Source organism: Pinus tabuliformis, chromosome 5_2 (genome assembly GCF_031772625.1).
Source record: "Pinus tabuliformis cultivar Carrire ecotype Pingquan chromosome 5_2, CPIR1, whole genome shotgun sequence".
Lineage (NCBI taxonomy): Eukaryota > Viridiplantae > Streptophyta > Pinopsida > Pinales > Pinaceae > Pinus > Pinus tabuliformis.
The window spans coordinates 1,054,515,170-1,055,668,602 of record NC_142306.1 but is presented as its reverse complement, the minus strand read 5'-3'; the positions used below and the strand labels follow the sequence as shown (position 1 = coordinate 1,055,668,602).

Below are 1,153,433 nucleotides of genomic sequence, written 5' to 3'. Positions count from 1 at the left end.
AACTACGCAGTTGTGACCAGCAGCTCCCCGCAACTCGATCCATCCTTTCTCTGGAAAAATGCATAGAAATGTCTACTAGTGCCTCCTGCTGCCCACTCTATCTTCCTCAGAGAAATTGCACAGATTCTTAGCTCGACCAGCATAGTCCTCATCTTAAAAACTGTGCAAAATTTCCTAGTAGTTCCTCCTGACACCCTTCCTTGTCTTCGTCATAGGAACTGCACAGTTCAGCCTAGCTGGGTTCCACCTTGCAGTTGTCACTTCTGTCTCGGATTGCAGAAATTTGCCTCCCAGTGAGGTTTGTACAATTTTTCCTGATAGTGCTCTCGAGCCTCTCATCCTAGCCTAACCTGTGCTCTATGCAGTTTCAGTGCCTTGTCCTCCCTCCTAGTCACTTGCACCCGAAACGGAAAATAGTGCATCATTATAGACTAAAATATTTTTGGATTTGATGTCGTATCGTCATGAGTGATTGCAGGAACATGTACCCATGGTGTGACATTGAATGGGACAAAGAATGAGCACATGATAAAAGACTTTCTCGTATTTGATTGAACGTATGAAGCACATAGAACAACAAGCGAAAGGGATACATGTTTTTGAACCATCAAGAAAAGACCAAGGCCATCGAAGACCTCACAACACTTTGCCATGCAGAGGTGAAGACACAACACATCGAGAGCACATCCATCACTTAGCAGCATAGCAACTCAACATGGACACCACAGTCAGCTAGTACATTTCAATAGTGTCATGCCGAGTTGTGTCATAAGTTGTCTTGGCCACATCACTACTATGGGCCATATTTGTTGTAATCAAATGTAATGTAATGTGAAAGTCCAAGAGACACACATATGAAGTTGAAGAGTCACGTTAGTTGAAAAGTCATAGGAAGTTGAACGATCATGAGGGAAGTCAAAGAGTTAGAAGGGTCAAGCATTACCCTTGGCTATATATACCCACTCATTGTATGAGCGAAGAAATTTTCCCCTTGGCTCCTCCCACATAGCCTTGAGAGTTTGTAGTTTGTTCTTTGAAGAGTGAGGAGTGGCTCCAATGTCCCACTCAGTTTGCAGCACCAAGATATTTCATGTTGAATTTGGAGAACAATTGGGTCTTCAATTCCTGGATAATTGCTTTGTTATTTCCAATCAACAACATGTCATCCACATACAAGGCCAAATAACATGGTCACCAATTAATTTAAAATACACACAGTGATCTGCTTTGCTTATGGTGAAGAAAACTCCCCGTATATATGTATCAAAGTTTTGATACGACATCCTTGGTGACTGTTTTAACTCATACAAAGATATTTTTAACCTGCATACCAGTTCTTTCTTACCCTTCACCGCAAAGCCTTTAGGTTGCTTCATGTAGATCTCTTATTCCATATCCCCGTGAAGAAATGTTGACTTCACATCAATCTGTTCTACTTAAAAATCAAAAGAAGCAATAGTAGATAAAAGTAATCTAATAGAAGCTACCTTGGCAACATGAGAACAAATATCACCAAAATCAATTCCCGACGCCTGGGAATAGCCTTTTGGAACCAACTGAGCAAGTTTGTATTTCTCCACCTTTCCTTCTGCATTCATCTTCTTCTTAAACACCCATTTTCTTCCAATGGATTTCCTTCCAGCCAATAACTACACCACATACCAAGCCTCATTTTTGTCCAAATATTCCATTTCATCAACCATGTCCTCTTTCCAGATTTTTCCATCCTCTAAATCTATTGTCTCCCTGATAGTTATGGGATCAACATCAATAATAGATGAACCAAAATTTGAGAAGAAAGAAGATGGACTAAACTTCTCAGGATGCTTTCTTTCTTGAACTAATCTTCTCCCAACTAGAGTTTGTGGTTATTCATCTTCTGATTCCTCTTCTGTTGTAGAGTCTGATTCTTCCTCCTTTAGCTAAAACTATATATTCTCAGGTTTCTTTGATAGGACTTCATGCTTAATAACATCTTTCACCTCTCTAAACCACATATCGGTTGTACACAACCTTCCATGTTTCTGGGCTCCTGTTGTGAAGAAAAATCCCTTCTACGAATAGAAGTGATCTCTCTAGTCCTATCAGAGGATCTAGCAACAAACCAAAAAAGCTAGTGCAAAACTCTCCTAGTTTATGTTGAAAAATTCAAAGTGGGAGAAAGAAACCTACCTCACTATGATGCTAAGAGCTCAACCTTTGATGATGATCTCGATCCCTTAGCTTCTAGGCTCGCTCCTCACTATTCCTTGTGTCTAAATAGCTGTAAGAGAGATCAAAAGACAACAAAGGATAAAAGAGCATACATAGTATAATTCAAACATAAACTACATGATGGATCAAGGAGCGTCACGCTAAATGAATAAATATTTAGACTTCTATGGAACACAAACACCAGATATATATATTAATAAATAAAAAAGGGAAGCATACAATCATTGCCTTGATGTTGTAGACCTCCTTTGTAGTGGATTTCCAAGTCCAAGACAAGAGCATTCAAGCACTCCTTCTCCTTAATTACATGGGAAAAATTTAGGCATAGTTTCAACATAGGAATGCAGGCAAGCAATGACCAAACATTTGGGGATGGAAGGGACTCGATTTATAGGATGGGAGAAGGAGTTAGGGATCCACAAAAAAGGGAGGAAGTTCCACATCTCAAGGGGAAGGTCCCTAAAGGTAAGATCAAGGGCTCAAAATGGGAGAGATTGACCATATCTCTATCCAACAACATCCAACTAATTGTTCTCGAAGATTCTAGCAGGCGAAGCTTCTCCCCCACTTTAGGAAGGATTGCAAGAAGAGGTTCAACATGGGTTTTCATGTCAAAAGCCACACTGGTATTCCTAGTTCAATATGCTACAATAGGCCATCAACATAGGCTAATAGTTGTGTGAAGTGCGTTGGTCTTGAAAATTAGGGTTTTAGGCAAATTTCTCCAGAATTTTCTCGGGGAAACTCTTCTTCTATTCTTCAAGGATGTTTTTGTATGTGTTTTATGGTGAGCACACATTGATAGTTTTCGTAATTTTGACACCTTAAGATATGGGACAGGAAGTATGACAAAATATTGTGTAACAGATTCTCCCTTTAGCGTGAATAGGGAGTGATAGGTGAAATGATTTACAAGTCATGGAAAGGACCCATAAAAACATTGTCAAGAGAACTGCAAATAAAGCATGATATGGTATACATAGCTGACATCTCTGATATAAATATGGCTAATGATACAACTTTGAGTAGGCGTCTAACAACACATGAATCCACAGAATGGATGTAGTCATCAGAATAGAAGGGATCCATGGCATTGACATAACCATCTGAATAGAAAGGATCATATATATGGACCCATGGTACAGTCTCTTCTCTTCATTTTTATTATGATTTTATGTGTTTTCATCGATAGGATAGGTAGTAAGGAGGCCTTGAAAAAAATTTATGTCAAGGGAGATCAGCGCGGGTTTTACCCATCAGACCTGCATTGCTTACCTTGTGGTCAACTGTGTCAGTGTGCTGGAAGTGTGAAAAAATATACAAACAGACACACTGGTGTAGAGTTATAAATTTGAAAATTCCTCCATGTTTAATCATTTATTTTCAAATTTGTTTCCACAAATGCTCATGAAAACGTGTCTACTGGATGTTCCACAAGTTATCCAACAAAAAATGGTGATCAAATGGAAGGAGAGAGGACATGAGGCAGAAGATCATCAGAAATCCTAAAAACAAAATTTCATAGCTGCCCTTCGAGCATGTGGGTTACTGAAATTCTTCGAGATTCTTTGGATTAGGACCATGTTGAGTTACTGCAACATTTAATTTTTTTGGGATGTAGATCACCAACTGTTTATGATTTGGGATTAAGAACTTGAGATAGATGTCATAGACATCTATTTTTTTACGGGATTTTCCAGAAGGGGACAACGAATTCAGATGTCTGGTTCTTGTATTGGAGGGGAAAGTATGAATATGTTGATTGCGATACATTGCCTAAGCACTCGAAAAACTTAGAGTGGGAAGATAGACATAAAGACCATCACCAATCTCCCGCTAAGAATAATTCTCCATACCATGGTCTGAATAACTAGGGCTCAGGCTTTGCATGAAGCAATGAAGTCTCATTTCTAGTATGCCAATGATTATCTAAGCACCACATTTTTTAACTGGTGTGAAGGATTGTTGGTCAACATGAAGAGCCAACTCACGAAATGCAAGTCAGGAAAGCTGAAACAGTTCGGCTATGGATCTATCTTGGTGAAGTTATTCTTGGAACGTGTACCATTGTTCAAATATTAGTGGATAGAAGTGGATGCACCAACACCCATAGATCCATGGTTGCTGAAATGGGGTGAGGTGATGCCTCGATAGGGAGGTGGTCAACGAATGTCATTTCCTCCAACATTTTTTGGATGGCTGCGATATTAGCTAATCATGGTAGATGATTGGGCGTACTCTGGCACAAATATCCAGGGAGATCCCGACCTTCCACTTCCACCTGGTACATAGTGGACCGATGCAGGTAAAAACTATATTTTAAGTTTTTGATTTTTTTTAATATATGTGTACTGAGATTTGATGTTAAGAAATGGCAACAAGAAATTCCAGTTTAATTTGTCCTTGAATTAAACTATGAATTAAAATAGAATTATTTTCTCATAGCAATTTGAAAATAATTAATTAAGTTTAATTAACTTAATTAATTTAGGAAATTCGAATTGGAAGTCTTTTAGAAGACATGTATATGTTCTCTCTAACTTATAGGAGTTCAGGATGAGTTATGAATGATTTGTAATTAGTTAACTTAGTTTATTGAGTTAAGTCCAGTTAAATTAGTTCCAATCATTTTTAGGAAATAATAGTGAGTAAACAGTCAGTTGGGACACTAGTGACCTAATCAGTGCTACTCTAGTTAATTGAAGATTCCACCATTAGAAACTCATGCATGTTGATTCTGAGAAAGACCCAGTTGAAACTAGAGTATTGCACTATTTTTAGATGCTTTATTTCCCTTTAAATACAAGCTATTCTCCATAGAAATTAAACATTGGAATAAAGACTTGGAGAGCTTGTGAATTGGGTAATATTTGGCCTTGAGCATGCTTATGATTTGGAGATTGAATTTGCTGAGTGTTGGGATTGTTCTAGAGAGAACAAGCGTTGTAGTTTCATCTTGATTTTTTGAATTAAAACAAAATAGATAGTGGGGTTTTGAGTTGTGGATTTCCTTCGATATTTATTGTGTTATGTGTCTTTGATTCTCTTCCTCTATTGATTATTTTTTTCTCGATGTTTATGGGCTTCCATTGTAAAGTGTAGAAGTAGATTCTCGTCTCTTGTTTTAGTAGATTACATGAGCTTGTGAATCTATAGGTTTCTCTACATGGTATCAGAGCAAGATTGTTTTTTGGGCTGAGAGCTTGCAGAGAAGTTCTGATCATTTATGTGCAAAATTTACTCAAATTCAAAAAAAAAAAAAAACCAAATTCATACAGGTGAAGTTTTGAGTTTTTGGGTTACAAGTGAAAGTCAAATTTTCATACATACTTCAGGATCGGCATATGGCATTCCATGGGTTGAGGCTTGAGTATTCCTTGGAAGGAATCTCAAATTTTATAGCCTGGAGGGATAGGATGGAGGTTGTGCTAGAAGATAATGGCTTGAAGGAATTCATTGGTCAAGAAGTCCCCAGGCTAGCAGCTACGGATGCACATAACTTGGTCAAATGGAATAAGTGTGTGGCAAAGGCAAGGAAGATAATCCTTGAGGGAGTTCTGACCACATTGTCTCGAGTCTCCAAGGCAAGGAAACTCCGCATGCTATGTGGAAAACATTGACAAACTTGTATCAAAATAGCAGTGATCAAAGGAAGTTGGCACTGAAGGATAAAATTCATAAAATCAAGATGGAGAAAGGCAAGACGATTCCAAAATACTTGACCAAGTTCACTCAATGTCGGGAAGAACTTGGAAGTTTTGGAATCACAGTTTTCAAGGAAGATATGGTGAACCTTGCTCTTGTTGGACTCCCAAAGAGTTGTCATAGTTATCAGGACTCTGTCAATGGTCGGGAGAAGCTACCAGATTGGGAACGACTATGGTCAAATTTGATGTAGGATGAGATTAGGAGGACACCAGGGATGGCTCTTCATCAAAGACTGATGATGAAGAGAATTGTGCCTTAACGATTAAGGAAAGGAATGGGAAAGGTAAAATTTCTTGTTCCAAATAAGATTATTATCATGGAGGTAAGAAGAAGGACATGAAAAAAGTTAAATTCTTTCATTGTCACAAGATGGGTCAGTTTACTACAAATTGTCCATTGAAGAAGTCTAAGGAGAAGTCCTCAAGAGGAGTGATGGGTGAGGCTTTTGCCTCCCAATTTGAATTGGACTTTTCCCTCATTGCATGCATGATGTCTTCAATGATGGGAAGTGTCTGGTACTTACATAGTGGAGCTTCTTTCTACATGACTAGTGACAAAGAGTTATTCAATGAACTGGAGGAGAAAGATCTCAAGATGCATATTGAGATGAGCGATGACGGTAAGTATAGTGTTACTGGTGTGGGCACTATTACTTTTTAGAGGGAGCATGCGGCTCCACTCACCTTGAAGAATGTTATGCATGTACCCAGAATAACGAAGAACTTGGTATTCATTGCCATGCCTGAGGATAGAGGATATGATGTTATCTTTTCGAAAGGAAAGGCGTTCCTTTGACACATAGCCATGGGTCAAGTAAAGAAGATAGGGATTCAAGTTCATAATCTCTATAAGATAGAGGTAGAGGATTGTGCTGCTTTGAGTTCAAAAGTGGAAAAGATGTTGAACCGAGACGTCGGCGAGTTGTGGCACAGGCAATTGGGCCACTTGCAACATGGGTATTTGAAGATATTGTAGCAAATCTCTACCGGTCTTCCCAAAGGTACGCTTGGGCAAGTTGATACATGCAAGGGTTGTACTTTGGGAAAATAGACCAAGTCTTCCTTTTGAGATAGAGATAGTCAAGCAAAGTCAATTATGGAGAGATTCCATTTAGATGTGTGTGGACCATTCTTGACAGTATCCACCACCAAACACAGGTATTATGTTATATTTGTAGATGACTATTCTCATAAATGCTGGATATTTTTCATGCAAAGAAAGGATCAGACATTCACAAATTTTTGTGAATTCAAAGAATTGGTCAAGAAAGAGTTAGGAAATAATGTAAATCTCTATGGAGTGATAACGATGGAGAATATGTCTCCAATAAGTTTAAGAACTTCTTGTAGTGGAAGGGATTAAACGAGAGTTGATGGAACCTCATAACCCTCAATAGAATGAGGTTGTCGAGAGGAAGAATATGAGCATAGTAGGGACAGCAAGGGCGATGTTGCATGATCAGGGCATACCACTACACTTGTGGGCTGAGGCATGCAACACAATGGTTGATATTCAGAACCGTAGCCCACATCAGGTACTTGAGATTAAAACACTAGAGGAAGCGTATTTCGGTAAGAGCCAAATGTTGGTCACTTCAAGATTTTTGGGTCATCGATTTATTGCCATGTGACCAAATATGCACGGAAGAAGCTTGAGCCAACAACATAGTTTTGGATGTTTTTGGAGTACACTGATACTCCCCACAACTATTGGGTGTATGCAAACCAGTCAGATGACAGTGGTTCATAGGGATGTCAAGTTTGATGAGGAGAAGGACATGCGAGTATCCTTTGAGAGGGAGCTTTAGCTACATTACGAAGGAGGAAATTTTAGTTCTTAAGGTTTAGGAGCCTCAGATTGATGTGGAGTAGCCACATGCAAAGGTTCCGGGAGTGGAGACATTCACTCAGGAAAAGTCTTCCAGAGAGGGAAGAAAGTGCACTAGAGAGGATGACAGATTGTTGGATGATGCACGAGAGAATGTGGGAGCACCCTCTTCTCAGCGCATACAGAGGAGGTCACCAGAGAGGTACATTGGATACATGGCACTTATGGGTGCATGTGTTGTGACATAGCCATCTTCCTTTCAAGAAGCTATGGAGCAACCAGTTTTGGTTGATGCAATGGTGGAGGAGTATGACTCCATAGTTCAAAAAAGTGTTTGGGATGTGGTCCAAACATCAGAGGACAAGTTAGTTGTGAGATCCCTTTAGATTTATAAGGTAAAGAAAGCTGCAGATGGTAGTGTGGAGAAGCATAAGGCCATATTTGTGGCCCGTGGCTTTTCATAGGTAGAGGGGATTGACTATGATGAGACCTTTTCTCCTATTGAAAGGTACTCATCTATGAGATCTATTTTGGCACTCTCTGCACAGATGGGTTGGAGTGTCCATCAGATGGATGTGAAGACTGCCTTCCTTAATGGAATTATTGAGGAAGAGGTGTACATAGAGCAACCCGAAGGTTTTTAAACCTTGGACCATGAGTTTCATGTGTGCCAACTCAAGAGAGTGTTGTATGGGCTAAAGCAAGCACCCCGTGCTTGGTACACCAGGATAGATAGCTAATTCACTGGGTTGGGCTTCTCGAAGAGTGATGCAGATGTGAAATTGTATCACATAGTGGTGGAAGGTAAGCTTTTGATCATTGTAATTTATCTTGATGATCTCATATTGACCAGTGATGAGAAGCTCATCAAATCTTGCAAGGAGGATCTTTCAAGAGAGTTTTAGATGAAGGACACAAGACTCATGCATTACTTTCTTGGCATGGAGGTATGGCAGGGAGATGGGGAGTTGTTTGTTTCTCAAGGCACGTATGCCAATGAGATACTTAGGAGATTCCGCAAAGAGAGAAATAAACCCATGGAGACTCCTCTAGCTGGTAACTGGAGGAAGGAGGATTCTACTTCAGGGGAAGTAGTGGAAGCTATTGTTTACATGCAGCTTGTGGGTTCACTAATGCATTTGGTGAAAACGTGATAGATATGTGTTATGCAGCTTACAAGCTTAGTCAAGTGATGGTTAGGCCTACCAAGATGTATTGGAAGGCGACAAATCATGTATTTAGATACCTCAGAGGCACTACTCAGTTTGGGTTGTGGTACAGACCAACACAAGGAGTGAAGCTTTAAAGCTTCACCGATGTAGATTGGCTAGGGAGTCCATCTAACAGGAAGATCACATCAGGAAGGATATTTAGCATTGGGTTAGTTGTAGTTTCTTGGTACAGCAAGAAATAAAGATTGGTTGCACTCAATTCGATAGAGGCAGAGTACATGGCTGCAATTGAAGTAGCATGTGAGGCTATTTGGATCAGGAAGATCCTGGTTGGTTTGTTTGGTCAGCAGATGGATCCGACAATGATTTATTGTGATAATAAGAATTGTATCAAACTATCTGAAAATCTAGTTTTTCATGATTGGTCCAAGCATATAGATATCTGGTATCATCATCTCAAAGATTGTGTATTGAGGTGAATCATGTGGTTATATTACATTCCCATGGAGGAGAAAGATGCTGACATCTTGACAAAGGCATTGCCAAGATGTACATTCTAGTTTCACAGAGACAGGATCGGGGTAGAGGATAATCCCTTTCTTGTTGATAGGGAGCGTTGATAAATGGAAACAAGAAATTCTAGTTTAATTTGTCCTTGAATTAAACTATGAATTAAAATAGAATTATTTTCTCATAGCAATTTGAAAATAATTAATTAAGTTTAATTAACTTAATTAATTTAGGAAATTCGAATTGGAAGTCTTTTAGAAGACATGTATATGTTCTCCCTAACTTATACGAATTCAGGATGAGTTATGAATGAGTTGTAATTAGTTACTTAGTTTATTGAGTTAAGTCTAGTAAAACTAGTTCCAATTAGTTTCAGGAACTAATAGTGAGTAAACAGTCAGTTGGGACACTGGTGACCTAATTAGTGATACTCTAGTTAACTAAAGATTCCACCATTAGAAACTCATGCATGTTGATTCTAAGAAAGACCTAGTGGAGACTATAGTGTAGGGACAATGTACTATTTGTTTTAGTTTTTTCTAAGTTGCACTGATAATGCATGCAATCAGGAACAGATCCTTGAGGGATTGCACTATTTTTATCGGATTTATTTCCCTCTAAATACAATCCATTCTCCATAGGAATTACAAATTGGAATAGATACTTCGAGAGCTTGCGAATTGGCAAAGGTTTGGCCTTGAGCTTGGTTATGAGTTGGATATTGAATTTTCTGAGTGCTGGATTGTTCTAGAGAGAAAAATCATTGTAATTTCAGCTTGATTTTTCGGATTAATATATAAGATATAGTGGGGTTTTGAGTTGTGGCTTTCCCTGGATATTTATTGTGTTATGTGCCTTTGATTCTCTTCCTCTATTAATTATTGTTTTCTCGATGTTTATGGGCTTCCTCCATAAAGAGTAGAAGTAGATTCTTGTCTCTTGTTTTAGTAGATTACATGAGATTGTGAATCCACAGGTTTTTCTACATTTGACACGTGATTTTTTCAGATGTTGGACTAGAGAGACCTCTAACAGTTTGTTATGAAACCAAATCAAGAAAAGATATAAAAGATAGATCAACGCCTTAGAATTCAGCCTCTTCAAGGGGGCAACCTCCTTTACATTACATAAATAGAAAAGATAGAAAAGAAGGGAGTGGCATGACAGATAGAGGATTTTCCCTATGAGGAGGGAGCTGACCCAATCATAGAGGTGGAATGTAACTTGGAAGTCTTGATAAGAGGCATTCTAGAATATGTTTCTATTGATGAGGTGCCACTACGATATCAAAGGAATACTATAGGGGTTCCACCAGACTGTGTCAGTTGCTGAACTGAGTCATTAGAGCTCCATCGTGCTACCATGAGCACCACTTTGGCGGATAGTCATCTTTAGTTTTCATTTTTATGCACTTATGTAGTCTCGAGAAACCATGTGTCTTAGAACACAGATTTTGATATTTTGATGTAATAGACATTCTGCTAAGCATGTTTCCCTTGATGCTTATCTAATGTTTCCATTGATGCTTATCTAATGTTTTTATTATATGTTTTTGTATTTACATATGATGCAAATGTCTATCTAGAAATTAATTATCCAATGTCTATGTTAATGTGTTCAAATGTCTTGGAGTATGTTGATAAGTGATATAATCAAAGTCTCATTCCAAGAGACAAAATCACAAATATATTCTCAAAATATGAGGGTTTCTAACTGAATATTATATGTTAAGTTGTAGTACAATGAGTTATGAATCAAGATTAATGACTAACTCTCTAATGCCAAGAGAATTTTCTTTTGAAAAAAGCTCGATAATCACACTATATTCGACAATGTTATTAGTGGCACGACCTAACACACGCCTTGTAAATTCACTAACTCACCATTAGGGTCATAGATTTCCCATACAACAGAAGATAGATCCCATGTACTACGACAAGAACCATCAGAAAAACCAACATAAAGGTCTGATGACATTTGCAAACCAAGTAGAACACACTGTAAGCAGAGGAAAACATGTCTGCAAAAGCAGACAAACACACCAAAAATAACTGCACACTAATTAAAAACACACTAATGTACAAAGTATTTGCAAGAGGAGTTGCCATTTTGTTGTGAAGATAAATCCCTTCTATGGACAGAAGCGATCTCTCTATTCTTATGAGAGGATCTAGCAACAAATCCAACAAACTAGTGAAAAACTCTCCTAGTTTTTGTTGAAAAATGCAAAGTGAGAGATAGAAATCTACCTCACTCGGACACTAAGCGCTCACCCTTTGATGATGATATCAATCCTTTAGCTTCCAGTCTCACTCCTTGCTATTCCTTGTGCCTAAATACCTGCAAGAGAGATCAAAAGACAACAAGAGATACAAGATCATATATAGTATAATTCAAACATAAACTACATGATAGATCAAGGAGCAACATGCTAAATGAATAAATATTTAGACATCTATGGAAAGTAAAATACCAGATGTATATATTAATGAATCAAAAAGGTAAGAATACAACCATTTCCTTGATGTTAGAGACGTCCTTTGTAGTGGATTTCCAAATCCAAGCAAAGACCATCCAAGCACTCCTCCTTAATTAGATGGGAAAAATTTAGGCATAATTTCAACATAGGAATGCAAGTAAGAAATGAACAATCATTTAGGGATGGAAGGGACATGATTTATAGGATGGGAGAGGGAATTAGGGACCCATAAAACAGAAAGGAATGTCCACATCTCAAGGGGAAAATCATATCTCTATCCAACAACATCTAAGTCACTATTCTCTAATATTCTAATAGGTGAAGCTTCTCCTCCACTTTAGGAAAGACTTCCAGAAGAGGTTCAGCATGGGTTTTCATATCAAAGTCTGTGCTGGAAGTGCTAGGTAAATATGTTGCAATAGGCCATTAGCACGGGCCAGTAGTAGTGTAAAGCACGTTGGTCCTAAAAACTAGGGTTTCAGGCAAATTTGTCTAGAATTTTCTCTAGACAACTCTTCTTCTATTCTTTAGGGATGTTTTGGTATGTGTTTCATGGTGAGCACACTTTGACAATTTTCATCGTTTTGATGCTTCAAGATATGGGACGGGAAGTGTGACAAAATACTGTGTAACAGATTCCCCCTAAAGCATGAAGACAAAACAGGGAGTGATGGATGAAATGCTTTACAATTCATGGCAAGGACCTAGAAAAACATCGTCAGGAGACTTGCAAATCAAGCATGATACGATATACATAGATAACATCTCTCATATAAATATGCCTAATGATACAACTCTGAATATGAATCTAACAAATACACGAATCCATAGCATGGACGCAACCATCCGAATAGAATGGATCATGTGTATGGATCCACAACATGGATGCAGCCATCTGAATAGAAAGGATCATATATATGGACCCATGATATGGTCACAAACATATGTATAGAGGGAAACATGTGTACAATCATGAATAACTCATAACTCCACACAACTTGGATTTATCATATGAAACCTAGGGTCTTCATCTCTGTCTCGATTCAATCAATGTATGAATTCTACTGTTTTAATAGATGTTTCAAAGTTGAACATGATAGAAAACCACCTGATTACCAATCAATGATGTAAACTGTTAATAGGCATGAGAGAAACCACCAATAATGACAATGGCTCTCAAGGTACAATAGCACAATCTATGAGCGTGAATAATGAAGCTAAAGTCAAACACCCGAAGAATCATTTGATCGAAGGCCAATGATGTAAACCTATCGTCCAATGAAAAGAACTTGCCATTGAGGCATACAAGCTCCAAGGTACTAGAAGGGAGTTTCTAGATCTTCTTCCTGGATAATGAGCTAAAGTCGACAAGAAGTGATTCATCAAAGGAGGGCTATAATGTATCCCACATTATCAACACAAAACAAAATATGTAGTAGAGTAGGTAAGTTTGATTCAAAACTATGGCAGAAAAGTCAAACAGTGTATAAGCGGTAAAAAACTACATATAGGACTTCTCTTGAACATATCAGTGGCATGACTATGCAGTTTGGAAACATTTCACTCATCATAGGATCATAGGTCATGATGATAATGCAGTATAATCATATGAGAGGAAAATTTCATTCCCAAAACACAGGAAGGAAAGTTATGAAGTGAGGATAACCCAAACCTGACATGAGAAACACATAAGTGTCATGTTCAATAGCGACATGTTGCCTTTACACAAAATAAAAGAGATTTTCACTTTCATTTTCCCCACTATTTCTAGTGAGTACCCCATTATCTTGTATCACAAGATTGAAGGGGATAACATATGCTTTTAGTATAATTCCATCCTTCGGATGAAACCATCCTAGTGAGTTTAACGAGTCCTAGGAAGGAGAAACTCAGTCTTGTCATGGTGACAAGTCCTGTGGCATTTAAATTTTATAAGGCCGATGGAGGGATAAATCAACATATTTTTCATGTTTAGAGAGTTTGGAAAAGAAGCGAAAAATAAAACTCCAAAGGTAACTTTTCATAGATAGTCCCTTGAAACTGAAAAGGTAGAAAACGATATTCGAGAGAAACTATTAGCCGTGTCCGACTAAGGTATTCCTTTTTTGTATAGTAGTATATCTTAGTATGGAAAAGGGTTAAACTTATGCTTAGCAGAAGTCATTTCATTGACTTTAACGAGTTCGAAATGACAAGTACTCGACAATCTTTTCATATTTCGAGAGTTAGAAAAGAGCGTAAAGATGACTCTAGGGGGTTCCTTTTTTTACGAGTCTAAAAAAGTGATAAAATAAAACTCGTTGAATCAATCAAAATTAATAATTGTCACCACCTATCCATGACTTGTCGCTATATAAGTGAATTCACATTACCGATTTTCGAGAAAAACTAATTTGGTAAAAATATATTTTAAAAACTTATAAAAACTCAAAAAGTGAAAACATTTTTATTTCACATTTTGTAAATCAGAGAGCACTTTTTACCCTATTTTCCCCCGATCTTCAGGTGAGGAGTGCGACCAATCCAGGGCATCATTGTTTGATATTTTTTTTGTAGGTAAGAGAACTATCTCTTCTCTTCATTCTGATTATAATTTTATGTGTTTTCATCCATAGGATAGGCAATGAGGAGGGTTTAACAAAAATTTATGTCGAGGGTGATCATAGCAGGTTTTACCCATCAAAACCATGCTGCTCACCCTGTGGTAAATTGTGTCAACACGGAAAAATATACAGACAGACGTGATGGTGCAAAGTTATCAAATTTTTGAAAATTCCTCCATGTTTAATGTTTTATTTACGAATTTGTTTTCGTAGATGCTCATTGAAAACTTGTCTAATGGATTTTCCACAGGTTATCCAATGAAAAATGGTGATCAAATGGAAGGAGAGAGGACATGAGGTAGAATATTGTTAGGCAGCCCAAGACCCAAATTTCATATCTACCCTTTGAGCATGTGGGTTACTGAAATTCTTCCAGATTCATGGGATTAGAAGCCAGGTTGAGTTACTGTAGCATTTGATTGGTTGGTGGGATGTAGAGAGCCAACTGTTTATGATTGGGGCTCAAGAACATGATATAGATTCTGAAGACATCTATTTCATTACAGGCTTGTCCATAAGGGGACAACAAATTCAGCTGCACGGTTTTCATACTAGAGGGGAAAGTACGGATATGCTGATTGCTATACATTGCCTAAGCACTCAAAAAACTCAGAGTGGGAAGATAGACATAAAGACCATCACCAATCTCCCGCTAAGAAAAAATCTCCATACCATGACCCAAATAGATAGGACTTAGGAATTTCATGAAGCAACAAAGTCTCATTTCTAGTATGCCATTGATTATCGAAGCCCCATAGTTCTTAACTAGCGCGAAGGATTGTTGGTCAACATGAAGAGCCAACTCACGAAATGCAAGTCAGGAAAGCTTAAAGAGTTCAAATATGTATGTATCTTGGTGCAATTCTTCTTGGAACGTGTACTATTGTTCAAATATTAGTGGATAGAAGTGGACGCACCAACGCCCAGAGATCCACGGTTGTTGAGGTGGAGTGAGCTGATGCCTCGACGGGAGGTGGTTAGTGAATTTCATTTCCTCCAACATTTTCTGGATGGATGCGTCAACAACTAATCATAGTTGATGATTGGGCATACTCTGGCACAGATTTCCAGGGAGATACCGACCTTCCACTTCCACCAGGTACATAGTGGGCTGATGCAGGTAAAAACATTTTTTTAAGTTTTTGATTTTTTTTTTTTTTTTTTTTTTTTTTTTATATAAATGTAATGAGATTTGACACATGATTTTTGCAAGTGTTGGACCACAGAGGCCTCTAGGGGTTTCTCTGATAGCTAGATGAGATGCACGATAGATATAGAATGCTCCCTATGAGGAGGGAGCTGACCCAATCATAGATGTGGAACATAACATGGAAGTCTTGACAATAGGAATTCCAGAATACGTGTCTATTGATGAGGTGCCACTACGATATTCGAGGCATATTGTACAGGTTCCAGTTAGACTGCGTCGGTTGCTGAACTGAATCATTAGAGTTGTTTTGTGCTACCATGAGCACCATGTTGGCAGATAGCCGTCTCTAGTTTTCATTTTTCTGCACTTATGTAGGCTCAAGAAGCCATGTGTCTCAGAACACAGATTTTGATATTTTGATGTAATAGACATTTTGATTTTGAGATATATATATATATATATATATATATATATATATATATATATATATATATATATATATATATATATATATATATATACATATATATACACATATATATATATATATATATATATATATATATATATATATATATATATATATATATATATATATATATATATATATATATATATATATATATATATATATATATATATATATATATATATATATATATATATATCTATATATATATATATATATATATATATATATATATATATATATATATATATATATATATATTTTTTTTCCTTCATGCTTATCTAATGTTTGATTGTTTTTAATGACATGCTCGCTTGTTGATGATTGTTGTACTTGTGTTAAACACCTATTTTCTTGAACTCTTCAGTGATTACTGCACTTAGTGATGCATTGAATGTGCTGAAAAATGATGGGTGTCGAACACTATCGAAAATGCACCCAAATGACAAATGATAAATTCAATGTTCAAGTAAAAACTGACTTGACTTAATGATGCACTTTAACAAATCAAATGAGGGTGTCGGTTACAACCGAAAATGCACCCGAAAAATTAAGTTAAAACATTGCAAGTGATACAGAAAGTGTTCATAATGTTGATGTTGTTTGGACTTGAAATGCTTGAGTGTGTAGCATCCTTAACTTGATTGCATGAATTAGCTGTTGTGAAATGTTGTTACAGAAGAGTGATTTTATCAAGTCGATGATGTGGTGCTTTGTTTTTATGAACTTAAGTGATTACAAGAGTGTTGATTTCAGGAGCTTGATCGAGCATGCTTATACTTAAGCATTTCTTATACCCAATTAGTTTGTGTAAATAGATGATAAAGAAAGAATTTAATGAACACGACACAAACCACACAAAAACATTCACGACACAGAGTGTACCTATGATCCCCTTATTCAATTTCGGGCGGATCTAGAAGCAGCACAAAAATTATTATTTTATTAGTTATTGGAGTACATCATTCTTCAGTGTCACAACTTTGGAGTGTAAACTTCTCAATGAGAATGTCATACTTGCAAACTTTTGGAAGAAAGTTATCTTCAAAAACTGCCTGTACCGACTCAATCTTTCTCAAAGTAAAAATTACTTTGGATTACAATAATAACTTTCTCCAAAAATCACTTATCACTCCAAATACAAAAATATGCATATTTTGACTCCAATAACTTTATCATGATTACAAATCTTTTAAAAATGCTTTCATAACCTTATCACTCCACTTAAAAACAAAATATACCTCCTATAATTGTTAAGCACTACAGATTCCACTGTGTGCTTCTCTCTTCAACACTTGTATTGGCACACGTTCCTCCACTCCATCTCAATGATTATTTACTCCTTTTCCTTTTGGATTTCAACGCAGTATCCATCAAAATAATTGAACAATACTATGCATCAAGAAAAATGAGATCTATACAGACAATTGTGCTTCCTCTAGATGTATATCAAGAGATGGAAAAATGACCTTGTTCTTGTCACCATTGCGGTTGTAAATAATTCCGCAGGTGTGGTACCAATCTTACAGGGTTTGAATTTTTGTTTCCGTATTTTGAGAAGGGGCCGGACAATGTTTTATGTGTACCATCTATCCGCGGGGAGACTTGTTGCTCTCTTTGTTGAGATGAGACCACAAACTTGGCGCATGCTTCCCTGTGGATAAAATTATGGTCACGAAGGAGAATTCAAGGGAAAACCCATTGAAAGGAAAATGTGGAATTGAGTTTCTTCGCTTGATCAAATTTTTTTCCATTACTATATGATCACCTTAAGCGATTTTCTCCAGACCATTCAGAAAAAGCGATGAGATTAGCCATTTGTCCAAATGAAAATCCAGCAGCAGTAGCACGAGCTAAAGATACTTTTAATTTGTGGTGTAACGTCATAAGGCGCACGTCTATGGCACGTAATAAATGACTCCTTGAAGCATCAGCTAGCACCGTGTCCTTCCTCGACTTTAATTCTGTTCGTAGAGTGCTCCCGTCTCCACAGAGATAAATATATAAGACCAGACTCACAATTCATTGTGAAGGAAATGTTATACGATTGTGCGCTTGGATCCTTTGATGTGGAGGACGTGGAAATGGCAGAATTCCCCTTCTGCAACAGGTTGTTCTACGCACACTGCAAGGCCCCATGGAATGCAAATCTACAATGCTATCTGCCACCAACAAAACTGAAGCAAATTTTCTGCTTCTCAAGCTTGCCGAGAATAGTAAGTGGCGTCATTGTTGAAAGTGCAAATCAATGGTTGAATTGATCTATGGATGTAATCACATTACTTGTAGGTGCTGACACGAATTTTGTTACGTTTGTGGCACCTTATGAAGAAATGGAAGCCCTGACTGCAACTGTCCTCAGACCACTGTTGACCGATTAATACATTGGCTAGTTCATAATCTTAGCTCCATGGAAACTTACCATTCTGTTCTTCAATCCACGATCCAAAGTATCATAAGCATCACTTATTTCTAAAGGAATATTTATCACTAGTGCATAGATTCTCCATTGATGTTTATATGAAGGCGGTCGCTCTCGAGGGGCAAGAAACGAGCCTGGTTACAGATTACATACTTAAGATATTGGGGTTAGACATTTGTTGGACCCATCTAAAGCTCTCATACCACATGCAGGAAACTCACACACATAAAATAAACTCAATAAAATAAACACTGAGAAATATAGAAACCAGACATGGCAGAAACGTCATAGAGCCATCATGTGGTTGCTCATGCTCATGTAATTCTCTCTTTTATTCTCATTATTAAAATAATGTTTATGATACATCTAAATACATGAGGAAGTTGTCTCAAGATAGTGCGTCTATCTTGAACAAACTTGGTTGAGACATTTTCTCAGCAAACACTAATCTAGGAGAACTAGTTGGAGAGAATCTCTCATCCTAACTAAACTCCCTAGTTTGAGGAACTAACTCCTAATTCTCTTGATTTAATTTATTTAATTGAATATTTGGATTTATAATTTATTTAATAAGAGAGTGAGGCTAGCATTCTATTGTATGTTTTTGTATTTACATGTGATTCAAATGTCTATCTAGAATGTAATTAGTCAATGTACATGTTAATGTGTTCAAATGTCTCGGAATATGTTGATAAGTGATATAATCAAAGTCTCATTCCAAGAGACGAACTTGCAAATACATTCTCAAAATCTGAGGGTTTCTGACTGAATATTGTCTGTTAAGTTGTAGTACAATGAGCTGTGAATCAAGATTAATGACTTACTCTCTAATGCTAAGAGCAATGACTTTTGACAAAAGCTCGATAATCGAACTATATTCGGCAATGTTATTATTGGTACAACCTAAACACATGGCTTGTAAATTCACTAACTCACCATTACGGTCATAGATTTCCCATGCAGCAGAAGATAAGCACCATCCGTAAAACCAACATAAAGGTTCTATGACATATGCAAATAAAGTAGAACACACAGTAGGCAGAGGAAAACACGTTTGCAAAAGAAAACAATCACACAAAACCAATTGCACACTAATGAAAAACACACTAATGTAAAAAGTATATGTAATTGGAGTCACCATTGGGTTGTGAACATAAATCCCTTATGTGGATAGAAGTGATCTATCTAGTCGTATGACAGGATCTAGAAACAAACAGGACAAACTAGTGCAAAACTCTCCTAGTTTATGTTGAAAAATGCAAAGTGAGAGAGAGAAACCTACCTCACTCTAATGCTAATCACTCAACCTTTGATGATGATCTCGATCCCTTAGCTTCTAGGCTAGCTCATCACTATTCCTTACATCTGAATATCTGCAATATATATCAAAAGACAACAAGAGATACAAGAGAATACATAATATAATTCAAACATAAACTACATGACAAATCAAGGAGCATCATCCTAAATGAAAACTCAAAAACTGCCATTGGTGATGGTTCTTCAACAGATGCTTCCACCTTGGCTATTGCCTCTATCAAATATTTAGACATTTATGGAAAGTAAACACGAGATCTATATATTAATGAATCCAAAAGGGAAGCATATAACAATTGCCTTAATGTTGGATACCTCCTTTGAAGTGCATTTCCAAGTCAAATCCAAGACCATTCAAGTAATTCTTCTCCTTAATTAGATGGGAAACATTTAGGAATAATTTCAGCATAGGAATGCACGAAAGTAATGACCAACCATTTAGGGATGGAATGGAATTGGTTTATAGGATGGTAGAGGGATTTAGGGATCCACAAAAGAGGGAGGAAGGTCCACATCTCAAGGGGAAGATCCCTAAATGTAGGATCAAGGGCTCAAAATGGGAGAGCTCAACCATATCTCTATCCAAAAACATCCAACTCATTGTTCTCGAAGATTCTAGCAGGCAAAGCTTCTCCTCCACTTTAGGAAAGACTGTTAGAAGAGGTTCAACACGGGTTTTCATATCAAAATTTTCACTGGCAGTGCTAGTTTAAAATGATGCAACAAGCCATTAGCATGGTCCAATAGCAGTGAAAAGCGCGATGTCTTGAAAACTATGGTTTCTGGTAAATTTCTCCAGAATTTTCTCAAGGCAGCTCTTCTTCTATTCTTTAGGGATGTTTCCGTATGTGTTTCATGTTGAGAACACTTTGACAGTTTTCATTATTTTGACGCTTCAAGATATTGTACAGGTAGTGTGGAAAAATACTGTAATGGAAAGGACCCATAAAAACACCATCAGGAGACCTGCAAATCAAGCATGATATGATATACATAGCTAATATCTCTGATATAAATATGCCTAATGATACAACTCTGAATAGTTATCTAATAATACACGAATCCACGACATGGATGCAACCATCCAAATAAAAGGGATCATGTGTATGGATACATGGCATGGACGCATCCATCCGAATAGAAAGGATCGTATATATGGACCCACGGTATGATCGCAACCATCCTTATAGAGGGAAACATGTGTACAATCATGAATAACTCATAACTCCACACAACTAGGATTAATTAGATGAAACTGAGGGTCTTCATCTCTATTTCGATTCGATAAATGTATGAATTCTACCATGTGAATAGATTTGTTGAAGTCGAACATGATAGAAAACCACCTGATTACCAGTGAATGATGTAAACTGTTAATAGGCACGAGAGAAACCACCAATAATGAAAATGGTTCTCAAGGTACAATAACACAATCTATAAGTATGAGTAACGAAACAATAGTTGAACACCCACAAAATCATTCGATCAAAGGCCAACGATATAAACCTATAGTTGAATGAAAAGAAATTGCCATTGAGGCATGCAAGCTCCAAGGTACTGGAAGGGAGTTTCTAGATCTTATTCCTGGATAATGAGCTAAAGTCGACAGGAAGTGATCTATCGAAGGAGGGCCATAATGTATCCCAAATCATCGACATGAAATATAAGATGTAGCAGAGTAGGTAAGTTTGATTCAAGACTGTGGCAGAAAAGTCAGATAGTGTATAAGCGGTAAGAAACTACAAATGGGACTTCTCTTGAACATATCGGCGACACGACTGCAGGGTTTGGAAACATTTGACACATCATACGATTATAGGTCATGATGACAATGAAGTATAATCAGATGAGAGGCAAAATGGATTCCCAAAACCCAGGAAGGAAAGTGATGAAGTGAAGATAACCCAAAGCCAACACGAGAAAAAGATAAGTGTCATGTTCAAGAAGGACATGCTGCATTTACACAAAATACAAGAGGTGTTCACTTTGATTTCCCCCACTATTTCTAGTGACTACCCCATTATTTTTATCGCAAGCTTGAAGGGGACAGCATATGCTTGTCGTATAAGTCCATCCTTTAGATGAATCCATCCTAGTGAGTTTAACGAGTCCTAGGAAGGAGAAACTTGGTCTTGTCATGGTGACAAGGCCTACTTCATTTAAGTTTTACGAGTTAGATAGAGGGATAAATCAACATCTTTTTCATGTTTAGAGAGTTTGAAAAAGAGGTGAAAAATAAAACTCCAAATGGACCTTTTCATAGATAGTCCCTCGAATCTTAAAAGGTAGAAAATGATACTGGAGAGAACCTCTTATCCTTGTTCGACTAAGGTATTCCTTTTTCGTACAATAGTCTATCTCATTCTGGAAAAGGTTTAAATTCACACTGAGAAGGCGTCATTTCATTTAATTTAATGAGTTCTAAATGACAAGTACTCGATAATATTTTCATATTTCGAGAACCAGAAAAGAGATTAAAGATGATTCTAGGGGGTTCCTTTTTTGTTTATTTTTGACAAGTAAAAAAAAAGTGATAAAATAAAACTCATTGAATTAGTCAAAATTAATCACCGTCACCACTTATCCATGAGATGTCACTACACAAGTGAATGCACATTACGGATTTTTGAGAAAAAAAAATTAAAATATAAGTAAAATATGCCCTAATTTGGTAAAATTATATCTTAAAACTTATAAAACTCAAAAAGTGAAAACGTTTTTACCATTTCACATTTGTAAATAGGAGAGCACTTTTTACCCTATTTTCCCCCGATATTTAGGCGAGGAGTGTGACCAATCTAGGACACCATTCTTCGATCCATTTGCTGCAGGTAAGAGATCTGTCTTTTCTCTTCATTTTAGTTATGATTTTATGTGTTTTCATCTATAGGATAGGTAGTAAGGAGGGCTTGAAAAAAACTTATGTCAAGGGTGATCAACGCCGGTTTTACCCATCAAACCTATGCTACTCACCTTGTGGTCAACTGTGTTAGCTTGGAAAAATATACAGACATATGCCCTGCACAGAGTTATAAATTTTTTGAAAAGTCCTCCATGTTTAATGATTTATTTCTGAATGTTTTTCCATAGATGGTCATGAAAACTTGCTTAGTTGATGTTCTACAGGTTATCCAACGAAAAATGGTGATCGAATGGAAGGAGAAAGTACATCAGGCAGAACATCATCAGGAAGCCCAAGACTCAAATTACATAGCTTCCCTTCAAGCATGTGGGTTACTGAAATTCTTTTGGGTTCCTGGGATTAGGAGCCAGGTTCAGTTACTGAAGCATTTGATTCGTTGGTGGGATGTACATCGCCAAATGTTTATGATTGGGGATCAAGAAATTTAGATAGATGTTGCAGACATCTATTTCATTATGGGCTTGTCCAAAAGGGGACAACGGATTTAGCTGTCAGTTTCTCGTACTGGAGGGGAAAGTATGGATATGTTGATTATGAGACATTGCCTAGTCACTTGAAAAACTTAGAGTGGGAAGATAGACATAAATACCATCACCAATCTCCCACTAAGAACAATTCTTCATACCATGGCCTAAATAGCTAGGCCTCATGATTTTCATGAAGCATCAAAGTCTCATTTCCAGTACGCCATTGATTGTCTAAGCCCCACAGTTTTTAACTGGCGTGAAGGATTGTTGGTCAACATGAAGAGCCAACTCACGAAATGCAAGTTAGGAAAGATGAAATAGTTTGGCTATGGAGCTATATTGGTGAAGTTATTCTTGGAACATGTACCATTGTTCAAATATCAGTGGATAGAAATGGATGCACCAACGCCCAGAGATCCACGGTTGCTTAAGTGGGGTGAGTTGATGCCTCGATAGGGATGATGTTAGAGAATGTCATTTCCTCCAACATTTTTTGGATGGATGAGACAATACCTAATCATGGTAGATGATTGGGGATACTCTCACACAGATTTTCAGGGAGATCCCTACCTTTCACTTCCACCTAGTACACAGTGGGCTGATGTAGGTAAAAAATCTCTTTAAATTTTTTGAAGTTTTTGATTTTTTTTATATACTTGTACTGAGATTCGACACATGTGATTTTTAAGAAAAGTCTTTCGGTAGAAGCCACATAAGAGAAATCACTTGTGATTTTTCCAGATGTTGGACTAGAGAGTCCTCCAGGGGTTTCTGCGATAGCCAAGCGAGTGGTATGACAGATAGAGGATGCTTGCTATGAGGAGGTAGTTGACCCGATCGTAGAGGTGGAATGTAACTTGGAAGTCTTGACAAGAGGCATTCTAGAATACATATCTATTAATGAGGTGCCACTACGATATTAGAGGCATACTGTAGGGGTGCCCGCTAGACTACGTCGGTTGCTAAACTGAGTCATTAGAGTTGTTTCATCCTACCTTGAGCACCACATTGGCGATATCTATCTCTAGTTTTCATTTTTACACACTTATGTAGCCTTGAGAAGCCCTGTGTCACACAACACAGATTTTGATATTTTGATGTAATAGACATTTTGTAAACTTATATATATATATATATATATATATATATATATATATATATATATATATATCTAGATATATATGTTTCCCTTGATTATTATCTAATGTTTCAAACGTAATTAGCCAATGTATATGTTAATGTGTTCAAACGTTTTGAAATATGTTGATAAGTGATATAATTTGATATAATCAAAGTATTTTTCCAAGAGATGAACTTGAAAATACATTCTCAAAATTTGAGGGTTTCTGACTAAATATTGTCTGTTAAGTTGTAGTACAATGAGATGTGAATCTAGGGAAAATCTCTATGTATATGTGTTATGCTCTCGCATTGTTTATTTTCTGTGTTTTAGAATTTGTATGCAGGTAATTTCTGTATGGGGTTAAAACCTACATTTGGTATCAAAGTTATTTTGGCTTCAAGGGGATGCCTTTGTTGCTAAGGGGTTTCACTTGGGCCTGTGGTAGACCCTATTCAGTGGGAGATCCGCAAGATCGATTATGGTGGTCAAAGAAGATGGTGAGCAGTGGAAAGATAAAGATCAAGAAATTTAATGGTTAGAGTTTTGAGTTGTGGAAACTCAAGATGGAGGATTTGTTGGTGGATGAAGATCAATGGATTGCAATAGATCTGGGTACTAAACGAATGGGAGTGTCCGATGAATAATGGAAGAAGTTGGATTGAAAGGCAAAGAGAACAATACGATTGTGTGTCTCAGATTCAATATTGCTAAAAGTATCAGGGGAAGCTACAACTAAGGCTTTTTGGGATAAGTTAGGGGCTTTGTACCAATCTAAGTCTCTGGTGAATAAACTGTTCCTATGGAAAAAGTTTTATAACCTGAGGATTAAAGATGGAGACTCGGTGACAAAACATATGAATGCATTTAATACTGTGGTAAGTCAGTTATTTTCTGTTGATATTAAAATTTCAGATGAAGATAAGTGCATTAGTTTGTTGTGTTCTCTACTAGATTCGTGGGATAGTCTGGTTATTGCAATTGGTAGTAATGCAATTGCCTTGCAGTTTGATGAAATAGTCTCATACTGCTGACAGAGGAGATGAGATGGAAAAATATGGAGAGCTAGAATGGTGATGCCTTGTCTGTACGAGGACAGTCCCCAAACAGAAACAAAAATAAGTCATCGAGTGGGAGATCTAAATCTCTAGGAAAACCTGTAAAGGTGGTGTGCTGGAAATGCGGAAAGGAAGGGCACTACAAAAGAGATTGTAGATATAAAGCTCCTGAAAAGGGAAAGGGATCTGATGATGCTCCTTCTGTAGAGGTGAAAACCACCTCAGATGAAGGTGGGGATGTGTACTTGGCTTCTTCAAGTACACATGTAGATCATGAGGCATGGTTGATTGACTCAGGTGCATCCTTTCACTTCACTCCCCATAGAGAGTGGTTCTACGAGTATGAGAAATATGATGGTGGTTATGTCTTCTTGGGGGATGACAGGAAGGCTAGAATCGTTGGTCGCGAAAAAGTAAAGTTGAAGTTGCAAGGTGGAAGGGTTAGAACACTTCTGAGTGTTCTGCATATTCCTACATTGGCCACAAATCTGATTTCTATAAGCAAGCTAGATGATGCAGGTGTAAAAATAATGTTTGAGAAAGATACCTGCAAAATGGTTTGGGGAGAACTAGTATTGATGCGATGAGTTTGGGTTGGAACTATGTACAAGCTGCAAGGTAGCACTATTATTGATGGGTGCAACAATTCTATGGTCCCTAAAAGTGGAGCAGAAAATCTAGTGGTCTCTGGAGAGAAGACCACACTGTGGCATAAAAATCTTGGACATATTGGAGAGAAGAGCCTTCGAATACTTCATGGTAAAGGTATAGTAGAAGGTATGACTAATAGCTCTCTAGATTTTGATTTATGTGAAAATTGTGTATATGGGAAGCATAATTGGGTGATTTTCCCCTCTGGTGGTAAGAGGGCGAAACATATATTAGTGCTTGTGCACAGTGATGTGTTTGGACCTATGAAGGTTCCATCACTGGGTAAGTTTGTGTACTATGTATCATTTTTAGATGACTTCTCGAGGAATACATGGATATATTTCCTCAAGAAGAAATCTGAAGCCTTTGACAGGTTTAAAGAATTTAAGGCTTTGGTGGAAAACCAGATAGAGAAGAAGTTAAAGGTGTTGAGGAAAGATAATGGTGGAGAGTTTTGTAGTAAGGAATTTGAATAATTATGTAAGAAGTGTCATATAGCACGATAGAAGACTACTCCATATACACCTGAGAAAAATGGAGTTGCAGAAAGAATGAACAAGACATTGCTGGAAAGGGCAAGAAGAATGCTCAGTGGTGTTGGGATAACAAAAGAATTTTGGGCAGAGGCGGTGGAGACTGCATGTTACCTAGTCAATAGGTCACCTTCCTCAGCATTGGAGGATAAGACTCCACAAGAGGTATGGACTGGTAAGAAACCCTCTCTTTTGCATCTGAGGGTATTTGGATGTGATGCATATGTACATGTTCCAAAGGAGAAAAGAACAAAATTGGATAGTAATCTGAAAAGTGCATCTTTATTGGGTATAAGGATGGTTTAAATGGTTATAAGATTTGGAACCCAATAATAAGGAAGGTTGTGTACAGCCAAGATGTAGTGCTCAAAGAGGTTAAAGATGTTATTAAACATGAAGTGCAACCAAAGGAACCTAAGAAGATATATTTTGAGCTAAAGGAGGAAGAATCAGACTCTACAGCAGAAGAGGAATCAGAAGATGAAGAGCCACAAACTCTAGGTGTGAGAAGATCAGTTCGAGAAAGAAGGCAGGTGGAAAGGTCTAGTCTGTCTTCTTTTTTTCAAATTTTTCATTATCTGTTACTGATGATGATCCTAGAACTGTGAAGGAAGCAGTAGATTCAGAGGATAGAAAACTCTGGAAAGAGTCCATGGTTGATGAAATGACATCTTTGCACAAAAATGAGGCTTGGGATCTGGTGGAGTTGCAAGCTGGAAGAAAAACCATTGGTAGAAAATGGGTGTTCAAGAAGAAGACAAATGCAAAAGGAAAGGTGGAGAAATACAAAGCTCGGTTGGTAGCAAAAGGTTATTCATAGGTGCCGGGAATTGATTTTGGTGATATTTTTTCTCCTGTTGCCAAGGTAGCTTCTATTAGATTACTTTTGTCTGTTGTTGCTGCTTTTGATTTTGAGGTAGAATAGATGGATGTGAAGACAACATTTCTTCAAAGGGATCTGGAAGAGGAGATCTACATGAAGCAACCTGAAGGTTTTGCGGTGAAGGGTAAGAAAGAATTGGTATGCAAGTTAAATAAGTCTACATATGGGTTAAAACAATCACCAAGGATGTGGTATCAGAAATTTGATACATTTATACGGGGACTTGGCTTCACCAGAAGACAAGAAGATCACTGTGTGTATTTTAAATTAATTGGTGATCGTGTTATTTATCTGGTCTTGCATGTGGATGATATGTTGCTGGTTGGAAATGACAAAGAAATTATCTAGGATTTGAAGACCCAATTGTCTTCCAAATTCGACATGAAAGATATTGGTGATGCAAGCTATATTTTGGACATGGAAATTAAAAGAGATCAAGAAAAGAGGAAGCTCTGGTTAAACCAGAGGAAGTATGTCGAGACAATACTACAAACGTTTAATATGTAGGATATTAAACAGGTGAAGGTTCCTATTCCTGTAGGTGTAAAGTTTTCTGCTGAACAGTGTCCCAAGACACAAGAGGAGGAAGAGGACATGTCCCGTGTTCCATATGCAAGTGCAGTTGGTAGCCTGATGTATGCAATGGTTTGTACTAGACCAGACATTACACATGTAGTGGGGGTATTGAGCAGGTTTATGTCAAAACCAGCGAAGGAGCACTCGACAACAGTGAAGCAGGTTTTCAAGTATTTGTGTGGCACTAGTGATTATGGTTTGTGCTACCAAGGAAGACCAGGATTGGACAGAGTGTTGGATATTTGTGGCTTTGTTGATGCAGAAGATCTACAAGTGGGTATGTGTTTAACCTATTTGGAGGTGCAGTTATTTGGATGAGTAAGAAACAATCTGTAGTGGAACTATCAACTACAGGGGAAAAATACATGATAGCCACTCATGCAAGAAAGGAAGCAGTTTGGTTGCAAAGATTGTGTTCAAGTATGGGGTTAGTACAGGGAGCTATAAGGATAGACTCTGACAGCCAAAGTGCAATTTTCTTCGCAAAGAACCTTGCTTATCATTCAAAGACAAGGCACATTGATGTTCAGTATCACTTTGTGAGGGATATGATAGAAGACAAAAAGGTGTTGTTGGTAAAGGTGAACACTTTAAATAATTCTTCAGATGAATTGAAAAAATCTATGAGCTCTGAGAAGTTCTCTTGGTGTAGAGAAACAGTGGGCATTGCAGGTTTGGAAAAATGACTAAGCTCTCCTGTGGCCCCTTGTGGAAAGAAAAAAACAAGTGGGAGAATGTTAGGTTGTGTTATATTCTTTCCATAAATAGCCCACATAGTTAACTAGGGGGTTAGAGGGGGGCGGAGCCCCCCTTCGTTGTGTAAATTATGTAGCAAGGGGGTCACAGGGGGTTTGAGGGGGGAAAGTAGCCCCCTCTACGGGGTCTGGGGCAGCACCCTAGGGAAATTTTTTTCGGACCCTATATTAGGTTGGGCGGACCTACCTATGGTTTTGGACGCGATGGTTTTCAGTCCATGGTTTTGGATGCGATGGTTTTTGGTCCATGGTATTGGATGCTTTAGCATGTATAAATATGTGTTATAACATTGAAAGGAAAATAATGAAAAATCAAGCTGGTAGTCCCGGTTTTGGGATCCAAGGGAAAATTCTATGTATATGTGTTTTATGTGTTACGCTCTCAAATTTTTTATTTTCCATGTTTTAGAATTTGTATGTAGGTAATTTTTGTATGGGGTTAAAACCTACATGACTAACTCTCTAATTCCAAGAGAAATGACTTCTGACAAAATCTTGAAAACCGCACTATATTTGGCAATGTTATCAGTGGTACGACCTAAACAAATGCATTGTAAATTCACTAATTCACCATTACGGTCATAGATTTCCCATGCAGCGGATGACAGATTCCATGTACAACGAAAATCACAATCAGCAAAATTGACATAAAGGGTTGATGACATCTGTAAACCAAGTAGAACAAACGGTAAGAAGAGGAAAACATGTTTGCAAAAGCAAACAAACACACCAAAAATGACTGCACATTAATGAAAAACACACTAATGTAAAAAGTATTTGCAAGTGGAGCACCATTTTTTTCAAGATAAATCCCTTCTATAGACACAAGTGATCTCTCTAGTCCTATCAAAGGATCTAGCAACAAACCAAAAAAACTAGTGCAAAACTCTCCTAGTTTATGTTGAAAAATGCAAAGTGAGAGAAAGAAACCTACCTCACTATGATGCTAAAGCTCAACCTTTGATGATGATCTTGATCCCTTAGCTTCCAGGATCACTCCTCGCTATTTCTTGTATTCGAATACCTTCAAGAGAGATCAAAAGGCAACGAGAGATACAAGCACATACATAGTATAATTCAAGCATAAACTACATGACAGATCAAGGAGCATCATGATAATTGAAAAAATATTTAGACATTTATGGAAAGTAATCACTAGATGTATATATTAATGAATCAAAAATCGAATAATACAATCATTGCTTTAATGTTGGAGACCTCCCTTGTAGTGGATTTCAAATTCCAAGCCATTCAAGCACTCCTCCTCCTTCATTACATGGGCAACATTTAGGCATAGTTTCAACATAAGAATGTAGGAAAGCAATGACCAACCATTTAGGGATGGAAGGGACATGATTTATAGGATGGGAGAGGGAGTTAGGGATCCACAAAAGGGGGAGGAAGGTCCACATATCAATGGGAAGATCCGTAAAGGTAGGATTAAGGGCTCAAAATGGGAGAGCTCGACCATATCTCTATCCAACAACATCCAATTTGATGTTCTCGAAGATTCTAGCAGGTGAAGCTTCTCCTCCACTTTAGGAAACACTGCCAGTAGAGGTTCAGTACAGTTTTTCATATCAAAAGACACACTAGCAACGCTAGGTCGATATGTTGCAACATGCCATTAGCATGGGCCAATAGTAGTGCAAAGTGCGTTGGTCCTAAAAACTAGGGTTTCAGGAAAATTTCTCCAGAATTTTCTTAGGGTAGCTCTTCTTCTATTCTTCAGGGATGCTTTTGTATGTGTTTCATGGTGAGCACACTTTGATAGTTTTCATCATTTTGACACTTAAAGATATGGGACAAGAAGTGTGATGAACTATTGTTAAACAGTTTCAAAACTTACAACCTTTTAAACTATCCTTATACCCAATAAAGATGCACCTTTCATATTTACCATCCAACTTGGTTCTTTTCTCCTTTGGAAATGTACATATGCATCACATCCAAATACCCTTAGATGTGAAAGAGAAGGTTTCTTACCAGTCCATACCTCTTGTGGATTCTTATCCTCCAATGATGATGAAGGTGATTTATTGACCAAGTAACATGCAGTCTCCACCGCCTCTGCCTAGAATTCTTGTCTTGACCCGACACCATTGAGCACACTTCTTGCCTTTTCCATCAATGTCCTATTCATTCTTTCTACAACTCCATTTTTCTGAGGTGTGTATGGAGTAGTATTTTTCCTTGATATACCACACTTCTTATAGAACTCTTCAAATTCCTTCTTACATAAATCTCCACATTATCTATCGTCAACATCTTTATCTTCTTCTTTGTTTGGTTTTTGACCAAATCCTTAAATCATGTAAACTATCGAAGACTTCAAATTTCTTCTTGAGGAAATATATCCATGTATTCCTTGAGAAGCCATCTATAAATGATACATAGTACAAAAACTTACCTAGTTATGGAATCGACACAGGTCCAAACATATCACTATGCACAAGCTCTAATATATGTTTCGCCCTCTTAGAACCAGAGGGGAAACTCACCCAATTCTACCATACCATTAACATGAAGTATTCGAAGTCCATTCTCTCCAATATGTCCAAGCCTTTGATGCCATAGCATGGTATTTTCTCCAGAGACCACAAGGTTTTCTGCTCCACTTTCAGGAACCACAGAACTGTTACACCCATCAATAACAGTGCTACCCATAATCTTGTACAGAGCTCCAAGCCAAACTCCCCACATCAATATCAGTGTTCCCTGAACCATCTTGTAGGTATCTTTCTTGAACATTGTTTTTACACCTGCTTCAACTATCTTGCTTACATAAATTAGATTTATGGCCAATTCAAGAATATCTAGACCACCCGGAAGTGTTTTAATACTTCCACCTTGAAAATTCAACTTGAATTTTTGGCATTCGATGATTTTAGCCTTTCTATCATCCCCCAAGAAGACATCACCACCATCATATTTCTCATACTCGTAGAACCACTCCCTATGGGGAGTGAAGTGAAAGGATGCACCTGAGTTAATCAATCATGCCTCATGATCTACATGTGTACTTGAAGAAGAAGCGAAGTAAACATCCCCACCTTCATCTGAGGTGGTTTTTTCCTTTGCAGAAGGAGCATCATTAGATCCCTTTCATTTTTCAAGAGCTTTAGATCTACAATCCTTTTTTAAGTGTCCTTCCTTTCCACATTTCTAGCACACCTTTATAGGTTTTCCTGGAGATTTAGATCTCCAACTTGAGGACTTATTTTTGTTTCTGTTATGGACCTTCCTCGTACAGACAAAGCATCACCATTCTGGCCCTCCATATTTTTCCATATCATCTCCTCCGACAACAAGGATGGGACTATTTCATCAAACTGCAAGGTAGTTGTATTGCTACCTATTGCAACAACGAGACTATCCCACGAATCTGGTAGAGAATACACCAAACATATGCACTTATCTTCATCTAAAATTTTAATATCAACAAATAACAACTGGATTACCACATTATTAAATCTTTTCAGATGCTTTGTCACCGAGTCTCCATCCTTCTTCCTCAGGTTATACAACTTTTTTTGTAGGAGCAGTTTATTCACTAGAGACTTAGATTGGTACAAAGTCCCTAATTTGTCCCACAAGGCCTTCGTCGAAGCTTCCCCTCATACATTCAACAATACTAAATCTGAGATACACAATTGTATTGTGCTCTTTGATTTTTTATCCAACTTCTTCCAGTCTTCATCAGGCATTTCTATTGGTTTATTACCTGGATTTATTGTGCTCCACTGATCTTTATCCACCAGCAGTTCCTCCATCTTGAGTTTCCACAACTCAAAACTATGACCATTAAATTTCTCGATCACTATCTTTCCACTACTCGCCATCTTATTTCACCATAAGAATCGATCCTGCAAATCTCCCATTGAACAGGGTCTACCAAAGGACTGAGAAAAACACCTCAGTAGTGAAGGCATTCCCTTGAAGTTGAAACCGCTCTGATACCAAATATAGGTTTTAAACCTGTACATAAATTTCCTACAAATGAATTCTTAAAAATAGAAAATCTACAATGGCGAGAGCATAAAACGTAAAATAGATATAGATAGATTTTCCCTTGGATCCCAAAACCGGGACTACTAGATTGATCTTCATTATATTCCTTTCAATGTTACAATACATATTTATACATTTTGAAGCATACATAAACCCCAATCCATTAGCCCTGGATTAGAACATAACCATAATTCCTTTGACCGGAACTACAAAATACCATGGGCAGAAAGCCATCATGCCCAAAAACATGTGTGAAATCCATGCACAAAACCATAGGTAGGTCCACCCACCTTACATAGGGTCCAAAAAAAAAATCTTGGGGTGCTGACCTATACCCCATAGAGAAGGTCTACCTCCCCCCTCAAAACCCCCAACAAGGATGTATAACTACCCCACCTCTAATCCCATCAGTAAAGGCTAGTCGTGGAAATAATATAAAACACACCCAACATTCTCCCACTTGTTGTTTTCTTTCCACATAGGGGGTCACATGAGACCTTACTCATTGGTCCAACCCTACAATGCCCATTGTTTCTCTACACCAAGAAAACTTCATAGTTCTCACATACTTCTTTACTGCATCTAGAGTATTCTTCAAAGTGTCCACCTTTACAAGCAATGCCTTTTTGTCCTTAACCATATCCCTCACAAAGTGATATTGAACATCAATGTGCTTTGTCTTTGAATGATAGGCAAGGTTCTTTGCCAAGAAAATTACACTTTCGCTATCATAGTCTATCCTTATAGCTCATTTTACTAACCCCATACTTGAACACAATATCTGCAACCAAACAACATCCTTGCTTGCATGAGTGGTTGCCATGTATTTTGCCTCTGTAGTTGAAAGTACCACTACAAACTATCTCTTTCTCATCCAAGTGACTGAAACTCTAAATATGTTAAACACATACCCAAGGTAGCTTCCATTAAATTACTTTTATCTGTTGCTTTTGATTTTGAGGTAGAATAGATGGATGTGAAGATTGTTGGATTGTGTTATATTATTTCCACGACTAGCCCACGTAGTTAACCGGGGGTTAGAAGGGGAGAGGATCCCCCCCTTTGTTGCGCCGATTGTGTAGCCAGGGTAGTCACAGGGGGTTTGAAGGGTGCAGGTACCCCACTCTATGGGTTCTGGGGTAGTGCCCCAGAAAAATTTGGTTTTGGACCCTATGTTAGGTTGGGCGAACCTACCTATGGTTTTGTGCATGATTTTCACACATGGTTTTGGACGCAATGGTTTTCAGTCCATGGTTTTGGATGCGATGTTTTCAGTCCATGGTACTAGATGCTTCAGCATGTATAAATATGTAATGTAACATTGAAAGGAACATAATGAAAAATCAAGCTAGTAGTCTCGATTTTGGGATCGAGGGGAAAATCTCTGTGTATATGTGTTTTATGTGTTATTCTCTTGCATTGTTTATTTTCTGTGTTTTAGAATTCGTATGCAGGTAATTTTTGTACTGGTTTAAAACCTACATTTGGTATCAGAGTTGTTTTGGCTTCAAGGGGATGCCTTTGTTGCTAAGGGGTTTTGCTTGGACTTGTGGTAGACCCTGTTCAGTGGGAGATCTGCGAGATCGATTCTGGTGGTGAAAGAAGATGGCAAACAGTGGAAAGATAGAGATCGAGAAGTTTAATGGTCAGAGTTTTGAGTTGTGGAAACTCAAGATGGGGGATCTGTTGGTGGATATAGTTCAATGGATCGTGGTAGATTCGGGTACTAAACCAACGTGCGTGTCCGATGAAGAATGGAAGAAGTTGGATTGGAAGGCAAAGAGCACAATACGATTGTGTGTCTCATATTCAATATTTCTGAATGTATCAGGGGAAGCTACGGTAAAGGCTTTGTGGGATAAGTTAGGGACTTGTACCAATATAAGTCTCTGCTGAATAAACTGTTCCTACGAAAAAGGTTGTATAACCTGAGGATGAAAGATGGAGACTCGGTGATAGAGCATCTAAACACATTTAATACTGTGGTAAGTCAGTTAGCATATGCTGATATTAAAATTTCAGATGAAGATAAGTGCATCAGTTTGTTGTGTTCTCTACTAGATTCGTGGGATAGTTTGGTTATTGCAATAGGTAGCTATGCAACTGCCTTGCAGTTTGATGAAATAGTCTCATCCTTGTTGATGGAGGAGATGAGACGGAAAAATATGGAGATCTAGAATGGTGATGCCTTGTCTGTACGAGGATGGTCCTAGAACGGAAACAAAAATAAGTCATTGAGTGGGAGATCTAAATCTCTAGGAAAACCTATAAAGGTGGTGTGTTGGAAATGCGGAAAGGAAGGGCACTACACAATGGACTGTAAATCTAAAGCTCTTGATAAAGGAAAGGGATCTAATGATTCTCCTTCTGCAAAGGTGAAAACCACCTTAGATGAAGGTGGGGATGTGTACTTGGCTTCTTCAAGTACACATGTAGATCATTAGGCATGGTTAATTGACTCAGGTGCATCCTTTCACTTCACTCCCCATAGAAAGTGGTTTTGTGAGTATGAGAAATACGATGGTGGTGATGTCTTATTAGGGGATGATAGGAAGGATAGAATCATTGGTCGCGGAAAAGTAAAGTTGAAGTTGTAAGGTGGAAGGGTTAAAACACTTCCGGGTGTTTTACATATTCTTGCATTGGCCAGAAATCTGATTTCTATAAGCAAGTTGGATGCTACAGGTGTAAAAATAGTGTTCGAGAAGGATACCTGCAAGATGGTTTGAGGAGCACTGGTATTGATGCGGGGAGTTCGGATTGGAACTCTGTACAAGTTACAAGGTTGCACTTTTGTTGATGGGTGCAACAGCTCTGTGGTTCCTGAAAGTGAAGTAGAAAATTTAGTGGTCTCTGGAGAGAATACCACATTGTGGCATCAAAGGCTTGGACATATTGGAGAGAAGGGCCTTCAAATACTTCATGGTAAAGGTATGGTAGAAGGTATGAGTAATAGCTCTCTCGATTTTGATTTCTGTGCAAATTGTGTATATGGGAAGAAAAATAAGGTGAGTTTCCCCTCTGGTGGTAAGAGGGAAAAACAGATATTAGATCTTGTGCACAGTGATTTGTTTGGACCTGTGAAGGTTCCATCACTGGGTAAGTCCATGTATTATGTATCATTATAGATGAATTCTCAAGGAATACATGGATATACTTCCTTAAGAAGAAATCTGAAGTCTTTGACAAGTTTAAAGAATTTAAGGCTCTGGTGGAAAACCAGACAGAGAAGAAGATAAAGGTGCTATGGACAGATAACGGTGGAGAGTTTTGCAATAAGGACTTTGAAGAATTCTGTAAGAAGTGTGGTATAGCATGGTAGAATACTACTCGATATACACCTCAACAAAATGGAGTTACAGAAAGAATGAACAAGATGTTGATGGAAAAGGCAAGAAGCATGCTCAGTGGTTCCGTGTTAGGATAGGAATTCTGTGTAGAGGCGATGGAGACAGCATGTTACCTGGTCAATAGATCATCTTCATCAGTGTTGGAGGATAAGACTCCACAAGAGGTATGGACTGGTAAGAAACCCTCTCTTTCCCATCTGAGGATATTTGGATGTGATGCATATGTACATGTTCCAAAGGAGAAATGAACCATGTTGGATAGTAAATCTGAAAAGTGCATCTTTATTGGGTATAAGGATGTTTAAAGGGTTATAAGATTTGGAACCTAGTAACAAGGAAGGTTGTGTACAACTGAGATGTGGTGTTTAGAGAGGTGAAAGATGTTATTAAACATGAAGTCGAACCAAAGGAACCTGAGAAGATAGAGTTTGAGCTAAAGGAGGAAGAATCAGACTCTACAGTAGAGGAGGAATCAAAAGAGAAAGAGCCACAAACTCCGGGTGTGAGAAGATCAGTTCGAGAAAGAAAGTAGCTAGAAAGGTATAGTCCATCTGCTTTCTATTCAAATTTTGATTTATCTATTACTGATGATGATCCCAGAACTGTGAAGGAAGCAGTAGATTTAGAGGATGGAAAACTCTAGAAAGAGGAAATGGTTGCTCAAATGGCATCTTTGCACAAAAATGAGGCTTGGGATCTGGTGGAGTTGCTGGCTGGAAGGAAACCCATTTGTAGCAAATGGGTGTTCAAGAAGAAAACAAATGCAGAAGGAAAGGTGGAGAAATACAAAGCTCGGTTGGTAGCAAAAGGTTATTCCCAGGTGCTAGGAATTGATTTTGGTGATATTTTTTCTCTTATTGCCAAGGTAACTTCTATTAGATTACTTTTATCTGTTGCTGCTGCTTTTGATTTTGATGTAGAACAGATGGATGTGAAGACAACATTTCTTCACAGGGATCTAGAAAGGAGATCTACATGAAGTAACTTGAAGGCTTTGCGGTGAAGGGTAAGAAATAAATGGTATGCAAGTTAAAGAAGTCTCTCTATGGGTTAAAACAGTCACCAAGGATGTGGTATCAAAAATTTGATGCATTTATATGAGGACTTGGCTTCACCAGAAGCAAAGAAGATCTCTGTGTGTATTTTAAATTAATTGGTGACCGTGTTATTTATCTGGTCTTATATGTGGATGATATGTTGCTGGTTGGAAATGAAAAAGAAATTATCCAGGATTTGAAGACCCATTTATCCTCCAAATTCGACATGAAAGATCTTGGTGCGGCAAACTATATTTTGGGCATGGAAATTCAAAGAGATCGGAAAAAGAGGAAGATCTAGTTAAACCAGAGGAAGTATGTCGAGACAATATTGCAGAGGTTTAACATGCAGGATAGTAAACAGGTGAAGTTCCTATTCCTGTAGGTGTAAAGTTATCTATTGAAAAGTGTCCCAAGACACAAGAAGAGGAAGAGGATATGTCCCGTGTTCCATATGCAAGTGCAGTCATTAGCCTGATGTATGCGATGGTCTGTACTAGGCCAGACATTGCACATGTAGTGGGAGTATTGAGCAGGTTCATGTCAAAACCAAGGAAGGAGCACTGGACAACAGTGAAGCGGTTTTCAAGTATTTACGTGGCACTAGTGATTATGGTTTATGCTACCAAGGAAGACCAGGATTGGACAGAGTGTTGGATATTTGTGGCTTTGTTGATGCAGACTGGGCTGGAGATCTGGATCAGAGAAGTTATACAAGTGGGTATGTGTTTAACCTATTTGGAGGTGCAGTCAGTTGGTTTTCAGGTATTTACGTGGCACTATCAACTATAGAGGCAGAATATATGGCAGCCACTCATGCAAGCAAGGAAGTAGTTAGGTTGCAGAGATTGTGTTCAAATATGGGGTTAGTATAGGGAGCTATAAGGATAGAATTTGATAGCCAAAGTGAAATTTTCTTAGCAAAGAACCCTGTATATCATTCAAAGACAAAGCACATTGATGTTCAGTATCACTTTGTGAGGGATATGATAGAAGACAAAAAGGTCTTGCTAGTAAAGGTGGACACTTTGAAAAATATTGTAGATGCATTGACAAAATCTGTGAGCTCTAAGAAGTCCTCTTGGTGTAGAGAAACAATGGGCATTGTAGGGCTAGATAAATGACTAAGCTCTCTTGTGGCCCCCTATGGAAAGAAAACAACAAGTGGGAGAATTTTGGGTTGTGTTACATTCTTTCCATGACTAGCCCACGTAGTTAACTGGGGGGTTAGAAGGGAGGCGGAGCCCCCCCTTCGTTGCGCTGATTGCATAGAGGGGGGAGTTGCAGTGGGTTTGAGAGGTGCAGGTAACCCCATTCTATGGGGTAGGGGGAAGTGCCCCAGAAAATTTTGGTTTTGGACCCTATGTTAGGTTGGGCGAACCTACCTATGGTTTTGTGCATGATTTTGGCACATGGTTTTGGATACGATGGTTTTTGGTCCATGGTTTTGGACGCGATGTTTTTGGTCCATGGTATTGGATGCTTCAGCATGTATAAATATGTATTGTAACATTGAAAGGAACATAATGAAAAATCAAGCTGGTCGTCCTGATTTTGGGATCTAGGGGAAAATCTCTGTGTATATGTGTTTTATGTGTTATGTTCTCACATTGTTTATTTTCTGTGTTTTAGAATTCATATGCAGGTAATTTCTGTATGGGGTTAAAACCTACAAAGACAACATTTCTTCATGGGTATCTTGAAGAAGAGATATACATGAAGAAACCTTGAGGCTTTGCGGTGAAGGCTAAGAAAGAACCAGTATGCAGGTTAAAAAATTCTTTGTATGAGTTAAAACAGTCACCAAGGATGTGGTATTAGAAATTTGATACATTTATACAAGGAATTAGCTTCACCAGAAGCAAAGCATATCACTGTGTGTATTTTAAAATAATTGGTGACCGTGTTATTTATTTGGTCTTGTATGTGGATTATATGTTTTTGATTGGAAATAACAAATTCAAAATGAAAGATCTTGGTGCTGCAAACTATATTTTGGGCATCGGTCAAAGAGGACGCTTTTGTTAAACTAGAGGATGTATGTCAAGACAATACTACAAAAGTTTAATATGCAGGATAGTAAGCCAGTGAAGCTTCCTATTCCTGTAGGTGTAAAGATATCCACTAAATAGTGTCCCAAGGCACAAGAAGATGAAGTGGACATGTCCCATGTTCCTTACTCAAGTGTAGTGAGTATCTTGATATATGCAATGGTTTGTACTAGACCAGACATTGCACATGCAATGGGAGTATTGAGCAGGTTTATGTCAAAACTAGGGAAGGAGCATTGGACAATAGTGGAGCGGGTTTTTAGGTATTTTCGTGGCACTGGTGATTATGGTATTTACCACCAAGGAAGACCAGGATTGGACAAAGTTTTGGACATTCATGGCTTTGTTGATGTGGACTGGGCTAGAGATCTAGACCAGAGAAGAGATACATGTGAGTATGTGTTTAACCTATTTGGAGGTGCAATCAGTTGGACGTGTAAGAGATAGTCTATGGTGGCACTTTCAAATAAAAGGCATAATACATGGTAGCCACTCATGCAAGTAAGGAAGAAGTTTAGTTGTAGAGATTGTGTTCAAGTATGGGGTTAGTACAATGCGCTAAAAGGATAGAATGTAACAACCAAAGTGAAATTTTCTTAGCAAATAACCCTGCTTATCATTCAAATATATGTTGAGATTGCAGCAAGATGATGGAGCTTAGTGAAAAGAGTCACCTTCATTAAGTGGGCCCGCAAGCAAATTATGGCGCAAGTTCTATTTTTGGATCCCAGCAGGGATGATCACAGTAGGAGTGACCACAGCAGGGATGATCACGACAGGAGTGACCACAGCAGGAGTGATCATAGTAGGATTGATCACAGCAGGAGTGATCAAAGTCTATTTTTAGACTGGCTGTCCAAAATAGAAAAGTCAAATATTATTGTCTCATAATAATATTTGGACTATAAACTTGATCTTGTTCTCTTGGAGCACTTCAGCTTGAGCTATAGATGTGGCCCATGCAGCTGTCACAAGGAAGTACGCTTTTCTTATGATTCAGTTGAGTTGTTGCATGCATGACTTTAGTTAGAACTCAATCAGTTGAGTTTGGTGGAGTTGATTGTGGAGTTGATGGAGTTGTGTTCAGTTTGACTTGGTTAAACTAGTTGTAATTAGTCTAACTGCAAATAGACTAACGATGAGTTTATTTTAAACTAATTGTTAACTCATAATGCAACTATAGAATACATCAGTTAACTCAGTTGCATGTCAGTGCATGTTCAGTTCAACAGGGACAGGTGTTAGAGGATTCGATTGCTATCAGTTGTGACTATAGTTGTGCATGAGGATTTGCACAATCAAGGGATTGAGTATGCCAATGAGTTTGCTCATGTATTTGCCCAGTATTATAGCCTCTGCTCACATCTTACACAGTGTGAGTGATTCTTTGGAGGTGAAATACAAGTTTGGTAAACCATTCTCATTCATTCTTGAGCAGGTATTGAGTAGTGGAGGCAGGCAAGCAGTGGAATAGATTTGGAGATCAGATCTTAGTTGTATTGTGTGTAATAGGTGGAGCTGGTACTAGATTGCTTGTGATAAGCATTGTACTTTGTAATGTTACATGTTCTCAATCATTAATATACAGATAGTGTGGGGTTTTCAGTTGTAAGCTTTCCTTGGGTTACATATTGTGTTAATGTGTGAATGATCTTGATGTTTTATTGTTATTGATGCTACTATATTGATGATAAACGTAGAGGAGCTTATGTATTGTGTATGTATTCTGCAATAGTACATGATCAGGATAATCTCCATTGAATATGTGTTAAATTATTCAAGATTTCTACAATATAAAGCACATTGATTTTTAGTATCACTTTGTAAGGGATATGGCTGAGGACAAAAAGGTGTTGCTAGTAAAGGTGGACACTTTGAAGAATACTGCAGATGCATTGAAAAAGTTTGTGAGCACTGAGAAGTTCTCTTGGTGTAGAGAAATAATGGGCATTACAGGGATGGACCAATGACTGAGCTCTCTTATGGAAAGAAAACAACAAGTGGGAGAATGTTGGGTGTGTGTTATATTCTTTCCACGACTAGCCCCATTCACGAAGTCGGGGGGTTAGAGCAGGGGCATCCAGTTTTCCCTTTGTTGCGTTGGGCATAGCAGGGGGGTGGTAGCCCCTTTGCATAGGGTTTAGGGAAGCACCCCGGGAAAATTTGTTTGGACATTATATTAGGTGGGCGGACCTACCTATGGTTTTTTGCATGGATTTCACACATGGTTTTGGGCATGATGGTTTTATGCCCATGGTATTTGTAGATCCGGTGAAGGGAACTACATTTATGTTCTAATCCAGGGGTAATGGATTGGTGTTTATGGATGCTTTGACATGTATATATATATGTATTATAATATTGAAAGAATATAATGAAAAGTCAATCTGGTAGTCCCAATTTTGGGATACAGGGGAAATATCTGTGTATTTGTTTTGTGTTTCTCACCATTGTATATTTTATGTTTTTTAAGAATTCGTTTGCAGGTAATTTCTGTATAAGGTTAAAACCTACAATTTGTTCATCAAGTTGAATTGATCATCCCGAGGGCCGAATTGGTGTTGTGGAGGATTATTTTGACCTTGTTTGACTGATAAATAATTTCTTTCTTTTTCTTTACAAAGATTCCAAATGGACTTTGACTCGGTTTAAAAACTTTGACTCAAAAAATCCCTAAAAGCATGAAGACCATGCTTAACCTATACTTAAGCATGAAACCCAGGCTTGAATAAAATTCATTTTTTTTATAAGATACAAATTGATGCAAGTAAAAAGACAAATAATAAAGACCAAACCTAGTTACATTTCCAACACTCCCTCTTAACAAGGGAGGTATTCATAGTGACTCAACAAGTTTATCTCAATTTGAAACATTCTCATAAGAAGGGATCTAGATTGGTAAGCATCAAAATATCATCATAGTCAACATTGTCACATTACCAAGGCCTTGACAAGTACACTCTATCTCTCACAAGATCAGAGAACAATGTTGGGAGGCATTCCACAAGAAACCACATTACCTCACCATGGTACATATTCCACCTAGGATACCCGAAGTATATCTACCATCAGACCATTTCCCTCAAGGAAATGTCTATCCATCAGACCATTCTTATCCAAGTCCATGTGACTTAGGATCTCCATCCTAATCCATCACACTACATGACTCAAGAATTTATTTCCAAGATGATTATGCAATCCATCATTCTCCTTATCCATTTCCATGTACTTGACTTAAGATATCAGTCCTAAATTATCACAGTACCTGACATAAGGTAAACCAAGAAAAATAGAATCATCATTCTCCCTATTCGTGATGCATGCATTATACTTATGGTTGTTAGTCCTGGCCTAGTACATGACACAGGAAGCACCAGTGTCCAACCACACTCCCTTTCAACCTAAAAGGATAAATCCATGCTCACTCCCTCTCAACGAGGGAGACTTTATCAACAAGCCTCAACTTGTGTGAGAAGTACTCATACTTTTTTACATCAGTTATTTGTAATTGTAGCTTTCCTCTATCAACCCTCTTACCACTTAAGATTGCTCATCATGCGACTTATAGGGATCTACCTCCTAATAGATAATTATCCTATTCTTAAGGTCTTTACCTACAACATATTCAACTGTGTTCATCACTACTTCCTACATTGCTTCTTGCCTTGAATATAGTCCATCACACAATTAGTTCAACATACAAGATTATTACAAGGCTAGCCAATACATTGATGAATATAACCTGACTGAACTTTCCAATCAAATCTATGACAGTTAACAAAACTCCATAGTCACAAATGATTTTTCCCTCTAGTTGTTGTCCGGATCCTCCAAGATTTCCAGCTCATAGTGTCTTCAACTAGCTATTGATTCAAATCAAATAACTAGGGTTTGAAATTATTCTCTCCAGTAATTCTTCTGCTGCTCCAAAATAACTTTCTCATAGGGTCTTCTAGGGCCGCCATTTCACAGTGACAAGGGTGCTCCTTTTTTCACACAACTTAGGGTATTATCAACAACCCATACTAAATAATATTCTTATTCAATGTTCTTTAAATCATTCACACATCGGCCAACACAATAGTGATTAACCTCTGTATTCAATTTCCTTAGGGCTTCATACCAACCTCTAATATTTCACAAAGAACAATGTTCTTAGACTCCGAAATTCTTCCCTATACCTCCACAAAGGCCAGACTTCTCTTCACAAATTAATTATAAACTTCTTCACTTCACAAAGATCCTCTTATTCACTCTTATTTTCAATACATTTAACCTTAACCTAATACACCACAAAATATTTCTCTTACCTTGAGGCACTATAGTCAACAGATATGTACTTTTAGGCCTCCCTTAGGTGAATTGACATCCTTACACAATGTATTGAACAAAGATATATAAAGGAACTTTTGTGTTACCTTTAACTTGGTTGTCCTACATAAAAGAGTCCCTAACTAGGCAACACAAACTACTATCCTAAGCCTTTAAGGAAAAACACTACTACCATAGCATATTTAAAAACTTACACAACATACCTCCTCAGAGACATGCCATATCCTCCAAAGCGCCATGGTCCTGGTCACACTTTTGAAGTTTTCTACTTGATTACCAGGTATTTACAACTCCTATAATTAGGGTTACCTCAATCATTTTTAAGTCCGCAATCACTTCTCTTCTAGCCCTAAAATTATACGTAACCTCAGTGCTTCATTCTAGCCTTACCATAATACTTGCAACCACCTTTCCAATATAAAATATGGTCTCCAAGTCTTCTCTAAATATTCAAAAAGTGTTATGGCTTATGCATAGAGATGCTATAGAAAACATGTGCCTTGAATCCTTATGAACAACCTCACATGAATTCAATATCCCAGTATTTAAGAAAAGAGAAACCTTCCATTTATCTCCCTTCCTCCTAGCTTGAATTCCTTGAGGTCTACAACTTCTTAAGAAGTTTCCTTATGGTGAAGTTCTTTATTGTAGCCTTACTATGCCTATTTGGCCTTTATAAGGAATGTAACTGTATTAGATTTTATGATCAATATGATCCCATTCTCACATCTACTTTATTGCAAGAGAAAATCCTTTCATGAGTATGACTAGATTACAAGATCCAACCTAATCCTTGAGGACTTCATCCTTAAAAGGTCATCTGAAACAAATTGAATTAGAACAGAGGTAATGCCAATTTAAAGAGTTAACGCCATTTTGGATAAGTTGATGCTCCATATATGCACTCATTATAACATGATACTGTAATGTGCCATATTAAATGTATTGTGGAAACTGAGTCATTGTATTCCACTAGATTCCATAGAATCATAGGATTCCTAGTCATAGATTCATATATATACCATGGTTACTTGATAGTATGAGTATCAATTCATTACAGCCTTATTGTTTTGGAACACCCCCTCCCAGGTCTACCCAAAGTAACCATGCCAGCCGGGGTAAACATGATGAGAGCTGCTACTACAATCATATTCGACAACCTATGTCACCTTAAGGAAGTGGAATCGACGGAACATCACATACAATCATTCAACATCATCAACAAAACCCTCAGGAGACAAGTCATCCACTAAGATATCCTTTCCCTGGGTCCGACTTCTACTTTGTAGCCCTTAGGCCATAGTCATTCTCATGCTATGGGAAAGGGAGTGGCAAGCAACCTAAAGTCACTCTCACAGGCCTGCCTTAAAGCGAATGTGGACCAAAATTTCTAGTTTTGTGCTAGAGACTCTGGGGTTTAAACCACTTTTCTAGCCCAGAATCCTGGCCTCTACCCATAACTTGTTGTAACTTCCATAATTCATGAACAACATAATAACAATGTTGATCAATTATAAATCACCCTCAGGACTAGGCCTGAGCATCCCAAATTAGGACTGAAATTTTTTCAAACACTTGGCATCCATGCAACCTATAGGTCTAGGATACAAAACAGAGCATAAATGACTAAAACAACTTATGAAACATAACCAGAAGGATCACCTCCTCTCCATTGAACTACTACATCATAAATTAGGTCTTGCATCTATCCATTTAACAATTACAAGTAAATATATGAAATAACCATGACATAAACAGTCATTCAACCATGATTATAACTAGCATAAAACCATATATATATCAGAGATATGAAAACCATTAAATCCACATATAAATCATTGCAAAAGTAAGACAATTTAGATTTTATTAATCATAGGAAAATCCAACCAGGTTTGGGACTTCCACGTACCACCCGACCATAGACATGGCTGAACCAAATCTCTCTTTCATCCAATCACCCTCGTGACGTATTCCAAGAATGAATGTGGGATCTAATAGAACAACCAATCCAAGAACAACCAAGGGAATTTAGAGGTTAAACCATCTCCACCCTCATCAAACCATGATCACACCAAAACCAGTGCTCCGATCACAACAAAAAAGAACTTGGAATGCCATTCGAAATCCATCACTATCCTTGAGGAATTTTTAATATCCTTGTCTCTTAGGATTTACTGCAATCAAAACCCAGATCACTGGGCCCTAAACCGAGACTTCTCCTCTAGGCTTTGCTATGCATCCCACCAAAACCAGTAAAGGGATTCCTAAGCCTTTGGGAATGAACCTTGAGACCACCTCCTCCTTGTATTCTGAAATCCATCTAGAAATTCCAAAGTTCTAAAACCGAGATCAACATCCCAACACACCATGGCATCAAGAAAAAGGCTAGTCTAGGTTGAAATCCACTGTCATAACTCGGAAATACCATGCCACCGAGAGCAAGAGAACCATACACCAACATGAAAATCCATGCATGTCCAAACCAGCTAGGAAATCACACATGAAAATGGTTACCTGCAAGTATTCCTTTTGAAGCTCCTTGATCCTGTCTTCCTTTCAAGGATCTCAAAATGACTGCAATACCATGGTGCCAACTTGGCACATGAACCAATACTCAAAGAGATTTTCTTGGGCTTGATGCACAAATACACATGTGTTGAGCTAATTTGTTTACCAAAATTAACACAATTATTTCTTATCAATCCGGGTTGTTTATGCTTTGAGGCAAGTTCACTATATGTGAAGATCATATGTAATCAAACCTTGAAAGATAAGTCATTCAAAAGCTTAAAGCAATACATCCTACAACTCTAATTCAATTAGTTTAAAAAGAGGAAGAATATTGAAATGGTTCTTGACTCAAGAAGTCCACTTTTGCCTCAATTACCACTTAATGGATCAAAGATTAAAACCAAGAACTTAAGATGGATAAATTATTAATGAAAGAAGCTCTTAACTTAAGAGACACATAAGGTATTTCATCATAATTCATTCATCTCAATACCAAAATCACATAAAGAAACTACTTGCATGCAATCAAAGGAAACTAGTTTTAATTCATCATTTTAGTAGAAGGGATGCTCAACTTGAACACTTGTTTTTCCAACTTAATAAAGTGATGAATAGGCTAATAACTAATGAAATCAATCACCATGCATGAACCATAAAGCAATCTGAAATAAAGCTTTGAAAAACCAGTTCTACAATAACCAGATTACAAGAAATAAAACTAGTTAACAAGGAAGTGTACTTAGCTTGGAATGGGGGCCCTCCACCCTTGCCTTGCACACTTGAGAAGTGATATCAGAAGCTCAAATTCAGCCACACATCCATAGCATTGAACATCAAAATAATAATAGCACAAGTCTTCAAATTAACTCTTCAATCCAAAAGTGTCACAACATAAAAGTATAATAAGTCAATACATAAGCCATCAAATTCTTGACTCTTAAATAAGAAGTCTCATGAAACAAACTGATATATATTCACTCAAACAAACCCATCTACTCTTGTACATCTATCTAAGTTGAATTCATTACTCCCATCCCAAGAAATATGACCAATCCCATAGAATCTCAAAACGGCCCTATTTCTATGGGATTTCTGAATGACTAGTCATGATTGACTAGCACCAAATGGGCCTAATAAAGCTTGTTCTATTTGAACTAAGCATAGCTAGCTTAGTCCTAGTTCCCAAGCTGTCCATCAATGCATTCAATTCGTGCCCAAGTGTCCTGCAACCACATCAACCATAGAGCTATTACGAAATTTCCGAATCTGCCAATTTTGCACTTAAAACCAAACTTTCATAAAAACTTTAGAAATTGAAAAATTAAAATTAAATACCTGAATGGATATCAAATATACATCAAAATGGGTTGAATGAAGGGAAAATGGATGGCAAATAGATGGATTAGTAAGTTTCTTAGAGCAAAAATAAGACCAAAACTAAGGCCCAACATCTCTCCCTTGCTTATCATCAAGCATGTCCCCATGCTTGCTTACTCCTCTTTGATCTTCTTCTCTCTGTAGTAGATGTTGTACCTGTAGATGCTTCCTGTTGTGCTGCCCTGACCAAACAATCCAAACCTGAGTCATGTCTTTCCCTGAACAAAGCTGCTTTTACCTTCTATTTTTCATACTTTGCCTGCCACATATTCTTTTCCTTTAACCATTTAAATGCTTGCTTAGAAAGTAGATCATTTTTCCGTTTCAGTCTCCCTAACTCTTCATTTAGTTTTTCATTTGCCTTGACCAACTTAGCATTATCCTTCTTATTTGCCTTGTTTTCCTCTTTTAATTGTTTTTCCAGGATTTTGCTAATTTCCAATTGGTCAGTTAAGTCCCTGATTCTTCCCAAATTGATTTCTTTTTCAAAATCTTGTGTTGTTTTCATTAATGATGCTGCTACTGCATCATCATATGAAGAAACCCTCTCAAATACTTCTTGTGCAATGTCATTTTCTTCCTGTTTTCTTGGAGAATATGTTTCTACTTCCTTGTCTAAGTCAATGGGACTTTTATTCCTAAATCTTCTAGGAATAGAAATAACAGATGTTTCATTTTCCTGCATGGCCATGTTATTTTGTTGTTTAGCTCTTGTTCTGCGATACAAGGGTGAACTCATCAATCCTCTGTTTTCCTGCTCTATTTTATCTTGTACTTCATTAATCTGTTCAATGAACTGATTTTTAGACATGAACTCTTTACATACTATGCCTTGTGACCTCACTTGATACTCAACTAGGATTTTGATCAATCCTTGGTGGTAAATCTGTCCTACTTTAGGCCTATGTTCATGTCTCACTATTTCAATCATTCTCAAGAGGCTCCTATATAGGAAATATGGCAAGTTAATCCTATCCTCTCCCTTAATATGTTGTAGAAGCCTGACATGATACAAGTGGGCAACACTATATCCTCTATCACAAGTCAAAAATTTCTGGATGACCAAAACCAACTCACCCCATGGTTCATTGAACCATTCCCTTGGTATCCCCTTTCTTCTTTCAAAAGTCCCTTTCTGGTTCTTCTCAAGAAAGAAAGTCCATGTTTTCTCCTTGAAGTGCAGGCCTTTGTAATATTTCTCACCTATCATTGGTAGATCTAAAGCTTAGGAAAGGTATTCCCGAGTCACAGGAATAATAACATCTCCTACCTGTGTCTGGTTCTAACTGAAATTGTTTATAAAGTCCCTTGTTATCTCTTTAGAGTGGCCATCAAATTTTTGTAAAAATCCTATCATTCCTGCTTGGTAAAGTTTTTCTATAGTTTCCTTTCTCCAGCTCTCTATCTGAAATTTTGGCTCTACTCTGGCTGACATTGTTTCTGAAAACCAGTGAATGTATGCTTCTGTTGTTACTAATTTCATCTTGACAATAAAATTTTTATGACTATTGTTCTTTTCAAAATGAAATTCTATGTTGGGTCCCTATAATACTAGTGATTACCCCATTACTATTGTAGTATACCCCTTATTTATATTGTTGTGCCCCCATTGCCCCCATATTGTTATTAATGTGCCCATAGAATCTCTCTATTGTTATTTTTGTGGCTTTATATTATTATTGTTAGGTCGGCTGGATTATATTGTGACTCCTTAGACTCCTATATATAGAAAGGAGGTTTTTTCATTTGTATCATCCAAGAATTGTTCATTTATGTAATGTAAAGGAGGTTGCCCCCTCAAAGAGGCTAAATTCTAAGGCGTTGATCTATCTTTTCTATCTTTTCTTGAGCTGGTTTCATAACATTTGGTATCAGAGCTTTGGATTCTAGGGTTTCGCTGCTCCAAACAGGTCATCATGGAATTTTCGCTATAACTCTTTTTTCTGTGACGTTTCAGAAGTCGCAAAAAAAAACCATTTGAGAAGAAATCATACTGAACCTTGGATCCGAATTTCAGAGCTTTTCGTGCGATATTTTCGGAGATATGATCTGAGGAAGTTGGTCTTTTGCAGACTCCTGAATTACACTCAAAACAGGTGACCTGGGGAAAATCGTCATAACTTTCTTTCTGAGCATCGGATTGAAATTTCGTAAGAAGGTCACTGCGGGAGATTGTGCATAACTCTTTCTTGGAGAATCCAATTTGGATCAGACTAGTGCCATTGGAAAGAGGACATAGAAGGCTACTACAAGTCACAATTTCAGAACTGGATGATTCGAAATTACAGAGATACATCAGATTCAATATCAGGCTTCTAGAAAGTAAAAAAGGGTGTGTAGTTTTTTTTTTTATTTTTGCATAAGCTTGGTTTGAAGGAATTCAAAGGGCATAGTAAAGCATTATTATCGGTAACTGATGCCCCGAGGAAAGAAAATGCAAACACCTAGTAAGGAACCTGAAAGCTCTAGCATGACTCATGAAGAAGAGGAAGAAATGCTACATGATATATCAAAATTACAAGAACAAGTGCAACAAATGTCACGCTCACAAAAGCTAACAGATGCTAAGATAAATGGCGTGGAATCTAAGATAAAGGGCATGGAAGCTAAGATGGATGATCTGAAGACAGATTTGAGGACAGATTTGAAGACAGACATGGCAGATTTGAAGACAGATTTGACAAAGTTTCTACAAGAAATACTTACTAATGGTGAAAAGGTTGTAAAGGAAACTCATGATGTGAACAAAAGAAATGTTAATCATGATTCCATAGACTCTAATGTTGGATCGAAGACCCACCATATTCCAAAAATCGATATGAGGAAGTTTGATGGCAAGGATCCTGCCACATGGATATTACAGATGGAGAAGTTCTTCGATCTCAATAATGTGCAAAACACACAAAAGGTACGTATGGCAACTTTATATTTGGAACCAAATCAGTTTGTATGGTATCAATGGCTTTGCTCTCATAAACAATTTATCACTTGGGCAATTTTTACGGAAGAATTGATAGCACATTATGAGGATACAAAAAGCAACACTTTTTTTAGCCAATTGATAAGTCTCAAACAAAAGGGTTCAATAATGGAGCACATTGAGGAGTTCCAAAAATTGAACATAATGGTAAAAGATATTCCAGAGCAGCATAGGATTGATGTGTTCAAAGGGTCTTTAAAAGATAATATCCAACATGATGTTCGACTTTGGGAACCTGATTCATTAGAGAAGGCATTCAGGTTAGCAAGAAAAATGGAAAGCAAAATTATGGCAACCATGAAGCATACCACTCACAACTATAAAGACGGAAGTGCAGTTGCCCCTAGTCTTCCACAACCTATAAGGTTGACACCACAACAATTGGAAGAAAAAAGAGCAAAAGGGCTTTGTTATAGTTGTGATAGAAAATACACTAAAGGTCATAAGTGTGCTGAGAAGAAATTATTCTACATATATTGTGAAGAGGAAGAAGAAAAGGAGCAAGAAAGGTCAAAAGAACAGGATATGCTCCATGAACAAAGCCTAGATGAAGAACAAATAAATCCGACCATATCTTGTAATGAATTGGTAGGAATTACCACTCCTCAAACCATCAAGATAGAAGGACAAATCAAGAAGAAAAAGGTGATAGTGTTGATTGATTCAGGAAGCACCCACAATTTTATTCATTGTAGGGTAGCAAAAGAATTGAATTGCTTCCTATATCCAGCACCAGAGTGTCAAGTGATGATTGCAAATGGAGGAACAATAAATTGCTCTGGAAAGTGCCATAATATCAAGCTATCCATGGGAGAATATGTATTGACTAGCCCAATGCTTTCATTCCAATGGGAGGTGCTGATGTTGTACTAGGAGTCCAATGGCTACAATCCTTGGGTACAATAGCTTTTAATTTTCAAGAACTTTTCATCAAATTTTCTATGGAAGGAAAGGAAGTTGAATTAAGGGGTATTGCAGGGAAGCTAGGAAAGATAATCAGCTCTAATGGTATGACAAAGCTTCTAAAAAAGGAGCAAAGGGGTGTAATTGCACATTTATGTTCGCTAGATGTTTCCACATTAGAATCATCTATTTCTCCAGATCTCCAAAAAGTCCTGGACAATCATTCTAAGGTATTTGAGACTCCCAAAGGTCTCCCACCTATGCGTGATCATGATCATGCTATTCATCTGATTCCAGGAAGTGTTCCTCCAAACATCAGGCCGTACAGATATCCCTATGTCCAAAAAAGTGAAATTGAACGTATGGTTGCAGAAATGCTAGAGGTTGGTATAATTCAACCGAGTCAAAGTTCTTTCTCTGCTCCAGTAGTATTGGTGCACAAGAAGGATGGATCATGGCGCATGTGTCCAGATTATAGGGAGCTCAACAAGCTCACTATTAAAGATAAGTTCCCCATTCCTGTCATTGATGAATTACTGGATGAATTGCATGGATCAATTTACTTCACCAAGTTGGATCTTCGTTCAAGATATCATCAAATCAGAATGAAGATTGAAGACATTCTGAAAACGACATTTAGAACTCATGAGGGTCATTATGAATTTTTGGTCATGCCATTTGGCCTTACCAATGCACCTTCAACATTTCAAGGTTTGATGAATTCAATTTTCAAACCATTCCTTAGAAAATTTGTGTTAGTATTTTTTGATGATATACTTATCTACAGCAAGTCTTGGAAGGATCATGTTGAACATGTTGACAGGGTGCTACAACTATTGGAGGAGAAACAATTATATGCCAAAAGATCCAAATGTTTCTTTGGAGTCCAGGAGGTGGAATATTTGGGTCATATTGTATCTCATGAAGGAGTTAAGGTAGACCCTACCAAAATTAAAGCCATTAAGGAATGGAAAATCCCCACATCCATAAAGCATTTGTGTGGATTTCTTGGGTTGACAGGGTATTATCGCAAGTTTGTTAAGAATTGTGGGAGAATAGCAGCACCTCTAATGACATTATTGAAGAAAGATGCATTTTCATGGACTCCGGAAGCAACAAAGGCCTTTGAACATCTTAAAGAGGCAATGTGCCAAGCACTGGTCTTAGCTACACCGGACTTCACAAAAACCTTTATTGTGGAATGTGATGCTTCAGGAAATGGAATTGGTGCTGTTCTAATGCAAGATGAAAGACCCATTGCTTTTGAAAGTCGTCCAATCAAGGGAAATTTTCTAAGCAAAGCTATTTATGAGAAGGAAACGTTGGCAATACTCCATGCACTTAAGAAATGGCGACCCTACCTAATGGGAAGACAATTCAAGGTAAAAATGGATCATGATAGCCTTAAATACTTTTTAGAACAAAGATTATCCTCTGAAGAGCAACAAAAGTGGGTCACAAAGATGTTGGGTTATGACTTTGAAATCATCTACAAAAAAGGGAAGCAAAATGTGGTGGCAGATGCACTCTCAAGGAAGGATGAGGATGTGGAAGCATTGTTGTGTCCTATTTCTATCATCCAGCCAGATTGGATAAATGAAGCAAGGGAGGAATGGAAGAATGACGAAGAAGTGTGGGAACTTATTCGAAAGCTACAACAAGATTCCAGTACGTCTGATACATTTAGCTGGAAAAATGATTCGTTATGGTACAAAGATCGCTTATACCTCTGTAAGAATTCCCAGCTAAAACAAAAGATTCTTATGGAATTGCACACTTCTCCCTTAGGAGGGCACTCAGGATTTTTAGAAACTTACCACAGGGTTAAGAAGGAATTTTTTTGGGATGGCCTTAAATCAGATATTCAAAAGTTTGTGGCAGAATGTTTGGTTTGCCAACAAAATAAAGTTGAAACAATTAAGACACCGGGTCTATTACAACCTTTATCCATTCCAAGCCAACGTTGGGAGGAGGTATCAATGGATTTTATCACAGGTTTACCCAAGTCTGAGGGAAAGAGTGTCATCATGGTGGTAGTTGAAAGACTTGCCAAGTATGCACACTTTTGTGCATTATCACATCCAATTAAAGCCAGTACAGTTTCTACTGCATTTATGGAAACAATTCAAAAGCTACATGGAAACCCAAAGATTATTGTAAGTGACAGAGATCCCATTTTCACTGGAAATTTTTGGACAGAATTATTTTCTTGTCTTGGTACTCAGTTAGCTCATAGCTCATCTTATCATCCTCAATCTGATGGGCAAACTGAGATAGTAAACAAATGTTTGGAAGGATATCTTCGTTGCTTTGTATCTGATAAACAGACACAATGGGTCAAATGCTTGCCTCTGGCTGAATGGTGGTATAACACTTCCTTTCATACAGCAAAAAAAATGACCCCATTTATGGCACTTTATGGGTATCAACCACCATCCATCACATCATATTTAAGAGAAAATTCTAAGGTTTAGGCAGTGGAACATCACATCGAACATCAACAACAAGTCCTCCAACTCTTAAAGGATAACCTCGTGTTGGCACAGAATAGAATGAAACAACAGGCAGATCAACATCGCAGTGAAAGAAGTTTTGATGTAGGTGATTGGGTATTCCTACGGCTACAACCATATAAGAAAATGTCCCTCAAGCAAGCTAAGAAGGATAATAAATTATCACCAAAGTATTATGGTCCGTACAAGGTGTTGCAAAAGATTGGTACTATGGCATACAAATTGGAGCTTCCTGCAGCTTCTCGATTGCACCCAGTTTTCCATGTTTCATGCTTAAAGAAGGTTATAGGCGACAAGCTCCCAGTTCAAACAATATTGCCAGAACTTGACGAGGAAGGAAAAATTATATTGGAACCGGAAGCAGTTATAGAAACAAGAACTTGACAGCTACGAAATCGATCAATTTCAGAGTACCTTATCAAGTGGAAGAACTTATCCGCTGAAGATTCCACATGGGAGGATGAGAATTTTATGCAGAAGTATCCAGAACTACTCAAGCGTTGAGGACAACACTTTTTTGAAGGAGAGGGGCATGTTGGGTCCCTATAATACTAGTGATTACCCCATTACTATTGTAGTATACCCCTTATTTATATTGTTGTGCCCCCATTTCCCCCATATTGTTATTAATGTTCCCATAGAATCCCTCTATTGTTATTTTTGTGGCTTTATATTATTATTGTTGGGTTGGCTGGATTATATTGTGAATCCTTAGACTCCTATATATAGAAAGGAGGTTTTGTCATTTGTATCACCCAAGAATTGTTCATTTATGTAATGTAAAGGAGGTTGCCCCCTCGAAGAGGCTGAATTCTAAGGCGTTGATCTATCTTTTCTATCTTTTCTTGAGCTGGTTTGATAACATTCTGAAAGCAGAGAAGCTTACCTGCCTCTTCACAACAATTTAACTTTGATTTCTTCAGCCTCTGTTTACTCTTTCTCTGCAGCAGCACTGTTTTAAATCCTTGTTCAAACAATCAATCACCTGTATATCCCTGTCAATATGCTAAACTTTGTTCTGGTAAACAAAATACATATGAAAACAACTTTTCCATAAAGGGTCCTTGGTTTTCTAATGTATTTGTTTAGGCATTATTCTCATACTGTTCCATGTATGCCCATCATCCTACACTGTGTATACTGTCACCAAAATCAAGCCATATGTTTACTGTGTATATACAATCATTAAAAACAAACAGTGTTTTTACTGTGTACATACAAGCTCTTAAAACTAGCAGTGCATTCAAATGGCTCTCAGCCCCAACATAAAAATTTGAAAATCAACAAAATGCTCTTGGCCTGCTTATGTAAAAGCTTGAAAAACAGCGCTTCGGCCTCAAAACAAATTGAAAAAAACAAATAGCGCATTTAAAATGAATTTTAAATGGCTCGGCCTTTACTCTCTTTGGCAATCAACAACGCTCTTTCTTTAAACATTACACAGCTCTTTCTTTAAACATTACATAGCTCTTTCAGCCCACACAGACTTCAACCCATTGTTTTAGTCAAAACAAAGACGCACAGTGGCAAAAGGTTCCATAACAGAGACACATCCTTTATATTTGTTCACCATATGGGCTGTTTCCATCCACAGGCATGTGATATATCAATTATATAAATAATGACAGCGCGCAACAAAACAAAGGATGTGTATCAATCAAAATGTGGAATCAAAATAATGCGCAATCAACCAACAGCGCGCAATCAAAAAAAACATATCACATCTTTGGAGCTCTGAGGTAGACTCTGCCTCCTCGGTTTTATGGACTCTGTTTTGATTTACAATACTGCACTCCGTTTTTGTTTACACAACTTCTCATGCGAGCCTCATACCACTAACGTGTTATCCATGCAACAAGTTTAAACTTAAATTGTTGCGCTATTTACTAGTGTTTTATGCCATGATATACGCAGTGAATCTTATTTCCAAGCTCATATTTATTAACCACTGTCAACCGACTTACTGCTGGAGTTAATGCGTGGTTTCAGCGTTACCTGGTTGTCAACGAGCGCTGAGGAGTGTTAAACGGCGCTCCAAATCCCTGTTGCTTTGTTCAACTGACTGGCGGCAAGGGCAGAATCATTAACCATTAATCACAGGCAATTTACAATTACATTCCACAGTTGCCGAGCTTAAACAAACTACACCGTTACCTGAATGGATCCCGAAAATTCAGTGATCACTCGGTGTTAAGTTCGGGGAAATTTCCTTCTTAAATCCTCTCAAACCCGCTTCAGTTTCCTTTTCACTAGCTTGCAACTCCAAACACCATCGTTCTGAGCTATTCGGCGATGAAGAATGAGTTTTGAATAGTGCAAGAACCGTCGGTCAGTTCATGACCGTTTCATGGGTGTACTGTGCACTCTGTTTATTGGTGCTACAACGTATGGTTGTCCTGTTGACCAGTCGCCCGACTGTGTCATGAGGGTGGCCGAATCATATTTTTAATTTGAACGTATGCGCATAACTCCCTTCACAGTGCACAGTCCAATGGAAAATAGTCGCCATGCCACGGTGTTTACCCCGTACCTGTGTGTTGGCCTGTATTGATTTGGATTGTTGTTTTATTGATGTCGTTTGATTTGGTTGCTCACCCTTGGCTGCATACAATATGATTGCCGCACATCATATAGACCGTCGTGTGTTTATAACCGTGCTTCGCACTCATTCTCACAAGCAATTATTTTAAACAATGCGTTCTTATGCAATGAGTTTGAGCGATGTGCAATTAACGTTTAATCCATATACAATACCCCGCTGCCACATATTCAATCATAATTTTGACTTTGTACGCGGTCTTGCCATATGTTTTGCACACGGCCTTCTCTTTATACACCTTACCTTATATCATATGCGCCTTACCTTATATCATATACATGCGCTTTAGTTTATATCATATACATGCGCTTTAGTTTATGATATATGCATATAATCTTACTCCACCATTTTGACTATAGTGCATATATTGATATATGCATATTATAACCATTTGGACTATAGCACATATATTTCATTTGTTTGTTTTGCATATGGCATATATAGATTTTCATATAGCGCATGACTTATTTGGTTATATGCACATCTTTATAATTTTAAAATGACCATCTTGGGTCATATTTAAAATTATCACCATTACTAATCCTTGAGTTGTATGTGCAAGTTGAAAAGTTGTCCCAGTTTGGTCTTTTTATGCTTCTAAAGAAAAATACTTAGGGTTAATGATCATGAAATAAATATGGGATATGTATGGATATGAAATGGAATATGATGTATAAGGGTTATAGGGTATGTATAGGGAATATAGGATATGGAATGATAATGAATATCCTCAAGTACTACTTTCAACTTAAGAAAGACTAAAAATTTCTAAGAAAAATTTGAATTTTCAAGCACAAAATGACTATACATATACTCTCCTGGATGATGTCTGTACAAGTGGGATGAAATCAGCTGATCAAATGTTGTAGATGGATTGAAAAGTAAACTTTATTGCTGCCCCTTGTTCTTCATGCTCTAGTTCTTGAATTGTTGTTCATGTCCCTTTGTAATGATTTCTTGATTCAGGTCCCTCTGTAATGCTTATGGAATATGTACATGTTGTTTTGACATTTGCAGGTCTTTCAGGTCCCTCTGTAATAATTTCTTGTTTCAGATCCCTCTGTTGACAATACAAGTTCCATCTATACTTCAGCTTTCCAGCTAAAGGTCTTATGCAATTCTTATGCAATTCTCCCCCTTGCTTAAGATTTGACTTGTCCTCAAGTTAGTTGTTTGTGGAGAGTTTCCTGCATTGAAATTATGTGAGAATAGTAGAACAAGAATAAGGAATTCATAGAGTCCAAGTTGCCCTAGTTTTCCCTTATGAATTCGTGTTTGCTTGGTGCCAGTTTCCTGGTTTTCACTAGCAAACAAGTTATTTATTTTTTTATATGTTTTTTTTATATTTTATATTTTTTTTTTATATTTTATATTTTATATTATATTATTATTATTATTATTATTATTATTATTCATCTACAAGACTGGAAGATGGCTGAGCCTGGTGTGCCATGATTTCCAGTTCTGTGTCCTCTACCAATTGTTTCATAAATGCTTCCTTACTGATAGGCCTATTATAAACTTTGAGCCTATGTCCATTCACTACAAATGAGGTGGAGTCCTGGTCGATTGTCCTGATTTTTACTGCTCCATTGTTAAAGATTTCGTCAATTTCATATGGGCCTAGCCAGTGTGTGAACTTTGCTTTGAAGTCTTTGAATTTGGAGTCAAAAAGTAATGCCCAGTCTCCCTTGTGAAATGTCTTAGTTTTGATATATCTGTCGTGCCACTTCATTCTTTGTTGTTGCACCAATGTGGTATGCTCTATGGCTTGCTGACGATGCTCATCTAGTTGATTCAGTTCCATGATCCGCTGCTGTTGTGCTTGAGTCAGGTCTAGTCCTAGTTTAGCTGCCAGTCTATATGTTTGTATCTGAAACTCTATAGGCAATAATGCTTCTTTTCCATATACCAACTGGTATGGAATAAAACCAGTTGTATTTTTCCATGTGATTCTGTAGGCCCAGAGTGCATCTTTTAATTTTTCAGACCAATCTTTTCTGTTCAGCTGTACTGTTTTAGTCATGATATTTTCTAGGACTTTATTTGTTGATTCAATCTGCCCATTTGCTTGAGGGTGATATGGTGTAGACTTTATGTTTTTGATCTTGTATTTCTCTGTTAGATCTCGTACCAGCTTTGATGTAAACTGTGCTCCTTGATCTGTTACAATTTGTCTAGGTACTCCATATCTTACAAATATTTCTTCAAAGAGAAAGGTGACCACTGTATCTTCTGTTGCTATGTTCACTGCTTTAGCCTCCACCCATTTGGTGACATAATCTATACATACTAGGATGTACTTCTTTCCATTTGATGGTGGATTAATAGGTCCAACAAAATCAAGTGCCCATTGCTCAAATGGTTCTATGAGGACCTGTGGCTTGAGCGGCATTTCATTTGATGTGATTGGTCTCCCTGTTCTTTGGCTACTGTCACATTGCTTGACATATGCCTTAGAGTCTCTGAAGATGGATGGCCAGTAATAGCCCAATTACAACACCTTATATGCTGTTCATTTGTCTGCAAAATGACCACCACATGGTTCATCATGACATGCTCTCAGAATGTCTAATATTTCATCTTCTCGCACACATTTTCTAATCATCAGATCTGAACTAGTATAAAATAAATCACCATTTACCCAACTATACCTAGAACTTTCTCTAACAATTTTTCGTTTCTGCTTTTTAGAGAATTGAGTTGGAAACTTTACAGAAGATAAATAATTTGCAATGTCTGCAAACCATGGTGTTTTTACTATTATGGCAAACAGGTGTTCGTCTGGAAAGTTGTCTACAATCGGATTTGGATCGTTGGGTGAATGTATGCGGGACAAAAAGTCAACCACTTGATTTTCCTTGCCTGGCCGGTCTTGTATTGTGATATTAAATTCTTGCAATATCAGTAACCATCTTGTTATTCTTCCATTAGTGATAGGTTTATTCATCAAGTATTTGATTGCTTAATGATCTGTGTGAATGAAAACTTGATAACCTGTTATATAGTAACTGAATTTGTTTACTGCATGTATAACAGCTAACATTTCTTTCTCTGTGACTGTGTAGTTCAATTCTGTAGATGTTAAATTCTTGCTTATAAAATATATTGCATAATTGAACAAGTTCTCTTTCTGCCCAAGAGAGGCACCTATCGCGGTATCAAATGCATCAATTGAAATATGAAATGGCAAAGACCAGTTTGGTCCACGGAGAATGGGTGCAACTGATAATTTTTCTTTTAGAATTTGAAATGCATTTTGATAGTCATTTGTCCAGTGAAATTCAATATCTTTTGCTAATAGTTTGAACAGAGGTTGGGCTATTTTACTGAAGTTTTCAGTGAATCGTCTATAATAGCCTGCATAGCCTAAGAAACTTCTTACCTTTTTTGTGTTGTAGGAGGCATTAAGTTAACTAGGACTTGGATTTTTGCTGGATCCACCTTAATTCCTGAAGCGGAAATATGGTGTCCCAGAACTATTCCTTCTGTCAACATCATATAGAATTTCTCATTGCTCAATGACAAATTTGTTTCAATGCATCGTTTGAAGACTTTCTCAAGGTTATTTAGGCAATCATTATATGTGTTTCCATAAACTGTGAAGTCATCCATATAAACCTCTACACATTCGTGAATTAGATCATCAAATATTGCAAGCACTGCTCGTTGAAAAGTTGCAGGTGCATTGCATAAACCAAATGGCAAAACATTATATGCATAGGTTCCCCATGGGCAAGTGAATGTTGTCTTGTCTTGGTCTTCTGTTTCTATTCTAATCTGGTTGTACCCGCTAAACCCATCCATGAAGGAGAAAAATTTCTTTCCAGCTAATGAGTCTAACACCTGGTCAATGAATGGTAGAGGAAAATGATCTTTTAATGTAGCTTTGTTTAGTTCCCAATAGTCCACACATACCCTCCACTTTCCATTTTTCTTTGGTACTATAACCAATGGAGAAACCCATTGACTATATGAAATAGGATAGATGAATCCAACATTTAACAATTTTTGCAGTTCCTCTTTCACTATTTCTTTCATCATGGGATTCATTCATCTTTGAGGTTGCCTTACAGGTTTGAGTTGATCATCTGTATAGATGTGGTGGATACATGTGCTGGGATGGATTCCTTGCATGTCAGTATAATCCCAGGCAAAAGCTTTTGAATATTTCTGTAATAATGCAATTACCTCTTGTTCTTGTGCTGATTGCAATTGGTTTCCAATGTTTAAATGTTTTCCAGGATATACCTCAATTGTTTTTATTGTTGGATTGGAGATTGTGTTTACAGGAAAGATGTCTATAAAAGAATTCCGCAAAGTTTGAACAATACAAGTTTCCTAAAAGCATTGATTCATAAGGTTACTTGCAGCTTCATATTGGACTTCTCTAAGCTGCTCTGAAATACTTGGTTCTGAAATGAAAAGATCCATTAAGTCTTCATTCTCTTCTTCTTCTCTAAAGTCAAAGAATTGATTTATACTTAAAACTGATTTAGTTTGTTGTTTTTCTTGAGTTTCAAGTACTGATTCTAAAGAAGTTGATTGTGCAGGTGAATAAAGAGAAATGTGTTTCCTTTCATCTCCATGTAAAATAATCATGCTTCCTGATCTGCATCCTATAAAGGCATCAGTGGTAGCTAACCATGGTTCGCCTAAGATTAGAGGATGTCCTCCCAAATTTGTTTTTGGTTGCAAGATAAGGAAGTCAACAAGATACTCCCATGAATCCAAAGAGACTATGATATCTTCTAATATTCCTTCCGGAACAACTTTAGATCTGTCTGCTAGTTCTAAAATTGTAGAAGTTGATCTAATGTTGTTTAAATGCAGAGTTTTCATTGTCTCCATTGTCATTACATTTATAGTTGCTCCCAAGTCTATTAATGTGTTTGGTACTGAGAAATTATTTATTGATATAGTAACCATAGGGATACCGGGATCAATATACTTCTCTACAATGGTTTGTGTAGACATGAGGCTTGCTAATTTACCAATGACTTGGATTGTAGTAGGATCCTTCTTCTTTTTCCGTGTTTTCTTAGTGCACAATTCCTTTATTGTTTTAGCATATATTGGTATTTCTTTAATTGCCTTCAACAAAGGAATTTTTACATAAGCATTTTTTAACTCATCTAAAATATCAAATTCAGGAAGGGTTATTTCTTTTTGTTGTTCCACTAACCTTTCAAGATAAGGTGGTGTTTGAGTTGTAATGGTCTTTCCTTTCTGAATTTGTATCTCAGTTTGTGATGTTTCAGGTGATTCTCCTTGTTCAGTTGGTTCTTCTATGATCAGAGGAGAATCCTTTTTGAGCACTTTTCCAGACCTTAGATGGACATCATTAAGAGGAAGAATCGAATATTTGGGAAAACATGCTGCTTCCTCTACAGTGTATGCAGATTTGTCCTCCTTATTATTCGGATTTGCCATTGGTTGGGCTGGTAATTGAGTTGGTCTGGGTTGATTTGTGGGTAGCTGTAACTGTTGTGGTTGGGTCAACAACGGTGGTGGATTCTGCTGTGGAAATGGCATGGATTGTGGATATGCAGAATGTTTTTGTTGAAATGGTATGGACTGTGAATATTGTGGATATGCAAATGGTTGTTGGTATTGTTGCTAGTATTGTTGTTGATACTGTTGAGGTGGCTGGTTTCCATAACCATATCCTCTCCAACCTCGTGCAGGTTTTTGTGGATATTGTTGTGGAGGCCAAGCTTGCCATGGCATTGGAGGGGTCCAAGGATTTTGAGATGGATAGAGGTAATTTTGTTGAGGGAATTTTTGTTGATTTTGTTGAGGCATCCTAGGTTGCCATGGTCTTCGTGGTGCTACATAATAAAAACCTTCTATTCCTGGAACTTCTTCCATTGAGTTCATTTGTAATTCTTTCAATCTTAGACAATTTTCTGTGGAATGATTTTCTGTACAAAGACCACACACCTAAATACTACCCAAAGGACATTCTCTGAATGGATGTTTCTTTCTACATTTGGAACAAAAGATTGCTAGAGCTTGTTCTTGTTCTTGTTCTTATTTCTTCTTGTTTGCCTTTAGAACATCTACTTGGGTCCCTAATGTACTTAAGAGGTCTGTTTTGAAGTTTTCCAATAAGCTTCCTATTTCAGCTCGTGTTATCCCACCTGCAGCTGACTTTGCTTCTTTTGAACTTGCTTCTCTCTTTCATGTTTTTGATCTTCCTCTAGAATATTTTTGACATAACTCAACAATTTCTTCGAATGGTAGGTTTGAAATGTCTCCTTTACCCATCACATTCAAAATGTCAAGGTATTCATCCCTTACACCTTTGAGAAAGATTGTTCGAATGGTTTCTTGATTTAGAGAGTGCTGTTTAGATTTTTGTAGATTATATGCAAATCTTTCCAAATATTCTTCTAAACTTTCATCTTCTTGTTGTGTCATTCTGAAAACATCTTCCTTTGAATCTCTAGATCTACAATAAGATTGATATTTTTTAAGGAAGACTGATCTCATATCATCCCAAGAAGCTATTGTTTGTTCTCCTAACCCATGAACCATTTTAAAGATCTTGCTTTTAATATTGCAGGGAAAAGACGAAGTTTATGAATGTCATTAGTGTATCCATATGTTCTACATAGAATATCAAATTCAAACATAAAAGCATCAGGATCTCCCGTGGACATCCCATAAAAAATTGGCAATACAGAAGGTGGAATATTTTTCATTTTCACTTCTTCTCCTAATATTGCACTTGTGTCTACTATTGGAAAGCCAAAGGTAGCCTCTTGATCATTACCATCTTCTTGTCTTTTCCGATCATTTTCTATCTTTCTATCATTTTCTTGTTTTGCCTCCTCCTCTCTCTTTCTTCTCCATTCTCTTTTTTGTCTTTCATACTCAGATCATTGTTCAAGAGTGAAAATAATAGATCCATGTACCTCTTCTGCCATTGGTTTATTTGTTTCAATTTTGAGTGGAGATTCAGGTTGTTGAAAGACAGGTGGATTTATGGATGGAAAGACATGTTGTTTTCCTTTGATAATTTCTTTTTGTTTTCCGGAAATTGAAGGTTGTTTTTGTTTTGCTTCCCAAGCTAACAAAGTTTTCCTCTCAATCAAAGTTAATTTTTGTCCAGTTCTTTGTTTTTCTGCCAATTCCTCAATTATTGGATTACCAGTAACTGGGGTGTTTGATGATCCTATCTCTATTTGTGGGGGGTTTTTAATAAATCTACCTTGAGGATCTCTATATCTAGGCATAAAGAAACATAACTAAAAAGGAATGTAACCAATGTTTTTGTTTGTTTTTAAATTTATCTTTCTATTGACTATGCCGATATTTTCCTCCCCGGCAATGGCACCAAAATGTTGAGCTAATTTGTTTACCGAAATTAACACAATTATTTCTTATCAATCCGGGTTGTTTATGCTTTGAGGCAAGTTCACTATATGTGAAGATCAGATGTAATCAAACCTTGAAAGATAAGTTATTCAAAAGCTTAAAGAAATACATCCTACAACTCTAATTCAATTATTTTAAAAAGAGGAAGAATATTGAAATGGTTCTTGACTCAAGAAGTCCACTTTTGCCTCAATTACCACTTAATGAATCAGAGATTAAAACAAAGAACTTAAGATGGATAAATTATTAATGAAAGAAGCTCTTAACTTAAGAGACACATAAGGTATTTCATCATAATTCATTCATCTCAATACCAAAATCACATAAAGAAACTACTTGCATGCAATCAAAGGAAACTAGTTTTAATTCATCATTTTAGTAGAAGGGATTCTCAACTTGAACACTTGTTTTTCCAACTTAATAAAGTGATGAATAGGCTAAGAACTAATGAAATCAATCACCATGCATGAACCATAAAGCAATCTGAAATAAAGCTTTGAAAAACCAGTTCTACAATAACCAAATTACAAGAAATAAAACTAGTTAACAAGGAAGTGTACTTAGCTTGGAATGCGGGCCCTCCACCCTTGCCTTGCACACTTGAGAAGTGATATCAGAAGCTCAAATTCAGTCACACATCCATAGCATTGAACAGCAAAATAATAATAGCACAAGTCTTCAAATTAACTCTTCAATCCAAAAGTGTCACAGCATAAAAGTATAATAAGTCAATACATAAGCCATCAAAGTCTTAGCTCTTAAATAAGAAGTCTCATGAAACAAACTGATCTATATTCACTCAAAAAAACCCATCTACTCTCATCCATCTATCTAAGTCGAATTCATTACTCCCATCCCAAGAAATATGACAAATCGCATAGAATCTCAAAACTGCCCTATTTCTATGGGATTTTTGAATGACTAGTCATGATTGACTAGCACCAAATGGGCCTAATAAAGCTTGTTCTGTTCGAACTAATCATAGCTGGCTTAGTCCTAGTTCCCAAGCTGTCCATCCATGCATTCAATTCGTGCCCAAGTGTCCTGCAACGACAACAACCATAGAGCTATTACGGGAATTTCTGAATCTGCCAATTTTGCACTTAAAACCAAACTTTCATAAAAACTTTAGAAATTGAAAAATTAAAATTAAATACCTAAATGGATATCAAATATACATAAAAATGGGATGAATGAAGGGAAAATGGATAGAAAATAGATGGATTAGTAAGTTTCTTAGAGCAAAAATAAGACCAAAACTAAGGCCCAACAACATGCTCCCTAACCTGAAACTCTTTGAACACCCTATGCTGATATGCATAACTCTTTTGTCTATCCTGTGATTCCTGTATATTCTTCTTTATAACTTGCATTTCCTGATCCATGTCCATCAGCGTGTTTGGTCCTATAAGTATCTTGTTCACTGGATCACTCCAACTAATGGTAGTATTACAACTTCACCCATACAATGCCTCAAAAGCACTCATCCTCAAGGACTCCTGATAACCAATATTGTGGGAAAAATCCACCCATGGAAGATACTCCTCCCATTTCCTCTGCTGGTGCATCACGTACATCCTCAGCATATCCTCCAAGATCCTGTTGACCCTCTTCATCTAACCATTTGTCTACATATTATAAGCTCTAATGAAGGCCAAATGTGTACCCAATGTTTCAAATAGCTCCTTCCAAAACTTGGAAGTGAAATCTGTGTCCCTGTCCAACACAATCTTCTTTAGAACATCATGCAATCTCACTATCTCTCTAATGAAAACTTTTGCTACCTCACTGGCTGAATATGTAGTCTTCACCAGAATGATGTGAGCTACCTTACTCAACCTGTCAGCCACGACCATAATAGAATCATGCTGCCTCAATGTCCTCGGAACACCTGTGATGAAATCCATGGAAATGACCTCCCATTTCCATTCTGGAATCACAATAGGTTGTAGTAGACCACCTAGATGCTTGGATTCTACCTTTACCTACTGATAGTCTAAACATCTAGCCATGAACTCTGCCACTTCCTTCTTCGAATTCAGCCAATAGTAAAAATTCTTCACCACTGTCAATGTCTTCTGATTTCTTGGATGCCCCAAATATGGTTTCACATGAAAATCCCTCAATATAAGCTTCTTAAGCTCACTGCAATTCAGCATATAGATCTTGTCTCAAAACCTCACTAATCTACCATCAGCTAATAGTCTCCATCTTTATCACCCATACATGTACCTGTACTATGCTATAACTTGTTCATAATCCCCATGTATTTTTCATCCCATTGTCCTACTCGAAAGATCCTATCTTGTAACTTTGTCCAATAGGAGCTTATAGCTACTATATGATTTACTTGTACCTTCTTGTTAATAGCATCTGTAACCTGATTCTCTTCCCTTGATGTATGTGATCTCGAAGTCAAACTCGCTAAGGGTAGCCAACCATCTAACTTTTATTGCATTTATATTCGGTTGGTCAAACAAATACCTTAACCCATTGTGATCGCTCATCAATGTAAACCTCCTGCCCAAAAGATAATGTCTCCACATCTTCAACGCATGTATAATCGTTGCTAGCTCAAGATCATGTGTTGGATAGTTCTACTCATGCTCATTTAGTTATTGTGACTCATAGCACACTACCTGTCCTTCTTGCATGAGAAATCCACCAAGTCCCCTCTTGCAAGCATCTATAGACACTACAAACTACTTGTCTGGATCCACAATCTTTAGCACTGGTGCATTTGTCAACAACTACTTAAGCTTCTCAAAATTATCTTCACATTTCGCCATCCATTCAAACTTCTTACCTTTCCACTTCAGTGATGTGATAGGATATGCAATGTGTGAGATGTTCCTAATGAACCTCCTGTAGTAACCTGCCAATCCCATGAATGATCTCACCTCATCTACATTCTTAGGAGTTTCCCATTCCATGATGGCCTTTATATTTTCTAGATCCACTACTATGCCTTCCTTGGAGACAACATGTCCCAAGTAGTGTACCTCAGTCTGAAAGAAGCTGCACTTGCTAAGCTTTGCATACAACTAATGCTCTCTTAGCAATCTCAACACTGCTGCTAAATGTTTGGCATGTTCTGTTGGAAATAATACTGAGAGGGGGGGGGGAATCAGTATTATCACATCAATAAAACTTTTTCATTTCCATATTCAGATTCATATATGCTACTTCCACAACTTCTTATGATTCAGTTAGTTGATCCTTAATGAGTGCATTAGAACATTATCAACCATATTAACAGTAAACAGGTGCAGCAAAATAGAACAGATCATCACACATAAGCCACACACATGAACACCATGATATAAGGTGGAAACCCAATGTGGGAGAAAACCACCTGCTGCAAGTCATATCAATCTTCTTCTTAATAAGAAAATCCTTTTCCAATATTTCTGTACTGGTGCAGTCTTATACCAGTACGCAGGCTTCTACCTGCAGAGAGCTACAACCCTCTCTCGTTCTCCAGTCTTTCCTGGAAGGGAGATACAACCCCCATAGTTCTTGTACTAGCTGATCAATTTACTAGTACGCAGGCTGCTACATGCTACAATGCTCCAAAGTTTTCAACTGCTACTGGAAGGGAGCTGCCACCCCCTTAGCTCTTGTACTAGCTAAGATACTAGTACGTAGGCGTCGGCCTACAATCTTCTCTCCTCCAGATACCATGTTTCATACATTTTCATACTGGATACTCCTGAAGCACAACACATAATCTGAAAGATCACGTTTCATCCAATTTTCATATTAGACCCATTAATATCATTGAAGCACATAATCAATCAATCTTCTGAATCACCCAAACACTAGATCAATACATATACAAGGATAATATATGTGTTAGCACCCAGATCTAGTCCATCAGATCACATAAATATGAGCCATTATGATCCTGATCCAATATTAGTTATCATCCATCAATCCTGAAGCTAAACACAATCAACCAAACAGGATATGCAGAATACTCACACCTTTAAACTGTCATCAGAACCCATCAACAACCAGAACCACTTGTGACTTCAAATATCATAGCTCAAATTGTATACGCTACTACAATGAACCAAACCTGCATACATACGCGCTTACACCAAAGCCAACCCGCGTACAGATCTATAAATATTCAAACATGACTTGCAGCGATTTCAAACTCAAGTTACACCCAGTTCAGATCATTACAAGCGTCAGTATACAGATCTAGAATAAGCATAATCAAATATATAGAGATAGTTCATTTCAAACCATTTGATCCCGATCTATCCCTAGATCTTGTTTTCCATCAATCAGTGAGATCCCTCTTTAGCTCAGATCCAGATCTGCACCATAACCCAATCACAGTATTCTAGATCTAGCACTTTATCAGATATTCAATAATTTAGATGATGCTTTCCCAAATGATCTCCTTCCTATTTTATAGCCTTAGTCCTTTCTCAATACCACGGTCCAAAACCGTAGGATCAAAAAGCTGTTGGACTAATACCATGAACCAACCATGAAAGTGTGTGAGATCAACACTTTTGGATGCAATACCACGGACCAAAACCATAGGATTCAAAAACTGTCGTACTAATACCATGAACCATCCATGAAAGTGCGTGAGATCAACACTTTTGGATGCAATACCACGAACCAAAACCATAGGATCAAAAATTGTCGGACTAATACCATGAACCAACCATGAAAGTGTGTGAACTTTTCTCTTGCATGAAGGGAACTTTTCTCTGCATGAAAGTGCGTAAACTTTTCTCTACATGAAATAAACTTTTCTCTGCATAAAAGTGCGTGAACATTTCTCTACATGAAATAAACTCTTCTCTGCATAAAAGTGCGTGAAATTTTCTCTACATGAAATAAAATTTTCTCTGCATAAAAGTGCGTGAACTTTTCTCTACATGGAATAAACTTTTCTCTGCATAAAAGTGCGTGAAATTTTCTCTACATGGAATAAACTTTTCTCTGCATAAAAGTGCGTGAACGTTTCTCTACATGGAATAAACTTTTCTCTGCATAAAAGTGTGTGAACTTTTCTCTACATGAAGGAAACTTTGTTGCACTATAATTTATCAAATAAATTTGCTGCACTATAATTTATCATTTGTGTGATTTGCCATCAAGGACAACACTTGTCTCATAATGCCAACAATCTCCCCCTTTGGACTTGTCATACTGAGAATTGTCATCTGATATCTCTTCCGTAGATTCATCTAGATATATATAAGTGAGTTGATCTTCTATGAGTTGTTTGCCATCAAGTACAACACATGCATCATAATGCCAACAATCTCCCCCTTTGGACTTGATGGCAACAATACCAAATCACTCTCCCCCTTTGACATCAAGGGCAAAGGGCGAACCAAGATATTCTCTTTCCTAGATAAACATTCCTCTGTTTATACTCCCCCTGAGTACCTGCTAAAATCTCTGAATGAGCTCCCCCTTTGTATATGCGAAGGTGTACCAATCGGTCCATGCCACATGCTGAAAGATCTGCTCTTGCTGAATTGTGATGTTCATGCTCCCCCTGTCTGTAAGCAAAGTTTGCAAAAAGGTGTTCTACAAGAACATGACTCTATACATCATACGTGACCTTCCTAGCACCAAATACTCATACATACATCCATCTGCCAACCAAGTGGGGATATACTAGAAAATTACAACCAAGTACATTACATCATTCATCCCAGGCACAGTGGGGAAACCAACATAGGCCGTTACATGACCTTGATATGACTGAAATATTTCATCAAATGACTACAATAGATAGAGACACATTATTACATCATGAGTCTTGATATGACCTTTACATCGAATGATATACATGACATTTATAACAGAGACCAAACACCTAAATAAGATCATGATAAACATCAGCAACGACACTGTATGATCTGCTCCAGAGCATATGTCAACAACAACTAAACCAACAACTTGTATTAGTGCATGAATCATCAAGGTATGTCCGTATCAACTCATCCTTTTGAACAAAATTCTGTATATACAGAATCATTCACATTCTATCATATGTGAGAAACACCATAGCCATCCAGATCTGCATGAACCAAGTATCATCAATTGGGAATATCTGCATTAATCAACATATGTAAGAAACAACCTATCATATAGGTAAGAACTCATCATCATCATGTCTCCAACAATGCAACTTTGAATAATCATCCATGTATTCAACAATCCTCATCCATATATGTGCCAAGAACAATCATAATATATGATCTTTATGCATATGACAACGACAGCATATGAGTGACTCATCATCAAGTAAAGAAGATGTGAAATCAAGCTATGTACTTCTCCTTATCCTTATGAAGATCACCATGTAAGCACCATTAGAGAATCAACCACAAATCTGATCTAAATGTCAACTATGTAACCCCAAGAATCATCTAAACAACTCATAATCATAGAAAAATGAATCATTTATCCATATACGCATCATCACCAAGGACTATTAACCATAATGCCAACAATTAAAGCATATTCTCCCCCTAAACCTGTGCCATCTTGGTTACTGTCAGATCTGATCATGCATATCAGCAAGAAGTATCAATACATCATCATTATCAAGTTAGAAACAAAACACTTCTAACCATCAAGTCATTTCCACACATCATCAACAATTGTAACCATTATCAAACAACACAAATAATAAACCGAATCATAACTGATCCTTTTCCTGAAAGTGTCCCTTCTGCCTTTCCTCAAACAATCATATACGTGACTATGCCATAACCAACTCGCGTATATAAGTGAATTCTCTTTAAGAAACTTGCATATGAGATTTAGGACACTGAAGTTTTACACTTCCAGCTCCCTCTGATTTTGTTATGTCTGTATGTTGTGCTATGCTGCCTCTTTCCTACATTCCTTAGCTATATGTCCAAGCTTGTTACATGTGTAACATCTTACATGTCTCATATTTCTTCTATAGCAATCAACAGCTCTATGACCAAACATATTGCAAGCAAAGCAATATCCATTAAAGTACCTTGAATGTGATGATCTTTCTGCATGAGGGTCTTGAAACCTTCTTCTTCTACATCTGGTTGCAACATGTCCATAACATTCAACATTATTCATAGGAGGAGTAAAAGATTTTCTTTGAAGAATTTATTTCCTTGGTTGATGATGAGATTGACCTTTCATCTCCTTATTGAGCATTTCAGATTTTGCAATCGAGTCCCTTGTCTTACTTTGTGAACTAGATTCACCTTCAATAGATTCATGAAAACCAATACCAGTTTTGATAGCAGGAGACCTTTGACTATTAAGAATATCATCCAAGACTTTAGTACTATCTTGAAATCGTAACAGTTTATCCTTTTCTTCTAATTTATCTTTTAGAATATTTACCTCAACTTGATGTTGCTCTTCCTTTTCAAGATACTACTTCATGTTTTCTTCAGCATTTCTTTCTTCTTCCAACTGACGTCTTAGTTCAAGAACTTCATTTTCATGAGCTTGGATTAGTTATTTATTCTGCTTCTTTGATTATTCAAGATCTTCTTTTAGCGAGTGAATTGTGGCTTCAAGACCTTCATAGTAACTGGATCTATCTCTGAGTTTCTTGATGGTTGTGCTTCTTTCATTGACTTCATCTCTTAGTGATGTTACTTCATCCTGCAACTTTTGATATTTTTCCTTGAATAAATTCCTTACCTTGTTTCCTTCCTCTATTTGATCTTTTAGTTTGGTAGCTTCTTCTTTGAAGACACATTACCTTTTGTTCAATAGATCTTGTTGATCTCTAATTTTGTCTGCAAGCCTTTTAAATTCCGCCTCTATTTGATATCTTTCTTGCTCACCCAGAAAAGAAAATTTAGTTGTTTCGCTATCACTTTCATCTTTTCCAAATGGATAGATAGCTGGAACATCAAAGGATAAAAAATTCATACCTGATAGTTCATCTTCATTCAGAAATGATTCTGAATCTGAAGTGCTTCTTCCACATAATCCCCAATCGATTCTCCCACTGTCATAGTTCTTCTGAGATGTCTTCTTCTGCTTATGCGCTTTCTTCTTAAGCTTCTTTCCCATTGTTCCACGGATCTCCTTCAAGCGATCAAGCTTCTACAAAAGGACCTGCTCTGATACCAATTGTTGGAAATAATACTGAAAGGGGGGGGTGAATCAGTATTATCACATCAATAAAACTTTTTCATTTCCATATTCAGATGCATATATGCTACTTCCACAACTTCTTATGATTCAGTTAGTTGATCCTTAATGAGTGCATTAGAACATTATCAACCAGATTAACAGTAAACAGGTGCAGTAAAATAGAACAGATCATCACACATAAGCCACACACATGAACACCATGATATAAGGTGGAAACCCAATGTGGGAGAAAACCACCTGCTGCAAGTCATCTCAATCTTCTTCTTAATAAGAAAATCATTTTACAATATTTTTGTACTGGTGCAGTCTTATACCAGTACGCAGGCTTCTACCTACAGAGAGCTAGAACCCTCTCTCGTTCTCTAGTCTTTCCTGGAAGGGAGCTACAACCCCCATAGTTCTTCTACTAGCCAATCCATTTACTAGTACGCAGGCTGCTACCTGCTACAATGCTCCAAAGTTTTCAACTACTACTGGAAGGGAGATGCCACCCACTTAGCTCTTGTACTAGCTAAGATACTAGTACGTAGGCGCCGGCCTACAATCTTCTCTCCTCCAGGTACCACGTTTCATACATTTTCATACTGGATACTCCTGAAGCACAACACATAATCTGAAAGGCCACGTTTCATCCAATTTTCATACTGGACCCATTAATATCATTGAAGCAGATAATCAATCAATCTTCTGAATCACCCAAACACTAGATCAATACATATACAAGGATAATATATGTGTTAGCACCCAGTTCTAGTCCATCAGATCACATAAATATGAGCCATTTAAATCCTGATCCAATATTAGTTCTCATCCATCAATCCTGAAGCTAAACACAATCAACCAAACAGGATATGCAGAATACTCACACCTTTAAACTGTCATCAGAACCCATCAACAACCAGAACCACCTGTGACTTCAAATATCATAGCTCAAATTGTATACGCTACTACAATGAACCAAACCTGCATACATACGCGCTTACACCAAAGCCAACCCGCGTACAGATCTATAAATATTCAAACATGACTTGGAGCGATTTCAAACTCAAGTTATACCCAGTTCAGATCATTACAAGCGTCAGTATACAGATCTAGAATAAGCATAATCAAATATATAGAGATAGTTCATTTCAAACCATTTGATCCCGATCTATCCTTAGATCTTGTTTTCCATCAATCGGTGAGATCCATCTTTAGCTCAGATCCAGATCTGCACCATAACCCAATCACAGTATTCCAGATCTAGCACTTTATCAGATATTCAATAATTCAGATGATGCTTTGCCAAATGATCTCCTCCCTCTTTTATAGCCTTAGTCCTTTCTCAATACCACGGTCCAAAACCATAGGATCAAAAAACTGTTGGACTAATACCATGAACCAACCATGAAAGTGCGTGAGATCAACACTTTTGGATGCAATACCATGGACCAAAACCATAGGATTCAAAAATTGTCGGACTAATACCATGAAACATCCATGAAAGTGCGTGAGATCAACACTTTTGGATGCAATACCACGGACCAAAACCATAGGATCAAAAACTGTCGGACTAATACCATGAACCAACCATGAAAGTGTGTGAACTTTTCTCTTGCATGAAGGGAACTTTTCTCTGCATGAAAGTGCGTAAACTTTTCTCCACATGAAATAAACTTTTCTCTGCATAAAAGTGCGTGAACATTTCTCTACATGCAATAAACTCTTCTCTGCATAGAAGTGCGTGAACGTTTCTCTACATGAAATAAACGTTTCTCTGCATAAAAGTGCGTGAACTTTTCTCTACATGGAATAAACGTTTCTCTGCATAAAAGTGCGTGAAATGTTCTCTACATGGAATAAACTTTTCTCTGCATAAAAGTGTGTGAACTTTTCTCTACATGGAATAAACTTTTCTCTGCATAAAAGTGTGTGAACGTTTCTCTACATGAAGGAAACTTTGTTGCACTATAATTTATCAGATAAATTTGCTGCACTATAATTTATCATTTGTGTGATTTTCCATCAAAGACAACACTTGTCTCATAATGCCAACAATCTCCCCCTTTGGACTTGTCATACTGAGAATTGTCATCTGATATCTCTTCCGTAGATTCATCTAGATATATATAAGTGAGTTGATCTTCTATGAGTTGTTTGCCATCAAGTACAACACATGCATCATAATGCCAACATGTTCTTCCTCATTCTTAGAATATACCAATATGTCATCAATGAATACAATAAAAATCTTGTCCAAATAAGGATGCAACACACTATTCATCAAACACATGAATGAACAACAATAAACTTATAATGCCCATACCTAGTCTTGAACACAATCTTGAAGATATCCTCTTCCTTGATGCATATCCGATGGTATCCCGACCTCAAGTCGATCTTAGAGAACACTGATGCTCCCTTTAGTTGATCAAACAAATCATCAATCCTGGGCAATGTGTACTTGTTCTTGATCGTTACCTTATTCAGTTGCCTATAATCAATGCACAATCTGAGAGTACCACATTTCTTCTTTATGAAAAACACTAGTGCGCCCCAGGTGATACACTAGGTCTGATGTATCATTTGTCCAACATTTCCTTTAGCTACAACTTCAAATCTACCAATTCAGGTGTTCTAATCTTGTAAGGTGCTTTTGATGTTGGAGCTACCCCTGGCACTAACTCAATAGAAAATCCTACCCCCCTCTGAAGTAGAAACTCTATAATGTCCTCAAGAAATACATCCCAAAACTACTACAAAACTCAGTATTTACTCAACACATTAGCATCGTCAACCTCCTTACCCTTTTCACTAGAAATGTGTACTACAAACATCACACAACCTTTTATGAAATTATACTTAGCCTGCATAACAGTAACCATCCTCACTAATGTAGGCTTCTTCTTTCCCTGCAAGGTTATATTTTCCCCACTATCATCTACACACTTAATGGCCTTGTCAAAGCAATCCACTTTGGTTCTATGAAGCTATATCCAATCCATGCCCAAAAGCATACTATACGAACCCAATGGAAATACATTCAAATGTGCTTCTTTGGGCATACCATTTAACTCGAATGCACAAGTTGTTACCCAATAATGAATTGATTCTTTGTACCTGTAGCCAACTGTACGAACCAATATTTTGAATTCACTTCTTTTCTCAAACCACACTTATCCGCTAGGTCAGGATTAATATAACTATATTTAGATCTAGGATCAATCAAAATAGAAACAACTTGATCACAAAGCTTACCATCCATCTCAATGATTGATGCCTGATGATCTACCTGCCTATTGTCCATAGCTGCATAATCTAAGGAATGTTATGACCAACATCACCAACTATATGCACCTCCTGAGAATTGTAGATCTGGGGTCTAACACCACTATGATACTGTAGACAATCCCTCTTACAATACTCCTTACCACATATCCAACACTGTAATGATTCCCTACCACTCCCTCTAGTTTGATCATCTCCATCTCCCTTCTCAGCTATATCGAATCTCTTGTAAGGAACCAAATTATCTTTCTCACTTGCATCTTGAGGTCTTCCACGCTTTGGTGGCCATTTTCATTTAGCTTTGTCATTTCTCTTTAAGTCATGTTTCGGCTCAACTTTGCACTTCGACTGCTCATAACAACACTTAAACTTTTAGATGGTCTCCGCCAATGACCTAGGCTCTTCCCACCAAATATCTACTTTACATTTGAGACTGAAAAGGGCTATCCTTGCTTTCATGTTTTGTGAGTAATCATGCAATCTAAATAATTTCCTCATGCCAAGAAACCAAGCCTCCACATATTGTGATTTCTTCATCTCTCCATCAAAGGTAGGTGGCTTTGTATTCTTGAACTCAACCGTCAAGTATCCCCTAATATTCCTCCTGTACGGATGATAATGATGATGATCATGATGTCTATCAGAACCTAAACTAGAGTATTGATTGTGTCTGTCACCCCTCCTATCCAGAGTTTCCAACATCTTTTAATCTTTGATAGTGTCAGATCTATCTGACCTATGTCTACTATGATACATGATGCCATATGCCCCATTAATTCCTATCCTCATGCCCATGACTAATCTGAAGAGGTTCCTGTCACTGCGAATTTGACAAACTCTAAAGTAATATCGCATTCACCTTTGCTTGTTTCTCTTATTCCTGCATGATTTTGTCATTCTCTGCTTTGCAACTCCTTATTTCCTCCTTCAGGCTTCTCAATGTGTTTTCCAAGTCAGAAGATTGCCCCACACCACGCTACCCATCCGATGCATAGGGATATTCTATGTGGTCTACCACCTTGCTAGCCATGTAATCTCTCTCTTACAATGCATACCATGTCATCTAAACCAAATCACCATAAATCAACGTAGCTTAGCATGCTCAGGGAGGATACCTTGTCTGTAAGATCATCAAATCAACATGATGCATGTACAACATAACCATAATAACATATATACATATATCAATAAGTGCATCAACGCATAACAATCATACTAACTAGGGTCTAGTCATCAATGCAAGGCCATATCAACAACCATTACTTCTGTATACACATTGCCCCATGCAACTATCCACCTGCATAGGAAATGCCTAATCAACTATACATACACATAACTGCATGTAGTCGAGCAAAAGCAATCAATTCTTGTAATCAACCTGCAAGATTGATGCATGCCATCAAATAACCAAGAATGAAACCCAACGTACAAGGATGTGATCAAGCTACATATAATTGCATAACCAGTTATATAATCATGATGTTGCATTCCATAAAATTGACATCAAGTTCCTCATGACAACCTTACTACTACCATGATCAATATGATTTAGTGCAACAAGAACATGGAACACAAGTGTAAGAGCCACACACAAAACTAACATGCATGCATGACCAACACATTCACCCATATCTATAGCACCATATATGACCCAAAGAGAGCGTAACCATGCTCTGATACCGATCTGCAACACTCCTCCTAGGTCTACCCAAAGTAACCATGTCAGTCAGGGTAACAAATGAGGAGAGATGCTACTACAATCAGATTTGACCTCCTATGTCACCTTAAGGAAGTGGAATGGATGAAACATCACATACAATCATCCAACGTCATCAACATAACCCTCAGGAGACAAGTCAGGCCCTCAAACAACATGTCCTTGGGTCCCACTGCTATTCTGCAGCTCTTAGGCCATATTCACTTGCCTTCCAACCACTGTGGGCCAGAATTGCCAGTTTTGTACTAGCGACCACGGGATTTAAGCCACTTTTCTAGCCCAGAATCTTGGCCTCTACCCATAACTTGTTGTAACTTCCATAATTCATTGAAAACATAATAATAATGTTGATTAATTAAAAATCATCCTCAGGACTAGGCCTGATGTTATGAATATAATTCATAACAATTAAATAAATAAAATAAATATAAATATTAAATAATCAAATATTAATTAGGTTAAATAGTCATTAAGTTAAGTGAAAAGGCATGTCTAAAAGACATGCCCATTCAAGAAAGGACACCTATTGAGGTATAAAAGCAGGGCCTCATTATAAACATTCATCATCTTATATCATCTTATACAATTTTATATATTAATAAATTATTATTATTAAATACCTATGTGTACTTTTACATTCAAGTTTCCAAGCTATCAGTTTCTTGCTTCAACCATAGTTTTTATGCTTCAGTGGTATGAAAGCCATGGCACACGATATAATCATGCGGGTCTTTGAACGTTGTTCGCAGCACAATGTGCCATTACGTTCATGTCCTAAATGCGCTGAGTAGTTTGGTGAAATTCAAGAAGCATTTCAGCGTTTAGAAAAATCATATGCAAAAATTAAAGCATGTTGAAGGGAAATCGATAATAAGGAAGATGATAACAACAGTGAAGAAACAAAACAAGATCAAGATGAGGACTATCTTAAGAAACAAGGAGATGTAAAATATCATAACAATGAAGAATAGGTCGTCAATGGAGAACTACAATCTGTGACTCTTGAGAAAAAGCAGGTTTTTGAAGATGTGAAGATTACTGATTATGATTTTGACAATAAAAGAAAAGTGAAAATGGCTAATCCTGATAAAGGAGAGGTGGTTGCAGAGGAATATAAACTTACTGGTTCTCACAGGTAGGCAGAGGAGTTAGTTTTGAGTCAGACTTCATTATCTACCACAACAGCTCCTTTAGTGGCAGCCCTACAGAAGAGAGTTAAAGTTGTTGATGGAGGGGCTAACTCTGAGCTAGCTATAGGAGCAGTTCTGCATTCTTCATTGCCAAACCCTGATTCTGCTGCCCATCCTTGTGGTTCATTTAGCAATCCCACAAAATGTGAAAAGATATTGTTTCCAAAGAATTCATTAGGAAGTATGGTTAATGATGTGGGCACTCCCTCCTTAAGGATACTAGGAGTTTCAACATCTGTAGATGAGATCACCGAAAGGGATATTTCTAGGGGAACATCAAAACCTTTACAAGACTCAGAATCTATGAGTGAATTGATCATTGTTGACATTTTATTGGGGAGCTATAGTGAGGCTTATGAAGGAAAAATAGAAACTTCGGGGCTAGTTATAGAGTTTTCTACAAAGGATGGTGGAGTAGTAAAGAAAATAGGAGAAGATACGAAGTTTGATAACAATGTTGTTCTTGTAGGAACATTGAAGAGCACTCAACATTCCTTGCAACTAGGGTACATGCTATTGGAAATTGACAAGAATAATTTTCTCTGCAACCTCGACCCATTCAATGATCTCAGTTTTAAAAACAAAAAGTATTGAATTCTCCTATACTCGATATGGGTAGAAAAAAAATAGAATGTGTTATACCAGATGACCTACATTGTAGCCACTCAGTAGTGTAATGGCGTTGTCGCCGACCTTGCCTATTGCCTTACTGCTTTTGTGAACATCATCGTAAAGTATCAAAAGAACAAAATGAAAAGCCCAAGCAGAAATTAGCCATGGAAAATATCAGTAAGTCTGATCAGCAATTTGACCAGCTTGCAGTTGCAGGTCCTCCTGCAAATCATATTGGATTGATCACATTGCATTCTGAAGAAGCTTGTATACCAAGTATGGGAACACCTCACAATATAAAGAAGAAGCTGATATAGCAAAAATTGCAATCCCCTTGAAGTCTGCAGAAAAACTTGGTATAACAAATGTAATAATCCCATCAAAAAAGAACAGTTCAACAAATATTGTAGATCTACAAAAAAAACATGAATATTTGATGTTACAGTTGTCTAGAAAGAAATCAGTTGAAGAAGAATTACTCTCAACAATGTCCTCTCTCGAAGAAATGGAAGCCTCTACTTCCATGAGTGAAGTAGAAATAGTTAATTTAAAGAGTCTGTTTTTTGCAGAGGAAAGAGATGGTCGACTCTCTGATATACAGAGACAACTTTCAGCCATGGAAAAGGAGAAAAAGAGGCAATTAGATAGTTAAGAAGATCAACTTTCATCCATTGTTGCAGGAAAAAAGATCCTTGAGGAAGAAAATGAATTTTTACAAACTAAATTGGCTAGCAGAACATTGATTTCAAAGGAAGAGTAGGTAAGACTTGAGGGAATTGTGAGGAAGTTGCAAACGACGTTCAATTCTCTCAACAAGAAAATGATGGCCCTCTCTATAGGAGAAATAGAAAAAAATGGAGAATTCATGGTGGAACTTCATTCCAATATTCTTCGGTCTTCTAATCAATTGAAAAAGTGTTGGGTGACTCCACCTAACAACGTTCTCGTCTCCTGCAATATTCCCTCGACTGCCACACCCTAAAATCTTGTGTTACATTCGAATTCCAAGGCAGTTGTCATGTATACTGCAGGCCTATTCAACTATTGCCATGAATCTATGCCTGATAGAAGCCGCAAGAATGTTTATATTATAAATGTTGTATCAAACAAATTGTGGGAATTGATTTTTATTGACAGTCTGCAAACCCAACTCGGCATACCCTTTCCGACATCTTGTTCATCACTTAGGCCAATCCACACCACCAGATTATTCTGGTAGACAAAGCCTTTCCGTTGCTATCCGTCCCGGTTCCTTTTTCTGTCGGCGAACCGTCTTTTGGGTACTCCTCTGTCGGCATCCTGTCTTCTGGCAAACCATGAACATCTGCATCAAGTACTCTTCCGGCAAGCCATGAACCTTGACACTGTGCAGCCTGTTCCGAGCATAAACGTTGTTTCCATGGAAAAAAATGCCAGCTGTTAGTCACTTTTGTGTTGCCGCAAGTCAACAGGCAGGGCCACACTCAAAACGGTGTGACTGCCCAGTTAAATAAGTTAATTAATTAATACATACATGCACACACACACACACACAGACACACACACACATATAATAATAAACACAAAAAATAGAATTATTATTTAAAAAAAACAACAACAACAACAACAACAACTTCTAATAAAATTTAAAAACATTTATAATAAATTTAAAAGAAATTATTATATAAAAAAAAAATTATATTAAAAAAAATGAGTTAAAAAAAATATTAGTATTAAAAATAAAAATAAAATAACTCAAGGGAATATTACAGATGAGCCATAAGACGAGAGTGTTGGCATTTTGGCACAGGTGTGGCGCTATGATACAGGTGTTGTCCTTGATGGCAACTCTCTTTGATGTCAGATCTTCGTTCAGACTACAGAATGAAGAGAAATCTCATATACGCAGGTTAATTAAGTCAAAGTTGCGTATACACGCCGGTGATATGCATACTAAGTCACGTATACGCAGGAGAGCTATATACGAAGGCGCGTATACACGCAGATGCATGAACAGAAAAGGGCGTATATGTCGGGAAGTTTCCTTTTGGTCCATGGTAGTTAGTCCTCGATACTTGTGCCCATGTCTTTGGACCAAAGTACCTCGACAGACGTGTAGATCTCTAGTTTTGAAGTTGATGGTTTTGGATTTCTATGGTTTTGGCTCTTGGTATTGAGCAAGGCCTAAGGCTATATAAGGAGAAGAAGATCATTAGGCAAAATCATCTTTTGACAAGGCTTGAATATCTGAAAAAGAAAGAGATCTGATATGCAGGTTCTGGGTTGCTTGATCTAAGCTAAGGAGAAATCACATCGGTTGATGGAAGACTAGATCTAAGGATAGATCGGGATCTAATGGTTTGAAATGAACTATTATGATATGGTTGATTATGCGTATTTCTAGATCTGCATACTGTCGCAATATTATGTTCTGGGTCTAACTGATGTCTGGTACAGCTGCAAGTTGAGAGAATTTATTTTTAGATCTGTACGCAGGTTGGCTTAGGTAAAAGCGCGTGTATATGCGGGTTTCGCTCATTGAAGTAGCGTATATCTTTTGAAGCTTGATTTTTGGGTTTGCAGTTGGGTCTGACTGTTATTGCAGAGTTCTGTAGACTGCTCTGTGTTCTGGTAACTGGTGATCAACAGGGTTCAGTGGTTCAGTGATTCAAAGTTTGATGATGCTAGTAGTGGTTGTTTTATGCTTCAATGATTTGTTGTGAAAGTTGAATGAATTGTGGTCTACAGATTGTAATGTTGTGCTTCAAGAATATCCAGTCTGAAAATGTATGAAAGGTGGTACCTGAAAGAAAGAAGATTGTAGGTCAGCACCTACGTACTAGTATCTTAGCTAGTACAAGAGCAAAGGGGGTTGGAGCTCCCTTCCAAGGAAGTTTGGAGAACGAGAGAAGGTTGTAGCCTTCTGCAGGTTGTAGCCTGCGTACTGGTATAAGGCTGCACCAGTACAAAAAGATTGTAAACTGAAGTTTCATATTAAAGAAAGATAGAGACGACTTGCAGCAGGTGGTTTTCACCCACATTGGGTTTCCACCTTATATCTTGGTGTTCATGTGTATGGTTTCTGTGTGATCTGTTCTACTGCATCTGCTTACTCTTAATATGGTGAATAATGTCCTCATGCACTTAACTGAAGATAAACTGACTGAATTATAAGATTTCTAGTTATACGTTGTTTTCTTTATACACAGTTGCGTGTACACGCTGGTTCACTTAACGAAAGTAGCGTATATGTTTCTGAGCATTGAAAAAGTTTTATAGTTCTGATAATACTGATTCACCCCCCCCCCCCCCTCTCAGTATTATTTCCAACAATTGGTATCAGAGCAGGTCCTTCAGAGAAGCTTGATCGCTTGAAGGTAGATCGTTCATCATGAGCAACTACGAGAGAGAAGCATCAATCAGGCCACCCGTTTTCGATGGGACAAACTTCAATTATTGGAAGGTAAGAGTTACTGCATATCTTCAATCTCTTGGTACAGAAGTTTGGGACATTGTAGAAACAGGCTATGCTTTTCCTTCAGCTACTCCTACAGATCCAGCTGAGAAAAAGAAGTATGAAACAAATGCAAAAGCAGTCAGTACTCTATTAGGAAGTATATCCCAAATGGAATTCATGAAGGTAATGCACTTTAAATCCGCAAAAGAGATATGGGACAAAATGGTCACAAGCTATGAAGGAGATGAACAGGTAAAGCGTGCTAAACTTCAAACTCTCAGGATTCAGTATGAGACTCTCAAGATGTATAATGATGAAAGTGTGGCTAATTATTTTCTTCGGGTAGATGAGATTGTTAATTGTATGAAAAATTTGGGTGAAGAAATAAAAGAGGCTATAGTTGTTGAAAAGGTTCTAAGATCATTGTCTCCCAAGTTTGAATCTAAAGTATCTGCAATAGAAGAAAAGGAAAATCTCCGAATTCTCACTATGTCTCAGCTTCATGGAATTCTAACCGCTTATGAAATGAGAAAGGGAGGTCCATCAGACAGAAGAGAATCTGCCTTCAAAGCTTCAGGCAAAGAAGATTATTATGAAGCAAATCATGTGCCAGAAGATGAAGAAGAAGAATCAAATTTTGTCAGAAATCTTCAAAGGGGTTATGGAAGGTTCAGAGGTAAGTTACCTTTTAAATGTTTTGCTTGTGGAAGAGTAGGTCATTATGCTGCCAAATGTCCTCACAAAGATAAGAATGACAAGGGAAAAGAACCTGTTAGATGGAACAAGAAACAGAATGAAAAGAAGAAAAGCTATTACACTCATGAGGATAGTGATGGTCTTTCAAATAGCGATGAAGATGACCAAGGTAATAGATATAAACTTTTAATGGCTTTTGAAGATGATGACTATATGGATGCTATAGATGTAGAAGGCTTTTATGAAGAAATGAAAGATCTCAAAGTTTGTTTAGAAGAGAAGAGTGCTATTATTGATTCTCTACAATGTCAACTAGCTGAAAAGGAAAAACATCTTGAAAAATTGGAATGTGAGATTGTTTGTCTTAGAAAGGAGATTGAGAAAACCAAAGCAATTAATCTTAAGTTTGTTAAAGGATCTGAAACCTTGGATGAGATTATCAATGTGCAGCGATCTCCTCTGATCAAGACAGGTCTTGGATATAATGGAGAAACATCTCAAGCCTCTACCTCTAAAAGTTATCTTGATGCAGCAAGGAGAAGCGAGCAAAGGCCAAATAAAAGTCATCAGGTGAATCAGGGACAATTTATCTCAAGAACAAATAAAGACCATCAAGAAATTCAGGGACAAACAGCCTTAAGGACAAACAGAAGCTACAATCAGCCACAGGTAAAATCTTCCCAATTTTCTCCAAGAATGAATAGAAGCTACAATCGATTGGATGATAGATCTGACTATCGCAGAAGTTTCTTTAATGGCCAATGCTTTTCTTGCCATAACTTCGGTCACAAAGCAACTCAATGTGTTGCCTACAAAACAATCATGAATAGAGAAGCTCAAAAGCAAGGTAGAATGACTGGAACCATGAAAAGGACTTATAACAATTTTTCGGTTCTTGAAAATGAAGTTGAATGCTCTATTTGTAATAACTTTGGTCATGAAGACTCTGAATGCAGGAGCAGATTCCGGAAGACAACTCAGAAGGAACAAACCTCAAATGTTAGAACATGGAGAATAAAAGAATCACAACCAGAAAGATGTGGGATAGCCTTTTATGCAGAAGGTCAAGAAAGTCTATGGTACATTGACAGCGGATGTTCGAAGCATATGACAGGGGACAAAGAAAAGCTTGAGTCATATACCGCATTAGAAAAAGGGAAGAAAGTTTCTTTTGGGAACGATATCTCTGCAGCCATAAAAGGAAAAGGTGTTGCTCCATTGAAAGAGAAGGTCAAAGCAGGAAATGTGTTATATGTTGATGGATTGAAGCATAATCTTCTAAGTGTCAGTCAGATGTGCGATCAAGGAACCGAGGTAATATTTAGATCAAATGGATGTTGTGTTCGCGATCTTGATACAGGTAAAACAGTGATCAAAGGAAGAAGGACTCCAAATAATCTATATATCTTTGAGGAAGGACAACAATGCTACTTAAGCAAGGATGATGAACATTGGCTATGGCATCGGAGGTTGGGGCATCTAAGCTTTTCACAAATAAGGAAAGCATGCAAATATCAGGCAGTTCGTGGTCTTCTAGATATCAAAATTCCAGACAATACCATATGCAAATCTTGTCAGTTTGGAAAGCAAACCAGAACTAACTATCCAGAGAAGGAAGGATCAGCTAGCATGCCTCTCGAGCTAGTCCATACAGATGTACGTGGTCCATTTAGGAAAAGGACACCTCGAGGAGAAGAATATCTGATATTATTCATTGATGATTTCTCCAGATTTGTTTGGTTAGGGCTCATGAAGCACAAAGATGAAGCATTCGAAAAATTCAATTCCTTCAAAGCCTTGGTTGAAAATGAATCAGGACACAAAATTAAGTGCCTCAGATCTGACAGAGGTGGGGAGTTCACCTCAAATGAATTTTTCGATTTCTGTGACGAACATGGGATAAGAAGAGAATTCTCTACAGCTAGAACTCCTCAGGAAAATGGGGTTGTGGAAAGAATGAACAGAACTATCCAACAAATGGCTTGTGCTATGCTCGATGAATCAGGTACTCCCGCAACCTTCTGGGGTGAAGCTGCACATGCTTCTGTTATTATTCTTAACAAAACAAATGTCCGAGTAAACAACACTCAAACACCTCATGAGCTCTAGAGTGGTAAGACTCCTTCGGTGAAGCACTTCAAAATCTTTGGGAGCAAATGTTATATCAAGAATACTGATGAGCAACTTGGAAAACTTGAACCAAGAGCAGATGAGGGCATTCTTCTTGGTTATTCTCCACATAGCAAAGCATACAAGTGCTACAATAAAAGACTTGGCAGAATTGTTGACAGCATTGATGTAGTGGTTGATGAGAAGGGATATATTCCTAGGCAAGTTCATCATGAAGACATTGAAGAAGATGAAGGTTACCCCCAAAGGCGGAATGATGAAGAAGAAGAACCTCAAGAAGAAGAAGAACCTCAAGAAGAACCAGAGGAGCAGACAAGAATAGAAGAGAAGACTCCATCCAGATATGTTCAAAAGAATCATCCAGAATCTCAGATTGTGGGGCAGAAAGAAGCAGGAGTACAAACAAGAAGGACACTTGCAGAAGCTTCAAGCTATTTGGCATTACTCTCCTCCACTGAACCACAAAATGTTAAAGAGGCATGCAAAGATGAATGTTGGGTCAAAGCAATGGATGAAGAACTTGAGCAGATCGAAAAGAACAACACTTGGGAATTAGTTCCTAGACCAAAAGATAAGAATGTAATAGGAACAAAATGGGTCTTCAAGAATAAATTAAATGAAAATGGAGAAGTAATTAGAAACAAGGCCAGACTTGTTTGTAAAGGGTATGTGCAGCAAGAAGGAATAGATTTTGAAGAGACCTTTGCTCCTGTGGCAAGACTTGAGGCCATCCGAATGTTCCTTGCTCTCTCAAGCTTTCAAAACTTCAAGGTATTTCAAATGGACGTGAAATCAGCCTTTCTGAATGGAGACTTAGAAGAAGAAGTATATATTGAACAGCCAGATGGTTTCATTCTTGGGAATGATCCAAACCTTGTATGCAGATTGAAAAAGGCTCTCTATGGACTCAAACAAGCTCCAAGGGCTTGGTACTATCGGTTGGACAAATATTTTCACCAACAAGGCTTTTCAAAAGGATCAGCAGATAGCAATATCTATATAAAAGTTGAAAATAACAAATTACTAATTCTTGTTGTTTATGTAGATGATATTATCTTTGGCAACAATGAAGAGACTATGAGTCAAAACTTTGCCTTGGTTATGCAGAAAGAATTCGACATGTCACTACTTGGAGAATTGACATATTTTCTTGGATTGCAAATCCAACAAAATGAAGGAGGTACCTTCTTGTCTCAAACCAAATACCTCAAGCAGATCTTGAAGAAGTATGGCATGGAAGAGTCAAAGCCTGTATGTACACCCATGGTTACAGGATGCAGCCTCAGTGCAAATGATGAATCAGCAGCAGTTCATCAACCCACTTATAGATCCATGATTGGGAGCTTGCTTTATTTGACAGGTACCCGACCAGATATTACACATGCAGTAGGAATTGTTGGAAGATTTCAAGCCAACCCAAAGGAAACTCATCTTCAGGCAGTCAAAAGAATCTTCAAGTATCTTCAAGGGACACAAAACTATGGCTTATGGTATCCTAGAAATACAGATCTCACTCTTCATGCTTACACAGATGCAGATTGGGCTGGAAGTGTGGATGATAGGAAAAGCACAAGTGGTGGTGCTTTCTTCATGGGTTCCAGACTAGTATCTTGGTTCAACAAGAAACAGAGTTCGATTGCCTTATCTACAGCTGAAGAAAAATATGTGGCTGCGGCATCTTGTTGTACACAACTTCTTTGGATGATGCCAACCTTGCAGGACTTTCAAATCACTTGCACTCCACCAGTCTCTATCTTATGTGATAATACAAGTGCAATCAGCATTTCAAAGAATCCAGTCATGCACTCAAAGACCAAGCACATACCAATCAAGTATCATTTTCTTCGGGAGCAAGTGCTTGAGTAGAAGGTCAAGTTGGAGTATGTTCCTTCTAAGGAACAAGTTGCTGATATTCTCACAAAACCACTGCCCAGGGAAACTTTTGAATATCTCAGACAAAAGCTGGGAGTAGTTGATGCTTCATCCTGCTGTTAAAGCTTGTCTGTTCTACAGAAAAGTTGGTATACGCAAGTTACGTAAGGGATATCCGCGTATATACGCTGATTTATGAGGGGTAAGTCGCGTGTATGTTGTACGCATGTTGCAGAGAGTATATCCGCGTACATACGCTGGTCTATGCAGGAGAAATCGCGTATATGGAGTTCTGAACAGCAAGGGAAAACTCTGGTTTAAAAGGTCTGAGATGGGTATGTCAGAATTCTTCAGACACAGTTTCAGGGGGTGCAGCAGGCACAGGTTCAGGGGGAGCAGCTTAGAAGTCTCATAAAGCATTGTTGGCATTTAGATGTTTGGTTATTGGTTTCTCAGAAAGAAATCCTGGTTGCTGATCTGAAAGATGTTTATCAGATGCTGCTGGTGACTTTCATAAGTCTTGGTCTAGATCTGTTGTCTCTATGTCATGTCTCTCTTTTGTGATTTTTCTTTTATGGTGTCAAGGTCATGTAACGGCCTATGTTGGTTTCCCCACTATGCCTGGGATGAATGATGTAATATAATTGGTTGTTTCTGATGTGTCCCCTCTTGGTAGGGAGTATGGATGTATGTATTGAGTCTTTTGGTGATAGGAAGGTCCCTTATGGTGTATAAGTCTTGGTTCTTGTTGAAGAACATCTTTTGCAGATCTGGCCTACTATCAGGGGGAGCATGATTCAGCACAGCCAAGCAACACTGCCCTTTGCCCTTGATGACAAAGGGGGAGAATGATTCTAAGGATCTTGAGGTTGCCATCAAGTCCAAAGGGGGAGATTGTTGGCATTTTGGCATAGGTGTGGCGCTATGATACAGGTGTTGTCCTTGATGGCAACTCTCTTTGATGTCAGATCTTCGTTCAGACTACAGAATGAAGAGAAATCTCATATACGCAGGTTAATTAAGTCAAAGTTGCGTATACACGCCGGTGATATGCATACTAAGTCGCGTATATGCAGGAGAGCTATATACGAAGGCGCGTATACACGCAGATGCATGAACAGAAAAGGGCGTATATGTCGGGAAGTTTCCTTTTGGTCCATGGTAGTTAGTCCTCGGTACTTGTGCCCATGTCTTTGGACCAAAGTACCTCGACAGACGTGTAGATCTCTAGTTTTGAAGTTGATGGTTTTGGATTTCTATGGTTTTGGCTCTTGGTATTGAGCAAGGCCTAAGGCTATATAAGGAGAAGAAGATCATTAGGCAAAATCATCTTTTGACAAGGCTTGAATATCTGAAAAAGAAAGAGATTTGATATGCAGGTTCTGGGTTGCTTGATCTAAGCTAAGGAGAAATCACATCGGTTGATGGAAGACTAGATCTAAGGATAGATCGGGATCTAATGGTTTGAAATGCACTATTATGATATGATTGATTATGCGTATTTCTAGATCTGCATACTGTCGCAATATTATGTTCTGGGTCTAACTGATGTCTGGTACAGCTGCAAGTTGAGAGAATTTATTTTTAGATCTGTACGCAGGTTGGCTTAGGTAAAAGCGCGTGTATACGCGGGTTTCGCTCATTGAAGTAGCGTATATCTTTTGAAGCTTGATTTTTGGGTTTGCAGTTGGGTCTGACTGTTATTGCAGAGTTCTGTAGACTGCTCTGTGTTCTGGTAACTGGTGATCAACAGGGTTCAGTGGTTCAGTGATTCAAAGTTTGATGATGCTAGTAGTGGTTGTTTTATGCTTCAATGATCTGTTGTGAAAGTTGAATGAATTGTGGTCTACAGATTGTAATGTTGTGCTTCAGGAATATCCAGTCTGAAAATGTATGAAAGGTGGTACCTGAAAGAAAGAAGATTGTAGGTCAGCACCTACGTACTAGTATCTTAGCTAGTACAAGAGCAAAGGGGGTTGGAGCTCCCTTCCAAGGAAGTTTGGAGAACGAGAGAAGGTTGTAGCCTTCTGTAGGTTGTAGCCTGCGTACTGGTATAAGGTTGCACCAGTACAAAAAGATTGTAAACTGAAGTTTCATATTAAAGAAAGATAGAGACGACTTGCAGCAGGTGGTTTTCACCCACATTGGGTTTCCACCTTATATCTTGGTGTTCATGTGTATGGTTTCTGTGTGATCTGTTCTACTGCATCTGCTTACTCTTAATATGGTGAATAATGTCCTCATGCACTTAACTGAAGATAAACTGACTGAATTATAAGATTTCTAGTTGTACGTTGTTATCTTTATACACAGTTGCGTGTACACGCTGGTTCACTTAACGAAAGTAGCGTATATGTTTCTGAGCATTGAAAAAGTTTTATAGTTCTGATAATACTGATTCACCCCCCCCTCTCAGTATTATTTCCAACAGAGAGAATGGCCAGATGATCGGCTCTGCATCATAGGCAAATGAAACCCTACTGACAGGGGTTTACAGGCCGTTTCTGCGGTCCTGTAAGCCCCCACACCCCCGTACTCCCCCTTGTACTTTACTTTTTTCCGCGCCGGTTATTACACCTTTCCCTCTCGACCCGCGGATCCATATATATTTTTCACCCTCGCTCCCCCGTTTCATTTTTTACCCTAGGTTTTACCTGGTTTCCTGCACCCATCGCACATCGGAGCGATGCCTTGACTCCCTGATCGGCCGACAGCACACGGAGGCGGTCGTTTTCATTTCTTCCGGAGAGAGCGACCTGTGATCACAGTCGTTCCACCTACATATCCATAACGGTCTCCCCCGCTATCGGTGCCGACCCTAAGCGGTTACCAGGTTTTGAGGCGGGCACTAGCAGGCGGTTACCAGATTTCCGAGGTGGGCACTTGCAGCTATCGACATGGACTCAGAAGAGGTGGATTATTCGGATTCCCCGCTGGTGGAAAGCTCCATCTGGTGCTCCACATTCACATCATCTGGGGGTCTGCACAGTAGAAATATGTCTGCCAGTTTTGAGCATCTCTCTCCATCTATCGACCCGTCTCTCCTCTGCTCCCTTTTCCCTGGAGAGCCCTCCTCCTGGAATTCCTTTGTTGTTCCCTCCCCGGCTTCTCTCGGTTTCCTAGTGGACTGTTTACAGTCCTCCCCGAACGGCGTCGCCCCCCAACTGCCGAATTTACCCGCCCATTCCCTTTCCCCTACAAATCCCGCGGAGATCCCTTCTCATCCTATGGAAAACCCTCCCCTTTCGGAACCTAACCCTCCCTCGGTTCTTCCCGTCCCCTCTGGCAGCTACCACACCGTCCCCCCTCTCCTGGAAGCCATACCTGCCCCCGGGACAATCCCACATCCCCCCCCTCCTGTTCCATCCCCTGCGGGCTCACAGGCTCCTGTTAACCCGGGCCGCATGTCCTTCCGCCCCTCTAAGAAACAACGTTGTTTTAAATCCACAGCTGAGGACGTCTTCCTGAGGCTGGAAGAGGATATACAGTGGGGGGACGCCATGGATCTGGCGGACTGTGTCCTTGTAGGTCGGATTCGCGGCAGACATACCACGACAGAGAAATTGAAGCAATGGGCCACAGAGATCTGGGGTCAATATCTAGTGGAAATCCCATCTGTTCAGACGTTTGTGCGAGGATGGTTCGCACTCAGATTCGCAAGGGCGGACCACACGAGCTGTGTTCTTTCATCTTTTTGGCACTTTGAAAAAGCGTCGGTCCTACTCAAGCGGTGGACGCCCCTCTTCGACCCGGAGATGGAGCTGCTTGGCACTGGGCCTGTCTGGGTCAGACTACCGGGCCTGCCCCTTCAGTACTGGTCCGAAGATATCTTCAGGAGAATTGGGAACTCGCTCGGCACTTTCATGGAAACTGATAAATCCTACATCTCGACGGGCTCGATGGCTTATGCAAGAATCCTAGTGCACATGGACACCAGAGGGGGAGTGCCAGAAAATATCACAATACAATGGAAATCCACTTCAAGGAAGCAGAAGCTCGATTATGAGGGCATCCCCTATCGATGCAGAAGATGCCACCAGGTGGGTCATCTATACAAGGACTGCCCCCTCCTCCAGAAGACCCGGCAGGCAGCTACAGGCCAGGACCTGCCCTCTACAGAAGGTCTACCTGACCCTCCCGCAGCGGTGGCACCAAGGGCAGATCACAACATTACTTCTGACACAATGGAAGCGCCTCCAGCACCTCGCCGCAAGAAGCAAGCATCGAATTCGACTCGGCCTGCATCTCCTCCACTGACGCATTCAAAAGCCGCAAAAGGAGTCATCTTCTCTTCGGGTACGTCCTCTTTATTGTCTGCCTCTGCTTCTCTACTTGCATCTATGAGTTTATCAGCCTCTGGCATGCCCCCCTCTATCAGGATCCCCCCTCCCTCTTACCCGTCAGCACTCGACCTGGTTAAGGTTGTCTGCCCTCCCCAACCCCCTCCCCGCTCGCACTATTTGTCCTGCCCCATCCCGAAGCCATCTGGCTTCCCCACCTCCTCCTCGCTTCCCTCTTTCCCCCTCCCCTCTTTTCCTTCGCCCTCCACTTCGGTAAACTCATCTCTGAGATACCCCACCTGCTCGACCACTAAGCTGAAATTCATGGACTCCATTGGGCTGTCGGTGGAGCCCCATATCCTCTCGCCCAAGCAGGGGCGTGGCCGACCTACTTCAATGTCTAAAGCTCAGAAACAAGCGGGGGACGAGGTCCTCCAAGGCAGACAGCATACTATTCATAGGGCCCTTAGAGCGCAGGACACCCTCTCCCACCCCCCTCCATGAAAATCCTGTCCTTCAACTGTAGAGGGTTGGCCAGCCCGAAAAAAAAATCGGCCCTGAAGCGCCTCTTACTTTCGAACCCGGTGGACATCATCTTTTTACAAGAAACCTTATGTAGAGCAGACTTTGTAACCTCCACACTTGATTCATGGCTGCCTGGGTGGACTTTTACAGCCATTGATGTATCAGGCCGTTCAGGAGGAATTGCTATTGGTTTTAAAAACAACTCCATATATCTAAAGAATATCTGGGGTGGAGGGGGTTTCTTGGGGGCAGACATATACTCAAAAGATCTGGAGGAAAATCTTAGAATCATCAATGTCTATGGACCCTGTCTAAATAGAGAGCACTTCTGGCAAAAGCTCTTCAGCTCCCCTCTTCTCCAAGTTGAGAACACCATATTGGGTGGAGACTTAAATTTCTCTTTGGGTTTCTCTGAATCATGGGGACATCTGGCACAAATAGACCCCCTCTCTGACTACTTTGGGCAGTTGCTAGAGGACCATCATTGGATTGATCTCCCTTCTGCCAAAATCCAATACACATGGAAGAACAACCGATCAGGGGAACAAAGCCTAGCTAGAAGGCTGGATCGTTTCATCATCAAGGAAGCGCTCTGCAACCATCACCCTAGATCTCGGCAGTGGGTGGGAAGTGGAGGGATCTCGGACCATAGACCCATATACTTGGAAATGGGAGTAAGACAACAGGCCCAAAAAGCCCCTTTCAAATTTAATTCCACTTGGCTCCGGGATCCCACTTACATCAAACTAATATCTGATTTCTGGAAAACACATCCGATTCCTGAGGATGCAGACCCAGCCACTGGCTTTGTAAAGAACCTCTTCGAAATCAAAGTGATTTCAAGAGATTGGGAAAAAATGAAGAGAAAACAGGATGATCAAACATTATCTCTTGCTGAACAAGCTATCGAGGTTATTGAATCCCACACAGATGGAACTTATATATCCCCAGATCAGAAATCTATGTATGAAGGCCTCATCAATAGGAGAACACAGGTTCTCAGAGATAGGGAGGACTCCTGGAGACTAAGGAGCAGAGCCATTTGGCTCAAGGAGGTGGATGAGAATACAAAGTTTTTCCATCGCTTTGCAAATGGTCGGAAGGCGATCAACACTATCTGGGAGCTGCAAGATGGTCAAGGACATCCGGTTAGCAATCCTGGAGAACTTGCCTACCTAGCCTCATCGCACTTCAGGAACATATACAAGGCCCTGGGAGAAGCAAGTATATTAGAAATCATGAGAGTGGCAGAACTCTTCCCTAGATTTGTGGATGATGAAGATGAAGAGGAGCTTACAAAAGAAATTACATTGGAGGAATTTGAAGCTACCATCAGGGGTTTCCAAAAGGACAAGAGCCCGGGACCTGACGGCTGGACCATTGAGTTCTATCTAGCCTTTTTCGAACTGCTAGGAAAGGACATTCTCAAAGTAATCAATCACTGTAGCCTCACAGGATTTGTCCCCTCGAGCATCAAAGCCACTTTCATTTCCCTCATCCCCAAATCCGATAAGCCGGAATCCTTTAATGATTTTCGGCCTATCTCGCTCTGTAACTACCTCTATAAGATTTTGGCAAAAATCCTAGCGAACATGCTCATGCCCATCCTCTCTGCCAATATATCCTCCGAACAATTTGCTTTCCTCCACTGACGTCAGATCCATGAAGCCATAGGTACTGCTCAAGAGCTTCTTCACTCCATGCAGAGCAAGAATCTGAAAGGAATGATCCTAAAGGTTGACCTCTCAAAAGCGTTTGATAGGGTAAATTTGCTATACATCAGAATGCTTCTCACCCATCTGGGTTTCCCATTCCTTTCATTAAAAGAATCATGAGTTGTGTCTCCGATGTACCGTTTAGTGTCCTCCTAAATGGCTCCCCCACCCCTTTCTTCACAGCCGAAAGAGGCCTCAGACAGGGATGCCCCCTATCTCCCCTTATATTCCTACTCATCATGGAAGGGCTAAGCAGGCTTATTGCTACTGAACACAGGAGAGGTCGAATAAAAGGGATTAAAATTATGGACAACTGCTCCCTTACCCATCTTCTGTTTGTGGATGATGTACTTATCTTTTTAAATGGAAGCATGGCTGACTCATCAACTTTACAACTTGTTTTTGATCTCTTCCAGAAAGCCACAGGTATGGTTATAAATGTACAAAAATCCACCTTAACAACTATTGGTTGTACTCCGCAAGAAATCATCTATACAAAAAATCGCTTCCCCTTTCAAATTCACCCTATGGAGGAAGGGCTGAAGTATCTGGGTTTCCGTGTGAAACATGGAGGATATAGAATAGCTGACTAAATATGGTTAATCACAAAGGTGGAGAAGAGAATTAATGTCTGGTACAATAGATACCTCACAAGGGCAGGAAGACTCACTCTTATAAAAGCAGTGCTGGAAGCTACGACGGTGTACTGGATGTCTCTGGCTTGGATACCTAGAGGGATCTTAACCAGACTCCAAAAAATTTGCTGCAGATTCCTATGGAAGGGGAACAAACAGGGAAACCTCTTCGCCTGGGTAAAATGGGACACCATTGCCAGGCCTAAAAAATGGGGAGGCTGGGGAATAAAGAGACTAGATTTATTTGCAAAAGCTCTGGCAGCAAAATTGGGATGGCAACTTCTCACATCTCATAGTCTCTGGAAAAAAGTAGTTATGGAAAAATACATTGCACCGGAAAGCATTCACAGCTGGATTCGCAGGGAACACAGGGGAAGTGGAAGACATTCAATCATCTGGAAAGCAGTCCTCAATTCTCTGCCCCTAATTCGGGAGGGACTTACATGGAGAATCCATCAAGGGAATTCTGTCTGCATTGGTATAGACCCCTGGATTGGATGCGGCAATATGCATAGGCTATCGGGGCAGCTCATAGCACATCTAATGGATCAGGGTGTCACACATGCTGCTCAAATTGCTGATCAAGAAAACTCCAGTTTTCTTCATCAGGCTTGGAAGACATCGCTAGATCTCCATATTCCGGAACAATGGAGACAAGAATGGGAGTCATATACTGAGGCCCTCACACAAGCACACATCAGAATATCGGAGGAGGAAGACGAGATTGTATGGGCACTAGCTAAAAATGGATTATATACCCCAAAGGAAGGATACATGCAGCTCATGAAACCATATCAACCCGATAATACACAACAATGGTGGAGAGCTATTTGGCATCTTAAAGCAGCCCCCAGAACGCGACTGCTCATGTGGGCTATCGTTTACAACAAAATTCCTACTGGGGCAAACTTGAAAAAACGATCCTTCTATGGACCTTTCTGGTGCCATTTGTGGAGAAGAAATGATGAAGACACTGAACATCTCTTCCTTTCCTGCCCGGTAGTAAATGAACAATGGTCCCTTCTTACCTCTCGCTCCCCCTCCCTCCATCATTGGCATGGCCTATCCATCATCAATGCCTGGAAAAACTGGCAGGAGCAACACTCTGGAAAAGATAAGAACATCCCACTCCTCATGTGCTGGTCCATCTGGATAGCAAGGAATCGTGCGATTTTCGACCAAAAACCTCCTCACTGGCCTGTCATTATTGCCCACATATTTGCAGATCTTGCACTCATACCCGATGATCCTCCACAAGCCCCTCCTCGGACTATAACCCCGGAACTCATAGATAAATCTATCCCCTGGGCTTACTTTGATGGCTCAGCCCAAGAGGAAGGATGTGGGGGGGGAGCCCTCCTCTACCTCAGAGAAAACCTCTATTACATGCTCCAAATTCATCTGGGATGGGGCACAAACAATTATGCCGAGCTCACCACTGCAAAACACCTCATTTCCTTTGCACATGAGAAAGGATGCACAAAACTACAATTGTTTGGAGATTCAAAACTTGTCTGCAACTGGCTTACCAGAAAATCAATATGCACTGCTTTCTCTTTGAGACATATACTAGATGAGGTACTCAGACTAACAGATGCTTTTGAAAAATTTGACTGTCATCATATTTACAGGGAGCGCAACGCTCGGGCGGACTACCTTTCAAAGCAAGCAGCGCAGAGGCAAGAAGAGGACTGGCTAATCCAGGAAGAACTGGATGGAACCTTCTTTCAACACTACCACAGACCCTTTGATGATCAACAGGCACAAAGGGGAGCTCAACACTGAAAGGGGTCCCATCATACACAAAATACTGTTTTTCCTCTGCTTTTATATGTAATCTGTTATTATATGAACTGTATCGACCCAAGGCGGGTAATCATAGTTTTTATTTTTGGGCAGCAAGCTACAGCTACACAGTAATGATGATAGCTATAAAATAGTATGTATACAGCACCGGAAAACATACACAGTATATGTTTTTTGCTGTTTTTTTTGGATATATACCTCTCCTAGGTGGCACACTCCCTGCGTGGAGATAAACAGTTGGGGAGAAGAATGATTTCTTTTTGTTTACCTTTCCAGTTTTGGAACTATTATCATAGTTTCTTTTAGACAGTTTTTGAGGGGCATCCAGCCTCAGTATGCATATGCTCAACATCTACAGAATGTAATTTCTTTTGACTTAATAGAAATTACGACTTTTTCTACGGGAAAAAAGAGAGAATGGCCAGATTATCTAGATTATATACATCAAGATGACATACACTAAGTGAAGAAAACCCCAACATTAAAGCTTTGAGGACAAAACTTCTGAAGGCAGGGGATATGTTATGAATATAATTCATAACAATTAAATAAATAAAATAAATATAAATATTAAATAATCAAATATTAATTAGGTTAAATAGTCATTAAGTTAAGTGAAAAGGCATGTATAAAAGACATGCCCATTCACGAAAGGACACCTATTGAGGTATAAAAGCAGGGCCTCATTATAAACATTCATCATCTTATATCATATTATATAATTTTATATATTAATAAATTATTATTATTAAATCCCTGTGTGTATTTTTACATTCAAGTTTCCAGGCTATCAGTTTCTTGCTTCAACCATAGTTTTTATGCTTCACATGAGCATCCCCAACCGGGATTAACAAATTTTGTCAAACACTTAGAATCCATGCAACCTATAGGTCTAGGATACAAGACATATCATAAATGACTAAAACAACTTATGAGACATAACCATAAGGATCACCTCCTTCTCCATTTAACTACTACATCATCAATTAGGTCTTGCATCCATCCATTTAACAGTTACAAGTAAATATATGAAATAACCATGACATAACCAACCATTCAACCATGCTTATAACCAACATAAAACCATATAAATATCAGAGATATGAAACCCATTAAATCCACATATAAATTAGTGAAAAATTAAGAGAACTTATATTTTCCTAATCATAGGCAAATCTGACCAGGTTCGGGACTTCCACGTACCACCCAACCTGTTATAGACATTTTTGTGCCTTACAGCATGAAGCATGAAATGTCAATAATCTGAGGGATCCAAAGTCCCTAAACATGTTGTTCCTACCCCTAGAGGAACAAGGTCAGCAAACCACAGCACTAAATATCAGTTCTCCACCTGAAAACACTCAAAAACAAGCTAATTCTGGGTCATGTCAACTGCTCCACTGAGCATCTGCGCTGAATGTCAACTGCTCCACTCTGTACCTGCGCTGAATGTCAAAAGCAATGAAGGCTACCTGCGCTGGGCGAGATTGGCCAAGTGGCACAGTCATTCCTCAAGGTGTCAAATGCCCAGGAAGCTTCCAAAATGACACTTGGATCAGGGAATTCGCCTTGTGATGAGTAAGAGGATCTAGATCTCCAAGTGGAATCAAGAACCTCCGAGTGGACTCAAGAACTAAATAATAACTGAAGTGGGAGAGGACACTAGTCAGCTTCATGCCAGCCTCAAGCTGACTCATCCTTTCTCCAAAACTCCTATATATAGAGCTCTCTAATGAGGTCTATGGGGGCGGGAATTTGGTGACTGTAAGGAAGTGTTGTTGGTTTGAGTATAGAACTATTGGGTGATTTGCTTGAAGGAGGTGAAGAGGAGATTTCTTTCTGCTGGGAGGTGTTGCTGGATTGGGCCTCTTATGGTTGTAACACTCTCAGAACTTTACTTCTTCCATTAATAAAGCATTTGAGGTTCTTCTATATGCATGTGTCTCAATGGCGTATTGATGCTTGTATATTTGATTTATTCTAATCCTTGAATCAATTATGGATGTATGCTTCTTGTAGTTTCCTTTTCTTGTGCTTTTGCAGGATCTTTGTGTAGTTGGGCCAGTGAAAGAGCAAGGAGCTGGGAGCAAGCAGCAAAGAGGGAAGATTGGATCAATCATTAGCGGAAGATAACGGTTAGTGGATCTCTTTCTCCTCTCTCTTACATCTCATAAAGAAGTAATCTTGAATAGCTTTGCATTCGGTTGTTACTGAGGTACTATCACCCTTAGAGTGGGATAAGGTCATTCCGTATTGGATACTTTTCCCAACAACAAATTGGTGACTCCGCTGGGGATCGTATCTTGTTGGTTGTTTGTGTTTTTGCTATTCATTCCATAAACACAGGGAGTACCGAATCGAATTGTATTTGAATCTTTCAAATGCAAAGTAGAGGGCAGCTACTCTAGCTCAGTTTCTGGGTAAGTTTATGATTTGAAGAGCTGATCCACAAGGACTCTAATAAGCTCTTAGTGATAGCTTTTCATCCTCCTTTCCATCCCTTAGTGTGTCCTTGACTGATAGCTTCTGATTTGGCCAAAAACTGTGAATTTTTGAGCAATCTGTGACCCGGAAACCAAGAGAAACGAAAGTTTCGTTCTTCAGTGCAGGCTGTGTGAAGGTTGTCTGCATTTTAGAGCAGTTCCCGAAGGGGCTACCTGCGCTGAAGGTCAAACTGCCTGTGTACTACCTGCGCTGGACCAGTTTTGCCTAGTGCTACTGGGGTTTCCTGCTATTTCTTGCCCTGTTTTCACCATTGTTTTTGCTGCCAGTTACCAGTCAATGTACCTATCTGAAACCAACTTTCCTTGCCACTATTCCGCCTCGGTTGTATAAAGAAACTGTGTTTGTTCTTTGTGTATTTCTTATATCATTTACAGTTTCCCATAACGAAAGTGAACTAGTCTTGATGTGGCCTCTTAGATCTAGACCTGTGATTAAGTGTCGTTTTGATCTTAAGAGTTAGTTTATTTGTTTTTCATAGCTGATTGAGCTTTTTGCTTTCGTCATATGGTTTGAGTTTATATATTTCTAGTGTCGAAACAAGTAAATCTTAAGGTGTCTTTTGATTTTGGACAAGCTTGTTTGCTTTCACTTGAAATTAAATTCAAAGTTATACAACAGCTTTCTTTTTGCATTGCGCCAACATTAAGAAAGAGAAAAGAAATACTTTCATTGTGCATGTGCATTATGACAGTTTGCATGTTGATTTAGGAAAAAGTGCATTAGTGTGTGCTCTATGATCTGTGTGAAAAGATGTTATATTTCTCTTCCCTCAGTAGTTAAGATTTTCAAAGTTGAAAGATTGAAAAGCTTGCTTATCATCTTAGACTGCATTTAGGAGTGTTACTATACATCTCGTGGTGATCCATAAAGGCAAACTGCTAAACAAGATCAACCTTTAAATAAATTGAATTTACATAACAATGCATTGAAACATAACGCAAACACATAGAGGTCTAAGCTAGAGACGTGTTCCGGCGTCGTTAAACGTGATATCTTAGCGTTGAGTGGTTGGGTGATTCCTCCACGGTGAAGCGATAAGTATCAATACGGACTTGTGCTCCCACGTACCGTCGCCTATATATGGGGAGACCCCTATAGGAACAAAGCCTTTATCCATAGGAAACTGTGTCAGCCGCCCTACTGATCGCAATGCAGTGAACACATCATTCACGAAGATCGACCACTCGTACCATAAAACATATTCTGTGGTTTTTGCGAAAAGTTTGGCACACCCTCTGCCTAGAACTCCAGAGCAGTTTCTTTTGGCCTTTTTCAAACTCTATAACTGAAAAATTCCATCCGAGCATTTGTCACTTCGGGCTCGTTAAAACATCGAAGGAGACTAGAGTCATCTTTAGCTTTTTCTCGACTCTTAAAAAATGAAAAAGCAAGTTGTGTCTAAAGCGTCGTTATAAAATTTATTTTAAACGGAACATAATCGCCTCCTATTCCTGCGTTGATCTTTAGGTTGAGAACATGGAACGCCCCAACCAAGGAATTCCACTTGATGGAAATCCTAGTCCTTTCTCCTCTTGGGGAGAAGTTGGTGCGCCCCACATGGCCACATTGTCGCTTCCAGGACTGACAATCGGCCTGCCTATTTGGCTATTCTCAACCAATGTAGTTCAAAACACCATGGTTCCTGAACAGTCGACTCAACAGTTAGATCAGTCTAGAGCTGCCCACCAGCCTTCTACTTCCTATAACTCTTCCTCTGATCCTTCATCTTCGCAAGGTAGAGCCGGCAAAAGCCAAGCTCCCAGGAAGAAGAAGGAGAAGAAGGAGAGAGAGAATAAGAAGAAGGAGCATAAGGCGACTAGGGGCAAGCAAAAGACATCTGACAAAAATCCACACACAGCACAGACCGGGCCTAAATCGCCATGTGTCATATGTAGAGGAGACCACTTCCATAGAGATTGTCCCTGTATTCCCCGGATACTAAGGGACTGGTCCCCTCGGTTGCACAATTCGGGAGCATCAACCTCTGATAGCCATGTTGAATGCTTACCGTCAACCAGCGAAAGTGAAGGTTCAAGACAAAGAGGGGGAATAAGATCCCCCTGCAAACTGTGTAAAGGCGATCATGCCATCCACCGTTGTCCCTTCTTAGACGAAGCGAAGGGAGTTTTGGAAGATCGCCCGGTTTAACCGTTGAGACTTCCTCCTGGATATAAAAAACTCGTGCCAAGTCCTTCGTTGGTTGAAAATACGGTTGGCCTGCTCAAGTGGTCAGCTGAAGCGTCAGTCATTGAAAATGAACCTACTGAATCCAGACCAGACGAAAGTCTAAAGGTCGATACGGCAGTTGACCCGGTTCCGCCTTCAGAGGTTTCATCTCCAAATGACACCGTCAATGAAGATTCATCTTCAAATGACACCCTCACTGAAGAGAATAAGGATGACACCATCCAGATTCTTTTCATCAACACCGACTCTGATGAGCATCAGGGCAATGCGCCCATTCCTTTATCGCAGGAAGGAACATCGTCAGGGTCATATCCGGTCGTGTATTCGGTCCCACCACCAAGCAACCTGGTTGTGTCCTTTGATTGGAACCAACTAGGCAGACCCCGGTTGCCAGCCAGTATACCATTCAGAATCATAGTCAAAATTTATAGAATGGTAATGGCTGGAACTATCATTGATGAAGGGGCATCTGTGAGTATCCTTTCCTCTATTGCTTGGAAAGCACTGGGTTCCCCGGAGCTTTTACCTGAGATAAGAAATCTCTCGGGTTTTGATAAAGGAACCAGTCGACCGTTAGGGATCCTCCCCAATGTACCTGTTACATTGAAAGGGAAGACCGTTCAAATGAACGTGATGGTCGTTCAAGGACCCTTGGATTATAACCTACTCCTCGGACGAGACTATATATATTGCATGGGAGCTATAGTCTCCTCACTCTTTAGAGTAATGTGTTTTCCACACGAAGGAAGAATGGTCAAGCTCGTAGACCAACTTTCATTTCCAGGATTACGCATCGCAAATAGTCACATACCAACCCTCAATGGCCTATTCACCCAAGAAATGTCTCCACCCCCAGTTCTCCTTCCCGATGAGTGCGAGTGATTCGGAAAGATGGGACTAGAACCCAGGGGGCATGCATCATGGTCTGCTTCGGGCAGAGGAAACCTTGGGTATAAGGTAGAATTTCTGCGAAGGAATATGACTAGTCCGTACCCCGTCCGTGGAAGGAAGAGGGGTTGTTCTAGAACAGGATTCTTTTGATAAGGTTACTTGTTTGACAAAGGTCATTCACCATTGTCTACTTCGGTAGACAGTGCCGAGGAAATGTTTCCATTTGATGGTGTTAACAAAACAATCATTGGGTGACCAGGAAGAGGCAAGCCTCACCCTTTAAAACAAATGTTTTATCGGATAAGTAGGGGTAGCCTTGAAATTGTACTTTATGCCTGGGGGCATGAAAACCTTTTGGAGTGCAAGCTAGGAGCGGTTATTTATCTGTTTTTGGGATTAGCCGTTTCCAAACTTGCATAAAGAAAGGATGAGAGGGAGCATAGCTTATGTGAGGTGCAAGCTCTATAAAAATTGGAATCTTGCAGGAGACATTTCTTATCTTATGACTGGTATATCGAGCAGTTTTAGCATAAAGTTCATACTCGTTAAAAAATAAACGCAAGATCTGAGCAGTTTTAGCACATAGTTCATGCTCGTTAAAAAATAAACATAAGATCGAGCAGTTTTACCGTGGAATTTATGCTCGTTAAAAAATAGAAAAGCGTGAGCAATAGTTTCCCCCAGAGTTTAAGCTCATTAAAAAATGAACCTATTCCGGTAAATAACCATTGTGATCGTAAATTTATTAGCCATAAAAAGCCTTGGTCGTGTTTACACTTGCCACCTCCACTCCATTTGGCCGATCATTCACCCCCATATGATTGTTTACCCATTTTGAGGAACAGCTGCGAAGAGTGATTTCATTTAGCCATCCTTGTGACACTACCGTGATTGGAAAATTCCAACCTGTACCTGGAATCTGCTGCTATCCCTGTTTATCACTCGTTCCTCAAAAGACGAGTCTTCTTTAAGCTCTTTTCTCTTGACTCGTAAAATATGAAAAGTTTGCCAAGTTTTGGCCTTACAACTCGTTAAAAGGATCGGAAGAGCTATCCCTCCTCTAGATTTTAATCTTTTTGGACCTGAGGGATTATTGCACAAAAAGGTCGAGCGCTTGTTTTATTCGGCTCGTTAAAATTATCAAAAACTCATCCCTTCTGTATTGTTTTATACTTTTTCGGACTTAAGGGATTAGATGACGAAAAAGGAATTTTGGAGTTAACTTTCTGTACCTTTTCAGACTCTCTAAAAATGAAAAGGACCGAGTTTTCCTTGTCGTTAGGCTCGTTAAAATGATTAAATAGCGACAAACTTGTCTTTAGACGAGAACGAGTTTCCCTATCGCTAGGCTCGTTAAAACATAGCGATAGGCTTGCCCGAAGGGCTGGTTATAGAACAAGCATATGTTATCCTCCTCAAGCTTGACAAAAATAAAGAGGTACTGATCAGAAATGACTGGGGAAAAATTGGGAGAATCTCAAAGCTTTAATGGTAGCAAGTCGCTCTTGAACATGACACTTTGTCCTCCGTATCGCATCGGGTTGGGTTGTTTCATTCACCGGTTTCATCACCATGGTCTTCGCCAAACCATCCACATTTGGGGTAATGCTACCGATCCATCACATCAGTGTCATTATATGTTCAAGAGATGTTGTTCAGAAAGACTCAATCGTGTCCCATCCACTGCCATACATTATCCTTCATCCACCCATGATCGCCACCCTGAATGATATTTCACAGATTGTTTTCACCTCCACTAAAATCATTAGCTCCGTTCCATGTCATTGATGTGGGATTCATTACGGCCCTCCTTTGACGGATCGCTTCTTGTCGACTTCAGCTCATTATCCAAGAAGTTGATCTAGGAACAACCCCCTCAGTACTTTGAAGCTTGCATGCCTCAATGGCAAGTTTCTCACTTCCGACAACAGGTATACATCAATGACCTTCGACCAGAAGATTTTGTGTGGTGTTCGACTCCAAGTCCTTTATTCACACCACGTGAATTGTACTACAGTACCTTGAGGGTCATTATCATTATCGGTGATTCCTCTCGCGCTTGTTAACGGTTTACATTATTGACCGGTAATCAAGCGATGTCTTTCCATGTTCGACTTTAGCGCAATTCTCACATGGATCGACTTGTACTTAGAGTGAAGATCGAACGAGTTTGAAGACCCCGGATCTAGTTTCATCCATCCGGCCTGCGATATATGTTCAGGAAATATAAAGACATTTGATATGTACATCATTACAATAGATGATCATCCTACTCAAAGGATGATAATTTCAGTAGAGAATTATCAGTCTACCATCAGACGGTCGTCTGTTATATGTACCAAAATGAATTTATAAAGTTGAGCATGGGAATGCCCGCCTCAGCTAGATCATGAAAGCAGAATGAAAAATAATGTATTGTATCGTATTTTATTACAGGGCGCCTCTCAGCGATTGAATGAACTTCGGATCCTCCTAATAAAGCATTTCACCCGATAAACGACCTCATACTTTAGGGGGCAACTGTTATAGACATTTTTGTGCCTTACAGCATGAAGCATGAAATGTCAATAATCTGAGGGATCCAAAGTCCCTAAACATGTTGTTCCTACCCCTAGAGGAACAAGGTCAGCAAACCACAGCACTAAATATCAGTCTCCACCTGAAAACACTCAAAAACAAGCTAATTCTGGGTCATGTCAACTGCTCCACTGAGCATCTGCGCTGAATGTCAACTGCTCCACTCTGTACCTGTGCTGAATGTCAAAAGCAATGAAGGCTACCTACGCTGGGCGAGATTGGCCAAGTGGCACAGTCATTCCTCAAGGTGTCAAACGCCCAGGAAGCTTCCAAAATGACACTTGGATCAGGGAATTCGCCTTGTGATGAGTAAGAGGATCTAGATCTCCAAGTGGAAGCAAGAACCTCCAAGTGGACTCAAGAACTGAAGAATAACTGAAGTGGGAGAGGACACTAGTCAGCTTCATGCTAGCCTCAAGCTGACTCATCCTTTCTCCAAAACTCCTATATATAGAGCTCTCTCATGAGGTCTATGGGGGCGGGAATTTGGTGACTATAAGGAAGTGCTGTTGGTTTGAGTATAGAACTATTGGGTGATTTGCTTGAAGGAGGTGAAGAGGAGATTTCTTTCTGCTGGGAGGTGTTGCTGGATTGGGCCTCTTATGGTTGTAACACTCTCAGAACTTTACTTCTTCCATTAATAAAGCATTTGAGGTTCTTCTATATGCATGTGTCTCAATGGCGTATTGATGCTTGTATATTTGATTTATTCTAATCCTTGAATCAATCATGGATGTATGCTTCTTTTAGTTTCCTTTTCTTGTGCTTTTGCAGGATCTTTGTGTAGCTGGGCCAGTGAAAGAGCAAGGAGCTGGGAGCAAGCAGCAAAGAGGGAAGATTGGATCAATCATTAGCGGAAGATAACGGTTAGTGGATCTCTTTCTCCTCTCTCTTACATCTCATAAAGAAGTAATCTTGAATAGCTTTGCATTCGGTTGTTGCTGAGGTACTATCACCCTTAGAGTGGGATAGGGTCATTCCGTATTGGATACATTTCCCAACAACGCAACCATAGACACAGCTAAACCAAATTTCTATTTTAGCTAGTCACCCTCGTGCCATATTCCAAGCATGAATTTGGGATCTCATAGAACAACCAATCCAAGAACAACCAAGGGAATCAAGAGGTTAAACCACATCCACCCTCATCAAACTATGATCACACCAAAATTTGTGCGCCAATCACAACCGAATAGAACTTGGAATTCCATCTGGAATCCATCACTATCGTTGAGGAATTTTCTGTCTCCTTGTCTCTCAAGATTTACCGCAATACAAACCCAGATCACTAGGCCCTAAATCGAGACTTCTCCCTCAGGATTTACTGTGTATCCTTCCAAAACCGGTCATGGGATTCCTAGGCCTTTGGGAATGAACCTTGAGACCAACTGCATGTAGAATTTCCTACAAATTCTCTACAAATCTACCTCTGAGATCTATGTAGAAAATCTTACTGTAGATTAACTCAATAATGCAATATACCAAATAAAAATACTAAAATCTACTTCTACTATCAAACTTGTGGAAGCTTAAAAGATTTGGGAAAGATCAAGTAGAACACATATAACCAGAAGAAGAATCAATGCACGTGAATCACAGAAGAATACTCACAGGAAAGCCTTAGCTAAAAACTCCACTATCTGTATTATCATACAAGGTGGAAATATCTCAGAATTACACAAAGCCTTAGCTCTCACAGCTAGCCAACTCTCAGTACAATCCTCCTGGATGCTCACAGGTAAACAAGGCTTCTCACAAACCTTCTCCTCTGCCATCCAAGCCTCCTATTTCCTTGTGCAGTTTCTCCTAGGTGATCCTCCTGTTACCAAGTGTAACACTGATCACTCACATTGATCTCACACCCCGTAAAATTGCGCGATCCTCAAGGAATCTTGTTCCTTCTGCATGGATTAGTTTCCTTTAAAGGAAAACTCATGCAACTAATAGTAACATGTCCTTGACATTTAGCTCAACTAGGTCTTTCTCTGAATAGACATGCATGAGTTTCTGATGAGAGAATCTTCAGTTATCTGGAGTACACTAGTTGCATGCATGCATGCATTAACTGACTGAACTCACAATTAGTTGCTCAAATAGTTTGGAACTAATTTAACTGGACTTAACTCAGTAAACTGAGGTAACTAATTACAACTCAAATATAACTCAAACTTATCTCCTTAATTAAGGAATAATCTCCTTAATTTAAGGGATAACTGTTGCATGACTCTAGAAAGACTTCTAGCTTGAATTTCTCCAACTAATTAACTCAAGATGAATTAATTAATTATTTTTCAAGCAAGTGGTGAGACTAAATTTGAATTTTAATTCAAGGACAAATTAAAATTGGAATATTCTGGATTCTATTTTTATCATTTCTTGTTGCTATTTTCAACACTCCCTCTCAACAAGAAAGGAATTCAACTCGATCCTGATCCTAAACCTTTGGAATGTTTTACATGAAACACTTGTCTCTAGTGTTGTTTCTCCAACAACTCTAGAAACAAAAAAAACATTCAACCTGAATCAGAATGATGCCTCTGTCATCAAATTCTTTGACTACTATTGCCTCTGTCGACTAAAAACTCTGCGCTTCTGTTGACTCATCCTTTTTGCACTTTTGTCAATCCTTCTCTACACTCTTCAGTATCTGACTACTCTAGCCTCTATCACTTTGATCTCTAACTACATTAATCCCATTGATTCCTCTCGCTACTATGTACTTTGGGCTCCCGTAGCAAGGTACGATCCATGAGATAAAACCTCTCAATGGACCCTGCCCAATTTCAGCCTTCTTGAGACTATCACTTCACATCACCCCACTCACACTTGGAGGTATGACTGCATGTGATCCCTCTGCTAACTTGGCTCGAAATTACCCCCTACTGGAGGTCTCTACATTAGTGGATACCTCCACTCGATCTCCTCTCAGCATTTCCAATTGTGGCTCCTCCACAATTGTCTGAGACTTCTTCTATGGTTGTATGTTGAGAGGTAATTTAATCTCCCTCTCAGCCACCAAGTCTCTAACATTTTCCTTGCTCCTCAAGGCTTTGCATGCATCTTGAACGTCAAGAGCATATAGGTTCTTAACTCGTGAACCAATCTGTTTCACCTATCCTGTGGTGATGTGTCTAAGGAAAACCTTTCCCTTACTGAAGACAACATCGTAACCTTTGTCCTCCAACAATGCAATCGATACCAAATTATTCTTCAGTCCAGGCACATACTTCACATCTGTCAAGGTGATAAGAGCTCCATGATCCCTCTGCAAAGCAACCGTGCCCACTCCTAAAACACTATACCTTTCATCGTCACCCATCTCTATGCACATCTTGAGGTCTTTCTCCTCCAAGGTACTAAATAAAATTTTATCGCGTGTCATGTGGAATGAGGCTCCACTATTAAGAAACCAACCACAACCCATCATCGATGACACCATGCATGCGATGAGGGTGAAGTCCATTTTGAACTGAGAGGCTAATGCCTCACCTTCCGATCCTTCCGAGGATCCCTTCTTTGACTTCTTCGATGGGCAATTAGTCGCATAATGAATCAGTTCATGAAAATTAAAGAATCTCACTTTAGACTTGTCAACCTTCTTCCCTCCATGAGAAGAATTCGATTCAAAATGAGACGCCTTCCCCTTCCCTTTCCTTGCCTTACTTGCTAAGTCTAGATTTTCTTCATCATCCTTGGATGAAGAACCATCTCATGTGCTCCTCCTAATCTCCTCCTACATGATATCTGACCACAGTCATTCCCAATCTGGCAGTTTCTCCCTTCTATTCACAGAGTCCTAGTAGTTATTCCAGTTCTTTGGAAGGCTAAGGAGAGTGAGGCTCACCATATCATCATCGGTAGTAGTTATTCCCACACTGCTAAGCTCATCTCTACAAGTGGTGAGCTTGTTCAGATATGTGGAAATAGTATCATCGTTCTCCATCTTGATTATTTGAAGCTTGTCCTTGAGCGCCAATTTCCTCTGGTCACTACTGTTCTAGTAGAGGTCCTTCAATGTCTTCCACATTGAATATGGAGCATCCTTCCCATGGAGACTCGAGACAATATGGTCTCGAACTCCCTCAAGGATGATCTATCTTGCGCTCGCCACACACTTCTTCGATTCAACCAAATCTTGTGCATTAGTTGAACCTGGCTTTGGGATTTCTTGATCAATGAAATCCTTCAAGGCGTTGTCTTCTAATATAGCCTGCATGCAATCTTTCCATGCTATGTAATTCGAGCTGCCATCCAAGGCATACTCGAGTCTCAAGCCATAGAATGCCATTGATCAACCTTGAATTATGAGATGAATTTGATTTGCACCTGCAACCCCGAACTTCAAACTTCGAATTCTCTTCTCAGTATACTGTTCACAGCTCTGATAACCTTTGCTCTGATACCATGTAGAATTTCCTGCAAATTCTCTACAAATCTACCTCTAAGATCTATGTAGAAAATCTGACTGTAGATTAACTCGATAATGCAATATACCAAAGAAAAATACTATAATCTACTTCTACTATCAAACTTGCGGAAGCTTAAAATATTTGAACAAGATCAAGCGGAACACATATAACCAGAAGAAGAATCAATGCACATGAAACACAGAAGAATACTCAAGGAAAAGCCTTAGCTAAAAACCCCACTATCTGTATTATCATACAAGGTGGAAATATCTCAGAACTACACAAAGCCTTAGCTCTCACAGCTAGCCAGCTCTCAGTACAATTGTCCTAGATGCTCACAGGAAAGCAAGGCTTCTCAAAAACCTTCTCCTCTGCCCTCCAAGCCTCCTATTTCCTTGTGTAGCATCTCCTAGGTGATCCTCCTATTACCAAGTGTAAAATTGATCACTCACATTGATCTCACACCCTGTAAAACTACGAAATCCTCAAGGAACCTTGTTCTGTCCCAGATTCCAAAATCCACTCGACAATTTCAAAGTTCTAAAACTGAGATCAACATCCCAACACACCACAACATCTAGAAAAGGCTAGGCTAGGCTGAAATCCACTATCATAACCTGAAAATACCATTCCACCGACAACAAGAGAACCATACACCAACATGAAAAGCCATGCATGTCCAAACCAACTAGGAAATCACACATGCAAAAGGTTACCTGCAAGTATTCCTAGTGAGGCTGCTTGATCTTGCTTTTCTTTCCTTGATCCTTACATGCTTTTCCTTTCCTTTGCTTGATTCTCCTTTCCTTTCCTTTCTCCAAACTAGAGTGCTCGAAGAAAACTCTAAGTGACCAAGAGATAGATAGATAGAGAGAGAGAGAGAGAGGATAATGAGAGAGCTCCAAACTTGAACTTGACAAAAGACATAAACTGATCGTCAGAAGCCTTTTTATGCATGAGGTCTCTAATTTCTTCATTTTCCATTATTTTCCTTCAATTTCCTGCTCACATGCAACCTGTGATATTTTACCTTCCTTTTCTCCTAATTTCCTTTATTTTCATAAATAAATGTGCCAAAATGCATTTTTTTTCCTTTTAGTGCCTTTTAATTCCTTTGCCTTAGCCTTTACCAATTTCCTTACCCAAAACACACATCGAGTGATGCCCACTTGGATATATTTTCCCAACATTCATCTTGAAATAAGTGTCCCTTAACCATGGTCTTATTTTTCCCATATTAACTTTTATTACATGAACTTTTCACCAGGGCTGTTAGAGTTTTATTGATCATTGTATCACGAAAAAGCCATAGAGTACAATGGAGATAGATGATAGCCATAGGAGTATAACTTCAAGGAATCCAAGCTTTAGATTATGACTGTAGCCTTAGTAAAATAAGTATAGAGATGTTATTTGAGCCATTGTAGGATGTAGTGAACCATAGTAAAATTTCTACAAAAATAATTTAATATGTAAGCCATCTCATAGAATAAACCATACTATTGGCCTAAAATCAAAGTATTCTTCAAAGGGAACTCAAATTGATTGATATGCCCAGAACTTAGAAATAAAGACTTCCATAATCAGATTTGTGTCAGACTTCAGATATGTATTTTATTTATACCTTCTTAAAATGCCAACAATCTATGATGTTCGACCTCCTTCACCAATATTAGCTCTGATACCATGTTAGAAAATCAAGAGGGATGAAGTTAATTGTTGATTTTCCTTAACTTTATAATTATTTATGAACTTTGTTGGCTTCTTATTAATTTCTTTGTGTTCTTATTCTTCATCAAATAATTACCAATATAAACATGAAGATCACAAGAGACAATAGAAACAAGATGTAGGCTCCACGTCAGGGAAAAACCCCACAACTTGGGGAAAACCTGAATAATATCCTTCTTATAGAATCAGATCAAATGAGATATCCAGACCCAAGAAAACTACCTCCACAACTGCTCCAAGTCATCCCTCCCTATGTCACGATCCTTTGTTCTTCTTGTAGATTTTAATTTGAAATTGATCACATTCTTTTCTTCTTTATTACAAACTTCTGTCCATTGAACTATTTTTCTTGAGTATAGACTCTACTTCACAAGAAATTCAGACTAATACACAGGTTCTGCTCCACAGGAAATTTGACTAAATTTCAAATTTCTTTTCTTAGTAATCTCAATCTTGTCCACCACAGAAATCTTGATACTATATAGAGAGCTAAACATCAAAAAATCGACACATTTTTGGGGAATTTAACACAAAACATTGCATATTTATGCCAGAGAAACTTGCATCTTCAAGCTAAAAAAACTCGCATCTTCTACTTCTAAAATTGAACGAGATTTTTCTGTGAAGGATCCATACCAATATATAATTGTTTTCCACTATGAAAGGTCATGTCTATTCATATATGTAACTCGATCATCTAAAGGGCCAACTTGGCCTTGTGGAGGACTATTTTTACTTTATTTAACTCAAAAAGGATTTATTTGTTTTTCTTTACAAAAAGTCCAAATGGAATTTAACCCAATTTAAAAAATTTCACTCAAAAAATCCCTAAAAGCATGAACAACATGCTTAACCTAAACTTGAGCATGAAACCCATGCAAATTGATACAAGTACAAAGACAAATATGAAGATTGAACATAGTTAGTTTTCCAACAAAAGGCAGGGTTTGTGTGCCTCAAATAAATGCAAACCAGGAATGCTTGGGAACAAGGGGATGGACTACGAAAAATCAAATTTGATTTTTAATAGTTGAAACTTTTAGTTTCTTGGTTAAAACCCTATAATTAAATGTTTCCAAGGGATAGATAAAGAGATACCATCTAGCATTTGCTAGGTCTATTTAAGGGTTTTTCTATATTTTTCATATTTTTTATGGTTTTAAGTTTAAGATTAGGTCAAATGACCTAGTTAAGGTTTGAATACAAATAGGTAAGGAGAATGGAGAAAAATATGACTAGTCCTTATTTCTTGTTTGGAAATGAAATCTAAGTAGATCTAGATTTTTAATGCCACTCATTGATTGGAAAACTCTTGAATAAGAATTCCCATCACACATGAAAATGGTGACTAGAATTTTAGGGTTTAAGAGAATGAAGGAACTTATGGGATTCACTATCAACTAGGGTATTTCTATTCACATTCAATAGTTAAGATCTACCTAGTTTCTAACATGTGACAATTATAATACCTTAATAAAATACATAGAATTTCAATGTTAAAGAAATATTAAAAGATGAAAACTTAAAACCAGTCTCATAAAAACTCATAGTACCTCATAAAGGAACAAATACATTATCACGAGCATCAATTCCACAACAATGTTTCTATTCCGGAATAGTAGTAGAATTCCAAACATGAAAGAGCAAAAGGTAAAAGAGAGTGAACTCCTTCCTCTTGTCACTCCTGTGTTAAATTTTGCAAATTAGAAGTCACTTCCTATTATTACATGACCTAAGATACCTTTGAAATGTGTGAGGAACATGATTCCCCATATAGCATGAAGTAAATCATCATTAAATTTGGGTGGACAATAACTCATCCTAATTACATTTTTGTTGTGCATAAATGCTCCAAATTGGATTGATTTTATAGGGTAAAAGATATGGATTGTGTGCCTCAAATAAATGCATACTAGGACCTGTAATTAACAAGTAGTGAAACAATTATCATTCCATCCTAAAAATAAACATTTTCTACAACATATGATACTCATTATCCTAAAGGAAATATTACTCAGTACAATCTAAGTCTGCCAATTTAACAATTCATCATATCTGCCAATGGTCATAGCCGGAAAAAATGTGCACACCCGAACCAAACAAATTACACTCTTGGTAATGAAATCTGAAATGGGACATGATTGGGAAGTGCCTAACCTTAGGATATAACCTTTCATCATGTCTTACAAATATGCTACATAACTATGTTTCCCACTTGTAGACAACTTTCACATAAGACAAGTCAAAACAAAATTTAAAATGTTGTATGAAATATTAAGTATAAATATTTAAGCTCAAAGTAATTATATAACAATTTAAAAGTGTGTCAAATCATTAAATAAACAATATACAATTTGAATCAATCATATTGGCCAATAAATGAAGCCTAGGGGAAGATTTTAGTGAAGTAAGGCAATTTTGGCCTGTTTCACAAAAATACACACCCGTCCTTCATTTCAAGGCCAAATTGAATAATTCAAATTGCAAAGCATTTTTTTATTCATAGGTTACATTAATACAATTAAATGTTTTTAATTTTTCACATATATGCTTGTTTTGTTGAAGAATACTCCAAATTGAATGGATTTCAAAGGGTAAAAGGTATGGTTTGTGTGCCTCAAATAAATGCACGCCAAAATGTTTGGGAACAAGGTTATGGAATAAGAAAAACCAAACCTGAATTTTAATAGTTGAAACTTGTAGTTTCTTGGTTAAAACCATGTAAATAAGGATGGATGACCTTATTTTAGTAGTACTTAGGTTTAAATGTTGCTAAGGGATAGATAAAAATATAGCACCTAGGGTTTGCAAGGTCTATTTAAGGGTTTTTATATATTCAACATATTTTTCAAGGTTTTAAGTTTAATATTAGGCCATGTGACCTAGTTAGGACATTTACTATAAAAATGTTTGGGTGTCATTTTAAGGAAAAAAGGAAATTTACTATCATTTATCAATAACTAGTTGGATGATGGAAATTTGGTCAATTCTACTCACGAGAAAGGAGTGATGGCCATCTTGCATGCCATCAAAATCTTGTAGCCCTATTTTTAAAAGTGTTATTTTTAGTAAACTACATCTTATATCTATATATTAAATTTTAATTTTTTAATTTTGTGTCTGAGAAAAAATAGGAGTAAACGAGCAAAGTTAAAGCAACTTATAAACAATTTTATTCACTTACTAAAATTTTGTTTTCTTCATAAAAGTGATTTATAGAAAAATAAAGCAATAAGTTAAAAAAAACCATTTCCACATGCATTCCTAATGGTTTATTCAGCACACATTCTTGCATCTAGTGTGCATTCTGCATGGTTTATTTAACATGCATTCCTCATGGTTTATTCAACACACATTCTTGCATTTAGTATGCATTCAACTAGTGTTCTTTGAACCCAGAAAATGATGGCCTCAATTGAAACAAGGGTGTCCTCTTCACCACAAACAATTGACACATAGGGTTCCCAGGAGAAGTTCACAGTCAAAATATTAAAAGATTTTTCTGATACATGGAGAGATAGAAACAATTATCCACCAGGTATGCTAAATAACCCGAGAAGAGCAGAGGTTTATAATTTTTTTTTTGGAAAGTTTGATTTCCAAAATGATGAGATAGATGAGGCCATAGAAAATTATGATGATAAATCCAAGGAATTAAAAATATTTAGGTATAGGATTAACCTGGACCCTAATCTAATTGCAAGAGAAACACAAATTCCATGCAGAGGGGGAGAACTATTTAACTCCAAGAAAACCCCTAAGCTAAAAAAGATTGAAATGGCCAGTAAAATATGTGGAAAAAACGTATATGTCCATAGGAATGGATTAAAAATGAAAGATGTTCCCAAGGACTATACAAATCCTTGATTCATGTTGTCCTTAGGAAAATTATGAATCATCACAAGCTTGATATTTCCAGTGATTGCATGAGGCTAGTTATTCATTGGGTTGAAAGCATGGTGATAGATGGCCCTCATCTATTGGATAAAAAATTACATTATGCCCCGCAAGAAAGTAAAATTAAGAAGGTTAAGTTCAGTTTCCTGGGAACACTTAGAAAATCATTGATTTATATCAACTTGGTGTTCAAGCAAGGCCTCTTAAAACTTACATTAGGAAATCAAAACCAAAGAAAACCATTGAGGAAGAACCTGAACAGACTCTGGTTGAAGGTGTGTAAAATTTTGTTGATACAATTTTCCATGCTGAAGATATAGATGTTAGTGTTCTAGTAGCTTACATGCACGCGGATGAAGATGAGGAGCAGGAAGGTCTAAATCATTATATGGAAACATTTAATGATGATTTTTTGTAATAGGAAGAATTCCTTCTAAAAAATTATCACCTCAATATAATTTTCCTTTTGTGGGTGATTCAACACATACATCTCCAAGTTTAAATGTGCATAGTCCAACATACAGTTTCGATAATGGATTTGTTTTCTAAGTATATGATAGAATGATCCATTAGAAACAAGTTGCAATGGATAAATCTTCGTATATATACAACTAGAAGGAAAAGTATGATGATGATGATGATGATGATGATAGTGGTTAACGTCCACTGAGACCAAATTGGTCTATCAGACCTATAATTTTCTTAGTTTTTAATTGTCTGGCTCCTCATCTTTCTTGGTGAGATTGGTGATGTAGCTTTCCTTTTTTTCTCTATATTGTTGAATGCATGAAGAAGATTGCAGTGATGGAATCAACGATTGTGCAACAAACACATAAATCAATGAAAAACATAAATTCCAAGTATAAAAGTATTTATGAATTGCATAATCAGGTATCCATAATTAGCGACAGAGGTATGAGGGAAATAAATGAATTACAAGCAAATTTAAAAAAAAATCAGGCTACATATGATGAAAAAAATAGTGAACTTGAAGAGGAGTTGAGAAGAAGATCAAAGGTTCTTAATATATCTCCACTAGAAACTTCAAATACTTCTAAGGCTGAATTAGTTAAGATATTGAATGAAAAAGATAAATTTATTTAATATTTAAAGGCTGAAATTACAAATAAATATAAAGATAAGGACCAATAAAAGCATGGATCACAGGTTGAAGAATACAAGGAAAGAGTAACTAAGTTGGAGAAAACATGTAATATGCAAGTTGATAAGTTGAAAGATTGAAATATTAAAATTTCCCGGAAAAACAAAAGATCAAAGAACTTGAACAGGAAAGAGATTGACATAGTAAAGAAGGTAGTACTGAGAGTGGGGATAAATGTAAGAGTAAGGGTAAAGGTACAAATTAGGACACAGGAGTAAAATAATTTCTTCAAAGGACTTGGAGAAAGCCAATATAAAAGCATGAGTGAAGGGTTTAGAGAACATTATCTCAACCATGAATTATGTGCGTGGTATGTATGCCTAACCACCACTTCTTGAATCTTTGAAGTATGCGATAGTTGAGAGAGAAAAAAGATTACAAAACTACAAAATGATCACATGAGCAAAAAAAAAGCACAACATTTGGGATGTGACATGGAGATACAAAATTTCAAATCCCAAGTTTATGATTTGCAACAACAATTAGTGAGGGGAAAATCACAACTATCAACAACAATCAACGGAAAAAGAGCTTGAGAATAAAGTACAACAACTCACTAGTGAATTGGCCAATTGTAGATATCAATTGAACTCTACAAAGGAAGATCTTGAAAGGAAGGAAATTGAGCACAAGAAAAAATATAAGAAGAATGTGGATTTATTAAATAGGCTAAGCCAAGAAAAAGTCAATTTGAGAGAAAATTATGAAAGGAAAAGTTTACATCTTTAGCAAGGATCAAAGGATGTGTCTGTTGTAGCGCTCAAACAATCACAAGTCTCCATAGAAGGAAAGAGACACTCTTCTTCTCAAGAGGAGGGATTGAAGAATACTCAAGTTTTAGAATATCAATGTTTAGGTGGTTTATCTATGTAGACACAATTCAAGATATATATATATATATATATATATATATATATATATATATATTTACTTGCATTATATATCATTATATTTTTCCGTTAACGTGCATTTCTTAATAAATTGTTAGTGTTTTTTTAGGACTTACTTTTATGTCTCCTTCATGGAGTTTTTATCTGGTTGTGGTCTCACTGAAATCTAGTTACTCTTTTATTTTTTGGCAATGTAATGTACTTTTATACGTTGATAGCTTATTGAAACAAGAAATCAATGCTATGGAATGTACTAAATTTCTATTTGAAATGAAAATTGTGTATTATTTCCATATTAGAACAAATTTACAATATGCCTAGTGCATCATATGGCAAAATTTACCATAGGGCACCTCAAAAGGAAATCTATGGGTTGTTGGAGAAGGAGGTGTAATTTTTAACCAAAATGGTAAAAAAAAATCATGTCTTTTGCCTAGGGGATTAGTGTTGCCTCAATTAATTAGGAATATATGTGGGTTGTCTCGTAAGGTCTCTCCTTTCTTCTCTAGCATGGTTTTTTCTATTAATAAGAAAATTGAAGATATCTCACATGAGATACAAATTTAGCAACATAAAAAAATAGTTGCATAATAAGATTGTATATATCAACATCACCAGGAATATAATCCATATATCCTTATCTCACCAAACAAAATATCCTTCTAAGGCTGAAAAAATAGTACAAAAATAAGGCTTCAAGTCACAAGAAATTATCAACTCCAGCTCTAACATTCCAGTGTCTTGAGAAAAGACATAATGTCTTTAATTAGTTAGTAAATAAATAATATACAATTTGAATCAACCATATTGGCCAAGAAATGAAGCCTAGGCATGCATTTTAGTGAAGTAAGACAATTATGGCATACTTGACAGAAATGCATACCCAACCTTCATTACAAGGCCAAATTGAATGATTCAACTTGGAGAGTATTTCTTTAATCATAAATAACATTAATATAATTAAAATTTTCAAATATTTCCCACAGAAAATAATTCTTCGTAGGCTTAGTGAAATATTTCATTTTTTTTATAATATACATTAATGGACAAACTTTGCATACATGTAGCCTAATGGTTTGGATTTACATTGTTTTACGTATACGATATATGTAATTATATTTTTTAGCAATTGCATATCTAATGTATTTTTATTCAATAGGATCTTCATCCTAGTCCAGTCTGAGTCTAACCAATAAGTTGACAACACCTCTAAACCATTATCAGCCAATAGATGACCACTAACCATGCTAACTTTTATCCAAGTAATCCTATTTTTTTCTTCCAACAATTCATACCAATGATTGAACACTATAAGGATATTGCAATAGGAAATTTGTATTGACACAAATAACACTGAAGTATTTCAAAGTTTGGCCCATAAAAATCATCATTTTTTAAACATGGATTACAAATAATTCTAAAAATTTAGAAGTGCTTCTCTTTAACATTATTGTCTGCAACAATGTCATCCATTGATGTTCATATGTTCTTTCAAGTATTTCATATTATGATCATCCTCATCTTGACCTGCATCATATTCATCATCATTCAAATTTGACTGCAGACCATCTATATTATTACTAGATGTATTTGGATCATCATTTTATATACCATCCATATTGTTGTGTTCTGTAACAACATCTAACTCTGGATTGTTGTCTTCTTGTGCCTGAACATAATCGTCTCCAACATCATCATGGATACCAATTTCTTTGATGTTCTCTAATTCCTCTCTCTCATTTTGCTGGCCATCATTGTCTTTCTTAGTATCCACTAATGCATCATCAAATATATGCCTTAATATTCGATCCTAATTTATGAAAAATATCCATTTTGAGTCCAAAATATCTCCATATAAAAATACATACACATGAAAGACATACCTATAGTAAACTGATAACAATTTTATTGTTTAATAAACACACACATATTTAGAATAAACAATGAATTAATAGATTAATGATCACTACCACTTCTTGTTTGAGTTAAAGAAATACCTGCTCTTGTGCCTGAACATAATCATCTCCAACATCATCATGGATACCAATTTCTTTGATGTTCTCTAATTCCTCTCTCTCATTTTGCTGGCCATCATTGTCTTTCTTAGTATCCACTAATGCATCATCAAATATATGCCTTAATATTCGATCCTAATTTATGAAAAATATCCATTTTGAGTCCAAAATATCTCCATATAAAAATACGTACACATGAAAGACATACCTATAGTAAACTGATAACAATTTTATTGTTTAATAAACACACACATATTTAGAATAAACAATGAATTAATAGATTAATGATCACTACCACTTCTTGTTTGAGTTAAAGAAATACCTGCTCACAATGAATTGGTAGAACATAAGGCGCCTTCTCCTGTGGTGGGAACCTTGAGGAATCTACAGAAAACAATCCAATATGGGTATCATGTTTCCGTGTCCTCTCAAATACTTCGTACCATATACAATTAAAAATAAAACATTTAAAAGAGAGGTAATCCAACTCAATAATTTCTTGGATTTTCCCAACATATTGTAGATTTCGTTCAATAATATTCTTATCTTTTGAGCTTGATTGACTAGATTGCTTGAAATTATCCATGATGCCACAAACAAAGGATCATCTCTTTACATTTACACTTTCTACACGATAGTGTCAACAATATTCCCACATTGCAGGATATTCCTCGCTTGTGAAAGGCCATTTATTTCAGCGAAAACAAATAAAATGATGAATATTAAAATAGTTAATAGTGTGAAAATTGTAAGGAAAGATCATTTTGTAAAATTCTAGCTGTTCCTTTCTTTCAAATCCTCTACACATATTGATTTCATATTCTTTTATATTTGAATCTATACCTGCATCTTCTATTTGATTTTGAATTTGTTCAGCAACTCATTGTAGTGTGCAATCCTTGTTGTATTCCCCAAGAATATTAGTGGGAAGTGGAGTATTCCTTGAGTTTGATCTCTTGAACTATCTCCTTGCTTCTAACACATATTCTCTCTTTTTATCATATAAATCAATCCATATGTTCATAAAGTCCATGTGGTACAAAATGAACTTGTCAAGTATAGCACTTTCATCTACAACTATTACATGTCAAGATGTTTATTTCAAACTCCAAATGTCATGCTATATATTTGACAAATAAATTATAAAGTTAATGATTACAAGGAAAACAACCACAAATTTCATGAATTTACTTACTAATTTGTACTTCAACGCCATTAGATTGTGTCTTTTCTCCATCAATAATATATGATGCTCGTTCTTCATCCCATAAGCATGGCCCATATTCAAAATATTTACCAAGGAATTAACATAGGAAGAAAAAGTATTCATTGAATACATACCCTTTAACCATGCAACCCTCTAGATGTGTCATTTGTTTGACATATACTTTTAGAGTTTTCATATACCTCTCAAAGAAAAACATCCACCTCATTGATATGACACTCACCAATTCAATGTCATCAACTAGGTGTATAAGTAAATGGATTTGCAGATCCATGAAACCTATAGGAATATCCTTCTCAAATACACATACAATTTATACATTTTCATTCTTCCATTTTGGCACTTCACATTCGTGGGTCTCCTTGGAGGTCACCCACCTAATATAAGAATAGAAAATTAGTATGAACTTTTAGTCAAAAATTAAAAGGAAATATAATAACTCTATGTCTTTCACACATGAACATTTCATATCACATAAATTTCAAACACTGACAATCGACTTATGGAATTCCTTAAGTCAATGGTAAGACATAAACCCCCGCTAATTTCTAATGGCATGATATGCTATCAAATAACTTTCTCAAAGGTCATTAGTAATTTTTTCCACACAATAGAATATCAAAACATATTTTTTACTTAGTTAATGTTACCAATAAAATTTAAATGATGATGGTACCTTCATGAAATTATGAAAATCATGTGTTTTAAATCATTTCAATTGTCCATCAACTATAAAATCTTTTTGATGACCCATAGCCAATGGGTGTCTTCATTGAACGAATGATTTTTTTTAGTTGGTATAGCTCTATTTTTTTCAAAATCCATGGAGCTTCTACATATGTTTCAGTTTCCATGTTTGGCCACAAATATCTTCTATGAAATTTGGTACGCAAAATATATCTCTCCTTGAAGACAAGGTGTCCTTATCTTTCCCTGATATATGTCAAAATATAGAATATGGGACATTTTTTTAAAGTGTACATAGGATCTAATAGGTAAGCTATTAATAGATCCTTGAATTAAGGGAGCTCATAAAATATGGATTTCCTTTTCATTCCTTCTGGCATATTAACTACAACCTAGTCACGTTCTTCAATTGAATCACCTCAATCAAACAAATCCTCCCAAGCTTTTGATTTAGCATCTTCATACTTCTTAATCCAATCACCTAGACACATAATCATGAGAGGGCCTCTAATTTCAAAATTTCCATCAAATTGATTCTTCTGGTGATTTCTAAACTTATGATCTGGTTGTAGAAAACCCATGTTGTTTACATAAGTAAATTTATGTAGATCTTTAGAATAATTCCCTTGAAATTGTTCTGAAAATATTGGACATGCAAATATCCCCTTTTTTTTAAGACCTACAATTCAATAAGTAGTGTTAATACCATCAAAATAATAGTATAAACATAAGTATGAAAGTTGGGATGAAAATAAATTATGTCTGTAAATACATAAATATTTTATCGTACCAGGAAAAAAAAAAAAAAACACACCATAACACACCATACAACATGAAGGAAATATTTGAAGGAGGATTATATTCTTATGTCATTCCATAGCAGTTGTGTCTCATCAATAAAATGTGCAAGGTAAACGTCCATTTTTTTACTTTATGTTTTCCTGGAACGATGGCATTCACCTTAAGGTGATCATTTCTATCACTCATCCATAGGGGAATATTGTATACTATCAATCTGACTGGCCAAATACTATAATTTGAGCTCAAGAAAGAGAATTTGCACACTCCATCAATTGAAAGGCTAAACCTAATACTATGGATTTCATCTTTGAATTTTCTTGGCCATTTTTCCTCTATGTGTTCTATTACTTTGGAGTCAGCTAAAATTCACATGAATCTGTATTTACTCTTGTTCTTTACATGCCAGTCCATCAATCATGCAAGTGAATTACAACGAAACATTCGTTGAATTCTAGGAATAATTGGCATGTGACGTAAAACCTTCCTTGGAACTGTAGGACCTTGTACATCTATATGATATATATTCTCTTTGCATATATGGAATTGTACATTGTAATGGTATTCATCTATGTATAAAATTATTCATTTTTACATGAATGAATTTTATTATTTTCAATCCCCAACTCAACCAAAAAATAACACACTTCTCTGCAAGTTGATGGAAACACATTCCCTTCAGCGAATATTTTAGTTTGTAGCGCCCTATAAGATTTTCTGAGATTAAATCTATTGAATTTTTGACTCATGATGAACATGTTTGATGTGTCAATCTACACGACGATTGTTTATGATGATGATGATGATGATGTTTAATGTCCACTGAGACCAAACTTTGGTCTATAAAACCTAAAGAAATGAATTATTTAGTTTGATTTAAGATTTTATTCCTATGCTCAAAAAGCTTGGAGAGAAGCCTCCCGAGTTCACCGTAATTTTGACAACGTAAAAGGCCAGGAAGGTCAGGATTGCAACAAAGGTTTTGAAACTGAGATCTAATGTGGTTGTACATGGGGCACTCTAAGAGGAAGTGATTTTAATCCTCGATTCTCGTATTCTCATAGAGATGGTAGAACCTTTCCATCCATGGTGTTTTAGGAACTGACTAATGACCCGTTTCACTATGGAGCTCATGAGAGTTCGATTAGAACAAACTCTCATGAGCTCCATAGTGAAACAGGTCATATACAATATATGGTTCAAAATCCCCTTAAAGGAATATAAATGAATTTGATGAATTTTTACGAACTACTTATACCAATTGACAATGTAAAGTAAGAAACAGATTTCACCTCACTTTAGTAGGGTAGTGAATCATTTTCCAAACCAACCAAATAGTGACTTTATTTCTAATAATATTAATGTTCATGTGATTTCCCCACCAACAAGCCAAAACAAGGATATTAGGGATAAGAGAATTTTCAAGACAATCTAATTAGCTACTATTTGTTTTCGGGAGATATGGCCACCGTTGAGGGTTCTTTTTGTGCAGGTAACGAAACCTCTGGTTCTGCGATCTCTGGCGGAGGCGATGCAGGGCTAGCCAAAGCCACGATCCTCCACTGTACTGGCCACAAGAGCGTACGCTCTAATGATTACCGGACTGCCGGCACGGGATTGGCAAAGCGGCCCAACGTCTGGGAAATATCTGAAGGCTCCGAGACAGCAGAAAATCGCCCAAATCATGTATCAGAGGCGGATTTGGAAGCGAAGAGATATGAGATCAGAAAACTGCACACGAAAACGGCCTTTTGGTTCAAAATCTACAGAAGAGAAGGGAAATCGTCAGGGTTTGGTCTTATTGCTCGCGCCAACATTGTCCCTCCACTCGCGACCTCTGCATGCAAGGATGGAGGACTGAGGGAAGCAGATCTGATCCACTACAAATCTGCATGGTCCAAACTCAGCCGAACTAGGACGGATCTACCCGATCTGAGCCCTAATCGATGCAGATCTAGAATGGATCAATCTGCCCAAGTACCCAGGTGGAAGATCGGAGGACATTGGTATCATTACAACAGAGGGTTAGCAAAATGCGCAATGCAACTGAGAGATTGCCCCAACAGGAGACCTGATCTGATAAATAGCTCATCAGATAGGGCCAAATATTGCAGATCCGGAGTAGCTCTATCAGATCTGTCCAGATCCAGGCAGAAGACAGACGGAAGACAGACACAGAGGGTAGATCGACCCAATAAAAGGCAAGATCTGGAAAAAGGCACACAGCTTGACCATCCGACAACCAGCATATACAGTGTTTCAGGCAGAGCTCAGCCAGAATGCAGAAAACAGGTAACCAAAAATAGCTTCCAGATTTTTATTAAAACCCTTGAGAATAAATCTCTCTTAGTATGGGTAAGTGGAAATAGCACTGTATTACGGTTAAAGCAGCAAATTACTGCTTTGACTGGCTATCCTAGCCAGATCTAGCATCTAGTCAGTGGAAGATGGTCTCTCCAGGACCACAGAACCCTGGGGAGCTACGAGATCAGGCCAGGAGAAACCATTGTCGTGAATCTCAGGCTGAGAGGAGGGGCACCGTTTCAGGGACAGCCAAGCAGCTCAGGAGGGGAAAAGGGGAAAACAACACCCCAGCACAAACCTAAGGGAGCTCCATCTTATAAAAACATTCTAGCAATAGAGAGTCAGGACCTCCACTAGAGCAAGGTGGATATACACCTCGGCCATACATAGTAGAACAGCTAGGGCAAACTCCAGCCCTTAATCTTGATTCCACAGGGATGGATGACTATGTTAAGTCATATGAATCGCAGGCCATAATATGTCGATTCAACAGTTTCTAGCCAACACCATCGAACCTTTTCCACTGGATCTTCAAAAACTGGACCATGGAATGCGATATACACTTGTGCTCCAAAGGGTTCTTCATAGTTAGATTTGCATCCATGGAGGTCATAGATACAATCATCAACGTCGGGCCTTGGTTTTGGGGAACGACGGGGATGTTTATAACCCCATGGTTTACAGACTTCGATCCAAACAAAATGACAGTCACCAAAGTGCCGGTATGGGTTCGTCTTCACAACCTCCCCCTGCATTTCTGGAGCGAACGAGTCTTGGAAGGAATCAGGAACAGCATCGGGAAATACATCAAAACATATATGGAAAGGATTGATGAAAGGATCTTCACTTTCGCACGAATTTGTGTGGAAGTGGATTTAAGCAAAGGGCTGCCTGACAATATAAGGCTGATATACAAAAAGCAAATTTGGTTGCAATCACTCGACTATGAAAATACTGCCTTTAGATGTAGGCTCTGTAGACAAACAGGACACTTGCAAAGTACATGTCCAGAAGCCAAAAAAGTGAATAGCAAAAGAAAGCAGAAAGGGAAGCAGAAGAAAGGTTGGTTATTTTCCCCTCCGGTCTTAGAAGATGAAGAATCAGAAGCTGAAGAGGAAGACACTACCACAAACAAAACCGAGGCTTATCAGGAATCGGGGAACCATAAATAAACCACAACAGATACCAAGGTTGTACAGCATCACCCAAATCAGGCAAAGAAGACAAATGATGAACAAAACATGGGAGGGATAAAGCGGCTCCACCAATCAGATTCATCAGACTCAGATAAGGAATTAGGCACGCAGGAAGCAGAAACACAGTTAGTTATTGCCTCGATTGAGCCCACTCAAGGAGTATGGCGCAAGGTCGAAAAGAAAAAAGGAAGAAAATCCTGAAGCGTGAGTTTTTACTCACAAATGCATTTCAGTTTTTGCTCTCACCTCTCTTCCTCTCTCTCTCCCTCTTTTCTCTCTCTCTCTCTCGCTCTCCTGTTTTCTTCTCTTCTTTTAGCACGTTAGTCCTGTAACGTTGCGGAGGGTGCCATGGCACCCGAGCGCACCTGGGCAGCTATGGAAATGCATCATCATATGCAATTGTAACTTTTCATTTTTTAAATAAAAGGTTACAGATTTTTTCTTCGGAAAAAATATTAATGTTCATGTAAGTTTTTAGGTTCCAATTGCACCTTATCTGAACATGGGTCTCTTAGTTTCTTTCTTGATTGATTCTTTCATGTTTTTATAATCAAGATTACATTGGCAGTAATTACCCCTAATATCATCTTTATTGTCAACTGCATGATCATTATCATCATCATTATTTTCATCCCCAGAGACACATCTAAGCATTCCATTCAATCCTTCTTCATGCATTGCATTTTCACTATCATCATCGTCAGTAAGGCTAGCTGGCATGTGCTATAAATATATGCTAATCTCATCAACTTTTCAAATTTCTCAGTTGTAGTGTTCTCTTCAATCTTGTCCATTTTGCCTTGGTATGGTTTAAATGATGGTTTGGATAATCTCTTCCAAATATTAATAACCCAGCTTGACCTTGGGTATTAGTAGGTGTATCATAAATATCTTCTAGCTATCAACAAACACAAGCATTATTTAATGTTGGGCAACAATTGGATAAATCATGAATGTATCAATTTCAAAGAAATATAATGAAATATGTCTCAAAAAATAAAAATATGATATATATATATATATATATATATATATATATATATATATATATATATATATATATATATATATATATAGATATAGATATATATATATATATATATATAATGGAAAAAAAGTATAGGCAACATTTTTTATACAATAATTTAAAATAAAACACAATTTTGACAACATAGTTTATAAAATGTCAGTCCACACTCATTGATTTCTCTTTGGTCTTTTTTCAATATAGGCAACATTTTTTATACAATAATTTAAAATAAAACACAATTTTGACAACATAGTTTATAAAATGTCAGTCCACACTCATTGATTTCTCTTTGGACTTTTTCCCTTAAGAACATCCTTAGGGAGACCTTGTTCTTCCATTTTCTTTTCTGTAGGAGTGTGTTTTAAGAATGGGCAGTTAATCAATAACTCATCCCCAATGGTAGGGTCCATAATAGCCTCAATCATCATCAATGTATCAATATCTCTTTCCATAGCTCCATGTTCATCATTTATAGCCTTGACAAATTGACAATTTGGTCGTACAGTAGGGTCCCTTCCCTTATTACTATTTATAAATCATGCAATATTTTTGTGTGTGTATGCACGTCCATATATGTATATAATATGACCTCTATTCATTTCTTTTCCACTTTCTAATTAGACACGATGTGTATACATATTCAAATTTACACCATATGCTGACATGTTATGCTTATAGTCTACTAGCCTTCTCCATTCACCATTTTAATATGATGGACCATAATATGACATTAATCTCTTAGTGGTTTGTTGTAAATTATTTATATGTTTAGATCCCACATGAAAATTTTGGATAATAAAGAGGCCTAGATTTTCTCCATGAATATTGGATGGTTGTATCATGTAGCTATATCCCCAAAATTGAAACACCTCATACACTTGAAGTAGTTGTTGATCACTAGGCTCGTACATATATTCTAAAAGCTTTCAAAGCTTGAACTAAAGCATAGGTTTGTTTTTCAATTATATCATACTTCAATTCTGAATCTCTCATAACTTTGCTAAAGAAAGCAATTGCCTACTCATAATGATCTTCATTTTTCTACAATAAAACTGGTTCTATTGTGGTGTCTAAAGAAAAAGAGAAAATATTAAAGATCTTTCAATAATCAGAATTGACAAGCATTGGTGCTTCTGAAATTGCTTGCTTAATCTGAGAAAATAAAAAATCTAACTAGTGCATTCCATTTGAGTTCATGATTTTTCTTAAGAATATCTGTAATATCCTTAATAATCTCAACATAATTAGGTATGAACCTTCTTAAAAAAATTATTTTCCCTAAAAATGCTTGAATTTCTTTCTTTGTTTTAGGTAAGATGATTAAATGGATTGCTGAGACTCTTTTAGGTTCGATTGTGACTCCTTCTTTTGAAATGATATGCCCTAATAATTTTTCTTCCTTCATGGCAAATATTGATTTTTTTGGATTGAGGGAAATTCCAAATATCCTGCATCTTTCAAAAACTTTCCTTAAGTGTTAAGGTGTAGTGCATCTGATTTTGAAAAAACTCTAAGATCATCAAGATAAATTACCATGAACTTATTTGTTTCTCCCACAAATTCTAAGTCCATGGCTCTTTGAAATGTTGCTCTTGCACTTGTCAAACCAAAAGGCATTTTAGCGTACATGAAGGTACCCATGGTGTAGTGAAATTTGTCTTTTTTCTATCTTCTTGACTGACTAGTCTCTGATTGTATCTAAAAAAAACTATCTAACATTGAAATCCTGTTAGAATGTGTTACTCTCTGGAGAAATTGATCCATCTTTGGTAGTGGATAGTTATCCTTCAATGACAACTTTTTCAAATTTCTAAAGTCAACACATGGTTTGATTTCTCCATTCTTTTTCCTAACATGAACCATATTATCGATCCATTTAGAATATCTTAAGGGAACAATATTTTTTTTCATCTAGAAATTTTTTTACTTCTTTCTCATTAATTGGCAATAGGATTAGATTTATCCTCCTCAATTTCTACTGAAATGGCTTAACTCTTGGTTTCAAAGGAATTTTATACTCAATAAAAGTTGTATCATAATTTTTCAAATATTCATATGACCATGCAAATACATATTTGTATTCTTTGAACAACATGATATATTTATATTTGATATCCTGTGGTAGAGTTGTTGAGATTTTGATATTTCTTACTTCTTTTGTAGTACCAATATTGCAATCCTGTATATTTTCTTGCTACGAGTTTGACATTGAAATTTCTGCTGAAATGGCTTAACTCTTGGTTTCAAAGGAATTTTATGCTCAATAAAAGTTGTATCATAATTTTTCAAATATTCATATGACCATGCAAATACATCTTTGTATTCTTTGAACAACGTGATATATTTATATTTGATATCCTATGGTAGAGTTGCTGAGATTTTGATATTTCTTACTTCTTTTGTAGTACCAATATTGCAATCCTGTATATTTTCTTGCTACGAGTTTGACATTGAAAGCCTTGAAACATCGTTTTTATCAAACAATTTCTCAAGAGGAACTAGCCCTTTAGGAATGTAATTAGTAGACAATTTTATTATATCATGATCAACTATTTTGTATTTCAAATCTGCATCCAAATCAACAAAATTTTGATTTATCGCTGCACTATTTTCTTCTTCAATAAGTGAGGAAGAAAATTCTTTAATAGTTTGCAAAAAATTCTTTAATTTCTCATCATCTTCAAAAAATTGCTAGTGTCTTAAGTTATTATGGATAGAAGGTTTGTACTTAACTTATATTTCATACTACAGTTCTAGGGAATCTAGAATTTTGAAAGTACTAGCAGAGACAACCAAGGAATCCCCATGCATGTTGTCTTCTCTTGGTATGGATGAGATATTAAAAGATTGAATGTAATTCTCCACATAGTCCCGTACCTCATTTATGTAAGATTTTAATCTAGGATGTTTTGTTTGGCATAGATTTCTAAGTGTTTTGGCTATCAATTCTGAATCACCAAACATTGTTACATTTTACACCTTCATTTTCTTGGCTAACTCTAATCCCAATATTAGAGCTTCATATTCTGCAACGTTATTAGTAAATTTAAAATCTAATTTGAAATATTGAGTGATATTTTTCTTTACGAGTGAAATCAAAACAACCCCATCTGCATCCCCATGTGTGGAGAAGGCTCCATCAAAATACATTTCCACACATCATTTTTTGAAAACAGAGGAACACTTACAGTGTCTTCAATTATGTTCTGTACATTGCATTCATCATTTACTACTAAAATAAAAACACCCTAAATCTTGATCAATTCCATATATAGGGTGATTTACTGCTTGATTAGCATTACACACAGTGTTTATAAATCTCACTTCTATATAATCTTAGATGCTCTCCTCCACAAACATGGATGGTAGCATAAGACATATCCATTTGTAAGTTTCCTCCAAGCTTAGCACAACGTGATCTTGATAATAACATACACAATTTAGGAGGGATATATGCCACTACTATATCCATTACTATAATCTTTATAGGAATCTGGGCAACGGTTACAACCAAATATTTAATTAACCCCAAACATGTCACTTTCTTCGAATCAAATGTATAGAGATCATGATAGGGCCTAGTGATTTGCAACTTAAGCTGGTCCATAATAACTTTAGGCATTAAATTATGAGAGGCATCGGAATCTAGCATACAATTGTACAAAAGAAAGTCATGAAATTTTAAAGTGACATAGAAAGGCGGAACGCTTTCATCCATCATATCCGAACTAGGACCAAAAACCATAGAAGGCTTCTCATATTGTAGGCTAATTACATCTCCTTCAACATCTACACTTGGAGATCGTACCCATTTGGAAACTTGTTGCTTGTAACCTAGATTTCTTGAAATTTCAGATAAAGGAATTGAAATCTTAACTTTTTCTAATTACGTTTCCACATTAAAAACTAGAGACACAAGTTTTTCTACATTTGACTAGTCTTGAGGATGATTTTGAGGTTGAACAGATGAATTTTTAGTAGCTTTATCTTGTGGGACATAAAAGGTAACCTTTTTAGTTGGTATTCCTGGGCCTTGTCTGGGTCTTAAATCATATCTTTTATTTAACTTAGAAATAAGGAATTCAAAAAAACCTTGATATTTGGAAACTTCAGAAGATTCTTCATTTTGAATAAGAGGATGAGTTTGATTGACAAGGACAATGTCATTTTTAGATATCAACAAAATAATTGATACCATTTGTTACAACCGGTATTACTTCTTCAAGGTCTTGATCATCAATCATTAATGGAGGCTGGATTTGTTGGTCATTATTTGGTCTTTCTGTCTGTAAGATTTGTGGCTGGAAGGGTCTTCTCTATTGTCCTAAAGTTATATTTACATTATGTTGTGTTGGTCTCGGTTGAGTTTCCATTCTTGAGATTCTATTGGAAAATTTTCTTAATAATGATGATGATTATGATGACGGTTAACGCCTGCTGAGACCAAAACTTGGTCTATCAGACCTAAAGAAACAAATTATTTATTTTGATTTAAGATTTTATTCCTATGCTCAAAAAGCTTAGAGAGAAGCCTCCCGAGCTCACTATAATTTTGACATTGTAAAAGGCTAGGAAGGTCAGTATTGTAATAAAAATTGTGAAACTGAGATCTAATGTGGTTGTACGCGGGGCACTCTAAGAGGAAGTGGTTTTCATCCTCGATGTTCCTATTCTCACATATATGGCAGATCCTTTCCATCCATGGTGTTTCAGGAACTACCCAACGACTTGTTTCACTATGGAGCTCATGAGAATTTGTTCTAATCTTTGCTATATTAATTTTCTTCTTTGAGCTAGTTAAAATAGAGAGATACTTTTGATCTTCTAGGGTGGGGTTGATGACCTTATTATAATAACTTTATTTTATTTTATTCGATAAATCTTTCTCACACCACATTTTTTCTTTGAACTTAGAAGTAACAATATCTTTAAGGTTATTAATGTTTTGCAATGCATCATTCTCGTTGATCTCCCAATAGTTTAACCAGGCCCTTGTGTCTTTAGCCACCCTCGATTAAGCCTTAGGTGGTTTTGGCTGGAATTTAAAGCTAGCTTAGGAAGTCTATGATTGTCTATGTTATTGAGTTTGTGCTTGTACAGTAGAAACCTAATCATAGATCGGCTCTCAATAGGGGAAAGACCTGCTTCTATAAGGAGAATATGATAGGGTGTATTACTTTTAATTTTCAGGTTATAAGTTATAAAACTCTTTTGTATTTGCTCGATCTTTCTCCATGATTCTCTAGAGATGCTGCAACCCCAAACCTCATAGCCATATAAGATAACAGGAGTGACTAAAGTTTCAAAGAGGAACTTATTTTTATCCCACATTACAAGGTTTGTTGTTTTACAATTATTTTCAAGACCAAAATAAGCTTTCCACCCCCCATTAATCCTTTTCTCAATGCTATGGTTCCAGTTGAGCTTGTGATGAATATCAATTCCTAGGTACTTGTAAGAATACACTTCCTCCAAGTTATTATTGTCATGTACATAAAATTAGCGTAAGTGTCCTTCTTGGATTTGATTTTGTTTTGTCACTGTTAACAGTCATACCCATGGTAGAGCAGAAATACTTAAGAAGCCTGAGTTTCTTATCAAGATCAGATGGCACCTTGTGAAAAGAACAATATCGTCAACATCAATTTTGTTTTCCTCTTCCTTCATTATATATATATATATATATATATATATATATATATATATATATATATATATATAGATTGATTGATATAATATGCAAGGTCTACTTATATTGACTAAGAATTTAAATATTTTGTACGTAAGTTACTTTGTTTGTAAGCTCATCAATAATTTATCGTTAAATAAGTTGAAACTTGATAATTACTCTTATTAATGAATAACCACTAAGCTAATGGAAAGATGTTTGTAGATCATTTCCATTAAAAAGGGATCTCTCTCATGTATATTCAATTATTCCTATCATCAATAGAATGAATTGTTGTTAGTCATTGAGCACCAATTATATGGAGGTGCACCCCTCAGATTTGGTTAAAGGTTTGCAAATGAGAAATTTTTGAAAAAGAAAAGGATGATTATTATAAGAGTAACTCTAAGATGATTTTGACTACAATTAATAGTGTATGTTTACAATTTTGAACAAGTATAAAGCTTCAAAAGTATACATTTGGGGTTATATATATATATATATATATATATATATATATATATATATATATATATATATATATATATATATATATATATATATATATATAGATATATATATATATACATATATATATATATATATATATATACATATATATATATACATATATATATATATACATATATATATACATATATATATACACACACACACACACATATATATATATATTCAATTATTTTTGTGATCTTAAATTTATAATAAAATTAAAATTAATAAAAATATAAAAATAATTTGATAACATTAAAAATAAAAAAAGATTTAACCATAAACTAATAGTGGCACTTGGTCGGGATATACATAACATGAATGGCACAAAATAGGAAAACCCTAGCCACCAACCTCTTGGAAACTCTTGAATCAAGCTTTTTGGTTCCTCGACAACAACCTCAATCCTTTGATAACTTCCATCCCTCTACTCTAGGCGCCTTGATCTCAATCCCCAAATTCAACAACAAATCCAAGGTTTTCCCCATCTTTCGGAAACCTCTTGATGAAACCTCTCTCTCTCTCTCTCTCTCAAGCACACACACACAGTGAACAATAGCTCCACGATTTCAAACATTAAGCTTCAAATTTCTAAACAAATGGGTTTACCCTTTTCCGAGTTCGAGCTAGTGCATGGTCACCAGAGGCTGCAAATTGACTCTTCTATCAATGCTCTAGGCATAGGTAGGGATGATAAAGTCTTGGTTTCCAAGGGTCTCTTAGGGGGTGCCCCAAGACCAAACACCTTCATAATCCCAAACCTTCCAAGCTTCCAAGCCAAAGTTCTAACTCTGAGGGCTAAACACCCATCACAGAAGAAATCCTTTGTGAAGAAGTGAAAGGGCGTGGCTACATCTCTACTCCTAAGCCCTCTTAGGCCCATGCTTCATCACTGAAGATTCATAGGAGATTCCATCTATTAAGGTAATTGAATACGTCTCTATTGTGCATTGCTTTCTTTATGAAAAAAATACCATTATTTGTAGGTTTAATGGGTTCTGGTCCTTAGCTCCAACCTTGAGAGTCTAGTTGAACAAAATCTGGACTATAGATTACTCTCTCAATATCTGTTCTAAGGGTTATTTCGTTGTTTTCTTCAAAAAATAAAAAACATTCTAAACGCTCTTGAATAGGGGTCTTGATTCTAGGGGTGTTTAGACCTCTATTTAGAACCTTGGCTTACCAAATTCCACCCTCTAGACATGGAGGGAATAAAGACTCCTATTTGGGTTAGGCTACCTAACCTGCCTATTGCCCTCTGCAAGCCTTAGTCATTGGAGGAGATAAGCAATGCTCTTGGGTGCTTCATCAAGATTAATGAAGAATGATTCCAGAAAGGCATCTACATATTTGCAAGAATTTGTGTAAAAATAGACCTCGGTGATGGCCTTCCAGAAAAAAATTTCACAGATTAGCTAGACGAATCCCTCATGCAACCTCTACACTATGAAAACACAACCTTTCGATGTAGACCCTGCCAATAGGTTGGACATATTCAACACAATTTCCCTTCTTCTACCTCCTTGAGGCCACACTGGAGATAAACCCAGAAAGGTTGGCAGGCTTCTCAATCTTCTAATAAGAGACCTACTTCTCTATAAATTCTAGTTTCACATCTCCCAACAATCAATCAACCTATGAAGATCCACAAGCCTTCCGCTTCCTCTCTGTTTCCTCCAAATCTCCCTGAGACATTCTCCCTTCTGCAAGAATTTAAGTTTTCTCATGTTGTAATTCAACTCGTATCCAAGATCCTCCAAACACTTGAAGCTCAGGCAGACGCAATGCCCTCTCTAGAGGCAGAGCCACAAAACATAGAATTATCCTTTGATCGTCTCTAAGGAGGACAAAAGCCTCTCCATGAGTCTGACAGTTCAAATAGTGACAAAGAAGCAGATTTCATCTTAGCCAAAGCTCCAGAAGTCAACCCTGCAGAAAGTCTAGCTATAGTGGTTAATAAAATAACCTCTTCCAACTCCTCAGGTTGGGTAAACATTCAGAAGAAAAAAGGAAAGAAGGAATGTGTTAGATCCACACAATGATCACATTGTCCTCTTGTTTCCCTAGTATGATAATATTAGTTCTAGGATGCTCCCAACAAGAGCTCCCCCTTTATTTTAGCAAATGATATACAACTTGAGGGGGCCTAATGGTTAAGAGCATGTGTTTCCTCCTATGAAGTCATAGGTTCAAAACCAGAGGGGGGTAGAGTATGTATGCCTTCGTAGACTTAGCATTCAAATTGTTGTGTGGAGGTTGGTCCCTTGTCCCACAAACAAGGGGGTCTCATACACAAATTTGGCCCTTGTCCCATAAATAGGGGGTCTCATACACAAATTTGGTGTCTGGTTTGGCCGTGACCTTAAAAATGGATAATAATAATAATAATAATAATAACAAATATGTATATGAAAAATAAATTTTACAAATTTATAAATCAAATTGTAAATATTTAATATAAATTCATGGTTAATATTAAATATAAATCTCATAGTTAATATTTTATCATGACTATAATTTTATTTAAATTTTAGGTTTCACACGTATTTTCATATTTTAAATGTATTGTTTAACATTTTGACTAAGTCAAATTACATAAAATTAAAAAAGATAAAGATAAAATAAAATAAAAACATAACATTAATAATTATAATTATGTATAATCTCTTTTAGAGTGAAAAGAGATTTGATGTCTCTCAAAACTTAGTAAATTCAAAGTTAAGATAGATCTAAGTTGGTAATGAAATTAATTGTCTTCATCATAGAATTCCCTGATAGTAGTTTTGTTTTTAAAGTAACACTTATTTAATATAAATTTATAAATAATATTTTAATATTATACCATAATTATAATATTGATTTTAAATTTGATTTTACTATTTATATCATTCCCTATTCTAGATTGTAGTTTTATTTTTCAAGGCAACATTGTAATTACAATAATGATGAGTAAATATTTTTTTTCTTGTTAAAACTATTCTATTATTTACATTATCAGAGAACAATTACATCATTACATGACAAGAAGAACCAGCTGCCTGGAGGTGGTGGCAGCATGGAACAACAGAGTCTGCAGTCTCAGAGGACGAACCAGACCAAAAATCAATCCCACGCAGGGGCGCCAGTGGAACAACAAACTAATCCCGCGCAGGGGAGCCAAAAACTTTCCCAACCACAGAGAAAAAAAGTCCCAGAACCTAAACACAGACAATTTCTCAACAGCATTGACACAGACAGTAACACCACAACTTTGACACAAGAGCATATCTGAAAACAACAAGAGTTACCAAATTCCCTCACTATTGGGCCGGAGAGACCTGATAAGAAGTTGCAGCTAGTCTTCCGGATCCTCCTCCACTACCCTGCACCACCCGAATTCTGCCATGTCCTGAGCCTCCTCCGTAGCTGTCGGAACGGGCTCCATCTTGACATCCTCATTCTGGTTGATCATCGTCTCCCTAGCACTCGTGGGAACAACAGATGGCCTATCTGAAACATTCATAGGATCTGCAGAGGGTGTCTCCATGGCTCTTGTAGAGCCATCAATTGGCATCGTCCCCAAATGGGCTCTGGAATTGCCCTCATCTTGGGCTTCCTCAATGAAGAGCACCGAAACATGGGCGTTGATCCGGGGACGGTTCAAAGAACTGTTGAAATTGAAGATTGATGAGCCAAAGGAGGGTGAGGAAGAGGACCCAGGAGCGCTGGCATCCAGAAATTGGCTGGACCGAAGGAGGCTTGCTCCTTGAGTGCGAGGGAAATGGAAATGGCAGTGATGGGGAGAGTCTTCGTCGACTGGAGGGCGCGAGGACCCACCTCGAGAGGTGCCTCGATGGCTGAGCATTCTCCGTCGAGGCCAAACCATGATTGCAGGGCCCAACATAGTCTCTATGCCTGAGGCTGAGATAGAGCTCACAGCAAAATTGAATCCCAGAACAGCCAAGGAAAGACCATATGCAGGCGGGGGAGTGGCCCAAATAGAAAGGAAAAAGCTTGGAGCGACCAGCAGTGCCAGAGGCTACAGAAACAAACGGAACAGACCCTGAATTCGCATTGTGAGTCCCATACCGCCGCCATATATAACACATCTGCCTTTGCCTTGAGGCTCTCCCGCCATTACTGTGGCATTCATGGTTGCCGAGGAGCCTGACCCTGCTTCGCGTGCGGAGGTGAACGAAACATTTATGCTCCTCTATTGTATGCCTTTAATTCTGATCCCGTGCAGTTGAGAGTGTCCCTTCTCCCATGTTACAGGGAAAAGTGTCTATTTAGAACTTCTCTATCCCACTAAGGTGTGACAGCTGCCTTAGAAACAAACAAAGAAAAGCTACTTATGTTTTTCCTTTATGAATTAAAGATAGAGAGGAACAGAAAGACCAACCTCTATCTTGCGCTAATCCTTTGATTCGATCCCTCTCTTCTTTGATAGTCCCCAGCTACCTGCTCCCTTGCACGCCCAGCTTCACAAAGTACCTGTAAGATCACAGAAGCATAGCACTATACAAAGACATGGATCTATATTCATAAACAATCTAGGATCAGATGTAAATTGACCATACAAATGTAACAAGCATCAATGATACAAAAGCATGGAGGAAAACTCAAATAACTTTTATTGATAAACAAGAAAAGATCCAGGAGGAGTTACAACCAGTTGTTCCGACCCAACATCAACCTCCCAAAAAAGAAGCCCCTCTTCACCTCAAACAAAGCTTAGATCACCCAACGATCTGATGTTTGTCTCTAGAAACCAACAACAATTCCTTACAATATGCAAAATTCCAGCCTCTGGATCTCTAGGATGAGGGATCCATATATAGATATCTGTAAGGAGGATGAGGGATCCATATATAGATATCTGTAAGGAGGATGAGTCAGCTTGTGATTTGATTAGTGTCTTCTCTCTGAAAGTTCTTGCTTCTACTTGGAGACTGAGGGTCTCTTACTCATCCTTGGTCAAATTCAGTGAGGCAAGTGTCATAGGAGAAGATTCTGGAAGCTTCCATTGCCTCTCCACCTCGCAGAATGACACTGCCATTTGTCATTTCTCGCCCATCGCACCCCACAAAAGGGACTTTTAAAATGCAACGCACCCTCACAGTGTATTTGAGTGAGATGCAACGCACCTAGCCAGTGGAGCAGTTGCAATGATCCTGTTTTGACCAATTTTGAGTAGTTTTTCATGGAGAACTTCTGGGAGAAGCTGTAATCTGTTGACCTTGTTCCTTTAGGGGTTAGAACAACAATTTTAGGGACTTAGGAGCCCTTGGTTTATGGACATTTCATGCTTGGGGTTGTAGGGCACAAAAATGTCTATAACATCCCATGTGTAAACAACTCCTCTGCGCATGGCGGGCAGGTGGCCGCGGGTGATCGCTCGTCCCATATCCTCAAGCACCCGCATCCGGGGGGGCAGCATTGTTTTGAACTAGACGAGTGCATTCCTATGCCTGATCATGATTTGATATAATGTCTAGAGTCCCTGTGAGTAGAGTATTCTCATTTTCCAATCCTAAATTGGCCATAAGGTCTGCGACCTTGTTGCCTTCGCTCTTTATGTGATTGAAGGTGATGGCCCTGTTTCTATGAAGCGCTTGTTCGATGGCTTCCAGTCTTGCTTCGAGCCTCCAACTGGTGGCTATTTTCCTTGCATGAGATCCATATAGGAGTTGCTTGGCCATATTAATTAGGATTTGGGAATCTCCTTCCACCTCTAAGGGGTGGAAGTCGTGTTTCCATGAAAGAAGGAGACCTTGCCATAGAACCTCTAACTCAGCCGAGTTATTGGTGTCCCACCCAATGTTTCCATAGTAGATCAGCAGGGGCGTGCCTTCATGATTTCTAAAAATTCCACCAAAGCCTGCATTTCTAGGATTGCCCTTTGAGGCTCTATCAAAGTTAAGCTTGAAGGTATGCTTTGAAGGGGCAGTCCAGGAGACCTTTTTTATGTTGTTGCTTTTACGAGGGACTTTGTTGTGAGATTCCTGAGGGAGTTGCATGTGCCAGTTCTCCCAAATGGATTTATCATTGTCTAGAGTCAGAAGGTCCTCCTTTGTCCATGAACAGAGCATCAGTGTCTCTTTGAGATTCACACAGAGCATGCTCCAGATACTTTCTAGCGGGCAGCATTGATCTTTGAATATGCGTTTTTTTCCTTTCTTTCCATACGCTCCATAAGAGGAGCCCGAGGATTATTTTCCGTAAATGGTTGAGAATTTCACTTTTATATGGGTTCTATTGCCAATGACGCAATGAGTTGGTGATGTCACCCACAAGTTTGCATCTTCTTTGACATCTGAAGCTTGCCTTCTCCCACAACTGATTGGCTAAGGGGCAAGAGTCCAGGAGGTGTTGAAGTGTTTCCTCTTGGGATTTACAATTAACACAGATAGAGGGGCCATGATAGTTTCTTCATCTAAGTTTATCCTAGGTGAGGATTTTCTGATGTCCGACCAGCCAAAGGAAGAAGGAGACTTTAGGCCAAGAACCTAACCCCCAGATTTTGCTCCAAATTGGGTCAGGGGGCATAAGGTCAGTGCTCATAATTTTGTAAGCCTCAGAAGTAGTAAAAGCGCCTTTAGGCTGGTATCCCCATCATAGAATGTCTCTTCCTTCAGCATATCTAATGCTCCTTTTGCGTAGCTCCCTTTCCAGATCCTCTATGAATAGGTGTTCCTCATTTCTGATGAGCTGGTCACCTTGTTTCCATTTCCTGAAGCCTTGCTCTGTCTCCTGAGTCCAATACTGCCAAATCTTTTCTTGTTGCTATTCCTCTCCTATGTAGTTTGGAAGCGGATTTAGAATGCGGCTAAGCTGTGGCATTTGGTTCCAGGCATCCATCCAGAATCGTGTTGTTCTTCCATTTCTTACTTCCCAAAAATTGTGTTGTTGTATCAACTGGAAGTGTTGTTTGGCTGCATTCCATATTAGCGAACCTTTGACATTGGGTGTGAACCTGATGAGCTCCTCCTGAGGTCTGTGATTAGCGTATTTGGCAGTCCAAATGGCTGCCCAAGGTTTTTCTAGTGTAGAGAGCCATTGCCACCAAATTTTTGCATTCATGATAGCATTACTGTGAGTGGGATCCCTCAGGCCAATGCCCCCTTTTCCTTGGGCGTGCAGATAGTGGTCCATTTTACCAGGGCCCATTTGTGGTTTGTAGCTGAATTTCCCCAGGGGAAGCCTCGCTGTAGATCCTGAATTCTTTTTAGAACCCATTTAGGCGCCGCTAGGATTGAGAATAAGTAGAGTGGCATTGCTTGTAGAACTAATTTTATGAGCACTACACGATTGGCCATGTTCAGTGTTCTGTGCGTCCAAAGGTTGAGGTGGGATTCGAGCTTCTTAATGAGAATGCGCCAGGAGGAGTGCTTGATGGATGAAGCAATAAGGGGCACTCCAAGGTATTTGGAAGGGAGAGTGGCAATGGCGAATCCTAATATTTGGGCTACAACATTCTTAACAACAGGTGGGGTGTGAAAGAAAAAGATCTGCAACTTGGTATTACTGATGCTGGTTCCTGAGGCCTTAGAGAAGTCATTGAGCAGGGCTTTGAAGCAGGAGGCTTCCTAGACAGATGGGTAGCCAAAGAGCATGTTGTCATCAACAAACTGTTGATGAATTATAGCTAGGGAGTGGTGAATGGAGAGACCTTTAAGCTGTTGGGAGAGGAGGGCTTGTTTGATGTGACGACCCAGGCCTTTAGCCATTAAAACAAAGAGGAAGGGGGAAAGAGGGTCACCCTGCCTGATTCCTCGAGAGGGGCTGAAGGGTCGAGATGGGATCCTGTTCACAAGAATGGAAAAGAAGGATGAGGAGATAAGACTCATGATCCAATGAATCCACATGGGAGAGAATCCAAAGGCAATTAACATTTTTTGAATGTAAGTCCAACTGAGCTTATCAAAGGCCTTAGAAAGATCAAGCTTTAGAATCATACCTGCCTGATTAGAATGTTTGAGGGATTGTATAATCTCATGCGAGAGGATAATGTCGTCCATGATCTGTCTCCCTCCCACATAACCAGATTGTTCTAGAGAGATGAGCAATGGCAAGAGGGGCTTTAACTTGTTGGCGATATCTTTAGAGATCACTTTGTATATGACGTTGCAGAGAGAAATCAGACGGAATTTTTCCAGGGTGATGGATTCCTCCTCTTTTGGTATTAGTGCAATGAAAGTTGAGTTGAGAGAAGGTAGCAGCCAATGAAGAGCTCTCGATTCCTCCACCACTTGCCAGATCTCAGTTTTTATCAGCTCCCAAAAGGTGTGAACGAAAGTTGTGGTGAAGCCATCCGGGCCAGGGGCTTTGCCCTCCTTGAGTTGGGACATGGCTGTATCCACCTCCTGAGTCAGTATAGGATGAAGGAGAAGTTCGTTGTGTTCCTCAGTGATAAGTTTTGGCACATTTTGGGTAATTCTTTCTATTGCAGGTCGCCTGTCTACATTGGGCTCTTGATGAACTTGCTTGAAGTGATTTAGGAATTCCTCCTCGATTTCTTCATGTGGTTCTACCCTTGCCCCACCTTGCTTCTGAATGAAGGGGATATTATTGTGCATTCTTCATTGAACAGTGGTTTAGTGAAAGAATTTAGTGTTCCGTTCGCCCTCTTTCAGCCATCTGATCCTGGACTTTTGCTTCCATAAAATCTCCTCCTTCTTTCTCCTCTCCTCCAGCTGATTGTGGATACGCTGCTCCTGCTCCAGGGTCCCCTTCGTGTGACCCCCTATGATTACTTGTTGCTGGAGATCTGCCATTTTCTTGTTTAAGTCTTGTTGCGCCTTAAAGATGTTTCCAAAGGTCTCATTGTTCCAGCGCTTTAAATGGGATTTTAAATCTTTAAGTTTCTGTTGGAACTGAAACATTTTGGAGCCTTCTGGCAGAATGAAGGTTTTCCAAGTGGTTTTGACGAAGTCTTTGAATGCAGGGTGGGTGAGCCAGAACTCTTCGAAGCGGAAGGGCCTCCTGGTGGTGTTGCCCGGTCTTTGCCACTGGAGGGAGATTGGCCAATGATCTGAGCCTGAGTGGGGGAGAATTGCAGTAGTTATGTCTCCTCCTAACTAAACTGAGTTATATGATATGAGAAATCTGTCCAGTTTAGAAGCGATTTGGTGCTTCCCTACTCTTTGATTACTCCATGTGTATGTGCCATTACAATATTGCAGGTCAATTAGAGAAGTATTTTGGATGAAGTCTTTAAAGTGGGTATTTTCCTGTTCCAACCTGTTTCTTCCCCCAAGCTTTTCCTCCAACTTGGTGATCATGTTAAAATCCCCTCCAATGGTCCAAAGAGGATGCAATCTGTTGTTATTCAGAGCTTCTATAGTATTGAGAAGAGCTATTTTGTTTCCTGCTTCCTGCAAGAAAAAAACATTGGAGAGGTTTCCATGTATATTGGTGCCTAAAATATGGAAGGTGGCCTGAATGAGGTGGTGAGAAGCATGGAAGTTGGAGAGGGTTAGCGCTTGCGTGTTCCATGCAATGGCAAGCCCACCTGATGCTCCTGAGGCATCCATTGCCACTGATTGGCAACCTGGCCATGCTTTAGAAAGGATGCTTCCTAGTGTAGTGTTGTTACACTTGGTTTCTGAAGAAAGCATAGTTGCGGCTTTTCCATCTTTATCATATTTTTTAACATTCTAAGTTTCCCTGGGCTGTTGACCCCCCTTAAGTTCCATGAAATGAGCTTCATGATTCACTATTGATAGAGAGTTTGTAATACTTTGTCAATTTTGCATACCTGCCTGAGTCCACCAAGATTTTCCCTACTGATATTGTTCGCTGGAGACCCATTCTTCTGCCCCTCTTTTTGGAGTCTTTTGGGGGGAGGCCGCCATCCCAATGGCTTCCCGGCTGGATGCCTAGCTATTTCTGCTGATATGCCCTTGAGATGACCACTTCCAATTTGTTGAGTTGAAGCTCTGGGATATTATCGTAATCCTTCTTTTTGCATGCTAGCTCTAGCTCTAAAATGTCTAGTCCTTCCAAATCTACACTTTCTGGTTCTTGATCCATCTATTGCACCTGACTTTTTCCTTCTATGGATATATCTAAGCTTTGGGGGGGATCAGGAGTTCCATCTACTTCCATATCATTTGCTTTCTCAGCAGGCTCCTTTTGTCTATCCTTAGGGTTAGCCTTAACACCTTTGGGGGTTTGTGAATCAGGAGGGGAGCCTGAAGGAGGAGGCTGGGATGAGGAGGAGGTGGGCGCGGAGCTGGGCTTAGAGAACAGGATTTTCTCATCGGAGGTTTGGGCTAGAATTTCAAAGCTGTTATTTATAGCAGGGCCAGAGGCGTTATCTTGCTGGGGCATTTTTCCAGTAGAAGGCTTTTTGTGTGCTTGTTTGCGGCGGGGTGCTTTGGTAAAGCCATCATGTGTCAAAGAGTCGGAGGGGTCAGGAGCATTGGCCTTGGCATTTAGCGGACAATCCCAAAATAAATGCCCGTGAGCATGACATTTTCGACAGCGAAAAGGAACATGTTCGTAATCCATGGGTTGGATCCATTCATTATCTCGATGAGAAAGACTTACTGAGTCTGGCAGGGCTTTGTCCAGGTGCATGAAAACGCAGATGCGGGCATAGGATGTGTATCTACACAGCTTCGTTTCTTCCACTCTTTAATGTATTCCCCTAATCCATTGCCTATGTCTTTGAGTATGCCTTCATCCCAATATCCATCTGGAAGTGAATACATTCTAATCCAAACTAGAGCCCAGGTGAGGTCTTCCTTGTCCGGGTTAAATCTTGCTACCCACTCCCTTAGATACAGTCCAGCTGAGTTGAAAAAATATGGCCCTTCGTCCAGGATTCTGTACTTATCTTCTAGGCAAAAGAAAATCGCAGTAAAGAACCCTTTCGGTCCTAGCTGCAGTGTCACGTGGCCTTTGGGTTTCCATTTAGCTGTGATCCATCCATATAGGGCTTTTTCTGTCGGCAAGAACCCTATAAATTTCCCAATGAGGGCATGATCCCTCATGTATTGGATTCACTCGTCAATCTTCTGGCCGGGCAGCTCTATTCTAGGTCGTTCGGCTACTATTAGTTTGCAGGTTTTCGAAGTGATCTTAGGTCCTTCCTCTGGCTTGTCCTTTCTTCCTGGAGTATCGCCTGTCTTGTCTGCCTGATTGCTTGTCGTATTATGCTTGTTGTGCTGCGGGATCTCCTTGTTGATCGCCTCCTCATCAACAGATCCGAACACGATAGTCCCCTCAAGCCCTGGCGGCATAGTATTTGCTTTGGGGAAGGGCATTGATGCCCCCCCGGGGGAGTCCATGTGCCCTTCGACTAAACCTCGCACTGCTCTGTCGAAAGAAAGCTGGAGGTCAGGCCCTTGATGGTTACCTCGTCTGAACAGTCTGCGTCATCTCAGAGTATGGTCAGAACCCTAGCAGAGCTCTAGAGTCTGAAGCCCACAAAAGAAATACACAAAATATTATGGAGACGCAAATAAATCAATGATGAGTAAATATTAACAATGTTGTACTTTTAATATAACAAAATATAAAATAATATTCTATTAAATTTAATTTTATAGTGTGTTGGGTACCAACAACTTTGCTCTATTCCTTTGATTAAGAGGGAGTAGATTTTTTCTTTGGAAAAAAATATAGTTTACATTAATGTAGTTTTATAATAAATAAATATTTTTAATAAAATTTGATTAAATTTATGTAAAAAATATATACATTTTTATATTAGTTTTGTAGTTAATAAATATTTTTAATAAAATTTGACTAAAATCATTTTGATTATTTCAATATGATAAAAAATATTAATCTTTTTAATTTAAAAAAAATAAAATTATTTAATTATAATTTATTAAAAAAAAATTAATTAAGAGTGTGTTATTTTCATTTTGTTAAAATATTTTTATTAATAAATAATAATTTCTAGTCAAAATTAATTGTTAGATTCTAACATCCAAAAAATAATTCTTGATATAGTTATCTCTATTTACTCTGATGCCATGATCTGATTTGCCATCTTGTTTTCATGAAGAACCACGCTAGATAGTTAGAAAAGCCTGGAGAGATGAATTTTGATGTGATCTTTTCGTAAAATTTCTAATAATCAAGATATAGATCACAAAAGCCTAAATTCTGATAAAATTCTTTATATTAAATGTTAATATTATATAATTTAGTTATACCAAAAATGATGAATTTTGATGTGATCTTTTCCAGAAAATTTCTTGTAATCAAGATATTGCTCACAAAAGCCTAAATTCTGACAAAATTGTATATGATCTATGAGGACAAGATAAGAATAAGGTCATGACAGCTAGTTAAATATAGGTGCATGGGATTATATTTGACCGGGTCATAAATTAGGTAAAAGATTAATTATATAGTAATACCATTAATTAAATAAAATATATTTAAGATATTATTTTAATATATAAATTAGGTTAGACTTAGATAAATGATAGAAAAAACTAATAACCACATAAATAAAACAAGATTAAGGAATAAAGAAAGGATATAACAAAAAGAAATAAATTTAAGATATTATTTAATATACAAATTATGAATGATTTGGACTAAGGAGGACGAACTATAAAAATAAAATTTTAAAAAGGACCAAGGACTAAAGAAGGGAATTTACCCAATCTTCAAAATGGGATATCGGATATATAAAAGATAAATTACCGATGGTAAAAAATATAAACTAAAACTAAAGATAAAAAGCCATAAATAAAATAAAAGAAAACTCAAAAAATATATAAAATTAAAATTCCATCCAAAAATAAATAAAACTAAAGAAAAAATAGAAAACTCACAAAATATATAAAATCAAAATTCCATCCAAAAATAAATAAAACTAAAGGAAAAATAGAAAAATAACTGAAGGGACAAAAGGCATTGGATATGGTAAAAAATATAAAATAAAACTAAAGACAAAGGGCCATAAATAAAATAAAAGAAAACTCAAAAAATATATAAAATCAAAATTCTTGCGTGGTCTGTGAACGGCTGAGTAAAATGAGAAATGGTGAGTTCGAACCCATCTATTCAGAAGCTATATCTGGGATTACTGAAGAAGGAGCAACTGTAAAAGTGGACGATGAAGCAGATTCCCACAGTGTAGTGGGAGTGGGAGTGGACGATCTAATTTCCAAAGTGGAGATGGCAAGTACAGAGGAGCCCGAAGAGAATGTTGAAGAGTTGTGCAAAATTTGTTCACTTGGAAAACTAGACGACGACAATGTTCTCAGAAATGCAAGCACGTTGATTGCTCTTTCAAGTTTTAACATATGGACTGTTTGAAACCAAGCCTCAGATCTCCTCCTCCTCGAAATGAATGGTACTGCCCTTCCTGCATTTGTAGGGTTTGTTTACGTAACGAGAGGGACGAGTGTGTTATTCTCTGTGATGGCTGTGGTGAAGGTTATCATTTCCACGGTTTCACTCCTCCTCTGGATCACGTACCAGAAGGTGACTGGCATTGCCCAAACTGTCAACCACCTAAAGGGGCTCAACGCAGGAAACCCAAAAAAAATGCAAGCAGGAAAATGAATAAGGTTTGAACAGATTGTACTGTTTTTTTTAGTATAACTCCAAAACTGGAGAGTTTTTCTTATTATGGGTCTAGTTTTAACTTTGTGAATTTGATTGAGTTCGTATTTGAGTCCCACCAGCTCGAGGTCAAAATTAAGATGCTCTCTGCAGTAACTGTGTTCTCTTGAATTCATTGAAACTCTGTAGCTGGGTATTCAATAAATAATACTATATTGGTGCCTGATCTAATGCAGAGCATTTCTCTTCTACTTGTTTCATTAATGGGTGTTGCATGTGATTCATATTTAAACTTCATGACTTGTAGATTTTATGGAGGTTTTTGTGTTCCAATTGAGATTCTATAGTAAGTAATAGTTCTTTTGATTAGATGATGAAAAGAACTAGTTGATCCATTGATTAAAGGCAATACCAGGATTTTTCTGAACAACCATTTTGGGAAAGATAAATATGTTTTTTGTTCACAGTAACAGAGTTGCATATATTCTGTTTTTGTCTGGTATGATTTTCGAATGTTGAAACCTGTACTGTTTTAGTCTGGTATGAGTTTCGAATGTGGAAACCTGTACTAAAGGTTGTTTTTTGTGACTAAAATTCAGATTCAGTTTTAGTACTCGGAAAGAATTTGCTCAAAATTTGTTTACGCAACGAGAGGGACGAGCGTTGCATATATTCTGTTTTTGTTTGGTATGATTTTCGAATGTTGAAACCTGTACTGTTTTAGTCTGGTATGAGTTTCGAATGTTGAAACCTGTACTAAAGGTTGTTGAATCTTTTTTGTAACTAAAATTCAGATTCAGTTTTAGTACTCAGTTGCTCTTACAATTGCTCTTACAATTTATGGTTTTAGTACTCGGCTGCTATTACAAGTTATGGAAGTTTTGAAATGACCATTAGATGGAAAGAGCATTAAAAGTGTGTTTTCAGTGTCTTTAAATAGAAATCATTAGGCTCTGAAAAGACCATTAGATGGAAAGATCATAAGAGCATTATTCTTTTAGTGTTTTAAACAGAAATGACTATTATTTCTATTTGGGAAAAAAGTTGACACTAATACTTTTATATATGTCTGAGAGAAATTCCTGAAGTCTTTGAAACCCTCAGTTTCCAAAATTTCAAAAAACCTTTGATATTGATACCCTACAAAAGTCATATGTGCTAGTTTGGGTACTCATGTATGGTGCTTGAGATTGAGAAGCATAATATAGGAACAATGGCTCTTATTTAAGTCCCCACCTATGGTCAAGGGTTCAAGACCTATGATGCCATATGATTTGAATGCCAAAACCCCATAATGATTCTTATATACAATTTGAATGCCAAAGATCTCATAATGGTTCTTATTCCAAATTTTCAAAAAAACTTTGATATTGATACTGTACAAAAGTCATATGTGCTAGTTTGGGTACTCATATATGGTGCTTGAGATTGAGAAGCATAATATAGGAACAATGGCTCTTATTTAAGTCGCCACCTATCGTCAAGGGTTCAAGACTTATGATGTCATATGATTTGAATGCCAAGACCCCATAACGTTCTCATATACAATTTGAATGCCAAAGACCTCATAATGGTTCCTATATACAATTTGAATGCCAAAGAGTCTCTATACAAATTTTGTGGTTTTTGAGCGTTGTTCATGGTTCTTTAGATCGTTAAGTTTTAATTAAAGCTTAAGGATACCATTATCCACCTATCAATAATGCACAAATCATATTCATGATACTTTTATCACATTGAGAGATCAAACACCCCTTGCAAAGTTCTTGTTTTTTGGCTGAGGATATGTTTAAGTCTCTTGAGTTGAAGAAGATCCAATAAGATCCCAAGGAACTTTTTTTATTCTTTATTGTGCCCTCCACTTCTTTTGACATTCAAAAGACTATTTTTCTTTGTGAAACAAACAAATTTTTTTTAGACCCTTTGAAGTTGATGAACATGGAAGTGGAAAGAACATTTTAAAGAAATATATTTCATGATCAACCATGGACAATTCAAAGGAATATTTATTTGAAATCAATGAATTGGTCAAGCAATATGAAGTGTTGGGTTGGATTTTTACTTAAATAATCAACTAAGAAGCATATAATGTAGGTAGCCAAATATACTCTATATTATGTATTATATTTTACATGAGAATATAGTTTTCAACTAGAATAAACTTATACTTGGCTTTTTCACTATTAGTTGTTGTAACCTATTGTGATTTTGGATTTAAGAGATCTGTGGCTAGTGTATTTTGAAACCTATTGTGATATTATAATCCATTTTTAAAATTTTTATTGTGATATTATAATCCATTTTTAAAATTTTAAATAACACTTTTTTTTAAAGTAAGTTTGATTCAAGATACTTATGACGTGAGGTACACTTAGTATTGGACAAATATTTTACATTCTATTAAGTAATAGCAAGGCTTTATAAAAACAATGATTTTTGATATATTAGTATATTTGATGTTTGGCAAAGCATCTGATATTTTAGACATACTTGTGATAAGTATGATTATATAAGTGCAAATAAGATTGATATTCACAATCTTCTTGTTGTTTTTGTTTAGTTTAGTAAATTGGACTATGTAATGGTTGAGTAATATGATAAAGAAGTGATGTAGTGATTATAATCTTTGAAATATGATGATAATCATGTCAGTTTCCTTAATCATATGAATCTAACTATATATATACTCTATATATTACGTATTATACATTACATGAGAATATAATTTTCAACTAGAATAAACTTATACTTCGCTTTTTCACTATTAGTTGATGTAACCCAATGTGATATTATAATCTATTTTTTTAAATTTTAAATAACACTTTCTTTTAATTTTTATAATCCTAATTTTTTTTTTTTTCTTAATCTTATTTTCTTTTGATCTTTTGATTTTTCTAATTTTATTATACTTGCACATTCAATTTTGCTTTGACCATGTATTAGTTTGTCTTTGACTAAAAATTTCTGCCATTTATCGATAGTTTAATATTATTAAATTTTTGTTATTTTTATTATTATTTAAATTTATTTATTTGTAAGATGATTGGTTGAAGCTTAATTAGAATTTTTTAGTAACTTCCATTTCTATTAGTTACTAATTTATTGTTTTAAGTTTTATTTGTTTTTAATTTTTCTCTTTTTTCTATTATTCCATTTTCATGGATTATAGGTTTTTTTTGTCTATATCTTCAATTTAAAATGACTTATTATTATATTAAAAACATATTTTAATAAATTTAATTATAAAAAATTATGATAATGATGATGATGATGGTTAACGTCCGGTGAGACCAAATAATGGTCTATCGGACTTAAAGAAACAAATTATCTATTTTGATTTAAGATTTTATTCCTATGCTCAAAAAGATTGGAGAGAAGCCTCCCGAGCTCACAATAATTTTGACATTGTAAAAAGGCTAGGAAGGTCAGTATTGTAACAAAGATTGTGAAACTGAGATCTAATGTGGTTATACGCGGGACACTCTAAGAGGAAGTGGTTTTCATCCTCTTCCTATTCTTACATATATGGCAGATCCTTTCCGTCCATGGCGTTTTAGTAACTGGCCAACGACCTGTTTATATATATTAATAGAAATAAAACACACATATAAATAATAAACTTATATATTAAAATGTATATATGTTAATATAAATAATATTAGTTAATTATATTTTTTAATTTATTATTTTTTTCTATTTTTTTAGTTTAAAGTTATATTTAAACTAAACAACTATATAATATTTACTTAAAATTTTAAAATTTAAAAAATTAAAATCACAAAAAATTAAAATCACAGCATTGTAAAAATCATGTTTAATTTGGAAATATAATAACCATTTGAAATATATTTTAATTATAAATACTTGCAATATGGGTTAGTAAACGGAAATAATTTTAATGTAATAAAATCCGATGGAAATGAATAACTAAAATGGATGGTTATACTCAAGTTTTGGAAAAAAAAACATAATCAAAGTTTAAAATGATTACTACGCTCGAAAAGTGGAAACAACCTTTTGGGCGTGTCCAGTTTCGTTCCGATTAGTTCCATTTCAAAACCACTTTAGGATGAGTTCAAAACTACTTATGGTTTTCGGTTATGACGTGGCTGTAATGTTAATTGCTATGTAAGTTAAATCACACTTTCTTTTTAATTAATGAATTGATTATTAAAATCTTTTATGAAGTATTTTGGTAGATGGTGTTTGCCATGGTCGGTTCCTTTTCCAACTACATCGCGGACCACTGGACTTGCTGTGACCGATAAACAAAACAGCACTTTACAGGTATGTCCCCATCAATTCTATTGAGCCATATTCTCAGCGGTTGGCATGCTAAAAATGATTTCTGGATAAAATACTCCCTTTGTTGGCTGGTTTTGTATTAAAACTGATATATTGTAAATTATTAGTTTTTCTTGGGTTTAACTCATAGAACGGTCTTCATTATCTCTCTAAACTTTCTAGGAATTGAATTGTTTTCGCTATTTGCTCGCTAATTGTGATTTTTGGGTCCCTGTTAGTTTGCTAGGTTTTGTATTAACGCTGAAATAATGTGATTTTCCCTGTTCTTTTGTGGGTTCATCTCATATAATGAAAAAATTTATCCTTACCTTCCTTGAATCCTCACTCTTGGAAATTCTGCGCATTCTCATTCTTATCTGTATCTCGATATACATTCTTCTGTGTATCATCAAACTCCATTTCTTCCCCCCATCTCCGAGTTCACATGCTCATCTAGAGTGAATTTTGTTGCACCAGATCTTTTGTTCTCGACTTAGAATGTATCCATATGACTAGCTATAACACTCTTTTTCTCCGTTGGAAAAAATCTTTCATAATATCTCGGCCTTGCCACTCTATAGGATTCAAAATCTGTTCTTGTTGGTGGACTCTCTTGGGATGCTGTTGTTGTTGCTACTGCGATGACAACTATTTAACACAAGCATACTAGCTCCACATTTCACCTCCCAGCTGTATTCTGTATATCCGCCATTATTCCTGTATCCATCCTTCATGCCCTCTCTGTGGAATTCTCCAGCATTACCCTTCCGGAATCTGGCAATTTTCAAAAAAATCTCGACCTAGTACCTGACACGTGGATTATGCTGTGTGTTGGATCTCTCTAAATATCTTTGACTTGTCAGAGGTGATCCTGCTTTGCAGTCCTCGGATCTCCCCTTCTGACCTTCAAAAAATTGTATATTCTCTGCTCCATATCCCTATTAAATTTCCTGATATAGCATTATTATATGGCGACGTCCATTTAAGGTTTTTTTGCATTCTCCAACATTCCCGAGGCATTGGGACGTCCTTTTTTCTGTCTGGGGAATTCCTAGACATTCCTTGTTCAAAAATGATCCTCCTTCTCCATCCTCCGGACACATTTCTTCTGCCGCATCCTCTTCTCGCGGTTGTATTCATCCCTTCTATGCTCTCCATCAATCATGGTGATGACAAACTTTGACACTGCTATCAATGACGACCTCATCCATGCAACCATGGAAGTCAATAGATCATTTGGCATGACCTCACCCGCCACATTAATGGTCAATTGGACTCATGATGGGCCCACTACTCATGCCAACTGTGCGGCCGACTGGGATTCGGGGGGGACCACTATCCATGCCAAGGAGGCAGGCACCCTCCCTTCATCATCATTGCCACATGGCCTCAATGCGCCACCTTCTATGCATGCACTTCCACACTTGGGTCACAATCGACGTCCTCGCCACCCCGCCCATGCTATTAAAATATCTGAACATGCTCCATGTCTGTCTTTTGGATATGAAGACCTCTCTAATAGAATTTCCAGTCTGCAAAATCGCGCATTAGTTGGAAAATGGTATTTTTCTGAGATGGATGATCCGACCATGTGTGCTTGGTTGCATTCTAAATGGCATGTTCTTCTGGACTACATGCCAACGATAGTTAGATTGCTTAACTGTTGGTATAGTTTTCATTTCTTATGTCATGAGGATCTGCAGAAGATTCACAACTCTCCTTGGGTAAATGGTCGCAGCTTTCTTTCCCTGCATTCCTGGTACTTCAGATTTAATCCCTTAAGAGATACTCCACAAAACGATTTAATCTGGGTGAAATTACCAAGGCTCCCCATCAAATTTGGTCACCAAAGACTCTTCAGGATATCGGGGACTCTATTGATAAATTTGTATATGCGGATCCTCACTGTCTGGGAGCTCCTAACAAGAGAGTTGCTTGGATCCTTATCGAAAAAAACTACAGGGGTGGATTTCCTGACCACATATCTATAAGTTGGAATGATTCTATGCTTACACAACAACTGGACTATTGGGGGGTTCCATTCCACCGCTTAAATTGCCACCAGACTGGTCATCTGCTAGCCCAATGCCCCCACCGATGGAGCACTCACCCTTCTTCTACAATCAAGCTGCGACAAAGCTTCTGGAAAAGGAATATCTTCCAGAGCTTTGGATGCTCATCTCTTGGTGGCTCGAAAACTCCCCCCCGCAGGAAAAGTACTCCACATCTCTCAGGTACTCCGATCCCCCATTCCCCTAATTTCTCTAAGAAAAATCAATCAATTTCATAACTTATTCATGCTACAACCTTCCCTCCTTTGGATGATACGGACCTTCACACTACCTCCACCGTTATTGATCTACCTAACCTGAACCTCGATATTCCATCCCCTCCACCAAATGATCCACCTCAACCTTCCATAAATGACCCCTGGACAGTGACTCATACTTGTTATGTCCGGGCCATATCATCACCCCATACCACTCCCTCAAAATCGGCCCCTTTAAAGCCAAATCCTCCCTCCCCTTCCACAACGATCACATCTCCCACAAATTCGGCGGATAGTGATGTGGAATTCCTTTTGCAAAAAAAATCTCTAGACCTCCGGTCCCTTACCATACACAAACCCTCGAACCCAACTTCTCCCCATATTAGCCCAACATCTGGGGGAAATATTACTGTGAGGAAAAAAAAGCCTAAGGGTAGCCAACACTTTCGTGGCCACCTCCGTAATCCTATTGTCCCATGTCATCCGAAGGCACCCTCCATCATTGACATTCCCATCGCCAAATCATTATCTCGGGCCCTTGGAGCATGGTAGCCCAACAAGCGACCCAAATGACATTCATTCTTTCCCTAAATATGCGGGGGCTTCGGGCGGCTCCCAAATATCTTGCCTTGAAGGAGTTATTCACCATTCATCATCCAATCATCATCCTACTTCAAGAAACTATGCACCCCGCTGTACAATCGATTGGATACTTTTGTCGAATGTTTCCAACTTGGCACATGACTGCCATAGATGCCTCTGGGCTATCTAGAGGACAGTTTTCCATCTGGGATCCAAACCGAGTCTGGCTTCGGTGTTTCTCTTGTTTTTTCAGCATCTTTCTTGCTAGTAATATCCACGACTTTTTGGGTAATATCCATATCCTAAATATCTATGCTCCTTTCCTCGACGGAGAGAATTTCTGGCATCGATTGGTGGACTTGGATCTCCTGCTTTTGCCATCTCTCGTCCTGGCTAGAGACTTAAAACAAATGCCATGACTACCCCATGGTAGACTCTCTTAAATCCATCATTCTAGATCACAATCTGGTAGACATCAGCCCATCCTGCATTGTCCCCACCTCAGATAATGGAAGTTCAGGGGACTCATATATTGCTAAAAGATTGGACAGGTTTCTCATTCATGATATGCTTATTGAAAGACTCGGATTGGTATCATCCGAAATTATCAGCAACTATATCTCTAACCACCGCCCTATCATTCTTCACTGGAGACAACAAGACTTCAGAAGGGGACTGCCCTTCAAATTCAACAGAGTTTGGTTAGAAGACCCTTCCTATGCCGACTAGTAAAAGACACTTGGACCTCTGTTCCTAATTACGCCTCATCTCATATGGGTTTGTTTTTACACAAACTAAAATTTGTTCGACTTGCAACAAAAAAGTGGGAACGGGATAAGAAAATACATCTTAGAAGAGAACTTAGCGGGATTGATCAGGAGTTGGACGCTATCAGCAAGTCAATGTCAACTCACTCTCTCAATCCAAACACCAGATCCATAATTTTGTCCCTTAAAAAAAGAAGATCACAAATCTTGCTTATTAAGGAGATGACCTGGAAGCTTAAAAGTCGGGTCACTTGGTTGAAGGAGGGGGACCGAAATACAAATTTTTTTCATAGATTTGCAAACTCCCATCGTAAAAAAAACTCCATCTAGGAGATTTATGATTTGGACAACACAAAATTTCAATCCCAAGAAGAGATTAACAAGGTTGCCCTCTCATTCTTCAAATAAGCCTTTGCCCAAATACCTTTGGGGGACCCAGAAGAGTTAATATGGGGAGTTTCTCATTTCCATTGATGTTCAAGGAAGAGGCTAATTGAGATCTCTTCCAGCAGTCACTTCAGAGGAAATTCACGTTGTCATTCTTTCCTTCCAGGGAGATAAAAGTCCGAGTCCTGATGGCTGGAATGTGGAAATCTTTTCACACTTCTATGAATTATTCAAGTCCGATCTGATTAACCTGGTTGAAGAATCCCACATTCTAGGGTCTGTCCACCCGCTCTTAAACTCCACATACATAGCTCTTATTCCTAAAAAAAAAATCCCCTCATACTTTCTCTGACTTCAGGCCCATATCGCTCTGTAATATTGTCTACAAAATCATATCCAAATCTATAGCAAACCGCTTGGAGCCAATTTTGTCCAAATTCACCTCTCCTCAGCAATTTGGCTTTCTTAAGCACAAACAAATACATGATGTTGTTACCACAGCGCAGGTATGTATACATTCCATCTAGTTGAAACACCTTGATGTTGCTATTATGAAAGTCGACCTTAAAAAAGCATTTGACTGTCTAGACTAGGGATAGTTGAGGCTGGTTCTCCACAAGATCGATATTCAAGCTCGGACAATAAATTGGATCATGGCTTGTGTCACTTCTGTTCAATTTGCTATTATCATAAATGGATACTCAACCACATTTTTTCGAGCAGGAAGAGGGCTTAGGCAGGGCTGTTAATCATCGCCCCTTTTATTCATCCTTCCAATGGATGGTCTTAGCCTACATATTTCTGATGTTGTGGCCATGGGGCTCTTCTCTCCTCTGAAGCTTGGCAGAAATATTTAGATTTCACATAGTTTTTTTGTGGATGATGTTCTCATTTTGGGGCTACTAAACAGGTTTGCTTGGCTTCACTTATTTCAAAATTTTCATAGATTTGGAATTGCTTTGGGCCTCAAAATGAATCAATCCAAATCAGTTATAATGTATAATCTGGAAATTTTTGATACTATCTCTTATATTGCTAACTTATTTGGCATTCCTTATAAATGCTTTTCATCTGGTCTGAAATATCTTAGCTTTCACTTAAAACCATGCAAGTACAGAAATATGGATTGGAATTGGTTAGTTGACATATATTTTTTTAAAATATCCGCGTGGGAGAATAAATGCCTTTCTTTGGATGGACGTTTCACTCTTGTCCAAGCAGTGAAAACACAACTCAGCATATACTAGGTGCACTTGTACCATCTTCCAGCTGCCATCATTAAAAAACTAGATAGAATCACAACATCTTTATTTGGTCTGGCATGAAGCAACGAAAGAAGTTCCACTTAACTAAGCTGCAACAGATCACCCTTCCAAAAATTATGGATGGATGGGGCATCCTCGATCTACACTGTTTTGGACAAGCACTCCTTCTTAAATCCATATGGCTTGGGATTTTTGGGATCGATATGTGGAGTGATATCATTAATAGTAAATATCTGAGCAACGTTGACTTTAAAGTCTAGATGATAAATGGCCATATCGAGAAAGTTGTTGGCTCTTCTATTTGGTGAAGTTTCACTAAAATTCAAAATATATTTATTAATATGTTGGCTTGGAAATTGGGCTTTGGTCACCATATAATTATGGGTTGCAACCACATTAAAGGACTGTCTGACTTTGTCCTTCTCCCAGACCACTTCATTGAAACTCTTCATCGTAGTGGTATCTTCTTATGGAACCAAGTGATTTCTACTTGGTAAAACGACAGACCAATATGGAAAGACGCTACTCAGCTAAATCTCTTTGGCACTACTACTAATGATTGGAAGCACATATGCTCTCATTTGAATCTGGTGGGTCTTTATAGAGATGATTTTGTGGATTCTATTACCTAGATCGATAAATTATCAGAAAGCAATATTGTAGTTGTTGATGCATACTATCAATTATGTAATCCGCAATCTGACCACCTAGGGAATGGATGGTTCGCTAAATTTTTGAGTCCACTTCTTCCCATAAAAATCAAAATTTTTCTCTGGCTTGTGTGGAAGAATAAGAATTTGACCTAGGAAAACCTACAAGTGAGGAACTGGTCTGACCTTGGATACTGTGTTCTATATGGTAATGATGCTGAGAACAATACTCACCTCTTTAGAACTTGTAATTCAGTCTCCATTTATGGCATCAATTGGAGCACATAATTGGCCACCTGGGACCATACATTTGCGACATTGAAATTTGGTTGACTTTGTGGAGCAACCAAACTAGCCCACGAAGGTTCATCCCTGCCATATTCATTTGGGAAATTTGGAAATGGCGCAACAACATCATATTCAACAATCATAGGGAGATGGCATCGAATGTGCTGGAGAGAATTGCTCAAAAATCAAATGATGTTCTACAATCCTCCCCAAAATAGAAGCCCTCTCAGCCACTGGAAATTCTGGAGTTGGTATATCCATCCAGATTTTTCGATGGGGCTTCACAAGATCACAAATGTGGTTGTGGTTTCATCATAAATATTCATTTAGAACTATTATACCATGTCCACTGGGGGGCTGGCTCTGGAACAAACACTAAGGCAGAAGTAATGGCTCTGTGGGGATTACTTTGGTTCACAAATTTTTTGGACATTCCAAACTTACATGTTTTGGGCGACTCCAAGGTAGTCATTGACTATGTTTGTTCATAGGATCATATTCATAAATCCTCACTACAAGGTTGGCTAAAGCAAATCAGAAACATTTGGAGTTCCCTCAATAATCCCACAATCCAACATATTAGCAGAAATTTAAATTCTGAGGCAGACAGATTATCAAAGTATGCTCTGGATTCGGATCTTGATGGTTTACATGTGACCATTAAATTGCAGGAGACTTGGCTCGATGTTGGGAACTTCCCAATTCCTCGCTAATACTTGGATTTCTCTATTCCAATTTTTTTTTTCTCCCGCTTTTCAGATAGGATGACTTTCAGATTGCATACTATCTTTTTTGGTTGAATTCTGATGGCATTACTCAATATCTCAGATGACTGCTTCAACATCTATTTTTGTATTATGATCGAAGACTCTATCCATTTGATGTCTGAAAACTTATAGACAGTCTTTGAGAATCTGAAAACCTGTAATGAACTTCTCAATATTTGAATATATATATATATATATATATATATATATGCTTTTTCTTCTGAAAAAAAAAAAGTTGGCATATTTAAGAAGGATGAATGCGGATTATTTAACTATATATTTATATAAATTTTATTTTTAATATCTTTAAAGACATGTTTAACAATTTTTGTAGTTTTATTGTTTTCATTAAAAGAACAATGATTTTTACTAAAGAAATGATGTTTAGAAAGAAAAATAACACTTAAATAAACTTAAGGAAGAAAGTGATTTGCTCAAGCTCACCAAAATTTTTATATGTGTTCTACGTTATATGATTCTTATAAAATAGTTATAATATATTGACAAAGTTCGAATGAATTAGTTTCTTTAATGGATGAGGATATCTACTTCAAGGATTGAACACTATTAATGAGTATAACTTAGAAAGACATTTCAAAGCAATTTTCTAGAATCAAAGAAGAGAATTTTCATTTCATTAACATAAGATGTTATATACCTAGGGGGGATAATATGGGGTACAAAGGGAGGTACCCAAAGTAGTAATGGGATGGGCCATAGTAATAAATAAGGCAGTTAACCCATATCATGTAAGGGACCACAAGTAGTTAGTAATAATGTAATGAGCCCATGGTATTAGTTTGATGTTATGAGGGAACCATGGTAATGGCTCATGGTATTATATGTATGAGGCCTATATAGAGGCTAGAGACTCCACTTGGAGAGAGGTCAAGGGTTATTGTATGAACAGACATATGGCTTGTGGAATGTTCTCCTTCCTTAAGGAGTGAATGTATGGTGTTGCCCTACGGGTTTGATTAATAAATTGAAGCATTTATCTATATTCAGATCTATAACAAGTGGTATCAGAGCACTTTCTTGGGCCAAAAGTGTAATTTTTTTTTTGTAGGAACTTTCTGGGACGACGAGTTTGTACATCAGATCTGTACATTTTGGAGGAAAATCTACAAAATCTAATTGCAGATCTGGATTCTTTGTCAAAAAATACCCAAGTTCCAAAAAAAAATTGGCTAAATTGGAGTCTAGATGAAGGAGATATCACTGATCTAAAAATCAGTGGTGTTGCAGACATTTTTCGGGGCAGTGAATTTGTAGATTAGATCTATAAGTTTTGAGGAAAAATCTGCAAAATATAATTGTATATATGGATTCCTTGTGAAAAAATACCCGATTTAAAAAAAAAATCGGCTGAATCGGAGTCCGGATGAAGGAGATATCGCTGATCTAAAAATCAGTGGTGTTGTAGACAATTTTCAGGGCAGCGAATTTGCAACACAAATCTGGATGTCCTGGTGCAAGATCTACAAAATCTAATTGCTGATCTAGATTTTTTGTGAAAGAATACCCAAGCTAAAAAAAAAAATCAGTCTAATCAGAGTCCGGATGAGGGAGATATCACTGATTTAAAATCAGCTATTTTTTCAGAAATTTTTTGTGATGGCGGGACAAGTGCAACGCGAATCGGAAATTCCAGTACTTAGATCGAGATTTTTATCACATGGGCAGATGCAGAATGATTGTTACATTTTTGAAAACAGGTCATAATAGGGATTCTAAGCAATATTGTCTAAACTATGACAATTTCAAATTTTCGCCAAGTAAGTGAATTTTTTCAAAACCCTCTTCATGGTGGTTCTATGTTTTACAGGAAAAGATAATGGTCCTACTATTGAAGAATACATAAAAGCACAAAAGTCATTATGGGCACATCATTGGAGAGTTTTTGTAGTGGGTAATTTTGAAGATGAGGTGGCCACATGGTGGGGATTACTTAACCAAAAGAAGTGTTCCAACCTGCTCGATGAAGAATTTGAAAAATTACTTTTAGACAGATAGTCTCATGCCAGAAAACAAGATAAGGAGAAACATGTGGGGCTATCTCCTACTAGTATATTCTTATTACAGGTTCATGGATTGATTCAAAAGGAGAAGATCATTGTTTCTATAAATCCTAGTTGCAAGCATAATTTTATCAATGTTAATTTGGCAAAAAAATTTGCGAGTTCCAGCAAAACACATTGAAAACACACAAGTGGATGATGAGGATGTTCAAGCGTATAAGGATTTGAATATTTCTATGTATAAGTATGTGTTGCATGGTGATTTTTATACTTCAGAGATGGATAATATGGATGTTGTTTTGAGATATCCATGGATGGAATTGGTGGGTACTATAAATATTAACGTGCAGAAGAAATTCTTGAAGCTCTGGTATAGAAAGAAGAAAATTATATTACAAGATATTTCCATTAATAAACAGGTAGAGTCCAAGGAGGCTGAAGCAGACGATGTTCTAGGGACTAACATATCAGATGATGAGCTAGTGATGATCAACAATCAAACACAAACAGAGGTTGAAGAAGAAAAAGTTACAGGTGTTGATACATCAGATGAGGGCTTAATGGTTGAAATAATATTGGAAGATAAGACACCACAACAGGCACCACAACATTACAATCAGGCTCTAGTAAGGGGTGAATTAAAGAAAAAGACACCATGGGTTAAAACTTCAACATATCATCACCTACATTACCCTGCAAGACAACAACAAAAAAGATGGCAACCAATTAGCCACAAGGACAACAACCCCCGCAGGACAGATAGAGAGGAGGGAATATCCACCTACTACACATCAATACAGAAGAGCTGCCATGGTCAGCTTCCATCTCAAGCGAGCAAGGCACTAGCGAAATCGAGGGTTCACCTTTCTCTTGGATGGCTAGATGCACGTGCATGGTACCAGTGGACTACTCTTTTGAATAGATCTTATTGTTTGTGTTCTTCCCATGTTTCGGGGATGAAACATGCTAAGGGGGGTGGAATGTTATATACCTAGGGGGGATAATGTGGGGTACAAAGGGAGGTACCCAAGGTAATAATGTAATAATGGGATGGGCCATAGTAATAAATAAGGTGGTTAACCCATATCATGTAAGGGATGACAAGAAGTTAGTAATAATGTAATGGGCCCATGGTATTAGTTTGATGGTATGAGGGAAGCATGGTAATGACCCATGGTATTTTATGTATGAGGCCTATATAGAGGCTAGAGACTCCACATGGAGAGAGGTCAAGGATTATTGTATGAACATGCATATAGCTTGTGGAGTGTTCTCCTTCCATAAGGAGTGAATGTATGGTGTTGCCCTACCTTAAGGGTTTGATTAATAAAGTAAAGCATTTATATATATTCAGATCTATAACATAAGAGTTAGATATGTTTTTTACACCAAAATGTTTAATTATTTAGTAAAAGATATTATATACATGATATGTTTGATATTAGGATATGATAATAATTGTATAATAAAAAGACCTATACTCAATTTCTTGCATGAATTTTTTTTTTTGAGGTCTAAGTATGTTGTTTTTAGTATATTTCATCAACATTTTGTGCAATTTGAAGAAGAAAAAACCTTTAATAAATAGTATCGTGTGCAATCATTTCTAGTAGAACAAGTAATATGTTTTGAGCTTGTGGAATTATAAAGGAAAAGTGAAAGGAGAAATTAAATGCTTATTAATGAGTTCATGTATGTAGTTTATTATTTAATGTATCGCCACCCACATTCAAGAATTAAGATGATTACATGTTTCTCTTACAAATGAATTAACAATTCATATGTGGTGACTAGTACATCACCGGTGCCGGATCGAATGATGTATCACTTTTCTCTCAATTCATCTATTCTGTTTATTACCCTCGTTCTCAGTGTCCCTGTTCCCACTGATCCTACTATTGGTATCAATTCTTCGCTGCTGAGCCACATCTATTTTCCTACCAGAAAAGGTCGGGTTCTGAATGAGGACCGGCAAGGGCTCGACCATAAGGGAGAGGAAACTTCCCCCTACTCTTTCTGATTCTCCACGGCCCGGCTCTCAGAACCTGGCAAGAGCGAAAAAGAGAAGCAAAGAGATTGTACAATTTTGCAAATTAATGGAGTAGAAGTTGGATCATATGAGTTACATATATATCTAACCCCTAGAATATTTTCTCTATAATATCTCACACAAAGGATACACTCAAATGATTTACATTTTGTCTCTAAAAGTAAAAGGTCAACTTTTACTATTTCTATTGAAGTTTTTCCTTTTATAATTATTACTAGAATACACTTCCAATTATTGAAAGGATGATGAAAGCTTTAAATTTTAAGATGAATTATGGAAGTATGATTCACATAACATTATCTATAACTTAAGAACTTAAATTATGTTCAACCCATATTCTCACACTCCTAATGTAGTTGAAGAGAAATTAGCCAACAAATACTCTTGTGAGGAATTTATCCAATAAATGACAAGCCAACAATTAATAGAGCAAGATATCAATGAAACATAAATAGAGTTAACAAAAATCACAAAGAGAGGATTTGGTCAGAAGTGATTTTGAAGGTGATATGGATCTAGATAACATTACCTCAAAGTAAGAAGCCACAGGTCATGACACAAGTTGGGGCCCAGTTTAACAGAAAGATATTGACAATTACATGCATTCCTTTGGGAAGTGTATCAATAACACTAGGTGTATCATTCCAAGGGAATGAAGCTCTTTAAATAATTAAAACTACTAAAGTAGGTGAAGATTCCATTACCGAAATGATTCTTGATAAGAAGGTAACCACGTAGGAAAAGAAAATTATATGCTCATTTAACTTAAGGTGGTCTAACTCCTCAAGGTAACTATCTACTTTTGATTATAAAACATGGAAACAGATGGATGATTTTTAACCAAGGGTTGATAAACTATCCATTTAACTTGGTACAAAATATTGTGATACTACAAAACTCCTTGTTGATTTAGACAATCTTCCTCTAGAGGATAATATTGATCGACATAAACATACAAGTGATGTGGCAGCAAGAGATTTGATTTAGGCCTTAATTAGTCCCCGAAAAATGAAAATAGAAATTCATAAGTTGGAGGAAAAAAATTGAACTCGAAGGACGGTAACCAAGCTAGTTCTATAATCATTACGATCTACAACAAAATCTCCTTATTCTGGGAACTGCAAAACAAGTCACAACAAATGTTGCTCTAATGGTAAGGGAGAAAGCCACTAAAATTTAAATTATTAGAGCTAAATTGAGCTTATATACAACTAAGTATAGTCAAAATAAGTTAGTAGAACTCAAAAAGGACAGAGTCCCAATGAGAGACCAACATAGAGCCTTGACAGAGAAGAATAAAAACAATGAAAAAATTATCAAAATTTAGATGAAGAGAGAGCAATTACTTTAAAAGAAAAATTGGAAAAGAAAAAAACATCCATCTCTAAGTAAAAGCAATGGAACTAGTCTATGAGAAAGAACAAATCATCCAACTAAAAACATTATTATCTTATGCACAAAAGCAAATTCAAGAAAAAGAAACATAAATAGAAGATATGCAGTAATGGTTGGAAAAGAGAAATCAAATTATCAATCAAAATCATACTAATATTGTCGAGAAAGACAAACAAAAAGGTTGAAACAATAAAAAAAGTGGTATCTTATGAAGAAGTGAAGAAAATGTTAGTCAAATATTATAGGCTACGAAATGTTTCTACGAGCTAAACATTGCATATGAAATCATATTAGAGTAATAATGAGTAAATTTAAATATTAATTCAATATTTTGAAAGATGTTGAAAATCTAGAAAGGAGCCTAAGCTTGAAAATTAAAAGGGTAGGGGAACAAGTTGGAAATAAAGTCAAAGTGGTTGATGAAGGAATCAAACTTGTAAACACTCAAACAAGGGATGATTTAAAAGTCATGGAAATACTATACATAACCTCTTTTATTATGGAGGTAATGAGAATGGATGAAAAACATAACCTGATCTCTATAGTTTATGACAAATGTACCTATGATCTACCTAATCCCTTAGGTTAAATGAAAGTTGGTTTTATAATGATGATATTTATTTAGAAACTTTGGAAAACATAGAAATGATTAACAATAGTTCCAGGATGTTATAGGTCCTATTTGTGGATGTTTTATCTATAAAAATTTAATGCTTGAATTTTCAATTTTAATAGCGATTTTAAAAATTTAGAAATCTCTTTCGATGATGACCTATAATCTATATACTATGTTGGATATTGTTGTATAAAGAATGAATGACAATCATATTTTAAATGAAGCTAGGTAGAAGATAATCACACATCTCAAATTAAAATGCCATTATTAAACATTACTCAGGATTCAAGTTGCAACAATGACCGTTGGATCAAATTCAACATTATTTTTAGTAGCCCCATCAATTTTTGGTCATTAAAATGGAGCATAAAATCCAAAAGAAAAGAAAATTGTTCTTGTGGTAGTTAGTAATATATTTATGACAAGGTCGATGGTTAAAACTACCTTAGAAAAGTATATTTTTAGGTATTGTTGTTTAGCAAAGGCTTGAAATCTACTTCAATGGAACTAAACTAATCATAAAGAAATAGAAGGATTCTGATATAAAGTTCTTATTTATGTAAAGGATTCACCCCTTACTTCGACAGTTATGTGTTAGTTTATTATACATCTGAAACATTCAACTTTGAAACCTTAAATATTTATGGAGACTTGATATTATAGAAATCTAAGTTTGTAAACATCCAAAGATTGAATACTACATTTATTTTCACTCAATGAAATTTTACTTGCCCATATTTATATATGAATTGTTCATTTACTCATAGTTTACTCAACTAAAATGGTGTTTAGTACTAATGGTGATAATGACGAGTAGATAGTTTTTTTCTTTATAATTATTTCATATTTTCTATTGTTAGTTTCCATATCTCATTTGATTTTCTTTGAAATGGTCATGTTGTATGATTATATCTAAGAAGTTTTTCACTTCTCCCATCATCTTCTTGTAGTTGCTACAAATCCGCACCAAAAATTTCCCACATTCAAACTTTAGAGCCTCTTATTGTCCATGTGAGTCGTTTCGAGTTTTTTAAGATGTTTCATGATTGTTATTCATGTTTTTCTAAGATTTTAAGTTCCTTTCTAACTAAAATCAAAGTGTTGTCTTTTGTTAGAGGTAGTCATGGCGCACCTTGAAGAGGCCTTTCCAATGCATTCTTTTCCATTAGTTGATCTTATATATCACAAGAACATGTGCTAGACACACTCCCATGGAATATCACTCTTTCTTATTACAGAAAACACTTGTGTTGTGACAACTTGTGCATTAACTATCGGACTTGGAAATTAGTGTCACTTTGTGTCATTTTAATGATATAAATAGTGGTTTTGAGTATTGTGCATATCTTCATCTTGTATGTGAGTGTATGATCATGTTTAGGACCTATTTATATGGCCTTGATTTCTTGTTGTCCAAGTGATCCTACACTTAGTCAATTTTGGAGTTATTTCTTGTCTTCTCATTATGTGCAATTCATGAGCACATTCAGTCCCTAGTCGAGTGATTGTGCACTACACATTCCTAAGCCTTAGTGATGAGACCTTCGCCTCTTGGACCTGTGCATTGTTCCCATCTAGAAGACAATCTCCTTCAATGTGAATTGAGAAACTCCAGAGCACAATCACTCAATATTGTTTCTTACACTTGCCCACTATACAAGCTTGGACCAACCATGCCTTGAATTGCACACTGTGCATTCTCAATGGATAGTAAGGCCATTTTTGGACCCTTGCAGTTCCCACCTGCGCAATCCCCTAAGGCTCCTCTTCAACCATTGTGCATTGCATAGACACAGTGCCCAAGCTTTTCTCCCTTATCTCCTGGACTTTCCCACTATGCAAAGCCTTGCCTCTCCCTCTCTTGCCAATGAGAGCTGCACACTTCTAGTGCCAAAAACCACCATCCTTGTCTCCTAACTCTGCACACTATGCCCAATAAGGCCTCTCTCTTATCCCTTGTGCACTATCCCATCACGGTCAGTAAATTGCATGAGAAATCAAGGTAGACAAGGTGATTTTGGGATTGATATTGTCTTGCCAGGAGGGAACTCCACTTGCAGGTACTACCATCTTGACATGGTAGATAATTTTCAAGGAAGCCATCAAAGAGAGGTTGCAATAAGACACTTACGGAGATGAGACACAAAGAGACCATCAAACAATAAGATAAAGGAGCTTTGAATTAAGACAGATAGATGAAGACCAAGATGACATGAAAGACTCTAATGTTATAACTAGACCTTTTAGAGGATGGAGATGAAGTACATTTCAGATCCATCATGAAAAGTTGAAGACACAACATCAAAGAAGAGCACTTGACATCGACACGTTACAAAAATGTCTCATGTCACATGTTGTCAAATGATTATTGACATAAATGATGAGCCTCAGTATTGCAACAAGAATGTTGCAACTCCCAAGGCTACCAACTTTAATCAAGTGGATTCTTCCATGTTTGACTTCGAGACATTCACTCACATGGTTAGAATTGTAATATGGGTTGAGAGATGGAGATCAAGACCCTGGATCTAGTTTCATCAATCCAGGTTGCGAGGAGATTTTATATTCATGATTATGTAAACAGATGGATGTGTCCATGTTGTGTATACCATCTCTATAATCTTCGTTTTTCCATTCTTGTTCATTGAGTTTGCTTTACTCTGAGTATGGGAATGCTTACCTCAATGATGATTTTTGATATATATTTTTCATTTTGTTCCCTTGAATGTTCCTTGTAGGTTCCTGACCATTGCCTCTGATATGATCCTTGGAATGGTAAAATGCTTCAATATTTTAAACTTATTTTTCAGACTTCGCACTTTAGGGGGAAATCTGTTACACGTCAATTTTTCACCATGACACTTGATCAGTTTATGTATATTTTTACCATCCGTGAACATGCTAAAACCATCTCCCTTGGAAGTCAAACTAGCCATGATCTGATTATTCAACTTGTCCTGACGATGAACCACACTCATTGGTTCGAAACGTGTCGACAAAAGTATTATAATGTGATTTCCTCCAAAGAAATATTCTCAAAAACTTGATATGGATCACAGAAGCTTAAATTCAACAACTCAAAATATTTTAAATTACATGAGAAATTTGAGTCGAATAGTTCTCACACCTTGTTAAGTTCCACATGCACTGGTCTCTCTATCATTTCCCACGCATATGCTGAAATTGACTCTGAGAACAGTGCAAAGTTGCACTCTCCTTGTAACTATAAACCCGCACAGGTGAATTCTAGAAAGTAAAAATAAAAAGTACATTCTAGAAACATAGTTGGTCGAATATTTCCGAACTGAATGATTTGAGGTGATGATTATTCGAACTATAACCCTCATAAGATGCATCTCCATCCCCTTTCTGATGGTAACCTAATCCTTCATTAAAGGAGGTTCATCCTCTTCTTAGGGATATGAAACTTCCCCTTCTTTGATCTATAAAAGGACTAGAGGGTTGAGGGATGAAGGAGGTCAGAATTTAGAGAATACAAACTTATATTGTTAGTTTGAGATTGGAGAGCTTGTTATCTAAGGAGGAGATTGAAGGCATTTGGGAGGGACCTCACGACATCAAGGAGAAGGTTGTGAGGTTCCTCTTATATTCTAATTAATACAAATGAGCACTTTCTCCCATTGATTTTGTCTTTTAGAATCGTTTGATTCAAGGCCAATGATGATAACCTGTCATCGAAAGCAAAAAACTTGCCATTAATACATGCACACTTCAAGGTACTGAAGCTTTCTAAATAAACGTCCCAGATAATGAGCTAAAGTCAATAGGAAGTGATTCATCATAGGAAAGCCTAAAACATGAAACATGATACCAAGTTTTGAAAATAATTGCAAGGACTGACTCAAGGATGGTCGACGCGAATGAAGGCAAAGATTTTTCAAAAGGATTTGGACCAAGGTTGAACTCCTCTTGAATACATAATGGCACCATAATGATTTGGAAACATTTGACTCAACTATAATACCCAAAACCATGAATACTTTCCATGAGGTTTGATTAACTGTAAGGAAAATGGATTTCCCAACCTAGACATGAATGTGACGGAGCTTCGTGTTCAAGAGCAACATGCTACCTTTTAACTAATGATGTAAAATGGAAATTTTCCCCAATTTTCCCCCACCATTACTTGAAAGTACCTCTTTATTTTTTACAAGCTTGAGGAGGATAACATATGCTTCGACTATAAGCTCATCCTTTGGATGAGACCATCGAAGTATATTTAACAAACCCTAAGAAGTAATGGTTCAGTCTCGTCATGCTCAACGAGTCTTATATTGTTTAAGTTTTTATGAGACTATTGGAAATACTGAGGAGAGGGGGGTTGAATCAGTATTTCTTATTATTTTTTAATTGTTCTAGTGATTTCCAAAAGCATATATAGATATGTATATGTATAAACAAAACACAGAAATCAATAGCTGGAATAAATGCTTTTATTAAAAATCAAGACAGTGCAATGAAATAAATACAATATACATATATATCTGACTGTGAATAGTTGTCAAGCTCCAACTTGGACTTCAGTGAGGCTCTAACCTCCAAAGCACCAACTTTGTTTAGCAGGGGTTCTGTACTTAGGAGCACCTACCCCTAATGACTTTAGTCCTGTTCAGCTCTGAGGCTCCAACCTCTTGGTATGTTGTTGCACTCTATTCAACTGAGGTTCTCTCACTCCTACTCTCCTGCATCTACTTCTTCTGCTGCCTCTACAACCTCCACTGCTTCTGCTGCCTCTTTTGCCTCTACTTCTTCCACTATCTCCCGCTCAGGTTATTCATCACAACAACAAGACCAATATTTCTCTCTTTTTATTGTTTTATATGTATTTCAGATGCCTCCGACTCTTCGTTTTCGCTTTCCACCACCTCTTTGGCTTCTTCCTCGGTCGCTATCATTTCCTCTAACTCGCTTGATCTTTCAACTTCCCTCCTTGGTCACTGTGGTTTCCTTTGTGCTAGATTTCCATGCAACTTCTTGGCTTTACGGTCACTGTGCGTTAAAACTGTAACACAGGCCCGTTTTTTTCAATGATAAAAGGCATCCATCGAGACTGTTTCATTTAATGGACATGTTATGCTCCAATCGTAATCTCCATCGCCCTGATACACCCCATGTAACTGACGCTCAACCTTCTAATTCATCAGAACAATTATCATAGTGTTATAGACATTTTTGTGCCTTACAACTATAAGCATGAAATGTCCATAAACCAAGGGATCCTAAGTCCCTAAAAGTGTTGTTCCAGCTCCTAAAGAAACAAGGTCAACAAATTACAGCTTCTCCCAGAAGTTCTCCACCAGAAACTGCTCAGAACTAGTCAAATCAGGATCATTTCAGCTGCTCCACTAGCAAGCTGCGTTGCAAAGCACCCAAATGCACTGGCTAGGTGCATTGCAATGCACTTGAATGCACTACCAGGGTGCGTTGAGCGGTAAATGACAAGTGGCAGAGTCATTCCACGAGGTGGAGAGACAATGGAAGCTTCCAGAATCTTCTCCAATGACACTTGCCTCACTGAATTCGACCAGTGATGAGTAAGAGACTCTCAGTCTCCAAGTGGAAGCAAGAACTGACAGAGAGAGGCCACTAATCAATTCATGAGCTGACTCATCCTCTTTGCATACATCTATATATGGATCCCTCACCAAGAGATCCAGAGGCGGGAATTTTGTACATTGCAGAGAATTACTGTTGGTTTTGAGATAGATATCAGAGTATTGGGTGATTTATGCCTTGTTTGAGGTGAAGAGGGGATTCTATGCTGGGAGGTTGATGCTGGATCAGGAATCATCGGTTGTAACTCCTCATGGATCTTATTGTTTTATCAATAAAACTATTTGAGTTTCTCCTACGTGCTTGTATATCATTGATGTTTGTTATATTTGTATGTTTAGCTTAAATATGATCCTAAGCTTTTTATGAACATAAATCCATGTCTTTGTGTAGTTTCCTTCTTCTGTGATCTTGCAGGAACTTGGTGACGCTGGGCAAGTAAGGGAGTAGGTTGCTGGAAGTTGTCAAAGAGAAGAGAGATTGGATCAAAGGACTAGCAGAAGACACAGGTTGGTTCATCCTATTCCTCTTCGTTTATAGTTCATAAAGGAGAATACAAGAGTAGTTTTCCCTGTTTGTTTCTGAGGTCACTATCACAACTCAGTGGGTTAGGGTTTTTTTGAATATACACTTTTCCCGATAACAAAATGGCGACTCCGTTGGGGATCGTGTCTAGTTAGTTTGTTTGTGTTTCTCTTGATTGCTTGTTTCATAAACTTAGAAGTAGCGAATCGAACTGCATTTGCCATTTACAAATGCAAAGTAGACATCTGCTACTTCAATCCATTCACTGGATCTGTTTATGATCTGAACAGCTGATTCACAAATGATCTGATTACCCTTTGTGATAGCTCTTAAACCTCTTTTAAATCAACCCTCTGATTGTGCATTGTTGATTGCTTTTACCCGGCCAAAAACCATAGATTAAACTGCAAACCGTGACCCAGAACCCGGATAGAATTCTCGTTTCTGCCCCAACACAGGTGTTGTGAAGAGTTCCTGCATTTCAGCGTAGTTCCCGAGAGGGCAACCTGCATTGCAATCCAGTTTCTCTGTGTACCAGGTGCGTTGATCAGCTTAGCCCTGTGCAGCTGAGGTTCTTTGCTCATTTTTTCCAGTTTTGCCTCTGATTTTTGTAGCCTGTGATCAGTGTGTGTGTCTGTTGAAAAGCCATTTTTCTTTGCCTTAATTCCGCCTCATTTGTATAAAAGAAACTGTATTTGTTTTCGTGTGTTTGTTACGTCATTTAGAGTTTCCCATTGCAAAAGTAAACTAGTCATACTATCGTCCTTGGATTTAGATCTGTCGTAAGTGTCGATTTTGATCTTAGGAGAAAGTTTATTTGCTGTTGACAGATGATTATGCTTTTACTTTTGCCTTTGGCTTGAATTTGTGAATTTCTAGTGTCGAAACAAGTGTTTACTTCAAAATCATAAAGTGTCGTAATCATCTCTACCTTTTGATTTTGAAAAGAAGCTTGTTTGTGTTTTTCACTTGAAAGCGAATTCAAATTTGTACAACAACTTTCTTTTTAGCCATCAATATTAAGAAAGTGAAAAACAAATACATGCACAGGTGCATTTGCATATTGACAGTCTGTTTGGCTTGATTTAGGAAAAGTGCATTTACAGTGTGCTCTTTGCTCTTTGAGAAAAGATTGTGTCTTTCTTTTCCCCTTGTAGCTAGGATTTTCATTGCTGAAAAGAGATAAAAGCTTGCTTATCATCTTTAGATTGCATTTTAGGAATTATATCTACATCTTGTGGTGAACCCAAAAGGAAAACTTCATAATAAAGATCAACCTAAAATAAATTCAATGAACTTAACAACGCTTTGTAACTTAACGCACAAGATTTAGAGGTCTAGGCTAGAGACGTATTCCGGCGTCGTAAAGCCTGGTAACTATTGTCCTCACTGATGGTTGGGTGATTCCTCCACTTTGAGACGATAAGTGCCAGTACGGACTTGTGCTCCCACGTACCATCGAGTATATATTGGGAGACCCCTATAGGCATAAAACCTTTATCCATTGGAAGCTGTGTCGGCCGCCCTACTGATCGCAATGCACCGAACACAGCATTCGGGAAGATTGACTGCCGTACTGTAAAAAGTATTCTGCTGTTTTGTGATTGGTTTGGTACTCCCTCTACCTAGACCTCTAGAGCAGTCGCTTTCGTTCCTTTTAAGACTCCTTAACGGAAAAGGTCCATCTGAGCACTTGTCACTTCAGGCTCATTAAAAATCGAAGGAGACTAGAGTCATCTTTTGTTTTTTCTCGACTCTTAAAAACTGAAAAAACAATTTGTGTCAAAGTGTGTTAAAATTTATTTTAAACGGAATATTCATACCCTCTTCCTACGCTGATCTTTGGGTTGAGAAAATGGAGCCTACCAACCAAGGAATTCCCCTTGGTGGAAATCCTAGTCCCTTCTCCTCTTGGGGAGATGTTGGTGCGCCCCATATGGCCACATTGTCGCTTCCAGGACTGACAATTGGATTGCCAGTATGGCTCTTCTCAACCAATGTCGTTCAGAACACCACTATTCCTGAATAATCGAATCAGCAATTAGACGAGTCCAGAGTTACCCACCAGCCTTCTACTTCCTCTAATTCTTCCTCTCCTCCTTCCTCTTCGCTTGACGGGACTGGTAAAGCTAAAAACCAAGTTCCTAAGGAGAAGAACGAAAAGAAGAAGAAAGAGAAAGAGAAGAAGGAGCCAAAGGCGAATGGAGGAAAACGAGTGTCGTCTAACAAAAATCCACACACAGCACCGACCAGGCCTAAATTGCCATGTGTCATTTGCAAAGGAGACCACTTTCACAGAGATTGTCCTTGCATCCCCCGGATACTAAGGGACTGGTCTCCTCGTTTGCACAATCCAGTGTCATCAACCTCTAGAGATCATGTTGAAAGCACACCGTCAACTAGTGAAAGTGAAGCCCCGGGACAAAAAGGCAAAGCTAGATTTCCTTGTAAACTATGTGAAGGCGACCATGCCCTCCACTGTTGTCCCTTCTTAGACGAGACTAAAAGAGTTTTGGATGATTGTCCGGTTTCACCGTTACGACTTCCTCCTGGATATAAAAAACTCTTGCCGAGTCCGTCACTAGTTGAGAACCCAGCTGGCCCGCTCAGGTGGTCGGCTGAAGCGCCTGTCATTGAAGATAAACCAACTGAATCCATACCAGACGAAAGTCAAAAGATCAAGGCGGCAGTTGACCCAGTCTTTCCTTCAGAGGTTTTATCTTCGGATGATACAGTCACTGAAGAGAACAAGGATGACACCGTCCAAATTCTCTTCATCAACACAGACTCCGACGAACATGGGGGCAATCCACCCATTACTTTACCGCAGGAAGGAAGTTCGTCAGAGCCATACCTGGCCGTCTACTCGGTCCCACCTCCAAGCAACCTAGTTGTCTCCTTCAATTGGAATCAACTAGGCAGACCCCGCCTACCAGCAAGTGTACCATTCCGAATTATTGTTCAAATATATAGAATGGTCATGGCTGGTACCATCATAGATGAGGGGGATTATGTGAGTATCCTTTCCTCTATTGCTTGGAAAGCGCTTGGTTCGCCATCGCTGTTGCCTGAAATGAGAAATCTGACAGGCTTTGATAAAGGAACCAGTTGACCTTTAGGGATCCTTCCCGATGTGCCCATAACATTCAGAGGGAAGACGGTTCGCATGAACGTCATGGTCGTTCAAGGACCCTTGTATTATAACCTACTCCTTGGACGAGACTATATTTATTGCATGGGAGCCATTGTCTCCTCACTCATTAGAGTAATGTGTTTTCCGCACGAAGGAAGACTGGTCAAGCTCGTGGACCAGCTTTCATTTCCCGGATCACGCATAGCAAATAGTCATATACCGTCCCTGAATGGTCTCTTCACGCAAGAAATGTCTCAACCCCCAGTCCGTCCTCCCGATGAGCGCGAGTAATTCGGAGGGATATGACTGAAACCCAGGGGGCATGCATCCTGGTCTGCTTTGGCAGGAAAACTTCGGGTATAGAGTAGGTTTCCGCGGGAGAATATGACTAGTCTGTACCCCATCCGTGATTGGAAGAGGGGTTATTCTAGAATAAGATTCTCTTGTCAAAGTTATGTGAGTTGACAGAACATTGTCACTCACCTTTGTTTATCTCGGTAGACATCGCCAAAGAAGTGTTTTGTTTGCACCGCGAATGGAGCAATCTTTGGGTAACCTGTAAGAGGTAGGCCTCTCCTGATAGAACAAATGTTTTGTCTGCAAATTGAGGGGTAACATTGAAACCATATTTTATACCTGGGGGCATGCAAGCGAAAGAGCGATTATTTATCTGTTTTTTGGATTAATCGTTTCCTAACTTACATAAAGAAAGGATGTGGGGCAAAAATCTAAAAGTTGTCGTTTTTATATGAGACATTCTTATCATATGACAGGATTAATCGAGAAGTTTTAGCGCATAGTTCAAGCTCGTTAAAAAATAAACATAAGTCTGAGCAAGTGTTTCCACCCGCGTTTAAGCTCGTTAAAAAATGAACTATCCCCCGGTAAATAACCACCGTGAATGTAGCACTTCAGCCATTAAAGCCTTGGTCGTGTTTGCACTGTCACCTCCACTTTTCCATTGGCCGATCATTCACCTCCATTTGATTGTTTACCCATTTTGAGGAACAGCTGCGAAGAGTGATTTCACTAGCCATCCTTGTGACATTGCCGTGATTGGAAAATTCCAAACCTTACCTGGAATCAGTTGCTACTCTCTTTTATCACTCGTTCCTCAAAAGACGAGTCTTCTTTAAGCTCTTTTCATATGACTCGTAAAATATGAAAAGATTGCCGAGTTTTGGCCTTCCAGCTCGTTAAAGCGACCAGAAGTGGTATCCCTCCTCTAGATTTTAATCTTTTTGGACCTGAGGGATTATTGCACAAAAAGATCGAGCACTTGTTTTGTTCGGCTTGTTAAAACTATCGAAAACTCATCCCTTCTGTATTATTTTATACTTTTTCGGACTTAAGGGATTAGATGACGAAAAAGGAACTTTGGAGTTACCTTTACGTACCTTTTCAGACTCTCTAAAAATGAAAAGGACCGAGTTATCTTTGTCATTAGACTCGTTAAAAAGATTAATAGCGACAAACTTTTCTTTAGGCAAGAACGAGTTTCACTATCGCTAGGCTCGTTAAAACATAGCGATGGGTTTGCCCGAAGGGAAAATTATAGAACAAGCATATGTTATCCTCCTCAAGCTTGAAAAAAATAAAGAGGTACTGGTCAGCAATGACTGGGGAAAAATTGGGAAGAAAACTCAAAGAAACTTTATTGGTAGCAAGTCGCTCTTGAACATGACACTTCCACTCCGTGCCTGAGTCGGGTTGGGTTGTTCCATTCACCGGTCACATCACCATGGTCATGCCATACCATCCACATTTGGGGTAAATGCTACCAATCCATCACATAAGTGTCGCCGACATGTTCAAGAGAAGTCATCCAGATAAGTCACCCGTGTCCCATCCACTACCATACATTATACTTCATTCTTTCATGACCGCCACCCTGAACCATATATCACCAGATCGTTTTCACCTCCATCAAAATCATTTGCTCCGTTCCGTGTCATTGATGTGGGATTCATTAAGGCCCTCCTTTGACGGATTGCTTCTTGTCGACATCAGCTCATTATCCAAGAAGTTGATCTAGGAACAACCCCTTCAGTACTTTGAAGCTTGCATGCCTCAATGGCAAGTTTCTCACTTCCGGCGACAGGTATACATCAATGACCTTCGACCGAAAGATTTTGCATGGTGTTCGACGCCAAGTCCTTTATTCACACCACGTGAATTGTACTGCAGTACCTTGAGGGTCATTATCATTATCGGTGATTCCTCTCGCGCATGTTAACAGTTTACATCATTGACTGGTAATCAAGCGATGTCTTTCCATGTTCGACTTCAAAACATTTCTCACATGGATAGACTTGTACTTTGAGTGAAGATCGAACGAGATTGAAGACCTCGGATCTAGTTTCATCCATCTGGGCTGCGATATATATTCAGGAAAAATAAAGACATCGAAATGTACAGCATCGCAGCACAGATAATCATCCTACCAAAAGGATGATGACTTCATCAGAATCATCAGTCTACCATCAGACGATTGTCTGTCCTATGTACATGAAAATGAATTTATAAAGCTGAGCATGGGAATGCCCGCCTCAGCTAGATCATGAAAACAATATGAAGATAATGTATTATATTGTATCTTATTACAGGTCTCATCCCAGCATTGAAAGAACTTCGGATCCTCCTAATAAAGCATTTCACCCGATAAACGGCCTCATACTTTAGGGGGCAACTGTTATAGACATTTTTGTGCCTTACAGCTATAAGCATGAAATGTCCATAAACCAAGGGATCCTAAGTCCCTAAAAGTGTTGTTCCAGCTCCTAAAGAAACAAGGTCAACAAATTACAGCTTCTCCCAGAAGTTCTCCACCAGAAACTGCTCAGAACTAGTCAAATCAGGATCATTTCAGCTGCTCCACTAGCTAGCTGCGTTGGAAAGCACCCAAATGCACTGGCTAGGTGCATTGCAACGCACTTGAATGCACTACCAGGGTGCGTTGAGCGGGAAATGACAAGTGGAAGAGTCATTCCACAAGGTGGAGAGACAATGGAAGCTTCCAGAATCTTTTCCAATGACACTTGCCTCACTGAATTCGACCAGTGATGAGTAAGAGACTCTCAATCTCCAAGTGGAAGCAAGAACTGACAGAGAGAGGCCACTAATCAATTCATGAGCTGACTCATCCTCTTTGCATACATCTATATATGGATCCCTCACCAAGAGATCCAGAGGCGGGAATTTTGTACATTGCAGAGATTTGCTGTTGGTTTTGAGATAGATATCAGAGTATTGGGTGATTTATGCTTTGTTGGAGGTGAAGAGGGGATTCTATGCTGGGAGGTTGATGCTGGATCAGGAATCATCGGTTGTAACTCCTCCTGGATCTTCTTGTTTTATCAATAAAACTATTTGAGTTTCTCCTACATGCTTGTATATCATTGATGTTTGTTATATTTGTATGTTTAGCTTAAATCTGATCCTAAGCTTTTTATGAACATAAATCCATGTCTTTGTGTAGTTTCCTTCTTCTGTGATCTTGTAGGAACTTGGTGACGTTGGGAAAGTAAGGGAGCAGGTAGCTGGAAGCTATCAAAGAGAAGAGAGATTGGATCAAAGGACTAGCGCAAGACACAGGTTGGTTCATCCAATTCCTCTTTGTTTATAGTTCATAAAGGAGAATACAAGAGTAGTTTTCCCTGTTTGTTTCTGAGGTCACTGTCACAACTCAGTGGGTTAGGGTCATTCTGAATAGACACTTTTCCCGATAACACATAGACCTTTTGGCCCAAAACACCACACAACACAAAAAGCTTGATTACATAGGAAATGTGTGCGAAACAGTTAAAATGACTGAAGGGGCGGACTTCAGGAAATATTACACCTGCATTTAAATGACATCGGGTCCGCTCCTCCACAACATTATCGCAATCGGCAATCCCGACTTCCCGGAGTTCTTTATATAGTGACCTCATGACATCGTCGGTGGCCAATGGGCTGATCCTGCTGCGGAAGCGATATGGTATTAAACAACAGTTGATATTCTCATTGGGTCCGCAACCGTTCATCGCAATCAGAGTTTTCCCTTGGCAGAGGTCCGATGCGATATCACTATCAGCGATCACAAGTCGCATATGTTCAGGGCCTTACACTGTATTACCTCCGCTCTGATTTCCCGATGCGATAATCGCTATCGGCGATCACAAAGGGGCCGCTTGACACACTGTAACGTCTGCTTCCAAAGTGCCGATGCAATGTGAAGGACCCGATACGATCCCAAATCTCCCGTGCATATATTTCCAAGTCTTGTTTCCGCCTACGATAGTATAACGACATATATACGTGAGTTTTGGCCTCCAATAGTGTATTGTCGGGGATGCATAGCTTGCCTACCGACAGTGTTAAGGTCGCTCCCGATAGTGTTTAAATGCATGAAAATATATATATACATATATATACATACATATGTATATATATATATATATATATATATATATATATATATATATATATATATATATATATATATATATATATATATATATATATATATATATATATATATATATATATATATATATATATATATATATATATATATATATATGGCTCCTCCGTTTGCTCCTCGAATATTTCCATATTGACATCAATGACAATTTGTGTCCCGCAATCTCCCCCTTTGTTATTGATGGCAATATTCTCCTGCTCCCCCCCTATGACATCAATGACAAAGGAATGCATATGGACTCCCCCTGTCAAACTGCTCCCCCTGTCCTGCTGCATCTTTATGAATGAACTTGAGTGATGATAAAGAAATAACCCCCATCTTTTTACGCAGATGTTTGAATGCTTCTCGAGAAAGAGGTTTTGTGAAAATATCAACTATCTGCTCCTTTTTACTAATATGCTCCAGGACGATGTTTTGTTCAGCTACTTGCTCATGGAGGAAATGATGCTTGATTGGTATGTGTTTGGTTCTTGAGTGCATCACTGGATTTTTGTTGAGACTGATAGCACTTGTGTTGTCACAATAAATGCTAATTGGTTGATCTGTACATATGTCGAGATCTTTTAGGGCTTCCTTCATCCATAGTATCTGAGTACAATAGTCTACTGTAGCAATATACTCAGCTTCGGCTGTGGATAATGATATGGATGATTGTTTTTTGCTTAGCCAAGAAACCAAACAGTCTCCTATGAAGAATGCATTTCACTAGTACTTTTTCGATCATCTATACTTCTAGCCCAATCAGAATCAATGTATGTAGTTACAGTCAGTGTTGATTTTTTTGGGTACCAAAGACCGAAATCAGAAGTTCCCTTCAGATATCTGAGAATTCTTTTTACAGCTAATAAATGGGATTGTTTAGGAGCAGATTGAAATCTTCCCACCATTCCTACTGCTTGCATTATGTCTGGTCGTGTAGCTATTAAGTATAGAAGGGCTCCAATCATTGACCTGTAATGAGTTGCATCTACTAGAGGGGAGTCATCATCTTTGCTCAATTTGCAGTTTGTGGTCATAGGTGTGCTCACGGGTGCACAGTCCTCCATTCCATATTTTTTGAGCATGTCTTTTAGATATTTGGTTTGAGATATACCAAATCCTGCTCTAGTTTGAGATACTTGAAGTCCAAGGAAGTGGGACAACTCTCCTATCATTGACATCTCAAACTCTTTTGACATGCCTTGAGAAAATTCATGGCTCATTTCATCATTATTACTAGCAAAAATCAGATCATCCACATAAACAAGAGCAACTAGTAACTTACCTTGATTTGTCTTTATGTATAGATTGCTTCCAGCCACTCCTTTTTTGATGCCTTGTTGTTGTAGATAGTGATCCAGTCTTGCATACCAAGCTCTAGGAGCTTGTTTCAACCCATATAAAGCCTTTTTCAACTTACAAACTAAGTCCTTTCTGCTGCTAGATCAAAACCTTCTGGCTGCTCCATGTAGACTTCCTCCTTGAGTTCCCCATTTAAAAATGCTAATTTCACGTCCATTTGATATATTTTGAATCATTTTGAACAATAAAATGCCAAGAACATTTTGATAGCTTCCATACGGGCCACTGGTGCAAATGTCTCTTCAAAGTCAATTCCTTCAATTTGTGAATAGCCTTTGCAGACAAGTCTTGCCTTGTTTCTGATAACCTGTCCTTCCTCATTCATTTATTTTTGAACACCCATTTGGTTCCTATTATGTTTTTGTCCTTTGGATGAGGTACCAGCTCCCATGTCTTGTTCTTCTCAATTTGGGACATTTCTTCTTCCATGGCTTTTACCCAACGAGGATCCTTACTTGCTTCTGCAAATGTTTCTGGTTCTATCATAGATAGGAGGGCAATGACTTTTCCCTTGGGTGTGATTGTCATCCTTCTTCAGGTCTGCACACCTTCATCTCTATCTCCACTTATCGGCTCTTCTGGATGTTTTCTTCGGACATACTTCATCTTTGAAGGGGTATTAGGTGGTTCTCTTTCCTCTTCTCCTTCTTCTTCTTCGTCATCTATTTCTTCTTCTTTAGGTTCTTCTTCTTCAATGAGAGAGTTATCTTCATGTTCTTCAATTTCCCTTTCTGGAAGATCTTCATCAACCTTTACATCAATGCTTTCCACTATTTTCTTCAGTCGATAATTGTAGCACTTGTAAGCCTTGATCTGTGTAGAGTATCCAAGAAATATCCCTTCATCAACCCGAGAATCAAACTTTCCAGGTGAGCCATCATTTATTTTTATGAAGCACTTGCTTACAAATATCTTGAAGTACTTCACCGAAGCAGGTCTTCCTTTCCATAGCTCATAAGGGTTTTTATCACAATTTGGCCTTAATTGAGTTCGATTTAGTGTATGGACAGTTGTCCCTACTGCTTCTTTCCAGAATCTAGGTTGTAAGTCTACTGCTAATAGCATAGTTCTTGCCATGTCTTGGAATGTTCGGTTTCGTCTTTCAACTACCCCATTTTGCTAAGGTGTTCTGACAGCCGAGAATTCCCTTTTAATTCCATGAATATTACAGAACTCGCTAAACTCGTTTGATGTGAATTCTCCTCCTCTGTCTGTTCTGAGGCACTTAATTTTTGAATCTTTTTCATTTTCTACAAGGGCTTTTAGATTCTTAAAACAATCAAAAGTTTTAGATTTATACTTTATGAAATATATCCACATCATTCTAGTATAATCATCAACAAATAACACAAAGTACCTTTCTCCTTCGAGTGCTTGATTTCTAGTTGGCCCACACACATCAGCATGGAGGATCTCCAAGGGCTTCGATGTAGAGAGCTCCTTTGTCTTGTGGCTGATTCTGGTTTGCTTTCCATGTTGACATAGACCACATACTGCTTGACTTGGTTTGGACAGCCTTGGGATATCTCATACAGCTTTAATCTTGTTGATATTGATCAAATTTTCGAAGCTTGTATGTCCAAGTCGCTTGTGCCAGAACCAACTTTCATTTGTCTGACTCAAGTAGCATTTATTTTCTTGAATCTTGTTCAAAATGTAAATGTTGTCTAGTGTTCTTACCCCTTTTGCCACAAGTTTCCCTGAGACATATTTCCTTATTTCACAGTCTTTGGTGCTGAAAACAACCTTATGTCCTTGATCACAGATTTCGTTGACACTTAGGAGGTTTTGTTTGAGTCCGTCAACCAGCAGAGCATCTTGAGCTTTTCCTTTTCCATTGATCAGAGTAACTATTCCTTTTCCTGCAATTCTACTAGATCCGCTTCCAAAGGACACATTCCCTTTCTTAGACAAACTTCTTTCTATCTCCTGTCATGTGTCTGGAGCACCCACTATCTACAAACCACTGGTTTCCATTATTTTGAGCATATAGAGCCAGGCTGCACTTGTCCATGCTGGAGTTCTTGATACTTGTTTTTCTTCCTTTGAGTGGGCAGTCTTGTTCATAGTGTCCATTATTGTAGCAGTAAGAGCAAATCAGATCAAATTTGGTCAAGGGATCAAATGAATTGAAGGTTTTGATTTGTACCTGCCTTTTAGGGGCATATGAGTTGATGATTCGATCATTATCTTTTCACTTCTGCGAGCCATACAATGTCTGGCTTGATGACCGAATTTTTTATAGTGAAAGCAGTGTCTAAGAAGATGGTTTTGTGCTTGTTGAAGCAACCATGGTTTGAGTCGATTTCCTTCCTGGGAATTACTCCTTCCTTGTTCTTTGGGTTTGCGATGGGCCCTTGGTGGAGTACAGGTTTGTATTTGTTGTAGTGTCCATGATTCAACTCCACACTCTTCTTTGGAGCAATTCTCTCTTCATTCTTGGGATCTGGGATGCACTTTTGATAACATACTTTTTCATCTTTTGGATTGCAAGAAAGTGCATCGGCATAGCTTTTCGCACTATTCTTAGTGCTTGAGGATTCTCCTTTGAAACCTATTCCAAACTTGTCATGTTGAGGTTTTTGATTTTTCAGAATAGTCTCAAGTATTTGAGAGCTTTTACAACCCTTTTTAATTTGCTCCAACTCCTTTCTTAGAGACACTATTTCGGCCTCACATTCCTCACAAGTCTCTTCTTTTTCTTTAAGCTTTGCTTCCAAGAGATCTTCTCTCCTTCTTATTTCCTCATTTTCCACTTTGAGAGAAATGACTTTGTTCTGTAGTTTCTCATCTTCAATGGCGCTTATTAACAGTTCATCTACATTTCCTTCTAGCCTTGAGTCATCATCATCTGTGAGTGCCATGAATAATGTTTCTTGGCTTTCATCATTCACTTTCCTCATCTGATTTCTTTATGATGACCTTAAACTCATCCTCATCAGACTCATCTTGCTTGGAGAGGAAGTTTTTCTTATTGAGACCTTTCTTTTTATGTGCCATTCTTTTAGAATTTCCTTCATCATCATTGTCATGTTTATGAGGACATCTTGCTGCATAATGACCTATTTTACCACATTTAAAACAGATAAGAGGATACTTGCCTTTAAGCATAGATCCTCTCTTCAGCTTTTGTACATATTGAGCCAATTCGGATTCCACATCTCACTCATCACTACAATCATTCCTTTCTTTCCCTTTCTTTGACTTTGAGGCCTTGAATGCTACATCTTTGGAGCTTGGGCCACCTTTCCTCATTTCGTAGGCAGTGAGAATTCCATGGATTTCATCCATTTTGAGGGTATCTAGATCCTTTGCTTCTTCTATAGCGCTTATTTTGGAGTCAAATATGTCTGGAAGAGACCTTAATACCTTTCGAACAATGGTACTTTCTTCCACTTTTTCATCCAATCCTTTCAGGGAATTTACCACTTCAGCTACTCGGAGGAGGTATGCTGCAATATCTTCTTCATCTTCCATCCTCAAACTTCCAAGTTGTCTTATGTGAGTTTGAAGCTTTGCCTTTTTGACTTTTGAGTCTCCATCGCACAAGCCAACTAGCTTCTCCCACATTTCTTTGGCAGAGGTACAGTACATGATTTTTGTAAACTTAGAATTAGTGATTCCACTAGTGATGGAGTTCATGGCCTTTGCATTTACGATGTAGGCTTTCCTATCGCCTTGGTCTATTGGAAGAGTGGAAGTCGTTTGGTATTCATTTTGAACAAAATGCCAGACTTCAGGTCCAAGGGACATTAAGTAGTAGGTCATTCTTTTGTTCCAGAAACCAAAGTTAGTGCCATCGAACAAAGGAGGTCTTCCTGATGCTTCGTGATTTCTCATCATGGCTGTGGATCCTTTTTCAAGCTGTTAGGCTAGTATGAAGAACCATGCTCTGATACCAATTGTTGGAAATACTGAGGGGGGGGCTGAATCAGTATTTCTTATTATTTTTTAATTGTTCTAGTGATTTCCAAAAGCATATATAGATATGTATATGTATACAAATAACACAGAAATCAACAGCTGGAATAAATTCTTTTATTAAAACTCAAGACAGTGCAATGAAATAAATACAATATACATACATATTTGACTGTGAATAGTTGCCAAGCTCCAACTTGGACTTCAGTGAGGCTCCAACCTCTAGAGCAACAACTCTGTTTAGCAGTGGTTCTATACCTAGGAGCACCTACCCCTAATGACTTTAGTCCTGTTCAGTTCTGAGGCTCCAACCTCTTGGGCTCCAACCGAACTTTGGTATACACTGGTATGCTGCTGCACTCTGTTCAGCTGAGGTTCTCTCACTTCTACTCTCATGCCTCTGCTGCTTCTACTACCTCTACAGCCTCCACTGCTTTTGCTGCCTCTTTTGCCTCTGCTGCTTCCACTATCTCCCGCTCAGGTTATTCATCACAACAACAACACCAACAACTCTATGTTTTTACTGTTTTATATGTATTTCAGATGCCTCTGACTCTTCTTTTCCTCTTTCCACCACCTCTTTAGCCTCCTTCTCGGTCGCTGTCATTTCCTCTGACTCGCTTGATCTTTCAGCTTCCCTCCTTGGTCACTGTGGTTTCCTCTGTACTGGCTTTCCATGCAACTTCTTGGCTTTACGGTCACTGTGTTTTAAAACTGTAACACAGACCCATTTTTTTCAATGATAACAGGCATCCACCAAGACTGTTTCATTTAACAGACATGTTATGCTCCAATCATAATCTCCATCACCCTGATACACCCCATGTAACTGACACTCTTCCTTCTGATTCATCAGAACAGTTATCATAGGCCTTTCGGCCCAAAACCCCACACAACACAAATAACTTGATTACACAGGAAATATGTGCGAAACAGTTGAAAAGACTAAAGGGGCAGAATTCAGGAAATATTACACCCGCATTTAAACAACATCGGGTCCGCTCCTCCACAAAATTATTATAATCGGAAATCCCAACTTCCCAAAGTTCTTTATATAGTGACCTCATAACATCGTCGATGGCTGATCGGCTGATCCTCCTGCGGACGCGATATGGTATTAAACAACAATTGATATTCTCGTCGGGTCCGCGATTGTTCATCACAATCGGGGTTTTCCCTTGGCGGAGGTTAGATGCAATATCGCTATCGGTGATCGCAAGTCAAATATTGCCATATTGACATCAATGACAATCTGTGTCCAACAGAGACTAGTAAAGGTGTAACTCGATGTCATTTTCTTTTAAGATTTTTGAAAAAGATACAAAAATAAAAACTCATTCAGCTCTTTAACCGTAAAATTTTAACGAGCCCGAAGAAAGTAAAGCTCGATGTTTTTATTTTTTAGAGAGTCATAAGAAAAATAAAAGTAGACTCCATCAGGGTATTTTTCGTCAGTTTAGTCTCTCAGATATGAAAAAGGATAAAATAATACAAGAGATAACTTTATTGACCATGTTTGATCAACGTATACCTTTTTTGTAAATATTCCTAGCTCTTCGTAGAAGGGGTAAACTTATATTGAGTGGGCGATTGTTCATTTAATTTTACAAGTTAGAACAAGCAAGTACTTAGAAATCTTTTCGTTTTGAAAAAGTATGAAAAGGGCTTCAATGAAGACTCATGATTTTTCACTTTTCATAACTTTTAAAGAGCATAAAAAGCGATAAAAGTTTGCTAAAATGTAAAAAATGATTCATCTTGACTCCGTAAACAATCCTGCACATTTAAACTCAATAACCTGTCATTACTACTCCAAAAGGTGTTTTCCCTCTTAAAAAGATTCAAAATATAATATTTTTAAGCTAAAAAAATTATAAAAGTGGGAAAAAGTAATTTTTTTTTACCATTTGCATTTTCACCAGTTCAGAGCAGAGAGAGGGGATTTTACCGCGAAACGTCTAGGACTAATTCCAAGCCAATCAGTGGATGAAATCATGCGTCGTTTCCTCCAGGTAGAAGATCTCTGCATAACTTAGCTTTCTGTCCATTTATTTTTTCATTTTAAGCTTTCATTTGGTCTTTTGGTACAAATATTTGCCCAAAAATGCATCTCGGCCCTGCACAGGTTTTGCCCAATCAGGCCCGCGCAAGCCAATAAAATTTTCCATACGAAAATTATCTGCTTGCATGGAATTATGCTGGAAATTTCTGCACAACTGCACCCTGTCCATAAAATGGTGGTCACACAGGCACCATGGGTTATTTTTAAAACAAATTTTGAAGCCCAAAAAACATGAAACGAGTTTCAAAAAATCTTCTAACTGCTTTAAAATCATCATTTCAGGTCATTTTCTTGCTAAAAAGTGTAACGGAGGGAAAGCGAGCATGAATCCAATGATTTGGCTGCTTTGGGCGATCTGGACATTTTGCAAGCTCTCAAGAATTTTGGCCTCTTGAAATACTAGTTAATCCCTAGGATGAAAGCCCAGGTATATCTAATGACATGGTTGGTGAGGATCTGGAATGCCCAAGAATAGTGTTTTGTGATTGTTGATCGTCGCCTCACCATTGATGCTAATGAAATCTATTTCTTGACTGGGTTATCCCATTGGGTGGGCGATCTTTCACTATTTGGATCGAGAGTAGGGGGAGACACCATTGATGGATACCTATGGCACTTTTGTTGGGGTGCACTACCCAAAGATGGGTGGATTGACATTCAATCCATCAAAATTTTACCCTTGAGGACCATTGCTTTCACTGTTTGAAAATTGTGGTAGTGCTGCCCTCCATCTAGCCACCTGGGCACAAATGCAAATGACCATGGAATGCTTGGAGTCCATGGTATACAACTGGTGCGAGGCAGTAGTGGTAAATATGAAGGGTCAACTGACTAGGTGCAATAATGGTGAACTGAAAAATTTCGGTTACGGTACCATTAAGTTGCTTACCCTAGAAAGGGTTCCTATTCTTTGGCCACAACATATTCGGGAAAACGAGGGAGGTTCGAGGGATCCACGTTTGATGAGATGGGTTGCACTGATGTCACACCATGGTGGTGACAGTCTTGTAGTGAGGTATATGACATACTTTTTTTACTAGCTAAGCCACCAGATTTTTCCAATCAAGGACTTTCCATATGTCGGGATAGATTATATGTTAGGATATTCCGACACATAGGAAATAGTTAAGTACAACTTGGTCTAGTATAGAGTTAGGTATGGTGTAGCTGAAAGGAAGAATCACACCTTAAAGGAAATGGCTAATTGTATGCTACAATCTAAAGGACTTGGTCTTAGTTTTTGGGCAGAAGCAATTAACTGTGCAAATTACATAATAAATCGCACTCCTACTAAGGCTTTAAAGAATATCACTCCAGAAGAAGCATGGAGCTCAATCAAACCAGATGTAAGTCACTTTCGTGTTTTTGGAAGTGAAGCGTGGGCCCATATTCCAGATGAAAAGCATAAACCTTTAGAACCTAAGAGTGAAAAATGTACTTTTGTTGGATATTCTGAAGATGTCAAAGGCTATAGACTTATTCCATTTAAGTCTACAAATGTTATTATTAGAAGAGATGTAAAATTTGATGAAAATATATCGGCCTGCGAGCGTAGTCCGGCGGATGTGCCACCTCTCCCTATCTCTTCTACCTTTGAAAACATTTCTTCTTCAGATGATGAAAGTGAGAATGACAATCCTCCCCCACCATCTCAGGATCCTCCTTCAGCTCCTGAGCTTCCAAAATGGGTTCGTGCTACTCGAGATGCAGCAGGTGATCTTGCCGGTGATCCTACAGATCAACGATGTACACGTTCTCAGTACGAGAGAGCCTCTTCTTTACTGGCTCAAGCTCCAACAAATTATGATCCTGACACCTTTGCAGAAGCTTCAGGCCATCCAGATTGGGAAGCAGCTATGAATGAAGAATATCATTCATTGTTGGCAAATGATACACGGGATCTTGTTCCTCTACCAAAGAGACGAAAACTTGTTAGATGCAAATGGGTTTACAGAACCAAGTATGGAACAGATGGGAAAGTTGATAAACATAAAGCTCGTCTTGTTGCTAAAGGTTTTTCAGAGTTTGAAGGCATTGACTACACTGAAACCTTCTCCCCTATTGCCAAAATGAACTCTATCCGCCTTGTTCTTTCCCTTGCTGCCTCTTTCAAATGGGAAGTCCATCAGATGGATGTTAAATCTGCCTTCTTGCATGGGGACTTGCATGAAGAAATCTATATGGAACAACCCATTGGCTTCATACAAATAGACTCCAACATTGTATGTTGACTTAAGAAATCCCTTTATGGTCTCAAGCAAGCTCCTCAGGCTTGGTATGCCAAAATGGATAGCTTTCTTTTAGAATCTGGCTTTTCTAGGTGTCATTCTGACAACACTGTCTACACCAAGAAAGTGGGCAACTCTCTTATCATCCTTGTTCTTTATGTTGATGATCTTATCCTTATTGGTAGTGATCCCAACCTTATAAACCATGTGAAGTCTAGCCTTAAAAGGAAATTTGAAATGACAGACTTAGGACACTTACACTATTTTCTCGGTCTTCAAGTCTTGCAATCCAAGGAGGGTATTTTCCTTTCCCAGTCCAAGTATGCTTGTGATATTCTATGTCACTTTCATATGGAAGACTGTAAGCCAGCCCCTTCTCCCTTTCAGGCTGGAGTCAAACTTTCAGTCACTTGTAATTCTCCTGAAGTTGATGCTACCTTATACCGTCAACTTGTAGGAAAACTTTTGTATCTAACCCATACTCGTCCTGACCTTTCCTTTGTTGTTGACCTTGTTGTTCGGTTCATGCAAAACCCCTGTGAAAGTCATTGGAAAGTAGCTAAAAGAATACTTCGTTATGTTCAAGGTACAGTTCAGTTTGGGATTCATTACAGTGCCAAAGCAGCTCCTCTATTGGTTGGTTTCATTGATTCCGATTGGGCTGGTGACCCTGATGATCGGAAGTCTACTGCCGGTTATGTGTTCACTCTTGGTTCAGGACCTATTACATGGGCTTGTAAGAAACAAGCTGCCATTTCTCTTTCATCAGCAGAAGCAGAGTAACGTGGTGCCGTAGAAGCTAGTAAGGAAGCCTTGTGGCTTCGTCAGATCCTGTCAGAGTTTGGCTTTGAGCAGTAGCATCCGACTACACTTTGGTGTGATAATCAAAGTGCCATTCAGCTATGCAAAGATCCAGTCCAACATCAGCGCAGCAAACACATTTTGTAACTTACAATTCGACGGTCACGATATGTAGTGATCTGACGGTTCATTCTCTCCTCGGTATTACCGACACTTGATCCGTGGCTTGACACCTGATTGGTCCATGATTTCTATTTATAGCGCATGGAGGGTCATTTGTAGGGTAATCCGTGCATGAGAGAAACATATGTAAATTTTCATTCTTTTATTAATAAATTGCCTAAAATGGCCGCATTGGCTCAGGCCGTGGACTGTTTCCCTCTTTGAGGGTTTTAACCACGTCAAAATACTGGTGTATTGATCTGCGATCTGGTTGTGAGCGGTGTCCTTTTTGGTGTTCTGTCTGAGGAACTTACCCTGTAAATTCCTACATTATAGAGGTGACCCTGTTATCCCACTTCCAACCGAAGCTCAATGGGGTGATCTAGGTAAGAATTTCTCATTTTGTCATATTTTAAAAATTTAAAAATTTTAAGTTTTTTTGTCTTCAGAGGCCAATTGTCTGAAATGCATGTGAAGATGTGGGTCCAACCTGACTAGCCGAGATGTGATGAGATGAGAAGCCTATGGTAGTTGTGGCAGTGAACCTAGAGGCAAATGACATCCTAATAGAGTTGGAGCACAACCTTGAGAGGTTGAATTCCAACATCCCAGAGACTAGAGTTGATGACATTCCATGTGCCTATCAGAGGCATGTGGTTGGAGTTCCTATGCCTCTCAGATGTTTGTTGCGTCGATTTTCTCATGCTATTGTGGGTTATCATGAGCATCACCATGCCTATATTTTCTAGTTTCTATGACCATTTTTTACTTTTTGGTGTCAACATTATTCAAAAAATAAAAGGCCATGAGGCCTTATGTCCTCGGATGACATATTTTGTAGACACACCCAAACTCTATTTTAATGAAAAATCTGCTACTTTTATCTATGTTTAGCTTGATCAATGTATGAATGAATAATTTTTTTAATTTAAAAATGCAGCAAATGTCTATTTAACACATGATTCGCCAATGCATCTTTCAATGTGTTTAAATATCTCAAAATGTGTTGATATTCATATAATCAAATTGCCTTTCCAAGAGACTGACTCATAAAAACATCCTTAACATGGTTGGACTCCTTACTCAATAGACACCGTTTAAATGTAATACTATAGGATGTGAATCTAACCTAGCAATCAAATGTCGGATACCAAATGTAATGGCATAAGCTAATAGATCAATGACTACATTATATTCTGCTATATTGTTTGTTGTTTGACCGAGACATGTTTTGAGAATAGAGACTAGCTCGTCACTGGGTGAATAGATAACCCAGGTTGTGGAAGATAAATTCGGAGTACTATGACTAGCACCATCAGCAAATCCAATAAAGTCAGAGAAAATGTTGACATCTTCAAATCATGTGTAAAAAATGAGAAAAGCAGGAGAAGTAGTAAAAAACATTGTTTTATCACACATACCTAAAAATGGTAAATAATGTACAAATATTCACCAAAATTTTATGCAAAATATTTCTTTAGGTAAAGACCATTTCTAGGCTTTCCTAAAATAACACCATCATAATCAATCAACTCATAGGCACCTTTAGCTAATACAATTTTTATGATGTAAGGGCCATGCCACATGGGCTCGAAATTCCTTGCACCTAATTTTTCATGAGTTTGATCATATACCAAGACTAGGTCACCTTCTGAATATGTATTAGGATTAACGTTTTGATCGTATTGGGCTTTGACACATTTTTGGTAAGCTTCGCTAGCCAATATGACATTACAAAGTTTTTCATCTAGATGGTCTAAATTTACAAAGTGTTCTTCTTTCCAGAGGTAGCAAGTAATAATTCGATAGCTAATTTAAGAGATGGAATTTCACATTCAATAGGTAATACAGCTATCAAACCATAAATGATTTGAAAAGGGGTAAAACCGGTTGATGTTTTTACAATAGTGTGGTAAGCCCACAGTGGTGAAAAGAGCATAGAGTGCTAGTTTCCTTTATGCATACTGTTGGGCCTCAAAATAGTCCTTATTCTCACTCCATTATTCACCAATACCTTCACATTACTTCCATATTACCTTCATGTCACCTCCATTCCACCTCCACATCATTACATTTACCTCATCATTGGGTTATAACTATGCTTTTCCAAAGTTTATTAATTCTTAACATTTTAAAGTGGATTTATAGTTAAACTTTAGAAAATAATATGCTTATACTTATACCTAACAAATAGAATGAGTTTGTTGACATGTGTAGGTACAAAGGAAGCTTCCAAGGCATATTTATGTGGTCTTGAATGATCAAATTCGAATTTGATAAGATAAGCTTCATGGAAAAGATCATGATCTCATGGAGAAGATCAAGGACAAAAGGGGGTTATGTGTCTAGATGGTTGAGAGATGTATGGAACTAAAGAGAGATTAGTGGATCATCATTATGTGCTTGTTATCTCATCCCATTGTAAAAATAGGAGTACCTCCTCCATTCCAAAGGAGAGGACTCTTGGAGCATGTATCCAACTTATGATAGAATAGAATAAAGCTTCATTTTACATAAATTTCAATTCTATAGTTTTAGATATAAGTTGTCTTAATGTAGTATATGGAATAGTTTGTCACTTTGTTGTTAAGAGAATTGAGCTCCCTCTAAAAGGATCAAAGAAACATTTTATTTCATAATAGATCTTATTTCATTTAATTGTTTAGATGTTTGAAGATTTGTTTGTGATTGATGAATGAGTTTTAAATTAAAATCTTATCGGCATGTGAGGGGATAACCAAGGGTCAAAGTTAGGTTCTCTCTCCATTTGATTTACATGATAATTGAGATTCATTCTTTTGCTTTTAAGTTTCAAGTTATTTCATTTCTTATGCTTATGAATGAATCTTAGTTTAGTTTGGATCAGTGTATGAGGGGACAATCAAGGGACTAAGTTAGTCTCTCTCTATTTGAATCTGAACAACAATTAAAATTCATTCTCTTGTCTTTATTTCAAGTTTTGGTTTTATGTAATCAATGATTTCTTTTCAATCTATAATACTATAGGGAAGGACAACCATGACCTCCTCAATTAGGAGCCTCTTCCCTCGCATATTATATTGAATCAGAAATCATTTAGTTAGACATAGAGTTAGTTGCCTACTCTTGCATATGTTTTGTTGGCATCATCACAAGCTTACGAGTATCCCTGGTTGATAATTTAATGAAAGCAATTTAAGTAATTAAATTGCCCAAAATTTTGGCACCATTGCTGGGGATGGTGCTAAGAGATTAGGCATTATGAATTTAATTAAGTACCAGTGTTTTTCTTTGGAAAAACTAACTTGTGAAACTTGGTGACAGCAGGATCTTCATAAAGGAGTTCAAGTTTGATCTTTCTAATGTTTTAGTATTTAGCTAGTTTTAAATTCAGTCTTTTTAAAACCCCCCATTTCTTACTAATCCATTTACAGATGAGAAAATTGAAGATGTTGAACAGGTACTTCTTCGAGAGCAAGGACAATAACCTTGAGCCAACTCTAAGACAAGTTACTCACATACTTGTAAATCATAAGGTAAAAAGTTTAAATCGTGATGTGAGCATGTTCAAACTTTTAATCAGTAGATGGCTTCATTGGAACCATTCTTTTACCTAGGTAATAAAAAAATCTATCAAGTTAAAGTAGAATAGATTAAAATTAAAAATAAAACAATATCTCATAGAATTTTCCTTTAGTCTTGTTTTTTAATTAAAAAAATCATCATGCATAACTTAAAAGAGCTGCTTCATCATCACATTTCTATATCTTGTTTCTGTATCACGGGTAGGCCAGGAGCTTGATTATCGGAAAGCTTTGTCTTCTGAGAGTCTAAACGCTCCCGCGACATTGCAGAAAGAGTGTACATAATGCAAGTTTTGATCGCAGATCTTGATTGTGTTTATTATCCATCCACGCTAACCTGCATAAATAAAAATAAATCAAGAGATTAGTATGCTCTCTTCTTGCAATTCGTGCGATCAAGAAGATTAGAAAATCTATCCATTTATTTCAAATAAAAAACTCTCGCTGGACAATTGAGCTGCACATTCTATAGATTATAAGAAATTTGCAAGATTGCAATATCAATCTGCTGCAACAAATTAATTTTCTATTCAAACTAAAATTCACAGCATATTGAAAGAAATCAATGGCATTATTAATGCACATATGATTGTTAGATTTTGCAATTTTTTTATCTAGTTCCAGCTTCTCGAACAAAACAAATAAAATAACAAAACACAAATCACGTTAAAAAATAACACAAAAAACATAAAAAAAGTGAATCTAATCTTTATTGGAAATTATGGATTGTGTTAAAGTACGTTGAGGTGAGATCATTGGCCGATGATGTAGGCAAATGTCAAATGGAAAAAATATTGGATGGTTGGACAGTGAAGAGACGGTGTATCAGTGATGGCAAGATTTTCACGTTATCGCAACCCGCACATCAAATGAGCATGTGTCATACTGTCTGAAGTTGAATTTTCAAGCGCTGGCCGTGGAAGGATTTGAATTCCTTGGGGCAGAGATGATGACCGATCACAACATCTTCAGCGAAGACGCATTTAGCTACAATGGGATTTTCATCAATTATTTGGTCTCAAAATTAAAGTCTTTTCATTCCCTGGGCTTTTATCAATCTAAGTTGTGACCCTGTATTTTTCTGTCATTCTCGCTCCAACCCTAAGTGGCTGAGAAAGCTTGATTTCAGTATTGTGTATGATAGTAAACTTCTATTTGAATTGAGAATTTGGGTTCATAAGGAGAAAGTGCATAGAATGGAGATGAGTTGGTCCCATATGAATTTGGCCATCCAATCAGTCTGTTCAGATGCTTATAGGTTCATGCAGGCTCAATAAACATATACGCTGAAGCAAAACAATTATAGATGAGATTCAAGCAACCATATCGATAAATAATAATAATAATAAAATTTATTATTAGATTCAAGTGAGACCGTCAATTTACAGAGCTGCTACTTCATTAATCTCCCTAAAGAATCACTCTCTGCACCGGCAAATTCACGCCAACCATTTTAATTTCTCCTTCCTTACTTTCATAGAATGCCCTGGGAAAGACGCAGTTCTATAGCTACATTAAAAGGGCTGATAAAAAGGGTTGATAAAAACAACAATTAGAAGTGAGAATTCCATGACATTGCGCATGATATTTCACAGACCTACTTTCACTTTGGTTGTTCTCAAGGTTGTTGGTCGATCTTCTAGAATAGCGATGACGGGCACAATAATCCTTTCTCCTGTGTTGAAGGAATAATCTCTGAAAATGTAGTTCTTTCTCCGGTGTTAGAGGAATGGTTGGAAACAGAAAAGCGTGACACAAGGAAGAAAACCAGAAGATGGCCTCTCTTACTCGTGCTATGCGTGGGCTGATATCAGTAAAACTGAGTAGGCAGATCAATGAGAGTGGTGCACTTTTCCACCACTAAAAGGCGATGAATTCTTGAAGAATGCATTTTTCAAGGTAAAAAATTGAAACAACTTTAAGGATTTTTACAGAAGGAAAAGATCACAATTGATCATGATAATCCTCAATAGATTTTGTGAATAATTTCATTCCACCGCTTTCTCCACCACCAACGTGGCCGTTCATATCCTGCCTCAATGAAAAAACCTCCATATGCCTTCAATCCCATGTTTTGCATTTTCATTTGCGTTTTGTTTTGCGTTTTTTTGGTTTGTATTTAATTCGAATTTCTTATAATGTTTGTTGTTATAATCGTATTAATATATTCATATATTAATATGTTGTTATAATTGTATTAATTGTTATAGTTGTAATTTGTTGTTATTTATTATATTTTTAATTGTAATTTGTTGTATATATTTAATATTTGTTATGTTAGGTTATAATTGTATTAATATAGTTGTAATTTGTTATATTTTTAATTATAATTTGTTGTATATATATTTTTCATTTAATGTTTGTCATGTTATTTAATTTTTATTTAATGTTTGTTATGTTATTAGGATATATATTAATATATGATTGTATTAATATATTGTTTTATAATGTTAGGTTATGATTGTTTATAATTTTTTTATTAATAAAAATAAAAATAAAAAAATTGTTATGTGTTGTGACAGTTATGTTTTGAAGGATTTAAAGGGTGAATATTGGTATGTGTAGGATATTGGCATAAAATAAAAATTTGGTGACATGCAAATTGAGAGAATCAATCTTTTTGCCGAGAACATTTCAGGAGTTATTTGACACAAACAGGGAGTATTACTTTTCATGATTATTTTTAAGAATGGATTGATAATAATATCATGAATTGAGTTAATTTCAACACTTTTATTTTCCTTAATTTGTTTTATTTGGTATGAAATTTTTGCGTAAGAATCATAAAGGAACTGACCATTTCTTCTTGAACACACTTATGTTTGATTTCTGCCAAGTTTTTTTTACAGGTTATAGGATAATCAAGTGATCATTAAGGAGATTACATTGTGACGACAAATGATCTTCTAAAGACAAAATTAATGAAAAATTGTAAAGGCAAATCCAACTCCACAACCACTACCTTGCACCTCTCTTTTTGAAACAAATTTTGAATTCCACCAATTGTAAATCCATAAATCGTGACATTTCCATATCCATTTTTCACAGCAAGAGTTCTTATTCATACACCATGCATTTCCTTACATCCATTCCTTACAAGCTTATTGTCATTCTCCATGTCATTACCATTCCCCTTCATTTCCACAAATAAAACCCTGCTTCTATGGATATCATTGAGTCAAAGTCCTAGAGTCTAATTAACTTTGTAAAAACACCTAGAGGCTTGCATGCCTTAATGGCAAGTACTCTTGCCAATGAAAAATGGGAGTACATTAATATCCCTTATTCATTGGATATTGTAGGTTACTTGACCACGACAAATTTATTTGTACCTACAAAGATGTGTTAGGCATCCTGACTCCCATTGGAATCAATGGTGGGAGCTCTTGTGTTTGCTAGGGGCATTCATTAACGGCCACTAACTCAACAACTTCTTGCTATGTTTGACATCAACACATTTAATCACATAGTAAGATTTGTGCCATCGAGCGTTGAAGACTTGAAGACCCATATTTTGTAGCAGATGAAGTCGATTTCCTTTCATTGTTTGTCATGACTTGAGGACAAGTCATTAAATAAGGCTAGGGGGGAAATGTAACTTCTGTATTTTGTATACCTTCCAAGCCTTATACATTTTCAGCCGCATTTAGCAGCAAATTCCGAACATTCAGCAGAAGATCCAACAACAGATTTAGCAACAGATGCAACAACAATAAAAGATTCACTTTTTCGATTTCATCCACCATTTTCACAACCAAGTAAAGAAGACTATGAACAACATTTTTGCAGCCACACGTGCACAACTCTCATCCATTTTTGGAAGGGTAAGTTAAGGTATGATATTTTCTAACTTTTAACCATTAAATTCCTTGAAAAGTTAGAATAATAATTTTTGGAAAAACTTCACTTCCTTTCCTCATTTCACATAACTGCCAAAACCATCCGTTTAAGGGGAGGGATACATTTACATACATACTTTGTCACATTCATATAACATCCATATTCATATATCACATTCTAAAACCCACTTACCTTCAAAATATATTCACTATTACATGAGCATACAAATGGCTTTGTCAAAAGTATTTAAAAGTTAATTGGATGCCAACACAATCATGGTTGTTACATAAGAACCAACCATGATGCATTCTAACAAAAATACTCTGTAATAAAAATCACATTACCAATATGCAAAGATCATACATTAAAATTGAATGCAACAAACAAAATATGGTTGAAACACAAGAACCAACCAAGTTGCAGTTCATCAAAAACACTTTGCAAAAGTTAATAAATGATATTATGCAGAGTTTAAGCCAAAGGTCAAGTATCAAAAATTAATGTAATAGATTGCATGAGGACATGCAATACCTTCAGTTTAGTGGTATATTGGGCCTCAAAATAGTCCTTATTTTCACTCCATTATTCATCAATACCTTCACATTACTTCCATATTACCTTCATGTCACCTCCATTCCACCTCCACATCATTACATTTACCTTATCATTGGGTTATAACTATGCTTTTCCAAAGTTTATTAAATCTTAACATTTTAAAGTGGAGTTATGGTTAAACTTTAGAAAATAATATGCTTATACTTATACCTAACAATTAGAATGAGTTTGCTGACATGTGTAGGTACAAAGGAAGCTTCCAAGGCATCTTTATGTGGCCTTGAATGATCAAATTCGAATTTGATAAGATAAGCTTCATGGAAAAGATCATGATCTCATGGAGAAGATCAAGGAAAAAAGGGGGTTATGTGTCTAAATGGTTGAGAGATGTATGGAACTAAAGAGAGATTAGTGGATCATCATTATGAGTTTGTTATCTCATCCCATTGTATAAATAGTAGTACCTCCTCCATTCCAAAGGAGAGGACTCTTGGAGCATGTATCCAACTTATGATAGAATAGAATAAAGCTTCATTTTACATAAATTTCCATTCTATAGTTTTAGATATAAGTTGTCTTAATGTAGTATATGGAATATTTTGTCACTTTGTTATTAAGAGAATTGAGCTCACTCTAAAAGGATCAAGGAAACATTTTATTTCATAATAGATCTTATAATTCATTTAATTGTTTAGATTTTTGAAGGTTTGTTTGTGATTGATGAATGAGTTTTAAATTAAAATCTTATCAGCATGTGAGGGGAGAACCAAGGGTCTAAGTTAGGCTCTCTCTCCATTTGATTTATATGATAATTGAAATTCATTCTTTTGCTTTTAAGTTTCAAGTTATTTCATTTCTTATGCTTATGAATGAATATTATTTTAGTTTGGATCAGTATATGAAGGGACAATCAAGGGACTAAGTTAGTCTCTCTCTCTATTTGAATCTGAACAACAATTAAAATTCATTCTCTTGTCTTTATTTCAAGTTTTGGTTTTATGTAATCAATGATTTCTTTTCAATCTATAATACTATAGGGAAGGACAACCAGGACCTCCTCAAGTAGGAGCCTCTTCCCTTGCATATTATATTGAATTAGAATCATTTAGTTAGACATAGAACTAGTTGCCTACTCCTGCATATGTTTTGCTGGCATCATCACAAGCTTACGAGTATCCCTGGTTGATAATTTAATGAAAGAAATTTAAGTAATTAAATTTCCCAACACATTCCAACTATCCGTTTAATCATATTGGTTAAAACTTTATTGATAGCTTTGACCTAACCATTAGCTTGTGGATAATACAAAGTAGAGCTCTCATGGCGGAGGCCGAGTTGCACGAACAGTTTGACCATCATAAAGTTACGAAAATGAGTATTGTGGTTTGTAACAATAGGTTGTGGGACGCCAAACCGAGAAATCACATGATTGAAAATGAAAATAGTTGCCGTTTTGCCATTGTCTCTATATGTAGGCATCACCTTGGCCCATTTTGTAAAATAATCAGTTGCAAGGATGATATATCTATGCCCCCCAACTGAGTGAGGGTTATAAGTGACGAAGTCGATGCCCCATTTTGCAAAAGGACCGACAAATACAATTGGGTGAAGCGAAGTGGGATGTGCTCGCATTTTTCAATCATAAATTTGGCAATTATGGCATTTTAGGACTGTAGTGATGCAGTATTTAAACATTGACAACCAAAAATAGCCAACACGTTATATCTTTTGGGCAGTAACATACCTAGACATGTGACCACCACATCTTTGAGAGTGGCAGTCATTTAAAGTTTTTTTGGCTTCTTGAAAAGTTAAGCAACGTCAGAATAGATTCGCCAGACGATCAATTTTAGATAACTCAGGCCTAAAATTTTGTGTTTGGAGAAATATAATGATGTCTTCGTTCCATAGATCTAATGTACTAATAAAGAGATTCGTTAGCAAAAGAAAATTCTGCTACAATTTATATATCATTGTGGGGGAAGTCACATAATAGTTTAGCAAAGACCAAGGATTTCTTTGATTTGGATTTTTTAAATTCCAGATCAAACTCTTGTAGAATGACTATCCACTTCAAGTATTTTCCTCTAGCAGTTGCTTCATGAGAATATACATCATAGGGTTGCAATCTGAAATGATAGTTATTTTTTGGAGAAGTATATAGTGACGGAATTGTTAAACATCTTGCACATCTACTAAGGCTAGCTTCTCCACATGTGCATATTTAATCTCAATTTTAGTGAGACTCCTACTCAGATAGTAAATCACATGTTTGTTGCTAGAATCATCCTCTTGGACTAACACCATGCCAATGATGGCATCAGATGCAGCTAAGTACATAAAATAGTCTCGATGATAATCGGGTGGATGCAATAAAGGTGCATTAGTCAGTGCATGTTTTAATGCGTAAAAATCTTTATCAGCAAGCTCATCCTAGAAAAATGGAATACCCATTTTCAACAGTTGAGTAAAAACTTGTGTTAGTTCAACATAATTGTGGATGAATCTACACAAAATTTTTTCCTTCCCTTGCAAGCTTTGGAGTTGAGTAAGGCTAGAAGAAGCAAGGAAATTCAAAATTACCTCTACCTTGAGGGGATCGACCCAAATTCCTTCCTTTGAAATGATGAAACCTACAAGGCAACCGGATTGCACACAAAAAACACATTTGTGTGGATTCAAGCGAATATTATAATGTCTACACCTAATGAAAATTGCTTTTAAGTGCAATGGGTGATCTTGTCATTTCATGGAATGAGCCGGGAGGTCATCTAAATAAGGATGAACAATATGCTTGATATCATGGAATGCGTAAGACATTGCTCATTGAAAAGTTGCACCGACATTTTTTAGGCCAAATGGGAGTTTGTGACAAGAAAAAGTTCATCATGCACATATAAGTTTGGTTTTATATTGATCGGCAGGGAGTATGTTTATCTAATTGTAGCCAGAAAATCCATCCACAAAGGAAAAACTTTCATTTCCGGCACAGTCATCGAAAATTTGGTCGATATATGGAGTTGGATAATTGTCCTTGGGAAAATCGTTATTGATATCTCGGTAATCAACACACACTTGAACGGTTCATTGCTTTTTATTAATGGGGAGAATATTTGATACCCAATCAGTTAAAGGAATAGGGTAAATGAATCTTGCTTTTAGAAATTTCCCAACCTCAGTTTTTATAGCAGTAGCTTTTCACGGATGTATAAGACGTAATCATTGTCTAATTGGCTTAGCATGCAGATAAGTTTTTATTTCATGTACAACAATGCTAGGGCCAATTCTTGGCATCTCTTCATAGGACCAGGAAAAAATGTCACAGAATTCCTGAAATAGGGTTTTGTAAGTTGAAATATCTTCTAAAGAACAAGAGTCTCCTATATGAATATTTTCAATTATTCTAGGTTTCATGAGATATTGATATGTATTGTTGTCGATATGTTCACTAAATTCTGTTCAGAACTGGAAGAAAGGGTAGATATTGGATTTTGAGGATCGCTAAGGGTCTCAGATGAAAATAATGATGAAAAATTATTCTCAATTTTATCAAAGGATGGTAAGAAAATGAGGATCGTTCCATGTCATTTCATCCAAGGTCATAACTTCCATAATCCCTTCATCAATTAAAAAATCTTTGTTAAAAGGATCTAACATATAGATTGGTTCCAAGCATGACAAATGAGAATATTCATCAATGATCATATTCATTTGATCATCATCAGATGTTGATGGGTTGGAAAAACACTAAATGGCCTCATAGGCTAACGAGGCATTTCATCGTCATATAATATCATTTAAGATTGTGACAGTACTTTCCATGGATCTCCCATTTTGAAATTACTTGATGTAATCATGTTGATCTGTGCTTCATTATGAAGAAGAACGGGTGGAGGAAACATGAAAGTTCCCATCAAAGACAATTCTTTGAGCTGGCCAACACCAATTTCTTCATATGGAGTGGTGGATTTTCCAACAAATTGGATATTTCCATATAACTAGGGTCAGAGGTATAGTAGACTAATTGATCTACTTTCACAATTCTTCCTTTTTCAAGAAAGATAATCATCCTAAAATACGATGAGACTACTGCCGCCATGGCATAAGTCTACCTTCGACCAAGAAAAAGGTTATAGTCAAGTTGAGAATCAACAATATCAACATCTATTGCAACTCTTTTTCCCTCTAACTCGATTGATTGATTGTTAGAGAACCCAAGGCATTCCAACAGGAAATGGACATAATACATGTCGACCCTCTTTTGCCAATTACTGTTCAAAAAACTCGTCGAGTTTTGACATGAATTGGTATCTAAAAAGCCATTTGGTGTGGGAGATGTGGATATGATTCTCGAGATTGAAAATAACCAAATGGGAGTCTTGAGGATCTACAGCTCCTATGGCTGATAATAATAACTTACTTTTACATTGGGAAAGTTTGCAACACTTCAAGGGTATACATGGCCAAAGGTGACATAACCAGATCTTCAACGATGTTATAATTTTGGGCAGCCCTTGCATGAGGATTAAATGCTCACTTACGAAGCATACCTTTAGGAGGCAGACAAATTATCATATCAAGATTCTATTTTTAAATATATAATTGTTCAGAAGAAGGAAGAGTAAACGTGGACATTTGACCCAATGAACTGGAGTCATCTCCATTTTCAATAGGACTCTTTGATGCGTATTCTTTGGATCTCATTGCCAAAATAACTCTGGAAGACATCATCATGATATCTATCGATGGGGATGAGGAGCATTGGTCGTGAGAGACCATTTTACTATCTTGAGGAAAAGGATCCTTCAAAACAGCAGGTGTGGGTGAACTTCATGTGAACTTTTGAAGAATTTGGAAACTTTGGCCCGATGAGGTAACTCCTTAGTGTAACGATCTTCCTCACAAATCAAGCAAGGATATCCAGGTTTCCTCTTTTCATGAGATGGTTTGATCTTGGTTGATTTCTCCTTAGAGCGGTTGTCTTTTTTAGCTTTTCCTTTTCCCTTTTTCTTATTTCCAGATGACTTACACTTGCTAGTAGATGAATCTACAACGTTTATTTCAGAAGTAGTTACGGGAGAAGGATCTTCGTCAAGTGAATCAGATAGAGCTGAAACATGAACATTATTATAATTTTTCTTTCTGTTCTTAGATTTCTAGCTCACAGAACCAATCATGCCATCTGTGGCATGTGTTCTTGGAAGAGGTGGATTATTTGGAGTATATTGGGGTAAATCTAGGATCTTTTCATACAAAGTACCAGACTGAGTATAAACAAGATCGAGATATTGAGCATGGGAAATTACCTACTCTTTAGTTACAACACCCCCTTTGGCCACATCTTTAGTTATTACTAGTAAAAGCGACTTTATGAACCATTCGGCCAAAATCTGGTCTAGAATGTAAACTTTAACTAAGCGACGTCTTCGCCTCCATTCGTGAATGTGATTTGAGATATGGGTTGACGTTGATTGCTTTAAAGAAGTCAAAAGTTCAGTTCCATTGTCATACCGAATGGGTAACTAAAAATGGGTCAAAAAGGTTATAGCAAGGGCATTAAACATGTTGAAGGAAGTGCGGGACAATTCTACATACCATTTGGCTACCAAATTGATTAGGATTTGTCATAAAAGTTGTAATCTTATAGAATCCTCGTTTAATGATTTGGACGCGCACCAAAGATGGTAGGTCATGACATGGTTGGAAAGATATTCATCTGACTTACCTTCGAACTTAGGAATATCATTGGGAAACTTAGTAGGAATAGCTAGCCAATATGGTAACTAAAGAAGTGGTTTATTAGTTAACCAAGAGAGGTCAGGAAAATCCAAAGTTGCAATGAAAGGCAACTGGTGATTAGGGTCCTACGATGGATATTGATAACCCTGAGGGGATAGTCTCGTACCCGGAAGAGGATATCCAAGATATCCTAGTATAGCTTGAGCAGTTGAAATCTGCGTACCTCCTAGGTATCCAAGATGAGCCATACCATATTGCGGTTGAATAGGTTGCTAAAGCGCATGACTTGCATACGGTTGATTATGGAAGGGGAGATTCTAATCGATTTGACCTTGAAAAAACTATCCTTGAAAGGGTTGAATTTGCAATGGTTGACCTTGGAGAAATTGAGTTTGAAAAGGTGTACCTTGAACAAACTAACTCTGGGGTAAACCTTGGAAAGGTATCCCTTGAAAAGGTACTTGCATATATTATGGAATACTAGGCTGAAAAATAGGTATTTGAGGTGTTGACAGAATCATAGGAATGGATTGAACACCAGATGCCTGAGGTACAGACTAAACAAGGGGTTTCATAGTAACCTATGATGTAAGAGGGACAATTATTTTCGATACTCTTGGAATGGGATTTTTAGGCAAGGTTGAACCTGGGTTCTAAATAGTCGTTGCCATAGTAGATTTCCCTATGGTTTGATGGGTACTTTGGGTGGACATCTGAAGCGATTGCTGGGCAGGTGTCGATGAGTTAGCCTGGACGGTTGATTGGATTTTAGAAGACATACCTTGAAAAGGTAGATGCTGCATAAGTTGTCTAAGAGGTTGGCCAGGTTGATACAAAGGCACCTAAGAAGAAACATGAATTAACTATTGAGAATGGTTCCAAATTATATTCAATCCAAGGTAAGGTATTCCAATGACGGGTTGGCGCATAACAGGCTAACCAAAATCAATTTGAGGCATTGGAACATAATTAAATTAGTTTCCGGTGGGGGGTTACCCCTGAGCTGTAGGGTACGGTCCACCAAAATGTTTTCCTATAGGTGGAGGAAACGATGGTTTCCCCCTAGGCAGATAATAACCACCTGTTGGGTTAGCTCATGGATTACCAACATTACCAAAGATCATATTAATGACTTGTTCATATGCCAAACCTTCATTGGGAGGGTTAGTTACACCAGTTGACATGTTTGAAGATGAGCTCAAGGAAGAAGCTCCTGGATAAGATCCTGTGAGAGAGTGATATCCAGGTGGTAAAAAACCACCATACAATGTGAACTCTAGAGAAGTGTAATACATGGATGTATCTGACATGGAACTTCTAGGAATCATTGTGGACCAATCAAGACTGGGTACGGTAGAACAAGGAGTCTTGTAACGCAAAATCCCTTGCCCTAAAAAGTTCAAGGGTGTAAAATACCAAGGGTCATGATGAAGGGATTGAAACAAAAGTTCTGAGATATTTGTAGGTTCGCTAGTAGAAACTCTAGGTTCTTCCTCTTTGTCTGAAACAAGTTCTTCAATGGAAATAAGACCAGGAGGGAGACTATGATTAATGATAAGTTTCACATGCGGTGAAAGTGGAGGATCCGGAATATGTGTTGTAGTAGGTGTATGAATTTCAGGCTTAGAAATATCAGACTTAGGTTCATCAATATCTGGTTCAGAAACGGGTTTTATATCGGAAGATTCTCCAGTATCTTATTAAGTTTGAATAAGTTCAGTAACTTGTAAATCAGATGTTGTTGAGTTGTGATATTAAATTCTGATTTTGATCAGATTTAGTTTATGTTACTTCAAGGTCTAAAATAGTAGATGTTATAGATTGATTAACTTCAGTTCCTCTTACATCAGAATCTATAATAGTAGAAGTTTTATTTTCTGCTACAGTTCCAGTTTTAGATGATTTAGATTTTTCTTCTTTAATATTTTCTAACTGACTCGGTGTATACTCATGGGGCTCCCCATGTGTTACACAGTAATTTCTCACTGTCTCCCTGTCAGTCTCCCTACTGTGTCAGGAGTTCAAAATAACCAAGCTCATGCTCTCTAAACTGGCCAAATGACCCACTCTTCCAAAGTTTTCGTCATCAGCGCGACTGTTATTAAAATAACCGCGCTGACTGGCGCTTCATAACAGATCACATGCATTGCCAGCGTGGAAGCACACGAGTTTTCCGCGCTGGTCGAATTTCATGATCAACGCAGTCTCTGTTTGTATTAAGTCGCGCTGACATGGGCCTGTCTATTATTACTTTGCGATGTCAGCGCTCCACTCCAGTTATGCACCCGCGCTGATCCAGTTTGGGTGAATTTGTTCCAATAACCAGCCTTCCAGATAACTCCAGACTTGGTTGTTGGCCTTGTGAGTATCGCCTCCCTTCTATGGCATGTCTGTTCGTCATTTGAAACCACCTTCCTTGAAGATAAGCTCATCCTTCCACCATTCATGGAGACCCCTTCTCCTATTTATACCTCTACCATTGCTATGAGCAGCTAGTTTGGATTGTGTAGAGTTTATAGTGCTCAGATTGCTGCTACTATAGGTAGTTGGTGTGATAAGTGTGGAATTGCTAGATAGCTTAAGGAAGGTTGTAGAGTGTTGCTTGTGTGAGAGAGAGAGTTCTTGTCTTGGGAGATCTATCTCTAAGGGTGAATGCTTAAGAGACTTGCTGGTTGGGCCCTCTTGAGAAGGATATCGACGTCAGAACATTTGGTTGTACTCTTCTCTGTTATTGATTAATAATAGATGACTACTATTATGGTTCCATTCTCATTTGTCTCTGTAATGGTTAATGTGAATTACATCCTTTCTGACTGATGTATGGTTGATTTTATTAGATTTCACGCTTGTGTTTGTCTTCCTCTTCGTGTGTGCAGGTATCTACCCGCGGAGATCGTGGAGGATCGTGACCGGCCAAAGCGAAGGAGCGAGAGCAGCATCTCTTCATCAAACTATAGTGTTGGAATCCAAGTAGGTGTCCATTGCCTACCTTTTAATTGCAATTAGGAACTTGCATAGTAGCATAGACTGATTGTTGCTAGACCTGTTCAGGGCTAGTAGGGATCGCCTCTATCCGTAGAGGGGATTTACCTCTCCAACAATTTGGCGACTCCGCTGGGAAGCTGGCCTTTGTCCCTTTTCATTCATTCTTGTTTTGAGTTTGCTTGATTGCTCTCTCTTTGAAGATTAGGGGTTAGTCTCTTGCTTTTGGATTTCCTGGTTCAATCTGGGAAGTGCTTTAATTGTTTGAAGAACCCTTGCCTTGGTTTGGGAGCTTTTGTTTGATTCTGCTTGTTTTTTAGACTCAGTGCGTTTTAAATTGAAACAATCGCACTCACATCGCTTACCTGTTTCTTGAGTCTCGCTGTCATCGCGCTTTCTCATTAAACAGTCGCGACAGTTCTGAAATCGAACCAGCGCGGATAACCTGTGTCCTTCCGCGCTGACAGCGCATTGTTGCTACGCATGACCTCTGGTCAGCGCATTGTTGCTGAGTTCTACCCACGTTGATCCTGTAGAATTCAATTTGTTTCAAATTTGCCTCCTGAGCCTGTTGGTTTGACTACCCCTTACTCTTTCCGCTTGGTTTATGACTTGTTTTTCATTGTTTGAACAGTGAGACACTTGCTTGCGAAGTCTTGTCGGGTGGATTTTTTTTTGTGTCCGATGACGTAGTCTTATCGTCCCGTTTTCGCTGGATTGATTTTGTTTTATCACTCGTTCACAAAGATTCGTTGCTACTTGCCTTTGCTTTTGCGAAAACCTTCCTCTTTTGCTTTCTTAGCTTGGTCGTTTAGGTGATTGTCCTCGAACCAGTCCTTCGATTGTTTCGATTTCTTCTCGCCACCCAGACATAGATTACAATTGCTTGGGTTCAACCGGCTCTTTTCACGCTTGTTGTGTTTTTCATTGAGTGATTTTATTTCTCTTTACTCGGTGTTGCTGTCTCTCAAAATTCATTGTAAGTGCATTGTGCCATTGAAAAAGAAATCGAACTAATATCTTTTGCATTCAATAGTTGATGAAAGGAAGAGCATTTTATTGATTTGCATTCTCAAAAGAAAAGTCTCGTTTCTTCGCCATTAGCTTCATTAGATTGTTTGATTGTTTGAGTACGTTTTTGTTTGATTGAAAACTCTTAACCCTCTCATAGTTAGATTTCATCGAACGAAATGGTGTTCTTTGGCATATAGCTTGCATCTAGGTAATTCTGAGAGATCACACGATAAGGCCTGAAATCGAAACTTAAATTCAAGATCAACCATAAAATAAACTGAATAAACCTAAAAACGCATTGGAACTTAACGCAAACGTCTAGAGGTCTAGGTTAGAGACGTGTTCCGGCGTCTTTAAACATAGTCACTATCGTTTCACATTACGGTTGGGTGATTCATCCTTCTGTGACTCGATAGTGGTCTAACACGGACTGTGCTCCCACGTACTGTCGCGTATATAGGGAGACCCCACTAGGATTTTATCCTTGATCCATAGGAAGCCGAGTCTGCTGCCTTGCGAACCGTAACGCACCGAACACAGCATTCGGGAAGATTGACTGCAGTACGGAAAGTCCTTGGTTCTCATACGATTGCCGAGGTGTATAAGCAGTTTTATGGATTGCTTGGTAAACCCTTTACCTAGAGTCTCCAGAGCAGTCACTTTTGATCCTTTTCGGACTCCCTAAAAGAAAAGGTGCCAGTGAGCGTCTTGTCACTTCGTGCTCATTAAACATTCGAAGGGGACTAGAGTCATCTTTTCGTCCTTTTCTCGACTCTTGAAACATGAGAAGGTCAAGTTTAGTTCCTGTGTCTTAAAAATTTATTCGACCACGATAACATTACCTGGTTAGATCTTGTGTGCGTTAGCTTGAGTAGGGTCTTTGTCGTTAGTTTCCTTTAGGTTTTGTGCGGGGTCTTGTCATTCTGGCTGACCTGTCAACTCCCGGTCCAAGTGATCAAGGTTCTCCAGCTTTTGTTGCTCTTGAGGTACCTGTTGTAAGCGATACTCTTCCTGTTATCCCGAGTATCCAGCCTATCAATGTACGTGCCCCGAGCGACGAGGATTACGAAGAAGATTGGAATCCTATCTGGGAGCATGATGAAGACGATATTCCTCTTACCCCTCCTGGTATGTCGTCTCCGATGTCCACTTCCCACATGGATGAGAAATCTCCCAGCACAGGTGAGACACCCGTGGTGTCAAATATTGAAACTCCCATTCCAGCTACTTCTCCACTCCCTCCACGATATCAGTCGATGAGGGATAGAATAGCTGCCAGGAGTCCTTCTACGACTATATGCGATCCCAATCTTATTGCTACCACGGGACCCTTTGTTTCACAACCCCTTAATACGCCTGTTACCTCGGTTCCCACCAATCCAACCATTTGTGTAGCATACTCGACTCCGACCATTAGTGCCGTGACAACGTCTTCATCTACGGACAATGGTGCCGGTCCTTCTCACAGTCAGGTAAGTAATGGCCAGCCAGAACTTTCATCTGGAGTCGTTGATCCTGCACAGAGTGCTCAGCCCTCTTCTGGTCCTCTTTTAGGAGGGGGGCCGTATGATGCCCAGGGGCAACCCATTGTGGACCCAAATTACCAAGGTCCCCTCTTTTATTATGATTCTATTGGTCAGTACCTCCAGTTTGCTCAATCTGTGCCTCTTCAACCTTTCATTGAAGTCTCGGTACCGTTATCCATCACTTGGGACCCCAGTACTCATTCTTTTCGTGGGCGCCAGGCAATCCCTGGGCAGCCTCAAGGACCGCCAAATCAAGGCCAGCCACCTTATGTGCAAACCCCTCAAGGGAAACCACTTTATGGCCCGCCTTACCCAGGACAATCTGGGGGCCCACAAGGACAACCCTATCCAAGACAACCTTCGGCCGTTGGTGGTCCATCGTTTTCCTATCAGAATCAACCTTCTGGTTACCCAGGGCAACCTGGTACCCAGCAAGGTTACCCAACTGGACAACCAGGGCAGCCTTACATCCAACAAGGCCAACTTGGTCTCCAACAGGGTTACCCATCTGGACAAGCTGGGCAAGCTTATACTCCTCAAGGTCAACCAGCAGTCCAGCAGGGGTATCCTCTTGGGCAGAGGGGGCAACCCTACATACAGCAGGGCCAACCTACTACTCAGCCTGGTCATCTTTTTGGGCAAGGAGGGCAACCCTACGTACAGCAGGGCCAACCCACTACTCAATTCATGCATCCTCCTGGGCAAGGGGGGCAGCCTTCTATACAGCAAGGCCAACCCACTGCTCAGCCTGTGCAGCCCTCCGGGCGGATGTGCCAGCCTTCTATGCAGCAAGGCCAACCCGCTATGCGCCCTAATCATCCATTTGAACAGGCTGGCCAACCTCAGGGTCAACCAGCTGTCCAGCCATCTCAGCCATCTGTTCCGCAAGGACAACCCTTGGTGGTTCACAGACAACCTGGCACCCAGAAAATTCGTCCTTCTGGGCAAGCAGGTCCATCCCAAACCCAACCAAGTCAACCTTCCGGCCAGATGATCCAAGCCCAACCGGTTCAAGGACATTATTCTGGGCCCCAAACTCAAATGGGTTATCAAATGCAAGGTGGGCCATGGCCCCAACCTTCTTACCAAACGCAGCCTTCTTATCAGGCTCAGTATGGAGCCCAGCAAATGTATGGCTACCAGCAACCCTAGCGGCAAACCCAGTTTACTCCTTATCAAAATTATCAACAAATGCAGGTCACTCCTTACCAAAATTATCAGTACGCTGCACCTGCAGGACAAGTTGCTAATACATGGGGAGCTGGGGGTCAGACCCAGGGACAACTGTCCGCATATGGCCAAAATCCGTATGGACAGAAATCCTATGGGAAAGGTCCCTATGCGCCAGGTCCTTTTGGGCCAGGTCCATGTGGACAAAGTCCGTGGGGGAAACCACCATCTGGCTCGAACCCTAATACTGCCTCGAATCCACAGCCCCAAATGTCCTTTAACCCTCAGTTGCCTTTCTTAGCGACGTTGGAACTTCCGGATGTGTCCAAGTTGACAAATGATCCTATTTTTCATAATCCGTATTGGCCACTGGTTCCAACTAAAATACCAGGTGATTGTCCAAAATTTGATGGCAAAGATGGTGAAGATCCTCAGGCCCATGTCATGACCTATCACCTTTGGTGTTCATCGAACTCATGGCTTTATGACTCTATCCGGCTCCGCCTCTTTCAGAGAACTCTCACTGGTTCAGCCGCTAAGTGGTATATTGAGCTGAATCGCGCCACGTTTCAAGATTTCAACTCGTTTTCTATGGCGTTCTTAACTCATTTTCAGTTACCCATTCGGTACGAGACGGGGACACATCTCCTCACGTCTCTCAAACAGGACACGGCTACGCACATATCTGATCATATACATGAATGGAGAAGGTGTCGTCGCTTGATCAAATTCTGGATTCCTGATCAACTCCTGACCGATTGGTTCACGAATTCCTTTGTCCCTGCAATTGCACGGGACATCGCCATGGGAGCTTGTGTAACTGAAGAGCAAGCGATCGCGCTTGCTCAGTACCTCGACTTAGTGTACTCTCAGTCGGGTACTTTATATGATTATTTGCCAGATGCCCCGAGGCCTAGACAGTCCAAGGCTCCGCCAAAGCCATCTGTTGATGGAGTCATTGGCTCTGTAAACTCGTCATCGAAGAAATCGGCCGCGAACCCTGGGAAGCAAAAACAGAATGCTTCTAATGGAAATACTTCTCAGGGCCAATCTAATTCTGGGAGTACCTCCGAGGTAAACGCCGTTCAGTCCACCGCGGCGGATAAATCCTCAAAAGGGAAAAATAAAGGGAAAGCTAAAGATAAATCTGGACAACCCAAGTAGGATCCCCCTGAGCCTCCCTCCGAGGAAGGAGCTAAACGAAAACCTAAGTATCCTTGTCTCATCTGCGATGAGGATCACTACACTAAGGACTGCCCGAGGCGGTTTGAAGTTAGTCGACTTTTGAAAGGTGCTCCTGGGCCTCCTGTTGTGCTTAAAGAGCCTTTCCCTTCCCAGCAGACTCAAATGGTGGCAGACCCGTCTCAATCCTCTTCCTCGTTCGGTTCTCAAGTGTTCATGGCTGGAACGATTCCCATCCTTGTTTCAACTCAAGAAAAATATTATCCATCTCATGCCGGGAAAGAGCCGGAGGTTCCCTCCAGCGCTCCTCCGTCCAGTTCTGGTCCCCTTCACATTGAACGGACCAGCACTGAGACGATCCCCCGACCCCCTCCAAAAGGTGTACTCAGGAAGTCATCTTATAACCCTAATTCTCGTGCTGCCCAGCATTATAGCATTGTCGAGGACTTAGCTCAGGCTCCGTCTGCTATGTCCGCATTAGAAGTCCTCTAGAGCTGCCCCTCCCAGAGGAAGTCCTTGCTATCAGTTATTGGTGGCATCGACCCGGCAGATTCAGAGTTGATTTCTTTTGATCTCGAGGGTTTTACACAGAGACTGCCTCACCAAGTTGCTTTCCTTATATAGGTCATCATCAATAGCAAAACGATTCACCGTATAGTTATTGATGAAGGTGCCTCAACCTGCATCATGTCTGTTGCTTGCTGGAAGGCTATTGGTTCTCCTACTTTGAGCCAGTCTCCTACAACCCTAGAAGCCTTCGATGGAAGAGAATCTCGTCCATATGGTATCCTCCAATGCTTACCTATCTCTTTAGAAGGGAAGACCGTAGAGGTGGAGGTCGAAGTTGTTGACGCTAACCTCACCTACAACCTCCTCCTCGGACGTAGCTGGACATACGCCATGCAAGCCGTGGCTTCCTCCCTGTTCCGTGTTGTTCGTTTCCCTCACCAAGGAAAGATTGTCACGGTCGACCAACTCTCCTTTTTCGCTTCTTCCTCTGAGGGTAATGTGCCGTTTGTGGAGCATACCTCCAAGTCATTAGTGAGTGTGGGTGCCGGACTTTTCAAAAATCCCGCTTTAATGGGAGTCTTTCCCCTCCCACCTCTGAATCTCGCCCCTATCAACATGATCTCAGTACGTTCTGATCCGTGGGTGCTTCCTCCCGTGAATCAGGAAGACTCTTGGGGTGATATGATGCCGTTGAGTCCTGCCGAGCTCAACTACGTCGAGATTGTCGCTGCATCAGCTCCCCTGCTGAACCTGCTTTTCCAAGTAGTGTTCCCGATTCATATGATCATTTCCCTTGGCTAGGTGATGAGGCTACTTCAGATCCACTGAAGGAAACATTTCCCTCCGATGAAGCCATCATAGAGACCATGTCTCTCGAAGAGCTCCCTTGGTCAGATCACCACCATCGCTCTTCATTTCTCTCTCCACATTCGGAAATGGTCGCATGTCTCGAGCGGTTTGCTTGATGTGTCCCATCCCCGCCCCTCCAAACACCTGTTCAGTTGTATCAAGTTTCTTCTGAGGGCAATATGGGCAACATCACGCAAACCCAACCCATCGACATCTCTTTCAAACCAGGGGTTGTCGAGAACATTTACATTGGAGTCATGTGTACTCCTGAGGAGGTTCAACTCTATACTGCCTCATTTCGTGAATTCCGTGATGTCTTCGCATGGTCCTACGAGGAAATGCCCGGCATTGACCCTAGTATCGTAGTACATGAAATACCTACGTATCCAGGTGCTAAGTTTGTTCGTCAGCGCTTACGCACAGTGCACCCTTGAAAGGCTGCAGCCATCAAGGCTGAAGTCGAAAAGCTTCTTAGAGATGGTTTCATTTACGCCATTCCCCTTACAGATTGGGTGTCTAATATATTCCATATGAATAAAAAGCAGGGCACTATCCGGGTCTGTGTTGACTACCGTGATATCAATCGTGCCTGTCCGAAAGATAACTTCCCTACGCCCTTCATCGATCAGCTTATTGATGAATGCGCAGGAAGTGAGATTTATTCGTTTATGGACGGATTCTCTGGCTATAACCAGATCAACATAGCTCCTGCAGACCAGCATAAGACAACTTTCATTTGTCCTTGGGGCACCTTTGCCTATAAGAAGCTCCCTTTCGGTCTCAAGAATGTCGGTGCCACTTTCCAACGTGCAATGTCTTACGCCTTTCATGATATACGTCACATTGTACAACCATACTTGGATGACCTTCTGGCTCATTCAGTCAAGCGTCAGGACCATCCCTCTCATCTACGCGAAATGTTTCTCCGCTATCAACACTACCGTATTCGACTCAATCCTCACAAGTGTGTCTTCTGCATAGAATCAAGCCGACTGCTCAGGTTCATCGTCTCCCGAGAAGGCATCCGTCTGGATCCCCTCAAAGTCGAGGCCATCCTGAATCTTCCTCCCCCTGCCTCTTTGCAGCAATTGCAGAGCTTGCAGGGCAAGGCTAATTTCCTTAGACGATTCATCCCGAATTATGCCGAGGTGGCTAAGGGTTTCACACGGTTATTAAAGCGAGACACACCCTTTCGTTGGGATGCTATCACCCAGGAGTCTTTCGAGCAACTCAAAGACCTTCTTGTCTCGGCTCCGCTCTTAAGACCTCCGAACTACCACCGTGATTACACTCTCTATCTAGCTGCCGCTGACACCACCATCGGCATGGTTCTAGTGCAGGATGACGATGACGGCACCGAGCACGTTATCTATTACCTTAGTCGCAACCTTCTGGATACGGAAACTCGCTATGCGTATGTCGAGAAGTTGGCATTGGCAGCTGTCTACGCCGTCCAACGTTTCCAGCACTATATCCTGTTGCGCACAACGACCGTGATTTCTGACTGCAACCCAATGACCTACATTTTGTCGCGTCAGCTGCTGGGGGGCAAATACTCGAAATGGATTGTAATGCTCCAAGAGTTCGACTTGGAATTTTCTGCAGCCAAGTCTAAGAAGTCTCTGGTCTTTGCTGAACTGCTCTGTTCCTTGCCATCTCACTCTGCACCATCTCGTTCGAAGGAGCATATCCCGGATGAAACATTGTTTCTAATCAGTACCCTCGATCCTTGGTATGGGGACATCATAGTATATTTGCAGACATCTTCCTTCCGTCGCAATGTGTCGAAAGATGCTCGATGGCGGATTCGTCACCAATCTCAACCCTATTGCATTCTTGGTGATACCCTGTACCGCCTCGGCATTGATTCTGTTCTCCGCCGATGTTTGACTCTCGAGGAGGCTGAGCGGGTGTTGAATGATTGCCACTCCGGTGCTTGTGGCGGCCACATGTCCGGATATGCTACCGCCCAAAAAATTCTCCGTGCTGCTTACTTCTGGCCTTCTATCTTCAAAGATTGCGTTCTTGCCGTCCGTGCATGCCATGAATGCCAGGTTTACCACCGGAAAATGCGCGCACCTCCTGCACCACTGCACCCTGTTGTTATCGTAGGTCCATTTTCCAAATGGGGCATCGATTATACGTCCTGTAACCCTCGTTCGGCCGGGGGGCATGGGTATATCATCGTTGCCGTGGATTATTTCACCAAGTGGGCTGAAGCAATGCCTACACTGAACGAAGACGGTTACACAGCGGCGCAGTTTCTATTTAATCATGTCATTACTCGTTTCGGAGTCCCTCAAGCTATCGTCACGGATCACGGAAAACATTTCCGTAATCACATGATGACGGAACTAACGACCCAACTAGGCTTGTGTCAAGATAGTTCGACACCGTACTATCCCCAATCCAACGGTCAAGTTGAGGCTGTGAACAAAGTTTTGATCACCATGCTTCAACGCACCGTTAATACACACAAGTCTAATTGGCATCTGATGCTGTTCCCTCCCTTGTGGGCCTATCGGACCTCTATGAAGGACGCCACCGGTTTCACTCCTTTTTAGCTTGTTTACGGACTAGAGGCCACCCTTCCTGTTGAATGTGAGATTCCTTCGTTGAAATTAGCTGTCGAGTTGCTTCCCAACACCACTCCGGTGGAGGAACGGCTTCTTTACCTAGAACGGTTAGACGAGACCCGTCGTTTAGCTTCTTTGGCTATCGAAGCGCAAAAGAAGAGAGTTAAGGCTCACTTTGACCATAATATTCAACCTCGTTCCTTTGTTGAGGGAGATCTAGTACTGCTCTATGATCAAGCTAAGGATAAGCTGGGGGCAGGAAAACTCGAATCCATGTGGCTAGGTCCCTATATCGTGAAGAGAGTTTTGCAGAAGGGCACATATGAGTTGATTGATTACAAAGGAAACCCTCTCGACAAGCCCCGCAATGGGCTTTATTTGAAGAAATATTATGCATGATTTTGTGCACCTAGCTTGTACATATGCGTGTTTTAGTGTGTTATGTGTGCATGATTTCACGTTTTGCTTTGGTGTGAAGGCGTGTTCGCCTCTTATTGTGTTTTGCTTCTTGTGCAGATGTCTAGTGCACCTTACGTTGGTTTCGCTGATGGCGCCTGCCGTAGTACTTGCAATTTGTCTTCTGCGGCATGGGCAATCTATGATCCTCACGGTGAGTTGCCAGACCTTCAAGGAGTCTGCTTGGGTCGTACCACTAACAATGTTGCCGAATACAGTGCCGTAATTGAGTTACTAGCCGAAGCAGCTAATCTCGGCATTCGTGCAATGGTGGTAAACCTGGACTCTCAGCTCGTTGTCCATCAACTCAACGGGCGATATTCCGTCAGGGACCAACGCATTCTAAGGTTGTATCTACGTGTCAGATTGTTAGAAAGAAATTTTGATTATATCACATATCAACATATTCCGAGACGATTAAACACGTTAACTGATGCATTGGCAAATCATGTGTTAGACAGGCATTTATGAAATAGATAAACATCATACAAGAAGACATAGAAAGCATAATAAGACCATAGAGTAAAGCATATGTAAATAAAATCTTTTTCCAAGCATAGTTTGCATGCGTGTGGTGTGTGCTTTTAAGCTTGCATTTAAAAAATTAAAATATGTGGGTCGTGTGTTATGCAACTGATACATGAGATTACATTTGTATTGAACATTTGCATAGCATATAAAAACATCATCACATGTAACAAGATTCATCCAAAATCGATATGTATATATATATCGTGTGGCGCACTAAGGCGCTCAAAAAATAAGTGTATATGTCAAAAATAAGGCCGATGTCCTCAGTATATCTGAGACACGTGTCTCTCAAAATACAGCAGCGGAAATAAAACCTAGGTGACTACTATGGTAAGTTATGCTCTCTATAGCATACTACCGCCCGTGCCACCCGCCTCAAAAGGCAGTGCATCCTGGGCTCTACTCCCACTGTGTGAATTTGGGATGCTATGGGGACCTCTTCGATCCCCTGGTAATCTGGGACTCCCTCCAGTAAGCCCTCGAGGTTCTGCACTAAAATCTCGGGCATGGTGACTCCTGGAGGAGCCAGGGCCAAGACTCCGTCGCCCTGTGCCTCTCTCCTCGCCTCTGGAGCCAAGTCAAGGGGTCTCGCTGGTCCTACATCTGCATATCATAGCATTAATCGTCAAGGCATGTACATGAAAAATCAAAAACATTACAAAACATAAAAAATTAAAAAGAGATCAAGTGGCTTACCACCCTCGTCCCACTGCTCTCCCGCAGGCAGTGGCATGTCTGGGTCACCTCTGAAATCAATCCCGGCATATGGCCAGTCCTCTACAAAGATAACCTGGCGATCCAGCCACTCTCAGAAATAATGCCCCCATGCCACTGGGCGGCCGCCACCTCCTCGCGGCATGATATGGCCCCACCGACTGGCCCTCGTCTCTCAAGGACCCATGGGTGGATCAAGGGCCATGTCCTGCAGCTGTAACGCTGGCACCCGCTCCAGCATGAGCGGGACTAGAATGGACCTATAACCAAACTGCTTCGACTCCCTGCATCGGCAGTTGCTCAATTGTCTTTTCATGCTAGTGGTTACCGCTGCCGCCTAGTTGAATATGGTGGGTTGCAGACACTCGAGAGCCAGTAGTAGGTGGGTCTTTGAGGCCTCATGATTGGCCAAAGAACCCGCTGCCTGGGTCACCATAAAAAGTATGCTCCGAAGGACGATGTCATCCACTGACGGAATGGACACCTTTCCGCTCTGTGTTTTGCGTGCCCGTGGGCACACCCGAGCCATCAATATGTCCAAGGTCTCACCGCTAGGACGCTGCCCCTCTAGAATGGGCATCTCACCCCGGCGGGATAATCCAGTCAAGAAATAAATATTCGTGGAATCGAACTCGATGTCACGGCCTCAGATCGTGAATTTGCCATCAACTGGGTTCCAGGCTCTGATCAGGAACTCAAGAAGATCAAGTTGCGCTCGTAGGCGCAGAGTGAGGAAGAATTTGAGAAATCCGCATGCTCGCATGGCATTGCGGCTCCCAGCATCGGCATAAGCAGCAATATCCTCGTTATCATGGGCTCTCTCTTGCCACACAAATGCCATCGTGCCCTGCATGGCCATTAAAAAACATTAGAAGCCTGACTATAAAATTTTGTACGTTCAAAATTGAAAAAATAAATCTTTACGGCATCAGCGCGGCTGTTTTTAAAACAGTCGCGCTGACCATGGCAGTCCTTTGTTTTTTTCGTTGGGTCAGCGCGGAAGCACACGTGTTTTCCGCGCTGACCCATAGGTGGTATGTGTAAATTTTAATTGATCAGCGCGGACCCGATAGGGATTTCCGCGCTGACCGAGAGCACACCAACGCTCCAAAAGTTCACCCAAATGGCCAATTCCCACCATAAAAATGCTTAAAAAGGGACTCAAAATAGGGCGCAGGGAGAAGAGAACCTACCTGGAACAAGTTGCAGGATGAACGGTGCCCGAACGGGATGGAATTCGCTCCGTCAACTTCGCAGCTTCGCAACGTTCTCCACAGCTCAAATGGTAACAATGGTAAAAATAGTTCTTTTACCCCCCTATTTATGGTAAAAAATCTATATTTCACTATGGTAACTCATAAATGTGGGTTTTTGTTAAATTTTTGCCATATATTTCATGCTTATGTCGCTGTACTATGATTTTCTACATGTTTTACGATGTTTTTAACATGTCGAATACGTTTTACGTGGGTGGTGTTCTTGTGCAGATTTTCGTCTCGGTGGAGTCATAACAGCCTTGTACACACTTGGTCTCACGATGTCGTCTTCACGCTCTTTTCCGACATAAATCAAGAAAAGATTGTCGGGTTCCCTCTCGACTCGTTAAAAGGAACGAGGGGCGGTCGCTTTTTATGCTCTTTTTCGACCGTTTAACTTAAAAAGATTGCCGGGTGTTTGTCATTTCACACTCATTATTGGCTCCAAAACGACGTACTTCGGACCGCTTTTTTACTTTTTCGGGTCGAAGTTACTATTTACGAAAAGTACTCCTCAATCATATTGGTCGGGCGGTTCTTTCGAGCATTGTTTTATACTTTTTCGGTCTCGGGAGACACAACTTTACGAAAAAGGACCCCCCCTGGAGTTTTTTTCCGTTGTCTTTTCAGACTCTCTAAACGAGAAAAGACGCCGAGTTTTTCCTTTGTCAGACTCGTTAAAACTTAATTACATCGGGCATTGTCGAAATGACATTCTCCAAGCATATGCTATCCCCGTCAAGCTTGTCATCCAAAAATAATCGGGGTACCTGCCAGAAATGGTGGGGAAAATGGAACTGTAATAATTGTCGTGTCGGCAGTATGTCGCTCTTGAACATGGCACTGGTCTGCATTCGTGTCGGGTGGGGATTTCTCATCTTGTTTCACACTAGCCTCCGTGGGTTTGGGTTATCCTATTTGGCCTCTCATTTGTTCATTACCTTGTCACCATGACCTCTGCTCATTTGATGTTAGATACTGTGAAATCCACTGTCGTGCCACCGATGTGTTCAAGAGAAGTTGACCTCTGCAATAGTGCAACCTCCTCTGATATCTCACACAAAACATTTTACCTCTGTCTCGTGTGGATGATGTGGGAAACATTATGGCCCACCTTCGGTCAAGGTCACTTCCTGTCAACTTCAGCTCATTATCCAGGAAGGTGACTTAGAGACTCCCTTCAGGTGCCTTAGAGCCTGCATGCCTCAATGGCAGGTTCTTCGTGTTCGACGCGAGGTTTTTATCATTGGCCTCCGATCAAACGATTCTGGGGGTGTTCGACACCAGCTCATTGATTCACACGCCGCGGATTGTACCTATAGTACCTTGAGGACCATTGTCGTTATTGGTGGTACCTTTCGCGTATGTTAACAGTTTTCATCATTGACTGGTAATAAGACGATGTTCATGCATGTTCGACTTCAGCTCATGTATTCACATGCTTGGACTTGTACTTTGTTCGGGTCGGGACGGAGCGCAAGACCCTGGATCTCTGTCTGTTATGATCCAGGCTGCGATTTTGTGGATGATCATTACATGACTCATTGATGGATGGCTGCGCCCATACCTGAGTCTTCATGGATGGCTGCGACCATACCTTATCATTACTATGGTCTCTTTAGCTGAGTGGCTGTGTCCATTCCACAGACCTTCTTCGCATGTCTTTTGGATGGCTGCGCCCATGCCTAGACTGCATGTACTTGATTATTAGAGATGTTTAGTCCTTCCTGGTGGTGTTCCAGTTCAGCGAGTTTTGTAAAGCATTTCACCCCTCCCACTCTCTCGGTCTTCATGCTTTAGGGGGCATCTGTTACACAGTAATTTCTCACTGTCTCCCTGTCAGTCTGCCTACTGTGTCAGGAGTTCAAAATAACCAAGATCATGCTCTCTAAACTGGCCAAATGACCCACTCTTCCAAAGTTTTCATCATCAGCGCGACTGTTATTAAAATAACCGCGCTGACTGGTGCTTCATAACAGATCACATGCGCTGCCAGCGCGAAAGCACACGAGTTTTCCGCGCTGGTCGAATTTCATGATCAGCGTAGTCTCTGTTTGTATTAAGTCGCGCTGACATGGGCCTGTCTATTATTACTTTGCGATGTCAGCGCTCCAGTCCAGTTATGCACCCGCGCTGATCCAGTTTGGGCGAATTTGTTCCAACAGCCAGCCTTCCAGATAACTCCAGACTTGGTTGTTGGCCTTGTGAGTATCGCCTCCCTTCTATGGCATGTCTGTTCGTCATTTGAAACCACCTTCCTTGAAGATAAGCTCATCCTTCCACCATTCATGGAGACCCCTTCTCCTATTTATACCTCTACCATTGCCATGAGCAGCTAGTTTGGATTGTGTGGAGTTTATAGTGCTCAGATTGCTGCTACTATAGGTAGTTGGTGTGATAAGTGTGGAATTGCTAGATAGCTTAAGGAAGGTTGTAGAGTGTTGCTTGTGTGAGAGAGAGAGTTCTTGTCTTGGGATATCTATCTCTAAGGGTGAATGCTTAAGAGACTTGCTGGCTGGGCCCTCTTGAGAAGGATATCGACGTCAGAACATTTGGTTGTACTCTTCTCTGTTATTGATTAATAATAGATGACTACTATTATGGTTCCATTCTCATTTGTCTCTGTAATGGTTAATGTGAATTACATCCTTTCTGATTGATGTATGGTTGCTTTTATTAGATTTCACGCTTGTGTTTGTCTTCCTCTTCGTGTGTGCAGGTATCTACCCGCGGAGATCGCGGAGGATCGTGACCGGCCAAATCGAAGGAGCGAGAGCGGCATCTCTTCATCAAACTATAGCGTTTGAATCCAAGTAGGTGTCCATTGCCTACCTTTTAATTGCAATTAGGAACTGGCATAGTAGCATTGACTGATTGTTGCTAGACCCGTTCTGGGCTAGTAGGGATCGCCTCTATCCGTAGAGGGGATTTACCTCTCCAACACCATGTATCCTACGTAATTTTCTTCGTAGTTTCGCCACAATGAATTTTTTTCAATTTATTAATCACACAATGCCTAAATTATACCTAAAGTCTCTTAAAAGTAAAAATAACAACACAAAAAGTAACACGTGCTAAAAAATCTAGGAGTTCAAACCACACAAACTTACTCTTCATAGAGATCAATATTTACTAGTTTGTGATGAAATCGAACATCAAAGAGGTCAAGGTAGATTTTTTTATAGAAAATGAGTGCTTGGAACTAGTTACCCTGTGTTGATGCCTCTAAAATCATAGCACCAACATTGGGGATAACCACCCAGTCTCGACCTTAGTATAGCTCCTTTTCCGTTTGGTATGGTGGCTTTGACTGGATGTTATGGGACCAGTTTCCATATAATGTATGGTTTGGGGAATGAGTGTTTTAAATCTATCACAAAGATGGTAGATGATTTAATCTATGACTTTAAAATATACAAATATACCTATATAACTCGGGTAATCTTAAAACAATGCGATTTTTTACGATTCCTAGAAAACAAATAATCATATAGATGATTTACTTATCCGTAGAAAGATGCATTTAAATAATGATTACTTTGTTTAAGAAATTTAACAAAGTAATTGTGAAAACTTATCGCATAACATAATAATATTTATTGCTGACATATATCTCTAATATAACAATTCTAAATCATTTAGAAGTGACTAAATATAGAATTGTTTGAAGCATGTGAATACATCAACAATAGCAACTTAAATGGAATGCTCGATTACATAAAGAAAGAGACAAAAAGAATAATGATAGAAATACCGCATGCATTTGATTCTTGTTATGTAAGTAACATTTTGGTTCCACCTTCTTATTCCATAAACTTCCAGGAGATACAAAAATGCAGGTATTGAAAAGTTCTTTCCCAAAAATCTGAAACCTTGATCCACTACTTATAAAAAATAAATTTAGAAGTGCAAAAGTGCAACCTCTCAAGTCTAGTTTTTGTACAAATTGAGGACCCTTTCTCCAATAACATGAAAGGGTTTATATAATATAATTAAAACCGTCTAAAAAAATCTCTGCGAGTTGTTGGAACTGCCAACATTGAAATCTGGGATTTGAATTACAAAATTTGTAATACAATTGCCTTTGGAAAGATTCATCATATCTATTTCTTATCTTGTATCCGCAACTAACAAATTGAGAGCATGCTTTGAATTTCTGGAGGATGACTCATCCTGGAGTGTAGTTGTCCCGTGTAAGTGGCATCTGAAAGCTCGGGCATCATGCGATCAACAACATTGGCAAGGAATTTGATGGTCATCTGTTAGCTATGCGGCTTGACCAAAACGGATCAATACGCATCCCAGGTAAGGCTTTGTACTCTGTTGAGTTGTTCATCTTTGGTGGCAAAATCCTGCTTCCATTAATTTTCTAACACTTTCACCTTTGGAAGCTTTCCTGGGGAACAATCAGAAATTAAATTAGCTCCATATAAATTATCATTTACTAGCTCAATCACATTATTTATTATAGCCCTGGCCTTGGAGGTAGCCCTTTCTACCTTTATCAATTGTGTTTCCCATTATGAAAACAATATTTATTTATGAAACTCTTGAATTTTTGGTAGTTTAGGAGCTCTTCCTTCCTCTGTGCTTTGCCAAGAGAGCTAATATGTGACTTTATCATCTGCATCCTCAAATTCTAATATGGTATTAACTTCTTGATTGATTAGTGATGTAGTTGTGATGTACAATGGGTCGATAAGAGAAATTTTATGGAAAAGTAGATTCAGTTGTTTAGATAAGGCTTCTTTACCTCTAGGACCTCCTTCTTAAATTCCTCAGCCTTGGGATAATCTCTGAACTATTCTATAGATAGTTGTTACTGTGCGATTTTCTCCTCTTTAGCCTTAATTACTTGTTGATGTGTCAATTGAAGCTGTTTGAGCTCTTGAGACAATTGTTGTTGTTTCTAGATGGCATGCTGATCAATCTTCTTTTTCTCGAGGTTTAATTGTACTTCAAGCTGCTCGTTCTTTTGTTTTTCTTCTGCCAACTTTTTCTCAAGCCAATTAATCTTCTATTTTTCTATTGTTGTTTGTTCTTCAAGCCAATTAATATTCTGATCCTTTTCTCTCATCAATTGGTTAACTTCAGTTGCCTTGTCAATTGTAGCAGTTGTGTATGCCCCTAAAAATTTAGATAACTTAGTCAAATCCTCAGAAGGATTGACCTCTAAATCATTCCATATAACATTCATAAATTCAAATTGAGGAGCTGTGGATGATGTCTAGTCTATTTTCCTCTTCTTCCTCTACCTCTTGACTACAACCCTAAGTTTTGGGCTATAAAATACATCTAAGGGTGGTATTTCCTCAATATTCAATGTAATTTCTCCTTGAAGGATTTTCAGGGATTATTTCAATCTCTTTCTGAGCTATGCCTTTACTGGGTGTTACTTCATTCGTACTATCAAGAATGTTGGGCCGTTGTGTCACGGACGATGCTGATGTGATAATTTTTTGGGGGTCACTCTGGCTTTTGATTTGCTGATCAAATTGCTCCCATTCTTTAATCAAGATGGGGTCAATATGGACATCTATGCTAAGGGGTTCACTGGTCTTTCCACTTGTTTCCCCTTCCACGAAAATATCTTCAATAGTTTTCTCCCCGTCGTGCTCTGCTTGTTGAACAATAGGGGTAGTATTTAGTAAGTCTATAGGTATTCTCAGTAACCTCCGTGTCCTGTATCCCATGAATTTTTCCATCTTCTCGTCTCCCAATTTAAATCTTGCCAGATGACTTACTTGTGAGAGTAACTCTGCTGAAGCAAATAAGTCATCAAATTCTCATTCTCATGTATAAATTTACTAACTTTCGCCTGACTGGTGAAATTGAAAGAAACCTTGTTTGGATCATATTGTCTTTTAGGAATAACCTCTAGACTCAGATCCTTTGTTTTCTCTGATTCTTTTTCAGCATGTTTAAAATCATGCAATGTGTAAGTACCACAGCGGAGGGGAAATGGAGGCCACACTTGTTTTTTAGAGTCTTTAAGGTTTCTAGACATCCCTTTTTCCACTAGTTGGTATGCTATTTCCCTAGCTAATAGCTTATGTGGAATATAGAGTGGAAGTACATGAGGGTCTATAATACTGCCAAAAACTCTAATATAGGTGAACTTCTCCTCCCCGAGCCAACAGTCGATTGAAGTTAAATCGATGCTATCCTCATTAGACAACTAAGGAGTGGGTTTTTTAAAGATGGCTTAATGGACAGGTAAAATGAAACCATGTAAAATTATGTACATATGATTCTTGTAGTTAGACTTCCATAAATACTTATGATAAATATGAATGGGGGTTGGATCCTAAACAGTCCATTTCCATCCTAGGATGGGAAAGTTGGAATTAAAAAAGATTGTGTCCATTATGTAAGCACTCATATAGAATGGGGGCACAACTCCGATGGTGACAAATCTTTTCCTTCTATAATCTAGTATTTGATTGGCCATTTTATCTAATAGAATGGTTGCCTAATCTATAATAAAGGATTTGATTGCTACTTCTATCAATGGAACCATTTATATAGAAAAGCTAGCTGAATCGGGGCTTCCAAAGAGCCTACATACCATAGCAGTAGAATAACAATATGGAGATGCTATGGAGTCCACAGAGTAAATACCAGAAGATTCATGTTTATGCTTGTTATGAAAATGTCTCCATTCTTTGATAGGGTCTGACTCTACCTCGTTCTCCTTACCAAAAGCTTATAGAAATGCCTTGTTGTAGTGTCGCTGGGGATCCAACAAGTGATAATTTCTATTGACATTTTCAGGCTTGAATGTCTCAAACATCCTTCCATCGGCTGTAAAAAAAGCTTTGTTTGTTATATTAATACTTTCGATTACCCATCTCACTAGATCATTATATGGTAAATTTTTGCACAGGGTACTATTCTATGGAGGAAGGAGCTGGCCAAATCACTGAGTGTGTTTTATGTTTGATCAGTTGCATCAATTGTTGCTTCTTCTTCTATCTTCGTTGAATTTTCTACTTCAAGTAAAGCATATATGCATTCCCATGAGATTTTACCAAGGCCTTGACAGGTAGCATCTGCAATTAGCACCAATTTCGCTGGTCCTTCTTCCACTGTAATGGGGGCCTTTGCCTTTCAAGATTTCTTAGACATCTTGACCAACTGTGTGATTCTGGATCAGCACTGCAAAATGAGAAAGAGTAGCATAATAGGCGAAAAACTTGACAGGAGATAATACACAAATTACATACCAAAAGTAGTTATGCGCATTAGAAGCAAAAGATATTTTATTGTACATAGCTACCATGGATGAAATCCTTAAAGTAATTAACCATAACTGCCCCTTAATGTTTTACAGTAACTTCCAATCGTGAAACTTTAATGCTGAAGCCATATGTTGCATTGCAGGTTTTGTAACGGGCCTTTTTATAATAGGTGTCGTGGCTCTGCGATTTGCAATTACCGATTTGTTTTATTTTAATATTTGTGTAACAATCACGTATCACAAATCGGGAGTTAGCAGCGCCACGCTCAAAAGGTTTCTTTGCATTTTTACAATTACAATGAATGTTGAGCTAGCATCAAGAGATGACAGGTTTCAAACTTTTTCCTTTACAATCGATTTATCTCGATACCACATATATTCAGAGTATTTATTACTTCACTTTTATCGAGAGCACGATATGCGATAATTAAATCGCATTGCAATTCTTCAATGAAGTGTATTGGATGCTTCCCTATGAATCAACGATATGCGATTGCAATAGCCTTATCGCATCACAAGGTTTAAATGAAATGCTATAAGTCATTTCTTGGGATTCATGATGTGCAAGACATGATGGTTTTATCACATCGTATTTATAAATGACTTACTTAGATAAAAACTTTGTGATGAGGGTTTTGTTATGACTCTGATCGCATCACATCTTTCCAAATAGATGTTCATGGTTTCTAAAGAATTGTGATTTGCGATGAGGTCCTAAATACTCATAAAGCAATTTTTATATGACTTTTATGGAAATTTTATTTTACTCAAAAGTTTGATTGATTTTATTTATATTCTAAAGGGGACCCATTTCTTATTTAGCATTTTAAGAATAAGATTTTAAAATTTGAAATGCGGGGGTTGTTTTATAGCACAACAATTGGTGATTCACTGGGAGAACCAATTATCTCTAAAAAATAATGAAATTTCTAAAACTTTCTTCAGTAGAATCAATTGAGGAAAAAAAATTGTCTAAGAATTGATTAGATAAAAATTTTACTCTGAATAAGCAAAATATCAATTTTGCAATTTCTTTGACAAACACTTATAATAAAAAAAAAACATTTTTTGGTTTCTTCAAGCTTTGTTTGGTTGTTAAGGATAAAGTAGGGGGCTCTTCCAACTTAGCTTTTAAATTTACTCTTTAGTCACAAGTAGTGACTCTGCTGCCAGTAAACATCTATTGTCTCAACAGGGTTACCTTTTAACCATCAATCATTCATTTTCCCATCCATCTAAGAGTATAACTTTTGAAAGATAAATCCAGAAAGATATATCTACATGTATTTTTATTTTTTAATTTTTCATTTTTTTGGATAAAAGCCATTGTCCTGGTTTGGGAGCCAGATGATGACAATGCCATTCACCAGTTGTAATTGAACTAAACAAGTAGGCTCGTAATGAGACCCCTTGTCTTATGATTATAAGCCATTACCTTGTTTTCATATGCAGTATTGGTAATGTCAGTGTAATTATTTACCTAAGATCATGGTAAGCAATCTCGTCATGAGACCTCTTATCTTTTAAATTAGATATATTTCAGAATTACACTTTGAAAAATCATAAACCTAGTGGATGGGGTGAATGACTTACTCCTTAAGAGTTTATGGATGAAAATTCTAGAGTTTTGGATGCTTAGTTGGAGAAAGTCTTTACCTTTTTGTAAATAACCTTTCTCAACTTTATAAAACTCAAAATGATTTATTGTATTTTCAAGGTTTGGAAGATTTCACAAATTTAAAGAGGTTCTCAGTGTTTCATGTTTTTATCTAATTTCCAAAACTATAACCATTTCCTTGAAAGCTTCTATTTTTTGAAAGCAAGTATTCACAATATTCTTTTGAAGAGATTTTCAGTAGTGAAAAGCCAATTGGAGACTATTTACAACATTATTTCCTAAAAGAAACTAGCTTGCATAAAGAATATATACAGGTAAGAAGGGTTTACCTCCTTAGGAAAATAATTTCTTTAAGATAAGCCCATTCACAAGAATAGAACCTCTCTTTCCTGATAAGTCTTGCAGTAGAAACATTGATGAGCATGTCTTTTCAACAATCTGAAATGGTCCAAGCCACATCTTCTGAAATTTGGTATGCTTACATTTGTTTTCATGTGCTTTGTCCCATTTCAAAACGATATCACCAATCTGTAATGCTTTTGAGCTAGCAGAACTTGCATCAAAAGAAGATTTAATGACTTGCTAATGTTTAGCATGAGTAATTTTGGCCTTTTCTCTTTCCTCATCCAATTTAAGGATTTGATCGAACCTCAATTGAATAGGGGAAGAAGGCATTTCTTCAATAAATTATACTAGTGCTAGAGATGGCAATGCTAAATTTGGTGGTATTACAGCTTCTTTCCCATACACCAAGTTAAAAGGAGAAGTACCTATTGAGGCCTTTTGAGTTATGTGATCTTCCCATAATGAAAATATTAAAGATTTATGCCAATTCTTTTGATTCTGATCAACAGTTCTTTTAATAATCTTGATGAGATTTTTGTTAGTTGACTCTGCTAAGCCATTTCCTTGAGGAGAGTAATTTGCAGAGTATTTTAACATAAAACCTCTCTTAAGAGCAAATTCAATTATACTATTCCTAGAAAAATAAGATGCATTATAAAAAATAAGTGTGTTAGGTAAACGAAACCTTGTAATGATGAACTGATCAATAAATTCAATAATTGCATCAGAATTGGCTACCTTTAGTGGAAGCGCTTCTACCCACCTTGTCAAGTAGTCCATGGCCATGAGAATGTATCTGTGTTGCTTAGAAGAATGTGGAACAATCTCTCCTATAATATCAAGCCCCCATTATTCAAATGGTTGCTCAATGTTTACTGGTTGTAGAGGAAAGACCGGTTTCCTTTGTGTTCCACTAGCAGTTTGGCATATCTTACATTTCCTTACGTAGTCATGGGCATCTTTAAATAAAGTCGGCCAATAATATCTAGCATGTAGTATTTTATGAGCTGTAGTGTCTCCTCCAAAATGTCCACCTGCTGGACCATCATGCAATTCTTGCAAAACTGTTTGTGCTTGAGTCTTTTCAAGAAATCTTAACAAAATTGAATCATAATTTCTCCTGAATAACACATTATCAATGATTTTAAAGTGTTTGGTTTTTAATCTTAAGGCACATTTGTTTTTGTATCTGAATTCAGAGGGAGCATATCCATTTTTCAAGTAAAATATCATATCAACGTATTGAGATTCAGAATTAATGATACTTATCTCATTTTCTTGTGCAATATTGTTTGAATCTTTATGGTCTGGAATATTGGAAGCTCCTGCCAATAACTTGCAAAAACCTTGCCCTCTGACAAATTATTTTCGCTGGTTTAATATCAATATCATACTCCTGTAAAGCTGTTACCTAGTTAGCTCTCTTCTCTCCTACTTCCCTTTGAACTAACAATTGTCTCATTGCAGACAATGGGACTATTACTTTAGTGTGTGTTTTTAAGAGGAATGGTCTAAAGTGTTTGATAGACTTAAATACAGTGGAAGCTTGTTTTTCAACTTCGGAATAGTTGAGCTCAACACCCTACAAATTAGAACTAAAGAAAGATATGGGTGCTTCTACTTGTTGGTCATTGATTTGTGTTAAAACAACAACGTAAGATGTTTTAGTGGCCAAAGTATACAAAATAAAATGACTAGAAAAATTTGGAGTATTCAATGCAGGAGCATTAATGATTGCTTGTTTGATCGAGTCAAAAGACTCTTTTTCGTTATGTCCCCATTTGAAAACTAAATGTTTCTTAATCATGGTATGCAAGGGAAAAACTATATGAGAAAAATCAAGAACAAATCTTTTTACAAAATTTATTTGTCCCAAAAATGATTGCATAGATTTCCTATTATGTGGAAAAGGGATATCAGAAATGTCTTTTATTTGTCAGGATCAATGTATATCCCATCTTTGGATACAATAAACCCCAAGAGTTTACCTTCATTAAGAGCAAAGAATGATTTCTTGGGATTTAAAGAAATCCCTTATCTTTTACAAAGTTCAAAGATGTGTTTTAAAACATGCAGATGATTGCTCCTTTTCTTAGAATAGATAGTTATGTCATCTAAGTAAACAATGACTCTCCTATTGATCAAACTTTTGAAGGCTATATCCATGGCTCGTTGGAAAGTAGCTCCAGCATTTATCAAACTAAAAGGCATTTTCTGATAAGATATGTTCCCCATTTAGTTCTAAATGTAGTCTTTAATCTATCGTCTGGATGTACCAGTATCTGATTGTATCCTGAAAAACCATCAAGAAAAGACATTAACTCTAAGCCAGCTACTGATTGAAGTATCTATTGCATCATTGGTAATGGGAAATTATCTTTCTGACATGCTTTGTTGAGATTTCTAAAATCTATGAAAATCCTAATATCACCATTATTTTTCCTTACAGGTACTAAGTTTGAAACCCATTTAGAATGTCTGACAGGAAAGATTATTTTGGCTATAAGGAGTTTATTCAACTCTACTTTGATTTGACTTTCAAGATTTGGGTGAATTTTCCTTAGCTTCTATTGTATAGGTTTATCATCAAAAATCATTGGAATTGTGTTGAATGATAGAGGTATCATAATTTTTTAGATCTTCGTAATTCCAAGTGAAAACATTTTTGTATTTCTTTAATAATCTAATGAAAGCAAATCTTTCATCTGATGAAATTCCAATTCCTAGATTGACATTTTGTGGTTTGGCCTCAGTACCGAGATTTACTAATTCAAACCTTAAAGTATAAATTTGAAGTTTTGCATTAGTGACTTTTTTGAATCTATCCTTAATATCATAGAGGTCTTCTAGCTTGACCACAGATTTAGGAATAGGATTTTAATTGTGTCTTTGTTTTAATTGAAGAACATGATCTCTTTCATCGATAATATGATCGTCATAAGATCCTTCAGAAGTCAAGAAATTTAAGATGTCCTCATCATGATTAAATACATGCCAATTGGTGACATTATCTGGGACAGATGGTCGAAAAATTAATTCAATAGAAAATCTATCTGGACCATAATCCTCGGATGGAAGGAGTTTAGAAGAAACATTAGCCAAAAGATTGGTTGTTGCATTTTGTGATCTAGGAATAGGAGAAATGTCAAATTCCAGAAAATGAGTTATGAGATCTTGAACAAGTGATTGATAATGTTTGAGATGACATGAGAGATAATGGATAATATTTCTCACTTGTTTAATGACAATTTCAGAATCACCAAATACTTTCAGATATTGGATATTCAGACCTATTGCTTTATAGAGCCCTTGAATCAATGCCTCATATTCTGTAGTGTTATTGGTACACTCAAATTCTAATCTAGATGATAACATCATTTTTTTCTCCTTCTGGACTAACTAAAATGCACCCTGCTCCTGCACCATCATTAGATTTTGATCCATCAAAATACAAAGACCAAAATAAAGGCTTATTTACAGGCTTATTTACAAGTTCGTCTGCAACACTAACACACTTTGAGGTATCAGTATGGGAGAAATTTTCGATTTGCGATATGACACTATTAACAGGAAAAGGATATTGTTGAGCATTAAAATTCCCAAAAAATAACTCAGCCAAATAGTTTCCAAGAATGTTATTATTGAAGGCTACAAATTGATTTTCTTATTCAAACTCAGTCACTGTATGAGTAAAATGTTTTTCGCGATCTATTATGATTTCATTTGGTTTCCCATTATAGGGAAGCCACATGTGAGACCAATCAGTCAAAATATAACCGTGAAGATTTTTCAGACCAGTCTCTGCTAAGGATCAAACCATAAAACTCATGGATGTCAGCAATTAATATATCAATTCTTTGGACAACCCTGGGATCAGCTAATAATCTGATAGTAACTGAATTTATATCTCCTAAAACTTGCATCCAATTGAACAATATGGACTGCAGACTTCTGGGGCTCAATATTTAACTTGGAGCAAACTGAGGCTGGCATTATATTTGATGAAACCCCTAAATCGATCAAGCAGTTTTGCAAATTTCTATTTTAGATCTCATAAGTCAAGATAAAAGGAGGAGTATGAGGATTCAAACTATCCCCAATTAAAATAGCATCAGTAACATCTACCTTATCAAATGGTGCCTTACCTGATCCTCTAGCAGCCTTGGATAATACACTAGTTGGAAGAGGAGAAGAAGTTACGACATTTAATTCTTTAAGCATCAAATTTTATTGATGTTTGAGCTTGCTAAGTTCGTGCAAAGAAATATTTGCTCGAGTCTTCTTCATGTATTCCACAATGTTATAATCCATGGAGTCTGAAACTACTAAAGTTTTAGATGATGAGGGACGATTAGAGGATGATGGTTGATTGTGGGGAGGTGCAACTAGAGTTTTCTTTGTGAGAGCTTTGTCTTTAGTAACAAGACTTGAGTTTTTTTCTTAGAATTTTCCTAATTAGGCTTTGTTATACTTTTGCTTCTGGTATTTATTGGGAGAGCTTCCTATTCACTTTCATTATCAGACTTGGGTAAGATAAAGTCCCACATTCCATGACATTCAATTGTTTCATCTTCTTTCGTTTCTTTAGCTGACAAAACTATATCTTCATCTTCATCATCGTCTAGATCAGACTCTGCATTAGATATAGCATTATGTGGTTTACAATCAGTTGACTGATTTCTTTTAAAGTTCCTAAATGGTCTTTTCATAGAAGTTTCAGCTACCTACTTTTTTATTTCAACCATTTCATTAGACATAGTTTTAAGAACTTGTTGTAAACCTTCCATTTCATATGGATCCTTCATTGCTTTCTTCTTTGAATCATATCTAAAGGTAACTTTTTTGGATTTGCTTTCTTCTATAGTGTTTTTATTTTCCAAAGCAAGGATACGTTTTTCAACAGCGATTGCTTCCTTCATATTTTCTGCTAATGTTTGTTTAGCAGCCCTATCAACAAAGATGGCTATGTTTAAAGGCAAGGTAGAGATATACCATTCATTTTTGACTTCTTCACTAGGCTTGGATGTCGCATGAATTTTATTCAACAACTTATTAAAGCATGAGTTGAAGTCTTTGGTGGGTTCCTTTGATTCAGATTTTAGACTGGAGATCATTAATCAAAGTGGTTGTAGACCTATTGTCTCCAAACTTAGTTAGAAATTGCTCCTGAAAAGCATCCCAGCTATTGATAAACCCTGATGGTAATGAAAAGTACCATGATCTTGATGCTCCTTGTAGAGTGTATGGAAATAGTCTAACAACAACATCTTCTTTCGTTACTCCATTCAAGTTGATTGATAACATGCAATTGTTTATATGTTCTTTTGCTAACAGGCCAATGTCAGGATTGAATTTTGGTAACCATTTTTTAGGATGTGCTGGCAATTGATTCAAAGGTGCAGGCATTCTAACTGCTCCTAGGTTGGTCCATGGCCTTGGTTGAGGTTGATTATGTGCCATCGTTGAGATAACAGTAGAAGAGGGTGATGAATTAGTTGAAAGTAATTGGGTAGAGGATGTTTAAGTTCCTATACCTATTTGGACTATGATATGAAGTTGGGAAATAGATGGATGACCTTGCAATGGTATGGATGGAATGGATGATGATGAGGATAGAGTCTCACTATTAGATTCTGATGGTGTCTTCCTAGCCCTTTTTCAACTTGGTAGAGGGAATTCAACTAGTGGAGTACCAAGATTTTCACTTTGTGCCCTAGTAAGCGGCTATGATGGGATATATTGTGACATCACACTACCTTGGGATAACTCAGACGCTTCTTGGGATATTGAAAACCCTTGGAGTTTATGAATCAAAGACTGTACTTTAGGGGGTTCAAGAAAAGAATTCTCTAGTGTGTTTAGGGTTTTAGCAGTGCGTGTTGTATTTTTCTTTTCAACTACTTGCTTAGGAATAGGAGATTTAGAATGCGAAGGAGAAGTTGGAGGATATGGTGATGGAGTTTTACTCTTAGAATGGCCCGTGGTTTTATATTTACTCACCATTCATAGTTAGGCCCTCCTTCTAGTGCCAAAAATGTTGATGCCTCTAAAATCGTAGCACCAACATTGGGGATAACCACTCAGTCCAGACCTTAGTAGAGTTCCTTTTCCATTTGGTATGGTGGCTCCTATTGGATGTTATGGGACCAGTTTGCCAATAATATATGGCTTGATGAATCAGTGTTTTAAATGTATCACAAAGATGGTAGATGATTTAATCTATGACTTTAAAATATAAAAATGTACTTATATAACTTGTGTAATCTTATAACAATGCGATTTTTGATGATTCCTAGTAGACAAATAATCATATAGATGATTTACTTATCCATAGAAAGATGCATTTAAATAATGATTACTTTGTTTAAGAAATTAAAAAAAGTAATTGTGAAAACATATCACATAACATAATAATATTTATTGCGGACATATATCTCTAATATAACAATTCTAAATCATTCAAAAGTTACTCAATATAGAATTGTTTGAAGCATGTGAATACATCAACAATAGAAACTTAAATGGAATGCTTGATTACATAAAGAACAAGTTAAAAAAAATAGTGATAGAAATACTGCATGCATTTGAGTCTTATTATGTAAGTAACATTCTGGTTCCACCTTCTTATTCCAGAAACTTCCAGGAGATACAAAAATGTAGGTATTGAAAAGTTCTTTCTTGAAAATCTGAAACCTTGATCCACTGCTTATAAAAAATAAATTTAGAAGTGCAAAAGTGCAACTTCTCAAGTCTAGTTTTTTTACAAATTGAGGACCATTTCTCCAATAACATGAAAGGGTTTATCTAATAGAATTAAAACCATCTGTCTACAAAAATAGTTGAGAGTTGTTGGAATTGCCAACATTAAAATATGGGATTTGAATTACAAAAGTAGTAATGCAATTGTCTTTGAAAAGATTCATCATATCTATTTCTTCTCCTGTATCCACAACTGACAAATTGGGAGCATGCTTTGAATTTCTGAAGGATGACTCATCCTAGAGTGTATTTGTCTCGTGTACGTGGCATCTGAAAGCTCGGGGATCATGTGATCAAAAACATCATTAAGGCATTTGATGGTCATCTGTTGGTTGTGTGGCTTGACCAAAAGGGACAAATACACATCCCAAGCAAGGTTTTGTACTTTGTTGAGTTGTTCATCTTTGGTGGCCAAATCCTGCTTCCATTGATTTTCTAACACTTTTGCCTTTGGAATATTTCCTAGGATCAGAAATTAAATTAGCTCCATATAAATTATCATTTACCAGCTCAATCACATTATTCATTATAGCCCTGGCCCTGGAGGTATCCCTTTCTACCTTTATCAACTGTGTTTCCCATTTTGAAAACAATATTTCTTTATGCAACTCTTGAATTTTCGGTAGTTTAGCAGCTCTTCCTTCCTCTATGCTTTGCCATGAGAGGTAATTTGTGACCTTATCATCTACATCCTCAAATTCTAATCGGGTATTAACTGCTTGATCAATTAGTAATATATTTGTGATGCACAATGGGTCAATAAGAGATATTTTATGGAAAAGTAGATTCAACTATTTAGATAAGGCTTTGTTTGTCTCTAGGGCTTCCTTCTTAAATTCCTCAAACTTGGGATAATCTTTGAACTGTTCTATATAGAGTTGTTGATGTGTGATTTGCTCCTCTTTAGCTTGAATTTCTTGTTGATGTGTCAATTGAAGCTGTTCGAGCTCTTGAGGCAATTGTTGTTGTTTTTGGATGGCATGCTGATCAATATTCTTTTTCTCCAAGTTTAATTGTACTTCAAATTGCTCGTTATTTTGTTTTTCTTTTGCCAACTTTTCCTCAAGCCGATTAATCTTTTGTTGTTCTACTGCTATTTTTTCTTCAAGTTGATTAATCCTTTGATCCTTTTCTTTGATCAATTAGTTAACTTCAGTTGCCTTGCCAATTGTAGCAACTGTGTATGCCCCTGCAAATTGAGATAAATTAGTTAAAATCCTCAGAAGGATTGACCTCTGAATCCTTCCATATAACATTCATAAATTCAGATTAAGGAGTTATGGATGATGTCTTGTCTATTTTCCTCTTCTTCCTCTGTTTCTTGACGAAAACCCTGTGATTTGGGCTATAAAATACATCCAAGGGTGGTATTTCCTCAATATTCAATGTAATTTCTCCTAAAGGATTTTCAGAGATTATTTCAATCTCTTTCTGAGCTATATCTTTATTGGGTGTTACTTCAATCGTACTATCATGAATGGTGGGCCGTTGTATTGTGGGAGATGCTGATGTGGTAATTTTTTGGGGGTCGCTCTGGCTTTTGATTTGTTGATCAAATTTCTGCCATTCTTTAATCAAGATGGGGTCAATATGAACATCTGTGCTAAGGGTTTCACTGGTATTTGCACTTTTTTCCCCTTCAATAGTCTTCTCCCCGATGTGCTCTACTTGCTAAATAATAGGGGTAGTATTTAATAAGTCTAGAGGTATTGCTAGTAACCTCTGTGTCCTGTATTCCATGAATTTGTCCATCTTCTCGTCTCCTAATTTAAATATTTCTAGATGACTTACTTTTGATAATAGCTCCGCTGAAGCGAATAAGTCATCAAACTCATCATTCTCATGTATAAATTCACTAACTTTCACCTGATTGGTGAAATTGAAAGCGACCTTGTTTAGATCATATTGTCTTTTAGGAATAACCGCTAAACTTAGATCCTTTGTTTTCTATGTTTCTTTCTCAGCATGTTTAAAATCATGCAATGTGTAAGTACTATAACAGAGGGGAAATGGAGGCCACACTTGATTTTTAGAGTCTTTAAGGTTTCTAGACATCCCTTTTTCCATTATTTGGTATGTTATTTCCCTAGCTAATAGCTTACCTGGAATATAGAGTGGAAGGACATGGGGGTCTGTAATATTGACAAAAACCCTAATATAGGTGAACTTCTCCTCCTCAAACCAACTGCTGATTGAATTTAAATCAATGCTAGCCTCGTTAGACAGCCGAGGAGTAGGTTTGTTAAAGATGGCTTGATGGACAGGTAAAATGAAACCATGGCAAATTTATTATATATATGATTCTTGTAGTCAGACTTCCATAAATACTTATGATAAATATGAATGGGGGTCGGATCCTTAATAGTCCATTTCCAACCTAAGATGAGAAAGTCAGAATTAAAACAGATTATGTCCATTATGTAAGCACTCATATAGAAGGGGGGCACAACTCGGGTGGTGAAAAATCTGTTCCTTCTATATCTAGTAATTGACTGGACATTTTATCTGATAGAATGGTTGCCCAATCTATAATAAAGGAGTTGATTGTTGCTTCTATCAATGGAACCATTTATATAGAAAATCTAGTAGAATCGGGGCTTCCAAAGAGCCTACATACCATAGCAGCAACATAACAATATGGAGATGCTAAGGAGTTCACAATGTACATACCAGAAGATTCATGTTTATGCTTGTTAGGAAAATGTCTCCATCATTTGATAGGGTCTGACTATACCTCGTTCTACTTAGCAAAAGCTTCCAGAAATTCCTTGTTGTAATTTCGCTGGGGATCCGACAAGTGATACATTCTCTTGACATCTTCAGGCTTGAATGTCTCAAACATCCTTCCATCAGCTGTAAAGAAATCTCTGTCTGTTATACTAATACTTTCGATTACCCATCTCACTAGATCATTATATGGTAAGACTTTTGCATAGGCTGCTATTCTATGGAGGAAGGAGCTGGCCAAATCATTGAGCGTGTTTTCTATTTGATCAGTTGCATCATTTTTTGTTTCTTCTTCTATCTCCATTAGATTTTATACTTCAAGTAAAGCATATATGCCTTCCCATGAGATTTTACTAAGGCCTTGATAGGTAATATTTGCAATTAACACCAATTTTGTTGATCCTTCTTCCACTGTAATGGGGGCCTTTGCCTTTCAAGATTTCTTAGACATCTTGACCAACTGTGTGATTCTGGATCAGCACTGCAAAATGAGAAAGAGGAGCATAATAGGCAAAAAACCTGAGAGGATATAATACACAAATTACAGACCAAAAGCAGTTATGCACATTAGATGCAAAAGATCTTTTATTGTACATAGCTACCATGGATGAAATCCTTAAAGGACTTAACCATAACTACTCCTTAATGTTTTATCGTAACTTCCAATCATGAAACTTTAATTTTAAAGCCATATGTCGCATTGCAGGTTTTGTAACAATCCTTTTTAGAATAGGTGTCGTGACTCTGCGATTTGTGATTAGTGATTTGTTTTATTTTAATATTTGTGTAACAATTGCATATCACAAATCGGGAGTTATCAGCACCACGCTCAAAAGGTTTCTTTGCATTGTTGCGATTGCAATGAGTGCTGAGCTGGCATCGGGAGACGACGGGTTTCAAACTTGGCAAATCATTTTTTCCTTTACAATCGATTTATCTCGATACCACATATATTCTTAGTATTTATTACTTTGATTTTATCAAGAGCGTGATATGCAATAATTAAATCGCATCGCAATTCTTCAATGAAGTGTATTGGATGCTTCCCTATGAATCAATGACATGCTATTGTGATAGCCTTATCACATTGCAAGGTTTCAATGAAATGTTATAAGTCATTTCTTGGGATTCATGATGTGCGAGACGTGATGGTTTTATCACATCGTATTTATAAATGGCTAACTTTGATAAAAACTCTGCGATGAGGGTTTTGTTATGACTCTAATCGCATCGCATCTTTCAAAATGGATGTTCATGGGTTCTAAAGAAGTGTGATTTGTGATGAGCAGTCCTAAATAATCATAAAGAAATTTTTATATGACTTTTATGGAAAATTTATTCTACTCAAAAGTTTTATTGCTTTTATTTATATTTTAAAGGGGACCCATTTCTTATTTAGCATTTTTAAGACTAAGATTTTAAAATTTGAAATGGGGGGTTGTTGTATAGCGCAACACCCTGACAACCTGCTTAATGAAATGGTCTGGTGTAAGTAACTCTGCTATAAACCATCTCGAGAAATTACCCTCCAGAGAGTCCAAGTGAGTCAAGCCAACATTTTTTCCAGGTATAGAAGGACCTTCCCTCTGCCATCACCTTAGGTAGAGCCCTAGGATTATAGTCACTATGTTCACCAAATACAACAATTTTACCTGGGCGACAGTCGTAGATAGGATGTACACACAAGGGCAGAGTAATGAGCTCAATCCCCTTGAAGGCTCCTCCACATGATCAATTGGAGGTTTACTTTCAATTGACCCCAAGTACCTTTCGGCACTATTGTAATATGTGTAAATCGTTGTATCTAGGCCAATGAAGTGAGTTGGATCACTCTGCCATATTCGACACGAACTCATGGTTAACTCATGCCTAAGAAGAAATTCCCATAGCAAAATGGAAATAATTGGATTTTATCTTCCTAACTCAAGATTCTATTGTTCGTTTGTAGCTTTGGAAAGTTTACTTCATTCCCTATTCCAAATCCTTGCACTTAAGCTACTGTAAGTGAAAAGAGCCCTAAAAAATATAAAAATTTAAGTGAATTTTAATTAATGTTGTATTATTAAGTTGTTCTTTTACTCAATGGGTGTTGAAGGTGAAACTTATGATGTTGTGACACGACTCAAAATCGTAATGCATTCTAAAATGCAAAATAAATTTTCAATTTCGACGAAATTCTATTTAGAGAAAATAAAGAGTTTTCTTTGATTTTTGAGAAATAAAATGCAACAACTCACAACTTTTCCACTGTTCTCAAAGCAACCAATTTCACTATTTTGTAATGAAAAACGCAATCAACAAACTAATTTCCAGATTTCCCTAATTATCAAATTAAACTAAAACACTCTTTTCTTCTAATCACTCAAAACTTTCAAGCATATAGAAATCAAACAAGAAGATTGGAGAAAAGACATATTCTCCTATGAATGCTTTGATTCAATGACAATAATAGTGAAATCATGAAAACTTTCCCAAGATGAAACGAACAACTCCTTTTATCAAGCAAAAATAACCATGATTCTTTCACAAAAGTACACAGTCTTTAGAAACCCTAATTTGTAATTCAAAGTAATTTTGATTACAAATAAGCAATTTTTAAGGCTTAACCAGTGTATTTGACAGAACAAAATAAGAGTATCACTCAAAAAAGACATTCAAACTTGTTTTGATCAATCAACAAATCAACCATGGAAAACCCTAAGGTATTCTTCCAAGGGGACCTAATCTTCAAAAAATCATCAACAAAGCAATCAACTGAGTTTAGAAAAGACAATACACAGTCCAAAGAAATAGAATGACACTTTCAGAAAGACAAATTCAAGTATGCGTTGAAGCTAACACGAAATTAAAAAAAAATCAAGACTTATGCATGTTTCCAGTAGGCAACAGAACGCATGTGCAAATTTGCGCTCTGTGTACAAACAAAAACATCACAAGGAGGAAAACCTAAAGAGAAAAATAAAAAATTTGAAAATTGACCAATCAGGTCTAAAAGACCATTAATTTATGAAGACTCAGGTTTGGATAAATCAGAAAAATTAGAAAGTGAGGCTAAGGAAAAAGACGAGAACAAAGATGTTCCTGAATATGGTCGCCTGTTTGTTACATCAGAAAATCCCTCTTGTAGGCAAGAGAAATCTCCCTAGATCCTAAATGGAAATTAGAAATAATCATGGCAAATGAACTAACTCTTTCCCTAAGTTGGACTTATTTTAATTATAATCAATCTAGCTAATGGATATATCTCTTACTAGTTTCACGAAATGCCTCATGAATATCCTTGGTTGTGACTTGACGCAACTCTTCAATGCTTGATAGCACCTGCAAACATATACCATAAAAAGGATCAAAAGAACATGTGATAATATAATCCAAACAACTTAGCCTAGTGATCAAGGAAATAGGGATTGACCTTGCCTTAATGAACATAATAAACAATTGAAAACTATTCATCATCCACAAAAGACAAAATCAAAGGGAGAAAGTGCTCATTTGTATTAATCAGAAGATAAGAGGATCCTTACAATCTTCGCCTTGATGTCGTGAGGTCCCTCCCAAATGCCTTCAATCTCCTCCTTAGATAATAAGCTCTCCAATCTCAAACTAACAACATAAGTTTTTATTATCTGAATTCTGACCTCCTTCATCCCTCAACCCTCTAGTCTTTTTATAGATCAAATAGGGGAAAGTTTTAGATCCCTAAGAAGAGGATGAACCTCCTTTCATGAAGGATTAGTTTACCATCAGAAAAGGGATGGATATGCATCTTATGAGGGTTATAGTTTGAATAATCATCACCTGGAAGCATTTAGTTGGGAAATAATCGACCAACTATGTTTTTAGAATGTACTTTTTATTTTTACTTTCTCGAATTCACCTGCACAAGTTTATAGTTATCGATAGAGCATAGTTCTGCGCTATTCTCACAGTTAATTTTAGCGCATGCGCAGGAAACGCTAGAGAAATCAGCGCAGGTGGAACTTAACAAGGTGTGAGAGCTATTTGACCCAAATTTCTCATGTACTTTAACATATTTTGAGTTGTTTGACTTCTAAGGGAGACGGTTTCAACATGTTAACGGATGGTAAAAATATCCAAAAACGGATCAAGTATCATGGCAAAAAATTGACATGTAACAGCATGCGATCCCATCCATTGGTCCACTCACCGAGGCAAAGACAAAGAACCAAGTCTGACTAGAGCTGGACATGTAATTTGATCAGTTCATGCACATAGCCACCACTGTAGACTTGCAAATGAGGGCAGACACTATGCATTAGCATGTTGCGAGTCTGGTTGCACTCAAGACCATGATGCACATGTTATATGATGAGTTGGATAGAGGTGCCAAATCAGTGTATCCAAATGCAACAGAGGTAAGGTTTCACTTTCAAAAGGATGTCATCACAGAGTATGCAGACGCCATAACAAACTATCAAGCTTGGCCTCAGTCCTCCACCATCAATCATTGCAAGGATGTCAAAGAGTTAGTATTCCCACAACTGTCCAAGCCTTAGTGATGTCTTGTATGGCTTACTCAAGCTCATTTTTGTCTCACATGGGTACATGTATAGATTGTATTGTAAACATGTTGTAAAAGTGAAAGACCAAGTGTCAATAGTAGAATGTAATAGTCATGTGTAAGTTGAAGAGTCATGAGGGTAGGTGAAGAGTCACAAAGAGGAGTGTCAAGGGTCACCCCACCATTTTCTATTTATAGAACCTCATAACTCATTGTATAGGCTTTTTGGATCTAAGCTTCCTATAGGTATAACTTAGAGAAAGCTTGGAGTGTATTGTAATGACCCTTGGCTTCTCCATAATGCATAGCTACTACATCTCTTTGAAGTAGGCGAAAGTGACTATAATGTTCTGCTATTGAGGCTAGTGGTTGTCATGGTTGTATGTATGATTTGATATTTCACTCTTTTAATATAACAGAGCCAACACATTTCATGCATATGTTGTTATTGTAGTTTGGCTATCCTAGTTACTCTAATGATGTATGTAGCTGTAATTTACGCATGTATGTATGGACTATTTCGTATGTGTTTGTATGAATCTTATTGAAGTGTGTTGTTGATATAATTCATAACTTTGGATTGTCCGCTATCCTGCTTTCCATGTCATGATTTCTTTATGCTCATGTGTTACCTTTCAAGCTACGTGTTATCACAACCTTCTAAGGGGTGCACTTTTCTCCCCTTCCATGTGTTAGAGCTTTTCATGCACCTTCCTTGACTTGCTGCAAGGTCACGTCCTTACTTTTAACAAGGACATATTACTTACCTCTATGCACAACCATAGTCAAGGCAATACAATACTACCCACTGTTGGGACTCCTACTCCAAATGGTCTGAGGTATAGTTGGGACTTCTTACCAGGGAGATCCCCTGACATGTTTGCGGGTCCAGCACCGTCAACGCTATGGTTACTCAATTGTTAGGTTATCATACAAACCAATGGGTTGATGAGGTATTTTTAGGGATTTTATCAGTCTTTGCAGTTGGTCAGAAGCCTTCACTTATGTTCAATTATATTTAGTATTTTCCAAATATCATACATGAGCATTTTTTGAAGTTCAAAGTTGATGGTGTGCTCAAACTCTAGTTAGTTTTGGTTTATTTAATGTTATTTTATGGGGAAGATAGATTCAAGTTTCAATTGCAGAAGATGGATGAGTAGGGTAATCCTTTATCAATCATTCATTGGACTTCTCTAATCAGAAGGAATTCAGAGGAGTAAACATATACAAATTTTGTAGATAAGTTCCTTCACACTTATTTATGTTTATTATGTAGCGATATTATACCAAGAATATCTCTCGAAATCAAGAAATTGTTTAACCTTTCAGAATAGTCAAATGCTGGAGACTGGTATTTATACCAAAACTATACATAGATCAGAATTCATGGATGTGAGCTCCCTCCTTACATATTACAATTCTTTGTGCTAGTGATAATTTTCGCCTAAGAAAATTATAGAGAGATGTTGAAAATGGATGAATTACACTTTGTATCCAATAAGAAGAAGGCATAATTTAAACTAAAGGCACAGGTAGGTCATTATATTGTGAATACCAGAGCAGCAACAAAGGAAGTGGAGGAAACTTTAAAGCAAATGAAGTTCAAACCAAGCTTCACTTAGGGATAATTTCGAAGCTGAGAGTTGAGCACTCCATATCCACATACACCAAGGCCGACGATAGAGTAGTATGCTAACCAAGAGGAATGGGCAGAAAACACATTACAGGAAGCAAAAGAATAGTTAGTCAATCAATCTTCTTTAAAAACTCCAATTCCTAAAGACAAATAAATAAAGAGGCCAAGGGAAACATGGCCCCTACATATTCAGAAACACGGGTTGCAGATTTTGTTGTATTCAAGAGAAGGAAGAAGGATCCACAGGCCACTACCAAGACTGATAATAAGATTGAACCTCAAGTGATCACTATTCAAGAATAGTCTTCAGAAGAAAGGGATGCATAGGAGTAGAATAATTTGGTTTTTACGGGCACTCCTACCACCTCTCCCCATATGTAGAAGAGACGACTGAGTCTCCTATCTCTTTTACCTCTCAGGTTCCACCAAAGCCAATAATTTTTACAAGGTACAGGGAGACGAAATTGAACAATGAATCTCTCAAAGCTTCAACATAATCAAAATTCTAAAAACAAACTGCCACCACTCAACACAGGTTGTTTGCATTTGACTAAGAAAAGGGGCAGTTTCAAATGGACTTTCTGGAGCCCAAAGTGCCAGTGCCCTTAGATACTGAAGATTATAAGGCCTCCATATTTTCAGTTGATACTAAATAGGCTCATGCAATCGATCAGATCAATTTGCATAAGCAATCAGGTGAGATGATATACTCAACTCTAACCAGCTCAAATATGGCTACTTCTAAATTGCAGGTTTCTTTAAATAATATGCACTCATAGTTGAAGATTGAGAGAATGTCTTCTCTGGCCAAAGACACCAAGATTAAGACATTAGATGATTTGGCTGTCAAGCTAGGATATGATCCTAGTAATGTCAAGGCAACATAGGATATAATTGAGAACATGAATACAAACAATGCATTCTTGGAATAATTGCAAAAGAATTTCAAATTGATTTAGCAAATTCAGAAGTATGAAGATCAATCTATCATTATTAAGATGTTGGAAAAAGACAAATGCAACATTTGGCACAATATCAATGTCAATGTTACTGAGTTATGGCCATGAATTCAAATCATTTTTGAACAAGAGGAACTCGTCCAGAGAGTTAAAGAAGTAGTGGAAAAAACCAAGGTTAATATTGAGCATAGGCCATAAGAAGCACAAAAAATTATGAGAATGCTAAATTCTATAAAAAAATATGAGCTTGAGGATATGAACATTTAGGATAGGAAAAAGACAATGATGGAAGTCAAAATATTTTTGACTAAGAAGAATCTGGTGGTGCAGTTGGATAAAAAGTGTAAAGAACTAAAGCTATATGTTAGAATATTTAACAATAAATTTTCTTTGTTGCAAGAGAAAGGACTTCCAACTCTCAGAAATTGTAATGGAAAATTGATCCCATTAGAAAATTACCAGGATCAGTTATGCAACATAACTGTAGATGCATCCAAATTTTCAAATGAAAAGGGAGCTATCAATATAGAAGCCTTTCTGAAGGGCCTGCAGTTTGATTTAAACATTCAGCATGAGATTCATCATTTGTTTTTTAATAAGCCAACTTTCTAGACTTACACTGAGCTAGATGAAAGATTTAGAAACATGGTGATTTTTTCTATCCCTGGTGAAGAGCAATGGTAACAATTACTGGGGTTAGTCGAATAAGGATGAAAATAAGACATACAATTTTGGCAACAAGACAAATAGAAGGAGATGGAAATTAGCCATAGTCATCAATAGATTTCCTTCAAGTTTTCAACAAACAATCGAATTTGTCCAGAACTTCTATTTTCTAGTTATGTTTCAGAAATATATGTAATTTTGTTAGACAATTATTTTGTAATCAATTCCTTTTTGTAATCTGAAGTTAGTTCAATAGGAAGTCTATAAATATTTGTAATAAGACTTAGTAAGGGTTGGATTATGTATGAATAAATGAGCTTTACATTGATGTAATTTGTGGATTGTAGTCAAAGTGATCAATTTACAAAAATACAGAGAAGGTTTGTTCCAATATTCCTGTGTTAAGCAATTAGTGATGTGTTTTCTTATGTAAGATTGTTTTTTTCCTCAGTTTCCAGATGTTTTTTCCCTCTTTATTGTTGCAACAAGATTAAGGTTTGAGTTTTCTTAAGTGTACTCTACTCTGGCTTATTAACAATACCAATGTTTTCTTTCTGATATTAAATATAGAATTAATTTGTGTATGCTATATATTTAATTAAACTTAAATCATATTCATATTATTCACATGATAGACACTTTATAAGATCCTGTTGATGGTGTTTGACTTGCCAACATGTTAAGGGGATATTCTCGGTAAGAAGTCCCAATTAGACCTCAGACTGTTTGGTGTAGGAGTCCTAGCACTGGATCATAAGGTAATGCCTTGACCGCAATGTCGCACAGAGGCAAGTAAGATAAATCCGTCGGTAGCAAGGGTGTGATTGCTGCAGTGAGTCAAGGAAGATGTATGAGAGGTTCTAACACAAAAAGGGGGAGATAAGGGTGAATGTGAGTTCCAGGTTGAAAGGGATTAGTCCCAATGTGACTAGTAACACACAACACAAAAGGACATACATAGCTTCTAGCGAAGCAGTCCACTCAGATGCGGTAGTCACAACATACAAGGTAAGTTAACATGTACAATGCTCATGGATCAATTCAAACGAGTGCAATGGTTGTTACAACAAGGTTCATGTGAAAGCTCTGTCTAGTGTTCGGCAGAGTAGTAGACATGGATGGTGACAACATTAACAACATATACAACACATTTTCAAAAAGATTCATATAATTACATGTGAATCAATTCATACAAAAATACGTAAATTAAACAACATATATCATTAAAGCAACCAGAGTAGTCCAACTACAATAAAAACATATGCATGAAAATGCGTTGGCTCTTATTATATAAAAGTGTATGTTCCAATCATACAATACATCCATGTAAACTTGCTAGTCCCATCAGTGAAATGTTACAGCCACATCCACCTGCTCCTCCAAAGAGATGTACTAGCTCCGTGCAGTGGAGAAGCCAAGGCGCGTTACAATACTATCCAAGTCTTCTTCAAGATAGTCTTAGAGGAAGCTTGGCTAACCAAAAGCCTATACAATGCGTTATGAGGGACTATTTATAGCAAAGGGTGGGGTGACCCTTGACATCCCCTTTGTGACCATTCAACTACCCTCATGGCTCTTCACCTACTCTATGAGTGTTACATCCACTATTGAGACTTGACTTACACTCAACATGAATCAACATTACAATGCACATGTACCCATGTGAACAATGGCTTGAAAAAGCCAAACTAGTCATCATTCTGACTTAGACAACTAGAGAAGTCCAACTGCTCGACATCCTCATGTTGATCAAGAGTGACATATTGATGCCAAGATTGGTAGTCCTTGATGGTGTCTCTGTGTTTTTCCGTGACATTTGTCTGAAACCTGAACCTTGCTTCCATAGCACATGGTACACTTCTAGGGCTCCTCTGTCCAACTCGTCTGAAAGCACGCACATCATTTTCCTCAATGTGGTTGGACCAGCAACATACTTGTGCATGATGTATGCACTGATAGGCAAGTATGGGCTAGTGGTGGTGCGTAACTCATCGAAGTATGGGTCAAGATCCTGTCGGACCTACTTCTTTTTCTTCCCCTAGGTGAGAGTCCCAAGTGATGGGATTGCATGAGTATGCACTATAACATCCATGCTTTTGAATACTCATGCATGGGAAGCCTATATGCTAGTGATGAGTTATGGTAGGTCTTCATAGTTCCGGATTTGACTCCGGATACGCACTTGCAGTGCGACCGCATTGGCCTTCATCATCTTTGGCAAGTGAAGCAAGGCTCCCTTTAAATTCATCGTCCATGCTTACATGTTATCAATAAAAACATGTATGTTCTTAAAGATGTGTGCTCTTGTCGCACATTGCTGCTAGCATCTGTGGAGATGGACGACTGCTTGGTGCATGGTACCAAACTTGGAGTGCAATGCTCTCATAACTATATCAAGGGACAATACTTCATCTAGTATTTCCTTCTTCAGTTCAGCTCGGGCAGACATTGTCACCAAGTCCCCTCCTTGCTTGGACAGTTGTAGTTCCTTCACCATTTGCTCATTCTAAGTTATGAGTTAATGAACACTTGAGCTAGTGGCTTCGGCATACACTCTAGTTGCATCAGCCAAAGCAGTTGGATGCTTGTGCACATAGTCCCGATCACTTGTTCTTCAACTTGCGCAGGGGATGTTTGGTCCTTTAGAGTCAGTACTCTCTGAGACTACATAAATTTGTGATGAGATTCATCAATGGAGTTGTTGTGCATATCTTCTTCCAGCTAACTACCAAGGATCTCAGTGCCTCCTTGGTCATTTGAGACTTTCTCATCATCAGGATGAAATGAAGTGAGTGAGTTGACTTCTTTCTGGTGAGCCATGAGGTTGGTGTCCTGTTCCAACTCCTTCTGCTCCATGTCTACATCCAACTCTTCAAGCGCCTATTCTATCTCATGAGAAAAGTCTTGCCCCTACGATGGTTCATCATGTTCGCCTGATGCCAGTTGTTCAGATGAATCAACTACTTGTGCAGGCGCTGCTTCATCTATCTACACGTGTTGCACCCCTTGTTGTATCTACTCCTGTTGCGCTTACTTCTCCTGTTGGCACAACTCTTGTTCTTTCCGAAGTTTCTCCCTCAGTGCATGCAACTCCTTCTTTGCTTCTTCCATTATCTTCTTATCCCTCTGCCTTCGCGCGATTCACTTGTTGCGTTGCTGCCTCTTTGCCTGAATAGCCATAATTTCTTGTTCTACAAGTGGATCTTCTCGAAAGTTATAGCTTTTCTCCTCCTTTATGCGGTCGAAAATCTTCCTCTCCCTTTGTCATGCACAGGTATGCTTGGCTCTACTGCTACTGCTACTATTGATGCTCTCCATGATGTTGCTTCATGCTGCTTTGCTAACCACTCAACGATGAAGCCAACCTATTCATTGGGTCTGGATGAATTGTAACAATACCTCCATGATTCTTCCTCGGCCCAATGAAATGCCTCATGTATCTAGTTGAATTGAACTCTCATGCAATGATCCTTCACAATGCAATGTGGGTCATATGGGTTGAAGATTTGGAGTTTGAAGAAGTACTTATTCATATGTTCTGCTTTGACATCCACTTGCTTGATACTCTGGAACTCATATAACCCACTCTGCAATGGAAGAGTGGCCAAGGTGCCTTCTTCTTCCATTGCAATCTAGCTATTAATCCTACTCAGATATGGTATGCTACTTCTTGCATCACAAGTACATCCAAGGAAAACTTTGGCAGAACATGCAGAGGCTTCTCCGCACTAAACATTTGGATGAAAGTGTCAGATGGTGAGGCATACCAATCTATAATGCCTAACATGCCTCCATTTATTCCTTTGACGATCAAGGTGGATCCTGGTCAAATATCAACCTGTACACTGGGGTGACGAAATGGTCAGACAACCGTATGATTACTCCCATGAAGCTACATTTGGAAAACAACTTTAAATACGTATTCACAACAGTCTATGTCGGTGACCATGCCCACTCCAAGCCCCGGGAACTCATGTCGGGCACCAACTGCATCAGGGATATAAGCGGACATATAAATCTCTGCATGCATACCCTCGGGTGACTGTTGAGCCTTCCTGACTTGTTCCTTCAGCTGATGAGCTAGTATGTCGAACCAATTGCATGGTCTTCCTTCTCTAGCCAGTTGGTCCAATGCGATCAACCACCTATGAGGAAAGGTTTCAGTGCTTGCTTGGCCACTCAATCAACATGCAAATATGACCAAGTATTGGTACGCCTTCCTCAATATCTTTGTCTTGTGGAGTTGGTTGGGTGTCATCCTAAAACGAGTTGGATCCTTTACCCAATCCTTTAGAATGTCTCTGGAATTAGCTCTGTTGTTGGGTAAGTTGAATGGAGGACTCATGATAGTCACAACCTCTGAAATCTAATACATCTCATCATAATATTGTGCTCAGAAGGTTTCAAGCTTCGTCCCACTAGCACTGCTGAAGGTCATTGTCTTGGGGTCAATGTGAGAGACTATCCTATGAATCATGTCCATGCATGGGAACACAAGGTATCTGCATGCAATATGGTACAAGCCATACTTGTGAATGTTCACGTACACCTGACATTCTTCGAGGTCCTCCCCAAAAGGGCATGTGAATGTTTCATTAACCTCTTGCCACTTCAGTTTGATGTCCTTGTCTAGATACAACTTCGTATCTTCATAGATCAGCAGACTAGAGGACGCCTGCTCAACTACTGCTCTAGCTGCAACTCCATCAGTGTCATGTGATCCTATTATCTTGGAAGCCATTGAGACATATGAACACCTGAAAAATTTGGAAACAAGCGTCATGCATGGCAAGAAATATGTCAGCAGAAACAAAGTAAATCTGTGGAAGGACACAACACATACCTAGGAAACTGATGAGAAAGATTACACAAATTTTACTTGGAGGTTGGGTGACTGGCAGCAAGAATTGCACAACATTAAGTATAGGTTGTTTGGGATGTAGCGTTAGTTGCTAGATCTACGAAATGCATAATCCAGTCAGGCAATTGGCTATTAGGATTGCACAATGCACAATTCTAGTTGGGAAGGACTTCTGGCCCTGGGACAGATGTGCAGAATTTCTTAGGCCCTCCAAAAATGTGCAAAAAAATCCTCGAGGTCAATACTGGGCAAGAATGTCCATTTCTAGAGTGGAAGGTGAGCCTTCCTTCCCCAGATTTCACAATGCAGCCTTGGTGAAGGCAAAGCCCGGGCCAAAGTTGGCATGACTCGTCGATGGGAAACTGAAAGCAACTAATACAGTAAAATGCATGGCGACACTAAGTGATAGCAAAAGTCATTGACAATGCATGCAAAAAATGAATGAAAGATTCATCAAACAGATCAACATGCATGTAGGTGAGGTAGTTCACCGGTCGGGCGAACGTTTATGCAAAACAGTTGCATGCATGGGACAGCAGTGAGATAGCAACGAAAAATGTAATAGAGCTAGGAAAATCTAGGATATATGTAAATGATAGCAGGCTTTCAAAGAAATCAAGAAAACAACACGCACACAAGAAAATACACAAAAAGTGACATAAATGTTGAAAAAGACAAGTTGTGGCCACTTACCCGTGAATAGTTGAGTTGGATGTGTCGAAGAGTCCTAGATGTGTTGTGGGATGTCAGAGATCCAATATTGATGTGAATTAATGAGCTCTGGTTCATCAAAAAAATAAGTTTGGTCTCATGAAGCGCATGCCACAAATCTAGGAAAAAGCAACACTTGGAGGGAAACTTCTAAAACAACTTTACATGTAATCCTTGGATGCTAAAAGTAGCTCCCTGAATCATGGAATGCATTTTCCATGTTGTCTCTTGCTATTCTGGGAAGAAGTAGTCATGCATGCATGCAACTCAAGTTTCCTCGGTCCCGGGTGGAACTGCTCAACCAGACTGTTTATGCATGGAGTTGCTTAATTGCTTGAGAAAAATGTGCATTCTTGGCTGGGAGCTGGGCTAACTTCCCAGGAGGATTGTGCAATTTCTGGGTAGAGTAGCTACCTAGATTTGCAAAAATCCTAGGATGAGTAGCCCTGTTGGGGAAATTTGTGCAAATCCTGTTAGGAGTGTTCACTGGCAGGATTGCGCAATCCTAGAGCCCAATAGGCTGCCAGAGAGGATTGCACAATTTCTAGATGGAAGGCTTGTTAACCTCCAAAAATGTGCAATTTTCAAGGGGAAGATGCTCAGCCTATAGTTGGACCAAGTCCAGGTGAATAACTTGTGAGGGGAATGGATCAACTGTGCTCGACAGGTTGCCTTTGTGCATGAAAAACACTGAAGCTTGAGTACTTGACGAAGCAAGACAAAGTGTTGTGAAAATTTGGTAGGGAGGCTCCAAAATAGGCTAAGGAAAAATTTTGGAGGGTGGTTGTAGCCACTACAACACTTGGTGACACAGTGGTAGAACTCCAACTCTCTAAATGGACCTTGCTCGTGAAAATAAAGTCTAACACCTCTAGAATTATTGTTCAACTATCAGCTCATCTTGGTTTCACACTAACTTGATTGTAATATGTAGCATCTGCCAAGCCTTTGGTTGATCGACACACATTCCAAGCCAAGGAAACATAGTTGTTTTGATTGGGGTTGAGGGGTATATAGGTTCACAAGCAGTATAGTTGTCAAAGTCTTAGTTTCATCTCTGGTGTTGCTCCACTGCTAGTAGACCTGGACAGTATCTCGGTGGAGTCACATAGGAACACAAGCATTGCTCCACTGCCAGCAAGCCTGGTAAGTACCCTAGCAGAGTTACTTGCATCACCTCCCTACAAAGGGAGCCTTTCTCTTCTTTCGCCTTATTCATTTTTCATTTTGAATTTTTTGACTTTTCATTTTCACTGTGCATAGCACTTATTCATTTTAGAGGCAGAAGAGGTATCCAAACTTATTAAGAGCAGAGGAGGTTGTTCCAGCAGAGAAGTAGTTTAATGTATCTCTGACGTGCTTGTTAAGGTTTTCCCCCTCACCTTACTCTACTTGACTAGGCTGACAAGGGTTAACCCAAAAACAACTGACTAGAGAAGGTGACACTAGCTTGTGCGCAATCATCATGTTATCACCAAGGTTCACTTTGAATAGTACTTATTTTCCTTCGACATATCATGGTTTAAGAGTAACAAGATCATCATACAGAGGCAAGATGACAGATAACCAAGTAGTGATAGCTTTACAAGTCATCTTGTACTTTACCCGGCTTGTTTTGAGAGTCATACATGGTTTCATGCAAGACTAACCTATGAACGAAACAAACGAACTAACAAAGATCAAAGCAAAGCAAAAGCAAAAGCAAAAGTGAAAGCGAAGCAAGTAAACAAACAAGCAAGAAAACAAACAAGAAAATGAAGCATATAAGCAAACAAGTACGCAAGTAACCAATAAAAGCAAACACTACTCCTACTCCTACAATAATAATGCATGGGCCAGATCATGTGAAGTGATACTTCCAATGTAGCCATCGGCACATTGGTAGACCCATGTTGGTGAAGGCTTGGTCCCTGAGCAACTCGGTTGTGTGAACTAGCAAGCAAGAAAGATATAAAAATGAAGATAGCCAGACTTCGTGTTTTAAAGTGCCCATGGGACATAAGTGAGTGCATGTGCATGACGGGCAATCTGTGGACTTACCATGGTGCTGGGTGACACTACGTGCAACTTTGAAGCATAAGCACACTCTTGACTGTGACATGCAAGAAAATGAAAGAAACAAAGATAACTTGCATCACGAACAAGTGCTTGAAGTGTAAGACTCCTCCAATGCATGAGCAATGGGATCGTGCAGTTCGAGTGGAGGAAGTGTGATCTATGAGTGAGATGGATCTTCAATGCATACAGATGAGTGATGAGGAGCCTTGGGTGATTGAACAATTTCATGATCGGAAGTGAGACTAACCCCAAGAGAGCGAGGACCTAACATAACCATCAACTCGGGCTAAAGTGCCTCGATAGTCTTGGGTGTCTCAACTTCATCATCAAGTAGATCATCATAAATGGTGGCTTTGAAAGATCAACAACAATAGGTTCATGATTGTGATAAAAAATGGAAGAAAATGGATCATGATGCCACGATGTGAAAAATAAATGAATTCTTTGGCATCCTCATGATCAAATGAATCAAATAGAAGGGTAGGTGAAATTGAACAAACTCATCCTCTATGTTTTAGAAAAAGACAGATGAAGGATCAAGTGGATTTTCAACGATTAACTTATCCTCTCTGTTATCGAATGATGGACTAACATCCGGTGAGTCATGCAAGTGATAAATAATGGGTGCATCCGTGGATGAAGACACACATGCAAAATCATGGATGGCAGGTTCACCAAAGAGGTTAGGAAAGAATAGAGGGAGCTCAGATAGAAGGGAGTCATTCTTCACTGAGTGTTGATGCTCAAGCTCCCACTCATACTCTTCATGAATGACATCACATGTTGGTTGTGCAACACAAACTCCATCAACAGGTTTTTCCTCATTCACAACAAGTAAAGAGTTCGGAATGGACGAACGCAAGACAACATCATTTGGAGGAACACTCGAGTGCGAAGACAGAGGTCGTAGACAAGAATGCATATGAGAAATCAAAGGACTCACAACCACATCTGCAAAAAAATATAGTGAAGTGATGTTGGGAGAGTGGGAAGGATGAACAGGTGATGTTGAGAGAGTGTAAAGGATGAACAAGTGTGTGAGCATGATCCTCAACATCATTGGGAAATGGTGAAGCTATGTAATGAGAGGAAGGCAAACAGTCAGTCGAAATAGTACCCACATTCACATGAGATTGCACATCTGCATTAGTGAAGAGTGGTGAATGAGGCTTGATCTCAAGCTTTCTCTTGGGACAGGAATATTTCTTAAGGCAATACTCGAACCAGTCCCAAAGATAAGAAAACTTCATTTGGCTCCTCAGAGCTTGAAACTGCAAGTCACGGAAGTGTTTCCAAAATCAATAACTGATTCATGCAGAGCCCTCCATTGTTGTAATAGTTTTCGGTCAATATGGTCTTGATCAAAATGATAGAATGTGTCTTCAATGAGATCACAAAAATCCTCAAATGAGTGCATGGTGTCAACTAGTAGGCTGAGCACCCAATGAAATGGAGATTTGTGAAGTGCGTATGTAATAAGCAAACCGACCTACTTGTCAGAAAAATCATCTTCCTCATGAATCATGGAAAGAAAGTTATGTAAGTGCTCAGGCCAGGCCACTTCACCTTCATGATCATACGTGTGAGTGGACAAGAGATTGAAAAGCTTCCCTGTGATGGAGACATATTCACAATTTGAAAAACACCGCGGGGGAAGAAGAGTACAAGACTCCACGAAAAATGTGCAAAGGTTAAAAACTGGATGAGAGGACACAGCTTGTCATCAGGCCGTCCTTCTAGCACTAGAAATTCTAATGGTGTTGGACCCACCAACATGTCAAGGGGATCTCTCTGGTATGAAGTCCCAATTAGACCTTAGACCGTTTGGTGTAGGAGTCACAACAGTGGGTCGTAAGGTAATTCCTTAACCATGATGTTGCACAGAGGCAAGTAAGATAACTCTCTCAATAGAAAGGGTGTGACTGCTGCAATGAGTCAAGGAAGATGTATGAGAGGTTCTAACACAAAAGGGGGAGATAAGGGTGAAGGTGAGTTCTAGGTTGAAAGGGATCAGTCCCAACTCAGCTAGGAACACACAACACAAAAGGACATACACAGCTTCCAGTGGAGCAGTCCACTCGAATGTGGTAGTAACAATGTACAAGGTAAGATAACACGTACAACACTCATGGATTAGTCTGAATGAGTGCAACGGTTGTTACAACAAGGTTCATGTGAAAGGTCTATTTGGTGTCCGGAAGAGCGGTTGACACGGATGGTGACAACATTAACAACATATACAACACATTTGCAGCAAGATTCATATAATTGGATGTGAATCAATTCATACACAAATATGTAAGTTAAACAACATATATCATTAAAGAAATCGGAGCAGTCCAACTACAATAACAACATATGCATGAAAATGTGTTGGCTCTTATTATACAAAAGTGTAAGTTCCAATCATACAATACATCCATGTAAACCTGCTAGCCCCATCATTGAAATGTTAAAGCCACATCCGTCTGCTCCTTCAAAGAGATGTACTAGCCCCATGTAGTGGAGAAGCCAAGGTGTGTTACAATATTGTCCAAGCCTTATTCAAGATAGTCTTAGTAGAAGCTTGGCTGACCAAAAGCCTATACATTGAGTTATCAGGGACTATTTATAGCAAAGGGTGGGGTGACCCTTGACATACCCTTTGTGACCATTCAACTACCCTTAAGTCTCTTCACCTACTCTATGATGGTTACATCCACTATTGATACTTGACTTACATTCGACATGACTCAACATTACAATGCACATGTACCCATGTGAAAAATGGCTTGAAGAAGCCAAACTAGACATCATTTTGACTTAGACAATCATAGAAGTTCAACTACTCGACATCTTCATGTTGATCAACAATGACATATTGATGCCAAGATTGGTAGTCCTTGATGGTGTCCATGTGTTTTGCCGTGACATCTGTCTGAAACCTAAACCTTGCCTCCATAGCATCTGGGTACACTGCTTAGGCTCCTATGTCCAACTCGTCTAAAAGCATGCGCATCATTTTCCTTAATGTGGTCGGACCAACAACATACTTGTGCATGATGTCTACACAGATAGGCAAGTCTAGGCTGGTGGCGATGCACATCAACTTGTTGAAGTACAAGTCAAGCTCCTATCGAACCCGCTTCTTTGTCTTCACCTGGGTGAGAGTCCCAAGTGACGGGATCGCATGAGTGTACACTATAACATTCATGCTCTTGAATACTCATGCATGGGAAGTCTTTATGCTAGTGATGAGTTGTGGTAGGTCTTCATAGTTTCAGATTTGACTCTGGACACATGCTTATTGCTCGACCGCATTTGCCTTCATCATCTTTGGCAAGTGAAGTGGGGCTCCCTTGTACTTCATCATCCATGCTTGCATGTTATCAACAATAGCATGTATTTTCCTTAAGATGCGTGCTCTTCTTGCTCATCATTGCTGCCATCTGTGGAGATGGACGACTTCTTGGTGCATGGTACCAAACCTGGAGTACAATGTTCACATAATTGTATCAAGGGAAAATAATTTATCTAGTATTTCCTTCTTCAGTTTAGCTCAAGCAGACATTGTCACCAAGTCCCCTCCTTGCTTGGCCACCTATAGTTCCTTCACCATTCGCTCATTCTCAGCTATGAGGAAATGAACATTTGAGCTAGTGGCTTCGAAAATACTCTAGTTGCATCAGCCAAAGTAGCTGGTTGCTTGTGAACATCAGTCAGGATCACTTGTTCTTCAACTTGTGCATGGGATGTTTGGTCCTCTGAATTCGGTACTCTCTGAGACTACACAACTCTGTGATGAGATTCGTTAAAGGAGATGTTGTGCATCTCTACTTCCAACTGACCACCAAGGATCTCAGTGCCTCCTTGGTCATTTCAGACTTGCTCATCATCATGATGCAATGAAGCGGTTGAGTCAACCTCTTTGCAATGAGGCATGAGGTCGGTGTCCTATTCCAAATCATATTGCTCCATGTCTACATCCAACTATTCAAGTGCCTATTCTATCTCTTTAGCAAAGTCTTTCTCTGTGATGGTTCACCCTGTTCACCTGATGCCATCTGTTCAAATGAATCAACTACTTGTATGGGCGCTACTTCGTCTATTTGCACATGATGCGCCCCCTGCTGCATCTACTGCTACTATGCTTCCTTCTCCTTTTGGCGCAACTCTTGTTCTTTCTGGAGTTGCTCCCTCAGCTCATGCAACTCCTTCTCTAATTCTTCCATTCTCTTCTTATCCCTCTACCTTCACGTGATTTGCTTGTCGCTTTGTTGCCTCTTTACCTGAAAATCCATGGCTGCTTGTTCTACAAGTGGATCTACTTGAAACTTGTAGCTTTTCTCCTCCTCCATGTGGTTGAAAATATTCCTCTTCCCTTTGCCACGCACATGTATGCTTGGCTTTATTGCCTTTGCTGATGCTACTACTACTAGTGCTCTCCATTATTCTGCTTCATGCTGCTTTGCTAACCACTCAACAGCGAAGCAAACCTATTCATTGGGTCTGGAAGAATTGTAGCAATACCTCCATGAGTCTTCCTCAACCCAATGAAATGCCCCATGGATCCAGTTGAATTGAAATCTCATGCAGTGTTCCTTCAAAATGCAATGTGGGTCATACGGGTTGAAGCTTCAGAGGTCAAATGGGTACTTCTTCATCTGTTCTGCTTCGACATCCTCTTTCTTGATACTCTGGATCTCATATAACCCAATCCGCAATAGAAGAGTGGGCCAAGGTGCCTTCTTCTTCCGCTATAGCCTAGCTGTTAATCCTGATGAGATATGGTATGCTACTTCTTACATGACAAGTACATTCAAGGAAAACTTTGGCAGAACCTGTGGAGGCTTCTCCACACTGAAAATTCGGATGAAAGTGTTGGAAAGTGAGGCATACCAATCTAAAATGCCTAACAATGCCTCCATTTCTTCCAGCTTTGACATGCATGCTGGATCTTGTTCAAATATCAACCTGTACACTGGGGTGACAAAATGGTCGGACAACAGTATGATTACTCCCCTAAAGTTTCATTCGGACAACAACTTGAAATATGTGATCACAACAGTCTCTATTGGTGACCATGCCCACTCCAAGCCTGGGAACTCATGTCAGGCACAGACTACATCTAGGATGTAAGCGGACATATAAATCTCTGCATACATACCCTTGGGTGACTGTCGAGACTTCATGACTTTTTCCTTCAGCTGGTGATCCATTATGCTGGACCAGTTGCATGGTCTTCCTTCTCTAGCTAGTTGGTCCAATGGGATCATCCAACTTTGAGGAAAGGTTTCAGTGCTTTCTTGGCCACTCAGTCGACATGTGAATATGACCAAGTATTGGTATGCCTTCCTCAATATCTTTTTCTTGTAGATCTGGTTGGGTGTCATCTTAAAATGAGTTGTCTCCTTTACCCAATCATTCAAAATGTATTTGGAGTTACCTCTACTGTTGGGTAAGTTGAATGGAGGAATCGCTACAGTCACGAGCTCTGACATCTGATACATATCATCATAATCTCATGCCCAAAAGGTTGCAATCTTCATCCCACTAACACTGCTCGAGGTCATCGTCTCGGGGTCAGTGTGAGAGACGATCCAATGAATCATGTCCATGCATGGGAACACGGGGTATCTACATGAAATTTGGTTCAAGCCAGAATTTTGAATGTTCACATACACCTGACAGTATTTGAGGTCTTCCCCAAGAGTTCATGCGAATGTTTCATTAACCTCTTTCCACATCAGTTTGATGTCCTTGTCTGGATACAACTTCATATCTTCATAGATTGAGAGACTAGAGGACACCTAATCAACTGTTGCTCCAGCTGCAACTCCATCAGCGTCCTGTGATCCTATTTTCTTGGAAGCCATTGAGATAGATGAACCCCTGCAAGATCTGGAAACAAGAAGCATGCATGGAATGAAATATGTCAATGGAAACAAAGCAAATTCAGGGAAGGACACAACACATACCTGGGAAACTGATGAGCAAGATTACACAAATTTTAGTGGGAGGCTCGGTGACTGGAAACCAAAACTGTGCAAAAGGTAGTCTGGGCTATCTGGGAGGTAGGGATGGCTATTGGATCTGCAAAATGTGCAATCCAGTCAGGAAGTTTGCTGCTGGGAATGCGCAATGCACAATTCCAGTTGGGATGGATTGCTAGCCCAGGGATAGATTTGCGCAATTTCTTGGGCCAAGCAACCACTCACCTCCAGAAATTCCCAAAACAATCTTGGAGGCTAGTGGTGGGAAAGAATGCACATTTCTGGAGAGGAAGGTGAACCTTCCTTCCCTAGATTATGCAATGTAGCCTTAATGAAGGTAGAGCCAAGGCCAAAGTTGACCCGACTCGCCGACGGGCAACTGAAAGCAACTAAGACAGTAAAATGCATGGCGACACTAAGTGATAGCAGAAGTGATTGACAGTGCATGAAAAACATGAATGAACGATTCAGAAACCAGATCAACATGCATGTGGGTGAGGCAGTTCGTTAGTTGGGTGAACATCCATGCAAAACAGTTTCATGCATGCAACAATAGTGAGATATCAATGAAAACTGAAAATAAGCTAGGAGAAGCTAACCTACATGTAAATGACAACAGGTGTTGAAAGAAATCAAGAAAAAGCACACAAACAAGAGAATACACAAAAATAGATAGAAATGCTGAAAAAGACAAGTTGAGGCCACTTACTCGTGAATAGCTGAGCCGGATGTGTCGAAGAGTCCTGGATGTGTTGTGGGACATTAGAGCTCAAATATCAATGTGAATGAATGAGCTCTTATGCATCAAATAAATAAGTTTGGTCTCATGACGCGCATGCCACAAATCTAGGAAAAAGTGACACTTGGAGGGAAAATTCTAAAACAACTTTGCATGTAATTCTCGAATGCTAAAAATATCTCCCTGAATCATCCAATGCCTTTTGCATGTTCTTTATTTTTATTCTAGGAAGAACTAGTCATGCATGCATGCTAGTCAACATTCCTCGATCCCGGGTGGAACTGGTCAACCAAACTATTTATGCATGCAGTTGCTCAACTACTTGGGAAAAATGTGCATTCTTGGCTGGGAGTTGGGCTAACTGCCCAAGAGGATTGTGTAATTTCTGGGCAGAACAGCTGATTGCTACCCAGATTTGTGCAAATCTGGGCTGAGCAGCACTCCTGGGGAAATTGCACAAATCCTGCTGGGAGTGTTGGTTAGCATGATTGTGAAATCCTGGAGCCCAACAGGTTGCCAAAGAGGATTGCGCAATTTCTAGAGGGAAGGCTAGTTACCCTCCAAAAATGCATCATTTTCAAGGCGAAGTTGCTCAACTTGCAGCTGGACCAAGTATGGGTGAACAACTAGTTAGGGGAATGAATCGAATATGCTCGATAGGTTTCCTTTGTGCATGAAAAAGATGAAGCTTGAGTACCTGACGAAGCAAAACAAAGTTCTATGAAATGTTGGTAGGGGGGCTCCAAAATAGGCAAAGGCAAAATTTTGGAGGGTGGTTGTAGCTTCTACAACAGATCTAAGAGTTTTCCTACCCTACCCTGTTACAACTACTCTGTCATTTTGTAATTGATTACCCAAAGTTTTATGAATCTGTTAGGCCCCTATACTACTAGTGTAACCCCTTATTGTTATTAGTACAACCCCATTATTATATTTTTTTGCCCATGAAGTCCCCATATTGTTATTACTATGCCCCATAGAAGCCCACTATTGTTATTATTGTGCCCTTACATTATTTTTGTTATGTCAGCTCTGATTATATTATGACCCCTTAGACTCCTATATATAGAAAGGAGGTATTTTCATTTGTATCATCGAAGAATTGTTCATTTGTGTAATGTAAAGGAGGTTTCCCCCTCAAAGACGCTAAATTCTAAGGCGTCGATCTTAATTTTCTATCTTTTTGTGAGCTGGTTTCATAACATTTGGTATCAGAGCTTTGGATTCAAAGGTTTCGCTGCTCCAAACAGGTCATCGTGGAATTTGCACTATAACCTTTTTTCTGTGATGTTTCAAATGCTACAAAAAAACCCAATTGGGCCAAAATTGTTCTGAACGTTGGGTCTAAATTTTAGAGCTTTTTGCGCTATACTTGCAGAGATATGATCTGAGGAATTTGGACTCCTTTTTGTAGAGTCCCGAATTACATTCCAAACAGGTGACCTGGGCAAAATAGACATGACTTTTGTTTTGAGCATCAAATTGAAATTTCATAAGAAATTATAGAAAGATGATGAACTTTAGTTTCTTTTTATATTTTTCAGATCCTAAGGTCAAAACAGTGACACGTGGAACTTCATACAAGTTCACTCTTCTGAAAAGGTATATAATGAGGTCATCTTGGGATATTGTGCATAACTCTTTCTTGGAGAGTATAAATTCGATCAAACTGGTGACATTGGAAAGAGGATGCAGAGGCATACTACAGGTCGCAATTGTAGAACTTAAAGATCCGAAAGTACATAGTTACAGTTGTTTCAAGATCGAGCTCCTAAAATCAAGAAAAGGAGAGATGAGGAAGTTTGATGGCAAGGATCCGGTAAATTGGATACTATAGATGGAGAAATATTTTGATCTACATGGTGTACCACTATTACAAAAGGTATGTATTGCATCTTCACATTTAGAACAAGATCATTTTTTATGGTATAAAGGGCTTTGTTCTCGTAAACAACTTGTTACGTGGTCAATTTTCACAGAGAAAACTATAGCACATTATGAGAATACAAAGAGCAACACCTTCTTTAGAGCAACACCACAACAATTTGAAGAAAAAAGAGAAAAATGGCTTTGTTACAAGGTGGAAAGCAAAATTATGGAAACAAGGAATTCTACCCCTCACAACTATAAAGATGGAAGTGTTGTTTCTCCTAGCCTTCCACAACCTACAAGGGTTACACCACAACAATTGGAAGAAAAAAGAAAAAAAGGGCTTTGTTACAATTGTGATAGGAAATGCACTAAAGGTCATATGTGTGTTGAGAAGAAATTATTTTACATAGAGCATGAAGATGAGGAAGAAAAGGATTAAGAAACATCAAAAGAATAGGATATACACCAGGACCCAACCCCAGAGAAAGAAGAAATGAATTTGACCATATCTTGTAAAGCATTGGCAAAAATTACGACTCTTCAAACTCTCAAGATAGAAGGACATATCAAGAAGAAAAAGGTTCAAGAAGTGAAGATCACATCAAGAAAGAAGAAATGAATCCAAACATATCTTGTAATGCATTGGCTGAAATTACCACTCCTCAAACTATCCAGATAGAAGGACATATCAAGAAAAAAAAATGTTCAAGAAGTGAAAGGTTACATCGAGCATCAAGAAATGAATCCAACCATATCTTGTAAAGCATTGGAAGAAATTACCACACAAACTCTCAAGATAGAAGGACATACCAAGAAGGAAAAGGTTCAAGTAGTGAAATATCACATCGAGCATCAACAACAAGTTCTCCAACTTTTAAAGGATGACACCACTTTGGTACAAAATCAAATAAAACAACAGGTCAATCAACATCGTAGTGAAAAATGTTTTGATGTAGGTGATTGGGTATTTTTACTGCTACATCTCAAGCAAGCTGTTTATGAGAAGGAAATGTTGGCAATACTACATGCACTTAAGAAATGGAGACCTTACCGAATGGGAAGACACTTCAAGGTAAAAATGGATCATGATAGTCTTGAATGCCTTTTAGAACAACTATTATCTTTAGAAGAACAGAAAAAATGGGTCACAAATATGTTGGGTTATGACTTTGAAATCATCTATAGAAAAGGGAAGAAATTTTTTTTTGTTGATGCACTCTCAAGAAAGGATGAGGATATGGAAGCATTGTTTTTTGCTATTTCTATTATCCAAACAGATTGGATAAATGAAGCAAGGGATGAATGGAAGAAGGACGAAGAAGTATGGCCACTCACTCAAAAGTTGCAGAAGATCCCAATTCAAACAATATTTCCAAAACTTGAAGAGGAAGGAAAACTCATATTAGAACCTGGAGCAGTCATAGAAACAAGAACTTGTTAGTAAATTGAACAATTTCAGAGTATCTCATCAAGTGGAAGAACTTACCCACTGAATATTCCACATGGGAGGACAAGAATTTTATACAAAAGCATCAAGAACTACTCAAGCATTGAGGACAACACTTTTTGAAAGAGAGGGGCATGTTAGGCCCCTATACTACTAGTGTAACCCCTTATTATTTTGTTGTACCCATGTAGTCCCCATATTGTTACTATTGTTCCCCATAGAAGCCCACTATTGTTATTATTGTGCCCTTACATTATTATCGTTATGTCGGCTCTGATTATATTATGACCCCTTAGACTCCTATATATAGAAAGGAGGTCTTTTCATTTGTGTCATCAAAGAATTGTTCATTTGTGTAATGTAAAGGAGGTTTCCCCCTCGAAGAGGATGAATTCTAAGGCGTTGATCTTAATTTTCTATCTTCTTGTGAGCTAGTTTCATAACAGAATCCATGCCCAATGGACTTTTCCAACATCTTTCAACCAAACCTTTGAAAAACCCACCTCAAATTTGAATAGCTAGCCTTAGATCTTAAGAACTGAAATCCAAATTAGACAGAGAGAGAGCCCTCTCTAAAGTTGGAAGGGCTAGATCCCATCTTTAAAAGTGGTTTGTGGTTACCTCTGGGTTTCTCTCCTCAGCCTAGGGAAATTATAGAGTGATAACAAAATACATGGGATCTAAGCCTGAAGGTGACTTGGCTTGTGGGGCTTGTTCAATGGGGACAAATGTCACATGGCATAAATGTTTTTGTGAATAAGTCAAGGGATTGGTGAATCTTTTGTCACAATATGTTTATTATCATGTAGCCAAAAAAGGTTGTCCTCGATAGCTTTAGCGTGGGATAGTAATGAAACCCTTCAAGATTCTATTCCCAATATGACATGGCCATGGAGGGCTCACACCCGCGTACATCTTCTATGTTTCATGCTTATTACAGATTGGGTTGTGTGGACTATGGGAATAGGATTATTTGTGACAGATCATGAATGAATCGAAATGGTTTAGAGATGCCCCATAGGTGGTGTTGAGGCCACAAATTGGAAAACCAGGTGGGCACCACGTGGCAAGTTATATGACATGGCACTATCTAATAAGATAGTTTTAAATGGCCATATCTTTTAATTCTAGAATCAGATCAGAGAAAAAATTGATACCAATGGAAAGGTATTGTTGATATGAGTGAAATTACCTCCTTCTACCCCTAGTTGGGGCTAGGTATAGTAGGGGGTATGTTAAACTCTCAAGGAGTAGTTTGCTTTTGAAAAAACCCCAATTCCTAAGGTATTTAAAGCTTGTTTCATTCCACATATTAGAGGGTAAGCGAAGAAGCCTAACCCAAATGGGAATCACATCAAGTTGTTTCCTTATATCATTGAAGAGAGGGCTCCAAAATTTTAATATGATAGGGGTTGAATCAATAGACCATATCAAATGAGAAATAATTTCATCATCCTCATGGGATCCAAAATTTATTTGGATCCATCTTTTTTCCATAAAAAATGTCTGTAGAGGGGACTAAAGCACTTCAAAGATCTCAACACCAAGCCATTCTTTCAAGGTACCAATGCAAAATTTATGAACCTTGGCTTGACCAACTAGGGCCCTATCTTCTAATGTATAATTTTCCTCCATTTCAACATCAACCCCTAAACTATGCCAATAATCAACTAAGCCTTTAACACTTTTTAGGACCCTATCCTTATTTGGTCTGGGAGCAGAACTAGGAAACCTATAACTGTAGAATGTGAAACCTATTTGCCCTCAACCCGATTTACTTGATTTTCACCCACTCTAAGCATAGCCTAGGGTTTTCCTCCAACCCATTTTGTATGAATAAGCTTCAACAAGTTGCTCAAAAATGAAAAAAAATCGTTTGAAACCCTCCCCGCCTCAAAGACCAGCCCCACAGGATGAAGACTAATTCCCAGAACATAGGTGGTAAAGAAACTATATCCTAAAGAAAATTCCACTGAGTTCATAATACCATACTCCTAAAAACCCTCGAGCTTCATCCCAAAAGTTGGAGTAAACTCCCTGCAAGACAGGGGGACCTAAAGGTTTTCACTAGTTGTCCCCACGAAAGTTGCGCCACCGTTACCTGCCAATAGGGGGCAAGAAAATAATTAACCTAAGGAGATACCACTAGCATGGAACCCATAATTTCCATGCTCCAAGCCATATGATCGAAACAACTCCAAAAAACCCCTTCTGATTTAGGTAAACCTTCTCCCATACTCCGAGAAAACTGATTTTCAAGAGCTCTATTGTATGATACCCGAGGGAACTTCTTGTAGATATGTAATGATTTCCTTCATTTCCTGGAGCTTTCAACTTTACCAATTGGTTGTGAAGGGAGTCAATCTAATCGTCCCAATGATTTACTTTTTTGTGAAGCCATTGCATTTCCTCTATTAAGTGCAAAATAATATTGTATTGTTAGAGAATTCACCCTTGGAGATCACTAATTTCTGCATAAAAATTGATAGAGGGATGTGGGTGGAGGCTTTAGGCACAATTACCACATTAATTCTCCAAATTATTTGGTTTATATCCTCTTTTTTCCATAGTATTCTAGGGAAACAAGTGACAACTAGTATTTGAACAATTGTTTAGCTAGAAAAGGGAATTCTAGGAACCAGGGGAAGGGACCACCATTGACAAGGGATGGATTAGATTATCTAAATTCAAAAATATTTGTAGATAAAAAAAGAGTAGGAACATACCTAATGGAGAGACTCAAGCTAAAAATGGAGGATAACATTGATCAATTTAATAGTAGCATTGAAATTTAGGTACCTTAGTTTCCTTGACAGACCCAGATTAGCATGTAAAGTCACCCACAACAAATTCTTTCAAACATAACCTTCACTATCCAAAGAGATAAGGGAAAGGGAAACATAGGATCACAGAGAGAATTTGAATGCATTCTCCTAGAGAACCACCAATAAAACAAAAGAAAAAAAATCTCAGCTTCAATACAAGAAGCAGAGAGAGTCATTGGAAAAATCAAGCAGGAGAAACACCAAGAATGTGAGTCAAAGAGTGTTGAACTAGGCACAATTTACGAAAAAAAGTAAGAGACCCATACCTTTCTTGGAATTATCTATACCTATAGATATATTGAAGATTGTAAGGGATCCCTGTCATTTAACGAGGGAGAATGAGCTTCAGAACTGAAACGATAATCTTGTTTCTTGCATGCTCGACTTATGACTAGCCTCCATGAATATAATTATGGAACCAGAGTCACATGCTTCAAAAATCATATCACCCCTATAGTTCATTAACACTTTCATCCCTGAAGCGTTGAATGTGCCAAGTACGTAGGAATATGAACAAATGGGAGAATGAACAACTGCAAATTTCACCTTCGGTGAGGAGTGTGGAGGCATGTGGCATGCATGTCCACAACCTGCCACCTCATCTTTGGCAACGAGCTTGTACCATGCTCCTATTAAACTTTTATATAGATTGCAGAAGGAGGTGCATAAATTATGATAACATGCTTTAATGACCCCCCTAAAACATATATTTTTGCTACTAAGCTCAAAAAGTAGAAAGGATATGAGATAAATAGGGACCTACATTTGTCTCATCATGGGATAGTTTTCCATCAGGGCTTGTCATTGATGATGCTCTATCCTGCATCCAGTAGACAAGCCTGATGTTCCTATTTGTTAGAATCCTTGTTTTGATTTTGTAATATGTGGTAGAAATCCTTGGTAGAGAAAGATTCCAAGATGCTCAAAATTCTTTGAAGAAGAAGACTCAGATGGTTATTCTTAGGTAGGGAACCATTGTGAAAATGTTGTATGGCGATAAGGGAATCTCCCAAAATTATGATCTTGGAGAGTTCCCTATCATTAGTTAGCTAAAGAACAAAAAAAGGCATGTGAATTTCACCCATGTTATTTGTTCTCTCACAAATACCCCATACATACTTTATTACTTGGTGTTCCTTGGGATTCAAGAGAATCCCTCCTCATCCTACCACCCCTAATTTTTACATAATCAATAATAGAGTGCTTTTATTTTCCATACATATTTATACATGAGTTATATTGGACCATATGACCATTCAATTGAAATATACTCCATTTTTGTATATTAATCTCATTAAGCACAACACGCTGAGTTGATGCTAAATATGTAAGTTTTAATATTTTGAGTTGGTTTAGATTTCTTTATTCCAATTGTGTTTTTTAAATCATTTTCATGTCTTTTCCAAGGATTCGTCTATTTTGATTATAATATATATTAATGAACTATATTTATTATGTGCAATATTTTTGTGACTATTGAGATACCAATACCAAGTTTTTCAATGGGAGAGTTATCACTAGAGGAAAGGAGAGGAGAGGAGGAGCATTGTAAATTTGAGTTTTATTTTGAATTTATTTATTTCTAACAATTATGTATATAAGACTATATAGCTCTATGAGGTCAAAGTTTAATTTTAATTTCCACTTATTCTTTCCATTTGGAAACCATCCATCATTGGATAGTGCATACACAGGCATCTTCATCAATCCCCTCTATAAAACTATATAGGAAGGGATATTACTTATTGGATTGTATTATGCCTTTTCAAATGGTCAGTTGTTGCCACTAAACTCATTGAATTGACTTTGATCACATCAATCGCATAATTTATAACCTTCATCAAGAAGGGGAGAAGCGAAATCAATTTGAATACTAGAAATAATGGCAGTTTGAGTTTTCCCCATTGCATTCCCTTTTGCATTCTTCATCAAATTTATTGAGGTTCTTCTTCCCTAGGATATTTAAAGTAAAGAGCCTATTAAAAAAACAATATTGGTCCTAATTAGCAACTATGTATGTGTGTGTGTGTAGTTTGCAGTCCTTAGAGTTCAGTGATCACTATGTGCATGAAATATTTGTACTAGCCTGGAAAGGATCACTTCCTGTTGGCTCAACCATAGAGACTAACATGAAGAGTGTTGATAGAATTCAGCCCATGACCTCTTAATAACAAATGTGCTTTAACCATAGGAATTTACCAATTGAATGAACTTTCAGGGCTTAGATATCTATATCTATATCGATATATATATATATATATATAGATATATATATATATATATATATATATATAGATATATGAAATGATGAGAAACAATATACATAAAATGTAATGTGAAAGGAAAATTTAAAAAAGAACTTATCATGCAAAATTTACTAGATAGGTATGAGTGCATTACAATTTTATACCATGTATGTATAGTACAATAAATAAATAAATAAATAAATATATATATATATATATATATATATATATATATAAATAAATAAAGTTGATTAAATTTATTTTCATGTTTTTATTAATTTTAAGTTTATTATGGGTTCCATTTATTATAAATTTAATTGATAATTATATGTAGAAATTCAAACATATACTTTTGAAAATTTATATTGGTTTAAATGTGCAATCATAGAATATCAATTTTAGTCACAATCAACATTAGAGTCACTCATTTGGCTTATTATAGTCCCTTTTTCCCCAAAATCTATTATTTTCAAACCTTCAACAAAATTTTTGGAGTACACTTCCATGTAATTGATATTCAATGACAAACAACAATTAATTAATCAAAGTTTAGGAGTACGCATCCATGTAATTGGGATTCCATGATAAACAACAATTTATTAACCAAAATTTAGGAGTACTCATCCATGTAATTGGTATTCAATGACAAAAAACAATTGATCATATCGATAATGGCATGAAATTGAGTATAGATGAGGGAGATTCGTTTTTAGTGGAAACTCTAGAGCTAACCACTCTCCATTATGGTGAGTCATTGATGCATGTAACTAACATCTTTTCATTATATTTATAGTCGTCTTTTTTCCCCAAAATTTATCATTTGCAAAATTCAATCAACATTTAGGAGTGCACCTCCATGTAATTGGTACTCAATGACTAACAACAATTGATTCTATTTATATGATAGGATGAAATTGAATATCAATGAGGGAGATTCCTTTGGAAACTCTTGCACAACCTTCTTCATTATGTTAGCGGTGAGTCATTAATGCATGTAACTAACAACTTTCCACTTCCTTAATGATTGCCTAGTGATAAGAGTAATTAACTACTCTCAACAAACTAATCAATAGGTCATTAACGAGTTTACAGACAAAGTAGCTCATATACAAAATATTTAAATATTTAATTAATATATATGGTCATGTATAATATATTATATTGGTACATTTTATAAAATTATGAGCTTGAATACAAATCAATTCACAAACATACAGTTTTGCACCTACACAAAATTGTTGTGTTTAGGAAATAATAATTTTTTTAGAGAGAAAAAGGTATTTCCTCCTGGAATCCGGTGATACAAATTCAGGGGAGATTGTGAATTCTTGTTGTTTAAAATGTGTTTTTGAATTAATAAACAATTAAGCAATTTTTTTCGTTGCTACAACACCCTCCAAAAATTTTATTCCATTCAAATTTTGGAGCCTACTATCACCGTCGCCTTGATCATCAAGTGTTTCCTCATATTATTCTATATTTTCAAGTATCCTTCCATGGTCTCGAGTGTCTTCGCATTGGTTAGAACATATTTTGGTGCATTTCATTGGTCATAACATATTTGTTGCGATAAAATGACACTTTTGGGTCTCAATCACACACACTTCACTCGTTGCACTTGGGAAATGTGTACAAAGTGGTGTTTTGATGTATATTTGTTAGCTCAAGATTGTCTAAGTTTTCTTGATGAGTTGGTATGTGTCACACATGGTTTTATGTCCAAAGGCTCATCATGATCACCCTCTTATTCCTATCTTCAACACTTAGGCAAACTTTAGTTTCAAAGAAAACCCATTGAGGCCAAGAGCACATGAGAGCACTCTGAAGCCTTGATCCTTCATTGTTTGGAAGTGATCCCTGCACGCTCCTTAAGCCCTTTCCACTTCGTTTTTCCAAATCATGCCCTTGCAAAGACCAAGTATTCCTTAGATTTCACTCCTTCGACTTGAACAAGTACACCCTAAAGGCCTTAAGCTCAACCCTTCAGCCTTCAACAATGCACCATGCACCATCTTGGACCCTTTGAGTGCATGAGCACACTTCGAAGGAGCGAAGCATCGACCTTCAGCCTTCATGAGTGTGCCTTGCACCCTCCTAGGCCTCTTAGGTGCATGAGCACACCCCGAAGGCATGAAGCCTTCCTCCTTCAACCTTCAAGGGTGCACACTATGCCCCACATATCTCCCGTGGGTGCAATGTGCATTTGGGAACATTGAATCCTCCCCCTTCATCCTTCGGACTTATGCCTTACATATTTCCTTGACTTCCTTTATCTCTTGAGCGCATGAGCACGTGATGAAGCCCTAAAACCTCCTTCCCTCAGCCCTTCAAAGTGTTCCCATGCACCCAAAATCTCCTTTTGTCCCTCTTGAGTACACTGAATAGGCATCCATGTAACCACTAGAGAAATTCCATGTCACCAATCACTATTAGTCCCAGTCATGAAAGATAGTAACATATCATGTCTCATCATATGATGATTTAGAAGTCATGATGTATTATTGAAATCATTGTAAAGACAAATAAGTGGAATTGCAAGAGTCACGTATGGACAAAAGAGTCATGGAAGTCCAAAAGACATGTAATACAAAATTTCATATGTAATTCCAAAGGTTATTTGGAAGTCCAAAGGTTGTTGAAGTACAAAGGTCATTAAGAGTTGGAAAGTCAAGAGTCATGGGGATGTGAGAAGTGATGCCTCAAGTTATAAAAGAATCCTCATTTCTTAGGCCAAGGAATTTTAACCTTGGCTTCTACCACAAGGCATTAGAGAGATAATGTTAGTGCATTTGGTGAGCAAGCATTGGCTCTAACTCTCCACTATTGGAGCTAGTGATGTCCATTGTATTTATGTATCTTGGTACTTTTTCTTAATATTAAAGCCTTTACAAGGAAGCACAATTTCACTCATGGATTGTGAATGTTTCTAAGACTATTATTTGAGTGTTTATGGTTCATGTTTTCTTTCACCCGTACTAGAGTAATTGAACTATTTCAGTGACTCCACTGCTCAGCTTATTGGAATTGTGTTGTAATGATCATCACATCTATGTGAACTATTTCGCTTGATGTTAGATGAGTCTTTCTCTTTTTATGTGTCTCTCCATTAGGGTAATACTACTACTTCTCTCTCAGAGGCTCACTTTATTTCCCCTCCGCAGTAAAAGAACCTAGATACATCTATAATTAGACACTCATAAGGCACACTCGCTTGCTGATTCGAAAGGACATATGTGCTTCTCTGTCTTGCTAACAGTTAAAGCCAAGGCATATTTTTAAGTAAAAAATATCTAGGACGTATTCTAGATGGGACTCTTATCAAATGGTCTAAGATCTAATTAGAACCTTATATCATGGAGATCCCCTATATGTTGGCAATTTTTAGCACTATCAATAACACCCTTAAAAACCACTAAGATACTTGAACTTTACAAATTAAATAAGTTAAACATATGATTCTTAATTTATCTACTGAATTTTGACAACATTGACATGGAAAAAATGCTTCCAAAAATAACAATATTATCTATTAATTAGTTTAAGAATTTTTTTGTCCGGCGTATTTAAAAATATGACTTCCTAATTAAAAAAAATAAATAGTGCTAAATCTAGTATTAGCATAATTATTACTAATAAACATGTTGAGTTATCAACAAACCCCAAGCCCCCGGACATGGGTAGACTACTTTTTTTCTTTAAATATTCTTTTCATCTCCATGACAAATACTCATATTTGCATTCAAAATGTTCTTAATTCTCTTTTGTCGTTTTCTAGCAAAGATTCCCCCCTTTCTTTCTTATTTCACTATGCATGCGTGTTCATGATGATGTTTTTTCGCGAAACCATGGAGTGATTTTATCATCTCAATAACTCATTATACCATCCAAAGAATAATTTCTATTCATTCTTTCAATTAGCACTATGCATTATCGGGCTCATTTTTAAGATTATCGCGTTGGCATCTTTTGATTTATCTAGATGAACCATATACATTACTTTAAATTTCACCCCAGTAACCTTTTAAAGTTTATACCTACGGGTGGCTGATACAAAATGCGCCATTATATAATTTTTTTTTATGTATTATTATACTTCGTGAGTGGAAAATTTTTGGAGGAAAATGAGTTTTACTCCAAAGCAATACCTCATAACAATTTAATTTTTTGTTATGGTAATATAAAGAGAAAAGATATCGTACAATGACTTTCACATCCACATGGAACTTTTTTGTGGAATGTAAGATGTAAATGTGGGATGGGAACCAATAAAGGGTTCTAACAACTTTTACATCTACATGGAAAAGCTAATGCAAGGTGTAGAAACTATTACTAATTTGACTTGGGAAGTTTTTGCATAGGAGAGTTACTAGTTTTTTCTAGATATTTTACTTGGGTAGTTTTTAGAGAACTTACAATCTCCTAAAGATATCTAAAAATTACTAATGCTTCAAATGACTCAAAAACTAAGGACTAGAGATAAGGAAAGGGAAAAAAATACTTGGGGAAACATCATCAATACCTTTAAATGAGATGCAAGCACCATGAGTAATTTTTATAGTGCACTAAAGATGTCTAGATGTGTAAACATGGTCTAAGGGAGAAACAAGGGCCTCAAATATGTACTTTAACTTTCAATAGGTTGAGCGTCGTGAATATAACCTATAAATTATGACATAAGACCTCATTAAGGGGTCTATAGTTTGGAATTAGATACGTATGTGTTGACGATGCTGGACTCACCAACATGTCAAGGGGATCTCCCCGGTAAGAAGTCCCAATTAGACCTCAGACCATTTGGTATAGGAGTCCCAGCAGTGGGTCGTAAGGTAATGCCTTGACCGTGATGTCGCACAGGGGCAAATAAGATAACTCTGTCAATAGCAAGGGTGTGATTGATGTAGCGAGTCAAGGAATGTGTATGAGAAGTTCCAACACTTCAAAGGGAGGGAAGGTGAAGGTGAGTTCTAGGTTGAAAGGGATCAGTCCCAACTCGACTAGGAACACACAACACAAAGGACATTCACAACTTCTAGAAGATCATTCGACACAGAAGGCGACAACATGAACAACATATGTAACACATTAACAACAAGATTCATATAATTGCATGCAAATCAATTCATATACAAGTACGTAAGTTAAACAACATATATCATTAAGGCAATCAGAGCAGTCCAACTACAATAACAACATATGCATGGAAATGTGTTGGCTTTTATTATATAAAGAAGTGTAAGTCACAATCATACAATACACCATGTAAACCTGCTAGCCCTATTAGTAGAATTTTACAACCACATCTGCATGCTCCTCCAAAGAGATGTACTAGCTCCGTGCAATGGAGAAGCCAAGGCACATTACAATAATGTCCAAGCCTTCTTCAAGATAGTCTTAGTAGAAGCTTGGCTGACCAAAAGCCTATATAATGAGCTATGAGGGACTATTTATAACAAAGGGTTGGGTGACCCTTGACATTCCCCTATGTGACAGTTCAACTACCCTCATGACTCTTCACTTACTCTATGACTATTACATCCAACTGTTGACACTCAACTTACACTAGACATGACTTAACATTACAATGCGCATGTACTCATGTGAGACAACATGACTTGAGCAAGCCTTGCAAGACATCACTGACACTCAGTTCGTCGTGGTGAGACCAACTCTTTGACATTCTTGTGATGGTGAAGCTGGTGAGTTGATGCCAAGCATGGTCGTCTGTGATGGTGTGCATGTACCTCATCGTGACATCTTGCTGACGCGAACTCTTGCCTCCATTGAAACTAGTGCATTGGTTCGGGCCCTTCATCCAACTCGTTTAGTAACATGCGCATGGTCTTCTTGGGTACGATTGATCCCACAACGCATCGATGCATAGTGTTTGTGTTGATCTTCAAGTCTGTGTTGGTGATCATGCGTATCAACTTGCCAAAGTGCATGTTCAGCCCCAATTGGACTTGCTTCTTGTCTTCGACTTGATGAGTGTGTTGAATGGGTTGGATTGCATACGTGCACTCAATGACATGCATGCTGTTGGATCCTTTGCATGTGATCAACAACACTGCTCAACATGTTTTCTCTGTGTCAGTTGCTAGGATGGATCCTTTACTTGCACTGGCATTGTTTCATCCGTGTGTGCAAGTTGCATCCATTACTATTCTTGTTCCTGCTACAACTCATTGGACTGTGTGTGTAGCTTCATTTTCTTTCTAATTTGCTTCTTTAGCACATGCAACTCCTTCTTTGTTCCATCTTCTGCCTTTGAGCGATCTTCATGTCGCATCGTCACTTCATAGCCTGAGTCTCCAAAGTTTCTTTCATTATCAGTGGATCTGCTTGATCTTGCAACTTGGCTCCACTTCTATGTTATCAACAACCTTCCTCTTGCATTTGTTGTGTTCGCTTCATTCGTTGCATTCACTACATTTGGTATGCTACCTTCAGCTATTGTTCATGGTGCTACTCGTTGTTATGCTGCTAGATGTCCTTGTCCATGAACAACTTGATGTCTTCATGAGTAGGCAAGCTCATAAACACTTGATCGACTGCATCCCCAAGCGTGCTCTGAATAGTGTCTCCATCTCTGCTCTCTTAGAAGCCATTGTACCTGTACTGTTGAGAGGGAGATGAATAGCTGTGACACCTAGAGACATGGAAACACTCATAGCAAGAAAATTTTTAGTAGAAAACTAGAATGAACATGAGAACTGACTTGCAACATACCTGAGTGAATGATCATGAAGGTTGTGCAATTTCGGCCAAGAGGTCGGGAGACCAACTGCCAAGACTGCACAATGCACATTTCGGGCTGCTGAGAGACTTATTGGTTGCTACAACTGTGCAATGCATAGTCCAGTTGGGCAGTTGGCTATTGGGATTATGCAATGAGCAATTCCAATTGGGAAAGACTACTGGCCCAGGGACAGATTGGCGCAAAATTTTGGGCCAAGCAGCCACTAACCTCCAGAAATGTGCAATTCATTCTAGGAGGCTAGTGCTAGGCCAGAATGCGCAAATCTAGAGAGGAAGGTGAGCCTTCCTTCTCTAGATTCCGTAATGTAGCCTTGGTGAAAGCAGAGACCGGCTAAGTTTGGCCCAACTCACTGATAGGAAACTGAAAGCAAGTAAGTCGATGAAATGAATGGCAACACTAAGTGATAGTAGAAGTAATAAACAATGCATGCAAAACATGAATGGAGGATTGAGGAAATAGATCAACATGCATGTGGGTGAGGTCGTTCGCCAGTTGGGCGAATGTATGTGTAAAATAGTTTCATGCATGCGAAAACAATGAGATAGCAACGGACATTGAAACAGAGCTAGGATAAGCTAGAATATATGTAAATGACAGCAAGAATTCAAAGAAAAAAACAAACAGCACTCACGCAAGTGAATACACAAAAAGTGACAGAAATGTTGAAAAAGACAAGTTGAGGCCACTTACCCGTGAATAGCTAAGTTGGATGTGTCGAAGAGTCTTAGATGTGTTGTGGGATGTCAAAGCTCCAAGATCGATGTGAATGAATGAGCTATGATACGTCGAATAACTAAGTTTGGTATTAAGACACGCATGCCACAAATCTAGGAAAAGGCGACACTTGGAGGGAAACTTCTAAAATAACTTTGCATGTAACCCCTGATTTATAAAAATAGCTCCATGAATCATGGGATGCCTTTTGCATGTTTACTCTTGTTGTCCCAGGAAGATCAAGTCATGCAAGCTTGCAAGTCAAGTTTCCTCGACCCTGGGTGGAACTAGTCAACCAAACTGTCCATGCATGCCAGTGCTCAATTGCTTGGGAAAAATGGGCATTCCTGAATGTAAGTTGGGCTGATTTCCCAAGAGGATTGTGAAATTTCTAGGCCCAACAGCTGATTACTTCCCATATTCGCGCAAATCTTGGGCTGAACTGCCCGCCGATGGAAAAAATTGCTCAATCCTTGCTGGGAGGGTTGGCTGGAAGGATTGCACAATCCTAGAGCCTAGTAGGTTGTCAAAGGTAATTACACAATTCCTAGAGGGAAAGGCTGGTTTTCCTCCATAAATGCGCAAATTTCATTGGAAAGCTACTCAGCTTACAACTAGACCAAGTCTGGGTGAGAAGCCTATGAAAGGAAAATATCAAACTGTGATCGACAGGCTGCCTTTGAGCAGGAAAGACACTGAAGGTTGAGGACTCGATGAAGCAAGGCAAGCTATTGCGTAAGGTTGGTAGGGAGGCTCCAAAATAGGCTAAGGAAAAAATTTTGAGGTTGGTTGTAGCCGCTACAACACTTGGTGACACACTGGTAGAACTCTAACTCTCTATACATGAAAATCATGTTTAACACCTCAGGCAGTATTGTTCAGATCTTAGCTCATCTTGGTTTCACACTAACTTGATGTAAGATATAGAAATTTGCCAGACTCTTGTTTGATTTGACACATATGCCAAGCCATGGCAACTCAGTTATTTCAATTGGGGTTGAGGGGTATATAGGTGCACAAGAAGTATAGTCGTTAGAGTCTTAGTTGCATATTTGGTGTTGCTCCACTACCAGTAGGCCTGGACAGTACCCCGGTGGAGTCACATAGGAACACAAGCATGGCTCCGCTGCCAGCGAGTCTAGTCAGTACCCGGACGAAGTTACTTGCATCACTTCACTATGCAAGAAGCCTTTCCCTTCTTTCGCTTTATTCATTTTTCATTTTGAATTTTTGACTTTTCATTTTTTCATTTTTCATTTTCACTATGCATAGCACTTATTCATTTCAGAGGCGGAAGAGGGATCCCGAATTATTGAGAGCGAAGGAGGTTGTTCCAACAGAGAAGTAGTTTATTATATCTCTAATGTGATTATTAAGGTTTTCCCCCTCATCTTACTCTACTCGACTGAGCTGACAAGGGTTAACCCAAAAACATTCGACTAGAGAATGTGACACTAATTAGCATGCAAGTGTTGTGTTTACACCAAGGTTCACTTTGAAGAGTACATATTTTCCTTCGACATATCAAAGAGTAAGAGTAACAAGTTCATCATACAGAGGCAAGATGATAGATAACCAAGTAGCGATAGTTGTACAAACCCTCTTATACTTTACCCAACTCATTTCATGAGTTACACATGGTTTCATGCAAACTAACCTACAAACGAACGAAACAAACAACAAACAAAGCAAGAGCAGAAGTAAAAGTGAAAGCAAAAAAAGTAAGGAAACAAGCAAGCACACAAACAAGCAAGAAGAGAATGAAATTAAATAAGCATGCAAGCAAACAACTGAAAGCAAACACTACTCCTACTTCTACACTAATGGTGCATGGGCCTGATCATGTGAATTGATACTTCCAATGCAGCCACCAGCGCACTGGTAGACCCATGTGGTTGAAGTCTTGGTCCACGAGTAACCCAATTGTGTGGACCGGCATATAAGAAAGATATGAAAGTGAAGACAGCCACACTTCGTGTTTCAAAGTGCCCATGAGACATAAGTGAGTGTGTGTGCATGAAAGATAGTCTGTGGACTTATCATGGTGTTGTGTGACACTACGTAAAAATTTGAAGCAACAACACACTCTTGACTAAGACATGCAATCAAACGAAAGAAAAAAATTATAACTTGCGTCGTGAACAAGTGCTTGCAATGTAAGACTCCTCCAATGCACGAGTGATGGGATCGTGCAGTTTGAGTGGAGGAAGTGTGATCTATGTGTGATATGGATCTTCAATGCATACAGACGAGTGATGAGGAGCCTTGGGTGATTGAATAGTTTCATGATCGGAAGTGAGATGGATCCCGAGAGAGCGAGGACCTCACATAACCATCAGCTCGGGCTAAAGTGCCTCGACAGTCTTGGGTGTCTCAACTTCATCATTAGGTAGATTATCATAATTTGGTGGCCTCAAAAGATTAACTATGATATATTCATGATCATGATAAAAAAATGGGATAAAATGCATCACGATCTCCATGATCAGAAAATCAATGAATTCTTCAACATCCTCATGATTAGATGAATCAAAAAGAGGGGTAGATGAAAATCAAATGAAATCATCCTCTATATTTCCGGAAAAGACAGATGAAGGATCAAGTGGATCTTCAATGAATAACTTATCCTCTTCGTTGTCGAGTGATGGACTAGCATCTGGTGAGTCCCGCGAATGATCAACGATGGGTGCATCCATAGATGAAGACACACATACCAAATCATGGATGGCAAGTTCACTAAAGAATCTAGGAAGGAACGGAGGGGGATCAGATGGAAGGGAGTCATCCATCATTGAGTGTTGATGTTCAAGCTCCCACTCATACTCTTCATGAATGATAACAAATGTTGGTTGTGCAACACCAACTTCGTCAATGGGTTGTTCCTCGTTCACAACAAGTGAAGAGTCCAGAATGGATGAACACAAGACAACATCATCCAGAGGAACACATGGGTGCGAAGACGGAGGTCGAAGAAAAAAATGCATATGGGAACTTGAAGGACTAACAACCAACTCTACTGCTAGAAATGTTGACAGTGTTGGACCTGCCAACATGTCAAGGGGATCTCCTTAGTAAGAAGTCCCAATTAGACCTTAGACCATTTGGTGTAGGAGTCCCAACAATGGGTCGTAAGGTAATTCCTTGACGACGATGTCACACAGGTGAAAGTAAGATAACTCAGTCAGTAGCAAGGGTGTGACTGATGCATCGAGTCAAGGAATGAGTATGAGAGGTTCCAACACTTCAAAGGGCAGGAAGGTTAATGTGAGTTTCAGGTTGAAAGGGATCAGTCCCATCTCGGCTAGGAACACACAACACAAAGGACATGCGAAACTCCCAGCAGATCAGTCGACATGGATGCAGCAGTCCCAACATACAAGGTAAGATAACATGAACAACACTCATGAATCAGTCTAAGATGAGTGTGACAGTTGATATAACAAGGTTCAGAGAAAGGTTTGTCTGATGTCCGACAGAGCGGTCGACATGAACGGTGACAACATTAACAACATATGCAACACATTAACAACAAGATTAATATAATTTCATACAAATTAGTTCATATAGAAGTACGTAAGTTAAACAACATATATCATTAAAGCAACCAGAGTAGTCCAACTATAATAACAACATATGCATGAAAATGTGCTATCTTTTATTATATAAAGAAGTGTAAGTCACAATCATACAATACAACATGTAAACCTACTAGCCCTATCAGTAGAACGTTACAGCCACATCCACCTGCTCCTCCAAAGAGATGTACTAGCTCCGTGCAGTGGAGAATCCAAGGCGCATTACAATATTGTCCAAGCCTTCTTCAAGGTAGTCTTAGTAGAAGCTTGGCTGAAAAAAAGCCTATACAATGAGCTATGAGGGACTATTTATAGCAAAGAGTGTGGTGACCCTTGACATTCCCCTTTGTGACAGTTCAAATACCCTCATCACTCTTCACCTACTTTATGACTGTTACATCCAACTTTTGACAATCGACTTACCCTTGAAATGACTCAACATCACAATGCACATGTACGCATGTGAGACAACATGGCTTGAACAAGCCTTACAAGACATCACTGACACTCGGTCCGTCGTGGTGAGACCAACTCTTTGAAATGCTTGTGATGGTGAAGCTGGTGAGTTGATGCCAATCTTGGTCATCCGTGATGGTGTGCATGTACCTCATGGTGACATATTGTTGAAGTGAACTCTTTCCTCCATTGCAACTGGTGAATTGGTCTAGCCCCTTCATCCAACTCGTCTGCTAACATGCACATGGTCTTCTTGGGTATGGTTGAACTGAAAACACACTGATGCATACTATCCATGCTGATATTCAAGTGTGTGTTAGTGGTCATGCGCCTCAACTTGCCGAAGTGCATGTTCAGCCCCAGTTGGACTTGCTTCTTTTCTTCACCTTGATGAGTGCGTTGAATGGGTTGGATTGCATGCATGTGCTCAATGACATGCATGCTGCTGGATCCTTTGCATGCGATCAACAACAATGCTCACCATGTTTGCTCTATGTCAACTGTTGGGATGGATCCTTAACTTGTACTGGCACAGTTTCATCCGTGAGTGCATGTTACACCCATTGTTGTTCTTGTTCTTGTTCTTGCTACAACTCATTGGACTATTTGTGTAGCTTCATGTTATTTCTGAATTGCTGCTTCAGCACATGCAACTCCTTCTTTGTTCCATCTTCTACCTTCCCGTTATCTTCATGTCGCACTGTAACTTCATAGCCTGAGTCTCCAAAGTTGCTTTCATTATCAGTGGATCTGCTTGATCTTGCAACTTGGCTCTGCCTCTATGTTATCAACAACATTCCTCTTGCATTCACTTCATTCGCTACGTTCACTACATTCGGTATGTTGCCTTCAGCTGTTGTTCATGATGTTGCTTGATGTGATGCTGCTGCTGGATGTCCTTGTCCATGAACAAATTAATGTCTTTGTGAGTAGGCAAGCTCATAGACACTTGATCGACTGCATCCCTAAGTGTACTCTAAGAGGTGTCTTCATCTCTACTCTCCTGGAAGCCATTGTACCTATACTGCTGAGAGGCAGATGAACACCTGCAATACCTGGACACATGGAAACACTCATAGCAAGCAATTTGTCAGTCAAAAACCAGAATGAGCATGAGAACTGACTTGTAACATACCTGGGTGAATGATCATGAAGGTTGCACAATTTCGACCGAGAGGTCGGGAGACCGACTGCCAAGACTACACAAGGCACAGTTTGGGCTACTAAGACTTCTTGATTGTTGGAAATATGCAATGCATAGTCTAGTAGGGTAGTTGGCTATTGGGATTGTGCAATGATCAATTCCAACTAGGAAATACTACTAGCCCAAGGATAGATTTGCAGAAAATTTTGGACCAAGCATCCACTGGCCTCTAGAAATGCGCAATTCAGTCCAGGAGGCCAGTGCTGGGCTAGAATGCACAAATTCAGAGAGGAAGGTGAGATTTCATTCTCCAAATTTCATAATGCAACCTTATTGAAGGCAGATACAGGGCTGAGGTTGGCCCAAGTCACTGACGGACAACTAAAAGCAAGTAAGTCGATGAAATGCATGGTGACACTAAGTGATAGTAGAAGTGATAAATAGTGCACATAAAACATGAATGGAGGATTGAGAAAACAAATCAACATGCATGTGGGTGAGGTTGTTCGCTGGTTGGTCAAATATCTGTGCAAAACAGTTTCATGCATGCGACAACAGTGAGATAGAAACGAAAATTGAAACAAAGCTACGACAAGCTAGAATATATGTAAGTGACAAAAGAAATTCAAGGAAATCAAGCAAACAACACTCACATAACACAATACACAAAAAGCGACAGAAATGCTGAAAAGACAATTTGAGGCCACTTACCCATGAATAGCTAAGCTAGATGTGTCGAAGATTCCTAGATGTGCTGTGGGATATCGGAGCTCCAAGATCAATGTGAATGAATGAGCTCTGATGCATTGAATAACTAAGTTTGGTCTCAAGCCAGGCATGTTGCAAATCTAGGAAAAAATGAAACTTGGAGGGAAACTTCTAAAACAACTTTGCATGTAGCCGTCAGCTACTAAAAATAGCTCCCTAAATCATGGGATGCCTTTTTCATGTTTCATCTTGCTATTCTAGGATGATCAGGTCATGCATGCATGCAAGTCAATTTTCCTTGGTCCCGGGTGGAACTGGTCAACCGGACTGTCCATGCATGCTAGTGGTCATCTTCTTGGGAAAAATGCACATTTCGGACTGTAAGATGCACTGATTACCCAAGGGGATTGCACAATTTCTAGGTCCAACAACTATTGTTGCCCAAATTTGTGCAAATCCTAGGTTGAACTGCTTGTTCATGGAAAAAATTGTGCAATCCCCACTGGGAGGGTTGGCTGGCAGGGTTGCACAATCCTAGAGCCCGATAGGCTGTGAGAGGGAATTACACAATTCCTAGAGGGAAAGGCTGGTTGCCCTCCAGAAATGTGAAAATTTCACTGGGAAGCTTCCCAACCTACAATTGGACCAAGTCCGGGTGAGCATCCTGTGAAGGGAATAAACCAAACTATGATTGACAGGCTGCCTTTGAGCAAAAAAGACACTGAATCCTGAGGACTTGACGAAGCAAGGCAATCTTTTATGTAAGGTTGGTAGGGAGGCTCCAAAACAGGTTAAGGAAAAATTTTGGAGGGTGGTTGTAGCCACTATAACAGTATGCCATTATGATATTTTGCATAAGGTATATGGGATTCAGAACCTTGACCATCATTTTGGTACAGAAATAGTGTCTTGAGTCCTTAACTCAAGGGATTTAAATAACTAACTTGGGCTCTAATTATATATTTTCAAGCTCAAGCATTGTCCTCAAACCATCACACAATATCATGAAATAATTATGTATCCTTGAACATAATTAAAGAAAAAAATAAATTCCATCAGATTTTATTGAATCATCTTCATTTCAAGAGACTTAACATATCCTCGAGCCAACATACAAGAAATTTGCAAGGGTTCTTTGGTCTCTGAGTGGGATACAAGTATCATGAATATGATTTTTTTCATTATAAATGAGTGTCAAGGCATATTTATGGCTAAGGGGAAAGGTATCCTTAAGATATAACTGAAACTTATCACATAAATCACCATGAACAACACCCAAAAAACACAACACAAGAATTCTACACGGACTCTTTGGAATTCATATTGTGTAGGGGGGGAAATGGCATCCTTAGGCTCTAACTAAAACTTATTGATCTAAAGCACAATGAACAACACACAAAAACCATAACTCAAGAATTCTATAGGGACTCTTTGGCATTCAAATTATATATGGGAGCCATTATGAAGTCTTTGGAATCATGGATGGGTTTTGAATCCTTGAATATAGGTGGGGGACTAAAATAAAAGCCTCTAATTCAAACCAGCACATATGACCTTTGGAGGGTATCAATCACCTCCAAGTGTCTTATGGATGCCATGAATAGGTTAGACTTGAATCAAGAGGGGGCCTCATGGTCTAAACAAAGTTGAGAGAGGAAAACAAGAGCCTTATGCTATAAATGACACTTATTAAAGTTCAATCACCATGAAAGATACAAGTCATCTACAAAACACTTCCTCTCTTGCAGATGTTTTGACTATAGTTTACAAGTATATAGTATGATGTTTTCATTACAGATGATAGGTATTTAGGTAACAATGGTCAATAAAAAACTTAATAGGGCCTTAAATATTTAAAAATTCTTCTCCAATTCAAATATCACGAAAGACGCATTGAAAAACCAAATAAAACATTCCTATGAGATGTTTCATCTCTAAATAGAATATAGCAACCATTAATTGGTTTTGGTTCTTAATGTTGATACTATGGGCCTATGGGGTTAGGTTTATGTTTTGAGAATATCAACGTTTCCTTTTTAAATTTATCATTTTGGAAGATTAAGCTAACAAGATAAATTATCTTGAGACTAGGGGCTCATATCTCTCTAAAGTATTGAAGTATCAGTGTCAAATTCTTTTTCAAATAAAAATAATAGTCATCTCTATTAACAAAAAAACATTGAAAACAAACTTTTAATGTGCTTATGTGGTATATCATCGATATTTCCATCTAATGGTATTTTAGGAGCTTCCTTAACTTCTCCTTAGGGCAAAAAAAGGTGAGGTAATGGTATTTTCCTGTTCACTGCCACTAAGAGAAACTGAGTAATAAAACCACATCTGAATTTTAAGTCACCAAAAAGACTCAAAAATCTTCGGTACATGTTTCTTTTTTTTCCAAACAAAAAATCAAACTTTCTATTAAGAAAATTAAAAGTTACATAGTATATGCACTTAATCATTCTGAATACTGTATGTTTATCATCTAAACATAGAGTATTAATCTGAGTTGGTAAGCATAAAAACAAATACTTTCCCATCTCAATTTGTGCAAAAATGGTCACAGAAAACAATTCCTAGGCTTCCTCTAATGAGGAAAACAACCCAAACAGGAAAAAGATCAAAAATATTCATAAAAAGTATTTCCAACGTTTTTCCCAAAAATAAAACCATATACATTTGTAGAAGTCTGAGTATCCACCATATTAACAGATAAAACAAAAGTTTATGTGCCTTGCAAGGAAAAAAAAAACATTGTTGTAGCATTTGCTTTGTAATTTCTTTAGATCTCAAAAGGAGGATGATCCGACACACAAATCTCTTCATTTTTTGTTTCTTCTATGCACCAACGGTCCAAAGCCTGTTGCACACCCTCCTTAGAAAGGAGGTCTGCTGCATTGTTTCGTTCCCTATAAATGTGCCAGATAGTAATAGAATTAAAAATTTGTTTAAGATTTGTAGCTTCTTCTAACAAAGGAGATAAAATATAGTTTTGACATCTTCTCTCTCCATTGAACCATTTGATGACATTCAGAGAGTCACCAAAGATCTGAACCGAAGTTATTCCCATGTGTGTGAGCCAGCAGAGAAGTAGTTTTAATGTTTGAAGTTCAGCATAGTTATTTGTTCCCTCACGTAGCCCCATCGAGGCCTTTAGGATTTTATCTACATTCAATTAAATTACCATTCCTGCCCCACACATATTCCTTTGATCAGATGCCCCATCGAAATAAGCCCAGGGAATGTTTCCCCTTATATGTTCCTCCCTAATCCCCCTAGTAGTTGATTTATGGACTGGCACAAGGATGCTCTCATAAATGGCAGCGCATTCAATAGAAATGTGCTCAAAAGAAGTCTAGTCCTTGAAAATGCTTCTATTCCAGGCCAACCAGATACCCCATGCTATTATTAGAGGTAAATTTCACAAGGTTTCCTCCTATGTGTCCTTCCACCAATTTTTCCATACCTCCCTAATGTCTCCACCATCCCATCTCTGAACTTTCTTTATCAGTCTCCCTGTTTCCAGCCACACTGCTCTGTTGAAGGGACACTTAAGGAATAAGTGTTGTATTGATTCTTCATCTTTTTTGCACAAGGAGCACCAGCCCAGTCCCACCTTTGATCTCTTTTGGAGATTATCCCATGTTGGAAATTTATTCCGAAGAATGCACCAGAAGAACATTCTTGCTTTTGCTAGACATTTAAGTTTCCAGATATGTTTTACCCACCACTCTGGAATTTCCCATCCCTTCTTAGACATGAGGTAGTTGTATCCATATTTTGGAGAATAATTCCCTGTAGGAGCATGTACCCACCGCAACATGTCTGGTCTATCTCTGAGGTGGAAATTTGATCTTAATAGTTCCATGGTGAAGTGTTGCCACTCCTCTGCCCATTTGTAATCAAGGTTTAGATCTCCTTCAGTTAACCATGCTTCGCAGCAAATCATCGATTGTCTGACTTTCTCAATTTGACTCAAATGATGAATTCCTCTTATTTCCAATTGGTCGATGATGCTCATGGATAGGGAGAAACCCTCATTGCAACCCACCCAAGGATCCTTCCCTACTCTTACTTTCTCTCCATTTCCCACCTGCCAGGAGAGTCCTTGCTTAATAATTTTGATTGAGTCTAGGGTTACCTTCCAAACAATTGATGCTTGTGGATTTTTCTTATCTGGCTTTTTGATCCATTCCTCTAGAGGGGTAGGGTCAATATACTTTCTTTTTACTACGATAGTCCACCGATTTTCCTTCAATAATAGCCTCCATCCCAACATTGCTACCAAGAATGGTCTGAAGGCTATGAGGTTTTTGATAACCCACCCTCCCAACTCCTTCAACTTAGCCACCTTGTCCCATGCCACCTAGGGGAGTACTGATTCCTCTTTTGAACCAACCCACAGAAATATTTTGCATATTTTCTTCACTCTTTCCATGATTCCCTTCGGCACCCAAGTAAGTGCCACCCAATAGACAGGGATTGCCATTAATACAGATTTGATTAAGACTAATCTACTAGCTCTAGATAACCATTTGTAACTCCAGTGTTTTATACTATTTTAAATTTTAGCCACTAGCCAATACGAATCATGTTCCCTATATGTATGAGGCTTTAAATGGAACCATAGGTATTTGAAGCTAACAGACATCTTATTTTCCTAAAAGGGAAGGTCCTCTATTATATTCATATTCTCCATCCTTGTGAAACCTTCCAGTATAAGAGATGAATTTTCTTTGTTGATGCACATTCCCATAGCTTTAAGAAACAACTCTAGAATAGATTTTAAGGCCTTAGTTTCGTTCCTGCTACCACTACTGAAGAGAAGAATATCATCCACAAACAACAAATGGGTTATATGTAGATTGACTGCCACTTCTACTCCCTTTATATCACCTCTTCTCCTTGCTTCAAGAATCATTTGACTGAGTCCTTCTGCTGCTAAAAGGAAGAGAAGGGGAGAAAGAGGGCATCCTTGCCGCAGTCCTCTTTGACTCTGGAAAAAAGGTGTGGCTGCCCCATTGATCACAATAGAAAAACTAATATTAGTCAAACATCCCATAACCCAATTTGTAAACCCAATGTTGAAACCCAGGTGGCTCAACAACATTCGAATGTACAACCAACTGATACAATCTTATGCTTTAGATAGGTCTATTTTCACTATAGATCCTGTTAGCGCTCGAATCTGGCCTCAGGCTCAAGAAGGCAAAATCCAAGGCAACATCAAACCACTTAGCCTCGTAGCTAGCCCTACGAGGACAGGAGAGGGCTCTCTCCGGGTCTATCTCGGCAAAAGGTCTTCAAAGGACTGAGATGACCAATAAAAAACACTGATTTTAGGCTAGTAAATTGATAGGGAAAGTTTGATTTCAAACTTTTAGGGTTTTGTTGGAAAACTGAGCACGACAATTTTGGGTGCGAGGATGAGACACAGTTTTTGCAGAGGTCTTTTTGGGGCAAGGTAGGAGATTGTTTTGATGCCTTTGAAGGAAGTGAATGGATAGGTATGACCGGTGAGGAGCTAAGGAGAGAAAGAAACCATCAGGAGTTCTCCTTAAACAGATGAAAACACAGATATTAAGCAAACTTAAAGGCAGAGCATAGAAACCATGAATTCTACCTTAACACTTCATTTACTTAATTTGCAGAAGAGAAGAGTAGGAAAATGATACACATAACAAACTTACAAGTACATGAGAGAAACACACCATCAACACAAATAACCACAGGAATCCCAAATAGTGCTGCAAAACCCTGGTCTTTCCTTTACCAAAATTGCAGAGATACAAATTGTAATACAATAGAAGCTTATCCCTCAAGAGTCCAACCATGAAAATGACTAAGAAAATACATAATATAGGCAAGCTAACACCTTTCCTTGCCTCTAGGGGTCGAGCTCATCCTTCTAGGAGTTGTTTCAACCAATTCTAAACTGAGCACTAAAATCTAGGCAGTCAAAACAACTTGCCTCTATAAGCTAGGAAACCAATTCATTCATTAAATTTTTGACTTTTTATGAATGAATCTTCTAGAAGAGATAAATAAGTGCCATGACATCATAAAATTACATCAATTACATCAAGGAGGATGAAAAATCACTCCAAAAGGTCAAAACTAGTAAAATCTGCGTTTTGCTGAGCTGTAGGTGAAAATCTGGCAAATTTCCCTGATGCGTAGCGCCCCAATTCTCTACGCGTAGCGCGCCTTTGAGCCAACTTTGGAGGCACTTTCCGGCATCCAAATGAGGAAAAAGTAGGCTTGTTGGAAAGGTCTGGATGTCTACTTTCCAACCAAAGTGGAATTTCTCAATTTGGTGTCCATTTGCCCCTCCACAATTGCAATCTCCCAAGACTGCTTCTTGTGTGTCCAAAACGTGGCAGAAAGTCATTTTTTGCAGGTGTTTTGACCTTCTGAGGGCTCAAAACCTGATGAAATGTATTGGAAATTGCTGAGAAAGTGTAATTTGTCATGAAAAATCAAAAAATGTTGAGTTTTGGAGAAATGGACTTGCCCATCTTCAGGGTAGCGCGTGGCGCGCTATGCATTGAGGGAAAAAACTTGTTTTTTGACCAAAAATATTCAAAAATGACCAAAATTGCTCCAAATGCTCTGAAATTTGAGCTGAAGGTGTGTCATTTAGTGCCATGCTCCTTCAAGGAAGCCTCAGCCAAAATATGAAGGGGATCAGGCCTTTTTCTCCGTTTTAGTGCCTTGGCCAACCGTCCTTTGAGTACCTTCATTCTTGCTCTACACACATGCATTTGAGCCCAATAGTGATTCTTCATGTGTCAGAGCATGTCCTTTTCCCTATTTACCTTGGCCAGCAACTTCTCCAAATGAGTATTGACCCGGATGAGCATAGCCCCTCGCTCAATGGGTGTCAAATCACCGGGTCTCTTGCGAGCCAAGTTGCGGTCTTCATGGATCCTCCGCAACTCATGAAGAGTGTGCTCATCCTCTAGTTGCTTATTGCGCTGCTCTAAGTAGGTGATTGTCCAATTTTCCATTTCCAACTTCTGCTGCAACAAGCGATTTTCAGCCTTTTGTTGCTGAATGATCTCCTTTAGCTCCGAGCTAAGAGAACTGATGTCAAGGTCAATAATGTCAATGTCTGGATCACCTGACAGTCCCTCCTCAATCATGGGCTGCTTGCCTCTCTCCGGTACCTGTGCTGTTATCGAAAGCGAGGCCCCTTCCACATGAGGTGGAGATAACACTCGCTGTGCTGATGAAGAAGGCGAGACCCCTTTTACCTAGTGTGAAGATAATACTCGTCGTGCAGATTCAAATAAGGCCCTGTGGCCTCTCTGATATGCAACAAATAGAGGGGAGATGACATGCTCGGGCTCTGGAATGTCAAATTGATGTGAAGGCCCTCCCTCATCATGGACAACCTCAGGAGGTGGCTGTGACACTGTGAACAAGTCACGAGAAATGAAATTCTCCCATGGAATACCCTGTTGCGCCAACTGATGCATGACCACACTCTTGATGAGTGCATAATGATAGATGCTCTTGTGTCGCTGTGCTGGGCTCTTTCTTTGCACCAAGGGCACCATCCTCTCTATATTTCGGCACATGAAGAATGGAATGGTCATCATTCGTACACGTGTGAAATGCATTAACAAACGGATATGGTACGAATATAAACGTGAAAATCTACCCTCGCAAGTGAAATAGCGAATGATGATCCTCATTAAAGGTGCATACTCGTCTCTTAAGAATTTGAAGGGAAAAACAATAGTTAGGTTCCTCATATATACAGGTTTGATATATGGCTCATAATGAAATCTGTCCAACTGCTGGGGCTTGTTCCACTCTTCTCCAATATTGGGTATCCCCGTTGCTTGAGCAACAATCTCGGGTGACAATGTGAAGTCCACTCCTGCAAGATTCACATGCCCATTGTGCAAATGTAGGACAAACAAGCGGACCAATTCCCTGTGGTGTTGAATTTGGGAGATTCTCTCGCAATATTCATAACATGATTGGTATCGGAAACATGTCACTGTAAGTGGACAAGCTTGTAGATAAGCCAAAGAGGTGGGCTCCTCCCTGACATGCTGACCACCTTTACCACCCATGTGATGCCTCCTTGGCACCTCTACCTCTGGTGTTGATTCACAGTCATCACTTTGCTCATAATCTGTTTCGGTTTCTGACATGGTTTTGGAGGCAAGTGACTGAAAAATAATGCTGACTGTGCACCCAATGAACTGTTGTTTTGACTTGTTTAAATGCTGAAAAGATTTTGAGAGAGAAGTAGTTTTGGTGGCTTGCTGGCGATTTCCTGAGCAAGAAATCCTACACGTAGTGTGCCCAGCCTGATGCGTAGTGCACCTCCAACGCGTAGCGCCTGAGTTAATTTGCACTGGAAAATGCGCGCTGATGCGTAGCGCGCCCCCAACGTGTAGCGCACCTCCTCTGATGCGTAGCGCGCCGCTGTAATTGCCCAATTCGCCCAATGAACTTTGAAATCGACTTGACAAGTATTCTCTTGAAGTGTTGAGAGGCAAGTGAGTTACCAATGAGGAGGGAGGGGCTTTTATAGGCTCACTTTTGAATTTAATTTGCCCAAAACCCACTTTATAATGTTTTTGAAATGACACTTTTTTGAATTAATTGCTGCTGACTTCTGGTTTCCTTTTTCCAAAATAAATTGGTTGAAATGATGATTTCTCTTGAAAATTTTTGCAGGGGATGTCTTGGCAAAGGAGACGAAGGCTGCATGCCAACTTTCGGAGAATTTGAACTTTTTACAAATTTTTACAAAAATGAGATAATGACCTTTGTATTCAAAAACAGGGTTTTTGAAAACAAGGTAAACATTAGCTGTACAATGATAAGAGTTATTAAAATGATGCTTTATGACGGACATCCCTCTGGCCTGCTGGTCCTTTACGACATCTCAAGACAAAGCTTGACTCAACCCTAGACCTAAGACCTTGACATTTAAAACAGGGAAATGACCTTGTGAAGATTTTATTTACTTAAGAAAACATGATCTAGCAGTGCCAGACAAGAGGGGAATAAAAGACATAAGCTTCTCCACCAGGGTTATGGCATGCCTAACGGGATGCAACATGATCACACTGATGAGACACCTAATTATGAAATGCAAAGAGTTTTGATCTCTGGTGGAGGGCTAAGAGACTGACTCTAACATTGGCTCCAATGGGGATGGTAGCCCCTTGGAGATGCCAAGAACCTTAGACCTCTGGGAGAGCAGACCAGTGTTTTCTAACCATTGGGCAATGAAGTCATTATTTACATATTTGACCTAAGCTTGGACAGCTTTATTGACTGGACATCTGACTACAAATTGGACACAACTTTGACCCAAACTAACTCAACTTTAGACAGAAAATGGACTGATAAAAACAACATGACAAACCTCACACCAACTAATCTTCATCTTCAGAATTATAGCCTTCACCACGGGCCCCAAACTAAAAATGAAAGATCAGTACACACATGCGATAAAACAGAAGTAAAACGGTATGTACAATGATGATGACAAGAGCAGAAAATGCTCAGATATGGTACCTCTTTAGCAGCCGACCATTGACCGACCCTCCGGGATAATTATCTCAGTTCATTTCTTTGAGAAGAAAATCATTTTGACCACGATATGCTGCGATTTTGTAGGGACCTTTCCATAAATTATCAAATTTTCCATGCTTCCCTTTGTCTTCATTTCGGGCATCCCACCTCAAAACCACATCATCTATTTGGAAGTTATCCGGTTTTGCTTTCCTGCCATAAATCTTCTTTATGCGCTCTTGCAACTTGAGAGTATTGTGAAGAACCTCCTCCTGTGTCTGTTGTAAATGAATCATTTGACTAATCCGCCTCTGCATGGGATCCTCCTCGCTACCAGCGTCTTGAAGCAATTTGACCACCGGAATAGCAAGTGAAGTAGGAAACACCGCATCTGTCCCATACACCAGTTCAAAAGGGGACATACCAATTGACTTTTTCTGACTTACCCGATCAGCCCATAATGCATTCACTAACTTTTTGTGCCAGCTCTTCTTATTGATTTCCAGCAATTTTTTAATGATATTTACCAAAGATTTATTCGAAGATTCAGCCAACCCATTTCCTTGCGGATGGTAGGCGGTGGAATGCCCCAAGCTGATATTGTATTTGTAGCAAAAGTCAACCATCCTCTTTGATTTAAATGCTGCTGCATTATCTGTAATTAACTTACTTGGACAGCCAAAACGTGACAATATGTTATTTTCAAGGAAAGAAATAATTACCGCGTCCGTGGCCTGCCGGGTGGGAATGGCTTCAATCCATTTTGTAAAGTAATCTGTGGCTGTCAATATCCATCTATGCTGTCCTGAAGATGCCGGATGAATTTCGCCGATAAAATCCAAGCCCCACTGCTGAAATGGTGCGCTGACCTCAATTGGTTTGAGAGGCAATGGTTGTAATTTCTGCTTCCCTTGAAAAATTTGACACTCATGACAATTTTTGACTGCTTTATATACATCTGAAAACAATGAAGGCCAATAAAAACCTGCCCTTAGAATCTTGTTTTCCGTAGTTTTCCAAAACAAATGGCCCCCGCAGTCACCTCTGTGAAAATCCTCCACAACTCTCTTGGCTTCCTCCTCGACCAAACAATTCAGCAATATTCCAACGAGGTCTTTCCAATATAATGTAGATTTGAGGATGAAAAATTTGGCAGCTTTCAATTTCAATGTCCTACTTTTATTTCGAGGCATCCCGGGAGGTGAAGACAAATTTTGAAGTACATATATAATATCAGCATACCAAGGAGAGGAAACAAAAATATCGGATACCTGTAGTGCTGGATTCTCCTCGTCTTCATCGGACATGGCAGCTATCAAATTGATGTCTAGGACATGGAGATTTGTTTCAGCCATCAATTTAGCGAGACCTTGACCTTTGATCAGCTTAGTGGGTTTAATTTCCACATCATACTCTAATAATGCAACAATCCACTTACCCCGCCTTCCTTCCGGTTCTGCCTGCACTAAAACATCCTTTACTGCTGCGTTAGGAACATATGCTATAATGTGGGAATTCAAAATATACACATGGAAATCCTTCAAGGCCTTCACAAGCGCCAGTGCTTGCTTTTCGATGATGTTGTACTTCAATGCTCCATCCCTTATAATACGACTGAAAAAGGCAATAGGCTTCTCAACTCCATCTCTTTTTTGCATTAGTACAGCTGCCAATGTGTGCTCAGAAGCAAATGAAAATAAAATAAAATCTTGTGTGTAATCCGGGCTGATTAGAGTTGGGGCTGAAGATAGAACCAACTTTACCAAATTAAAAGATTTTACCGCCTCTTCGGTCCACTTTAGCTGGCTGTCCCTTTTCAGCATGTTTGTGATTTCTCTAAGGTGCTCGGCAAGATTCGGAATGAACCGTCGCAGAAAATTCAACATACCACTAAAGGACTGAATTTCTTTTTTATTCTGGGGCTGCTCAATTTGCTGAATAGCTTCCACATGTGCAGGATCTATACGGTCAAATCATCAAGATAAACAACCAAAAAGACATCTTTCTCCTTGGCGAAATCCATGTCCATCGCACGCTGAAAAGTGGCACCTACATTTTTCAAACCAAATGGCATTTTTGCATAATGAAATGTCCCCCATGGAGTAGTGAATGCAGTTTTGTCACGATCATCCTCATGCACCAAAATATGATTGTATCCGGAATAGCCATCAAGTAGCGACATCCTTGACGCTCCAACTACTCGCTGCAATATATGATCCATCTTGGGCAACGGATAATTGTCGTTTAGAGACACCTTATTCAAATTTCTGAAGTCAATGGACAAGCGGATCTCACCGGTCTTCTTTCTTACGGGCACCAGGTTTGATATCCAATCGGAAAATCTGATAGGTACTATGATTCTAGACTTGTACAACCTGTTTACTTCTTTTTCTATCAATGGCAGCAATTTAGGATTAATTCTCCTCAACTTTTGACGGAAAGGCTTCTGATTTGGTTTTATAGGAATAGTATGCTGAATGATACTAGTGTCATATGTTTTCAGATCTGAATAATCCCATGCAAAAACATTAGAAAACGAGGATAAAAATCTGAGATATTCTTTCTTTACCTTTGGCGACAATGACTTCGATAGCTTTACCATCTTTGGATTCTCAGCTGCTCCAATGTTCACTTCTTCAACACCTTCTTCCGTTGGTCTCAATGTCGGTTTGCGGGCCACATCATCTTGATCAAACAGCTCCTCCAAAGGAATTAATCCTTTAGGAATAAAATTATCTTTAAGTTGCAACACATCCATTTGGTTTACTTCATCAGGTTCTGTATCTATGGAGATGTCTTTAAACTCACCTTCAACTTGCAGAAAATCTTTAATTTCTTCATCATCTTGGAAGACTTGCCAACATCTTTGATTGTCCGGAACTGTAGGACGGTGCTTCACATAAATCTCAAATTTGTTGTTGGAATTCATGGGAATTTTTAAGTTACTTGCTGCCTTAGCCAATGCATCAGCAACACCATTTTGTATGCGGGGCACACATGTCAAAGTATGTTCAGAAAACAGTTTCAAAATATCTAGGACAACATTCCGATATGCTCTCATACGAGGATGCTTGGCCTGAAACTCACCTTTCACTTGCTTTATTACCAAATTGGAGTCACCATAGACTGCAATCTTCTTTGCTTTCAGTTTTCGAAGAATTTTAAGGCCAGCAATGAGAGCCTCATATTCTGCCTCATTATTTGAACAATCGAATGCTAGTTTATAAGAACATACTCTCACCTTGCTTGGGACTTTGTCTTGGGCAGAAAAGGGACTTCGAATCCACACACCAATACCAGCACCGTCAAAATCCATGGTCCAAATACCATCTTCATCATCCTCCAAGTGCTGAAAATGTGTTGCCTCTGCTTTTTTTGCTTGCTGCCCATTAGCTTCAGCTGTTTGCTCCATGGCAACTGGCTTTTCTTCTCTTTCTTTTTGCAAAACTTCTCGAAAATTTTTAGTAATCTCTAGTATATCTTCTGCTTGAACTAACTCACTATCTATCTCATTAAAATTATCAGCAAACAAAACAAACGACTCCAAATCTGTATGTACATAATTTACAGGATGATTTACTGGCTTTTCTTTACTAGTTATCATGTATTTCATCTTTTGCTCTCGATATAACTTTCTCATTTTACCGAAGACCGGAATTGTAGCATAAGAAAAATCTAGCGGAAGTGTACCTTTTAACTTAGCTCCCCAAGATCTCGAAAGCAACATACCAAAATGCGGAGGAATATCCGCCACAACCACATCCATCAAGACATTCTTGGCTGGAATTTGATCTAAGCTTACCACCAAGTCCTTGATCAAACCGATACATTTTACCCGACTAGAATCAAATGAATACAAATCATGATATTTCCTTGTGATGTCTAGTCCCAGCTTTTCCATGATTACTTTCGGCATCAAATTATGCGAAGCCCTCGAGTCAAACATAACATTATGTAAAACATACTCATGCAATCGCAAACTGATATAGAAGGGAGGAACATCACTTTCTGGAGACTCACTGTTTAAAGCGGGCCTAAAAATTAATTCCGGCTGATCATCTTCTACATTTACCGTGTCAAGCATTGGATCAAAATTCATCATTTTGGAGATTTGGCCTCGGTAACTGCTGTTTTTCATGATTTCCGTCAAAGGAATGGACACTTTCAGCTTTGAAATTTCATTCTCCAAACTGAATGTTGAAACCTTCTCACCTTCTTTGGCCGGAACTTCTCTTCTTTCGACTTTATCTCTCGTTGTGCTTGGTGGCTGATTTATCTTGTCTGCTGATGTCGATTGACCTGCTGGAGGATCAATTATCTCTTTCCCTTTTTTCTGTGGGGCAGCTGAACCATTCTTTGCTGAAGTATCTATTCTCTTCTGGATGGGATTTATGGGAACAACTCGATTTCTTAATTGTCTCTGCTGAGCGGATAAAGCATTCAAGTATCCTCTTTGGTACTCCTCCGATTCTTCTTCAAGTGCTGCATCATTTGATAAGATATAATTCTCATCCTGAGGGATGATTGAGTTTCTCACAAATTCTTCTTCTTCTGTAATATAAGTAGGCAGATCATCAGGAGTGAAGAAGTGATTTTCCTCTCCCACCGTATCACCTTCATCCTCGGATTCTTGGCTAACAAAATTCTGCTGAAGAGGAGGTTTTATTTGCTGCTGAACTGCTGCCTCTTGTGCCCTTGTTTCACGCTGCTTGATTCTATATTGTGGCTGCTGCTGACCTCGGAAATTAGGATTGCGAATCTGTGGCTCTGGCTTGTCGAGATGGACTTTTTCAAGCATTCTTTCAACCTTTTCAAACTTGCGAAGGAGCTGATCCGATGTAGAAACCTCTTCTTTGATTGTCACTCGCTTTTCAGCCTTCATTCTTGATCTTTTATCATTCAAGTTTGCCTCAACACTAACGGCGATTTTCTGCATATCCTCCAAGGTAGGCGGATCTCTATCTCGCAATGAATAAGCCATCTCCGGATCAAAGCCATCCGGAAATTTGAGAAGAGTTGATTTTCTAGATGGTTTTAAATCATCGAGAATAGCATTATAAATTGTGTTAAATCTGATAATATAATCTTGGACGGACTCACAATGATTGCATTTGAGATTGTTGTACTCAGCATTGATCTGAAGTGGATCCTTTCTGATTTCCCATCGATCTAAAAACTGCTTCTGAAGTTCCTCCAAGGTGGGTATGCTCCTAGTTGTTAAACCTCTGAACCATTTTCTTACTTCTCCTCCGAATGTTTGCACAAACAACCGCATAGTGACATCTTCTTCATCTATCTCATATAGATCAAAGAAAGTTGTCATTTTGTCTATATGTTGCTGAGCGGAAACACTTTGAGGAGTGCCATCAAACATGGGAATTTTACTCTGATAGTCGGTTGGCACATCATGCAGATTTTGAGGAAGAGCGGGAGGGGCAAACCAGGCAACCATTGCTTTAGGTGGAGGAGTAGGTGTAGTTGTAGTATGAGGAGCTGTAATATGAGGGACTGTGGTTTGAGGAGCTGATGGAGTATGAGGAGGAGAAGTGGTATGAGATGTAGAAGGCGAATCAACTGTAGATTCAGGATAAGTGATTATAGGAGAAACAAAAATAAAAGGAGGATTGGTCTGCCCATGCGCTGTGATAGTGGATCCAATATGGACAGATATAGTTTCAACGAACTCAGCAAGATTAGTAGCGTGAATATCTGACTTAAGAGATCTTAGAATTTTCAACCAGTTTGTTGTGTCTTTTGATTGCAAGGGCCGCTGCGAAATCAGGATCGGGAACTAGAGAATCAAGTGCACTTCCAGACTTGGTTTTAAACAGGGACAACTCAAAGCTTTCGTCAAAATCAATGTCTTCAAAATACTTAATAACAGCTGGACATGAATGAGATTTAAATATAGGCCTAGGATATGAAGCCAACTTGTTTTTCTCAAAATATCAGGGAACAAAAAACCATTCAGCCTGTGAAAACTTTCAACCTATCATCAACAGTTGAGAGTTTACAAACGTACTGGGGTAAATTGCCAATGAGGTGCTATGTTCACAAGCTCACGGAGATCGACTGAAGCAGCGTTTATATACTTGCACTTATGCAAAGCAAAAGCGTTTCGAAGGCTACCTGGCATATCTTTAGACTCCGTCTAAGACTCATGAAGTAAACACATCAACCAGCAAAGGATTTGTTTGTTCTCCCCAGTATGGTTGCCAATATGTTAGCGCTCGAATCTGGCCTCAGGCTAAAGAAGGCAAAATCCAAGGCAACATCATACCACTTAGCCTTGTAGCTAGCCCTACAAGGACAGGAGAGGGCTCTCTCGGGGTCTATCTCGGAAAAAGGTCTTCAAAGGACTAAGATGACCAATAAAGAACACTGATTTTAGGCTAGTAAACTGATAGGGAAAGTTTGATTTCAAATTTTTATGGTTTTGTTGGAAAACTGAGCACGACAATTTTGGGTGCGAGGATGAGACATAGTTTTTGCAGAGGTCTTTTTGGGGCAAGGTAGGAGATTGTTTTGATGCCTTTCAAGGAAGTGAATGGATAGGTATGACCGGTGAGGAGATAAGGAGAGCAAGAAACCATCAGGAGTTCTCCTTAAACAGATGAAAACACAGATATTAAGCAAACTTAAAGGCAGAGCATAGAAACCATGAATTCTACCTTAACACTTCATTTACTTAATTTGAAGAAGAGAAGAGTAGGAAAATGATACACATAACAAACTTACAAGTACATGAGAGAAACACACCATCAACAAAAATAACCACAGGAATCCCAAATAGTGCTGCAAAACCCTGGTCTTTCCTTTACCAAAATTGCAGAGATACAAAGTGTAATACAATATAAGCTTATCCCTCAAGAGTCCAACCATGAAAATGACTAAGAAAATACATAATATAGGCAAGCTAACACCTTTCCTTGCCTCTAGGGGTCAATATCATCCTTCTAGGAGCTGTTTCAACCAATTCTAAACTGAGCACTAAAATCTAGGTAGTCCAAACAACTTGTCTCTATAAGCTAGGAAACCAATTCATTCATTAAATTTTTGACTTTTTATGAATGAATCTTCTAGAAGAGATAAACAAGTTCCATGACATCATAAAATTACATCAATTACATCAAGGAGGATGAAAAATCACTCCAAAAAGTAAAAACTAGTCAAATCTGCGTTTTGCTGAGCTGTAGGTGAAAATCTGGCAAATTTCCCTCATGCATAGCGCCCCAATTCTCTACGCGTAGCGCGCCTTTGAGCCAACTTGTGAGGCCCTTCCTGGCATCCAAATTAGGCAAACGTAGGCTTGTTGGCAAGGGCTAGATGTCTACTTTCTAACCCAAGTGGAATTTCGCAATTTGGTGTCCATTTGCCCCTCCAAAATTGCAATCTCCCAAGACTGCTTCCTGTGTGTCCAAAAAGTGGCAGAAAGTCATTTTTTGCATGTTTTTTGACCTTCTGAGGGCTCAAAACCTGATGAAATGTCTTGGCAATTGCTGAGCAAGTGTAATTTGTCATGAAAAATCCAAAAATGCTGAGTTTTTGAGAAATGGACTTGCCCATCTTCAGGGTAGCGCGCGGCACGCTACGCGTTGAGGGCAAAAACCTGTTTTTTGACCAAAAAGTTTCAAAAATGACCAAAATTGCTCCAAATTCTCTGAAATTTGAGATGAAGGTGTGTCATTTAGTGCCATGCTCCTTCAAGGAAGCCTCAGCCAAAATATGAAGGGGATCGGGCCTTTTTCTCCGTTTTAGTGCCTTGGCCAAGCGTCCTTTGAGTACCTTCATTCTTGCTTTACACACATGCATTCGAGCCCAATAGTGATTCTTCATGTGTCGGAGCATGTCATTTTCCCTGTTTGCCTTGGCTAGCAACTTCTCCAAATGAGTATTGACCCGGATGAGCATAGCCTCTCGCTTAATGGGTGTCAAATCACCGGGTCTCTTGCGAGCCAAGTTGCGGTCTTCATGGATCCTCCGAAACTCATCAAGAGTGTGCTCATCCTCTAGTTGCTTATTGCGCTGCTCTAAGTAGGTGATTGTCCAATTTGCCATTTCCAACTTCTGCTGCAACAAGCGATTTTCAGCCTTTTGTTGCTGAATGATCTCCTTTAGCTCCGAGCTAAGAGAACTGATGTCAAGGTCAATAATGTCAATGTCTGGATCACCTGACAGTCTCTCCTCAATCATGGGCTACTTGCCTCTCTCCGATACCTATGCTGCTGTCGAAAGCGAGGCCCCTTCCACATGAGGTGGAGATAACATCGTTGTGCTGATGAAGAAGGCGAGACCCCTTTCACCTGGTGTGAAGATAATACTCGCCGTGCAGATGAAAATAAGGCCCTGTGGCCTCTCCGATATGTAACAAATGGAGGGGAGTTGACATGCTCGGGCTCTGGAATGTCAAACTGATGTGAAGGTCCTCCCTCATCATGGACAACCTAAAGAGGTGGCTGTGGCACTCTGAACAAGTCACGAGAAATGAAATTCTCCCATGGAATACCCTATTGTGCCAACTGATGCATGGCCACAATCTTGATCAGTGCATAATGATAGATGCTCTTGTGTTGCTATGCTGGGCTCTTTCTTTACACCAAGGGCACCATCCTCTCTATATTTCGGCACATGAAGAATAGAATGTTCATCATTTGTACCCGTGTGAAATGCATCAACAAACGGATATGGTACGAATATAAACATGAAAATCTACCCTTGCAAGTGAAATAGCGAATGATGATCCTCATCAAAGGTGCATACTCGTCTCTTAAGAATCTGAAGGGAAAAACAACAGTTAGGTGCCTCATATATACAGGTTTGATAAATGGCTCATAATGAAATCTGTCCAACTGCTGGCGCTTGTTCCACTCTTCTCCAATATTGGGTATCCCTGTTGCTTGAGCAACAATCTCGGGTGACAATGTGAAGTCCACTCCCACAAGATTCACATTCCCATTCTGAAAATGTAGGACAAACAAGTGGACGAATTCCCTGTGGTGTTGAATTTGGGAGATTCTCTCGCAATATTCATAACATGATTGGTATCGGAAACATGTCACTGCAAGTGGACAAACTTGTAGATAAACGAAAGAGGTGGGCTCCTCCCTGACATGCTGACCACCGTTACCACCCTTGTGATGCCTCCTTTGCACCTCTACCTCTGGTGTTGATTCACGGTCATCACTTTGCTCATAATCTATTTCGGTTTCTGACATGGTTTTGGAGGCAAGTGACTAAAAAATAATGCTGACTGTGCACCCAATGAACTGCTGTTTTGACTTGTTTAAATGCTGAAAAGATTTTGAGAGAGAAGTAGTTTTGGTGGCTTGCTGGCGATTGCCTGAGCAAGAAACCCTACGCGTAGCACGCCCAGCCTGATGCGTAGCGCGCCTCCAACATGTAGCGCCTGAGTTAATTTGCACTGGAAAATGCGCGCTGATGCGTAGCGCACCCCCAACGCGTAGCGCGCTGCTGTAATTGCCCAATTCGCCGAATGAACTTTGAAATCGACTTGACAAGTATTCTCTTGAAGTGTTGAGAGGCAAATGAGTTACCAATGAGGAGGGAGGGGCTTTTATAGGCTCACTTTTGAATTTAATTTGCCCAAAACCCACTTTATAATGTTTTTGAAATGACACTTTTTTGAATTAATTGCTGCTGACTTCTGGTTTCCTTTTTCCAAAATAAATTGGTTGAAATGATGATTTCTCTTGAAAATTTTTGTAGGGGATGTCTTGGAAAAGGAGACCAAGGCTGCATGCCAACTTTCGGAGAATTTGAACTTTTTACAAATTTTTACAAAAATGAGATAATGACCTTTGTCTTCAAAAACAGGGTTTTTGAAAACAAGGTAAAAATTAGCTGTACAATGATAAGATTTATTAAAATGATGCTTTATGACGGACATCCCTCTGGTCTGCTGGTCCTTTATGACATCTCAAGACAAAGCTTGACTCAACCCTAGACCTAAGACCTTGACATTTAAAACAGGTAAATGACCTTGTGAAGATTTTAATTACTCAAGAAAACATGATCCAGCAGTGCCAAACAAGAGGGGAATAAAATACATAAGCTTCTCCACCAAGGTTATGGCATGCCTAATGGGATGCAACATGATCACATTGATGAGACACCTAATTATGAAATGCAAAGAGTTTTGATCTCTGGTGGAGGGCTACTAGACCGACTCTAACAGATCCTTTTCTCCAAAAAAAATTATACAGCGGACTATCTCTTGAGCCACACCTACTGCTTCATGGATCTGTTTTCCATCAAGGAACCCAAATTGTTCTTTTGAAATGTTCCTTAAAAGGATCGGTTTCAATCTAACTGCAATTACTTTTGCAATTATTTTGTAGATGCAATTACATAATGATATTGGCACGAAATCCTCAAAAGATGATGGGTTCTCCTTTTTTGTAATTAGGGCTATGAAAGTGGTATTGAAAGGTTCATAGATTGACCCTTTTACCCTAGATTCTTTGACTATCTCAGTTAGTTCATTCCCCAAGGACTCAAAAAAGTGTTGAAAGAACTCCATTGTCCAGCCATCTGGGCTTGGACTCTTATCCTTTTTCATTGACCTTAATATTCCTTCAACTTCCCCTTTAGTTACTTCCCCCATGATAGTTTCATTCTCCTCTTCCTCCAAATACCTTGGGAAGTTTTGAGTTGTCCTAATAACCTTAGCAATTAACACTTCTGGGGGCCTTTGAAGAGTTTTTTGATGTGATTCCTCCCCAACAGGGGAAATTCCTCAAAAGATTTGGCCTGCATTCCATCCTTTGATTTTAATGATGATATAGTATTTGAGTTTTTCCTACCTTTTGCATAATTTTGGAAAATTTTTGAATTCTCATCACCTGCAGCCAGCCATATTGCCCTGCTTTTTAGTCGCCACTGTTCTTCTCTAATTGCTAAAATATTTCTACGATTTTACTACAACAGTTTGATCCTGTCCCTCTTTCCTTCGGTCTCATATCCATCTTCTTCCAGGCTTTCTATCTGATCTAGTTTCACTCCTATATGCTTTAGCTCTTCTTCTTCTTTAACTTTCTTCACTCTAGCCCATTCAATAGTTGCCTTCTTTAAATGTTTCAAATTTTCCATGAAACATAAAGCTTTCCCCCTTTCCTCATTTGATGCCACTGACCTCCAAGTAGTTTTAAACAATTTGTTATAAGAGTCCTCCTTGAGCCAGGATGGATTGAATTTGAAAGGGGTTGCTGGATTTTTATTTGGCCCTTTCATTTCAAGCAGTATTGGTAGGTGGTCTGAGTCTCCTCCTTCTCCTACCCAGTGTCTAAATATCGGTATCTTGGCCACCACTTCTTCTCTCATGAGAAAATGGTCCAGCCTCTTAGCCATCCTGGCTTCCCCTATTCTCCTATTTCTCTATGTAGAACTAGGCTTGATCAAATTTATGTCCATCAAATTCCTATCACTATTCTTGTTTTAAGAAAACTCTAATAGTGGGTCGGACTGTGCTAAGGGACCCCATGTTTCTAAGAGACCTAGGGAAAAATTCAAATCCCCCCTAATCACCAAATTCAAGTTCTCTAATAAGGACATAGAGAACAAATTGTTCCAGTATGATGCCCTATCCTGGTAGGGTCCATAGATATTCCTTCAGTACATGTTTCAACAAAACATGCAATTCTATTATTGTCTATAAAAAGACATTTATCTTTCCCAAGATGGTTGTTAAGAAAAATCCTTCTATTTCCTTTATCTATTGATCAACTTGGTTATGATTTCCATGTCATTTAATATAGAAACTAATGATAATAACAAAATGTTACTTATTATAGCATCTCAATAAAATCCAAGAATCATGAAGTTAAAATGTGAATCATAGGAAACACGCAATAATGAAGCAAGCAGAAGAGAAATGCATTGCAATATATCAAGCACCACTATAGTATTATTTACTGAATACCAATCAATTTCAATGAATTCCATCTACAAGCTCAATTGATCAAGAGAGCAACGTTACTACTCAAAGCATCTCAATTTAGACCTCAAGCTAGTGGGACTCAATTACAAACTTTGACATTGAAATTCACGAAGTTAAAACTAGATCCATAAAAAGAAGATCTCTCCATTATTGGGGTTACCCATAAAACAATCCCATCTATTCAAGTCTTCTTCATTTTTATTCTTGCATTTGTTCTCAGTTTCATGCATTAAGGTACTTTGGGCAATACCATTCACATTTTGGTAATTGATACAAAGGAGGAGTGAGACAGTAGAAATGATAACCTTCAGCACCACCATCATAGATAATAACACACTTTTCCCTCTCGTGAAAGAAAACAACCATACAAATGCAAGAATCGTAGTACCATTCAAGTGGGGAAGAAGACTTGAGCCTTGGTTTCAAACAGTCCACATGGTAAAACTTGAAATGGAAATCAACGTGAAAAGTTTTTATGAGAACATTGGCACTGTCTCGTTTTCCAAGAGAAAATATTTTTCCTACTTCTGTAACATCAACTTGGGTATCCATATCGACTTCATAAATTAGATCACCCACTCCCACATCTCCCACTACACTATGGGAATTTGCTTCATCATCCACATTTCTAGTTCCTCCTTCTTCAGTAACCTCATATTATGCTTCTGAAATGATGGGTTCGAAATCCCCATTTCTCATTTTACTTAGTCATTCACAGACCACACAATGATACTCAACATTTCCATTTGCAGGAGGAGTTTCCATTGGAATTTCCACGTCAATTGAAATTTTCTTAAAAATAGTTCTAGTGGTAGGTCTGTGTGTAATGTCCCAAACATGATCTTTTGCTAAATTTGCATAAACTTAAGCAACCCAAAATTTCATTGTGTAATCAACATTATATTAAGAAAAGATTTCCATGTAAAATAAAACAAATAGAGCACTATAATCCAATAATGCAATGAGCAGGAAATTTCTCATATTTTATTATAATGGGTAAACTAGGGTTACATGCACATACACCCAAAATAGTTGAGATGAAAAGATGGCCTCCAAGATACTTTGTTGCACTATTACGCTAGCCCTCTAACCTGAACTAAACTACATTGCTAAGATTTTGTTTGAATTATGGATGAATTCGCCAATGGGAGATGGGTACTCACCCAATCTCACTGAATCACCCAAGGGTTTTTGTCTTGGGGCTATTGCTGAAGTAGAGAACCGAATCGTCAACCTCTCATACAAGAAGAAATACAAAATCCAAGATGTCCTCTAATGGTATCCTCCTATTTTTATAGATCTGATGGACTCCTCTAGAAGCTCCTATTTTATTATTATTTTAATCATTGAGCACATTTCCCTTAATTAAAATATTCTTTTTAATGTGGGAAAATGGTAAATTGGCCACCATGCCTCCTCAGGCCACTGCAAATCACTTCTAACTATCCCATCCTATAGATATTCTCTTTTTGGTTCCAACGAGCTATTACATTAAGGCGTTATGCTAAGTATTCCTCATGAAATTCCACCTTAAGCATAACTAATTGAGTCAGACCCATTAATAACTCTATTTTTTGGAAGTTTTGAGAATGCAATGGAACGAAAGGAAAACTGTGTGGATGATGGAATATACCAAGTGAATGTTATCTTACCTCATGAAAACTCCTCAAAACCCCTCCAAAGGCCCCTAGGCCTGCTGATGATGCCAACCTACACTTGTGACCTATCTGTCCCCAACTTTGAAAGTCCATCCTAACCATGCCACAAGGAACACCAACAAAAAATAAATAAATAAATAAAATATATATAAAAAATAAATTAGAAATCCTCTGTTCGGAGTTTTCTTTCCCTCAATAAATCCATTTCTGTCAGAAAATATGGTACTCTCGTGCAAGTTAGAATCAATACCTGGATCCCATACAAATCATTGGGTGATGCCATAACTCTGTGCCACCCAACCAAGAATGGATCCCTCAATGCCCAGATCCCAGACTAAAATCTGAATTGGCTTTCCATCAACAGATCCTCCCAGATCACAATGCCCCCATGGCCACTCATCATCACCCCTATCCCATGGCTCTAGTTGTGCTTTGTCTCCATCTATGGCCACTACTCCCTCAACTGAATACAAACTCATCACCTCCCTCCAATCCAACCCTTAGCATATACCAAGGTCAATCTCATGATGTTGATGTGGTACTAAAATACTGATGAGAATTTAGCTTATATCTTGCTGCCAACTGGAGCATATAGTACCCCTCACATCTAAGGGCTCCTGTAGTACAATATTCGTGACTAAAAATGATGCTCCATCAATAGGATACCAACTCATGATCTCCCTCTAATCTAATGTGTGGACACCTATGCAGGGAATACGTCTACTAGGCTAATACTAGTCCATGCTCAACTCCTGATGCTTTACCCGATCAACCAACAAAATATGCCCAATAAATCCTGCCCCCCTCCCTATAATGGGAAAAAGTGGGAACGTTGTGCCGCAAGCCCTATCTATGTACTCCTAGAGAGGATTGTTGTCTGAAAATGTTTCATCTATGATGGTCGCTACTACATTTTTTTTCACCTCGTCAATCAGTAGACCCTAGGATGGATGCACTTCAATCTCTCTCCTCTGATAGGAAACTCCACGCTCCCCTAGTCTACCAATCTCCTGTAAAGCTATCACGTCAGACCCTCGCACCTCTTGAGGACATGTGTCTGCAAATACTATCACCCTGCTAGCTATCTATACATCTTCCTGCTCCTCATCAATGGGTGGACCCAACAATGGTTTCTCATCCTCCTCCATCATGGGCTCAATATGAACCTCCAACTGGCTCTCCCAAAAATGCTCATCATGCATAATGTTCATATCATCCCCCTCAGCTAACTTCTACTCCCCTTTGTTCCCTCTAGGTTGAATCATCTGTCGCTCACCTGGAAAGTCTGCTCCCCAGAAAATATGTTGCTCATTGTACTCCAATTCACATGAATGCATACCTAGGTCGTTTTCAACATACCCACATGACCTCTCATGCTCCTCAGGGGTATCCTCATATGAACTCATGGACTCAACCATAGAAGCAGAATCCTCACCCTAAAAGTCAAAAGGGATCTCCCTCTGCTCTGCCCCTGCCATCTTCTCTACATCACTCAAGAATTAGTGGTCAAGTCCCCAAGGTTCCTTGCAGATGAAGAAAATACCCTTCCTCCTCAGCTCATTCTTGCTACATGGTTGGTCACCATAAATCCACTGCAACTCCTCTTGGGTCAACCATCTCCTCAATAGTCCAATGTTATGCTCAACTAACCTTTCTGCTAGTTCATAAGTAGTAGGTGAAACCAACTATTCCTCCCTCCAAATGGCCAACAACATAGACCACAACGCTCCACAAATGGCATCATGGCCTCCCATACATGAGGACAAAATGGAATGCATGTGTCTTATGATTGTATCAAGATGATGTTTCCTAATGCTGAAGAAGCATTAGAACATTTGTAGGATCAAGTCATCACATCCCATATCAAACATCAGGTCATAAAATCTAACAAAGTGCATGACTTATAGAATTTCTAGCCTCTTCCCAAAGGTAGGGTCCTCACTATTATCCAAATCCTGAAAGGTATCTACTGTCAGTCTGAAGACTATCCTCGTTATTTCATCATCATAAGGAGGTATAGGTGCAGCCAACATCATGATACTACTAAGACAATAACACGTTGGAAGTTTGACTCCTATGCAAGGGTGGTCCAAATACTTGTGTTATAATAAGGCAAGCATTTCTGGTTTCAGAGCCCAAACTATTTTTTTACCGTAAGATTGGTGCACCTAGGAAAGGAATGAAGAAAATTTTTCTTGCTTGATAAGGGATTTTGTTGTAACCCCCATGAAACTCAAATTTGTCCCAAGTGCATAAATTTGTGGCCATAATTCATGTTATTCTTATGGTTATTTTTGTTGTAGCATATAAAGTATCTCCTTGGACAATGTTTTGTTGATTGTTGTTGCTTGTTTGTGAAGGGATTTTATGAATGTTTTGTCCATGTTTATGTTTAATGATGGCAAGTATATCAAGTTGTTTTGACCTTAACTAACAAACTTTCCTTGACAATGTACTGGCTCAACTCACCATGCATAATAGCTTATCATCACTATCAATATCATTCAACAAATACTCAACCAAGGGGTGATAACGATTGTTGGCCTTGTATATAGACCGTTTATTTTGTCCTTACAATAGTTTATGATAATAATATTTTCATTTAATTTGCATATGTCTAGTTAACTTATTTTCTACCTCGAGTTGTAGGTCAAGGTCTCTCTAGGACCCCCTCCCAGCCCACGAGGGTACCCGTTGTCACTTTTAACGACACCTGCAACATGAGTGCTTCAGGGGACATAGAAAGCTTCCTAGAGACAATCTCTGGGATGATTGTAGACCAGTGCCGAGGACATCTAATTATATAGAGGAGTGCATGGAAGATTATTTGTGAGGGGCTTTCTACAACACTCCAATTGTCACAAATTTTAAATGGATAAAAGGGGGCTTGATTCAATTGGCCTTCATGAAGGTAAACTCAAGCCAACATATGGATTTGAATGCTTAGGGGGTAAATCAAACCAACCTCAAAGAGAAATTCCTTGTTCTAGTGGTCAACACACAACAATCACGCAACTTATTATTGTAGTTGTAGTAAAGGTGAAGAGGAAGGGAGAAAGGGGGATATTTGATGCATAGGGTTGTAATAAAATCCTAAGCTCTAATGTCCCGACAGAGCTATGGAAGATTGAAGAGGTGGAATGGTAGAAATAATGGAGTGCAAATGAAGGTTTTCAAGCCATATACCTCATGCGCACATTTGTATCCGAAATCTCAAGCAAATATGGGCATATTACAGATACATAAGTAAATTTATCACTAGCACAGGTATTGTTGCTACTTGGTAATAAATATAAAATCATGAATAAGGGGAGAAGCCGACAACTTGAATACACCATGTGGATTCTTAGGGACTAATGGTATTATGCCACGTGGCCCCTTGGAGGAGAGAGAAAAGGGCCCATCCACCCTTGGTTTTCCTTTGAGTTTATTTGTTAATTGAAATCAGCCCCTCTCGATGCTTTAACACTATATCAGTACTTTTCCATTTCACAACTTTTCAGACTTTGTCCCTTCCCAAATCACCAATCGTCAATATTCCATGACCTCTGATATTGAGAGATCTCCAATATGTGGGAAGTCCGATATGCGGGACCTCTGATATGAGGGATTGTCAATTTTTTGATGTTGTGGGACTTTGGGCCTCTGATTGTAGATATGCACTGCCCCTTTGCACTGCACTTTGAAATTCCGTTCATCGTTGATATATTGCACCTTGGGCCTTTGACTTTTGTGATCGTCGATATCAATGATTGCTAATTACAAGATTTCTCTGTCCTTCCCCTACCACGGCCCTTAGGAAACTGCGATTACAATTGGCCTCACGTTGGTCTTTTCCTCTTGGTTTTTTGTCTTTCAAAGGGAAACTTCAATCTGCTCTAATTTCTGACCCAGAAGTCCATTTTTGGACTTCCATATACCGTTGGGAAGCTTATTATGAGAACTATCCGATGGAGAGAGTTTGATTAAGCTTTGAGAGATATTTTGGTTGGGAAATGGATTACAACTTCGCTTCTCTTTCTCACCCTTTTCACAGCTAAAAACACGTTTACAGTGAGTGACAACATTGGCTCCAACAGGGGATAGTGCCTTGATGGAAAGGTGTTGAGAGCCTGCAGACTACTATCCTTCACCATTGGGCATGGAGTCAGAAATATAATGAATCTATATAATCAGAAAATCTCCATGGAACTTTATTTGCTGGGAGTAACTTCCTCATCAAACTAAATGTAGAAATAAAAATTCTAACAACTATAAAGTAAATGCTCAGATAGTGAGCTTATTTATATACACTCCTACTTATATATAGGGCTCAGTTCATTGAAGTAAGTTCAAATCTCCACTGGAGCCAGGTCATCATTTGGGTATTAGACCTAGTGCCCCCATGCTGCCAAAAAATAAAAATTAAAATAAGCATGCACCATGAAAAGTCTTCAAACAAAGAACCAAATGCATACTCCATAAACAACCTCTGCTGCTGACCTAAGAATGTGGTCATGTAATCAGCTATAGGGTCATAGAACTAACAAGGAAAGTTTGCAGCTACCTTATTTTCATGAACAGTCTACTGACCAATATCTTCTTGGTCAGGGAAGCCACAAACACTGTTGAGCTCCTCAGCCTTAGATTTTTCAAGAAAAACTTGTCGCTGATCTTTTGCTACACATTTGTCAACGTGCCAACCCTCTTGGGAATCTGCATTGGAATCTTCAGTTTATGAACTGTAAGAGTCATAGACTGGAGAATCTATCGAGAATTCTTGGCAGGAATATTTATGCAACAGGTAGTCGCAGACTCTTCTTTTTCCTTCAACTTTAGGCTTTTCTTGAAAAATTTGTTTTTGGAAGCCTTCTCCCCACTTGTTGGTAAAAAAATTCCTTTGAACCTCCGCGACCATCTCATCCTCCTCTGAATAATGTGAATCATAAATCGGAGGAGGTTCTTGAACTTGTTCTCCGAGTGAAGGATGTGCATTATGAACTGGAGCCTCTTTATTAACCTCCTAGTGGACCTCTTCTTCTTGTGTATCTTCCCATGACTGGGACTGTTGTAGTTCTACATCGCTCAACTTCCGATTGGAGTCATACTCATCTTAAGAAGGAGGATCATCAAATTTGGTTGAATAAGATCTCTGAGAGTTTATTTGTAGCTCGATGGCGTTTCCTTCTTTTCTTTCTTGATCACTGAGCACTGCTTCTTTATGTGAGTAGATATCTTCTTGGAATGGAGTCTCACAAACATATCCAGTAGGATCATTAACCTTAGGAATATTTGCAACATTAAAATGTGTGAAAAAATCTTCAAACAAAGCATTTGGTGGATACATTCTTTTGGAATAGTGATTGAATGCTATATGAAAACGTTTTAAGGAAGATATGCTACCCTGAGGTATTGTTTTGTACCAAACTCTAGCATCCTCGTCTAAAGAAGACATGAACAATTTAATTTGTACATTTTCAAGAAAAATACCTTGTTTTTCCATGCATTCATGAAATTATTTGAGGTGTTGGTTAGGCCTTCTATCTGTGCTTCCACTGAATCTAGGAAAATAGGTATACCATTCATGAAACGAAGGGACATGATTGGGATAACAATCAACAGAAGAAAAATCTAGTGGAGAAAATTTGTTGGCTAGGAATTTAGGAATGGCCATTTTGAAAACCTCCCTGGATGAGTGATCTCAGTTTCTCATGACCGACACACAACAATCATGCAGCTTAATATTGTAGTTGTAGTAAAGGAGAAGAGGAAGGGAGAAAGGGTGAGATTCGATGCATGCCGTTGTAACAAAATCCTAAGCTCCAATGTCCTGACAGAGGTATGGAATATTGGAGGTGTGGAATGGTAGAAAAAATGGAGTGAAAATGAAGGTTTTCAGGCCATATACCTCATGGGCACATTTGTATCCAAAAGCTCAAGAAAATATGGGCATATTACAGGTACTTAAGTAAATCTGTAACTAGCACAGGTATTGTTGCTACTTGGTAACAAATATACAATCATGAATAAGGGGAGAAACTAACAGCTTGACTACACTATTTCAAAGGGAGAAAAACATACATGAAGTGATAAACATAAGAGGAAACATACTGTGCATTGATCTTCTTGGAATCACCGGAATAGTTTCATTAATACTTGGAGGGTACAAATAACCAGTCCATAACATTCAGTAGTGTATCAGCCAAGTCCCGCCATGAACAAGCAATTTAGAACCAAGAATGGCATCTTAGAATTCAGACCCCCACGGGTGAGAAATTATGAAACCTCTATTAAGTGTTTTTCCCCCTTATTTATACAGAGAAGGGGGTGCTTTGAATTAACAATTTACATAAACATCTTTGTCTGAGCTCCAAGTGTCTCACAGACTAGCTGTCTCGACGTGCAAGGCTCTTTTGCCCAAAAATTATTACAATTAGAATTTGATCCCTTCTTGGAAATAAACATAAATTGCATAATAATCAGAAATAAAGAAAACTAAAAGATGACAGGAGGAAGTATCCCTCTACCATTCTTGTGAAAAACCCCCGGTCAGGCCACGTCTCTATCATCATGCATACCTCTAGCTGCTCAGCTGATCCTGTCGCTTCTACCTTTATTGCTAAGATCGTCCGTTCTTCAAAACGGGGAGGGGTAAGCTTATCAATTTAATACCACAATACATCCCGCTGTATGGAGCACCATGCTCGATCATCAAGTCCCCTTGACCTTCCATGTCTTCATTTACTTTATATTCATTGACCCTAGTTTCGTGTCATAGTGGGCTGGAGTGCCTACCCTTGACAATTGCGATCGTTAGTATGCGGGATTGGACCCACCCAAGATATCGCAATCAAAGTATATGAGAGGGTGTTCTTACCATGTTACATAGAGCCAGCCGATTGCCCGGACACAAGAATTCAAGAAAGCAGGATGCATAAACTATCACATCCAGGAGGGTTCTCGCCTATCACAATCGAAGTTTGGAAGGGACATCGACGAAGGATGGCTTTCATTTGTGCAATCGCCGATCTGCGGGATTGGCCCCTTTAATGCTTGGCCCTTGGTTCTTCGGACCTCCATGTGATCGTGGGCTAGCCCCCTTATTGGAGCCTCTTTATCGTAAATCACAATTAAAGAATTTTAATTGGAGTTGCAACCTTTTACCTTCTCCGATTGTTGATTTGCGGGATTAATGACATCATTAGTGCCACGTGGCACTTCATGAGTGGTGACATGTGTCACCAGAATATGCCCCCATAGGACCCCTGAAAATGCCAGATCAACATGCCACATGTCCTTCATACCGCCATGTCATGATGACGTCAACTTCCATGTGGATTCTTAAGGAGCAATGGTATTCTGCTGCATGGTCCCCTCGAGGAGAGAGAAAAGAGACCATCTGCCCTTGGTTTTCCTTTAAATTTCTTTGTTAAATGAAATTGGCCCCTCCCAGTGCTTTAGCAATATATCGAGACTTTTCGATTTCTCAACTTTTCGGCTTTGTCCCATCCCGAATCACCGATATTCCATGACCTTCGATATTGCGGGATCTCTGATATGCAGGAAGTCTGATATCCGGGACCTTCGATATGCGGGATTTCCTATTTTCCAATGTTGTGGGACTTTGGGCCTTTGATTGGCGATATACACTGCCTCTTTGTACTGCACCTTGAAATCTCGTCGATCGTCAATATACCACACCTTGGACCTTTGATTTTTGTGAGCATCGATATCGACGATTGCTAATCGTAGGTTTTCTCTATCCTTCCCCTGCTGCAGCCCTTAGGAAACTGCAATTACGATTACCCTCACCTTGGTATTTTCCTCTTGGTTTTCTCGCTTTCAAAGGGAAGCTTCAATCTGCTCTAATTTCTGACCCAAAAGTCCATTTTAGACTTCCATATACCATCAAAAATCTTATTTCGAGCACTATCCGATGGAGGGGGTCTAATTAAATGTTGAGATTTTTTTTGGCTTGGGAAATGGCTTCAAAATTCAGTACTGTTTCTCACCCTTTTCACAGTTGATAACATGTTTAGCAGTGAGTGACAACAACACCCTTATTCGAATAGAGGATTGTTCTACTATGGGTTTCTCCTCAAGAAGACTAACCCTATCTCTGTTTAGCTTAGTTACTTCTTCCTTGATTTTTCTCCTTAAGGTTATCATGTTTATTTAATCGAAAGTGTAGCTATCTTTGAATATTTAATTATAAAGGAAAACACAGTAATGCAAAATGCTTTCTTATAGAAGTATGTAACTAGTTTACCATACTAGTTTAGAATTCACAAATGTAAGAATTCATTTAAAAAGAAACAACAATACTAGTATATACTTATCTTCTACTGATGATTATGTGGTTAGGGAACTCTATCAAGATGTGCTCTCCTCCCGAGACCGACAATTACGTCCGAGTCTCCCCTTGAGTTCCTAGACTTCCATAGTTCCATTATAATTTTTCCTTGAGTCAAGCATTTAGATGTCAAGACGACCTGCGTCGAATATGAAAGCTCCAGATCTTTGTTTGTAGGTTGAATAGCTCCACTAGTTCAAGCCAGCTTAAGAGTTATACACCTAGAGTAGCTCCAGGCTACTCCCTTGTCCCATCCGAGTCCTCTCTTCATTATCTTTTTCCTTTCTCTTTTGGACTAATTCCCAAAAGATCCAAGAAGAAAATCATTTTCATTCACTGAAATATTTATCCCTAGAATGAGGACCAAACTCATAACTACTTGGAAGTTAAGTTTCTTGAGCTCCTTCGAGAGTTCCTTTCTTGTGAAAAATATTCTTATTCATTTTTCTTATTCCAAAAAAAGAAATATAATATTCACCTCATCATAGGTGTTTCCAAAATTAATATAATTAATCCTCTTTACTATGAGTTTAGCAGCCATCCAACATCTACTAAGTTATAACTGATAAAAATATTTATCTAATTAATTCAGCAATGGGGCGTTACATTTCTGTTAATTGTAGATAATTTGGAATTAAGATTTATCCATGTATCACATAAAAGAGGTGATTTTAACGTTGATTTAGAATTACCATAAAAAATATTAGAGAAAGGTAATTTAATGAGTTTTTATTATTTATTAGGTATATAAAAGGTATTGTTAAAAATATGGTTAGAAACAAATTTTCAATTTTTTTGAGGAAGTGTCATTTCAAAATTGACACGTTAATCTCTGCATAATTATAGGAGACGACTAATTCAAGTATCTACGATTTCGAAGTTTTACAAAAATATAGATTAACGAATTTTTATTATTTATTATTTATATAAAAATATTATTAAAAAAATATATTCGAAATTCGTTTTGGATTTTTTTATGGAGTTTTATTTCGAAATAGACAAAACTAATTCGAATATATACTATTTGGAAGTTTATAAATAAAATATTTATATATAAAAAAATAATTAAATTTTGAGGTGATTTCTACATTAAATTTAGAGTTACCATGAAAATTATTCAAATTATTAGTTATTTAAAAGTGTTATTAAATTATATTGTTTGAAACATTTTATTTTTTTAAATAGTATTTCAAAATAGACATGTTTGTAATTATGATCAATGACTAATTCAAGTATGTCCCATTTGGAAGTTTATAAATAAAATATTTATATAAACAAATATTAAATATTGAACATTAAGATGATTTCCAAAATTTATTTAGAGTACTATATAAATTATTCAAATTAACATTAATTATTTTTATATTTATTATTTCTTTGAAAGTATTATTAAGAAATAGTGTTCAAACAGTTTTCAACTTTTTACGGAGTTTTATTTCAAAATAATATATTTCTTTGCGTAATTATGATTTTGGAAGTTTATAAATAAAATATTTATATATAAAAAATATTAAAAATTGGGGTAATTTTCTAAACTAATTTAGAATTATGATAAAAAAATATATATATTCAAATTAACATTACAAAGATAAATGAATTTGTTTTTAATTTTATTAATTTATTTTTATTATTTATTTAAGAATATTATTAGGAAATATTGTTGAAACAAATTTTCAATTTTTTGAAGTTTATAAATAAAATATTTATATATAAAAAAATATTAAAAATTGGGGTGATTTCCTAAACTAATTTAGAATTACGATAAAAAAAATATATATTCAAATTAACATTACAGAAAGATAAATGAATGAGTTTTTAATTTTATTAATTTATTTTTATTATTTATTTAAGAATATTATTAGGAAATATTGTTGAAACAAATTTTCAATTTTTTACTGGGTTCTATTTCAAAACAGACACTTTTCTCTACTTAATTATGATTGGCAACTAATTGTATGTACCATTTGGAAATTATAAATAAAATATTTATATATGAAAAGAATGATTAAACATTGTGGTGATTTCCAAAACTAATTTAAAATTATGATTAAAAAAAATATTTAAATTAAATTAATGAGTTTTTATATTTATTATTTTAGGGGTTTTATTTCAAAACAGGCATGTTTAAATTCAAGTATGTAGCATTTGTATGTTGATAAATAAAATATTTATATAGGGGAGAGATGTCTAATGTTGTGCAGGGACCAATGATTGATATAGTATTGGTCCCACCAAACCACAAGAAATTGAGACTTTTGCAACCAATATTTAAACAAAGATAAATAACATTAAGTATAAATAAGTATTAATTTATGTCCAAAATTTCCCAAAACATTGACTGGGCCCACAACTTTCCATAAATAGTATCTTAATACTTAAGAGTGCAAACCATATTGACCCAACTAGAAAACAGATAAAACCATAAATGCTTCCAAAATTGTCTATTCCAGGTACAAAGTAGCAGTCACTTTTACCCCCACTCATCAGAACTGAAGCTTTATATCCCAAATAAATATCCATACCTGCACATAATAAAAGTAAATGTATGTCACCCCCACTCATCAGAACTGAAGCTTTATATCCCAAATAAATATCCATACCTGCACATAATAAAAGTGAATGTATGTCAGCCATAACTGCTGTGTTGTTCACCAACTAAACCCCCTATGTTCAATAAATGACACCCGACCCAATAACATTTAAACCCACTTTATTCAATAAATGACACCCAACCTAATAACTTCAATAAATGATACCCAACTCATTCTATTTCTCATTAAAATAAATCAAAGCACATGGATCAACAAATAACAAATTCCGAACAATTAGATCACGTCAAATTAAATCTAGACCACACATTCAAAATGAAGCCATTGCAATCCATGTCCATCCTTACCACCAATTAAATTCAAGCGCCAAAAACTATAAAAGAAGTTCAACCACTGTTGAAGTTGCATGTTATGCTTTCAAACTATTCAACAACCTTGAGACAAAACATCACAGAACAATTATTTGTATATCCAGGTTAGTTATATCAATTACAACACATTTTTCTTACAGTTGTATTTTCATTTATCACAATTCTTACAGTATTTGTATATCCAGGTTAGTTATATCAATTACAACACATTTTTCTTACAGTTGTATTTTCATTTATCACAATTCTTACAGTTTCAGTTCTTACAGATTCAGTTTCACTTACAATTTCAGTTTCATGAAAATCAACACACAACCTATAGTTCTATTTCACAATTCACCTATTTCTATGTTCAGACTTATAGACGTAATTTAATTTCAATTTAGTGTAAGGAAAGTATTGACTTTATTTTCTTGGTGTGCCGAGAAAGAAAAGTTGTTGTTTTAAAATTATTTCTACAAATCTTATACCACTTTATTTCTGAAATTTTAAACTATCATCTTATACCATTTTATACGAGGACATACAGGATGAAGATAAATGTTTTCTATAGGTTCAATTTCCCCATTCATCTAATGAGAAAAACAACAATACTTGAACCAATAAAGTGCAACAATGACACCTTGAAAATAAATGCAGAAGGACATTTTAAATACTAGAACATGGAAATTACAGTGAGATATACATATTAGATGGGTTTTTAGAAAACTTGCATTTAACAAAGAATGAATACATCAATGAAATTAGTAATTTAAATCAATTTACACTTTTACAAGAGAGAAGGCCAATATACGTGGTCTAATAGTTTTTATTGTCATATGCTAATAATTTGGAATGCAAATCCAAATTCTCAATTCATGCTTGATTCATATGCGTCAGGGACATATTGTATCTCTTACATGATGAAACTCAATAAAACAATGACAAATACATTTAAGAATGTATGAGAAAAGCAACAAAACAAATTCCAATTTTTTGCAAATCACAGGTAGTCTTGGAAAATCCTTCCAACACTTGTAGAAAATGTCTACACAAAGATAGACATCTTGCAAAAATATGTAGGAACATGATGATCAACTCAATTGAAATTTGTTTAACCATAATTTCACAACGCAATTTCCTTTTGAGAATCATTTTTAACAAAAGCTTAATGAAATTTTATAATAAGAAACAAAAACTATGGTCCAATTGGAAGATAAGCATAGATTTATTGTCCTTGTGTTGGCTGTAATATAGATCATAAGCTTCAGATGAGTTGCTTAATTAGTGGTCAACTATTGCAATACAACTTTCGGTGTTGGAACCGAAAACCTTTTATGAGGTCAGCAATAAACATCATCAAGACTAATGGTAGCATAAACAAGACTTGCAAAATAAAGTGAAGAAAAATTTGAAAGGAGAAAAGGAAAAGGGGGTTTAGATCATTCCTGAAATATGATTAGAAAGTAAACAAAACAATGTAAAAGGAAGAAAATAACATAAAAAAATGAACAAGAAGTAGTGGAAGGGCCCTATTAGAAGCTTGTTGTACACAAGGGGAAACCTTTCAGAATGAAGGACCACAAAGACGGCACAACCAACCGCAAACTATTGAAAATATGGCAAACTACACCCTCATTACTCCTATTCACTTTATCTAATTTGATATATGAGGTCAACGATTACTCAAAACTTTACAAATTGATAATACTGCTTTCCTGATTTAAGAAAAAGGCATGGCTTCTGTTATATATGTAGACAAGATGTAAATAAGAGTTTTAGTTGAAACGAATATTTACATGACTAGAAACTTCAACTGTAAGTGACATGAGGAAAAAATTTGTTATGATAGAAAAGTTGTGATCATGAGTGCTTCAGGGGGTCTCAAGTTAAAGCCTTGGTCAAATTAAATAGCATGCTTGGTTTGGCCAATGATAACTCCTTGATAGCCAGAGATTCATTTCTGGAGAAGTGCATCCTTACAGAAAACAACAAAACAACAAAACAATATTTTAAGTAGTCAAATCGAACAAGAGCTCTATTGAGAAATGCATAACAAAACCAATCAATACAATCATGGTATTTTAAGTGTAAAGACAAGTTATCAAAACAAAAATCACTGATAATTTTGAAGACATACAACAAAATGATTCTGTATATTTGATTTTTCAAGGATACTAACATACATGTTCATAATTTCCTATAATAAAGCAGAAGCATTTTTTTCTTGTATGAAAGCATAATTTACAAATATTCTTATCTAAATGCATGCAATAATTTTACAGTTTGTTGCATCTATGGCAAAAGGTAGTTATGTTTCCTGTACAAGGAGAAGTGGCAGGAGAGTGACAAGGGCTGCGCAGTTTTGATGCACATCGTCTGATGAGGACAGGATAGGTGATGTTAATGTCAACAATGCCCCAAGGAACATTGTTGACATGGGCTACAGTTGATACAACTCAAATCCACAGTTGCTCAAATCTATCAAGGGAGGCCAAACCCATTCAAAGATGGGTTTCCTGGTAAATCATGGTGGTTTGGGTTTAAAAAAATGCATCTAGAACTTGTATTTCGTATTGCTAAGGGCCTTGACAGAGAAAGAGCATTAAGTTTGCACCCTGCAGTTGTGAAAAAGTTCTATGACACACTTTCTAGTGCTTACGATAAACATTCTTATGGAGCAAACCATATATGGAACTGTGATGAAACAGGTTTACAAGTAGGGAGGAATTGTGGCATGTGGGTAATTTCCAAGAGAGGGAGCCGAAATGTGCCAAAGATTTTGCATAAGAGTAGGGAGTGTATAACTATTTTATGTTGTGTCAATGCAATTAGTACTTCAATCCCAAAATTTTATCTATTCAAAGGTAAAAATAAATTGAAAAACTATATACAGAACTATGAACCAAGTGCATGCATGGCTGCACATCCCCATGCACGGATTACTAAAGAACTATTTTTAAGTTGGGTTTTTCACTTTACTACATCGGTACCAGGTGGCATCTAGCCTAATAAAAGACACCTATTGATATTATATGGCCATGGGAGCCACATGGCTATACAAACAATTGAGGAAGAAAATAATTTAGGCATCAACCTATTGACATTGCTCGCTCATACCACTCACAGACTGCAACCCCTTGTGTTAGTGTGTCTGGCCCTTTCAAGAACTATTTTAGGTCGGAGTGCGTTGCATGGATGGCAAAGAATCTAGGGGTTGAGGTGAAAATTTTCGAGCTAGCAGAGCTTGCAAGTAAATGATCAGGGGATCAGGACCAAGTGTCGTAAAATGGTCAAAAATGAAAGTGCTCATAACTGGTTTGAACCTAAACAACCAGATAGAGCTCGTCTTCCTGATTCTAGTGCTGTGAACAATTCAGAAAACGGTTTTCGTATAAGGAAGTTATGCCAAAAAGAAAAATGGTCCAATAACATTGAAATTTTGAATTTTTTTCAAAAAAATTTAAAATAGAATATTCCATTTTGGGCAGCGAATGGAAAGCTGCCACGTGGCAGGCCTGAGGCCACCACGTGCCCCAGTTGACATCATCATGACATCATCACAACTATATTTTTGGCATACGTTAAAAGGATGGCATCCAAGAGGCTTGAACATGCGACCTCCCTTTCAACACTCCTACGCGTTACTGTTGCACCATGACCACCTGACTTGTTCAATTTGTGGAACAAAATTTTGTTAAAGTTTGAATTTCGTTAAGGACGAAGGGGGCCAACCCACATGCATATGACCACAACGCCTAGACCGCGGGCCTATTGCCTAAATTGCACAACTATGTAATGGTCACCGCTTTATATGTTAAACGTGGTCACATTCCACAAGTCCGGAGTTAACAAATGGTTAGACTGCCCATCAATCTACATGTTTTGGCATGGAATCCAAGGGGGACTACCAGTTACATTAACTCAATCACATGCACATTAAATCCCAACAGTTAACTGGCGGTCACAGGTAGTTTGGTGGCGGAGTTTTTGGTGGAGCGCTCCAAAAAATGGTGGGTTTTCCAAACTGTCGTGGTTATCTGGACTCTAACTAAAGTTAGCTGGAGTCTTTCTAGGACAAATTGACAGTTGGGAGTAAATGGCCATAACATTGGCTAGGAAAGCCTTTTTGGACGTTTTTTATTATTATTATTATTATTATTTTGGGTCCCTTCGACCTTATGAAACCATGGGAATAGGTTTCATAGACATTTGAGGTCATTTCCAGGTGTTTTTTCTTCGTGGAAGTTCCAGGAGCCACTACGGTCAAATCAGTTTGGGAGCTGCATTGGGATATGTGCAGCCATTGAAAGTGGAACGAGGGTCCATTTCGAATGAATTCAGTGTTTTGAATCCATATCTACAACTCGTTTTGCATGTTGAGGCATTCTTCTCACTGTTTAGCTTCAGAGAAGCTTTCAGGGCCACTATGGCCATTTCAGTGATTAAGCTGTGCTGGGATAGGTTCATCCGTTTTAGGTGAAACAAAAGCCTATTTCTGCTGTAAGGAACCTTCTGAATCCAATGAAGGTTTTTTTAGAATCATTTGGAGACTTCTAAAGGCTGAGATGCTGACGAGAAGGTTCAGGCAGCCAAGAGTCATCCATGGGAGAAGGCCTAGATTGGGGATGCAGTGCTCATTTTGAGCAAATGAACAATCATTTTTTTATGTCAGATATGTGTTGGAGACAATAATAGAGGTTTCAGAGACATTTGAAGCATTTTGAAGGAGTTTGTGCCATTAAGAAGCTCAGGGAAGCTTAGTGCACCTACTGAAGGAATCAAGTCCAAGGGAGCCTAAATCTGCCTACACAATGTGGACATCCATGACAGGGATGTATATGGTTTTTCTAAACCCATAGGTTCAGTCGGTAACCTTTTGGAGTTGAGTTTGGAACTTGTAAAAGAATTCAAGCCATAATCCCAAAGAGCCAAGTCTAGTTGACTAGAGCTCACAGGCGATGTAGCCCACGAGATTGGGGTGAAATCCTTATTAAATTTTCTATTATGTGTGATGTTTATTTTCTACCTTATATGTCTGATATATATTTTTAATCTCAGCTGAAACAAATCAAGTTAAAACACATAAACAGAAGAAAAGACATACATCTCTTTCAACCTAAGATTCCGCATAATGTCAAGTTCAAGCAAGGTCTTGTTTTTAATTGAATCTGAGTGTTTACTTTTTATTTCTTTAGACAGAGTCTATAGAGGGCCAGGTAGCTTCTGTATCTCATCCTCTCTTTATAGGTGACATATCCAGTAAATGCCCCTATAGTCAATCTCTGTATTAGAAATAAGAAGTGCACATATTTGCAGATTTAAACTTGGAGTATTTGTGCACTCATTTACATAAATGGAAATGGATAGCCTGCACCCTTAAACAAGTACATTCCATTTTCAGATCAGGTTGGTATCAGAGCACTTGGTTTGCTTGATTGAAATCACAGTAGCTTGATTGTATAGCTTGAAAGGCGTTTTAAGGAGTGTTGAAGATTGGCTACTTTACTATTTTGCAAACTACATGTTGTTTGAGTTTACTGAAGTTTGGGGATAGCCATTGATTAGCTAAGTATTGGAGAAGACAAAAATGAATAGCAAATATTTTCCTTATCCAAAAGGACCTCAAAATCACAAGAAGATTTTCACTTGATTTGTGTATTGTTGGTTGCTTGAATGTGATGGTTGTAAAGACATTTGGGTGAAAAGCTTTGTCATTTGTTTTGAAAAGCTTTAAACACATTGTTGAAGTTAATTGGTTCATTGATATTATAATGAAAACTTCATCAAGTGAAGATTTCTCCTTCACAAGGTTCTTCGATGAGTATATGAAGTGTGAATTCCTTTCTTGGAGGATATGGTGCAGATCCTGTTTGAGGATAGAAGAGAAAGCATAGTGGTTCATGAGAAATTGTTGGCCATGAAGTAGGAGAAGGAAGAAATTCAAAGATTGCATGATATGGAGTTGCAACTTCAACAAGCCCAAGAGGCTTTGACCAAGAGCATGCATGAGAAAGAGGTAATCCATTCTGATTTGTCTTCAGTTTCCTCTCTAGAAATATGTGTAGGATCTTTCGAAAAGCATATAAAGGGAATAGGATCCAAGCTCATGATTAAGATGGGTTATGAAGGCAAAGGATTAGGAAAGCATGCACAGGGCATGATTGAACCTAATTTTGTTGAGGAACGATCCAAGAATCTTGGACTGGGTTATGTGCAATCTAATGGCGAAAACTCAAAAGCCATGAATGCATATGAGGTTAATTCAAAGAGAACTTTTGTTTCAAGTTCCATGAGGCAAATATGTCAAATTTGTTTCAATGATGATTGCCATTGTTTTAAGCCTTTGTTGCAGCAAGAAGATGGTGGACATGTAGCTTATGGCAAGCATGCAATGTTAGGCAGTTTTCAAGACAAGAACGATGATGTTAGTCTGCAATTGAAAGCTGAAGCCTCTACTAGTTCATCTCCTCATGGAGGCAAAAAGGATGAACATGCAAAGCAAAATAAGAGGTATAAATCTACTCATGATCGATTTGATTGTGTTTCTGCAAGGCATGAAAATTTTACATGCTTTCATGGAAGAAAGTTTCCTTGTACATATTGTGGTCAATTTAATCATCATGTTTCAAGATGCTGGATGAGGAAGAAAGCATACAGGGAACAGATGAAGCAAAGACTACCTTCAAAGAAGGTGCATAAGATTTGCACTTTCTGCCAAAAGAAGGGACATGTTGTCTCTCATTGTTGGACTTTACATCCAACTCGTCGTCCCACACACATGTAGCAAGAGGACAAGAAGATCGGCAAAGGTGGAACCATGGATTCCATTATTGATGTGGAAAGGGAAGTTTTGCATGAGGAAAAGTTGCAGTAGAAAAAATCGCCATTGAAGTGGCTTGGTAAGAAGTGGATGGACTTCTTGACACAATAAGACATACTCCTTTTGTACATACAAATGTTGGATGTATGCATGATTTGTTTTGTTGTTGTAAAATGTCGCCATGGAGCAATGCTTTCATTTCAGCTCTTGGCACCCACATGTTGTTTATTGGTTTGATGTGCCTGTTGGTCTTAGAAAGTAAGATTTGAAGTTACACCTGTACATAGATGTTGTAGGTGTATTTGTCAAACTGCATGTAGTTCATTGTACATGATACATGCATAGGTGTTTGTAAATGTATCTTGTTGTTGGTCGACTAGTGTCGCTTGTGAGCACACTTTTACATTGTCGATTGTGTCACACATTGCTTATTGACTTGTGTCAATTGTGTCACACTTTGATTATCGACTTGTGTCGACTGTGGTGCACATGTTTTGTCTACTTGTGTTGGTTGTGTACACACTTTCTATGTTGATGGTTGAGTTCATTGTTCAGTATATTTCAAGACAACTTGTTATTGATGATTGTCTTGTTGCACAAGTACCTTTGGTGTCATTTGGTGCAGGGAAAGAATTTGGTGCAAAGCAGTGCACAATTCTATGAGCTGGAAAAGCATGCAAGCAAAGAGGGCTCGAATATCAGCAAGTTTCATTGCTGGTTTCTGCAAATTTTTAGTTTTTCTGGTGAGCAAGCTTGGTCGGGATTCGACAAGTACTTGGCTTATGCAGCAACATTCGTCATGACGACAGTTGATAAGGTAGAACATTTTGGCATTAGTATGTTCATTTGGCTGAACGGAAGAGGATGTTTGTGTTCTCTCAAATGCTGTACAGTTCAGTTCAGAGATTTAGTAAGCTTTTGGGGACCAAAAGCCTCTCATTTGGGAGGTGTGATCAGGAGCTTAGGACCAAGTGTCGTAAAATGGTCAAAAATGAGAGTGCTCAGAACTAGTTTGAACTTAAATGACTTGATAGAGCTTTTCTTCTTGATTTTGGTGTTGTGAACGGTTCAGAAAACGGTTTCCGTATGAGAAAGTTATGCCAAAAAGAAGAATGGTCCAATAACATTGAAATTTTGAATTTTTTCAAAAAAATTTAAAATAGAATATTCCTTGGAATATTTTGTTTTAGGTAGCGAATGGAAAGCTACCACATGGCAAGCCTAGAGGCTGCCACGTGGCTCGATTGACATCATCATGAAATCAGCACAACTAGCTTTTTGGCATAAGTTAAAAGGATGGCATCGAAGAGGCTTGAACACGCGACCTCCCTTTCAACCCTCCTGCGCATTACCGTTGCACCATGAGCATCGGACTTGTTCAACTTGTGGAACAAACTTTTGTTAAAGTTTGAATTTCGTTAAGGGTGGAGCACAAGGGGGCCAGCCCCTAAGGGCCAACCCACATGCATACGACCACAACACCCAGAACCGCGGGCCTATTACCTAAATTGCACAGCTATGTAACGGTCACCGCTTTATATGTTAAACGTGGTCACATTCCGCAAGTCCGGAGTTAACAAATGGTTAGACTACTCGTCAATCCGCATGTTCTGGCGCGGAATCCAAGGGGAACTACAAGTTACATTAACTCAGTCACATGCACATAAAATCACAACGGTTAACTGGCAGTCACAGGTAGTTTGGTGGCGGATTTTTTGGTGGAGTGCTCCAAAAAATGGCGGGATTTCCAAACTATCGAGGTTATCTGGACTCTAACTAAAGTTAGCTGGAGTCTTTCTAGGACAAGCTGCCAGTTGGGAGTAAATGGCCATAACTTTGGCTAGGAAAGCCATTTTGGACAATTTTTATTTTTATATTTTCAGTCCCTTCGACCTTCTGAAGCCATGGGCACCGGTTTCATAGACATTTGAGGTCATTTGTAGGTGTTTTTGCTTCATGGAAGTTCCAGGAGCCACTAGGGTCAAATTAGTTTGGGAGCTGCATTGGGATATGTGTAGCCATTGAAAGTGGAATGAAGGTCCATTCTGAATGAATTCAGTGTTCTGAATCCATATATACAACTCATTTTTCCTGTTGAGGCATTCTTCTCACTGTTTAGCTTCAAAGAAGCTTTCAGGGCCACTAGGGCCATTTCAGTGATTGAGTTGTGCTGGGCTAGGTTCATCCGTTTTAGGTGAAACAAAAGCCTATTTCTACTGTAAGGAACCTTATGAATCAAATGAATTTGTTTCCAAAATCATTTGGATACTTATAAAGGCCGAGATGATGAAGAGAAGTTCCAGGCAGCCTAGAGCCATCCATGGGAGAAGGCCTAGATTGGGGATGCAGTGCTCATTTTGAGCAAATGAATAGTCAATTTTTTATGTCAGATATGTGCTAGAGACAGTCGCAGAGGTTTCAGATACATTTGAATAATTTTTAAGGAGTTTTTGCCATTAAGAAGCTCAGGGAAGCTTAGTGCACCTACTGAAGGAATCAAGTCCAAGGGAGCCTAGATCTGCCTGCACAATGTGGATAGCCATGACAAGGATGTATATGGTTTTTCTAAACCCATAGGTTCACTGAGTAACCTTTTGGAGTTGAGTGTGGAACTTGTAAAAGAATTCAAACCATAATCCCAAAGAGCCAAGTCTAGTTGACTAGAGCTCACAGGAGACGTAGCCCACGAGATTGGGTTGAATTCATTAAATTTGTTGTTTTGTGTGATGTTTATTTGCTGCCTTAGATGTCTGATATATATGTTTAATATCAGATGAAACAAATCAAGTTAAATCACATAAACAGAAGAAAAGACATACACCTCTTCAAGCTAAGATTCTGCATAATGTCAAGTTCAAGCAAGGTCTTGTTTTTAATTGAATCTGAGTGTTTACTTTTTATTTTTTTAGGAAGAGTCTGTAGAGGGCTAGGTAGCTTCTGTATATCATCCTCTCTTTAGAGGTGACATATCCAGTAAATGCCCCTACAGTCAACCTCTGTATTAGAAATAAGAAGTGCACATATTTGCAGATTTAAACTTGGAGTATTTGTGCACTCATTTACATAAATGGAAATGGATACCTTGCACCCTTAAACAAGTACATTCCATTTTCAGATCAGTAAAGCTTTTAAAAGGGCTTTAACACCATCAAGTATCAAGGTTGGCTTTAGGAGGAGAGGAATATGGCCACTAAACTATGATGCTCTTATGCATGATACTGGTTGTAGCTAAGCATTTCATGTGGATGGTCAGGAAGAAGAGAATGCCCAAACAGGTGTTGAAGTGAAAGAAGTAGATGACCAATATGATGTTGTTGCAGCTGGTAATATGATTTCCCTCTCTCAATGACACTTATATGATGAAGATGATGAAACTATATGTGAAACACAGTATAACCATGAACAAATTTGCAGTAACATGGAGATCATTCCACCAACTCAAGAACATGAAACTCCTATTGCTAATATTGTTAATGACATTATTGAACATGCAGTTGACAATGACCAATTGACATTGCCAAGACAAGTAACCCCACCTTCATGGATAGAAGAAGCAATGATTAATATGAATGCACATAGTGTCTCAGTAACCAATGAACAAAGCATGAACATGCCCTAATAACGAGCAGAATTGAACAGTGAAATTTTTCATTTTTGCGGACAATAGATCAATGGAAGAAGATGAATCACATAATCAGGCATCAAATGAAAATAATGATGTATTTCAATGAGTTCCATCATATATTGAAAGGGAAGTACTAAGAAATGACATGCAAGTGGGAGGGGTGAAGAAGATACTTGGTCGGTTCCTAAAGCTACCAGTAGAGAGAGTATTAATGAAAAAAAGCAAGGTGCACCGAGTAGTCTTCGTTTGGGCCAAAGCTCACAGTTACTCACCTCAAAGGGCTATATAAACCTGTTAGTTGAGTCTGAAAAAAATAAATTTGAAATGCAAGAATTAAAACAAAAAAAGAAGGATTTAGTCAAGGAGAAGAAGGCAGCAAGGATTGTTGCAGTGCAACATCAAGCAGATGAAATGATTGAAAGAGATAAAGCAAGGCAAGTTAAGGACCAACAAGAACAAATGGCAAGATAGGAAAAGGAATCAAGAAAGGCACAACAAATGCTTGAAAAGGAATAAGGGATGATCAATATAGTTGACAATGATACAAGAATAGCTGATGAAACCAGGATTATTTCAAACTCATTGGACTTCATTGTAGATAATACATCATTATTCTTGTAGGAATTTATAGGGTAAGTTCCTCAGACAGAACACCAAAGGACACCGCTCACAAACAAATCGCAGATCAATACATTAGTACTTTTGACGTGGTTAAAACCCTCAAAGAGGGAAACAGTCCATGGCCTGAGCCAATGCGGCCACTTCAGGCAATTTATTAATAAAATAATGAAAATTTACATATGCTTCTCTCATAGACGAATTACCCTACAAATGACCCTCCATGCTCTTTAAATAGAGATCATGGACCAATCGGGTGTCAAGCCACAGATCAAGTGTCGATAATACCGAGGAGAGAATGAACCATCGGATCACTACATATCGTGACTGTCGGATTGTAAGTTACAAAATGTACATAGTAAAGAAACACACTTTACCTAACTCTATACGTAACTCTATACTAGACCAAGTTGTACTTAACTATTTCCTATGTGTTGGAATATCCTAACATCCCCCCTTAAGAACAACTTGGGATAGGATTGAAGGATTTACAAATATGACACAATAGGAGAAGGAAGGAGGCACTAGAGCCCATCCCCCCTTAGTGACAACTTCCTAAAATCCAACCATAAATCGAAGTTTAGTGAACTTCGCCTTTGTTAGAGCCTTTGTAAAGATGTCTGCAACTTGATCATCTGTTGAACAATATTGCACTTCAAGAACATGGTCGTGAATGAGCTTTCTAATGAAGTGCATGTGCAGTTCAATGTGTTTGCTGCGCTGATGTTGGACTGGATCTTTGCATAGCTGAATGGCACTTTGATTATCACACCAAAGTGTAGTCGGATGCTGCTGCTGAAAGCCAAACTCTGACAGGATCTGACGAAGCCACAAGGTTTCCTTACTAGCTTCTACGACAGCACGATACTCTGCTTCTCCTGAAGAAAGAGAAATGGCACCTTGTTTCTTGCAAGCCCATGTAATAGGTCCTGAACCAAGAGTGAACACATAACCTGCAGTAGACTTCCGATCATCAGGGTCACCAGCCCAATCAGAATCAATGAAACCAACCAATAGTGGAGATGCTTCGGCAATGTAATGAATCTCAAACTGAACTATACCTCGAACATAACGAAGTATTCTTTTAGTTGCTTTCCAATGACTTTCACATGGGTTTTGCATAAACCGAGCAACAAGGTCAACAACAAAGGAAAGGTCAAGACGAGTATGGGTTAGATACAAACGTTTTCCTACAAGTTGATGGTATAACGTAGCATCAACTTCAGGAGAAGTACAAGTGACTGAAAGTTTGACTCCAGACTGAAAGGGAGAAGGGGCTGGCTTATAGTCTTCCATGTTGTTAGTGTCGGTCTTGAAAGCCCTCCATCATTGATCAAAAGGCTCTTTGCATTTGCATTAGTAGGTGTCTCATCAGTGTCAAAGTTTGCATCCCGTTAGGCATGCCATAACCCTGATGGAGGAGCTGGTCTATTATGCCCCTCTTGGCTTTGCTGGATCTGGTCATATCAGTCATTAAGCTTTTCAAAATTTGTCTTGTTTGGTCTTGAGGTCAAAGTCCTAGGTCTAGGGTTTTGGTCATTTATCTCTGCAAGGTCATGTCTCTGAAAATTCATAAATACTCAGCTAGCCAGAGGGAGGATGATAAACATGTTTCTTTGATATTTTCATCATGTACAGTTCATTTTTAACCTTGGATTTAAAAACTCTGTTTTTAAAGCCAAGGTCATGTTAAAGTTTTGTAAAAAGAATGAAATTCCAAAAAGTCTTCAAAAGGGCAGCAGTAACCCTGGTCCCCTTGCCAAAGTCCCTCAGATGATCTACCTGCAAAAAGAATCAAGTCAAAGCACTCAATGAGTTAAAATCAGGATAAAGGAAACCAAAGAATCAGTGTTTTAAAAGTGTCAAAAATAAACATTAGAAAGTGGGTTTGTAAATGAAATTTTTTCAAATGAGACTTATAAAAGCCCAAATTCCCTCCTTTCACTCTCATTGTGCATTCTAATGCTTGCAAGAGAGATAGAGAGAGTGATTGAGAGAAAGGAGAAAAATTGCAGTGATTTCGGGCAGCAGAGTGGTGCGCGACCCGTCGAAGGAGGTGCGCGACCTGTTGGGCGGTGCGTGAACCGTCCAGAACTCCTCCGCAGTTCAGAATTACTACGAGCGCGACCCGTTGGGAGGTGCGCGACCCGTTGAACCGCTTGCCTGCAAACTTCAACAAAATTCCTCAATCTCCCTTCAAATCATCTAAATTGGTCGAGGTAGGCTCTTTACACATGGTTTTTGAGGATGGTGATGAATATAAGGCTTTATGCTATGATTTTAATCTCAAATCATGCAAATGAAAAGACTTATATGGCTGCAATATTCATGTGCAAACTGTGCTAGGGTTTATGGTGTTTCAAGCTGTTTTTCCTTTGGTTTGTTTCCCTCCCTTCCCTCTCGCTCACATTCATATGTACATCTCATTTTCCCCCATGTCATTTTGTAAATGAAATGAAAATCTTTCCCCATCCCTAATCACTAAAAATAAAACAAAATCCTACCCCTCTCCCAAAGAATCAAAAACAAAAATTCAAAACCCTAATTCCCTTCTACCATATGCATGTGCAAAATAACAAAAACTGTTGGTAAATATGTCAGCATATTTTGTGCATGGTTTCCCTTTTTTTTTTTTTTCCCCTATTAAACATGTATACATATATTCCCATGTTCACTTTTATGCATGTTTTTCCCATATGCAATAATCTTTGTAAATGATTTCCCTATTACAAATATGTCTTCCAAAATGCATAATGATTTGCAAACTTTCCCTTGAAATTCCCTGTTATTTTATATATTCCTATTCCTGGTTAAAAAGTTCCCTCCCCTAACATTTCCCTCATGTCTTTTTCCCCTTGAAACATCATAGAGTTCAGCACTTTTTGCAGGCAGAGACAGCAGTTCAGTTTGTCCACTTTGCTCCAAAACCATGTCAGAAACCGAAACTTATGAGCAAAGTGATGACCATTCATCATCTACAGAGGCTGAGGTACAGAGGAGGCCTCGTAGGGGGGGTAAGGGAGGACATCATAAGCGGGAGGAGCCTACTTCTTTGGCAGAATTACAGGCTTGTCCTATGGTAGTGACTTGCTTTCAGTACATGTCTTGCTATCAGTTTTGTGAAAGGATCTCTCGGATTCAGCACCATAGAGAGTTGGCCCGCCTCTTTGTTTTACATTTGCATGATGGACATGCCAATCTGGCAGGGGTAGATTTTACTTTGACTCCCGAGGTGATCTCACAGGCTACAGGGATACCGAATGTGGGTGAGGTGTGGCCTAAGCGCAGATTGCTAGATTTTGTTCACTTTGAGCCCTATGTCCGGCCATCATTCATGAGACATGTGTCAGGTGTTTTTCCATTCAGATTTCTCCGGAGCGAGTATGCTCCCATCATGAGGCTTATTATGCACTATTTTACCTGTGAGGGCAGATTTTCACAGGTGTACTCTTATCACATTCGCCTTTTGATGCATTTCACCCGAGTGAGGATGATGAACATCTCGGTCTTCTTCTTTCATAACATTCAGAGGATGGTGCCCATGTTGCAAAGGAAGACCCCGGCCCAGCAGTACAGGAGCTTATGTCATTATGGTTTGATTCAGCTCATACTTTTGCATCAGTTGACTCAGCAGGGCATCTCATGGGAGGAGTTCATTTCCCGTGAGATTTTCACAGCATCATCCCAGCCACATCCTGAGGTCATTCGGGAGGAGGGAGGACCATCTCAACAGCCCGATATTCCGGTCACTCGACATGTCAGCTCTTCACCTCAGCTTACCTATCAGAAAGGACCGAGGGCCTTATTTGCAGCAGCCAGGCGAGTACTTTCTCCACAGCAGGTGGAAGGGGTCTCGCCTTCATCGTCAGCACAACGAGTGTTATCTCCACATCAGGTGGAAGGGGCCTCGCTTTCTTCACCAGCACAGGTACCAGAGAGGGGCAAGCATCCCATGATTCATGAGGGTCCATCAGGAGTTCCAAACACCGAGGTGATTGATCTTGAGGCCAGTTCTCCTAGCCGAGAGGCAAAGGAGATCATTCAGCATCTCAGGGCCGAGAATGATGTTTTGCAGAGGAGACTTGAGGGTGCCCAATGGACCATCACCTACTTGGAGCAGCGGAACAAACAGCTAGAGGAGGAGAAAGTTCTTGATGAGCTATGGAGGATTCGTAGTGACTGAGTCCTAAACCGAAGGAGGCCTGGTGATCCTTTGCTTGCTGACCGTGAGTCTATGCTTATCCAGGTCAATGCACATTTAGAGAGGCTGTTGGCTAAGGCCAACCAAGAGAAGAAGCTACTGAGAAACATGAAAAATCACTATTGGGCAAGGATGCATGTCTGCAAGGCTAAAATGAAAGTTTTTCAAAGGAGGTTGACCGAGGCACTAAAACGGAGAAGAAGGCAAAATCCCCTCCGTATCTTGGCTGAGGCTTCACTCAAGGATCATGGCACCCACTAGCCTAGCCACAGCTCAAATCCCAAATTTTTTGAGAATTTTGGGTAATTTTGGCATTTTTTGGAAATTTATAGGTTTTGGCTCCTCAACGGGTCTCACCCCCGGTGAGACCCTTTGTCATTGTAGCTCCTTTTTGCAAAAACTCAGCATTTTTAGATTTTTCATGCAAAGTTACATATGCCTATGGATGGAGTTGAGTTTTTATGGGGTTTTGGGCCTCCATAAGGTCAAAATACATGCAAAATTTGACTTTCTGCCCCCTTTTTGAGTTGCAGAAACCAGTCTTGGGAGAACTAAGTTTTGACAGGGAAAATGACCTCAAAATTCAAACATTCCAGTTGGGTTGGAAAGTAGACTCACAGACCTTTCCAACAAGCCAACTTTTACTCAATTCTGATACCGGGAAGGCCTCCAAACAGAGCTTCCAATATGCGCGACCCGTTGAGAAAATGTGCACGACCCGTTGAGGAAATTGTGCCAGATTTGACCAGTTCAGCCCAGAACACGCAGTTTGGCTCCAGTTTGACTTTTTGAGGTTGATGGTGATCCTTTTGGATGTAATTGTGACACCTTTTGGATACTTTTACTCTTGTTTAACTCTTCTAGAAGATTCTTTCATATAAAGGGTAAAAATTGAATGTATGAACTGGTTTCCAAGTTTATAGAGGCAAGTTGTTTTGACTGCCTAGTTTGTAGTGCTTAGTTTAGAAGTGGTTGAAACAACTCCTAGGATAGTGAGCTCGACCCATGGAGGCAGGGAAAGAGGTTAGATCATCTATATTATGTACTTTCTTGCTCATTTTCATGGTTGGACTCTTGAGGGAGAAGCTATCATTGTATTATTTCACTTGTATCTATGCAATTTTTGGCTAAGGAAGACCAAGGTTTTGCAGTCATATTTGGGATTCTTGTGGACTCATGTGTTGATGATGTGTATCTTAATGTACTTGTAAGTGTGTTTATGTGTTTCATCTCCTTTCTTTACTTCTGCATATTAAACAAATGAAGTGTTAAAGTATGAACTCATGCTTGCCATGCTCTGCTATTAAATTTGTTTAATTTCGATGTTTTTTGCTGTCTAAAGAGAATTCAAAGTCATTGTTTGCTCTCTTTAGCTCCTCCTCTTTCTTTCTTAATCATCCACTTCAACTAAAGGCATCAATATTGTTTCCTACCTCGCCCCAAGGAACCCCCTGCAGAAACTGTGTCCAATCCCCGCACCCTAAATTGCAGCTCCTCAATTTGCCACCAAAAACCCCAAATCAACCTTTATAATCAGTTTACTAGCCTAATATCAGTGTTACCTTTGTTGGTCATCTCATCCCATTAAATATCTACCGAGATTGACCGGAGAGAGCCTTCTCCTGCCCCGTAGGGCTAGCTACGAGGCTGAATGGTTTGATGTAGCCTTGAGGTTTACCTTTCTCAGCCTGAGGTGAAATTTCAAGCGCTAACACATGTGAAAATGGCGTAGAATATTACAAGCATAATTGGACTGAGAAAGGGAAATACCTTCCTTGGATTGCAAGACTTGAAGACAGAGAAAATAATGTAAGTGTCCTAAGTCTGTCATTTCAAACTTCCTTTTAAGGCTAGACTTCACATGGTTTATAAGGTTGGGATCACTACCAGTCAGGATAAGATCATCAACATAAAGAACAAGAATGATAATATACTTCCCCACTTTCTTGGTGTAGACAGTATTGTCAGAATGACACCTAGAGAAGCCAAATTCTAAAAGAAAGTTATCCATTTTGGCATACCAAGCTCGAGGAGCTTGCTTGAGACCATAAAGGGATTTCTTAAGCTAACATACAAGGCTCGAGTCTGTTTGTATAAAGCCAATAGGTTGTTCCATATAGATTTCTTCATGCAAGTCCCCATGCAAGAAGGTGGATTTAACATCCATCTGATGGACTTCCCATTTGAAAGAAGCAGCAAGGGAAAGAACAAGGCGGATAGAGTTTATTTTGGCAACACGGGAGAAGGTTTCAGTGTAGTCAATGCCTTCAACTTGTGAAAAAACCTTAGCAACAAGACGAGCTTTATGTTTATCAACTTTCCCATCTAGTCCATACTTGGTTCTGTAAACCCATTTGCATCTAATAAGTTTTGGTCCCTTTGGTAGAGGAACAAGATCCCATGTATCATTTGCCAATAATGAATGATATTCTTCATTCATAGTTGCTTCCCAATCTGGATGGCGTGAAGCTTCTGAAAAGGTGTCAGGATCATAATTCATTGAAGCTTGAGCCAATAAAGAAGAGGCTCTATCGAACTAAGAACGTGTACGTCGCTGATCTATAGGATCACCGGCAAGATCACCTGCTACATCCCGAGTAGCATGGACCCATTTTGGAAGCTGAGGAGCTGAAGGGGGATCCTGAGAAGGTGGGGGAGGAGTTTCATCCTCGCTTTCATCATCTGAAGAAGAAATATTTTCAAAAGTAGAAGAGATAAGGAGAGGTGGCACATCTGTCGAACTAGGCCCGCAGGCCGATATATTTTCTGCAAACTTTAAATCTCTTCTAATGATAATAGTTTTGGACTTAAGTGGAATAAGTCTATATCCTTTGACATCTTCAGAATATCCAACAAAAATACATTTTTCACTCTTAGGTTCTAAAGATATTTTTTTCTCATCTGGAATATGGGCCCATGCTTCACTTCCAAAAACATGAAAGTGACTTACATCTGGTTTAATTGAGCTCCATGCTTCTTCTGGAGTGATATTCTTTAAAACCTTAGTAGGAGTGTGATTTATTATGTAATTTGCACAGTTAATTGCTTCTGCCCAATAATTAAGACTAAGTCCTTTAGATTGAAGCATACAATTAGCCATTTCCTTTAAGGTGTGATTCTTCCTTTCAGCTACACCATTTTGTTGTGGAGTATATGGAACAGTATGTTGCATTTGAATTCCATTCTCAGTGCAAAAGTTGATGAATTTGTTTTTAACATATTCTCCGCCATTATCAGATTTTAGCTTAAGAATTTGATGTCTAGATTGTCTTTCAACAAAGGATTTAAAGGCAAAGAACATGTTAAATACTTCACTCTTGAGTTTTAAGAAGTATACCCAAGTGCGTCTGGAGAAATCATCAATGAAAATTAAGAAATAATTGTAGTCATAGAATGAAGCAACTGGAAGTGGACCACATAAATCACTATGCACGAGCTATAAAGGGGCTGAGGCGTGCCAAGAGGCACGTTTTCTAAAACTGTCCCGATGATGTTTTCCGAGTACACATCCGGAACAAACACCATCTCTGAAAGATACCATTGGAAGACATGTTACCATATTTTCTTTACATAGATTCTGAAGAGAGCGATAGTTTAAGTGACCAAATCGCTCATGCCAAAGTTTTCTCACTTCATCATTGTGAGCAACAAATACTGAGGGAAGATTTGATGACCCAAAGTTGTGAAACTTATACAACCTTGTAGAATCATCAGCAATGCCAGTAGCTAAAATTTGTCTAGGATCTCTTAGGTCCTTAATTACAACATCGTGAGGTAAAAATTCAATGATTTTACCTTCACCTGAATGAGTTATCTGATATACAGATAGAAGGTTGCAGGATAAGGTTGGAACACATAATACATCATTAAACAGACCATTGTCTATATGAACAGTTCCAGTCCGTACAACACTAAGAGATCTATCATCACCAACATATATATTTTTGGTGTTACAATCATTTAAAGAAGAAAACATGGCTTTGTTTTTGGCCATGTGATAAGAAGCTTCAGAATCAATGAGCCACTCATGAGAATGAGAAGAAGAAGATACATTTAGTGCATAGCCAGACCAAGATGCTTGACAACCACATGCAGAAAGTGCCATTCCTGAAGATGAAGTTGAAGTTGAAGAGTGTTCTAAATGGATGTTATGCTTCTTCATTGCTGCTTCCAAGGCTTCCATCTTCTTAAAGCATTTGGATTCTAAGTGGCCATCTCGATTACAAAAGTTGCAATGTCTATCAGTCTTCTTCCCTTTGTTTTTATTTGTCTTATCATTTTGTTGAAATGATTTTCCATTTTGAGGCTGAAATTGCTTAGGACCCTTGTTTGGTTTAGGACCATTCTTTTTAGGATACAACTTCTTAGGATTCTTTGGATTTGGTTGTTGCTGGGCGGCTAACGCTTTCTTATAAGAGTTTCCAAGATGAAGAAGACCAAGGTGTAAGAGTTTTTCTTGTTCTCTTATTAAAGAATCACAAAAGGAATCAAAGGAAGGGGACTTGTAGGTTTGTCCTTGAGAAATGAAGGCTTCTCTTGTAGAATGGAAGGTGGAAACAAACACAGAATAGGCTGGTCCCAACTTAGTAAGAATGGAGTAGATAAGGCTACTATCTTCTTTCTTAACCTTAACACCTTCCAAGAGAAGTCTAAGGGTCTTGAACTTGGACAAAAAATCTTCAATGCAAGAAAAATTATTGGGGTCCAATGTAAGCAATTCATTTTCAAGTTGATGGGCTTTAATTTCATTTTTAATTCCAAAGACTTTAGTAATCTGTTTCATTGCTTCATCAGGAGTATCAAGTTCTGCAATATGGAATCTAAGATCTGGAGAAATAGACATCCTTATCAACCCACATGCTTGGTATTGTCTATTTTCCCATTTAGTTGCCTTGTCTTCATCTTTCAGTTTGGTCTCTTGGCCTATGGCTATTCTGTAAAGACCTTTACTTCTAAGTAAATCCACAATGTAGGACCACCATTGGAAGTAGTTGGTGTTGTCAAGAATAACTTGGCATGGACTTTCCATTTAAAAAAAAAAAACTAAAGCTATAGATGCTGAAACTAAGTGTTTCAATGGAAAGATTTCAAAAAATTAGGCTGTTTCAAAAAACGGTTCTGAAAATGGCTTCCAAATGAGGAAGTTATGGCTTTTTGAAGAAAATTTGATGAAGTCACCGACGAAGTGAGGGAATGAAAAATCCGCCCCCACAAAATGGAGACTTGAACCCAAGACCTCTACTCTCATAAATTAGCTTTGCACCAAGTGAGCTATACAAAAAGTTTGAGAGAGAAGGGGGGGGAGGGGGGGGTGCTTGCTTTGGTGCTTGCTTTGAGAAAACTCTTTTTCCCTACAAAACAAAAAACACAAAACCCAACACGGACATACAAAAAAAAAGGAACCTTGCGGCTTGAAGTTAACTTTAGTTGAAAACTAAATATTTTCAAAAACGAACTTTACGGCTCAAAGTTAGCTTTAGCCGGAAACTAGATATTTTCCTCAATGTTTCTGATTTTCCGAGATCACACTAAGGCACAGCGGAAAAGAGCATACGCATGAGAAAAATCCTTCCTTTATGTTTCTGATTTGCCTAGATCGCACAGAGTTGCAAGGCAAAGAGCATACGCAAAAATGAAAGGTATAGATCCGGTAATAAAAAAAAGCTAAATAAACCAAAAAACGAAATAAACAGAGAGAGAATAACTGTAAACTGCAAATAAACATTGTATACCTCCAGATCTTAAAAATGACGTAGCTAGGGCTACCAGAAACCTTTTCGTGTGAAACAAAAGGGGTTCCTCACTAGAACAGATGCCCCCAACACAATAGAGTAGTCCTTTCGACCTGAAAGCAGTTAGAAATAGTAGATATAGGAAACAGTAGTCAGATGCAGTTCTACCGGCTTCAGATTTGGATCACCAACAGACGCGGCCGTCAAATAGCTCTGATACCATGTAGGAATTTACAGGTTAAGTTCCTCAGATAGAACACCAAAGGACACCGCTCACAAACAGATTGCAGATCAATACACCAATACATTTGACGTGGTTAAAACCCTCAAAGAGGGAAACAGTCCATGGCCTAAGCCAACGCGGCCACTTCAGGCAATTTATTAATAAAAGAATGAAAATTTACATATGCTTCTCTCATAGATGGATTACCCTACAAATGACCCTCCATGCTCTTTAAATAGAGATCATGGACCAATCACGTTTTAAGCCACAAATCAAGTGTCTGTAATACCGAGGAGGGAATGAACCGTCGGATCACTACATATCATGACCATCGGATTGTAAGTTACAAAATGTACATAGTAAAGAAACACGCTTTACCTAACTCTATACTAGACCAAGTTCTACTTAACTATCTCCTATGTGTCGAAATATCCTAACAATTCCAAGATCTCATAAACATTCAAGTGCCTCACTATCAAACTGATGGTTTACCCACTTGCCTTATTCCTACCAGAGTTGATGTCAATTCTATGTATGCTCATTACACACCTCCACTTAATTTAGGGGTCAGTAGTGCAAATGTGAGGTATTGGTACTCAATACCTCCATGGTTGGAAGCTACAAATTGGAATCAATCATATGGAAGCAATCAACCATTTCCTAATCAACCCTTTTTAGGTAGGCCAACCTACCTGGCTGAAGAAGGTAACTCGGGGAGTTTTGGCACTCAAGATTCTCTGGGCCATAAAGAATAGGGGTATCATATGCTTTTGGTTGTAATCACATTATGATGTGGATTTTGGATGGATTATATCTTTTTATTATCATAGGAACATGTTGGCTTACAACCTAGGTTGTTTTATTTCATAATGTGTGCGACATTGTAGCCAAAATCCTTTTTAGAAGGAACATCTATCGTCTATTATAATGTAGAAATATTACAAGGTTCTCAGGGCCATAAAGAATAGGGGTGTCATATGTTTTTGGTTGCAACCGCATTATGATGTGGATTTTGGATAGATTGTATCTTTTTCTTATCACAAAAACATTTTGGCTTACAACCTAGGTTGTTTTATTGCTTTGAAACGCTAACAACATTATGGTTCTATGCATTCACTACATTAAAAAGCCAACAACAGCTTGGTTGGTTGAAAAGTAGTTTTGTTTGTGAGATAAGCACAAATGTTTATAAATAATTGATTAATAACACTGAAAGACTATTTATTACAGTGGAAGAAATATAGTTTGTCCTGGTTAAAAATCTAAACAAGGATTGAGTCCTGACCTGCCTATCTATTGTAGTGGAAGATATATAATCTGGGCTGGTTAAAAAACCAAAGGCTCAAGTCCTAACCTGCCTTTTGTTATTGGAATGCTCTCCTACTAAGATACATGGCTTCTTGATTAGGCTTGTTCCATGTCCAGGTGTGGATTGATAGTCAAACACCTCCCCTCACTCAATATTCATAGTTAAGATTTAGCTATAAGAAACTCATAGCATGCAACCATGGTTTCCATAACATGATGAAATTGAAAATTCCAAGATCAAGCAAGTAATATTCATCTAGTGATGTGCAATAGTACCTATTCACAAATGTTTATAAAAAATTGATTAATAACATTGAAAAACTATTTATTACAGTGGAAGAAATATAATGTGTCTTGGTTAAAAATCTAAACAAGGATCAAGTCCTGACCTGCCTATCTATTGCAGTGGAAGAGATATAATTTTGGCTCGTTAAAAAACCAAACAAGGATCAAGTCCTAACCTGCCTTTCGTTATTGGACTGCTCTCCTATTGAGATACATGGCTTCTTGATCAGGCCTATGCACCTCCCCTCACTTAATATTCATAGTTAAGATTTAGTTATAAGAAACTCATAGCATGCAACCATGGTTTCCATAACATGAATAAATTTAAAATTCCAAGATCAAGCAAGTAATATTCATCTAGTGATGTGCAATAGTACCTAATCACAAATGTTTATAAAAAATTGATTAATAACACTGAAAAATATTTATTACAGTGGAAGAAATATATTGTGTCCTATTTAAAAATCTAAACAAGGATCAAGTCCTGACCTGCCTATCTATTGCAGTGGAAGAAATATAATTTGGGCTGGTTAAAAAACATCTCAGATGCAATTAAGTGATCCTACAATTTCCAACATCTTAGATGCAACAACTGAGTGATCCTATAATTTCCAAAATTATGTCCAGGCATGAAGTTTGTCTCTGTATTTTCCATTGTATAATCTTGGAGCTTGCGATGTATAGAAAGGGATTTTATAGTTCCCAAAATAATTCCAAGATGACCATTTATTTCGCATATCCAACCTTCTTAATAGATAGCATAGGGAAGAGGTACTGTAGAATACTGCTAGTTGAACTTTTTTCATTTTTGCCCAAACAAAGGAGGAGAATGCATGTTCGTGCATACATTTCATGCTTTACTTCATTGTTTTCTTTCGACTACTATATAATGTATCTGTGTTCCTCTAATCTAATACCTACTCCAAACATAACCAATAGTTGTTTCTCCCATTTTACTCCAGTGCAACTGCTGGAAACAACCCTTGTAAAAGTTTTCAGTGTATAGCAACAAAATGTTATGATTGATGAATTGCAGAGACCTTAAGAGTATGTGGAAGGGAATGTAGAAGATAATAATACATTAGTCCTGGTCACCTACAATGAAAAAAAATACTAATATTTTCAAGCTCAAGCAACAGAATGCAAAAATGGGCAGCCTTGCAAGATAATGAGCCAAACAGTTTCTTAAATGGTTCTATCATGAGCCAAACAACACAAAAATCATAGTGTCAATGAAGCTAGGATAGATGACATAATGTTGACAAGACACATTCCAAGTTCAAATTTCACCCACATTGCTCCTATCAATAACAAATGTACTCAGACAAGCTACTAGTAAATTAGCAATTACCAGTTGATACAGATCTGAAAACGAAAGAGGAAATTCCTAAAATAAATTGACAGAACGAAAGTCAGAGAGCACAAAGTTCATACTTTCATTGATTTCTAGGATGCAGATGGCAAACAAATGCTTCAAAACCCTAAACCCTCAAAACCCCTAACCTGCAAAACCCTAAACCCTCAAAACCCCTAACCTACAACGAAAAAAAATACTAATATTTTCAAGCTCAAGCAACAGAATGCAAAAATGGGCAGCCTTGCAAGATAATGAGCCAAACAGTTTCTTAAATGGTTCTATCATGAGCCAAACAACACAAAAATCATAGTGTCAATGAAGCTAGGATAGATGACATAATGCTGACAAGACACATTCCAAGTTCAAATTTCACCCACATTGCTCCTATCAATAACAGATGTACTCAGACAAGCTACTAGTAAATTAGCAATTACCAGTTGATACAGATCTGAAAACAAAATTCCTGAAATAAATTGACAGAACAAAAGTCAGAGAGAATAAAGTTCATACTTTCATTGCTTTCCAAGATGCAGATGGCAAAAAAATGCTTCAAAACCCTAAACCCTCAAAACCCCTAACTTGCAAAACCCTAAACCTGTAAAACCCTTTGAAATCCTAAAACTCCAAGAGAAAAAATAACAAAAATTCCAATAGGAAGGCGAGGAATTGAAAAACACACTCGCAATGGTTGGTAGGATTTTTCCTATCGAATAGATGTAGAAGCCATGTCCAGAGCTCACCAGACCTTCTCCAGAGCTTGCTAGACCTGCAACAAGTTGGAAATTAGCCAATGCAAAAACCAAAAAACCAAAAAAACCAAACAAAAACCAAAAAAACCTGAAATTACCTGTAAATTTACCTTCGACCTCGAACTGGCTGAAATTGGTACTGGCTCCTCCCAAACAATAGGTCGCATGAATGAAACAACCACCAAGGAAACCCTAAACCTCTGGTGGTCTAGAATGAACAACAATTGCAGGTAGAATGAAATAAGAACAATAGAAACCCTTTTTTGTTAGTGGATGTATGCAAGCAAACAAGGGCGGACAACAGCTCAACAATGGGAGATGAGGTGCACATGTAATGGAGCTGTCCCATGCCATCGTCTGCAGAGGGCTTTGTCCAAACACCGGACTCAAACATAAAAACAGGGAGCATAGCACACATCGCGAAAAACAAGCGGAAACAACTGGGTGAAAGGTCGAAAAATGAGTTTTGAAGGGCTGACACCCACCACAACATGTGGCAGTCCATGTCGGGCATGTTTCGTACATGTGCATGTGCCATCCACGTGGGTGTAGGTGAGGTGGAGGGGAGGGCGCACAAGTAATGGTGTCCCTCCCCTAGGAAAAATGAGTAAAAGGTTGGATGATTTCCAAAATTGATTTAGGGCTACCTTAAAAATTATTTAAATTAACATTAAATAAAGGTAAAATAATGAGTTTTTATTATTTATTATTTATTTAAAAATATTATTAAAAAATATTGTTGAAACATGTTTCCAATTTTTTTTTATGGAGTTCTATTTCCAAATAGATATATATTTGCATAATTATGACTTATGACTAATTCAAGTATGTACCATTTGAAAGTTTGTAAATAAAATATTTATATATGAAAAAAATGATTAAAAGTTGGATTGATTTCCAAATTTAATTTAGAGTTAATATATAGATAATGGCTTATTTACACTCATTTTTTGATTGCATATATGGACTCAACACTCTTAAAAACCCTTAAGACACTTGGATTGTAAAGAGTTTACTTGTCAAACTTGTGATGTCAATGAATCCCTACCAGATTCTAGACAAATTAGATGAGATTATAAACTAGAAAACTTTTCAAAATGTCTCACTTATAGACAATGTCTTATTGAAATTAAGATTATAAAAAATAAATTAATATTTTTTTATTGTTTATCATTTATTTTAAACTATTATTAAAAAAATGGTTGAAATGAGTTTTCTACGTAGTTTTACCTCAAAATGATTGATAATTAATTCATGTACTACTTGGAATTTTATAAATAAAATATTTATATATGAAAAAAATGATTAAACTTTTGGGTGATTTTCAAAATTGAATTAAAGATAAATTAATGGGTTTTTAATTTTTATCATTTATTTAAAAATATTATTAAAACGAATTTTATTTCAAAATATACATATTTCATATATAAATACATATTTCTATATGAACAGAATGATTAAATTTTGGGGTGAAAGGTAAATGACTTTTATTATTTATTCGAAAGTATTATTAAATAATATTATTGGAATGGATTTTCAATTTTTTAGGTAGTTTATTTTAAAATAGATATTTCTCTCTCCTTAGATTATGGACTAATTCAAGTATGTATCATTTGAAAGTTTGTTTGGGCTTTGCCTACTGACACCACAAATTTGTTAGGATAACAAATTCTCAGCAAAAAAATTCAAAAATTCAGAATGTTGGAGTGTTTAAATTGTTTTTAGATAATGGAAATGGATTCACCATCATTAAGAACTCTTGGGGCATACAAAATCTACAAGTTTAACAGTTGTAACCCACATTTTCAAAAAACATTGCCAGATTTTACTATAATCTTGCCTAAATTTTCATTATTTTCAGAGCTAATTTGTGGGTGTTTTAAACTAACTAGTTTGGAAATAAATAAATAAATAAATAAATAGATAGATAGATAGATAGATTAACCATTCAAAGTTTTTGATCTTTTCAAATTTGTCATCATCCAAATATAGTAATACCATCTTTGTTGAAATTAGTAATTAAATATTTGAAAAAATTATAACATTAAAATTAATAAAATCATTATTTTTATTATATCTAAATTAAACAATATTAACATTTAATATATAATTTTATCAGTTCAAAGTTATTTCATTCAAATTTTATTAAAAACATTTACTTACTATAAAACTACGTTAACTAATCTAGAACTATGTCTCCCTACCTAATTATGACTAAAAAGTGGTTCAAGTATACATCATTTGGGAGTGTTGGACACCTAATCCTCTATGGGTTGGTATGGAATGTGAACAACCACCCGAATCCAGGAGACCACTTGGAATATGAATCCAAGGGTCACACAAATGTACTATAAATGTATATCATGTCAATAATAATGAATTCAATGTTTATCTTTCATATACACTATTTACATTCCATGTGAGTTTAACATGGTATCAGAACAAGTTTCTTCCTGCCCTGCTAAAATTTGAATCACTAGTTTTGTGGTGCAATGATTTTGGGTGTTTCTCTGCTTTTGAGAAGAATTACCTCTTTGTCAACTACTTCCTTGCTTCATCTTTGCATTGTGTACAGTCTCGAAATATAAAAATTAGCCTCCTCAGATAACACTTCATATAAATCTCTTGTTGTTCACTCTGTCCTCTGGACGCTCTATCTATCTCTACACCGGCTACTACTCAGAGATTCCTTCAATATCTATGGTTGCGAGTAATATATGTCTTTCTGACTATCGCAATGACTAGGGTGTGTTCTACCCATTTGTGTGGTAGTTTGTCGAGACTTGTTTCTTATTTTAGTGTTGTCCATACTTGTCTTTGGCTCCACCTCTGACAACCTCTGTCATTGGCTCTACAAAACCTTTCTTTCCTCTTACACCAATTTGCAGCTCGTTGTTTCTCAAATGTGGAATCCATTTCAGTCTTATTTGTCTCAGGCCGTCAATAACCAAAACAAATTACATTAAGAGACTATGTGCCCTTGCGAAAGTGAAGCTCAGTAGCCCTCTCAATAATCTAGAGCTGTGACCATCTGTGTTCCAGCATGAGCTATTCAACATGAGGTGTCATGTTAGAAACCACTCCGTAGCTACATTCCAGCCATTTTCGATAGTAGTCATGATCATCATCTCTTAAGAGATAAGAGGAAGGATCACATCTTGCATAGTATTTGAAATGTTCTTCACTGGGTTCTTTGCAGTTGCACGGTGAGAGATGTAGTGAGGGGCCTAATAGTCCAAGAATTAGCTGGCGCATCATTTGAATCCTATGGCTGTAAACTTCAGCTAATTTGTTTGGAAACCTCCTTATCAACTTTCTCAACTTTGTATTACAACTCTCTTCTTGGACTCATACATACCCCTTCGAATTAAGGGGGGAATGTAGGAGACCTAATCCTCTATGGGTTGGTGTGGAATGTGAATAGCCACCGGAGTCCAAGAGACCACTTGGAATATGAATCCAGGCGTCACAAAATGTACTATAAATGTATATCATGTCCATAATAATGTATTCAATTTTTATCTTTCATATACGTTGTTTACATTCCATGTGAGTTTAAAGGGAGTTTGTAAATAAAATATTTATATATGCAATTTTTTTGGCTAAACATTCAAATTTTTTGATCTTTCAAATTTGTCATCATCTAAATATGGCAATACATTTTTTGTTGAAATTAGCGTTAAATCTTTGGAAAAATTACAACATTAAATTTAATAAAATAATTATTTTTATTATAACTAAATTATATAATATTAAAATTTGATATATGATGATTAACATCCACTAAGACCAATGTGACCTATTAGAACTCAAGAAAAGAAAATAAATCTAAGTGCGATTCTTCAAAATCTTATTTCTATGATTAAAGAGAAGGGAAAGAAGTGCTCCAAGATCGCTATAGTTGGGCTAGTTCGGTTGGCTTAATAAGTTAAGAAGATTGGGAGTTTGACAGATGTTAGGGAATTGAGGGCGGATGTGAGTAAGATTCGGGTAGTCTAAAAGGAAGTGCTTTTCATCTTCCACCTTCTCAGTATTTCAAATCTGACAGCTTCTATCATTCCAGGGTGTCTTAGGAGTAGACCACCGCCTGGTTTCACTTCGAATCTCATGATGAGAATTAGTTCTTATCCTAGCGATGTTAATTTTTTTCTTAGTGTTGGTCAACACATAGATATAATTATGGTTATCAAGGGTGGGGTTGATTACCTAGTATATTTGACACTATATTTTCTTCCCATAATGATATCCTCCTTAATTCCCTAACGGTTGACCCAAAACTAGGCATCCTTATGCCACCCACGCTTGAGGCAAAGGTGGGGATTTTGACTAAAGTTAGAAGCAATTTTTGGGAGCCTCTTGAATTCCATGTTGAAATCTTCTTCTTATACATCATATATCTAAACATAGTCTTACTTTCAATGGGGTACAAACCATCTTTGATCAAGAGGATAGGATAGGGAGTATTTCCATTGATATTTTGGTTGTAGGTTATGAATTTCTTTTGAATCATCTCAATCTTCCTCCATGACTCTTTGGATACACTGCAACCCCAAACTTCACATTTGTATAAGACAACAAGGGTAAAGAGAGTCTCAAAGAGTAACCTCTTTTTATTCCAAATGCAAAGATCGACCGACTTATAATTGTTTTCAAGCTCATAATAAGCTTTCCAACCTCCAATAACCCTTTTCTCGATGCTATAATTCCATTTGAGTTGATGAGGAAAGTAAATACCCAAATATTTATAAGAAGAAACCTGCTCTAAGCACTGGTTATTATAAACAAAACTACCATCGGTGATCTTTTTGGATTTAATGATCATGACTTTAGTCTTGTCGGTATTAACTGTCATACCCATACTGGAGCAGTAGACATGAAGATTCTTAAGTTTCTTGTCTAGGTCATCATGGATTTTTGCAAGAAGAATGATATCTTAGATATCATTTTGGGATTCAACTGCATTAAGTAAGTCATTCATGTATGACCATTTCCATGAGAGGTAGTCGTAACTGACTAATTTCTCATGATTTTTGAATAGTTCACTTAGCACTCATTGCATCGGGTGATGCTCACACGGGTGAAGAAGTGGGATTGAAACTAGTGAAACGAATCACATAGCATCAATCATCACTTCCAAGGCTTGCACCCGGTAACCAGGACTTCCCAGGAGGTCACCCATCCCAGAACTCCTCTGGCTCAAGCGCGCTTAACTGTGGAGTTTTCCCCACAATCAAGCCCACTTAGCTTGCTACCCCATTTGCAAAACCTTAGCAAGTATTGTGCCTCATGAACCATTCAAGTAGAGATCCCTTGACTCTTAAAGGAGAGTATTAATGACTACCTTAGCAAGCTCAGTGCCCTTGCATCCTCTAGTTTCCATATAGTCCTCTAGCTTATCGATGTATATGCCAAAAAGGGTAGGAGATAGGGGACACCCTTACTGAACTCCGATATTGCATTTAATGTCTTTAGACCGCCCTTAATTAGTAAAAATATTGACAGTGACGGTTTCGTAGAGGTGGATCACAATAATCCTCAGTTCAAGAGGAACCATGATCTCTTCAAGTCTTTCCCGAAGCTTATCTCGAGGAACAGTGTCGAAAGGTTTTCTAAATCCACAAAACAACATAAGAGACTGACTTTACTATTGTGACATTCCTCTGCAATGATCTTGAGAGTGACAAGATTGTCGATAGTCGAGTGATGTCTCCTACAACCAACTTTCCCTTTAGCTCTTTTACCCTGGATTTCAAGTCAAAGGCTAAGCTTCTTTTCCAAAATGAGCCCATATAGCTTGTCTAGAATGTGGCTAATCATAATGGTCATGTAGTTAGAGGGAACACTTTTGTCCCCTTTTCTAAAGATAGGTAAAATAAGGTTTTGAGTCCAAAGCTAAGAGAAGCCATGCTTTACATCCAAATTGAGAAGCTTGTGGAGATGAGCAATGAGGATAGATCTTCCCATTTTAAGGATCTCATCTTGGTATCCTTCAATAATTTTATCTTTCCCATTATAAATCATATTAATCCCATACTCAACGTCCTCTAGAGAGAATACATACTCCTTAATAGGAGTATTTAAGGTAGTGCCCATAGTGTATAGAGAGTTATAAAACTTCTTAAGATAGTTGTACCAATTCTCTAAGGGGGTAGAATGATTATCTTTGGTTTTACGAACAAATACATTCTACCAAAACTTTTTGGGCGCGACTTTAGAAAGGTGGAGAAGATGTTCTTGTTTTTTATTAATATATGACCTCTTCTTCCTCTTGATAAGATATATATATATATATATATATATATATATATATATATATATATATATATATATATATATCTAGAGCTTAATGATTTCATTAGGAGTGTCTCTGATCGCTTTCCTGGGAATTTTACATTCTTTGTCATACCATGGATTGGAAGTTGTATTATTCTACTTAAATGAAGTCTCATTAGAGAACTTGCTAATGGTATTGGAAATGGAAGCAATAAAATGGTAATAAATTTGATTAATTTTTCTATTATAAGTCATGGAGCCTAAATCCCTTTCTAAATTCCTTAAGAATAGGTCGACCTTACTTCTATCGAAGCGAATGTGTCTTTCTCTTTCACTGGTCTCCTGCATGTGGGTGGTATGCATAACAATATTAAGGGATAAATATAGAGGTTTTTGGTCGTAGTCAAGCTCGAATCTGTTAAGTAGCTCATATTTTGTAATATAGTTAAGGACAAGGGTATCAGAAATTGCATAATCCATGACACTACTACCAAGCCCATGGAAATAGGTCATCTAACAAAGGAGGGGCCACTTGTTAATACCATTACAAATGATTAGGTCATGTGAACTACAAAGTTTGAGTATATCGATGCTGAATAAATTCTCGATTATGCTTTTAGAGTTTCTCTTGAATCGATTAGCTAAGTTAATATCTTCATCAAGGTACAAGGGGTCAAGGCTAAAGTTTTTACTTAACATAATAGCATGGTTAGTAGCAGCTCTAGCATTAAAGTCCCCAAGCAAAAGGATATTACCTTCATTCCTTAGGTTGAAGATGTATTTTTCTAAGGTATTGAAAGGACAATCCTTATCCAATTTTTTTCTTATAGGATGTAGAGTTGATAGGATTGAAATAGCAGATTGCAAGAAAGATTCTATTGGTGGTAGAATCAGAGATTTCAATCCACATGTATTGATTGAAGGGGTCGATTTTATCAAGTCAAATATGAGAGGAAACATTATTCCTTATATAGCAGGCTATACCACAAAAACCCCTCCAAAAGGATTTGTTATTCCAAATTGACTAAAAAGTGAAAATATCAACGTGAGGGACCCTAGATTCATTCATCATGCTCCTAGGTTTCAACTAAAAGAATAAGGTCAATATCACTTGGAATCCAACTTAACATAGGACCTTTACACCATGGAAAACCATGACAGTTCCAGTAGAGGATTCAAAGTTGAAAGTCCCTATTTTCCACTCGCGCTTAATACTTTATCTTTAATAATATCTTTCCTATTCCTAATGATTGCCCATTTCCCTCCCTTTCTTGCCTCCTTAACCTTTTGGACTTATTTCCTAAGTTCAACTTAGTCTTCTAGAATGAGATCTTCATTTTTAAAGATTCGTGTTCCTTTTAGGCTTGGGGATTTCCAAGCATATCCAATTTATGTTCATTACAACTGACCTTGACACAGATTAGTCTGTGTTTATGCTCAATGATGTGAATGTGATCATAGACTAAAACTGATGTAAAATTGATTAGCCATTAATGATTTGAATGTTATCTCAAAACACAGAAATCGAGGAAAATTTCTTGAAATAAAGACTTTACAACAACTAATTAAACACAATTAGGATGCATAAGAAATGAAGAAATATATAGTAAAAACATAGTTATACCAGACAGTGAAATTGATGACAGAATTCGCCCCTGATGAACTATGTCTCTCGGTCCACTTTCAAGATGGGTAGCCATTTTTATTAGGAATGGAAAAAAGGAGTTGATTACACATAGATTTGATCAGTTTGAATGTGCACACAGGAACTTCTAATCACTGTCAACAGATAGCTCTTTGAACCATCTTTCCAACACCTATCACGATTCCCAATTCTGAGTCTAGATGTTCCTATTACACTGAAAAAAAAATTGCCTATGACCTCCAGAATCTGCATACAAAAACCAAAACTACTCTCCTCTAATTAATGAAGGAAAATCCATCTCTTAAAGGCCTGTAGGTTCATCAAAACCTCCTTAGCTAAATTCAAGATGAATTTGGTTTCAATCTGGATAGGTTTAGCTTCAGTCTAGTTGGAGTTTGACACTTAGGATTAGTTGTCATGGTCATCAAATTAGTTTCAACGAACAGATCATTTAAAAACCCAAAAATAAACATTTTATAAACTCAGAACCGCTAACGGTTATTAAATGACATGTTGATTAACCGTTTGCATGTGAACAGGTCATATCTCTCGGCAGTCGAATGTTGGACTAACAACTAATGGCTCATCCCGACGGTTACGGCTAACATTGCTCCGACGGTTTGCCATGTGTCCACTTCCGCCGTTGTAGTTACCCTAACTTCTGCGGTGAACTCTCTGTGGTTAAACTTGACTGTTTACATGACCAGTTTATATCTCCGCGGTCAGGCCTGATCACTACATAAACTCTGACGTTTTCAGACTTGATCACATGGCATTATCTACACCTACAGTTAGGGTGGCGGTTAACCTCCATGGTTTCAATAATTTGTGGTCTATCAAATTTGTGATCACATTACCTCCAACGTGGTTAGGCTACCCGCGCGGTCAAAGGTGACTGTTTATGATTTTTATAATGTTTAAACTATGCCGAGAGTTAAAACATGTTAGGTTTTTGGACTTAGGCTTAAGGGCTTTAATCACATAGTTAATGAGATAGGTTTGACTTAGGTTTTGATGGTTTTAGCATAGGTTTTAATATATATTGTCATGTAGTTGGTTAAGGTTGCAAAATTAGGTTTAGGTTTACACATAGTTAATGAGATAGGTTTGACTTAGGTTTTGATGGTTTTAGCATAGGTTTTAATATATATTGTCATGTAGTTGGTTAAGGTTGCAAAATTAGGTTTAGTTTTAGATGTTTAGGTTTAGGATTACATTTTGTTTTTCAAAAACCCAGGTACAACAGTTCGAACCTTTGCAACAGATGACACACCCATGTTCATGATCAACTTGCCAGTGGATGACAAAACACATGTCGTTCATCAATCTTGGAAAAACTTTCGATGAACATAAGTCAACACCCAGTTACAAACCCATATCAATTGAATGTCATGAAAACCCTAAACATTACCTGAATAACCTGATCCATAACCAACACTTTCGAAGCTGACGAAGCCGAACTGAATTGGTGACAATACTGAACACTCACAAGGACACTTGAACACTTATGCAATGATCTGATGAGATCCTCCTGGATCACTTAAGTATCTTTCCTACTCTTATTGCTTCCATGAGATAAGTTGTTTGAATTTGAGATTTTTTTTTAATTGTTCTTTAAAAAATTATAATGTGTCTTCATTGTTTTGTTCTTCTATACCCACAATTACAAGGTTTAAGACTCTTTTGTGGCGCTCATGGTCGAGTACAATTAGTTTATTAATTTTCTCTTTTATGGGTTTAATATTTAAGTTATTCTCTATGTTATTTATGGCCCAGTTATATGTAGTTTTTCTTTTATATTTTTAATCTCACTTTTCAAGGTGTCATTTTATTTAACCATTTCTTGTTTACTATGTTCTATTTCAGTTTTGAGTATGATTATTTTATTTTCTAATGATTTGTGGTTGTTGTCAAGCATTGTAGTTAATTCTAGTTTAAAATTGTTTTCTCTTTCTTCTCTTTGTCTTTCTAAAGATTCAATGTACTCATAAAGACTTTCAGGGTAATTTTACTTGGTCTTCCTGAAGGCCGCTTAGAAATATGAGGGGAAGTATTCATAGTGTAACAAAACAAAACTTAACAAGAAGAGGGTAAGTAGGAACGTGTGGACTGTCAGAGAGAACCAATGCGAGGCTGCACTCACCGCACTTACTCAGAGCTAGGGCTTGCTTATGTGAGCCCAGGAGAAGCAATTCCACCAAGTTCTATATTCAACCAACTGTTCAATTTTCCTGGTTTGATAAGCCTCTTATCACCGTATTGAACACTTAGTAATGATGCCCAAGAGAGCCGAAAATCATTACTCTAAAAATTTTCATAATGCTGAGACATTATTGTTGCAATTACTTCAAGGCCACAATCTTTTTAAGAAACAATCTTCAGAAATGTGTGTCCACAAAAACAGAGATATAGACCGCAAGTACTTTGAGATAGCCCTATTTTTATGCTTGAGAAAATTGTTAGAATAGTTCGTAGCCTTCGATCACCTCCTGCAATGAGTTATTCCAACAAATCCTTTAACAAAATTAAATACCAAAATAAACCCTAGCTTTCTGCCTCTCGTTTGATGTTTTTGTTCTTCCATAGGGCCGAAGGAAATCTCCACATGGCCAAAATATTCCACACTTCTGTGATCAAAACCAATCGTCTAAATCGAAAACCAATCAATAACAATTTGCACTTTTTCTCTTCAATTTTATCACTTCTTATATGTTCATATGTTTCCCATTCTTAGTTGGAAAATTTCCGAAATTCGCTGATTCAACTACAGAGTGGCCAAATTGGGCTGGAAGCAAGACTAAAAACCCTAACCAGCACTTTGTGGGGAATGATGGAATGCCCGTCTTGCGAACCCTAACTCGAAGGCCATCAGATCTATCCGGAAAAAACTTTTAGTTTTAATATCAACTGTCCATATTTTGTCTTAAGAACCCTAACTTTCTGCCTTTCGTTTGATGTTTCTGTTCTTCCACAGGGCCGAAGGAAATCTCAGGGATCTAAAAATCCTTAACAGGAACCGTCTTGCGAACCCTAACTCGAATGTCGCAGAGAACAGTATGATATTTTATGAAGAGTACGTGTACACCAATCATGCAAACCATAAACTGTCTCACCACATATATTTCTGTTCTTCCACAAGGTCGAAGGAAATCTCAGGGATCCGGAAATCCTTAACGAGAACCGTCTTAGAACCCTAACTCGAATGTCGCAGAGAAAAGTCTGCTATTTTGTGAAGAGGACATGTACAACGATCATGAAAAACATAAACCATCATCACATATGTTTTTGTTCTTCCATAGGGCCAAATGAAATCTTAGGGATCCAAAAATCCTTATCCGGAACGATCTTTCAAACCCTAAATCGAATGCCGCAGAGAAAAGTCAACCATCCAAATTCTGTCTTACGAACTCTAACCTTCTGCCCCAAAGACAATACGAGTGCCCCGCAGACATTACGAATAAGTTTATATACACTTTTGTGGGTTCAAATGATTTTTGTCAAACTTTATTAAAATTTATTTATTTACTATAAAATTACAATTAATGTAAACTATAACATTTTTATGAAGAAATTTGCCTCCCTCTTAATGTAATGAGTAGAACAAGGTTGTTAGAACCTAGCTAACTCACAGGTATATCTAAGAGTTTACTTAAGAATACCCCAATTAATATGTACATCTATAAAATTAAATTTAATATAATGTTATTTTATATTTGTTATATCAAATATACAAGATTTTATTATTTACTCATCATTATTGTAATTACAATCTTGCCTTGAAAAATAAGACCAGTATATAACATGAACGATATAAGTAGCAAAATAAAATTTAAAATCAATATTATAATCATGTTATAATAATAAAATATTATTTATAAATTATATTAAATAAATGTTACTCTAAAAACAAAAACTATTATTGTTGAATTTCATGATATAAGAGAATCAATCTTATTATCATCTTAGATCTATTTTAACTCTGAATTTACCAAATCCCTAGAGACATGAAATCTCTTTTCATTCTAAAATAGGTTTGCATCTGAGGGGAGTTGATCCATACCAACCCTTGATAGATAACGAGGTAAAACGAATCTTCTTGATGATGGCCAATACTAACTAAAATTGCAAACTAATGCGATACGTAAAAAAATTCTCCCCTTAACTAATACAACCTTTTTAAAAGACATAATAGGTGAGACCTCTCTTGAAAAAAATATCCTTAAAGTGACTGGTCTAAAGGTGTAAGTTGACAACGAACACATAATGATTATCATAAATTATATGGCACAAAGATTATATGCTATGATTTCTAGAATATGCATAATCATCTTATTCATGGTTTGTTTAAAAGGTGTTTGAAATTTATTATTAAGTGGTCTTGTAATTGTGTGCCTTTCATTTATCATTATATGCTTGAGCATCATAAACACTATGATAAGCATATGCACTTATGATTCATTTGACATTTTGCATTTGAAATATTATATTGGGTTATGGATTTTATTTGGAATTTTTTTCAACGTCAGGATTAGTAAGTTGATTGATAAGGTATTTGACCTTTATTTGATTTGCATTCGGTATGTTGTGGATTCTAATGCTGAACTTGGTAATCCCAGGATATTGGCAATGTTGGTGAGTTGGTTCTGGAACCATAGTTTAATGTTGATGTGTGTTTACGCGTCTCAACACAATCGCTAAGTCTTGGTTCATTAATGTGCATTCTAAATTGCATCAAGCATATGACGGGGTGATTGACATGGTTCCCTCTCATTGGTTTGATTGGCTAACTCATTTTTTTATTGCTTACTTGTCGCATATTAAGTACCTTTGATCCAAAATATTTTGCTTATATATGTGTTAAAGAATTGCATGCATAAATTGTAGCTTAACATAGAAAACTTAATGTGCACATGAGAGAAGAGGAGAAACACGTAAATCATGAAATAAGACAACAAGAATTGATAATGGAGTTTGTCCAACTTGGACTACCTCTCTGGTCCCTGCTCGACCAATGGGGAGGCCAACATTCATTAAGTGGTATGAGAAAGAAGAGTACAAGCATCAGTAACAAAAAAAGAGTTTTATACCTCCATACTGAAAAATGGCTGCAAAATGAAGAACTCTGATGGATAAACAGAAAGGGCCATTGCGTTCATGACGTCAAGAAGTGCTGAAACCATATAAAATTTGTCAAATTGTGACAAAGTGAAAATTCAATCCTCCTGCAAAATTCTGCCTCAAACTACGTGCCTCCTCTTCCTGGGTGCACTAACAAACTACGTTTAAGTATAAAATCGATGGAAGACTCTTCAAGGAAATTGTTGTAGGGCAGTTGGTGAAGGTTCGGTTAATATGGAGGAGGTTGGGCAGTCAAACCCTGCCTCCTCCTTTTTACATATATTGCAAATTAATTAAAAAAAATAATGGTTGGGTCAGGCCCAACTTGGGCGGCCCGCCCATTGTACCCACCTCCATGTTGTTTGTTGCAATAAATGGTTCGTTGTGGGTTAGGTTCGTGCCCCAAGGGTTGACCCACCACCCAACTCCCTCCTTTTAACATATAGTGGTTATGTGGGTTGTGGCTCTGTGGTGTGGGGTAGCGGGGTCATGGCTGCCCACCTTGGTTTTGTTTGCACAGTTCTATGGGAGGGGCCAGGGGTAGCAGCCCGCCCCTCCACTAATAATATATGTAGTACGGGTTGGGGTGGCGGGGTTGGTGGCCTGCCACCCCTTTTTTTAATTATTTTTTGTTACATATAACAATATGCCCATTTTGAAAATTTTAGTTTTGGACTGAAGGAGTCTTTTTAACCAGGCCACGATTTCTCCCGGAATCTGGTCGAAGTTAGCCACGATTTTTCCCGAAATCTGGCCGGATTTGGCGAGATTTCATCCACTCGAAAAGGCCAAATTGTGTCTTGTTAAGCCTACCCAATCACCAAAAGTCAACCCAACTTTGGATGCCTCTATCTCCTTCATCTGGACTTGGATTGGAGTGTCGTTCGCACCATTGGAATCAGGGTGACGAGCCCTTTCATCTGATGTCAAGTTCATAATCTTTCTGCCACTCTGAATTTTGAGCTTTTTCCATGCCACTGTGTTTGGAGATTCACCTGGATTAATCCTCCCCATTGAGGAGCTTTTGGACTGCCAAAAGCTTTATCAGTCAATTGTCAAGTGAGGGAATTGTTCCCTCACTCTTTCTTTTTCTAGCCATTTTTCCTTGCTAGGGTGCATCCCCTTGAAACCAACTGGAAGGTATTCCACATCTCCCCATCATGAAGTCCTGGTTATTCTGTTAAGGATGATGTCTTCAGGTAACTCATCGAGATACTCTGGTGCAAAGTCATCAACTGTAGGAATTATTCCCACCTCCTCAGTGTCCATAATCAATGGTGTCTCATACAACTTTAAGTTCTCTGCATTCACTATGGAGTACATTTACATATATATTGGCAAATCGAGATGAAAGGCATTGTTTCCAATCTTCTCCAAAATGGTGAATGGACCATACCAAATTGGTCGCAACTTCTTCCCTTCTCCCTTTATCTTGTCCTTGCTAATGTGGAACCACACTTTGTTGCCCACTTGAAATTGATGGTTGAATCGACGCTTTTCATGTCGAGCCTTGTACTAGGCTTGACTTTTCTCCAACTGCTCCTGTATTGCTTGGTGAATCAACTAGATCTACTATATGAACTGTTGCGCTTTGTCTCGGTCATCACGTCCATTGGAGTCATCTTCCCTTCCAAAGACCATATCCAAAGGGTCTTTTGGTAGGTAGCCAAAACATGTCTCAATTGGTGAACGATGCATAGATGAGTGCACTGCTTGGTTGTAGGAATGTTGCACATATGGAAGATGCTCATCCCACAACTTAGGATGTTTCCAACAAAATCCTCACAACAAGTGTACCACGGGGCGGTTGACAACCTCTGTCTGTCCGCCAGTCTGTGGATGAAATGGCATGCTTCTTTTCAACTTGGTGTCCATCATCTTCCACAAGTTGGTCCAAAACTCTCCGAGAAAGCGAGAGTCTCGATCGAACACAATCGATGTTGGCAACCCAAAATGGACCCAAACATGCTGAAAGAAAAGATAAGAAGTCTGTTCTGCAGTGATTTACTTTTTACAAGGCATTAAAATACACATCTTACTAAAACGATCAACGACAACATACAAATAGTCGTGACTTTTTCTAAACAAAGGAAAACCTCCTACAAAATCCATCGACACTTTCGCATGGATGACTCAGAATAGGGAGTGGTGTTTAGAGCCCAAGTTTTCTATTAGAGGGCTTTGAAATAGAACACATCACACAACCCTTTACATAGCAAGTCACAATGTTCTTCATATGAGGCCAAAAACAAAATCTTTGTACATGAAACAAAGCTTTTTCAATACCGAAATGACCAAATACAAGGGAGGTGTGGGCCTCCCCGATTACATGTACCCTTTCTCATGTGGATATGCATAATTTTCCAAGGTGATACAGTAGTTTCCCCTGCAAGTGATAGTTGTCCACTTGTGAACCATGGGTTAGTTTTGCATAAATCACCTTAAAGTCATCATCTTCAGCATATTTTTCAACATAACTTTCAAAAGATAATGAAGCATTATGCAAAATAACAAAAGTAGAAATAGGAGGGTGAGATACCACATCAACCACTTTGTTGATATGTTGCTAGTGCCCTTCTTAAAATTTATTACCAGATGAAACTACTACCAAAAAACCATCCACCTGAAATGACGAGATTGCTGCAATTTGGTCTGTGGCTGAAGATACTGCAAGGGATGATGATCCATATGGATGATGGTCTTCTTGCCGATCTGGTAGTGTTTCCACTTTTTCACACTCTGGACCAAGGCATATAATTCCTTGTCATGAGTGGGATATTTTATCACAGTCTAAGAGAACTTCTCTTAATGGTAACATATCGGCTTCTTTTGCTTCATCAGTACAGCTCTGGCATATCCGTTGGTGTCTGTCTCAATCTCGAATGGTTGTTAGAGATTTGGTAAGGCCAAGACCGGTGCGGTGCTGATATTTTCTTTCAATGTTTCGAAGGACTTCTGCTGCTTTCCTCCCCATTGAAAGACTTGCTTTACACTTGTCAAGGTGTTGCAATAATAGAGAAATTGGAAATAAATCTCCTCCAATACTATACTGCACCCAAAAAGCTGCGAACCTCGGTTACACTAGTAGGTTTAGGCCAATTTACAATTGCTTAAACTTTAGAAGGATCAATTTTTAGCTCATCATGACCAACAAAATGACCTAGGTAAACCAAATAGGTCTTCCCAAACTCACACTTTGACAATTTTACATAGATTTTTTCATTTTTCAATACATCAAACACTTTCTTCACATGACATACATGTTCATTCCAACTTTTACTAAAGATAAGAATATCATCTAGATAGACAAGAACAAATTCATCAATGAGAGGCCTAAAGAGACCATTCATGACCCTCATGAAAGTGGTTGGAGCATTGCAATGTCCGAATGGCATCACCATCCATTCGAACAACCACTGTTTGGTCTTGAAGGCAGTTTTCCACACATCCTGCTCTGCAATTCGGACCTGGTGATAACCACTACGCAAATCCAATTTGGTGAAATAGATAACATTCTTTAACTGATCTAATAAGTCATCTATGCGGGGAAGAGGGTAACAATTTCTCACTGTGATTTTGTTTAGTGCTCGATAATCCACGCACATCCTCCATGTGTCATCTTTCTTCGGCACTGAGACAATTGGTGAGCCGCACGGAGAATTACTCGATCTAATGACCCCTTGGTTCAATAGTTCCTGCACCTATTTTTTGATCTCCTCCATCTCAATGGTTGACATCCTGTACATGCCAATATTCGGTAAAGGAGTGTCATGTTGTAAATGGATCTCATGTTGGATTTCCCTCTTTAGAGGTAACCCCTTTGGTTCCTGGAACATCTCATCATAGTTAGAAATTAATTCACATAATTCCTTTCTATGCACATGATCACAACCCTAGAAAGCATCAAGTAATTCTGCATCTTATCCCCTTACAATCATAAGCATGCAACCCTTACTGGAATTCACCAACCTCTTCATTTTTCCTACATTTACGAGGCTAGCTTTGATTTTAGTTTGATGAGCCCTTACAATATATTCTACCCCATATTTTGTGATTGGTATTTTTTTTTCAGGATGGAAGAAGATTACCTTTCTATCATATAGATATGGACTCCCTAACACCATGCCACAGATATCCAATGGTATCACATCAAGTTTTACCTCGTCCACTAACTTAGAAGTGATCACAAATTTAACCTTACACTGCTTAGTTACATCTAGTTTTTCTTTATCATGTATCCATCCAAGTGGGTAAGGTTTTGGATATGGTTTGGTTTCCAAGCCTAGTTTCTTTACCAACAACTCTGAAATTAAGTTTTCTTGGGATCTGGTATCAAATAAAGTTTCCACTTTTGTATGATTTATGATAGCTCTAATATGAAATAGCTCAATTCTCTTTCATTCATTAGGAAGAGACTCATCTATTGAACTAGTGCCTTCATGTAATTCAGAATTAACATGAGGTGTAAGAGTACCTTTTGTTCCTGCTACTGTGATCAATGCTTCATCTCCCAAATTGGATCCAAGGTCTTGCTGGACAATTGCCACTATCTTAAGCTTTCCGTTTCCTCCGTTCTTCTTTGGTCTCTTTTCCGGGTACTGATTCCAACAATGATTGTCGTCATGACCTTCCTTTTTGAATTGAGTGCAATAAAGTCTTTCTCCTTCATCTTTCTTGGTTGATGTCATCCTCTTCTCCATTCCTTTTCCTTTCACTTTGGGTTTTCCATTTGGAGGTTTGAAAGGTGGTTTCTTGAAATGATTGTCTCTTTCAATTTTGAACCTGTTCTCAAGATGAATTTCCTTTACACTATCAAAGTCCATAGTAGTTGGTTCAAACAATAATAATGAATGTCTAAGGTAACTATGTAATGATCCAATATACTTAGTTACTACTTTAGGTGAGTCAAGTGCAATGTCCAAATTAAGTTCATGTTTTCTAAATTCCTATGTAAAGCTTTGAACATCGTAACCTCCGCCTTGCCTTAAGTATTGCCAATCCATTAAGGCTTTTTGCTTATAACCCAAGGGATAGAATTGTTCCTCTAATGCAAAAATGAAACTAGGCCAGGAGGAAAGAAGATTACCCACACTCTTACTGCTTCACAATTTGCTCTCCCACCAGACGAGAGCCGTGCTACTCAGCCGAAGAGAGGCCAACTGAATCTTTGCCTTGTCCTCTTCGATCTGCTGAGTCTTGCAGTAGATTTCAATCTGCATAATCCAGTTGCTAAGCTTTTCTACATTACTTTCACTGTTAAACATGGGAAGATCAAATTTGAAGTATAATTTATAGAAAGGTTTCTTAGATGCATCCCTTGAATTTATATGATGATGGTGATGGGAGGAAGAAAAAATTTCACTCGTGGAAGGAGAAGGAGGGGGTTCTTCTCCCCCATTTTCATGGGCTGAACCTTGTTCTTCTGGATTTCTCTCTTCTAATTTCTCCAACCTTGAAAGCAACTGAATGACATTATCTCCCATTGTATAGAAGGTTTTGTGGAAATTGTGCTCCTCTTCATGACGAGCCTCTTCATCTGCCATGTTTCTCCTTCGATGTGCACACCTCGCTTCAGGATCGAAAGAATTTAGTTTCCCTTCGCCTCTTCGGAGCCTATTTCTTGTTAGCATACAAACATGCAATTAACATCTAAAAAGACTTGCTCTAATACCACTTGATCCAAAATATTTTTCTTATAGATGTGTTAAAGAATTATATGCATAAATTGTAGCTTAACATAGAAAACTTAATGTGCACATGAGAGAAGAGGAGAAACACATAAAGCATGAAAGAAGACAACAAGACTTGATAATGGAGTTCATCTGACTTAGACTACGTCTTCGGGCCCTACTCGATCAATGGGGAGGCCTTCATTTATTATGTGGCATGAGAAAGAAGAGTACAAGCATCAGTTACAAAAAAGGAGTTTTATACATCCATACTGAAAAATGGCAAAAAAATGCAGAACTTTGATGGAGAAATGGACAACGCCATTGCATTCGGGAGGTCGAGAAGTGCTGAAACCATATAAAATTTGTCAAATTCTGACAAAGTGAAAATTCAGCCCTCCTGCAAAATTCTGCCTTGAATTGCATGCATTGCCTCCTCTGCCTGGGTAGACTGACAAACTGCGTTTAAGTATAAAATAGGTGGCGGATTCTTGAAGGAAATTTTTGTAGGGCAGTTGGTGGATGGTCCGGTTAATATGGAGGAGGTGAGGCAATCAAACCCTGCCTCCTCCTCTTAAAATATATTTCAAACAAATTTAAAAAAAAAAATTAATTGTTGGGTCAAGCCCACCTTGGGCGGCCCGCCCACCATACCCACCTTCGTGTTGGTTGTTGCAATAAGTGGTTCGTTGTGGGTTGGGTCCATGCCCCAAGGACTGGTCCACCACCAAACTCCCTCCTTTTAACATATAGTGGTTACGTGGGTTGTGGCTCCGTGGTGTGGGTTGGCAGGGTCATGGCCACCCACCCCTGTTTTCTTTACACAGTTTCGTGGTAGGGGCTAGGGGTAGTGGCTTGCCCCTCCATTAATAATATATGTGGTATGGGTTGTGGTGGCGGGGTTGGTTGCATGCCACACCGTTTTTTTATATTTTTTTGTTATATATAACAATATGCCCATTTTGAAAATTTCGGTTTTGGACCGAATGAGTCTTTTTAACTAGGCCATAATTTTGCCCAGAATCTGGCTGGAGTTGGCCAGATTCCATTTGCCAGAAAATTGTGTCTTTGTTAAGCCTTCCTAGTCATTTAAAGTCAACCCAAGTTTGACTGCTTCTATCTCCTTCATCTAGACTCGAATTGGAGTGTCGTTTGCACCATTGGAATCAGAGCAATGAGCACTTTGATCTGATGTCAAGTTCATCGTCTTCCTGCCACTTTGAATTCTGAGCTTTTTCCATGCCACTGTCTGGAGATCCACCTGGATCAACCTTATTCAACACCTCCAACACGTAGAGATTTGTCTTGGGAAATTCGATGTTTTTGGTTTCACTTACCTTGTTCCTTTCCTACATTTTCTTTTCCACCTTGGGTTTAGTTTTTTTATTCTTTCCATTTTCATAAACGCTTTAATGCTCTTTCCACTCTTCTTCAAACCTTGCTTCTCTGTGAAGATTTTTGAATGGTTGGTAGAGAGTAAAATGTCTCAAAATCTCGATAGATGGGTGAGGAGTTGGTTGTATAAGCTTGACTTCTCATTATTACTGCACTACACACCAAGTATGTGTAAACATGATGCCATTGTTATTTTTATGAATTACATATAGTTTCTTTTCCTTCTTGTTCACCCTACAGTCTTTCTTGATTTGAGGTATCTTAAGGGTACTAGTCATTATTGTTTATGTTTTGGTCATAATGAGAGCGTGCTTGAGGGATTTACAGATGCAAATATGGCTAGAGATATGGACACTAGAAAGTCCACTACAGGTTATTTGTATACATTTTTAGGGGAAATGTTATCTTAGCTGTCAATGCTATAAAGAATAATAGTTCTTTCTACAATAGAGGAAGATTACATACCTACAACAGAGGCTTGTAAAGAGATGTTGTGGATACAACAATTCCCAAGATAAATAGGAATAAGAAGGACAAGTATGTGTTATATTGTGATAGTTAGAGTGCCATTCACTTGGTGAAAAACCCAACATTTCACTCAAAACCCAAGAACATTGGATTAAGGTACCATTAGATACAACATATGCTTGAGGAAGGGTAGTTATTCCTTATCCACATAGATAAAGACCTTGCTGATAAGCTCACTAAGATTATACCAAGAAATAAGCATGAGCTTTGTAGAGGCATGGTAGGACTCGGTGTGACTTGATTTAGGACTCTTATTTGGCATCAAGTGGGAGAATGTTAAACTTGAAACCAAATAAAGAAGCTGACACTAACTACTCCACCGTCTGGGTCAGCTCACTCACACTCACCGCACACCCACACCAAACCTATCACACTATCCACTCAATTTCTAGAAATCACTATGAAGCACATCAAAATAATATGCTGAGAATTCTAGAGCTTCTTTCCTCATCTATAAATTTGTAATTTTCCTCAGCATGAGCATGCAAGCAAGATTAAGGCATGCATTGTAATAATGTCTTCTTGCTTTGGTCTTGTGTTCTGCATTTTTTATTGTATTCCTCTATATCTATCATAGTTGCTCTCCTCTGATCCCATTAACTAGTTTTTTAGTGTCTCTTTCAACAAAAACATGGAATTTTTGAAATATTTCAAACACTTCACTTTTACTTTTCATACAGTAGGCCCAAACCTTCATGGATGCATCATCTATAAATGTTACAAAATATGATGTTCCTCTTAATGACTTAATGCTAACAGACCCAAACACATATGAGTGCATAAATTCTAACATTTTTTTCTTTCTGTCATGGCCACCTCTAAGGAATGAAACTCTTCTTTGTCTACGATATATACAATGCTCACAAAGATCAAGATTATAGGATTTAAAACCTGGCAGTGAATTTTTACTAACAAGGTTTTTTAAGCCCTTCTCGCTCATGTGAACCAAGCACTTATGCCACATATCTGTTGAATTTCCTTCTTTTGTGATAATAGCCAAATATTATTTTCCTTCATTAATCTTAGTTCCTATGGCCACGACCAATTCACCTGTGCTAATTTTCCAACCTCCTTTTCCAAAGCTTGTGTAATAGGCTTCATCATCCAATCACCCCATAGAGATCAAACTCATGCACATTTTTGGTAGATTCCTAACCTATTTCAACAATATATATTGTCCATCCTTCATATTGATATTGACATCTCCCACTCGAACAATACTGCAAAAATTATTGTTTCCCAAATTCACTCTACCATAATCACCAAGACTATATGCAACAAAACTATCTTTGCATATAGTTACATGTTGAGATGCCTCAGAGTCAAGGATCATATCAAATCTAATTCTAGATGTATATAAACATGCATCCTCTACTGAAACAGTAAATAACACATCACCATTTATGAGTATAGTAGTAGTCTCACCTTCATTTGTGTTGAATGACTTGTGATTTGTATTGGAAATTTTATGATCCTTTTGTCCTTTCTTCCAAACTCGAAATTCTTTCTTCATGTGCCTAGGTTTGCCATAATGAAAGAAAATGAGCCTACCCCTCCTTAATTTTGATTGACCTCTCGATATTGAATGCCCTTGTCAGCCTCGATCAATTCGCCTACCATGATCAACTATAGCTAGACATTCTCCTCCCTGGTTTTCTGTAATTGAATTGTGTCGCAAGTCCTCATTCATTAAACTATTGTTGACATCATCAAACTTCAAGGTTCCTACAGGTGCTGAAGTGCTCATAGCTACAATTATATTTTCCCATTTATCTGGCACATAACACATTTACAATATAGCTCTAGTTTCATCATCTATAATTATTTTAAGAGGGGCAAGCTAACTAATTAGAATATTGAATTCATTCAAGTGCTTAGCAACTAAAGCACCCTCCATATTGAGATTATAAAGCTTCTTCATCAAGAACACTTTTTTTTATGTCTTGTTCTTCTCATATAGATCATAGAGATTCTTCCATAATCCTTTAGTTGTCTTTTCTCCAGACACATTGAAATACACATCCTTTGCTATATATTGGTGGATTGTAGCAATCACATTTCTATCTAGCTTAATCTATTCTTCATCTATCATTGATGAGGGTTTCTTTTCCATACCCTCAATCAACAAATACTAATCCTTTAAAATTAGTATATCCTCCATCTATGATTTCCATAGAGAAAAATTAGCCCTGCTCAACTTCTCCATGTGAGTTACTGTTGTTGTCTCCATAATAAAATTCACACCCCAAAAACAAAACTCCAGTTATAAAAAAACTTTAATTATTATACCAATTTAAAATTTAAAGTAAAAATAAATCTCCTTTTAAAAATGATTTATATTTTTGTGTCTTACTTCTTCCCAAATAAAAATATCACCATTCACAATACATAGCTCGTTCCACCATATTTTATTATTTACTCACTTTAAAATGAAATCAAATTAAACAACCCATTTTTCTTTAAAAGTCCAAACATATATATTTCAACATAATTAAAAACATATATAACCTATCCAATTAAAAAAAAAGGTAAAGAAGACCTAGTTTGCAGATTGAAGAAGAGCCTCTATGGGTTGAAACAAGGACCTTGGCAATGGTATAAGCAATTTGATTCATTCATGTTGGAACATGGTTTTCATAGGTTGGAAGCTGACCATTGTGTATATATCAAGAGGTATGATCAAGGAAAGTATATAATGTTACTGTTATATGTGGATGCCATGATGATTGTTGGGCATGATAAGAATATGATCAATAGGTTAAAGAAATATTTGGGTAACAAATTTGCAATGAATGATTTGGGTCTTGTTGTACCTGTTTCCCATAGGCATTCCTTGTCTGCAAAAACCATGCCAGGAAATGAACTCAACCAATCTTTAGGCTCAAGTTGTCCCTTGAACTAGAGGGGGCTCCCTCAGTTGTTACAAGGCTTTGTTTAACATTGTTCAGTTGTCACTAAACATCAGCCTTTGAAGCACAATGGCTAGATTTATAGTTTTTATTAGGGGTGGTTAGTGATCAATGAAAATCCCTATTCATATTAAATTCCTCTCTCAAAGGGTCCCTTCTGAACATGTCAGATTGAGCCTAAAGATTGGTTGAGTTGGTTTCCTGGTGTAGTTTTGCAGCCAAGGACTGCCTACAAGAAACATGTATAGAAATCTAGCGTCATTGCTGGGGACTCGAATTTGATTATTTTTCTTGGGTCAATGACATAAATCCCATTCCTTTAAGGTGAATAAAGGTCTAGATAGGTCAAAATCCTTCACTTGGAGACTCCACTATATCAAACTGGCACCTTTTAAGCACACTAGATCCAATTCTGAATATGACATAGTTAGTCCTCTATTAGATCCAGAAAGACTTGTGAGAAAGGTCAGTTCTAGAAGGAGACATCAACCATCTTCTTCCACTTTAGCCTTGCTATCTGGAGATATATTACAATTTGATCCCTATAGTAATATTCCATCCAATCCATATTGGAGTCATTTATCACCTAAGGTTGTTCAACTTTTAAATAGGGGAGTTGATTTTAAATAAACTTTCTTTATTCATTCACTTGAATCTCATCCAGAACCCTTACTTCCACCATGATCACCTAAATTTGACTCTGTCTGGGTGTTCATTTACCTGAATACAAACCTACATATTTCATATCCCCCACTACTTATTCATTCCCTTCCACTTATGAATTCCCTCAATCTTCTCCTTCTAAACAACCCGAAAGGACCTTTGATATATATTCAAATCCACTCTTTGAAACAAAAGAGGATATTCATTCTCAGGTCCATAAGTTAGTTACTAAAACTCCTTTAAAATATTTTAGGATGTCTCCTCCTTTATCCCCTCCTTCTTCACCTCCACATAGTTATTCACCCTCTCTATCACCATCATCATCATCATCATCATCTTCTTCTTCTATACAAACACCTCATACACCACCTTCTACTATGAAATTCCAATCCATTTTACATGAAATATATGTAGCTTTAGTTTTACCTCCAAACCTTGATGCTTTCTCTCCTGGACATTTAAACCACCTTCCTAGGTATAATGGAGAAACTGGTCCCTCAGCTTAAGACCATCTTCAAGCATTTCTAGACTTTGCAGATAACATGAACATAGAACAAGAAAATGTTTATATGAGATTTTTTGTTTAGTCTCTTGAGAGAAATGTGAGAACTTGGTTTAGGCGGTTACCTACAAATTCCATTAGAAATTGGTAAGAGTTAACAAATATACTCAAAAATCAACGGTGAGTGAAGAAACATGCTCTTTACTTTTTGACTGAGTTTGAAGAACTTAAAAGAAACTTTGGTGAAGTTGTCTCTGATTTTATCAAAAGGTTCAAAAAAATTTATCATAAGATGCCTGCTGATTTTAAACCCCATGTAATTGCATCCAAATCTAGGTTTGATGATTTTTCTATAATGTTAAGAGAAATGACTTCAAGAACTCTTGAAGACATGCAAACTAATGTTATAGATGTGGAAGCAAATAGGGCAGCCTCAACCACTTTAAAAGCTAAAGAGGAAAAGGACCAAAGAAAACTTAAATCTAGTCAAGAGGCCTGTACTTCCTCTAAGACTAAAACTAAATATTCTAAAATAGATGAGATAACATCAATTCTTAGAAATCTATCTAATAGAATTTCCAAGATTGAGACTCAACCTAGAACAATTCAACAAACAGCCACTCGACCTCAAAATCAAAATCAAGGTCAATACAAAAGAAATACACAATTACAAATTCTTCAAATGCCTAGTAATGATCAACAGTTTCCAACTCCTTTACTGATAGATGATCAACAACCTGATGACCATACTATGACTATCACTGAAGACATTAATAATATGTATACCTCTTATGGTCATACCGCTATTATTCCTCTCTCTCAACAAAAGTAGGTTCAAGAAGACCAAGATTCCTCACAAGCTTCCATATGCCATGCCTTCTCTGAATTCCTAATTGCAGAGCTAAACAAAAGATATGATCTTAGACCTAGACCTGGCCCTAGAAGACCTCCCAAGGAAACTCCAACAATTGAGCCTCATGACAAATATCTTGAAACTCAGACAACTATTATTCGACCATTAAATCAAACAACTGATACAACTCCAATTGAAAAAACCGACTTTACTACATTTAATGTTGAAAATAAGTTAGAAAGAGTTAAAAATCCTATACCACCTTTAGAACTGTCTAAAAACCCTGGATACAAAAAATCAAGTCTCCAAATGGATACATAACACCTCAGTTGATGTTGAAAGTTATGTTATTAGTCTTCAAGATGAAAACCAGCATTGGTTTTTGGTCCTAGCTCATATATGATAGATGAAATAGTGCCCCCTTTCTATGTGACTCTAAAGACAAATGATTCAATGTTATACAATTGTATGCTTGATTCTGGAGCATCACATAATCTCATGCCAAAGACTATCATGGATCATTTAAATCTTGACATAAATAGATCCTATCATGATTTGTATACCTTTGATTCAAAAAGAGTGCCTTGTCTAGGACTGATTAAGGATTTAGTAATCACTTTTGCTCAAATCCCAGTAAAACGTTTAGTGTTAGATATAGTTGTCATAGATATCCCTCCCAAATTTGGAATGCTCCTTTCAAGGTCTTGTTGTACTAAATTAGGGGGAACTCTTCAAATGGACATGTCTTTTGCCACTATTCTAGTGTATGGGGGAGAACAACTTAGGTTGTATAGAGAGGTAAGGTTCGTGCACATTGTTTGTGAAAGAAATCAACTAAAGAACCATCCGATTTATCTAATTGATCAAGATTTTCACTTCCTCAAACCAAACACATGACTCTGAAGTAAAAATTGAAGATATAATTGAAAACCCTATACCAAAACAATATGATGTATGGAAGTTATTCTTTGATGGTTCTTGTACAAAAGATGGAGCAGGAGCTGGGGTAGTATTAATCTCACCAAAAAAGGAAAACATTAAAAAATCATGTAAACTTTATTTTGAAGTTACCGATAATGTAGCAAAATATGAAGCTTTCCTTATAGGACTGCAGTTATCCAAAAGTTTAAAGGTACAAAATCTCAGTGTTTTCACTAACTCGGAGCTCATTGTTAAAAAAATTAGGAATCTTTGCCAAACAAAACATCCTAGGCTTAGATCATATCGAAATGAGGTTTGGGACTCAGTTGAAAATTTCTTTAATGCTTTTAATTTGACTTATATCCCAAGAGATGAGAATATTCATGCAAATTCCTTAGTTGTCTCTGCTATTTCATTTAAAATTCCTTATCAAACTAATGTATTCTATCAAATACAAGTCAAATACAGGCCATCCATCCTAGACAATCTAAAATACTGGAAAATATTTGAAGATGATAAACATCTAAAATATCTGCTGCGGTTTATAGATGGATTTCAGTTCTACAAAATGATGAAGATAGAATAGAAACAAATGAAAATGACAGCTCAAGTTTCAATTCAAAAATTGGCAATCATGACATCATATAATTATGCAACAATTTTGTTCCCAAAGGTCTCATTCCTTTAGAGAAATTATTTGATCAAAATGATGTGCTCAGAAACCAACAACCGATTTCTCCACAAGATGACATAGAGGAGGTACATATTGGAACAAATGATGAGGTTAAGAACATCAAAATCTGTGCATCCTTAGATCCTCAAATCAAAACTCAATACCTTAATTTACTTGAAAAATATAAGGATTTTTTGCCTGGACCTATGCTGATCTAAAAACTTATGATACATCACTAATATAGCATAAGATTCCTTTAAAACCAGAAGCTAAGCCTTATCAACAGAAACTTAAGAGGATTAATCTTGTTCTTCTACCAACTGTAGAAAAGGAGATCAAGAAAATGCTAGATACCCATATTATTGTGCCTCTTAGATACTCTAATTGGGTTGCCAATTTAGTTCTTGTTAGAAATAAGGATGGAGAAATCAGACTTTGTGTGGACTTTATAAATTTGAATACAGCATCATTAAAAGATGACTACCCTTTACCCAAAATGTATCAATTACTTTAGATGGTTTCAGGAGCACAAAGACTTTCCATGCTTGATGGCTTTTCAAGTTACAATAAGATAAATGTTGATCCTGCAGACAAAGAGAAGACAACTTTTACTACACCCTGGGGTACATTTATGTATTCTAGGATGCCCTTTGGCTTGTCTAATGATGGAGCAAATTTTCAATGAGCTATGGACCTCGCTTTTGTGGATCAGAACCATCTAAAGCACTTGATGAAGGTTTTTAACAGGTGTAGGAAATTCATAATATCCCTTAATCCTAAAAAGTGTTTGTTTGCTATCAAAGAAGGAAATATTCTAGGCCATATAATCTCAAAAGAAAGGGTGGTGATTGATCCCAAACGTGTTTCTGCTATAAAAACATTGTCATTACCTAGAAATAAGAAAGAGATTCAAGCTTTTCTAGGAAATATTAATTTTTTAAGAAGGTTCATCCCGAATTATGCTGAAATTGTAAAAGACATAACTGATATGCTATGAAAGGATCATGAAGTTAAATGGACCGTCTCTTCCAGGTATGCATTTGATCAAGTCAAGAAAGCTATCTCTGAAGCTCCAACCTTGGCCAACCTTGATTATACCAAACCATTCATTATCTTTTCCTTTACCTCTGAAACATCCCTTGCTACTCTTTTATTGCAAAAGAATGAGGATTCCCATGACCAACATATATCATTTTTAGTAAGGTTATGAGAGATACTGAACTTAAGTATGACATTATTGAGAAGTGAGCCTATGCCCTTATACAAGACCTCAAATCATTTAGGATGTATGTCCTACATTCACCCATTACTGCTTATGTTCCTAACCGTGATGTAAAAACTGTTTTAACCCAACCAAACAGTGATGGGAAGAGGGGTCAATGGATTACTCAGATACTGGAGTTTGATCTAACTATCAAAACCACAAAGCTAGTAAAGGGTCAAGGATTAGCTAATCTTTTAGCTGAATCCAACTGTAAAGTGTTGGGCATCAACTTTGTTTTGGAAATACAATGGGAGAATCCACAAGAACCTTCCTAAAGTTCAGATATGAAGAATCCACAAGAACCTTCTGCCTATGTAGAAGGGGAGAATCCATAAGAACCTTTACCTTCAGATCAGACCATCTCTTTCCACATTGATGAGAAATATCTTTTATCAAATTGGTATCAAGATATTGTAAATTTCTTAATACATTTTGAATGTCCAGTTTCATTCTCTAAAAGTCAATGTAAAACTCTCAAATCAAAAGTAGTCAAATACTGTATCATAAATGAAAATTTATACTAGAAAGACCCACTCAATATCTTATTATTATGTTTAACTCAGAGACTGAAGGGATCATTGATTAGTTTCATACAAGATTTTGTGGAGGACATTATTCTTGGAGAGCAACAAAATATAAGATATGAAGGGGAGGATTTTATTGGCCAACATTATTCTTACAAGTAGGAGCAAAAGTTAGGAGTTGTTTTCCTTATCACATGTCTTCTGGTAAGAAAAAACTAGCAGCTCTTCCACTGATCCCTACAATAGTCTCAACAGCTTTTCTCCAATGGGGATTATATTTTATTGGAGAGATTCATCCTACTTCAAGCAATCAACGTAGATGGATCCTCACTGCAATAGACTACTTTACTAAATTGGTGGAAGCAATTCCGATAAGAAATGTTATTGATTCAGTAGTAATCAAATTCATTGAGGAAAACATCTTATCTAGGTTCGGCTGCCCAACCCAAATTTTTACTGACAATGAAACAACATTTTCCAGTGTTAAAAAGATTGGGTTTTGCAAGAAATATCAGATTTTTCTACATCATTCAACTCCATATTATCCTCAAGGTAATGGTCTTCCAGAATTATCCAATAAAAGTCTGGTAAAGGTGATCAAAAAGACTTTAGCAGATCATAAAAAGAGATGGGACTCTCATCTAATTTATGCAGTCTGGGAAAATAGGATTACTCCAAAGAGATCTACTGGAAAATATCCTTATCAGTTACTCTATGGGAAAGATGTAATTTTCCCTACCAACTTGGCCATCCCTATTTTGAAGTCTCTGCAGGATTCAACTGATGAACGTGATGATTTTTCAAGGAGAATAAATCAAATTATTGAACTAAATGAAAACAGAGAGGAAGTTCAATACAAATTGAGGATGTATTAGAATAAGATGAAGAGCTTGTTTGATAGAATATCCAAGGAAAGGGACTTCAAGGAGGGTGACCTAGTCCTAAGATGGGATTCTAGAAGAGAAGACAAGGGAAAACATGGCAAGTTTGACAACCTACAGTTTGGACCTCTAGCTCTTGCTGAAGTAAAGGGAAACAACACTTTTGTGCTACAAAATCTTGAGGGACTGTATTCCACTTATCCTATTAATGGAAGGTTTCTCAAATATTACATCCAGTACTAAGAAGTTGAAGTAGTTTTCATTACTATCATTGTAAAAAGTCTGGTTCATTTTACTTTTCAAAGTGTTAGTGTGAGTTTTCCACAACAAAGACTCCATAGCCCAAGGAGAAGGCACATGGATCTGCAGGTTCTCTGCATTCTATAAGAGAAAGCAGTCCCCAGTTGTAGCTGATTTTGTAGCATTCTTTTGGTTTTGGTAAGTTAGCATCAATTAGTCAAAAAATGAAAATATATTTCAAAAAATGTTAAGCTAGGATATGGAAAAAAAAGAATATTGAATCAAAAAACATTAGGCATATTTTGTTGAAAAATCCATATCAAATAAAATGTTAGAATAAATTCCCTAAAAAACAAAGGAAAAAATAAAATGTTAGATTAGAAATAAAATAAAAAATAATAAATTTTGAAAGTGTTGCAAATCCAAATGCCACTACTCTTAGTCAAGTTTATTTTTGCAAATAAAAATTTCTGTGTGGATTGTTTAAATGCCACACTAGTTCATACAATCCAATTATAAATTTTAATCATGATTAGATTTGATTTAAGTTTTTGTCAATAGGTAGAAAATAAAATTGGCTCAACAGTTTAATCTGAGCCAATGGAAGCAATAAGGGATAGAAGTAGATTAATTATTAAAAGGAAAATGTTGAGTTGCTAGTCTAAATGCACTCAAGTGACTACGATTATGAAAAAATGTTAGGAAAGATAAGGGTAGGTAGGCAAATGAATTAGCATTGGAGCATGAAAGGATTTTTATCCTAAAGTTAGAACATTGCATACATGCGCATATAATGAATGGTTTAAATTAAAAATTATTTACAAAAAATCAATGTTATGGTGTAATATCTACGTGTTATGCATTCATTCGTCAATACCCCACGCATGTCACATCTGTCATAACTCTTGACCCCACCATTGCTTTCCACCATGATATTAAACCTCACTCATGTTCTTCTTCATCCTGCGCATTCTGATGAAAATGGATCTTGGGGTTAGGAAAATCCCCTTTCATTACAAATAATCGATCCTAGACCTATGGGTTATGGGCCCACAAATCTATCGGAAGAATTATTGAGGCCTTTAGCCTTTAAACCATGACCATATAACATGTCAGAGCCTTTTATACTATTGGGAGCATTACATTGCTCCTTTACGTTAAAACCCCTCGGATAATACATATATCGGAATACACGCGAATAAATGAAATACAAAGAAAAAAAATCCACTGGAACACAAATCCAGATCTCAAATATTATCCATCCGCTTCTATAAATATTGGCGGTTCCATTCATTGCTAGACTTTCCATCTCGCCACTCCTCCGATCATTCCATTCTCCGACAAAAAATTGCTCTGATCTTCGATCACCGATCAACGTTTTATCACTATCGACATATCGTTATTTTTGCCATCGCACTATCGACATTCCATAGTCCACCATCGCACTATCCCTTGACTGGTCCTTTATGCGATAAGCGATTAGATCTGGACCATTGATCTGAATCTTGATCCGACAATTCACGATCTATCGCACCATTGCAATCGCAATTTCCCCACGGCCAGTTTCATTAATAACCAGGGCCTTCTGCCGATGCGATAAAGCCTTATAGACCCGATAAGGGTATAGGTTCTCGTCTATAAAATTTCAAGTCTGGATTTCCAAATTTGAGTATGTTTTGTGCTAAATCTTAGTGTAAATTAGATTTACATTTGCGGAACCAAAACTATGTCGAATGACTTCACCAATGCGATATGACTCCTGTAAATTCATTCTTCAACCCTTCACACTTCTTTTGATGGAATTTTGTGTTAAACACATTTCTTTTCCATGCTCTGCTACGACACACACAACATTCATTAATATATATCTTTGGATCACCATCGATCCTTCAGTGATCAATGGTTGATCAACACACTCACAACTGGGATTCAAGCTCTCAATGCACATATACATAACATAATTGAAAAAGGCATAATTACATAATACACAAACACACACTTAAACACACACTTTATATTATACATGACATAGTTACATGCTAAGGCATTTCAGCCTTAGTAACAGTTCTCCTCTCAACTGCATTGGGAATACTTTGTTTTCATAGGTTTTTGTCTATTACTCTATCTCTATCACACACATAGGCTTCTCTTTTTATAAGAGATTACAACTGTCGTGGATCATTTAAGATGCACGATTTCTCCCCACAATTACTCAACTACCCTTAATTCTCCCTGTACACATACATGCATATGTGTCAAATTACATTGAATTAAGTCTTTGAGGGACTTTATCCGTTCCATCATTTTCTTTGTTTTAAACAGAATTATCCCCCCTTTTGCTCAATAATCCACATCCTCCTTGCTTCCTTCACTTTGGATTCCTCTTTATTGAGGAGTGTTGGATGCTCCTTCATTAGACTCCCAATGCACAAGTATTTATGACCTCATGGTCATATGCTTCTCCTTGTTCTTATCAATTCTACCCACTTCTCAGTGGAACTGCTTTCATGATCTTCTATGAGCTGTAACCAACCTCTGCAGTAACAGTCTTACTCTGCTACACGATACCTCACCAAGTCCTCCTGACTTGGTCTTTTGGAATCTTTCTAGTTCTCTTCTCTGGAACCAATTGAGCACACCTTGCTCTAGGCTACTGCAAGTATTCTCACCTTCTGTTGTCATTCTTTGCACGACAGTAAGAGCACAAACTCTCCAGCTTTAAACAATTGTACCTCCTTATCCTTCTGTTTGCATTCTTTCTTCCTTCTTGTAGGAAATCCTTTCCCTTAACCTACTTTTGTACACTGAATGTTCTTTTACTGTGATAGAACTTGATGAAAATGGATCTTGGGGTTAGGCAAAATCCCCTTTCATTTACAAATAATCAATCCTAGACCTGTGGGTTATGGATCCACAAATATATGGAAGCACTATTGAGGCCTTTAGCCTTTAAACCGCCACCATATAACATGTCAGAGCATTTTATACTATCAGGAGAATTACATTGCTCCTTTACGTTAAAACCCCTAGGATAATACATATATCGAAATACATGGGAATAAAGGAAATACAAAGGAAAAAATTCCACTGGAACACAAAGCCAAATCTCAAATATTATCCATCTGCTTCTATAAATATCAGCGGTTCCACTTATCGCTGGACTTTCCACCGCACCACTCCTCCGATCTTTCCATTCTCTGACAAGAAATCACTCCAATCTCCGATCACCGATCGGCACTTTATCACTATCGGCATATCGCTATTTCAGCCATCACACTATCGGCATTCCACTGTCCACCATTGCATTATCCCTTGACTGTTCCTTTATGTGATTAGTGATTAGATCTGGACCATCGATCTGAATCTCGATCCGATGGTTCAAGATCTATCACAATATCGCAATCGCAATCGCCCCATGGCCGGTTGCGTTAATAACTAGGGGTAAGGCCAAAACCCATTTTCTTTAAAATATTCGATCCTGGGACCTATGGGTTATGAGCCCATAAGTCTATCAGAAGCATTCTTGAGGCATTTAAGCCTTAAAACCATTGACCACACATTTATCGAGTTTTCTTTTAAGAACCCGAGGCTTCAACACTTTAACGCAATACAAGGATACACGGAAAGAACTTGCTTTGAAACATATAACCGAATCTCAAATAATTGAAAACCTCACTACAAATCATCGGGTCTGCTCCTTCAAACCTTTTCACAGTGCCACTGTGATCTCTGGTTTCCCAATCACCAAAACCTATGATCCATCGGCTATCAGCATATCACCATATTGCTTAATCGACCATCAGAGTATTGGGCCATTAGTAATCAACATTCCCACTATCTTTTGTAACTTTCCTATCTGATTTGTGATCAACGATTAGATCTAGACCGTCCATCCTAATCTCGATCCGATGGTCCACACTTAATCACGTGATCGCGATCGTGTTATTTCGAAGGCCCGTTCCTTTGTAAAATAATCCGCCGATGTGATGTTTCCTTATGGACCCGATAAGGTTATAGGTTCCCATCTATAAAATTTCGAGTCTAGATTTTTTTATTCGACTTTGTTCTGTGCCAAATCTTAGTGTAAATTAGATTTATGCTCACGGGACCTTTACTATGAAGAAAAACTTTGCCGACCCGATATTCCTCTAGGGTTTGATCTTGTCCATTAGTTTATGAAATCCAACAAATCCTGTGCACTCTCCATCTAGTCCTCTTATCCTAATTTCACTTTAAATTGATGGAAATCTGTGTTAAAACACGCTCTTTGCCATACTTGGACTTCACAGGACAAACAGTTAATTCTTTTTTTCTTTTTTATTGCCATCGATCCATACAGTGGTCGATGGTCGATCAATACTACCATATGGCACACTCAGACTGTTTAAGGAATACAACACACAGGCGCACGATTTTAATACAAAGCACACTTTTATATTACATGGAATAGCTATATTCTAAGGAATTTCAACCTTAGGAACAAGCTTCCTTCTCGACTACATTTTTGACCACTCTCTTACACAAATTCTATTTCTATCACTCTATTCGTCCCCCTCTCTTGAGCATGCAGGCTCATATATATATATATATATATATATATATATATATATATATATATATATATATAGATAAGGAACATTAGATCGAATCACTGTGAAGGATCTGATCACATCCTTTGCTCAAATCTCTCAACTGTCCCTAACTCTCTCTACATGCATACATTTGTGGAAATATTACATTTAATTAAGCCTTCAAGAGACTTTATCGACTCCATCATTTTCTCTGCTTTAAACAGAATTATCCCCTATTTTTATCGATGGTCCACAACCTCCTTGCTTCCTCTGCTTTGGATTACTCTTTAATGAGGAGTGCCGGATGCTCCTGCATCACTTCCACCGATGTGGTAAATCCTTACATACCCGATAAGGGTATAGGTTCCCATCTATAAAATTTCAAGTCCGGATTTCCAAATCCGACTATGTTTTGCACTAAATCTTAGTGTAAGTTGGATTTACGTTCGTAGAACCAAAACTATGTCAAATGACTTCACTGACGCGATATGACTCCTGTGCATTCATTCTTCAACCCTTCACACTTCTTTTGATGGATTTCTGTGTTAAACACAGTTCTCTGCCATGCTCTGCTACGACACACACAACATTCATTAATATATATCTTTGGATTGCCATCGATCCTTTAGTGATCGATAGTCGATCAACACACTCACAACTGGGATTCAAGCTCTCAACGCACATATACATAACAGAATTGGAAAAGGCATAATTACATAACACACAGGCACACACTTAAACACACACTTTCTATTATACACAACATAGTTACATGCTAAGGCATTTCAGCCTTAGTAACAGTTATCCTCTCGACTACATTGGGAATACTCTGTTTTCACAGGTTTCTGTCTATTACTCTCTATCTCTATCACACACATAGGCTTCTCTTTTTATAAGAGATTACAACAATCATGGATCATTTAAGATGCACGATTTCTCCCCACAATTACTCAACTACCCTTAATTCTCCCTATATGCATACATGCATATGTGGAAAATTAAATTGAATTAAGTCTTCGAGAGACTTTATCCACTCCATCATTTTATTTGTTTTATACAGAATTATCCCTTGTTTTGCTCGATGGTCCACGTCCTCCTTGCTTCCTCCGCTTTGGATTCCTCTTTAATGAGGAGTGTTGGATGCTCCTGCATCACATTCCCCTAAGATTCGATGACCTACATCACTCCTTGGTCCTCCCTTGTTGTTCAAAAGTTATCGGTGGGGGGGTGGGGGGGGGGGTGGGGGGTTTTCGAAGTTGACAGTTTTGCAAATCGCCCTCCGAAACTGCTTTTCCCCGTCCTAATTATTCGAGACTTAAAATCCTGAAACAACTTACTATTCCAACTTACTCCCAAACACGGTTTTCATTCAACCATTATTGCTGCTCCTATGTTGTCATCCATGTCTTCTTCCATGTCACTTGCTTTGTCCAATCAACTATCATCTCTTGCCCGTTATCCATTAATTCACCACCCCTCACACATTAATATTCCACTTAAATTTTTATTAGCCCCATTGGAGAATTATTGAGGATTTAACCATTGATTAACGAACCCACTCCATCTTATTCATTATAAGCCTTGATTTTTCATAAAAACTGTTATACAGTGCATTCCCATAAGTCATTGCATACTTGTTGTTTGCAGCCAAAATGACAGATTCATCATTCAATCAAATTTTCAATTATGTTCAGTGCCAAGCTTACATCTAGGTCCACCTAATCCAGTTTCACTTACACTGTTTTTCTATTATCGTTGTGTTTTAGCCCAATTCTTCTAGTTTCTGTCACTTTCATCTTTGGATTCAATTAAAAGAATGCCTCCTAAAGGAAAGAAAGTTGCAGAAACCCCAAATCCTCTCATTCATCCACAAATTGACTTCCATCATACTCCCCTGGTCGACAAAGATTGTAAAATCAATGATTCTTTGTCTAAATTAGATTTGTTTGAAATCTACTATTGGATGGAGGATCAATTAGTTTATCAAACAGATGAAATATGACTTTGGGACTCCCACCTTCCTCATTACATCTTCCCTAATATACATAGAGAACCTAAATTTGTCAGGAAATGCCATGAATCCTATGACCCCATTCAAAGAGATATCATCTCACCTACAGGAGAAATTTTGTGCTCCATCAATGCTTAGTCCATTGAACATATGTTACAGGTCCCAACTATTGCGCCAACCCATCTTTTTTCTCATGAAATCCTAACAGAGGCCTATCAAAAGCTAGATTTCACTAAAAGAGCTCAAACTCTAGAACTTTTCCTAGTTGTAGATAGCCCTCTGCCTAAAAGAAATCCTCCCTGTGATTCATCTATATTCCCAAATAGAACCAAGCAAATTACCACCATTATTTCTTATCTTCTTGGTTTCAATTTTGATCAATATGTAAATGAAGCCATCATTGGTTTCTTATCTATCTTTTGTGCTAGTTCCAAACCCACTATTCATTACAACTTTAGCCAATTTCTAGTTGAGGCCATTCATGAACAATTTGTGATGTTCAATACTGAAGAGGTATTCAAGTATTCTTTAGTACTTGTATATATTTTTATATATTTTTAGGGAGACAAGTTTCCATTCACCTTATAGAAGCTAGATGAAGAAGGCAACCAACATTCAATGATCTTTTGGACTTCTATGGGAATTAAGGAGAAGGAAGAATTTGCATATAAACAATTCATCGAATTGTTTGTTCATCCAACTGTTAATCTTATGAGCATCACTCCAGTACTAAGAATAAGTGATGAAATTTTGAAAGTGTTGCAGCTGGTTGATCAAGCCACAACAGGAGATTAGTATCTCTACCAAAATTATACAGAGATCGAGTCTATGGCTGTGAGCTTCCACCTTACAAGCCTCCTAAGTACCTCCCTTCAGAATTTTTGCATTAGAATATATTAGGCAGAGGTTAAATGCAGATAAAATACATTTTGTGGCTGCAAATAAGAAATCACAATTCAAGCTAAAGGCTCAAGTTGGTCCATTCATCTGTAATACTAGAGCAGTAGGAGAAGAAGTAGATAGATTATTGAAGAAAATGAAGTTTGGCCTCAACTTCACTTGGTCTTATGACCCAATGGGAGTGATTTCTAGGCTCAGAGTTGAAAACAAGTTCACTGCATACCATCATACTGCCAGAACTAAAATAGAGTAGTACAAAAATCAATCAGAGTGGAAGGAAAACACCCTTCAAGAAGTTGAAGAATAGATAGTCTCTACTTCCAATGTACAAACTCCACTTGCTCAAGAAAAGGTATCTAAATGAGGGAGGGAAGTGTTAGTGTCAGTCTTTCCAGCCTTCCTCCAGTGATAAAATATGCTCTTACAAAGTGGTCTCAGACTGTCAATGTCAAATTTTGTCATTTCAGTGAGTCTTCAAGCAAAATTTGGTCACTAGGCATTAGGTCTAGGGTTTGCTTTCATTCTTTTAAAAATTTCCCAAATGCCAATCTATGTCACTATTCAGCTGAGTCTATCATCATTCATAGGGTTTTCATCATCATGTCAAGTTCCAATGGGTCATTCTACACCTTGTTCATGCTTCAGTTGCACCTAGGCAAGGTCATTTCCCTCTCCTAGGGTTTTGAAACTAATTTCTCTTGGACGGTCAAATCATCGGAAAAACTTGTATCCTGATGTTCACACCTTCCCCTATCCTTAAGTTACCTTATCAAATGCTTCCCATCACTGAGATCCCCCAAATTCCTCATTTTCGTGCAAACCCTAGTTTCTTGCTACAGCTTGGCAATTTTCTAGGTAGGGCCTGTGTTTTGCCCTTTTGGACCCCTTCCCTTCACTTGATCTCCGTGATTCCACTTTCCCTGCTTCCTAACATCCCTCCCTACTTTCAAAAATTTCCCCAAGAATTTAGAAGCCCCTCATCCCCTTCATTGCGCTTCATTTCCACAAAATTCCTTGTTTCACACATCGGGACAAGTTTCACTAAAAAGATGTTTTAGAGCAATCAAAGATGAATTTTGGAAAACGAAGAGAGGTTTTTTTCCAAAACATGCCAAAGAAGAAAAAACTCCTTCACGTTTTACACAGGTGTCATAGTTTTAGAGCAATGTCAAAAATTTCGTTGCCTCAGGAGAATTGAATGCATCTCTGAAGTGACCTTGGGAAAATCACGTTTTTGCCTAGTTGGGTTGGCCAAATGACTTTTTTGATGAGTTAAATGATAACAAGACACAAACAGCTTTCCAATGAGCTATCATGAGCTCAATTTGGAGTTGAGGAAGGCATTCAAAAGTTGACTGCAACAACACTCTGCCTTGAGGCAGCCGCATTTGGAACATTTTGACCAGTCTTGGGTGAGTTGACTTTTGATAGGGAAAATGAACTCTAAATTACAAAATTCAAGTTGTGTTGGAAAGTAGACTCAAATACCTTTCTAACGAGCTATTCGGTGCCCAATTTGGACACCGGGACGGCCTCCAAAAAGCATCTGAAAGTCGCACTATGCGTAGGGCTCAGGTGCGCTACGCATCAGGGTTTTGGCTCAACGCGTAGCGCGCCGCGCGCTACCCTTAAGTTGGGGAGGTCGATTTCACAAAAACTGAGAATTTTTGGATTTTTCATGACAAAATACACTTGCTCAGACACTGCCAAGACATTTCATTGAGTTTTGGGCCCTCAAAAGGTCAAAAAACAAGCAAAAAATGACCTTCTGCCACTTTTTGGACACACAGGAAGCAGTCTTGGGAGATTGCATTTTTGGAGGGGCAAATGGCCACCATATTAAGAAATTTTACTTGATCTGGAGAGTAGACATCTAGAACTTTCCAACAAGCCCACTTGTGCCTCATTTGGATGCTAGGAAGTGCCCCCAAAAGTGGGCTCAAAGGCGTGCTACGGTTGAGAAATGGCGCGCTACGCATCAGGGAAATTTGCCAGTTTTGCACCTTCAGCTCAGGAAAACGCAGCATTTGACCAGTTTTGACTTTTTGGTGGGATTTTTCATCCTCCTTGATGTAATTGATGTAATTTTATGTTGACATGACACTTTTTTACCTATTCTAGAAGATTCATTCATAAAATGGCAAAAAATTAATGAATGAATTGGTTTCCTAGCTTATAGGGGCAAGTTGTTTTGATTGCCTAGATTGTAGTGCTCAGTTTAGAATTGGTTGAAACAACTCCTACGATGATGAGCTCGACCCCTAGAGGCTAGGGAATGGGTTGGCATGGTCTATATTATGTATTTTCTCAATCATTTTTCAGGGGTTGGAGAGGTTGGACTCTTGAGGGATAAGCTTAGACTGTATTACTCTTTGTATCTTTGCAATTTTGGCAAAGGAAAGACCAGGGTTTTGCACCACTATTTGGGATTCCTGTGGTTATTTGTGTTGATGGTGTGTTTCTCTCATGTACTTGCAAGTTTGTTATGTGCATCACTTTCTTACTATTCTCTTCTGCAAATTAAGTAAATGAAGTGTTAAGGTAGAATTCATAGGTTCTATGCTCTGCCTTTAAGTTTGCTTAATATCAATGAGTTTTCATCTATTTAAGGAGAACTCTCGATAGTTTCTTGCTCACCTTAGCTCCTTACCGGTCATATCCATCCATTCACTTATTTCAAAGGCATCAAGACAATCTCCTACCTTGCCCCAAAAAGACCTCTGCAAAAACTATGTCTCATCCCCACACCCAAAATTGTCGTGCTCAGTTTTCCAACAAAACCCTAAAAATTTAAAATCAAACTTTCCCCATCAGTTTACTAGCCTAAAATTAGTGTTCTTTATTTGTCATATTAGCCCTTTGAAGACCTTTTGCCGAGATAGACCCAGAGAGAGCCCTCTCCTATCCCCGTAGGGCTAGCTACGAGGCTAAGTGGTTTGGTGTTTCCTTGGATTTTGTCTTTTTCAGCCTGAGGCCAAATTCGAGCGCTAACATATTGGCAACCATACTGGGGAGAACAAATGGTTTTCTTGTTGATGTCATTTGTTTTATAAGCTACAGACGGAGCCTGAAGTTATGCTAGGTAGCCTTCAAAACGCTTTTGCTTTGCATTAGTGGAATTAGATAAACTCTACTTCAGTCAATCTCCGGTCTAGCTTGTAAACGTGACATCTAACTTGTTAATTACCCTAGTACATGTATCAAGTTCAGATCTGATTGTTGATGGTCGACAACGATCAGACACTGACAAGGCTGAAATCATTCACTGGAGACTCCTTCACTGAAAACTCCAGAGATCAATGCTTCATGGTGACTTCACTGCAGGAAGATTAGTAGCTTTGAGCTTTTCAAGATGGATCGCGTTGCAAGAAGATATGCTCCCATGAGCCGAGATCACATCCTTGGTTTTCCAAATAAAATTCCGAAGGTCGATTGGTCAAGGAATTTGCCTACATTTAAAGATGATGGTAGGAAGGACGCTGCTCTACATCTTGTTAGATTTCACATGCATATTCGCAATTTGAAGGTTGATTTTCCTGAAGATTGCTTGATGAAGATATTATTGGCCACTCTGGAAGGTAAAGCCCAATCATGGTATGAAAGTTTGCCGCCTGCTTGTATTTACTGTTTAAAGGATTTTCATGCTATGTTCATTGAAAGATATAAGGACTCTTATCCATCATTAAATTTAGTTCAAGACTCTTGCAAGCATGCTTATAGTTTTATTGAAACCCTTGAGAAGTTTTATGAAGATGATAATTTCATGGATGAAGAGATCATGGAAGCCCTGTATGAAAATCCGTTTCAGCAGCACACAGAAATCTTAGAGGATACTTGTCAAGATCAGCAGGCTGAAGATTTCCATATGGTTGAAAATGAGGAAAGAGAAAATGTTGTTTCAGATCTGTCCATAGAAGAAGACAACATGCAGGTAACGCAGGAAAATAATGTTCCAATCTTAGAAAGTGATGATGATAAATCAGATTGTGATGAGGAAAAACATGTTGTTCCGGATCTCATAAAAGAGAGCTGTATTGTCGCGACTACCTCAAATGAAGAAAACAGAGTAGCAGACCTAAATGCTCTCATCTCACCAGCACTAGATCTTCATGAGGAGGTAGTTCATTTCCTCTGTGAAAAACAAGACAAGATCTTCGTTCAAGTAAGTGAAAAGGTTTCTCTGGATGAATCTATGGTAGTTGATAGAAATGTTAGTGTTGGGTTTCACGAAACATCTGAAATTTCTTTTCTCATGATTGATGAATGTAATTAGAATCTGACTATCATATCATATGAGGATGACCTAACATATATTCAAACTACAAAAGATCAGACCATTCAGGATTCCATTTCAGATTCTTCCTCATATGTCTCATGTTATGTTATTTCAAGAGGAGATCTTCTCATCTACTTGTTCAGAATTTTTTGAGGACCAGGAACATACTCTTTCTGGAGTACATGATGAAGGAAGATCAGAATCAAGAGAAAAAGACACCTTGCTCTTTCAGCAGGAGGAAAGACTTCATGTTTTTCAAGATCCAATGGAAGACCTCTTGCAGTCAATAGTGAAGATGATTATTGCAGTATTCAATGATGAAGGAGAATATGGTCGACTATATTTTTGGATGCCCAGTTACCAGTATTCATTGTTGACCAGAAGATCTGATCAGAAGAATCAATCAAGAAGGCATCTACTTGATTGGTTGCATTGGTATTTTGATATAGTTTGATGTATATTGTCTTGTAAGAAACACAGGTGGTTGTCATCATGATTTCAAAATCTTGATGGACTGCTGCCCTTCAAAAAGCTTTGAAAAGTCTTGTTTTAAGTCAGTCATGAGTCATTTGTGTTTGCTCTGTTGAGTGAGTTTTTCAAGTTATTTCAGTTTGCCATCAAGTCGGTTTGAGTCAAGCTTCAGTTAAGTTTCAGTCAGTTTTCAGTCAAGTTTTCATTCAATAAATGTGTCAAAATTTTGTGTCAAAGGTGGAAATAATGACTCCATCGCCCAATGGATGAAAGCACTGGTCTGCTCTCCCAAAGATCTATTGTTCTTGGCACCCCCAAGGATCTACCATCCCCATTGGAGCCAATGTTAGTTTCAGTCTTTCCAGCCTTCCTCTAGTGATCAAATATGCTCTTACAAAGTGGTCTCAAAGTGTCAAGGTCAAATTTTGTCATTTCAGTGAGTCTTCAAGCAAAATTTGGTCACTAGGCATTAGGTCTAGGGTTTGCTTTCACTCTTTTCAAAATTGCCCAAATGCCAATCTATGTCACTATTCAGCTAAGTCTGTCATAATTCATAGGGTTTTCATCATCATGTCAAGTTCCAATGGGTCATTCTACACCTTGTTCATGCTTCAGTTGCACCTAGGCAAGGTCATTTCCCTCTCCTAGGGTTTTGAAACTAATTTCCCTTGGACGGTCAAATCATCGGAAAAACTTGTATCCTGATGTTCATACACCTTCCCCTATCCTTAAAGTACCTTATCAAATGCTTCCCATCACTGAGATACCCCAAATTCCTCATTTTCGCGCAAACCCTAGTTTCTTGCTACAACTTGGCAAGTTTCTAGGTAGGGCCTGTGTTTTGCCCTTTTGGACCCCTTCCCCTCACTTGATCTCCATGATTCCAATTTCCCCTACTTTCTAACATCCCTCCCTACTTCCAAAAATTTCCCCAAGAATTTAGAAGCCCCTCATCCCCTTCATTGCGCTTCATTTCCACAAAATTCCTTGTTTCACACATCGGGACAAGTTTCACTCAAAAGATGTTTCAGAGCAATCAAAGATGAATTTTGGAAAACGGAGAGAGGTTTTTGTCCAAAACAAGACAAAGAAGAAAAAAATCCTTCACTTTGTACACAGGAGTCATGATTTTAGAGAAATGTCAAAAATATCGTTGCCTCAGGAGAATCGAATGCACCTCTAAAGTGACCTTGGGAAAATCAAGTTTTATCCTAGTTGGGTTGGCCAAATGACTTTCTTGATGCGTTAAATGATAACTAGATACAAATATATTTACAATGAGCTATCATGAGCTCAATTTGGAGTTGAGGAAGGCATTCAAAAGTTGACTGCAATAGCACTCTGCCTTGAGGCAGCCTCATTTGGCACATTTTGACTAGTCTTGGGAGATTTGATTTTTGGCATGGAAAATGAACTCCAAATTGAAAAATTCCAGTTGTTTTGGAAAGTATCCTCAAATACCTTCCCAAAGAGATATCTTGCGTTCAATTTGGACACCGGGAAGGCCTCCAAAAAGCATCTGAAATTTGCGCTACGCGTAGGGCTCAGGCGCGCTACGCATCAGGGTTTTGGCTCAACGCGTAGCGCGCCGCGCGCTACCCTTAAGTTGGGGAGGTCCATTTCACAAAAACTCAGCATTTTTGGATTTTTCACGACAAAATACGCTTGCTCAGCCACTTCCAAGACATTTCATTGAGGTTTGGATCCTCAAAAGATCAAAAAACAAGAAAAAAATGACCTTCTGCCACTTTTTGGACACACAGGAAGAAGTCTTGGGAGATTGCATTTTTGGAGGGGAAATTGGCTACCAAATTGTGAAATTCCACTTGGGTAGGAGATTAGACATCCATACCTTTCCAAAAAGCCCACTTGTGCCTCATTTGGATGTCGGGAAGTGCCCCACAAGTGGGCTCAAAGGCGCGCTACGCGTTGAGAAATGGTGTGCTACGCATCAGGGAAATTTGCCAGTTTTGCACCTTCAGCTCAGGAAAACGCAGCATTTGACCAGTTTTGACTTTTTGGTGGGATTTTTCATCCTGCTTGATGTAATTGATGTAATTTTATGTTGACATGACACTTTTTTACCTATTCTAGAAGATTCATGCATAAAATGCCAAAAAATTAATGAATGAATTGGTTTCCTAGCTTATAGAGGCAAGTTGTTTTGATTGCCTAGATTGTAGTGCTCAGTTTAGAATTGGTTGAAACAACTCCTAGTATGATGAGCTCGACCCCAAGAGGATAGGGAATGGGTTGGCATGGTTTATATTATGTATTTTCTCAATCATTTTTAGGGGTTGGAGAGGTTGGACTCTTGAGGGATAAGCTTAGACCGTATTACTCTTTGTATCTCTGCAATTTTGGCAAAGGAAAGACCAGGGTTTTGCAGTACTATTTCGGATTCCTGTGGTTATTTGTGTTGATGGTGTGTTTCTCTCATGTACTTGTAAGTTTTTTATGTGCATCATTTTCTTACTATTCTCTTCTGCAAATTAAGTAAATGAAGTGTTAAGGTAGAATTCATGGTTTCTATGCTCTGCCTTTAAGTTTGCTTAATATCAATGTTTTCATCTGTTTAAGGAGAACTTTCGATGGTTTCTTGCTCTCCTTAGCTCCTCACTGGTCATATCCATCTATTCACTTCTTTCAAAGGCATCAAGACAATCTCCTACCTTGCCCCAAAAATACCTCTGCAAAAACTGTGTCTCATCCCCGCACCCAAAATTGTCGTGCTCAGTTTTCCAACAAAACCCTAAAAATTTAAAATCAAACTTTCCCCATCAGTTTACTAGCCTAAAATCAGTTTTCTTTATTGGTCATCTCATCCCTTTGAAGACCTTTTGCTGAGATAGACCCGGAGAGAGCCCTCTCCTGTCCCCGTAGGGCTAGCTACGAGGCTAAGTGGTTTGATGTTGCCTTGGATTTTGTCTTTTTCAGCCTGAGGCCAAATTCGAGCGCTAACAGGAAGAACAATCATCTCCTACAACTGAAGCATCAAGTCAAGGTTTTAGAATTATACATAGAAAGAAGAGACCTAGGATCTCTTCCAAGGTTAATGCAACTATTGAGTTACAGAAAACAACATTTGATGGACTTGGAGAAACTTCTCTTTTTACATAGTCTGGTGGACAGCCTATTCAGTCTCCTACTCATTCCACCACATCTCATGAACAATAGGTGATTCAGATCAGTGAAAGAAGTCAGTTGGATGAAGAAGATGAGATTTTTCATGTCTTTAGTGAAATTAAGAAGAAAAATGAGGAGTTAAAGTTGAATACTTATATTCAGTTTTGGAAACATTCTTCCAATTCTCAAGCCAAACTTATTTCAGTGTTTTACTATGAGAAAGGTAAAATGCAGATGAATTTCTTACAAGCTCAGATTCTATAGCCCAGGACTGTTGCACATTACCAAAAGAAAACCGCCCTTGAATTTGATGTTAGAGATGTACATCCAACTGACCAAATTGAGATGCACAAATAGACTAGCCAAATGATTGCTTCTAATTTAACTAACACTACCATGAGCTTGTCCAAAATGCATGTTACCTTGGCTAATACACAATCACAGCTTAAGCTTGAGAAAGTTTCATCATTGGCCAAAGACACCAAGATCAAACTTTTGGAAGATCTATTGCTGAAGATGGGATATGATCCCTCTGATATAAAGGCTGCAGAGGAACTTGTCAAGACGAAAAATATTGAGATTTCAGCATTAAGGAAGCATCTAAAATTTCCAGCTTCAAAGGACCCAATGACTAAAGAGATTGAAGAAACTGAAAATTAGAAATCTGACTTGATGAAGCTCATTGTGGAACAAAATCTGCAAATAAAATAGATGGAGGAGAAAATGGAGAAACTTGTCAAATAGAAAGAAGAATCTATAAAAAGGGTCAATATTCCAATGGATGTAGTTCCTCTTACAACAATCTCTATAACTACAACTTCTACCTCAGGCCCAAAAAAAACTACAGGAACAACAATAGGAGTTGAACATCTTGCTGAAGATGTTCAGAATATGTCTATTCAGACAGAGGAAACGAATAAATTGCAGGATCAACTGAAGACACTACAACACCTGAAAGAAGTTGCAAATAGTTGACATGCAGCTGAGTTGTAGAGGTCAAAAAGTCAAATTGAGTTATTGCAGAAAGAAATCAAAGAATATTACCTTGGAAATAAACTGGGTTTGGTAGAGGAAATGTTATGGGAAGAGATCATTGAATCAATCAAAGATATCTGGCCTTATATCAGGATAATATTTGATCAAAAAGACTTGTTGTAGAAAGCTCAGGAAGCTGTTGAAACCATCTCCAAGGAACTTGAGGACATGCCAGAAGTTTCCACTGAAATAACTAAGTTTTTTAATTCTAAAGACAACTATGAGCTTGAAGAATTAGGAATTAATGACAGGACAACAACCATACTAGAAGTAAATAAGATTATTACAAAGAAAAATATCATTCTTTAGTTGGAGAAGAAATGCAATAGTGTTAATTTCATAGTTCAACGTTTTCTCAACAGGTTGGAACCCTTGACCAGCAAGGCTTTTCCCTGCATGCTGGTGATAAATGATAAATTAATGCCCATTGGAGAATATGTGCGAAAATCAAACATAAGAGGTGCAACAACACCAAGGGTTGTGCTAAATGCACTTAGAGATACCTTTTTCATCTAAAATGAGATCAGTCAAATATTTTTAGTGAAACCCACTTGTACTAAATATACAAAAATGGATGAAGTTTATCAAAGGGTGACTAAGTTATCAATCCTAGATAAAAAAATTTGGGAAAAATTAATTGATTTACTTGACTAAAGAGAGGATCAAGCAGCATTCAACATTTCGAGGGATAGTCATCAACAACATTCAAGATTTCGAAGGACAGTCATCAATAGTTCAACACCAAAATAGTGACAGATCGACTATCAGTTGATATTCTTGATTTTGTATTAATCTATTTTTGTAAATTTGTTTAAGATATTTTCTTGGCTCTAAGATTGTATAAATAACTATCTTTAATGAGTTATTAAGGGTTGCACCCTTGGGGAAACAATTGTAAGCACTAAATGTAGTCATATTTTTCTGAATCATTAATACAAAAGCAAATGATTTTGAATTTTGATTCATACAGTTTTGTATTCCTTGTAAGTTTTCTAGTTTTCATTCATTTTTTTTTTCATATTCTTAAGTTTTAGAATGATAAGCAGATAGGAGTAGTTGAGTTTCAATTCACTCTTATAAGCTTTCTAAAGTGATCATCTTTTTAAGTAATTCCCTCTAAATCATAAAATCATTAGTATCTTTGTAATCTGAGGCATATTTTGTCAAACTTTATGAACATTATTTGAAGGTTTTCTTACTTATGATTATTTAATTTTCTTTTTGAAAACTGTAATAGTCATATTATCTTTCTGTTTCTACTCATCACCAGATAAGCTAAATCATTGTGTGGATTGTAATAGTAGCCCTTCATTTAATTATAGTATTATTCAAGAAGGTTAGTCATCACTATTTTGAATCTGTTGGTAATGTATGAAATAGATTCAAAACAAAGATGACTAACCTTCTTGAATAATGCTAATATTAAACAAAGGGCTGCTATTAAAATCCACATAGTGATTTAGCTTATCTTTTGATGAGTAGAAACATAAAGATAATATGACTATTACAGTTTTCAAAAATAAAATTAAATAACCGTAAGTAAGAAAACCTGCAAAAAATGTTCATAAAGTTTGACAAAATATGCCTAATATTACAAAGATACTAATGATTTTATGATTTAGAGGGAATTACTTAAACAAACAGTTTTATAATTTATTCTCTTTAAAGATGATCACTTCAGAAAACTTATAAGAGTGAATTGAAACTCAACTACTCCTATTTGGTTATCTTTGTAAAACTTTAGAATATGAAGAAAACAAAGTGAATGAAAGCTGGAAAACTTACAAGGAATACAACACTGTATGAATCAAAATTCAAAATCCTTTGCTTTGGTATTAATGATTCAGAAAAAGATGATTACAATTAGTGCTTACAAGTGTTTCTCCAAGGGTGCAACCCCTAATAACTCATTAAAGAGAGTTATTTATACAATCTTAGAGCTAAGAAAATATCTTAAACAAATTTACAAAAATAAATTAATACAAAATCAGGAATATCAACTGATAGTCGATCTGTCACTATTTTGGTGTTGAATTATTGGTGTCTGTCCTTGGAAATATTGAATGCTACTAATGATTGTGTTTGGAAATGTTGAATGCTACTTGATCCTCCCTTTAGTCAAGTAAATCAGTTAATTGTTCCCAATGTTTCTTATCTGGGATTAATAACTTAGTCACCCTTCAATTAACTTCATCCATTTCTGTATATTTATTAAAAGTGGGTTTCACTAAAAATATATGTCTGATTTCATTTAAGATGAAAAAGGTATCTCTAAGTGCATTTATCACAACCCTTGGAGTTGTTGCACCTCTTATGTTTGAAACTGTAGTTGCATTGGTGCTAACCTCTGCAAGTTTTCGGACATAGTCTTCAATCGGCATTAATTTATCACTTATCACTAGTGTAGAGGGAAAAACCTTTCTAGTCAAGGGTTTCAACCTATTAAAAAATTTTGAACTATGACATTAACACTACTGCATTTCTCCTCCAACTGAAGAATGAGATTTTTCATTGTAATAATCTTCTCTACTTCTAGTATGGTTTTTGTCCCACCATTAATTCCTAATTCTTCAAGATCATAACTATGTTTATAATTTAGAAACTTGAATTTTCAATGGCAACTTCTGGCATGTCCTCAAGTTCCTTGGATATGGTTTCAATAACTTCCTGAGCTTTCTCCAAAAAGTCCTTTTGATCAAAGATTATCCTAATATAATGACATATATCTTTGATTGATTTGGTGATCTCTTCCCATAACATTTCCTTTACCAAACCCAATTTATTTCCAATGTATGATTCTTTGATTTCTTTCTGCAATACCTAAATTTAACTTTTTTCCCTCTGCAACTCAACTGCATGTGAATTGTGTGCAATTGCTTTCAAGTGTTGTAGTGTCTTGAGTTGATCCTACAATTTCTTCATATCCTCTGTTTGAATAGATAGATCCTGAACAACTTCAACAAGTTGTTCATCTCCTACTGATGTTCCTATAGTTTTTGATGTGCGTGAGGCAGAAGCTGTAGTTATAGATACTGTTGTAAGAGGAACTACATCCATTAGAATAATGGCCCTTCTTACAGTTTCCTCTTTCTCTTTGACAAGTTTCTCTATTTTCTCCTCCATCTATTTTATTTGCAGATTTTGTTCCATGATGAGCTTCATCATGTCAGATTTATGAGTTTTAGTTTCTTCAATCTCTTTAGTCATTGGGTCCTCTGAAGCTAGAAATTTTTTCTGCTTCCTTAATGTTGAAATATTAGTATTTTTTGTCTTGACAAGTTCCTTTGCAACCTTTATATCATAGGTATCATATCCCATCTTCACCACCAGACCTTCCAAAGCTTTGATCTTGGTGTCTTTGGCCAATGATGAAACTTTCTCAAGCTTAATATGTGACTATGTATTAGCAAAGGTAACCTGTATTTTGGATAGGCTCATGGCAGTGTTAGTTAAAGTAGAAGCAATCATTTGGTCAATCTGTTTGTGTATCTCAATTTGGTCAATTAGATGTACATATTTAACATCAAATTCAAAGGAGGGTTTCTTTTGGTAATGTGCAGCAGTGCTGGGCTATGGAATATGAGCTTGTAAGAAAGCCATCTTCATTTTACCTTTCTTAGAGTCAAAGACTGAAAGAAGTCTGGCTTGGAACTGGAAGAATATTTCCAGAACTGAGTATAAGTATTCAACTTTAACTCCTCATTTTTTTTCTTTATTTCACTAAAGACATGAAAAATGTCATCTTCTTTAGCCTTCTAACTGCTTTCACTAGTCTGAATCACCTGTTTTTCATGAGATGTGGTGGAATGAGTAGGAGACTGAATAGTCTATCCACCAGACTGTGTAAAAAGAGAGGTTTCTCCAAGTTCATCAAATGTTGTTTTCTATAACTCAATAGTTGCATTAACCTTGGAAGAGAACCCATAGTGGATTCACTCAATGAAACTCTGACATGTCATGTGTGTTCATGGCATATTAAACAATACCCTTAATTTGAGTACATATTGGAAAACATCCTTAAAAATCACATTATTTAACTCCTTACCAATACAAACCCAATACACCTTCCTAATTTCAAAAACCCCTACTTCCACTAGATATTGTAGGTATCCATTTTTTCATTAACATTTTTTATATCCCTTTATATTTTATCATTAATATTGAGCACCAATTTTTATACATGCCAATATAAACACCCCTTACCCCCATATATCCCCCAATATATTGTGCCATTTTTTCATCAATATAAATCCCCCAATATGAACCCATGTGGTATGGAATTAATCCCCGAGTGAAGCCCCTATTAGAGAACTTAGGTCTCTTCTTTCTATGTACAATTCTAAAGCCTTGACTTGATGCTTCAGTTGTAGGGGATGATTGTTCTTCCCTCCCTTGTTTAGCTGTCTTTCCCTGAGGAAGTGGAGTTTGTATATTGGAAGTAGAGACTGCCTGTTCTTCACTTTCTTGAAGGGTGTTATCCTCCCACTATAATTGATTGTTGTACTGATATATTTCAAGTCTGGAAGTATGATGTTATGAAGTGAACTTGTTTTCAACTTTGAACTTAGAAATAACTCCCATTGGGTCATAAGACCAAGTGAAGCTGAGGCCAAACTTCATTTGCTTCAATAACGTGTCTGCTTCTTCTCTTGCTACTCTAGTATTACAAATGAATAACCTGAGCCTTTAGCTTCAATTGTGATTTCTTCTTTGTAGCCACAAAATGTATTTCATCTGCATTTAGCCTCTGCGTAATATATTCTAATGCAAAAATTCTGATGGTGGGGCACTTAGGAAGCTTGTAGGGTGGAATATCACAACCATAGACTCTGATCTCTGTATAAGTTTGGTAAAGATACCAATCCCTTGTTGTGGCTTGATCAACTAGCTACAACACTTTCACAATTTCATCACTTATTCTTGTTACTGGAGTGCTTCTCATAAGATTAATGGTTGGATGAACAAACAATTCTATGAATTTTTTACATGTAAATTCTTCCTTCTCCTTCATTCCCATAAAAGTCCAAAAGATCACTGATTGTTTGTTTCCTTCTTCATCTAGCTTATGCAAGGTGAATGGAAACTTGTCTCCCTAAAAATATATAAAAATATATACAAGTACTAAAGCATACTTGAATACCTCTTTAGTATTGAACTAGACAAATTGTTCATGAATGGCCTCAACTCGAAATTGGCTAAAGTTATACTGAACAGTGGGTTTGGAACCAACAGAAAAGGTAGATAAGAAACCAATAAAGGCTTCATTTACATATTGAGAATAATTTTAACCAAGAAGATAAGAAAGAATGGTGGTAATTTCCTTGGTTTTGTCTAGGAATATATATGAATCATAGGGAGGGTTTCTCTTAGGCAGAGGGTTATCTACAACTAGGAAAATTTCTAGATTTTGAGCTCTTTTAGTGAAATCTATCTTTTGATAGGCCTCTATTAGGATTTCATTAGAAAAAGGATGGTTTGGCGCAATAGTTGGGGCCTACAACATTTGTTCAATGGACTGAGCATTGATGGACCACATAATTTCTCCTTTAGGTGAGATGATAGCTCTTTGAATGGGGTCATAGCATTCATGGAATTTCCTGAGAAATTTAGGTGCTCTGTGTATCTGAGGGAATATGTAATGAGGAAGGTTCCTATTTCATCTGTTTGATCAACTAATTGATCCTCCATCCAGCAGTAGATTTCAAACAAATTGAATTCAAACAAAGACTCATTAATTTTACAGTCTATGTCGATGAGGGGAGTATGATGGAAGTCAACTTATGGATGAATGAGAGGATTTGGGGTTTCTACAACTTCTTTTCCTTTAGGAAGAATTCTATTAATTGAATTCAAACCTGAAAATGACAGAAATTGGAAGAATTGGGCTGAAACACAGTGATAGTAGAAAAATAGTGTAAGTCAAAATGGATTAGGTGGACCTGAATGTTGGCTTGGCATTGAACATAATAAAATTTTGTTTGAATGATGAATCTGTCTTTTTGGATGCAAATAACAAGTATCCAATGAATTATTGGAATGCACTGTGTAGCGATTTTTTATGAAAATCAGGGCTTATAATGAATAAGATGGAGCAGGTTCATTAATCAACGGTTAAATACTCGATAATTCTCCAATGAGGCTGATAAATGGTTAATTGGAATGTTAATGCGTGAGGGGTGGTGAATTAGTGGATAATGAGAAAGAGATGGAAACTGATTAGATAGAGGAAGTGACATGGGAGCGGATGTGGACGACAATGTAGGAGCAGCGGTAAACGGATGAATGAAAACCGTGTTCGGGAGTAAGATGGAGTGGTAACCTATTTCAAGATTTTAAGTCCTGAATAACTAGGATGGGGAAAGAAGTTTCGGAGGGAATTTTCCAAAACTTCCGACTTCGGACCCCGACCCACCCCCCCCCCCCCCACCGCCCTTGTCGATAACATTCAGACAGCAACGGAGGGTCGAGGAGTGATGTAGGTCGTTGGATCTTAAGGGAATGTGTGGGATGAAGAAGAACATGAGTGAGGTTTAATATCATGGCGAAAAGTGATGGTGGGGTCAAGAGTTATGACGGATGTGACATGTGTGGGGTATTGGCGAATGAATGGATAACACGCAGATATTACACCATAACATTCATTCATTGTAAATAATGTTTAATTTAAACCATTCATTATATGCACATGTACGCAATGTTCTGACTTTAGGATAAAAATCCTTTCATGCTCCAATGGTAATTCATTTTCCTACCTACCCTTATCTTTCCTAACATTCTTTCACAATCTTAGTCACCTGAGTGCATTTAGACTAGAAAATCAACATTTTCCTTTTAATGATTAATCTACTTCTATCACTTATTGCTTCCATTGGCTCATATTAAATTGTTGAGCTAATTTTATTGGCTACCTATTGACAAAAATTTAAATCAAATCCAATCATGATTAAACTATATAATTGAATTGTATGAACTAGTGTGGCATTTGAACAATCTGCACAAAACTTTTTATTTGCGAAAATAAACTTGACTAAGAGTGGTGACATTTGGATTTGCAACACTTCCAAAATTTATTATTTTTTCTTTTATTTATAATCTAACATTTTATTTTTTCCTTCCTTTTTTAGGGCATCTATTCTAACATTTAGTTTGATATGGACTTTTTCAACAAAATATGCCTAACTTTTTTTGATTCAATATTCTTTTTGTCCATATCCTAACTTAACATTTTTTGAAAAATATTTTCATTTTTTGAGTAATTGATACTAACTTACCAAAACCAAAAAAAACTACAACAGGTCGAACACAACAAATATTGGGAATGAGGATTATGTGTGACTGGGAAACAAAAGGTTGTGGTTGTCACAAGAAAAATATATCAAGAAAGTGCTTGACAAGTCTAATGTTAAGGATGCCAAGCCAATTGGTACACCCCTTGTAACTCACTTCACACTGAGTACTTATTTATGTCCTAGTGATGCCAAGGAGAAACAAGAAATGAGAAATATTCCTTATGCTTCAATATTTGGTAGCTTTATGTATGTCATGGTATGTACACAACCAAACATTTCATATTCAGTGGGAGTAGTGATCAAGTTTCTTACCAATCCAGGGAAACAACATTGGAAAGTAGTAAAATGAATTTTGAGGTATCTCAATGGTACTAGTCATTATTGTTTATTTTTTGGTCATAATGAGACTATGCTTGAAGGATTTACAGATGCAGATATGGATGGAGATATGGACACCAAAAATTCCACTACAGATTATTTGTATACATTTATAGTGGCAACCATATCTTGGGTGTCAAGGCTACAAATAATAGTAGGTCTCTCGACAACAAAGGAAAGGTACATAGATGCAATAGAGGCTTGTACAGTGATGTAGTGGATGCAAATATTCCTATGATAGATAGGAATAAAGTGAGATAAGTATGTGTTATATTGTGATAGTCAAAGTTCCATTCACTTGGCGAAAAACCAAGGATTTCACTCAAACCCAAGCACATTAACTTAAAGTACCATTAGATCCAGCATGTGTTGGAGGAAGAATAGTTATTCTTGCAAAAGATCCATATATATAAGAACCTACTGATATGCTGACTAAGATTGAACCAAGAATAAACATGAGTTATATAGAGGCATGGTAGGACTCGATGTGACTTGATTCAGGACTCTTATTTGGCTTCAAGTGGGACAATGTTGAATGTGAAACCAAATAAAGTATTTGATGCTAACTACTCCACCATCTACACTGACTCACTGACAGTCATCACCACATATAGGTTGAAACTACCACACTATTTGCTCACTTTCTAGGAATCATTGTGCAGCATATCAAAATCACATGCAACGAATTCTAGAGCTTCTCTCCTCATCAATAAATTTGTAATTTGCCTCAGCTAGAACATGAAAGCAAGGCCAAAGCCTGCAATGTAATGAAAATATATGATTTCTTCTCCATTGTGCATGTTTGCCTCTATCTGTGTTGTCTCTCAATTTTAATATATATGTATGCTAATTTTTCTCTGATTTGTATTCCGCGCCCATTACTTAATTTTTCATGAAATTTGTTTCTTTGGGTTTGTATGCTTACTAGGGTTCAATCATATAATTTTTCCTACCTTGATATGAATTAAGGACTAGAAGCCCTCGAGGCCTTTGAGCATTGGGCTTACTTTGTCTGGCATGAACTAAGAATATCCATGATGGTTGTGGAATTTTAATGAATACTTTGTGAGCTAATTAGCAAAAGGATTTCCATTTCTAGAAGTAGCGTCCATTGGAATTTCTGGGTCGACTGGATTTTTTTTAGAATTGGCTTTGGTGTAAGCCTATGGGAGTCTATTACAAGTACCTAGTGAGTTTCTTGTGCACAAAAATATTGAATGGAATATGAGAAAAACTCTCACAATTAAAAACTTAGATTGATCATTTAGAATTCAACAAGATATATGTGTGTGTGTGTGTGTGTGTGTGTGTGTGTGTGTGTGTGTGATTTAGTGAAACCATCTTCACTTTCTTTACCATGAGCAGATTTCGAAAGCTTATTTAAAGTTACCATCAAATTTAACAATCATTTGGTTCGTTGCGAACTTGTAATTAATTGGACTTTATCTAAGCACTACATGAAAGAGATAATTTTCAAAGATGATTTACTTTTATCTTGTAAATGATTAAAAATACATGGGTTAGCTAATGAATTTTTATTATATATTATTTATTTAAAATTATTATTAAAGGATGATTCCATTCGAACCACAAATTTATATGTTTTTCAAGAAATCTGATAATCCAAATTTCCAAAAAACAATTTCCAAATTTAATCAAAATAGTGCCAAATTTTCCATTCTTCAACTTCTTAAATTATTCTATTAAAAACTATTGTTGAAATGAATTTTCAATTAGTAAAAGGTATAAAAAACAACTGCATGTGATTAAGGCATCATGGATGAAATTAATTATAAATCAAGTAAAAGTCCCCATTTTACACAACTCTCATGAAAACACAATGCTACTACTTTAGTGATGATGCATTATTGCAAGCAATTGATACCTATCTACTCAGTTAATCATTATAACTAATTCAGGTTTGTTTCGTTTGAAAATTTATTTAGGAGTAGTCTTTAAGTGTGACTTTTTGAAGTTTCCGGTATGTTTTTGGTCACAAAGAAAACAATTGTTGCAAAATCTTGATTTTTGTTGTTTAAACGAGTTTCTTGATTGCATATATGGATTGAACACCCTCAAAAACCTGTGTTGCACTTAAATTATGAAGAGTTCACTCATCAAACATGTGATTTTAGTCCAATAGCCTAATGGAATCATTGTCAAATGGGGACATATTACAAAATAATTGGCTTGAAGAGGGGACAAAGTTTGTTAAAAGAATTGACCAATTAACTAAGGTTAATCTTGAACTTAATTTGAAATTCTTATTCAAGCCTCATAGTCATTGGCTTGTTCTAAATGCACTCACCACTCCTTCCATTCAAATGCTGCCACCTTCAAAAACATCTCTCTTCAACTTCTAGGTGCACATCAAGCCTCGATCTCCTCCAGAGTTGGTACCACTTCTAGAAATCCAAAGGCTATGGCAAAAAACTATTGATTCGCCTTCAACTGGTTGATGGATGTTACAACCATTTGATTTTTATGATAATTTTTTTATGCTTTAGGTGAGCATTTTTAGGGAGATTAGTTTCACTCCTTTGTTGTAAAGAAAGCCATAAATCTCCCTCTCAAACTCATTATAAAGGGTTTTAGAATTTTGAAGAAAAAGCAAAGATATAGTTGCATTTTTGTACTCAAGTTTTACTTTAATATTATCTAAAACATTTTCAGTTTCGGTATGCACAGGTTGTCAACGGAGTGTGTGCTTTTATCAACTCTGGCTTCTATCTATTTATATAGGGATTTTTTTTTATTATTTAAGTTTTATTCATGTGTGTGTTCTTATTGGTTCAAACATAATCACTGTATGTGTGTATGAAGCAATTCATTAAAATACAGTGAAAAATGAAAGTATTTTTCAAATGTGGTGTTGTCTTCCAGAGTCATCGAATACAAATTTTTGGAATCAACATTTTGAACCATCCTCCTTGGTTCATCATCAAGATATATCCATGAGTGAAGAAGTCAGGACTCAACAATGTAAATAAATAAAGGTGAGGGTTCGGTTGGAATTGGATGGCAATCGACAATTTTTTAAGGAGAATGAATTAATAGGTGGTGATTAATTCAGATTTATTTATTTATTTTAATTAATGATTATAGTTATATTTTTATGTATCTAGCATTTTCTTTTTTTTAAGGATTAATAATAAAAATTGATAGTTAATTCATAAATTAATTGTTATTGGATTTTTATTTAATGTTACTTTTCCAAAGAAAAAAAATAACTTTTTATAATCATAATAAAAAGTTACATATACATGCCGCAGCTTCCTTTTGCTGTATGATAGAGCATCATAATACCTGCTGGAAGGCTATTCTACCTTCCTCTTTTATTTAATGTTACTTGTATATAGTAGGATAATATTTAATATTTATTGATCAATATAAATTTAACTACTCTATTTCTAATTAAATTAATTTAATTATGAGATGGAAATTAAAACTGAACCTTCACCTTTATTTATTTACACTTGACTTCGTCACTCATGGATCTATCCTGATGATGAACCATGAAGGATGGTTCGAAACGTCGATTCCAAATATTTGCATGCGATGACTCCAAAAGGCAACACCACACATAATATAGATCACAAAAGTCTCAAATCATTATTTTTCATATGTGATGAGCATACTATTAATTTGATTAACTATTTAATCAAATTAATTTTTAATCGATATTAAAAAAGTTTGTTTGTGAGAATATTTATTGTCATAAAATAACGTTATCTTTTTAGCACATATGATTTGACATACCTAGGTAAAGTAAATAAATTAGATTGATTTATGTTTACTTTAGTTGTCATATTAGTTTATCAATTATTTTATTAGTCATTATCACCACCCTTTCCATCCCTATACACAATTAGTTTTCAAAAGTATTTGGACCCAAAATACTAGTTGGAAACACCAACTTCAATGGAAAAGAGTCTGATTTGGGCCTCTGGCTAGGTGGATTCGCAAATTTTGATGCAGTCAGTTTTGGCCGTCAACATGGTACCATTAAGTATGTATCAAAGAGGAGGAAACCTATAAGGTTTCCTTGAAAACAAGGCAAGGATTGTATGTATGGTTGGTCATTCCATTTTGTTAATGTAATGAACCACAATCATTATGAGATTAATGAAGATGTATTATGTCCATATTTAGATTGAATTATTATAGTACATTTTGATGATATATTGGTTTATAGAAGTACCTAAGAGGAGCATATATGAAATCTTATGAAATTTCTAAAGACTTTGAAGAAGCACCAATTGTTGGACAAATTCAAAAAATGTAAGCTTTCCCAACAATCTCTGGCGTATTTGAAGTGTGTGATTGGTGGAGGGAAGCTCAAGATATATCCTGCAGAGGGATGGAGGCCATGATGAAGTGGCTAGTTCCTAAAATTTCTCTAATTTAGCAACTTTTTTTGGGAAACATAGTTCCTACATAAGTTGGTAGCTTTAATTTTGATAGTATTTTCACCACTCCATGCCATAACAACAAGCTAGAAGAGTTTCTAGTGGAGGAGAATTAGAAGAAGGTTTTTCATGAGATGGAAAGAAAGACTAGTTAAGCACCAAATATCACCTTACCAAACTTGTAGAATCCTTTCCAAATAGAGATAGATGTGAGTGGCTATGGCATTGGAGTATTTTTAATGCGAGGAATGAATGCATTCTAACATTATTAAATAGGGTAGTTCTCAACCACCATACCTATGGAAAGGAGTTATATTCCCTAGTACAAGATGTTAAAATGTGGAAGCATCATTAGATGAGAAACAAGACCATCATCTATACATATCACTATGCACTATAGTATTTGTAGGCCTAAAGTAAGATACACTAGACCAAACATTTCAAATGGATGGGGTTTTTATAGTAATTTCATCTAGTCGTCAAGTATAAGAGGGCCAACACAAAAAGCTTTGCAAACATGCTTTTAAGGCCACGCACATCTAAAATTACATCTTTGGGAACTCCAATGCCCATGGACCCTTCCACAAGTGATGCATGCAAAGAGGGATATATAGAAGATGAGGACTTTGAGGAGGTGTTTTGATAACTATAGGGTTAGATCCATGTAGAATATGGTGATATCAAAGTTGATTATCATCTCTTGGATGGGTTACTCTATATGCTACACAATTTTTGCATTCCTAAAAAGTGAGTGGCTTTAGCTTATTTGATAAAATCACACCTCTAAGGTTGAAGGAAAATATGGTGTTCGGAAGACAATTTCCAATGTATTGAGGTCTATGTGTTGGGATAGAATGCAAGAATATGTAGCATGGTGCATTATAGGATGTATACTTTGTTGTACCAATAAACTCAATAATAAGAAGAAAAATCAATACCATCCCTAAGATGTACCAATTCATGCTTGGGAATGCATTTTCATGGATTATATGGTAGGTTTACCAACAACTAGGAAGGGACAAGACTAACTATTTATGGTAGTTGATAGGTTCTACAAGATGTGCATTCTAATGCCTTGTAAAATTACCATCAAAGGAAAAGAAGCGGAAAATTGTTTCTTTGAACAAGTATGGATGCTCTTTGGAATACCAAGCATCATCTTAGAAAGGGATACAAGATTCTTTAGTGAATTTTGGACTTATTGTGGGAGAATATAAATTTGAAGAGGCATACAACATTTCAGCCACAAAAATATGGAAAATAATAGTCAATAGGAATTTGGTGTAGATTGTAGAAATTCCTTGTAGATTCAAACTAAAGATTGTAATATGTCAAAACAATTTACTTAAATCTACTCTAATCATCAGCGGAAACAACAAACTATTGATGAAATAATGAATCATAAAATAGAAAGAATTAAATCACACATAACACAATAATTTTCTGGGGAAATCCATAGCTAAAAATCCCTGCTATATGTATATTGCATTGATTAGAAAATATGAGAAGATTACAATGCTTTTCTCAAACCTGAGAAACCTATTCACTATCTCAATCTATTTCACTGCTTCCCAGACAAGATCAAGCCAATACTTAGCCAAATATGTTGCATGCCAAGCTCCTATTTCCTTGTGTAGTTTCCTAGGGAATTATCCCATATTCAATTATGAAATTCTTCATCAATCACTACACAATCCATCATAGGCCTTCCTTTGAATGCATGAACCACCTGTACAATTCAGATAATTATACAAATTATATTACATTGTCCCTGAACTCCAATCTCAACTGGGTCTTTCTCTGATATGACATGCATGAGTTAATTATGATTGAATATTCATTTTACTGGTTGAGCAGTGTTGGTTACACTACACTACTGTCGGTTACACCCCACTACTGATTCTCCCACTAATTCCTCCATCAGTTGGAACTAGTTTAACTGAATTTAACTTATTAAGCTGAATTAAATAATTACAACTCAAAAGAACTCAATGTAGGCCCCTAAAATTTAGGAACCACTCTACATGACTCTAGATAGACTCCCAACTTGAATTAGCTGAGCCAACTAAGTCAAATTAACTTAGCTAAGTATTACAATTTTCCCTCTCAGCAAGAAAATGATTATCTGCTACCCCAATCCTGCCTTTATGAAACTCAAATTTTTACCTTAACCATTCCTTTGTTAAAATATCTGCATCCTTCTCCTCTATAGGAATGTATTCCAACAACATGTTTCTCCTTTGCACATAATTTCATAGATGGTGATACCAGATGTCGATATGCTTTGAACGATCATGAAAAACTAGATTCTCAGAGAGTTTGATACAACTTTGATTTTCATAGTAAATTACTATAATATCCATCTGTTGACCAAATAACCCAACAAGGATCTTCCTTATCCAAATAGCCTCAGAAGCTACTTGACTAGCATCCATGTACTCTACTTCTACTAAACTAAGTGCAACTAATCCATGCTTCCTACTGTACCAAGAAATTGTTGTTGACCCAATACTGAAGATTCCCCCTGATTTTCTCTTTCTTTCAGAAGGATTCCCTACCCAGTCTACATCTGTGAAGCCTTGAAGCTTCACTCCCTCTTTTTGTATGTACCAAAGACCAAACTAAGTGGTGCCTCTGAGGTATCTCAACACGTTTTTAGCTCCTTCAAATAAATTTTGGTTGGATTAACCATGGCTTGACTAAGCTGGTTAGCTGAAAAACACATGTTCGATCATGTATTCACCAAATACATAAGTGAACCCACAAGTTTTCTATAAATAGTAGCCTCCACTACTTCACGTGAATTAGCATCTTATTTCCTACTATTACTTTCTAGAGGAGTTTCCATGGGTTTGCTACTCTTCGTGTGGAACTTCTTCAACATCGCATTGGAATACTTGCCCTAGGAGACAAACAATTCCTCATCTCCTTGCCATACTTCCATACCAAGAAAGTAATGCATGAACCCCAAGTCCTTTATCTTGAATTCTCTTACAAGATCCTCTTTGCAATATTTTATCATCTTCTCATCACCTATAAGAATCAAATCATTGACATATAATACTATAATCAACTATTTACCTTCAACCACAATATGGTAAAGGTTTGCATCTACTTCAATTTTGGTGAAGCCAAACCTAGTAAAATAGCTATTAATTCTGGTGTACCAAGCATTGGGTGATTGCTTTAGTCCATATAATGCTCACTTGAGTCTACACACATGCGACTCTATGTTGAAGGTCTCAAATCCTTTCAGATACTCAATATATACCTCTTCCTCAATCATACCATTGAGGAATGTTGTCTTCACATCCATATGATGTATCTTCCATCCCATATGCGTTGACAGTGCTAGAATAGATCTGATTGATGAGTACCTTGCTACTGGAGAAAATTTCTCATTGTAATCAATTCACTCCACCTGAGAGAACCCTCAGGCCACAAATCTGGCCTTGTGTTTCTCCACACTCCTATCGGTTTCTTGCTTTACCTTGTAAATCCATCTGGAACTCACCACTAGGACCACTTCCCAAATATTGTTTCTGATAATGGACTCATACTCCTCAACCATGGGATCAACCCATACTATTTGTTTCACTTCTTCCTCGAATACAACCTCTACACTCACGCTCATCAGAGCCATATATCCAGTGTACTGATCTGGTGACCTCCTCTTCTTGCACTGTGATGTGGGTTCTCCCACATTTTCTCTAGAATCATGCATTAATATGCCAACCTCTCTAGTGTGCTTCCTTCCATATATGGAAGTCTCTGCATGAGTTGTTACTTCCACTCTCTGCTCCTCTACATGTGGTTGCTCCACATCTGCTTAGGTTCCTCCTTTGGAGCTAAAATCTCTTCATCTTCATGTAACTGAAGCTCCCTCTCAAGGGAACATTTCATGGCCTTTTCTTCATCTAAGTTCACATCTCTACGAACCACATCTAGTTTCTTACCTAAACAATCTTCTTCTAGTGTACTCATATCAATAATTCGATGAGGGCTTATGTTCTGCAAATAAAAAACTGTGTTGCATGCTTCATCCCATAAGTGCAAAGGTAAGCCCTGATCATGTAGCATCTCCCTTGGCACTCCCACAATACTTTTGTTCTTCCTTTTAGCCACCCCATTTTGTTGTGGGCTATGAGGTGCTATTAAATCCCATTGAATTCCTTCTAATGCAAAAAAATTCTTGAATTCATTCAACACATATTCTCCACCCTTATCTCTTATGAGATCTTTAACTTTCCTTATAGTATCTTTCTCGACAAGTGCTTTAATTCACAAAATTTAGCAAATGTTTCATATTTCTTTTGCATGAATAAAATCCAACACTTACGAGAAAAATCATCAACAAATATTACATAATACCTATGCTTGGACATGGAGGCAGTCAAGAACAGTCCACACACATCTCAGTGAACTTGATCAAGGATCGTTTGCACTCAACTATCTTTATCATGATAGGAATCTTTGGTGTAATTACCCAATGTACACCCTTTGTATGTGTCTCTCTTCTCTAGTGTACCCTTGGAAAGTCCAGTAGAAATTTTTTACATGATCTATAAAGCTTCGTGGTGCAAGTGACTCAATATTTTGTGCCACAACTCACTGATATCTCAGCTTGGAACCTTCTCTACTTTTGTGCTCAAAGCATGTAGTATTCTACATCCAATTTGTAGAGGTTCTTCACTCGAACTTCAGTCCACTTCACCTTTCCTGAGGATATATGACAAAGGAAAGCCTTTCCCTTGTTAAATATCACATCATAGCCATGGTCCTCCAACATGGCAACTAGAACCAAATTCTTCTTCAAACCTAGAACATACATGACATCTTTTAATGTGAGAGGAGTACAAACTCCCTCTGAAAGGAAACAATACCAATTTTCATGCTATACCTCCCATAATCTCCCATATCGATGTGAATCTTGAAGTGCTTATCCTCAAAAGTCACTGAAGAACAATTAATTATCGGTCATATGGAATGCAACTCCACTATCTAGGTACCACACACTACCCATCACTGTTTTCACCATGCAATTGATGAGGGTGAAATCTAGTTCAAATTGTGAAGCAAGAGCTTCACCTGTCACTCCTCATGAGGGATTCTTACCAACCTTCTTGGGTGGACACTTTATGGCATAGCGTCCCAACTTGTGACAGTGAAAGCATTTAATATTTGACATGTCCTTCTTCTTTTTTCCTTGACTAGAATATGATTTGGAATGGGATGACTTCCCCTTCCCTTTCTTTACCTTTCTAGGTAAGGCACATTTCTCCTTATCATCATGCTTAGATGAGGATCCATCTCTAGAGTTCCATTAGAACTCTTCTTGTACCAAGTCAGACCACAATCACTCCCACTCTGGTAGCTTCTCCCTCCCATTAACTGAGTCCTGGTAGTTTTGGTAGCTCTTGGGAAGTCCTAGAAGTCTTAGGATCACCATATCATCTTCAACAACTATAACACCGACACTTACAAACTCATCTTGACATTGGTTGAACTTCATCAAGCACTTCGCTATTGTATCACCCTTTTCCATATTTATCTTTCTGAGCTTGTCCTTTAGTTTCAGCTTCCTGTGGTCACTAATGTTTCGAAACAGGTCCATCAAGGCCTTCGACATTGCAAATGGTGTTTCCTTACTGTGGAGGTTCGAGACAATATGATCTTGAACTCCTTCTAGGATAATACTTCTTGCCTTTTGCACACACTTTCTCCACTCTACCAGATCTTGAGCATCAATTATTGGAGGCTTAAGAATATCATTGTCTATGAATTCCTTAAGCCTATTGTCTTCTAACATTGCCTCCATCTTGTTTGTTAAACACGCAAATGGAAACAACAGAATATTAAAGATAAGCAGGAGAGTACACTTATTATTAGCAAATGATATACATTTTTAGTATATGGTGTGACACTTGGATTCATATTCTAAGTGGTCTCTTGGACTCCTTTTGGTTGTTCACCTTCCACACCAATCCTTAGAGGATTAGGTGTCCAACATTCCCCCCCTTAATCCGAAGGGTTATGCATGAGTCCAAGAAGAGAGATGTAATACAAAATGTGCAAAAATGCATGACAACACTAGGCTGAATGTGCTCTCTAAAATGTTGGTATAAAGCGCAGTGGTTTAAGGATGACCACCAACACTGGAATGCTTGGTGCAGTTCCCGGAACTCTTCCAAGTCTGGCATGAAGCTCAAGTCTTCTACTAGAGGAAGTGCTCCTGATGTTTTGAAGAGGGAAACCTTCAACCATGAAAGGGAGGTCTCACCTTGCATAAAAGGGAGAACCTCAACCTGAAAAGGCAGGTCTCAACCTATGATGGTTTAAGGATTACCACCAACTCTGGAATGCTTAATGCAATTCCTGGAACTCTTCCAAAATTGGTAAGAGGATGAAGTCTTCTGCTAGAGGAAGTGTCCCCAATTCTTTGAACAAGTATCACCAACTTAAGGCATACTCAAGGGAATCTTTGCCTTTGGCTACAACTCTGAATCTGGTATGGAAAGTTGTGGCTCAGGCTTGCTTGATGTTGCTTTGAAGCTTGTAGATGATCATCATTTCCCCCTTATCAGATACAAGGTGAGATGATGGAGAAAACTCAACTACAAGACTGTTCAATACTTTAGAACAAGTTCATACATATGACTGAAATATATTCTTGGTTGTTGATTTCCATTGCCAAGAAGCGATCCATCCAAGAGGAATTTTTGTTCTTGCAGGAGGTTTGTTTCCGAAGCATCTGTTTGAAGAATGACTAGTTTTATGACAATGCTTACATGGATGAAGATCAAAACAATGATATTTCATATGGCCAACTTGGTCACAGTATTGGCATTTCATAATCTATTGTTGTGGAAGAGGGGTAGAATCTGGAACAGTTGAAGGTGAACTCGTCACGAAGAAATCCATCATTCTGAAACTGGATGGGCTTTGAGTAATTTGGAATATGAAAGGACACGTCCTTGCTATATCCAAGACCTATTCTGTGCTTGTTGGGGACAAGTTCTTCCCAAGGTATGGTGATGGGCTTGGAAATGCAGATTGAATTTCTGCATCTGCATGTAACCTTGCTGCTTCATTGAGCACTGTATCTTAATCAACTTGCTACTTATGGGAGTCACTTTCATTGTTCTAAACACAAATAGGTTTAGAATGATGACTCCTCTATTTTAATTCTTCTTGTTGTAGCTGAGATTCAATCTTTAAAAATAAATCTGTTCTTGTGCATATTGTAGACAAGTCTAAATGTTAAAAAGAGTTTTCTTACTGACTTTAACCATCCCATCAATAGTGGAAAACGTTAGACTATTCAATAATTGTAATGCATCATCAATTTGCTACATTTAATTACAATGTTGCACGGATATCTCACACAATTCCAAATAACCACAACTTTAGAGAATATAAACAACCCCCAATGCTTATGAACATTGAACTCTGTCATTCCAATTAATCATCCAACATATTCACTTTTAAAGCAGAGATGATGGTTATCAAAACTTCAACAACTATAGCATCATGTCATGGACAGGACTTGAATGCTCATATGTATAAATGCTTTGACTAAGGTACGAACCAATATTCTCTGATCTTGCCACTTTCTTCAAAGAAAACAATCTACCCTCAATACTCATACATCACACAGAATTTATGGAGAGCTAACAATGCATATGTCACAAATACTATTGACTGACTTTCATAAATTAATTATATGGGCCGACTCTCAACTTCATGTATGAATAGTCTGAATCATGTAGATATGAATGGACCCTCAAAATGATTTATGGCATATATAAATGGTTTTATCATCAAAGTGCATGTCTAAATGGTTCAACATAGGAATTGATCGTCCCTCAAAGCAAAGACACAAATATACCAATACAAGCAATCAAATCTTCAACACAAATGTATCACTACTCAAGCATACAATACAATACATTCAACATAATATACTAAATATTGCATATGATCCAACGTAATACATTAAACGTACCATTCAACACACAAAGACCATCATACTGCAATGGAGACCAGGAGTTATGCATGGACTCAAAACTCCATTTAGGAATTGTAACCTAGATATAGGAATCGAATGTTGGACAGAGTTGAAGTTGTTTTCAAAAAGAAAGGGCCCATACACGCAGTCAATTCAAAAGACTCGAATATCAGAGCGATCACTACTGGTGACACTCATTATACTTTAGGAAAGACGTTGGAGGAGTTGAACCTTTCACTTGAACTACTCAGAGGTATGTACTTGGAGATGGGATTTGAGAAATCGAGTATGATCCAAGCAATAATTCTTCCAATGATTCTTATTCCACCTTACCAAAATATGATTGCTCAGGCTCATAATGGGTCTAGAAAGATTATTTGTCTTTCTAGAGGTTGGAAAACAGTGGCCCGGGGTAGCCTTCTTTGTAGCTGGCTTCTTTGCTGGGGCAACTAGGTTAGCAGCCTTGGCTGGCTTGGTAGCAAGGGCCTTTCTAGACTTGATGGACGGAGTAGTGTGAGAATTTTGGATGAATCATGACCCTATAGTTCACCATGGAGCAGCATTCACCATGGAAGGATAGCGAAAACCCTTCACGCGGAAAGAGTCGACGGTGTGGACACAACCGACCTCCCTAGAAGCCTAAGACTTTCTAGTGACAAACAAGACAAATAGGAGCAATCCTTCTCTAAATATGCATTTATACTATGAGAAATCAAGTGTTTTAGATCTTACCTGTGACCCAACGTTGTTGTCGTAGTCCAGCTTCGTTGATCCGGATGAGCTCCTCCTTCTCTTCGAAACCTGCATTCACTAACAATCAAACGATTAAATAGCACCTGAATATCACATAAAATAAAACACATTTAACATATAGACCAAGGAGTATATGAAACAACTCATAAATAAAAAATTGTTGAGAAGAATGGACTTATTTGTATTAAAAGGTAACAAAAGAAACCATTACAACCTGAGCCTTGGTGTTGTGCAAGTTCCTCCCAGGGTCCACAAGAGTCCTCCTTTATTATGATCAGCTCACCCACTTCCAAATACAACAAGTAAAGATGGTAATCTCTCCTCACAAGCTTATACAAGGAAGTCCTAATTCCAGCAGCATCTACCCTTAGGAATGTTCAGCTTTCAACCTCCCCTCCCTCTGGTCCAATGCATGTATTTATAGTGCTGTAGAGGAAGTTAATCAGGTCCACCATCAATGGGATAAGCCCCTCTTTTGGGTGGGTTATCTCCCCTCTTGATGGGATAAGTTCCTCTTCTATAGGGATACATGAACCATCTGGAGGCGCTCCATACATGTCAAACAAGCTTCTAGAATGCTCTAGAAATAACCACAAGTAACCTTTTTGGAGTGAAACTTGTGCTTATTGACCTTTACAGGAGTACGCACCCATTACTTTACAGACAGAGCGTACAAGTACGTAGGTATTGTGAACTTGGATTGCGTACCCGCAGGTAAGGTTGAGAGAAACTGCGTACCAGAGATAACTTGACTTAAAATGACTTTTCTCTCTTTCTTTGAGTTTGACATGGAAAACAGAGGCATGAGCCTTGCCAAGGAGGATAGTATGACAGGTGATGGAGTCATACAAACTGCAAATAGTCATGGTGACATTTTTTAGTGTAACAGATTGCCCCCTAAAGTGCGAAGCCTGAAATAGATTAAGGTTTCAAAACATCTAGGAAGGGTGAAGTACTTTATCATTTCAAGGATTATCTTGTGGAGAGCCTGGTCAAAACCTGCAAATATTCAACACAAAATACATATATAAGATGATATCATCGCTGAGGTAGGCATTTCCATACTCAGATTGAAAACCTTAACTAACAATCTAACTACTGCTCTGATACAGGAATGATTTTGCAGTACATCACAATTATAGACTTTTGTAGACACAGTATGGACGCAGCCATCTGTTTATGATTAGTCTACTATATAACGAATACAAAACTCCTCGCAGCCTTGATAGTGGAAACTAGATCCAGGGTCTTCATTTCTACTTCCCGATTTGGTACGATTCTATCCATGCGAATAAATGAGTCGATGTCGAACATGGTAGAAACCACTTGATTACGAGTCGATGATGCAAACTGTTAACAAGTGTGAGAGAGACCACTAGTGATGTCAATGGTTCTCAAAGTACCCAGTACAATCCATGAAATGTGAATGAATGGGTTGTTGTCGAACACGTCACGGAGTCCTTTGATCGAAGGTCAATGATGTAAACTGTCGTCAAAGGCGAGAAACCTGCCATTGATGCATGCAAACCTCAAGGTACTGACGATCTCTAAGTCATCTTTATAGATAATGTGCTGATGTCGATAGAAAGAAACCCGTTGCAGGCAAACCCACAACACGAAATCATTGTTCAAGTTGAAGAAATGTTGTTGTAAGGACTGACTCAGGGATGGTCAAAATGGATGACAAGTATTTTGCATATGAATGGTTTATTTGCAGAGACCTCTTGAACACATAACGACACAACAGATGGCTTGGTGACGATTGACCCAAAGTTAATACCCGGAAACGGTTGAAGACTTTCAAAGTAGTTTGATCAACCTTAAGGCAAAGGATTTCCCAACCCAGGTGAATTAAAGAGTGTCGTGTTCAAGAGCGGTGATAAGGTTCTTCTATAACAAAGGATAAAAAATAGGTCCATTCTTCTCTCTTTTCCCCCACCATTTCTGGCAAGTACCTCTTTATTTTTTACAAGCTTGAGGAGGAAAACATATGCTTGATTATAAGCTCATCCTTCGGATGAGTCCAACTTAGTTTAGATTCGGACCCTAAGAAGGAGTGGTTCGTTCTTGTTTGTAATCGAACAGGTCCTTTACTGTGAAATTTTAACGAGTCCAGTATAGGTGAAACTCGGCGTTTTTCAATTTTAGAGAGTCTGAAAAAACTAAAGAGGACTCCAAGGTGAACTTTTTCGTAAATTTGTGTCTCCCAAGCCCGAAAAAGTATAAAATAATACCTGAGAGAACTGCTTGATCTTGCGACCAAGGAGTACTTTCATGTTTAGTTCCGTTGACCTGAAAAGTAAAAAGCGATCAAGGACACGTCGTTTTATTTCCAATATCGAGTTTGAAACGACAAAAACCCGGCAATATTTTCGTGTTTTTACGGTCAGAAAAGGGCTATAAGAGGACCGTCTTTTAATTGCGTTTTAACGAGTGTAAAAGAAACACTCGGCAATCTTTTCATGTTTTAGGAGTCAGAAAAGGGCTTAAAAGATGACTCTGATTTCTTGGTTCGTGAAAAATGATAGTTTACCCTAAAGTCCTTTTGTCCTGCACAAAAACAACACATTACTCATACCTGTTTAAGATAGGCAAAAATACATTGAAAAATATCTCTTTATGGTGAAAAATAAACAAACCTAGCATTCATTTATCCAAAAAACATATAAAAAGACTTTTTACCATGTCATTTTTACCATTTTACTGTTGAGGGAGAGAAAAGGGCTTTTGACAAGAAACTTCCCGTGGACTTTGCGGAGAATCCGACCGTCAGAATCGAATGCCATTTCTTCAGGTATTATACAACATCCTTCTCTTAATTTCCATCCGTTTAGAATTCATTTTTAGGTTTTTATTTGATTTTTTGGAGGTCTTGGGGTTTCAAGATGCGCCCTTTGGGGTACGCAGGTCATGCACTGCTGACCTGCGTACCCCGATATTTTCTCAATGGGGAAAATATCGGGCGTACGCACCCAGCCTTAAGGGCAGCTGCGTCCATACGCTCTGTCCCTAAAAGCCAGGGTGCGTACCCCGCAAAACGCATTTTGAAACCCTCATTTCTCCAAAATGGACCAAAATTTTAAAAATTTATGGACTCTAACAGATGTTTTATGATGTGCAGGGTGCACACCATGCTTGATTGGCGTGAAAGAGAACACGAGGATGTTGATTTGGCCGCAATAAATCATCAACCCTCCATTGATGCTTTGAAGGCATGCGGTCTCTACAAGTACTGGGCCATACCTGGCATGAGGGCCCAAGTGCCATTCCTAGAGTGGTTGGTTGAAAGGTGGAACATCCAGGAACAATGCTTCTACATCGGAGGGCACCAGCTCGAGATAGAGCCCTCTGACATATATTTTCTCACTGGTTTTCCTAATAGGGGCGAGCAACTGACTTTCTCCGGGACTAGGCCGGGTGGCCAATCCCTTGCTAGCCTCCGGCTAGAGTGGTGCAACAATCAGAACCAGGAGAAAGGTATAGAAATCAAATATATATCCCTGCTTTAACTTATGGTAATTGCCTTTACAGTTACCAGACTCTGCGGCGAAGCTGCCTTGCACAATGCCACTGGGTCCCAAATGCAGATGGCGATAGATTGCTACCGAGGCACCATTTTCAACTGGTGCGATGTTGTGTTGGCCAACATAAAGGGCCAACTGACTAGGGTAAAGAACGGGCAACTAAAGACCTTTGGGTATGGGCCTTTAGTTGTGAGCTTTGCCCTAGAGAGAGTTCCGATGCTTATCCCTCAGCATCTCACTGTTCCGGTTGGGCCACCTCGGGAGCCAAAGTTGATACGATGGGTTACGGTGATGGCCCGGCATCCTGATGAGGGAGCGGGAGTTGTTCGATTTCCTGCTGGTTACTTTCACTGGTTGGAGAACCAGGTCTTCGTGATTCTGGACTTTCCTTATGCCGGAGTAGATTTTCGCGGTGATCCGGACATGGTTCTTCCATAGGGAGAACAATGGGATGACAGAGGTATTTCATTTTTCACAAATTTTTGAGATTATTTACTTTTTATTTGTTTTTATATCGTCTCAAAACTGACAGTGACAATTTTCAAAATGCAGATGTAGGCCCACAACGTCCGGCCAATCTCCGGCCATTCGAGAGGAGAGTACCAGTTGCACCAGCACCGGCCCCACAGGATGCGGCCGCAGAGGCCTTAGCCGAGCTGGAACAGGACCTTGAGCGTCTCACAGCGGACATACCAGAGACGACTATAGATGATATTCCTATTCGACTTCAGCGCTATGTGGTTGCGGTCCTAGGACCTATCAGGAGGTTCCTGTGTAGGGTAGCACGGGCAGTGGTCTCATATAGAGAGCACCAGCAGTGATTGGCTAGTCACTTTTTGTAGACACATATGACATTTTTGGTTTTTTGTACTTATCATTTTTGCCGATCATAAGGTGTTTTTCAACCTATGATCGAAGACGATGTATATTTTTTGACACACTCCTATCTATATATATATCATTATTACCGGCTTATCTTGTTAAACATGTGTGATTAAATGTTAATGTGTTTTAAATTTACATGTATGATTATCGCAAATGTCTGTCTAACATTCGAGAAGCAATTGCATCTGCTAATGTATTAAAAGACCTTGGAATATGTTGATATTCAATGTAATCAAATTCACGTTCCAAAAGACGCACTCTCAAAAATAACCTTAATAACACTGGATTTCTAATGGCATAAACTCTATTAAGCTGTAATACAACGAGTTCAGAATCTAACCTCACTATCAAACTCCGAATCCCAAATGTAATGGATTCAGATAATAATTCAATCACTGCACTGTATTCTGCAATGTTGTTTGTTGTTTGACTGAGGCTCACCCCATGCATAGAAACTAACTCGTCAGAGGGCGAATAGATAACCCAAGCTGCGGAAGAGATATTCCGTGTACTACGACAAGCACCATCAGCAAATCCAATGTACGTTTGGAGAGGCGTCGACATCTGCAATATCAAGAGTAAAACCAAGATAAGCCAGAATAACGACGAAAAACCACACTCTCTAAACTAAGCACACTTGTCTAAACTAAGCACACTTGTCTAAACTAAGCAAACGTACCAGCTAGAAAGAGAAAATTAACCTAACTACCCTAACAAAAATCTTCACACCCACCATTTAAGCATAGTACCTCTTTAGGTAAAGTCCATTTCTGGGTTTACCCAAAGAGTCCCCATCAAAATCAACCAGCTCATAGGCCCCTTTTTCTAGCTTTCGCTTAACAATGTAGGGTCCATGCCACATAGGAACGAATTTTCCAGCACCTAACTTATCGTTAGCTTGATCATATAATAGCACTAGGTCTCCTTCCGAAAAATTTCGAGGGGTCACATTTCGATCGTACTGAGCTTTCATTCGTTTTGCATGAGTCTCGATTGCCAGTGCAGCATCACGTCGAGTCTCATCTAATTGAGCTAAATACAATAAACGCTTCTCCTCTTCGGAAGTAGCTGGGAGTAATTCGACAGCCATTTGAAGTGATGGGATTTCGCATTCAATGGGTAGCACGGCTTCCAAACCATAAACTAGTTGGATAGGAGTGAACCCTGTTGATGTTTTCACCGAAGTTCGATATGCCCACAGCACGGAAAATAACATGTTGTGCCAATTCGACCGATGAATGCCAATGATTCGCCGGATCATGATGACCAAAACTTTGTTGGTGGACTCAACCAGACCGTTGGCTTGTGGATAATAAGGTGTTGAGCTATCGTGGCGCAAACCAAGCTGGCCTGTAAGCTCTGTCATCATAATGTTTTGAAAATGGCGCCCATGGTCAGTGATTATCGCTTGTGGAACACCAAACCTAGCAATAATGTGATTGAATACGAAAACTGCAGCAGTCTTGTCGTCTGCCTCGAATGTAGGCATCGCCTCGGCCCACTTAGTAAAATAATCAACCGCAAGGATGATATACGCATGCCCCCCGACCGAGTGAGGGTTACAAGTAATAAATTCGATACCCCATTTAGCAAAAGGACCAACGGCAATTATAGGGTGGAGAGGAGCTGGTGGTGCGCACATCTTGCGATCAAACACTTGACAGTTGTGGCATTTTCGGACCGCAATGATACAATCTTTAAACATGGACGGCCAGAAATAGCCAGCACGCAACACCTTCTGAGCTGTGGCATACCCAGACATATGACCGCCACATGACCCAGAGTGACAGTCATTCAAAACCCTTTCTGCCTCTTCGTGAGTTAAGCAACGTCGGAAAACCAAGTCCGCCCCACGACGATAAAGAGTATCTCCAATTATTTTGTATTGTTGGGAGTGGAATCGAATTTTCCGACGTTCCGTCTTAGAAGCTTCGGGCCGAAAGGATTGGGTTTGGAGATAAATGATTATATCCCCGTACCACGGATCTAAAGTGCTGATAAGAAACAAAGATTCGTCCACTATGGGTTCCTCTGCCACTATTTCCGTGTCAGCACGCGGGAAATCACACATTAACTCGGCAAAGACTAAGGATTTCTTAGATTTGGACTTTTCGAACTCCAAATCGAACTCCTGCAGGATAACAATCCATTTGGAGTACTTTCCCCCTAGCAATTGTCTAGTTAGAATATAGATCATAGGGTTGCAATCCGAAATCACTGTAGTTTTACGGAGAAGAATGTAGTGACGAAAACGCTGGACAGCTTCAACGGCTGCCAGTGCCAACTTTTCCACATGTGAGTACTTTAGCTCGGTTGGATTTAACGTCCAACTAAGGTAATATATCACATGTTCCGTTCCGAATTCATCTTCCTGAACTAAGACCATTCCATTGGTGGAGTGGGAGGCGGCGAGATACAAAAAGTAATCCTGGTTGTAGTTGGGAGGATGCAGCAACGGTGCATGGGTCAACGCGTGCTTAAGTGCATCGAAAGATTTCTGAGCTATCTCATCCCAAGAGAATTGAGTATTTTGTTTTAACAACCGGGTGAAACCCTTTGTAACCTCGGCGTAGTTAGGAATGAATCGACGTAAAACGTTTGCTTTCCCCTGCAAACTTTGGAGTTGGCGCAAACTCGAAGGAGGAGGCAATTTGATGATAGCTTCTACCTTCGAGGGATCGACACGGATACCGGCTTTTGAAACGACAAATCCTAGCAATCGTCCCACTTCTATGCAGAAGACACATTTGTGTGGGTTCAACCGAATTCGATAATGCCGACACCTCATAAAAATAGCTCGTAAGTGGACAAGGTGATCAGCTCGATGTAAAGAATGAGCAGGCAAATCATCGAGGTACGGCTACATAATGTGCTTGATGTCGTGAAACGCATAAGACATTGCCCGTTGGAAAGTGGCTCCGGCATTCTTAAGTCCAAAAGGTAATTTGCAATAAGCAAATGTCCCCCAAGGACAAATGAAAGCCGTTTTTGGTTGATCGGCAGGTAGAATATTGATTTGGTTGTAACCGGAAAAACCATCCATAAAGGAAAATATTTCACTGCCGGCACAATCATCAATTATTTGATCGATATAGGGCGTGGGATAGTTGTCTTTTGGACAAGCACGATTAATATCCCTATAGTCGATGCAGATTCTTATTGTTCCCTGTTTCTTGTTAACCGGAACAATATTCGATACCCAATCCGTTAACGGGATCGGATAAATGAAACCTGCTTTCAACAGCTTCTCAACTTCTGCTTTAATTGCAGCCGCTTTCCTAGGGTGTATCTGACGCAGACGTTGCCGAACGGGCTTAGCGTCCGGGTAAGTCTTGATTTCATGAACAACAATAGAGGGATCAATTCCTGGCATTTCCTCATAGGACCAGGCAAACACGTCGCGAAATTCTTGAAATAGGGCCTTGTATGTTTGAATTTCGTCATTTGTACACAAGGCACCTATATGAATGTTCTCAATAATTCCAGTTTTGACTGAAATGTCAATGGAAATAGTTTGGGAAATGTTTCCCAAATTCAACTCTGAATCAGGATGTTTTGTGGGATTCTGAGCGTCCTTAACATATTCAGCCGTAAAAACTGATGAAAAATCATTTTCAAAGCCATCACCCTCAGGTAAAAACAAAGATCTATGATGGAGATCTTCCCATGGTAGATCATCTACACTTAGGATTTTGCGAAGTTGCTCATCAGATGACACAACTTCGGGAAACGCTATCCGTTCTGAGGTTGATGTGAAAAGTGATTCCTCACGGACCACATTCATTTGGTCGATTTGGGTTGAACACGGGTCGGTAAAAGACTACACGGTTTCATAAGCAATCTCATATGGACTCAAAGGCATAGAATCACCGAATGAGTCTATCTCAGAGTCAGATGGGACAATCCAAGGATCATCATAAATAACAGTGTCTAAAGTAATCATATGAAGGGAAGCGAATGAAGGGTCTGCGTTGATTGGAGGAAAAGGAAAAGTTCCCAGTAAACCAGAATCTTTAACTAATCCTACGCCAACATCCCTATAAGGGATAGTTGTTTTACCGACACGTTGGATACTCTCTGAAGAGGCTGGGTCGGATGAAAAGAAAGCCAGCTGGTCAATTGTCACGATCTTGCCATTATGTGGAAACTTTATAACTCTGAAGACCGATGAGACGACCGTTGTCATAGCATAAGACCAACTTCGACCCAAGAGAAGGTTGTAGTCTAGAGGGGCATCAACCACCTCCACATCCAGACTAACGGTTTTTCCTTCGACCCCTATAGGCAAATCTTGTAGAATGCCAAACGGATGGAACCCACGGCCATCAAAGGCCTTAAGAATCGTCGGGGATTGGTTCAATGAAGGAGAGACAAGCGATCTCCAACATTGAATCGACATAATACACGTAGAAGCTCCTTCATCAATTACAGTCCGATGAATAGGCCTGTTTTTTACTATCACTGGGATCTGGAAAGCCATCTGATGAGGGAGACGCGGTGTACTATTTTCTAGATCAAAGATTATCAGGTTCGGGTCCTGAATATCAACAGCTCCTATAGCCGACAAAAGTAATTTTCGTTGTGCTGGGCATGATTGCAGCACTTCTAAAGCCGACATTGCTGAGGGTGAAACAGCTAAGTCCTCAACAATGTTATAATTCTGAGCTGCTCTCGCATGTGGATTGAAAGCACACTTTCGAATTATACCCTTGGCGGGCGGTTTGATTACCAAGTCCGGGTTAGGTTTCTCGATCTGTAGTGGATCGGAACCGGGAGCTGAGGTTGATGGATTAGAATGAGAAGATTCTGCTTCTTTGCCATCAACAGGACTCTTACTACCATAATCGTGTGATCGAGTCGCAATCCGTACATGAGACATCATCAATATGGGTTCTTCACTGGCACTCGAGGAAGAACATATCATCTTACTCTCCTGCTTTGGAAATGGATCTTTCAAAACAGCAGGAGTTGGGGAACCTTTAACGATTTTCACAACCTCTGCCCGATGAGGGAAATCTCTTGTGAAATGATCTTCTTCACAAATTAAACAAGGATAGCGAGGTTTGCGTTTCTCGTCGTTAGATTCCGACTTTTCGTTTTTCTCCTTTGGAGCCTTGTCTGCTTTATCCTTCTTCTTTCCTTTATTTTTACCACCGTTTTTTTATTTAGCCGTAGATGACTCTACAGCGTGAACGTCGGTGGTAATTTCAGGAGAAGATTCTCCTGTCGGGCAGTCTGGTAAGGTTATGATTGGAGAAGAATTCTTTGAGGATTTCTTCTTACTTTTAGTGTTCACCGTACCAATCATGCCATCAGCAGCATGAGACCCCGAAGGAGCAGCAGCGATTTGATTCGACTTAGGAAGATCTGGGATCTTCTCGTGCAACGTACCCGACTGAGTGTAAACTAAGTCAAGGTACTGGGCTTGAGCAATGACTTGCTCCTCAGTAACTACTCCAGCCTTAGCTACATCTTCAGTAATCTTCGGTAATAATGATTTGACAAACCATTCAGCTAAGATTTGGTCCGGGATAAAAACTTTCACTAAACGTCTTCGACGTCTCCATTCATGGATATGATCAGAAATATAAGTGGACGTCGATTGTTTTAATGAAGTTAATAACTCAATACCATTATTGTATCTGACCGGCAACTGAAAATGAGTTAGGAACGAGGTAGCTAACTGGCTAAAGTTATAAAAAGAGGCCCGTGGTAACTCAATGTACCACTTGGCCGCAAGACCAATGAGCATACACTGAAAAAGACGTAAACGGATCGAATCATCCGAGATAGAATTCGAAGCACACCAGAGGTGGTAAGTCATCACGTGATTTGATGGATCCTCTCCAGGTTTACCTTCGAACTTGGTTATATCATTGGGCAACTTATTTGACATTGGCGGCCAGAACGGAAGATAATTTATTGGATCGTTCATTAGGCGCGTCAAGTCGGGTAAATCCAAAGTTGCAATAAACGGCAATTTCCGGTTAGGATCTCTAAAACTCTGGGTCACAAGACCAGTCCCAGGAGGAGGATATCCAGGATAACTTGGAACAGGAATCGCATTCGGGATATTATATCCTCCTGGAAAACCAGGATTAACCGGACCGTACTGGGGTTGTTGAGGTTGTTGATAAGTATACTCAGGATACAGTTGATACTGGTAAACCGGTTGTTGGACAGCAGGCCCGTATTGGTACTGTCCCTGGTGCTGTTGATAAGTGAATTGTGGTTGACTTGTTACAACAGTACTTAAACCAGGCTGCCCTACAGGCATCTGGACCGTGGTTTGAATCGTAGATCCGGACAACGATAAAGATGTCTGAGGGGTGGTTGCAGAGACAGTAGAAACCGGAGCTGTCGATACTCCAGAAGTAAGTGCGGTAGATGTTGCGGTAGTTGCAGCAGCCGTTTGAGATGGAGTACTAGGTGCGATTGGCGGCTGAGTAACTACCGAAGTTACAGAAGTTTGAACAGTTGACTGGACAGGTTGCGGTTGCTGGGGTGGACCAGAAACTACAGGTTGTCCAGTTTGAGGTAACAACTGTATACTTGGCTGCAACAGCTGTTGACCTTGTGATGGATCCCACACTATCATTCCGGGGTATTGACCCGTAACAGGTTGAGGATACTGAGATCCATAACCAGGTTGAGGGTAGGATTGATAATTGAAGGGTACATTTCCCATACCTTGAACGTAAGATTGACCTTGAGGTGGTTGATAACCTTGACTCGAGTACTGACCTTGGGGTAGATACCCTTGAGGTAAGTACTGATACTGGGGTTGACCTTGATGCATAAATTGATACTGAGGTTGACCTTGGGGTACATATTGAGGTTGGGGTTGACCTTGAGGAACGTATTGCAGCATAGGTACATACTGTCCTTGAGGTTGCCCCCCAGCCGCAACTTTTGTACCTTGAGGTTGCCCCCCAGGCGTTAATTGAGGCTGCCCCCCAGGCGGTAATTGACCACCTTGAGTTTGAGAATAGGGAATTGAACCTGACATCATATAAACGTCTCCTACACCCAACGGTCTATTACCATTACTTCCAGCTAATGACCCATGCCCAATGGGTTGTGGAGATGCTCCCGCAAAGGTACCAGAAAGTGATTGATACCCAGTAGGAACATAAGGACCACCATACAAGAAAGATTCAGGGGGTTGAGTAGACACGGACGACTGAATAAACATATTTACAGGAGTATAAATACCTCCGGGTGGATAAGGAGTACGAGGTGGAGAAAAACCTATCCCTGAGTTGTCTAAATAATTAGTTAACGAAAGGTACCAAGTAGTACTTCTAGGTGGACTGTAAAAGATAGATTCACGCTCTCTTAGATCAAGAGTAGGTTGATTTTCAAGAACAGGGCCTACTTCTTCTTCTGGAGTAAGTTATTCAATAGCTAACAAACCAGAAGGAAGATTTTCGGTTGTGACTCTTTCTATCCTAGGTGAATCAGGAACACTAGAAGTTGGAGTAACAGGTTCAGATATTTCAGGTTCTTCGCCTATATCACTAGTATATGAAAAACTACCAGCAAGCTGAGAAACTGCAACAGCTTCAGGATTGTAACCTGTTTCTAGACTTTGGTAATCTGGATGGACTACCAACGAAGACTCTCCTTCTTCAGGTGAGCCTACTCTACTGCCACTAGGAGGAGTTACGAGGACTTTCAAACCTTCTAGATTACTCGGGTCGTCTCGAGGAGGCTCACCCCAAAGTCTATGGGATCTCCTCAATAATTTGGCCACGGAAACAATATCAGGAGACTGGCCCCGAAGTCTACGGGACTATCGCGGTAATTCCACCACAGTTAAAAACTTTTAACTACTGCACACACAAACAAAGTAAAATCTCAAAGCAAACCACCTAAATTCTCTAAAGAACCAAACAAATTTGAATCACACGCCTAAAGAATCTAGGGCGTCAAACCATGCACAAACAGTAGCCTTCCGGACCGAAAACACTAGTTGGTGATGAAGCCCAACATCGCCGAATTCAATACAGAAGTGGTGGGTGGAACAGTTACCCCGGCAACTTGCTTAATGAATAGACCGGCACAAGTTCCTCCACTTTAACCGTCTCGAGTGAAGTGAACCCCCCGGAAAATCCAAGTGGGTCTAGCCGACGTCTGCTCCAGGTACAGTGGGATCTTCCCTCCACCGTCACCTCGGGTAGAATCCTAAAGATAATGGTCACTAAGATTACCAACAGCAACAAATACACCTGGGGGAACAGTCTACACTCCGACAGCACGCAAGGGCAGAGTATCAAGCTCAATCCCCTTGCTGGCTCCTTGACAATAATCCAAGGTTTACCGACAAGTGACCCCTGGCTCCTCGACAATGGTTAATCTGAGGTTTACTGTTTGTAATACGTGCATGTCTGGCGTCGTTCCCAACGAGGGAGGATTGATCCCCTCACTGGTTCGGACACGAGCTCGTGCTTCTCCTTTAAGAGGAGCTTTCCCAAAGTATAAATGAAACAGTTGGATTTATCCTACCACAAGATCAGCTACTTGTTTGGTTTTGTTGTCTTGGAGAGTTAATTACTCTCCTACTCCAAGACACTAACATGATCTAAATTGGTGTTTCAGAGCCCTAGTAAATAAAAGTTACTAAGTTGATTTTACTTTAAGCGTTAATTTTATGGTTTTTCTTTAAGACAAAAGGTAGTGGAGATGAAACTGGTGGTGTGTATACTCGACTCTCAATCACTACAAAGATGCAGCTAAGATGATTTACACTACTTTCCTTTTTCAATGAATCTCCTAGCTAAGAGAGTTGAGAGAATGCAAATTTTATAGAAAACAACTTTCTTAACAAAGACAATCAAAGAAACAATTATCTTTATCTTTTCAAAACATGCAACTCATGACCACTAATTATTCACGAAAGTTCCTTTTCTTCAAAAGACTACAAATGCTACCAAAGCAAACTTGTTTTCAAATAATCTTTTGTATTTTTCCTATATTAATAAAGCATGTAAAAACTATTTATCAAATGAAATTTAACAAATCTAAGACAATCAAATCAAATTCACTCAAAAGAAAATCAAAAGTAAATTTACCTAAAAGCAAAAAATAATGAGGACAAAAGCCTACAAGGATAATTCCCGGATGTTTTACTTAGTCAAAATGCAACTAAGGATCAATTCATGCAGAATCATAAACTAACCAAAAAACAAAATCGAAATCTTTTTGTTCTTTTTTCTCAAGAATGGAATTCAAGGCTTTAACAAACAAACTTTTCAAGTTTCGCAAAGAGAAGACACAAAGGTAGGTCTCTCACAAGGGTGACTTCTATGACAGGCCCGACTCCTAAGAGGACTGACCAAAACCAAGGAGATCCAAAGTTTGACAACCTCTAACGTCAAAGTCACTATAGGACCAGTTAAAAATCAAACCCTAAGGCAAAATCCCTATGAATTCCACCAAAACCCTCGACACTAACGGGACAAGTTCAGGTGAAGATCTCTGACAGTAAACTAATGGATCTCGGCAGTAAAAACAAAGTAAAAACAAAATCTAAAGAGCAAAAAGATGAAAAATGAAATTTTCTCAAATTTGATAGGGGTACGCAGGTGATCTGTTGCAACAGGCGCGGGGATGCCTTGTGCACAAAGACACAGTGCGTACAAGTACGCACTGTGTCTAACTCAGAGACTGCGTACTGCTGGCAAAGCTAAGAAAAATAAAAATCTAAATTGACTCTAAGCTAACCCACCCAAACACACAGTTAGACAGCCAAAAATCAGAAAGCAAGCGCTTTTTCTCAGACCAAAATATTAAATCAAAAAGAACTCAAGCACATTCATGGAGTCCCCAGCGGAGTCGCCATTTTGTCACGTGGAAAGAGTCGACGGTGTAGACACAACCGACCTCCCTAGAAGCATAAGACTTTCTAGTGACAAACAAGACAAATAGGAGCAATCCTTCTCTAAATATGCATTTATACTATGAGAAATCAAGTGTTTTAGATCTTACCTGTGACCCAATGCTGTTGTCGTAGTCCAGCTTCGTTGATCCCGATGAGCTCCTCCTTCTCTTCGAAACCTGCATTCACTAACAATCAAACGATTAAATAGCACCTGAATATCACATAAAATAAAACACATTTAACATATAGACCAAGGAGTATATGAAACAACTCATAAATAACAAATTGCTGAGAAGAATGGACTTATTTGTATTAAAAGGTAACAAAAGAAACCATTACAACCTGAGCCTTGGTGTTGTGCAAGTTCCTCCCAGGGTCCACAAGGGTCCTCCTTTATTATGATCAGCTCACCCACTTCCAAATACAACAAGTAAAGATGGTAATCTCTCCTCACAAGCTTATACAAGGAAGTCCTAATTTCAGCAGCATCTACCCTTAGGAATGTTCAGCTTTCAACGTCCCCTCCCTCTGGTCCAATGCATGTATTTATAGTGCTGTAGAGGAAGTTAATCAGGTCCACCATCAATGGGATAAGCCCCTCTTTTGGGTGGGTTATCTCCCCTCTTGATGGGATAAGTTCCTCTTCTATAGGGATACATGAACCATCTGGAGGCGCTCCATACACGTCAAACAAGCTTCTAGAATGCTCTAGAAATAACCACAAGTAACTTTTTTGGAGTGAAACTTGCGCTTATTGACCTTTACAGGAGTACGCACCCATTACTTTACAGACAGAGGGTACAAGTACGCAGGTATTGTGAACTTGGATTGCTTACCCGCAGGTAAGGTTGAGAGAAACTGCGTACCAGAGATAACTTGACTTAAAATGACTTTTCTCTCTTTCTTTGAGTTTGACATGGAAAACAGAGGCATGAGCCTTGCCAAGGAGGATAGTATGACAGGTGATGGAGTCATACAAACTGCAAATAGTCATGGTGACATTTTTTAGTGTAACAATGCATATGTCACAAACACTATTGACTGACTTTCATATAAATTAATTATATGGGCCGACTCTCAACTTCATGTATGAATAGTCGGAATCATGTAGATATGAATGGAGCCTCAAAATGATTTATGGCATATATAAATGGTTTTATCATCAAAGTGCATGTCTAAATAGTTCAACATAGGAATTGATCGTCCCTCAAAGCAAAGACACAAATATACCAATACAAGCAATCAAATCTTCAACACAAATGTATCACTACTCAAGCATACAATACAATACATTCAACATAATATACTAAATATTGCATATGATCCAACATAATACATTAAACGTACCATTCAACACACAAACACCATCATACTGCAATGGAGACCAGGAGTTATGCATGGACTCAAAACTCCATTTAGGAATTGTAACCTAGATATAGGAATCGAATGTTGGACAGAGTTGAAGTTGTTTTCAAAAAGAAAGGGCCCATACACGCAGTCAATTCAGAAGACTCGAATATCAGAGCGATCACTACTGGTGACACTCATTATACTTTAGGAAAGACGTTTGAGGAGTTGAACCTTTCACTTGAACTACTCAGAGGTATGTACTTGGAGATGGGATTTGAGAAATCGAGTATGATCCAAGCAATAATTCTTCCAATGATTCTTATTCCACCTTACCAAAATCTAATTGCTCAGGCTCATAATGGGTCTGGAAAGATTATTTGTCTTTCTAGAGCTTGGAAAGGAGTGGCCTGGGGTAGCCTTCTTTGTAGCTGGCTTCTTTGCTGGGGCAACTAGTTTAGCAGCCTTGGCTGGCTTGGTAGCAGGAGCCTTTGTAGACTTGATGGACGGAGTAGCGTGAGCATTTTGGATGAATGACGACCCTCTAGTTCACCATGGAGCAGCATTCACCATGGAAGGATAGCGAAAATCAAGCACATATATATAACATGTGAAGCTCCAGCCTTGTATATATGGAACAGCAGCGTGTATATGGAACAACAATGTTCAACCAACAGTGTAGGAGCAACGTTCAATGGATACCAACAGCGTATCAACCATGCCAAGGGCCGAGGTATGGAGGAGGGTCATGGAAGTATGGGAGCAGAGCGATACCACGGATATATGGTAGCAGCGATATATGGTAGGGAGCAGCGATACCATGGATATATGGGAGCAGCGATGGTTAATGCAGAGTGACCAGTGGACTCTAGTATGGCAGTTCAACGTATGGACAACGAATCAGAGACCAAAAATAGAGACCTACAGATTTCAGAGGTTAGGAACATAGTCATTTAGACTAAGGTAGAGGAACTGTCACACATAAATGTGTCAGGGATGGCAGGATAATGGCTAAAATTGGAGCTCAAGTGTGCAGGGAGCATTATAACTGCACTTAATGAATATAGTCTTCAATCTCCCAGTTTCATTCTTCAACGCAGAATACAACTGCAACAACCGACTACGTTTTTTTTCACATGACTGACAGTAGAACTGGCCATAGAAAACAATGACTCAAATATGAGCAGGGCCAGAATTCGCCTGCTCTGATACCATGTTAAACACACACATGTAGCAACAAAATATTAAATATAAGTAGCAGATCACACTTATTATTAACAAATGATATACATTTATAGCACATGGTGTGACCCTTGGATTCATATTCCAAGTGGTCTCTTGGACTCCTTTTGGTTGTTCAGCTTCCACACCAACCCTTAGAGGATTAGGTATCCAACATTGTATTTCCAAGAAATATAGTTTGAACTGCCCTTAAGGGCATATTTAAGCATGAATTCTTAGAATGACATCCTGCTGGCTCAAAAGTATGATGTTGAAAATTCAATTTCTCCTACAAAATACAAACTTGTATTCTCCTCTTATATAGTGATCCAGCTCTGATACCATGTAGAAATTCCTAGTAGATTTAAATTGCAAATTGTAATATGCTAAAGAAACTGACTTGAATCTACTCTGCTCATCAACAGAAACAATAAAAAATCGATGAAATCACCAATCATAAAAGAGAAAGAATTCAATCACACATAACATAATAATTTTCTAGGGAAGTCCACAACTAAAAACCCATGCTATATGTATATTTCATTAATAATAAAATATGATAACATTACAATTCTTTGCTCAAGCTCGAGCAATAGCTGCACTCTCTCAATATATCTCACTACTTCCCAGACAAGCTCAAACCAATACTTAGCCAAATTTGTTGGTTTCCAAGCCCCTATTTCCTTCTGCAGTTTCCTAGGGAATTAGCCCATATTTAATTTGGAAATTCTTCATCCATAACTGTGCAATCCATCAAAGGCCTTCCTCTAATTGCATGCACTACCTATACAATTCATGGGATTATACAACTGATAGTACACTGTCCCTGAACTCCAATCTCAATAGGGTCTTTCTCTAATCTGACATGCATGAGTTAATTATGAGTGAATCTTCAGTTTACTAGCTAAGCAGTGTTGGTTACACCCCACTACTAGATCTCCCGCTAATCCCTTCATCAGTTGGAACTAGTTTAACTGAATTTAACTCAATTAAACTGAATTAAACAAATACAACTCAAAAGAAATCAATTTGGGCCCATAAAATTTAGGAACCACTCTACATGACTCTAGATAGACTCCCAACTCGAATTAATTGAGCCAACTAGATAAATGAACATAGTTAACTAGTACAAGTTGCTATGAGAATTAGAATTAGAATATAATTCCTAATTTAATTCAAGGACATAATTAAATTATGATTTTCTTCTTGTTATTTTCAACATATGTTTTGAGGGGTTATAATCAAAACCATCTAAAGACCTAGGATGAAAATCTAATCAATATACAACATTCTTATAACATAACACTCCACATTCTTCTAGTAAGTCACTGTTTGAAACTTGCTTAGGATATTTTCTACCTCCACTCTTGGATGTTGTTATGGGAAGCAAGGATAAGTAAGGGAGGACATCACAGGAAATACATTGAGAAAAAAAAATGTTGGGAAGATTTGATATATCAATTTTCAAGTATGAGAGATGCTAAAGAAGTCACATGAAAGGTATCATAGGCTTGACATAACTAGTATAGATTAGAGAATTCATTTAGAGTGGGAGACATATTTTGGTTACAACTAAAAAAAACTACAAGTTCTTGGTAATAGTATCAAGGGTCTATGGTATGTGTTGTTTCAAGACATTGAAAAAAGTGAGAGATGACACTTACATACTAAATCCACACCCTTACATGTCCATTTACTCAGTAGTGAATGTGGAGAATATCAAACTCTTTGAGTTTTCCATGTTGGATTAGGAGGATGGGTAGGTCCTACCCTCTATAAAGGAATTAGTATCAGATGCTCATGCTAAGTTCACAAAGATAGAGGTTTTGTAGAATAGTTGTAGAACTAAAAGACATGGGAAATATGAACTTTGGTAGATTTGATTGAAAGGACAACTTCCAGGACAAGAAAAAATCTACTTGATGGATAAGGTGGAGGAAATCTTTCCTTGCCTAATTTACTAAATATTTTTAAGACCAAGAGCTTCCTTAAATTGGGAGGTATGAGCTAATTGGATCAATATATTATTTTTCATCTATCTATTTTGAGGTATCAAATAGAATTCTTTGGATTCAATACTTTCCTCCCATGTGAAATGAACCTTTGATGTTGATATATACTTAAACACATTTCCAATGGTAGAAGAATCATGTCAATCTAAATCTGTATGCAAAAGTTCTTCCTCCCGCAATTTGACTTACCATGTTGACCGCCATGGTTACAAGAGAATGCCATGTAAGTGCCCCATTATTGATGCCTATAGGGCTATCCACATGTGGAATTTCAGGAATATTTTAGAAAGTACAATGCCAAAGCTATAACTGAGGGTCAAGGGAGTACAAATCCTACACCTAGATGACTATTATGTTGAATATTAGGCTACTAGGAGGAGAATAGGTTCCATTCTATGTCATTGTATTTGTTTCTGTTGGAAATAATATTGAGGGGGGGGGGGGGGGGTGAATCAGTATTAGCAAATAAATATAACCTTTTCATTTCCATACTCAGATTCATATATTCTACTTCAGTTAATGGAACTTGCATGTACACACAACTTTTAATTAAACTAGTGTATATCTAGTAAACTCATGACTCAGTTAATCCATCATATGTTGATATTTAATTAGTGCATCAGAACTTCATTAACCATATAACCAGTAAACATGTCAAGTAAAACAAAACAGATCATCGCACATAAGAAACACACATGAACACCATGATATAAGGTGGAAACTCAATGTGGGTGAAAACCATTTTCTGCAATTCGTCTCTATCTTCTTTTCATAAGAAACTTCTTTTTACAATATTTCTGTACTGGTGCGGTCTTATTCCAGTATGCAGGCTTCTACCTGCAGAAGGCTACAACCTTCTCTCATTCTCCAGCTTCTCCTGGAAGGGAGCTACAACCCCCTTAACTCTTGTACTAGCTGAAGTACTAGTACGTACGTGCTGACCTACAGAAGGCTACAACCTTCTCTTTTCTTCCAGGGACCATGTTTCATAAATTTTCAGATTGGATCCACAAATGCAAAACAATCACTAGTGAAATACAATCATTAACTTTGAATCACCCAACAACTAAAACACTGAAACCCTGTCATCAAAACACAGTCACCATAACACAGAGCAGAGCCCAGAGCTCTACAACAACTACTAGAACCAACAACAACCTCAAACATCAAATCTCATACTGTATACGCTACTTGACTGTGTCGAACGAGTGTGTATACACCCTTTCACCAAAGAGAACCCGCGTATAGATATGAAAATAATTACTGATACCTTCACTACAATTTTCATCTTTAGATATACCTAGAACATAAGATATAAAGGATATGTTGGGATCACAACTTCCGTTACACCAAAAACCGCAGGTGTTAGTAAACAGACATATCGCCAGAGTTAACAGATCTTCGAGAGGTGGTTAGTCCATGTCACGAAACACAAGGGGAGTGATGGATTATCCAATGCCCAACAATCTCCCCCTAGCGTGAGTCGGGTGTGATTCAAACTCGAGATATTTGGCTATAATACCACTTGTTGGGATCACAATTGCCGTTACACCAAAACGCGTAGGTGTTAGTAACAGACGTATCGCCAGAGTTAACGGATCTTTGAGAGGCGGTTAGTCCATGTCACGAAACACGCGGGGAGTGCTGGATTATCTAATGGCCAACAGGATAAAACATGCGTCAGTATTCAGATCTATTCATGATCATACCATATAATGATAATGCATTTTAGTCTTCATGATCCCGGTTCATCAACCTTTATTAAACGCATAGGTGCCTCCTAGGTTCAGATCAAGCAAAGCATCACAAACCCATAACCAACATACTACATCTCACACTTCATCAGATATTCATCACTTGCACACTTACTCCATCTTGGCCTAATGATCTTCTCCTTATATAGTCTTAGGCCTTACTCAATACCATGGTCCAAAACCACATAGAACCAATACCTTGGACCCAATACCTGGGGTCAACACTTCAGACCAAATACCATGGACCAATGCCCAAATACCATGGACCAAATACCACAACGGACCAAATAACATGAACCAAAACTTAGATTCCCAACATGTACACGCCTTTCCTTCTATAAACATGTGTGTGTATGTATACGCGACTTGGTATATTGTGCACCCACGTGTATACACTTCTTTGTCACACCACACCTATGTATACTTCTCTGATCATTAATTCTTTGCTATTTACTAGTTGTACTATGATTTGTCATCTGAGTGAGTTGCCATCAAGGACAACACCTGTATCATATATGTATCATAATGCCAACAATCTCCCCCTTTGGACTTGATGGCAACATACACACCAAGTCACTCTCCCCCTTTGACATCAAGGGCAAAGGGCGGACCAAGATATTCCCTCCCTTGATATGCATTCTGTTGTCCATACTTCCCATGAGTGCATACTAAAGTCTCTGATTGAGCTACCCCTTTGTAGATGCCAAGATGTACCAATCCATCCATGCTCCCCCTGAGCACATGCTGAGTTTAAACAAGACCATGATAGTCATCAGTAACTATCATACACCATATGATCTGCATTATAAGAATCTGTCACTAGCATCCATACATATAACCTGAAATCCATTCTCTTGGCCAATCAACAACCAGTAACATATGCTCCCCCTCAGCTTGTGCCAACCATCATATACTATGACTGAACCGTTTCCTGAGTCTGTTCTGTTGCTTTTTCTTTAGAGCTCCATATACATGATCTACAACCTCTAACTCACATATATATGCGACTTATCTTCATAATATCTGCGTATGCATACTGGAATATTGAAGGTCTACACTTTTAGTTTCCCCTGTGTCAGCTAACTGAGTTATGCCACATCTTTTTGTCTCTAATTCTGTCTTCTTGAAAGCTTGGAATTGTAATGATGTATGATCCTCTTGCTTTGGAGTTCGAATTTTTCTCTTGCATTCCCTTACTTTATGTCCAAACTTGTTGCATGAATAACATCTTTCATGTTTCATATTCCTCCTATAGCAGTCAATGGCTTTTTGACCAAACATATTGCAAGCAAAACAATATCCCTTGTTTGATGGTCTTGACCCATTTTGCTTCTACATCAAGCTGCAATATGTCCAAATTTGTGACATACGTAACATTCAACATTATTCATTTGAGGAAATAACCAACTATCACTTCCATAGTTAGGAGGAAAAGATCTTCTTTGAAGAATTTCTTTCCTTGGTTGTTGCTGGGGTTGACCTCTTATCTCTTCATTGATCATCTCAGATTTTGCATTAGAATTCCTTTCCTCACCCTGTGAGCTAGATTCGCCTTCGACAGTTTCATAAAAACCAAGACCAGTTTTGATGAGAAGGGAATCTTTGACTACTAAGAATATCATCCAAAATCTTAGTACTATCTTGAAATCGTAACAATTTATCCTTTTCTTCTAATTTACCTTTTAAGATATTTACCTCAACCTGATGTTGTTATTCCTTTTTCAGATATTGCTTCCTTATGTTTTCTTTAGCTTTTCTTCCTTCTTCCACTTGTTGCCTTAATTCGAGCATTTCATGTTCTTGTTCTTCAAGAGCTTCTTTATTCTGCTTCTTTGATTCTTTAAGATCTTCTTTTATAGAGAGGATCTTAGATTCAAGTCTCTGAATTTGTATGCTATGATCTTTTCCTACATCACTCTGGTTATTGTCTCTAACTATTCTTTTAATCTGGTAACTTCTTCTGTTTCTACGTCTTTATTTTCATATGCCATGAGAAGTCTATTGTCTTCATCACTATTGGATGGATCATTACTTTTATCATGAGTATAATAACTTCTATTACCTTCTTCATACATCTTTCCTTTGTTATCAGGGCATCTAGTAGTGTAGTTACCAACTCTACCACAAGAAAAGCATTTGAAAGGTAGCTTATCTTTGAACCTTCCACATCCTTGTTCAAGATTCTTGACAAAATTTACCTCATATTCTTCTTCTGAAATGTATCCTGATTCACTGAGTTTTTCTTTTCCATTTGCTGATATTTTAAATGCGGCTTCTCTCATATCTGATGGTCCTCCCTTTCTCATCTCAAAAGAAGTTAAGATTCCATGAAGCTGCATCATAATGATTTTCTGCAGATCCTCCTTTTCTTCTATGGTAGACACTTTGGATTCAAACTTAGTAGACAAGGATCTCAAAAATTTCTCAATTAGGACAACTTCCTTAATTTCTTCACCCAGATTCCTCATACAATTGACAATCTCATCTATACGCAGGAAGTAATTAGCTATGTTTTCATTACTATGCATCTTAAGAGTTTCATACCGTATTCTAAGAGTTTGAAGCTTAGCATGTTTTACCTGATCATCTCCTTCATAGCTTAGAATGATTTTATCCCATATTTCTTTGGCTGATTTGATCTACATGACCTTGACAAATTCTGATTGTGACAAACTTCCCAATAAGATAGTAACAACTTTGGCATTGAGTTCATATTGCTTTCTACCTGTCGTATCTATAGGAGTTGCTGATGGATATGTATATCCTCCTTCCACAATTCCCCAGACATCTATTCCAAGCGAATGTAGATATGTTGTGGTTCATATCTTCCAGTAGACAAAATTGCTCCCATCAAAGATTGGTGGTCTGATGGATCCCTCTCTTTCTTGATTACTCATCCTGATGGATCTTCCGTCAAGCGATCAAGCTTCTTTTGAAGGACCTGCTCTGATACCAATTGTTGGAAATAATACTAAGAGGGGGGTGTGAATCAATATTAGCAAATAAACATAACTTTTTCATTTCCATACTCAGATTCATATACGATACTTCAATTAAGGGAACCCATGTGTACACACAACTGTGTTTCATTAAACTAGCGTATATCTAGTAAACTTATGATTTAGTTAATCCATCATAAGTTGATCTTTAATTAGTGCATCATAACTTCATTAACCATATAACTAGTAAACAGGTGCAGTAAAACAAAATGGATCATCACACATAAGAAACACACATGAACATCATGATATAAGGTGGAAATCCAGTGTGGGTGAAAACCACTTGCTGCAATTCATCTCTATCTTCTTTTAATAAGAAACTACTTTTTACAATATTTCTATACTGGTGCAGTCTTATTCCAATACACAAGCTTCTACCTGCAGAAGGCTACAACCTTCTCTTGTTCTCCAACTTCTCCTAGAAGGGAGCTACAACCCCCTTAGCTCTTGTACTAGCTAAAGTACTAGTACATAGGTGTTGACCTATAGAAGGATACAACCTTCTCTTTTCTTCCAGGGACCACATTTCATAAATTTTCAGACTGGATCCATAAATACAAAACAATCACTACTACAATACAATCATTAACTTTGAATCACCCAAGAACTGAATCACTGAAACCCTGTCATTAGAACACAGAGAAGAGCCCAGAGCTTTGCAACAACTACTATAACCAACAACAACCTCAAACATCAAATCTCATAATGTATATGCTACTTGACTGTGTAGAACCAATGTGTATATGCCCTTTCACCAGAGAGAATCCACGTACAGATCTAAAAATAATTACTTATACCTTTGCTACAATTTTCAACTTCAGATATACCTAAAACATAAGATATAAACGATAAAACATGTGTCAGTATTCAGATCTATTCATGATCATACCATATAATGATAGTGCATTTTAGTCTTCATGATCCCGATCCATCAACCTTTATCAAATGCATAGGTGCCTCCTAGGTTTAGATCAAGAAAATCATAAGAAACCCATAACCAACATACTAGATCTCACACTTCATTAGATATTCATCACTTGCACACTTACTCCATCTTGGCCTAATGATATTTTCCTTATATAGTCTTAGGCCTTACTCAATACCATGGTCCAAAACTGTGTAGAACCAATACCGTGGACCCAATACCTAGGGTCAACACTTCAAACCAAATACCATGGACCAATACCCAAATACCATGGACCAAATACCACAAACCAAGTACCACTGACCAAAACTTAGATTCTTGACATGTATGTGCCTTTCCTTCTGTAAACATGCATGTGTACATATACGCCTCTTGGTATATGTTGCACCCTCGTGTATACACTTCTTTGTCACAACACACCTGTGTATACTTCTCTGGTCATTAATTCTTTTCTATTTACTAGCTATACTATGATCTGTCATCTAAGTGAGTTGCCATCAAGGACAACACCTGTATCATATCTGTATCATAATGCCAACGGTTTCTTAAGTAGAGAATCTAGAAGTAGCAAGTTACAGAGTAGAACAAACAAGGATAATATTCTACATTATCCCTATAAGCCATAGGCCTCATTTTTTTCCCCTTGGAAAAATTGTAATTTTCATTAATATAAGAAAATTACATTTTGTAGATGCGAGTGCATATACATAAGGTGTGGCTGTTTTCCAGTTCAAAAAATATTTAGATCCCAAAAATGATCTCCAAAATAAGGTCTCCACATAGGGAGATAGTCTTTAAATAGTACTGCATATTTTTGTGAAAATTTAAACATACTCTATGCAGAGAGTATTGCTAAACACATGAGCTGTTATGTATATACATAAATTGAAATAGACAAAAAAAAGATACTTGTCTTTCATAAGTTTAGGATCCTACTGAGCCTGGTCTGTATGGTCCATATATGGGCGGTGGTAGTACTGGAAATGTTCTACTCCCCGCTGCTCCTGTATCAACCAGACATTGTGTGGCTTGATCGCTGTCATTTTGGAAAGTTGGTCAGCGATGGTGTTTCATTCCCTGTAGATGTGATGACAAACAAAACTGTCAAAAAGTGAGATGCATCTATGAATTTCTGCCAATATATGTCCCAAAGTGTATGTGTAGCAGGTTGTGGTTTTGTTTATCCAGTCACAAACAATTTTGGAGTCACCAAAGATTTTCAAATTATGAAAGTCTTTCTCAATAAAAAATTTTATTTTGTGGTGAGCTGTGGAGAGTTCAACAATGTAGGTTTTAACCCTGTACATAAATTACCTACATACGAATTCTTAAACAAAGAAAATAAACAATGCGAGAGCATAACCCATAAAACACATATGCACAGAGATTTTTCCCTGGATCCCAAAACCGGGACTACCAGCTTGATTTTTCATTATGTTCCTTTCAATGTTACAATACATATCTATACATGCCGAAGCATCCAATACCATGGACCGAAAACCATCGCGTCCAATACCATGGACCGAAAACCATCGCATCCAAAAAACATGTGCGAAAAATCATACACAAAACCATAGGTGGGTATGCCCAACCTAACATATGGTCCAAAACCAAAATTTCCCGGGGCGCTGCCCCGGACCCCATAAAGTGGGGTTACGGGTGCCCTTCAAACCCCCTATTAACTACGTGGAAAGAATATAACACAACCCAACAATCTCCCACTTGTTGTTTTCTTTCCACAGGGGGCCACAGGAGAGATTAGTCATTTTTTCAGCCCTGAGATTCCCATTGCTTCTCTACACCAAGAGAACTTCTCAGAGCTCACAGATTTTGTCAATGCATCTGCAATATTCTTCAAAGTGTCCACCTTTACCAGCAACACCTTTCTGTCTTCTATCATATCCCTCACAAAGTGATACTGAACATCAATGTGCTTTGTCTTTGAATGATCAGCAGGGTTCTTTGCCAAGAAAATTTCACTTTGGCTGTCACAGTCTATTCTTATAGCTCCCTGTACTAACCCCATACTTGAACACAATCTCTACAACCAAACTGCTTCCTTTCTTGCATGTGTGGCTGCCATGTATTCTGCCTCTATAGTTGATAGTGCCACTACAGATTGTTTCTTACTCATCCAACTGACTGCACCTCCAAATAGGTTAAACACATACCCACTTGTAGATCTTCTCTGATCTAGATCTCCAGCCCAGTTTGCATCAACAAAGCCATGAATATCCAACACTCTGTCCAATCCTGGTCTTCCTTGGTAGCACAAACCATAATCACTAGTGCCACGCAAATACCTGAAAACCCGCTTCAGTGTTGTCCAGTGCTCCTTCCCAGGTTTTGACATAAACCTGCTCAATACTCCCACTGCATGTGCAATGTCTGGTCTAGTACAGACCATTGCATACATCAAGCTACCCACTGCACTTTCATATGGAACACGGGACATGTCCTCTTCCTCTTCTTGTGTCTTGGGACACTGTTCAATAGATAACCTCACACCTACAGGAATAGGAACCTTCACCGGTTTACTATCCTGCATATTAAACCTCTAGAGCATTGTCTCGACATACTTCCTCTAGTTTAACCAGAGCTTCCTCTTTGACCGATCTCTTTTAATTTCAATGCCCAAAATATAGTTTGCAGCACCAAGATCTTTCATGTCGAATTTGGAGGACAATTGGGTCTTCAAATCCCGGATAATTTCTTTGTCATTTCCAACCAGCAACATATCATCCACATACAAGACCAGATAAATAATGTAGTCACCAATTAATTTAAAATACACACAATGATCTTCTTTGCTTCTGGTGAAGCCAAATCCCCGTATAAATGTATCAAATTTCTGATACCACATCCTTGGTGACTGTTTTAACCCATACAGAGACTTATTTAACTTGCATACCAGTTCTTTCTTACCCTTCACCGCAAAGCCTTCAGGTTGCTTCATGTAGTTTTCCTCTTCCAAATCCCTGTGAAGAAACGTTGTCTTCACATCCATCTGTTTTACCTCAAAATCAAAAGCAGCAACAACATATAAAAGTAATCTAATAGAAGTTACCTTGGCAACAGGAGAAAAAATATCACCAAAATCAATTCCTGGCACCTGGGAATAACCTTTTGCTACCAAACGAGCTTTGTATTTCTCCACCTTTCCTTCTGCATTTGTCTTCTTCTTGAACACCCATTTTCTGCCAATGGGTTTCCTTCCAGCCGGCAACTCCACCAGATCCCAAGCCTCATTTTTGTGTAAAGATGCCATTTCATCAACCATGGCCTCTTTCTAGAGCTTTCCATCCTCTGAATCCACTGCTTCCTTCACAGTTTTGGGATCATTATCAGTAACAGACAAAGCAAAATTTGAACTGAAAGCAGATGGACTATACCTTTCTGGCTGCCTTCTTTCTCGAACTGATCTTCTCACAGCCGGAGTTTGTGGCTCTTCATCTTCTGATTCCTCCTCTGCTGCAGAGTCTGATTCTTCCTCCTTTGGCTCAAACTCTATCTTCTCAGGTTCCTTTGGTTGGATTTCATGTTGAATAACATCTTTTACCTCTTTGAACAACACATCTCGACTGTACACAACCTTCCGTGTGACTGGGTTCCAAAGCTTATAACCCTTTAAACCATCCTTATACCCAATAAAGATGCACTTTTCAGATTTACTATCCAACTTGGTTCGTTTCTCCTTTGGAACATGTACATATGCATCACATCCAAATACCCTTAGATGTGAAAGAGAGGGTTTCTTACCAGTCCATACTTCTTGTGGAGTCTTATCCTCCAACGCTGATGAAGGTGATCTGTTGATTAGGTAACATGCAGTATCCACCGCCTCTGCCCAGAATTCCTATCCTAACCCGGCACCACTGAGCATGCTTCTTGCCCTTTCCATCAACGTCTTGTTCATTCTTTCTGCGACTCCATTTTGCTGAGGTGTATATGGAGTAGTCTTCTGCCGTGTTATACCACACTTCTTACAAAATTCTTCAAATTCCTTGCTGAAAAATTCTCCACCATTATCTGTCCTCAGCACCTTTATCTTCTTCTCTGTCTGATTTTCCACTAGAGCCTTAAATTCTTTAAACCTGTCAAAGACTTCAGATTTCTTCTTAAGAAAATATATCCATGTATTCCTTGAGAAGTCATCTATGAATGATACATAGTACACAGACTTACCCAGTGATGGAACCTTCACAGGTCCAAACACATCACTGTGCACAAGCTCTAATATCTGTTTCATCCTCTTACCACCAGAGGGGAAACTCACCCGATTCTGCTTCCCATATACACAATTTTCACAGAAATCAAAATCCAGAGAGCTATTATTCATACCTTCTACCATACTTTTACCATGAAGTATTCGAAGGCCCTTCCCTCCAATATGTCCAAGCCTTTGATGCCACAACATGGTCTTCTCTCCAGAGACCACTAGATTCTCTACTCCATTTTTAGGAGCCATAGAACTATTGCACCCATCAACAACAATGCTACCTTGCAGCTTGTACAGAGTTCCAATCCGAACTCCCCGCATTAATATCAGTGCTCCTCGAACCATCTTGCAGGTATCTTTCTCGAACACCGTCTTTACACCTGCATCATCTAACTTGCTTACAGAAATCAGATTTCTGGCCAATGCAGGAATATGTAGAACACGCAGAAGTGTTCTAACCCTTCCACCTTGCAACTTCAACTTTACTTTTCCCCGACCAATGATTCTAGACTTCCTATCATCTCCTAAGAATACATCACCACCATCATATTTCTCATACTCGCAGGACCACTCTCTATGGGGAGTGAAGTGAAAGGATGCACCTGAGTCAGTCAACCATGCCTCATGATCTACATGTGTACTTGAAGAAGCCAGGTACACATCCCCACCTTCATCTGAGGTGGTTTTCGCCTCTGCAGAAGGAGCATCATCAGATCCCTTTCCTTTATCAGGAGCTTTAGATTTACAATCCCTTCTGAAGTGCCCTTCCTTTCCGCATTTCCAGCACACCACCTTTGTAGGTTTTCCTGGAGATTTAGATCTCCCTCTAGATTTAGATCTCCCACTCGATGACTTATTTTTGTTTCTGTTCTGGGACTGTCCTCTTATAGACAAGGAATCACCATTTTGGTTGTCCATATTTTTCCATCTCATCTCCTCTATCAGTAAGGCTGAGACTATTTCATCAAACTACAAAGCAGTTGCATTTCTACCTATTGCAATAACCAGACTATCCCACGAATCTGGTAGAGAACACAACAGACTGATGCACTTATCTTCATCTGAAATTTTAATATCAACAGATAATAACTGACTTACCATAGTATTAAACGCATTCAGATGCTCTGTCACTGAGTCTCCATCTTTCATCCTCAGGTTATACAACTTTTTCCACAGGAACAGTTTATTCACCAGAGACTTAGATTGGTACAAAGTCCCTAACTTGACCCACAAACCTTTGCCATAGCTTCCCCTAATACATTCAACAATACTAAATCTGAGACACACAATCTTATTGTGCTCTTTGTCTTCAGATCCAACTTCTTCCATTCTTCATCGGTCACTCCCGATGGTTTAGTACCTGGATATACCACGATCCACTGATCTTTATCCACCAACAAATCCTCCATCTTGAGTTTCCACAACTCAAAATTCTAACCATTGAACTTCTCAATCTCTATCTTTCCACTTCTCGCCATCTTCTTTCACCACCACAATCGATCTCGCAGATCTCCCACTGAACAGGGTCTACCACAGGCCCGAGCGAAACCCCTCAGCAACAAAGGCGTCCCCTTGAAGCCAAAACAACTCTGATACCAAATGTAGGTTTTAACCCTGTACATAAATTACCTGCATACGAGTTCTTAAACAAAGAAAATAAACAATGCAAGAGCATAACCCATAAAACACATATGCACAGAGATTTTTCCCTGGATCCCAAAATCGGGACTACCAGCTTGATTTTTCATTATGTTCTTTCAATGTTACAATACATATTTATACATGCTGAAGCATCCAATACCATGGAACGAAAACCATCGTGTCCAATACCATGGACCGAAAACCATCACGTCCAAAAAACATGTGCGAAAAATCATGCACAAAACCATAGGTGGGTCTGCCCAACCTAACATATGGTCCAAAACCAAAATTTTCTGGGGTGCTGCCCTGGACCCCATAAAGTGGGGTTACGAGTGCCCTTCAAACCCCCTATTAACTACGTGGAAAGAATATAACACAACCCAACAAACAAAGTTATTAGTGCCAAGCCCAAGTCCCATTTGAATATGATAATAGTGGCTTGCCGAAATGTGTAGTATAGCCCCACCACCACATCCTATATCTTGAGCGGAGCCATCACAATATACCTAGGGTTTTGAATGATCTATGGATTCAAGAATGATATTTCTGGGAGGTGTGGTGGTCAAGTCCTCAAGGAGAGAGTTGAAGTAGGCTACAATTCTGGTTGAGATGGAATTCCAATGAGGGTAGTGTCACAAAAGATGTAGTGATTTCTAACGATCCAGATTTACCAACAGAAGAGTGGGGGAGGTTTCTGGTTTTGGCCAATGTAGAATATGCCCACCAATTTGCCCAAGCTTCCTTGCTAGTCAAATGCCCCTAGATGATAGGCAGGTGAAGGTGGGTAAGAGTGGAGGTCCATATGCTGATAGTGACTGAATAAGATAGAAAAAGATGATCCGGAGATTTAGAATTGTTTTTGCAGAAACAACACCAAAATGGCCCATATTGACCTCTCTTATTCAAGTTTTCCCTAGTCGGCACCTTGCTTTTTAGGATTGATCACAAGAGTAGTCTTGTGTGGGGAGGTGCTTTCAATTTCCAAATGTCTTTCCACCATGGTTCAATGAGTTGTGGCTTGTGATTGCTAGCCAGTAGAAGGTACCCCTCTTTAGGGGAGTACTGACAACTCTTGGCTATATCCCATATTATCTCATCCTCCCCTTCTCTGAGTCTGATGTGGGATTCTTGTAGGGCAGAAGTATAGGAATGCCATGCTAGATGCCATGGTCGCGAGAGGAGCAGGCTACGAGTTATCTTCCATGCCTGATGGAGAAAGCATGATTGGTCTAGGTCAGCTGCATGATTTATATGCATGATTCCTTTCTCAAAGAGGATCTGTAGTAAGTCTGGGGGAGATGATGTGCATTACTACATCGTATCCAAGGGTCTTTGCCAATTTGGACAAAAGCCCCATCAAAAATTCTCCAAGTAATTCCATCCCGTATAAGGGGAAGTGCATTCAAAAATGATTTCCATATATTAGATATCCCTATTTTGTTCCAGCTAGGTTGTCTCATCCACTCTAGTGGGTTGAGCGGGTGATATATTTTGCAACAAAAATATTGGTCCAAAGAATAGTGGAAGTAAGAAGATGCCACCCAAGCTTGGCCGCTAGTGAAATGGAAAAGTCCTTTAATTTTTTTATGCCCCATCCACCCCACTTCTTGGGTATAGATAGGAGGTCGCATCTTTCCCAAGCAAATATTCTCCCAGGTTGATTACCTTTCCAAAGGAATCTACTAGAGAGGTTCTGAATTCTAATGAGGATGCCTCTAGGAATCCATATAAGGGAAATCCACTAGACTGGGTTGGCCTCAATAACTGCTTTGATGAGCACCAGCCGACCAGCTCTGGAGAGATATTTGTGGTACCAGATATGAAGTCTTTTCTCTAGATTGGTAATTAACCATATCCAATCTGTGATCTTATATCCATGTGGTTTCAATATATATCCCAAATATCTAAGGCCGTCGTCTAAGTGACTCAGGGTGAAAGGAAACCTTCGTAACGCGAAGTTTATTTCATGGGGGGAGCATTTAGAGACAGTAATAGAGGATTTGGAATTTTTTATGGCCATGCCTGTAGCTGTTTTGAAGAGGTTTATAGTATTTTGGATGGTAGTGAGATCCCTTATTCTCTCGTTTAGAAACATAAGAACATTGTCCACAAAGAGAGGGTGGGTTATAGTACAGACCTCAATGATTTCGATACCAGAGAGTCTACCCCTGTGATGCATGTCCTTGATCAATCTGCTTAGGACTTCCATAAAAAGATGAAAGAGCAAAGGCAACAAGGGGCATCCTTTTCTAAGGCCTATTTTAGAGCCAAAGAAGGGAGAGGCTACCCCATTGACCAGTACACTAAAGGATAGATTGGTGATGCAACTCATAATCCATTTGATAAATCCGACAAGAAAGCCCAGATGGGTAGGGAGCATTCTAAGATATAATCAGCTTACTCTATCAAAGGCTTTGGAGAGGTTAGCTTTGAGAATCATTCCTTTGATCTTTTTGGATTATATTGAGTGCATCACCTGCTGAGTTGATACAATAGATTTGCGAATCTGTTTATATTTTAGGAAAGAAAATTGTTCAGGGGATATGTGGGTGGATAGGATGGGGTGGATTCGATTGGCTATGATTTTGGAAATGATTTTAAAAAGAAAATTACAAAGGGAGATAGGACATAAGTTATTATAAGATGAGGGGTTGTCAATCTTGGGAATGAGGGCTATAAAAGTGGTGTTAGTGGCCCCATGCATGCTCCTGGATGTCCTAAATTCCTTTATGACCTTGAGTAGGTCATTCCCTAGAACCTCAAAGAACGCCAGGTAGAATTCGATTGTCCACCCATCTGGGTTCAGGCTTTTATCCCTTTTGAACCATTTTAGAGTGGCCTCCATCTCCCCCATGGTAACTTCTCTATTGAGATGCTCAAATTCCTCCATATTAGTAAAATGATGAAACAGTTGCACTACTCTGATGACCTCAGCCAGGGTAGCATTAGGAGGGTTTTGGTAGACTTCATTGAAAGTGTGAGGTGGCCAATGAGGCTAGCTAGGGGAAAGTGTCAACCACAACTCCATGTTCATTAGTTAGGTTCTAGATGGTGTTATAAGCCCTTATTCTGTTTCTGAATTTATGGTAAGACTTTGTATTTCCATCCCCTTCTTTTAACCAAATAGCTCGACTTCTCAGTCGCCACGTTTCCTCTTTGTCCTTTAGAATTTTCCCTCTTAGAGTTGTTTGCTCCACAAGCTTGTTCCTAAGTTCAGGCGAAGGGAAGGTGCCTTTGCTATTTTCCTTAAGGATGGCTATCTCATTCTCAATTTCGGTCACCCGATGTTCTTCTTCACATCTCTTATTATGAGCCTAGATCTTGGAAATTTTCTTTATTTCCTTTAAGTTGGCCACAAATCCTTCAGTGATGTGTCCATTCCTATCCGGAGGGTGGGTCTTCCTAAAGTCTGTCACAAGAATGGTGTAAGAGATGGTGTAAGGAAATTTTATTTATTTCCTTTTATTTTCCTCTATTTCAATGATACGCCCAGATCTTAATTGAAGGTCATTACACTCCCTTATATCGTTTTCTATTTCTGGTGTTTCAATTATTTGAATAGATTGGACCGATCTATTATTCGGATTAGGGTTGGGTTGGGCTGGGAGTTGCGGTCTTAAATTAGACTGGGGGTTTTGTTGTAATGCTGGCAGTGTAGGTTGAGGGAGCAGAATAGTTCCTACTGGCTGATTCATCGGTCTTTGCTAGTTTGTCTACCAGGCTTGACTCTGTGAAGTAGGAGGGGACCATTGTGCTGGATATACATTTTTTTGCAAATATGGTGGGGTATAAGGAAAATTTGGCCAATTGGGTTGGCTTGCTTTATTCGGCCATGGAGATGATGAAGGAAATGATTGTTGTCACCAATTCAGGAAGGGAGGTTGATTTTGCCACATTGTATTATATTGTTGAGCATGATATTGTGGAGGTTGAAAAGAAGAAGCTGGGTTTGAAAACATACCTGATTGTCGTGGCTGCCATTGACGGCACTGATTGAGTAGATACACCGATTCTAGCTCTTCTTCTGCTTTCTTGTATACTGCTTTCAATCCAGCAAGTGAGGGATAACTCTTTGTAGAGTGTTCTTTTGTACAAATGGCACAAACTTGGACTGCATCTAATGGACACTCCTTATGGCTGTGTTTCTTTCTGCATCTGGGACAGAATATTGCCAAATTATGTTCTGCCTCTGCATGCTTTTGTTTGGCCTGGATCATATCAAGTTGTGTTTTCATTTTCCCCAATATGTCAGTTTTAAAATTTTCTAATAAATTTCCAATTTCTACACGAGTTACTCCTTCTGTAGAAACTCTGTTATCTCTTGCAAACTAATCATTTTCTGCTGGTTTTAGTCTTGTGCTGCCTCTCGAGCTCCTGATACATAGATTAATAATGTCAGCAAAATTTCCTGATAAATATCTCCTTTTCCCATAATATTTAGTGTTTCAATCCATTGTTCCTTCATTCCCCTAATCAATGTTGTTTTAAATACATTATCAGGTAAGGGTAATGATACATAAGGAGATCTTTGAAGATTATACTGAAAACGTTCAATGTACTCTTCTAATGTTTCATTTGGTCTAGCTCTTATCTAAAATATTTCATCTTTTAACTCTCTAGACCTGCAATAATCCTGATATTTTTTTAGAAAATACTCTTTCATTTGGTCCCAGTTATTTATAACACCACCACCCAATCCCATGAACCATCTTAAAGCAGCCCCTTTTAAAGTAGAGGGAAATAATTTCAATTTCTAGGGATCGGTGGTATAGTCATATCCTCTACACAGCACATCAAATTCAAATAAGAATGCATCCAGATCTTCTGATGTAAGGCCATGGAATGTAGTGATATGCTGGAGAGGAATTTCTTCATAGGTGCATTAGCTGCAGTGTCCACAATGGGGTATTGCAGTGTAGAGGTTTGGGTGTTTGGCTGGTTCTGGGCCATTTGGTCAAATATATGCCAATAACCTTCTGGGATATCTAGGAGGGTATTCCTAGGTTGTCGAGGGGGAATGGCTCTAACAGGAATGGTCTTAACAGTACTTCCTTTATTTGGGATGATGAGAGTGCCTAATGTCTAGGGGGTTTCAGGTTCTTGAGTTTCTTCAACTTCGTTATAAATGATTTTGCAACACTTCCCTTATCTGGGCTACTTAATGGCTAAATTACCCCAAGAGGAGATCTTGGTTCTTCAGTCTCTCCTATTTCTCCTCTTCCTTCACAGAGGTTGCTAAGGTTCCCTTCTTGCAATGATTTTGGGCTAATTTTCAATTTCTTGAAAATCTCACTCTTCGGTTTTATTATGCACCTCAGGAAAGGCTACAGATGGTGATCCTGTGGCCTGAAGGGAACTAGTAGGCTATATAGAAGTAACTTTTCTAGGTCCTACTGAAGGTTGAGATTCTTCTTAAGGATTTTGTCTATAAAGTTCGATTGGCCAAGGGTCACCGGCCCCTTAGCTTTATCAGGCTTGGGTAGAGGTTTGGGATTCTTTTCAGACTTTTTTTGCTTAGTCATGCACACAAATCAACTGCTAAGTTCTACCCAAACAAAACATCAACAAATCTGCAGGAAAGTGGGCAGGCGAGAAGGGTTATTACATACTCCACACGCAGGTTCTTACCTTCCATTTTTAGAACCCAATTCTTTCCTAACAGGTTCTTACACTACTCTAGAAAAGAAACAAATGGATACACTCTTCCCCGACAACGACACAAAAATGTCGAGCCGTAAAGGGTGTATTTGTCACCTCTAATTACCTCACATTAACTTATCAATCCAGGAACAATTTGTTATCTCAAAGAGTGTACTCAGTTTGAGGTAGTCATTTGTCAGAGTAATGCTAGTAGTATAGTGCTTTGAATACAAGAGTAAACAGATGCTTAAAACAAGATCTATTTACAGCGAAGCACTTTAAGACTTAAATCATGCATTCAAAAAACTAAAGCAAATTATCAGTCAAGGGTACAGTAATAGTAACTCATCCCTCTGTAAATTGATGTAACTAAAGATAATCAAGGAACAGATCATCAACCTAGGAACTACACAACAAATGTCGATGATCACTATAGTCTCAGATCGTTCTTCACACTAAAGCAATGATAACACAAATAACAAGACATGGAACAACAACTAGGAAATGGAACATCAACTAGTTCTTATAAACAACAACACCTTAATCTACAGAAATAAGTGCAACAATCGTATCCTACACAAATCAGATAGCAATCTTTACTCTGAGAATAAATCATACAGCAAACAGAAATATAGCGGCAACTGATTAGCAATGAAATATAGAACGACACTTAGAGTCAAATGTAAATGTACAACCAACCAAAATAAATAACACACACGGCACGCTTAATATTAAAAGAAATGGTAATCTGACTTTGATGCAATAGGTATCAATCTCAGTTATAAAGAATAACGATTGTAATTTGTAATGGAACAACAATGTCAGTTGAACGACAATCGTGATTAAGTATAAACCATAGATGAATACAGTAATACCAACTTATGAAAGTTACAACATGGTTACTCTGCAATTCAGCAACAATAGCATTCTGCAAGGACCAGAAATGTTATATCAATGATTAAAGGAACAACAATGCGTTACAGAGTCAGAATGAACAATACAACATTCTTGTCATAGAGAACGATACTACTCAGTCGAACATAAATCAAATATAACAGAACCGTGATGTAAAATAACAAGACATATCAGATTACCGAACAAAGCTGATAATGAAAACCATGCACGAACTAAGGATAACGGTACAGGAGCAAGTGTTCCACCAGGGCCGGGCCCTTAGCCTCCAGGGACACACCACTTGAGATTATTCCAGGATCAAAGATAGAACAACAACCAGATTTATATTAAAGTATCAAAGCAGAGTTACAATGGATCACTTCTCAACGAGAGTCAATGATCAAAGTTTCAAATACAAAGGAAAGTTACATAGAAAATAACAACAGATCACCCCCCTGGGCTAACAGTGCTGCCCCTTTTTATAACAACCGAGCGGAGATATCAATGATGCAAAAATAATTAAGATAGCGATTCCTCAGGATCAAGGATCCTGAGGTATTCGCCAAACTGTTAATTCCTAGTTATCCATTTGCTCTCTTGCGTTGATTCGATATATCCTTTTCGTTTCCTTGGCTGATACGCTTCAATTTGGATCGCCTTGTTTGCATGTGGTTCCCTACCAAAGGGACGGCAGTTAACTTCGCCTTGTCTTTTCCTTTGGGACGACAATCTTTTGTTTTTCCCTTTTCCTGCATAAGAAATAGAAATTATTAGTATTTTTGTGTTGCATATAAATTGCATAGATTTTTTCATGATTTCTTATTATCTACCTAGTTCATGATGCAAAGAGGTTATGAGTTTTAAAGAAAATATGACAAAATAATCAATAAAAACATACCTTCTTCAGTACTCCACACAATGCAACAAGAGAATTTGATCACTGACGGAGGGATGAAGATATCGACACTAACACCACTTATAAGTAGTTTAGTAGTAATTTGTTATTTAGGGTTAATAGTTGACATTGGGTCCATAAGAAATCTATAGCCCTTTTTTAGGCACCATTTCATTTTAGTCACAATTATGTATATTTTCCAAATGTGGACAAAAACTCATGCATAATTAAGTTATTAATTATATTTTATAAATCCATTGGATCTCATAGTACATCCTTATGAAAATATTAAGGATAAAGATCGACGTTATCATTTAACCCTTGATTCTACCATGCTTTGATGAAATGCCACGTATTGTAAGGTGCAACCATTTGTAATATGAAGTAACTACATAGGGAAGGTTGGGGATGAGAAGTAGAGTAGGGGGAGAGCAAGTTCTTCCACATTCACATTCTAAATTAAAGGAGGTCTCATGTAGGACACATAAGGTGGAGGATTGGGAGGAGATTAAACAATCACATGGAAAAACAATGTGAAATGTAAGATAAAAACAGGGGATGGGAATGGAAGGTGTGGAATGTAGGATACAAACATGGGATGGGAATGGAAGGTGTGGAATGTTGGATAAAAAACTGGGATGGGAATGCAAGGGATCTTTTGTCTCTAACTGGGATAAATATATCATGAATATTATTTGTGCATTATAAATGAATGTCAAGGCATAATCATTGTTAGGTGGAAATGATATCCTTAAGCTCTAATTGAAACTTATCAATCTAAATAACCATGAAAAACACCCAAAAACCACAACACAAACATGCACTAGGGAGTATTTGGTATTCAAATTGTATATGGGAACCATTACAAGGTCCTTGGTATCATGGATCGATGTTGAATCCTTGACCATAGGTGGGGGACTGAAACAAGAATCTTTGTTCCATAAACCATACTTCACAAGATCAAGCACCATGCATGGGACTGAAACAATATCATGTGTTTCGTAAACTATCCTTCTCAAGCTCAAGCACCATGCATGAGTCCTCAAACCAACACATGTGACCTTTGTAGGGGATCAACCAACTCAAGTGTACTATGAATTCCATGAACAAGTTAAATGTGAATCAAGGGTGGGCCTCAAGATCTAACCAAGGATGAGGGATGAAACCACGAGCTTTATGCCATAATGACACTTAGTAAGGGTCAATCACCATGAAAAACACTTGTAATCTACAAAAAATTCCCTTTCTTGAGATTCTACAAAGCATTCCCTTTCTTGAGATTCTACAAAACATTCCCTTTCTTGAAGATGTTTTGTATGACTAGTTTACAAGTGGACATTATGTTGTTTTCAATAAAGATTGATAGGCTTTTACTTTTAAGTTTAAACAATGGTTAATAAAAACAAAGTAAAAAAATTTAAGTATTTAACAAACCTTCTCCAACTCAAACATCATGAAAGATGGATTGAAAAACAACAAAGAACATTTCCATGGGATGTTTGATCTCTAAATAAGATATGGCCACCATTAATTAGTTTTGGTTACTAATGATGATAATAGAGGCCTATGGGGTTGGGTTTATGTGTTGATCATATCAACATATCTTTTTGTAAATTTGGCAATTTTGGAAAGTCGGGGTAGTAATATAGACTAGGCGATATTTCCCTAAAAAAATCCTTATCAATTTATTTTCCCAATTAAAATCACAGTCATTTATGTAAAAACAACCTAATACTAATACCAGATATAAATTTTAAGTCATTAAAGAATTTCAAAAAAATTCATCACATTACCAAGGAGGTCCAACAACCTTCAGTATAGGTTTCAATATTCCAAACTCAAACCAAACCAAAAACAAAATATGCAACTCTACTGTTGTTAGAAAAATACATTGTATCTTTACCAAGATGGTTCTCAGAAAAATCCTGCTATTGCCTTGATCAAATTATCAAATTGCTTATGATTCCCATGGGATTTAGTATATCATATAATCAAAAGAACTATTATGTTACTTATTATAACATCTCAATTGGAACACAAATACCTCCACCAAACGCAAACCCTATCAATAAAATTCATGTGAATCATATGTAACACATAATAATGAAATAAGTAAAATGAAAATACACTGCAATATATCAATAAAATTCATGTGAATCATATATAACACATAGTAATGAAGCAAGTAAAATGAAAATGCACTGCATTAGGTCAGACACCATCATAGTATTATTTATTGAATACCCAGAAGAAAATTTCAATGAATTCCATCTACCAACTCAATTGATCAAGATAAAAAAATTAGTGCTCATAGCATCTTAATTTTTATCTCGAGCTAGTGGGAGTCAAATACAAAATTTGTCAATGAAGTTCAAAAACTTAAAACTAGACCCATAATAAGAAAAATTCTCCAGTTTTGGAGTTACTAAAAAAATAGTCAAATCTGGTCAAATATTCTTCATTTTTCTGCTTGCATTTGTTCTGAGTTTCATGCATGATTGGTAGTACCATTCAAGTGGAGGAGGAGATCTGAGCATTTGCCTTGATGTCGTGAGGTCACTCCCAAATGCCTTCAATCTCCTCCTTAGATAACAAGCTCTCCAATCTCAAACTAACAACATAAGTTTGTATTCTCTTAATCCTGACTTCCTTCATCCCTCAACCCTCTAGTTCTTTTATAGATCAAAGAGGGGAAGTTTCAGATCCCTAAGAAGAGGATGAGCCTCCTTTAATGAAGGATTAGGTTACCATGAGAAAAGGGATGGAGATGCACCTTATGAGGGTTATAGTTCGAATAATCATCACCTGGAAGCATTCACTTGGGAAATATTCAACCAACTATGTTTCTAGAATGTACTTTTTATTTTTATTTTCTAGAATTCACCTGCGCAGGTTTATAGTTACAGAGAGAGTGCAACGCTACGCTGTTCTTAGAGTCAATTTCAGCGTATGCGTGGCAAACACTAGAGAAATCGGTGCATGTGGAACTTAACAAGGTGTGAGAGCTATTTGAACCAAATTTCTCATGTAATTTAACATATTTTGAGTTGTTGAATTTAAGATTTTGTGATCCATATCAAGTTTTTGAGAATATTTCTTCGACGGAAATCACATTATAATACTTTTATCAACGTGTTTCGAACCAACGAGTGTGGTTGATCATCGGGAGAAGTTGAAGAATCAGATCATGGCTGGTTTGAATTCTAAGGGAGCTAGTTTCAACATGTTCACGAATGGTAAAAATATCCATAAACTGATCAAATGCCATGGTGACAAATTGATGTGTAACATATTTCCCCCTAAAGTGCAAAGTCTGAAAAATAAGTTTAAAATAATGAAGCACTTTATCATTCCAAGGATCGTATTAGAGGCAATGATCGGAAACCTACAAGGAACATTCAAGGGAACATAATGCAAAATATATATCAAAAATAATCTTTGAGGTAGGCATTCCCATACTTAGAGTAAAGCGAACTCAATGAACAAGAATGGAAAAACTAAGATTATATAGATGGTAGACACAGCATGGACACATCCATCTATCTACATAATCGTGAATATAAAATCTCCTTGCAACCTACATTGATGAAACTATATCCAAGGTCTTGATCTACATCTCTCGACCCATGGTATGATTCTAATAATGTGAGTGAATGTCTTGAAGTCGAACATGGCAGAAACTACTTGATTAAAGATGGTAGCCTTGGGAGTTGCAACATTCTTCTTGAAATATTGAGGCTCATTATTTATATCAATAATCATTTGACGACATGTGACATGAGACTTTGTTGTAATGTGTCGATGTCAAGTGCTCTTCTTTGATGTTTTGTCTTCAACTTTTTATGATGGATCTGAAATGTACTTCATCTCCATCCTCCAAAAGGTCTAGTTATAGCATTAGAGTCTTTCATTTCATCTTGGTCTTCATCTATCTATCTTAATTCAAAGTTCCTTTATCTCCTTATTTGATGGTCTCTTTGTGTCTCATCTCCGTAAGTGTCTTCTTGCAACCTCTCGTTGATGATCTCCTTGAAAATTATCTGCCATGTCAAGATGATAGTACCTGCTAGTGGAGTTCCCTCCTGGAAAGAATATATCAATCCCAAAATCACCTTGTCTACCTTGATTTCTCATGCAATTGACTGACTGTGATGGGATAGTGCGCAAGGGAGCAGATTCAAGAGACAAGGATGGCGATTCTAGGCACTAAAAGTGTGCAGTTCTCATTGGCAAGAGAGGGAGAGGCAAGGCTTTGCATAGTGGGGAAGTCCAGGAGATAAGGGAGACAAGCTTAGGCACTGTGACTATGCAGTGCACAGTGGTTGAAGAAGAGCCTTAGGGGATTGCGCAGGTGGGAACTGCAAGGGTCCAGAAAAGGCTATCCATTGAGAATGCACAGTGTGCAATTCAAGGCAGGGTTGGTCCAAGCCTGCACAGTGGGCAAGTGTAAGAAATAATATTGAGTAATTGTTCTCTGGAGTTGCTCAATTCACATTGAAGGAGGTTGTCCTCTAGATGGGCACAATGTAAAAGTATAAGAGATAAAGGTCTCACCACTGAGGCTTAGGAATGTGTAGTGCACAATCACTTGACTGGGGACTGAATGTGCTCATGAATTGCACATAATGAGAAGACAAGAAATAACTCCATAATTGACTAAGTGTAGGATCATTGGGACAACAAGAAAGCAATGACATATAAACAAGTCCTAATTGTGATCATACACTCACATACAAGATGAAGATATGAACAATACTCAAAACCACTCTTTATATCATTAGAATGACACAAAGTGACGCTGATTTCCAGGTTCGGTAGTTAATGCACAAGTTGTCACAACACAAGTGTTGTCTGTAATAAGAAAGAGTGATATTCCATAGTAGTGTGTCTAGCACATGCTTTTGTGATATATAATATCAACTAATGTAAAATAATGCATTAGAAAGGCCTCTTCAAGGTGCGCCATGACTACCTCTAACAAAATACAACACTTTGATTTTATTTAGAAAGGAACTTAAAATCTTAGAAAAACTTGAATAACAATCATGAAACATCTTAAATAACTCGAAACAACTCACATGGACAATAAGAGGCTACAAAGTTTGAATGTGGGAAATTTTTGGTGGGGATTTGTAGCAACTTCAACAAGATGATGGGAGAAGTGAAAAACTTCTTAGATATAATCATACAACATGACCATTTCAAAGAAGATCAAATGAGATATGGAAACTAACAATAGAAAATATGAAATAATTATAAAGAAAAAAATTTATCTACTCATCATTATCACCATTAGTACTAAACACCATTTTAGTTGAGTAAACTATGAGTAAATGAAAAATTCATATATAAATATGGTCAAGTAAAATTTCATCGAGTGAAAATAAATGTAGTATTCAATCTTTGGATGTTTACAAATTTAGGTTTCTATAAGATCAAGTCTCCATAAATATTTAAGGTTTCAAAGTTGAATGTTTCAGATGTATAATAAACTAGCACATAACTAATGAAGTAAGGGGTGAATGCTTTAGCTAAATAAGAACTTTATATCAGCATACTTCTATTTCTTTATGATAAGTTTAGCTCCATTGAAGTAGATTTCAAGCCTCTGCTAAACAACAATACCTAAAAATTCTTGCTTACCATTTTAATACTTTTCTAAGGTAGCTTTAACCATCGACCTTGTCATAACTATATTTTTAACTACCACAAGAACATTTTTCTTTTCTTTTGGATTTTACGCTCCATTTTAATGACCAAAAAATGATGGGGCTACTCAAAATAATGTTGAATTTGATCCAACGGTCATTGTTGCAACTTGAATCCTGAGTAATGTTTAATAATGGCATTTTAATTTGAGATGTGTGATTATCTTCTACCTAGCTTCATTTAGAATATGATTTTCATCCATTCTTTATACAAGAATATCCAACATAGTATATAGATTATAAGTCATCATCGAAAGAGATTTCTAAGTTTTTAAAATCACTATTAAAATTGAAAAGTCAAACATTAAATTTTTATAGATAAAACATCCACAAATAGGACCTATAACATCTTGGAACTATTGTTAATAATTTATATGTTTTTCAAAGTTTCTAAATAAATATCATCATTATAAAGCCAACTTTCATTTAACCTAAGGGATTAGGTAGATCATAGGTACATTTGTCATAAACTATAGAGATCAGGTTATGTTTTTCATCCATTCTTATTACCTCCATAATAAAAGAGGTTATGTATAGTATTTCCATGACTTTTAAATCATCCCTTGTTTGAGTATTTACAAATTTGATTCCTTCATCAACCACTTTGACTTTATTTCCAACTTGTTCCCCTGCCCTTTTAGTTTTCAAGTTTAGGCTCCTTTCTAGATTTTCAACGTCTTTCAAAATAGTGAATTAATATTTAAATTTACTCATTATTACTCTAATATGATTGCATATGCAATGTTTAGCTCGTAGAAAATATTTTGTAGCCTCTAATATTTGACTAACATTTTCTTCACTTCTTCATAAGCTACCACTTTTTTTATTGTTTCAACTTTGTTGTTTGTCTTTCTGGACAATAGTAGTATGATTTTGATTGATAATTTCATTTCTTTTTTCCAACCATTACTACATATCTTCTATTTATGTTTCTTTTGCTTGAATTTGGTTTTGTGCATAAGATAATAATGTTTTTAGTTGGATGATTTGTTCTCTCATAACCTAGTTCCATTGTTTTTACTTAGAGATGGATGTTTTTTTCTTTTCCAATTTTTCTTTTAAAGCAACTGCTCTCTCTTGATCTAAATTTTGATAATTTTTTCATTATTGTTATTCTTCTTTGTCAAGGCTCTATTTTGGTCTCTGATTGGGACTCTCTCCTTTTTGGGTTCTACTAACTCGTTTTGACTATGCTTAGTTGTATATAAGCTCAATTCAGCTCTAATAATTTAAATTTTAGTGTCTTTCTCCCTTACCATTAGAGCAACATTTATTGTGACTTGTTCTACATTTCCCACAAAAAGGAGATTTTTTTGTAGATCATAATGATTATAAACCTAGCTTTGTTACTGTCCTTCTAGTTCAATGTTATTCCTCCAACTTATGGATTTGTATTTTCATTGTTTGGAGACTAATTAAGGCCTAAATCAAATCTCTTGCTGCCACATCACTTGTATGTTTATGCCGATCAATATTATCCTCTAAAGGAAGATTGTCTAAATCAACTAGGAGTCTTGTAGTATCATAATATTTTGTACCAAGTTAAATGGATAGTTTATCAACCCTTGGTTAAAAAGCATCTATCTGTTTCCATGTTTTATAATCAACAGTAGATAGCTACCTTGAGGAGTCAGACCACCTTAAGTTAAATGAGCATATAAATTTTCTTTTCCTATGTGGGTACCTTCTTATCAAGAATCATTTCGGTAATGGAATCTTCACCTACTTTAGTAGTTTTAATTATTTAAAGAGCTTCCTTCCCTTGGAATGATACACCTGGTGTTATTGATACACTTCCCAAAGGAATGCATGTAATTGTCAATATCTTTGTGTTAAACCGGGCCCCAACTTGTGTCATGACCCGTGGCTTCTTACTTTGAGGTAATTGTGTATCTAGATCCATAGGACCTTCAAAATCATTTCTGACCAAATCCTCCCTTTGTGAATTTGTTAACTCTATTTATGTTTCATTGATATCTTGCTCTATTAATCGTCGGCTTGTCATTTCTTGGATAAATTCCTCACAAGAGTATTTGTTGGCTAATTTCTCTTCAGCTACATTAGGAGTGTGAGAATATGGGTTGAACATAATTGAATTTCTTAAGTTATATATAAAGTTATGTGAATCATACTTCCATAATTCGTCTTCCTCAAAATTTAAAGCTTTCATCTGATGAAAAGTGATCTGGTACAAGTCCAAAATCCCCTTTCTTTTAAATAATTTTCCACTGGTCTTGTGGGTTATATCCCACAGGCTTTATCGGAATCTTTCTTTAGGCATAAATCCTTTTATAACAATGGACTTATTAGGAATCAAAGCCACCTTTTATCGCGCTTTATAATCAACCATTGGAAGCCAACCGAGCCTTTAATCAACCATCACCAAGCACTTTAATCAACCCTCCACACATATAAACATATATGGAGATACCATAAACCCCTCATGGCCATATATAACGATATAATATCAATACATAGAACCAACATAAAACCCGCTTAACTCAATGTACGCGGATCTCAAGGATTATATAGCCGCTTTCATAATTTTGGCGGGTCCATATTTCGCAACCACAAAAAAACTTTTAAGGCCTGACCTCCAATGAGGTGCGGACCCGATACCTCCCTTATACTCCTTTATATAATACTTTGGCTCCGGATTTCGGAGCTCGCCGCTTAACCGTGCCGAGGTTCCTTTCAGACCCAAAAGGGTTATGTGTTGTCATATATATATTTCGGTGGTTCCGGATATCGGCGGTCACCACAAATAAGAACTCCCCTTCCTCCGAAATGACAGACCCGACGGCCCCTTCCCGAATCCTTCTATAAGGATTTCAGGTCCGGATCTTCTCGGTGATCGCTACCTCCGCAGCCCGATGTGCTATAAGGGTTCTGCGGACCCGGATATGACTTTACACTCGGCTTTAATAGGGTTTCGGCTTTGATATATGTCGGAACTTCTACAAATTGTTCTAAGCCTTTCTCCGATGCGATGTTGGATTCTGGACCCGATATGGGTCTGGACCAACCTTAATATAATTTCGCGTCCGCCCACTTCCACTTAAGGGAAATCCTTAATCCCCTGTATAAACAGGATTATATACTATTTTCATAAAAGACTCAAAAGGCCGGCGGAAGCAGTAGTTGAATAAAAACCACTTCGTAAGAATGAATTAAGCACCAAGACTTAATTAATCATTATACTAAAAGTATGAGGAAAGCTTTCTGTTTCAACACACATTGAATAAACACATAATGCAAGCACAGTCAGCAAACTTCCTCTGTTTTGACATAGTCAGAAACACTGCATATATTAATATAAAAACATGAATTTATACTAAGAGTCTCGGTCTCATACATACACACACATACACTGGCACGCGGGCCTAACAGTCAATGCTTCACTCTCTCACAGGCCCGATTATCAATTCTGGTGCCTTCTTCGCACAACCAAATTCTCCTCTCTAGTGGCTCTCTCCTCTAGTGGCTCCTCTTTGCCTGTAGGCTTACATTCATATAATAAATATTGGTATCCAAAACCTAAAGCTTCTGCATGCATACATATATGGAAAAAGCCTCTTGGGCTTTATTCTATCTTTTCTCTGTTTTAAAACAGAAAAGCCTCCTTATCCACTAATGATCCACATTAATTGCTTTTATGCCTAAAATCTCTCCCTTACTTATAAAATCATGGGAATACTCATGCTCTTATTTATTTATTTGAGAGCATTTAATTTAAATCACACTTAAAATACCACTTAGGAAATTAATTCCTAAAATGCATGACCCTCTATGTCTATTATTTACAATCATTTCCTTTGGGTTGAATGCTCCCGCATCAGACTCTCAAGGTAGAAAAATTCATGATCTCCTGATCATGTGTCTTGTGGTCTTGATCTTCCTGGATCCCATACTTTATTCTGCAAGTCATCATCTGCTATTGTTTGTTGTATTTCTCCAGGTTTCCAAACTTTATGCTGCATCGCCCCACTGACTATACTTTCACAATCTTTTGCGGTCTTTCGCTTGCTAAAGTTCCTCTTCTTTCTTGCTGCTGTCTACTGGTTCGGAGACACCTTCATCATCAGTCTTTTGATAATTTCAATCTCTATGTCCAACCTACTGTTTCTGCTTTCACTTCCTATTGCTGCCGCCATAGATGTTGCTTTAGCTGCCATCTTCCCGATGGTTGATAACATTGGGTTTACTCCTCGAAATGCCACCCCACATGTTGCTGCCTCCCAAACTTCCTGTCCCTCTGCAACATTCCTTTGCTCATCACCTGCAATTTCAACTACAACTTCTTTCTCCGGTTCAAATTTCTCCAACGAACATTTCAGCCACTTCTTCTTAAGCATTTCATCAACATGTTGTAAATTATAATCTTTGTCTTCTTCTTCAACCACTATGGCTTCATCTTTTATTCCTGTAGCAGCTTCAAAATTTTGTACGCCAGTCTTCTCTTGCTTATTTAAGAAAGCCAACTCTTTATTGTCACTAATGGAAACAATCCTCTGGTTATGGGACATAACTGTCTCATCTTCTAACTGCAACAGTTCTCCTTCTCTTGAGACAATTCCAAGTAATGGACTGTCTTCTACATCACCTGTACTCACAAAACACTTGTTAAAATTAAAAACATAAGGCTCTTGTGCCTTATCTCCTTTTGGCAATAATTCAATTTGATGCTCTGTTTTCTCCTTCTCCTTTGTCAACATATCCGCATGCTGATTCCAATCCTTCTTGAGATTATCAGTTAGTCTCTCCTCAACATCTTCTTCTTCGAGAATACCTCTGTGTCCTGGAACCTCTTTATTTTCACTCATCTCTGTTTTTATACTTTGAATACTTATCCTCTATGCTTCTAGTCTTTGCTCCAGAACCTGTAACTCATGCCATAAACCTGTCATCTCCTTTGAGAAACTTTCTATGCAATCTTCAATACTTTCACCAGCCAAGCTTTCTGTTGTCACCATCTCATCATCTGTTATCAGAATATAATTCTGGTTCTCAACTCCTGCAATAAATTCATTTATCTGTCCATCACTTAATAAAATCAATGGATCATTATCATCACTGCTATCTTCCGAGTACTTATCTCCTGAAAGACTTCTTTTCACACTTGCGACAACTTCACAAGATTGTGCATCCTCCTCAGTCCCTGTAACCACATCACAATTGTCAGCTACAAAAATACAAGAGTTCACATTATCCCGCTGATCTGGATCTACCCAATAACTCAAGAAATCATCAATGATCTCCTCTTCTGTTTCACCAATGGAAACCTCCACTTTCAACTCTTCTTGGACAAACTCTAAAGCTTGTTCATCTCCCTGTTATGTACCTACCAACATGCGCAACTTATTAGTTTTAAAACCACAAGGCTTTTCAGTCTTGACTGCTTCCTCCATTACTTCTTTACGAACAAATCTGCATTTGGAATCTTCAAATTCTATCTCTGGCACAAGAACTCTAAGTTCCTCCCTCAACAAGGCAATCTCAATTTTCCTCAACCTCCTCTGTAATTGTCGCCAAATCACTCTCTTTCCCTTTAGTGGAAAGATCCATTTTCTATTTTTATTTTTCTGCTCTTGTAACCATTCCTCCAATACCTGCAATTGTACCTTCATTACTGCAATCTCTCTTTCTCGAACTTCTGTAGTCATCCCATTTCTATGCCATTCCTCCAAACCTCTTCTCTGATTCTCCATGATCACTTTTTCCAGTTGTATATATGGCCTATCTACCTTATGCTCTTCCAGAACAGAATTTTGATTCTGCTGGTCTCTTTCCTTCTTCATGACAATATCAGCCAATTGTCTTTCCCCTGCAAACATCCACAAATTGTCATATTTAAAACCATATGACCCTTTGGTCTTACTTGAAGTTTCAGTCTTCAAGTCTTCATCTTCACTATCTCCCAGAAATTCTCCTTGTTCTGGTTCACAAATGTATTCTTCCACTTCAACTTCTTTTGGACTTATCTTCTTGCCATTTACCTTGGCATCCTCTTTCTTATGTCCTCTACCATGGCTTTTTCCTGAACCTCTGCTATGACTATCAGTATTCGTCTTCTCCGCCATGAGTTTCTCACCCATGAGTTGCATCAAGCCTCTACAACAGCAACTCTTTTGCTGCCACTTACTTCACCAATCCTTTCCTCCAGATCTGTTCTTTTGGTAATCACCGGTCCTCTACTGGAACCTTTCGAGCATTCTCCACTGCTCTTTTAGGCTTCTCTCATCTGCAACTTTCTTCAACCTTTGTTAATTCTCCTTTGCAACAAGCCTCTGCAACAGCTTTCCTTCTAGCTACAATCTTACCTCACTAAGCTCTCCTTACTTAGTCTTTTGGTAAGCACGGTCCTTTGTCTGGAACCTTCTCCTATGCAACACCTTTGCTCCTTCTAGGCTTCTGCAATCCTCTCACTGTCTTCTAAGAACACTTCAGTTGTCCTCTCTATCCAATTTCTTATTGGATTCTTCAGGTTCATTGCCACTTTTCTATAAGAGTATTCTCCTTACTCAGTCTTTAAGAACTCACTTGGTTCTTCTCTCACAGCTTCTCTTGCTATTACCTATGCATTAGCATAAAAAAAACTCTTAATTTAAAATAGAGCATAATATATTACCTCCATTCTTCTGCACCTTGAATGGCTTGTCCTCTGCTTGAGAAACCAACCAGAACTCACATTAAGCAATCTTGCTTTCTCTTTCTCTATTCCTGTTTACTTCAATCCTCTGTTGGATTGCTACATCTCCCACTGTAGTCTTCCATCATTCAGCTCATTGCCTTTTCCTGTGTGCATGTTCCTTTTCACAGAAATCTTCCCTGCTTTATTTTTTTGTTCTGACAGTAGTGCTGCTTTTACCTCAATCCTTCTCTGATATCAACTTTTCCTTTCTGGAATTCTTTCCCCCGCAGGAAACTTTCCCTGCTCTGATACCACTTGATGAAAAGTGATCTGGTACAAGTCCAAAATCCCCTTTCTTTTAAATAATTCTCCCACTGGTATTGTGGGTTATATCCCACAGGCTTTATCAGAAGCTTTCTTTAGGCAGAAAGCCTTTTATAACAATGGACTTATTAGGAATCAAAGCCACCTTTTATCGCGCTTTATAATCAACCATCGGAAGCCAACCGAGCCTTTAATCAACCATCACCGAGCACTTTAATCAACCCGCCACACATATAAACATATATGGAGATACCATAAACCCCTCATGGCCATATATAACCATATAATATCAATACATAGAACCAACATAAAACCCACTTAACTCATTGTACGCGGATCTCAAGGATTATATAGCCGCTTTCATAATTTCGGTGGGTCCGGATTTTGCAACCACAACAAAACTTTTAAGGCCTAACCTCTGATGAGGTGCGGACCCGATACCTCCCTTATACTCCTTTATATAATACTTCGGCTCCGGATTTTAGAGCTCGCCGCTTAACCGTGCCGAGGTTCCTTTCGGACCTGAAAGGGTTATATGTTGTGATATATATATTTCAGCGGTTCCGGATATCGGCGGTCGCCACAAATAAGAACTCCCCTTCCTCCGAAATGACGGACCTAACAGCCCCTTCCCGAATCCTTCTATAAGGATTTCGGGTTCGGATCTTCTCGGCGATTGCTACCTCCACAGCCCAATGTGCTATAAAGGTTCTGCCGACCAGATATGACTTTACACTCGGCTTTAATAGGGTTTCGGCTCCGATATATGTCGGTACTTCTACAAACTATTCTAAGCCTTTCTCCGATGCGATGTTGGATTCTGGACCCGATATGGGTCTGGACCAACCTTAATATAATTTCGCGTCCACCCACTTCCACTTAAGGGAAATCCTTAATCCCCTGTATAAACAGGATTATATACTATTTTCATAAAAGACTCAAAAGGCCGGCGGAAGCAGCAGTTGATTAAAAACCACTACGTAAGAATGAATTAAGCACCAAGACTTAATTAATCATTATACTGAAAGTATGAGGAAAGCTTTCTCTTTCAACACACATTGAATAAACACATAATGCAAGCACAGTCAACAAACTTCCTCTGCTTTGACATAGTCAGAAACACTGCATATATTAATATAAAAACATGAATTTATACTAAGAGACTCGGTCTCATACATGCACACACATACACTGGCATGTAGGCCTAACAGTCAATGCTTCTCTCTCTCACAGGCCCGATTATCAATTCTGGTGCCTTCTCCACACAGCCAAATTCTCCTCTCTAGTGGCTCTCTCCTCTAGTGGCTCCTCTTTGCCTGTAGGCTTACATTCATATAATAAACATTGGTATCCAAAACCTAAAGCTTCTGCATGCATACATATATGGCAAAAGCCTCTTGGGATTTATTCTATCCTTTCTCTGTTTTAAAATAGAAAAGCCTCCTTATCCACTAATGATCCACATTCATTGCTTTTATGCCTAAAATCTCTCCCTTACTTCTAAAATCATGGGAATACTCATGCTCTTATTTATTTATTTGAGAGCATTTAATTTAAATCACACTTAAAATACCACTTAGGAAATTAATTCCTAAAATGCCAGACCCCCCTATGTCTATTATTTACAATCATTTCCTTTGGGTTGAATGCTCCCGCATCATCATCATCCTTTCAATAATTGGAAGTGTATTCTAACAATAATTATAAAAGGAAAAGCTTCAATTGAAATAGTAAAGGCTAACATTTTACTTTTAGAGACAAAATGTAAATCATTTGAGTGTATCCTTTGTCTGAGATATTCTAGAGAAAATATTCTAGGGGTTAGATATACATGTAACTCTTATGATCCAACTTCTACTCCATTAATTCGCAAAATTGGGCAATCATTTTTTAAGTACTAGTCACCACATATGAATTGTTAATTCATTTGTAAGAGAAACATGTAATCATCTTAATTCTTGGATGTGGGTGGCCATACATTAAAGAATAAACTACATACATGAACTCATTAATAAACATTTAATTTCTCCTTGTTCACTTTTCCTTTATAATTCCACAAGCTCAAAACATATTGCTTGTTCAACTAGAAATGATTGCACATGATGCTATTTATTAAAGGTTTTTCTTCTTCAAATTGCATAAAATGTTGATGAACACGGCCTATACTAAAAGCAACATAATTAGACCTCAAAAAAAAAAATCATGCAAGAAATTGAGTATAGGTCTTTTTATTATACAATTATTATCATATCCTAATATCAAACATATCATGAATATAATATATTTTACTAAATAATTAAACATTTTGGTGTCAAAAGTATATCTAACTCTTATGTTAATGTCAATGAAAATTCTCTTCTTTGATTCTAGGAAAGTGCTTTGAAATGTTTTTCTAATATTATGAGCTAATCTATGAAATCAATAATATGTTTAGCATTAGCTGTCTTGAGAGGAAATGCTTCTACATACTCAATAATAGCTTTCAATCCTTGAGATAAATATCCTCATCCATCAAAGAAACTAATTCATTCCAACTTTGTCAATATATTATAACTATTTTATAAGAATCACATAATGTAGAACACATATAAAAAATTTGGTGAACTTGAGAAAATCACTTTCTTCATTAAATTTATTTAAGTGTTATTTTTCTTTCTAAATCTCATTTCTTTAGTAAAAAATAAAAATCATTGTTCTTTTAATGAAAACAATAAAACTAAAAAAAAATTGTTAAACATGTCTTTAAAAATATTAAAAATAAAATTTATATAAATATATAGTTAAATAATCCCATTCATCCTTCTTAAAAATGCCAACTTATACCAACGAGGCTTGCAAAAATAACCAAAATACTTCATAAAAGATTTTAATAATCAATTCATTAATTAAAAAGACAAGTGTGATTTAACTTACATAGCAATTAACATTACAGCCACGTCATAACTGAAAACCGTCTGTGGTTTTGAGCTCATCCTAAAGTGGTTTTGAAATGGAACTAATCGGAACGAAACTCATGTTAAGGACACGCCCAAAAGGTTGTTTCCACTTTTCGAGCGTAGTAATCATTTTAAACCTTGATTATGTTTTTTTTCCAAAACTTGAGTATAACCATCAATTTTGGTTATTCATTTCCATCGCATTTTATTACATTAAAATTATTTTCGTTTACTAACCCATATTACAAGTATTCATAATTAAAATATATTTCAAATGGGTATTATATTTCTAACTTAAAATTCTGTTAACTATAATTTATGAAAATGGAATAATAGAATCCCAGATGCGGGTGACAAGAAGCGTGTTAATGAAGAGCCACATGCTAGCCATGTGCTGCCTCAAGATTAAGGCATGCAAGTTGATACGACGCTCGCCGCCAAGGAATAAAAGCATGGGAGAACAACAGAAGCATTTCAATGCTCTATCCGGTTCACTGGTGCGATTGCAGCAAGCAGTTATGGCGAACAGGATTCGAGGTGATGATTGGGAGGTTAAAAAAGGTGGTGGGTTGGCTCTCCATGCGCCGGTTCACGCTCATTTTATGGTTCTCGGTGTTCAGGCCTGGTTTATGGTTCTTCAAGCAACAACTCAAAGCCATTTTCCTGACTGTTGGGTGCCGTCTCAAGTCTGAAAGGTTATCCTATTCTGCATTGCTCCATACCCGTGGTGTTCCTGCAAATATGGTGAGGCCTCGACAGCGATTGCTCAGCCGTCGAGGTTCTGCCAGGGGTGGGTCTTCGCGTCCTCCAGTTGATGCGTCCCAATCCCACTGTTGCCTTTGCCATTGTCATCGAATCGGTGAGGCCAACCCCCTCCAAATAAGTCAATTTCTGGACTCAAGCGCCCCAGACTCTGATCCGGCACCTACGCCTGCCTTCGGTTCTGCCATTTTCACCTTTAGCAGTTCTCTGAACAAACCCCGTATCAATGCCCACGTATCGGTTCTCTTCCTTGAGGACTCTCCGGATGGAGGCGATGTTCATGACAATAAGGGGAAGCACCGAGGTGGAAGCTCAGAGGACGTCATGGAGAAGCCTGCGGAGGCTCGAGAGCATGTTTCTAACCTTCCTGAGGCTCAGGAGGTGTCGACATCCAAAGGGGACAATGTCAACATGGACTCCTTTCCCATTGCAGAGGAAATTGAGAAGTATGGCTGGTGCACGGTGGTCGAGGAGGAGCCGGACGAATAGCCGCCCATCTGTTCGGAATCATGACCTCCATCACTGCTCAGGTCTTGTTTTGGTTTTACTGTTTATGTCATGTTGGCTTAGAGTCTGTTCATGCTATGTTTGTACTACCCGAAAGAGATAATGCTGAAGGTATTTTGATGCCCCTGCGAGGGATGAACACTTTTGGTCCAGCGCCCCTGCCAGGGATGTCTAGTTTTGGTCTGGCTGCTCTTTTGTGGTATAGTGCCCCTTCGAGGGTTGTTTCGCTCAGACGTGGTGCCCCTACGAGGGATGCTCTTTTTTGGTCACTCCTATTCCAAAGTGCCACAGTTGGCCTCTGGTAAAATGACTCTGTGAATGTAACTGTTTTTCTTGCCCCTGTAAATAATAGAATAGTTTTAACGAAAAAAAAGAAAAGAAAATGGAATAATAGAAAAAGAAAAAGAAAAACTTAAAACAATAAATTAGTAACTAATAGAAATGGAAGCTACTAAACAATCCTAATTAGACCTCAACCAATCATCTTACAAATAAATAAATTTAAATAATAATAAAAAATAACAAAAAAATTAATTCCTAATATTAAACTATGGATAAACTGCAGAAAGTTTTAGTCAAAGACAAACTAATACATGGTCAAAGAAAAACTGAATGTGCAAGTATAATAAGACTAAAAACATCAAAAGAAAATAAGATTAAAAAAAAATAGAAAATAAAAATTACGATTATAAAAATTAAAAGAAAGTGTTATTTAAAATTAAAAAAAATAGATTATAATATCACATTGGGTTACACCAAATAATAGTGAAAAGTTGAAGTATGAGTTTATTCTAGTTGAAAACTATATTCTCATGTAATGTATAATACATAATATATAGAGTATATATAGAGTTAGATTCATATGATTAAGGAAACTGACATGATTATCATCATATTTCAAAGATTATAATCACTACATCACTTCTTTATCATATTACTCAACCATTATAAAATCTAATTTACTAAGCTAAACAAGAATAACAAGAAGATCATGAATATCAATCTTATTTACACTTATATAATGATACTTATGACAAGTATGTCTAAAATGTGAGATGCTTTGCCAAACATCAAATATACTAATATATCAAAAATCATTATTTCTATAAAACCTTACTATTACTTAATAAAATGTAAAATATTTGTCCCTCGTATCATGAATCAAACTTACTTTAAAAAAAAGTGCTATTTAAAAATTTAAAAATGGATTATAATATCACAACGGGTTCCTTGGATCTTATTGGATCTTCTTCAACTCAAGAGACTTAAACATAGCCTTAGCCAAAAAACAAGAACTTTGCAAGGGGTGTTTGATCTTTCAATGACATACAAGTATCATGAATATGATTTGTGCATTATTGATTGGTGGGTAATGGTATCCTTAAGCTTTAACTAAAACTTAATGATCTAAAGAACCATGAACAACACCCAAAAACCACAAGCTTTGTATAGGGACTCTTTAGCATTCAAGTTGTATATAAGAACCATTATGAGGTCTTTGGCATTCAAATTATATATGAAAGCCATTATGAGATCTTGACATTCAAATCATATGGCATCATAGGTGTTGAACCCTTAACCATAGGTGAGGACTTAAATAAGAGCCATTGTTCCTATATTATGCTTCTCAATCTCAAGCACCATACATGAGTATCCAAAGTAGCACATATGACATACATGAGTATCCAAAGTAGCACATACTTTTGTAGGGTATCAATATCAAATTTTTCTTGATAATTTGGAAACTGGGGTTTCAAAGACTTCAGGAATTTCTTTTAGACCTATATAAAAGTATTAGTGTCATCCTTTTCCCCAGAGAAATAATAGTCATTTATGTTTAAAACACTAAAAGAATAATGCTCTTTGTACAATATATCAATGATTTTTCCATCTAATGGTCTTTTCAGAGCCTAATGATTTCGGTTTAAAAACACTGAAAACACACTTTTAATGCTCTTATACAATATATCAATGATCTTTCCATCCAATGGTTATTTCAGAACTTCCATAACTTGTAATAGCAACTAAGTACTAAAACCATAAATTGTAAGAGCAACTGAGTACTAAAACTGAATCTGAATTTTAGTCGCAAAAAAAATTCAACAACCTTTTAGTACAGGTTTCAACATTCGAAACTCATACCAGACTAAAACAGTACAGGTTTCAACATTCGAAAATCATACCAAACAAAAACAGAATCTATGCAACTCTGTTACTGTGAAAAAAAACATATTTATCTTTCCCAAAATGGTTGTTCAGAAAAATCCTGGTATTGCCTTTAATCAATGGATCAACTAGTTATTTTCATCATCTACTCAAAAGAACTATTACTTACTATAGAATCTCAATTGGAACACAAAAAACCTCCGCCAAACACAAACCCTATCAATAAAATCTACAAGTCATGAAGTTTAAATATGAATCACATGCAACACCCATTAATGAAACAAGTAGAGGAGAAATGCTCTGCATTAGATCAGGCACCAATATAGTATTATTTATTGAATACCCAGCTACAGAGTGTCAATGAATTCAAGAGAACACAGTTACTGCAGAGAGCATCTTAATTTTGACCTCGAGCTGGTGGGACTCAAATACAAACTCAATGAAATTCACAAAGTTACAACTAGACCCTTAATAAGAAAAACTCTCCAGTTTTGGATTTACTCAAAAAAATAGTACAATCTGTTCAATTCTTTTTGCGTTTCCTGCGCTGAGCCCGTTTAGGTGGTTGACACTCTGGGCAATACCATTTACCTTTTGGTACGCGATCCAGAGGAGGAGTGAGACAGTCGTAATGATAACCTTCATCACAATTATCACAGAGAATAACGCACTCGTCCCTCTCGTTAAGGAAACAAACCCTACAAATGCAGGAAGGGCAGTACCATTCATTTGGAGGAGGAGCAGATCTGAGGCTTGGTGACAAACAGTCTATATGGTAAAACAAAGCGCAATCAACGTTCTTGCATTTTATGAGAACATTGTTATCGTCTAGTTTTCCAAGTCCACAAATTTTGCACGATTCTTCAACATTCTCTTCGGGCTCCTCTGTACTTGCCATCTCCACTTTGGAAATCAGATCGTCCACTCCCACTCCCACTACACTGTGGGAATCTGCTTCATCGTCCACTTTTACGCATGCTCCTACTTCAGTAATCCCGCTTCATCGTCCACTTTTACGCATGCTCCTACTTCAGTAATCCCAGATATAGCTTCTGAATAGATGGGTTCGAACCAGCTATTCTCATTTTACTCAGCCGTTCACAGACCACGCAATGATAATCACCATTTCCATTTCCAGAAACAGCGTCCATTGGAATTTCTGTGTCGATTGAAATTCCCTTAAAAATATAGCTCTGGTGTAGGACTGTGGGAATCTACTAGAAAGTAGCCCCCGAGTTCCTTTGAGCGCAAGAGGATTGAATGCCATACAAATAAACTTAGATTCAACCTCCCCCACACATATATATATATATATATACTACAGCATTATTTAAGTACTTGGAATCAACACCAAATTTGTTATTTAAAATATGTTTGCCTGAATACATGATTCATGATTTAGTGTTTTGAAAAATCTTTAAAACTATTTGGAATTGTCGAGTTCATAACTAAAATATAAATATGTTGTTAAGAACTAAAATATGTGATTCAAACAAATTTCTTTCAAAATTTTGAGCAAATTTGATGAGAGTTTATAACTAAAATATGTGATTCAAATAAATTCCTTCTAAATTTTGAGTAAATTTTACTAGAGTTCATAACTATAACATGTGATTCAAACCAATCCCTTCCGAATTTTTAACAAATTCTACTAGAGTTCATAACTAAAACATGTGATTCAAACAAATCCCTTTTTAATTTTGAGCAAATTCTACCAAAAAACGCACAAAAAAAAATAAAAAAAATCCAAAACATATAACGGATAAGTTGGGTTCATATACAATTTATTTTTTGTTAACCATTGCCAACTTGCAAATAACCTTTCTCCATGTATGACATAGATGTAAAAATTTCTCATTTCCCACCCGAGTTTTCAGTTTCTCCTTATTTCTCCCATATAATTAAATGCCCTTTCCTATGACCATACATTTAACAAGGTGGAAAAAATAAATTTGCTGAAAACACAAATTCTGGAAATTTTACAGAATGCTGGAAATTGCAGAAATAAAAATCAGCAGTAATAAACAGCCATTAAAACACATTTAAACACTGAGATTTTTTGTCAATGTGGCCCTCGAAAAACCTCCTACAACTCTTGGGGAAAACCAGTTTGAGAGCTCTTCTTTATTTCTGGAAAATGTTTTTTTACAGTGAGAGAAATATTCAGCAAAAATCAGCAAGCAAACTTTTACAACTTATCTCAGTCTTGCTCAAACTCAGTCTTGCTGAAACTCCGCCCAGCTGAAACTCAGCCTTGCTCAAACTCCACCCTGCTGAAACTCCGCTCTACAGACTTCCTGAAACTCCGCCCTGCTGAAACTCCGCTGCTGATACTCCGCCCTGCTGAAACTCCGTTGTTGAAACTCCGCAGCTCACTGTCCAGAAATCTCCCTTGCTCTCTTGCTCTACTTCTCTCAATCTGTTCATGAAAGAATTAATGCTCTTTTCCTTCTTGTCCTCCCTTAATCCAACGCTATGTGACTTTTGGGTGATCCCTAAATCCAAATGCTGAAATAGATTTAGAACAATGACTGAGATTAAATGTTCATTTAAATCTCACTTTCTATTTTTTAATTCACCCCATTTTAATAAAGACCTACTTAGTCATTTATTTCCAAAGTCACTTTTCCTTTCTAATTTTTCATTGACTTTATAAAAGTCACTTTAAAATTAGACCTAGTAACTTTATCACTTAAAGTCACTTTTAAATTAGATTTAACTTTATAAAAATTACAAAGTTACTTTAGGAGAAAAATTAAATTCTTTTGTACACTTTTCCCTGGACCAAAGATCAAAGCCTAAGGGAACCACCTATCCTTCGGTACTAAATTTCAACACTCCCTCTTACCGAGGAAGGTGTTCCTCACCACACCCATCTTGTCTCTGAAGTAGACATGCTTGCCCCGTGGTAAGGCTTTGGTAAGAATATCTGCAACCTGCTCATCAGTGGAAATATACTCAAGCTTCACAGCTCCCTTCTGAACATAGTCTATGATGAAATGATATCTGATCCCGATATGCTTTGACCTGTCATGAAATACTGGATTCTCCGTGAGTTTAATGCAACTCTGATTATCACAGTAAATCACTGAAGGTCTCAACGGCTAACCAAATAAGCCAAACAACATCTTGTGAAGCCAGATAACCTCACAACTAGCTAGATTGGCTGCCATATACTCTGCTTCCGCTGAACTCAGTGCTACTGACTGCTGCTTCCGGCTGAACTATGACACTACTGCTGAACCCAACCCAAAACAGCACCCCGAAGTGCTCTTCCTATCAAAAGCACAACCTGCCCAATCAGAATTAGTGTATCCTGGCAATCTCACTCCATCTCCCTACCTGTAGTCCAGACCATAATCCACTGTCCCCTGCAAGTACCGCAAAATGTGTTTTGCAGCCACCCAATGAACCTTCCTAGGCTCACACATAAACTGACTCATCGTGTTGACCGCAAAACAGGTATCTAGTCTAGTGTTGACCGAATACATCAAGGAACCAATCAGCTACCTGTACAATGTGGGATCCACCAACTCAGAATCTGAAGCATGAAGCTTCTTCCAGTTGGTGATCATCGGTGTCGACATGGGTCTACAATCCTCCATGTGGAATCTGCTAAGGATGTCCACAATATACTTCCCCTGCCCCAAGAAGAAATGCCCCTCCTCCTGCACACCTCCAAGCCCAAAAAGTAATGCATCAAGCTGATGTCCATCTCAAACTCTGTCGCAAGATCTCTCTTGCAGTGCTCTATGAGTCTCTTTGTACCTGTAATGACCAAGTCATCCACATACAGCACCAGAATGAGAGGCTCCTCACCAATCACAATAAAGTAAAGGTTCGGATCTACCTCACTCTTTATGAAACCGATCCCCGGCAAATATGCATCTATCCTGGAGTACCAAGCTCTGGGAGCTTGCTTCAGGCCATAAAGGGTCTTCTTCAGTCTGCACACATGAGACTCCTTCCCATGCACCTCAAAACCCTGTGGCTGCTCAACGTACACCTTGTCCTGTATGAAGCCATTGAGAAATGCAATCTTCACATCCATCTAGTGGATCTTCTGACCCATCTCTGCTTTTATCGATATAATGGAGTGGATCGAAGTATATCGAGCCACGGGAGCAAAGGTCTCCTCATAATCAACTCCCTCTACCTGGGAGAACCCTCTAGCCACAAACCTTGCTTTGAATTTCTCAATGCTACCATCTGCAGCATGCTTTACCTTGTAAAGCCATCTGGAGGTAACCACGGATTTTCCCTCAGGCCTCAGCACCACCTCCCAAACATCATTTTTCATGATAGAAGAATACTTCTCCTGCATGGCCTCTCTCCAGACCTGTTGGCTAGCTGCCTCCTCATAGCTAGAAGGCTCAGAGTCAAAGATGTTGGTAACCATCGCCATATAGCTACAAAACCTCTCAGGTGGTCTACACTCTCTGACTGACCTCTTTGGCTCAGCAACAGATAAGGCATCTCTCAAGGTGTCCTGAAGCCACTTGGGCTTCCTCTTCCCTGAGCGCACTTCTCCCACCGAAGAATGAAAGTCCTCCTCCTCATCATCATCAGGAGCCTAAATTCCTGACTGTCTGTTTGTTGTCCTCCTGCCTGCACCTGAACCTGTAGAAGCTAAGGTACTGTGTGAATTGTCCATCAGTGGACTCCCCAGTGAACTGCTCTACATGCTGCCCGGAGCACCACCCCTCTGGCTCGGTGAGCCACTGCTCACTGATGGACCTGACATCCTCATAGATGTACCTCTTGATCCTCCTGATCCCTGCCCACTGGATCCTTGCAACTGACTCAACTGCTGCTGAGGGTCTGGCTGATCCAAATACTCTAACTCCCGTGACCTCCTAAACGCCCTGTCCTCCTCGAACTTCACATCCCGTCTAACAACAACTTTCCTATGTGCAGGAATGTAAATCCGAAAGGCCTTTGAGGTATCACTGTAGCCCACAAAGATACCTTTCTCTGCGGTGAGCTCTAGTTTGGTCCTCTTCTCCTTGGGTATATAGGAGTATGTAATGCATCCAAAGATATGAAGATGACCAATATCGGGCTTCTTCCCAGAGAAAGCCTCCTCCAGAGTCATGTGCCCCAAGGCACGATGTGGACTCCTGTTATACAAGTAAACAACTGTGTTGTAGGCCTCTGCCCACAAGAACAATGGCAACCCGTGATCATGTAACATGGCTTTGGTAGCCCCTATGATGGATCTGTTCTTCCTCTCTGCAACTCGTTCTGCTGGGGGTTGTAAGACACAGTGAACTCCCTCCTAATGCCTGCCTCCACACAATAGTCAACAAACTCTCCAAGGGTGTACTCTCCTCCATTGTCCAACCTCAGGGACTTGATATTTCGACCTGTCTGTGTCTCCACACGAGCTCTGAACTCCTGAAACCACTTGAAGACCTCACTCTTGGTCTTCAAAAAATAAATCTAGGTCCTCCTGGAGTGATCATCAATGAATAAAACATAGTACTCATATCCACTCAATGAAACATGAGACATCTAACCGCTCACATTGGAATGAATCAAATCAAGTATCCGAGTCGCTCTGTTGTCACTGCTTAGAAAAGGGGATTTTGCAAACTTGCCCATCACACAACCTCTGCAAGTATCAAAGTGATCAATACTGAAATCTGGCACACCTGTAGTGATCTCCCACAATGTCCTCAAGGCTCCATGATACATATGTCCCATCCTGCGGTGCTAAATCTCACACAGCTCAGAACTGCTAGCTTTGTTATCGGTACTACTACTCAATGCCAAAAGGGGTTGGAATGCAAAATTATACACCTTTGCAAGGCGTACACCTATCACTCTAGCTGAATCAGCTGGAGTGTCCCTAGGATACATCAACACTTGTCCTCCCCTGAACAATACCTCATATCCTCTGTCCTCCAAAGCTGAGACAGATATGAGGTTTTTCCTCATCCCTGGCACATAAAGAACATCTGACACTTTCAAGAGAGGTTTGGACTCCCTCTAAAATGTCAGTGTCCCCACCCCGACTGCTCTAACAACGCTGTCATCACTCAGTACTACCTCTATATCAGTGCCACTCTCTGAAAGCTCTTAGAAGTACTCACGGACTCCTGTCATGTGACGTGAAGCCCCACTGTCCACATACTAGATACCTGAAGATGCTCCGCTAATCGAGGGAAAAGCATGCTCCCTCTGAACCTGTGTGGTAGGTGATCCTACACTAGAGGACTCACACGTAGTGAATGCAAACTCCCGGTCAAAACGATCTGCAAAGTTTTCAATCTCTGCTGAAGTTGCCACGTCCTGGTTCTTCCCCTTCTTCTTCTTCTTCTCCGGACACATAACTGCAAGTGTCCCATCTTTTGACAATTCCAACGCTTCACCTTGGAATAGTACTTCTGTGTGTTCCCCTGTTTATCTTTACCTTTGCCTTTGCCCCCACCACTGCTTGTGGAAGCCTGTTTCTTCCCTTTGTCTTTCTTGCCTCTTGCCACCAGTGCTACATCCTCATCCTGCTCAACTGGCTTGGCTGCCCCAAGCTGACATTTCCTGATCTCTGTCTAAATGCAATCATCCCAAAACCTCTCCCATGTGGAAAGGGTCTCATGTGCACAAACCCCATCAACAAAGTTCAACCATGAACGGGGGAGGCCATTCACTGCAATCCACACTAACTCAGTGGGTGGAATGGCCTCTCCAATCACTGCCAACTCATCTCTCACATTAGAAATCTTTGTGAGATATCCAGCTGCACTATCATTACCCATCTTAATGTTCTTCAGCTTCTCCTTCAGGACCATCTTCTGGTTCTCATTGGTACTCTGGTAGAGATTGGACAATGTTGTCCACATCTCATGGGTATTGCTCTTTCCTCTCACATGAGGAATGCAATGGTCTTTGATTCCGTCTAGAATTAGCCTCTTACCCTTGTTGTTCTTTTTATTATAAGTTGTCAACTCAGTAGCATCAGTAGGCACAACAACATGGTTCTGTGTGGTATGCACCATGATATCCCAGACTTCTGCCTCCTCAAAGATATTCTGCATTCTCTCCTTCCAAACGATGTAATTTGTATGCCCATCCAGCCTATCCTCCACCCTCAATTCCAATGACATACTGCTGTCCTAAAACTAAAAAATAGCACCGTTGTAGTAAAGATAAAACTGTTGTTTATGAAAAAATCAGTTTGCTGGATTTTCTGAGTGAAAAATCATCAGCTGTAATTTTTCCTTTTGCTGTCCCAAACTGTCCTTCAGCACTCAAGCTCTGATACCATGTAAAAATTTCTCATTTCGAACCTCGGTTTCAGTTTCTCCTTATTTATCCCATATAGTTAAATGCCCTTTCCCATAACCATACATTTAACAAGCTGGAAATTTTTTTTTTGCTAAAAACACAAATTCTGAAAATTTTACAGAATGCTGGAAATTGCAGAAATAAAAATCATCAGTAATAAACAGTCATTAAAACACATTTAAACATTGAGATTTTTTGTCAATGTGACCCTGGAAAAACCCCCTACAACTCTTGGGGAAAACCAGTTTGAGAGCTCTTCTTTATTTCTGGAAAATTTGTTTTTACAGTAAGAGAAATATTCAACAAAAATCAGCAAGCAAACTTTTACAACTTATCTCAGCCTTGCTGAAACTCCACCTTGCTGAAACTCCGCCCTGTTGAAACTCCACTGTAAAGACTTGGTGAAACTCCGCCCTGCTGAAACTTTGCTGCTGAAACTCCGCTGCTGATACTCCACTATTGAAACTCCTCTCTACTAAAACTCCGCTCCTGAAACTCCACAACTCACTGTCCAGAAATCTCCCTTGCTCTCTTGCTCTCCTTCTCTCAATCTTCTCATGAAAAAATTAATGATCTTTTCCTCCTTTTCCTCCTTTAATCCAACCCTAAGTGACTTTTGGGTGATCCCTAAATTCAATGGCTGAAATAGATTTAGAAAAATGACTGAGATTAAATGTTCATTTAAATCTCACTTTCTATTTTTTAATTCACTCCACTTTAATAAAGACCCACTTAGTCATTTATTTTCAAAGTCACTTTTCCTTTCTAATTTTTTATTGACTTTATAAAAGTCATTTTAAAATTAGACTTAGTAACTTTATCACTTAAAGTCACTTTTAAATTAGATTTAACTTTATAAAAATTATAAAGTTACTTTAGGAGAAAAAATTAAATTCTTTTGGACAATTTTCCCTAGGCCAAAGATCAAAGCCTAAGGGAACCACCTGTCCTTCGGTACCAAATTTCAACAATAGATATGATTTCCTTATCATAAAAATTATTCAAATTAACATTATAGAAAGGTAAATTAATGAATTTTTATTATTTATTATTGATTTCAAAATACTATTAAAAAATATTGTTGAAATGAGTTTTCAGTTTTTTACGGAATTAATTTTCTGCGTAATTATGACTGAGGATGAATTCAAGTATATACCATTTAAAATTCTATAAATAAAATATTTATATATGAAAAAAATGATTAAACATTGGGGTCATTCAGACCTTAGTTTAGAGTTATCGTAAGAATTATTCAAATTCACATTACATAAGGATAAATTAATGAGTTTTTATTATTTTTTATTTATTTAAAACTATTATTAAAAAATATTGTTGAAATAGATTTCAAATTTTTTATAGAGTTTTATTTCCAAATAGACATGTCTCTATGTGTAATTATAATTAACGATTAATTCAAATATGTACCATTTAGAGGTTTATAAATAAAATATTTATATATGAAAAATGGATCAAACATTCAAAATTTTTAATACTTTCAAATATATCATCATGCAAGTATAGTAATATATTATTTATTGAAATTAGGGATTAAATTTTTTGGTAAAATTACAACATTAAATTAATAAAATGATTATTTTTATTTTTTCTCCCTTGGAAAAAAGTCGTAATTTCCATTCATATTAAGAAATTACAATTTGTAGATGTCATAGCATATGCATATTGTGGCGGATAGCCTGTTAGACTAGTGATACAAAAATGGTACATAAACATGGTCTCCTCACACGGAGCGCTATAAAACATCCCAAAAAATAGTGATTGTCTCTTAACTGAGAGAATGATAGCTATAAACATTCAAAAATGGTAATTGTCTCTTCATAGAGAGATCGATGATCTGTACTATATGTTTAAGTGCATCATAAAAAGAAAGCAGACATAGATATATACAAATGTTCAAAATCTATGATGGGCTTATAGCCCCTGATGTTCATGCAAATCGATGAAGGGACTATGATAATGCTGGTAGAATACTCCATCGATTTCTTCCTAAATCAACCAATCACCCTGCCTGAGCACTGCCTCCTTTGATATGAAGTCTGCCCCTGTGTTGCGCTCCTATTTTGGAGTCCCCAAAAAGTTGAAGATGACTGCAATGTTTTTCTAGTGCGAATTGTATGAGATATTTTGTAGCACATAGTTCAGCAAGGTTATTAGTTCCCCTTCCCAATATCGTTCAGATTTTGAAGCACTGAAATTCATTAATTTATAAAATGGCTCCCCTCCCCCCCAAATCCCCCATCCTGAGCAGATCCATCAAAATATGCCCATGGGATGGATTTATTAATGGTTTCACACTGTATAATTCTAGGGGGAGGGTTAGTGTCTTCTTCAGGAAGGAGGTCAAAGTCAGCATTGACCTTGGTTATAATGCAAGGCCAATGAGGGGCCTTATGGTTGAATATTGACTAATTTCTAGCAATCCAAATAGTCTGGCACATAATTAATGGCATGTTCCTGTCCTTGCCACTGTGTCCACTACACCAATTGTTCCAAGCTTCAGTAATGTTTCTGCCCTGCCATGATTTGAGAGAAGGGTAGTGAGCTATGATGAGATTCCATTGTTCAGTAGTGATAGGGCATTCAAGAAATAGATGCTCAATACTCTCATCATCCCTTCTACAAAGTTAGCACCAGAATGGTCCACAATATGATCTCTTCATCAAGTTGAGTCTCATCGGGATCTTGTTAAACAATATAGTCCACATGAGCATGCGTGACCTAGGAGTAGCCTTAAGTTTCCAGAGACCTTTCCACAAGTGGTCAATTTGTTGTGGTTTAAAGGGTTCCATCAGCTTCAAATATCCATCCTTAGGTGAATATTTCCCATGTTTGGCAAAGGCCCATATAATCTCATCCTCGCCATCAGCAATCCGAATATGGGCTTGTTTGAGAGCATCTGTGTAATCTTGCCATTCCTAATGTCACTGAGCCAGGAGATTAATCTCAAGGGAAGTTTTCCAAGCCTGTTGGAATAATGTAGTGTTGTTATGATCTGCAATATGGCTGATATGAGAAATGCCCTGACTGGATAGATATCGAATGAGCTTTGCAGATAGTCTATGAGCTTTGCCACATCTGATCCAAGGATCTGCTTGAATATGAACTACATTACCATCTTGAATTCTCCAAGTTAAACCCTCTCGAACAAGAGAGATAGAGTTTATCACCGCCTTCCAAATAATAGAGATGTTGCTACTACTCCTTTGATTCTACCGGACCCAGTCCATGATATTAGCAGGGCTGATATATTTTGCATATGCTACCTTAGTCCATAGATTGTGAGATGAAATGACCTGCCAGCCCAACTTTGTTGCCAGGGCTCTAGAAAAATGTCCCATCTCTTTATACCCCATCCTCCCCAATGCTTAGGTCTTGCAATGGTGTCCCATTTAACCCATGCAAATAGTCTCCCCTGCTGATTGCCTTTCCACAAAAATCTGCAACATATATTTTGCAGTCTAGCTAGTATCCCCCTGGAATCCATGCCAAGGTCATCTAGTACACTGGTGTTGCTTCTAGGACATCTTTGATAAGGACAAGCCTGCCTGCTCTCGAGAGGTACCGATGGTACCAAATATTAAGACATTTTTCAACCTTTGAGATTAGCCATATCCAATCTACAATTTTGTATCCTTGAGGTTTCAACCTGTATCCAATATATCTCAAACCATCTTCTATATTATGTAGAGTAAATGAGAAATGTCTTGTAGCAAATTGGATTTCATGCTAAGAGCATCCGGGTGCAGTCAAAGTAGATTTGCTGACATTGATAGCCATACCTATAGCCTGCTGAAAAAGGCCAAAGGCATTCTATAATGCATATATATCTCCTAGGCCCCCACTCAAGAATATTATAACATCATCCACAAATAGAAGGTGAGTGAGGGTGCAATTATCTGTGATTTTGATGCCAAAAATACGACCCCCTCTGTGTTCAGTGCTTAGATTCTACTTAGACCTTCCATGACGAGAAGGAACAGTAGAGGGGATAGAGGGCACCACTGCCTGAGACCTCTCTTAGCATGGAAAAAGGGAGTAGCAGCACCATTAAGAAGTACATTGAATGGGACATTAGTAATGCAACTCATAATCATTTAATATAAATAAATGGAAATCCCAGATGTGTTAAAAGCATTCTAATGTATAGCCAATTTACCCTATCAAAAGCCTTTGATAAATCGACCTTTAATATCATGCCTTTCAGTTTTTTCAAATGAACCGAGTGAAGAAGTTCTTGGGCTGTACCAATAGCTTCATGAATCTGTCTATGTTGGAGAAATGCAAATTGCTCAGGGGATATATGAGCTGAAAGGACAGGTTTGAGTCTATTGGCAATAATCTTGGTGATGATCTTGTATAAACAATTTCATAAGGATATAGGGCGAAAATCATTGAAAGATGAGGGATTGTCTGATTTGGGGATGAGAGCTATAAATGTTGATGTAATAGTCCAGGACATCGTGTCATTCCTTCTGCATTCCTCCACCACTTTAAGTAGATCATTACCTAGGATGTCAAAAAATGCAATATAGAATTCAATAGTCCAACCATCCGAACTTGGACTCTTATCCTTCTTTAACCATTTAATAGTGGCCTCAAGTTCCCCCTTTGTCACTTCCTTAGTGAGTTCATCAGCTTCCTCCTGATCAACAAACCGTGGGAAATGCTTTGCTGTACGCATAACTTCTAGTATATTGTCTCCCAGGGGGGCCTTGTATATATCTTTAAAATGAGAGGTGGATAAGTTATCCAAGTCTCTGGAGGTGTTAACAATGTGTCCTTGTTCATTCTGAAGCTCCCAAATAGTATTAATGGCCTTTCAACCATTGGAAAACTTATGATAAAACTTGGTATTGTCATCTCCTTCTTTTAATCAAATCGCCCTACTTCAAGTCTCTGACTTTCCTCTTTGTCTTTCAAAATTTGAGTTCTCTGCTTGATGAGGGAGGAGGTGTGATATTTTTGTTCCTGAGAGGTATATGTGCCATCAGTGTTTGCTTCAAGGTGTGTGATGGCTTGCTCTGCATCTCTCAGTATGTTGTCTTCTTGCTTCCTTTTCTTGTGCGCCCATGCTTTGGAAATGCCCTTTAAATCCTAAAGTTTGCAAAAAAGCCTTCGGTAGTGTCCTCATCATGCCTAATCGAATGAGTTTGCCAATATTCAGTCACTAGCTATATATAGGAGGGATCTCGAAGCCATTAGGAGCTAAATTTGAATGGAGCTTTGATTCTGTGTATATTATCATCCAGCTCTAGATATATTGGTCGATAATCTGATATTTCTCCTGAACCAACCATTGTCTGATACGGGGGTGTACAGAGAGAAATTCTTCTTTGTTGAGGAATCAATCCAATCTCCTAGCCAGACTTTGTTCCAATGCTATTGTTATTCCAAGTATACTGAATCTTAGCTGATGGGATGTCAATCTAGTGATGATCTTCCAATAGGTTTGTGATAACATCAGTTAATCCATCCACTCGTGCCAAGTGTGTTATATACTTAGGGGGATAATATGGGGTACAAAGGGAGGTACCCAAGGGAATAATGTAATAATGGGATGGGCCATAGTAATAAATAAGGTGGTTAACCCATATCATGTAAGGGACCACAAGCAGTTAGTAATATTGTAATGGGCCCATGGTATTAGATAGATGGTATTGAGGGAACCATGGTAATGACCCATAGTATTGTATGTATGAGGCCTATATAGAGGCTAGAGACTCCACATTGAGAGATGTCAAGGAATATTGTATGAACAGGCATATGGTTTGTGGAGTGTTCTCCTTCCTTAAGGAGTGAATATATGGTGTTGCCCTACCTTAAGGGTTTGATATCAATAAAGAAGCATTTCTATCTATTTCTATCTTATTATTTCTGGGTATATTTGTGTTCTTATATATTTTCAGATCAGTTATATAACAAGTGGTATCAAAGTCATAACAAGTGGTATCAGAGCCATAACAAGTGGTATCAGAGCACTTTCTTGAGCAAAAGTGGAGATTTTTTTTTTTTTTTTGCAGGAACTTGCTGGGGCGGCGAGTTTGTAGATAAGATATGTACGTTTTGGGGTAAAATATGCAAAATCTAATTACATATCTAGATTCTTTATGAAAAAATACCATATTTCAAAAAGAAAAATCGGCCGAATCGGAGTCCGGATGAAGGAGATATCACTGATCTAAAAATCAGTGGTGTCGCAGACATTTTTTCAGGGCAGTGAGTTTGTAGCGTAAATCTGTACATTTTGGGGGAAATATGCAAAATCTAATTGCAGATATGGATTCTTTACGAAAAAATACCCTCTTTCAAAAAAAGCATTTGGCCGAATCGCAGTCTGGATGAAGGAGATATCGTTGATCTAAAAATCAGTGGTGTTGCAGACATTTTTCGGGGCAGTGAGTTTGCATTGTATATCTGTACTTTTTGGGGGAAAATCTACACAATCTATTTGTAGAACTGGATTCTTTGTGAAAAAATACCGATTTCAAAAAAAAAGTCAGTCGAATCGGAATCCGAATGAGGGAGATATTGCTAATTTAAAATCAACTCTTTTTTCATAATTTTTGGTGACAGCGGGAGAGTTGCAACGCAGCTCTGAAATTCCAGTGCCTGGATTAGGATTTTTATCACATGGGTAGATGTAGAATGATTGTTCCATTTCTGAAAACAGGTCATAATAGAGATCCTGAGCAATATTGACAAAATTGTGGCCATTTCAAATTTTCGCCAAGTAATCGATTTGTTTTACAAACTCTCTTCATGGCTTATAACAGTAAGTTTTTAAAGGAAAATATGATTGGTCTTCTATTGACAATTTTATAGCATATCATAAGTTTGACTGTCCAGGGTGTTGGAAGGACAAAATAGGGTCTTATTTGAAAAACGCGGCCTATATATGGTGGCAATCACTTGACAGTGAGTTTCTGAAGTTTTGTAGTGCTGATGAAATGGAAGAACTACTTTTGGACGAATGGTCTCATACTAGAAAGGAGGAAACCACAAAACCTAACAAAGATTTTATTTTTACAAGAAAGAAGGAAACCGAGAAACCTAAAGGGTTATTTTTTGCTAGTATCTCCTTATTGCAGGTTCATAGATTGATTCAGAAGGAGACTATCATTGTTTTTATAAATCCTAGTTGCAAGCATAATTTTATCAATGTTAATTTGGAAAAAAAGTTGCAAGTTTTAGCAAAACACATTAAAAACACACAGGTGGATGATGAGGATGTTCAAGTGTATAAGGATTTGAAGATTTCTATGGATAAGTATGTGTTACATGGTGATCTTCATACTTCAGAGATGGATAACATTGATGTTGTTTTGGGTTATCCTTAGATGGAATCTTTGGGTACTATCAGTATTAATGTGCAGAAGAAATTCCTAAAGCTTTGGTATAAAAATAAGAAAATTACGTTACAGGATATTTCCATCAATAAATAGGTAGAGTACATGGAGGCTGAAGCAGAAGATATTCCAGGGACTAGCATATCAGATGATGAGCCAATGATGATCGACAATCAAACACAAACAGAGGCTGAAGCAGAAAAGGCTACAGGTGTTGATATATCAGACGACGGCTTGGTGGTTGAAGTAATATTGGAAGATAAGACACCACAACATGCACAAGATAACAATCAGGCTCCAGTAAAGGGTGAATTAAATAAAAATACATTGTGGGTTAAAACTTCAACATATCATCACCCACATCACCCCGCAAGAAAACAACCAACAAGATGGCAACAAATTAGCCACAAGGACAACAACCCCCTCATGACGGAAAGCGAGGAGCGAAGATCCACCCACTACACATCAACGCAGAAGAGCTACCACAATCAACTTCCATCTCAAGCGAACAAGGCACCAGCGAGATCAAGGGTTCAGGTTTCTCTTGGTTAGCTAGATGAACATGCATGGTACCAGTGGACTACTCTTTTGAGTCGATCTTATTATGTGTGTTCTTCCCATGTTTCGAGGACGAAAGTATGTTAAGGGGGGTGGAATTTTATATACCTAGGGGGGATAATATGGGGTACAAAGGGAGGTACCCAAGGGAATAATGTAATAATGGGATGGGCCATAGTAATAAATAAGGTGGTTAACCCAAATCATGTAAGAGACCACAAGTAGTTAATAATAATGTAATGGGCCCATGGTATTAGATAGATGATATTGAGAGAACCATGGTAATGACCCATGGTATTGTATGTATGAGGCCTATATAGAGGCTAGAGACTCCACATTGAGAGATGTTAAGGAATATTGTATGAACTAGCATATGGCTTGTGGAGTGTTCTCCTTCGTTAAGGAGTGAATGTATGGTGTTGCCCTACCTTAAGGGTTTGATATCAATAAAGAAGCATTTCTATCTATTTCTATCTTATTATTTCTCGGTATATTTGTGTTCTTATATATTTTTAGATCAGTTATATAACAAGTAGTATCAGAGTCATAACAAAGTGTCCCCATGATTCCATGAAACCCAGAGAGAAATTCAGGTCTCCTCCAAGAATGATGTTATCAACCTGCATGAATGAGGTGTTGAATAATCGTCACCAAAATATATCCCTATCTTTACAAGGACCGTATACATTGATTACTCTAATATCACTGTCCAGGGTTGCAGAGTATATGTCTGCCCCTAAAAAACCACTACAACCCCAGATACTCCTTAAATCAATAGTCTAGTTCTAAAAACCAATTGCAATACCTCCATATCGCCCATATGCATCCAGAGCATGGAATGTCTAGCCCGGAATCCATGATTCCAACAGAGGTGTGATCGAACTAGACATACTTAGGGTTTCTTGTAAGAAAATGATGTCAACAGGAACAGATGAAAAGAGTCGTCTCAGAGCTAGTTTTTTAGCAAGGCTAGCTAACCCTCGACAATTGAAGGAAAAGATATTCATGGAGGGGGAGGGGAGAGGGCATTCCTTGCTCTAAGAACCCTATCAATGGTTTTCTGTTTCGTAAGAGCAACCTCCTCCCCAACCTGAAATTTAGCTCTGGTAAGAAATGAGGGGCAACCCTTGGTAGTCTTATGAGGAGCAGGAGAAGGCTCAGTGTCGAAGCCAACTGCATCCAACCCTCTATCTTTGGCTTTGGAGCACAGAGGGTATCTTGAGGAGGAGGATACAGATGAGGAAGGTGGAGGATGAATGGGGGGAGGATAAGTGGAGGTATGACAGGAGGTGTAAGTCGGAGATGCACAGGCAGGGTGCAGGACAGATAGGAAGGCAGAACCTATCCTATAGGATGAAGGATCATATAATCCATCAAGGTAGAGATGGAAGACAAGGGGGAGGGTGCAGGAGGAACCAATACATGATTATATAAATGAGATGAATGAGATGCAACATTACAAGATATAGGTGAGAGAAAAAAATTGGACATACCCAATCAGAAAACTTCACCTTGGGCTGCGCTGGATTGCGTCATTGGTGGAGAGGTAGACTTGATAGGAGCCTTGCCACACTTTTTCTTCACATCATCTGTAGCTGCCTCCACTATATCACCAAAGGTCTTTAACTGTTCCTCTATATGACCCACTTCAGCAGGTTGTTGAGGCTGATCAACTAGGGGTTGCATATCCATATCCTGAGCCATCTTTTTGTCCTTTTGATTGAGTGGAAAGTCCCTGAAGATATGTCCAACCTTATGGCATCTTCTACATCGGTATGGAATACCTTCATAATCTAATAGCTGTTTGCGCGAGGAAGATCTCCACTGAATCGTGATATGCTAATGTAATCCACCTTTGGTATTCAAATGAACCAATATCCTCGCATATGCCATCATGCCCATAGTTTGATGGGATTTTGATCTGGATTTAAACAGGAACACAATAAAATACAGAGATAACCATAAAGACAGATATGCAGCGGAAATAATACCTCAATTCATTACTATAAAATACTGAAATATGCTTACAAATAGAAATGGAAATAAACTAGCTAGGAAGATGGTAGCTTATCTCTGAGAAGAGATGTGGTGGCTACATGCCTCTAAACTGTCTTACAATGAGGCTCGAAGGCCTATTTATTGTTGAGAAATAATGGAAAACCCTTCACATTCCAAAACCTAACCCTAGAAGATGAAACGCCAAATTGTGGGCCCCGTTTTTAGGTAAGTTGGTACATCAACTTCCCGGGGTCGCGAATTGGTCGTACTATCTCCGTTTGACGTGCATGATAGCCCGTTGGAAAGATCTCTCCGAGGAATACGATGGAAAAGATGATTTCCATTAGAAAAATCGTTGGGGTGGATTTCCAAAAAAACGTCGTTTAGGGCTTCAAAACGGCTTCGAAACTTTAGGACCCGAAAAACTGCTAAAAATAGTAAACTGTGCTATAATTAAGGAAACTGAAAAAAACTGTAAGAAGCACTAGAGGGGATCCAAGTGGAATTAGCGGGTGGCCACCAATATCCACCTGGATCATTCCTCCCCCTTAGGAAGCAATGGTCCCCATTGCGTTGAGTTCCTCCATGAGATGAGGGAACTTCTGCTGCACTTGGTCCCTGGTGAGCCACTTGCCTTGGTGAAGGAGTTGTCCTGCTTTGACGACTCGATACAGTTGGATATTCTGCTGGCGAGTGTGCTTGATCTATGTGTCCATGATCCGATCAGTTGCAGCTTGTTCCATGCAAGCTGGATTTAACGCTGTGGGTGTGAGTTGTTCTGCAATGTCAGACGTGTCTAGTAATGGTGGAAAGTATGGCCGAAGGCGGTCGACATTGAACACCGGGTGCAGGCCAAGGAATGGGGGAATGCTGAGCTCAAATGCATTGTCTCCCACAGCCTTGGTAATGGTATAAGGGCCATATCGGAGTGGTCTGAGTTTCCGATAGGCTCCGGTAAGGCGTTCCTTTTGCAAATGCAACCAGACTTTGTCGCCCACTTGAAACTTGTCTAGCACCCGATGTTGATCATGTCGCTGCTTGTACTTGGCATTTGATTTCTCCAGAATATCATGGACCTGCTGGTGAATATGTTGGATGTGCTCAATGAAGTTGTTTGCCTTATCTGTTTCAGACTAGACATGAGCAGAATCTGCGTGAGTAGCTGCAAATGGCATGGCCACATCGATGGGACATAGTGGCTGGAATCCTAATCCCACCTGAAAAGGGCTGTGGCCAGTCGAGCTGTGGAGAGCCCGGTTGTAGCTGTGTTGAACATAGGGGAGGTTCTCGTCCCATGTGCGTGGATGCTTTGAGTTGTACATGCGTAGAATGTGTACGATCATCCTGTTGACGACCTCAGTCTGGCCATCAGTTTGAGGATGGAAGGCTGTGGACTTAGTGAGTTTGGTGTCTAGCATCGACCAGAGGCTAGACCAAAATGTACTGAGGAACCTGCTGTCCCAATCTGAAATGATAGACTGTGGGATCCCAAAGTGTACCCATACTCGTTCAAAGAAGAGTTTAGCAGTGGCTTTTGCTGTGATATTCTTCTTGCAGACCTCCATAATGGCCATCTTCAAGAACCTGTCGACGACCACAAAAACACAGTCATTTCCATGCCTAGTGGAAGGGAGGCCTGACATGTAATCCATGGAGATGGATTCCCAAGGTCGACTAGGGGTAGGCAGCGGGGTATAAAGGCCTTGCTTCTTGATGGTCGGTTTGGCAATGGCGCAAGCAGTGCATGATCTAATGTACTTCCTGACATCCTGTCGAAGATTCGACCAATAGAAATATTTCTGCAGTACTGCCACCGTTTTTTCAACCCCAAAATGCCCAACGGCCCGACTGTAGTGTGCTTCCCAGATCATTTTGGCACACTTTCTTGAAGGAACACAAAGGTGACCCAGGTGGCATAACAGGTCACTTGGAGGTGAAAATCTAGAACATGTTGACCCTACAAGAGTGTCTGGTATGTGTGGCCGAATTCCGGGTCGCTTTTATAGAGGAGTGGCCAATCAGAAGTCTCGTTCCCACAAGAGTTGAGCACGGTGGTTAATGCCATGATCGGTGGTCGACTGAGGCAATCGGCGGCATTATTGGTGCTGCCCTTCTTATACTTGATATTCAAATGGAACTGTTGCAGGTATGTGGACCACTTCTGATGGCGATCATTCTGCAATTTCCCTTGGGTCTGTATGAACTGCAGGGGTCGGTGGTCTGTGTGGATGACCGTTTCCTTCCCCAAGATGTAATGCTTCCATTTTCGACAGGCCTGCACAATGGAATACATCTCTTTGTCATAAGTGGGATACTTCTGGACTGTGTCTGAAAGTGTCTCACTGTGATATGCCATTGGATGCCCGTGTTGAGTAAGGACTGCCCCAATAGCATAGTTAGAGGCATCTGTCTCGACCTCAAATGGTTGTTGCAAGTCTGGTAATGTAAGAACTGGTGCTGTGAAGAGTCGATATTTCAACTCTGTGAATGCCTTCTGTTGAGATTCAGACCAAAAAAAATTTGCTTTCGCTCCTCCCTTCGTCCCCTGACTCAAGGGCCAAGTGATATGAGAAAATCCCAACACGAACCTGTGGTAGAAGTTGGCAAGGCCTAGAAAGCTGCGAAGCTCTATCAGAGTGGTTGGAGATGGCCAATCCCGAATGACTTGGATCTTGGCTGGATCCACATGCACCCCACGTTCATCAATAATGTATCCCAGATACTGAACCTGGGTCATGCCAAAAATGCATTTCTCCAAATTGGCTCATAACTTCTTGTTGTCGCAGTGTTTGGAGAACTTGTCGGATGTGGTAGAGGTGCTCTTCCCAAGTCTTGCTAAAGATCAAGATGTCATCCAAGTATACCACTACAAATGAGTTGGTGAATGACCGCAATATGTTGTCCATTAGCCTCATGAAGGTTGCAGGAACATTCGTCAATCCGAAAGGCATAACCAACCATTCGAAAAGGCCCTCCTTGGCTTTGAAGGCAGTCTTCCACACATCGGAGGGTTCGATTGGTACCTGGTAATATCCTGACTTCAAATCGATCTTGCTGAAATATTTTTCCCCGTTTAGTTGGTTCAGGAGGTCATCAATCCGTGGGATTGGGTACCTATTATGGACAGTGATCTTGTTCAGTGCCTGATAGTCAATACAGAGTCTCCAAGTCCCATCCTTCTTTTGTACCAGCACGATCGGGCTCCCACAGGGCGATGAACTCGGACGGATGTGACCTTTTTGCAGCAGCTCCTGAATCTGCCTCTTGATTTCATCGTTCTCCAGAACGGAGCACCAATAGATTGGTCCATTGGGCAGCGGCGAACCTGGGGTTAGATCAATGGAGTGCTTGACCTGACAGTGCAGAGGAACCCCTGCGGGGGAGGTGAAGATGTCCTCATACTCCTCCATGACCTTTTCCATCTGTAGTTGTCGTGCAGAGGGGCCCTGTCTCGAGGTCGTGGCCACCGTCTTCTTCTTTTCTTGACGGCGTATCATTACGAAAACAAACTTCCCGGTTTTGGAAATGAGCTTACTGCATTGTTTGGCAGTAACCAAAGAGATGGTGGTGGGCGATGCTACCTCTGGTATCCTGTACAACTTATTTCCCAAAGTAACAATAACAGCACGGGGCCTTGACTCATACACAGCATGTCGCTTCCAAAAGTATGGCTGTCCTAATAACACATCACAAACTTCAAGGGGTGCAATGTCACACAATACCTCATCCGTGAAGGGCTTGATGTTGTATGGAAGGCGACACTGTTGGCTCACGCGAAGATCCCATCCTTGGTGCAGCCACCCAATGGTGTATGGTTGTGGATGTGCTGTGGTCGATAAGCCCAGCCGTTTCACGACCTCTGCCGAAATGATATTCTTTTGGCTCCCGCTGTCGACAATGAACTGTAGCGGGGAGCCCTTTACCCACATATGGGAGTGGAAGAGACGCTCCTCCTCCTCTGGATCTTTAGGTTCCTCCTTCTGGATCTTCGTGGTGGCAACAGTGGCGATGGGCTCTGCATCGATAATCTGCTTCCCTTTGTCATTCCCCTTATCGAGTTCTGACTCAGAGTCAGAACATGCATCTGATTCTGAAACCTTTAGCTCGGCCACCAGTGACTGCATGGCCCGACACTCACTTCTGTTGTGAGTGGAGCTCTTATGGAACTCACACCAATTTCCGGTGTCCTTTTTCGGCTTCACAGCGTTGTTCTTTGCTTGCAGCTTTGGCAGGTTGTCTTGGGCCGCCCCGCCTTGGCTTTGTCCTTTGTTCTGTAGTTTGGGGGCACCTTTCCCTTGTTTCAGATACGCAGACCCAAAGTCTCGCTTCTTCTGTTTAAACTTTTGCTCGACCTTGACGGCATATCGGTATGCCGTGCCGAGCGAGGAGATGTTCAGGAATTCTATTTCTTCTTGGATGTAATTGTGCAGGCAGCCATGGTATTTTAGTACCAAATGCTGCTATGTATCCTTAATACCCAACTTTGTGCGAAGGGTATGGAAAATATTGGTAAACTCTGGTACGTCTTGGTCCCTTCCCTGTCGTAGCGTGGTCCACTTTATGTATTGATCCTCATAGCTTCCGACAGGGTAGTACTGCTCCTTGATGGCATCTCGGAATGAATCCCAAGTCGGTGCGACTGAAAATAGTGAGTCTATGCTTTCATCTTTTTGCTCGCAGTAGGTTTCCCACCAATCCTTGATGTGGGGGGCTGCTTTGAGAAGAGCGAAAATAATCTTTTCCCGACTGGAAAAATCATGAACAGAAAAATAACCCTCTAGCACATTTAACCATTTATCGACGACATCTGCGTCTATCTGACCCGAATATGGGGATTTCAAAATTAACTTGTACCTTAAATGGTGTGGCATTTCCAGAGTTGTTGTTGGAAGCTGATGCGTCGCCCCTGGGTAACCGCTGAAGGATTTGGGCAAAGTTGTCCATCATCGCGTTCCTTTGTCGCTCGAGGGCTTTTTCGAGCAAGGAAACACTCAAGGAAAGAGAGTAGGAATCCAGCTCCTACTCAATTTCTAATCATAGTCCCTATTGATATGGCTTCCCTTAACTTCCTATGATGGAAGTGATCAATCCTCGCTATGACATGAGACTTCTTAATGTTTTTAATATTTTTCAAATTTGTCATCATCCAAATATATTAGTACAATCTTTGTTGAAATTCGTAATTAAATCTTTGGCAAAATTACGACATTAAATTTAATATAACGATTATTTTTATTATAACTAAATTAGATAATATTAACATTTAATATATACAATGGCTTAAAGCTTTCCTTAAAGCTAGCCAAGGTCCTAAGGTTAAGAAAGGCCCCTCTGACGGGTGCATCTCCCTTTCATCTAAGGGACCACTGAGAAAATCCTTAGGAAGCATAATGTTTCGTCACCCTTTAGGCCTCTTAGCACCATTTATAGTTCCTTAAAGTTTGTAAAGGACCTTAGGAAGCATAATGTTCTGTCATCCTTTAGGCCTCTTAGTACCATCTGTAGTTCCTTAAAGTCTGTAAAGGACTCGGTAGACCCCAAGGATATGAAGGGTGTTTATGTTATCCCTTGTTCTTGTGGAACCCCATACGTTGGTGAAACATGCCACTCTATAAATCAAAGGATTAATGAGCACACAACTGACATCAAGTATGGGAGGACCCGCCTCTTCGGATTTGGTGGAACATATGGATAAGAGGAAGCATCACATATGCATTGAGGAGGCCCAGGTTATTGCGAAGATTGCTCGCTTTCATCAGCGGAAATTTAGGGAGGCCATTGAAGTTGAAAGGAAGCCTATTAATCTAGGATGACGATTGGAAAATCAACATTCATTGGATCCCTGCCCTTTCCTCTTAAGATTTCTTTATCCTTGTGGTTCTTTTGATCTCTTTGTTTTCCCTTTGTATTTAGCCTCTTCGGCTTTGGTGGAACATATGGATAAGATGAAGCATGAGATATGCATTGAGGAGGCCCAAGTTATTGCGAAGATTGCTCGCTTTCATCATCAAAAATTTAGGGAGGCCATTGAAATTGAAAGGAACCCTATCAATCTTAATAGTATGAAAATTGGAAAATCAACATTCGTTGGATCCCTACCCTTTCCTCTTAGCCTTTCTTTATCCTTTTGGTTGCTTTTGATCTCTTTGTTTTCCCTTTGTATTTAATCTTATGATTTTATTGAATAATTTTAATATTATTTTTAGATTTTTGTCTAAGGATTTAGGATCTCATCTTTGGTCCACTTTCCTTTGTTAATTTTGTTTTGTCCCTTTAGTTATTTTTCCTTTAGTTTTATTTATTTTTGGATGAAATTTTGATTTTATATATTTTTTGAGTTTTCTTTTATTTTATTTATGGCCCTTTGTCTTTAGTTTTATTTTATGTTTCTTACCATTGGTAATTTATCTTTTATATATCCAATGCCTTTTGTCCCTTTAGTTACTTTTCCTTTAGTTTTATTTATTTTTGGATGGAATTTTGATTTTATATATTTTTTGAGTTTTCTTTTATTTTTTATGGTCCTTTGTCTCTAGTTTTATTTTATATTTTTGACCATTGGAAATTTATATTTTATATATACGTTGCCCCATTTTGAGAATATGATAAATTCCCTTCTTTAGTCCTTCGTCCCTTTTTTAAAATTTTATTTTTAGTTATTAGCTTGTCCTCCTTAGTCCAAATCATTCATAATTTGTATATTAAAAAAATATCTTAAATTTATTTCTTTTTATTATATCCTTTCCTTATTCCTTAATCTGATTTTATTTATGTGGTTATTAGTTGTTTCCTATCCTTTATCTAAATCTAACATAATTTATATATTAAAATATTATCTTAAATATATTTTATTTAATTAATGGTATTACTATATAATTAATCATTTACCTAATTTAGGACTTGGTCAAATATAGTCGTCTGCACCTATATTTAACTAGCTGTCATGACCTTATCCTTATCTTATCCTCACATATCATATACAATTTTGTTAGAATTTAGGCTTTTCTGAGCCATATCAAAATTCATCTCTCGAGGCTTTTCTAACTATCTAGCTGGTTCATCATGAAAACAAAATGGCAAATCAAATCATGGCATATTAAATAAAGATAACTATATCAAAAATTATTTTTTAGACGTTAGAATCTAGCAATTAAATTTGACGAGAAATTAATATTTATTAATAAAAATATTTTAATAAAATGAAAATAACACTCTTAATACATAATTTTTTTTTAATATTATAATTAAATAATTTTATGTTTTTAAATTAAAAAGATTAATATTTTTTATCATATTGAAATAATGAAAATGATTTTAGTCAAATTTTATTAAAAATATTTATTAACTACACAACTAATGTAAAAATGTATATTAATTTTTAAGGAAAAAAATCTACTCCGTCTTAATCAAAGGAATAGAGCAAAGTTGTTCGTACCCAGCAAACTATAAAATTAAATTTAATAGAATATTATTTTATATATTTTTATATTAAAAGTAAAACATTGTTAATATTTACTCAACATTATTGTAATTACAATGTCGCCTTGAAAAATAAAACTACAATCTAGAATACAAATAAAACTACAATCTAGAATAGGGAATGATATAAATAGTAAAATCAAATTTAAAATCAATATTATAATTATGGTCTAATATTAAAATATTATTTATCAATTTATATTAAATAAGAGTTACTTTAAAAACAAAACTACTATTAGAGAATTTTATGATATAAGACAATTAATTCTATTACCAACTTAGATTTATCTTAATTTTGAATTTACTAAGTTCTGAGAGACATCAAATCTCTTTTCACTATAAAAGAGATTATGCATAATTACAATGATTAATGTGTCAAAATGTTAAACATTACATTTAAAATATGAAAATATGTGTGGAACCTAAAATTTAAATAAAATTATAGTCATGATAAAATATTAACTATGAGATTTATATTTAATATTAACCATGAATTTATATTAAATATTTACAATTTGATTTATAAATTTGTAAAATTTATTTTTCATGTACATATTTCTTATTATTATTATTATTATTATTTTAAATGAAAACATATTTATTATTATTATTATCCATTTTTAAGCTCGCGGCCAAGCGAGACACCAAATTTGTGTATGAGATCGCCTTGTTTGTGGGACAAGGGACCGACCTCTGCACAACAATTTGACTGCTAAGTCTACAAAGGCATACATACTATAACCCCCTCTGATTTTGAACTTGTGACTTCATAGGAGAAAACACATGCTCTTAACCATTAGGCCCAGTCAAGTTGTATATCATTTGCTAAAATAAAAGGGGGATCTCTTGTTGGGAGCATCCTAGAACTAATATTAACATACTAGTGAAACAAGAGGACAATGTGATCATTGTGTGGATCTAACACATTCCTTCTTTCCTTTTTTCTTTTGAATGTTTACCCAACCTGAGGAGTTGGTAGCTAGAATTTCTACATGGTTGACTTCTGGAGCTTTGGTTGAGATGAAATATGCTTCTTTGTCACTATCTAAATTGTCAGACTCTTGGAGAGGCTTTTTTCCTCCTTAGAGATGATGAAAGGATAATTCTATGTTTTTTGGCTTTGCCTATAGAAAGGGCATTGTGTCTGAATAAGCTTCAAGTTTTTGGAGGATCCCCACTACGAGTTGAATTAGAGCATGAGAACACTTAACTTCTTGCAGAAGGGAGAAGGTCTCAGGGAGATTCGGAGGACATAGAGAGGAAGCAGAAGGCCTGTGGATCTTCCTAGGTTGATTGATTGGTTGTTGGGGGATGTGAAACTAGAATTTATAGAGAAGTATGTCCCTTATTAGAAGATTGAGAAGCCTGCCAACCTTTCTGGGTATATCTCTGATGTGGCCTTGAGGAGGAAGAAGAAGGGAAATTGTGTTGAATATGTCCAACCTCTTAGTAGGGTCTACGTCGAAAGGTTGTGTTTTCATAGTGTAGAGGTTACATGAGGAATTCCTCTAGCTAAGCTATGAAGATTTTTTTTGGAAGGCCATCACCGAGGTCCATTTTTACACAGATTCTTGCAAATATGTAGATACCTTTCTGGAATCATTCTTCATTAATCTTGATGAAGCACCAAAGAGCACTACTTATCTCCTCCAATGGCTAAGGGTTGCAGAGGGGAATAGGCAGGTTAGGTAGCCTAACCCAAATAAGATTCTTTATTCCCTCCATGTCTAGAGCGTTGAATTTGGGAACCCAAGGTTGTAAATAGAGGTCTAAACACCCCCAGAATCAAGGCCCCTATTCAAGAGTGTTTAGAATGTTTTTTGAGTTTTTGGAGAAAACAACGAAATAACCCTTACAACAGATATTGAGAGAGTAATCCATAGTCTAGATTTTGTTCAACTAGACTCTAAAGGTTGGATCTAAGGACCATAACCCATTAAACCTACAGATAGTTGTATTATTTTCATAAATAAAGCAATGCACAGTAGAGACATATTCAATTACCTTAATAGATGGAATCTCCTATGTATGTTCAATGATGAAGCATGGGCCTAAGAGGGCTTAGGAGTAGAGCTGTAGCCACCCCGTTTAACTACTTCACAAAGGATTTCTTCTGTGATGGGTGTTTAGCCATTGGAGTTGGAACTTTTGCTTGGCCTAAAGCTTGGGAGGTTTGGGATTATGAAGGTGTTTGGCCTTGGGGCACCCCCTAAGAGACCCTTGGAAACCAAGACTTTATCATCCCTATCTATGCCTATAGCAATGATAGAAGAGTCAATCTGTAGCCTCCGGTGACCATGCACTAGCTCGAACTCAGAAAAGTGTAAACCCATTTATTTGGAAATTTGAAGCTTAATGTTTGCAATCATGGAGCCATTGTTCACTGTGTGCGTGTGCGCATGAGAGAGAGAGAGAGAGAGAGAGAGAGAGAGAGAGAGGGGGGGGGGGGGGGGAGGGAGGGAGGAGTTCTATCAAGAGGTTTCCAAAAGATGGAGAAAACCTTGGATTTGGTATTGAATTTGGGGATCGATATCAGGGTGCCTAGAGTAGAGAGATGGAAGTTATCAAAGGATTGAGCTTGTTGTCAAGGAACCACAAAGCTTGATTCAAGAGTCGCCAAGAGGGTGGTGGCTAGGGTTTTCCTATTTTGTGCCATTCATGTTATGTATATCCCAACTAGGTGCCACTACCAGTTTATGGTTAAATCATTTTTTTATTTTTAATGTTATCAAATTATTTTTATATTTTTATTAATTTTAATTTTACTATAAATTTATGATCACAAAATTAATTGAATATATATATATATATATATATATATATATATATATATATATATATAGATGTATATATATGTATATATATGTATATATATGTATATATATAGATATAACTCCAAATGTATACTTTTGAAGCTTTCTATTTGTTCAAAATTGTAAACATACACTATTAATCGTAGTCAAAATTATCTTAGAGTTACTCTTATAATAATCATCCTTTTCTTTTTCAAAAATTTCTCATTTGCAAACCTTTAACCAAATCTTAGGGGTGCACCTCCATATAGTTGGTTCTCAATGAATAACAACAATTTGGTCTATTAATGATAGGAATAATTGAATATACACAAGAGAGATCCCTTTTTAATGGAAATTATTTACAAACATCTTTCCATTAGTTTAGTGGTTATTCATTAATAAGAGTATTTATCAAATTTCAACTTATTTAGTGATACGTTATTGATGAGCTTACAAACAAAGTAACTCATGTACAAAATATTTAAATTCTTAGTCAATATAAGAAGTCCTTGCATATATATATATATATATATATATATATATATATATATGATGATGGGTTAACGTCCATTGAGACCAAACAATGATCTATCGGACCTAAATAAATAGATTATTTATTTTGATTTAAGATTTTATTCCTATGCTCAAAAAGCTTGGAGATAAGCCTCCCAAGCTCACTATAATTTTGACATTGTAAAAGGCTAGGAAGGTCAGTATTGTAAAAAAGATTGTGAAACTGAGATCTAATGTGGTTGTACGCATGGCACTCTAAGAGGAAGTAGTTTTCATCCTCGATGCTCTTATTCTCACATATATGGCAGATCCTTTCCATCCATGGCGTTTTAGGAACTGCCCAATGACCAGTTTCACTATGGAGCTCATGAGAATTCATTCTAATCTTTGCTATATTAATTTTCTTCTTTGAGCTAGTTAAAATAAAGAGATACTTTTGATCTTCTAGGGTGGGGTTGATGATCTTCTTATAATAACTTAATTTTCTTTTAGTCGCTAAATCTTTCTCACACCACAATTTTTCTTTGAACTTAGAATTAACAATATCTTTAATGTTATTTATGTTTTGCAATGCATCATTCTCATTGATCTCCCAGTAGTTTAACCAGGCCCTTGTGTCTTTATGCCACCCTCGATTGAGCCTTAGGTGGTTTTGGCTGGAATTTAAAGCTAGCTTAGGAAGTCTATGATCGTCTATGTTATTGAGTTTGTGCGTGTACAATAGAAACCTAAGCATAGCTAGGCTCTCAATAGGGGAAAGACCTGCTTCTATAAGAAGAATAGGATAGGGTGTATTACCTTTAATTTTCAGGTTATAAGTTATAAAACGCTTCTGGATTTGCTCAATCTTTCTCCATGATTCTCTGGAGATGCTGCAACCCCAAACCTCACAGCCATATAAGATAACAGGAGTGACTAAAGTTTCAAAGAGGAACTTCTTTTTATCCCACATTACAAGGTTTGTTGTTTTACAATTATTTTTAAGACCAAAATAAGCTTTCCAACCCCCATTAATCCTTTTCTCAATGCTATGGTTCTAGTTGAGCTTGTGATGGATATCAATTCCTAGGTACTTGTAAGAATACACTTCCTCCAATTTATTATTGTCATACATAAAATGAGCGTAAGTGTCCTTCTTGGATTTGATAATCATAACTTTTGTTTTGTCAGTGTTAACAGTCATACCCATGGTAGAGCATAAATCCTTAAGAAGCTTGAGTTGCTTATCAAGATCAGATGGGCACCTTGCCAATAGAACAATATCATCAGCATAGAGAAGAAGGATAACGACTATCTCAGCTAAGATCGTGCCATCACATCCTACTTCCTCTAAATAGCCTTCGAGCTTATCGATATAAATGCCAAATAGGGTCAGGGAGGGGGGACAACCTTGTTTAACTCCGATGTTACACTTAATATCTTTCGACGACCCCTCATTTCTCTTTAGCTTGGCAATTACATTCTTGTATAACCTTATAGCAGCAGCTCTCAACTCAAGAGGAACCTTTAGCTCTCCTAACCTATTCCAAAGGTTCTATCTAGGAACCGTATCGAAAGCCTTTCTAAAGTCCACAAAGAAACATAATAAATTGGATTTATCATTACGACATTCCTCCGCAATGATCCTAAGCATAACAAGATGGTCTATTGTTGAGTGATGCCTTCTGAAACCTGCTTGGCCTTTAGCCCGCTTACCTTCACTTTCAAGCCATATGCTTAACTTATTTTCCAGAATACTACCATATAACTTGGCTAAGAGAGGGTTGACATAATTTTCCGATAATTAGAGGGGTTATTTGTATCCCCACTTTTAAAAATAGGGATAATGAGGCTCTCAGTCCAAGGTTTAGGGAACCCTTGCTTGACTGCTTGATTGAAAAGCTTGTGGATGTGGGGAATGAGGACAAGACCTCCAATTTTTAAGATTTCTGCCTGGTAATCTTCAATGTCCTTATCTTTCCCATTAGCGAGGCGATTAACACCAACCTTAATGTCTTCTAATGAGAAAACTTCTTTCGTTGTGAGAAGGGTTTCCAAACTATCCATGACATTTGGAGATTCATAAATCTTTTTAAGATAAGAATTCCAGTTGTGAAGAGAAATTTTATTATTATCCTTAGTCTTCCTAGTCAGAATCTGCCTCCAGAACTTCTTAGGAGATACCTTAGAGAGGTGTAAGAGATTCTCTTATTTTTTTCGAATGTACTGCCTCTTTTTCCTTTTAGTTAGGGCTTTGTATATTTTTATCTTGTCCATTTCAAGAGAATCATCAACAGCTTCCTTAATTGCTCTCCTCACACTTTTACAATCTTTGTCATACCATGGATTGGTTTTGTTATTTCTTTTATTATTTGAAACTTCAATTGAGAACTTGTTAGTAGAATATGAGAGGGTTGTAGTAAAATTATGATAGAGGTCTTCTATGTTGTCTATACTAGATAAAGGAAGCAAATTAGTTTTTAATTCACTTAGAAAGAGATCATTTTTATTTCTATCAAATATTAAGTTGTTTTGGCTGTAAGTATTATTTTCTATGGGAACTCTATGCATGGCAAAATTGAGAGTTATAAGTAAAGGTCTATGATCAGAGTCAGGTTTGTGGTTGTTTAAGATGTCAAAATTTTCCATTTCATTGTATAATGGGAGATCGGAAATAACGTAGTCTACCACGTTGTTACCAAGTCCATGGATGCAGGTCATCTTGCTGGAATTGGGCCACTTCTTTAAACCGTTTTAAATTATGAGATCCTGAGCACTACAAAGCTTGACTAGTTCCGACCCAAACAAATTTTCCCCAAGGTCTTTAGAGCTCATTTTTTACCTACTAGCTAGAGTAGGGTCTTCATCTAATCAAAGAGGATTAGGGTTGGAATGATTGCTTAGAATAATAGCTTGGTTGTTTGAAGTTCGAGCATTAAAGTCACCTATTAAAAGGATATTACCGTCATTCCTTAGGCTAGAAATATCATTCTCTAAACCATTGTAAGGGTTAATTTTATCTATATTCTTCTTCTTATAGAAGTTAGAATTGATAGGGGGAAAATAACATATTTTTTCCCCTGGGAAAAAGTCGTAATTTTCATTAAAGATTAAGAAAATTACATTTTGCAGATGCCGAAGCATATTCAAAAGCAGGCTTATGCCTGTCGAGTTCACTGGCAGCTATATAAGTCTCCACGCAGGGAGCATGTAAATAAGTCAGTTCAAAATTCAAAATTTGTGCTTTGCTCTTCGCAGAGAGCAATATATACTGTAATATAAACAAAAAGATGTGCTGTTATGTCTGTATCTACATACTGAAAATAAACAAAAATATCTGCATATGTATGGGCTTATAGCCCATCATTCCAAATGTTCTTCAAATGGTCGATGATAGTACTGATAATAAGTACCATCGATGTCCTCCTGTATCCACCAGTCCTCTCCTATTCTGTGCGCTGCCTCTTTGGAGAGCTGATCTGCAGTGGTGTTCTGTTCCCTGTAGATATGGTGACAGACAAAAGATTCAAATGACATAGTCAATCTCTTAGCTTCGTCCAGAATATGTCTTAAAGCAAATGCATGACAATGAGATGCATTATTAAGCCAATTGCAAACAACTTTGGAATCGCCAAAAATCTGTAACTGTCTGCATTGTTTTAGGATAGAAAAATGAATAATGTGTTTGGCTGTGATAAGTTCTGCGAAGTTATTTGTGCCTCTACCAAGGTTAATTTGAATCTTATAGCAGTGTCTGTCATTTAGGTGAAGAATGGCGCCCCCCCCACATCCATCATCTTGGGCCGAGCCATCAAAAAAAGCCCAGGGCTTTGAGTGATCAATGGGGATAGGAGAGAGAGTTCTCGGTGCAGTGACAGTGTCCTCTTCAGGTAATAAGTTGTAATCTGCCACAGTGTGAAGAATGATCGAAGGCCAGTGAGGTCTCTTCAATTGGAAAATGGATAGGTTACGGGCTATCCATATAGCCCAACAGATCAGCAAAGGTAGATTCTTGGCTTTACCCGTATGCTCAGAGCACCAGGTGGACCAAGCCTCCTGAAGGGAGTTCCCATGCCATTGCTTCAGCTGCGGGAAATGAGGTGAAATGGACTGCCAGAAATGAATGGTCGTGCGGCATGTGAGAAACAGGTGCTCAGTGCTCTCCTCTGCATTAAGACAAAGATGACAGCGATACGGACCAAAAAATGATCGCTTCATAAGATTGGAGCCTGTGGGGACCTTATCAAAAATGATATTCCACATCAGAAGTCTAGTCCTGGGCGCAGCCTTAAGCTTCCAAATCATCTTCCAAGTGGATAGGATTTCAGGTGGTTTGTGTGCCTCCATGAGTTTAAGGTATCCCAGCTTGGGTGAGTACGCTCCATGTTTAGCGTGCGCCCATATAATCTCATCTGGACCCTCCATGAGTCTGATATTAGCTTGAGTGAGAGCAGAGATGTAGTCCTTCCAATCGTCAAACCATTGGTGAGGCAGGTTTAATGTTCTAGCTGATAACCAGGCCTGCTGGAGGAAGGATGAATTAGCTTGGTCACCAATGTGTTTGATATAAATGATACCTCTGTCATGGAGATAGTGAATAAGATCAGCCGGCAGTCTGTGGGCATTCCCGCATCCAACCCAGGGGTCCACTCCAATACGAACAGCATTCCCTTCTTTAATCCGCCAAGTGATGCCTTCTCTCAGTAGTGGAATTGAATCAATGACTGCTTTCCAGATGTTGGAGAAGTGATTGCTGTGTCCATGTCTGATACAGAGCCAATCTAGTATAGATAGTGGCTTAATATATTTAGAGTAAGCCACCCTGGTCCAGAGGCTGTCAGCAGTGAGTAAACTCCATCCGAGCTTGGCTGCCAGAGCTTTAGAGAATATAGCCAGTCTCTTGATGCCCCATCCTCCCCAGCTCTTAGGCTTAGTAATAGTCTCCCATTTCACCCATGCAAATATGCGCCCTGGCTGGTGCCCTTTCCATAGGAATCTGCAGCATATACTCTGTAGTCGGTTCAGGATGCCTCTAGGTATCCAAGCCAGGGCCATCCAATACACAGGTGTAGCCTCTATGACCGCTTTGATGAGAACAAGTCTTCCGGCTCTCGAAAGATATTTGTGGTACCAGACTTGAAGCCTCTTTTCTACTTTGGAGATGAGCCATAACCAATCCGCAATTTTATAGCCCGCTGGCTTCAATCTAAACCCCAGATACTTAATTCCATCCGATAATTCCATGGTAACAAATGGGAAACGCTGTGAAGCAAAGTTGATTTCATGAGCCGAGCATCCAACAGATGTTATGGTGGATTTGTTATTGTTGATCTGCATCCCTGTGGCCTGCTGGAAAAGTCGGAAGGAGTTATGAAGAGAGGAGGAGTCACCAATACTGCCATTAAGGAAGATGAGTATATCATCAACGAATAAGAGGTGAGTAAGGAAGAAATTATCCACTATTTTGATTCCAGTGATTTGTCGTCGATCTCTGGTGGATGAGATTATCCTACTCAGCCCTTCCATAATCAGAAGGAACAGCAGAGGAGAGAGAGGGCACCCCTGCCTAAGCCCTCTCTCAGCAGTGAAGAAGGGAGTCGCTTCTCCATTGAGAAGGACGCTGTAGGATACATCCAAGATGCAGCTCATCATCCATTTGATAAAATCATATGGGAAGCCAAGATGAGTGAGCAGCAATCTAAGGTACAACCAGTTAGTTCTGTCAAAAGCCTTAGAAAGGTCAACTTTGAGAATCATGCCTTTCTGCTTCTTGATATGTAGAGTGTGCATGAGTTCCTGTGCAGTAGCTATGGCTTCATGGATCTGCCTGTGGTGAAGGAATGCAAACTGCTCTGATGAAATATGCTGTGAGAGGATGGGCTTGAGCCGGTTGGCTATAATCTTGTAAAGGCAGTTGCAGAGTGAAATGGGTCGGAAGTCATCAAAGGAGGTCGGGTCATCAGTCTTAGGAATGAGGGCGATGAAAGTAGATTTAATGGCTGATGATATCCTGCCTCTTTTCCTACTGTCCTCCACAATACTCAATAAATCTTGGCCCAGAATGTCAAAAAAGGAGATGTAAAATTCAATTGTCCATCCGTCTGGTCCAGGGCTTTTGTCCTTCTTAAACCATTTCAGAGTTGCTTCCAGCTCATCCATGGTCACCTCCTTCAGAATCTCTTCCGAACTGTCCTGGTCCACATATCTGGGAAAAAGCTCTGCCACACGCATGATCTCCAAAATATTGACATTCCTTGGAGCCCTGTAAATGCCTCTGAAGTGATCGGTGGCCAGCCTGGCTAAATTCTGCTGATTTGAGATGGTAAGGCCATGTTCATCTTTTAGTTCCCAAATAGTATTGATGGCTTTCCGTCCATTGGCAAATTTATGATAGAACTTTGTGTTATTGTCACCCTCAGTGAGCCAAATAGCCCTGCTTCTCAATCTCATGCTTTCTTCTCTTTCCTTCAAAATTTGAGATCGTTTAGCAATCAGAAGGTTATACTGCTCCTTACTCTCAGGTGAGTTGAAAGTACCTGATGAAGAGTTTTCATACTCCGTGATGATTCTCTCAGCCTCCATGAGAGTGTGGTTATCCTGAATCCTCTTCTGATGAGCCCACTTTTTAGTAATCAGCTTGAGCTCAGTTAATTTCCTGACAAAACCAGTAGACAGGTCCTCATCATCCCGAATTGGGTTGTTTTGCCAGTATTCATGGACCAGCTGAATGTATGATGGATCTTGAAGCCATGCAGCATTGAATTTGTAGGGACTCTTGATCTTGTGGGTGAGGCCATCAATCTCCAGAAAGATAGGTCTGTGATCCGATAATCCACCGGATCCTACCCATTGTCTAGCTCTGGGAAGTTCATTATATAACTGTTCTTTTATAAGGAAACGATCGAGTCTTCTGGCCAAACTCTGTTCTCCACTCCTATTATTAGACCAGGTATACTGAAGTCTAGCAGAGGGAATGTCAACCCAGTGGTGGTCCTCCAAAAGGGAGGAAAAGGAGTCAGAGAGAGTATCCACTTGGGCCATATGCCCCCATGATTCACAATAGCCCAAGGAGAAATTAAGGTCCCCTCCCAAAATAATGTTATCAGCTTGCAAGAGCTCTCTCTCAAGTAGGGATCTCCAGAAAGTAAGTCGATCAGAGCAGGGTCCATAGACGTTTATTAAGCGGAGATCCCTATCCAGTGAATGAACATGAATGTCGATGCCAATAAAACCCTTGCCCCCCCAATAATTGCAGATGTCCATAGTCTTGTTACAGACCCCGATGGCCAGACCCCCAGATCTGCCTGCAGCATCAAGTGCATGGAAAGTCCAATTCGGGAGCCAAGAAGAAAGGGAGCGAATGAGGAGGTCCACAGGGCAGAGGGTTTCCTGTAGAAAAATGATATCCAGATGATCCGAAGTAATAAGCCTCCTGAGTGCTAGTTTTTTGGCTGAACTAGCAAACCCTCTACAATTGAAGGAGAGGATTTTCATAAGGAAGGAGGGGGAGGGCCATCCTTCGCTCTAAGGGCCCCAAAAATGGTGTGCTGTCGCCCAAGGGCAACCTCCTCATCCGCCGTCTGCCTAGCTTTAGTAATGCGGGATGGGCGTCCACGACTGGTCTTGTGGAGGGTGGGGGGACTAACAGGATCAAGACCAATAACGTCAGGTCCTCTGTCTTTGTTCCGAGGACGAAGGGAGTAACGGGGAGATGGCCTGGATAATGCAGAGGTCGAAGTAATCAGAGGGGGGGGGGCAGAGGAGGAGGCGGCGGGATCGAGCAAGTGAGAGATGTATGAGCTAGTGAGTGTGAGGTGAAAGTCACAGGTGGAACAGAGTGTGAAGTGACAGATGAAATGCAGGATGCATGCGAATTCAAAGAGTTAGGAGGAGATGACATACCCGTAACCGCTGTGTCCTTCGGAGGGGTCAGTGTGTGCTCCTGAGCCTCTGAGGACGATGGCGGTGCCGGGGTTGGAGCATCATCCGCTAAACTTGCAGGTCCAGGTCCATCTTGGGGCGCAGCATCCCCTGGAGAGCGCTGATGGGCCACAGGAGGCTGTACCGGTTGCTGTTCCAAAGGAGTCGACCGGTTGATCTCTGTGACTTCTTCTTGTTCTTGCCTTTGGGATTTCCTTAGAAGCGGGCAGTCTCTGTAGAGATGCCCAACTTTGTGGCATCTGCGGCAGCGATATGGGATGCCCTCATAGTCAATGATTTGCCTTCGCGCCGAATCTCTCCACTGTATAGTAATATATTCATATAGGCCTCCTCGAGTATCCATGTAAATGAGAATCCTGGCATAGGCCATCATGCCAGTCTGTAGATAGGACTTGTCATACCCCATATAAGTGCCGAGAGCATTGCCAATGCGCTTGAAGATTTCTTCGGACCAATATTGAAGGGGGAGTCCAGGAAGTCGAATCCAGATAGGGCCAACCCCAATCTGCTCCGTCTCAGGATCAAATAAGGGTGTCCATCGCTTGAGAAGCACAGGCGCATGGTCAAAGTGCCAATGTGAGGACAAAACCCAGTTAGTGTGATCGGCACGCGCGAACCTAAGGGCAAACCATCCCCTCACAAATGTCTGCACAAACGGGATATCAACCAAATGATGCCCCCAAATCTCAGAAGCCCAAGCCTTCAAGCGTGCCGCCATATAATTGCGACCCCTGATGCGCCCGACCAAAACCCGGTCCGCAAAATCCATCGCTTCGCCCCACTGAATGTCCTCTTCCAGTCTGAGAAAATAATCAGCTTCTCGTGACTTGAAGCATTTAGATTTTCTTCTAGGGCCGCCGGGGGGAGGAGGGTTCCGCGGAGAGTTAGATGCCGATGGGGGGAGATGAGCAGGTACCGATGGTTGAAAAGATGCAGGGAAACCAGCAGTAGGAACGTGAGAAAAACCTGATATGGGACCCGAGAGAGGGGGTACGGAGGAGAAACTGCCGGACGAGGGACCAAGGTAACCCACAGGACCAGATGAGGCAAGAACCAGATTAGGGTTATGCGGATAGTGGAGAGATGAACCGACAGTCGGTGGGGTTAACCCTAGGGAAGGGTTTAAGCTACCAGCAACAAACCCCAGGGTCGCCGGAGAGTGGGGAGGCGTTGAGAGGGCCGGCCAGGTGGGGGGTTCGTCCGGGAGAACCACCGGCAGGGATCTGGAGGATTCACCATGCGAAAACTGTGAGTAAACCCCAGAAAAATCATCATAAAACATACCTTCTGAGCTGGCATTGGGGGTACGCCAGATGGAAACCCCTTCCAAGGGGTCAGCAGAGTAGTCCACGGTCTCCAGGTCCTCCATAGTTAACTGCTCCTCGGAACGGTGAGAGTTAAGCGGTGCAGTGAATCCCGGCGAAAACGACATGTAGCGGTAGAAGGTTGAAACCACCGCTAAGGTAAACGAAAACAACAGCTGGTAAGCGAGATAACCCCCAAGAATTCGTATACCCGGATAGAGACGGAATACTGCTTCAGGATAACGGGTGTCCAAGTGACGAGAATCCGGACGGCGGCAGGCGCGGATGAGCATCGAACGGCGGAAGCACAGGTAAAGGAAAACGGAGTGAAGTTACCAGCGACAGTAAGGAGGTAAGAGAAACGGTGCGGGTAACCGATGTCTGCAGGGTTACAGAAGCCCTAACCAAACCCTGACCGCACGGAAAACCCTCGCGGAGGCTGCATCGCTCCTCCTTTAGTTGTGCCCTTCATCCACTGAAGGTTTCTTGAATCAGGTAAAATAACATATTGCTATGTAGGACTTTTTATTATTAATATCTTTGATCTATATCGAACTATATTGGTTGTAAGGGTCATTTTTATAAATCCTAACATGGGGGGGAGATGTTCTTCTTAATGTAACAAGCTATTCCCCCAATGCCTCTACGGGAGGATCGCTTGTTCCACGTAGACCATAGCCTAAAGCCATCCATGTTAGGGACCTTAGATTCTTCGTGCTCCTAAGTTTCAACAAGAAAAATAATATCAACATCATTTGAAATCCAAATTAGCTTGGGGCCTTTGTTCCATGGGAAGCCCCGATAGTTCCAAGAAAGGATCCGAAGCATGTTTAATTACTATTGATTACTATCTTTTTGGTTTCTATCTCGAATAAAGGCTTTTCTATTTCTGATTATTGCCCATTTTCCTTCCTTTATAGCTTCTTTTACCTTTTGAACCTCCTTTCTTAATTCTGCTTGATCTTCTGGAATGAGATCTTCATTTATGAATATTCTCATTCCTTTTAGACTTGTGGTTTTACTAAGTATGTCATGCTTATGATCAGTGGAGCTCACCTTTATGCGGATTAGTCTTCCTTTATTCTCGGTTAATTTCCCCAACCTTGTTGCTTCTGTGAGACACATTGTTTCAATTTGTAATCGATTATGTAATTCTGTCTGGACTAAGGCTAGAGTATCCTCATCTACTTCCTCTTTTAAACCGAATATTATAAGGTTCAAGGTCCTTTTGTTACGTTCTTGGTATAATTCTATTAATTTTTTCATTTCATCTTTAATTGGCTTAATATCTAACTTATCTACCACATTAGTTAGGGTGAGGCGGTTATTAACTTTTTCTTCTAATTCTTTAATCATGTCTTTCATTTTAAGACTCTCTAAAGTATCAGTGTCTCCTTGCTGGGATGGTTGGTTAGTATCTTGGTTTTGTTTTTCTATAACTTGCAATCTAGTCTCCATTGCCTCCATTTTCTTCTCCAGTAGTTCTATTTTATTTTCTATTTGTTTTTGGATCGTGTATTCAAGAGATGCAAATTTATTTTCCAGCATGGCTTCTAACTATTTTTGTAGTTTGGCTTCTCTTTCTTCTCTACGTTTCTCTAAAGACTCTATATACTCATAAAGGCCTTGTAGAGTTACCGTGCTAGGTTTTCCCTTGGTAATATTTGGTTCTTGTGGTGAAATATTCATACTTGAAATTATATGAGCAAATATGTATTCGAAAAAGAAGAAGATAAAGAATGTGTGCACCTGATATCAACAAACCTGACTGTAGATCGGCCGTGCGAACCAAGATCCCAAGCTTTGAATTTATATATGCAAGCTTCAAAACCAAGATCACCGAATGCATTTATATATGCGAGCCCCAGAACCCAGAACCAGGATCATCGAATGCTAGGATTATATATGCGAGCCAAGAACACCGAATGCTAGGATTTATATATATTTCAAAAATTGGAGCCTCAGAAGCAGAGCAAGGATATAGATCACCGAGCTTTGGATTTATATATGCCAAAATCACCGAATGCGAGGATTTATATGTATTTCAAAAACCGGAGCCCCAGAACAGGAGCGAGGATAGATCTATATGTATTTCAAAACCAGAGCGAGGATATAGATCACCAAGAATTTATATATGTGAGGATATATATGTATTTCAAAACTGGAGCCACAGAACCAGAGCGAGGATTTATATGTATTTCAAAAGCCTCCGTTTACATATGCGAGGATACAGATCACCGAGTGAGGATTTATATGTATTTCAAAAGCCTCCGTTTAGATTTTGAAAAGCCTCCGTTTGGATTTATATACAGATCACCGAGCGTGTGTATTTCAAAACCGGAGCCGCAGACAAAAACCTCCGTTTGGATTTATATACAGATGACCGAGCGTGTGTATTTCAAAACCGGAGCCGCAGAACCAAAGCAAGGATTTATATGTATTTTGAAAGCCTCTGTTTACATATGCGACGATACAGTTCACTGAGCGAGGATTTAAAAGCCTCCGTTTACATATGCGAGGATACAGATCAACTGAGCGAGGATTTATATGTATTTCAAAAGCCTCCTTTTGGATTTATATACAGATCACCGAGCGTGTGTATTTCAAAACCGGAGCCGCAGACAAAATCCTCCGTTTGGATTTATATATAGATCATCGAGCGTGTGTATTTCAAAACCGGAGCCGCAGAACCAGAGCGAGGATTTATATGTATTTCGAAAGCCTCCATTTACATATGTGAGGATACAGATCACCGAGCGAGGATTTAAAAGCCTCTGTTTACATATGCGAGGATACAGATCATTGAGCGAGGATACATATATGTGTGTGGCTGGAAAGGTCTTCTCTATTGTCTGAAATTTACATTATGTTGTGTTGGTCTCGGTTGAGTTTCCATCCTTATTCTATTGGAAAATTTTCTTAATAATGAAGTAATCACATCAATTTTGTTTTCCTCTTCCTTCATATTATTATATATATATATATATATATATATATATATATATATATGAGATAATATGCCAAGACTATTTATATTGACTAAGAATTTAAATATTCTGTACATGAGTTACTTTGTTTATAAGCTCATCAATAACTTATCACTAAATAAGTTGAAATTCGATAATTACTCTTATTAATGAATAACCACTAAGCTAATGGAAAGATGTTTGTAAATAATTTCCATTAAAAAGGAATCTCTCGTGTATATTCAATTATTCCTATCATTAATAGAACGAATTGTTGTTAGTCATTGAGAACCAACTATATGGAGGTGCACCCCTAAGATTTGGTTAAAGGTTTGAAAATGAGAAATTTTTGAAAAAGAAAAGGATGATTATTATAAGATTAACTCTAAGATGATTTTGACTACGATTAATAGTGTATGTTTACAATTTTCAACAAATAGAAAGCTTCAAAAGTATACATTTGGAGTTATATATATATATATATATATATATATATTCAATTAATTTTGTGATCATAAAGTTATAATAAAATTAAAATTAATAAAAATATAAAAATGATTTAACCATAAACTGATAGTGGCACCTACTTGGGATATACATAACATGAATGGCACAAAATAGGAAAATCCTAGCCACCACCCTCTTGGCGACTCTTGAATCAAGCTTTGTGGTTCCTTGACAACAACCTCAATCCTTTGATAACTTCCATCTCTCTACTCTAGGCGCCCTGATCTCGATCCCCAAATTCAACAACGAATCCAAGGTTTTCTCCATCTTTTGGAAACCTCTTGATGGAACTCCTCTCTCTCTCTCTCTCTCACACACACATGCACACGCACACAGTGAACAATGGCTCTATGATAGCAAACATTAAGCTTCAAATTTCCAAATAAATGGGTTTACCCTTTTTTGAGTTCGAGCTAGTGCATGGTCACCGGAGGCTACAGATTGACTCTTCTATCAATGCTATAGGCATAGGTAGGTATGATAAAGTCTTGGTTTCCAATCATCTCTTAGGGGGTTCCCAAGGCCAAACACCTTCATAATCCCAAACCTTCCAAGCTTCAGGACAAGAAAAAGTTCCAACTTCGATGGCTAAACACCCATCACAGAAGAAATCCTTTGTGAAGTAGTTAAAGGGGGTGGCTACAACTCTACTCCTAAGCCCTCTTAGGCCCATGCTTCATCATTGAACATTCATAGGAGATTCCATCTATTAAGGTAATTGAATATGTCTCTATTGTGCATTGTTTTCTTTATGAAAAGGTCTTCTCTATTGTCCGAAATTTACATTATGTTGTGTTGGTATCGGTTGAGTTTCCATCCTTGAGATTCTAATGGAAAATTTTCTTAATAATGAAGTAATCAAATCAATTTTGTTTTCCTCTTCCTTCATATACATACATACATACATACATACATACATATATATATATATATATATATATATATATATACTCAACCGATACCAACACAACATAATGTCTCTGTTGTGCATTGCTTAGGGGTGCACCTCCATATAGTTTGTTCTCGATGACTAACAACAATTCGTTCTATTAATGATAGGAATAATTGAATATACACAAGAGAGATCCCTTTTTAATGGAAATTATTTACAAACATCTTTCCATTAGCTTAGTGGTTATTCATTAATAAGAGTAAATATCAAATTTCAACTTATTTAGTGATAAGTTATTGATGAGCTTACAAACAAAGTAACTCATCTACAAAATATTTAAATTCTTAGTCAATATAAGTAGTCCTTGCATATATATATATATATATATATATATATATATATATATATATATATATATATATATAATGAAGGAAGAGGAAAACAAAATTGATGTGATTACTTCATTATTAAGAAAATTTTCCAATAGAATCTCAAGGATGGAAACTCAACCGAGACCAACACAACATAATGTAAATTTCAGACAATAGACCTTTCCAGCCACAAATCTTACAGACAGAAAGACCAAATAATGACCAACAAATCCAGCCTCCATTAATGATTGATGATCAAGACCCTGAAGAAGTAATATTGGTTGTAACAAATGGTATCAATTATTTTGTTGGTATCTGAAAATGAAGTTGTCTTTGTCAATCAAACTCATCCTCTTGTTCAAAATGAAGAATCTTCTGAAGTTTCCAAATATTGAGGTTTTTCCAAATTCCTTATTTCCAAGTTAAATAAAAGATATGATTTAAGACCCAGACAAGGCCCAGGCATACCAACTAAAAAGGTTACTTTTTATGTCCCACAAGATAAAGTTGCTAAAAATTCATCTGTTCAACCTCAAAATCATCCTCAAGACTAGTGAACTGTAGAAAAACTTGTGTCTCTAGTTTTGAATGTGGAAATGTAATTAGAAAAAGTTAAGATTTCAATTCCTTTATCTAAACTTTCAAGAAATCTAGGTTACAAGCAACAAGTTTCCAAATGGATACAATCTCCAAGTGTACATGTTGAAGGTGATGTAATTAGCCTACAAGATGAGAAGCCTTCTGTGGTTTTTGGTCCTAGTTTGGATATGATGGATGAAAGTTTTCCACCTTTCTATGTCACTTTAAAATTTCATGACTTTATTTTGTACAATTATACGCTAGATTCTGGTGCCTCTCATAATTTAATGCCTAAAGTTATTATGGACTAGCTTAAGTTTCAAATCACTTGGCCCTATCATGATCTATATATAGTTGATTCGAATAAAGTGACATGTTTGGGGTTAATTAAATATTTGGTTGTAACCGTTGCCCAGATTCCTATAAAGAGTATAGTAATGGATATAGTAGTGACATATATCCCTCCTAAATTTTGTATGCTATTATCAAGATCATGTTGTGCTAAGCTTGGAGGAAACTTACAAATGGATATGTCTTACCATCCCTGTTTGTTGAGGAGAGCATCTAAGATTGTATAGAGATGTGAGATTTATAAACACTCTGTCTAATGCTAATCAAGCAGTAAATCACCCTATATATGGAATTGATCAATATTTAGGGTGTTTTATTTTAGTAGTAAATGATGAATGCAATGTACAAAACACAATTGAGGACACTATAAGTGTTCCTCATTCCTCAAAAAATGATGTGTGGAAAATGTATTTTGATGGAGCCTTCTCTACACAAGGGGATGGAGATGGGGTTGTTTTGATTTCACTCGTAAAGAAAAATATCACTCGATATTTCAAATTAGATTTTAAAGTTACTAATAACGTTGCAGAATATGAAGCTCTAATATTGGGATTAGAGTTAGCCAAGAAAAGGAAGGTGTAAAATTTAACAATATTTGGTGATTCAGAATTGATAGCCAAACAACTTAGAAATCTATGCTAAACAAAACATCCTAGATTAAAATCTTATAGAAATGAGGTATGGGACTATGTGGAGAATTACATTCAAGCCTTTAATATCTCATCCATACCAAGAGAAGGCAACATGCATGGGGATTCCTTCGTTGTCTTTGCAAGTGCTTTCAAAATTCTAGATTCCCTACAACTGTAGTATGAAATATAAGTTAAGTACAAACCTTCTATCCCTAATAACTTAAGACACTAGCAATTTTTTGAAGATGATGAGTAATTAAAGAATTTTCCTAAAACTATTAAAGAAGTTTCTTGCTCACTTATTGAAGAAGAAAATAGGATAGTGATAGATCAAAATGTTGTTGAGTTAGATGCAGATTTGAAACACAAAATATTTTATCATGATATAATAAAATTGTCTAATAATTACATTCTTAAAGGGCTAGTTCCTCTTGAGAAATTGTTCAATGAAAAACGATGTTTCAAGACTTCCATTGTCAGACTCATAGTAAGAAAATATACAGGGTTGCAATATTGGTACTACAAAAGAAGTAAGAAATATCATAATCTCAGCAACTCTACCACATGATATCAAAGATAATTATATCAAGTTGTTCAAAGAATACAAAGATGTATTTGCATGGTCATACGAATATTTGAAAATTTATGATACAACTATTATTGATTCCGTCTAGAATTAGCCTCTTACCATTGTTGTTATTTTTATTATAAGCTGTCAACTGAGTAGCATCAGTAGGCACAACAACATGGTTCTGTGTGGTATGCACCATGATATCCCAGACTTCTGCCTCCTCAAAGATACTCTGCATTTTCTCCTTCCAAACAATGTAATTTGTATGCCCATCCAACCTATCCTCCATCCTCAATCCCAACGACATCCTGCTGTCCTAAAACTGAAAAATAGCACTGTTGTAGTAAAGATAAAACTGTTGTTTATGAAAAAATCAGCTTGCTGGAATTTTCTGAGTGAAAAATCAGTAGCTGTAATTTTTCCTTTTGCTGTCCCAAATTGTCCTTCAGCACTCAAGATCTGATACCATGTAGAAATTTCTCATTTCCCACCCCGGTTTCAGTTTCTCCTTATTTCTCCCATATAGTTAAATGCCCTTTCCCGTAACCATACATTTAACAAGCTGGATAAAATAAATTTGTTAAAAACAAAAATTCTGGAAATTTTACAGAATGCTGGAAATTGCAGAAATAAAAATCATCAGTAATAAACAGTCATTAAAACACATTTAAACATTGATATTTTTGGTCAATGTGACCCTGGAAAAACCCCCTACAACTCTTGGGGAAAACAAGTTTGAGAGCTCTTCTTTATTTCTGAAAAATGTCTTTTTACAGTAAGAGAAATATTCAACAAAAATCAGCAAGCAAACTTTTACAACTTATCTCAGCCTTGCTAGCCTTGCTGAAACTCAGCCTTGCTGAAACTCCGCCCTATTGAAACTCCGCTGTACAGACTTGCTGAAACTCCGCCCTGCTGAAACTCTGTTGTTGAAACTCCGCTGCTGATACTCCACTGTTGAAACTCCGCTGTTGATACTCCGCTGCTGAAACTCCGCTGCTGATACTCTGCTCTACTGAAACTCCGCTGCTGATACTCTGCTCTACTGAAACTCCGCTGCTGAAACTCCACAGCTCACTGTCCAGAAATCTCCCTTGCTCTCTTGCTCTCCTTCTCTCAATCTGCTCATGAAAGAATTAATGAACTTTTCCTCATTTTCCTCCCTTAATCCAACCCTAAGTGACTTTTGGGTGATCCCTAAATCTAATGGCTGAAATAGATTTAGAACAATGGCTGAGATTAAATGTTCATTTAAATCTCACTTTCTATTTTTTAATTCACCCCACTTTAATAAAGACTCACTTAGTCATTTATTTCCAAAGTCACTTTTCCTTTCTAATTTTTTATTGACTTTATAAAAGTCATTTTAAAATTAGACTTAGTAACTTTATCACTTAAAGTCACTTTTAAACTAGATTTAACTTTATAAAAATTATAAAGTTACTTTAGGAGAAAAATTAAATTCTTTTGGACACTTTTCCCTAGGCCAAAGATCAAAGCCTAAGGGAACCACTTGTCCTCCAGTACCAAATTTCAACAATAGAGATGATTTCCTTATCATAAAAATTATTCAAATTAACATTATAGAAAGGTAAATTAATGAATTTTTATTATTTATTATTGATTTCAAAATACTATTAAAAAATATTGTTGAAATGAGTTTTCAGTTTTTTACGGAATTAATTTTCTGCGTAATTATGACTGAGGATGAATTCAAGTATATACCATTTAAAAGTCTATAAATAAAATATTTATATATGAAAAAAATGATTAAACATTGGGGTCATTTAGACCTTAGTTTAGAGTTATCGTAAAAATTATTCAAATTCACATTACATAAGGATAAATTAATGAGTTTTTATTATTTTTTATTTATTTAAAACTATTATTAAAAAATATTGTTGAAATAGATTTCAAATTTTTTATAGAGTTTTATTTCCAAATAGACATGTCTCTATGTGTAATTATAATTAACGATTAATTCAAATATGTACCATTTAGAGGTTTATAAATAAAATATTTATATATGAAAAATGGATCAAACATTCAAAATTTTTAATACTTTCAAATATATCATCATGCAAGTATAGTAATATATTATTTATTGAAATTAGGGATTAAATTTTTTGGTAAAATTACAACATTAATTTAATAAAATGATTATTTTTATTTTTTCTCCCTTGGAAAAAAGTCGTAATTTCCATTAATATTAGGAAATTACAATTTTTAGATGTCGTAGCATATGCATATTGTGGCGGATAGCCTGTCAGACTAGTGATACAAAAATGGAACGTAAACATGGTCTCCTCATAGGGAGCGCTATAAAACATCCCAAAAAATAGAGATTGTCTCTTCACTGAGAGAATGATAGCTATAAACATTCAAAAATGGTAACGGTCTCTTCATAGAGAGATCGATGATCTGTACTATATGTTTAAGTGCATCATAAAAAGAAAGCAGACATAGATATATACAAATGTTCAAAATCTATGATGGGCTTATAGCCCCTGATGTGCATGCAGATCGATGAAGGGACTATGATAATGTTGGTAGAATACTCCATCGATTTCTTCCTAAATCAACCAATCACCCTGCCTGAGCACTGCCTCCTTTGATAGGAAGTATACCCCTGTGTTGCGCTCCTATTTTGGAGTCCCCAAAAAGTTGAAGATGACTGCAATGTTTTTCTAGTGCGAATTGTATGAGATATTTTGTAGCACATAGTTCAGCGAGGTTATTAGTTCCCCTTCCCAATATCGTTCGGATTTTTAAGTAGTGAAATTCATTAATTTATAAAATGGCTTCCCCCCCCCAAATCCCCCATCCTGAGCAGATCCATCAAAATATGCCCATGGGATGGATTTATTAATGGTTTCAGGCTATATAATTCTAGGGGGAGGGTTAGAGTCTTCTTCAGGAAGGAGGTCAAAGTCAGCATTGACCATGGTTATAATGGAAGGCCAATGAGGGGCCTTATGGTTGAATATTGACTAATTTCTAGCAATCCAAATAGTCTGGCACATAATTAATGGCATGTTCCTATCCTTGCCACTATGTCCACTGCACCAATTGTTCCAAGCTTCAGTAATGTTTCTGCCCTGCCATGATTTGAGAGAAGGGTAGTGAGCTATGATGAGACTCCATTGTTCAGTAGTGATAGGGCATTCAAGAAATAGATGCTCAGTACTCTCATCATCCCTTCTACAGAGTTGGCACCAGAATGTTCCATAATATGATCTCTTCATCAAGTTGAGTCTCGTCGGGATCTTGTTAAACAATATAGTCCACATGAGCATGCGTGACCTAGGAGTAACCTTAAGTTTCCAGAGACCTTTCCACAAGTGGTCAATTTGTTGCGGTTTAAAGGGTTCCATCAACTTCAAATATCCATCCTTAGGTGAATATTTCCCATGTTTGGCGAAGGCCCATATAATCTCATCCTCGCCATCAACAATTCGAATATGGGCTTGTTTGAGAGCATCTGTGTAATCTTGCCATTCCTAATGCCATTGAGCCAGGAGATTAATCTCAAGGGAAGTTTTCCAAGCCTGTTGGAATAATGTAGTGTTGTTATGATCTGCAATATGGCTGATATGAGAAATGCCCTGACTGGATAGATATCGAATGAGATCTGCAGATAGTCTATGAGCTTTGCCACATCTTATCCAAGGATCTGCGTGAATATGAACTACATTACCATCTTGAATTTTCCAAGTTAAACCCTCTCGAATAAGAGAGATAGAGTTTATCACCGCCTTCCAAATAATAGAGATGTTGCTACTGCTCCTTTGATTCTACTGGACCCAGTCCATGATATTAGCAGGGCTGATATATTTTGCATAGGCTACCTTGGTCCATAGATTGTGAGATGAAATGAGCTGCCAGCCCAACTTTGTTGCCAGGGCTCTAGAAAAAATGTCCAATCTCTTTATGCCCCATCCTCCCCAATGCTTAGGTCTTGCAATGGTGTCCCATTTAACCCATGCAAATAGTCTCCCCTGCTGATTGCCTTTCCACAAAAATCTGCAACATATATTTTGCAGTCTAGCTAGTATCCCCCTGGAATCCATGCCAAGGTCATCTAGTACGTTGGTGTTGCTTCTAGGACATCTTTGATAAGGACAAGCTTGCCTGCTCTCGAGAGGTACCGATGGTACCAAATATTAAGACATTTTTCAACCTTTGAGATTAGCCATATCCAATCTACGATATTGTATCCTTGAGGTTTCAACCTGTATCCAATATATCTCAAACCATCTTCTATATTATGGAGAGTAAATGGGAAATCTCTTGTAGCAAATTGGATTTCATGCTAAGAGCATGTGGGTGCAGTGAAAGTAGATTTGCTGACATTGATAACCATACCTATAGCCTGCTAAAAAAGGCCAAAGGCATTCTATAGTGCATATATATCTCCTATGCCCCCACTCAAGAATATTAGAACATCATCCACAAATAGAAGGTGAGTGAGGGTGCAATTATCTGTGATTTTGATGCCAAAAATACGACCCCTTCTGTGTTCAGTGCTTAGATTCTGCTTAGATCTTCCATGACGAGAAGGAACAGTAGAGGGGATAGAGGGCACCACTGCCTGAGACCTCTCTTAGCATGGAAAAATGGAGTAGCAGCACCATTAAGAAGTACATTGAATGGGACATTAGTAATGCAAATCATAATCCATTTAATATAAATAAATGGAAATCCCAGATGTGTTAAAAGCATTCTAATGTATAGCCAATTTACCCTGTGAAAAGCCTTTGATAAATCGACCTTTAAGATCATGCCTTTCAGTTTTCTCAACTGAACCGAGTGAAGAAGTTATTGGGTTGTACCAATAGCTTCATGAATCTGTCTATGTTGGAGAAATGCAAATTGCTTAAGGATATATGAGCTGAAAGGACAGGTTTGAGTCTATTGGCAGTAATCTTGGTGATGATCTTGTATAAACAATTTCATAAAGATATAGGGCGAAAAATCATTGAAATATGAGGGATTGTCTGATTTGGGGATGAGAGCTATAAATGTTGATTTAATAGCCGAGGACATCCTATCATTCCTTTTGCATTCCTCCACCACTTTAAGTAGATCATTACCTAGGATGTCAAAAAATGCAATATAGAATTCAATAGTCCAACCATCCGAACCTGGACTCTTATCCTTCTTGAACCATTTAATAGTGGCCTCAAGTTCCCCCTTTGTCACTTCCTTAGTGAGTTCATCAGCTTCCTCCTTATCAACAAACCATGGGAAAAGCTTTGTTGTACGCATAACTTCCAGTATATTGGCTCCCAGGGGGGCCTTGTATATATCTTTAAAATGAGAGGTGGATAAGTTATCCAAGTCTCTAAAGGTGTTAACAATGTGTCCTTGTTCATTCTGAAGCTCCCAAATAGTATTAATGGCCTTTCAACCATTGGCAAACTTATGATAAAAATGGTATTGTCATCTCCTTCTTTTAATCAAATCGCCCTACTTCAAGTCTCCGACTTTCCTCTTTGTCTTTCAAAATTTGAGTTCTCTGCTTGATGAGGGAGGAGGTGTGATATTTTTGTTCCTAAGAGGTATATGTGCCATCAATGTTTGCTTCAAGGTGTGTGATGGCTTGCTCTGCATCTCTTAGTATGTTGTCTTTTTGCTTCCTTTTCTTGTACGCCCATGCTTTGGAAATGCCCTTTAAATCCTAAAGTTTGCAAAAAAGCCTTCGGTAGTGTCCTCATCATGCCTAATCGAATGAGTTTGCCAATATTCAGTCACCAGCTATATATAGGAGGGATCTCGAAGCCATTAGGAGCTAAATTTGAATGGAGCTTTGATTCTATGTATACTATCATCTAGCTCTAGATATATTGGTTGGTGATCTGATATTCCTCCTGAACCAACCATTGTTTGATACGGGGGTGTATAGAGAGAAATTCTTCTTTGATGAGGAATCAATCCAATCTCCTAGCCAGACTGTGTTCCAATGCTACTGTTCTTCCAAGTATATTGAATCTTAGCTGATGGGATGTCAATCTAGTGATGATCTTCCAACAGGTTTGTGATAACATCAGTTAATCCATCCACTTGTGCCAAGTGTGTTATATACCTAGGAGGATAATATGGGGTACAAAGGGAGGTACCCAAGGGAATAATGTAATAATGGGATGGGCCATAGTAATAAATAAGGTGGTTAACCCATATCATGTAAGGGACCACAAGTAGTTAGTAATATTGTAATGGGCCCATGGTATTAGATAGATGGTATTGAGGGAACCATGGTAATGACCCATAGTATTGTATGTATGAGGCCTATATAGAGGCTAGAGACTCCACATTGAGATATGTCAAGGAATATTGTATGAACAGGCATATGGATTGTGGAGTGTTCTCCTTCCTTAATGAGTGAATATATGGTGTTGCCCTACCTTAAGGGTTTGATATCAATAAAGAAGCATTTCTATCTATTTCTATTTTATTATTTCTGGGTATATTTGTGTTCTTATATATTTCCAGATCAGTTATATAACAAGTGGTATCAAAGTCATAACAAGTGGTATCAGAGACATAACAAGTGGTATCAGAGCCATAACAAGTGGTATCAGAGCACTTTCTTGAATAAAAGTGGAGATTTTTTTTTTTTTTTGCAAGAACTTGCTGGGGTGGCGAGTTTGCAGATCAGATATGTATGTTTTGGGGTAAAATATGCAAAATCTAATTACATATCTAGATTCTTTATGAAAAAATACCATATTTCAAAAAGAAAAATTGGCCGAATCGGAGTCCGGATGAAGGAGATATCACTGATCTAAAAATCAGTGGTGTCGCAGACATTTTTTCAGGGCAGCGAGTTTGTAGCGCAAATCTTTACATTTTGGGGGGAAATATGCAAAATCTAATTGCAGATATGGATTCTTTATGAAAAAATACCCTATTTCAAAAAACAAAATTGGCCAAATCGGAGTCCGGATGAAGGAGATATCGCTGATCTAAAAATCAGTGGTGTTGCAGACATTTTTCGGGGAAGTGAGTTTGCATCGTATATCTGTACGTTTTGGGGGAAAATATACACAATCTAATTGTAGATATGGATTCTTTGTGAAAAAATACCCAATTTAAAAAAAAACAATCGAATCAGAATCCGGATGAGGGAGATATCGCTAATTTAAAATCAACTCTTTTTTTAGAATTTTTGGTGACAGCGGGAGAGTTGCAACGCAGATCTGAAATTCGAGTGCCTGGATTAGGATTTTTATCACATTGGTAGATGTAGAATGGTTGCTCCATTTATGAAAACAGGTCATAATAGAGATCCTGAGCAATATTGACAGAATTGTGGCCATTTCAAATTTTCGCCAAGTAAACGATTTGTTTTACAAACTCTCTTCATGGCTTATATTAGTAAGTTTTTTAAAGGAAAATATGATTGGTCTTCTATTGACAATTTTATAGCATATCATAAGTTTGACTGTCCAGGGTGTTGGAAGGACAAAATAGGGTCTTATTTGAAAAACGAGGCCTATATATGGTGGCAATCACTTGACAATGAGTTTCTGAAGTTATGTAGTGCTGATGAAATGGAAGAACTACTTTTGGACGAATGGTCTCATACTAGAAAGGAGGAAACCACAAAACCTAACAAAGATTTTATTTTTACAGGAAAGAAGGAAACCAAGAAACCTAAAGGGTTGTTTTCTGCTAGTATCTCCTTATTGCAGGTTCATGGATTGATTCAGAAGGAGACTATCATTGTTTCTATAAATCCTAGTTGCAAGCATAATTTTATCAATGTTAATTTGGCAAAAAAACTGCAAGTTCTAGCAAAACACATTAAAAGCACACAGGTGGATGATGAGGATGTTCAAGTGTATAAGTATTTGAAGATTTCTATGGATAAGTATGTGTTGCATGGTGATCTTCATACTTCAGAGATGGATAACATTGATGTTGTTTTGGGTTATCCTTAGATGGAATCTTTGGGTACTATCACTATTAATGTGAAGAAGAAATTCCTGAAGCTCTGGTATAAAAATAAGAAAATTACATTACAGGATATTTCCATCAATAAACAGGTAGAGTACATGGAGGTTGAAGCAGAAGATATTCCAGGGACTAACATATCAGATGATGAGCCAATGATGATCGACAATCAAACACAAATAGAGGCTGAAGCAGAAAAGATTACAGGTGTTGATATATCAGACGAGGGCTCGGTGGTTGAAGTAATATTCAAGGATAATTTTAGGGGCGAATTTTCGCCCTTTGGCGAAATTAAGGGGTTTTAAATTTTTAGTGGGCGAATATTTTGTATCATAGTACATTTTTACAAATCACCTCAAATAGCCCACCTTATTTTAAGGGAGAGGGTAAAAAAGGTAAATTTAGCCCTTGAAATTAGGACTTACAACCTTCCATTCGCCCATTTTCAAGAATAGGTTTTATTTAAGTGAATCCATTCGCCCATTTTCAAGAATAGATTTTATTTAAGTGAATCCTATGGGCCAAATACCATATTTATAAAAGAGGTATGGTAAATTAATAAAAATATAAATAAATGAGAGGTATGGTAAATAAATAAAACATTTTTTGTATTTACTCCATAAGTCACCTTATATACATGTAAGGGTGTAAACAAATAAAAATATAGGTAAAGTGGAGGTATGGTAAATAAATAAAACGTCTTTTTATACTTACTCAAAAGGTATGGTAAATAAATAAAAATATAAATAAACTAGACGTATTGTAAATAAATAAAACCTCTTTTTATATTTATTCCATAGCCCTCGTTTTATTTATAAAGGCTCAAGAAAGAGGTGTTATTTAAGTGAATCCTATGGGCCAAATACCATATTTGTAAAAGAGGTATGGTAAATTAATAAAAATTTAAATAAACGAGGTATGGTGAACAAATAAAACATTTTTTATATTTACTCCATAAGTCACCTTATATTTACGAACACTAAAAAAAATGGTTATATTTAGGTGAAACCTATGGCCAAAATACTATGGGACAAATACCATGGAATAGATTGTTATTAGTACCATGCAAAAAACCATTATTAACCCTAATATTAGAATTAATAAAAATAAAAATGGCACATGGTATTGACCCATGGTATTCACCTGGAATGTGGCCTATTTAAATGGGGGAATTAAACCAGCATGTAGCCTATGCTAAGATTCACTAGGACTTTACAAAATTTTATTATTTAGTGAAAGACTCGCCAAGATCTTACAAGATTTTATAATTGAGTAAAATATTCGCCATGCCTGGTGAAAGATTCGCCAAAAAATTATATATACATATTATATTATTGATAAAATCGCCTTCCATTTTTCCCATATACCATGGAGATTCGCCTATTTATTATATTTATAAATTTAGGGAGTGTTCTTAAAATTTTCCCTGGTAATATTGGAAGATAAGACACCACAACAAGCACCAGATAACAGTCAGGCTCCAGTAAAGGATGAATTAAATAAAAAGACATCGTGGGTTAAAACTTCAACATATCATCACCCACATCACCCCACAAGAGAACAACCAACAAGATGGCAACAAATTAGCCACAAGGACAACAACCCCCTCATGACAGAAAGCGAGGAGCGAAGATCCACCTACTAGGCATCAACGCAGAAGAGCTACCACGATCAACTTCCATCTCAAGTGAGCGAGGCACCAACGAGATCAAGGGTTCACGTTTCTCTTGGATAGCTAGATGAACATGCATGGTACCAGTGGACTACTCTTTTGAGTAGATCTTATTATTTGTGTTCTTCCCATGTTTCGAGGACGAAAGTATGTTAACGGGGGTGGAATGTTATATACCTAGGGGGGATAATATGGGGTACAAAGGAAGGTACCTAAGGGAATAATGTAATAATGGGATGGGCCATAGTAATAAATAAGGTGTTTAACCCAAATCATGTAAGGGACCACAAGTAGTTAGTAATAATGTAATGGGCCCATGGTATTAGATAGATGATATTGAGAGAACCATGGTAATGACCCATGGTATTGTATGTATGAGGCCTATATAGAGGCTAGGGACTCCACATTGAGAGATGTTAAGGAATATTGTATGAACTGGCATATGGCTTGTGGAGGGTTCTCCTACCTTAAGGAGCGAATGTATGGTGTTGCCCTACCTTAAGGGTTTGATATCAATAAATAAGCATTTCTATCTATTTCTATCTTATTATTTCTCGGTATATTTTTGTTCTTATATATTTTTAGATCAGTTATATAACAAGTAGTATCAGAGTCATAACAAAGTGTCCCCATGATTCCATGAAACCCAAAGAGAAATTAAGGTCTCCTCCAAGAATTATGTTATCAACCTGCATGAATGAGGTGCTGAATAATCGTCTCCAAAATATATCCCTATCTTGACAAGGACCGTATACATTGATTACTCTAATATTAGTGTCCAGGGTTGCAGAGTATATGTCTGCCCCTAAAAAACCACTACCACCCCAGATACTCCTTAAATCAATAGTCTAGTTCTAAAAACCAATTGCAATACCTCCAGATTGCCCATATGCATCCAGAGCATGGAATGTCTAGCCCGGAATCCATGATTCCAGCAAAGGTGTGATCAAACTAGACATACTTAGGGTTTCTTGTAAGAAAAAGATGTCAACAGGAACAGATGAAAAGAGTCGTCTCAGAGCTAGTTTTTTAGCAAGGCTAGCTAACCCTCGACAATTGAAGGAAAAGATATTCATGGAGGGGGAGGGGAGAGGGCATTCCTTGCTCTAAGAACCCTATCAATGGTTTTCTGTTTCCTAAGAACAACCTCCTCCCCAACCTGAAATTTAGCTCTGGGAAGAAATGAGGGGCAACCCTTGGTAGTCTTATGAGGAGCAGGAGAAGCCTCAATGTCGAAGCCAACTGCATCCAACCCTCTATATTTGGCTTTGGAGCACAGAGAGTATCTTGAGGAGGAGGATATAGATGAGGAAGGTGGAGGATGAATGGGGAGCAGATAAGTGGAGGGATGATAGGAGGTGTAAGTCAGAGGTGGCAGAGGCAAGGTGCAGAACAGATAGGAAGGCAGAGCCTGTCCTGCAGGATGAAGGATCATATAATCCATCAAGGCAGAGATGGAAGACAAGGGGGAGGGTGCAGGAGGAACCAATACATGATTATATAAATGAGATGAATGAGATGCAACATTACAAGATATAGGTGAGAGAAAAAAATTGGACATACCCAATGAGAAAACTTCACCTTGGGCTGCGCTGGATTGCGTCATTGGTGGAGAGGTAGGCTGGATATGAGCCTTGCCACGCTTTTTCTTCACATCATCTGTAGGTGCCTCCACTATATCACCAAAGGTCTTTAACTGTTCCTCTATATGATCCACTTCAGCAAGTTGTTCAGGTTGATCAAGTAGGGGTTCCATATCCATATCCTGAGCCATCTTTTTGTCCTTTTGATTGAGTGGAAATTCCCTGAAGAGATGTCCAACCTTATGGCATCTTCTACATCGATATGGAATACCTTCATAATCTAACAGTTGTTTGCGCGAGGTAGATCTCCACTAAATCATGATATGCTAATGTAATCCACCTTTGGTATTCAAATGAACCAATATCCTCGCATATGCCATCATGCCCATAGTTTGATGGGATTTATCATACTCCATGTAGGTACCTAGCGAGTTTCCGATCCTTCTGAAAATGTGATCAGACCAAAACTGTAAAGGAAGTCCTGGTAGCCTGATCCATATAGGGCCAACATCAATCGGCTTTGTCTCTGGGTCAAATAGTGGCGTCCAACGTTTTAATAACATAGGGGCATGTTCAAAGTGCCAATAGGAGAAAAGGACCCAGTTTGTATGGTCTGCTCTGGCAAATCTCAGCGCGAACCATCCCCTCACAAATGTTTGAACAAATGGAATGCCTGTGAGGCGTTGACCCCAAAATTTCTGATGCCCGAGTCTTCAAACGAGCTGCTAAGTAGTTCTGGCCTCTGATTCTGCCAACCAAAACCCTATTAGCGTAGTCCATAGTATCACCCCACTATATGTCCTCCTCAAGTTTTAGTATCACGTCATCAGCCTTAGTCTTGAAGCATTTATGCTTCTTCAAGGGTTTGGGTGTAGAGGTATGTGGATGGCCTTCGAGAGTGGTGGTATAGTAGTAAAACAGCCCGACGGGGGAATGGATATGGAGGAGGGATTAAGGTCGTTGTGCAGGGGCTCAACAGAGGGTATGACAATGGATTGCTCGACCAAGTGAGACAGAGGGTTCGAATTAGGGTCTTCCAATTCCGAGGAAGGGTTTATACAACCCATAATAAACCCTAATGAAGTCAAGGATGGTGGTGGCAATGAGAAGGCTGACCAAGAGGGAGGCTCGTTCGGAACAATAACAGAATTGGAGGGACCAAGGAACTGAGGGAAACCCTCATAATTGTGAGTAAAGCTTCCACTATAATCTAACATACCTTCAGAGGTGGCATACGTGGATTGCTAGATGGAACCCTCCTCCAATGGTTCATCCGAGTAATCGAAAACATCAATGTCCATAACGACAACTGCTCTCAGAAAGAAGGTGTATTCCTCAAACAAGTTGGCTGACGAGAAACGACACCGATAGAGGTGTAACAGAAATGGAAACATAATGAAAACGACGAGAAGCAGTAAGCCAACGCGGAGGTAAATGGTAACAGGTAAAACGCTCAGGTAAGTCACAGGTATTAGTGGAGGAACCCAAACGATTAAGGCCGACAAGGCGAAGACCAAAACCCTCAAGCATAAAACATAAAAGTAAAGTGATTAGGAGCCGGGTGAATGCCGAGGTAAACTAGGGTAGCTGCAGGAGAGGTCACGGTCTACAGCGGTACCCCATATCACTAGCAGAAACCCTTCAAAGACCACTATGTGATGGCCCACCTATTATCTATATGCTACTTCATTTTAACTCTAGTGCTCTTTGACTAGAAAAAGGATGACTTCCCACATATGTTCTTCAAAATTATTATTTTTATTATCACTAAATTAAACATATTAACATAGTATTAACATTTAGTATATGCAATTTTACGGGTTCAAAAAGATTTTAGTCCAATGTTATAAAAATATTTATTTACTATCAAACAACATTAATTATTTTAAAATTATAGAATATCATCATCATCATTATTATTATTATTATTATTTATTTTATTTTATTTTATTATTTTATTTTATTTATTTATTTATTTTCAGCAAAGAAATTTGTCTTCCTCTTATCCTAAAGGATTGAGTTTTAACATAGCTCTATTTCATAATACACACCTCTCAACTAATTCAAGTATGTATTGCTTGAGAGATTAAAAATAAAATATTTATATGTTGAAAAGAAAATGATTAAACATTCAAATTGTTTAATCTTATTTTGATAATGTTTTTCGGATTAATCGCATTTGATGTTGTTGTTCTACCTTTCAAACCAACTAATGTGGTTAATGTGGTTTATCTTCAAGACAATGGTGAAAAACTAAGTTTATCAAATTGTTTAAATAGCAGAGATGCATCCAGTTGTAGAGATAGTCATTAGGAGAAAATAGGTCAATATATTAATATATTAATAAATAAAAAATATTTAATCCCTTATTTGAAATGGTCAATATATTATATTATAAAAATTCAGTATATCAAAAAGTCCAAATTATATTAATAAATATTTAATCAATTATTTGAATTGATCAATATATTATATTATAGGAAAAGATTCCTTAAAAAATCATTAATTAGCTAAGGAAAATAGATAAATAAATAAATAAATAATTAAATATAAATAAATAGATAAATAACTTGTAAAAAAATATATTAAAAGATTAAAAAAAGGGGAAATGGTATAGAAAACAAACAAATAAAGAAGAATGAGGAAAAAAGAGAATAAACTTAATATTAAATTATTTTATTATAAATAAAGTCGAGATAATATTTTATTAGTATAAATAAATAAATAAATGAGAAAAAAAACTAAGGGGCAAGGAAGCACTCAAGAAAAGAGAGTAGGAATCCAGCTCCTACTCAATTTCTAATCATAGTCCCTATTGATATGGCTTCCCTTAACTTCCTATGATGGAAGTGATCAATCCTCGCTATGACATGAGACTTCTCAATGTTTTTGATATTTTTCAAATTTGTCATCATCCAAATATATTAGTACAATCTTTGTTGAAATTCGTAATTAAATCTTTAGCAAAATTACGACATTAAATTTAATATAACGATTATTTTTATTATAACTAAATTAGATAATATTAACATTTAATATATACAATGGCTTAAAGCTTTCCTTAAAGCTAGCCAAGGTCCTAATGTTAAGAAAGACCCCTCTGACGGGTGCATCTCCCTTTCATCTAAGGGACCACTGAGAAAATCCTTAGGAAGCATAATGTTCCGTCACCCTTTAGGCCTCTTAGCACCATTTGTAGTTCCTTAAAGTTTGTAAAGGACCTTAGGAAGCATAATGTTCTGTCATCCTTTAGGCCTCTTAGCACCATCTGTAGTTCCTTAAAGTCTGTAAAGGACTCGGTAGACCCCAAGGATATGAAGGGTGTTTATGTTATCCCTTGTTCTTGTGGAACCCCATACATTGGTGAAACATGCCACTCTATAAATCAAAGGATTAATGAGCACACAACTGACATCAAGCATGGGAGGACCCGCCTCTTCGGCTTTGGTGGAACATGTGGATAAGATGAAGCATCACATATGCATTGAGGAGGCCCAGGTTATTGCGAAGATTGCTCACTTTCATCATCGGAAATTTAGGGAGGCCATTGAAATTGAAAGGAAGCCTATTAATCTAGGATGATGATTGGAAAATCAACATTCATTGGATCCCTCCCCTTTCCTCTTAAGCTTTCTTTATCCTTGTGGTTCTTTTGATCTCTTTGTTTTCCCTTTGTATTTAACCTCTTCGGCTTTGGTGGAACATATGGATAAGATGAAGCATCAGATATGCATTGAGGAGGCCCAAGTTATTGCGAAGATTGCTCGCTTTCATCATCAAAAATTTAGGCAGGCCATTGAAATTGAAAGGAACCCTATCAATCTTAATAGTATGACAATTGGAAAATCATCATTCATTGGATCCCTACCCTTTCCTCTTAGCCTTTCTTTATCCTTGTGGTTGCTTTTGATCTCTTTGTTTTCCCTTTGTATTTAATCTTATGATTTTATTGAATAATTTTAATATTATTTTTAGATTTTTGTCTAAGGATTTAGGATCTCATCTTTGGTCCACTTTCCTTTGTTAATTTTGTTTTGTCCCTTTAGTTATTTTTCCCTTAGTTTTATTTATTTTTGGATGAAATTTTGATTTTATATATTTTTTGAGTTTTCTTTTATTTTATTTGTGGCCCTTTGTCTTTAGTTTTATTTTATGTTTCTTACCATTGGTAATTTATCTTTTATATATCCAATGCCTTTTGTCCCTTTAGTTACTTTTCCTTTAGTTTTATTTATTTTTGGATGGAATTTTGATTTTATATATTTTTTGAGTTTTCTTTTATTTTTTATGGTCCTTTGTCTCTAGTTTTATTTTATATTTTTGACCATTGGAAATTTATATTTTATATATACGTTGCCCCATTTTGAGAATAGGATAATTTCCCTTCTTTAGTCCTTCGTCCCTTTTTTAAAATTTTATTTTTAGTTATTAGCTTGTCCTCCTTAGTCCAAATCATTCATAATTTGTATATTAAAAAAATATCTTAAATTTATTTCTTTTTATTATATCCTTTCCTTATTCCTTAATATGATTTTATTTATGTGGTTATTAGTTGTTTCCTATCCTTTATCTAAATCTAACATAATTTATATATTAAAATATTATCTTAAATATATTTTATTTAATTAATGGTATTACTATATAATTAATCATTTACCTAATTTAGGACCTGGTCAAATATAGTGGCTTGCACCTATATTTAACTAGTTGTCATGACCTTATCCTTATCTTATCCTCACATATCATATACAATTTTGTTAGAATTTAGGCTTTTGTGAGGCATATCAAAATTCATCTCTCGAGGCTTTTCTAACTATCTAGCTGGTTCATCATGAAAACAAAATGGCAAATCAAATCATGGCATATTAAATAAAGATAACTATATCAAAAATTATTTTTTAGATGTTAGAATCTAGCAATTAATTTTGACGAGAAATTAATATTTATTAGTAAAAATATTTTAATAAAATGAAAATAACACTCTTAATAAATAATTTTTTTTTAATATTATAATTAAATAATTTTATGTTTTTAAATTAAAAAGATTAATATTTTTTATCATATTGAAATAATGAAAATGATTTTAGTCAAATTTTATTAAAAATATTTATTAACTACACAACTAATGTAAAAATGTATATATATTTTTTAAGGAAAAAAATCTACTCCGTCTTAATCAAAGGAATAGAGCAAAGTTGTTGGTACCCAACAAACTATAAAATTAAATTTAATAGAATATTATTTTATATATTTTTATATTAAAAGTAAAACATTGTTAATATTTACTCATCATTATTGTAATTACAATGTCGCCTTGAAAAATAAAACTACTATCTAGAATACAAATAAAACTACAATCTAGAATAGGGAATGATATAAATAGTAAAATCAAATTTAAAATCAATATTATAGGTCTAATATTAAAATATTATTTATCAATTTATATTAAATAAGAGTTACTTTAAAAACAAAACTACTATTAGAGAATTTTATGATATAAGACAATTAATTCTATTACCAACTTAGATCTATCTTAATTTTGAATTTACTAAGTTCTGAGAGACATCAAATCTCTTTTCACTATAAAAGCGATTATGCATAATTATAATGATTAATGTGTCAAAATGTTAAACATTACATTTAAAATATGAAAATATGTGTGGAACCTAAAATTTAAATACAATTATAGTCATGATAAAATATTAACTATGAGATTTATATTTAATATTAACCATGAATTTATATTAAATATTTACAATTTGATTTATAAATTTGTAAAATTTATTTTTCATGTACATATTTCTTATTATTATTATTCTTATTTTAAATGAAAACATATTTATTATTATTATTATCCATTTTTAAGCTCGCGGCCAAGCCACACACCAAATTTGTGTATGAGATCCCCTTGTTTGTGGGACAAGGGACCGACCTCTGCACAACAATTTGACTGCTAAGTCTACAAAGGCATACATACTATACGCCCCTCTGATTTTGAACTTGTGACTTCATAGGAGAAAACACATGCTCTTAACCATTAGGCCCAGTCAAGTTGTATATCATTTGCTAAAATAAAAGGGGGAGCTCTTGTTGGGAGCATCCTAGAACTAATATTAACATACTAGTGAAACAAGAGGACAATGTGATCATTGTGTGGATCTAACACATTCCTTCTTTCCTTTTTTCTTTTGAATGTTTACCCAACCTGAGGAGTTGGTAGCTAGAATTTCTACATGGTTGACTTCTGGAGCTTTGGTTGAGATGAAATATGCTTCTTTGTCACTATCTGAATTGTCAGACTCCTGGAGAGGCTTTTTTCCTCCTTAGAGATGATCAAAGGATAATTCTATGTTTTGTGGCTTTGCCTATAGAAAGGGCATTGTGTCTGAATAAGCTTCAAGTTTTTGGAGGATCCCCACTACGAGTTGAATTAGAGCATGAGAACACTTAACTTCTCGCAGAAGGGAGAAGGTCTCAGGGAGATTTGGAGGACATAGAGAGGAAGCAGAAGGCCTGTGGATCTTCCTAGGTTGATTGATTGGTTGTTGGGGGATGTGAAACTAGAATTTATAGAGAAGTATGTCTCTTATTAGAAGATTGAGAAGCCTTCCAACGTTTCTGGGTATATCTCTGATGTGGCCTTGAGGAGGGAGAAGAAGGGAAATTGTGTTGAATATGTCCAACGTCTTAGTAGGGTCTACGTCGAAAGGTTGTGTTTTCATAGTGTAGAGGTTACATGAGGAATTCCTCTAGCTAAGCTATGAAGGTTTTTTTTGGAAGGCCATCACCGAGGTCCATTTTTACACAAATTCTTGCAAATATGTAGATGCCTTTCTGGAATCGTTCTTCATTAATCTTGATGAAGCACCCAAGAGCGCTACTTATCTCCTCCAATGGCTAAGGGTTGCAGAGGGGAATAGGCAGGTTAGGTAGCCTAACCCAAATAGGATTCTTTATTCCCTTCATGTCTAGAGGGTTGAATTCGGGAAGCCAAAGTTGTAAATAGAGGTCTAAACACCCCCAGAATCAAGGCCCCTATTCAAGAGTGTTTAGAATTTTTTTTGAGTTTTTGAAGAAAAAAACGAAATAACCCTTACAACAGATATTGAGAGAGTAATCCATAGTCCACATTTTGTTCAACTAGACTCTTAAGGTTGGAGGTAAGGACCAGAACCCATTAAACCTACAGATAATTGTATTTTTTTCATAAAGAAGCAATGCACAATAGAGACATATTCAATTACCTTAATAGATGGAATCTCCTATGACTGTTCAATGATGAAGCATGGGCCTAAGAGGGCTTAGGAGTAGAGTTGTAGCCACCCCGTTTAACTACTTCACAAAGGATTTCTTCTGTGATGGGTGTGTAGCCATCAAAGTTGGAACTTTTGCTTGGCCTGAAGCTTGGGAGGTTTGGGATTATGAAGGTGTTTGGCCTTGGGGCACCCCCTAAGAGACCTTTGGAAACCAAGACTTTATCATCCCTATCTATGCCTATAGCATTGATAGAAAAGTCAATCTGTAGCCTCCGGTGACCATGCAATAGCTCGAACTCAGAAAAGGGTAAACCCATTTATTTGGAAATTTGAAGCTTAATGTTTGCAATCATGGAGCCATTGTTCACTGTGTGCATGTGCGAGAGAGAGAGAGAGAGAGAGAGAGAGAGAGAGAGAGAGAGAGAGAGAGAGAGAGAGAGAGGAGTTCCATCAAGAGGTTTCCAAAGATGGAGAAAACCTTGGATTTGTTATTGAATTTGGGGATCGATATCGGGGTGCCTAGAGTAGAGAGATGGAAGTTATCAAAGGATTGAGGCTGTTGTCAAGGAACCACAAAGCTTGATTCAAGAGTTGCCAAGAGGGTGGTGGCTAGGGTTTTCCTATTTTGTGCCATTCATGTTATGTATATCACGACTAGTGCCACTACCAATTTATGGTTAAATCATTTTTTTATTTTTAATGTTATCAAATTATTTTTATATTTTTATTAATTTTAATTTTATTATAAATTTATGATCACAAAATTAATTGAATATATATATATATATATTTATATATATATATGTATATATATATATATATATATATATATATATATATATATATATATATATATATATATATATAACTCCAAATGTATTTTTGAAGCTTTCTGTTTGTTCAAAATTGTAAACATACACTATTAATCGTAGTCAAAATTATCTTAGAGTTACTCTTATAATAATCATCCTTTTCTTTTTCAAAAATTTCTCATTTGCAAACCTTTAACCAAATCTTAGGGGTGCACCTCCATATAGTTGGTTTTCAATGAATAACAACAATTCGGTCTATTAATGATAGGAATAATTGAATATACACAAGAGAGATCCCTTTTTAATGGAAATTATGTACAAACATCTTTCCATTAGCTTAGTGGTTATTCATTAATAAGAGTAATTATCAAATTTCAACTTATTTAGTGATAAGTTATTGATGAGATTACAAACAAAGTAACTCATGTACAAAATATTTAAATTCTTAGTCAATATAAGTAGTCCTTGCATATTATATCATATATATATCATATATATATATATATATATATATATATATATATATATATATATATATATATATATATATATATATATATGATATGATGATGATGATGGTTAATGTCTGCTGAGACCAAACATTGATCTATTGGACCTAAATAAATAGATTATTTATTTTGATTTAAGATTTTATTCCTATGCTCAAAAAGCTTGGAGAGAAGCCTCCCGAGCTCACTATAATTTTGACATTGTAAAAGGCTAGGAAGGTCAGTATTGTAAAAAAGATTGTGAAACTGAGATCTAATGTGGTTGTATGCAGGGCACTCTAAGAGGAAGTAGTTTTCATTCTCGATGCTCTTATTCTCACATATATGGCAGATCCTTTCCATCCATGGCGTTTTAGGAACTGCCCAACGACCAGTTTCACTATGGAGCTCATGAGAATTCGTTCTAATCTTTGCTATATTAATTTTCTTCTTTGAGCTAGTTAAAATAGAGAGATACTTTTGATCTTCTAGGGTGGGGTTGATGACCTTCTTATAATAACTTGATTTTCTTTTAGTCGCTAAATCTTTCTCACACCACAATTTTTCTTTGAACTTAGAATTAACAATATCTTTAATTTTATTTATGTTTTGCAATGCATCATTCTCGTTGATCTCCCAGTAGTTTAACCAGGCCCTTGTGTCTTTATGCCACCCTCGATTGAGCCTTAGGTGGTTTTGGCTGGAATTTAAAGCTAGCTTAGGAAGTCTATGATCGTCTATGTTATTGAGTTTGTGCTTGTACAATAGAAACCTAAGCATAGCTAGGCTCTCAATAGGGGAAAGACCTGCTTCTATAAGAAGAATAGGATAGGGCGTATTACCTTTAATTTTCAGGTTATAATTTATAAAACGCTTCTGGATTTTCTCAATCTTTCTCCATGATTCTCTGGAGATGCTGCAACCCCAAACCTCACAGCCATATAAGATAACAGGAGTGACTAAAGTTTCAAAGAGGAACTTCTTTTTATCCCACATTACAAGGTTTGTTGTTTTACAATTATTTTCAAGTCCAAAATAAGCTTTCCACCCCCCATTAATCCTTTTCTCAATGCTATGGTTCCAGTTGAGCTTCTGATGGATATCAATTCCTAGGTACTTGTAAGAATACACTTCCTCCAATTTATTATTGTCATACATAAAATTAGCGTAAGTGTCCTTCTTGGATATGATAATCATAACTTTTGTTTAGTCAGTGTTAACAATCATACCCATGGTAGAGCATAAATCCTTAAGAAGCTTGAGTTTCTTATCAAGATCAGATGGGCACCTTGCCAATAGAACAATATCGTCAGCATAGAGAAGAAGGATAATGACTATCCCAGCTAATATCGTGCCATCACATCCTGCTTCCTCTAAATAGCCTTCGAGCTTATCGATGTAAATGCCAAATAGGGTCAGGGAGGGGGGACAACCTTGTTTAACTCTGATGTTACACTTAATATCTTTCGACCACCCCTCATTTCTCTTTAGCTTGGCAATTACATTCTCGTATAACCTTATAGCAGCAGCTCTCAACTCAAGAGGAACCTTTAGCTCTGCTAACATATTCCAAAGGTTGTATCTAGGAACCGTATCGAAAGCCTTTCTAAAGTCCACAAAGCAACAGAATAAATTGGATTTATCATTATGACATTTCTCCGCAATGATCCTAAGCGTAACAAGATGGTCTATTGTTGAGTGATGCCTTCTGAAACCTGCTTGGCCTTTAGCCCGCTTACCTTCACTTTCAAGCCATATGCTTAACTTCTTTTCCAGAATACTACCATATAACTTGGCTAAGAGAGGGCTGACATAATTGTCCGATAATTAGAGGGGTTATTTGTATCCCCACTTTTAAAAATAGGGATAATGAGGCTCTCAGTCCAAGGTTTAGGGAACCCTTGCTTGACTGCTTGATTGAAAATCTTGTGGATATGGGGGATGAGGACAAGACCTCCAATTTTTAAGATTTCTGCCTGGTAATCTTCAATGTCCTTAGCTTTCCCATTAGCGAGGCGATTAACACCAAACTTAATGTCTTCTAATGAGAAAACTTCTTTTGTTGTGAGAAGGGTTTCCAAACTATCCATGACATTTGGAGTTTCATAAATCTTTTTAAGATAAGAATTGATGCGGGAGCGTCTAGCCCAAAAGGAAATTATTGTAAATAATAGAAATAGGGGTCATGCATTAGTTAATTAGATATTCTCAAATAAAACTAGGAGAGCTTTTAGGCATAAAGGAGTGGATATGGACTTTAAGTGATAAGGATAGCTTTTCTATTTTAGAATAGGAAAAAGACAGAATAAAGCTAAAAAGATGCTTTTTCCATATGTATGCATTGCATGAGCTTTAGTTAGGATTTTTAGAGCATGCTAAGTTAATAAATTAAGAAGCCTCCAAGGCAAGGAGGAAGGATGTGTGAGGAGTGAGTGTGAGGAGTGAGCAAGGTTTCTCCTTGGGAGCCTTGGCAGTTTGTAAAAGGCCATAGAATTGCATATCTGGCCCGTGAATAGAAAATCTTGTGTAAATATTTATTTTATGTGAATAGATATATTGTCTGTGTATCATGTGTTTAAAATCCATTTGAATATTAGTTGGTTACATACTTGCTGTATGTTTGCTTGCGGTGGAAGTATGGATGGCGTAACAAGGTTCCATAAAATTGTTATGCATGTGTCTCGGTTTGGGAAGGAAGATTTGGTATAGCACTGTATGCGGGCTCATGTAGAGACAATGCTATATGATATAGCGCCATCGTTCTTAAATAACTCCGATTTCTGGTCAACGGAAATTCATTTAATTCCAAACCAGCATAACAAATTTCTGAAGGAGAGCGCAGTGGAAGTGGAAGGACGTTATCAGTTGAGCCATCGCAACTAGTAGAACTGGCTACCTATCAAAGACCGTATACAAATATATCGGCCGTAGAAGATTGAGCAGTTACAGTTGTGGTCATTTGAACAGTTACCACATATATTCATTAACCGAAATCGGCATAGGGACAGAGGTATGTTGGCAATCTATGGTAAATCTGTGGTATCCTTTAAGCGCGTGGAAATATATATATATCAGAGCAATGATATGAGTTGAATATAAATCATATGAATCAGATTGAATATTTATGGTGGTGAATTAATATGCATAGGCCGGCAGCCATGTAAAATTAGATTTACAATATGGTGTTATTTGGCAATTGAACCCTGGTCAGATAGAACCGTAAGGGCGCACTCTTTAATTGAGCGCAGCGATATACATGTTGATATTTTTTATGAGAGAATGAGATATGAATTGGATTGATGCCAAGCATGGTTTTTTTTTTTTATATTACAAGCCATGAATCAAGCTTTATATTTGTGATGGGAGACGTGATGGGAGAAAGATCCTGGTAGTAGTGGCCTGGGAGAGGCCTGGGCTGCATCAGGTGGTATCAGAGCTAGATTGATCAGTTGAAGATATTTGTTTCTTTTTGAGAATTCAAGTGTGATGAATGATTTTTAAATTTGATATGCAAACTACACAAGTGAACAGGATTGTAGAAGAGAAAAGAAGACAGGATCATGCAAGATCTTAAGAGGTGAGATTATTTTCTGATTTGAAATTTGTGAATTGAAGTTTATGGTTGCAGAAAAGTGGCAGTGAACCTGAAGAATCCAATAAGGAATTGGATAAAGAGGACAACTGAAGTGTTCTCAGGAGAGAGAAGGAGATTGCAGAAGCCTAGAGGGAGCAAAGGTGTTGCTCAGGAGAAGGTTCTAGACAAAGGACCGTGCTTACCAAAAGACTAAGTGAGGGGAGCTTAGTGAGGTAAGATTGCAGCCAGGAGGACTAGCTGTTGCAGAGGCTTGTTGCAAAGGAGAATCAACAGAGGTTGAATAAAGTTGCAGATGGGAGAAGCCTACAAGAGCAGTAGAGGATGCTCGAAAGGTTCCAGCAGAGGACCAATGATTACCAAAAGACTAGATCCGGAGGGAAGGATTGGTGAGGTAAGTGGCAGCAAGAGAGTTTGCTGTGGTAGAGGCTTCATGCAACGCATAGGTGAGGAACTCATGGCGAAGGAAAAGATGACTACTGATAGTCATAGCATAGGTTCAGGAAAAAGCCACGGTAGAGGACATAAGAAAGAGGATGTCAAGGTAAATGGCAAGAAGATAAGTCCAGAGGGAATTGAAGAATACATTTGTGAACCAGAACAAGGAGAATTTCTGGTCGATAGTGAAGATGAAGGCTTGAAGACTGAAACTTCAAGTAAGACCAAAGGGTCATATGGTTTTAAATTTGACAATTTGTGCATGTTTGCAGGTGAAAGACAATTAGCTGATGGGATGACTGCAGGAGTTCGAGAAAGAGAGATTGCAGTAATGAAGGTACAATTGCAGGTGCTGGAAGAATGGCTACAAGAGCGGAAAAATCAAAATAGAAAATGGATCTTTCCACTGAAGGGAAAGAGAGTGATTTGGCGACAGTTGCAGAGAAGGTTGAAGCAAATTATGATTGCCTTGTTGAAAAAGGGACTTAGAGTTCTTGCGCCAGAGTTGAAGTTTGAAATTCCCACATGCAGATATATTAAAAGGAAAATGTTGAAGGAAGCAGTCAAGACTGAAAAGTCTTGTGGTTTTAAAACTAATGAATTGTGCATGTTTGCAGGTACAGAACAGGAAGATAAACAAACTTTAGAGTTTGTGCAAGAAGAGTTGAACCTGGAAGCTGTCCAGATCGATAATGAGTTAGCAAGATCTCAGAAGCAGATGGAGAAGAAGGAGCCTAATCAGGATGTTGATGCAGAAAGAAAAGGACCAGCTGATGATTGGCCAAACACTAGTGGAGGTTTTACTGAGGAAGATGTGCCACCTTGTGAAACTGTTACAGCACAAGAGGAAGTTCGTGTGGATGCAGAAGAAGTGGATCGGTCTATAGCATGGACAAGTGAAGCAACAGTTGAAACTGTTGAACTCTGTGATTTTCAAACTGACAGCTTGGGTGTGAATGCAGGGACTGTAAGTGATGATGAGATGCTTCAGCAATGCTACAGAGAAATTGCATTGTTGGAATATTGGTTGGAGAATCCAAATTATGACAAGGAGGTTGCAGCAGATCAAAGAGTTCAGTATAGTGCACGAGAGCAGAAAGATATCCTGGAGGTAGATGGTAAGAAGGCGAGACTAGCTGACAGTCTCATGGTGAATACGAATCAGCATACTGATGTGCTGACAGAGAAGATTGGAAGAAACTCAGAGCAGCATATTGAAGTGTTGCCAGCGAAAGCTGAGGAAAAAGTTGCAGATGAAATTGTAGATGAACTTGCAGGGGAAAAGCAAATGAATGTTGCAGAGGGACAAGAAGTTTGGGAGGTAGCAACATTCATAGAAACAACTAGAGCAACATGTGGAGTGACACTACCAGCAGAAGAGGCACTGAGGCCTTATATTTTTTATTCTAACATTTGTTTTCTGAGTACAGTTCTTACTGAAGAAGCTAGAGAAAATCTGCTGGACAAAGAAATTGAAATGATGAGGCGGATGATGATGAGGAAATTCTGGAAGAGACCAGCAGCAGTGAAACAAAAGAGAAGCAGCAAGAGGAAGACAACAGAAGATTGCAAGACTACAGCTAGTGGAGCAAAGCAACATAAAATATGGAGACCTCGAGAAGAACAACAGACAGAAGCAGCGGCAAGTGCAAAGTTACAACACAAGATATGGGATCCGGGCAAACATGGAGCTGAACACATGATTAGGAGATCATGAAAATTTTCTACCTTGGGAGTATGATGCGGGAGCATCTAGCCCAAAAGGAAATTATTGTAAATAATAGAAATAGGGGTCATGCATTAGTTAATTAGATATTCTCAAATAAAACTAGGAGAGATTTTAGGCATAAAGGAGTGGATATGGACTTTAAGTGATAAGGATAGCTTTTCTATTTTAGAATAGGAAAAAGACAGAATAAAGTTAAAAAGATGCTTTTGCCATATGTATGCATTGCATGAGCTTTAGTTAGGATTTTTAGAGCATACTAAGTTAATAAATTAAGAAGCCTCCAAGGCAAGGAGGAAGGATGTGTGAGGAGTGAGTGTGAGGAGTGAGCAAGGTTTCTCCTTGGGAGCCTTGGCAGTTTGTAAAAGGCCATAGAATTGCATATCTGGCCCGTGAATAGAAAATCCTGTGTAAATATTTGTTTTATGTGAATAGATATATTGTCTGCGTATCATGTGTTTAAAATCCATTTGAATATTAGTTGGTTACATACTTGTTGTATGTTTGCTTGCGGCGGAAGTATGGATGGCGTAACAAGGTTCCATAAAATTGTTATGCATGTGTCTCGGTTGGGGAAGGAAGATTGGGTATAGCACTGTATGCGGGCTCGTGTAGAGACAACGCTATATGATATAGCGCCATCGTTCTTAAATAACTCCGATTTCTGGTCAACGGAAATTCATTTAATTCCAAACCAGGATAACAAATTTCTGAAGGAGAGCGTAGTGGAAGTGGAAGGACGTTATCAGTTGAGACATCGCAACCAGTAGAACTGGCTACCTATCAAAGACCGTATACAAATATATCGGCCGTAGAAGATTGAGCAGTTACAGCTGTGGTCGTTTGAACAGTTACCACATATATTCATTAACCGAAATCGGCATAGGGACAGAGGTATGTTGGCAATCTATGGTAAATCTGTGGTATCCTTTAAGCGCATGGAAATATATATATTAGAGCAATGATATGAGTTGAATATAAATCATATGAATCAGATTGAATATTTATGGTGGTGAATTAATATGCATATGCCGTCAGCCATGTAAAATTAGAATTACAATATGGTGTTATTTTGCAATTGAACCCTGGTCAGATAGAACCGTAAGGGCGCACTCTTTAATTGAGCGCAGCGATATACATGTTGATATTTTTTATGAGAGAATGAGATATGAATTGGATTGATGCCAAGCATGTTTTTTTTTTTATATTACAAGCCTTGAATCATGCTTTATATGTGTGATGGGAGACGTGATGGGAGAAAGATCCTGGTAGTAGTGGCCTGGGAGAGGCCTGGGCTGCATCAAGAATTCCAGTCGTGAAGAGCAATTTTATTATTATCCTTAGTCTTCCTAATCAGAATCTGCTTCCAGAACTTCTTAGGAGTTACCTTAGAAAGGTGTAAGAGATTCTCTTGTTTTTGACGAATGTACTGCCTCTTTTTCCTTTTAGTTAGGGATTTGTATATTTTTATCTTGTCCATTTTAAGAGAATCATCAACAGCTTCCTTAATTGCTCTCCTCACACTTTTACAATCTTTGTTATACCATGGATTGGTTTTGTTATTTCTTTTATTATTTGAAACTTCAATTGAGAACTTGTTAGTAGAATATGAGAGGGTTGTAGTAAAATTATGATAGAGGTCTTCTATGTTTTCTATACTAAATAAAGGAAGCAAATTAGTTTTTAATTCATTTAGAAAGAGATCATTTTTATTTCTATCAAATATTAAGTTGTTTTGGCTGTAATTATTATTTTCTATGGGAACTCTATGCATGGCAAAATTGAGAGTTATAAGTAAAGGTCTATGATCAGAGTCAGGTTCGTGGTTGTTTAAGATGTCAAAATTTTCCATTTCATTGTATAATGGGAGATCGGAAATAATGTAGTCTACCACGCTGCTACCAAGTCCATGGATGCAGGTCATCTTGCTGGAATTGGGCCACTTCTTTAGACCGTTGTAAATTATGAGATCCTGAGCACTACAAAGCTTGACTAACTCCGACCCAAACAAATTTTCCCCGAGGTCTTTAGAGCTCCTTTTTTACCTACTAGCCAGAGTAGGGTCTTCATCTAACCAAAGAGGATTAGGGTTGGAATGATTGCTTAGAATAATAGCTTGGTTGTTTGAAGTTCGAGCATTAAAGTCACCTATTAAAAGGATATTACCGTCATTCCTTAGGCTAGAAATATCATTCTCTAAACCATTGTAAGGGTTAATTTTATCTATATTCTTCTTCTTATAGAAGTTAGAATTGATAGGGGAAAATAACATGTTGCTATGTAGGACTTTTTATTATTAATGTCTTTGATCTATATCCAACTATATTGGTTGTAAGGGTCATTTTTATAAATCCTAACATGGGGGGAGATGTTCTTCTTAATGTAACAAGCTATTCCCCCAATGCCTCTATGGGAGGATCGCTTGTTCCACATAGACCATAGCCTAAAGCCATCTATGTTAGGGACCTTATATTCTTTGTGCTCCCAAGTTTCAACAAGAAAAATAATATCAACATCATTTGAAATCCAAATTAGCTTGGGGCCTTTGTTCCATGGGAAGCCCCGACAGTTCCAAGAAAGGATCCGAAGCATGTTTAATTACTATTGATTACTATCTTTTTGGTTTCTATCTCGAATAAAGGCTTTTCTATTTCTGATTATTGCCCATTTTCCTTCCTTTCTAGATTCTTTTACCTTTTGAACCTCCTTTCATAATTCTTCTTGATCTTTTGGAATGAGATCTTCATTTATGAATATTCCCGTTCCTTTTAGACTTGCGGTTTTACTAAGTATGTCGTGCTTATGATCGGTGGAGCTCACCTTTATGCGGATTAGTCTTCCTTTATTCTCGGTTAATTTCCCCAACCTTGTTGCTTCTGTGAGACACACTGTTTCAATTTGTAATCGATTATGTAATTCTATCTGGACTAAGGCTAGAGTATCCTCATATACTTCCTCTTTTAAACCGAAGATTATAAGGTTCGAGGCCCTTTTGTTACATTCTTGGTATAATTCTATTAATTTTTTCATTTCATCTTTAATTGGTTTAATATCTAACTTATCTACCACATTAGGTAGGGTGAGGCGGCTATTAACTTTTTCTTCTAATGCTTTAATCATGTCTTTCATTTTAAGACTCTCTAAAGTATCAGTGTCTCCTTGCTAGGATGGTTGGTTAGTATCTTGGTTTTGTTTTTCTATAACATGCAATCTAGTCTCCATTGCCTCCATTTTATTCTCCAATAGTTCTATTTTATTTTCTATTTGTTTTTGGATCGTGTCTTCAAGAGATGCAAATTTATTTTCCAGCATGGCTTCTAACTCTTTTTGTAGTTTGGCTTCTCTTTCTTCTCTACGTTTCTCTAAAGGCTCTATATACTCATAAAGGCCTTGTAGAGTAAATGTGCTAGGTCTGCCCTTGGTAATCTTTGGTAGTTGTGGTGAAATATTCATACTTGAAATTATATGAGCAAATATGTATTAGAAAAAGAAAAAGATAAAGAATGTGTGCACCTGATATCAGCAAACCTGACTGCAGATCGACCATGCGAACCAAGATCCTCAAGTTTTGAATTTATATATGCGAGCTTCAAAACCAAGATCACCAAATGCGTTTATATATGCGAGCCCCAGAACCAAGATCACTGAATGCTAGGATTATATATGCGAGCCAAGAACACCGAATGCAAGGATTTATATATATTTCAAAAACTGGAGCCTCAGAACCAGAGCGAGGATATAGATCACCGAGCTTTGGATTTATATATGCCAAAATCATCGAATGCGAGGATTTATATGTATTCAAAAACCGGAGCCGCAAAATAGGAGCGAGGATAGATCTATATGTATTTCAAAACCGGAGTGAGGGGATAGATCACCAAACATTTATATATGTGGATATATATGTATTTCAAAACCGGAGCCGCAGAACCGGAGCGAGGATTTATATGTATTTCAAAAGCCTCCATTTACATATGGGAGGATACAGATCACCGAGCGAGGATTTATATGTATTTCAAAAGCCTCCATTTAGATTTTGAAAAGCCTCTGTTTGGATTTATATACAGATCACCGAGCGTGTGTATTTCAAAATCGGAGCCGCAGACAAAAACCTCCATTTGGATTTATATACAGATCACCGAGCGTGTGTATTTCAAAACCGGAGCCGCAGAACCGAAGCGAGGATTTATATGTATTTTGAAAGCCTCTATTTACATATGCAAGGATACAGATCACCGAGCGAGGATTTAAAAGCCTCCATTTACATATGTGAGGATACAGATCAACCGAGCGATGATTTATATGTATTTCAAAAGCCTCCTTTTAGATTTTGAAAATCCTCCTTTTGGATTTATATACAGATCACCGAGCGTGTGTATTTCAAGAGCCGCAGACAAAAACCTCTGTTTGGATTTATATACAGATCACCGAGCATGTGTATTTCAAAACCGGAGCCGCAGAACTAGAGCGAGGATTTATATGTAGTTCGAAAGCCTCCATTTACATATGTGAGGATACAGATCACCGAGTGAGGATTTAAAAGCATCTGTTTACATATGCAAGGATACAGATCACTGAGCGAGGATATATATGTGTGTAGCTGGAAAGGTCTTCACTATTGTCTGAAATTTACACTATGTTGTGTTGGTCTCGGTTGAGTTTCCATCCTTGAGATTCTATTGGAAAATTTTCTTAATAATGAAGTAATCACATCAATTTTGTTTTCCTCTTCCTTCATATTATATATATATATATATATATATATATATATATATATATATATATATATATATATATATATATATATATATATATATATATGATATAATATGCCAGGACTACTTATATTGACTAAGAATTTAAATATTTTGTACATGAGTTACTTTGTTTATAAGCTCATCAATAACTTATCACTAAATAAGTTGAAATTCGATAATTACTCTTATTAATGAATAACCACTAAGCTAATGGAAAGATGTTTGTAAATAATTTCCATTAAAAAGGGATCTCTCTTGTGTATATTCAATTATTCCTATCATTAATAGAACGAATTTTTGTTAGTCATTGAGAACCAACTATATGGAGGTGCACCCCTAAGATTTGGTTAAAGGTTTGAAAATGAGAAATTTTTGAAAAAGAAAATGATGATTATTATAAGATTAACTCTAAGATGATTTTGACTACGATTAATAGTGTATGTTTACAATTTTCAACAGATAGAAAGCTTCAAAAGTATACATTTGGAGTTATATATATATATATATATATATATATTCAATTAATTTTGTGATCATAAATTTATAATAAAATTAAAATTAATAAAAATATAAAAATAATTTGATAACATTAATAATAAAGAAAATGATTTAACCATAAACTGATAGTGGCACCTAGTTGGGATATACATAACATGAATGGCACAAAATAGGAAAATCCTAGCCACCACCCTCTTGGTGACTCTTGAATCAAGCTTTGTGGTTCCTTGACAACAACCTCAATCCTTTGATAACTTCCATCTCTCTACTCTAGGCGCCCTGATCTCGATCCCCAAATTCAACAACGAACCCAAGGTTTTCTCCATATTTTGGAAACCTCTTGATGGAACTCCTCTCTCTCTCTCTCACACACACACGCACACAGTGAACAATGGCTCAATGATAGCAAACATTAAGCTTCAAATTTCCAAATAAATGGGTTTACCCTTTTCTGAGTTCGAGCTAGTGCATGGTCACCGGAGGCTACAGATTGACTCTTCTATCAATGCTATAGGCATAGGTAGGGATGATAAAGTCTTGGTTTCCAAGCATCTCTTAGGGGGTTCCCCAAGGCCAAACACCTTCGTTATCCCAAACCTTCCAAGCTTCAGGACAAGCAAAAGTTCCAACTCCGATGGCTAAACACCCATCACAGAAGAAATCCTTTGTGAAGTAGTTAAAGGGGGTGGCTACAACTCTACTCCTAAGCCCTCTTAGGCCCATGCTTCATCATTGAACATTCATAGGAGATTCCATCTATTAAGGTAATTGAATATGTCTCTATTGTGCATTGCTTTCTTTATGAAAAGGTCTTCTCTATTGTCCGAAATTTACATTATGTTGTGTTGGTATCGGTTGAGTTTCCATCCTTGAGATTCTATTGGAAAATTTTCTTAATAATGAAGTAATCACATCAATTTTGTTTTCATCTTCCATATCTATATATATATATATATATATATATATATATATATATATATATATATATATATATATATATATATATATATATATAGATATATATATATATATATATATATATATATAGATATATATATAGATATAGATATAGATATATATATACATATATAGATATAGATATAGATATAGATATAAACTCAATCGAGACAAACACAACATAATGTCTCTATTGTGCATTGCTTAGGGGTGCAACTCCATATAGTTTGTTCTCGATGATTAACAACAATTCGTTCTATTAATGATAGGAATAATTGAATATACACAAGAGAGCTCCCTTTTTAATGGAAATTATTTACAAACATCTTTCCATTAGTTTAGTGGTTATTCATTAATAAGAGTAATTATCAAATTTCAACTTATTTAGTGATAAGTTATTGATGAGCTTACAAACAAAGTAACTCATCTACAAAATATTTAAATTCTTAGTCAATATAAGTAGTCCTTGCATATTATATCATATATATATATATATATATATATATATATATATATATATAGATAATGAAGGAAGAGGAAAACAAAATTGATGTGATTACTTCATTATTAAGAAAATTTTCCAATAGAATCTCAAGGATGGAAACTCAACCGAGACCAACACAACATAATGTAAATTTCGGACAATAGAGAAGACCTTTCCAGCCACAAATCTTACAGACAGAAAGACCAAATAATGACCAACAAATCCAACCTCCATTAATGATTGATGATCAAGACCCTGAAGAAGTAATATTGGTTGTAACAAATGGTATCAATTATTTTGTTGATATCTGAAAATGATGTTGTCCTTGTCAATCAAACTCATCCTCTTGTTCAAAATGAAGAATCTTCTGAAGTTTCCAAATATTGAGGTTTTTCCGAATTCCTTATTTCTAAGTTAAATAAAAGATATGATTTAAGACCCAGACAAGGCCCAGGCATACCAACTAAAAAGGTTACTTTTTATGTTCCACAAGATAAAGTTGCTAAAAGTTCATCTGTTCAACCTCAAAATCATCGTCAAGACTAGTCAACTGTAGAAAAACTTGTGTCTCTAGTTTTGAATGTGGAAATGTAATTAGAAAAAGTTAAGATTTCAATTCCTTTATCTAAACTTTCAAGAAATCTAGGTTACAAGCAACAAGTTTCCAAATGGATACCATCTCCAAGTGTAGATGTTGAAGGTGATGTAGCTAGCCTACAAGATGAGAAGCCTTCTGTGGTTTTTGGTCCTAGTTCGGATATGATGGATGAAAGTGTTCCACCTTTCTATGTCACTTTAAAATTTCATGACTTTATTTTGTACAATTGTACGCTAGATTCTGGTGCCTCTCATAATTTAATGCCTAAAGTTATTATGGACTAGCTTAAGTTGCAAATCACTTGGCCCTATCATGATATATATATATTTGATTCGAATAAAGTGACATGTTTAGGGTTAATTAAATATTTGGTTGTAACCGTTGCCCAGATTCCTATAAAGAGTATAGTAATGGATATAGTAGTGACATATATCCCTCCTAAATTTTGTATGCTATTATCAAGATCATGTTGTGCTAAGCTTGGAGGAAACTTACAAATGGATATGTCTTACCATCCCTGTTTGTTGAGGAGAGCATCTAAGATTGTATAGAGATGTGAGATTTATAAACACTGTGTGTAATGCTAATCAAGGAGTAAATCACCCTATATATGGATTTGATCAATATTTAGGGTGTTTTATTTTATCAGTAAATGATGAATGCAATGTACAAAACATAATTGAAGACACTATAAGTGTTCCTCATTCTTCAAAAAATGATGTATGGAAAATGTATTTTGATGGAGCCTTCTCTACACAAGGGGATGGAGATGGGGTTGTTTTGATTTCACTCGTAAAGAAAAATATCACTCGATATTTCAAATTAGATTTTAGAGTTACTAATAACGTTGTAGAATATGAAGCTCTAATATTGGTATTAGAGTTAGCCAAGAAAAGGAAGGTGTAAAATTTAACAATATTTGGTGATTTAGAATTGATAGCCAAACAACTTAGAAATATATGCCAAACAAAACATCCTAGATTAAAATCTTACAGAAATGAGGTATGGGACTATGTGGAGAATTACATTCAAGCCTTTAATATCTCATCCATACCAAGAGAAGGCAACATGCATGGGGATTCCTTGGTTGTCTTTGCAAGTACTTTCAAAATTCTAGATTCCCTACAACTGTAGTATGAAATATAAGTTAAGTACAAACCTTCTATCCCTAATAACTTAAGACACTAGCAATTTTTTGAAGATGATGAGCAATTAAAGATTTTTTCTCAAACTATTAAAGAAGTTTCTTGCTCACTTATTGAAGAAGAAAATAGTGTAGTGATAAATCAAAATGTTGTTGATTTAGATGCAGATTTGAAACACAAAATATTTTATCATGATATAATAAATTTGTCTAATAATTACATTCTTAAAGGGCTAGTTCCTCTTGAGAAATTGTTCGATGAAAAACGATGTTTCAAGACTTCCATTGTTAGACTCATAGTAAGAAAATATACATGATTGCAATATTGGTACTACAAAAGAAGTAAGAAATATCATAATCTCAGCAACTCTACCACATGATATCAAAGATAATTATATCAAGCTGTTCAAAGAATACAAAGATGTATTTGCATGGTCATATGAATATTTGAAAATTTATGATACAACTAGTATTGAGAATAAAATTCCTTTGAAACAAGGAGTTAAGCCATTTCAGCAGAAATTGAGGAGGATAAATCTAATCCTATTGCCAATTATTGAGAAAGAAGTAAAGAAATTTCTAGATGAAAAAAAATGTTTTTCCCTTAAGATATTCTAAATGGATAGATAATATGGTTCATGTTAGGAAAACGAATGGAGAAATCAAACTATGTGTTGACTTTAGAAATTTGAACAAGTTGTCATTGAAGGATAACTATCCGCTACCAAAGATGGATCAATTTATCTAGAGAGTAACACATTCTAATAGGATTTCAATGTTAGATGGTTTTGTTAGATACAATTAGAGACTAGTCAGTCAAGAAGATAGAAAAAATACAAATTTCACTACACCATGGGTACCTTCATGTACGCTAAAATGCCTTTCGGTTTGACAAGTGCAAGTGCAACATTTCAAAGAGCCATGGACTTAGCATTTGTGGGAGAAACAAATAAGTTCATGGTAATTTATCTTGATGATCTTATAGTTTTTTCAAAATCGTATGCACTACACCTTAAATACTTAAGGAAAGTTTTTGAAAGATGCAAGAAATTTGGAATCCAAAAAAATCAATATTTGCCACGAAGGAAGCGAAATTATTAGGGAATATCATTTCAAAAGAAGGAGTTGCAATTGATCCTAAAAGAATCTGAACAATCCAGTTAATCAGCTTACCTAAAACAAAAAAATAAATTCAAGCATTTTTAGGGAAAATAATTTTTTTAAGAAGGTTCATACCTAATTATGTTGAGATTGTTAAGGATATTACAGATATTCTTAAGTCATGAACTCAAATGTAATGAACAAGTTAGATTTTCATTTTCTCAGATTAAGAAAGCAATTTCAGAAACACCAGTGCTTGTCAATCCTGATTATTGTAAGCTCTTTAATATTTTCTCTTTTGCTTAAGACACCACAATAAAACCAATTTTATTGTAGAAAAATGAAGACCATTATGAGTAGTCAATTGCTTTCTTTAGCAAAGTTATGAGAGATGCAGAATTGAAGTATGATATAATTGAAAAACAAGCCTATGCATTAGTTCAAGCCTTGAAAGCTTTTAGAATTTAGGTATTGCATTCTCCAATAATATTTTATGTACCTAACAATGCAGTAAAAATATTTCTAACTTAACCTAATACAGAGGGGAAAAGGAGGAGATGGATTGCTAAAATATTGGAGTTTGATTTGGATATCAAACCAACAAAACTAGTCAAGGGACAAGGTCTAGCTAAGTTATTGGAAAAATCAAATTGTAAAGTCTTAGGCATCAATTCAATTATGCAGGTTTAAGATAATCCAGAGGAGAAGAAACTGCAAGAACCTTATGTTGCTTCAAAGGAGAATAATACACAAGAACCTTCTATTAGCTTAACACGTGCATCACTTCCTTTACATATTGATGATTTTTTTTATTATCAGATTGATATAAATATATTGTACATTTTCTATGAGATTTTGAATATCCTCTTGAGTTCACTAGAAATCAATGCAGATCTCTTAAAATCTTAGCAATGAAATATTGTATAGTAAATGAAAATATATACTAGAAGGACCCATTGAATATCCTTTTATTGTGTTTGATTGAAAGTAAAGCAGATGGGGTAAATGAATAGTTTCATGAAGGAGTATGTGGAGGGTATTATGCTTGGAAGGCAACAACACATAAGATACTCAAAGTAGGATTCTATTGGCCAAAGTTGTTTTCACAAGTTGGTTCAAAGGTATGAAGTTGTATTCCTTGTCAATTTTTTACAGGAAAACAAAGATTAGTTGATCTTGCTCTCTTCGAGTTTCACTTAAAGCTCCCTTCTTGTAGTGGGTTCCAGACTTTATTGGTGAAATAGTCCCTTCTTCCACCAATCAACACAGGTGAATTCTTACAAAAAAAGGATTACTTTAGGAAATGGGTGGAGGCTATTCCTGTGAAAAATGCAGCTGATTTTGTAGTCATGAAGTTTATTGAAGAAAAAAATTTGTTCAGATTTGGTTGTCCAAGACAAATAGTTACAGATAATTCTCAAGCTTTTAGTTCCATTAAAATGATTGAGTTTTGTCAAAAATATCAAATCTCATTAAATCACTCTACACCTTACTATCCACAAGGGAATGGATTAGCATAATCATCAAACAAAATTTTGGTTAAAGTCATTAAGAAGGTGTTAGCAGATCATAAAATAAATTGGGATAGTCATTTGAAGTATGCAGTTTGGGAAAACAAAATTTCACCTAAAAGAACCACTGGTAAATATCCTTTCCAACTTGTTTATGGAACAAAAGTTGTTTTACCTACTCAATTAGCATTTCAAGTCATGAAATTTCATCAAGATTATTATGAAGAAACTAATGGTTTCTCAAAAAGGATTAATAAAATTATTAAACTCAATCAAGATGGAGAAGTTCAACACAAAGTCCTGCAATATCAAAACAAGATGAAAATTTTTTTTGATAGAAAAGCTAGAGAAGGAGATTTCAGACAGGGAGACTTAGTTCTAAGGTGGGATGCAAGAAGAGAAGAAAGAGGAAAAAATGGAAAATTTGACAATCTCTTGTTGGGTCCATTCAACATTGTAGAATTCAAAGGAAAGAATACTTTCATTCCTCGAAATTTGGAGGGAGAATATTTCTCATTGCTAGTTAATGGGCAATATTTAAAGCATTACATCCAATATTGAATAAGTTTATATCATCATCATTGTAAATAAACTGTTTGTTTTATTTCCAATGCAAGCATGATTTTTTAACAACAATGAATCCATAGCCCAAGGAGAAGGCACATAGATCTACACATTCTATGCATCCCACAGGGGGAAGTAGTCCCCAGATAGAGCCAATGTTGTAACTTCTTTGTACCTATGCAATTTATTTTTAAATTGTATAGTTTTCAAAAAAAATTAAGTTAATTGTATTTGCACCTTGTAATAAAGTCAAGCATATGTTAAAATGGTGCTTCAATTTAGTATAGTTGCAAATAGCTTTTTCTTTGCTAATGATGTTATCGTTAGAGCAATTTTTAACGCTCGAGAGTACCGCCTCTCAATTGAATGTTCAATAAGACATTGTGGGACCGCCTAAAATCCCGATTGTTAATAAGGGGGGGGGGGGGTCCGCAAAATGGTTTTGTAAAAACCATGCACTATGACGTGTCAATTTATGAAGAGTTACCAGAGCCCCATAAACCACTTACCATCACTACCCCGCAAACCACCTTCCACCAACTTTCTCCCACCGCTATTAACTCCCCCAACTTAATACTTTCGTTATCATAATCGCTGAAATGACCCCCACTACTTTTTTCTGATAAAATTAGTAAATTAACCATTGAGGTCATTTATTGCTTCCGGAAAATGTATCCATAGTCATTTATTGATGCATCAAGAATTAGTACCAATAACGACTATTAAAAAATAATTATTATAAACCCGATCACCCTTGTTAATCATATAAGTTTCTTACATTCATTTAACATATGCAGAATTTCTCAACGATAACAAAATTTCAAATTACACAGTCGACCATCCTTATTAGTCAACAAGTTATCGTGCATTTTTAAATTCCCTAATGTCTTTTTATTTTTGAAATTTCTAGAAATATATGATCTCTCTTGAAAATCCTATGCTTCCCATATCCCTAATTTAAATGAATTCACCCTGGTAAAGATCCAGTTCAAAACCATAGAAACAAAGTGCAAATTTGTCCTGTATGAGTTACATAATTTGGCATTTCATAATTTTGAAGATTCTAATGATGCATTCAACCTCTAGGATTTCATGTTACCCGAATTCATTTTCCCTCAAACTCATTGTTTCCCTTAATTCATTACCTAGTGTGAAAATCATTATCTTCGAAGTCAAAGATCCCCTAAAATAATGAAATTATATTGTCCATATCTCCAAAATCCATTTTCCAGGTCCTACAAATAATACCTCAAAGGTTTTCACCCCTTCTCAGTTGATTCCCTTATGGAAATTTGTCAAAAAATAACTTTCCAACAGCGAGCCCATATATTTGTGTCATTTATTCTTGAAGGTTTAGAATTCCCTCGAACCAATCCACCATATTATTCAACTATATTTCTTGAAATGACTAGAGAATTCATTTCTATGGTTTTTTGTCTCTTAGGTTACCAAAGTGATCAATGGGTTGATGAAGTCATCCTAGGATTTCTGTAAGTATTTTCATATGGTAAAAAACCCTCTGTCATTCTTAATTTTAGCCAATTTATTTCGGATATTATCCATGAACAATTCTTAAAATTTAGTGCATAGGAGTCTTTCATGCATCAATTAGCACTGGTGTACTTATTTTTGTACCAACAATCTGATTCATAGGGAAAGTCACAGTCTGTCATCCACTAGACTTCATTGGTTAGGAAAAATCTAGAAGAATATTCTTTTAGTGATTTTGTAAACCAATTTTTATATTTTTCACTGTGTCTCCTTAGTAGTGATGTAGTTCCAAGAATATCTATAGACATTAAAAATATTTTTCATCTCAGTGAACAATTAAAGGTGGGAGATTGGTACCTATATCAAAATCTTATAGAAATCATAGGTTGTTGGGTCCCTATAATACTAGTGATTACCCCATTACTATTGTAGTTATAACCCTTATTTATATTGTTGTGCCCCTATTACCCCCATATTGTTATTTCTGCGCCCCATAGAATCCCTCTATTGTTATTTTTGTGGCTTTATATTATTATTGTTAGGTCGGCTGGATTATATTGTGACTCCTTAGACTCCTATATATAGAAAGGAGGTTTTGTCATTCGTATCATCCAAGAATTGTTCATTTATGTAATGTAAAGGAGGTTTACCCCTCAAAGAGGCTGAATTCTAAGGCGTTGATCTATCTTTTCTATCTTTTCTTGAGCTGGTTTCATAACATTTGGTATCATAGCTTTGGATTCTAGGGTTTCGCTGCTCCAAACAGGTCATAGTGGCATTTTCTCTATAACTTTTTTTCTCTGATGTTTCAGAAGTCGCAAAAAAAACCCATTTGAGAAGAAATCGCGCTAAACCTTGGGTCCGAATTTCAGAGCTTTTCGTGAGATATTTCTGGAGATATGATCTGAGTAAGTTGGTCTTCTTGCAGACTCCTCAATTACATTCAAAATAGGCGACCTGGGGAAAATCGTCATAACTTTCTCTCTGAGGATAGGATTGAAATTTCATAAGAAGGCACAAAAATAGGACAGACGTTAGTTTCCTATTTATGTGTTTCAGATTCAAAGGTTGAAACAGTGACTCGTGGCACGTCGTACAAGTTCGCTCTACTGAACTAGTCTAAAAGCAAGTCACTGTGGGAGATTTCACATAACTCTTCCTTGGAGAATCCAATTTGGCTCAGACTTGTGGTATTGGAAAGAGGACGCAGAAGGATACTACAGGTAGCAATTTCTGAACTGGATGATCTGAAATTACAGAGATAAATTAGATTCAATATCAGGCTTCTATAAAGTGAAAAAAGGTGTGTAGTTTTTTTTAAATTTTTTGTGTAAGCTTGGTTTAACGGAATTCAAAGGGCATAGTAAAGCATTATTATCGGTAACTGATGCCCCGAGGAAATAAAATGCAAACACCTAGTAAGGAACTTGAAAGCTCTAGCATGACTCATGAAGAAGAGGAAGAAATGCTACATGATATATCAAAATTACAAGAACAAGTGCAACAAATGTCACGCTCACAAAAGCTAACATAAGCTAAGATAAATGGCGTGGAATCTAAGATAAATGGCGTGGAATCTAAGATAAAGGGCATGGAAGCTAAGATGGAGGATTTGATGGCAAAAGAAGATAGATTTGAATACAGACATGGAAGAATTGAAGAAGTTGCTACAAGAAATGGTCACTAATGGTGAAAAAGTAGTAAAGGAAACTCATGATGAGAACAAAAGAAATGTTAATCATGATTCCATAGACACTAATGTTGGATCGAAGAATCACCATATTCCAAAAATTGATATGAGGAAGTTTGATGGCAAGGATCCCGCCACATGGATATTACAGATGGAGCAATTCTTCGATCTCAATAATGTGAAAAACACACAAAAGGTACGTATGGCAACTGTATATTTGGAACCAAATCAGTTTGTATGGTATCAATGGCTTTGCTCTTGTAAACAATTTATCACTTGGGCAATTTTTATGGAAGAATTGATAGCACATTATGAAGATACAAAAAGAAACACTTTTTTTAGCCAATTGATAAGTCTCAAACAAAAGGGTTCAGTAATGGACCACATTGAGGAGTTCCAAAAATTGAACATAAGGGTAAAATATATTCCAAAGGATCATAGGATTGATGTGTTCATAGGGTATTTAAAGGATAATATCCAACATGATGTTCGCCTTTGGGAACCTGATTCATTAGAGAAGGCATTCAGGTTAGCAAGAAAAATGGAAAGCGAAATTATGGCAACTAGGAAGCATACCACTCACAACTATAAAGACGGAAGTGTTGTTGCCCCTAGTCTTCCACAACCTATAAGGTTGACACCACAACAATTGGAAGAAAAAAAAGCAAAAGGGCTTTGTTACAGTTGTGATAACAAATACACTAAAGGTCATAAGTGTGCTGAGAAGAAATTATTCTACATAGATTGTGAAGAGGAAGAAGAAAAGGAGCAAGAAAGGTCGAAAGAAGAAGATATACTCCATGAACAAAGCCTAGATGAAGAACAAATAAATCCGACCATATCTTGTAATGCATTGGCAGGAATTACCACTCCTCAAACCATCAAGATAGAAGGACAAATCAAGAAGAAAAAGGTAATAGTGTTGATTGATTCAGGAAGCACCCACAATTTTATTCATTGTAGGGTAGCAAAAGAATTGAATTGCTTCCTATATCCAGCACCAGAGTGTCAAGTGATGATTTCAAATGGAGGAACAATAAATTGCTCTGGAAAGTGCCATAATATCAAGCTATCCATGGGAGAATATGTATTGACTAGCCCAATGCTTTCCATTCCAATGGGAGGTGCTGATGTTGTACTAGGAGTCCAATGGCTACAATCCTTGGGTACAATAGCTTTTAATTTTCAAGAAATTTTCATCAAATTTTCTACGGAAGGAAAGGAAGTTGAATTAAGGGGTATTGCAGGGAAACCAGGAAAGATAATCAGCTCTAATGGCATGACTAAGCTTCTTGAAAAGGAGCAAAGAGGTGTAATTGCACAATTATGTTCGCTAGATGTTTCCACATTGGAATCATCTATTTCTCCAGATCTCCAAAATGTCCTGGACAATCATTCCAAGGTATTTGAGACTCCCAAAGGTCTCCCACCTATGCGTGATCATGATCATGCTATTCATCTGATTCCAGGAAGTGTTCCTCCAAACATCAGGCCGTACAGATATCCCTATGCCCAAAAAAAGAAATTGAACGTATGGTTGCAGAAATGCTAGAGGCTGGTATAATTCAACCAAGTCAAAGTTCTTTCTCAGCTCCAGTAGTATTGGTGCACAAGAAGGATGGATCATGGTGCATGTGTCTAGATTATAGGGAGCTCAACAAGCTCACTATTAAAGATAAGTTCCCCATTCCTGTTATTGATGAATTATTGGATGAATTGCATGGATCAATTTACTTCACCAAGTTGGATCTTCATTCGGGATATCATCAAATCAGAATGAAGATTGAAGACATTCTGAAAATGGCATTTAGAACTCATGAGGGTCATTATGAATTTTTGGTCATGCCTTTTGGCCTTACCAATGCACCTTCAACATTTCAAGGTTTGATGAATTCAATTTTCAAACCATTCCTTAGAAAATTTGTGTTAGTATTTTTTGATGATATACTAATCTACAACAAGTCTTGGAAGGATCATGTTGAACATGTTGACAGGGTGCTACAACTATTGGAGGAGAAACAATTATATGCAAAAAGATCCAAATGTTTCTTTGGAGTCCAGGAGGTGGAATATTTGGGTCATATTGTATCTCATGAAGGAGTTAAGGTAGACCCTAGCAAAATTAAAGCCATTAAGGAATGGAAAATCCCCACATCCATAAAGCATCTGCGAGGATTTCTTGGGTTGACAGGGTATTATCGCAAGTTTGTTAAGAATTATGGGAGAATAGCAGCACCTCTAACAACATTATTGAAGAAAGATTCATTTTCATGGACTCCGGAAGCAACAAAGGCCTTTGAACATCTTAAAGAGGCAATGTGCCAAGCACCGGTCTTAGCTACACCGGACTTCACAAAAACCTTTATTGTGGAATGTGATGCTTCAGGAAATGGAATTGGTGCTGTTCTAATGCAAGATGAAAGACCCATTGCTTTTGAAAGTCGTCCAATCAAGGGAAAGTTTTTAAGCAAAGCTATTTATGAGAAGGAAATGTTGGCAATACTCCATGCACTTAAGAAATGGTGACCCTACCTAATGGGAAGACACTTCAAGGTAAAAACGGATCATGATAGCCTTAAATACTTTTTAGAACAAAGATTATCCTCTGAAGAGCAACAAAAGTGGGTCACAAAGATGTTGGGTTATGACTTTGAAATCATCTACAAAAAAGGGAAGCAAAATGTGGTGGCAGATGCACTCTCAAGAAAGGATGAGGATGTGGAAGCATTGTTGTGTGCCATTTCTATTATCCAACCAGATTGGATAAACGAAGCAAGGGAGGAATGGAAGAATGACGAAGAAGTGTGGGCACTTTTTCAAAAGCTACAACAAGATTCCAGTACTTCTGATACATTTAGCTGGCAAAATGATTCGTTATGGTACAAAGATCGCTTATACCTCTGTAAGAATTCCCAGCTAAAACAAAAGATTCTTATGGAATTTCACACTTCTCCCTTAGGAGGGCACTCAGGATTTTTAAAAACTTACCACAGGGTTAAGAAGGAATTTTTTTGGGATGGCCTTAAATCAGATATTCAAAAGTTTGTGGCAGAATGTTTGGTTTGCCAGCAAAATAAAGTTGAAACAATTAAGACACCAAGTCTATTACAACCTTTATCCATTCCAAGCCAACGTCGGGAGGAGGTTTCAATGGATTTTATCACAGGTTTACCCAAGTCTGAGGGAAAGAGTGTCATCATGGTGGTAGTTGACAGACTTACCAAGTATGCGCACTTTTGTGCATTATCACATCCATTTAAAGCCAGTACAGTTTCTACTACATTTATGGAAACAGTTCAAAAGCTACATGGAAACCCAAAGATTATTGTAAGTGACAGAGATCCCATTTTCACTGGAAATTTTTGGACAGAATTATTTTCTTGTCTTGGTACTCAGTTAGCTCATAGCTCATCTTATCATCCTCAATCTGATGGGCAAACTGAGATAGTAAACAAATGTTTGGAAGGATATCTTCGTTGCTTTGTATCTAATAAACAGACACAATGGGTCAAATGGTTGCCTCTGGCTGAATGGTGGTATAACACTTCCTTCCATACAACAACAAAAATGACCCCATTTATGGCACTTTATGGGTATCAACCACCATCCATCACATCATATTTAAGAGAAAATTCTAAGGTTCAGGCAGTGGAACATCACATCGAACATCAACAACAAGTCCTCCAACTCTTAAAGGATAACCTCGTGTTGGCACAAAATAGAATGAAACAACAGGCAGATCAACATCACAGTGAAAGAAGTTTTGATGTAGGTGATTGGGTATTCCTACGACTACAACCATATAAGAAAATGTCCCTAAAGCAAGCTAAGAAGGATAATAAATTATCACCAAAGTATTATGGTTCGTACAAGGTGTTGGAAAAGATTGGTACTATGGCATACAAATTGGAGCTTCCTGCAGCTTCTCAATTGCACCCAGTTTTCCATGTTTCATGTTTAAAGAAGGTCATAGGTGACAAGCTCCCAATTCAAACAATATTGCCAGAACTTGACGAGGAAGGAAAAATTATATTGGAACCGGAAGCAGTCACAGAAACAAGAACTCGACAGCTACGAAATCGATCAATTTCAGAGTATCTTATCAAGTGGAAGAACTTATCCGCTGAAGATTCCACATGGGAGGATGATAATTTTATGCAGAAGTATCCAGAACTACTCAAGAGTTGAGGACAAGACCTTTTTAAAGGAGAGGGGCATGTTGGGTCCCTATAATACTAGTGATTACCCCATTACTATTGTAGTTATACCCCTTATTTATATTGTTGTGCCCCCATTACCCCCATATTGTTATTAATGTGCCCATAGAATCCCTCTATTGTTATTTTTGTGGCTTTATATTATTATTGTTAGGTCAGCTGGATTATATTGTGACTCCATAGACTCCTATATATAGAAAGGAGGTTTTTTCATTTGTATCATCCAAGAATTGTTCATTTATGTAATGTAAAGGAGGTTGCCCCCTCGAAGAGGCTGAATTAGGCATTGATCTATCTTTTCTATCTTTTCTTGAGTTGGTTTCATAACATAGGTTATGGTTGTGAATTGCCACCATATAAGCTTCCATTTTTTGTGCCTATGAGGATTTTTGTTCTAGAATTTATAAGGTAAAGGATGAATATGGATGAAATTCATTTTGTATCTAGGAAGAAAAAAACCCAATTCAAGTTAAAGGCTCAAGTTGGTCCATTCATAGTAAACACCAAAGTAGTAGACAAGGAGGTTGAGAGTTTATTAAGGAATATGAATCTCAATTTAATTTTTATCTGGCCTTATGACCCTTTGGGAGTGATCTCATCAATTATAAGTGAACATAAATCAACACCCTATATTCATATATTGAAACCATAAATTGAACAGTATGCAAACCGAAAAGTATGGAATGATAACACTTTAGAAGAGGTTGAAGAGCATATTTCCAGCCAATGAGCATTAGAGACTCCAAGATTAAAAGAAAAAGTGTTAAAGGTACCGAGTGAGAGTATGTCCCCTGCCGTTTTAGGTTCTAAATCAGTAGGATTTAAAATTTCCAAAAGAAGAAAGACAATGAATACAGAAGAAGAATCATCAAAAGTCAAAGATACTGAGGTCTCTACAATAGTTAGGTTATCAAGTGAGCCTATGTTTTTCCTGTAGCAAACTAAAGAAATAATTTTTGATACTTCCCCTTCTTCTGGTCAGCAAAGTATCTATGATAGGTTTAGAGATATGAATAAGAAGAATGAAATGTCAAATACTACTATCTATTCTTATTTTGGAAGCATACCTCTACCACACAAACCAAACTATTGTCTGCATTGGACCTTGAAAAAGGACAATGTCAATTGGAATTTCTTGAGCCAAAGGTTCCAGTTTCTCAAAGTGCAGAGGATTACAAAACTTCAGTGTTTTATTTTGATACTAAATAGTTTCATCCTATAGATCAAATTGATCTACACAAACAAGTTGGATAAATGATATATTCCTCTTCAACAAGTTCTGCTATGTTAGCCTCAAAGATCCAGGTTTCTCTAAATAATATTCATTCTAAGCTTAAATTATAAAAAATGTCCTCATTAGCTAAAGATACAAAGATAAAGGGTGTAGAGTTGCAACTAGGGTCTCTCACACCACTAATTATTCCACATTAATAAGTCACTCCGGGAACATTTTGTTATTGCAAGAAGTAGCTCAATCCGAGGCTATTTGTCCGAGTAATGCTTAGTAGTACAGGGTTGAGAAGATCAAAGGAAAACAGATGCTAAGCTGTAACTAAACGAATCACACAAAACAGTTAATCAGTCAAGGGTACGAAAGCAATATCCCATCCATTTAGAAACTGATTAAAGAAGGGAAATTAGAACATGGACTTATAGGTCTGGGAGCTACGCAGCGTCTTCGTGAGGCTCACTACAGCCTTAGGCCTTCTCTCTCACCAAATAAACAAAGGCAGGTAAATAAATCAGCGGAAAGTAAAATGGAACAGTAAAACGGAAATGGAACAACAGTAATCAAATGGAACAACAATAATCAAATGGAACAGCAATATTCAAATGGAACAACAATATTCAAATGGAACAGCAATATGAAACAGCAATATTCAAATGGAACAGCAATATGAAACAACAATATTCAAATGAAACAGCAACCCTTAATGATTTACGAAACAACAGCCATCACCTGTATGTACATGTTCTATATCAATCTGAGAGTATTGAATGATACAACTACGTCTCTAAACAGAATGACGCTACTCTCAAATCCCACGAATATTGTTTAACATAAATCTAATGACAGTAACATTCATACCAGTACTCTGTTACAGAAATGGCTGAATAAAGATACAATCCGACCCTGTGTAAATCCAATTATACAGTGCAGAGTCTTTACATAGAGAAATCATTCATTCGTTAGACATAACAGAGCATAGCGTATCATATAAAGAATGTATCAGATTGCAAAGTAATAAAGATAAACAAACCACACGCAAATCACCGTATAATGATACAAAAGCAAGTTTCCTTCGGAGCCGGGCCCTTAGCTGCCAATGGTACACTGCCTTAGATTACTCCAGACGCAGAGACGGAATAAACACCAAGTCTTTTATATTAATCGAATTCACAAAAGTATAACAAAATCAGGTCTCAGTGAGACTCAATGATTAAAGTTTGTTCTGGAACTGTAAAATTACAAAAACGATCCTCCTCTGCTTAATGATGCTGCGCCATTATATAAAAGAAATGACGGAGATATCTAGGTAATCAAAGATAAGTAAAGCAGCGATCCCTCAGGATCGAAGATCCTGAGGGATTCGCTAACAGTTCAATTCTTCTTGCGTTCGCCGAGCCGGTACTCCGCATTCTTTTCCTGGCTACTCGATTCCGATTTTGCTTGATCGTGTCCGCATCCGGTTCCCTACTGGAGGAACAACAGTTATTTTTCCTCTGCTTTTCGCTTTTGGGCGGGAACTCCTTGCTTGCACGTCTTCCTGCATAGAAAACATCAATTATTAGCACTTGAGCTTCCTTTGTCTATTTTTGCAAATTTTATCAAAATCCTTTATCTTCTTTGAATTCCTAATGCAGAAAAGGTTACAATTATTATTGAAAAACCACTAGATTGCTTGTTAAAAGCATACCTTCCAGGTGCTCCACACACCCCCTGCTTACCCTGTTTCATGGCCTCATGAAAACATTGTAGTTGACATGCAAGGCGGTGAGAGAATAGGCCGGAGAAGGGATCTCGTGAGGAGGCCGACAACCGTGATGAGCAACTAGATTATCAAAGAACTGATCTATTTGATCTGCAAGCATCTCATACAAGGCCTGATATCCGGGTGCAGGGTGCCAAATAATTGGACTGCGAAATCGATACCCCAACCAGGATGGCCCTGCTTGCAGAATCCGTTCCCCATAAAGGCTCAACCGGCTTGCAGCCAGCTCAAAATTCTCATATTTGAATGGTTCCCTGAGCTGGATGCTTGGACTAGAGGTCCGGTATCGAAATTTTGCAGCATCGATGGCAGGATCTTTAATAGTCAGGAAGTATTCTAGACCATTTCGGATCAAGTCTTCGTGCATGGGTCCTAACATCTCACTGACACCTGGGATCCTCATAAGACTCCTATGCTCTATCCATAGCATCACTGGGTTTCTAGGTTCAGCTCGAATCCACAATTCTAGGCTATTTTCTTGTCTCTGAAAGGTGTTATAAGCCCTGAGCCATTTCAGCTGATTAACCCCAAATGAGATGAAGGCTTGGAATTGTATATCGCCAACAAAAGGGCCAGGATTTAAATCAGTTTCTTGGTCTAGCACAAGGTTGTGCACAATAACCTTTGAACCTTAACCCCATAGTGCTTGCAACAGTCTATAAAATCATTAACAATGTTGATGTGGATAGGTGCTCCTGCCCTAACGGCTTTTATTTTCAATCTCAAATATCTTTCAAGAAAAAATAAAGCATAATTTTTAGCAGGGGCCCTACAGGTCAAAACATCATTATATAAGGAACACACAGTGACCATCTGCTTAACAACACTATCTAATCGACGAGTTACCTTAGCAACCTTTTCTTGTTCCTTCTGCCACCCCTCAAAGGCTTCGCTTTCGGATTGACTCATACTCTGATCCGGATTTAAACAGGAACGCAATAGATTACAGAGATAACCATAAATACAGAGATGCAATAACCATAAACACATAGATGCAGCGGAAATAGTGATTCATTTCATTAATGGAAAATACTGAATACAACCAGAAATGGAAATAAACCAGCTAGGGCGATGGTAGCTATCTCTGAGAAGAGATGTGCGGCTACATGCCTCTGAACTGTTCTGAACTGTATTACAATGAGGCTCGAAGGCCTATTTATTGTTGAGAAACAATGGAAAACCCTTCACATCCCGAAACCTAACCCTAGAAGATGAAATGCCAAATTGTGGGCCCCGTTTGGGTAAATTGGTACATCAATTTCCCGGGGTCGTAACTTTGGCATACGATCTCCGTTTGACGCATACGATAGCTCGTTAGAAAGATCTATCCGAGAACTACCACTTTGGGAAGGGCAACATCGGTCCATGGACCCATGTTGCCCCCAGATTCCCAAAAAAACGTCGTTTAGGGCCTCAAAACGGCTCCGGAAGTTCAGGACCCGAAAAACTGCTAAAAATAGTAAACTGTGATACAATTTAGGAAACTGAAAAAACTGAAAGAAACAGTTGTGGGGGTCCAAATGGGATGGTGGGTGGCCACCAACATCCACCTGGATCATTCCTCCCCCCTTAGGAAGCAATGGTCCCCATTGCGTTGAGTTCCTCCATCTGCTGAACTTGTCCTGCAATCTCTGATGTGTCCAGTGATGGTGGGAAGCATGGTCGATGATGGTCCACATTGAATACTCGGTGTAAGCGAAGGAATGGAGGAATGCTGTGCTTCAAAGCATTGTTGCCTATAGCCTTGGTACTGTTGTGAGGACCATGTCGGATTGGTCGGAGCTTCTGATGGGCTCTTGTAAGGCGTTCTTTCTGCAGATGTAACCAGAATTTGTTGCCCACTTGAAGCTTGTGTGGTATCCCTGTGGATGAGGAGAAGTTATTCCTGTGTTCTGTCATGACCGTATTCCTTTGCTGCTGCTGCTGTGTAGAGGAACCCTTTGCAGGGGTCATGGATGTAGCAACGATCTTCCCCTTATTTTGGGAGTGAACCAGACAGATGAATTTCCTGGTCTGTGATATGAGCTTCCTGCCTTTCTTAGCAGTGATCAAAGATGTGGCAGTAGGTGGGGCTACCTCTGGTATCCTGTATAATGAATTATTCAAAGAAATAATGACAGCACGAGGCCTTGACTCATACACAGCATGTCGCCTCCATAAGTATGGCTAGCCTAATAATACATCGGAAACATCCAGAGGTGTAACATCACACAATACCTCGTCTGTGAAGGGTTTGATGCTATAGGGAAGGCGGCACTGCTGGTGAACTTTCAGATCTCGTCCTTCATGAAGCCACCCGATATTGTACGGCTGTGGGTGTGGTGTAGTCGGTAGGCCCAACCGCTTCACGACCTCTGCTGAAACAAGGTTCTTTTGGCTGCCACTGTCGACAATGAATTGCAGCGGCGAACCCTTCACCCACATCTGTGAGTGGAAAAGCTGCTCCCCTTCCTCTGGATTTTCGGGCTCATTTTTCTTGATCTTGGCGGTGGCAAAAGTGGCACTGGGATCCGCATCAATGATCTGCTTCCCTTTGCCAGTCCCCTTGTCGAGTTCTGGCTCAGGGTCGGAACATGCATCTGATTCGGAAGCCTTCAACTCGGCCACCAGCGACTGCTTGGTCCGACACTCACTTGTGTTATGAGTGGGACTCTTGTGGAACTCACACCACTTTCCTGTGTCCTTCTTCGGCTTTGTGGTGTTGTTCTTTTCTTGCGGTTTCGACGGGTTGTCTTGGGTTACCCCGCCTTGGCTTTGTCCTTTGGGCTTCGAATTTGCAGATCCAAAGTCTCGCTTCTTCTGTTTGAACTTTTGCTCGATTTTGACAGCATATCGGTACGCTGTGCCGAGTGAGGGTATGTTCAAGAACACCATCTCCTCCTGGATGTATCTGTGTAGGCAGCCGCGGTATTTGAGTACCAGATGCAGCTCAGAATCTTTGATACCCAACTGTGTGCGAAGGGTATGAAAAATGTTTGTGAACTCCGGCACATCTTGGTCTCGTCCCTGCCGCAGTGTGGTCCATTTAATGTATTTGTCCTCATAGGTTCCAACAGGGTAGTACTGCTCTTTGATGGCATCCCGGAAGTCATTCCAAGTGGGTGCGGCTAAAAATAGTGAGCCTGTACTTTCATCCTTCTGCTCGCAGTAGGTTTCCCACTAGTCCTTGACGTGGGGGGCTACTTTGAGAAGAGCGAAAACAATCTTTTCCTGACTTGAAAATTCGTGAACAGAAAAATACCCATCTAGCAGATTTAACCATTTATCTACGGCATCTGCGTCTATTTGACCCTCGAATATGGGGATTTCAAAATTAACTTGTACCTTGAAGGGTGTTGCGTTTCCAGAGTCGCTGTTGGAAGCCGATGCGTCGCCTCTGGGTAGCCGCTGAAGGATCTGCGCAAAGCTATCCATCATCGCGTTCCTTTGCCGCTCGAGCGCTTCTTCGAGCAAGATTTTGATAGGATCTCCTGCCCCCTCGTCTTTCTTCTCATCCGCCATGGGAGGCCGTCGGGATTTGCGAGGCTGGTCTTGCAAAGGTTCGACCAGTTCAAGCCCTAACTCCTTATATCCCGACCTCGTTGGGGACATGCAAAGAAAAACAGAGAAAAAGCAGACCGCTCTGATACCACTGATCCGGATTTAAACAGGAACGCAATAGATTACAGAGATAACCATAAATACAGAGATGCAATAACCATAAACACATAGATGCAGCGTAAATAGTGATTCATTTCATTAATGGAAAATACTGAATACAACCAGAAATGGAAATAAACCAGCTAGGGCGATGGTAGCTATCTCTGAGAAGAGATGTGCGGCTACATGCCTCTGAACTGTTCCGAACTGTATTACAATGAGGCTCGAAGGCCTATTTATTGTTGAGAAACAATGGAAAACCCTTCACATCCCGAAACCTAACCCTAGAAGATGAAACGCCAAATTGTGGGCCCCGTTTGGGTAAATTGGTACATCAATTTCCCGGGGTTGTAACTTTGGCATACGATCTCCGTTTGACGCGTACGATAGCTCGTTAGAAAGATCTATCCGAGAAATACCACTTTGGGAAGGGCAACATCGGTCCATGGACCCATGTTGCCCCCAGATTCCCAAAAAAACGTCGTTTAGGGCCTCAAAACAGCTCCGGAAGTTCAGGACCCGAAAAACTGCTAAAAATAGTAAACTGTGATACAATTTAGGAAACTGAAAAGACTGAGAGAGACAGTTGTGGGGGTCCAAATGGGTTGGTGGGTGGCCACCAACATCCACCTTGATCATACTCCAAAGTTGCTATTGTAATTCTTCGTATTTCTCCCGGGGGATTGCTTTCTCTCTTAGTTGTTCAGCTTCTTGTTGGGCTTGCTTCATCATCCTGTGCAAGTTTCTCGTTTTTGGATCCTTTTTCCATTGAGCAGGAGAGGCCGGGAATTTTGCCTGAAACTTTTTGTTGCGTTGTTTAGAGTTCAGAACCCGAATAACCCCTGAGGGTGGTGCCTCTGTTTGGATCTCCTTATTCTCTTTCTCCTTCTTGACACGAATAAAAGGCTGCTGAGGTCCCCCTGCCATTGGAACATCTTTTTGCTCTTCTCCCTTAATTGGAATGTCAGTTTGTTCTCCAGGGTCAGATGGAACAACAGTCTGTTCCTCTATGTTATTTGGAACAGCACCCTGCTCCTCATTAACATTTGGAACAGCAGACTGTTCCTCGGCAGTAGGTCTCCTGATGGGGTTTCGACCAACAAAACGGGTTCTTGTCCTCGGGGTTTTTGCTGTAGTGGCCCTCCTCCTTTTCCTTGAGGTCCTTTGTATTCTCAAATCGGCTTTCAAGATTCGAATTTGCTGCCGGAGCCTGGCTATAGTGCCCAACAACCTCTGCTGTTTCTTTCTTAACTTCTTAATTTCCTTTGCCTCGGCAGAGGGTTTGGCCCTTAAACCCGCTCCTTCTTCATCTGGGATATCTTCCGGCGTCCTGGGGACAGACTGTCCCTGATTGTTGTCTTCAATTTCATCATCATAACCAGGCAGGTTTTCTTCTCCCGCCTTTTCTGCATGTACTTCCTCGGGTAGTTCTTCCTCTGCGGGATTGTCAGGGACGCCTGCTGTGCTGGAGGGCTGGCCATATTCCCCCATATTGGCCAGAACTGCTGCCAATTCCTCTTCACCTACAGGGTCCTGCGACGGGCTACCCCCTGGCTGTGTTATTTCTTCTTCTTGATTGCCCTGTTCGGTAACCCTTTCTTCCCCAGAGTGCTCGTTTTCTTGATTGCTCTGTTCGATAATCATTTCTTCCCCTTCCAGCTGACCAGTCCCAGGCCCTGATTGCTCCATATTTCCTTCAGAAGGTCCTCCTTCTGGTTTTGGAGATTCGTCCGCAATTTCAATTGGCTGGGCCGTGGTTTCCTGAATTCTTTCCAATCTTCCTCATATCCTGGCCAGCCGAGCTGACTTCCTTGGTCTCTCAGGTAAGTGGGGGGTGCCAGCAAGTTCTCTGGGTTCCTCTGGTCGATCTTGCGTATCGGAAGGTTGTTTCTGTTTTGAAGTGGCATGCCTTTCTTCTGCTAACTTCTTGCGTTTCTCTAATCTTTCCGGCGTACTAGAGGACTGTTCAGGTTTTGGGGGTGGTGCAGCCGATCGTCCTTCGACTATTGCGACCAGTTCCTCCCAAGTGCTTTGCTGTTGAGTGATACTGCGGCTCACTATCAACCGAATCAGCCCATGGTGGCTAACGACTACATCTATGTGTTGGGCCTTTTTCAGGCTTTGGGTCGCATCATGTAGTAGCGAATTTAAAAGTGCAGGGAGATTTACAGAGCATTTTCCTTTTAAAACAGCTAAAAGTTTCAGGTGACGAGGTCTTACCACGTCTTTTCTCCCTTTGCAGGTGATATAACTTTGCACTGTCTTTGCCAACTTGGTCCAGGGTTCCCCTAGTGTTGCCGGCAGAACTCCTTTCCCTTTGACTGTCAGGCTTTGGCCTTCGTCCTGGAAAAGTTCCATAGCTTTTTGTAATCTTTCCTTCTTCGGCGTCCATATAGGTCCAGCAGCTGGTAATCCTAAAACTTCTGTGATGATGTCCTCTGTTACCTCTATCCGCTTTCCTCCTACTATGGAGTAATTTTCCTGCAAATTCTGTAGGAATTCCAACGCTACAGCTTCATTTGATTCCTGCAGGCGGCTAAAGTAATTCAACCATCCTACATTTTCCAGGATTTCGCGAGCAGCAGCGGAAACTTTCAGCTTGTGAGGTTCGCTTCGGACCGTCTTTCCGCCCATGATTCTACTCAGAAATGGAACAACAACTACTTGCGGTGTTTGTGTCGCAGAGAGGATGGTCACCGAGCATGCAACTAAATAAAAAAAAGATCGTGGATGGCAATTTCCGTAGAATGGAAGCATCATACCATTAAACCATGTCATTTCTTCGTACATTGTCTCGCCCGAATGGTGTGCAGCCACGTAATGATGGAGTAATGAAATTACCTTCCCCCCCACGATCTGATAGGCTATCCCTAGCCATCAAAGAGAGGAGCAACAGCCAGTTCGGAGGTCCCATCATAAAGTACAACATATGAAATTATGCCATGTTTTAGAAAAACAACGAAATGCCGAAACTGAGGCAAAAAGGTAGATCGCGTTTTGCATAAGAGCCTGCGTGATATAATGAGGAGCTAGGGGATGGGACGTCTGTCAAGCGTACGAAGTCCCCAGTGGTCACTGTCAATTCTGTTGCCATGATTGGTGGTAATAAATATTCATGCGATATATACATCGGGTGTGACATATGATCTTTGCAAAGGATAAGAGACAAAAAAATTAATATCATACCTGTTGGTGTAATTATTACGACTTCTATGCCATTAACAGAGCCCTGCTGCCAACAGGTGTTCATAACCTTGGCAGAGTTGTTTATTTCACCCTCCGGAACCATGATCCTTTGTGTATATTCTGAAGAGTGCTTTGTCAAAATGCAGGCCATTATGCTGGCTAGGTGACCAGATGGGCATAATGCCATTCACAAGGTAGGCGCGAAACGTGGTCAGGCCGGCTCGCGATGAGACCCCCTGTTCCAAGGTTTACTTGTTAGTTTACCTTCGGACCATATCCCTGGTGTGGTGGCCATTATGGGAATGCCACTTCGCTTCCAAGCTTATGATCATGGTAGGCCGGCTCTTAATGAGACCCCCTATCCTGCATTTGACAATTTCCATATTTTGTTTTTGTTTTCTTTTTGCATAGCACCTTTTCTTATTTTTTTTCATATAAGGGTGGTTCCACACTCCTTAAGAGCGAGGAATGGAGGAAGAAGTCTTACAATCCCAACAGATAGATATAAATCATTCGTTCTTACTCCTAAGTAATGATCAAGAAAGATTTTTAGGGGAATCATCATGATAAAGATCACCAACCAGGGTACCGATAAATGACAATGACAGCGAAGATGAAAAGTTCACTTCCCTCCTCTTGTCCTCTTATACATGTTGGCTTCATAGTGATAGCGATTTATGATGTGCTGATTTCGGTATATCATGGTTTTATGTTCACCGCATAAGTTCATTGCTGTATCTACAAGATTGAGGAAAACATGGGGGCAGAGCATCTTCCATAAGGGCAAAAACATGTCGATGGCATTCTTGAGAGAAGAATTCATTCGTAGGATACCATTTCTTTGACAGGAACGACGGAAAATCGCAAATGCTGTTCCTTTTAAGAAAGGAACATCAAGGATGCTCAGATGTTGTTCCTTTTGAAAAGGAACAGCAGACACACTCAGGTGTTGTTCCTTTTTGCAAAGGAACAACAAAAACACGCGAATCACACAGGTGCTGTTCCTTTTCGCAAAGGAACAGCAAAAACACATAAGTGTTGTTCCTTTTCGCAAAGGAACAACAAAAAGACACAAGTGTTGTTCCCTTTCGCAAAGGAACAACAAAAACCACAAGTGTTGTTCCTTTTCGCAAAGGAACAGCAAAAACACATAAGTGATGTTCCTTTTCGCAAGGGAACAACAAAAACACACAAGTGTTGTTCCTTTTCACAAAGGAACTGCAAAAACACACAAGTGTTGTTCATTTTCGCAAAGGAACAGCAAAAACACATAAGTGTTGTTCCTTTTCGCAAGGGAACAACAAAAACACACAAGTGCTGTTCCTTTTTGCAAAGGAACAACAAAAACTCACAAGTGTTGTTCCTTTTTGCAAAGGAACAGAAAAAACATGCAAAGGCTGTTCCTTTTGAAAAGGGACAGCAAAATCACACAAGTGTTGTTCCTTTTCGCAAAGGAACAGCAAAAAGGACAAGTGTTGTTCCTTTTCGCAAAGGAACAGCAAAAAGCACAAGTGCTGTTCCTTTTCGCAAAGGAACAGCAAAAAGCACAAGTGTTGTTCCTTTTCGCAAAGGAACAACAAAAAGCACAAGTGCTGCTCCTTTTGCAGAGGAGCAGCAAAAACACAACAGTGCTGCTCCTTTTGCAAAGGAGCAGCAAAAAAACTTGGAATACAAGCAAGAAAAATCAAGAAAACATATATACAAGATGTACAAAAAATGAATTTCTTAAATCATAGGTGAGGAAGATTTCGCTTCCTCTCCTAAGATTTCCATATCGGTATCTTGTCGTAGCTGCTAATAGAAGGATTCCCGAGTGAGTGGCTTTCGATAAAGGCGAACTCGGTGGCCATTTACTTTGAATGCATATCCAGAGCCGTCAATTGTGATCAGGGTTAGGGTCCCATTGTCATGTACTTTCTGGATTTCGTATGGTCCTAACCATCGAGTCTGGAGTTTCCCCGGGAAGTCCTGAAACCGAGAGTCGTATAACAGAGCCCAGTCTCCTTCATGAAAGACTTTATTCTTGATCAGCGCATCATGCCATTTAGCTCGTTGTTGTTGAATTAATGTTGTATTTTGTAATGCAGAGAGCCTGATCTTGTCCAGTTCATTAATCTGCTGTAATCGATTGATTTGTGCCTCACTTAGATCTAGGCCGACTTCCTGTGCAGTTCGTAGCGTTCGGATTTCGAATTCTATGGGGAAAATTGGCTGCTTTCCAAACACTAATTGATAAGGTGAATAGCCTGTAGTACTTCTCCATGTGGTTCTGTAGGCCCGGAGTGCCTCAGGTAGTCGAGTGGCCCAATCACGCCTATGCGATGTAATGGTCTTTGTTAAAATTGATTATATTACCTTATTACTACTTTCTACTTGCCCATTTGCCTGCGGATGGTATGGGGTAGTGATCTTATGTTGGACATGATAATTGTTAAGTGTTGCAGCTAATTTATTTCCAACAAATTGTGGTCCACCATCGGTGATTAGTTCTCTCGGAAGTCCATAACGTACAAACAAATGGAACAAGAATTGTATCACAGAGTCTTCTGTAGCCCTAGGTAATGATTCGGCCTCGACCCATTTAGTAACATAGTCTGTCGCCACCAGAATGTATGTCCTCTGATTTGATGACAGATTGATGGGCCCAACGAAGTCCAGATCCCATCGTTCAAATGGCTCAATGACCAATTGTGGTCTCAGAGGCATTTTATCGACTTGGCCAGGATTTCCTGCTCGGTGGCAGCTGTCACAGGCTTGTGCAAATTTTTTCGCATCCTTGAAAATTGTAGGCCAATAATATCCCGTCTGCAATACTTTGTGTACTGTTCGTTTTTCAGCGAAATGTCCCCCACATGGCCCGTCATGGCAAGCTTTTAGAATGTCGAAGATTTCGTCCTCTCGAATACACCTTCTGATTTGCATGTCTGCTCCTGTATGGAACAAATGGCCTCCAATCCATGAAAACCGAGTGCTCTTCTGAACAATCTGCTTGCGTTCCTGAGGGGTCAAGTGTTTTGGTAGCTTACCGACTGCAAGGTAATTGGCGACATCAGCATACCAGGGTGTTCAAACAACAACAACAAACAGGTGCTCGTCAGGAAATTGATCTTCCACTGCTGTTGTTTCAATTGCTTTCGGTATTTGTGAGAGGAAATCAGCTACAGGGTTCTCCTTGCCAGGTCGATCCTTGATTGTGATGTCGAACTCCTGCAATAAGATCAACCATCTCGTTATTCTAGCTTTCGTAACAGGTTTATTTGCCAAATATTTGATAGCAGAATGATCTGTATATAACACAACGGGATAGCCTGTGATATAATGTCTAAATTTGTTAACAGCATGTATTACAGGAAGGAATTCCTTTTCAGTAACAGTATAATTGAGTTCGGTAGAGGATAAATTTTTGATGATATAGTAGATATCGTATGGTCTCTTATCCTCTTCTTGCCCTAGGACTACACCAATTGCTGTGTCCGAGGCATCAGATGAGATTTGAAATGGCAAATTCCAGTTGGGTCCTCGAAGGACTGGGGCTGTTGATAGAAGCTTCTTCAATTCCTTAAAAGCCTGGTCACATTTTTCTATCCACAAGAAATCAACATTGCCTGTTAAAGTATATAGAGGTGCAGCAATACGTGAGTAATGTTCTATAAATCGTCTGTAATACCCAGAGAAACCAAGAAAACTGCATACCTCCGTTTGAGTAGTGGGGGTAGGAATAAGCAAAAGAATCTGGATTTTAGCCGGGTCTACCTGGATGCCAGCTGCTAAGATATAGTGCCCTAGAATGAGCCCTTCTGTCATCATCATGTAACACTTTTCGTGACTCAGACAAAGTCTGGTAGCGATACAACGTTGTAGGACTTTTTCCAGGGTATCTAGAGCTGGGTCAAAATCATCTCCATATGGTGTAAAGTCGTCCATATACACTTCAAGTCCGTCATTTATCAGATCTGCGAAAATACTAAGGACAACCCTCTGGAATGTAGCAGGGGCATTACATAAGCTGAAGGGCAAAACTCGATAGGCAAACATTCCCCAAGGGCAAGTAAAGGTAGTTTTATCCTGGTCTTCAGGGGCGATTTGGATTTGATTATATCCGCTGAAGCCGTCCAGGAAAGAAAAGAATTTCTTTCCTGCCAAGGTGTCCAATACTTGATCTATAAATGGGAGAGGGAAGTGATCCTTCTGTGTGGCCTTATTTAACTCCCTGTAATCTACGCAAATCCTCCATTTTCCATTTTTCTTGGGTACCACCACCAGGGGAGAGACCCATTTACTGTCGGAGATGGGGTAGATAAAATTAACATCTAAAAGTTTCTGAAGTTCGGCTTTGACTACCTCTTTTAGATGGGGGTTAAGTCTTCTTTGCGGCTGACGAACAGGTTTTGCATCTTTTTCTATGTAGATGTGGTGGGTGCATAATTGGGGATCGATCCCTTTCATGTCAGGGTAATCCCACGCAAATGCTCCTTGATATTTTCGTAACAGATTTACAAGTTTTGCTTCTTGGTCTGGTGTAAGGTTGGCGTTGATATTTAGGGCCTTACCAGGTTCAATTTCCACTACTTTACTATTGGCAACAACAGTCACTGGTATTGTTTGGTCATGTGCGTCTTTCAAAGGGTCTTCCTCTAGCTCACTATCAAATGCTGCCTCTATCATAAAACACTGAGTGTGAGATCTAGATTCAGTTTGACTAATGAAGTTACTGATGGCATCATCTTCTATTTGATCTTTAAAATCTAAAGCCTTCTGTACAGTCAATGGGGATCTGATATTGTTAGTAAGGTATGACACAGGATACTAATTAGTTTTGATCATTGGGAGGCTTGGCTGTGCTGGAGGATATAGAACTAGATTTTTAACATCTGGTCCTTTAGTTATAGTCATGTTTCCCTGCCGGCAACCACATCGGCAGTAGCAAGCCAAGGTCTTCCTAATATTAGCGGATGTCCATCCAGTCGGGTTTTTGGGTTAATTATCAGGAAATCAGTTGGATATTCCCAGGAGTCTACAGAAACCATGACATCATATAGAGTGCCTTCTGGTCGAACTACAGACCGATCTGCCAATTCTAGCAAAGTAGAAGTAGGTTCTACTGATGTGATGCCAAGTTTTTGGCAGGTAGAAGTTGTCAAAATATTGATTGCAGCTCCTAGATCAACTAAGGCATTAGTCAGGGTTTGGCCATAGATTTGGACAGTCACAATTGGATTTCGAGGATCTTCATATTTGATAGGTGTCTCTTTTCCTGATAATAAATCAGATAAGGTGCCGACTACTTGGACTCTTGGGTTAGTGTTTGTATTCCTCCTTGATTTTTTTATGCACAACTCTTTTATAGTTTTTGTGTATATGGGAATATCTTGAATGGCTTGGAGGAATAGAATTTTTATGTACAGGTTTTGTGACTCTCCCAGAATGTCAAAGTCTGGATGTTGTGCTGGTCATCGTATGACTAATCGTTCCGGGAAAGGAGGAGAGGATGTATTTGTTTGTTGATGGGGTTGTTCCTTATTTACACCCTCTTGTTGTGGTGGTTGTTCTATTGGTAACTGATCTTCAACGTGAACTGTTTTGTCTCCCTCTGTTTCTATGATACGTCCAGATCGTAACTGAAGGTCATTGCACTCCCTTAGGTCAAGTCTAATTTATGATGTTTCTATAATTTGGAGGGATTGGACTGGTCTATTATTAGGATTGGGATTGGGTTGGGCTGGGAGTTACGACCTTAGATTAGACTGGGGGTTTTGTTGTAAGGCTGGCAAAGTCGGTTGACGGAGTGGAATAGTTCCTGTTGACTGATATGTCGATCTTGGCCAATTCGTCTGCCAGGGTGAACCTTGTGAAGTAGGGGGAATCCATTGCGGAGGGTATGAGTTATTCTGCCAATATGGTGGGGTGTAAGGAAAATTTGGCCATCCGAATTGGCTTGTCTGATTCATCCATGGATTTGGAGAAGGAAACGGCTGTGATGACCAATTCGGGACTGGGGGTGTAGATTGGTTTTGCCACATACCATATTGCTGAGCATTGTACTGCGAAGGCTAAAAAGAAGAGGTCGGGTCAGAAAACATACCAGATTGCCTAGGTTGCCATTGGCGACGTTGGTTAACAAAGTATGTTGGTTCTGATTCTTCTTCTGCTTCCTTGTATACTGCCTTCAGTCCAGGAAGTGAGGGGAAGCTTTCAGTAAGGTGGTCTTTCGTACAGATAGCACATGTTTGAACTGTATCTAGCGGACATTCCTTGTGGCTGTGTTTTCTTCTGCATCGGGGGCAGAAAATTGCCAGATTTTGTTCCGCCTCCATTTGCTTTTGTTTAGCCTGCACAATATCAAGCTGAGTAGTTAATGTCCCCAGAATATCAGTTTTAAAATTTTCTAATAAATTCCCTAGTTCTACACGTGTTACCCCTTCTGTTGATATTTTGTTTTCTTTAACAAACCTATCATATTCTGTTGATTTTATCCTTGTGCTGCCTCTTGAACTCCTGATGCATAAATTAATGATATCAGCAAAGTTTTCTTGGTAAATATCCCCTTTTCCCATGATATTCAATGTTTCAATCCACTGCTCTTTCATTCCTCTAATCAATGCAGTTTTCAACACATTATCAGGCAGAGGTAGTGATGCATAGGGGGATCTCTGTAAATTATACTGGAAACGTTCTACGTATTCTTCTAAAGTTTCATTTGGTCTGGCCGTCATTTGGAAAATTTCATCTTTTAGCTCTCTCGACCTACAATAATCCTGATATTTTTTAAGAAAGGATTCCTTCATTTGCTCCCAGTTATTTATGACTCCACCACCTAAACCCATGAACCATCTCAGAGCTGCTCCTTTTAAAGTGGAGGGGAACAACTTTAATTTCTGGGGGTCAGTGGTGTAATCGTACCCTCTACATAGCACGTCGAATTCAAATAGAAATGCATCGGGGTCTTCTGATGTAAGTCCATGAAAATTCGGGATATGTTGAAGAGGTATCGCTTTCATGGGTGCATTTGCGGCAGAATCTACTATAGGATATTGCAATGTGGAAGTTTGAGCATTTGGCTGATTCTGCGCCATTGGATCAAATATGTGCCAATATCCTTCCGGAATTTCTAGGAGGGTGTTCCTAGGTTGAGAAGGGACAGCCTTGGCAGGAACTGTTTTAATGACACTTCCCTTATCTGGGATTTCTGTCTGAGGGAATGGGGTGCCTTCAATGTTAACTTTGGCCGCGCTCCCCCTATCTGGGTTGTTTAACAATTGGATTATCCTAGAAGGAGACCTTGGTTCCTCTATTTCCCCTGTTTCCCCTTCTCCTTCACAAAGATTGCTTAAATTCCCTTCTTGCAGCCGTTCTGACACAAAATTTCCAATTTCCTGGAAGTCCTGCTCATCAATCTAACTATGCACCTCAGCGTAGGCTCCAGATGGTGATGCTGTAGCCTGAAGGGAACAAGTAGGCTGCTTAGAATGAGTCCTTCTGAGGCCTACTGACGGCTGAGATTCAGCTTTCTTATAGATTTCGTCTATGAAGGTTGTTCGGCCAAGGCTCACCGGTCCTTTGGCTTTTTCAGGTTTGACTGGAGTTTTGATATTCTTTTCTAACTTTTTCTGCTTAGTCATGCACTCTAAAAACTACTAAATCCCATTCAACCAGCAATTCTGCTAAGAGAGCGGACGGTGGAGCAGGGCTTTTACATGCTCCGTACACAGGTTCTTACCTTCCGTTTTTAAAATCCAACTCCCCCCTAACAGCTTTGTGCACTACTCTATAAAGGGCAAATGGCTATAGTCCTTCCCCGGCAACGACGCCAAAATGTAGAGCTGCAACTAGGGTCTCTCACACCACTAATTATTCCACATTAATAAGTCAATCCGGGAACGTTTTGTTATTGCAAGAAGTAGCTCAATCCGAGGCTATTTGTCCGAGTAATGCTTAGTAGTACAGGGTTGAGAAGATCAAAGGAAAACAGATGCTAAGCTGTAACTAAACGAATCACACAAAACAGTTAATCAGTCAAGGGTACGGAAGCAATATCCCATCCCTTTAGAAATTGATTAAAGAAGGGAAATTAGAGCATGGACTTATAGGTCTGGGAGCTAAGCAGCGTCTTGCTGAGGCTCACTACAGCCTTAGGCCTTCTCTCTCACCAAAGCAACAAAGGCAGGTAAATAAATCAGCGGAAAGTAAAATGGAACAGTAAAACGGAAATGGAACAGCAGTAATCAAATGGAACAACAATAATCAAATGGAACAACAATATTCAAATGGAACAACAATATTCAAATGGAACAGCAATATGAAAGAGCAATCTTCAAATGGAACAACAATATGAAACAACAATATTCAAATGGAACAGCAATATGAAACAACAATATTCAAATGAAACAGCAACCCTTAATGATTTACGAAACAACAACCATCACCTGTATGTACATGTTCTATAGCAATCTGAGAGTATTGAATGATACAACTACGTCTCTAAACAGAATGACGCTACTCTCAAATCCCACGAATATTGTTTAACATAAATCCAATGATAGTAACATTCATACCAGTACTCTGTTATAGAAATGGCTGAATAAAGATACAATCCGACCCTGTGTAAATCCAATTATACAGTGCAGAGTCTTTACATAGAGAAATCATTCATTCGTTAGACATAACAGAGCATAGCGTATCATATAAAGAATGTATCATATTGCAAAGTAATAAAGATAAACAAACCACATGCAAATCACCGTATAATGATACAAAAGCAAGTGTCCTTCGGAGCCGGGCCCTTAGCTGCCAATGGTACACTGCCTTAGATTACTCCAGACGCAGAGACGGAATAAACACCAAGTCTTTTATATTAATCGCATTCACAAAAGTATAACAAAATCAGGTCTCAGTGAGACTCAATGATTAAAGTTTGTTCTGGAACTGTAAAATTACAAAAACGATCCTCCTCTGCTTAATGATGTTGCGCCATTATATAAAAGAAATGACGGAGATATCTAGGTAATCAAAGATAAGTAAAGCAACGATCCCTCAGGATCGAAGATCCTGAGGGATTCGCTAACAGTTCAATTATTCTTGCGTTCGCCTAGTTGGTACTCTGCATTCTTTTCCTGGCTACTCGATTCTGATTTTGCTTGATCGTGTCCGCATCCGGTTCCCTACTGGAGGAACAACAGTTATTTTTCCTCTGCTTTTCGCTTTTGGGCGGGGACTCCTTGCTTGCACGTCTTCCTGCATAGAAAACATCAATTATTAGTACTTGAGCTTCCTTTTTCTATTTTTTCACATTTTATCAAAATCCTTTATCTTCTTTGAATTCCTAATGCAGAAAAGGTTACAATTATTATTGAAAAACCACTAGATTGCTTGTTAAAAGCATACCTTCCAGGTGCTCCACGAAGGGTTTAGAATATCTTGTAATCAGGTTAGGATTATATCCTAGTGATATTAATGTCACTGAAGAGATTATTAAGAGCATGAATGTAGATATTCAAGCATTAAGGAAGCGGCTAAAATTATTGAAAACAAAGCATCCTCAAGCTCAAGAAGTTAGGAAACTAGAGAAAGAGAAGGAAAATATGTTGTGTATGATTATTGAGTAGAAAATTCAGATTCAAAAAATGGAAACATGTATGGAAAAGCACTTCAAAGAGAAAGAACAACAAACTATTACAGGAACTTCTACAACAGAGAAAAAATCAACCAGCTAAGAAGCCACTAAATAGTTGTCAAAATTTATGGGAGATTTGTTATTAAGAAATGTAGAAATTAAGAAATTAAAGGAATCACTGCAAAGAATAGAAGAAAATAAAATTAAGGAATACAGTGCATACATCTCATAAGTACAGAATAATTTCAAGCTTACTAAGCAGCTTTAAAATTATATGGATGTGTCAATCAATGCACAAACATCATTAGAAGCTAAGGAGAAAATTTGAAATGATATCAATTGAACCATTTCAGAATTGTGGACATCTATTGAAATTATTTTTGAACGCAAATATTTGGTACATAAAGAAAAAAAACCATATCATAGATTAAAGAAGAATTGGACCATAAACCTGGAGAGGAAATGAGGACCATCAAAGTGGTAAACTCGAAAGTAAAGATGAGCTTGAAGACATGAGAATTGAAGATAGGACATATGCAGTCCTAGAAGTCAGAAAGGTGTTAACAGAAAGGAATTTGATGTTACATTTGGAAAAAAATGTCAAAACTTAGAAGCCCAAATCAAAAAGTTCCATAGAAAGTTTTCCATCCTTTAGTAAAAAGGCCTCCCATCCTTAAGAGATTCTCATGGTCAATTGATTCCACAGGAAAATTACCCATATAAGGTACATGATATAGAAAATGATAACTTAAAGTTTGCTAAAGTAAAAGTAATCATTGGTGGCAAATATTTTCTTGAAGGTTTAGAGGATGATTTATTTATTTCTCATGAGATTTATCATGTTTTTATAACCACGCATACTTTTGGAAAATATGTATAGGTGGATGAAGCTTACAGGAGGGTAATCAAGTTTTCATGCCTTGATGAGAAGTGGGATAGGTTTGTCAAACTTATTGAGTAAATAGAAAATAGATTTCCAAGTGAAGATGCAACGAATATAGGAGCCGAATCAATAAAATCAGCAAAGGAAAATTTCAAGGCAACTATTACAAACATATTAAAAAATTGTGTTGTTTCCACTTAATCAGTTTTAGAATCCCTATTTTGAGTTGTATTAATTGAAAATATCCAAATCATTTTGGTTAAAACTTTATTTTTTGTAAAATATTGTTTTAAGTTAGATATTTTTGAATTACACTCTATATATACATTGCAATTCAAAGTAAGAAGGGTTGACACTTTGAGGGAGCCAGGAAACACTATTGTATTCTGTGAAATTTCCTTAAACATAATCAAAGGCTTTTGACTTCAGTTCTAACAACATTTGTGTTCATGTGAGTTTTTCCTATGTAGTCATTTCATTTTTCATCATATGTTCAAGGTAACGTAGGAGTTAGGGTAAGGCTAATTTAAGGATTGACTTCCCTGAAATCCCACTACAAAGTTATAATCATTACTGAGAATAGCTAATTTAACAAATTATCTAAATTAGTACCTCTTCATCTTTAACTTGTTTCCTTTCGTAATCTCTTGAATATATATGTGTTAGATGTAGAAATTTGTGTACACGCTTCTTCTATATTTGATAAATTAATCATCCAAGATGAATGTTTAATTATCAAATATCTTCTGCTTTCATCTATCACATTCAATTGAAGAATGATATGCTATCAAGATTGAAGATCAACACTTTGAAAATATGTGAAGCTTTAGATTTTATAAGTATAAATGTTTGATTATTGGTCATCCATTTAAATCAAATCCCTCAATTAGATGCTTTGGCACAATTCTCGAGCCTAAAACTATCTCCAAAGATACCACATTAGTGAAGCAAGGAAATTTTGGATTACTTCACAAAAAAACATGTCCATTGTTAATTTTAAGGCCAAATTTAATGATTCAAGTTGTAGAGTATTTTTTACTCATAACTAGCATTAACACAATTAAATATTTTTCATTTTTGACATATATATTAATTTTTTTCAATAATAATCCCAATTGCATGGGTTTCACTGGGTAAAAGCCAAGGTTTGTGTGCATCAAATAACTTCACACCAGGATCTATAATTAATTGGCATGATCTATAATTAGCTGCACCTATGGATTGATGCAGGAGCATCTGACCCTTTTCTAATTTAAAGAGGAATCCAAGAGGAGTGATGAAGACGTGGATAGTCAAGCTGGAAAACAGGAGGAAAATCTGCTCTAAAACCGATTTAAAGAGGATTTAATGGATTGTTATCTACGTGCATGTATTTTGGAGAACTTCGTTAGAGGAAAATCAGGAAAGGATCGGATCGATCCTTCCGATCTAACACTTCTTGTATAAATGTAATGTGATAGAGCGTGGGAGAGGCATGGGTGATAAGAATAAAATGTAGCGAACATGATCTTGTTTCTAAGGAAGAAATGCCTTAGTCTGTAATGTTCAGTAAATATATAAAAGTACATTCAGTGTTAATTGTGTACGCCTGCATGTGTGTGTTTTATAATTGGTCATTTCAATAGCAAGAATTCTGTGTTAATTAAATTATGGCATTGTTGAATTTGCGTGTTGCGTTGGAGCTTTGAAACAAATTTAAGAGGCGACTTGTTGATGTATCGGTCTTGTGTATGGCCATCGGTTCGGATTGGAATCATTTCGTATCACAATTCATTTCAATGGGAGCAGGACACGATATGTTTTAAATTTATTTGAATTAAGATCGGATCTGAGGCGGTATCATATCACTATAAATCAGACGCAATTTCTATAAGTCAGTTTGGAAGCCAAGTCGGATCCAGGAACTTCGGATAAGAGCTATGGAGTAGTTATTTGTTTTGGTATTCAATCATGGCGATGTGCAATTGCCAATTGTATCGAATGGGAGCAGCGAAGACTTGCATTGCATTGGCGTTGGGTGATGATGCAGATGGAGACATTTACAGAGGTGGTTGTATATATTTTGAGACCGTATCAAATGAATTGGAGCGGAATTATATACTTCCGTGTGTTTGTTAATTATGCATGTTGTGGGGTATTAAGACTCCAAACATATATTGTTTATCTCCTACGCATGGATGTTCGATTTTAATGAAGATCCACGGCTGTAATTTAAAAAGTTATATTAGAATGCTTCCGAAGAGACTTGTGGGCCATAACCCACAGGTCAAGGATCGAAACCTTTACGTGAAGAGGGATTTTGGTTTGCACCAAGATTTCGTGTTCATCAAGTGGTATCAGAGCAGGGAAATTTTTCTGCGGAGAGAAGGATTCCTGAGAGAAGGAAGAAGAATGCAAGCAGAAGGGGAAGGTGGTATAGTTGTGTTAAAGCTGGAGAGTTTATGGTCTTACTGTCGTGCAGACGATGACAACAGAAGGTGAGAAGATTTGCAGCAACCTAGAGCAAGGTGTGCTCAATTGGTTCCAGAGAAGAGAACTAGAAGGATGCCAAAAGACTGAGTGCAGAGGGCTTAGTGAGGTATCGTGTAACAGAGGAGACTGTTACTGCAGAGGTTGGTTGCAGCTCACAGAAGATCATGAAGGAAGTGCAACTGAAGGAATACAGCGGGTAGAATTACTAAGGACCAGGAGAAGTATATGACCAGGAGGCCATAATTTTTTTTACCTGGGGAGTCTGATGCAGGAGCATCTGACCCTTTTCTAATTTAAAGAGGAATCCAAGAGGAGCGATGAAGACGTGGACAGTCAAGCTGGAAAATAGGAGGAAAATCTGCTCTAAAACCGATTTAAAGAGGATTTGATGGATTGTTATCTACGTGCATGTATTTTGGAGAACTTCGTTAGAGGAAAATCAAGAAAGGATTGGATCGATCCTTCCGATCTAACACTTATTGTATAAATGTAATGTGATAAAGCGTGGGAGAGGCATGGGTGAGAAGAGTAAAATGTAGCGAACACGATCTTGTTTCTAAGGGTGAAATGCCTTAGTCTGTACTGTTCAGTAAATATATAAAAGTACGTTCAGTGTTAATTGTGAACGCCTGCATGTGTGTGTTTTATAATTGATCATTTCAACAGTAAGAATTCTGTGTTAAATTCTGGCATTGTTGAATTTGCGTGTTGCGTTGGAGCTTTGAAACAAATTTAAGAGTCAACTTGTTGATGTATCGGTCCTGTGTATGGCCACCGGTTCGGATCGGAATCATTCCGTATCACAATTCATTTTAATGGGAGCTGGACGCGATATGTTTTAAATTTATTTGAATTAAGATCGGATCTGAGGTGGCATCATATCACTATAAATCAGACGCAATTTCTATAAGTCAGTTTGGAAGCGAAGTCGGATCCGGGAACTTCGGATCAGAGCTGTGGAGTAGTTGATTGTTTTGGTATTCAATCATGGAGATGTGCGATTGCCAATTGTATCGAATGGGAGCAGCAAAGACTTGCATCACATTGGCGTTGGGTGATGATGCAGATGGAGACATTTACAGAGGTGGCTGTATATATTTTGAGACCGTATCAAATGAATTGGAGCAGAATTATATACTTCTGTGTGTTTGTTAATTATGCATGACGTGGGGTATTAAGACTTCACACATATATTGTTTCCATATTGTTTATCTCCTATGCATGGATGCTCGATTTTAATGAAGATCCACGGCTGTAATTTAAAAAGTTATATTAGAATGCTTCCAAAGAGACTTGTGGGCCATAACCCACAGGTCAAGGATCGAAACCTTTACGTGAAGAGGGATTTTGGCTTACACCAAGATTTTGTTTTCATCATGGATCCTATGGGTATACAAAATTATACCTTCATCTTGTGGTGTAATATTGCCGTAATGGGTCTCAGTTCTTGGGTATGACAATGGACTCTTTGGGCCTTGTTATATGCGATATGAGAAAATATTATGACACATATACGAAGGAGATATGCTAAGCTCTATGACATATATATCCTAACATACCTATGATTATTCTGCTACATTGTTATTGCTAATGTTCTCTATACATAATTTCTTATGATGATATGGGGTGAACACAATGTGAAAATGTTTCAAAGTGCAATTATCTACATCAGAGAATTTTAGCCCTAAGAAAATTAATATTATTACTACTCTATTGATCAGAAAATATATAACTTTGTAAAGTGTTTAAAATAATAAAATAAACAATATACAAATTGAATCATTTAGATTTTCTAGGGAATGAAGCTTGGGCGTGCATTTTAGGGAAGCAAGGAAATTTTTGCATGCTTCACAAACATGCAGACCTAACATTCATTTCAAGGCCAAATTGAATGATTTAACTTGGAGAGTATTTTTTTACTCATAAGTAACATTAACACAATTAAATATTTTTTATTTTTCACATATATATTTATATTTTCCAAGAATACTCTTAATTGCATGGATTTCATAGCGTAAAAGTTATGATTTTTGTGCCTAAAATAAATGCAAACCATGACTTGTAATTAATTGGTAGTGATATAATGATCACTCCATCCTATGGGTCCGCGAAATTGTACCTTAGTCTTGTGGTCTAACAATGCCCTAATGGACCTCAGTATTGTGGTGTAACAACCCCTTAATGGGCCTCAGTTCTTGGGTATGACAATGACCTCTTTGGAAAGATCTAATTTATTTCGGAAATTAGATCATCCACTCTCACTCCCATTACACTGTAGGAATTTGCTTAATCATCCACTTTTACAGTTGCTCCTTCTTCAGTAATCCCAGATATATCTTCTGAATTGATGGGTTCAAACTCACCATTTCTCATTTTACTCAACCATTTATAGACCATGCAATGATACTCACCATTTCCATTTTCGGAAAAAAATGTCCATTGGAATTTCTGTGTCGATTGGAATTTCCATGTAGGACTATGGGAATCTAATAGAAAGTAGCCCCCGAGTTTCTTTGAGCGCAAGAAGATTGAATGTGATACAAATAAACTTAGATTCAACCTCCCCACCCACACATATATAGATACTACAACATTATTTAAGTACTTGGAATCAGGACCAAAGAAAAAAGATGGGGACAAATTGTCACTTTTGTTATGTAAATATGTTTGACCTTATATATGATTCATTGTTTTGAAAAATCTTTAAAAGCACTTGGAATTGTTGAGTTCATAAGTAAAATATGTGGTTCAGAATTAAAATATGTGATTCAAGAAAATTCCTTCCGAATTTTGAGCAAATTTTACCAGAGTTATGTGATTCAAACAAATCCCTTCCGAATTTTGAGCAAATTCTACTAGAGTTCATAACTAAAACATGTGATTCAAACCAATCCCTTCCAAAGTTTAAGAAAATTCTACTAGAGTTAATAACTAAAACATGTGATTCAAACCAATCCCTTCCATATCTTGAGCAAATTTTACCAGAAAACATGCAAAAAAATTTCCAAAACATATAATGGATAAGTTGGGTCCATGTACAATTTAATTTTTGTTAACCATTGCCAACTTGCAATTAACCTTTCTCCATGTATGACATAGAGATGATTTCCTTACAATAAAAATTATTCAAATTAACATTATAGAAAGGTAAATTAATGAGTTTTTATTATTTATTATTGATTTAAAAATATTATTAAAAAATATTGTTGAAATGAGTTTTTGGTTTTTATTATTTAGTATTGATTTAAAAATATTGTTGAGATGAGTTTTCAGTTTTTTACGGAATTAATTTTCTGCGTAATTATGACTAAGGACTGTTGAAACAGATTTCAATTTTTTTTATAGAGTTTTATTTCCAAATAGACACATCTCTATGTGTAATTATGATTAACCACTAATTCAAATATCTACCATTTAGAGGTTTATAAATAAAATATTTATATATGAAAAAGGGATGAAACATTCAAAGTTTTTAATATTTTTAAATATGTCAATATGTCATCATGCAAGTAGTAATATATTCTTGAAATTAGGGATTAAATTTTTGGCAAAATTACAACATTAAATTTAATAAAATGATTATTTTTATTATAACTAAATTAAACATATTAACATAGTATTAACAATTAGTATGCAATCTTACAGGTTCAAAAAGATTTTAGCCCAATTTTAAATAAAAATAGCTATTTACTATAAAATTACATTAATTACTTTAAAATTATAAAAAATTTTTTCAAGGAAAGAAATTTGTCTTCCTCTTATCCTAAAGGATTGAGTTTTAACATAGTTCTATTTCAAAATACACACCTCTCAACTAACTCAAGTATGTACTACTTGAGAGATTATAAATAAAATATTTATATATTGAAAAGAAGATGATTAAATATTCAAAGTTTTTAATCTTATTTTGATAATGTCTTTCAGATTAATCACATTTCATGTTGTTGGTCTACCTTTCAAACCAACTAATGTGGTTAATCTGGTTTATCTTCAAGAAAAAGGTGAAAAAATAAGTTTATCAAAATGTTTAAATAGCAGAGATGCATCCAGTTGTAGAGATAGTCATTAGGAGAAAATATGTCAATATATAAATATATTAATATAAAAAAAATAAATATCCAATCCTTTATTTGAAATGGTCAATATATTATATTATAAAAATTCAGTAAATCAAAAAGTCAAAATTATATTAATAAATATTTAATCAATTATTTGAATTGATCAATATATTATATTATACGAAAATATTCCTAAAAAAATCAGTTAGTTAAGGAGAATAATTAATTAATTAAATAAATATAAATAAATAAAATAATAAATAAATAGATAAATAACTATTTGTCTATTTAGTTGTTGGATTCTTGCCCTCTCTTCTTAATTCTCTCCGACCTATTGTTCCCTCATTTTTTTAATCTATTATATATATATATATAAACAATAATTATTTACATTTTGACAGTATTTGTTCTTGCCCTATAAATATTTTTGTGGTACTATTAATATAAATATTAGTAATTCTAATATTAATATGAATGTTTAATTTTTATACATAGTGATCTATATATATTGTTATTATTTATATACAATTTAATATTAATATTATTTATTAATATGAGTAGGTGTTTATTAAGAATCCTTTATATTAGGAGGAAGAAAGACGCACGAAGCTAGGGTTTGCAGAGGAAAACCACGGTTGGGTACCATGGAGGAGCGAGAGGGGGGAGCTTTAGGCCCTCCTACAAACAGGTAGTCTCCAACAGCTTCAAGAAACCACTGGAAGTTGAATCTGAGAGTGCAGAAAAAGGGAAACACGAGAACAAAAATGCACAGGGGTAGGAAGGTAAGCATGAAGAAGTCAGAAAAGAGAAGTGAATAGTAGGAGATAGTTAGACAGCTGAGCACAGAAGTCAGACCGGACCATGCAAACCTACGGTGACCATCACACCCCGAGTGGTGTTAAGTGATCGAGTGCTACAGGCGCATACGGAGCACATGGCGAATTATGCAGTGATATGTAAATTCATGGGGTTATGGCCTACGGAGAAAGCTTTAAATGCATGGATAAAGAATCATTGGAAACCTAAGGGAGACATAGATCTGCACCTTGGATCCAAGGGTTTTTTCACAATCGTTTTTACAAACATAGAGGATAAAGACAAGATGTTTGAAGGAGGACCATACTATTATGCTACTGTAGGACTCTATATGCAGCCATGGATGATGAATTTTGTCCCAAAACGAGAGACATTTTCCTCGGTTCCAGTATGGGTAGGATATATTCCATACCTCTGGATTATTGGGAGCCAGAATCATTAAAAGCCATAGGAAATAAACTAGGGCATTTTTTGAAAATATCAGAGGCCACACTATGAGGAAAATACACCTCCTTTGCATGTATATGCATAGAAATGGACCTTTCAGGAGCTCTACTGATGAGATAATTCTAGAAGTATACGATGAAGAATGGCTGCAGGCGGTGGACTACGAGCATGTCCCTTTCCGATGCCGCAAATGCCATGAACATGGATATCTCTTCAGAGACTGCCATTTAAACAAAATCGAGAGTAGTATTAAACCTTAGGGAAAGATGTTGGAAATACTGAGAGGGGGGGTGAATCAGTATTTCTTAATTATTTTTCTAGTGCTTGTCAAAAGCATATATAGATATGTATATGTATACACGGAACATGGAAAGCGACAGCTGGAATAATTTCTTTTATTAAGACTCAAGATAGTGCAATGAAATAAATACAATATAATTATATCTGACTATGAATAGTTGTCAATCTCCAACTTGGACTTCAGTGAGGCTCCAACCTCCTAGAGCACCAAATCCTAATGACTTCAATCCTGTTCAATTCTGAGGCTCCAACCTCTTGGGCTCCAACCCAACCTTGATATAAACTGGTTCTGCTGCTTCTGCTGCCTCTACAGTCTCTGTTGCTTCTGTTGCCTCTGCACCCTCTGCTGGTTCTTCACCAGCACAACAACAACCAGCAGTCCTCTGTTTTTGTTGTTTTTATACATTACATCCCTTTGTTTATTCGTTTCCTCTTTCTCACTGGTTGTTTGGCTTCCTTTCTCTAAAGGCTCTTGGGCTTCCTCAACGCTCGCTTATCCTGTCAGTTTCCTCTATCTAATCGTTTGCTTCTTCAGCTTCCCACTTTCAATTTCATTTGTCTATCGAACGTTCCAATATTCACAGGACACGTACAAGAGAAAGAGAGGCCGCATACACCTAGTTTTCATAGCTTAACGGGAAGCCACGTCCCAATCGCAATCATTCTCGCCAGAGTCAGTCTCCTGAACTATCGGGAGAATTATCGTATGAATTTTTTCCTCAGAGGCGCGCGCCAGCCAAATATCAAATTACACAGGAAATATATGAAAAAAACAGGCGACAGTGCTAAAGGGTGGACTTTAAGGATCATAGCAACTGTATCTATAATGTATCGGGTCCGCAACATTCATCACAATCGGCGATCGCAAAGGGCCGATGGCCGATGAGCCAATCCACTTGTGGATGCGATATTGCATTGAACCCTGTTTTATATGCCCGTCGGGTCTGTTCCTTTGATCGTTATCGGCAATCGCAACATAACTGCAGTCACCAATGCCTGATGACCGATGCGATGAACTGAATGTGATATATTATTCAATCAAACTTTGATATGCCATCGGGTCCGCGTATATTGTCGCAATCAGAGGCAGGGCCCTTACCACTCCTGATACCCACTCCAAAATGCCGAATGCGATATATTATAAACTGTTTTTAATGAGTCCATCGGGTCCATGTGTCTATCGCAATCGGGGACTGTCCTTGGTGGAGGTCCGATGCGATATCACTATCAGAAATCGCAATGGCCCACTAGACACTGTATCCCACTCCCGAAGTTCCAATGCGACATTGTGTGCCGGACCCAATATGGCTTTAACACTTCCGTGAATAAGGTTTCAAATCCGCCGATAGTGTTAAAGCTTATGTACATGCCTTAGCCTCCGTTTGCACCTCGGATAGTGTTAAACATATATATATGCATAGTTTTTGTTGCCGATGGTGTATTTCCATATATAACCAAGACTTCCGCCTCTGTTTGCATTATATGCATATTTATATGGTTTTTAACCGCCGATAATGATAAAGAATACATACATGGGTTTTATAGGCCCGATAACATAACTGGATATGTCTATGTGAGTTCAGCTCCCGATGGTTGTGTATGCTCCCGATAGGCTCCCAATAGGCATGTATGGCTCTGTTTGCTGCATTTGCTCCTCCAATGGCTCCTCTTGCTACGATATGCTCTGGTAGCCCCTCTTCTTTGGGTTTTATCCTCTGATGGCTCCTCTTGTAGCTCCTCTTTCTCCATTGTTGCTCCTCTGGCTTTCTGAAATATTAATTTCACCTGCGCATTTATTTTTACAAAACAACTGAAGAAAACTACCAAGCTCATCGGACCGCTTTTGCTATGAAAGTGGTATTCCGTAAATCTCACCCGATGCAATAAAATTTTGCCACGCGTCAACTGTACTTTTCACAAAACCACTTTTTATCGGGATGTAACATTCGTTCTGTTTGGGCGAGTGATGATCGTTGGATTGGTATGAAGACTATTCATCGTCGGATCGAATTCAAAGCTGGGTACGGTCAGAAAAATTTCCAATATGGCATGGTCTGTTCCTATGTGGCTCCTCTTGCTCCTCTTACTCCTCTTGGATCCATTTGCTCCTCTGATGGCTCTGTCTCCTCCTCTTGAATATTTCCATATTGACATCAATGACAATCTGTGTCCAACAATCTCCCCCTTTGTTATTGATGGCAATATTCTTCTGCTGTCTCCCCCTTTGACATTAATGGCAAAGGAATGCATATGAACTCCCCCTGTCAAACATCTCCCCCTGTCCTACTGCGTCTTTATGAATGAACTTGAGTGATGATAACGAAATAACCCCCATCTTTTGACGCAGATGTTCGAATGCTTCTCGAGGAAGAGGTTTTGTGAAAATATCAACTATCTACTCCTTAGTACTGATATATTCCAGGACGATGTTTTGTTCAGCTACTTGCTCACGGAGGAAATGATACTTGATTAGTATGTGTTTGGTTCTTGAGTGCATCACTAGATTTTTGCTGAGACTGATAGCGCTTGTGTTGTCACAATAGATAGTAATTGGTTGATATGTACATATGTCGAGATCTTTTAGAGCTTCCTTCATCCATAGTATTTGAGAACAACAGTCTGTTGCAACAATATACTCGGCTTCGGCTGTGGATAATGATATGGATGACTTTTTTTGCTGAGCCAGGATACTAAACAGTCTCCTAGGAAGATTGCATTTCCACTGGTACTTTTCTGATCATCTATACTTCCAGCCCAATCAACATCTGTGTATGCAGTTACCGTCAGTGTTGAGTCCTTTGGGTACCAAAGACAAAAATCAGAAGTTCCCTTCAAATATCTGAGAATTCTTTTTACAGCTAATAAATGAGATTGTTTGGGAGCATATTGAAATCTTCCCACCATTCCTACTGCTTGCATTATGTCTGGTCGTGTAGCTATTAAGTATAGAAGGGCTCCAATCATTGACCTGTAATGAGCTGCATTTACTAGAGGGGAGTCATCATCTTTGCTCAGTTTATAGTTTGTGGTCATAGGTGTACTCACAGGTGCACAGTCCTCCATTCCATATTTTTTGAGCATGTATTTTAGATATTTGGCTTGAGATATACACAATCTTGTTCTGGTTTGAGATACTTGAAGTCCAAGGAAGTGGGACAACTCTCCTATCATTGAAATCTCAAACACTTTTGCCATGCTTTGAGAAAATGCATGGCTCATTTCATCATTATTACTAGCAAAAATCAGATCATCGACATAAACAAGAGCAACTAGTAACTTACCTTGATCTGTCTTTATGTATAGATTGCTTCCAGCCACTCCCTTTTTGAAGCCTTGTTGTTGGAGATAGTTATCCAGTCTTGCATACCAAGCTCTAGGAGCTTGTTTCAACCCATAAAAAGCCTTTTTAAATTTACAGACTAAGTCCTTTCCTGCTATTAGATCAAAACCTTCTTGCTACCCCATGTAGACTTCCTCCTTGAGTTCCCCATTTAGAAATGCTGATTTCATGTCCATTTGATAGATTTTGAATCCTTTTGAGCAAGCAAATGCTAAGAACATCTTGATAGCTTCCATATGGGCCACTGGTGCAAATGTCTCTTCAAAGTCAACTCCTTCAATTTGTGAATAGCCTTTGCAAACAAGTCTTGCCTTGTTTCTGATAACCTTTCCTTCCTCATTCATTTTATTTTTGAACACCCACTTGGTTCCTAATATGTTTTTGTCCTTTGGACGAGGTACCAGATCCCATGTCTTGTTCTTCTCAATTTGGGACATTTCTTCTTCCATTGCTTTTACCCAATGAGGATCCTTACTTGCTTCTGCAAATGTTTCTGGTTCTATCATAGATAGGAGGGAAATGACTTTTCTCTTGGGTGTGATTGATATCCTTCTTCTGGTTTGCACACCTTCATCTTTAGTGGCAATGATCTACTCTTCTGGATGATGTTTTTGGACATATTTCAACTTTGAAGAGGTATTCGGTGGTTCTCTTTCCTCTTCTTCTTCTTCTTCTTCTTTCTCATCTATTTCTTCTTTTGTAGGTTCTTCTTCTTCAATGAGAAAGTCATCTTCATGTTCTTCAATTTCCTTTTCTGGAAGATCTTCATCAACCTTTACATCAAAGCTTTCCACTATTTTCTTCAGTCGATAATTGTAGCACTTGTAAGCCTTGCTCCATGTAGAGTATCCAAGAAATATCCCTTCATCAACCTGAGAATCAAACTTTCTGAGTGAGCCATCATTTATTTTTATGAAGCACTTGCTTCCAAAGATCTTGAAGTACTTCACCGAAGCAGGTCTTCCTTTCCATAGCTCATAAGGAGTTTGTTAGCCTCTCTCATAAAACAATAATAAATCCAAAAATAAATAAATTAATTAAATATTCCAAGTTAGGAATTTGTGCCTAACTCTTGGGTTGTTCCTCTAAGATAGGAGTTAGTTTAGGTAACTCCTATATTGGTGTGTGTCTGGTGAGAAATTATCTCAACCAAAGGAGAAATTATCTCAACCAAAAGTGTCTAAGATAACACACACTATCTTGAGAACACTATCTCTCATCTATTTATTTGTAACACTATATTCAATTATTTTAATGAATGAAAATGTGAGAGAGAATACATGAGGCTGAAGCCTTTTTCCGCCAATATTTTGTGTCTGATTTTTATGTGTGTTTTTTCTGTAATCTGTTTGACTTAATTTTATTTTCAATATGTGGTATCAGAGAACGTGGTTTTTTCACTTTGGGATTGAGAGACGGTGTATTGGCATAGAGACAAACTGTGACAGCGTGTTGTGCAGAGCCAGATGCTGATGAATAAAGTTGGAGCTGGGTTATTGAAGCAATAATTGATAAAGTTGATTCTGCAATGTTCAGCAATAACTGAATCAACGCTGAAGTAGTGGACCGATTTCCTGAGGCTGAAAAGTACAATCGCAGTCATTTATTCCAAGATGCGTTAGTTCTGGACTGTACGCAGGAATAAACAGTGCGTTAACTATTCTTACCAGTGCGTGTCTCATAAGAAAACTGTAAGTGTAAACTGTAAGTGTTTTCCATGCGTGGAATCGTTGATTGGTGTGAGTCTGTTCAGTGATTATACATTCGACATTTGGCGCGTTATCTGAAAATAACACGATAAGCTGAGCAGAATCGTTGTGCAAAAAGAAATCGATGTGAATGTTATGGCCATCGATTTTTTTCCTGTGATAATCGATTGAAGTTTGGGTTCTTTGCTGTGATAATCGATATGAATGTTAGGACATCGATTAATTGCCGTGATGGTTGATATGAATGTTGGGTGTTTGCTGTGATGGTCGATTGTTATAGCCATCGATTCTTAAATTCCAATGCAAGTATAAATTGCTGCGTATTTTTCATAATTCATTGCGTTTTCAGTTTTTTATCTGAACCAGCGTTCTCCTAAAGGTATTTGCATTTGATCCAAATCGAGTCTGGCATTTGAACCAGCGTCCTCCAGCAATAAGAACCAGAGTTCAAACACCCCTTCAAACATTTTCATTCATTCCAGTGTGTTTGACAGTGTTTTAAAGGTGTTAAGAAGAGCGTTTTGAAATCTGCAAGATCGATTTTGAATAATCGATTATGAATACCCATACCCATACTTATGCGTTTGTTGAGTATGGAACGGACTTGGGTAGCTCAAAAGATGTGAAAGGAAACCCAACAGAGTTCTTTCGCCGAGTTGGTCATGGTGCTTCTTATGGTCTTGGTGTTAAATTGGTTTAATGAGAGCAGAGTATGCAGTAGACCATAATGCAGGGACTGGTTCAGTATTGGTTCGCTTCCGGGAAAGATTCTAAGAGTTAGCAAGCATCCTTGGCATCGAGGTCATGGAATTCATGGAATCTCTGCAGCAGGGGCATATATTACTCTCTCAATTACCATTTTAAGAAAGTTATTGATCTGATATTGCATTTGAACATATAGACCATGTCCATTTCTTTCCTCAAGAGGAACAAAACTAGCCCAAAATTTCCTTGTATTGTCTTTCTTTTCTCCTGAGAGGTATTGCGTGAGTCAGAAGTTGATAATCTCCCCCAACTCCATATTAATAGCGGCCAGAGATCTATTTTCCTAATACTCTGAGGTCTGAATGGAATTATTCCACGTGAATATTTCCAGATTTGAGTTGATTGACTTTGATGTCTTCCTAAGATCCAGTGATGAGGTATTTGCTTGAAGGAAAGCAGTTAGTTTGCACCTTGTTGAGTTTCATTAAAGCGTTGATGGATTGACTCAACCCATGCCATTGAATTGAATGCCCTCCAACTATTCTAGCTTTCACATCGTCAAGTAGATCAAATTTTCAAAGTCAAAACATTTTAAAGCACCCTTAATGGCGTAATATTTTTAAAGGTTTTATGCGTGGAAAATGTGCATTTCCAAAACGTGAGTTTATAACCTTAAGCCTTATGCATAAAAAAGAATGAGTGGTGTAATGCGAAGCAGAGATTTTATTATGTTTCAGTTTTAAGTGGGCATAAGTTAGTTAAAGTGTTTTTTTGGGAGAGATAAGGAGTGGATAATATTTTTTAATTTTTGTAGTGAGGTATGCCTTTTAATGTGTAATTTTTTTTTTTTGGAGTGCTTTTGGGAGATATATGTTATAGAAATTTTTGTGCCTTACAACATTGAGCATGAAATGTCCATAATCTAAGGGATCCAAAGTCCCTAAACATGTTGTTCCTACCCCTAGAGGAACAAGGCTAACAAACCACAGCAATTCACAGAAGTTCTCCACCAGAAACTGCTCAAAAACAAGTCAAATCAGGATCATGTCAATGGCTCCACTGACCATCTGCGCTGAATGTCAACTGCAACACTGGCTACCTGTGTTGAATGTCAAAGCCAACACTAGCTACCTGCGCTGAGCGAGAGTGGACATGTGGCAGGCTCATTCCTCAAGGTGTCAAAACCCAGGAAGCTTCCAAAATGACACTTGCCTCAGGGAATTCGACTGGTGATGAGTAAGAGGTTCCAAATCTCCAAGTGGAAGCAAGAACCTCCAAGTGGATTCAAGAACTGACAGAGGTAGAGGACACTAGTCAGATCTCAAGCTGACTCATCCTCTCTCCAAAACATCTATATATGGATCTCTCCTCCATGAGATCTAGAGGCTGGAATTTTGTTATTGCAAAGAATTGCTGTTGGTTTGAGACTGGAATCATTGGGTGCTTAATGCTTTGAAGGGAGGTGAAGATAGGAATTCCATTCTGCTGGGAAGGAGATGCTGGATTGGAGCCCTCTGGGTTGTATCTCTTCCTGAACCTTGTTATTTATCAATAACGCTATCTTGGTTTTCTCCTATATACTGATGTATCTTTGACGTATGATTGCATTAGTGTATTTGATTTACTTCTAATCCTGAATCATTTATGAATGTGAATATCTGCCTTTGTGTTGTGTTCTTCTCTTATCGCAAGTAGTTGTTCTCTTGTCGCAAGTAGCTGTTCTCTTGTGATCTCGCAGGAATCTATTGAAGCCGGGCGAGCGAGGAGGCAAGTAGCTGTGAACACCCAAAGAGAAGAGGATCTAGATCAAGGGACAAACGGAAGACACCGGTAAGTCTATTGATCTCTCCTCTTTCACATTTCATAAAGGAAGAAACCAGAATAGTTGTCTCTGTTTGTTGCTAAGGCACTGTCACACCTTAGGTGGATAGGATCGTCCTGCATAGGCATTTTTCCCCACAACAAATTGGCGACTCCACTGGGGAATTTGTTTTAGTCATTTTATTTGTGTTTCTATCATTGTTTGTTTCATAGACTCAACAGCAACAATCGAACTGCTTCTGCAAAGTAGACAGTTGCTGCCTTGATCCTTCACTGGATTTTGTCTATGATCTGAAAAATGGACTCAAAAATAATTTGATGATCCTTTGTGATAGATCTTAGTACCCTCTCAAAGCATCCCTTTGATTATACCTTGCTTGTGTTTCTGATTTGGCCTGAAACTGTTGATTTTTGAGCAATCTGTGACCCAGAACCCAGTGAGAAACGACATTTTCTCCTTCAGCGCAACTGCTGTGAAGGCAGTCTACATTTCAACGCAGCTCCCGTGAAGGCTACCTGCGCTGAATGTCAAAACCACAGTGTTGAGGTTGCACTGAACCAGTTTTTCCTTGTGCAGCTGGGGTTCTCTGCTCTCTGTTTCCCTGTTTTGATCTCTGTTTTTTGCAGCCTTTAACCAGCATAGGTACCAGTCTAATAACTCCTTTTCTTTGCTTGAATTCCGCCTCCTTTTGTACAAAAAGACTGTGAGTGTTTTTATGTGTTTGTGGCATCATTTACAGCTTTCCTTTGCATGAGTGAAATAATCATCCTGTAGCCCTTGATTCAGCTCTGTTCATTGTGATCTTAGAAGAGAGTTCATTGGCTGTTTACAGTTGATTATTCATTTGCTTTTGCTTATTGGTTTGAGTTTGTCTCTTTTAAGTGTCGAAACAAGTATTCATTTCGAAAGTCGCAAAGTGTTGTAATCTCTTCTACCCTTGTTGATTTCGAAAAAGTAAACTTGTTTGTACTTGTCATTTAAAAGCAAATTCAAAGTTGTACAAAAAGCTTTCTTTGTAGGCATCAATACTAAGAAAGCGGAAAACAAACACCTGCATTGTGCATTTTCATTTTGATAAGTTTGCATGCTTGATTTAGGAAGAGTGCATTAGAGTGTGCTGATTTCTCTTTGAGAAAAGATGGTGTCTTTCTTTTCCCTTAGTAGCTAGGATTTTCAAAGTTGAAAAGATAATAAAGCTTGCTTATCATCTTAGACTGCATTTAGGAATTGTACCATACATCTCATGGTGATCCAGAAAGGCAAACTTCTAAAAATATCAACTTAAAATAAACTGAATGAACCTAACAACGCTTTGCAACATAACGCACAACATAGAGGTCTAGGCTAGAGACGTGTTCTGGCGTCGTTAAGCCTGGTGAATGTCGATCTCGTAGAAGGTGGGTGATTCCTCCTGAGGGACGATAGCGCCAGTACGGATTGTGCTCCCACGTATCGTCGCGTATATATTGGGAGACCCCTATAGGAATTTAACCTTTATCCTTAGGAAGCCGTGTCGACCGCCCTAATGATCGCAATGCACTGAACACAACATTCAGGAAGATCGACCGCCCGTACCTTAAAAAGTATTCTGCGGTTTTGCGAAAAGTTTGGCACACCCTCTGCCTAGAACTCTAGAGCAGTTTCTTTTGGCCTTTTTCAGACTCTATAACAGAAAAAGTGCATCCGATCATTTGTCACTTCGGGCTCGTTCAAACATCGAAGGAGACTAGAGTCATCTTTAGCTTTTTCTCAACTCTTTAAAAGTGAAAAAGCAAGTTGTGCCTAAAGCGTCTAATAAATTCATTCAATTCGGAAACATATTTTCCCCTTTTGTATTTTAGTTGATCGAGTAATCCGCAATCGTGGAAGAAATTCAATTGAAACCACGTCGTTTGCGGAGGCTTGCGAGTCAACCGTCTTTGTCTCCGGAATCGAAAACAGTACGGACAAAGCGAACTCGTTTAACCGGTTCGAAATCTCCTATCAAAGTCAGAACAAGTGTTTTGATAACATCTGAGATTCTGGTTACTCCAAACATTTCTGGAAACCCTGCCTCTATTGAAGAAGTTCAACAGCCACACAGGGACAATGACATTGATCCTAGTCTGAGGGAAAATACTTGCATTACTGAACCAGTTCCATCTGTAACCGGTCCAGAAAGTCTTGTCCCTCAAACAACTGTCGCTGTCGAAACAACCCCTTCTTTGGCACCAGAAATATTTTACGGACCTGACGGTCTTCCTCTTCCACCGGGTTTGATTGCGCTAGAGGAAATTGTAGAGGATCCACAAGCAAGTACTCCAACCCATTTTGGAGTAGGGGTCACTTTTTTTCCTTCTACATCAGAAGTTAGTCTATCACCAGTGGAGGTTCCTGTAGAATCACTAGGCAATCAATTGGATAGAATCAAAATGTCTGAGCAACCGTCAACATCTAGGACTGTGTCGAATGACACAGCGACAGCAGAACTACCTGCCGTCACTCCGACAATGTTTGCCGGTGTACCATCTATCCCAACTAGCTCACAACCGTTAGAAGGAGTCCACCCAGGGACTATTTCGACAGTGTGGTATGTTCCAGTTTGTTCCTCCGGAATAATATCCGGTAACTCTTATGTTGAGACTCGACAGATTGATCCCTATGGAGGTCAATTTGGGCCATCTAGTCCCCAAGGGCAAACAATCCCCTTGAGTTCCGGATTGCTACTGTATCGGGGGCAGTATGCCCTTTCATTACCCCCTCTGGGAGGGTATCCATACGGAAGTTCTCAACAGTATTCAGGTTATACTGGAGTTACGACAAGTGGTTGGGTACCTATGCTGCCCCAACAACCAAGAGTTGTGTATTCTATGCAACAATGTGTACCTATGTCGAACATCCCGGCAACACCAGCTATTGTAACAGTGTCACAAGTTCAAACGATGCCTGTTGTATGTCAACCTCAGATTTCTCAGGTTGTAATGCAACAGCCCCTTGACCCTGTGACACAACCACAATCGCCAACTGGTGGGGCGACACAGGTCCAAACGGGTACAATTACCCCACATCTTGGTCCTACGGTTAGTATAGCGCAGCCAAAAATGGCTTCACAACCGTGGTTGGTGCAATACCAACAACCACAATTCCAGCAAGTGTACCAAGGTTCTGAGCAGCAGATCTTTGCGAACAGTGGACAACCGTATATTCAAAACAATCAAAACCAACAGCTTTACAGTGGTCAAGTCCACCAACCGTATCAGTCATACCAACATCAATTACATTATGTTGGTATGCAAAGGCCTACTGCTCAGGCGATTCCATCGTACCCTGGGTACGCCTCACCTAACCTGAATCAACAGTTACCATTCGTGGCAACTTTAGAATTACCGTATTTACACCGATTAACAAATGATCCAATTGCTTACGCCCCTTGGTGGCCAGTGATTCCTCACAAACTTCCATCGGACATTCCTAAATTCAATGGAAATCCAGGTGAAGACCCATCGAATCACGTGATGACTTTTCATCTGTGGTGTTCATCAAACACCCTGAACGATGATTCGATAAGGCTTCGCCTTTTTCAAAGGAAATTGATAGGTCCAGCGGCTAAATGGTATATTGAATTACCTAGAGCCTCTTTCGACAATTTCAGTTCCCTAGCCACGACTTTCTTAACCCATTTTCAATTACCGATAAGGTATGAAACTGGAATAGAAATCTTAACCAACTTCAAGCAGATGACAGCTACCCATATATCCGATCATATACATGAGTGGCGTCGTCGTCGCAGGATGGTAAAAACTTACGTTCCCGATCAGCTATTAGCTGAATGGTTTATAAAGTCGTTACTTCCTGCCATAACGGAAGATGTGGCCAAGGGGGGAGTCGTAATGGAGGAGAAAGTTATTGCTCGTGAACAATATTTAGACTTAGTATATACTAGTCTGGCACGCTCTATGACAAAATACCTGATGCCCCTAGACCGGAATTTTCAATTCCTCCTCCTCCTAAATCAAATAGTGACTCTCATGCCGGCGATGGTGTGATTGGCACTACAAATGTGAAATCGACAAAGGCTTCGTCTAAGAAATCCCATAAGACTTCGGATCAAAATGCAAAAGAAGAAATTCTTGCTTCGGAAGTAAATGCCGTATCAGGGGATAGAGGCAAAGAAACCAATCAACCAGGAAGCAAGAAGAAGCAAAACAAAGGGAAGAAGAAGAAACAGGGTGAGTCATCCCCTGAAAAAACTTCTTCAAACCCTCCAAGGAAAGGGAAACCAAAAATGCCATGTATGATATGTGACGAAGATCATTGGACATCCGATTGTCCATACAAAGCTGAGCTTAAAAGGTTCTTCAAAATTTCGCAAACCTTAGCTGTGTTAACTGATCCGTTTCCCAATCCAAGTCAAAATCTGGTTGATAGTGGAAATGCTTCCCCGTCGCAAGTGCTAATGTTATCGATCTCCAAGCAACAAAATGATGCTTTGATTTCGACAAGGAACAAAGATTACGGGAATCCGCCGCTGTCGAACGACAAAGGTAAAGATCAACCAAGTATTTAGACAACGACTTCGACAGAAGTTGTACTGCCCATCATTCCTGAATTAACAATAAAACCGCCGAAGGGAGTAGTGCACAAGTCGACATTTAATCCTCGCGCCAGAGCGGCGCAACATTATAACATAGAGGAAGATTTGGCCCAATCGCCATCCGCTATGTCGACTCTTGAGGTACTACAAAATTTCCCATCCCAAAGGCAGGCGTTATTATCAGCTGTTGGTGGGGTTGATCCTAAGGATTCCAATCTTGTATCCTTCGACCACAAAGGATACGATCCTCAGTTACCAGCTCAACTAGCTTTCCTTATTCAAGTGAAAGCCCTCAACAAAACTGTTCACCGAACAATTATTGTTGAGGGGGCATCTACATGTATCATGTCGATGAGTTGCTGGAAAACTCTAGGATATCCAACCTTGTCGCGATCTTCGACGACATTAAAAGCATTCGACGGAAGGACGTACACCCCGTACGGTATCCTAAATAACTTGAAGGTTGAACTAGGGGGAAAAACAGTAGATGTTGAAGTCATCGATGGGAATATTGACTATAACATCCTACTCGGAAGACCATGGATATATGCCATGGCAGCTGTAGTGTCGACTTATTTTAGGAATATCGCATTCCCTTTTCAAGGAGGGATTACGGTCGTCGACCAACAGAACTTCCTCCCTAATGGTTCACAAGTTACAGGAAGCATTCCCATGATCCATGGAAGCAACCATTCGCTTCAAGATATCAGAGTAGGCCTACTGAAAGACCCCACATTGATGGGAACTTTCGCGCTTCCACCTCCCATATATATAGGAGATATAGCATTAGTAGCAACCTGCAACATGATATCTTCCATGAAGGTCGCAGAAGACGATGTCGACATGGATCATGCAATGGTCTTGCCCCCAAGCCCAATAGAAATATTGTAGCAATCAATGTTTCGGGCATGGGAGGCGAACCCAAATCAACGCTCCTCAAGCGTTTGGGTAGATAGGTCTAGAGAATATGGTACCCCATTAGATCCTTGGTCGAAAGTGCATGGGACTGACGAAGGAATCCTACAATCAATGTTGATTGAGGGGGCACCATGGAATGATTCCCACCATCGTTCCCTTCTTCCAGATTATGAAGAAGATACTCAACATGACCTCTATCACCCTTCAGTCTTTGAATTCCTATCAAATACTGTAAATACGGTGGATTCCGAGCGAAACTTATCCAATATTGAAGAGACTATAGCCATAAATATCTCGACTAAAACAAATGTTGTAGAGAATATTTATGTCGGCAAAGGTTGTTCTCCTTCATAACTGGAAATATATAACACTCTTTTTCGTGAATTCAGAGATGTCTTTGCTTGGTCATATGATGAAATTCCAGGCATTGACTCGAGTATTGTTGAACATGAAATTAAGATGTATCCTGATGTCAAACCAGTAAGGCAACGGCTTCGGCAGGTGCACCCCAAGAAAGCCGCTGCCATTAAGGCAAAAGTTGAAAAAATTCTCCATGCTGGTTTCATCTACCCAGTTCCTCTAACTGATTGGGTATCGAATATTGTCCCTGTTATGAAGAAACAAGGGACGATTAGAGTGTGTGTCGACTATAGGGATGTAAACCAAGCTTGTCCGAAGGAAAACTACCCTACACCCTTCATCGACCAGATAATTGATGAATGTGCCGGATGTGAAATCTTTTCATTTATGGATGGATTTTCCAGGTATAATCAAATAAATATCCGCCCACAGGACCAGTCAAAGACTGCATTTATTTGTCTGTGGGGCACATTTGCTTATCGAAAATTACCCTTTGGTTTAAAGAACGCAGGGGCGACGTTTCAGAGGGCAATGAATTATGCCTTCCATGACATCAAGAACATTGTTCAACCATATCTCGACGACCTTCCGGCTCATTCGTGAAAGCGGACTGATCATCTGCAGCATTTAAGAGCGATATTTCTACGTTGCCGACACTACAAGATAAGACTCAATCCGCACAAATGCGTGTTTTGCGTCGGTTCTGGTCGTTTACTTGGCTTTGTAGTCTCTAAGGATGGGATTCGTCTCGACCCTTGCAAGGTTCAGGCAATCATTAATTTGCCTCCACCTTCCAATTTGCTTCAGATTCAGAAACTCCAAGGGAAATCAAACTTTCTGAGGAGGTTCATTCCAAATTACGCAAAACTTGCTAAAGGTTATACTCGTCTTTTGAAAAAGGATGTACCTTTTGTCTGGGATCAGGTGGCGCAGGCTTCCTTTGATGCTCTGAAAGATTCTCTAGTAAAAGCATCATTAATGTATGCCCCAGACTATCAAAGAGATTTTAACCTGTATCTGGCTGCAGCGGATACGACCATTGCGATGGTTTTAATACAAGAAGTCGATGGAATTGAACATCCTATATATTATTTAAGTAAAAACTTGAATGATACAGAAAGCAAATATTCTTATGTTGAAAAACTAGCGCTTGTAGTTGTTCAAGCGATCCAAAGATTTCGACATTATGTCCTCTTTCGGAAAACTACTGTTTTATCAGATTGCAACCCCATGACTTATATACTGTTGCGACAGTTGCTGGGGGGCAAATATTCAAAATGGATAGCGATCCTTCAAGAGTTTGATCTGGAATTTGTAAAATCCAAATCAAAGAAAGCTCTAGTTTTCGCGGAATTATTGTGCGATCTCCCATCGTCATCCAACGATGAAACATCCGAAGAATCAATCGTGGACGAGAATTTGTTTCTGATATCTTCAAGAAATGAGTGGTATGGAGATATCATAATTTATCTCCAAACCCAAAAGTTCAGGCCTAACACCTCTCACTCTGAACAGAAACGTATACGATACCAAGCTAAAGACTACATGATCGTCGGTGATACGCTTTACCATCATGGTGTCGATACAGTTCTGAGGAGGTGCCTCATCCATGAGGAGGTAGAGAAAGCCCTGAATGAATGTCATTCAGGTGCGTGTGGGGGGCATCAATCTGGATATGCAACAACACAAAAAATCTTACGAGCAGGATACTTCTGGCCAACCATGTTCAAATATTGCATAATCGCAATCAAAAGTTGCCATGCTTGTCAAATTTTTGATAGCAAAACCAGAAGACCACCCGCACCTTTACAGCGAATAGTTGTTGTTGGGCCTTTCGCCAAATGGGGCATCGATTTCATAAAATGTAACCCCACCTCGACCGGGGGGCATGGGTATATTATAGTCGCCGTTGACTATTTTACCAAATGGGCCGAGGCGATGCCTACATTGGATAACACTGGTGAAACAGCTGCCATTTTCTTTTTTTAATCATGTAGTCGCCAGGTTCGGCGTACCGTAGGCTATAGTTACAGATCATGGATCACATTTTCGCAATCACATGATGGTTGAATTAGCTGCCAAGCTAGGGCTATCTCACGATAGCTCTACCCCGTATTATCCGCAAGCCAACGGACAAGTTGAAGCAATCAACAAGGTCCTGAAGCGTATGTTGCAAAGGATGATCGGGGTTCACAAAATAAGGTGGCACCTAATCCTGTACTCAGCCTTGTGGGCTTACCGAACATCGATAAAGAATGCGACTGGGTTCACACCTTTCCAACTGGTGTATGGCCTGGAGGCAGTCTTACCAGTCCAGTGTGAAATTTCGTCCCTTAAACTCGCAATTGATCTCCTCCCTGGAACTTCAGAAGAAGAGGCACGTTTCTTGGAATTAATCCAATTGGATGAAACCCGTCATGACGCCGCTTTGGCTAACGAAGCCCATAAGAAACGAGTCAAGGCGTAGTTTGACAAAAATGTCAAACCCCGTGTCTTCTCAGAAGGTGACTTGGTCTTGCTTTACGACCAAGAATCCGAAAAATTGGGAGCAGGTAAATTTAATTCTTTATGGATGGGCCCTTATATTTTTAAACGAGTGTTAGCAAAAGGAGCCTACGAGTTAATGGATTATGACGGGATTCCACTGGCACAACCCCGCAATGGGTTGTACCTCAAGCGTTACTATGCTTAAATAGTAACCTGTGTGGTTTTGTTGTATTTTGTTTTCGCTAAAGTGTTTGTTTTGGTCGAGTAATCCACCTTTTTACATTTATTGCAGATGTCGAACCTTTCTGAGACATGTGTGGGATATGCTGATGGAGCGAGACGTAGTTCGCGGAACCTGTCCTCCGCGGCCTGGGCCATTTTTGATCCAAGCGGCGAGTTAGTGAGTTTCAGAGGTGTGTGTATTGGGCAATCAACGAATAATATCGCTGAGTATAGCGCATTGATAGAACTACTCTTTGATGCCATCACCCATGGTATACGCCGACTAATCGTCAGGCTAGACTCACAACTCGTGATACTACAACTAAATGGTATATATTCTGTCCGCAATCCGGCTATTTATCGTATGTTTCTAAGGGTTAAGATTTTGGAAAGACAGTTTGATTTAATTCAATACCAACATATTTCCAGGAACTTAAACAGATTAACCGACTCATTAGCAAACTATGTGTTAGATAGACATTTGCGACATTTGTGAAAAGAAATGCATCATCAATGTTGTACAAGTGGATCATATAACTCAACCAGAATAAACCCCGAAAATCAAAATATATATATATATATAAAAGCTGTTTATCGTTTACACATAATGTTCTGTAACCAAGACAAAATTGGTTGCATGACCCAAAAGACTCAAAAATGCTAGGGGGCACCCTAGCCTAGTGATGCTCATGATAGCACGTCACGGCCTGTGCAATCATGCGCAAGAGACGAGTCCATCGTCTAGGCACACCAGTAGTATGCCGCTGCAACTGTAAAGGTAACTCGTCGATCCGTACATCCGGAATACCGAGAATAAGGCTCTCAACCTGCTCCTGCACAGCTGTAAGGGTCTCGGCCACATCAAGGTTGCGAAGAATAACCCTCCCAGCAGGCTCCCCTGCTGGGGCAGCGACTGGCGCTCTCGGGCGAACTGCTGGACGAACAGGACCAACATCTGCAATGCACACAAAGAGTTTGATTAAAGTCTTGATAGAGTAAAGCACAAAAACATTATGAATAAAACAGTAAACAGTGATATGGTCGAAGATTTTTACCAATAGCGCCCCACTGTTCGCCATCCGGTAGCACCAAATCCAGATCACCTCGGAAATCCATGCCAACATATGGATACTCGGAATAGACCATCTCTTGACGCTCGAACCACCTGAAGAAGGTATCAGTGAAAGTAATATGAGATTGACCAGCATGCCTAGACATGTGATCAACCCATCTCTGCATGCGTGGCTCGGTGGGAGAAGACAAGTCAAGTGCAATATACTGAGGCTGCATCAGTGGTATTTTCTCCAAGGCAAAGGCAATCAAAATAGAACCAAATCCAAAGTTCTTCAGCTTCCCGTCCTTTACCTTGGTCAACTGACTTTTCATCTTAAGAAGTACTGCATCACACCAGTTGAATACTTTCGGTTAGAGACACTCTGAGGCGTGCTGCACATAAGATCTGTTGGCGACATGAAGAGATGCACTACCGGCCATCCTACCAATAGTATACAGAATGGACCTGAGAGACCTGTCAGTAATCTCACGGATAACGACCTTGCCATCTCTGCTCGGCTGGGAACCTTCCCTGCAATATTGGCGGACATAATCTCTCACAGAGTCATTCCCTCGGGCCAAACCTGACAAAAAAATGGGCGCACCCCGCCTTGACAATCCAGTCAAGAAGTAAATGTCTACGATGGTCAAGGGGATGGATTTGCCCCTAATCTGGAATACTTGGTTGATGGGATCCCAAGCATCAAGCATATACTGCAGTAAGGAGATCTGTGCTCTCATGCTAGAGATACGGAAAAACTTCAGCAGGCCACAGTTCCGCAGCACGTTCACCGTGACAGGATCATGGAGGGCAATCATGTCCTCTTCTTCATGTTCTCGTTCTCGCCATGTAAGGGACATTTTGCTCAAAGATCCCTGCAAAACAAACAAGAGAAAGAGTAAGTTCCTGGATTTGATGAGAAACTGGCAAAATTTCATCAAAAAACTGTGCAAGAAGACCAGTTTTTGTGCCCAACGCAGGTAACTAGTGTTCCACCTGCGTTGAAGGTCAAACTGCCTTAAGGCAGCTTGACATTCAACGCAGGTTTCGAGTGAACCACCTGCGTTGATGGCAGGGCGCCCTGACAAAACCCCAGGTGCTCAGGAAGACAAGGAAACAGGCACAGAATGGAAAAATGAAACCATGAAAAGAAAGAGCTAGGGTTTAGCTCCTACCTGGTCCAGACGGCACCGAGAATCGTCCACAGAATCTCCCGAAATCAGCTAGTGAAAATCAAGGGGGAAGAGGCACCTCCAAAGCTCCAACAAACCAAGTTCAAATGAAATGGTAAAATGAGAGGTAAAAACACTTTTTAATTGCTTTTTACGTAGTTCAAAGCGAAATATTAGGGTTTTAATCTCATTTTCAAAACAAATGTTATTCATTTCTAACTAAGTTTGATGCAGCAATTGAGAATGCAGTACTATCTTCGAAAAGGGCTAAGCTAGTTATGATAAAAAATCAAAGTTTGACCATATATCCAAGCAGTTTTAGCGCATAGTTCATGCTCGTTAAAAAATAAACATAAGTTTGAGCAGTGTTTTTCCATGTTCAAGCTCTTTAAAAAATGAACCTATTTCGGTAAATAACCATTGTGTACGTAACTTTATCAGCCATTAAAGCCCTGGTCGTGTTTGCACCGTCACCTCCACTTTTCATTTGGCCGATCGTTCGCCTCCATATGATTGTTTACCCATTTTGAGGAACAGCTGCGAAGAGTGATTTCACCTAGCCATCCTTGTGACACTGCCGTGATTGGAAAATTCCAACCTGTACCTGGAATCAGCTGCTAACCCTGTTTATCACTCGTTCCTCAAAAGACGAGTCTTCTTTAAGCTCTTTTCAACTAACTTGTAAAATATGAAAAGATTGTCGAGTCCTTGGCCTTCCAGCTCGTTAAAGGGATAGGAAGTGCTATCCCTCCTCTAGATTTTAATCTTTTTGGACCTGAGGGATTATTGCACAAAAATATCGAGCGCTTGTGTGATTCGGCTCGTTAAAACTATCGAAAACTCATCCCTTCTGTATTGTTTTATACTTTTTCAGACTTAAGGGATTAGATGACGAAAAAGGACTTTTGGAGTTAACTTTATGTACCTTTTCAGACTCTCTAAAAATGAAAAGGACCGAGTTATCTTTGTCGTTAGACTCGTTAAAATCATTAAATAGCGACAAACTTTTCTTTAGACGAGAACGAGTTTCACTATCGCTAGGCTCGTTAAAACATAGCGATGGGCTTGCCCGAAGGGCAGGTTATAGAACAAGCATATGTTATCCTCCTCAAGCTTGACAAAAATAAAGAGGTACTGGTCAGAAATGACTGGGGAAAAATTGGGAGAAACTCAAGAAAACTTTGATGGTAGCAAGTTGCTCTTGAACATGACACTTTTCCTCTGTACCACAATCGGGTTGGGTTGTTTCATTCACCAGTCACATCACCGTGGTCTCGCCATACCATCCATAATTGGGGTAATGCTACCAATCCATCGCATCAGTGTCGCCATATGTTCAAGAGAAGTCGTTCAGAAAGAGTCAACCGGGTCCCATCCACTGCCATACATTATCCTTCATCCATTCATGACCGCCACCCTGAATCATATGTCACAGATAGTTTTCACCTCCATCAAAATCATTAGCTCCGTTCCGTGTCACTGATGTGGGATTCATTAAGGCCCTCCTTTGACGGATCGCTTCTTGTCGACATCAGCTCATTATCCAAGAAGTTGATCTAGGAACAACCCCTCAGTACTTTGAAGCTTGCATGCCTCAATGGCAAGTTTCTCACTTCCGGCGACAGGTATACATCAATGACCTTCGACCAGAAGATTTTGCGTGGTGTTCAATGCCAAGTCCTTTATTCACACCACGTGAATTGTACTGCAGTACCTTGAGGGTCATTATCATTATCGGTGATTCCTCTCGCGCTTGTTAACGGTTTACCTCATTGACCGGTAATCAAGCGATGTCTTTCCATGTTCGACTTCAGAACAATTCTCACATGGATCGACTTGTACTCAGAGTGAAGATCGAACGAGTTTGAAGACCCCGGATCTAGTTTCATCCATCCGGGCTGCGATATATATTCAGGAAAGATAAAGACATTTGACATGTACATCATTGCAGCAGATGATCATCCTACTCAAAGGATGATAATTTCACCAAAATTATCAGTCTACCATCAGACGATTGTCTGTTCTATGTACAAAAATGTATTTATAAAGCTGAGCATGGGAATGCCAGCCTCAGCTAGATCATGAAATCAGTATGAAAAATAATGTATTGTATTGTACCTTATTACAGGTCTCCTCCCAGCAAATGGATGAACTTCGGACCCTCCTGGATAAAGCATTTCACCCGATAAACAGCCTCATACTTTAGGGGGCAACTGTTATAGACATTTTTGTGCCTTACAGCATTGAGCATGAAATGTCCATAATCTAAGGGATCCAAAGTCCCTAAACATGTTGTTCCTACCCCTAGAGGAACAAGGCTAACAAACCACAGCAATTCACAGAAGTTCTCCACCAGAAACTGCTAAAAAACAAGTCAAATCAGGATCATGTCAATGGCTCCACTGACCATATGCGCTGAATGTCAACTGCAACACTGGCTACCTGCGTTGAATGTCAAAGCCAACACTGGCTACCTGCGCTGAGCGAGAGTGGACATGTGGCAGGCTCATTCCTCAAGGTGTCAAAACCCAGGAAGCTTCCAAAATGACACTTGCCTCAGGGAATTCGACTGGTGATGAGTAAGAGGTTCCAAATCTGCAAGTGGAAGCAAGAACCTCCAAGTGGATTCAAGAACTGACAAAGGGAGAGGACACTAGTCAGATCTCAAGCTGACTCATCCTCTCTCCAAAACATATATATATATGGATCTCTCCTCCATGAGATCTAGAGGCTGGAATTTTGTTATTGCAAAGAATTGTTGTTGGTTTGAGACTGGAATCATTGGGTGCTTAATGCTTTGAATGGAGGTGAAGATAGGAATTCCATTCTGTTGGGAAGGAGATGCTGGATTGGAGCCCTCTGGGTTGTATCTCTTCCTGAACCTTGTTATTTATCAATAAAGCTATCTTGGTTTTCTCCTATATACTGATGTATCTTTGACGTATGATTGCATTAGTGTATTTGATTTACTTCTAATCCTGAATCATTTATGAATATGAATATCTGCCTTGTGTTGTGTTCTTCTCTTGTCGCAAGTAGCTGTTCTCTTGTCGCAAGTAGTTGTTCTCTTGTGATCTCGCAAGAATCTGTTGAAGCTGGGCGAGCGAGGAGGTAAGTAGCTGTGAACACCCAAAGAGAAGAGGATCTAGATCGAGGGACAAACGGAAGACACCGGTAAGTCTATTGATCTCTCCTCTTTCACATTTCATAAAGGAAGAAACCAGAATAGTTGTCTCTATTTGTTGCTAAGGCACTGTCACATCTTAGGTGGATAGGATCGTCCTGCATAGGCATTTTTCCCCACAACAATATAAGGAGTGACATAAGAAAGAAGATGAGTGGATAAGGTGCATATTTTGTAATTTTGGAGAGATGAGTTAGTTTTTGGAATGAGAAGTAAGAAGTAATTTTCTACATCTTGGAGAGATAAGGACTATTGGTTTGAGTGAGAATCATTATTTTAATCCAAAGTAATCTTTTACTTTGAGAGAGATTGAATCAATGCGGGCATTTTTTGAACGCATTTGCTTCCAAAATTTGCGAGCATCAGATTCTCATTATTTCAGAAAGCTTCAGTGGCAATGTTGTAAAAGATGAAAGATTGATGACCTTAATACTCAATAAAAACATATTATTTGTGGTGATTGTGTCCTAGATCTACCCGAAATTGAATAAGGAGATCTTAGGTACACCATGTGTATTTGTGATGGCGAGTGTTTTTATGGCTTCATGTTGTTGCTTATGATTTGTGTCTAGTTTTGACACATAAATGATCTCATTTAACACACATAAAGTTCAATGCAAGAAAGCACAACACTTCTACCAAAATAGCTTCAAGGAAGGATAATTAAGCTCAACACATGCATTTGCATCACTACAACAAATAATCAAAGTTTTCAACATCGGCATTCTACCTCAACAAACAAATTCACTCAATACAATCAAGTTCATGAATCTGCAAACTCCAGCATTTCAAAGCAAAGTCTACATCACTACAATCAAGTTAATGAATCTGTAAACTTCAACGTTTCAGAGAAAAGTCTACATTCTTGCAAACAAATTTAAGAACTTGTAAATCAAATTCCAATTGCATTGAATTGTAAGGGTGCATTCTCAGTTGAAACCGACACCCACGTTTTGATTTGATCAGAATTCAAGCGCATCAATTCTCTTCAACTTAGTTAAATTAAGCCAAGTGAATTCCTTGTTTTATGTGAGTCATTAAAATCATTGTAGGCTTTTTGGGTGCATTTTCGACAGTGTTCGACACTCAAGTGAGTCCATGAATTTTAATTGTAAAGCAAACAAGCAACAAGTTCACATCTCCTACAAGCAAGCATGAGTATTCATTCAAGCAATTTGCATCACAACAGTACAAAGTTCAAACCTTCAAGCGACCCAGAGTGAAGTTCATTGCAGCAACCATCAAAGCAAGAAAACACGTTCAACTCTAACACCAATCAAGCAAGTTGAGATCAACATCAAGCGAGCATGGCTATTCCTTCAAGTGAGCGTGACGTCATCAAGTAGGGCAAGTGAGCATTCACACAAACGTGATCGTCATCAAGCGAGCGTGAATTCCAGAGTTTAAGTAAGAAAGTTCTATAACTCTAGCAAGTGTTCCCAGCAAGTGCAATAAGCAACAAATCAAGCAAGCGTGTCATTCAAGTCCCATAGCAAGCGAGCCTGTCAAGCAAGTAACAAAATCAAGTGAAACAGTTCAAAGCACGACATCTATGACAAGCAAGTCTGATTTCAAGTGAGAAAGTTTAGATGGCACAACATATTCAGTGGTTAAACATTCTTCACAGTTTGATCATCTCCAGTGATGAAGACATGGTGCACATTAACAAAGAAACTCTTGCTGATCTTTCACGACATCTACGACAAACACATGAAACCATTGAATTTCTTCAACTAGAGTCGCAACTACAAAGAGATGAGCTGCAACATAAGAGTGCTTCTTCCAAGTCATTCACCCATACAGATGAAGATAAACATGTTGATTCCAAATCACTCATCCAAACAACTTCAAGTGTCGAAGTTGTTCATGATCAAATTAAAATTTCTTCCAAACCCATCATCAAGCCCCTGGAAGAGATTCAAAATAAAAAGAATCGACGAGGCTTAGGATATGTCTCTGATGACACCAACTTACATATCCTAGATTATTCCAAGCCAATTAAGTTTGTGAGTGCAGGATTTCTTGCACAACACACCTCAGAAGGTTCTGAGAAAAATGCAGACAAACAGAATTGCACGCAACCTGAAGTTAATGTCCAACAAAAATGTTCTCATTGTCAAAGAACCGGTCATATGGAAGATCAGTGTTTTGATCTCCATCCTTGTTGCCATTGTGGCAAGCCCAATCATTCCTCAACAAAATGTCACAACGAACAAAAATCAGCCAGATTGAAGATACATTATGAATGGATCGATCCTTGGGAATGGTCATCCACAGTCAAAAGATTGTCTCAGTTCTATAACCGACTACAATCACACATAGTGAAGCCAGCAGTGAATCGATGATGGTACTCTCATGCAGTTGAATGAGGGAGTACAACAGTGAAACTCTTCTACACCTGAAGGGGGGTAGTTCAAATATATTTTGGAGAAGATTGTCTCTCCTTTCAGCTGACAAACGGGGGAAAATGTCAATGAAATTGACAAGTGGTTGTCAGACTGAAAGTCTCGACAACATCAGCGAACCAGCTAGTGGGCATCTTCATCAGCCAGTGGACATTTGTCATCAACAGTGAGCATCAGCAAATTCGCCAGTGGGCGATCGATAGCCAAAGCAGCAGTGAGCAGCTTTCATAGCAAAAGCAACATTGAGTTGTTTTTCGATATCTTCAGCCAGTGGGCGATCATCATCAGCAAATATGCTAGTGGGCGTTTATCAAATTGTGTCAGTGGACACTGGATGCTGTTTTCAAGCAAAGGACAGTTGGATCCTTTTGCGGCTTGGCACATGATGGAGTTGTCAAGCGTCCTTCTGAGATGAATCAGTCATGTAGCTGACTCAGTCTCTTCATATTGCAATTTCTTCAGCATCCAGATTTGGCGGTTTTTTCACGCAATGTTTTTTAGGATCAACATGAGAACTTGGAAGATGGTTCCTCGTTCTTATTTTGGATTTATAATTGAAGGGGGGAATGTTAGCCTCTCCAATAAAACAATAATAAATCCAAAAATAAATTAATTAACTAAATATTCCAAGTTAGGAATTTGTGCCTAACTCTTGGGTTGTTCCTCTAAGATAGGAGTTAATTTAGGTAACTCCTATATTGGTGTGTGTCTGGTGAGAAATTATCTCAACCAAATGAGAAATTATCTCAACCAAAAGTGTCTAAGATAGCACACACTATCTTGAGAACACTACCTCTCATCTATTTATTTGTAACACTATATTCAGTTATTTTAATGAATGAAAATGTGAGAGAGAATACATGAGGCTGAAGCCTTTTTCCACCAATATTTTGTGTCTGATTTTTATGTGTGTTTTTTCTGTAATCTGTTTGACCTAATTTTATTTTCAATAGAGTTTTATCACAATTTGGTCTCAATTGAGTCTGATTCAGTGTATAGACAGTTGTCCCTACTGCTTCTCTCCAGAATCTAGGCTGTAAGTCTGCTGCTAATAGCATGGTTCTTGCCATCTCTTGTATTGTTCGGTTTCGTCTTCCAACTACCCCATTTTGCTGAGGTGTTCTGGAAGCCGAGAATTCCCTTTTAATTCCATGAATATTACAGAACTTACTGAACTCATTTGATGTGAATTCTCCTCCTCTATCTGTTCTGAGGCACTTAATTTTTGAATATTTTTCATTTTCTACAAGGGCTTTGAAATTCTTAAAACACTCAAAAGTTTCATATTTATACTTTATGAAATATATCCACATCATTCTAGTATAATCATCAACAAATAACACAAATTACCTTTCTCCTTGGAGTGCTTGATTTCTAGTTGGCCCACATACATCAGCATGGATGATCTCCAAGGGCTTCGATGTACAGTGTTCCTTGGTCTTGTGGCTGGTTCTGGTCTGCGTTCCATGTTGACATGGACCACACACTGCCTGATTTGGTTTGAACAGCCTTGGGATGTCTTGTACATCTTTGGTATTGCTGATATTGATTAGATTTTCGAAGCTTGTATGTCCAAGTCGCTTGTGCCACAACCAACTCTCATCTGTCTTACTCAAGTAGCATTTATCTTCATGAATCTTGTTCAGAATGTAAATATTGTCTGGTGTTCTCACCCCTTTTTTCACAAGTTTCACTAAGGCAGAGTTCCTTATTTCAGAGTCTTTGGTGCTGAAAACAACCTTATGTCCTTGATCACAAATTTGGCTGACACTTAGAAGGTTGTGTTTGAGTCTGTCAACCAGCAGAGCATCCTGAGCTTTTCCTTTTCCATTTATCAGAGTAATTTTCCTTTTCCTGCAATTCTGCCAGATTCGCTTCCAAAATACGCATTCCCTTCCTTTTTTCTCAGTGAGACAAACTTCCCTCTATGCCCTGTCATGTGTCTGGAGCACCCACTGTCGACAAACCACTGGTTTCCATTATTTTGAGCACATAGAGCCAGGCCGCATTTGTCCATGCTATAGTTCTTGCTACTCGTCTTTCTTCCTTTGAGTGGGAAGTCTTGTTCATAGTGTCAAAATTATTGTAGCAAAAAGAGAAAATCAGATCAAATTTGGTCAAGGGATCAAATGAATTGAAGGTTTTGATTTGTCCCTGTCTTTTGGGGGCATATGAGTTGACTACTCGGTCCTTTTGCATTGTCTTTTTAATTCTGTGAGCCATACAGTGTCTAGCTTGGTGAGAGAAGCTTTTACAGTGAAAGCAAGTCCAAGAAAGATGGTTATGAAGCAACCACGGTTTGAGTCAATTTCCTTCCTGGGAATTACTCCTCCCTCGTTCTTTGGATTTTTGATGGGCCCTTGGTGGAGTACAGGTTTGTATTTGTTGTAGTGTCCATGATTCGACTCCACATTCTTCTTTGGAGTAATTCTTTCTTCATTCTTGGAATCTGGGATGCACTTTTGGTAACATACTTTTTTATCTTTTGGATTGCCGGAAAGTGCATCGGCATAGCTTTTTTCACTATTCTTAGTGCTTGAGGATTCTCCTTTCAAACCTATTCCAGACTTGTCATGCTGAGGTTTTTGATTTTTCAGAATAGTCTCAAGTATTTGAGAGCTTTTACAACCCTTTTTCATTTTCTCCAACTCTTTTCTTAGAGACACTATTTCGGCCTCGCGCTCCTCGCAAGTCTCTTCTTTTTCTTTAAGCTTTGCTACCAAGAGATATTCTCTCCTTCTTATTTCCTCGTTTTCCACTTTGATAGAAATGATTTTGTTCCGTAGTTTCTCATTTTCTTCAATGGCGCTTATTAATAGTTCATCTACATTTCCTTCCAGTCTTGAGTCATCATCATCTGTGAGTGCCATGAATAATTCTTCTTGGCTTTCATCATGATCACTTTCCGCATCTGATTTCTTTTTTATGGCGATAAACGCATCCTCATCAGACTCATCTTGCTTGGATAAGAAGTTTTTCTTATTGAACCCTTTCTTTTATGTGCCATTCTTTTAGAATTTCCTTCATCATCACTGTCATGTTTATGAGGACATTTTGCTGCATAATGACCTATTTTACCACATTTAAGACAGATAAGAGGATACTTGCCTTTAAGCTTAGATCCTCTCTTCATCTTTCGTACATATTGAGCCAATTCGAATTCCACATATGACTCATCACTATAGTCATTCCTTTCTTTCACTTCCTTTGACTTTGAGGCCTTGAATGCTGCATCTTTGGAGATAGGGCCACCTTTCCTCATTTCATAGGCAGTGAGAATTCCATGGAGTTCATCCATTTTGAGGGTATCTAGATCCTTTGCTTCTTCTATAACACTTATTTTGGAGTCAAATCTATCTGGAAGAGACCTTAATACATTTTGAACAATGGTACTTTCCTCCACCTTTTCGTCCAATCCTTTTAGGGAATTTACTACTTCAGCTACTCGAAGGAGGTATGCTGCAATATCTTCTTCATCTTCCATCTTCAAACTTTCAAACTGTCTTCTGTGAGTTTGAAGCTTTTCCTTTCTTATTTTTGAGTCTCCATCATAGAAACCAACTAGCTTCTCCCACATTTCTTTGGCAGAGGTACAGTGCATGATTTTTGTAAACTCGGAATCAGTGATTCCACTAGTGATAGAGTTCATGGCCTTTGCATTTGCAATGTAGGCTTTCCTCTCATCTTGGTTTGTTGGAAGAGTGGAATTCGCTTAGTATTCAGTTTGACAAAAATGCCAGACTTCAGGTCCAAGGGACATTAAGTAGTAAGTCATCCTTTTCTTCCAGAAACCAAAGTTAGTGCCATCAAACAAAGGAGGTCTTCCTGATGCTTTGTGATTTCTCATCATGGCTTTGGATCCTTCTTCAAGTTCTTAGGATAGTATGAAGAAGCCTACTCTGATACCAATTGTTGGAAATACTGAGGGGGGGGTGAATCAGTATTTCTTAATTATTGTTCTAGTGATTGTCAAAAGCATATATAGATATGTATATGTATACACAGAACACAGAAATTGACAGCTGGAATAAATGCTTTTATTAAGACTCAATACAATGCAATGAAATAAATACAATATAAGTATATCTGACTGTGAATAGTTTCCAAGCTCCAACTTGGACTTCAGTGAGGCTCCAACCTCCCAGAGCACCAACTTTGTTTTTCCAAGACACCAATCTTGGACTTTAGGAGCACTAACTCCTAAGGACTTCAATCCTATTTAGTTCTGAGGCTCCAACCTCTTGGGCTCCAACCCAACCTTGATATAAAATGGTTCTGCTGCTTCTGCCTCTGCTGCTGTTGTGTGTGGAGCATGATTGTTCAGAGGTCTTTGTTTCAGCCGGATGTATACCCAGGAAGTTTGTACACCCCTCCACGCGGGGGGGACTTATCCCCCCCACAGGGGTCCGGGGGGGCCGATCCACCCCGACTGGGGGGTCCGGGGGCCAGCGGTTCCCCGGCGGGGGCTCGGGGGCAGCACCCCCGAAGCTAAAAACAAATGTAAAATTGCCTTGTAAAAGTATAGTAATTTCTAGTCAATCTGGGCCGTTCATTAGGCAGATGATCTGACGATAGAACTTATGTTTAGTTTAGGGTTTTTTGCCCTAGAAGGCAACCCCTCTCTTTGTATGAGGGTATTGTATTTGAGGCTATGAAATAGATGTGTATCTATGAGAGAGAAACAGAGAGGTGAGACTGTGAGAGAAAATAGAGGATATTACAGCGGATCTGTTGTAGGTTGTGTCTCTTCATTTTGTTGGATAATAGAAAGGAAGGACTGGCTGTTCGGGGTGGACGTAGCCCAAACTGGACGAACCACGTATATCTGTGTCTCTCTTGTTTTGTGGTTTTTTTGTGTTTATATTTCTGCAATATTTTATGTGTTCCATTGCTCCGTAATATATAATTTTCTAACAGTTGCTTCTGCTGCCTCTACAGTCTCTGCTGCTTCTATTTCCGTTGCACCCTCTGTTGGTTCTCCACCACCACAACAGCAACCAGCAGTCCCCTGTTTTTGCTGTTTTTATACATTCCATACCTTTTTTCATTTGTTTCCTCTTTCTCATTGGCTGTTTGGCTTCCTTTCTCCGCAGGCTCTTGGGCTTCCTCAACGCTCGCTTATCCTGTCTGTTTCCTCTATCTAATCTTTTGCTTCTTCAGCTTCCCACTTTCAGTTTCATCTGTCTATTGAACGTTCCAATATTCACAGGACACGTACAAGAGGAAGAGAGGCCGCATACACCCAGTTGTCATAGCTTAACGGACAGCCACGTCCCAATCACAATCATTATCGCCAGAGTCAGTCTCCTGAACTATCGGGATCATTATTGTATGCATTTTTGCCTCAGAGGCACGCACAGACCAAATATCAAATTACACAAGAAATATATGAAAAAACAGGCGGCAGTACTAAAGGGCAGACTTCAAGGATCATAGCACCCGTATCTATAATGTATCGGGTCCGCAACATTCATCGCAATCGGCGATCGCAAAGAGCTGATGGTCGATGGGCCAATCCACTTGTGGATGCGATATTGCATTGAACCCTGTTTTATATGCCCGTCGGGTCTGTTCCTTTCATCTCTATTGGCAATCACAACATAACTGCAGTCACCAATGGCCGATGGCCGATGCGATGAACCAGATGCGATATATTATTCAATCAAACTTTGATATGCCATCGGGTCGACGTATATTGTCGTAATCGGAGGTAGGGCCTTTACCACTCCCGATACGCGCTCTGAAATGCCGGATGTGATATATTATAAACTATTTTTAATGAGTCCATCAGGTCCATGCCTCTATCGCAATCGGGGACTACCCTTGGTGGAGGTCTAATGCGATATCGCTATCGGCAATCGCAATGGCCCACTTGACATTGTATCGCTACTCCCGAAGTTCTGACTCGACATTGTCTGCCGGACCCGATATGGCTTCAACACTTCTTTGAATAAGGTTTCAAATCCATCGATAGTGTTAAAGCTTATGTACACGCCTTAGCCTCTGTTTGCGCCTCCGATAGTGTTAAACATATATATATATATATATATATATATATATATATATATATATATATATATATATATATATATATATATATATATATATATATATATATATGCATAGTTTTTGTTGCCGATGGTGTATTTGCATATATCACCAAGACTTCCGCCTCTGTTTGCATTATATGCATATTTATATGGTTTTTAACCGCCGATAATGATAAAGCATACATACATGGGTTTTACAGGCCTGATAACATAACTGGATATATCTATGTGAGTCCTGCTCCCGATGGCTGTGTATGCTCCCGATAGGCATGTATGGCTCTGTTTGCTGCATTTGCTCCTCCGATGGCTCGTCTTGCTCCGATATGCTCCGGTAGCTCCTCTTCTTTGGTTTTTCTCCTCCGATGGCTCCTCTTGTAGCTCCTCTTGCTCCAGTGTGGCTCCTCTGGCTTGCTGAAATATTAATTTCACCTACGCGTTTATTTTTACAAAACAGCTGAAGGAAACCACCAAGATCGTCGGACCTCTTTTGCTGTGAAAGTGGTATTCCATAAATCTCACCCGATGCAATAAAATTTTGCCACGTGTCAACTATAATTTTCACAAAGCCACTTTCTATCAAGATGTAACATTCATTCTGTTTGGGCGAGCGATGATCGTTGGATTAGTATGAAGATTGTTCACCATCAGATCGAAGTCAAAGCTAGGTACGGTCAGAAAAATTTCCAACATGGCTTGGTCTGTTCCTATGTGGCTCCTCTTGCTCCTCTTGGCTCCGTCTGCTCCTCTGATGGCTCTGTCTCCTCCTCTTGAATATTGCCATATTGACATCAATGACAATCTGTGTCCAACAAAAGAAACGAAAAGTTCCACCAAAATGGGAGGTAAAGGTAGAGGAGGGAGAAAGAACCAGAAAAAATATAATGGGGAAAAGTAGCTTAATCAGAATAGGTTCAAGATTTTAGAAGAGGAAGAGGGGCACAATAAAGAGAACTAGGAACTGGAGGATAGCCATCTAGAAAAGGAAAAGGAGGAAATTATCGGGGATAGGCCTGAAAACAACTAACACAAGCTGGATTTGCCGAGTACTATGGAACTTGACAGGGACCATGTGATGACCCCAAGTGAAGTAGGAATGTAGGATCATGAACTGCAGGATATTCTTGAAAGGGAACATCTTGATCTGGAAAAGTTCCTGGAGAAGGGACAAACCAAAGGAGTGGAGTCATTTCCTCAAGAGGAATTTAACAGAGTGCAACAACTATTCCTATGGAGAACTCGGGAAAAAGGTGTGGGGGTCAAAAGAAATTATGACAACCAGGACAAAGGAGGGGTTAAAATGATGGAGGCAACAATTGGACAAACTGCTAAGAACCCAGGTAGGAAAAGAGGAAGAAAAAGACAGAATGAGCTCTTGATAGAATGTGGGAAATTCATGATCAACTCAGGTAAGATGAAAGACCTAACTTGTTATTCATTTACAAATCCTTCTTAATGAAGCTTACAACATGGAATATTAGGGGTCTAGGAAGAAAAAGGAAATAAAGAAATCTTAGCAATAAAATGAAAGAGGAAAAACCAGATATGATATTTATCTAGGAAACAAAATGTTCAATAAACAAAATAAGAGAAATACACAACGAATGGCTGACTAAATATGAAGATCTAGAAGTTAAAGCAGATAAATCAGCCGGAGGAATTCTCACACTTTGGAACCCTCAGAGAATAGGTATCCTAGATGTGGAAGCATCCAGGAACTATCTATCAGTGGTTATCCAACCTTTGGGGGACAAGGAAGTTTATTTAATCACAAATGTTTATGGTCCACAAAAGCCTGAAGATAAACTCAGGCTTCTTACCTCACTGGAGGAATTACAAGAAAGACATTCGGGTATCCCCTGGATTCTGGGAGGGGAATTTAAAATTATCAAATCGCTATCAGGAAAAAAGGGTGGAACCAAATCACTTGGTAGAGATTCCATAGCTTTTAATTATTTCATAAACAACATGAGGCTAGTAGATATAGAGACTAGTAATGGTATCTTCACCTGGAAATATAAAAGTGGAGGAGAGGCTCAAGTTGCCTCAAAACTAGACAGATTTATTATCTTAGAGGACCTCATCCTTACAGGCCTTGACTTGTCATCTATGATACTCCCTTATGGTGGCTCGGATCATTGGCCTATTCAACTTGAAGCATCCTTTATAGGAACTCCAAGAAATAGACCTTTCAGGTTTGAAAACATTTGGCTTACCCATCCTGACTTCATTAGCAATATTGAAAAATGGTGGATATAGGATATGCAATTTTAGGGCCCTAAAATGTTCTTTCTGCAGTAGAGATTGAAACACGTCAAACTCAAGCTTAAAGATTGTAATAAGGATGAATTTGGAAATATCTTTGAAGCCAAAAAAGTAGTTGAGAGGAAGCTACATGAAATTAATTAAAACCTCATTGCAAAGGGCTTCAACAAGGAGAGAAAGGAACATGCTGACTATCATCAACAGGAATGGGAAGGATTATGGAGGAGATATTATGGAAACATAAATCAAGGGTACAATGGTTAAAAGAAGGAGAAAGGAAGACAAGGTTTTCTCATAAATCTACCATAGATCATGGGTCCCATAACAGGATCTCAAAAATCAAAGATTCTCAAGGAAATCAACTCAATACCCACAAAGAAATAGAAGCTGCTCTGGTACAACATTTCCAAGGAATAGAAGAGGAACATCTCATATACAGATCACAATTCATCAATGACTTTACAAGGCATATTCCTAAGCTGGTGACAAGAGAAGACAATTATAATCTTGACAAGCCCATGAATGAAGAGGAAGTTAGCGAAGTAATCAAAGAGAAGAAAAATGGGAAAGCACAAGTCTGGATGGTTTCAATGTTGACTTCTTCAAAGCATGTTGGGAAATTTTCAAGCACGATATCTGCGATGTGGTGGAGGACTCAAGGAAAAACAATTTTTTTTTGAAGGCACTCAACACCTGTTTCATATCCTTGATTCCAAAGCAGGATAACGCCATAACTCCAGATAGATTTAGACCAATAGCATTATGCAATGTGGTGTACAAAATCATGTCCAAAATAATTGCAAATGGGCTTAAGCCCCTTCTTCCAACTCTCATGTCTGACGAGCAAACTGGATATGTGGAAGGTAGGAAAATTGTTAACAGCATCATTCAAGCTCACGAGGTGGTTCACTCGCTTAAGAGCAATAGGCAGGTAGGAATGATTATACAACTTGGTATAGAGAAGGCTTATGATAAACTAAGTTGGGCATACATCAGGGAAATTATAATAGCATATTTCTTTGATCATAACTGGGTAAGATGGGTAATGGCCCTAGTAAGCACATCCAGTTTTTCAATCCTGTTAAATGGTTCACCGTCCAAAACCTTTAAACCTTCAAGAGGACTCAGGCAAGGAGACCCACTCTCACCCTTCCTCTTTATTCTCATGATGGAATGGCTAGGCAAAGCTATCCAATTTGCCAAAGTAGAAGGAAAAATCCAGGGTCTCAAACTCACCCTTAATGGAGATGCTCTAACCCATCAACAATTTTGTGGATGATACCACGCTGCAAGGTATAGCCACGGTCAAGGAAGCTCTAGCCTACAAGCAAAACCTTATTGATCTTACAAAGGCCCCGGGTACAGAGGTAAGCCTAACCAAATGAAAGATTTTATTTTTTAATACTGACATTGCTATTTAGAGAAATATATCTCGAATTCTAGGCTTTCAAAGACATATCCTACCCTCCAAATATTTGGGAGTACCAATAATAGACAAACCTTTGAGAAAAGCAATTTGGGAGCCTGTTACTAATAAACTCCAAGACAAAATCTGGAAGTGGAAAAATAGGTCTTTGAATTTATCAGGAAGAATAGTGCTCACAAAAACTATCCTCCAAACGATCTCCATATTTATGTGTTAATCCCTTCTAGATCCTAAAGGAGTTATGAAACAATTCATAAATATCCAAAGAGATTTTCTTTCTGGCAAAGGGGAAGAGAAAATAAAATGGGCTTAAGTGGCCTAGGAAAATATTTGTAAACCTAAGACACATAGAGGCTTGGGACTTGATGACCCTGAAACACTAGACAATGTTTTGGGGGCAAAACTATGGTGGCAATGGCTAAAAGAATCTACTTCCCCTTAGGCCAAAATTTGGAAACAGAAATATGAAAACAATTGGCAAGAAAGGGATCATATTAGAATTTCATGGCTCATTAAAGGTTCCCACATTTGGAATAAAGCATGGGAGAATAGAGCAATTGTGGAGAAACATAGTTTCTCGGAAATCAGAGATGGAAACCTTGCTTGGTTTTTGGAAGATAATTGGCAACAGGAACCTAAATTGTTTAGAGAAGAATTTGTCAATCTCATGAACGATACTAACACCAAAGGGTTACTCAAGGTAAATGACTTTTGGAATCAGGATAGAAGAGAGGGAAAATGGAGAATATGGAAGAACTTGGTATACAGTGATGACTCCTCATTGAAGGCACAGACAAAAGCTTTAGTAGCCATCTTGGACCAGAGAAAGATTCTGATATCAACACCTTTAGACCAACTGAGATGGGGAAAAAAATGAAGGCAACTTTAACCTTGAAGAAGGCAAATGAATGTCCCTTGGATTTGACTTTCCAAACCCTGATAGAGTATGAAAGGACCTATTGCAGAACCAAAGCTAGATGAAAATCAAACTCTTCACATGGTTAGTGCAACATAAAAAATTCTGACTTGGGAAAACCTGACGAAAAGAGGAGTATCTAGTCCATCTAGATGCAAACTACGTGAATGACAAGAAGAAACTATGGATCACCTACTCAACCTCTGCCCTTTCACATCCACCTTGTGTAATTGGGTCACTTCTATATTTAGATAAACAGACTAGGACATGGGTAGCATTACCAATACTCTGAAGCACTGGAGGAAAAATTTCCCTGATAATGAAATAATCAACATAGCTTGGTGTTGAGCATTGGAAAAGGTATGTAACTACCACTTATTTCTCTATCTTTTGCTTTAAATCATAACTTATTTACATTCTAAGATGGTCATATGATAAAGGATTTGTGATTGATGTAAAATGCTTAATTATTGTCTTTTTCTATGCAGAAAGTGAATAAAATGGAAAATCGCCACTCTAGAGGAAAAGACAAGGCAAAAACAACTGTTGTCCCTTTGACAGGAAACTGCATGCAAATGAGGAAATCGAGATCAGAGCTCATGGACCAGGAAAAGGAAGGAGAAATGCAGTATCAGTGGAAGAGGATGAAAAGATAATTGAAGATCAAATATATGGCAAATCCCTTAGGATCCTTTGATCCTGAGAGATCGTTACCTCAAGGCTCATCTGTATTTTTGGTATTTCCACCTGGCCATTATAAAAAGGGACAATGATGCTAACCCAAGGGGGGGATTATATTTATTTATAGAATTTTTTTTTCAATTTGAACTTTGATCATCGACTCTCTTTAAAGAGCGATAGATGTAACTCTGTTTTTATGATTAATACTTAAACTCTATTGCTGTTCCATTATCTGATCCTGGAGTAATTGCAGGAGTGCGTCCCTGGTGGGTAAGGGCCCAACCCTAGTGGATCAATTTCTTTTTGTATCATTATTTTCCTATTACAGTCATGTGTGGTTTGATTTCCTTTACTTGCTTTATTCAGTAATCTTCCCTTCCTAAACATTTCATTAATTCACTTTGTTATGTCGAATGAGTAATTGAACAGTAAGATTATTATTTGCAACTGAAAACGTTATGATGTTCATTTTGAAACAATATCGCATCATCTAATATAGACATTGTTGTTCACTTATAGATTAACATTGTTGTTCATTTACAGATTGACTTTGTTGTTCATTTACAGATTGACTTTGTTGTTCATTTACATATTGATATTGTTGTTCATTTAGCTACGATTTACCCACAAATGTGATTGTTGTTCACTCGGTTACTATTCCATTACAACTTCAATTTCCATTCCTTTATAACTATGGTTAATGATATTTATGTTAGAATAAGATTACTGATTCCATAGTTGTTGTGTGTTCACATTCGATTAGGTTTGTTGTTCAATATTTTGTAGACTTACTTAGGTTTGCTATTCCTTCCTTATATTGTTGTTCAATTCATTTATTAGTTAAAGGTTGTTGTTAAATTCCTTTCAGTTAAGATTGTTGCTTAATTCATTCCTATAGATTAAGCTTTGTTGTTCGATCTTTTCAATAGATTAATTGTTATTCCTTTTTTATTAATTGAATTTTCATTTCAAGTATTTACTTTTGTCTGAACAGAAAGATCTACAATTGTAGCAAAAATTGACTACCACTGTCTAGTTCCTAGATTGGAGATCTTATCTTTGATTGATTTTTCATCTACATCAGTTTACAAAGGAAAGAGTTATCATTACTGCATCCTTGACTAATGATTACTGTAGTTTCTTAAGTGAATGATTTAGTTACAAAGCATTTAAGTTTCTTGCCATTACAATTAGAGTTTGTTTCTAACATTTATTTACTTTTGTAAAGCACTATACTGCTAGCATTACTCTTGAACAAGTGACCACCTCAGATTGAGTACACCATTGAGATAAAAAAATCGTACCTGGATTAATAATTAATGTAGGCTAAATAGAGGCTAAAAGGACCCTTTTTACTGCTCAATATTTTGGCGTCGTTGCCGGGGAGAGTGTAACCATTTTGTTTTTTTGAAAAGAGAGTAGTGTAAGTGCCTGCTAGGAGAGACTTGGGTTTTAAAAACAAAAAGTAAGAACCTACGTACGAACCATGTAATAGCCCTACTCCCCTGACTGCTTTCCTGCAGATTTGTTGTTACTTTGGGTAGAAATAAGTATTTGATTTGTGTGCATGACTAATCAGAAAAAGCCTGAAAAGAATCTTAAACCACTACCCAAGCCTGATAAAGCTAAGGTGACGATGACCCTTGGCCAATCGACCTTTATAGACGAAATCCTTAGAAAGGCAGAATCGCAGCCTTCAATAGGACCTAGAAAAGTTTCTTCTAGACAACCTACTAGTTCCCATTCGGCCATAGAATAACCATCCGTAGCCTTTGCTGAGGTGCACAACCAAACAAAGGAGCAATGTTTTCAAGAAATTGAGAATTCTAGCCCAAAATCGTGACAAGAAGGGAACCTTAGTAATCTTTGCGAAGGAAGAGGAGAAATAGGGGAAACTGTAGAAACAAGATATCCTCTTGGAATAGTTCAACCATTAAGTAGCCCAGATAAGGGAAGTGCTATCAAAATTATCTAGAACAAAGTTGAAGAACCTAAATCCCCTCAGACACTATTTCAGCAAGGAACTCTCATCATCCCAGATAAGGCCATTCTTACTCCTTCTAACGAGCCTAGGAATACCCTCCTATAAATCCCAAAAGGATATTGGCGCATATTTGACCAAATGGCCCAAAATCAGTAAACCCCCCAAACCTCCACATTGCAATATCCCATTGTAGATACTATATTTAATGCACCTATGAAGGCCAATCCTCTCCAGCATATCCCTACATTCTATGGCCTAACATCGAAAGACCCCGATTCATTTTTGTTTGAATTCGTGTGCTATGCAGGGGATACGACTATACCACTGATCCCCAAAAGCTGAAATTATTTCCGTCTACATTAAAAGGGGTTGCTTTATGATAGTTTATGGGGTTAGGTGGAGGTGTTATAATGACTAGGATTAGATGAAACGTGCTTTCCTGGAGAAATATTAGGATTATTGTAGGTCTAGAGAGTTAAAAGATGAAATATTTTAGATGGTAGCTAGACCTATTGAGACACTAGAAGAATATGTTGAACGTTTTCAATATAATCTTCAAAGATCTCCTTATGCATCATTACCCTTACTTGACAATGTATTAAAAACAAAATTAATTAAAGGCATGAAATAACAATGGGTTGAAACATTAAATATTATGGGAAAAGGAGACATTTATCAAGAAATTTTTTTTGACATTATTGACTTATGTATCAGGAGTTTGCGAGGTAGCACAAGGCTAAAACCAATGGAACATGACAGGTTCACAAGGGACAATAAGATCTCTGGAGAGGGAGTAACCCACTTAGAAATCAGAAATTTACTTGAGAATTTCAAAACTGATATATTAGGGACTTTGAGAACGCAACTCGATATTATGCAAGCGAAACAAAAACAAGTAGAAGCAGAGAAAAATCTGGCAATATTCTGCCCCAGATGCAGAAAGAAACACAACCACAAAGAGTGCTCACTAGATGTAGTTCAAGTCTGCGCTATTTGTACAAAAGACCACTCTACGGAAAACTTCCCCTCACTTCCTGGTTTCAAAGTAGTATACAAAGAAGTGGAAGAAGAATCAGAACTGGTGTACCTACTTAATCAACGTCGTCAATGGCAACCGTGACAATCAGGTATGTCCTCCGATCTGCCTTCTTTCCAGCCTCCGCAATATCATGCTCAACAATATAATACAATGTGGCAAAATCAACCTCCCTTTTCAAACTGATCACAACAACCATTTCCTTCATCATCACTATGGTCGAATCAAACAAGCCAAACTAATTGGCCAAATTTTCCCTATGCTCCACCATATTGGCAAAACAATGCAAATCCAACTCAATGGTCCCCTCCCACTTCATAGAGTCAAGCCTAGCAGACAAACTAGCAAAGACCGATGAATCAGCTAGCAGGAACCATTCCACTCCCTCAACCTACACTGCCAGCACTACAACAAAATCCCCAGTCCAACTTAAGACTACAACTCCCAGCCCAACCGAACTTGAACCCAAACAACAGACCGGTTCAATCCGTTCAAATAATCGAAACACAGGAACTAGAAATCAATCTAAGGGAGTTCAACGACCTTCAATTAAGGTCTGGGTGCATTATAGAAACTGAGGAAGATAAAAATGTTCAAGTTGAAAATCAATTACCTGCAAAAAAACCATTACAAGAAGAATGTGGTCAGACAACAGACTCATGACCAAGCAACCACATCTTCTCCCCTATTCCCAAAACGATTAATCATACCGTGCCCTATAGGACATCCTGACTTTGATATTCTGGGAGAACTAAAGGATTTGTATATAAAGATCCCACTCCTCCAAGCTATCCAAGATAACCCAATATATGTAAAAACCATCAAAGAGCTATGTATAAAAAAACCAAGGAGGAGAATAACAAGTAACCCAACAGTCCAAGTAGTTAGCACCCTATCTGATCTGTTATCAGGAACAGAAGCACCTGTCAAATATGAAGACCCAGGGAATCCAATAGTGACAGTGCAAATCAATGGATAAACATTTTCAAATGCCCCAGTTGATTTAGGGGCTGCAATTAATATTTTAACAACCACTACTTGTCAAAAACTAGGCATTACATCAGTAGAACCAAACTCCACCTTATTAGAACTGGCTGACCGATCAGTAGTCAGGCCAAAAGGTACAATACACGATGTCATGGTATCTGTTGATTCCTGGGAATATCCTGCCGACTTTCTGATAATAAACCCCAAAAACTGACTTGATGGACACCCTTTAATTTTAGGTAGACCTTGGTTTGCGACTATTGATGCTTACATTGGCTACGGACAAGGAAGTATGACCATAAATAGAGGGAGTAATATCAAGAATCTAGCTTTATACCCTCCAGCCCAGCCAAGTGTAACAATAATAAAAACTAACAAACATCCTATATCATACCTCACAGAAAACATTAGGTCCCCATTAACCATAGAAGATACCCTTGATTTTAAATACCAAACAGAGGATGATGTTATTAACAACTTCATTAACCAATCTAAATCCAGATCCCATGTACAATATCACATGATAGAGGCAGCATTTTACAATGAACTAGAAGAAGATCCCCTCAAAGACACCCATGATCAAACAATACCCACTGCCTCTGTTTCAAACAACAAAACTATAGATATCGAGCCAGGAAAAACCTTAAACATCAATAGTAACCTGACTCCTGAACAAGAAGAAAAGTTGGTCCAAGTACTGAGAAAATATAAGGAAATTTTTGCATGGGATTATCTGGACATGAAGGGAATCAATCCCTAGCTGTGTATGCACCACATTTATATAGAAAAAGATGTGAGACCTGTTCACCAACACCAACGAAGACTCAACCCTTACTTGAAAGATATTGTGAAAGCTAAATTACAAAAACTTTTGGATGTAAACTTTATTTATCCAATCTCCGATAGCAAGTGGGTCTCTTTGCTAGTAGTGCTGTCAAAGAAGAATGGAAAGTGGAGGATTTGTGTAGATTACAAAGAATTAAACAAAGCAGCCCAGAAATACCACTTTCCCCTTCCATTCGTTGCTCAGGTATTAGACACATTAGCAGGAAAGAAATTCTTTTCTTTCTTGGATGGCTTCGGTGGATAGAATCAGATTCAGATTACCCCTGAAGACCAGGACAAAACTACTTTTACCTGTCCGTGGGGAACATTTTCCTACAGAGTCCTACCCTTTGGCCTATGCAATGCCCCTACCACATTTCAGAGGGCCATCCTCAGCATCCTTTCAGATGTAATAAATAAAGGGCTCAAAGTATACATGGATTATTTCACACCATACGGAGATGATTTCGAGCCATCACTAGACACATTGGAAAAGGTGTTGCAATGATGTATCACCACCAAGCTCTACTTGAGCTATGAAAAGTGCTATATGATGATGATTGAAGGACTCATCCTAGGTCATTATATCTCAGCAGCTGGAATACAGGTAGATCTGGCCAAAATTCAAATAATTTTGTTAATACCTACTCCTACCACACAAACAGAGGTACGCAGTTTTCTTGGATTTTTTGGTTATTATAGGAGATTCATAGAACATTTTTCTCAAATAGCTGCACTTCTATACACACTAACAGGGAATGTTGATTTGGTTTGGACAAATAAATGCGACCATGCTTTTGAGAATCTGAAAAAGATTGTGTCAACAGCCTCAGTGCTCAGAGGCCCAAATTGGGGCCTGCCATTTCAAATTTCATCAGATGCTTCAGACACAGCTATCAGAGCAGTCATTGGGCAGAAAGAAGACAAAAAACCATATGCAATCTATTATATTAGCAAGAATTTATCTCCTACTGAGCTAAACTATACTGTTACCGAAAAAGAATTTTTAGCTGTAATACATGCTGTAAATAAATTTAGGCATTATATCACTGGATATCATGTTGTTTTATATAGATATCACTATGCTATAAAATATTTAGCAAGTAAACCTATTACAAACGATAAATTAACAAGATGGTTGATCTTATTGCACAAATTTGACATCATAATAAAAGATCGACTTGGGAAAGAGAATCTTGTAGCTGATTTTCTCTCATCAATGCCGAAGCCAGTGGACGTAGCAGCAGTTGAAGATCAATTCCCAGATGAACATTTATTTGTTGTTACTATCAAGACACCCTGGTATGCTGATGTTGCAAATTATTTAGCAGTAGGCAAATTACCAAAGCATCTAACCCCCAATGAGCGAAAACAAATTTTGCAATGTAATATCTGATTTTCTTGGATTGGAGGCTACCTATTTCATACAAGGGCAGATATGCACATCAGAAGATGCGTCCGTGAAGATGAAATATTTGACATTCTGAAAGCCTATCATGATGGACTGTGTGGTGGACATTTCACAGATCGAAGAACCGGTCACAAGGTTCTGCAAATAGGATATTACTGGCCCACAATCTTTAAAGACGCGAATAAATTTGTGCAAGCCTGTGAGAGTTGCCAAAGAGCAGGATGCCCTAGAAAGTCCGATGAAATGCCTTTAAACCCACAACTAGTAATTGAATCGTTTGAGCATTGGGTGCTCGATTTTTTTGGTCTAATCAACCCATCATCAAATCAAAAAACATATATTCTGGTGGCAAGACAGTATGTGACCAAATAGGTTGAAGAAAAGGCACTTACAAGAGCTACATAGGACTTTGTGATTCATTTCTGGTTCCAAATATTCATTTGAGATGGCCTCCCAAGAGACATAATCATGGATGAAGGACCACAGTTTGCAGGTAATAAAATCATTCCAACGTTAAAAATTATCACATTCGGCACAAAATTACCACTCCGTATCACCCACAGGCAAATGGCCAAGTAGAGAGCACGAATAAAGTGATAGAGACAATATTAACAAAAACCATTGCGTCACATAGGTGTGATTGGGCTTTAAGATTGCCGAAATCCTTGTGGGTATAATCAAACAACGTGGAGAAACACCACCGGTTATTCACCATATCAGCTAGTATTCGGAAAAAAACCCATCTTTCCAATAGAGTTCAAAATACAAACATTAAGAACAACATAGGAGGCTGGTCTAGATTTAAATGAGGCCCACACTAATAGATTACAAAAAATTAACGAGCTAGATGAAATTAGGCTCTCGGCTCTTCAACGCACTGAATTAATCCAATAGCAAAGAGCAAAATGGCACGATGCCCTGATTTAAAATAAAATATTCCACGAAGGATATTTGGAACTCCTATACCATTCAGGTTTCAGGATTTTCTGGGAAAACTTCAGACTCGCTGGGTTGGACCATATGAAATCCAAAAAGTGCATGACAATGGCACCATTACCTTGACTACTATTGCTGGATCTGATCATACCTTTAAAGAAAATGGCCACTGAGTGCGACTGTACCATAAACCACTTACTCGAGAATCCTTCTACTAGTAACTCCAAGAAGATTCTGATATGCAGATTCTTGCTGAGGAAAATAATTCTTCCTCGGATTTGGCTCACTAAGTAATTTCATTATTCTTAAATTTTGTAGATAACTTTTTCTTTTTTTTTCTTGTATAAATTACTTTCTGTACAAATTTTTTCATTTCTATATTTCTTTTTACATTTTGTTGTTCCTTTCTGAAGGAACAACATTTTTGCCTTTTTGCTGTTCCTTTTCGAAGGAACAACACTTTTTGGAATTTTCTATTCATTTCCGAAGCAACAACATTTTCGCCATTTTGTTGTTCCTTTTCGAAGGAACAACACTTTTACATTTTGCTAATCCTTTTCAAAGGAACAACATTTCTGCCTTTTTGTTATTCCTTTCCGTAGGAACACCACTTTTGCATTTTTCTGTTTCTTTCTGAAAGAACAACATTTTTTTCGTTTTGTTGTTCCTTTCCGAAGGAAAAAAACTTTTTCATTTTTTTGTTCCTTTCCGAAGGAATAACATTTTCGCTATTTTGCTGTTCCTTTCCGAAGGAACAACACTTTTGCATTTTGTTGTTCCTTTCCGAAGGAACAACATTTCCGCTGTTTTGCTATTCCTTTTCGAAGGAACAACACTTTTGCATTTTGCTGTTTCTTTCCGAAGGAACAAAATTTCCACCTTTTTGCTGTTCCTTTCTAAAGGAACAACACTTTCATGTTTTTCTGTTCCTTTTTGAAGGAACAACACTTTCTCATTTTTTATGTTCCTTTCCGAAGGAACAACATTTCTGCATTTTTGTTTGCACTTGCTTTATTTGTTGTTCCATCTAAGGAACAACACTTTTTGAGTGCATTGTTTTTCTTTTTGTGTGTATGTGTGTTTCATCATTTAGAGGATTCTTGTGAATGATGGTCATTTAAGGCACTGCAACTATACATTTATGCAACAATATAAAAACTAGAGGATACTAAAATCAGCAAACCATAGAAAAATCATTATCTTTAAAGAAATTTCTTTGAATTGATAAGAGAAAAGAGGAAATGACACAACTATTTATATCACTTTTATGTATTTATTTTCACTAACACCAATTTGATTGATTATTTTTATCATGATGGTTCTTTCTAAATCCCCATAATTCTCTTTGATCATTATTATTGAATAAGAATAAGGGCATATTTTCCTCTATTGATATGTTCACACTTCTTCCACCATCCCTACTATTAAGGTGTGTTGATCCACCCTCTGTATATAAACAAGAAAGTGCATTTGTCAGATGAAGGATAGGGGGTCTCATCAAGAGCCTGTTAGGTCCCTATAATACTAGTGATGCCCCCATTAATATTGTAGTTGTATCCCTTATTAATATTGTTGTGCCCCTATTGTCCCCATATTGTTATTACTATGCCCCATAGAATCCCTCTATTGTTATTTTTGTGGCTTTATATTATTATTGTTAGGTCGGCGTGGTTATATTGTGACCTCTTAGACTCCTATATATAGAAAGGAGGTTTTATCATTTGAATCATCCAAGAATTGTTCTTTTGTCTAATGTAAAGAAGGTTTCCCCCTAGAAGAGGCTGAATTCTAGGGCGTTCAACTATCTTTTCTATCTTTTTGTGAGCTGGTTTCATAACATTTGGTATCAGAGCTTTGGATTCTAGGGTTTTGCTGCTCCAAATAGGTCATCATGGAATTTTCTCTATAACTTTTTTCTGCAACGTTTCAGAAGTGAAAAAAATCCCATTTGAGACAAAATCGCAGTGAACCTCGAGTCTGAATTTCAGAGCTTTTCGCGTTATATTTGAGGAGATATGATCTGAGGAAGTTGGTCTTTTTGTAGACTCTTGAATTGCATTCCAAATAGGTGACCTGGAGAAAATCATCATAACTTTCTCTCTGAGCATTGGATTGAAATTTTGTAAGAAGGTACAGAAAGAGGATGGGCTATAGTTTCTTTTATATATTTGTCAGATCTAAAGGTCAAAATAGTGAGACGTGGCACTTCATACAAGTTCTCTCTTCTGAAAAGGTATATAATCAGGTTATTTTAGGAGATTGTGCATAACTCTTTCTTGGAGAATCTAAATTAGATCAGAATGGTGGCATTGGAAAGAGGATGCAGAGGTTACCATAGGTCGCAATTTTAGAACTGGAAGATCTAAAATTATAGAGATACATCAGAGGCGATATCGAGCTCCTACAAAGTGAAAAAAGGTGTGTAGATTTTTTAAAATTTTTGCTTAAGCTTGGTTTGAAAAATTAGTTTGAAGGAATTCAAATGGCATAGTAAAGAATTATTATCGGTAATTGATGCTCTGAGGAAAGAAAATGCAAACAACTAGTAAGCAACCTAAAATATCTAGCATGATTTATGAAGAAGAGGAAGAAATGCAACATGATATATCAAAATTATGAGACCAAGTGCAACAAGTGTCACTTGCACAAAAAGCAACAGAATCTAAGATGGATGGTTTAAAGAAAGATGTAGAAGCTAAGATGGATGGTTTAAAGGAAGGTGTAGAAGCTAAGATTGATTGTTTAAAGAAAGGTGTAGAACCTAAGATGGATGGCATGGAAGCTAAGATGAATGGCATGGATGCTAAGATGAATGGAATGGACGTTAAAATGGATGGCATGGATGATAAGATGGAAGAATTGAAGATAAATTTGAATAAGTTGCTACAAAAAATGGTCACTAATGGTGAAAGGGTAGTAAAGGAAACTCATTATGAGAACAAAAGAAATGTTAATCATGATTCCATAGACTCTAATGTTGGATTGAAGACCCACCATATTCCAAAAATCGATATGAGGAAGTTTGATGGCAAGGATCCTGCAACATGGATATTACAGATCGAGCAATTTTTTATCTCAATAATGTGCAAAACACACAAAAGGTACGTATTGCAACTTTGTATTTGGAACCAAATCATTTTGTATGGTATCAATGGCTTTTCTCTCGTAAACAAATTATCATTTGGGCAATTTTTACGGAAGAATTGACAGCACATTATAAGGATACAAAAAGAAACACTTTTTTTTAGCCAATTGATACGTCTTAAACAAAAGGGTTCAATAATGGATCACATTGAGGAGTTCCAAAAATTGAACATAAGGCTAAAAAATATTCCAGAGGAGCATAGGATTTATGTGTTCATAGGGACTTTAAAGGATAATATCCAACATGATGTTCACCTTTGGGAACCTGATTCATTATAGAAGGCATTCGGGTTAGCAAGAAAAATGGAAAGCAAAATTATGGCAACCAAGAAGCATACCACTCACAACTATAAAGATGGAAGTGTTGTTGCCCCTAGCCTTCCGCAACATATAATGTTGACACCACAACAATTGGAAGAAAAAAGAGTAAAATGGCTTTGTTACAATTGTGATAACAAATACACTAAAGGTCATAAGTGTGTTGAGAAGAAATTATTCCACATAGATTGTGAAGAGGAAGAAGAAAAGGAGAAAGAAAGGTCGAAAGAAGAGGATATACTCCAAGAACAAAGCCTATATAAAGAAGAAATGAATCTGACCATATCTTGTAATACATTGGATGGAATTATCACTCCTCAAACCATCAAGATAGAAGGACAAATCAAGAAAAAAAGGTAGTAGTGTTGATTGATTCAGGAAGCACCCACAATTTTATTCATTGTAAGATAGCACAAGAATTGAATTTCTTTCTATATCCAGCATCAGAGTGTCAAGTGATGGTTGCAAATGGAGGAATGATAAATTGCTCTAGAAAGTGCCATAATATTAAGCTATCCATGGGAGAATATGTATTGAAAAGTCTAATGCTTTCCGTTCCAATGGGAGGTGTTGATGTTGTACTAGGAGTCCAATGGCTACAATCCTTGGGTATAATACTTTCAAGAACTTTTCATGAAATTTTATGCGGAAGGAAAGGAAGTTGAATTAAGGGGTATTGCATGGAAACCGAGAAAGATAATAAGCTCTAACGGTATGACAAAGCTTCTAAAAAAGGAACAACGAGGTGTAATTGCACAATTATGTTCACTAGATGTTTCCACATCGAAGTCATCTATTTCTCTGGATCTCCAAAAGGTATTGGACTATCATTCCAAGGTATTTGAGACTCCTAAAGGTCTCCCACCTGTTCGTGATCATGATCATGCTATTCATTTGATTCCAGAAGTGCTCCTCCAAACATCAAGCTGTATAGATATCCCTATGCCCAAAAGAGTGAAATTGAACATATGGTTGTAGAAATGCTTGAGGCCAAAGTTCTTTCTTTGCTCCAGTAGATTGGTGCACAAGAAGGATGGATCATGGTGCATGTGTCCTGATTATAGGAGCTCAACAATCTCACTATTAAAGATAAGTTTCCCATTCCTGTCATTGATGAATTATTGAATGAATTGCATGGATCAATTTACTTCACCAAGTTAGATCTTCATTTAGGATATCATCAAATCATAATGAAGACTCAAGAAATTCCGAAAATAACATTTAGAACTCATGAGGGTCACTATGAGTTTTTGGTCATGCCTTTTGGCCTTACCAATGCATCTTCTACATTTCAAGGTTTGAAGAATTCCATTTTCAAACCCTTCCTTAGAAAATTTGTGTTAATATTTTTTGATGATATACTAATCTACAACAAGTCTTGGAAGGATCATGTTGAACACATTGATAGGGTGCTACAACTATTGGAGGAAAAACAATTATATGCAAAAAGATCCAAATGTTTCTTTGGAGTACAAGAGGTGGAATATCTGGGTCATACTGTATCTCATGAAGGAGTTAAGGTAGACCCTAGAAAAATTAAAGCCATTAAGGAATGGGAAAGCCCCACATCCATAAATAATTTTCTAGGATTTCTTGGGTTGACAAGGTATTATCACAAGTTTGTTAAGAATTATGGGAAAATAGTAGCACCTCTAACAACATTGTTGAAGAAAGATGCATTTTCATGGACTCGAGAAGAAACAAAGGCCTTCGAATATCTTAAAGAGGCAATATTCCAAGCACCGGTCTTAGCTACACCAGACTTCACAAAAACCTTTATTGTGGAATGTGATGCTTCCGGTAATGGAATTGGTGTTGTTTTAATGCAAGATGAAAGACCCATTGCTTTCGAAAGTCATCCAATCAAGGGAATGTATTTACACAAAGATATTTATGAGAAGGAAATGTTGGAAATAATACATGCACTTAAGAAATGGCGACCCTACCTAATGGGAAGACACTTCAAGGTAAAAATGGGTCATGATAGCCTTAAATATCTTTTAGAACAAATATTATCCTCTGAAGAACAACAAAAATGGGTCACAAAGATGCTGGGTTATGACTTTGAAATCATATACAGAAAAGGGAAGAAAAATGTTGTGGCAGATGCACTCTCAAGAAAGGATGAGGATGTGGAAGCATTGTTGTGCAACATTTATATTATCCAAATAGATTGGATAAATGATGCAAGGGAGGAATGGAAGAATGACGAAGAAGTGTGGGAACTTATTTGAAAGTTACAACAAGATTCTAGTACATCTGATACATTTAGTTGGAAAAATGATTCGTTATGGTACAAATATCGCTTATACCTATGTAAGAATTCCCAACTCAAACAAAAGATTCTTATGGAATTGCACGCTTCTCCCTTAGGAGGGCACTCAGGATTTTAAAAACTTACCACGGGGTTAAGAGGGAATTTTTTTAGGATGGCCTTAAATCAGATATTCAAAAGTTTGTGGCGGAATGTTTGGTATGCCAACAAAATAAAGCTAAAACAATTAAGACACCAGGTCTATTACAACCTTTATCCATTCCAAGCCAACGTTGGGAGGAGGTTTCAATGGATTTTATCACAGGTTTACCCAAGTTTTAGGGAAAGAGTGTCATAATGGTGGTAGTTGATAGACTTACCAAGTATGCACACTTTTGTGCATTATCACATCCATTTAAAGCTAGTACAGTTTCTACGGAATTTATGGAAACAATTCAAAGGCTACATGGAAACCCAAAGATTATTGTAAGTGACAGAGATCCCATTTTTATAGGAAATTTTTGGACATAATTATTTTCTTGTCTTGGTACTTAGTTAGCTCATAGCTCATCTTATCATCCTCAATTTGATGGGGAAATGGAGATAGTAAACAAATGTTTGGAAGGATATCTTCATTGATTTGTATCTGATAAACATACACAATGGATCAAATGGTTTCCTCTGGTTGAATGGTGGTATAAAACTTTCTTCCATACTGCAGCAAAAATGACCCCATTTATGGCACTTTATGGATATCAGCCACCATCCATCACATCATATTTAAGAGAAATTTCTAAGGTTCAAGCAGTGGCACATCACATCAAGCATCAAAAACAAGTTCTCCAACTCTTAAAGGATAACCTCATGTTGGTGCAAAATATAATGAAACAACAGCAAGATCAACATCACAGTGAAAGAATTTTTGATGTAGGTGATTGGGTATTCCTACGGCTACATGGGTACATCAATATAATAAGGAGGTTGTACTAATAACAATAAGGGGTTACACTAGTAGTATAGGGGCCTAACATGCCCCTCTCTTTCAAAAAGTGTTGTCCTCAATGCTTCAGTAGTTCTTGATGCTTCTGTATAAAATTCTTGTCCTCCCATGTGGAATCTTGAGCGGGTAAGTTCTTCCACTTGATGAGGTATTCTGAAATTGATCGATTTCATAGCTGTCGAATTCTCATTTCTGTGACTGCTCCATGTTCCAATATGACTTTCCCTTCCTCTTCAAATTCTGGCAATATTGTTTGAATTTGGATCTTTTGCAAATTTTGAATAAGTGACCATACTTCTTAATCCTTCTTCCATTCATCCCTTGCTTCGTTTATCCAATCTGGTTGGATAATAGAATAGCACAAAAAATGCTTCCACATCCTCATCCTTTCTTGAGAGTGCATCTGCAACAAAATTTTTCTTCCCTTTTCTACAGATGATGTCAAAGTCATAACTCAACATATTTGTGACCCATTTTTTTTGTTCTTATAAAGATAATAGTTGTTTTAAAAAGTATTTAGGACTATCATGATCTATTTTTACCTTGAAGTGTCTTCCCATTCAGTAAGGTCACCATTTCTTAAGTGCATATAGTATTGACAACATTTCCTTCTCATAAATAGCTTGCTTGAGATGTAGCAGTAAAAATACCCAATCACCTACACCAAAAAAAATTTCACTACGATGTTGATCTACCTATTGTTTCATTTGATTTTGCACCAAAGTGGCATTATCATTTAAAAGTTGGAGAACTTGTTATTGATGCTCGATGTGATATTTCACTTCTTGAACCTTTTTCCTCTTGATATGTCCTTCTATCTTTAGAGTTTGAGGAGTGGTAATTTCTTCCAATCCTTTACAAGATATGGTCAGATTCATTTCTTGATGCTCGATGTGATCTTTCACTTTTGGAATAGTTTTCTTCTTGATATGCCCTTTTATCTTGACATTTTGAGGAGTGGTAATTCCAACCAATGAATTACAAGATATGGTTGGATTCATTTCTTCTTTCTCGATGTGATCTTTCACTTCTTGCACCTTTTTCTTCTTGATATGTCCTTCTATCTTGAGAGTTTGAGGATTGGTAATTCTTATCAATGCTTTACAAGATATGGTCTGATTCATTTCTTCTTTCTTTAGGGTTGGGTCCTAGCGTATATTCTCTTCTTTTAATGTTTCTTGATCCTTTTCTTCCTCCTCTTCATACTCTATGTAAAGTAATTTCTTCTCAGCACACTTATGTCCTTTAGTGCATTTGCTATCACAATTGTAACAAAGCCCTTTTTCTCTTTTTTCTTCCAATTGTTGTGGTGTAACCCTTGTACGTTGTGAAAGGCTAGAAGAAACAACACTTCCATCTCTATAGTTGTGAGGGGTAGACTTCCTTGTTGCCATAATTGTATTTTCCACTATGTGACAAAGCCCTTTTACTCTTTCCAATTGTTGTATTGTTGCTCTAAAGAAAGTGTTGCTCTTTGTATCCTCATAATGTGCTATCATTTCCTCCGTGAAAATTGACCATGTAACAAGTTGTTTACGAGAACAAAGCCCCTTATGGCATAAAAATTGATCCTGTTATAAATATGAAGATGCAATAAATACCTTTTGTAACAGTGATACACCATGTAGATCAAAATATTGCTCCATCTGTAGTATACAATTTACTGGATCCTTGCCATCAAACTTCATCATCTTGCTTTTTCTTGATTTTAGGATCTCAACCTTGAAACAAATGTAACTCTGTACTTTCGGATCTTTAAGTTCTAAAATTGCGACCTACAGTAGCCCTCTATGTCCTCTTTCTAATTCCACCAGTCTGATCCAAATTGGATTCTCCAAGGAAGAGTTATGCCAAATCTCCCATAGTGACCTGATTATAGACTAGTTCAGTAGAGAAAACTTGTATGGCATGCCACATGTCACTGTTTAAACATTTAGATCTTAAAACATATACAAGAAACTACAATCTGTCCTCTTTCTTTACATTCTTACGAAATTTCAATCCGATGCTCAGATAGAAAGTTATGACGATTTTCCCCAGGTCACCTGTTTAGAATGTAATTTAGGCGTTTGCAAAAAGACCAACTTCCTCAAATCATATCTCTGCAAATATAGTGAAAAAAGCTCTAAAATTCGAATACGAGGTTCAGTGCAATTTCTTCTCAAATGTTTTTTTTCTGCTTCTGAAATGTCGCAGAAAAAAAGTTATAGCGAAAATGCCACGATGACCTATTTGGAGTAGTGAAACCCTAGAATCCAAAGCTTTGATACCAAATGTTATGAAACCAACTCACAAAAAGATAGAAAAGATAGTTGAATGCCTTAGAATTCAGCCTCTTCGAGGGGGAAATCTCCTTTACATTACACAAATGAACAATTCTTGGATGATACAAATGAAAATACCTCCTTTCTATATATAGGAGTCTAAGGGGTCATAATATAATCAGAGCCGACATAACAATAATAATGTAAGGTCATAATAATAACAATAGTGGGATTCTATGGGCACAATAGTAACAATATGGGGACTACATGGGTACAACAATATAATAAGGGGGGTGTACTAATAACAATAAGGGGAATAAGGGGTTACACTAGTAGTATAGGGGCCTAACATGATCATAAGGAAGAAAGTGATGTGGCATTCCCACTATGGCCACCACACCAGCGATATGATCCAAGAGGCGCATCAGAAAAATAAAAATTCGTTGGAACAGGAGGTCTCATCACGAGCCGGCCTGCCCACCTTTCACTCCTTCCTGGTGAATGGCATTGTGATTCATCTGGCTACCAAGCTAGCGTAATGGCCTCCATTATGACATCGCACAACACTTTCCTAGGCATACACAAAGGATTATGGTTCCAAGGGTGAAATAAGCAACTCTATCAAGGTTATGGACACCTGTGGGCAATAGAGCTCTACTGATGGTATTGAAGTCATATTTTTCATACACCAATAGTCATTATAAACCCTTATTCTTATATCTTTATAGTTATTTCAAATGAGATTATGTTATATAACCCTTTCAAACCTTTGATACATGAAAATCATTTATAAATCAATCATAATGGTTAAAGTGGATAATGATCACATAAGAACTTTTACTTACGTCAGTTGTCCTATCCTCTATTTTTCGCATCATATCACGACATTTCCATATTTATTAGTGATTTCCATCATAAGCCTCAATTTCATTAATCCACTCATTTTTGAAAACATGTCATGGATCTATACGCCGTTCCTTTATTCTACTGTATGATTGTAGTTCAGCATGCTGCTCCTTTATTTGACGGCCAACGACGACCTATCACATTTCAAGGGGGCATGGATGATATCCATAATTCACTAGCATACGTGTCAACTCATTATTTGGAGGTATCATGACTCCATCAAAACTCGGGAATAGCAAGTCTAACAGTATTGTATTTCCCAATATGCATGGCTGGTTGTTCAAACGCCATTTCTATGTTTTGGCTCTATAACAATTAATACTGAGCTAAAGTTTGAACAGCTTGCTGTTCCATCATCACCTCTGTGTTTTTTTAATAGTGAGCTAAATTTTGAACAACTTGCTATTCCATCGTCATCTCTGTGTTTTTTTTTTACAGTGTGCTAAGCTTGAACAAAATGGGAGGCAGATCAATTTGCAGTGAACCACAAGTGTTAATGGTCTCTGATGCTGCATGCGAAATCTTAATAAGGGAAGGATGGATTGCCTACCTTAACCGTCTACAATAGTCTAACGAGACAGAGGTAATTAAATTTCTACAGAATCTGCAGGAGGACCATTCCATGGTGCGACGGAGACAAATAGCAGTAATAGATGAGATAATTGCTGAAGTTTCGGGACTGCCAGCTGTTGGACCATTATGGACCCTGAAAAAGATGAGACTGCAAGACGCTATAACCATCTTTTGGGACGAAAGGCAGAACCTTACTGTCAAAGGAAAAGGAGTCTTGCTGGCAACCCTGGGATAGCCTTGGGCAGAATTGTCCAAAGCCACATCACTTGTGATGGCAGAAAGGACATGGTAAGACCATGCCATCTCAAACTATTAGCTGTATTAAAAAAAAAATGTGTTATGAATTTGCCTGCGTACTTAAATTTTTTATTGCATGATGTTGCTCGAAGTATAAGAAAATCTCGCCATGTAGAATCAAGTAATCCATAATGGTTTAATTCGGCTGATAGTCAGTTAAAATCTTGCCCCACAGCAGAGTAGTTGGGAATAATTGATTTTATCGATAGATGGGTGACTGGCTTTACCAACCCCAAAATGGAAACACATTGCTAGCACATCAATTAGACCATAGATACAAAGACAATCTGTCAGATTAGGAAGAAGCAGAGGAATGCTGGGAAATTCCCAAGGAAACAATAGCCAACCTGTAGAAATACATGACTCAGAGGATGAGTAACCCCCACAACTTGAAGGAGGGTAAAATGAAGAAGAATTAGAAGAAGATGAAGAATAGGAACCGAAAGAGGAAACTGAACAATCTGGTCAGGAAGAAGGGGAGTAAGCAGAGCAACCTAGCGAAAGCCCATTGCAAAACCCTCTGCAAGAAGATTAATTGGCCCAAATTTTGGCCAATATGGGTGAATATGTCCAACCCCACAACCCACTCAACCCCGATACCAAAGAAGAGCCGCAGGAACACTCTGCTCATGATAAGAGTGCATCTGAGGATATGTGTGATGAGAAGGAAGAAGAAGAACTATCCCAAGAGCACTCTGCTTATGATAAGAGTGCATCTGAGTAGATGAGTGATGAGAAGGAAGAAGAAGGACGATCTCAAGAACACTCTGCTCACAGTCAGAGTACACCCGAAGAAATGCATGATGAAGAAGAAGTAGAAGAAGAAGCTGCCCGGGAAACATCATATCAACCCAGATTTTTCACCCCTAAAAAACCTAATCAACAGAATGAGAACATGAAGAAGTGCTCCAAGTAGGAAACATCGAAAGTGGCCAAGGCGAGGGTACAATCCCTGAAGAACCAAGCCCGGGCCCAAGAAAAGAAATAGTTGTTCCTTCTAAGAAAACAAATGAATCAAAAAGTTGCGAAAGGAACAACAAAGACTGGTTAATGTAATTAAACAACTTTGACAACAAATAAGGGTCCTAAAAATGGGGAAAAAGTAAAAAAGAACCCCTAGAGCAAAGGATGCAGCCACCAAGGCGAAATCCCATAAAAAGAATATCAAAAGGACTCAAGTCAAACCCATTATTATTCAGGACCACAAGGAACAACATATGGTTGTTACAAATGCAGAAGAAAAAACAGAAAACACACCAGTTTGTGATAAGGAAGTCCAGACAGAGGCATTGTCCTCTAGCATGACGACCAACTGGATAGTTCGTGAGAAGGAAACACAAACTATAAAAACCAGATGTTGCAATAAGGAGATCCAGGTAGATCTCCAGCCCAAAAATTTCATGATGGATAATGACTCGAGGATAGTGAAACTTCAAAAAGATATAGCACAGGCCCAACAAATGATAGAAAAGCTCACAAAGGAAACTGTTCCTTAGGAGAAATATCAGAAGTTACAATAGCAAGTAAAGAACATCAATACATTGGAGATTGAGGCCTTCAATGGATGGCGAAGGGCAGAGGAAAATTTTAATAAGGTAACTAATAGACTGGACACAATTATGAATCAAATGGATACCTTATGTTCTCTATATACTGATGTTCTAGCATGTAGGGCACCTGCCAAAATCTATGCTTTGTTTTTGACGGAAAGGTATCTACAATTGAAAATTAAGGCTGTCAAGGCAGGGGCACCTATAGAGATAAAAACCATTGATGATTTCATAAACTATTGTAAGCATTACGGGGTGAAAGTCCAGCGATTGTTATGTGAGTTTTATTTGCATAATCTTGTGTTGGACGGTGAATTGGAAAAGAACCCTAGTGTTACAGGGAAAAGTGTCTATTTAGAACTACTCTATCCCACTAAGGTGTGTCAGCTGCCTTAGAAACAAAGAGAGAAAAACTACTTTTGTATTTCCTTTATGAATTATAGATAGAGAGGAATAGAAAGAACCAACCTATGTCTTGCGCTAATCCTTTGATCCAATCCCTCTCTTCTTTGATAGTCTCCAGCTACCTGCTCCCTTGCATGCCCAGCTTCACAAAGTACCTGTAAGATCACAAAAGGAGAGCACTATACAAAGACATGGATCTATATTCATAAACAACTTAGGATCAAATTTAAGTTAACCATACAAATGTAACAAGCATCAATGATACAAAAGCGTGGAGGAGAACTCAAATAGTTTTTATTGATAAACATGAAAAGATCCAGGAGGAGTTACAACCAGTGGTTCTGACCCAGCATCAACCTCCCAACAAGGAAACCCCTCTTCACCTCAAACAAAGCATAAATCACCCAACAATCTAATGTTTGTCTCTAGAAACCAACAGCAATTCCTTACCATATGCAAAATTCCAGCCTCTAGATCTCTGGGATGAGGGATCCATATATAGATATCTGTAAGGAGGATGATTCAACTAGTGATTTGATTAGTGTCTTCTCTCTGTCAGTTCTTGCTTCCACTTGGAGACTGAGGGCCTCTTACTCATCCTTGGTCGAATTCAGTGAGGCAAGTGTCACAGGAGAAGATTCTGGAAGCTTCCATTGCCTCTCCACCTCACGGAATGACACTGCCATTTGTCATTTCTCGCCCATCGCACCCTACAGAAGGGAGTTTTGAAATGCAACACACCCTCACAGTGCATTTGGGTGAGATGCAACACACCTAGCCAGTGGAGCAGCTGCAATGATCCCGTTTTGACCAATTCTGAGCAGTTTCTGGTGGAGAACTTCTGGGAGAAGTTGTAATCTTTTGACCTTGTTCCTTTAGGGGTTAGAAAAACACTTTTAGGGACTTAGGATCCCTTGGTTTATGGACATTTCATGCTTGGAGTTGTTGGGCACAAAAATGTCTATAACAGTTGCCCCTAAAGTATGAGGCCGTTAACCTTTTGGTGTCGGGTGAAATGTTTTATTATGAGGATCCGAAGTTCTTTCAATGCTGGGAGGAGACCTGTAATAAGATACAATACAATACATTATCTTCATACTATTTTCATGATCTAGCTGAGGCGGGCATTCCCATGCTCAGCTTTATAAATTCATTTTCATGCACATAGGACAGACAATCGTCTGAGTGTAGACTGATGATTCTGATAGAGCCATCATCCTTTTGGTAGGATGATTATCTGTTCTGCAATGTTGTACATTTAATGTCTTTATTTCCCTAAATATATATCATAGCTCGGATGGATGAAACTAGATCCGGGGTCTTCAATCTCGTCCGATCTTCACTCGAAGTACAAGTCGATCCATGTGAGAGATGTTCTGAAGTCGAACATGGAAAGACATCGCTTGATCACCAGTCAATGATGTAAATTGTTAACAAGCGCGAGAGGAATCACCAATAATGATAATGACCCTCAAGGTACTGCAGTACATGTCACGTGGTGTGAATAAAGGACTTGGTGTTGAACACCACGCAAAATCTTTCGGTCGAAGGCCATTGATGTAAACCTATCGTCGGAAGTGAGAAACTTGCCATTGAGGCATGCAAGCTTCAAAGTACTGAATGGGGTGTTCCTAGATCAACTTATTGGATAATGAACTGATGTCGACAAGAAGTGATCCGTCACAGGAGGGCCTTAGTGAATCCCACATGAATGACACGGAACGGAGCAAATTATTTTGATGGAGGTGAAAACGATCTGATGATATAAGGTTCAGGGTGGCGGTCATGAAAGGATGGAGTATAATGTATGGTAGTGGGTGAGACACAGGTGACTTCTCTGGATGACTTCTCTTGAACATATTGGCGACACTGATGTGATGGATTGGTAGCATTAACCCCAAATGTGGATGGTATGGCATGACCATGGTGATGTGACCAGTGAATGAAACAACCCAACCCGACTCGGACACGGAGTGGAAGTGTCATGTTCAAGAGCGACTTGCTACCAACAAAGTTTCTTTGAGTTTTCTTCCCAAATTTTCCCCAGTCATTGATGACCAGTACCTCTTTATTTTTTTCAAGCTTGAGGAGGATAACATATGCTTGTTCTATAATTTTCCCTTCGGGAAAACCCATCGCTATGTTTTAACGAGCCTAGCGATAGTGAAACTCGTTCTCGTCTAAAGACAAGTTTGTCGCTATTAATATTTTTAACGATTTTAACAACAAAGATAACTCGGTCCTTTTCAATTTTAGAGAGTCTAAAAAGGAACATAAAGGTAACTCCAAAATTCCTTTTTCGTCATTTAATCCCTTAAGTCCGAAAAAGTATAAAAAAATACAGAAGGGATGAATTTTCGATAGTTTTAACGAGCCGAACAAAACAAGCGCTCGATCGTTTTGTGTAATAATCCCTCAAGTCCAAAAAGATTAAAATCTAGAGGAGGGATAGCACTTCCTGTCCCTTTAATGAGCTGGAGAGGCCAATGGCTCGGCAATCTTTTCATATTTTACGAGTCAGTTGAAAAGAGCTTAAAGGAGACTCATCTTTTGAGGAACGTGTGATAAAACGGGTAGCAGCTGATTCCAGGTAAGGTTTGGAATTTTCCAATCACGGCAGTGTCATAAGGATGGCTAGTGAAATCACTTTTCGCAGCTGTTCCTCAAAATGGGTAAACAATCAAATGGAGGTGAATGATCGGCCAATGAAAAGTGGAGGTGACGGTGCAAACACGACCAAGGATTTAACGGCTGAAGTACTACATTCACGATGGTTATTTACTAGGGAATAGTTCATTTTTTAATGATATTAAACGCGGGTGGAAACATTTGCTCATGTCTTATGTTTATTTTTTAACGAGCTTCAACTATGTGCTAAAACTGCTCGATTAATCCAGTCTTGTGATAAGAATGTCTCATATAAAAACGACAACTTTTAGAGATTTGCCCCATATCATTTCTTTATGCAAGTTAGGAGACGACCAATCCTACGAGTTTAAAGGGTTAGAGGTCCTAAAGATTTAAAAAATAAATAGTCGCTCTTCGCTTGCACTCCAAAAGGTTTGTAGGTCCTCAGGTATAAAACAGAGTTTCAAGGTTACCCCTACTTCTTTCCGATAAAACATTTGTTTTAGCGAGAGAGGCCTACCTCTTACAGGTTACCAAAGATAGTTCTATTTACGGTGTAAACAAAACACTTCTTTGGCGATGTCTATCGAAATAAACAAAGGTCAGCGGCGATGCCCGCCAACTCACATAACTTTGACAAGAGAATCTTGTTCTAGAATAACCCCCTCTTCCAATCACGGACGGGGATACAGACTAGTCATATTCTCCCGTGGAAACCTACCCTATACCCGAAGTTTTCCTGCCGAAGCAGACCAGGGTGCATGCCCCCTGGGTTTCAGACATATCCCTCCGAATCACTCACGCTCATCGGGAGGACGGACTGGAGATTGAGACATTTCTTGCGTGAAAAGACCATTTAGGGATGGTATATGACTATTTGCTATGCGTGATCCAGGAAATGAAAGCTGGTCCACGAGCTTGACCACTCTTCCTTCGTGCAGAAAACACATCACTCTAAAGAGTGATGAGACAATGGCTCTCATGCAATAAATATAGCCTCATCCAAGGAGTAGATTGTAATCTAGGGGTCCTTGAACTACCATTACATTCATGTGAACGGTTTTCCCTCTCAATGTTATGGGCACATCAGGAAGGATCCCTAACGGTCAACTGGTTCCTTTATCAAAGCCTGTCAAATTTCTCATCTCAGGCAAAAGCGATGGCGAACCAAGCGCTTCCCAAGCAGTTGAGGAAAGGATACTCACAAAAACCCCTTCATCTATGATGGTACCAGCCATAACCATTCTATATATTTGAACAATAATCCGGAATGGTATACTGGCCGGTAAACGGGGTCTGCCTAGTTCATTCCAGTTGAAGGAGACAACTAAGTTTCTTGGAGGTGGGACCGAATAGACAGCCGGGTACGACTCTGACGAACTTCCTTCCTACAGTAAAGGAACGGGTAAATTGTCCCCATGGCCGTTGGAGTCTGTGCTTATGAAAAGAATTTGGACGGTGTCATCCTTGTTCTCTTCAGTGATTGTATCATCTGAAGATAGAACCTTTGAAGGCAAGACCGGGTCAATTGCCGCCCGGACCTTTTGACTTTCATTTGGTATGGATTCAGATGGTTCATCTATAATGACAGATGCATCAACCGACCCCCTGAGCGGGTCAGCCGGATTTTCAACTAGTGACGGACTCTGCAAGAGTTTTATATATCCAGGAGGAAGTCATAATGGTGAAACCGGACGATTATCCAAAACTCTTTTAGCTTCGTGTAAGAAGGGACAACGGTGGACAGCATGATCGCCTTTGTACAGTTTACAAGGAAATCTATATTTTCCTTTTTGTCCTGGGGCTTCACTTTCTCTAGTTGACGGTGTGTTTTCAACATGATCATCAGAGGTTGACGACACCGGGTTGTGCAAATGAGGAGACTAGTCCCTTAAGATCCGAGGGATGCAAGGACAATCTCTATGAAAATGGTCTCCTTTGCAAATGACACATGGCGATTTAGGCCTGGTCGGTGCAGTGTGTGGATTTTCATTAGACAACACTCGTTTGCCCCCATTCGCTTTCAGCTCCTTCTTCTTCTTCTCTTTCTTCTTCTTTTCCTTCTTCTCCTTAGGATCTTGACTTTTGGCTTTACCAGCCCCATCAAGCGAAGAGGAAGGAGGAGAGGAAGAATTAGAGGAAGTAGAAGGTTGGTGGGTAACTCTCGACTCGTCTAATTGCTGATTCGATTGTTCAGGAATAGTGGTGTTCTGAACGATAGAGGTTGAGAAGATCCATACCGGCAAACCAATTGCCAGTCCTGAAAGCGACAATATGACCATATGGGGTGCACCAACATCTCCCCAAGAGGAGAAGGGACTATAATTTCCTCCAAGGGGAATTCCTTGGTTGGTGGACTCCATTTTCTCAACCCAAGATCAACGTAGGAAAGGGGTAATGAATATTCCATTTAAAATAAATTTTTAGACGCTTTTACACAACTTGTTTTTTCAGTTTTTAAGAGTCGCGAAAAAACAAAAGATGACTGTAGTCTCCTTCGATTTTTAATGAGCCTAAAGTGACAAGTGCTCAGATGGAGCTTTTCCATTAAGGAGTCTGAAAAGGAACGAAAGGGACTACTCTGGAGATCTAGGTAGAGGGAGTACCAAACCAATCGCAAAACTGCAGAATACTTTTTACAGTACAGCAGTCAATCTTCCCGAATGCTGTGTTCAGTGCATTGTGATCGATAGGGCGACAGACATGGCTTCCTAAGGATAAGGTATTTAATCCTATAGGGGTCTCCCAAAATATACTCGACGGTACGTGGGAGCACAAGTCCGTACTGGCACTTATCATCTCAAAGTGAAGGAATCACCCAACCATCAGTGAGGACAACAGTTACCAGGATTTACGACGCCGGAATACGTCTCTAGCCTAGACCTCTAAATGTTGTGCGTTAAGTTCCAAAGAGTTGTTAGATTCATTGAATTTATTTTAAGTTGATCTTGTTTATGAAGTTTTCCTTTCGGGTTCACCACGAGATGTAGATGTAATTCCTAAAATGCAATCTAAGATGATAAACAAACTTTTATCTCTTTTGTGCAATGAAAATCCTAGCTACTAGGGGAAAAGAAAGACAGAATCTTTTCACAAAGAGCAAAGAGCACACTGTAAATTCACTTTCCTAAATCAAGCCAAACAGACTGTCTATATGCAAATGCACATGCATGTACTTGTTTTCGACTTTCTTAGTATTGATGCTAAAAAGAAAGTTGATGTACAAATCTGAATTTCTTTTCAAGCGAAAAATATAAACAAGCTCTTTTTCGAAATCAAAAACAGAGATGATTACGACACCTTACGATTTTAAAATGAACACTTGTTCTTGACACTAGAAAATCACAAATTCAGCCCAAAGGCAATAGTAACAGGATAATCAACCATCAAAAGCAATCAAACTTTCTCCTATGATCGAAATCGACACTTGCGACAGATTCAAATCAAAGGATGACAGTACAACTATTCTACTTTTGGAATGGAAAGCTGTAAACGACTCAACAAAAACACAAAAACATCTATAGTTCTTTTGTACAAAGGAGGCGGAATAACAGCAAGGAAAAGAGTTTTCAAATAGACATATACTGATCACAGGCAGCAAAATTCAGGGATAGAATTGGAAAGAATGAAGCACAGGAACCACAACTGCACAGAGCTAGTCTGATCAGCGCACCTGTAACACAGAGAATCTAAAATGCAGCGCAGGCTGCCCCTTCGGGAAGTGCGCTCAAATTCAGGATCTCTGACAGTACCTGCGCTGGGCCGGAAACGAGACTCTGTCCGGGTTCCGGGTCACAGTTTGCAGTTCAGTCCTTGGTTTTTGGCCGAGTAAAAAACAATCAGTAATGCAACAATCAGGGGTAGATCTAAGGAGGATCTAAGAGATATCACAAGGGCAATTATATAGTTTGTGAATCAGCTGTTTAAATCATAAATAGATCCAGTGAATGGATTGAAGCAGCAGTTATCTACTTTGAATTTATTATGGCAAATTCAGTTCGAAAGATACTTATAAGTTTATGAAACAAACAACAAATAATGATACACAAACAAACTAATTAGACACTCCCCAGCGGAGTCGCCATTTTGTTACAGGGAAAAGTGTCTATTTAGAACTTCTCTATCCCACTAAGGTGTGACAGCTGCCTTAGAAAAAAACAGAGAAAAACTACTTTTGTATTTCCTTTATGAATTATAGATAGAGAGGAATAGAAAGAACCAACCTGTGTCTTGTGCTAATCCTTTGATCCAATCCCTCTCTTCTTTGATAGTCTCCAGCTACCTGCTCCCTTGCATGCCCAGCTTCACAAAGTACCTGTAAGATCACAGAAGGAGAGCACTATACAAATACATGGATCTATATTCATAAACAACTTAGGATCAGATTTAAGTTGACCATACAAATGTAACAAGCATCAACGATACAAAATCATGGAGGAGAACTCAAATAGTTTTTATTGATAAACAAGAAAAGATCTAGGAGGAGTTACAACCAGTGGTTCTGACCCAGCATCAACCTCCCAGCAAAGAATCCCCTCTTCACCTCAAACAAAGCATAAATCACCCAACAATCTGATGTTTGTCTCTAGAAACCAACAACAATTCCTTACCATATGCAAAATTCCAGCCTCTGGATCTCTGGGATGAGGGATCCATATATAGATATCTATAAGGAGGATGAGCCAGCTTGTTATTTGATTAGTGTCTTCTCTCTGTCAGTTCTTGCTTCCACTTGGAGACTGAGGGCGTCTTACTCATCCTTGGTCGAATTCAGTGAGGCAAGTGTCACAGGAGAAGATTCTGGAAGCTTCCATTGCCTCTCCACCTCGCGGAATGACACTGCCATTTGTCATTTCTCGCCCATCGCACCCTACAGAAGGGAGTTTTGAAATGCAACGCACCCTCACAGTGCATTTGGGTGAGATTCAATGCACCTAGCCAGTGGAGCAGCTGCAATGATCCTATTTTGACCAATTCTGAGCAGTTTCTGGTGGAGAACTTCTGGGAGAAGCTGTAATCTATTGACCTTGTTCCTTTAGGGGTTAAAACAACACTTTTAGGGACTTAGGAGCCCTTGGTTGATGGAAATTTCATGCTTGGAGTTGTAGGGCAAAAAAATTGTCTATAAAACCTAGCCCTTTTGTGGGTGATATCCAGCTTTAGGCATTTATCTATTTTGCTGTTAACTAGATAAAGTGGCTTAAAGCCTACAATACCTTCCAGAGACAGGAGGACAGGTTAGATCTGTGGGTAAGGGGTGAACCTAGAAACTCATTGCAATTGTGCAATAAGCATAGAAGCTTAATGAGAAAAAAAGGTTTGATCCAGACATTGGGACCTATTCACACAACAGTCATCCAGCAAGGGGTAGAATACTTCCTAACCATCAAAGACCTTGCCATAGCAGCAACCAAATTCTGATACCAGACTTCCAATCGGAATATCCAAAACAGAGAGCCATTCAATTATGAAAATTTTAAGCTAGCTACTGATCACTTGGTCACCTATGGTGACCTCACCTTGAGAGAAGGCCCATCTTGGTTAGGCCATAGGTTTTGAAGTCCAATCATCTGGTATCCTGTGCCAAGGTATAGAGCCTTATATGAATTGCTTGAAGGTCAGACAGGGCATATTTTTGAGGTCTTAGCTGTAGGTTTTAACCCCATACAAAAATTACCTACATACGAATTCTAAAACACAGAAAAATAGACATTGCGATAGCATAACACATAAAACACATATACACAGAGATTTTCCCACTGGATCCCCAAACCGGGACTACTAGCTTGATTTTTCACTATGTTCCTTTCAATGTTACAATACATATTTATACATGCTGAAACATCCAATACCATGGACCGAAAACCATCACGTCCAATACCATGGACCAAAAACCATCGCGTCCAATACCATGGACCAAAAACCATTGCGTCTAATACCATGGACTGAATAACCATCGCGTCCAAAAAACATGTTAGAAAATCATGCACAAAACCATAGGTGGGTTTGCCCAACCTAACATAGGGTCCAAAACCAAAATTTTCCGGGGCACTGCCCTGGACCCCATAATGTGGGGTTATGAGTGCCCTTCAAATCCCCTGTTAACTATGTAGAAATAATATAACACAACCCAACATTCTCCCACTTGTTGTTTTCTTTCCACAGGGGGCCACAAGAGAGCTTAGCCATTTTCCCAGCCCTGAAATGCCCATTGTCTCTCCACACCAAGAGAACTTCTCAGAGCTCACAGATTTTGTCAATGCATCTATAGTATTCTTCAAAGTGTCCACCTCCAGCAACACCTTTTTGTATTCTATCATATCCCTCACAAAGTAATACTAAACATCAATGTGATTTTTCTTTGAATGATATGCAGGGTTCTTTGCCAAGAAAATTTCACTTTGGCTATCACAGACTATCCTTATAGCTTCCTGTACTAACTCAATACTTAAACACAATCTCTGCAACCAAACTGCTTCCTTGCTTGCATGAGTGGCTGCCATGTATTCTACCTCTGTATTCATCCAATTAACTGCACCTCCAAATAGGTCAAACACATACCCACTTATAGATCTTCTCTCATCCAGATCTCCAGCCCAGGCTGCATCAACAAAGCCACGAATATCCAACACTCTGTCCAATCCTGGTCTTCCTTGGTAGCACAGACCATAATCACTAGTGCCATGCAAATACCTGAAAACCCGCTTCACTGTTGTCCAATGCTCCTTTCCTGGTTTTGAAATAAACCTGCTCAATACTCCCACTGCATGTGCAATGTATGGTCTAGTACAGACCATTGCATACATTAGGCTACCAACTACACTTGCATATGGAACATTGGACATGTCCTCTTCCTCTTCTTGTGTCTTGGGACATTGTTCAACCAATAACCTCACACCTACAAGAATAGGAACCTTCACCAGTTTACTATCCTGCATATTAAACCTCTAAAGTATTATCTCGACATACTTCCTCTGGTTTAACCAAAGCTTCCTCTTTGCCTAATCTCTTTTAATTTCCATGCCCAAAATATAGTTTGCAGCACCAAGATCTTTCATGTTGAATTTGGAGGACAATTGGGTCTTCCAATCCTAGATAATTTCTTTGTCATTTCCAACCAACAACATATCATCCACATATAAGACTAGATAAATAATACGATCACCAATTAATTTAATATACACACGGTGATCTGCTTTGCTTTTAGTGAATCCAAGTCCCCGTATAAATGTATCAAATTTCTGATACCACATCCTTGGTGACTGTTTTAACCCATACAGAGACTTCTTTAACTTGCATATCAATTCTTCTTACCCTTCACTGCAAAGCCTTCAGGTTGCTTCATGTAGATTTCCTCTTCCAGATCCCCGTGAAGAAATTTTGTCTTCACATCCATCTGTTCTACCTCAAAATCAAAAGCAACAACAATAGATAAAAGTAATCAAATAGAAGTTACCTTGGCAACAGGAGAAAAAATATCACCAAAATCAATTCCTGGCACCTGGGAATAACCTTTTGCTACCAACCGAGCTTTGTATTTCTCCACTTTTCCTTCTGCATTTGTCTTCTTTTTGAACACCCATTTGTTGCCAATGGGTTTCCTTCTAGCCGGAAACTCCACCAGATCCCAAGCCTTATTTTTGTGCAAAGATGCCATTTCATCAACCATGGCCTCTTTCTAGAGTTTTCCATCCTCTGAATCTACTAATTCCTTCAGAGTTATTGGATCATCATCAGTAATAGATAAAGAAAAATTTGAACAGAAAGCAGATGGACTATACCTTTCAGGCTACCTTCTTTCTCGAACTGATCTTCTCATAGACAAATTTTGTGGCTCTTCATCTTCTGATTCCTCCTCTGCTGTAGAGTCTGATTCTTCCTCCTTTAGCTCAAACTCTATCTTCTCAAGTTCCTTTCATTGGAATTCATGTTTAATAACATCTTTCACCTCTCTAAACACCACATCTCGGCTGTACACAACCGTCCATGTGACTAGGTTCCAAAGATTATAACCCTTTAAACAATCCTTATACCCAATAAAGATGCACTTTTCAAATTTTCTATCCAACTTGGTTCATTTCTCCTTTGGAACATGTACATATGCATCACATCTAAATACCCTCAGATGTGAAAGAGAGGGTTTCTTAGCATTCCATACCTCTTGTGGAGTCTTATCCTCCAACGCTGATGAAGGTGACCTGTTGACTAGGTAACATGCAGTATCTACTGCCTCTGCCCAGAATTCCTGTCCTAACCTGGCACCACTAAGCATGCTTCTTGCCCTTTCCATCAATGTCTTATTCATTCTTTCTGCAACTCCATTTTGCTGAGGTGTATATGGAGTAGACTTCTACCATGCTATACCACACTTCTTACAGAATTCTTCAAATTCCTTACTGCAAAACTTTCCACTATTATCTGTCCTCAGCACATTTATCTTCTTCTTTGTCTGGTTTTCCACCAGATCCTTAAATTATTTAAACCCATCAAAGACTTTAAATTTATTCTTAAGGAAATATATCCATGTATTCCTTGAGAAGTCATCTATAAATGATACATAGTACACAAACTTACCCAGTGATGGAACCTTCAAAGGTATAAACACATCACTGTGCACAAGTTCTAATATATGTTTCACCCTCTTACTACCCGATTCTACTTCCCATATACACAATTTTCATAGAAATCGAAATCCAAAGTGTTATTAATCATACCTTTACCATGAAGTATCTGAAGTCCCTTTTCTCCAATACGTCCAAGCCTTTGATGCCACAACATGGTCTTCTCTCTAGAGACCACTAGATTTTCTGCTCAACTTTCAGGAACCACAAAACTATTGTACCCATAAATAACAATGCTACCTTGCATCTTGTACAGAGTTCCAGTGCTCATTGAACCATCTTGCAGGTATCCTTCTCGAACATTGTTTTTACACCTGCATCATCCAACTTACTTACAGAAATCAGATTTTTGGCCAATGCAGGAATATGTAGAACACCTGGAAGTGTTCTAACCCTTCCACCTTGCAACTTCAACTTTACTTTTCTGCGACCAGTGATTCTAGGCTTCCTATCATCCCCCAAGAAGACATCACCACCATCATATTTCTCATACTTGCAAAACCACTCTCTATGGGGAGTGAAGTGAAAGGATGTACCTGAGTCAATCAACCATGCCTCATGATCTACATGTATACTTGAAGAAGCCAAGTACATATCCCCACCTTCATCTGAGGTGGTTTTCACCTCTGCAGAAGGAGCCTCATCAGATCCATTTCCTTTGTCAGGAGCTTTAGATTTACAGTCCCTTTTGCAGTGCCCTTCCTTTCCACATTTCCAGCACACCACCTTTACAGGTTTCCCTGGAGATTTATATCTCCCACTCGATGGCTTATTTTTGTTTATGTTCTGGGTCCACCCTCATACACGCAAGGCATCACCATTTTGGCTCTCCATATTTTTCAGTCTTATCTCCCTCATCAGCAAGGATGAGACTATTTCATCAAAATGCAAGGCAGTTGCATTGCTACCTATTGCAATAACCAGACTATCCCACGAATCTGGTAGAGAACATAACAAACTAATGCACTTATCTTCATCTGAAATTGTAATATCAACAAATGATAACTGACTTACCACAGTACTAAGTGCATTCAAATTATCTGTCACCAAGTCTCCATCTTTCATCCTCAGGTTATACAGCTTTTTCCACAGGAAAAGTTTATTCACCAGAGACTTAGATTGGTACAAAGTCCCTAATTTGTCCAACAAAGCCTTCATCGTAGCTTCCCCTGATACATTTAGCAATACTAAATATGAGACGCATAATCATATTGTGCTCTTTGCCTTCCGATCCAACTTATTCCATTCTTCATCAAACACTTCCATTGGTTTAGTACCTGGATCTACCACGATCCACTGGTCTTTATCCACCAACAGATCCTCCATCTTGAGTTTCCACAACTCAAAACTTTTACCATTAAATTTCTCAATCTCTATCTTTCCACTACTCACCATCTTCTTTCACCACCAGAATCGATCTCGCAGATCTCCCACTAAACGGGGTCTACCACAGGCCCAAGCAAAACCCCTCAACAACAAAGGTGCCCCCTTGAAGCCAAAACTGCTTTGATACCAAATGTAGGTTTTAACCCCAAACATAAATTACCTACATACGAATTCTAAAACGCAAAAAAATAAACAATGTGAGAGCATAACACATAAAATACATATACATAGAGATTTTCCCATTAGATCCCAAAATCGGGACTATCAACTTGATTTTTCATTATGTTCCTTTCAATGTTACAATACATATTTATACATGCCGAATCATCAAACACCATGGACCGAAAACCATCGCGTCCAATACCATGGACCGAAAACCATCGTGTCCAATACCATGGATCAAAAGACCATCGCGTCCAAAAAACATGTGAGAAAATCATGCACAAAACCATAGGTGGGTCCACCCAACCTAACATAGGGTCCAAAACCAAAATTTTCTGGGGCACTGCCCCGGACCCCATAAAGTGGGGTTACGGATACCCTTCAAACCCCCTGTTAACTACGTGGAAAGAATATAACACAACCCAACATTAGCTAGAAATCATGGTTTTAGACCACTGACTGAAAATCCTTCTCCAACCTATTCCCTAACTGCCTTGCATGTTAATTACAATGTTTTCATGAGGACATGAAAAGGGGTAAGTAGGGGGGTGTGTTGAGCATTACAAAAGGTATGCAATTACCACTTCTTTCTCTATCTTTTCCTTTAAATCATAACCTCTTTATATTCTAAGATGGTCATATGATAAAGGATTATGATAGAATTAAGGGGAATTGTGATTGATGTAAAATGATTAATTATTGTCTTTTTTTATGCAGAAAGTGAAGAAAATGGAAAATCACCACTTCGGAGGAAAAGACAAGGAAAAACCAACTGTTGTCCCTTTGACAGGAAACCACATCCAGATGAGGAAATCGAGATTGGAGCACATGGACCAGGAAAAGGAAGGAGAAACGTGGTATCAGCGCAAAAGGATGAAAAGATAACTGAAGATCAAATATATGGCAAATCCCTCAGGATCCTTTGATCCTGAGAGGTCTCTACCTCAAGGCTTGTCTGTTTTTTTGGTATTTCCACCTGGCCATTATAAAAAGGGACAACGATGCTAGCCCAAGGGGGGATTATTGTTGATTTATAGAATTGTCTATTGTAATCTGAACTTCGATCATCGAGTTTCTTTAAAGAGCGATAGTTTTAACTCTGTTTTTATGATTAATACTTAAACTTCGTTGATGTTCTGTTATCTGATCCTGGAGTAACCGTAGCAGTGCGTCCCTGGTGGCTAAGTGCTCGGCCCTAGTGGATCACTTGATTTTTGTATCATTAATTTCCAATTATAGTCGTGTGTGGTTTGATTTCCTTTACTTGCTTTATTCAGTAATCTTCGGCTCCTAAACATTTTATTAACTCGCTCTGTTATGTCGAATTAGTAATAGTAAGATTATTATTTGCAACTGAAAATATTATGTTGTTCATTCTGAAACAATATCGCATCGTCTAATACGGACATTGCTGTTCATTTACATATTGACATTACTGTTCATTTAGAGATTTACATTGCTGTTCATTTACAAATTGACATTGCTATTCATTTAGCTAAGGTTTACCCACAAATGTGATTGTTGTTCATTCGATTATTGTTCCATTACAACTATAATTGTTGTTCCTTTATAACTATGGTTAATACTCTTTATGTTAAAATAAGATTACTGATTCCATAGTCGTTGTGTGTTCACATTTGATTAGGTTTGCTGTTCAATATTTTGTAGACTTACTTAGGTTTGTTGTTCCTTCCTTAGATTGTTGTTCAATTCATTTATTAGTTAAAGCTTGTTGTTCAATTCCTTTCAGTTAAGATTGTTGTTTAATTCATTCCTGTAGATTAAGCATTACTATTCGATATTTTCAATAGATTAGTTGTTGTTCCTATTCTGTTAATTGAATTTTCATTCCAAGTATTTGTTTTGGTGTGAACAGAAAAATCTACAACTATAGCGAACATTGACTACCGCTGTCTAGTTCCCAGATTGGAGATCTTGTCATTGATTGATTTTTCATCTGCATCAGTTTACAAAGGAAAGAGTTATCATTACTGCATCCTTAACTGATGATTACTATAGTTTCTTAAGTGAATGATTTAGTTACAAAGCATTTAAGTTTCTTGCCATTACAATTAGAGTTTGCTTCCAACATTTATTTACATTTGTAAAGCACTATACTGCTAGCATTATTCTTGAACAAGTGACTGTGTCATACTAAATACACTTTTGAGATAAAATTTGTATCTGGGTTGATAATTAATGTAGGGTAAATAGAGGTTAAGAAGACCCTTTTTACTGCTCAACACTTGGGCTTTAGTTCCAGGCTTTCTAATCTGGGATGTTTGGAAAGAATGCAACAAAAAAATATTCACAACCATGGAAGGTTCCTCCCAGAGTATCATGGCTAAGATTTTATGACAACTCAATGACACGATAGGAACCCTCATAAAAGCCCCCCCCGAGAACCATCTTAGAGATTTGGAGGTGTAGACACTACTGCAATTAAGTCTTCAGGGGATTTCCCCCAGGGAAAAAACAAGAATGTAAGTCATATAACAGCAGATAAGGATTTCTAGCAACCTCCCCCTCATGGTTTCATGAAATGAAATATAGATGGGGCCTCAAAAGGAAATCCTAGCATGTCTAATTATGGAGGAGTCATAAGAGATGAAAAGGGCTTCATAAAAACTATCTTTCACAGTCATCTGGGGAAAGCCACTAATAATATGGTAGAGCTCATGGCCCTTAAACATTGCTTAGAAATCTTGAGGGACTCAAATCTACATAATACCATAATTGAAGCTAATTCTGAATTGATTATCAATTCGGTCAAGAAAATTAGCTATGCCTTAGCTCCAGACAAAGTTTCGAGACACTGGCAGCTTCTGTCATTCTATCAATGTATTCAATCCCATTTGCAGAACATGAGGACCCTCAGTTTTACACATTTATGCTGAACAACCAACAAATTAGTGGATATCTTGGCTAATGAAGGTGTACTATGTTATAAAAGTGATAAAAGTTATGACTGGACAAAGATGCCCAAGGGAAGATTGAGGGAAGAATGTCTCAGACAAGCAACTTCGGATAGAGAGCTCTATCAAAGTAGGAGAAACAGGCAGGATGGGGACTAACGGAAACACATGACTTTTAGTCTACATGGTGAGATAATTCATGAAAATAAGTGAACAAGATGTCAGTTACCCAGAAAATTTATATCTTTGGTCTTCGGGCGGGAAAGTGAACCTAGTAATCTAAAAAGCCATGGTTCTTAGGTGGGATGCATTTTATAGGCATAATCTTCATATGAAAAAAAATAAATATGGACTCTTAATTGGCAATGTCGGGAGTGTCGTTAACACGTCGGCAGATAGGAAAATTAGAAGCAATCCTAGGAATTTCGCGAGGCAAACAGCATGGAACTTAATAGGATAAACTGACCCGAAATACATATAAGTGGTGACTTTATAAGGCTTCGGGTCCGTAAGGGAGGTTCAATCCCGAGCAGGTTTTTCATCAAGGCTGGAATGGCATGCTTCTACTGGATTTCGGGTGAACAACATGCCTGAGGGTTATCCTCCCCAGCAGATTTGAAATCTCTTAGATCAGTAACTCATAAAGCTTATCGGGTCTGATTTAAGGTTATCGGGTGTGTAGTTTGGTTGTTTGAAACTGATTCCCGACCATAAGATCTCGGGAGGTAGATCGTATAGTTTGGGTGAGGGCTAGTATCACGGAGGTCACACGTTTTGTTTGGTGGGCCCTTGACCCGGATTGTGGGCCTTTGGCTCATTTACCAAGGCTCATTGTGGCTCGAAAAATCTTTGGACCACTTCACCTTTAGGAATTATGTATATTATGTAACATGTGTTTTTAGGAAAAATGAATAGAAGGACCTACTCTTATTGCATAAAAAAAATAAGAATCCTTTATATATATATCTATATATATATATATATATATATATATATATATAATCATTATTATTAGTTTTAATCTTTAGTTATTTATATATATTGATAAAGTAAAAATGAATTGAATATTATCAAATATAGCCGTTAGCTAGTTAACTAATAAAATTAAAAATTATATATATATATATATATATATATATATATATATATATATATATATATATATATATATATATATATATATATATATATATATATATATATATATATATATATATAATCAGTATGTTGACCTATCTTCCTATTTAACCCTCTTCCTGGATCTGTTTCTTCATCGTGTCCTGAAGATGAACCACACTTGTTGGTTCAAAATGCATCGACCCAAATCTTCAATGTGTCTTCTTCCGGAAAAGCTCTTTGTACATTAAGATAAATAACTTATAAAAAAATATATTAAAAGATTAAAAAAAGGAAAATGGTATAGAAAACAAACAAATAAAGAAGAATGAGGGAAAAACTTAACATTAAATTATTTTATTATAGAGAAAGTCGAGATAATATTTTATTAATATAAATAAATAAATAAATTAGAAAAAGAAACCAAGGGGCAAGGAAACACTCAAGAAAAGAGAGTAGGAATCCAGCTCCTACTCAATTTCTAATCATAGTCCCTATTGAGATGGATTCCCTTAACTTCCTATGATGGAAGTGATCAATCCTGGCTATGACATGATACATCTCAATGTTTTTGATCTTTTTCAAATTTTTCATCATCCAAATATAGTAGTACAATCTTCATTCAAATTAGTAATTAAATCTTTGGAAAAATTACAACATTAAATTTAATATAACGATTATTTTTATTATAACTAAATTATATAATATTAACATTTAATATATACAAGGGCTTAAAGCTTTCCTTAAAGCTAGCCAAGGTCCTAAGTTTAGGAAAGTCCCCTCGAGGGGTGCATCTCCCTTTCATCTAAGGGACCACTAAGAGAATCCTTAGGAAGCATAATGTTCCATCACCCTTTAGGCCTCTTAGCACCATCTATAGTTCCTTAAATTTTGTAAAGGACCTTAGGAAGCATAATGTTCCGTCATCCTTTATGCCTGTTAGCACCATCTATAGTTCCTTAAAGTCTATAAAGGACTCAGTAGACCCCAAGGATATGAAGGGTGTTTTTGTTATCCCTTGTTCTTGTGGAACCCCATACATTGGTGAAATATGCCGCTTTATAAATCAAAGAATTAACGAGCACACAACTAACATTAAGCATGAGAGGACCCGCCTCTTCGACTTTGGTGGAACATATGGATAAGATGAACCATCACATATGCATTGAGGACGCCTAGGTTATTTCCAAGATTGCTCGATTTCATCATCTGAAATTTAAGGAGGCCATTGAAATTGAAAGGAAACCTATCAATCTTAATAAGATGAAGATTGGAAATTGGAAAATCAACAGTCGTTGGATCCTTGCCCTTTCCTCTTAGCTTTTCTTTATCCTTATAGTTGCTTTTGATCTCTTTATTTTCCATTTGTATTTAATCTTAAGTTTTTATTGAATAATTTTAATATTATTTTAGATTTTTGTCCAGGGATGTAGGATCTCATATTTGGTCCACTTTCCTTTGTTAATTTTGTTTTGTCCCTTTAGTTATTTTTCATTTAGTTTTATTTATTTTTGGATGGAATTTTGATTTTATATATTTTTTGAGTTTTATTTTATTTTATTTATGGTCCTTTGTCTTTAGTTTTATTTTATATTTTTGACCATTGGTAATTTATTTTTTATATATCCAATGTCTTTTGTCTCTTTAGTTATTTTTCCTTTAGTTTTATTTATTTTTGGATGGAATTATCATTTTATATATTTTTTGAGTTTTCTTTTATTTTATTTATGGCCCTTTGTCTTCAGTTTTATTTTATATTTTTTACCATTGGTAATTTATCTTTTATATATGGGATGCCCCATTTTAAGGATCGGGTAAATTCTCTTCTTTACTCCTGGGTCCCTTTTTAAAACTTTAGTTTTAGTTATTAGCCTATCCTCCTTAGTCCAAATCATTCATAATTTGTATATTAAAATAATATCTTAAATTTATTTCTTTTTATTATATCCCTTCTTTATTCCTTAATCTTGTTTTATTTATGTGGTTATTAGTTTTTTCCTATCCTTTATTTAAGTCTAACATAATTTATATATTAAAATAATATCTTAAATATATTTTATTTAATTAATGGTATTACTATATAATTAATTCTTGGCCTAATTTATGGTCTGCACTTATATTTAACTAGTTCTCATGACCTTACTCTTATCTTGTCCTCACAGATCATATAAATTTTGTAAGAATTTACACTTTTGTGAACCATATCTTGATTGCAAGAAATTTTCTTGAAAAGATCATATCAAAATTCATTATTTTTAGTATAACTAAATTATATAATATTAACATTTAATATAAACAATTTTATCAGAATTTAGGCTTTTGTGATCTACATCTTGATTATTAGAGCACATCAAAATTCATCTCTCAAGGTTTTTCTAACTATCTAGTGTGGTTCATCATGAAAACAAGATGGAAAATCAGATTATAGCATCGGATTAAATAGAGAAAACTATATTAAAAATTATTTTTTGGATATTGGAATCTAAAAATTAATTTTGACTAGAAATTATTATTTATTAATAAAAATATTTTAATAAAATGAAAATAACACACTCTTAATTAATATTTTTTTAAATAAATTATAATTAAATAATTTTATTTTTTTAAATTAAAAAGATTAATATTTTTTATCATATTGAAATAATCACATTGATTTTAGTCAAATTTTATTAAAAATATTTATTTATGATAAAATTACATTAGTTAATGTAAACTATATTTTTTTTAAGAAAAAAAAAATCTACTCCCTATTAATCAAAGGAATAGAGTAAAGTTGTTGGTACTGAGCAAACTATAAAATTAAATTTAATAGAATATTATTTTATATTTTGTATATTAAAAGTACAGCATTGTTAATTTTTACTCATCATTATTGTAATGAAATGTTGCCTTGAAAAAATAAAACTACAATCTAGAATAGGGAATGATATAAATAGTAAAATTAAATTTAAAATCAATATTATAATTATGGTATAATATTAAAATATTATTTATAAATTTATATTAAATAAGTGTCACTTTAAAAATAAAATTACTATCAAGGAATTCTCTGATATAAGACATCAAATCTCTTTTCACTCTAAAAAGAGATTATACATAATGTTATGTTTTTTATTTTATTTTATCTTTATCTTTTTGTAATTTTATGTAATTTGACTCAATCAAAATGTTAAACATTACATTTAAAATATGAAAATGTGTGAAACCTAAAATTTAAATAAAATTATAGTCATGATAAAATATGAAAAATGAGATTTATATTTAATATTAACCCTGAATTTATATTAAATACTTACAATTTGATTTATAAATTTGTAAAATTTATTTTTCATGTACTATTTCTTCTTCTTCTTATTATTATTATTATTTTAAGTGAAATTATATTTATTATTGTTATTATTATCCATTTTTAAGGTGACGGCCAAGTGAGACAACAAAATTGTGTATGAGATACCCTTGTTTGTGTGACTTTGACTCCTAAGTCTATGAAGGCATACATACTCTACCCCCTTCTGGTTTTGAACATGTGACTTCATAGGAGGAAGCACATGCTCTTAACCATTAGGCCCACTCAAGTTGTATATCATTTGCTAAAATAAAAGGGGGAGCTCTTGTTGGGAGCATGCTAGAACTAATATTAGCATACTAGGGAAACAAGATGACAATGTGATCATTGTGTGGATCTAACACATTCCTTCTTTCCTTTTTTCTTCTGAATGTTTACCCAACCTGAGGAGTTGGAAGAGGTTATTTTATTAATCCCTATAGCTAGAATTTCTGTAGAGTTGACTTCTGGAGATTTGGCTGAGACGAAATCTGCTTCTTTGTCATTATCTGATTGTCAAACTCATGGAGAGGCTTTTGTCCTCCATAGAGATGATCAAAGGATAATTCTATGTTTTATGGCTCTGCCTCTAGAGAGGGCATTGTGTCTGACTGAGCTTCAAGTGTTTGGAGGATCTTGGCTACGAGTTGAATTAGAGCATGAGAACACTTAACTTCTTGCAGAAGGGAGAAGGTCTCAGGGAGATTTGGAGGAAACAGAGAGGAAGCAGAAGGCTTGTGGATCTTCCTAGGTTGATTGTTTGGTTGTTGGAGGATGTGAAACTAGAATTTCTAGAGAATTAGGTCTCTTATTAGAAGATTGAGAAGCCTTCCAACCTTTCTAGGTTTATCTTCGATGTGGCCTTGAGGAGGGCGTAGAAGGGAAATTGTGTTGAATATGTCCAACCTCTTGGAAAGGTCTACATCGAAAGGTTGTGTTTTCATAGTGTAGAGGTTGCATGAGGGATTCCTCTAGCTAATCTGTGAATATTTTTTCTAGAAGGCCATCACTGAGGTCCATTTCTACACAAATTCTTGCAAATATGTAGATAAATTTCAGGAATTTTTCTTCATTAATCTTGATGAAGCACCCAAGAACCCTACTTATCTCCTCCAATGAATAAGGGTTGCAGAGGGGAATAGGCAGGTTAGGTAGCCTAACCCAAATAGGAGTCTTTATGCCCTCCATGTCTAGAGGGTTGAATTCAGGAAACCAAGGTTCTAAATAGAGGTCTAAACACCCCTAGAGTCAAGGCCCCTTTTCAAGAGAATTTAGAATGTTTTTTGAGTTTTTGAAGAAAACAACGAAATAACCCTTAGAATAGATATTGATAGAGTAATCTACAGTCTAGGTTTTTTTCAACTAGACTCTCAAGGTTGTAGCTAAGGACCAGAACCCATTAAAAGTACATATAATTGTATTATTTTCATAAAGAAAGCAATGTACAATAGAGACACACTCAATTACCTTAATAGATAGAATCTCCTATGAATGTTTAGTGATGAAGCATGGGCCTAAGAGGGCTTAGGAGTAGAGTTGTAGCCACCCACTTTCACTGCTTCACAAAGGATTTCTTCTGTGATGGGTGTTTAGCCCTCGGAGTTGGAACTTTGGCTTGGCCTGAAGCTTGGAAGGTCTGGGGTTATGAAGGTGTTTGGCCTTGGGGCACCCCATAAGAGACCCTTGGAAAGGAAGACTATATCATCCATACCTATGCCTAGAGCATTGACAAAAGAGTCAATCTGCAGCCTCTTGTGACCTTGAATTAGCTTGAACTTGGAAAAGGGTAAACACATTTATTTGTAATTTTGAAGCTTAATGTATACAGTCATGGAGCTATTGTTCACTATGTGTGTGTGCATGTGAGAAAGAGAGAGAGAGGGGGGGGGTTCCATCAAGAGGTTTCTGAAAGATGGAGAAAACCTTGGATTAGTTGTTGTATTATGGGATCGAGATCAGGGCACCTAGAGTAGAGGGATGGAATTTATCAAAGGATTGAGGTTGTTGTCGAGGGACCACAAAGCTTGATTCAAGAGTCGCCAAGAGGATGGTGGCTAGGGTTGTCCTATTTTGTGCCATTCACATTATGTATATCTCGACCAGGTGCCACTAATAGTTTATGGTTAAATCATTTCTATTTTTTATTTTTAACGTTATCAATTTTTTTTTATATTTTTATTAATTTCAATTTTAATATAAAGTTAATATCATAAAATTAATTGAATATATCTATATCTATATATATATATATATATATATATATATAATCCAAATGTCTACTTTTGAAGCTTTATATTTGTTCAAAATTGTAAACATACATTATTAATTGTAGTCAAAATCATCTTAAAGTTACTCTTATAATAATCATCCTTTTCTTTTTCAAAAATTTCTCATTTGCAAACCTTTAACAAAATATTATGGGTGCACCTCCATATAATTGGTGCTCAATGACTAACAACAATTCATTATGATAGGAATAAATGAATATACATGAGAGAGATCCCTTTTTAATGGAAATTATTTACAAACATCTTTCCATTATCTTAGTGGTTATTTATTAATAAGAGTAATTATCAAATTTCAACTTATTTAGCAATAAGTTATTGATGAGCATACAAATAAAGTAACTCATGTACAAAATATTTAAATTCTTAGTGAATATAATTTAGTCCTTGCATATTATATCAAAATAAAATAAAAGTTATATATATATATATATATATATATATATATATATATATGATATATATATATATATATATGAAGAAAGAGGAAAACAAAATTGATGTGATTACTTCATTATTAATAAAATTTTCCAATAGAATCTCAAGGATGGAAACTCAACTGAGACCAACACAACATAATGTAAATATAACTTTAGGACACTAGAGAAGACCTTTCGAGCCATAAATCTTACAGACAGAAAGACCAAATAATGACCAACAAATCTAGCCTCCATTAATTATTGATGATCAAGACCCTGAATAAGTAATATCGGTTGTAACAAATGGTATCAATTATTTTGTTGATCAACTATATGAAAATGATATTTTCCTTGTCAGCCAAACTCATCCTCTTGTTCAAAATGAAGAATATTCCGAAGTTTCCAAATATCAAGGTTTTTCTGAATTCCTTATTTCTGAGTTAAATAAAAGATATGATTTGAGACCCAAACAAGGCAAAGGCATACCAACTAAAAAGGTTACTTTTTATGTCTCACAATGTAAAGCTACTAAAAATTCATCTTTTCAACCTCAAAATCATCCTCAAGGCTAGTCAACTATAGAAAAAACTTGTGTCTCTAGTTTTTAATGTGGAAACGTAATTAGAAAAAGTTAAGATTTCAATTCCTTTATATGAGCTTTCAAGAAATCTAGGTTACAAGCAACAAGTTTCCAAATGGATATAGTCTCCAAGTGTAGATGTTGAAGGAGATTTAATTAGCTTACAAGATGAGAAGCCTTCTGTGGTTTTTGGTCCTAGTTCGGATATGACGGATAAAAGTGTTCCACCTTTCTATGTCACTTTAAAATTTCATGACTTTCTTTTGTACAATTGTATGCTAGATTCTGGTGCCTCTCATAATTTAATGCCCAAAGTTATTATGGACTAGCTTAAGTTGCAAATCACTAGGCCCTATCATTATCTCTCTACATTTGATTCAAAGAGAGTGACATGTTTGGGGTTAATTAAATATTTGGTTGTCACTGTTGCCCAGATTCCTATAAAGAGCACAGTAATGGATATAGTAGTGACATATATGCCTCCTAAATTTCCAATGTTGTTATCAAGATCATGTTGTGCTAAGCTTGGAGGAAACTTAAAAATGGATATGGCTTATGCTACCATCCCTATTTGTGGAGGAGAGCATCTAAGATTGTATAGAGAAGTGATATTCATAAACACTGTATGTAATGCTAATCAAGCAGTAAATCACCATGTATATGGAATTGATCAAAATTTAGGTTGTTTTATTTTAGCGATAAATGATGAATGCAATGTACAGAACATAATTTAAGACACTATACGTTTTCCTCAGTCTTGAAAAAATGATGTGTGGAAAATGTATTTTGATGGAGCATTCTCCACACATGGGGTGGAGATGGGATTGTTTTGATTTCACTCGAAGATAAAAATATCACTCAATATTTCAAATTAGATTTTAAAGTTACTAATAACGTTGTATAATATGAGGATTCGAGTAGCCCACGGGGGTTTGGATTGATGGTGAATGGGTGCGCTGTTAAGGCACTCCTTGCGATAGGTCACCGGTTCAAATCTCCCGTGGGTACGTAGGTTAGTCTTAATATAGAAAAACAAATATGAGGAGTCGAGTGTATATAAAAAGAAGATGATGGGCGAACAACGAGGGCGAACAGCGAAGCCTGCAGGTAGCAGCAGTCGGGAAACCCTATGGAGGACTATAGAGGAGGGAGCCCCACTCCCTCTTTCAAGGAGGTCGTGGCCAGTAGAGGAAAGAAACCTCTAGAAAATGCTAGAGGAACTAGGGAGGAAGGGAAAAGAAACATGGAAGAGGAAACAGAAGAAGACATAAATAAGGAAAAGAATGGCACAAAAGACAAAGAGGCAGAAGACAAAAGATAGGGAACAAAAGATAAAAAAAAAGGACCCTGCAAACCCAAAGTAGAGATAACACCTAGGGTCATTTTAAATGATCCAGCTCTGCAGGCATATAGGGAGCACATGCGAACGTATGCCATAATTTTTAGGTTCATGGGACTATGGCCCACTGAAAAAGCTTTACAGTCATGGATTAAATACCACTAGAAACTTACAGGGAGCATAGATCTACATCTTGGGTCTAAGGGTCTCTTTACAGTGGTGTTCACGAATATTGAAGACAAGGACAGAATATTTGAAGGAAGGCCTTACTTCTATGCTGCAGCGGGACTCTACATGAGACCATGGAAGATGAGTTTTGTTCCAGAAAGGGAAAATTTTACTTTAGGTCCAGTCTGGGTAAGGCTCTATTCTCTACCTCTTGATTACTGGCAAAATGAATCACTAGCTACCATAGGCAATAAATTAGGTTGCTATGTTAAAGCCTCTGAAGCCACTAGAAGGGGAAAATACATGTCCTTTGCTAGAATATGTGTGGAAATGGATCTATCAGGAGCTCTACAAGATGAGGTGATCTTGGAAGTTTATGATGAAGAATGGGTGCAAACAGTAGACTATGAACACATTCCATTCAGATGTCGCAAATTTCATGAACATGGACACCTTTGTCCGCTCAGTAAAGAAGTAAACAAGAGTAAAACTAACACAATGAAAGAAACAGACAACTTCCAGAAAAGTGGTGAATTGAGGTAAAGGAGGTAAAAGAGGACCGAAACAACCTCAAGATGAAGGAAAACAATCCAGGCAAAACAGATTCCAAGTGATTCAAGAAGAGGAAGAGATCACAAAAGAAGATCAAGTAATGGAAGGAAGTATTGTAGAAAAGGATAAGGAAGAAAACCAGGAACAAACACAAAATATTGATTACCAGAAAGAATTTGCCATGAGTGATGTTGAACAAGAAATGGATCAGGAAATGACCCAGAATGAAATGGACCTAGAGGACCATGAAGAAGGGTTCTTGATGCAGGGAACCACAGGAGGAGTGGATTCGTTACCTCAAGAAGAGCTCAACAGAATACAACAGTTGTTTCTATGGAAAACGCAGGCTAAAGCTCTGGAAAGAGGAAAAACCATCGATAATCAGGACAACTGAGGTGTGAAAATGATGAAAACCACTCTAGGACTAGCCACCAGAAACCCATACAAGAAAAGAGGTAGGAAAACATAGAATGAACTCTTGATGGAGTGTGGAAAGTTGATGATTGATTCAGGTAATATGAAAGATCTAGCCAACTACTCCTTTACAAATCTTTAACAATGAAGTTCACATCTTGGAATGTTAGAGGTCTAGGGAGTAGGAGAAAGCAAAGAATGCTTAGTAGCATAATGAAACAATAAACAACAGATATAATTTTCATCCAAGAAATGAAATGTTCCATTCAAAAATTAAGACAAATTCATAGAAAATGGCTCAGCAGATTTGAGTTTCTTGAAGTCAAAGCAGAGAACACAGTGGGAGGAATACTCACCCTATGGAACCCCCACAAAATAGGCATTCTAGTTGCTGAGGCTTCTAGAAATTATTTATCAATTGTTATTCAACCGGTAGGAGAAAGGGACACCTTTTTGGTCACAAACGTTTATGGTCCTTAGAGGATAGATGACAAACTCAGGTTTCTAGATTCCTTGGTGGATCTCAAGGACAGACATGCAGAGATACCTTGGATCATGGGAGGGGATTTCAACATGATCAAATCTCTATCGGAGAAAAAAGGTGGAACAAGAGCTCTAAGTAAAGACTCCTTAGCTTTCCAATCATTTTTAGAGAATATGAATCTTGTTGACACTAATTGGAATACTAGCCTCTTTACTTGGAATAACAAAAGGGGAGGATCTTCCCATGTTGCCTCTAAGTTAGATAGATTCCTCATCTCTTGCTGAAAAATAAAGAGGTAACAGTGCAAGTTCTCCCCTTTGGAGGCTCAGACCACTAACCAATTTAGTTGGAGATTAAGGGTATAGGCAATCCAAGGAACAAACCCTTCAGATTTGAAAATATCTGGCTGTCGCACCCAGAATTCTTCAACAACATAGAAAAATGGTGGTCAGAAAATTTGTAGATTCAGGGGACTATAAAATACCTTCTTCACAAAAGACTAAATCACATCAAGCTCTGGCTTAAAGAATGGAACAAGAAGGATTTTGGCAATATTTTTGAGGAGAAAAAAGCTGTTGAGAAAAAAATGGAGGTTCTCAACCAAGCTCTGATCAAGGAAGGCTTTGATAAAGGCATTAGTGATCAAGCAGATAAACATTTTCAAGAATGGGAGAATCTATGTAAACAAGAAGAAATATTTTGGATACAAAAGTCCAGAGTTCAATGGCTCAAAGAAGGAGAGCGTAACAGTAAGTTTTTTCATAGAACCACCATGGCCAATAGAACTCACAACATAATCTCTTTGATCAAGAATGAGGAGGGGGGGATTCAGATCTCACATGAAGCTATAGAAACTGTATTAGTCCACCACTTCCAAGGTATAACCCAGGAGAACAATTCAGATAGAGAGAAATTCATCAGGGAGGCTACTAACAATATATCGAAACTGGTGTCCAAAGAGGACAATTTCAACCTTAATAGACCAGTAATGGAAGTGGAGCTTAGTGAAGTCCTCAAAGAAACACAAAATGGTAAAGCACTAGGCCTGGATGGTTTTAATGTGGACTTTTTCAAAGCATGCTGGAATATTGTTAAGCATAACATTTTGAATTTTGTGGAGGCCTCTAGGTTAAATAGAACCATTTTGAAAGCGCTCAATACATCCTTCATTTCCCTGATCCCCAAAAAAAACATTGCTCATACACCAGATAAATATAGACCCATAGCCCTATGCAATGTAATCTATAAGATTATATCCAAGGTGGTGGCTAATAGACTCAAACCTTTGCTTTCGATTATTGTTTCAGGGGAACAATTAGGTTATTGGGAAGGCATACAAATTCTTAATAACATCATTCAAGCTCAAGAGGTGGTGCACTCATTAACTATCAAGAGGCAGGTGGCCACGATCATGCAATTAGATATTTCCAAAGCTTATGACAAAGTAAATTGGGCCTACATCAAGAAAATGTTGATTGCATTTGGATTTGATAATAATTGGGTTAGATGGGTGATGGCATTAGTGACCTCCTCTAGTTTTTCTATATTAGTTAATGGTTGTCTCTCTGAGATTTTCAGTCCTTCAAGAGGCCTCAGACAGGGAGACCTGTTCTCTCCCTTTATTTTTATCATCATGATGGAAGGTCTGGGTAGGGCAATAAAGTAGGCGAAAGCAACAGGAAAGATTAAAGGTCTGCAGCTAACTAAAAATGGTCAGGCCCTAACTCACCAACAATTTGTCGATGATACCATGTTACAGGGAATCCCCATAGTCAAAGAAGCTATAGCCTGTAAAAAAATTCTAAATCTCTTTGCCTTGGCTTCATGGAAGTTAATCTCTCTAAATCAAAAATATTTTTCTTCAATACCAATATTGCTATTAAGAAAAATATCTCCAAAATTCTAGGCTTTCAAAGGGATTCCCTTCCTTCAAAATATTTGGGAGTTCCTCTCCCTGCTAAACCAATTCTCAAAAGTATTTGGGAACCCTTGATCAATAAGTTGAAGGATAAAGTTAGTAAATGGACCATTAGATCTTTAAATCTAGTGGGCAAGTTAGTACTTACTAAAGTTGTTCTGCAAGAAATCCCTATTTCTATATTATCTGCCCTCCCAGCTCCAAAAGGATTCCTTCAACAATTCATAAATATTCAAAGAAACTTCCTCTGGGGCAAGGAGGAGACTAAGAAGAATTGGGGATTAGTGTCTTGGGAAAAAAATTGTAAGCCCAAGAACCATGGAGGGCTAGGTTTGGATGATCAGGAGATACTCAGCAAAGTTCTAGGGGCCAAACTTTGGTGGAGTTGGGTTCAACATCCAGAGACTCAATGGGAAAATATCTGGAAAGAAAAATATGCTAGCTCCTAGAAAAACAGTGATCTCATAAGAATTTCAGGTAATATAAAGGGCTCATATATCTGGAACAAAGCCTGGGAGAATAGAAGACTAGTACAAGAAAATAACTTCTGGGAAATTAGAGGAGGAAATCTTGCTTTTTTCTGGGAAGACAAGTGGCAACAAGAATCAATTCTTTTAAAAGAAGACTTCATGGATCTTAAGCAGGATTCAAATTCCCAAGGATTAATTAAGGTAAAGGACTTCTGGAATCAATCTCATCATACAGAAAAAATGGAGAATCTAGAGAAACATCGATTGCATAAATAACAATCTCTTGAAAACAAAAGCAGAGGAGCTTAGGAAAATAGTGGAAAAAAGGAAGATCTTAGTGGCTGAGGGACAAGATCAACTAAGATGGGGCAACAACAAAGAGGGTACCTTTAATCTTAAGGAAGCAAAAGCCATTCTCCTTGAGCTTGACCCCCAAGTTCCGAACAAAATCTGGCAAAACCTTTGGAGGCACCAAGGGTTGATGAAAATAAAACTCTTCATGTGGTTGGTATATCACAAGAAAATACTGACTTGGGACAACATCAAGAAGAGGTGTGTTCAGGGGCCTTCAAGATGCCAGCTCTATGAGGCTCAAGAAGAAACTATGGAACATTTACTCAACAACTGCATTTTCACTTCGTGGTTATGGGACACTTTTGCAACAATCTTTCAGTAATCTGATAGAGATAGAGGGAGCATTATTAATACCCTTAATAATTGGAGAAGAAATTTTTTAGATTATGAAATTCTCAGCTCAGTGTGCGCTCTCACTACAAGCTTCATTATATGGAACATTTGGAAGGAGAGGAACAAAAGAATATTTAAGGATGAAAACAAGCCCCCACACAGTCTATTAGAAATAATCCTAAAACATCTCAAGGAGACTGTGGGAACAATGGTTCGCAACTACCCTAAAAAACCTCTCTCAGATTTAGATTTAAAAATTATCAGGTAGTTGGAGATGTAGAGGCTCACTCCCCTAGGCCAAAACAGGAAGGTTATTTCTAGGAATACAGAGAAGGAATTATGGCATCCTCCTTTGGAAGGCTATCTAAAATACAACATTGATGGGGATTCAAAAGGGAACCCAGGAATAGCTGGGTATGGAGGTGTCCTCAGAAATGCAGAGGCAAGTATTATATCCATCTTCCATTGCCACCTAGATACAGCCAACAACAACATGGCTGAACTAATGGCTATGGAGCAATGCTTGGATTTTCTGTGTTAAGACCACTGTTTCAATGTCATGCCAAAGAAAGTCTCTAAACATTGGAAATTAATTCGGGTCTTCCAAAGAATTCAGAGCCATCTTCAGGGCCTTCACACTATCAGTTTCCACCATGTTTGCAGAAAGGCTAATAAGCTGGCAGATCTTCTCGCCAACCAAGGGGTTAGCTGCACAAAGGATAAGGTGTCGATGAAGTGGCAAGAGTTGTGTCTAGGCAAATTGAAAGCCCTATGTTGTGAGCAAGCGGAAGAAGATAGGGAAGTGTTTAGACACAAAGCCATGGAGGCCACCTAGATTTGATTTATCCCTTGAATGTGTCATCAAGATCTGGTTTACTATTATTTGGTGGGAACAAGACCACGTCAGGACGCCCATACTCCAAGAGTTAGCGAGATGAAGATCTCTATCATCGAAGGCAATGAATAGATTACCACAAGTCCTTGTTCGGTGGAAAGCCTCTTATCTTTACAAGGTTCTAGGTTCAGGAGAGGGAGATTAACAAGCGCAAGAAGAACCCTGTTCTATCCGGTAGCCGAAATTTTCAAAAATCGCAGTCTCAGCATGTAAATCCACCTCCCAAGTAGTTTTCGACTGATCGCACCGCTTTCAAGTGGAAAATGGTTTTGGCAATTTTGCAGCGATTCCATTCAAAATACGACACGTGGCATGGTGGGGTCCTGAAAACCACCCTTCTTCGCACACTAAAGTCGGACCATCTTATCCGGTGCGATATCATTCTCATTCGTAGGTTTTAGTCGTAGAGGATCAACGGTTGAGCTTGATTGTGCAACTTGGTGAGGCAGAATCGCTAATCTTCAGTCTTTTTGGGTTGAGCGATATCCTCCTCGGTCGTTGATCTCTTTGCTTTTTTTGGACGGCTCAGATGGTTCGGGCTTTTCCGGGAGGGGGACAACAGGAAAGTTCACAGGATTTTAGGGAGCCAGGCTATTTTTATGTTGGATGTACCTTGGGTTCAAGTCTTTCATTGCAATTCTAGGTGGTTTAGACCTTAGTGGCTTTGGCTTTTCATTATTTTCTGTTTCATTGGCGTCGGGTAGATGTTTGTAAAAATTGTAAACTATTTTTCGGCTTAATACAATAGAAGAATCCACACTTGCTTTAGAAAAAAAAAAAAAAAAACGCTGTATAATATGAAGCTCTAATATTGGGATTAGAGTTAGCTAAGAAAATGAAGGTGTAAAAATTAACAATGTTTGGTGATTCAGAATTGATAGCCAAACAACTTATAAATCTATGCCGAACAAAACATCCTAGATTAAAATCTTATAGAATGAAGTATGGGACTATGTGGAGAATTACATTCAATCTTTTAATATCTCATCCATACCAAGAGAAGACAATATGCATGGAGATTCCTTGGTTGTCTTTGCTAGTACTTTCAAAATTCCAAATTCCCTACAACTCTAGTATGAAACATAAGTTAAGTACAAACCTTCTATCCCTAATAACTTAAGGCACTAGCAATTTTTTGAAGAAGATGAGAAGTTAAAGAATTTTTTGCAAACTATTGAAGAATTTTCTTTCTCACTGATTGAAGAAGAAAATAGTGCAATGATAAATCAAAATGTTGTTAATTTAGATACAGATTTGAAACACAAAATAGTTGATCATGATATAATAAAATTATCTAATAATTACATTCCTAAAGGGCTAGTTCCTCTTGAGAAATTGTTTGATTAAAATGATGTTTCAAGACTTTCAATGTCAAACTCATAGTAAGAAAATTTACAAGATTACAATATTGGTACTACAAAAGAAGTAAGAAATATCAAAATCTCAACAACTCTTCCACATGATATCAAAGATAAATATATCCAGTTGTTCAAATAATACAAAGATGTATTTGCTTGGTCATATGGATATTTTAAAAATTATGATACAACTATTATTGGGCATAAAATTCCTTTGAAACGAGGAGTTAAGCCATTTTAGCAGAAATTGAAGAGGAAAAATCTAATCCTATTGCCAATTATTGAGAAAGAAGTAAAGAAATTTCTAGATGAAAAAAATTATTGTTCCCTTAAGATATTTTGAATGGATATATAATCTGGTTCCGATTAGGAAAAAGAATGGCGAAATCAAACTGTGTGTTGACTTTAGAAATTTGAACAAGTTGTTATTGAAGGATAACTATCCACTACCAAGAAGGATCAATTTCTCCTGAGAGTAACACATTCTAACAGGATTTCAATGTTAGATGGTTTTTTTAGATACAACCAGAGACTAGTCAATCAAGAAGATAGAAAGAAGACAAATTTCACTACACCATGGGTACCTTCATGTATGCTAAAATGCATTTTGGTTTGACAAGTGCAAGAGCAACATTTCAGAGAGCCATGGAATTAGCATTTGTGGGAGAAACAAATAAGTTCATGGTAATTTATCTTAATGATCTTACAATGTTTTCAAAATCAGATGCACTACACCTTGAACACTTTAGGAAAGTTTTTGAAAGATGCAGGAAATTTGGAATTTCCCTCAATCGAAAAAAATCAACATTTTCCATGAAATAAGTGAAATTATTATGGCATATCATTTCAAAATAAGGAGTCACAATTGACCCTAAAAGAGTCTCAACAATCCAATTAATCAACTTACCTAAAACAAAGAAAGAAATTCAAGCATTTTTAGGGAAAATAATTTTTTTAAGAAGGTTCATACCTAATTATGTTGAGATTGTTAAGGATATTAGAGATATTCTTAAGAAAAATCATGAAGTCAAATGGAATGCACAAGTTAGATTTTCATTTTCTCAGATTAAACAAGCAATTTCAGAAGCACCAGTGCTTGTCAATCCCGATTATTTAAAGTTATTTAATATTTTCTCTTTTGCTTCAAACACCACAATATACCTAGTTTTATTGTAGAAAAACGAAGACCATTATGAGTAGTCAATTTCTTTCTTTAGCAAAGTTATGAGAGATGCAAAATTGAAGTATGATATAATTGAAAAACAATCCTATACTTTAGTTCAAGCTTTGAAAGCTTTTAGAATTTATGTACTGCATCCAATAATTGTTTAATAATGTACCTAACAATGCATTAAAAATATTTCTAACTCAACCTAATACAGATGGGAAAAGGGGCGATGGATTGCTAAAATATTGGAGTTTGATTTGGATATCAAACAACCCAAACTAGTCAAGGGACAAGGTCTAGCTAAGTTATTGGAAAAATCAAATTGTAAAGTCTTAGGCATCAATTCAATTACGCGGGTTTAAGATAATCCAGAGGAGAAGCAACCACAAGAACCTTCTAATGTTTCTGAGGAGAATAATACACAAGAACCTTCTATTAGCTTAATACGTGCATCACTTCCTTTGCATATCGATGATTTTTTTTATTATCAGATTGGTATAAATATATTGTACATTTTCTGTGAGATTTTGAATATCCTCTCGAGTTCACTAGAAACCAATGCAGATCTCTTAAAATCGTAGCAATGAAATATTGTATAGTAAATGAAAATATATACTGGAAGGACCCATTGAATATCATTTTATTTTGTTTTACTGAAAGTGAAACAGATTGGGTATTATGAACAATTTCATGAAGGAGTATGTGGAGGAGGGTATTATGCTTGGAAAGCAACAACATATAAGGTACTCAAAGCAGGATTCTATTAGCCAAAGTTATTTTCACAAGTTGGTTCAAAGGTATGAAGTTGTATTCCTTGTCAATTTTTTGCATGGAAACAAAGATTAGTTGATCATCCTCTCATTCAAGTTTCACTTGAAGCTCCCTTCTTGTAGTGGGCTCTAGACTTTATTGGTGAAATAGTCCCTTCTTCCACCAATCAACATAAGTGGATTCTTACAACAACTGATTACTTTAGGAAATGAGTGGAGGTTATTCCTGTGAAAAATAAAGTTGATTTTGTGGTCATGAAGTTTATTGAAGAAAACATTTTGTTTGGTTTTCCAAGGCAAAAAGTTACAAATAATTCTCAAGCTTTTAGTGAATCCATTAAAATGATTGAGTTTTGTCAAAAATATCAAATCTCATTAAATCACTATACACCTTACTATCCACAAGGAAATGGATTAGTATAATCATCAAACAAAATTTTTGTTAAAGTCATTAAAAAGGTGTTAGAAGATCATAAAATAATTTGGGATAGTCATTTGAAATATGCAGTTTGGGAAAACAGAATTTCACCTAAAAGATCCACTGTTAAATATCCTTTCCAACATGTTTATGGAACAAAAGTTGTTTTCCCTACTCAATTAACATTTCCAGTGATGAAATTTTTTCAAGATTCTTATGAAGAAACTGATGGTTTTTAAAAAATGATTAATATAATTATTAAACTCAATCAAGATGGAGAAGAAGTTCAACGAGTTTTTTTTGATAGAAAAGCTAGAGAAAGAGATTTCAAACGGAGACTTAGTTCTAAGATGGGATGGAAGAAGCAAAGGAATATTTATCATTGCTAATCAATAGGCAATATTTAAAGCATTACCTCTAATATTGAGTAAGTTTATATCATCATCATTGTAAATAAACGATTTGTTTTATTTTCAATGCAAGTGTGATTTTTCTACAGCAATGACTTCAATAACTTCATAGCCCAAAGAAAAGGCACATGAATCTTCACATTCTCTGCATCCCACGGGGGAAGTAATCCCCCGATGAAACCAATGTCGTAACTTCTTTTTACCTATGCAATTTATTTCTAAATTGTATAATTTAAAAAAAAAAATAGATTAATTGTATTCACACTTTGTAATAAAGTCGACCATATATTAAAATGTTGTTTCAATTTAGTATAGTTGCAAATAAAATTTCCAAATGTTTTTGAAATATTTCTGCTAATGATGTTATCAAGCAATTTTTAACGCTCGAGATTACCGCCGCTCAAATGAACGTTCAGTAAGACATTGTGGGACCCCTGAAATCCCGGCCGTTAATAAAACGGGGTCCGCAAAATAGTTTTGTAAAAACCACGCACTATGACGTGTCAATTTATTAAGAGTTACCACCGCTACCCCGCAAACCACCTTCCACCAACTTTCTCCCATCGCTATTAAACTCCCCAGCTTAATACTTTCGTTATCGTAATCGCCCAAATGACCCCTACTATTTTTTCCGATAAAATTAGTAAATTAACCATGAAGTCATTTATTCTTTCCTGCAAACGTATCCATAGTCATTTATTGATGCCGCAAGCATTAATGCTAATAGCTATTATTAAGAAATATTTATGATAAACTAAATCATTAATGGGCGTTAATCATCATCATTTCAAAATAGACACATTTGTGGAGGCCATTTGGTATTACTAGACGTTAATCATCATCATCATCATTTCAAAATAGACACGTCTATGGAAACTACTAATTCCATTAATTTAAGTATGTACCATTTAGAAATATATAAATAAAATATCTATATATGGAAAAAATGATTAAACATTGATGTAATTTCTAAATCTGATTTAGAGTTACCATAAAAATTATTTAAATTAACATTACATAAAGGTAAATTAATGAGTTTTTATTATTTATTATTTATTTAAAATATTACTAAAAAATAATGTTGAAACTACTTTGTGTAATTTTTAAATCTAAGTTAGAGTCACCATAAAAATGATTCAAATTAACATTACAAAAGGTAAATTAAGGAGTTTTTATTATTTATTATTTATTTAAAAATATTAATGAGTTTTTATTATTTAATATTTATTAAAAAATGATGTTGAAACATGTTTTCAATTTTTTGGAGTTATATTTCAAAATAGATACATTTGCAATTATGACTAACTACAAATTTACCAGTTATATTTTAAAATAATCACATTTGCAATTATTACTAACTATTAATTTAGTCTTGTGGATGTTAAAATAATTTTCTTTCTTTATTTCTTTGATGTATGTAGCATTTTTGGAAGTTTATTAATAAAATATTTATAAATATATGAAAAAATGATTAAATATTGAGGTTATTTCCATGGTTGATTTAGAGTTACTATACAAATTATTCAAATTAACATTACAAAAAGGTAAATTAATAAAAAAAATTAATTTTTGAAATAAGGTAAATTAATAAGTTTTTTTTAATTGTTGAAATAAGTTTTTTTAACCAGTTTTTATTTCAAAATAAACACGTCTATTTCAAGTATGTATCATTTGGAAGTTTATAAATAAAATATTTATATATGAAAAAAAATTAAACATTGGGGTGATTTCCAAAGTTGATTTATAGTTATCATAAAAATTGTTCAAATTAATAAATTAATGAGTTTTTTTTGTTAAGTTAGGCAGGACTTTTTCATTTTCAATTTTACATGTCCATTATACTACAAGATTTGAACCTGTTAGTGTCAGTCTTTTCAGCCTTCCTACAGTGATCAAATATGCTCCTACAAAGTGATCTCAGAGTGTCAAGGTCAAATTTTGTCATTTCAGTGAGTCTTCAAGCCAAAATTTGGTCACTAGGCATTAGGTCTAGGGTTTGCCCAAATGTCAGTCCATGTCATCATTCGGCTGAGTGTATCATCATTCAGAGGGTTTTCATCATCATATTAGGTTCCATTGGGTCATGTTACACCTTGTTCATGCTTCAGTTGTGCCTTGGCAAGCTCATTTCCCTCTCCTAGGGTTTTGAAGGCAATTTCTCTTGGACGGTCAAATCACCGGCAAAACTTGTTTCCTGATGTTCATACACCTTCCCCTATCCTTAAAGTACCCTATCAAACACTTCCCAACACTCAGATCCCCCAAAATCCTTATTTTTGCACAAACCCTAGTTTCTAGCTACAACCTGGCAATTTTCTAGGTTTGGCCTGTGTTTTGCCCTTTTCGACCCCTTCCCCTCACTCAATCTCTGAGATTCCACTTTCCCCTGCTTCCTAACATCCCTCCCCACTCCCAAAAATTTCTCCAAGAATTTAGAAGCCCTCTATCCCCTTCATTTCGCTCCATTTCGACAAAATCCCTTGTTTCACACATCGGCACAAGTTGCACTCAAAAGCTGTTTCTGAGCAATCAAAGATGAATTTTGCAAAACTGAGAGAGGTTTTTGTCCACAACATGCCAAGGAAGAAAAACCTCTTTCAATTTTTACACAGGTGTCATGGTTTGAGAGAAATGTCAAAAATACCGGCGAGAACGAAGGTGCTCCAAGGACGGTTGGCCAAAGCACAAAAACGAAGGAAAACTCCCGATCCACTCCAAACTTTGGCCAAAGCCTCTTTGACTGAGCATGGTACTTGATTGGGGACTCCCAGCCCAAATTTCAAGAAATTTGGAGAAAATTTTGTCATTTGTGAATTTTTTGTGCAATTTACAGGTTTTGGCCATTGGAGTGGTCTCACCCCGGGTGAGACCATTTTGGAGGATTGCTCGGAATTTTGAAAACTTGGCATTTTTGGAAAGGGCATGCAAAGATAAAAATTACCAATACTTGGGAGAAGCCTGATTTTGAGATTTGAGCCTCCAAAAGCTCAAAATACATCAAACAAATGACTTTTTGCCCACTTTTTGAGTTGCAGAAAGTGACCTTGGGAGAAATGGTTTTTGAGGGGGAAAAACAACTCCAAATTCAGAAATTCCACTTGGGATGGAAAGTAGACAGACCAAGATTTCCAATGAGCCATCTTGCACCTGATTTGGACCAGTGGAACCCACTCAAAAGTTGCTGCAAAGGGGCGCGACCATTTGAACAGGGGGCGCGACCATTCGAGTCAGCTTTGCGAGAATTGACCTTTTTTGTCAAAAAACATTGTTTTGACTATGGTTGACCATTTTTACTTGTAGATGATGGATAAATGTAATATTTTCATGGTACTTTGATAGATTTTATCTCTCTTTACCCTTCTAGAAGCTTCCTTGATGTAAAAAGTGAATAATTAATGCATGAATCAGTTAGCTAAGTAATAGAGGCAAGTTGTTTGGCTGCCTATTTTCTAGTTCTTAGTTTAGAATTAGTTCAAACTGCTCCTAGGAAGCTGAGCTCGACCCCTAGAGGTGGGGAAAGGAGTTAGATGGTCTAGATGGTCTATATTATGCTCTCTCCTTCTCATTTTCATGGTTGGACTCTTGTGGGAGAAAGCATTATTGTGTATTGTACATCTACTTCTGCAATTTAAGGAAAGGAAGGCCAGGGTTTTGCAGACATCATTGTGGATTCTTGTGGATTGATGTGTTGATGGTGTGCTTTCTACATGTTCTTGTAAGTTTTTTTATGTATTCCACATCTCTCTTTTGCTTCTAATTGGACATATGAAGTGGTAAAGTTTGAATTCATGCATGGCATGCTCAGCTTTTAATTTTGTTCAATATCTATGTTTTCCACTGTCTAAAGAGGATTCAAAGTTTTTGTTTGCCCTCTTTAGCTCCTCCTCTATCATTCCTGATCATCCATCTCAGATTAAGGCATCAACGCTCACTCCTACCTTGCCCCAAAGATCCCCCTGCAAAAACTGTGCTCAATCCCCGCACCCTGAATTGCACTCCCTCCAATTGCCACCAAAAACCCCAAAAAACTTTAAATCAACCCCCCTTATCAGTTTACTAGCCTAATATCAGTGTTCCTAATTGGGTCAGCTCATCCTATTGAAAGATCTACTGAGTTTGACCAGAGAGAGCCTTCTCATACCCCGTAGGGCTAGCTACGAGGTGAAATGGTTTGATGTAGCCTTGAGAGTTTGTCTATCTCAGCCTAGGCGAATTCCAAGCGCTAACATATTGGCGACCATACTGGGGAGAACAAACAACTTGTTTGTGGGTTGATGTGTTTGTTTCATAAGTCTTAGACGGATCCTGAAGTTACGCCAGAAGCCTTCGAAAACGCTCTTGTTTTACATCAGCGTTAGTAGATAAACGCTGCTTCAGTCAATCTCCGTGAGCTTGTGAATACGACCACTTCATTTGCATTTTACCCCAGTACATGTATCAAGATCAGATCTGATTGTTGATAGTGGACAGCGATCAGACACTTGAAAGGCTGAAATCATTCACTGGCGACTCCTTCACTGAAAAATCCAGAGATCAATGCTTCATGGTGACTTCACTGCAGAGAGATCAGTAGCTTTGAGATTTTCATGATGGACCTAATCGCAAGAAGATATGCTCCCTTGAGCCGAGATCACATTCCGGGTTTTCCGAATAAGATTCCAAAGGTAGATTGGTCAAGGAATCTGCCTATATTTAATGATGATGGTAAGAAGGATGCTGCTTTACATCTAGTTAGATTTCACATGCATATTCGCAAGTTGAAGGTTGATTTTCCTGAAGATTTCTTGATGAAGATATTCTTGGCCACTCTGGAAGGTAAAGCCCAATCATGGTATGAAAGTTTGCCACCTGCTTGTATTTACTCTTTAAAGGATTTTCATGCTATGTTCATTGAACGATATAAGGACTCTTATCCATCATTGAATCTAGTTCAAGACTGTTGCAAGCATGCTTATAGTTTTATTGAAAGCCTTGAGAAGTTTTATGAAGATGATAATTTCATGGATGAAGAGATCATGGAAGCTCTGTATGAAAATCCATTTCAGCAACACACCGAAATCTTAGAGGATACTTGCCAAGATCAGCAAGCTGAAGATTTCCATATGGTTGAAAATGAGGAAAGAGCAAATTTTGTTTCAGATTTGCCCACAGAAGACAGCAGCATGAAGCCCATCAAAGAGAGTTCTACTGTTGAGATCATAGACAGAGTTTTGGATTCAGATGTTCATGAACAGCAAGGTGAGATCTTTGTGCAAGTAAGTGATGAATCTCCTTTCAATAACTCAGTAATAAATGATAGTTTCAATGCCTTGTCATATGAAGATAATTATTGTTTAAGCAGAAGAAAACAAAAGGCATTGTCTCCTTTGTCTGAAGAGGAGATAGATCAGCTTTTGAAAGGTCTTGTTACGGCCCAAGCTACAGCAGATTTGCAATGCACACATAGTCAAGAAAGTGTTGGGAAAACTTCTTCCTCTGTTGAAAAAGATGACTGTCTTGTAGATCAGCAAACTGATAATGTTTTCCTTCACAATGATGATAATCCAGCTGTCATATCATTTGAAGATGACCTACCATATTGTCAGAGTATAGAAGATCATAGCATACAAGACTACCTTTCAGATTCTTCATATGTTTCATGTGCTGAAATGTTTTTCCAAGAAGAGATTTGCTCACCTACTTGTTCAGAATTTTTTGAAGCCCATGAGCATACTTTTACCGAAGCACATGATGAAGGTAGATCAGAATTTGAAACAAAGGACACCTTGATTTTTCAGCAGGAGGTGGCAGTGGCAAATCTTCATGTTTTTCATGATCCTCTAGCAAGTTTGTTGTAGCCAGCAGTGATAGTGTTTATTGCAGTGTTCAGTGATGAAGGAGATCATGGTCAGTTATGTTTTTGGATGCCCATTTACCATTATTCATTGTTGAACAGAAGATCTGATCAGGAGAATCAGTCAAGAAGGCATTTGCTTGATTGGTTGCATTGGCATTTTGATATAGTTTGATGTATATTGTCTTGTAAGCAACACAGGTGGTTGTCATCATGATTCCAAATCTTGATGGATTGCTGCCGTTTTTCCAAAAGCTTTGTAAAGTTTTGTTTTAAGTCGGTCATGAGACATTTGTGTTTGGTCTATTGAGTGAGTTTTTTCAAGTTATTTCAGTTTGCCATCGAGTCGGTTTGAGTCAAGCTTCAGTTAAGTTTCAGTCAGTTTTCAGTCAAGTTTTCATTCAATAAATGTGTCAAAGTTTTGTGTCAAAGGTGTAAATAATGACTCCATCGCCCAATGGTTGCAAGCACTGGTCTGCTCTCCCAGAGGTCTAAGGTTCTTGGCACCTCCAAGGAGCTACCATCCCCATTGGAGCCAATGTTAGTGTCAGTCTTTTCAGCCTTCCTACAGTGATCAAATATGCTCCTACAAAGTGATCTCAGAGTGTCAAGGTCAAATTTTGTCATTTCAGTGAGTCTTCAAGCCAAAATTTGGTCACTAGGCATTAGGTCTAGGGTTTGCCCAAATGTCAGTCCATGTCATCATTCAGCTGAGTGTATCATCATTCAGAGGGTTTTCATCATCATATTAGGTTCCATTGGGTCATGTTACACCTTGTTCATGCTTCAGTTGTGCCTTGGCAAGCTCATTTCCCTCTCCTAGGGTTTTGAAGGCAATTTCTCTTGGACGGTCAAATCACCGGCAAAACTTGTTTCCTGATGTTCATACACCTTCCCCTATCCTTAAAGTACCCTATCAAACACTTCCCAACACTCAGATCCCCCAAAATCCTTATTTTTGCACAAACCCTAGTTTCTAGCTACAACCTGGCAATTTTCTAGGTTTGGCCTGTGTTTTGCCCTTTTCGACCCCTTCCCCTCACTCAATCTCTAAGATTCCACTTTCCCCTGCTTCCTAACATCCCTCCCCACTCCCAAAAATTTCCCCAAGAATTTAGAAGCCCTCTATCCCGTTCATTTCACTCCATTTCGACAAAATCCCTTGTTTCACACATCGGGACAAGTTGCACTCAAAAGCCGTTTCTGAGCAATCAAAGATGAATTTTGCAAAACTGAGAGAGGTTTTTGTCCAAAACATGCCAAGGAAGAAAAACCTCTTTCAATTTTTACACAGGTGTCATGGTTTGAGAGAAATGTCAAAAATACCGGCGAGAACGAAGGTGCTCCAAGGACGGTTGGCCAAAGCACAAAAACGAAGGAAAACTCCCGATCCACTCCAAACTTTGGCCAAAGCCTCTTTGACTGAGCATGGTACTTGATTGGGGACTCCCAGCCCAAATTTCAAGAAATTTGGAGAAAATTTTGTCATTTATGAATTTTTTGTGCAATTTACAGGTTTTGGCCATTGGAGTGGTCTCACCCCGGGTGAGACCATTTTGGAGGACTGCTCGGAATTTTGAAAACTTGGCATTTTTGGAAAGGGCATGCAAAGATAAAAATTACCAATACTTGGGAGAAGCTTGATTTTGAGATTTGAGCCTCCAAAAGCTCAAAATACATCAAAAAAATGACTTTCTGCCCACTTTTTGAGTTGCAGAAAGTGACCTTGGGAGAAATGGTTTTTGAGGGGGAAAAACAACTCCAAATTCAGAAATTCCACTTGGGATGGAAAGTAGACAGACCAAGCTTTCCAATGAGCCATCTTGCACCTGATTTGGACGAGTGGAACCCACTCAAACGTTGCTGCAAAGGGGCGCGACCATTTGAACAGGGGGCGCGACCATTCGAGCCAGCTTTGCCAAAATTGACCTTTTTTGTCAAAAAACACTGTTTTGACTATGGTTGACCATTTTTACTTGTAGATGATGGATAAATGTAATATTTTCATGGCACTTTGATAGATTTTATCTCTCTTTACTCTTGTAGAAGCTTCCTTGATGTAAAAAGTGAATAATTAATGCATGAATCAGTTAGCTAAGTAATAGAGGCAAGTTGTTTGGCTGCCTATTTTCTAGTTCTTAGTTTAGAATTAGTTCAAACTGCTCCTAGGAAGCTGAGCTCGACCCTAGAGGTGGGGAAAGGAGTTAGATGGTCTAGATGGTCTATATTATGCTCTATCCTTCTCATTTTCATGGTTGGACTCTTGTGGGAGAAAGCATTATTGTGTATTGTACATCTACTTCTGCAATTTAAGGAAAGGAAGGCCAGGGTTTTGCAGACATCATTGTGGATTCTTGTGGATTGATGTGTTGATGGTGTGCTTTCTACATGTTCTTGTAAGTTTGTTTATGTATTCCACATCTCTCTTTTGCTTCTAATTGGACAGATGAAGTGGTAAAGTTTGAATTCATGCATGGCATGCTCAGCTTTTAATTTTGTTCAATATCTATGTTTTCCACTGTCTAAAGAGGATTCAAAGTTTTTGTTTGCCCTCTTTAGCTCCTCCTCTATCATTCCTGATCATCCATCTCAGATTAAGGCATCAGCGCTCACTCCTACCTTGCCCCAAAGATCCCCCTGCAAAAACTGTGCTCAATCCCCGCACCCTGAATTGCACTCCCTCCAATTGCCACCAAAAACCCCAAAAAACTTTAAATCAACCCTCCTTATCAGTTTAATAGCCTAATATCAGTGTTCCTAATTGGGTCAGCTCATCCTATTGAAAGATCTACTGAGTTTGACCAGAGAGAGCCTTCTCATACCCCGTAGGGCTAGCTACGAGGTGAAATGGTTTGATGTAGCCTTGAGAGTTTGTCTATCTCAGCCTAGGCGAATTCCAAGCGCTAACATATTGGCGACCATACTGGGGAGAACAAACAACTTGTTTGTGGGTTGATGTGTTTGTTTCAGAAGTCTTAGACGGAGCCTGAAGTTACGCCAGAAGCCTTCGAAAACGCTCTGGTTTTACATCAACGTTAGTAGATAAACGCTGCTTCAGTCAATCTCCGTGAGCTTGTGAATACGACCACTTCATTTGCATTTTACCCCAGTACATGTATCAAGTTCAGATCTGATTGTTGATAGTGGACAGCGATCAGACACTTGAAAGGCTGAAATCATTCACTGGCGACTCCTTCACTGAAAAATCCAGAGATCAATGCTTCATGGTGACTTCACTGCAGAGAGATCAGTAGCTTTGAGATTTTCATGATGGACCTAATCGCAAGAAGATATGCTCCCTTGAGCCGAGATCACATTCCGGGTTTTCCGAATAAGATTCCAAAGGTAGATTCGTCAAGGAATCTGCCTATATTTAATGATGATGGTAAGAAGGATGCTGCTTTACATCTAGTTAGATTTCACATGCATATTCGCAAGTTGAAGGTTGATTTTACTGAAGATTGCTTGATGAAGATATTCTTGGCCACTCTGGAAGGTAAAGCCCAATCATGGTATGAAAGTTTGCCACCTGCTTGTATTTACTCTTTAAAGGATTTTCATGCTATGTTCATTGAACGATATAAGGACTCTTATCCATCATTGAATCTAGTTCAAGACTGTTGCAAGCATGCTTATAGTTTTATTGAAAGCCTTGAGAAGTTTTATGAAGATGATAATTTCATGGATGAAGAGATCATGGAAGCTCTGTATGAAAATCCATTTCAGCAACACACCGAAATCTTAGAGGATACTTGCCAAGATTAGCAAGCTAAAGATTTCCATATGGTTGAAAATGAGGAAAGAGCAAATGTTGTTTCAGATTTGCCCACAGAAGACAGCAACATGAAGCCCATCAAAGAGAGTTCTACTGTTGAGATCATATACAGAGTTTTGGATTCAGATGTTCATGAACAGCAAGGTGAGATCGTTGTGCAAGTAAGTGATGAATCTCCTTTCAATAACTCAGTAATAAATGATAGTTTCAATGCCTTGTCATATGAAGATAATTATTGTTTAAGCAGAAGAAAACAAAAGGCATTGTCTCCTTTGTCTGAAGAGGAGATAGATCAGCTTTTGAAAGGTCTTGTTACAGCCCAAGCTACAGCAGATTTGCAATGCACACATAGTCAAGAAAGTGTTGGGAAAACTTCTTCCTCTGTTGAAAAAAATGACTGTCTTGTAGATCAGCAAACTGATAATATTTTCCTTCACAAAGATGATAATCCAACTGTCATATCATTTGAAGATGACCTACCATATTGTCAGAGTATAGAAGATCATAGCATACAAGACTACCTTTCAGATTCTTCATATGTTTCATGTGCTGAAATGTTTTTCCAAGAAGAGATTTGCTCACCTACTTGTTCAGAATTTTTTGAAGCCCATGAGCATACTTTTATCGAAGCACATGATGAAGGTAGATCAGAATTTGAAACAAAGGACACCTTGATTTTTCAGCAGGAGGTGGCAGTGGCAAATCTTCATGTTTTTCATGATCCTCTAGCAAGTTTGTTGCAGCCAGCAGTGATAGTGTTTATTGCAGTGTTCAGTGATGAAGGAGATCATGGTCAGTTATGTTTTTGGATGCCCATTTACCAGTATTCATTGTTGACCAGAAGATCTAATCAGGAGAATCAGTCAAGAAGGCATTTGCTTGATTGGTTGCATTGGCATTTTGATATAGTTTGATGTATATTGTCTTGTAAGCAACACAGGTGGTTGTCATCATGATTCCAAATCTTGATGGATTGCTGCCGTTTTTCCAAAAGCTTTGTAAAGTTTTGTTTTAAGTCGGTCATGAGTCATTTGTGTTTGGTCTATTGAGTGAGCTTTTTCAAGTTATTTCAGTTTGCCATCGAGTCGGTTTGAGTCAATCTTCAGTTAAGTTTCAGTCAGTTTTCAGTCAAGTTTTCATTCAATAAATGTGTCAAAGTTTTGTGTCAAAGGTGTAAATAATGACTCCATCGCCCAATGGTTGCAAGCACTGGTCTGCTCTCCCAGAGGTCTAAGGTTCTTGGCACCTCCAAGGAGCTACCATCCCCATTGGAGCCAATGTTAGTGTCAGTCTTTTCAGCCTTCCTACAGTGATCAAATATGCTCCTACAAAGTGATCTCAGAGTGTCAAGGTCAAATTTTGTCATTTCAATGAGTCTTCAAGCCAAAATTTGGTCACTAGGCATTAGGTCTAGGGTTTGCCCAAATGTCAGTCCATGTCATCATTCAGCTGAGTGTATCATCATTCAGAGGGTTTTCATCATCATATTAGGTTCCATTGGGTCATGTTACACCTTGTTCATGCTTCAGTTGTGCCTTGGCAAGCTCATTTCCCTCTCCTAGGGTTTTGAAGGAAATTTCTCTTGGACGGTCAAATCACCGGCAAAACTTGTTTCCTGATGTTCATACACCTTCCCCTATCCTTAAAGTACCCTATCAAACACTTCCCAACACTCAGATCCCCCAAAATCCTTATTTTTGCACAAACCCTAGTTTCTAGCTACAACCTGGCAATTTTCTAGGTTTGGCCTGTGTTTTGCCCTTTTCGACCCCTTCCCCTCACTCAATCTCTGAGATTCCACTTTCCCCTACTTCCTAACATCCCTCCCCACTCCCAAAAATTTCCCCAAGAATTTAGAAGCCCTCTATCCCGTTCATTTCACTCCATTTCGACAAAATCCCTTGTTTCACACATCGGGACAAGTTGCACTCAAAAGCTGTTTCTGAGCAATCAAAGATGAATTTTGCAAAACGGAGAGAGGTTTACGTCCACAACATGCCAAGGAAGAAAAACCTCTTTCAATTTTTACACAGGTGTCATGGTTTGAGAGAAATGTCAAAAATACCGGCGAGAACGAAGGTGCTCCAAGGACGGTTGGCCAAAGCACAAAAACGAAGGAAAACTCCCGATCCACTCCAAACTTTGGCCAAAGCCTCTTTGACTGAGCATGGTACTTGATTGGGGACTCCCAGCCCAAATTTCAAGAAATTTGGAGAAAATTTTGTCATTTGTGAATTTTTTGTGCAATTTACAGGTTTTGGCCATTGGAGTGGTCTCACCCCGGGTGAAACCATTTTGGAGGACTGCTCGGAATTTTGAAAACTTGGCATTTTTGGAAAGGGCATGCAAAGAGAAAAATTACCAATACTTGGGAGAAGCCTGATTTTGAGATTTGAGCCTCCAAAAGCTCAAAATACATCAAAAAAATGACTTTCTGCCCACTTTTTGAGTTGCAGAAAGTGACCTTGGGAGAAATGGTTTTTGAGGGGGAAAAACAACTCCAAATTCCAAAATTCCACTTGGGATGGAAAGTAGATAGACCAATCTTTCCAATGAGCCATCTTGCACCTAATGTGGACCAGTGGAACCCACTCAAAAGTTGCTGCAAAGGGGCGCGACCATTCGAGCCAGCTTTGCCAGAATTGACCTTTTTTGTCAAAAAACACTGTTTTGACTATGGTTGACCATTTTTACTTGTAGATGATGGATAAGTGTAATATTTTCATGGCACTTTGATAGATTTTATCTCTCTTTACCCTTCTAGAAGCTTCCTTGATGTAAAAAGTGAATAATTAATGCATGAATCAGTTAGCTAAGTAATAGAGGCAAGTTGTTGGGCTGCCTATTTTCTAGTTCTTAGTTTAGAATTAGTTCAAACTGCTCCTAGGAAGCTGAGCTCGACCCCTAGAGGTGGGGAAAGGAGTTAGATGGTCTAGATGGTCTATATTATGCTCTCTCCTTCTCATTTTCATGGTTGGACTCTTGTGGGAGAAAGCATTATTGTGTATTGTACATCTACTTCTGCAATTTAAGGAAAGGAAGGCCAGGGTTTTGCAGAAATCATTGTGTATTCTTGTGGATTGATGTGTTGATGGTGTGCTTTCTACATGTTCTTGTAAGTTTTTTTATGTATTCCACATCTCTCTTTTGCTTCTAATTGGACAGATGAAGTGGTAAAGTTTGAATTCATGCATGCCATGCTCAGCTTTTAATTTTGTTCAATATCTATGTTTTCCACTGTCTAAAGAGGATTCAAAGTTGTTGTTTGCCCTCTTTAGCTCCTCCTCTATCATTCCTGATCATCCATCTCAGATTAAGGCATCAGCGCTCACGCCTACCTTGCCCCAAAGATCCCCCTGCAAAAACTGTGCTCAATCCCCGCACCCTGAATTGCACTCCCTCCAATTGCCACCAAAAACCTCAAAAAACTTTAAATCAACCCTCCTTATTAGTTTACTAGCCTAATATCAGTGTTCCTAATTGGGTCAGCTCATCCTATTGAAAGATCTACCGAGTTTGACCAGAGAGAGCCTTCTCATACCCCGTAGGGCTAGCTACGAGGTGAAATGGTTTGATGTAGCCTTGAGAGTTTGTCTATCTCAGCCTAGGCGAATTCCAAGCGCTAACAGAACCCAAGATCTCTGGTTCGGTGAGACTTCATTCCACGGCCATGGCCACTTGAGCTACCCAAAGTGGACAAATTAATGAGTTTTTATTGTTTATTATTTATTTTAAAATATTATTAACAAATATTGTTGAAACCAATTTTTTTTAGGAATTCTATTTCAAATCAACACATTTCTCAATAATTATAACTGATAGACTAATTCAAATATGTACGATTTGAAAGTTTATAAATAAATTATTTATATATGAAAAAAATTTAAACATTCAAAGTTTTTTGTCTTTTCAAATGTGTCATTATCCAATTACATCCCAATATGTGGTAGATCTCAAGGAAACATGTAAATATAAATGTAAACATAAACGTAAACGTAAGCATTTAACATTTTTAATTTAATGTTGAACCTGTTTAAAAATCAATCTAATTATGTATAAACACAATATAAATTTAAATATAAAGAGGTTTATATGGTAAATAAATAAAAATATAAATAAAATGAAGGTATGGTAAGTAAATAAAACCTCTTTTTATACTTACTTTAGAGGTATGGTAAATAAATAAAAACATAAATAAACTAGTGTTATCGTAAATAAATAAAACTTCTTTTTATATTTACTCCATAAACCAACACTAAAGAAAAATGAAAATGTTTTATTTAGGTGAAGCCTATGGGCCAGATATCATTTTAATACCATGGGCTAAATACCATGGGACAAATACCATATTATAAAAGAGGTATGGTAAATAAATGATGTAGGGTTACCCTCGCTTACACCCACAATTTGCATGGATTATGCACATAGCTTGTCTGTCCCAGGAATTTTAACTCTCTGTCGAGTTAAATATTCAATATTAAGGTTAAGGCCCCATTAATCAATTCCTATGCGGAATGATGTAGGCTAACCCCTAGTCCATATACACTTATCGGGTCTTAATCACCCCTCAAGCCTTCACATATGAATTTATTTAGCCTTTCATTATAATCCATCCTATCGAGAGTCATTCACCCTTCATTAACCCTTATTAAACATTCGCTAACCTTTTAACTGCATATATATAGACTTCCCTCTTTACCATTGGTTACATATATTTTAACACATAAAACCTTCCATCCTTTGATAACGTTGGACTTATATATAAAATCCACACATATCCGCGCTTAATCCTTTATAAACAATTTACAAAGGAAATATCTGCAAAACATACCTTTTCGCCTTTATACGACCTCTGTACAGATATTGATGCTCCCTTTATCGCAATCGCTAATCGCTCCTCCGCGGGTTTTGTTAACAAAGGCCTCTATCGCATCCGATATGCGATAACGCAATATTAGATTTCAAAATCTATTAATTGTGCCCTATAACTTATCGGGTCCGCCCTTATCACCTTTCCACAATGTTGCTGTTAGGTCCCTATAATACCAGTGATTACCCCATCACTATTGTAGTTGTATCCCTTATTAATATTGTTGAGCCCCTATTGTCCCCATATTTTTATTACTGTGCCCCATAGAATCCCTCTATTTTTATTTATGTGGCTTTATATTATTATTGTTAGGTCGGCTGCGTTATATTGTGACTCCATAGACTCCTATATACAGAAAGGAGGTTTTGTCATTTGAATCATCCAAGAATCGTTCATTTGTGTAATGTAAAGCAGGTTTCCCCCTAAAAGAGGCTGAATCCTAAGACATTGATCTCTCTTTTCTATCTTTTTGTAAGCTGGTTTCATAACATTTGGTATCAGAGCTTTGGATTCTAGGGTTTCACTGCTCCAAATAGGTCATCGTGGAATTTTTGTTATAACTTTTTTTCTGTGACGTTTCAGAAGTGAAAAAAAAAACCCATTTGAGACAAAATCGCACTAAACCTTGGGTTCAAATGTGAGAGATTTTCGCGCTATATTTGCGGAGTTATGATCTGTAGAAGTTGGTCTTTTGCAGACTCCTGAATTACATTCCAAATAGGTGACCTGGGGAAATCATCATAACTTTCTCTCTGAGCATCGGATTGAAATTCTGTAAGAAGTTACAGAAAGAGGACGGATTGTAGTTTCTTGTATATATTTTTCAATGCCATTGGTTTAAACAATGACACATGGCACTTCATACGAGTTAGCTCTTCTGGAAAGGTCTATAATCAGGTCATCTTGGGAGATTGTGCATAACTCTTTCTTGGAGAATCCACTTTGGATCAGACTGGTGGCATTGGAAAGAGAACATAGAGGGCTACTATAGGTCACAATGTCAGAACTGGATGTTCTGAAATTGCGGAGATACATCAGATTCAATATCAAACTCCTACAAAGTGAAAAAAGGTGTGTGTTTTTTTTTAATTTTTGCTTAAGCTTGGTTTGAAAAATTAATTTGAAGGAATTCAAAGGGCATATTAAAGCATTATTATCGGTAATTGATGCCTCAAGGAAAGAAAATGAAAACACCTAGTAAGCAACATGAAATCTCTAGCATGACTCATGAAGAAGAGGAAGAAATGCAACATGATATATATCAAAATTACGAGACCAAGTGCAACAAGTGTCACTTGCACAAAAAGTAACAGAATCTAAGATGAAAGATGTAGAAGCTAAGATGGATGGTTTAAAGAAAGGTGTATAAGCTAAGATGGATTGTTTAAAGAAAGGTGTAGAAGCTAATATGGATGGCATGGAAGCTAAGATGAATGGCACGCATTCTAAAATAGATGGCATGGATGATAAGATGGAAGAATTAAAGATAAATATGAATAAGTTGCTACAAGAAATGGTCACTAATGCTGAAAGGGTAGTAAAGGAAACTTATGATGAGAACAAAAAAAATGTTAATCATGATTCCATAGACTCTAATGTTGGATCGAAGACCCACCATATTCCAAAAATCGATATGAGGAAGTCTGATGGCAAGGATCCCGCAACATGGATATTACAGATGGAGCAATTTTTCGATCTCAATAATGTGCAAAACACACAAAAGGTACATATTCCAACTTTATATTTGGAACCAAATCAGTTTGTATGGTATCAATGGATTTGCTCTCGTAAACAAATTATCACTTGGGAAACTTTTACGGAATAATTGACAGCACATTATGAGGATACAAAAAGCAGCACTTTTTTTAGCCAATTGATAAGTCTCAAACAAAAGGGTTCAATAATGGAGCATATTGAGGAGTTTCAAAAATTGAACATAAGGGTAAAAAATATTCCAGAGGAGCATAGTATTGATGTGTTGATATGGACTTTAACGGATAATATCCAACATGATGTTCGCCTTTGAGAACCTAATTCATTAGAGAAGGCATTCAGGTTAACAAGAAAAATGGAAATAAAAATTATGGAAACCAGGAAGCATACCAGTCACAACTATAAAGATCGAAGCCTTCCACAACCTATAAGGTTGACACCACAACAATTGGAAGAAAAAAGAGAAAAAGGACTTTGTTATAGTTGTGATAGCAAATACACTAAATGTCATAAGTGTGCTGAGAAGAAATTATTCTACATAGATTGTGAAGAGGAAGAAGAAAAGGAGCAGGAAAGGTCAACGAAAGAGGATATACTCCAGGAACAAAGCCTAGATAAAGAAGAAATGAATCTGACCATATCTTGTAATGCATCGGTTGGAATTACCACTCCTCAAACCATCAAGATAGAAGGACAAATCAAGAAGAAAAAGATAATAGTGTTGATTGATTCAGGAAGTACCCACAATTTTATTGATTGTAAGGTAGCAAAAGAATTGAATTGCTTCCTATATCCAACACCAGAATGTCAAGTGATGATTGCAAATGGAGGAATGATAAATTGCTCTAGAAAGTGCCATGATATCAAGCTATCCATGGGAGAATATTATTGACTAGCCCAATGCTTTCCATTCCAATGGGAGGTGCTAATGTTGTACTAGGAGTCCAATGGCTACAATCCTTCGGTACAATAGCTTTTAATTTTCAAGAACTTTTCATGAAATTTTCTGCCGAAGGAAAGGAAGTTGAATTAAGGGGTATTGCAGGGAAACCGGGAAAGATAATAAGCTCTAACGGTATGACAAATCTTCTAAAAAAGGAACAAAGAGGTGTAATTGCTCAATTATGTTCGCTAGATGTTTCCACATCAGAATCATCTATTTGTTTAGATCTCCAAAAAGTCTTGGACAATCATTCCAAGGTATTTGAGACTCCCAAAGGTCTCCCGCCTATTCGTGATCATGATCATGCTATTCATCTGATTCCAAGAAGTGTTCCTCCAAACATCAGGCCATATGGATATCCCTATGCCCAAAAGAGTGAAATTGAACATATGGTTGCAGAAATTCTAGAGGCTGGTATAATTCAACCTAGTCAAAGTTCTTTCTTTGCTCTAGTAGTATTGGTGCACAAGAAGGATGCATCATGGAGCATTTGTTTAGATTATAGGAAGCTCAACAAGCTCACTATTAAAGATAAGTTTCCCATTCCTGTCATTGATGAATTACTGGATGAATTGCATGGATCAATTTACTTCACCAAGTTGGATCTTCGTTCAGGATATCATCAAATTAGAATGAAGACTGAAGACATTCTGAAAGCAACATTTAGAACTCATGAGGGTCATTATGAATTTTTGGTCATGCCTTTTGGCCTTACCAATGCACCTTCTACATTTCAAGGTTTGATGAATTCCATTTTCAAACATTTCCTTAGAAAATTTGTGTTAGTACTTTTTGATGATATACTAATCTACAGCAAGTCTTGGAAGGATCATGTTGAACATGTTAACAGGGTGCTACAACTATTGGAGGAGAAAAAATTATATGCAAAAAGATCCAAATGTTTCTTTGGAGCACAGGAGGTGGAATATCTAAGTCATATTGTATCTCATGAAGGAGTTAAGGTAGACCCTAGAAAAATTAAAGCCATTAAGGAATGGAAAATCCCCACATCCATAAGGCATCTGCGAGGATTTCTCGAGTTGATAGGGTATTATCGCAAGTTTGTTAAGAATTATGGGAGAATAGTAGCACCTCTAACAAAATTATTAAAGAAAGATGCATTTTCATGGACTCCATAAGCAACAATGGCCTTCGAACAACTTAAAGAGGCAATGTGGTAAGCACCGGTCTTAGCTACACCAGACTTCACAAAAACCTTTATTTTGGAATGTGATGCTTTAGGAAATGAATTGGTACTGTTTTAATGCAAGATGAAAGACCCATTGCTTTTGAAAGTCGTCCAATCAAGGGAAAGTTTTTACACAAAGCTATTTATGAGAAGGAAATGTTGGCAATACTACATGCACTTAAGAAATGGTGACCCTACCTAATGGGAAGACACATCAAGGTAAAAACGGATCATGATAGCCTTAAATACTTTTTAGAACAAAGATTATCCTCTGAAGAGAAAGAAAAGTGGGTCACAAAGATGTTGGGTTATGACTTTTAAATCATCTACAAAAAAGGGAAGCAAAATGTGGTGGCATATGCACTCTTAAGAAAGGATGAGGATGTGGAAGCATTGTTGTGTGCCATTTCTATTATCCAACCAGATTGGATAAATGAAGCAAGGGAGGAATGGAAGAATGATGAAGAAGTATGGGCACTTATTCGAAAGTTACAACAAGATTCCAGTACATCTGATACATTTAGCTGGCAAAATGATTCGTTATGGTACAAAGATCGCTTATACCTCTGTAAGAATTCACAACTCAAACAAAAAATTCTTATGGGATTGCACACTTCTCCCTTAGGAGGGCACTCGGGATTTTTAAAAAATACCACAAGGTTAAGAAGGAATTTTTTTGGGATGGCCTTAAATTGGATATTCAAAAGTTTGTGGTGGAATGTTTGGTTCGCCAACAAAATAAAGTTGAAACAATTAAGACCTCGGGTCTATTACAACCTTTATCCATTACAAGCCAATGTTGGGAGGAGGTTTCAATGGATTTTATCACAGGTTTACCCAAGTCTGAGGGAAAGAGTGTCATCATGGTGGTAGTTGACAAACTTACCAAGTATGCACACTTTTGTGCATTATCAAATCCATTTAAAGCCACTACAGTTTCTACTGCATTTATGGAAACAATTCAAAAGCTACATGGAAACCCAAAGATTATTGTAAGTGACAGAGATCCCATTTCACTGGAAATTTTTGGACAAGATTATTTTCTTTTCTGGGTACTCAGTTAGCTCATAGCTCATCTTATCATCCTCAATCTGATGGGAAAACTGAGATAGTAAACAAATGTTTGGAAGGATATCTTTGTTGCTTTGTATCTGATAAACAGACACAATGGGTCAAATGGTTGCCTCTAGTTGAATGGTGGTATAACACTTCCTTCCATACAACAACAAAAATGACCACATTTGAGGCACTTTATGGATATCAGCCACCATCCATCACATCATATTTAAGAGAAAACTCTAAGGTTCAAGCAGTGGAACATCACATCGAACATCAACAACAAGTCCTCCAACTCTTAAAGGATAACCTCATGTTGGCACAGAATAGAATGAAACAACAGGCAGATAAACATCACAGCGAAAGAAGTTTTGATGTAGGTGATTGGGTATTCCTATGGCTACAACCATATAAACAAATGTCCCTCAAGCAAGTTAAGAAGGATAATAAATTATCACCAAAGTATTATGGTCCATACAAGGTGTTGCAAAATATTGGTACTATGGCATACAAATTGGAGCTTCCTGCAGCGTCTCGAGTGCACCTAGTTTTCCATGTTTCATGTTTAAATAAGGTTATAGGTGACAAGCTCCCAGTTCAAACAATATTGCCAGAACTTGACGAGGAAGGAAAAATTATATTGGAATTGGAAGTAGTCACAGAAACAAGAACTCGATAGCTATGAAATCGATCACTTTTAGAGTATCTCATCAAGTGGAAGAACTTATCCACTGAAGATTCCACATGGGAGGTGAGAATTTTATACAGAAGCATCTAGAACTACTCAAGCGTTGAGGACAACACTTTTTTGAAGGAGAGGGGCATGTTAGGTCCCTATAATACTAGTGATTACCCATTACTATTGTAGTTGTATCCCTTATTGATATTGTTGAGCCCCTATTGTCCCCATATTTTTATTACTGTGCCCCATAGAATCCCTCTATTGTTATTTTTGTGGCTTTATATTATTATTGTTAGGTCGGCTGGGTTATAATGTGACTCCATAGACTTCTATATATAGAAAAGAGGTTTTGTCATTTGAATCATCCAAGAATCGTTCATTTGTGTAATGTAAAGAAGGTTGCCCCCTTGAGGAGGTTGAATTCTAAGGTGTTGATCTCTCTTTTCTATCTTTTTGTGAGCTGGTTTCATAACAGCTGCACTTCGATCTCCGAAACCCCAATCGTCGATACCTTCGATCGCCGATCAAACAACTTGCACAACAATCCTCCATTGTCGATCTTCCTCCATTAGATCCGATGGTTGACATTAATTTTGGGTCGACAACAAGCACGAGGATTAATCGCCTAATAAAGTAGTTTCCTCTCTCCTCCTCGCTGCTACGTGTTGCTCGAAAAGTTTTTACCACTTATGGCCTTGTGGCCACCCGAAAATCCATTTACCACCTTTGAAAACTACTTTCGTTACGTAACACCCTCACACCTATGCCATGCAATGACCATTGATCTGTGAGATCCAACAGATATTGTGTGCCAATACTTCATTTCTTCGCTCTTCTACTTCACTTAGATTTTCTACCATTTCTTCAGTTTTCTGTGGTTTCGGGTTTTCAATGGTTTCGGCCTTTCACTCTTCCACTTCTCAATTCACTTCCACTTGAACTTAACTCTGTGAATTCTTACTCTTGATCATTCCATAACATCACTTGGGTTCTCCAATTGGGTTTTCGGTCTTCGCTATTCCACTCCGCACTCTCTCTTCTAAGCTTAAACTTTGCACTCTCCTTTGATCTCTGTCTTTACAAAGATCTACCATGTCTTCTAATGGATTCAATGATCCATAATGATCCTCTTTCTCGCTCTCCTCTTCTCTGTGTTTCGTCAAATTTTGTCTGCACACATCTATTACAAAATTCCGATTCATTATAATTCAACACTCGAAACACACATTCGAACTCAGAATTAAGTTGATTATATTAAAAAATATAAACAATAATTACAGAATGAGATCTCTATCTCTCTAGCCTGATGTTCTAATATCAGTGGCCTTAGTTTATACTCTACCTGTAGGCTTACAATCAAACCTATCTCACCTATCTACCTAGCCTCTAAATTTCTAACCTCTGACTAACTTCTCATCGTGCCTTTTAGGCTTTCATTTATACAAAGGGATTCTAAAACCAATTTATGGTTTAGATCCATAAAATCCTCAACAAAATTCCTAAATCTCTTCCTCATTCCTAAAAGTCCTCTCTAATCCATAAATTCATGAACTAACTCCTATTCTGAGTTTTACAATTAATTCTCAAACCTGTCATCACTCAACTATCCTAAATCTCTCATGTTCTCCTATATTCGAGAAGATTTACAATTATGCCTCACAATATTAAATTAAATACTATTCTCATTAAAATCACTCAAAACCCTTAATAATTACATTAATTCAAAACATAGGAACCCAACTTCCTTGAAATACATGACCCCCTATGTCTACTAAAGTACAATGATTTTATTGGGCTGAATGCTCCTGCATCAGACTCCCAAAGTAGAAAATTTTCATGATCTCCTGATCATGTATGTTCATAAGTTGATAGAAAGCCTCTAGGGTCCAAAACTTTAGTTTGTAGCTACCCAAATGATTTTCTCCTTTGCTGCTATTGTATGTCTGCTGTCTTCTATTTCATTTTCCTCTCTTTGTCAATGAGGTTCAAATTCTGATTGATCATGCTTCCTGATGCTTTCATTTTCCTCCCTATGGCCCATTTCATCATTAATTCCCATAATTCTTCTATCTCTGACTCCAACACATCCTTGGTCTCGTCCATGTTCTGCCACTTATTTCTTCCTTTTTCTCTTTCTCTTTGTTTCAGGTTGTTGTTGTTGTTGTTCACTAACTCCTAAAATTGGCATTCTTCTCCTTGAAGTTGTCGAATGCTATCAATTACTCTTTCTTGTTATTTGCTTATTCTAACTACAATGGCCTCCATTTCATCCTTACCCTCTTTCATGATTATCTTTGTCTGGACTGAATCCTAACTTTCCAGCAATTGGACATCTCTGTTCCATGGATTTAATACTTCCACAGAATCTTCTTCTTTCATTTTTATTTGGCTTCTCATCTGTACCAAATTCTCTCTAGCATCTGCAACTAAACCTACACTCATAAAACAATTGTTAAAATAAAAATCATAAGGCCTCAGTGCCTCTTCTTCCTTTGGAAACACATTAGTATGCTGCTCTATTTTCTCCTTCTCTATCAGCACATCAGTATGCTGATTCATCCTCTTTAAAGAATTCTCCAAATAATTCTCTAAAGTATTTCCAAGACTATCAGTTAATCTTTCCTCGAAACCATTTTCTCTAATGATGTCTTCCTGTCTTTGTTCACTGAAATGAACTTCTTCCTCTACAATCACATTGTCATACTCTGAATTTTCCAGCAAATACTCTAGCAATTCAATTTCTATGTGACACTTCATAAGTACTTCATCATTATTTATGATTCCTGCATGTATACACAAATTATCATTATGAAAATTACAAGGTTCAATAGTCTCAACTGCTGCTCCACATATCAGTTCTTCAGACTGAATTTCATTTCCTTCTTTCACAAGAAATTGTTCTTGTGTTGTCACAATTTCAAACATCACGGCATTATTAAGTTCTTTTTGCTGCGATAAATCACTGCTTCTCTTATTTAAGAGACATTCTCCATCCTCCTTACTTCAGAGTTTTTATCTTCTGAAAGATACTCTTCCATACTTATAACAACTTCAAAAGATTGTTCATCCACTACAAAACCTGTAATCACATCAAATTTATTAGTTTCAACAATACAAGGTTTTACATTTTCCTTATGTTGGTCTACATTTGTCCAACAGTTCAGAAAATAATCAACGATTCCTTCTTATTCACCCTGAACTTCATCCTGCTCTGGTTCACAAATGGATACTTCCATTTCCAATTCATCTTCTCTGAGTTCTTCAGATCTCAATTGAACAACCAGAACTTGTTCAAGCTTCATCAACTCTTTTACTAATTGCATATTCACCTGTTGACTTCTCATCTTTTGTAGCCTCCTTTGTAATTTATGCTACCTCACCAGCTTTTTCCTCAAGACCCAACCTAATCTCTGGTTTTCCTCAAGTATCATCATCAATACATTGAGTTGTTCTTTCATCTCTGCAACCTCTTTTTCAATCTCCTCTTCACTCATCCTCTTGCCATTTGCCTTGGAATTCTCTTTCTTCACCTTTCTTCTATTGTGGTATTCTTCAAAACCTCTGCTATGACTATCAATAGCCATCTTCTTTTCTATCTTTGTGAGATCCTCACTCACTTACTATGAGCTGCATTAAAGCCTCTACAACAGCAAGTTCTCCCTGCTGCCACTTACCTCACCAAGCTTTCCTCTGTACTTGGTCTTTTGGCAAGCCCTTGGTTCTCTATCTTTGGAACCTCCTTTGAGAATTTTTCTCTGCTCCCTATAGGCTTCAAATCATATGCACCTTTTAATAACACAATTGTCCTCTTGTATTTCGATCACCATGAAATACTTGGTTCTAACCACTTCATTTTTCACTTGGAAAGTCTTACCAGCTTCCTTCATTACCTTGGAAATTCTACCCACATCCTTTGTGGAATTGCCTTTATGATCTACAATAATACCTCTGCAGTAACAACTCTCCTTCTTGCTACATATGCCCACTAAGCTTCTCTCCTCTGAGCTTAGTCTTTTAGCATTTGTCTGGTTCTTTCCTTTGGAACCAATTGAGCACTCCTTGCTCTAGGTCGCTGCAATATTCTCACCTCCTTATGATGTCACCTGCATATCAATGTTACTCAAGCCAAATATCATTCCAAAGCTTTCAAAATCTTGTTTCTCAGTTTCCTTTTGAGAATACTTTTATCCTCTTTGTCCAACCTTCAATTGGATCCTTCAAGTTCACATTTGAGTGAATCTCCACTTTCTTCAAGGAACAACATCACGGTGTTTTCCTTATGCTGCTACCTGTGCAACAATATAAAAACCACATGTTCTCCAATCTTCAAATCAAACTAAACAAAACATGTCATCTCACCTTCAAGATCTCTGCATGATCTTGTTCCACCATTTACCTGTACTTTGAATGGATTGTCCTCTTTTTCTTGCATCTGCAAGTTCTGCTACACTTTATCTCTGTGTGCCTACTATTTATCAGATTAAAATCTAATCCCCATTGCCTGCATAAACATCTTAAAACACAACTTTGTTCTAAGTCCTTTTCTATAGAATTCCCTTATTCTGTTCTACTATCAATTGTTTCAATCACAAACCTGTTCTGATACCAAATGACGCAGGGTTACCCCCGCTTACACCCACAATTTGCATGGATTATGCACATAGCCTATTTGTCCTAGGAATTTTAACTCTCTACCGAGTTAAATCTTCAATATTAAGGTTAAGGCCCCATTAATCAATTCCTATGTGGAATGATTTACTAATGCCCAACATAGGCTAACCCCTAGTCCATATACACTTATCGGGTCTTAATCACCCCTCAAGCCTTCACATATGACTTTATTTAACCTTTCATTATAATCCATCCTATTGGGACTCATTCACCCTTCATTAACCATTATTAAACATTCTCTAACCCTTTAACCACATATATATAACCTTCCCCTCTTTACCATTGGTTACATATATTTTAACACATAAAACCTTCCATCCTTTGATAACGTTGGACTTATATATAAAATCCACACATATCCACGCTTAATCCTTTATAAACCATTTACAAAGGAAATACCTACAAAACATACATTTTCTGCCTTTATATGGCCTCTGCACATATATCGATGCTCCCTTTATCGCAATCGCTAATCGCTCCTCTGCGCGTTTCATTAACAAAGGCCTCTATCGCATCCGATATGCGATAATGCAATATCGGATTTCAAAATCTATTAATTGCGCCCTATAACTTATCGGGTCTGCCCTTATCACCTTTCCATAGCATTGCACTCTGATCTCCGAAACGCTAATCACCAATACCTCCGATCACCAATCACACAACTTGCACAACAATCCTCCACCGTTAATCTTCCTCCATTAGATCTAACGGTTGACACTAATTTTGGGTCAACAACGAGCATGGGGATTAACTGCCTGATAAAGCGGTTTCCTCTCTCCTCCTCGCTGCTACGTGTTGGTCGATAAATGGAATTGGGTGACTACTCCTTTTTACAACTTATGGTTTTGTGGCCACCCAAAAATCCATTTACCACCTTTGAAACTACTTTCGCTACATAACGCCCTCGCGTCTATGCCATGCGATGACCATTGATCTATGAGATCCAATGGATACTGTGCGTCGATACTTCATTTCTTCGCTCTTCTGCTTCCCTTAGATTTTCCACCATTTCTTCAGTTTTCTGTGGTTTCGAGTTTTCAATGGTTTCGGCCTTTCGCTCTTCCACTGCTTAATTCACTTTTTCTTGAACTTAACTCTGTGAATTCTTACTCTCGATCATTCCATAGCATCACTTGGGTTATCCAATTGGGTTTTGGGTCTTCGCTATTCTGACTCTCTCTTGAGATTAAACTCTACACTCTCCTTTGATATCTGTCTTTACAGAGCTCTACCTTATCTTCTATTGGATTCAATGATCCATCTTGATCCTCTGTCTCACTCTCCTCTTCTCTGTATTTCGCCAAATTCTGCTAGCACACATCTATTACAGAATTCTGATTGACTATAATTCAACACTCGAAGCACACATTCGAACTCAGAATTGAGTTGATTATATTAATAAATATAAACAATAATTACAAAATGAGATCTCTGTCTCTTTGGCTTTATGTTCTAATATCAGTGGCCTTGGTTTACACTCTGCCCGTAGGCTTACAATAAAACCTATCTCACCTATCTATCTAGCTTCTAACTTTCTAACCTCTAACTAAATTCTGATCATGCCTTTTAGGCTTTCATTTATACAAAGGGATTCTAAAACCAATTTCTGGTTTAGATCCATAAACTCCTCAACAAAATTCCTAAATCTCTTCCTCATTCCTAAAACTCCTCTCTAATCCATAAATTCATGAATTGACTCCTAATATGAGTTTACGATTAATTCTCAGACCTCTCATCACTCAACTATCTTAAATCTCTCATGTTCGCCTACATTTGAGAACATTTACAGTTACACCTCACAATATTCAATTAAATTCTATTATCATTAAAATCACTCAAAATTCTTAATAATTACATTAATTCAAAACATAGGAATCCAAATTCCTTAAAATACAAGACCCCCTATGTCTACTAAAGTACAATGATTTTATTGGGCTAAATGCTCTTACATCAATAAATAAAAATATAAATAAGCTAGAGGTATTGCATATATATATATATACTCCGTAATCTATAATATATTTAGGAACACTCAAAAAAGAGGTTTTATTTAGGTGAAACCTATGGGCTAAATACCATGGACCAAATTATTATTAATACCATGCAAAAAAAATTATTAACCCTAATATTAATATTAATAAAAATAAAGATGGCACATGGTATTAACTCATTGTATTGATAACCAATGGTATTGACCATGGTATTGATGTGGAATGTAGCCTATTTAAAGGGAGAAATTAAACCATCATAGATCCATCTTTACCCTGGATCTACTAAGCCCCCAGAGGGATCAATTGATATGCAAACTAGCATTGAGTTAAAGATGGATCTATGTTGGTAGTAATACAATATTTGTTGAAATTAGCCATTAAATTTTTGGCAAAATTGCAACATTAAATTTAATAAAATGGTTATTATTAAATTAAACAATATTAACATTTAAATATACAATTTTTAAGTTCAAAATGATTAAGCCTAGAGGCTCATTCTACAGCCAGTATGAGAGGGATGTGTAATTTTGTCGTTCATTTGTTCCCCTTTAAAATAAAAGAAAAAGGAGTTAAAAATTATGTTCAAAATAGAAAAACAATGTCGGCTATAATAAAAAAAATGAATATATTGTAAAGTAATTAGAAGTAAAAAAATGTGTGAGTAAGATGTTTACATGTTATCAAATGATTTTTATATTTTTATTAAGTTTAATTTTATTATAAATTTTATATTACAATAATAATAAATATATACTTTTGAAGCTTTATATTTGTTCAAAATTGTAAACCTACCCTATTAATTGTAGTCAAAATAATATTAGAGTTACTCTTATAATAGTGGTCATTTTTTTTCAAGAATTTCTCATTTGCAAACCTTTAACCAAATCTTAAAGATGCACCTCCATATAATTGGTGTCAATGAGCATCAATAATTCATTCATTTGAGAACAAGAAATTGAATATACATGAGGGAAACCCCTTTTTAATGGAAATTCTTTATGGACATTTTTTCAATAGCTTAGTGGTTATTCATTAATATGAGTAATTAACAACTTTCAACTAATTTAGTGATAAGTTATTAATGATTTTATAAATAATGTAGTTTATGTACAAAATATTTAAATTCTTAATTAATATAAGTGGTATTTGTATAGAGAGGCATTCTCCAACATAGCATGGAAAAGATGTTGTAATATCTGTTAGTGTTCAGATATGAATTATAGAATTCACCCTTCCCCACATTAATTGTCAATCTGGGGTTTGCCTTGTTATTTCAAGGCTAACATGCAAAGTATATGCAAACCACAGTTTCGCTATCCAGCATTGACCATTTAATAAACAATATAACAATGTGTAACCACAAGCAATAACACTTACGACAATCAGAGTAGCAACAAATTAGGATTCACAACAACACAAACTTAATGAACAATTACAACGATAAAGAAATAATCACAACAAAAAAAAATCTACACATACCACTAATCCAATAGCACCTGATCAGGAGAGTGGACCCAACTCTCTGATTAGGGTTGTGGAAAAAAGATCGAAGGCTAGATAATACTTATAATATTAATATTGCATTAATCAAAAGGAAAATACAGAAGTCTACTATTAATTCTCAAAGAAAAACCTTCAATATAAGATTTTCTCCCTATATGTGTTATCTCTCTTTTCTTTCTGATTTGTGTCTTTTAAATATAGAAACAAGAAATGGAAATTTACAACAAAATTATTACAAAATGATTTCCCACACAATTTAGATTGATTACAAAATCTCAATAAGCATGATGAGATTTGAGAGATATTTTCATCGTGATTCAGCTGGAAAATGTCGAATCTGGTTATTGCAATTGTGCAATTTGGAGAATGGTAAAATTTTTTTTATGAATATGTGCTTCAAAGAACCTTTCTTTTCTCCCAATCTAGACCGAATTGTGGGTGAGGAGAGGATGTTCCTATCTACTTTCATGACCATATCCATCTGTTGTTGTTGCTGTGTGGAGGAACCCTTCGCGAGGGTCATGGATGTGGTGACGATCTTCCCCTTACTTTGGGAGTGAACCAGAGAGAAAATGAAATTCCTAGTCTGGGAGATGAGTTTGTTGCATTTCTTAGCAGTGATTAAAGAGGTGGCAGCAGGTGGGGCTACCTTCAGTATCTTGTATAATGAATTACCCAAAGTAATAATAACAACGCGAGGCCTTGACTCATACAACATGTTGCCTCCATAAGTATGGTTGGCCTAATAGTACATCACAAAGATCAAGAAGTGCAACATCACATGATACCTCATCTCTAAAGGGCTTGATGCTGTAGGGGAAGGTGGCACTGCTAGCTGACTTGGAGATCTCGTCCTTGGTGATGCCACCTGATACTGTACAGTTGCAAGTGTGGCCTAGTCAGTAGGCCCAACCGCTTCACGACCTCTACCGCTGTTGACAATGAATTGCAATGACGAACCCTTCACCCACATCTGTAAGTGGAAAAGACGCTCTCCCTCCTCTGGATCTTCAGGCTCATTCTTCTGGATCTTAGTAGCAACAATAGTGGCGTTGGGCTCCGTGTCAATGATCTGCCTCCCTTTTCCATTCCCCATGTCAGGTTCTGACTCAGGGTCGGAACATGCATCAGATTTTGAAACCTTAAACTTTGCCACCAACCATTGCTTGGTCCAACACTCACTTGTGCTATGAGTGGGGCTCTTATGGAACTCACACCACTTCCCCATGTCCTTCTTTAACTTTGTGGTGTTGTTCTTTTCTTGATGCTTTGACAAGTTGTCTTAGGTCACCCCGCCTTAGCTTTGTCCTTTTTTCTTTGGATTTGCAGATCTAAAGTCTCGCTTATTTTATTTAAATTTCTTCTTGATTTTGACAGCATATCGGTACGCTGTGCCGTGCGAGGAGATGTTGAGGAACTCCATCTCGTCTTAGATGTATCTACGTAGGCAGCCATGGTATTTTAGTACCAAATGCAGCTCAGAATCCCTGATACCCAACTATGTGAGAAGGGTATGAAAAGTGTTTGTGAACTCTAGCACATCTTGGTCCCTTCCCTACCACAACATGGTTCACTTTATGTATTTGTCCTCATTGCTTTTGACAAGGTAGTACTACTCCTTGATGGCATCCCGGAATGAATTCTAGGTGGGTGCAACTGAAAATAGTGAGCCCGTGCTTTCATCCTTCTGTTCGCAGTAGGTTTCTTACAGGTCCTTGATGTGGGGGGCTGCTTTGAGAAGAGAAAAATAATATTTTCCTGACAGGAAAAATCATGAATAGAAAAATACCCTTCTAGCAAATTTAACCATTTATCTACGACATCTACATTTATGTAACCCTCGAATACAGGGATTTCAATATTAACTTGTACCTTAAAGGGTGTGGCGTTTCTAGAGTAGCTGTTGGAAGCTAATGTGTCACCCCTGGGTAGCTGTTGAAGGATCTGGGCGAATTTTTCCATCATTGCATTCCTTTGTTTCTCGAGGGCTTCTTTGAGCTAGATTTTGATAGGATCTTCTACCCCATATTTATTTTCATCCGCCATGGGATGTCATCAGGATTTGCAAGGCTGATCTTGCAAAGGTTCAACTAGTTCAAGCCCTAACTCCGTATATCCCGACCTCGTTGGGGACATGCAAAGAAAAACAGAGAAAGAGAAAACCACTCTAATATCATTGATCTAAATTTAAACAAGAATGCAAAAAATTACAAAGATAACCATAAATATAGAGATGCAAAAGAAATAATACTTCATTTCATTAATGTAGAATACTGAAATATGCTTACAAATAGAAATGGAAATAAAATAGCTAGGGCAATGGTAGCTTATCTCTTAGAGGAGACGTGGTGGCTACATGCCTCTAAACTGTCTTAAAATGAGGCTCGAAGGCCTATTTTTTGTTGAGAAACAAAGGAAATCCCTAAACATCCAAAAACTTAACCCTAGGAGATGAAGCGCTAAACTATGGGCCCCGTTTTGGATAAATTGGTACATCAACTTCCCAGGGTCGTAACTTTGGCATATGATCTCTGTTTGACGTGCACAATACCTCGTTAGAAATATCTATCCACGGAATACAACTTTGGGAAGATCAAAATTGGTCCATGATTCCATGTTGCTCCTAGTTTTCCCGAAAAAACATCGTTTAGGGCCTCAAAACAGCTCCGGAAGTTCAAGACCCAAAAAACTGCTAAAAATAGTAAACTATGCTACAATTAAGGAAACTGAAAAACTGAAAGAGATAGTTGTGAGGGTCCAAGTGGTATAGGTGGGTGGCCACCAACATCCACCTAGATCAATTAATGATACCTCTTTGTTGTCTAGAAATCACAATAATCTAGTTGATAGTTTTAAAGATATACACAAATCAATTTATGCACTGTAAAAAAATGAAATTGTATACCTTAAATGAGGAAGAAATGAGAAAGAGTCCATCATGCATAGCAACTCTTCCCCCAATCTAGAGAATTAGAATTTCCTCATGCTACACTAGAAAACATATTGAGTTGGTTACTACAATGATTGTTGAAATCTTTGCTTGGTGTATAACAACATGAAATAAGGGAGGTTTTGAAAATGAATAAGGAGATTGTTGGATAATAAAGAATATTAATGGCATGGTCATGATGAATAAATTAATGAAAGTAACACTCCCCCAAACTGAAAGCTTTTCTGTTTCTGAAAAATGGAAAGTGGTAAAGAAGGGGAAATAATGGTTGAACAATATGAGTGAATAATGCTTAGTGGTTTTCATGACATTCTCTTAAACTTTTAATAAATCAAAAACTTATGCTATTTTACCTCAAGTTTTACCTCCATAAAAATGTGGAATGACATGTATGGATTGAAATTTGTTGAAGTTGATGTAGGCTAAGATGATGCTAAAAGTGATGCAAAAGGTGGAAGTCATCCAAGCAGAAAGAAAGTAATAGAAAGTGTAGTGGGATTTCCTTCCCCCATACTGATTAGTTTCCCTGTCATCAAGATTTCTATAACACATCTCATGAGTATCCTCAATAAAAAATTCATTCCCTCAATTACCTCAATATATATAAAAGTGACATAATCATGTTGTGAATGGCATAGGATAATAATGGATAAGAAGGGAAAGGATGCATTCCTATACCCATAAGCTTTAGTTTTCATGAGCACAAAAATTATGAAAATTAGTTATCTCATTCTTTGCTTCTCAAGGTTTGACCAAGTACCTGGGATTCAAAATTAGAATTAGGCATCTTTATAATACACTAAAATATTAGTGTTGTTAAGCTATGAATAAATGGTAATTGATTGGGCAAAGAAACTATATTTGGTTAAAGATATTATACTTGTGGAATAAAGGAATGACAGGTTAGATGATACAACATGTCAAATATCAAATATCCCAAAAGTTCATCCCTGACATGTAAAGTAAATATTTATAACTCAATAATAGATATAAACAATAACCACCATCATCTAAGAATTGATTAAATATTACACCATGAACCATGAGTTCTAGAAAACCTTGTATATGCAACAGTGGGCTTTATCAACAGTTAGTTTTGAGAAAACAAAGTAACTGAGTAGATCATAGTATCGAATTAACTGCTATACCATAGGCATGGCCACTGCTACCAGCAGGCATCCATATCCTCGACAGGGATAAAGTCATCCATATCCATTTCCTTGGAGGTGTTCATATTGATATCCTTGGAGGTGTTCAGCTCGGAATCATAGGCCACCAAGCGCTTGTCGATAAAGTCCCAGATGATCTTCCTTGCTTTGACTTCTCCCTTGTGTTACAGGGAAAAGTGTCTATTTAGAACTGCTCTATCCCACTAAGGTGTGACAGCTGCCTTAGAAACAAACAGAGAAAAGCTACTTTTGTTTTTCCTTTATGAATTATAGATAGAGAGGAACAGAAAGACCAACCTCTGTCTTGCGCCAATCTCCTGATTTGATCCCTCTCTTCTTTGATAGTCCTCAGCTACCTGCTCCCTTGCATGTCCAGCTTCAAAAAGTACCTGTAAGATCACAGAAGCATGGCACTATAAAAAGACATGGATCTATAATCATAAACAATCTAGGGTCAGATGTAAATTGACCATACAAATGTAACAAGCATCAATGACACAAAAGCATGGAGGAAAACTCAAATAGCTTTTATTGATAAACAAGAAAAGAGCCAAGAGGAGTTACAACCAGTTGTTCTGACCCAGCATCAACCTCCCAGCAAAGAAGCCCCTCTTCACCTCAAACAAAGCTTAGATCACCAAAAAATCTGATGTTTGTCTCAGGAAACCAACAACAATTCCTTACAATATGCAAAATTCCAGCCTCTGGATCTCTGAGATGAGGGATCCATATATAGATATCTGTAAGGGGGATGAGTCAGCTTGTGATTTGATTAGTGTCTTCTCTCTGATAGTTCTTGCTTCCACTTGGAGACTGAGGGCCTCTTACTCATCCTTGGTCGAATTCAGTGAGGCAAGTGTCACAGGGGAAGATTCTGGAAGCTTCCATTGCCTCTCCACCTCGCGAAATGACACTACCATTTGTCATTTCTCGCCCATCGCACCCCACAGAAGGGACTTTTGAAATGTAACGCACCCTAAAAGTGTATTTGGGTGATATGCAATGCACTTAGCCAGTGGAGCAGCTGCAATGATCCTGTTTTGACCAATTCTGAGCAGTTTCTCATGGAGAACTTCTGGGAGAAGCTGTAATCTGTTGACCTTGTTCCTTTAGGGGTTAGAAAAACACTTTTAGGGACTTAGGAGCCCTTGGTTTATGGAAATTTCATGCTTGGGGTTGTAGGGCCCAAAAATGTCTATAACAGTTGCCCCCTAAAGTATGAGGGCGTTAATCTTTTAGTGTCGGGTGAAATGCTTTATTATGAGGATCCAAAGTTCTTTCAATGCTGGGAGGAGACCTGTAATAAGATACAATACAATACATTATCTTCGTACAATTTTCATGATCTAGCTGAGGCGGGTATTCCCATGCTCAGCTTTATAAATTCATTTTTATGTACATAGGACAGACAATCGTCTGAGTGTAGACTGATGATTCTGATAGAGCCATCATCCTTTTGAGTGGATGATTATCTGTGCAGCAATGATGTACATTTAATGTATTTATTTCCCTAAATATATATCGCAGCCTGGATGGATGAAACTAGATCCGAGGTCTTCAATCTCGTCCGATCTTCACTCAAAGTACAAGTCGATCCATGTGAGAAATGTTCTGAAGTCGAACATGGAAAGACATCGCTTGATTACCAGTCAATGATGTAAACTGTCAACAAGCGCGAGAGGAATCATCAATAATGATAATGACCCTCAAGGTACTGCAGTACAATTCACGTGGTGTAAATAAAGGACTTGGCGTCGAACACCACACAAAATCTTTTGGTCGAAGGCCATTGATTTAAACCTGTCGCCGGAAGTGAGAAACTTGCCATTGAGGCATGCAAGCTTCAAAGTACTGAATGGGGTGTTCCTAGATCAACTTCTTGGATAATGAGCTGATGTCAACAAGAAGTGATCTGTCACAGGAGGGCCTTAATGAATCCCACATCAATGACATGGAACGGAGCAAATGATTTTAATGGAGGTGAAAACGATCTGGTGATATAAGGTTCAGGGTGGCGGTCATGAAAGAATGGAGTATAATGTATGGTAGTGGGTGAGACACAGGTGAATTCTCTGAATGACTTATCTTAAACATATCGGCGACACTGATGTGATGGATTGGTAGCATTAACCCCAAATGTGGATGGTATGGTGTGACCATGGTGATGTGACCGGTGAATGAAACAACCCAACCTGACTCGGACACAGAGTGGAAGTGTCATGTTCAAGAGCGACTTGCTACCAACAAAGTTTCTTTAAGTTTTCTTCCCAATTTTCCCCAGTCACTGCTGACCAGTACCTCTTTATTTTTGTCAAGCTTGAGGAGGATAACATATGCTTGTTCTATAATTTTCCCTTCAGGCAAAACCATCGCTATGTTTTAACGAGCCTAGCGATAGTGAAACTCGTTCTCGTCTAAAGACAAGTTTGTCGCTATCAATCTTTTTAACGAGTTTAACGACAAAGATAACTCGGTCCTTTTCAATTTTAGAGAGTTTGAAAAGGGACGTAAAGGTAACTCCAAAATTCCTTTTTCGTAATCTAATCCCTTAAGTCCGAAAAAGTATAAAACAACACAAAAGGGATGAATTTTCAATACTTTTAACGAGCCAAAAAAAACAAGCGCTCGATCTTTTTGTGTAATAATCCCTCAAGTCCAAAAAGATTAAAATCTAGAGGAGGGATAACACTTCCTGTCCCTTTAATGAGCTGGAGAGGCCAATGGCTCGGCAATCTTTTCATATTTTACGAGTCAGTTGAGAAGAGCTTAAAGGAGACTCGTCTTTTGAGGAACGAGTGATAAAACGGGTAACAGCTGATTCAAGGTAAGGTTTGGAATTTTCCAATCATGGCAGTGTCACAAGGATGTGATCCAAGTGGATATTGGTGGCCACCTGCCAAGTCCACCTGGACCCCCACCATTGTTCTTCTCAGCGTTTTCAGTTTCCTTAATTGTAGCACAAATTACTATTTTTAGCAGTTTTTCGGGTCCTGAACTTCCAGAGCCGTTTTGAGGCCCTAAACGACGTTTTTTGGGGAATCCGGGGGCAACATGGGTCCATAGAATGGATCGATGTTGCCCGTTCCAACAATGATAGTGCTCGGATAGATCTTTCTAACGAGCTATTGTATGCGTCAAACAGAGATCGTATGCCAAAGTTACGACCCCGGGAAGTTGATGTACCAACTTACCCCAAACGGGGCCCATAGTTTTGGCGTTTCATCTTCTAGGGTTAGGTTCTGGAATGTGAAGGGTTTTTTCCACTGTTTCTCAAACAATAAATAGGCCTTCGAGCCTCATTGTAAGACAGTTCAGAGGCATGTAGCCATCACATCTCTTCTCAGAGATAAGCTACCATCGCCCTAGCTGGTTTATTTCCATTTCTGGTTGTAAGCATATTTCAGTATTTTCCATTAATGAAATGAAGTATTATTTCCGTTGCATCTTTGTGTATATGGTTATCTCTGTAATTTGTTGCGTTCCTGTTTAAATCCAGATCAGTGGTATCAGAGCGGTCTGCTCTTTCTCTGTTTTTCTTTGCATGTCCCCAACAAGGTCGGGATATAAGGAGTTAGGGCTTGAACTGGTTGAACCTTTGCAAGACCAGCCTCGCAAATCCCAACGGCCTCCCATGGCGGATGAGAAGAAAGACGAGGGGGCAGGAGATCCCATCAAAATCTTTCTCGAAGAAGCCCTCGAGCAACAACGGAACGCGATGATGGACAGCTTTGCCCAAATCCTTCAGCGGCTACCCAGAAGCAACGCATCGGCTTCCAGCAGCTACTCTGGAAACGCCACACCCTTTAAGGTACAAGTTAATTTTGAAATCCCCATATTCGAGGGTCAGATAGACGCAGATGCCGTAGATAAATGGTTAAATCTGCTAGAGGTTTATTTTTCTGTTCATGAATTTTCGAGTCGGGAAAAAATTGTTTTTGCTCTTCTCAAAGCAGCCCCCCACGTCAAGGACTGGTGGGAAACCTACTGCGAGCAAAAGGATGAAAGTACTGGCTCACTATTTTCAGCCGCACCTACCTGGGATTCGTTCCGGGATGCCATCAAGGAGCAGTACTACCCTGTTGGAAGCTATGAGGATGAATACATAAAGTGGACCACGCTGCGGCAAGGAAGGGACCAAGACGTGCTGGAGTTCACCAATCTTTTCCATACCCTTCGCACAAAGTTGGGTATCAAGGATTCAGAGAAACATTTGATACTCAAATACCGTGGCTGCCTGCACAAGTACATCCAGGAAGAAATACAATTCCTAAACATCTCCTCGCTCGGTGCAGCATACCGATATGCCATCAAGGTCAAGCAGAAGTTTAAACAAAAGAAGCGAGACTTTGGATCTGCGAATCCAAAGCAGGGGAAAGGTGCCCCTAAACCACAGAAGAAAGGACAAAGCCAAGGCGAGATAGCCCAAGACAACCAGCCAAAGCTGCAAGCAAAGAACAGCGTCGCAAAGCCGAGAAAAGACACTGGAAAATGGTGCGAGTTCCATAAGAGCTCCACTCACAACACAAGTGAGTGTCAGGCCAAGCAGTCACTGGTGGCTGAGCTAAAGGTTTCAGAATCAGATGCATGTTCCGACTCTGAGTCAGAACTCGAGAAGGGGAATGAAAAAGGGAAGCAGATCATTGATGCAGATCCCAGCGCCACTGTTGCTACCGCAAAGATCCAGAAAAATGAACCCGAAGATCCAGAGGAGGAGGAGCGTCTCTTCCACTCCCAGATGTGGGTAAAGGGCTCCCCGATACAGTTCATTGTTGATAGCGGGAGTCAAAAGAACCTCATTTCGGCAGAGGTCGTGAAGCGGTTGGGCTTACTGACCACAGCACATCCACAACCATACACCATTGGGTGGCTTCACCAAGGACGAGATCTTCGCGTGAGCCAGCAGTGTCGCCTTCCATACAACATCAAGCCCTTCACAGATGAGGTGTTGTGTGACATTGCTCCCCTTGAAGTTTGTGATGTATTACTAGGACAACCATACTTGTGGAAGCAACATGCTGTGTATGAATCAAGGCCCTGTGCTGTTATTATTACATTGGGAAATAAGTTGTACAGGATACTAGAGGTAGCACCACCTACCGCCATCTCTTTGATTACTGCAAAACAATGCAGTAAGATAATTTCCAAAACCAGGAAATTTGTCTTCCTGATGATACGCCCTCAAGGAAAGAAGAAGACAGTGGCTGTGGCCTCCAGACGGGGTCCCTCTGCACGACAACTACTGATGGACAAGGTTGTGGAGGAGTACGAGGACATCTTCACCTCCCCGGCAGGGGTTCCTCTGCACTGTCAAGTCAAGCACTCCATCGATCTGACCCCAGGTGCGCCGCTACCCAATGGACCAATTTATCGGCGCTCCGTTCTGGAGAATGATGAAATCAAGAGGCAGATTCAGGAGCTCCTGTAGAAAGGTCACATCCGTCCGAGTTCATCGCCCTGTGGGAGCCCGATCGTGTTGGTACAGAAGAAGGATGGGACGTGGAGACTCTGTATTGACTATCGGGTGCTGAACAAGATCACTGTCTGTAATAGGTACCCGATCCCGCGGATTGATGACCTCCTAGACCAACTAAAGGGGGCGAAATATTTCAGCAAGATCGATCTGAAGTCAGGATATCACCAGGTACCAATCGAACCCTCTGATGTGTGGAAGATTGCCTTCAAATCCAAGGAGGGCCACTTCGAATGGTTGGTTATGCCTTTCGGATTGACGAATGCTCATGCAACCTTCATGAGGCTAATGGATGACATCTTGCGGCCATTCACCAACTCCTTTGTAGTAGTATACTTGGATGACATTCTGATCTTCAACCAGAGTTGGGAAGAGCACCTCCACCACATCTGACAGGTTCTCCAAACACTGCGGCAACACAAGCTATGTGCCAATTTGGAGAAATGCACTTTTGGCATGACCCAGGTTCAGTATCTAGGATACATCATTGATGAACAGGGGGTGCATGTCGATCCAGCCAAGATCCAAGTCATTCGGGATTGGCCCTCTCCAACCACTCTAATAGAGCTCCGCAGCTTTCTAGGTCTTGCCAACTTCTACCGCAGATTTGTGTTGGGGTTTTCTCATATTTCTTGGCCCTTGAGTCAAGTCACCAAGGGAGGGGCGAAAGCAAAATTCTTTTGGTCTGAATCTCAACAGAAGGTGTTAACACCCAGGTTGTTCCCTTTTACTCTAAGGGAATACGGCAGGGGTAACCACTAACCAATCTTTGGATTACAGTGCCTAGCCACACTGTAATCAGAGAGGGCTCTCTCTTTATAATTTGTCTCTGTTCTGTGGAGATTTTAGGCTAGCTATGAAATGAGGGTGCTTAGTTTTATGCTTTGGTTGAGGGATATCTTTCTGTACTTGAAGTGTGCAATCTACAGATGAGTTTATTTCATTGGGCAATGGAGTCTGTGGCTACAAGTGTTTAGAAACCTTGAGATGATTTGCTGAAATTACAGGGCCATTTAAATACTTCATATAACAAAGTTAGATTATGATGGTGACATGTGAACAACCAGTGAAAAGCATTCAAGAATTTTCCACTAAGCTGGGGTGTGGGAAGGAGATAGATGCCTCAGGAGCAAACTTGAATTCCTGAAAATATTTATCACAGTGAGAGATATAGCTTGAAAAGTGTAGCAATTAAGAATTACACCTTATTTACTCTATCTGAAGAAAACATTTATAACAACTTAGATTGAGTTCAGGGTAATCTGTGATTAAATCCTGGAACTATTCTTTTACTTTGCCATTAAGTGTAAAAACTCATAAACATGAAAGAAGGTGAAAGACTAGAAAGCATATAACACAGAGTTTTAAAGAAGACTTATTGTGCTATGAAATATGCAGGAATCCTGTAACAATCAGCCAGCCACCACAGTGCATCAAGGAACACAGAGCTTTGGAAATTCCATCCACCTTTTGTATTATTTCTCTGAGAGTTGTACAACAACAGAAATATAGAAATGAAATCAACAACAACCCCTTGCAAACTCATGCGAAGGGGACTTTATAGAAATGTTTATACAAAATATCTCAGGCATTGAGTCATCTGAGAGAGAAATATCTTCATTACTTCGTAGAGAAAAGTAGAAAAGAAGTTATTACAGCTTTGAATGCAGAATAACTGCTCTTTAAGTCTGTCAGAGGATATTTTGACCTTTGGAGGTCACTGAGTCGGTTGGAACACTTTGCTTTAATGCTGGAAAATGTGCCTTTACGTTTGCTTCGCTGTATCTTCTCGGCCTTGCCACCTGTGACTGTGCTTTCTGCTGTGGTGACCGAATAGCCCTGTTGAGTTGGCTCAGCCTTTCATCCTTCCTTTGTATGCTTATCTACCAAAATTTTCCGTGTATATGATCACTTATAAATTTGAAAAAATTTGACATTACAGGTTCTGGCTTGATAATATTAGCTGTGTTAATCTGTTCCAGACTTCCTGTGTGGGCAATTGGTGCTTCACAATTGCCTCTATGGTTTCATCTGCTTCTGTATATTTATAGAAATTTGGAGGTACATCGAACAGATGATTGATCTCGTTCATGATGAAGAACAGGTTTTCCACCCTATTGTAAAGAGTCTGCCCTGATGCTGGCCCTGATTCTGCTGAAGTGCTGGGCTGTCCTGCAATTTGACTTGCAGCAAAGGCATTGACCCTTTTAGCATAATTTTCATGGGTAAGCAGTCTTCCCACACTGCTTAGTATGCTGGGGAGGCCTCTGTTTTGTAACACTTGAAACCTATCCATGAATCTGTTGATTTCGGTCTGCATATCTTGGGTTCTCCTTTCTAATGTTCCAACCAGGTTTCTTAATGTCAGGACCCTTTTAACCATTGAGATTGTCTCAGTCCTGTGAGCAATTCCCATGGTGGTCAGTTGAGAGCTTGTCCTGTTATTCAATATGTTGATCATCCTATTGGCAGCATCAGGCATGTTGCCAAGGCTTGCTCTTGCTCTGTGTATCTCCCTATTTGCCTTTGTAATGAGTGCTGATTGTTCATCTATGGTCTCAATGAACTGCCACTGATCAGTAATGGACTGGCCAATATTGGCCCATATGACTGTTTTGAGCTCTGTTGTCACCTTATCTAGTGTGAGCTCTTTCTCAAGCTCAGTTATTCACTTTTTGAGAGCTTTTATATCTCTTTCCTTCTCAGCCACATTCTATTTTCTCTTATCATATCTTTCATTTACTTTAGCCAAAGATTCTTTGGCTTGATTAAGCTCTAACATTTGAGCTTCCAGGACTTGAATTTCATTTTGAAGCTTCTGCATATCCAGACTATGAGTCTGCTCTGTTGTTGGTGCAGCTGTCGATGTAGTTGGTGCTGTAGGTTCTGTTTGCTGAGGAGGAGGAGCAGTAGTTGGAGCAGCTTCCTCAAGGTTGATTACTTCAGGAGGAGGCTGGGAGGTTTGACCTTCTTCTCTTTGTTTCAAGGCTGTCTGTAGTGCTGCTTTTGCAGCCTCCGATTCTCCCAGCTTTTCTTGAGTTTGGATTAGCTGCTTGTACAGAGATATCAACAAGGTTGTGGCCTCTTGATCATGTCTTTGCTGGGCAACATCATCTGTTTGAGGGTGAATTGTGGCTGGGAGTTTGATCTTTCTCCTCAAGGCTGCCATGTCTGCATCCCTCAATTTTAATATCTCTTGTATGCCCTTGATATCTTTGGGATCATGCCCAATCTCTATGATGATGTCTTCTAAGGACCTAATTCTGTTGTCCTTTGCTTGAGAGGATGCTTTCTCCAACTCAAGCTGAGCAGCTGTGTTGTTAAGGCTATTTTGTAGCCTGTAGTTATCCAATGTTTGGTCTGCCAGGGAAGCATAAACCATCTCACCCGTTTGCTTATGCAGTTCTATTTTGTCCATTGGGTGGATATCCTTGGCAAGGACCTCCAGGTTAGTCCTCAAGTAGTCAGAGGCAGATTGGGGCTGTACTGCTGTTGGCATAAAATGACTCATGATCATTTTGCCTTCCTGCACATCATATGCAGACATGAGTCTTTGCTGATTGGTGGGAGCCATGTTTAACAGATGGTTATACAGCTGTACCTTGATGGGCTCATTTCTCCTCTTAATGTCGATGAACTGCTGTTTAATACTGAGTCCACCTTCCCTTTGTTGATTTGAGGAACTCACTTCTCCTCCCATTGCTCTATCTTGTTCCTGTTGAAAGGAACTTGCTGATGCTTCCCTGCTGGGTGGGACCATACCAAAAGACTGTCCTATTGGCATTTCTTCCTATAAGAAGGGATTGATTCTCTGTCTTTTCTCCCCATGAGTTGCTGATGTTGTAAGGGGAGTCTCTTTGTCCCTTTTCCTACTTGTATCCTCCGTTTGTGGAGTTTGGAGGATTGATGCCTCAGCTGAAGTTTCTTGCCTTGGAAGCACAGTTTGTTCAGTGGATTTAGGGGCTTCCACTGTTTGCTCTTGTTGGACAGGCTGTTCCTGCCTTTGTTCTTCCTATTGTTGCTATTCTTCTTGCTGCTGCACTTCTCCCTGCTACTCCATCTCTTCTTGTTGCTGCACTAGTGTTTCCATTTGCTCTTCATTCATAGGAGGTGGCTGTTCCATCTGGTTTTCTTTGCCTTTGCTGGATGTCTGTGGAGTATTCATGGCAGCTTGCTGATACGTTGTTGAGGATGAGGCAGCTGCTCCAAGTTTTCTTTTATATGAGAGGGGGACCTGTCCACAAGTTTCTAAGTCAGCTTCTTTTTGAATATTTCTAGCCTCTCTTTCTAGCAGCTCTTCACTAGTAATTTCCTCTTGTAGGGTGCCCTTTTTCCAGCTCAATGCATTGGCATACTGCTCAATCTCAGGTAGCCTCATATGTGAATAGGTACCCAATTTGTATCTTATCCTCCTGAGGGAAACAAAATGATTGGGGTCATAGGGTATCCACTCAAAACTAGTTTGCAGTTTGAGGGCCTCTAGGATACTATTTGCCTCTTTCCATCCCTCCTCTTTTTTGTTATATAGGAAAGGGCCCAGCTGGCTCCTTACCTTCAACTGCGCCTTCTTGTTCTTACTTTGGAAGTGGAGGTAGTCGGCATTCCCAAATTGCCTGAAGTATTCTAGGGCAAAAAGTCTCATAGGGACATACCTTGGTAGCCTATAAGGCTTCAACTCACAGCCATATACTCTGATGACTGTGTGGTCTTGGTAAAAGTACCAATTACCAATGCTGTAGGTTTTGTTTAGATGAAGAATTCTCCTCATGTCATCAGTTAACCTTGGAGGAGAAACACCATACAATAATGTCATAGCTGGGTGAATGAACAAGTCTATGAACTCACAGTATGTGTATGGTGATACAGAGGTGCAATGAAAAACAGAGGTCCAAAACACAACTGACCTTGGATTCCCCTGGGCATTAACTTGCTTCAGGGGAATGAGGAAGCTACCTGGTTGATAAAACAATAATAGATGGTAAATGTACAAAGTGTATCTGAACAGTCTTTCCCTTTGTAGATTCATTAGCTGGTCATGGATCCTATCTGCAATATATGTGGCATAGTCATAATGTACAGCTGGAGGCTTTCCAGGAGAGAATATAGACAGCATTTCCATTATACTATCATCCACATCCTCCACTCCCCTGAACCCTAGGACATAGCTGATCAAATCCACTAGCATTCTGTCCAATTCATTTAAGTATGCATATCCAATAGGAGGAGTTCTGATGGCTTCAGAGCCTGGTTGTATAAACAGCTGATTGATTTTGATGATCTGGTCATTTGACAACTTAGTCCCCTTCTTTATCAAGTTCTGCATGTAGAGGGGGGTCAATGGTTTTGCAGTGTGGAAATGCAGCATTTCATTTATGCTCTCTGGGGTGATATGGAATAGAATTGAACCTGTGGGGCTGAGGACAGCTCTTTGGCATGGATCATAGCACTCCTGGCATCTGTGGATCAATTCTGGCATAGGATTTACCTGGGGGAGGTTGTAGATGGGCAAGTTTGAGTCCCAAATCCCTAGGATATCAGCTCCACTAAGGTGCTGGGCTTTCAACTCATTTAGCAACTGAATATTATATTTAGAGCCTATTGGAAACCAATCTAACATCTGATAATCCATATCTCCCAGAGCTTTCCATTCTAACTCCCTGTGAGGGGTATTGAGAGGCTTGATGTTCAGTGCAATTGGAGTTTCCATGGTCTATTAAGCTTCTGACTTGTAGGTGAACTGGTTGAAGTAAGCAGAACAACACAGAGGTGATTCCTTACAATGAAAGTGTGAATTTTAGGGACCAGAGGGTGAATTGAGCACACAGCAATTGAAATACTGTTTAACAGATTGATAAAGACAAATAGCAGGGCTGACCAGAACTTTTCTATGGTGAATTTAGCCAGCAGAGATTTCTAGCTCACGATTGCGCGAGCTACCTGTGAATTCAGGTTGTTTCAGTCAAATGCAGGTTTCGTAAACTGTTCGTTGTCTTGCCAGAGGGAAATAGGTGCAGGTTACTGGATACTAGACGGTGAATTCAGTGTTTTAACACTCCCTTAACAGTTTGTTCGAAGAAATTTGGATAAAAACCAGGTGCAGAGAATAATTTCGAGAAATACCTTGCGGATTGTCACTGATAGTTGCAAATGCAGGTACGGCGGAGGCGCCCGCGGTTTCAGAGTTGAACGGTGCAGGTTGGCACTGGTATGGTCATCAAATACATGCAGGAATAACAACAGTCTCTTTCAGCAAAAGCAGAAAAAACACGAAATTTTGGCCTAAAAATAGATTTTTGTCATATTGGCGCCTTTTGGGGATGACGTCAGCATGACGTCATCGGGTGGGGTCGGAGTAAGATGACGTCAGCATGACGTCACCGGGTGATGTGGCAGGTCCTGGTTGGTCCATGGATATGCTGAAGTGGCGGACATGTCAGCGAAGGGACGGACGAATGAGGTGATGCGACGGCGGGGTGGCAGCGACGTGGCTCTGACGTGGGCGTGACAGGGGACCAGCAAACCGGGCGGTAAGTGCAATAGTGGTAACGGTTTTCTCGGACCGCTTACAATACGGCCCCGGTTTTGTCAGAGGCCGCTCTGAGAGACTTGAGAAGGTGACGCGTGGCCGAGGACTGACGTAACCCTTCGTCATTTTCTCGGGCGCTAACTGTCGGGCGTGGGGACCAACCCGATATGTATAAGGGCCGTCCGATCAGAGGCGCTCGATCGGACGGCTGACGGGTTGATGAAGTGATCGAGCGATACGGAAGGGGTCGGGATTTTAAAAAATATATTTTTTGGGATGCGCGCTTAGCGGAAGACCATCGGGGTATGGTGTTTTGTAAGGTTTTTCAATGTATTTTGAAAAATCAAATATACGCGCCGAAACTTTGGATAAGTGCCAAAAGGTGGGTTTTTTGGGTTATTTCATAATTTCAAAGGGGGTTATGGGTAGGAGGGGTTTTTTGCAAGGTTTTTTGGGGAATTTTTGGGTTTTTTCTGAGCAGAGGGAAGGTGAGAGCTTAGGGGAGAGGTTGTTGCTCATAACCAGAGGTTAGAGCAGCCCCAGGACAGGGTTGACCACAGTCCCAGGTGGACTAAAGTCTCCCTTTAGACAGACATATTTAGCTATAATGCTAAAAGGAGGATATTTATAGAATGCTTTGGGGGTTTATACACCATGGTGTTAATAATACTAGGGAAAGGGTAACATAGGGGAATTACATAATAAAGTTAGAGTTAATATGGGGAAATATGTGAATGAAGGGGAAAAATCACTAAGTTTACTTGAAACTTACTTAGTTCAGGGAGTAGATCAAAATGAAAAGAATTTTTAGACAAGAAATGTGGCTTTTCAAGGAATAAAACCACCGTCAAACCTCAAGTTTTCTAAGCAATTCAATTGATGAGGGGATGTTAGTAATGAGTGGGAAAAGGGATAATTGGGAAGTTAGACATGCTTCTTTGTTTTCCTTTTCTCATCTTGACCATCAAGGTTAAATCTGAAATGAATACCACTTCTGCAACCCCATCTACTTACCCAGCTATTTTGCCTAGCATTTTTTGTTTCTTCTTGGAGGGTACACTTAGGCTTGTAGACCCTTACTTGCCTTTTCTTTTCTTTGGCTTTTTCTTTTGTTTTTCTATCTACTTCTACCCTTATTTCTTCCAAGGTCCCAGATTCAGCTGTTGGGAGCCTTTTCTTCTCTACCTGAACTACTTGTCTGCCAAGTTTAAACAGTTTGGACAGACTTCTTTCTCTATTATACAACTGAAAATTTAAAACATGATATGATCCAGATTAGACTGTTGGACCATCCATCAAAATTTGAGTCCATACCAATCTATAAGCACAGATTGTATTCTTATGGAAATATGTGATCTTTGCATCATCAAAGCAGAGCATATTTGGACCTTTTCATTGCCAATCATGAAATATGAAACCTATTGGTATAGGTAGCTAACAGAAGGCATTCATGGAGTTGAAGGATCTCCTATGCACGACACCAGTGCTCGTGTTACGAGATTTACAACAACCATTTGAGTTCGAGACAGATGCCTCTGACTATGCTATTGGGGCAATCCTTACTCAGCATGGACATCCAATGGCATATCACAGTGAAACACTTTCAGACACAGTCCGGAATTACCCCACTTATGATAAAGAGATGTATTCCATTGTACAAGCCTGCCGACAATGGAAACATTACATTTTGGGGAAGGAAATGGTCATCCACACAGATCACCGACCCCTGCAGTTCATACAGACCCAAGGGAAATTGCAGAATGATCGCCATCAGAAGTGGTCTACATACCTGCAACAGTTCCACTTGAATATCAAGTATAAGAAGGGCAGCGCCAATAATGTTGCAGATTGCCTCAGTCGACCACCGATCATGGCGTTAACCACCGTGCTCAACTCTTGTGGGCACGAGACTTCTGATTGGCCAGTTCTCTACAAAAGCGACCCAGAATTTGGCCACACATACCAGACACTCTTGGAGGGTCGGCATGTTCCAGACTTTCACCTCCAGGATACCCTATTATGCCACCTCGGTCACCTTTGTGTTCCTTCAAGCGAGCGTGCTAAGATGATTTGGGAAGCCCACTACAGTCGGGCTGCGGGGCATTTCGGGGTCAAGAAAACAGTGGCAATTCTGCAAAATTATTTCTATTGGCCGAATCTTCGACATGATGTTGGGAAGTACATCAGATCATGTACTGCCTGTGCCATTGCCAAACCTACCATTAAGAAGCATGACCTCTATACCCAGTTGCCTACCCCTAGTCGACCTTGGGAATCCATCTCGATGGATTACATGTCAGGCCTTCCTTCCACTAAGCATGGAAATGACTGTGTTTTTGTGGTCGTCGACAGGTTCTCGAAGATGGCCATTATGGTGGCCTGTAAGAAGAATATCACAGCAGAAGCCACTGCTAAACTCTTCTTTGAACGAGTGTGGGTGCACTTTGGGATCCCATAGTCTATCATCTCAAATCGGGACAGTCGGTTTCTCAACACATTTTGGTCCAGTCTCTGGTCAATGCTGGACACCAAACTCGCGAAGTCCACAACCATCCTCAAACTGATGGCCAGACAGAGGTTGTCAATAGGATGATTGTGCACATTCTGCGCATGTATAACTCAAAGCATCCACGCACATGGGACGAGAGCCTCCCCTATGTTCAACACAGCTACAACCGAGCTCTTCACAGCTCCACTGGCCATAGCCCTTTTCAGGTGGGTTTGGGATTCCAGCCACTATGCCCCATTGATGTGGCCATGCCACTTGCAGCTAATCACATCAATTCAGCTCATGTCCAGTCCGAAACAGATAAGGCCACCAGCTTCATTGAGCGCATCCAACACATTCGCCAACAGGTCCATGACATTCTTGAGAAATCAAATTCCAAGTACAAGCAGCGACATGATCAACATCGGGTGCTACACAAGTTTCAGGTGGGCGACAAAGTCTAGTTGCATTTGCAAAAGGAACGCCTTACTGGAGCCTATCGGAAATTGAGACCACTCCGATATGGTCCTTACACCATTACTAAGGCTATGGGAGACAATGCATTTGAGCTCATCATTCCCCCATTCCTTGGCCTGTACCCAGTGTTCAATGTGGACTGCCTTCGGCCATACTTTCCACCATTGCTAGACACATCCGACATTGCAGAACAGCTCAAACCCACAGAATTAAATCCAGATTGCATGGAACAAGCTGCAACTGATCGGATCATGGACACACAGATCAAGAACACTCGCCAACAGAATATCCAACTATATCGAGTTGTCAAAGCAGACCAACTCCTTCAGCAGGGCAAGTGGCTCACCAGGGAACAAGTTCAGCAAAAGTTTCCTCGTCTCATGGAGGAGCTCAACGCAATGGGGACCATTGCTTCCTAAGGGGGGAGGAATGATCTAGGTGGATATTGGTGGCCACCTGCCAAGTCCACCTGGACCCCCACCATTGTTCTTCTCAGCATTTTCAGTTTCCTTAATTGTAGCACAACTTACTATTTTTAGCAGTTTTTCGGGTCCTGAACTTCCGGAGCAGTTTTGAGGCCCAAAACGACGTTTTTTGGGGAATTCGGAGGCAACATGGGTCCATGGAATGGATTGATGTTGCCTGTTCCAACAATGATAGTGCTCGGATAGATCTTTCTAATGAGCTATTGTATCCGTCAAACGGAGATCGTATGCCAAAGTTACGACCCTGGGAAGTTGATGTACCAACTTACCCCAAACGGGGCCCATAGTTTTGGCGTTTCATCTTCTAGGGTTAGGTTCTAGAATGTGAAGGGTTTTTTCCACTGTTTTTCAAACAATAAATAGGCCTTCGAGCCTCATTGTAAGAAAGTTCAGAGGCATGTAACCATCACATCTCTTCTCAGAGATAAGCTACCATCGCCCTAGCTGGTTTATTTCCATTTCTGGTTGTAAGCATATTTCAGTATTTTCCATTAATGAAATGAAGTATTATTTCCGCTGCATCTTTGTGTATATGGTTATCTCTGTAATTTGTTGCATTCCTGTTTAAATCCAGATCAGGATGGCTAGTGAAATCACTCTTCGCAGTTGTTCCTCAAAATGGGTAAACAATCAAATGGAGGTGAATGATCGGTCAATCAAAAAGTGGAGGTGACGGTGCAAACACGACCAAGGCTTTAACGGCTGAAGTACTACATTCACGATGGTTATTTACCGGGGAATAGTTCATTTTTTAATGAGATTAAACGCGGGGGGAAACATTTGCTCATGTCTTATGTTTATTTTTTACCGAGCTTGAACTATGTGCTAAAACTGCTTGATTAATCCAGTCGTATGATAATAATGTCTCATATAAAACAACAACTTTTAGAGTTTTGCCCCACATCCTTTCTTTATGCAAGCTAGGAGACGACCAATCCTACGAGTTTAAAGGGTTGGAGGTCCTACAAATTAAAAAAAAAAATAGTCGCTCTTCGCTTGCACGCCAAAAGGCTCATATGCCCCCAGGTATAAAGCAGAGTTTCAAGGTTACCCCTTCTTTAGTCCGTTAAAACATTTGTTTTACCGAGAGAGGCCTACCTCTTACAGGTTACCAAAGATTGCTCCATTTACAGCGCAAAAAAAACACTTCTTCGGCGATGTCTACCGAAATAGACAAAGGTGAGTGAAGGAGGCTACTCCACTCACATAACTTTGACAAGAGAATCTTGTTCTAGAATAACCCCCTCTTCCAATCACGGACGGGGGTAAAGACTAGTCATATTCTCTCGCGGAAACCTACCCTATACCCGAAGTTTTCCTGCCGAAGCAAACCAGGGTGGATGCCCCCTGGGTTTCAGTCATGTCCCCCCGAATCACTCGCGCTCATCAGGAGGACGGACTGGAGATTGAGACATTTCTTGCGTGAAAAGACCATTCAAGAATGGTATATGACTATTTTCTCTGTATGATCCGGGAAATGAAAGCTGGTCTACGAGCTTGACCACTCTTCCTTCGTGCGGAAAACACATTACTCTAAAGAGTGAGGAGACAATTGCTCCCATGCAATAAATATAGTCTCGTCCAAGGAGTAGATTGTAATCCAGGGGTCCTTGGATTACCATAACGTTCATGTGAATGGTTTTCCCTCTCAATGTTGTGGGCACATCGGGAAGGATCCCTAACGGTCGATTGGTTCCTTTATCAAAACCTGTTAGATTTCTCATCTCAGGGAAAAGCGATGGCGAACCAAGCAATTTCCAAGCAGTTGAGGAAAGGATACTCACAGAAGCCCCTTCATCTATGATGGTACCAGCCATAACCATTCCATATATTCGAACAATGATTCAGAATGGTACACTAGCCGGTAAGCGGGGTCTGCCTAGTTGATTCCAGTCGAAAGAGACAACTAGGTTGCTTGGAGGTGGGACCGAATATACGGCCGGGTACGACTCTGACAAACTTCCTTCCTGCGGTAAAGGAACGAGTAAATTGCCCCCATGTTCGTTGGAGTCTGTGTTTATGGAAAGAATTTGGACGGTGTCATCCTTATTCTCTTCAGTGATTGTATCATCTGAACATGGAACCTCTGAAGGCAAGACCGGGTCAACTGCCGCCTTGACCTTTTGACTCTCGTCTGGTATGGATTCAGATGGTTTATCTTCAATGATAGATGCTTCAACCGACCACCTGAGCGGGCCAGCCGAGTTTTCAACTAGTGACGGACTCGGCAAGAGTTTTTTATATCCAGGAGGAAGTCGTAACGGTGAAACCGGACGATCATTCAAAACTCTTTTAGCTTCGTCTAATAAGGGACAACGGTGGACGGCATGATCGCCTTCACACAGTTTACAAGGAAATCTATATTTTCCTTTTTGTCCTGGGGCTTCACTTTCACTAGTTGACGGTGTGTTTTCAACATGATCATCAGAGGTTGACGACACCGGGTTGTGAAAACGAGGAGACCAGTCCCTTAAGATTCAAGGGATGCAAGGACAATCTCTGTGATAGTGGTCTCCTTTGAAAATGACACATGGCGATTTATGCCTGGTCGGTGCAGTGTGTGGATTTTCGTTAGACGACACTCGTTTGCCCCCATTCACTTTTGGCTCCTTCTTCTTCTTCTCTTTCTTCTTCTTTTCCTTCTTCTCCTTAGGTACTTGACTTTTGGCTTTACCAGCCCCATCAAGCGAAGAGGAAGGAGTAGAGGAAGAATTAGAGGAAGTAGAAGGTTGGTGGGTAACTCTGGACTCGTCTAATTGCTGATTCGATTGTTCAGGAATTGTGGTGTTCTGAACGACAGAGGTTGAGAAGAGCCATACAAGCAAACCAATTGTTAGTCCTGGAAGTGACAATGTGGCCATATGGGGTGCACCAACATCTCCCCAAGAGGAGAAGGGACTAGGATTTCCTCCAAGGGGAATTCCCTGGTTGGTGGATTCCATTTTCTCAACCCAAGATCAACATAGGAAAGGGTAATGAATATTCCCTTTAAAATCAATTTTAGACGTTTTGACACAACTTGTTTTTTTAGTTTTTAAGAGTCGCGAAAAAACAAAAGATGACTCTAGTCTCCTTCGATTTTTAATGAGCCTGAAGTGACAAGTGCTCAGATGGACCTTTTCTGTTAAGGAGTATAAAAAGGAATGAAAGGGACTGATCTGGAAATCTAGGTAGAGGGATTACCAAACCAATCGCAAAACTACAGAATACTTTTTACGGTACAGTAGTCAATATTCCCGAATGCTATGTTCAGTGCATTGCGATTGATAGGGCGGCAGACACGGCTTCCTATGGATAAAGGATTAAGCCTATTGGGGTCTCCCAAAATATACTCGACGGTACGTGGGAGCACAAGTCCATACTGGCACTTATCGTCTTAAAGTGGAGGAATCACCCAACCATCAATGAGAACAACAGTTACCAGGCTTTACGATGCCGGAATACGTCTCTAGCCTAGGCTTCTAAAAGTTGTGCTTTAAGTTCCAAAGCGTTGTTAGATTCATTGAATTTATTTTAAGTTGATCTTGTTTATGAAGTTTTCCTTTTGGGTTCAACACGAGATGTAGATGTAATTCCTAAAATGCAATCTAAGATGATAAACAAAATTTTTATCTTCTTTATGCAATGAAAATCCTAGCTACTAGGGAAAAGAAAGACATAATCTTTTCACAAAGAGCAAAGAGCACACTCTAAATGCACTTTCCTAAATCAAACAAATCATACTGTCTATATGCAAATGCACATGCATGTATTTGTTTTCGACTTTTTTAATATATGAATGCTAAAAAGGAAGTTGATGTACAAATCTGAATTTCTTTTCAAGCGAAAAATATCAACAAGCTTCTTTCGGAATCAAAAAATGGAGACGATTACAACACCTTACGATTTTGAAATGAAAACTTGTTCTCGACACTAGAAAATTACAAATTCAGACCAAAAGCAATAGTAACAGGATAATCGACCATCAACAGCAATCAAACTCTTTCCTATGATCGAAATCGACACTTTCGACATATTCAAATCAAAGGATGACAGTACAATTATGCTGCTTTTGCAAAGGAGAACTGTAAACGACTCAAAAAACACACAAAAAACATCCAAAGTTCTTTTGTACAAAGGAGGCGGAATAACAGTAAGGAAAAGGGGTTTAAAATAGACATATACTGATCACAGGCAGCAAAATTCAGGAATAGAACTAGAAAGAAAGAATCACAGAAGCCACAACTGCACAGAGCTAGTCTGATCAGCGCACCTGTAACACAGAGAATCTGAAATGTAGTGCAGGTTGCCCACATGGGAAGTGCGCTAAAATTCAGAATCTCTGAACAGTACCTATGCTGGGCCAAAAACGAGACTCTATTCGAGTTCCGGGTCACAGTTTGCAGTTCAGTTCTTAGGTTTTGACCGAGTAAAAAGCAATCAGTAATGCAACAATCAGGGGTAGATCTAAGGAGGATCTAAGAGCTATCACAAGGGCAATCAGATAGTTTGTGAATCAGTTGCTTAAATCATAAACATATCCAGTAGATGGATTGAAGTAGCAGTTGTCTACTTTGCATTTGTTATGGAAAATGCAGTTCGAATGCTACTCGTAAGTTTATGAAACAAACAACAAATAATGATAAACAAACAAACTAATTAGCCCCCCAGCGGAGTCGCCATTTTGTTACAGGGAAAAGTGTCTATTTAGAACTGCTTTATCCCACTAAGGTGTGACAGCTGCCTTAGAAACAAACAGAGAAAAGCTACTTTTGTTTTTCCTTTATGAATTATAGATAGAGAGGAACAGAAAGACCAACCTCTGTCTTCCGCCAATCTCCTGATTTGATCCCTCTCTTCTTTGATAGTCCTCAGCTACCTGCTCCCTTGCACGCCCAGCTTCAAAAAGTACCTTTAATATCACAAAAGCATGGCACTATACAAAGACATGTATCTATAATCATAAACAATCTAGGGTCAGATGTAAATTGACCATACAAATGTAACAAGCATCAACGACACAAAAGCATGGAGGAAAACTCAAATATCTTTTATTGATAAACAAGAAAAGAGCCAAGAGGAGTTACAACCGGTTGTTCTGACCCAGCATTAACCTCCCAGCAAATAATCCCCTCTTCACCTCAAACAAAGCTTAGATCACCCAACAATCTGATGTTTGTCTCAGGAAACCAACAACATTCCTTATAATATGCAAAATTCCAGCCTTTGGATCTCTGGGATGAGGGATCCATATATAGATATCTGTAATGGGGATGAGTCAGCTTGTGATTTGATTAGTGTCTTCTCTCTATCAGTTCTTGCTTCCACTTGGAGACTGAGGGCCTCTTACTCATCCTTGGTCGAATTTAGTGAGGCAAGTGTCACAGGGGAAGATTCTAGAAGCTTCCATTGCCTCTCCACCTCGCGGAATGACACTGCCATTTGTCATTTCTTGCCCATCGCACCCCACAGAAGGGACTTTTGAAATGCAATGCACCCTCACAGTGTATTTGGGTGAGATGCAACGCACTTAGCCAGTGGAGCAGCTGCAATGATCCTATTTTGACCAATTCTGAGTAGTTTCTCATGGAGAACTTCTGGGAGAAGCTGTAATCTGTTGACCTTGTTCCTTTAGGGGTTAGAAAAACACTTTTAGGGACTTAGGAGCCCTTGGTTTATGGAAATTTCATGCTTGGGATTGTAGGGCCCAAAAATGTCTATAACACATTGGTCCATTTGTTCCTAGCAACAATGGATGCATTTGATGGAGGCTCAACAATCCCGCCTCTCACATGGTCCAACACTTCTTGCTCTTCTAATGTTAGATCGAGAGACATCTTCCATCTGTGATACTTAGATTTCTCACGGAGTTTGTCTTCAAGAGGGAAGTGTGTTAAGGACCCCATGATTTCCTTAAGATAGCCTTGCCAGCCTTCTCTTCGGTGACTGCTCTTTCTCTTGCCTGGGTTTTGTCTTCACCTCAGCTCCGATACCATGTTAAATTATGGTATGTTTTATGCTTAGAACAATTTACTTATTTTTCTTCTTATTAGCCGCATATTAGCAATCACATATACATCAAGTAAAGTGCAGATAGAACATTAAATGATCAATTGAAAACAAGCCAAGACAAGAGTCACAAGATGTGGCGGCTAGCTAGGGCCAAACCCTAATGCGGGGAAACCCTTTGATCAAATCTTCTTTTATCTTCAATAGTTCAACAAAGAGAAATAGTACAAAATCTGAATTCTGTAATTTTATATCAGCAGCAGCAAACCCTAGATCAACAAAGTCAAACTTGGTCAAACTAGTTGAAATTGACCTCAAAAATACTTGGTCAATTTCTGGTCAACTTGTCCTTGAACATCCTGAAGAAACAACCTGTGAACATCCCAAAAAGTTCAGTCAATTTGCAGATTTTTGAAGTCAAATATAGCCTAAACTAGGGTAGTCAACACTGGTCAAACCAAAGGTTAGATCACCTCAATTTTCATGCCAAAAATTACGATCTGCTTAGGAGAGGAAACCACACCCAATTCGCACTTCTGGAAGGTCAACGCTGGTCAAAGAGATGACCTACTGCTCTAGCGTCCTTCTTTCTGCATCTTCTTTTCCCTAGGATGTCTTCCTTTCAGCCACACATGTGAGAGAGAGAGAGGCTCCTTTTATGCATAGGAGAGAGTGAGAGAGAGAGAGAGAGAGAGAGAGAGAGAGAGAGAGAGAGAGAGAGAAGATGAATGAATTGAATTGTCCAAATGTGGAGAATGATCCTTGTATTTATATGCAAACATTGAGGATGAATAGACGTGACTGCTGGGCTTCTGAGCCTACATAAATTTGCTGGATGACCTTGACAATTTGTCCATAATCAAATAAATTCATATATCTATAAATACTTATCGGAATCAGATGATCTTTAGATCAATCCTACAGCTCTCGATGAGAGGAATCTAGGAAAAATGTCAAAAGCCATAAATAAGGTGATCCTCATGGAGTTTGGCTGTAGTTTCTAATTTTAACACTCCCTCTCAACTAGGGAGAAATTCATCTGCAATCATCATATCGTCGCTGCTATCCATCCATCAAATGCACTATCCTATATAGCTTGACCCTACTCTGTTCTGCTCTACTTTGCTTTCCTCTAATCTGCTCAAACTATGAAGAAGAAGAAAAGATAGAGGATGTATCATACCACCTTCCATTGACCCGAAGTCATTCTTAGAGTGTGAACCACTCTCACTGATCCCAGACCAATATCATTGATCCCAGATCAATATCATTGATCACAGATCAATGGAGGTCATCCTAGCATAGGGAGTACAATAGATATGACGATGCATCCATTGATAATACTATTATGGTCCCTATCCTCATTTCCCTGCTCATTGATCAGATGAGAGGTACTTCCCATGAGTCCCAGACTGCATGGGTAGGATGCCTCGACAGGAGAACTAATCATCCTGTCCACAGGAGAATGAATCATCTTATCCAGTGGATGCCATGGAGAACTAATCATCCTGGCCTACAAGAGAACTAATCATCTTGTTCCATAGTCACCATGGAGAACGAATCATCCTGGCCCATAGGGGAACTAATCATCCTGTTCCACAGTTGCCATGGGGTGTCACAGGGGAAGGTTGAACTTTTACCCCGTACATAGTGCACCATGAGGGGATGGTGAGTCGCCTTGTGGTCACTTGTCGCTCCAAGAAGTACCCCGTGCCCCTCCTGGAGCTCCCAGAGCTCAATACATCTACTCGACCCTCATAAGAGGGTCTCTGAATGACACCAAGTTGTTATGGGAAATTTAGGAATTTGACCTTTCCTAAGGGCTTTGTTTAGATGTCGGTGACCTGTTCATTTTTACCGATATGTTGGAGCCTTATTGCTCCTTGCTGCACCAAATCTTCAATATACTGTTACCTAATATTGATATTCTTGGAGTGATCATGAAATATGAGATTATCTAATAAACGTATCCCGCTTTGGTTGTCACACAAAATCACGGTGGTATCCAATGTAAATCCAAATAGCTCATTGAAGAGCTTTCGCAATTAGACTGCCTCACAAGAGGCCATGCTAATAGCAATGTACTCTGCCTCAGCAGTGCTCAAATCCATCCACTTATGCTTCCTGCTCATCTAGGATATTGAGGCAGATCCCAAAGAGAAACAACACCGGAAAGTGCTCTTCCGGTCGACCACACTGCCTACCCAATCAACATCAGTATACCCAAGTAGTCTCACATCTCTGGCAGTGTATCTCAACCCATGAGTGATTGTGCCATGAAGATATATCAATATATTCTTGGCACCAATCCAATGTGAATGGTGAGGCTCAACCATATGTTGACTCAATGTGTTGACTGCAAATCATATATCTGGACGAGAGTTCACCAAGAACATGAATGCTCCGACGAGTTGATGATACTCAGTAGCATTTCGTAAAACAGGTCCGACAACACTACCGCTTAACTTCTTGAAGTCAAGCTCCATTAGGGTACTTATGGGCTTGCATTCCACCATGCCAAATCTCTCCAATATCTTCACCACATATTTTCTTTGAGATAGGAAAATCTCCCCTAGTTTCTCCTAGACTTTAGTCCTAGGAAATAGTGCATAAGTCCTAGGTCTTTCATTTCGAACTCATAATCTAGCTCCCTCTTACATTCGTGAATGAGAGGGTCTGCACCTGTTATAAAGAAGCCGTCAACATATAGCACCAGTATGAGAGGCCCGTCATCTATAACCTTAAAGTAAAGGTTAGGGTCGGATTCACTCCTAGTGAATCCCAGCTTCATCAAGTAGCTATCTATCCTCTCATACCATGCTCGGGGTGCTTGCTTTCGCCCATAGAGGGCCTTCTTGAACCTGCACACATGAGATTATCGATCATAAATCTCAAATCCTTTGAGTTTCTACACATAGACCTCCTCTTTTATTGAACCATGTAAGAACACAGTCTTGACATCCATTTGATGTAGGTTTTATCCTTGCGAAGCACAAGGGCTATGATTGAGCAGATGGTGGTATATTGGGCAACAGGTCAAAATATCTCGTCATAGTCTATACCTTCCTTATGGGAGAAGCCATGAGTGACAAAACGAGCCTTATACTTTTCTACACTTCCACCAAATGCATGCTTTATCTTGTAAAGCCATTTTGAAGTGGCAACTGCTTTGTCCTGGGGTCTGGGGACCACATCCGAAACATCATTTTTCATAATGGAATCATATTCCTCAGTCATAGCATCCTTCCATACTTGATTCTTGATGGCATCTATGAATGAAGAAGGCTCATTTTGGATGATTGTGCTCATGATGGTCAAGTATCCCTGATACCTCTTCGGCTTCTTACTTTCATGGAAGGTTCCTCGGCGTGCAATGTGTCCTGCAACATCTTCAAGTGTCCCCCTAAGCCATGAAGGCCTCTTCTTAGAAGAGGAAGGCTCTTACAGAGGAGGATCAATAGGATCCATAGGTTCTTCCACATCAGGCATCGTCTCATCTTCCTTTTCCTTCGGTTCCCCGTGTCAGCTTCTTTAGATCCCCTTAAAGTAGGAAGATTTTATACCTTTCTAAGAGCCATATCTTTGTCAAAGGTGACATCATGACTAATATCGACTTCCCTTTGACCGGCTACATAGATTATATAGCCCTTAGTATTTTCGCTATAGCCCACGAAGATTCCTATGTTTCCAGATGCACCCAATTTACTCCTTTTTTCTTTAGGCACATGAAAATATACAGGGCTTCCAAAAATTCTAAAATGAGATACGTCAAGTTTCTTACCAGTGAACATTTCTTCGGGAGTCTTGGAACCCAATGCTTGATGAGGGCATTGGTTTTGTACATATATGGAAGTATTTGTAGCTTTGGCCCATAGAAACTTCAGAAGTCTTTGATCATGGAGCATAGCACAGACAACTTCCACAATTGTATGATTCTTCCATTCCACCACGCCATTTTGCTTAGGAGTATATGGTGTAGTAGTCTGCCTCCTAATGCCAACCTCTTTGCAAAAGTCATGAAACTAATTGGATTCATATTCAGTCCCATTATCAGTTCTTAAGATCTTGATCTTCTTTTCGGTTTGATTCTCGATCAAGGCTTTGAAGTGTCGAAACTAGGAGAACACTTCATCCTTCTTGTTCAACAAGTATATCCAAGTCTTGTGAGAATAATCATCTGTAAAAGTGGGGTAATATAAATATCCTCCCAAGGAGTTCAAAAGCATCATACCGGATATGTTTGAGTGAACTAATTGCAATATATCGGAGGTGTTGCTTTGGCTTGAGGTTTGAGCTTTCCTTCAGCACATCCTAGACATACACCTTCTTTCTCTAATCTAAACTCGGGCATCCCAGTCACATTTTTCCTTACATCAGGTAGAGCTTTATAATGAAGGTGAGAAAACCTCCGATGCCATAGTTCGGACTGAAGAGATGTGTCACAATACATGAAACCCAACAGACTTCCTCCGACCTGATATAATGAATCAACTCGAAACCCAAGAGTAAAAGCATCTTTAAATTTCTTTTCCCATACATGTACCTTGCCATCGCTAAAGGCCACTTTGTAGCCTTTGTCTTCCATTGCCAAAATGGACACCAGGTTCTTTTTTATATCACGCACATATAATACATCTTGTAAGTGGATGGTATTACCCTGATTCAATTGAAGAGTGACATTTCCTACACCTTTCACAGGATATTTTGAATTATCTCCAAGAACAATTTCCAAGTTGGTTTTCTTCTCTATTAGATTATAGAGAGCTTCTTTGTAACCAGTGAAGTGTCTTGATTCACCATTATCAATAAGTCAATTTCCTAGTGAGTCCGGGGGAGCAGTAGTAGATAGAACTGCTGCTAGATAATATTCATCTTGCTTATTGTTAACAGTGTTAGATTCATACCTGGAACTTCTTGCCTTCTTGAATGGTTGTCATCTTCCTTGATTTTCGACACTTCTTTTACCTATGCCATTTGACCTGCCACTCCTTTGATTGCCTTGAGAGGGATTTTGATCATCGTCCCAGTGTGAGTCCCTTTTATCAGGGCACTCCCTTGCATAGTGACCCGATTTATTGAAATTGTAACATCATCCTCTTCTTCCACCCTTTGGTCTAGCCTTTCCTTTGAATTTAGCCCCGAAATTGTTTCTTCTTTTAGTATGAGAAGAAAAGGCAAGGGGATGACCTTTAAGTATGGGAATTTCTTGCTCTTCCATCCTCGTTTCTTCTTGAATGCATCTGGCCATTAATTCCTCAAATCTATGAATTACGTAATTGTTGAGAAGAGTAGTCCTGAATATATACCATTTAGATGGTTTTCCTCCAAGAGTTGTGAGTGTCGTTTCCTTGTCAAGAACTACTTCCCCAATAGATAGGAGATCGTTATTGATCTCGGTGATCCTTAAGAAATATGCTTGCATACTCTCATATTTTCCTTTCTTAATTTACTTTATCTTATTTCTAAGAAACAAGACTTGATTTGCATCATTAACTTTAAATAAACTCACCAGTCTATCGTAGATTTCCTTGGAGGTGTTCAGCTCGGAAACAGAGGCCACCAAGTGCTTGAAGATAAAATTCTGGATGATCTTCCTTGCTTTGACTTCTCCCTTTGTCCATTTGTTCCTAGCAATAGTGGATGCATTTGATGGAGGCTCAACAATCCCACCTCTCACATGGTCCAACACTTCATGCTCTTCTAATGTTAGATCGAGAGGCATCTTCCATCTGTGATAGTCAGATTTCTCATGGAGTTTGTCTTTAGCAGGGAACTATGTTGAGGACCCCATGATTTCTTTAAGATAGCCTTGCCAACCTTCTCTTCGATGATTTCTCTTGCTCTTGCTTGGGCTTTGTCTTCACCTTAGCTCCGATACCTTGTTAAATTATGGTATGTTTCATGCTTAGAGAAGTTTACTTATTTTTCTTCTTATTAGCCACAAATTAGCAATCACATATACATTAAGTAAAGTGCATATAGAACATTAAATGATCAACAGAAAACAAGCCAAGACAAAGACATAAGATGTGGCGGCTAGCCAGGGACAAACCCCAATGCGAGGAAACCCTTTGATCAAATCTTCTTTTATCTTCAATAGTTCAGCAAAGAGAAATAGTACGAAATCCGAATTCTGTAATTTATATCAATAGCAGCAAACCCTAGATCAGAAAAGTAAAACTTGGTCAAACTAGTTGAAATTGACCTAAAAAATACTTGGTCAATTTCCGGTCAACTTGTCCTCGAATAGCCTCAAGAAACAACCCTTGAACAGCCCCAAAAGTTCAGATAATTTGCAGTTTTTTGAAGTCAATTGCAACCCTAAACTAGGGAAGTCAACACCGATCAAACCAGAGGTCAGATCACCTCGATTTCTGTGCAAAAAATTGTGGCCTACCTAGGAGAGGCAACCACACACAATCCACACTTCTAGAAGGCCAACACTTGGTCAACTCTAATCAAAGAGATGACCTATTGCCCTAGCATCCTTCTTTCTGCATCTTCTTTGCCCTAGGATGTCTTCCTTGCAGCCACACGTGAGAGAGAGAGAGAGAGAGAGAGAACATGAGTGAATTGAATTTTCCAAATGAGGAGAATGCTCCTTGTATTTATATGCAAACATTGAGGATGAATAGACGTGACTATTGGGCTTCTGAGCCTACGTAAGTTTGTTGGATGACCTTAACAATTTGTCCATAATCAAATAAATTCATATCTCCATAAATACTTATCAGAATCAGATGATATTTAGATCAATCCTACACCTCTCGATGAGAGGAATGTAGGAAAAATATCAGAAGCCATAAATAAGGTGATCCACATGGATTTTGGCCCTTGTTGCCAATTTTAACAAGATGCCAGTGTCCCATCTATTAGAAATAAGTACATAGTTACAAAAGCATTTCAATTTACTTACATTTCTACTAAAGATCATTGTTCTAGCTTGGTAATGAGTTAATAGAAATGCCATTCATGGGATCTAGCAAAAGTGAGCAATTCGGCTCGTGATGAGACCTCTTGTTCTTCAGTTTCATGACCAAAGCCCATTACCCTAGCTTGGTGACCAGTAGTGGTAATTTCACTCTATTAGGACCTACGATCATGGTAGGTCGGCTCGTGATGAGAACTCTAATCCTCCAGTTGAATATTTATGTTTAAAATTTAATTATGATTATTGTTAATCAACAAAATATTATTTAATAGATGGGGTGGTAGGTCAACTCCTTAAGAGCTAGTGATGGCGTTAAAAGTTTTGTAGTAACTATTTTCAACTTGGGTAGTTTTGCTTCTCAAAAAATAATAACCTTCAAAAGCCTATTCATAAATATATTTTGTTTTACTAAGATTGGGGTTGAGGATCAATTCATTAGATAGTGACGAAAAGATTTAAATACAATTTTGTGGTCATCATCATATATTTTACAAGATTAGTGACTTGACCAATTAGGAAAGTTGAAAGTTGACATGATGAAATCATCTTTGCATAATTATTCCTTAAAAAATAAGATTATGTTTATAGATAAACAAAGATAAATTGTCTAGCTAATCATTATGTCAAAGAGGACCTAGACCATTAAAAGTGGATTCGTCTATGAAGGCAGAGGAATTGCCTGGATGACCAAAAGTGGTCAGAATCCGAGCAAAACAAAATCAAGAAATCTTGTATAGGCAGTGTTTAAATCATGTTTTTGATGGTGGAAATGGATTCAACACCATCAAAAACGTCTAGAGTAGCTAAAATTTTGAAGTTTAACAACTGTAACTTGGATTTACAATAATTCTTGTCAGATTTTCTCAAAATATGGCCGAAATTTTTATGACTTTCAGGGCAAAAAGGTAGCCTTGTTAGACTACAACATTAAAAGTATTTCCCATTCACCAAGTTAATGTTGTCATACATGATTCAAGTTCCAATGTGCGTGGATAGGTGTGAAAGATATGGTGGGAGTTACAAAGTGTTACAGATTATGGTGGTAATAATCATGAGATGTATGAGTTGACATGAGGTTTAATAACAATGATGAAATTGCATCATTGCTATTAAATACGACACCTTTACTATTACATGTCATACCTCCCCCTAACTAAGGTATCACCACCCTCAGCCATGGTTGTTCATGTCATAAATGAAATACAAATCAAATCCATAGAGTTGGTCGGGGACGTACGTGGCGCCTTACCTTGGGGAAGTATCAACATGGGTGGAGTAACAACATTGGTGGAGCAACAACATTGGCAATTTAACAACACCGGTGGAGTAATAACACCAGTGGAGTAACAACATTGGCAGAGTAACAACATTGACAGAGTAACAACATCTGAAGAGTAAGAACACTAGCAGAGTAACAACACCGACGGAGTAATAACACTAGAGCAACAACACCGACATAGTAACAACATTGGCGGAGTAACAACATTGGTGGACTAACTACATCGACAGAGTAACAACACTAACAGAGTAACAACATCGACGGAGTAACAACATTTGGAGAGTAACAACACCATAATAGTTTTATTATTAGTTATTAGGAAACCATATATTGATAAGAATGAGGAACAAATGGATAGATGTGGAGCTGTCAGGCCCCTATACTACTAGTGTAACCCCTTATTCTTATTAGTACAACCCCCTTATTATATTTTTGTACCCATGTAGTCCCCATATTGTTATTATTGTGCCCCATAGAAGCCCACTATTGTTATTATTGTGCCCTTACATTATTATTGTTATGTCGGCTCTGATTATATTATGACCCCTTAGAATCCTATATAAAGAAGGGAGGTCTTGTCATTTGTCTCATACAAGAATTGTTAATTTGTGTAATGTAAAGGAGATTTCCCCTTGAAGAGGCTTATTTCTAAGGCATTGATCTATCTTTTCTATCTTTTTGTGAGCTAGTTTCATAACATTTGGTATCAGAGCTATGGATTTTAGGGTTTCGCTTCTCCAAACAGGTCATCATGGAATTTTTGCTATAACTTCTTTTCTGCGACATTTTAGAAGTGAAAACAAAACCCATTTCAGAAGAAGTCGCGCTGAACCTTGGGTTCGAATTTCAGAGGTTGTCTCCCTACATTTTCGGAGATATGATCTGAGGAAGTTAGGCATTTCGCAACCTCTAGAATTTAAGCTAAAACAGGTCATCATGGAATTTGTGTTATAACTATTTCACTACGAAGTTTCAGAAGCTAAAACAAAAACCAATTTGAGAAGAGATCAATCTAAAGCTCAGCTCCGAATTTCAGATCTTGTCTCGCTATATTTGCCGAGATATAGTTTGAGGAAATTAGGGTTTTTTCAGACCCATGAATTACATTCCAAACAGGTCACCTTGGGAAAATCGTCATAACTGTCTCTCTGGGCATCAGATTTAAATTTCATAAGAAGTTACAGAAAGAGGACGAATTGTAGTTTCCTGTCTATAATTTTTAGATACTAAGGTAAAAACAGTGACACCTGGAACTTCATACAAGTTAGCTCTTCTGAAAAGGTATATAATCAGGTCATGTTGGGTGTTAGGGTCCCACCCTAACCCCCTTATTTATGTCATGGGATCACGTCATAGTCAAGAGTCAATAAAGCCCATATTAATATTTGTAAGTGGTTAACCCGCAATTAATGACGGGACCACAGTTAGTTGCAAATGGGCGGTAGTATTAGATAGATGGTATTAATAAAACCCACGGTATTGGCCCGTGGTATTGCATGTATGAGTCATATATAAAGGATAGAAACTCCCTGTGAGGAGTATCGTGTCTTGTTTTTGTAATCGAGCTCTGCTCTATTGGAGGTTGCCCCCTCGAAGAGGCCTGTGAACATTTCTCTCTGAATAATAAAATCATTGTTATTCTGTGTTCTGGGTATCTTTCTTCGCATATTCTGTGTTCTGGGTATCTTTCCTTCGCATATTCTGTGTTTGGGTATTACTTTGCAGGTTAAGAGCATAACAAGTGGTATCAGAGCACTTTCCAGGGCTCGGTGGGATCTCCAATTTTTAGCAATTTTTTTTTTTTGGCTAGAGACGTGTTCCGGCGTCTTTAAACCATGGGATCTGTCATTAAGCGCATAAACCTGCGAATTTGGGGAGGCATGCACGAAGGAAATACAAGAGGTGGTCACGTCTGTTGGACTCCCTTGTAACCCCTGTGGGTACCACTTCGAGTAGTAGCGCATTAGACAGAACCGCGCACGGACTGTCTTCCACGTACCCTCTGGGTATATAGGAAGCCCCCTAGCTCCCTTGAAACCTCGCCATAGATAAACATTCGGCCGTCTTGTGGCTACAGTACACCGAGAACAGCACTCGGAGAGATTACTCGCCCGTACGATAGGGTAGTCGGGTTGTACGGCTAAGGGTACGGTCGATCCTCCTTAGTTAGAGCCCTGAAACATTGGGCCGAGTATTACTGTCAGACCCTTAGGTATATTGCGATCTGTAGCACCGGACACTCCTCAAGACCCTAGTTCCATTTCTATCGGGGGATCACACATCATCTATTCCAGATCTGCAAGTGCAACAGCAGCAGACATCAGTACCGCAGCTCCATCAAATCAGCAGCAGCAGTTGTTCCACCATTCAGATCTCTCAGATCCACCAGATCGGAGTAGTTGTGAAGGGTTCCTGTACCTGGATATACTTTTCGCAGGACTTTTGGCGGCATTGACATTTTGAGGATTTGGCGACTGCAGTATTGATCAAGAAGGAGTAAAACTCCATTAGGAGTTTTCCAAAAAAAAATAAAATAAATAAAAAGAAAAGTTTGAGATCTTCCGAAGCGCTTATTTGTGATCTAGCCCATCAGCATCAGGACAACGAGCTGAGCACGGTGGTACCATTCAATTTATTAGAAAAAAAAAAATTGGCGATCCCAATTTTTCATCAAGTTGGTGTATGGTAGAAACTAGAGCTCAAGCAATGGCCAATGAAAGGCTAGACAAACTTGAAACAGATATGAACGAGCTCAAAAATATGATTAGCGGACTAACTAGCTAGGTACGGCAAGCACTCGATAAGGGCAAGGAGCCAGCTCTCTAGGAACCGTATAATGGCCATGAACACCATGAGGGTGAGTCTAGCCACTCTCCTCACGTCTGGCACACCCATTCACCACCCAGTCAGCGACCTCCCAAGTTGGATATGCAGAAATTTGACGGTTCTCACACGTCCGCATGGCTAGCACAAATGGACCAGTATTTCAAATTGAATCATCTCCAAGATGATTGGACTAAGCTTATGGTGGGGACCATGTACTTGGACAATGAACGATGGCAATGGGCGGAATGGCATCAACGTCGCAATGGACCTTTTCCGAGTTGGGCCCAATTTTCCAAAGCTCTTCGAGATCGCTTTGAACAGGGAGACTCCTTTTTGGGCCGTCTCACTAAGCTCCGACAAACGGGTACAGTGGATGAATATATCACTGCTTTTGAAGCCTTAGCCTTCCGCACTCAGCATCTCTCAGATGAGTTCTACACGGAATGTTTTATCAGTGGTCTTAAAGAAGCCATCAAAGCTCAAGTTCTACTCCACCACCCTCCCACATGGACGGAGGCTTGCCAGGTAGCCCGTAAGGTGGAACGTGCCATAACAGCCCAATACAGCCGCCCCAATTTCCCCACTAAAGGTCGTTCCCCACAAGCTCACTACACAACTCAGACACTTAAGGTCCAAAAGGTGTCACCTCAGGAAATGGCCAAAAGAAGGAAGCAAGGACAATGTTACTATTGTGATGAAAAATATTCCCCTAGTCATAAATGCAAGGAGCCCAAGTTTTTTCAAATAGATGCCACTGACTACAGCTCCACCGAGGAAGATCCACCACTTGAGGAACCGGAGGCGATCGAAGAAGACAACCAAAAGGAGATTGTATCTGACGAACCAGTTATTTCGCTCAATGCATTGGCAGGAATCTCTTCCCCTCAAACTCTCAAAATCAGGGGTTTTCTTAAACATCGCCCAGTAGTAGTCTTGATTGATAGTGGAAGTACCCATAATTTCATCCATCAAAAAATCGCCGAAGCAGCGCATTGTTTTGTACGGGCAGTTTCTAACTTCCAAGTCCAAATTGCAGATGGGGGCACAATGAAATGTGAAGGCCGCTGTGAAAATTTCAAACTTCAAATGGGGGATTATCAGTTGAAAACCCACATGTTTGCCATACACATGGGGCGATGCGACATTGTCCTAGGCGTTGAATGGCTCCGCACCCTTGGGCCAATCACAATGGATTTCCAGGAGTTATATATGAGCTTTAAGCAGAACAACTCCACACATACCCTCCGTGGCCTCCAGGAAGGAGCCCCCTCTGTCATCAGCTCGCATCGGATGGAAAAATTGTTAAAAAAGGGCCATCATGGAGTGGTAGCTCAATTTAATGCCATCTAGGTAGTCGAAACTAGGTCTCTGCCAATTCATCCTGAGATGCAGCAGATTTTAAATAACCATCGGACGGTCTTTGAGAAGCCTCATGAGCTTCCACCCTCGCGAGGGGAACATGATCATAGCATCACCTTGGTTCCAGGGGCCCAACCCCCAAATGTGCAGCCATACAGATATCCGTTCACTCAAAAGAATGAAATAGAAAAAATCATCAAGGAATTGTTGGAAGCAGGTGCCATTCGTCCCAGCATTAGTCCTTATTCATCCCCAATGGTCATGGTCCTCAAGAAAGATGCGGAGTGGCGGATGTGTCCCGACTTCAGGGCCCTCAACAAGTTGACAGTCAAAGATAAATTTCCCATTCCGGTGGTTGACGATTTGCTGGATGAACTCAATGGGGCTCAATTCTTCACTAAGTTGGATCTTCGCTCCGGCTACCACCAAATTCGGATGAAGGAAGTCGACATTCCCAAGACGGCTTTCAGAACTCATGAAGGCCATTATGAGCTCTTGGTCATGCCATTTGGTCTCTGTAATGCCCCTTCTACTTTTCAGAGTCTTATGAATCACATCCTCAAACCATATCTCAGAAAATTTGTCCTTGTCTTCTTCAATGACACTCTCATCTATAGTGGCACTTGGGCGGCACATCTTTAGCATGTAGATCTACTCTTGCAACTACTCCTCAAGCATAAATTATTTGTCAAGATGTCTAAGTGTTAGTTTGGCATGGAAGAAGTTGAGTATTTGGCCCACATTATGGGGCGTGAAGGTGTCAAGGTGGACCCCAAAAAGATCCAGCCAATGCAAGAATGGCCTCAACCTAAGACTTTGAAGAGCTTGAGAGGATTTTTGGGTCTCACAGGCTATTATCGTAAATTTGTCCGCAACTATGGCCGCATAGCGAAGCCCCTAACTCAACTCCCAAAGAAAAATTCCTTCTTCTGGAACGAGGAAGCACAACAGGGATTTACCGCTCTCAAAAACGCCATGTGTACCACTCCAGTCTTAGCACTACCTGACTTCACCAGATCCTTTTTCATTGAATGTGATGCTTCGGGTACAGGTATTGGGGCGGTCTTAATGCAAGAAGGGCGACCATTGGCCTTCACAAGCAAACAACTCAGTGGGAGGAATCTGGGCCAATCTACCTACGAGAAGGAAATGATGGCCATCTTACATGCAGTCGAGACCTCGCGACCTTACTTATTGGGGCGACGTTTCCAAATCCGCACAGATCATCACAGTATTAAATATTTTTTGGAGCAACGCCTATCCTCCCCACAACAAAATAAATGGTTAGCCAAAATGCTGGGATATGATTATGAGATCATTTACAAGAAAGGGAAAGACAACAGTGTAGCAGATGCATTATCGCGCCAATTTGAGGAGGAAAGTACTCTGCTCGCAATTTCCCTTCCCATTCCAAACTAGATTGAAGAGGCTCGCAGGGAATGGTTTTCACACCCAGGGCTCTCCCAACTCATTTCTCAATTGCAGGTAGATCCTAATTCCAGCAAGGGCTAATCGTGGCAGAATGATATTCTTCGCTACAAGGACAGAGTCGTAATATCACAAACATCTACCCTCAAAAGTCGCCTTTTGGTAGAATTTCACTCATCTCCTATTGCAGGACATTCGGGCTTTCAGAAGACGTATGCTCGCACCAGAAGATCATTCTTTTGGACAGGCATGAAAAAGGACGTCCTTACTTTTGTAGCCGAATGTGATGTCTGTCAACGCCACAAAGGGGAAACCGTCAACACACCAGGCACCTTACAACCCTTGCCCATTCCGGCATCAATTTGGACGGAGGTTTCTATGGATTTCATTACAAGTCTTCCAAAGTCAGGGAACAAGTCAGTCATCATGGTGGTTGTGGACCAACTATCGAAGTATGCTCATTTCTGCGCCCTACCCCACCCATTTACACCAACCTTGGTTGCTCAATCTTTCATGGATCAGATCTTCAAATTACATGGCATGCCCACTTCTATAGTGTCCGACCGCGACCCGATCTTCACCAGCAATTTTTGGCAGGAACTCTTCAGAATACAAGGTACTCAACTCAAACTCAGTACTTCATATCATCCGCAAAGAGATGGTCAAACCGAAGTCGTCAACAAATGTCTAGAAACCTACCTTAGGTGTTTCACTTCAGAAAAGCAACACCTTTGGGCACAGTGGTTACCTCTGGCTGAATGGTGGTATAACACCAACTATCAAGCCACCACCAAAATGACTCCCTATGAAGCAGTCTATGGTCAACTTCCGCCTTCCCCTACTTCTTATCTCAAGGGATGCTCCAAAGTACAAGCAGTGGATCAACTCCTACAACACCACGCAACCATGCTCGCCCATCTTCCCGAGAATCTTCATCAAGCTCAGAACCGCATGAAGCAATAGGCCGACCAACATCGCTCAGAGCACCAATTTCAAGAAGGGGATCAGGTCTTTTTGAGGCTGCAACCATATAAGCAAACATCACTCAAAGATAAGGGTTGTCAAAAGCTCTCTCCAAAATTCTACGGACCATACCAAGTACTTCAGCGCATTGGAGAAGTGGCTTACAAGTTGGCTTTGCCACCTACGACAAAAATCCATCCAGTTTTCCATGTATCGTGCCTCAAGAAAGTGATTGGGAACAATTGCCGAGTTCAAACCAGTCTACCTGAAGTAGACGAAGAAGGGTCAATTTGGCTTCAACCCGAACAGGTTCTAGACACACGAGACAAGCACCTGCGTGGCTGCATGATTAAGGAAGTCCTCGTCAAATGGAAAGACACCTCTCCGGGAGATGCAACTTGGGAACCAGCCACTATTCTTCAGCAGTTTCTGCAGCTTCAGCCTTGAGGACAAGGCTAGTCTTAAGGGGGAGGGCATGTTAGGGTCCCACCCTAACCCCCTTATTTATGTCATGGGATCACGTCATAGTCAAGAGTCAATAAAGCCCATATTAATATTTGTAAGTGGTTAACCCGCAATTAATGACGGGACCACAGTTAGTTGCAAATGGGGAGTAGTATTAGATAAATGGTATTAATAAAACCCACGGTATTGGCCCGTGGTATTGCATGTATGAGTCATATATAAAGGATAAAAACTCCCTGCGAGGAGTGTCATGTCTTGTTTTTGTAATCAAGATCTGCTCTATTGGAGGTTGCCCCCTCGAAGAGGCCTGTGAACATTTCTCTCTGAATAATAAAATCATTGCTATTCTGTGTTCTGGGTATCTTTCTTCACATATTTTGTGTTCTGGGTATCTTTCCTTCGCATATTCTGTGTTTGGGTATTACTTTGCAGGTTAAGAGCATAACATTGGGAGATTGTGCATAATTCTTTCTTGGAGAATCTAAAATCGATCAGACTAGTGGCATTGGAAAGAGGACACAAAGGGCTACTATAGGTCACAATTTTAGAACTTAAATATCCAAAAGTACAGAGTTATAATCATTTCAATATCGAGCTCCTAAAATCAATAAAAAGTGAGATGAGGAAGTTTGATGGCAAGGATCTGGTAAATTGGATACTACAGATGGAGAAATATTTCGATCTACATGAGGTGCAACTATTACAAAAGGTACGTATTGCATCTTCATATTTAGAAGCAGATCAATTTTTATGGTATAAAGGGCTTTGTTCTCATAAACCACTTGTTACATGGTCAATTTTCACAGAGGAAATGATAGCACATTATGAGGATACAAAGAGAAACTCCTTCTTTAGCCAATTGATAAATCTCAAACAAAAGGGTTCAACGGAAGAGAACAATGAGGACTTTCAAAAATTGAATAGAAGGGTAAATTATAAATTCCATAGAAGCAAAGGATTGATGTCTTCATAGGGACTTTAAAGGATAAGATTCAACATGAGGTTCGTTTTTGAGAACCTAATTCATTGGAGGAGGCATTTGAGTTGGCAAGAAAAATTGAAAGTGAAATTATGGAAACAAGGAATCCCACCACTCATGACTATAATTATGAAAGTGTTTCTTCTCCTAGCCTTCCACAACCTACAACGATTACACCACAAAAATTGGAAGAGAAAAGAGAAAGCGAGCTTTGTTACAATTGTGATAGCAAATCCACTAAAGGTCATAAGTGTGTTGAGAAGAAATTATTTTACATAGAGTATGAAGGGGAGGAAGAAAAGGATCAAGAAACATCAAAAGAAGAGGTTATATGCCAGGAACAAACCACAGAGAAAGGAAAAATGAATCCAACCATGTCTTGTAAACATTGACAAGAATTACCACTCCTCAAACTCTCAAGATAGGACATATCAAGAAGAAAAAGGTTCAAGAAGTGAAATTTCATATCGAGAAAGCATAAATGAATCCAACCATATCTTGTAATGCATTGGATGGAATTACCACTCCTCAAACTATCAATATAGAAGGACATATCCAGAAGAAAAATGTTCAAGAAGTGAAAGATCACATCAAGCATGAAGAAATGAATCTGACCATATCTTTTAAAGCATTGGAAGAAATTATCACTCCTCAAATTGTTAAGATAGAAGGACATATCAAGAAAAAAAAGGTTCAAGCAGTGAAAGATCACATCGAGCATCAACAACAAGTTCTCCAACTTTTAAAGGAGAACGCCACTTTGGTGCAAAATCGAATGAAACAATAGGCATATCAACATCGCAGTGAAATTTTTTTTGATGTAGGTGATTGGGTATTTTTACGGATACATCTCAAGCAAGCTAACTATGAGAAGGAAATGTTGGCAATACTATATGCACTTAAGAAATGACGACCTTACCCAATGGGAAGACACTTCAAGGTAAAAATGGATCATGATAGTCTTAAATACATTTTAGAACAAATATTATCTTTAGAAGAATAGAAAAAATGGGTCACAAATATGTTGGGTCATGACTTTGACATCATCTACAGAAAAGGGAAGAAAATTTTTGTTGCAGATGCACTCTCAAGAAATAATGAGGATGTGGAAGCATTGTTTTGTGCTATTTCTATTATCCAACTCGATTGGATAAATGAAGCAAGGGATGAACTGAAGAAGGCCAAAGAAGTGTGGCCACTCATTAAAAAGTTGCAGAATATCCCAATTCAAACAATATTTCCAGAACTTGAAGAGGAAGGAAAAATCATATTGGAATCTGGAGCAGTCACAGAAACAAGAACCTGACAGCTAGGAAATCAATTAATTTCAGAGTATCTCATTGAGTGGAATAAATTACCCGCTAAATATTCCACATGGGAGGACAAGAATTTTATATAGAAGCATCAAGAACTACTCAAGCATTGAGGACAACACTTTTTGAAGGAGAGGCGCATGTTAGGCCCCTATACTACTAGTGTAGCTCCTTATTGTTATTAGTACAACCCCCTTATTATATTGTTGTACCCATGTAGTCCCCATATTGCTATTATTGTGCCCTTACATTATTATTGTTATGTTGGCTCTGATTATATTATGACCCCTTAGACTCCTATATATAGAAGGGAGGTCTTGTCATTTGTATCATCCAAGAATTGTTCATTTGTGTAATGTAAAGGAGGTTTCCCCCTTGAAGAGGCTTATTTCTAAGGCATTGATCTATCTTTTCTATCTTTTCGTGAGCTAGTTTCATAACAGGAGCAACATCATGAAACTTAAGAACTTTATTATTTTATTTTGAGAACAAAACATGTGACTTTGAAGTAAACAATACCTGAAACATAAAAAAATAAGAGAAATAAGAAAGGAAACAACATTTTATTGAAAATCAATCAATAAATAAATAACTTAAGTTATAATGATTGTGATTTTGATTGCAGCAATGATTTTTTTTTGTAAGGGAATCATCAATCTGTTTCAATGGTGAATGAAAAATGATATTTTGGAAGAAAAAAATGCTTTGACAGAAATGACTTGGATCTTCAAATCGAAATAAACTCTCCATTTCTCTTGTTATAAATCTATTAAGTGATGAAGCGTCTTCATTTTTTTCTCTGCATTACTGAACAATAGTGGGAACAATTTTGCAACAAGCTCTAATGATCTAATTTTTTTTAGATCATGGCACCTATAAATACTCAAAATCATATGATATCAGATTTATTAATAGATGATTGGATGAAATGTCCTTATTTCATTGACACTGTCTTCAAGAATCACTTTTTCATAAATGGATATCGTTTATTCTCTTTGGACCTGCAAAAAAAACGAGCATCTACCTGCAATAAAACATAAAATCATGGAAGAAGAGAGGTTTGTCGACTCTCTAAATCCAAAAAATATGCAAAAAAATAAAAAATAAAAATTACTCGATAAAAGAAATCCAAGGAAAGATGAACAAAACAAAATATATTTGTTACATATGGGGGAGAAGTGGTCGACATACTAACCAACAGTGCTTTAATCATAAATATGGGAAAGTAAAATTTCATCAAGTGAAAATAAATATTCAATCTTTGAATTTTTACAGACTTAGGTTTCTATGAGATCAAGTCTCCATAAATATATAAGGATTGAAGGTTGAATGCTTCAAATGTAAAATAAAGTAATAGATAATTGGTTAAGTAAGGGGTGAATCCTTTATATAAATAAGAATTTTATATTAGAATCCTTCTATTTCTTCATGATTAGTTTGGTCCACTAAAGCAAATTTTAAGCCTATACTAAACAACAATAGCAAAAAATTTGTGTTCTCGTTTTCATCCATTGAGAAATTAATTGTTGTTAATGGAAAAGGTTGTCCAACATAAGAGAAGAATAACATAGGCTTAAATATTGCTTTAATCCCTTTCGAACAAGGTATAACATGCCCACTATTTTCTCTCCATTGAGGAGAAATGATTTTTTTAAGACAAAAAACCACATATCTTGCCTCTAGTCAAGTCGACCCTACTTGAGGACAAGTTGGCCTTATTTGGGTGGCTTGACTAGTATAAATATGTGTGTCATGCTCGTCATTTAGAAAAAATCATCCAAGAAATAAGAGAAGAAAATTAGACCTATCGGGAAGAATGAAACGGTTCATGTCTCATGAACCTAGAAGTAGATTGAAGGAGAAATTCATGATTTCTAATTATGTTATGTATTAAGGGTTCTTGGAGGATTTTATAATCAGATTCTGGAGCAATCTATTGTTTAGAACTCGGCCTTTTTGTAGCACATATGTTGCCCCTCTTATGGCATAGACCTCGACTTATTTGTAGGATCAAAACTCAACCTCCTAGGGATAGAATTTAGCCCTATTTTGAGGAACAAATCTCGGCCTACTAAGGACTAAACTCGACCCTATTTTGGAAGAAAACGTAGCTCTTTTTGGCAAAGATTTTAGCCCCCCAATTGACACACAATTATGATCGATGGAGACTATTTTTGGAGTTGGATTTGTTCAATTTTGAAGTATCTTAAAGAGCATATGTGAAGCATTTTTTGAGACTATATTTGAGGTAGACCTTGAGACCATATTTGGAGAAAGATTGGACAAATTTTTGTATCCTTGATTGATTATGTTTTGGAGCTAATCTTGAATTCTTATCAAGTTGGTGCCTGAAGAGGGTTGGTGTCCTCAAATAGAATAGGTTGGTGCTTGGATTTGATTAAGAGGATTGGTGTCCTCATTCAAGTTTGGTTCCTTGTAGAATTGGAAATCATATCTTATATGTTGGAGTTTGAATTTGTAAAAGAGGATTGGTGTCCTCATAATTGTTATATGAAATATATTTATATAAATTATTAGTTTATTTTATTTCTTATGTTCTGGAATAAATTGTGCTTCTTATTGTAAAACAATCTAATAGGAAAAATATACAATTGAATGAAATATTGATTCAAACCACCCCCCCGTCTCAGTATTTCTAACAATTGGTATTAGAGCGAGCTTCTTCAAGATCATCCTAATAGTTGGAAGAAGGATTTTTGAATCATAGCGACCAACAAGAAATCACTTAAGGCTCCCCAATTTGTTGGAATAATTTTTTGTTTGTTTGAAAATTAGGATGAAGTATTGTCTTGTGTCTCTTGAAGTTGAAGTGTGAAAATCAGTTATAGATAGATATAAGATCCTATCTCCTCTATCGACGGACCTAGATGGAAAGAAAGCATATGTAGAAAATGCCAAATCCTTGAATTCTATAACAAGTGGTTTGTTAGACTCAGAACTCAAAAAATTATGAATTGTGAATCAACTAAAGAAATGTGGGACAAGCTTATTAACATCTATGAAGGAGATGACAAGGTTAAAAGGGAAAAGTTTCAAAATTTTAGAAGGAAGTTTGCAAGTATCATAATGAATGATGAAGAAGATATTTTCTCTTAGCTCCTTCGAGTAAATTAGGTCATTAACTCTCTCAAAGGGCTAGGTGAAGATGTCGAAGAAAAGAAAATTGTCCAAAAGGTTTTGAGATCTTTCCCAAACTTCTTTGAAGCTAAAGTATGTGCCACAAAATAATTAAAAAACTTGGACACCTTAATGATGGATGGTATTCATGGAACTATGAAAACGTATGAGATGAGGATATGAAATTCAACTCATAAGGAAGTTTCTTTCAAAGCTTCAAAAAATTTGAAAAATAGGAAGAATTGTGATAGAAACAATGATGATTCTAATACTGAAATGACAAAATTTGTCAAGAGATTGAAGAAAGGATACTAAATCAAAGGTAAGCTACCTCTCATTTGTTTTAGATGTGGTAAAATAGGACATTATGCATCTAAGTGTCCTTTCAAAGATGACAATGATGATGAAGATAATCCTAAAAAAGAATATTCAAGAGGAGAGGCTTGGGAAAATATAATTTATTCTCCAAGCATGATAGTGATGACTTTGATGAAGAATATGATGGAAGCAAAAATATTGTTCATGACCATCTCAAATGAAACAAATAATATATATTTTTGAGGGATTTATTCATTGAAATTGATTTCAAACCATCTCTATCTTTATCAACAAAGATCTTGAGAAAATCACTTTTTTCGTTAGTTTTATCAAGTGTTTGTTTTTCTTTCTAGGTACCATTTCCTAAGTAAAGGTCTAAAATCATTGTTATTTTAGTGGAAACTAATAGTGTGACATTTTCTAACGTGTGGGATGCCCATCTACTCAAAATTAAATGAAGTTGCAACCCATTTTGGTTAGGGAGCCATTTCATTGTTGGGGAGTGGAGTGGCATTGACCCTATCTATATGTTAGTTTTCTATTCAAGGGCCAAGTATATTATCATAAAAAAATGATTATTTGGTGACATGGGTAGAGGTTGAACTGACTTGAGATTTCTTAGTGGAGAGTTGCATGTTTCCATTTTTTACAATATTGTCAAAAGGTTTGCGTGCCTACCTAGTTTTACTAGTGATCATCCTTCAGAGATACCCTAAGAACCTCCTCATATTATGCCCCTATAATACCTTTTATAGGTGCTAGCAAAGCCCCTATAGGAGTAATAACTATCTCCACAATAGCTAGAGCTACTAAGGCCACTATCACTTGTCTATGGCCTTCCACTCTCTACACTTGTAACACCTCAATCAGTCGTCTCCTACCAACCAGAGACTCCACTAAGGTGCTCATCCTCTCTTTTCACTAGGCTAACTATGTATCCAATGTAGCTATACAAGTGTCTCTCTTTAAAATCATCATTTCCATTTGCGTGGGATCACTCAGTCCTACCCTACACTGTATGTTAGCCAACAATGTATTGATCTATGATTGTAGACTAGTTACCTATCCCTAGAAGGTTGTATCTTCGCCCCTATCACTATTGAACTACACTCTCAAATCCATTTGGTTTTTTTGAAAACAAATAAGTCTATTAATATATCACTGCTAGTGCATATTGTTTTGTATGCTCTTATTTATGCCTAGTTTCTTACCTAGGTCATCGACTTGTATCCCTATATCCACCATTCAAATGTTCCTCAACAGAGTTTGCATATTCACTTATATACAATGAAAATTCAATTCTAGGGAAAAATACATATCCTCCAGATTTAGATCAAGAACTAGTTTAAGATCATGTTCCATAGACACCAGTGGTAGAGCCTTAACTCCAACTAGAGAAGGAGAAGGTAGTTACGATGGATGAATTCACAAAGGAGCAATTTTCTATAGAGATAAATGCATCAGCACTAATGCAAAAATATATATTGTTTAAGAGTAGCTGGTGAATTACCTCATTATGAACATGGCCTTGTCAAAGAGGGAAATTTAGTAAGCAAAGGTGGCATATGGGGATGATAGAGAGTGCCTTTCAAAAGTGGGAATTTAACTCATTAAAGGTGGTGTTCCCTAGATATTTTTAGCATCAGTATTTCTTAGTTCACTACACCCTACACCATATCCTTGTAGATTGGTCCATTTCCGGGTCATTCGGAGTGGGGATGATATTTACACATTTGATGAACAAAATTAACATAGAATGGGGCAAGAGAATGTGTTTGAGATCAACACCAATAATAATATTCACACTTCAACTTACCTCAATAATTAGGGGCATATTCACGTTTCAAGACCAACCAAAGTGCTTAGTTGGATACAAATTTCTTATATTTTTTTTATTTGGATAATTTGGAATACAAATGAAAATATTAATAATAGTCAAATTCCTCTAAAAAAAACTAGTTCAAACATATCATTATTCTTATTAATTCGATATAATTTTCTCAAATATACACAAATTTCAATTAGACAAATAAAGATTTGTTAAGTGTATTTTTTTGGAGGCTATTAAAAAACAAACTTATAAAAACCCCAATTCATGGATGTTGAAAATCTAACACATACTACATAAACTTCATAAAATAAAATAAATATTTCATAAAAATACTTATTGACAATCTAATCGATTCATTCAATAATTAAAGAGATAAGTATCATTAAATGAATTACTCTCATAATAAAACCATTACCTATCATAATTAAGATTATAACCATGTCATTTCCCAAAACTGTAAGTGGTTTTGGGCTCATCCCAAAGTGGTTTTGAAATGGAGCTAAGCAGCCCAAACTTTTCATGTTATAGAGACATGTTTGAAAGTATTTCCACTTTTCAAATGTATTAAGCTTGTTAAATTTTGATTATGTTTTTTTTTTTTTTTTTTTTCGAAAATTAGTTTAACTCTAGATTTGGGTTATTCTTTCCCATCATATCTTATTACATTAAGATACTTTCCACTCGATGGAGCCACCCAAATTACACATTTATAATTAAAAATATATTTGAAATGGGTATTATTTTGGATTAAACATAATCCCCAAAATTTTGTGATTTTAACTCCTTTCAACTTTAATTAATATTAGAAAATGAAAAGAAAGGTCATGTTACAACAACCAACATTGGATCACAAAAACAAATTTCTTGACTCTTCATGAAATCAAGAAATTTGCAAATTGGTGAGTAATTTCATTTTAGAGCTTATTCTATTTGAAAACCATGTTTTTATTTGGAAAAAAATTGAGTTTTCATCAAATTTGCAAATTATCTCGTTTTAGAGTTTATCGTATTCGAAAAAATCCAATCCAATTCTTGATATAGTTGGGCCAATTCATTGACTTCAATTTGGTACGTCTTGGAATTTTCTACTGTAGTTCATGAAATCTTCAAAAGGTTGTTTCTATCTCCATAGGCATCCAAGAAAAAGTAGATCTCAAAATTACTAAAAAGAAATTATTTGTTTTAAGAGTAAAAGTAGTCTTTTGAATGTCAAAGGAGTGAAAGGCACAAATACTTTTTTTCTTCCTTTACATTTACAACTTTGTGTTTGACATCAAATTGCTTGGCCCACTAATGTGCTCTAAAATTAAATATCTATTCCATGCCAATAGCTTTGGCCAACCCTATAGTCCAAAGTTTTTTTTCCTTCCAATCTTTTTCTTGCATTTCTTGCATTTCAAAATGCCACATATAAGTAGTTTAGTAGTAACTTTTGTTATTTAGGGTCAATGAATTGACATTGATTCCACAAAAAAGCTATAGCCTTTTTTTGGGAGCCATTTCATTTTAGTCACAATTATGTACATTTTCCAAATGTGGACAAAAGCGCACACATACTTAAGTTTTTAATTATCTTTTAAAAATTATAAATCCATTGGATCTCATAGTATATCCTTCTGAAAATGTTAAGGATAAAGATCGATGTTACCATTTAACCCTTATCATTTAACCCTCGATTCTTCAATGGTTTGAATGAAATGCCACATGTTGTAAGGTGCAACCATTTGCTATATGAAGTAACTTTAAAGGGAATATTGGAGATGAGAAGTAGATTGGGGGGAGAGCAAGTGCTTCCACATTCACATTCTAAATTAAAGTGGGATCTCATGCAGAACACATAAATGTGGAGGATTGAGAGGAGCTTCAATAATCACATGGAAAAGCAATGTAAAATGTAAGATAAAACTTTGGGATGGGAACGAAAGGTGTGGAATGTAGGATACAAAAGTAAGATGGGATTGGAAGGTGTGGAATGCTGGATACAAATGTGGGATGGGAATGCAAGGAATATTTGGTCTCTAACTAGGATAAATATATAATGAATATTATTTGTGCATTATAAATAGTTTCAAGGCATAATCGTTGTTAGGGGGAAATAATATACTTAAGCTCTAACTGAAACTTATCGATCTAAATAACCATGAAAAACACTCAAAAACCACAATACAAACATGCACTAGGGAGTCTCTGGTATTCAAATTGTATACGGCAACCATTATGAGGTCCTTGGTATCATAGATGGATGTTGAATCCTTGACCATAAGTGGGGGGCTGAAACAAGAATATTTGTTTTGTAAACCATACTTCACAAGATCAAGACCCATGCATGGGACTGAAACAAGAGCATGTGTTTCCTAAACCATCCTTGTCAAGCTCAAGCACCATGCATGAGTCCTCAAACCACCACATGTGATCTTTGTAGGGGATCAACCAACTCATCCTAAATCATCCTTGTCAAGCTCAAGCACCATGAATGAGTCCTCAAACCACCACATGTGACCTTTGTAAGGGATAATGCAACTCAAGTGTACTATGAATGCCATGAACAAGTTAAATGTGAATCAAGAGTGGGCCTCAAGGTCTAACCAAGGATGAGGGAGGAAACCAAGAACCTTATGCCATAATGACACTTATTAAGGGTCAACTACCATGAAAAACACTTGTAATATAAAAAACATTCCCTCTCTTGAAGATGTTTTGTGTGTTTGTTTTACAAGTAGACATTATGATGTTTTCAATAAAGATTGGTTTTTAGGTCTAAAAAATGGTCAATCAAAAATAAAAAGAGATTTAAGTATTTAACAAAGCTTCTCCAACTCAAACATCATGAAAGATGCATTGAAAAAATACAAAGAACATTTCCATGGGATGCTTGATCTCTAAATAGGATATGACAACGATCAAGTAATTTTGGTTACTAATGATGAGTGTAGAGGCCTATGGTCTTGGGTTTATGTGTTAAGCATATCAATATCTGTTTTTTTAAATTTGGTGATTTTGGAAAGTTAGTCTAACAAGATAGACTTGGGGGATATTTTTCTAAAGTTGAAATAATAGTTATTTAAGTAAAAACAAACTAAAAACTCAATTTTAATGATCTTATGCAGTATATCAACGATCTTTCCATCTAATGGTCTTTTCAAAGCTTCCATAACTTGAAAGAGAAACCCAGTACTAATAACAGATCTAAATTTTAATTTGCCAAAAAGGTTCAACAACATTCATTAGGTTACCAAAGAGGTTCAACAACCTTTAGTACAAGGTTCAATATTCTAAACTCAAACCAGACCAAAAACAAACTATGAAACTCCACTTCTGTTAGAAAAATACACTGTATATTTCCCAAGATGACTTTTCAAAAAAATCTTGCTATTGCCTTGATCAAATGATCAACTTGCTTACAATGCCCATGGGATTTACTATATCATATAATATAAAAAAAATTGTTATGTTACTTATTATAACATCTCAATTGGAACACAAATACCTCCACCAAACACAAACACTATCAATAAAATTCATGTAAATCATATGTAACACATAGTAATGAAACAAGTAAAATGGAAATGCACCACATTATATCAATAAAATTCATGTGCATCATATGTAATACATAGTAATGAACAAGTAAAATGGAAATGCACTGCATTATATCAATAAAATCCATGCGAATCATATTTAACACATAGTAATGAAACAAATAAAATGGAAATGCACTACATTATATCAATAAGATTCATGTGAATCATATATAACACATAGTAATGAAACAAGTAAAATGGAAATGCACTGCATTAGATCAGACACCACCATAGTATTTTTTATTGAATACTCAAATAGATAATTTCAATCAATTCCATCTACCAGCTCAATTGATCAAGATAACATCGTTATTGCTCAAAGCATCTTAATTTTGATCTTGAGCTGGTGGGACTCAAATACAACTCAAATACAAAATATGTTAATGAACTTCACAAACTTAAAACTAGACCCATAATAAATGAAGTTCACAAACTTAAAACTAGACCAATAATAAGAAAAACTCTCTAGTTTTGGAGTTGCTAAAAAACAATACAATCTGTTCAAATCTTCTTCATTTTTCTACTTGCATTTGTTCTGGGTTTCATGCATGATAGGCAGTACCATTGAAGTGGAGGAGGAGATCCGAGCCTTGGTTTCAAACAGTCCATATGGTAACCATTATGAGGTCCTTGGTATCATAGATGGATGTTGAATCCCTGACCATAGGTGGGGGACTGAAACAAAAATATTTGTTCCCTAAACTATACTTCACAAGCTCAACCACCATGCATGGGACTGATACAAGATCATGTGTTCCCTAAACCATCCTTCTCAAGCTCAAGCACCATGCATTAGTCCTCAAACCACCACACATGACCTTTGTCGGGGATCAACCACCTCAAGTGTGCTATGAATGCCATGAACAAGTGAAATGTGAATCAAGAGTGGGCCTCAAGGTATAAAAAAGGATGAGGGAGGAAACCAAGAGCCTTATGCCATAATGACACTTATTAAGGGTCAATCACCATGAAAAACACCAGTAATCTACAAAAAAAGTGGCTCTCTTGAAGATGTTTTGTGTGACTAGTTTACAAGTAGACACTATGATGTTTTCAATAAAGATTGATAGATCTTTAGGTCTGAACAATGATCAATCAAAAATAAAAAGAGATTTATGTATTTAACAAAGCTAATCAAACTCAAACATCATGAAAGATGCATTGAAAAACCACAAAGAACATTTCCATGGCATGTTTGATCTCTAAATAGGATATGCCATCCATTAATTAATTTTGGTTAATGATGAGTCTAGAGGCCTATGGGGTTGGGTTTATGTGTTAAACATATCAATATCTCTTTCTTTAAAGTTGGAAATTTTGAAAAGTTAGTCTAACAAGATAGACTTGGGAGATATTTTTCCAAAGTTGATATAGTAGCCATTTATGTAAAAACAAACTGAAAACTCAATTTTAATGAGATTATGTAGTATATCAAGCATATTTCCATCTAATGGTATTTTCATATCTTCCATAACTTGGAAGAGTAGCCGAGTACTAATACCAGATCTAAATTTTAAGCTATCAAAAAAGTTCAACTACATTCATCATGTTACCAAAGGGGTGCAACAACCTTCAGTACAGGCTTCAATATTCCAAACTCAAACAAAACCAAAAGCAAAATATGCAACTCTACTTCTATTAGAAAAATACACTGTATCTTTCCCAAGATGGCTGTTCAAAAAAATCCTGCTATTGCCTTGATCAAATGATCAACTTGCTTATGATGCCCATGGGATTTAGTATATCATCTAATCAAAAGAACTGTTACTTATTATAGCATTTCAATTGGAATACAAATACCTCCACCAAACACAAATCCTATCAATAAAATTCATGTGAATCATATGGAACACATAGTAATGAAACAAGTAAAATGAAAATGCACTGCATTATATCAATAAAATTCATGTGAATCACATGTAACACATAGTAATGAAACAAGTAAAATGGAAATGCACTGCATTATATCAGACACCACCAGAGTATTATTTATTGAATAACCACGTAGAATAGTTCAATGAATTCCATCTACTAGCTCAATTACTCAAGATAACACAGTTACTGCTCAGAGCATCTTAATTTTGATCTTGAGCTGGTGGGACTCAAATACAAACTCTGTCAATGAAGTTCACAAACTTAAAACTAGACCCATAATAAATGAAGTTCACAAACTTAAAACTAGACCCATAATAATAAAACTCTCCCATTTTGGAGTTACTAAAAAAAATAGTACATTATGTTCAATTCTTCTTCATTTTTCTGCTTGCATTTGTTCTGGGTTTCATACATGATGGGCAATACCATCCAAGTGGAGGAGGATACCTAAGCCTTGGTTTCAAACAATCCATATGGTAAAACTTGAAAGGGAAATCAAGGTGACTGCATTTTATGTGAAAGGGAAATCAAGGTAGGCTTATACCAACAAGTATCAGACTATTTTCCTTGGTCACTTTTTCTTTTAAAAGATTTTGCCATTAGGAAAAACACTACAAAGTGTGTAGGGATAGTCACCAAAATACGATTGTTGACACTAAGAGGCAATACCAATTCAGAACTTATAATTCCTTTTCTCTTATTTCAAAGTAGAAACTAATCTTCTGATATGATAATGACTACCAAATCATATTCATATGGATTATATTATGCCATTGATATTATTGAGCAATTATACACATAAGTTTTTAATGTTAGAAAATTATATATTACGGAGCAATGGAACACATAAAATATTGCAGAAATATAAACACAAAAAACACACAAAACAAGAGAGACACAGATATACGTGGTTCACCCAGTTTGGGCTATGTCCACCCCGAACAACCAGTCCTTCCTTTCTATTATCCAGCAAAATGAAGAGACACAACCTACAACAAATCCACTGTAATATCCTCTGTTTTCTCTCACAGTCTCATCTCTTTGTTTCTCGCTCACAGAATACACATCTATTTCATAGCCTCAAATACAATACCCTCATACAAAGAGAGGGGTTGCCTTCTGGGGAAAAAAACCCTAAACTAAACATAAGTTCTACCGTCAGATCATTTGCCTAATGAACGGCCCAGATTGACTAGAAATTACTATACTATTACAAGGCAATTTTACATTTGTTTTTAGCTTCGGGGGCGCTGCCCCCGAGCCCCCGCCGGGGGACCGCTAGCCCCTGGACCCCCCAGTCGGGGGGGATCAGCCCCCCTGCACCCCACCGTGTGGAGGGGTGTACAAGACTTCCTGGGGTATACAATTGGCTGAAACAAAGACCTTTGAACAATCATGCTCCACACACAACAATCTCCCACTTGGAGAATGATTGTAGCAACTCCACTGCTGCTTCATTTTCTGGACAATGACTCCTCTTTGGACCTGGTTGTTTCTCATCTTCATCGTCATCCTTGAAGACCAATTGAAACTGAGCATGTTCTCAGTTTCTCCCTGGTTACAACTTTTGTTAGCATATCTGCAGGATTCTTGCTAGTCTGTATCTTTTCCAGCTTCAACTCTCCATCTTCCAACACTGATCGTATGGAATGGTACTTGAGCTGTATGTGTTTAGTCCTGGAATGAAATTTTGAGTTCTTTGCAAGATGAATGGCACTTTGACTATCACTGTATAACGTGCCCATATCATGCTCCTTACCCAAATCACCCATAAACCTTTGTAACCAAATCATTTCTTTACTAACCTCTGTAGCAGCAACATACTCTGCTTCTGTTGTTGAAAGTGCAACAACACTTTGGATTTTTCAAACCCCACTGATAGTTGTTCCTCCAACAGTAAATACATATCCTGTAGTGCTCCTCCTGTTATCTATATCACCTTCCATATCTGCATCAACATATCCTTGTAGGGAGATGTTTGAACCACCAAAGCATAATGCTTGATTTGTGGTACCTTTCAAATATCTGAGAATCCATTTCATTTCCATCCAATGTTCCTTTCCTGGATTGTTCATGTACCTGCTTACAACTCCCACTGCATGTGCAATATCAGGCCTTGTGCAGACCATTGCATACATTAAGCTTCCAACTACTGATGCATATGGAACTTTAGACATATAATCCATGTCTTCTTGGGTCTTTGGGCACATTTCCTTGCTAAGTTTGAAATGGCTAGCAAAAGGTGTACTAACTGGTTTTGCATTGTGCATGTTAAATCTTTTCAACACCTTTTGTATGTACTCATTCTGAGACAATGTTAATTTACGATTTTTCCTGTCTCTAGTTATTCTCATACCAAGGATTTGTTTTGCAGCTCCCAAATTCTTCATTGCAAATGAATTTGCCAATTTTCTTTTGAGCACATTTATTTCCTACATGTTAGATCCTGCAACAAGCATGTCATCTACATAGAATAACAATATAATATAGCTGCCATCATTTTTCTTTTTCAAATAAACACAATGATCAGAGTGACATCTAGTATAACCTTGTTTAGACATAAACTTGTCAAATTTTAGATACCACTGCCTTGGAGCCTGTTTTAAGCCATACAGGCTCTTCTTCAACCTGCACACTAGTTTCTCCTTACCTTTCACCTCATATCCTTGTGGATGCTGCATATATATCTCTTTCTCCAAATCCCCATGGAGAAAGGCTGTCTTTACATCTAACTGCTCAAGATGCAAATCTTCAGCTGCTACAAGACTTAAAATGGTTCTGATTGAAGTCATTTTAACAACAGGAGAAAATATTTCATCAAAATCAATACCTTTATTCTGTGCAAACCCCTTCACCACAAGTCTAGCTTTATACCTCTGTTTTCCTCCATCTTCTTCCTTCAGCCTGTAAACCCATTTATTCTTCAATGTAGTTTTTCCTACAGGCAACCTGACTAAATCCCAAGTCTGGTTATGCATTAAGGAGTCCATCTCTTCTTCCATGGCTACCTCCCACTTCTTCCTGCTTTCAACCTGCATTGCTTCTTCATAGCATTCGGGTTCACCAGAATCAGTCAACAATAAATAATATAATGAAGGAGAGTATCCTTTAGGGGGTCTACTTATCCTGGTAGATCTTCTAACACCACTTTCAGGTGTTTTGGGTGCCTGTTGTTGTTGTGGTTGTTGATTATTATTATTTTCAGGCACCTTTTCTTTTCAGTGATTTCATCAAGAACTGCGTATTCCTTGTTTTCCTTTTCCTGTTTCTTTTCCTGCAACTAATTCTTATACAAGACATTTTCATTGAATATTATATCTCTGCTCCTAATGATTTTGTGATTTTCGTAATCATATAAGCGATAAACAAAATCATTAACACCATATCCAATAAAGGTACATTTGTTTGACTTTGCCTCAAGCTTTGTTCTATTTTCTTTATCAATATGGACAAAGGCCTCACAACCAAAAGGCTTTAAAATAGAGTAGTTTACCTTTTTACCTGTCCATGCTTCCTCTGGAACACCACCATCCAAGGAACTTGAAGGCCCTCTGTTTATTCGATAAACAACAGTATCTACGGCATCTGCCCAAAACTGTAAAGGAAATCCTGCATGCAAACTCATGCACCTTGCACGCTCCATGATTGTTCTGTTCATCCTTTCTGACACACCATTTTCTTGTGGTGTTCTTGGAAGTGTCTTCTCTCTACGAATTCCATGCTCTGAACAGTACCTATCAAACTCTTTGCTGCAATATTCACCTCCATTGTCTAATCTAAGACACTTCAATTTCTTTCTTGTCTCAATCTCAACCAAATCTTTCCATTTCTTGAAAGTATCAAATACATCAGATTTATTCTTAATACAATAAATCCAAGTTTTTCTAGTTGCATCATCAATAAAAGTAACATAATAACGAGAGCCACTGAGAGATGATACCTGAGCAGGTCCCCATACATCTGTATGCATAAGCTCTATTTTTTCATTCTTCTTTTATTTCCTAACTCTGAGAAATATGACTCTCTTCTGTTTTCCATAAATGCAATTCTCACAGAAGTCCAAATCAACATTCTTCAAACCCGGCAACAAATTCCTTGAGTGAAGAATCTTCATCCCCTTTTCACTCATGTGTCCGAGCCTATGATGCCATAATGCTGCATTTGCTCCTTTGGAAGTTAAAGCATTAACAGAGTTAGAAATACCATTGCATAAATACAATGTACCAACCTTTTCGCCTTTTGCTATTACCAGGGCTCCTTTGGTGACTTTCCAAGCTTTATCTGTGAAAGTTGTCACACAACCTTCACCGCCTAACTGCCCTGTTGAAATCAAATTTTTCTTTAGATCTGGAACATGCCTTACCTCCTTTAATTGCCAATGGTTTCCATTCTGCTGTTTTACAATAACCTTACCCATTCCAACGATTTTACAGGGTTTATCATCACCCAAACGAACTTGTCAAAAATCTCCTTGAACATAGTCATGAAAGTTTTTCTTATCATGTGTGGCATGGAATGAATCCCCTGAATCTACCACCCAGGAATCAGTAATATTTTCGAAAGAAAGAATCAAAGCATCTTGTAACACCTCACCTGTCACATTTGCTTCATGATTATTTTCTTGCTGTGCATCTCCTTCTTTTCCCTTCCGAGATCTACAGTCTTTCTTTAGGTGTCCTTTCTTTCCACATTTCTAGCACACTATCCCCGATCTGGACTTGTATCTACCTTTCCTTGATTTACGGCGATATGCTGAGCTCTTTCCTCTTTCCATTTTTCTTCCTCTAGACTCTGCACTCAAAGCATTTCCCGATGTCTCACCAGAGCTTTTCCGTCGCATTTCCTCGCTAAGGATAGCACCGACAACATCATCAAACTTTAAAGTACTAGATCCAGAAATGGAGTTACTAATGGCCATTACCAAACCATTCCAACTTTCTGGTAATGAGCACAAAAATAACAGAGCTCTAACTTCATCATAAAAGTTTACCCCTACAGAACTTAACTAACTTGTAACTGTATTAAAATCATTTAAATGGTTTGCAACAGATCCACCTCTCGACATATTCATATTAAATAACCGTTTCATAAGAAATACCTTGTTTGAGGCCGAGGGTTTTTCATATAGTTTCGACAACGTCTACATCAAACCCTTTGTCGTGGTTTCCTTCGAAATGTTGAAGGTGATTGACGCAGCAAGGCACAACCGTATTGTTCCGAGTGCCTTTCTATCGAGAAGGTTCCATTCTTCATCTTTCATACCCGTCGGCATATTTGTTTTTCCGCCCAATGGTAGGTATAGATCTTTCTGATACAGATAATCTTCCATCTGCATCTTCCACAGCGAGAAGTTTTGGCCGTTAAATTTCTCGACCCTAAACGTACCATCTTCCGCCATTCCTCCCACTCGAACCAGGAACCATTCTTTCCTGTGAGTTTATCAGCCAAATAGACCTTCAGCTCTGATACCAGTTGTTAGAAAATTATATATTACAGAGTAATGGAACACATAAAATATTGCAGAAATATAAACACAGAAAACGCACAAAATAAGATAGACACAGATATACGTGGTTCACCCAGTTTGGGCTACGTCAACGCCGAACAGCCAGTCCTTCCTTTCTATTATCCAGCAAAATGAATAGACACAACCTACAGCAAATCTGCTGTAATATCCTTTGTTTTCTCTCACAGTCTCACCTCTCTATTTCTCACTCACAGAATACACATCTATTTCACAACCTCAAATACAATACCCTCATACAAAGAGAGGGGTTGCCTTCTAGGGAAAAAACCCTAAACTAAACATAAGTTCTACCGTCAGATCATCCACCTAATGAACGGCCCAGATTGACTATAAATTACTATACTATTACAAGACAATTTTACAATTGTTTTTAGCTTCGGGGGTGCTGCCCCCGAGCCCCCGTCGGGGGACCGCTGACCCCCGGACCCCCGCGGGGGGGACAAGTCCCCCCCGCACCCCCCCTCGTGGAGGCATGTACAAGACTTCCTGGGGTATACATCCGGCTTAAACAAAGACCTTTGAACAATCATGCTCCACACACAACATTTAATAATACTGCAATGAAAAGAGTAAGATCATAAAGAGACACCGATGGACAATAGAGACAACACAATTTTCTTTAGGAACCCAAACTTGGGAGATAACCCAACAAATTTTCTTCTAGGTGAAACTATTTTTTAGTAAGGTTTACAATTCAAAATTGTCTAGAAATATGTGCCAAAACCCAAGTCCAAACTCTAGTCACTTCATCATTTTCTGCTCCCATGTGTTTCTTCTATAGAAGAGAGATGATGAATTCAGAGTGGTCAAATGTGTGTGTGTGTATATATATATATATATATATATATATATATATATATATATATATATATATATATATATATACTCAAAATGGACAAGTTGAATGGGTGCAATACACACACTTTAATGGTGGGATTGACTTGTCCATTTTGAGCCTACATGAAACCCATTTTTTTGTTTTTATTTTCCATAATTCTTCTAGGCTGGCTAGGAGGCCACTTGGCATGTCATAATATCTCCCAGTGCAACACAAGAAATCAACAGAAAGAGGTAAGTTATGGGAATTATAGCCTGAGGTAAGACACTCATACTTAAAGGGAAATCTTCTACTTTATTTATCAAATGGGAGAAAGCTTCATTTGAAAGTGTTTTGAGGGATTTATTCATTAAAATTGATTTGAAACCATCTCTATCTTTATCAACAAAGAGCTTGAGCAAATCACTTTCTTGGTTAGGTTTATCTAATGGTTTATTTTTCTTTCTAGGTACCATTTCCTAAGTAAATGTCTAAAATAAATGTTCTTTTAATGGAGACTAATAGTGTGACATTTTCTAACATGTGGGATGCCCATCTACTCAATAGTAAATGAAGTTGCAACCCATTTTGGTTAGGGAGCCATTTTAGCGTTTGGGGGTGGAGTGGCATTGACCCTACCCATATCTTAGTATTCTATTCAGGGGCCAAGTAGATTATCATAAAAATTGATTATTTGGCAAGGTGGGTAGAGGTTGCATTGACTTGAGATTTCTTAGTGGAGAGTTGCATGTTTCCATTTTTTACAATATTGTCAAAAGGTCTGGGTGCCTACATAGTTTTATTAGTGATCATCTTTCGGAGATACCCTGAGAACCTCCCCATCTTGTGCCCTTATAATACCTTTTATAGGTGCTAACAAAGCCCTTATAGGGGTAATAATTATCTCCACAATAGCTGGTGCTACTAAGGCCACTGTCACCTGTCGATGGCCTCCCACACTCTGCACCTATAACACCTCAACCAGCTATCTCCCGCCAACCAAAGACTCTTCTAATGTGCTCATCCTCTGCTTTCACTAGGCTAACTATGTATCTAGTTTAGCTATACGAGTGTCTCTATTTACAATCATCGTTGATATTTGTGTGGGATCACTCAGTCCTACCATAGCTTGTATGTTAGCCAACAATGTATCGATCTATGATTGTAGACTAGTTACCTATCCCTAGAAGGTTATATCTTTGCCCCTATCGCTATTGAACTACACTCTCCAATCCATTTGGCTTTTTGTAAAACAAATACGTTTACTAATATATCACTCTTAGTGCATAGTGTTGTGTATGCTATTATTTATGCCTAGTTCTTACCTAGGTCATCAACCTGTGTCCCTAGATCCACCATTCAAATTTTCCTCCACAAAGTCTGCATATTCACTTATATAGGATGAAAGTATAGTTCTAGGGGAAAATACATATCCTCTAGATTGAGATCAAGCACTAGTTTATGATTATGTTCCATAGCTACCAGTGGCAGAGCCTTAACTCTACCTAGAGTAGGAGAAGGTGGTTATGATGGATGAGTTCACGAAGGAACAAGCTGCTATAGAGACAAAGGCTTCTACAGTAGTGAACCAATATATATTGTTTAAGAGTAGCTGGTGAATTACCACATTATGAACATGGCCTTGTCAAAGTGGGAAATCCAGTAAGCAAAGGTGGCATACGGGGATGATAGAGAGGGCCTTTCAAAAGAGGGAATTTAACTCATTAAAGGTGGTATTCCCTATATGTTTTTAGCATAAGTATTTCCTAGGAAAGTCATTTCACCCTGCACCATCTCCTCGTAGATTAGTCCATTTCCAGGTCATGCGGAATGGGGATGATATTTACACAATTGATGGACAAAAATAACATAGAATGGGGTAATAGAATATGTTTGAGATCAACACCAACAATAACATTCACACTTCGACTTCAATAAATAGGGGCATATTCACATTTCAAGACCACCCAAAGTGCTTATCTAGATACAAATTTCTTATACTTATTTATTTAGATAATTCAGAATACAAATGAAAATATTGATAATGGTCACATGCGAATGAAAAACTACTTAAAACATATCTTTATTCTTATAAATTCGATAGAACTTTCTCAAATATATACAAATTTCAATTACACACTAAAAATGTATTAAGTATATTTTTTTGGAAGCTATTAAAAATCAAACCTATAAAGAACCCCAATTCATCTGTGTTGAAAATCTAAAACATAATACAACTACTTCGTAAAATAACACAATTATTTCATAAAAGTACTTATTGACAATCTAATTGAATCATTAATTAATTAAAGAGATAAGTATCATTAAAAAACCTACTCTCATAATACAACCATTACCTATCATAATTAAGATTATAGCCATGTCATAACCCCAAAGTGTAAGTGGTTTTGGGCTCATGCTAAAGTGGTTTTGAAATGGAGCTAATCCGCCGAAACTTCTCATATTATATAGAAATGTGCTGGAAAGGTTATTTCCACTTTTCAAGTGTATTAAACTTGTTAAACTTTGATTATGTTTTTTTCCTCGAAAATGAGTTTAACCCTCAATTTGGGTTATTCTTTCCCATCACATCTTATTACATTAAGATACTTTCCACACGATGGAGCCACCCAAATTACACATATTTATAACTAAAAATATATTTGAAATGGGTATTATATTTTTCAATTAAACATAATCCCCCAATTTTGTGATTTTAACTCCTTTCAACTTTAATTAAGATTATAAAATGAAAAAAAAGTCCCCGTTACAACAACCAACAGCATTGGATCACAAAAACAAATGCACATACTTAAAAAGAAATGCACATGCTTAAGTATGAAGACATGAATTTTTTTTTTTTGGTCTTCACACTATTTGCAAATTGGTGAGTAATTTTATTTTAGAGTTTATTCTATTTGAAAACCATGTTTTTATTGGAAAAAATTGAGTTCTCATGAAATTTTCAAATTGGTGAGTAACTTTATTTTAGAGTTTATATTATTTGAAAAAATCCAATCTAATTCTTGATATGATTGGGCCAATTCATTAACTTCAATTTGGTATGCCTTGGAATTTTCTATTGTAGTTCATGAAATCTACTTTTTCAAAATGTTGTTTCCACCTCCATATGCATCTAAGAAAAAGTCAACCTTAAAATTTCTCAAAAAAAATTATTTGGTTTAGGAGTAAAAGTAGTCTTTTGAATTATAGAGTTCAGGCTTCTGTGATCCATATCAAGATTGTGAAAGATTTTCAGCGAAAATCACATGGAGAATCATTTGTCGACGCGTTTCGAACCAACTAGTGTGGTTCATCGTTAGGACAAGTTGAAGAAATATATCCAGATTAACATGATAAATAGCCTGAGTAGAGTCTCCAACGGCTAGATTGATTAACGGCTAATTTTGACCTTAGAAGCCACGTCAAATTATAATTTATTAGTTTAATATTTTTATTATTTTTATTATTATTCTTCTACAAAAATAAGTTAAATTAGGTAAAATGGTTGGTTTTAAAAAGGAATTTATTTATAAAAATTAATTAATAATATATATATATATATATATATATATATATATATATATATATATATATATATATATATATATATAGATATAGATATAGATATATATATAGATATAGATATAGATATAGATATATATATAGAGATAATAAAATTATAATATTGGGTTATTAAAAGTTAGGATTAATCATTTCAATGGTTGAGTTGAAAAGAAAATTTATTTATTTATTTAAATTATTTAATAATTAATATTGGTATTATACATATATATAAATATTTTTTATACTTAAAATCATAATAATAGGTTAATAAAGAATATCAAAAGATGTTACGTTAGTTAGAAAATTAGTTAAAAATAATTAGATTAGAATTTAAATGGAAAATTAGTTACATAAAGGACCTTAAGGTAATATATAAAATATATATAACATTAATTGAAATGGGAGCTGATTTTCAAGTATTATCAAAGTTAAAAGCTAATTGGAAAAAAGTAATATTAAAATTAATAAATAAACAAAATTAAAATAAAAATAAAAGGGAAAATTCATTAAATAAAATAAAATAAATAATATTAAATAAATAAAAATCAGTTAAAAATAATGTGAATTAAAATAATAATAATAATAATAAATAAATAAATAAATATAAATAAAAATAAAAATAAAATAAGATAAAATAATAAAAATAAAGAAATATAAATAATAAGTAAATAAATAAATAAGTAAAAATGAAATAAAATAATAATAAATAAAAATAAAGATAAAAGAAAAACCTAAAGAGGAGGGCGGAAAAATGACTAGGACGAGAGTGCAGGGACCCAACACCTACTGACCTTCTAGCCATCCTCTCTATTGAGATTGCTTGGTATCTTTTCAATCTCAAGCGCTTCCCTAAATTTTCGATGATGGAAATGCGAGACCTTAGCAATAACACTAGCCTCCTCAATACAAGCATGATGATTGGTTTTCTCAGCATGTTCAGCTAAAGCGGAAGACTTAGCTCTCCTATGCCTAAGATCCGCTGCGTGCTCGCTAATCCTTTGATTAATGGAGCGACCAGTCTCCCCAATATAGGGGGTCCCACAGGAGCAAGGGATCAGATAAAATCCCTTCATATCCTTAGGGTCGATCGAATCCTGCACAGATTTGAGGGACATATGAATGGTGTTTAGGGGCCTAAAGGTCACAGGGATACTATGCTTCCTGAGAATCCTTCCAATTCTATCGGTGGTCCCCTGAACATACGGAAGATGGACATGAGGAATTCACTCTTTCGGTTCTCTTTTAGACAGAGAATTCTTGGAAGCTTTAAGGAAAGCCCTCTGACCCATGTATCTACTATAACCATTCTCAACAAAGACATCAAGCAAATGGGATTTTTCTTTCTCAAAGCTCTTCTGATCGGAAATCATTTGGGCCCGAGTAGCAAGGGTATTGAGAACACCCATCTTTTGAGCCAGGAAATGGTGAGAACTGGCATGAAGATACTGCTCCGTATGAGTTTTCTTTCGAAAAACTTGATGGGCGAGGGAACCATCACTATTCTTAGAAATAAGAATATCGAGGAATGGAAGGCATCCATCAACTTCCTGCTCCTTAGTGAACTTAATGGCTGAGGATTTCTTGTTGAGATGATCAAAGAAGAGATCAAGCTCATCCTGGCCATGAGACCATATGACATTAGTGTCATCCACATATCTTCTCCACAGTTTGGGCAAGAGCTGGGAAGAGTTCAGAGCCTTGGACTCAAAATCTTCCATAAATAGGTTTGCAACAACAAGGGAAAGGGGTGAGACCATCGCAACCCCACAGGTTTGCTCGAAGAACTCTCCCTCAAAACTGAAGAAATTGGAAGTGAGACAGATCTCAACCAACATGGTCGTGTCAGGATCTGTTAGGCGGTTGATCACATCCATGGCCTCATTAATAGGGATGCAAGTGAACAGGGAGACAACATCAAAACTAACAAGAATGTCCCCAGGATCAAGCTTAATGTCCTTTAGTTCTTCAATAGAGGAAGTAGAGTCTTTTACGAAGGACTCCGTATGACCAACTAAGGGATTAAGCTTTAATGCAAGGAACTTCGCCAGAAGGTAGGTAGGGCCTCCAATGGTGTTGACGATGGGCCTTAAGGGGGCACCTTCCTTGTGAATCTTGGGGAGGCCATAGATTCTGGGGGTAATAGGGCTGCTTTCAATGAGCTTATGGTGCAAGGAACTCAATGAGCCAATGGATTTAATGGCAACAACCACATTTCTAGCCACCTTCTTCAAAGGATTTCTGGGAAGCTTTTTGTAGCTACCACTATTATGAAGATGATCCAACATCTTGCTGTGGTAATCATCCCTGTTAAGAATGACGGCAGCCCCATAGTCTTTTGAATGTCAAAGGAGTGAGAGGCACAAATAACCTTTTTTTCTTCCTTTACGTTTACTATTTTGTGTTTGATATCAAATTTTTTGGTCCACTAATGAGTTCTAAAATTAAATACCTATGCCATGCAATTAGATTTGGCCAACCCTATAGTCCAAAGTTTTTTTTCCTTTCAATATTTTTCTTGCATTTCAAAATTCCACTTATTAGTGTTTTAGTAACTTAATCTTTGTTATTTAGGGTCAATAGTTGACATTGTGTCCACAAGAAAGGTATAGCTCGTTTTTAGGTGCCATTTCATTTTAGTCACAATTATGTATATTTTCCAAATGTGGAGAAAAACTCATGCATAATTAAGTCCTTAATTATCTATTATAAATCCATTGGATCTCATAGTACATCCTTATGAAAATATTAAGGATAAAGATCGACGTTATCATTTAACCCTTGATTCTACCATGCTTTGAATGAAATGCCACATGTTGTAAGGTGCAACCATTTGTAAAGGGGGAGAGCAAGTGATTCCACATTCACATTCTAAATTAAAGTGGGATCTCATGTAGGACACATAAAGGTGGAGGATTGAGATGAAATTCAACAATCACATGGAAAAATAATGTGAAATGTAAGATAAAAATGTGGGATGGGAATGGAAGGTGTAGAATGTAGGATACAAAAGTGGGATGGGAATGGAAGGTGTGGAATGTAGGATACAAAAGTGTGATGGGAATGGAAGGTGTGGAATGTTGGATATAAATGTGGGATGGGAATGTAAGGGATATTTGGTCTCTAACTAGGATAAATATATAATGAATATTATTTGTGCATTACAAATGAATGTCAAGGCATAATCATTGTTAGGGGGAAATGATATCCTTAAGCTCTAATTGAAACTTATTGATCTAAATACCATGAACAACACCCAAAAACCACAATACAAACATGCACTAGGGAGTCTTTGGTATTCAAATTGTATATGGGAACCATTACGAGGTCCTTGGTATCATGGATGGATATTGAATCCTTGACCATAGGTGGGGGACTTAAACAAGAATCTTGGTTCTATAAACCATACTTCACAAGATCAAGCACCATGCATGGGACTGAAACAAGAGCATGTGTTTCCTAAACCATCGTTGTTAAGCTCAAGCACCATGCATGAGTCCTCAAACCACCACATGTGACCTTTGTAGGGGATCAACCAACTCAAGTCTACTATGAATGCCATGAACAAGTTAAATGTGAATCAAAAGTGGGCCTCAAGGTCTAACCAAGGATTAGGGAGGAAACCAAGAACCTTATGCCATAATGACACTTATTAAGTGTCAATCACCATGAAGAACACTTGTAATCTACAAAACATTCCCTCTCTTAAAGATGTTTTGTTTGTATGTTTTACAAGTAGACATTATGATGTTTTCAATAAAGATTGATAGGTTTTTAGGTCTGAACAATGGTCAATCAAAAATAAAAAGAGATTTAAGAATTTAACAAAGCTTATCCAACTCAAACATCATGAAAGATGCATTGAAAAAAACAAAGAACATTTCCATGGGATGTTTGATCTCTAAATAGGATATGACAACGATTAATTAATTTTGGTTACTAATGATGAGTATAGAGGCCTATGGGCTTGAGTTTATGTGTTAAGTATATCAATATTTGTTTTTTTTTAATTGGCAATTTTGGAAAGTTAGTCTAACAAGATATACTTGGGGGGATATTTTTCTAAAGTTTAAATAATTGTCATTGAAATAAAACAAACTAAAAACTCAATTTTAATGAGCTTATGTAGTATATCTATTAGGTTCCTATACCAATAGGTTTCATATATCATGATTGAATTGGTTTAGCTCTGAAATATGTAAATACCTTTGCTTTCTGAAAATGTTTTTCATATTTGTAAAAAATCATAAAACTAAAAAATGTAAAGAGGGTATGCCCTAGAAAAAGAATAAAATGGTAAAAAGAATAAAGAAAAGGTAAAAAAATGAAAGAAAATGAACCCCAACAAAAAGAAAGACCAGGAAAGTGTGGAAGTCCAAATGCCACTACCTTTTTACTATTGTAGAATAAACAATTGTGTGCAGCTTGTCACTTATACCATAATTCATGAATAGCCAATCAATTTAAACTTGGCTAATTCATATTTCAATTGCATGTTTTAGAAATAGAAAATAAAGATCTAACCAAACAGTGTAATCTTGACAGATAAGTAGATAGGTAGAGTGAATAAAAGGAGTTCAACAGTTTAATATGAGCCCTTGGATGTAATAAGTGTAGACCTAGATAGGCATTGCCATGTAAAAGAAAAAAAAGGTTTGATAAGGGTTTGCCAATCTAAGTGCATCCTAATAAAGAAGTAAAAATGCTAGGATAAAGTAGGTAGGGTAAGTAGATGATGGTTGCAGAATAAATGTGTGGTGAATGGTTAAGTTTAAATGCTTAAATATTTTGTTTTGATCACTTGGAAAAATCACAACTCACATTGGATACAGTGCATCAAAGAAACAAAATCAGATTAATTAATTTCCCTATCCATTTTCCCCTTAAGTTTCACTAATTTCCCCTAAGTACTAAAGGCGTTTACAAAGTTAAAGCGGCTCAGAGCATTTCTCTGAATTCTGGAGGGACCGAAGCCTCGGCCCAATAATTTATAAGGCCTAAGTACTTAAATCATCCATAAAATTCATTCATTCCCTTTCATAAGATTTTCATAAGTAAAATCTTATTTTACTTAGGAAAATTACAAAATTTTCTATAAAAACCCTTTGTCACTTTAAGCCTAAGTTTGAATACACACATCAAATGTTTTATTCTTAGCACTTTGATGGCGAGGGTGCAGGCGTTAGAGACAATCTCCCTAATTTGCCAGCAAGCTCTTCTATATCTCGATCAACTTCTTTTTCTGGATTGAGCGCATCAGACATTAAAATGATATTCCATTTCTTTTCAAAAATCCTCTATTGTGCTTTATTAATCATTAGTGGCTCTTCGGTGAAGTCTAAAGCGATATCCACCTGACGGTCCTACGCCACATCATATATATATGATACGTTATATATATACACAGCATCCTTTTTGATCGGCGATAATTATAGGTGGGGATTTACCAAAGGCTTGTTTATTGTCAGGCCAAGGTAACTCTAGAATGAGCGGAAGAAAAACTGAGATATATTTCATTTAGAGAACTATTGTTTATATACACAAAGGAGACGGAACAGTTCATCTTCTTGATGACTGTTCACGTTCCAGTTTACCCAACTGCCTTCGGATTAGGTGTGAACATTCCCCCCCTTAATCTGAAGGGATGTTGGTGAGTCCAAGCATCGTTCTGAATCTTTCAAGCTTTTCTCTTCCAAGCGCTTTGGTGAAGATGTCTGCAATTTTCTCATTTGTGGAACAATGACGGAGATGGATTGTTTTGGCCTCAACATGATGTCGGATCAGATGATATTTAGTATTGATGTGCTTAGTACGATCATGGAACTTTGGGTTCTTGGCCAACTTTATTGCAGAGGTGTTATCAATCATGAGTGGAGTTGATTGTACTTGTTTTACCTGCAAATCTTCAAGAATTTTCCTGAGCCACACAATTTCTTTCGTTGCTTCAGCTGCTGCCACGTATTTTGCTTCTGTTGTGGAATCTGCTGGAACTGATTGTTTGCGTGATCTCCAGGAGACAGCTCCTAATCCAAGACTCATAGCATATCCTGAAGTAGATACCCCAGTTTCTTTGTCTCCATCGAAGTCTGAATCAGAGTATCCAATCAAGTTGAAGTCGTCCACCTGTGTATACTTGATTCCAAGGTTTTGAGTTCCCTTCAAGTACCTTAGAACTCTTTTTGCAGCAGACCAATGTTGCTCACAAGGCTTTTGCATAAACCTGGAGAGGATTCCAACAGCAAATGAAATGTCTGGTCTGGTAGTAGTGAGGTAGATGAGACTTCCTACAAGTTGTCTATACTTTGTTGCATCCTCAAATTCCTTTCCTTCAATAGATGTGATCTTCAAGTTTTGTTCCATTGGAGTAGAAAGAGGATTGCACTTTGTCATGCCAAATCTGTTTAAAAAGTCTCCAATGTATTTCTTTTGAGAAAGAAATATGGATTTTGGATGTTGGGTTACTTCAATGCCAAGATAGTAATGAGCATAGCCCAAATCAGTCATTTCAAAATTTTTTCCTAATTCTTTCTTTATGGATGCAATATAGCTTTCATTGTTCCCTGTCATTAAAAGATCATCTACATATACCACAAGATATACAACTGTTTTGCCAACTTTCTTGACAAATAAAGTTGCATCATCAAGATCAAAATGTTTGAAGTTGAGTTTCAGAAGATGCTCAGTTAGTTTTTCATACTAGGCTCGTGGTGCTTGTTTGAGGCCATACAAGGACTTCACAAGTTTTCATACTTTGTGTTCATGTCCTTTCACAACAAATCCTTGAGGCTGGGACATAAAAATATTCTCTTTTAGATCTCCATTCAAGAATGCATTTTTTACATCCATTTGATGGACTTTCCAACCGTTCTGAGCAGCTAGTGCAAAGAGTGTCCGGATGGTGGCCCATTTTGCTGTGGGGGAAAAAGTTTCCTCATAATCGACCCCTTCCTTCTGTGCAAAACCTTTTTCCGCAAGCCTAGCTTTGTTCCTGTCAAGTGAGCCATCAGCTTTGTACTTGTTCTTGTAGACCCACTTGCAGCCAATTGGTTTGGTTCCAAATGGAGGATCAACCAGCTTCCAAGTGCCATTCTTTATGAGGGCATCATACTCCTTCTGCATCGCTTCTTTCCATTCATCATGAGAAGCAGCTTCTTTGAAGGAAGTTGGTTCAAAATCTGTAGACAAGTTCAATTCACAATCATAAGTAACATCCATATCAACAGGTGAATTAGAGTCATCTACATCACCTCCATCTTGTCGGTTTGTATTTCTGGTTCCTGTTTTTCCAATTTCATCAGGATGAACACTTTCAAGTGTCTTTGTCAGCCACTTTGGGGGACCTTTCTGAGATGGTCCAGGCTGCTCTATTGATTGAGTTGGGACTGAATCAAGATTGAGTCTCCCAATTCTATCAATTACATCACTTAAAGCATCATCCATTGTTGGAGTTTCATGCAGGGGAGATTGTTCTTCAGAAGAAGATTCCACATGTTGTTCTAGTATAGGAATCCCCCCTTCAAGATGTGGAATATGATTATCAAATTCTTGAAATGATTTTGTTTTTGTGAATCTATCCAAGCGATCAAGTTGCCGCTGAACAAAATTGTCAGATTTGGATGATTCGAGAAAAATGACATCTCTAGATAAAACAAACTTTTTATTTACTTCATCATGGAGGCGGTATGCTTTAGATGTATTTGAATACCCCAGGAAGATACACTTACGACTTCTAGCACCAAGTTTGTTTCTATGTACCTTTGGTATTAAAGCATAACAGGTGGAACCAAAGATCGTGAGATGTTTTACCGAAGGAACATGTCCATACCACAATTCATAAGGAGTCTTGTTTCTTATAGCACTATATGGACATCTATTCTTTATATATGCAACACATAGAACAGCATCAGCCCAAAATATTATCTTTACATTTTTGAAGAAAAGCATGGATCGTACCATATTCAAGATTGTTTTGTTCATTATTTCAGCTACACCATTTTGTTGAGGATTATAAGGCACAGTTGTTTGATGTTTAATCCCATGTTGGCGAAGATAGTGTTCAAATTCATTTGATGTATATTCTTTTCCATTATCAGTGCGAATAGACACAATATGAGATTGTGCATCATTTTCAATCCATTTATGAAAATTCTTGAATGTTTGAAAAGCATCAAATTTGTTCTTCAATAAATAAACCCAACAAATTCTGGTGTAATCATCAATAAATGTCATGATATATTTATTTCCATTTGCAGAAGGAACAGGCATTGGACCACATAAATCTGAATGAATGAGTTCAAGCTTCCTATGTGCTCTGGAATGTGAATCATGAAAAGACTGTTTGCTATGCTTTCCTAGAATGCAAGCATCACATTGCTTATGTTTTCTAGGAATTGTAGGCAAACCAGAAACACCATTTTTCTTTAATAAGCGAAGACTGTCCAAGGGACAACTAGATTTTCTTGAGTTATGTGAGATATAGAACATGATCCAGAAGAAAATCTAGAAGACCAGGCAGTTTAAACCTGATTGTGCCAAGCCCTGATGGCTTGATTTTTGACTGATCTGCAAAGTATACTGCTCCATCAACATTGTCAGTGAAATCTTCAAAAAAATCTTTCCTATGAGTCATATGACAGGTTGCTCCTGAATCAAGCAGCCAATCATTTTTCGAAGAAGCAAGTGAAGCATTAAACAAATCTTCATTTACTCCAATGTTACATTGTGCCTCAATATAGTGAGCGGATTCAGGTGCTTTACCTTTGTCTGTGTCATCAGTTTTACCTTTCTGCTGATTTATTCTCTGCTCAATTTTGCCCCATGGTAGCTTGCATGTAGAAGCATCATGTGATCCATTTCGTTTGAAGTGAATGCAATGCAGATCTGCCTTTTCTGCTTGAGAATGTCTGCCCCCCTGCCTCTGAAGTATCTTCCTCTTCCTCTTCGTCCACCTCTTCCTCTTGTAGAATCTTGAGCAGGATGCTTTTCTTTATGAACAAGGCAAACAGTCTCTTCAGAAGATTCAGGGACTGTTTTCTTTTCAAAGGCTTTCTCTCTTTTGACAAACTTTTTCACAAGAGACTCAAAGGTTATGTCTTTAAGATTTCCATTTGCTTGTAAAGACTCAAGATAATTGGAGTAGGTAGGATAGAGTGCTTTGAGAAAGGCAATAAGAGAGATATCCAGCTCAACCTTAGTGGATTTAATATCATGCATTATAGACTTTATTTCAGATGCAAGAGCAAGGGGATCATTATTTTTCAGTTCAAGAGTGAAGAGTTTAATCATGAGCTGAACAACTTCAAGTGTAGAATGTGAATCATAGAGTTCTTTCAGCTTTTGTAAAGCTTCAAAGGCAGTGGAATAGGATGAAATATGACAACTTACTTCTTCATTTACAGATGCTGCAATCAATGCATAGGCTTTGCTGTTCTTGTTTTCCCAAATGACAAGTTCTTTATCTGATGTAGGCTGCACAGGGTCTTTGTCTTCTTCTCCGACACACACTCCTTTCCACAACTCATTGTAGATGAGGGTGTGTTTTACCATCCGAGACCATTCAGAATAGTTCTCCTTGCCAGTGAGAACTATTCCGACCATAGAGATGATTGAATGCATACTGTAAAAAATTACTTCTGCTAAAAAAAATCCTTACGTTACAGCCTTCAAATTCCTCTAATATTTTGCTAAAAGCATCAACATTTCATTGTACATATCTCTGCAATACTACTATGTTTTGAAAAATGCGTAATGGATCACTTCAATATATCAATACTACAAATGCTTTGGTATATAAGACATTCTGGAAACACCACAATATTTTGAATGAAAACACTTTGAATTATTTTAAATTGTGTAATATCAAAACCAAAATTGCTATCATAAATATACACTGAAGAACTGCTCAGCACTATATCAGAACTGCCATACTGAAGTAAAGATCATCTCCCTTGTCATATATCGGCATTCTGGAAACACCACAGTTCAGCAACGCACCATAGTTCAGCAACGCACCACAGTTCAGCTACGCACCACAGTTTTAGCAACGCACCACAGTTTCAGCAACGCACCACAGTTCACATCTCAGTCTCCAGCATTCTCGGACTCCATTACATTGCAAAATTAACACAGAACTGTCCCGCAAATACCCTTTCCACCACAACAATTTCCACTATCTTTCCATTTCGACATATATCTTCAATCTCGGTGAACTACACGACCAAAATAGAAGATAAATTTTGAAATCTTATATATTCAGAGAAATAAACACGTACATGTTTCAAAATACGCTCAAATGTTACTGATTCCCCCCGGAAAGATCCTCATCGGTAGGGTTTCTTTGCTCTTTACAGTGGTAACTTGTCGGAATTATTCGTGGGTTCAAATCCAACAGAAATAAGGATGAATCCCGCTCGGCTTCTAAGGCAATGATTTTGAGTTTTCCAACATCGAAGCAGAGAAAGTTATGCAGAAGGACGAGTATGGAAGAGTAAATTTCAAAATTTGGTGGATCGACACTCAATTTCTTCATACAACCACGGTAGAGCTAGCTCAGGTTTTGCGTTTGCAGGATTGTTCTATATGGAGACTAAACATGATAATAGACAACGAAACAAAAAAAGGAAATTTTGGAATTGGCGATGGAATGATTCAACAGATATGGCATTTAGCAGTTGGCAAATTAACTGTGTCCACCGTATGAAGCAGGTGGCAGCGGAGAACACAATGGTGATGTCGCAGGATAGCGAGGAGCGACAACGAAAATGGCCGCAAGGATTTCTTGAAGGAATGAAACACGGATCGAGACAGGGATATCACCAGTCTCACGATAATACCCCTTTTTCGCTTCACATGGAATCCCTGAGAACGGCGATGAGCTCGAGATCAGTTACCAATACTGTCCAAGCATCATTTTACCAACGCATCTCTGGGCAAGCAGACGTTCAGGCAGAGGCGACATGCAAACGTTCAGGCAGAGGCACCGGGAAAACGTTTAGGCAGAGGCTCAGGATAGAGGAGTGCTCAGGACAGAGGCAGGAGTTACAACTATTTTTAGAACCTAGGACCTGTGCTCTGATACCATGTCAGGCCAGGGTAACTCCTTGCCTGTAGATTTTTTTGGATTTTTTTTTGGAATAATGGTCGATGGTTATATAAATATATCCGCCTCTCTACACAGTTTCATTTGACGTGTATCCAATTCGGTGGAGGCTCAAACAAAAGTCTTCCCAACGGATCCGATTATAATTATATGTAGCCTTTTAGTATGTCGCCAGTTCCGTTGTTGGCAATCACTCAAGAAATGGTCTTCCGCTCCTTCGGAACCGATACTATTATATGCAATGTTTAATACTTCGGCGGCTCCACTATTCGGTGGTTGGCTTAATTGATAATTGCTCCACCTCCGAATGCCGGACCTGGTGATACATTTTAATAGCTGATAATTGCTCGACCTCCGAATGCCGGACCTGGCGATACATTTTAATAGAAATTTATGTTAATTCGCTTCCGAGTCCAGAACTCGTCCCTGTTGCGTGAAGCCTCTCTTCAGACCGAACCAAAAGAGTTCGTAACGGTCCCAAAGGATCTCCAACGCCGATATAATCTTAAAATTACGATGGTAAAGGCTTACAGTGGTAAAGTTTTAAATGTGATACATCCACTTATGGGAAATTTGCAAGAATGCTTATGATAACAGACCATATGCGCAACTGTAAAATTAAGACCACTTTAAACTTTTAAATCCATCACAGTCAGTTAATAAAGCCCGCAAGAACTCTTGGTAGAGACAGAGGCATATACACAATCAGAATCCAAGCCTGTATGAACATGAACGAAAGGAAAATCGAAAGGAAATTCAATTCTTATAATTAATATGGAGTATGGGCAGCGTGATGAGATCCAGTCATCGGTTCAACCATATTAATGCGCCTTAAAATTAAAATATGCAAGCACTCTACAGATTCATTAAATAAGAAGCACCGAGAGAACAAAAATTTCAAAATAAAGCTAAGGCGCTTGTCCCTCTCCTCTATCTCCTGAGCGCTTCCCTCCCTCTTTATTTATAACCAAGGATAAGCCTTTTCGGTCCTTATCCGATACAAATAAAAGCATGCTTTACAGATTGATTTAAAGCTTGAAAAGCTTTACTACAGCTTAGCATAAATAGCATGTTTTATTTCCCTACTTTATCCTATTTTTAACTAAAAAAACATGGAAATTGCAGGCTAAAGGACCCCACTTCCTTGCCTGTAGATTTTTTTGGATTTTTTTTTGGAATAATTTGGGAGATTTTTCCCCTCTAAGTCCTATGCTCCCGCATTAGACTCCCAAGGTAGAAAAATTTCATGATCTCCTGATCATGTGTTCAGATCTATGTTTCCCTGGATCTCGTATCTTGTGCTGCCATTTTCCACTTGTCACTACTACTGTTTGTTGTTTTTCTCCAGGTCTCCACACTTTATGCTGTATCACCCCACTGACTAAGCCTTCATAATCTTCTTCTATCTTTCTTTTGCTGCTTCTCCTTTGTTTTACTGTTGTTGGCCTCTTCAAGGATATTGCCGTCATCAGTTTTCTGATGCTTTCAATCTCTTGGTCCAATAAATCTCCCAGATGTTGATTTCTTGCTGCCTGCTGAGTTCTCGCCTCTATGCTGATCTCTGTTCTGACAGCCACCCGATCATCCACACCCTCTTGTCCTCTGGAACAAAGAACTTCTTTTCCCTTCATTTGACTGCTCAACTCAGTCAAATGTTCCTCAGCACCAGCAACAATACCTGCATTCATAGAACAATTTTTAAAATAAAACCCATAAGGCTCCAGTGCCTCTTCTGTTGTTGTCTCAACTGTCACCATAACTGCTCTAGCTGTCACTATAGATGTTGCTGCCATTGATGTTGCTGCCCCTACTACCATAGATGTTGTTGCTGCTGCTGCCATAGATGTTGCTGCCTCCCAAACTTCCTGACCCTCTGCAACATTCTTTGGCTCACCACTTTCTTTGACAATCTTTAGTAATTGTCCAACATCATCTTGATCGATTTTTCCAATCAAATCAAGTTCTTCAAACATTGTAGCCTCATCTTCTAACATTGTAGCAGCTCCAATATTCTTTCCCCCAGCTCTCTCTTGGCTATTTAAGCAAGCCAACTCTTTATTGTCACTCATGGAAACAAGTTTCTGCGTATGAGACATGACTGTCTTATCCTCATTCTGCAACAGTTCTTCTTCCTCAAGACAATTCCAAGTGATGGATTGTCTTCTTCATCACCTTCACTCACAAAACACTTCTTAAAATTAAAAACATAAGGCTGTTGTGCCTTATCTTCTTTTGGAAATAATTCAATTTGCTGCTCTGTTTTCTCCTTGTCCTCTGTCAGCATATCAACAAGCTGATTCGAATTCTTAGCAAAATCATAAGACTGTCCATTAGACTTTCTTTCACCGCATCTGTTCTAATGATACCTTCTTGCTCTTGTCCACTGTACTGAACTCTTTCATTTGCAATCTACCTGTCATACTTTGGATTCTCCAACAAGTATTCCAACAATGCAATTTCTCTAAGGCATTGTTGCAGCATTTCATCATCACTTATAGTCCCTGCATTCACACACAAACTGTCAGTTTGAAAATCACAGAGTTCAACAGTCTCAACTGTTGCTTCACTTATCCATGCTACAGACTGATCTACTTCTTCTGCATCCATAAGAACTCCCTCTTGTACTGTAGCATCTTCACAAGATTGTACATCCTCCTCAGCCCCTGTAACCACATCAAAAGTATCAGCTACTCCAACTGGTCTGGATTTATCCAATAATGCAAGAAATCATCAATGATCTCCTCTTCATGACTCAATGATATACTTATCATCTGCTCAAGGTATTCCTTTCTTCCAAGTAACAAGGTTTCTGAATTAGTCTTCTGTCTCGGCTTATCTTCTTCTTGCAGAGGCAACAAAGTATGATTAACACCATCTTTTCCAAACTTGTAGGTGTTTCTCTTTCCATCATGTATGGCTCCCCTGTCATATTGCCAAGGTCTTCCAAGCAATATGTGACATACGTCCATAGGCATCACATCACAAACAATTTTATCCTTGTACTTGCCCACTTGAAATTCCACTTTACACTGTTCACTTATCAACAGTTGATGTCCCTTTTGCAACCATGACACCTTATAAGGTGTTGGATGCTTCATTGTCTTCAGCTTCAATTTCTCCACTACTTCTGTAGAGACCAAATTATCAGTGCTGCCACTATCAACGATCATCTGGCAACATTTCCCTTGGACTTTGCACACTGTCCTGAATAAAGTTTTCCTCTGTGGCGGTTCAGCAGCCACCTCCTTCACTGGCTTAAGTAAGACTTTATTAATCACCAGAGATTCCCCTCTTTCTGGTGAATTTTCTTCTTCTGCTACCGCTGCCACTGGCATCTCTCCCTTAGCTGGAGCAACAATTGCACTCCTCTGCTTTATGTCTACATTCTTTGGACACTCAAAAGCTCTGTGTCCCAGCTTGTTACATCTGTAACATATTATTTCTCTACCTCCTCTTCCTCTGGAAAACCTCCCTTTGCCTCTTGCATCACCTCCTGTGGGTGCATGCTGGGTTGAGCTACTGCTAGCTCCTTCTTTAGGTGTTGTAGATCCTCCTCTACCACCTTGACTTCCTTTTCCTCTGAAAGTCTCTCTCCCTCTGGCAGACTGCTTCCTCATGAGTTTTTCCTCAGCTTTCACCGCTATCTGATAAGCTTCCTCTACTGTTTTAGGAGACAACAGACTTATCTCATCCTGAATGTCCATCCTGAGGCCATTCATATATCTAGCCACCTTCTCATCTGTGTCTTGGGCTTCTCCAGCTCTTATGATTACTTTATAAAACTCTTAGATGTATATTCTTTTACTGTTAAAGCTCTCTATCTAAGATTTTGCATTTCTCTAAACAATGTTTTGCTAATAATTACTTGGCAAAAACTTACCTCTTAACTTTGCTACCATTCGGCTCCAGTTCTTGATTGGTTGTCTACCAAGTCTCTTCCTTTCCACCTGCACACCATCCCACCAGAGTGTTGCGTGGCCTTTTAACTTGGTGACAACAAACTTTACTTTCTTCTAATCCTCTGTTTCCTCGTAATCGAAGAATTTCTCCATGCTGTTGATCCAATCGACCAATTCTTCTGGATTCAGTCCTCCTTGATAAACCGGTTCTAATTGGTTCCATGGCCTGGCTGTGGATTTCAACACTGACTGAAAGAACCTCATCTCAGGAGTAACCTGTACAACTTCCTCCTCTTCATCAGCTTCAATTTCGGGCTCACTGACGTCTCCATCATCTATATTTCTATCTGAAGTTAGTGCATCCACTCTAGCTCGCAGCTCTTCTACGATTGCCATTAGTTCAACATTTGTAGCAGGTTGTCCTCTTCCACCACGTCCTCGTCCTCTTCCAACTCTGAAAGCCATCCTTCTTCTACTCCTGAGATTCAATTCGATGTCAGTTGATGGCTCTGATACCACTAATGATGGCGAGGGTGTAGGCGTTAGAGACAATCTCCCTAATTTGCCAGCAAGCTCTTCTATATCTCGATCAACTTCTTTTTCTGGATTGAGCACATCAGACATTAAAATGATATTTCATTTCTTTTCAAAAATCCTTTACCGTGCTTTATTAATCATCAGTGGCTCTTCGGTGAAGTCTAAAGCGATATCCACCTGACGGTCCTACGCCAAATCATATATATATGATACGTTATATATATACACAACATCCTTTTTGATCGGCGATAATTATAGGTGGGGATTTACCAAAGGCTTGTTTATAATGGTCGATGGTTATATAAATATATCCGCCTCTCTACACAGTTTCATTTGACGTGTATCCAATTCGGCGGAGGCTCAAACAAAAGTCTTCCCAACGGATTCGATTATAATTATATGTAGCCTTTTAGTATGTCGCTAGTTCCGTCGTTGGCAATCACTCAAGCGATGGTCTTCCCCTCCTCCGGAACCAATACTATTATATGCAATGTTTAATACTTCGGCGGCTCCACTCTTCGGTGGTTGGATTAATTGATAATTGCTCCATCTCCGAATGCCGGACTTGGTGATACATTTTAATAGCTGATAATTGCTCCATCTCCGAATGCCGGACCTGGCGATACAATTTAATAGCAATTTATGTTAATTCGCTTCCGAGTCCAGAACTCATCCCTGTTGCGCCAAGCCTCTCTTTAGACCGAACCAAAAGACTTCGTAACGGTCCCAAAGGATCTCCAACGCTGATATAATCTCAGAATTACGATGGTAAAGGCTTACAGTGGTAAAGTTTTAAATGCGATACATCCACTTATGGGAAATTTGCAAGAATGCTTATGATAACAGACCATATGCGCAACTGTAAAATCAAGACTGCTTTAAACTTTTAAATCCATCACAGTCAGTTAATAAAGCTCGCAAGAACTCTTGGTAGAGACAGAGGCATATACACAATCAGAATCCAAGCCTGTACGAACATGAATGAAAGGAAAATCGAAAGGAAATTCAATTCTTATAATTAATATGGAGTATGGGCAGCGTGAGGAGATCCAGTCATCGTTTCAACCATATTAATGTGCCTTAAAATTAAACTATGCAAGCACTCTACAGAGTCATTAAATAAGAAGCACCGAGAGAAAAAAATTTTCAAAATAAAGCTAAGGTGCTTATCCCTCTCCTCTGTCTCTTGAGGGCTTCGCTGCCTCTTCATTTATAACCAAGGATAAGCCTTTTCGGTCCTTATCCGATACAAAGAAAAGCATGCCTTACAGATTGATTTAAAGCTTGAAAAGCTTTACTATAGATTAGCATAAATAGCATGTTTTATTTCCCTACTTTATCCTATTTTTAACTAAAAAAACATGGAAATTGCAGGCTAAAGGACCCCACTCCCTTGCCTGTAGATTTTTTTGGATTTTTTTTTGGAATAATTTGGGAGATTTTTCCCCTCTGAGTCCTATGCTCCCGCATCACACTTTCACTTCATAATTTCATATTAACTATTAACTTGTATTAATTTATAAATCCCTTATCAAATTGACCCATTCCCGTATTATTGTAACTATATAATAATCCTGAAATACTATATATCCCACCTCGAGTTAATTATAACCGTAACACGTTTTAATATGGGAATTAATTAGTTAATCTGTAGCTAATTAAGAACCTGACCCCCCGCCACATCAAAAAGGGATTAATTAACCCGCACAGTTAATTAATAGCCTTTCCAACCAATCCTAACACCCCTGATATGATTAAAAAATCTTAATTATATCGGTCCGCCCTCATTAAACTCCTGTCACTTCGCATCCCCTATAGTCGTCCGATCAAGTCTCTGAGATTCGACAGCTGTTATGGATATCACACAACCCATTGTGACCACACATTAGCATGTGATCACAAAGCGGGTTTGTGTACAATACCACCGCCACGCATCGCTCGTCATATGGAATCGTGCAGATGAGCCCGAATACTGCCCCCCCTAATAGCGGTGCAATAAAAACCACTTACCGCCTCCCACTAAATGACAAAACATCACATCATCAAGTTGATGCCATCTGTCCACTGTTCATTCAAAGCTTACCTGCCAATATCAACCATTTACCCGTTTAAACACAAAAACCTCAGTTTTGCTCGTTTTCACGTGATTGTGCAGTAAAACCCTATGTAACTCATCTGCGCCACCAGAAGCCTCTATTAACCAATTCAAGCATGGTTTACCTTCCAAAAAGCACTCTGGACTCACTCCACAGACCTCTGAAGCTCAAATGAAACCTTTTCGACCCTCCGTGTCAACCTAATGTTTTCCTAATAGTTTGTTTTGTTTTACAGGTGATCAGAAGACCACAACCTTGGATAAACAGTGTTAATACTAGTCATAAGACATGTTTACTCCAAGATTGTTATCAAATCTATTCAAATAGAGATGGAAAATAAAACATATAGCTAAAAGATAAGCAGAGGAAACATGAAATAAAAGGATTTACTGTTGAAAAATAGACAGTAAAAATCTAAAATATACAGTGAAGGTAAAAGGACACAATATAGAGCAGTCAAAGTGTATTAGGATTAAAGAGTATTAGATTGAAGACCAAGTCAAGTAAATCAGCTAGCATGAAGATAAACAGCAAGGAAGATAATTACGAAATAGAGCATACAAATTCATGACAAAGTGAAGACAGATGGAAAAACAGAGTGGTAAAAGTAAAAAGTAAACAGTAAATAGTAAACAGTAAAAATGGATGCAGTAAGGTTTAAACAAAGATGAAAACAATTTCACCAGCTACAAGGAATTTTACCCAAAGCAAAAGTGAAAAATAGTTAAAACAAATTCAAGGTTAAAAGAAGAAATTAGAGCAAAAATGGTACATTCTTTAGAAATTTCCTGTTTAAGTCATAGTTTTTCAGAAACTATTGTGGCCAATCCAAGAAGTATTTCAAGAAATGGGAGGAGGTTTGTGTTCCTAACAGGCTAATCTAGAAAAAGCTATCTCATGATTTACACAGGTATTACCAAAAGAGAGATAAGTGTATGTCTTCACAACCTATTTTTCAGTTTGTGCAATGTCATGTTTTTGACATCGTTTTGCAGAGATTATTGTGAACAACTGGAGCTGAAATTTTGGAAACGGAGAGAGGTGTATCTCAAAAACATTCTTATCTATGAAGAACTCTTTCACTTTTTACATATCTATCACATATTGATATATAAAAGCATATCATTGGACCCTAAGGTTGCAGAATTTCTGGGGCAGAATGCACAAAGGAAGGATGCAGTTAGTGACTGGGATGCCTCATCATCAACTAAGAGTTGCTATCAAATTCAACCTTTTCTTCTGTGTCACCATAAATCCATATAAATAGTGCCAAATACATTCATTAGTTTTGAATTTCCTTTATTTAAGTTCTATTATTGTAAAACACTTTGAGATATTTGTAAACCAATCTTGATATTTTTTTCAAGATATTTCAGTTTAGAATTAGTATAAATACTTCTTCATTTGAAGTGTTTTGGGTGGATTCTTAGAGATTGTTGTAAAACTGATTATTTTGGAATAAAGTGTTGTTGGACCAAATCTTGCATGGCTGTCTGGATGTAGAATTCATGCAGAGGACTTTTCACAGGATTCAAGTGCAATACATTAGACAAATAAGTATCTTATAACTCATGTGTTATTGTTTTCCTATTTAAATATTTCAAATATGTTCCATATCTGAATATTAAAACGAAAAAAATTAATTTAGAAAGTTCTTTAGTGTAATCTATTTTCAATCGTTTTTATTCTCAATGTTTTCCTCTAAACCATGATAAGCAGTGAATTCTTAATTGCTCCTGTTTCCTAGTTTACTCATTTTGATCATTTAGTAAAGAATTCTTAATTTCTCTTTAGTGGTGATCAGTCAAGTTCTCTTCTCTCAAGACATGTGGAAGGATTCTTAATTGCCCTTCTTCACTCTTGAGCCCATCTCATATTTTCAAGTCATCATTTGTTCCTTGTTTAGCTATATTGCCCTATGAAGCCATCCTTAGCAAACAAACTAAATCCAGTTGTGTTGTCTTCCTTTGACTCCATTAGCCAAATGGCCCGCAGTACTTAGTGATACCTCTCTGCTATTGAATTTCACCAACAAACCCAATCAAAATCCCGAAGCTCTAATAACTAGCCTAAAACCTTATAAAAGAAAGCTAAATCTTAAAGAGAGAGCCCTCTCTAGGTACAGATTGGCTAGATTCTGTGCCCAAAAGTTGGTTTGTGGTTACCTCAGACCCCTTTCCTCTTCTTACAACTTCTATGAAAATCTGAGTGATAACAATATCAATGATCTTTCTATCTAATGGTATTTTCAGAGCTTCCATAACTTGGAAGGGCAACCTAGTACTAATACTAGATTTAAATTTTAAGTTATCAAAGAGGTCCAACAAGGTTACCAAAGAGTTCCAACAACCTCGAGTACAAGGTTCAATATTCCAAACTCAAACTAGACCAAGAACAAAATATGCAACTCCACTACTATTAGAAAAATACATTGTATCTTTCCCAAGATGGTTGTTCAAAAAAATCCTGCTATTGCGTTGATCAATTGAAACTTGCTTACATGCCCATGGGATTTACTATATCATATAATAATAAAAATTTGTTATTTTACTTATTATAGCATCTCAATTGGAACACAAATACCTCTACCAAACACAAACCCTATCAATAAAATTCATGTAATCATATGTAACACATAGTAATGAAACAAGTAAAATGGAAATGCAAGACATTGTATCAATAAAATTCATGTGAATCATATGTAACACATAGTAATGAAACAAGTCAAATGGAAATGCACTACATTATATCAATCAAATTCACGTGAATCATATGTAATACATAGTAATGAAACAAGTAAAATGGAAATGCACTGCATTATATCAATAAAATTCTTGTGAATCAGATGTAACACATAGTAATGAAACAAGTAAAATGGAAATGCACTTCATTAGATCAAACACCACCATATTATTATTTATTGAATACCCAAATAGAGAATTTAAATGAATTCCATCTACCAGCTCAATTGATCAAGATAACATAGTTACTGCTCAGAGCATCTTAATTTTGATCTTGAGCTAGTGGGACTCAAATACAAACTTTGTCAATGAAGTTCACAAACTTAAAACTAGACCCATAATAAGAAAAGCTCTCCAGTTTTGGAGTTTCTAAAAAAATAGTACAATCTGTTCAAACCTTCTTCATTTTTCTGCTTGCATTTGTTCTAGGTTTCATGCATGATGGGCCATACCATTGAAGTGGAGGAGGAGATCTGAGCCTTGGTTTCAAATAGTCCATATGGTAAAACTTGAAAGGGTAATCAAGGTGACTACATTTTATGAGAACATCGTTGCCGTCTCACTTTCCAAGTGAACAAATTTTGCACAATTCTTCAACATTCACTTCGACCTTCTCTGCACTTGCCATCTCCATTTCAGAAATTAGATTGTCCACTCTCACTCCCATTACACTGTGGGAATTTGCATCATCATCCACTTTTACAGTTGCTCCTTCTTCAGTAACCCCAGATATAGCTTATGAATAGATGGGTTCGAACTCGCCATTTCTCATTTTACTCAGCTGTTCACAGACCATGCAATGATACTCACCATTTCCATTTGCAGGAGCAGAGTCCATTGGAATTTCCTTAAAAATAACTCATGCAGTGGGCCTATGGAAATCGACCAGAAAGTAGCCCCCGAGTTTCTTTGCGCCCAACAAGATTGAATAGCATGTGCCACAAATAAACTTAGATTCACATACATACATACACACACACACACACACACATATATATATATATATATATATATATATATATATATATATATATATATATATATATATATATATACACACACTACTTTGGGTTTTATTAAGTTGGAATTAAATTAAAAATTTGAAAAAAAGGGTTGTTAGTGTTTTTCACTGTATATATAAATTCAGTCCTTGAAAAATTAGTAGAGCATAGGAATGGTCCAAAGAGTTCATAACTTAGATACGTGATTCAATTAAATTTCTATCGAATTTATAGCAAATTATACCAGAAAATACTCAAATAAAAATAAAATATTTATTATTTATTTAATATTATTAAACATATTGTTGAAACTAGTTTTCAAGTTGTAATCTCCCTAGAAATAAACTGTAAATATTTTATTTACAGTTGTAAGAAAACAATTGGATAATATTTTATTCTCTTTTTGGTTGAATAATATTATTAATTTTTCTCAAGTTAGAAAATGATGGAGTATTAATAGATTTTGTAACTTCTCATGAGGGAAGTGGGAAAGAGGCAGTTGCCAGAAAAGAAAACCCTAATTGCCTCCCCTAACTGTGAGACACCCTAAGGAAAAGGGGTGGGGTGGAGGAAAAATTGTGCTGTTGGGACAGACGATAAGGGGGAAAATGCTACGTCTAGTGAGGACCAGATAGCATTGGCACTAAATGCGAAAGATTTGCTGAAGATAGTAGTCTTGCAAACAAGCTTGGGGGGAGATTTGGTCTTGAAGACAAATCTCATGGTAGGGAGGAAGACAAGAAGAGAAGAAGAGGTGACTGTGTTTGAGGAATTCCACTGCTCAAGAAAAATGTGTAAGTAGTTCTTATGTCACTAGTTCTGTGTCAGCTATTTTTGTGTTTTGATTAATTGTAAGTGTTGCAGAGAGAGAAAGCTCTCTATTTGTAGGTTCCTGAAACAAGGTGACCATAGGGTTCTTAACTCACAAAGAATGGAATTCTCTATTTCGATAAATTCAATACCTTAGTGAAAACAAAAGAATTAACCCGGAACATAGTTTAAATAATATGCGGGTGTGAGTGACTGATGCAGTCCCTTGACCTGGTTAGGGAAGCAATAGCAAGCTGCCACTACCTGTAGCGCTCGTGACTGTTAAATATTTAAGAGTTGATAAATAGTTAGGAGTTGCTAAATAGTTAAGTGTTGATAAATAGTTAAGTGTTGATAAAAGCTTAGATGTGAGGCATGTTTTTACTGGTTTAAAGACTTATAAGTAAATTCTGTGGAAGAAATTTAAATATGAAAAGCTTAACATGTGAAACCCTATGCAATATGAGAGTAGGAAGAAACTCATCTTAGAAACTTGCATTTCATAAAAAAATGTACGAAAAGAAAACCAGAACCTATGTAAAATTCAGAACCTAGTGAAACATGAACTGGAAATAATTACTGATAATGCGAGTAAACAATAACACGAATCATTTGCGAGTAGCTTCTTGGAAGCTCGAACCCGAGAACAGAATGTGAGTTCTGAATGGGTGGATGAGGTTCTTTCCTAGCTAGATGGAAGGTAGATTTATAGGGAGAGACCGTTGATTTGGTAACCCTGTATCCTTGTAAGCCCTCCTGAATACCGAGGCATAGGAGTTTAAAACCCTAAATATCAATAGCAAGAAGTTAAAGTTCGTTAAGGCTTCATGCCTTGGTTCATAAGGCCTCGGGTTATGATTATGGCAGAAGAAGACCCTAAACCTCACCACTTTCAGAAAAAGAAGAATTGAAAACAAAAATTCAATCACAATTCATCCCTTCTATGAGTTAAACACGAATTGATAACAGTACCAGACAAATGCGCTCAGGAAGAAAAATGACAATTCCCACAAAAAAACTGTACAGATGTATTAAAATAGCACAATGCTTATCAATCTAAAATTAAAACCATGAAAGTAAGAAGTAACAAGTATACAAATATAAACTCATACAAGAATTTAGATAATTTCTGCATTAACTAGGGCAACATGACAAACTTAATAACTTCAGTATTTATCACAAAATAACAGGAACATGTACATAGATAGGAATTAAACAATATTACAATTCGGTCTCACTTAAAGAGCCACAACCTTAAATAACCAAGACAAGCTTGATTAGAAGCTAATGTTTACAACTTTCTCCACCAGATAGCTAGAAGGAAATTGGAGCCTTGTGAACATGATTACCCTTATTGAAATCTAGGACGGATTCTAGGCCTAACTACATTTACAAGGGTAACCGTATAGACTGTAGAATTGAAAAAACCATGAAACCCTTTTCTCTCAGGCAAAAATCTGGGTAGGAACACTGAGGAGCTTACCCAGAGATCTTCTAACTGCCAATCTAGGTAAAACCTCACCAATCTTGCAACTTATGCCTCTCATCTCCACTATCAGCAAACCTGCTGAGGGTTATAGAATAAAATTGTCAGAGGACATGCCTACAATATTTTGAAACATAGAAAAATAAAACTTAAAATTACAGGAACCCTCACCTGGTAAACATAAAGGAGTTGCAGGTACCATGGGTAGATTACTCCTTGGCTACAACTAAGGTATGTTGAAAATAAGGAGATCAAAGGTTGTTGGCAGACCCATCTGCGAGAGGAGGTTGCATAACCCAGCAAACCAAACCTGATAGTCTTCTGGAGGATTCCCAATTGTGGGATGAAAAACCTAAGATCACAACCGTTGATGTGGTGAGGAATCCTGAGGAGGTCTGGAGCCGTTGCATTGTCAATAAATTTGACATGGTAGCAAGATTAATGCACTACATATGGCGGGTAATAGGCTCGAGGTGCAAGCTAAGGTGCCCTATATGGGAGTGTACCAACTTCACCAAATCGACAGTGGTCTGTCAGCGGAGTAAATTGGGATAACATAGCAGTACAACTTCATTAATTCATTAAAACATATATTGTATGATATTCCAATAGCACTAGCGTTGAAATAGTTAAGTAGCAATATTACTGTGTGTAATTTTTTTTTATTGGCGTGGTAAGTTTATTTTATATGATCATTATTTTGAAATTGGGGATATGACATGTGGTATCAAAGCCAAGGTTACAAAATTGTGACCTATGGCAAATGAACTGTGAAAATTAGTTATTATTTATTTTGGATTTCTAACTATTGAATTATTTATGTATCTGTTAAGCATTGAGGAACAAGACAATAGCAATCTATAGGAAGAACAGACACTATCCCACACAAGAAAATAGCTGGTTTAGGACTTGCAGCATTTCCAGAAAATAACCCTGAAATATGGGTGAAATTAGGGGAGGAGGCTCGTAGCACAAATATTGCAATATTGGAAATAGTACAAGAACTAAAGAGTGAGATGGCTCACCTACGAGAGGACAATGCCAAATTAACCTTGGAACAGGAAAAATTTATGAAGACCCTATTGGATAAGCAGAATCAGCGACAGAAAATTCCCAGCCCTAAATAGGAACGTGGGTATGAAGAACAAGGTTATCATACGGAGCATGTTGTGGGGAAAAATGCCTATGCAGGACGATCCTATCCACCTAAGGCGTGATAGTGCCTTAGCAACAAACAAATGCAGCTACTTCGGTTTCTTCCTTTATGAAATATGAGAGAGAGGAGATTGGTAGACTTACCGTTATCTTTCGGTTTTCCCTCGATCTAAATCCTCTCCTCTTTGTGTGTCCACAGCTACTTGCCTCCTTGCTTTTGCTCGCACGAGATCACAAGAGAACAGCTACCTGTGACAAGAGAACAACTACATGCAACAAGAGAAGGACACAATACAAAGGCACATATACATATTCATAAATGATTCAGGATTAGAAGTAAATCAAATACACTAATGCAAATCATATAATAAACACCAGCATATAGGAAAGAACCAAGAAGCTTTATTGATTGATAAACAAGGTTCAGGAAGAGATACAACCCATGGGGTTCCAACCCAACATCTCCTTCCCAGCAGAATGGAATTCCTTCTTCAGCCCCTTTCAAAGCATAAACACCCAATTATCCAACCACAAACCAACAACAATTCTTTGCAATACAATCCAGCCTCCTTAGACCTCATGAGAGAGCTCTATATATAGGAGTTTTGGAGAAAGGATGAGTCAGCTTGAGGCTTGCATGGAGCTGACTAGTGTCCTCTCCCACTTCAGTTCTTGAGTCCACTTGGAGGTTCTTACTTCCACTTGGAGATTTGGAACCTCTTACTCATCACCAGTCGAATTCTCTGATCCAAGTGTCATTTTGGAAGCTTCCTGGGCATTGACACCTTGAGGAATGAGTCTGCCACTTGTCCAGTTACGCTCAGCGCAGGTGGCCTTCTTTGCAGTTGACATTCAGCGCAGGTACACAGTGGAGCACTTGACATTCAGCGCAGATGCTCAGTGGAGCAGTTGACATGATCCAGAATTGCCTTGTTTTTGAGTGTTTTCAGGTGGAGAACTTTTGTAAACTGCTGTGGTTTGATGGCCTTGTTCCTCTAGGGGTAGGAACAACATGTTTAGGGACTTTGGATCCCTTAATTATTGACATTTCATGCTCAGTGATGCAAGGCACAAAAATGTCTATAACAGAGCATGAGGGAACAGTAGGTGGAGAAGAGAATTAGGGAGAGAATTCGGATAATGCCTCTGAGCACCCAACATCAAAGAGGTAGCAGATAGAATTGGAAGGGGAGTTTCAAAAATTAAACTGCCACTCTTTGATGGAGAGTTAGAAGAAGCAACCGAAGCCTAGCTTATAAACATGAATAAATATTTTCAATTGTATGAGTACGATCACAATCTGAAAGCTTAGTTAGGTATCTTCCAACTCCAAGGGAAGGCCACCTTGTGGTGGGAGGAGGTTAAGATTGTACGAGGGGTGAACGAACAAAATATAACTTGGGAGAAGTTCCAAAAATACTTCAAGGAGAGATATTTAACAGAACGATTCTATGATGAGAAAGCAAGAGAATTTCACAACCTGTGGCTTGGATAGCAAACCATGGATGAGTTTATCACCCGATTTACCTCTTTTCTCCGATATGTACCCTATATACGAGAGGAAAAGGCTAAGGTACAATGTTTCGTCAGCAGTTTACCACTAGTAATGAAGGAGTGAATTGAGTTCAATAACCCAAAAACTATGGATGAAGTTATATGGAAGGCCACGATATGCTACCAACAAAGCAAGCAGAAGGGTAAAATTTTGGGCAAAAAGTGGGCTAATAAGAAAGGAAATAAGATTGCTATGAGCAATAAGAGAAATCGGGGTAGCACTGGCAAAGGTTTTTCCAAAGGGAAAACAACTTAAATCTACCTAAAAGCCAGTTCAGAATCAAGCCACCATCTGAATCGAGAATCAACGAGCAAATTGGTAGACTTGATAATGAAGGAATAATAAGACCCCCAGTCCAATGCTAGGGATGTGGGGGGCCACATTACGTTAAAAATTGTCCTCATCGTAAAGTTAACAATCAGGTTTCAGAAATTTATGAGGCATCAACAGTAGGTGATGTGGCCCAGAGCATTCCAAAAATTAACGCTGCTCTCAAAGACCATGAGGCAGAATATCAGTCGACTATGGTGGAGTTTGAAGGTAAGATTTTTAATCGTACTGTATCTGTTTTAATTGATCCTGAAGCTACATTAATTTATGTTAGTCCTAAGGTTGTGGAACAATGTAAATTATAGTCTGTTAAATTTAAAAGTCCTTGGCTAGTGCAGTTGGCTACAACCCCTTGGAGATCTCCCATGTTTTTTGTCAAAAAGAATGATGGCAGCATTCGAGTGTGCATGGACTACTGGCAGTTGAATAAGTAAACAGTTAAGAACAGGTACCCGTTACCCCAGATTGATGAATTATTTGATCAAGTAAATGGGGCACCATGTTTTTAAAGATTGATTTGTGATCGGGATATCACCAGATCAGAATCAGAGAGGAGGATATAACCAAAACTGCTTTTAGGACTCGCTATGGTCACTATGATTTTGTGGTATTACCTTTTGGATTAACCAATGCCCCTACAACCTTTATGTGTTTGATGAATAGCATATTTCATCAGTATTTAGATAAATTTGTTTTAATATTTATTGACGATATACTGATATATTCCTGGAATGTTGAGGAGCACAAAGAACATCTTAGAGTGGTGATGCAAACCCTCCGGGAACATCAACTGTAAGCAAAATACAACAAGTGTGATTTCTTCAAGGAGCAGATTCAGTACTTAGGACATATAATTACTAAGGATGGAATTGCATTGGATCCCGAAAAGATAAGAACCATAATGGAATGGCCAGTACCAAAAGACGTAGCGGATATAAGATCTTTTATGGGATTAGCAGGTTACTACAGACGGTTCGTGGAAGGATTCTCTCGAGTGGTCTACCCCATCACCTCCCTGCAAAATAAATGGAAAACCTTTAAACGTACCTCGAAATGCCAAAAATGTTTTGAATAACTCAAGCATCTACTCATCACAATGCCTATATTAAGCATAGCCGATCCAGCTAAGGACTATGTGGTGTGTATAGATGTGAGTAAGGAAGGGGTAGGAGGGGTACTGATGCAAGAAGGTAAGGTAATCGCCTACGAGTCAAGGAAACTAAAGGAGCATGAGAAGAAATATTATGCATATTATCTGGAGCTAGAAGCTGTTATTCACACCTTAAAGATGTTGCATCACTACCTGATGGGACAAAAAATTCTGTTAATGACAGACCATCACAACTTGACTAGTTATTTCAGTCAGCGTACCTTAAATTCCAAATAGGCACGGTGGGTAGATTTCCTAAGTGGTTTTGATTTCTAGATTAAGCATATGAAAGGGAAAGAGAACCGGGTAGTGGAAACTTTAAGTCGAAAGGTACATTGTATTTATGAAATTTCTTGCAGTAAGGTGCAGACTACCTTCGATGAAATGATTAAAAAGGCAACTAAGCAAGATTCAAAATATCAACAAATAGGACAACAAATTTAGAATCCAACCAGTGAAGAAAATCAGCAAGGATACACTATGGATGTTGATGGCTTGCTGAAATATAAAAACAAGTTGTATGTGCCCAAACAAAATGACATTAAAAACTTGATTTCGGATGAAATTCATAGAAGACCTTATGTTGGACACCTAGGGTATCAAAAGCTGATTACAACACCCTAGGAGTATTATTGGTCGGGTATGAAGAAATATGTAGCAGAACATTTGACATATTACTTGGAATGTCAATAAGTTAAAGAAGAACATCAGCACCTTGTTGGATTATTGCATCCACTACCAATTCCGGAGTGGAAATGGGAAACCATTTCTACGGATTTCATAACAATTTTACCCATTCAAAAAGAAACAATGATTCCATTATGGTGGTAGTCAACAAATTAAGCAAATCAGCTCATTCATACCAGTACAATCCACTTACAGAGTTGTACAAATTGCCCATATTTTTATGCAAAACATTTTCAAGCTGCATGGGTTACCAAAAACCATAATTTCTAACAGTGATGTCAAATTTATCTCAGCCTATTAGAAAAATCTGTTTGTAGGATTAGGGACTCAATTAAACTTTAGTACTTCTTATCATCCCTAAACATATGGAAAAACTAAACGGGTGAATCAGGTAGTAGAAGATATGTTGAAGTCATATGTCATGCAGGAACCTTGTAAGTGGGAGGACTATCTGCATTTGGTTGAATGTGCATATAACAACGATTATCACACCTCATTGCAGATGAGCCCTTTTGAAGTGTTGTATGACTGGAAATGCCATACACCCTCCAGCTAGATGTTAAAGGAGATGGAGGAAATGGTCAAGAAGGTACGATCCAACTTGAAGGCAGCGCAAGATATGTAAAAGAATTTTGCTGACAAGAAGAGAAACTTTAAAGTGTATCAAGTGGGAGATCATGTGTACATGAGAATTTGAGCAAAAAAGAGTACCTTACAATGAAGTGGGTATACCAAGCTGGCACCTTGGTTTTGTGGACCATTTCAAATTCTAGCAAGGGTTGGGCCAGTGGCATACTAGCTTACCCTACCGAGCCATATTCGTGTCCACAATGTCTTCCATGTGTCAGTACTAAAAAGATATGTTTATGATCCTAAGCACATAGTCAGTTGGCAGGATGTATAGGTAAAAAAAAAATCTTAAGTAAACAAATTAATAGCGTTGTTAAAGGAAAAACTCACTTAAATTCTGTTGTTTCAGGTCGAATCGAAAGGAGAATTCTTGGTTGAATCGCTGAGTATACTCGAGCGGAGAGAGGTAATGCTGCGGAAACGAGCCATCACTCAGGTTAAAGTGCAATGGCATCACTTTGGGCTAGATGAGGCCACCTGGGAAGACAAACAGTTCATGAAAGATGCTTATCCAAAGTTGTTTGAAGACAAAAAACATCAAGATGATGTTTGATTTTAGGGGGGGAAGATGTAATGTCCCCAAAAAGAAACTGTAAATATTTTATTTACTATTGTAAGAAAACAATTGGATAATATTTTATTCTCTGTTTGGTTGAATAATATTATTAATTTTTCTCAAGTTAGAAAATGGAGTATTAATAGATTTTGTAACTTCTCATGAGAGAAGTTGGAAAGAGGTAGTTTACAGAAAAGAAAACCCTAACTGCCTCCCCTAACTGTGAAACGCCCCAAGGAAAAGGGGTGGGGGGGAGGAAAAACCATGTTGTTGGGATAGATGGTAAGGGGGGAAACGCCACGTCTGGTGAGGACCAGATAGCATTGGCACTAAGTGCGAAATATTTTTTGAAGATAGTAGTCTTGCAAATAGGCTTGGGGGAGATTTGGTCTTGAAGACGAATCTCATGGTCAGGAGGAAGACAAGTCAAGAAGAAGAGGTGACTATGGTCGAGGATTTGCACTAGTTAGGAAAAACGGGTAAGCAGTTCTGATGTCACAAGTTCTATGTTAGTTATTTCTGTATTTTGAGTAATTATAAGTGTTGTAGAGAGAGCAAGCTCTCTATCTATAGGTGCCCGAAACAATGGGACCATAGGGTTCTTAACTTATGAAGAATAGAATTCTCTATTTCGATAAATTCAATATGTTAGTGAAAACAAAAGAATTAGCCCAGAACACAATTTAAATAATTTGCGGGTGCGAGTGACAGATGCAGTCTATTAACCTGGTTAGGGAAGCACTGGTAGGCTGCCGCTACTTGTAGCACTCATGACTGTGTAAATAGTTAAGAGTTGATAAATAGTTAGGAGTTGATAAATATTTAAGAATTGATAAATAGCTAAGTGCTGATAAAAGATTAGATGTGAGGCATGTTTTTACTGGTTTAAAGACTTATAAGTAAATTTTGTGCAAGAAATTTAAATGTGAAAATATTAACATGTGAAACCCTATGCAATATGAGAGTTAGAAGAAACTCATCTTAGAAACCTGCATTTTATAAAAATCTATACGAAAAGAAAACCAAAACCTGTGTAAAATTCAGAACCTAGTGAATCATGAACTGGAAATAATAACTGATAATGCGAGTAAACAATAGCACGAATTATTTGCGAGTAGCTTCCAGGAAGCCCAAACTCGAGAATATAAAGTGAGTTCTGAATGAGTGGACGGGGTTCTTTCCTCTCTATATGGAAGGTAGATTTATAGGTAGAGACCGTTGATTTGGTAACCTTGTATCCTTGTAAGCCCTCCTGAATACCCAGGCATAGAAGTTTAAAACCCTAAATATCGATAGCAATAAGTTAAAGTTCATTAAGGCTTCGTGCCTTGGTTCATAAGGCCTCAGGTTATGATCGTGGTGGAAGAAGACCCTAAACCTCACCACTTTCAGAAAAAGAAGAATTGAAAACAAAAATTCAAGTGCAATTCGTCCCTTCTATGAGTTACACGAATTGATAACAGTACTAGAAAATTGTGCCGAGGAAGAAAAACGACAATTCCCACAGAAAAATTGTACAGATGTATTAAAATAGAAAAGTGCTTATCAATCCGAAATTAAAACCATGACAGTAAGAAGTAACAATTATACAGATATAAACTCATATAAGAAATATAATTTCTGCATTAACTAGGGCAACATGAAAAACTTAATAACTTCAATATTTATCACAAAACAACAGGAACATGTCCAGAGCGAGGAATTAAACAATATTACAACACAGTCTCACTTAAAGAACCACAACCTTAAATAACTGAGACAAGCTCAATTACAAGCTAATGTTACAACTTTCTCCACCAGATAGCTAGAAGGAAACTAGAAACTAGCGAACATGATTACCCTTATCGAAATCCAAGACAGATTCTAGGTCTAACTACATTTACAAAGGTAACTGTATAGACTGTAGAATTGAAAAAACCATGAAACCCTTTTCTCTTGGGGCAAAACTCCAGGCAGGAACACTGAAGAGCTTACCCGAAGATCTTCTGAGTGCCAATGCAGGTAAAACATCACCAATGTTGCAGCCTGTACCCCTCAACTCCACCATCAACAAACCTGAAGAGGGTTGTAGAACAAAATTGTCAAAGGACATCCCTGGAATATTTTGAAACATAGAAAAATAAAACTTAAAAGAACAGGAACCCTCACCTAGTAAACATAAAGGAGTTGCAGGTACCATGGGTAGATTACTCCTCGATCGCAACTAAGGTATGCCGACAGCAACGAGATCAAAGGTTGTTGGCAGATCCATCTGCGAGAGGAGGAAGGAAATAGAGCATGTCACCGAGGGAATGATAAACAAATGACCCGCATAACCCAACAACCCAAACCTAATAGTCTTCTGGAGGATTCCTAGCTGTGGAATGGCAAACCTAAGATCACAACCATTGATGCAGTGAGGAATCCCGAGGAGGTCTGGAGCCCTGTATTGTCAATAAATTTGACATGGCAGCAAGATAGATGCACTACATACGGTGGGTAATAGGCTCGAGGTGCAAGCTAAGGTGTCCTGTATGGGAGTGTGCCAACTTCACCAAACCGACAGTGGTCTGTCAATGGAGTAAATTGGGATAACATAGTAGTACAACTTCATTAATTCATTAAAACATATACTGTATGAATACCAATAGCACTAGCATTGACATAGTTAGGATAGCAACATTACTGTGTGTACATTTTTTTTATTGGTGTGGTAAGTTTATTTTATATGATCATTATTTTGAAATTGGGGATATGACATGTGGTATCGAAGCGAAGGTTACAAAACTGTGACCTCTGGAAAATGAACTGTGAAAATTAGTTACTATTTATTTTGGATTTCTAACTGTTGAATGATTTATTTATTTGTTAAGCATTGAGGAACATGACAATAGAAATCTAATGGAATAACGGACAGTGTACCACACAAGAAAATGGCTGGTTTAGGACCTGCAAAATTTCCAGAAAATAACCCTAAAATATGGGTGTAGTTAGGAGAGGAGGCTCGTAGCACAAATCTTACAATATTGGAAATAGTACAAGAACTAGAGAGTGAGATGACTCGCCTACGGGAGGACAATTCCAAATTAACCTTGGAACAGGAAACAATTATGAAGACCTTATTGGATAAGCAGAATTAGCGATAGAAAATTCCCAGCCCTGAATAGGAACGTGGGTATGAAGAACAAGGTTATCATATGGAGCATGAGGGAACAGTAGGTGGAGAAGAGAATCAGGAAGAGAATTTAGATAATACCTTTGAGCACCCAACATCAAAGAGGCAGTAGATAGAATTGGAAGGGGAGTTTCGAAAATTAAACTGCCACTCTTTAATGGAGAGTTAGAAGAAGCAGCCGAAGCCTAGCTTATAAACATGAATAAATATTTTCTAATGTATGAGTACAATCACAATCTGAAAGCTCAGTTGGCTATCTTCGAGCTTCAAGGGAAGTCCACCTTGTGGTGGGAGGAGGTTAAGATTGTACGAGGGGTGAGTGAACAAAATATAACTTGGGAGAAGCTCCAAAAATACTTCAAGGAGAGATATTTAACGGAATGATTCTATGATGAGAAAGTAGGAGAATTTCTCGACTTGCAACTTGGAAAACAAACCACGGATGAGTTTATCACTTAATTTACCTCTTTGCTCAATATGTACCCTATATACGAGAGGAAAAGTCTAAGGTACAAAGTTTCGTCAGCAGTTTACCACTAGCAGTGAGGGAGCGAATTGAGTTCGATAGCTAAAAAACTATGGACGAAGTTATACGGAAGGCCAATATATTCTACCAACAAAGCAAGCAGAAGGGTGAAATTTTGGGCAGAAAGTGGGCTGATAAGAAAGGCAATAAGGTTTGTTTGAGCAATAAGGGAAATCGGGGCAACACTGGTAATGGTTTTTCCAAAGGGAAAAACAACATAAATCTACCTAAAAACCAGTTCAGAATTAAGCCACCATCTGAATCGAGAATCAACGAGCAAACTAGTAAACTTGATAACGAAGGAACAACAAGACCCTCAGTCCAATGCTAGGGATGTGGGGGGCCACATTGCATTAAAAAGTGTCCTCATCGTAAAGGTAATGATCAAGTTTCACAAATTTATGAGGCATCAATAGTAGGCGAAGTGGCTCAGAGCATTCCAAAAATTAATGCTGCACTCGAAGACCATCAGGTAGAATATCAGCTGACTATGGTGGAGTTTGAAGGTAAGATTTTTAATCGTACCATATCTGTTTTAATTGATCTTGGAGCTACATTAAGTTATGTTAGTCCTAAGGTTGTGGAACAATGTAAATTACAGTCTGTTAAATTTAAAATTCCTTGGATTATACAGTTGGCTACAGGGGCAAAGAGACGAGTGTTATCCAAGGTCAAAAACTGCCCTCTAGAAATAGCAGGCTAGCCTTTGATGGCAGTGTTGAGTCTTGAAAATGTCATTCATTTCCATTACACTTTCACTATTATGTTCATTATATCACCTCCATTTCACTACTACGTCACCACTTTCATCCCACTTTCATTATCATTGGGCCATATTTATGTTTTTCCAATCTTTATTAATTCTAAGCCTTTTAAGTGAATTTGTGGTTAAAAATTAGAAAATAATGTGCATATGCTTATACTTAACAAATGGGTTGAGATTGTTGACATGTGTAGGTTGAAAGGAGGCTTCTAGAAGCCCCTTATGTGGCACTCTAAGGCCAAATTCGAATTTGAGTGGAAAGAATCATGGGATCATGAGGATATGTGTCACATCTCTTAATTGTATTGTAACTCTAAGAAGACATGTGTCTTATCAGTTCCTATTTTGATTAGGACTCTAGAGGTAGAGGGAGAGACTCATGGGTTCTCATTAATGAGATGGCTCTCATCTTTTTATATAAATAGGAGATCTCTCTCCTTCATTTGTTAGTCCTTTTTAGCTTAGAGTTTGGAGTTCTTAAGTCTTTTTAGCTTGTGAGTTTGTAGTTCTTCCTTGATGGCTTTTGAAAGCTTTGGAGAGCTTTGTTGTACTTTGTAATTTTGAAGAATTTGAATAAAGATTTGATGTTCTCAACATGGAAGGAGATGTGAAGTAGATGTCATGGAGCATATTAGAATGTAAGGTAGAGTAGATTTCATTTTGTAAATTTTGCTTTGATTTCATTATGTCATTTGATTGCTTTCAAGTTGGTAGATTAGATTTTTCATTCATGCAATTTTAATTCATGCAAGTGTGTTCAACCGGTTGATTCTAGTTTAGTAATGCACATAGCTTTTTAATGACTAATGACATGACGGAATCATCTTGTCCTTCTACTCATTTACTTTTTTTGAGTTCTAATTCTAGCATTGTTATTTCTTTCAGTTTTGTTTTGCTCATTTACTTTCATGCAATTTAGATATCATATTACTCAGCTTGTTTATGATTACTCCCCATAGGCAGATTGAGTTGAAGGGTAAAGGATCAGAACAGGGGTTGGAGTAGTGTGATTAGTTTCCTTTTATGCAATTTAATTTCCTGCAATTTAGATATCATATTACTCAACTTGTTTATGATTACTCCCCATAGGCAGATTGACTTGAAGGGTAAAGGATCAGAACAGGGGTTGAAATAGTGTGATTTAGTTGCTTTGCTTTCAGTCTTTGAGTTTCTTTAAGTTCAGTTTTTACTTTCTTCAGTTTTCTTTTTATACAACAGCAAGGATATTGGGTTTCATAGTCACTAGCTCATTGATTGGTAATTTCATTCTATTTTTATTGAAGTAGCTGCATATTTACACTTTTGTTTAAGTACTAATTCCATCAATAACATGTTTTAAGATCTTTTGAAGTGCTAAGTTTTGGAATTTACCATTAGGGACATAGGCCTTGTCTTGAAAACTCTATCCATACTTGTCCTTTAAAAGTATTCTTAAGACCTTAGAATAGGATTTTTATTCGCATTAGACACTTTAGGAAACCAACAATAACAAAACCCCCAAAACAACATAAACTATAAAACAACGAAGTAAGAAAAAGGTTAGCTAAGCACATATGGTGCACCACACTTCATCAGTTTACGATACCCGGATTGATAATTTATGTAGAGCAATTTAAGACATTAAATTGACTAGACAGGCAGCCCTTAACATACTTCCCCTTAGTTCATATGACGTGTTGATTGGCATGGACTGGTTGGAAAAATTCTGGTCCATCATAAACTGTAAAACAGAAACCAACTGCTACAAGGATGAGCTAGGATAAATGCAGGAGATGCAAGGCATTTCGAGGCCCATGCAGGTTCAGCCAATAACTACTTCCCATCTGGAAAAGTGTGTAAGGAAAGGGTGTCAAGTTTATGCAATTTAGGTTGGGTATGCCAACTCAAAGGACAAGACAACCACCTTGGATAGTATTCTTGTTGTTCAAGAATTTGTAGATGTATTTCCGGAAGAGATACCAGGGCTGCCACCTAAGAGAGACATAGATTTCACTATTGATTTGATGCCAGGAGCAACCCTGGTGTCTAGAGCCCCTTATTGTATGAGTATACCAGAACTTACAGAATTGAAAATGCAATTGTAGGAATTATTGGATAAAAATTACATCTGTCCCAGTGTGTTGCCTTGGAGAGCTCCCATGTTGTTTGTCAAAAAGAATGATGGCACCCTTTGAATGTACATAGACTATCGACAGTTGAATAAGTTAACAATTAAGAACAAGTACCGATTACCCCGGATTGATGAGTTATTTGATCAAGTAAAAGGGGCAACTATGTTTTCAAAGATTGATTTGTGATTGGGATATCACCAGATCAGAATCAGAGAGGAGGATATAGCCAAAACTGCTTTTAGGACTCACTATGAGTTTGTGGTATTACCTTTTGGATTCACCAATGCCCCTGCGACCTTTATGTGTTTGATGAATATCACATTTCATCAGTATTTAGATAAAAACAATTTAATATTTATTGACTATCTACTAATATATTCCTGGAATGTTGAGGAGCATAAGGAACATCTTAGAGTAGTGATGCAAACCCTACTGTAAGGTAAGGTAATTGCCTATGGGTCAAGGAAACTAAAGAAGCATGAGCAAAAATATTCCGCATATGATTTGGAGCTGGAAGCTATTATTCACGCCTTAAAGATGTGGTGTCACTACCTGATGGGAATTTTTTTTTTTCTGTTAATGGCAGACCATCACATCTTGACTATTTACTTCAATCAGCCTACCTCAAATTCCAGACAGGCGCGGTGGGTAGATCTCCTAAGTGGTTTTGATTTCTAGATTAAGCATCTGAAAGGGAAAGAGAACCGGGTAGCAGACGCTTTAAGTTGAAAGGTACATTGTATTTATGAAATTGCTTGCAACGAGGTGCAAAATACCTTCGATGAAGTGATTAAAAAGATAGCTAGACAAGATTCAAAATATCAGCAAATTCAGAACCCAACCAGTGAAGAAAATCAGCAAGGATACACTATGGATGTTGATGGTTTGTTGAAAACAGGTTGTATGTGCCCAACCAAAATGACATTAGAAACTTGATTTTGGATGAATTTCATAGAAGACCTTATGCTAGACACCCAGGGTATCAAAAGTTGATTACAACACTCCATAAGGAGTATTATTGGCTGGGTGTGAAGAAAGATGTAGTAGAATATTTCACATGTTGCCTCGAATGTCAACAAGTTAAAGGAGAACATCAGCACCCTGCTGGATTATTGCATCCACTACCAATTCTGGAGTCGAATTAGGAAATCGTTTCTATGGATTTCATAATAGGTTTACCCAATTCAAAAAGAAACAATGATTCCATTATGGTGGTAGTCGAAAAATTAAGCAAATTAGTTCATTTCATACCAGTACAATCCACTTACAGAGCTGTACAGATTGCCCATATTTTTATGCAAAACATTTTTCAGGTTGCATGGGTTACCAAAAACCATAATTTCTGACCATGATGTCAAATTTACCTCAGCCTTTTGGAAAACTCCGTTTGAAGGATTAGGGACTCAATTAAAATTTAGTACTTCCTATCCTCCCTAAACAGATGGAAAAACTGAATGGGTGAATCAGGTAGTAGAAGATATATTAAGGTCATATGTCATGCAACAACCCTTTAAGTGGGAGAACTATCTACATTTGGTCAAATTTTCATATAACAACGGTTATCACACCTCATTACAGATGAGCCCGTTTGAAGTGCTGTATGACCGGAAATGCCGTACACCCTCCAGCTAGGGGGACCAAAGGACAAAATAATGTTAGGTCCTAAAATGTTAAAGGAGATGGAGTAAATGGTTAAGAAGGTACAATCCAACTTGAAGGTAGCCCAAGATAGGCAAAAGAATTTTGCCGATAAGAAGAGAAATTTTAAAGTGTATCAAGTGGGAGATCATGTGTAAGTGAGAATTCGAGCAAAAAAGAGTACCTTACAATGGAGTGGGTGTACCAAGCTGGTACCTTGGTTTTGTGGACCCTTTCAAATTTTAGCAAGGGTTAGGCTAGTGGAATACCAGCTCACCCTACCGAGCCATATTCGGGTCCACAATGTCTTCCATGTGTTAGTATTAAAAAGATATGTTTATGATCCTAAGAACATAGTCAGTTGCCAGGATGTACAACTAAAAAAAAGAAAAAAGAAATTTTTTTAAGTAAACCAATTAATATCGTTGTTAAAGGAAAAACTGACTTCAATTCTGTTGTTTCAGGTCGAACCGGAAGGAGAATTCTTGGTCGAACTACTGAGTATACTCGAGAGAAGAGAGATAATGCTGCGGAAATGAGCCATCACCCAGGTTAAAGTGCAATGGCAACACTTTGGGCTGGATTCTTTTTATTTACTATTGTAAGAAAAAAATTGGATAATATTTTATTCTTAGTTTGGTTTAATAATATTATTAATTTTTATCGAGTTAGAAAATGATGGAGTATTAATAGATTTTGTAACTTCTCATGAGAGAAGTTTGAAAGAGGTAGTTGCCAGAAAATAAAACCCTAACTTCCTCCCCTAACTGTGAGATGCCCCAAGGAAAACGGGTGGGGGGGAGGAAAAACTGTGTTGTTGGGACAGACGGTAAGGGGGAAAATGCTACATCTAGTGAGGACCAGATAGCATTGGCACTAAGTGTGAAATATTTGTTGAAGACAGTAGTCTTGCAAATAGGCTTGGGGGGAGATTTGGTCTTGAAGACGAATCTCATGGTCAGGAGGAAGACAAGTAGAGAAGAAGAGGTGATTGTGGTCGAGGAATTCCACTGCTCATGAAAAACTGGTAAGCAGTTCTTATGTCACCAGTTATGTGTTAGTTATTTTTGTGTTTTGAGTAATTGTAAGTGTTGCAGAGAGAGCAAGCTCTCTATTTATAGGTGCCTGAAACAAGGTGACCATAGGGTTCTTAACACATGAAGAATGGAATTCTCTATTTTGATAAATTCAATACCTTAGTGAAAACAAAAGAATTAACCCATAACACAGCTTAAATAATTTGCATGTACGAGTGAAAGATGCAGTCCATTGACCTGGTTAGGGAAGCATTGGAAGGCTACCACTACCTGTAGCACTCGTGACTCTGTAAATAGTTAAGAGTTGATAAATAGCTAGGAGTTGATAAATAGTTAAGAGTTGATAAACAGTTAAGTTTTGATAAAAGCTTAGATGTGAGGCATGTTTTTACTAGTTTAAAGACTTATAAGTAAATTCTTTGCAAGAAATTTAGATGTGAAAAGCTTAACATGTGAAACCCTGTGCAATATGAGAGTAGGAATAAAATCATCTTAGAGACTTGCGTTTTATAAAAATGTGTACGAAAAAAAAACCAGAACCTGTGTAAAATTCAAAACCTAGTGAATCATGAACCAGAAATAATTACTGATAATGCGAGTAAACAATAGCACGAATTATTTGCAAGTATCTTCTGGCAAGACCGAACTTGAGAACAAAAAGTGAGTTCTGAATGGGTGGATGGGGTTCTTTCCTAGCTGTATGGAAGAATGATTTATAGGTAGAGACCGTTGATTTGGTAACCTTGTATCCTTGTAAACCCTCCTAAATACCCAAGCATAGGAGTTTAAAACCCTAAATATCGATAGCAAGAAGTTAAATTTCGTTAAGGCTTCGTGCCTTGGTTCATAAGGCCTCGGGTTATGAACGTGGCGGAAGAAGACCCTAAACCTCACCACTTTTAGCAAAAGAAGAATTGAAAACAAAAATTCAAGTGCATTTCTCCCCTTCTATGAGTTAAACACGAATTGATAACAGTAATGGACAGATGCACTTAGGAAGAAAAATGACAATTCCCATAGAAAAATTGTACAAAGGTATTAAAATAGCAAAGTGCTTACCAATCCAAAATTAAAACCATGACAGTAAGAAGTGACAAGTATACAGATATAAACTCATACAAGAAAGATAATTTCTGCATTAACTAGGGCAACATGACAAACTTAATAACTTCAGTATTTATCACAAAACAACATGAACATGTCTAGAGCGAGGAATTAAACAATATTACAACATGGTCTCACTTAAAGAGCCACAACCTTAAATAACCTAGATAGGCTCGATTACAAGCTAATGTTTACAACTTTCTCCACCAGATAGCTAGAAGGAAACTAGAGCCTAGCGAACATGATTACCCTTATCGAAATACAGGACAGATTCTAGGTCTAACTACATTTACAAGGGTAACTATATAGACTGTAGAATTGAAAAAAAAATGAAAACCCTTTCTCTCGGGAAAAAATCTGGGCAGGAACGCCGATGAGCTTACTCGAAGATCTTCTGAGTGCCAATCCAGGTAAAATCTCACCAATGTTGCAGCCTGTGCCCCTCAACTCCATCATCAACAAACCTGCCAAGGGTTGCAGAACCAAATTTTCTGAGGACATGCCTGCAATATTTTGAAACATAGAAAATGAAAACTTAAAAGAACAAGAACCCTCACCTGGTAAATGTAAAGGAGTTGCAGGTACCATGGGTAGATTACTCCTCAGCAACAACTGAAGTATGTTGATCTAGCAAGGAGATTGAAGGCTGTTGGTAGAGCCATCTGCGAGAGGAGGAAGGAAACAGAGCATGGCACCAAGGGAATGAGAAAAAAATGACCCGTACAACCCAACAACCCAAAACTAATAGTCTTCTATAGGATTCCCAGCCATGGGATGACAAACCTAAGATCACAACCGTTGATGTGGTGAGGAAGCCAGAGGAGGTCTGGAGCCGCTGCATTGTTAATAAATTCAGCATGGCAACAAGATAAATGCACTACATATGGTGGGTAATAGGCTCGAGGTGCGAGCTGAGGTGCCCTGTATGGGAGTGTCCCAACTTCACCAAATCGACAGTGGTCTGTCAGCAGAGTAAATTGGGATAACATAGTAGTACAACTTCATTAATTCATTAAAACATGTACTGTATGATATACCAATAGCACTAGTGTTGACATAGTTAGGGTAGCAATAACATTGTGCAATTTTTCTTTATTGGCGTGGTAAGTTTATTTTATATGATTATTATTTTGAAATTGGGGATATGACACAAGTTTTTATGGCAATCACAATTAGACTCTTTTTTCTTAAGGTCTCATAAACCACATTGGTCTTAGTGGACATTAATCATTATCATCATCATTTCAAAATAGACACGTCTCTATTGGCCTACCACTAATTCTTCAAATATGTACCATTTAGAAGTATATAAATAAAATATTTATATATGGAAAAATTGATTAAACATTCAGTTAATTTCTAAATTTGATTTAAAGTTACCATAAAAGTTATTCAAATTGACATTACATAAAGGTAAATTAATGAGTTTTTATTATCTATTATTTATTTAAAATATTATTAAAAAATAATGTTGAAGCGACTTGGGGTAATTTCTAAATCTGATTTAGAGTTACAATAAAGATTATTCAAATTATTTTTTATTATTTATTTTAAAATATTATTAAAAATATTAATGAGTTTTTATTATTTATTGTTTATTTAAAAATATTATTAAAAAATAATGTTGAAACGCGTTTTCAACTTTTTTACGGATATATATTTCAAAATAGACATCTTTGCAATTATGACTAACTACTAATTTATGGAGTTATAATTCAAAATAGACACATTTGCAATTATGACTAACTACTAATTTAGTCTTGTGGATGTTTTAATTGTTGAAATAAGTTTTTTTTTTTTTTACGGGATTTTATTTCAAAATAGACACGAATTCAAGTATGTACCATTTGGAAGTTTATAAATAAAATATTTATATAAGAAAAAAGAGAAATTAAGCATTGGGGTGATTTCCAAAGTTGATTTAGAGATATCATAAGAAGTATTCAAATTAATTACATAAAAGTAAATTAATGAGTTTTTATTTTTTATTATTTATTTTATAATATTATTAACAAATATTGTTGCAAAGAGTTTTCAAAATTTTAATACCATGGGCTAATTACCATGAGCCAAATACCATACTATAAAATATGTATGGTAAATAAATAAAAATATAAATAAATTATATATATATATATATACTCCATAATCCATAGTATATTTACAAAGACTCAAAAAAGAGGTTTTATTTAGGTGAAGCCTATAGGCCAAGTTATTATTAATACAATGCAAAAAAACATTATTAACCCTAATATTAATAAAAATAAAAATAAAGATGACACATGGTATTCACGTGGAATGTAGCCTATTTAAAGGGGGAATTAAACCAACATAGATCCATCTTTACCGTGGATCTACTAAGCGCCCAGAAGATCAAATATCTTACCATGCGCTAAATACCATGGGCCAAATACCTAAATAAGGAATATATATATATATATATATATACACACACATAATCCGTAATCCATAATATATTTGTGAACATTCAAAAAAGAGGTTTTATTACGCTATTGACCCATAGTAATACCATGCAAAAAAACATTATTAAATCTAATATTAATATTAATAAAAATAAAGAAGACATATGGTATTGACCCATTGTATTCACATGGAATGTAGCCTATTTAAAGGGGGAAATTAAACCAACATAGATTTATCTGTACGATCTACTAATCGCTCAGAGAGACCAAATATTTTGATATGCAAACAAGCATAGAGTGAAAAAAATTTGATCCCTCGAAGCACTTGGTAGATTCCATGTAAAGATGACTCTATTATAATAAACTGATTATTATTATTCTTATAATTAAATTAAACAATATTAACATTTAATATATACAATTTTATAAGTTCAAAATGATTGACTCTAGAGACTTATTCTACATTTAAAATAAAAATAAAAGTTAAAAATTATGCTCTAAAAAAAATGAATATATTGTAAAGTAACTAGAAGTAAAAATAATGTGTGAGTAAGATGTTTATATGTTATAAAATTATTTTTATATTTTTATTAATTTTAATTTGATTATAAATTTTATATTACAAAAATAATATGATAAGAAGAAGAAATTGAATATACATGAGGGAGACCCCTTTTTAGTGGAAATTCTTTATGGACATCCTTTCACTAGCTTAGTGGCTATTCATTAATAAGAGTAATTAAAAAATTTCAACTAATTTAGTAATATGTTATCAATGAGTTTATAAATAATGTAGTCTATTTACAAAATATTTAAAATTTTAATTAATATAAGTGGTCTTTATATAGAGAGACATTCTCCAACACAGTTTGGAAAAGATGTTGTAATATCTGTTGGTGTTCACATATGAATTATAGAATTCACCATTCCCCACATTAATTGTCAATCCGGGGTTTGTCTTGTTATTTCAAGGCTACCATGCAAAGACTATGCCTACCCAGCGTTGAGCATTTAATCAACATTATAACAATGTGTAACAACAAGCAATAACAATAACAAAAATCATAGTAACAACAAATTAGGTTTCACAACAACTCAAACTTAATGAACCATTACAACGATAAAGAAATAATCACAACATAAATAAATCTACACACACCACTAATCCAATAACACCTTATGTGGAGAGTGGGCACAACTCTTCGATCAAGGCTGTGGAAAAAAGATTGAAAGCTAGATAATACTTAAAAGATTAAGATTGCATTAATCAAAAGGAAAATACAGAAGTCTATTGTTACATTCTCAAAGGAAAACCTTCAATATATGATCTGCTCCCTATATGTGTTATCTCTCTTTTTTCTCTGATTTGTGTCTTTTAAATATACAAACAAGACTAATTTGGAGCAACATGTATGGATTCACATTTGTTGAAGTTGATGTAGGCTGAGCTGATGCTGAAAGTGATGCGGAAGGTGGAAGTTATGCAAGCTGAAAGAAAGTAATCAGAAAGTGTAGCAGGATTTCCTTCACCCCAACTGATTAGTTTCTCTGTCATCAAGATTTCGATAACACATCTCATGAGTATCCTTAATCAGTAATTCATCACCTCAATTACCTCATTATATCTAAAAGTGACATAATCATGATGTGAATGGCATGGGATAATAATGGATAAGAAAGTAAAGGATGCATTCCCTATACCCATAAGCTTTGTCTGTTATGAGCACAAAAATTATGAAAATTATTTATCTCAGTCTTTTCTTCTCAAGGTTTGACCAATTACCTGGGATTCAAAATTAGAATTAGGCATCTTTATTCTACCCCAAAATAGTAGTGTTCTTAAGCTATGAATAAATGGTAGCTGATTGGGAAAAGAAACTATATTTGGTTAAAGATATCATACTTGTAGAATAAAGGAATGATAGATTACATGATACAAAATGTCAAATATCAAATATCTTAAAAGTTCATTCGTGACATGTAAAATAAATATTTATAACTCAATAATATATATGAACCATAACCACCATCATCTAAGAACTGATTAAATATTACCACATGAACCATGAGTTCTAGCAAACCTAATATATGCAACAGTGGGCTTTATTGGCAATTAGTTTTGAGAAAGCAAGGTAACCAAGTAGATCATAGTATTGAATTAACTTCTGTACCATAGGCATGGTCACTACTACCAGCAGACGTCCATAGCCTCGACAGGGATGCATTTTTAACCCATTGAGATGCCACTATCCCATCTATTAGAAATCAGTCCATAGTTACAAAAGTTAGATTTCTACTAAATATCATTGTTCTAGATTGGTAACCAGTTAATAAAAACTCCATTCATGGGAGCTAACAAAAGTAAGCAATTCGGCTTGTGATGAGACCTCTTGTTCTTTAGTTTTATGATCAAATGCCATTAACCTAGCTTGGTGACTAGTAGTAGTAATGTCACTCTATTACAACTTATGATCATGATAGGTCGGCTCATGATGAGACCTCTGATCCTCTAATTGGTTTATTATGTTTAAAATTCAACTATGATTATTGTTAATCATTAAAATATTACTTAATAGATGGGGTGGCAGGTCAACTCCTTAAGAGCTATGGATGGCATAGAACATTTTGTAGTAACTATTTTCAAGTTGGGTAGTTTTTCTTCTCAAAAACTAATGACCTTCAAATGAATGTTTATAAATCTATTTTGTTTTTCTAGGATTGGGGTTGAGGAGTAGTTCATTAGATAGTGATGGAAATATTTAAATACAATTTCATGGTCATGATCATAAATTTTACAAGATCAGGGACTTGACTAATTAGGAAATTGGAAAGTTGACATGATGAAAGCATCTTTGCATAATTATTCCTTAAAAATAAGATTATGTTTATAGATAAACAAAGATAAACTGACTACCCAATCATTATGTCAAATAGGACCTAGACCATTAAAAGTTAGTCGTCTACGAAGGCGAAGGAATTACGTGGATAGCCAAAAGTGTCCAGAATCTGGGCAATAGGATTTCAAAAAATGTTGTAGAGGCAGTGTTAGAATCATGTTTTTGATAGTGGAAATGGATTCAGTACGAACAAGAATGTCTGAAGCACCTAAAAATTTGAAGTTTAACAACTGTAACTTGGATTTACAAAAATACTTGCTAGATTTTCTCAAAATATGGCTGCAATTTCCATGAATTTCAGGGAAAAAATGTAGTCTCGTTAGACTACAACGTAAAACGTATTTCCCATTCACCAAGTTAATGTTTTCATACATGATTCAAGTTCCAATGTGTGTGGATAAGTGTGCAAGGTATGGTGGTGGTTACTGATTGTTATGGATTATGGTGGTAATAATCATGAGATATATGAGTTGACGTGAGGTTTAATAATAATGATGACATGACATCATTACTATTAAATATCACACCTTTGCTATTAAATGTGATACCTCCCTCCAACTAAAGTATAACCTTGCTCGGTCATGGCTGGTCATGTCATAAGTGAAATACAAACCAAATACACAGGTTGGTCGGGGATGTACTTGGTGACTTACCTTGGCAGAGTATCAACATGGGTGGAGTAATAACATTGGTGGAGTAACAACATCGGAGGAGTAATAGCACCGACGAAGTAACAACATTGGCAGAGTAACAACACCGACAGAGTAACAACATATGTGGAGTAATAACACTGATGGAGTAACAACATCAGAGTAACAAAACCAACACAGTAACAACATTGGTGAAGTAACAACACCAACAGAGTAAAAGAATCAATGGAGTAACAACATCGACAGAGTAGCAACACTGACGAAGTAAAAACACCATTGGAGTAACAACACCATAATAGTTTTTATATTAAATATGAGGAAACCATATACTGATAAGATTGGGGAACAAATGGATATATGTGGAGTAGCATCATGAAACTTAAGAACTTCTTTTATTTTGAGAACAAAAAACGTGACTTTGAAGTAAACAATAGCTGAAACATAAAAACATAAGAGAAATCAGAAAGGAAACAACACTTTATTGAAAAACAATAAATAAATAAATAACTTAAGTTACAATGATTGTGATTTTGGTTGCAAAAATGTTTTTTTTATCCTAAGAGAATCATCAATCTGTTCCAATGGTGAATGAAAATGATCTTTTGGAAAGAAAAAAAAATGATTTAGTGGAAATTACTTGGATCTTAAAATGAAAATCAATTTCCCATTTCTCCTATTATAAATCTGTTAAGTGATGAAAAGTCTTCATGTTGTTTTCTCTGTGTTAGTGAACAATAGCGGGAACAATTTTGCAACAAGCTTTGATGATCTATTTTATTTTTAGATCATGGCACCTATAAATACACAAAATCATATGATATCATATTTCTTAATAGATGATTGGATGAAATGCCCTTATTTCGTTAACATTGTCTTCAAGAATCATTTTTTCATAAATGGATCTCCTCTATTCTCTTTGGACCTGCAAAAAAAATGAGCATATACCTGTAATAAAACATAAAATCATGGAATAAGAGAGGTGTGTGGGCTCTCTTAATCCAAGAAATATGAAAATAAATAAGTAAATAATTACTCAATAAAAAAAATCCAAGGAAATATGAAAAAAAAATATTTGTTACATGCGAAAGAGCAGTGGTCGACATACTAGCCAGTTATGATTTAATCATAAATCCTTCTTTTTTTGCATCTGATTTGACTGATTCCAAAGCCAAATGAAAGTTAATTCAAAGATATATCACCAATAGAAACAATTTTTAAAAATTCCATGATATGATATGTCAAATTCGTTGGGAAAATACCAAGAGGGGGGGGGGGGGGGGTGGATCAGTGTTTAAACTTTCACAATAATTGTTTTCCTTTTCACATTGTATACGCGATTTTACAGAGTGTGATGCATTTTATAAGAAGTAAACAGATGCAGTAAAAATAGAATAAATCAACACACGTAAGCAGCACACATGAACACTAGGAGTTTTCATGTGGAAACCCAATGTGGGAAAAAACCACCGCTCATGTCGTCTTAGTCTTCAATCTTCTTATTATAAAAAGTGTTTACAAGTTTTGTACTGGTGCATAATTTTCCAGTATGCAGGCATCTACGTACTAAAGGCTACAATCTTCACTTGTTTTCTAGATTCTACTAGAAGGGAGCTCCAACGCCCTATCTCTTGTACTGGCTAATATGTTTACAAGTATGTAGGCACTGGCCTACAGAAGGCTGCCACTTTTACTCTTTCTCCAGGGACGATGTTTCATAAATTTTTAGATTGGATAATCCTGGTATACATCGACACAATATGAAGGCCACATTTCATCAAATTTTCATACTGGACTGATTATTTACATTAAAGCTCAAACTCAATCACCACTGTAATACAACCATCAAATACAACTTCATCAACCAATCACTAAAACCCATTAAGTCTGAAGAAAAACATAGTCAATCAATCTAAACAGTCAGGTCACTATTGCCAGAACACAGATTTGAACCTAGAACATTACATCAACAGCCAGAACAATTGCAACCTCAAAAAACATATGTTAGACTATTAGTCCATACATGCCTTTCCATATTTTTATTGAAATCACATTTATAACCAACTATAGAGTCAAATTTAGGTGAGAGGGAGTGTGAGTTACTGCCTTGACTAGATGGTTAATGAATGTCTGTGAGAGGACGTTCAACCATATACAACTGGCTGCCCTCCTTCTAGTGCCATAGTCGTCATTTTGTTTTTCAAAATTCATTTTTTCTTTCAAAAATTTCTCATTTGCAAACCTTTAACCAAATCTTAGAGATGCACCTCCATATAATTGGTGTGAATGAGTAACAATAATTCATTCTAATTATTATAAGAAAAAGAATTTGAATATACATGAGGGAGAATCCTTTTTAATGGAAATTCTTTATAGAAATCTTTTCACTAGCTTAGTGGTTATTCATTAATAAGAGTAATTAAAAACTTTCAACTATTTAGTGATAAGTTATCAATGAGTTTATAAATAATGTAGTTTATGTAAAAAATATTTAAAGTTTTAATTAATATAAGTGGTATGTGTATAGAGAGGAATTCTCCAACACAGTATGGAAAAGATGCTATAATGTTTGTTGGTGTTCATATGAATTTTAGAATTCACCCTTCCCCACATTAATTGTCAATCCAAGGTTCATCTTGTTATTTCAAGGCTATCGTGCAAAGTATATGCAAACCACAGTTTCCCTACCCAACATTGAGCATTTAACAATAATATAACAATATGCAACAACAAGAAATAATAGTAACAACAATCAGAGTAACAATAAATTAGGATTCATAGCAACACAAACTTAATGAACCATTACAACGATAAAGAAATAATCACAACATAAATAAATCTACACACACCATTAATCTAATAGCACCTTATCTGGAGAGTGGGCCCAACTCTCAAATTAAGGTTGTGGCAAAAAGATCGAAGGCTAGATAATACACAAAAGATTAAGATTGCATTAATCAAAATGAAAATATAGAATTCTATTCTTACATTCTCAAAGGAAAACCTTCAATATATGATCTACTCCCTTATGAGTTATCTCTCTTTTCTCTCTGATTTGAATCTTTTAAATATACAAACAAGACTAATTTGGAATGGCATGTATGGATTGAAATTTTTTGAAGTTGATGTAGGCTAAGTTGATGTTGAAGGTGGTGCAAAAGTTTGAAATCATGCAAGCTGAAAGAAAGTAATCAGAAAGTGTAGTAGGATTTCCTTCCCCCAAACTGATTAGTTTCGATGTCATCAAGATTTCGATAACACATCTCATGAGTATCTCAATCAATAATTCATCACCTCAATTACCTCATTATATATAAAAGTGACATAATCATGTTGTGAATGGTATGGGATAATAATGCATAAGAAAGGAAGGATGCATTCCTGATACCCATAAGCTTTGGTTGTTATGAGCACAAAAATTATGAAAATTAATTATCTCAGTCTTTGCTTCTCAAGGTTCGACCAATTACTTGGGATTCAAAATCAGAATTAGGCATATTTATTCTACCCCAAAATAGTAGTGTTCTTAAACTATGAATAAATGTAACTGATTGGGCAAAGCAACTATGTTTGGTTAAAGATATGATACTTATGGAATAAAGGAATGATAGATTATATGATACAAAATGTCAAATATAAAATATCCTAAAAGTTTATCTGTGACATGTAAAGTAAATATTTATAACTCAATAATAGATATAAACCATAACCACCATCATCTAAGAACTGATTAAATATTACCCCATGAACCATGAGTTCTAGCAATCCTTATATATGCACAATGGGTTTTATCGGCAGTTAGTTTTGAGAAAACAAGGTAACAAAGTAGATCATAGTATTTAATTAACTTCTATACCATAGGCATGGCCACTGCTGCCAGTAGATGTCCATAGCCTCGACAGGGATGCCTTTTTAACCCATTGGGATGTGAGTGTCCCATCTATTAGAAATAAGTACATAGTTACAAAAGCATTTCAATTTACTTAGATTTAAACTAAATATCATTGTTCTAGATTGATAACTTGTTAATAAGAATGCCATTCATGGGAACTAACAAAAGTGAGAAATTCGGCTCGTGATGAGACCTCTTGTTCTTCAGTTTTATGACTGAATGCCATTAACCTGGCTTGGTGACTAGTAGTGGTAATGTCAAGCTATGTAGGACCTATGATTATGATAGGTTGGCTCATGTTGAGACCTCTGATCCTCCAGTTGACTATTTATGTTTAAAATCCAACTATGATCAATGTTGTTAATAAAAAAAAATATTACTTAATAGATGGGGTGGCAGGCAAACTCCTTAAGAGCTAGGGACAACATAAAACATTTTGTAGTAGCTATTTTCAACTTGGGTAGTTTTTCTTCTCAAAAAATAATAACCTTCAAATGACTGCTTATAAATATATTTTGTTTTTCTAAGATTGGGGCTGAGGAGTAGTTCATTAGATAGTGACGGAAAGATTTAAATACAATTTTTTGGTCATCATCATAAATTTTACAAGATCAGGGACTTGACCAATTAGGAAAGTTGAAAGTTGACATGATGAAATCATCTTTTCATAACTATTCCTTAAAAATAAGATTATGTTTATAGATAAACAAAGATAAATTGAATATCCAATCATTATGTCAAAGAGGACCTAGACCATTAAAAGTGGAGGCATTTACGGAGGCGGAGGAATTTCCCGGATGACCAAAAGTGGCTGGAATTTGGGAAAAACAATTTCAAACAATATTGTAGAGGCACATTGTTTGAATCACATTTTTGATGGTGGAAATGGATTTATCACCATCAAAAACATCTAAAGCACCTAAAATTTTGAAGTTTAACAACTGTAACTTGGATTTACAAAAATCCTTGTTGGATTTTCTCAAAATATGGCCAAAATTTCGATGAATTTTAGGGAAAAAAGCAGTTTCGTTAGACTACGACATTAAAAGTATTTCCCATTCACCAAGTTAATGTCGTCGTACATGATTCAAGTTCCAATGTGCGTGGATAAGTGTGCAAGGTATGGTGGGGGTTATGGATTGTTATAGATTATGGTGGTAATAATCGTGAGATGTATGAGTTGACGTGAGGTTTAATAATAATGATGACATGACATCACTACTATTAAATATGACACCTTTGTTATTAAATGTGATACCTCCCTCCAAATAAGTAATGACCATCCTTGGTCATGGTTGGTCATGTTGGGTCCCTATAATACTAGTGATTACCCCATTACTATTGTAGTTATACCCCTTATTTATATGGATGTACCCATGTAGTGCCCATATTGTTACTATTGTGCCACATAGAAGCCCACTATTGTTATTGTTGTGCCCTACAATATTATTGTTATGTAGGCTTTGATTGTATTGGGACCACTTAGACTCCTATATATAGAAAGGAGGTATTTTCATTTGTATCATCCAAGAATTGTTCATTTATGTAATGTAAAGGAGGTTGCCCCCTCGAAGAGGCTGAATTCTAAGGCGTGGATCTCTCTTTTCTATCTTTTTGTGAGCTGGTTTCATAACATTTGGTATCAGAGCTTTGGATTCTAGGGTTTCGCTGCTCCAAACAGGTCATCGTGGCATTTTCACTATAACTTTTTTTCTGTGACGTTGCAGAAGTCACAAAAAAAACCCATTTGAGAAGACATTGTGCTGAACCTTGGGTCCGAATTTCAGAGCTTTTCGCGCGATATGTTCGGAGATATGATCTCAGGAAGTTGGTCTTTTTGATGACTCCTGAATTACACTCAAAACAGGTGACCTGGGGAAAATCGTCATAACATTCTTTCTGAGCATCAGATTGAAGTTTCGTAAGAAGGTACAGAAAGAGGACGGACTGTAGTTTCTTGTAGGTGTTTTTCAGATCCAAAGGTTGAAACAGTGACTCGTGGCACGTCGTACAACTTCGCTCTACTGAACCAGTCTAAAAGCAAGTCACCGTGGGAGATTTCACATAACTCTTCCTTGGAGAATCCAATTTGGCTCAGACTTGTGGCATTGGAAAGAGGACGCAGAAGGTTACTACAGGTAGCAATTTCAGAATTGGATGATCCGAAATTACAGAGATACATCAGATTCAATATCAGGCTTCTATAAAGTGAAAAAAGGTGTGTAGTTTTTTTTTTAATTTTTGTGTAAGCTTGGTTTAACGGAATTCAAAGGGCATAGTAAAGCATTATTATCGGTAACTGATGCCCCGAGGAAAGAAAATGAAAACACCTAGTAAGGAACCTGAAAGCTCTAGTATGACTCATGAAGAAGAGGAAGAAATGCTACATGATATATCAAAATTACAAGAACAAGTGCAACAAATGTCACGCTCACAAAAGCTAACAGAAGCTAAGATAAGTGGCGTGGAATCTAAGGTAAATGGCGTGGAATCTAAGATAAAGGGCATGGAAGCTAAGATGGAGGATTCGATGGCAAATTTGAAGATAGATTTGAATACAAACATGGAAGAATTGAAGAAGTTGCTACAAGAAAGGGTCACTAATGGTGAAAAGGTAGTAAAGGAAACTCATGATGAGAACAAAAGAAATGTTAATCATGATTCCATAGACTCTAATGTTGGATCAAAGACTCACCATGTTCCAAAAATCGATATGAGGAAGTTTGATGGCAAGGATCCCGCCACATGGATATTACAGATGGAGCAATTCTTCGATCTCAATAATGTGCAAAACACACAAAAGGTACGTATGGCAACTTTATATTTGGAACCAAATCAGTTTGTATGGTATCAATGGCTTTGTTCTCGTAAACCATTTATCACTTGGGCATTTTTACGGAAGAATTAATAGCACATTATGAGGATACAAAAAGCAACACTTTTTTTAGCCAATTGATAAGTCTCAAACAAAAGGGTTCAATAATGGAGCACATTGAGGAGTTCCAAAAATTGAACATAAGGGTAAAAGATATTCCAGAAGATCATAGGATTGATGTGTTCATAGGGTCTTTAAAGGATAATATCCAACATGATGTGCGCCTTTGGGAACCTGATTCATTAGAGAAGGCATTCAGGTTAGCAAGAAAATTGGAAAGCAAAATTATGGCAACTAGGAAGCATACCATTCACAACTATAAAGAAGGAAGTGTTGTTGCCCATAGTCTTCCACAACCTACAAGGTTGACACCACAACAATTGGAAGAAAAAAGAGCAAAAGGGCTTTGTTACAATTGTGATAGCAAATACACAAAAGGTCATAAATGTGCTGAGAAGAAATTATTCTACATAGATTGTGAAGAGGAAGAAGAAAAGGAGCAAGAAAGGTCAAAAGAAGAGGATATATTCCAGGAACAAAGCCTAGATGAAGAACAAATAAATCCGACCATATCTTGTAATGCATTGGCGGGAATTACCACTCCTCAAACCATCAAGATAGAAGGACAAATCAAGAAGAAAAAGGTAATAGTGTTGATTGATTCAGGAAGCACCCACAATTTTATTCATTGTAGGGTAGCAAAAGAATTGAATTGCTTCCTATATCCAGCACCAGAGTGTCAAGTGATGATTGCAAATGGAGGAACAATAAATTGTTCTGGAAAGTGCCATAATATCAAGCTATCCATGGGAGAATATGTATTGACTAGCCCAATGCTTTCCATTCCAATGGGAGGTGCTGATGTTGTACTAGGAGTCCAATGGCTACAATCCTTGGGTACAATAGCTTTTAATTTTCAAGAACTTTTCATGAAATTTTCTGTGGAAGGAAAGGAAGTTGAATTAAGGGGTATTGCAGGGAAACCAGGAAAGATAATCAGCTCTAATGGAATGACAAAGCTTCTAAAAAAGGAGCAAAGAGGTGTAATTGCACAATTATGTTCACTAGATGTTTCCACATTGGAATCATCTATTTCTCCAGATCTCCAAAAAGTCCTGGACAATCATTCCAAGGTATTTGAGACTCCCAAAGGTCTCCCACCTATGCGTGATCATGATCATGCTATTCATCTGATTCCAGGAAGTGTTCCTCCAAACATCAGGCCGTACAGATATCCATATGTCCAAAAAAGTGAAATTGAACGTATGGTTGCAGAAATGTTAGAGGCTGGTATAATTCAACCGAGTCAAAGTTCTTTCTCAGCTCCAGTAGTATTGGTGCACAAGAAGGATGGATCATGGCGCATGTGTCCAGATTATAGGGAGCTCAACAAGCTCACTATTAAAGATAAGTTCCCCATTCCTGTTATTGATGAATTACTGGATGAATTGCATGGATCAATTTACTTCACCAAGTTGGATCTTCGTTCGGGATATCATCAAATTAGAATGAAGGTCGAAGACATTCCGAAAACAACATTTAGAACTCATGAGGGTCATTATGAATTTTTGGTCATGCCTTTTGGCCTTACCAATGCACCTTCAACATTTCAAGGTTTGATGAATTCAATTTTCAAACCATTCCTTAGAAAATTTGTGTTAGTATTTTTTGATGATATACTAATCTACAGCAAGTCTTGGAAGGATCATGTTGAACATGTTGACAGGGTGTTACAACTATTGGAGGAGAAACAATTATATGCAAAAAGATCCAAATGTTTCTTTGGAGTCCAGGAGGTGGAATATTTGGGTCATATTGTATCTCATGAAGGAGTTAAGGTAGACCCTAGCAAAATTAAAGCCATTAAGGAATGGAAAATCCCCACATCCATAAAGCATCTGCGAGGATTTCTTGGGTTGACAGGGTATTATCGCAAGTTTGTTAAGAATTATGGGAGAATAGCTGCACCTCTAACAAAATTATTGAAGAAAGATTCATTTTCATGGACTTCGGAAGCAACAAAGGCCTTTGAACATCTTAAAGAGGCAATGTGCCAAGCACCGGTCTTAGCTATGCCGGACTTCACAAAAACCTTTATTGTGGAATGTGATGCTTCAGGAAATGGAATTGGTGCTGTTCTAATGCAAGATGAAAGACCCATTGCTTTTGAAAGTCGTCCAATCAAGGGAAAGTTTTTAAGAAAAGCTATTTATGAGAAGGAAATGTTGGCAATACTCCATGCACTTAAGAAATGGCGACCCTACCTAATGGGAAGACACTTCAAGGTAAAAACGGATCATGATAGCCTTAAATACTTTTTAGAACAAAGATTATCCTCTGAAGAGCAACAAAAGTGGGTCACAAAGATGTTGGGTTATGACTTTGAAATCATCTACAAAAAAGGGAAGCAAAATGTGGTGGCAGATGCACTCTCAAGAAAGGATGAGGATGTGGAAGCATTGTTGTGTGCCATTTCTATTATCCAACCAGATTGGATAAACGAAGCAAGGGAGGAATGGAAGAACGACGAAGAAGTGTGGGCACTTATTCAAAAGCTACAACAAGATTCCAGTACTTCTGATACATTTAGCTGGAAAAATGATTCGCTATGGTACAAAGATCGCTTATACCTATGTAAGAATTCCCAGCTAAAACAAAAGATTCTTATGGAATTGCACACTTCTCCCTTAGGAGGGCACTTAGGATTTTTAAAAACTTACCACAGGGTTAAGAAGGATTTTTTTTGGGATGGCCTTAAATCAGATATTCAAAAGTTTGTGGCGGAATGTTTGGTTTGCCAGCAAAATAAAGTTGAAACAATTAAGACACCGGGTCTATTACAACCTTTATCCATTCCAATCCAACGTTGGGAGGAGGTTTCAATGGATTTTATCACAGGTTTACCCAAGTCTGAGGGAAAGAGTGTCATCATGGTGGTAGTTGACAGACTTACCAAGTATGCACACTTTTGTGCATTATCACATCCATTTAAAGCCAGTACAGTTTCTACTGCATTTATGGAAACAGTTCAAAAGCTACATGGAAACCCAAAGATTATTGTAAGTGACAGAGATCCCATTTTCACTGGAAATTTTTGGACAAAATTATTTTCTTGTCTTGGTACTCAGTTAGCTCATAGCTCATCTTATCATCCTCAATCTGATGGGCAAACTGAGATAGTAAACAAATGTTTGGAAGGATACCTTCGTTGCTTTGTATCTGATAAACAGACACAATGGGTCAAATGGTTGCCTCTGGCTGAATGGTGGTATAACACTTCCTTTCATACAGCAACAAAAATGACCCCATTTATGGCACTTTATGGGTATCAACCACCATCCATCACATCATATTTAAGAGAAAATTCTAAGGTTCAGGCAGTGGAACATCACATCGAACATCAACAACAAGTCCTCCAACTCTTAAAGGATAACCTTGTGTTGGCACAGAATAGAATGAAACAACAGGCAGATCAGCATCGCAGTGAAAGAAGTTTTGATGTAGGTGATTGGGTATTCCTACGGCTACAACCATATAAGCAAATGTCCCTCAAGCAAGCTAAGAAGGATAATAAATTATCACCAAAGTATTATGGTCCGTACAAGGTGTTGCAAAAGATTGGTACTATGGCATACAAATTGGAGCTTCCTGCAGCTTCTCGATTGCACCCAGTTTTCCATGTTTCATGCTTAAAGAAGGTTATAGGCGACAAGCTCCCAGTTCAAACAATATTTCCAGAACTTGACGAAGAAGGAAAAATTATATTGGAACCGGAAGCAGTTATAGAAACAAGAACTCGACAGCTACGAAATCGATCAATTTCAGAGTACCTTATCAAGTGGAAGAACTTATCCGCTGAAGATTCCACATGGGAGGACGAGAATTTTATGCAGAAGTATCCTGAACTACTCAAGTGTTGAGGACAACACTTTTTTGAAGGAGAGGGGCATGTTGGGTCCCTATAATACTAGTGATTACCCCATTACTATTGTAGTTATACCCCTTATTTATATTGATGTACCCATGTAGTGCCCATATTGTTACTATTGTGCCACATAGAAGCCCACTATTGTTATTGTTGTGCCCTACAATATTATTGTTATGTAGGCTTTGATTGTATTGGGACCACTTAGACTCCTATATATAGAAAGGAGGTATTTTCATTTGTATCATCCAAGAATTGTTCATTTATGTAATGTAAAGGAGGTTGCCCCCTCGAAGAGGCTGAATTCTAAGGCGTGGATCTCTCTTTTCTATCTTTTTGTGAGCTGGTTTCATAACAGGTCATGTCATAAGTGAAATACAAATCAAATCCATGAAGTCAGTCGGGAACATACCTGGCGACTTACCTTGGCGAAGTATTAGCATGGGTAGAGTAACAACATTGCTCGAGTAACAACATCGACAGAGTAACAACATCGATGTAGTAAAAACATCAACATCGGTGGAGTAATAGAACCTAGGGAGTGACAACACTAGAGTAACAACACCGACACAGTAACAACATTGACGAAGTAATAACACCGACAGAGTAACAACATTGACGAAGTAATAGCACCGACAGAGTAAAAACATCGGCAGAGTAACAACGCCATAATACTTTTTGATATTAAATCTTAGGAAACCATATACTGATAATACTGGGGAACAAATGGATAGATGTGGAGCAACATCATGAAACTTAAGAACTTCCTTCTTTTGTTTTGAGAACAAAAAATGTGGCTTTGAAGTAAACAATACCTAAAACATAAAAACATAAGAGAAATTAGAAAGGAAACAACACTTTATTGAAAAACAATAACTAAATAAATAACTTAAGTTACAATGGTTGTGATTGTGGTTGCAGCAATGTTTTTTTTATCCTAAGGGAATCATTAATCTATTCCAATGGTGATAGAAAAATGATCTTTTGGAAAGAAAAAAAAATGCTTTGGTGGAAATGACTTGGATCTTCAAATCGAAATCAATTCCCCATTTCTCCTATTATAAATATGTTAAGTGATGAAAAGTCTTCATGTTGTTTTCTCTGTGTTGGTGAACAATAGCGGGAACAACTTTGCAACAATGATCTAATTTTTTTTAGATCATGGCACGTAGAAATACTCAAAATCATATGATATCATATTTCTTAATAGATGATTGGATGAAATGCCTTTATTTCATTAACATTGTCTTCAAGAATCACGTTTTCATAAATGGATCTCCTCTATTCTTTTTGGACCTTAAAAAAAAATGAGCATCTACCTGTAATAAAACATAAAATCATGGAAGAAGAGAAGTGCGTGGGCTCTCTTAATCCAAGAAGTATCCAAATAACTAAATAAATAATTACTTGATAAAACAAATCCAAGGAAATATGAACAATTTTTTATTTATTTGTTACATGTGGAAGAGCAGTGGTCAACATACTAACCAGTAGTGCTTTAATCATAAATCATTTTTTTCATCTGATTTGAATGATTCCATAGCCAAGTGAATGCTACTTCGAAGAGATGTCACCAATAGAAACAATTTTTAAAAACTCCATGATATGATATGTCAAATTTGTTGGGAAAATACTAAGAGCGGGGGGAGTGAATCAATATTTAAACTTTCACAATAATTATTTTCCTTTTCACATTTTACATGGAATTTTGTAGAAACCAAACAACGTATGCCTATGACTATAATGAATGAAACTAGCTTATACATAATAAACTTGTAAAACAATTAATTCATTGTCTGTTGAACTTAAATTAGAGTGTAATGCATTTGTTAAGAAGTAAATAGATGTAGTAAGAATAGAATAAATCAACACACATAAGAAACACACATGAACACTAGGATTTTTCAACTGGAAACCCAATGTGGAAAAAACCACCGTTGTTGTCATCTAAATTTGTTGGCATTATGATTCAGGTTTGGTGCTATGGCACAGGTGTTGTACTTGATGGCAACTCACTCAAGAAGCAAAACCCTGCTCTGGCTCTCAAAATGATGAAAAATAAGGGTTCGCAGGTACACCGTTCAAAAAGTGCGGATCCGCAGGCACGCCGTTCACCAAGTGTGGTCATGTCCACAGGTTATCAGATTAGAAGGTGCGGACCCTGGTCCACTCACTCCAATGTAGAGAAAGCACGCACACGTGGGAATTCTTATGTCTAGCCCATGGTATTTAGACCAACGTTCATGATCCTATGGTTTTGGCCTGTGGTATAGGATCTAAATTATTGAACCCTAGTTTGGATCCCTTGTATTGGTTTTCGATGGTTTTGTCCCATGGTGTGAATAAGGGTTTGCCTATAAAAAGGAAGGAGATCACTTGTCTAGTCACTTTGTGAAATTTGAATATATTAGTATCTGAAATTTTGGGTGATCAGTTTTAAAAGCTAGATCTAAATCAAAGTGAAATTTAAGGCGAACCTATTGATAGGTCGTGATCTCTCGGGTGCATGATCAGATCTGTGGATCTGACTATCTGTGGCACATTGGAGGACTGTTAATTTGGCTCTAATAAGAGGTCCGCAGGCGATCCAGAGCACAGGTGCAGGGGTCCGCAGTGTAGCAGAAGGCGCAAGTGCGGGGGTCCATAGAGAAGCAGAAGGCGCTGGTGCGAGGTACGCAACACAGCCGAAGGAATAGTGTGGAGGTACGCAGTGGAACAGAAGGACCAGGTGCAGAGGTATGTTGTTAGGCAGAAAGTGCAGGTTCAGATTTGAGCAGAGGTACACAGTGCAGCAAAAGGAGTAGGTGCGGAGGTACGCAGAGCAGAAGAAGGACCAGGTGTGGATCTGCGCAGTTTAGACACAGAAGAGCTGCGGATATTCGCAGGTTTCTATTGGTGAGGTTGCATAATTTTCTTGAAACATTTATTGGCTGTCTTTTATCTACTTCTGAAGAGTTTTGGGTTTAGATTACTGGTATTGTTGATCTGGTTACTGCATTCTAAGAAGTTATTGGTTGATTCATTGGTTGATTGAGAAAGTTGATTGGGTGATTCACATGTACTTGATGATTATTTCATGTTCATGGATCCAGTTTGAAAACTTATGGAAAGTGGTCCTTGGAAGAAAAGAAGTAGGGGGTTGTAGCTCCCTTCCAGTAGAAACTGGAAAATGAGAGAGGGTTGTAGCTCTCAGCAGGTTGTATCCTACGTACTGGTAAAGGACTGCACCAGTACAAAATCATTGTAAAAGAAGTTTCTAATTGAAAGAAGATAGAGACATATTGCAGCAGGTGGTTTTCACCCACATTGGGTTTCCACCATATATCTGGTGTTCTTTAGTGTGACTATCTGTTTTTCTTGTTCTTGCTCATTATCATATGGTACTGACATGCAAATTAATGATCAATATCTGAAGAATAAATTAAAGTATAAATCTGGAAGATATATTGAAAAGAATTAGATAATACTGATTCACCCCCCCCCTCTCAGTATTATTTCCAAAAATTGGTATCAAAGCAGGTCCTTATGAAGAAGCTTGATCTCTTGAAGGAAGATCCATCATCATGAGCAACTAGGAGAGAGAAGCATCTATCAGGCCACCAATTTTTGATGGGACAAAATTCGTATATTGGAAGGTAAGAGTTACTACCTATCTTCAATCTCTTGGTACAGAAGTCTGGGATATCATAGATACAGGGTACAATTTTCCATCAGCAACTCCTACAGATCCGGCTGAGAAGAAGAAATATGAAACAAATGCAAAGGCTGTCAATACTCTACTAGGATGTCTATCTCAATTAGAACCGTGAAGGTTATGCAGTATAAATCCGCAAAAGAAATATGGGACAAGATTGTTCTGAGCTATGAAGGAGATGATCAGGTAAAACGAGAAAAACTTCAAACCCTCAGAATTCAGTATGAAAATCTCAAAATGCACAACGATGAAAGTGTGGCTAACTATTTCCTTCGTGTAGATGAGATTGCTAATTGTATGAAAAATTTGGGTGAAGAAATAAAATAGGTTGTTGTTGTTGAAAAGGTTCTAAGATCTTTGTCCCCTAAGTTTGAATCTAAAGTTTCTGCAATAGAAGAAAACGAGAATCTACGAAACCTTACCATGTCACAGTTGCACGAAATTCTGATTGCTTATGAAATGAGGAAAGAAGGACCATCAGAGAGCAGAGAAGCTGCCTTCAAGGCCTCCGGCAAAGGAGATTACTATGAGTTAGGACACATGTCAGAAGAAGAAGAAGAATCAAATTTTGTCAAAAACCTTCAGCGGGGTGCTGGACGATTCCGAGGTAAGTTACCTTTTAAATGCTTTGCTTGTGGAAGAGTCAGTCACTATGCTGCCAAATGTCCTCATAAGGATAAGATTGACAAGGGGAAGGAACCAGTTAGATGGAACAAGAAACAGAATGCAATTAAGAAAAGCTATTACACCCATGAAGATAGTGGTGGACTTTCAAATAGTGACGAAGATGAACAAGGTAGTAATTATAAACTTTTAATGGCTTTTGAAGATGATGATTACATGGATGCTATAGATGAAGAAGGTCTTTATGAAGATATTTCTAATCCCAAAATTTTCTTAGAAGAGAAAAATGTGATTATTGATTCTCTACAATGTCAACTGGCTGAAAGGGAAAAACATCTTGAAAAATTGGAATGTGAAATTGTTGGTCTTAGAAAAGAGATTGAGAAAAAAAAGCTCTTAATCTTAAATTCGTTAAAGGATCTGAAACTCTGGATGAGATTATCAATGTGCAGCGTTCTCCACTAATCAAGATAGGTCTGGGATATAATGGAGAAGCATCTCAAGCATCCACCTCCAAAAGTTATCTTGATGCAGCAAGGAGGAGCGAGCAAAGGCCTAATAGAAATCATCAGGTAAAACAGGGACAATTTACCTCAAGAACGAACAAAGACTATCAAGAAAATCGGGGGAAAACTACCTTAAGGACAAACAAAAGCTACAACTAGCCACAAGTAAAATCTTCCCAATTTGCCTCAAGAATGGATGTCAGTAGAAACTACAACCGGTTGAGTGATAGATTTGATAATAGCAGGATTTTCTTCAATGGCCAATGTTTTTCTTGCCATAACTTTGGTCACAAAGCAGCTCAATGTGTTGCCTATAAGACAATCATGACTAGAGAAGCTCAAAAACAAAGAAGTATGACTGGAATCACGAAAAGGACCTATAACAACTTTTCCACCCTTGAAAGTGAAATTGAATTTTCTATTTGTAATAACTTCGGTCATGAAGAGTCTGAATGCAGGAGCAGGTTTCAAAAGACAACTCAGAAGGAACAAACCTCAAATACCAGAACATGGAGAATGAAGGAATTGCATCCAAAAAGATGTGGGATAGCTTTATATGTAGAAGGACAGGAAAATCAATGGTACATCGACAATGGATGTTCAAAGCATATGATAGGTGATAAAGAAAAACTTCAATCATATAGTGCTTTGAAAAAGGAAAGAAAGTTTCTTTTGGAAATGATACCCCTGCAGTCATAAAAGGAAAAGGCACTATTCAATTGAAAGAAAAGTCAAGGCTGGAAATGTTTTGTATGTTCATGTTTTGAAGCATAATCTATTGAGTGTCAGTCAGATGTGCGATCAAGGAACTAAGGTATTATTTCGATCAAATGGATGTAGTGTTCATGATCTTGATACAAGAAAAACAGTGATCAAAGGCATAAGAACTCCAAATAATTTATACATATTTGAAGAAGGACAACAAAAATGCTATTTGAACAAGAATGATGAACACTGGTTATGGCACCAGAGGTTGGGGCATCTAAGCTTTTCACAGATAATGAAAGCATGCAAATACCAGGCAATTCATGGTCTTCCAGACATCAGAATTCCAGACAATACAATATGCAAATCATGCCAGTTTGGTAAGCAAACTAGAATTAACTTCCCTGAGAATGAAGGATCAGCTAGCAGGTCTCTTTAACTAGTCCATACAGATGTATGTGATCCATCTAGGAAAAGGTCACCTCGAGGAGAAGAATACTTTATATTATTCATTGACGACTTCTCCAGGATGGTTTGGATGGGACTTATGAAGCACAAAGAAGAAGCCTTCAAAAATTTCAAATCTTTCAAAACCTTGTTTGAAAATGAATCAGATCACAAAATTAAGTGCCTCAGGTCTGATAGAGGTGGGGAGTTTACCTCAAATGAATACTTCGATTTTTGTGAAGAACATGGAATAAGAAGGGAATTCTTTCCAGCCAGGACTCCTCAGCAAAATGGAGTAGTGGAAAGGATGAACAGAATAGTTCAACAAATGGCTCGTGCTATGCTTGATGAATCTGGAACTCCTGCAGCCTTCTGGGGTGAAGCTGCATTTGCTGTGTTCGTTATTCTCAACAAAACAAATGTCTGGGTGAATAGCACTCAAACTCCTCATGAGCTCTGGTATGGTGAGACTCCTTCGGTAAAACATTTCAAAATCTTGGAAGCAAATGTTATATTAAGAATAATGACGAACCTCTTGGCAAGTTTGAACCTAGAGCAAATGAAGGGATTCTCCTTGGTTATTCTCCTCACAGCAAAGCATATAAGTGTTACAACAAAAGACTTGGAAGAATAGTTGACAGCATTGATGTAGTGGTTGATGAAGAAGGAAGCATTCCCAGGGAAGTAAATTATGAAAATATCGAAGAGGATGAAGATCATCCTTCAAATCAGACTGATGATGAAGAAGAACCTAAAGGGGCACCAGAAGAACATATAAGGATAGAAGAGAAGACTCCATCTAGGTATGTTCAAAAGAGTCATCCAGAATCTCAAATCTTGGGGCAAAAGGAGGCAAGCATACAAACAAGAAGAACAATTGTAGAAGCTTCAAGCTATTTGGCATCACTCTCCTCCAGTGAACCACAAAATGTAAGAGAGGCCTGCAAAGATGAATTTTGGGTCAAGGCAATGGATGAAGAACTTGAGTAGATCGAAAAGAAAAACACTTGGGAGTTGGTTCCTAGACCAAAAGATAAGAACGTCATAGGGACAAAATGAATCTTCAAAAATAAGTTGAATGAAAATGGGGAAGTAATTAGAAACAAGGCCAGACTTGTTTGTAAAGAGTATGCTCAATAAGAAGGAATAGACTTTGAAGAAACTTTTGCTTCCATTGCTAGACTTGAGACCATCCGAATGTTCCTTGCTCTCTCAAGCTTTCAAAAGTTCAAAGTATTTCAAATGGACGTGAAATCAGCCTTTTTGAATGGAGACTTAGAAGAAGAGGTGTACATTGAGCAACCAGATGGTTTCATTCTTGGGAATGATCCATATCTTGTATGCAAACTAAAAAAGGCTCTTTATGGTCTTAAACAGGCTCCAAGGGCTTGGTACTATCGTTTGGACACATATCTTCATCAACAAGGCTTTTCAAAGGGATAATCACATAGCAATCTTTATATACAAATTGAAAATGACAAATTGCTAATGCTTGTTGTGTATGTAGATGATATTATCTTTGGTAGCAATGAAGAAACTATGAGTCAAAGCTTTGCCTTGGTGATGCAGAAAGAATTTGAAATGTCATTACTTGGAGAGCTGGCATATTTTCTTGGTCTACAAATCCAAAAAAATGAAGGTGGTATCTTTTTGTCTCAAACCAAATACCTCAAGCAGATCTTGAAGAAGTATGGCATGGAAGATTCAAAACCAGTATGTACCCCTATGGTTGCAGGATGTAGCCTCAGTGCAAATGATGAATCAGTAGCAGTGCATCAACCAACCTATAGATCCATGATTGGAAGTCTACTTTATTTGAAAGGTACCCGACCAGACATCATGCATGCAGTGGGAATAGTTGGAATATTTTAAGAAAATCCCAAGGAAACTCATCTTCAGGCAGTTAAGAGAATCTTCAAGTACCTTCAAGGAACTCAAAACTATGGCTTATGGTATCCTAGAGATGCAGTTCTCACACTTCATGCTTATACAGATGCAGATTGGGCCGGAAGCGTGGATGACAGGAAGAGTACAAGTGGTGGTGCATTCTTTATGGGTTCCAGATTAGTATCTTGGTTAAGCAAGAAACAGAGTTCGATTGCTTTATCTATAGCTGAAGCGGAATATGTAGCTGCTGCATCTTGCTGCACTCAACTCCTTAGGATGATGCAGACCTTGTAGGATTTTCAAATCACTTCTACACCACGTATCTCCATCCTATGTGATAATACAAGTGCTATCAACATTTCAAAGAACCCAGTCATGCATTCAAAGACCAAGCATATACCTATCAAATATCATTTTCTTCGGGAACAAGTGCTTGAACAAAAGGTTAAGTTGGAGTATGTTCCTTCTAAGGAACAAGTTGCTGATATACTCACCAAACCATTGCCTAGGGAGGCCTTTAAATACCTCAGGCAAAAGCTGGGGGTAGTTGATGCATCATCTTCTTGTTGAATCTCATCTGCTTCGGAGATTGTTGGTTGTACGCGAGTTTCACATGAGGTATACTTGTACATTTGCTGGGTTATGGATTGGTCGAAGATCGAATGGCACAGGTTCAGGGGGAGCATATATTCTTCTAATAATGCATTGTTGGCATTATGGTAGAAGATCTTGGAGGAGAAAGTACAGAAGGAGAACATGGATGTTGATCTGAATATTGCTACTAATATGTCTCTATCTCACTTATCAAGGTCATGTATGGTATATTATGGTTCTTCTTGAAGAATTTTTCTTTTGTAGATCTGGTCTATAGTCAGGGGGAGCTCATTCAGAAATTTCAGCAGGCACTCAGGGGGAGTATGGACAGCAAGGGAAGAGAATATCTTGGTCTGCCCTTTGCCCTTGATGTCAAAGGGGAAGAATGACCTTGAGGATCTTGGGGTTGCCATCAAGTCCAAAGGGGGAGATTGTTGGCATTATGATTCAGGTTTGGCGCTATGGCACAGATGTTGTACTTGATGGCAACTCACTCAAGTGGAAAAACCCTGTTCTGGCTCTCAAAATGATGAAAAATAAGGGGTTCACAGGTACACCGTTCAAAAAGTGCGGACCCGCAGGCACGCTATTCACCAAGTGCGGTCATGTCCGCAGGTTATCTGATCAGAAGGTGCGGACCCCAGTCCACTCACTCCAATGTAGAGAAAGCGCGCACACGTGGGAATTCTTATGTCTGGCCCATTGTATTTAGCCCGACATTCATGATCCTATGGTTTTGGCCTGTGGTATAGGATCTAAATTATTAAACCCTGGTTTGAGTCCCTTGTATTGGTTTTCGATGGTTTTGTCCCATGGTGTGAATAAGGGCTTGCCTATAAAAAGGAAAGGAGATCACTTGGCTAGTCACTTTGTGAAATTTGAATATATTAAGATCTAAAATTTTGGGTGATTGGTTTTAAAAGATAGATCTAAATCAACGTGAAATTTAAGGCGAATCTATTGATAAGTCGTGATCTCTCGAGCGCATGATCAGATCTGTGGATTTGACTATCTGTGGCACATTGGAGGATTGTTAATTTGGCTCTAATAAGAGGTCTGCAGGCGATCCACAACGCAGGTGCGGGGGTCCGCAGCGTAGCAGAAGGCGTAGGTGTGGGGGTCCGCAGAGAAGCAGAAGGCGCTGATGCGAGGTACGCAGCGCAGCCGAAGGCACAATGCGGAGGTACGCAGAGGAACAAAAGGACCAGGTGCAGAGGTACGTTGTCAGGCAGAAAGTGCAGGTGCAGATCTGAGTAGAGGTACGCAGTGCAGCAGAACGAGTAGGTGCGGAGGTACGCAGAGCAGAAGAAGGACCAGGTGCGGATCTGCGCAGTTTAGACACATAAGAGCTGTGGATATTCGCAGGTTTCTATTGGTGAAGTTGCGGAATTTTCTTGAAACATTTATTCGCTGTCTTTTATCTATTGCTGAAGAGTTCTGGGTTTATATTACTGGTATTGCTGATCTGGTTACTGCATTCTCAGAAGTTATTGGTTGATTCATTGGTTGATTGAAAAAGTTGATTAGGTGATTCACATGTACTTGATAATTTTTTGATGTTCATGGATCCAGTTTGAAAATTTATGAAAAGTGGTCCTTGGAAGAAAAGAAGTAGGGGGTTGTAGCTCCCTTCCAGGAGAGACTGGAAAACGAGAGAGGGTTGTAGCTCTCAGCAGGTTGCAGCCTTCGTATTGTTAAAGGACTGCACCAGTACAAAATCATTGTAAAAGAAGTTTCTAATTGAAAGAAGATAGAGACATATTGCAGCAGGTGGTTTTCACCCACATTGGATTTCCACCTTATATCTATTGTTCTTTGGTGTGACTATCTATTTTTCTTGTTCTTGCTTATTATCATATGGTACTGACATAAAAATTAATGATCAATATCTGAAGAATAAATTAAAGTATAAATCTGGAAGATATATTGAAAAGAATTAGATAATACTTATTCACCCCTCCTCTCAGTATTATTTCCAACAAAATATTCAATCTTCTTATCATAAAAAGTGTTTACAAGTTTTGTACTGGTGCAAAAAAATTTCAGTACGCGGGAATCTACCTACTGAAGGCTACAACCTTCACTTGTTTTCCATCTTCTACTAGAAGGGAGCTCCAACCTCATAGTTCTTGTACTGGTTAATACATTTACCAATACGTAGGCACCGACCTACAGGAGGCTACAAATTTCATTCTTTCTCTGGGGACCACATTTCATAAATTTTCAGACTAGATACTCTGAAGCAAAACATCAAAAAACATATGTCAAAAACCCATTAACTCTGAAGCAAAACATAATCATTAAATCTGAATAGTCATATCATTGTCACTAGAACACAAAGCTGAAGCTAGAACACTGCATCAACAACCAGAACCAATTGCAACCTTAAAAAACATATGTTAGAATGTCAATCCAAATATATATACATACATGCTCTATACACTACTTTGGGTTTTATTAGGTTGGAATTAAATTAAAAATTTGAAAAAAAAACTATGTAAAATTGTTAGTGTTTTTTATTGTATATATAAATTCAGCTCTTGGAAAATTGGTAGAGCAGTAAGAATGGTCCAGAGAGTTCATAACTCAAATACTCAATTAAATTCCTACCCAATTTTTAGCAAATTATATTGGAAAATATGCCAATAATAATAATAATAATAATATCCAAAACATATAACAAATTAGTAAGTGGGCACCATCTGCAATGTCAATTAATCTTTATGAATTTATGAGATAAAAGAGGTGATTTCCAAAATTGATTTAGAGTTAACATACAAATTATTAAAATTAACATTATAGAAAGCTAAATCAATGAATTTTTATTATTTATTATATTTAAACGTATTATTAAAAAATATTGTTAAAACTCATTTTCAAGTTTTTATGGCAATGCCAATTAGACTCTTTTTTCTGGAGGTCACTTGATCTTAGTCTACATTAATCATCATCATCATTTTAAAATAGACACGTCTCTGGATGTTACTAATTCAATTCAAGTATGTACCATTTAGAAGTATATAAATAAAATATTTATATATGGAAAAAATGATTAAACGTTGGGGTAATTTGTAAATCTGATTTAGAGTTACCATAAAAATGATTCAAATTAACATTACATAAAGGTAAATTAATGAGTTCTTATTATTTATTATCTATTTAAAAGTATTGTTAAAAAATAATGTTGAAACGACTTGGTGTAAAATGATTCAAATTAACATTATAGAAAGATAAATTAAGGAGTGTTTACTGTTTATTATTTATTTAAAAATATTATTAAAAATTAATGTTCAAATGGGATTTTCAAATTATCACAGAGTTATATTTCAAACTAGTCACGTTTGCAATTATGACTAACTTCTAATTTACGAAGTTATATTTTAAAATAGACACTTTTGTAATTATGACTAACTACTAATTTAGTCTCATGGATGTTAAAATAATTTTTTTTCCCTTCTTTCTATGTACCATTTGGAAGTTTATCGATAAAATATTTATAAAAATATGAAAAGAATGATTAAACATCAGGTGTTTTCCATAGTTGATTTAGAGTTTCTATAAAAATTATTCAAATTAACATTAAAGGTAAATTAATAAATTTTTTTTTAATTGTTGAAATTATTTCAAAATAGACACCTCTAATTCAAGTATGTACCATTTGGAAGTTTATAAATAAAATATTTATATATGAAAAAAAATTTAAACATTGGGGTGATTTCCAAAGTTGATTTAGAGTTATCATAAAAATTATTCAAATTAATTACATAAAAGTAAATTAATGAGTTTTTATTATTTATTATTTATTTTAAAATATTATTAACAAATATTGTTGAAACAGGTTTTCATTTTTTAACGGAATTATGTTTCAAAATAGACACATTTTTGACCACTAATTCAAATATGTACCATTTGAAATTTTATAAATAAAATATTTATATATGAAAAAAAATTTAAACATTGAAAGTTTTTGATATTTTTAAATTTATCATTATCAAATTAAATAAATAAAAATTGTTTTTATACTTGCTTGAGAGGTATGGTAAATAAATAAAAACATAAATAAATGAGAGGTGTGGTAAATAAATAAAACCTTTTTTTATATTTACTCCATAAACCAAAACTAAAGAAAGAGGTTTTATTTAGGTGAAGCCTATGGGCCAAATATCATTTTAATACCGTGGACTAAATACCATGGGTAGGTTTAATACCATGGACTAAATACCATGGGTGGGGTGGTACTATATGCCACTACGATCTGCGATTGAGATTCATCACATCACAACCTTCATAACATTGCAACATGACTTGCTCCGGCGCTGATTCCTTAACCTTCTGCGATGTGTGATTGTGATATTGCAAATCATAATCTGACTTTGTGATTGTGATATATCGCATCGCAACCGGGCTTGATTTTGGGGCCAATTCTTTCACCTTTTCATTTTGCGATGGGTGCTTGCGATTTGATCGCATTGTAACCTTGGGACGATTTTCCTTAAGCCGCGACCTCTGACTTTTGCGATATGTGATATGCGGGACCAATGGAAACCTGCCACTTGGTGCTTCCCCATTAGCTGAAGAGCCTTGTCACATTATCTTCTCCTACCATTTGGACAAGTGAAAGTTGATCTTTGAATTGCTATAACTTCTTCATATGAACCCAAATTCGAGTGTCATTTGCATCGTTGGAATCGGGATGATGAGCACTTTGAGTCGAAGCTAAGTTTATCCAGATTCTGCTAGTTTGAGTTCTGAGTCTTTTTACCATGCCACTAGTACTTTCTAAAGATCCACTTGGATCAATCCTCTAGGATCCTCCTATATCATCCTAGATCATGCACTAAAGCAAAGTTTAAGCCTCTACTAAACAATAATACCCAAAAAATTGTGTTCTCATTTTTATATGTTCAGAAATTAATTTTTATTGATGTCAAAGGTTGTCCAACTTAAGAGAAGAATAACAGAGGCTTAAATATTGCCTTAATCCCTTCCCAACAAGGTATAGCATTCCCACTATTTTTTCGCCATTGAGGAGAAATGAATGTTTTAAGACAAAAAACCACATATCTTGCCTCTAGTCAAGTTGGCCCTACTTGAGGACAAGTTGGCCTTATTTGGGTGACTTGACCGGTATAAATATGTGTGTCTTGTCCTCTATTCGACAAAACCTAGCCAAGCAAGAAGAGAAGAGAATCAGACTTGTCAAGAAGAGTGAAATGGTTCATGTCTCATGAACCTAGAAGTAGATTGAATGAGCAATTCATGATTTCTAATTATGTTCTGTATTAAGGGTTCTTGGAGGGTTTTCTAATCAGATTTTGGAGCAATCTATTGTTCAGAACTCAACCTTTTTGTAGAAAATAACTCGACCCTCTTGTGGCATAGACATCGAATTATTTGTAGGACCAAAACTCAACCTCCTATGGATAGAATTCGGCCCCATTGTGAGGAACATATCTTGACCTGCTAAGGACAAAACTCAATCTTGTTTTGGAACAAAAATTAGCTATTTTTGGAACAGCTTTCAGCCCCCCAATTGACACAAAATTATGATCGTTGAAGACTATTTTTGGAGTTGGATTTTTTCAATTTTGAAGTGTCTTGAAGAGCATATGTGATAGATTTTTTGAGACTATATTTGAAGTAGACCTTGAGACCATATTTGGAGCAAGCTTGGACAAAATTTTGTATCCTTTATTGATTATTTTTTGGAGCTAATCTTGAATTTTTATCAAGTTGGTGCCTGAAGAGGGTTGGTGTCCTCACATAGACTAGGTTGGTGCCTGGATTTGTTAAGAGGATTGGTGTCCTCATTCAAGTTTGGCTCCATTTAGAATTGGAAATCTTATCTTATAGGTTGGAGCTGAATTCGTAAAAGAGTATTGGTGTCCTCATAATTTCTATATGAAAAATATTTATATAAATTATTGTTTTATTTTATTTCTTATGTTCTCACATAAATTGTGCTTCTTATTGTGAAAAACTTTAATAGGAAAAATAAACAATCGAATGAAATATTTATTCAAACCACCCCCCCTCCGCGTCTTTGTATTTCTAACAATTGGTATTAGAGCCAGCTTCTTCGATATCATCCCAATAGTTGGAAGAAGGATTTTTGAATCATAGTGGCCAAAAACAAATCTCTTAAGGCATCCCACTTTGTTGGTTTTTTTTTTTTGGAAAACTAGGATGAATTATTGTCTTATGTCTCTTGAAGTTGAAGTACGAAAATCAATTATAGACAATTATGATATATTATCTCCTCTACCAGCAAAGCTATATGGAAAGAAAGCATATGTAGAAAATTCCAAATCCTTGAATTCTATAACAAGTGGTTTGTTAGACTCAGAATTCACCAAATTTATGAATTGTGGATCAACTAAAGAAATGTGGGACAAGCTTATTAACATCTATGAAGTAGATGACAAGGTTAAAAACAAAAAGCTTCAAAATTTTAGAGGGAAGTTTACAAGTATCATAATGAATGATAGCTTACTTCCTTTGAGTAAATTAGGTAGTTAACTCTCTCAAAGGGCTAGGTGAATATGTCAAAGAAAAGAAAATTGTGAAAAGGGTTTCGAGATCTCTCCTAGATTGCATTGAAGCTAAAATTTATGCCACAAAAGAATTAAAAAACTTGGACAACTTAATGATGGATGGTATTCATGGAATTCTCACAACATATGAGATGAGGACAAGAAATTCAACTCATAAGGAAGTTGCATTCACAACTTCAAAAGAATTGAAAAATAGGAAGAACTGTGATACCAACAATCATGATTCTAATACTAAAATGACACAATTTGTCAAGAGATTGAAGTAAGGATCCTAAATCAAAGGTAATATACCTCTCATTTGTTTTAGATGTGGTAAAATAGGACAGTATGCATCCATGTGTCATTTCAAATATGACAGTGATGATGAAGATGAACCAAAAAAGAACATTCAATAGGAGAGGCTCTAGAAAATATAATTTCTTCTCTAAGCAAGATAGTGATGACTCTGATTAAGAATATGATGGAAGCAAAAAATATTGTTCATGGCCATCTCAAATGAAATAGATTATCTAGATGAAGAAGAAGGAAGTATGGATGAACTATTAATCAATGCCTTAGAATAAAATGATAAACTTAGGAAAATGAATGGAAATTTATCTTAGGAATCATCTCTCTCAAAACTGAGAAAGAAGAAGCTAAAAGAATAGAATAAGTCTTGAGCAATAAACTAAAGGAAAAGGAATAAATTTGTGGAAAATTGGAAGCTGAAGTAGTATCTCTAAAAAGGGAGTTGGACAAAGCCAACAAGAATTTGAAGAGTTCCCAAGCCTTGGATTCCATTCTCAACTCCCAAAGGCCACCACATGACAAACATGGACTTGGCTACATAGGAAAATCCTCTAATTCAATGGGAGACACTAGTAAACTTAGAGGTTTTGTTGATGTCCTTAAAATATCTCATCCCAATAATCCTATAAGAAACAATTTTCATGTAAGGAATGGAATCAGTCCCTTCCTGAAAGGAATCCCTCATCAAGGTAGGCTTATACTAACAAGTATCAAACTATCTTCCTTGGTCACTTTTTCTTATCTAAAAATTTTGGTCATCACGCAAAGCACTACAAGGTGTGTAGCACTAATCAACAAAATCAAACTGTTGACAGTAAGAGGCAATACCAAATCAGAACTTATAATTCCTTTGTTCCTCTTTCAAAGTAGAAACTAATATTTTGATATGATAATTACTACCTAATCATATTCATATAGTTTAGCTTATGCCATTGATATTATTGAGCAATTATACACAAGCTTTCAACAATAATGCAATGAAAAGAGTAAGATCATAAGATATGACCATGGACAATAAAGACAACACATTTTTCTTTAGGAATCCAAACTTGGGAGATAAGCCAACAAAGGTTTACAATTCAAAATTATCTAGAAATATGTGCCAAAAACTAAGTCCAAACTCTAGTCACTTCATCGTTTTTTTGCTCCCATGTGTGTCTTCTATAGAAGAGAGATTTTGAATTCAAATTGGTCAAATGAATATGTGACATTATATATATATATACATGTTGAATGTGTGCATTACACACACTTTCATGGTGGGTTTGACTTGTTCCTTTTGAGCCTACATGAAACCTTTTTTTTTCCATAATTCTTCTAGGTCGGATGGGAGCCCTCTTGGCATGTCAGAATACCTCCCAATGCAACACAAAAAGTCAACATAAATAGGTAATTTCTAGGAATTATAGCACGAGGTAAGCCACTCATACTTAAGGGGAAATCTTCTAATTTATTTATTAAATGGGGGACAGCTTCATTCAAAAGCATTTTGAGGTATTTATTCATTAAAATTGATTTGAAACCATTTCTATCTTTATCAACAAAGAGCTTGATCAAAACGCTTTCTTGATTATGTTTATCCAAGGGTTTATTTTTATTTCTAGGTACTGTTTCCTTAGTAAAGGTCTAAAATCATTCTTCTTTTAATGGAAACTAGTAGTACAACATTTTATAACAAGTGGGATACCCATCTAATCAATAGTAAATGAAGTTGCAACCCATTTTTGGTTAGGGACCCATTTCAGTGTTGGGGAGTGGAGTGGCATTGACCCTATCTATATGTTAGTGTTCTATTCAGGGGCCAAGTACATTATTGTAAAAACTGATTATTTGGTGAGACGGGTAGAGGTTGCACTAACTTAAGATTTCTCAATGGAGAGTTGCATGTTTCCATTTTTTACAATATTGTCAAAAGGTTTGGGTGCCTACATATCTCTACTAGTGATCATCCTTCAGAGATACCCTAAGAACCTCCTCATCTTGTGCCCTTACAATACCTTTTATAGGTGCTAGCAAAGCTCCTATAGGAGTCATAACTATCTCCACAATAGCTAGTGCTACTAAGGCCATTGTCACTTGTCTATGGCCTCCCACACTCTACACTTGTAACACCTCAACTAATTGTCTCCCGCCAACCAGAGACTCCTCAAAGGTGCTCATCCTCTCCTTTCACTAGGCTAACTATGTATCCATTGTTTCTATATGAGTGTCTCTCTTTACAATCATTGTTTCCATTTGTGTGGAATCACTCAGTCCTACCCTACCCTGTATGTTAGTCAACAATGTATTGATATATGATTGTAGACTAGTTACCTATCCTTAGAAGGTTGTATCTTCATCCCTATCACTATTGAACTACACTCTCCAATCCATTCAACTTTTTGTAAAACAAATAAGTTTATTAATATATCACTCCTAGTGCATAGTGTTGTTTATGCTCTTATTTATGCCTAGTTTCTTACCTAGGTCATCAACCTGTATCCCTAGATCCACCATTCAAATGTTCCTCAACAGAGCCTGCATATTAACTTATATAGGATGAAAATCCAATTCTAGGGGCAAATACACATCCTCCAAATTGAGATCAAGCACTAGTTTAAGATCATGTTCCATAGTCACCAATGAAATTGTTGAAATGGGTTTTCAATTTTTCACGGAATTCTATTTCAAAATAGACACATTCCTCAGTAATTATAATTGATTACTAATTCAAATATGTAGCATTTGAAAGTTTATAAATAAAATATTTATATATGAAAAAAAATCTAAATATTCAAAGTTTTTGATCTTTTCAAATTTGTCAGTATCCATTTAAATAAATAAAACCTCTTTTTATACTTACTCGGGAGGTATGGTAAATAAATAAAAACATAAATAAACTAGAGGTATGGTAAATAAATAAAACCTTTTTTTATTTTTACTCCATAAACAAAAACTAAAGAAAGAGGTTTTATTTAGGTGAAGCCTACGGGTCAAATATCATTTTAATACCATGGACTAAATACCATGGCTTCAGGTGGTACTCTTTGTGACTGCTCCCATTGCGATTTGAAATTATGATTCATCACATCACAACATGACTTTCTCCAGGGGCTGATCATTTAACCTTCTGCAATGTGTGATTATGATATCACAAATCGTAACATGACTCTGCGATTGCGATATATTGCATCACAACTGGTTTCTCTGGGGGTCGATTCTTTCACCTTCTCATTTTGCGATGGGCGATTGTAATTTGATTTCATTGTAACCTTGAGACGATTTTCCTTAAGCAACGACCTCTGACTTTTGTGATATGCGATATGCGGGACCAATGGAAAACTGCCACTTGGTGCTTCCCCATTTGTTGAAGAGTCTTGCCACGTCATGTTCTCCTGCCATTTGGACAAGTCAAACTTGATCTTTGACTTGCTCTAACTTCTTCATATGAACTCGGATTCGAATGTTGTTCACACCGTTAGAATTAGGATGATGAGCACTTCGATTTGATGCTAAGTTTATCCAGATTTTGTCACTTTGAGTTTTGAGCCTTTTTACCATGCCATTGATACTTTATGAAGATCCACCTGGCTCAATCCTCTAGGATCCTCCTGGATCCTCCTAGATCATGAACGAAAGCAAAGTTTAAGCCTTTATTAAACAGTAATACCCAAAAATTTGTGTTCTTATTTTAATATGTTGAGAAATTAATTGTTATTGATGTCAAAGGTTTTCCAACTTAAGAGAAGAATAACATAGGCTTAAATATTTCCTTAATCCCTTTCCACCAAGGTATAACATGCCCACTAATTTTTCTCCATTGAGGAGAAATGAATTGTTTAAGACAAAAAACCACATATCTTGCCTCTAGTCAAGTCGGCCCTACTTGAGGACAAGTTGGCCTTATTTGGGTGACTTGACCAATATAGAGATGTGTGTCTTGTCCTCCATTCAAGAAAACCTAGCCAAGCAAGAAGAGCAGAAAATAAAAAATGTTGAGAAGAGTGAAATGGTTCATGTCTCATGAACCTAGAAGTCGATTGAAGGAGGAATTCATAATTTCTAATTATGTTCTATATTAAGGGTCCTTGGAGGGTTTTCTAATCAAATTCTAGAGCAATCTATTGTTTAGAACTCAACCTTTTTGGAGAAAATACCTATACCCTCTTGTGGCATAGACATTGACTTATTTGTAGGATCAAAATTCAACCTCCTATGGAAAGAATTTGGCCCTATTGAGAGGAATATATTTCGACCTCCTAAGGACAAAAATCATCCTTGTTTTGGAACAAAACTTAGCTATTTTTGACATATAATTTAGCCCCCCAATTGACACAAAATTATGATCATTGGAGACTATTTTTGGAGTTGTATTCGTTCAATTTTGAAGTGTCTTGAAGAGCATATGTGATGCATTTTTGAGACTATATTTGAAGTAGACCTTGAGACCATATTTGGAGCAAGCTTGGAAAAAAATTTGTATCCTTTATTGATTATGTTTTGGAGCTAATCTTGAATTTTTATCAAGTTGGTGTTTGAAGAGGTTTGGATTCCTCACATAGACTAGGTTGGTGCCTTGATTTGATTAAGAGGAATGGTGTCCTCATTCAAGTTTGGTTCCCTTTAGAATTGGAAATCTTATCTTATAGCTTGGAGCTGAATTTGTAAAAGAGGATTGGTTTCCTCATAATTTCTATATGAAAAATATTTATATAAATTATTATTTTATTTTATTTCTTATGTTCTGGCATAAATTGTGCTTCTTACTGTGAAAAAATTTAATAGGAAAAATAAACAATCGAATGAAATATTTATTCAAACAACCTCCCCCCCCCCCCGTCTCAGTATTTCTAACAATTGGTATTGGTGCCAGCTTCTTCAAGATCATCCCAATAGGTGGAGGAAAGATTTCTGAATCACAATGGCCAACAAGAAATCACTTAAGGTGCCCCACTTTGTTGGAATATTTTTTTTTTGGAAAAATAGGATGAAGTATTGTCTTATGTCTCTTGAAGTTGAAGTATGAAATCAATTATAGATGGATATAAGATCCTATCTCCTCTACCAATGGACCTACATGGAAAGAAAGCATATGTAGAAAATGCCAAATCCTTGAATTATATAACAAGTGGTTTGTTAGACACAGAATTCACCAAATTTATGAATTGTGAATCAACTAAAGAAATGTGGGACAAGCTTACTAACATCTATGAAGTAGATGACAACGTTAAAAATGAAAAGCTTCAAAATTTTAGAGGGAAGTTTACAAGTATCATAATGAATGATGAAGAATATATTGTTGCTTACTTCCTTCAAGTGAATTAGGTAGTTAACTCTCTCAAAGGTCTAGGTGAAGATGTCAAAGAAAAGGAAATTGTGCAAAAGGTTTTGAGATCTCTCCTAGACTGCTTTGAAGGTAAAGTTTGTGCCACAAAAGAATTAAAAAACTTGGACACCTTAATGATGGATGGTATTCATGGAATTCTCACAACATATGAGATGAGGATAGGAAATTCAACTCATAAGGAAGTTGCATTCAAAGCTTAATTTTTTTTGAAAAATATGAAGAACCTTGATAGCAACAATCATGATTCTAATACTAAAATGACACAATTTGTGAAGATATTGAAGAAAGGATCCTAAATCAAAGGTAAGATACCTCTCATTTATTTTAGATGTGGTAAAATAGGACATTATGCATCCAAGTGTCCTTTCAAATATAACATGATTATGAAGATGAACCAAAAAAGGAACATTCAAGAGGAGAGGCTCGGGAAAATATAATTTCTTCTCCAAGCAAGACAGTAATGACTCCGATGAAGAATATGATGGAAGTAAAAAATATTGGTCATGTGCATATCAAATGAAACAGATAATCTAGACGAAGACGAAGGAATTATGGATGAATTATTAATCAGTGTCTTAGAAGAAGAAGCCAAAATAATACAAGAAGTCTTGAGCAATAAACTAAAGGAAAAGGAATAAATTTGTGGAAAATTGAAAGCTAAAGTAGTAGCTCTAAAAAGGGAGTTGGACAAAGCCAACAATAATTTGAAATGTTCCCAAAACTTGGATTCCATTCTCAACTCCCAAAGGCCACCACATGAAAAACATGGACTTGGCTATAAAGGAAAGTCCTCTAATTCAAAGGGAGACACTAGTAAGCCTAGAGGTTTTGTTAATGTCCTTAAAATATCTCATCACAACAATACTATAGGAAACATATTTCATGCAAGGAATGGAATTAGTCCCTTCCTGGAAGGAATCCCTCATCAAGGTATGCTTATAGTAACAAGTATCAAACTATTTTCCTTGGTTACTTTTTATTTTGTAAAAAAATTGGTCATCAGGCAAAGCACTATAAGGTGTATAGGGCTAATCAACAAAATAAAATTGTTGACAGTAAGAGGCAATACCAAATCAAAACCTATAATTCCTTTGCTCCTCTTTCAAAATAGAAACTAATCTTTTGATTGGTGGGTTGTGTTATATTCTTTCCACATAGTTAATAGGGGGTTTGAGGGGTACTTGTAACCACTCGCTTCCCTCGAAAAAGTTTGATTTTGGACCCTATGTTAGGTTGGGCAGACCCACCTATGGTTTTGTGCATGACTTTTGCACATGTTTATTAGACGCGATGGTTTTTCGGTCCATGGTATTGGATGCGATGGTTTTTGGTCCATGGTATTGGATGCTTTAGCATGTATAAATATGTATTATAACATTGAAATGAACATAATGAAAAATCAAGCTAGTAATCCCGGTTTTGGGATCTAGTGGGAAAATCTCTGTGTATATGTGTTTTATGTGTTATGCTCTTGCATTGTTTATTTTTCTAAGTTTTAGAATTCATATGCAGGTAATTTTTGTACAGGGTTAAAACCTACATTGATATGATAATTACTACCTAATCATATTCATATAGTTTATCTTATGCCATTGATATTTTTGAGAAATTATACACATAAGGTTTCAACAATAATGCAATGAAAAGCATAAGATCATAAAGGGATGATCATGGACAATAGAGACAACACAATTTTCTTTAGGAACCCAAACTTGGGAGATAAGCCAACAAATTTTCTTCTAGGCGAAATTATTTTTTAGTAAGGTTTACAATTCAAAATTGTCTAGAAATATGTGCTAAAATCCAAGTCCAAACTCCAGTCACTTCATCATATTTCTAATCCCATGTGTGTCTTCTATAGAAGAGAGATGTTGAATTCAAATTGTTCAATTGAATATGTCACAAGGTATATATATACATGTCAAATGGGTGCATTACTGACAGTTTCATGGTGGGTTCGATTTGTCCCTTTTGAGCCTACATGAGACCCAATTTTTTTTTCCCATAATTCTTCTAGGTCGGCTAGGAGGCCTCTTGGCATGTGAGAATACCTCCCAATGCAACACAAAAAGTCAACATAAAGAGGTAATTTCTGGGAATTATATCCTGAGGTAAGCCACTCATACTTAAGGGGAAATCTTTTAATTTATTTATTAAATGGGAGAAAGCTTCGTTCGAAAGAGTTTTGAGGGATTTATTCATTAAAATTGATCTGAAACCATTTCTATCTTTATCAACAAAGAGCATAATCAAAACACTTTCTTCATTAGGTTTATCCAAGGGTTTATTTTTCTTTCTAGGTACCATTTCCTAAGGAAAGGTCTAAAATAATTTTTCTTTTAATGGAAACTAGTAGTACGACATTTTCTAACATGTGTGATGCCCATATAATCAACAGTAAATGAAGTTGCAACCCATTTTGGTTAGGGATCCATTTCAATGTTGGGGAGTGGAGTGACATTGACCTTATCTATATGTTAGTGTCATATTCAGGGGCCAAGTAGATTATCATAGAAACTAATTATTTGGTGAGATGGGTAAAGGTTGCACTGACTTGAGATTGCTCAATGGAGAGTTGCATGTTTCTATTGTTTACAATATTTTCAAAAGGTTAGGGTGCCTACATAGCTTTACTAGTGATCATCCTCTGGAGATACCCTCAGGACCTCCTCATATTTTTCCCTTACAATACCGTTTATAGGTGCTAGCAAAGCCCCTCTAGGAGTAATAACTATCTCCATAATAGCTAGTGCTACTAAGGCCATTGTCACTTGTCTATGGCCTCCCACACTCTATACTTGTAACACCTCAACCAGCTGTCTCCCACCAACCAGAGACTCCTCAAAGATGCTCATCCTCTCCTTTCACTGGGCTAACTATGTATCCAGTGTTTCTATACACGTTTCTCTCTTTACAATCATCGTTTCCATTTGCATGGAATCACTCAGTCCTACCCTACCCTATATGTTAGCCAACAATGTATTGATCTGTATTGTAGACTAGTTACCTATCCCTAGAAGGTTGTATCTTCACCCCTATCACTATTTTACTACACTCTCCAATCCATTTGACTTTTTGAAAAACAAATAATTTTATTAATATATCAATCCTAGTGTATAGTGTTGTGTATGCTCTTATTTATGCCTAGTTTCTTATCTAGGTCATCAACCTGTATCCCTAGATCCACCATGAAAATGTTCCTCAAGAGAGCCTGCATATTCACTTATATAGGATGAAAATCTAGTTCTAGAGGAAAATACACATTCTCGAGATTGAGATCAAGCACTAGTTTAAGATCATGTTCCATAGCCACCAATGGAAGAGCCTTAACTCTGCCTAGAGAAGGAGAAGGTTGTTATGATGGATGAGTTCACAAAGGAAAAATTCGCTATAGAGATAAAGGATTTAACACCTATGCAACAATATATATTGTTTGTGAGTAGCTGGTGAATTAGCCCATTACGAACATGGCATTGTCAAAGTGGGAAATTCACTAAGAAAAGGTGACATATGGGGATGATAGAGAGGACCTTTCAAAAGTGGGAGTTTAACTCATTAAAGGTGGTGTTCCCTAGATATTTTTAGCATCATTGTTTCCTAGGAAATTAACTGCACCATCTCCTCATCGATTGGTCCATTTCCAGGTCATGTGGAATTGGGACGATATTTACACATTGGATGGACAAAAATAACATAGAATGGGGAAAGAGAATGCATTTGAGATCAACACCTGCAATAATATTCACACTTTGACTTACTTCAATAAATAGGGGCATATTCACGTTTCAAGACCACCCAAAGTGCTTAGTTGGATACAAATTTCTTATACTTATTTATTTAAATAGTTTAGAATACAAATGTAAATATTGATAAATTATTCTATCATGTGATTTAAGCCGAAATACTTTCTCAATATTGATATGGATCACAGAAGCCTCAACTCAACAAATATAAATGTTGATAATAATCAAATGCGAATAAAAAACTACTTAAAACATATTCTTATTCTTATTAATTCGATAGAACTTTCTCAAATATATACAAATTTCAATTACACAACTAAAGATTTGTTAAGTGTATTTTTTTAAGGCTATTAAAAATCAGACTTATAAAAAACCCCAATTCATCCTCGTTGAAAGTCCAACACATACTACAAAGACTTTGTAAAATAACATAAATATTTCCTAAAAATAATTATTAACAATCTAATCCATTTATTCATTAATTAAAAAGATAAGTATAATTAAATGAACTACTCTCATAATCAAACCATTATCTATTTTAATTGAGATTGTAACCTTGTCATAACCCAAAACTGTAAGTGGTTTTGGGCTTATCCTAAAGTGGTTTTGAAATGAAGCTAATCCGCCCAATTTTTTTATGTTATGGAGACATGCATTCAAAAGGTTATTTCCACTATTAATATTGTTAAACTTTGATTATGTTTCATCATATCTTATTACTTAAAATACTTTCCACTCGATGGAGCAACCCAAATTACACATATTTATAATTAAAAATATATTTGAGATGTGTATTATATTTCCGATTAAACATAATCCCCATTTCTTTTATGATTTTAATTCATTTCTACTTTAAATAAGATTATAAAATGAAAAGAAAGGTCCCATTACAACAACCAACATTGGATCACACAAACAAATGCATAGGCCAAGTATGAAGACATGAAAATACTTTGGGTATTCATGAAATTTGCAAATTGGTGCGTAATTTCATTTCAGAGTTTATCCTATTTGAAAACCATGTTCTTATGGAAAACATTTTGGGTTTTCATGAAATTTGCAAATCGGTGACCAATTTCATTACAGAGTTTATCCTATTTGAGAACCATATTTTCATGCAAAATATAATACATGATATATAGAGCATCCTAGGGTACCTACAAATTATTCAAACAAAAATCCAATCCAACATTTGATATGGTTTCGCCAATTTATTGACTTCAATTTGGTATTTTTTGGAATTTTGTTTACTGTAGTTCATGAAATCTACTTCTTCAACATGTTGTTTTCACTTCCATCTGCTTAAAAAAAGGTCAATTTGTAAATTTCTAAAAAGAAAATCATGTGGTTTAGGAGTAAAAGTATTATTTTGAATGACAAAGTAGTGAGAGGCATAAATACTTTTTTTTCTTCCTTTACATTTACTAATTTGTGTTTAACGTCAAATTGCCTGGCCAACTAATGTACTTCCTCTTTGAAATTAGATACCTATGCCATGCAATTATCTTTTTCCAACCCTATAATCCAAAGTTTTTTTTTCCTTTCAATTTTCTTCTTGCATTCAAAATGCCACTCATAAGAAGTATTTTAGTAGTAACCTTTGTTATTTAGGGTCAATGAGTTGACAGTGAGTCCACAAAAAAGTTATAGCCCTTTTTTGGGCAACATTTCATTTTAGTCACAATTATGTACATTTTCGAAATCTGGACAAAAACGCATTCATAATTAAGTTCTTAATTATCCCTTAAAAATGATAAATCCATTGGATCTCATAGTACATCCTTTTGAAAATGTTAAGGATACATATGGACATTATCATTTAACCATCGATTCTACCATGCTTTGAATGAAATTCCACATGTTGTAGGGTGCAACCATTTGTAATATGAAGTAACTTCACAAGGAAGGTTGGAGATGAGAAGTAGATTAGGGGCAAGGAAAGTGCCTCCACATTCACATTCTAAATTAAAGTGGGATGTTATGTAGGACACATAAATGTGGAGGATTGAGAAGAGCTTCAACAATCACATGGAAAAAAATGTGAAATGTAAGATAAAAAATGTGGGATGGGAATGGAAGGTGTGGAATGTAGGATACAACAGTTGGATGAGAATGGAAGGTGTGGAATGTTGGATACAAATGTGGGATGGGGATGCAAGGGATCCTTGGTCTCTAACAGGGATAAATATATCATGAATATAATTTGCGCATTATAAATTAGTATAAATGCATAATCATGGTTAGGGGGAAATGATATTCTTAAGATCTAATTGAAACTAATCAATCTAAAGAACCATGAACAACACCCAAAAAATGCAATACAAACAATTTGTGTAATATAAATTAGTGCAAATGCATAATCATAGTTAGGGAGGAAGGATTTTCTTCAGCTCTAATTGAAACTAATCAACCTAAAGAACCATGAACAACACCTAAAAATCACAATAAAAACATTCACTAGGAAGTCTTTGGTATTCAAAGTGTATATGGGAACCATTACGAGGTCCTTGGTATCATAGATGGATGTTGAATCCCTAACCGTAGGTGGGGGATTGAAACAAAAATATTTGTTCCCTAAAATATACTTCACAAGCTCAAGCACCATGCATGGGACTAAAGCAAGAGCATGTGTTCTCTAAACCATCCTTCTCAAGCTCAAGCACCATGCACTAGTCCTGAAACCACTACATGTGAACTTTGTGGGGGATCAACCACCTCAAGTGTGTTGTGAATGCCATGAACAAGTTAAATATGAATCAAGAGTGGCATCAAGGTATAACCTGTAGGAATTTACAGGGTAAGTTCCTCAGAAAGAACACCAAAAGGACACCGCTCACAACCAGATCACAGATCAATACACCAGTATTTTTGACGTGGTTAAAACCATCAAAGAGGGAAACAGTCCACGGCCTGAGCCAACGCGGCCACTTCAGGCAATTTATTAATCAAAGAATGAAAATTTACATAAGCTTCTCTCATGCACGGATTACCCGAACAATGACCCTCCATGCGCTTTAAATAGAACTCATGGACCAATCGGGTGTCAAGCCATGGATCAAGTGTTGGTAAAACCGAGGAGAGAGTGAACCGTCGGATCACTACATATCGTGACCGTCGGATTGTAAGTTACAAAATTTACAACGGTAAAGAAACACACTTTACCTAACTCTATACTAGACCAAGTTGAACTTAACTATTTCCTATGTGTCGGAATATCCTAACATCCCCCCTTAAGAACAACTTGGGATAGGATTGAAGGATTTACAAATATGACACAATAGGAGAAGGAAGGAGGCACTAGAGCCTATCCCCCCTTAGTGACAACTTCCTGAACTCCAAGCATATATCAAAGTTTAGTGAACTTGGCCTCTGTGAGAGCCTTTGTGAAGATGTCTACAACCTGATCATCTGTTGAACAATATTGCACTTCAAGAACATGGTAATGAATGAGCTTTCTGATGAAGTGCATGTGTAGTTCAATGTGTTTGCTACGCTGATGCTGGACTGGATCTTTGCATAGCTGAATGGCACTTTGATTATCACACCAAAGTGTGGTTGGATGCTGCTGCTCAAAGCCAAACTCTGATAGGATCTCACGAAGCCACAAGGCTTCCTTACTAGCTTCCACGGCACCAGGATACTCTGCTTCTGCTGACGAAAGAGAAATGGCAACCTGTTTCTTACAAGCCCATGTAATAGGGCCTGAACCAGGAGTGAAGACATAACCGGCAGTAGACTTCCGATCATCAGGGTCACCAGCCCAATCAGAATCAGTGAAACCAACTAATAGAGGAGATGCTTTGGCACTGTAATGAATCCCAAACTGTACTGTACCTCGAACATAACGAAGTATTCTTTTAGCTGCTTTCCAATGACTTTCACAGGGGTTTTGCATAAAACGAGCAACAAGGCCAACAACAAAGGAAAGGTCAGGACGAGTATGGGTTAAATACAAGAGTTTTCCTACAAGTTGACGGTATAAGGTAGCATCAACTTCAGGACAAGTACAAGAGACTCAAAGTTTGACTCCAGACTGAAAGGGAGAAGGGGCTAGCTTACAGTCTTCCATGTGAAAATGACGAAGAATATCACAAGCATACTTGGACTGGGAAAGGGAAATACCCTCCTTGGATTGCAAGACTTGAAGACCGAGAAAATAGTGTAGGTGTCCTAAGTTTTTCATTTCAAATTTCTTTTTAAGGCTGGACTTCACATGGTTTATAAGGTTGGGATCACTACCATTAAGAATAAGATCATCAACATAAAGAACAAGGATGATAAGAGAGTTGCCCACTTTCTTGGTGTAGACAGTATTGTCAGAATAACACCTAGAAAATACAGATTCTAAAAGAAAGCTATCAATTTTGGCATACCAAGCCCGAGGAGCTTGCTTGAGACCATAAAGAGATTTCTTAAGTCGACATACAAGGCTGGAGTCTGTTTGGATGAAGCCAATGGGTTGTTCCATATAGATTTCTTCATGCAAGTCCCCATGCAAGAAGGCAGATTTAACATCCATCTGATGGAATTCCCATTTTAAAGAGGCAGCAAGGGAAAGAACAAGGCGGATAGAGTTCATTTTGGCAACAGGGGAGAAGGTTTCAGTGTATTCAATGCCTTCAACCTGTGAAAAGCCCTTAGCAACAAGACGAGCTTTATGTTTATCAACTTTCCCATCTGGTCCATCCTTGGTTCTGTAAACCCATTTACATCTAACAAGTTTGCGTCCCTTTGGTAGAGGAACAAGATCCCATGTATCATTTGCCAACAATGAATGATATTCTTCATTCATAGCTGCTTCCCAATGTGGATGGCCTGAAGCTTCTGCAAAAGTGTCAGGATCATGATTTACTGGAGCTTGAGCCAGTAAAGAAGAGGCTCTTTCAAACTGAGAACGTGTACGTCGCTGATCTGTAGGATCACCGGCAAGATCACCTGCTGCATCCCGAGTAGCACGGACCCATCTTGGAAGTTGAGGATCCTGAGAAGGTGAGGGAGGATTGTCATCCTCACTTTCATCATCTGAAGAAGAAATTTTTTCAAAAGTAGAAGAGATAGGAAGAGGTGGCACATCCGCCGGACTAGGCTCGCAGGCCGATTTATTTTCATCAAATTTTACATCTCTTCTAATGATAACATTTTTGGACTTAAATGGAATAAGTCTATAACCTTTTACATCTTCAGAATATCCAAAAAAAGTACATTTCTCACTCTTAGGTTCTAAAGCTTTATGCTTTTCATCTGGAATATGGGCCCATGCTTCACTTCCAAAAACACGAAAGTGACTTACATCTGGTTTAATGGAACTCCAAGCTTCTTCTGGAGTGATATTCTTTAGAACCTTAGTAGGAGTTCGATTGATTATATAATTTGCACAATTAATTGCTTTAGCCCAAAAACTAAGACTGAGTCCTTTAGATTGTAGCATACAATTAGCCATTTCCTTTAAGGTGCGATTTTTCCTTTCAGCTACACCATTTTGTTGTGGAGTGTATGGAACAGCATGTTGCATTTGAATTCCATTTTCGGTGCAAAAGTTGATGAATGTGTTTTTAACATATTCTCCACCATTATCAGTTCTTATCTTAAGAATTTGATGTCCAGATTGTTTTTCAACAAAGGCTTTGAAGGCCAAAAATGTGTTAAATACTTCGCTCTTGAGTTTTAAGAAGTATACCCAAGTGCGTCTGGAGAAATCATCAATGAAAGTTAAGAAATACTTGCAGCCACAGAATGAAGCAACAGGAAGGGGACCACATAAATCACTGTGCACAAGCTGTAAAGGGGCTGAGGCGTGCCAAGAGGCACGTTTTTCAAAACTGTGCCGATGATGTTTTCCGAGTACACATCCGGAACAAACACCATCTCTGCAAGATACCATAGGAAGACCTGTCACCATATTTTCTTTACATAGATGCTGAAGGGAGAAATAGTTTAAGTGACCAAATCGCTCATGCCAAAGTTTGCTCACTTCATCATTATGAGCAACAAATACTGAGGGAAGATTTGATGACCCAAAGTTGTGAAACTTATACAACCTTGTGGAATCATCAGCAATACCAGTAGCTAGAATCTGTTTAGGATCTCTTAGATCCTTGATTACAACATCATCAGGTGAAAATTCAACAATTTTACCTTCACCTGAATGAGTTATCTGATATACAGATAGAAGGTTGCAGGATAAGGTTGGAACACATAATACATCATTAAACTGACCATTGTCTAGATGAACAGTTCCAGTCCCTACAACATTAAGAGATCTATCATCACCAACATATATATTTTTTGTGTTACAATCATTTAAAGAAGAAAACATGGCTTTGTTTTTGGCCATGTGATAAGAGGCTCCAGAATCAATGAGCCCCTCATGAGAATGAGAAGAAGAAGATACATTTAATGCATAACCAGACTGAGATGATTGACAACGACATGCAGAAAGTGCCATTCCTGAAGATGAAGTTGAAGTTGAAGTTGAAGAATGCTCCACATGGATGTTATGTTTCTTCATTGCGGCTTCCAAGGCTTCCATCTTCTTAAAGCATTTAGATTCTAAGTGGCCATCTCGATTACAAAAGTTACAATGTCTATCAGTCTTCTTCCATTTGTTTTTATTGGTCTTATCATTTTGCTGAAATGGTCATTCATTTTGAGGGTGAGTTTGCTTAGGACCCTTGTTTGGTTTAGGACCATTCTTTTTAGGATATGACTTCTTAGGATTCTTTGAATTTGGTTGTTGCTGGCCGGCTAACGCTTTGTTGGAAGAGTTTCCAAGATTAAGAAGACCAAGGTGTAAGAATTTTTCTTGTTCTCTTATTAAAGAATCACAAAAAGAGTCAAAGGAAGGGGCCTTGTAGTCTTTTCCTTGACAAATGAAAGCTTCCCTTGTAGAATGGAAGGTGGAAACAAATACAGAGTAGGTTGGTCCCAACTTAGTAAGGATGGAATAAATAAGGTTACTATCTTCTTTCTTAACCTTAACACCTTCCAAGAGATATCTAAGGGTCTTGAATTTGGACAAGAAATCTTCAATGCAAGAAAAATTATTAGGATCCAATGTAAGCAACTCATTTTCAAGTTGATGGGCTCTAATTTCATTTTTAATCCCAAAAACTTTAGTGATTTTTTCCAATGCTTCATGAGGAATATCAAGTTCTGCAATATGGAATCTAAGATCAGGAGAAATAGACATCCCTATCATACCATGTAGGAATTTACAGGGTAATTTCCTCAGAAAGAACACCAAAAGGACACCGCTCACAACCAGATCACGGATCAATACACCAGTATTTTTGACGTGGTTAAAACCCTCAAAGAGGGAAACAGTCCACGGCCTGAGCCAACGCGGCCACTTCAGGCAATTTATTTATCAAAGAATGAAAATTTACATAAGCTTCTCTCATGCACGGATTACCCGAACAATGACCCTCCATGTGCTTTAAATAGAACTCATGCACCAATCGGGTGTCAAGCCACGGATCAAGTGTCGGTAAAACCGAGGAGAGAGTGAACCGTCAGATCACTACATATCGTGACCGTCGGATTGTAAGTTACAAAATGTACAACGGTAAAGAAACACACTTTACCTAACTCTATACTAGACCAAGTTGAACTTAACTATTTCCTATGTGTCGGAATATCCTAACATAACCAAGGATGAGGGAGGAAACCAAGAGCCTTATGCCATAATGACACTTATTAAGGGTCAATTACCATCAAAAACACCTGTAATCTACAAAAAATTGGCTCTCTTGAAGATGTTTTGTGTGGCTAGTTTACAAGTAGACATTATGATGTTTTTAATAAATATTGATAGGTCTTTAGGTCTGAACAATGATAAATCAAAATAAAAAGAGATTTAAGTATTTAACAAAGCTACTCTAACTCAAACATCATGAAAGATGCATTGAAAAACCACAAAGAACATTTCCCTGGCATGTTTGATCTCTAAATAGGATATGACATACATTAATTAATTTTGGTTACTAATGATGAGTCTAAAGACCTATGGCGTTGGGTTTATGTGTTAAACATATCAATATCTCTTTCTTTAAAGTTCGTAATTTTGAAAAGTTAGTCTACCAAGATAGACTTGGGAGATATTTTTATAAAGTTGATATAGTAGTCATTTACGTAAAAACAAACTAAAAACACAATTTTAATGAGCTTGTGCAGTATATCAGTCATCTTTCCATCTAATGGTCTTTTCATAGCTTCCATAACTTGGAAGAGTAGCCAAGTACTAATACCAGATCTAAAGTTTAAGTTATCAAAAAAGTTGAACAACATTCATCAGATTACCAAAGAGGTCCAACAACCTTCAGTAAAGGTTTCAGTATTCCAAACTCAAACCATACCAAAAACAAAATATGCAACTCTACTTTTGTTAGAAAAATACATTGTATCTTTCCCAAGATGGTTGTTCAGAAAAACCCTGCTATTTCCTTGATCAAATGATCAACTTGCTTATGATGCCCATGGGATTTAGTATATCATCTAATCAAAAGAACTGTTATGTTACTTATTATAGCATCTCAATTCAAACACAAATGCCTCCACCAAACACAAACCCTATCAATAAAATTCATGTGAATCATATGTAACACACAGTAATGAAACAAGTAAAATGAATATGCATTGCATTATATCAATAAAATTCATGTGAATCACATGTAACACATAGTAATGAAACAAGTAAAATGGAAATGCACCGCATTAGATCAGACACCACCATAGTATTATTTATTGAATACCCAAATAGAAAATTTCAATGAATTCCATCTACTAGCTCAATTACTCAAGATAACACAGTTACTGCTAAGAGCATATTAATTTTGATCTTGAGTTGTTGGGACTCAAATACAAACTCTGTTAATGAAGTTCACAAACTTAAAACAAACTTAAAATGAGACCCATAATAAATGAAGTTCACAAACATAAAACTAGACCCATAATAAGAAAACTCTCCCATTTTGGAGTTACTAAAAAAACAGTACAATCTGTTCAAATCTTCTTCATTTTTCTGCTTGCATTTTTTCTGGGTTTCGTACATGATGGGTAGTACCATTCAAGTGGAGGAGGATATCTGAGCCTTGGTTTCAAACAATCCATATGGTAAAACTTGAAAGGGAAATCAAGGTGACTGCATTTTATGTGAAAGGGCAATCAAGGTAGGCTTATACCAACAAGTATCAAACTATTTTCCTTGGTCACTTCTTCTTTTAAAAATTTTGGTCATTAGGAAAAACACTACAAGGTGTATAAGGATAATCACCAAAATAAGATTGTTGACAGTAAGAGGCAATACCGATTCAGAACTTATAATTCCTTTTCTCTTGTTTCAAAGTAGAAACTAGTCTTTTGATATGATAATTACTACCTAATCATATTCATATGGTTTATATTATGCCATTGATATTATTGAGAAATTATACACATATGTTTTTAATAATAATGCATTGAAAAGAGTAATATCATAAAGAGACAACGACGAACAATAGAGACAACACAATTTTATTTAGGAACCAAAACTTGGGATATAACCCATCAAATTTTCTTCTAGGTGAAACTATTTTTTAGTAAGGTTTACAATTCAAATTTGTCTAGAAATATGTGCCAAAACCCAAGTCCAAACTCTATTCACTTCATCATTTTTCTGCTCCCATGTGTTTCTTCAATAGAAGAGAGATGATGAATTCAAATTGGTCAAATGAATATGTCACATTGTGTGTGTGTGTATATATATATATATATACAAGTTGAATGGGTGAAATACACACACTTTCATGGTGGGGTTGAATTGTCCATTTTGAGCCTACATGAAACCCATTTTTTTTGTTTTTATTTTGCATAATTCTTCTAGGCCGGCTAGGAGGCCACTTGGCATGTCATAATACCTCCCAGTGCAACACAAAAAATCAACAGAAAGAGGTAATTTATGGGAATTATAGCCTGAGGTAAGCCACTCATACTTAAAGAGAAATCTTCTACTTTATTTTTCAAATCGTAGAAAGCTTCATTTGAAAGCATTTTGAGGGATTTATTCATTAAAGTTGATTTGAAACCATCTCTATCTTTAACAACAAAGAGCTCATACAATCACTTTCTTGGTTAGATTTATCCAAGGGTTTATTTTTCTTTCTAGGTACCATTTCCTAAGTAAAGGTCTAAAATAATTGTTCTTTTAATTAAGACTAATAGTGTGACATTTTCTAACATGTGGGATGCCCATCTACTCAATAGTAAATGAAGTTGCAACCCATTTTGGTTAGGGAGCTATTTTAGTGTTGGGGAGTGGAGTGGCATTGACCTTATCCATATCTTAGTGTTCTATTCAGGGGCCAAGTATATTATCATAAAAATTGATTATTTGGCGAGATGGTTAGAGGCTACATTGACTTGAGATTGCTTAGTGGAGAGTTGTGTGTTTCCATTTTTTACAATATTGTCAAAAGGTCTGGGTGCCTACATAGTTTTACTAGTGATCATCTTTCGGAGATACCCTAAGAACCTCCTCATCTTGTGCCCTTATAATACCTTTTATAGGTGTTAGAAAAGCCCTTATAGGGGTAATAACTATCTCCACAATAGCTAGTGCTACTAAGGCCATTGTCACCTATCTATGGCCTCCCAAACTCTACACCTATAACACCTCAACCAGCTATCTGTCGCCAAAAAAAGGCTCCTCTAAGGTGCTCATCCTCTCCTTTCACTAGGCTAACTATGTACCCAGTGTAGCTATATGAGCGTCTCTATTTATAATCATTGTTGTCGTTTGTGTGGGATCACTCAGTCCTATCCTATCCTGTATGTTAGCTAGCAGTGTATCGATTTATGATTGTATACTAGTTACCTATCCCTAGAAGGTTGTATCTTCACCCCTATCACTATTTAACTACACTCTCCAATCCATTCATCTTTTTGTAAAACAAATACTTTTATTAATATATCACTCTTATTGCATAGTGTTGTGTATGCTCTTATTTATGCCTAGTTTTTACCTAGGTCATCAACCTGTATCCCTAGATCCACCATTCAAATGTTCCTCGACAGGGTCTACATATTCACTTATATAAGATGAAAATCTAGTTCTAGAGGAAAATACATATCCTCTAGATTGAGATCAAGCACTAGTTTAAGATCATGTTCCATAGCTACCAGTGGCAAAGCCTTAAATTCACCTATAGTAGGAGAAGGTAGTTATGATGGATGAGTTCACGAAGGAACAAGCTACTATAGAAACAAAGGCTTCAGTAATAGTGAAACAATATATATTGTTTAAGAGTAGCTGGTGAATTACCCCATTACGAACATGGCCTTGTCAAAGTGGGAAATTGGTGGCCTGGGTGCAGGCGATATGGACAATCTCTCAAATCTGGCTACAATTTCTTCAATATCTAGTCGAATTTCAACTTCTGCATCTATTGGCGTATTAGAAATCTACATCCACATGGGTTTTTCCCTCCGATCACCCCAATCCTTGTCATCGAGAGGAAGTTGCTACATACAGCCTTATACTCTATCGGGACTATAATTCCAAAAGAATTACGCAAAAACACTCTCGACACTTTGAAAATGAGGAACCTGCATTTTCAACGCAAAATACACTATCGGCGAGAATTTTGTTCCAAAGCAACAAAATACACTATCACCGCTTTTAACCATAGTCGCGGCATTCAAATAGTCTTTGTGTTAATTCCAAAGGAATTACACTATCAGCGTGGTAATATTCAAAGTATTGCGTTATAAACAATATACACTATCGACCCCTTCCAACACTCCTTCTCCAATGCAATAACACGTGGCTATCGACAATTGCTGTCGGCGATTCTAAAATACCACACCATAGGCTCCTCCCACTTCAACTGTGTGATGCGACAATCCTTGCAGACCTGAAAATTTATCCAACTTGCTATATAATATTTCGGTTCCAAGCTTATCGGAGTTTCAGACCTCAGCAATTCCACAACCCTTTCCACTCCACTTGCGATTAGGTGATGCGATAAAGGTTCGGGCCTAAACTGATACATGCATATAATTAGTTAACAGAGAACTATCAATGTAAATACATAGAGAGAGGTTTCTTCAAAGGATAATACTCTTGAGCGCCCCTCTAACTATGAGCCTCCCGTCATTTTATTTATAATCAATAGATAAGGCTTTCTCGACCATTATCCTTTATAAAAGCATGCTTTTACATAGAGTGATTTAAACCATAAAGCTTTGTTACAACTATCCATAAGCGATGATTTTGCATGATTTATTATTAATTCTATTTTTATCCTAAACTAGGAAAGCATGGAAATTGTTGGCTAAAGGACCCCAGATTTTTTTGGATTTTTGGAATATGTTTGAAGACTTTTTCCCTCTAAGTCACATGCTCCTGCATTAGACTCTTGAGGACAAAATTCTTCATGGGCTCCTCTCCATGAGTTCATCTACAGAACTGCCCAGTTTCTATAGCATATCTTCTGTAACCCAAGTAGCTTCAATGCTTGGCTAATCCTTCCACTTTACGAAATACTTGAAGCACTCTTGTCCCCTTGTTTTCTTAAACACCTTCTTGTCCAGAATTCTTTCTGGCTGTAAGTTCTTTGCTGTGGGTAACTGTGTTACCAGTCAATCTCTTGGGTCTCTTGATCTTTTTCCGTATCATTTTCATTTTCACCTTCATACTTGTATAGGTCTGCAACATTAAAAAGTGGTGATATTCCAACATCAGGGGGTAACTCAATCTCGTAGGCATTTGCAGAAAATTTCCTGAACACTTTGCACGGACCAATCTTTTGAACTTCAATTTGTTATACTCCCTCTTTGGAAACCTCTCCTTTCTGAGATGTGCTAAAATGAGATCTCCAACTTAAAATTTGACCTCTCTTTTTCTCATGTCTGCTCTGGTTTTGTATTTGATGTTGCTGTCCTGCAGCTGCTGCTTCACTTGTTCATGTATTACTTGCATTTCTTAAGCAAAGTCTTCACCCTCTGCACTTCTCATCTCTTCTTTTCCCAATTTTATTAACTCAACTACTACTCTTGGATGCATTCCATAAACAATATGGAATGGACTGTGTCCTTTACTCCTATTAGGTGAGTCATTATATGCATATTCAGCTTGTGCCAATACTTGATCCCATTGCTTTGGATGTTCTGCAGTAAGGCTCCTTAAAAGTTTACCTAATTTCTTGTTCACCACTTCAGTCTATCCATCAGTTTGTGGATGATAGGTAGAACTGAAACTTAATTTAGTTCCCAGCTTCTTCCATAGTCTCCTCCAGAAATATCCAACAAATTAGGAATCCCTATCTGAGACAATACTTTTGGGCAACCCATGAAATCTGACAATCTCCTTAAAAAACAAATTAGCAATGTGAGAAGCATCACTAGTTTTATAATAGGAAATAAAGTGTGCCATTTTTGAAAATTTGTCCACTACAACAAAAATTGAATCATTACCTCTTTGAGTCTTTGGTAAGCCCAAAACAAAATATGTACTTACCATATCCCAAGGTCTATCTGGAATTGGTAATGGGATATACAAACTTGTGTTTTGGCTTCTTCCCTTTGCATGTTGACAGACTTTGCGAGTTCTCACATACTTCTCCACTTCATATTTCATTTTCGGCCAGAAATAAAATCTTTTTAGCTGCTCATAAGTCTTCTTTATGCCAAAATGTCCTACAAGTCCTCCACTATGTATTTCTTTGATTAAATTCTCCCTCATTGAATAGTTTGGTATGCACAGTTGATTTTTCTTAAATAAAAGTCCATCTTGTAAGAAGTAATCTAACCATCTACTCCTATCCACCAAAACAGGATTCTTACAAGCCTCAAACACCTCTTTATAATTTGAATCAGTCTCATACAATTCAATAAGAAAATCAAAACACAACACTTAGATTTGACTCTCTTGAAATAATACATTCCTCCTACTTAAGGCATCTGCAACTTTGTTTGACTGCCCATTTATATGCTTAAAAAAAATGGAAACCTTGAAGATACTCTACCCATTTAGCAGGTTTCTAGCTGAGCTTTGGTTGTTACATTATAAACTATAGTGCATGGTTATCTGAATAAAGGATAAATTCTTTTGACATTAAATAATGCCTCCATTTTTTTTAGTGACTGCACAAATTTGTAGAACTCCTTGTCATAAGAAGAATACTTCCTTTTTGAATCATTCAACTTTTCACTAAAATAAGCTATTGGTCTATATTCCTGGCTTAAAACACCTCCAATTGCTTCTTCGCTGGCATCACACTTCACTTGAAAAGGTTTGCTAAAATTATGCAGAACCAAAATAGTTTTTTCAGTGATTTTCTTCTTTAATAACTGAAAATTATTCTCTGCTTCAGCAGTCCATCTAAATGGTTGTTTATCCTTCTTTATGGTCTCAATAATAGGTGCATTAATCTTACTAAAATTCTTGTTGAATTTTCTATAAAAGCTAGCAAGACCATGAAAACTCCTTACCTCAAAAACACTCTTGGGTGAAGGCCACTCCATAATTGCCTTGATCTTCTCTGGATCCATCTTCAGCCCTTCAGCAAAAATAACAAAACCCAAGTACACTAGCTTTTCTTTCATGAATGAACACTTCTTCAAATTCAACAATAATTTCTCCTGCTGCAGCCTTTGTAATACATAATTTAGATGTCTCACATGCTCCTCCTTAGACCTATTGTAAACTGATATATTGTCCAGATATACTATTACAAACTTACCAATGAACTATTTAAGAACTTCATTCATGACTCTCATAAATGTACTTGGTGCATTGGATAACCCAAAAGGCATTACTCTCCACTCATATAATCCCTCATTTGTCTTAAAAGCGGTTTTCTCATCCCCTTCTCTTATCCTTATTTAATGATACCCACTTTTAAGATCTAGTTTGTAATTGGTGCATTGGATAACCCAAAAGGAATTACTCTCCACTCATATAATCCCTCATTTGTCTTAAAAGCGGTTTTCCACTCATCCCCTTCTCTTATCCTTATGTAATGGTACCCACTTTTAAGATCTAGTTTCGAAAAATACTTTTCTCCACTCAAGTAATCCATTAAATCTTCAATTCTAGGTAATGGAAATCTACTTGAATATGATTTTATTGATGGCTCTTGAATCTGTACACATTCTCCAACCTCCACTTTTCTTTGGACTCAACACCGTTGGTACTGCACAAGGACTCAAGATTTCTTTGATCAGCGCTTTGTCAAGCAATTCTTGCACCTGCTTTCTAACTTCTTCATTTTCAATAGGAGTCATTCTATAAGCTTCTTTATTAGGTATTCTCTCTCCAAGAATCAAATCTATATGATGGCTAATTATTCTAATGGGTGGCAACTCATTTGGCAAATCATCAACAATAATATCACAATATTCTCCAACATCTCTTGAATTTCAATGGGTAAATCAGAAAATTTAGTAGAAGTCATTATTACCTTAGGCTTGCAAATTACAACAAAATTAACCTCGTTTTCTTCAATCTGCTTCAAGTATTCCTTTCCTCCTAATAACTGAGCTTTTAGATCAGTATTCTTTCCAAGTACATCTTCTTCTTGTAGAGGCAGCAACGTATGATTGACACCATCCTTCCCAAACTTGTAAGTGTTTCTTTTCCCATCATTCATGGCTCCTCTGTCATATTTCCAAGGACTTCGAAGCAATATGTGACACACATCCATTGGCATCACATTCCATACAATTTTATCTTTATACTTGCCCACCTGAAATTCCACTTCACATTGTTCATTTACTAACAGTTGATGACCCTTTTGCAACCATTACACCTTGTAAGGTGTTGGGTGTTTCATTGTCTTCAGCTTCAATTTCTCCACCACTTCTGTAGAGACCAAATTATCAGTGTTGTCATTATCAATGATCATCTGGAAACATTTCCCTTAGACTTTACACACTATCCTGAATAGAGTCTTTCTTTATGATGGTTCAACCACCTGCTTTGCTGGCTTGAGAAAAACTTTATTAATTACCAAATATTCTCCTTTCTCTGGTATATTTTCTTCTTTTGTCACTGTTGTTCCTGGTGCCTCTCCCTTAGCTTGAGAAAAAATTGCATTCCTCTAATTTTTTTATGCATTCTCTGGGCACTCAAAAGCTCTATGTCCCATTTTGTTACATTTGTAACATCTTATTTCTATGCCTCTTCCTCTACCTCCTCTTGCTCTAGAAAAAATCCCTTTGCCTCTTGCATCACCTCCTGTGGGTGCATGCTAGGTTGAGTTGCTACTATGATGCGGGAGCATTCAACTCAAAGGGGAAATTATTGTAAATAATAGACATAGGGGTCATGCATTAGTTTCCTAAATTCCAAGTTACTTAGATATTCTCAAATAAATAAATGAGTAAATATGAATTAAGGAGAGCTTTTAGGCATAAAGGAATGGATTTGGATCATAAGGAAGCTTTTCTATCTTAGAACAGGGAAAAAGACGGAATAAAGTTGAAAAGATGCTTTTGCCATATGTATGCATTGCATGTAGAGTCTTAGAGCTTTAGTTGAGTGATTTTAGGATTTTTAGATCATGCTAAGTTTAATAAATTATGGAGCTCAAAGGCATTGAGAAGGGGTGTGTGTGAGGAGTGAGCAAGGATTCTCCTTGGGAGCCTTCGGGCAGTTTGTAAAAGGGCCATAGATTTGCATATCTGGCCATGAATATAACTATTGTTTATGTTTGTTTTATGTAATTATGAGTATGTTGAATTCAGTTCTGGATGACCATGGTTGCGTTTAATAAATTATGAGATATGGTTCTGCACATAGTTGCAGAAATTGATGTTATATAACGTTGAAATTGCATGAAGTGCTGATAGTTCTATTTTGCCAATGCGCAATTGCTGTGTGTGTTAATCATTGAACCCGCTTGCCTTTTGTGTGATGATATATCGCCTTGAATATACAGTTACGCAGGTGTTCTTTTTCTGAGGATATACCGCCTTGAATTGAATCTTGTCCTCGCAGACTTCTTGAATCTCCATCTCTGTTTATACTTGAATTTTATACTTGAAGGTTTATCATTCCTGATTGAGAACACAGCCGGCGTCGAAGACCTTTGGAGCTGTCCTTTGTGTGACAAGCATTCAAACCTTCCAATCATGAATGGCGCACATATATTCTGGTTATAACAAGGATGTTTGCAATTTTCGTTAACTGGCGATAGTGTATTTGAGGATTGTATAACTGTGTGCTCTTAACCACTGTAATTCTGAGATTATGTTGGCGGTGCAAGGACCTCAGGAACGCCCGTTGTGTGCTCAAGCCGGCGGTTAGAAGGGAGCTATATTAAAACAGAGCGAGTTCCAGAAATTGGGGAGCGATTTAGTATAATTTACAACCTGGATGTATTGCAAGACCGTCATGCGGAGGTGGACCACCGAATAGCGGAAACGTGGAAGCTTTAACCACTGCATATAAGAGTAAAACCTGAGGAGGAACGAAAGTCATTGGTTGAGCTATCGCTGAACCGCGGAACTGGCCACGTGTTAGAAGGCTGCATCAAATTGTATCTAATTGTGTCGAGCTATCGCCGAGTTGTATTTGTGTTGACCGAACTGTATAGAGAACGGAGATGTAGAGCTGTCTATCCGTAATAGTCTTGGTCATGATAAAGCTCCGCCGTAAACATAGCCGAGGCAACGTATACATATATACGAGTCTGTCTACGAGACTGTGTTTATAATAAGAACCAGCCTATAACCAGCGTGATACCAAAGAAAGGGGGAAGACTGCTGCGGATATGCGTAAGTAAATACATATATATATATATCTATATATATATATATATATATATATATATATATATATATATATATATATATATATATATATATATATATATATATATATATATATATATATATATATATATAGATATATATATACGGTATGCGCTTGGGCATTCATTATATGTTCCTATAAAGAATTCCATGAAAAGCTCCGTATGTTAATGCCAAGAATGGTTATTATGAATCATGAGATTACAACATCGTGAGAGAAGCTTGCTTTTATGTGCATGATTGTCGAAGATCCTGGTAGAAGCGGCCTGGGAGCGGCCTGGGCTGCATCATACTAGCTCCATCTTTAGGTGCTGTAGATCTCCCTCTACCACCTTGACTTCCCCTTCCTCGAAAAGTACCTCTCCCTCTGGAAGATTTCTTCCTCATGAGTTTCTCTTCATCTTTCAGTGCTATCTGATAAGCTTCCTCTACTGTTTTAGGAGACAATAGACTCATTTCATCTTGAATGTCCATCCTAAGGCCATTCACATATCTAGCCACCTTTTCATCTATATCATGGGCTTGTCTAGCTCTTATTCTTACCTTGTAGAATTCCTTTATGTATTCTTTTACTATCAAAGACCTCTGTCTAAGATTTTCATCTCTCTGAACAAGGTTTGTTGATAATTACTTGGCAGAAACTTATCTCTTATCTTTGCTACCATCTTGCTCCAATTCTTGATTATTTGTTTGCCAAGTCTCTTCCTTTATGCCTACACACCATCCCACCAAAGTGCTGCATGGCCTTTTAACTTGGTGACAACAAACTTCACTTTCTTCTCATCTTTTGTTTCTTCATAGTCGAAGAATTTCTCCATGCCATTAATCCTCTCTATCAATTCTTTTGGATTCATTCCTCCATATATTGATACCTTGGTCTTTGGCCTGACTGTGGATCTCAATACCGACTGAAAGAACCTCATCTTAGGAGTAACTGCTACGTCTTCCTCCTCTGCAGCTTCAATCTCAGGTTCACTAACATCTCCATCATCTATGCTCCTACATGTTGTTAATGGATCCAAACTTTCTTGCTTCTGTTGCACAGCTTCCATCACATTAGTGTTTGCAATAGGTCATCCTCTTCCACCATGTCCTCATCCTCTTCCAAATCTAAAAGCCATAGTAACTTTCCTTATCCTGCTTCTGAGATTCAATCCAATGTCAGCTAGCTGCTTTGATACCACTAATGGTGGCCTAGGTGCAGGCGATATGGAAAACCTCTCAAATCTGGCTACAATTTCTTCAATATCTGGTTGAATTTCTCCTTCTGCATCTATTGGCATATCAGTCATCTACATCCACATGGGTTTTTCCCTCTGATCACCCCAATCCTTGTTATCGGCAGGAAGTTGCTACACAAAGCCTTATACTCTATCGGGACTGTAATTCCAAAAGAATTACGCAAAAACACTCTCGGCACTTTAAAAATGAGGAACCTGTGTTTTCAACACAAAATACACTATCGACACTTTTAACCACAGTCAGGCATTCAAACAATCTTTGTGTTAATTCCAAAGAAATTACACTATCGGCGTGGTAATATTCAAAGTATTGTGTTATACGCAATATACATTATCGACCCCTTCCAACGGTCCTTCTCCAATGTGATAACACATGGCTATTAGAAATCGCTATCAGCGATTCTGAAATACCACACCATAGACTCCTCCCACTTCAACTGTGCGATGCGACAGTCCTTGCGGACCCTAAAAGTTATCCAACTCGCTATATAATATTTCGGGTCTAAGCTTATCGGGGTTTCAAACCTCGGCAGTTCCACAACCCTTTCCACTCCACTTGTGATTAGGCGATGTGATAAAGATTCAGACCCGATACGGTATGAGCCAGAATCGATAAAATTTCAAGTCCAGAGCTACATCCAGACTAAGGTTTTTCCGTGAATTCTTTGTGTAAAACAGAGTTTACTGCATAACTCTATGCAATGATTTACGAGCTTATGCTCACCGATATGAAGGAAAAGTAATCTTAAAGGCTCTAGCCTAAACATTCATGGGAAAATAAGGCCAATTCATCCATATTCAAACTTAGAAGAAGCACTTGAAATAATACGCGCATATAATTATTAATTAACAAAGAACTACCAATGTAAATACACAGAGAGAGGTTTCTTCAAAGGATAATACTTCCGAGAACCCCTCTAACTATGAGCCTCCCATCATTTTATTTATAATCAATAGATAAAGCCTTTCTCAGACATTATCCTTTATAAAAGCATGCTTTGACATAGAGTGATTTAAAGCATAAAGCTTTGTTACAGCTATCCATAAGCGATGATTTTGCATGATTTATTCTTAATTCTATTTTTATCCTAAACTAGGAAAGCATGGAAATTGATGGCTAAAGGACCCTAGATTTTTTTGGATTTTTGGAATATGTTTAAAGACCATTTTGTTGGCATTATGAGAAAAGTGTTGTCCTTGATGGAAAATCACAAGATGATAGATTATAGTGCAACAGGTTAGTAGCAAAGAATTGATGATCAGACTACAAAGAATGAAGAAAGAAGAGTATATATGCAGGTTCACTATATACCAAGTAGGGTATACACTCACGTTCACTATATACCAAGTTGCTTATACGCAGGTTTGATATATACCAAGTAGGGTATACACGCAGGTTCACTATATACCAAGTCGCGTATACGCAGGTTCACTATATACCAAGTAGGGTATACACGCAGTTTCATGCACAGAAAAGCGTGTACATGTCGGAAAGATTATTTTTGAGTCCGTGGTATTTAGACCTATGGTTTTGGTCCGTGGTATTGCACCCATAAGTGTTGATCCCAAGTATTGGGTTGATGGTATTATTTTATTATGGTTTTGGTCTGTGGTATTGAGCAAGGCCTAAGACTATAAAAGGAGAGGAAGATCATTAGGCAAGGGCACGAAGAAAGTCTTGAATATCTGATGAAGTATGAGATCCAGTATGTAGGTTATGGGTTGATGATGCATTTCTTGATCTGAACTAAGGAGGGATCTCACCGGTTGATGGAGAAGATTGTTGGAAATAATACTGAGAGGGGGGGGTGAATCAGTATTATCTAGCAATTTAATAAATCTTCCTTATTTGATCTTTGAATTATTTTTGCATGTCAGTACCATAAAATAATGAGCATGAACAAAGAAAACAGATAGTCACACCAAAGAACACAATATGTAAGGTGGAAACCCAATGTGGGTGAAAACCACCTGCTGCAATATGTCTCTATCTTCTTTCAAATTAGAAACTTCTTTTACAATGATTTTGTACTGGTGTAGTCCTTTACCAGTACGCAGGCTGCAACCTGCAGAGAGCTACAACTCTCTCTCTCTCTCGTTTTCCAGTCTACTCCTGGAAGGGAGCTACAACCCCCTACTTCTTTTCATAAAGCATTAGATGATCAACAAGTACATAACAGTTACAGTCCACTATAGATATCAGATCAGCAATAACAGAGCTAACCCAGAACACCTTATCAACAGAGAAATTCAATCAACAAAACATTTTAAGACAGAGACGTAGTTTTTCCTTCTGTGGCCTGCGACCAGACGCAGTAAACCTTCTTCTCCCCTGCGTCCACACGCAGATATCCTTCTGCTGCACTGCGTGCCCACACACTGTTCCTTTAACTGCTCTGCGTTCTGTTGCTTCAGGGACGCATCCAGAAACACTATCGCGCCGCATCTTTTGCTACAGGGTCGCACCCAAAAACACTATCGCGCCGCGTCCTTTTGCTTCAGAGACGCACCTGAACCTTGATCGCTCTGCGTCCCCACGCAGATCTCCAGTCACTGAGCTGCGTCCCAGACGCACCTGAACTTCGTCTGCCCTGCGTCCCCACGCGGATCTCCAGATTCTGTACTGCGTCCCGACGCGCTTTCCTTTCACTGTATCTGCGTCCCTTCGGGTATGAATGATTTCAAGACTTTAAGCGTAACCCAAACAGTCAGATCTACAGATCTGATCTTGCGCCAAAGAGCTTTCAGTCCTCCAGTAGATTCGCCTTTTAGATCTAGACCAGATCTCACCCAATAAGATATTCAACCAAAGACATCTCAAACCAAATGATCTCCTTTGCTTTATATAGGCAAGCTCCTCCTCAAAATATGGAACAATACCACGAGCCGAAACCATAATAACACAATACTGTCGGCTGGATACCAAGAGTAAAACACAAGAAACCCCCACGTGGGCTTTTCTCTGCCTAGAAATGTGTGCACTGGGTGGACGCACCTCCTGAATGGCTGGCCTGCGACTCTGGACGCGGTCCCTGCATGGTGTACCTGCGGGTACGCACCTTCTGAACTGATATCCTACGTCTTTCTTAATTTTTCATAAATTGAGAGCCTTATCATGGGAGTTGCCATCAAGTACAACATCTGTAACATATAGCCATACCAGAAAACATAATGCCAACAATCTCCCCCTTTGGACTTGATGGCAACCTTACAAACATGGCAACCTTACAAACTTCATCTTGCTTCATTCTCCCCCTTTGACATCAAGGGCAAAGGGGTATGATCCCCCTAAGGTCATGCTCCCCCTGAACCAGATCTGTAACAAAGAACTATAATCCTCCATGAAAGAGATAGAGACATATTGCAGCTATTTCCAAGATCTCCTTCTAACCATCCTCCATAATGCCAACAATGCATTATATGCTCCCCCTGAACCTGTACCATCAATCAGAAAAGGTTCAACAATAAGATGATGCATCAACAACCCCCAGCTTTTGCCTGAGGTACTCAAAAGTGTCCCTGGGCAATGGTTTGGTGAGAATATCAGCAACTTGTTCCTTAGAAGGAACATACTCCAACTTGACCTTCTGTTCAAGCACTTGTTCCCGGAGAAAATGATACTTGATTGGTATGTGCTTGGTTTTTGAATGCATAACCAGATTCTTTGAGATGTTGATTGCACTTGTGTTATCACATAAGATGGGGATAGGTGGTGTACAAGTGATTTGAAAATCCTGCAAAGTCTGCATCATCCAAAGAAGTTGGGTGCAACAAGATGCAGCAGCAACATATTCCGCTTCAGCTGTAGACAAGGCAATCGAACTCTGTTTCTTGCTGAACCAAGATACCAGTCTGGAACCCATAAAGAACGCACCACCACTTGTGCTTTTCCTATCATCCACGCTTCCGGCCCAATCTGCATCTGTATAAGCATGAAGAGTAAGATTTGTATCTCTAGGATACCATAAGCCATAATTTTGAGTCCCTTGAAGATATTTGAAAATTCTCTTCACTGCCTGAAGATGAGTCTCCTTCGGATTTGCCTGAAATCTTCCAACTATTCCAACTGCATGCATGATGTCTGGTCGGGTACCTGTCAAATATAGTAAACTTCCAATCATAGATCTGTAGGTTGGTTGATGTACTGCTGCAGATTCATCATTTGCACTGAGACTACATGTCACACGGAATTGGTCAAGGGTGCGGACACAGCTGACCTTCCTAGAAGTCTAAGACATTCTAATGACAAACAAGACAAAATGGAGTGATCTTTCTCTAAATACACCTTTTAGAACATGAAAACTACAAGTGTTTAGGCTTACCTTATTCCAAAACGCTGTTGTTGTAGTTTGTCCTTGCCAATCCGGATGAGCTCCTCCTTCAAGTCAATTCCTGCAACCACAAACAATCAAACAATTACCAAGCACTTGCATTTCATATAATAAAACATATATTCAACATGTAGACCAAGGAACACATGAAATAACTCATTAACACAAGCTATTGAGAAAAATAAACCAGTTTGTATTAATAACGAAACAAAGAAACTCTTACAACCTGGCCTTGGTGTTGTGCAAGTTCCTCCCAGGGTCCATCAAGGGTTTTCCTCTACTTTGACAAAGCTCACCAACTTCCAAGTAGAATCAAGCAAAGACAATCTCTCCTCACAAAGGTTCTAAATGGAAGACCTAAATCTTGCAGCATTTACCCAAAGAAAATGTATAGCTCCAACCTCTCCTCCCTCTGGCTCAATGTCTTTATTTATAGTGCTGTAAAGAGGTTATTCAGGTCCACTATCAATGGGATCATCCCCCTCTTTGGGTGGGATAGCTCCCTTATTGATGGGATAAGTTCCCTCTTAATAGAGATACATGAACCAACTGGAGGCGCATCCATTTCATCAAACCGACCTCTAGAATGTTCTAGAAGTAACCACAAGTAACTTTTTTAAGATGAAACTCGCGCATTTTGCCTTTTACAGAAGGACGCACCTGTCCCTTAACATACAGAGCGTCCATGGACGCAGCTTTTGTGAACATGGTCAGCGTCCCCGCAGGTAAGGCTAGAGAGAACCTGCGACCCCAGAGATAAACATAGTTTTTACAAGACTTTCTCTCTTCTTTGAGTTTGAGATGGATAACAGAGGCATGAGACTTGCCTAAAAGGGGTAGCATGACTGTTGATTTGAGCCATACTAACTGTAAGTAGTCAAGGTGACTTTTTTTAGTGTAACACTCTATCCTGTGACCATGGGTGTACATACTGGTTTTGCATCTTCCATGCCATATTTCTTCAAAATCTGTTTGAGATACTTGGTTTGAGATAAAAATATTCCTCCTTCTTCTTGTTGGATTTGCAAACCAAGGAAATCTGTCAGTTCTCCTAGCAAGGACATTTCAAATTCTTTCTGCATGACCGAGGCAAATCTTTGACTCATAGCTTCTTCATTGCTGCCAAAAATAATGTCATCTACATACACAACAAGTATTAGCAATTTGTCATTTTCAACTTTTATATACAGATTGCTATCTGCTGAACCTTTTGAAAAACCTTGTTGATGAAGATATTTGTCCAAACGGTAGTACCAAGCCCTTGGAGCTTGTTTGAGACCATAGAGAGCCTTTTTCAATCTGCATACAAGATTTGGATCATTTCCAAGAATGAACCCATCTGGCTGTTCAATGTACACTTCTTCTTCCAAGTCTCCATTCAGAAAGGCTGATTTCACATCCATTTGAAATACTTTGAAGTCTTGAAAACTTGAGAGAGCAAGGAACATTCGGATGGCCTCAAGTCTTGCAACAGGAGCAAAATTTTCTTCAAAGTCTATTCCTTCTTGCTACGCATACCCTTTACAAACAAGTCTGGCTTTGTTTCTAATTACTTCTCCATTTTCATTCAATTTATTTTTGAAGACCCATTTTGTTCCGATAACATTCTTATCCTTTGGTCTAGGAACCAGCTCCCAAGTGTTGTTCTTTTCGATTTGCTCAAGTTCTTCATCCATTGCTTTCACCCAACATTCATCTTTGCATGCTTCTTTCACATTTTGTGGTTCAGTAGAGGAGAGTAATGCCAAATAGCTTGAGGCTTCTGCAACTGTTCTTCTTGTTTGTACACCTGCTTCTTTCTGCCCCATAATCTGAGATTCTGGATGATTCTTCTGAACATATCTGGATGGAGTCTTTTCTTCTATTCTTGTTTGCTCCTCTGGCTCTTCTTGAGTTTCTTCTTCTTCATCATTTTGTCTTTGAGGGTAGCCTTCATCTTCTTCGATGTCTTCATGATGGACTTGCCTAGGAATGTATCCCTTCTCATCAACCACTACATCAATGCTGTCAACAATTCTGCCAAGTCTTTTATTGTAGCACTTGTATGCTTTGCTATATGGAGAGTAACCAAGAAGAATGCCTTCATCTGCCCTAGGTTCAAGTTTGCCAAGCTGCTCATCAGTATTCTTGATATAGCATTTGCTCCCAAATATTTTGAAGTGCTTTACTGAAGGAGTCCTGCCACTCCAAAGCTCATGAGGAGTTTGAATGCTGTTCACCTGGACATTTGTTTTGTTGAGAATAACAACCGCAGCATGTGCAGCTTCACCCCAGAAAGTTGCGGGAGTTCCTGATTCATCAAGCATAGCACGAGCCATTTGTTGGATTGTTCTGATCATTCTTTCAACAACTCCATTTTGCTGAGGAGTTCTAGCTGTAGAGAATTCTCTCCTTATCCCATGTTCATCACAGAAATCGAAAAATTCATTTGAAGTAAATTCCCGACCTCTGTCAGATCTGAGGCACTTAATTTTGTGACCTGATTCATTTTCAACCAAGGCTTTGAAGGATTTGAATTTTTCGAATACTTCATCTTTGTGCTTCATAAGTCCTAACCAGACAAACCTGGAGAAATCGTCAATAAATAATATCAAGTATTCCTCTCCTCTAGGTGTTCTTTTCCTGAATGGACCACATGTATCTGTATGTACTAGCTCAAGAGGCATGCTAGCTGATCCTTCTTTCTCTGGAAAGTTAGTTCTGGTTTGTTTTCCAAACTGACATGATCTGCATATGGTGTTGTCAGGAATTTTGATATCTGGAAGATCGCGAACTGCCTGATATTTGCATGCTTTCCTTATTTGTGAGAAGCTTAGATGTCCCAACCTTCGATGCCATAACCAGTGCTCTTCATCCTTGCTCAGATAGCATTGTTGTTGTCCTTCTTCAAATATGTACATATTATTTGGAGTTCTTTTGCCTTTGAGAACTATTTTACCTGTATCAAGATCACGAACAAGACATCCATTCGATTTGAAAATAACCTCGGTTCTTCGATCACACATCTGGCTGACACTTAGAAGATTATGCTCTAATCCATCAACATACAAAACATTTCCAGCTTTGACCTTTTCTTTTAACTGAGCAATCCCTTTTCCTTTTATAGTTGTAGGAGTATCATTTCCAAAAGAGACTTTCTTTCCCTTTTCTAGAGCAGAATAAGATTCAAGTTTTTCTTTATCACCTGTCATATGCTTCGAACATCCACTGTCAATGTACCATAGATTTTCTTGTCCCTCTGCATAAAATGCTATTCCACATCTTTCTGTTTGAGGTTCCTTTATTCTCCATGTTTTGGTGCTTGAGGCTTGCTCCTTTTTCTGCTGAAACCTGCTCCTGCATTCAGATTCTTCATGACCAAAATTATTGCAAATAGAACATTCGACTTCATTTTCAAGAATCGAAAAGTTGTTATAGGTCCTTTTTGTAATCCCTGTCATACTTCTTTGTTTTTGAGCTTCCCTAGTCATGATTGTTTTATATGCAACACATTGAGCTGCTTTGTGACCAAAGTTATGACAAGAAAAGCATTGTCCATTGAAGAAACTTCTGCGGTTATCGAATCTACCAGCCAACTGATTGTAATTTCTATTTTCATCTATTCTTGGACCAAATTGAGAAGATTTTACCTGTGGCTGGTTCACCCTTAAGATGGATTGCCCTTGATAGTTTCTGTTTGTAATTCGTCCCTATTTTACCTGATGATCTTCATTGTTCTTTTGCTCATTTCTTCTTGCTGCATCAAGATAACTCTTTGAGGTCGATGCTTGAGAGGTTTCTCCATTGTAGCCCAGACCTGTCTTGTTTAGAGGAGACCACTGCACATTGCTAATCTTATCCAAGGTTTCAGATCCTTTGACAAACTTAAGATTAATAGCTTTTGTTTTCTCAATCTCTTTTCTAAGACCAACAATTTCTCCTTCTAGTTTTTCAAGATGTTTTTCCTTTTCATCAATTTGAAATTGTAGAGTATCAATGATCACATTCTTTTCTTCTATACATCTCTTGAGTCTAGTGATTTCATCATAAAGGTTATCCACATCTATAGCATCCATATAATCATCATCTTCAAATGCCATTAATAACTTATATTCATTACCTCGTTCATCTTCATCACTGTTTGATAGACCATCACTATCTTCATGGGTGTAGTAGCTTTTCTTATTTGCACTTTGTTTCTTGTTCCATCTAGCAGGTTCCTTTCCTTTATCCTTATAAGGACATTTTGCAGCATAATGACCTACTCTTCCACAAGCAAAGCATTTGAAAGGTAGCTTACCTCTGAACCTTCCAGAACCCCTTTAAAGATTTCTGACAAAATTGGATTCTTCTTCCTCTTCTTCTGGAACATGGCTTGCTTCATAGTAATCTTCCTTGCCTGATGCCTTGAAAGCAGCTTCCCTTCTGTCTGATGGACCTCCCTTTCTCTTTTCATAAGCAGTTAGAATTCCATGTAGCTGAGACATAGTGAGAATTCAGAGATTTTCCTTTTCTTCTATTGCAGATACTTTAGATTCAAACTTGGGGGATAATGATCTTAGAATCTTTTCAACTACTATAGCCTCTTTTATTTCTTCACCTAAATTTTTCATACAATTAACAATCTCATCTACCCGAAGAAAATAATTAGCCACACTTTCATCATTATACATCTTGAGAGTCTCATACTGAATCCTGAGAGTTTGAAGTTTAGCTCGCTTTACCTGTTCATCTCCTTCATAGCTCGTGACCATTTTGTCCCATATCTATTTTGCTGATTTGAAGTGCATTACCTTCATGAATTCTGTTTGGGATATACTTCCTAATAGAGTACTGAATGCTTTTGCATTTGTTTCATACTTCTTTTTCTCAGCTGGATCTGTAGGAGTAGCTGAAGGAAAAACATAGCCTGTTTCTACAATGTCCCAAACTTCTGTACCAAGAGATTGAAGATATGCAGTAACTCTTACCTTCCAATAATTGAAGTTTGTCCCATCAAAAACCGGTGGCCTGATTGATGCTTCTCTCTCGTAGTTGCTCATGATGAACGATCTACCTTCAAGCGATCAAGCTTCTCTGAAGGACCTGCTCTGATACCAATTGTTGGAAATAATACTGAGAGGGGGGGTGAATCAGTATTATCTAGCAATTTAATAAATCTTCCTTATTTGATCTTTGAATTATTTTTGCATGTCAGTACCATAAAATAATGAGCATGAACAAAGAAAACAGATAGTCACACCAAAGAACACAAGATGTAAGGTGGAAACCCAATGTGGGTGAAAACCACCTGCTGCAATATGTCTCTATCTTCTTTCAAATTAGAAACTTCTTTTACAATGATTTTGTACTGGTGCAGTCCTTTACAAGTACATAGGCTGCAACCTGCAGAGAGCTACAACTCTCTCTCTCTCTCGTTTTCCAGTCTACTCCTGGAAGGGAGCTACAACCCCCTACTTCTTTTCATAAAACATCAGATGATCAACAAGTACATAACAGTTACAGTCCACTATAGATATCAGATCAGCAATAACAGAGCTAACCCAGAACACCTTATCAACAGAGAAATTCAATCAACAGAACATTTTAAGACAGAGACGCAATTTTTCCTTCTGTGGCCTGCGACCAGACGTAGTAAACCTTCTTCTCCCCTGCGTCCACACGCAGATATCCTTCTGCTGCGCTGCGTGCCCATGCACTGTTCCTTTAACTGCTCTGCATTCTGTTGCTTCAGGGACGCATCCAGAAACACTATCGCGCCGCGTCTTTTGCTACAGGGTCGCACCCAAAAACACTATCGCGCCGCGTCCTTTTGCTTCAGAGACACACCTGAACCTTGATCGCTCTGCGTCCCCACGCAGAACTCCAGTCACTGAGCTGCCTCCCAGACGCACCTGAACTTTGTCTGCCCTGCGTCCCCACGCAGATCTCCAGATTCTGTACTGCGTCCCGGCGCGCTTTCCTTTCACTGTATCTGCGTCCCTTCGGGTATGAATGATTTCAAGACTTTAAGCGTAACCCAAACAGTTAGATCTACAGATCTGATCTTGCGCCAAAGAGATCTCAGTCCTTCAGTAGATTCGCCTTTTAGATCTAGACCAGATCTCACCCAATAAGATATTCAACCAAAGACATCTCAAACCAAATGATCTCCTTTGCTTTATATAGGCAAGCTCGTCCTCAAAATATGGAACAATACCATGAGCCGAAACCATAATAACACAATACCGTCGGCTGGATACCAAGAGTTAAACACAAGAAACCCCCACGTGGGCTTTTCTCTGCCTAGAAATGTGTGCACTGGGTGGACGCACCTCCTGAATGGTTGGCCTGCGACTCTGGACGCGGTCCCTGCATGGTCTACCTGCGGGTACGCACCTTCTGAACTGATATCCTGCGTCTTTCTTAATTTTTCATAAATTGAGAGCCTTGTCATGGGAGTTGCCATCAAGTACAACATCTGTAACATATAGCCATACCAGAAAATATAATGCCAACAAAGATCTAAGGAGAGATCGGGATCAAATGGTTTGAAACGAACTATCTTTATATGGTTGATTATGCTTATTCTAGATCTGCATACTGACGCATGTAATATAAATTTTATGAGTATGACTGATGTCTGGTATAGATGGAAAGTTATAAGAAAATATTTTTAGATCTATATGCGGGTTGGCCTTGGAAAAAGTGCGTATGTACGCAGGTTTGATTCATCATAGTAGCGTATACCATTTGAGCTATGATGTCTGAAGTTATAGGTGGTTCTGACTGTTAATGAGTAGTGATGATGTCAGTATTCTGCATATCTTGGTTGGTTGATTGTGTATTGATGGATGAGAACCAATATGGATCAGGATCATAATGACTCATATTTATGTGATCTGATAGACTAGATCTTGGTGCTAACACATATATTATCCTTGTATATGTAATGATCTGGTTATGTCTGAAGTCAGGAAGTGCAGCAAAGTTATGAATAAGTGATTAATGACATATACGTTGGTTCATCTTGATGAAGTTGCGTATACATGCAGGTTCGGCACTTCCAAGTAGCGTATGCACTCTGATGCATGATTTTGATGGTACAGTTGGTTTTGATTGATATTGTAGAGTTCTGCTCTCTGTTCTGGTGACTGTGTTGATTGACAGGGTTTCATTGTTTCAGTGATTCAGAGATTGATGATGCTAGTAGTGATTGTTTTGAGCTTTTGAGCTTCAATGATAGTTATGGGTCCAGTATGAAAATTTGATGAAACGTGGCCTTCAGATTATAGTGTTGTGCTTTAGGAGTATCCAGTCTGAAAATGTATGAAACATGGTACCCGGAGGAGAGAAGATAGTAGGTCGGCACCTATGTACTAGTATCTTATCTAGTACGAGAGCAAAGGGGGTTGGAGCTCCCTTCCAGGAGAGTCTAGAGAACGAGAGAAGATTGTAGCCTTCTGCAGGTTGTAGCCTGCGTGTTGGTAAAGGACTGCACTAGTACATTGTAAAAGAAGTTTGTTAATAAAGGAAGATAGAAACGAACTGCAGCAGGTGGTTTTCACCCACATTAGGTTTCCACCTTATATCATGGTGTTCATGTGTGTTGCTTATGTGTGTTGATCTATCTGTTTTACTACTACTGTTGACTGTTAATATGGATAATAATGTTCTGATGCATCCATTGAAGATCACATAACTGAATCATGAGTTTAATGGTTATACGCTAGTTGTAATAGACACAGTCGCGTATATACGTTGGTATACTTAACTGAAGTAGCGTATATGAATCTGAGTATGAAATTGAAAAAGTTCAATTATTAGATAATACTGATTCACCCCCCCCCCTCTCAGTATTATTTCCAACACTTTTCCCTCTAAGTGAAACGCTCCTGCATTAGACTCTTGAGGAAAAAATTCTTCATGGGCTCCTCTCCATGAGTTCATCTATAGAACTACCCAGTTTTTGTAGCATATCTTCTGTCACCCAAGTAGCTTTAGCAGTTGGTTGATCCTTACACTTTACCAAGTACTAGGAGTACTCTTGTCCCCTTGTTTTCTTAAACACCTTCTTGTCCAGAATTCTTTCTAGCTGTAAATTCTTTGTTGTGGGTAACTGTTTTACCCAGTCAATCTCTTGGGTCTCTTGATCTTGTGTTGTATCATCTCCATTTTCACCTTCATTCTTGTATAGGTTTGCAACATTAAAAGTTGGTGATATTCCAACATCACGGGGTAACTCAATCTCGTAAGCATTTGTAAAAATTTCCTGAACACTCTGCACGGTCCAATTTTTTGAACTTCAGTTTGTTATACTCTCCCTTTGGAAACCTCTCCTTTCTGAGATGTGCTTAAACCAGATCTCCAAATTCAAATTTCACCTCTCTTCTTATGTTTGCTCTAGTTTTGTATTTGATGTTGCTATCTTGAAGCTGATGATTAACTCATTCATGTATTCCCTGCATTTCTGAAGCAAATTCCTCACCCTCTGCACTTCTCATCTCTTCTTTTCCCAAGTTTCTTAACTCAGCTACTCCTCTTGGATGCATTCCATAAACAATATGGAATGGACTCTATCCTGTACTCCTGTTAGGTGAGTCATTATATGCATATTCAGCTTGTGCTAATACTTGATTCCATTACTTTGGGTGTTCTGTAGTAAGGCTCCTTAAAAGATTGTCTAAACTCTTGTTCACCACTTCAGTCTGTCCATCAGTTTGTGGATGATAGGCAGAACTAAAACTTAATTTAGCTCCTAGCTTCTTACATAGTGTCCTCCAGAAATTTCCAACAAATTTTGAATCCCTGTCTGAGACAATACTTTTGGGCAACCCATGCAATTTTACAATCTCCTTAAGAAACAAATTAGCAATGTGAGAAGCATCACTAGTTTTATAACAAGGAATAAAGTGTGCCATCCTTAAAATTCTGTCCACTACAAAAAAAAATTGAATCATTAACTCTTTGAGTCTTTGGTAATCCCAAAACAAAATCCATACTTACCATATCCCAAGGTCTATCTGGAATTGGTAATGGGATATACAAACCTATGTTTTGTCTTCTTCCCTTTGCATGTTGACAAACTTTGTGAGTTCTCACATATTTCTCCACTTCAGATTTCATTTTCAGCTAGAAATAAAATCTGTTTAGCTGCTCATAAGTCTTCTCTATGCCAAAATGTCCTACAAGTCCTCCACTATGTTTTTCTTTGATTAAACTCTCCCTCATTGAACAGTTTGGTATGCATAGCTAATTTTTCTTAACTCACAGTCCATCTTGTAAGAAGTAATCCAACCATCTACTCTTGTACACCAAAACAAGATTTTTACAAACCTCAAATGTCTCTTTAAACTATGAATCAGTCTCATACAATTCTTTAAGAAAATCAAAACCCAACACTTGGATTTGACTCTCTTGAAATATTACATTCCTCCTACTTAAGGCATCTGCAACTTTGTTTGACTACCCATTTATATGCTTCAAAACAAAATGGAAACCTTGAACATACTCTACCCATTTAGCATGTTTCTGGCTGAGCTTTAGCTATTGCATTATAAACTGTAGTGCATGGCTATCTGAATAAAGGATAAATTCTTTTGACATTAAATAATGCCTCCATTTTTTAGTGACTGCACAACTCCGTAGAACTCCTTGTCATAAGAAGAATACTTCCTTTTTGAATCATTCAAATTTTCACTAAAATAGGCTATTGGTCTATCTCCCTGGCTTAAAACACCTCCAATTGCTTCTCCACTGGCATCACACTTCACTTGAAAAGGTTTGTTAAAATTAGGCAAAGCCAAAATAAGCTTTTCAGTGATTTTCTTCTTTAACAACTGAAAATTCATCTCTGCTTCAATAATCCATCTAAATGGTTGTTTATCCTTCTTTATGGTCTCAATAGTAGGTGCATTAACCTTACTAAAATTCTTTATGAATTTTCTATAAAAGCTAGCAAGACCATGAAATCTCCTTACCTAAAAAACACTCTTGGGTGAAGGCCACTCGATAATTTCCTTGATCTTCTCTGGATCCATCTTCAGCCCTTCAACATAAATAACAAAACCCAAGTACACTAGCTCTTCTTTCATGAATGAACACTTCCTCAAATTCAACAATGATTTCTCCTGTTGCAGCCTTTGTAAGACATAATTCAGATGTCTCACATGCTCCTCCTTAGACCAACTATAAACTAATATATCGTCCAGATATACTATTACAAACTTAGCAATGAACTATTTCAGAACTTCATTCATGAGTCTCAGAAATGTACTTGGTGCATTGGATAACCCAAAAGGCCTTACTCTCCACTCATATAATCCCTCATTTGTCTTAAAGGTGGTTTTCCACTCATCCCCTTCTCTTATCCTTATTTGACGATACCCACTTTTAAGATCTAGTTTTGAAAAATACTTTGCTCCACTCAAGAAATCCACTAAATATTCAATTCTAGGTAATGGAAATTTGTACCTGCTTGTGATTTTATTGGTGGCTCTTGAATTTTTACACATTCTCCAGCCTCCACCTTTCTTTGGACTCAACGCTATTGGTACTGCACAAGGACTCAAGCTTTCTCTGATCAACCCTTTGTCAAGTAATTCTTGCCCCTCCTTTCTAACTTCTTCATTTTCTGTAGGAGTCATTCTATAAGTTGCTTTATTAGGTAGACTTTCATCGGGAATAAAATATATGTTGACACCTAATCAGAAACAGATGGGTGAACTGGACAATCATCTAGAAGATGAACTGATCCATCATTTGTGTGTATATAAATAATATGTTAGCTAATGAACAAAACATCAGTTCTTTCCTCCGCTCATTTTGGAGTTACCTTGGCCTGACATGGTATCAGAGCCAGGTTCCAGAAATAGTAGTAACTCCTGCTAACCTGAGAGCTGCTCAGTCCTGAGCGCTACTCTGCTCTCTGAGCACATTGCCTGAGCGTTTGCCTGACACACCTCTTCTCCTCTACTCTCTGGCGCACCAGCGCTGCATCTGCTTGAGCGTTTGCCTGACATAACGCTCTCTGCTCTCTGGCGCACCAGCGCTGCCTCTATCCTGACATGGAGGTATCCGTTCTCAGTGATTCCATGCGAAGCGAAAAAGGGGTATTATCGTGAGACTGGTGATATCCCTGTCTCGATCCGCGTTTCATTCCTTCAAGAATCCTTGCAGCCATTTCCGTTGTCGCTCCTCGCTGTCCTACGACATCACCATTGTCTATTGACCTCCTATTCCATTCAGTCTCCATATAGAACAATCCTGCAAATGCAAAACCTGAAACCGTGAGTCTTATTACCGTGACAGTCAATAGGAAATGAACTCAAGCCGGGTTAATCCTCTGGGACTACGCCATTTTTCAAACTTCCCCTTCACGTCATGAAGAATGAAATCCAAGATCCGCCTCTGCGGAGGAATTTCGTTTCCATCTTCGGCGCTTGTAGTCTTCTCTCTTTTGTTTGAACGCTTCGTTCCTTCGCCCTCTCGGTCGTTCAAAATCCTCGACAAGATCGTTCAAAACATTTCTTATCAATTTAATCGGATAAGTACTTGGCAGTGGCTTTCTTTTTCTGCTAAATCCATTCCGACTTTCGACCTGTAGCTCCATATCCTTGCCGAAAATAACTACGATTCTGGACCAAAAGAGAGCCATTTTGGACAAACAGAAAAAAAAAAAAGGTCGAAGGGTTTTCGAAGGTCGAAGGGACTACAGTGGTGCCTCCACGCAGAACATCCCTACACATGCCGGCGGGGGGGCCAATCCGGCTCGATTTCGCCGCTGGAGCGGGTGGAGAGACTTGCTTCTGAGAATACAGTGATGCCTTCATGCACAACAAAGATGCGGCCATTGGGAGCGGTAAAGGTTTGACATTGATATATTTTCACTGTAAAGGTTGGAGGTGAAGACAATAGAACCGGCAGCCAAGAGTCGAAAGCCTGGGTGATACTTAATCTCTGCAGCTCTTGCACGAAGTGATGCATAAGGATTCTTGAGGTAACCAAGCAGCGGAACAAGTTATTGTATCTGACTCATATTATAGTATGCAATATCATGCTTATACTTGGAGCGGAGTTTTATATATTCCGTTGTTTTCTTAACAATTTTTGCATTGATATATATTGAAATGATATATGTTGAAGAGATCCCTTGAGCGCCTTCTTTTTTTCAAAACATAATATTGTGGCAGTGATATAAGAAATGGTGATATAAGAAATGTTGATGCAAATGTTAGAAGAAAATAAAATGCATAAGGCTATGGCATAAGGATTTTTTTTTGGCAGAGATATTTTTTTTTTTACAGAATGCATTCAATCATTTCTATGGTAGGAATAGTTCTCACTGGCAAGGAGAACTATTCAGAATGGTCTCGAATGGTAAAACACACCCTCATCTACAATGAGTTGTGGAAGGGAGTGTGTGTCGGAGAAGAAGACAAAGACCCTGTGCAGCCTACATCAGACAAAGAACTCGCCATTTGGGAAAACAAGAACAGCAAAGCATATGCATTGATTGCAGCATCTGTAAATGAAGAAGTAAGTCGTCATATTTCATCCTATTCCACTGCCTTTGAAGCTCTACAAAAGCTGAAAGAACTCTATGATACACATTCTGCACTTGAAGTTGTTCAGCTCATGATTAAACTCTTCACTCTTGAACTGAAAAATAATGATCCTCTTGCTCTTGCATCTGAAATAAAGTCTATAATGCATGACATTAAATCCACTAAGGTTGAGCTGGATATCTCTCTTATTGCCTTTCTCAAAGAACTCTATCCTACCTACTCCAATTATCTTGAGTCTTTACAAGCAAATGGAAATCTTAAAGATATAACCTTTGGCTCTGTTGTGAAAAAGTTTGGTGAAAGAGAGAAAGCCTTTGGAAAGAAAACAATCCCTGAATCTTCTGAAGAGACTGTTTGCCTTGCTCATAAAGAAAAGCATCCTGCTCAAGGTTCTACAAGAGGAAGAGGTGGACGAAGAGGAAGAGGAAGATACTTCAGAGGCAGGGGGGGCAGACATTCTCAAGCAGAAAAGGCAGATCTGCATTGCATTCGCTGCAAACAAAATGGATCACATGATGCTTCTACATGCAAGCTACCACGAGACAAGGTTGAGCAGAGAAGAAATCAGCAAAAAGGTAAAAATGATGACACAGACAAAGGTAAAGCACCTGAATCCGCTCACTATATTGAGGCACAATGTAACATTGGAGTAAATGAAGATTTGTTTAATGCTTCACTTACTTCTTCGAAAAATGACTGGTTGCTTGATTCAGGAGCAACCTGTCATATGACTCATACGAAAGAATTTTTTGAAGATTTCACTGACAATGTTGATGGAGCAGTATACTTTGCAGATCAGTCAAAAATCAAGCCATCAGGGCTTGGCACAATCAGGCTTAAACTGCCTGGTCTTCCAGACTTTCTTCTGGATCATGTTCTATATCTCCCACAGCTGAAGAGAAACTTGCTGTCCCTTGTCCACATCCGCCAGCAAGGTCACTCCATTCATATGTTTGATGGAAAGCTTGAGGTAAGAAAGGCATTTGACCATTCACTTGTCATGAGGGGTATAGAAGAAGAAAGACTTCTTAAACTGCAAGGAACCTCTGCTCATGCACAACATTTTTCATATATTTCTCATCATGAAGAAGGTACACTTCCATCAAGTTTATTATGGCATGCTAGATTTGGACATTTAAACTATGATAGTCTCCGCTTGTTGAAGAAAAATGGTGTTGCTGGTTTGCCTACAATTCCTAGAAAACATAAGCAATGTGATGCTTGCATTCTAGGAAAGCATAGCACACAGTCTTTTCATGATTCACATTCAAGAGCACATAGGAAGCTTGAACTTATTCATTCAGATTTATGTGGTCCAATGCCTGTTCCTTCTGCAAATGGAAATAAATATTTCATGACATTTATTGACGATTACACCAGAATGTGTTGGGTTTACTTATTGAAGAACAAATCTGATGCTTTTCAAACATTCAAGAATTTTCATAAGTGGATTGAAAATGATGCACAATCTCATATTGGGTCTATTCGCACTGATAATGGAAAAGAATATACATCAAATGAATTTGAAAACTATCTTCGCCAACATGGGATTAAACATCAAACAACTGTGCCTTATAATCCTCAACAGAATGGTGTAGCTGAAAGAATGAAAAGAACAATTTTGAATATGGTACGATCCATGCTTTTCTTCAAAAATGTAAAGACAATGTTTTGGGCTGATGCCGTTCTATGTGCTGCATATATAAAGAATAGATGTCCATCTAGTGCTATAAGAAACAAGACTCCTTATGAATTGTGGTATGGACATGTTCCTTCGGTAAAACATCTCAGGATATTTGGTTCCACTTGTTATGCTTTAATACCAAAGGTACATAGAAACAAACTTGGTGCTAGAAGTCGTAAGTGTATCTTCCTGGGGTATTCAAACACATCTAAAGCATGCCGCCTCTATGATGAAGTAAATAAAAAGTTTGTTTTATCTAGAGATGTCATTTTTCTTGAATCATCCAAATCTGACAGTGTTGTTGAGAGGCAACTTGATCGCTTGGATAGATTCACAAAACCGAAATCATTCCAAGAGTTTGATAATCAGATTCCACATCTTGAAGGGGGGATTCCTATACTAGATCAACATGTGGAATCTCCTTTTGAAGAACAATCTCCCCTGCATGACACTCCAACAACGGATGATGCTTTAAGTGATGTAATTGATAGAATTGGGAGACTTAATCTTGATTCAGTCCCAACTCAATCAACAGAACAACCTGGACCATCTCAGAAAGGTCCCCCAAAGTGGTTGACAAAGACACTTGAAAGTGTTCATCCTGATGAAATTGGAAAAACATGAACCAGAAATACAAACCGACAAGATGGAGGTGATGTAGATAATTCTAATTCACCTGTTGATATGGATGTTACTTATGATTGTGAATTGAACTTGTCTACAGATTTTGAACCAACTTCCTTCAAAGAAGCTTCTTCTCATGATGAATGGAAAGAAGCGATGCAGAAGGAGTATGATGCCCTCATAAAGAATGGCACTTGGAAGCTGGTTGATCCTCCATTTGGAACCAAACCAATTGGCTGCAAGTGGGTCTACAAGAACAAGTACAAAGCTGATGGCTCACTTGACAAGCACAAAGCTAGGCTTGTGGCAAAAGGTTTTGGATAGAAGGAAGGGGTCGATTATGAGGAAACTTTTGCCCCCACAGCAAAATGCGCAACCATCCGGACACTCTTTGCACTAGCTGCTCAGAACGGTTGGAAAGTCCATCAAATGGATGTAAAAACTGCATTCTTGAATGGAGATCTAAAAGAGAATGTTTTTATGTCCCAGCCTGAAGGATTTACTATGAAAGGACATGAACACAAAGTATGCAAACTTGTGAAGTCCTTGTATGGCCTCAAACAAGCACCACGAGCCTGGTATGAAAAACTAACTGAGCATCTTCTGAAACTCAACTTCAATCATTTTGATCTTGATGATGCAACTTTATTTGTCAAGAAATTTGGCAAAACAGTTGTATATCTAGTGGTATATGTAGATGATCTTTTAATGACAGTGAACAATGAAAGCTATTTTGCATCCATAAAGAAAGAATTAGGAAATTTTTTTGAAATGACTGATTTGGGATATGTTCATTACTATCTTGGCATTGAAGTAACCCAACATCCAAAGTCCATATTTCTTTCTCAAAAGAAATACATTGGAGATTTGTTAAACAGATTTGGCATGACAAAGTGCAATCCCCTTTGTACTCCAATGGAACAAAACTTGAAGCTCACATCTATTGAAGGAAAGGAATTTGAGGATGCAACAAAGTATAGACAGCTTGTAGGAAGTCTCATCTACCTCACTACTACCAGACCAGACATTTCATTTGCTGTTGGAATCCTCTCCAGGTTTATGCAACAGCCTTGTGAGGGACATTGGTCTGCTGCAAAAAGAGTTCGAAGGTACTTGAAGGGAACTCAAGACCTTGGAATCAAGTATACACAGGTGGACAACTTCAACTTGATTGGATACTCTGATTCAGACTTCGATGGAGACAAAGAAACTGGGGTATCTACTTCAGGATATGCTATGAGTCTTGGATCGGGAACTGTCTCCTGGAGATCACGCAAACAATCAGTACCAGCAGATTCCACAACAGAATCAGAATATGTGGCAGCAGTTGAAGCAACGAAAGAAATTGTGTGGCTCAGGAAAATTCTTGAAGATTTGCAGGTAAAACAAATACAATCAACTCCACTCATGATTGATAACACATCTGCAATAAAGTTGGCCAAGAACCCAAAGTTCCATGATCGTACTAAGCACATCAATACTAAATATCATCTGATCCGACATCATGTTGAGGCCAAAAAAATCCATCTCCGTCATTGTTCCACAAACGAGCAAATTGCAGACATCTTCACCAAAGCGCTTGGAAGAGAAAAGCTTGAAAGATTCAGAATGATGCTTGGACTCACCAACATCCCTTCAAATTAAGGGGGGGAATGTTGACACCTAATCCGAAACGGATGGGTGAACTGGACATTCATCTAGAAGATGAACTGATCCATCATTTGTATGTATATAAATAATATGTTAGCTAATGAATAAAACATCAGTTCTTTCCTCCGCTCATTCTGGAGTTACCCTGGCCTGAAAATATATATGATGGCTAATTCTTCTAATGGGTGGCAACTCATTTGGAAAATCATCAACAATAATATCACAATATTTCTCCAACATTTCTTGAATTTCAATGGGTAAATCAGAAATTTTAGTAGAATTCATTGTTACCTTGGGCTTGCAAATTACAACAAAATTTACCTCATTTTCTTCAATCTGCTTCAAGTATTCCTTTCCTCCTAATAACAGAGTTTTTGGATCAGTCTTCTTTCCTCGTACATCTTCTTCTTGTAGAGGAAACAATGTATGATTGACACCATCCTTCCCAAACTTGTAAGTGTTTCCTTTCCCATCATGCATGGCTCCTCTATCATATAGCCAAGGTCTTCCAAGCAATATGTGACACACATCCATTAGCATCACATCACATACAATTTTATCTTTATACTTGCCCACTTGAAATTCAACTTCACACTATTCATTTACTAACAATTGGTGTCCCTTTTTCAACAATGACACCTTGTAAGGTGTTGGATGTTTCATTGTCTCCAGCTTCAATTTCTCAACCACTTCTGTAGAGACCAAATTATCAGTGCTGCCACTATCAATGATCATCTGGAAACATTTCCCTTGGACTTTACACACTGTTCTGAATAGAGTCTTTATTTGTGATGGTTCAACCACCTCCTTTGCTAGCTTGAGAAAAACTTTATTAATTACCAAAGATTCTCCTCTCTCTGGTATATTTTCTTCTTCTGTCACTGCCGCTTCTGGTGCCTCTCCCTCAGCTTGAGCAACAATTTCATTCCTCTGATTTGTTTCTACATTCTCTGGGCACTTAAAAGCTCTGTGTCCCAGTTTTTTACATCTGTAACATCTTATTTCTCTGCCTCTTCCTCTAGAAAAACTCCCTTTGCCTCTTGCATCACCTCCTGTGGATGCATGCTAGGTTGAGCTATTGCTAGCTCCATATTTAGGTGTTGTAGATCTCCCTCTACTACCTCGACTTCCCCTTCCTCAGAAAGTACCTCTCCCTTTGGCATACTGCTTCCTCATGATTTTTTCTTCAGCTTTCAGTGCTATCTGATAAGATTCCTCTACTCTTTTAGGAGACAGTAGACTTATTTCATTTTGAATGTCCATCTTAAGGCAATTCACACATCTAGCCACCTTTTCATCTGTATCCTGGGTTTCTTCAACTCTTATGCTTACCTTGTAGGATTCCTCTGTGTATTCTTTTACTTTCAAATATCTTTGCCTAAGATTTCGCATCTGTCTGAACAAGGTTTCTTGATAATTACTTGGCAGAAACTTACCTCTTAGCTTTGCTACCATCCTGCTCCAATTCTTGATTGGTTGTGTTATCACCAAAATAGGACCCTGATAGGCAGAATATCTTGGTGTAACTATTTCAAACCAATATTTTAGCTAAGGATTAGCCTCCTCAGCCTGGGAGGGCTCTCTTAAAGGGTTAATGATTTAGATTAAAGATATGAATAGATGGCTAACTCTATGGTTTGTAATTGTATATGTTTATAGGTTGAAAGATGAAGGATGGATACCATTGGGCTATGGAGTCAGAGTATGTTTCAGTACCACATCAATATCAGCTTAACATGAAGTCAGGGCATAGAGAGTTTTTATGCATCAACAAAACAAAGATACAATGCAAGGAAACACAGTTTATAAATACATGAAGGAAGTTAGAGCATGATTGATGAGTTCTAAGTAACATGTATTCTTACCACTGCAAGTAAGTGAAAGAGGAAATCCATGAGACAATATAACATTAAAAACTCTCTTTGAATCCTAAATAGTGAAGCCAAAGCATTCTACCTAGCATGGAAGTCAAGGCATTATAGAGTTCAAGTGCATAAATGAAAATACAAAACAGTGAAACATAGTTAGTATATCTATGAAGGAAGTTAGAGCATCATTGATGAGTTCTGAGTATCATAACTAAACACCAATACAATGTAAGTATTGGAAGATGCCATCATAACAAGAAAATACAAGAACTCTTCATGAATCTTGAGTTGTCTAAGTAGAAATCTGCATTAGGTTAAAAATATACACAGTCTACACATAGAGCAGCAGCTGAGCCAAAAAGTCTCCAACCCCTTGCTAATTTGACCTATTTCTCTATATATAGCATTTACAATTAGGATTCCATCATCCCTTATCAAGATAATTCGAATTTTCCATCAGTGACACCTATTCTAACCATAAAACAAACCTTTAAATGCATTTGACAGCTAACTAGCAGTCCTTGAGACCTAATACAACTAGGAGTGTAACTCCTTATTATGATTACAACAACCTTAGATAAATATTTAAATGCATTCTTTGACAGCTGCAACCTCATGAAGTCGAATTTGATGAAGCCTCCCACGTGGTCCCCAACTGCTGATGACAAAACCTAGAAATTAGGGAACACGTTTCCCTGTTTTTAGGTTTAGATCCTTGAAAATTGGCACGTGGGACAGAGCCTTTATCTCCTCACCCATGACACATTTTGAAAAACGGAAGGAGGTTTTTGTATCCAATTTTTTCTAGAACAAAACCCTCTCCTATTTTTTTAAAACATTTCTCCAGCTGTCCAAGATCTGTCCTTGAAAAACACGTGTCAAACAGGAAAAATCCATTTTCTGAAATTAGGGTCTCAATTAAAGCTTATTATCTTCCAACTGAAAACACTTATGAAGAAAGTGAGATAGGTTATTGTAACTGGAGAGTTTCTGAAGATAAACCTCTTTCCAAATTCTAAAATACATTTTCATGTGACCAGAAATTGATCTTGAAAAAGACTGCTAAAACCAGAAGACCAAGCTTGACTTTCAACAGTTTCGTAGCGAAAGTTTAACCATAAATTCTTCCCACCTCAGAATTTTTTTGAAGAAAATGAAAGAGGTTTTTGTATTTCATCATGTTGGGAAGAAAAGCCTCTTTCAATTTGAAAAATTGAGTTCTCCACTGCTCAGGAAAGCTTCTGTAAGTTAACTAGTAAAAACCGTTTTTCTGCTAAAACAGGCTGCTTCAGGGGTTTCGTAGCGCACTACGAAAACACTGATTTCGTAGCACAAAACAAGATTTTTACATTGTCTGCACTAAGAAAACGTGGATTCGTATCTAGTTTGAAAATTTCTCCAAAATGATGTGAGATATGACTTCCAAACTCATGGTAAGGCTTCTAGGACATGGAATGAGGTTGACAAAATTTATTTTGAAAAGAGATATGACCTTGAAAGACTTCTAACATTATGACCTAACCCTTAAAGCATGAAATTACCTAGAGACCCTTTAACACCATGACTAGAGGAAGGGTTTTAAATGAGAATGACACTAATTGTGATGAGATGACTCAAAACTTATAAGACCATGACTGGAAACAAGGCAACTCTCCAAAGCTTAGAGATAAAGATTTTAGGGTTATAACAGTGGCTCCACTAGGGATAGTGTGCCCTTGTCATATACTAAGAACTTTTAGCTCTAGTGCCGCTATCCATCCTCTAGAATAAAACTCTAAACCTCTGCCCAATTTTCTCCTCAAGCCTTTAATATTTTCTGAATGAAGAATTCAAACTGCACCTACTGAAACAGATGCTTAGTCAACCTTGAGCTTATTTGCATTTTCCTACTTACCTACTAGCTGCAATTTCCACTTTAGGTCAAGCAACATGATATTTCCAATAAATCCAATCAATTGTCCTTTCTAATATTAGAGGCTCTTGACTACATTCAACCTCAAAATAACCATGATAGTGAGATGACCAAATCAACTTATAATGTATATGATCTTCATAATGCAAATGAAAATGAAATACTGATGTGCAAAACTTTTCCATGTATTCATTTATAGGGGCAAAGAGAACATGGTTATTTTGATAATCATCATAACATTCTATATCTTCAGACAACTGATCCTCAGCCACACAAAATTCCTTTGATGTGCTATCCAACTGCCTTGCTGCATGATTCCCATAGACAATGTAATTTTCTTCATTATAAATATCATTCTTTGATGCAAGCTACTGCAAGGAATTACAAAAATGAACAACCTTTTCCTCTGCCTGAGGGTTATAAAAGCTATCTTCTAGTACTTTTCCTTGGTGTTTGCAATCAATTTCATACTCATTGTGATCAAAACCTTGCCAAGTTTTCTACATCTTCTCATTTATATCAAAGGATGAAACATGGTTTTCATAAGTAAACCCCTGCTAATGTTCATGCTGCATTTCATGAGATGTTATACTTTCTTCTTTGTGTTGAAATGCATTGTTGTGGAGGTAAATCCTCTTTGCGTACAGAGATGATCCCTACTAGCCCAGACCGGGTCTAGCAATAATCACACAATGCTATCACAGAAGTTCGTAACTGCAAATACAAAGTAGATGGTGAGAACCTACTTGGATTCCAACGCTATTGTTCGTCGAAGAGATGTCGCCTTCGTTATTTTGCTTTGGTCGGTTACGATCCGCACGATCTCCGTGATAGGATACCTGCACATGCAAAGAACAACATGAAAACAAGCGTAAAATCTAGTAGATGCAATTATATATCGGTCAGAAAAGATATAATTGAACATCAAACATGAAACAATGAGAGTGGAACCATAACGATAGTCATCTATTATTAATGAATAACAAAGAAGAATACAACCATTGTTCTGACGTCAAATCCTCCTTTGGCTGGGTAGTCAGCTACACAAGTCTTGCAAAGCTTGTTGGGATGAGGGACAAGCCTCTCTCTCTTTGGGTGACAAGAATCTCCTTACTTAGATTTGGCCTTATGGGTGCAAAGAAGGCTCTTGCAGCTTCAAACTCTTAAACTCCTGGAACTATCACTCCAACTAGCTTGCTCAAGGCATAGAGGCAAGCTTTTATAGATAGAGAGGGAAAGAGATAGGATCAACCACATTATTCATGGGATTGGCTTTATCACTTGGAAACTTCCATGAAAGGTGGCAAACCACTTTCCCTTCTATGGAGATTCGAAGACAAACCATCCTAGCTCAACATATATTCAGTTGGTGAATGGGTTGAAGAGAACCTTCGGGAGTTTGGTCATTGAAAACTTTACTCAATTCGGTTGGCGTGAGTGAGACTCTAGGACAGAGCGCCAATGGCGCGCCCTTTATAGAGCATTTCCCTCATTGGTGCGGGTAGTGAACTGTGAACCCGCGCTAATGTAGAAAGAGTTGTTTTCATGAGGATTTTGCAGGAGATGTCTTCAGGGCAAATAAAGCTCATACTAAGAGGAATATGATGCAAGTGGTTTCAGGTCATGTCACTTCTCACAGGTCCCGGAATGAGTCCTCCAGTGTACAGGTGAGGGGTAACAGGGACGGTGACAAATTGCTGTGTAACAGATGCCCCCTAAAGCATGAGGCCCGAGAGAGAGAGGGGTGAAATGCTTTACAAGAACATGCGTGACTGAAAACACGACCGTCGGAGAACCTGCGTAAAGAAGTACAACTGATATCTCAAGTACATGATATATGTGTGGTATGGGCGCAGCCATCCGTAACAGAGTACATAATAATCTAGATCCAAGGTATGGGTGCAGCCATCTGGAGAGGATCGATAAATAGACTCAAGCATGGTCGCAGCCATCCGATGTATGAGCCATGTAATGATCATAATAAGCCACAAATCGCAGCCTGGATTCCAAATAGACAAAATCCAGAGTCTTGCGCTCCATCTCGACCCGTACAGAGTACAAGTTCAAGCATGAGAATGTATGAGTTGAAGTCGAACATGCATGAACATCATTTGATTACCAGTCAATGATGAAAACTGTTAACAGACGCGAGAGGTACCACCCATAACGACAATGGCCCTCAAGGTACTATAGGTACAATATACGGCATGTGAATCAATGAGCTGGCGTCGAACACCCGTAGAATCATTCGATCGGAGGCCAATGCTGAAAACCTCTCATCGAACACGAAGAACCTGCCATTGAGGCATGCAGGCTCCAAGGCACCAAAAGGGAGTCTCTAGATCAGCTTCCTGGATAGTGAGCTGAAGTCGATAGGAAGTGATCTTGATCAAAGGTGGGCCATAGTGTTTCCCACATCACTGACACGAGATAGAGGAAAGATGTTGTGGTGATGCAAAATGATGCGAGGTATCAGAGGACGTTGTAGTTCTGCAGAGGTCAACTTCTCTTGAACATATCGGCGGCACGACAGTGGATTTGGCAGTATTTGACATCAAATGAGCACGGGTCATTATGACAAGGCAATGAGAACATGAGAGGTCAAATAGGATAACCCAAACCAATGGAGGCTAGTGTAAAACAAGATGAGATGTCCCCACCCCGACACGAATGCAGACAAGTGCCATGTTCAAGAGCGACATACTGCCGACACGATGACAATCATGGATCCATTTTCCCCACCATTTCTGGCGAGTACCCCAATTATTTTTAACAAGTTTGATGGGGATAGCATGTGCTTGTGATCATCATTACGACGGAATCCGAGGTCATTAAGTTTTAACGAGCCTGACAAAGGAAAAACTCGGCGTCTTTTCCTATTTAGAGAGTCTGTAAAGACAGCAAAAAGAAAACTCCAGGGGGGTCCTTTTTCGTAAAGTTGTGTCTCTCAAGCCCGAAAAAGTATAAAACAATGCTCGAAAGAACCGCCCGACCGTTATGATCGAGGAGTACCTTTCGATTAGAGTGAAATCGATCCGAAAAAGTAGAAAAGCGATCAACATCACGTCGCTTCGTAACCATTTACGAACCGGAAACGACAAGGGTCCGACGATCTTTTCGTTTTTACACGGTCGGGAAAAGGGTTTAAAGACGACTGCCTCTTATTTCCATTTAACGAGTCAAGAGGGAACTTGGCAATCTTTTCACTTTTAATGAGTTAGAAAAGAGCTGAAATATAACTCCATCATGAATTTTTCGTGTATTTACTGAGTCCGAAAAAGCGTAAAACACAACTCACTTCACCATCGAAGTTGCAAAAAGGACCTGTCATAGCACCAGAAACAAGCGTAAAACCTGTTTTTGACCAAAAGCACATTAAAATATTAAAAAATCAATTTTTTAAACCTTATTACAAGTCAAAAAGTCTATAAATGCGGTGAAAATGTAAAAACAAAATTACTTTTACCTTTTTCCCTTTTGCATAGCGGTAGTGGTCCATTTGGAGTGCAAACTTCGAGCAGCGATTACCAGCAATCCGGGCAACCATTTGAGATTCCGCCAGTTCCAGGTAAGAGGCGCTCTCATAAGCTTCATTTTCATTCCTGTTTTCATGCATTTTGTTCCTGATTTGGGCCTCTACAAGGGGGATTTCAAAATTTAGGGTTGCGCCCCATTGGCGCGGGTATCCGGCACGGGTCCGCACCAATGGGGTGATTTACCCAAAGGTGTCGCGCCAACCGTGCGACCTAGGTTTTTACTTAGATTTTCCCATTGATTTTGAAATTTGTCCGGTGTATATGTTTACCAAGGCTTTATTAATGATTTATTCATCCTTGTGGGTGCAGGAAACACGCAAAAATGCCGGTGGAATGGAAAGAACGAGAGCACGATGCCATAGATGCCTTAGTCATCGCATATGAGGGATGTATGAATGCGCTGAGAGACTGTGGTCTCAAGAAATTCTTTCTCACCTCTTATCTGCGAGCTCAACTAGAGCTATTGCAGTTCATAGTGGATGCTTGGGACATCGATGACCAAGTATTTCGACTACGGGATCAGACCTTAGAGCTGGATGTATCTGATGTGTACTTCATTACTGGTCTGTCACGGAGAGGGGAAATCACTATTCTGACCGAAAGCAGGCCTTCCGCAGAGAAAATAGGTGAATTAAAGGCTCGTGTGTGCCCAGAGGCACAATTTGGGAAGAACAGCGCCAAGGTGGATATCGCCACCATCCATGATTTGGTTCTTAAGGTGATACTGTTCACCATCACACGTGCAGCTGGGGTACAGGCGCCCCATGAGGCCAGCAAGAACCATTTGTTACTGGCAACAGAGTGTCTTAGCCCCACCATTTTTGACTGGGCTACAGCAGTGACTACAAATATAAAGAGGCAGCTTACAAAGTGTAAGCGCAGGGGGGTGAAACAGTTTGGATATGGTTCGATTGTGGTATCGTTCTTCCTGGAACGATTACCTTTATTCCAGTACCAGGGGGCTGTGGTAGCGGACCCATTACCACGAGAGCCTAGGATGGCTCGCTAGGCAGCATTGATGCCTAGAGGAGGAGGGGGCCAGCAGATGTCTTCGCGGCCCGAGTTCTTCATATCGCTTCCCCGCCAGTTGATCGTGGTGGAAGACTAGCCATATGCGGGAACCAACTTCATGGGGGACCCAGACCTCCCACTACTCGAGGGGGAGGAATGGGAAGAGGAGCTAGGTATGATCTTCTCTTTTTGATGTTTTGATGTATATTTTATGTTTTTTTATCAATGCATGTTCTGATGACAGTGATATATATATGCAGATGTGGGACCAGAGCATCCAGCCGGTTTGTCTCCTATAGCGAGGAGGGGCCAACCTGTAGCTGACCCTCAGGCAAGAGGTGCTGTGGGGGAAGAGCTAGTGTAGAATCTCGAGGGACTTACCCAAGGGATTCCAGGCTATGCTAGATTGGCGGATGTGCTGTTTGCATATCAGAGGCACACGGTGGGGGTGCCGTCCCGCATCCATCGTCTGTTGAGATGCTTGGTGCGCGCGGTGACGTGCTACCATGAGCACCACCATGAGTAGACTCCTAGGTTTCCTTCATGCATATTTTTTGAGGGACATGTTGTCCGAGGATGTATCAGAACACGTATTATTTTTTGGGTTTTGTAACGCACACGGTGCAAACATTATGACACACATATATATATATATATACATATGCCTATGGTTTATTATTGTGCTTTTATGTGCTTGCTTGTATGATGTTTTGATTATAAATTACGCAAATGTCTATCTAATACATGGTTAGCCAATGCATCAGATAACGTGTTTAATCGTCGAGGAATATGTTGATATGTGATAAAATCAAAATTTCTTTGTAACAATTTAACACGTAAGTACAGCCTTAAAATGTGACGGTCTCTGACGGAATATCGCCCATTGAGCTGGTGGACGACAAGCTGAGAGTCTAGGTTGACAAGCAACGTACGAATACCGAGATTAATTGCTTCGGCTAATAATTCAATAACAGCGCTATATTCAACAACATTGTTTGTAGTACAACCTAAACAGACACCTTGAAGGTCTATCAACTCACCGTGAGGATCGTAGATCACCCACGCCGCAGAGGACAAATTACGAGTGCTGCGGCAGGCACCATAAGCGAAACCAATGTAAGGTGCACCCGACATCTGCACAAGAAGCAAAAAGACACAATAAGGGGCAATCACGCTTTCACACCAAGTCGAAAACATGAAAACTCACACACACACGCACATGCATATCCAAATCAAAGCGCATGAATTATGCATAGTACTTTTTCAAGTACAGCCCATTACAGGGCTTATAAAGAGGATTACCTTCTTAGTCAATTAGTTTGTAGGCCCCTTTTTGCAACACTCTCTTTACAATGTAAGGGCCTAGCCACATGGGCTCGAGTTTGCCTGCCCCCACCTTATCATTGGCTTGGTTGTATAGCAGGACAAGGTCTCCCTCAACAAAGGAACGAGGATGAATGGTATGGTCAAAATGAGTTTTGACTCTCTTCTTTTGAGCTTCAATAGCTAGAGAGGCTAAACGACGGGTCTCGTCTAACCGTTCTAGATAAAGGAGTCATTCCTCCACCGAAGTGGTGTTGGGAAGCAACTCGACGGCTATTTTCAACGAAGGAATTTCAGATTCTATGGGAAGGGTAGCCTCCAGTCCATAAACTAGCTGAAATGGAGTGAACCCGGTGGCATCCTTCATAGAGGTTCAGTAGGCCCACAAGGCAGGAAATAACATCAGATGCCAATTAGACTTATGCATGTCGACAGTGCGTTGAAGCATTGTTACCAAAATCTTGTTAACAGCTTCAACCTGACCGTTATATTGAGGATAGTACGAGGTTGAGCTGTCATGCCTTAAGCCTAGTTGGGTTGTCAACTCGGTCATCATGTGATTACAGAAATGCTTCACGTGATCCGTGACGATGGCTTGTGGAACTCCGAACCGCGTAATAACATGATTGAACAAAAACCGCGTTGTTGTATGACCGTCTTCATTTAATGTGGGCATCGCCTCGGCCCATTTTGTGAAATAATCGACGGCAACGATAATAAACCCATGCCCCCTGGTCAAGCGAGGCTTATAGGTTGTATAATCAATGCCCCATTTTGCAAAAGGGCCTATGGTCACGACAGGGTGCAGCGGGGCCGGTGGCGCACCCATCTTCCACTGGTATATCTGGCATGCATGACACGAGCGAACATCAATAATGCAATCTTTAAAAATGGAGGGCCAGAAATAACCAGCGCGAAGGATTTTTTGAGTTGTGGCATATCCGGACATGTGACCACCACAGGCGCCAGAGTGGCAGTCATTCAAGACTCTCTCAACTTCCTCGAGGGTAAGACATCGGCGGAGAACAGAGTCAACGCCGAGGCGGTACAGGGTGTCTCCTATGATCCGATAGGGTTGAGATTGATGGCGGATCCGCCGCTGAGCATCCTTGGATAGAGCGGGGCGGAACGAGGAGGTCTGTAAATACACAATAATATCCCCATACCAGGGATCGACGGTGCTGATCAGAAAAAGAGTTTCGTCCGGAATATGATCTTCGGAAAGAGAAGGTGCAGAAGGGGATGGCAAAGAACAAAGCAATTCAGCGAAGACCAGAGACTTCTTAGACTTGGCAGCAGTGAATTCCAAGTCGAACTCTTGGAGGATTACGATCCATTTAGAGTATTTTCCCCCTAACAACTCACGCGACAATATGTACGTCATCGGGTTGGAGTCTGAAATCACGGTCGTAGAACGCAACAGGATATAGTGCCAGAAACGTTGGACGGCGCACACAACAGCCAATGCCAACTTCTCAACGTAAGTGTAGCGAGTTTCCGTATCCAAGAGGTTGCGGCTGAGGTAATAAATAACGTGTTCATTGCCATCATCATCATCTTGCACTAGAACCATGCCGATAGTGGTATCAGCAGTGGCCAGATATAGAGTGTAATCATGGTGGTAGTTCGGAGGTTGCAATAATGGAGCAGAGACAAGGAGACCCTTGAGTCGCTCAAAAGACTCATGAGCAATAGCATCCCAATGGAAGGGTGTGTCTCGCTTCAACAACCGTGTAAAACCCTTAGCCACCTCGGCATAATTCGGGATGAACCGTCTAAGGAAATTTGCTTTGCCCTGCAAGCTCTGCAACTGCTGCAAAGAAGCAGGGGAAGGAAGATTCAGGATGGCCTCAACCTTGAGAGGATCCAGATGGATGCCTTCTCGGGAGACGATAAACCTGAGTAGTTGGCCTGATTCCACGCAAAAGACACATTTATGAGGGTTGAGCCTAATACGATAGTGTCGACAGCGGAGAAAAATTTCGCGAAGATGGGAGGGATGGTCTTGACGCTTGGCTGAATGAGCCAGAAGGTCATCCAGATATGGTTGCACAATGTGTCGAATATCATGAAAGGCATAGGACATCGCGTGTTGGAAGGTAGCGCCAACATTTTTTAAACCGAAAGGGAGCTTCTTATAGGCAAAAGTGCCCCAAGGACAGATAAATGTGGTCTTATGTTGATCATCAGGCGCGATGTTGATCTGGTTATATCCAGAAAAATTGTCCATGAACGAGTAAATTTCGCTTCCTTCACACTCGCCAATAAGCTGATTGACGAAGGGTGTAGGGAAGTTATCCTTAGGACAAGCGCGATTGATATCACGGTAATCAACATAGACTCGAATAGTGCCCTGCTTTTTGTTCACAGGAACTAAATTAGAGACCCAATCCGTCAGTGGAATGGGGTAAATGAAACGAGCCTTGAGAAGCTTTTCGACTTCTGCTTTGATGGCTGCGGCCTTTCGGGGGTGCACAGGGCGTAGGCGCTGATGGACAGGCTTAGCACTTGGATACGTAGTTATTTCGTGCACCACAATACTAGGGTCGATGCCGGGCATTTCTTCATAGGACCAAGCGAAGACATCACGAAATTCGCGAAATAGAGCGGTGTAAAGTTGAACTTCCTCTGGAGTGCAAGTGACTCCTATGTAAATGTACTCAACAATCCCTGGTTTCACAGAGATGTCGATAGGTTGGGTTTGCGTGATGTTTCCCATATTGCCCTCAGAAGACACTTGGTAAAGCTGAATAGGTGTTTGAAGGGGCGAGGATTGGATACACGAAGCAAACCGCTCGAGACATGCGATCATTTCCTGATGGGGAGGGAGAAACGAAGAGCGGTGGTGATGATCTAACCAAGGGAGCTCTTCAAGAGACATGGTCTCTATGATGGCTTCATCGGAAGGAAATATTTCCTTTAATGGATCCGAAGTAGCATCATCTGCTAGCCAAGGGAAATGAACATATGAATCGGGAACACTGCCCGGAAGAGCAGGTTCGGCAGGGGGAGCCGATGTAGCGACGATTTCGACATAGTTGAGTTCGGCAGGACTCAACAGCATCATATCGCCCCAGGATTCTTCCTGATTAGCGGGAGGAAGTACCCACAGATCAGAACGCAAAGAGATCATGTTAATAGGGGCGAGATTCGGAGGTGGAAGGGGAAAGACACCCATCAGAGCAGGATCTTTAAAAAGTCCGACTCCCACACTCTCGAATGACTTAGAGGTATGCTCCAAAAACGACACATTACTTTCAGAAGAAGAGGCAAAGAAGGAGAGTTGGTCCACCGTGACAATCTTCCCCTGATGAGGGAAACGAATGACACGGAAAAGGGAGGAAGCCACGTCTTGCATGGCATATGTCCAGCTACGTCCGAGGAGGAGATTATAGGTGAGATTAGCGTCAACGACTTCTACCTCCACTTCTACCGTCTTTCCTTCCAGGGAGATGGGAAAGCGTTGGAGGATACCATAAGGACGAGACTCTCTTCCATCAAAGGCTTCTAACGCCGTAGGAGACTGACTTAACGTAGGAGAACCAATAGCCTTCCAGCAAGCAACAGACATGATGCAAGTTGAGGCACCTTCATCAATGACTGTACGATGGATTGTTTTGCCATTGATGATGACCTGTATAAGGAAAGTGACTTGGTGGGGTAGTCTTGGTGTAAAGCCCTCGAGATCAAAAGAAATCAAATCTGAATCAGTCGGGTCTATGCCACCGATAGCCGATAGCAAGGACTTCCTCTGGGAGGGGCAGCTTTGGAGGACTTCTAGAGCGGACATAGCAGACGAAGCCTGAGCTAAGTCCTCAACAATGCTATAGTGTTGGGCAGCACGAGCATTAGGGTTGTAAGACGACTTCCGGAGTACACCTTTCGGAGGGGGTCAGGGGATCATCTCAGTGTTGGGCCTTTGGATGTCGAGAGGACCAGAACTGGACGGAGGAGCGTTGGAGGGGACCTCCGGCTCTTTCCCGGTAGGAGAGGGATATTCTTTCGCTCCAGTAGTAACATGGATGGGAATTGTCCCAACCATAAATACTTGAGAGCCAAATGAGGAAGAGGGTTGAGATGGGTCTGCCACCATTTGAGTTTGTTGAGAAGGGAAAGGTTCCTTAAGCACAGCAGGAGTCCCAGGAGCACCTTTCAATAACCGAATAATTTCAAACCGCCTTGGGCAGTCTTTGGTGTAGTGATCCTCATCACAGATAAGACAAGGATACTTAGGTTTTCGTTTGGCTCCTTCTTCGGTTGGATTTTTAGGGGAGTCCTGTTTGGGCTGTTCGATCTTGTTCTTAGATTTCCCTTTCTTCTTCCCTTTCGAGGATTTATCTGCCGCGGTGGACTGGAAGACGTTAACCTCAGAGGTACTTCCAGAATTAGATTGGCCTTGAGAAGTATTTCCATTAGAAGCGTTCTATTTTTGCTTCCCAGGGTTCGCGGGCGATTTCTTTGATGACGAGTTTACAGAGCCAATAACTCCGTCAACAGATGGTTTTGGCGGAGCTTTGGATTGTCCGGGTCTCGGGGCGTCTGGAAAATAATCATATAAAGTACCTGACTGAGAGTATACTAAGTCAAGGTACTGAGCACGCGCGATAGCTTGCTCTTCAGTTACACAAGCTCCCATGGCGATGTCTCACGCGATCGCAGGGACAAAGGAAGTCGTGAACCAATCGGTCAGGAGTTGATCAGGAATCCAAAATTTGATCAAGCGACGACACCATCTCCATTCATGTATATGATCAGATATATGCGTAGCCGTATCATGTTTAAGAGACGTAAGGAGATGTGTCCTTGTCTCATACCGAATGGGTAACTGAAAATGAGTTAGGAATGCCATAGCCAGCGAGTTGAAATCTTGAAATGTTCCGCGATTGAGCTCAATATACCACTTAGTGGCTGAGCCAGTGAGAGTTCTTTGAAAGAGGTGGAGCCGGATGGAGTCATTAAGCCATGAGTTCGATGAGCACCAAAGGTGATAGGTCATGACATGGGCTTGAGGGTCTTCACCAGCTTTGCCATCAAATTTTGGGCAATCACCGGGTATTTTTGTCGGAACTGGTGGCCAATATGGATTATGAAGAATGGGATCATTCGTCAACTTGGACACATCCGGAAGTTCCAACGTCGCTAAGAAAGGAAACTGACGGTTAAAGGACATTTGTGGCTGTGGAAGAGAGGTAGTACTAGGGTTCCAACTGGGTGGTGGTTGCCCCCATGGACTTTGTCCGGATGGGCCTGGCCTGAAGGGGCCTTGCCCACAGGTATTTTGCCCGTAGGGGTTCTGTCCATATGTAGACAGTTGACCCTGGGTCTGCCCCCCAGCTCCCCATGGATTAGCAACTTCACCTGCAGGTGCAACGTACTATTGCTGATAATTTTGATAAGGAGTAACCTGCATTTGTTGAAAATTTTGGTAAGGGGTAAATTGAGTTTGCCCCTGGGGTTGCTGGTAGCCATACATTTGCTGAGCTCCATACTGGGCCTGATAAGAAGGTTACGCTTGGTACGAAGGTTGGGGTCGTGGCCCACCTTGCATTTGATAACCAAGTTGAGTCTGGATCCCAGAAGAATGTCCTTGAACAGGCTGGGCTTGAACCATTTTGCCGGAAAGTTGGCCTGGTTGGGTTTGGGACGGACCTGGTTGCCCAGAGGGATATGTCTGCTAGGTACCAGGTTGTCCTTGAACAACCAAGGGTCGTCCTTGCGGGACAGATGGTTGAGCGGACTGGATGGCCGGTTGACCTTGAGGGTGGTTAGCCGGTCCAGAAAGATGACTTAGCTGGGCAATAGGTTGGCCTTGCTGTGCAGAGAGCTGGCCTGTTTGCCCAGAAGGATGACTAGGCTGGGCAGTGGGTTGGCCCTGCTGTACGTAAGGTTGCCCCCCTTACCCAGAAGGATACCTCTGTTGGACTACTGGTTGACCTTGTGGAATGTAAGTTTGTCTGGTTTGTCTGGAGGGATAACCCTGCTGAATACCAGGTTGGCCTTGTTGAATATAAGGTTGTCCTGGTTGTCCAAATGGGTAACCTTGCTGGGTACCGAGTTGCCCCGGATAACCTGAAGGTTGAGTCAAATAGGTAAAGGACGGACCTCCAGTGGCCAAAGGTTGTCCCTGATAGGTTTTTCCTTGTAGGCCCCCAGATTGTCCTGGGTAAGACTGGCCATAATATTGCTGCCCCTGGCGGGTTTGTAGATAAGATGGCTGGCCTTGGTTAGGTGGCCCTTGAAGCTGTCCAGGTATTGCTTGGCCTCCATGGAAAGAATGAGTGCTAAGGTCCCAAGTAATGGATAACGGTACCGAAACCTCAACCATAGGTTGAGTAGGCAAGGGTTGAGATAGTTGAGGGTATTGACCGGTAGAATCATAGTAAAATAATGGACCCTGCGCATTCGGATCCTGAGCAGGTTGTCCAAAAGCATTATACGGCCCTCCTCCTGGAACGGGACCAGAAGAGGATGGAGCACTTTGTGCAGGGTGGACAACTCTAGGCGAGAGTTCCGGCTGGCCACTACTCACTTGACCGTGAGGGGGACCAGCACCAGTGTTCAAAGATGAAGACGCTGTAATGGCACTAACGACCGGAGTTGAATGTGCTACACAAATAGTTGGATTTGTCGGAACTGAAGTAACAGGTGTAGTATGGGGTTGTGAAACAAAAGGTCCCGTGGTGGGAGTAACATGAGGATCCCACATGGTCGAAGCAGAAGTCCTGGCAGCTACCTTGTCCCTCAACGACTGATAGCGTGGGGGGAGTGTAGAAGTAGCTGGGACGGGAGTGTCAATATTCGACACCACAGGTGTCTCACTCATGCTAGGAGATGTCTCATCCATATGGGAGGTAGACATTGAAGATGAAACACTAGGGGGGGTAACAGGAATATCGTCGTCGTCAGACTCCCAGATGGGGTTCCAATGAACTTCGTAACCCTCGTCTTCCGGGGCGCGAGAGTTGATCGGTTGGATACTCGGGATAACAGGAAGAGTATCACTCACAACCGGTACCTCAGGAGCAGCGGAGGAAGGAGAGCCTTGATCACTTGGAACGGGAATCGACGGTTCAGCCAGGATGACAAACTTTAAACAAACCTAAGGGAGTCTAACGATAAAAGACCCTACTCAAACTAATGCACACAAGATCTAACTAGGTAATGTTTATCATGGCCAAATGAATTTTAATACACAAAGACACAACTTGACCTTTTCATGTTTTAAGAGTCGAGAAAAGGACAAAAAGGTGACTCTAGTCGCCTTCGAATGTTTTATGAGCCCGAAGTGACAAACTGCTCAAGTGAGCCTTTTCGTTTAAGGAGTCTAAAAAGGATCAAAAGTGACTACTCTGGAGAAACTAGGCAAAGGGTTTACCAGACAATCCGTAAAACTGCTTATACATCTTGGCAATTGTATGAAAACCAAGGACTTCCCGTACTGCAGTCAATCTTCCCGAACGTTGTGTTCGGTGCGTTACGGTTTGTAAGGCGACAGACACGGCTTCCTATGGATCAAGGATGATAAACTAGTGGATTCTCCCCTATATATGCGACGGTATGTGGGAGCTCAAGTCCGTGCTAGACCACTATCGAGTCACAAAAGGAGGAATCACCGAACTGTAGTGTGAAACAACAGTGACTAGGTTTAACAACGCCGGAGCACGTCTCTAGCCTAGACCTCTACTTAGTGAGCGTCCCAATGCGTTTTTAAGTTCATTCAGTTCATTTTATGGTTGATCTTTGATTAAGTTTCAGTTTCAGGTCCTACCGTATGTAATCTCTCACAATTTCCTGAATGCAAACTACATGCCAAAGAATATCATTTCGTTCGATGAATGCTAACTACAAGAGAGTTAAGGATATTTTCAAACAAAATGACCACAAACAAGCACGAATCACTTTGATGCAGCTAATGACAAATAAACGAAACTTTTCTTTTGTTTTAAATCACTAAATCAATGAAAAGCTTCTACTTTCAATTAACTAATGTAACGCAACAATGATTATTCATTTTCCTTTTCAATGGCAAGGTGCACAAAATGAATTTTGAGAGACAGTAACACCGAGCAAAAGACCAATTTCACTCAATGAGAACACAAACGGATCCCAAAAACAGCAAAATATTCCTTCAAACCAAAAAGAAAATACAAAGGCCTCTTATGAGCTATGTGATCCAAGCTCAAATGAAGCCAAGTGAAACCCAAGCGATAAAGGAACAAATCACTTGAATATCAAAAAACTTTGACAACTACTGAGCGGATGCAAAGGAATAACCACAATGTTGACCAGATGATCAGAGAACACAAAACACCTCCGAGAGGCTCGACGCACAATGCCACTAGATGCCCTAGGGCTAAAATGTGAAATCGATAGAAAAAAGCAAACACCCGAATGATGAAGGTCTAAAACCAGTCAAATTAGGATCAAACACACTCCAGTAATTGAAAAAAAAAAAATAGCTAGACACAAATCCAAGCTCAGAGGGCTTAAGGACAAGTGAACTTGAAAAGTTGACAGGCTTGGCGCGACTGTCAGGCTTTAACTCGCGCCTTTATGGGATTAGCGCGGGTTGTCTTTGAGCAATTTGCGCCAATAGCGCGACTGTTTGGATAAAAAGCGCGCTAATCAAGTTAACTTGAATCAAAACAAAAGAAGGTGACCCAGGGCTTGAGAACAGTATCTAGGCAAACCAGGAAGCAAGAAACAACAAGAAATTTGACCCAGAAAGCTATCTAAGCAATCAAAACAAGAAAAACCAAAGAGACAAGACAAACTCCAAGTTGTTCAATTCATAAACCAAACCGGAGATTGACTGAAGTGGTGTTGATCTACTTCGCTAATGCAAAGCAATAGCATTTCGAAGGCTACCTGGCCGTGCTTCAGGCTCCGTCTAAAGTTTACAAATCAAACAACAAGATCTCCCCAGCGGAGTCGCCAAATTTTTGTGGAGGTAAATCCTCTCTGCAGACAGAGACGATCCCTACTAGCCCAGACCAGGTCTAGCAATAATCACACAATGCTATCACGCAAGTTCCTAACTACAAATACAAAGTAGATGGTGAGAACCTACTTGGATTCCAACGCTAGTGTTCGTCGAAGAGATGTCGCCTTCGTTCCTTTGCTTTGGCCGGTCACGATCCGCACGATCTCCATGATAGGATACCTGCACACACAAAGAACAACACGAAAACAAGCGTAAAATATAGTAGAATTATATATCGGTCAGAAAAGATATAACTCAACATCAAACATGAAACGATGAGAGTGGAACCATAACGATAGTCATCTATTATTAATGAATAACAAAGAAGAATACAACCATTGTTCTGACATCAAATCCTCCTTTGGCTAGGTAGTTAGCTACACAAGTCTTGCAAAGCTTGTTGGGATGAGGGACAAGCCTCTCTCTCTTTGGGTGACAGGAATCTCCTCACTTAGATTTGGCCTTATGGGTGCAAAGAAGGCTCTTGCAGCTTCAAACTCTTAAACTCCTGGAACTATCACTCCAACTATTGTAACTAGCTTGCTCAAGGCATAGAGGCAAGCTTTTATAGATAGAGAGGGAAAGAGATAGGATCAACCACATTATTCATGGGATTGGCTTTATCACTTGGAAACTTCCATGAAAGGTGGAAAACCACTTTCCCTTCTATGGAGATTCGAAGCCAAACCATCCTAGCTCAACATAGATTCAGTTGGTGAATGGGTTGAAGAGAACCTTCGGGAGTTTGGTCATTGAAAAATTTACTCAATTCGGTTGGTGCGAGTGCGACTCTGGGACAGAGCGCCAATGGCGCGCCCTTTATAGAGCATTTCCCTCATTGGCGCGGGCAGTGAACTGTGAACCCGCGCTAATGTAAAAAGAGTTGTTTTCATGAGGATTTTGCAGGAGATGTCTTCAGGGAAAATAAAGCTCATACTAAGAGGAATATGATGCAAGTGGTTTCAGGTCATGTCACTTCTCATAGGTCCCGGAATGAGTTCTCTAGTGTACAGGTGAGGGGTAACAGGGACGGTGACAAACGATGACAAATTGCTGTGTAACATGCATTGTTATGAAGAGCCTCTAAAATTTCTTCATCCATAAATTCATCATCATCATAACAATCCTCTAAATACTGAATAAGACTTAAAGAATGTCTACAACAATCTTTGAGCAACAATAAGGAAGGATGACATTCTTTATACATCTCATAGAATTCATCATGAAAATTAGCAAGCGAATATATTGAACCATTTTCCAAACTTTTATACCAAGACCATGCTTTTCCTTCTAAAGTGATCATAAACATCCTCATGAGACAATCCTCAGGAAACTGAACCTTAAGATTGCGTACGTGCATAAACCTAACCAAATGAGGAACATTGTCTTTCATTTCATCTTTGAATATCAGAAGACCCTCTAACCAATCAACCTTTGGCATAGGATTTGGAAAACCAGGGATATCAGACTGATTCATAGGAGCATACCTGGCATTCATTCTTGCAGTGGAACTCATCTTGAAACTTCATCAAGCTACTGATATTCTAGCAGTAGAGTCACCTTCCAATTTATTATTTGATGTTTGGAGTCGCCAAGGTAGTTTTGCAGCCTCAAAAAGATGTTTGAGCTCCCGCTACCTTCAGAAGTTCAGCCTCTTGATTTCGGGAATGAATAATCTTTAGACTCCCGGCAGACGCACCAAAATGTTATCACCAAAATAGGACCCTGATAGGCTGCTGATCAGACTATCTTGGTGTAACTATTTCAAACCAATATTTTAGCTAAGGCTTAGCCTCCTCAACCCGAGAGGGCTCTCTCAAAGGGTTAATGGTTTAGATTAAAGATATGAATAGATGGCTAACTCTATGGTTTGTAATTGTATATGTTTATAGGTTGAAAGATGAAGGCTAGATACCATTGGGCTATGGAGTCAAAGTATGTTTCAGTACCACATCAAGATCATCTTAACATGAAGTCAGGGCATAGAGAGTTTTTATGCATCAACAAAACAAAGATACAATGCAAGGAAACACAGTTTATAAATACATGAAGGAAGTTAGAGCATGATTGATGAGTTCTAAGTAACATGTATTCTTACCACTGCAAGTAAGGGAAAGAGGAAAGCCATGAGACAATATAACATTAAAAACTCTCTTTGAATCCTAAATAGTGAAGCCAAAGCATTCTACCTAGCATGGAAGTCAAGGCATTATAGAGTTCAAGTGCATAAATGAAAATACAAAACAGTGAAACATAGTCAGTTTATCTATGAAGGAAGTTAGAGCATCATTGATGAGTTCTGAGTATCATAACTAAACACCACTACAATGTAAGTATTGGAAGATGCCATCATAAAAAGAACATACAAGAACTCTTCATGAATCTTGAGTTGTCTAAGTAGAAATCTGCATTAGGTTAAAAATATACACAGTCTGCACATAGAGCAGCAGCTGAGCCAAAAAGTCTCCAACCCCTTGCTAATTTGACCTATTGCTCTATATATAGCATTTAAAATTAGGATTCCATCATCCCTTATCAAGATAATTCGAATTTTCGATCAGTGACACCTATTCTAACCATTAAACAAACCTTTAAATGCATTTGACAGCTAACTAGCAGTCCTAGAGACCTAATACAACTAGGAGTGTAACTCCTTATTATGATTACAACAACCTTAGCTAAACATTTAAATGCATTCTTTGACAGCTACAACCTCATGAAGTCGAATTTGATGAAGCCTCCCACGTGGTCACCCAACTGCTGATGACAAACCCTAGAAATTAGGGTACATGTTTCCCTGTTTTTAGGTTTAGATCCTTGAAAATTGGCACGTGGGACAGAGCCTTTATCTCCTCACCCATGACACATTTTACAAAACTGAAGGAGGTTTTTGTAGCCAATTTTTTCTAGAACAAAACCCTCTCCTATTTTTTTAAAACATTTCTCCAGCTGTCCAAGATCTGTCCTTGAAAAACACATGTCAAACAGGAAAAATCCATTTTCTGAAATTAGGGTCTCAATTAAAGCTTATTATCTTCCAACTGAAAACACTTATGAAGAAAGTGATATAGGTTATTGTATCTGGAGATTTGATGAAGATAAACCTCTTTCCAAATTCTATAATACCTTTTCATGTGACCAGAAATTGATCTTGAAAAAGACTGCTAAAACGAGAAGACCAAGCTTGACTTTCAGCAGTTTCGTAGCGCAAGTTTAACCATAAATTCTTCCCACCGCAGAATGGATTTGAAGAAAGTGAAAGAGTTTTTTGTATTTCAGCATGTTAGGAAGAAAAGCCTCTTTCAATTTGAAAAATTGAGTTCTCAGCTGCTCAGGAAAGCTTTTGTAAGTTAACTAGTAAAAACCGTTTTTCTGCTAAAACATGCTGCTTCAGGGGTTTCATAGCGCGCTACGAAAACACTGATTTCGTAGCACAAAACAGGATTTTTACATTGTCTGTGCTACGAAAAAGTGGATTCATAGCTAGTTTGAAAATTTCTCCAAAATGATGTGAGATATGACTTCCAAACTCATGGTGAGGCTTCTAGGACATGGAATGAGGTTGACAAAATTTATTTGGAAAAGAGATATGACCTTGAAAGACTTCTAACCTTATGACCTAACCCTTAAAGCATGAAATTACCTAGAGACCCTTTAACACCATGACTAGAAGAAGGGTCTTAAATGAGAATGACACTAATTGTGATGAGATGACTCAAAACTTATAAGACTATGACTGGAAACAAGGCAACTCTCCAAAGCTTAGAGATAAAGATTTTAGGGTGATAACAGTGGCTCCACTAGGGATAGTGTGCCCTTGTCATATACTAAGAACTTGTAGCTCCAGTGCCTCTATCCATCCTCTAGAATAAAACTCTAAACCTCTGCCCAATTTTCTCCTCAAGCCTTTAATAATTTTTGAATGAAGAATTCAAACTGCACCTACTGAAACAGATGCTTAGTCAACCTTGAGCTTATTTGCATTTTCCTACTTACCTACTAGCTGCAATTTCCACTTTAGGTCAAGCAACATGATATTTCCAATAAATCCAATCAATTGTCCTTTATAATATTAGAGGCTCTTGACTACATTCAACCTCAAAATAACCATGATAGTGAGATGACCAAAACAACTTATAATGTATATGATCTTCATAATGCAAATGAAAATGAAATACTGATGTGCAAAACTTTGCCATGTATTCATTTATAGGGTCAAAGAGGACATGGTTATTTTGATAATCATCATAACATTCTATCTCTTCAGAATACTGATCCTAAGCCACACAAAATTCCTTTGATGTGCTATCCAACTGCCTTGCTGCATGATTCCCATAGACAATGTAATTTTCTTCATTATAAATATCATTCTTTGATGCAAGCTACTGCAAGGAATTACAAAAATGAACAACCTTTTCCTCTGCCTGAGGGTTATAAAAGCTATCTTCTAGTACTTTTCGTTGGTGTTTGCAATCAATTTCATACTCATTGTGATCAAAATCTTGGCAAGTTTTCTACATCTTCTCATTTATATCAAAGGATGAAACATGATTTTCATAAGTAAACACCTGCTAATCTTCATGCTGCATTTCATGAGATGTTATACTTTCTTCTTTGTGTTGAAATGCATCGTTGTGGAGGTAAATCCTCTCTGCGTACAGAGACGATCCCTACTATCCCAGACTGGGTCTAGCAACAATCACACAATGCTATCACGCAAGTTCCTAACTGCAAATACAAAGTAGATGGTGAGAACCTACTTGGATTCCAACGCTAGTGTTCATCGAAGAGATGTCACCTTCGTTCTTTTGCTTTGGCCGGTTACGATCCGTACGATCTCCATTGCCCCCTCAAAGAGGCTAAATTCTAAGGCGTTGATCTATCTTTTCTATCTTTTCTTGAGCTGGTTTCATAACATTTGGTATCAGAGCTTTGGATTCTAGGGTTTCGCTGCTCCAAACAGGTCATCGTGGCATTTTCACTATAATTTTTTTTCTGTGATGTTTCAGAAGTCACAAAAAAACCCCATTTGAGAGGAAATTGCTCTGAACCTTGGGTCCAAATTTCAGAGCTTTTCGCGCGATATGTTCGGAGATATGATCTGAGGAAGTTGGTATTTTTGAAGACTCCTGAATTACACTCAAAACAGGTGACCTAGGGAAAATCTTCATAACTTTTTTTCTGAGCATTGGATTGAAATTTCGTAAGAAGGTACAGAAAGAGGACGGACTGTAGTTTTCTTTTATATATTTTTTAGAGTCAAAGGTTGAAACAGTGACACGTGGCACTTCATACAAGTTCGCTCTACTAACTAGTCTATAATCAGGTCACTGCGGGAGATTGTGCATAACTCTTTCTTGGAGAATCCAATTTGAGTAAGACTAGTGGCATTAGAAAGAGGACATAGAAGGCTACTACTGGTCACAATTTCAGAACTGGATGATTCGAAATTACAGAGATACATCAGATTCAATATCAGGCTTCTACAAAAAAAAAAGGTGTGTAGTTTATTTTTATTTTTGCATAAGCTTGGTTTGAAGGAATTCAAAGGGCATAGTAAAGCATTATTATCGGTAACTGATGCCCCAAGGAAAGAAAATGCAAACAACTAGTAAGGAACCTGAAAGCTCTAGCATGACTCATGAAGAAGAGGAAGAAATGCTACATGATATATCAAAATTACAAGAACAAGTGCAACAAATGTCACGCTCACAAAAGCTAACAGATGCTAAGATAAATGGTGTGGAATCTAAGATAAAGGGCATGGAAGCTAAGATGGATGATTTGAAGACAGATTTTAGGATAGATTTGAAGACAGACATGGCAGATTTGAAGACAAATTTGACAAATGTTCTACAAGAAATACTTACTAATGGTGAAAAGGTTGTAAAGGAAACTCATGATGTGAACAAAATAAATGTTAATCATGATTCCATAGACTCTAATGTTGGATCGAAGACCCACCATATTCCAAAAATCGATATGAGGAAGTTTGATGGCAAGGATCCCGCCACATGGATATTACAAATGGAGCAATTCTTCGATCTCAATAACGTGCAAAACACACAAAAGGTACGTATGGAAACTTTATATTTGGAACCAAATCAGTTTGTATGGTATCAATGGCTTTTCTCTCGTAAACAATTTATCTCTTGGGAAATTTTTACGGAAGAATTGATAGCACATTATGAGGATACAAAAAGCAACACCTTTTTTAGCCACTTGATAAGTCTCAAACAAAAGGGTTCAATAATGGAGCACATTGAGGAGTTCCAAAAATTGAACATAAGGGTAAAAGATATTCTAGAGCAGCATAGGATTGATGTGTTCATAGGGTCTTTAAAAGATAATATCCAACATGATGTTCGACTTTGGGAACCTGATTCATTAGAGAAGGCATTCAGGTTAGCAAGAAAAATGGAAAGCAAAATTATGGAAACCAGGAAGCATACCACTCACAACTATAAAGACGGAAGTGCAGTTTCCCTTAGTCTTCCACAACCTATAAGGTTGACACCACAACAATTGGAAGAAAAGAGAGCAAAAGGGCTTTGTTATAGTTGTGATAGCAAATACACTAAAGGTCATAAGTGTGCTGAGAAGAAATTATTCTACATAGATTGTGAAGAGGAAGAAGAAAAGGAGCAAGAAAGGTCAAAAGAACAGGATATGCTCCAGGAACAAAGCCTAGATGAAGAACAAATAAATCCAACCATATCTTATAATGCATTGGCAGGAATTACCACTTCTCAAACCATCAAGATAGAAGGACAAATCAAGAAGAAAAAGGTGATAGTGTTGATTGATTCAGGAAGCACCCACAATTTTGTTCATTGTAGGGTAGCAAAAGAATTGAATTGCTTCCTATATCCAGCACTAGAGTTTCAAGTGATGATTGCAAATGGAGGAAAAATAAATTGCTCTAGAAAGTGCCATAATATCAAGCTATCCATGGGAGAATATGTATTGACTAGCCCAATGCTTTCCATTCCAATGGGAGGTGCTGATGTTGTACTAGGAGTCCAATGGCTACAATCCTTGGGTACAATAGCTTTTAATTTTCAAGAAATTTTCATCAAATTTTCTATGGAAGGAAAGGAAGTTGAATTAAGGGGTATTGCAGGGAAACCAGGAAAGATAATTAGCTCTAATGGTATGACAAAGCTTCTAAAAAAGGAGCAAAGGGGTGTAATTGCACAATTATGTTCGCAAGATGTTTCCACATTAGAATCATCTATTTCTCCAGATCTCCAAAAAGCCCTGGACAATCATTCTAAGGTATTTGAGACTCCCAAAGGTCTCCCACCTATGCGTGATCATGATCATGCTATTCATCTGATTCCAGGAAGTGTTCCTCCAAACATCAGGCCGTACAGATATCCCTATGTCCAAAAAAGTGAAATTGAACGTATGGTTGTAGAAATGCTAGAGGCTGGTATAATTCAACTGAGTCAAAGTTCTTTCTCTGCTCCAGTAGTATTGGTGCACAAGAAGGATGGATCATGGTGCATGTGTCCAGAGTATAGGGAGCTCAACAAGCTCACTATTAAAGATAAGTTTCCCATTCCTGTCATTGATGAATTACTGGATGAATTGCATGGATCAATTTACTTCACCAAGTTGGATCTTCATTCAGGATATCATCAAATCAGAATGAAGATTGAAGACATTCCGAAAACAACATTTATAACTCATGAGGGTCATTATGAATTTTTGGTCATGCCTTTTGGCCTTACCAATGCACCTTCAACATTTCAAGGTTTGATGAATTCAATTTTCAAACCATTCCTTAGAAAATTTGTGTTAGTATTTTTTGATGATATACTTATCTACAACAAGTCTTGGAAGGATCATGTTGAACATGTTGACAGGGTGTTACAACTATTGGAGGAGAAACAATTATATGCCAAAAGATCCAAATATTTCTTTGGAGTCCAGGAGGTGGAATATTTGGGTCATATTGTATCTCATGAAGGAGTTAAGGTAGACCCTACCAAAATTAAAGCCATTAAGGAATGGAAAATCCCCACATCCATAAAGCATTTGCGCGGATTTCTTGGGTTGACAGGGTGTAGTGGTTCCAGCTAGGGTACTAGACTGGACTCTATATTTAATATCGACCGAGGTGCGTAAGCTTAGAGGCGTGGTCTAAAATATATAGACATAAAGAATTACCGACCAGGTGATTATGAGGTAGGTTACAAGGCTTCTTTATGGAAGACCGGGATTTGCAGCCTATCATTCACACACCTAGATTACCCTACTGATATAATTGATTACAATGTTGGTCATGAGATGTATCTATCAAATCAAATCATGAATCTAAGTACTGTGTATGACTGTGGCAATGATTCTAACCTCCTTACAGAGGTATCACTCAGAAAACCCTTGCTTGGTAAACACACACAGCATGCAAGATATTTACACTATTAGACTATATAAAGAGAACATAAATGGACTATGAAATGAAGCAGAGTTTATGAGAATGCATCTATAAGTCCCGCAGGGACCGAATCCCTTACAAGACTCCCTTCCAGATCCTAGTGCTGACCATTCAACATAACCATAAACCGTTCATAAGCGCACACCATATCTATGTAATGAAATTCAAAGGCTGTAGGAATCGAAAGCTTATATAAATGTTATGCAACCCGTATGCTATGTAAATCAACAGCTATGTAAATCGAAACTGTGATGCAAACCATGTGATATAGAAATCGAATCGAATATAAACGTTGTGCAACATATAAGAACTGAAATGTAACAAAACGAATGGACAGTATACCAATCGAAGAACGCAGGGCCCGTCCGCGTCCTAAGGATATACTGGCTATCACTGTTCAGCAATCAAACCAATGCAAAGGGTATACACACTTCGTGACTGTAAATATGTCCTTGTATTAAAACTAAAACTCTATTATGAGAAAATGATTCAACGATTAACCTTCAAACATTAAACTAACTGTATTTACATATGCGTACGCACAACCATGTCATCGATACAATGAATGTACATAGTGTTGTTGCCGTGTTTATTACATAGCCTTTTCAAAATGTTTCCATGCTATATGTTTCAAAAATAACAAAAATCGAAAATGAAAAATAGAATGATGTTGTTGTTGCTTTTATTTGCCAGAGTACCATGCTTTGACTTAAGTTGACCGCATGCATAGGAGGCTCGATTTGGCTGGGAGATAGGTGTTTGTCCATGCTTGGACATTCTTCTTTTCGCCCATGCCTTTCGTTCTAGCTCATCTGCTGCGCCACATGTCAAACGGTAAGCTCATTACAGGATGTGGGTACTTCCTGTAACCATGTCATCAAAAACCTCTAATTCTGGAACATAAAACCCCTAAATTAATTTCTATGCAATTTAATAACTACAGAATGATTAATAATCAATATTCAAGGATTTTGAGGGATATATGATGAAAATGTATGGATAAATGATATGTTTTTGGGAAGGAAAAAGGGTCTTAGGATGATACCAACATCTCTCCCCGACTTAAGGACTTAGCATGTCCTCATGCTACCCCAGAAGTACTCCCCTTGAACTCTATGCCTGCATGGACCTCTGCTGCCTTGAGCAAGGTATCTACATTCTTCTTCACCTGGTGATCCTTCTGTCCCTTGAGCTCCTACTTTAACTTTTTATATTTCTCTTTAAGAGCCTTCTTCTGATTGTACCACTTAGTGGCCCAGTTGGAAATCTCAGATTGCTCAGTCTCTAACTCACTGATTCTTTCCTTTAGCTTTTCATTTGTCTTCTTTGTTTCTTTGCTTTGCATCCTGAGCATTTCATTTTCTCTTTTAATAACCTTTTCCAACATGTTAGCTTCCATGAGCTCTTCTTTCAATTCTTCAATTTGTTTTTCTAACTTCTTCTGTCTTTTGGTGGGAGGTGGTGAACATTTTTCCTGTTTGTTATGGCTTTCCACCTCTATGTCAACTTCTGGTGCTGGTGGTGAATGATCACCACTTTCAACATCCATTTGTGCAGGGGCATGAGATTCAAATTGGCCTTCTTGCAGCTGAGTTTTTGTTGTCCTCCTTGTTCTTCGGGAGTAGGTGGTAAAAATTTTGTCTTTCTCAGCCCTCTTGGCATCCTCTTTTTGCATGTTCCTGGTCCTTATGCTGCCCACAGGTTGAGGTGCTCTGCTGGCCTTGGACACTGGAATTTCCTCATCTATGTCCTTCATAAACCCAGAATCTTCTTGCACTTCTTCTTTTTCCTCCTCATCTCTGATTTGGTTGACAGCTAGGAATTCTTTCCATGGCTTCCCTCGCTTCTGTAACTCATGTTCAATGAGGATTTTAATCAGGCCAAAATGGTACAGGCTTTTTTCCTCATTCCCTTTTTGTTTCTGGATAGTTTTGGCCATCTTTGTTAAACTTTGCAGCAGAAAATATGGCACACTGATTACACATTGTTTCTTTAAATGGAGGAGTAGCTTGATGTGGTATAGATAAACAATGATGTATCTACCTTCACAGGTTATAAACTTCTGAAGAATGTAAACCATTTCATCCCAAGGATGAACTAACCAGCTTCTTGGAACTCCCTTCTTCCAGTTTACTGAGGAAACTCTAGATCTGGACATGAACTGTGTCCATGATTTCTCCTTGAATTGCTTGGTTTTGAAGTACTTCTCTCCTTCAGGACTAATTCCAATTGCCTGAGCTATAGTATCCTCTGAGATTCTGAAGGAGAAGTTGCCTATTAGGGCCTTTTCTCCATTAAAGGTAAAGGCAAATTGTTTTGTGACTTCTTCATTACTCCCATGGAATTTTTCCAAAAAAGGTAGCCACTGTGTTTCTCTAAGAATCTCAATACAGTCCTCATGGTATTGTGAGCTATCGAATGTACTGGGTTCGACCCTATTAGTCATGGTGATGGCAGAGGGTTGTGCCTCTAACCCTTCTCTGTCTATACCCTTAAAATTTTAACACAGAAATGTCAAGTTGGTTACCTGGCATATATCGCTTCCTTTAGTCTTCAATTATGGTGCTTGGCTGGTTGATGTGACTGTGGTGGGAGTTAGAGATAGAATGGTGATGCTTCCCTTTTCGGCGCTCACCGGTTTCGCTGTGTAAACCGACCCCAAACAGTGATACTCTCCTCGGCGCTCCTTGTTCATATTTTCACTTTGTAACCCCACTCAAATGATAACAATCTCCTCGGCGTTCCTTGCTTCACTCTTTCACTTTGTAACTCTACTCGAATGATAACAATCTCCTCGCGTTCCTTGCTTCACTCTTTCACTTTATAAGTTATGGGAACCGAGGGTGGAAAGGATGTGAAATAACCTGTACTCGCCTTACAATGTAATCATTCATTTAAAAACAGAGTGCTGTACGCTTGTATGCATGTTAGCATAAGAACGCTGAGAGCGTACCCATAGTGCTGAGCTATAATGTTGGGTGGCGAGGTTATGATTCGGGTGTGTGTGGTGTAAAACATATAGGCCGCTTGTTATGATTTGACTGTATGGAGTGAAGAATATATATATAGGCCGCTTCTATCTCATCCTTTGTATTTTTTTTTTTTAAAACAAACACATAGCTCACCACGTGCCCTTTTCAATTATACTCGGTCATGTAGAGAATGTTGGTATGCCTGTAGGGTGTATGACATGGTGAATGTGTTGGTGATGGGTTTTAGGGATAGGTTGATGTAGGGAAATGATGAAACTTGGTGGGATAAGGGTGATAAGTGGATGTATGAAGGTGTCCTTGAAGTCAATTACAACAGCTTATAGTCACCAAAATTACATTAAAAACTAATCTAGGGAATTAAATGCCCAAGAACAGAAATACATTACTCTTTTGTTGATCATTTGACATGCTGAGTTGCTAATCCTTTTGACTGTTCTTTTTGATAGGTCCTCTGAGGGAGGTTGAATACACAGGTCCTTTGAGAAAAGTTTTGAAGATGTAACAGGTCCCTTTGAAAAATTGGAATGTACAGGTCCCTTTTTGAAGACTGAAAATGTAATCGGTCCCTTGGAAAACTGAAGATGCAATAGGTCCCTTAAGAAAATTTGAAGATACAGGTCCCTTGGAAAAACTGAAGATGTTCATGCAGCTCTTTGTATTGTTACAGGTTCACTGATCTTGCAATTTGCTGGAAGTCTTGGTGCCCAAATCCTTGTAAAAGCTTGGTGGAAGTCTATTGAAGTAGCCTTTGATGTCAAGAATTTTTTTAACAGGTCCCAACTGAATGTTTTAAACAGGTCCCTTTACTGCTGGTTGGAATGTCTCAAACAGGTGTCAATTGCTTTAACAGGTCCCTTCTGAATATCTTAAACAGGTCCCATTGCTGCTGGTGTTAATAGCATAGATGTCTTGAACAGAACAGGTCCCCCTGCAAAATATTTATAACCAGGTCCCTCTGAAAATCATGACAGAACAGCTTATTTGTTAAAGTCTGGAATGCTGGTAACAGGCTGCTGTTGGAAATTTACAGTGAAATATAGAATAAGAAATCTGAAGAATTTACAAGGGAGAGATAAAAGTAACAGAGGTTCACTGAGCTTGCAATTTGCTGGAAGTCTTGGTGCCCAAATCCTTGTAAAAGCTTGGTGGAAGTCTATTGAAGTAGCCTTTGATGTCAAGAATTTTTTTAACAGGTCCCAACTGAATGTTTTAAACAGGTCCCTTTACTGCTGGTTGGAATGTCTCAAACAGGTGTCAATTTCTTTAATAGGTCCCTTCTGAATATCTTAAACAGGTCCCATTGCTACCGGTGTTAATAGCATAGATGTCTTGAACAGAACAGGTCCCCCTGCAAAATATTTATAACCAGGTCCCTCTGAAAATCATGACAGAACAACTTATTTGTTAAAGTCTGGAATGCTGGTAACAGGCTGCTGTTGGAAATTTACAGTGAAATATAGAATAAGAAATCTGAAGAATTTACAAGGGAGAGATAAAAGTAACAGAACAGATGTCTCCCTCTCCCCAACTGAAAGTTTGACTTGTCCTCAAGTCATGATGCAACTAAGAAATGAAACAATGAACAACAGAAAGAGAATTCATACCCACCAATAAATTTGTTTTCAGGTAGGAATTCGGGGTTAGATTGTGCCAGATACTGGTTTTCACATCTAACCCATTATTATTATTATTATTATTTTTTTAGTTTTTGTTTTATTTATTTATTTTATTATTTTTGTTTTTTTTCTTTTTATTTTTTCTTCTTGATTTTGAAATTGAAAGGAAATAAAACTAAGGCAGTGATACTGCAGCTGAGGGCTGCAGTACCTCAACCTCTTCTTGTTGAGATAGTGTATGCAGAAAATCTTGCTTGCTGATGGGCTTGTTGTACAGCTTCAGGCGATGACCATTGACTGTGAAAGAATGACCTTTGCCATCAATAGTTTGGAGTTTTACTGAACCATTGTCATAAGCCTGAACAATTTCATAAGGGCCCATCCAATGGGTGGTGAACTTAGCTTTATGATCCTTGAATTTTGAATCAAAAAGCAGAGCCCAGTCACCTTCCTTGAAGTGCTTCTTCTTAATGTGTGAATCATGCCATTGCTTCCTGTGCTTTTGCATGAGGGTGGTGTTTTGTTCTGCTTGCTGCCTCATCTCATCCAGCTGGTTCAACTGCTGGATTCTCTCTTTTTGTGCTTGATCCAAATCAATTAGTAAATCGGCAGCTAATTTAAAAGTGTGAATTTGGAATTCAATAGGAAGAATGACATCCTTACCGTACAACAATTGGTATGGTGTAAATCCGGTGGTATCTTTCCAAGTAATCCGGTAAGCCCAGAGTGCCTCCTTGAGCTTTTCTTCCCAGTTTTTGCGGTTCATTGCAACAGTTTTGGTAATGCTCCCCTCCAAAGTCTTGTTGGTGGATTCCACCTGCCCATTGGCCTGTGGATGGTAGGGGGTACTTTTCCTATGCTTTATTTGGTACTTGTCTGTGATGTCCTTCATGAGCTTTGAGGTGAATTGGGTACCTTGATCAGTGACAATTTCTCTTGGCACCCCATACCTCACAAAGATCTCCTCAAAAAGGAAATTGACTACTGTGTGTTCGGTTGCCCTTACCAGTGCTTTTGCTTCTGCCCACTTTGTGACATAATCAGTACATACTAAGATGTACTTCTTACCATTAGAGGCTGGGTTGATAGGTCCTATGAAGTCCAGAGCCCACTTATCAAATGGTTCCAAGTGAACTTGGGGCTGAAGGGGCATCTGATCGGTAGTTGTGGGTCTGCCCATCCTTTGGCAGCTGTCACAACTCTTTACATACTTCTTGGCATCCTTGAAAATGGATGGCCAATAGTATCCAAGAGTAAGAACTTTGAAGGTTGTCCGCTTCGCTGCAAAATACCCACCACACGGTTCATCATGGCAAGATTTTAAAATGTCAATTACCTCATCATTTCGTACACATCTCCTAATGATCATATCAAAACCAGTGTAAAAGAGATCGCCATTTAGCCATGAATATCTAACACTTTGTTTGATCAGTCTTTTCCTTTCCTTTGCAGTGAAATGTGGAGGTGTCCTACTTGTAGACAAGTAATTAGCTAAATCAGCAAACCAAGGAGTTACTATGGAAATTGCAAATAAGTGCTCATCCGGAAAAGAATCCTCAACAGGAACAATCTCACCTGGATTTTGCAGTCTAGATAGGAAATCTGCCACCTGGTTTTCTTTGCCTGGTCTATCTAACACTGTGATGTTAAATTCCTGTAACAATAGTAACCATCTGGTAACTCTGCCACTAGTTATTGGTTTATTCATGAGATGTCGAATGGCAGAGTGATCAGTATGTACAAAGACTTCATAACCAGTTATGTAATGGCGAAATTTATTCACAGCATAAATGATGGCAAGTGTTTCCTTCTCTGTAACTGTATATTTTAGCTCGGCAGGTGTGAGATTTTTACTAATGAAATAAATTGCATATGTACAAGATTCTTCTTTTTGGCCTAAGCATGCACCTATGGCAGTGTCAGATGCATCGGTAAAAATATGAAATGGTAAGCTCCAATTAGGCCCTCTCAGGACTGGTGCAGTAGATAGTTTCTTCTTGAGTTGTTCAAATGCATGTTAGCAGTTCTCAGTCCAATTGAAAAATACATCTTTGGCTAGAAGTTTAAACAAAGGTAAGGCTATCTTGCTAAAATGTTCAATGAATCTGCGGTAATAGCTAGCATACCCAAGAAAACTTCTTACCTCTCTCTGGTTCTGTGGAATAGGCAAATCGACAATAATCTGTATCTTGGTTGGGTCAACCTGGATGCCTTGAAAAGAGATATAATGGCCCAACACTATCCCTTCATTTAGCATCATGAAACACTTTTCGTTGCTGAGGGACAGGTTAGCTTCAATAAACCTTTTCAAAACTCTCTCTAGATTTTCTAATGCATGTTCAAAAGAATTGCCATATACTGAAAAATCATCCATATACACTTCAACACAATCATGAATCAAATCAGCAAAGATAGCTAACACAGCTCGCTGAAATGTAGCTGGAGCATTACAAAGTCCAAATGGCAAAACATTGTAGGCATAGGTGCCCCAAGGACAGGTGAAGGTGGTTTTGTCCTGGTCTTCAGAGGCAATCCGGATCTGGTTGTAGCCACTGAAACCGTCAAGAAAGGAAAATGATGATTTGCCGGCTAGGGTGTCTAACACTTGCTCGATGAATGGCAGTGTGAAGTAGTCTTTGAGCGTGGCTTTCTTCAACTGTCTGTAGTCAACACAGATACGCCACTTGCCATTCTTCTTAGGCACAATAACCAATGGGGATACCCACTGACTGTCAGAAATAGGATATATAAAGTTGACTCTCAAAAGTTTTTGCAACTCCTCTCTGACAATGTCTTGGAGCATGGGGTTCATTCTTCTTTGTGGTTGCCTCACCGGTTTAATGGTGCTATCAGTGTAAATGTGGTGAGTGCATGTGTTGGGGTGAATCCCATGCATGTGAGTGTAATCCCAAGCAAAGGCTTTTTGGTACTTCGTCAAGAGTCTAATCAATTTTTCTTGTTGAGATGAGTCTAGGTGGTTGCCTATGTTCAAAGTTTTGCCTGGACTGATCTCTATGACTTGACTCTGTGTATTGGTGATGGATTGAACTGGAAAGATGTCATGAAATGTAGATTGCAAGGAATGGATAGTGCATGTTTCTTGAAAGTTTTGAGCTAGAAGTACATCTGCAGCATTATATTGTTCATTTCTCAAATTTTCAGATATATCAGGCTGTGAGAGAAATAATTCTACCAAATCAGTATTGTCTTCATGGAAATCATAGATCTGGTCAATGCTAAAAACAGATTGTACCTCCTCTTTGTCATTAAATTTGTCATCAAGCCACAAGTTATGTGTCACTGCAGGTGATTGTGCCGATGGATAGAGGGTGAATTGTTTCCTTTCGGTCCCTCTAGAGATAATCATGTTACTTGATCGGCATCCAATAAATGCATCAGCAGTCGCTAACCATGGTCTACCTAGAATGATAGGATGTCCTCCTAGATTGGATTTGGGTTGAAGGACTAGGAAATCCACCGAATACTCCCAAGAGTCCAGTGAGACGATGATATCTTCCAAAATCCCCTCAGGAATGACTTTGGACCTATCAGCTAGTTCAAGAAAAATTGTGGTATGTTGCAAATTCATGAGTTGGAGTGTTCTCATAGTTTCAAGGGTCATGACATTGGTTGCAGCTCCAAGATCTATCAAAGTGTTTGGGATCCGTATGTTGTTAATGATGGTGGTCACTTTTGGAATGCCTGGATCAACATACTTCTCCATGGAGATGGTATTGGTCATAAGGGCCTGCTAAATTTCCTAAAACATGAATGGTCTGAGGATCAATCCTCTTTCTAGCAGGTTTCTTGAGACACATGTCTTTGATGGCTTTGGTGTAAATAGGAATGTCCTTTATAGCTTGCAGCAAAGGGATTTTTATGTAGACATTTTTAAGTTCATCCAAGACATCAAATTGTGGTGGAGGCAATGGTGGTTTTACTTGGACCAAACGGTCTGGAAAAGGTGGTTGCAGTGATTGCATCTGTTTGTCTTTGGTTTCACTACTTGGTTTTGTTTGAGTTGTCATTTCATTTTCTTTTTCTAAGTTTTCTTCTTGCTGGTCTGTTATTGGAGAATCTTTTTGGAGTACCCTACCAGACCTCAGATTAATGTTTTGTAAAGGCAGTGTGGAGTAGGAAGTTCCTTCCTCTACATTATAGGCTGGCCTCTCTGCTCTATTGTTCATATTTGGGACAGTTTGAGCAGGTATTTATGTGGGTCTGGGAGGTTGTGGATTAGTTGGAAATTGAAGTTGTGGTACATTTATTTGTGGAGGAGCAGTCAGAGTTTGTTGAGAAGGTTGGGGCTGATAAACAACTGGCTGAGGGTGCTGCTGATATGACTGTGAATGTGATGGATATGGCTGTTGGTACTGCTGATATGGCTGTGAGTAAGGTGGGTATGATTGAGGATACTGATGGTAGGATTGGGAATACTGTTGAGACGGTCTCCATTGATTTTGTGATTGGTTTCCATGCTGCCATGGCATAGGTATATTCCATGAGTTTTGTGCATACATCTGATCATTCATAGGAAATTGCATATTTTGATTAGGAAACATACCTTGGGGTGCTTTCCTTGGCTGCCATGGTCGCTTTGCACCCATGTAGTACACGTTCTCCATCTCTGTGCTGGCTGCCATGTTACAGTTCTTCACAATTTTAACTTTGGGAGAGTTAAACATATCATGATGCTCAGTACAGAAAGCACATACTTGGATATTCTCTAGAGGAAAATCTTTTAATGCATGCTTCTTGCGACACTTGGGGCAGAAAATAGCCATGATATTGTCTTCTTCCTCTTGTTTCTTTTTGGCTTTTAAGGTATCAATTTGGTTTCCTAGAGTACTCAACAAATCTGTTTTGAACTCTTCTAAAAGATTACCAATTTCAGCCCGGGTGACACTAGCAGAGGCAGTTTTTGTGACCCTAGATGACAAGGTTCTCTTTCCCATTTTGGCTTTACTTCTTGAATATTTTTCACACAGTTCAGCTATTTCTTCAAAGGGTAAGGCAGAGATATCACCATTGCCCATTAAGTTGAGATCATCCATGTATTCTTCCCGGATACCTTTCAAAAATATTGTGCGGACTAGATCAGGAGGCATTGTTCGGTGTTTAGATTTTTGCAAGTTATAGACAAACCGTTCTAGATATTCTTCTAAGGTTTCATCCTCCTGCTGACTCATTCTAAAGATGTCATCTTTAGAGTCTTTGGATCTGCAATAAGGTTGATATTTCCTCAGAAATATTCTCCTCATGCCATCCCAATCCACTATGGCATGCTCACCTAGCCCCATAAACCATTTCAAGGCTGCTGCCTTTAATGTGGCTGGAAACAATCTCAGTCTGTGAGCATCATCAGTATAGCCATAAGTTCGACACACAATATCGAACTCGAATAAGAATGAGTCCGGATCCTCTGAAGCCATACCATAGAAATTGGGTAGCACGGATGGGGGTATATTTTTCATTTTGATCTCCTCATCCTCCTGTGGTTCTTGTATAGGGAATTTAAAAGTTGATTCCTCCTCCTCTTGATGGGGAATTGATCCAGATCCCTCCTCAGCCATTCTACTTGGTCTCTTAGTGTCTCTTGGTGGAAAAGAGAGAAAGGAAGATTGTTTGGTAATGGTGCTACTTTTTCTTTGTGTAGAAGATTTAGGAAAGGGTTGCTGTTGTGATTTATGTGCAAACAGAGTTTCCCTCTCAGCAAGAGTGATGTGTTGTCCTGAATAAAATTTCTCAGCTATTGTTTGAATATCCTCCTCAGTTGGTGTTGTATTCCCTGGAGAGTCTGCTCCTGATGATGATGGGTTAGTGTTGAGATGGTGGGGGGTTCTTACAAATCTCCCTTGATTGTCTCTAAGTCTAGGCATAAATGAACATGATTTCTAACTGTGTTTTTGGTTGTTTTTGTGTATTGAAATTTTTTTCTTTTTGTTTGAATCCTTTACGTACGCCTCCCCGGCAACGGCGCCAAAATGTAGTGGTTCCAGCTAGGGTACTAGACTGGACTCTATATTTAATATCGACCGAGGTGCGTAAGCTTAGAGGCGTGGTCTAAAATATATAGACATAAAGAATTACCGACCAGGTGATTATGAGGTAGGTTAAAAGTCTTCTTTACGGAAGACCGGGATTTGCAGCCTATCATTCACACACCTAGATTACCCTACTGATATACTTGATTACAATGCTGGTCATGAGATGTATCTATCAAATCAAATCATGAATATAAGTACTGTGTATGACTGTGGCAATGACTCTAACCTCCTTACAGAGGTATCACTCAGAAAACCCTTGCTTGGTAAACACACACAACATGCAAGATATTTACACTATTAGACTATATAAAGAGAACATAAATGGACTGTGAAATGAAGCAGAGTTTATGAGAATGCATCTATAAGTCCCACAGGGACCGAATCCCTTACAAGACTCCCTTCCAGATCCTAGTGCTGACCATTCAACATAACCATAAACCGTTCATAAGCGCACACCATATCTATGTAATGAAATTCAAAGGCTGTAGGAATCGAAAGCTTATATAAATGTTATGCAACCCGTATGTTATGTAAATCAACAGCTATGTAAATCGAAACTGTGATGCAAACCATGTGATATAGAAATCGAATCGAATATAAATGCTGTGCAACATATAAGAACTGAAATGTAACAAAACGAATGGACAGTATACCAATCGAAGAACGCAGGGCCCGTCCGCGTCCTAAGGATATACTGGCTATCACTGTTCAGCAATCAAACCAATGCAAAGGGTATACACACTTCGTGACTGTAAATATGTCCTTGTATTAAAACTAAAACTCTGTTCTGAGAAAACGATTCAACGATTAACCTTCAAACATTAAACTAACTGTATTTACATATGCGTACGCACAGCCATGTCATCGATACAATGAATGTACATAGTGTTGTTGCCGCGTTTATTACATAGCCTTTTCAAAATGTTTCCATGCTATATGTTTCAAAAAGAACAAAAATCAAAAATGAAAAATAGAACGATGCTGTTGCTGCTTTTATTTTCCAGAGTACCCTGCTTTGACTTAAGTTGACCGCATGCATAGGAGGCTCGATTTGGCTGGGAGATAGGTGTTTGTCCATGCTTGGACATTCTGCTTTTCACCCATGCCTTTCGTTCTAGCTCATCTGCTGCGCCACATGTCAAACGGTAAGCTCATTACAGGATGTGGGTACTTCCTGTAACCATGTCATCAAAAACCTCTAATTCTGGAACATAAAACCCCTAAATTAATTTCTATGCAATTTAATAACTATAGAACGATTAATAATCAATATTCAAGGACTTTGAGGGATATATGATGAAAATGTATGGATAAATGATATGTTTTTGGGAAGGAAAAAGGGTCTTAGGATTATACCAACACAGGGTATTATCGCAAGTTTGTTAAGAATTATGGGAGAATAGAAGCACCTCTAACGACATTATTGAAGAAAGATGCATTTTCATGGACTCTGGAAGCAACAAAGGCCTTTGAACATCTTAAAGAGGCATTGTGCCAAGCACCGGTCTTAGCTACACCAGACTTCACAAAAACCTTTATTGTGGAATGTGATGCTTCAGGAAATGGAATTAGTGTTGTTCTAATGCAAGATGAAAGACCCATTTCTTTTGAAAGTCGTCCAATCAAGGGAAAGTTTCTAAACAAAGCTATTTATGAGAAGGAAATGTTGGCAATACTCCATGCACTTAAGAAATGGCGACCCTACCTAATGGGAAGACACTTCAAGGTAAAAACGGATCATGATAGCCTTAAATACTTTTTAGAAGAAAGATTATCCTCTGAAGAGCAACAAAAGTGGGTCACAAAGATGTTGGGTTATGACTTTGAAATCATCTACAAAAAAGGGAATCAAAATGTGGTGGCAGATGCACTCTCAAGGAAGGATGAGGATGTGGAAGCATTGTTGTGCGCTATTTCTATCATCCAACCAGATTAGATAAATGAAGCAAGGGAGGAATAGAAGAATGACGAAGAAGTGTGGGCACTTATTCGAAAGCTACAACAAGATTCCAGTACGTCTGATACATTTAGCTGGAAAAATGATTCGTTATGGTACAAAGATTGCTTATACCTCTGTAAGAATTCCCAGCTAAAACAAAAGATTCTTATGGAATTTCACACTTCTCCCTTAGGAGGGCACTCAGGATTTTTAAAAACTTACCACAGGGTTAAGAAGGAATTTTTTTGGGATGGCCTTAAATCAGATATTCAAAAGTTTGTGGCAGAATGTTTGGTTTGCCAACAAAATAAAGTTGAAACAATTAAGACATCGGGTCTATTACAACCTTTATCCATTCCAAGCCAACGTTGGGAGGAGGTATCAATGGATTTTATCACAGGTTTACCCAAGTCTGAGGGAAATAGTGTCATCATGGTGGTAGTTGAAACACTTACCAAGTATGCACACTTTTGTGCATTATCACATCCAATTAAAGCCAGTACAGTTTCTACTGCATTTATGGAAACAATTCAAAAGCTACATGGAAACCCAAAGATTATTGTAAGTGATAGAGATCCCATTTTCACTGGAAATTTTTGGACATAATTATTTTCTTGTCTTGGTACTCAGTTAGCTCATAGCTCATCTTATCATCCTCAATCTGATGGGCAAACTGAGATAGTAAACAAATGTTTGGAAGGATATCTTCGTTGCTTTGTATCTGATAAACAGACACAATGGGTCAAATGCTTGCCTCTGGCTGAATGGTGGTATAACACTTCCTTTCATACAGCAACAAAAATGACCCCATTTATGGCACTTTATGGGTATCAACCACCATCCATCACATCATATTTAAGAGAAAATTCGAAGGTTCAGGCAGTGGAACATCACATCGAACATCAACAACAAGTCCTCCAACTCTTAAAGGATAACCTCGTGTTGGCACAGAATAGAATGAAACAACAGGCAGATCAACATCGCAGTGAAAGAAGTTTTGATGTAGGTGATTGGGTATTCCTACGGCTACAACCATATAAGCAAATGTCACTCAAGCAAGCTAAGAAGGATAATAAGTTATCACCAAATTATTATGGTCCGTACAAGGTGTTGCAAAAGATTGGTACTATGGCATACAAATTGGAGCTTCCTGCAGCTTCTCGATTGCCCCCAGTTTTCCATGTTTCATGCTTAAAGAAGGTTATAGGTGACAAGCTACCAGTTCAAACAATATTGCTAGAACTTGACGAGGAAGGAAAATTTATATTGGAACCGGAAGCAGTTATAGAAACAAGAACTCGACAGCTATGGAATCGATCAATTTCAGAGTACCTTATCAAGTGGAAGAACTTATCCGCTGAAGATTCCACATGCGAGGATGAGAATTTTATGCAGAAGTATCCAGAACTACTCAAGCGTTGACGACAACACTTTTTTGAAGGAGAGGGGCATGTTGGGTCCTTATAATACTAGTGATTACCCCATTACTATTGTAGTTATACCCCTTATTTATATTGTTGTGCCCCCATTGCCCCCATATCGTTATTAATGTGCCCATAGAATCCCTCTATTGTTATTTTTGTGGCTTTATATTATTATTGTTAGGTCGGATGGATTATATTGTGACTCCTTAGACTCCTATATATAGAAAGGAGGTTTTGTCATTTGTATCATCCAATAATTGTTCATTTATGTAATGTAAAGGAGGTTGCCTCCTCGAAGAGGCTAAATTCTAAGGCGTTGATCTATCTTTTCTTGAGCTGGTTTCATAACAACAGCCCTTTCCACTCCATTTGTGTTTAGGCGATGCGATAAAGGTTCAGACCCGATACAGGATGAACCAAAATCAATAAAATTTCAAGTCCAGAGCTACGTCTAGACTAAGGTTTTCCCACGAATTCTCTGTGTAAAACAGAGTTTGTTGTGTAACTCTATGCAACGATTTAAGAATCTGCGCTCGTTGATATGAAGGAAAAGTAATATTAAAGGCTCCAGCCTCAACATTCATGGGAAATAAGGCCATTTCATCCATATTCAAACTTAGAAGAAGAACTTGAACTGATAAATGCATATAATTATGAATTAACAGAGAGCTACCAATGTAAATACACAGAGAGGGGTTTCTTCAAAGGATAATAATTCCAAGCACCCCTCTAACTATAAGCCTCCCGTCATTTTATTTATAATCAATAGATAAAGCCTTTCTCAGCGATTATCCTTTATAAGAGCATGCTTTTACGTAGAGTGGTTTAAAGTGTAAAGCTTTGTTATAGCTATCCATAAGCAATGATTTTGCATGATTTATTCTTAATTCTATTTTTATTCTAATCTACGAAAGCATGGAAATTGCTGGCTAAAGGACCCCACTCCCTTGCCTGTAGATTTCTTTGGATTTTTGGAATATGTTTGAATACTTTTTCACTCTAAGTCACATGCTCCTGCATCAAAAATCCAGTAAGCAAAGGTGGGCATATGGGGACGATAGAGAGGGCCTTTCAAAAGTGGGAATTTAACTCATTAAAGGTGGTATTCCCTAGATATTTTTAGCATAATTACTTTCGGGGAAATTCATTGCACCCTGAACCATCTCCTTGTAGATTGGTGCATTTCCGAGTCATGTAGAATGGGGACGATATTTACACAATTGATGGACAAGAATAACATGGAATGAAGCAAGAGAATGTGTTTGATATCAACACCAACAATAAAATTCACACTTTGACTTACTTCAATAAATAGGGGCATACTCATGTTTCAAGACCACCCAAAGTGCTTAGCTAGATACAAATTTCTTATACTTAATTATTTAGATAATTTGGAATACAAATGAAAATATTGATAATGGTCACATGCGAATGAAAAACTACTTAAAACATATCCTTATTCTTATTAATCCGATAGAACTTTCTCAAATATATACAAATTTCAATTACACACTACAAATTTATCAAGTATATTTTTTTTGGAAGCTATTAAAAATCAAACTTATAAAGAACCCCAATTCATCTGTGTTGAAAATCTAACACATACTAATCTAACACATACTACAAAGACTTCGTAATATAACATAAATATTTCATAAAAGTACTTATTAACAATCTAATTGAATCATTAATTAGATAAGTATCATTAAAGAGATAAGTATCATTAAACAACCTACTCTCATAATAAAACCATTACCTATCATAATTAAGATTATAGCCATGTCAAAACGCAAAACTGTAAGTGATTTTGGACTCATCCTAAAGTGGTTTTGAAATGGAGCTAATCTGCCGAAACTTTTCATGCTATAGAGAAATGTGTTCGAATGGTTATTTCCACTTTTCAAGTGTATTAAACTTCTTAAACTTTGACTATGTTTTTTTTTTCCTCAAAAATGAGTTTAACCCTCAATTTGGGTTATTCTTTCCCATCATATCTTGTTACATTATGTCAGGCCAGGGTAACTCCACATTGAACAAGAGACAAAAATGATTGATGTTATTCATTAGGTAACTCATGTTTATATACCAAAATAAAAACAGATCAGTTCATCTTCTAGATGACTGTCCAGTTCACCCATCCGTTTCGGATTAGGTGTCAACATTCCCCCCCTTAATCTGAAGGGATGTTGGTGAGTCCAAGCATCGTTCTGAATCTTTCAAGCTTTTCTCTTCCAAGTGCTTTGGTGAAGATGTCTGCAATTTGCTCGTTTGTGGAACAATGATGGAGATGGATTGTTTTGGCCTCAACATGATGTCGGATCAGATGATATTTAGTATTGATGTGCTTAGTACGATCATGGAACTTTGGATTCTTGGCCAACTTTATTGCAGATGTGTTATCAATCATGAGTGGAGTACATTGTATTTGTTTTACTTGCAAATCTTCAAGAATTTTCCTGAGCCACACAATTCCTTTCGTTGCTTCAGCTGCTGCCACGTATTCTGCTTCTGTTGTGGAATCTGCTGGTACTGATTGTTTGCGTGATCTCCAGGAGACAGCTCCTGATCCAAGACTCATAGCGTATCCTGAAGTAGATACCCCAGTTTCTTTGTCTCCATCGAAGTCTGAATCAGAGTATCCAATCAAGTTGAAGTCGTCCACCTGTGTATACTTGATTCCAAGGTCTTGAGTTCCCTTCAAGTACCTTAGAACTCTTTTTGCAGCAGACCAATGTCCCTCACAAGGCTTTTGCATAAACCTGGAGAGGATTCCAACAACAAATGAAATGTCTGGTCTGGTAGTAGTGAGGTACATGAGACTTCCTACAAGCTATCTATACTTTGTTGCATCCTCAAACTCCTTTCTTCAATAGATGTGAGCTTCAAGTTTTGTTCCATTGGAGTAGAAAGGGGATTGCACTCTGTCATGCCAAATCTGTTTAACAAATCTCCAATGTATTTCTTTTGAGAAAGGAATATGGACTTTGGATGTTGGGTTACTTCAATGGCAAGATAGTAATGAACATAGCCCAAATCAGTCATTTAAAATTTTTTTCCTAATTCTTTCTTTATGGATGCAATATAGCTTTCATTGTTCCCTGTCATTAAAAGATCGTCTACATATACCACAAGATATACAACTGTTTTGCCAACTTTCTTGACAAATAAAGTTGCATCATCAAGATCAAAATGTTTGAAGTTGAGTTTCAGAAGATGCTCAGTTAGTTTTTCATACCAGGCTTGTGGTGCTTGTTTGAGGCCATACAAGGACTTCACAAGTTTGCATACTTTGTGTTCATGTCCTTTCATAGCAAATCCTTCAGGCTGGGACATAAAAACATTCTCTTTTAGATATCCATTCAAGAATGCAGTTTTTATATCCATTTGATGGACTTTCCAACCGTTCTGAGCAGCTAGTGCAAAGAGTGTCCGGATGGTGGCCCATTTTGCTGTGGGAGCAAAAGTTTCCTCATAATCGACCCCTTCCTTCTGTGCAAAACCTTTTGCCACAAGCCTAGCTTTGTGCTTGTCAAGTGAGCCATCAGCTTTGTACTTGTTCTTGTAGACCCACTTGTAGCCAATAGGTTTGGTTCCAAATGGAGGATCAACCAGCTTCCAAGTGCCATTCTTTATGAGGGCATCATACTTCTTCTGCATCGCTTCTTTCCATTCATCATGAGAAGCAGCTTCTTTGAAGGAAGTTGGTTCAAAATCTGTAGACAAGTTCAATTCACAATCATAAGTAACATCCATATCAACAGGTGAATTAGAGTTATCTACATCACCTCCATCTTGTCGGTTTGTATTTCTGGTTCCTGTTTTTCCAATTTCATCAGGATGAACACTTTCAAGTGTTTTTGTCAGCCACTTTGGGGGACCTTTCTGAGATGGTCCAGGCTGTTCTGTTGATTGAGTTGGGACTGAATCAAGATTAAGTCTCCCAATTCTATCAATTACAACACTTAAAGCATCATCCGTTGTTGGAGTGTCATGCAGGGGAGATTGTTCTTCAGAAGAAGATTCCACATGTTGATCTAGTATAGGAATCCCCCCTTCAATATGTGGAATCTGATTATCAAATTCTTGAAATGATTTCGGTTTTGTGAATCTATCCAAGCGATCAAGTTGCCGCTCAACAACACTGTCAGATTTGGATGATTCAAGAACAATGACATCTCTTGATAAAACAAACTTTTTATTTACTTCATCATAGAGCCAGTATGCTTTAGATGTGTTTGAATACCCCAGGAAGATACACTTACGACTTCTAGCACCAAGTTTGTTTCTATGTACCTTTGGTATTAAAGCATAACAGGTGGAACCAAATATCCTGAGATGTTTTACCGAAGGAACATGTCCATACCACAATTCATAAGGAGTCTTGTTTCTTATAGCACTAGATGGACATCTATTCTTTATATATGCAGCACATAGAACAGCATCAGCCCAAAACATTGTCTTTACATTTTTGAAGAAAAGCATGGATCGTACCATATTCAAAATTGTTCTGTTCATTCTTTCAGCTCACCATTCTGTTGAGGATTATAAGGCACAGTTGTTTGATGTTTAATCCCATGTTGGCGAAGATAGTGTTCAAATTCATTTGATGTATATTCTTTTCCATTATCAGTGCGAATAGACCCAATATGAGATTGTGCATCATTTTCAATCCATTTATGAAAATTCTTGAATGTTTGAAAAGCATCAGATTTGTTCTTCAATAAGTAAACCCAACACATTATGGTGTAATCATCAATAAATGTCATGATATATTTATTTCCATTTGCAGAAGGAACAAGCATTGGACCACATAAATCTAAATGAATAAGTTCAAGCTTCCTATGTGCTCTTGAATGTGAATCATGAAAGGACTGCTTGCTATGCTTTCCTAGAATGCAAGCATCACATTGTTTATGTTTTCTAGGAATTGTAGGCAAACCAGCAACACCATTTTTCTTCAACAAGCGGAGGCTATCATAGTTTAAATGTCCAAATCTAGCATGCCATAATAAACTTGATGGAAGTGTACCTTCATCATGATGAGAAATATATGAAAAATGTTGTGCATGAGCAGAGGTTCCTTGCAGTTTAAGAAGTCTTTCTTCTTCTATACCCCTCATGACAAGTGAGTGGTCAGATGCCTTTCTTACCTCAAGCTTGCCATCAAACATGTGAATGGAGTGACCTTGCTGGCGGATGTGGACCAGGGACAACAAGTTTCTTTTGAGCTATGGGAGATATAGAACATGATCCAGAAGAAAATCTGGAAGACCAGGCAGTTTAAGCCTGATTGTGCCAAGCCCTGATGGCTTGATTTTTGACTGATCTGCAAAGTATACCGCTCCATCAACATTGTCAATGAAATCTTCAAAAAATTCTTTCCTATGAGTCATATGACAGGTTGCTCCTGAATCAAGCAACCAATCATTTTTCGAAGAAGCAAGTGAAGCATTAAACAAGTCTTCATTTACTCCAATGTTACATTGTGCCTCAATATAGTGAGCGGATTCAGGTGCTTTACCTTTGTCTGTGTCATCAGTTTTACCTTTCTGCTGATTTCTTCTCTGCTCAACTTTGTCCCATGGTAGCTTGCATGTAGAAGCATCATGTGATCCATTTCGTTTGCAGCGAATGCAATGCAGATCTGCCTTTTCTGCTTGAGAATGTCTGCCCCCCTGCCTCTGAAGTATCTTCCTCTTCCTCTTCGTCCACCTCTTCCTCTTGTAGAATATTGAGCAGGATGCTTTTCTTTATGAGCAAGGCAAACAGTCTCTTCAGAAGATTCAGGGACTGTTTTCTTTCCAAAGGCTTTCTCTCTTTCAGCAAACTTTTTCACAAGAGACTCAAAGGTTATGTCTTTAATATTTCCATTTGCTTGTAAAGACTCAAGATAATTAGAGTAGGTAGGATAGAGTGCTTTGAGAAAGGCAATAAGAGAGATATCCAGCTCAACCTTAGTGGATTTAATATCATGCATTATAGACTTTATTTCAGATGCAAGAGCAAGGGGGTCATTATTTTTCAGTTCAAGAGTGAAGAGTTTAATCATGACCTGAACAACTTCAAGTGCAGAATGTGAATCATAAAGTTATTTCAGCTTTTGTAAAGCTTCAAAGGCAGTGGAATAGGATGAAATATGACGACTTACTTCTTCATTTACAGATGCTGCGATCAATGCATAGGCTTTGTTGTTCTTGTTTTCCCAGATGACAAGTTCTTTATCTGATGTAGGCTGCACAGGGTCTTTGTCTTCTTCTCCGACACACACTCCTTTCCACAGCTCATTGTAGATGAGGGTGTGTTTTACCATCCGAGACCATTCAGAATAGTTCTCCTTGCCAGTGAGAACTATTCCGACCATAGAGATGATTGAATGCATTCTGTAAAAACTTCTGCTTGATAAAAAAATTCTACAAATCCCTCTAATGTGTGACAGAAGGCATCAGAATTTCATTGAAATATTATAGCACTTTGTGCTTCAATACAGCATAAAAACAAACTGTGCAATTGTTCTGACTGATATGACTTTGAATGCTTTTGAAACTGCTTATATAACCCCTTTGAAAAACTGCTTACAATACAAAAACTGCCATCATAAATACATATCAACGACACACATTATACTGCCATTAAAATCATTTCTCTTGTCATTGTCAAACTTTTTGAGATGAATCAGGTTTAAAGTCATATACATAACCAAACTGCGCAAGTCATTTACCATAATCAAATAGAGGTGCAAAAGGCTCTCATTTCCAAACACAATTTCAATTAAAATTTGGAAGTGTGATCCCGATGGCTTCGGTAGCTTGTAAAGGAATTTTCTGAGTCCCAATAACTTCATAAAACAACATATCACAAGCATACCATGTCATTCAAGCACAAGCAGCAGTTCAAATGGAACGCATCAGAGGAACGCATCAACGCTTCAACACTTGAATATACTTTCTGTCGTAGGAACGCATCAGAGGAACGAGGTCTTCAAAACGATTGCAAGAGCTCGGCTTCGTATGAGCAACGTCCAACGACCAAATCAGGGGAGTCCACAAATATTTCCCATCGAATATTTCCCGTCGCCCAAAAAACCAGTTTGATTCAGCATATACCAATTAAAATTGGGAGCGGATACCACCAATGTATGAGGGGACCGGTGCTGGAGCAACGTATAACAATTAAAATTGGGAGCGGATACCACCAATGTATGAGGGGACCGGTGCTGGAGTGTATATGGGAGAGCAGCGTATAACCAGAAGCAACTGAGAAAAGAAAATGGTAAACCACGTATCACAGATTTGGTTGGGCAGCTAAATAACAAGAGAAGTCGGATATGCCATCATAAACAGTGGTCCAAAAGAAGATGCTACTCGAATTGGTTCAGCTGGTGTTGTTCGACGTCAAGCAGTTTATATATCTCCTTTGAGACGTGTAAATCAAGCAATCTTTCTGCTCACCACTGGTGCGCAAGACAGTGCATTCCGAAATATAAAAACGATAGCTGAGTGCCTTGCAGATGAGCTTATCAATGGTGCAAAGGGGTCTTCAAACAGTTATGCAATCAGAAAACAAAGAAGGAATAAGGGTCGTATCGTTATCCACAGAGGCGTGAACCCAGTTCTCCAGGAAGGAACCCTCATTCAGAGTGGCGAGAGGAAAAAAAAATTATTTGTCACAACAGTGCAAGGAAACCGAAGGTCACATTCAACAGCGTATTCCATGCTCACTGCACAATGTCAGGCATAACCGATACATTCAGGTATGCGCAGAGAGGGGCAAACGTTTATAAAAAACAATGCGCAGTCTCTGGCAGTCAGAGAGCGCAGGGCATTCAATAAAAATCAGAAACGTATTGCAGTCAGGGAATCGCTCAGGATGATGCAGCGCTCAGCAGGAGTTACACTATTTTGGGACCTGTGCTCTGATACCATGTCAGGCCAGGGTAACTCCACATTGAACAAGAGACAAAACTGATTGATATTATTCATTAGGTAACTCATGTTTATATACAAAAATAAAAACGGATCAGTTCATCTTCTAGATGACTGTCCAGTTCACCCATCCATTTCGGATTAGGTGTCAACACATTAAGATACTTTCCAATCAATGGAGCCATCCAAATTACGCATATTTATAATTAAAAATATATTTGAAATGGGTATTATATTTCCAATTAAACATAATCCCCAAAATTTTGTGATTTTAACTCCTTTCAACTTTAATTACGATTATAAAATGAAAAGAAAGGCCCCATTACAACAACCAACATTGGATCACAAAAACAAATGCACATGCTTAAGTATGAAGACATGAAATTTTTTTGGGTCTTCACGATATTTGAAAATTGGTGAGTAATTTTATTTGAAAACCATGCTTTTATTGGAAAAAAATTGAGTTTTCATGAAATTTTCAAATTGGTGAGTAATCTTATTTTAGAGTTTATCTTATTTAAAAAAATCCAATCTAATTCTTGATATGGTTAGGCCAATTCATTGACTTCAATTTGGTATGCCTTGGAATTTTCTATTGTAGTTCATGAAATCTACTCTTTCAAAAGGTTGTTTCCGCCTCCATATGCATCCAAGAAAAAGTCAACCTTAAAATTTCTAAAAAAAAAATCATTTGGTTTAGGAGTAAAAGTAGTCTTTTTAATTTCGAAGGAGTGAGAGGCACAAATACCTTTTTTCTTCCTTTACATTTACTATTTTGTGTTTGGTACCAACTTGTTTGGTCCACTAATGGGTTCTAAAATTAAATACCTATGCCATGCAATAAGCTTTGGCCAACCCTATCGTCCAATGTTTTTTTTCCTTTTAATCTTTTTCTTGCATTTCAAAATGCCACTTATAAGTATTTTAGTAGTAAGCTTGGTTATTTAGGGTCAATAGTTGACATTAGGTCCACAAGAAAGCTATAGCCCTTTTTTAGGTCCCATTTCATTTTAGTCACAATTATGTATATTTTTCCAAATGTGGACAAAAACTCATGCATAATTAAGTTCTTAATTATCTATTTTAAATCCATTGGATCTCATAGTACATCTTTATGAAAATACTAAGGATAAAGATCGACATTATCATTTAACCCTTGATTCTATCATGCTTTGAATGAAATGCCACATGTTGTAAGGTGAAACCATTTGTAATATGAAGTAACTGCATGGGGGAGGTTGGGGATGAGAAGTAGAGTAGGGGGAGAGCAAGTGCTTCCACATTCACATTCTAAATTAAAGTGGGATCTCATGTATGACACATAGAGGTGGAGGATTGAGAGGAGATTCAACAATCACATGGAACAATAATGTGAAATGTAAGATAAAAATGTGGGATGGGAATGGAAGGTGTGGAATGTAGGATACAAAAGTGGGATGGGAATAGAAGGCGTGGAATGTAGGATACAAAAGTGGGATGGGAATGGAAGGTGTGGAATGTTGGATACAAATGTGGGATGGGAATGCAAGGGATCTTTGGTCTCTAAATAGGATAAATATATAATGAATATTATTTGTGCATTAAAAATGAGTGTTAAGGCATAATCATTGTTAGGGGGAAATGATATCCTTAAGCTCTAATTGAAACCTATCGATCTAAATAACCATGAAAAACACCCAAAAACCACAATACAAACATGCACTAGGGAGTCTTTGTTATTCAAATTGTATATGGGAACCATTACGAGGTCCTTGGTATCATGGATGGATGTTGAATCCTTGACCATAGGTGGGGACTGAAACAAGAATCTTTGTTCCGTAAACCATACTTCCCAAGATCAAGCACCATGTATGGGACTAAAACATGAGAATGTGTTTCCTAAACCATCCTTGTCAAGCTCAAGCACCATGCATGAGTCCTCAAACCACCACATGTGACCTTTGTAGGGGATCAACCAACTCAAGTGTACTATGAATGCCATGAACAAGTTAAATGTGGATCAAGAGTGGGCCTCAAGGTCTAACCAAGGATGAGGGAGGAAACCAAGAGCCTTATGCCATAATGACACTTATTAAGGGTCAATCACCATGAAAAACACTTGTAATCTACAAAACATTCCCTCTCTTGAAGATGTTTTGTGTGTATGTTTTACAAGTAGACATTATGATGTTTTCAATAAAGATTGATAGGATTTTAGGTATGAACAATGGTCAATAAAAAATAAAAAGAGATTTAAGTATTTAACAAAGCTTCTCCAACTCAAACATCATGAAATATGCATTGAAAAACAACAAAGAACATTTCCATGGAATGTTTGATCTCTAAATAGGATATGACAACCATTAATTAATTTTGGTTACTAATGATGAGTCTAGAGGCATATGGGCTTGGGTTTATGTGTTAAGCATATCAATATCTGTTATGCAGTATACCAAAGATCTTTCTATCTAATGGTCTTTTCAGAGCTTCCATAACTTGGAAGGGCAACCCAGTACTAATACTAGATCTAAATTTTTAAGTTATCAAAGAGGTTCAACAACATTCATCAGGTTACCAAAGAGGTCCAACAACCTTCAGTACAAGGTTCAATACTCCAAACTCAAACCAGACCAAAAACAAAATATGCAACTCCACTGCTGTTAGAAAAATACATTGTATCTTTCCCAAAATTGTTGTTCAAAAAAAATCCTGCTATTGCCTTGATCAAATGAAACTTGCTTACGATGCCCATGGGATTTACTGTCATTTAATAATAAAAAATTGTTATGTTACTTATTATAGTATCTCAATTGAAACGCAAATACCTTGACCAAACACAAACCTTATCAATAAAATTCATGTAAATCATATATAACACATAGTAGTGAAACAAGTAAAATGGAAATGCACGACATTATATCAATTAAATTCATGTGAATCATATGTAACACATAGTAATGAAACAAGTAAAATGGAAATCCACTGCATTATATCAATAAAATTCACATGAATCATATGTAATACATAATAATGAAACAAGTAAGATGGAAATGCAATGCATTACATCAATAAAATTCATGTGAATCATATGTAACACATAGTAACGAAACAAGTAAAATGGAAATGCACTTCATTAGATCAAACACCACCATAGTATTATTTATTGAATACCCAAATAGAGAATTTCAATGAATTCCATCTACCAACTCAATTGATCAAGATAACACAGTTACTGCTTAGAGCATATTAATTTTGATCTTGAGCTAGTGGGACTCAAATACAAACTCTGTCAATGAAGTTCACAAACTTAAAACTAGACCCATAATAAGAAAAACTCTAGACGCATAATAAGAAAAACTCCTCCAGTTTTGGAGTTGCTTAAAAAACAGTACAATCTGTTCAAATCTTTTTCATTTTTCTACTTGCATTTGTTCTGGGTTTCATGCAGGATGGGCAGTACCATTGAAGTGGAGGAGGAGATCTGAGCCTTGGTTTCAAACAGTCCATATGGTAAAACTTGAAAGAGCAATCAAGAGCCTTGGTTTCAAACAGTCCATATGGTAAAACTTGAAAGAGCAATCAAGGTGACTGCATTTTATGAGAACATCGTTGTCGTCTCGTTTTCCAAGTGAACAAATTTTGCATAATTCTTCAACATTCACTTCGGCTTCCTCCACACTTGCCATCTCCACTTCGGAAATTAGATCGTCCATTGTCACTCCCATTGCACTGTGGGAATCTGCTTCATCATCCAATTTTATAGTTGCTCCTTCTTCAGTAACCCCAGATATAGCTTCTGAATAGATTGGTTCGAACTCGCCATTTCTCATTTTACTCAGCCGTTCACAGACCACGCAATGATACTCACCATTTCCATCTGCAGGAGCAGAGTCCATTGGAATTTCCTTAAAAATAGCTCTGGTAGTAGGCCTGTGGAAATCGACCAGAAAGTAGCCTCCGAGTTTCTTTGCGCCCAACAAGACTGAATATGTGCCACTTAGATTCATATATATATATATACACACATGCTACTTTGGTTTTCATTAACTTGGAAATAAATAAATTGGAAATAAAATTGGGTCAAATCGTTAGCGTTTTTGACTGTATATATAATTCAGCCCTTGAAGAATTAATAACTCAGATACTTGATTCAATTAAATTTCAACCAAATTTTCAGCAAATTATACTGTAAAATATTCAATTAAAAGTAAAATATTTATTATTTATTTAAAAGTATTATTAAAAATTATTGTTGAAATTAGTTTTTATGGCAATCACAATTAGATTTTTTTTTAACGTTTGATAGACCACATTGGTCTTAGTGGACGTCAATCATTATCATCATCATTTCAAAATCGACACGTCTCTATTGGCGTGTGAGTGATTCTTCAAGTATGTACCATTTCGAAATATATAAATAAAATATTTATATATGGAAAAATTGATTAAATATTAGGTTAATTTCTAAATCTGATTTAGAGTTACCATAAAAATTATTCAAATTGACATTACATAAAAGTAAATTAATAAGTTTTTATTATTTATTATTTATTTTAAAATATTATTAACAAATATTGTTGCGACAAATTTTCAATTTTTTATAGAATTCTATTTCAAAATAGACACATTTCTTAGTAATCATAACTTACGACTAATTCAAATAAGTACTATTTGAAAATTTATAAATAAATATTTATATATGAAAGAAATAGTTATGGTAAATAAAAAAAAATATAAATAAACTAGAGGTATGGTAAATAGATAAAACCTATTTTTATATTTACTCCATAAACCAAAACTAAAAAAAAAAGGTTTTATTTAGGTGAAGCCTTTCGGCTAAATATGATTTTAATACCATGGGCTAAATACCATAAGCCAAATACCATACTATAAAAAATTTATGGTAAATAAATAAAAATATAAATAAACTAGAGGTATGGTGAATAAATTAATATTCCATAATCCACAATATATTTACAAAGATTCAAAAAAGAGGTTTTATTTAGGTGAAGTCTATGGGTCAAATACCATGGGCCAACTTTTATTTATTTTTGGTCAAAAGAGGAATCGACAACTGGAGTAGCCTCACAACTCGCGTTACCGACTGCTACCACTATAACCCCTGGGAAACTGCGCCTGCCCCTCAACTCATGACCTTCAGTACGAAGCCCGACTTTCTAAGGAACTTCACCCCATTGTGATTACCAACTCCCCTACCCCCTCGAGATATGGGCCAAACTATTATTCATACCATGAAAAAAACATTTTTAACCGTAATATTAATATTAATAAAAATAAAGATGGCACACGGTATTGACCTATTGTATTGACCCATGGTAATACTATGCAAAAAAAACATTATTAACCCTAATATTAATAAAAATAAAAATAAAGATGACACATGGTATTCATGTGGAATGTAGCCTATTTAAAGGGGGGAATTAAACCAACATAGATCCATCTTTACTGTAGATCTATTAAACGCATCCATTTTTACCATGGATCTACTAACCGCCAAGAAAGATCAAATATCTTGATATGCAAACTAATACCATGAGCCAGATACCATATTATAAAAGATGTATGGTAAATGAATAAAAATATAAAGAACCCAGAGGTATGGTAAATAAATAATTTATATATATATATATATATATATATATATATATATATATATATATATATAGATATATATATTCTCCATAATCTACAATATATTTGTGAACATTCAAAAAAGAGATTTTATTTAGGTAAAGCCATGCAAAAAAAACATTATTAAACCTAATATTGATATTAATAAAAATAAAGGGGACACATGGTATTGACACATTGTGTTCACATGGAATGTAGCCTATTTGAAGGGGGGAATTAAACCAACATAGATCCATCTTTACCCTGGATCTACTAAGCGCTCAAGGGATCAAATATTTTGAAATGAAAACTAGAATAGAGTGAAAAAGATAATATTTTGATATGCAAACTAGAATAAAGTGAAAAAAGATTTGATCCGGCCTGAAAAAGGATTGCATCCCTCGCGCTTGGTAGATCCGACATTAGACGTAAAGATGGATCTATTATAATAGAATGATTATTATTATTATTATTAAATTAAACAATATTAACATTTAATATATACAATTTTATAAGTTCCAAATGATTGATCCGAGAGACTTATTCTACATTTAAAATAAAAATGAAAGTTAAAAATTATGCTCTAAATAGAAAAATAATGTAGGCTATAATAAAAAAAAAAGTGAAGATATTGTAAAGTAGCTAGAAGTAAAACTAATATATGAGTAAGACGATTATATGTTATCAAATTATTTTTATATTTTTAATAATTTTAATTTTATTATAAATTTTATATTACAAAAATAATTTGAAAAGAAGAAGAAATTGAATATACATGAGGGGGACCCATTTTAATGGAAATTCTTTATGGGCATCTTTTCACTAGCTTAGTGGTTATTCATTAATAAGAGTTATGAAAAAATTTCAACTAATTTAGTAATAAGTTATCAACGAGTTTATAAATAATGTAGTTTATGTACAAAATATTTAAAATTTTAATTAATAAAGTGGTCTTTGTATAGAGAGACATTCTCCAACACAAATTGGAAAATATGTTGTAATGTCTGTTGGTGTTACATATGAATTATAGAATTCACCATTCCCCACATTAATTGTCAATCCGAGGTTTGTCTTGTTATTTCAAGGCTACCATGCAAAGACTATGCAAACCACAGTTTCCCTACTCAGCATTGAGCATTTAATCAACATTATAACAATGTGTAACAACAAGTGATAACAATAACAACAATAAGAGTAACAACAAATTAGGATTCACAGCAACACAAACTTAATGAACCATTATAGCGAAAAAGAAATAATCACAACAGAAATAAATCTACACACACCACTAATCCAATAACACCTTATCTGGAGAGTGTGCACAACTCTCCGATCAAGGCTGTGGCAAAACGATCGAAGGCTAGATAATACTTAGAAGATTAAGATTGTATTAATCAAAAGGAAAATACAGAAGTCTATTGTCACATTCTCAAAGGAAAACCTTCAATATATGATCTGCTCCCTATATGTGTTATCTCTCTTTCCTCTCTGATTTGTGTCTTTTAAATATACAAACAAGACTAATGTGGAACGACATGTATGGATTGACTTTTGTTGAAGTTGATGTAGGTTGAGTTGATGCTCAAAGTGATGCAGAAGGTGGAATTCATGCAAGTTGAAAGAAAGTAATCAGAAAGTGTAGCAGGATTTCCTTCCCGCCAATTGATTAGTTTCCTTGTCATCAAGATTTCAATAACACATCTCATGAGTATCCTCAATCAATAATGTAGGAATTTACAGGGTAAGTTCCTCCAAAAGAACACCAAAAGGACACCGCTCACAAACAGATCACAGATCAATACACCAGAATTTTTTACGTGGTTAAAACCCTCAAAGAGGGAAACAGTCCACGGCCTGAGCCAACACGGCCACTTCAGGCAATTTATTAATCAAAGAATGAAAATTTACATAAGCTTCTCTCACGCATGGATTACCCTACAAATGACCCTCCATGCGCTTTAAATAGAATTCATGGACCAATCGGGTGTCAAGCCACGGATCAAGTGTCGGTAATACCAAGGAGAGAACGAACCGTCGGATCACTACATATCGTGACCGTCGGATTGTAAGTTACAAAATGTACAACAGTAAAGAAACACACTTTACCTAACTCTATACCTAACTCTACACTAGACCAAGTTGTACTTAACTATTTCCTATGTGTCAGAATATCCTAACATCCCCCCTTAAGAACAACTTGGGATAGGATTGAACGATTTACAAATATGACACAATAGGAGAAGGAAGGAGGCACTAGAGCCTATCCCCCCTTAGTGACAACTTCCTGAACTCCATCCATAAATCGAAGTTTAGTGAACTTCGCCTCTGTGAGAGCCTTTGTGAAGATGTCTGCAACTTGATCATTTGTTGAAGTGCATGTGCAGTTCAATGTGTTTTTTGCGCTGATGTTGAACTGGATCTTTGCATAGCTGAATGGCACTTTGATTATCACACCAAAGTGTAGTCGGATGCTGCTGCTGAAAGCCAAATTCTGACAGGATCTGACGAAGCCACAAGGCTTCCTTACTAGCTTCTACGGCACCACGATACTCTGCTTCTACTGATGAAAGAGAAATGGCAGCTTGTTTCTTACAAGCCCATGTAATAGGTCCTGAACCAAGAGTGAACACATAACCGGCAGTAGACTTCCGATCATCAGGGTCACCAGCCCAATTGGAATCAGTGAAACCAACCAATAGAGGAGATGCTTGGGCACTGTAATGAATCCCAAACTGAACTGTACCTCGAACATAACGAAGTATTCTTTTAGCTGCTTTCCAATGACTTTCATGGGGGTTTTTCATAAACCGAGCAACAAGGCCAACAACAAAGGAAAGGTCAGGACGAGTATGGGTTAAATACAAGAGTTTTCCTACAAGTTGACGGTATAAGGTAGCATCAACTTCAGGAGAAGTACAAGCGACTGAGAGTTTGACTCTAGACTGAAAGGGAGAAGGGGTTGGCTTACAGTCTTCCATGTGAAAATGACGTAGAATATCACAAGCATACTTGGACTGGGAAAGGGAAATACCCTCCTTGGATTGCAAGACTTGAAGACCGAGAAAATAGTGTAAGTGTCCTAAGTCTGTCATTTCAAATTTCCTTTTAAGGCTAGACTTCACATGGTTTATAAGGTTGGGATCACTACCAGTAAGGATAATATCATCAACATAAAGAACAAGGATGATAAGAGAGTTGCCCACTTTCTTGGTGTAGACAGTATTGTCAGAATGACACCTAGAAAAGCCAGATTCTAAAAGAAAGTTATCCATTTTGGCATACCAAGCCCGAGGAGCTTGCTTGAGACCATAAAGGGATTTCTTAAGTCGACAAACAAGGCTGGAGTCTGTTTGTATGAAGCCAATGGGTTGTTCCATATAGATTTCTTCTTGCAAGTCCCCATGCAAGAAGGCAGATTTAACATCCATCTGATGGACTTCCCATTTGAAGGAGGCAGCAAGGGAAAGAACAAGGCGGATAGAGTTCATTTTGGCAACAGGGGAGAAGGTTTCAGTGCAGTCAATGCCTTCAACCTATGAAAAGCCCTTAGCAACAAGATGAGATTTATGTTTATCAACTTTCCCATCTGGTCCATACTTGGTTCTGTAAACCCATTTGCATCTAACAAGTTTTCATCCCTTTGGTAGAGGAACAAGATCCCATGTATCATTTGCCAATAATGAATGATATTCTTCATTCATAGCTGCTTCCCAATCTGGATGGCCTTAAGCTTCTGCAAAGGTGTCAGGATCATAATTTACTGGAGCTTGAGCCAGTAAAGAAGAGGCTCTCTCGAACTAAGAACGTGTGCGTCGCTGGTCTGTAGGATCACCGGCAAGATCACCTGCTGCATCTCGAGTAGCACGAACCCATTTTGGAAGCTCAGGAGCTGAAGGAGGATCCTGAGATGGTGGGGGAGGATTTTCATCCTCACTTTCATCATCTGCAAAAGAAATGTTTTCAAAGGTAGAAGAGATAGGGAGAGGTGGCACATCCGCTGGACTAGGCTCGCAGGCCAATATATTTTCATCAAATTTTACATCTCTTCTAATGATAACATTTTTGTACTTAAATGGAATAATTCTATAGCCTTTGACATCTTCAGAATATCCAACAAAAGTACATTTTTCACTCTTAGGTTCTAAAGCTTTATGCGTTTCATCTGGAATATGGGCCCATGCTTCACTTCCAAAAACACGAAAGTGACTTACATCTGGTTTGATTGAACTCCATGCTTCTTCTGGAGTGATATTCTTTAGAACCTTAGTAGGAGTGCGATTTATTATATAATTTGCACAGTTAATTTCTTCTGCCCAAAAACTAAGACCAAGTCCTTTAGATTGTAGCATACAATTAGCCATTTCCTTTAAGGTGTGATTCTTCCTTTCAGCTACACCATTTTGTTGTGGAGTATATGGAACAATATGTTGCATTTGAATTCTATTCTCAGTGCAATAGTTGATGAATGTTTTTTTGTTATGAATCCAGCTCAAGAAAAGATAGAAAAGAAAGATCAACGCCTTAGAATTCAGCCTCTTCGAGGGGGCAACCTCCTTTACATTACATAAATGAACAATTCTTGGATGATACAAATGAAAATACCTCCTTTCTATATATAGGAGTCTAAGTGGTCCCAATACAATCAAAGCCTACATAACAATAATATTGTAGGGCACAACAATAACAATAGTGGGCTTCTATGTGGCACAATAGTAACAATATGGGGGTAATAGGGGCACAACAGTATAAGTAAGGGGTATAATTACAATAGTAATGGGGTAATCACTAGTATTATAGGGACCCAACATGCCCCTCTCCTTCAAAATAGTGTTGTCCTCAACGCTTGAGTAGTTCTGGATACTTCTGCATAAAATTCTCATCCTCCCATGTGGAATCTTCAGTGGATAAGTTCTTCCACTTGATAAGATACTCTGAAATTGATCGATTTCGTAGCTGTCGAGTTCTTGTTTCTGTGACTGCTTCCGGTTTCAATATAATTTTTCCTTCCTCATCAAGTTCTGGCAATATTGTTTGAATTGGGAGCTTGTCACCTATAACCTTCTTTAAACATGAAACATGGAAGACTGGGTGTAATCGAGAAGCTGCAGGAAGCTCCAATTTGTATGCCATAGTACCAATCTTTTGCAACACCTTGTACGGACCATAATACTTTGGTGATAATTTATTATCCTTCTTAGCTTGCTTTAGGGACATTTGCTTATAGGGTTGTAGCCGTAGGAATACCCAATCACCTACATCAAAACTTCTTTCACTGCGATGTTGATCTGCCTATTGTTTCATTCTATTTTGTGCCAACACGAGGTTATCCTTTAAGAGTTGGAGGACTTGTTGTTGATGTTCGATGTGATGTTCCACTGCCTGAACCTTAGAATTTTCTCTTAAATATGATGTGATGGATGGTGGTTGATACCCATAAAGTGCCATAAATGGGGTCATTTTTGTTGCTGTATGGAAGGAAGTGTTATACCACCATTCAGCCAGAGGCAACCATTTGACCCATTGTGTCTGTTTATCAGATACAAAGCAACGAAGATATCCTTCCAAACATTTGTTTACTATCTCAGTTTGCCCATCAGATTGAGGATGATAAGATGAGCTATGAGCTAACTGAGTACCAAGAGAAGAAAATAATTCTGTCCGAAAATTTCCAGTGAAAATGGGATCTCTGTCACTTACAATAATCTTTGGGTTTCCATGTATCTTTCGAACTGTTTCCATAAATGCAGTAGAAACTGTACTGCCTTTAAATGGATGTGATAATGCACAAAAGTTTGCATACTTGGTAAGTCTGTCAACTACCACCATGATGACACTCTTTCCCTCAGACTTGGGTAAACCTGTGATAAAATCCATTGAAACCTCCTCCCAACGTTGGCTTGGAATGGATAAAGGTTGTAATAGACCCGATGTCTTAATTGTTTCAACTTTATTTTTCTGGCAAACCAAACATTTCACCACAAACTTTTGAATATCTGATTTAAGGCCATCCCAAAAAAATTCCTTCTTAACCCTGTGGTAAGTTTTTAAAAATCCTGAGTGCCCTCCTAAGGGAGAAGTGTGCAATTCCATAAGAATCTTTTGTTTTAGCTGGGAATTCTTACAGAGGTATAAGCGATCTTTGTACCATAACGAATCATTTTTCCAGCTAAATGTATCAGAAGTACTGGAATCTTGTTGTAGCTTTCGAATAAGTGCCCACACTTCTTCGTCATTCTTCCATTCCTCCCTTGCTTCGTTTATCCAATCTGGTTGGATAATAGAAATGGCACACAACAATGCTTCCACATCCTCATCCTTTCTTGAGAGTGCATCTGCCACCACATTTTGCTTCCCTTTTTTGTAGATGATTTCAAAGTCATAACCCAACATCTTTGTGACCCACTTTTGTTGCTCTTCAGAGGATAATCTTTGTTCTAAAAAGTATTTAAGGCTATCATGATCCGTTTTTACCTTGAAGTGTCTTCCCATTAGGTAGGGTCGCCATTTCTTAAGTGCATGGAGTATTGCCAACATTTCCTTCTCATAAATAGCTTTGCTTAAAAACTTTCCCTTGATTGGACGACTTTCAAAAGCAATGGGTCTTTCATCTTGCATTAGAACAGCACCAATTCCATTTCCTGAAGCATCACATTCCACAATAAAGGTTTTTGTGAAGTCCGGTGTAGCTAAGACCGGTGCTTGGCACATTGCCTCTTTAAGATGTTCAAAGGCCTTTGTTGCTTCCAGAGTCCATGAAAATGAATCTTTCTTCAATAATGTTGTTAGAGGTGCTGCTATTCTCCCATAATTCTTAACAAACTTGCGATAATACCCTGTCAACCCAAGAAATCCTCGCAGATGCTTTATGGATGTGGGGATTTTCCATTCCTTAATGGCTTTAATTTTGCTAGGGTCTACCTTAACTCCTTCATGAGATACAATATGACCCAAATATTCCACCTCCTGGACTCCAAAGAAACATTTGGATCTTTTTGCATATAATTGTTTCTCCTCCAATAGTTGTAGCACCCTGTCAACATGTTCAACATGATCCTTCCAAGACTTGCTGTAGATTAGTATATCATCAAAAAATACTAACACAAATTTTCTAAGGAATGGTTTGAAAATTGAATTCATCAAACCTTGAAATGTTGAAGGTGCATTGGTAAGGCCAAAAGGCATGACCAAAAATTCATAATGACCCTCATGAGTTCTAAATGCCGTTTTTGGAATGTCTTCAATCTTCATTCTAATTTGATGATATCCCGAACGAAGATCCAACTTGGTGAAGTAAATTGATCCATGCAATTCATCCAGTAATTCATCAATAACAGGAATGGGGAACTTATCTTTAATAGTGAGCTTGTTGAGCTCCCTATAATCTGGACACATGCGCCATGATCCATCCTTCTTGTGCACCAATACTACTGGAGCTGAGAAAGAACTTTGACTCGGTTGAATTATACCAGCCTCTAGCATTTCTGCAACCATACGTTCAATTTCACTTTTTTGGACATAGGGATATCTGTACGGCCTGATGTTTGGAGGAACACTTCCTGGAATCAGATGAATAGCATGATCATGATCACACATAGGTGGGAGACCCTTGGGAGTCTCAAATACCTTGGAATGATTGTCCAAGACTTTTTGGAGATCTGGAGAAATAGATGATTCCAATGTGGAAACATCTAGCGAGCATAATTGTGCAATTACACCTCTTTGCTCCTTTTTTAGAAGCTTTGTCATACCATTAGAGCTGATTATCTTTCCTGGTTTCCCTGCAATACCCCTTAATTCAACTTCCTTTCCTTCCGCGGAAAATTTGATGAAAAGTTCTTGAAAATTAAAAGCTATTGTACCCAAGGATTGTAGCCATTGGACTCCTAGTACAACATCCGCACCTCCCATTGGAATGGAAAGCATTGGGCTAGTCAATACATATTCTCCCATGGATAGCTTGATATTATGGCACTTTCCAGAGCAATTTATTGTTCCTCCATTTGCAATCATCACTTGACACTCTGGTGCTGGATATAGGAAGCAATTCAATTCTTTTGCTACCCTACAATGAATAAAATTGTGGGTGCTTCCTGAATCAATCAACACTATTACCTTTTTCTTCTTGATTTGTCCTTCTATCTTGATGGTTTGAGGAGTGGTAATTCCCGCCAATGCATTACAAGATATGGTCGGATTTATTTGTTCTTCATCTAGGCTTTGTTCCTGGAATATATCCTCTTCTTTTGACCTTTCTTGCTCCTTTTCTTCTTCCTCTTCACAATCTATGTAGAATAATTTCTTCTCAGCACACTTATGACCTTTTGTGTATTTGCTATCACAATTGTAACAAAGCCCTTTTGCTCTTTTTTCTTCCAATTGTTGTGGTGTCAACCTTGTAGGTTGTGGAAGACTATGGGCAACACTTCCGTCTTTATAGTTGTGAATGGTATGCTTCCTACTTGCCATAATTTTGCTTTCCATTTTTCTTGCTAACCTGAATGCCTTCTCTAATGAATCAGGTTCCCAAAGGCGCACATCATGTTGGATATTATCCTTTAAAGACCCTATGAACACATCAATCCTATGCTCCTCTGGAATATCTTTTACCCTTATGTTCAATTTTTGGAACTCCTCAATGTGCTCCATTATTGAACCCTTTTGTTTGAGACTTATCAATTGGCTAAAAAAAGTGTTGCTTTTTGTATCCTCATAATGTGCTATCAATTCTTCCGTAAAAATTGCCCAAGTGATAAATTGTTTACGAGAAAAAAGCCATTGATACCATACAAACTGATTTGGTTCCAAATATAAAGTTGCCATACGTACCTTTTGTGTGTTTTGCACATTATTGAGATCAAAGAATTGCTCCATCTGTAATATCCATGTGGCGGGATCCTTGCCATCAAACTTCCTCATATCGATTTTTGGAACATGGTGAGTCTTCGATCCAACATTAGAGTCTATGGAATCATGATTAACATTTCTTTTGTTCTCATCATGAGTTTCCTTTACTACCTTTTCACCATTAGTAAGTATTTCTTGTAGAAAATTTGTCAAATCTGTCTTCAAATCTGCCATGTCTGTCTTCAAATCTGTCTTCAAATCTGCCATGTTTGTCTTCAAATCATCCATCTTAGCTTCCATGCCCTTCATCTTAGATTCCACGCCATTTATCTTAGATTCCACACCATTTATCTTAGCTTCTGTTAGCTTTTGTGAGCGTGACATTTGTTGCACTTGTTCTTGTAATTTTGATATATCATGTAGCATTTCTTCCTCTTCTTCATGAGTCATGCTAGAGCTTTCAGGTTCCTTACTAGGTGTTTGCATTTTCTTTCCTCGGGGCATCAGTTACTGATAATAATGCTTTACTATGCCCTTTGAATTCCGTTAAACCAAGCTTACACAAAAATTAAAAAAAAACTACACACCTTTTTTCACTTTATAGAAGCCTGATATTGAATCTGATGTATCTCTGTAATTTCAGATCATCCAATTCTAAAGTTACAACCTGTAGTAGCCTTCTGCGTCCTCTTTCCAATGCCATAAGTCTGATCCCAATTGGATTCTCCAAGGAAGAGTTATGTGAAATCTCCCACAGTGACTTGCTTTTACACTGGTTCAGTAGAGCGAACTTGTACGACGTGCCACGAGTCACTGTTTCAACATTTGAATCTGAAACACACAGACAAGAAACTACAGTCCGTCCTCTTTCTGTACCTTTTTACGAAATTTCAATTCGATCCTCAGAGAGAGAGTTATGAAGATTTTCCCCAGGTCACCTGTTTTGAATGTAATTCAGGAGTCTGCAAAAAGGCCAACTTCCTCAGATCATATCGCCGAAAATATCGCGCGAAAAGCTCTGAAATTCGGACCCAAGATTCAGCGCCAATTCTTCTCAAATGGGTTTTTTTTGCGACTTCTGAAATGTCACAGAAAACAAGTTATAGCGAAAATGCCACGATGACCTGTTTGGAGCAGCGAAACCCTAGAATCCAAAGCTCTGATACCAAATGTTATGAAACCAGCTCAAGAAAAGATAGAAACGAAAGATCAACGCCTTAGAATTCAGCCTCTTCGAGGGGGCAACCTCCTTTACATTACATAAATGAACAATTCTTGGATGATACAAATGAAAATACCTCCTTTCTATATATAGGAGTCTAAGTGGTCCCAATACAATCAAAGCCTACATAACAATAATATTGTAGGGCACAACAATAACAATAGTGGGCTTCTATGTGGCACAATAGTAACAATATGGGGGTAATAGGGGCAAAACAGTATAAATAAGGGGTATAACTAAAATAGTAATGGGGTAATCACTAGTATTATAGGGACCCAACAGTTTTTAACATATTCTTCGCCATTATCAGATCTTAACTTAAGAATTTGATGTCCAGATTGTTTTTAAACAAAGGCCTTGAAGGCCAAAAAGGTGTTAAATACTTCACTGTTGAGTTTTAAGAAGTATACCCAAGTGCGTCTGGAGAAATCATCAATGAAAGTTAAGAAATACTTGCAACCAGAGAATGACACAACTGGAAGTGGACCACATAAATCACTATGCACAAGCTGCAAAGGGGCTGAGGCGTGCCAAGAGGCATGTTTTTCAAAACTGTCCCGATGATGTTTTCTGAGTACACATCCGGAACAAACACCATCTTTGCAAGATACCATAGGAAGACATGTCACCATATTTTCTTTACATAGATGCTGAAGGGAGCGATAGTTTAAGTGACCAAATCGCTCATGCCAAAGTTTGCTCACTTCATCGTTATGAGCAACAAATACTGAGGGAAGATTTGATGACCCAAAGTTGTGAAACTTATATAACCTTGTAGAATCATCAGCAATGTCAGTAGCCAAAATCTGTTTAGGATCTTTTAAGTCCTTGATTACAACATCATGAGGTGAAAATTCAACGATTTTACCTTCACCTGAATGAGTTATCTGATATACAGATAGAAGGTTGCAGGATAAGGTTGGAACACATAATACATCATTAAACTGACAATTGTCTAGATGAACAGTTCCAGTCCCTACAACATTAAGAGATCTATCATCACCAACATATATATTTTTGGTGTTACAATCATTTAAAGAAGAAAACATGGCTTTGTTTTTGGCCATGTGATAAGAAGCTCCAGAATCAATGAGCCACTCATGAGAATGAGAAGAAGAAGATACATTGAATGCATAGCCAGACCGAGATGCTTGACAACCACATGCAGAAAGTGCCATTCCTGAAGATGAAGTTGAAGTTGAAGATTGCCCCAAATGGTTGTTATGCTTCTTCATTGCTGCTTCCAAGGCTTCCATCTTCTTAAAGCATTTTGATTCTAAGTGCCCATCTCGATTACAAAAATTGCAATGTCTATCAGTCTTCTTCCCTTTGTTTTTATTTGTCTTATCATTTTGTTGAAATGATTTTTCATTTTGGGGCTGAAATTGCTTAGGACCCTTGTTTGGTTTAGGACCATTCTTTTTAGGATTCTTTGAATTTGGTTGTTGCTGGGCAGCTAACGCTTTCTTGGAAGAGTTTCCAAGATTAAGAAGACCAAGGTGTAAGAGTTTTTCTTGTTCTCTTATTAAAGAATCACAAAATGAGTCAAAGGAAGGGGGCTTTTAGTCTTTTCCTTGAGAAATGAAGGCTTCTCTTGTAGAATGGAAGGTGGAAACAAATACAGAGTAGGCTGGTCCCAACTTAGTAAGGATGGAATAAAAAAGGTTACTATCTTCTTTCTTAACCTTAACACCTTCCAAAAGATATCTAAGGGTCTTGAAATTAGACAAGAAATCTTCAATGCAAGAAAAATTATTAGGATCCAATGTAAGCAACTCATTTTCAAGTTGATGAGCTCTAATTTCATTTTTAATCCCAAAAACTTTATTGATTTTTTCCATTGCTTCATGAGGAGTTTCAAGTTCTACAATATGGAATCTAAGATCTGGAGAAATAGACATCCCTATCTAACCACGTGCTTGATCTTGTCTATTTTCCCATTTAGCAGCCTTGTCTTCATCTTTCGGTTTCTTTTCTTGGCCTGTGGCTATTCGGTAGAGACCTTTACTTCTAAGTAAATCCTCCATGTAGGAAAACCATTGGAAGTAGTTGGTGCTGTCAAGGGTAACTTGGTATTGACTTTCCATTTCAACAGAAACTGAATCTAAAGATGCTGAAAGTAAGTGTTCCAATGGATAGATCTCGAAACATTAGGCTGGTTTAAAAAAAACGGCTCTGAAAAAGGCTTCCGGATGAAGAAGTTATGGCTTTTTGAAAAAAAGTTGTTGAAGTTGCGGACGAAGTGCGGGAATGTGCGGAAATGAAAAAGTCCGCCCCCACAAAATGGAGACTTGAACCCAAGACCTCTACTCTCTTAAAATAGCTTTGAACCAATTGATCTATACAAAAACTTTGAGAGAGAGAGAGAGAGAGAGAGAGAGAGAGGGGGGGGGCGGGTGCTTTGGGTTGCGTGCTTGCCTTGAGAAAGCTCTTTTTCCCTACAAAACACTAAACAAAAAACCCAACACGGACATGCAAAGAAAACGAACCTTATGGCTCAAAGTTAGCTTTGGCCGAAAACTAAATATTTTTCTCAATGTTTCTGATTTTCCGAGATCACCCTAAGGCGCAGGGAAAAGAGCATACACATGAGAAAAATCCTTCATTTCTATTTCTGATTTGCCCAGATCGCACAGAGTCGCAGGGCAAAGAGCATACGCAGAAATGAAAGGTATATATTTGGTAATAAAAAAGGCTAAATAAACCGAAACCGAAATAAACAGAGAGAAAATAACAGTAAACTGCAAATAAATATTGTATACCTCCAGATTTTAAAAATGACGCAGCTAGGGCTACCGAAAACCTTTTCGCGTGAAACGAAAGGGGTTCCTCACTGGAACAGATGCTCCGAACACAACAGAGCAGTCCTCTCAGCCCAAAAGCAGTCAGAAACAACAGATCTAGGAAACGACAGTCGGATACAGTTCTACCGGCTTCAGATTTGGATCACCAATGGACGCGGCCCTCAAATAGCTCTGATACCATGTAGGAATTTACAGGGTAAGTTCCTCAGAAAGAACACCAAAAGGACACCACTCACAACCAGATCACAGATCAATACACCAGTATTTTTGACGTGGTTAAAACCCTCAAAGAGGGAAACAGTCCACGGCCTGAGCCAACGTGGCCACTTTAGGCAATTTATTAATCAAAGAATGAAAATTTACATAAGCTTCTCTCATGCACGGATTACCCTACAAATGACCCTCCATGCACTTTAAATAGAATTCATTGACCAATCGGGTGTCAAGCCACGGATCAAGTGTCGGTAATACCGAGGAGAGAATGAACCGTCGGATCACTACATATCGTGACCGTTGGATTGTAAGTTACAAAATGTACAACGGTAAAGAAACACACTTTACCTAACTCTACACTAGACCAAGTTGTACTTAACTATTTCCTATGTGTCGGAATATCCTAACAATTCATCACCTCAATTACCTCACTATATATAAAAGTGACATAATCATGATGTGAATGGCATGGGATAGTAATGGATAAGAAAGGAAAGGATGCATTCCCTATACCCATAAGCTTTGGTTGTTATGAGCACAAAAATTATGAAAATTAGTTATCATTCTTTCCTTCTCAAGGTTTGACCAATTACCTGGGATTCAAAATCAGAATTAGGCATCTTTATTCAACCCTAAAATAGTAGTGTGTTAAGCTATGAATAAATGGTAATTGATTGGGAAAAGCAACTATATTTGGTTAAAGATATGATACTTGTAGAATAAAGGAATGATAGATTACATGATACAAAATGTCAAATATCAAATATCTTAAAAGTTCATCCCTGACATCTAAAATAAATATTTATAACTCAATAATATATATGGACCATAACCATCATCATCTAAGAACTGATTAAATATTACGCCATGAACCATGAGTTCTAACAAAACTAAAATATGCAACAATGGGCTTTATTGGCAGTTAGTTTTGAGAAAAGAAGGTAACCAAGTAGATCATAGTGTTGAATTAACTTCTATACCATAGGCATAGCCACTACTACCAGCGTACGTCCATAGCCTTGACAGGGATGCATTTTTAACCCATTGAGATGTGAGTGTCCCATCTATTAGAAATAAGTACATAGTTACAAAAGAATTTCAATTTACTTAGATTTCTATTAAATATCATTGTTCTCTATTAGTAACCAGTTAATAACAATTCCATTCACGGGAGCTAACAAAAGTGAGCAATTCGGCTCGTGATGAGACCTCTTGTTCTTCTGTTTTATGATCGAATGCCATTAACCTGGCTTCGTGACTAGTAGTGGTAATGTCACTCTATTAGGACCTATGATCATGATAGGTTAGCTCATGATGAGACCTCTGATCCTCCAGTTAGCTATTTATGTTTAAAATTCAACTATGATTTTTGTTAATCATTAAAATATTACTTAATAGATGGGATGGCATGCCAACTCCTTAAGAGCTAGGGATGGTGTAAAATTTTTTGTAGTAACTATTTTCAACTTGGGTAGTGTTGCTTCTCAAAAACTAATGACCTTCAAATGACTGTTTATAAATAAATTTTGATTTGCTAAAATTGCAGTTGACGAGTAGTTCATTAGATAGTGACGAAAATATTTAAATACAATTTTGTGGTCATCATCATAAATTTTACAAGATTAGAGACTTGACCAATTAGCAAATTTGAAAGTTGACATGATGAAATAATCTTTGCATAATTATTCCTTAAAAATAAGACAGTGTTTATAGATAAACAAAGATAAATTGACTACCCAATCATTGTGTCAAAAAGGACCTAGACCATTAAAAGTTAGTCGTCTACGGAGGCGGAGGAATTGCCCAGATGACCAAAAGTGGCTAGAATCCGGGTAAAAAAATTTAAAAAAAATGTTGTAGAGGCAATGTTAGAATCATGTTTATGATGGTGGAAATGGATTCAACACCATTAAAAACATCTGAAGCACCTACAATTTTGAATTTTAACAACATTAACTTGGATTTACAAAAATCCTTGCTAGATTTTCTCAAAATATGGCTGAAATTTCCATGACTTTTAGGGAAAAAAAGCAGTCTCATTAGACTAGGACATTAAAAGTATTTCCCATTCACCAAGTTAATGTTGTCGTACATGATTCAAGTCCCAATGTGTGTGGATAATTTTGCAAGGTATGGTGGGGGTTACTGATTGTTATGGATTATGGTGGTAATAATCGTGATATGTATGAGTTGATGCGAGGTTTAATAACAATGATGACATGACATCATTGCTATTAAATATGAAACCTTTGTTATTAAATGCGATACCTCCCTCCAACTAAAGTATGACCATCCTCGGTCATGGTTGGTCATGTCATAAGTGAAATACAAACAAAATCCACAGTGTCAATCGGGAATGTATTTGGCGACTTACCTTGGTGGAGTATCAACATGGGTGGAGTAACAACATTGGAGGAGTAACAACACCGATGGAGTAACAACATTGGCAAAGTAACAACACCGACAGAGTAACAACATTTGCAGAATAATAGCACTAATGGAGTAACGACACTAACGGAGTAACAGTGTCGGTGGAGTAACAACACCATAATAGTTTTTTATATTAAATATGAGGAAACCATATGCTGATAAGACTCGGGAAAAAATGAATAGATGTGGAGTAGCATCATGAAACTTAATAACTTCCTTCTTTTATTTTGAGAACAAAAAATGTGACTTTGAAATAAATAATACCTAAACATAAAAACATAAGAGAAATCAGAAAGGAAACAACATTTATTGAAAGCAATAAATAAATAAATAACTTAAGTTACAATGGTTGTGATTTTGGTTGCAGCAATGTTTTTCTTATCCTAAGAGAATCATCAATCTGTTCCAATGGTGAATGAAAATGATCTTTTGGAAAGAAAAGATGATGGACTCAGTAGTAACTTACTTGAACCTCTAAAGAGTATGCTGAAATTTCTCACACCAACATGAGAAATACGAGGACATGCGACTCCTTCAACTCGCTTTACAGTCTCGACCATGACCACAGGTGATCTTAAAATGAACTGTCCTCAGATAGGCGGCCCAGCACGCTTCAGAATTAATACAAATAAAGATATTACATACCAAGTTATGCTTCAGAGTAGAGCGTATTAGTCTCTGGTCTCTTAAAGCACAGAATACAAACACTCTTTCACACACTCACATACACACTCACACTCTCGATGATTATTTACATATGAACACACTTTTACTTATAATACCTAAAAGCATATGAGAATTATTGAGGGTCCTTGTCAGACATTACTTAGTCCAAACGGTGTCTGCTCAATATTCTCGAGTACAATAATTAAAAAGAAAACGCACTACCAAGGTCCCATCGGACTTCAGTCACTATCATAATCTGATCCGGGATCATATTCTTCGGATGGAGAAGGAAGCTTTTGATTTAACCAAGATTGATTTAACCATTTCAAATATTCGTCCTCCCATGTGGGGTCATGTTGTTCTTGAGCATCTTGGTACATATCTACAAACATGGTTTCCTTTTCCTCGGATGCCTTCTCTTTTCCTTTTGCTGTAACTGTTTTTTCTTTTGTCATGACTGTAGAAGATTCCACTTTTAGAGGTGCTCGTGAAGTTTGTCATGTGTCAAACTTTATCATATCTGTTGTGACATAAAGATTCTTTTGTGGAAATATGTATTCATTATCGGCTTTAGTCCACCTGTTAACATAGGCAAATGGGTATATCTCTATGTCAAGGAAGAAATCCTTTTTATTTTTCCGGAAGTCAGGCATTGTTTGAACTCACATTTCCACTCCATCTAATAATTCCCATTTGAAAATTTGGAACATGCTGACAGAGCGTTCGATGGCACATTGGACCCACAACTTGCAGTTATGATTGATATTTTCTTGTTGTTGCCAACCTAATTCAAAAATCATGGATGAACATACTTTAGTTGACAATAATAGATTTATCAAACAAACTACATCATCACTCCAATTTCTGGCCATAACACAAATAGTAATTAAGGCCTTCGATTAATCAGCAATTTAATTACTCCAAATCTTCCTTGAAGCCTTTCTGACGTTCTGATCATTGATAATTTTTTAGGCAGCCTGAGGGTGTGGAATTCCTTGACCCAATGCATAATTTTCTTGATTTCTTCTTGATTGTTGGCTATCAGGGATGCAGCAACTCTGTTAGGGCTATACATTTGTGCAAAAGGATTTGGTACAATGGGATTTCTGAATTCCATACTTTGATAATCCCATGGTGTAGAGAAAGTTCTCAAATATTGTAGTGTCCTTTCAATGCATTGAGAGGCTCTAGTTTGGCTTCTTTTGACAATGACCTTCTCTTATTTCCCAATCTTCAAATGGTTCAAACAGTTCATATTGGGGAAATGAATCTGTACCTGCAAAGTTTTCATCATTTCTTTGTAGAAATGCAACTTCAAGTTCTTCAAAGAGATCAAGAATTCTTAAAGACTTTAAAAGTCTTCCCACTCTTTCAGTCATATTAATTTCTTCTAAACCTAACATTTTAGTAGATGTGTAACAACAAAAGAGAAATCTATTCCTAGAATTATCTAATAATAATTTAGAGTTTGCAGAACCTTGATCATGGCTTCAGTGTATTCTTTGGTCCTGTAGTCATCAAGAGTCTTAAAATATAATTTCACTTTCATATTAGGTAGAGGATTTACCTTTACCAACTCTTCACCTAGACCCAACAAAACAAGAATATTTTTGGACTGCCAGGCTTGACATCTATGTATCCACTGATTCCTTCTAAGTCTCAGCCCAACAATATTTTTGATTTCATCAGCAATGTCGCCAAGAATTAATTCAAGAATCTGAAATCTTTTGACAAATGTTTCAAAATTATCATCCGCAGGAGTCTTACCAGGGAGATTAAAAATATCAGTTCTTTGCCGGTGAACATGGACTTTGTTCATTTCTCTGGTAAGAGAATTGGCCAAATAATTGGAGTTACCTCGAACCCATTCAACATCAAAATCATACATTTGAAACCAAATTTTTCATGCCAAGAGTCGTCCTCTTGCGAGTTGTTTTGAAATTTTTGCTGACAAGAAATATTTGAAATTCATTGAATCTGTTCTTATCAGGACCTTGGTAGGACCTAAATATAACTCAAATTTATGTATGCCATTAAAAATGGCAAGAGTTTCTTTTCTGCTAGAAAATAATTTTTCTAGTGAATTAAAAATTCTCTAGATGCATAAGCACATAAAATTTCTTCCTTTTCTCCCTTTCTCTCAAAAAGGACTGGTGCCCAAAAATTATCAAAGGCAATAGTCTGAAGGATGAGGAATCCATTACCTGGAGGTTTAAGCTCAGGGAGATGTTGGCATTCAGCTTTTAGAAATTGAATTGCTGCTATGGCTTCTGGTGACCATCCAGAATGCAAATGCTTGCGATTTGGAGTAGTTTTTTCTAAAAGTCTAGGAATATATTTATGCACATAATTGAGTATTCCTGGAAAATGCTGAATCATTTTGACATCTTGCAATTGATCAGGAAATTCAGATAGCTTGGTCAACACATGGGGCGACATCTAAATTTTTCCATTTATAACATGAATACCTAAAAAATCAATACTATCTTGAAACAGAAGCATTTTCTTCTCTGACAAAACAATACCATGCTGTTTTGCTTCTTCAAGGAATATCTGCAAATGCTTCAGATGTGACTCAAGATCTTGACTGTGAACCAAAATATCATCAATATATACAACAATAAAGTCATATCTACCAAAGATATGATCCATTCTTCTTTGGAAGAATGTTGGAGCATTCTTCAAACCAAACGGAACTACTCTCCATTGGTAAAAACCGGCGTGACATGTAAAAGTGGTTTTGTGTCGATCTTCTTATTTGATTTGTATCTAGTAATAACCAGATTTCATGTCAAACTTATTGAAGATCTTACTGTTCTGGATCTTCTGCATTATTGTTTCCTCACGTGGCAGAGGATAGTTAAAGCTCTTTGTAATTGTATTCAAAGGCTTATAATTAATAACCATTCTATCTTTTCCTCTGATTATTTCAAAGTGATTTCTCACCAGGAAAGCCGAACAGGAATAATGTGAAGAACTCGGCTCAATCAACTGAATATTTAAATAATTCTTCAATCTGCTTTCTTATTTCTCTTTCATCATTTCGAGTGCAAGGTATCAGTTTGCCTTTAACCCCGTTATCATGGAGAGTGATTATTTCTTGCTGGGGACCCTTGACACTCCGGAAAGCTTGAGGATTCTTATAACAACATTTCAGCAATTCATCAAAAATAGTCATTTGTTCAGGAGACCAATCAGGATTTCTATTTGCCTTTTGTTTTGACTGACACCTTTTCTCATAAATCTGCAATACTTCTTGCCAGTCATGGGACTCATTTTGGGGTTTTTTGATACTTGCCTTCTTCTGACTATTTTCTCTTCTAGCTTCAGAATTAGCCAGGGTCAATCTTGCAACTGAAATTGCCTTCTTCTTTATATTGAAGATTATTTTATCTTCACTGATTGTAACAGGCAATACAGAATTAATAAATGGAATTCCAACAAACAAACTTGCAGAGGCATCATAATGTTGAATTGCAGAAAATTTGACAATACTCCCCCCAATTTTCAAAGAAACATTATCAACATAATGGGTGAGATTGACGGAGCCACCAATGGTCTCAGAAATCAAAATATTCTGTAAAGGTATCAGAGCCCTATTCTAGTCCTAAGTTATAAACTACATATAGAGTCTAAAGCCAGCTAGGAATCCTTCGAAAAGCTCTTGTTCTACAATTGCTGAGTAGATAAAAGATGCTTTAGTCAATCTCTGGTATAGTTTGTAAACATGGCCAATCTGTTACGCTCTTTCTCGTCTATAGATTGCAAGGTTATAACTGAAGTTTCTGCCCGCTCTCTTGAATCTAACATAGACACTACTGAAACTCATGAAGCCATTGAAAATCCTTAGAATTGGAATCCTCCTATTCTTCATGCTACCGATGTCTATAAAATGCCTCTATCTTTTTCTTCAAACGAAAATCTTTTCTGGAAGAGGTAGAAGTTACTATCAAAGTTTTTGGTTCTGCAGTTCAAATAACTGCTCTGAATTTATTCTCTGATGATGAAATTAAAAAATTTTGACAATATGTTAAGGATCAGAAGTATGCTTATCTTCATTTTGGTGGTATAAGAATTGGTCTTGCTCCTCTGTTCCGACATGGCTTAAATACCCCCTGCATTACTGAACTCTTTGATACCCATCATCAAACTTATGACAATCCACGAATAGGAACTATTATGGGAAATATTTCCACTAGATGTCAATATGGTACAATATTTCCTGATTACTCTATCAGTTTGAATGATATCCATCTTAAAGATTGTTGGAAACTCTTAGTGGGAGTTCAAGGTCTCAAAATGATAGAAGATAGTCAGTATCTTTCTACATTAGTTCAAGCTTCTTTCCAGTTAACCAACACGGCTCATCCTAAATTGAAACAACTTGTTTTAAAAGATTGTGTCACTGTTGGTATGTCTAATGCACAAGTTGATGGTGTTTTATATGATCCGAATGAATTGCCAAGCAATTGGTATTTTCAATACAAGTCACTTGCATATGAAAAAAATCCTGAGTCTAGATTAAACGAGTCTATATTCATAATGGTCAAGTCAAGCTAATTCCCAAAAAATTAGAGATTCCTCGACCCATTGTCAGCCCTCGTCGTTTTGTAATTCTTGTACCTCCAACTGAAGCATCGTCTTCTAGAAGTGTTGAGTTACTCCCACTCGAAGAAGTTAGTTTTTCTGAACCACAGTTGTCCCCGACTGAATTGTATATACCAGAATCAATACCCTCTTTAGTTGTAAATAAAATGCATCGTATTTCTCATACCCAATATCCTCCTGTTGAAGAATGGTAGTATGCCAACCGTCGTTTTGTAAAAGGTGGGAAATGGCCCCCTAAGACAAAGTTTTGCACTACCTCTTCTACATCCAAACAGCCAGCAACTCGAGCTGATTGTGCTCCTCTCATAGAGCATAATGCACAAAACACCAATCAGTTAGATCAGACTTACCAAATAGGTAATTACCTTACAACATGGTGTGCACATGTAGAAGAAGTCCTTGATGATCTAGGATCTCAGAGTGAGTTGATTTTGGCTAATCTTAACCTTCTCCATGATGAACAATAGGAAGAAAAACACAAGAGAGAAGCCAAACATAAGAAAAAAGAAAACAAAAGGAGAGAATCCAAAACTCCCAAATTCTCTATATCCATGGATGCCCTAACTACTGGGATATAGATGAAACATAGGAAGGAAGTGAAGTTGAGTCCAGTTCTCAAGCTGAAAGGAGATTAGAGCCAGTAAAGCCTATCAATTTTCAAAAGCCAATAAGTGAAATAGCCACTTTAGAAAATGTTGCCTCTAAATTTCCATCTTTCATTTTGCCATCTCTCCAAAAAGCCAATGTACTTCGAGAAGTCCATAAATACCCAAGGGTTGAAGAAGATCCGTTTGCAGCCAATTCCACTGGATATGTTCTTGATTTAGAACAATTGACAAATCCAGCTGAGCCTATTCGAATTTGGATTGGTTCCCTTTATCAGATGCAAGTTGTCTCGAGATTAGATAATATTTCTATATTTTCCCTAGTAGAAAAAAGAATGGCCGGAATTGTCCATGACTGGTGGATGGGACCATCAAAAGAAGAAAGGATGAATGTAGCTGCGGCAGGATTAGCTACATTAGAATTGCTACTCAAAACTCAGTTTGTTCCTGAACCAATTGATGAAAGGAAACAAATTATAACAGATTTAAAAAGAATGGAATTAAAGGATCTGAAATTTTTAGAACAGTTTGGTAATGATTATATGGCGAAGATTTATAAAGCTAATCTTACCAATGATTCTACTCAAAAGATTTCCTTCTTGTCAAAACTGCCTGGAAATTTAGGTGATATGATCATGAAAGATCTATAAGTCCAAGGCAAAAATACCAACCAAACTTACTGGATATATCTCTTATTCAGGTATCAGGAAAAGGTTAAATATCTTTGTTGGCAAAAGAAAGCCCAAGACTTTTGTCCTGGTCTTGATGTATGTCGTTCTATACTCCCATGGACACCATTTAAAAAGAGAAAATCCAAAAGGTATAGTAAGTTCAGACCCAAGAGAGTAGCTAACCCTAGAAGACCATTTAGAAAGTTCAAATATTTGAAAAGACGTAGGCAACAAAAGAGAGACAATGCATGTTTTATATGCAAGCAAGAAGATCACTTTACTTGAAAATGTCCAAAAATCTCTTCGAATAAGTTGAAAGCATGTATAGAAATTGAAGATTTTGTAGATAACTGGTCTATTGTTGATTCCCAAGATGAAGTGTCAGATGTATATATTTTAACTAATGCTTCATTGTCTGATACTGAGTCAGTCCCAGATATTTTTCAGAAAATGAACATTTGTTATAATTGTTTGTTCTAGTCCTGAGTTGTAAACTACAGACATAGTCTAAAGCCATCCAGGAAGCCTTCGAAAATCTCTTTTTCTACAATTGCTGAGTAGATAAAAGCTGCTTTATTCAATCTATAGTATAGTTTTTAAACATGGAGAATCTGTTACGCTCTTTCGCGTCTATAGATCGCAAGGTTATAACTGAAGTTTTTGCTCGGTCTCTTGAATCTGACATAGACACTACTAAAACTCATGAAGCCATTGAAAATCCACAGAATTGGAATCCTCCTGTTCTTCATGCTACTGATGTCTATAAAATGCCTCTATATTTTGTCTTCAAATGAAAATCTTTTCTGAAAGAGGTAGAAGTTACTATTAAAATTTCTGGTCCTGCAGTTCAAATAATTGCTCTGAATTTATTCTTTGATGATGAAATTAAAAAATTTTGACAATAGGTTAAGGATCAGAAGTATTCTTATCTTCATTTTGGTGGTATAAGAATTGGTCTTGCTCCTCTATTCTGACATGGCTTAAATACCCCCTGCATTGCTGAACTCTTTGATACCCATCATCAAACTTATGACAATGCACGAATAGGAAGTATTATGGGAAATCTTTCCACTAGATGTCAATATGGTACAATATTTCCTGATTACTCTATCAGTTTGAATGATGTCCATCTTAAAGATTGTTTGAAACTCTTAGTGGGAGTTCAAGGACTCAAAATGATAGAAGATAGTGAGTATCTTTCTACATGAGTTCAAGCTTCTTTCCAGTTAGCCAACACGACTAATCCTAAATTGAAACAACCTATTTTAAAATATTGTGTCACTATTGCTCTGTCCAATGCACAAGTTGAAGGTGTTTTATACGATTCGAATGAATTGCCAAACAATTGGTATTTTCAATACAAGTCACTTACAGATGAAAAAAAGCATGAGTCTAAGATTAAACGAGTCTCTATTGATAATGGTCAAGTCAAGCTAATTCCCAAAAAATTAGAGATTCCTCGACCCATTGTCAAGCCTTGTTGTTTGGTAATTCCTGTACCTCCAAATGAAGCGTTGTCTTCTAGAAGCGTTGAGTTACCCACACTCAAAGAAGTTAGTCTTTCTGAACCACAGTTGTCCCAAACCGAATTGTATATACTAGAATCAAAACCCTTTTTAGCTTTAAATAAAATGCATCGTATTTCTCATACCCAATATCCTACTGTTGAAGAATGGCAGTATGCCAACCGTCATTTTGTAAAAGGTGGGAAATGGCCCCCTAAGACAAAGTTTTGCACTACCTCTTCTACATCCAAATAGCCAGCAACTCGAGTTGATTGTGCTCCTCTCATAGAGAATAATGCAACACCAATGAGTTAGATCAGACTTACCAAATAGGTAATTACCTTACAACGTGGTGTGCACATGCAGAAGAAGTCCTTGATGATCTAGGATCTCAAAGTGAGTTGATTTTGGCTAATCTTAAGCTTCTCCGTGATGAACAACAGGAAGAAAAACACAGGAGAGAAGCCAAACAGAAGAAAAAAGAAGAAAAAAGGAGAGAATCCAAAACTCCCAAATTCTCTATATCCATGTATACCCCTAACTACTGGGATATAGATGAAAAATAGGAAGGAAATGAAGTTGAGTCCAGTTCTCAAGCTGAAAGGAGATTAGAGCCAGTAAAGTCTATTAATTTTCAAAAGCCAAAAAGTGAAATAGCCACTTTAGAAAATTCTACCTCTAAATTTCCATCCTTCATTTTTCCATCTCTCCAAAAAGCTAATGTACTTCAAGAAGTCCATAAATACCAAAGGGTTGAAGAAGATCTGTTTTCAGCCAATTCCACTGGATATGTTCTTGATTTAGACAAATCCACAAATCCAGCCAAGTCTATTCGAATTTGGATTGGTGCCCTTTATCAGATGCAAGTTGTCTCCAGATTAGATAATATTTCTATATTTTCCCTAGCAGAAAAAATAATCGCCGGAATTGTCCATGACTGGTGGATGGGACCATCAGAAGAAGAAAGGATGAATGTAGCTGCGGCCGGATTAGCTACATTAGAATTACTACTCAAAACTCAGTTTGTTCCTAAACCAACTAATGACAGGAAACAAATTATAACAGATTTAACAAGAATGGAATTAAAGGATCTGAAATTTTTCGAACAATTTGGTAATGATTATATGGCAAAGATTTATAAAGCTAATCTTACCAATTTTCTACTCGAAATATTTCCTTCTTGTCAAAACTGCCTGGAAATTTAGGTGATATGATCATGAAAGATCTAGAAGTCCAAGGCAAAAAGATCGACCAAACTTACTGGATAGATCTCTTATTTAGGTGTCAGGAAAAGGTTAAATATCTTTGTTGGCAGAAGAAATCCCAAGACTTTTCTCCTGGTCTTGATGAATGTAGCTACGGCTGGATTAGCTACATTAGAATTGCTACTCAAAACTCAGTTTTTTCCTAAACCAAATGATGAAAGGAAACAAACTATAACAGATTTAACAAGAATGGAATTAAAGGATCTGAAATTTTTAGAACAGTTTGGTAATGATTATATGGAAAAGATTTATAAAGCTAATCTTACCAATGATTCTACTCGAAATATTTCCTTCTTGTCAAAATTGCCTAAAAATTTAGGTGATATGATCATGAAAGATGTAGAAGTCCAAGGCAAAAAGATCGACCAAACTTACTGGATAGATCTCTTATTTAGGTGTCAGGAAAAGGTTAAATATCTTTGTTGGCAGAAGAAAGCCCAAGACTTTTCTCCTGGTCTTGATGTATGTCGTTCTGTACTCCCATGGACACCATTTAAAAAGAGAAAATCCAAAAGGTATGGTAAGTTCAGACCTAAGAGAGTAGCTAACTCTAGAAGACCATTCAGAAAGTTAAAATATTTGAAAAAGCGCAGGCAACCAAAGAGAGACAATGCATGTTTTATATGCAAGCAAGAAGGTCACTTTGCTTGAAAATGTCCAAAAAGCTCTTCGAACAAGTTGAAAGCATGTATAGAAATTGAAGATGTTGTAGATGACTGGTCTATTGTTGATTCCCAAGATGAAGTGTTAGATGTATATATTTTAACTGATGCTTCCTTGTCCGATACTGAGTCAGTCCCAGATATTTGTTAGAAAATGAACATTTGCTATAATTGTTTTGAATCTGAAAATGAACCTGAATTGCACTACAGTGATGAATATAGCTCAAATGAATACACAGATGAGACATCTGAAGACAATACTGTCTCTGCTCTAACCTCTGTTTCTACAGATCAAGGTACTAGGAATTTAATATCCGTTTTAAATTCTCTACCTCCACAGTCCACATCGAATTCTTTCTTGCCGTATCCAAAGTCAGTTCCCCCCTCAACCTCATCTATGCCTAGTTCCACATCTGTTAATAATGACCAAAGTTCATTCCTCAAAAAGATTGTTAAGACTAAAAATCTTCTATATATTCCTGTTGAAGTTCTCGTCAAAGGAGAATGGATTGTTGTGGATGCTTTCATAGACACAGGTGGCTCAAAAAATTTAGCTCGCCCTTCCTTATTTAAGGGTTTATGGAAACCTTTACAAAATATTTTGATTTCTGAGACCATTGGTGGCTCTGTCAATCTCACCCATTATGTTGATAATGTTTCTTTGAAAATTGGGGGGAGCATCGTCAAATTTTCTGCAATTCAACATTATGATGCCTCTGCAAGTTTGTTTCTTGGAATGCCATTTATTAATTCTGTATTGCCTATTACAATCAGTGAAGATAAAGTAATCTTCAATATAAAGAAGAAGGCAATTTCAGTTCTAATATTGACCTTGGCTAATTCCGAAGCTAGAAGAGAAAATAGTCAGAAGAAGGTAGGGATCAAAAAACCCCAAAATGAGTCCCATGACTGGAAAGAAGTATTGCAGATTTATGAGAAAAGGTGTCAGTCAAAACAAAAAGCAAATAGAAATCCTGATTGGTCTCTTGAAAAATTGACTATTTTTGATGAATTGCTGAAATGTTGTTCTGAGAATCCTCAAGCATTCTGGAGTGTCGAGAGTTCCCAGCAAGAAATAATCACTTTCCATGATAATGGGGTTAAAGGCAAAATAATACCCTACACTCCAAATGATGAAAGAGAAATAATAAAGTAGATTGAAGAATTATTAAATCTTCAGTTGATTGAGCCAAGTTCTTCACATTATTCATGTTCTGCTTTCTTGTTGAGAAATCACTCTGAAATAGTCAGAGGAAAAGATAGAATGGTTATTAATTATAAGCTTTTGAATGCAATTACAAAGATCTTTAACCATCCTCTGCCACGCCAGGAAACAATAATGCAGAAGATCCAAAACAGTAAGATCTTTAGTAAGTTTGACATGGATTTTGAGTGTTTTTCTCTTGATTTTCAGTGATTTCTTGAGATTTTTCTGTTTTGGGAAGGCTTTGAGGAGTGCTGTTTGAATTATCTTTTGAGGAAGAGGATACAGAAGGCTGATTTTTAGAGGGATGCATCTCAGATACATCCTCTATGGTCACTTCTTTTAATTTTGGGTCTCTTTTATCAGTAGGTTCTGTAATAACAGTCTCGTCTTTTATTTTCTTAGGCTGTCTAGCATCCTTTGGCTTGATGGGATCAGACACATCAATGGTTCTTGTTCTCAATTTTTATTGTTTATGGACTTTGTAGACATCTGAATCGTAGCCTTCTTTGAAGTCAAATGACTCTCCAGACTTGGTCTAAAATTGATTGATATCATGATCATCTTGGTCTTCTTGGGTTAGGAAAACTTGTTGTTCACCCTTCAAACCCATCAATTTTATGTGAGAGTCCTCTGTTGGCTCACTAGATGTTGATGCTTCAGCATAGTTTTCTTGAAAGGGGGGTCTGATATCCTGGTCTGGGCTAGCCCTTCCAACATTTGGATTTTGGTTTTTTCTAAAATTTGGGTTTCTGATAGTATTAGCTTGTTGTCCATCCCATGATGTATTTCTTTCAATAGTTGCCATTCTGTCTCCAATACTTTGCATGGTATTACTGATTGCATCTAAATTTTGCTCAAAAGCTGAAGGCTCTTCTTTAAAAGTAGTTCTTCTCTCAGCTCTTGCTTTGTTTCTCTTGGCAATTAGGTTTGGCTCCACACTAACAGCTACATTCTACATGTCTCCGAAGCTTTGAGAGGCTCTTTCCCTCAGTTGATATGCCATGTCATAATCAAATCCATCAGGGAATTTGTATAAAGCTAGATCAGGTGGAGGTCTAAGGTTTTGTGGAATATCATTGTAAACATTGTTGAACCCAGCATAATAGTCTAAGACAATTTCTTGAGGGCCTGTTTTGATAGTGTCATATTCAGATAATATGCGCATTGGATCTCTCTTTTTCTCCCATCTGTTAAGAAATGTTTGGTAAAGAGCCTCTGGATCAGCTATGGAATTTGCAGAGAGAGCTCTAAACCAGGGCCTTACATCACCTGTTAAACTTTGGACAAAAATCTTCATTCTTACATGATCATCATCTATTTCATAACTCTCAAAATAGTCTTGCATTTTCTTTGTATGTTGCAGGGCAGCGTTAGAACCAGTACCATCAAAATATGTGATTTTGGTTTGATAATCCTCAGGCATAGCCCCAGGATTTGCAGGTAATTGTAAAGGTGCATATCTATTAGCCATATTTACAGGTATAAGTGGAACATCAGGGATAAATGGAACGAATGGAACAGTAGTAACAACAGTGGTAATAGGAGGAGTATGTGTAGTAAATGGAGGAGTGGAAAAGGTGCTTTGAGAGGTGGATGATGAACTAGGGTAGGTGGGGGCTGAACGAAATAAAACTTTGACAGGGGTTGGAATATAGCCTTGGGGAATTGCTTCAGGACTCGAATCAGCAATATCCTCTTTTCCCTCTTGTTTCCTTAGAAACTTTGGGATTAAATTGGGATTTTCAAAAACAGCTGGGGGATTTGGGTCTGGATTTGACCTTGTATAGCCTGATTTCTTCTTGGAAGCCAACTTCTAACTTGTTTTTTGGAATTTTCTGAAGATTTCCCCAGTGGAGTCTCCAATGATGTTATCACTCAGGTTGTCCCTTGGCTCCTTAAGGGACACGGCCGAGGTAACCACAAACCAATCTTTGGATTGCAGGTCCTAGCCTACTTGCAACCAGAGAGGGCTCTCTCTTTATGATTTAGCTTTGTTTTTGGGTGATTTTATGCTAGTTATGATGTACATGGGTTTTGTTTTGATTTTTGGTGGGAAGGATGATGCTTTTCAAACGGAGTTGGACTGCAAAGTGTGAGAAGTTCAAACCAATGGGCATGGATTCAAGGATAAGAGCTGTTGGTCCGTTTTCTTGGTCACAAGAGGAATACAGAGCAGGATAGCTACACATAGAACAATATCAAGCTAGAATAAAGATGGAATGAAGGTCAGAGATGAAAGGCAACTAAGAATCTTTCATCAACTAACAGAAGGAGGGTGAATGAACTTTATCTAGGAGCAGTCAAGGATTCCTAAACAATCATTCATAAATGAGAGAAATAGTGTAAACATGATCATTCAAGTATGCATATTCATAACTCTTTCTGAGGAAAACATGGAGAAATAACAGGAATTGAGCATAGAGTGATGCTGAGCAAATTCTAATCTATTATTCTTTTCTGTTACTTAGATCATGACACAATGGTGATATAAACACATATAAAATGAAAATAGAGGCAAGAAAGACTTACTGAGCCATGTAGAAGCATTAGAATTCTGTAGTTCACTCTTCAGCCATTAAAACACAACAGACAGTTCATCATCCAAGCATTCCAGCGATCTTTGATTATAGAGGCTCTCAAAGAATACATCACAAGTCTGGAGAGGAGTTATCAACCAACCAACCCTTTAAACAATGAACACGGTGGTTTATATAGAGAAACTATTCACAAAATATCTACAATCAACAGATGTTAAACAGATCTGAGGGAATAAGTGTCTTTAATCTAACTTATCTTGAAATAAATGCATAAAGATCTATCTAACTACTGTGTTGGGGAAGCTGCCTCAAAAATGAGTTAATATGATGTCCTTTGAGCTCTGTGCTGTTCATTTGGCCATAACTATGCTTTGGTTTCTGCAGCGCTGCCCTTAGGTGGCCTTATGTGCATAAACTTTGATCTGGTGAGCCTTAATGGCTTTAAATTCCATCACTGATACTCTTTGACTTTGCTGGGGCTGTTTAATGTTCCTTTGATGTGGCTTTATGATTTCCACTGTTATTTTCCACTGATACACTTTTCCGCTACTCTGATACTCTTTAATACTGAATCGGGGGCTTTTCTCTCCTCCGATACACTTTACCGCTACAAAATCGCCCTTTCCTACCACTTTATGTCGATATTTGATTGTTGTTGTGCCTTCCGTGGCCTTTAGAACTGTTTCGGCGCTTCGCTGATCAAAACATTATCAAAATTGAAGAAATATTGCAAAAAAGAGGAGGAATGGATGTTGATAGCCTGCTGAGGCAAAAACCCTGTTGTTTAGAGCCAATCTGTGATGGAGCGATCCGAAATTGATGCAAAATGATTAAGCTTCCCTTGGAGCTGAAGCGTGCGCGGGCGCCGAACAAAACCATGAAGAAATGCCTTTTCCCTATATAAAGTGAAAAATCACTTTACACAGAAAAATCGATGAAAAAAGGAGCAGGAGCGACACTCTAGCGGAAATGAAATCCAGGCCGTTGGATGGCGCGAAGGCATATCCAATGGTTGGCGCACAATCGGTGATCGGCGATCAGCGGATTTACAATGAAATAGGTTCGCGGACCCAAAATCCCTTTCAAACTGTTGTTTATAACTTTTCGGCTCCGATTATGGAGTGTACAGTGCCAATCCCTTGCGCACGCGACACACTATTAAGCTCCACTCTATAGTATTTCGGCTCTGGAATATCGGAGCTCTATATGGGACCGCGACTTAATGAGGACCATTGATCTGAGGGCCCGAATGGGCGACTGTGATTAAATCGGCATTTCGCTATCGGCGGGGACATGGGGCGGGGCTTTATGGATATGCGATTGCCGAAATGGGAGCGATGCGAGAAGATCTAGGCCGTTGAATGGGCAGGGTGATCGGACGACTGGCGTGCAGTCAGCATATCGCATCGGTGAAAGTGGATCGGAGGAATATATAAAGGGGCCAATATTTGTGACTGCCACCTCCGACAGTGATATCACGTCGGAAGGGGGGCAATGCAATCGGAGGGATACCTTATGATTTGGCAACGGGCCACTTGCGATCAGAGAAAGGAAATATGGCATCGGAGGGGTTTTTGCATGATCGGGAAGGGTTCTGATAAGAAAAAAGAGGGTTTATATGCATTAAAATGGGTTTTTAAAGCATCGGAAGGGGTCCAAAGCATTGGAAGATGGTAAAGAGGCAGAATGAGGGTTCTTACTAAGTTTCAGGCAAACTTAGTAATTCCCAAGCATACTTATGGTTATTTTTCAACCAGAGGGAGGGGATATGTATATAAGGGGATATTTAGCATATTTTTAGTAGGGGAAGGGGAAACAGATATGGATTTACATAATAAGTTAGAAGTTAATATGGATTTTGATCAGAAAAGCCCTAAGGATAGAAATCTTAGGCTTCAAAGGGGAAATAGGAGTTTATTGGAGAAATCTAGGACTATTGAGCAGATCTCAATATCCTTTGGGAAATTAGTGAATGATTTAGGGAAGAGGAAGAAGGGGAAGTTAGACATGCCTCTCTTGAGCTGCTCCAAATGGATTTTGCCTTATACTTGTGATCTAAATAGATTTAACACTTGAAAACTTGAAATGGATCACAATTCATCATACCGCCACCTCAAAACTACCTACCTGGCCTACTTAGCCTAACATTTTTTCTTCTTTTTGGTTTGGGTGCACTTGAACTAGCAAACCCAACTTTTCAACTTTTCTTTTGGCTATCCTCCTATCTAACTCTACCCTTATTTCTGCCAGGGGCTCAGATTAAGCAGTTGAGCAACCTTGTTTCTCTACCTATCTAATGATCTGCCAAGATTAAACAGTTTGGACAGATATTATTCTCTATCTCTACAACAAGGAATTTAAATCTAGGGAAGCCAAGATTAAGCTGTTTGGCCTTCCCTTAACTGTGAAACTCTTCAAAAATGGAATAGTTCTTCAAAAATGGAATATAGTAGTGGCATTTGAGCTAGCACACTTTCCTGGCCTTTTGTTTCGGGTTCATTTCATTTATTTTTCTCTTTGGCCAATTGATTCTTTTTGCCTTTTGATTATTCTTTTAGGGCATAACCTCTTTACATTTTTTTAAATTTTCTGAGTTTTCTAGGAAATATGGAGCCTTTGCAGCATGGAAAGAATGACATATTTGGCATGTAAACAGTCAATCATGAAATATTAAAACCTATTGCAATAGGAGGCTAACAGAGCTAATCTGTCAAAACTTTTCATGCTATAGAGAAATGTGTTCAAAAGGTTATTTCCACTTTTCAAGTATATTAAGCTTCTTAAACTTTGATTATGTTTTTTTTTTCTCGAAAATGAGTTTAACCCTAGATTTGGGTTATTCTTTCCCATCCTATCTTATTATATTAAGATACTTTCCACTCAATGGATCCATCCAAATTACACATATTTATAATTAAAAATATATTTGAAATGGGTATTATATTTCAAATTAAACATAATCCCCAAAAGTTTGTGATTTTAACTCCTTTCCACTTTAATTATTATTATAAAATGAAAAGAAATGCCCCATTACAACAACCAACGTCGGATCACAAAAAGAAATGCACATGCTTAAGTATGAAGACACGAAATTTTTTTGGGTATTCACGATATTTGCAAATTGGTGACTAATTTTATTTTAGAGTTTATTCTATTTGAAAACCATGATTTTATTGGAAAAAAATTGAGTTTTCATGAAATTTTCAAATTGGTGAGTAATCTTATTTTAGAGTTTATCTTATTTGAAAAAATCCAATCTAATTGGTTAGGCCAATTCATTGATTTCAATTTGATATGCCTTGGAATTTTCTATTGTAGTTCATGAAATTTACTCTTTCAAAAGGTTGTTTCCACCTCCATATGCATTCAAGAAAAAGTCAACCTTAAAATTTCTTAAAAAAAAATCATTTGGTTTAGGAGTAAAAGTAGTTTTTTGAATGTCAAAGGAGTGAGAGGCACAAATACCTTTTTTTCTTCCTTTACATTTACTATTTTGTGTTTGATATCAAATTGTTTGGTCCACTAATGGGTTCTAAAATTAAATACCTATGCCATGCAATAAGCTTTGGCCAACCCTATAGTCCAAAGATTTTTTTCCTTTCAATCTTTTTCTTGCATTTCAAAATGCCACTTTAAGTATTTTAGTAGTAAGCTTGGTTATTTAGGGTCAATAGTTGACATTGGGTCCACAAGAAACCTATAGCCCTTTTTTAGGCCCCATTTCATTTTAGTCACAATTATGTATATTTTCCAAATGTGGACAAAAACTCATGCATAATTAAGTTCTTAATTATCTACTATAAATCCATTGGATCTCATAGTACATCTTTATGAAAATACTAAGGATAAAGATCGATATTATCATTTAACCCTTGATTCTATCATGCTTTGAATGAAATGCCACATGTTGTAAGGTGCAACCATTTGTAACATGAAGTAACTGCACAGGGAAGGTTGGGGATGAGAAGTAGAGTAGGGGGAGAGCAAGTGCTTCCACATTTACATTCTAAATTAAAGTGGGATCTCATGTATGACACATAGAGGTGGAGGATTGAGAGGAGATTCAACAATCACATGGAACAATAATGTGAAAAAGATAAAAATGTGGGATGGCAATGGAAGGTGTGGAATGTAGGATAAAAAAGTGGGATGGTAATGGAAGGTGTGGAATGTTGGATACAAATGCGGGATGGGAATGCAAGGGATCTCTGGTCTCTAACTAGGATAAACATATAATGAATATTATTTGTGCATTAAAAATGAGTGTCAAGGCATAATCATTGTTAGGGGGAAATGATATCCTTAAGCTCTAATTGAAACCTATCGATCTCAATAACCATGAAAAACACCCAAAAACCACAATACAAACATGCACTAGGGAGTCTTTGTTATTCAAATTGTATATGGGAACCATTACGAGGTCCTTGGTATCATGGATGGATGTTGAATCCTTGACCATAGGTGGGGACTGAAACAAGAATCTTTGTTCCGTAAACCATACTTCGCAAGATCAAGCACCATGTATGGGACTAAAACAAGAGAATGTGTTTCCTAAACCATCCTTGTCAAGCTCAAGCACCATGCATGAGTCCTCAAACCACCACATGTGACCTTTGTAGGGGATCAACCAACTCAAGTGTACTATGAATGCCATGAACAAGTTAAACGTGGATCAAGAGTGGGCCTCAAGGTCTAACCAAGGATGAAGGAAGAAACCAAGAGCCTTATGCCATAATGACACTTATTAAGGGTCAATCACCATGAAAAACACTTGTAATCTACAAAACATTCCCTCTCTTGAAGACGTTTTGTGTGTATGTTTTACAAGTAGACATTATGATGTTTTCAATAAAGATTGATAGTTTTTTAGGTATCAACAATGGTCAATAAAAAATAAAAAGAGATTTAAGTATTTAACAAATCTTCTCCAACTCAAACATCATGAAATATGCATTGAAAAACAACAAAGAACATTTCCATGGAATGTTTGATCTCTAAATAGGATATGACAACCATTAATTAATTTTGGTTACTAATGATGAGTCTAGAGGCCTATGGGCTTGGGTTTATGTGTTAAGAATATCAATATCTATTTTTTAAAATTTGTGAATTTTGGAAAGTTAGTCTAACAAGATAGACTTTGGGGATATTTTTCTAAAGTTGAAATAATAGTAATTTAAGTAAAAAATTAATTTTAATGAGCTTATGCAGTATACCAAAGATCTTTCTATCTAATGGTGTTTTCAGAGCTTCCATAACTTGGAAGGGCAACCGAGTACTAATACTAGATCTAAATTTTTAAGTTATCAAAGAGGTTCAACAACATTCATCAGGTTACCAAAGAGGTCCAACAACCTTTAGTACAAGGTTCAATATTCCAAACTCAAACCAGACCAAAAACAAAATATGCAACTCCACTGCTGTTAGAAAAATACACTGTATCTTTCCCAAGATGGTTGTTCAAAAAAAATCCTGCTATTGCCTTGATCAAATGAAACTTGCTTACGATGCCCATGGGATTTAATATGTCATTTAATAATAAAAAATTCTTATGTTACTTATTATAGCATCTTAATTGGAACACAAATACCTCGACCAAACACAAACCTTATCAATAAAATTCATGTAAATCATATGTAACACATAGTAATGAAACAAGTAAAATAGAAATGCACGACATTATATCAATTAAATTCATGTGAATCATATGTAACACATAGTAATGAAACAAGTAAAATGGAAATCCACTGCATTATATCAATAAAATTCACATGAATCATATGTAATACATAGTAATGAAACAAGAAAAATGAAAATGCAATGCATTACATCAATAAAATTCATGTGAATCATATGTAACACATAGTAACGAAGCAAGTAAAATGAAAATGCACTTCATTAGATCAAACACCACCATAGTATTATTTATTGAATACCCAAATAGAGAATTTCAATGAATTCCATCTACCAGCTCACTTGATCAAGATAACACAGTTACTGCTGAGGGCATCTTAATTTTGATCTTGAGCTAGTGGGACTCAAATACAAACTCTGTCAATGAAGTTCACAAACTTAAAACTAGACCCATAATAAGAAAAAATCTAGACGGACTCAAATACAAACTCTGTCAATGAAGTTCACAAACTTAAAACTAGACCCATAATAAGAAAAACTCTAGACGCATAATAAGAAAAACTCCTCCAGCTTTGGAGTGTCTTAGAAAAACAGTACAATCTGTTCAAATCTTTTTCATTTTTCTGCTTGCATTTGTTCTGGGTTTCATGCAGGATGGGCAGTACCATTGAAGTGGAGGAGGAGATCTGAGCCTTGGTTTCAAACAGTCCATATGGTAAAACTTGAAAGGGCAATCAAGGTGACTGCATTTTATGAGAATATCGTTGTCGTCTCGTTTTCCAAGTGAACAAATTTTGCACAATGCTTCAACATTCACTTCGGCCTCCTCCGCACTTGCCATCTCCACTTCAGAAATTAGATTGTCCATTCTCACTCCCATTACACTGTGGGAATCTGCTTCATCATCCACTTTTACAGTTGCTCCTTCTTCAGTAACCCCAGATATAGCTTCTGAATAGATTGGTTCGAACTCAGCCATTTCTCGAACTGGAATTTTCTTAAAAATAGCTCTGATAGTAGGCCTGTGGAAATCGACCAGAAAGTAGCCCCCGAGTTTCTTTGCGCCCAACAAGACTGAATATGTGACACAAATAAACTTAGATTCATATATATATATATATATATATATATATATATATATATATATATATATATATATATATATATACACTACTTTGGGTTTTATTAACTTGGAAATAAATAAATAAATTGAAAAAAAAAAATTGGGTCAAATTGTTAGCGTTTTTGACGGTATAACCCTTGAAGAATTAGTAGAGCAGGAGGAATGGTCCAAAGAGTTCATAACTCAGATACGTGATTCAATTAAATTTCTACCAAATTTTCAGCCAATTATACTGTAAAATATTTAAATAAAAATAAATATTTATTATTTATTTAAAAGTACTATTAAAAAATATTGTTGAAATTAGTTTGCAATCACAATTAGACTTTTTTTTTTAAAGATCTGATAGATCACATTGGTCTTAGTGTACGTTAATCATTATCATCATCATTTCAAAATAGACACGTCTCTATTGGCCTGCGAGTGATTCTTCAAGTATGTACCATTTACAAATATATAAATAAAATATTTATATATGGAAAAATTGATTAAATATTGGGGTAATTTCTAAATCTGATTTAGAGTTACCATAAAAATTATTCAAATTAACATTACATAAAGGTAAATTAATGAGTTTTTATTATTTATTATTTATTAAAAAATAATGTTAAAATGACTTGAGCTAATTTCTAAATCTGATTTAGAGTTACCATAAAAATTATTCAAATTATTTTTTATTATTTATTTAAAAATATTATTAAAAATATTAATGAGTTTTTATTATTTATTGTTTATTTAAAAATATTATTAAAAAATAATGTTGAAATGAGTTTTTAACTTTTTTACAGAGATATATTTCAAAATAGACATCTTTGCAATTATGACTAACTACTAATTTATGGAGTTATAATTCAAAATAGATAGATTCACAATTATGACTAACCACTGATTTAGTCTTTTGTGTTTTAATTGTTAAAATGGTTTCTTTTCTTTATACAGGTTTTTATTTCAAAATAGACACGAATTCAAGTATGTACCATTTGGAAGTTTATAAATAAAATATTTATATAAGAAAAAAGAAAAATTAAACATTGGGGTGATTTCTAAAGTTGATTGAGTTATCATAAAAAGTATTCAAATTAATTACATAAAAGTAAATTAATGAGTTTTTATTATTTATTATTTATTTTAAAATATTATTAACAAATATTGTTGCGACAAATTTTCAATTTTTTATAGAATTCTATTTCAAAATAGACACATTTCTTAGTAATCATAACTTAAGACTAATTCAAATATGTACTATTTGAAAATTTATAAATAAATATTTATATATGAAAGAAATGGTTATGGTAAATAAATAAAAATATAAATAAACTAGAGGTATGTTAAATAAATAAAAACTCTTTTTATACTTACTGGAGAGATATGGTAAATAAATAAAAACATAAATAAACTAAAGATATGGTAAATAAATAGAACCTATTTTTATATTTACTCCATAAACCAAAACTAAAAAAAAAGTTTTATTTAGGTGAAGCCTTTGGGGCAAATATCATTTTAATACCATGGGCTAAATACCATGAGCCAAATACCATACTATAAAAGATTTATGGTAAATAAATAAAAATATAAATAAACTAAACGTATGGTGAATAAATTAATACTCCATAATCCATAGTATATTTACAAAGATTAAAAAAAAAAGGTTTTATTTAGGTGAAGTCTATGGGCCAAATACCATGGGCCAATTTTTTTTTATTTTTTGGTCAACAGAGAAATCCACAACTGGAGCAGCCTCACAACTCATGTTACCTTGATTTCGACTGTTACCACTATAACCCCTAGGAAACTGCGCCTGCCCTGAACCCCTGAACCCCTAGGAAACTGCACCTGCCCCTGAACTCATGACCTTCAGTATGAAACCCGACTTTCTAACGAACTTCACCGCATTGTGATTACCAACTCCCCTACCCCCTGGGGATATCGGCCAAATTATTATTAATACCATGAAAAAAACATTTTTAACCGTAATATTAATAATAATAAAAATAAAGATGGCACACGGTATTGACCTATTGTATTGACCCATGGTAATACTATGCAAAAAAAACATTATTAACCCTAATATTAATAAAAATAAAAATAAAGATGATACATAGCATTCATGTGGAATGTAACCTATTTAAAGGGGGAAATTAAATCAACATAGATCCATCTTTAGTGTGGATCTACTAAACGCATCCATTTTTACCATGAATCTACTAACCGCCAAGAAGGATCAAATATATGCAAACTAATACCATAGGCTAAATACCATGGGCCAAATACCATACTATAAAAGATGTATGATAAATGAATAAAAATATAAATATGGTAAATAATATATATATATATATATATATATATATATATATATATTCATATTCTCCATAATCTACAATATATTTGTGAACATTCAAAAAAGAGATTTTATTTAGGTAAAGCCTATGGGCCAAATTATTATTAATACCATGCAAAAAAAGATTATTAAACCTAATATTGATATTAATAAAAATAAAGGGGACACATGATATTGACACATTGTATTCACATGGAATGTAGCCTATTTGAAGGGGAAATTAATCCAACATAGATCCATCTTTACCCTGGATCTACTAAGCGCTCAAGGGATCAAATATTTTGATATGCAAACTAGAATAGAGTGAAAAAAGATTTGATCCGCGTGAAAAAAGATTTCATCCCTCGAGGTGCTTGGTAGATCCAACATTAGAGGTAGAGATGGATCTATTATAATAAAATGATTATCATTATTATTATTAAATTAAACAATATTAACATTTAATATATACAATTTTATAAGTTCAAAATGATTGAGCCGAGAGACTTATTCTACACTTAAAATAAAAATAAAAGTTAAAAATTATGCTCTAAATAGAAAAATAATGTAGGCTATAATAAAAAAAAGTGAAGATATTGTAAAGTAGCTAGAAGTAAAACTAATGTATGAGTAAGATGTTTATATGTCATCAAGTTATTTTTATATTTTTATTAATTTTAATTTTATTATAAATTTTATATTACAAAAATAATTTGTAAAGAAGAAGAAATTGAATATACATGAGGGAGACCCTTTTTAATGGAAATTCTTTCTGGACATCTTTTCCTAGCTTAGTGGTTATTCATTAATAAGAGTAATTAAAAATTTTCAACTAATTTAGTAATAAGTTATCAATGAGTTTATAAATAATGTAGTTTATGTACAAAATATTTAAAATTTTAATTAATATAAGTGGTCTTTGTATAGAGAGACATTCTCCAACGCAAATTGGAAAATATGTTGTAATGTCTGTTGGTGTTACATATGAATTATAGAATTTACCATTCCCCACATTAATTGTCAATCTGAGGTTTGTCTTGTTATTTCAAGGCTACATGCAAAGACTATGCAAACCACAGTTCCCTACTCAGCATTGAGCATTTAATCAACATTATAACAATGTGTAACAACAAGCAATAACAATAACAACAATCAGAGTAACAACAAATTAGGATTCACAACAACATAAACTTAATGAACCATTATAGGGATAAAGAAATAATCACAACATAAATAAATCTACACACACCACTAATCCAATAACACCTTATTTGGAGAGTGTGCACAACTCTCTAATCAAGGTTGTGGCAAAAAGATCGAAGGCTAGATAATACTTAGAACATTAAGATTGTATTAATCAAAAGGAAAATACAGAAGTCTATTGTTACATTCTCAAAGGAAAACCTTCAATATATGATCTGCTCCCTATATGTGTTATCTCTCTTTTCTCTCTAATTTGTGTCTTTTAAATATACAAACAAGACTAATGTGGAACGACATGTATGGATTGACATTTGTTGAAGTTGATGTAGGTTGAGTTGATGCTGAAAGTGATGCGGAAGGTGGAAGTCATGCAAGCTAAAAGAAAGTAATCAGAAAGTGTAGCAGGATTTCCTTCCCCCCAATTGATTAGTTTTCGTGTCATCAAGATTTCTATAACACATCTCATGAGTATGCTCCATCAATAATTCATCACCTCAATTACCTCACTATATATAAAAGTGACATAATCATGATGTGAATGGCATGGGATAGTAATGGATAAGAAAGGAAAGGATGCATTCCCTATACCCATAAGCTTTGGTTGTTATGAGCACAAAAATTATGAAAATTAGTTATCATTCTTTGCTTCTCAAGGTTTGACCAATTACCCGGGATTCAAAATCAGAATTAGGCATCTTTATTCTACCCTCAAATAGTAGTGTGTTAATCTATGAATGAATGGTAACTGATTGGGCAAAGCAACTATATTTGGTTAAAGATATGATACTTGTAGAATAAAGGAATGATAGATTACATGATACAAAATGTCAAATATCAAATATCTTAAAATTTCATCCCTGACATGTAAAATAAATATTTATAACTCAATAATATATATGGACCATAACCATTATCATCTAAGAACTGATTAAATATTACCCCATGAATCATGAGTTCTAGAAAACCTAATATATGCAACAATGGGCTTTATTGGCAGTTAATTTTGAGAAAACAAGGTAACCAAGTAGATCATAGTGTTGAATTAACTACTATACCATAGGCATAGCCACTACTACCAGCGTACGTCCATAGCCTTGATAGGGATGCATTTTTAACCCATTGAGATGCGAGTGTCCCATCTATTAGAAATAAGTACATAGTTACAAAAGGATTTCAATTTACTTAGATTTCTATTAAATATCATTGTTCTATATTGGTAACCAGTTAATAACAATTCCATTCACGGGAACTAACAAAAGTGAGAAATTCGGCTCGTGATGATACCTCTTGTTCTTCTGTTTTATGATCGAATGCCATTAACCTGGCTTCTTGACTAGTAGTGGTAATGTCACTCTATTAGGACCTATGATCATGATAGGTTAGCTCATGATGAGACCTCTAATCCTCCAGTTGGCTATTTATGTTTAAAATTCAACTATGATTTTTGTTAATCATTAAAATATTACTTAATAGATGGGATGGCAGGCCAACTCCTTAAGAGCTAGGGATGGTGTAAAATGTTTTGTAGTAACTATTTTCAACTTGGGTAGCGTTGCTTCTCAAAAACTAATGACCTTCAAATGATTGTTTATAAATAAAATTTGATTTGCTAAAATTGCGGTTGAGGAGTAGTTCATTAGATAGTGACGAAAGTATTTAAATACAATTTTGTGGTCATCATCATAAATTTTACAAGATTAGAGACTTGACCAATTAGCAAATTTGAAAGTTGACATGATGAAATCATCTTTGCATAATTATTCCTTAAAAATAAGACTATGTTTATAGATAAACAAAGATAAATTGACTGCCCAATCATTATGTCAAACGGGACCTAGACCATTAAAAGTTAGTCGTTTACGAAGGCGGAGGAATTGCCCGGATGACCAAAAGTGGCTAGAATCCGGGTAAAACAATTTCAAAAAAATGTTGTAGAGGCAATGTTAGAATCATGTTTTTGATCGTGTAAATGGATTCAACACCATCAAAAACGTCTGAAGCACCTAAAATTTTGAAGTTTAACAATAATAACTTGGATTTACAAAAATCCTTGCTAGATTTTCTCAAAATATGGCTAAAATTTTCATGACTTGTAGGGAAAAGAGCAGTCTCATTAGACTAGGAAATTAAAAGTATTTCCCATTCACCAAGTTAATGTTGTCGTACATGATTCAAGTTCCAATGTGTGTGGATAAGTGTGCAAGGTATGGTGGGGGTTACTGATTGTTATGGATTATGGTGGTAATAATCGTGATATGTATGAGTTGATGCGAGGTTTAATAACAATGATGACATGACATCATTGCTATTAAATATGAAACCTTTGCGATTAAATGCGATACCTCCCTCCAACTAAAGTATGACCATCCTCAGTCATGGTTGGTCATGTCATAAGAGAAATACAAACCAAATGCACATTGTCGATTGGGAATGTACTTGCGACTTACCTTGGTGGAGTATCAACATGGGTGGAGTAACAACATTGGAGGAGTAACAACACCGACGGAGTAACAACATTGGCAAAGTAACAACACCTATAGAGTAGCAACATTTGCAGAGTAATAGCATTGATGGAGTAACAACACTAACGAAGTAACAATGTCGATGGAGTAACAACACCATAATAGTTTTTTATATTAAATATGAGGAAACCATACGCTGATAAGACTGGGGAAAAAATGAATAGATGTGGAGCAACATCATGAAACTTAATAATTCCTTCTTTTATTTTGAGAACAAAAAATGTGATTTTGAAGTAAATAATACCTAAAACATAAAAACATAAGAGAAATCAGAAAGGAAACAACACTTTATTGAAAGCAATAAATAAATAACTTAAGTTACAATGGTTGTGATTTTGGTTGCAGCAATGTTTTTTTTATCCTAAGAGAATCATCAATATGTTCCAATGGTGAATGAAAATGATCTTTTGGAAAGAAAAGATGATGGACTTAGTAGTAACTTACTTGAACCTCTGAAGAGTATGCTGAAATTTCTCACACCAACTCGAGAAATATGAGGACACGCAACTCCTTCACTCCTTCGACTCGCTTTACAGTCTCGACCATGACCACAGGTGATCTTAAAACGAACTGTCCTCAGATAGGTGGCCCAGCAGGCTTCAGAATTAATACAAATAAAGATATTACATACCAAGTTATGCTTCAGAGTAGAGCGTATTAGTCTCTGGTCTCTTAAAGCATAGAATACAAACACTCTTTCACACACTCACATTCACACTCACACTCTCGATGATTATTTACATATGAACACACTCTTACTTATAATACCTAAAAGCATATGAGAATTATTGAGGGTCCTTGTCAAACATTACTTAGTCCAGACGGTGTCTGCTCAATATTCTCCGGTACAATAATTTAAAGAAAATGCACTACCAAGGTCCCATCGGACTTCGGTCACTATCATAATCTGATCCGGGATCATATTCTTCGGATGAAGAAGGAAGCTTTTGATTTAACCAAGATTGATTTAACCATTTCAAATATTCATCCTCCCATGTGGGGTCATGTTGTTCTTGAGCATCTTGGTACATTTCTACAAACACGGTTTCGTTTTCCTCGGATACCTTCTCTTTTCCTTTTGCTGTAGCTGCTTTTTCTTTTGTCATGACTGTAAAAGATTCCCCTTTTAGTGGTGCTCGCGAAGCTTGTCCTGTGTCAAACTTTATCATATTTGTCGTGACATAAAGATTCTTTTGTGGAAAGATGTATTAATTGTCGGCTTTAGTCCACCTGTTAACATAGGCAAATGGGTCTATCTCTATGTCAAGGAAGGAATCCTTTTCATTTTTTCGGAAGTCAGGCATCGTTTGAACTCACATTTCCACTCCATCTAATAATTCCCATTTGAAAATTTGGAACATGCTGACAGAGCGTTCGATGGCACATTGGACCCACAACTTGCAATTATTATTGATATTTTATTGTTGTTGCCAACGTAATTCAAAAATCATGGATGAACATACTTTAGTTGACAATAATATATTTATCAAACAAACTACATCATCACTCCAATTTCCGGCCATAACACTAATAGTAATTAAGGTCTTCTGATTAATCAACAATTTAATTACTTCAAATCTTCCTTGAAGCATTTCCAACGTTCTGATCATTGATAATTTTTTAGGCAGCCTGAGGGTGTGGAATTCCTTGAGCCAAAGCATAATTTTCTTGATTTCTTCTTGATTGTTGGCTACAACGGATGCAACAACTCTGTTAGGGCTATACATTTGTGCAAAAGAATTTAGTACAATGTGATTTCTGAATTCCATACTTTAATAATCCCATGGTGTAGAGAAAGTTCTCAAATATTCTAATGTCCTTTCAACACATTGAGAGGCTATAGTTTGTGGCTTCTTTTGACAACGACCTTCTCTTATTTCCAAATCTTCAAATGGTTCAAATAGTTCATATTGGGGAAATGAATCTGTACCTGCAAAGTTTTCATCATTTCTTTGTAGAAATGCAACTTCAAGTTCTTCAAAGAGATCAAGAATTCTTAAAGACTTTAAAAATCTTCCCACTCTTTCAGTCTTATTAATTTCTTCTAAACCTAACATTTTAGTAGATGTGTAAACAACAAAAGAGAAATCTATTCCTAGAATTATCTAATAATAATTTAGAGTTTGCAGAACCTTGATCATGGCTTCAGTGTATTCTTTGGTCCTGTAGTCATCAAGAGTTTTAAAATATAATTTCACTTTCATATTAGGTAGAGGATATACCTTTACCAACTCTTCATCTAGACCCAACAAAACACCAACATTTTTGCACTGCCAGGCTTGACATCTCTAGATCCATTGATTCCTTCTAAGTCTCAGCCCAACAATCTTTTTGATTTCATCAACAATGTCGCCAAGAATTAATTCAAGAATCTAAAATCTTTTGAAAATGTTTCAAAATTATCATCCGCAAGAGTCTTACCAGGGAGATTAAAAATATCAGTTCTTTGTCGATGAACATGGACTTTGTTCATTTCTCTTGTAAGAGAATCATCCAAATAATTGGAGTTACCTGGAACCCATTCAACATCAAAATCATACATTTGAAACCAAATTTTCCATGCCAAGAGTCGTCCTCGTGCGCGTTGTTTTGAAATTTTTGCAGACAAGAAATATTTGAAATTCATTGAATCTGTTCTTATCAGGAACTTGGCAAGGGCTAAATATAACTCAAATTTCTGTATGCCATTAAAAATGGCAAGAGTTTCTTTTTCTGCTGGAAAATAATTTTTCTGGTGAATTAAAAATTTTCCAGATGCATAAGCACATAAAATTTCTTCATTTTCTCCCTTTTTTTCAAAAAGGACTGCTACCCAAAAATTATCAGAGGCATCAGTCTGAAGGATGAGGAATCCATTACCTAGAGGTTTAAGCACAGGGAGATGTTGGTATTCAGCTTTTAACAATTGAACTACTGTTGTGGCTTCTGGTGACCATCCAGAATGCAAATGCTTGCGAATTGGAGTAGTTTTTTTCTGAAAGTCTAGGAATATATTTATGCACATAATTGAGTATTCCTAGAAAACGTTGAATCATTTTGACATCTTGCAATTGATCAGGAAATTAAGATAGCGTGGTCAACACATGGGGGTGCATCTGAATTTTTCCATTTATAACATGAATACCTAAAAAACCAATACTATCTTGGAACAGAAGCATTTTCTTCTCTGAAAAAACAATACCATGTTGTTTTGCCTCTTCAAGGAATATCTGCAAATGCTTCAGATGTGACTCAAGATCTTGATTTTGAACCAAAATATCATCAATATATACAACAATAAAGTCATATTTACCAAAGATATGATCCATTCTTCTTTGGAAGAATGTTGGAGCATTCTTCAAACAAAACTGAACTACTGTCCATTGGTAAAAACTAGTGGGACATGTAAAAGTGGTTTTGTGTCGATCTTCTTATTTGATTTGTATCTGGTATTAACCAGATTCCATTTCAAACTTATTGAAGATCTTACTGTTCTGGATCTTCTGCATTATTGTTTCCTAGCGTGGCAGAGGATAGTTAAAGCTCTTTGTAATTTCATTCAAAGGCTTATAATTACTAACCATTCTATCTTTTCCTCTGATTATTTCAGAGTGATTTTCACAAGGAAAGTAGAACAAGAATAATGTGAAGAACTCGGCTCAATCAATTGAAGATTTCATAATTCTTCAATCTTCTTTCTTATTTCTCTTTCATCATTTCGAGTGCAAGGTATCAGTTTGCGTTTAACCCCGTTATCATGGATGTTATAGACATTTTTGTGCCTCACAGCATGGAGCATGAAACGTCAATAATCTGAGGGATCCAAAGTCCCCAAACATGTCGTTCTTACCCTTAGAGGAATAAGGTCAGCAAACCACAACTCTGCAAATCAGTCTTCCACTGAAAAAACACTCAAAACAGGTCAATTTTGGATCAAAGCAGCTGCTCCAAAGGGTACCTGCGTTGCATAGCAGGTGCAACAAAGGCTACCTGCGTTGCAAAGCAGGTAGGACAAAGGCTACCTGCGTTGGGCGTAACTGGACATGTGGAGGAATCTTTTTCTCAAAGTGCCAGTGCCCAGGAAGCTTCCAGAAAGGCATGTGAACAAAAGATTCGCCTAATAATGAGTTAAGAGCTTCTAGAACTCCAAGTGGAAGGTAGAAACTCCAAGTGAAGGAATGAAGAACAACTGGAGTTGAAGAGCACAGCAAGTCACACATCAACATGACTTGCCTTCACTCCAAAACTCTATATAAGGATCTCATCCCATGGGATTTGAAGGCCGGAATTCAGTGCAAAGAATCGCTGTTGGTTTGCAGTTGAGAGTATTGGGTGATTGCTTGAGGGAGGTGAAGAGGAGATTTCTCTCCGTCGGGAAGGTGATGCTGGATTGGACCTCTCATGGTTGTATCACCGCCTGAACCTTACTTCCATATATTAATAAAGCATTTGAGGTTCTTCTATTCGCATGTGTTTCAATGATGAATTGTCTTACTTGCGTCTTTGATTTATGCTAATCCTTGAATCATTTATGCATGCATGTCTCTTGTAGTTTCCTTTTCTTGTCTTATTTGCAGGATCTCGTGTAGCTGGGCCCGTGAAAAGACTTGGAGCTGGGAGCAAGAGGCAAACAAAGGAGATTGGATCGACCATTTGCGCAAGACATCGGTAAGTGGATCTCTCTCTTTTATCTCTTGCATGTTATAAAGAAGAAACTTTAGATAGCTTTGCTTTCAGCTGTTGCTAAGGAACTGTCACCCTTAGAGTGGGTTAGGGTCATTCCGAGTTGGATACTTTCACCCACAACAGACTGGCGACTCCACTATGGAGCGTGTCTTGTTGGTAGCTTGTGTATTCTTGCTATTCATCTCTTGAACAAAGGGAGTACCGAATCGAACTGCATGCGAGTCCTTCGAATGCAAAGTAGAGGGCAGCTACTCTAGCCCAGTGCTGGGCATGTTCATGATTTGAAGAGCTGATCCACAAGGACTCTTTTTTGCTCTTTGTGATAGTGTTCATCTTCCTTAATCATCCTCTAGAGTATACTTGACTGATAGCCTCTGATTTGGCCAAAAACCATTGATTTTTGAGCAAATTGTGACCCGGAATCTGGGAAGGACGAGAGTTGTCTCGTTCAGTGCAGCTGCAACAAAGGCTACCTGCACTGCAACGCAGGTCCCGAAGGGGCTACCTGTGCTGCATCCCTGTTTGACAGTGCAGTACCTGCGCTGATCCAGTTTTTCCTTGTGCAACTGGGGTTCCCCACTGTCTGTTGCCTAGTTTTCACTATTGTTTTTGCAGCCTGCTGTCAACCTGTATACCCAGCTGAGACCACTTTTGTTTGCCCTCATTCCGCCTCAGTTGTATGAAGAAACCGTGATTGTTCTTATTGTATTTCTTGTTGTCATTCACTGTTTCCCATAACGAAAGCGAACTAGTCTTGCTGTGACCTCTTAGATCTAGACCTTTGAGAAAGTGTCGTTGTGATCCTAAGAGCTAGTTTATCGCTGTTCATAGCTGCTTGAGCATTTTCTTTCGTTTTCTGGTTCGAATTTCAGTATTTCTTGTGTAGAAACGAGTAAATCTTAAGGTGTTCTTTTGATTGTTGGACAATACTCGTGTGCTTTCGCTTGAAATTGAATTCGAAATCGTACAACAGCTTTCTTTTTGTCATACACAACATTAAGAAAGAAGAAAAGAAATACTTGCATTGTGCATGTGCATTTTGACAGTTTGCATGTCGATTTAGGGAAAGTGCATTAGTGTGTGCTCCATGATCTGTTTGAAAAGATGATGTCTTTCTTTTCCTTCAGTAGTTAAGGTTTTCATAAGTTGAAAGAATTGAAAAAAGCTTGCTTATCATTCTTAGACTGCATTTAGGAGTTGTATATACATCACGTGGTGATCCATAAAGGCAAACTGCTAAACAAGATCAACCTAAAAAGAACTGAATTTATCTAACAACGCTTTGAAACATAACGAAACACAATAGAGGTCTAGGTAGAGACGTGAACCGGCGTCGTTAAACATAGTGACTGTCGATCTCTACGAAGGTGGGTGATTCCTCCTGAGGGACGATAGCACTAATACAGACTTGTGCCCCCGCGTACCGTCGCGTATATTGGGGGACCCCTATAGGAACAAAGCCTTTATCCATAGGAAGCCGTGTCGACCGCCCTACTGATCACGATGCAGTGAACACAGCATTCACGAAGATCGACCACTCGTACCGTAAAACGTATTCTGTGGTTTCGCGAAAGGTTTGGCACACCCTTGCCTAGAACTCCAGAGTAGTTTCTTTTGGCCTTTTTCAAACTCTATAACTGAAAAAGTCCATCCGAGCATTTGTCACTTCGGGCTCGTTAATACATCGAAGGAGACTAGAGTCATCTTTAGCTTTTTCTCGACTCTTAAAAAGTGAAAAAGCAAGTTGTGTCTAAAGCGTCGTCATAATATAATTCATTCTAAACGGAACATAATCACCCCTGATTCCTACGTTGATCTTAAGGTTGAGAACATGGAACGCACCGACCAAGGGATTCCACATGATGGGACCCCTAGCCTTTTCTCTTCTTGGGGAGAAGTTGGTGCGCCCCACATGGCCACATTGTCGCTTCCAGGACTGACAATTGGCCTGCCAGTATGGCTATTCTCAACCGCTGTAGTTCAGACCACCACGGTTCCTGAACAGTCGAGTTGACATTTAGACCAGTCTAGAGCTACCCCCCAACCTTCCACTTCTTATACGCCTTCCTCCGATCCTTCTTCTTCGAAAGGTCAAGCTGCCAAAAGCGGAACTCCCATAGAAAAGAAGAAGGAAAAGGAGAAGAAAGAAAAGAAGCAGAAGGAGCCAAAGGCGCCTGGGGGCAAGCAGAAGGTATCTAACGAAAACCCACACACAGCACGGACCGGGCCCAAATCGCCATGTGTCATATGTAGAGGGAACCACTTCCACAGTGATTGTCCCAGTATTCCCCGGATACTAAGGGATTGGTCCCCTCGTTTGCACGATTCGGAAGCGTCAACCTCTGACAACCTGGTTGAATGCTTACCATCGACCAACGAAAGTGAAGGTCGCAGACGACGAAGAAGGATAAGGTTCCCCTGCGAACTGTGTGAAGGCTATCACACCCTTCACCGTTGTCCCTTTTTAGACGAGGCAAAGAGAGTTTTGGAAGATCAACCGGTGGCACCAGTGCTACTTCCTCCTGGATATCAAAAACTCGCGCCAAGTCCTTCGTTGGTCGAAAATACAGCTGTCTTGCTCAGAGGGCCAGCTGCAGTGTCAGTCGCTGAAAGTGAACCTACTGAATCCGGACCGGACGAAAGTCCAAAAGTCGAAACGGCAGTTGACCCGGTTCTCCCTTCAGAAGTTTCATCTTCACATACCACAGTCACTGAGGATTCATCTTCAGCTGACACCCCTACGGAAGAGAGTAAGGATGACACCGTCCATATTCTTTTCGTCAACACCGATTCTGATAAACATCAGGGCAATGTGCCCACTCCTTTATCGCAGGAAGGAGCATCGTCAGGATCGTATCCGGCCGTATATTCGGTCCCACCACCAAGCAACCTGGTTGTGACCTTTGATTGGAACCAACTAGGCAGACCCCGGTTACCAGCCAGTATACCATTTAGAATTATTGTCCAAATATACAAAATGGTCATGGCTGGAACTATCATTGATGAAGGGGCATCTGTGAGTATCCTGTCCTCTATTGCTTGGAAAGCACTGGGTTGCCCAGCGCTTTTGCCTGAGACAAGGAATCTCTCGGGTTTTTACAAAGGAACCAGTCGACCATTAGGGATTCTACCTAATGTGCCTATTACACTGAAAGAGAAGGCTGTCAAGATAGATTTGATGGTCGTCCAAGGACCCTTGGATTATAACCTACTCCTTGGACGAGACTACATATATTGCATGGAAGCAATAGTCTCCTCACTCTTTCGAATAATGTGTTTTCCATACGAAGGAAGGATGGTCAAGCTCGTAGACCAACTTTCACTTCCGGGATCACGCATCGCGAATAGTCACATACCTATCCTCAATGGTATTTTCGATCGTCTTTTCGATCAAGAAGGGTCTCTACCTCCGGTTCTTCTTCCTGATGAAGGCGAGTGATTCGGGAAAGGAAGGCTGGAACCCAAGGGGCATGCATCCTGGTCTGCTCTGGAGGCAGAAAAGACCTTGGGTGTAAAGTAGAATTTCCACGGGAGAATATGACTAGTCCGTACCCCGTCCCCTCCTTCATCTTTGTGAATCTTCCTCTGAGCCATCCTCTTCGAAAGGAAGAAGAAGGACAGGAAGAGAAAGAGAGACTGGGAATCTCAGAAGGGGCTGTTAGGAGTGGGGTTGTTCTAGAATAGGATTCTTCTGTCAAGGTTACTTGTTTGACAAAGGTCATTCACCTTTGTCTAGATAGGTAGGCTGTACCAAAGAAGGGGATCCGTTTGCGGCAGCAAGTAGGTACCGTCTTTGGGTAAAAGGCCAGCCTCACCCATTAAAACAAATGTTTTAAAGGATAAGTAGGGGCAGCCCCCAAAGAAAGAGATGCTATTTGCTACAACAAATTGTAACCATCTTTGGATAACCTAATGATAGACATCGCCGAAGAAAGATTCTGTTTAAAAGAATTGACAAAACAATCTTTGGGTAACCAGAAAGAGGTAGGTCTCTCCCGGTAAAACAAATGTTTTACCTGCAAATTGAGGGGTAACCTTGAAATTAGACTTACACCTGGGGGCATGCAAACCTCTTAGAATGCAAGCACGGGCGGCTATTTTGTTTTTTAGTTTTTCAGGTCCTCCCTTTAAACCTGTAGGTCTAACCCGTTAAACTCGTAGGATTAGCCGATACCTAGCTTGCATAAAGAGAGGATATGGAGCATAGCTTCGTGAGATAAATCTCCATAAAAAATAGCTATCTCACACGAGACCTTTCTACATTATGACTGGTAAAATCGAGCAGTTTTAGCATAAAGTTCATGCTCGTTAAAAAATAAACGCAAGATCCGAGCAGTTTTAGCACATAGTTCATGCTCGTTAAAAAATAAACATAAGATTGAGCAGTGTTTTGGCGCATTCAAGCTCGTTAAAAAATGAACCCATCTCGGTAAATAACCATTAAGTATGTAACCTGATCAACCATAAAAGCCTTGGTCGTGTTTTGCACCTGCCACCTCCACTTTCATTTGGCCGATCGTTCACCTCCATATGATTGTTTACCCATTTTGAGGAACAGCTGCGAAGAGTGATTTCACCTAGCCATCCTTGTGACACTGCCGTGATTGGAAAATTCCAACCTGTACCTGGAATCAGCTGCTATCCCTGTTCATCACTCGTTCCTCAAAAGACGAGTCTTCTTTAAGCTCTTTTCAACTGACTCGTAAAAGATGAAAAGATTGCCGAGTTTTGGCCTTCCAGCTCGTTAAACGACCGGAAGAGCTATCCCTCCTCTAGATTTTAATCTTTTTTGGACCTGAGGGATTATTGCACAAAAAGATCGAGCGCTTGTCTAGTTCGGCTCGATAAAGATATCGAACATTCATCCCTTCTGTATTGTTTTATACTTTTTCGGACTTAAGGGATTAGATGACGAAAAAGGACCTCTGGAGTCCACTTTATGTACCCTTTTCAGACTCTCTAAAAATGAAAAGGACCGAGTTGTCTTTGTCGCTGGGCTCGTTAAAAGGGGTGAAAAGCGACAAACTTGTCTGTAGACGAGAACGAGTTTCCCTATCACTAGGCTCATTAAAAACATAGCGATGGGCTTGCCCGAAGGGCAGGTTATAGATCAAGCATATGTTATCCTCCTCAAGCTTGACAAAAATAAAGAGGTACTGGTCAGAAATGACTGGGGAAAAATTGGGAAGAACCTCAAAGCTTAAAGGTAGCAAGTCGCTCTTGAACATGACACTTTTGCCTCCGTAAATATCGGGTTGGGTTATTATCATTCACCAGTCCCTTCACCATGGTCTCGCCATACCATCCATACATGGGGTAATGCTACCGATCCATCACATCAGTGTCGTTATATGTTCAAGAGATGTCATTCAGAAAGTGTCAACCGGGTCCCATCCACTACCATACATCATCCTTCATCCTTCCATGACCGCCACCTTGAATCATATTTCACAGATCGTTTTCACCATCATCACTAGCTCCGTTCCGTGTCACTGATGTGGGATTCATTAAGGCCCTCCTTTGACGGATCGCATCTTGTCGACATCAGCTCACTATCCAAGAAGTTGATCTAGGAACACCCCCTCAGTACTTTGAAGCTTGCATGCCTCAATGGCAAGTTTCTCACTTCCGGCGATAGGTATACATTAATGACCTTCGATCGGGGGACTTTGCGTGGTGTTCGACGTTAGATCCTATATTCACGCCACGTGAATTGTGCTGCAGTACCTTGAGGGTCATCATCATTATCGGTGATTCCTCTCGCGCTTGTTAACAGTTTACATTATTGACTGGTAATCAAGCGATGTCTTTCCATGTTCGACTTCAAGAAATTCTCACATGGATCGACTTGTACTTAGTGTGAAGATCGGAAGTTTGAAGACCCCGGATCTAGTTTCATCCATCCGGGCTGCGATATATATTCAGGAGATAAAAACATAGACATGTGCAGCAGATGATCATCCTACTAAAAGGATGATAATTAAAAAAGCAGAGAATTATCAGTCTACTATCAGACGATCGTCTGTTTATGTACAACAAATGTATTTATAAAGCTGAGCATGGGAAATGCCCGCCTCAGCTAGATCATGAAAAGAAAGTATGAAAAATGATGTATTGTATTGTATTTTATTACAGGTCACCTCCCGACGATTGAATGAACTTCGGATCCTCCTAATAAAGCATTTCACCCGATAAACGACCTCATACTTTAGGGGGCAACTGTTATAGACATTTTTGTGCCTCACAGCATGGAGCATGAAATGTCAATAATCTGAGGGATCCAAAGTCCCCAAACATGTTGTTCTTACCCTTAGAGGAACAAGGTCAGCAAACCACAGCTCTGCAAATCAGTCTTCCACTGAAAAAACACTCAAAACAGGTCAATTTTGGATCAAAGCAGCTGCTCCAAAGGGTACCTGCGTTGCATAGCAGGTGCAACAAAGGCTACCTGCGTTGCAAAGCAGGTAGGACAAAGGCTACCTGCGTTGGGCGTAACTGGACATGTGGAGGAATCTTTTTCTCAAAGTGCCAGTGCCCAGGAAGCTTCCAGAAAGGCATGTGATCAAAAGATTCGCCTAATAATGAGTTAAGAGCTTCTAGAACTCCAAGTGGAAGGTAGAAACTCCAAGTGAAGGACTGAAGAACAACTGGAGTTGAAGAGCACAGCAAGTCATACATCAACATGACTTGCCTTCTCTCCAAAACTATATATAAGGATCTCATCCCATGGGATCTGAAGGCCGGAATTCAGTGCAAAGAATCGTTGTTGGTTTGCAGTTGAGAGTATTGGGTGATTGCTTGAGGGAGGTGAAGAAGAGATTTCTCTCCATCGGGAAGGTGATGCTGGATTGGACCTCTCATGGTTGTATCACCGCCTGAACCTTACTTCCATATATTAATAAAGCATTTGAGGTTCTTCTATTCGCATGTGTTTCAATGATGAATTGTCTTACTTGCGTCTTTGATTTATGCTAATCCTTGAATCATTTATGCATGCATGTCTCTTGTAGTTTCCTTTTCTTGTCTTATTTGCAGGATCTCGTGTAGCTGGGCCCGTGAAAAGACTTGGATCTGGGAGCAAGAGGCAAACAAAGGAGATTGGATCGACCATTTGCGCAAGACATCGGTAAGTGGATCTCTCCCTTTTATCTCTTGCATGTTATAAAGAAGAAACTTTAGATAGCTTTGCTATCAGCTGTTGCTAAGGAACTGTCACCCTTAGAGTGGGTTAGGGTCATTCCGAGTTGGATACTTTCCCCCACAACAATGGAGAGTGATTATTTCTTGTTGGGGACTCTTGACACTCAAGAATGCTTGAGTATTCTCATAAGAACATTTCAACAATTCATCAAAAATAGTAATTTGTTCAGGAGACCAATCAGGATTTATATTTGCTTTTTGTTTTGACTGACACCTTTTCTCATAAATCTGCAATACTTCTTGCCAGTCATGGGACTCATTTTGGGGTTTCTTGATCCCTTCCTTCTTCTGACTATTTTCTCTTCTAGCTTCAGAATTAGCCAGGGTCAATCTTTGAACTGAAATTGCATTCTTCTTTATATTGAAGATTATTTTATCTTCACTGATTGTAAGAGCCAATACAGAATTAATAAATGGCATTCCAAGAAATAAACTTGTAGAGGCATCATAATGTTGAATTGCAGAAAATTTAACAATAGTCCCCCCAATTTTCAAAGAAACATTATCAACATAATGGGTGAGATTTACGGAGCCACCAATGGTCTCAGAAATAAAAATATTCTGTAAAGGTATCAGAGCCCTGTTCTAGTCCTGAGTTATAAACTACAGACAGAGTCTAAATCCAGCCAGGAAGCCTTCAAAAAGCTCTTGTTCTACAATTGCTGAGTAGATAAAAGTTGCTTTAGTCAATCTCTGGTATAGTTTGTAAACATGGCCAATCTGTTACGCTCTTTCTCATCTATAGATCGCAAGGTTATAACTGAAGTTTCTGCTCTCTCTCTTGAATCTGACATAGACACTACTGAAACTCATGAAGCCATTGAAAATCCTCAGAATTGGAATCCTCATGTTCTTCATGCTACTGATGTCTATAAAATGCCTCTATTTTTTGTCTTCAAACGAAAATCTTTTCTGAAAGAGGTAGAAGTTACTATCAAAATTTTGGTCCTACAGTTCAAATAACTACTCTGAATTTATTCTCTGATGATGAAATTAAAAAATTTCGACAATATGTTAAGGATCAAAAGTATGCTTATCTTCATTTTGGTGGTATAAGAATTGGTCTTGCTCCTCTGTTCCGACATGGCTTAAATAGCCCTTGCATTACTGAACTCTTTGATACCCATCATCAAACTTGTGACAATGCACGAATAGGAACTATTATGGGAAATCTTTCCACTGGATGTCAATATGGTACAATATTTCCTGATTACTCTATCAGTTTCAATGATGTCCATCTTAGAGATTGTTGGAAACTCTTATTGGGAGTTCAAGGTCTCAAAATGATAGAAGATAGTGAGTATCTTTCTACATTAGTTCAAGCTTATTTCCAGTTAACCAACACGGCTCATCCTAAATTGAAACAGCTTGTTTTAAAATATTGTGTCACTGTTGGTCTGTCCAATGCACAAGTTGATGGTGTTTTATATGATCCGAATGAATTGCCAAGAAATTGGTATTTTCAATACAAGTCACTTACAGATGACAAAAAGCCTGAGTCTGAGATTAAACGAGTCTCTATTGATAATGGTCAAGTCAAGCTAATTCCCAAAAAATTAGAGATTCCTCGACCCATTGTCAGGCCTCGTCGTTTTGTAATTCCCGTACCTCCAACTAAAGCATCGTCTTCTAGAAGTGTTGAGTTACCCCCATTCGAAGAAGTTAGTCTTTTTGAACCACAATTGTCCCCGACCGAATTGTATATACCAGAATCAAAACCCTTTTTAGCTGTAAATAAAATGCACAATATTTCTCATACCCAATATCTTCCTGTCGAAGAATGGCAGTATGCCAACCGTCGTTTTGTAAAAGGTGGGAAATGGCCCCCTAAGACAAAGTTTTGCACTACCTCTTCTACATCCAAACAGCCAGCAACTCGAGTTGATTGTGCTCCTCTCATAGAGCATAATGCACAAAACACCAATGAGTTAGATCAGACTTACCAAATAGGTAATTACCTTACAACATGGTGTGCACATGCAAAAGAAGTCCTTGATGATCTAGGATCTCAGAGTGAGTTGATTTTGGCTAATCTTAAGCTTCTCCATGATGAACAGTAGGAAGAAAAACATAGGAAAGAAGCAAAACATAAGAAAAAAGAAAAGAAAAGGAGATAATCCAAAACTCCCAAATTCTATATATCCATGGATGCCCCTAACTACTGGGATATAGATGAAAAATAGGAAGGAAGTGAAGGTGAGTCCAGTTCTCAAGCTGAAAGCAGATTAGAGCCAGTAATGTCTATCAATTTTCAAAAGCCAAAAAGTGAAATATCCACTTTAGGAAATGTTGCCTCTAAATTTCCATCTCTCCAAAAAGCCAATGTACTTCGAGAAGTCCATAAATACCCAAGGGTTGAAGAAGATCTGTTTGCAGCCAATTCCACTCGATATGTTCTTGATTTAGAACAATCGACAAATCCAACCGAGCCTATTCGAATTTGGATTGGTTCCCTTTATCAGATGCAAGTTGTCTCTAGATTAGATAATATTTTTATATTTTCCCTAGTATAAAAAAGAATGGCCGGAATTGTCCATGACTGGTGGATGGGACCATTAGAAGAAGAAAGGATGAATGTAGCTGTGGCAGGATTAGCTACATTAGAATTGCTACTCAAAACTCAGTTTGTTCCTGAAGCAGTTGATGAAAGGAAACAAATTATAACAGATTTAACAGGAATGGAATTGAAGGATTTGAAATTTTTAGAATAGTTTGGTAATGATTATATGGCAAAGATTAATAAAGCTAATATTACCAATGATTCTACTCAAAATATTTCCTTCTTGTCAAAACTGCCTGGAAATTTAGATGATATGATCATGGAAGATCTAGAAGTCCAAGGCAAAAAGGTTGACCAAAATTACTGGATAGATCTCTTATTCAGGTGTCAGGAAAAGGTTAAATATCTTTTTTGGTAGAAGAAAGCCCAAGACTTTTCTCCTGGTCTTGATGTATGTCGTTCTATACTCCCATGGACACCATTTAAAAAGAGAAAATCCAAAAGGTATGGTAAGTTCAGACCCAAGAGAGTAGCTAACCCTAGAAGACCATTCAGAAAGTTCAAATATTTGAAAAAACGTAGGCAACCAAAGAGAGACAATGCATGTTTTATATGCAAGCAAGAAGGTCACTTTACTGGAAAACATCCAAAAAGCTCTTCGAACAAGTTTAAAGCATGTATATAAATTGAAGATTTTGTAGATAACTGGTCTATTATTGATTCCCAAGATGAAGTGTCAGATGTATATATTTTAACTGATGCTTCATTCTCTGATACTGAGTCAGTCCCAGATATTTGTCAGAAAATGAACATTTGCTATAATTGTTTGTTCTAGTCCTGAGTTATAAACTATAGACAGAGTCTAAAGCCATCCAGGAAGCCTTCGAAAATCTCTTGTTCTACAATTGCTAAGTAAATAAAAGTTGCTTTATTCAATCTCTGGTATAGTTTGTAAACATGGCCAATCTGTTACGCTCTTTCTCGTCTATAGATCGCAAGGTTATAACTGAAGTTTCTGCTCGCTCTCTTGAATCTGACATAGACACTACTAAAACTCATGAAGCCATTGAAAATCCTAAGAATTGGAATCCTCATGTTCTTCATGCTACTGATGTCTATAAAATGCCTGTATATTTTGTCTTCAAACGAAAATCTTTTCTGAAAGAGGTAGAAGTTACTATCAAAATTTTGTGTCCCGCAGTTCAAATAATTGCTCTGAATTTATTCTCTGATGATGAAATTAAAAAATTTCGACAATAGGTTAAGGATCAGAAGTATGCTTATCTTCATTTTGGTGGTATAAGAATTGGTCTTGCTCCTCTGTTCCGACATGGCTTAAATACTCCCTGCATTGTTGAACTCTTTGATATCCATCATCAAACTTATGACAATGCATGAATAAGAAATATTATGGGAAATCTTTCCACTAGATGTCAATATGGTACAATATTTCCTGATTACTCTATCAGTTTGAATGATGTCCATCTTAAATATTGTTGGAAACTCTTAGTGGGAGTTCAAGGTCTCAAAATGATAGAAGATAGTGAGTATATTTCTACATGAGTTCAAGCTTCTTTCTAGTTAACCAACACGGCGCATCCTAAATTGAAACAACCTGTTTTAAAAGATTGTGTCACTATTGGTCTGTCCAATGCACAAGTTGAAGGTGTTTTATATGATTCGAATGAACTGCCAAGCAATTGGTATTTTCAATACAAGTCACTTACAGATGACAAAAAGCCTGAGTCTAATATTAAACGAGTCTCTATTGATAATGGTCAAGTCAAGCTAATTCCCAAAAAATTAGAGATTCCTCGACCCATTGTCAGGCCTCTTTGTTTTGTAATTCTTGTACCTCCAACTGAAGCGTCATCTTCTAGAAGCGTTGAGTTACCCCCACTCGAAGAAGTTAGTCTTTCTGAACCACAGTTGTCCCCGACCGAATTGTATATACTAGAATCAAAACCCTTTTTAGCTGTAAATAAAATGCATTGTATTTCTCATACCCAATATCCTCCTGTTGAAGAATGGCAGTATGCCAACCATTGTTTTGTAAAAGGTGGGAAATTTCCGCCTAAGGCAATGTTTTTCACTACCTCTTCTACATCCAAAATAGCCAACAACTCGAGCTGATTGTGCTCATCTCATAGATCATAATTCACAAAACACCAATGAGTTAGATCAGACTTACCAAATAGGTAATTACCTTACAACATGGTGTGCACATGCAGAAGAAGTCCTTGATGATCTAGGATCTCAGCGTGAGTTGATTTTGGCTAATCTTTGTTGGAAATAATACTGAGAGGGGGGTGAATCAGTATTATCTAATTCTTTTAATAAATCTTCTTTATTTGTTCTTTGAATTATTTTTGCATGTCAGTACCATAAAATAATGAGCATGAACAAAAGAAAACAGATAGTCACACCAAAGAACACAAGATGTAAGGTGGAAACCCAATGTGGGTGAAAACCACCTGCTGCAATATGTCTCTATCTTCTTTCAAATTAGAAACTCCTTTTACAATGTTTTTGTACTGGTGCAGTCCTTTACCAGTACGCAGGCTGCAACCTGCAGAGAGCTACAACTCTCTCTCTCGTTTTCCAGTCTCTCCTGGAAGGGAGCTACAACCCCCTACTTCTTTTCTTACAAGGACCACTTTTCATAAATTTTCAAACTAGATCCATAAGCATCAAATAATCATCAAGTATAAGAGAATCACCCAGTCAACTGTAGTAACCAGATCAACAACAAGAGGACCAAACCAGAACACAACAATGATAAACAAAGATTTTAAGAGAAGTAAGCACCCTGCTCAACTGCTCGCCTGCTTACGTAAGCACCCTGCTCAACTGCTGGCCTGCTTATAGTACTCTCCCTGCTCAACTGCTTGCCTGCTTACAGTACGCACCCTGCTCAACTGCTCGCCTGCTTACGTACGCACCCTGCTCAACTGCTAGCCTGCGTACCTCGCTCTGAGTCCATTGAACTGCCTGCGGACCTCCGCACCTGCAACCCTTCTGTGCCTGCGTACCGGCGCACCTGAAACCCTTCTGTGCCTGCGTACCGACGCACCTGAAACCCTTCTGTGCCTGCGTACCGGCGCACCTGAAACGCTTCGTTCCTGCGTATGTACGCACTTTTCTCTCACTGTACCTGCGTACCTTCGGGCATAGATGATTTCAAGACAGTCAGATCTACAAATATGAACATGCGCCGAAGAGATCTCAGTCCACCAGTAGATTCGCCTTATTTAGATCTAGACCAGATCTAGCCCTCATAAGATATTCAACCAAAAACATGCTCAAGCCAAATGATCTCCTTTGCTTTATATAGGAAAGCTCTTCCTTAAATCATGGATCAATACCACGAGCTGACACCATAATAACACAATACCGTCGGCTAAATACCAAGAGTAAAACATAAGAAAACGCACATGTGAATTTCTTTGCCTTGAAATGTGTGCACTGGGGGTACGCACCTCCTGAATGGGATAACTGTGGGTATGTACGCACTTTATGTAACACTGACCTGCGTGTACGCACCTTATGCAAGGTGTACCTGCGTACCCTTATTTTCTTCAATATTTGATAGCTGATCATCAATCTCTGCTGCTGACTTGAAGTACTGTGATCTATCACCTGAATGGGTTGCCATCAAGGACAATACTTTAGCCATAATGCCAACAATCTCCCCCTTTGGACTTGATGGCAACCTCAAAGCTTCAGCTTCATTCTCCCCCTTTGACATCAAGGGCAAAGGGTTATGCTCCCCCTAAGAACATGCTCCCCCTGAATATGAACCAGATTTGCAACGAAGAACCATAATCCACCATGAAAGAGATAGAGACATATTGCAGCTACTTCCAAGATCTCCTTCTGCACATCCTCCATAATGCCAACAATGCATTATATGCTCCCCTTGAACCTGTACCATCAATCAGAAGAGGTTCAGCAATAAGATGATGCATCAACAACCCCCAGCTTTTGCTTGAGGTATTCAAAAGTGTCCCTGGGCAATGGTTTGGTGAGAATATCAGCAACTTGTTCCTTAGAAGGAACATACTCCAACTTGACCTTCTGTTCAAGCACTTGTTCCCGGAGAAAATGATACTTGATTGGTATGTGCTTGGTTTTTGAATGCATAACAGGATTCTTTGAGATGTTGATTGCACTTGTGTTATCACATAAGATGGGGATTGGTGGTGTACAAGTGATTTGAAAATCCTACAAAGTCTGCATCATCCAAAGGAGTTGGGTGCAATAAGATGCGGCAGCAACATATTCCGCTTCAGCTGTAGACAAGGCAATCGAACTCTGTTTCTTGCTGAACCAGGATACCAGTCTGGAACCCATAAAGAACGCACCACCACTTGTGCTTTTCCTGTCATCCACGCTTCTGGCCCAATATGCATCTGTATAAGCATGGAGTGTAATATCTGTATCTCTAGGATACCATAAGCCATAATTTTGAGTCCCTTGAAGATATTTGAAAATTCTCTTCATTGCCTGAAGATGAGTCTCCTTCAGATTTGCCTGAAATCTTCCAACTATTCCAACTGCGTGCATGATGTCTGGTCAGGTACCTGTCAAATAGAGTAAACTTCCAATCATAGATCTGTAGGTTGGTTGATGTACTGCTGCAGATTCATCATTTGCACTGAGGTTACATCCTGTGACCATGGGTGTACATACTGGTTTTGCATCTTCCATACCATATTTCTTCAAAATCTGTTTGAGATACTTGTTTGAGATAAAAAGATTCCTCCTTCTTTTTGTTGGATTTGCAAACCAAGGAAATATGTCAGTTCTCCTAGCAAGGACATTTCAAATTCTTTCTGCATGACCAAGGCAAAGTTTTGACTCATAGCTTCTTCATTGCTCCCAAAAATAATGTCATCTACATACACAACAAGTATTAGCAATTTGTCATTTTCAACTCTTATATAAAGATTGCTATCTGCCGATCCTTTTGAAAAGCCTTGTTGATAAAGATATTTGTCCAAACGGTAGTACCAAGCCCTTGGAGCTTGTTTGAGACCATAGAGAGCCTTTTTCAATGTGCATACAAGATTTGGATCATTTCCAAGAATGAACCCATCTGGCTGTTCAATGTACACTTCTTCTTCCAAGTCTCCATTCAGAAAGGCTGATTTCACGTCCATTTGAAATACTTTGAAGTTTTGAAAACTTGAGAGAGCAAGGAACATTCGGATGGCCTCAAGTCTTGCAACATGAGGAAAGGTTTCTTCAAAGTCTATTCCTTCTTGCTGCGCATACCCTTTACAAACAAGTCTGGCTTTGTTTCTAATTACTTCTCCATTTTCATTCAATTTGTTTTTGAAGACCCATTTTGTCCCGATAACATTCTTATCTTTTGGTCTAGGAACCAGCTCCCAAGTGTTGTTCTTTTCGATCTGCTCAAGTTCTTCATCCATTGCTTTCACCCAACATTCATCTTTGCATGCCTCTTTCACATTTTGTGGTTCAGTAGAGGAGAGTAATGCCAAATAGCTTGAAGCTTCTGCAACTATTCTTCTTGTTTGTACACCTGCTTCTTTCTGCCCCATAATCTGAGATTCTGGATGGTTCTTCTGGACATATCTGGATGGAGTCTTTTCTTCTATTCTTGTTTGCTCCTCTGGTTCTTCTTGAGGTTCTTCTTCTTCATCATTCTGTCGTTGGGGGTAGCCTTCATCTTCTTTGATGTCTTCATGATGTACTTGCCTAGGAATGTATCCCTTCTCATCAACCACTACATCAATGCTGTCAACAATTCTGCCAAGTCTTTTATTGTAGCATTTGTATGCTTTGCTATGTGGAGAGTAACCAAGAAGAATGCCTTCATCTGCTCTAGGTTCAAGTTTGCCAAGCTGCTCATCAGTATTCTTGATATAGCATTTGCTCCCAAAGATTTTGAAGTGCTTTACTGAAGGAGTCCTACCACTCCAGAGCTCATGAGGAGTTTGAGTGTTATTCACCCGGACATTTGTTTTGTTGAGAATAACAACTGCAGCATGTGCAGCTTCACCCCAGAAAGTTGCGGGAGTTCCTGACTCATCAAGCATAGCACGAGCCATTTGTTGGACTGTTCTGTTCATTCTTTCCACAACTCCATTTTGCTGAGGAGTTCTTGCTGTAGAGAATTCTCTTCTTATCCCATGTTCTTCATAGAAATCGAAAAATTCATTTGAAGTAAATTCCCCACCTCTGTCGGATCTGAGGCACTTAATTTTGTGACCTGATTCATTTTCAACCAAGGCTTTGAAGGATTTGAATTTTTCGAATGCTTCATCTTTGTGCTTCATAAGTCCTAACCAGACAAACCTGGAGAAATCGTCAATGAATAATATCAAGTATTCTTCTCCTCGAGGTGTTCTTTTCCTGAAAGGACCGCATGTATCTGTATGTACTAGCTCAAGAGGCATGCTAGCTGATCCTTCTTTCTCTAGAAAGTTAGTTCTGGTTTGTTTTCCAAACTGACATGATTTGCATATGGTGTTGTCAGGAATTTTGGTATCTGGAAGATCGCGAACTGCCTGATATTTGCATGCTTTCCTTATTTGTGAAAAGCTTAGATGTCCCAACCTCCGATGCCATAACCAGTGCTCATCATCCTTGCTCAGATAGCATTGTTGTTTTCCTTCTTCAAATATGTACAGATTATTTGGAGTTCTTTTGCCTTTGATCACTGTTTTACCTGTATCAAGATCACAAACAAGACATCCATTTGATCTGAATATAACCTCGGTTCTTTGATCACACATCTGGCTGACACTTAGAAGATTATGCTTCAATCCATCAACATACAAAACATTTCCAGCCTTGACCTTTTCTTTTAACTGAGCAATGCCTTTTCCTTTTATAGTTGCAGGAGTATCATTTCCAAAAGAGACATTCTTTCCCTTTTCTAGAGTAGAATAAGACTCAAGTTTTTCTTTATCACCTGTCATATGCTTCGAACATCCACTGTCAATGTACCATAGATTTTCCCGTCCCTCTGCATAAAATGCTATCCCACATCTTTCTGTTTGAGGTTCCTTTATTCTCCATGTTTTGGTGCTTGAGGCTTGTTCCTTTTTCTGCTGAAACCTGCTCCTGCATTCAGAGTCTTCATGACCAAAGTTATTGCAAATAGAACATTCAACTTCATTTTCAAGAACCGAAAAGTTGTTATAGGTCCTTTTTGTAATCCCCGTCATACTTCTTTGTTTTTGAGCTTCCCTAGTCATGATCGTTTTATATGCAACACATTGAGCTGCTTTGTGACCAAAGTTATGGCAAGAAAAGCATTGTCCATTGAAGAAACTTCTGCGGTTATCAAATCTACCAGCCAATTGATTGTAATTACTATTGTCATCTATTCTTGAACCAATTTGAGAAGATTTTACCTGTGGCTGGTTGTAGCTTTTGTTCACCCTTAAGATGGATTTCCCTTGATAGTTTCTGTTTGTAATTCGTCCCTGCTTTACCTGATGATCTTCATTGTGCTTTTGCTCATTTCTTCTTGCTGCATCAAGATAACTTTTTGAGGTGGATGCTTGAGAAGTTTCTCCATTATAGCCCAGACCTGTCTTGTTTAGTGGAGACTGTTGCACATTGATAATCTCATCCAAAGTTTCAGATCCTTTGACAAACTTGAGATTAATAGCTTTCTTTTTCTCAATCTCTTTTCTAAGACCAACAATTTCACCTTCTAATTTTTCAAGATGTTTTTCCTTTTCATCAATTTGAAATTGTAGAGTATCAATGATCATTTTCTTTTCTTCTATACATCTCTTGAGTCTAGTAATTTCATCATAAAGGTTATCCACATCTATAGCATCCATATAATCATCATCTTCAAATGCCATTAACAACTTATATTCATTACCTTGTTCATCTTCATCACTGTTTGATAGACCATCACTATCTTCATGAGTGTAGTAGCTTTTCTTATTTGCATTCTGTTTCTTGTTCCATCTAGCAGGTTCCTTTCCTTTATCCTTATAAGGACATTTTGCAGCATAATGACCTACTCTTCCACAAGCAAAGAATTTAAAAGGTAACTTACCTCTGAACCTTCCAGAACCCCTTTGAAGATTTCTGACAAAATTTGATTCTTCTTCCTCTTCTTCTGGGACGTGGCTCGCTTCATAATAATCTCCTTTGCCTGATGCCTTGAAAGCAGCTTCTCTTCTGTCTGATGGACCTCCCTTTCTCATTTCATAAGCAGTTAGAATTCCATGTAGCTGAGACATAGTAAGAATTCATAGATTTTCCTTTTCTTCTATTGCAGATACTTTAGATTCAAACTTGGGGGACAATGATCTTAGAACCTTTTCAACCACAATAGCCTCTTTTATTTCTTCACCCAAATTTTTCATACAGTTAACAACCTCATCTACCCGAAGAAAATAGTTAGCCACACCTTCATCATTATACATTTTGAGAGTCTCATACTGAATTCTGAGAGTTTGAAGTTTAGCACGCTTTACCTGTTCATCTCCTTCATAGCTCATGACAATTTTGTCCCATATCTCTTTTGCGGATTTATAGTGCATTACCTTCATGAATTCTGATTGAGATATAAATCCTAATAGAGTACTGACTGCTTTCGCATTTGTTTCATACTTCTTTTTCTCGGCTGCATCTGTAGGAGTAGCTGAAGGAAAAGCGTAGCCTGTCTCTACGATGTCCCAAACTTTTGTACCAAGAGATTGAAGATAGGCAGTAACTCTTACCTTCCAATAATTGAAGTTTGTCCCATCAAAAACCAGTGGCCTGATTGATGCTTCTCTCTCGTAGTTGCTCATGATGAACGATCTACCTTCAAGCGATCAAGCTTCTCTGAAGGACCTGCTCTGATACCAATTGTTGGAAATAATACTGAGAGGGGGGGTGAATCAGTATTATCTAATTCTTTTAATAAATCTTCTTTATTTGTTCTTTGAATTATTTTTGCATGTCAGTACCATAAAATAATGAGCATGAACAAAAGAAAACAGATAGTCACACCAAAGAACACAAGATGTAAGGTGGAAACCCAATGTGGGTGAAAACCACCTGCTGCAATATGTTTCTATCTTCTTTCAAATTAGAAACTCCTTTTACAATGGTTTTGTACTGGTGCAGTCCTTTACTAGTATGTAGGCTGCAACCTGCAGAGAGCTACAACTCTCTCTCTCGTTTTCCAGTCTCTCCTGGAAGGGAGCTACAAGCCCCTACTTCTTTTCTTACAAGGACCACTTTTCATAAATTTTCAAACTGGATCCATAAGCATCAAATAATCATCAAGTATAATAGAATCACCCAGTCAACTGTAGTAACCAGATCAACAACAATAGGACCAAACCCAGAACACAACAATGATAAACAAAGATTTTAAGAGAAGTAAGCACCCTGCTCAACTGCTCGCCTGCTTACGTATGCACCTTGCTCAACTGCTGGCCTACTTACAGTACTCACCCTGCTCAACTGCTTGCTTGCTTACAGTATGCACCCTGCTCAACTGCTCGCCTGCTTAAGTACGCACCCTGGTCAACTGCTAGCCTGCGTACCTCGCTTTGAGTCCATTTAACTGTCTGCGGACCTCTGCACCTGCAACCCTTCTGTGCCTGCGTACCGGCGCACCTGAAACCCTTCTGTGCCTGCGTACCGGCGCACCTGAAACCCTTCTGTGCCTGCGTACCGGCGCACCTGAAACGCTTCGTTCCTGTGTATGTACGCACTTTTCTCTCACTGTACCTGCGTACCTTCGAGCATAGATGATTTCAAGACAGTCAGATCTACAGATCTGAACATGCGCCGAAGAGATCTCAGTCCATCAGTAGATTCGCCTTATTTAGATCTAGACCAGATCTAGCCCTCATAAGATATTCAACCAAAAGCATGCTCAAGCCAAATGATCTCCTTTGCTTTATATAGGAAAGCTCTTCCTTAAATCATGGATCAATACCACGAGCCAACACCATAACAACACAATACCGTCGGCTAAATACGAAGAGTAAAACATAAGAAAACCCCACATGTGAATTTCTTTGCCTTGAAATGTATGCACTGGGGGTACGCACCTCCTGAACGGGATAACTGCGGGTATGTACGCACTTTATGTAACACTGACCTGCGTGTACGCACCTTATGCAAGGTGTACCTGCGTACCCCTTATTTTCTTCAATATTTGATAGCTGATCATCAATCTCTGCTGCTGACTTGAAGTACTGTGATCTATCACCTGAATGGGTTGCCATCAAGGACAATACTTTAGCCATAATGCCAACAAAAGCTGCTCCATGATGAACAACAGGAAGAAAAACACAGGAGAGAAGCCAAACAGAAGAAAAAATAAGAAAAAAGGAGAGAATCCAAAACTCCCAAATTCTCTATATCCATGGATACCCCTAACTACTGGGATATAGATGAAAAACAGGAAGGAAGTGAAGCTGAGTCTAGTTCTCAAGCTGAAAGGAGATTAGAGCCAGTAAAGTTTATCAATTTTCAAAAGCCAAAAAGTGAAATAGCCACTTTAGAAAATGTTGCCTCTAAATTTCGATCCTTTATTTTGCCATCTCTCCAAAAAGGCAATGTACTTCGAGAAGTCCATAAATACCCAAGGGTTGAAGAAGATCTGTTTGCAGCCAATTCCACTGGATATGTTCTTGATTTAGACAAATCTACAAATCCAGCCGAGTCTATTCAAATTTGGATTGGTGCCCTTTATCAGATGCAAGTTGTCTCCAGATTAGATAATATTTCTATATTTTCTCTCGCAAAAAAAGAATGGCCGGAATTGTCCATGACTAGTGGATGGGACCATCAGAACAAGAAAGGATGAATGTAGCTGCGACAGGATTAGCTACATTAGAATTACTACTCAAAACTCAGTTTCTTCCTAAACCAACTGATGAAAGGAAACAAATTATAACAGATTTAACAAGAATGGAATTAAAGGATCTGAAATTTTTAGAACAGCTTGGTAATGATTATATGGCAAAGATTTATAAAGCTAATCTTACCAATGATTCTACTCGAAAGATTTCCTTCTTGCCAAAACTACAGGGAAATTTAGGTGATATGATCATGAAAGATCTAGAAGTCCAAGGCAAAAAGATCGACCACTTACTAGATAGATCTCTTATTTAGGTGTCAGGAAGAGGTTAAATATCTTTGTTGGCAGAAGAAAGCCCAATACTTTTCTCCTGGTCTTGATGTATGTCATTCTGTACTCCCATGGATGCCATTTAAAAAGAGAAAATCCGAAAGGTATGGTAAGTTCAGACCCAAGAGAGTAGCTAACTCTAGAAGACCATTCAAAAAGTTCAAATATTTGAAAAAACACAGGCAACCAAAGAGAGACAATGCATGTTTTATATGCAAGCAAGAAGGTCACTTTGCTTGAAAATGTCCAAAAAGCTCTTCGAACAAGTTGAAAGCATGTATATATATTGAAGATTTTGTAGATAACTGGTCTATTGTTGATTCCCAAGATGAAGTGTCAGATGTATATATTTTAACTGATGCTTCCTTGTCCGATACTACGTCAGTCCCAGATATTTGTCAGAAAATGAACATTTTCTATAATTGTTCTGAATTTGAAAATGAACCAGAATTGCACTACAGTGATGAATATAGCTCAGATGAATACACATATGAGACATCTGAAGATGATACTGTCTCTGCTCTAACCTCTGTTTGTACAGATCAAGGTACTAAGAATTCAATATCCGTTTTAAATTCTCTGCCTCCACAGTCCACATTGAATTCTTTCTGCCCGTATCCAAAGACAGTTTCCCCCTCATCCTCATCTCTGCCTAGTTCCACATCTGTTAATAACGATGGAAGTTCATTCCTCAAAAAGATTGTTAAAACTAACAATATTTTATATATTCCTGTTGAAGTTCTCGTCAAAGGAGAATGGATTGATGTGGATGCTTTCATAGACACAGGTGGCTCCAACAATTTAGCTCGCCCTTCCTTATTTAAAGGTTTATGGAAACCTTTATAGAATATTTCGATTTCTGAGATCATTGGTGGCTCTGTCAATCGTACCCATTATGTTGATAATGTTTCTTTGAAAATTGGGGGGATTATTGTCAAATTTTTTTCAATTCAACATTATGATGCCTCTGCAAGTTTGTTTCTTGGAATGCCATTTATTAATTTTGTATTTCCTATTACAATCAGTGAAGATAAAATAATCTTTAATATAAAGAAGAAGGCAATTTCAGTTCCAAGATTGACCCTGGCTAATTCTGAAGCTAGAAGAGAAAATAGTCAGAAGAAGGCAGGGATCAAAATACCCCAAAATGAGTCCCATGACTGGCAAGAAGTATTGCAGATTTATGAGAAAAGGTGTCTGTCAAAACAAAAAGAAAATATAAATCTTGATTGGTCTCTTGAACAAATGACTATTTTTGATGAATTGCTGAAATGTTGTTCTCAGAATCCTCAAGCATTCTGGAGTGTTGAGAATCCCCAACAAGAAATAATCACTCTCCATGATAATGGGGTTAAAGGAAAACTGATACCCTACACTCCAAATGATGAAAGAGAAATAAGAAAGCAGATTGAAGAATTATTAAATTTTCAGTTGATTGAGCCGAGTTCTTCACCTTAGTCATGTTCTGCTTTCCTGGTGAGAAATTACTCTGAAATAGTCAGAGGAAAAGATACAATGGCTATTAATTATAAGCCTTTGAATGTAATTACAAATATCTTTAACTATCCTCTGCCACGCCATGAAACAATAATGCATAAGATCCAGAACAGTAAGATCTTTAGTAAGTTCGACATGAAATCTGGTTATTACCAGATACAAATCAAATAAGAAGATCGACACAAAACCGATTTTACATGTCCCGCCAGTTTTTACCAATGGAGAGTAGTTCCATTTGTTTTGAAGAATGCTCCAGCATTCTTCCAAAGAAGAATGGATCATATCTTTGGTAAATATGACTTTATTTTTGTATATATTGATGATATTTTGGTTCACAATCAAGATCTTGAGTCACTTTTGAAGCATTTATAGATATTCCTTAAAGAAGCAAAACAACATGGTATTGTTTTGTCAGAGAAGAAAATGCTTTTGTTTCAAGATAGTATTGAATTTTTAGGTATTCATGTTATGAATGGAAAAATTCAGATGCAACCCCATGTGTTGACCAAGCTATCTGAATTTCCTGATCAATTGCAAGATGTAAAAATGATTTAGCTTTTTCTAGGAATACTCAATTATGTGCATAAATATATTCATAGACTTTCAGAAAAAACTGCTCCAATTCGCAAGCATTTGCATTCTGGATGGCCACCAGAAGCCACAGCAGCAGTTCAATTGCTAAAATCTGAATGCCAACATCTCCCTGAGCTTAAACCTCTAGGTAATGGATTCCTCATCCTTCAGACTGGTGCCTTTGATAATTTTTGGACACCAGTCCTTTTTGAAAGAAAGGGAGAAAAGGAAGAAATTGTATGTGCTTATGCATCTGGAGAATTTTTAATTCACCAGAAAAAATTATTTTCCAGCAGAAAAAGAAACTCTTTCCATTTTTAATGGCATACAGAAATTTGAGTTATATTTAGCCCCTACCAAGTTCCTGATAAGAACGGATTTGATGAATTTCAAATATTTCTTGTCAGCAAAAATTTCAAAACAACTCGCAAGAGGACGACTCTTGGCATGGAAAATTTGGTTTCAAATGTGTGATTTTGATGTTGAATGGGTTCCAAGTAACTCCAATTATTTGGCTGATTCTCTTACCAGAGAAATGAACAAATTCCATGTTCACCGGCAAAGAACTGATATTTTTAATCTCCCTGGTAAGAATCTTGCGGATGATAATTTTGAAACATTTGTCAAAAGATTTCAGATTCTTGAATTAATTCTTGGCGACATTGTTGATGAAATAAAAAATATTTTTGGGCTGAGACTTAGAAGGAATCAGTGGATACAGAGACGTCAAACCTGGCAGTCCAAAAATGTTGGTGTTTTGTTTGGTCTAGATGAAGAGTTGGAAAGGTATATCCTCTACCTAATATGAAAGTGAAATTATATTTTAAGACTCTTGATGACTACTGGACCGAAGAATACACTGAAGCCATGATCAAGGTTCTGCAAACTCTGAATTATTATCAAATAATTGGAGGAATAGATTTCTCTTTTTCTGTTTACACATCTGCTAAAATGTTAGATTTAGAAGAAATTAATATGACTGAAAGAGTGGGAAGATTTTTAAAGTCTTTAAGAATTCCTGATCTCTTTGAAGAACTTGAAGCTGCATTTCTACAAAGAAATGATGAAAACTTTACAGGTACAGATTCATTTCCCCAATATGAACTCTTTGAACCATTTGCATATTGGGAAATAAGAGAAGGTCGTTGTCAAAAGAAGCCACAAACTAGAGCCTCTATTTGTGCTGAAAGGACATTACAATATTTGAGAACTTTCTCTACAGCATGGAATTATCAAAGTATGGAATTCAGAAATCTCATTGTACCAAATCCTTTTGCACAAATGTATGTCCTTGACAGAGTTGCTGCATCTGTGATAACCGAAAATCAAGAAGAAATCAAGAAAATTACGCTTTGGCTCATGGAATTCCACACCCTCAGGCTGCTTGAAAAATTGTCAATGATCAGAACATTGGAAAGGCTTCAAGGGAGATTTGGAGTAGTTAAATTGATGATTAATCAGAAGGCCTTAATTACTATTAGTGTTATGGCCGGAAATTGGAGTGATGATGTAGTTTGTTTGATAAATCTATTATTGTCAACTAAAGTATGTTCATCCATGATATTTGAATTAGGTTGGCAACAACAAGAAAATATCAATCATAACTGCAAGTTGTGGGTCCAATGTGCCATCAAACGCCCTGTCAGCATGTTCTAAATTTTCAAATGGGAATTATTAGATGGATTGGAATTGTCAGTTCAAACAATCCCTGATTTCTGAAAAAATAAAAAGGATTCCTTCCTTGACATAGAGATAGATCCATTTTCCTATGTTAACAGGTGGACTAAAGCCAATAATGAATACGTCTTTCCACAAAAGAATCTTTATGTCACTACAGATATGATAAAGTTTGACAGCGGACAAACTTCACGAGAACCACTAAAAGGGGAATCTTCTACAATCATGACAAAAGAAAAAGCAGCTACAACAAAAGGAAAAGAGAAGGTATCCGAGGAAAAGGAAACCGTGTTTGTAGATATGTACGAAGATGCTCGAGAAAAACATGACCCCACATAGGAGGACGAATATTTGAAATGGTTAAATCAATCTTGGTTAAATCAAAAGCTTCCTTCTTCTTCATCCGAAGAACATGATCCCAGTTCAGATTATGATGGTGACCGAAGTTCGATGGGACCTTGGTAGTGCATTTTCTTTAAATTATTGTACCCGAGAATATTTAGGAGACACCGTCTGGACTAAGTAATGTTTGACAAGGACCCTCAATATTTCTCATACGCTTTTAGATATTATAAGTAAGAGTGTGTTCATATGTAAATGATCATCTAGAGTGTGAGTGTGTATGTGAGTGTGTGAAAGAGTGTTTGTATTCTGTGCTTTAAGAGACCAAAGACTAGTACGCTCTACTCTGAAGCATAATTTGGTATGTAATATCTTTATTTGAATTAATTCTGAAGCCTATTGGGCCGCCTGTTTGAGGAAAGTTCTTTATAAGATCACCTATGGTCGTGGTTGAGACTGTAAAGAGAGTTGAAGGAGCGAAGGAGTCGTGTGTCCTCATATTTCTCGGGTTGGTGTGAGAAATTTCAGCATACTCTTCAGAGGTTCTAGTAAGTTACTACTGAGTCCATCAGGCGTAAATGACTTGGATCTTAAAATGAAAATCAATTTCCCATTTCTCCTATTATAACTATGTTAAGTGATGAAAAGTCTTCATGTTGTTTTCTCTGTGTTGGTGAACAATAGTGGGAACACTTTTGCAACAAGCTCTGATGATCTATTTTCTTTTTAGATCATGTCACCTAGAAATACAAAAAATCATATGATATCATATTTCTTAAGAGATGATTGGATGAAATTCCCTTATTTAGTTAACATTATCTTCAAGAATCACTTTTTCATAAATGGATCTCCTCTATTCTCTTTGGACCTGCAAAAAAAACGAGCATCCACCTGCAATAAAACATAAAATCATGGAAGAAGAGTGGTGTGTGGGCTCTCTTAATCCAATAAATATGCAAGTAAATAATTAAATAATTACCTGAATATATATATATATATATATATATATATATATATATATATATATATATATATATATATATATATATAATATATATATATATAATAAATAAAATAAAAAAATAAAAATAAAAATAAAAAATAAAAAATTCGAAGGAAATATGAAAACAAAATATTTGTTACATGCGAAAGAGCAGTGGTTGACATGCTAACTAGTTGTGCTTTAATCATAAATCCTCTTTTTTTTTTTTCCGATTTGACTTATTCCAAAGCCAAATGAAAGATAATTCAAAGAGATATCACCAATAGAAACAATTTTTAAAAATTCCATGATATGATATGTCAAATTTTTTGGGAAAATACCGAGAGGGGGGGGGGGGGGGGGGGGGGGGTGGATCAGTATTTAAACTTTCACAATAATTATTTTCCTTTTCACATTGTATAAACGATTTTATAGAGTGTGATGCATTTTCAAAGAAGTAAATAGATGCATTAAGAATAGAATAAATCAACACACATAAGAAGCACACATGAACACCGGGATTTTTCAGGTGGAAACCCCATGTGGGAAAAAACCACCGCTCATGTTGTCTCAGTCTTCAATCTTCTTATTATAAAAAGTATTTACAAGTTTTGTATTGGTGCATAATTTTTCCAGTACACAGGCATCTACCTACTAAGGGCTAGAACCTTCACTTGTTTTCCAGCTTCTACTAGAAGGGAACTCCAATACCCTAGCTCTTGTACTGGCTAATATGTTTACGAGTACATAGGCGTTGACCTACAGAAGGCTACCACTTTTACTCTTTTTTCAGAGATCACGTTTCATAAATTTTCAGACTGGATACTCCTGGTATACATCGACATAATATGTAGGCCACGTTTCATCAAATTTTCATACTGGACCCATCATTTACATTAAAGCTCAAACTCAATCACCACTGTAATACAACCATCAAATACAACTTCATCAACCAATCACTGAAACCAATTAACTCTGAAGAAAAACCTAATCAATCAATCTGAATAGTCAGATCACTATCACAAGAACACAGAGCTGATCCACAACATTGCATGAACAACCAAAACCAATTGCAACCTCAAAAAACATATGTCAGAATATCAATCCATATACGCCTTTCCACATTTTTACTGAAATCAGATTTATAACCAACTGTAGAGTCACACGTAGGTGAGAGGGAGTGTGAGTTACTACCTTGACCAAATGGTTAATGAATGCATGTCAATGAGTAATAATAATTGATTCTAATGATGATAAGAAAAAGAAATTGAATATACATCACGGAGACCCCTTTTTAATGGAAATTCTTTATGGACATCTTTTCACTAGCTTAGTGGTTATTCATTAATAAGAGTAATTAAAAAATATCAACTAATTTAGTGATAAGTTATTAATGAGTTTATAAATAATGTAGTTTATGTACAAAATATTTAAATTTTTAATTAATATAAGTGGTATGTGTATAGAGAGGAATTCTCCAGCAGAGTATGGAAAAGATGTTGTAATGCATGTTGGTGCTCACATATGAATTATAGAATTCACCATTCGCCACATTAATTGTCAATCCAGTGTTCGTCTTGTTATTTCAAGGCTACCATGCAAAGTCTATGCAAACCACAGTTTCCCTACCCACCATTGAGCATTTAATAAACAATATAACAATGTGTAACAACAAGCAATAACAATAACAACAATCAGAGTAACGATAAATTAGGATTCACAGCAACACAAAATTAATGAACCATTACAACGATAAAGAAATAATCACAACATAAATAAATCTACCAACTTGACTTCCCCTTCCTCATAAAGTACCTCTCCCTTTGGCATACTACTTCCTCATGATTTTTTTCTTCAGCTTTCAGTGCTATCTGATAAGCTTCCTCTATTGTCTTAGGAGACAGTAGACTTATTTCATTTTGAATGTCCATCTTAAGGCCATTCACACATCTAGCCACCTTTTCATCTGTATCATGGGCTTCTCCAGCTCTTATGCTTACCTTGTAGAATTCCTCTGTGTATTCTTTTACTTTCAAAGACCTTTGTCTAAGATTTTGCATATGTCTGAACAAGGTTTGTTGATAATTACTTGGCAGAAACTTACCTCTTAGCTTTGCTACCATCCTGCTCCAATTCTTGATTGGTTGCTTGCCAAGGCTCTTCCTTTCTACCAGCACACCATCCCACCAAAGCGTTGCATGGCCTTTTAACTTGGTGACAACAAACTTCACTTTCTTCTCATGTTCTATTTCTTCATAATCAAAGAATTTCTCCATGCCATTAGTCCAGTCTATCAATTCTTCTAGATTTAGTCCTCCTTCATATATTGATACCTTGATCTTTGGCTTGCCCGTGGATCTCAATACTGACTGAAAGAACCTTATCTCAGGAGTAACTGCTACAGGTTCCTCCTTTGTAGCTTCAATTTTAGGTTCACTAACATCTCCATCATCTATGTTCCTGCCTATTGTTAATGCATCCAATCTAGCTTGCATCTGTCGCACAACTTCCGTCACTTTATCGTTTGCAACAGGTCGTCCTCTTCCACCACATCCTCATCCTCTTCCAAATCTGAAAGCCATAGTAACTTTCCTTCTCCTTAATCTGAGATTCAATCCAATGTGAGCTGGTTTCTCTAATACCACTAATGGTGGCGTAAGTGCATGCAATATGGACAACCTCTCAAAATTGGCTACAATTTCTTCAATATCTAGTTGAATTTATCCTTCCGCATTTATTGGCGTATCAGTAATCTACATCCACATGGGTTTTTCCCTCTGATCACCCCAATCCTTGTTATTGACAGGATGTTGCTACACAAAGCCTTATACTCTATCGGGATTGTAATTCCAAAAGAATTAGGCAAAACCACTCTCGGCACTTTAAAATGAGGAACCTGCGTTTTCAACGCAAAATACAATATCGGTGGGAATTTTGTTCCAAAGGAACAAAATACACTATCAATGCTTTTAACCACAGTCGCGACATTCAAACATTCTCTGTGTTAATTCCAAAAGAATTATATTAGCGGTGCAGTAATATTCAAAGTATTTTGTTATACACAATATACACTATCAGCCCCTTCCAACGCTCCTTCTCCGATGTGATAACACATGGCTATTAGCAATCGCTATCAGCAATTCCTGAAAGACCACACCATAGACTCCTCCCACTTCAACTGTGCAATGTGACAGTACTTATGGACCCAAAAATTTATCCAATCCACCATATAATATTTCGGGTCCAAGCTTATCGGGGTTTCGGACCTCGGCAGTTTCACAACCCTTTCCACTCCAGTTGCGTTTAGGCGATGCGATAAAGGTTCTGACCCGATATAGTATGAACCAAAATCAATAAAATTTCAAGTCTAGAGCTACGCCTAGACTAAGGTTTTTCCACGAATTCTCTGTGTAAAAGAGAGTTTGCTGCGTAACTCTATGCAATGATTTAAGAGCCTGCGCTCGTCGATATGAAGGAAAAGTAATCTTAAAGGCTCCAGCCTAAACATTCATGGGAAAATAAGGCCATTTCATCCATATTCAAACTTAGAAGAAGCACTTGAACTGATAAATGCATATAATTATCTATTAACAGAGAGCTACCAATGTAAATACACAGAGAGAGGTTTCTTCAAAAGATAATACTTCCAAGCACCCCTCTAACTAGAAGCCTCCCGTCATTTTATTTATAATCAATAGATAAAGCCTTTCTTTTCCATTATCCTTTATAAAAGCATGCTTTTACATAGATGATTTAAAGTGTAAAGCTTTGTTACAGCTATCCATAAGCAATGATTTTGCATGATTTATTCTTAATTATATTTTTATTTTAATCTAGGAAAGCATGGAAATTGGTGGCTAAAGGACCCCACTCCCTTGCCTGTAGATTTTTTTGGATTTTTGGAATATGTTTGAATACTTTTTCCCTCTACGTCACCTGCTCCTGCATCAGAAATCTAGTAAGCAAAGGTGGGCATATGGGGATGATAGAGAGGGCATTTCAAAAGTGGGAATTTAACTCATTAAAGGTGGTATTCCATAGATCTTTTTAGCATAATTATTTCGGGGGAAATTCATTGCACCCTGCACCATCTCCTTGTAGATTGGTGCATTTCCGGGTCACGTGGAATGGGGACGATATTTACACAATTGATGGACAAAAATAACATAGAATGGGGCAAGAGAACGTGTTTGAGATCAACACCAACAATAATATTCACACTTTGACTTACTTCAATAAATAGGGGCATGTTCATGTTTCAAGACCACCCAAAGTGCTTAGCTAGATACAAACTTCTTATACTTATTTATTTATAATACAATTGAAAATATTGATAATGGTCACATGTGAATGAAAAACTACTTAAAACATATCCTTATTCTTATCAATTCGATAGAACTTTTTCAAATATATACAAATTTCAATTACACACTACAAATTTATTAAGTATATTTTTTTTGGGAAGCTATTAAAAATCAAACTTATAAAGAACCCCATTTCGTCTGTCTTGAAAATCTAACACATACTACAAAGACTTCGTAAAATAACATAAATATTTCATAAAAGTACTTATTAACAATCTAATCGAATCATTAATTAATTAAAGAGATAAGTATCATTAAACAACCTACTCTCGTAATAAAACCATATACTATCATAATTAAGATTATAGCCATGTCATAACACAAAACTGTAAGTGGTTTTGGACTCATCCTAAAGTGGTTTTGAAATGGAGCTAATTTGCCGAAACTTTTCATGCTATAGAGAATGTGTTCGAAAGGTTATTTCCACTTTTCAAGTGTATTAAGCTTCCTAAACTTTGATTATGTTTTTTTTTTCTCGAAAATGAGTTTAACCCTAGATTTGTGTTATTCTTTCCCATCATATCTTATTACATTAAGATACTTTCCACTCAATGGAGCCATCCTAATTATACATATTTATAATTAAAAATATACTTGAAATGGGTATTATATTTCCAATTAAACATAATCCCCAAAATTTTGTGATTTTAACTCCTTTCAACTTTAATTATGATTATAAAATTAAAAGAAAGGCCCCATTACAACAACCAACATTGGATCGCAAAAACAAATGCACATGCTTAAGTATGAAGACATGAAATTTTTTTGGGTATTCACGATATTTGAAAATTGGTGAGTAATTTTATTTTAGAGTTTATTCTATTTGAAAACCATGTTTTTATTGGAAAAAAATTGAGTTTTCATGAAATTTTCAAATTGGTGAGTAATCTTATTTTAGAGTTTATCTTATTTGAAAAAATCCAATCTAATTCTTGATATTGTTAGGCCAATTCATTGACTTCAATTTGGTATGCCTTGGAATTTTCTATTGTAGTTCATGAAATTTACTCTTTCAAAAGGTTGTTTCCACCTCCATATGCATCCAAGAAAAACTCAACCTTAAAATTTATAAAAAAAAAATCATTTGGTTTAGGAGTAAAAGTAGTCTTTTGAATGTCAAAGGAGTGAGAGGTACAAATACCTTTTTTTCTTCCTTTACATTTATTATTTTGTGTTTGATATCAACCTGTTTGGTCCACTAATGGGTTCTAAAATTAAATACCTATGCCATGCAATAAGATTTGGCCAACCCTATAGTCCAAAGTTTTTTTTCCTTTCAATCTTTTTCTTGCATATCAAAATGCCACTTATAAGTATTTTAGTATTAAGCTTGGTTATTTAGGGTCAATAGTTGACATTTTACCTATAGCCCTTTTTTAGGCCCCATTTCATTTTAGTCACAATTATCTATATTTTCCAAATGTGGACAAAAACTCATGCATAATTAAGTTCTTAATTATCTATTATAAATCCATTGGATCTCATAGTACATCTTTATGAAAATACTAAGGATAAAGATCGACATTATCATTTAACCCTTGATTCTATCATGCTTTGAATGAAATGCCACATGTTGTAAGGTGCAACCATTTGTAATATGAAGTAACTGCACAAGGAAGGTTGGGGATGAGAAGTAGAGTAGGGGGAGAGCAAGTGCTTCCACATTCACATTCTAAATTAAAGTGGGATCTCATGTATGGCACATAGAGGTGGAGGATTGAGAGGAGATTCAACAATCACATGGAACAATAATGTGAAATGTAACATAAAAATGTGGGATGGGAATGGAAGGTGTGGAATGTAGGATACAAAAGTGGGATGGGAATGGAAGGTGTGGAATGTTGGATACAAATGTGGGATGGGAATGCAAGGGATCTTTGGTCTCTAACTAGGATAAATATATAATGAATATTATTTGTGCATTAAAAATGAGTGTCAAGGCATAATCATTGTTAGGGGGAAATGATATCCTTAAGCTCTAATTCAAACCTATCGATCTAAATAACCATGAACAACACCCAAAAACCACAATACAAACATGCACTAGGGAGTCTTTGGTATTCAAATTGTATATGGGAACCATTACGAGGTCCTTGGTATCATGGATGGATTTTGAATCCTTGAACATAGGCGGGGACTGAAATAATAATCTTTGTTCCATAAACCATACTTCACAAGATCAAGCACCATGTATGGGACTAAAACAAGAGAATGTGTTTCCTAACCATCCTGGTCAAGCTCAAGCGCCATGCATGAGTCCTCAAACCACCACATGTGACCTTTGTAGGGGATCAACCAACTCAAGTGTACTATGAATGCCATGAACAAGTTAAATGTGAATCAAGAGTGGGCCTCAAGGTCTAACCAAGGATGAGGGAGGAAACCAAGAGCCTTATGCCATAATGACACTTATTAAGGATCAATCACCATGAAAAACACTTGTAATCTACAAAACATTCCCTCTCTTGAAGACATTTTGTGTGTATGTTTTACAAGTAGACATTATGATGTTTTCAATAAAGATTGATAGGCTTTTAGGTATGAACTATGTGCAATAAAAAATAAAAAGAGATTTAAGTATTTAACAGAGCTTCTCCAACTCAAACATCATGAAAGATGCATTGAAAAACAACAAAGAACATTTCCATGGAATGTTTGATCTCTAAATAGGATATGACAACCACTAATTAATTTTGGTTACTAATGATGAGTCTAGAGGCCTATGAGCTTGGGTTTATGTGTTAAGCATATCAATATCTGTTTTTTCAAATTTGTGAATTTTGGAAAGTTAGTCTAACAAGATAGACTTGGGGGATATTTTTCTAAAGTTGAAATAATAGTAATTTAAGTAAAAACTTGATTTTAATGAGCTTATGCAGTATATCAATGATCTTTCTATCTAATAGTCTTTTCAAAGCTTCCATAATTTGGAAGGGCAACCGAGTACTAATTCTAGATCTAAATTTTTAAGTTATCAAAGAGGTCCAACAACATTCATTAGGTTACCAAAGAGGTCCAACAACCTTTAGTACAAGGTTCAATATTCCAAACTCAAACCAGACCAAAAAAAAATAATGCAACTCCACTGCTGTTAGAAAAATACACTGTATCTTTCCCAAGATGGTTGTTCAAAAAAAAATCCTGCTATTGCCTTGATCAAATGAAACTTGCTTACGATGCCCATGGGATTTACTATATCATTTAATAATAAAAAATTGTTATGTTACTTATTATAGCATCTCAATTGGAACACAAATACTTCGACCAAACACAAACCTTATCAATAAAATTCATGTAAATCATATGTAACACTTAGTAATGAAACAAGTAAAATAGAAATGCATGACATTATATCAATTAAATTCATGTGAATCATATGTAATACATAGTAATGAAACAAGTAAAATGAAAATCCACTGCATTATATCAATAAAATTCACATGAATCATATGTAATACATAGTAATGAAACAAGTAAAATGGAAATGCAATGCATTACATCAATAAAATTCATGTGAATCATATGTAACACATAATAACGAAACAAGTAAAATGGAAATGCACTTCATTAGATCAAACACCACCACAGTATTATTTATTGAATACCCAAATAGGGAATTTCAATGAATTCCATCTACCATCTCAATTGATCAAGATAACACAGTTACTGCTTAGAGCATTTTAATTTTGATCTTGAGCTAGTGGGACTCAAATACAAACTCTGTCAAAGACGTTCACAAACTTAAAACTAGACCCATAATAAGAAAAAACTCTAGACGCATAATAAGAAAAACTCCTCCAGTTTTGGAGTTGCTTAAAAAAACAATACAATCTGTTCAAATCTTTTTCATTTTTCTGCTTGCATTTGTTCTGGGTTTCATGCAGGATGGGCAGTACCATTGAAGTGGAGGAGGAGATCTGAGCCTTGGTTTCAAACAGTCCATATGGTAAAACTTGAAAGGGCAATCAAGGTGACTGCATTTTATGAGAACATCGTTGTGGTCTCGTTTTCCAAGTGAACAAATTTGGCACAATTCTTCAACATTCACTTCGGCCTCCTCTGCACTTGCCATCTCCACTTCGGAAATTAGATCGTCCATTCTCACTCCCATTACACTGTGGGAATCTGCTTCATCATCCACTTTTACAGTTGCTCCTTCTTCAGTAACCGCAGATATACCTTCTGAATAGATTGGTTCGAACTCGCCATTTCTCATTTTACTCAGCCGTTCACAGACAACGCAATGATACTCACCATTTCCATCTGCAGGAGCAGAGTCCATTGGAATTTTCTTAAAAATAGCTCTGATAGTAGGCCTGTGGAAATCGACCAGAAAGTAGCCCCCGAGTTTCTTTGCGCCCAACAAGACTGAATATGTGCCACAAATAAACTTAGATTCATATATATATATATATACACACGCTACTTTGGGTTTTATTAACTTGCAAATAAATAAATAAATTGAAAAAAAAATTGGGTCAAATTGTCAGCGTTTTTAATTGTATATATAAATTCAGTCGCTGAAGAATTAGTAGAGAAGTAGGAATGGTTCAAAGTTCATAACTCAGATACGTGGTGATTCAATTAAATTTCTACCAAATTTTCAGCAAATTATACTGTAAAATATTCAATTAAAAATAAAATATTTATTACTTATTTAAAAGTATTATTAAAAAATATTGTTGAAATTAGTTTTTAAGTTTTTATGGCAATTACAATTAGACTCTCTTTTCTTGAGGTCCTATAGACCACATTGGTATTAGTCGACGTTAATCATCATCATCATTTCAAAATAGACACGTCTCTCTAGAGATTCTTCAAGTATGTACCATTTAAAAATATATAAATAAAATTTATATATAGAAAAAATGATTAAACATTGAGGTAATTTCTAAATCTGATTTAGAGTTACCATAAAAAATTATTCAAATTAAAATTAACATTACGTAAAGGTAAATTAATGAGTTTTTATTATTTATTATTTATTAAAAAATAATGTTAAAACGACTTGAGCTAATTTCTAAATCTGATATAGAGTTCCAATAAAGATTATTCAAATAACTTTTTTATTATTTATTTAAAATTTTTATTAAAAATATTAATGAGTTTTTATTATTTATTATTTATTTAAAAATATTATTAAAAAATAATGTTGAAATGAGTTTTCAACTTTTTTACGGAGATATATTTCAAAATAGACATCTTTGCAATTATGACTAACTACTAATTTATGGAGTTATAATTCAAAATAGACACATTTGCAATTATGACTAACTACTAATTTAGTCTTTTGCATGTTTTAATTGTAAAAATGGTTTTTTTTTTTCTCTTTTTCTTTACGGGTTTTTATTTCAAAATAGACACGAATTCAATTCAAGTATGTACCATTTGGAAGTTTATAAATAAAATATTTATATAAGAAAAAAGAAAAATTAAACATTGGGGGTGAGTTCTAAAGTTGATTGAGTTATCATAAAAGTATTCAAATTAATTACATAAAAGTAAATTAATGAGTTTTTATTATTTATTATTTATTTTAAAATATTATTAACACATATTGTTGCGACAAATTTTTAATTTTTTATAGAATTCTATTTTAAAATAGACACATTTCTTAGTAATCATAACTTACGACTAATTCAAATACGTACTATTTGAAAATTTATAAATAAATATTTATATATGAAAGAAATAGTTATAGTAAATAAATAAAAATATAAATAAACTAGAGGTATGGTAAATAAATAAAACCTCTTTTTATAGAGATATGGTAAATAAATAAAAACATAAATAAACTAAAGGTATGGTAAATAAATAAAAACTATTTTTATATTTACTCCATAAACCAAAACTAAAAAAAAGTTTTATTTAGGTGAAGCCTTTGGGTCAAATATCATTTTAATACCATGGGCTAAATACCATGAGCCAAATACCATACTATAAAAAAATTATGGTAAATAAATAAAAATGTAAATAAACTAGAGGTATGGTGAATAAATTAATACTCCATAATCCACAGTATATTTACAAAGACTCAAAAAAGAGGTTTTATTTAGGTGAAGTCTATGGGCCAATTTTTTTTTTGGTCAACAGAGGAATCCACAACTGGAGTAGCCTCACAACTCGCATTACCTCATTCCGCCTGCTACCACTATAACCCCTGGGAACTGCGCCTGCCCCTGAACTCATGACCTTCAGTACGAAACCCTGACCTTCAGTACGAAACCCGACTTTCTAACAACTTCACTGCATTGTGATTACCAACTCCCCTACCCTCTGGGCATATGGGCCAAATTATTATTAATACCATGAAAAAAACATTTTTAACCGTAATATTAATATTAATAAAACTAAAGATGGCACAAGATATTGACCTATTGTATTGACCCGTGGTAATACTATGCAAAAAAAACATTATTAACCCTAATATTAATAAAAATAAAAATAAAGATGACCCATGGTATTCATGTGGAATGTAGCCTATTTAAAGGGGTTTATTAAACCAACATAGATCCATCTTTACTGTGGATCTACTAAACACATCCATTTTTACCATGGATCTACTAACCACCAAGAAGGATCAAATATCTTCATATGCAAACTAATACCATGGGCTAAATACCATGGGCCAAATACCATACTATGGTTAAATGAATAAAAATATAAATAAACCAGAGGTATGGTAAATAAATAATATATATATATATATATATATATATATATATATATATATATATATATATATATATCTCCATAATCTACAATATATTTGTGAACATTCAAAAAAGAAATTTTATTTAGGTAATACCATGCAAAAAAAACATTATTAAACCTAATATTGATATTAATAAAAATAAAGGGGACACATGGTATTGACACATTGTATTCACATGGAATGTAGCCTATTTGAAGGGGGAAATTAAACCAACATAGATCCATCTTTACCCTGGATCTACTCAGCGCTCAAGGGATCAAATATTTTGATATGCAAACTAGAATAGAGTGAAAAAAGATTTGATCCCGTGTGAAAAACGATTTCATCCCTAGAGGCGCTTGGTAGATCCGACATTAGACGTAAAGATAGATCTATTATAATAAAATGATTATTATTATTATTAAATTAAACAACATTAACATTTAATATATACAAATTTATAAGTTCAAAATGATTGAGCCCAGAGACTTATTCTACATTTAAAATAAAAATAAAAGTTAAAAATTATGCTCTAAATAGAAAAATAAATAATGTAGGCTATAATAAAAAAAAGTGAAGATATTGTAAAGTACCTAGAAGTAAAACTAATGTATGAGTAAGATGTTCATATGTTATCAAATTATTTTTATATTTTTATTAATTTTAATTTTATTATAAATTTTATATTACAAAAATAATTTGAAAAGAAGAAAAAATTCAATATACATGAGGGAGACCCATTTTAATGGAAATTTTTTATGGACATCTTTTCACTAGCTTAGTGGTTATTCATTAATAAGAGTAATTAAAAAATTTCAACTAATTTAGTAATAAGTTATCAATGAGTTTATAAATAATGTAGTTTATGTACAAAATAGTTAAAATTTTAATTAATATAAGTGGTCTTTATATAGAGAGACATTCTCCAACACAATTTGGAAAATATGTTGTAATGTCTGTTGGTGTTACATATGAATTATAGAATTCACCATTCCCCACATTAATTGTCAATCTGAGGTTTGTCTTGTTATTTCAAGGCTACCATGCAAAGACTATGCAAACCATAGTTTCCCTACTCAGCATTGAGCATTTAATCAACATTATAACAATGTGTAACAACAAGCAATAAAAATAACAACAATCAAAGTAACAACAAATTAGGATTCACAACAACACAAACTTAATGAACCATTATAGCCATAAAGAAATAATCACAACATAAATAAATCTACACACACCACTAATCCGATAACACCTTATCTGGAGATTGTGCACAACTCTCCAATCAAGGCTGTGGCAAAAAGATCAAAGGCTAGATTATCTAGATGAAGAAGAAGGAATTATGGATGAATTATTAATCAGTGTCTTAGAAGAAGAAGCCAAAATAATACAAGAAGTCTTGAGCAATAAACTAAAGGAAAAGGAATAAATTTGTGGAAAATTGAAAGTTAAAGTAGTAGCTCTAAAAAGGGAGTTGGACAAAGCCAACAATAATTTGAAGTGTTCCCAAACATTGGATTCCATTCTCAACTCTCAAAGGCCACCACATGAAAAACATGGACTTGGCTATAAAGGAAAGTCCTCTAATTCAAAGGGAGACACTAGTAAACCTAGAGGTTTTGTTAATGCCATTAAAATATCTCATCACAACAATCCTATAGGAAACAAATTTCATGCCAGGAATGGAATTAGTCCCTTCTTGAGAGGAATCCCTCATCAAGGCAGGCTTATACTAACAAGTTTCAAACTATTTTCCTTGGTTACTTTTTCTTTTGTAAAAAAATTGGTCATCAGGCAAAGCACTATAAGGTGTATAGGGCTAATCAACAAAATCAAATTGTTGACAGTAAGAGGCAATACCAAATCAAAACCTATAATTCCTTTGCTCCTCTTTCAAAATAGAAACTAATATTTTGATTGGTGGGTTGTGTTATATTCTTTCCACGTAGTTAATAGGGGGTTTGAGAGGTACCCCCACTCGCTGCCCCCGAAAAAGTTTGATTTTGGACCCTATGTTAGGTTGGGCAAACCCACCTATGGTTTTGTGCATGAATTTTGCACATGTTTATTAGACGCGATGGTTTTTCGGTCCATGGTATTGGATGCGATGGTTTTTGGTCCATGGTATTGGATGCTTCAGCATGTATAAATATGTATTATAACAGTGAAAGGAACATAATGAAAAATCAAGCTAGTAATCCCGGTTTTGGGATCCAGTGGGAAAATCTCTGTGTATATGTGTTTTATGTGTTATGCTCTTGCATTGTTTATTTTTCTGTGTTTTAGAATTCATATGCAGGAAATTTCTGTACAGGGTTAAAACCTACATTGATATGATAATTACTACCTAATCATATTCATATATTTTATCTTATGCCATTAATATTATTGAGAAATTATACACATAAGATTTCAACAATAATGCAATGAAAAGCATAAGATCATAAGGATATGACCATGGACAATAGAGACAACACAATTTTCTTTAGGAACCCAAACTTGGGAGATAAGCCAACAAATTTCTTCTAGGCGAAATTATTTTTTAGTAAGGTTTACAATTCAAAATTGTCTAGAAATATGTGCCAAAATCCAAGTCCAAACTCTAGTCACTTCATCATATTTCTACTCCCATGTGTGTCTTCTATAGAAGAGAGATGTTGAATTCAAATTGTTCAATTGAATATGTCACATTGTATATATATATATATATACATGTCAAATGGGTGCATTACACACAGTTTCATGGTGGGTTCGATTTGTCCCTTTTGAGCCTACATGAGACCCAATTTTTTTTTCCCATAATTCTTCTAGGTCGGCTAGGAGGTCTCTTGGCATGTGAGAATACCTCCCAATGCAACACAAAAAGTCAACATAAAGAGGTAATTTCTGGGAATTATATCGTAAGGTAAGCCACTCATACTTAAGGGGAAATCTTTTAATTTATTTATTAAATGGGAGAAAGCTTCGTTCGAAAGAGTTTTGAGGGATTTATTCATTAAAATTGATTTGAAACCATTTCTATCTTTATCAACAAAGAGCATGATCAAAACACTTTCTTCATTAGGTTTATCCAATGGTTTATTTTTCTTTCTAGGTACCATTTCCTAAGTAAAGGTCTAAAATAATTTTTCTTTTAACGGAAACTAGCAGTACAACATTTTCTAACGCGTGGGATGCCCATCTAATCAACAGTAAATGAAGTTGCAACCCATTTTGGTTAGGGATCCATTTCAGTGTTGGGGAGTGGAGTGACATTGACCTTATCTATATGTTAGTGTCATATTCAGGGGCCAAGTAGATTATCATAAAAACTAATTATTTGGCGAGATGGGTAGAGGTTGCACTAACTTGAGATTGCTCAATGGAGAGTTGCATGTGTCTATTGTTTACAATATTTTCAAAAGGTTAGGGTGTCTACATAGCTTTACTAGTGATCATCCTCTGGAGATACCCTCAAAACCTCCTCATATTTTTCCCTTACAATACCTTTTATAGGTGCTGGAAAAGCCCCTCTAGGAGTAATAACTATCTCCATAATAGCTAGTGCTACTAAGGCCACTGTCACTTGTCTATGGCCTCCCACACTCTATACTTGTAACACCTCAACCAGTTGTGTCCCGCAAACCATAGACTCCTCAAAGATGCTCATCCTCTCCTTTCACTAGGCTAACTATGTATCGAGTGTTTCTATACACGTTTCTCTCTTTACAATCATCTTTGCCATTTGCGTGGGATAACTCAGTCCCACCCTTCCCTATATGTTAGCCAACAATGTATTGATCTATATGGTAGACTAGTTACCTATCCCTAGAAGGTTGTATCTTCACCCCTATCACTATTTAACTACACTCTCCAATCCTTTTGACTTTTTGTAAAACAAATAATTTTATTAATATATCACTCCTAGTGTATAGTGTTGTGTATGCTCTTATTTATGCCTAGTTTCTTACCTAGGTCATCAACCTGTATCCCTAGATCCACCATGCAAATCTTCCTCAAGAGAGCCTACATATTCACTTATATAGGATGAAAATCTAGTTCTAGAGGAAAATACACATTCTCGAGATTGAGATCAAGCAATAGTTTAAGATCATGTTCCATAGCCACCAATGGAAGAGCCTTAACTCTGCCTAGAGAAGGAGAAGGTAGTTAGGATGGATGAGTTCACAGAGGAAAAAGTCACTATAGAGATAAAGGCTTTAACACCAATGCAACAATATATATTGTTTGCGAGTAGCTGGTGAATTAGCTCATTACGAACATGGCCTTGTCAAAGTGGGAAATTCAGTAAGAAAAGATGACATATGGGGATGATAGAGAGGACCTTTCAAAAGTGGGAGTTTAACTCATTAAAGGTGGTGTTCCCTAGATCTTTTTAGCATCATTGTTTCCTGGGAAATTAACTGCACCATCTCCTCATCGATTGGTCCATTTCTAGGTCATGTGGAATTGGACGATATTTACACATTGGATGGACAAAAATAACATAGAATGGGGAAAGAGAATGCATTTGAGATCAACACCTGCAATAATATTCACACTTTGACTTACTTCAATAAATAGGGGCATACTCACGTTTCAAGACCACCCAAAGTGCTTAGTTGGATACAAATTTCTTATACTTATTTATTTAAATGGTTCAGAATACAAATATAAATATTGATAAATTATTCTATCATGTGATTTAAGCCGAAATACTTTCTCAATATTGATATGGATCACAGAAGCCTCAACTCAACAAATATAAATGTTGATAATAATCAAATGCGAATAAAAAGCTACTTAAAACATATCCTTATTCTTTCTAATTCGGTAGAACTTTCTCAAATATATACAAATTTCAATTACACAACTAAAGATTTGTTAAGTGTATTTTTTTAAGGCTATTAAAAATCAGATTTATAAAAAACCCCAATTCATCCTCGTTGAAAGTCTAACACATACTACAAAGACTTTGTAAAATAACATAAATATTTCCTAAAAATACTTATTAACAATCTAATCCATTTATTCATTAATTAAAAAGATAAGTATAATTAAACGAACTACTCTCATAATCAAACCATTATCTATTTTAATTGAGATTATAAACTTGTCATAACCCAAAACTGTAAGTGGTTTTGGGCTTATCCTAAAGTGGTTTTGAAATGGAGCTAATCAGCCCAATTTTTTTTATGTTATAAAGACATGCATTCAAAAGGTTATTTCCACTATTAATCTTGTTAAACTTTGATTATGTTTCATCGTATCTTATTACTTAAAATACTTTCCACTCGATGGAGAAACCCAAATTACACATATTTATAATTAAAAATATATTTGAGATGGGTATTATATTTCCGATTAAACATAATTCCCATTTTTTTTTATGATTTTAATTCATTTCTACTTTAAACAAGGGCGGCTGCGACGCAGCGAGTCCCTGCATCAAGTTGACTTAGCGTCTCAAGGCATCGTTAACAGTGTGAAGACATGCAGGCGAGCGGCCAGGCAAGCAACTCTAGCTCTCAAACTCAAAAAGAGAGGCTGCAATTTTCCAGTTTTGTCTTAGAACAAAGAGAAATTTTCTTAATTTGCACGTTAAACTCCCTGCGAATGCAAAAAATAGCAAAAACTCTTGCTTGCAGAAACGAAGGGAACGGTTCACCTTCATCTGCCATCTCCAGCAACTTCTTGAGCAATGATACCAACAGACATCTCCAGCAGCAACTTCTTGAATCAGTGACGTTATATATTGAAAGTAATGACTGTGAGGGCTCTAAATCTTCATTAAGGATCTAGTGTGTATGCTTTATTTACTATTTTAAAATTTGTATTATTAATGTATACAGGAAAACCTCGGGACTAGTTTTACAGCGTAGTTTATGTTCTAGGCGAGTCTGGATTGAGAGCAATTCATGCAAAAAAAAGATGGTAGTCCTGTCTGTTATATTACAGGCATCACCGATTTTGGGGACTGTACAGTCTGTTGTTGTGATTACCAAGCTACTTAATGCGCCACCGCCACCGCCACCCTCTGTCGCATGATCAGAAAACGTTAAACTCCCCAAACCACATAGAGCACCAGTAAACCATATCTAGTTATGCTATTATGGCATTACATACGTATTTGCGCTTCAAACCCTTCATATTAAAAAAGAAACCGATGCATAAGAGAATGCGTATGAACATCTATGTACACTGAACACTGAAAATTTGTGATATTCAATAATGCAGGCAGCCAATTATTGCAATTGCATTTCTAACAAGATTTAGAAAGCCTGCACATGGAAGATTTCCTGTGAAAAATGTTCTTCAGAATAAAATAACTCTATGGCATGAATTCCCAACGACGATGTGGAAACAAGCTATTTGTGAAGTTTTAAAACAGTAATCCATATCTGTGAAATATATACAAGAAACCAAAACATTGAGATAAACCATGATTAGCCCAGTTGAAAGGGGAAGCTTTTTCTCAAAGAGTCCTCTCGTATTCAGAAATACTGGCAGATGCGCATTATTAGACAACCACGAGTCTACGAAAGACCTGTTATGGATACCTTGTATCATTTGTATATGTGTGGATACCTGAGGTGGGAAAAGAGATGGATGGCAGGTTGGTGAGAATTGAACTACATTTCAGCATCCCTCCAACAGCCAATAGGCCCTCGACAAACCCAGCAGCCTATCCCAGTGGCCTTGTCCATGTGATGGTTCATGTTTATGCTTATGGATTTATTTTTGTAAGTTGTAACTGATTATATATATGACTAGATATATCAATAACCTAACTAGGCTTGTTTGTATTTACGAGTTTGGTTCTGGTTCCGTTTTCTCTATGAAATATCATAGATCGATGAGACTTCTGATAATCTTTCATGCAATCTCTTATGTCTAGTTTGGATAAGGCACTTCTTGAATCGAGCCACATCACGCAAGGCAAGAGACGCCACGTCACAAAAGGAGGTCCCACCGTCCTGTGGGAGTGTCAAAGCAATAAGGCACCCACATGATTGTTTTTTCATGATGAACACAGCCACGTATCGCTCATGCAGAAGCATTTCATTCTTGTGAAGACGATGAGAAAATATGGTTTAGCCTCGACGCAGATTTTAAGCTTCGGGCTATCAATTTTATTTGCCAGCGTTCATGGACTTCCGTGGTAGAATCTACCGTGCTGGTGTATTGCATTTTCACGAGAGAGATTTGGCTCGAAGTTTGGTAGTATTTGTATCTGATGCTTCAGTACCAGAAGGGATGGAGGATTTACTCAGAAAGCGAGTAGCCAGACAAGGATTTTATTGCCTTCGCAAAGTCCGCGAGTGACCCATTTCAGTTCATGGCGCTGACTCTGTGTAACAGAAGAGTGGGTGCTATCAATAGCCTTCGTGAGTTGAATACCACCGCCAATAAGAAATTACTTCGATGATTACTTGTAAGATATTTTGTATTCTAGATGAATTGTAAAAGAGATTTTGGCTAGAATGCATTTAACCAGGCTGTGGAAATGGATGCAGTCATATCCACACAAGATTTTGACAAGGAGAAGATCCAAAATGCATACAATCAGACAGACCTCTGGTTTGGCCGGATTTCCCAAACGGGACGAAAGCAAATACGATGCTTTTGGCGCTGGACATAGTTCTACCAGTATCTCCGCTGGACAGGTATTTGGGGCTGGAATGAACAGTTGGTTACAAGAATTATATGGGTTTTCAGGTATGGCAGTTGGGAGAGATTTACTGAAGAAAAAAAAACCATGTGGTGGCCGTGATTGGGGATGGAGCCATGATAGCAGGACAAGCTTACGAGGCTATGAATAATTCGCAAGTTTCGCTGCCAACTGCCACACTAGACGGAGCTGCGCCGCCCGTAGGAGCACTTACCAGGGCTCTCACAAAGCTCCAGTCCAGCAAAAAACTTCGCAAACTCAGAGAAGCCACCAAGGTAACATTTTACATATATTTGTCCTGAAAACAAGTGGAATTTTGTTTAGATTATCTGGGTTTATTGAATTTATTTTGATCTTAGATGTTAAGAATATTTTGGAATCAGATAGTTATAATTAAGGTTATTTATTCCACCTACCTCATGTATGTCTGATTGTGCAGCGTGCAGCTGGATAATGGTCTGCTCTTCTTGCAGGCTGAATTCGGTCTGAGATAATTCGTCCACCGCAAGCGGCAGCTTTTTCCACACCGTTGCAGACCTGCAATACAACAAAATAAAGCCCCACGAGCAAATTTGTGAAACATCCTTCTGTTACAGGGAATTGAACGCTAACACAGATCTATGCACAGAAGTCGTTACCTGCATTGACTGGAACGGATCTCCAGTTGCCAAGGCCGTGTTGCTCGATGTATGCCAGCAGCTTCTTGTCTTCTTCGGGAGTCCAGGGCCCTCTCTTCACTCCAGCTTTGTCGCAGCACGGTGCACGGCCCATGCTTCAAATTTAAAGAACTGAAAGAACAAAAAGAAGTTTCACAGTCCCGGAGCCTGGCAGAGGCGAATGAGCAATGGAGTGGTGCGTGCATAGAATAAATAAGCGGCGACATCAAACTACACAGCTGTTGTCCATGTAGCACGCACAGCCCCTGCATGCACAAACTACACAGCTGCTGTCCATGTAGCACGCACAGCCCCTGCATGCACGGACACCTGCACACCTGCAGCACCAACACCCGTTAACATCAAAGCTCAGCATACCTTGCAACCAAAACAAAGCACCCGTTACCCGTTAGCATATCCTGCAAACGAATTAATGTTAACATTAATACCAAACCGTGACGGTTAACGATAATGAACAGGTCGCAAATTTCCGAAATAGCCTAAGTTTTGGCCTCTCCCACCTCGGGAAGAGGCCAAATAAGATGGCAGTCCTTCGGCATCCTGGCGAGGAGGGCAGACAGCCTTGAAACTTTGATCTAACCTTGATATAACCGCCGTATAACAGAGAAGCAAAGGGGTGAAGTAATGCTAAGTAGGGGTCATATCGATTACTATAGTCCCTGCCGGATGCCAGATGGCAGGGACTAATAAGAATATAAAATGAAAAGAAAGGTCTCATTACAACAACCAACATTGGATCACACAAACAAATGCATAGGCCAAGTATGAAGACATGAAAAGACTTTGGGTATTCATGAAATTTGCAAATTGGTGCGTAATTTCATTTCAAAGTTTATCCTATTTGAAAACCATGTTCTTATTGAAAACATTTTGGGTTTTCATGAAATTTGCAAATCGGTGACAAATTTCATTTCAGAGTTTATCCTATTTGAGAACCATATTTTCATGCAAAGTATAATACATGATATATAGAGCATCGTAGGGTACCTACAAATTATTCAAACAAAAATCCAATCCAACATTTGATATGGTTTGGCCAATTTATTGACTTCAATTTGGTATTTTTTGGAATTTTGTTTACTGTAGTTCATGAAATCTACTTCTTCAACATGTTGTTTTCACTTCCATCTGCTTAAGAAAAGGTCAATTTGTAAATTTCTAAAAAAAAATCGTGTGGTTTAGGAGTAAAAGTATTATTTTGAATGACAAAGTAGTGAGAGGCATAAATACTTTTTTTTCTCCTTTACATTTACTAATTTGTGTTTAACATCAAATTGCCTGGCCAACTAATGTACTTCCTCTTTGAAATTAGATACCTATGCCATACAATTATCTTTTGCCAACCCTATAGTCCAAAGTTTTTTTTTTCCTTTCAATTTTCTTCTTGCATTCAAAATTCCACTCATAAGAAGTAGTTTAGTAGTAACCTTTGTTATTTAGGGTCAATGAGTTGACAGTGAGTCCACAAAAAAGCTATAGCCCTTTTTTGGGCAACATTTCATTTTAGTCACAATTATGTACATTTTCGAAATCTGGAAAAAAACTCATGCATAATTAAGTTCTTAATTATCCCTTAAAAATGATAAATCCATTGGATCTCATAGTACATCCTTTTGAAAATGTTAAGGATACATATGGACATTATCATCTAACCATCGATTCTACCATGCTTTGAATGAAATTCCACATGTTGTAGGGTGCAACCATTTATAATATGAAGTAACTTCACAAGGAAGGTTGGAGATGAGAAGTAGATTAGGGGTAAGGAAAGTGCCTCCACATTCTCATTCTAAATTAAAGTGGGATGTGATGTAGGACACATAAATGTGGAGGATTGAGAGAAGCTTCAACAATCACATGGAAAAAAAATGTGAAATGTAAGATAAAAATGTGGGATGGGAATGGAAGGTGTGTAATGTAGGATACAACCGTTGGATGAGAATGGAAGGTGTGGAATGTTGGATACAAATGTGGGATGGGAATGCAAGGGATCCTTGGTCTCTAACAGGGATAAATATATCATGAATATAATTTGCGCATTGTAAATTAGTATAAATGCATAATCATGGTTAGAGTGAAATGATATTCTTAAGATCTAACTGAAAATAATCAATCTAAAGAACCATGAACAACACCCAAAAAATGCAATACAAACAATTTGTGTAATATAAATTAGTGCAAATGCATAATCATGGTTAGGGGGGAGAATTTTCTTCAGCTCTAATTGAAACTAATCAATCTAAAGAACCCTGAACAACACCCAAAAATCACAATAAAAACATTCACTAGGAAGTCTTTGGTATTCAAAGTGTATATGGGAACCATTACGAGGTCCTTGGTATCATAGATAGATGTTGAATCCCTAATCGTAGGTGGGGGATTGAAACAAAAATATTTGTTCCCTAAACTATACATCACAAGCTCAAGCACCATGCATGGGACTAAAGCAAGAGCATGTGTTCTCTAAACCATCCTTCTCAAGCTCAAGCACCATGCATTAGTCCTCAAACCACTACATGTGACCTTTGTGGGGGATCAACCACCTCAAGTGTGTTATGAACGCCATGAACAAGTTAAATGTGAATCAAGAGTGGGCATCAAGGTATAACCAAGGATGAGGGAGGAAACCAAAAGCCTTATGCCATAATGACACTTATTAAGGGTCAATTACCATCAAAAACAGCTGTAATCTACAAAAAAATTGACTCTCTTGAAGATGTTTTGTGTGGCTAGTTTACAAGTAGACATTATGATGTTTTCAATAAATATTAATAGGTCTTTAGGTCTGAACAATGATCAATCAAAAATAAAAAGAGATTTAAGTATTTAACAAAGCTACTCTAACTCAAACATCATGAAAGATGCATTGAAAAACCACAAAGAACATTTCCTTGGCATGTTTGATCTCTAAATAGGATATGACATACATTAATTAATTTTGGTTACTAATGATGAGTCTAGAGGCCTATGGGGTTGGGTTTATGTGTTAAACATATCAATATCTCTTTCTTTAAAGTTCGTAATTTTGAAAAGTTAGTTTACCAAGATAGACTTGGGAGATATTTTTCTAAAGTTGATATAGTAGTCATTTACGTAAAAACAAACTAAAAACTCAATTTTAATGAGCTTATGCAGTATATCAATCATCTTTCCATCTAATGGTCTTTTCATAGCTTCCATAACTTGGAAGAGTAGCCGAGTACTAATACCAGATCTAAAGTTTAAGTTATCAAAAAAGTTGAACAACATTCATCGGATTACAAAAGAGGTCCAACAACCTTCAATACAGATTTCAATATTCCAAACTCAAACCAGACCAAAAACAAAATATGCAACTTACTTTTGTTAGAAAAATACATTGTATCTTTCCCAAGATGGTTGTTCAGAAAAATCCTGTTATTTCCTTGATCAAATGATCAACTTGCTTATGATGCCCATGGGATTTAGTATATCATCTAGTCAAAAGAACTGTTATGTTACTTATTATAGCATCTCAATTCGAACACAAATGCCTCCACCAAACACAAACCCTATCAATAAAATTCATGTGAATCATATGTAACACACAGTAATGAAACAAGTAAAATGAATATGCATTGCATTATATCAATAAAATTCATGTGAATCACATGTAACACATAATAATGAAACAAGTAAAATGGAAATGCACTACATTAGATCACACACCACCACAGTATTATTTATTGAATACCCAAATAGAAAATTTCAATGAATTCCATCTACCAGCTCAATTACTCAACATAACACAGTTACTGCTCAGAGCATCTTAATTTTGATCTTGAGCTGGTGGGACTCAAATACAAACTCTGTCAATGAAGTTCACAAACTTAAAACAAACTTAAAACTAGACCCATAATAAATGAAGTTCACAAACTTAAAACTAGACCCATAATAAGAAAACTCTCCCGTTTTGGAGTTACTAAAAAAACAGTACAATCTGTTCAAATCTTCTTCATTTTTCTGCTTGCATTTGTTCTGGGTTTCATGCATGATGGGCAGTACCATTCAAGTGGAGGAGGAGATCTGAGCCTTGGTTTCAAACAATCCATATGGTAAAACTTGAAAGGGCAATGAAGGTGACTACATTTTATGTGAAAGGGCAATCAAGGTAGGCTTATACCAACAAGTATCAAACTATTTTCCTTGGTCACTTCTTCTTTTAAAAATTTTGGTCATTAGGAAAAAAACTACAAGGTGTATAAGGATAATCACCAAAATAAGATTGTTGACAGTAAGAGGCAATACCAATTCAGAACTTATAATTCCTTTTCTCTTGTTTCAATGTAGAAACTAATCTTTTGATATGATAATTACTACCTAATCATATTCATATGGTTTATATTATGCCATTGATATTATTGAGCAATTATACACATGTTTTTAATAATAATGCATTGAAAAGAGTAATATCATAAAGAGACAACGACGGACAATAGAGACAACACAATTTTCTTTAGGAACCAAAACTTGGGATATAACCCAAAAAATTTTCTTCTAGGTGAAACTATTTTTTAGTAAGGTTTACAATTCGAAATTGTCTAGAAATATGTGCCAAAAACCAAGTCCAAACTCTAGTCACTTCATACAAGTTGAATGGGTGAAATACACACACTTTCATGGTGGGGTTGAATTCTCCATTTTGAGCCTACATGAAACCCATTTTTTTGTTTTTATTCTCCATAATTCTTCTAGGCCGGCTAGGAGGTCGGCTAGTGAAACACAAAAAATCAACAGAAAGAGGTAATTTATGGGAATTATAGCCTGAGGTAAGACACTCATACTTAAAAGGAAATCTTCTACTTTATTTTTCAAATGGTAGAAAGCTTCATTTGAAATCATTTTGAGGGATTTATTCATTAAAATTGATTTGAAACCATCTCTATCTTTATCAACAAAGAGCTCGTGCAAATCACTTTCTTGGTTAGGTTTATCCAAGGGTTTATTTTTCTTTCTAGGTACCATTTCCTAAGTAAAGGTCTAAAATAATTGTTCTTTTAATGAAGACTAATAGTGTGACATTTTCTAACATATGGGATGCCCATCTACTCAATAGTAAATGAAGTTGCAACACATTTTGGTTAGGGAGCTATTTTAGTGTTGGGGAGTGGAGTGGCATTGACCTTATCCATATCTTAGTGTTCTATTTAGGGGCCAAGTATATTATCATAAAAAATGATTATTTGGCGAGATGGTTAGAGGCTACATTGACTTGAGATTGCTTAGTGGAGAGTTGTGTGTTTCCATTTTTTATAATATTGTCAAAAGGTCTAGGTGCCTACATAGTTTTACTAGTGATCAGCTTTCGGAGATACCCTAAGAACCTCCTCATCTTGTGCCCTTATAATACCTTTTATAGGTGTTAGAAAAGCCCTTATAGGGGTAATAACTATCTCCACAATAACTAGTGCTACTAAGGCCACTGTCACCTGTCTATGGCCTCCCAAACTCTACACCTATAACACCTCAACCAGCTATCTCTCGCCAAAAAAAGACTCCTCTAAGGTGCTCATCCTCTCCTTTCACTAGGCTAACTATGTATCCAATGTAGCTATATGAGCGTCTCTATTTATAATCATCATTGCCATTTGTGTGGGATCATTCAGTCCTATCCTAGCCTGTATGTTAGCCAACAATGTATCGATTTATGATTGTATACTAGTTACCTATCTCTAGAAGGTTGTATCTTCACCCCTATCACTATTTAACTACACTCTCCAATCCATTCAACTTTTTGTAAAACAAATACTTTTATTAATATATCACTCTTATTGCATAGTGTTGTGTATGCTCTTATTTATGCCTATTTTTTACCTAGGTCATCAACCTGTATCCATAGATCCACCATTCAAATGTTCCTCCACAGAGTCTACATATTCACTTATATAGGATGAAAATCTAGTTCTAGAGGAAAATACATATCCTCTAGATTGATATCAAGCACTAGTTTAAGATCATGTTCCATAGCTACTAGTGGCAGAGCCTTAACTTCACCTATAGAAGGAGAAGGTAGTTATGATGGATGAGTTCACGAAGGAACAAGCTACTATAGAAACAAAGGCTTCAACAATAGTGCAACAATATATATTTTTTAAGAGTAGCTGGTGAATTACCCCATTACGAACATGGCCTTGTCAAAGTGGGAAATTGGTGGCCTGGGTGCAGGCGATATGGACAACCTCTCAAATCTAGCTACAATTTCTTCAATATCTAGTTGAATTTCAACTTCTACATCTATTGGCGTATTAGTAATCTACATCCACATGGGCTTTTCCCTCTGATCACCCCAATCCTTGTCATCGGCAGGAAGTTGCTACATACAGCCTTATACTCTATCAGGACTATAATTCCAAAAGAATTACGCAAAACCACTCTCGACACTTTGAAAATGAGGAACCTGCATTTTCAACGCAAAATACACTATCTGTTACACTAAAAAATGTCACCATGGCTATTTACAGTCGGTATGGCTCAATCAACAGTCATACTACCCTTTTGAGCAAGTCTTATGCCTCTACTATTCATATCAAACTCCAAGAAAGAGAGAAAGTCTTTATAAAACATGTTTATCTCTGGGTACGCAGGTTCTCTCAAGCCTTGCCTGCGGGTACGCACCTTTTGTTCATAAGGTCTGCGTCCAAGGACGCTCTGTATCTAAAGGGGCAGGTGCGTCCCTCTGAAAAGGTTAAAATGCGCAAGTTTTATCTTCAAAAACTTACTTGTGGTCATTTCTAGAGCATTCTAGAAGATTCTTGGATGAGTATTGAGCGCCTCCAGATGGTTCATGCACTCTTATCAAAGAGGAACTTATCCCATCAATAAGGGAGTGATCCCATCCAAAGAGGGGACTATCCCATTGATGGTGGACCTGATTAACTTCCTCTTGAGCACTATAAAAAGAGGCATTGAGCCAGAAGGAAAAAGGTTGAAAGCTATAGATTTCTAAGGGTAAATGCTGCAGGAATTAGGACTCCCATTTAGAAGCTTGTGAGGAGAGATTGTCATCTTTACTTGTTCTATTTGGAAGTGGGTGAGCTTTGTCAAAGTAGAGGAAGACTCTTGTGGACACTGGAAGGAGCTTGCACAACACCAAGGCTCAGGTTGTAATGGTTCCTTTTGATTACCTTTAATGCAAATTGGTCCATTCTTCTCAATAGCTTGTTGTTAATGGGTTATTTCATGTACTCCTTGGTCTATATGTTGAATATGCTTTGTTTTATGTTATAATCAGGTGCTATTTAATTGTTTGACTGTTGGTGATTGCAGGTTTTGGAGAACGGGAGGAGCTCATCCGGATCAACAAAGCTTGGACTTCTACAACAGCGTTTGGACAGAGGTAAGAACGAAACACTTGATTTCTCATATCATAATGTATGTTTAGAGAAGGATAGCTCCAGTTTGTTTTGTTTGTCATTAGAATGTCTTAGACTTCTAGGAAGGTCAGCTGTGTCCGCACCCTTGACTGATTCCGTGTGACACTATCGGCGAGAATTTTGTTCCAAAGAAACAAAATACACTATCACCGCTTTTAACCATAGTATTGCGTTATAAACAATATACACTATTGACCCCTTCCAACACTCCTTCTCCAATCCAATAACACGTGGCTATCGACAATCGCTATCGGCGATTCTAAAAGACCACACCATAGGCTCCTCCCACTTCAACTGTGTGATGCGACAATCCTTGCAGACCCGAAAATTTATCCAACTTGCTATATAATATTTCGGGTCCAAGCTTATCGGAGTTTCAGACCTCAGCAATTCCATAGCCCTTTCCACTCCACTTGTGATTAGGTGATGAGATAAAGGTTCGGGCCTGAACTGATACATGCATATAATTAGCTAACAGAGAACTATTAATGTAAATACATAGAGAGAGGTTTCTTCAAAGGATAATACTCTTGAGCACCCCTCTAACTATGAGCCTCCCGTCATTTTATTTATAATCAATAGATAAGGCTTTCTCAACCATTATCCTTTATAAAAGCATGCTTTTACATAGAGTGATTTAAACCATAAAGCTTTGTTACAACTATCCATAAGCGATGATTTTGCATGATTTATTCTTAATTCTATTTTTATCCTAAACTAGGAAAGCATGGAAATTGTTGGCTAAAGGACCCCAGATTTTTTTGGATTTTTGGAATATGTTTGAAGACTTTTTCCCTCTAAGTCACATGCTCCTGCATTAGACTCTTGAGGACAAAATTCTTCATGGGCTCCTCTGCATGAGTTCATCGACAGAACTGCCCAGTTTCTATAGCATATCTTCTGTAACCCAAGTAGCTTCAATGCTTGGCTAATCCTTCCACTTTACGAAATACTTGAAGCACTCTTGTCCCCTTGTGTTCTTAAACACCTTCTTGTCCAGAATTCTTTCTGCCTGTAAATTCTTTGTTGTGGGTAACTGTGTTACCCAATCAATCTCTTGGGTCTCTTAATCTTGTGCCGTATCATTTTCATTTTCACCTTCATACTTGTACAGGTCTGCAACATTAAAAATTGGTGATATTCCAACATCAGGGGGTAACTCAATCTCGTAGGCATTTGCAGAAAATCTCCTCAACACTCTGCACGGTCCAATTTTTTGAACTTTAGTTTGTTATACTCCCTCTTTGGAAACCTCTCCTTTCTAAGATGTGCTAAAATGAGATCTCCAACTTAAAAGTTCACCTCTCTTCTTCTCATGTCTACTCTGGTTGTGTATTTGATGTTGTTGTCCTGCAGCTGTTGCTTCACTTATTCATGTATTTCCTGCATTTCTGAAGCAAAGTCTTCACCCTCTGCACTTCTCATCTCTTCTTTTCCCAACTTTCTTAACTCAACTACTCTTCTTGGATGCATTTCATAAACAATATGGAATGGACTCTGTCCTGTGCTCCTGTTAGGTGAGTCATTATATGAATATTCATCTTGTGCCAATACTAGATCCCATTGCTTTGGATGTTCTGCAGTAAGGCTCCTTAAAAGTTTACCTAATCTCTTGTTCACCACTTCAGTCTATCCATCAGTTTGTGGATGATAGGTAGAACTGAAACTTAATTTAGTTCCCATCTTCTTCCATAGTCTCCTCCAGAAATATCCAACAAATTTGGAATCCCTGTCTGAGACAATACTTTTGGGCAACCCATGCAATCTTACAATCTCCTTAAAAAACAAATTAGCAATGTGAGAAGCATCACTAGTTTTGTAACAGGAAATAAAGTGTGCCATTTTTTAAAATCTTTCCACTACAACAAAAATTGAATCATTACCTCTTTGAGTCTTTGGTAAGCCCAAAACAAAATTCGTACTTACCATATCCCAAGGTCTATCTGGAATTGGTAATGGGATATACAAACTTGTGTTTTGGCTTCTTCCCTTTGCATGTTGACAGACTTTGTGAGTTATCACATACTTCTCCACTTCATATTTCATTTTCGGCCAAAAATAAAATCTGTTTAGCTGATCCATAAGTCTTCTCTATGCCAAAATGTCCTACAAGTCCTCCAGTATGTTTTTCTTTGATTAAATTCTCCCTCATTAAATAGTTTGGTATGCACAGTTGATTTTTCTTAAATAACAGTCCATCTTGTAAGAAGTAATCTAACCATCTACTCCTATCCACCAAAACAGGATTCTTACAAGCCTCAAACGCCTCTTTATAATCTGAATCAGTCTCATACAATTCTTTAAGAAAATCAAAACCCAACACTTGGATTTGACTCTCTTGAAATAATACATTCCTCCTACTTAAGGCATCTGCAACTTTGTTTGGCTGCCCATTTATATGATTCAAAACAAAATGGAAACCTTGAAGATACTCTACCCACTTAGCATGTTTCTGGCTGAGCTTTGGTTGTTGCATTATAAACTATAGTGCATGGTTATCTGAATAAAGGATAAATTCTTTTGCCATTAAATAATGCCTCCATTTTTTTTAGTGACTGCACAAATGTGTAGAACTCCTTGTCATAAGAAGAATACTTCCTTTTTGAATCATTCAACTTTTCACTAAAATAAGCTATTGGTCTATATTCCTGGCTTAAAACACCTCGAATTGCTTCTCCGCTGGCATGACACTTCACTTGAAAAGGTTTGCTAAAATTAGGTGGAACCAAAATAGGCTTTTCAGTGATTTTCTTCTTTAACAACTGAAAATTATTCTCTTCTTCAGTAGTCCATCTAAATGGTTGTTTATCCTTCTTTATGGTCTCAATAATAGGTGGATTAACCTTACTAAATTCTTGTTGAATTTTATATAAAAGCTAGCAAGGCCATGAAAACTTCTTACCTCAAAAACACTCTTGGGTGAAGGCCACTCCATAATTTCCTTGATCGTCTCTGGATCCATCTTCAGCCCTTCAGCAAAAATAACAAAACCCAAGTACACTAGCTCTTCTTTCATGAATGAACACTTCTTCAAATTCAGCAATAATTTCTCCTGCTGCAGCCTTTGTAATACATAATTTAGATATCTCACATGCTCCTCCTTAGACCTATTGTAAACTAATATATTGTCCAAATATACTATTACAAACTTACCAATGAATTCTTTAAGAACTTCATTCATGAGTCTCATAAATGTACTTGGTGCATTGGATAACCCAAAAGGCATTACTCTCCACTCATGTAATCCCTCATTTGTCTTAAAAGCGGTTTTCCACTCATCCCCTTCCCTTATCCTTATTTAATGATACCCACTTTTAAGATTTAGTTTGTAATTGGTGCATTGGATAACCCAAAAGGAATTAATCTCCACTCATATAATCCCTCATTTGTCTTAAAAGCAGTTTTCCACTCATCCCCTTCTCTTATCCTTATTTAATGATACCCACTTTTAAGATCTAGTTTCGAAAAATACTTTTCTCCACTCAAGTAATCCATTAAATCCTCAATCCTTGGTAATGGAAATCTACTTGAATATGATTTTATTGATGGCTCTTGAATCTGTACACATTCTCCAACCTCCACCTTTCTTTGGACTCAACACTGTTGGTACTGCACAAGGACTCAATATTTCTTTGATCATCCCTTTGTCAAGCAATTCTTGCACCTGCTTTCTAACTTCTTCATTTTCAATAGGAGTCATTCTATAGGCTTGTTTATTAGGTAGACTCTCTCCAAGAATCAAATCTATATGATGGCTAATTCCTCTAATGGGTGGCAACTCATTTGGAAAATCATCAACAATAATATCACAATATTCTCCAACATCTCTTGAATTTCAATGGGTAAATCAGAAAATTTAGTAGAAGTCATCATTACCTTAGGCTTGCAAATTATAGCAAAATTAACCTCATTTTCTTCAATTTTCTTCAAGTATTCCTTTCCTCCTAATAACAGATATTTTAGATCAGTCTTCTTTCCTGGTACATCTTCTTCTTGTAGAGGCAGCAACGTATGATTGACACCATCCTTCCCAAACTTGTAAGTGTTTCTTTTCCCATCATGCATGGCTCCTCTGTCATATTTCCAAGGGCTTCCAAGCAATATGTGACACACATCCATCGACATCACATCACATACAATTTTATCTTTATACTTGCCCGCCTAAAATTCCACTTCACACTATTCATTTACTAACAATTGATGTCCCTTTTGCAACCATGACACCTTGTAAGGTGTTGGGTGTTTCATTGTCTTCAGCTTCAATTTCTCCACCACTTCTGTAGAGACCAAATTATTAGTGCTATCACTATCAATGATCATCTGGAAACATTTCCCTTAGACTTTACACACTATCCTGAATAGAGTCTTTCTTTGTGATGGTTCAACCACCTCCTTTGCTGGCTTGAGAGAAACTTTATTAATTACCAAATATTCTCCTTTCTCTGGTATATTTTCTTCTTCTGTCACTGCTACTGCTGGTGCCTCTCCCTTAGCTTGAGCAGCAATTGCATTCCTCTGACTTTTTTATGCATTCTCTGGGCACTCAAAATCTCTATGTCCTAGTTTGTTACATTTGTAACATCTTATTTCTATGCCTCTTCCTCTACCTCCTCTTCCTCTAGAAAAAATCCCTTTGCCTCTTGCATCACCTCCTATGGGTGCATGCTAGGTTGAGTTGCTACTAGCTCCATCTTTAGGTGCTGTAGATCTCCCTCTACCACCTTAACTTCCCCTTCCTCGAAAAGTACCTCTCCCACTGGCAGATTTCTTCCTCATGAGTTTCTCTTCATCTTTCAGTGCTATCTGATAAGCTTCCTCTACTGTTTTAGGAGACAATAGACTCATTTCATCTTGAATGTCCATCCTAAGGCCATTCAAATATCTAGCCACCTTTTCATCTATATCATGGGCTTCTCCAGCTCTTATTGTTACCTTGTAGAATTCCTTTATGTATTCTTTTACTATCAAAGACCTCTGTCTAAGATTTTCATCTCTTTGAACAAGGTTTCCTGATAATTACTTGGCAGAAACTTACCTCTTATCTTTGCTACCATCCTGCTCCAATTCTTGATTGGTTGTTTTCCAAGTCTCTTCCTTTTTGCCTGCACACCATCCCACCAAAGCGCTACATGGCCTTTTAACTTGGTGACAACAAACTTCACTTTCTTCTCATCTTCTGTTTCTTCATAGTCGAAGAATTTCTCCATGCCATTAATCCACTCTATCAATTCTTTTGGATTCAGTGGTCCATATATTGATACCTTGGTCTTTGGCTTGACCGTGGATCTCAATACCGACTAAAAGAACCTCATCTTAGGAGTAACTGCTACATCTTCCTCCTCTGCAGCTTCAATCTCAGGTTCACTAACATCTCCATCATCTATGCTCCTACATGTTGTTAATGCATCCAATCTTGCTTGCTTCTGTTGCACAACTTCCATCACTTTAGCATTTTCAATAGGTCATCCTCTTCCACCACGTCCTCATCCTCTTCCAAACCTAAAATCCATAGTAACTTTCCTTATCCTGCTTCTGAGATTCAATCCAATGTTAGTTGGCTGCTTTGATACCACTAATGGTGGCCTAGGTGCAGGCGATATGGACAACCTCTCAAATCTGTCTACAATTTCTTCAATATCTGGTTGAATTTATCCTTCTGCATCTATTGGCATATTAGTAATCTACATCCACATGGGTTTTCCCTCTGATCACCCCAATCCTTGTTATCGGCAGGATGTTGCTACACAAAGCCTTAGACTCTATTGGGACAGTAATTCCAAAAGAATTACGCAAAAACACTCTCGGCACTTTAAAATGAGGAACCTGTGTTTTCAACGCAAAATACACTATTGGCACTTTTAACCACAGTCGCGGCATTCAAACAATCTTCGTGTTAATTCCAAAGGAATTACACTATCGGCGCGGTAATATTAAAAGTATTGCGTTATACGCAATATACATTGTCGACCCCTTCCAATGGTCCTTCTCCGATGCGATAACACATGGCTATCAGAAATCACTATCAGCGATTCCGAAATACCACACCATAGACTCCTCCCACTTCAACTGTGCGATGCGACAGTCCTTGCAGACCCGAAAATTTATCCAACTCGCTATATAATATTTCGGGTCCAAGCTTATCGGGGTTTCAGACCTCGGCAGTTCCACAACCCTTTCCACTCCACTTGTGATTAGGCGATGCGATAAAGGTTCAGACCCAATACGGTATGAGCTAGAATCGATAAAATTTCAAGTCCAGAGCTACATCCAGACTAAGGTTTTTTCGTGAATTCTCTGTGTAAAACAGAGTTTACTGCATAACTCTATGCAATGATTTAAGAGTTTACGCTCACGATATGAAGGAAAAGTAATCTTAAAGGCTCCAGCATAAACATTCATGGGAAAATAAGGCCAATTCATCCATATTCAAACTTAGAAGAAGCACTTGAACTAATACACGCATATAATTATCAATTAACAAAGAACTACCAATGTAAATACATAGAGAGAGGTTTCTTCAAAGGATAATACTTCTGAGAACCCCTCTAACTATGAGCCTCCCATCATTTTATTTATAATCAATAGATAAAGCCTTTCTCGGCCATTATCCTTTATAAAAGCATGCTTTGACATAGAGTGATTTAAAGCATAAAGCTTTGTTACAGCTATCCATAAGCGATGATTTTGCATGATTTATCCTTAATTCTATTTTTATCCTAAACTAGGAAAGCATGGAAATTGATGGCTAAAGGAACCTAGATTTTTTTGGATTTTTTGAATATGTTTAAAGAACTTTTCCCTCTAAGTCAAATGCTCCTGCATCAGGCTCTTGAGGACAAAATTCTTCATGGGCTCCTCTCCATGAGTTCATCTATAGAACTGCCCAGTTTCTGTAGCATATCTTTTGTCACCCAAGTAGCTTTAGCGGTTGGTTGATCCTTCCACTTTACCAAATACTAGAAGTGCTCTTGTCCCCTTGTTTTCTTAAACACTTCTTGTCCAGAATTTTTTCTAGCTGTAAATTCTTTGTTTTGGGTAATTGTTTTACCCAGTCAATCTCTTGGGTCTCTTGATATTATGTCGTATCATCTGCATTTTCACCTTCATTCTTGTACAGGTTTGCAACATTAATAGTTGGTGATATTCCAACATCACGGGGTAACTCAATCTCGTAAGCATTTGCAAAACATTTCCTGAACACTCTACACGGTCTAATTTTTTGAACTTCAGTTTGTTATACTCTCCCTTTGGAAACCTCTCCTTTCTGGGATTTGCTAAAACCAGATCTCCAAATTCAAAGTTCACCTCTCTTATTATGTTTGCTCTAGTTTTGTATTTGATGTTGCTATCTTGAAGCTGCTGCTTCACTCATTCATGTATTGCCTGCATTTCCTGAAGCAAAGTCCTCACCCTCTGCACTTCTCATCTCTTCTTTTCCCAAGTTTCTTAACTCAGCTACTCCTCTTGGATGCATTCCGTAAACAATATGGAATGGACTCTATCCTGTACTCCTAATAGGTGAGTCATTATATGCATATTTAGCTTGTGCTAATACTTGATCCATTACTTTGGATGTTCTGTAGTAAGGCTCCTTAAAAGATTTCCTAAACTCTTGTTCACCACTTCAGTCTGTCCATCAGTTTGTGGATGATAGGTAGAACTGAAACTTAATTTAGTTCCTAGCTTCTTCCATAGTGTCCTCCATAAATTTCCAACAAATTTTGAATCCCTGTATGAGACAATATTTTTGGGCAACCCATGCAATTTTACAATCTCCTTAAGAAACAAATTAGCAATGTGAGAAGCATCACTAGTTTTATAACAAGGAATAAAGTGTGCCATTCTTGAAAATCTGTCCACTACAACAAAAATTGAATCATTAACTCTTTGAGTCTTTGGTAAGCCCAAAACAAAATCCATACTTACCATATCCCAAGATCTATCTGGAATTGGTAATGGGATATAAAAACTTTTGTTCTGGCTTCTTCCCTTTGCATGTTGATAGACTTTGCGAGTTCTCACATATTTCTCCACTTTAGATTTCATTTTCAGCTAGAAATAAAATCTGTTTAGCTGCTCATAAGTCTTCTCTATGCCAAAATGTCCTACAAGTCCTCCACTATGTTTTTCTTTGATTAAAGTCTCCCTCATTGAACAATTTGGTATGCACAGCTAATTTTTCTTAACTCACAGTCCATATTGTAAGAAGTAATCCAACCATCTACTCTTGTACACCAAAACAGGATTTTTACAAGCCTCAAATGTCTCTTTAAAATATGAATCAGTCTCATACAATTCTTTAAGAAAATTAAAACCCAACACTTGGATTTGACTCTCTTGAAATATTACATTCCTCCTACTTAAGGCATCTGCAACTTTGTTTGACTACCCATTTATATGCTTCAAAACAAAATGGAAACCTTGAACATACTCTACCCATTTAGCATGTTTCTGGCTGAGCTTTAGCTATTGCATTATAAATTGTAGTGCATGGTTATCTGAATAAAGGATAAATTCTTTTGACATTAAATAATGCCTCCATTTTTTAATGATTTCACAACTGCGTAGAACTCCTTGTCATAAGAAGAATACTTCCTTTTTGAATCATTCAACTTTTCACTAAAATAGGCTATTGGTCTATCTCCCTGGCTTGAAACACCTCCAATTGCTTCTCCACTGGCATCACACTTCACTTGAAAAGGTTTGTTAAAATTAGGTAAAGCCAAAATAAGCTTTTCAGTGATTTTCTTCTTTAACAACTAAAAATTATTCTCTGCTTCAACAATCCATCTAAATGGTTGTTTATCCTTCTTTATGGTCTCAATAGTAGGTGCATTAACCTTACTAAAATTCTTTATGAATTTTCTATAAAAGCTAGCAAGACCATGAAATCTCCTTACCTCAAAAACACTCTTGGGTGAAGGCCACTCCATAATTTCCTTGATATTCTCTGGATCCATCTTCAGCCCTTCAACAGAAATAACAAAACCCAAGTACACTAGCTCTTCTTTCATGAATGAACACTTCTTAAAATTCAACAATAATTTCTCCTGCTGCAGCATTTGTAAGACATAATTCAGATGTATCATGTGCCCCTCCTTATATCAACTATAAACTAATATATCGTCCAGATATATTATTACAAACTTAGCAATGAACACTTTAAGAACTTCATTCATGAGTCTCCTAAATGTACTTGGTGCATTGGATAACCCAAAAGGCATTACTCTCCACTCATATAATCCCTCATTTGTCTTAAAAGTGGTTTTCCACTCATCCTCTTCTCTTATCCTTAATTGACGATACCCACTTTTAAGATCTAGTTTTGAAAAATAATTTGCTCCACTCAAGAAATCCACTAAAGATTCAATTCTAGGTAATGGAAATTTGTACCTGATTGTGGTTTTATTGGTGGCTCTTGAATTTGTACACATTCTCCAGCCTCCACCTTTCTTTGGACTCAACACTATTGGTATTGCACAAGGACTCAAGCTTTCTCTGATCAACCCTTTGTCAAGTAATTCTTGCACCTGCTTTCTAACTTCTTCATTTTCTGTAGGAGTCATTCTATAAGTTGCTTTATTAGGTAGGCTTTCACTAGGAATCAAATATATATGATGGCTAATTCTTCTAATGGCTGGCAACTCAATTGGCAAATCATCAACAATAATATCACAATATTTCTCCAACATTTCTTGAATTTCAATGGGTAAATCAGAAATTTTAGTAGAAGTCATTATTACCTTGGGCTTTCAAATTAGAGAAAAATTTACCTCATTTTCTTCAATCTACTTCAAGTATTCCTTTCCTCCTAATAACAGAGTTTTTGGATCAGTCTTCTTTCCTAGTACATCTTCTTCTTGCAGAGGCAACAACGTATGATTGACACCATCCTTCCCAAACTTGTAAGTGTGTCCTTTACCATCATGCATGGCTCCTCTGTCATATAGCCAAGGTCTTCCAAGCAATATGTGACACACATCCATTAGCATCACATCACATACAATTTTATCTTTATACTTGCCCACTTGAAATTCCACTTCACACTATTCATTTACTAACAATTGATGTCCCTTTTTCAACAATGACACCTTGCAAGGTGTTAGATGTTTCATTGTCTTCATCTTCAATTTCTCCACCACTTCTGTAGAGACCAAATTATTAGTGTTGCCACTATCAATGATCATCTGGCAACATTTCCCTTGGACTTTACACATTTTTCTGAATAGAGTCTTTCTTTATGATGGTTCAACCACCTCCTTTGCTAGCTTGAGAAAAACTTTATTAATTACCGAAGATTCTCCTCTCTCTGGTATATTTTCTTCTTCTGTCACTGCCGCTGTTGGTGCCTCTCCTTCAGCTTGAGCAACAATTTCATTCCTCTGATTTGTTTCTGCATTCTCTGGGAACTCAAAAGCTCTGTGTCCCAATTTTTTACATCTGTAACATCTTATTTCTCTTCCTCTTCCTCTAGAAGAACTCCCTTTGCCTCTTGCATCACCTCCTGTGGATGCATGCTAGGTTGAGCTATTGCTAGCTCCATATTTAGGTGTTGTAGATCTCCCTCTACCACCTCGACTTCCCCTTCCTCAGAAAGTACCTTTCCCTTTGGCATACTGCTTCCTCATGATTTTTTCTTCAGCTTTCAGCGCTATCTGATAAGATTCCTCTACTGTTTTAGGAGACAGTAGATTTATTTCATTTTGAATGTCCATCTTAAGGCCATTCACACATCTAGCCACATTTTCATCTGTATCCTGGGCTTCTTCAACTCTTATGCTTACCTTGTAGAATTCCTATGTGTATTCTTTTACTTTCAAAGACCTTTGTCTAAGATTTTGCATCTATCTGAACAAGGTTTGTTGATAATTACTTGGCAGAAACTTACATCTTAGCTTTGCTACCATCCTGCTCCAATTCTTGATTGGTTGTGTTATCACCAAAATAGGACCCTGATAGGCTACTGATCAGACTATCTCGGTGTAACTATTTCAAACCAATATTTTAGCTAAGAATTATCCTCCTTAGCCTGAGAGGGCTCTCTCAAAGGGTTAATGATTTAGATTAAAGATATGAATAGATGGCTAACTCTATGGTTTGTAATTGTATATGTTTATAGGTTGAAAGATGAAGGTTGGCTACCATTGGGCTGTGGAGTCAAACTATGTTTCAGTACCACATCAAGATCAGCTTAACATGAAGTCAGGGCATAAAGAGTTTTTATGCATCAACAAAACAAAGATACAATGCAAGGAAACACAGTTTATAAATACATGAAGGAAGTTAGAGCATGATTGATGAGTTTTAAGTAACATGTATTCATACAGTGCAAGTAAGTGAAAGAGGAAAGCCATGAGACAATATGACATTAAAAACTCTCTTTGAATCCTGAATAGTGAAGCCAAAGCATTCTACCTAGCATGGAAGTCAAGGCATTATAGAGTTCAAGTGCAGAAATGAAAATACAAAACAGTGAAACATAGTTAGTTTATCTACGAAGGAAGTCAGAGCATCATTGATGAGTTATGAGTATCATAACTAAACACCACTACAATGTAAGTATTGGAAGATTCCATCATAACAATAACATACAAGAACTCTTCATGAATCTTGAGTTGTCTAAGTAGAAATCTGCATTAGGTTAAAAATATACACAGTCTGCACATAGAGCAGCAGCTAAGCTAAAAAGTATCCAACCCCTTGCTAATTCGACCTCTTGCTTAATATATAGCATTTACAATTAGGATTCTATCATCCCTCATCAAGATAATTATAATTTTCCACCATTGACACCTATTCTAACCATAAAACAAACCTTTAAATGCATTTGACAGCTAACTGGCAGTCCTAGAGACCTAATACAACTAGGAGTGTAACTCCTTATTATGATTACAACAACCTTATCTAAACATTTAAATGCATTCTTTGACAGCTGCAACCTCATGAAGTCGAATTTGATGAAGCCTCCCACGTGGTCACCCAACTGCTGATGACAAACCCTAGAAATTAGGGAACATGTTTCCCTGTTTTTAGGTTTAGATCCTTGAAAATTGGCACGTGGGACAGAGCCTTTATCTCCTCACCCATGACACATTTTATGAAAATGAAGGAGTTTTTTGTAGCCCATTTTGTCTAGAACAAAGACCTCTCCTGGTTTTTTTAAAAAATTCCTCCAGCTATCCAAGATCTGTCCTTGAAAAACATGTGTCAAACAGGAAAAATCCATTTTCTGAAATTAGGGTCTCAATTAAAGCTTATTATATTCCAACTGAAAACACTTATGAAGAAAGTGAGATAGGTTATTGTATTTGGAGAGTTTATGAAGATAAACCGCTTTCCAAATTTTAAAATATCTTTGCATGTGACCAGAAATTGATCTTGAAAAAGACTGCTAAAATCAGAAGACCAAGCTTGACTTTCAGCAATTTCATAGCACAAGTTTAACCATAAATTCTTCCCACTCAGAATGGATTTGAGGAAACGGAAAGAGGTTTTTGTATTTCAGCATGTTAGGAAGAAAATTCTCTTTCAGTTTGTAAAATTGAGTTCTCAGCTTCTCAAGAAAGCTTATGTAAGTTAACTAGTAAAAACAGTTTTTCTACTAAAACAGGCTGCTTCACGGGTTTCATAGCGCTATACGAAAACATTGATTTCGTAGCGTAAAACAGGATTTTCACACTGTCTGTGCTATGAAAACATGGATTCGTAGCTAGCTTGAAAATTTCTCCAAAATGATGTGAGATATGATTTCCAAACTCATGGTGAGGCTTCTAGGACATGGAATGAGGTTGACAAACCTTATTTGGAAAAGAGATATGACCTTGAAAGACTTCTAACCTTATGACCTAACCCTTAAAGCATGAAATGACTTAGAGAACCTTTAACACCATGACTAGAAGAAGGGTTTGTAAATGAGAATGACACTAATTGTGATGAGATGACTCAAAACTTATAAGACTATGACTAGAAACAAGGCAACTCTCCAAAGCTTAGAGATAAAGATTTTAGGGTGATAACAGTGGCTCCACTAGGGATAGTGTGCCGTTGTGGTATACTCAGAGCTTGTAGCTCCAGTGCCGTAATTCATCCTCTAGAATAAAACTCTAAACCTCTGCCCTATTTTATCCTCGAGCCTTTAATGATTTCTAAGTGAAGAATTCAAACTGCACCTACTGAAACAGATGCTCAGTCAACCTTGAGCTTATTTTCATTTTCCTACCTACCTACTAGCTTCAATTTCCACTTTAGGTCAAGCAACATGATATTTCCAATAGAGCCAATCAATTGTCCTTTCTGATATTGGAGGCTCTTGACTGCATTCAACCTCAAAATAACCATGATAGTGAGATGACCAAATCAACTTATAATGTATATGATCTTCATAATGCAAATGAAAATGAAATACTGATGTGCAAAACTTAGCCATATATTCATTTATAGGGTCAAAGAAAACATGGTTATTTTGATAATCATCATAACATTCTATCTCTTCAGACAACTGATCCTCAGCCACACAAAATTCCTTTGATGTGCTATCCAACTGCCTTGCTGCGTGATTCCCATAGACAATGTAATTTTCTTCATTATAAAGATCATTCTTTGATGCAAGCTACTGCAAGGAATTACAAAAATGAACAACCTTTTCCTCTGCCTGAGGGTTATAAAAGCAATCTTCTAGTACTTTTCCTTGGTGTTTGAAATCAATTTCATACTCATTGTGATCAAAATCTTGGCAAGTTTTATGCATCTTCTCATTTATATCAAAGGATGAAACATGGTTTTCATAAGTAAACCCCTGCTGATCTTCATGCTTCATTTCATGAGACGTTATACTTTCTTCTTGGTGTTGAAATGAATTGTTATGAAGGGCCTCTAAAATTTCTTCATCTGTAAATTCATCATCATCATAACAATCCTCCAAATACTGAATAAGACTTAAAGAATGTCTACAACAATCTTTGAGCAACAATAAGGAAGGATGACATTCTTTATACATCTCATAAAATTGATCATGAAAATTAGCAAGCGAATATATTGAACCATTTTCCAGACTTTTAGACCAAGACCATGCTTTTCCTTCTAAAGTGGTCATAAAAAACCTCATGAGACAAGCCTCAGGAAACTGAACCTTAAGATTGCGTACATGCATATGAGACCTAACCAAATGAAGAGCAGCATTTTCTTTAATTTCATCTTTGAATATCGGAAGATCCTCTAACCAATCAAACTTTTGCATAGGATTTGGAAAACCAGGGATATGAGACCGATTCATAGGAGCATACCTAACATTCATTCTTGCAGTGGAACTCATCTTGAAACTTCATCAAGCTACTGATCTTCTAGCAGTGGAGTCATCTTCCAATTTATTATTTGATGTGTGGAGTCACCAAGGTAGTTTTGTAGCCTCAAAAATATATCTGAGCTCCTGCTACCTTCAGAAGTTCAGCCTCTTGATTTCGGGAATGAATAATCTTCAGACTCCCGGCAGACATGCCAAAATGTTATCACCAAAATAGGACCCTGATAGACTGTTGATCAGACTATCTCGGTGTAACTATTTCAAACCAATATTTTAGCTAAGGCTTAGCCTCCTCAGCCCGAGAGGGCTCTCTCAAAGGGTTAATGATTTAGATTAAAGATATGAATAGATGGCTAACTCTATGGTTTGTAATTGTATATGTTTATAGGTTGAAAGATGAAGGATGGCTACCATTGGGCTGTGGAGTCAAACTATGTTTTAGTACCACATCAAGATCAGCTTAACATGAAGTTAGGGCATAAAGAGTTTTTATGCATCAACAAAACAAAGATACAATGCAAGGAAACACAGTTTATAAATACATGAAGGAAGTTAGAGCATGATTGATGAGTTCTAAGTAACATGTATTCATACACTGCAAGTAAGTGAAAGAGGAAAGCCATGAGACAATATGACATTAAAAACTCTCTTTGAATACTGAATAGTGAAGCCAAAGCATTCTACCTAGCATGGAAGTCAAGGCATTATAGAGTTCAAGTGTAGAAATGAAAATACAAAACAATGAAACATAGTTAGTTTATCTATGAAGGAAGTCAGAGCATCATTGATGAGTTCTGAGTATCATTACTAAACACCACTACAATGTAAGTATTGGAAGATGCCATCATAACAAGAAAATACAATAACTCTTCATGAATCTTGAGCTATCTAAGTAGAAATCTGCATTAGGTTAAAAATATACATAGTCTGCACATAGAGCAGCAGCTGAGCCAAAATGTCTCCAACCCCTTGCTAATTTGACCTATTGCTCTATATATAGCATGTACAATTAGGATTCCATCATTGCTCATCAAGAGAATTTGAATTTTCCATCAGTGACACCTATTCTAACCATAAAACAAACCTTTAAATGCATTTGACAGCTAACTAGCAGTCCTAGAGACCTAATACAACTAGGAGTGTAACTTCTTATTATGATTACAACAACCTTATCTAAACATTTAAATTCATTCTTTGACAGCTGCAACCTCATGAAGTCGAATTTGATGAAGCCTCCCATGTGGTCACCCAACTGCTGATGACAAACCCTAGAAATTAGGGAACATGTTTCCCTGTTTTTAGGTTTAGATCCTTGAAAATTGGCACGTGGGACATAACCTTTATCTCCTCACCCATGACATGTTTTACGAAATGGAAGGAGGTTTTTGTAGCCCATTTTGTCTAGAACAAAAACCTCTCTTGTTTTTTTAAAACATTAATCCAGCTGTCCAAGATCTGTCCTTGAAAAACACGTGTCAAACAGGAAAAATCCATTTTCTGAAATTAGGGTCTCAATTAAAGCTTATTATCTTCCAACTGAAAACACTTATGAAAAAAGTGAGATAGGTTACGGTAGCTGGAAAGTTGATGAAGATAAACCTCTTTTTGAATTCGAAAATACCTTTGCATGTGACCAGAAATTGATCTTAAAAAAGACTGCTAAAATTAGAAGACCAAGCTTGACTTTCAACAGTTTCGTAGCACAAGTTTAACCATAAATTTCTCCCACCTCAGAATGGATTTGAAGAAAATGAAAGAGGTTTTTGTAGTTCAGCATGTTAGGAAGAAAAGCCTCTTTCAGGCTGCAAAATTGAGTTCTCAGCTGCTCAAGAGAGCTTCTGGAAGTTAACTAGTAAAAACAGTTTTTCTGCTAAAACAGGCTGCTTCAGGGGTTTCGTTGCACACTACGAAAACACTGATTTCGTAGCACAAAACAGGATTTTTACACTGTCTGCGCTACGAAAACGTGGATTCATAGCTAGTTTGAAAATTTCTACAAAATGATCTGAGATATGACTTCCAAACTCATGGTGAGGCTTCTAGGACATGGATTGAGGCTGTCAAACTTTATTTGGAAAAGAGATATGACCTTGAAAGACTTCTAACGTTATGACCTAACCCTTAAAGCATGAAATGACCTAGAGACCCTTTAACACCATGACAAGAAGAAGGGTTTGTAAATGAGAATGACACTAATTGTGATGAGATGACTCGAAACTTATAAGACTATGACTAGAAACAAGGCAACTCTCCAAAGCTTAGAGATAAAGATTTTAGGGTGATAATAGGTTGCTTGCCAAGGCTCTTCTTTTCTACCAGCACACCATCCCACCAAAGCATTTCATAGCCTTTTAACTTGGAGACAACAAACTTCACTTTCTTCTCATCTTCTGTTGCTTCATAGTCGAAGAATTTCTCCATGTTATTAGTCCAGTCTATCAATTATTCTGGATTTAGTCCTCCTTCATATATTGATACCTTGGTCTTTGGCCTACCCATGGATCTCAATACTGACTGAAAGAACCTTATCTCAAGAGTAACTGCTACAGGTTCCTCCTCTGTAGCTTCAATTATAGGTTCACTAACATCTCCATCATCTATGTTCCTGCATGTTGTTAATGCATCCAATCTAGTTGCACAACTTCCATCACTTTACCGTTTGCAACAAGTCATCCTCTTCCACCACATGCTCGTCCTCTTCCAAATCTGAAAGCCATAGTAACTTTCCTTCTCCTTATTATGAGATTCAATCCAATGTGAGCTGGTTTCTCTAATATCACTAATGGTGGCCTAGGTGCAGGCAATATGGAAAACCTCTCAAATCTGGCTACAATTTCTTCAATATCTGGTTGAATTTCTCCTTCTACATCTATTGGCATATCAATATTCTACATCCACATTTGTTTTTCCCTCTGATCACCCCAATCCTTGTTATTGGCAGGATGTTGCTACACAAAGCCTTATACTCTATTAGGATTGTAATTCCAAAAGAATTAGGCAAAACCTCTCTCGGCACTTTAAAAATGAGGAACATGTGTTTTCAATGCAAAATACACTATCGATGGGAATTTTGTTCCAAAGGAACAAAATACACTATCGATGCTTTTAACCACAGTCGCGACATTCAAACAGTCTTTGTGTTAATTCCTAAAGAATTATATTAGCGGTGCAGTAATATTCAAAGTACTGCATTATACGCAATATACACTATCGGCCCCTTCCAATGCTCCTTCTCCGATGTGATAACACGTGGCTATTGGCAATCACTATCGACAATTCCTGAAAGACCATGCCATAGACTCCTCCTACTTCAACTGTGCGATGCGACAGTCCTTATGGACCCAAAAATTTATCCAATCCACTATATAATATTTTGAGTCCAAGCTTATCAGGGTTTCAGACCTCGGCAGTTTCATATCCCTTTCCACTCCAGTTGCATTTAGGCGATGCGATAAAGGTTCGGACCTGATACAGTATGAACCAAAATCATTAAAATTTCAAGTCTAGAGCTACGTCTAGACTAAGGTTTTTCCGCGAATTCTTTGTGTAAAATAGAGTTTGTTGTGTAACTTTATGCAACGATTTAAGAGTCTACGCTCGTTGATATGAAGGAAAAGTAATCTTAAAGGCTCCAACCTCAACATTCATGGGAAAATAAGGCCATTTCATACATATTCAAACTTAGAAGAAGCACTTGAATTGATAAATGCATATAATTATCAATTAACATAGAGCTACCAATGTAAATACATAGATAGGGGTTTCTTCAAAGGATAATACTTCCAAGGACCCCTCTAACTATAAACCTCCCGTCATTTTATTTATAATCAATAGATAAAGCCTTTCACGGCCATTATCCTTTATAAAAGCATGCTTTTACATAGAGTGATTTAAAGTGTAAAGCTTTGTTACACCTATCCATAAGCGATGATTTTGCATGATTTAATCTTAATTCTATTTTTATTCTAATCTATGAAAGCATGGATATTGCTGGCTAACAGACCCCACTCCCTTGCCTGTAGATTTTTTTGGATTTTTGGAATATGTTTGAATACTTTTTCCCTCTAAGTCACATGCTCCTGCATCAGAAATCCAGTAAGCAAAGGTGGGCATATGGGGACGATAGAGAGGGCCTTTCAAAAGTGGGAATTTAACTCATTAAAGGTGGTATTCCCTAGATATTTTTAGCATAATTATTTCCAGGGAAATTCATTGCACCCTGCACCATCTCCTTGTAGATTGGTGCATTTCCAGGTCATGCGGAATGGGGATGATATTTACACAATTGATGGACAAAAATAACATAGAATGGGGCAAGAGAATGTGTTTGATATCAACACCAACAATAATATTCACACTTTGACTTACTTCAATAAATATGGGCATAATCATGTTTGAAGACCACCCAAAGTGCTTAGCTAGATACAAATTTCTTATACTTATTTATTTGGATAATTTGGAATACAAATGAAAATATTGATAATGGTCACATGCTAATGAAAAACTACTTAAAACATATCCTCATTCTTATTAATCTGATAGAACTTTCTCAAATATATACAAATTACAATTACACACTACAAATTTATTAAGTATATTTTTTTTGGAAGCTATTAAAAATCAAACTTATAAAGAACCCCAATTCATCTGTGTTGAAAATCTAACACATACTACAAAGACTTCGTAAAATAACATAAATATTTCATAAAATTACTTATTAACAATCTAATCGAATCATTAATTAGTTAAAGAGATAAGTATCATTAAACAACCTACTCTCATAGTAAAACCATTACCTATCATAATTAAGATTATAGCCATGTCAGAATGCAAAACTGTAAGTGATTTTGGACTCATCCTAAAGTGGTTTTGAAATGGAGTTAATCTGCCGAAACTTTTCATGCTATAGAGAAATGTGTTTGAAAGGTTATTTCCACTTTTCAAGTGTATTAAACTTCTTAAACTTTGATTATGTATTTTTTTCTTCTCGAAAATGAGTTTAACCCTCGATTTGGGTTATTCTTTCCCATCATATCTTATTACATTAAGATACTTTCCATTCAATGGAGCCATCCAAATTACACATATTTATAATTAAAAATATATTTGAAATGGGTATTATATTTCCAATTAAACATAATCCCCAAAATTTTGTGATTTTAACTCCTTTCAACTTTAACTAAGATTATAAAATGAAAAGAAAGGCCCCATTACAACAATCAACATGTTGAGATTTTCTGTTTGAGCAAAATAGGAAAAATCTCAGCTGATGACAACAATAGGGATTCAGTTCCTAGATTAGCTCCAGGTTGTTGGGAGGGAGTTAATGCCTCCTATATTTGATGTGAGGGAGTTATGAGGCTGTTAGATTCTCTATGCTATATAACAGGAAATCATTCGGATGGTTTGCTGAGAGTGTGAGAGTTTTGTGAGGCCTTCATGATGTAATCTCCTGATTTGATTAATAAACTCCTGATGCCTATGTTTGGTGGACGCAGCCCAGATTGGTTGGGTGAACCACGTTAAATACTGTTTCTTATGTGCTTGACTGTTCTGCTATGTGTTTAATTAATTTGTTGTGCACCTGAATCAACAATTGGTATCAGAGCTCAAGGTGGAGCGCTGGCTGTGCTGGAGCGCTGGCTGTGAGGGAGCTGTGTATGACGTGCTGGTGGACGACGCCTTTTTCTCTTACCTGCGTGCGTGGTGGTATATTCAGTTCTTTGACCTGCGTTCTGGTGCGTTCACAGCCTCCGTGCTGGTGAGTTTACTGTGCGTGGAGCCTGCATGTTCTTTGACCTACGTGCTGGTGCGTTTACTGTGCGTGGAGCCTGCATGTTCTTTGACCTGCGTGCTGGTGCGTTTACTGTGCGTGGAGCCTGCATGGTGTGGCAAAAGCACTGTTGGGGAAAAAAAAAGGCATCCTTCCATGACGGAGGATGATTGGGATGAGATGGACGATAGAGCTCTGAGCGCAATTCGGTTATGTCTGGCAGACGATGTTCTGTTCAACATTGTGTCAGAGAAATCCGCCGCAGGCTTGTGGTCGAAGCTTGAGAAGCTCTATATGACAAAATCTTTGACAAATCGGATTCTCCTGAAGCGGCAGCTTTATGGTTTCCGGATGAAAGAAGGTACCTCAATTGCTGATCACCTGAATGTTTTTAATACCTTATTGGTGCAATTAGACAATCTAGATGTGAAATTTGATTCAGAGGATAAGGCGATAACTTTATTATGTTCTTTGCCCGAATCCTGGGATCACTTTGTTACTTCCATAAGCTTTAGTACATCAGATATCCTTGAGTTTGACGATGTTTTTGGAGCCTTGTTGGCTGAGGAGACGAGGAAGAGGTCGAATGCAGATACCTCTACATCAGAGGTAATGATGGCCAGAGGTCGCTCACGAGAGAGACACTCCGGGGGAAAGCATAGCGACTCTCGTTCGAAGTCCAAAGGAAAGAAGCCCAAGGTGAAGTGCTGGCATTGTGGCAAGGCAGGACATCTAAAAAAGGATTGCTGGAAGCGAAAGAAGGTTGCTAAAGAAGGCTCTTCGACAGAAAAGAAGGAAGCCAACACCACAGATACAGGTTCAGTATCTGGTTCAGGTATGAGTGATGAGGTATTGTCTGTTAACGTTTCAAAACATGATCAACATTGGTTGTGAGATTCCGGGGCATCTAACCACATGTGTATTCATAAAGATTGGTTTAAGACATATAGATCAGTTGATGATGGAGTCGTATACATGGGTAATGATGTCACTTGTAGTATTGTTGGAATAGGAAGTATACAACTGGAAATGTTTGATGGCACAACCAAGTTGTTAACTGATGTGAGACATGTACTAGATCTAAGAAAAAATTTGATTTCATTAGGAGCACTTGATTCAAATGGATATAAAACTGTAATTCAAGCTGGAGTTATGAAAATTTATAAAGGTATCTTACTAGTGATGAAGGCTAAGAAGGTAGGAAATCTTTTTCAATTAGAAGGTAGAACTGGGTCAGATCATGTGTCTGTGTCTGAACATGACAGTAGTTCCATTCACTTATGGCATAAAAGATTGGGGCATATGAGTGAAAGAGGATTGAAAATTTTGGCTGACCGAAAGTTACTTCCTAATCTAAGGTCTGGAAAATTCGATTTCTGTAAACATTGTCTGTTTGGTAAACAAAGTAAACAAAAGTTTAAAACAGGCAAACATACTAGTAAAGGCACACTTGATTATATCCATTCAGATGTGTGGGGTCCAGCTCCTACAGCTTCATATGGTGGTTCGTCTTATTTTGTATCATTCATTGATGACTTTTCTCGGAAAGTATGGGTCTACATGTTGAAAAAGAAGTCTGATGTTTTTACAGTTTTCAAGCAGTTTAGAGCATTGGTAGAAAACGGCACTGGTAGAACTATAAAATGTTTAAGAACTGACATTGGTGGTGAGTTTTCCTCCAAGGAGTTTGACAGCTATTGCAAGGATGCAGGGATCGAAAGACATAAGACCACGGTTTATACTCCTCAGCAGAATGGAGTTGTTGAACGCATGAACAGGACTCTTCTAGAGAGAGCAAGGTGTATGCTGAGTAACGCCGGGTTGCAAAAGGAGTTGTGGACGGAAGCGGTGGCAACAACTTGTTATGCGATAAACCGATCTCCATCAACGGCGATAGGCTGCAAGGTTCTGCAAGAGGTATGGAAAGGACACCCTTGTGACTATTCTAAACTCAGAGTGTTTGGTTGTGATGCATATGCTCTAGTGCCTAAACATCAGCGAACTAAATTAGATCCAAAGTCTAAAAGGTATATCTTTGTTGGGTATGGTGATGGAACAAAGGGATTTAGATTGTGGGATCCTACTACCCGCAAAATCATCATCAACAGAGATGTAAAGTTTAATGAATCTTCTCTTGTACAGTTAGATGTAGATAGAAGATTGAAACAAGATGATGTATCTGATTTCCAGCATATTCAGTTTGACAGCATTTCTAATGATAGTCATAACGACCATAGTTCAGATTCTAGTCATGAACAGGTTTTAGAATCAGATTATGAACAGGGTTCAGATGAAGGACATGAACCGGTCTCAGATGGCGATCATGAAGAAATTGCTACAGTTGATAGAAAGCCATTTGTGGAAGCACCAGAAACATTCTTAAGGAGGTCCACAAGGATCAAACGCCGTCTGAGAAGGTATGATGATCGTGTCACTTCAGTTGCTTTGATCGCTAATGATGATGAACCTTTGTGTTATCATGAAGCTGTAGAAGGTTCAAATAGTGACAAATGGAAAGCAGCCATGAAGGAAGAAATGATGGCCTTAGGTAAGAATGGTACGTGGGATCTTGTTGAACTTCCCAAAGGCAGGAAAACTATGGGATGCAAGTGCGTGTTCAAGCTGAAACGGGGTGTGAATGATATGGAAGACAGGTACAAAGCGAGACTGGTTGCAAAAGGGTTTTCTCAGAAAGTTGGCATAGACTTTCATGAGATATTTTCACCGGTGGTTAAAATTGTTTCAATTAGAATTGTGTTAGCATTAGTGGCTTTGTTTGATTTGGAGTTGCAACAGTTAGATGTTAAGACTGCATTTCTACATGGTGATTTAGATGAGGAAATATATATGGAACAACCGGAAGGGTTTGTTCAGCACCACAATGCAAAATTTGTCTGCAAGCTCAAGAAGTCATTATATGGCCTGAAGCAGTCGCCTCGGCAGTGGTATAAGAAGTTTGATTCTTTCATGTTGAGTCAGAAATATGTAAGAAGTGAATATGATCATTGTGTTTATTTTAAGTAGTTAAATAATGGCATGTTCATTATCTTAGTGTTATATGTTGATGATATGCTTTTAGCAAGCAAAAGCATTGAAGAAATCAATAGGTTGAAGACTTAGATGGCAAGGACGTTTGATATGAAAGATCTAGGAGCGGCAAGACAAATTTTGGGCATGGAGATTTTCAGAGACAGGAATAATGGTAAGCTGTGGCTATCACAACAGAAGTATGTTGAGAAAATACTTTTGAGGTTTGGTATGAATAATGTGAAGCTTGTGTCAGTCCCTTTAGCTTCCCATTTTAAGCTTTCTTCGATTTTATGTCCTAATACAGATGAAGAAAAGGATTATATGTCTCGAATTCCTTATGCCAATGTAGTAGGATGTTTGATGTATGCGATGGTGTGTACGCGACCAGATATTTCTCATGCAGTTGGGGTTGTCAGCAGGTACATGGCAAATCCGGGTAAAGAACACTGGTCAGCAGTGAAATGGGTGCTTCGGTACTTGAGAGGCACAAGTAGTTATTGTATTTCTTATAATAAGAGTAGTGAATTTGTTTGCGGATATGTTGATTCCGATTTTGCAGGTGACTTGGATAAGAGAAGGTCAACTTCAGGGTACGTCTTTACTCTTGCAGGTGGAGCTATTAGCTGGATGTCAAAGCTACAGAACATTGTTGCTTTGTCTACTACTGAAGCAAAATACATTGCTGCTTCTCATGCTTGCAAAGAGGCAGTTTGGTTGAAAGGTTTGCTTGGTGAGTTTGGTAGGTTACAGGATAACATCAGGTTACTTTGTGACAGTCAAAGTGCAATACATTTGGCTAAAAATCCGGCCTATCATAGTAAATCAAAGCATATTCCAATCAAGTATCATTTTGTAAGACAGGTTATCACTGAAAGGGGAGTTTCTCTTGAAAAGGTGCATACAAAGGAGAACTGTGCAGACATGTTCACGAAACCAGTTTTGTTGGAGAAGCTACGCTGGTGTTTGGCTTCTCTTGGCTTGCAGAAAAGATAAAATAATAATAATAGGGCATCAGGCGAATTGTTGTCAAGGTGGAGATTGTTGAGATTTTTTGTTTGAGCAAAATAGGAAAAATCTCAGCTGATGACAACAATAGGGATTCAGTTCCTAGATTAGCTCCAGGTTGTTGGGAGGGAGTTAATGCCTCCTATATTTGATGTGAGGGAGTTATGAGGCTGTTAGATTCTCTATGCTATATAACAGGCAATCATTCCGATGGTTTGCTGAGAGTGTGAGAGTTTTGTGAGGCTTTCATGATGTAATCTCCTGATTTGATTAATAAACTCCTGATGCCTATGTTTGGTGGACGTAGCCCAGATTGGTTGGGTGAACCACGTTAAATACTGTCTCTTATGTGCTTGACTGTTCTGCTATGTGTTTAATTAATTTGTTGTGCACTTGAATCAACACAACATTTGATCACAAAAACAAATGCACATACTTAAAAACAAATGCACATGCTTAAGTATGAAGACATGAAAATTTTTTGGGTCTTCACGATATTTGAAAATTGGTGAGTAATTTTATTTGAAAACCATGTTTTTATTGGAAAAAAATTGAGTTTTCATGAAATTTTCAAATTGGTGAGTAATCTTATTTAAGAGTTTATCTTATTTAAAAAAATCCAATCTAATTCTTGATATGGTTAGGCCAATTCATTGACTTCAATTTGGTATGCCTTGGAATTTTCTATTGTAGTTCATGAAATCTACTCTTTCAAAAGGTTGTTTCCATCTCCATATGAATCCAAGAAAAAGTCAACCTTAAAATTTCTATAAAAAAAAATCATTTGGTTTAGAAGTAAAAGTAGTCTTTTGAATGTCAAAGGAGTGAGAGGCACAAATACCTTTTTTTCTTCCTTTACATTTACTATTTTGTGTTTGGTATAAACATGTTTGGTCCACTAATGGGTTCTAAAATTAAATACCTATTCCATGCAATAAGCTATGGCTAACCCTATAGTCCAAAGTTTTTTTCCCTTTCAATCTTTTTCTTTCATTTCAAAATGCCACTTATAAGTATTTTAGTAGTAAGCTTGGTTATTTAGGGTCAATAGTTGACATTGGGTCCACAAGAAAGCTATAGCCCTTTTTAAGGCCCCATTTCATTTTAGTCACAATCAAATGTGGAAAAAAACTCATGCATAATTAAGTTCTTAATTATCTATTATAAATCCATTGGATCTCATAGTACATCTTTATGAAAATACTAAGGATAAAGATCGACATTATCATTTAACCCTTGATTCTATCATGCTTTGAATGAAATTCCACATGTTGTAAGGTGCAACCATTTGTAATATGAAGTAACTACACAGGGAAGGTTGGGGATGAGAAGTAGAGTAGGGGGACAGCAAGTGCTTCCACATTCACATTCTAAATTAAAGTGGGATCTCATGTATGACACATAGAGGTGGAGGATTGAGAAGAGATTCAACAATCACATGGAACAATAATCTGAAATGTAAGATAAAATTGTGGGATGGGAATGGAAGGTGTGGAATGTAGGATACAAAAGTGGGATGGGAATGGAAGGTGTGGAATGTTGGATACAAATGTGGGATGAGAATGCAAGGGATCTTTGGTCTCTAAAAACCACAATACAAACATGCACTAGGGAGTCTTTGTTATTCAAATTGTATATGGGAACCATTACGAGGTCCTTGGTATCATGGATGCATGTTGAATCCTTGACCATAGGTGGGGACTGAAACAAGAATCTTTGTTCCGTAAACCATACTTCGCAAGATCAAGCACCATGTATGGGACTAAAACAAGAGAATGTGTTTCCTAAACCATCCTTGTCAAGCTCAAGCACCATGCATGAGTCCTCAAACCACCACATGTGACCTTTGTAGGGGATCAACCAACTCAAGTGTACTATGAATGCCATGAACAAGTTAAATGTGAATGAAGTGTGGGCCTCAAGGTCTAACCAAGGATGAGGGAGGAAACCAAGAGCCTTATGCCATAATGACACTTATTAAGGGTCAATCACCATGAAAAATACTTGTAATCTAAAAAACATTCCCTCAAAGACGTTTTGTGTGTATGTTTTACAAGTAGACATTATGATGATTTCAATAAAGATTGATAGGTTTTTAGGTATGAACAATGGTCAATCAAAAATAAAAAGAGATTTAAGTATTTAACAAAGCTTCTCCAACTCAAACATCATGAAATATGCATTGAAAAAAAAACAAAGAACATTTCCTTGGAATGTTTGATCTCTAAATAGGATATGACAACCATTAATTAATTTTGGTTACTAATGATGAGTCTAGAGGCCTATGGGCTTGGGTTTATGTGTTAAGCATATCAATATCTATTTTTTTAAATTTGTGAATTTTGGAAAGTTAGTCTAACAAGATAGACTTGGGGGATATTTTTTTAAAGTTGAAATAATAGTAATTTAAGTAAAAACTCAATTTTAATGAGCTTATGTAGTATATCAATGATCTTTCTATCTAATGGTCTTTTCAAATCTTCCATAACTTGGAAGGGCAACTCAGTACTAATACTAGATCTAAATTTTTAAGTTATCAAAGAGGTTCAACAACATTCATCAGGTTACCAAAGAGGTCCAACAACCTTCAATACAAGGTTCAATATCCCAAACTCAAACTAGACCAAAAACAAAATATGCAACTCCACTGCTTTTAGAAAAATATAGTGTATCTTTCCGAAGATGGTTGTTCAAAAAAAACCCTGCTATTGCCTTGATCAAATGAAACTTTCTTACGATGCCCATGAGATTTACTATGTCATTTAATAATAAAAAATTGTTATGTTACTTGTTATAGCATCTCAATTGGAACACAAATACCTCGACCAAACACAAGCCTTATCAATAAAATTCATGTAAATCATATGTAACACATAGTAATGAAACAAGTAAAATAGAAATGCACAACATTATATCAATTAAATTCATGTGAATCATATGTAACACATAGTAATGAAACAAGTAAAATGGAAATCCACTGCATTATATCAATAAAATTCACATGAATCATATGCAATACATAGTAATGAAACAAGTAAAATGGAAATGCAATGCATTACATCAATAAAATTCATGTGAATCATATGTAACACATAGTAACGAAACAAGTAAAATGGAAATGCACTTCATTAGATCAAACACCACCATAGTATTATTTATTGAATACCCAAATAGAGAATTTCAATGAATTCCATCTACCAGCTCACTTGATCAAGATAACACAGTTACTGCTGAGGGCATCTTAATTTTGATCTTGAGCTAGTGGGACTCAAATACAAACTCTGTCAATGAATTTCACAAACTTAAAACTAGACCCATAATAAGAAAAACTCTAGACGGACTCAAATACAAACTCTGTCAATGAAGTTCACAAACTTAAAACTAGACCCATAATAAGAAAAACTCTAGACGCATAATAAGAAAAACTCCTCCAGCTTTGGAGTGTCTTAGAAAAACAGTACAATCTGTTCAAATCTTTTTCATTTTTCTGCTTGCATTTGTTCTGGGTTTCATGCAGGATGGGCAGTACCATTGAAGTGGAGGAGGAGATCTGAGCCTTGGTTTCAAACAATCCATATGGTAAAACTTGAAAGGGAAATCAAGGTGACTGCATTTTATGAGAACATCGTTGTCGTCTCGTTTTCCAAGTGAACAAATTTTGCACAATGCTTCAACATTCACTTCGGCCTCCTCCGCACTTGCCATCTCCACTTCGGAAATTAGATCGTCCATTCTCACTCCCATTACACTGTGGGAATCTGCTTCATCATCCACTTTTACAGTTGCTCCTTCTTCAGTAACCCCAGATATAGCTTCTGAATAGATTGGTTCGAACTCGCCATTTCTCATTTTACTCAGCCATTCACAGACAACGCAATGATACTCACCATTTCCATCTGCAGGAGCAGAATCCATTGGAATTTTCTTAAAAATAGCTCTGACAGTAGGCCTGTGGAAATCCACCAGAAAGTAGCCCCCGAGTTTCTTTGCGCCCAACAATACTGAATATGTGCCACAAATAAACTTAGATTTATATATATATATACACGCTACTTTGGGTTTTATTAACTTGGAAATAAATAAAAAAATTGAAAAGAAAATTGGATCAAATTGTTAGTGTTTTTGACTGTATATATAAATTCAGCCCTTGAAAAATTAGTAGAGCAGTAGGAATGGTCCAGAGAGTTCATAACTCAGAAACGTGATTCAATTAAATTTTTACCAAATTTTCAGTAAATTATGCTGTAAAATATCTAAATAAAAAAGAAAATATTTATTATTTATTTAAAAGTACTATTAAAAAATATTGTTGAAATTAGTTTTCAAGTTTTTATGGCAATCACAACTAGACTTTTTTTTTTGGCCTTAGTGTACGTTAATCATTATCATCAGCATTTCAAAATAGACACATCTCTATTGGCCTGCGAGTGATTCTTCAAGTATGTACCATTTAGAAATATATAAATAAAATATTTATATATGAAAAAATTGATTAAATATTGGGGTATATGCTAAATCTGATTTAGAGTTACCATAAAAATTATTCAAATTGACATTACATAAAACATGGAGAAATAACAGGAATTGAGCATAGAGTGCTGCTGAGCAAATTCTAAGCTATTCTTCTTTTCTGTTACTTAGATCATGACACAATGGTGATATAAACACATATAAAATGAAAATAGAGGCAAGAAAGACTTATTGAGCCATGTAGAAGCATTAGAATTCCGTAGTTCACTCTTCAGCCATTAAAACACAACAGACAGTTCATCATCCAAGCATTCCAACGATCTTTGATTATAGAGGCTCTCAAAGAATACAGCGCAAGTCTGGAGAGGAGTTATCAACCAACCAACCCTTTAAACAATGAACAGGGTGGTTTATATAGAGAAAATATTCACAAAATATCTACAATCAGCAGATCTTAAACAGATCTGAGGGAATAAGTGTCTTTAATCTAACTTATCCTGAAATAAATGCATAAAGATCTATCTAACTACTGCGTTGGGGAAGCTGCCCCAAAAATGAGTTAATATGATGTCCTTTGAGCTCTGTGCTGTTCATTTGGCCATAACTGTGCTTTGGTTTCTGCAGCGCTGCCCTTAGGTGGCCTTATGTGCATTAACTTTGATCTAGTGAGCCTTAATGGCTTTAAATTCCATCACTGATACTCTTTGACTTTGTTGGGGCTGTTTAATGTTCCTTTGATGTGGCTTTATGATTTCCACTGTTATTTTCCACTGATACACTTTGCCGCTACTCTGATACTCTTTAATACTGAATCAGGGGCTTTTCTCTCCACCGATACACTTTACCGCTACAAAATCGCCCTTGCATGCCACTTTATGGCGAGATTTGACTATTGTTGTGCCTTCCGTGGCCTTTAGAACTGTTTCGGCGCTTGGCTGATCAAAATATTATCAAAACTGAAGAAATATTGCAAAAAAGAGGAGGAATGGACGCTGATAGCCTGCTGAGGCAAAAACCCTGTTGTTTAGAGCCAATCTGTGATGGAGCGATCCGAAATTGATGCAAAATGATTAAGCTTCCCTTGGAGCTGAAGTGTGCGTGGGCGCCGAAGAAAACCATGAAGAAATGCCTTTTCCCTATATAAAGTGAAAAATCACTTTACACAGAAAAATCGATGAAAAAAGGAGCGGGAGCGACACTATAGCAGAAATGAAATCCGGGCTGTTGGATGGCGCGAAGGCATATCCAATGGTTGGTGCACAATCGGTGATCGGCGATCAGTGGATTTACAATGAAATAGGTTCGCAGACCCAAAATCCCTTTCAAACTGTTGTTTATAACTTTTCGGCTCCGATTATGGAGTGTACAGTGCCAATCCCTTGCGGACGCGACACACTATTAAGCTCCACTCTATAGTATTTCAGCTCTGGAATATCGAAGCTCTATATGGGACCGCGACTTAATGAGGACCATTGATCTGAGGGCCCGAATGGGCGACTGTGATTAAATCTTCATTTCGCTATCGGCGGGGACATGGGGCGGGGCTTTATGGATATGCGATCGCCGAAATGGGAGCGATGCGATAAGATCTAGGCCGTTGAATGGGCAGGGTGATCGGACGACTGGCGTGCAGTTAGCATATCGCATCGGTGAAAGTGGATCGGAGGAATATATAAAGGGGCCAATATTTGTGACTGCCACCTCCGACAGTGATATCACGTCGGAAGGGGGGCAATGCAATCGGAGGGATACCTTATGAGTCGACAACGGGCCACTTGCGATCAGAGGAAGGAAATATGGCATCGAAGGGGTTTTTGCATGATCGGGAAGGGTTCTGATAACAAAAAAGAGGGTTTATATGCATTAAAATGGGTTTTTAAAGCATCGGAAGGGGTCCAAAGCATTGGAAGATGGTTAAAGAGGCAGAATGAGGGTTCTTACTAAGGTTTAGGAAAACTTAGTAATTCCCAAGCATACTTATGGTTATTTTTCAACCAGAGGGAGGGGATATGTATATAAGGGGATATTTAGCATATTTTTAGTAGGGGAAGGGGAAACAGATAGGGATTTACATAATAAGTTAGAAGTTAATATGGATTTTGATCAGAAAAGCGCTAAGGATAGAAATCTTAGGCTTCAAAGGGGAAATAGGAGTTTATTGGAGAAATCTAGGACTATTGAGCAGATCTCAATATCCTTTGGGAAATTAGTGAATGATTTAGGGAAGAGGAAGAAGGGGAAGTTAGACATGCCTCTCTTAAGCTGCGACAAATGGATTTTGCCTTATACTTGTGATCTAAATAGATTTAACACTTGAAAACTTGAAATGGATCACAATTCATCATACCGCCACCTCAAAACTACCTACCTGGCCTACTTAGCCTAACATTTTTTCTTCTTTTTGGTTTGGGTGCACTTGAACTAGCAAAGCCAACTTTTCAACTTTTCTTTTGGCTATCCTCCTATCTAACTCTACCCTTATTTCTGCCAGGGGCTCAGATTAAGCAGTTGAGCACCCTTGTTTCTCTACCTATCTAATGATCTACCAAGATTAAACAGTTTGGACAGATATTATTCTCTATCTCTACAACAAGCAATTTAAATCTAGGGAAGCCAAGATTAAGCTGTTTGGCCTTCCCTTAACTGTGAAACTCTTCAAAAATGGAATAGTTCTTCAAAAATGGAATATAGTAGTGGCATTTGAGCTAGCACACTTTCCTGGCCTTTTGTTTGGGGTTCATTTCATTTATTTTTCTCTTTGGCCAATTGATTCTTTTTGCCCTTTGATTATTCTTTTAGGGCATACCCTCTTTACATTTTTTAAATTTTCTGAGTTTTCTAGGAAATATGGAACCTTTGCAGCATGGAAAGAATGACATATTTGGCATGTAAACAGTCAATCATGAAATATTAAAACCTATTGCAATAGGAGGCTAACAGAGCTAATCTGCCAAAACTTTTCATGCTATAGAGAAATGTGTTCAAAAGGTTATTTCCACTTTTCAAGTGTATTAAGCTTCTTAAACTTTGATTATGTTTTTTTTTCTCGAAAATGAGTTTAACCCTAGATTTGGGTTATTCTTTCCCATCATATCTTATTATATTAAGATACTTTCCACTCAATGGAGCCATCCAAATTACACATATTTATAATTAAAAATATATTTGAAATGGGTATTATATTTCCAATTAAACATAATCCCCAAAATTTTGTGATTTTAACTCCTTTCCACTTTAATTATTATTATAAAATGAAAAGAAATGCCCCATTACAACAACCAACGTTGGATCACAAAAAGAAATGCACATGCTTAAGTATGAAGACAAGAAATTTTTTTGGGTATTCACGATATTTTCAAATTGGTGACTAATTTTATTTTAGAGTTTATTCTATTTGAAAACCATGCTTTTATTGGGAAAAAATTGAGTTTTCATGAAATTTTCAAATTGGTGAGTAATCTTATTTTAGAGTTTATCTTATTTGAAAAAATCCAATCTAATTCTTGATATGGTTAGGCCAATTCATTGACTTCAATTTGATATGCCTTGGAATTTTCTATTGTAGTTCATGAAATTTACTCTTTCAAAAGGTTGTTTCCACCTCCATATGCATTCAAGAAAATGTCAACCTTAAAATTTCTAAAAAAAAAATCATTTGGTTTAGGAGTAAAAGTAGTCTTTCGAATGTCAAAGGAGTGAGAGGCACAAATACCTTTTTTTCTTCCTTTACATTTACTATTTTGTGTTTGATATCAACTTGTTTGGTCCACTAATGGGTTCTAAAATTAAGTACCTATGCCATGCAATAAGCTTTGGCCAACCCTATAGTCCAAAGTTTTTTTTCCTTTCAATCTTTTTCTTGCATTTCAAAATGCCACTTTAAGTATTTTAGTAGTAAGCTTGGTTATTTAGGGTCAATAGTTGACATTGGGTCGACAAGAAACCTATAGCCCTTTTTTAGGCCCCATTTCATTTTAGTCACAATTATGTATATTTTCCAAATGTGGACAAAAACTCATGCATAATTAAGTTCTTAATCATCTACTATAAATCCATTGGATCTCATACTACATCTTTTTGAAAATACTAAGGATAAAGATCGATATTATCATTTAACCCTTGATTCTATCATGCTTTGAATGAAATGCCACATGTTGTAAGGTGCAACCATTTGTAACATGAAGTAACTTCACAGGGAAGGTTGGGGATGAGAAGTAGAGTAGGGGGAGAGCAAGTGCTTCCACATTCACATTCTAAATTAAAGTGGGATCTCATGTATGACACATAGAGGTGGAGGATTGAGAGGAGATTCAACAATCACATGGAACAATAATGTGAAAAAGATAAAAATGTGGGATGGCAATGGAAGGTGTGGAATGTAGGATACAAAAGTGGGATGGGAATGGAACGTGTGGAATGTTGGATACAAATGCGGGATGGGAATGCAAGGGATCTCTGGTCTCTAACTAGGATAAACATATAATGAATATTATTTGTGCATTAAAAATGAGTGTCAAGGCATAATCATTGTTAGGGGGAAATGATATCCTTAAGCTCTAATTGAAACCTATCGATCTCAATAACCATGAGAAACACCCAAAAACCACAATACAAACATGCACTAGGGAGTCTTTGTTATTCAAATTGTATATGGGAACCATTACGAGGTCCTTGGTATCATGGATGCATGTTGAATCCTTGACCATAGGTGGGGACTGAAACAAGAATCTTTGTTCCGTAAACCATACTTCGCAAGATCAAGCACCATGTATGGGACTAAAACAAGAGAATGTGTTTCCTAAACCATCCTTGTCAAGCTCAAGCACCATGCATGAGTCCTCAAACCACCACATGTGACCTTTGTAGGGGATCAACCAACTCAAGTGTACTATGAATGCCATGAACAAGTTAAATGTGGATCAAGAGTGGGCCTCAAGGTCTAACCAAGGATGAGGGAGGAAACCAAGAGCCTTATGCCATAATGACACTTATTAAGGGTCAATCACCATGAAAAACACTTGTAATCTACAAAACATTCCCTCTCTTGAAGACGTTTTGTGTGTATGTTTTACAAGTAGACATTATGATGTTTTCAATAAAGATTGATAGTTTTTTAGGTATGAACAGTGGTCAATAAAAAATAAAAAGAGATTTAAGTATTTAACAAAGCTTCTCCAACTCAAACATCATGAAATATGCATTGAAAAACAACAAAGAACATTTCCATGGAATGTTTGATCTCTAAATAGGATATGACAACCATTAATTAATTTTGGTTACTAATGATGAGTCTAGAGGCCTATGGGCTTGGGTTTATGTGTTAAGCATATAAATATCTGTGTTTTAAAATTTGTGAATTTTGGAAAGTTAGTCTAACAAGATAGACTTTGGGGATATTTTTCTAAAGTTGAAATAATAGTAATTTAAGTAAAAAATTAATTTTAATGAGCTTATGCAGTATACCAAAGATCTTTCTATCTAATGGTGTTTTCAGAGCTTCCATAACTTGGAAGGGCAACCAAGTACTAATACTAGATCTAAATTTTTAAGTTATCAAAGAGGTTCAACAACATTCATCAGGTTACCAAAGAGGTCCAACAACCTTTAGTACAAGGTTCAATATTCCAAACTCAAACCAGACCAAAAACAAAATATGCAACTCCACTGCTGTTAGAAAAATACACTGTATCTTTCCCAAGATGGTTGTTCAAAAAAAATCCTGCTATTGCCTTGATCAAATGAAATTTGCTTACGATGCCCATGGTATTTACTATGTCATTTAATAATAAAAAATTGTTATGTTACTTATTATAGCATATCAATTGGAACACAAATACCTCGACCAAACACAAACCTTATCAATAAAAGTCATGTAAATCATATGTAACACATAGTAATGAAACAAGTAAAATAGAAATGCACGACATTATATCAATTAAATTCATGTGAATCATATGTAACACATAGTAATGAAACAAGTAAAATGGAAATCCACTGCATTATATCAATAAAATTCACATGAATCATATGTAAAACATAGTAATGAAACAAATAAAATGAAAATGCAATGCATTGCATCAATAAAATTCATGTGAATCATATGTAACACATAGTAACGAAACAAGTAAAATGAAAATGCACTTCATTAGATCAAACATCACCATAGTATTATTTATTGGATACCCAAATAGAGAATTTCAATGAATTCCATCTACCAGCTCACTTGATCAAGATAACACAGTTACTGCTGAGGGCATCTTAATTTTGATCTTGAGCTAGTGGGACTCAAATACAAACTCTGTCAATGAAGTTCACAGACTTAAAACTAGACCCATAATAAGAAAAACTCTAGACGGACTCAAATACAAACTCTGTCAATGAAGTTCACAAACTTAAAACTAGACCCATAATAAGAAAAACTCTAGATGCATAATAAGAAAAACTCCTCCAGCTTTGGAGTGTCTTAGAAAAACAGTACAATCTGTTCAAATCTTCTTCATTTTTCTGCTTGCATTTGTTCTGGGTTTCATGCATGATGGGCAGTACCATTCAAGTGGAGGAGGAGATCTGAGCCTTGGTTTCAAACAGTCCATATGGTAAAACTTGAAAGGGCAATCAAGGTGACTGCATTTTATGAGAACATCGTTGTCGTCTCGTTTTCCAACTGAACAAATTTTGCACAATTCTTCAACATTCACTTCGGCCTCCTCTGCACTTGCCATCTCCACATCGGAAATTAGATCGTCCAGTCTCACTCCCATTACACTGTGGGAATCTGCTTCATCATCCACTTTTACAGTTGCTCCTTCTTCAGTAACCCCAGATATAGCTTCTGAAACGATGGGTTCGAACTCGCCATTTCTCATTTTACTCAGCCGTTCACAGACCACGCAATGATACTCACCATTTCCATCTGCAGGAGCAGAGTCCATTGGAATTTCCTTAAAAATAGCTCTGATAGTAGGCCTGTGGAAATCGACGAGATAGTAGCCCCCGAGTATCTTTGCGCCCAACAAGACTGAATAGTGTGACACAAATAAACTTAGGTTCATATATATATATATATATATATACACACGCTACTTTGGGTTTTATAACTTGGAAATAAATAAATAAATTGAAAAAAAAAATTGGGTCAAATTGTTAGCGTTTCTTGACTGTATATATAAATTTAGCCTTTGAAGAATTAGTAGAGCAGGAGGAATGGTCCAAAGAGTCCATAACTCAGATACGTGATTAGTGTACGTTAATCATTATCAGCATCATTTCAAAATAGACACGTCTCTATTGCCCTGCGAGTGATTCTTCAAGTATGTACCGTTTACAAATATATAAATAAAATATTTATATATGGAAAAATTGATTAAATATTGTCGTAATTTCTAAATCTGATTTAGAGTTACCATAAAAATTATTCAAATTGACATTACATAAAAGTAAATTAATGAGTTTTTATTATTTATTATTTATTTAAAATATTATTAAAAAATAATGTTGAAATGACTTGGGGTAATTTCTAAATCTGATTTAGAGTTACCATAAAAATTATTCAAATTATTTTTTATTATTTATTTAAAAATATTATTAAAAATATTAATGAGTTTTTATTATTTATTGTTTATTTAAAAATATTATTAAAAAATAATGTTGAAATGAGTTTTTATTTTTTTACAGAGATATATTTCAAAATAGATATCTTTGCAATTATGACTAACTACTAATTTATGGAGTTATAATTCAAAATAGACACATTAGCAATTATGACTAACCACTGATTTAGTCTTTTGCATGTTTTAATTGTTAAAATGGTTTCTTTTCTTTATACGGGTTTTTATTTCAAAATAGACAAGAATTCAATAATGTACCATTTGGAAGTTTATAAATAAAATATTTATATAAGAAAAAAGAAAAATTAAACATTGGGGGTGATTTCTAAAGTTGATTGAGTTATCATAAAAAGTATTCAAATTAATTAAATAAAAGTAAATTAATGAGTTTTTATTATTTATTATTTATTTTAAAATATTATTAACAAATATTGTTGCGACAAATTTTCAATTTTTTATAGAATTCTATTTCAAAATAGACACATTTCTTAGTAATCATAACTTAAGACTAATTCAAATACCCACTATTTGAAAATTTATAAATAAATATTTATATATGAAAGAAATGGTTATGGTAAATAAATAAAAATATAAATAAACTAGAGGTATGTTAAATAAATAAAAACTCTTTTTATACTTACTCGAGAGATATGGTAAATAAATAAAAACATAAATAAACTAAAGATATGGTAAATAAATAGAACCTATTTTTATATTTACTCCATAAACCAAAACTAAAAAAAAAAAGTTTTATTTAGGTGAAGCCTTTGGGCCAAATATCATTTTAATACCATGGGCTAAATACCATGAGCCAAATACCATACTGTAAAAGATTTATGGTAAATAAATAAAAATATAAATAAACTAAATGTATGGTGAATAAATTAATACTCCATAATCCATAGTATATTTACAAAGATTCAAAAAAAAGGTTTTATTTAGGTGAAGTCTATGGGCCAAATACCATGGGCCAATTTTTTTTTGTTAACAGAGGAATCAACAAATGGAGTAGCCTCACAACTCGCGTTACCTCGACTGCTACCACTATAACCCTTGGGAAACTGCGCCTGCCCTGAACTCATGACCTTCAATACGAAGCCCGACTTTCTAACGAACTTCACTGGATTGTGATTACCAACTCCCCTACCCCTCGGGATATGGGCCAAATTATTATTAATACCATGAAAAACACATTTTTAACTGTAATATTAATATTAATAAAAATAAAGATGGCACACGGTGTTGAACTATTGTATTGACCCATGGTAATACTATGAAAAAAAAACATTATTAACTCTAATATTACTAAAAATAAAAATAAAGATGACACATGGTATTCATGTGGAATGTAGCCTATTTAAAGGGGGGAATTAAGCCAACATAGATCCATCTTTACTGTGGATCTACTAAACGCATCCATTTTTACCATGGATCTACTAACTGCCAAGAAGGATCAAATATCTTATATGAAAACTAATACCATGGGCCAAATACCATACTATAAAAGATGTATGGTAAATAAATAAAAATATAAATATATATATATATATATATATATATATATATATATATATATATATATATATATATATATATATATATTCTCCATAATCCACAATATATTTGTGAACATTCAAAAAAGAGAATTTATGATGGCGAGGGTGCAGGCGTTAGGGACAATCTCCCTAATCTGCCAGCAAGTTCTTCAATGTCTTTATCAACTTCCCTTTCCTCAGGCGTATCAGTCATTAAACTGATATTTCATTTCTTCCTCTAGAAACCCACTTTTATGCTTTATTAACAAACAATGGCTTTATTCGGGAATTCTTAAAAGAATTACCCAAGTGCTATTGGCTTAAAACAGTGGCTGTAATTGTATCGGCAGCAATTCTAAAAGAATTACGCCAACACACTATCGGAGGCCTTATAAGAAAGGTTATACCCCAACACTATCGGCGGCGGCTTTGCAAATGGAGGACTTACACATATAATATATCCCGCCTTATATTCTCCCTTTCCCCTTTGGCCTGATGCGATACCGCATCGGTGATGGTTAGCGGCGGGGCTTTATAATGGACATAGGCTCCGATATTATGGACCCGACGGCTATATATATCCTCCCTCTATGCTGATTTCGGGTTTGATATATATATCGACAACTGCCCAATAGTGATCCTCGTTCCTCCGAACTAACGGACCCGATGACCCCTTTCTGAGCCGCCCTATAAAGATTTCGGGTCCGGATCTTTTCGACGGTCTCGTTAGTCACTCCCCCGAAGTGTTACAAGTCCTCAACGGACCCGATCCACTTATATACAATGCCTTTATAATTTCGGCGGGTCCGCTTTTCGGAAGCTCAGTCAGAGGTTTTGCGGACCCGACGCCTTATAGAAAGAGCTGAATGATATTTCGGCTCCGAATATCGGAGCTTGCAACCTAACTGTGCCGAGGGTTCCTTTTGGACCCGAAAGGGTTATATGCTGCCTTTATAATATATCGGCTCCGGGATTTCAGAGCACACAATTATAATATCCAAAGGCCCTTTCCGACGCCGATATGGGTTTGGACCCGATAAGGGTAAGAACCAATCACTATAAGATCTCACGTCCGCCCCTGTTCTGCTTAAAGGAAAATATCATAACTTCTCTGTATAAACAAAGTTATACACAGAACTTTAATAAAATGACTTTGAGAGCCTACGGAAGCAACAGTGTAAAGGATATAATCACCAAGGCTTTAGTCAAGCACTATGCGGAAAGCAAGTCAATTTCACCAACTTCTTATGTATAGTAAATAACCATTAGAGACGCATACACAGTAACGGAACCATTAACAATCATAGAGCAGGCACTTCATACGTCCGAATATCATTAGAACTATGCATATATTAATCTGAATGCATTAATTTACATTGAAAGACTTCAGTTTCTCATACCTCACATATACACAGGCACGCAGGCCAAACATTCAATGCCTCCCTCTCTTACAGGCCAATTATCAATTCTAATGCCTCTCCCCTCTGTCTACTCTCTCTCTCTCTCTCTCTGATGAGAGCTTCGCTGCCTGTTTATTTATAATCATGGATAGTCCTTCTCGGTCCTTATCCGATACAAAAGCATGCTTTGCAGAATGATTTAAAGCGTGAAAAGCTTTACTACACCTTATCCATCTAAGCATAAATAACATGTTTTATTTCTACTTTATCCTATTTCTTAACTAAGAAAACATAGAAATTGCAGGCTAAAGGACCCCACTCCCTTGCCTGTATATTTTTTTGGATTTTTGGAATAATTTGGAAGATTTTTCCCCTCTGAGTCATATGCTCCCGCATCAGACTCCCAAGGTAGAAAAATTTCATGATCTCTTGATCATGTGTTCAGATCTATATTTGCCTGGATCCCATATCTTGTGCTGCCATTTTCCACTTGTCGCTGCTTCTGTTTGTTGTTCCTCTCCAGGTCTCCACACTTTATGCTGCATCACCACACTGACTAGGCTTTCATAATCTTCTGTTATCTTTCTTTTGCTACTTCTCCTTTGTTTTACTGTTGTTGGCCTCTTCTAGGATACCGCCATCATCAGTTTTCTGATGCTTTCAATCTCTTGGTCCAATAAATCTCCCCGCGCTTGATTTCTTGCTTCTATGCTGGTGTATGTTCTGACTGCCACCCGATCATCCACACCCTCTTGTCTTCTGGAACAGAGAACTTCTTTTCCCTTCATTTGACTGCTCAACTCAGTCAAATGTTCCTCAGCACCAGCAACAATTCTTGCTCTAGCTGTCACTATAGATGTTGTTGCCATTGATGTTGCTATCACTGCTGCCATAGATGTTGCTGCCGTTGCTACCATAGATGTTGCTGTCGTTGCTGCCATAGATGTTGCTTCCACTGTTGCCATAGATGTTGCTTCCTCCCAAACTTCCTGCCCCTCTGCAACATTCTTTGGCTCACCATCTTCGTCTTCCCCTTCGACAATCTTCAGTAATTGTCGACCATCATCTTGATTGATTTTATCAATAAAATCAAGTTCTTCAAACATTGTAGCCTCGTCTTTTAACATTGTAGCAGCTCCAAAATTCTGCATACTAGTCTTCTCTTGGCTATTTAGGTAAGCCAACTCTTTATTGTCACCCATAGAAACAAGTTTCTGCATATGAGACATGACTGCCTTATCTTCTTTTTGCAACAGTTCTTCTTCTCTCAAGACAATTCCAAGTAATGGAATGTCTTCTACATCACCTGCACTCACAAAATACTTGTTAAAATTAAAAACACAAGGCTAGTGTGCCTTATCTTCTTTTGGCGATAATTCAATTTGCTGCTCTGTCTTCTCCTTCTCCTCTGTCAGCATATCAGCATGCTGATTCGAATTCTTAGCAAAATTCATGAGACTGTCCATTAGTCTTTCTTCTACACCATCTGTTATAATGATGCCTTCTTGCTCTTGTCCACTGTACTGAACTCTTTTATTTGCAATCTCCCTGTCATACTCTGGATTCTCCAACAAGTATTCCATCAATGTAATTTCTCTGTGACATTGTTGTAGCATTTCATCATCACTTATAGCCCCTGCATTCACACACAAACTGTCAGTTTGAAAATCACAAAGTTCAACAGTCTCAAATGTTGCTTCACTTATCTGTGCTACAGACTGATCTACTTCTTCTGCATCCATAAGAATTTCCTCTTGTGCTGTAGCATCTTCACAAGATTGCACATCCTTTTCAACCCCTGTAACCATATCAAAAGTATTAGCTACATTACCCAAGTATTCCTTTCTTCCCAGTAACAGGTTTTTTTTATTAGTCTTCTGTTTCAGCTCATCTTCTTCTTGCAAGGGCAACAATGTATGATTAACACCATCTTTTCCAAACTTGTAGGTGTTCTCTTTCCATCATGTATGGCTCCTCTGTCATATTGCCAAGGTCTTCCAAGAAATATGTGACATACGTCCATTGGCATCACATCACAAACAATTTTATCTTTGTACTTGCCCACTTGAAACTCCACTTCACACTATTCACTTATCAACAATTGATGTCCCTTTTGCAACCATGACACTTTATAAGGTGTTGGATGCTTCCTTGTCTTCAACTTCAATTTCGCTATTACTTCTGTAGAGACTAAATTATTAGTGCTGCCACTATCAATGATCATCTGGCAACATTTCCCTTGGACTTTGCACACTGTCCTAAATAAAGTCTTCCTTTGTGGCGGTTCATCCATCTCCTTTGCTAGCTTAAGCAAGACTTTATTAACTACCAGAGATTCTCCTCTTTCTGGTGTATTTTCTTCTTCCACTACTGCTGCCACTGGCATCTCTCCCTCAGCTGGAGCAACAATTGCATTCCTCTGCTTTATTTCTGCACTCTCTGGGCACTCAAAAGCTCTGTGTCCCAGCTTGTTACATCTGTAACATCTTATTTCTCTATCTCCTCTTCCTCTAGAAAAACTCCCTCTGCCTCTTGCATCACCTCCTGTGGGTGCATGCTGGGTTGAGCTACTGCTAGCTCCTTCTTTAGGTGTTGTAGATCCTCCTCTACCACCTTGACTTCCTTTTCCTCAGAAAGTCCCTCTCCCTCTGGCAGACTGCTTCCTCATGAGTTTTTCCTCAGCTTTCAGTGCTATCTGATAAGCTTCCTCTACTGTTTTAGGAGATAACAGACCTATCTCATCCTGAATGTCCATCCTAAGGCCATTCATATATCTAGCCACCTTCTCATCTATGTCTTGGGTTTCTCCAGCTCTTATGCTGACTTTATAAAACTCTTTTGTATATTCTTCTACTGTTAAACCTCTTTATCTAAGATTTTGCATTTGTCTAAACAAAATTTGCTGATAATTACTTGGCAAGAACTTACCTCTTAAATTTGCTACCATCCTGCTCCAATTCTTGATTGGCTGCTTACCAAGTCTCTTCCTTTCTACCTGTACACCATTCCACCAGAGTGCTGCGTGGCCTTTTAACTTGGTGACAGCAAACTTTACTTTCTTCTCATCTTCTATTTCTTCGTAATCGAAGAATTTCTCCATGTTGTTAATCCAGTCAATCAGTTCTTCTGGATTCAGTCGTCCTTGATATACCGGTACTAATTGATTCCATGGCCTGGCTGTGGACAACACTGACTGAAAGAACCTCATCTCAGGAGTAACCTGTACAGCTTCCTCCTCTTCTGTAACTTCAATTTCGGGCTCACTGACATCTCCATCATCTATGTTTTTGTCTGAAGTTAACGCATCCACTCTAGCTCGCAGCTCTTCTATTGTTTCCATTAGTTCAGCATTTACAACAGGCCATCCTCTTCCACCACGTCCTCGTCCTCTTCCAACTCTGAAATCCATCCTTCTCCCACTCCTGAGAATCAATTCAATGTCAGTTGATGGCTCTGATACCACTAATGATGGCGGGGGTGCAAGCGTTAGGGACAATCTCCCTAATCTGCCAGCAACTTCTTCAATGTCTTGATCAACTTCCCTTTCCTCAGGCGTATCAGTCATTAAACTGATATTTCATTTCTTCCTCTAGAAACCCACTTTTATGCTTTATTAACAAACAGTGGCTTTATTCAGGAATTCTTAAAAGAATTACCCAAGTGCTATTGGCTTAAAACAGTGGTTGTAATTGTATCGGCAGTAATTCTAAAAGAATTATGCCAACACACTATCGGAGGCCTTATAAGAAAGGTTATGCCCCAACACTATCCGCGGCAGCTTTGCAAATGGAGGACTTACACATATAATATATCCCGCCTTATGTTCTCCCTTTCCCCTTTGGCCTGATGCGATACCGCATCGGCGATGGTTAGCGGCGGGGCTTTATAATGGACATAGGCTCCGATATTATGGACCCGACGGCTATATATATCCTCCCTCTATGCTGATTTCGGGTCCGATATATATATATATATATATATATATATATATATATATATATATATATATATATATATATATATATATATATATATATATATATATATATATATATGCAATTGCCCAATAGTGATCCTCATTCCTCCGAACTAACGGACCCAATGACCCCTTTCCGAGCCGCCCTATAAAGATTTCAGGTCTAGATCTTTTCGGCGGTCTCGTTAGTCACTCCCCCGAAGTGTTACAAGTCCTCCACGGACCCGATCCACTTATATACACTTCCTTTATAATTTCGGCGAGTCCACTTTTCAGAAGCTCAGTCAGAGGTTTTGCGGACTCGACGCCTTATAGAAAGAGCTAAATGATATTTCTGCTCCAAATATCAGAGCTTGCAACCTAACTGTGTCGAGGGTTCCTTTCGGACCCGAAAGGGTTATATGTTGCCTTTATAATATATCGGCTCCGGGATTTCGGAGCACACAATTATAATATCCAAAGGCCCTTTCCGACGCCGATATGGGTTCGGACCCGATAAGGGTAAGAACCAATCACTATAAGATCTCACATCCGTCGCTGTTCCGCTTAAAGGAAAATATCATAACTTCTCTGTATAAATAGAGTTATACACAGAACTTTAATAAAATGACTTTGAGAGCCTACGGAAGCAGCAGTGTAAAGGAGATGATCACCAAGGCTTTAGTCAAGCACTATGCGGAAAACAAGTCAATTTCACCAACTTCTTATGTACAGTAAATAACCATCAGAGACGCATACACGGTAACGGAACCATTAACAATCATAGAGCAAGCACTTCATACGTCCGAATATCATTAGAACTATGCATATATTAATCTGAATGCATTAATTTACATTGAAAGACTTCAGTTTCTCATACCTCACATATACACAGGCACGCAGGCCAAACATTCAATGCCTCCCTCTCTTACAGGCCAATTATCAATTCTAATGCCTCTCCCCTCTGTCTACTCTCTCTCTCTCTCTCTCTCTCTCTTGGATGAGAGCTTCACTGCCTGTTTATTTATAATCATGGATAGGCCTTCTCGGTCCTTATCCAATACAAAAGCATGCTTTACAGAATGATTTAAAGCGTGAAAAGCTTTACTACATCTTATCCATCTAAGCATAAATAGCATGTTTTATTTCTACTTTATCATATTTTTTAACTAAGAAAACATACAAATTGTAGGCTAAAGGACCCCACTCCCTTGCCTGTAGATTTTTTTTTATTTTTGGAATAATTTGGAAGAAATTTCCCCTCTGAGTCATATGCTCCCGCATAAATTTATTTAGGTGAAGCCTATGGGCAAAATTATTATTAATACCATGCAAAAAAAACAGTATTAAACCTAATATTGATATTAATAAAAATAAAGGCCACATATGGTATTGACACATTGTATTCACATGGAATGTAGCCTATTTGAAGGGGGAAATTAAACCAGCATAGATCCATCTTTACCCTGGATCTACTAAGTGCTCAAGGGATCAAATATTTTGATATGAAAACTAGAATAGAGTGAAAAAAAAATTGATCCCACTTGAAAAAAGATTTCATCCCTCGAGGCGCTTGGTAGATCCGACATGAGACGTAAAGATGGATCTATTATAATAAAATGATTATTATTATTATAATTAAATTAAACAATATTAAAATTTAATCTATACAATTTTATAAGTTCAAAATGGTTGAGCCTAGAGACTTATTCTACATTTAAAATAAAAATAAAAGTTAAAAATTATGCTCTAAATAGAAAAATAATGTAGGCTATAATAAAAAAAGTGAAGATATTGTAAAGTAGCTAGAAGTAAAACTAATGTATGAGTAAGATGTTTATAAGTTATCAAATTATTTTTATATTTTTATTAATTTTAATTTTATTATAAATTTTATATTACAAAAATAATTTGAAAAGAAGAAGAAATTGAATATACATGAGGGAGACCCATTTTAATGGAAATTCTTTATGGACATCTTTTCACTAGCTTAGTGGTTATTCATTAATAAGATTAATTAAAAAATTTCAACTAATTTAGTAATAAGTTATCAATGAGTTTATAAATAATGTAGTTTATGTACAAAATATTTAAAATTTTAATTAATATAAGTGGTTTCGTATAGAGATATATTAATTAATAGAAGTGGTCTTTGTATAGAGAGACATTCTCCAACACAATTTGGAAAATATGTTGTAATTTCTGTTGGTGTTACATATGAATTATAGAATTCACCATTCCCCACATTAATTGTCAATCCGAGGTTTGTATTGTTATTTCAAGGCTACCATGCAAAGACTATGAAAACCACAGTTTCCCTACTCAGCAGTGAGCATTTAATCAACATTATAACAATGTGTAACAACAAGAAATAACAATAACAACAATCAGAGTAACAACAAATTAGGATTGACAGCAACACAAACTTAATGAACCATTATAGCAATAAAGAAATAATCACAACATAAATAAATCTACACACACCACTAATCCAATAACACCTTATCTGGAGAGTGTGCACAACTCTCCGATCAAGGTTGTGGAAAAAAGATCAAAGGCTAGATAATACTTAGAAGATTAAGATTGTATTAATCAAAAGGAAAATACAGAAGTCTATTGTTACATTCTCAAAGGAAAACCTTCAATATATGATCTGCTCCATATATGTGTTATCTCTCTTTTCTCTCTGATTTGTGTCTTTTAAATATACAAACAAGACTAATGTGGAACGACATGTATGGATTGACATTTGTTGAAGTTGATGTAGGTTGAGTTGATGCTGGAAGTGATGCAGAAGGTGGAAGTCATGCAAGCTGAAAGAAAGTAATCAGAAAGTGTAACAAGATTTCCTTCCCCACAATTGATTAGTTTCTCTCTCATCAAGATTTCGATAACACATCTCATGAGTATCCTCAATCAATAATTCATCACCTCAATTACCTCACTATATATAAAAGTGACATAATCATGATGTGAACGGCATGGGATAATAATGGATAAGAAAGGAAAGGATGCATTCCCTATACCCATAAGCTTTGGTTGTTATGAGCACAAAAATTATGAAATTTAGTTATCATTCTTTGCTTCTCAAGGTTTGACCAATTTCTTAGGATTCAAAATCAGAATTAGCATCTTTATTCTACCCTAAAATAGTAGTGTGCTAAGCTATGAATAAATGGTAATTGATTGGGCAAAGCAACTATATTTGGTTAAAGATATGATACTTTTAAAATAAAGGAATGATAGATTACATGATACAAAATGTCAAATATCAAATATCTTAAAATTTCATCCCTGACATGTAAAATAAATATTTATAACTCAATAATATATATGGACCATAACCATCATCATCTAAGAACTGATTAAATATTACCCCATTAACCATGAGTTCTAGCAAACCTAATATATGCGACAATGGGCTTTATTGGCAGTTAGTTTTGAGAAAATAAGGTAACCAAGTAGATCATAGTGTTGAATTAACTTCTATACCATAGGCATGGCCACTACTACCAGTGTATGTCCATAGCCTTGACAGGGATGCATTTTTAACCCATTGAGATGCGAGTGTCCCATCTATTAGAAATAAGTACATAGTTACAAAAGAATTTCAATTTACTTAGATTTCTATTAAATATCATTGTTCTATATTGGTAACTAGTTAATAACAATTCCATTCATGGGAGATAACGAAAGTGAGCAATTCGGCTCGTGATGAGACCTCTTGTTCTTCTGTTTTATGATCAAATGCCATTAACCTGGCTTCGTGACTAGTAGTGGTAATGTCACTCTATTAGGACCTATGATCATGATAGGTTAGCTCATGATGAGACCTCTGATCCTCCAGTTGGATATTTATATTTAAAATTCAACTATGATTTTGTTAATCATTAAAATATTACTTAATAGATGGGATGGCAGACAAACTCCTTAAGAGCTAGGGATGGTGTAAAATGTTTTGTAGTAACTATTTTCAACTTGGGTAGTGTTGCTTCTAAAAAACTAATGACCTTCAAATGACTGTTTATAAATAAATTTTGATTTGCTAAAATTGTGGTTGAGTAGTTCATTAGATAGTGACAAAAATATTTAAATACAATTTTGTGGTCATCGTCATAAATTTTACAAGATTAGAGACTTGACCAATTAGCAAATTTGAAAGTTGACATGAAATCATCTTTGCATAATTATTCCTTAAAAATAAGACTATGTTTATAGATAAACAAAGATAAATTGACTGCCCAATCATTGTGTCAAATAGGACCTAGACCATTAAAAGTTAGTCGTCTACGGAGGTAGAGGAATTTCCTAGATGACCAAAAGTGGCTAGAATCCGGGTAAAACAATTTCAAAAAAATGTTGTAGAGGCAGTGTTAGAATCATGTTTTTGATGTTGGAAATGGATTCAACAATATCAAAAACATTTGAAGCACCTAAAATTTTGAAGTTTAACAACGGTAACTTGGATTTACAAAAATCCTTGCTAGATTTTCTCAAAATATGGCTGAAATTTCCATGAATTTTAGGGAACAAAGCAGTCTCATTAGACTAGGATGTTAAAAGTATTTCCCATTCACCAAGTTAATGTTGTCGTACATGATTCAAGTTCCAATGTGTGTGGATAAGTGTGCAAGGTATGGTGAGGGTTACTGATTGTTATGGATTATGGTGGTAATAATCGTGATATGTGTGAGTTGATGCGAGGTTTAATAACAATGATGACATGAAATCATTGCTATTAAATATGACACCTTTGCTATTAAATGTGATACCTCCCTCCAACTAAAGTATGACCATCCTCGGTCATGGTTGGTCATGTTGTTACAGGCAAAAGTGTCTATATAGAACTGCTCTATCCCACTAAGTTGTGATAGCTTCCTTAGAAACAAACAGAGAAAAGCTACTTTTGTTTTTCCTTTATGAATTATAGATAGAGAGGAACAGAAAGACCAACCTCTGTCTTGTGCTAATCTCCTGATTTGATCCCTCTCTTCTTTGATTCATAAAGGAAAAACAAAAGTAGATTTCCTCTGTTTGTTTCTAAGGCAGCTGTCACACCTTAGTGGGATAGAGCAGTTCTATATAAACACTTTTCCCTGTAACAAAATGGCGACTCCGCTGGGGACATAATTTGTTTGTTTGTTTATCATTCTTTGTTGTTTGTTTCATAAAATTACAAGTAGCATTCGAACTGCATTTGCCATAAAAAATGCAAAGTAGATAACTGCTGCTTCAATCCATCTACTAGATTTGTTTATGATTTAAACAACTGATTCACAAACTATCTGATTGCCCTTGTGATAGCTCTTAGATTCTCCTCAGATCTACCCCTGATTGTTGCACTACTGATTGCTTTTTTCTCGGCCAAAACCCAAGCATTGAACTACAAACTGTGACCCGGAACCCGAACAGAGTCTCGTTTCCGGCCCAGCACAGGTACTGTTCAGAGATTCTGAATTTCAGCGCACTTCCCGAGTGGACAACCTGCGTTGCATTTCAGATTCTCTGTGTTATAGGTGCGCTGATAAGACTAGCTCTGTGCAGTTGTGGCTTCTGTGGTTCATTCTTTCCAGTTCTATTCCTGAATTTTGCTGCCTGTGATCAGTATATGTCTGTTTGAAACCTCTTTTGCTTGTTGTTATTCTGCCTCCTTTGTACAAAAGAACTGTAGATGTTTTTGTGTGTTTGTTGAGTCATTTACAGTTCTCCTTTGCAAAAGTAGCGTAATCATACTGTCGTCCTTTCATTTGAATTTGTCGCAAGTGTCGATTTCAATCGTAGGAAAGAGCTTGATTGTTGTTGATGATCGATTACCCTGTTACTATTGCTTTTGGTCTGGATTTGGAATTTTCTAGTTTCAAGAACAATTATTCAGTTCAAAATCATAAAGTGTTGTGATCGTCTCCATTTTTGATTTCGAAAAGAAACTTGTTGATATTTGTTGCTTGAAAAGAAATTCAGATTTGTGCATCAACTTTCTTTTTAGCATTCATATACTAAGAAAGTCGAAAACAAATACATGCATGTGCATTTGCATATAGATATTCGACACATAGGAAATAGTTAAGTTCAACTTGGTCTAGTATAGAGTTAGGTAAAGTGTGTTTCTTTACCGTTGTACATTTTGTAACTTACAATCCGACGGTCACGATATGTAGTGATCCGACGGTTCATTCTCTCCTCGGTATTACCGACACTTGATCCGTGGCTTGACACCCGATTGGTCCATGAGTTCTATTTAAAGCGCATGGAGGGTCATTGTTCGGGTAATCCGTACATGAGAGAAGCTTATGTAAATTTTCATTCTTTGATTAATAAATTGCCTGTAGTACCCACGTTGGGACAGGCCATCGACTATTTCCCTCTTTGAGGGTTTTAACCACGTCAAAAATACTGGTGTATTGATCTGTGATCTGGTTGTGAGCGGTGTCCTTTTGGTATTCTTTCTGAGGAACTTACCCTGTACATTCCTACATGGTATCAGAGCTATTTGAGGGCCGCGTCCGTTGGTGATCCAAATCTGAAGCCGGTAGAACTGCATGCGGCTGTCGTTTCCTAGATCTGTTATTTATTACTGCTTTCGGGCCGAGAGGACTGCTCTGTTGCGTTCAGAGCATCTGTTCCAGTGAGGAACCCCTTTCGTTTCACGCGAAAAGGTTTCCGGTAGCCCTAGCTGCGTCATTTTTCAGATCGGGAGGTATACAGTGTTTTTGCAGTTTACTGTTATTTTCTCTCTGCTTATTTCGGTTTCGGTTTATTTAGCTCTTTTTTTTAACCGGATCTATACCTTTCATTTCTGCGTATGCTCTTTGCCCTGTGACTCTGTGCGATCTGGGCAAATCAGAAATAGAAAGGAAGGATTTTTCTCATGCGTATGCTCTTTTCCCTGCACCTTAGTGTGATCTCGGAAAATCAGAAACATTGAGAAAAATATTTAGTTTTTCGGCTAAAGCTAACTTTGAGATTTTTTTTAAAAATATCTAGTTTTTTGGCTAAAGCTAACTTCGAGCCGCAAGGGTCATTCTTCTTTGCATATTCGTGTTGGGTTTTGTGTTTTGTGTTTTGTAGGGAAAAAGAGCTTTCTCAAGGAAAACACGCAAACCAAGCCCCCCCCCCCCCCCCTCTCTCTCTCTCTCTCTCTCTCAAATTTTTTGTATAGATCAATTGGTTCAAAGCTATTTTAAGAGAGTAGAGGTCTTGGGTTCAAGTCTCCATTTTGTGGGGGCGGATTTTTTCATTCCCGCACATTCGCACACTTTGCCGGCAACTTCAACAAAATTTTTTCAAAAAGCCATAACTTCTTCATCCGGAAGCCTTTTTCAGAGCCGTTTTTTTTTAAAACAGCCTAATTTTTCGAGATCTATCCATTGGAACACTTACTTTCAGCATCTTCAGCTTCAGTTTTTTAAAAAAAATGGAAATTCCATGCCAAGTCATTCTTGACAGCACTAACTACTTCCAATGGGTAGCCTACATGGAAGATTTACTTAGAAGTAAAGGTCTCTACAGAATAGCCACAGACCAAGAGAAGAAACCAAAAGATGAAGACAAGGCTGCAAAATGGGAAAATAGACAAGATCAAGCACGTGGTTTGATAGGGATGTCTATTTCTCCTGATCTTAGATTCCATATTGCAGAACTTGAGACTCCTCATGAAGCATTGGAAAAAATCGCTAAAGTTTTTGGGATTAAAAATGAAATTAGAGCCCATCAACTTGAAAATGAGTTGCTTACTTTGGATCCTAATAATTTTTCTTGCATTGAAGATTTCTTGTCCAAATTCAAGACCCTTAGATATCTCTTGGAAGGTGTTAAGGTTAAGAAAGAAGATGGTAACCTTATTTATTCCATCCTTACTAAGTTGGGACCAGCCTACTCTGTATTTGTTTCCACTTTCCATTCTACAAGGGAAGCTTTCATTTGTCAAGGAAAAGACTACAAGGCCCCTTCCTTTGACTCCTTTTGTGATTCCTTAATAAGAGAACAAGAAAAACTCTTACACCTTGGTCTTCTTAATCTTGGAAACTCTTCCAAGGAAGCGTTAGCCGCCCAGCAGCAACCAAATTCAAAGAATCCTAAGAAGTCATATCCTAAAAAGAATGGTCCTAAACCAAACAAGGGTCCTAAGCAAACTCAGCCTCAAAATGAAAGATCATTTCAGCAAAATGATAAGACCCATAAAAACAAATGGAAGAAGACTGATAGACATTGTAACTTTTGTAATCGAGATGGCCACTTAGAATCTAAATGCTTTAAGAAGATGGAAGCCTTGGAAGCCGCAATGAAGAAACATAACATCCATGTGGAGCATACTTCAACTTCAACTTCCGGAATGGCACTTTCTGCATGTCGTTGTCAATCATCTCAGTCTGGTTATGCATTAAATGTATCTTCTTCTTCTCCTTCTCATGAGTGGCTCATTGATTTTGGAGCCTCTTATCACATGGCCAAAAACCAAGCCATGTTTTCTTCTTTAAATGATTGTAACACCAAAAATATATATGTTGGTGATGATAGATCTCTTAATGTTGTAGGGACTCGAACTGTTCATCTAGACAATGGTGAGTTTAATGATGTATTATGTGTTCCAACCTTATCCTGCAACCTTCTATCTGTATATCAGATAACTCATTCAGGTGAAGGTAAAATTGTTGAATTTTCACCTCATGATGTTGTAATCAAGGATCTAAGAGATCCTAAACAGATTCTAGCTACTGGTATTGCTGATGATTCCACAAGGTTGTATAAGTTTCACAACTTTGGGTCATCACATCTTCCCTTAGTATGTGTTGCTCATAATGATGAAGTGAGCAAACTTTGGCATGAGCGATTTGGTCACTTAAACTATCGCTCCCTTCAGCATCTATGTAAAGAAAATATGGTGACAGGTCTTCCTATGGTATCTTGCAGAGATGGTGTTTGTTCCGGATGTGTACTCGGAAAACATCATCGGGACAGTTTTGACAAACGTGCCTCTTGGCACGCCTCAGCCCCTTTACAGCTTGTGCACAGTGATTTATGTGGTCCACTTCCTGTTGCTTCATTCTCTGGCTGCAAGTATTTCTTAACTTTCATTGATGATTTCTCCAGACGCACTTGGGTATACTTCTTAAAACTCAAGAGCGAAGTATTTAACACATTTTTGGCCTTCAAAGCCTTTGTTGAAAAATAATCTGGACATCAAATTCTTAAGCTAAGAACTGATAATGGTGGAGAATATGTTAAAAACACATTCATCAACTTTTGCACCGAAAATGGAATTCAAATGCAACATACTGTTCCATACACTCCACAACAAAATGGTGTAGCTGAAAGGAAAAATCGCACCTTAAAGGAAATGGCTAATTGTATGTTGCAATCTAAAGGACTCAGTCTTAGTTTTTGGGCCGAAGCAATTAATTGTGCAAATTATATAATCAATCGCACTCCTACTAAGGTTCTACAGAATATCACTCCAGAAGAAGCTTGGAGTTCCATTAAACCAGATGTAAGTCACTTTCGTGTTTTTGGAAGTTAAGCATGGGCCCATATTCCAGATGAGAAGCATAAAGCTTTAGAACCTAAGAGTGAGAAATGTACTTTTGTTGGATATTCTGAAGATGTAAAAGGTTATAGACTTATTCCATTTAAGTCCAAAAATGTTATCATTAGAAGAGATGTAAAATTTGATGAAAATAAATCAGCCTGCGAGCCTAGTCCGGCGGATGTGCCACCTCTTCCTATCTCTTCTACTTTTGAAAACATTTCTTCTTCAGATGATGAAAGTGAGGATGATAATCCTCCCCCACCTTCTCAGGATCATCAACTTCCAAGATGGGTCCGTGCTACTCGGGATGCAGCAGGCGATCTTGCCGGTGATCCTACAGATCAGCGACGTACACGTTCTCAGTTTGAAAGAGCCTCTTCTTTACTGGCTCAAGCTCCAGTAAATCATGATCCTGACACTTTTGCAGAAGCTTCAGGCCATCCACATTGGGAAGCAACTATGAATGAAGAATATCATTCATTGTTGACAAATGATACATGGGATCTTGTTCCTCTACCAAAGGGACGCAAACTTGTTAGATGTAAATGGGTTTACAGAACCAAGTATGGACCAGATGGGAAAGTTGATAAACATAAAGCTCGTCTTGTTGCTAAGGGTTTTTCACAGGTTGAAGGCATTGACTACACTGAAACCTTCTCCCCTGTTGCCAAAATGAACTCTATCCGCCTTGTTCTTTCCCTTGCTGCCTCTCTAAAATGGGAAGTCCATCAGATGGATGTTAAATCTACCTTCTTGCATGGGGACTTGCATGAAGAAATCTATATGGAACAACCTATTGGCTTCATCCAAACAGACTCCAGCCTTGTATGTCGACTTAAGAAATCTCTCTATGGTCTCAAGCAAGCTCCCCGGGCTTGGTATGCCAAAATGGATAGCTTTCTTTTAGAATCTGGCTTTTCTCGGTGTCATTCTGACAATACTGTCTACACCAAGAAAGTGGGCAACTCTCTTATCATCCTTGTTCTTTATGTTGATGATCTCATCCTTACTGGTAGTGATCCCAACCTTATAAACCATGTGAAGTCTAGCCTCAAAAGGAAATTTGAAATGACAGACTTAGGACACTTACACTATTTTCTCGGTCTTCAAGTCTTGCAATCCAAGGAGGGTATTTCCCTTTCCCAGTCCAAGTATGCTTGTGATATTCTTCATCATTTTCACATGGAAGACTGTAAGCCAGCCCCTTCTCCCTTTCAGTCTGGAGTCAAACTATCAGTCTCTTGTACTTCTCCTGAAGTTGATGCTACCTTATACCGTCAACTTGTAGGAAAACTCTTGTATTTAACCCATACTCGTCCTGATCTTTCCTTTGCTGTTGGCCTTGTTGCTCGTTTTATGCAAAACCCCCGTGAAAGTCATTGGAAAGTAGCCAAAAGAATACTTCGTTATGTTCGAGGTACAATACAGTTTGGGATTTATTACAGTGCCAAAGCAGCTCCTCTATTAGTTGGTTTCACTGATTCTGATTGGGCTGGTGACCCTGATGATCGGAAGTCTACTGTCGGTTATGTCTTCACTCTTGGTTCAGGACCTATTACATGGGCTTGTAAGAAACAGACTGCCATTTCTCTTTCGTCAGCAGAAGCAAAGTATCGTGGTGCCGTGGAAGCTAGTAAAGAAGCCTTGTGGCTTCGTCACATCTTATCAGAGTTTGGCTTTGAGCAGCAGCATCCAACCACACTTTGGTGTGATAATCAAAGTGCCATTCAGCTATGCAAAGATCCAGTCCAACATCAGCGCAGTAAACACATTGAACTACACATGCACTTCATCAGAAAGCTCATTCATGACCATGTTCTTGAAGTGCAATATTGTTCAACAGATGATCAGGTTGCAGACATCTTCACAAAGGCTCTCACATTGGCGAAGTTCACTAAACTTCGATATATGCTTGGAGTTCAGGAAGTTGTCACTAAGGGGGGATAGGCTCTAGTGCCTCCTTCCTTCTCCTATTGTGTCATATTTGTAAATCCTTCAATCCTATCCCAAGTTGTTCTTAAGGGGGGATGTTAGGATATTCCGACACATAGGAAATAGTTAAGTTCAACTTGGTCTAGTATAGAGTTAGGTATAGAGTTAGGTAAAGTGTGTTTCTTTACCGTTGTACATTTTGTAACTTACAATCCGACGGTCACGATATGTAGTGATCCGACGGTTCATTCTCTCCTCGGTATTACCGACACTTGATCCGTGGCTTGACACCCGATTGGTCCATGAGTTCTATTTAAAGCGCATGGAGGGTCATTGTTCGGGTAATCCGTGCATGAGAGAAGCTTATGTAAATTTTCATTCTTTGATTAATAAATTGCCTGTAGTACCCACGTTGGGACAGGCCGTGGACTGTTTCCCTCTTTGAGGGTTTTAACCACGTCAAAAATACTGGTGTATTGATCTGTGATCTGGTTGTGAGCGGTGTCCTTTTGGTATTCTTTCTGAGGAACTTACCCTGTACATTCCTACATTGTGATCGTCTCCATTTTTGATTTCGAAAAGAAACTTGTTGATATTTGTTGCTTGAAAAGAAATTCAGATTTGTGCATCAACTTTCTTTTTAGCATTCATATACTAAGAAAGTCGAAAACAAATACATGCATGTGCATTTGCATATAGATAGTCTGATTGGCTTGATTTAGGAAAGTGCATTGAGAGTGTGCTCTTTGCTCTTTGTGAAAAGATTCTGTCTTTCTTTTCCCTAGTAGCTAGGATTTTCATTGCATAAAGGAGATAAAAAGTTTGTTTATCATCTTAGATTTCATTTTAGGAATTACATCTACATCTCGTGGTGAACCCGAAAGGAAAACTTCATAAACAAGATAAACTTAAAATAAATTCAATGAATCTAACAACGCTTTGGAACTTAACGCACAACATTTAGGAGTCTAGGCTAGAGAAGTATTTCGGCGTCGTAAAGCCTGGTAACTGTTGTTCTCACTGATGGTTGGGTGATTCCTCCACTTTGAGATGATAAGTGCCAGTATGGACTTGTGCTCCCATGTACCGTCGAGTATATTTTGGGAGACCCCAATAGGCTTAATCATTTATCCATAGGAAGCCTCTCTGCCGCCCTATCGATCACAATGCACTGAACACAGCATTCGGGAAGATTAACTGACGTACCGTAAAAAGTATTCTGCAGTTTTGCGATTGGTTTGGTAATCCCTCTACCTAGATTTCCAGAGGAGTCCCTTTCATTCCTTTTCAGACTCCTTAACGGAAAAGGTCCATCTGAGCGCTTGTACTTCAGGCTCATTAAAAATCGAAGGAGACTAGAGTCATCTTTTGTTTTTTCTTGACTCTTAAAAATTGAAAAAACAAGTTGTGTCAAAGCGTCTAAAATTCATTTAATTCAGAAACATACTTCCCCTTTATTTTAGTTGATCGAGTAATCCACAATTGTGGAAGAAATTTAATTGAAACCCCATCGTTCACGGAGGCTTACGAGTCAGCCGTCTTTGTCTCCAGAATCGAAGCTAGTACGGACAAAGCGAACTCGTTTAACTGGTTCCAAATCTCCTGTTAAAGTTAGAACAAGTGTTCCAACAACATCAGAGACTCTGGTTACTCCAAACATTTCTGGAACCCCTGCCTCTACAGAAGAAGTTCAGCAGCCACAGAAGGACAGTGATACTGATCCTAGTATGAGAGTAAACACTTGTGTTACCGAACCAGTTACATTTTCAACTGGTTCGGAGAGTCTTGCTCTTCGAACATCTGTCGCTGCCGATTCCATATCTTCTTCGACACCAGAAATATTCTACGGACCTGACAGTCTTCCCCTTCCACCTGGTCTGATTGCCATAGAAGAGATTGTAGAAGATCCTCCAACGAGTACTCCATCACAATTTGGAGTCGGGATCACTCTATATCCTTCTTCATCAGAAGTTAGTCTACCACCAGCAGAAGTTCCTGTAGAATCGCTAGGTAATCTTTTGGATAGACTACAAATGTTTGAACAACCGTCAACATCTAGGACTGTGTCATCTGACACAGCGACAACAGAACTCCCTGCTATCACTCCAACAATGTTCGTCGGTATACCATCTGTCCCGACTAGCTCTCAACCGCTAGAAGGAGCCCACTCAGGGGCCATTTTGACAGTATGGTCTGTTCCTGTTTGTTCATCCGGAATAATATCCAGAAACTCTTATGTTGAGTCTCAACAGATTGATCCATTTGGAGGTCAAGTTGGGTAGTCCGGCCCCCAAGGGAAAACCATTTCCTTGAGTTCTGGATTACCACCGTATGGGGGGCAGTATACCCTTTCATTATTCCCTCCGGGAGGATATCCATACGGGAGTTCACAACAACATTCAAGTTATACTGGAATTACCTCAAGTAGTTGGGTACCTATACTACCTCAACAACCAAGAGTTGTATACTCGATGCAACAATGCTTACCTATGTCAAATATACCAACTACGCCAGCTATTGTGACGGTGTCGCAAGTTCAAGCGCTGCTTGTTGTATGCCAACCTCAGGTTTCTCAGGTTGTAATCCAACAGCCCCTTGACCCTACGACTCAACCACAATTGCTGACTGGTGGAAAGACACAGGTTCAGACGGGTACAATTACCCCTCATCTTGGTCAAACTGTTAGTATCAGTCAACAGCACATGGCTTCACAACCATGGTTAGTACAATACCAACAACCGCAATTCCAACAAGTATACCAAGGTCCTGAGCAACAAATATTTGCTAATAGTGGACAGCCATACATTCAAAACGTTCAAATTCAACCATTTTACAATGGTCATGCCCACCAACCTTACCAAAGTTACCAGCATCAAATGCATTATGCCAGTATGCAAAGACCAACTGCTTAGGCAATCCCATCTTATCCTGGGTATGCTTCACCTAACCTGAATCAGCAGTTACCCTTTGTGGCAACTTTAGAGTTACCTGATTTAAATAGGTTAACAAACGATCCAATCGCTTACGCCCCTTGGTGGCCAGCGATTCCGCATAAACTTCCATCAGATATTCCTAAATTTAATGGAAATCCAGGTGAAGATCCATCGAATCACGTGATGACCTTTCATCTATGGTGTTCATCAAACACCCTAAATGATGATTTGATAAGACTTCGCCTCTTTCAGAGGACGTTAACAGGTCCAGCGGCAAAATGGCACATCGAATTCCCTAGAGCTTCATTCGACAACTTCAGTACCTTAGCCACAACCTTTTTAACCCATTTTCAGTTACCAATAAGGTACGATACGAGAACAGAACTTCTTACCAACTTCAAACAGACAACGGCCACTCACATATCTGATCATATACATGAGTGGCTACGTCGTTGTAGAATGGTAAAAATGTATGTCCCCGATCAGCTCCTAGCTGAATGGTTTATCAAGTCATTACTACCTTCCATCATGGAAGATGTGGAAAAGGGGGGAGTCATAACAGAAGAGCAAGTTATCACTCGTGCGCAATATTTGGACTTGATTTACACTCGTTCTGGCACGCTCTACGATAAAATACCTGATGCCCCTAGACCGGAATTCTCAATTCCTCCTCCTCCTAAATGAAACAATGACTCTCATGCCGGCGATGGTGTGATTGGCACAACAGACACGAAATCGACAAAGGCCACATCCAAAAAGGCCCGTAAGATTTCAGGTCAAAATGCAAAAGCTGAACTTCTTGCTTTGGAAGTAAATGTCGTATCAACAGATAAAGGCAAAGAAACCAAACAACCAGGAAGCAAGAAGAAAGGAAAAGGGAAGAAGAAGAAACAGGAAGAATCATCACCTGAAAAATCTTCTTCAAACCCTCCTGGAGATAGAAAAACAAAAAATCCATGCTTCATATGCGATGAGGATCATTGGACCGCAAATTGTCCACATAGAGCTGAGCTTAATAAATTCTTGAAGAATTCAAAAACCTCCGCAGTGTTAATTGATCCGTTTCCAAATCCAGGAACAAATCTAGTTGAAAGTGGAAATACTTCCCCATCTCAAGTGCTAATGTTTTCGGTTTCAAAACAGCAAAATGATGCTTTGATATTGATAAGGAACAAAGATTATGGGAATCCACAGCTGTTGAACAACAAGGATAAAGATCAACCTAGTAGTTCGACAACAACTTCGACAGAAGTTGCACCGCCCATCATTCCTGAATTGACACTAAAACCGCCAAAGGGAGTAGTACACAAGTCGACGTTTAATCCGTGCGTTAGAGCAGCACAACATTATAATATAGTGGAAGATTTGGCCCAATCGCCATCCGCTATGTCGACTCTTGAAGTACTACAGAATTGCCCATCCCAAAGGCAGGCTTGATTATCAGCCATTGGTGGGATAGACGCAAAGGATTCCGATCTTGTATCCTTCGACCATAAAGGATACGATCCTAAATTACCAGCTCAACTAGCTTTCCTTGTTCAAGTGAAAGCCCTCAACAAAACTGTTCATCGAACAATTATTGATGAGGGAGAATCTACATGCATTATGTCGATGAGTTGCTGGAAAACTTTAGGATCTCCAACCTTGTCGCGATCTTCGACGACATTGAAAGCATTCGGCGGAAGGACATATACCCCATATGGTATTCTAAGTAACTTGAAAGTTGAACTAGGAGGGAAAACGATAGAAATAGATGTTGAAGTAATCGATGGAAATCTTTATTACAACATCCTACTAGGAAGGCCATGGATATATGCTATGGCGGCTGTTGTGTTGACCTATTTTAGGAAGATTGCATTTCCCTTTCAAGGAGGGATTACAATCGTCGATCAACAAAACTTCCTCCCCAATGGTTCTCAAGTTACAGGAAGCATTCCCATGATCCATGGAAGCCCCCATTCGCTTCAAAATATCTGAGTAGGCCTACTAAAAGATCCTATATTAATGGGAACTTTCGCCCTTCCACCTCCAATCAACCTGGCGGAAGTAGCTTCAGTAGGAACCTGCAATATGATATCTTCTAAAAAGATCTCAGAAAACGATATCGACATGTATCATGCAATGGTTTTTCCCCCAAGCCAAACAGAAATATTGTAGCAATCAATGTTCCTAGCATGGGAGGCGAACCCAAATCAACGCTCATCAAGCGTTTGGATAGATAGGTCTAAAGAATATGGTACCCCTTCAGATCCTTGGTCACGAGTGCATGTCACCGACGAAGGAATTTTCCAATCAATGGTAATTGAAGGGGCACCATGAAATGATTCCTACCATCATTCCTTTCTTCCGGATTGTGGAGAAGATACTCAAGATGACCTTTATCATCCTTCAGCCTTTGATTTCCTATCAAATATTGTAAACACATTGGATTCCGAGCAAAACTTGTCCAACATTGAAGAGAGTATCGCCATTAATATCTCGACCAAAACAGATGTTGTAGAGAATATTTATGTTGGCAAATGTTGTTCTCCTTAAGAACTCGAAATATATAACGCTCTTTTTTGCGAATTCAAAGATGTCTTTGCTTGGTCATATAGTGAAATTTCAGGCATTGACTCGGGTATCGTTGAACACGAAATTAAGATGTATCCAGATGTCAAACCAGTACGACAATAGCTACGGCAGGTGCACCCCAAGAAAGTCGCTGCCATTAAGGCAGAAGTTGAAAAACTTCTCCATGCTGGTTTCATCTACCCAGTTCCTCTAACCGATTGGGTATCGAATATTGTCCCTGTTATGAAAAAACAAGGAACAATTAGAGTGTGTGTCGATTATAGGGATGTATATCAAGCTTGTCCAAAAGACAACTACCCTACACCCTTCATTGACCAGATAATTGATGAATGCATCGGATGCGAAATCTTTTCATTCGTGGATGGATTCTCCGGGTATAATCAAATAAATATCCACCCACAGGACTAGTCAAAGACTAGATTTATTTGTCCGTGGGGCACATTCACATATCGAAAATTACCCTTTGGTTTAATGAACGCAGGCGCAACGTTTCAGAGGGCAATGAATTATGCCTTCCATGACATCAAAAACATCGTTCGACCATACCTCGATGACCTTCCGGCTCATTCACGAAAGCGGACTGATCACCCATAGCATTTAAGAGCGATATTTCTACGTTGCCGACACTACAAGATATGACTCAATCCACACAAATGTGTATTTTGCGTCAGTTCTGGTCGTTTACTTGGCTTTGTAGTCTCAAAGGACGGGATTCGTCTCGACCCATGTAAGGTCCAGGCAATCATAAATTTACCTCCACCTTCGAATTTGCTTCAGATTCAGAAACTCCAAGGGAAAGCAAACTTTCTGAGGAGGTTCATTCCAAATTACGCCGAACTTGCTAAAGGTTATACACGTCTTTTTAAAAAGGAAGTGCCCTTTGTCTGGGATCAGGTTGCACAAGCTTCCTTTGATGCTTTAAAGAATCACTAATGAAAGCATCATTAATGTATGCTCCTGATTATCAAAAAGATTTTAACCTGTATCTGGCTGCAGCAAATACGACCATCGCAATGGTTTTAGTTCACGAAGTCGATGGAATTGAACATCCTATATATTATTTAAGTAAAAACTTAAATGATACAGAGAGAAAATATTCTTACGTTGAAAATCTAGCATCCACAGTTGTTCAAGCGATACAGAGATTTGGACACTATGTCCTCTTTCGGAAAACTACCATTCTGTCATATTGCAACTCCATGACTTATATATTTTCGCGACAGTTTCTGAGGGGCAAATATTCAAAATGGATAGCAATCCTACAAGAGTTTGATCTGAAATTTGTAAAATCCAAGTCGAAGAAAGCTCTAGTTTTCGCAGAATTATTGTGCGATCTCCCATCGTCGTCCATCGATGAAACATCCGAAGAAACAATCGTGGAAAAAAGTTTTTTTCTGATATCTTCAAGCAATGAGTGGTATGGGGATATAATAATTTATCTCCAAACCCAAAAATATAGGCCAAACACCTCCCACTCCAAACAAAAATGTATTCGATACGAAGCAAAAGATTACATGATCGTCGGTGATAAACTTTACCGTCGTGGTATCGATACAGTTCTGAGAAGGTGCCTCACCCATGAGGAGGCCGAAAAAGTCCTGAATGATTGTCATTCAGGCGCGTGTGGGGGGCATCAATCTGGATATGCTACAGTGCAAAAAATCTTACGAGCTGGATACTTCTGGCCAACAATGTTCAAAGATTGCATAACCGCAGTCAGAAGTTGCCATGCTTGTCAAATTTTTGATAGTAAAACCAGAAGACCACCTGCACCTCTGCAGCCAATAGTTGCAGTTGGGCCATTCGCCAAATGGGGCATCGATTTCATGACATGTAACCCCACCTCGACTGGGGGGCATGGGTATATCATAGTCGCAGTTGACTATTTTACCAAATGGGCCGAGGCGATGCCTACATTGGATAATATTGGTGAAACAGTTGCCCTCTTCTTTTTCAATCATGTAGTCGCCATATTTGGCGTACCACAGGCTATAGTCACAGATTTTGGATCACATTTTCGCAATCACATGATGGTCGAATTAGCTGCCAAACTAGGGTTGTCTCACGACAGCTCTACTCCATATTATCCGCAAGCCAATGGACAAGTTGAAGCAATCAACAAAGTCCTGAAACGCATGCTTCAAAGGATGATTGGAGTTCACAAGAGAAGATGGCACCTAATCTTGTACTCATCTTTGTGGGCTTACCAGACATCGGTAAGGAATGCAACCGGGTTTACACCTTTCCAACTGGTATATGGCCTGGAAGCAGTCTTACCAATCCAGTGCAAAATCTCGTCTCTCAAACTCGTAATTGATCTCCTCCCTGGAACTTCAGAAGAAGAAGCTCGTTTCTTGGAATTAATCCAATTGGATGAAACCCGTCATGACACCGCTTTGGCTAACGAAGCCCATAAGAAATGAGTCAAGGCGCAGTTCGACAAAAATGTGAAACCCCGTTTCTTCTCAGAAGGTGACTTGGTCTTGCTTTACGACTAAGAATCCGATAAATTGGGAGCAGGTAAATTTAAGTCTTTATGGATGGGCCCCTATATTGTTAAACGAATGTTAGCAAAAGGAGCCTACGAGTTAATGGATTATTACGGAATTCCACTGGCGCAACCTCGTAATGGGTTGTACCTCAAGCGTTACTATGCGTAATGGTAACCTGTATGCTTTTGTTATGTTTTTTGTTTTCGCTAAAGTGTTTATTTTGGTAAAGTAATCCACTTTTTACATTTGTTGTAGATGTCAAACCTATTGGATTCATGTGTTGGATATGCTGATGGAGCGAGTCGTAGTTCGCGGAACCTATCTTCCGTAGCCTGGGCTATTTTTGATCCAAGCGGCAAGTTAGTAAGTTTCAGAGGGGTATGTATTGGTCGATCAACAAATAACATCGCTGAATATAGCGCGTTGATAGAACTTCTCTCTGATGCGATCACACATGGTATACGCCGACTAGTTGTCAGGCTAGACTCACAACTCGTAATACTACAACTCACTGGTATATATTTCGTCCGAAACCCAGCTATTTATTGCATGTTCCTAAGGGTTAAGATTTTGGAAAGAAAATTTGATTTTATTCAATATCAACACATTTCCTGAAACTTAAATGCATTAACTGACTCATTAGCAAATTATGTGTTAGATAGACATTTGCAAAATTTATAAAAAGAAACATACCATCAATGTTTGCATTTGGATCATGTAACTTAACCAAAATAAAACTCCAAAAATAAAAAATATATATAACTATTTATGGTTTACACATAATGTTCTGTAACCAAGAAAAAATCAATCGAGTGACGAAAAACTCAAAATGCTAGGGGGCACCCTAGTCTAATGATGCTCGTGATAGCGAGTCACAGCCTGTGCGATCATGCGTAAGAGACGAGTCCATCGTCTTGGCACACCAGTAGTATGCCATTGTAGCCTCAAAGGTAGCTCGTCAGTCCTTACATCTGGAATACGAAGAGTGAGGCCCTCAACCTGCTCCTGTAATCCTGTGAGAGTCTCGGCCACATCGAGGTCTCGAAGGATAGCCCTCCTGATAGCCGCTCTTGCTGGGGCGGTAGCTAGTACTCTCAGGTGAGATACTGGACGAACAGGACCAACATCTGCATGTACACATGAGTTTGATTAAAGTCTTGATAGAATAAAGCACAAGGACATTATAAATGAAAAATGATAAACAGGAATATGGTCAAAGATTTTACCAATGGTGCCCCACTGTTCGCCATCCGGCAGTACTAAATCTGGATCACCCCGAAAGTCCATGCCAGCAGATGGATACTCGGAATAAACCATCTCCTGTCGATCAAACCACCTGAAGAAGGTATTAGAAAATGAAATCTGAGACTGACCAGCATGCCTAGACATATGGTCAAGCCATCTCTGCATACGTGGTTCAGTAGGTGAAGGTAAATCGAGTGCAATATACTGCGGCTGCATCAATGGTATCTTCTCCAAGGAAAAGGCGGTCAAAATATAACCATACCCAAAGTTCTTCAACCTCCCGCTCTTTATCTTGGTCAACTGTTCTTTCATCACAAGAAGTACTGCGTCACACCAGTTGAACACCTTCGGTGGGAGGCATTCCAAGGCATACTGCATATAAGATCGGTTGGCTACATGAAGAGCGGCACCACTGGCCATCCTACCGAAAGTAAACAGAATAGTCTTGAGGGACCTGTCAGTGACATCACGGATGATGATATTGTCGTCTTTACTCGGCTGATCCCTCTCTGCAGTACCGGTGAACATAATCTCTCACAGAGTCACCTCCTCGGGCTGAACCTGATAAAGAGATGGGGGCACCCCGCCTCAACAAGCCAGTCAAGAAATAGATGTCTACTATAGTCAAGGGGATAGATTTGCCCCTGATCTGGAAAACCTGGTTGGTAGGATCCCAAGCATCGAGCAATTACTGCAGTAAGTTGATCTGTTGTCTCATGCTAGAAATGCGAAAAAACTTCAGCAAGCCACAGTTCCGTAGTGCGTTTACTGTAACCGGATCATGTAGGGAAAGCACGTCCTCTTCTTCATGCTTGCGTTCTCACCATGTAATGGTCATCTTACTCCAAAGATCTCTGAAAAACAAACAAGAGAAGAGTTAGATCTTGATTTTGGTAAGAATCAGGAAAAATTTCCATTAAAAATTGTGCACAGAATTCCTTCTATGTGCCCATCGCACCTACAATAGTGTTCTGGGTGCGTTGCATGTTTGATAGCCTTTAGACAGGAAAACATTCAATGCACCTTTCGATACACAGAGGGTGCGCTGAAGGCAGAACGAGTTTTTCAAACCCCAGAGGCTCAGAAAAACTAGGAATCAAGCTCAGAATGTAAAATGGAAACCATGAAATGGAAGAGCTCAGGTTTAGCTCCTACTTGGTCAAGACGGCGCCGCAAATCGTCCACTGAATCTCCTGAAATCAACTGATGAAAATCAAAGGGGGAAAGCACCTCCAAAGCTCCAACAAACCAAAGTTCAAATGAAATGGTAAAATGAGAGGTAAAAACACTTTTTATTACTTTTTACGTAGTTAAAAGTAAAATATTAGTGTTCTAACTCGTTTTCAAGCATATATTTTTCATTTCTGATTAGTTCAATGAAGGATTTGAAAATACAGTACAATCTTTGAAATAACAAAGCTATTTATGGTAAAATAAAAAAAGGGACCATTCAATCGAGCAGTTTTAGCACATAGTTCAAGCTCGTTAAAAAATAAACATAAGACATGATCAAATGTTTCCCCCCGTGTTTAAGCTCGTAAAAAAATGAACTATTCCCCGGTAAATAACCATCATGAATGTAGTACTTCAGCCATTAAAGCCTTGGTCATGTTTGCATCGTCACCTCCACTTTTTCATTGGTCGATCACTCACCTCCATTTGATTGTTTACTCATTTTGAGGAACAGCTGCGAAGAGTGATTTCACTAGCCATCCTTGTGACACTGCCGTGATTGGAAAATTCCAAACCTTACCTGGAATTAGCTGCTACCCATTTTATCACTCGTTCCTCAAAAGACGAGTCTCCTTTAAGCTCTTTTCAACTGACTCGTAAAATATGAAAAGATTGCCAAGCCATTGGCCTCTCCAGTTCGTTAAAGGGACAGGAAGTGCTATCCTTCCTCTAGATTTTAATCTTTTTGGACCTGAGGGATTATTACACAAAAAGATCGAGCGCTTGTTTTGTTCGGCTCGTTAAAAGTATCGAAAATTCATCCCTTCTATATTGTTTTATAATTTTTCGGACTTAAGGGATTAGAAGACGAAAAAGGAATTTTGGAGTTACCTTTACGTCCCTTTTTAGACTCTCTAAAATTGAAAAGGATCGAGTTATCTTTGTCGTTAAACTCGTTAAAAGTATAATAGCGACAAAATTGTCTATAGACGAGAACGAGTTTCACTATCGCTAGGCTCGTTAAAACATAGCGATGGGTTTGCCCAAAGGGCAAATTATAGAACAAGCATATGTTATCCTCCTCAAGCTTGACAAAAATAAATAGGTACTGGTCATCAATGACCGGGGAAAATTGGGAAGAAAACTTGAAGAAACTTTGTTGGTAGCAAGTCGCTCTTGAACATGACACTTCCACTCCGTATCCAAGTCGGGTTGGGTTGTTTCATTCACCGGTCACATCACCATGGTCATGCCATACCATCCACATTTGGGGTTAACGCTACCAATCCATCACATCAATGTCGTCGATATGTTCAAGAGAAGTCATTCAGAGAATTCACCTGTGTCTCATCCACTACCATACATTATACTCCATTCTTTCATGACCGCCACCCTGAACCTTATATCACCAGATCGTTTTCACCTCCATTAAAATCATTTGCTCCGTTCCATGTCATTGACGTGGGATTCATTAAGGCCCTCCTATGACAGATCACTTCTTGTCGACATCAGCTCATTATCCAAGAAGTTGATCTAGGAACACCCCATTCAGTACTTTGAATCTTGCATGCCTCAATGGCAAGTTTCTCACTTCCGGCGACAGGTTTACATCAATGGCCTTCGACCGAAAGATTTTGCATGGTGTTCGACGCCAAGTCCTTTATTCACACCACGTGAACTGTACTGCAGTACCTTGAGGGTCATTATGATTATCGGTGATTGCTCTCGTGCTTGTTAACAGTTTACATCATTGACTGGTAATCAAGCGATTTCTTTCCATGTTCGACTTCAGAACATTTCTCACATGGATCGACTTGTACTTCGAGTGAAGATCGAACGAGATTGAAGACCCTGGATCTAGTTTCATCCATCTGGGTTGCGATATATATTCAGGGAAATAAACACATTAAATGTACATCATTGCTGCACAGATAATCATCCACTCAAAAGGATGATGGCTCTATCAGAATCATTAGTCTACACTCAGATGATTGTCTTTCTTATGTACATGAAAATGAATTTATAAAGCTGAGCATCGGAATGCCCACCTCAGCTAGATTATGAAAATATTATGAAGATAATGTATTGTATTGTATCTTATTACAGGTATCCTCCCAGCATTGAAAGAACTTCGGATCCTCATAATAAAGCATTTCACCCGACATCAAAAGATTAACGGTCTCATGCTTTAGGGGGCAACTGTTATAGACATTTTTGGGCCCTACAACCACAAGCATGAAATGTCCATAAACCAAGGGCTCCTAAGTCCCTAAAAGTGTTGTTCTAACCCCTAAAGGAACAAGGTCAACAGATTACAGCTTCTCCCAGAAGTTCTCCATGAGAAACTGCTCAGAATTGGTCAAAACAAGATCATTACAGCTGCTCCACTGGCTAAGTGTGTTGTTGTTGTGGGGGAAAATGCCTATGCAAGACGATCCTATCCACCTAAGGTGTGACAGTGCCTTAGCAACAAATAGAGACAGCTATTCTAGTATTCTTCCTTTATGAATTAAGAATGAAGAGAGATGGATGGACTAACCGGTGTCTTCCGTTTGTCCCTCGATCCGGTTTCTCTTCTCTTTGGGTGTTCACAGCTACTTGCCTTCTCGCTCGCCCAACTTCAACAGGTCTCTGCAAGATTACAAGAGAAGAACACTAAACAAAGACATAGATTCATAAACATAACTAGTTCAGGATTAGAAGTAAACTAAACATACTAATGCAATCATACATCAAAGATACATCAGTATATAGGAGGAACCAAGATAGCTTTATTGATGAATAACAAGGTTCAGGAAGAGATACAACCCAGAGGGCTCCAATCCAGCATCTCCTTCCCAGCAAAATGGAATTCCTATCTTCACCTCCCTTCAAAGCATTAAGCACCCAATGATTCCAGTCTCAAACCAACAACAATTCTTTGCAATAACAAAATTCCAGCCTCTAGATTTCATGGAGGAGAGATCCATTTATAGATGTTTGGAGAGAGGATGAGTCAGCTTGAGATCTGACTAGTGTCCTCTCCCTCTATCAGTTCTTGATTGCACTTGGAGGTTCTTGCTTCCACTTGGAGATTTGGAACCTCTTACTCATCACCAGTCGAATTCCCTGAGGGAAGTGTCATTTTGGAAGCTTCCTGGGTTTTGATACCTTGAGAAATGAGCTTGCCACATGTCCACTCTCGCTCAGTGCAGGTAGCCAGTGTTGGCTTTGACATTCAGCGCAGGTAGCCAGTGTTGGCTTTGACATTCAGCGCAGATAGCCAGTGGAGCCATTGACATGATCCTGAATTGACTTGTTTTTGAGCAGTTTTTTGGTGGATAACTTCTGTGAATTGCTGTGGTTTGTTAGCCTTGTTCCTCTAGGGGTAGGAACAACATGTTTAGGGACTTTGGATCCCTTAGATTATGGACATTTCATGCTCAATGCTGTAAGGCACGAAAATGTCTATAACAGTTGCCCCCTAAAGTATGAGGTCGTTTATTGGGTGAAATGCTTTATCCAGGAGGGTCCGAAGTTCATCCAATGCTGGGAGGAGACCTGTAATAAGATACAATACAATACATTATTTTTCATACTGCTTTCATGATCTAGCTGAGGTGGGCATTCCCATGCTCAGCTTTATAAATTCATGATCTAGTCTGATGGTAGACTGATAATTTTGATGAAATTATCATCCTTTGAGTAGGATGATCATCTGCTGCAATGATGTACATGTCAAATGTCTTTATCTTTCCTGAATATATATCGCAGCCCGGATGGATGAAACTAGATCCGGGGTCTTCAAACTCGTTCGATCTTCACTCTAAGTACAAGTCGATCCATGTGAGAATTTTTTTGAAGTCGAACATGGAAAGACATCGCTTGATTACCGGTCAATGAGGTAAACCGTTAACAAGCGTGAGAGGAATCACTGATAATGATAATGACCCTCAAGGTACTGCAGTACAATTCACGTGGTGTGAATAAAGGACTTGGCGTCGAACACCACGCAAAATCTTCTGGTCGAAGGTCATTGATGTATACCTGTCGCCGGAAGTGAGAAGCTTGCCATTGAGGCATGCAAGCTTCAATGTACTGAAGGGGTTGTTCCTAGATCAACTTCTTGGATAATGAGCTGATGTCGACAAGAAGCGATCCGTCAAAGGAGAGCCTTAATGAATCCGACATCAGTGACACGGAACGGAGCTAATTATTTTGATGGAGGTGAAAATGATCTGTGACATATGATTCAGGGTGGTGGTCATGAACGGATGAAGGATAATGTATGGCAGTGGATGGGACACGGTTGACTCTTTCTGAACGACTTCTCTTGAACATATGGCGACACTGATGCGATGGATCGGTATCATTACCCCAATTATGGATGGTATGGCGAGACCATGGCGATGTGACCGGTGAATGAAACAACCCAACCCGATTGTGGTACGGAGGAAAAGTGTCATGTTCAACAGCGACTTGCTACCATCAAAGTTTTCTTGAGTTTCTCCCAATTTTTCCCCAGTCATTGCTGACTAGTACCTCTTTATTTTTGTCAAGCTTGAGGAGGATAACATATGCTTGTTATATAACCTTCCCTTCGGGCAAGCCCATCGCTATGTTTTAACGAGCCTAGCGATAGTGAAACTCGTTCTTGTCTAAAGACAAGTTTGTCGCTATTTAGTGATTTTAACGAGTCTAACGACAAGGATAATTCGGTCCTTTTCATTTTTAGAGAGTCTAAAAAGGTACATAAAGTTAACTCCGAAAGTCCTTTTTCGTCATCTAATCCCTTAAGTCCGAAAAAGTATAAAACAATACAAAAGGGATGAGTTTTCGATAGTTTTAACGAGCCGAACAAAACAAGCGCTCGATCTTTTTGTGCAATAATCCCTCAGGTCCAAAAAGATTAAAATCTAAAGGAGGGATAGCACTTTCGGTCGCTTTAACGAGTTGGAAGGCCAAAACTCGGAAATCTTTTCATATTTTACGAGTCAGTTGAAAAGAGCTTAATGAAGACTTGTCTTTCGAGGAATGAGTGATAAACAGGGTTAGCAGCTGATTCCAGGTACAGGTTGGAATTTTCCAATCACGGCAGTGTCACAAGGATGGCTAGGTGAAATCACTCTTCGCAGCTGTTCCTCAAAATGGGTAAACAATCATATGGAGGTGAACGATCGGCCAAATGAAAAGTGGAGGTGATGGTGCAAACACGACCAAGGCTTTAATGGCTGATAAAGTTACAATCACAGTGGTTATTTACCGGGATAGGTTCATTTTTTAACGAGCTTGAACGCGGAAAAACACTGCTCAAACTTATGTTTATTTTTTAACGAGCATGAACTATGTGCTAAAACTGCTCGGATCTTGCGTTTATTTTTTAACGAGCATGAACTGTGTGCTAAAACTGCTCGTATCTTGCGTTTATTTTTTAACGAGCATGAACTGTGTGCTAAAACTGCTCGTTTATCCAGTCATATGATAAGAGTGTCTCATTGAAGATGCTATTTTTTAGGGAGCTTAGATCTCACAAAGCTTTGCTCCGGATCCTTTCGTTATGCAAGTTCGGAAACGACTAATCCTACGAGTTTAAAGGGTTAGACCTACAGGTTTAAAGGGAAGGACCTAAAAATTTAAAAAATAAATAGCCGCTCCTTGCTTGCACTCAAAAAGGTTTGCATGCCCCCAGGCATAAAGTACGATTTCAAGGTTACGCCTCAATTTGCAGGTAAAACATTTGTTCTACCAGGAAAGGCCTACCTCTTTCAGGTTACCCAAAGATTGTTTCATTTGCACAGCAAACAAAACACTTCTTCAGCGATGTCTACCGAAATAGACAAAGGTGAGAGACTCCGTCTGTCAACTCACATAATTTTGACAAAAGAATCTTATTCTAGAACAACCCCTCTTCCCTGCCGGACGAGGTATAGACTAGTCATATTCTCCTGTGGAAACCTACCCTATACCCAAAGTTTTCCTGCCGAAGCAGACCAGGATGCATGCCCCCTGGGTTCTAGTCATATCCTCCCGGATTACTCGCGCTCATCAGGAGGACGGACCGTGGGTTGAGACACTTCTTGCGTGAAGAGACCATTTAGGGATGGTATATGACTATTTGCGATGCGTGATCCGGGAAACGAAAGTTGGTCCACGAGCTTGACCACTCTTCCTTCATGCGGAAAACACATTACTCTAAAGAGTGAGGAGACGATGGCTCCCATGCAATATATATAGTCTCGTCCAAGGAGTAGGTTATAATCCAAGGGTACTTGAACGACCATCACGTTAATTTGAATGGTCTTCCCTTTCAATGCTACGAGCACATTGGGGAGGATCCCTAAAGGTCGACTGGTTCCTTTATCAAAGCCTGATAGATTTCTCATTTCAGGAAAACGCGCTGGTGAACCAAGCGCTTTCCAAGAAATAGAGGAAAGGATACTCACAGATGCCCCCTCATCAATGATAGTGCCAACCATTACCATTCGATATATTTGAACGATAATTCTGAATGGTATACTGGCTGGCAATTGGGGTCTGCCTAGTTGGTTCCAGTCGAACGAGACAACTAGGTTGCTTGGTGGTGGGACCGAATAGACGGCCGGATATCGCTCTGACGAACTTCCTTCCTGCGATAAAGGAATGGGGGCATTGCCCCCTTGTTCATCAGAGTCAGTGCTGATGAAGAGAATTTGGATGGTGTCGTCTTTATTCTCCTCTGTGATGGTATCATTCGAAGATAGAGCCTCTGAAGGCAAAACCGGGTCAACTGCCATTTCAACCTCTAGACTTTCGTTAGGTATGGATTCAGAGGGTTCATCTTCAATGATGGGTGCTTCGGCTGACCACCTGAGCGGGCCAGCCGGGTTCTCAACTAGAGAAGGACTTGGCAGGAGTCTTTGATATCCATGAGGAAGTTGCGCTCGTAAAATCGGGCGATCTTCCAAAACTCTTTTTGCCTCGTCTAAGAAGGGACAACGGTGGATGGCATCATCGCCTTCACATAGTCTGCAGGGAAATTTAACTTTCCCTCTCTGTCCTCGGGCTTCACTCCCACTAGTTGACGGTGAGCAGTCAACATGGCTATTAGAGGTCGACGCTACCGAACTGTGCAAACGGGGAGACCAGTCCCTTAGTATCCGAGGGATGGAGGGACAATCTCTATGGAAGTGGTCTCCCTTGCATATGACACATGGCGATTTAGGCCTAGTGAGTGCTGTGTGTGGATTTTTGTCAGACGATGCTTGTTTGCCCCCAGTCGCCTTTGGCTCCTTCTTCTTCTTCTCTTTCTTCTTCTTCTCCTTCTTCTCCTTAGGAACTTGGTTTTTCGTTTTACCAATTCCGTCAAGAGAAGAGGAAGGAGGAGAGGAAGATGAAGTAGAAGGTTGGTGGGCAATTCTGGTCTGGTCTAACTGTTGACTCGACTGTTCAGGAAAAATGGTTTTCTGAATGACATTGGTTGAAAAGAGCCAGACCGGTAGGCCAATTTTCAATCCTGGAAGTGACAAAGTGGCCATGTGGGGCGCACCAACATCTCCCCAAGAGGAGAAGGGACTAGGATTTCCACCAAGGGGAATTCCTTGGTTGGTGTGGTCCATCTTTTCAACTTAAAGATCAACGCGTGAATAAAGGGTGATTGTTCCATTTAAAATAAATTGTTAACGACGCTTTAGACACAACTTGCTTTTTCACTTTTAAAGAGTCGAGAAAAAGCTAAAGATGGCTCTAGTCTCCTTCGATGTTTTAACGAGCCCGAAGTGACAAATGCTCGGATGGACTTTTTCCGTTATAGAGTCTGAAAAATGCGAAAAGGAACTGCTCTGGACTTCTAGGCAGGTGGTGTGCCAAAATTTTCGCAAAACCGCAGAATACTTTTTAGGGTACGGGCGGTCGATCTTCCTGAATGCTGTGTTCAGTGCATTGCGATCAGTAGGGCGGCCGACACGGCTTCCTAAGGATAAAGGTTATATTCCTATAGGGGTCTCCCAATATATACGCGACGGTACATGGGAGCACAATCCGTACTGGCGCTATCGTCCCTTAGGAGGAATCACCCACCTTCCACGAGATCGACAGTCACCAGGCTTAACGACGCCGGAACACGTCTCTAGCCTAGACCTCTATGTTGTGCGTTATGTTGCAAAGCGTTGTTAGGTTCATTGAGTTTATTTTAAGTTGATATTTTTAGAAGTTTGCCTTTTCTGGATCACCACGAGATGTATGGTACAATTCCTAAATGCAGTCTAAGATGATAAGCAAGCTTTATATCTTTTCAACTTTGAAAATCCTAGCTACTAAGGGAAAAGAAAGACACCATCTTTTCTCAAAGAGCAATCAGCACACTCTAATGCACTTCTACTAAATCAAGCATGCAAACTTATCAAAATGCAAATGCACAATGCAGGTGTTTGTTTTCCGCTTTCTTAGTATTGATGCCTACAAAGAAAGCTTTTTGTACAACTTTGAATTTGCTTTTAAATGCCAAGTACAAACAAGTTTACTTTTTCGAAATCAGAAAGGGTAGAAGAGATTACAACACTTTGCGACTTTCGAAATGAACACTTGTTTCGACACTTAAAAGAGACAAACTCAAACCAATAAGCAAAAGTAAATGTATAATCAACTATAAACAGCCAATGAACTCTCTCCTAAGATCACAATTAACATATCTGAATCAAGGGCTACAGGATGATTATTTCACTCATGCAAAGGAAAACTGTAAATGATGCCACAAAAAAATAAAAACACTCACAGTCTTTTTGTACAAAAGGAAGTGGAATTTAAGCAGAGAAAAGGAGTTATCAGACTGGTACCTATGCTGGTTACAGGCTGCAAAAAACAGAGATCAAAACAGGGAAACAGAGAGCAGAGAACCCCAGCTGCACAAGGAAAAACTGGTTCAGCGCAACCTCAACACTAGGGTTTTGACATTCAACGCAGGTGGCCTTCACGGGACCTGCGTTGAAATGCAGAATGCCTTCACAGTGGTCGCGCTGAAGGAGAAACAAGAGTTTCTCACTGGGTTCTGGGTCACATATTGCTAATTAATCAACGGTTTCAGGCCAAATAAAAGCAACAAGCAAGGTACAATCAAAGGGATGCTTTGAGGGGGTACTAAGATCTATCACAAAGGATCATCAAATCATTTGTGAGTCCATTGTTCAGATCATAGACAAATCTAGTGATTGGATCAAGGCAGCAACTGTCTACTTTGCAACTGAGAATAGCAGAAGCAGTTCGATTGTTGTCGTTGAGTCTATGAAACAAAAAATGATAAAGACACAAATAAAATGACTAAAACAAATCTCCCCAGTGGAGTCGCCAATTTGTTGTGGGGAAAAATGCCTATGCAGGACGATCCTATCCACCTAAGGTGTGACAGTGCCTTAGCAACAAACAGAGACAGCTATTCTAGTATTCTTCCTTTATGAATTAAGAATGAAGAGAGATGGATGGACTAACCGGTGTCTTCCGTTTGTCCCTCGATCCGGTTTCTCTTCTGTTGGTGTTCACAGCTACTTGCCTTCTCGCTCGCCCAGCTTCAGCAGGTCTCTGCAAGATTACAAGAGAAGAACACTACACAAAGACATAGATTCATAAACATAACTAGTTCAGGATTAGAAGTAAACTAAACATACTAATGCAATCATACATCAAAGATACATCAGTATATAGGAGGAACCAAGATAGCTTTATTGATGAATAACAAGGTTCAGGAAGAGATACAACCCAGAGGGCTCCAATCCAGCATCTCCTTCCCAGAAAAATGGAATTCCTATCTTCACCTCCCTTCAAAGCATTAAGCACCCAATGATTCCAGTCTCAAACCAACAACAATTCTTTGCAATAACAAAATTCCAGCCTCTAGATTTCATGGAGGAGAGATCCATTTATAGATGTTTGGAGAGAGGATGAGTCAGCTTGAGATCTGACTAGTGTCCTCTCCCTCTGTCAGTTCTTGATTCCACTTGGAGGTTCTTGCTTCCACTTGGAGATTTGGAACCTCTTACTCATCACCAGTCGAATTCCCTGAGGCAAGTGTCATTTTGGAAGCTTCCTGGGTTTTGACACCTTGAGAAATGAGCTTGCCACATGTCCACTCTCGCTCAGTGCAGGTAGCCAATGTTGGCTTTGACATTCAGCGCAGGTAGCCATTGTTGGCTTTGACATTCAGCGCAGATAGCCAGTGGAGCCATTGACATGATCCTGAATTGACTTGTTTTTGAGTAGTTTTTTGGTGGAGAACTTCTGTGAATTGTTGTGGTTTGTTAGCCTTGTTCCTCTAGGGGTAGGAAAAACATGTTTAGGGACTTTGGATCCCTTAGATTATGGAAATTTCCTACTCAATGCGGTAAGGCACAAAAATGTCTATAACAGTTGCATCTAACCCAAATAGACTGTGAGGGTGCATTGCATTTCAAAAGTCCCTTCTGTGGGGTGCGATGTGCGAGAAATGATAAATGGCAGTGTCATTCCGCGAGGTGGAGAGGCAATGGAAGCTTCGAGAATCTTCTCCTGTGACACTTGCCTCATAGAATTCGACCAAGGATGAGTAAGAGGCCATCATTCTCCAAGTGGAAGAAAGAACTATCAGAGAGAAGACACTAATCAAATCACAAGCTGACTCATCCCCCTTACAGATATTTATATATGGATCCCTCATCCCAGAGATCCAGAGGCTGGAATTTTGCATATTGTAAGGAATTGTTGTTGGTTTCTTGAGACAAACATCAGATTGTTGGGTGATCTAAGCTTTGTTTGAGGTGAAGAGGGGCTTCTTTGCTGGGAGGTTGATGATGGGTCAGAACAATTGGTTGTAACTCCTCTTGGCTCTTTTCTTGTTTATCAATAAAATTTATTTGAGTTTTCCTCCATGCTTTTGTGTCATTGATGCTTGCTACATTTGTATGGTCAATTTACATATGATCCTAGATTGTTTATGATTATAGATCCATGTCTTTGTATAGTGCTATGCTTCTGTGATCTTACAGGTACTTTGTGAAGTTGGGCATGCAAGGGAGCAGGTAGCTGAGGACTATCAAAGAAGAGAGGGATCAAATCAGGAGATTAGCGCAAGACAGAGGTTGGTCTTTCTGTTCCTCTCTATCTATAATTCATAAAGGAAAAACAAAAGTAGCTTTTCTCTGTTTGTTTCTAAGGAAGCTGTCACACCTTAGTGGGATAGAGTAGTTCTATATAGACACTTTTCCCTATAACACATGTCATAAGTGAAATACAAACCAAATCCACAGTGTCGATCGGGAATGTACATGGCGACTTACCTTGGTGGAGTATCAACATGGGTGGGGTAACAACATTGGAGGAGTAACAACACCGACGGAGTAACAACATTGGCAGAGTAACAACACCGATAGAGTAATAACATTTGTAGAGTAATAGCATTAATGGAGTAACAACACTGACGGAGTAACAACGTCGGTGGAGTAACAACACCATAATAGTTTTTTATTTTAAATATGAGGAGACCATATGCTGATAAGATTGGGGAAAAATGAATAGATGTGGAGCAGCATTATGAAACTTAAGAACTTCCTTCTTTTATTTTGAGAACAAAAAATGTGACTTTGAAGTAAACAATACCTAAAACATAAAAACATAAGAGAAATCAGAAAGGAAACAACACTTTATTGAAAACAATAAATAAATAAATAACTTAAGTTACAATGGTTGTGATTTTGGTTGCAGCAATGTTTTTTTTAGCCTAAGAGAATCATCAATCTGTTCCAATGGTGAATGAAAATGATCTTTTGGAAAGAAAATATGATGGACTCAGTAGTAACTTACTTGAACATCTGAAGAGTATGCTGAAATTTCTCACACCAACTTGAGAAATACGAGGACACGCGACTCCTCTCCTTCAACTCGCTTTACAGTCTCGACCACGACCATAGGTGATCTTAAAATGAACTGTCCTCAGACAGGCGGCCTAGCAGGCTTCAAAATTAATTCTAATAAAGATATTACATACCAAGTTATGCTTCAGAGTAGAGTGTACTGGTCTCTGGTCTCTTAAAGCATAGAATACAAACACTCTTTCACACACTCACATACACACTCACACTCTCGATGATTATTTACATATGAACACACTCTTACTTATAATACCTAAAAGCGTATGAGAATTATTGAGGGTCCTTGTCAGACATTACTTAGTCCATATGGTGTCTGCTCAATATTCCCAGGTATAATAATTTAAAGAAAACGCACTACCAAGGTCCCATCGGACTTCGGTCACTATCATAATCTGATCCAGGATCATATTCTTCGGATGAAGAAGAAGGAAGCTTTTGATTTAACCATTTCAAATATTCGTCCTTCCATGTGGGGTCATGTTGTTCTTGAGCATCTTGGTACATATCTACAAACACGGTTTCCTTTTCCTCGGATACCTTCTCTTTTCCTTTTGTTGTAGCTGCTTTTTCTTTTGTCATGACTGTAGAAGATTCCCCTTTTAGTGGTGCTCGTGAAGTTTGTTGTGTGTCAAAATTTATCATATCTATCATGACATAAAGATTCTTTTGTGGAAATACGTATTCATTGTCGGCTTTAGTCCACCTGTTAACATAGGCAAATGGATCTATCTCTATGTCAAGGAAGGAATCCTTTTTATTTTTTCGGAAGTCAGGCATTGTTTGAACTGACATTTCCACTCCATCTAATAATTCCCATTTGAAAATTTGGAACATGCTGACAAAGCGTTCGATGGCACATTGGACCCACAACTTGCAGTTATGATTGATATTTTCTTGTTGTTGCCAACTTAATTCAAAAATTATGGATGAACATACTTTAGTTGAAAATAATAGATTTATCAAACAAACTACATCATCACTCCAATTTCCAGTCATAACACTAATAGTAATTAAGTCCTTCTGATTAATCACCAATTTAATTACTCCAAATCTTCCTTGAAGCCTTTCCAACGTTCTGATCATTGACAATTTTTTAGGTAGCCTGAAGGTGTGGAATTCCTTGAGCCAAAGCATAATTTTCTTGATTTCTTCTTGATTGTTGGCTATCATGGATGCATCAACTCTATCAGGGCCATACATTTATGCAAAAGGATTTGGTACAATGGGATTTCTGAATTCCATACTTTGATAATCCCATGGTGTAGAGAAAGTTCTAAAATATTGAGAGGCTCTATTTTGTGGCTTCTTTTGACAACTGCCTTCTCTTATTTCCCAATCTGCAAATGGTTCAAACAGTTCATATTGGGGAAATGAATCTGTACCTACAAAATTTTCATCATTTCTTTGTAGAAATGCAGCTTCAAGTTCTTCAAAGAGATCAGGAATTCTTAAATACTTTAAAAATCTTCCCACTCTTTCAGTCATATTAATTTCTTCTAAATATAGCATTTTAGCAGATGTGTAAACAACAAAAGATAAATTTATTCCTCCAATTATCTGATAATAATTCAGAGTTTGAAAAACCTTTATCATGGCTTCAGTGTATTCTTTGGTCCAGTAGTCATCAAGAGACTTAAAATATAATTTCACCTTCATATTAGGTAGAGGATATACCTTTACCAACTCTTCATCTAGACTCAACAAAACACCAACATTTTTGGACTGCCAGGCTTGACATCTCTGTATCCACTGATTCCCTCTAAGTCTCAGCCCAACAATCTTTTTGATTTCATCAACAATGTCACCAAGAATTAATTCAAGAATCTGAAATCTTTTGACAAATGTTTCAAAATTATCATCTGCAGGAGTCTTACCAGGGAGATTAAAAATATCAGTTCTTTGCCGGTGAACATGGACTTTGTTCATTTCTCTAGTAAGAGAATTAGCCAAATAATTGGAGTTACCTGGAACCCATTCAACATCAAAATCATACATTTGAAACCATATTTGCCATGCCAAGAGAGTTCCTCTTGCGAGTTGTTTTGAAATTTTTTCTGACAAGAAATATTTGAAATTCATCAAATCTGTTCTTATCAGGAACTTGGCAGGGGCTAAATATAACTCAAATTTCTGTATGCCATTGAAAATGGAAAGATTTTCTTTTTCTACTGGAAAATAATTTTTCTAGTGAATTAAAATTCTCCAGATGCATAAGCACATAAAATTTCTTCCTTTTCTCCCTTTCTTTCAAAAAGGACTGCTGCCCAAAAATTATAAGAGGCATCAGTCTGAAGGATGAGGAATCCATTACCTGGAGGTTTAAGCTCAGGGAGATGTTGGCATTCAACTTTTAGCAATTGAACTGCTGTTCTGGCTTCTAGTGACCATCCAGAATGCAAATGCTTGTGAATTGGAGCAGTTTTTCCTGAAAGTCTAGGAATATATTTATGCACATAATTGAGTATTCCTAAAAAACGCTGAATCATTTTGACATATTGCAATTGATCAGGAAATTCAGCTAGCTTGGTCAATACATGGGGCTGCATCTGAATTTTTCCATTTATAACATGAATACCTAAAAAATCAATACTATCTTGAAACAAAAGCATTTTCTTCTCTGACAAAACAATACCATGTTGTTTTGCTTCTTCAAGGAATATCTGCAAATGCTTCAGATGTGACTCAAGATCTTGACTGTGAACCAAAATATCATCAATATATACAACAATAGTTTCATATTTACCAAATATATGATCCATTCTTCTTTGGAAGAATTCTAGAGCATTCTTCAAACCAAACGGAACTACTCTCCATTGGTAAAAACCGGCGAGACATGTAAAAGCAGTTTTGTGGAGATCTTCTTCTTTGATTTGTATCTGGTAATAACCAGATTTCATGTCAAACTTATTGAAGATATTACTGTTCTGGATCTTCTGCATTATTGTTTGCTGGCGCGGCAGAGGATATTTAAATCTCTTTGTAATTGCATTCAAAGGCTTATAATTAATAACCATTCTATCTTTTCCTCTGACTATTTCAGAGTGATTACTCACCAGGAAAGTAGAACAGGAATAATGTGAAGAGCTAAGCTCAATCAACTGAAGATTTAATAATTCTTCAATATGCTTTCTTATTCTCTTTCATCATTTGGAGTGCAGGGTATCAGTTTGCCTTTAACCCCGTTATCATGGAGAGTGATTATTTCTTGCTGGGGACTCTCGACACTCCAGAATGCTTGAGGATTCTTAGAACAACATTTCAGCAATTCATCAAAAATAATCATTTGTTCAGGAGACCAATTAGGATTTCTATTTTCTTTTTGTTTTGACTGACACCTTTTCTCATAAATCTGCAATACTTCTTTCCAGTCATGGGACTCATTTTGGGGTTTTTTGATCCCTGCCCTCTTCTGACTATTTTCTCTTCTAGATTCGGAATTAGCCAGGGTCAATCTTGGAACTGAAATTGCCTTCTTCTTTATATTGAAGATTATTTTATCTTCACTGATTGTAACAGGCAATACAAAATTAATAAATGGCATTCCAAGAAACAAACTTGCAGAGGCATCATAATGTTGAATTGGAGAAAATTTAACAATACTCCCCCCAATTTTCAAAGAAACATTATCAACATAATGGGTGAGATTGACGGACCCACCAGTGGTCTCAGAAATCAAAATATTTTGTAAAGGTATCAGAGCCTTGTTCTAGTCCTGAGTTATAAACTACAGACAGAGCCTAAAGCGAGCCAGGAAGCCTTCGAAAAGCTCTTGTTCTACAATTGCTGAGTAGATAAAAGCTGCTTTAGTCAATCTCTGGTATAATTTGTAACCATAGCCAATCTGTTACGCTCTTTCTCGTCTATAGATCGCAAGGTTATAACTGAAGTTTCTGCTCTCTCTCTTGAATCTAACATAGACACTACTGAAACTCATGAAGCCATTGAAAATCCTCAGAATTGGAATCCTCCTGTTCTTCATGCTACTGATGTCTATAAAATGCCTCTATCTTTTGTCTTCAAACGAAAATCTTTTCTGAAAGAGGTAGAAGTTACTATCAAAATTGTTGGTCCTACAGTTCAAATAACTGCTCTGAATTTATTCTCTGATGATGAAATTAAAAAATTTCGACAATATGTTAAGGATAAGAAGTATGCTTATCTTCATTTTGGTGGTATAAGAATTGGTCTTGATCCTTTGTTCCGACATGGCTTAAATACCCCCTACATTACTAAACTCTTTGATACCCGTTATGGGAAATCTTTCCAGTAGATGTCAATATGGTACAATATTTCTTGATTACTCTATCAGTTTGAATGATGTCCATCTCAAAGGTTGTTGGAAACTCTTAGTGGGAGTTCAAGGTCTCAAAATGATAGAAGATAGTGAGTATCTTTCTACATTAGTTCAAGCTTCTTTCCAGTTAACCAACACGGCTCATTGTAAATTGAAACAGCCTGTTTTAAAATATTGTGTCACTGTTGGTCTGTCCAATGCACAAGTTGAAGGTGTTTTATATGATCCGAATGAATTGCCAAGCAATTGGTATTTTCAACAAGTCACTTACAGATGACAAAAAGCCTGAGTCTAAGATTAAACGAGTCTCTATTGATAATGGTCAAGTCAAGCTAATTCCCAAAAAATTAGAGATTCCTCGACCCATTTTCAGGCCTCGTCCTTTTGTAATTCTTGTACCTCCAATTGAAGCATCGTCTTCTAGAAGTGTTGAGTTACCCCCACTCGAAGAAGTTAGTCTTTCTGAATCACAGTTTTCCCCGACCGAATTGTATATACCAGATCAAAACCCTTTTTAGCTATAAATAAAATGCATCGTATTTCTCATACCCAATATCCTCTTGTTGAAGAATGGCAGTATCCCAACCGTCATTTTGTAAAAGGTGGGAAACGGCCCCCTAAGGAAAAGTTTTGCACTACCTCTTCTACATCCAAACAGCCAGCAACTCGAGCTGATTGTGCTCCTATCTTAGAGCATAATGCACAAAACACCAATGAGTTAGATCAAACTTAGCAAATAGGTAATTACCTTACAACATGGTGTGCACATGCAGAAGAAGTCCTTGATTATCTAGGATCTCAGAGTGAGTTGATTTTGGCTAATCTTAAGCTTCTCCATGATGAACAGCAGGAAGAAAAACACAGGAGAGAAGCCAAACATAAGAAAAAATAAAAGAAAAGGAGAGAATCCAAAACTCCCAAATTCTCTATATCCATGGATGCCCCTAACTACTGGGATATATATGAAAAATAGGAAGGTAGTGAAGTTGAGTCCAGTTCTCAAGTTGAAAGGAGATTAGAGCCAGTAAAGTCTATCAATTTTGAAAATCCAAAAAGTGAAATAGCCACTTTAGAAAATGTTGCCTCTAAATTTCCATCCTTCATTTTGCCATCTCTCCAAAAAGCCAATGTACTTCGAGAAGTCCATAAATACCCAAGGGTTGAAGAAGATTTGTTTGCAGCCAATTCTACTGGATATGTTATTGATTTGGAACAATCCACAAATCCAGCCAAGCCTATTCGAATTTGGATTGGTGCCCTTTATCAGATGCAAGTTGTCTCTAGATTACATAATATTTCTATATTTTCCCTAGCAGAGAAAAGAATGGTTGAAATTGTCCATGACTGGTGGATGGGACCATCAGAAGAAGAAAGGATTAATGTAGTTGCGGCAGGATTAGCTACATTAGAATTGCTACTCAAAACTCAGTTTGTTCTTGAACCAGTTGATGAAAGGAAACAAATTATAACAGATTTAACAAGAATGGAATTAAAGGATCTGCAATTTTTAGAATAGTTTGGTAATGATTATATGACAAAGATTTATAAAGCTAATCTTACCAATGATTCTACTCAAAATATTTCCTACTTGTCAAAGCTTATTGGAAATTTAGGTGATATGATCATGAAAGATCTAGAAGTCCAAGGCAAAAAGTTCGACCAAAATTACTGGATAGATCTCTTATTCAGGTGTCAAGAAAAGATTAAATACCTTTTTTGGTAGAAGAAAGCCCAAGACTTTTCTCCTGGTCTTGATGTATGTCGTTCTATACTCCCATGGACACCATTTAAAAAGAGAAAATCCAAAAGATATGGTAAGTTCAGACCCAAGAGAGTAGCTAACCCTAGAAGACCATTCAGAAAGTTCAAATATTTGAAAAAATGCAGGTAACCAAAGAGATACAATGCATGTTTTATATGCAAGCAAGAAGGTCACTTTGCTTGGAAATGTCCAAAAAGCTCTCCGAACAAGTTGAAAGCATGTATAGAAATTGAAGATTTTGTAGATAAATGGTCTATTGTTGATTCGCAAGATGAAGTGTCAGATGTATATATTTTAACTGATGCTTCCTTGTCCGATACTGAGTCAATCCCAGATATTTGTCTGAAAATGAACATTTGCTATAATTGTTTGTTCTAGTCCTGAGTTATAAACTACAGACAGAGTCTAAAGCCAGCTAGGAAGCCTTCAAAAAGCTCTTGTTCTACAATTGTTGAGTAGATAAAAGCTACGTTATTCAATCTCTGGTATAGTTTGCAATCATAGCCAATCTGTTACGCTCTTTCTCGTCTATAGATCGCAAGGTTATAACTGAAGTTTTTGCTCGCTCTCTTGAATCTGACATAGACACTACTGAAACTCATGAAGCCATTGAAAATCCTCAAAATTGGAATCCTCTTGTTCTTCATGCTACTGATGTCTATAAAATTCCTCTATATTTTGTCTTCAAATAAAAAAATTTCTAAAAGAGGTAGAAGTTACTATCAAAAATTTTGGTCCCGTAGTTCAAATAATTGCTCTGAATTTATTCTCTGATGATGAAATTAAGAAATTTTGACAATAGGTTAAGGATCGTACGTATGCTTATCTTCATTTTGGTGGTATAAGAATTGGTCTTGCTCCTCTGTTCTGACATGGCTTAAATACCCCCTGCATTGCTGAACTCTTTGACACCCATCATCAAACTTATGAAAATGCACGAATAGGAACTATTATGGGAAATCTTTCCATTGGATGTCAATATGGTACAATATTTCCTAATTACTCTATCAGCTTGAATGATGTCCATCTTAAAGATTGTTGGAAACTCTTAGTGGGAGTTCAAGGTCTCAAAATGATAGAAGATAGTGAGTATCTTTCTACATTAGTTCAAGCTTCTTTCTAGTTAACCAACACGGCTCATTGTAAATTGAAAAAGCCTGTTTTAAAAGATTGTGTCACTGTTGGTCTGTCCAATGCACAAGTTGAAGGTGTTTTATATGATCCAAATGAATTGCCAAGCAATTGGTATTTTCAATACAAGTCACTTACAGATGACAAAAAGCCTGAGTCTAAGATTAAATGAGTCTCTATTGATAATGGTCAAGTCAAGCTAATTCCCAAAAAATTAGAGATTCCTCGACCCATTGTCAAGCCTCGTCATTTTGTAATTCTTGTACCTCCAACTGAAGCATCGTCTTCTAGAAGCGTTGAGTTACCCCCAATTGAATAAGTTAGTCTTTCTGAACCATAGTTGTCCCCGACCGAATTGTATATACCAAAATCAAAACCATTTTTAGCTGTAAATAAAATGCATCGTATTTCTCATACCCAATATCCTCTTGTTGAAGAATGGTAGTATGCCAATCGTCATTTTGTAAAAGGTGGTAAATGGCCCCCTAAGACAGAGTTTTGCACTACCTCTTCTACATCCAAACAGCCAGCACCTCAAGCTGATTGTGCTCCTCTCATAGAGTATAATGCGCAAAACACCAATGAGTTAGATAAGACTTACCAAATAGGTAATTACCTTACAACATGGTGTGCACATGCAGAAGAAGTCCTTGATTATCTAGGATCTCAAAGTGAGTTGATTTTGGCTAATCTTAAGATTCTCCATGATGAACAACAGGAAGAAAAACATAGGAGAGAAGTCAAACAGAAGAAAAAAGAAAAGAAAAGGAGAGAATCCAAACTCCCAAATTGTCTATATCCATGGATGCCCCTAACTACTGGGATATAGATGAAAAACAAGAAGGAAGTGAAGCTGAGTCTAGTTATCAAGCTGAAAGGAGATTAGAGCTAGTAAAGTCTATCAATTTTCAAAAGCCAAAAAATGAAATAGCCACTTTAGAAAATGTTGCCTCTAAATTTCCATCCTTCATTTTGCTATCTCTCCAAAAAGCCAATGTACTTCAAGAAGTCCATAAATACCCAAGGGTCGAAGAAGATCTATTTGCAACCAATTCCACTAGATATGTTATTGATTTAGAAAAATCCACAAATCCAGTTGAGTCTATTCGAATTTGGATTGGTGCCCTTTATCAGATGCAAGTTGTCTCCAGATTAGATAATATTTCTATATTTTCCCTAGAAGAAAAAAGAATGGTCAGAATTGTCCATGACTGGTGGATGGGACCATCAGAAGAAGAAAGGATGAATGTAGTTGCGGCATGATTAGCTACATTAGCATTGCTACTCAAAACTCAGTTTGCTCCTGAACCAACTGATGAAAGGAAACAAATTATAACGGATTTAACAAGAATGGAATTAAAGGATTTGAAATTTTTAGAATAGTTTGGTAATGATTATATGGCAAAGATTTATGAAGCTAATCTTACCAATGATTCTACTCAAAAGATTTCCTTCTTGTCAAAGATACCTGGAAATTTAGGTGATATGATCATGAAAGATCTAGAAGTCCAAGGCAAAAAGATCGACCAAACTTACTAGATAGATCTCTTATTCAGTTGTCAGGAAAAGGTTAAACATCTTTGTTGGCAGAAGAAAGCCCAAGAATTTTCTCTTGCTCTTGATGTATGTCTTTCTGTACTCCCATGGACACCATTTAAAAAGAGAAAATCCAAAAGGTATGGTAAGTTCAGACCTAAGAGAGTAACTATCCCTAGAAGACCATTCAGAAAGTTCAAATATTTGAAAAAACATAGGCAACCAAAGAGAGACAATGCATGTTTTATATGCAAGCAAGAAGGTCAATTTGCTCGAAAATGTCCAAAAATCTCTTCGAACAAGTTGAAAACATGTATAGAAATTGAATATTTTGTAGACAACTGGTCTATTGTTGATTCCAAAGATGATGTGTCAGATGTATATATTTTAACTGATGCTTCCTTGTCCGATACTGAGTCAGTCCCAAATATTTGTCAGAAAATGAACCTAAATTGCACTACAGTGATGAATATAGCTCAGATGAATACATAGATGAGACATCTGAAGATGATACTGTCTCTGCTCTAACCTTTGTTTCTACAGATCAAGGTACTAAGAATTCAATATCCATTTTAAATTCTCTACCTCCACAGTCCACATTGAATTATTTTTGCCTGTATCCAAAGACAGTTCCCCCCTCATCCTCATCTATGCCTAGTTCCACATATGTTAATACTAACAAAAGTTCATTCCTCAAAAAGATTGTTAAAACTAACAATATTCTATATATTCCTGTTGAAGTTCTCGTCAAAGGAGAATGGATTGATGTGGATGCTTTCATAGACAAAGGCAACTCCAACAATTTATCTCGCCCTTCCTTATTCAAAGGTTTATGGAAACCTTTATAGAATATTTGATTTCTGAGACCATTGGTGGCTCTGTCAATCTCACCCATTATGTTGATAATGTTTCTTTGAAAATTGGGGGGAGTGTTGTCAAAGTTTCTACAATTCAACATTATGATGCCTCTGCAAGTTTGTTTCTTGGAATTCCCTGTATTAATTCTGTACTGCTTATTACAATCATTGAAGATAAAATAATCTTCAATATAAAGAAGAAGGCAATTTCAGTTCCAAGATTGACCTTGGCTAATTCCGAAGCTAGAAGACAAAATAGTCAGAAGAAGGTAGGGATCAAAAAACCACAAAATGAGTCCCATGACTAGCAAGAAGTATTGCAGATTTATGAGAAAAGGTGTCAGTAAAAACAAAAAGCTAATAGAAATCCTGATTGGTCTCCTGAACAAATGACTATTTTTGATGAATTGTTGAAATGTTGTTCTGAGAATCCTCAAGCATTCTGGAGTGTCGAGAGTCCCCAGCAAGAAATAATCACTCTCCATGATAACAGGGTTAACGGAAAACTGATACCCTGCACTCCAAATGATGAAAGAGAAATAAGAAACTAGATTGAAGAATTATTAAATCTTCAGTTGATTGAGCCGAGTTCTTCACATTATTCCTATTCTGCTTTCTTGGTGAGAAATCACTCTGAAATAGTCAGAGGAAAAGATAGAATGGTTATTAATTATAAGCCTTTGAATGAAATTACAAAGAGCTTTAACTATCCTCTGCCACGCCAGGAAAAAATAATGCAGAAGATCCAGAATAGTAGGATCTTCAGTAAGTTCGACATGAAATATGGTTATTACCAGATACAAATCAAAGAAGAAGATCGACACAAAACCACTTTTACATGTCCCACCGGTTTTTACCAATGGAAAGTAGTTCCGTTTGGTTTGAAGAATGCTCCAGCATTCTTCCAAAGAAGAATGGATCATATCTTTGGTAAATATGACTTTATTTTTGTATATATTGATGATATTTTGGTTCATAGTCAAGATCTTGAGTCACATCTGAAGCATTTACAGATATTCCTTGAAGAAGAAAAACAGCATGGTATTGTTTTGTCAGAGAAGAAAATGCTTATGTTTCAAGATAGTATTGATTTTTTAGGTATTCATGTTATAAATGGAAAAATTCAGATGCAGCCCCATGTGTTGACCAAGCTATCTAAATTTCCTGATCAATTGCAAGATGTCAAAATGATTCAACATTTTCTAGGAATACTCAATTATGTGCATAAATATATTCCTAGACTTTCAGAAAAAAACTACTCCAATTCACAATCATTTGCATTCTGGATGGTCACCATAAGCCACAGCAACAGTTCAATTTCTAGAAGTTGAATGCCAACATCTCCCTGAGCTTAAACCTCCAGGTAATGGATTCCTCATCCTTCAGACTGATGCCTCTGATAATTTTTGGGCAACAGTCATTTTTGAAAGAAAGGGAGAAAAGGAAGAAATTTTATGTGCTTATGCATCTGGAGAATTTTTAATTCACTAGAAAAAATATTTTCCAGTAGAAAAAGAAACTCTTGCCATTTTTAATGGCATACAGAAATTTGTGTTATATTTAGCCCCTGCCAAGTTCCTGATAAGGACAGATTCGATGAATTTCAAATATTTCTTGTTAGCAAAAATTTCAAAACAACTCGCAAGAGGATGACCCTTGGCATGGAAAATTTGGTTTCAAATGTATGATTTTGATGTTGAATGGGTTCCAGGTAACTCCAATTATTTGGCTGATTCTCTTCCCGGACAAATGAACAATTTCCATGTTCACTAACAAAGAACTGATATTTTTAATCTCCCTGGTAGGACTCCTGCAGATGATAATTTTGAAACATTTGTCAAAAGATTTCAAATTCTTGAATTAATTCTTGGTGACATTGTTGATGAAATCAAAAAGATTTTTGGGTTGAGACTTAGAAGGAATCAGTGGATACATAGATGTCAAGCCTAGCAGTCCAAAAATGTTGGTGCTTTTTTGGGTCTAGATGAAGAGTTGGTAAAGGTATATCCTCTACCTAATATGAAAGTGAAATTATATTTTAAGACTCTTGATCACTATTGGACCAAAGAATACACTGAAGCCATGATCAAGGTTTTGCAAACTCTAAATTATTATCAGATAATTGGAGGAATAGATTTCTCTTTTGTTATTTACACATCTGCTAAAATGTTAGATTTAGAAGAAATTAATATGACTGAAAGCGTGGGAATATTTTTAAAGTCTTTAAGAATTCCTGATCTATTTTAAGAACTTGAAGCTGCATTTCTACAAATAAATGATGAAAACTTTGCAGGTACAGATTCATTTCCCCAATATGAACTGTTTGAACCATTTGCAGATTAGTAAATAAGAGAAGGTCGCTGTCAAAAGAAGCCACAAACTAGAGCCTCTCAATGTGTTGAAAGGACATTACAATATTTGAGAACTTTCTCTACACCATGGGATTATCAAAGTATGGAATTCAGAAATCCCATTGTACCAAATCCTTTTGCACAGTTGTATGGCCCTGACAGAGTTGCTGCATCCGTGATAGCCAACAATCAAGAAGAAATCAAGAAAATTACGCTTTGGCTCAAGGAATTCCACACCCTCAGGCTGCCTGAAAAATTGTCAATGATCAGAACGTTGGAAAGGCTTCAAGGAAGATTTGGAGTAATTAAATTGTTGATTAATCAGAAGGCCTTAATTACTATTAGTGTTATGGCCAGAAATTGGAGTGATGATGTAGTTTTTTTGATAAATCTATTATTGTCAACTAAAGTAAGTTCATCCATGATTTTTGAATTAGTTGGCAACAGCAACAAAATATCAATCATAACTGCAAGTTGTGGGTCCAATGTGCCATCAAACGTTCTGCCAGCATGTTCCAAATTTTCAAATGGGAATTATTAGATGGAGTGGAAATGTCAGTTCAAACAATGCTTGATTTCCGAAAAAATAAAAAGGATTCCTTCCTTGACATAGAGATAGACCGATTTGCCTATGTCAACAGGTAGACTAAAGCCGACAATGAATACGTCTTTCCACAAAAGAATCTTTATGTCATGATAGATATGATAAATTTTGACACAGGACAAACTTCACGAGCACCACTAAAAGGGGAATCTTCTACAGTCATGACAAAAGAAAAAGCAGCTATAGCAAAAGGAAAAGAGAAGGTATCAGAGGAAAAGGAAACCGTGTTTGTAGATATGTACCAAGATGCTCAAGAACAACATTACCTCACATGGGAGGATGAATATTTGAAATGGTTAAATCAATCTTGGTTAAATCAAAATCTTCCTTCTTCTTCATCTGTAGAACATGATCCCGGATCAGATTATGATAGTGACCGAAGTCCGATGGGACCTTGGTAGTGTGTTTTATTTAAATTATTGTACCTGAGAATATTAAGCAGACACCATCTGGACTAAGTAATGTTTGACAAGGACCTGCAATATTTCTCATATGCTTTTAGGTATTATAAGTAAGAGTGTGTTCATATGTAAATGATCATCGAGAGTGTGAGTGTGTATGTGAGTGTGTGAAAGAGTGTTTATATTCTGTGCTTTAAGAGACCAGAGACTAGTACGCTCTACTCTGAAGCATAACTTGGTATGTAATATATTTATTTGAATTAATTTTGAAGCCTGTTGGGTCGCCTATTTGAGGAAAGTTCGTTTTAAGATCACCTCTGGTCGTGGTCGAGACTGTAAAGCGAGTTGAAGGAGCGAAGGAGTTGCATGTCCTCGTATTTCTCGAGTTGGTGTGAGAAATTTCAGCATACTCTTCATAGGTTCAAGTAAGTTACTACTAAGTCCATCTGGTGTAAATGACTTGGATCTTCAAATGAAAATCAATTTCCCATTTCTCCTATTATAACTCTGTTAAGTGATGAAAAGTCTTCATGTTGTTTTCTCTGTGTTGGTGAACAATAGTGGGAACAATTTTGCAACAAGCTCTGATGATCTATTTTCTTTTTAGATCATGTCACCTAGAAATACACAAAATCATATGATATCATATTTCTTAATAGATGATTGGATGAAATTCCCTTATTTAGTTAACATTGTCTTCAAGAATCACTTTTTCATAAATGGATCTCCTCTATTCTCTTTGGACCTGCAAAAAAAACGAGCATCCACCTGCAATAAAACATAAAATCATGGAAGAAGAGAGGTGTGCGGGCTCTCTTAATCCAAGAAATATGCAAGTAAATAAATAAATAATTACTCGAAAAAAAAAATGAAGGAAATATGAAAACAAAATATTTGTTACATGAGAAAGAGTAGTGGTTGACATGCTAACTAGTTGTGCTTTAATCATAAATCCTTTTTTTTTGTCCGATTTGACTGATTCCAAAGCCAAATGAAAGCTAATTCAAAGAGATATCACCAATAGAAACAATTTTTAAAAATTCCATGATATGATATGTCAAATTTGTTGGGAAAATACCGAGAGGGGGGGTGGATCAATATTTAAACTTTCACAATAATTATTTTCCCTTTTCACATTGTATACATGATTTTACAGAGTGTGATGCATTTTCAAAGAAGTAAACAGTTGTAGTAAGAATAGAATAAATCAACACGCATAAGAAGCACACTTGAACACTAGGATTTTTCAGGTGGAAACCCTATGTGGGAAATAACCACCACTCATGTTGTCTCAGTCTTCAATCTTCTTATTATACAAAGTGTTTACAAGTTTTGTACTGGTGCATAATTTTTCCTGTACGCAGGCATCTACCTACTAAGGGCTAGAACCTTCACTTGTTTTCCAGCTTCTACTGGAAGGGAGCTCCAATACCCTAGCTCTTGTACTGGCTAATATGTTTGCGAGTACATAGGCGCCGACCTACATAAGGCTACCACTTTTACTCTTTTTCCGGAGATCACATTTCATAAATTTTCAGACTGGATACTCCTGGTATACATCGACACATTATGTAGACCAAATTTCATCAAATTTTCATACTGGACCCATCATTTACATTAAAGCTCAATCTCAATCACCACTGCAATACAACCATCAAATACAACTTCATCAACCAATAACTGAAACAATTAACTCTGAAGAAAAGCATAATCAATCAATCTGAACTGTCAGATTAGGATCACCAGAACACAGAGCTGACCCACAACATTGCATCAACAACCAGAACCAATTGCAACCTCAAAAAACATATGTCAGAATATCAATCCATACATGCCTTTCCACATTTTTACTGAAATCAGATTTATAACCAGCTGTAGAGTCACACGTAGGTGAGAGGGAGTGTGAGTTACTACCTTGACCAAATGGTTAATGAATGCGTGTCAATGAGTAACAATAATTCATTCTAATGATGATAAGAAAAAGAAATTGAATATACATCAAGGAGACCCCTTTTTAATGGAAATTCTTTATGGACATCTTTTCACTAGCTTAGTGGTTATTCATTAATAAGAGTAATTAAAAAATATCAACTAATTTAGTGATAAGTTATTAATGAGTTTATAAATAATGTAGTTTATGTACAAAATATTTAAATTTTTAATTAATATAAGTGGTATGTGTATAGAGAGGAATTCTCTAGCACAGTATGGAAAAGATGTTGTAATGCATGTTGGTGTTCACATATGAATTATAGAATTCACCTTTCGCCACATTAATTTTCAATCCAGTGTTCATATTTTTATTTCAAGGCTACTGTGCAAAGTCTATGCAAACCATAGTTTCCCTACCCAACATTGAGCATTTAATAAACAATATAAAAATGTGTAACAACAAGCAATAACAGTAACAACAATCAAAGTAACGATAAATTCGGATTCACAACAACACAAACTTAATGAACCATTACAATGATAAAGAAATAATCACAACATAAATAAATCTACACTCACCACTAATCTAATAGCACCTTACCTAGAGAGTGGGCCCAGCTCTTCGATTAGGGTTGTGGAAAAAAAGATCGAAGGCTAGATAATACTTAGAAGATTAAGATTGCATTAATCAAAAGTAAAATATCGGATTCTACTATTACATTCTCAAAGGAAAACCTTCAATATATTATCTGCTCCCTATATGTGTTCTCTCTCTTTTATCTCTGATTTGTGTCTTTTAAATATACAAACAAGACTAATGTGGAATGGCATGTATGGATTGACATTTTTTGAATTTGATGTAGGCTAAGTTGATGTTGAAGGTGATGCAAAAGGTGGAATTCATGCAAGCTAAAGAAAGTAATCAACAAGTGTAGTAGGATTTCCTTCCCCCAAACTGATTAGTTTCCCTGTCATCAAGATTTCGATAACACATCTCATGAGTATCCTCAATCAGTAATTCATCACCTCAATTACCTCATTGTATATAAAAGTGACAAAATCATGTTGTGAATGGCATGGGATAATAATGGATAAGAAAGGAAAGTATGCATTCCCTATACCCATAAGTTTTGGTTGTTATGAGCACAAAAATTATGAAAATTAGTTATCTCAGTATTTTCTTCTCAAGGTTTGACCAATTACCTGGGATTCAAAATTAGAATTAGGCATCTTTATTCTACCCCAAAATAGTACTGTTCTTAAGCTATGAATAAATGCTAACTGATTGGGCAAAGCAACTACATTTGGTTAAAGATATGATACTTGTAGAATAAAGGAATGATAGATTAGATGATACAAAATGTCAAATATCAAATATCCTAAAAGTTCATCCGTGACATGTAAAGTAAATATTTATAACTCAATAATAGATATAAACCATAACCACCATCATCTAAGAACTAATTAAATATTACCCCATGAACCATGAGTTCTAGCAATCTTTATATATGCAACGATGGGCTTTATCAGCAGTTTGTTTTGAGAAAACAAGGTAACCAAGTAGATCATAGTATTGAATTAACTTTTATACCTTAGGCATGGCCATTGCTGCCAGAAGTTGTCCATAACCTCGAAAGGGTGTTGGGTCCCTATAATACTAGTGATTACCCCATTACTATTGTAGTTGTACCCCTTATTAATATTGTTGTGCCCCTATTGTCCCCATATCGTTATTACCGTACCCCATAGAATCCCTCTATTGTTATTTTTGTGGCTTTATATTATTATTGTTAGGTCGGTTGGGTTATATTGTGACTCCTTAGACTCCTATATATAGAAAGGAGGTTTTGTCATTTGAATCATCCAAGAATTTTTCATTTATGTAATGTAAAGGAGGTTTCCATCTCGAAGAGGTTGAATTTTAAGGCATTGATCTATCTTTTCTATCTTTTTCTTGAGCTGGTTTCATAACATTTGGTATCAAAGCTTTGGATTCTAGGGTTTCGCTGCTCCAAACAGGTCATCGTGGCATTTTCGCCATAAATTTGTTTCTGCGACGTTTCAGAAGCTAAAAGAAAAACCCATTTGAGAAGACATCGTGAGGAAGCTTGGGTCCACATTTCAATGTTTTTCACGCTACATTTGAGGAGATATGATCTGAGGAAGTTGGTCTTTTTGCAGACTCTTGAATTACATTCCAAACAAGTGACCTGGGGAAAATCATCATAACTTTCTCTTTGAGCATCAGATTGAAATTTTTTAAGAAGGTACAAAAATAGGACGAACTGTAGTTTCTTGTACATATTTTTTAGAGCCAAAGGTCAAAACAGGGACACGTGGCACGTCGTACAAGTTTGGTCTACTGAATTAGTCTATAATAAGGTCACCGTGGGAGATTTGGCATAACTTTTCATTGGAGAATCCAATTGGGGTCATAATGGTGGCATTGGAAAGAGGACACAGAGGGCTACCACAAGTCGCAATTTTAGAATTGGATGATCCGAAATTACAGAGATACATCAGTGGCAATATCGAGCTCCTACAAAGTGTAAAAAGGTGTGTAGATTTTTAAAATTTTTTCTTAAGCTTGGTTTGAAAAATTATTTTGAAAGAATTCAAAGGGCATAGTAGAGCATTAGTATCGATAACTGATGCCCCAAGGAAAGAAAATTCAAATACCTAGTAAACAATCTGAAATCTCTAGCATGACCCATGAAGAAGAGGAAGAAATGCTACATGATATAACAAAATTACAAGACCAAGTGCAACAAATTTCACTCTCACAAAAGCTAATAGAATCTAAGATAAATGGAGTGGAATCTAAGATAAAGGGCGTGGAAGCCAAGATTGACGATTTGAAATAGATTTGAAGGCAGATTTGACAAATTTTCTACAAGAAATACTTACTAATGGTGAAAGGGGAGGAAATGAAACTCATGATGCAAACAAAGGAAATGTTAATCATTATTTCGTAAACTATAATGTTGGATCAAAGACGCACCATATTCCAAAAATCGATATGAGGAAGTTTGATGGCAAGGATCTCGCAACATGGATATTACATATGGAGCAATTTTTTTATCTCAATAATGTGCAAAACACACAAAAGGTATGTATTGCAACTTTATATTTGGAACCAAATCAGTTTGTATGGTATCAATGGCTTTTCTCTTGTAAACAATTTATCACTTGGGCAATTTTTACAGAAGAATTGATAGCACATTATGAGGATACAAAAAGCAACACTTTTTTTAGCCAATTGATAAGTCTCAAACAAAAGGGTTCAATAATGGAGCACATTGAGGAGTTCCAAAAATTGAACATAAGGGTAAAAAATATTCTAGAGGAGCATAGGATTGATGTGTTCATAGGGTCTTTAAAGGATAATATCCAACATGATGTTCGCCTTTGGGAACTTGATTCATTAGAGAAGGCATTCATGTTAGCAAGAAAAATGGAAATCAAAATTATGGCAACCAGGAAGCATACCACTCACAACTATAAAGACGGAAATGTTGTTGCCACTAGCCTTCCACAACCTATAAGGCTAACACCACAACAATTGGAAGAAAAAAGAGCAAAAGGGCTTTGTTACAGTTGTGATAGCAAATACACTAAAGGTCATAAGTGTGCTGAGAATAAATTATTCTACATAGATTGTGAAGAGGAAAAAGAAAAGGAGCAAGAAAGGTCAAAAGAAGAGGATATACTCCAGGAACAAAGCCTAGATGAAGAACAAATGAATCCGACCATATCTTGTAATGCGTTGGTGGAAATTATCACTCCTCAACCATCAATATAGAAGGACAAATCAAGAAGAAAAAGGTAATAGTGTTGACTGATTCAGGAAGTACCCACAATTTTATTCATTGTAAGGAAGCAAAAGAATTGAATTGCTTCTTATATCCAACACTAGAGTGTCAAGTGATGGTTGCAAATGGAGGAACAATAAATTGCTCTAGAAAGAGCCATAATATCAAGCTATCCATGGAAGAATATGTATTGACTAACCCAATGCTTTCCATTCCAATGGGAAGTGTTGATGTTGTATTAGGAGTCCAATGGCTACAATCCTTGGGTACAATAGCTTTTAATTTTCAAGAAGTTTTCATGAAATTTTTTGTGGAAGGAAAGGAAGTTGAATTAAGGGGCATTGCAGGGAAACTGGGAAAGATAATCAACTCAAACGGTATGACAAAGCTTCTAAAAAAGGAATGAAAAGGTGTAATTGCACAATTATGTTTGCTAGATGTTTCCACATTGGAATCATCTATTTCTCCAGATCTCCAAAAAGTCTTGGACAATCATTCCAAGGTATTTGAGACTCCCAAAGGTCTCCCACTTATTCGTGATCATGATCATGCTATTCATCTGATTCCAGGAAGTGTTCCTCCAAACATCAGGCCGTACAGATATCCCTATGCCCAAAAGAGTGAAATTGAACGTATGGTTGCAGAAATTCTAGAGGCTGGTATAATTCAACTGAGTCAAAGTTCTTTCTCTACTCCAGTAGTATTGGTGCACAAGAAGGATGGATCATGGTGCATGTGTCTGGATTATAGGGAGATAAACAAGCTCACTATTAAAGATAAGTTTCCCATTCTTGCCATTGATGAATCACTGCATGAATTGCATGGATAAATTTACTTCACCAAGTTGGATCTTCGTTCAGGATATCATCAAATGAGAATGAAGACTGAAGACATTCTGAAAACAACATTTAGAACTCATGAGGGTCATTATGAATTTTTGGTCATGCCTTTTGGCCTTACCAATGCACCCTCAACATTTCAAGGTTTGATGAATTCAATTTTCAAACCATTCCTTAGAAAATTGGTGTTAGTATTTTTTGATGATATACTAATCTACAACAAGTCTTGGAAGGATCATGTTGAACATGTTGACAGGGTGCTACAACTATTAGAGGAGAAACAATTATATGCAAGAAGATACAAATGTTTCTTTGGAGTACAAGAGGTGGAATATCTGGGTCATATTGTATCTCATGGAGTTAAGGTAGACCCTAGCAAAATTAAAGCCATTAAGGAATGGAAAATCCCCACATCCATAAAGCATCTGCGAGGATTTCTCAGGTTGACAGGGTATTATCGCAAGTTTGTTAAGAATTATGGGAGAACAGCAGCACCTCTAACAACACTATTGAAGAAAGATGCATTTTCATGGACTCCAGAAGTGGAAAAGGCCTTCGAACATCTTAAAGAGGCAATGTGCCAAGCACCTGTCTTAGCTACACCGGACTTCAAAAAAACCTTTATTGTGGAATGTGATGCTTCAGGAAATGGAAGTCGTGTTGTTTTAATGCAAGATGAAAGACCCATTGCTTTTGAAAGTCATCCAATCAAGGGAAAGTTTTTACACAAAGCTATTTATGAGAAGGAAATGTTAGCAATACTCCATGCACTTAAGAAATGGCGACCCTACTAATGGGAAGACACTTCAAGGTAAAGACAGATCATGATAGCCTTAAATACTTTTTAGAACAAAGATTATCCTCTGAAGAGCAAAAAAAGTGGGTCACAAAGATGTTGGGTTATGACTTTGAAATCATCTAAAAAAAAGGGAAGCAAAATGTGGTGGCAGATGCACTCTCAAGAAAGGATGAGGATGTGGAAGCATTGTTGTTTTCCATTTCTATTATCCAACTAGATTGGATAAACGAAGCAAGGGAGGAATGGAAGAATGAAGAAGGAGTGTGGGCACTTATTCGAAAGTTACAACAAGATTCCAGTACGTCAGATACATTTAGCTAGAAAAATGATTCGTTATGGTACAAAGATCACTTATACCTCTATAAGAATTCCCAACTAAAACAAAAGATTCTTATGGAATTGCACAATTCTTGCTTAGGAGGGCACTCTGGATTTTTAAAAACTTACCACAGGGTTAAGAAGGAATTTTTTTGGGATGGCCTTAAATCTGATATTCAAAAGTTTGTGGTGGAATGTTTGGTTTTCCAACAAAATAAAGTTGAAACAATTAAGACACTGGGTCTATTACAACCTTTATCCATTCCAAGCCAACGTTGGGAGGAGGTTTCAATGGATTTTATCATAGGTTTACCCAAGTCTGAGGGAAAGAGTGTCATCATGGTGGTAGTTGACAGACTTACCAGGTATGCACACTTTTGTGCATTATCACATCCATTTAAAGCTAGTATAGTTTCTACTGCATTTATGGAAACAATTCAAAAGCTACATGGAAACACAAAGATTATTGTATCTGATAAGCTTCCTCTATTGTCTTAGGAGAGAGTAGACTTATTTCATTTTGAATGTCCATCTGAAGGCCATTCACACATCTAGCCACCTTTTCATCTGTATCTTGGGCTTCTCCAGCTCTTATGCTTACCTTGTAGAATTCCTCTGTGTATTCTTTTACTTTCAAAGACCATTGTCTAAGATTTTGCACATGTCTGAACAAGGTTTGTTGATAATTACTTGGCAGAAAATTACCTCTTAGCTTTGCTACCATCCTGCTCCAATTCTTGATTGGTTGCTTGCCAAGGCTCTTCCTTTCTACCAGCACACCATCCCACCAAAGTGTTGCATGACCTTTTAACTTGGTGACAACAAACTTCACTTTCTTCTCATCTTCTATTTCTTCATAGTCAAAGAATTTCTCCATGCCATTAGTCCAGTCTATCAATTCTTCTAGATTTAGTCCTCCTTCATATATTGATACCTTGATCTTTGGCTTGCTCGTGGATCTCAATACTGACTGAAAGAACCTTATCTCAGGAGTAGCTGCTACAAGTTCCTCCTTTGTAGCTTCAATTTTAGGTTCACTAACATCTCCATCATCTATGTTCCTGCCTATTGTTAACGCATCCAATCTAGCTTGCATCTGTTGCACAACTTCCGTCACTTTATCATTTGCAACAAGTCGTCCTCTTCCACCATATCCTCATCCTCTTCCAAATCTGAAAGCCATAGTAACTTTCCTTCTCCTTCTTCTGAGATTCAATCCAATGTGAGTTGGTTTCTCTAATACCACTAATGGTGGCCTAAGTGCAGGCAATATGGACAACCTCTCAAATCTGGCTACAATTTCTTCAATATCTGGTTGAATTTCTCCTTCAGCATCTATTGGCGTATCAATAATCTACATCCACAACGGTTTTTCCCTCTGATCACCCCAATCCTTGTTATTGACAGGATGTTGCTACACAAAGCCTTATACTCTATTGGGATTGTTATTCCAAAAGAATTAGGCAAAACCACTCTCGGCACTTTAAAAATGAGGAACCTGCGTTTTCAACGCAAAATACACTATTGGTGGGAATTTTTTTCCAAAGGAACAGAATACACTATCAATGCTTTTAACCACAGTCGCGGCATTCAAACATTCTCTGTGTTAATTCCAAAAGAATTATATTAGAGGTGCAGTAATATTCAAAGTATTGTGTTATACACAATATACACTATCGGCCCCTTCCAACGCTCCTTCTACGATGTGATAACACGTGGCTATTGGCAATCACTATCAGCAATTCCTGAAAGACCACACCATAGACTCCTCCCACATCAACTCTGCGATGTGACAGTCCTTATGGACCCAAAAATTTATCCAATCCACTATATAATATTTCGGGTCCAAGCTTATCAGGGTTTCGGACCTCGGGAGTTTCACAACCCTTTCCACTCCAGTTGCGTTTAGGTGATACGATAAAGGTTCGGACTCGATATAGTATGAACCAAAATCAATAAAATTTCAAGTCCAGAGCTATGCCTAGACTAAGGTTTTTCCGCGAATTCTCTGTGTAAAACAGAGTTTGCTGCGTAACTCTATGCAACGATTTAAGATCCTGCGCTCGTCGATATGAAGGAAAAGTAATCTTAAAGGCTCCAGCCTAAACATTCATGGGAAAATAAGGCCATTTCATCCATATTCAAACTTAGAAGAAGCACTTGAACTAATAAATGCATATAATTATCTATTAATAGAGAGCTACCAATGTAAATACATAGAGAGAGGTTTCTTCAAAGGATAATACTTCTAAGCACCACTCTAACTAGAAGCCTCCTGTCATTTTATTTATAATCAATAGATAAATCCTTTCTCGGCCATTATCCTTTATAAAAGCATGCTTTTACATAGAGTGATTTAAAGTGTAAAGCTTTGTTACAGCTATCCATAAGCGATGATTTTGCATGATTTATTCTTAATTTTATTTTTATTTTAATCTAGGAAAGCATGGAAATTGGTGGCTAAAGGACCCCACTCCCTTGCCTGTAGATTTTTTTGGATTTTTGGAATATGTTTGAATAATTTTTCCCTCTAAGTCACCTGCTCCTGCATTAGAAATACAGTAAGCAAAGGTGGGCATATGGGGATGATAGAGAGGGTATTTCAAAAGTGGGAATTTAACTCATTAAAGGTGGTCTTCCATAGATCTTTTTAGCATAATTATTTCGGGGGAAATTCATTGCACCCTGAACCATCTCCTTGTAGGTTGGTGCATTTCCGGGTCACGCAGAATGGGGACGATATTTACATAATTGATGGACAAAAATAACATAGAATAGGGCAAGAGAACATGTTAGCTAGATACAAATTTATTATACTTATTTATTTAGATAATTTGGAATACAATTGAAAATATTGATAATGGTCACATGCGAATGAAAAACTACTTAAAACATATCCTTATTCTTATTAATTTGATAGAACTTTCTCAAATATATACAAATTTCAATTACACACTACAAATTTATTAAGTATATTTTTTTTGGAAGCTATTAAAAATCAAACTTATAAAGAACCCCATTTCATCTATGTTGAAAATCTAACACATACTACAAAGACTCCGTAAAATAACATAAGTATTTCATAAAAGTACTTATTAACAATCTAATCGAATCATTAATTAATTAAAGAGATAAGTATCATTAAACAACCTACTCTCATAATAAAACCGTATACTATCATAATTAAGATTATAGCCATGTCATAACGCAAAACTGTAAGTGGTTTTGGACTCATCCTAAAGTGGTTTTGAAATGGAGCTAATCTGCCGAAACGTTTCATGCTATAGAGAAATGTGTTCGAAAGGTTATTTCCACTTTTCAAGTGTATTAAGCTTCTTAAACTTTGATTATGTTTTTTTTTCTCGAAAATGAGTTTAACCCTAGATTTGGGTTATTCTTTCCCATCATATCTTATTACATTAAGATACTTTCCACTCAACGGAGTCATCCAAATTACACCTATTTATAATTAAAAATATACTTGAAATGGGTATTATATTTCCAATTAAACATAATCCCCAAAATTGATGTGGGAGCATGTGAATCAGAAGGGAAAAATCTTCCAAATTATTCCAAAAATCCAAAAAAAAAATTACAGGCAAGGGAGTGGGGTCCTTTAGCCTGCAATTTCTATGCTTTCTTAATTAAAAATAGAATAAATTCTAGCAATAAATCATGCTATTTATAACAGAGCTTTTCAAGCTTTAAATCATCCTATAAAGCATGCTTTTCTTTGTATCAGATAAGGACCGAGAGGGCCTATCCTCAGTTATAAATAAAGAGGCAGCGAAGCCCTCATCAGACAGAGGAGAGGGGCGAGTGCCTTAATATTATTTTGGAAAATTTGTTCTCTCGGTATCTCTTATTTAATGACTCTATAAAATGTATGCGTAGATTATTGTATGGCACTTTAATATTGTTGAGTCGGTGACTGGATTCCTCACGCTGCCAATACTTTATATTAGTTATAGAAATCAATTTCCCCTTTCATTTTATATTTATATAGGCTTGAATTCCAATTGCGCATATGCCTCTGGTTATGCCAAGAGCCCTTGCAGTTTCCATTAAGTGGTTGTAATGGATTTAAAAAGTTTATAACCGTAAGCTCTCACTCATCATGGTTACAAAATTATATCGACAAAGGGAGATGCTTAAAAAAAAACTGTTAGTGGTATGCCGGTTTACAAATCCTTCCGTCCAAAAGGAGACAACGGGTGACAAAGGCGAGTTCCAGAACTTGGAAGCAAATTAATATAAATTGCTACATAAATGTATCGCCAGGTCCGACGTTTCGGAGATGGAGCAATTGTTGATTAAATCAACCACCGAATAGCGGAGCCACCGAAGTATTAAATGTTGCATATAAGCGTATTGGTTCCGGAGGAATGGAAGACCATTGTTTGAGCGATCGCCAAACAACGGAACCGACGACATATTAGAAGGCTACACATAATTGTATCGGGTCCGTTGAGAAGACCATTGTTTGAGCCTCCGCCGAATTGTATAGGCATCGACCGAAACTGCATAGAGAGGGCGGAGATATATGTAATCATCGACCCATTATATACGAGCCTTTGTCCATGGTAAGTCACCACCTATAACTATCTCCGATGCCAAAGAAGATGCGGTAGATATATATAATGTATCATATATATGTATGATGTTGCATAAGACCGTCAAGCGAATATCATTTTAAGACCTCACCGAAAAAACCACTGTTGGTTAGTAAAGCACGGTAAAGGATTTTTAAAAGGAAATGAAATATCATTTTGATGGCCGATGTGCTCAATCCAGAAGAAAGGGAAGTTGATCGAAATATTGAAGAGCTTGCCGGCAGATTAGGGAGACTGTCTCTAACGCCTGCACCCTCACCATCATTAGTGGTATCAGAGCCATCAACTGACATTGAATTGAATCTCAAGAGCAGAAGAAGGATGGCTTTCAGAGTTGGTAGAGGATGAGGACCTGGTGGAAGAGGCCGATCTGCTGCAAATGCTGAACTAATGGAAACAGTAGAAGAGCTGCGAGCTAGAGTGGATGCACTAACTTCAGATAGAAATATAGATGATGGAGATGTCAGTGAGCGCGAAATTGAAGCTGCTGAAGAGGAGGAAGCTGTACAGGTTACTCCTGAGATGAGGTTCTTTCAGTCAGTGTTAAAATCCACAGCGAGGCCATGGAACCAATTAGTACCGATATATCAAGGAGGACTGAATCCAAAAGAATTGATCGACTGGATTAACAGCATGGAGAAATTCTTCGATTACGAGGAAACAGAGGATGAGAAGAAATTAAAGTTTGTTGTCACCAAGTTAAAAAGCCATGCAACACTCTGGTGGGATGGTGTACAGGCAGAAAGGAAGAGACTTGGTAAACAGCCTATCAAGGTGGCAAAGTTAAGAGGTAAGTTCTTGCCAAGTAATTATCAGCAAACATTGTTTAGACAAATGCAAAATCTTAGACAGAGAGCTTTAACAGTAAAAGAATATATAGAAGAGTTCTATAAAGTAAGCATAAGAGCTGGAGAAGCCCAAGACACATATGAGAAGGTGGCTAGATATATGAATGGCCTCAGGATGGACATTCAGGATGAGATAAGTCTTCTGTCTCCTAAAACAGTAGAGGAAGCTTATCAGATAGCGCTGAAAGCTGAGGAAAAACTCATACGGAAGTAGTCTGCCAAGGGGAGAGGGACTTTCAGAGGAAAAGGAAGTCAAGGTGGTAGAGGAAGATCTACAACACCTAGAGATGGAGCTAGCAGTAGCTCAACCTAGCATGCACCCAGAGAAGGTGATGCAAGAGGCAGAGGGAGTTTTTCCAAAGGAAGAGGAGGCAGAGGAAGAGGTAGAGAAATAAGATGTTACAGATGTAACAAGCTGGGACACAGAGCTTTTGAGTACCCACATAATGCAGACATAAAGCAGAGGAATGCAATTGTTGCTCCAGCTGAAGAAGAAGCACGAGCGACAATGGTAGCAGAAGAAGAAAACACACCAGAAAGAGGAGAATCTCTGGTGGTTAATAAGGTCTTACTTAAGCCAATGAAGGAGGTGGTTGCTGAACCACCACAAAGGAAAACTTTATTCAGGACAGTGTGCAAGATCCAAGGGAAATGTTGCCAGATGATCATTGATAGTGGCAGCACTGATAATTTGGTCTCTACAGAAGTAGTGGAGAAATTGAAGCTGAAGACAATGAAGCAACCAACACCTTATAAGGTGGCATGGTTACAAAAGGGACATCAACTGTTGGTAAGTGAACAGTGTGAAGTGGAATTTCAAGTGGGCAAGTATAAAGATAAAATTGTTTGTGATGTGATGCCTATGGACGTGTGTCACATATTGCTAGGGAGGCCTTGGCAATATGACAGAGGAGCCATACATGACGGGAAGAGAAACACCTACAAGTTTGGAAAAGATGGTGTTAATCATACATTGTTGCCTTTGCAAGAAGAAGATGTACCGGGACAGAAGACTGACCCAAAAAATCTATTACTTGGAGGAAAGGAATACTTGAAGCAGATTGAAGAAAATGAGGTAAATTTTTCCATAATTTGCAAGCCCAAGGTAATATTGACTTTTACTAAAATTTCGGAATTACCCATTGAAATTCAAGAAATGCTGGAGAATTATTATGACATTATTGTTGATGATTTGCCTAATGAATTACCGCCAATTCGAAAAATCAGTCATCATATAGACTTGATTCCTGTAGCAAGTCTACCTATCAAAGCGGTGTATAGAATGACTCCTGCAGAAAATGAAGAAGGTAGGAAACAGGTGCAAGAATTGCTTGACAAGGGGTTGATCAAAGAAAGTCTGAGCCCTTGTGCAGTGCCAACAGTGCTGAGCCTGAAGAAAGATGGAGGTTGGAGAATGTGTACAGATTCAAGAGCCATCAATAAGATTACAATCAGGTACAGATTTCCATTACCCAGAATTGAAGATTTAATGGATTGCTTGTCTGGCGCAAAATATTTTTCAAAGTTAGATCTTAAAAGTGGTTATCATCAGATAAGGATAAGAGAAGGGGATGAATGGAAAACCACTTTTAAGACCAATGAAGGATTATATGAATGGAGAGTGATGCCTTTTGGGTTGTCCAATGCACCAAGTACATTAATGAGGCTTCTGAATGAAGTTCTTAAGGAATTCATTGGTAAATTTGTAATCGCATATCTGGATGATATATTAGTCTATAGCAGATCCAAGGGGAACACTTGAGGCATTTAAATTATGTTTTACAGAAGTTGCAGCAAGAAAAATTATTGTTGAATTTGAAGAAGTGTTTATTTATGAAAGAGGAGTTGGTGTACTTGGGATTTGTTATCTCAGCTGAAGGATTGAAGATGGATCCAGAAAAGATCAAAGCAATTGTGGAGTGGCCTTCACCCAAGAGTATTTTTGAGGTAAGGAGTTTTCATGGTCTTGCTAGTTTTTACAGAAAATTCATTAATAATTTCAGTAAGATTAATGCACCTATTCTTGAGACCATAAAGAAAGATAACCAACCATTTAAGTGGACTGCTGAAGCAGAGAGAAATTTTCAGTTGTTGAAGAAGAAAATAACTGAAAAGCATGTTTTGGTTCTTCCTGATTTTAATAAAACTTTTCAAGTTAAGTGTGATGCTAGCGCAGAAGCAATTGGAGGAGTTTTAAGCCAAGAAGATAGACCAATAGCTTATTTCAGTGAAAAGCTAAATGATGCAAAAATTGAGTATTCTTCTTATGATAAGGAGTTTTACACAGTTGTGCAGGCACTAAAGAAGTGGAGGCATTATTTAATGTCAACAGAATTTATTCTTTATTCAGACAACCACGCATTGCAGTTTATAATGCAGCAGCCCAAGCTCAGCCAGAGACATGCTAAATGGGTAGAATATCTTCAAGGCTTTCATTTTGCGTTGAAACATATAACTGGAAAGTCAAACAAAGTCGCAGATGCCTTAAGTAGGAGAAGTGCATTGCTGCAAGAAAGTCAAATCCAAGTGTTGGGTTTTGATTTTATTAAGGAATTATATGAGACTGATTCAGATTTTAAGGAGGCATTTGAGGCTTGTAAGAATCCTGTTTTGGCAGACAGGAGCAAGTGGTTGGATTATTTTATACAAGATGGACTGTTATTTAAGAAAAATCAGCTGTGCATACCCAACTGTTCAATGAGAGAAAATTTAATCAAAGAGAAACATAGTGGAGGACTTGCAGGACATTTTGGTAGAGAGAAGACCTTTGAACAGCTCAACAAATTTTACTTCTGGCCGAAAATGAAATCTGAAGTAGAGAAGTATGTAAGAAATTGTAAAGTTTTCCAGTATTCAAAAGGAAGGAGCCAGAACACAGGGTTGTACATTCCATTGATAATTCCAGATAGGCCTTGGGATATGGTAAGTATGGATTTTGTGCTAGGATTGCCAAAAACTCAAAGAGGCTATGATTCAATTTTTGTGGTAGTGGACAGATTTTCAAAAATGGCACACTTTATTCCATGTTATAAAACTAGTGATGCTTCTCATATTGCTAGCTTGTTCTTTAAAGAAATTGTAAGATTACATGGATTGCCCAAAAGTATTGTGTCAGACAGGGATTCCAAGTTCGTTGGACATTTCTGGAGAACACTATGGAAGAAGCTGGGAACTAAATTAAGTTTCAGTTCTGCCTATCATCCACAAACCGATGGACAGACTGAAGTTGTGAATAGAAGTTTAGGCAATATTTTGAGGAGCTTTACTGCAGAACATCCAAAGCAATGGGATCAAGTGTTACCACAAGTTGAATATGCATATAATGATTCACTGAACAAGAGTACAGGACAGAGCCCATTCGATATTGTTTATGGAATGCACCCAAGGGGAATATCTGAATTAAGGAATCTGGGAAAAGAAGAAATGAGAAGTGCAGAAGGCGAAGACTTTGCTTCAAGAATGTAGACGATACATGAACAGGTGAAACAGCAGCTACAGGACAACAACATTCAATATAAAACCAGAGCAGATAAGAGGAGAAGAGAAATGAACTTTGAAGTTGGATACTTGGTTTTAGCACACCTCAGAAAGGAGAGATTTCCAAAGGGAGCATATAATAAGTTAAAATCCAAGAAAATTGGACCATGCAAGGTGCTGAGGAAATTCTCTGCAAATGCTTACGAGATTGAATTACCACCTGGTGTGGGAATATCACCAATTTTTAATGTTGCAGAATTGTACAAGTATGAGAATGAAGCTGCAGATGATACAACACACGATAAAGAGACTCCAGAGATTGACTGGGTAAAACAGTTACCCACAGTCAAGAATTTACAGCCAGAAAGAATTATAGACAAGAAAGTGTATAAGAAGACAAGGGCACGAGAGTATTTCCAGTATCTGGTGAAATGGAAGGGACAGACGATCGTTGAAGCTACTTGGGTGACAGAAGACATTCTACAGAAATTGGGCAAATCTGTAGATGAGCTCATGGATATGAGCCCATGAAGAATTTTGTACTCAGGAGTCTGATGCGGGAGCATGTGACTCATAAGGGAAAAATCTTCCAAATTATTCCAAAAATCCAAAAAAAAATTTACAAGCAACGGAGTGGGGTCCTTTAGCCTGCAATTTCTATGCTTTCTTAATTAAAAATAGAATAAATTCTAGCAATAAATCATGTTATTTATAACAGAGCTTTTCAAGCTTTAAATCATCCTGTAAAGCATGCTTTTCTTTGTATCGGATAAGGAACGAGAGGGCCTATCCTCAGTTATAAATAAAGAGGCAGCGAAGCCCTCATCAGACAGAGGAGAGGGCCAAGTGCCTTAATATTATTTTGGAAAATTTGTTCTCTCGGTATCTCTTATTTAATGACTCTGTAAAATGTGGGCGTAGATTATTGTATGGCGCTTTAATATTGTTGAGTCGGTGACTGGATTCCTCACGCTGCCAATACTTTATATTAGTTATAGAAATCAATTTCTCCTTTCATTTTATATTTATACAGGCTTGAATTCCAATTGCGCATATGCCTCTGGTTATGCCAAGAGCCCTTGCGGTTTCCATTAAGTGGCTGTAATGGATTTAAAAAGTTTATAACCGTAAGCTCTCACTCATCGTGGTTACAAAATTATATCGGCATAGGGAGACGCTTAAAAAAAAACTATTAGTGGTATGCCGGTTTACAAGTCCTTCCGGTATGCCAGGTCCGGTGTTTCGGAGATGGAGCAATTGTTGATTAAATCAACCACCGAATAGCGGAGCCACCGAAGTATTAAACATTGCATATAAGCGTATCAGTTCCGGAGGAACGGAATACCATTGTTTGAGCGATCGTCGAATAGCGGAACTGGCGACATATTAGAAGGCTACACATAATTGTATCGGGTCCGTTGAGAAGACAATTGTTTGAGCCTCCGCCGAATTGTATAGGCATCGACCGAAACTGCATAGAGAGGGCGGAGATATATGTAATCATTGGCCCATTATATACGAGCCTTTGTCCATGGTAAGTCACCACCTATAACTATCTCCGCTGCCAAAGAAGATGCGGTAGATATATATAACGTATCATATATATGTATGATGTTGCGTAAGACCGTCAAGCGGATATCGTTTTAAGACCTCACCGAAAAAACCATTGTTGGTTAGTAAAGCACGGTAAAGGATTTTTAAAAGGAAATGAAATATCATTTTGATGACTGATGCGCTCAATCCTCAAGAAAGGGAAGTTGATCGAAATATTGAAGAGCTTGCCGGCAGATTAGGGAGACTGTCTCTAATACCTGCACCCTCACCATCATTTGTGATTTTAACTCCTTTCAACTTTAATTATGATTATAAAATGAAAAGAAAGGCCCCATTACAACAACCAACATTGGATCGCAAAAACAAATGCACATGCTTAAGTATGAAGACATGAAATTTTTTTGGGTATTCACGATATTTGCAAATTGGTGAGTAATTTTATTTTAGAGTTTGTTCTATTTGAAAACCATGTTTTTATTGGAAAAAAATTGAGTTTTCATGAAATTTTCAAATTGGTGAGTAATCTTATTTTAGAGTTTATTTTATTTGAAAAAATCCAATCTAATTCTTGATATGGTTAGGCCAATTCATTGACTTCAATTTGGTATGCCTTGGAATTTTCTATTGTAGTTCATGAAATTTACTCTTTCAAAAGGTTGTTTCCACCTCCATATGCATCCAAGAAAAACTCAGCCTTAAAATTTCTAAAAAAAAAATCATTTGGTTTAGGAGTCAAAGTAGTCTTTTGAATGTCAGAGTGAGAGGCACAAATACCTTTTTTTCTTCCTTTACATTTACTATTTTTTGTTTGATATCAATCTGTTTGGTCCACTAATGGGTTCTAAAATTAAATACCTATGCCATGCAATAAGCTTTGGCCAACCCTATAGTCCAAAGTTTTTTTTCCTTTCAATCTTTTTCTTTCATATCAAAATGACACTTATAAGTATTTTAGTAGTAAGCTTGGTTATTTAGGGTCAATAGTTGACATTAGGTCCACAAGAAACCTATAGCCCTTTTTAGGCCCCATTTCATTTTAGTCACAATTATATATATTTTCCAAATGTGGACAAAAACTCATGCATAATTAAGTTCTTAATTATCTATTATAAATCCATTGGATCTCATAGTACATCTTTATTAAAATACTAAGGATAAAGATTGATATTATCATTTAACCCTTGATTCTATCATGCTTTGAATGAAATGCCACATGTTGTAAGGTACAACCATTTGTAATATGAAGTAACTGCACAAGGAAGGTTGGGGATGAGAAGTAGAGTAGGGGGAGAGCAAGTGCTTCCACATTCACATTCTAAATTAAAGTGGGATGTCATGTACGACACATAGAGGTGGAGGATTGAGAGGAGATTCACCAATCACATGGAACAATAATGTGAAATGTAAGATAAAAATGTGGTGGAAGGTGTGGAATGTAGGATACAAAAGTGGGATGGGAATGGAAGGTGTGGAATGTTGGATACAAATGTGGGATGGGAATGCAAGGGATCTTTGGTCTCTAACTAGGATAAATATATAATGAATATTATTTGTGCATTAAAAATGAGTGTCAAGGCATAATCCTTGTTAGGGGGAAATGATATCCTTAAGCTGTAACTGAAACCTATCGATTTAAATAACCATGAACAACACCCAAAAACCAAAATACAAACATGCACTAGGGAGTCTTTGGTATTCAAATTGTATATGGGAACCATTACGAGGTCCTTGGTATCATGGATGGATTTTGAATTCTTGACCATAGGCAGGGACTGAAACAAGAATCTTTGTTCCGTAAACCATACTTCACAAGATCAAGCACCATGTATGGGACTAAAACAAGAGAATGTGTTTCCTAAACCATCCTTGTCAAGCTCAAGCGCCATGCATGAGTCCTCAAACCACTACATGTGACCTTTGTAGGGGATCAACCAACTCAAGTGTACTATGAATGCCATGAACAAGTTAAATGTGAATCGAGAGTGGGCCTCAAGGTCTAACCAAGGATGAGGGAGGAAACCAAGAGCCTTATGCCATAATGACACTTATTAAGGGTCAATCACCATGAAAAACACTTGTAATCTACAAAACATTCCCTCTCTTGAAGACGTTTTGTGTGTATGTTTTACAAGTAGACATTATGATGTTTTCAATAAAGATTGATAGGCTTTTAGGTATGAACAATGGTCAATAAAAAATAAAACGAGATTTAATTATTTAACAGAGCTTCTCCAACTCAAACATCATGAAAGACGCATTGAAAAACAACAAAGAACATTTCCATGGAATGTTTGATCTCTAAATAGGATATGACAACCATTAATTAATTTTGGTTACTAATGATGAGTCTAGAGGCCTATGGTCTTGGGTTTATGTGTTAAGCATATCAATATCTATTTTTTTAAATTTGTGAATTTTAGAAAGTTAGTCTAACAAGATAGACTTGGGGGATATTTTTATAAAGTTGAAATAATAGTAATTTAAGTAAAAACTTGATTTTAATGAGCTTATGCAGTATATCAATGATCTTTCTATCTAATGGTCTTTTTAGAGCTTCTATAAGGGCAACCGAGTACTAATACTAGATCTAAATTTTTAAGTTATCAAAGAGGTTCAACAACATTCATCAGGTTACCAAAGAGGTCCAACAACCTTTAGTACAAGGTTCAATATTCCAAACTCAAACCAGACCAAAAAAAAAATATGCAACTCCACTGTTGTTAGAAAAATACACTGTATCTTTCCCAAGATGGTTGTTCAAAAAAAATCCTGCTATTGCCTTGATCAAATGAAACTTGCTTACGATGCCCATGAGATTTACTATGTCATTTAATAATAAAAAATTGTTATGTTACTTATTATAGCATCTCAATTGGAACACAAATACCTCGACCAAACAAAAACCTTATCAATAAAATTCATGTAAATCATATGTAACACATAGTAATGAAACAAGTAAAATAGAAATGCATGACATTATATCAATTAAATTCATGTGAATCATATGTAACACATAGTAATGAAACAAGTGAAATGGAAATCCACTACATTATATCAATAAAATTCACATGAATCATATGTAATACATAGTAATAAAACAAGTAAAATGGAAATGCAATGCAATACATCAATAAAATTCATGTGAATCATATGTAACACATAGTAAATGGAAATGCACTTCATTAGATCAAACACCACCATAGCATTACTTATTGAATACCCAAATAGAGAATTTCAATGAATTCCATCTACCAGCTCAATTGATCAAGATAACACAGTTACTGCTTAGAGCATCTTAATTTTGATCTTGAGCTAGTGGGACTCAAATACAAACTCTGTCAATGAAGTTCACAAACTTAAAACTAGACCCATAATAAGAAAAACTCTAGATGCATAATAAGAAAAACTCCTCCAGTTTTGGAGTGTCTTAAAAAAACATTACAATCTATTCAAATATTTTTCATTTTTCTGCTTGCATTTGTTCTGGGTTTCATGCAGGATGGGCAGTACCATTGAAGTGGAGGAGGAGACCTGAGCCTTGGTTTCAAACAGTCCATATGGTAAAACTTGAAAGGGAAATCAAGGTGACTGCATTTTATGAGAACATAGTTGTCGTCTCGTTTTCCAAGTGAACAAATTTTGCACAATTCTTCAACATTCACTTCGGCCTCCTCCGCACTTGCCATCTCCACTTCGGAAATTAAATCGTCCATTCTCACTCCCATTACACTGTGGGAATCTGCTTCATCATCCACTTTTACAAGAAATCTTCAATGCAAGAAAAATTATTAGGGTCCAATGTAAGAAACTCATTTTCAAGTTGATGGGCTCTAATTTCATTTTTAGTCCCAAAAACTTTAGTGATTTGTTCCAATGCTTCATTAGGAGTATCAAGTTCTGCAATATGGAATCTAAGATCAGGAGAGATAGACATCCCTATCATACCACGTGCTTGATCTTATCTATTTTCCCATTTAGTGACCTTATCTTCATCCTTCGTTTTCTTCTCTTGGCCTGTGGCTATTCTGTAGAGACCTTTACTTCTAAGTAAATCCTCAATGTAGGACAACCATTGGAAGTAGTTGGTGCTGTCAAGGGTAACTTGGTATTGACTTTCCATTTCAACAGAAACTGAAGCTGAAGATGCTGAAATTAAGTGTTCCAATGGATAGATCTCGAAAAATTAGGCTGGTTTAAAAAAAACGGCTCTGAAAAAGATTTCCGGATGAAGAAGTTATGGTTTTTTGAAAAAAAGTTGTTGAAGTTGCCGACGAAGTGCGGGAATGTGCGGAAATGAAAAAGTCCGCCCCCACAAAATGGAGACTTGAACCCAAGAACTCTACTCTATTAAAATAGTTTTGAACCAATTGATCTATACAAAAAATTTGAGAGAGAGAGAGAGAAAGAGGGGGGGGGGGCGCTTTGGGTTGCGTGCTTGCTTTGAGAAAGCTCTTTTTCCCTACAAAACAAAAAACACAAAACCCAACACGGACATGCAAAGGAAACGAACCTTATGGCTCGAAGTTAGCTTTAGCCGAAAAACTAAATATTTTCAAAAATGAACCTTGCGGCTCAAAGTTAGCTTTGGCCGGAAACTAAATATTTTCCTCAATGTTTCTGATTTTCCGAGATCACCCTAAGGCGCAGGGAAAAGAGCATACGCATGAGAAAAATCCTTCCTTTCTGTTTCTGATTTGCCCAGATCACACAGAGTCACAGCGCAAAGAGCATACGTAGAAATGAAAGGTATAGATCCGGTAATAAAAAGGCTAAATAAACCGAAACCGAAATAAACAGATAGAAAATAACACTAAACTGCAAATAAACACTGTATACCTCCAGATCTTAAAAATGACGTAGCTAGGGCTACCGGAAACTTTTTCGCGTGAAATGAAAGGGGTTCCTCACTGGAACAGATGCTCCGAACACAACAGAGCAGTCCTCTCGGCCCGAAAGCAGTCAGAAACAACAGATCTAGGAAACGGCAGTCGGATGCAGTTCTACCGGCTTCAGATTTGGATCACCAATGGACGCAACCCTCAAATAGCTCTGATACCATGTAAGAATGTACAGGGTAAGTTCCTCAGAAAGAACACCAAAAGGACACCGCTCACAACCAGATCACAGATCAATACACTAGTATTTTGACGTGGTTAAAACCCTTAAAGAGGGAAACAATCCACGGCCTGAGCCAACGCGGCTACTTCAAGCAATTTATTAATCAAAGAATGAAAATCTACATAAGCTTCTCTCATGCACGGATTACCCTACAAATGACCCTCCATGTGCTTTAAATAGAATTCATGGACCAATCAGGTGTCAAGCCACGGATCAAGTGTCAGTAATACCGAGGAGAGAATGAACCGTCAGATCACTACATATTGTGACCATCGGATTGTAAGTTACAAAATGTACAACGGTAAAGAAACACACTTTACCTAACTCTATACCTAACTCTACACTAGACCAAGTTGTACTTAACTATTTCCTATGTGTCGGAATATCGGAATATCGGAGTTTTCATGGTCTTGCTAGTTTTTACAGAAAATTCATTGAGAATTTCAGTAAGATTAATGCACCTATTCTTGAGACCATAAAGAAAGATAACCAGCCATTTAAGTGGACTGCTGAAGCAGAGAGAAATTTTCAGCTGTTGAAGAAGAAAATAACTGAAAAGCCTGTTTTGGTTCTTCCTGATTTTAATAAAACTTTTCAAGTTAAGTGTGATGCTAGCGCAGAAGCAATTGGAGGAGTTTTAAGCCAAGAAGATAGACCAATAGCTTATTTCAGTGAAAAGCTAAATGATGCAAAAAGGAAGTATTCTTCTTATGATAAGGAGTTTTACGCAGTTGTGCAGGCACTAAAGAAGTGGAGGCATTATTTAATGTCGAAAGAATTTATTCTTTATTCAGACAACCATGCATTGCAGTTTATAATGCAACAGCCCAAACTCAGCCAGAGACATGCTAAATGGGTAGAATATCTTCAAGGCTTTCATTTTGTGTTGAAATATATAACTGGACAGCCAAACAAAGTCGCGGATGCCTTAAGTAGGAGAAGTGTATTGCTGCAAGAAAGTCAAATCCAAGTGTTGGGTTTTGATTTTCTTAAGGAATTATATGAGACTGATTCAGATTTTAAGGAGGCATTTGAGGCTTGTAAGAATCTTGTTTTGGCAGACAGGAGCAAGTGGTTGGATTATTTTATACAAGATGGACTGTTATTTAAGAAAAATCAGCTGTGCATACCCAACTATTCAATGAGAGAAAATTTAATCAAAGAGAAACATAGTGGAGGACTTGCAGGACATTTTGGTAGAGAGAAGACCTTTGAACAGCTCAACAGATTTTACTTCTGGCCGAAAATGAAATCTGAAGTAGAGAAGTATGTAAGAAATTGTAAAGTTTGCCAGTATGCAAAAGGAAGGAGCCAGCACACAGGGTTGTATATTCCATTGCCAATTCCAGATAGGCCTTGGGATATGGTAAGTATGGATTTTGTGCTAGGATTGCCAAAAAATCAAAGAGGCTATGATTCAATTTTTGTGGTAGTGGACAGATTTTCAAAAATGGCACACTTTATTCCATGTTATAAAACTAGTGACGCTTCTCATATTGCTAACTTGTTCTTTAAAGAAATTGTAAGATTACATGGATTGCCCAAAAGTATTATGTCAGACAGGGATTCCAAGTTCTTTTGACATTTCTGGAGAACACTATGGAAGAAGCTGGGAACTAAATTAAGTTTCAGTTCTGCCTATCATCCACAAACCGATGGACAGACTGAAGTTGTGAATAGAAGTTTAGGCAATCTTTTGAGGAGCTTTACTGCAGAACATCCAAAGCAATGGGATCAAGTGTTACCACAAGTTGAATATGCATATAATGATTCACCGAACAGGAGTACAGGACAGAGCCCATTCCATATTGTTTATGGAATGCACCCAAGGGGAATATCTGAATTAAGGAATCTGGGAAAAGAAGAAATGAGAAGTCCAGAAGGCGAAGACTTTGCTTCAATAATGCAGACGATACATGAACAGGTGAAACAACAGCTACAGGACAGCAACATTCAATATAAAACTAGAGCAGATATGAGGAGAAGAGAAATGAACTTTGAAGTTGGAGACTTGGTTTTAGCACACCTCAGAAAGGAGAGATTTCCAAAGGGAGAATATAATAAGTTAAAATCCAAGAAAATTGGACCATGCAAGGTGCTGAGGAAATTCTTTGCAAATGCTTACGAGATTGAATTACCACCTGGTGTGGGAATATCACCAATTTTTAATGTTGCAGACTTGTACAAGTATGAGAATGAAGCTGCAGATGATACAGCACATGATCAAGAGACTCCAGAGATTGACTGGGTAAAACAGTTACCCATAGTTAAGAATTTACAGCCAGAAAGAATTCTAGACAAGAAAGTGTATAAGAAGACAAGGGCACGAGAGTATTTCCAGTATCTGGTGAAATGGAAGGGACAGCCGATCGCTAAAGCTACTTGGGTGACAGAAGACATTCTACAGAAATTGGGCAAATCTATAGATGAGCTCATGGCCAGGATCCCATGAAGAATTTTGTCCTCAGGAGTCTGATGCGGGAGCATGTGACTCAGAAGGGAAAAATCTTCCAAATTATTCCAAAAATCCAAAAAAGAATTTACAGGCAAGGGAGTGGGGTCCTTTAGCCTGCAATTTCTATGCTTTCTTAATTAAAAATAGAATAAATTCTAGCAATAAATCATGCTATTTATAACAGATCTTTTCAAGCTTTAAATCATCCTGTAAAGCATGCTTTTCTTTGTATCGGATAAGGACCGAGAGGGCCTATCCTCAGTTATAAATAAAGAGGCAGCGAAGCCCTCATCAGACAGAGGAGAGGGGCGAGTGCCTTAATATTATTTTGGAAAATTTGTTCTCTCGGTATCTCTTATATAATGACTCTGTAAAATGTATGCGTAGATTATTGTATGGCGCTTTAATATTGTTGAGTCAGTGACTGGATTCCTCACGCTGCCAATACTTTATATTAGTTATAGAAATCAATTTCCCCTTTCTTTTTATATTTATACAGGCTTGAATTCCAATTGCGCATATGCCTCTGGATATGCAAAGAGCCCTTGCGGTTTCCATTAAGTGGCTGTAATGGATTTAAAAAGTTTATAACCGTAAGCTCTCACTCATCGTGGTTACAAAATTATATCGACATAGGGAGATGCTTAAAAAAAACTGTTATTGGTATGCCGATTTACAAATCCTTCCATCCAAAAGGAGACAGCGCGTGACAATGGCGAGTTCCAGAACTTGGAAGCGAATTATTATAAATTGCTACATAAATGTATCGCCAGGTCCGACGTTTCGGAGATGGAGCAATTGTTGATTAAATCAACCACCGAATAGCGGAGCCACCGAAGTATTAAACATTGCATATAAGCGTATCGGTTCTGGAGGAACGGAAGACCATTGTTTGAGCGATCGCCGAACAGCGGAACTGGTGACATATTAGAAGGCTACACATAATTGTATCGGGTCCGTTGAGAAGATCATTGTTTGAGCCTCCGCCGAATTGTATAGGCATCGACCGAAACTGCATAGAGAGGGCGGAGATATATGTAATCATCGGCCCATTATATACGAGCCTTTGTCCATGGTAAGTCACCACCTATAACTATCTCCGATGCCAAAGAAGATGCGGTAGATATATATAACGTATCATATATATGTATGATGTTGAGTAAGACTGTCAAGCAGATATCATTTTAAGACCTCACAAAAAAAACCATTGTTGGTTAGTAAAGCACGGTAAAGGATTTTTAAAAGGAAATGAAATATCATTTTGATGACTGATGCGCTCAATCCAGAAGAAAGGGAAGTTGATTGAAATATTGAAGAACTTGCCGGCAGATTAGGGAGACTGTCTCTAACGCCTACACCCTCAGCATCATTTGTGATTTTAACTCCTTTCAACTTTAATTATGATTATAAAATGAAAAGAAATGCCCCATTACAAAAACCAACATTGGATCGCAAAAACAAATGCACATGCTTAAGTATGAAGACATGAAATTTTTTAGGGTATTCACGATATTTGCAAATTTGTGAGTAATTTTATTTTAGAGTTTATTCTATTTGAAAACCATGTTTTTATTGGAAAAAAATTGAGTTTTCATGAAATTTTCAAATTGGTGAGTAATCTTATTTTAGAGTTTATCTTATTTGAAAAAATCCAATCTAATTCTTGATATGGTTAGGCCAATTCATTGACTTCAATTTGGTATGCCTTGGAATTTTCTATTGTAGTTCATGAAATTTACTCTTTCAAAAGGTTGTTTCCACCTCCATATGCATCCAAGAAAAACTCAACCTTAAAATTAAAAAAAAAAAAAATCATTTGGTTTAGGAGTAAAAGTAGTCTTTTGAATGTCAAAGGAGTGAGAGGCACAAATACCTTTTTTTCTTCCTTTACATTTACTATTTTGTGTTTGATATCAAACTGTTTGGTCCACTAATGGGTTCTAAAATTAAATACCTATGCCATGCAATAAGCTTTGGCCAACCCTATAGTCCAAAGTTTTTTTTCCTTTCAATCTTTTTCTTGCATATCAAAATGCCACTTATAAGTATTTTAGTAGTAAGCTTGGTTATTTAGGGTCAATAGTTGACATTGGGTCCACAAGAAACCTATAGCCCTTTTTAGGCCCCATTTCATTTTAGTCACAATTATATATATTTTCCAAATGTGGACAAAAACTCATGCATAATTAAGTTCTTAATTATCTATTATAAATCCATTGGATCTCATAGTACATCTTTATGAAAATACTAAGGATAAATATTGATATTATCATTTAACCCTTGATTCTATCATGCTTTGAATGAAATGCCACATGTTGTAAGGTGCAACCATTTGTAATATGAAGTAACTGCAAAAGGAAGGTTGGGGATGAGAACTAGAGTAGGGGGAGAGCAAGTGCTTCCACATTCACATTCTAAATTAAAGTGGGATCTCATGTATGACACATAGAGGTGGAGGATTGAGAGGAGATTCAACAATCACATGGAACAATAATGTGAAATGTAAGATAAAAAAGTGGGATGGGAATGGAAGGTGTGGAATGTAGGATACAAAAGTGGGATGGGAATGGAAGGTGTGGAATGTTGGATACAAATGTGGGATGGGAATGCAAGGGATCTTTGGTCTCTAACTAGTATAAATATATAATGAATATTATTTGTGCATTAAAAATGAGTGTCAAAGCATAATCATTGTTAGGGGGAAATGATATCCTTAAGCTCTAATTGAAACCTATCGATTTAAATAACCATGAACAACGCCCAAAAACCAGAATACAAACATGCACTAGGGAGTCTTTGGTATTCAAATTGTATATGGGAACCATTACGAGGTCCTTGGTATCATGGATGGATTTTGAATCCTTGACCATAGGAAGGGACTGAAACAAGAATCTTTGTTCTGTAAACCATACTTCACAAGATCAAGCACCATGTATGGGACTAAAACAAGAGAATGTGTTTCCTAAACCATCATTGTCAAGCTCAAGCGCCATGCATGAGTCCTCAAACCACCACATGTGACCTTTGTAGGGGATCAACCAACTCAAGTGTACTATGAATTCCATGAACAAGTTAAATGTGAATCAAGAGTGGGCCTCAAGGTCTAACCAAGGATGAGGGAGGAAACCAAGAGCCTTATGCCATAATGACACTTATTAATTG

At 37.7% G+C, this 1,153,433-nt stretch overlaps 2 protein-coding genes across 2 annotated transcripts; one reads left to right on the top strand and one right to left on the bottom strand.

The window, feature by feature from the left end:
- Window positions 1-89,849: 89,849 nt before the first annotated feature.
- On the top strand, window positions 89,850-93,409 carry LOC149162860 (uncharacterized). Its single transcript, XM_089435295.1, has 2 exons — window positions 89,850-91,248; window positions 91,908-93,409. The coding sequence occupies exons 1-2, from the start codon at window positions 89,850-89,852 to the stop codon at window positions 93,407-93,409; spliced, it is 2,901 nt and encodes a 966-aa protein (XP_089291421.1).
- A 933,691-nt stretch (window positions 93,410-1,027,100) lies between these two features.
- Window positions 1,027,101-1,027,551, bottom strand: LOC149162859 (transcription factor MYB106-like). Its single transcript, XM_089435816.1, has 2 exons — window positions 1,027,343-1,027,551; window positions 1,027,101-1,027,241 (listed from the first exon to the last, which is right to left on the bottom strand). Exons 1-2 carry the CDS (start codon window positions 1,027,473-1,027,475, stop codon window positions 1,027,117-1,027,119), a joined length of 258 nt encoding a protein of 85 aa, XP_089291942.1. The 5' UTR covers window positions 1,027,476-1,027,551; the 3' UTR covers window positions 1,027,101-1,027,116.
- Window positions 1,027,552-1,153,433: the final 125,882 nt, after the last annotated feature.

What these genes read in the sequence shown, in the direction of transcription:
- LOC149162859 (XM_089435816.1), bottom strand. Translation starts at nt 1,027,475, where the DNA reads ATGGGCCGTGCACCGTGCTGCGACAAAGCTGGAGTGAAGAGAGGGCCC. An exon ending in ATCCGTTCCAGTCAATGCAG is followed by an intron (nt 1,027,242 to 1,027,342) that starts GTAACGACTTCT and finishes GTTGTATTGCAG; the next exon opens with GTCTGCAACGGTGTGGAAAA.
- LOC149162860 (XM_089435295.1), top strand. Translation starts at nt 89,850, where the DNA reads ATGGACTCAGAAGAGGTGGATTATTCGGATTCCCCGCTGGTGGAAAGC. An exon ending in AGGAGTCATCTTCTCTTCGG is followed by an intron (nt 91,249 to 91,907) that starts GTACGTCCTCTT and finishes GGACTTTTACAG; the next exon opens with CCATTGATGTATCAGGCCGT.